The sequence below is a fragment of the Ambystoma mexicanum genome, chromosome 13, assembly GCF_040938575.1.
Source record: "Ambystoma mexicanum isolate Mex_15411 chromosome 13, UKY_AmexF1_1, whole genome shotgun sequence".
Lineage (NCBI taxonomy): Eukaryota > Metazoa > Chordata > Amphibia > Caudata > Ambystomatidae > Ambystoma > Ambystoma mexicanum.
In genome coordinates, this window is record NC_090938.1 from 240546311 (window position 1) to 241699743 (window position 1153433).

The window sequence follows — 1153433 nt, forward strand, 5'->3', positions numbered from 1 at the left end:
GCTCGCAGTTGCAAATGGCAATTCATTCCTTTTGTGATAGACTGTTTGAATAGTACCCAAGGGGGAGGTTTTTTAAATAAAATGTAATGCAAATTGAGTAATTTAAAGAATATTTATTCAGAAACAATGGTCAAAACTACTAGCCGCATAGTGAAGTAACTCATCAAACTGGCCCACATAGGCTGAAAAAGTGTCCCACTTTGAACAAAAAAACTGGCCCTCATCTGCATTTTGCATTTTTGGTTCGGCCATGGGCATATTGCCCTATAGGCTAGTCCAAGCCTAGTAGCGATAACGTTACCAGGCTCGTGTGGTGGAGCAGGGAGTTAATGCATCAGCGCCCTATTGTTATGAAGACTGCCCTGCTCCCACGCCGGAGCAGGGAGGTGATTACTGCAATAGGAGGCCGATGCGAAAGCATTAGCACCCTTTTGTAATGTAATGACCACTACTAACGCGCTGTAACGCCTGGTGCCAGCAGAAGAGCGGGGTGCATTTCATTATAATAGGACACCTGCCACGCCTTCTCCCACCACGCCAGCTCGGGGGTGCCCTTGAAAGACTCCCCCTGAGCTTGTGTGGCATGGGGCTAATGTGGCACCCAAGGCAGTCACCCTGCCTGTCTAGGCCTAAAGCACACCCTGGTAACACCAATCCAAAATCCAATTCAGGCAAGTTCCAAAAATCCACTACATACAAGACATCAACAGTGCACACGACCAATGCTTTAATTAATGTGATGCTTTGCTATTAAAAATGACATGCCATAATGAAGACACGTCCAACTGGCTGCACAATGCAGACTAGTCTAGACACATAATAAACATATTACAGTAAAAGATGGCATATCACATTGAAACATGCACCAAAATGCATGTCAAGCTACTAATAGCACATTTTATGCCTGCTTAGCATGGACTTGGATGACCATTACGATTTAGCGCACAACCCCCACGTCCCCAACCTCCACACATCCCCCTCCCTCCCACCTCCTACCACAACCTCCAAAATCAGCTGCTCTGCCCAGAAATATCTCCACGTCCCTCTTCCTCGTCTCAGTGCTTACGCATGAGGCACCTTGTCTCATGGGTGTTGGGACGAAGAAGAGTGCGGCTAGGAGTAATTAAGATTACATGTAACCAAGCCAGGCATTACGTCCATGTCCCTCTATCTCATCCCAGTACTTGTGTATGAGGCACATTCTCAGTTCTCATTGCAGTACGTGTGTATGAGGTAACGTGCAGAGGGACTGGACTCTGGAGGCCTCCATGTCATGGGGTGGGTGGAAGCCCTATGAATTCAAATAGAAATAGTTTCTTTTTGAAGTTACTCTGACTTCATAAAGACATTGGGCCTCATTACGACCCTGGCGCTAATGGGTTAACGGCGCCGTAAAAGGCTGCAGCGACGTTAAACCATTAGCGCCTTACTATGAGGTCCCTTTGCGGGACCCGACCTGAACGGCTGGTCTAGACCAGCCGTTAAAGTAGGGATGCGCAAAGGGACCTTGGTGCTAAGTACGGTACCGCAATTTGCGGTACCATACTTAGCGCCTTCCCCAGTCCCATTGAGCCCTATGGGGCAAAAATGGGAATGGGAAAGGGCCAATGTTCAATGGGGAATTACCGCTGCGCCAACCTTGGAATGGGGTGGTAATTCCCCATTGAACATTGGCGGACTCGTTACGATACCGGCACCAACCATGGTGCTAAAAGTGCCATGGTTTAGTGCCAGTATCGTAATGAGGGCCATTATTTCGGTTACAGAAATTATTCAATAGGGAAATAATGTCTTTATAAGGGCAGAGTGACTTCAAAAAGAAACTATTTCCTTATCAAATCATAGGGCTACCCCCTACAGCTCATGACCTGGAGTCCTGGAGGCTTCCATGTCATCGGGTAATGGGAGCCCTGGACTAGTCACTCTGCCTTCATAAAGAAATTGGGCCTCATTACGATTCTGGCGGTAACCGCAGCGGTAAAACCGCCTGGTTACCGCCTGGTTACCGCCAGACTCGTATTACTATTCCGCCTCCGTGATTCCCGGAATTACCGGGGCATTACAACCCCGGTTTCCCGGGAATCACGGAGGCGGAATGGTGTCAATCCCCATTCCCATTGAGTCCTATGGGACTCAATGGGAATGGGGATCATGGAAACACCGGCAGCATCTCGTAATGCTGCCGGTGTTTCCTCATCCGCCTGCAGGCGGGCGGTGTTAAACCCGCCAGGTCAGACCTGGTGGGAACATCACCTCCCGCCTGCAGGAGTTGTGATCGCCCGGCATGGAAACAACGGTGGCGGCGGGTTTACCGCCACTGTTGTTTCCATACCGGGCGATTTGTAATGAGGCCCATTATTTCCGTATGAAATTATTCCCTAGAGGAAATCATTTCTTTATGAAGTCAGAGTGACTTCAAAAAGAAACAAGTTCTTTTGTGGTCCGAGGCCCTCCCCAGGACATGTGGTGGCAGGGGCGCTCCCACAGAGCATGTGGTGGCAAAGTCTCCGGCATGGCGGGGGCTGCCCCCCCCACCCACTATGCCAGTGCCTAGTTTCTGTGACTTGGTTTCAATCGGACCTGATCAACTCTACAATACATTCTCTCCATCAAGTGGTCCTCTGCTCCCTGGGGCTTGCTGTGCACTGCATTAAATGCCTAATATTAGCATCTTGGTGCTGTAATTTGTAGGCAATAGGCTCAGAGTTCCTTCACCAATGAAACCTGGAACAAGCCAGCTTTTTGTGTTAATCAGTGGTATGTGTTTTAGGGCCGCTCTGAATTGGTGTTACTTCCGAGTGATGCACCAATCTCACTTACCATTGCACCATAATATAAACCAAGCCCCAGATAGTGTGAAGCATCAAAGTGGTTCGGATAAGGTATGGCCCTGCAGAAGGCTAAGAGATGCAGATATATTTTTACAATAACGTACCGGACTCCCAAGAAGCTGATTCTGGCTTGAAGAATATCTTTCATTTTGTTACATTTTTTTAAAATTATGGTTAATCTAACTTTCCACTCTAATACATAATAGAAAATTCACAGTAGAACAGTTATACATCAAAAGATGTTTTGACCAATAATATTTATAACATATAATGACCCTGATTCATGGATTATTTGCACCGAAAAAAACGGGATTTGTGCGCTATTCTGCCCGCAAATCCTCTTTTGTTAAACAGGGATTTGCGGGCAGAATGGAACACAAATCCCGTTTTTTCGGCGTTAATAATCCATGAATCAGGGCCGATGGGCCTCATTACGACCCTGGCGGATTTTTTCCGCCATCGGCGGACTTTTCCGCCATGGCGCAAAGTCCCTTTACGCCATGGCGGATGGCGGACTTACCGCCCCATTCCGAGGTCGGCGGGGCGGTAAGTCCCCATTGACCCATTTACCCTTCCCCATTCCCATTTCGGCCCCATAGGGCTCAATGGGAGTGGGGAAGGTGTTAATTACGCCACCGTACACTACGGTGGCGTAATTAACACCGAGGTCCCATAGCGCCATGGATTTTTACGCCCGCAAAAAGCGGGCGGAAAAGTGACCATGGCGCTCTGGGAACTCGTAGTTGGCGGTAAGGGGTCGGCGCAGCTAACGCTGGCGCAAACCCCTTACCGCCAGGGTCCTAATGAGGCCCGATATGTTTAACTCCTATAAAAAAACACCATTCGAAAATATATAATTTCACATTGCGTAGTTCTCATTTCATGTAATGACATACTTCTTACTGCAATGTCTCCACAACTATCTTCAGAAGATTGGCACAGATGCCACATAGGGAAACGGAGAGAGCAATAGACCTGCCTGATACTCATCAAGACCAAAAAGCACCTGACTCAATGTTTTCAAAACAGTGCAACTCATTTTGGGATTAAAAAATTCTGCAAAGTCTTGCAGATCGAGGTATTTTCCATCACGGTCTGATTATCATCAATGAAGGTAGCAAATTAAGGCACAATAGCTGAACAAATCTACGCAACCTAATATTGGACATCATAATTAAATAGTTGTGTGGTTTAAGAAAATCAAAACCCTGCCCCGAATATTGAAAGTGCTTTTTTTGGATAGATAAGAAACATTATTGCTACGATCCCACAGTAGGGCATTCTTTTTTAGCGAACAGCACAATTGATCACATCCAATTGTCAAATCACAGGCCAGATCAATCCCAGCATGGAAATTCATAGTGCCCTTGTTTTATTGGAATTAGACCTTAGAAGGTCCCCAAAGAGGTACATAATTAGGTCGTTATGACAGATTCGTACCCGGCGCAGGTTATTACTAGTGTAACAAATGCACCGATTGGAACGTTTGCGAGCCTTACCAGATGGTAAGCCTGCACACGCTGTTGCAAGTTCCTGTCTGTGATATCTCCTCATTTGCATAGACAGCGATGGTCGGTGTGGTGCCGCTGGTGACGCCTAGCAGCTGTTCATTGTACCCCTTTCAAGATGGCTGCTCCACCTGAGGGCGACGTTGCAGTCGTTTTCCAGAGTCCTATGGTTCAGACTCTGTCCACATTCACAGATCGTGTTTATCACGAGAATACAACGGAGCAGGTTGGCGTTGCTACTGCCCTCGTGGCTACGTTCCGTAAGGCCGGATCCCTGTTAAGTTTGCTATTCCCATTTTGCTAGTCCCATTTTGCCTTGACATTCATACTTACACATTGTCTTCCTGGGCAAGCTTCTGGAGAAACTGGCCATCTCCCAGCTTAATCTCCACACTGAATCTGTTGGTTGTCTTCATGACCATCAGTCTGGCTTCAGAGCTGCCAGAAGCACAGAAACTGCTCTCCTGAACATCTGTGAAGACCTGCTCTCCTACCTTGACTCTAACACCCCTTGTGCCCTCATTCTGATTGATCTCTCTTCTGCCTTTGATACTGTCAGCCAATCCATCCTGCTCAACCGTCTCCATGATAACCTCGGTATCACTGGTCAGGCTCTGGTGTGGCTGACTTCTTTCCTCTCAGACCGACCTTCCCAGGTCCAACTTGGGTCCTTCCTCTCCGCTATCGTTTTCTCTACCTGTTGTGTCCCCCAGTGGTCTAACCTCTCTTCCTGACTGTTCAACCAATACCTGCCACTCTTGGCCCACCGCATAGTGTGGGATGTTTTTACCCATGCATCCAAGCCCTACAATAAAACTGTGCAGTACTGGCATGGAAAACATCATGATGGCCAGAACTCCCCAGAGAGTGTGCAGGGAAAACATAAAGAATAGGCTGCCACCCATTTTTGCCTATGATGTGAGCACAGGAGGGCACTGCCTAAAACCACCATTGGGCTACACACACAGTAGCCTGAAACCATTGGGAATGGCAATGCTGATTGCAAAAAAAAGCAACTCAGAACTGTGGGGAATTCATTTTCTTAATCCCAAAAATGGTTGCATTACCAGTACTCACCACTATCAGAAAGCCGGCGCTTTAAAACCACCAGACTTTTGTGTAAAACTGAACAAATGAAACAAAACCAGGCCAAGGAAAGACTTGCTAAGAGGTGGATACAATGTAAAACTATATTCTGAAATGACTTGAAGGAAGTAATTATTTAATGTATAGGTAAAAATTGTCAGTTTGATTTGAATGTAGAAAACTGGAAACAAAAAGGGACATTTAGCTGAAACCTGGCTTAATGAAACTGAATTCTGCCTGACAACTACCCCCGACAGGAGAAACCTGTTCAGCCACTCTTCCCAGGCCTAGCTGCATCCTGCTGCCCCTTGCCAAAAGAAGTTGTCACCTCTCTCATTAGATTAGGGGTGGAGCACCTGGGAACTGGAAGGAACAGAACAATGCAACTCCCTTGACTCGGGCAAATGTTATATTTGGGGCGTCGTAAAGTGGCTTCCTCTTAGGGGAAACTGGGAGGGGCAGTGCCTCTGCTAGCAGCTGAGCTTGGGGGAAGTGGATAAACCAGTTATTTCACCCTGTGATGTGGGAAGCCACGCCCCTTTTTGACCAGGGCATAATTTTAAAAAGATAAATAACTCAGTGCGGACTTGTCAGAATTATATAAGTAATATCATTATATTTGTGATTTTTCTGTGAACATTTTGAGAGGCGTTAGGACCCTCTGGTGTATTCTGGGGGGTTGCTAGCGGAAAATAGGGTCTCACTCCAAATGTATGCATGTTAAAAATCTGACACTTCATCAATTAATGTCCATACTCCTTGCGCACATGTGTGTAATTTTGGGGAAATGTCCGATATTGCAAAACCAGTTAAAAAGCGCAAAATGTTGTCATTTTTGAATGCAAGCCCCCAGGAAGATCAGAGGCGGACAAGCATGGACCATAAGGAATATATAATGTGCACATGTAATTTCAACAAATTGTATATCTGGGAAAGATGTATTTGAATCAAATATAGATTTGTGGGCAAACTGACCAGGGGAGGATCCTCTGACCCATAAACAGACCTCATCATGATGACAATCCATTTCCTTCCCACAATCATGGGAGAGGGGAGAATTGGGCCAATGACAAGAAGAGAGGGGCAGGCTTAGCTAGGCACAGGCACACACCCATTTTCAAAACACATAAAAAAGAGACTGCTGGGACAGGTAGAGACATTCAATTCCATTTGCTGCGGAGCATGCTGACCGACGACTTCACATCCAGAGATCCAACACTTAGACTTCCAAGCTAAACAGAGACTACAGAACTTTGAACCAAGAAAGCCCACTGCAAGCAAAAATATTTGTCAGCAGGCCTCAAAATCATTTGCAAACTATTCCACAGCCGGGCGAGCTGTCTGAATTCTTTTGCCAAGAACTCTTGCCAGTACCCAGAAAGCAGTGTAACATCCAGAATCCACTTGATCCGGACCGGAAAGCAGAGCAGTATTCAGAACCAGAGGCCGCTGAATCCAGAGAGGCTAGACCAGCAGAGCAGAGCTGACCCAGATCGCTGTGAGCAGAACCGGTGCCTGATTGACCCGCCGAGCAGACAGAACCGCAGCCGTACGTGTTGACCAGATCCGTGACGAGGCCTAGTTCAAATTTATATTGTGAGTACCTAGCAGAACTGTGCAGAACCAATCTCTTAGTTAAAATAATCTAATCCAAACTATTTTAACCTAAGTAGAACAGCCTCCTAGAAATCGTGTCATCTGTCATTTTTAAAGCTGCACAACTGTCACCTGTCAATTCTGCAGCTGCAAGCTGTCACTGTCATTTTGAGTTTACTTTAAATCCGGAAAAACTACCTTTATTTAATCGTCCGTATCTCTGGAACCGTTTGGGCTAGGAACTAAATTTAACTTTCCTCAATTACGATTCACGCACTCGCGAAATTTACCGCGATTTGCGATTTTGGCTCAATTTCTCCACTTGTCAAAATAGCAGCTCCATTCTTTCTTTTGTTAAAATCTGTTGCAACTTGTTAATAAATCATAGAGCATTGTTAAAGTGAGCCTGAACTAATATAAAGTAGCCATCACCTACCCTGAACCTCTAGAGGGAATTAAAAGCAATTTTAGCATCTTTTCACTTCCTTGCAAACCACATTAAAGTAATTCGCCTGTGTTTAAAACTCATCCCTGTTTTCTCTAAGCTTGCTGGGGGGGAACTGAATTTCATATTGTATTTGATTGCATTCCTGAGAACTGTGTGCTCCTCTTTCCATCTCCTTCCATTTCTTACATTGCATAGGGGAGGGGGGTGAATTGCCAGAGAAAAAGTGATTATCTTATCTTTTGCTAAAATCATATCAAGTATTTCTGTACTGCATTTTGTTCCTCATTGCTTTTCCCTGGAAATCATAAAAGTATTTTTGCTACTTTATCCATCCTATACTAACTCCTCATTGATTGTAAAGAAGTGTGCTAGTGCCAGATTACCCATTGTTGATCAACATCATATGTCTAAGTGTACTATCAGATATTAATTTATTATAAAGTGTGATATATATATATTGTTGAAATTCTCAAATAAACCTTTTAATTTGCAAAACAAACCTACCTCTTGGCTCAGTGGGGTCAGGGGATTCTAAGAGGGGGGTGTTATACAAGGGTGGTCATCCAGACTACTGCACTAGACATAAAAATACATTAATAAGGGTTTTCCTCAGCATCCCAGACTAGGCATTGACTTGGCTGTAGTGTTGATTGAATATCGCTTACAAAGTGGGGGCTCGAGCCGGGATATTCTGGGTTAGATTTACCATTTGTGCAGATTAATACAGTGTGCCAACTGACCAGATACACATATCCGGTTAGATCACCACGCTGTTTTACACTGTGAAAGCACCCCTCAAAGGAACGCTCTAAGGAAACGGTCTGTTTTGCAAAATAAAACACAAACTTCTGTAAGTCAGGAAGGAACTCAAATTCCAGAATGACGACACTGGTAGACATCAAAATAGCCAGAGAGCACTTCTTACATAAGCTATTTGTGAGAGGTGAGTGGACTCATCAGGACCAAACGGTCTGGTTGCAGGCAATCGCGCAACAGGTCACTGAAACAGGGTCAGATATATGGGGAGATCAGGGTCCCCTACATGTGGCCCTGAGTGAACTCTATATGGCTCCTAAAGCCAAAGATGAACATAATAAGATTGCCAGGATAGCGGCATATTTGTACCTATATATGGGAGCCATGCAGGACAAATGTGCTGAAGGCCAAGATCTGGCAAATAGGCAACAGATGGCGTTAGAGAAGGCCCAATCTGATCTGGACTCTTCTGAGCAGAGGCTGCTCAGGAGCCAGGAGTGAGAAAAAGACAGCAGACAGTACATCACTAAAATAAAGGAGGATATGGATGTGCTGCAACAGGAAAAGGCGGACAAGGATACCAGATTTCTGGCCTTGCAGAAGGAGTACAAAGAAGGTTTGGGCTCCCTACTGCAGAGGCAGAAAAAGCTGGAGCAACAATTAGATTTCAATAGGGCATGTGCCGAGCAGGTAGTCACCCTGCAAAGCCACCTAGATAGGGAGAAGGCAGAGAGCAATAAACTGATTTTGAAAGACCTGGATACCCAGGCAGAGTTTGACCAGGAGCGCCAGAAAGCTGGTGCCTTTCAAAGGCAAAGGGACGACCTGGCGGCACAGATGCAGGCTCTTAGTCAGGAAAGGGATACCTTAGGCCAGGAAGTCTGCCACTTAAAAAGGAAAATGGAAGAAAATCACCTGGCCCTCCAGGGACTGGGTGGCCTCCAAAAAGAACACCAGAACTTGTTAGAGCACACCAGGAGGGTGGAGGAGGCTCTGGCAAGAAAGGAGCAGGCCAGTAGGGATGGGACTGAGGAGGTAACCCTCCTGCAGCAAAGACTGGCCCAGTACTCCAGGACCAATCAGGAGGCACAGAGAAAAAATGAGGCTCTCTGTCAGCACAATGATAGGCTCCAGCAACAGGTAGCCATGCAGGAGAGACTGATAGAGTCTAGTAAGGCCTTAACTGAGGAACGGAAAGCGCAGGCTCTTGCATTGCAACAGGAAGCAGGGGCGGATAGAGATGAGGTTCGCTGGGAAAGAGAAACTCCTGAGCATAACCTCAGGAGCCCTAGTACCAGAGGCCTTCATCTCTCCCAGTCCCTGGACTCTGCCACCCCCATGTCCCCTCGCGCACATGAGCCCAGGGCCACTGGGATGGCAGATTACTATCCAGCTAGAAGTATGGGGCTCATAGGCCAGTACCTCCCAGGAATGGATGGGCGGGCATCCGGGTATGGGCACCCAAGCACAGTGCAATTTAGTGGGGATCCCCAGGAGAGTAGGCCCATTAAGGGCATCCGGAAAACCTCTGCCCAGTTAGGTCAGTGGGGGGGATACCCAGCAAATCCTGGCAGCAAGGAGGGATCTGAAGACTCCTCTGAGCGTCACAGGACACAGGAGACCAGGTCCCCACATTCTGCCAGCCATTCCCAGGCTCGCAGAATCCGGGAAAACCTGGAAGATCAGACGGGCACCTGTGGGAGCAGCGCTTCTGAGTCGGAGGATGAATGGACCAGGGTTACCCGAACCAAAAAGGCCAATAAGGCAAAAAGGGCCTTTCTTAAGGACCCATTGAAACAAATAAAGGCAATAAGGAGTGTCATCACGCCTTATCATAAGAACGCCAAGTATTCTGTTTGGGAACACTTGGAGCTCTATGAGCAAATGATGGAGACTTTCCATTTGAAGGACAGCCAAAGCTGTATTCAATATGTAAAGTGGACCTTCTCACCAGAATACTCCAGTTTCTTTGCGGGGCTGGAGGATCAAAACCATTCAAGGTGGTCCACATACAGGGCGGCCATCTTGAAACATTTTTCTGTGCACTGAAATATTCAAGAGGCTCGCAAGGCAGCCTACAATTTGCAATGTGGGGAGGATCAGGCCCCACAAGAGTTTGTGCAAGAATTAAAGCGTGCTTTTGCGCAGACCACCAGAAGGGTGCGCTCGGATAGCAGAGAATTTATCAATACGTTTTTCCATGCCTTACCCAAATACATAATGACCCAGCTCGTGAGAGATTTTCATGAGAAAAGATCTTTAGACTGGGTCATTGAACAGGCTACCCGGATCTATGAGGTGCAGAAGCCCATCGAAAATAAAAATAACGCGCCGAAAAACCCCAAAACCAACAGCACCCCTGCTGCTGCCAAGGTGGCAGAGGTAAAGGTTGCCCCCGTTTTAGATTTGGAGATGGGGGGGCCTAAAAACCTGCCTGCACCAAATAATTCACAGCCCAGAAGGCCCTCGGGCCAGTCACAGACAGGGAGTCGAGGAGGTAGTCCCACAAATGGGGTCCCCCGCTCCCCTGACTATGTAAGTCCCCGCTACAAGGGAAACCGAGCAATTCTGGGTTATGTGTGGACTCCTCCAGCCCAAGGGGGGGGATCCAGCCAACCTAACCCAGGGAACTTCCCTCCCAACTTCCCACAGGAGGGCAGAAATTCTCCAAATCCTGGGCAGAACTTTTTCCCCACGCATCCACCCAATTTCCAGCCCCAAAATCATCCATCCTTCTTTCCCCAATTCCCTGAGCCCAGACAACCTAATCCGGGAGAGGGGAGGCCAAGGATGGAGGGGGTACCCAAATCTTCCCATTCCGGGGTATTACCAGAGAAGGGATAGCTACCCTTCCCGGGATCAGCCCAGGGTAGAAAATAGAGCCCCGTATCAGCCTGAGCGGGTTTCACAACTTGAGCGCCAGGTCCAAAATATGGCACGGGATCTGGGTCACATACTGAGGGCTCAACAGAACCCTCAGATGAGCATGCCATCGCAGAATGCCCCAAACTCTGGACCTGGTGCTCCAGAACAATGACGGGGGCAGCCCCCTGATAACCCACCGGTTCCCAGGGAGGAGGCACAAGGGGAAGGGGTGTGTAAAGCCTTGGAGGAAGCTTCCTTCCCAACTTGTAAACAGCCCCTGGAAAACCAAGAATCGGAAACAAAATCTCCTGCCCCTGAAAGCCTGCCTCCCAAGGAGCAGAGGGGGGGGTAGGAGAAACAAAGGACCCAAACAGACCCACTTTGTGGAGGAGGTACAGGTCTTCCAATTTGAGGGAGGGGGATCCTCAGAAGATCCTGGGAAAAGGATCTTCTCCTTCAGAGATGGGGGAACTCCTCCCAAGGAAAAATGGGTCCCAAGGGATTCCAATCCAGACTGGGGAGATGTGGAGACTGAGCTACCGCCGCCCATCATCTCATCCCAGAACCGACAATACCAAAATCCCCTGGTTCAAACCCATCCTGGTGACTGCCTCCAAAAAGGGGGGGGCGGCCCAGAACCGGAACCAGGGGAACCCACAATGGCTCTGATCTCCAGTTGCCAACTTTTTCTTTCAGATTCCCAAGGCTCTCCACAGAATTCTGCCCAAATCTCTTCGCTAGCAATGTCCAAAACCAGAAAGTTAGCCCACCAGTTGTCCAAAAATGTGCATTATCTGTGCCCCCTTGAGGAGAAGGAGGGAAGATACTATGCCCCGGTACAAGTACAGGGGCAGGGTACAATTTTGGCACTGGTGGACACTGGATCCCAAGCTACCCTTCTTTCCAAAAGGGCCTTTGAGGAACTAAATGCAGGAAGGGGGGAGAATTACCGAATTCCTCTCACCTCTCTTCCTGGACAACTGCAGAACTTTGACGGGAAGGAAATTCCCGTTGAGGGGACTGCAGACTTGGACATTAAAATTGGGCGACACAAGGTGAAACACCCGGTCATAGTAGTGACTCAAGAGGGCACCCCTTGTTTACTAGGGAATGACCTCCTGAGAAGGTTGTCACCTCTAATAGATTGTGTAAACAAGGTCCTCTGGACCCAGACTAGCCGACCAATAAAATTAAAACCGAGTGTCAACCATGTTAGTTTAAATGGCACCTGCCACATGGTTGAACAAAAATCTGACCAAGTAGAATTTCACTTCCAGAACAACCAGATTCCAGACGTGACAGTAATAGCAGTAGGACAACAGACTGGTGATGGGGGGTCCTCTCTATTTCTGAAAATCAACCTTCCTTCCAGTTTAAGGTGGTATTCCACACTGGAAGGAAACACCCTGAAATTCTTTACTAATCCGCAATCAGAAACTCCCACTCCTATAGTCCAGAAAGATGTGAAATCAGCTCAGAACCTGGCTGATATTCAGCAAATTGGAGAGCAGTTGTTCATCCCTGTTCAGTTAAATGATGGGAAGGACTCTGTTCTCGCTCGAGTGTGTGTGAACAACAGTAAGAGCTTCATCAGCGAAGCCATGTTCCGCCAACTCCCAAAAGATCCAGCCATTCCCACATTCAAATGGATAGACAAATGGGAAATGGACCTGGAAGCACCTAATTCCAAACATCTCCTGCCAAGCAGGTGTATGCTCAAAATCTCCATTGGCAACAAGAGCATAGTCCATAATTGTTGGGTCGTGCGAGACGTCACTGCCGCCTTTTACTTAGGCAGTGACATTCTCAATCGCTTCGCCATTAGTTTGGACCTAATAAACTTCAAAGCTTGGTCCCGATTAGCGGATAATCCCATGGGCTTTGATGATCCAGAAAAAGCATTTAGGTCAGCTCAATTGCTACCTTATGCAGTTGAAATTCAGATTAAAGAGGAAGTCACCATCCCAGAAAGGACCCGACAATTCTCCCTGGGAGTGAAAGTTAAAAGAGGACAAAAATTGAAAAACCCTGATGCTTATATTCATCTAAATGCTTCTCTCCAATAGCAAGGGTTGGGGGTAAACCCAACACCATTAGTCAACATAGAACATGACACCATTCCAATAGAGGTGGATAACAGCGACTTAAAGAGTATTACTCTAGCCGCAGGCACCATTATTGGAATGGCGATTGATGACCGACATTTCTCCATTGACTTAGGAAATGAACTGTTAGGACCAATCCCCAAGGACTGTTTTGACAGTGACAGTGAGGACAATACAACACCAGACAGGATTTTCACCCGGCATAGGGGAAACTTCCTGGTGTACACTTTTTGCCCTTATGGTAAGGAAGATGTGACTTGTGACTTCAGGAGGGATGAGGTGATTTTCCAGGTCCATGAGGGCTGCCTTTCTCACCTGAAGCCTCCAGTCCAAATCAGCACTCTGACCAGGGACTTCTGCACCCAGCTGGAGGAGGCAGCTGAGATAGCCAAACCAGAAGTCTTTCCAGGCTTCAGGCAGATGGTGGAAGAGAGAGTCAACCTAGCTGATGCCTGTGTGACTCTGGAACAGAAGCAAAAGTTGAAACAAATTTTCTTGGATTTCCAAGATCTCTTTGCGGTAGACTCATATGACTGTGGTCGCACCGACATCCACACCACAACAATTCCCACGGACCCTGGAATGACTCCAGTGTTTGTGAAGCAATATCGCTTGCCTCTCGCATCCATGGAGTCCCTTACTGAAATAATTAAGAACCTTGAGTCCCGGGGAATAATCCGTCCAGTCCACAGCACTTTCAATAATCCGGTGCTGGGAATATTGAAGCCAAACGGCCAGTGGAGACTCTGCGCCGACCTTAGGGAGCTCAACAAACGGGTCCATACTTCCCGATGGCCTCTGCCCTACATTGACCAAGGACTGGCCCAGATTCAGGGGTCACAGGTATTCACAGCAATAGACCTGACCAATGGATACTAGACCGTGCCTGTCAGTAGGGAGGACCAATACAAACTGGCTTTTACCTTTGGGGTCCAGCAGTACACATGGACCCGGACTCCCTTCGGATACCTCAACTCCGGCAATGAATTCAACATTTTCCTACATAAGGCCATGCCCGACCTGGGTGCGAGGGTTAACCTGGCTTATGTAGATGATGTCCTCATCAAAAGTTCATCTGTGGAGGAACACATAGCGGAGATCCGTTATGTTCTGACACAGTTGAGGGCCGCCGGAGAAAAACTTTCCTTCCAGAAAGCACAGTGGTGTAGAACCCGTGTTAATTTCTTGGGGCATGAGATTACTCCTCAGGGTCTCTGTCCCCAAGAAAAGAAAGTGGAAGCACTCCAGAAACTGAAGGATCCCACAACTCTACGGGAACTAAGGAGCCTCCTTGGACTGACTAATTACAGCAGAAAGTTCATTGAGGGCTACGCAGAGATCACTAGACCCCTGATTCACCTCCTGAAGGGGGGGGTCAAGTGGGAATGGGGTCCAGAACAATCCGAGGCAGTAAGACAAATCAAAAGAAGCCTCTCACAAGCGCCTTGCCTAGCTTACCCTGTCAGAAACAAGGAGTTCTTCCTAGAGACGGGGTTCTCTAATACGTGCTTGACGGCAGTATTATACCAAAAGCATGACAAGGTCAATAAAGTAATCTCCTATGCGAGCAAAACTTTATCCTCTGTGGAGGAAAAATTCAACGATTGTGAGAAGGCACTCCTGGCAACGGTGTGGGCATTGAAGAATTACCGCCCGTTTATCCAGGGGGAACACATCATAGTGGAGACTCCACACCAGCCTCTGCAATATCTCCAAAGTGACAGAATCCGGGCCGGAAATGTGAGTAATTCCCGAATTACTTCCTGGATTCTGTCAATGCAAGGCTTTCCTGTGGAGGTCAGATATGGCCAAAACAAGAAGAGTCCCCTCGCACAAGGTCTGGCTGACTTGCATGATTGTGCCAGAGAAAACTCTCTCGAGGACGAAAGTCTAAAAATCAAGGACAACATGGAGGCATACCTTAATTCCCCACACAAAGTCTTTGAAGAAGACAAGTGTGAGGGAATGCCCACTGTCTATGTGGATGGATGCTCTTACCATGTTGACAACGACGGGGAGAAAGAACCGGTGGATGGCGTAGGGAATGCCTGGGTGAAGGAGTTTCCAGAACCCTCCGCTGGATACAAAATTGGTCCCCGAAGTAGTCAGGTGGGAGAATTGATGGCTGTGCATCAGGCCATCCTCATGCTGTCCAGCATCAACTCCACGAACTGGTCATAATCACAGATTCGGATTATGTACGGAACGGGTTTGTGGAGCACCTGGTCAACTGGAAAACCAGAGGCATGTTATGCGCTAATAACAAACCCCTGAAACATGGGAAGTTAATCCAAAATATTGATGATCTGGTTACATCGAATGGGATGACCATCTACTGGAAAAAGATCAAGGGTCATTCCAAAGTAGAGGGACCAGACAAAACTGGAAATGACTTAGCTGATCAGCTGGCCAAAACCGGGGCCATCCAAGGGGATCTAATAGAAATAGAGTCCCTGTTGAGGGAAACTCAGGTCACTGCGATCAATAGGTCCCAGACAAATGCTCACAATGATCTTTCAACTGCCCAATGGAGCAAGGAGACCCCTGATGCTGATTTGATTACAGCTCAGAAGGGGGATCCAATCATTGGTAAGTTTTACCAACACCTTGAGGACCCTGAGAACTTTCCCCTGACGGACACAGATTACATTGGGAAAGAGGACCTAAGAGTGTTGATGAAATGTCCAAAAATGTTCCGAATCCAAGACGGTTTGTTGGTAAGGAAATCCCAAGCTGGCCATGATCAGTGGGTGGTTCCTACCTTATTTCGAAGCCTGATGTTAAGTCACGCCCATGATGCGGCCACCGCCGGTCATAGGGGGTTTCACACAACACTGGAAATCTTAAGAGAGGTTGCATACTGGCCACACATGGGGCAGGACCTTGACCAATACTTGAAGGGGTGTCTTGTGTGTGCACGATTTCAGCCATCATCCCTCACACACCGTGCGCCTCTCCAAAAGAGGGGGATGACACTGCCATGGTCAGATTTGCAGATCGACTTTGTAGGCCCTGTGATTCCCTCGTCTAGAGGAAACAAGTACATGTTGACCCTTACATGCTTGTTTACCAAGTGGGTGGAATGTCTCCCAGCCCCAAATTGCAAGGCAGAAACAGCAGCTGCCCTGATGATTAACCACATCTTTTCCCGTTTTGGTCTACCTCAAAGGATTGAGTCAGACAGGGGTAGCCACTTCACCAGTGAAGTAATGACAAAGATGTGGGAGATACTGGGGGTCAAAAGAAAGCTACATATTGCTTACCGGCCAGCTTCTTCTGGGGCAGTAGAGAGATGCAACCGAACCATTGTGAGCATATTAAAAAAGTTTGTGGCAGATTCTGGGCCAAGTTGGGATATCCGATTACCTCTGGTCCTAATGGCCATCAGATCTACCCCTTCATCTGCAACCAAAATGTCACCATTTGAGTTGATGACTGGACGCAAGATGGTGCTTCCCCAGCATTTGCTCTACAGAACCCAAGAGCAAACGTTGATAAATGCCTCCACAACTCATGAGTATGTGGAGTATTTAAGGAAACACCTTCAGCATGCTTTTGCCTATGCTCAGCGGAATCTAGAAAGATCAGCCGAGAGCATGAAGACCCACTATGATTTAAAAACTACCCGAAAGGAATATAAGGTGGGTGATCGGGTCTATCTATACAATTTCCTAAGGAACCAGGTCAAACAGCGAAAATTCTTGCCTACATGGAAGGGACCGTTTGAAATTATAGACAAGATCTCCCCTGTTGCCTATAAGATCTGCATCCCCAAAGGCAGTCTGGCGGAAGGGGAAGACAAGTGGGTACATATAAATCAGCTAAAGTGTTGCCATCCCAGGCACACTCTGCAACAACTGGAGGGATTCACTGGAATCCCTGAGGGGGCCGCTCCAGAGTAATTCAGTTCCAACCCTAAAATATTCCACATATAGCATATAAAATTCTGTGATCCTTGTATATATATATATATATATATATATGTTCTTGTCTCCTAATTTAAAAAAGAAAATGTATATGTTCATATCTTCTGATTCATAAAATGTATATGTTCGCCACACCATTAATAGTGGTGAAGAAATGTCTACGAATAGGTATTGCCGCTTTGCTTTATCATCCTAGGAGAGATGAAACCGTGGAGACTGACCAAGGAGGACGGGAGCAGAGACCCGAGGGGCCCGGTGTACCGCCCAATCCTCCCATCAGGACCAGCAAGGAGAACTGATTGATCGACTGGAGGGAGGAAAAGATGCTGAACTGTGCCATCCATGGAATTGGAAGAAGAGGAGGCGAACATCCCAGATCTTGCGAGTTCCATCTGCGAAAGGACAGAATGGCCATCGCAAGAGGGGGGGCTTGTGGGATGTTTTTACCCATGCATCCAAGCCCTACAATAAAACTGTGCAGTACTGGCATGGAAAACATCATGATGGTCAGAACTCCCCAGAGAGTGCACAGGGAAAACATGAAGAATAGGCTGCCACCCATTTTTGCCTATGTTGTGAGCACAGGAGGGCACTGCCTAAAACCACCATTGGGCTACACACACAATAGCCTGAAACCATTGGGAATGGCAATGCTGATTGCAAAAAAAAAGCATCTCAGAACGTTATATTGGAGGCGTCGTAAAGTGGCTTCCTCTTAGGGGAAACTGGGAGGGGCAGTGCCTCTGCTAGCAGCTGAGCTTGGGGGAAGTGGATAAACCAGTTATTCCACCCTGTGATGTGGGAAGCCACACCCCTTTTTGACCAGGGCATAATTTTAAAAAGATAGATAACTCATAGTGCAGACTTGTCAGAATTATATAAGTAATATCATTATTTTTGTGATTTTTCTGTGAACATTTTGAGAGGTGTTAGGACCCTGTGGTGTATTCTGGGGGGTTGCTAGCGGAAAATAGGGTCTCACTCCAAATGTATGCATGTTAAAAATCTGACACTTCATCAATTAATGTCCATACTCCTTGCGCACATGTGTGTAATTTTGGGGAAATGTCCGATATTGCAAAACCAGTTAAAAAGCGCAAAATGTTGTCATTTTTGAATGCATGCCCCCAGGAAGATCAGAGATGGACAAGCATGGACCATAAGGAATATATAATGTGCACATGTAATTTCAACACATTTTATATCTGGGAAAGATGTGTTTGAATCAAATATAGATTTGTGGGCAAACTGACCAGGGGAGGATCCTCTGACCCATAAACAGACCTCATCATGATGACAATCCATTTCCTTTCCTTCCCCCAATCATGGGAGAGGGGAGAATTGAGCCAATGACAAGTAGAGAGGGGCAGGCTTAGCTAGGCCCAGGCACACACCCATTTTCAAAACACATAAAAAGAGACTGCTGGGACAGGTAGAGACATTCAATTCCATTTGCTGCGGAGCATGCACACGGACAACTTCACATCCAGAGATCCAACACTTAGACTTCCAAGCTAAACAGAGACTACAGAACTTTGAACCAAGAAGGCCCACTGCAATCAAAAGTATTTGTCAGCAGGCCTCAAAATCATTTGCAAACTATTCCACAGCCGGGCGAGCTGTCTGAATTCTTTTGCCAAGAACTCTTGCCAGTACCCAGAAAGCAGTGTTACATCCAGAATCCACTTAATCCGGACCGGAAAGCAGAGCAGTATCCAGAACCAGAGGCCGCTGAATCCAGAGAGGCTAGACCAGCAGAGCAGAGTGACCCAGATCGCTGTGAGCAGAACCGGTGCCTGATTGACCCGCCGAGCAGACAGAACCGCAGCCGGACGTGTTGACCAGATCCGTGACGAGGCCTAGTTCAAATTTATATTGTGAGTACCTAGCAGAACTGTGCAGAACCAATCTCTTAGTTAAAATAATCTAATCCAAACTATTTTAACCTAAGTAGAACAGCCTCCTAGAAATCGTGTCATCTGTCATTTTTAAAGCTGCACAACTGTCACCTGTCAATTCTGCAGCTGCAAGCTGTCACCTGTCATTTTGAGTTTACTTTAAATCCGAAAAACTACCTTTATTTAATCGTCCATATCTCTGGAACCGTTTGGGCTAGGAACGAAATTTAACTTTCCTCAATCACGATTCACGCACTCGCGAAATTTACCGCGATTTGCGATTTTGGCTCAATTTCTCCACTTGTCAAAATAGCAGCTCCATTCTTTCTTTTGTTAAAATCCGTTGCAACTTGGTAATAACTCATAGAGCATTGTTAAAGTGAGCCTGAACTAATATAAAGTAGCCATCACCTACCCTGAACCTCTAGAGGGAATTAAAAGCAATTTTAGCATCTTTTCACTTCCTTGCAAACCACATTAAAGTAATTCGCATGTGTTTAAAACTCATCCCTGTTTTCTCTAAGCTTGCTGGGGGGAACTGACTTTCGTATTGTATTTGATTGCATTCCTGAGAACTGTGTGCTCCTCTTTCCATCTCCTTCCATTTCTTACATTGCATAGGGGAGGGGGGTGAATTGCCAGAGAAAAAGTGATTATCTTATCTTTTGCTAAAATCATATCAAGTATTTCTGTACTGCATTTTGTTCCTCATTGCTTTTCCCTGGAAATCATAAAAGTATTTTTGCTACTTTATCCATCCTATACTAACTCCTCATTGATTGTAAAGAAGTGTGCTAGTGCCAGATTACCCATTGTTGATCAACATCATATGTCTAAGTGTACTATCAGATATTAATTTATTATAAAGTGTGATATATATATATTGTTCAAATTCTCAAATAAACCTTTTAATTTGCAAAACAAACCTACTTCTTGGCTCAGTGGGGCCAGGGGGATTCTAAGAGGGGGGTGTTATACAAGGGTGGTCATCCAGAGTACTGAACTAGACATAAAAATACATTAATAAGGGTTTTCCTCAGCATCCCAGACTAGGCATTGACTTGGCTGTAGTGTTGATTGAATATCGCTTACAATAGCTGCTCTCTGCCCCAACTTCAGTGCTACGCGGATGACACCCAGCTGATCTTCAGGCTACTGTCATGGTCATGAAGTCAGGGGCACAGGCATGCAGGGGTCGCATGCACAGGAGACCTGGGTGGACACTGTCCTGGAGCCTTTGGCGCCAGGCTCATGAACAAAAGTAAACAAGAACATCCATTTAACCCCAAAAGCTTTTATTATGGGCATAGCACTTCGGATGCATTAACCTTGAGCATTCCATCCATTAAGCAGCCCAAGTGTATTCTTGGGTGTGGCTGCTAATGGATTGCCTTTGCACGTGCTCACTCTCTAGGAGTGGCAGGGTGTGGCTGGTAAGCCGGTCCTAATGGGCGTGCCCACGAGCTCAGCTATATAAGCTGCCCCGATCCTCAAGACAGACGCTTCGCGTTATTCTGCACTTGCAAGCAGCGTAACGCTCACCGTCACCAGAGGTCAGACTTACCTTTGAAGATCCTGCTTCGTGGACATCCTGCTTCCTGCCAGCATACTTACCAACTGGGGGAAGCTGTTCTTACTTGTACATCTCTTTGGCAAACCAAGTATTCATCTTAACACTTTCCGGAACGCCGAAATCTTCATCTTGGTACAGCAGCATGACACGCTCCATCGTCGACAGCAGCGCCTGCAAGGAAAAACAGAAGACAAGATTAAACATAGAAAAAACAGTCAGTTTAAGGTTGCGCTTCGCCATACTTCGTGCTTTTCCTTAAACCATCACTTACCTGCTGTCAAATATTGCGTAGCATCCATCTTCCATCCGGCCGCGTCTCGCGTCTCACAGCTGCATTGAGAACGCATTTCCATCTAAGGGAAGAAAACAGAAGAGAGACATTATTGCGGGCATAAATAGGAGCAACATATAAAGACATTAAACAGAACGAACAGCATCACAAGAGCTCAAGAAAGACTTACCAATCATAAGGAGAAGCATAGTCACAGCTGGACTGGACTAAGCCATATCAGGGATAGTTGAAGGAACTAGATCCCATTTGACGCGCCCCTGCGAGAAGTAGCAGGACTGAGAGCTTATCTTCCATAATTCACAGGAACAGTATCACCACGTACCACCGCTCACAGCTTTCTACTGAGGGAGAGGCCTGAAGGGAGTGATTCAAGTTTAGGGAGGGCTGCAACTGTGCCCCAACGCCTCCGCACAGACCAGGTGAGCGTAACAACTACCCTCTGCCTCCTCCTCTACTTCCCTCATCTCTGACTGTCTGTCTGCTATCCAGAAGTGGTGTGCTGCCAATGACCTGTGCCTTAATGCCAGTAAGACTGAGATTCTCCTCATCGGCACACCCGCTCCCTCCTTTCCTGTAGCTCTCTGGCCGGCTTGACACCTGTTGTCTGCACTTACCCTTTCACTTGCCACCTGCTGGCCATACTTTTACTTATTGTTTATTGATTGTCTTATCCCATGTACTGCACTGTCCTCTCCCCCTTCTCCCCTCGCACTTCTCCTCCTTCCCCTTCCCATGCACTTGCGCGATCTGAATGACACCTGGCCTAGCAGGATCGTTGTCTGTCTTCCCTCTGTTCCCCCACCCATGCCTCGTCGCGCCTTGAAACACTTGTGTATAGGCGCGTTATAAATGCCATATCATATCATATCATATCATATCCTTCTTTTTTCAGTCAGATCCCTCTTGCAGTCACTCAGAAATTCTCTGTTTCATGCCCCGGTCTTGTTTGCCTAACATTCTTACTCAGTCCCTCAGAACTCTCTGTACGTTTACTATTCCCCTTCTGCGCATTGAACTATCATGCCATTGTCAGCTCTTAACTTATCAGTCTTTCCTCTGCATAGAAACTTACCCATTGCAGACCGCGGCAACCAGCCAATGCAACAACTCTGAACAAGGCTGGCCACCTCCCTCTCTCTCATCACTGCTGCACGTCCTTCCGCGCAGCACAGCGCTTTTAACTACACCCTCTCCAAGAGCCCCAACTCCTCGGCACTCCCGAGACCCGAAAGCAGCAGGGACAAGACGCTCCCATTAGAGGTCACTCTGAGGCTAAATCCGGATCCTGTATTTTTAGAACAGGGAGTCTTCAGTTTCAACACTGATATCTTCCTTTGCCTTACAGAGTCACCATTAGAGCACACCACTATACTTCTCCCGAAGGACGACTACATGTCCAGCTCCTCCAGTATCTCCACATCAAGAACATGGTTTTCTTCCCCTTGAGGGTTTCCCTGGAAACTCTGCCCTTTCCTGCCCATTGTTGGTGGGAAGTGCAGAGTAACTAGGTGGATTCTCTTACTGTCCAGACTGCTGTACCTGCTACAGGTTGGTGCCATTTACTATTGTTGTTTGTATGATATTGGGTTCATAGAGTATTACATTTGCGCTGGTGTTCACTCATTTATTATTTTTTTTCAGGTCACCATGGAAAAGGAGAAGGGACTATGTGTAGTCCCTTCTCCCTGTTCCAGGGTGGCCATTTTATTTGTTTACTTTTTTTTTATTTACTTGAATGGCCGCCATGGAAAGGGAGAAGGGACTATGTGTAGTCCCCTCCCCCCTTCCATGGTGGCCATTTTCTTTGTTTACTATGGCTGCCACGGAAAGAGAAAATGGACTACGTTTTCCAGTCCACGGCGGGCATTTTTTTAACTGCGAAACGTAATGCATCTGGCAACAGAAAAAGAAGCACCATTAGGACCTCGGTTTAATGGGCCGGGGTACTAATGGTAATAAGCCTCTTACTTTGGGCCATTACCGCATAAGGTAATGCCCCGGGGCCTTTGTCAACTATGGGCCTGGGGGCATTACCTTATGCGGTAATGGCCCTCCGGCTCTGGGCTTATTGCCTGAATAGCATCTGTAGATAGAGCATGCTTCGCCCAATCTCTAGTGTAGTTCTAACGCATTGGTCTTCAAACTGTGGGACTGGACCCCTAGTGGGGCCCGAAGGAGGTCCGGGAGGGGCTGAAGTTCTTTGAAAAGGGAGTACGGTGTCCACATTCAATAGAAAATATAAGCTGATATACATCTAGGGGGCCCCGGAAACAATATTTGTACTCAAGAGGGGCTCAAGAACAATATTTACTCAAGGTGGCTCAGAACAAAAAAAGTTTGAATACTACTGTTCTAACCGATACCAAGCCCAGTTCCATCCTGATGGGATAGCAGGAAGGAAGTCCCAATGCGGCTCTCGATAGCATGCCTTAAACAGCATTAAACCAGTTACATTTTACAGAAAAATAGGTTACCATTCTGTAAAGCATTTTAGGGACTATGCATGTGTTATACAGTTTAATTAGGCCGGGTATGGAGGATCCTCCTGTATTACTAATTAATTTTCTGATAGACAAAAATGTGCCTTATGTTCTGGACCCCACTTCCGCTTCAATATTCGCTTCAATAATTTCTTCTCTGCTTTTAATAGATAGCGCGGCCCCTAGATTCTTAAATGAGTGTACTACCTGTATCTTTTTGCCGTCCACAACCCACGTATAATTATTTTCTTTTTTAGAGTTCTTATCACTGGCATTAATCATAGTTTTTATGCTATCTATTTGAAGGCAATTACTAGCAGAATATTCTGCATGGGCATTTTTTAAAGAGTGCTGTAAGCCAATGGCCATCTGATCAATTACGACAATGTTGTTGGCATAACGTAACTAAGGACACTGGCGTAACAGGGGCCCCCACAGCCCCCGCGGTGCGGGGGGCCCCGCCAGCACATGTCCTGGGAGGGGCCCCCACTTTTAGAATTATTATTTTTTTTTGCAAAAAAAATATCTTTTTTTTTCTTTTTGAATTCCCTCTGCATTTATAAAGAAATTATTTCTGGGCCTCATTATGGGTTTGGCGGCAACCGTGCCATTGCTAGCAGCAGGTTGCCGCCAGACCCATAATGATTTACCTGCCCCCGACTTCCCGGTCACACCAGGGGATTACAACACCGGCGGTCTGGGAAGTCAGGCGCCGGCAAATGGTAAGTCCCCATTTCCATAAAGTCCTATCGGACTCTATGGGAATGGGGACCATAGAAGCACCGGCACCGTTAATAACGGTGCCGGTGCTTCCGTGAAAACTATGGGGGTGGGTGCCGTTCTGCCCGGCAGGTCTGACCTGCCAGGCAGGATGGCAACCATCCGCAGAGCTGTAATAAGCCGGCCCGGAAACAACAGTGCCGGTGAGTTTACCAGCACCGTTGTTTACAGTCCGGCATAGTTGTAATGATGCCCAATTTCTTTTTTAAGTGTTAGGGCTCCCCTCAACCCCATGCATGTGCGTGTGTGAGTGTATGTTGAAAGGGTTCACACTTAAGTGTATAGGTGGCTGCTTATGCGAGTGTATGGTGAAAGGGTGCACACTTTAATGTATGGATGGCTACCTGGGTGTGCCAGTATGGTGAAAGAATGCACACTTAAAAGTATGGATGGCTGGGTGTGCGTGTGTGTATATGGTGAATGGTGTGTGTGCTTGCGTTCAGGGGCGCAACAAAACCTACATGTCGGGGGCTAACCCTTCAAATGTTGGGAGGGGTGCCAACTTCATGGGCGGTGGGGAGGGGCAAACTTATTTGTTTGGGTCATCCAATTTCATTATGCATTTTTATGAGACTATTCTAGTGCAGCTTCAATGTTACAAGCAGTTAACTCTCTCCTTTAAGGTTAAAAGCACCCACTTATGGACTGCTGTGAGAATGAGTGGTCTCCTGTTCCGTCTCTACCCTTCTACCCTTCCAAACACTCCACTGGCATGCAAGTATTAAACCCACATCACGATTTCAATTGCCTAAAAAAATTGGCATTTGAATTCAGGTATTAACAGTGAATTGCTTTATGTTAGTAATTGGTGGGTTCTTGTTAACAGAGAAACCGAGGTGCCGTTTTACATCTGTGTCCTTTTCTGTCTGGCAACTGCTCTGAAGGTCAGCCAGGTCTGGTCACCATAGCCCAACATTTCAGGGGTGGGGGGGGGTGCTGAATCCCAGTCAACTCAATGGTGTTGCACCAATACTTGTGTTCAATGCCTGGATTACATATTGGTAATCTTCATTACTCCTAGCCCTATTCTTCCTCGTCTCAGTGTGTATGAGACAGTACTTGTGTATAAGGCACTCTGCCTCATACACAAGTACTGGGATGAGGTAGAGGTACATGGAAGTAATGCTTGATTAAGCTACCTGTAATCTTCATTACTCCTAGTCCCACTCTTCCTCATCGCAGTACTTACCTATGAGGCAAGGAGCCACAACCGTAAGCTCTGGGGCAAGGAAGAGCGACGTGGAGAACATTCTGGGCCAAGGAGCTGATTTTGGAGGTTGGGGTGGGAGGGAGAGGGGATGTGTGGGGGGGGGGGCAGGATTATACGACAAATTATAATGGCTGTCCATGTCCAGGCTAAGCAGGCATGATATGTGGTATTAGTGGCTAGAGAGGCATTTTTGTGCAGCCAGTCTAGTCATTCCTCAGTTTGGTATGACTTTTTTTTAATGGGGCATTTATGATAAAGCAGTCCTGCTAAGTGAATTACCTGGCTAGACTGCCATTTGGGTGCTGCCAGTCAGCCGTTTCTTACTGCAGCATTGTATATTTTTCTGGGCATCTGTGATCAAATGATATGATATAAGTCATTTATAACGCACCTGCACACAAGTGTTTCTAGGCGCGACAAGACAAGGGATGGAAGATAGAGGGAGGACAAGACAAATGATCTTACTAGGCCTTGTGTCATTCAGATCGTGCAAGTGCGATAACGAGAAGCACAAGGGGAAAGGGACGGGGGAAGTGCAAGTGAGAGGGGAGGGGAAAACAGGGCAGCAGTGCTCTGAGTAAATGCTGTCAGGGCAGCACAGCTTTGGTTAGTGCAAGGAGACCAAGTGACTGTAGGGTTACAGTTACAGCCCCTAAGTGCATGGTAGGACCAGAGGCAGTGCAAGGGTGACTGATCAAAAAGAGTCTTGACTCAGTGAGACTCTGAGGGTAGCCAAGCAACCAGTCGGTACAGCAGACAGGTCGGTCAGGTAGGCCAGCAGGGGAGGGAGAGAGAGAAAGCAGAGGAGAAGAGGAAAGTTTTGAGCTGCTTCCAGAACTTCAGGTGGTCTGCTAAGGCTTGAGAGGGGCAGGGAGGCTATTACAGAGGGAGGCACCTGTAGAGGAGAGAGATCTACCCCCCACTCTCTTCCTGGAGAAGCGTCTAACCCTTAGAGATTTGTAGGTAGCTGAGCGAAGGGCTTGAGAAGGAAGATATTTTGGAAGAAAGCGTTGGATGTAGTGCGGGCCCCAGGCCCAGAAAGCCTTGTGGACAATGCATAGGGTCTTTAACTTGGTACTTGCAGCAACTGGGAGCCAGTGGAGAGAATTCAGGGCTGGAGAGATACAATCCCTGTGCTTGAGGCCAAGAATAAGTCTTGCAGTCCTTTTCTGGATTAGTTGCAGGGGCTGGATAGTAGAGAAAGGCAGATTGAGAAAGAGGCTGTTGCAGTAGTCCAGCCTAGAGAGCACCAGGGCTTTGCAGACAGTGAGCTTCTGGGGTAAAGTGAGAAAGGGAAGAGTCCCTTTGAGGAGGAGCAGCTGGTAGTGGGACTTCTTGGCAACGTCTGAGATGTGAGGAGAGAAAGAGAGTGGAGTCAAAGATGACACCAGTGTTGTTTGCCTCACAGGAAGGCGAAGGAAGTGGGCCCAAGGCGGGCGGCCAGAGTGAGAGAGGGAAAGCAGGGGCAGGAGTCCAAATGAGAAGGATCTCCATTTTACTGACATTAAGGCAGAGATAGTTGGAGGTACACCAATCCTGAATCGTGGATAGACAGTCGGTAAAGAGCGAGAGATGAGGAGTCTGAGGGGAGCCTGAAGGAAAGAGGAGTGTCATCCACATAACACTGAAAGTTAGAGGAGAATGTAGAGATCAGGTGGGTCAAAGGGGCCACTTAGAGGTTGAAAAACCAGAGTGAGAGGATGGAGCGGGAAGAAAGGGACCAAGTTGGACCTGGGAGGGGCAGTCCAAGAGGAAGGAGGTCAGCCACTCGAGGGCCTGATCCGTGATGCCCAGGTTCTCATGGAGTCGATTGATCAGGATTGATCAGGATGGCATGGTTGACCGTGTCGAAAGCACAGGAAAGATCAAGGAGGATGAGGACAGAAGGAATGCTGGAATCAACGTTAGAGAGCAGAACTTCACAGGTGTTCAGGACAGCAGTTTTCGGTCTCTGGCACTGAAGCCAGACTGATGGTCATGGAGACAACCAACAGATTCAGCGTGGAGAGTAAGCTGGGAGATGGCCAGCTTTTTCAACAGTTTGCCCAGGAAAGGGGTGATGGAGATTGGGCGATAGTTTGCCGTGCAGGCAGGATCGGCAGAAAGCTTCTTGAGGAGTGGGTGCATAAGGGAGTGCTTAACAGGAGAGGGGAAAGAGTGATTACAGAAATCGGTCAAGGCTGGAGTGAGGGTGTCAATATGGTTCTTGATGGATCTGGTGAAGCAGGAGAGCACCTGTTTGGATGACACTTTCATAGATCGGACTTGTCTAGAAACCTCGTCAGGTGTTGTCAGAGAGAAAGAGGAGAAAGGAGGAAGAGAGGTAGAGATGTCCAAAGGGGGGGCCGAGAGAGGAAGAGGGAGAGGAGATGGAGGACAGGATGTCCTGAGGTTTAGCGTAGAAGTGAGAAGTCCTCTCCCATCCTGTCCCGTGCCGACGTGCCTCAGTCCACCATCACAGCCTAGGGGAGCAGGAGCTCCACTCCACTGCAGGAGCAGTGGCACCCATCCCACAGCAGCCTCAGGCCATGAGGTAAGCCGTTGGGCTTTTTAAACGCTTCCTCGACCTTCCGCGCCTAAATTTGCTGCACGGAGCATTTTGCACCAGTACTTACAACTGGCCATGTTGCATTATTTCTGGCATGCCCCTGCCAACCTTTTCGCCTGAATCCAGCTGCCTGCATTCCTTCCTGCACAGGCATCCATTACTGGCCACGAGACTCTGGCCTTGCTAAAATGGCCGACAGCCTTCGCTCTTCGGTCCCCCGTCGGTAGCCTTCCTCTTTCTTGGCTACGTCTAACTGATTGGCTGATGACCCTTTGTTTTGGCCAATCCAACGCCGGCAAGGCGTAAGCCGGCCCACCGCCCGAAGGACCACGACCAAAGGACTGCATCCTGTCCCGTGCCTGTCCGCTGCCGTAGGGTCCATGGGCCAGTACCCCTGGTCCAATGTAGTGAGTACCCTATGCTGAACCTAACCCTTGACTACACATACTGCACCACGGTCCAATTGAAGTACCATCCTTTTTAACAACAGCAGAACTCTGAGCCTTCGTGTCGTTTAACATCGGCCTGCCTAAATTGCCTCCATCATTACCACAGTATTTGTATGCACTGCTTAACCTGCATAAACGCACATTCTTTGGACTCTACATATTCTGTAGTAGAGCAGCAGTCTTTGTGCCTCTAGTCCCACCTTGCCTCCCACTATTATTCTTACTACTGTTGCCTCCACTCACTTTGAACTTACCACCTATGGTGTTTGCTCTCTAATGCACACGCACCAACCCTGCAGAAAGGGTCAGACCTCTCTGTGCGTATCGGTGGCGGCCCACCGGCACCTTGCCCTCCTGAGGCTCATTACAATGGAAGTACCGTGTAAAATATGAGGTTGTTACTGACCCCAGTATTCGGATCTCGTGAACAACCTCTTGAAATTTACTCGCACCCCTCTGTTCTCATACTGCTATCTATCATACATATGTGATTCTCGAGTCGCGATGCTCCAGTGCCCCTCTGCATCTGTTGAAATTTGCTTCTCCTGTACCCATTGTGGTTTTCGAATTTAGTTGTCCTAGAGACCCACCGCATGTTACTTTGCATCTCCCTGCTAATGTGTGTCGTGCAATACTTAGACTGCCATGATCAGTTGCATGTAGCATGGTAGCTAACAGACCACTCTGACTGTGTTGTGCCTATGGTCGCTAACAGACCACTTTGATTGTGTTGTGCTTTATGGTCGCTATCAGACTACTGTGATTGTGTTGTGCCTTATGGTCGCTATCAGACTACTGTGATTGTGTTGTGCCTTATGGTCGCTATCAGACTACTGTGATTGTGTTGTGCTTAATGGTCGCTATCAGACTACTGTGATTGTGTTGTGCCTTATGGTCGCCAACAGACGACTTGATTGTGCCACGAACAAGCCCCAAACTTTGCAAGTGCCCTAATTCCGAATCTAGTGTTACCGCTGATAAACCCCAGGGTTTACAAGCATTAGCGCAGCCAATAGACTCTACCATCACCATAGTAGCCCGTACGTATCCTTTTCCGAACTATGTCAGCCTGGCTAGTCCTCATCATGCTACCCCTCTGCATTATGCCCGATTGCACGCCTTGCAGGAGAAATAGCTATATCTCTTTCAGCAATAGACTCGCCAAGCTTGGCTGTCCCAGACACTACCCCGTTCCCTGCCCTACACCGTTCCTGCCCTCCCAGCCTCCTTTCCCTTATAGGGCACCTACAATACACAGTAATAAAATCAGCATTACGCTAAGTAATCCTCCACCTAACCTTATCACAGATGACTACTCTGACAATATCCAGAACCTACCAAATATGCTAGATGAGCGCCCGACAGCCTACCCTAACCTCATGACCTGTAACAATAGACTAGGCTATAGACTCCCTACACTACTTAACAAAATGACCAACAACCCTATAACCAAAGTCACTAAGAAAAATATCTCTGCAAATACTATGCCTCTCAAAGGAGCCCTACTCAATGTTAAATCCCTTGTCGCCCACCCTACAGAAATTACCGACATTATCCGTTCAGCAAACTTGGATTTCCTCACAATTACTGAAACCTGGCTTCATGCCGCAGCAGGTCCCTCTCTAACCCTTGCGGTTCCAGACAACTACTCCATCCTTAGGGCTGACAGACCTAATGCCCGCGGAGGAGGTGTGGCACTTATATTCAAATCCACGCTTGACATTAGATCTGTAACCTCCCTTCCTCTAAACTCCTGTGAACACCTATCCATTAAAATTCAAACCACTCCTAAAAATACCATTTCCCTGGAACTAATATACAGACCCCCTGGTCCCATAGGTTCCTTCGAGGAAGATATAACCTCCCTCATAGCGGAAAAATCTAAACCTTTATCACAAAATATTATTCTAGGTGACTTTAACTTAGGTTACAACGATCCTCACGACTCTCCAGCATCCTCCCTTGCCAATGCCCTTTGCGAACAGAACTACATTCAACTTAACTCCCTACCCACACATCAGAAAGGTAGAACCTTAGACTGGCTCGCTGCCCACAACTGCAACATTATCTGCAAGGACCCCCCCCAACCACTCATTTGGACCGATCACTTCCTACTTTCATTTGACATTAGCACTAATAACCCTCTCCATATACAGTGCCCACCTGCACCAGCATGTCTGACGAGAAATAAGCGGAACATCACCGCTGAAGCCCTCATCCCACTAGTTCTACCCACCCTAAATATGATCCCCAATTCATCAGACCCTAATTTACTAGTAGACATCTACAATAACGCCATGACCAAAGCTATCAACCTTGTTGCCCCTCTAAAACTATGCAAAGGTAAACCTAAAGCTCACCTTAACGCCTGGTACACACCAGAACTTAAAATACTAAGAAATAAAAAGTCCAAATTGGAAGCCCTTTGGAAAATGAACCCTACAGAGGAACACAAAATTAATCTTACCAATGCATCCTCCCATTGCAAAAAGGAAATAATTCGCACAAAAAAGGAAGCCTACAATATAAGAATAAGTAATGCTAGTTCCAGTACCAAAGAATTATTCACCATCCTGAAAGAGTTAGAAAATCCCAATCCACCTAAGGACATGTCCGTGAAGGACCAACGCTGGTGCACTAGCATCCAAGATGCCCTTGCGTCTTTACTGGCCTCCAAACAAAAATTGAAAACAAAAGACTACAACTGTCCAACAGTAGCCCCACACCTAGCCCTCCTAACCTTAGCCTACCCATTACCCCCAACACTAACCATGGCTTCACCTTCAAAAAAGTAACCGTATTAGAAGTGCAAAAAATCATAACCTCCCTCAAACCTTCAAATTGCAAAGGGAACAATTGCCTCGCACAGATTATAAAAGATGCAGCTAGAGACCTCGCCCCTTAAATTTCTAAGATCATAAACGTGTCATCCTCTACTAATTTGGTACCCAATAATCTGAAACAGTCATGGGTCCTCCCATTGTTAAAAAAGCAAACCCTGGACCCAGCCATCCCTACAAATTACAGGCCTATCACAACCGTTCCCTTCCTGTTAAAAATCCTTGACAGAGTGGCTTACTTGCAAATTCAGCATTAGCTAGAGTCCAACCAATTACTTGGATTGCGTCAGTCTGGCTTCCGGCCTCAACATGGAACAGAAACTGCCCTTGTTGATCTCAAAAGTCAGATTGACGAAATCAAAGATAAGGGCAAGGCTACCATCTTACTCCTTTTAGATCTCTCAGCAGCCTTCGACCTGGTTGACCATAAGATACTCTGCAACCACCTCTCTTCTGCCGCCCACTTCTCTACCTCTGCTGTCGCGTGGATACAGTCATTCCTGGCCAACAGAACCATGAGAGTCTTCTCTCCAGTGGCAGCAGCAGACCCCATCCCTATCACCTGCGGTGTCCCACAAGGCTCATGTGTTTCACCAACCTTATACAACAACTTTACAAAGCCTCTCTTTGATAAACTGGACCGTCTGGGTGTCACCTACACAAACTACGCGGATGACACCCAAATACTACTCACCATCTCGGGCAACTACAATACTGATGTAGCCAGAATCAACGAAATCTTCTCTGTCATTCAGGCATGGATGGCCACACACGGCCTCTGCCTGAATGACGAGAAGACTGAACTGCTCATTGTTGGTGCACCGAACAACCTACAAAAACTAAGTCCTAACTATTCCAATATTATAATTGATGGCAATACTATCCCGATCGCCAAAAGCGTGAAAACACTTGGCTTCTACCTCGATGCCAATACAAACCTCACCAAACAAGTCAACTCGATCGCCTCAGCCACTGCCTATACAGGAAAACTAATCAGAGCTTGTAGACCATTTCTTTCCCTGCAATAGCCTCTACTTAGGTGCCAACCAAGCGATAATCAGCAAACTCCAAGTCCTTCAAAATAATGCGCTACGAGCAGCACTAAACATTCCCAGGCGCGAGCACATCTCTGCCACCAGAACCACATGCAAATGGCTCACCATCCAACATAAAATCGATCTAAAAGCCCTCTGCCTCACCTACAAAGCTCTCAACCATTTAGCCCCCCCCTACCTTACTAACAAATTCACCATGAGAACTTCCATCAGAACTACGAGATCGTCCAATACCCTATGTCTTACAGTACCCAGATTTACCTCCAAAAGAGCCGGTGGCTCAAGCTTCACTGTCCTCGCCTCCCAACTCTGTAATATCTTGCCACTGAATATTAAGGCGTCCAAATCCTTCCAGTCGTTCAGGAAACAGGCGATTGGGTGGCTCCTGTCAAAAAGTCAACCTTAAGTCAGACCCAGTTATTAACTGTACATACTGCATATGTCCCTTTTGTCACTTTTGTTTGCTATTACTTCTACTGTCTGTATATTCTGTATATACGTGCTGCCTTACGATTATTGTTTTCTATGCACTGTGCCTGTAACTTGTACAGGTCATACTCCCGGGTCCAGAGCGCTATAGAAATAAATAAACATAAACATAAACAGAAGACAGAGCCATACAGAGGGCCTGGGAGGGAACAGGAGATGTAAAGACCTCAACAGGATTGACCATTTTTTTTCAGATTTTAAAGAGTTTGGCCGTGTTGTTAGAGGCCACAGAGACACAGGCTTGAATGTGTGTTCTATTCTTGATGAGTGTTATTGCTTCGACTGCCATTTTGGTGCAACCAGTCTAGATATGTCTAAATGTGGCCTGGCAAGCTTTACTATATTGTTATTACATGTCGACACTGGTCTACCTTGTGCAGCCAGTTGGACATGTTTTCATTGTGGCATGGCATTTTTAATAGCAAAGCTTTAATGTTCCTGTGCTCTGTTGGTGACTTGCATCTATTGGATTGGTGTTACCCTACAAAACAATTGCAAACACTCTGGCTTTTTAGCCAATTTTTCTCAGACAGGTGTGCTGTATGTTATATTAAAAAACATATGTATATTTTTCTCCTAGTGCAATGTGCGGCATATCCGTTCAGCAGCACGTTTGTGCGCATTGCGCAAGTGTGATAATCTAGGCTGGCCCAGAGTGTGGCCCGACCCTTGATTTGTTGCTGAGTTGGGGTGCCCCCTCAGCATGGTTCGCAGGGGGGCCCTCACATCTTGTGTTACGCCACTGACCAAGGACTATGCTTTGTGCATGATCTAGGAGATAAGGTATGTGCCTTCGACATTGTCTCATGCATGTCAATATCGGATCCAACCAACCAACTGCATATGGTAACTGGCATTTGCACTGCTGCACTTTAGATGCTCTGATTTTTATATGTTTTAAATTTATTGAAAAGCTGTTATTGGTGAATGGTACTTGCTACTAATTCAGGACTCTGCTTATTCTGCGATCAGTCTTCTTTCTATTTTCACATCAGCGATCGCACGCCGTGCTCTCCTCTCTCCCCTGCATAACTGTGCCGGAGAGAACGCCCGCACAGCGGAGGGGCGCAGCAGGCATGCCATCAGTGCGCCAAAGGCGTGCTTAAGGCAAGCCCATCTGTGTCCGTCCGTACTATGGACGGGCTGGATGGTGCAATACGCTTTTCCAGGCAGGCCCTTTTAAATTTAGCACCCCCCTGATACGCAATATCCAGGGGGGCTTGGTTTCAGCCCTGTTTCCAGAGCACCTTCTTGCCCTTCTATACCTTCTGGCCATGCGCAGAGCAAGGCGGGTCTGTCTGTTATGTTGCTCAACAAGCGCTCGCTTCCAGCACATGTTGCTGAAATCCATCATCTTCCGTCTGACCGCAAGCCAGATCTGCTCTGTCCTATAGAGACCTGGCTGCATGAGGGCTCGGCACCTGCATTGGTGCAGGCTATTCCTGTTGATTTTAAAATCATTCATCTCGACCAAGCTTCTCCCCAAATGGGGGTGGGGTAGCGATGATTTTCAAGTCTACTCTGGGGATTACTCAGCTGCAACTTTCCTCCTCCACAGCTATGGAAGCATTACTACTGAGGTGTGCTGTGTCGCTACAGTTCACCTATCATTTTTTTTTTATAATTTATCATTCTTCAGGATCATATACCGGGTTCTTGGAACACTTTTCAGATCTATTAGCTGAATTACAGATGAAGTTTGCTCATTTGGTTGTGCTGGGAGATCTTAATCTCAAATTTAATGTCCCTCGGGCCCCAGCTTTAGACTCTTTTATTAGCAGTATGGCCGATGTAGATCTTCATCAATTTGTATTGGAACCGACTCATAACCTGGGGAATACGCTTGACCTGGTCTTGACCGGAAAAACACTATTATCTATTCTCCTGGCTGATCTTGTGTTGTGGTCTGATCACTACCCTGTGACCTTTACTCTTGATGTGGGATTGACACAACCGGAGAGTCTCCCCCCTAGAGTTTGACAGTGCAGTTGGTGTTCTACTGATCGTCAGACCTTGGTGACCTTAGTTAAAGCCAAATGTGTTGTGGCCCCGGTGGCTGACCTCTCTGCGCTGTCCTGTTGTCTGCGAGAAACAGCTGATGAGGTAGCCCCCTTGAGGCAGCTTCAGTCACGGAGGCTCCTTTCTGAACCTTGGTTCTCTGAGAAGCTTAAACTGGCTCGACTAGAGCTAAGGCAGGCCGAACGGAAATGGCAGAGAGCCTATGATCCCTGTCTCAGGGTTCATTATAAAGCTGGTGCGGCTTTCTACTCTGCAGCCCTTTTAGCTGCAAATAAATCTTACCTGGCGCAGAAAAATGAGCGAACTCTGTGTAAACCTAGAGAACCTTTCTCTGTGGTCAAATCTTTGACTTCTACAGCTAATCTTGTGCCTACGGTGAGCCCCTCCCAGGAACCTGTTGACTCTCTATCTCAGTTTTTTATCACCAAAATTACGACAGTTCGGGTAAATATTTCAGTGGTGGCGTTGATTTCTACCCCTTTTAAAGAGTTAACTGTTGTGAACAGGGGGCCATACCCGTGGGGTGGTCCTTCTTCCCGAAATGTGCTCAGTCCGAGATCTCTGATGCCATCGACCAACTTAAATCAGCAGCGGTGTCTGATTCAGTGCCTCTGGCCGTGATGAAAGATATCTCTCCACAGTTACTAAGCAAGATCTCGGTGGCCATTAATGCCTCCTGCCAGATGGGCCTCATCCCTCAGGAATTGAAGGTTGTGACGGTCCCCTTTTTAAGAAGGTTCCCTTCTTAAAAAGCCTTCTTTAATCCCTACACTTCCTTCAAATGTTCAGCCTATTTCACTCCTGCCCTTCTTTATGAAACTTTTGGAGTCTTCGATTTCACCACTTCTGTCATCCTATATGGAGTCATCTGACCTTTTTGATCCCGCCCAGTCAGGCTTTAGCCCTTGCCGAGGCACAGAAAGTGTTCTGGTGGCAGTACAGGATGACATGGCCAGGCTGGTCAATGCAGGGGGGTGGACGCCCTGATTTTACTCGATCTTTCAGCGGCCTTTGATACCGTGGTCCACCCTACCCTGCTGGCCCGTCTGACTCAGGTCGGAATCTCTGACCAAGTATTGGCCTGGTTCCCTTCTTTTCTAACAGACAGAACTCAAATACTCTCTCTCCCTCCTTTTCTCTTATGTTCCTGTCCTCTTGGCTGTTGATTTCTTCAAGGCTCCACCTTTTCTCCTATTCTTTTTTTTCCTTCCAAACAAGCTTTATTGATGAATTGGCATATATCACATTTATACAGAATATATCTTCACTTACACATTATTAGGTTCATCATACCAATAGATTTGGAATATTCTCCCCTCCTTCAGAACTTCTTCTCCCCCTCAACAGTGAGGGAAAGAATGGATTAGTAAAGACCCACCTAGCCCCCCATAAAACAACTCCACGTCCCTACCCTCTCTTCTAACAAACTTGGCACTCAGGGTGAGCAGAGCGGTTGGCACATTGGAGCCTACCGTAGTAAGCTCCTTCCATCACTTGCTCCGCACTCAGTCTCGAGTCTTGTCTCCGCATTCAATGGTTTTCCTCATACCATATCTCTAGGGTCCGGGGAAGGTCCCACCTGCATCTAATCCTTTTCACTTCTCCCACCTCTGTCCTCGAATCATACATTCCCCGTGGGGTCAGACGGAGCCCCCAATCCTCATTGGTCCCATCTAACTGGGGCCTCTCCGGATCGTATTTCTCCAGTAAGGCTGCCCATTCCACTGCCTTTGGGGTTCGGCCATGCAGCTGTCTGGTGAGTTGTTCCATCCTATACATGTCCAGGGCTTTCAAGGCCCATTGTCTTTCGCTAGTAAGTTCTTCTCTTTTCCAACATCCCACGAGGCAAGCCTAAGCTGCAAATATCAAGAAGTGGGGCATATGCGGGAGTTTCACCCATTCTTCCTCCGTCACCTCCAATCCAAATAACATAAGGAGGGGTTCTAGTTGCCTATCCACCCCATCCAGGCTCCTTATCCATCCCAGAATTTCCTTCCAGTATTTCTGCACTTTATCGCATCCTCACCACATGTGCAAGTAATCTGTTATCGACCCACATTTCCTCCAACAGTGGGGGTCGGCTCCTGGATACATCTTTGATAACCTTACTGGGTCCCACTGCCACCGATATAGGAGCTTGAGTCAGGGAAGTTTGTATTGGCAGGCCACTGATGTACGGTGCACGTATACACACAACCGACTCCACTGGTCTTCCTCCATCTCCATTCCAATTCCCTTTCACATTTATATTTTCGCACCTCTGTTTCCCCTCCCTGTGCCTCTAGCAGGGCTTGGTACAGTTTGGTGATTAGGTATTTTCCTTTTTCCGCATCCAAGACTCTTTCAGTACATGTCAGGTCCCTCTGCAATTCTTCCTTCCAACTATCTGACATCAGCACCCCCTTGAGTTGTAGGTATTTAAACACTGATATCCTGCCCCCGGCCAGAATCTCCTCCAGCTCGCTTAGCTCTATAAACACATCTTTCTTTAAGACCTGTCCCACTCTTTTCACCCCAGCCTCGAACCAGTCTTGGAACCTCTTGTGGCCTTGGATACGTTCTCTAATCGTTGGAGCCCAAATGTGGCTCAGGGGCCAGGGCCACGTCGTGCCCCAGCCATTTCCTTTATAACCCTACAAAGAGATCAGAGCGGGGCCCAGAACCCTGTGTGCCTTCACCTTTCTCGGGCTGCTTCTGCGGTGCCCTGAGCCATTCCCCAAGCGTTACTGGTCTGAAGAGGTAGTTTTTGATATCCACCCATTGTTTCTGCTTGTCTACTCGTAGGTGTGGGACTATGGCTCTGAATTGGGTTGCCCGATAGTATGTATGCATATCAGGCAGACCCATCCCTCCCTTTTCCATGGGCTGCACTAATAGTCTATAGGATACTCTTTGTTTCTTTCCCTGCCAGAGGAACCTCACTATCCTTCTTTTAAGTTCTACAAAATGCAGGTCTGGTAGATCTATTGGTAGAGCTTGGTATAAGTACAACACTCTGGGGAATAGGACCATTTTCAGCACGTTCAATCTCCCTATCCACGAAATGGTGAGTTTTGACCAAGTGTCCAACTCCCCAAAGGGGGAACATTTTTTTCATATATGTTATCAAGGTCTCTGGGGATTCTTACCCCAAGATACTTTATGCTGTCTTCTTTCGCCCCTATTCCCAGCCCTCTCCATTCTACCCTTTGCCCCCCCTGTCATCTCTCTCAGGGGAAGGAGTGTCGACTTACTTTCATTCACTTTAAAGCCTGATAGATTCCCATATTCTTCCAGCACATGTAGCCCCCTGGTGACTGTCTCGCTTACTCCGAGAGGTAGATCAATATGTTGTCAGCGTACATGCTTAATTTATGAGTTTTGGCCCCCACCCTAATGCCTCTTATCTGTTCATCCCTCTGTATCTCCTCCCCCAGCGGTTCCATAGCAAGGGCAAAGAGGAGGGGTGACAGTGGACACCCCTGCCCGGTGCTCCCACTAAGGCCGAACTCCCTAGATTTTGGCCCGTTCACCAAAACCCTTGCAGTGGGTCCAGAGTAAATAGCCCTGATGGCCCTACACATCCTGTCCCCCACTCCTATTTTCTTCAACACCGCAAATAAGAACCCCCATTTTACTAGGTCTAAGGGCTTTTCAGCGCCCAAACTCAATAGCGCATATTCCCCTGGGTCTTCACCAACGTCCTCCATGAGGTCTAAGGTTTTCCTAACCGCATCCAGGCCCTGTCTTCCTGCTATGAACCCCATCTGGTCTGGGGGGATTATTCGGGGTAGTTTACCCTCAAAGCGTGTTGCAAAGAAATGTGCGTGAATATTTTCTCATCCACATTCAGGAGCGAGATGGGGCGGTATGGTGAGCATTGGGTTGGGTCTCTTCCTTCCTTGGGGATCACGGATATTAGTGCTTTGCTGAAAGTAGCTGGCGCTTCCCCTGTTTCAAGAATGTGGTTGTAAAGTTTCACCATGTGACGGGACAGAACCCTCCTATACCCCTTGTAAAACCCAATAGGGTACCCATCCTCCCCTGGTTCCTTGCCATTCAGGAGGCGTGATATCACCTCTTGTACTTCCTCGGGTGTTATCGGGCTCTCTAAGTGGTCTATGTCTGGGTCCGTGAGTTTAGTCATATCCACCCTATTTAGGTACTCCCTCACACCCGCCTACTCTGGGGGGGCTTCGGATTTGTAGAACTTCTCATAATATCGGGCAAAGCCTTCCACTATCCCCTTCGGTGCTACTCGGGAGTCCCCTGTGGGGTTTTCCAGGGTAGATACCCACCTCTCTGCCCTCTGTGCCCAGAGTATCATTGCCAGGAGTGTGTCTGCCTTATCCCCTTTTCATAATATTTCTGTTAGAGGTATCTCAATTTCCACATTGTCTCCCCCATCCCCAGCGCTTTCAGCTCACTCCTTTTGGCAACATTTCCCCTGTGTTCCCTGCTGTTGCATGCATCCTCTCCGCTCCCTCCACTATTTCTTTCTTTAGCCTCTCTTCACTCAGGTTCCTTTCCCGTTTGCGCCTTCACCCCTTCTTTAATCAGTAGCCATCTCCAAGTAGCCTTTCCTGCGTCCTACACCACCCCTGTTCTCACTTCCGCTGTGCCATTTATTTATTTATTTAATTTATTTATTTAAAAATCTGTATAGCACAGAGACCACTGACCCTAAGGCTTAAGGGTGCTGACAAACAAGTAGCATATTCAAACTAACAAATCGACAAAAAGAAGTGCAAAAGTAGGATAGAGTTCGGAAAGCCAGCAGATGTTTAATTAAATAGGTGTGTCTTCAGTCCTTTTCTGAAAACACAAATGGAATTTTCCACTCTCAGTTTAAGGGGCAGATCAGTCCAAGCCACGGGAGCTGCAGAAAAAAAGGCACAGGCCTTGGTTGCGATAATCTACATGCTGGGACAATAAACTGAGATTGATTGTTGGATCTGAGATTATGTTTACTCACTTTAGGCCTTAATTCCTCATTGAGATAGATGGGGCCAGACATTTTCAAACAATTAAAAGAGATAGATAGGAGCTGAAAGAGAATTAATTTCTTAATAGGGAGCCAGTGAAGTTCCCTTCTCACCTCAGAGATATGGTCTGACCTTTTCTTGTGCATAACAACCTTGACAGCGTTGTTCTGCACCACCTGCAGTCTATTCAGTTCACAGTTTGGGAGACCAGTCAACAAGCTACTACAATAGTCTATCCTGGAGCTTATCAGAGCTCTTGCTAGCATTTCCCTACTGGTTTGTGAAAGAAAAGGGCGGGCATGTGAAAGCAATTTAATATAATAGGAGGACGAAGCCACCAAGCTACCGACCTGTGCTTTCATGTTAAGGTTACTGTCAAAATAGATACCCAGAGTCTTGACTTTTGTCTTGACCACAATAACACATTCATCCATTACCAATTTGGAATTTTTGTCTTCAAGTTTAGGAATCTTGGGAACAGTGCCCACAATCATAAACTCTGTCTTGCTTGTGTTAAGAGCCAATCCATTGGAACACATCCAACTTTGAATGAGCAGGTAGATTCTGTTGATGTTAAACGTCATCATCTAAAAAGACACCAGTGATAGGTATGATGCACTGAGTATCGTCTGCGTATTTTGTAAACTCTATGTTATTACTGTCCAGAAAATCAAGGAAAGGCACAGTAAAGATGTTATAAAAATGGGAGAGAGACAGGCTCGCTGAGGGACGCCTTGAGTCAGCTCCTTGATGTTAGCATCTGCCAGATTGCTGGTCATTCTCCAATGGCGATCTTTCAAAAAAGAGGTAACCCAATCAGTCGCCAATGCTGAGAAACCCGCCACCTCCCTCAGCCTGGAGACCAATACAGCATGGTCTACCAGGTCGAAGGCGGCGGATAGGTCCAATAGCATCAGCATGCTGGGGTAGCTCAAAGTACTCCGTAATTGCCTCAGACAATGCTTCTGCAAAGAAGTGGTCCTTCCAGAGCGTTTCATTACATTGCCAGCTACCCTCCGGTCTATAGAGCCCTCTGATGTCCAGTGTCATGTGCACCATGTCATGGTCGGTCCAACCCACCGGACTAATTTCGCTACTCATCACCCTTGTTCCTTGGTCCCTGTTCAAGAGTAGGTAATCGATTCTGGTGTATGTTTTGTGCGGGTTAGGAAAAAAGGTGTATCCTTCCTCCCGTGGGTGCTGCTGTCTCCATACGCTTTTATCGCACGTCCCAGGTGCCCCGGTCTGTCCTTCCCATCCCCTTGTGTGTCACTTCCCTCAGTTCTCCTATCCCATTTTTCATCAGCCCAGGAGTTAAAGTCCCCTCCAATAATGTACACATCAGCATCGAGCTCTTGTATTGCATCGAATGCCCTGGATAGAAAGTGCGACTGTCCCAGATTGGGTGCATACATCGCTGCCAGCACCACTCTCGCTCCCTCCAATGACCCCTGTAGTATCAGCAACCTTCCCTCGAATAAGCCGGTGGTTTTGCAATCCCGCAGTTTACATTGTCTGTGTAGCCTTATTCCAACCCCAACCCCCTCTCTTGGAGCTCCCCGATGCCCAGTGGACTTGTCCAATTCCAGCCCCACTTAACACCCGCTCTTCTCCTTGTATCATTCGTGTTTCTTGCAAGAAAAGGACATCCAGAGACGATTTGCGAAACTCTATGGCAACCAGGGATCTCTTCATAGGGGAGTTTAGGTTTAGGCCCTTTACATTTAGTGTACCCACCACCAGACCCTTTTCAGCTTCCTCTCTCCCCATTTCGAATGCATCTCCTTGCCAACCATTTTTCCTCGGTGACCTAATAAGTGACTCTAACCTTCCTTCCTCTCCTATGTTTTGGGAGCTATACCGCTCATAGCTGCTGCCGTTGCCCCCGGAACCATTCCAATTACAATAACCCCTCAACAACATTGTAACTGTTTGCAAATGTAAAATGCAAATGTAACTAAAAGTTTTGGAGACGTCCTCTCTCCTACTGAGGGCCACTCTGGAGCAGAGAATCTCGCTCCCCTCCGGCAATCCTTAATCATTTTTGCGCTTTCTTACTGGAGTAAATTTCATCACTTCCTCTCTACTCTTGGCTTCCCACGCGGGTCACTGTCCCGCGGTTGTTCCGGCATTTTGGGTGTCTTGCGTGGCGATGGACCAGCCGCACATATTTTCTGCCCGTTTGTCCTCTCCTCCTTCTCTGCGGACGGGGTTCCATGCGTGGCTCGTTTCTTTCCATGTGTGGCCCGTCGGGACCTCTCATTTCCATATCCGCACCCGCCATGAGATGACTTAGGGCTTGTTCTGCCTCTTCTGCGGAGGTTATACAGTAGCCCACTGAGTTAACCTCGAATTGCAATGAGAACGGGTATCCCCACCTGTATCTGATACCTTTCTCTTGGAGCCACTTTGTGAGGGGCCTACAGGCTCTGCGCCTTGAGAGTGTGAGGTTGGACAAGTCTTGATATATTGTCACTTTGGATCCCTCAAAGTCCAGCTCCCTCCATTGCTTTGCCCTATTTAGCACTTCGGTCTTGTCCTTGTAGCTCAGGAACCTAGCCACTATGGAGCGGCCTACCTCCTCTTTGCACCACTTTCCAGATTACTTCCTCTTCTTGAAGCTCCAGTTCGGTCTTTCTGGCATCGAGTCTCATACAACCATGTAGGCATTCATTTGATTATTCTCTAGGCCCTCCACTTTGCTTTCTTCAGCTGTCATCCTATTTGTCAGGTCAGTGAGTGAGGCCTGCATATCTCTCCTGAGGGTCTTTATTTCTGCCAGTATATGTCCTCTTTCATCGAGAATTGGAACATGTCTGCTTCCGTCATTATTTTCCTCTCCGGTGCCTTCCCTGCTGCTCCTACTGCCTTCCCTCGTTGTGGGGTTGCACTGTTCGTCGCTCTCGCATTGGAGGCTGGGACTTTTCTGTTGCTGCAGCCCACTTGTGGAACGACTTGCCGCAACCATTAAAAAATGTGCCTAATCATTTTACGTTTAGAAAAGCCCTGAAGACCTACTTGTTCTAGATGGGACTGGCCAGTCTGCTCTTCCTCCCTCTCAGCGCCATGATACCCTTGGGTGACCGTGCGCTTTACACGTTTTCATAACATGACATGGAGGAGATGTGTGGTGTGTGTTAAACCCGATGAATGAAACACTGGTCAGGCAGGTGACCTGTGGTTCCCATGCAGGAGCAGAGACCCTGGCCATCAAGGTTGAATCTAATCTCGAAAACATGATAAACCCCTGAGATATCAAGATAAGCAGATCCATCTTGCTGCCTAAGCCGTTGCATGACCAAGAGAGGAAAAAGTTGGGTCTCAAATCCTGCTTGACATGAGAGTGGCTGATGAGGTCAGCTCGCCCAGAGGAAGAGAAGAGAGCCAACAGTACAGCATCATTTAGAATGAGTAACGCATGCAGAATTGAGTGCGCTGGTTCTCAGATGGTGAAGCACTTTCTTCACTCATGCAATCAGCCATTTCCTCTTGCCCCTGTGTCTGCCCTCTATGTCAATGCAACTATGATCCTATTTGCAGTGGTTCAAGAGGAATTTTACAGCTACTCAGAGTGATGAACCACCAATGTGTGCAGGTATTTCATATGCCAGTACCTATCCGTAGCACAGTCGCATGTGCTGTGTTGAGTTGCGTATTCATTCCAACGCCAACCTCATTGTGGCTGCACTTCTTTTAAGCATGCAGATCTGGAGCCGTGTCCATGCGCAGCTGTATTGTATACTGCACATTGTCCTCTTTGAAGTAATGAAACCATCTCGGGGCACTGCGCGTTCTGTTAAGAATCGTGAACCTACACACATGTGCTATTCATAAATATATTCCCCACTTCTAAAGGGACAGACTTAATTTACCACTTTATGTGCATAGTATAAATTGCAAAAGACGGCAATGCATCCACCTCAGGTCTTACACATGTGTTCCTGCGCGGATGTTAACGCAGAAGCAGGTCTTTTTTTCAGTGCCGCCATTTTGGGGGCTACGTTATTGTGACCCAAAAGAAATAATGCGAACAAACGACGGTTGCTAGGGTGCCGCCGTAAGGAAAAAAATGACAGGGGTCACAGGGAGTGTGCACTTTGAAAGGACATCGCCGTACCCGCACCATGGAGTGCACAATAAGCATGCCTGTGAAAGCCGGAAGAGCAGCTTGCACAGAACCTAGAAAACAAGCATGTGGGGCAGCAGTGGCAGGGAGAGGAAGGGGTAGAGAAGGAAGTGTGTGCCCCAAAGTTTAGAGAATGCTGGTAGCAAGAAGAGGGGCGGCCGAAGGAAAATGAGGTGGGCGGAGTCCTGTTCCACAGAAAAGCGCTCCACAGAAACAGGACCCGAACCCTTAAAGCTGTGCGGGTTATACCACTTGCTCAGTTTCACGCATTCATTGGCACCTTGCTGCAACTATCTATTTTAGAATTTTATATACTGTGTCCCTGTTGTCCCGTACAACCTGCTGGCAATGGCTACACATGACGAGGGGGAGAGACCTGCAGGTTACTCTCACGGCTACTTAACAGAGGTAAGGCAGGCACAGCTATACTTTCAGAAAAAGACGAAGCTGGCTTACTACAAACTAAGATGGATGAAATCATGGAAGGGTTCTTGACGTTTTATGAGAAACGTTATGCTAAAAGAAAAGTGAAGTCTGATGACATGGTCAGTGCCTATTTGGTGAAGAGCCCTTTACAACTGTTAACCTCTGAAGTTAGATGGAGTTTGGAAATACCCCTTACGTTACAGGTTATCATAGATGTCATAACAGACTTGCCGTTTGCAAAAGCAGTGACTGCTGGATTTTACAAGGAACATGCAGTTATGCTGGTGCCCGCATTTTTAGCTGTTTGGGAGAAGGCATATGCAAAGGGTTCAGGGTGAAAGTCATAACCTTACTTTTTAAGCCAGAGAAACCACCTGCTAAATGTGGGTCATACAAAACCCAATACTGAATGCAGATGTTTAAATGGTTTAAAAAGCCTTAGCTAACCGATCACTGCCTCATATGTTATCCCTTACATACATGTGGACCAAGCAGGAAGATCAACCGTGTGTAACCTTTGTTGCCTATTTGGTAGGATGGCATGGATCACCCCTAAATTGCAAGAGGTTGCTGCAACACAAGGTGCTGAAAAAGCATTCAACTCTGTTTCATGCAAGTTTCTCTTCCATGCTATGCAGTGTATGGGCTTTGGAAGCTGCATCATTAACAGCTTTAAACGTCTGTATGCAAATCCGACTGTTAGAATCCTCACTAATGGCATTAATCTCTCTTGACCATTTACATAGGAAATAGGTACCAGGCAGGGAGGCCCTTTTTTGCCCCTCATCTTTGCCTTCACAATGGAGCCTTTGGCTGAGCTTGTAAGGACATGCCAGGCTCACAGTAGCTTGGCCTTGGGGGTAAGGGGTGATAGAACCATAATATCGATTTAGTTGCTGTGTTGCTTTACTTCAAGGATCCTTGACTTATAATGGAGGAAGTAGTGACATACTGGGGTTATTCAGATCTAAATATAAATTGGGCAAAGTGAAAATCCGATCTGTTCCCTCTAAATGGGGGGACCGTCTGTGCCTGTAGACATCGGACAGTATAGATGGTTACAAATGGATATTCAATATTTGGGTATCAACATGCGTAGCGGAGCAAACAAACTCATAGATCGAAATCAGGGGTGTACCTTCAAGACTTTGAGGTTAAACGATCACACACTGGAAAACCTTCCTATATTGTGTTGTATGGCAGGATCTCAGACATGTTAATGTTAATGTTAAAGGCCATTTGTACCGCGCACTATCACCACCGGAGTGGTCCCCTGGCGCTCTGGCAGCTCTGAAAGAGGGAGGGGGAGGTGGGTTAGTGGGTGGAGGCTGGAAAAGTGCAAGATTGCAGTGATGGGCTGTTGGCAGCCTCAGCTCGGTGGTTCCGTCGGCTGGGCCTGGGGTGTATGCGGCCGGTAGTCGTTGTGTGCTGATGTGCGAGTCTATGTGCGTTTTTTGTTTTGTTGTTGCAGTGTAGTGAAGTTAGTGCGGTTTGTTGTGCTGGAGGTTTGTGGTTGTGTTTGGTTTGGAGTTTGAGAGGTGTATGCAGAGAAGGAAATTGTTAGTGGTATTGGTTAGTTGGTATCTCTATCCTGGATTGACCGGTTGGGCTCGTGTAATCTTACAGCTAGGGCTTACTTCCTTGATGTAGTCAGGGCATCAAAGCCCTGCTAGGTTTGAGAGACAGGTCTATTAATGCAGTCTGAATATGATACAATGTAATATGGAGACGGAACCCTAATACACGAGAGACCTGTATAGTGAAAATGCTTATTGTCGCAGAGCTACTTTCGTTTTTCCAAAACATCCAGGTGTGGCCGAGGGAGGCAATTCTTTAAGAAAGTAGGAACGTGGCTAATTCCATTTGCTTGGACGAATGGGCAGCCCAGGTTGCTATGGGACCGATTTGTGCCCAGGGTCGACCTGAGCCATACAATTGTCTCGGGCACCAATGAAAAAGTGGCCCACTGTTGCAAATGGCACTTCCTTCCTTTTGTGACAGACTGTTTGAATAGTACACAAGGGGGAGTATAATGTTGCTTTGTGATGCAAATTGTGCAATTTAAAGAATATTTATTCAGCAACAATGGTCAAAACTACTAGCCGCATAGTGAAGTAACTCATCACCCTCTCCCACATTGGCCAAAAACGTGTCCCACTTTGACCAAAAAAATGGGCCTATACTAGCTACTAGCATTTTTGGTTCGGCATTGCCCTATTGCTCTATAGGTGGGTCCAAGTCTGTTTGTTCCCCCATGTGTCTCCTTCTGATATGGAGTTGTATTTTTTGGAAGCCCAACCACATTTCTCATTGCATTGGTTTGCCCTCTTTCCATCCCTCCCACATGCCGAGAAAAAGCAACACTTTATCCACAATCGTTGACTTCATATATATCAGACTATTACCGCCCACTTGTGATGTTGACCCTAAGAGAGTGTGAGAAAAGCAGGAATGGAATATCTGGGTAACATTTTCTCAAGGGGAGCAGGGGAGTGTATGTGTTTTCACAGTGTATCCAGGAGAAGATTGGCATGGAGGCGATTATGTAAATGCAAAATCATAAGGTACGAGATACCTTTAAAAATTGGAACAAAAACGATCCCTTAGAACTGCCACCGTGCCCTTTATTGCGCTATGGGTTGCAGGAATGTGGTGTCTTCAATATATCAGTAAGCACAAACACCGGATAAGAGCTCTCACACAAGACGCCTCAAACAATACAAATTCGATTTTTGACACTAAGCAGTACAGAAAAAACCCTAACATATCACTGGCTCGGCAACCCCACAGTGCAGCACGGCGCTGACACACAAGAACAGTTTAAAAGAGAACTTACCTGACAGAGAGTGGAGTCCGGTGGTCCAGACTGACAGTGACTCAACTTAGCTCAGGCCCCGGCACTGCCCGAACGATCATGGCACTTTAAGCTGCAGGCAGACACTACCAAGCCTTGGTGCGCAGGACAGAGCCGAGTCACGTGACGGCCCATCTCAGATTTTGATTGATGACAAAGGCGTGTGCCTGCCCAGGCGCATGCCTCTGTCATCAATCAAAATGTGAGATGGGCCGTCACACTCCCAGTGCTCTGCGGCCTCAGGCACAGGCCTGAAAATCCGTAGTGCAGCCACAAAAGTCGGCAGGCGGTAGGACTGCTTAAAAAGCGGTATCCTACCGCCTAAATCGGTAGGGTTGGCAAGTATGTCTTTGCAACACTGGCGGTCATCTCGCCTCAACCTCCTAAATATTAGGGAAATCAAGCACCTCCTTCCCTTCAACACCACCAAGCATCTCTCAACCACTCTTTTCTTCTCTAAACTGGAACACTGTGCCAGCATCCTCTTTGGTCTCGTCAACTATGCTTTCTGTTCTCTCAACGAGATCATTAACTTTGCTACCAGGACTCTCTTTGAACTCCCTCACTTCACACCTACTTCCTTGTACTCTCACCAGGCTGAAGGACTGATGGTGCAAAACAGGGCAAGATTTAAAGTTCTTTTCCTGGTTCATCTATCCACGGTAAGGCACCACTGCATCATCCTCCTCTATCCAACTCTATAAGCCTTCTCGTAATCTTCGCTCTGCCTCCTCGACTACCCTTGTGGACCATCGCCCTATCTGTGCTTCCTTTTGCGTCCGCTCTTTGTCTCTTCTTGCTCCACTTGCATGGAATTCTCTTCCCCCAGACATCTGAGAAACAGTGCACACAGATTTGTTCAAAGCCAAACCAAAAGCCTACCTCCTATTCTCTGAGTTACCCTCTTAACCTACCTCTCATCTACCTGCTAGGTAACAGTTTTCCCTCGTCTCTAGTCTGCCTCAGTCACTCACTTTCCCAGCCTCTAATCTAGCACTTCACCCATCATGGTCACGTCCTGAGCACGGCTGGCCATATCGCTTACCTGCACTTAAAAATGCTGGTTCCCAAATAAAGAGTGCCTTGTGGTCTCAAAAAGGGGGTTGACAGGGACAGGATTCCTGGGCTAATACTTGTGGTAGGGGTCGTTTAGCTGTGGGCATGAATTGGGGTTAGTTGGGTGCGCCAACTGGTTTCATGTCTCAGTGCTCCCATGAGGGGGAGAGCATTGGGGGCAGGGGGGTCATTTACTCCCATGAAGTGAGGGATTCACAGGGGCCAAGACCTGTTGTGAGAGCCATTTCAAGTTTGTGAGAAACTCTCTCCACAATCCTATATTCCTGCATAATCGTCAATTGTGACAGGTAGTATGGTGTTAACACTTGAATGCATGACTATGTAAACATACTCTCTATAAACAATAGGCAACACAAATATAAAGACAAATGTAAAAATCACAACACATTAGTGATGCTGTTAGAGTTACAGGAACGAGGTAAATGTATTGCACAATATATAGATAACGTGATGAATTATATAAACACAGCATGTGGGATTGGCTGCCTGCTGCCCTAAAAACTAGTAATCCCAATCCATCCTGATTATGACACCAAATTCACAGTGATTTCATGGGATACTCCGGGGCATACCTATTATATAGATAATGGTCCATTTTATGGTTTTCTTAATATTGTCATCAGTAAGTTGGGAGACAGGAGCCATAGGTTTTCATGGAGGGAATACAATATATGATTATGTGCTCAAAGGGCCCAGAGGGCGACTGAAGGGGGGATTGTTGATTTGTGTTAAGAAGGACAAATTCCATCATATTAGTAGGGCTGGCCACTGATCTAAGCATAGAGCAAGGATATACGCAACTACTAGTTATTAACATAGATACTCCCCTGCCCCCCTCGTGGTATACAACATCATCTGGTACAACTACTGAATTGTGTATGGCCGTTTCTGCCTGACTAGAGCTCTGAAGAAGACTTGCTGCTTTTTTGTTTTTGACATCAGTGCCCAGACACGATTAATTTCGTCAGGTGCGCGGTATAAATAAAAGCAAATCAAATCACATACCAACAAGGTTACCGTTGTATTGGAGGATATACCTGATCAAGCTGAGCTTGTAAACCATTACACCTTCATATTGATAGGACCACATCTTAATAAGCAAAATACTTCTGTGGACTCTGGTTCACCCAAAGTACACTGTCAGTTTCCAGATGTAAACATTACAACAATGAATGTCTTACACAAACTTGTGAAAAGATGTTTGAGATTTTAGGAGCTATGCACTTGCACTTGCTTGTTGGCAGATGGGCTGGTGACACTCCTGGACAGTATACTGAAGTCACGACAACTACTGTGTCATCCATCGCCTATACATTTCTGACAAGTAGGAGTTGTAGCACAATGGACTTCATGAATATAATTCCCAATGTGGAAAGTGACTGCTTTCCATTAAAATTAATGTGGACCTCAACTCTAAATGATGGAGAGCTTTATGATAGGGCTCTCCCTGTGTATACATAACAGCGGCAACAGAACTAAATGGCACAACACAAATCTGATGATGCTAGCTAATAGAATGAATAAGCCAGAGACAAATTGGCTAGTAATTATAATGTTACACAATACATGGGTTGTATAAAATGAGTAAATGCCCACGATAAACCTAAAGATTCATTAACATATGTAGACAAGAGCAGTAAGGACGCTGGGTACTTGCCAGGGGCGGATCAGATGATTTGTAAGCATGAAAAGGACCCTATTCTACTCAGAGAAAGAGACACTTTTGGTTTATAGTCATAATGTCGACAACAAAAATGTCGACAGTCAAAAAGTCGAAAAAAAAATGTCGAAAAAAAAAATGTCGACTTTTTTTTTCAATGCATTTTTTTTTCGAAATGGGGGGGTTCCCTCCCAGCCCCCCTTTTTTATTTTTTTTTATTTTTCCCTTTTTTTTTACTCCCGAACCCCTAAAATAAATATATAATTAAAAAAAACGAAAGTCGACATTTTTTTTTTCGACATTATTTTGTCGACATTTTTGTCTGTCGACATTTTTTTTTCGACATTATGACTCCCCACCGACACTTTTAATGAAGGAATGAAGGAATTTTACTCTAATAAATCTTTAAAGGCATAGTTTGCAGCTTGTAAGTAACAAACAAACGTATAAAGGATCATATATCGATATGTAGACTTGTATTTATATATTCAGTGAAAAAACATTGTTAAAGGGAAGTTATGGTTAAATTGCACTAATAAAACCCTATGAAATTTAGTGAAAAATCATTGTTAAAGGTATGTTATGGTTACAAGTAAAACCGAAAACCCATAGAAATTCGCCAGTTATGGTAAGCTAAGCAACCATAATGCGCGCCACCACCGGGCACAGATAGCACTAACATCCAGGACATCAAAGATGACATCATGTTCTACTATGCTAATGGAAATAATGGACCTTTTATACTAGAGAAAAAGAAAAAAGCACAGAAACAATTTTCTGTCCCAAATACTTTTCTCTAGCATACAATAAGGATCATAATCCATGCACCTTCATGACTATCCAAGGTCTCCACAGTCCCCTCTTCAGGCCATGCATCATTAAAAAACACAGATTGCATGTACACACCATCGCAACAGACATTGCGTGCTCGCAAACAGTCACACATCAATCCACCAATCAGTTCAGAAAACTCTACATATAACCCTGTCAACATATTAAACTTCCACACACCAACTGCCACTTAAGAATGTTCTAGAAATCTTTTGCATCTGTATTTCCCTTGCGTATCCCAAAACATTGTACTCACTGCTACTATAAATGCACATGTGTATTGTGCAATAAGAGAAGTGCATGAATGGAAAGGGGAGTAGGGATTGCCAGGTGCTGATTGGAGCCCAGCAGGAAAGTGCTAAGACATATCAAGGTGGGAGGCCACTGGCTAATTGCTGGGGCGCAGGAGTCCCAAGTGTAGGCTACTCAGCCACCAGGCGTTAGACCCGCAAGGGCAGTGCTGAAGTGGGGAGGGTGGGGGGACTGGCATCGACTAAATATAGGACCTGAAACCTGTGAGGTTCATGAGGGACCAGGCCACCAGCCTCAGTGACAGTGGTATGAGTTAGCAGGGAAGGGATTAAGTAGAAGAGGAAAACCGAGTTTTCAGATGTTTCCGGGACTTAAGGAAGACCAGCTGAAGTATAAGAGGAGCAGGAAGGCTGTTCCAAGGGGAAGCACCGGACAAAGTGAGTGAAATGCCTCCCGCTCTCTGTTTCAAAAAGCATTTAACAAGCAGAGGATGGAGTTAGAGAAGCGCAGGGCTCTAGCAGGGCAGTATTTAAGGAGACAAAGTTGGAGATATTGTAGTCCCAGGCACCAAAAAGCATTGTCAATGATGCAGATGATCTTGAATTTCATCCTTGCAACCACCAGGAGACAATGTACACATTTTAGGGCTGCAGCGATATAATCCCTGGGATTCAGGCCAAGGATTAGTCTTGCCGCCCTATTCTAGATTAGCCAACGGGGTCATTGCCAACAAAGGGGCGGTTAAGGAAGAGGCTGTTGCAGTAGTCTTGCCTACAGAGGACCAGGGCTCTAGATACATTGAGTTTGTGGGAGAAGTTAAGGAACGGTAGAATGCCAGTAAGGAGGTGAAGCTGAAAGTGGGCTTTTTTTACAAGCTCCAAAATGTAAGGAGTAAATGATAGAGAGGACGTAAAGATTACCACAAGGTTTTTGGCATCACAGGATGGTGAGAGTAGAGGGACCAAACAGGGTGGCTGGAGGGTAGGAGAAAAACAGGGCACAACTGTCACAATAAGAAATATCTCACTCTTACTGGCATTGAGACAGAGATTGTTAGCCGCACACAATGCATTGATGGCGGTCAAACAATCAGGGGAAAAAAACAAGGAAAAGACATTTTCTTTTTTTTATTAAAAAGAAAATGTTTTTAGTACACAAGGTACGTTGACAAATTATTCTCAAAGTCACCATAGTTGTGTGCTATCACAAAGTAAAAACAAGATGTTTCACAAATTCAAATCATTAGCACACACGGGACTATGCAAGTATGCAAAGCAATTCAAATCATTAACAACACCTGTATGGATACCAGTACATATGTTTTCGTTGTTCAACTTAACTGGAGAATCCCAAGCCCCACTCTCTTGGTCCTAGGGTTCCCAAGGTATTGATCTCTATTACCATTCTTACTGACCCAGAGAGAGGAAATCTGTGACCCTCCCCTTCCACCACCCACTTCAGTACCCAAGGCCTGTCCCTATGGGTAAAACAGGCTCTACCACATATCCAAAAGAGACTCTGCCTCATGGCGGCCCCCTTCCATCTCCTGTTCCAGGTTTGAAAAAATGATAATCAAGAACTTTACCAGGGTCAGAGTAAGGGAAAGGTCAGTGGTAGTTTTTAGTTTATGCCATAGGTCAGGTGCTATGAGAACTGTCGGGGAATTGATAAAGGGGTGAAATTAGCAATTCTCTGTTTCATTACCCTCGGGCAATGCATCACTAGATGGTGCAGCGACTCCCGACCCGTACCGCACAATCTGCATCGTCTAAGCTCCACAAGAAGCCCCAGTTTGGGCCCTACCACATCCAGAGTGGGCAAACAGTCCAATCTGAATTTCAGATACCAAGCTCGGTAACCTAGATTTTAATAACGCCATCAGAAACTGGGCCCTTCAAATCCAACTGTACCATAAAACCATGGCATCTCTTCCTTAATTTGTGTAGAAATGGGTTGGATTCCTTACCCATTGTCATTATTAAGTAACAGTTGATGTGTGGACGTTCCGCTCTTACCATTTGATATATAGGGAGAGACATTGCTTCATTACGTGGGCCCACCAAGACACCAGACCCAATTCCAGTCTAATTAGACTCACTGGGACTGAGGTTCGAAGTCCCAAAACTCTTTTAAAATTCTTCCTTCTGGTATGTCTAGGAATTTCTTACTCAAATCTTGGGTCAGTTAGGCTCCATACAAAAAGATGGCTGAGACCTTGGCCCTGTAAAACTAAATAAGGGGCAGGAGGGAGAATTCACATAGTCTGGTCTTTACTGCTTTGGCGAGGGACAAACTGGCCCCCACCTTCTCTTCCATTTTTGCTTCTGCCACTAATCGTTTGTGTTTGTAACTTTATTCCATTTCCCCACCCTAATGAGGCCCTCTTTCTGCCACCAAATAACCCTAATGTGTTTTCCAGACCTTTTTCTCACTGCTCCGCGGTCTGCAGAGTTGTCCGTGGTCTTGCAGCACATGCAAACCCCTTTTTCACCTATAGAAACAGCTCCATGTCAATTTTATTCCACTTCCCCACCCTTTCCAGGCCCTCTTTCAACCACCAAATAAACCCAAATGTGTTTTCCAGACGTTTTTCTCGCTGGGGTATCCATGGACAACGGTGGCTGTCGGCGAATCCAATATGACGCACCACACGTTTTTCACCATCCAATCAGCTGGTGCTTACGATGTCCGTGAACTGCACGCCAACCCTCGATTGGCCGAGACGTTTCTGCGGACTCCGAATCAGGAAGGGAGTCCGCGGGCCACACCCAGATATCACTCATTTTCTTTTAACTACTTTTTGCACATTTTTAAAAAATCTACTGGATGAATTTACACCAAATTTACAAAAGCATGCTTTCGGGACCAAGCTGCTGCTCCTAGGGCAAATTGGGTGAAAATCCATCCAGCGGTTTGTGCTGTATACGCGAGCACATTTTCTTTCCATTGTGTAAATGAGGATTCCCACAAGTCTTGTGACTCCCCTATAACTTTGCCCCCCCTGGACAAAACCGCACCAAACTTTGCAGAATCATTCCGAGGGAGCCATATACCATTTTTTTTGCAAAGTTTGGTGAGGATTTGTCCAACAGTGCCAAAGTTACAAGCAACCCAAAAAGTGCTTTAAGAGTTGAACAACTTCACCATAACTACAGGGCCGCTACCGCAGACCCTGTAATGTGTGTGTGTGTGTGTGTGTGTACAGGGGTATGGGAGCAGGCAGGTGGGAGAAGTGAGTTGGAGATAGTACCCCCCCACAAAAAAATAAACAGATTGTATTTAGTTTGCCCGCATGTAGCTGACTAAATGATAGTCTACCAACAATACACAGTCCCTGTTCAGAGATGATAGAGATCATAAAAATGAGGATACTAGGCAATGTTGCCTAAAGATAAATGGAACCAGTGCTCCTCAAACCTTAAGCAGTTATGTTTCTTCAGAGAAATGGGAAGCCTGAATTAGTAAATTATATGTTAAAGTATGGCTACTATAGACAGCCACATGCGCAATGGATATACAGAGTAACCTCCACTCTCTAAAGCCGTTGTATAGGATTGTCATGTACCCCACACAGGTGTGACACTTCTAGGGTATCTTCCCATAGGCTGTCTGTTGCTGTTCCAGGTCGTTGTGGTCAGTCTAGTTTTCTCCTGAGAGTTCGTATTGTGTGTGTGGGGTATGGCTGTTCTGAAGGACTGCATCCTGTATGCTGTGGGATTCTGTCAAGAGGAGTGTGCCCCATATGGCATGTAGCTGTGCCAGAGGATTGAGCTTGTGATCTTAGGTGCGTCTGAAGGAACCCTGTAGTGTATGCATTGGTTTCCACTCATAAGATATTTCCAGTTTCCCTTTAGTGGGGGAGCACCCTTTTGTCTCAGTAAGAACTACAATATCATTCTTAGGCAACATAGGTGTCCCCTCCCTGGGTAAGGGTTTTGGTATGTAAGGGTCGGAATGAAACACAGACTATTTATATTTGTATTGTGTTTATTATACAATGTTGGAAAAGCAGGAACCTTGCCCAACATGAAGCAAAAATACAATCGCAGAAACAAATATAAAAAATACAGTATACATAATAAAGTGTTATTACCTTCAAAAGAAGAATAAATAAAAGTATATTAGGTAGAGATAAAAAAAAAGCTGATGAAACAATGTTAAGGCTTTAGCACTGTAAGGATCCATACTTTGAATTCTCACGAGAATCTTCGCACAGGCAGGTTTCTCCGTTAAGAAGAAAAATTAGAAAACGTTCCTGATGTAATAGCAAGACACAATGGGCATGACATTCAAATATCGGATTAAAGGTTTTTGGGATTTTTTTAATATGGAGAACATTCAACCGGCACAATAACTGGATCTGAGTAAAAGCAGAAGTCCCATATAAAAGATAGTTTTGCATGTAAACAAATGGGTTTATGTAGAAAAAGAGGATGAAACAGAATCCAGCTAAGAAGAAACAGCATGTGGGCCCATAGAAGTGCTTTGGTGTGGCGCTCCAACATTCACACCATCCAATTTATAGTGATATTGCACTTGCAAACTGTGAAATGTTCCACACAAATTCTGAAATACTGCAGAAAAGGCCTTTCATTTGATATTTTGCTCATCTGCCACTGTTTTTCCTTAGCCTAAAGGACGAATAAATATATGATTCTGATATCATATGCTCACAGCACAGGTGTTCCAATGCCTCCCAATCATCATTTAAATTAAGGAATAACTTTAGTAGCAGCTTGTTGTCCAGCCGCGGGCAAAGTAAGGTAGTCAGGAATTGAGTTACCTAAGTTTAGTAACTAGATGTTACTATTTTAGTTATGCATTTATGCCACAAAATATATTTGCAAGTTTGTGCTGCAAAATTTCTTTTTCCTTGCTGCAAAATTTGAAAATGAGTGCCGCTATATCCTGCGGGCGTGAACATTGTGTACATATGGGCATCATTTTTGGCTATAAACACTACGTGTGCTGCATCACTAAAAATATCTTATGAGGGATAAGCGAATATTCGGGGCACAGCTCTAATGAGCAGGTCAATCCCCTATCAACATTGGAATCTTGTACAGGGAAGCCTGCATGGGGGAGGGTTGAGATGAAACTGGATCGTCCAAATTCACTAGAATATGTGACATTTGTGAGTGAATAAAAAAACCCAAGGATTTGACTTATCAAACTGGAGTTGGTGAAATTCAATCTATGGTCAGAAGACAGCTGACATTTCTGAAAAAATATTGGGCAGCTACAAATAATTTAACAAGAGGAACATCTTGTCAGGCAGTGGATATCCTCTACCGACAAACTGGTAGGCATAGGTGGGTATTGTTAGTTTACTGGTCATTGGCGAAATTGCCGGCAACCAGATCTTGTAGTGGCTTCATGTAAAGATTGAAATTATGGGAGACAGGATGGTCCCCTGGGGCACCCCACATGGCACAGTCACTAAAGGATTCTATTAGTATATTTTTAGATTTTCCGGTATGAAAATATTACAACCAATGCATCTCCCTGACCACATGCAGGGGTGACATGATAAAAAGCAGTGCTCCATGGTTGACTGTATTACAGGTTTTTGACAGAACTGCCATCTCGAGCTGACACATACCTTGACCATCCAACACAAAGTCTTAATACTACAAAGTGTTTGAATTCATACTCAATTGTCAGTGTAGTTCAGGTGCACGCAGATGTTCAAGTTATTATTTCAAGAAAGGGAAACATTGTACCTGGGTTAAAATGATCTAAGTAGGTATAAATGTGAAGTTCTTTATTTTAGTATATGAGCATTTTGCTCCATTTTTACATGTACAAGAAAAAATTCAATGGGAAAGCTGTGTGTTCCCAAATGTATGCAGGAATGAAAAAACAGAGCTAAACTTCTTTGAGAAGCTAAGCTGAAATAACATAAGAATAATCATTGTGCTGATGTGACTCAAGCAGGATGTTAAACCTAACCTTATCAATATCACAAAAAAGGAAATCCAGAGAAGTACTGAACAGTAGATCAGGCAAATAGTTGTAAGACATACTTTAGAGTCAATCTCGTCTCTAATTGTAGGCTTCGGCTCTAGACTATTCTGCTCCCTTCAGGAATGTTCATTTTAGTAATTCTGCACAGATCCTCTGCATTTGGAGCACTTACCATATATGCATCTTATTTCTGCATCCCCTCGTCGTTCTTTTATAAAGAACAGGACTAGGTCATTGCAAACCTCTCTTGTGAGATGCATCTTTGTCCTAAAGGGGACATGACTCTTTTCTTGTACTTCTCTTTTTCAATTCAGACCCATTTATACATTCCACGGTTAAGGTGGGGAGGGGGGTGGTATCAGAGATGATCACCTTTTCACCCCCTTACAATGGACCAATCTAAACACTTCTTTTCTCTGTGCTGAAAAGAAGCACCTGCACTGCTTTTCTGTTTAGTAATAAAAAGGTTACAAATACCACTGGTTGAAAATCTCAAATTCTTACCTGAGTCTCTGGGATGGAAACAAAAATAGGCAGATTTTCCATTTGGGAAATCCAACTCTTCTCTTTGCACCTACGAACAGGGTGGGTGGTAAAAACTGCAGTCATTGACGAACACTGCCATATTTGCTGTTAGCCCAAACTTGTAATTATCTTCTAAATATGGATAACTAAAGTCAACTCTTCTGTTTGGATCACTTTAAAGATTAGAACATTCTGGAGATTTGGGCTGAAAATGGACTGATCAGATTGATTACGAAATCCATTAGGCAATTGGACAAATCTGCAAAATGGACCAGATTGGAGAATTTAAAGGGATGGCGAATGGATTGACTTGTGGACTGCATGCATGTAAAAACTGAATCAGAATGGAGACGAGAATAGAATGCAAATGAGAGGCCTTTGGAGACTATTAGATGAAGGATGTATCAGAATGAAGATTGGAGCAGACTGGAGACTTGCTCAAAGTGGAAAATGGACTAAGATATAGATTCGATCAGATTGAAAATTGGATCAAATTGGGCATTGTACCGAATAAAAGTTAGTTGGGATAGAAATGATTGTGTCGTTTCCTAAGATTGCACGTGAGATCAGATTGGATATTAGAAAAGAAAGCAGGTTATTTCACACAGGTTTGGGTTTGATTAAAAAATATGAAGAGTTGGCACATTTTATGTCTTTGGTAAAGGTATCAGACTGAATATTGGGTCACAATTAAAACTGGAGCCTAGATCAGTTGGAAGTGTACATTATTTGGAAATTGGTCCACGTTAATAACTATATAAAATAAATTAACAAGGTTCATAGTAGAGGCTAAATTACATTAATAACTGCACAACTTCATATAATCAATACAATCAGATTAGAAACTGAAAACTGGGTCATGGTGTAGATTTCATCAAATTAAAGTTTAGCTATGCTGAGAGACTATGTGAGGCAGAACTCTATATTCTGTTATACTGTTTTCTGCAGCAGATAATTAAAACATGGAAGCCAGAGTCAAGCCATCATTTCTCTTCTTTTTATTTTTGTGTCAGTGAAAACCAACAGAGTGCAATTATACACTGTTGTTTGATTTAAGTGCTATTAAGACACTCTGGGATGGAAATGGGGCATTTGGGATGATTTGTGCAAATAAAGCATTATAAATCCTTATTGAAGGATGTTTTACTATAACAGGGAAGTGAGAGGGCACAGAGGGCTTGAATCAATTGCTCGATGATCCCTCATGGGCTGTAGTGTCAGTGAAATAGATATATAGTAGTATTTATAGGCAGAAAGCAGGTTAATGATCCCTTTATGTTACATGTGATCTCAGTAGAATATTGAGGCACGGTAAGGGTGTTGGTGAGTTAAAGATCCCCTACAGGTTATTCGTTTTGAGGTACACAGTGCAAAGAGCTAGAGTTAAGCGACAGCGTTGTCTTAGTGTTCAGGCAGATGATTTGATTGGAGGTGTCATAAGAAACCAGATGGCTGTAAAATGTTTACAGGAGACGTGATTGCCGATAGAAGTGGGGTTTAGGTCCCTCACCGGTTTTTGGTTTTCTGGAGAGGGAATTGGATACAGGGGCTTCAGGTGGGGGTTTAGACTCTTAGTGAGATGATCAGAAACATTGTTATGTTTTGGAGGGACCTTTCAGGTTCCTGGAAGGGTCTTGGGTGTAACAAATCTGGTGGAAAAGCTCAGATCGCTCACAATAAACATCTTTGAATAACCTGCAAGTCACAGGTTTTAATCCCAAAGGGGCTGACTCAGCCTTTATTCTTAGAACATTGACACATTGGGTACCATTGAGTTGGATAATTATAACATCCATGCTTAGGAGCAGGATACATTCTTCGCGAGGCACTGTGCAAACAATACAAATTATTATTATTATTAATATTATTATTATTAGAGAGGTGGCAGTGGTGCTGGGGGACTTAACATCTGAGCAATGACCCTTTATGTAAGCATTTTCCCCATAACCTAAGGCTTCCATGCTCCTAATTATGTGCACCTTGTGTTGGTCACAAAAAGCCTTCAGCTGGGGACCCCTCTGTGGATTATGTGTGTGGAGCCTCTTCTATGGATCCATAGGTCTTTGGTACATATCATTATAGAGATGCATCACTTTAATACTGGCATTGGCATAGTTACATTTCCAGGATGCTTTACCATCCCCATGGTACACACAGACGTTTCCAGGGCCAGCCAGCTTCTGTGTGAAACTTTGGAGGTGCATGTATGGCATTCATAAACATTAAAAAAAGTATTCCTTATAGGTCCAATGAACATCCATATTAGTTGACGGGGACAAAAGCACAAACCGGCTCTGTCCACCAGCAGGGATAACATCAGGCTTCATTCGTCCTCAGAAAGTGACAGGACATCATTCATTGACTGGCACAGATGATCAACGCACATGGCAACTCATAGTCTTGTGTGAAACATTTGTTGGCAGGTTGGCGTTGCCGACTTCTGCTGCGAGACCCATGAGCATCACAATCTTTCCAAAATGCCAGCCCTTCGTTTGGGGTGAGCTCTGGTCCTGAAACAGAGAGAGGAAATGGAGGGTGAGCAGCACTGCCACATTGTTGTTTAATGCCTGTGCCAATGTATCACAATGGGGGGGAGGTTATGGAGTACAGCTTGCCCATAGTATATGGGGGCCCCTGAAACATGCAGTTAACAGGAACTACACAGTTAATTCTAGGCAATAAATGCTGTTCTCATAGCACTGCACAGAGATTGTAGGCACCCACTGAGTTGTGATGAAAAACCATTGCAAGGGAAGAAATGGGACTGGTAGAAAGTACAAGAGAGACTGAAGTAGAGGGACACGCAGCACGGCTGTTGGAAACAAAATGAAGCACACAGGGCATGTAGGGCTATTCCCCGAGATAGTCATGGATTTAATAATGTAGTCCTTGCCCAGCAATTCACCTATTCAAGGCTACATTGCAGTCACCCTGTTGCTAAGAGAACATGCATTAAGCCCTTCAGTGCAAGCTAGTGACTTTCTTACCTGCAGAGCAATGACGATCAAAGCGATGTGGATGGGTTTTGAGCGGTCTGTTCTTTATTCTTCAGAATACAAGAGATAAGGAGTGAGAACGAGAAAAAGAGGGAGGGAGAGAGAGAGAGAGAGAGAGTGAGAGAGAGAGAAAGATTGTTAGCATTCCAGCATCAGCTGCATCAAGGAGTACAGGAACACCATGTACAGAGCTTTTGATCTGGCTATTCCCAACAGTCTTCAAAACACCAATTTGCCTTGCAGTCATTAAATTGTGTGTCAGATTTGTGTCCAGCAATGTATTCTATGTGCTAACAATCCCAGTAAGAAGTACAGGTTTGCATGGCCCTTCTGGCCCTCTTAGGAGAAACTCTCGCTGACATTTTACATAAATGGCCTCATTACGAGTATGCCGGCCCGGAATTAACATGCAGGTAATTCCGTTTACCGGCACGTTTCTGGACCGGCGTACTCTGAGTTTGCCGGTGGGGTGGCCTGATTTACCTCCAGCAAAGAGCTGTAATACTGGAAATCGCCATTCCATGGAGTCCTATGGGACACGAGGGTATGGGGATTAACCTGACCTTATTGGCACCTGTAATCTGCCGGTAATTCTGGCAGACAGGTGCTGGTAATAGCAATTCTGTCTGGTTGTATCCCGCTGGATTTACTGGCGGGAAACCACCAGAGGTGTAATGAGCCCCACGATGCCTTCATCTCAGACCCCTCCCTATTGAGAAACGTGGACTACAGCTAAGGCTCAGTAATGCAAATAAAACTCAGATTTTCTCTTACAATTGATGCTTCCATTTCCTATTTTCTGCAAACTCATAATTATATTAAACTTCAGTACAAATAAGTTCATTTTCTAATTTGAAGCCATATTCTTTAATCGTGTCACCAAGAGTTTCCAAAGAAAGCGTCCAGCTTTCGCCAACCAGCCTACCAATATTATACCTTGTGTGGCTGGCAGAGCTGCAAAACTGTCTGAATGATGATAAATGTTGATTGGGAGTTGGTTGTATCTATTTGGACTGACAATGCCACTATGTATTTTGTCTAGTAGTTGTAGTGACCTTTTTGTTGGCAGTATCCCTAGATTCCTTATTTTTTGTCAGGCTTTCTGTCACTCAACTCTGCATTTCTGCACAATCATTAAATTACAAAACATGAGCTCAATCCGATTAATAAAAGTACAAATATATATAGTTTTACACCACGTTTGAAATGATCTAATTGCAATTTCGCATTTAATTGGATACATCTCTTGAATATGACATTTCTAACGAAATCCCAAAGAGAACAGTCTTTTTGAGAAAATACCTGCTTTAGGTCCTTGAAAGCATTCCTGGGATTCTGCTTTTATTTCACAATTATCGAAGAGAAGGTATCCAAAAACATCTATGTCGTGGGATCTTCATTAACATTCATTAAACACTAAATATATCTGCCCATGTGTGGGGGATCCAGAAACTTTATTTATAGCAAACACCATGGTCTTTAAATGCAACCAACTAAAATGGTAGAGACCCATCGTGGCTATTTATTTTTTCATTTGGTTTGATTTCATCTACATATGAGGGCCTGGATACTCATAAGAAATGACAATTGTGGACAGATAAGTTTTTTTTTAATGTATAAACATAAACATCTTAATAAAAATGTTTTGATAAAAACATGGTCCACTCAAGAAGCATGGTCCCCCAGTGCTCCTGCATCCAAACTTCCAGGCAGGGGGTTGCTACCTCCTGACACTAGAAATAGGAGAATTTTGTCATCCACATCCCATGGGCAAGGACCCACATTATATTCCTTTAGTATGACGTATGGGTATCTAGTGAGCTGTTCCAGACGGATAGTGCCAGAAAAGAGAAGGCCCATCCCTCACTTTCTTTATTTTGGGGATCAAAAACAGACTGTAACTGAATGGCTGTAGCACCCCGCTGGATTTATATAAAAGTAGCTTATTATGAAGGAAAGTGCATAATGACCTGTGAGTGGTACACTTCAGTTAAAAGTCAGTGGGCCTCATTATGAGACCAGCGGTAGCCGTGCCGGTAAAACCGGCCTGGGAATGGGCATTTACCGGGTCATTACAGCCCTGCCGGACCCGGTAATTGCCCATTCCCGGGCGCCAGAAAAAATTACTCCCCATTCCCATTTGAGTCCTCTTGGACTCAATGGGAATGGCGACGCTGGATGCACCGAGATGGTCTGCTCGCGGGTGCCGGTCCGCCAGGTCAGAACTGGCAGGCGTAAAGGCACCCGCGAGCAGACCTCGTAGTCTGCTGGTCCGGTAACAATGGTACTGGCAAGCTTACCGGTACCGTTGTTCCTGTAGCGGCAAACTCATAATGAGGCCCAATGTCATTCCTGATGCAAAGCCAATGTAGTTGTCTTAAAGCTCAAGGAATATTAGATCACTTTGTGGGCATGTGTAAAGTGAGTGCTGCCATGTTCCGAATCCTTTGTAATCAAGACAAAGCACAGTGTGGAATAGCACCATAGACTACATTACGGTAGTCCGTGCAAACAGATTAAAAATCATTGACCAATTTAACCTGGTGGGCGAAGGGAAAGGCAGAGGAGATGCTTCACATGCTTAAATTGCAAATAATATTTCCGAGTGGGTTTTATTGATTTGGAATGTAAGATTTGCATATTCATCAAATGCCACTGAAAGGTGTAATTGCTGGTGTTGAAGGCCAGTTATATCAATGCACCAACACCTATGCATGCCATCCAGCAATGAGAGCAGCACCAACCTCTAGCCCCCTACAGGATTTGCAATTAGTTTGGTGATCATCTATAACAATGGCGACTCATAACTTGGCCCTACAAATGTTTTGGACTTTAACTCATTCCAAAACATCTGGAGGGCTGCATAATGAGTAACCATGAACTAGAAGAGCATTTTCTCCCACTGCTTTGATATTTAGACCACACAATAGTATCAATTGTTTAACCCCAGAAGGATAGTCTTGAAATAGGTCCAAAATGGGCTGTATTCTTGTGATATTGATTTGGTGTCTGAAGCCGTCGTTAAACCGCAGATTTCCAGTAACTTGGGAACATACTCTGTTCTAGACTGTGTTAATAATATGTCTGAGCACTTCGACAAAATAGGGGCTTAGGTGTTTTAATAGCACCACTGGAGCAATGTCCCTGTAGATCCTGATGTATGAGATGCAGCGAATTTCACTATTGTATGTTATTCATTTTCATGTATAGTACATGTTAGCAAACAATGCAAATATTTAACATTAAAGGATAGTTCCGGGACTTTTTTTTTATTGTCCCTACGGTTCGGCCATGTGTTTTTAAGCATAAATCGGTAGATCGTAGAAAACTTTCCTATGGACCTTACCCGACTTTTCGCCCATTAACGCACTCGAAATCAGCCGCCATTTTGTGATAATCCTATCATTTCCCCCCATCGACCTGGCTCACCTGCGTTTGCGGCACTAAATCATATCCCCCGCCCCTGAAACAGACTTTATCAAAACATTCATATTCCCCGCCTCTATCCGTGACGTGACTGTGCTGCGTAGGCAAACGCGCCCAGGCGTCTTCTACGCGACTCCACACAGAACCCGGAAACCAACACAGATCAGCTCACAACACAGCGCGCCACAATTCGGAATATGAAACTGTACTTTTAAATCAAACCGCAAGATTGTAAATTTGGTAAAGTACATTTATTTGACATCAAATGTTTAGAGAATATTCAGCGATTTGCATTTTTCTTTGCTCTCGATCCAAAATAGTTCGTCTTGAGGCAAGCGATGTTCGTGTGCAGTACACAGGGTGTTGGTTTACGATAAAATAAGCTCTTCGGTCGCACTGATAATCGCATGGCTGTTCCAACAACGAGGCACTAGGCCACCACAACGGTATGTATGTTGCATCTAGCCATTAGTACCGCGTAAGGGCATACTTGTACTTGGCGATCGTCCCATAAAATGGTCAGGGTGGTAACGTTGTTCACGCGGAGAAGCAACTGGCGGTTGTAAAAGCCATCCGCCGGTGTCTGGTACTCGTGACACATACAATAATGAAGGATGTACCTGTTTTAAAAACATAAAAAATGAAATTAGTCTCACCATCAGATCTTTATTAAAATTATTCATTTTATATATTAGGTCGGGAAATTATTTCATAGCTAGGACAGTGCAACTGGGTATTATACGTCATTTCCAGTAACCCACCCCCTCTCCTCCGCCTTTTTCAGAGCCGCCTGAGCGCCAGTGGACCACTTCGTTACTGATATGATATAATATGGCATTTGCAACGCGCCTATACACAAGTGTTTCAAGGCGTGGCGAGGCAGGGAGGGGGGGGAACAAGGAGAAGACAGACAACGATCCTACTAGGCCAGGTGTCATTCAGATCGCGCAAGTGCAGGGGTAGGGGGAAGGTAAAAGTGCAAGGGGAAGGGGAGGGGGGAAGTGGAGTACAAGGTAAGTAGCATAAAATAATAAATACATAGGGCCAGCTGGTGGCGAGTGCAAGGTAAGTGCAGAACAAGTGCTGGGAAGGGGGGGCTGTAGGATACTGAGACAGTCCCCCAGTGCAGGGGTTGACAGGGAGGCAGTGCAGGTGGAGAGTGGAAGGGCCCAGGACCGAGGTCGCAGACAGTGGACCAGTTGTAGCAGGGGAGAGGGAGAGAGAAAGCAGAAGCAAAGAGGAAGGTTTTGAGGTGCTTCCGTAAAAGGAGATGGTTCTCCTCAAGATAGTGCGCGGTACAAAACAATATGCCACATAGAACGAACAAGTACAACTTAACCCGTCTTTAAAGCTACTGTATAGTAATTAAATTGCGGTATAAACTCATCTAAAGAGTTACTTACATTATATTTGCATTTTCCATTGTGTCTGTGCGTAGGGCAGCCCCGAAATACCACTCCTTCTATGCCGACGTTATTTCTTCTAAAGAACGAACATTAAATGGCTTTCATTTCTGAAATTATATTCATTATCGTTTCTTACGTTATTGCACCACACCCCCAAAAAGAAGTCTTTCGGGATGGTCCCGGCCTGTCAAGGTCAAATAACAATAGAACCTTATACTGAGTCGTGGGCCATTCCGGCACCCGAGCAAAAAATCAAAGCAGCTGACCTTCACTTTGAACGAGCACACATTCCTAGTTAGCTACATTCAGTGTAAGGCCATCTCACAGGACTTGAAATTTACACTCCATCTTTGCATTTTGTCTGCGTGCATTTGCAGCCCCAGAGAACCATAAATACGGAGACATTCTATATTTTTTGAAAAATGATTTATATTACTGTTTGGTTTAATTTAATGCGCAAATGAACAAGGGTGGAGAGACACATTGCATGTACACTGAGCAATCACTTTTATTTACACAATACATAGCTACACATATTCAATGGGCCTGCGACATGAGGAGACTCCAGAGCAAAGTCACAGGTGACACCCGGGTGGTTCGCACTACTGCACGGTGAAGGGAGGGGCAAGGGTGGAGAGACACATTGCATGTACACTGAGCAATCAATTTTATTTACACATTACATAGATACACATATTCAATGGGCCTGCAACATGAGGAGACTCGTGAGAACAGACAATCAAATTACAATCATTTAAACCGTGATGTGTATTTCTCAATGAGCTCTGCTTTAGGTGGACATGGAACAGAGGCAATGTTGGGTGGCAATGCAGTTGTCCCCTGCACAGGTTCGTTCACAACTCCATGTATGTGCCTATCTAGGACATCAACAATAAGTCTCTCAATAAACTCATATTGCATATCCTCAAACACTGGTTTGATCACCCATTGTTTACTTCTTTTAGTGAAGGCCTTATTGTAGCGAAGTGTCCCTAAAGTTCCGGTCTTCCTACTTTGTTGACGGCCAACATTATGGTTATGTGCCAAGACCGCTAGAAGAGTCCGATTTATCATGCCCTCCATGCCAAAATGCAATCGTTTTGGCCTGTACTTTAGGCACATATTGTGGAACACCTCCAAATCTCCTGTGTGGCAGAATTCCGTGAGTCCCCTCAAATCTCTTGTTATAGTTTTATCAAATACAATCTTTTCAATGGCTTTGTGAGTGGGTGATGAAGGAATCAACCACTTCTTCTTCCGTGCCTCCTCTGTGGACAAATGGCCATGTTCACAATTGTGGAAATGTTGGTTTGTGGTCCAGCGGTGAACGTTGCTACAGTGTAGCATTACTGACCGCCATTTTTCCAGTAGAATTTCCAACGACCCTCCACATGTTTTTGAGCTCCACCAAAGATGGTTGCTGATTGACTTGGACCACTGTGAAATACCTTGCATATCTTTTTTTTTACCTGCAGCCGACATTTTTTTATTGATTGTTTTTGCAAGATGCCATACGTCAAATTGGTGATTTATATTTTTGTACTCTTCTCTCATTGTCTTGGCAATTGAAACGTGTCTGTCCGTGGCTATCAGGTCGATCACCATTCCCCGCGATTGTAGTTCTTGCAATGATGCTACAAAGCCAACTTTCTCCATGGCCACTGAGGATGTACTTTATGACACCTGCACGACCACCGAACTCACAATTTTCTTACTTTCCATGTCCTGAAAGTGGTAGGTGCAGTACTTGGCTGAAAATCCTGAGCTGTCGCACTGTCCATCACCGGCTAGCCTGAACCGTTTGCCCGCGAATGTACTATCAATAGACATTTTTCCATTCTCCAAGCTTCGCTAATGGCTGGAAATAGATAATCGGTTTGGTATTTGTAGAACTGAGTTTTCGCAATGAAATGGATTCCCACAAACTGAAAGAAATACTCTAACTTTTTAAAACTTGAACCACTAAAAAGTGCGGCCGCTGCACAAAGTAGATTGCCTGCTGGCAGTTGCCCCAGCATAGGTTGTGCAGACCATGAGAAAGGATGATATTTTGTACAGGTGGCATGTATTTTAAGGTTAGTGCCTCGAATTGCACGAGTCACATTAATCAATGGCTCCCCACATACTTCCCCACCAACCGAATGCCCACATTTCATCTTAATAATAATATCAATCAAACAACTATCGAATACAATGAATTTGGCCTCTTTCCTTATACTGTCACTCTGCATCCCAGCTAGTTCGGCCTGTAACGTTGAGGACATGTCACTCACATGAAAGGTAGAATCTCTGATATCGTCTTCCGCTATGTTCAGTGATATTGATGGTGTTTCATTGTCGTCCACTTCATTCTCTTCCATTGCAACATCTGTTCCTTCTCCGGCGATGGGTGAATAAAACAATTTCTTCAACTTTCTCGCGGTCTTAGTTTTTGCGGGTGTGGATTCTGTGAATTGATCTCCGACTGCATCCGAACTACCAGGAGGACATTCACTATCAATGGCTGGTGGTGGTATAGCTCTGTTGTCAATCACTTCATATTCTTCCCATTGGCACGATGCATCTCCAGTCTCAAGTCCCTGCCAAAAGGTTTGACAAGCAACATCTCTCGTTCGCTTCACTGTCTGTGTAGATCTAGTTCGTACACCCACTCGCAACTAGAGGACAGATTGGAAAAGGGATGTTCAGTTTAAACACAACTTACAGTATTGAACTATTAACAGTGAAAAACAACATAATATAGTGACCAGGACACTAACCTTCTTTTGCTTTCTTTTCTTTGAAACTTTCTTGCCTCGAACTTCAACATCAGGACGCTGTTGCTCCGACTCGTGTGTGCATGTCTCCACTTCCTCTTGCGCTGCAACGACTATATTTTCATGATAAGCACATCCATCACGCACTGACGCTCCATCGACTCCCTGAAACATAGAACTTTCATTAGTATGTATAATAATATTGAAAACACAAAATGTACTTGGGGACCAATACCCACGTACATCTCAATAGCAAAACACGAATGAACGCTTTGTGTAGAACATTCAAACGACAATTATTCACGCATTGTTGATCTAGTTAGATGAACTGTCAAGATCCATACCTCGGGCTCCGCATAGACTTCCATTGATGATATTATTGAAGATGACGCTTCAGCAACTCCCTGAAACACAGTAATTGCATTAGTATGGTTTTCTATTTTGTTAAAAAGAACATAAACTTTGTGCAGGCGTCAACGGCTCATCTAAATAGACCTGCACAAATGATCAGTTGTCTAAAATAAATAATGGATATCTAAATATGATTCGATTTGCTCGATCGTTGGAAGTGTCACCACTCAGAGATCTGCATCAACTACTAGGGGTGATGTTCTTGTAGAAGAAGCTCCGTCATCTCCCTGAAACATAGTACTTGCGTTAATAAAGAAGGAAGTATAGCGGATGTAATCACGTCATATGATCTCGCTTGATCGAACTGTCAGTATCCATACCTCGAAATGCATAAGAACATCAAGGGACGCTGTAACTGCGGTGCACACTTCTGCAAGCTGTTGTGCCGACCCGTAACTGCATGCTCCCCCTTCTTCTTGGACTAATGCTCCATCGACTCCCTGAAACATAGGACTTTCATTAGTAATGAACACAATATTGAAAAAAGAAGACACATAGGAGGGCGACGACAGAAGGACATATCAATGGCTAAAAACGAAAGAAACATTGTGTGTAACAATCACGCTACAAGAATGCAAGATCTGATGATCTCCATCGATGGAACTGCCCGGAAACGTACCTCGAGCATCTGAGTGACATCAACGGTTGTCGTCAATGCGTTGGACTCCTCAGCATCTCCCTGAAAGACAGTACTTGCATTATTTTGGATAACAATAATTATAACTGAAAATAAAGACTAGAGGACGAGTACTAGGGTGTACCATTAGGTAAAATAATTACACGATAAATTAAAACTATTGATTTACATGCCTAAAACAAGTCAGTGGCAGAATAGCTAAGTAAGATTACCCGATAGGCGCTTGAAGTGGCTGATGACTGCAATAACGACACGGATGGAGAATCTTCTGCCTTCATATTGAGTGGATACATAAATGGGGAAATTATTGTTAGCTAATGCTACACACTACTGCAAGGCCGAGAGCTAAATCCGTAAACTTGACTCACCAGTGGAGGGATGTGGACGAATAGAGTGGGAATAGCGGTTGAGAGCAATTTTCGCTTCGCTCGCGGTGTGTTCTTCTTTATTAGCAATGATGTGGAGTACATGTCTGAGCTAAAGTGCCTGCTGCAGATGCGGTATCGATCACCCCTCTTGTCCGCAAAGACTTCTAGGACTCTACTTTCAAGCTCAGACGGTGGATATCCGCAATATCGGACCCATTCTCTTATCTGATCTATTGTCTTAGGGAAAACATGCATTATAGTACCTTCAGATTTTTTATGGGTCTTCGAAGGGCAACCGCCAATGGAACAGGCAGGCATTGTGGAAAGTTCTGAAAAGTAAAGATCAACAATTCTCTATGAATACCAATGTGTTAAAAAATTAAATGACACATAAAAGGTTCAATGCAAGGTTCGTTTTGGTTCTTGGAACTATACACGTTATTCACATGCGGATAAGTATTTGAATAACTTTAAAAAAATAGAAAAATAATTTGACTAAACTCAGAACATGTGACTAGTTCCTTGCATGTACTGTCTTGAACGAAAAGAAAACATGGATGCAATTTGATGACTACTAGCAAATAGATATAAATTAAAAAATTGGACGCAAAATGATTATGGTACATGGCCTTACCTTGACGAACAAACAGTTAGATGCAGGGATCAGAGTAGTTTCTTGTCGTAGAACAGGGAGCAGTTCACAGGTTGCAAACTGACGAGTTTGCTCGAAGTGGTCACGGAAGTTCACAGAGACGAAGAGCAGATAACCAGCACCTTCACGGGTTGACTAGCAAAGCGCAAAGAAGTTCTCATTAGAAATATGAAGTGGGTTATAAAGAATTCGAAACAGGGGTGTGTTTGTGAATGAATGACGTGTATATGTCGTGGCATTATGCGGTTTGCAGGGGGGCTTCCAGCGTGAGGGGGGATGCGTGGCAGGAGACACGGGGTCTGGAGGTAGACATGGGAACAACAACCCATGCTCTATAGACCACTTTGAAGTGTACATGGTCTTTGGCACCTCTTGGCCTTTATCGCTCCCTGACAGCTCCACTTGCCAGCGCAAGTACCCCGGTGCGAACTGCCTTTGATAGGGCGGGGGGTGGATTGGGGCGGTGGTCGTGCAGACAAGACTCGTTTGCCGCAGGACCTCACCAAGGAGAGGCCATCTAACTGCATGTAAGAGGCAGGCTGCAGGATCTAGTACATGGAAGGCAGGGGGGTGAGTTTATAAATACCTCACCCTCCCAGGAGAATATATGGGTGCAGTTCACCCTGGAGACCCTGGATGCCTAGGCAGTTAGTCAGCAGCAGGCTGGCCTGTGGTGGCAAGGCGGCACGGGCCAGAGGGGGTCATCTCTGTACCCGGTGCCCAAAAGGATGATTTATTATGATCAACCATATTGATTATTTACCTATAACCATGTTTTGTATCAATAAAATCCAACGGCCTTTTATTGCCAACGCTTGAACAAAGTGGTGTGGTAAGTATTTTTGGGGGAGGAGGCAAGGCCGGGAGGCTTGATGCCAACCCGCAAAATAACATATGTATGTCTGCTGCATATGGGTTCAACGGTTATGTGGATTGAAGGTGGGCGGCCAGCGTGAGGGAGGATGCTGGCCGGAGACATGTGGTGTGACAAGACAAGGCACAGGAAGACTATTCAATGGAGACACACTAGATTCATTTAAAAAATCAAAACAACCATTGTTAAAATATATGTTGGGTTTTATTTTAGATCTTAATTTCAATTGAACATAAATAATAAACATTACACATTGTAAAGTTCCGGTTGCAGCACATCCAGGGAAAATCCGGGGTATTGTCCACTGTCGCTGGGGAAATGTTGTCTAATGGCAAGTACCGCACAGGCAGGTATTACTCTCCGAACGCGGTGTCCGAGCCTCCCGTGAAGCCACCAAGTGAAGCAACGATAGGCCACCAGCCTGTACCACCTGTGAAAATGAAAGATGCAAACTGTATTAAAATGACAAAACTTTCTTATCAATGTCGATTCAGGTAAAAAATGTCATTCTGCTTTAAAAAAAAATTCTATCTAGAAAATGCACAATATGGAACCAATTTACATGCGTTCGAATGATATGTAGATGTAATTTTATATGTGGGAGACGACCATGAAATAGTAGTGGCATCACTGACATCACAACCAGAGTATACTTACTCGTTACTCGGATTACGCGGACGAACAGTGCCGCGAAGTTCGTGCATAAGCACCATCATCATCCTCAACACGGTCCGTGAGAGGCAGGCTTCCCTGAACTCTGGCAGCTCGGTGATGCATTGCGGACTTGGCTCGCCTTCCGAAATGTAGGCCAAGCACCCGGAATTTTCTCGGCAGCAGCAGTTCTCCTCCTCAGTTGGCATTAGCTCGCACCGATTGCACGTGCACCAGGTGGAGACGCCGTCCATGGGACATGGTCCAGGCTCTTCATCCGTTGACTGGTCCTCCCAACTGCCGTCCGAATCCCCATCGTTTTCGCGTGCATGCCTTTCCAGTAGTTCCTCCTCGGTGTACTCGGGCTCGTACATATACGGCATTATTGTAGCCATTGTGTGGTAAAGAAAGTAAAATAATTTACAGAGATGGTACAGGTGTTCACAAGGCCTAGAAGCGGCGAAGGTAGCTGACCAGAGCACAGAAACGAGTCACAGAATACTCAAAGTAACACAGAGAGAGTAATGGAATCGAAAATCTGCTGCTGTGTGTTGTGAAACGGTGTGTTTATACATATTGAGGAAAGAGGCGTCCTGCCATTTCCATGGCGACACTTCATTAGCTGAGGCGCAGCGATTGTTGACACGAAACGTGCTTTGGCGTTGGGAAATGGGCGGTACGCGTCTGCTGATGTCAGGCTCAGGGGCGGGGGATTTGATTTAGTGCCGCAAACGCAGGAGAGCCAGGTCGATGGGGGGAAATGATAGGATTATCACAAAATAGCGGCTGATTTCGAGTGCGTTAATGGACGAAAAGTCGGGTAAGGTCCATAGGAAAGTTTACTACGATCTACCGATTTATGCTTAAAAACACATGGCCGAACCGTAGGGACAATAAAAAAAAAGTCCCGGAACTATCCTTTAACAACGTTTTTATAAAGTACATATGTGTTTGTAATGAAAGGTGTAGGTGATGTGGAGCAAAAGGCGTGGAATAAAAGTGCCGCTGAGGTATGAGGTGGCACCCTGCCCCATGTATGCAGGGTTGCTAAGGGAGTTTCAAAACAAATGGGAGACTGTATTTGTGAACATGCAAGCCGGGAATATGAGGGCCAGAACACATGCCTTCATCCTCCACTTTGGTTTTCTTCCCTTCTGAACCAAAATCCTGCTCTTTTAACAGTGTTTAGGGATGCTGGAAAACCTTGCCCCACTCAATGTTGAAAGCATTCTGATCTAGACTTGGTATCATTTTTTCTGAATCCAGTCCAATATTGATCCCTTTCTGGTAGAAATATAGTATTTTTTATCCAGCACTTAATTTTCACAATTTAACATATGCAAAAATGTCCTTAGTGTGTAAAATCGAGTAATCGGATGTGTAAAGCTGGTCTCACACAACAGGTATTTTCAACATGCTGTTGACAAGCAGCTTTTTGGAGCCTATCACAGCCATGTTTTTGGCTCTGGATTTTGGTGAAAAAGATGCAGAGGTAGGACAACAACTCTGGGACATCCACATTTGTGGACATATGCCCTTGGATTCCTTAATGCCACAAGAATTCCATACCCACCACTACAAAATCTCATGCTAACGTCCATAACAATAGAGATCTGTGCTTCTTCACCCACAACTTGCTACACCTGGTAGATATGGGACATGAAAGTGTTGCGGTAAACATGCTATAATAAACTGTGCAAATATGTAGATCAGCACAGATAGGGCCTGAAACATAGGGCCTGACACATGAACCTTTCTTAACTACACATTTGTTTGTTTAAATTTGTTCCAGTTATAGAGTACCTTAACTTCACTTTCACATTATGTAGGGAAATTCACCTTAATTTTTACAAGTGTACCTTACTAATAGTGTCATAATTTGTTCAGCTATCCCTTCTCTAACACAAGCTCCAACACTCTGATCACCTTTGCCTGCTTCAGGATAGGTGCACATCATATTTATATCTAATATTCTCTTTCGCTACTCTCTTTCTGTGCTAAAACGAACACAAAGTGAACTCTAACAAAACTGCACTTTCAGCATTTGCTGAGTTTTTTAAAATTTCTTTTATTGAGCATTTTCTTTATGCAACATTATCAACTGTCTTATAAACATCTTCGTGTTTGCTCAGGCATAAAAAATAAAAAAAAATGTAAGATACATTTTGGTTCAACTATAACCCCCCTTCTTCTCCCTCCCTCCTTGAGACAAAACGAGTCACTAGTGTGAATCACAGGGGCAGTTGCGTTTAATCCTTTGGGGTATCATTTCCCAGGCATCATCTCATTTCACTTGTAGTCATCGTTGAAGGGCGCCCATATCATTTCTCTGCTTGGGGTAATCTCGTGGAGGGCTCCTGTGATATTCTCCATCTCATAGAGTTCTCTAGCTTTTCGGACCCAAGTTGACTCTGATGGGAGAATCTGTGATTTCCAGTTAATGGTGATGCAGATCCTCGCTGCCAGAAGTAGGAAGTGTGTCACATGGGGGGCACGCTTCCACCGATTTTCCTGTTCCTCCGAGCCGAATAGCACCAGTCTGGGGTCGCACTCTCGGGTGATCCCATCCACTTTTCTAATACAAGCCAATACCTCTTTCCAGTATGCCTGGGTTTTCGGGCAATACCACCACATATGCCAGGACTCAGCCTGGGCACCGCATCCTGGGCACCGCATCCTCTCCAACATTGGGGCCTTGTTTGCTCGAACATTTTGGAGAGTCTTTTGGGGGCATACTGCCATCTGTGCAGCAAGTGTATTCCGTCCAGTTTATATTGGGCAGAAATTGAGGTTTTGTATGCAGATTTGCACATTTGAGACCAAAGCCGATCAGTCATCATTGATCCCATGTCTTTCTCCCATATATTTTTCAGGGCATCAAGTTTGTTTCCTTTTGAGCTCAGTAGGGATCGATATAGCTGTGAGATGAGGCCCTTGGTTGCGAGGGATTCACTTAACATTTTCTCTATTGAGGTGAAGTCCCTCTGGATTTTCTCCTTCCATTTCAAGGGTTAATAACTCTCCTTTTAGTTGTAAGAACATGAACGCCCCCAGTGGTCTTTTTGCAGTCCTGTTTCCAGGTCCTGGATGGATATACATACATTGGCTTTGACGAATTGTCCCACTCTTTCAAGTCCTGCTTCATACCATTTCTGATAGCGCTGGGGGTCTTGGATTCCATTCCTGATGAGGGGAGCCCATGTACAGCTCAAGGGGGATGGCCATGTCGTGAGTCCCCTCATTTCCCCCTTGATCCCCCAAAGATGTAAGAGTGATCCCATTGCAAAGTGGTTGATTATACTGTTGGGGAAGGCCTTCTTTGGTGCCCATAGACACTCTCCGAGAGTTACAGGGCGCATTAAGTGGTTTTCGATGGAAACCCACTGTTTTTGTTTGTCTACCCTCAGATGTGGCACCAGGGCTCTCAGCTGGGACGTTCGATAATATGTGTATAGGTCCGGAAACCCTGTTCCACCTTCTTTCTTCGGTTAGATTAGGGCATTGTAGGCTATCCGCTGCTTTTTCTCTTGCCATAGAAATTTAATGAGCATGATTTTCATGTGTGCAAAGTGAATTCTGAAGATGGTGATAGGGAGCATCTGATACTGATATAGGAGTTTGGGGAGCATTACCATTTTTATGGCATTCAGGCGACCCAGCCATGATATTGTTAGCTTGTCCCATCTCTCCAGATGTTTTGTTTTCTCTGAGATTAGCGGCAGGAGATTTGCCTCAGATAGCTCTTCTCGGTGGTTGGGTGTCTTATACCAGAAGAGCGTCAATTTTTCCACATTAACTCTTAGACCGGCCCATTTGCCAAATTCCTGAATTGTTTGTAGCACTTTGGGTATGGTGGTCTGGGGTTCTGCCAGGTAGAGGAATATATCATCGGCGAACATAGCCAGTTTGTATTCCATGTCACCAATTACAGTGCCCCTGATTGCGCTCTCTTCCCTGATTACATTGCCCAGGGGTTCAATAGATAGAGCATAGAGGAGTGGGGATTGGAGGCACCCCTGTATGGTTCCTATGGTCATATTGAAATCTTTGGAGAGTTTATCATTTACAGTCACTTATCCAAGTGGGGCTCTATAGATTGCCTGGATCCCCTGTATAAATAGTTCTCTAAATCCCATGTTCTTAAGCATGGCCCAGAGAAAGCCCCACTCCACCCTGTTAAATGCCTTCTCTGAATCTATACTAAGAAGGCAATAATTCCCATCTAGACCCCTGGAGTGCTCCATGATGTCGAGAGTCTTTCGCATAGCGTCTGCTCCTTGTCTGCCTTTTATGAAGCCCACCTGCTCTGGGTGGATCAGGCAGGGCATTATCTCTTCCATCTGTGTAGCTAGGACCCTTACGTATTTCTTGGCATCATTATTTAAAAGCAAAATCGATTGGTTAGATTTACATTGTGTGGGGTTTTTTCCTGCCTTGTGGATTACCACTATATGGGCCAAGGAGAATGAAGGGGGCGCGCTGCTAGTTTCCTGAATGTGATTTAATAGACCAGTCAGGCGTGGGGCCATGATCTCAACAAGGTTCTTCTACTAAGTCCATTCTACTAATATGGACTTAGTAGAAATGAAGTTAAAGGCAAGAATGATGGACATAGAGCCAAGAGAAAAAGAACCATCCCTCAAAATGGATGACATGGAAAATAGAGAAAGGAGGTCCAACCTGCGTATATTAGGACTGGAGGAAAAGGAAGGAGAAACCCCACTCCAGGTTGAGAGAAAGGTCCAGGACATTTTAAACCAACTCTTTCTGGCGGATGGAGGCAAGAAGGTGCAAATTGAGAGGGTTCATAGGGGAGGAAGAGCTTACAGGCATGGACCACGCTCAATAGTTGTGAAATTCCTCAGCTTCAAAGAGAAATCAGAAATCCTTGTCAAAGCAAAGCACATGCAAGATATTGAATTTCAGGACTCAAAGATAAACATATTTCAGGACCTGTCAAGCTTTACCTTGGGATGAAGACAGGCATGTAGGCCCCTCACCCAGTGGCTCACTGAGCAGGCTATCCGGTATAGATGGGGCTACCCTTTTGACCTGACCTTGGAGTACAAAGGAGAAGACTAAAGAGGGGTCACCCCCGAGGAGGAGAAACAAGTCTTGAAACATTTGACAGAGCAAAACGAAGCCAGAGGCCCTGTCAGCCCCAAGGGGCCCAATCGCCCAGAGCGCAAACAGTGGAGGGGCCGCCACACAGGTAAAAAAGAAGCAAGGTGGGGAGAAAATACTCCAAGCTGAGTCCGGCATCTCCAACTATACCACCATGAAAAGGTAAAGGGCGGCTGATATCACGGGCACAAAACACATGCAGTACCGAGCATAAGGAACCAAAAATGCAATAGACACATAAAGTCAGAGTACACAGACCTGATCACCCGCACCAAAATTCTGTAGGAGCTCCGCTTAGGTCCCACGGGCTGTCACCTTCCCTCGGGAGCCCGAAAGCCCCTGTGAGCATTTACTTGTGGCCATTGGGAGTCGTGTGTCACTTCCAGCTTGTTCATTTGGCGCCTCTCACCAACAGGCCACCATGCTCCAGGCCATGTGGGGGAAGGGAATTTTGTTTACGTCTTGGTTTCTTCACGGTTTAGTCGCTGAATTGGAACTTCTGCTGTTTCGTTTATGCCTCTACACATAAATCCACTGTTTTCCTCGTAGAAATGTTTCTGGATTATCTGCTTGTCATCTCATTTGTCCCCGTTACGAGAGGAGCTGAGCTTCAGGCAGCCATTGCCTTCTGCGCCCCCTAGAAGATCTCCCATTTGCTGAGCTTTTTAAAAGAAGCATAAGCCATGCGCTAACCTTACCTGTAGAGATGTGTCATAGCCAGTTAGGTAGGTGTTAATTCATAGTACGGTAAGTCTTTGTTCAATACATAATCAGCCAACGCACACCTACAGAGTCTGGGCACTATCTCTCCCTCTCCCCCCTCTCTCTCAGCCCTCTCGTATCTACCTAGATGTACAGAGGCATTAATTCTACTTCAATGTTTTTATAGAGAAGCTGGGTCAGTCTTTGAGTACAGGAAGGAGGTCACTTATCCAAGTTCTTCGATCACAGTACGAAGAACAGGCAATACTTGCCCAGAACCCTGTTCCATGATGGTTCCATGAAGGTTCAGGACACTGAGTACAAAGTCTAGTCTTCAGCTTGTATAGTCCTTTCATTTGGTAGACAATGGGCCTCATTACGACCCTGGTGGTACGGTATGGTTGATGCCGGTATGGCACAAGCACCGGCCATACCATACCGCCTTATTCCGGGTTTCCCTCGAGGGTCCCTGACCGCCGCCAGGTCTGACCTGGCAGGTTGTGCAGCACACGCGAAGGAAACACATGGATGCACCGGCACCGTTATAAACGGTGCCGGTGCATCCATGCTCCTCATCCCCACTCTGCCCTATTGGGATAGGAGTTTGACGGTAGCCATGCCTGTAATGCATTGACCATACGAAGAGAATTGTAGAACTGTAAAAGCATTTCCGTTCTCATCCACGGTAGGATCAACATGAGAGAGACACAGAATTAATATGATTAATACAGGATTTACTAGTGTGGTGGGCTCCTTGAACTTCTCATGTTTACCTGTGAGTTTAGTGGGCTGCTAAGGACAAGTTGGCTGGGCTCTTTCCGAAGACCTCCCCAAGAGCAGATATGGCAGGTATCTGCCTGCTTGCTACTGCCCCAGGAACACAATATCTCCTTTTTAAAGGTTTTTTTTAGGTCCTCGAGTTAAAGGAGTAACCGCAGGACTGCAAAATCCACCATGCTTTCCCAAGGGAATTGATAAGGCATGGACCGGAGAAATCACTAATGCAAGAAAAAAGTGAAACTTGTGAACCCACCGAAGTTCCAGAGTTCAATAAGCCCTATAATTAAGATTTGAAGATTACCTGTAAAGGGACCGAGAGAAAGAAGTGTCCCATCTCTGTGCCTGCTTGGCTCCAGTGCAATGCTGGCTTTGCCATGGAGAAAGGGGAGAGAACAAGTGCAGCAGCACACAATCCGAGGAAGGAGAGTTCAAGATGGCGCCGAATATCTGGTGCATCTTCAACTCCTTGTCTAGTCTCATTGAACACCAATTAATTCCTCAACTGATTAGCCAGTCCAAGATCCCTACTAATGATTTCTTAATTAGACAGGTAAGGGATCGCAAGGGCAGAGCCTATCACAATAGAGGATTCAATATAAAAGGCTTAACCAATCTGGAAGAGGCAGGAAGCTGTGCCTCTGCCCCAGGTGAATGAAAGGGGCTGCCCAAGTCACAAGAGGCGAGAGCACCTGAGGAGGCAGACATGCCTAACCATGCTCCCGGGAGGACAAGGGAAACTACGGAGGAGAAGCCATTGTGGAGACTGAAGTTCTGGGAGAAGGATACAAACCTGTAGAATAAGAAATCCTGACCTGCTATCAGCACCTGGAGACATTGGCCTAGGCCGTGAAGAAGGCGTTTCCGCTCCTTGAGGACCTGGAAGGCCCTATCTATAATGCCATCCATGCCTGTGGCAGTAGGAGAAATATCGACTGCCCGAAAACCACCCAGACTGCGGAGGCGATACCCACTCCAAGTAGGAGGTTGATCAATTGAAATCCTGAAAGTCCAAAGTCCAGGATTGACTGTTTGTGAACCCTCCAATCCACAGTCAAGTAGGGATCATTTACAAATCCAAAAACTACAGGTAGGGAGGGAGCGGTTTGGTGAAACCTGCAGCAAAGACGAATAAGGGTGCAGGGAAAGACCTAAGTCTGCCATTCATCAAATCCAGCCCTACAGATTCACAAGAGGGGGAGAAGAAGTTATGAATCTAAAGGAGCCGGCATGGTTAGTCACAGAACACTAGATGGGGTGAGGTGCTGGCCAGGTCGGTGAAAGTAGAGAGGCTTGAAACTACAATGAGACTGTGAGTAACCAAGGCAAGAGCCTACCCACATGTAGTAATTCTGTTGATATTATAATAGGGACAGACCTATGAAGCATAGGTTAGGAACTTTCTGCTTTCCCTACCCTGGAACATGTTTCTTTATAAAGTAGGGTAACCTTATGTTCGAACATTTATTTGGCCACCTTTTGATGAGACTCTTCTTTGCAGGCTTAGGGTATCTCAAGGAGAGAGAAGAGACTGGTTTAAGCTTAGGAAACAAAACCTGTCAGAACACTTGAGTTAGAAGACCCCGGTGGAAAACCCATGTGGAGAGTCCAGTTGCTGTTGCCCTGCCAAATCCACTGTTTGTCTTAGAGTATCCATAATTAGTTCTAGTGTATTTCCCTAGAACCTATAGGCATTTACTCATATCCTACCTTCAGACAAGTTGTGAAATGAAGACCCTATGTGGTGTTGAACCTTATTAACATGCCTTCTTTGTCATTAGGACACTAGGAATTGTTACAACTTTGAGCCAAACAAGCCAATAGCAGAATAAAATGTCCATAACAATATAATGATGTTTCCTTTATTTTAATTGATGAGTCTTTAAGTTGCACAACCCCGTCAAGGTCCCAAAATATTTGGTTAGTTCACAGTCATTCATAGTGCTGGGGTTTTATGTGTATTCCCTGTACTTTCTCTGAGTGTCCTCGCATTGTAGGTCCTGGTCATCTGTTTCTCATGAAGAACCCTTTTTGGGCTCTCTAGTGCTCCACACACTAAGTGTGCTTGTCAATGTTGATTGAGGTAAACTAATCGGTGGCACAATATCAGCTTTTCCACCAGGTGGCTGGTAAGCCTGTTCTGTGTACAGTTTTAGGGTCATGATTCTTGCCACCTCCAAGAGTTAGGTTCCAGACTTTCTTTACCCAAGCCTTCCTCCTTAATGGGTTGCAACAATCTCATGTATAAGGATAACAGTTCTCCTCCCCCTGTCTCTCGTCTGCTCAACACTTTGCTGCATCAATGAATGAAGAGACTTTATTTCCACACATGTGTCAGGAAAGCCATACATTCACAATATAAATAAAGGCAAGATTAAAATACATTATTACAAAACACAGAAAAACGGATACTAAAACATAAACATAAAACTCAGTTCCTAATCATACTGAAACTTAAATATATAGAAATATATAGGTTTTTCTTTACATAAAAATACCAACACCGCCTCACATTAATATGGGTGCACAGTTACCATGATATACATAAAGAAACATATACAACTGAGTTTGAACTTCTCATTCTTTTTGGAATCTTTAGGAAGTGCTGCAAGCCATGTGCAACTGCCATTTCTGGGATCTATTTTAGGTAGAACATTCCTGGGCGACACTAAGTAAAATTGCATTTGCTTGTGATCTCAAATATTTTCAGCAAAATAATAGAAAATGCATCTCTCTCTCTCTTCACCACAAGGACAAAAAGGGCGTTTATCAGGTAGCTCGTTCAGGTTCTTCTATGTAAGTATGTTGTTCCCTATTTGGAGTAAACCAAATCTAAACTTTGTTAGCCATTGCCTATCCTTCAAGTTTGGTATCCAAGACAGATATTTCTTTCAATTTGCCAAACACGTTAAATTTGAATTGTCCAAGATCCTGCTTTTTATATGATCGTAATTATTTTCCTTAATTTCAGAATATCTTTTTCTAATCAGTGCTCTAAGAACTCCTGTGACCAAAGATGGTCATGCCTCCATTTCTCCTGAGCTTCCCCAAGTTAGGCTTGAGTATGGCCCTCCCTTTCGCCTTTGCTCCTCTCCAAGTCAGCTCTTCTCTGACTTCCTCGCAAACCCCCTTCTCGTGCAATCTCCTCTCTCTTTACCCTTCGCTGTGGGGCTCTTTCCTCCCTTCTCACCTTAACCCTTTAGGGACCTCTCTCTGGCCTCCTTTTTCCATTTTTCTACTTTCTCTTTGTTCGTTCCACATTCCATCATTTGAAACCTTCCTTGCGCCTTATTGCTTCCTACACCTCTCTTCGTACTCCTTCTACCTACTCTCTCATCACTGTATTTCCTATATAGGAATACACTTCAACATGTAGTGCTGTGTTCACTGTGAAAGCCTATTGTTAATGAACCATAGGGCAACACACTTGGATATGTAGTGCTGTGTTACCTGTGAACACATATTGTTAATGAACCACAGGGAAACACACTTGGATATGTAGTTCTATGTTCCCTGTGAATGCATATTGTTAATGAGCCATAGGGAAATACACTTGGATGTGTAATGTAATGTTTCTATGGGAAGCATACTGGTAATTAATTATAAGAGAAATGCACTTGGTGTACAAAAGTTAGAAACCATGGCATGGGTGAATCATGAAATGAGCTTGTAGATTGCATTGATCGTGGGCACACTACATTTAAGTGAGACATTATCAACGTAACTTTGTGATCACAAAGTAAGTGGAAAAAACACATGGGATTACAATGTTGGAAGAGGCAACAGGAGTTAGAAAAGCATGTGTCTACCCTACTGGAAGGAACACCAGGCTGGGAATTAATGATTCAAAGAGGATTGGGAGTAGCGATGTTTCTGAAAAAATGGCATGAATACACTGCCGAAAACCCTGATCTGCAATTCCCAGTGCATGGATCTTTTGACCTAGAAAAGATAGGATATTTAAGGGGCAGTACAAGCCACTAAGGGGGATCAGACCATTAGACTCCTGCAATGGGAAATATACAAGCAAAGGGAAGATTTTTCAAGACAATAAACTATGAGAAGAACACAGATTAAGAAACTTAAGTCACAAACTGAAAAAGAGAAAGCACACACATATGATCAGAAAGAGATCAAAAAGATTGTGATGAGGAAGTGTGTGAAGATACAAGGAGGATAAAGGTGTGTATGTAGACACGGCTTACCCCTCAGCCCCTGCACCTGAATCAAAAGTAACTTTAGAGTATGAGACAGATCTATTGTTAGAATGTGTAATGGTTAAACAACCTCCCCCAGCCCCCTGTCAAGAACCTAGTAACAAGGTGAACTCTTTGCCATCTCATGCCCAGAGAATTACAGCCCATGCCATGGAAACTGCGGAAAAGGTAGTAGTGGCATGGATTAAAAATGGGGTAGAAGGAGAGGAGTAAGCTAAAGTATATTTTCTGCAGGGACGAGATACGCCTGCATTTGCAATAGAACAGAGTATGTGCAAACAAATGTGGGAATTTCATTAAAAGATAAACACCAACGATGAGGAATATTCCCTGCCAGATAATTATGAGGACATAGACCGAGCAGTCAAGGAGTATACACTTAATGCAAAATTCTGTCCCGCAATAGTGTCAACTTTTTTATTTTGGATCATAAATGCCCCATCAAAGTCTATGGTAACCCAAGTGTTCCCCATGAGAGAAGTGCCTAGGTTTGACAATGATAATCCGACACACCAGGTTCATGTCCCTTGCAACTGTATGGAATTACTGTCCTTTGCTAAAGATTATCCAGATATTAGACAAAATCCAGAACAGTGGTACACCCAGACATACCGGGTACTTAAAACAGGTCCGCTCACATTGGGAGATATTGATCAGCTATTTTCATGCATTCTACCAGCAGATATATGGCACCAATACAAAATGCAAGACAGTTTCGATCCTGCCATAAAGTGGGAAGAGGTGATAGAAGCATTAGGGAAAAGGGGGGAGACTGGGGAATTGGCACAATAAATAATAGCTCTTCCAGCGCTATTGATAACGCGTATCCAGCAAGTGGCTCCCTGCAAGCAAATGAATTGAGATAAACTGACTTCATTTAGCGGAATCGACATGGCTATGCCAGAGGGACAGAAAGACTTTTGTTCACATTTTGTAGAAGGATTGATGCCTTATTTTAAAAAATTATATGCAAACTTATGAGTCGACATGGCCAACACAAACTGCTGCCCAGATTTTGACTATGTCTAGGTACTATGCAAATCGCCATGCTAAAGATAAAGGGGAGAAAGAAAAGAAAATGAAGGAATTAAAAGCAAGGGCGCTAATGCAACAGGCTTTTCCAGAAAGAGGCAATCCAGAAAGATCCAATATGCGCATACAAACGGGAAAAGTAATGTATAGAGGAGGAAGAAGTGGTATTGCCCTGCCAAATATGGGAGCAGGTATGATAGACACAGGGTGTCATTTTTGTAAGGCAGAAGATCACTGGATAATGGAGTGTCCTTTGCACCGGAGAGGGCACAGACGTTCTTATGGGCGAGGAATGACAAGGGGAATCTTTTTAAGAACTGAGGCTGGGAACAGTGTAGTAACAAATACTGGAACATCAGAAGAGAATAATGAGCAGCAGCATCATTATTTTGACCCTAGGCAAGGTCAGCCATATTCAGCTAGGGATTATTATAAGGATGATTACAGTGCCATGAATTACACAGCATAGAGCTTCCCTAGAGAGGGAAGAGGGTGCATAAGTATTCCTGTTGATTCAAAAGGGCCATTTGTAAAAGCTACAGTGCAAGGCAAACGGGCAGCATTCCTCCTTGATACAGGTGCATCTAATACATCAATTTCCAACAAATTAGTGCCCATATTCCCCTCTCTGGGAAAGTAAACACATCAGTGGGATTCTCTGATAATCCGGTACAAAGTTCAATATCTGACCCTGCACAGTTTAGCATAGGTCCTATATCTTGCATGGTACAGCTTGTTGTCACTGATAAATGTGCTTTAAATCTGTTGGGAATGGATTTGTTAAAACATTTGCATGCTAACATTTACTGTTCGCCCGATGGAGTATACCTAACATGTAATGCTGAGTCCTTTTTCAAATGTTTTTTTTACCGTTACTAATGTACTGCCACCTGAACTTAAGGGAATTGACCCTGTGATATGGGCTACGGGATCTCATGACGTAGTATGTATGGTATTTGATCCAGTAAAAATAAGAGTCTAGCCCAGTGCCATATTACCGCAAATTCTGCAGTATAAAATACTGAAGGAAGGGCTGGAAGGAATTAAGTCTGTAATACAGGATTTGCTAGTTAAAGGGAGTTTAAAAGAAATTGTGGGGAGTCCCTGCAAGAGGGCAATTCTTCATATACAAAAACTAATTGATGGGAAGCCCTGTGTTCCAGCAAAATGGAGACTAATACTTGATCTCTGAGCAATAAATAAAATTGTAGAACCACAATATCCAGTGATACCGGACATGACTTCCTTGTTTACCATGATACCACCTTCAGCTCAATATTTCCCGGTTATAGACTTTAAAAATGTTTTCTTTAGCATTCCGATCCATGAAGACAGTCGGTATTTATTTGCCTTTAAAGTTGGAGGGAGGGTCCCATACCTTCTGTAGGACCCCGTAAGATTACACTGAAAGCACAAGTATTTACAGCCAAGCACTGAATATACAGCTAGACATGTCCACACCAAATACAAATACTACACTGCTTCAACATGTTGATGATTTGTTGATAGCTGCAGATACCCTGGAACAATGCATGGATTGCACTGTACCGTTATTACCATTTTAGCACCATTGGGACATAAAGTGTCCTTAAATAAATTGTAGTTTTGCAAAAACTCAGGTCACCTATTTAGGACATTTGTTGTCAAAAGGAGAGTGTAGACTACACAAACAGAGCATAGAGGCTATAATAAAGATACCTGTTTCTATCACACAGAAAGATGTCAGAGGTTATATGGGGATTATTTAATTTAGAAGGCAATGGATTCCCAATTTTTAACTTTAAGCAAAACCACTGTCAGAACACTGAGCAGCACCCCAGGTCCCTTGCCATGGACTGCTGCTCAGCAAGAGAGTTTTGATGTTCTAAAATCTGCATTGTGTAACTCACCTGCGTTGGGCACCCCCGATTAAACTAAAACATTTACGTTGTTTGTGCATGAAAAGCAAGGCTGTGCCTTATCTGTACTAACTCAACAGCAAGGGGGTAAAAACAGACTGTGTGCATATTTTTGTTCAACATTGGACCCAGTGGCAAAAGCACTTCCAAATTGTTTAAGGGGTGTGGGGCTGCAGCCATTTCTATAAGACAAGCAGATGCCCTAATATTGGGACAAAAAGTTACATTGTCTGTGCCACATGCAGTTGATATTCTATTGAATAGAACTAAGAAACAGCACCTGACAAATGGCAGGTTGACTAGATGTGAGCTGACCTTATTGGCACCAAATATTGTCTTACAATGATGTAACACTCTAAATCCTGCCACATTGCTACCCCTCCCATGGGTGAATAAAAGGTAATGCACAATTGTATGTTAATAACAGATGAGGAAATAAAGGGACGGGTAGACTTGATGGATACTCAATTGACAATCCTGATGGCACATTGTATGCAGATGGTTCATGTTTTAAATTACCAACTGGTACTACCAAAGCAGCATATGCTATTAAAACATTGAAAACAATTGTTGAGGCTTGTTGAATATCTCAGCATTCTGCCCAGGCAGCTGAAATCATTGCCTTTACCAGAGCTTGCGACTTAAGCTCTGGTCTTGTAGTTAATATCTTTACTGACAGTCACTGTGCATTTGAAGTAGCTCACAACTTTGGCCACTTATGAGCTGAGAGAGGATTTTTTACTTTAAATAGGACAAAGATAGAGCATGGTACCTTAATTTCAAATTTATTGTATGCACTGACCCTGCCAATAAAATTAGTTGTCATTAAATGTAACACTCATAAGGCCATTGCAAACTATATAGGGAGAGGTAATGCCTTTGCTGACCAAATTGCAAAGGCAACGGCACAGTCCCCTGTATCACCTATGTATATTACACACATGATGCAGACAGAGCATATTGTATTTGATAATACCCTTGAAACAGCGTGAAACATTCAGGCTGAGGCCACTGAGCAAGAGCTACAGGATTGGAAACTGCATGGGAAAATTATAGATGGGTGTTGGGCGGATTCACGGAATGAACACAGATAGAAGTTACTGAATAAATATAAAACCCTATTATTGTCTCATGCCCATGGTCCCCCTCATGCAGATGGTATGTTTAGTCTGCTAACCACAGTATGGAGTAACACTAAATTAAGGCAAGCAGCAATTGTGTATTGTAGAAACTGTGATGTTTGTGCTGTTCATAATATTAGTAAGGGAGAAGGTGCATCAAAAGGACATTTTAGACCTCAAGAGTTCCCTTTTGAAGCCCTGCAAATGGACTTCATTGAATTGCCTCCATGTCAAGGAAAGATATATGCATTAGCAGTAGTATGTTTGTTCAGCAAATAGGTAGAAGCATTCACATTAGAAGATAACACTGTTTTGAACACTACAAAGGTGTTAGTTAAGGACTATTTATTCTGATTTGGGTTGCCACACCCAGTTTGGAGTGATAACAGTGTTCATTTTGATAATATCACTATGTATTTGGTATGTAAGGCATTAGGCATCGGGCAGAAATTGCATGCCATATACCATCCACGAGCAGCCGGATTGGTGAAGAGAATAGATTCTACCCTAAAAAATAAACTGGCAAAAGTCTGCGCCAGTAGCACCCTAGCATGGGTAGATGCACGTCCGTTAACATTATTCCCAATGAGAAATATTGTGCATTCAGGTGTTGGATTAACTCCTTACGAAGCAGTCATGGGCCGGCCAGCTAATGTGTGGGGTGTGCCAAATACAAAGCGTTCAAGTATTGTACCTTACCCTTTGTTGATAGATTACTGTAAGGAGCTGACTAAAACATTATTTGTTCTTTGCAAACAGGTCACTGACAAATTGTCAAAACCACTGGAGGAGCCAGGACACAGTATTCAACCAGGCGACTGGATTTTTGTGAAGAACTTCCAGCGAACATTTGGGTTGCAACCCAGATGGAAGTGCCCAGCACAGGTGCTGCTGACCACTCAGACTGCTGTGAAGTGCATTGGCCTTAAAAGCTGGATCCACACCAGTCACGTGAAGCGTGCACCATGCTCGTTATTGCCTGCCCTTGAGGATAGTACATTGCCTGGTAAGGAGACCCAAAAGCCCCCTCACTGTGGTGAGACTATTGACCTTTGCAAAGACAGTGTGCCTGAGGAGGACATTAGTGGACCAATAGTAGAACAAAGACACAACTTGAGACAGAGGAAGCTGTAAGCGGAACTACAGACTGTGAACAGGAATTCTGTTCCTGAAGAATCGCAGCCTGGTGGTGAGCCCACCATCTTTTGGACTATCTAAGCGGTGAGATAGAGAAAAAAGAGTCACTGCATAAAAATGGCAGTGTTATTGCAGCCTGTTCCTTTGCCTTACCTATTACGTGGTTGAAGAAATACAATATGCCACGGCAAGAGAATACCGTTATATGACTCAATAACAGTCCATCCAATGAGGAAGGAAAGAATAAGTGGTATACGACCAAGACCTTTATTTATGTCATGTTGATTTTTATTACACTATGTGTTATTGGGGGGTGGTTATTGGTAGAATATATTGTGTATACAGCTGTCCCCAAAAGCACTTTTGCTGTGCCTACTTTACCACTGTGCAAAAATATCACAGGGAGACATTTATGGAGAAAAATACTTTAGTTTCACTGCTACATAACACACATGAAATCATCAACAGAAGCAATTGTTATATTTGTCTGAATTACCCAGCCTATGCTGGCGAAGGCCTACCATTGCAGCAGCTCCCACTACTATTCTCCACCTCATGTTATGCACTGCATATAACTGTGGCTAGGAGAGGACCTCCTTTTGCTAGCATAAATGCAGAAATAGGTGGCAGCAAGCATCACTTGCCAGAAATCCTGTATCAGTATCTTAATGAGCATCTTCTTAAAAAGGAGGGGTGTAAGGGTGTCACTATGCCTAATGGAGTTTCTCCATGAATGGACCTGTTTCCCAGGGAATGGCAGAAATTGTATTTTCTTTTGAATGTGTCATCATAAAGCAATCAAGTCTTTCTACTGTCTTCACATGCACCTACTCTCCATATACGAAACAATACTGTTTTAGGCAGTGTTTGCATCTACAGCAGTGGTACAAAGGATATGGGGTTTAACTTGAACTGTAACTATACATCGCACCTGCCAGCTAAAGTCTTTCAAGACCCTCTCTATATAGGGGAATCAGTGTATTTTATTTGCGCTACTACTGCATATTCTTGGTTACCTTCTAACTGGGCAGGGGAATTTCATATGGGGGTTGTGTTGCCTGCTATGACAGTGAACGATAGCCATTATTCTTCTCTCCCATGACAAAAGCGTTATGCATAGCAGGATGATACTGGACCAGGGGTAATGGGAGATATCCTTAAAGCAATCGTTCCATGGTTTGGCCCTTCTGTTAATTCCAGAGATGTATGCAGATTGCCAGGATTGCTAGAAGCCACTATGAATGAAACATAAGATGCCCTTAATAATATCACTATCGAGTTAAAAGCTGTACGCCTTGTAGCATTACAGAACAGGGCAGCACACAATATGATTTTGGCAGAGAAGGGAGGCGTTTGTCAGATTTTTGAAGAAGAATGCTGTTCATTTATACCTGACTCCTCCCACTCTGTGTGCCATGCCAATAATAATCTCCAGAGGATTGCAAGCCAGGCACATTTCCCCACTGGTACACAAGACATCGGTGGATCTTTATGGTCCTTAATAGATACATTTGGGTGGAAACTTTTTTCTGTTATTTTTATTTTTAGCTATGTTTCTTTTTGTATGTCTGTGTATTAATTGTGTGCCTGCCTTGGCCTCATGTCTCAGACAACAAGTAACTTCATGACCCACCTCAAATGCTTCTATTCAAGGGAATGTGTGTAAAGACCGGAGGGGGGTGTCTGTGCTCCTGATCTCGATATGGTAGAGGAGAGGCACAGAGGACCCCAGCCAAGATTCTCTATTAAGGTAACAATGGATGAGCAATGAAGGCCTAGCTTCTCAGGAGGTGATGCAGGCTGGTTCCTAAGTACAGTGTAGTCCCCAAGCACCCACAAAAGAATGTCCGCACACTGTATTAGTTAAAACACAGTCTTTATATAATTAATATTCAAGGTTATGTACAAGATCACGATAACTCACTTTGTGCTCGGTTTTCTATAAATGCAAATTATATTATTCTTTTATTGTTTGGTTTGTATAAACCTTTTACAATTTACATCATACATGCAAAATGCAAATTTATACAGTTCTACCTGGTACCCCAATTACTATTCGATCACTTTAAAGTGCATCAACTGTACGGTTAAATGTCACACAAATCAGTTTGTAAAGGAAACCAACCATAGATATAAGAGGAAAGCAGTTGGTTAAAACAATTGGCAGGATACTGGCCCTGTTACATGGACACCGTTCTGTGTGGAGATCCCCCCACCTGGGCAACCTTTAAAATAAAGATATAGCACAAGCCCAGTCCATATATTGTTCACAAGAGTCTTCCCAATAGTTCAACAACCCCAAAGTTCCTGGCGTTGTAGCGTTCCTCGTCAGCGAATCAACGGCCCTTCTTGAGTGCCCTCCCTTTAAGGCAAGGGTCACGGGTCGTCGAACGTCAGGCGAAGAACAGGGTGAACTAAGGCAGTGAAGTGGCAGCTTCTTTCCTAGTGATGCTCGTCGACGGGGAATCGTAAACATCCTGCCAGGAAGAGGCGTGCGGGGGTTCTGGACCTCAAAGAGTTTGAAGAACTGTGGCACAGCAAGGGCGCCGAGTCGTCGGCGTCTCTGTGGTCTCTGGGTGGCGGGAAACCTACCAACGGATGCTCCTCGGCACACCGACGGCCTGGCCTTCTCGGCGGGATAAGGCAGGTGGCAGTGCGGACGAGCGCATCCGTGAATCGAAATTTCTCAGGCAACGGGAGCACGGTGGCTCCAGTTGGCGATGGCGGTCGTCGGCGGTGGTGGACAACAGTCCGGGCGCTTCTCTTTGGGATTCCGCGGCAGTCCCCATCTCCGGTCGGCAGCCTTTCGTAGGTCCGTCTAGCAGGGAGCTTTGGCAAAGATCAGCTGGTGCACGATGGTCCCTCGTAGCTCGGGAAGAGGACGCCTTAATAGGTTCTCTCTGGGTCAGTCCTTGGAGACACAGCAGCTTTCAGATTGATGAAGAAGAGCAACGGCAATTCTTCTCTTCCTTCAGGGCTTCAAGGTCAAGCTTCAGTTTCACTCCGGTTACTCTTCGTAGTTTGGACTTCATCTTCTGAACACGACTCCTAGCAGTGAGAGGTCCCCAGATATACTGGTGATCTCCCATTCATTCTGCTGGGCCACACGCAAGCATCCAATTACTTCGAAGGGCATTCAGCAGTCAGTCAGCCAATCAGGCACACAGTGCATTCACGCCATTCTTCTCCATCCAGACACTCACAACATAGAATGTGGATTTGGACAAATACCACGTCATTCATCACTACACACTGCATTCATACCAGTTTGGGGCAGGGCTGTCTCAGCCATTGTGTCAAACACTAGATACCATACATCCACAACAAGAAGTGTAGATTCGTCACACACTCCATTCACCCAGATCCCACCCAAAGGTGTACCCACAACATACGGTCATTGGGAAGGCTCCAGCCTGTCTGGTCGGCACTTCCCCACACTACCATGGAACATCCACCCAACAGCCAGTCAGGGGGGAGGGACAGAGTCAGGGCTTCCTGGGACTTTGGGAAGATCAAGGTAACAGGCGATGGAAGGGAAGAGGCCACGGGGGTCCTCTTGTCTCCATCAGGAATCTACCAATTCCAATGACAGGGCCTGGGCATCCCAAAATGGAGGACGCTCAGGGCACCAGTCAATTCAGCACGGAGCTGCCACCAGCCCATACCCTGCTCTGTGGCCCACCCAGAGGTGGCCAAATACATACACTAGGGGCACAGGGTTGTACTCCCACCCATGGGTGCCGTAAGGGTATCCCATGGGTCTGTACCCAAACCAAAAGAGAGAGCTGCACCACCAGGAGTCACACATGAACTCCTGCGCAGAAAACACGACAGAACACACGATAAAAAGCAGCAAAAGATAAGGATACAGAGGCCCTGTCCCTCCGATGCATTTCCAGCATCGCAATGTGTTTCCAGAAATGTAAGCTATAGATATGGAAGATTAGGTTAATATATGAATTGGGTGCAGTTGGAGAATTATGTTAAAAAAAGGATTAATTGTTAGCAGTATTTATTAAAACTGTAGGCTTTGCAAGTGTGTAACATCAATTCTTCAAAAACTGTTAACTGCGAAAATGTTTTGAAGAAGCCTTAGCATGCAAAAACACAGAATGTCCTTGCTAGGTCACAGCTGTTGGGCCTGCCTCAAGAGCATGTATGAAGAGTGTTAAATTAGCCAAGATAATGTTGTAGGGAGAAAGGTGAAACTAGAGCTGCAGTTCAATTTTAGCCCAAAGTCAATGGCTGTCGTATTGTAATAAATGTTATAAAATATATACATACTCTCTTGCTGAATGGGGGGGGGGAGAGACAGAAAGAGAGGGCTCAGATGGTGTCTTCACATCATTCTGAGTAAAGATATAGCTGTTAATAAACCAGTATCTCTCTCTCTCTCTCTCTCTCTCTCTCTCTCTCTCTCTTTCTCTCTCTCTCTCTGAGTGTTTAAAACCAACACTCTGTCCTGGTGCTTCATGGTGTCGTGAAATTATTTGCTAGACTCAAAGGAAAATAGGAGTATTATTTTGTATTATTTAACACCTCTGCTTACACTCCTTCTACTTTCATCTCTTCTCCTTTTTTCCCTCCATCTTGACTCCTTTGTCTCTTTTCACTTCTTATTTCACCTCATTCAACTCACTTAGTAACTTGTTTGCTGCATCCTTTACCCTCACAATGGTCAGAACAGCTAGTGTCCTTCTTGGTATCCAGCCTAATCTCAAGCGAGAACATGTGTGTGTGTGGTCTTATTACCTTTGCATAAAGATTGGAGCAACTGCACCCTTTTGTTGAGCTCAGCTCTGTATTCTAACTGTGTGCAGTGGTATGCAGCGACGCAGAATGGACCTTCTTAAGGCTCAACCACTATCTTGAACGGAAACTGCACAATCAACACATAGCCTGGCAGGCTGTCCTCACACTCCTACTGCCAAACCGAAATAACTCGATCTTGCTCAGTACATGAGCCAACCGACATGACTCAATCACTATGGTTAGATGACATAAGAGCCTTTCCGATTATACTCTCAGCAAAAGACCTCCAAATGGGATGATAAAGAGAGGCTTTTCGATGTGTTTAGTTTCCCCTGGCACCAGGAGTTCCTCTTAAAGAGGAAGGGTATTTATGCGAATGAAGCAAGTGGCCATACACAGCCGTGGACTTGGGGTGAGGTGGCCCTGTCAAGGGTCCATCCATGCATGTTCTCTGTCCCTTGCACCACTTTTCAGGAAGTGGCACATGGCCTAGGAGGCCACCCCATCAACTACCCCCAAGCAATGTCAGGGTGCCTCACCCAATCACCATCCGGCCTGAATATGTGTGTTTGCAACAGCGTCTCTATTGTGTATGCTATGGCTGTGATGGAACCAATGGAACTAATGTATTTGTCAAACACATTACTTTCCCACCAGTAAATGAAAAACACCACCTGTTTAATGACGAGACCATTACATACCGTGGGTTGATGCCCTTGTCCGAATCGTGGGATAAAAAGTGAGCGGTTCTGGTTTTTTCCTACTCCCAGGATAGTTGATTTACTGTCTCTCTGGCTTTCGCTGCATGCAACAGAACTTAATGTATCAGCCCCTGCAACATGAGAAGAGATTGTTTCATAAACATGATTCTCTTGCACACAATGCAATGTTTCCACAGGAAAGGGAGGGCTTGGAAAGCAAGAGGGAGACTTCCAAAATATAGAAATGTAGAGCAACCCTGTAACATCCTGTTAAAGAGAGATTGACACATAGAAAAGCAGACTTCATGGGTAAGGAAGTGGTGCATTATGACCCACAACAGGAAGTGGGTAAGAGGAATATGATAGCTGCATGTGGGTACACACACAATAGGGGGAAGCAACTGTACTGACAGAAATGCAAACACATACAGGAAGATCTGAAGACAATACACATAGGAAATGTGAGGTACATGGCAAACAACAAAGTGATATCTTCACAGAGAAGTGGTAGAGGATGGAATGTAGCAGCTAAAACAGGTAGTAGGGCAGAACAAGTCATGAAGCATTGCTACAGATGGGCTGAGAGTTTGAGGGAGACGGTACAGGTGAATCAATGCAATTTCTGTTGTATTCCTAGTCTGAAGGTTCCCCTTCTATACTGCTGATATATATTTCGCAGAAGGGTGGGGGCCAAAGTCGTTTGCAGAGCAAGACATCGAAACCATGAGAAGCCAAGGTACACTAGCACTAGCAAATTGACCCCTATTGGGCCCCACACGTAGGCCCTGTCTCCCAGAAAACATGCTAGACTGTCTCTAGTATGTTACTTTTTAGCAGCCTACCATGAGGAGTGTTGTTAGCGGCTGTCAGCACCAGAGACATGGACAGTGTAGGGCGTGAGCAGGAAACGCCCACCCAAAATCTGTAAATGCCCACTCAGCAGCGCTACGGGTCATTTACAGATGTTAACATCACTTCAGTGGGCCCAACTACATTAGCTTCAGGCCCCACGTGTTAGACAATACTGGCAACGCCTCTGGCCAGCATTGCGGTGCTGCTTGACGCTGTTGGTCCGTCGCTGGGTCCTCTCTCTAGTACAGCAGTGTAGCGCCATGGCAATCTGAATACTATGGACGTCTCGCGATGGTGGCACTGGTGTCTCTTTGATGCTCCGGTTATTAGAATCGGCACTGCTCTACTTGACCTCGACCCTCCCACCCCCGGCTCCTCGCAGCTTTTGAGGCCTCTCAGAGCATCCTCAATCTCCACATTTAGTTCGTACCACAGGACAGAGGTGAAGCATGAGAGTTAACAGCGGGGGATTATGATTGGCGTATTAGGCGCATGTGTGCAGGGGAGGATAGCTCAGGGGCAACGTGCTTGCCTTGAAAGCAAGATGAGGTGGAGCAACACAGGTTCGATCCCAGGGTCTGCGCTTAGAAACCTCTGGGTGTTAAGCGCGTTATAAAAAAACAATTATAATTACGGAGCCCTAGAGCGTGAGGTGACAGAGTGCCTACAGTATGTCACAGAAGAGGGGACAATCTGTGAAAATACTTTGTGCAGCGTGTGCACTTTGTGTATTAGTGTGCACTTCTATGTGTTCTGTACATATTCTGTGTTGCACTGAATTATATTGTGCATGAGGCACTGAGCCCTTTGATCTCTGGAGTTGGAGATGGTGCTGGCTATTTGGGGGTGCAACTTTACTTCTAGTATCCAGTCGGGGGCCATTCCAGTAGCTAAAACACTACAACCAGCGCCCCGTCCACCGCCAAGCGCAGCCTACCTTGAATTACTATTAAGTCCACCTCAGAGTCAAGTAACTAGCACTAAATATGAAAGTAAACATGAAGCAAACTTTTATTATGGGTTTTGTTCACAAAACCCACTGGGTTGATACCAAACCAGACCGTAGGATAGAGGTGGGGGAGGCGGAAACGTCTGAAACCACCCTCATAAAAGGGTCATTAGAAGGGTTTGCAGGAATGGAAGCCTTCAAACAAGCGCCCTGGTGCCCACGAACTTCACAAAACTTTATGCCAACTTCTGTAGCACCTACACTGACTGCAAACAGCTCCTTGGAGTTAATCATCCCTCCCTCTTCAGTACCCTTTGCGCCATCATCGGCGGCACTTTTATCAACTTGTGCACGTATAATTGATGTAAAAATTATAGCTGCAGATTCTAATAAATCAAGTCTGACAATTCCATCTTTTAGCAACCTACCAGCCACAAAACTACCAGTAGTGCCATTGGTTGTTTATGCTGGAGAAAGGATGACAAAGGCAGCCAGCGCCGACAGGCGAAGATTAGAAACAAACTTGGCAAAAAAAGACTGGGAACCACGGCGCTTATACAGTTAATAAGCACAAAGACACTGATCAAGAGAACAACCCAATAAGTGGTTGGTGGGGATGCTGCAGCGGGTGATAGTGTCTGAAAGTGGGACCCCTGCCCATGGACTCCACCAATGTCCTATAAGAATGATACAGAATGAAAAGCATTCACCGGACTGGTATTCTGCAATAGCGTAGATATATAACTTCTTTACTATTGAGATACGTCACTACAGACGTGCCACAATCTTGATTTGTTTTAGCACTTACTCAACACGGGTAGACGTGACAGGATGTTCAAGGCTTGGAAGAAGAGCTGTGCTCGAAAAGTCTATTACATACTTTTAGAAAGCCTGTCCCAAAACCAGAGCAGAGGAGATAGTCGCCATCGGGAAGTGACAGGAGCAGAGATAAACTTCAAGTAGAGTGGAGAGGTAAGGTAGCATCAAGAGGCAGCAGGAAGATAAAGACATTATAGAATGAGATGTGGTTGAGGGAGTCAATATCTGGAGGAGGTAGAAGGAAAGAGATTGTAAGAATAAGAGTGGGGAAGCAAATTAACACCAGGAGGTGGCAGGAGGAGAAATATATTATAGAAAGAGGTTTAGAGGAGAGGTGACAGGAGGAGAGACATTTTAGACGATGGTGTTGAGGAGGGAGTCAATATCAGGAGGAAGCATGAGAAGAGAAAGCTGGTAAGAGGATGAGGTTGCAGGAGCAGAACAATATTACAGAAGGAGGTTGCATTGCAAGAGAATGGTTGGAAACAGACAACCTCAGGAGGCAGAAGGGATATAGCCCATTCAAGAGGGCTTGATACAAGTGTACCTGTCCAGAGCAGGTTGTAAGGTTGATCACCTGATTTGAAGGCAGCAAATGCAAGATGTGAGAATGAACGAGCATCTGGTGGAGCATCAAGGATTTGAAGGAGAAGAGCAGAAGTAGAAATTACCTTGCGGCCAGGATACCATGTAGCAGACCAAGGATCCCAGAAGAGGAAGATAGTGAGGTGCCTAACTGAGGACCTTTCAAAACCTGTGAAGAGTCTCCTGTTGGCAATAGATTGAAATAGTGGGTAAACTCCAACTCCGCCTTGGGTTATGACCCAAAAACAGCTACTAGGGCTTGAAGAGCATCATATCGCACTAACAGCAAACAAGGCAAGAAGGAACAGCAATGATAGGCAGCAGGATATTGTGAGTGACAAGTGGGGTGAATCCCCCAAACCAGTGAAGGACTTTTTTTGTAGAACTTTGAAATAGACATATTCATTTTGTGGTTACCTTGTCCAAAAAGAGTCATATACTTCTGGATGAAAGACCAGGAATCTAGAGCCCGACAAGTGGAGGAGGCACAATATTTTGTGAGACTATTGGGGTATGAAAAAAAGGAGCCAGGGCATGAGGACAACTCTAGAGAAATGATTGGCTAGAAAAGTCAGGGTTCTGTGCTTAAATTCCTGCTTGTAAATACCTCAAATTAGTAAATAGGTTTTTAAATTATATTTTGTCTGGTCATGTATATTTCTACCCATGTCAGGTGCGTGATGGACCCCCACCTGTAAACCGTGTTATGACGTGCCAATTGTCAAGCCTCACACACGCTTCATGGCAGCCCGGGCTTTACCCTATAAACACCGTAATCCAGGTGTCCCTGTGTATACTAAACAAAGAGTTCCACGTTCTCAGCCCGGCGCCTGGAAATTGGCATGGCAACGCTGGAAGCCTGTTTTCCGTCACGTGACACGTTCGACTCGAGCGTGGTTGCCGGTTCATGTGACTTAAGCACCTCCCACTGCTGTTTCGGTGCTTCTGAATTTCGTTACGAACAGTTAGCGCTATCCTTCCTTGGTCCCTTGTAAATTCCTTGCTTCTTTGTTCCCGTTCTTGCTCCTGTTCCTACCCGCCCTCCCTCCTTCCCTGCCTCTCATCCGAATTCTCCAGGAGTGTCCGTGGACACGCTTTGCCTTCTCTACTGCCTTCCTCCTGCCGACTACGGAACTCCGAACGGACTGAATTTGGACACGTCTTGCTTTCTCTGCTGCCCGCCTCCTGCCGACTACGGAACTCCGAACGGACTGAATTTGGACACGTCTTGCTTTCTCTGCTGCCCGCCTCCTGCCGACTACGGAACTCCGAACGGACTGAATTTGGAAACGTGTTGCTTTCTCTGCTGCCCGCCTCCTGCCGACTACGGAACTCATACGGATTGCTTTCGAACTTTCTGTCAAGACTCACAAAACCAATCAGTGACTTTTGGATTTCGGCACACGGACTAGAGACTTCCTTTGGTGTGCCTGAAGTCTAGAGGCGTCCTCGTGCCGTCGGGAATAGCCAGTTGGGTTTTTTAGCAATTTGGAATTACTTGAACTTTCTCCCAGCACATCGTTTTTTCTACATCCCCCAGACAGGAACCATTGCACAAACATCAACCTACCTGGTTGCTTCCATATCCTGTGGTCATCAGGTCAGTGGTAACTTTAATTAGTATATGGTTATGCTTGTTTTCCAATTGGTCTTGTTGTCTAATGACGGTAACCGTTTGTTGTTAACCATTGTTTGTAACAGCGGAACCGCAGAATCCCGTGTTCCAGGCCTGCGCCTCCTGTGTCTCGTCTTGCATCCTGTCTTTCATGGAATGGATCCCTCAGCTTGTCTATTTGCTTATTCAGGTTAGAGGGGTACCTTGCAGGGAAGACCTCTTCGGCTACACGACGGGGCAAGTCCCGGCCGGACATAACACCAATCCCATACTGACATTCTTGCTTCAGTTTGTTAAAAAAAGATTCACCCCAATCCAGGGCTACCCAGGAACATCTGAGGCTAGGCACTTTGGGGTGTTGAACCCCATCATCCCTGTATGTTCTTCAATGCTCAAGAATAACCCCACAGGTTTACAGGGAGAGGAACTTTGAAAGAAGCGTAACCACAGGGTACTCACTCTAACAACTTCTCTACAGTTATCCCACTGTTCACTTATCTCTATATGGCCCATATGCCAGTCCCAGTATTAAGTATATGCATAAGTTCATGGTAGCGTGATTATATTTTAGGTTCTATTGATGCTTTCGACTCATTGAGTCTTTCGTGACATGACGCTACAAACAATTAAAACAATACAGTTGAAAACAATTCTTTTAGCACAATACATTTGGTAAACACTTGCAAATGTAACATTATAAATATTAGAAGAATGTAAATGCTGATGCTTTTGTGGGCTCAGGATTCGAGGAACATGGTCAACATCACAGGGGAGAGCTGGTAACAATCCCTCAAAGTACAAGTGTATGATCGCAGCCCCCCAGGGACTCATCTAAACACATTTGCTACTGGCCTTATTCGCCCTATGCCACCAGACTCCACAAATAAAACTTGATGTAGCTTTAACGATGTTGATGCCCGGGTCAGCCAAAGAAAAATCAGGGCATCGTCTTGATTATCCAAAAGTCCTTCCCTTCTTAGATGAGTCAAGATGTGTTTGGCCCTAGAAGAGTCATAAACTGGGCATACTAATAAGAAATGTGGCAGATATTCTCTACCCGAAATACACATTAAACATTTTGGGTTTGACTCTACCCTCCATGTGTTCGTAATGGCAGCTAAAGGTAAGGTGTTTGCTCGGTAAGGGCGAAGAGGCATCTCAACTGCCGGTTGGCAAGTGTCAACAGATACGGTTGGTGGCCTCCCCCTACCCGGAAAATGTCAGCCCAAGGTATGGGTGCGAGGCCAACCAACTCGTCCTTCATCAACCTCCCTTGTCTTTGCCCTTAGGCTTCTTTAAGTTAATGAGATAAGGACCTTTAGCTGCCAGTTGCATAGAAATCGTGCTCCAGTTTATGTCTGAAGCCCAATTCAGTAATGTCCTTTGACAGTTTCTTCCTGTATGGAGAGATAAAGGGTTGTAAAAAGTGTTCATGCCATGCCAGGTCCACCAATTCTCTTGACTTAGAGCCCACCCTTTTGAGCGCACATCTGGCAGGACTGTCCGTCACCCTTTTTTCTTGTTTCTGGAAGTCAACATCTGCATAAAGAGCAGCCAATGAAAAACCTTTGGTAGATACAGGAGATTCTTCCAGAAGGGCCGTTCATGCATACCTATTTGGATAGTGTATTTATCAAGCCCCCATAAATCAGTCCCATAGGCAATTGTTCCTCCAAACTTTGTGCTCTAAACCGTCTCGATTTCGGCAGCAAAGTTATCCCTGTGTTTGCGAACCTGCTTGTTAATGGCTCTGCCAGCAGAGGGGTCTTTCCTAGAAGCCACCTCTCTGTAATCTTTCCAGCACAGATTTGAGGTAAAGAAAATACCCAAATAGGAGAAACTGCCCAATACATCTATTGATTCCCCCTCTGTGCACATTTCTGAAAACCATGACTTTTGACTTGCCTTTATTCAGAATTAGGTGGTTAATGGGAACATGAAGAAAAGACTGCTGTGTGAGGCTCTGAGAGCATTAGGATTCCTGGCAAGGAGGACAGAGTCATCGGCATATAAGAGCAGAGGCACAGGCCTCCCCTCTATATTGGGGATATCTTTTGCAGTCTCCTCAACATGTTTTGCCATGTCATTAATATGTTAACAGAAAGTGCTGGGGCAAGTAAGCATCCTTGTTTGACCCCTCTATAAGTTTTGATTTTTTGTGTCAGTTGTCCATCTGATCCAAACCCTATCTGGATGGTGGTATTGTTATAGAGAGCTCTGATGTTGTTCAACAAACTTTTGTCTATCCCCAGAGATGCAAGTTTCACCCACAATCTCTCTCTGACCACTAGGTTAAAAGTGGAGGAAAGTCTAAAAATGCTGCCTACAGGGGCGTTTTCTTAACCATGGCATATTTGTATGTTAAATGCCAGAGAACAAAGGTAGTTGAGAGTCCAGACCTAAAACCACCTTGGGCCCGGTCTAAAACTTCATTCTCGTCAATCCACCGTTTCAGTTCCTGAAGAATTATGTGACAAAAGATTTTGCAATCTATGTCGATCAGACTGATATGCTGGTAGGACTTGACCACATTTGTAGGGCCCTTTTTATAAAGAAGGACGATAAGTGAATTTGACCAAGACAGTCCACTGCTGTTCCACTGCTTATGAAAAAGAGGAAAACAGCGCTGAAGATTTGGCCCACTAGTCCTTTAGTGCTTTGTAAACCTCAGCAGGAATCATAGTAGGGCCTGGGGCTTTGCCAGATGCCATGTGGTCAATAGATTTGCTAATTGTTGCTTCAGTGAAAAGCATACATTCTGATGGCCTAGTTTCCTCATCTCATGAGTTTCCCATCCCGATTGATAGACAAGAGGACCCCTGCTTTAGGGCACCTGATCCCTCTAAATGGGTTTGGACTGAGTGATTGGTCTGGAGGCGTGGGGTCCTAACTTCCATTCCCCCAAAAATCTATGAAAAATGCTCAACACAATCTGCTTCAGCAATGTTTGACTCTATGCACGAGTTGTATTTCCCAAGGCCATGTGACACCCCCTCCAAAAAGATTTCATGTCCTTCTCATTGGCTGTTTTTATCAGTTTTTGCCAGCTGTGATTCCAGAATTGTTTTTATTTTATCAGCGATAAGTATTTTATTTGCTCTTCTGAATGAGAAAACGTCATCTCTTCCCCCACTCTGTGTGACCCTAAATTGTGAAAGGCTCTTCTTGTCTGTGCATTCTTAATCAAACCATCCCAGATTTCCTGGTACGCAGGAGATCCTATTATTTCTTCTGTTGTCTTTGGTTATGTAGGGGAGCAGGGAGATGGTTAGTTGGTTATATAGTTCTCTGAGATTCGTCTCAGGGGATGACCCGAGTGCTAACCCTACCCCATGAGAGTGCAGAAATTCCGAAAGGCCCCCCATTTCCATTGTCTGTTCAAACCATTCTGGGAGGGATTCCTCTAATCTGGGGCCCTATCTGGCTCTTCAATGTTTGCCACATCCATCTCTGCCACTACCTACATGGGCTCTTCTCCCTCATTGTGAGTCACAATATTTTTGGACAGGCAGAGGCTTTCCACCCTGGGACAAATTTTGAAGTTACCATAGAATGGCCATGAGTCGATGTGGAGGAGGATATAGTCAATTACAGAGCTTGTCCCTCTGGCTTCATAAGTGAACTTAAGGGTCGAGGCTGAAATAATTGTGTTTTATGCTGGGACTAAGTACAGATCCGAAGGGAAGCTTCGGTTTAGCATCGGGTTTTGTCTGGCCATTGCATACAAACGAAATTCCTTGTGCTACAAGTCTTTCACTTTGGGCTTCATCAATCCCTCCCCAAGGGCCTGAAAATAACTTCATGTTGGCCCAATATGGGGATATTAGCTTCAACCTCAACTGTGCATTGGAGGGATGCAAATTCCTTGGTGTTTCTGCAGCATGAATAAAAATGAATGATCCTAAGTTCATCCCCTCGGATAGAGCCATGTCGACCGACATTACAGACTTGGTGACAACTTTGCGTTCCAGAGTGTGTCTACATATTCCGGTCCTGCAGGATATATGAAGGCCCCCCCTTGTCTTGATGCCAATCCACTTTTTGAAAAGTTTAAGTAACCTTTCAATGGCCATGATTCCAGGGATGAAGTTGCCTGCTAGATAGTAAGATCAAAGCTGTTGATAAAGGCCTGGAAATCTGGGTCACCCATTTCTGCGATAAACCAGGCCACATTACAGCTTAATATATTAATGGTGAGCTTTGGGACAGGATCAAGCTCCATATGGGCACTTTCAGATATGGGGCAGTGAGCCCCCATTCCTAGTCACCTTGCTGCTGTTGTGACAGAAATGGGTGCATGCCTTGGGGGATCCATGTCGTTGGTCATTGAGCATAGGGCCACCAAGGGCTGGTTGGGAGCCTGGGATCTGGCTAATTCGTATTGCGCCTTTATGTAAAGTTTGTGCTTTGGAAACTGGGTTTGAGATTTCGATAATTACACCACTATCTTTAAGGGGAACTTCCTGTGTGGATCCACTGATCACTCTGCGAAAGGTGTTTGCATATGTAGATGGAAGAGTGTTTGAGATAGATCTTCACTCATTTGTTTTCTGTTTTGGTGGGGTTTATAACTGGGGTCTTGAATTTCCTTTGATTAATGTCATTGTCCATCTCAGACAGCATCAGCCAGATCTTACAGAAGGGGTTAAAAAGAGAGTACGCTTTTCCTATGAAGGTATCAGGTTGGAGTTTCTGCATTCAATCAGAATAACATTAGATGGTTCATCATTGGTAAAGGTATTGATACTCAGTCTCTATTCCAGTTTCAAGTTCGATCTCATGACGGTACCCTCTCCAAATGTATTGCTTAGCCAACTACACACTATATTTGCTAACCTGACCAATTCTTTTTCAGGTTCAGTAGGGACCAGAATGTCCATTATTGTCATATTTCTTTTATAGAGCTTGCATAGTGAAGATTCCTTATTCAAATACCCCAAGTCTTTCAAATGTCTGCATAGTTTTGTCTCTTCAATCGCATCCAAAGATGATGTTGGTTGCCATTCCGTAGAACGCTATCGATCTATAAAAGAACTGTATTTTTTGCTGTTTGTCCCGCGACTGTCAATGCGACCTCTGTCAGCCCTCCCCGTCTGAAGGTGATGGGAAGTGTTCAAGACGCGAATGGAACGAGACCGAGAGTAGTTTTCCAATAACAGGGGGCTACCATCTCTGGGCTCGGGGGCGGTAGATGGGTCTGAATGAGTGGCAAGGGTCGGGCGACTTCAGCAGCTAGGCCTAACCTCATAACATTTACAGTCTCGCTCAGGGTGGCCCTGAGATCATTTGCCCATTTTGGTTAGTACGTGCTCTTTATAGGGCAAGGCTCACATTGCAGGTTAATCCCCAGGTCGATTGAGGATTCAAGCGCAAGTATAGATGCGTTTAGTGTGTCAATTTGGGGCCAGCTTAAGTGTGCATCTGTAAGTCTAGGCAAACTCTGTGGTAATGGCAAATTGGCCTTTTCAGATTCGGAGAAGGTACGAAGTTCACTATATATCTCTGCTGACGACTGCCCACATAGCTTTGTTTCAGAAGCGCAACCCAACTCCGGTGGACAGTCTTTCTTAGCTATACATGCGATTGGACTGACTGGCTTTTTGGTTAGGCCTGTTGGGATATTTTTCCCACTAAATAATACGTCCTTCTTTGAGGATAATAATACCCTTTTTAAAAGTCCTTTTTGAATTTATGGTGAAGGATTAGTGTGTTGTGTGGGCCGAGACCGCAACAAACCAATCTGTCAGTTTGGATTTCCCTTTACACATGAGTGCCAGTGTGGTATCCGCACTCTGCCAGTGAATGAGTGCATCTTGTTGCAGTGGCTCTCCATGCTGACCTATGCCACTGTCTTCAGTTATGGGCACTCCTGTTCTCTGCGTGTCTCACCAAGACAACAGAATTGCTAATATCATGCGGTTCACCTACAAAGGTGCTAGGAAAGCTGCCATTTTTTCTGATTCTCTCCCATAGGCTTTAATGGAATGTCATATTTCTTTGCTATTACCTGCATCCTGACTTGACTTTTGGGGGTAAGCCCAAGGCATTGCTAAAAGAGAACACATCTCTGTAGCCAGAAAACTAGCCCACTGGCTCCCAATAAAGGAAAGGATCGTATTCAAAGCCCTGACACTGACCCACAAGTGCATTCCCCTCACTGCTCCAGCATACCTCTCTCAAAGGATCCACCCCGTCTCCACTACCAGGCCAACCAGATCACCATACACCAACATGCTCTCGGTGCCACTAGTAAAAAGAGTAAAAGCGGGCGGATCCAGCTTCCCCTATCTCGCGCCCACTCTCTGGAATGCCCTACCTCCCACTATCCGAGGGGAGGCCTCCCTCACCACCTTCCGCAAAACTCTGAAAACTACCCTCTTCACATAAGACCCGACACACCAGCACGAATACTTATCATATATGTTGTAATATATGTCCCAATGCAATATCTGTAACAACAGTATGATATCTTGTAATATTCATGATGTGTTATCAATCGCTTTCATGCCTGTACCATGTAACTAAGTTATTGCAAGTAACAGCGCCTCAATGCCCCTGGGCTTCTTGCGCGCTATATAAATAAATATAAATAAATAAATAAATAAAATAAAATAAAAAAATAAAGCTCCCAGCCTTACTAACCTTTCTTTTGCTCACTTTTTATGGGGAGACTGATCAGTCCCTAAGACTAACAGTACTGGGAGTCCTGTCTCCCTTAGTGGAATTCTTGTTATTTTTTTAACTGCACACATCTTACTGTCAAGTGCAGTTGGGATACTTTAGGTCTCTTTTCTTTTGCAACTTTATTGTTGTAGTCACAATGTGTGCAGGATGGGCTGTGGCAGCAGATGTTTTTTAACATGTTTTTGACTTTGCGTATGTGCATTTTTGTATTTTAAAGCATAATGCCATTTAGACCACCAAACTCTAAAATGGCAGTACCACAAGATTTTTGCCTCCCCTTTGCCCATTTTGTACGTTATGATATATGATATGATAGGTTATTTATAACACCCTTAATACCCAGAGGTTTCTAAGCGTGGACCCGAGGATTGAACCTGTGTTGCTTCGTGTCGGCTTGCTTCCAAAGCGAGCACACTGCCCGTGAGCTATCCTCCCGAGGCGTCAGCCTTCTTCCTTCCCTCACAGGCCCGGCATTACCATATATGTGAAGCCCTTTCCTAGGCAAAGCCTCTGCTTTTCCCGACAAAGTGGCGGTCTGTGTGTGTGGTAGGATGTGGGGACTGAGTCTGCCTGGACCCAGTAAACCCCAAGCCAAAGTGTGTCTGTTGCTCGGCAGATGTGTTGGCCAGAGGCTATCCATGATTGGATATCCCTTGCCAGTTTGAAAGGTGCAAATCCTTACAATTGGTGGTCTTGGGGGTGACCCCAGTCCATATCCTGTATAAAAGGAGGACTCCTGAAGCGATTCGGCAGATCTTCCTTTGAGCCAAGATCGCCATGAGGGATACTTTGTGTCCCTATAGCTTGTCTTTGTGCAACTTTACTGCTGCAGGAACAATGTGCCTAGGACGGGCAGATGGCAGTGGATGTTTTCTACTGTGTTTTTGAATTTCTTCCCTCGTGCTCTATTGTATTTTCCCACATAATGCCACTAAAAGTACCATGCACTCTACTACCTCCATTAGCAACTCACTCCTAGGATTGTGTGTCGATGGCTGTTCACTTGGGGCTGTCATGGTTTAATGGAACGCACATGGCCAGGGCGGCCCAGTGATCCCATCATAGCACCCTTTGGGCCCTCATCACTCTATGGGTGGGGGTAGATAGTCTATCGTGCCCCACCCCTGGAGCCGGACCTAAAACCAGTACCTCTGCAATCCTTTCCACACTTGCTGCTATTTAGTGTGTATATGTGTCCACTTGATTTTCTGCAGAAGCTTCAGTCCATAGCTATGCTGAAGTTACACAGCTCTGCCTTAAAATAGGAGGGGGTTTGGAGAATCAGAACAGCACCTCAGAAGGCCCGGACCATATCCACCACTGCATGAGAAAAATGTATTATTTCAAGCATCAAAGGGGCTGATTTTGGGTAGTTTTATCAGTAACACTCTTCCGTTCAAAGGGGGGGTGTATTTTGGCGATGCACACGGCCAGCGAGTGGCTGTGGGGGGTAGAGCGCCTCCCTGGGGGTACTTAAGCCTTCAGGGAAGGTTCGGGAGGCAGGCGACGGTTGGACTTTCAGATTGATCAGTCCTGTCGCCTGCTCCCGAGCCTTCCCTCTTTGGGCCTGCGAGGTGGGTTTTGGAGATGAGGAGTGGAGCAAAGTAGCTGTAGTGGGTTTTAAGGTAGGCAGTTAGTTATAAAAAATTATATATATTTTGTGCATTTTAGTGGAGGTACCGTAAATAAGGTACCTCCATTTCTTACTTGTCTAGGCGCTCCGCTTTCTGGAGCCATGGCGTGTCCCGCGGGGGTGGGTTGCAGTCCAAGCTTTGAAGTGTAGACTTTGGAGCGGAACGTTTGTTTTTCTGTTTCTTGGGGTCGCAGGTTAGTGTGATGGGGTTTCCTTTCTGGTGTCAGGCACTCTATGTGACAGGTTTTCTTTGCGTGGGAGGGTTATAAAGGGCTTCTGTCAGATTAAACAGCAATTTGCTAATTGCTGTGCCCACGGGGCTTCAGGGAGGAAGTCTTCTAGCTGGGTGTTTAAAACGGGCTGCAGCTTCACACGCAGTGACTGCTGTGTCCGGGAGAGGCAGTGCAGCCCTGTTAAAGGAGCCACGTTCCTTTTAGGGAGTCTTCAGTTTTGGCTCCTCAGTGCTCTGACTGAGCTGCCTTCGGGTGGGGGATTTTCAAGGGACAATCCTTAGCAGTTTTGCCCTTTTAGGGGGGTGAGGGGTGCATACAAATAAAAAATAAAATAAATAAATAAATAAAACATTTCTTAATTTAGCATCGGTTATTTTAGGACAGTTAGCATTCTCTGTAACATTCAGTTAGGATTACTATCTACTATTTTCTCCTGTTTCTGCGTTTTCGGTCTGGGCAGGCTGTTACAGGGGATAAACAATTTAATAAGTTTAAAAGACACAATACATTCATTTGGCAGGCCTGTTATTTTTGCTACCTGCCAGTTTTTTCGCTGCAAAGTTTGTTCGGCTTTATCTGTGGGGGGCCAGAACACCCCCTTTTTTTCTCAGTGTTTCAAAGGGGGGAAAGGCTCGGGGCTAGGTAGGATTTTCAGCGGGCATTGCGCAAGTGTGCAGCGGTACTGCTTAAGGATGGTGGGACAGGGAGCTAGTAAGAAGGGGTTAGTAGATGCCAAGGCACTGAGGGAGGCCCTAGAGATTATTAGCAGGGCATCGAAGGCCCAGCTGGAAGGGGCAGTGGTGGAGGTTACGGGAGAAGGGGAGAAAGTAAGGGCAGGCTGCAGCGTAGAGCAGCGGCAGATGGGGCTCTCGCGGCAGTGGTGGCTTGCACCCCCGTGGCGGGGAGAGGGGAGGTTTGGGAATCCAGGGGCAGGAAGATGAGGAGGGAGATAGATAGGAGAGCGTCCGGGGGAGAAATGATTTCGGGTGGGGAGCCAGAGAGGGATAGCCGAGTCAATGATAGCCGAGGGGAGGTTAGGAGTGCTCAAAAAGAGGTGGGTCAAGGGAACCACGGTGGGGGCAGTGATGGGGCACAGAAGGGGGTGACAGGGAAGAGGGGAAAAGGGGGTAAATACCTGCAGAAGAGTGCAGGTGGGGGAAGGAGGGAGAGGTCCCCATCAATTGAGGTTAGAGAGGGGCGCGGAATGGCCCCCCCGGGTAGGCGGAGTGAGGGCAGAGGGCACTGCGCAGCCCCCGCTGTTCAGGTGGAGGTAGAGGGTTTTAGAACGGCCCCTCCTCAGTCAGCGCAAGGAGAGCCTAGAGGGTGCAGCACGGCCCCTAGCGAGGAGGATTACAGGGTGGAGGACGGCACGCCTCGCCCGAGAGAAGAGGACCGGACAGGGGTTTCTGCGGCCCCGCCGAGAAGACGTCAAAGGAGTGGCAGGGTCGACGCCCCGGGCTCGCAGGAAGATGATCAACTCAACTCGGGCATGAGCTTGCATCCACAATTGTATTTAAGGGGTGATGAAGTTGGATTGGAGGATAAAGGGGACAGTTGGAGAAAGAAGGTTATAGGGCTGTAAGGGATAGGGGGGAGGAGGGAAGAAGTTTGAGGTGGGATTGGGAAAGACAGGTGCAGGGTGGTCGGAGGGCAAGAGGTCGGGGCAACAATTGGCTGGGCGAATCTGCTGACATGTTTTGTCCCCGCAGTAGGAGCCCTCTAAGAAAAGAGATGAGGAGCAGCGGTGTGGACGCCAGACCACAGACGGGCTGTGTGGAAAGAGGTGAGCGGGAAAGGGAATGGTCATCTGCATGGCAGAGAGGGGACACGAGAAGGGGGACGGGAAATGAAGGTTCTGGTCTGCAAGGGGTAAGGAAAGAAGTTGGTGTACAGGCCATTCGAGCCTTGGGGGATGAGAAGGGCATTTGCTCAGAGGAGGTTCAAACGGACAAGGTGGTGGAGCAATTGGTGCTCGAGGTGCAAGTTGCAAAAGAAAAGGAGGTTGAAGTGAAAGGCAAGGAGAAAAAACTGCCGTACATGAGTATCACAAAACCTTTGGGGGCGCACTTGAGTGCAGCGACCAGGGAGAAGATTCAGGCGGGGGAATTTGGAGATGTTTTTAAGCTGCTCCGTAGGGAAGTGAGAGCAAAGGAGGGGTCTAAGGAAGAAGAGAGGGAACTGGCTTCGCGCCCAAGGGTCCCAGTGACTATTGAGAATTGGACGTCGGCATTTATCATTTATGCCAGTGTATATTGTGAGAAATTCCCGGAGCGATGCATGGCTCTGCTTAAATATATGGACGTAATTAGGAAGGCTTTCACAGGTTTTGGGGGTTTTGGCTGGGTACGCTATGATGAGGAATTCAGAGCAAGAATGGCGGAGGACAGTCAGACTGTTTGGGGGGAGATAGACATGGATCTTTGGCTTCAATGGATGGCTCCGACGAGGCCTGCCCCGACATTTCACACATCGAGTGGGCTGGCTGTGCCTTACCGGCCCTTTCTTGGTTGCCCCGCCCATGAGGGGGCGGGGGGAGGAGGCAGAGGACAGCCCTCAACAGCATGTTGGGCGCTCAATAAAGAAGGCAGCACGAGGTGGATGTGCAAATTTAAATACGAGTGCAGCAGGTGTGCGGGTCGGCATCCGGTTACAGATTGTTTTCAGGCAGGGGACAGTGGGTCAGGGCGAGGAGTGGGGCAAGGAGGTGGGGGGTGCACTAGGGCCCCTGGTGCAGGTGGGAAACATGTGGCAATGGACGCAAGGAGCTTGAAGATTAGTTATATGGAATGGACTGCATGGACGGGGGTGCAGGTTTGGCCCCTGGTGCAGTGGTGAAGAGGAGTAATGAAGAAAAGGGCCTGCATGGACGGGTGTGCACGTGGGCCCCCGGTGCAGGGGGGGCAACACAGGGCCATATTAATAAGGTGATGGAAGGTTGGGGGGCAAGGGTGAGCAGGAGGGTAATAGATTAGAGGAAAAAGGGGGGGGCTAAGTGGGTTTAGGTGTATTGTTTAAAGGTTAGGTGACAGGTGAGAAATATAGGGGGACAGGTAGGAGAGGACTGGGGGTGTTTTCGGAGAGGGATAAGGAGATGGCCAAGAAGGATAGGGTACTGAGGAAGGTGTTACTAGTGGTGTGGGAAGGGTTAGGAGGTTGGAACTCATTCATTTAGGAGGGGTGCAGCATCTGAAGGTAGCAGGCTGGGTTATTCAGAGGAGTAGGTGAAAAGGTTGGGACGCTGGAAGTAAGGGAGATACAAAGGGTATGTCAGGGACCGGGGCAAACGGGATGTCTTTATAGAATTTTTCAGTAGGTTGCAGGAGTGTTGCATTTATTAGGATGTTGTTGATTTGTAAGTGATTTTGTAATTTCTTTTTCAGATGCTGCTAGGAGGTCGGGTCAGATGTCAAAAATCTGGTTTGCGGGACATTCTAGGGTTAAGTGGGCGGGGAAAGAAGCTGAGAAAAGGGTTGTTGGCAGGCAACTGGGTTGCAACTATTAAGATGTTGTGGTAAGATGGTCCGGGTTTGGGGGGCTGCGCTGGGATCAGTTGCTTCCTATGTTGGCTGGGTTGAGGGAAAGCTATGGGCCTCCAGATGGGGGGATTATTCATGGTGGGGAAAATGATCTGGTAAGGGATACGGGTGTGGCTCTTCTTAGGAAAATAAAAAGGGTTTTTGTTATGGGTCCGACAAGTGTGGCCACAAGCATCTGTGTGGGGACTAAGTGGTTGCCGCTGAGAGTTTGGAGGGGAGCGAGAAATGAGGTACCGATAGAGCGGGCAAGGAAGGGGATAAACAGAGGGATGGTAGAATTTTGTGCATCGGTGTCGGTACAGGTTTTGGACTGTAAGGAGATAGTTTAGGAAGGATTGATGAGATTTAGAGAGGATGGTGTACACTTGCTGGTTTTTGGGGAATAATCATTATCTGGCAGACTTGAGCTCTTGGCTGGGAGATTGGTTAAGGAGTCGGAGGGAAGGAGAACTGTTGGGGGGGTGGGACAGAAAGAACACCTCGGTGGAGGGTTTTTCTGGTGCCGGGGGCATGGCCCCTTTAAATGTGGGGGGATGGAAGCACAATGGGGGAATGGCGCCGGAAAGGATGTGGTGGTGCTGTTTGCACAAGCGAGCCACCCTGGGGGAACAGGTATTGAGCCTGGAGGGGCATGGCCCCGGGGAGAAAGCGGGACGCCTGGAGAAGGGGTAAGGAGACGGTAGGGTCCAAGGGATAGTTAGGGAGGAAGTGGATTTATTTAATTATTTAATTGTCAGGGGGAAATGAAAATGTTTAATTATTTAATTGGTGGTTTAAAATAGTTCTTTAGTCTGTAAGGCCATGGAGCCAGGTAAGCGTTTAATTGTAAGCTTTGGCCTGTCACATTAAAGCGACCTTTTCCACTTTTAAATGAGTCTGGGTTTTTGTGCAGTAAGCCAAAATGGCCAGTGTTGCTGGGTGATGCTCCTCAACAGTGGGAAAGCCCAGGGTCTTGAGCCCCCTATTCAACATGGACGTGTCATTCACTTGCAGGTCAATAGAGCGGTCAATGTTTGTCAACCGCCACTAGTTCATGCTTAGAAATGTGGTCCTACTACTTAACTCGGACCACTCAATGGCACTGCGAGGACATACCAATTGCAGGACAGCCAATTACAAAAGACTTCTTACAGCAACGGAACACAACACGCCAGACCGATGTAGGTGATTATTTAGTTGAGAAAAGTTTTTAATCTGAAATACCCATCACTCCGGCCCACTATCCGCCACCCTGCACCCCCCTACCCTTAAAACGTACCTCCTGCTCCTCACCTGCTGTTCCTCTGCACGGCTCCATGCCTGCGATGCGAGTTCCACCTCCCCATTGAGGGGCGGAACTTCTGCTGCAGGGTCTGTTTTTAAAAAACTTTTGTTGTCCCCCGCTTTCCTTTTTAAGGATGCGGGGGGCACCCCCGCCACACCGAATGCCCTTAATGACCATCAAGGGGAGCGGGGGAAACCTCTGCAACCCGCGCTCCCCTTAATCGACATTCCGTTTTGTCATTTTCTTTACCGTGCCGAATTCGACATTTTCTCCTGTTCGTTTTTTTTTTGTAGACATTTTCTGCAGATACCACGCCAGACCACTCATGATGCCTTCACTGAATTTTTTGACATCATGTATTTAGGCCATCCGAACTAGAAAGAACTAAGATTTCAAAGCAAGCCAGCAAGACCATAACTGTACATGAAGAAATATGAGCACACAACAACAATCTTAAAGAATCTGTGCTGCAGAACAAAGGATTTGATTCACGGTTCAAGGTCCTGTACCAGTGGATTGACTAGAATGACCGCGCTGTTCAAACAGTACCTGGAACTGCTGACAGCTGGAATGAGAACCCACTTACCCTAGTTCAAAATTACTGCACACAACACTAACTCTGTAACCTGAAAATCACATGCAGTTTGCTGATACCATGCAGGTCAAACTGATAGAAGTCCAAGCACAGCAACCAAACCCGAAACACATTCCACAAAAGATTGGTATGCAATGAACGCAGAGGGTTGTGGGATATTGCTGATCTGATCACGTTGCCAGTACACAGACCATACTGAAGGAACCACAAGGTATCCTCCACTGGTGTAATATCGGCTGACACATGATGCACCCTTTGCTCTATGCAAGACCCATTGTCTTGTCCTGTGCCATTGCTGATATGCAAAAAGAGAAAGTAACTGCACTTCCCCACTCTCTCCACAAGGTGGAGTTAGATGGAAACCATGCTGCTCATGCACAAGGGTTTGCCAGAGCTGAGTGCATAGTGACATATAGGGTTCTGTTAAAGCTCACCTATGCTTTTGTAGGATTTACTGATCCCGATCTGGATTGGCAAGTGGATATGACATGGGCTTCTGAATGAGGAGCAGTTGTTGGAGCTGAGTTTGAATAGACCTCCACCGACCCCTTTATGGAATTGACCTTGTATCGTTTTCAATTCTATTTATTACAGAACTACAGAAATCAAACAAGCAGGCTGCAGGCACACAGTGCAGTATGGAACTAATCTCAGTGCTTGGATGAAAAATGGGAAATGCTGAACAAGGGCTAAAATCTCTTGCTCTATGGAAATTGCCATGTTTCAAACACCCCTCGCCACCCAACACTGATTTAATTTAATGTATTTAAATCACCAAATGCACTCCACCGTTACCTCCAATAGCCTTGTTTATTGGATTATTTTTAATTGTATGTGTTTTTATTTAGTTGCTTCATTTGCTTTTGTAGAACCAAAGCTTAATACGCTGTGCTTTTGTGGTCCAGCTGCCTACCCCTCACTCACATTTCCTTTCACAACCATTCACACTTGACAAGCGACTGGATTTCATGTGAAAAGGTGCAAGGAACACTCTTTAGAAGATTAATATCCCCATGAAATCAGTGGCAGGCAGCACAGTCCTTCCAGGTGCTTTATTTGCAGGAGGTCTGTGCCACCTGCTTTAGTGCAGGGGTGCAGACTCTGCTACATTATTTTTTCATTTTTTATGCAGAGCCCTTTGATATGATATGATATGCAATTTATAGCGCACCTATACACAAGTGTTTCAAGGCTCGACGAGGCAAGGGAGGGGGAACAGAGGGAAGACAGAGACAACGATCCTCCTAGGCCAGGTGACATTGAGATCGCGCAAGTGCATGGGAAGGAGGTATAGTGCGGGGGGTAGGAGGGAGGGGACAGTGCAGTACATGAGATCATTGGAATAAATAAACAATGAGTAAAAGTACGGGCAGCTGTTGGCAAGTGCGAGGGTAAGTGCAGACATCAGGTGTCAAGTGCTGGTAGGGGGACTGTAGAGATACATAAAACAGTCCCCAGTGCAGGGGTTGCCAGGGGGGCAGTGCAAGTGTGCGACTGGCGGGGTGGGGACCTGGGCCCGAGATCAGAGGGTGGCCAGGTAACCAGTGCAGTTTGAGTTTCAGCCAGGAGATCAGCAGGGGAGAGGAGGAGAGAAAGCAGAAGCAAAGAGAAAGGTTTTGAGGTGCTTCCGGAACCAGAGATGGTTCTCCTCAAGTTTCAGGGAGGCAGGGAGGCTGTTAGGGAGGCCCCACAATACAATAATGAGAGACCAGCAGGTCGTAGATGTCTGGCATCTTTGCCTTTAATTATTGCACAAATAGCTTACGTGATGACTACTCACAGGTGAGGATTCCTCTCCTATCGGTCAGCGTGTTCTGTAGAGAGGGTGGGAGATCCCGTGTCCTGTCTCCTGTGTGGCGGTGTGCTGTGGATGCAAGCAAGTAAGTGAAGTGTGAATGGGTAATTTGTTTGTATCTAGGTGTGTATGCAAGGGAGGTTGTCTAAGTGCTCATGTATTTGAATATGTCTGCCTTTGAATGTGGGCCCAAACAGTTGACACCCGTTCACAAGAACCTTTGCATGAGAAGCCATCAGAAGCATCCCGGGACCATTTGTGGGCTGTCAAGTATTGCAAATGGCTTTTTCACTGCATCGGTTACCGTCCTGAGTTGGAGCTCGGCCCTATGCAGGTCATCAATTCATAGCCTAAGCAAATCCCTCCTGCTCAACGTCCCACCAGAATAGAGCTGAATGTTCTTCACTGCTAAGTACTCGCCTGTAGACCCGTGATCAGGCTAACCTTCCCTGCTGGCCATCTCTGCCAAGTCATGGTGGTCTGCTCTCGTTGTGTGACCTGCTCAGGCTGCTGTCTTAAAGTGCCTTTGCAATCTTGCTGGAAGATCTTTGAAACTGTCCCATACAAGCATAGAACCACCGTCACGACGCAGCCAATCCCTAAGCCGACTTCAGCCGCTGCAACCATGGCTCTTTGACCCCCTGCAACTAGACTAACAGAAGAATTAAGTGGCCCCAGTGATTCTGAGCATCCTAGGGGTGATCGCTCAGAGATTCAGAGAAAGGTGTGTTAGTATACTGCGATGAATCTGATCACTTCTTTTCCGGCGGTGACCTCTCCGCATGTGATCAGGGGACGGCAGCCACTACCTGATCTTTACCTTGGGGGTGGCTAAGCGAGTGAGGATCAGATGGGGGAGACAATTTACGGGGGAGTATTGAGACACCATCAAACAAGGCATGACATTTCCCGTCTTCTCTTGAAGATATCTCATCCATACCCAATGCCCTTATGGCATATAGTTATTCCTCCCCTCATTGCCCTTATGGCATATAGTTATACCTCCCCTCATTTCCCTAAGAAAGGTACTGAATACCTTCAAACAAAATCTGAGCGTGAACCATAAAGAGCTGGCTTGTCCCCTAAGATTCATGAAAGTATCTTCTCAGACTCTAATTCCGAGTTATTCAGAACCAACTTGCCTTTAATGACTTCTAAGAAAACGTACACAAAGATGGACTACCATGTCCATAACCATGGGAGTACTGGGCAGAGGAAGATGAGCCGAGCAATGCAGAGCCGAAAAAGACCAAGAGTACAGGCTGACCTCTAGTTGTTTTGAGCACGTACCTGTAACCCAGAGATTTAAACCGCAGCCACAGCTAATTGTGGCACGCTGCCGCTGGAGAGACAAAGCTGCTGTTCTTGGGATGGACCGAGATACCGAAGATCTGAAGAAGGTGTCGCAGAGCCAAACGGCTCATGAAAGAAGGGAAGGAAGGCTGACTGAGTGGGAAAACACACTGCTGCAAGAATGCCAGAAGCCAGCACAGGGCTCCTTGTGTGCTCACAGGTGTTACGAGATGGCGTTCGCCTTACCGGCACTCAACTTAGAGCAGAAGAGTTCAGCACCAACCGTGAGAGGCAGAGAAGTCGACTGAAGACGATGAGACAGGAAGAATCACACAACCCCCGCTACCGGCTTCCCGAGAGAGACAAGGAGGACGCCAACAAGAGTCGGCGAGTCACAGAAAGGAAAACAGGGATACCGGGGTGTATTGGCAATATTGCCAAAGGCAAATGACTGCAAAGGAAGCACATGAAATATATGAGAGAGAAAGAAGCCATGAGCATTTCTTTGAAAAAAGAGCAAAAACAAGGAACTTTCAAAATGATGAGTGTATGCAATACACATATGAGAAAAGCCCAGGCAAGATAAAATACCAGGCAAACACTGGGTCAGATAAATTGAACATAAGAAAATCTTACTTTTGGGAGTGGGTGCAGAGACCACACAAGAATAGACCGGGAAAGAGATCATACCAGGCAGTGGCAAGAGAGTACATTAGAGAAAAGCCCCGGCAAGAGAGTATACCCGGCAGTTACGAGTGAGTGCGTTTGAGAAAGCCCTGGCCACAGAGTATACCAGTCAGTTGAAAGAGAGTACATTTGAGGAAGCCCTGCCAGGAGAGTATACCAGGCAGTAGTAGGAAAGGCCATTTAAGAAAGTCCTTGTTGGAGAGCATACCAGGCAAGGACAAGCTGAAGAGGGTACAGGAAACTCATTATGTAAAAGGGGTCCTGAGAAGGATAAAATCAGGACTAGTAAAAAGGCTGTGTGAAACCAACAAGAAAAGAAGGAGTTAAACCTGACAGGAGAGTGCACCAGGTATTCTAACAAAGAATAGGCAAAGAGCCAAGTTGTTTTGTGTATCAATTGTATTGAGGAATTGTGATCTACGAGATCCAAATCAAACGGGCTTCGTGGAAGGAATGGGCACAAATATCAATTTACTGGCATTAAACGCCATTAAAGCCCAATGCCATGCTCAGAAACAACAAGTTTTCTTTGCATTTATAGATCTCAATTCTGCATTTGATTCAGTCAGTCGACTAATATTAATGTCTAAGTTAAGAAGAGACTCTTGCCCAAGTTCCCTATATGACATCATACATTCATTACATTCAAATACAACAGTTCGTGTTCGTATCACCATTGATGGATTACTTTCTAAGAATATTGATAAGAAATCGTGGTCTGAAGCAAGGATGTTCGTTGGCATCTGCCATTTTCAATTAATATATTCATGATGTCAATATTCCGCTGTCTAAAGTAACATCCGATTTACCCAAATTTAATACTTACCAAATACAATCATTAATGTATGCAGATGATCTCATATTAGTATCAAAAACCCAGATGGGGCTTCAGCGATTACTTGATGCCTTTTTGTTGTATATACAGCTAAATGAATTAAAAATCAATATAACAAAGACGCAAAATGTGCAATATTCGCCTAAGCGCAATGGTCCTCTTGCGCATGTTTGGAACATCAACAGCTGCCCCATCATGGTGGCACAACATTACAATTACCTAGGAATGTTTTTCGAAGGGAAAGGGAAGGCACAGGGCCATTTGGAGTGCGTGGAGGCTAAACTGGTCACAGCCATCTCCCAAGCTCGTATTAACTTGTATGGATACGGGAAATTTTCAATTCAGCCGGCCTGGCATTATTGGAAAATGAAAACCATACCTTCTTTAATGTATGGATTGGAAACCGTTCCTTGTGATTCATCCTTCCAATTTACCAAATGGGAAGCCAAATTTTGGAGAGCGGTATTACACCTCCCTCAATGTATCCCGGCAGCTTGGATTAGGTATGAGCTTGGGCTGGTTTCGCTCCAGGCACACTATAATTGGCGAGTGTGAGCTCTATTTAAAAAATGTTTACTGTCAACTGAATTAAATGTTTTGTTGAAGGTGGTCTCTCACTACATGTTCACGGTTAAAAACTCATTTGTAAAAAATGGGATATGTATATAAAATATTAGCCGAAGCAGAGATATCGATTGAGACACTGCTAAGTAATCCAAATAAAGCCAAATCGAAGATATATCAGTTGAACTGGATAAAAACTAGAGAACTATGTTTAACTTATCGTGATGGGGATCTGCTTCGATTTCCACCTAAAAAAGTTAGTACCCTACCACAATATCTGCTACGTTGTCCCTCAGTCAAATTCCATAGTGGTATACTTCGTTTACGTTTTAATTTATGGACCACACTTGATCTCAAAGCAAAATGGAAACTTCTGCCCTCTGGAAAAAAAAATATATGCCGGGTTTGCGCAGTGGAAGATACACGCGAAACCTTAGTACACATAATTACTGAATGCCGTGCGCTTCAGCCAAAAAGAGAAATTTTCTTCGCCAGACATTGTAAACGACTGGGAAACATTATACAGCAAGAATGTTGGTCCATGATATTGGGTTTGAACATTATGCCCATTCAAATAGCTACTATTAATTATCTCACCAATTTGAATTTGGAAGAGGGAGCTGACGACATTGAAATGTAATAGGGAAAAAACATTTGAGATACCTGCTATGGAACAGTTTTCGAGAGACTTAAAGTATTGATTTCTGATTGCTGTCTGTTAATAACAAATAAGCGCATTTAACAATTTTGTCTAGAGTTACTTCTGAGGTGTTTGTAATTTGTGATTTGATGTGAAATTTGATGCATTTGATGAATTTTAGTATTGATTTTGTATATATCCTATCTTGTATTGCTTTTCCTTTCTTAAGTGAGTTGAATTCTTTATGCTTTCGTGTTTAATTGGAATGTTATAGAAAATAATGTATTTTAAAATTGTTTTAACAATCTTGTATTACATTGTAATTGTATTAATTATGTTGTACATATTTGAAAGGTTGATTAAATTCAGCCAATACAAATAAAATACAAAATTTAAAAAAATGTACTGTGAAACAAGATAAACTCAAAGTGAAAGAGCCAAGTTGTTTTGTGTCTCAATTATATTGTGGAACAGGTGAAACCCAAAGACAAAGAGACAAATTATTTTGTGTATGAATTGTGCTGTGAAACGAGAGAAGCTCAAAGACAAAGAGCCAAGATGTTTTGTGTATCAATTATATTGTGGAACAAGGGAAACCCAGAGACAAGTTGTTTTGTGTCTTAATTGTGTTGTGGAACAAGAGAAACTCAAAGACACATAGTCAAAGTTGTTTTGTCAATCAGTTGCGTTGTGGAACAAGTGAAACTCAAGAAACTGACTTGACTCTACAACATATAGATGAGAAATCCAGGGGAAGGGGATAAGGAACTCTAGCCTTCTGGGACCTTTGTGTTGGAGTTATACCTTTTCCTTTATGAACATTTATTCATCACTGAAGGTCAAAACAATTATCCCATTCATCATTTATTTTGTTAGAGCGTGAGGGCCAGAATAGTACTTTAGACACAAGACTGGTTTGGATTTGGACATTCTGACAACTGAAAGATCCTTAGTTTTGGTTCCAGGTAGGGAAACACTTCTAGTACAGGGACAGAGAGGCATTTCGCCACCAGTTTTATCTTAATAAAAGTCTTTGACCAAAACCATAAGCATCTTGTGTCCGAGTCGCATTCCTGGTTCATCACAGTGCTTGCCTATTTTCACCAACCCCACTGCCATAGGAATTGAATGGTTGTGAAGGCCACTCCCTAACTCTCGCTTACCTGGTTGTGATCGGTGGAGTTCTGGCCTGGATCTTCACAGGGTTACGCCCAGTGTGGTGGTATTGGGAAAGTACCCCTAAAGATCTTTCTGCTTAACTTTTAAACCGCAAAGATGCTTTATTCCGGAGCTGTGTTTGACATGTTGGCTTTGCTGAAGCTTGTTCTAAGGAACTTTCAAGACTTCCCTCTCCCTACACAGGTACTTTCCTGAAATTCTGTCTCTGTTGAGGCACTAGGCCTACTTACCTGGTAGGCGTGGACTGCTTAAGCTATAGGGGCCTTATAATTATAAGGCAAGATATATGGTTACTGTTGTCAATGGACTGTTTCTAAACCTTACAGTTTATATTGTATCCCGTTCAATTGATTGGAACTTCTTTTACTGTGCTTCATCGTAAAATGTGGGTGATCTCTCTTTGAGCTCACCAACTGTGTACATATGTTCTCCTCCCACTTGAGAATACCTTTAGGATGTTCCGGAATTGTATAAAAAAGTCTAAATAGTGCATCTGGTAATAAATACTTGATTTTTACTTTACCAGCTTAGATTAAAGGCCTAACAAATTCATATATTTGTGTATTCCTGTGCTGCTGGTGTTATTTGAGTACTCTATGTTGGGTTAACTGTACTACTGCTCATACCTTTCTCTGTTTTCGTGCTATCAAACTCCTAATCAGATCGCTTACCTTTTCACAGCTTGGCTATTTTTCTGCCCTCTTAATTGGTCTCCCTGCTTCCCATCTTGTTCCCCTGAGTTCATTGTATAAGACTTCTGTTCACCTTATGTTCTCCTTACTCCCTCATTCTTTTATTTCTGACTCTCTTGCCTCTCATTCCTAACTTTCATTTGACTCTAAAATTCTTCATTATTTTCTTTGCATTGTCTATAAATGCCTCCATGGTCTTGCCCCACCCTATATTTCTGCGCTCATTTTTATTTACTGTCCTTCCCGCGCTCTCGATCTGAATCAGAACACCTACTTTCATGTTCCAAAACCATCTCGTACTCCATCTCATTTCCATTCATTCTCTTTACATGCCCCTAAATTCCAGAACTCTCTTGCTCTTTCTGTCTGCTCCTCTACTACTCTGCATATCCTTCATATCTAACTGATGACCCTGTTAGGGAGAATTCTCAAAAATGTGCTAATTCCTCTCTACCTTAGAGACCCCCAGCAACTTTGCTGGGCTCTAGGACTTTTTTTATTTTCAACCTGGAGAGAGTGAGACCTTCTTCCCACTCTCTCATGTCATTTTATGTGATCTAACACTGTTTCATTTTGGTTTTGGGGTCTGACAAACTCCATAGGCATCATCTTTTGTATTGTGACACACAGCACCTTCAGTGCAGTGGCACATGGAAGTCTTTCAGATTTCCCAAAGGTTTAACTACCTTCTCTTGGATAAACTACTGTTTCCAAGAGAAGTAAAGTGAAATTGACTTTACTTACATTTTGTAACGTTCTAGACCCAGCACACACTATCTTACCATAGGGTGCTGGAGGGGTTAATTAGTATCCCCTTTGTCTAGTTTCTCATGCAACATTTTTATGTTACCCTTTCTACAATTAATGGCTGGTGGCAGTGGTTTACTTTTAACTACCATTAGGAGCTTTACCGTGGGCTGCGTTCAAAGCTGCAGTAAAGCACCCATGGGTGCCCATTCTGTCAAAATGGCCCTGGTCTTCTTTTTCGCAATTTCCTGTTGGAAAGGTCCTTCTTGAGATTTACTCTGTGTGCCAATCCAGGTTTGGTCCCTTTGTTCATTTTGTCTTTGGCGGGATTCACGAGTGAAGCCCGCCTTTGGCTCCAGTATTTCTGGCAAGGGCAGGAAGTGAGGGAGGTGCCCGAAACTCTCTGTGCGTAATCCCCTTGGTTACAGTAATGCACCCAAAGGTGATTGGCTGGCTGGCTGTCCGGCAAGGACAGCAACCCTGCTTTGTGATTGAAAGCTAGGCTGGAATGAATGGGAGAAACCTGCATAAAAGGTGAGGCTTTTTGGCTTGGAAGGCAGAGTCGACCACTGGACGAAGGAATGTGAAGAAGAACTTGGAAGAGACGCCTGCTGCAACTCCTGGACTGTTGGTTTGCCCGGTGAAGCCCTGCTGCTGTGCTGAAGCTCTGAATTCGCCTCGTCTAGAGAAGCCCTGAAAGGACAACTTTTACCCTTGAGTTGGTGGGACCAATCAACTCCAAAGTGAACTTGTTTGGACATTCTCTTGGAGCTGGCTGTACTTCCACTGCTGCTGCTGCTGGAACCGAAGTGCCAGGGAGAGGAACACCAAATGGAGTGCATCATGCTTAAGGCGGACCCGAGCTCCTGCAAGATTCCCCAGACTCCCAGTAACCAGGACTGACCAAGCCTGAGCCACCTCAAGAGAGTGCTGGACCCGAGAAGCGAGGAAAGTCCAGAGTGGTATCCATGAGACTGCGGTGGTGCTATTTGCTCAGACGCGAGGAGCTGAAACTGCAAAGTGCTGCTGAATAGAAGTTGGTCCTTTTCTGCCACTGACCGTCCCGTGTGTTGTAGGAGTCCCCAATAGTCCTTCCTCTTGTCCCCATGACTAAGGCACAGGAACACCAGGATCTACAGAGCCACACAGGAACAGAAGCTATTTGGAACAATTTCTTCTAACCAAAGGTACTGTACAATTTAAGAGAACTTGCCTCTTGTCTTGTAGCCTTGCTTGATCTCAGTTGAGAAATGTCAGGATTACTTCTGCAGGGTTGCTTGCATCTTCTACCTCTCACAAGTCTCCTAGCTTGTGACCCTACTTTGATTCTACATTTTCTACAAAGACTCCTAAAACATTGTGCAAAACTTTTACTTACCAGCAAGAACTGCTTCAGCTCACCTAGACGTTTGCCCCATTGACATTGGCTAGTCTGGCACCTCCTCTGATTGTGTGCTTTTACTTTTTTTCCAGGAAAGGGTTAACTTAATTTGCATTGGGGGTTCAAAGGTACTTACCTACTTCAGAATATCTGTGTGATCTCTTGTTTAATTCTGAAACCTCTTTACTTTAACACTCATTTCAGTATTGCTTTAAATGTACCAGAGATATATTAATGTCCACAGTGTCCTAGCTATTTAAGTCACCCGAGGGAGGGTGTAGGAAGTGTCCATGTGCCATCCCAAATGGGTATTTGCTGATTTAGAGAAAATAAGAGTGTGTATTTTGGAGTGTATTTGTGTGTTACCATTATATTGCCCCTTCTGGAGAAGGCTTATTCAAACTGACTGTTAAATACATTAATAATTGTTTAATCAAGAAACCTTGTGTGTAAGGGTTTATTTGGATACTTGTCACTGTGAATCTCTGTGTAACCACCCTACTGCTGTCATTGACCCCTCCTGGGATAAGCCTGGCTGCTCAGCCACACTACCAACCTGTGTAGTACAGACGTATACCAAAGGTTGGGTTCCTATTGCTAGGAGGTCGAGGTTGTTGTAGTGCACCCAAAGGGTACTGCACCAAATCTTGCCTAACAGATCCATTTTTTTGTCATAAAATGAATGCATGTTCTTCTCAAACCCTGCTGATTTAATCTACTGCACCTTCAAATTAACTGAGCTATGTTTACATTGTACAGCGCTTTGGCAAGAGTAATATATACATTCTAATAAATACAAATAAAAAGACAATTACTACCCCACCCCCAAAGTCTCCGATGTCTTCCATACTGCTCAGTTGGCATTACCTTGATACAGTTTGGTTAAGACCTAAGTGTCAATAACCCTGGTCATCAACTAGGGTGGCCACTTACAACCCCCCAAAAGGGCTTGTTCTGAAAATATATTTGAACACTGCGAGGTAATCATTTGACATGTATGTGCTCATACTCTTTGTGGTCTTTGTTCAGAGTTAGTGAAGGATCCTTTTCATGTGAGAGAGCTAGTTTGGATTGGGCAGGGAGTCTACACACCCTAATCCACATCCAAAACAGAGATGCCACTACTGTACCTGAGCTGGCTATCCGTGATTGGCGTTCATTCAGGGCTTGAATGTTGCAGGTCCCTTGATAGGTGGGCTGTGGTCACCTCCAGTTCAGGTTTCGGTATATCAGATGGGGGTCTGGAACCATTCAGAATGTTGACTACTGGAACTTGCAATCCGAAGTATGTGACACCACAGAGGAATGCAAGGAAGCAGCTTCTGTGGCAAATACTGCCCTTCAAAGTCTCGGACAGTGAGGCTCAACCCTTTATCGACCAGTGGCGGTCTGCTCAGTGAAGCTCACAGTTCTGAACCAGGACCAGGTTGGATCTCCTCCAAGGTCCACGCTCATGTAATTGTGGGCCTGTAACTGGTCTGCATCATCTGCAGTGGGGACTCCTCCATGCTGGGACGACGTGCAGCCTCCAGTGCTGTGCAACTTGCTGAATGACTTCATAGATAGACATGGATTCTCATGCTCTGCTGCTTTTCTCCATCAGGCAGATGGGTTTTTCTGGAGCTGAAAGACCTTTGTTCTTCCTCACGGTCACTACCAGACCGTTGCTGGGCCACTAAGGCTGCTTCTGTCTACAACTGCGTCACTGAGCTCTTTCTTTGCAGTCGGTACCAAAGGGGGTGTCCTTAATCATCAAAAGCATGTATTCGAGCCTGGTGATATTTGGGACCGTGAGGTTAGGAACGGAGAATTGAACTGCTGCTTTGCTGAACTCAGGTCTCATAGGAAGCCACCTCTGCACCTGTGATGCCTTTACCCTTAATGCCACAACCAATGAAGGGGGACACTTGTCCCCAATGGCCCAGGCTAACTAAGCGTCATTGTTCTTCTTGGTCTGCGTTTGAGGAGAAGAGCTGCATGCATCTTTTGTTGTCCCCACTGGCCCCACTTGAATCTAATAAGGTTTAAGCCATACCCTGCAGCTATTATGGCCTTATCTTTGGTGGTGTAACTTGGATATAGGAATGCTGTCTGGTGACCCCTTAGTTACTCCGAACTGGTAGCTGCTTTCCGTCTCCCGAGGTATGATGTACGTACTGTCTTATAAATGTCCACTATCTGACCACAATCAAATCGTACGGGAGAAATGTGGTCACTTTTCTAAGCTACCACTAAGTAGCCAAAACACTGTACCTCCCAGAAGCTATTATTAAACAATTGTTTGAAGGTCAGAGCTAGACTGCTTAAGCTAGTTTTGGTGAGCCGTATCATTTTAAAAGGCTGCTGATATGTTCTAACAGCCCCCTATCTCTCCATTCGGTTTTCCTTAGACTTGGCCTTGCTGCACATTCACAATAATCTCCTAAGTGAGGTCCTTTTTTCTTCCACTGCTTTCATGGTGGTTTGATATACAGCACTATCAGCAATCTCAACTTTGGATGGCCAGGCATCTGAAGGCTTTGCCAATGTGAGCAGCATATGCAACATGGCCTCTGTGGTTCTCCAGGCCTCTGGAGGCCTGAACAGTCACATCAGCGCTGACTGACCAGGCCTCTGTTGTCTCTTTGTTGAAAGAGTCGTTCGCACAGTAGTCCTGTGTTGACAGTTTGCCTGAAAAGGGACTTTATTTTCTTTCTCTCTGTCCTTGATAATTACTACACCATACCTTCACAATAACAATTGTGGATGAAAAAGAGTATGGACCACAAGTCTCTATGTAGGGCGCAACTATACAGATAGCTGCGCAGGTTAGTGTTTTGAGGGACGGAGAAAAGAGTACCACAAGAGAAAGAGAGAGAAAGCGAGAGAGAGAGACAGAGAGAGGGAGAGAAAATGAATGAAAAAGAAGAAGGTCACAATGTGATAGAAACAAGTGCAGGAAATAATCATTACTCCTTACCTGGGGAAGTCTTGCAGTCGCTGTATTCCCATCCTTCCTCTGCAATACTTCCTGGGAGTGAGGAGGCACCAGGAGAACTGGGTCCAGTTGAGTTGTGCCTAAAGGGGAATGGAAGATTCAGGGATCCTAGTCCCGCTGTTGGGGAACATGATGAGGCTGAAGGGCATGAGGATTGCCTGCAAGGCCCGCTGTGGTCAAAAGAAGATACTGCCACGGATGCACGGGTCCGAGCTCCTGTGAAAATTAATAGAGAACAACCGAGAGAGATTACGAGCAAAGTCACCTTCAACAATATTGCTCATTTACTCAGGCAAAACATGTCAACTGATTCGGGGAGGACACTGGCTTTAGGGAGACCCTGAGAAGCCCTGCTCTATTACAAAGTCTATGATTTGCCAAGAGAGCAGCTCACCCCTGACAAGAAGAATAGGACATAAAAGGAAATGGTGGTCCTGAAACCTGGGTTTCACCTCTTACTTTGTTAACGTGACCAAATACACTCTCCCTTCTACCAGAGTCATGTCGAGTCAATAGAGAAACAAATCACAGATCCGCCCACCAATTGATCATTTCTAAAACATATTTTTTTCAGGACTAAAATTTGGTAATTATATTGTGCTAAGCCTCTATCTATGGCTTTAGAATTTGAAGTTCATTAAAGAAACTTAGAAGTAGTCACCAGGAGGAATAACCTCCCCCTCCAAGTTATTTTCATATGTATATGGGCAAAGACAATACACACTATTTAGCCCCTCATTCGTGCATGAGAGAGGATTCCCCCAGGAACAGCAAGGCTACCTCAGTGGCCATCACTCAGGTTATCTCCGTGGCAGTCTTGTGGTTGCCCACCCCGAGTAGATGCCGTTTCGTTTTTTTTTACGTGCATGCAGAAACCCATCCGGAAAAAGATCTGTCAAGGGCTTCTTTCCTAGGGATTTCTGCTTCCACGCATCTAAACCTCATTTACTCTGTTATTTGCTGCAAGACTACTGCACAGCAATTCCTTTACTTTCTTCCACTGCTAGGGAGCTTCTGTATGCCCAGCATCACAGTACCAGACACTGGGAAACCAACTTTGAGGTCCAACAGGCCCTCAAAAAATAATTGTCCTAGTGGGAAGAGTGGCTGCACCAGGTATGAGCCAGCAGTTATTTCCCCTACACAATTAGGATGTTCCACAGCCAGTACAAGAATGTTGACTGTCCGGTCTGTTGCTCAGGTAATTATGTGCCACTATGAGTCTAGTGCACCGGCGAGCATGGAGACACAATGCTAGAACATCCCAACTGCACAATAATGATGTTCCACAGCCAGTAAAAGAATGTTGACTGTCCGGTCTGTTGCTCAGGCAATTATGTGCCACTATGAGTCTAGTGCACCGGCGAGCATGGAGACACAATGCTAGAACATCCCAACTGCACAATAATGATGTTCCACAGCCAGTAAAAGAATGTTGACTGTCCGGTCTGTTGCTCAGGCAATTATATGCCACTATGAGTCTAGTGCACCAGCGAGCATGGAGACACAATGCTAGAACGTCCCAACGCATGTCACACAAGATAAAGGTAAAAGCCTTTTTTCATGTTTTACTCCTGTATCCACCTTTAGAAGAAAGAGCCGGTGTGTAGCAAATATTACTCTTCAAATACACTGAGCCGGGGACCCCCATTGAAGGCCTACACAGAAGGCCTCTGATTGTCTGGGCTTGTCTGGACATGGCAGCCTCAGGGTCCCCCGGCAGCCGAGCTACAATCCTGCATTGCTGACCACTAGGTGTGCTCTCCGGATCCCTGCATTGCAGATTGCCCATAGGTAAGAGCATGCCTGTGATTGTGTGCACTCCCACCATGTTGAAGCACTACAGGTCACCCGCTCTCTCAATTACCGGCACCCACCCTGCCACGCATCTGCTCCCTCACCCTATACCACCACCTGCAGCCACTGTTTGCTTCTCATCCCGTTCTCCTCTTCCATCCAGACGATGGGATCACACAATTCCACTGGCACCGACAATGACTCCATTGCCTATTGACGCTATCCCGCATTACTGCCCATGGCCACATACGCTGCTACACTCTATAGATATGGCCTCTGTAAAATGCTTGCATTCGTGCTGTAACTTAACTGATGTTGATGCTCCAAGACCCACTTGTATTGTTGAATGTGAACCCCCATTCCTTATTGCACTAGATGCTGCCTTTGTAAAGTGTCTGCACGCCGGCTCAGTGTTAATAGGTCAGCAATATATTAAAAGCTGTACCTAACTTCACCAAAACAAAAGTGCATGTTGTGTTTTTTGATGTACACCTATCCATGAAAAGGCAAAAAATAGCACCATCAATGGATGGTTAATACACAGTAGATGTAATTTGCATTTAAATAAGTTGCAATTTTTTGACTCCTACAGCCAGGACATACCCCCTTTTAGTATATATCTGCACACCGGCTCTAGCACAACTGATGTTCCCAAAGTCTTGAATACTGTACAATTCCTACCCATCTGCCCAAACGGCCCAAATGCTGACCCTGGAAAAGACTAAAACTCCTGCTTCATACCAGTTAATGCTGCTGCCAGTAATTGCTTACCACGTTACTTAGCCCCCTCAGAAAATACGGATACCACACACCTGCCTAATCATTATAGAAATGGTGTTGCACTGTCCGATAATTGCCTACTTGCATGCTTAGAACATCTGGTTGCCACTACTGTTGACTGCTTTCCCCCCACCAATATGGAGATTGAGTCCAGAAACGGTCTAACCACCTGCCTAATCCCCAAACAGGCTACTATTGATGAACTGGTGCCCCTACGCTCAGTATCCTGTGCGCTGTTCCCGCTGAATACCCTTATGCTAACCTTTCACCCATGAATGACAACCTGGGTGAAAGGTTAGAATAAGGTTATTCAGCAGGAACAGCGCAGAGGATAAATGAGTTGCTCGCTGAAGGCCTTGGTGCAGGAAATATGTTCGGCTGCAGCTAAGCCCACTAGTATAACCTTGACCTACCACTCCCACATGCCCACATGCCGACTCCTGACTTGCGAGACTTAGAAGCACAATAGCCCTTCTGCCACACAGCCAGCCTTCACTTCTTCCCCTTGTAAACCAACTGTGCTGGGGTGACCCTCGGCTGGTGAGACTTAGAGCTAGAACCCCTTTTGAGCCACAACTCCCCACCAACACATGACAAACTGGTTACCGAAGCCCTTCCACACATCCTACCCCCTTAAAACACGTCTCTCTATCGCCCACCCGGGAATTGCAACAAGCCCTCAAACAACCACAGCCTGAACAACTCAAATGTGCCCTGTTCAATGTTCAATCATTGGGAGCCCATGCTATAGATATCCACAACCTTATACTCAAACACCAACTTGTCTTCCTTGCCATCACGGAATCCTGGCTCCATAATGCCTCAGGCCCTCTCCTCTCCTTGGCTATCCCACCCAATTTCGCCATCCCCTGGGCTGATCCCCTAAATGCCATAGATGGTGGAGTGGTTCTCATCGTCAAATCCTCCCTTCAACTCAGAGCTTGCCCCATCCCCACCACTCTGGGCTATGAAATGCTCCTAACGAAACTGCCAACCAACCCAAGACCACCATCAATATACTCCTTATCCACTGTCAACCCAACAATGCCAGTCAACCCGACCTGGACGTACCTTTACTGATCACACCATTCATAAACCCTGCCACCAAATGCTTTATGCTAGCTGATATTAACCTCAGATTTAAGGACATGGCTGATACCAAAGCAACTTCCCTCACTCTTGCCCTGGAAAACATAAACTTCACCCAAATAATAGACTCCCCTACTCATACCCAAAGGGTGTATCCTTGATTGGCTCCTTACATCCAATGTTACCATAGACATCACCACCATCAATGAAAGCCTGTGGTCAGACCACTTCCTCATCCTTTTCAATCTAGTCACCCTCTCACCACCGAGACTTCCACGCTGAGTTCCATACTGGTCAGGCACACCAGTAAACTGACACACAAGGCTCTAAATCCTACCCTAACAGCTACACTGGAATCAGGCCCCCCATGCTCTAACCTGAACACTACTGATATTGTTAACCAATATCATGATTGTCTGCTCACCACCACGGACAAACACCCCTCCCCCAGCTGGGCTAAAATACCTAAATCACGGAAGATAAATAATAATTGGTTCAACGATTACCTCATTTCCCTGTGTAAAAATAATAAAAGAGCCCTCGAGCACCTCTACAAAAAGAAGCCCTGCTCCAGTAACCGCATTCCCATCGCCATGGCCAAATGCAAATACAATGCCTCTGTCATCACTACCAAAGCCAACACATTTAATGAGCACATAAATAACGCAGGCTCTAACACCAAAGAGCTCTTCATACATCCTAAGAGAGCAGGAGATCCCTATTCCTACCTCACCTCCAACCCTCCCAGACAAATCTTGGTGTACTAATATTCAAGATGCTCTAGCTCACAAAATCACCACCCTGAAAGTGATATTCAGCACCAGGAGAGCCAATCTGTCCACCAAAGTACCAGCTGCCATCTCCCCAAACCACCACTGAAGGCCAACCCTACCAGCATTGCCCCTTTTAAGTTGACCAAAGTCTCACTAGAGGAAGTGCTTCCCGCCATCCTCACTTTAAAACCATCCAACTGCAAAGGTGACGCCTGCCCGGCACATGTAGTTAAACTCTGTGCACCCACCCAGGCTCCTATTATTATGAACTTCGTCAATGCCTCCTTTCTTACCAATGAGGTCCTACTCAACATTAAATCAGCTTGGATCGTTCCACTTCTTAAAAATCCACCCTTGACCCAACCATCTCGTCCAACTACCAACCAATCACCACAGTCCCCTTTCTTCTCAGGATTCTGGACTGGATGGCTTACACACAAGTGCAGCATTTTCTAGAGCTCAACCACTTGCTTGGAAGGTGACAATCAGGCTTCCGTCCAAAACACAGCACAGACACAGCACTACTGAACCTTAAAAACCAAATGGACCTCATCAAGGACTCTGACCACCTAGGCATCCTCCTACTTCTAGACTTATCGGCGGCCTTTGACTAAGTTGACCATGGCACACTTTGCCAGCATCTAAGCCAGCATTTCCACTTCTCTCCACATGCCAACTGCCTGGATGCATTCCTTCCTTAGTGACCGGACGACTAGAGTCTTCATCAGGGTAGCAGATGCTGACCCTATCCAGCCCCCTTTGGCCTGCCGCAGGGATCCTGCCTCTCACCCACGATCTACAATGCTTACACCAAACCTTTCTTGGACCTCTTGGATCCTTGGGTGTCATCTACACCAACTCTGCAGATGACACCCAAATACTCATTCCTATCACAGGTAACTTTTCCCAAGACACCATCAATAACAATTTGGTGTCATACAGTACATACAAAACTGGATGGCCACTCACATCTGGTGCTTGAATGATGAGAAAACCAAGCTCCTAATTGTACTCCTGGGAGTACATCTTGAATCAGAGTTAATCATGATGAAACACATCAATGATCTGTCATCATCCAAGGTTTATACCTAACGGCTCATCTCACTGAGCAGACAATTTCTGACTCCGGGCAACTGTCTCACACTCGCACGTGCGCTAATCCTAGCAAAATTGTATTAGTGCAACAAGCTCCTCATGGGTACTTCTGCCACTAACCTTGCCAAACTGCAGCTACTGCAGAACAAAGCACTGTGAGCGCCACTGGGGCTTAAGGGTTCTGATCATATCTCGGCCATCAGATGAGAGGTAGACTGGCTGCCAGTAAAAGCATGTAGTGAGTTCAAAACTCTCACCTTTGCACACAAATACATTTATAAATTAGCGCCCACTTACCTCAATGACAATCTCACCCAGAAACACTCAGGTAGAGTCCTCAGATCAAATGCCAATATCTCCCTGGTCACCCCCACTTTAGAAACAAAAGGACTGGTGGCTGTAGCTTTGAGGTCACCACACCTACCCTCTGGAGCACCCTCCTGATGAATATCAGAAATCAGAAATCGTTTCATGTATTAAAAAAAGTGTACAAATATGTACCTTCAATAAGTATGAATAAGTATGTTTGTCTGTAACCGAATTCTCCATGTGCAACGAACGCTGTGATACCCACCCCAGGGTTTGGGCATTTTTATAAATGTCATAAAAAAATAAATAAATAAAATTCAAAATAGTCAACTCAATAGTAGAAATCTTAAGAAATGTCACATTGTTTTCAGTCAAACCCCTCCTCTCCGGCCCAGTCCACGCAGTAGAATGCCTTATCTTTATGTGGGACACCAAGAGCGCCCCTTTTGGATCAACAAAATGATTGTTTTGAACAAAGAGGTGCTTTACCATCACTAGATATCATTGGAAATTACAGAAATCACTGAAAACAATGACTCAACGAGTGAAACACAACTTGTCATTGCAAGCAGTGGGGGAACATGGTCACTGCAAAAATAAGCTCTTTACACGCCAGGTTCGAAAGCCAGAGAATAGGAGACCAGTACAGCCACACTGTAATTCTGTCATCAAAAGGAAAAGGTTACTTACTAGTAAACAAGGTTTTGCAGCTTGATATCGTTTACACTTTGAGATGACGTGAATTACACTGCCATCTAGTGTACACACACGGCCGCCAACCACAAGTGTGTTTGTAATATAATATGACATCAGACCAAGACCTGCAGCGCCTACTCACACAGCAGTGCAATATTTAGTTTAATTAATGCTCTTCGTCGTGGGTGCTATGCCATACCTCCACAGTTCTACTGTAATGATTCTTGGTCCTTCCTCCTCGAGACTTGTGCGATGCGCTTACCATATACAGGGTTTTTAGCATCATAAAGTTCAAAAGAAAGCTGATGGAAGTTGGGGTATTTCCACTGCTTCCCAGGACCCCCTTCGTTCTGGTTCCATAATCTTTCCTTCTCAGTCCTTTTCTGCTCTGATCCAATGGTAAAATGTTATTAAGATAGAGCAGGGGAGGAGGTTATTTGCCAGAAGGGTGAGAAGGACGTTACGCTATGCTGAGTAATTTTTACTTATTCCTACGTCCAGTCCCCCTTTACCCAGACTCATGAGATAGATTCATAAGAATCCCCAGAAAGTGCTGAGGACCTTCATCTGACATGAAGTTTTAACCAAACTGGTTCTAAAGTACTCCCTGGCCAAAATGTGCATCAGCTCTTGAGCACGCATGCAATGAGTGATGTTTTTGGAATATGTTTTGAATTGGCCATGTTTTTTGTCTAGCAGATGCTCTCCAAAGGCACCTGGTGTAGGAGTCCCACAGATGCAGCCTTTTTCCTGATGGTACGGGCGTGTATGCCAAACGGTGGAGTAAAGCCGGTAGCTCCAGATCTCTTTCAGAATTTGGCAACCAAATACCCCAGGCCTTGCTAGAAGTCAAAGGGCCTCATTACAAGGTTGCCGGTCCGGTAACAACGGTACCAGTAAGCTTGCTGGTACCGTTGTTACCAGACCAGCAAACTACGAGGTATGCTTGCGGGTGCCTTTCAGCCTGGCAGGTCCTGCCGGGCGGAACGGCACCCGTGAGCAGACCTACACGGTAGCACCGGCACCGTTAATAATGATGACGGTGCTACCGGCCTCCCCATTCCCTTTGAGTCCTATTGGGCTCAATGGGAATGGGGATTGATTTTTACCGGCATCTGGCAAAGGGGAATTACTGAGTCCGGCGGGGCCGGTATGCCCCGGTACATCCTCATTGTTGGGTGCCAGTAAAAAAATTACTCTGCGGCAGCCTTGCCGGTATTTTCCGACACGGCTACCGCCACACTTATAATGACCCCCAGAGTTTGGTAAAGAGCAGCCAAATTTTAAAGTTTCAGCAAGCCAACGTCCAGTCCCAAACTCCATCAAAACCCAGTAGGATCCGCCCAAATAACTCCTTCCAGTTGACAGCCACTTATATCCCTTCTCCAGAATCCAGCGCAGTCTGCTATATCACATATGGATTCTGAACATCTTTCCCTATTTGGTGATGTCAGCTGTTACCAGACTTCCCCTTTCATGAAGTCACTGCCAACTTAATCACGTGTCGGAATATTAGAGAATCTTCCAGCACCTAGTTCCCCCCCTTTTGGTTCAACTCACGCCACCTGGTTTTTGGCAATCTGCATTCCTGCTTGTTCATCGCAGAGAGGTAAATGGCACTAATTTCTTCCCCTTCCTGCATGGCTGCATGAACAATGAATATGTTCATTTCCCAAGGCCTTATCATGTTGTTACATTGTGCACAGCATCTTGCCTTGCAAACATAGCTATTTATCTTTCAAAATTCTGCTTTATTTTCAGAAATACTTCATAGCAATGCTTTTCATTCATACACCTACCGCAGTGGTGGTATACACAGTAGGTGGTCTACAAATCAAGCCCACATAAAGCAGCCCTACATCAGCTGTTAATAACAGCAAATACCCCTGCTTCGGTTCCTAATGCTAAATGCTAGTATCCATGTATTACATTACCCACCGCATGTGCTGCAATGTTAGCTTGCTACAATGTTAGTATTGTTATTAAGGCCTACAATCTGTAACCTAGCTCCTTCAGTTTTACCCACAATACCCTATATTAGTACTTATATACAACATTACACACACATGCTGCCATGATAGAACCTGCTGACAATCTCCCTACAGGACACAATGCTATTCATAGGGGCAATTTGGTGTTTCCCTGCTGGTGGTACCCCAGTCTGCATCCTCGTAGTGCTGTGCCTTAGAAGCAGTCCTGACTGGGCACACGGCACAATCTATCTGCACTGCTTATCCCTGCCATTGATATGGAATTTCCCTTGCAAGGATAACATAAGGTTGAAAACAGTAGTTCCTAAATACTTTATTTCAATCTACACAGTATAAGAGAAGCTCTTTGCATATGTTTCTGATAGAAAATGTGGATTACTAGAAACAATGACGATTCCATAGTTTGATTTAAATGAATAGGAATAGGTTATACGTTAGTAAAAGTGTGCTCTTGACAGCACTTTCTGGTTATGTATTTCTGTCCAAATGTTCTTTCTGCTTACAAAGTCTATAACTCCCTCTTTATAGGGGAGTAATGGCAGCTTAACATAAAGACATTTGTGCATACCGAGACACCAACTAGGAGCTGTCAAAATAGTAGGTGCAACAGTTCTACTTTGAGTTCCCCATATATTTTAGCTGGAACCATTATCAGAGCTGAATGTTAAACTACTTACTCTCTGTCAAGTGTAACATATCCTTTTTTTAACAACGTATTTTGATTTTCTTATATTTAGGTGAGTTGTCTTTGTCATTTGTCTTTCTGGCCTCTTCCAGAAAGCTCATGCATTAAATCAGTAAATATACAAAGTTCATTTCTATGACCTCAGGAGCTAACCTAGTTCAATGACCTGGGGCCTTATTAAGAGTTTGGCGGTATTAAACTGTTCTACGGTTACCTCCTAAGGGAACAGGAAGGGGCTGCATGATTTAGAGTTATGCAAACCTATTGGTTATTCCCCATTTTGGAGTCTGATAGGACTCCTTTGGGATTGCTTACTACTACTCGTGGTAATTCCTTCATGCTTCATGGTTTTGCATGGAGGAAATTTCCACCACACAAAACAGGTGGAATTCCTGAGTTTCAATTTAAACTTCAAATTTGGTGTTGCTGTAAAAGTAGCAGTAATCCTGCTACGGCATCTTTTTTAATGCACGGCCAAGCTCTTAGTAAGGCCCTAGAGTTTGGATGTGAAATTGCTGCCGTCGGTAGAGTAAGCAGTCTTGGTGAGTGTGCAATTTCCATTGCAGTCCTATGCTGAGGAGATGCCCCGTAATGGGTTGGGCTGGATGCTTGCTTATATTCAGGATGGAGGTGGGGATATTTCTGCTCCTGTAGTGAAAATCCAAAGTTGGCACCCATGAACCCACAGTTTAATTTACTAAAAACTGCTGTCAGCTAACAGAAGCATTTATTTGTGATTAACCAGTTTGACAAGCATAGAACATCTTTATAAATATAACCTGTGCTAAAACACAGAGGGGCACACAAATAACAGAGTATGTGTGGTGTCTGACAAAAAACAACATTTCAACGAAAACTAGTGAACGCAAGCAGCATTTTTCAATTTGGAAATTACTTTTGTTTTTTTTTGGAAGAGTGAAATGCACATTTGGAAAACAATGGTGTGCCTAGCATGTAGAAAGCCTGCATAAAATGCAAAGGAAGGGCACAAAAATTACAGGATATTTGTGTGGTAGTCCAACAAATATCTGTCTTTTTCAGACAGCTACTAATTAATAATAATGCAACAAAGAGGTTTTTGAAGTTCTTAATATAATTGTGAAGGCATATGTTATTCCATCTGTGTATAGAGAGGAAATAATTGGGCCAAAAAAATATTGGTAAAAATTCAGAGGTTTTATAAATATCCCCACCCTGATATTGCCCGCTAGTAGCTCTCCACTGTTGGCCTCCACTACAAGTATCTCTAGCTAACATAAAGGTTGGAGACCCCTGATCAAGGAAAATAACCGCAAAAACACGGCATTAAATAATTTAACTTAAAAAAGTGTTTCTTTTTCAGTATTTCCAGAGCGGGCGACTGAAGAGGTTCAGGCGAGCTACTAGTCGCCCGCGATCGACCGTTTGGCCACCTTTGATCTAGTCAATGGAACAAAGTACTGATGCAAGGTATTTGTTTGGTCCAGAGGCTCTGGCACCCACAGGCCACCTCATAACTCCAGCAGCGCTTCATCAGAGTCTTTCTTCAGCCGAGGCTTCCTCTTTGTCCTTCAGGGACTTGCCACAGTATGGAACAAAGATAGGCTGCAGCCCCCTTGCTTCATGGGAGATTTTGAGCTGTGGGGGAAAGTTAGTTTCCAATACTAGGGATGTGTCCATTCAAGCATTGGGCTGCCACCCAATCACTAGGCACTGTCGCGCTCAAACATTGCAGGTCTGTTCACGGGTGCTGAGCTGGGGTATGCATTTCCACTCAAAGCCTCAGACACCTTTTCATACTAGTCTTATGTGGGCTCATTCTGATCTAATAAAGCAATTGGGCTAAGCCAGGTAGGCAATGCTCATATAAGCCTAACATGTTGCCCATGCAGGACAACTTGCCTGCCTGTCAACAATCATGCCAGATAAGAAAAGCTCCCTGCGTTTTGTTGTGTTTCACATTCGCTCACACATAAGCAAACACAGGTGTGAATGTTGTATACAGGGCTAAATTAACAGGGCTGTCAGAAGAGCCACGCATGGGGTACTGCCTTTATCCAGATTACATTTGCCAATCTGCTACCAATTGATAAGGCACGCATAGACATTTATGTGTGAATATTACACAAACCATTGTCTTGAAGACTATTAGGCATAGAACGTTTGTTTATAGATGCCTCAATTGTTGCAGAAATGTCCTGGCCACCTTCTACACTTTCAAAGGAGTCGCTTTGTCCACACATTTTCACAGGGGTTTGTAAAGCAATCCCACTTTTTGGGTGGCTCTTTAGCAATTTTTGTAGACACCTTTCTGTAATCTGCAACATGTTTTTGCCCTTCCGCACCCCAAGAAATTATGATTTCATTGGTCCAGGCATTATACATTCTATGTATTTTTTTTAATGTATTTTTTTTTATGCAGCTGTCTGCGCTAAATAATTTTGGCTCGGCTCTCGCTCACACAATTTGTTCTGGATCTCTCGCACAGAACCGCTCCCTGAATACTTTGCAAAGACTATCCGTCGCAGAAAAGCACCTCTCTGAAAAACTCAAATGGCAACCCCTTCAAGAAAAGCTGCACTCTCAAAAATCATAAATGTTTCTTCCATGCAGAAATGGCTCGTCTCGTTCCATTCTTCTACATCTTGCTAGCCAGTGCACATCTTTTGGAATCTGGGGTCATTACGACCTGGGCGTAAAGGGATACCGGGCACCGGTAATGACACTGATGCCGGTAATCACTTTGCGCCCTATTCCGAGGTCCCTTTGCGGGTCCCTCCCTTAACGCCTGGTTTTACCACGCGTTATGGACGGGACCCGCAAAGGGATACCGGGGTCAATAATGGTACCGCAATTTGCGGTACCGTTATTGACGCCTTCCCCCTTCCCATTGAGCCCTATGGGGGCTAAAATGGGAATGGGGAATGGCTTTTCAAATGGGGACTTACCGGTCGCGCAATGGTCGGAATAGACCGGTAAGTCCCCATACCACCAAGTCGGTGGCGGTACCGGTACTGGTGCTAGTCATGGCGCTAACAGCGCCATGACTAGCACCAACCTCGGAATGAGGGCATCCATTTTTTTTGCAATTATTTTGTTTTCAAAGCCCACTAGACGGTGCTTGAAATAATCAAAAATAAACGGGACAAGGAAATCAGCTGTCTGCTAAAGAATTTATTAAAATGATGACTGAAATAAGAATTTAATGTTTGTATAGATAATTGCAAAACAATGGCTGCTTCCAGAAGAACGAGAGAATGTAATAAACAAATGAAATAAAATGCAAATCTTTACTCTATAACTGGACATTATCAATCACAAAACAATGGCTGTACAAACAAATCTTTTTTGGGGAAAATACAAAAATAACTGAAAATGATAACATTGTCAGAAGAAATTAAATGGAAAAAGAAAATGTATGTGCAGAAAACAGTTTAACAACTCAGAACAGGAGGAAGAATAAGGAATATGCTATTTAGTTTTAAATGAGATGCAAAAATAATGATGTGCCTTCTATTACCAATGTTCTCAGATTAAGTGTACTAAGTTACCAGAAAAGGCAATGGATGAGGCAGCAGCTTGCTAGCCGACCACTGGCTCAATGAATCAGACCCTAATTTCATTTCGTGTTTATACTAAAATAATGTAAAACCAAAAATAATCCAGAATAATATATGTTTCTTAACCTAGAAGGATTCAACTAAAACAATGACGTTTTTCAACTAAATGGGAATTTTGAGTAAGGGTGGCTCTGGAATGGACACGAGGTTTCTCTCCCTGCAGCAGAATTGATCCGCTCAGCCATATTGGATCATTTTCTTAGCCATCGTTATCCCAGAATTCAGTATTACCATACAGTTGAGTCATGGAATACTCATATCTATACAAGTGGCTCAAATTCCGGTTGAAAGTTTTAGACCATTTTGAGCTTCCCATCCAAATGATTTCAATCGTTCAAACCAATTTGAGCCCCTATTTGTCAGAAAGGCTTGAATCTAATTTAAGCTGGTTTGTTCACCCTTAATCTACATATGATTCTGCTTAGTCACGTATGCGCATGACATACCCCACGCGGAATCTGGAGGGTGTGAACTATACCTACAATTTCAATTATGCAGGCGCAGGGCATCTTTCCAAATATGTACTTGGTTGCAACGGCTCTAGTGACAATATTTAATTATCATTTCTTTGTGGACATCAATGCCACAAGATTTTAAAGACAATTCCTCAGTAATGCCCGTTTCTTGTTGCAGTCAGGCCAGTACTGTGCTCAACGGTTCCCCACCCTGCTGATCAGAAGTTCACCCTCTAAACAATATCTCTTTTCTCTTCATTATTCTTTTCACTACTGCCCTCCCAAATAAAATCTCATTTTTTCTTAAGTCTGCCTAACACACTCATTATCCTTCCAAAAGGATCCTCTTGGTGAAGACTTGCATCTTCTTCTGGTCAATACCGACTCGCCTCCATCCCACTGCACATCACTCAGCACCCCCTGGTGAGCTCTCTGATCTCCCCTTCATCATAATTCACTAATCTCCTCCCACCTTTAGTTAGTGTTAGGGCAGATGTTCGTTTTTATGCAAAATCTCCTCTACATGTGCGTCCCCCAGCACTTTTTGCTAGACTACTGGATTTTTAGTCTGTTCCCCAGAGTGAGTGGGAACCTTTTTTCCACACTCACACATTCTTTTACCCTATCCTATAGTGTTACACTTTATCTAGATTCGATTTTTATTAACTCAGCAGATTTGAGTAGTTTTAGAATTTGTATTGTTTTTTTAGCTACCTGGTTCTTTTATCAATGCTAATGTTGACAGATTAGCCCTTATTTGCCTAATTGCTGCATGATATCTGTTGATTGCTCAGACCCTGTGAAGGCTGCCACGCAGCGAACTGCAATCCCTAGTGCTCCTATTTGAATAGTTGTCAGGTGTGTAAGCGCACGCACGACATACCGGCGCTGACCCCTGCCTGCGAAGGCGTGGTGCCCTGTGGTGTTTGTTAAGGTCGGCTCTGAGTTGTGAGTCAGACTCTGCTTTTGCCAGCCTCTATATGCTTGGACAGAAGAAATTATTGTTACAGGCCCAGAAATTACAGAGTTAGGCGATAGTCGGGAAGTATCTGACTCTAATGGTGTATCCTGTTCCGGCATCATCATTACATCCACTTCTTGAGTATGATTGTACATCGGCCATCTGCTGAAGCAATAATAACCATTCTGGATAAAGGGATCGACACACAGGAGTTGTCCCTTTCCGTGGGCAACGATGAAGAAGGCATTGATGCTTGTTTAGGTCTTTTTGCCCGTGAGCCTCTCCTCATGGACACGGTTGTTGTACCTAAGGTACCCATAGTACTGGATAAACAACCGGAAAGGCAGAGGAAAAAACAGAATGTGGCGCACACCAATCCCATTACGATATCACTACAAGATCATTAGCTAAGCATGCCATGGATGTCGGCAAGTACATAGTTGATCACTGGAATGACATAATGTGCCTCACTGAAGCATGGCTGCGAGACTCCAGTGGCCCCAATATACATCTGGCTACACCACCAGGTTACACCTTCTTTGGGCAAAGTAGAGATTTTGGTAAGGGAGAGGGAGTAGTCATTGTGGTTCATGAGGATTTTAACTTCTTTCAAGCACCTATAATTTGCAGAGGTTGTGAAATTATCCTACTCAAGATGACCCCAACCCCAAATAATTGTATGAACATTATCCTTGTTTACCGCCCCCCGAATGATATGCCATCATTTATTGACAACGTTTCTGATATTTTGTTATCCTTAAGAAAAACACTATCAGCTCTATGCTTGTGCTAGGAGACTTCAACAGATGGTATAGCAACCCTCAGGAAACGGAAGCCCCTTGTCTGGAACAACTCTTCAAGACAAGCTGTTTCGAAGTCCACAGTAAAGAAGTGATGCACAAATTGGGTAATGCGTTAGATTGGGTTGCTAGCAAAATCCTGGTCTTAAGTCCTCTGAACATCCAAACTTTTATTTGGTCCGCCCACTGACTCTCCTGACCTATATACCACACACACAAAATATCCTGAGAAAGGTTATTAGTAGAAACTATAATAAGACCTGCCTAGAGGACTTGTATCATTGCCTAATAGGGCTCATGAACGCCACCTCTGCCCTGGATTCTTCGCGTTTCCTGATTTCAGAATACGACAGGGAGATAACTTGTCTATTGGATCAGGTGGCGCCTATCACAACTAAGACCCTTAGAGAAAAGATTAATAATCAAAAGTGGTATACAACGGCTTTGATTAACCAAAAAAAAGAAAAAAGAAGGGCTGAAATGGTCTGGGGAGAAAAACAGTCACAGGGTAACAAGGATATGTGGAAATCCCTGGAAAAACAGTATCATTCAGAGATGTTGCTTGCCAAAAAAAATTACTTTGACAGTCAAATTGTCAGTTCTAAGAATGAATCCAAGAAATGTTGTGAGATCCTTTGGGATCTAGAAAAGCCTAGAGTCATGACACACCCACCCACCCCATCCAACATTGATTGTATAGCTATCGCAGAGATGATTGCAAAAGCCCATAGTCACATTATGAATAATTTGGGTAAGATAAACCAGGAGGCTTGTTTACAGACTAAGGAGGTACTGGGTCAACTGGGGAAACACATGTTCTCTTTTAAGCCCATCTCTGAAGGAGATTTGACTCAAACTTAAAAATGAAAGAGATCTTCCACATGTGCTCGAGAGGCCCTCCCGTCCAAAGTTATCCTTGTGAATAGCTAGCTCTTTACCCCATTCCTGGTCCGCCTCACTAAGGCAACCTTTAGGAATAGTCAGGTCCCTGACTCCCTGAAATAGGTTGCAGTGACTCCCCTGATAAAAAAATAAAATGGGACTGGATCATAAGGACTATTCGAACTTTAGACCTATTTCCAACGTGCCCTTGATATTGAAGATAATTGATAAATTGACTACGGCACAATTACAGGAACACCTGGAAGGCTCAGAGGCCCGACATTCTAGGCAATTCGGCTTCAGGGCATTTTATGGCAGAGAGTGCATTGGTGAACTTGCAGCTGGAAATGCTTCAACTCATGGATAAAAGTAAGGTGGGCTGCTAATACTATTAGACCTATCAGCAGCCTTTGACCTGGTGAACCATGAGAAGCTTTTGACCAGGCTGAAGAATGTAGGTGGGTTTTCCAGTGAAGCTATTACCTGGATTAAGTCCTTTTCAGAAAATAGGATGCCCAGAATTGTATTGGACAATGCTTGTTCACCTCCAGAACTGTTAAAATATGGTGTGCCACAGGGCGCCTGCCTCTCACCGTCCCTATTTAATATCGTCGACCACTATGTGATTTACTGGACAGTTATGAGTGTGTTTTACTAATTCTGCTGATGACACAGAGCTTGTCATAGAGCTAAGTGGTGTGTACAATAAAGACATGTAGCGGTCTCCCTGATTTACAACTCAATCCAGAACTGGATGGCGAGTAACAGAATGTGCTTGAACGCAACTGAGACCAAGCTGTTGCTGTTTGGTTCCTCTCAGGCTCAGAGGAAACTTGAGGGTCTGTATGCTGGTTTCACTGTCGACAAACATTTTATCCCCACAGTCGTCAAGGTGAAGACCCTTGGGGTTGTCTTTGAAGCCTTGCTGAACGCGGACGCCCACATTCAGAACATTATTAATAAAGCTCAATATCACCTCTGATTGTTGCGACTAGTCAAACCTTGTGTCTCCGAAGCTAATTGCACCACCCTGGTCCGAGCTCTGATTATGCAGAGGAATGACTATTGCAATGCACTGCACATTGGTGCTAGTAATGTAGTCTCGGGGCGTCTGCACGTGCTGCAAAACAACGCTGTACGCATTGTGAAAAGCGTGCCTAGGCACAAACCTATTTCTGTCCATAGGAGAAATTTGAATTGGCTCTCAGTGGAAACTAGGACTCACTTTAAGGCCTTCAGCATCGTTCATAAATACTTTTACGGACAAGCGCCAGGCTATCTAAAATATTGTATTAAATTACACGTACCTGGGAGAGCCACTAGGGCGAGTAATGGTATATGTATGGCCTTCCCAGTAGTAATCTTGTTAGAGGGAATGGTAGATTGTTCCCGGTCCAGGCGGCCAAGGCCTGGAATAAACTCCCAAAAGAGTTACGTGCTGATTAAAATCCTCCGAGTTTCAGGAAATGGTTGAAAACGGTCCTGTTCGAATATCCTCTGGACTCTGCCGTGATCATGCTCTTGGGTTGTTGCCCCGCTTCTTTCTCTATTCTGCGCCCTGATGCCTGCGGGCTTCAGCGTATTACAAATGGATAAATAAATAAATAAATATCCTTTGGGATATTTTGTATTTCTTTTTATACATTCTTCTTGGAGCTATGTTCTCCTCCAAGTTTTCTGGCATCTGTCTTTTGCATCACACAGCACACTCTGTGCAGTGTTGCTGTGAGTCCTTTGTGCTAACCTTTTTATTTTCTATTATAGGATGATATTTATCCTTCCTATCTTTTATATTGTGAGATCAACAGACCCCACCTTATGTGGAGTGCTTAGGGGTTACACTGTATCCCCTTTCTGGCTGCTCCTGTAACTTTTTGTTTACAGTGACATACTAATCTAAATGGCTGGTGGCAGTGGTTTTATTCTACCTACTTTTGTGCAATTTTTACTCCAGGCTATACTCACAGCCATGGTAGTGCACAGAAGGGTCACCATTGACCTAAAATGGTGACTGTGTTCTTTTTTCCGAAATTAAAGATGACGTGTCCTTTCTTGGTCCTTCTTCTGCCGTGCTGGATGGGAGACGTCCCAGTTTGACATTTGTCTTCAGTGGAATCCCTTTGCAAAGCCTGACAAGGCTCCAGTGTGTCTGTGAGTACAGGAAGTGGGGGAGGACTCTGAAACTGCTGTTCTTTGTCTTCTGTTGTGCCTGCCTGGAACCAGTTCCAACTGGGAGGCTGGCTGTCCTGAAAGAACCACCCAGAGTGTGAATGGCGCATGGGTGCTGATTGGCATAAAAGGCATGGATCCTGAGGCTGAAGATAAGCTGATTCCTGCAACAGAAGAATCAATGAGAAAGAAGAGGAGAAGATGTCCGCAGCCACTTCCAGATGGACAGAGATACCTTCTGTGTCATCACTGCTGTCACACCCATTCTTCCAAGTGTCAGGAGAACTCTGAAGATGACAACTCTCTCTTTTAGACTGGTGAGAACAATCAGCCTTGAGACAAACTGCATTTTGAGCCATCCCACGATGAGCTGTGACCTTCACAGACTGCAAGCCGGTATCCAGTCATTGCATCGAATACAAAGCATTGAATGCCAAAAGCATCGAAAAAATGCATTGAAAAAAAGCATCAAATGCATTTTTTTCAAAGGTAAAGGTTTTATTTTAATTGTAATGGGTTTTAAGGGGTAAAAAAACGGGAGTTGGGCCCTCCATTGAAAAAAAAAATACATGTGATGCTTTTTTATTGTTGCTTTTTTTTAAATGCTAAGGCATTCGATGCTTTGGCATTCGATGCAATCACTTTAAACCCTGCAAGCCGCTAATACCCTTGGACATGTGGCCACTGTGCATTGCATCATCTTCCGAAGATCGAAACCTCTTGAAACTTTAGTGGTCTTCCTCCAGACCTCCAGAGGCAAGATTCCACTCCTTGAAGTCCCCTCACCAGTGTGCTGGTCCGAGAAAGCCAGATAAATCGACTGGATGGTAATTGTTCTTCACTGATGTCTTTAAAAGGGCACCAAAATCACAGATCCCTGAAGAATCCTTTCACTGAATCCTCTTCCCTCGACTGCTGCTGCGTGATCCATCCAGTGTCCCTTCTTTTGTTTGCCTGACCACGAATCCGATGACTGGGTCTGCTGCAGCTGCATTGTGGGGGCATCATTCTGCATCCGCTTCTTCACTCCTAAGGTAGTGTGAGACTCTTGGTAGATCTTACCTAGAGTTGTTTTGCTGCTCCTGTATTGCTGGAGTGCTGATTCATGTGTTTCGAAGTTTAGCCATACAGGTTATCCCAGGTCTACGGTCTGTGTGCCTACAGGGAGCCTGCTCTGATGACCCTTACCCTTCTTTTTTCCAACAAAGAGTGTATTTACTTGTTACGGAAGACCTCCTCTGGAACCTTTGAACTTTCTATCTGTTTTGCCCTCCAATCTGACTCTTAGACGCTCATAACCAGATCGGGATGGACTCCTACTGAGGCCTCTGTGAAATTATTGCAAAGCGTTTACTTAACTTATGTTGGTTTTGTTTAATTTATTTTACCTGGAACAGTTATTACAAAGTACATTACAAAGTATTTTACTTACCGGTTGAACTGCATACTGCCATTCTCCAAGTAGTAGAAAAGTGTGTTACTGTCAATGTTCCATTGGTTTATACAAATTACTTTTTGTGTCTATTAGTACTCAACTTTTTGAAGAATCACCTTTACCTTAGTGTATGTATAAAATAAACTATTATTTTTATATATTATATATTTTATATAACTTTTAGTGTGACAGTGTTTCTTTGGGCCTATATGCATACTCTAGGTTTTTTTGTACTGCCTACAGCCCTTTCTCCCTCTAAGATAAGCCTGGCTGCTCAGCCATTTATACCAACAAAACATGTGTGGTTTAGGCCTGTACTAAGAGTTGGAGTCATGTGTCTCAAGTGTGAGTCTTCACAAATTCAACCTTTTGGGGGACTTTTGCTAAACCCCCTAACAGTTAGTTTCACTCTTCTCTTGCAGTGTTACCCTGTTTCCCCTGGTGCCTCTGTCACAGCGCTCAGTTCTTACCTCTTGCCATCAGTAGTGCATTGATTGTCCTTTCGCTGAGGGCTCCAAAGCTTGCTTTGATGTCCAAGAAAGGCTTGTTACCCAGGCCCACAGATGCTAGCTCTGGAGACTGCCGTTCTGCAGAAAGAGGACAAGAACCACTGGCAGGTTAAACTTCTATATAGAAGCTCAGTACCAGAGCAGTGACAGCAGGCTGAGAGAGAGAGAGAGAGAGAGAGAGAGAGAGAGAGAGAGAGAAAGAAAGAGAGAGTGAGAAAGTGAGAGTCAGAAAAGGAAAAGAGATAGAGAGAAAGAAAGGCAAAACAGAGATGAGGGCAGTGAGGCAGGTAAAGGCACCAAAGGTCTGCAGATCATGTTTGTCATGCCCATAAGTGCCTCTTCGTGATAGTAGTAAAAGTGCACATGAGGTTCCATTATATGAATACAGACATTTTTGAGACACCATTGACTTTAGAGTAAATATTCTTAAGACCATTTAGGTCTCAAAATAGCTTTCAATGAGCCAACGAGACTGCTGAAATTAAAACCAACAATGCTTTTCAGAGGTTTTAAAGATTTTAAGCACTTTGTTGGCAGGCAGCTTAATGGCATCATGATTACTACATGCCACACATCACAGAGTGACATCATGGGAATTATTCATGTATAGCTAGTTTCTGCTGAAACAAAAACAGTCCCAGTTGTTCTGCACTTACACCGCCACAGAGTAGGCCTGTGTTGCACACATGCTCCTGTACTATGAGGGCTTTACAAATGCAGTCCCACTGCTAATGTATTGCCAAAGGTAAGGTATAGATGTGTCCCAGGTGTGAAAGGGAGCGATTAATGCAAGTCGGCCCAAATAGGCTCTGCTACATTCCAGGTTATGCAAAATGTTCCATTGCAGATTATCTGCTAGGCTATTTAATTGGTTCTGCTGTAGGGTGTTGTTACAGGTAGAATTACAGCTTGTGCTATAGGTTATGGTAAAGCCTTCTTTAGCATGCCTAATCAATCCTTGCTTAAGAGGAAGAATAAGACAGAACACAGTCTGTTTTGCATTAACACATGTTGTTGACGTTCTAAAGGTGACGTGCCGTTCCCAAAATGTGGTCTGTGCAATGTAATGTCCAAACAGAACTATTGTGTGCTTCTTCATGGATAAACTATAAATAAATCCAGCGTACATTTGTAGTTCATCCAGCAGCAGTTCTGTGCCTCCCACAGCTAAATGCTCATTGATGGTAAAATGTGTGTTTGTATAATCCAGCTTCTTCAGTTATGAAAATGAGCAATTAAGCTGTTTCCTAGATGGATTCTGTTTCTCGATTTCTGTGGCCTTACCTTGTGCATTATTTGCTTAAGCACCCCCCATCTTTGATGTCTGTTTGTTTGTGTACAACCCCTCCTCACCTGTGTTGTCAGTTGCTTGATATTGAGTGTTATTTGGACAAGTCGGCCTCACCTTTGCTGTCCATGGTCACAGGGGTGTTGCCAGGTCTGGAAAAGATCCGGGGCTACACTAATATCATGAGTCAGGGCTAAATAGCACTTTTTGGTTGCAACCCCTGATCTTCTATCTGGAGCTACAAACAAAAGGCCTGGGGCTATAGCCTCCTCAGCCCCACCCCGTAGCAACGCCTCTGCATGGCCGTGTGTTGTGCTGTTTGCTAGTTGTACACAACCTCTGCACCTTTATTGTCCATGGCCTAGTGTAGTGTTGTTAATTATTCGTACAGACCCTACACACCTTTGTTGTCTGTGGCTGGGTGTTGTGTACTGCAATGTTTGTATAAACCTTCCTCACCTTTGTTGTCTGTGGCCTGGTGCCACAGTAGTTGGGCAGTGACTGTTGTCCAACGGTTCTTTGCCTCAGTGCTGCCTGCCTGGAAAGTGAAGGCCTCTCTGGTTTTCCGGCGCCTGAACCAAAGCTCAAAGCGTAGACCGCTATCGCCAATGTTCTCTGTGAGACCCATGTCAGCAGTCTAAGAAAGAAAATAGAGAGAGGGATAATGGCATAAACATATTCTTCAGAAACAAGTATGGAGATGGCTATACAAGGCGGGATGGATTGAGAGAAAGGACGAGAAAGAATAAGAAGTAAAGTCAAAGGGAAGGAGACACAGAATAGGTGATGCCAACACGGCAGGGAAAGAACAAGCAAGAGCAGGATACAGAGACGGGAATAAGGAAAAAGTGAGAGAGAAAGAGAGAGGGAGAGAGAAAGACAGATAGAAAGAGAGAAAGAGAGACAGTCAGGGAGAGACATAGACAGAGAGGGAAATGTAGAGAACGACAGGCACTGACAGAGAAACAGAGAACGAGAGATAGAGATAGAGAGAGAAATAAAAACAAAGAGAAGGAGATAGAGTGACAGAGAGTAAGAGAAAGTGATGACCAAAAACAGGAGAAACACAGGGCATTTTTACTTTGAGATTTTCCTATGGAGGATTGTACAAGCACACAAGAAGCGAGAATGATATTAACCTGTAACACTAGTTACCCACGGTTTTCATTTTCTACAGATTTTCATACTTTGGAATAATCCCCTGACACCAGAACAGGACCAGCCACAGCCTATGTGAATTGATATTGCAGTATTTGTAGCTGGTAGCCTTCACTTTAAGAAGGCAGTCATATAAGAGAGGTGTTACTTACTCAGTAATAATCTTTTTGGTGCTTTCACAAATCTGAGGATGTCCCCCCTTCTTTCCCACGTGGAGACCTTTTCCATGGGACCAGTTCAGTGTGTCAACAGTACAATAGGCCCCCTGGGGGTGGTGCATCATGGGAGGAAGCCCGTCATGGGTTAAGGGACGGCCATTCTCAGAGAGCGTGGCATCCCACCACCTTAGTAGGCCCGCCCTCCTTTCCCAAATTAAGTTCTCCCTCACTTTCCACAGGCTGTTTTTATATCTGTTATTTTTAGGCTAAACCACTTAATATGATAGAGCTGACTAACAACCCTGGAAAGACCAACTGCTTACCATGTAGCTCTAGCATGACTACTGTGACCAAGAAGAGGATCACGAGTATGATGATTACTCTAGAGAACCAGAATGAAGGATCTAGTCTTTCACTGTATTCGATAGTCCCAGAGAAGTACGAAAAGACTGAAAGAAAACAAGATGGAGAGAGCAGTCCTCGAATGAGGAAGTAGGGCAAATGCCGACCCGGCGTACCGGGAAATGAAGCAGGAGATGCTGTGCACAGAGCTGAGCAGGAGAGAGAAAGTAGGCAGAGGAGGAGGAGCTCCTTTGTGCGATGCCTGAATGAACCTTTGGTCGGCCCAAAGACTGGGAAGCCACTGGGAAGCGAAGACCTGTCCCTCAAATGTAGAAGGGACTTGCGGAGTGGCCGTCAACGAGAAACCAAAGGTGGACTGCCATCGAACAAAGCAAGCAAACAAATGCTGCCGGAGTCCCAGAAGGAAGCACCGCTCCCTGGAAGACATGCACAAGATAGATAGGTATGCAGTTGGGGCTGAAGGTGCTGAAGGTCCGGGAGGTGTCAGAGAGTAACAGGAACAAGAGAGTGAGAGGGTCTGGGACCCTGAGAGTAGCCGAGAGAGTATAGAAGGGTGCATATGCTTGGTAGGAGAGTAAATCAAGCTTTTGCAATAGCACATTGTGAGTCTGGGATCCGCGCACACATAAAAATAGGAGAGAAAGAGGGTCTGGGACCCTGAGAGATACAAAGATAGACTATGAGAGGACATACGCTTGGCAGGAAAGTGAACCAAGCTGGACATATACTTGGCAGAAAAATTAATATTATGTCCATCCATTGTGAGTCTGGGACTCGCACCCAAAAGAGAGTTGAAGACCCCGGAGACATGAGAGACTGTTTAGTTGAAAAAACCATGCTTCGTAGAGAAATACAACAAGTTAGTATTATAAAGAATTACAAGTTTGGGACTCACAACCTTATGAAGATATAAAATACAGTGACATTTACCTGAGAAGATACAGGGTCTTCAGGACTGAAAGAAAAGGAAAGTAAAACCAGAAGGCATCCAGCGGAAAGGAGAAAACCCCTAAAGCCTGGGACTTTTTCCTGGTAGAACATTTCTTTGGTCTATGGGACCAGCCAAGACATTGGGAACCTTTGTGTTGGCAAGAGGTATCATGAACACTTTACTTTGGAAGAGACCATCCCTACACAGTTAGATTTTTAGTGTTGGGGCAGAAGTAGGGTCTTGGGACATGACGGTAAAAGACATTTTGTTTTGACATCCTGACGTAGTCCTTAGTTTTTCTGTGAGGCAGGGAACCCCCTCCTAGCATTTAATGATAGAGAGGCATTTTCCGTACCCATTTATTGGTTAATAAAAGTTGACAGCCAAAAATATGCCCCTTTTGTATCCGAGTCTTCCTTCTGCACCCCTACAGTGCTTGCATTTTTTTAGAGTGACATCCTTTTCCTTATGAACAGCCTGAATAGGCCTGAATCAATCACATGGTGGATCTTTTCAGGAATAAAAGGAATTCTTTTGCAACTATTGGGCCTCGTGAACAACACGTTTACAAAACAATATGGATTAACACAAACAGGATGGCTTATTTGGCACTCTCTTTTGGAGGTCAAAGGAAAAAGGAAAGTAATTTAGGGGTTCAGCTGTCAACAAAAGAAATAGCTGTTGGTTCTAAGACACAGGGAGCAATCATCTCAGTTCTGCGGTTAGGGAAGGGTTTAAACAGCTTACTTGTTGTTGTCAAAAGTTTCTAAGATTGGGTTAAGCTACCAATGATCTGCAGGATCAGATGGGTGGAATGCCTGTGGAACGGATACAAATTAAAAGGGGAAGCAATCTAAGCAAAACAGTGGCAGGACTGACAGATCATGAAAATGCAATCTGAGGACCTATGTTAAAAGACCCAATGTGGAGCCAAGACCTAATCTATGTGTCCGACCGTATATATTTCTCACGTCACACAAAGCCACAGGGAGTTCAAGTGACCCAGCACAAATCAATACCAATGTCCTTACATTGGTCTTGGCTCTTGGTCTTCATATGGGCATTGTCATTGGTTTGGTCCTTGGTTTGGCCTGAATCTTTGACTTGATCCTTCTTACACTATAAAACTAGGTAAGAGCCTCAAGTGGATGCCTCCCTAACTCCTCTTGCACCAGATGTTTCTCCTTGGCCGATGCTGCCAGGTCCTTTGGGTAGAATTTTCCTTCTCAGAGGTTTGTATACTTCATCCTTTTTGCCTGGTAGCCTCCCTCTTCCATCCAGGGTCTGGGCTGGAGCCCACAGAGGGCTTTGCTCTGAATACTTTCTTCAAGGGTTGGGCTCTGGCAGTCTTTGGTGTCAGATTCTCAACCAGCCTGCTATTCTAGTTTGATTCTTCAAAATAGCTCCTCTTAAGCTCAGATCTCTCTAGCTCAGCCACTCCCCTTTAGCCCTTTTTTGCTATTGCTTGGCCCTCGATTGGTGTTCTTCTGGTTCTCCCTGCTTTCCTGAAGCTGCCTTCCTTGGAAAATAGAGGTTCAGCTCTTCTGACTTCCTTTCTCTCTCGACTCACTAAAATATGACTCTCTCTCTGGAATGCTATCCCAACATCCTCACTATCTCCAATCGTGTGCCTCTTTTTATACAGGTGTTGATTGATTATGTCAATGAGTGATCTTATTTCTGGCTCCGTTTCCACATAGGATTCGTTGTCTGCGATTGTCCCTTGCCTAATGATTCCACCTTGTCATGGTCGGGTGATGAACAGACATCTCAAAGTCAGGCTCGATTAATCAAGGCTCTTTATTAAAACAAACTGAAAACTACAGGATTAGATTTAATTGAGGCCACTTTGTGGGAATTATACAAAAAACAAGCTCTGTCTTTCTACAGGACGGTGGTCCTCAGTCCTCCTTCCTCTCTCTTAAAATTGCCTTCCTGGCATAACAACAAATCACTTATCATCTTTGGGTATTTTATGGAGGTTTTTCTACAGCCATATACAGATGTAGTGCAACACGACTTATGCCGAATGATAAATCAGGATGTTCACCAAGTTAGAGCAAACCTCTGCCAATGGATAATGAACAGAGTTGTCAGGCTTTACTCTTAGGGGATGGGCTAGTTCTAAAGTACAATTAGTCCTTGTTAGGCAAGATTATATGTAGTTACCCTGTGGGATACTACACCAGCCTTGTCCTCTTGGCAATAGGTAACCCAACCTTTGGTATAGGACTGTAGTTGGTAGAGTGGCTGAGCAGCCAGGCATATCTCAAGAGGTGTTCAATGTGAGCTGTAGGGTTGCAACATAGAGTTTCACAGTGACAGGTATTCAAATAACACTTATACTCAAGGTTTCTTGATTAAAATAATTATTTATGAATTTAACAGTCAGTTTTAAAATAAGCCTTCTTTAGAAGAGAGCAATATGCAAAACTTAAATACACTTCAAAAATACACTCCTTCAGTTCAATTAAGTAAGTCGGTGCCCTTTTGAGATGGCACACAGATACTTCTTACACCCTGAGGTGACTTCAATAGTCAGGACACTGTGAACATTAATATATCACTTTTCACACAAAAGGTAATACTGAGGTTATGGCAAAAAGGAAAAGGTTAGGGAGGAAAACAATGGTTAACAGGTTTTTCTAACAGGTAAGCACTTTAGAATCCCCCAATGCAATGTTGGTTAACCCTTTTCCAGCTATACAAGTAAGTTATATATGACTTTTTGGAGGGACAGTTAAACACAAAGTCAGAGGGTAAGAAGAGCCTACAGGGAGCTAGGACAGCCAATTTCAGTTGAGCAAAGTTTTGGGGAGCTGAGGCACTTCATGAAGATAGGGCAAAAGTCTTGCACAATGTTAAAGAGAGTTTTGTTGTAAAAAGAAATCACTGTTGGACCACAAACTGGGAGGCTTGTGAAGGGCAAGCTGCAAGCAACTCTGTAAAGGGTAGCAAATGCAAGTCTCCAGTGGGAGCAAGCAAACTACCCACAACAGGAGGTAAGTACCCCTAGTTACAGTACCTTGAGTCTGAAGAAAAGGTTCCAGCTGGCTTCTGTTCCTGTTGTAGTCCTGCAGATCCTGTTGTTCCTGGACCTCAGTCATGGGGACAAGAGGGAGGACGTCTGGGGACTCCTGCACTAGGGTTTGAAGGTCGGCGGCAGCAATGGGCACAATTCAGATCAGTGGCACTTCACGGTTTCAGCTACTCGCAAATAGCACCACTGCGGTTCTTGGACCCCTTGTGGACATTCCTTGCTTCTGGGGTCCAGAACTCTGTTGGGGCGGCTCAGGCTTGGTTAGTCCTGCTTCAAGGGAGTCTGGGGGGATCTTTCTGGAGCTGGGGTCTGGCTTAAAGGCAGTGCACTCGATTCTGGTGTTCCTGTCCGCTGGCACTCGGTTCCTGCAGCAGCTCTGAAATACAGCCAACAGAGAGAGGGGTTCCAGTTGAGTTCGTCTGTCGGCAGATTGGTCCCACCAACCCAAGGGGAGAAGTCGTCCTTTCCGGGCTTCTCTAGTCGATTAGAAATTCAGAGCTTCAGCACTGCAACAGGGCTTCACCGGGCAAACCAACGGTCCAGGAGGGTGCAGCAAGCTTCTCTTCCAGTTTTCTTCTTCAGTTCCTTCATCCAGTGGTCGACTCTGCCTTCCTTGCAAAAGACCTTGCCTTGCAAGTCATTCCCATTCATTCGCATCCTAGCTGTCACTCACACAGCAGGGTGGCTGTCCTCCATGGACAGCCAGCCAGCCAATCACCTTTGGCTGCATTCCTGTAACCACGGAGACGAAGCACAGGGAGTTTCGGGCACCTCTCTTGCTTCCTGCCCTGCCAGACACGCTGGAGCCAGAGGCAGGCTTCATCAGTGAATCCCGCCCAACACAAAATGAACAAAGCGACAAAACTTGGCTTGCCGCGCAAAGTAAATCTCAAGAAGGACCTTGAAAAAAGAAGACCGGGCCATTTTGACAAAATGGGCACCCATGGGTGCAATACTGCAGCTGCGAATGCAGCCTGCAGTAAAAACGCACAATGGTAGGAAAAAGTAAACCACTGCCACCAGCCATTAATTGTGGAAAGGGTTACATAAAAATGTTACATGAGAGGGTAGACAAAGGGGATACTAAGTAACCCCTCCAGCACTCTATGTAAGATAGTGTGTGCTGGGTCTACAAAGAGAAAAAGCTAAGTAAAGTCAATTTCACTTTTCTACTCTTGGGAACAGTTGTTTATCCAAGAGAAGGTATTTAAACTTTAGCAGAAATCCAAAGGATTTCTCTGTGACACTGCACTGAGGGTGCTGGGTGTCACAATGTAAAAAAGATGTCTATGGAGTTTGTCAGACTCGAAAACCTAAATAAACACAGGGTTCAAATCAAATGAAAATACATGAGAGAGTGGGAAAAAGGTCTCATTCTCTCCAGGATAAAATTTAAAAGTCTTAAAGTCCAGCAAAAGAGCTGGGGGCCTCTAAGGTAGAAGGGAATTAACACAGAATTGAGAATTCTCCCCAACAGTCCTAAACACATACACAGTAAAGTACATGTTAGAAGGGCTTTTCAAAGTCAATATCTGGCTAGGGCTGGGAAAAGACAACCTAGGGTGAGTAAGGTTATTCACAACCCCAGTTGAGCAAGGACACGGTCTCAAGTAGCGTCGACCAAGCAGCAAGGCTTAACAAAGGAGGAAGGGGGCACTGTGGTGTAGTGCAGTTACAACTTAGCAGAACTGATAAGGAAAACACCCACACTGGTAAGTTATAAATATAACAATAATGTATTACAATACTACACTAAGGAAAACTTAAAATATCTCAAGGTAAGTACAAGTACTTTAGTACATATATACAACTCACAGTTGGGTAATCCACTATGGGGTGCACACTACCTGAGAATCACAAGCAATTGTACACACAATAAATGCATTTTCTGAAGTATGGAGAATAGATGTTAAGCACATATCAATACGTAGGCCTTATAATTGCAAGGCACTCAGCACCATATATTACAATATCAGAAGTCCAGACTAACAAGTCTCCGGTAGCCTTTTTGTTGTCCCAAAAGGCTCCTGACTGAAGAAGCGTGTAGCTAGGAGGGCCCACTCAGCTGGTGCAGGTAAAGTACTTAAGTTCTGTTAGTGCACAGGCAAATGAAAACATGTGAAGTAGGCATTCAGGGGTCTTAAATCGAGGTACACCAAAAGGAGCAACAGCTACCACCAACCTTGCGGTCAACAAGGATGGCTTACAGATTGTACTGACCCAAAATGGGCAACCACTGTGGGACAGCGCCAGATAGCGCTAGGGTAATCAGTACTTTATGTGCAATACATTCCCAATGACGAATGTTCAAGCCCCCGAGCCCTTAGAAAGGTAGAAACAGTTTCAGGCAACAGTAAATTACTGTGGAAGACAGGCCTAACTGTTGTGGTCGCCATGCAGGGGAGGCAGGGGAGTGGGTTTGAGGGTGTTCGCCGCTGGTCATCTTTAGGTTGCTCTTGAGACCACAGACTGTGGGGGGGGGGCACACACAGATTCAGTTCCATGATAAAGGAGAGTATGGTAGTGATTGCTGGGGATTTTAATGTGCATGACTTACATTTATGTGCCCATAATGACACAGATGGGAATACCCTAAATACTGGTAAACTCTATACTCCACCAGTGGTGGCACGTGGCTGGACTAATTTTGCACATAACCATGATCTTACACACTTGGTCAGTGCAAATACTCCTTCTCCAGCCAGGCCGTTCACATGGTCAAACGGCAGAGCCAGATCATACATAGACTATGTGATAGTCAACTCTAACATGCTTAGACTCTGTTTACAATTTACAATTCCCAGAGCGATCATGCAACGCTTACTTGGTTGATCACGTTAGATAAACCCAGGGCTACGTTACCATGGTCCTCAGTAGTTAGGGTGAACTCTGACGGAAACCGTATTGATTGGTCAGTGGGGAAAACAGCTAAATTCAATAATGTTATATCATCCAAACAAGCTTCCATGGAGACCTGGCTTATGTCCAACACCTGGTACCTTGAACTGCTGATAACTAAGTTAGCCCCGATGATAATCACATTGGGCACTTGCCCATTTGGGAGAACAAAGGGAACAAAGCTGAAAAATGTCAACCCCCAAATCCATCATACAAAGCTGCAGTATCGTAAGACATGGGCACAGGTCTGAAGTCAGTTGTCTCTTGATATCAAAGGCAAACATATTTTGTTATTATCTCTAGCAACCCGATATAAAAATTGGCTTAAACAGCACAGACACTCATTGAATAGAATTAACTGCATTACTATGTCATGTGTGCTCAAAACCAATGATAGTCATAGATTCTGGTTGCATTTTAGAGAGCATATGGTAGCCAATGACCTGATTGAATTAAATCCCATATCTGAAGATCAATGGACGAAACATATCTTACAGTCGTACTATACTGACAGAGAAATTTCTACTGTGACTGCATCCTACTCCCCTTCCAAACAGTTTTTTGAGGAAGATTTTGACATTGAGGACATAGTTTACATTATTAAGAGGTTAAAGTCTTCTTGTGCTCCTGGACCCGACGGGATGGCAAATGTCACCCTGAAGACCAATCATACATTCTGGGTGAAAGTTTTGCTTGACCCATACCGTCAGATAGAACATAATGGAAGAGTCCCCGGAAGCTGGCAGAAGTATGTATTAATACCAGTCTATAAAAAAAAAAAGGAAGTAGGGATGATGATCCCTCTAACTACAGACTTCTGGCCATATTGGATTCAAGCATGAACATCTTCTCTGCAATCTTCCTTAAAAAACAAAACGCCTGGGCTCAAGAAAATAATGTACTCAAATTCCTGCAAAATGACTTTAGGAAGTCACATGGCACTCTCGATAATATAGGCACAATTGAATCTCTTATGTCAGATGCATCCCAACGTATTAGCCCAAATCTCTATTGCTGTCTGATAGATTTTAGAAAAGCTTTTGACTTGGTTTCTCGCTCACGCCTTTGGTCGAAGCTCATACTTTGGAACATTGATCCCCATCCCCATCTACTGTATTTTATAAAAAGTTTGCAGACCAACACTCAAGTGTCTGGACGCCTTATCTAAAATGGTATAACAACTTGGTGGACGTACACTAATTTGGGTTTGAAACAGGGATGCGTCTTCGCCCTCCTGCTATATAATCTCTACACGCCCAACATGGGTGGTTAGTTGGAAGCAGCTAGAAATTATCCTCCCAAGATACATGGTGTTCCAGTTCCCTGTCTTGGTTATGTAGACGACATCGTCTTTTTCGACCAAACTGCCATCGGCCTTCAGCGCTCTATTGACGCATTATTGATCTTCGCACATGCAAATCATATGATTATTACTATTAATAAAACCAAAGTCATGTGTTTAGATGGGCCCATCTCGAAGAACTCAGGATTCACCTGGAAGATGGGACAGGCTGCACTGGAAGTAGTTAATTCTTATGTATATCTGGGATTCCCTCTGAAATGAAATCCCTAAGCACAGTTTGTAGGGGACTATGTAAGTAATACAATGTGGAGGAAATGGCTCGCTATTAAGCGATATGCTAGTCGCAGGGGAGGTAATAACATAGAGGGTCTTCTGACAATCTATCGTATGAGCCTTATCCCGTCAATCCTTTATGGCTTGGAAGCACTGCCAGGTGACAAGCTGAAGTGGCTCGACAGGCTTGAGGCTAAGATCCTTTGCTCCTTTATTAATCTACTGAGTTTGGTGCCCCTTAAAGAATAAGGAAAGTAATTTGGGGTATATTCCCTATCTTCCATCTGACTGGTTCAACGTACTATTTTATATCTTAAAATAATTGCACAGAAAGAGGATACTAACAAACTACGCAGCACCTTGGGAACCGACAGTCGGACACACAGGGGCACGCTATTCATTTGTGAGCTAGAACATTCAGCAAGATACCACCTAAGTTTACTGGATATGTCTATGAAGCTCGCCACTACCCTACCAAAGCTCGCCACTACCCTACCTAATGTAGAGACTGTCCTAAAATCAAAGACAAAACATTGGGACAGAATTCAAACTTTGAAAGAACTGGCAGGAAAAAAGCGTTATCAGCTTTGCACTTCGCAGGGCTTCAAACCTAACTCAATATCAAGTTACCTTACGAAGCCTTGCGATCCCGACTTGAGACGCTTTATAACTACCTTCGCATCAACAAATTGCCTACTTGGCAATATCGGGGGACGTGGCATAATAAACCTAGGGCTCTAAGACTTCCTCATCTATGTGGTGAGGATATCGAAACAGATCGACATATACTGACAGAGTGTTCAATTCTTAGGAACTCTTACAGAAAGAGCTATTGGAAATTTGTACACAAAATAGATGGATTTAGAACTGACCAATTCTGGAGCACTTTATATGATGCTTCATCGTTAGTGATTACAGCTGCAGCATATCACGTATGGAAAAAGGCTCTGACTATATAGTGCTGGATGCCCCGTTAGGACCTGGAAAAGCTCTATCATATTGATTTTTATTCTATATCATTTTGGATAAACCATGACTTACCAGCCCCGACCCCCACCCCCTCCACCCCCTCTACACACACTGCAGTGGCATGAATTACAACTGTTTTTAATAGAAAATATTATATGTGCATACATTTTATTGAAATATGATTTTCTGTTGGTGCTTTTACTATTTTTAAATGTATGTAAATGTGATTTAATGTTTATTTTACGTAAATGTGCTTAAGGTTTATCATTATTTTAACCAACTACACAATAAACTAAAAAAGAAAAAAAGATACCTCAGACTGTAGGAGGGGGGCATACAGATTCAGTTCCATGATAAAGGAGAGGCCCTCGGAGAGATCTTCATAGATGCCCTTCATGCATTGAACTTGGACGGAGGCAGGAGGCACTTGGCAACTCCGGGGCCATCCAGTCAGGCTGCGTTCCTCAGAGATCATGGGATGCAGGCTCCCCCATTGGGAGTTGGGATGACACCCTGGCAACAGTGGATGGTGGCAGTATGATTCTCTTAGACATGCTTGACCTATCAGCCCAGTTTGACACAGTGAGCCATGCTGCAGCCCTCGACCCCTAATCAGTCAACCCATTTAGTAATGCAAATAACTGTTTTAAGCCCTTTCTTATAGATAGGATGTAGAGAGTTGCAGGGGGCCTTTTCTGTTCCAACTCCACCATGGTTACCTGTGGGGTGCATCAGGGATTTCCTACCAAGCTCCTGTTCTCGTCCACATATATGTGGTCCCACTTTTCACCATATTGAAATCTTTTCCTGTTAGTCTTCATTCATAGACAGATGATACCATGTTACATGTTGAGGTTCCTGAGATACATAAAGGTTTTCAACCATGCCTGGATTGCCTTAAGATCATCCAAACATGGACGAGAAAATGCCATTTCTGACTTAATCTTGCAAAAAGTTAAGTTTTCTTGTTGAGTATTGGTAAAAGGAAACGTCTGCTAGACATTCAATTTCCTCTATTGTTTGAGCATCTACTTTGTGTGAGCCCTGAATAAAATGTTGTGGTGTCGTTTGTGACTCCTCCATTACCCTGATACCACAGATGAAGGCTGTAGTCAGCAACATTTGTTAGCTTAAACTAGGAATACAATGATGCTCTTCCTTTCCCATCACGAATTATGCCTTAGCTGTGTGAACCAGTAATCTATCATGTGGACTATGCCAATGTTCTCTATGCCAGCCTCCCCTCCCTCTCTATTGATATGCTTTGGAGGATCCAGAAAGTGGCTCTCATGCTTCACTGAAATGTCCATAAGAAAGATCCCATGTTGGAGGCCCCACGGTCTCTGCATTGGCTCAAAGTGGGAGATAGAATCAAGTTTAAAGTGCAATCTTTTGGACTTTAAATGCCTTAACAATGTGGCTTCTCTGTCTCTGAGTGGAAGACCCAAATGCTCTGTCCACCTCTCCTGACCTTTAGGTAGCTCGGATTACTTTGTATTGCCCTCTCCAGATTGCAGTCCAGTTTTCCTGCAGATATTCAGAGCCATGCCTCACTTACCACCTTCAAGACTCAAATAAAATCCCCAAACTTCCACAGGCCACTTGATGGACAGCGCACAGAGACCCGTTAAGGCAGTAGTCTGCATCTTTTGATTCTTCGGATGTCTTGGACAACAACTACCATATGCCCTAGCCAGAATAATCAACAGGGAGGGATCATGGAAAATTGTAGTCATAAAAAACTGGGGAGCCGCAGGTTCTAGATTCCTGCTTTGAGGTAAAGCAATGATGAGTTTGAAGCAATCAATTAATCAACGAGCACTAAGTACAATTTGATTTCTCAGATTTCTTTTATTTACCGCTTTCTTTCTGCCATGCCCTTCTAAATGGGGTCCTGTCAAATGAGACGTATGCAATGAGAGGGTGCAGGCTTGAAAGTCTGGAAGCCTTTTGCAGTCCCTTTGGCATCTTTGACGCATAAGTACACTTGTCTCGCTGATGGTGCTTCCAAACATGTCCACTTGACACAGTTAGTGGTCGAATGTGTGTGTGTGAGGATGCACTGGTGTGTGTCAAACATTTTCTGCACTACCTGATGTCCTTATCTGTGTGCTAACCCTGCAACTTAAGTAACAATGTTTCTTTGTACGAGTCTACCCCGAGACTTCCTTTCACCAGCTACCCAGGACTCGAAATTCCTTTTCCCTTGTATGGACAGTTCTTGCAGGGATGTCCCAAGAACCTTTACAAGTGCTGGATACTGTAAAACTTCACAATTCTTATGGAGGTGGCCAGGCAGTTCCAACCACTTATGGACCAATTCTTGCTCAACCAATCAGAATTCTGCCTGTCTCCCTGCTTTAAGCTGTGGGTTCAGCAGTTGTTGGTCATGGGCCCCTTCCTAGGACATGCCTTTCTGAATAATATATAAAATATATATACCTATTAGTGGCTATTCCTTTATTCAAAGAACAAACATGTTACCCTGTATTCTTAACCGCAAGTGGCAGCGGCAGAGCAATATTCTTCCTGCAGCTTGGCGAAGAGACATGCACATGAAAGCGCGCCCTACACCTAATGGGATACTTGACCTTGAAAAAGGGTGTGGATACACATGAAACATGTATTTTCTACGGAAAATAAAAGTATGTAGCCCCAAAAACGGAACACACTGTCAGATTATTTTTGAAGTAAAACATTTAAAATTATAAAAACTTTCCCCAAAGGCATTGCAACTCAGAACCTTTGGATTTGATGTTTCCAAGAACTACTACCCTGTATTATTTTTATAACTGCTCTCTCTCCAAGAGAGGGTCCTTAGTTGCTCAACCATTGCTACTGATACGGGATCTAAGGAAAACCTAGGGATCTCCTGTGCAGCCTATACTGGTAGTCTACCTCCGTTCACGACCTGGGCTCTGAGGAAAGCTCCTGACAGTCAGTCTGTGGTACTGTAGCCAACGTCCAAGCCTTGTGTTGGTAGACACAGCTTGGCGACTCTCTAGCACATAGAAGCCTAGAGAACTGTGATGTTACTCAGTGGCATTGACAGGAATGGTCACAGACTAAATGTATATCAGAGGTTATTGCTCACCTTGAAACATTGGCCTCCACACACCCTTCTCATATTACTACGCCTTCCTGTGAAGAGCTAGTGCTCGCGGCTCACCTTGAATGCCTGCTTGTAGCTGTAGGTCTCCAACCCTCCTTCTGAGATTTTCAGTTTGCTGAAGAGCAGAAGGTGCTCAAAGAGAAAGACGTGCCTCTGAGACTTCTTCCTCCCACAGAAGATGGTGAACTCATCCCTGAGCAGCAGCTGCCCATGTTCCTTGAGATCCACCTGGCAGAGGGAAGAGAGGGAAAGAATAATAGAGGCAACCTCCATCAGCATCACCGCAGCTGCCCCTGATATGTTTATCACGCTCATCTCAACCATTACCTGTTGCTTACATCCTTAGTCCATCATCATCATTTTAACTAACATATAACACAGATGTTCAAAGGAGGACCTTCTTGCCAAGAGTGGTGGTTGGGAGGGGGGGCGATGCAGGCCTTTGGACTGCTGGGTGGCCACCCCTACCCACGTCTATGCATGCCCACATGGAACAATAGTGCAGTGGCTTTCCTATTAGCAAATGAGTGCAGTACTGTGATGTACAGATCTTATTACAGAAGCAGAGGAATCTTGGTGATAACTTTCCGTATTCGCAAAAGCCCAGTATGGCCCACCATAGCCCCTGTGGATAGGTGGCTGAAGTAGTGGGGTTCTGCTGCTCACACACCAAGCTGGAGTCAGGAGGTAAGTTGATGGTAAGTTTATTCCATGACTGTGAGCACTCTGGTAGACATGCAGGACTTAAGCTAGACACCTAGGATATTTAATGGAGTTTCCATCCCAGCCAGCTAACAAACTCTAACTGTCACTATCAGAACCACAGAACACAGTCACCCACCAACGCTCCACCATCCCATGTGACATCACGCCATTCCGTACTCACACACACATGCCAACTACAACACTTCTCCCTCCCTAACAATCACAAGAAGGAAGTATCCACTATTCACGCACGCCAGCTCTCGCACAATCTATGTGTGGCCAGCATGCAGACCAATTAAGATAACCAACAAAACTACCCAACAAGTACATACCAAGCAACAAAACCAATGGAGACCATATCAATGAGCCCCCACACGTGGAAACACAAGGAACTAGGAACCCCATGCAGTGGTAGGAGTGTACGAAAAGAAGTAGTAGAACTAAGTTCCCTGCTGGCCTGTCCCTGCTGCCCTAAAATCCCATCGTCCCATCACCACAACCCCTCCCATGCACCATACAACCCCCTAAAGAAATGCCAAATGCGCCTGCTGTTTAAGGGAACGCTGAGTGCAAGTTTCAACTTCTTCCAACACTCTTAAAGAAAACCATTCCGGAACGGGTTCTTTTTCAAATTAAAGTATGTGAACAGTAAAACGTTTTCTAAAAAGTAGAGGAGCACCGCCCCTAACCGCTCCCGCCCACTTCGACCACTGACCCCATGGCAATAGACACTAACCATGAGACAGCAATACCAAACCCACTGCAAGACCAAACACGCCTTGATGAAAATACCCAAATGTGCTCCATGCTGTGACCACCTTAACAGGCACATGCTCCAGAAAAGTGGAAAGACTGGAACATGCATTGATGAAAAATGCAAAACATGTTACAACAAGTATGCTGTAGAAACCTTAAAAACGCACAAGCTCCAGCGAAATAGAAAACCTGGAACTAGTACGCAAAATGGAAAAACTGGAAATAGTACGCCTCGACGTGAAAAGGAAAATTAAAAACGCCAAAAATGAAAAAAACTCCATCACCAAATGGAAACGTCAAAAATGGAAACTCCAACTCCAAATGAAAAGTCCAACACCAAATGAAATCCAACTTCAATTCCGATTCCAATTGGAAACACTTTCCAAACCAAATTCCATCTCCAATTGGGGCTCAAACGACAACTCTACTACCTCCTTACACAAAGCAAACAGTTTTTTGTTTAGGTGTTATGCACCAACATGGACACCACAACAACGATCTTAACCACACAGGTAGGTCAAACAACAATGTAACCAACAGTGGCACCGACAGCTGTCACCCACAGCCATCACAAACCTACAGAACCCACCCGACATTCTGTAATACACAAAATGCTGTAACCACAGGGAAAACTCAACCATGAGGCACACTATAATACAACAAGCCTACTGAACTGTACAGCTGTAACACACAGCCATACACCACTATAGAAACCCAACATTCTGAATAACTCCAACATCCTAATCAATAGCTGCAACCAATGGAAACCACCTGGGATTCTGTAATACCCAACATTGTAACCAACAGTGCCACCAACAGCTGTCACCAACAGCCATCACAAACCTACAGAACCCACCCGACATTCTGTAATACGCAAAATACTATAACCACAGTGAAAACCAACTATGAGGGACACTATAATACAGCAAGCCTACTCAACTGTACAGCTGTAACAAACAGCCATAAACCACTATAGAACCCACCCAACATTCTGTATAACTCCAACACCTTAATCAATAGCTGTAACCAACGGAAACCACCCGGGATTCCGTAATACCCAACATTGCAACCAACAGTCCCACCAACAGCTGTCACCAACAGCCATCACAAACCTACAGAACCCACCCGACATTCTGTAATATGCAAAATACTATAACCACAGTGAAAACCAACTATGAGGGACACTATAATACAACAAGCCTACTCAACTGTACAGCTGTAACAAACAGCCATAAAACACTATAGAACCCACCCTACATTCTGTATAACTACAACTCCCTAATCAATAGCTGTAACCAACGGAAACCACCCGGGATTCTGTAATACCCAACATTGTAACCAACAGTCCCACCAACAGCTGTAACCAACAGCCAACCCAAACTAAAATAGCTGCAACCAACAGCCAAGACAAGCTACAGAAACCACCCAGTATTCTGTAATCACCAACAGCTGTAACCAACAACCAGCACACAACTACACCTCTCACACACAGACACCAATAACAGCACAATATACACACTATAGACAAACGCAACGAAAAAGATGCAACCCAAAACGATGTGTGAACAAACATTGTAAATGAGAATCACATATCATTACAGATCCAAAATCCAGATGTAAAAACACCTAGTAAACATCACCAGCTCCCCAAACCCGCTTGTCCATAGAAATGTACCACCTGCAGCAAAATAAAATATCAATCCATATCCCCAAAAGCAAGGATACACCCCACTCCTGCATGTCCATGCTTCCTTCCCCCTCAAAAGGTAAACACATTAGGCACAATGACGCAAACAGTCGAACCTATCGGGGTACCTAGAGGCCACAACATGGAACAGTCACATGTGTTCTAAGAGGCCCCAGACAAAACACTAACACGTGACCAACCCACTTGATAAAATGTCACAAACCCAGAGGCCACAACACATACCACAAACAGCAAAACAACGGCCTCAGCCAACACAACTCACTCCATCAGTCCTCTGACAAAGTGAGGCCATTCAGCTGAATGTAAAAACTCCAAAGATTGGGATCTAGTTCACGCAAATTGCTCATAAATTTGGAACATCCATGACAAAACTCCAATCTCGAAAACTCCCCTGCCGCGCAAAAAGAACACTATGGACTCATTTTGAAGTCAAAACAGTGAGGACCGTCCACTACACAAACTTGGGACATGCATTCCTTCTTTGCCTTTACCTCAATGCTGCTCTCCACAGAAGGACAAAACCGCTGCTTTGGTCCAACATGCAGTTTCACAGCACTCCACCATCTCCATGCCAGAACCCCCACCCCCCGCCACTGGGGGTTACCAGCAACTCGATCCCGTTGCCGACCTGGACAGCGTCAGGAGATCACCACACACTCTTGCGCTCACTCCACTAGGACCAGACTTTCGCCGGCAGCAGAAAGACAGCTGCTGCACTGCCCGCCGAGACAGCACGGCTGACTTCTTGAGCCCTGGACCCCTACTGCAGACATTGCGTCTGCCCCTGCGCACCTTCACTCCGGGTGACAGATCCTCTCATGTGCTGCCCACCCACAGACACCCCCTACTGGGCCGACCTCTATGCCCAGCACCTATGCGAATAGCACACCCGCCTCACCTCCAGGCGTGCAGACTGCGTCCACCATAGGCCTCTATACACAGACCCGCAGACACCTCGTCCACCCAGGACCTTGGCCCGCCAGCAGTCACTGTACGTTTACTGCTGCAGACTGCTTTATCTCATGCCAGCACCTCAAGGCCAGCAGGCCGACCGCAGACATGCCAACATTCCGAAGCCCCGAAGAGGGAGATTTCAGCACCGAAATTGGGAGAATGAATTTTCTCTATAGGAATGCATTGGGGATATTGTTATTTTAGGCGGGAGACAGTAAAAAATAGCACTGTTTTTAATGAAAAAATCGGGAGTCTCCCACCTAAATCGGGAGGGTTGGCATGTATGCGACAGCCACTCTGCTGCTCACACAAACTCCTTAAGGGTCCCGCCCTCCTTCCTGGGACCAGACCCTCTGAAGCTGCCAACCAGCACTGCAGCTCCTGCACCACCCGGCCTGCAGGATTGCGCTGGACCAATCCCTGCTGGTCCCAAGCACAGCTGGCACCTTCCTGGATGGATGCCTCTTCTGGAGGGCAGTATCACACCGCCCTCCTTCCCCCTCCCCGGCAGCCAAGCCCACCTTGTCCCCAGTGAAGTAATGGGGTTCTGCTGCTCAAACACCAAGTTGGAGTCAGGAGATAAGTTGATGGTAAGTTTATTCTTTGACTGTGAGCACTCTGGTAGATATGTAGGTCTTAAGCTAGACAAATATGACGTATACTGTGGCATCCATCCCAGACAAACTCTAACTGTGACTATCAGAACCATAGAACAGTCACCCACCAACACTCAAACATTCCATGTGACTTCACGCCATTCCGCACTGACACACCAATGCTAACTACAACAGTGTCCCTCCAAGCTCCAACCAAACGGCATTTGAGGTCCCTAAGAACTATCTTCATTTAAGGTAACACTTTCCACCTGCATACAGGCGCTGGCTGCTGAAATATTGAGCATGAGTCTGAACTACTCTCTCCAACCTTACACATACCCTGCTACCCCCCTCCTACCTGACACCGTGCCTCATTATGACCCTGCTGGTCTGGTAAAAAAGGGCCAGTATTTACATATACCAGCACTTTGCCGGACTGGCAGAGTACAAGTATGCCGGTGGGGGTAACCTGACTTACCTCCAGCCAAGAACCCCACTGGCATAAAACGGACATTATTTTCGGCACCGCTATTGCTGGTGCCGAAAATACCAGCAAACGCCCCCATGACGTCCAATGGGATTCCATGGAATGGGGATTTACCGGTAGTCCCGCCACCCGTAATATCCTGGTATTGCTGGGATATCAGGCGGTGGAAACGGTAGGTGTGTTTGCAGGAATCCTTGCGGATATTCCGCCAGTATACCAGCAGACTTGGAAAGAGGCCCACTGTTTTCTTAGGTTTTGTTCTTTCTAACTCCTTCCCCCTTTACTCCATTTGCCTCATTAAGAGTTTGGCTGTAAATCAGCGGTAAATCTGCCAACTAACTGCCTAGTTTACCGTTACCACCACTAGGTCCCATGTGAATCACTGTTTTTAGAGTACACAGAGATTTTTAGTACATTCCCCATGGAGTCCATGGTGAATTTTGGTGTATTTACCGTGAGCGGTATTACCATGTTGTAAAACCACCGATTTCTGGAGGCAACATGGAGGATTTACCTCCAGCATTTTGCTTGTTGTGAATTCTCAGAATTCGGCAGTGCAGTAAAAGTGGCGGTAATTCCGTTAACGCCATAAAAAGTGGCAGTAACAGAATTACCACCAATTATTTGCTGAACTTCCAAACTTGTAGTAAGGCCCTCTGTGTTTTCTTTTCAGCCCTGCATTCTGCATTTCACCTGATGTCTCTCAGTGTCAGTTAGTGAATAAGTGAGTGACTTATATGGCACGCGTTACTGAGTGAACACATGCTCCACTACTGCAAGCAGGATTGGACAACGGTTCAGGAAATGGATGCAGATTCTAAGTTTATTAAAGACCTCAAAATGACAATGAAGGTCAGGAAGGATAGTCTAATGTGCAGAACCACAGATGTCACAATGTCTGCCACCGCAGGTGGAAATGTCTGAGAAAGGCCATGAGAGTCACACGGATATACACTGGACTTTCCCACTTGGTTTGGGGGTTCAGAAAAATGCATTTATTCAGCAGATGCAGAATCCTGATTCTAACTTGTCGGCCAGAGGGATAGAGTGAAAAGAAAGGCGTGTGGTGGACAGGTGACCCTTTCAGGCCTAGTGGACTACCAAATCTGGATATGTATTGTGATGCGGTGGAAGAGTAGTTATAGGTGGAAGCGAGTGGCTTGAACTTGTGGAGGGGGCAAGCCACCCACAAGCATTTACAGACCAATATTCTGAATTCCAGGGAAAAGGAAGGATTGGCAGGTGTAAGGAACTCAAGGTGGCAACAGTAAAGACAGATACAAGTGATCACAGTTCAAGGGTGTTTATTAAACTATAAATGCAGGGTGGGAAAACGCCTTACCTAAACCTAAATTTAAGATGGGACAAACGTCGACCAGCCAATGAAAATAAGGCAGTCCTTGTGGTGTCTTGTGAAAATAAAGGATCTATACTAAAAATAAATGATTGCCAATTCCTTACAACTAATTACAGAAAGAGTGTGGGATAGGGTTTTCTATAAAAATGATTGCCAATTCCTTACAACTAATTACAGAAAGAGTGTGGGATAGGGTTTTCTATAAAAATAATTGCCAATTCCTTACAACTAATTACAGAAAGAGTGTGGGATAGGTCTTTCTATAAAGAAAGAAGTGTTCACAAATAATAAGTCAGGATGTGATTGCCAGAGGTCTCCCTTCCCCATGTTTTTGGCACGGGACAAAGTGGATCTCCTGAGAACAGCATTCGCTTGCGCTTTCCCAGCACGAGCCGACAGTTCCGTACCAGCTATCAGGTTCTTCGATGGTTAAGTCTCTTTTAACAAAAGTCTCTTTCCTTCGAGGGCCTGATGTTTTCAACAAACATAAAGCTCTGTTCCACGTACACTTTAGGTGATGGCTTCTCTGCTGGGTTGCCCTCTTCCGGGCGCAGACCTCTCACAAGTTGTATTCAACACATCAACAAAACAGTTCCTTTCTCAATGAGCTTTGGGTGACGACTTCTCACCCCTGGATCTGCTTTGGCCGGGCTCGGACCCTAAATGACAAGGGGCAGTTCACTTCTCCTTGTCTTGCACTAATTCTTCTTTTCACAAATCTAAATGGGCCTCATTACAACTAGTGCGGAATAGGTTTAACAGCGCCGGTAATGGTGCCGGAGCCGTTAAACCCACTCCGCACTATTACGAGGTTCCCATCGTGGGACCCTATTGGACACCTGGTAAAACCAGGCGTGCTTTCCGGGTCCCGCGATGGGAAGAAGGAGGTAACAACGGGCCAGTTGTAATCTGCCCGTTGTTACCTCCATCCCCATTCCAATTGAGCCCTATGGGGGCTCAAATGGGAATGGGGAATGTTACCTGCAAGGAGGAATTACTGGATCCTCCAATGTTGGAATGACCCGGTTATTCCTCATTGCAGGTAACCGGTAAATGAGCCCGGTTTGGTGGCAGCCATGGAGCTAATAGCTGGCTGCCGCCAAACTCGTAATGAACCTCAATGTCTTTTTAAACAATTCAGTCTGGACATCCTTTGTTTGTGTTCACTCTTTCCAACCTTTGCAGCACACTGTTCATGCGCCCACTTCACCAAGCAGGATTTTTTTCCCTTAGCTTCCCAATCATCTGTCGGTCAATCTACGGTACAGAGGATTTTACAAGACCTCTGTATGACCACTTTGACCTCTTTTGCCTTTTCCCAAGGCCTTCTGGTTACGGTAGTTTCTACCATTGGGTAATCGCCCAGAGTTTTCTGCCTGAGCACCCAGGTTGTGCCAAACTCCTCTGTTGCTGGTTTTCCCCCTCTTTCATCAATAATATCTTCTGTTCAAATTAGCCGTTGGCTACCTTTCGTTTAACACAGTTCGGTTTCTTATTGATACTCCCCTCGACTCACCGGCTGTGATGAAACACTTTGCTTTTTTTCTCCTTGGAGACAAGGTTGGTGCCACAGAGACAAGCCTCTCTCTCCGGCTTGGTAATCAGCGGAGGAAGGTCTTGTGTACCGTTGACATCTGTTGCAACAAATGCTGGCTATTGTTCGCAGACTTATGTTTCCTTCTGCTGAGGTTTCACGGGCCTTGGTCGGAAAGGGCAAGGTAACTTCTCACCTTGTCACCCTCTCAGTCTGTGCCGTCTTGTTGCTCCTCTTGAACTGCTGTGCTGAGTTAGCTCTCACGTTGTGCTGTCTGCCTTGCTTGTCCTGTGCTCTACCTTTTATCCCTGTGGGGAAGGGAAAGGGCCGTCAGGTGTGTGTGATTCTGATCAACTGCCTGACTTTGCCTGACCCTTGTATTTGGACATGTCAGGTAAACGGCTCTGTGGTTAGTTCGTTGTCTTTCGTGTTGTGCGAAAGTGTTTGTGTGGGGAAAGGGAGGGGCAGTGTTTTGGAATATCCTACGTGGTAAAATGGGGAAAAGGTGTTGAAAGAAGGGTGATACCGTGTCTCACCTGTCATTGTCACACTCCCACTCCCCAAGGACCCCCCATCCAGGTGATCCTCCCTCACTGGTCCACCCCCAGGAACTGGATCCAATAGCAATGGCTGTGTCCTGGCCACCTGGATGACAGATCCCCGGGGACTAGCTAGGGAGACACCTTCAGGTTTCTCACACAGGTAGACCTGAAATGCTAGTGCTACACTGGTAGTTGACTCTGGCCAGCAGGGGGTGAAGCATGGAGGGAATATGACTGCGTGCAAAAGATTGCCATAATTACCTGGGATCACGAGCAGAGGGGAAGCCAAGCAGAGACAGCACTAGTGGAGACAGCAGACTGCTGAGCGGAAGTGCAGAGGACTGACAGAGCAGATGGAGCAGAGCAGACTCACTGCCAGACTCTAGTATGGTCACCTGCCTTCTTAAAGCCTTTCTCCTGACACTGGATGCACCTGAAAAGGGGACTATAAAGGGTAGTGCCTCCACCCTCAGTTGGTTGTTGGGGCGTGTTAGAGGCAGTCAGAGTCGTTGTGAAGCGAGCATGGCACTATATCCCTGGCAGAGTAAGGAAGGGGCTTTACCCCTCGAACGCCTGTTCCACCAGGCAGGGCGTGCCTGGTGCTGTACCTGTAAGAGGCCTGATCCTCCCAGCAGAGCTATCATGGTGCTAGCTATCACCCTTGAAAACATGAATTGTATGCAATATCCCTCAGTGGCTGACCCACCGCCTGCGAGATTCAAAACACCAAGCGCTACGCTTTAGTGTGCACATGTTTTGGAAGTGCGGAGCAAGTGTCAAGCAGTTCTGCAGCAAGCTGTATGAGCACTGAGAGCCCAGTGTCTGAGGCTATGCTATTTTCCCAGTTTACCTGGATTGGCGATTTGACTGCCATCTGGGAGTCCATGTCATTTTCCTCGCAGCCATTGACAAATATCCTCGCGGCCGTCAGGGGGTGCCGAGCATTCGTAGTGCTCTTCCTATGGTATTTTGAGCACTTTGATTTTCTGGTGTTGGTGATCTTCCTCCCTGGGAGTTTTCATGGCTGAGCAGATGTGGAAACTCCAGGATGGTGCGGGTTCGTTGAGGGAGCACAGTGTCATCGGTGTGTCGTTTTTTTCTGGGGTTTCCATGATTGGCGCGGAGCTTACGTCCCCGAGGATGTTTGTCAATGGCTGCGAGGAAAATGACATGGACTGTTCGGGGGGTTTAAATAAATAGAAGGAACCCCGGTTTGGTGTTGACATGGAGTGTTCAAGGGGTTTAAATGAACAAAAAGAACCTCGGTTTGGTGTCGTCACGCCTCCCGGAAGATGCGTACCGAACTGGACAGCAGCAACAGGTTCTTTTTGCATCCAAAAAAAAAATGTGAACATGGATGCGTGTTGTGTGGATCTGAAGAATGTGACGATGGAGAATTCTGCCAGAGATGTTGTTCTTTTCTTGACATCCTGAAGGGATTTGATCCAGATCTGCATGACTTTTACGTGAGATTAAAAGATCTCACTTTGACTGAGGATTGATCTATTTGTGATGTTGAGGCCAGTGTGAGTGTGTATGAGTGGTGGCGTTCGTGGCCTCTGCTGTGTCTTTGTATGGGCCGTTTGGTGAGTACTGTGTGGAAGTGAGTGTGTGTGTTGGTACGTGTAGTGGCCCTGTTTTGTGTTCATTTTTGCTTTAAATGAAATGCTAACCAAACGTAGTTCTGTTTACTTTGCATGGCGGGAATGACCTTCTGTATTATTTTGATTGTGAATTATCCTTCAAATGTTGTTTTGCACGTGCAATTACCTGTTTTCCTGCAGGCTGCAGCAGGTCGTACGGCCTTGTAGAACTGTGAATTTAGTTCCTCAGAGGGTTAGAACATCCTACGTTTGGGGAGGGGGGTGTTATGGTTCCATACAATTTTGGGGTCATGTGATTTTGTTTAAATGCAAACAGTTTCCTCGTTTAAGGGAAAATAGCCTGTACAATCAACGATTTTGTTGTGCAAGGTCGGGTTCTAGGAGTTTTTGCATAATGCATTCTTCATGAATGCCAGATTTGTGTGATGTCTACAATGATTATCGTTCTGAATGAACTATGATTGTACCATTGTATGTGTGGTATGTTTCCTTAGGATTACTTCTTCTACAGGTCTGCTCAGTGGGTTCCAGATGTGTTTAAGGGAACCACGTTTGTGTCCTGTAGACATGGGTGTCCGAGTGGGCCTATCCTTGGTTTTGGCTGGCGCTATGGGTTTCTATTTCAGGATGGGTTGGGTTTTCACTGGCCGTGTGTGTGTCACGGTGATTGGGGTGTAGTTGACAGTCTTTGGGTCCACATATGCGTGAGTGGCTGGCCTTAAAGTACTGTGGTTGTACTCTTTCCTTATGAACGCCGGGTGGGTTCATGCTGCCGCAGCTGCATTATTGCAGGTTGCGGTTAGATTTTATGCACTGTACTTGGTATTTTCAGTGTTTGCAGTGGTATTCGTTTCTGTCGGGAGCAATTTTAGCTTAATTTTCACCCTATAGATGGTCGGGTGGGTCTTTTGGGTGCGGGTTATTATAGGTGGCTCTTGGTGTGTAGTGATCTTTTTGCTGTTGGATGGGAAATTTCACTTAATGTTGTTTTACCCAATAGATGGCTGGGTGGGTCTATTTAATCTAGTGGTGGTGGCGTGTTTCTCCTTAGTGTGTGGGGTGCCGGCCGGGCTCTGCATGCTTTACAGGTGGAGTCGTGATTTCTGTCGTAGGATTGTATTGTTGTTTGGTCGGTTAAGTGTCAGTAGTTTTGTTAGTGCTAGGTGCACTTAGTTGGTTACATCTACTTGAGGGCAATGTGCGAGGCAGGTGCTTTTCTTACCTGTGGGTTGTTTAGTTGATGTTTTCTTCTCTTTTACTGGTGTAGTGCTTGTTGTTGGGTTTTGGATGGCCGGGAGGGTCCATTTCCTGTGGGTGGTGCTCTGGTGTGGCAGGCTGGAGGCTCTGGTGTGGCAGCCTGGAGCGGAAGGTGGACAGTGCATGGTTGGTTGTGAGAGTTAGTTCGGTTTTTGGGTGTCAGGTGTGGCAGGCCTGTGCTCCGAGGGGCAGCCCGGAGTTGGAGTTAGTGTTAGAGTTAGTGTTCTCGTGGGTTTGGTCCTTGGGTTTGAATAGTAGGGACAAGGGTTGGTTGGTACTGGTGTTCTTGTGGTGGATTTCGTGTTAGTGTTTTTGGAAGGAACTGGTATGGCGATTGTGATTTTACGGGGGTATATTATCTTCGGGTTGTTTGCTTTAGGCGCGTTGTTGCTATGGTGATAGCTGTAAGTGTACTTTGATGTGGTGGATGGCTTAGCATATAGCTTTCTCTCACATCCGTGTATAGTTTTCTTTGCAGCATTCGGTTTGTGGCGGTATGGAATCTTCGGTGAATTCATGATGGAGTGCACAGCGTGGTGGCCACATGCTGTGCGTTCTTGAGTTTGTTTGGCGTTGTCCTCTTTGGATCTTTGATTAATCTCAGGAGGGAGAAGTGTTGTATCCTGTGTTGACGAATGGAATGGAACGCACGTCACTGTGTTCAGGTTGGAATGTATTCGTGTGAATGCAGTGACGTGCATGTGTTCTGAACTTGTCAGATGGTTAATGCCTGCCGGGTGGGAGAAGCCAGTGTCTTTTCTCCTATGTACAAACTTCTACGGGGAGACAATAAAGACTCGTGAAAGCACTTACCTGGGTCAGGACCCTCTTTATTACATCCTGCAGTCCCGCTGGACATATGGTCAGTGATTTGTGGAGCTTTAGTGGACAAACGTGTGATCCAGAAACTTTGTGACAGATCCATTTCAAGTAAGTGACCTGACCTTGCTGTCTGATTGATATAAGCTGCAAGTCACGTTTCTTGTCTTAGTCCTGCACGAGCTCTGCGTGCCAGGCCCGTTTGTAGCAAGTCTAAAACAAGCAAATATAATTTGCAGGCGAGATCTAGGGAGTCAGTTACCCCCAGCTTACTGCCCGAAGCAGACAAGGTGGAAAATAGGCAACTTAACCCTTCAAAGGGAAATGAAACCCAATTTGGGTAGGCTATGTCCCCCCAGCCTAGGATGTTGTATATCGGGAGAAGATCTGGGGCCATTCTTCAGATGACCACTGGAGCTAAGCATCTTAAAGCATGAGAGGCTACAGAGGGATGCTGGGAGACTGCTGCTGGGACAACCATTGCCCAAACCATCTACCAGAAGGTGAACCTCTGCCCTTGTATCATCAGTGGAGACCTTCCACGGTGCCTCTCTCTCTTGAACTGCTGGTCCTAACCAGTTCCGAGTTCGACGTTGAATAGCTCTGAAAAAACATCAGCAAAATAGCCAAAACCTGGCAACTTACTTTAAGGTTTGAGTTTGACTCATTGGGGCAGATTCTCAAAGCATTTTTTGCCACAACTGATGAGAAGCGCTAGCCCATCTAATCACTTGCACCAAAAAAGAAGCATGTCCAATCTCTAAGGGCATCTGAGTGAGCGCACATGTCTCCCCTGTGTGCATTTGTACATATTTGTGCATTTCCATTCCCCAAACAGGGATGGGAATGCTTTTTCTCCTACCATTTCACAGAGACGCCCTTATAATGGACAATCTCAGGGAAATACGGTCCCAGCAACGGCATGGGCGCTGGGAGCCTGTCAAACATTAGTGCCGGGAGCACACTCTCGACACAAATGTATGCAAGGTGGTTGGACGGCGCATCTTTAAGACACTGTTAGCCCTTTCTGAAATGCATAGGTCACCTCTGAGAATAAGGGGACCTGCGCATTTCTGAAATAAGTGCAAGTGAAGCGAGTGCATTCTGTGCGCTCCTTTCTTTTGTGCTATGTTTTGAGGATCTCGCCCATTAACTTTAGTTACTGTGGACGAGTGCTGAATTATAATTTAATAAGGCCTTTGATAAGTTGTTTCAGAACCTTACCCACCCACTGTGGATCATTGCAATATTATTTACTTAAAGATTAATTCATTCTAAAGTGTGGTGTGTGCCCACATTGGACATCTAACTGTGATACTATTTATGTTTATTTGTTTCTTACTTGTAGTAGCCTACCTTAATGCATCTGTGCTGTTAAATAAATAGGTGCATCTCTGGGCAATCTATTGCCTAGCAAACCTTTGGGTGTGTTAACTGTACATTACACCAAACCCTGGTCTAAGCCTTACTGCTCATCCTCGTTACCAAGAGAGAGTTTGGTTATACTTTTGTGTTAAACCTTTTGCCGCTGGCCCACTAAGGTTGGCTGCCTAGAACCCTACACCTGTAATGCTTCTGAAAATCCTCCTAACAATCATCCGTCAGCATAAAAGCTATCAAGGCCACCACCACCATCATCATTATTCTCAGCATTAGAGCGACCTCAGACGCCATCTCCATCCTCTGTATCAGACTGATGACCACTGTCATTATCCTAAACATCATAGCTATCACTGCCCTCCTTCCCCTCAAAATCACAGCTATCAAAGCCACCACTGTCATCTTCATCCTCAGTATCTGAGCAACCAAACCACCTCAATCATCATCCTCGTCATCATTGGAAATACCACAAACAAGGCGGGTGGATGATGCAAGGATCCAAGGGCTCAGTGTGACGAATGCTTTCCTGACTACCAGCAAAGATTTCTATAATAAAGAATGGTAACGAGAAACCAGTGGAGGAGAAAGAGGAAGTAAGCGGCGGCGGGAGTGTGGGGTGTAGAAAAATGGAACTAGAAGACAGGGAATGTAAATCAGGAGAGAGGTGGGGAACAGAGGTGGGAGCTGGGGGGGAATATGCAACCCCCAGTTAAAAGCCAAAACCAAACAAACTGCAAATTTATCATCAAGAGAGTCGTCAAAAAGAGAGCTCTTGCTCACCTTCGTCAGTAATGCTAAATCGGCATACGGACATAGAACTGGCTGGTTATAAGTGCCATTAGCCATCTAGAGCATGGTGGCACTTTTGAAGATTACCTCAAAGCCTCTAATGGCGTCCACGGCCAGCAGATTCTTCCCGTGGTGCACCTGGGACAGCAGCAACTCTTGCGCTGTGCAGAGGGATTGGCGCTCCTGCACCAGCTCCTGGCTGCACTCCTGCACCATCTCATCCAGGAAACGCCAATACTGCTCCAGCTGCTCCAGGGGTTTCTGCAGGTGCTGGAGGAGGCTGGCCTCAGCGTCGTCCTGCCCCACCTGGAAGAAGGCCAGAGAACAGTAACGGCATTCTCATCATTACACGATTGCACTACAGTGGTGGACTTGCCTAAGCCTCGGGGTCGAGAGGCCACTAAGTTGGCAACTGGTGCTGTACATCTGCATTTTACATTACACCACATGGAATCTCTGTGATAGGAACGTTTTTTTAAAAGCCTCTAGACCAGCGCATATCAAACACATCTACCAGCACACCCACCCAGGAAAGATTGGAAAGGCCTTATAAGTCACGTGGACAAAAAAAGAGGTGGGGGGTGTAACGCTTCTTGATAGGAAGACACCCTCACAAATCCTCTCAAACCTCACACACACACACAAAGTGCAGAGTCCTACTAGGAAAAGATCTCTAAACATGATATATTACCATCTGCCTGATCTCATGCAATCCCTGGTAATTAGGATTAAGGTGGGAAGACTTAATTCAGAGGAGTTTGGGAGGGTAATTCCATGATTGGGGAGAACGTCAGATCTGGCAGAGGGCCACCCCAGATTGGTGGCAAAAACAATACAAACCCAAATAATACACTGATTGCAACCAAGTGTAGCAGTCTAACTGGTGAGATCCTATTGGTCCTCACTTGACTCATGGAGAGTAAGGATCACAGATCGTTATCCCCTTGACTGCTGAGACTTGTATGATTTCATATGAAAATGATATATATATATATATATATATATATATATATATATATATATATATATATATATATATATACCCTTGAAATTCAGTGCATGTGGGAAGTCATGTCCAGCTTAACACGGTATGATGTCCCCTATAATGCAACTGTGTATGTCATTGTGAATCCCTTCTCTTATAATATGTATGTGCTCATGGGCTTTGCAAAGGGAACGTGCCAAGTAAAGTTAAACTAATGTTTTTTTCAGTGAATTTCAAGGGTTTTTCTATTCTATTGTTATTTTAGGGGCTACTAGCCATGGCCTTCGGCTGTACCCACTTTATATGTGCCCCCAATAAGTTTCTTTTACACCCACTAGGTGGCCACAGACTATACATGCTGTGGCCACTGTACACTATTCACACCATTCTTAATAACCTTTTCATTTTTTGATATATCTTTCACAGAACTTCCAGTTTGGTGGGGGCGGGGGAGGGCTTGACAATCCCTTGGTTTAGAAAATGTCATTCAAATTCATTCAGCAGGTCAAAAGTTATTATCCTTTGTCAGTCTCTCTGCTGTAAAGCAGCGATACCAATATACATGTTTTAAGGCGCAGGGACACCCAGTTCCTTGTCGAATATTTAAAAAACTACTGGATGGATTTACCCTAAACCAGTCAAGGAAATTAAGTCAATGCTTTGTGCCCACATTGTTTCTTATTTGGTGCAAATCTGCCAAGCAGTTTTCATGCTAGGGTTGTTAAAAAACAGCACTTCTTCTCTATCGGAAAATGAGTGTGAGTAGCTGAAAACAGCGTTTTAATGTTTTCTTAATAACTTTTTAATCTTCTACCAAATTGTTCCCAAAACCTCCATTTTAGTTGGGCTCTTGATAAAATATTCGTTAAGAAAACTGCATCCAAAGTTATTAGCCTTGCTCAGACTCTCTGCTCTAAAAAGCACCAAGGGCGATAGAGAAGGTTCTAAGGAGCAGGGGGCACCCCCTTCTCTGTCACATATATTTAAATCTACTGCATGGATTTATGCCAAACCAGTCAAGAATTGTAAGTGAATGCTTTGTGCCCAAGTTGTTTCTTATTTGGTCCAAATCTGCCCAACGGTGTTCACAGTACCAGTGTTAAAAAACTGAATTTTTTCTCTATGGGAAAATGAATGGGTTGAACACTGTGAAACTGTGGTGTTCTGTTTTCTTAATAGCTTTTTCATTTTATAACGTATTCCTCCCAAAACATGCAGTTTCGGTGGGGTTGGGGGGTGGTGGGGGTTCTTGACACACTTTTTGTTTTAAACATGTCATCCAAATCCATCCAGCAAGTCAAAATTTATTAGCTATCGAACTTTGGGGGAAAAAGGCTGCTTTCTCATTTCTGAAATTCCTGTCAGCCTCTCTGCTGCAAAGAACCATGGGAGATATCACTATCATTTTGGGGGAGAGTGTCACTCCCTTCTCCATCAAATATTTAAAAAACTATTAGATGCAATAACACAGCCCTCTCCCATCCCCCAGAAATTGAGTCAACGCTTGGTGCCCAAGTTGTTTCGTAGCTGGTCCAATTCCATCCAGCTGTTTTTGCTGTGTGCTTGAGCAAACATGTGACTTTTTTGTCTATGGGAAAATGAATGGGGACTAGGCTGAAACATTTTATTTTTATTTAATAAATTCTTTTTTTATAACGGATCTTTCCCAAAATGTCCAGTCTGGGGAAAGTCTGCAAGTATAATTTGTTTGCTAAATTTCTACCAAATCCGTCGTATGAGTCAAAAGTGAATAGCAATTCTAACAATTCATTTTTCGGTTTCCTATGGTGCTTGATACTCAACTTGACTATAGTGCTGTGACTGACACTGACACACACACCTGCATGATGGAGAGTGAGCTACTGTAGCTAGCCAGTGTGGACAGTTAACTGTTTGAGGGTAAGTTTGCTCAGAGGATGTGTGGTACTTTAAATGAGCACATGATTGGACAACATAATAAAATGGCAAAATTCCAGTCATGTGTTCTTTCCCATTTTTTAGCTGTGGGCGTGGTAAAAAATAGGTAGCGGCTGTAGCTCCTCTCTATTCTTAGAAACACACTGCTTTTTTAAACTTTGGCCGAATAAAGATAGATGATTTTAAAGGAAGGGACTATAGCCTACACGGTTCGTAGTATAACTGACTGTTGAATCTGGGAACATAGAGGCCAAAGGTATAAAATCCAGATCGATACACAGTGATGAAACCTGCAAGAATATATGTGTATGTTTTTCAGATAATTTGCATACCCGCAATGCATTGCGCCCAGGCTCTGAACTGGAGGAGCTTGGAAGGCGACTCAGTAGTGCTGTTGCTTTTTGGCTGAAATAGCTAATACTACGCTCACATTTCAGGTAAAAGGTTTTGCCACATCTCGTAAACACACAAAAACATTGAAACGTGTGATATGGTTTTTGAAGCCAGATTGGCAATTTGTAGGAATGCCAGGTGTTGACTAAGGAGAGGACGCTTGGTGGAGATACTTGGAAAAGGAATACATGGAAACATCTGGTATCTTGGGAGGAAACACAGCGCTACCTTCTGTGCATTTTGTGTGCTTACTGTTGTTGAACACTTGGGGTGTAGTAAACTTAGTTATTTGTAGGGGAGGTGTCTCAATGAGGGTTGAAGACATGTCTTTACCTTAATGGTGCTTCGGTGGGAGGTCAGGATGCTTTCAGCCTTCGGTCTGTTCTTCACATAGAGCGAGTACAGGCTTATCTGATCAGCCTGTGAAAACAACGAGAGGGAGAGACTGATATCAGAAAAAGATGCACCTTCCACATGTTACATTAAAAACACAAAGCAGCAACAACAAAAAGGCCATGAGTCATTGCCAAAAAAAGCAAAAGAAATCATAGGGACTGGACTTGCAAATCACATGATCTGTGGTTTTAGCACTGAGAGCAAAATGTATGACCTATATAAATTTTAATATTTACATTTGGCTAGATTTTCAAGCTAGGGTTCAAAGTCAGCACTTCCAAAATAAGGAAAATGTCCACATTGGGTCATATTCGCTTTAAAGAGATTTTAGAAAGATATTCTGACAATTATACAATTTCATCCATATGTTCACTGTTCGGAATACGTTTTGGCCCAGGGTGCCGGATGGATACAAATATAAAGGCAAAAGGCCTAGGGAAGCTGCAGACCCTGTTCATCAGAATGAGCACCAGGGAGAGTGGCACCAGCCAATCAGGGGGCCATGAACTCGGGATTGCACTGGCGCAATAAGTCTGCATTGCATTCTTCCCTGGCTGTCTAACATGTCACTCCTACAGCTGCCAGTGCACTTTTCAACCACCACGAGACCTTTTCTGTTCCCAAAGCACCCCGAAATACACCCCACCCATTACCCCTCTATACTGCAATGCTCTCTCCAGCTCCAACCCCTTGCTCGGTCCACTCCCTGGCCGCCAAGGAACTAAAAGTGACAAGGTATCTTTTCTGTTTCCCCAGTGGCCACCTTTGTTTGAATTCACTTGTCTTACTGAGAGACTCACGTCATCAATATATAATATACTATATACATAATGTTATGATAGGTTATCATTCCAAGATAAACAGTCTGGAACTCTCATGTTGACATTTAGAAGAGGATGGGCTGGATTGCAACGTGAGCATATCTAGTCCCCAATGCTCTGTAGAAAATTATTTATTTAAAGGAAGGAGAGAGGGCGAGAGAGAGAGAGGGACAGAGGGAGGGACAGAGGGAGGGAGAGAGGAAGAGAGAGAGATACATAGAGAGAGAGAGAGAGAGAGAGAAAGAGAGAGAGAGAGAGAGAGAGAGAGAGAGGAGAGGGAGGTAGGGAGGGAGAGAGGAAGAGAGAGAGAGATACATAGAGAGAGAGAGCGAAAGAGAGAGAGAGAGGAGAGGAGAGGGAGGGAGGGAGGGAGAGAGAGAGGAAGAGAGAGAGATACATAGAGAGAGAGAGAGAGAAAGAGAGAGAGAGAGGAGAGGGGAGGGAGGGAGAGAGGGAGAGAGGAAGAGAGAGAGAGATACATAGAGAGAGAGAGCGAAAGAGAGAGAGAGAGGAGAGGAGAGAGAGGAGAGGGGAGGGAGGGAGAGAGGAAGAGAGAGAGATACATAGAGAGAGAGAGAGAGAGAGAGAGAAAGAGAGAGAGAGAGAGAGAGGAGAGGGGAGGGAGGGAGAGAGGAAGAGAGAGAGAGCTACATAGAGAGAGAGAGAGAGAAAGAGAGAGAGAGAGGAGAGGAGAGGGGGGCAGGGAGAAAAGTAAGGGAGCTACAGAAGCCAATCAGGCTAAGTTCTTCAAATGTAGTGTCTTTGGTATGTTTAGTCCATTAGGCTATCCTGGGGAAAATATGTGTGTTACCTCTGCTGTAGCAGAATCCAAAACAATATTGTACACATTAAAAAGTGTGAAGACATGGAATAAAAAGGAGCCCCCATTTGGTGCCACTAGCCTAACATATCATGTGTGTTTAGCGGCTTGAAGTTGGCTAAGCATTTGGCTTGTCTCAAGCTGGGAACCGCCAGGAAAGGTCATCATTGTCCTTCAGTAGGAAATTGTTTCCGAGTGAAGAAGTACCCAATTATGGCTCAGGGGTGCTTGACGATCAAGTGGCCATTGAGCCCTAGGTTACTATGTACCAGGTAGAGGTTTCACCCAGACTACTCATCACGCCCCATTGGTTAGACGGTCCTAGAGCAAGTGAGGCACTAAGCAGAATGCAGAGTAATTACTGCAGAGGGCCTGTATGATGCTGTTCCTCCGTTCTGCCCGCCAGTACCAGCTGAAGATGCACAAGCGCCCTTTTCAAAATAACCTCTAGGGGTCCCCTAGCCTATAGCCGGTAGAACCTGCCAGAATATGTTAACAACAAAAACACATCCATGTATCGACGTTTAATGTTTTCAAATACATTCGGGGCTGTGTGCAAATGGTAAATATGTGTTTTGGGCCACACATTGTTTCGGGGGGGGGGGGGGGATCATTTTGTACACCAAGAGCACATATCTGATCAGAGATTCAACATACTATATGAAATGGGACATCCAGTAGGGTGTGGACTTGTGTTGGGTGGGTAGCTCAGGTATGCAGAGATTCCTATTGTTGCTAATGAAACTTGTCTTGGGGGATTTCTCTAGTTTTAGCAGCGAGGTTGCATAACACAAGCCCTATGTTGCATCGAGTTCCTTTTGACGCGGCAATTTTGTCGATTTCCTTTTCTTTTATGACATTTCGCTGTTAATGTATGAGGGAGGAGACCCCCCCAACAACCTCCACCCTGCCTCTGCCACCTTTTATTATTATTTGAACCCGCCCCCACATACAGCTGCAGTGCAAGTCAGCAATTAATAGCCGATGAATTAGTCTTGGGCCCAATCTAACCCGTTGGCATCTACCTATACGTCTTGGACATCATTAAACTACAAGCTTATTCACTGCCACACCCCGAGGTGCTGAAACAGGGTACAGCATGTGTGTGATGGCTGAACACCTGTGGGAGAGTTCTGCCTCTGGCCAGCAAATGCACATTTAAATTGCCAAAGCTTGAAGGCTCGTGTTTCCTCAGTGAATAAGTGCAAACCATCAGCCTCAGCTTGTAGCTTTACTCGGAGGGATACATTCTAGCTACATCCATGCCGAGGACCTGCGGTGCAGAATATTAACTTTATTGTCTTCTGCACTGCAGAAAAAAGAAAGGCAGCCAGCACGGGGGCTAAATCCCCAAATTACAACGAGAGAAAAGCTATTCATCTTTCTTTGTCAGAGTCACGGGGGGCCCACCAAGGTGTGGAGCCCATTTCAGTGGAAAGGGTTGAAGTGCCTTGATGCATCCCTCCAGCGCAAGGAAAACAAGAAATGACGAGACCTGGAGAGTCTGAGGGGCCGATTCTGGTCCCAGAATGTGAGAAGCAGAGAGCCCTGCAGCTGGTGATTGGAGAAAGCTGGTGGAGATGTAATGGGCATCCAGACCGTAGGATGCCACCTACACACTGACCTACACCACCCCATGTGAGACACACATCTGATGAGCGCGAGAAGCCAGAAAGGCCTGGAGCAGCCGAGTGAAGACCATGGGCTTGCACACAAACTCGTAGTGGAAGCCAGGCACAGAATGGTCGGGCTGCGTTAGAAACCCGGCTGCGATGCAGAAGAAGTAGACGGCTGAGAAGACTCTGAACGCCCTGCCAGACTGAGATGATGAGAAAGGGTAGAGTAGTGGGCAGAGTATGAGGAGGAGCAGATAAGGTGGGATTCAAAGCCTGTGAAGGGTCGGGAGACCGAAGGTGAACTGCAGTGCTCCATTGCGAGAGAGCTAGAAGATGGAGAAATGATTTATGGTTTAAATACTGCAGGGAAGACAGTGCTTCCTGACACACCAAGGAAAAGAAGAATGAATAGATGAAGACCAGAGGCACTAATAAAGGGAAGTGAACTAGTGAAGGAATGCCATTTGGGAGCCGCTGTACTGATATTCCAACCAGCGCAGTGGCGCTGACAAACCTTGGGAACCAAGGAAGAGTTGATGAAAGCCCAGAGGAGCTAATAAAGACAAGTGAAGGTATGTTTTATGACATTTGTAGTTCCAACACTCCAAGCAGTGCTGTGGTGCTCCCCAGCCAGAGGAATCAAGGAAGGATTGATGCATGCCCAGAAGCACTGGGAAAGTCAAGTGAGCAAGTCTAAGATTGCTAACCGAGTCAGGTGAATCATGATTGCAAGCACTGAGACGGTGAAGTGTGAACACGCTAACTCAATCAAGTGGATCAATTAGCAAAGTGCTGCTAAAGCCAAGGGAAGGTGACATTGTCAAGTGAACTTGATGCAGAAACATTGACAAGTTCGTATAGAGTTGAAAGGAGCTGCATTGTGGACATTGTAGTCAGCGACTATAACTTGTATTTTGTATTTGTATCTCTTATTTGGATTTCTTTTTTGTAAAGTGCATATCCCAGAATGTAAGATGCTGAATTGAGAACTCGACAAAGAAACTATTGGTAAAGAAAGGTCTTCATTTTTTACCCAAACAGCAAAAGTGAGTCTGGGTTCTGGATGTCCTCTGGAAGCTGATTCCACAGTTTAGGACATACCGTTGAGAACCCAATTGCTCCTTCTATTCCGACTAGGAACAAAAAGAATATCACTGTGGATAACCTCAAACCCTTTCTCCAACCATTACATAGTCCCTCTACTACCTCTCTTGATCCTGCTGAACTAGTGGACCTCTACAACAAAACCATTACCACTGCACTGGACAGCATTGCACCTCTAAAAATGCGCAAAAGTAAACCTACAGCGCACTTAAACACATGGTACACGCCCAAGCTCAAAGCCCTAAGAAATGAAAAAAGAAAATGTGAATTAACCTGGAAAAACGACCCTTCCCCTACCAATAAAGATATCCTTAAAAAAATATCAGCCAACTATAAACAAGAAATCCGGTTAGCAAAACGAGATACCTATAATGAAAGGATTGACAAAGCGAGCTCAAATACAAAATAACTCTTTACTATTCTAAGAGAACTAGAATCTCCAACCCCACCTATTGATAATTGTACCAAGGATCTAATATGGTGCACTAAAAGTCAAGATGCTTTATCTAATAAAATCACCTTGCTCCAAAAGAATATAGCTATCAAGAAACTCAATCTCTCACCTCAAGCCAACCTCCCAAAATTCAGCCCTATCCTACCAAAACCACTTCACCATTTAAAATTCAATGCATTATGTATCAGAGAAGTGCAAAATATTATAGCCTCACTTAAACCTTCCAATTGTCAAGGTGATACATGCCCAGCTTCCATCATAAAGGAAGTGGCAAGTAAGCTTGCCCTCTTTATCACCAAGCTAATCAACGCCTCCTTCCACACTTGCACTGTCCACGAAAATCTAAAAATTTCCTGGGTCCTCCCTCTACTAAAAAAGCCAACTCTGGTCCCCAATATTCCCACTAACTTTAGGCCCATCACTATAGTCCCTTTTTTACTAAAGATCATCGCAAAGCTGCCTATAACCAAATACAATCTTATCTAGAACTCTGTCAATCAGGTTTCAGACCCCAACGTGGCACAGAAACAGCCTTGATTGATCTGAAAATTCAGATTGACGATCTGAAAGACCTAGGAAAATCTGCCCTTTTGCTCCTGCTGGATTTGTCAGCTGCCTTTGATCTGGTCAATCACAGGGTGCTTTGTAAGTACCTCTCCACAGCAGCCCATTTCTCCGCAGAAGCAACAGCCTGGATTGAATCCTTCGTTACAAATAGATCCATGAGAGTCTTCTCAACGTTAGCTGCTGCAGATCCTATCCCCATATCCTGTGGAGTCCCTCAGGGATCTTGTGTATCACCCACCTTGCATAGTGCATTTACTAAACCACTGTTCGATGATCCGGACGATCTGGGTGTCACCTATACCAACTATGCAGATGACACCCAGATCCTCATTCCTTTGAGAGGTGACTACGAAAAAGACCTAGCTTTCTTAAACAAAATCTACCTCATCCTTCAGGCTTGGGTGGCCACACATGGCCTATGCCTGAATGATGAGAAGACGGAGCTACTCCTCTTAGCCACACCAGCCAATCAAAAAAAAATTAGTAATCAATACCGCTCCTTCAACATTGACTGGAATGACATAAAGGTGGACAAAGAGGAAAAAACATTAGGTTTTTACCTAGACTCCTCGTTGAATTTGCACAAACAGGTCAGTGCTACAGTGTCTGCTACAGCTTATACCTGCAAGATGATCCACGCATGAAAGTTATTCCTTCCACACTAAAAGTTACATTACTCTGGCAAGAGCATTAGCATTATCTAATATCGATTACTGCAATGCACTATACGTAGGTGCCAGTAAATACGTCACTAACAAACTACAGATCCTGCAGAACAATGCACTTAGAACTGCCTTGGGTATCTCCAGAAGGCAACACATCTCTGGGTTTAGACGAGACAATAACTGTCTATCTATCATTGAGAGAATACAACTAAAAACAGCCGGCCTAACCTACAAATGCCTCAACACTTCAGCCCCTCTTTACTTGACTGAAACATTTTCTAAAACCAACTCTACCTGACAAACTAGATCCACTAACTCAGGGTGCCTAAAGTGCCGAGGTACAAAATTAATAAAGCAGGGGGGAAGAGCTTCCCCGTAATGGTTGCTCAAGTTTGGAACTCACTACCTACCTCCTTAAGAGCTGACCAATCATTCTATAAATTTAGAAAAGACACCAAACACTGGCTCATCACCAAAGATTCACTAGAGCAGCCACGTGCCGGCCAGACTCCCTCGTTACATCCTCAAACCATGTAGCTACATGATGCAACTATGAATCTAGTGTATGACCATATAGCTTATTAGTAATCCTGAATTGTATATTATTGTAGAGTACTGTAAACTCCATGCTAGTCAATTGGTATGCCTGTAACTCCCATCCTCACAGATCTCTTGCATTCTTGAACTGCTCATCATGGTTTATTATTGCATATTACCACTCGCCTCTGTTTGCTTCTGTAAATCTGATTTTCTGTAATGCTTCACTGTACTAATATTTGTGTAACCCAGAAATGCATATCCTTGTACTTGTAAACTGAGCCCAGTTACCTCAGGGTTGGGGGCGCAATACAAATACAATAAACAAACAAACAAACAAACAAACATCTATCTATCCCACGCGAGGGAAAGCGTGATCGCGGAACCACCACTAAATTCTTGTCTTCAGAACAAAATGATTTTGTGGCATGATACAGAAGCATTTTCCTAGATAGGTAAGATGCGACTAGATCATTGATGCACTTATATATAATAAAAAAGGAGTTCTAAAATGATCCTTTGCTGAACTGGCAAACAATAAAGTTATCTTCGATAAATAAAAATCAAATCAGATTTCGAGAGATCACAGATCAAGCGCACAGCAGCATTTTGGATCAGTTGTAACTTGCACTACCAATTCTTAGGGATACCAGCATGGTGTACTCTAAGTGAGAATTTATGAGAGTGCCTACTACAAGGGAGTGAAGTTCTTTGGCACAAACTGAAGAGTCTGAGTAGTCAAAGTTGAACGAAGGAAGCTCTGGACAGTTCATTGACTTGAGCTGTAAGGGCCAGATCAGCATCCAAGATGAACCACGCATTTTCCTCTTTACTGGTGTAAGAGGTGGGAATACCAAAGAGGATCCGGGGTGGCAGGGTGTGCACTGGATCTGTGAGCAGATATGCCAGACCTAGCAACATGACTTTGGTTTTTGAAAGGCTGAGTTGGGAACCATTCATAGTCCATTCATCCATTACTGAACAACTCCAAGATATTCCTCCAAAGCCAAAGCATTTTCGAAAGGACACGCGTGCAGCTTTAACATGAATCTTCGTGTCACCTGCATATGTTTGGCAGTGGGGATCAAAAGTACAGAGAATGGTCATAAGCGGCTGGAGATAGACAATAAATGACAAGGGAGACTGGGAGATTCCCGACGGGACACCACAATTAATGCAAGCTGGGACAGATGTGAACTGTCCCATTTTACCAATTGAAATCTCTTTGGAAGGAACCACGATAATAGGGAATCTGTCATCCCTCTTAGACCTCCCAGGTGAGATATTAAGATAGCGTTATCCACAGTATCGAATGCTGCAGGGAGGTCAAGCATAACTAGCAAGGACAGTTGTCCATCGTCAACTTTGGCCAGGAAGTTAGCCCACACAGTGACTAATGCTAACTTGGTACCATGTCTTGGGCAAAAGCCTAATTTACATACATCCAGAATATCTTTCTGCTCAAAGAATCTTGAATTTGAATTGTCTCCAGCTTTTTCAGCACTTTGTTTAACCAGGGTGCAGGGGCGAGCGGACGAAAATATCTCATAAGAGAGGGATCGATTGTTTTAGCAATGGAGAGATTATCCGAGATTTAAGGATTCCAGGGTGATCCCTTGAGTGAAAGACAGATTGGCCAGCTCATATATGAATTTAGATAAGCTCAGAGCGTAATGGCGAGCCATGATAGCAAAAAGGGGGTCTAGTCAGAATTTGGTAGGTTTCAGAGCCAGCAGCAGTGGCAAAACTGTGTCAGGAATTACTTTATGAAAATTTAAATTTGAGTCAGGGTAAATCTCCCAGATCTGTGACTGTGCTTTGTGATGTCTGTTCCATCTGCAGCTTTTAGTGAATGGCAACCACTGTAGTCAACTGCAAAAAGGCTTAGGAGGCTGTGTTACACAATCTGGAGATGCCAGGTTTTTAATGGTAGTAAAAGGTTCTTTATATTTATTAACAGCTAAAGTATGACGATAGGCGGATTTAGCTGGCAACATCGACTTTCTATAGGCTCTCCGGGCATCATAAATAAGCGAAAAGGAAGGAAGATCCCCTTCTGGTATGTTCTTATTTTATTTTTTCTTACTTCATTTTTAAGGATCTTTAAGTTAGGCGATTACCAGGGCTTAGACATAGTAAAGTTTGAACATTCCAACCAACAAGACAGGGGTGCACAGGGACCTAGGTCCATCTGTAACTGTTTGGCATAAAGAGGAAGTGACGTTGTCAAAGGGCCACACATTTTGGAGACCTCTGGATCCTCATTTAGGACAACTTGCTATCTCTAATTACTTAAAAAGACTGATCCGGAAAAGTCTGAAGAACAAGGTATAAAAGATTGAAAAATAAACTTTTAAATAGTTCTAAATATGTTATTAACGACAGTTTTAGGCTATGTCACACAATCCCCAGAAACGCGTGGTTACAGGGAATTTTCTCCAAGAGGCAAAAACAACAGGAATCATCAAATTACCAATAACATTTGACTTCATTTCGTATGACCTGACCAGAGAAGAACGCAAAAATAGTTAATGGGCCTCATTACAAGTACAGCGGTGCGGGTAAAAATGGCAGCAGTAATGAGGTGGTAATTCTGTTACCGCTGTATTACCGCACTGCGATACTTCAGGTTTGGTGGTAAGGTGGAGGATTTACCTCCAGCAGCTGGAGGTAAATCCTCCACCTAACTGCCAAAAATAGGCACATTCGGCAGAATTACCCCCTCTGAAAATTCTGATGAAATCCCCATGGAGTCCTATGTGGACTCCAAAAATGTGGATTAACAACACCCTACCACCACTGGTAATCCGTGGTACATTTGCGGAACCAAGTGGCGGTAACGGTAATCTAGTATGACGGTAGTTCTGCAGATTTACTGCCGAATTAACAGAAAACTCGTAATGAGGCCCAATGTGTTCTTGATGACATTGAGGGATTATGCAGATTAAGGAGTGCAGTAGAATCCCTTACTGTTTGCTTGCCTTTTCTTTAACAATCTGAAGATGGAGTCTACTCATGTCGATGCCTATCTTAATGCTCACATAAGCAAACAAAAACTTGAGAGCAACCACAAGATGGAGACTTATGTACAACATCTGAATGCCAGAAAGATGCATGCTTCAAAAAGAACACTCAGGAAATAATACAACAGGAGCGAACACCACGTAAATGCTAAAATGATGTACAGTTGATGGAGGTACTCACATATCGTATGAAGCAGGTGGCCACACGCAGTGGGTGGGACAGACAGCCCTCCAGCTCCTGCAGGAAGTAGCCACTGTGGAAGGCATGCAGCTTCTCCACAATTCCACAGAGGGCACTCCACTCCTGCCGCTGGTCTGGGGTCAGGTCGCGCCGCTCCAGCTCCAGGGAGAGCATCTCAGCGAGGAGGCCCAAGGAGGCCACATATTCCTGCTCGCAGCCAATCACCTCACTCATGAGCCTCTGCAGGTTCCTACAAGGACAGGCACAAGAGGGGAAAGTTAGCGGCAGAGTCAAAGGGCAAGGGACCGGCTGATCATCAGAGTGAAAGGCAAAGTGAGGCGAGAGAGAGGACATAAGGCAGCGTAAAACGTGCAATTATCTCACGTAATACTTTTATGCCCAGTATCGCCACAACGTCTATGCACTGCGTTTGTGCCCATTACATATTTATATATGTAAGTACTGCTTTTTAAACCATAAATCGGGCCTGTCATCTCATCAACTTTAGGTCCAACAATATTATGCTGCTTATTATCGCCCAGGAAAAGGGGGCGCTCATCTTTATAACTCTGAACTGATGTAACAGGTAGGGTCCCGGTTTTGCTGCGACTGTCCCTGCAAAAAATTGGTTCCTCTGAACCACATAGTTCAGCAGCAAGAGTGTCCTTTCCTCAACTCTGCCCTTGGAAAAAGGTAAGTGCTGAAGACCTTGCCAATGCTAGGCATGTCCCGCGCCCATGGGCGGCACCACCCCCTGGCTTGGGAGCCCGCCCACTTTGCTCTAATCAGAATGATAAACAAGTAGCCTTTGAAGACCAACATCAGCAGTCTACGGAACGGTTACTGTTCTAGTACATACAGGATACCTTATCAATAACATCCAGGAAGGTATGCAGCCTGTAGTGTTAATGCAGGACGGTATGTAAAAGGTACATGTAAGCTATAATAGACAGAGAACTCACATTAGCTGCCTCACAGAATGCAAAAGTGCCCATGCATGGATAAAGAACAACAATTGGAAGGAAGGAGAATGCTACTCTCCGCCCTCTGCAACTAATCCAGAACAGGACTGGAAGACTTGTCCTTGGCCTCAAGCCCAGGGACTGTATCTCTCCAGTTCTGAAATCCCTCCATTGGCTCCCAGTGGATGCAAGGATTAAATTCAAAACCCTCTGCATTGTCCGCAATTCTTTTCGGGGCCTGGGTGTAAAATACCTTCAGCTATCCCTCTGCAAATACCTCCCCTCTTGAGCTCTCTGCTACTCTACCTCTAACTGCCTCAGGGTCAGTCGTTTTTCAAAGAAACAAGCTGGGGGTAGATCTCTGTCTTTGGCTGGGCCTCCCTCTGGAACAGCCTCCCTGCCACACTAAAACTTGAGGAGAACCATCTCCAGTTCCGGAAGCACCTCAAGACCTTCCTCTTTTCTTCTGCCTTCGCTCCCCCTCTCCCCTGCTGATCTGTTCTCTCTTGGCACCGTGCACCTGGCCACCTTCTGTCCTCCAGCCCAGTTATCTGCTCACTCTGCCACCCTCCCGCACTGCCTCTGGGCCACCCCTTGCACTGGGGTCTGTATCTGTACCCATACAGTCTCCCCCTCCCCCTTTTTCTTCCTGCACTTATCAGACCTACTCTGTCTGCTGCCTTAAACCCAGCACTTGCCACTTGCTGGATGCACTTGCTGGATTCACTACCACTATTTGCTGCGTTTATTATTTATTTATTATTATTTCTCTGTTTCTCCTTTGCTCCGCACTTTCCACTTCTCCCCCTTCCATGCACTTTTCCCCTCCCTCTCTCCCATGCACTTACGCATTCTCAATGTCACTGAGCCTAGTAAGATTGTTGTTTTGTTCTCCTCTGTTCCCCTCCCTTGCCTTGTCGCGCTCTGAAACACTTGTGTACAAGGGCGATAGAAATAAAATATCCAATATCAATATCAATACACATACCGTTGCATGGATAGTGGAGGCAGATTAGAAGCTACCAGGAAGGTGTCTTTATCCAGACAGACTGAGATTAGAAGTGGGATATGGTTTTTAAGTAGTGTTGCCATAGATTTCAAAGGAACAAATGCCTGTAGTGTGCGATATAAATATGCTCACTATTAACACAGTGAAACCATGAATATGGCTTTTATGAAGATCATACCATGAGAAGGAAATCACTCTGAAGGGCTGACCATTTTGAAAGGTTTAGAGAAGGGCAATATTGAGAGGTTAGGCAATACAAGATTAAATGAGATGCCCAGGATCTCACATTGGTTGAGGGTTGAAGGGGAGAAAATGGGATTTGTGCCAACTCTGCAATTTCTGCATTTGAACACTTTATTTTCCAGTTCTTACCATGAACTAAAACAATCTTATTTTATAAAAACGGTCTTGGAATGTACACAAATCACATTACCAAACATGACCATTTTTAAACAAAATATTATAGAAGAGTGTTATGCAAAATGGGAATGATTCTAGCTTCATCCCCTCCATCATCAAGGGAAGTATATAAGAACCAGGATACCAATTGATGTGATTTAACAAATTTAATCTGGGGTTGTCTTTTGTATTTTAAAGCTTTAGATACTTCCAAAATAATGGCTTGCGACATTTTCATTTATAAACGTGATTAAAATCCTTTGATTTTTACCAAAAAGTAAACCGCTTTTTGTGTCAAACAAGCAGACCTTAAAATATGCTTGCCTGAGGCCTGCAACATATGGTCCGCTCTCTTCTGTCTACCAACCCTTCGACCCAAATAGCCTACATACGAAGAAAGATCAACTAATGGGCTAAACAATACCAGCAGCATGCAAGAAATCAAACCTCACAGAAGAAAGCATAGTAATGTAAGATATATTAGATGATTTGACCAGGATCACTGTATCATCTGCTGGAAAGTCCAGGACACAAGCATGAACGCTTTCGTTCCATAGTCTTGAATTTGGATACTTAGTCTCCTCTTGGACTAACACTTTATCCTATCGTTGGAGGCGATTGCCTTCGTTTTACAACCCCCATCTGTACAAGCCAATTTCTAGACCTTCACCATACGGATGATATGTTAGTTTTTATAGCAGCCCCTAGCTGGTGCAGGAACATTGCTGATAATAGCAGATATTGTTCTGCAAAACAAAGTACATATGCAGGCAGGTTTATAAACTTCATAAATGGGAAATGCTCAGCCTGCCTGGCTGGAATGTGATATTCTAATTTTGCATATTAACACATATCTCTGTAATCAGTGCTTCACACACTGAGCTAACTTCTGAACCATTGTGGCACTCAATTTATCAATATGCATTTCACCATTGCCTATTGCAAATGATCAACATAATTCCCACAGGAACGAAAGAATGCCACAGAGTTGTGCCATAAGGAACACACAAACTATGTATACCACAGTGAACACAGAAAGCATTACATGGTGAATTGATCAAGGCAGAGTATACTTATCAAACAGAAAGGCAATGGGTTTAGAGCCTCAGCAGCACCCCATTCAATATCCTGACGTGTACTAGTTAAGACTGGTGGACAATGGAATCTTACTTCTTTAGATCAGCTAGCCTTGTGGGGCGCCCCTCCAAGGTGGGGGCCCTGGGCAAGTGCCCCTTTTGCCCTCCCATAAGGATACTTCCAGAATAATGGCTTGCAACATTTCCTGTAGCAGTGCACACGATCACAAAACATAACACCAAATAAAAATTTCAAAAATGTGGACAGGGGGGCCAAGTGAAATAACAGCAACAATAAAAAGGAAAGTTGATTTCAACTAATTAAGCACAGTCCTTAAATTAGAGGCGGATGACACATTGGTCAGGTTTATACATAAAGTGAGGAATGAGGGGGGGCTGCTGTGACCACACCATTTAATAATACAGCCTGTATTGGACATAGTACCCCAGTCCTTAATGTGCAACCTTCGCAGAAGTCCAAAGTCCCGTCCTCTAACACAGCCCGGACCCACTCTGGTGTGCAGCCAAGACAAGGCCTTGTTTCTGAGCACCTCTGTGGTTTCCACCCACTCTGGCTTATCTACATTGGTGATAACAATGTTCCTACAGTCCATAGTAAACTCTCATTGAGAGATATCAGTTATCATAGGCGTTCTCGACTTCTTGACCCAAATATCCCTACCAAGAGAAGCCGAGGCAGTCTGGGTGAAGGATTAGTCTTTTGCGAGGGTACTGAGGCACGTCCCGCCGCTCTGACGGCAGCAGAGTCCACGCCAAGGCACTTGCTCTCAGACTGAGATACACCGATCTCCTTTGCAGTGTTTTCCTATTAGTATTTGCAGTCAGTAAGGCCCGCCGCAGCAAACGTACGGATGAATAGGACAAACACCTGTCCATACCCCCTATAATGAGGCCAAGGCCTGAGCCTCCGATGATGATCATCTTTGTGAAACTAAATAGCCTCTGAATCGGGGTGAAAGACGCATCTAATGGGCCAAAGGAAGGGGCACTAGCCATTCAGCCTCCTGGGCGGCCCGATAGGTTAATGGCCCTGGTCATGAATAGCTTCCCAAGCTGTCATCCAGCACCCGCCAAAGTTTTGAGCCTGGCTCTGCCCCTGCCAGCGGTGTGCATGGTGCTGACGTGTCAGGTGCCGGGGCTCCCATCAGCGCTGCATCACCCTTGGCATTGACGCTAGAGGCATCTCCTAGCCGGCATGAGAGCCACACCTGTGCTGGTGGAGGGTGGAATAGGTCCCTTCTAGACCTCTTCTTTTTGGGGTGAGTTCTTTCTAGGACGTGACTAGCTTTTTGGGGCCTTGAAGCAGATGATGGGCAGGCAACCCTCCTGAGGACAGATCACCACCCGCAAATCTTGCAAAATCACTTTAGCGCTCCTAGTGGCGGCAAACCGTTTGCATTTTGTTTGCACGTGCACAGCGCTTTATGCCAAAGCGTATTCATATGGATAGTGTCGACTGCAAATGTGTACGAAAACGCCTCCCCTCTCAGTGACGTCAGCATTCCCTCCTTTTGTATGTGTCTATCGTTGTCATTTGCTTCAAGGTGCACATTCTGTGTGTTCTTAGATGCCCCTGATGCCAGTCAAATGGAACAAGTCCCAGATGGCAAATGCTTGACCGAACGGTGTTATTTTACAAATTTGTTTGGTTTGAAGTATGTACTTGTTTTGTGTTAAGTACTTTCATTGTTATCACTTACAAAGTTGTGCACCTTACAGCTGTCCTTCAGCCACGACGTGGCATGTGAGGCTGTGCTTGACATAATGTTACGTTACGTGGTATTTCTACAGCGCCTACTGCCAGTGTTATGGCTCCGAAGGGCTGTAGGTCAAACAGACTTCGAACATACGAAAATCTGTTATGGCAGCCAGGACCTATTGGTATTGCAACTGTTCATTTCCTATAGATTTACCATTGAAACAAAAGAAAAAAATAAACTTTGTAAAAGTTAAAATAAATATAGAAAAGTGCTCCAGAGTCTAGCCTTGTGCTGCGGAATTAATCCAAGTTTATGAATCTGGGTAGAATCACCTGCTCAATAACTCAGCCATGCTTTGATGGACTGCATAGATACAGTAATCTTTTGCACCACAGCTCTGTAAAGATGATGTGCTCCATATCTATGTGTGAAGTAATAGAGCTCAAGGAGGGTGGCATTATGGTTCAGAGTAGCCCCGGGGTAATGCCCCCTCTCTGAGACTTCTATTGCTATTAGTATCCTGGACTATTCGGGGACACTAATAGCAATAGGACGTAAAACTGTGCTTCTCACCGTGTCAGCGGCTGCAGAGGAGTGCGTCACCGAAAAGAAAGGGCCGCCAGCTGGCTCACATTGGAATAGAATGATGGCACTAGACATGGCATTCTGTTCCTTGTGCGGGTGGCTGGAGGCCATATTGGGTGTACTTTCAAAAACAAACTGCATTGGGATCCCAAGTGATCCAAATGCTCTTTGTTTTACAAAATACAGCAAATATGGCCGCCAGCCACATGAGCACGGAACATAATGACAAGCCTAGTGTCTTCGCTCGATTTTGATGCGAGACAGCTGGCGCACCGAACCACAGCAGGCAAGTGTTTTTTGGGCCTGGTAACGACCCAGTGAGGGTCAATAAGGTTGATTGTTACAATCTGATTGCCCCTCGCCGAGTACTAATGCTGTTTCCTGCATCTTTATAAAACGTTCAGTTTTTATTTCGTGAATCTATGCACTGCTACATGCATGGGTCCTTGCATTGTTTTACACCTGTATCGACACACTCCTTAACGTCCTGTATCTACGCACTGATTTTTTGTCTTGTTTCGTTACTCCGCCTTTAAGCATTGAACCTATGTGTTGCTTTAATGCCATCTTTCTATGTAGTGCTTGTATGTCCAGTATCTAGGCACTTATTTTGTGTGATATACTGATGCAGATGTATTATGTTGTCTCTCAAGGCACAGTTAGAATTGTTTTAAATAACTGGTGAAAATTGTACATTTTCCAATATAGTTTTGACATAAAATTGGGTAACGAGCCATACAAGATACAATCGATTTTTTAAGATAGCACATGAAACAATCCAATAGATGCCGGGCCACCAACCGTACACATGTAATGATAAAATTACCATGCTAAGAAGACATTGTTATGCATCTCTGCCAGTATATGCCAGTACCGCTACCATAAGGTCCACTTGGAATACCTTTGCCCAATAATGCTAATATTGCCATTCCAAGAAGAAATGTTCCTGTTCGCTGTGCCAACATATGTCAGTACTGCCACTATAAGTATGCACTTAAGTTGCCTATGTCCAATGTTCCCAGTAGTCTAAATGCAAGCACCCCACACTAGTGATGGCATTGCCCAATAATGTCAGGAGTACAAATGCAAAAGCACACTTCCGATGTCTTCATCTGTAAAAGCATTTGTATTTTGCATTATAATGTTGGCCTAAGCATGTACACATTGAACCGCGCTTCTGAGTATTCATTCTGAGCAGCGGTGAGAACTCACAAAGTTACCGCTTCGGAAGCTTCTCTAAAACATGCCCCTGCACAGCTGAGCACATTTTCTGTCTTTTAACTTAGAGCCTTGAAGTACTGGCACAGACGTAGCTAATCTGTAATTAGGTGCCATCTTGTCTTCCTTGAATCTTTCGGCCTATCCACAGCTAATTGTGAATGTCCATCAAGACAATTAAAGTGAAGCACAATTCACAGTATATGTTGTTCTGAAGGATCGAGCTACTGAGTAGAAATACAGACTGACCTTTTAGTCTAGCAATAATATAGATAAAGTAGCGCGAGGAATGTTATCTTGTGTTCAGAACACAATATACTCCTACACCCCTCTCTGCTTCCCAGACAGTAAATCGTCTGTGAGATGACAGCAAGTGCTCTAGCACATATTGCCATGGTAAATTGCCCACGTCTGCAGGTCTATAGATCACTGGCCATTCTCACGTGATGAACTAGCCCAATTTCATCATGGTATTCCAAATGTGTATAATATATATATCTACTCCCCCATGTCTTAGCTCACCTTTTCTATGCCTGCATACATGCATTGTAAAACCTGACACTGCTCGAGTGCTAATACACTGTTGTTTATATATTTGTTCCTCGTGACCGGTGTGTCTTCATTTCTTTGCAGTAGTCTCATATTTTTAGACTAACACATCCAATACGGCCAGTACTGCCACTGTAAGTGCAGACTTGCATTGCCTTTTTTCCAATAATGCCAGTTGTGCCACTGTAAAAACACTCACATGATGGCTTTGCCTAATAATGTCAGGTGTACAACAGTAAGAATACACTCTTGAAAGATTTTCCAAATAAAGCCAGTACTGCCACTTTAAGTACACACTTACATTGCCTGTGCCCAATACTGTTGGAAGTGGAACTTTAAGTACACACTCAAGTTGGCTTTGCCCATTAATTTCAGTTGTGCAACTGCAAGAACACACTCCTGATGTCTTTGTCCATTAAGGCCAGTACTGCCACTTTAAGAACCCACCTCTGTAGTGCTATCATTCTGTGGGCCGTGCATAACTGGACACCCTCTTGGACATACATAATACAAGCCCAACATATACATTAATCAGACAAAATCAGTGCATTTTGTAGACAAAGGGCCTGATTCATAGAACGCTTTTCTTTGTGATTGAGCTATTGTAAAATGCTTCTGTGAATCAGGCCCAAAGTCTCAAGAAAGTGTTCATAGGCATTACACATCCACCAAGTGTATTTGAAGCAAATATCATGCTTATGGAACACTGTATAGTTTCCCAGGTGGCCTTCAATCCTGGGTGACATGTTTTGAATTGACAAAATATGACTCCTTACCGCCCCCTCCTGTCGACTCTTCCTAAAGAACAAGTATTTTCTCTGTGGTTTATGGTACATCTATGCAACATTAAAAAAGCAGTGCCCCTGCTCCTAAAGATAGTGGCTGACATCACATTTTCATGAAACACATCCAGTACAAGGCATAGCCGTGTAAGCCCTTCTGCTACTGCGTGTCTCTGAAACCGAATTTCGCTTAGTTTTTTGGACAAGTTGAAACTATTAAGCTGAGATGAACCACAGGAAGGTGAAAATCCAACTCTGTTGCAGCCCTGTCCACCTTTCAGAGTCAGTGAAATCTATCCTTCCAACAGCATGCCCCTGAAGGGGAGTTATTTTATCAACAGAAAGAGGAAAGGCTGGGATTGAGACACCTCTAAGCTGACTGCGTATGCCCAAGCACTGGTCTTTTATCACCAATGCTTTATTCTGAAACAGCTCAACGGTAGATATGGCATCGACCTGAACAGGATGAAAGGCTGAGTCCAATACCTGACTGCAAAATTAAGATGTGCAGTTTATATAAAAATCTCTGCAGCGGAAGCATCCATCTGTCCCCTCAACAATTGATCACCCTCTCACCCCCATCTCAATCCCTCCACCCCAGACCTGCCTCCTCCCTGGGGTCTGTTAATGTTACAACACTTTTTGTTCATTTACTTTTAGGGAAATGGATCCGAATAGTCGTGCGAAGTTACCCTGAAGATTTGGGGCTTATGAACTTTTTTCCATCTTTATCAAAAAACATGACTTACCCAACTATGCGCTGCCCAATACATTTCTTGTATTCACAATTCATTGCAATTCATTTCTGCATTTACTTAATGTTGCTGGCCTTCTTACATACATATAGTAGTTAGGAAATGCATCATCCAAGGAAAATATTAATTTCCTTGGTTACATCTCAACCAAATTCCACTTTAATAAATGTCGACACCTGTTTCACTCTTACGCCACTATCCTATTTGTGGATTCTAAGTGAGCTTCTTCAGGGCTCTTCGTTATGTCCTTCAATTTCCATTCTGCACATGTTTTCATTTGAATTTTATAATTTACCTGTGTTTTTTTTACTGCTTGTAATTCCTTATTTTCATCACAAAGGTTATTTATCTGTATTCAGCACATTCATTCTTTGTATACTTCTGAATATCCCAATTATTTTATAATTCCAATGCGCTTTTCTTATTCAATACATTTATCGGACAGCGCATAGTTGAGTAATTCTTGTTTTCTGATAATGGTCTAATCCTTGACACATACAGGTAGAGTATCTGAATTTACAAAATGCAGCTCATGGTCATTACCTTTGCTATATATGTTTAGCATCCAGCTATTAAAAGCAGAACTGGGATCTTAGTAGGCTTCTCTGCATCCTTATTGACTTCTTACCTGAATCTTGCAGTGAAGTTTGATTTGTCTGATTGATTTGTAAAGACCTGTGAATTCTTGCTTGTGAACTTCAGGAAGAGGTGTGCAGGTCCTGAGTGTATCTCTCAGCACAGTGTTTCTCCAGGAATAGTTGAAATACGACTTACTCAAATGACAACCACCTGAGAAATTGTGCCATTTTTGGGGAATTCTCAGAGATATCTGTGTTCGAAACCACACATAATACCTGTGAGAGAAGTTTGCAAAAAGGCCCCCTCAGCTGAGTTAATTTACATCCAGCTGAAAGGACCAAGTCCGGCATCAGGGCTTTTCAATTGAAATGGATAACCACACCTTGACTGTGGCCCTGTGTACACTGACAAAGACAGCCTAGTAGCCTTTTCAAGTGGTGATTTGAGGTTTTGGATATCAGTCGGCTGCCTTTCCTTGCAGAGGCCTATAGACTTGGGCTGAGATAATCTGCAACCACTTGCCTTTACCCCTCTGTTACTTTATCTGGAATTTTGCCACAGAATGAAACCGCAAGGTGGGACTGGTGGCACTCACATATTCCCCAATGGAAGCATCCATCTTCAAAAACTAAAGGCCTTGCCACTTTAAATGTGAACTTGCATGCCCAAATAAGACCTCTGTGAAATGTATTAATGTATTGCAGACAACTTTAACCATGCTTTCAGCTCTTTGGTGTGGGGCAGTGAATTTTCTTATAGATTGGTGTTGATGGTGGGACTCATGTTATGCAACATTATTGATAAAACCGGGGAAATCACCCAATGGTGTTTGCATTAGGAAACAGCTCCCGTATAATCTATGCACCACACAGCTGCCTCCAATGGGTTTTCCAGCTGTTAGCAAGAGGGCCCTTAAAGGAATAGTGCGTTCAAAATCTTGTATTGTTTTAAATGATGGGCAATAATCAAAAACATATACTAAACATCTTTTTAAAGAAAGTTCCTATGTAACGTTTTGAGCAAATGATGCTCAAACCCAAACATGTTAAGCACTAGGAGGCATCCATTTTATGAAATGGATGAGCCTCCTGTGCTTGTGTTAATCTCTGCCCTCATGGCACTAATAAAGGAAAAGCCACCTGCTTGCAGCTTTTATTACAGCGGCTTATGCTTCATTATTGCTGCAAGGGCAGAGAATGCAGGCAGGAAGGCTGCTGCCAGTAAGTGCATTTCTTTTTCTTTGATTAACAAAGAAAACCATGACAATTATAAATACAACTCTGTTGTATTTATGATTTCCGTGGTTTTCTTTCTAAGTACCGGGCTCCCCCAGCTCAGGGGTGCTCGGGAAACTTAGAAAGAAAACCACGGCAATTATAAATACAACCGCATTGTATTTATGATTGCCGCAGTTTTCTTTCTAGGTTTCCAGGACTCCCCCGGCTCGGGAAACTTAGAAAGAAAACCATGGCAATCCTAAATACAACACAGTTGTATTTATAACTGCACCGGCTTTTGTTTTCAGTCTCCCTGGCTCTCCCGCCTCAGGGTGCCCGGGAAACTCAAAGCGAAAGCCGCTGCAATCATAAATACAACCGTGTTGTATTTATGATTGGAGTGTCTTCAGCTTTGAGTCTCCCAGGCTACCCTGAGCTGGGGGAGCCTGGGAGACTTAAAGCAAAAGCCTATGCAGTTATAAATACAACTGTGTTGTATTTATGATTGCAGTGTCTTCAGCTTTGAGTCTCCCGGGCTCCCCCAGTTCGGGGGAGCCCGGGAGACTCAAAGCTAAAGACACCGCAATTATAAATACAACGCGGTTGTATTTATGATTTCCTTGTATTTCTTTTTAAGTTTCCCTGGCTCTTCTGGCCCGGGGTAGTCCGGGAAACTTAGAAAACCATGGCACTTATAAATACAACCGCGTTGTATGTATGATTACGCTGGCTTTAATTTTGGATCTCACAGGCTCCCCCGGGCCAGGGAAGCCCAGGAGACTCAAAGCAAAAGCAACTTTGTATTTATAATTGCTGCACCTTTTATTGTAGGCAAGTCCAGAAAATTATGAATACTTTGCCGGCATCCGGCAGTGTATTTATAATTGCTGCAACTTTTTCTAGTTTCCCGAGCACAAGAAACTAGAAAAGAAAGTTGCAGCAATTATGAAAACTCTGCTGGCAGCCGGCGAAGTATTTATAATTGCTCTAACTTTCATTTTACGTTTTCTGTGCTTCCCTGGGCTTGGGGAGCACAGAAAATTTAAAATGAAAGTGAAGGCAGCCTCCTTTGCATGTTAAGCTCTGCTCTGGCTGCAGTAAGGAAAAGCTCCCAGTAGGGGGCATTTGATGCTTGATTAGTGCCGCCAAAGTAGAGCTTAACATGAGCAGAGGAGGCTGCTTGAAATCACTAAATGGATGCCCCCATGTAAACACTTTGAGCCTCATTTGCTCAAAATGTTACATAGGAACTTTCTTTAAAAAGATGTTTAATGTATGCTTTTGATTATTGCCCATCTTTTAAGACAATACATTTTTTTAGTGCACTATCCTTTTAAACAACATTTTGAAATGGGCCCCACACATCTTCAGCCAGCCCTGTGCAGCTCCAATTATCTATAGTTTGTACAACCTTCCTGTGCACTAGTGCTTAATTGGTGGGGGTGTTTGCCAGGGCTCAGCCCTGCCACTTATTTTTGAGCCCTGGCACTTATTGTATCAGACTTACTTTAATTATGAAGTGGTGATAGTCATTGTATCCATCAACCACAATGAGCAGGTGCGAGCTGTCGTGTAACCCCAAATATGTCGACACTGTGGGGAGCAGCTATGGGTGGTGGCAGCAGTGATGGGGAACTGCCCACCCGCAGTGTCACAGGAGTGCTAGAAAATATTTGGCTTTGGCACTTATTTTTTAACAAATTAAGCACTGACGGTGCACATAATGACAAACAACACAGATATGGTACCTGATCATGCAGTCCACAGTCAATCAATATAAACATTACAACCTATGAATGTTCAATCACAAACAAATACACATGAGACTTTTAACACCCTGATCTGTGAATGCTATGATGACATTTACCCCTGAAATTTAGCTTTCACGGCACTGCAAAATGACATTGTCGCAGTCTGCATTGTATAAAGCAACAATAAACAAATAAGCAAATAAAATAACCTTGATGGTCTCAGGGACATTGATAGACATTTCCTACCAGAGTCCTGTCTCCAGCATCGCTCATAGAAAGGCATGAAAGAGACTCCCTCGTTGCTTCCTATGGGCCATGCTACCTGGCTCCATCCACTACCTGTGGAAAAGCTGAAAAGCCTACACTGGTTACCCGTAAATAAACTCATCAAATTCAAAGCACTCTGCATCGCCCACAAAGCCTTGAACAGACAAGGAGCTTTATTCCTCCAAGACAAGATCAGCCAGTACTGCCCAAGAAGGGACCTAAGATCCAGCAACCACCTACAAATGGAGGCAAAACATTGCGAAACAGGAAGTTTGGCGGAACAGCGTTCTCACGTCTAATTCCTAACCTCTGGAACACCATGCCCAAAGAAATTAGAATCACAAAAGACCACATCACCTTCAGGAAATGACTAAAAACCTGATTATTCAACCAACAATGACAACCACAAAGGGACACCGGCAGCAATAACATCACAGATAAACAACTAGAGAGGAGGCGAGATGGGCTGATGAATCACAATGAAGAACTTGGGTAGATACCATCAGGTGACAGAGCCTCACCAGAAGCTCAAACAAACAGACAGATTTACTAACCCACTTCCCCTTCCTGCTTCTCCGACATAACTAACGCCACTACTCAAGACCTTGGGCTAACAACACTACACATAAACAAACCAAGAATCAATTCTGTGTTCACACCCACCATCTCTGAGATCCTGGAAGCACACCTAGAGTGAACTACCCCACATAATCCATAAAATCGTCAACAGATAGTCTTACAGCTACTGCCACCATTGACACTATCTAACTAGTGCGCACAACCACAACACTACACAACACACTTACACCAACACTAGCCCACACCCGAGCGGGGCCTTCCATACCAACTCCTACATGCAAAACAACACTCACAGATGCCAGTTTCTTCTGATTCTGAACCTATCCTCTCATCCTATCCTCACTAACCACCCCACCCCCCTTTCTTCCAGAGCCACACAAGCGCCTGGAGACTGCCCCAGTGTGGTAGCGGTGCGCGGTATAAATCAACATGACATAACCTAACATCCTGTGAATGTGCCTATCCCCAAGTATTCCATTTGCTAATAAGAAGACGCCCTTCCCAAACTCAACCACTAGATGACAGAAGAACATACATTACAAGCAAATCTATTATGATGTAGGCTACAAAAAGATCCACATCCAGTCAAGAGGTGCGTTCTGACACTGGTTGACTCACAAGAAGAACTTGTCATCCTGGTCAGTTTATTTTTTGGGAGAATTTCTGAAAAACCTCCTTTGTTGCAATGTTTCCACAATTGTTTTATGCAAACTTTAGTCAGAGCTCTCGAGTTTCACCATGCAAAGAATTGGTAGGTATTCAAATCTGTTGTCTGACTTTGTGTAATTCAATGCGTAGTCCTGATTATAAAATGGGAAAAACAAAACTGCAAATCCCGGAATGCAACGAAAACACCAGGGCGCATTTGAAGATTTCTTTCCATTTTCAAAATGTCCAAATATGAAAAGAAAAGAAACACGGTCCGAGTGCCTTGTCGGGACCCGAGCTGGCGTCACGGCCAAATTTGTTTTTTTTCATATTTGGGCAGGAACAAAATGCCCAGATATGAAGAAAGAAAATCTGGTCTTGATGGCAGCTCGACAAGGCACCAGTGCCGTGTTTATTTTTGTAAAGTTTATCTGGGGGAGAGAGGGATTTGATGGGCTTCTAGAGCCAGGACTGACCCCCAGCCTCGAGCCTATCCATGAAATCCCTGGCCCCCCCAGCTCCAGCTGTTGGCATGGGAAACTTGAGATCACTGCTTTACTTCGTATCCTTCTCGGTGCAGCATAGAACTTGAGCGACCCTCGTTTGGAAAGCCCAACCCTCATTTCACTCCTAAAAAAAAAAAGTTTTGTGCTGTGAGTGAGACATTTATTGCGTCATTATTGAGAAAAGTCATTTGAATTCCAGGTGGTCTTTGCTGCAACTTCAAAGGCTCAGGGCACCGTGCCTATAGTAGTAAAACAGCGCACCTAAGCAACATTTACAGTGTTTCAAATAACAGAGACGGTTCAAGGGGTGAATTGTGTTTCAACAGTGCTGGGGAACTGCGATTGTCTAGGGAAAACGTTCATATTTTTTGTCGGATTAGATGAGTCGCAGGGATGCGTAAATTACCTCTACGTCCCTCTTCCTCGTCCGAGTACATACTTCTGAGGTAATCCACCTCCATTTCTGGAACCCATAGCTCTCAACTCACACGCTTATGGCGGGTGTCACCCGCCTTGTAAAGGGCTTAATCACCCCCCAAGCCTCCTGCACGGCCATTCATTCCAATGGGCATCTCACCCGCCAAAAACTAAATCGGGTGATGTCACCCGCCATTGCAGCACAAATGGTTGAGAGCTATGCCTTCTTCTATGTTTACCTTTCTCTATCTATTCCCGGCTGCTGCTATGGAGGGTACAATACCTCACGTGACCGGGCATGCCTCAGTTAGTTTAAGCATACATTAAAAGCAAATCTCCTGCTGCTCCTGGAAATGAAAGATGGGATTCTCTGACTAAATTGAATCCACTGTAAGGGGAGGAAAAGTCCCTTCCCAAATCTATTCAATGGACACCATTCTGACAAGTCTGTTATGAATACATGCCAACCCTCCCGATTTAGGCGGGAGACTCTCGATTTTTCAGTGAAAAATACTGTTATTTTTCATGTTCTCCCGCCTAAAATATTTATTTCCCCAATATAATCCTATGGGGAAATTGTTGTCTCCTGTTTTCTCTGTAGAAATCTCCCTCCCAGGTGCGTCGAAATGTTGGCATGTATGCTGTTGGACAGGTCGTCTATGTTGGACAGGTCGTCTATGGCCTTGGAGGATCGGCAATCCGGAATTCCAGAGACAAGAAGGTGGGTGGAGCCTTAAAGAAGGTTTATGGGGGCGCAATCTGGAATTCCAGAGTCAAGCAGGTGGGTGGAGCCTTAAAGAAGGTTTATGGGGTAGCACACCCAGTTCTAAGGACTGTGCCTATACCTCTTATATGGCTGAGGTGGCTTTTCGGGGCTTTAAGTAAAAGGACAGGATCCAGATAAAATTTACGTATGACCTAGCTTATAAGAAAAGGTCACTGCAATGGCCATGGGGTCTGCAATAGCTGGACGCCATCTTATTTGGGACTGGTACACAGACCTGCACCGAAAGGCCACGGCTCTGAAGATTCTCTTTGAAGGGCAAATGCTATTTGAGGGCAAGGCACACAGGGTCTCCAAAGCTGAAAAGCATGCCAGGAAGTTGTGAAAGAAATCGTACTCGAAATCCAAGACATCTTACTCTGCCAAAAGTGGCAAACAGCTTCAAGCTATGCTTCATGCGGACACTCTGGGTTTGACATACAATAGTGGGCCCAAAAGAGTAAAAGGCCTCCATCTCTCACCAAATCTCAGAAGTCCTGACTCTGGGCCAGGTGGGGCTGCATCAAATCGTTCTGGGAGAAAGGGTGCAGATTTTCGAAGGACAGTTGGATCAAGTGATAATGGGTTCAATGGGGGTATGGAATCAAATTCGGCTCCACACCAAGACCCTCTGAGACATTCGTAGTCTATTACCCAGAGAGGAAAGTCATGTTACAGGCCACCCATGATCTCATCCAGTAGAGAGCCATCAAGAAGGCGCCCAGACGGGAGATAGGGAGGGGGGTGTTTATTCCATTGTATTCCTAGTCCCAAAACCATCGCAGAAGTTCAGATTGATCATGTACATGAAGAATCTGAATCTCTCTGTGACCACTAAGTATTTCAAGATGGAGTGTGTACAATGAGGGATTTCTTTGATTCAAGAAAATTATTTTGTGACATTTCCAGGCCTGCAGGATGCTATTTTCACATACCAATTTGGAAGTACCCTCTCCTTCAGGTTGAATTCGGATCCCCAGGTTTTTATGAAGGTCCTGGGACTGAGAGTACTCTTGGTGCACAAGAAGGGGATTCAGATCTCTCCCTATCTGGATGATTGGCTGGTCAAGGCATCATTAGAAGAGCAACTGGCGCAGCGTATGTGGATGGGACATACAGGACTCTGGAGACAGGTGGGTTTGTATGCAGAAGACTGAAGTCATAGCTTCTTCCTTCCCAGGACCTCCATTTCATTGGAACAAGATTCTGGATGGCTGGAGGGAAAGTGATGCTCCCAGAAAGACAGAGCATTCTGCATAGGTGAGCCTCAAAGACCTTCTGCCTAAATCTCACAGGACAATTGTGGTTTCTATTGGCCAATCTCCTTTAAGGATTTTCTTTGCTTTAGCCCTGGCTGATCATTCTCACTGCCAATGTCGGCAAGGCGGTTTAGGGAGAGGTAGTCAGGGCTCAAGTCGAGGGTACACACAGAGGAACGGAGTGCACCCACTTTTTTCAGAGGGTGGACTCAGTTCCCCCCAACTAAAATGAGAAACATTGAATATCTTCTTTGAATTCATGCATTAAACCCGACCCCGGGGGTCGAACCACAGTCAACAGGTTTGTAGGCCAGACACTTTACCACTGCACTATATAACCTGATGAAAAATAACAAACAACTAAGGTGAAATGTCCCATTTCGATACTGCAAGTCCCAGGGAAAACGTTTCTATTGGTTCTTGGAGTTCAAAACATGCACACCTTGTATTGTTTTCAAAAACACTATTAGAAGAAATTATCCTCTCTTGGATTTGTGTGTGTGTGTGTTGATTTTCTGTAAGGCAAATGCTATTCGTCCTGTGCAATTTAGCTGGTTTTGCAAAGCCAATTTAATGAAAAGTGCATATTTCACCTGGATATGCTAATTTCTGGCAACGTCACATCCCATTGCATTAGTTGATGAGTCCCCCCACTTTAATTTTGAGGACTTGACCCCTGGCGGTAGTAGACGCTCAGACACATCAAGAAGGATGAACAGATCAAGAGGTGGCCAACTCTTCCTGTTTTGGAGGGAGCCGGTGGCAGCCTTGAAGGCTCTGAAGTTCTCTGACCATTTATTCAAGTGAGAGAAGTTGTACTTACGATGGACAATACTACAGTCGTGCTTTACATCAGCAAATTGGGGGATCTCGCTCCAAGGCCCTGGAACATATGGCAAAAGATCAGGGAAGCAGGGAAGTGGGCGGAGGAGAACTGCGCGTCCATCAAGGCAGTGCACATCAGGGGCTCAGACAATTCCAAAGTAGATGTGCTGAGCAGGGTGTTTCCTTACACAGATTGGGAAAATGTTTCCTCTCTCTGGAATACAAATATGCACCAGTTTTGTTCAAGGCTCCCAAGTCCAGGGGCGGAGAGTGGATGCCATGATCATTTAGTTGCTGGGGGCCTGCAGCACCCCTGCCCTCCCATCCCATAGATCCCAAATGTTGTTCTGAAGATCAAGGATTCATCGGCAGAGGTCAATCTGGCGGCCTCATTCTGGCCTCACAGGGGCGAATTCACGCTTTGTCTAAAGCATGCAGTTGACCCAGTGAATCTTCTCCTGGGCCATCCATGTCCCATTAAAGGGGTTCAGCAAGGGCAGGGACAACCGAGGGTGTGTAGAGGGGGAGAAGGATTTGGAAATTGAGAGAGAAAGTTTATAGCTCCAGGGTCTGTCTTAAGGTTAAACCTCGGCAATTCAGAACGATAAAAGATCCTCTGGGTTAAAAGCCTTTGACAGAAACTGGGTCACTTTTCCGGACTTTGATGGACATGACATAACATAACAGAAGAAAGGGGCAATAGCAGTACATTGCCTTTGCCGGATGTTCTTAATGTTCTTTATGATGAGTTCAATTGGGGGCTAGCAGCAGCCACCCTCGGGGCTCAATCGTCATCTATCAAGATGTTCACAGGCGTTGAGGGAAGGATTCAGGTGATGTAACCACTCTGAATCGGCGCTTATAAAGTTTGATGGTATCCAGGCTGGTAGCCGTGATTGGGATGCACCCTTGAGATTTTTCGCTGGCATTAAAAGAGTTACAGTTGGCCCTTTTTAAGCCCTTGCAGGAGGTACCATTGAAGCTACTGACCCTGAAGACAGTGTTCATAGTAGCAATCATGATTGGGGCAAATCTGTGTAGTGAGGTACAAAGCTCGTTATCTGGTGGTTCAGATAGATGCTCTTTTTCTTAGATGTGATCCTGCCTTTTTGCTCAACGTGCTGTTAAAGTCTTATTTGTCGCACCAGGTTGTTCTCCCTGCATTCTTTCTGGACCCCCCATCTCCAGATGAGATAGAGTAGATTAGTTTAGTTATAAGGAGGGCAGTTCTGATTTACTTAGAAGGATCAGGTGCCTTTGGAAGGCAGACAATTTGTTTGTCCCATTTGGGGGCGCTTGTCTAGGATGGCAAGGCGGCATGTCCACATTTAGTATGGGGACCAGAGAAGCTATTTGTATTGCCTATGTGTCAGCTAGACACATTCTCCCCCAGGGTTCAGGGGAGATCCACTTTGGCAGAGACCCAGGGAATGTCTCTTCAGGACATTTGACGAGGGGCCACCTGGGGGGCTCCAAATACTTTTATTAAGCACTAACGCTTGAATTTGCACATGGAGGGGGCGGTTGTTTTTGGGACTGGTATTCTGAGTTTAGTACTCCACGGAATTCACACGTCTCGATCATTGATAATCACTAGGTGATGGTTGTTGCACATGGCATCAAAGGTCCAAGTGGTTATTTTGACCCATCTCTCCTGAAGGGTTGGTATGCCTCACAAGCAAGACTGGGTCGAGGAACAGGGACGTAGAGGTAATCCTCAGATTACTTACATTTAATTTACATTACTCCTCGTCCTGCTCTTCTTCATCACAGCATTTACGTCCTGCCTCGCCCACTCGGCCTGGAGGGAATAGGCCAATGAGTAGTTATTAATTGGTAGATGCAGGGCCACCGGGGGTATTATGCCCTCAGTAGTGGAGGCAGGGCATGGATAGTAAAAGCTAAACATAGAAGAAGGGTTCTTTAAATCGAGGTGGGTCACCTTCCAATGCAAACTATGAGGAAGAGCAGGAATATGAGTAAGGAAGATTCCCAGTAAGTGTCTGCTTAAAGTGATAGAGAAGCTGCTTTATTATTCACTCAGGTTCTTGTAAACCAGTTTCTGGATCTTATGCAATGGTATCCTCACCTGTTCTTCTCTACCTTTCCTGGCAATCCTATGAATGCACCTTCAGTTGTCAGACAACAAACGTGTTTTATTAACACCGTTTTTTAAAGATTTTGGTGATTAGGTGGTGTTAAAATGTCACCTCTAAGCCAAAAGTATATCATTGAAGTAGAGCTCGTATGTGAGGAGAGGCCCACAGCTTGTGGGTGTTGTTTGGGTTTTTACCCACCCTTGACTTCCCATGGTCATGCTAATCCCTATGGCCATTCCCACTCAGAACCTGCTCATCGCCACTCAAAACGCTTCCTCATGGGGTGTCTTTCAGCTAGCTTATCTAGCAGTAACATTAAACTTTGTACTGTAAGTACATACCAGTGTTATTTCAAAACAATCTACAGAGAGTTAATAGATTAATTAGTAGATTAATATAAGCTGTAAATGTGCTGCTCATGTAATAAAAATTTCTTCATCAAGTGTGCCTTCAGCCACTTGATTTAGAAGCAGTATGGGTGACCTTGCATTTAAATCCTGTTAAAAACAAGCATTGAAAAAAGCGAATTGTTTTGGCTTAGGTATAAGGTAAGTGCTATTGGATGGACACTAGAACTGTGGAACTGCTGAGCTGCCACGTTGGTATATGAGGTACCCTTCAGCGTGTGACGTGGTCTCCTGGGGACAGTGTCCTAATTAGTGATATGAGTTGTGGTCTTGAGGCCTGTCACTCTCACGCTGGGCGTTTGGTTCATCTCATGAGAGATATCCCATAGAAAAAGGAAAACGAATAAATTCTTGGTAGTGAAACGTGTTCTGGTGGTTTTCTAAATTTTTCCGACACGTGTTTCGACCTTGCAGGTCATTTTCAGGGCAATTTGTTCTATATTGGCAGGGAGTTCGCCTGGTGATCGTGTGGGGGAGATACCCTAGATACAGTATAGTGGCTCAATTCACATGGTAATGATATTGCCTGCTGGTTAGTACAGCAGTGTTCCTTGGTTGATCGCACTCGGTAGACATAGGCATTTGTCAGGAACCTCTATCAGATGCCCGGGCACTATTTTGCAGCTGTTGCCATTGTATTGGCAGGTATTAGTACCATTATGGCAGTGCCTGGGAAATACCTATCCCATGCCCACACAAAAGCCAAAACTGCTGGATTTGCCAATGCTTATTTTGTCTTCAAGGTCAAGTATAGTTTTAAGGTACAAAGCTATACATGTGAAAATGCTCATTGCCAATCAGCCTCCTCCTCTCTCAAGATTTTCTTTTCTGTCCCTACACCATCATGGGGGTCCTAAACTTTTGGAGCAAGTTTTGGTCCTATTGCATTGACGCACTTACTTTGACACAAAAGAGGTTCCTTTGAGAAGCACATAAGGGGTCACAGGGAATGCAAATGTTGGTTGTGCAGTGCTACGCACAACAATGCCATCACTTATTGCAGCCCTTCATAATTGCTAAGCTAATCACAGCCAGGACTATCTCCTCAGCCAATGTGAGGGCAGAGTAAAGTTGATTGCGTATGTGGTGGAGTCAGCATTTTGTTGCTGGAGACCGCCATGTACTGTGGGTAACTTAACATGTCTTATTACAGTATTACGGTAACAATATCATAGCTAAGGTTATACAAAACTTGACATGGGAAAAAGAGAAAATATTTTCCTCTCTGACTATTGAACTCATCGATTAAAGTGTACCAAACTTGGAAAGAGATAGGTTTTGCCCTATTAAAACAGTTTGATCAGTCAAGTTTGGTGGAATTTTATGAAGGCTTTTTAAAAACATGTTTTTGCATATAATTTTCCTGAGGCATATAAAACTCGATTCCGAGACAAATATTGTCAGTTTCGATTGCCAAGATTTTAGGCATAGACTTACCCCAGGGGGAGCTGATGCAATTAACAAAAATTTGAGGTGGGTCCATGATTTTTTCATGCCTCTCAATCTTATTCACGCTTCAAATCAATTGATATTTTTTTACTTTGGGCATGTGCAGTAGAACTTGAAATTTACAAACACATTTGGAAATGCAAAGCACTCATGCAAATACACTAACACAGATAGCCATTAAACAGTCTTATTCTGGCATGCACACAGTACACAGAAAACACACAGTAAGGTACAGAGACCAAAGTGGAAAAAGCCACGCACAAAAACAAACATGAAAACACACATTCATAACTAGAACTACCAAACGGAGGAAACACACAATTGTCCCCCCAGACACACAGAAAAACCTATTCTAGAAACATGTAGTACAACATATCAGGACATGTGGAAACTTCCACAGACATTACACAAAGAAACGGGGTGAATAAGATGGCCAGTAACCTTTTTTGTGCCTGAATAGCTCCAAGACGGAGTTTATGACATTTGGTATGGCAAAAGCCTTAAATAACCTAGGCCCAGCCTACTCGTTCTGTATAAAAGACTCCTCCATCACAGTGTCAAACAAGGTCAAGACACTCGCCATCTACTTACAATCATCATTAGGAGCCGAGGCTCAAACCTCCTACTTGAAACAAAACTACCAATATTATCAGAGGCTTCTCTGTCGCATTAGAACCCTACTAAAAACCGAAAATAGTGCCACAATCGCCAGGGCCACTATTTTGTCCCATTTGGATTATGGCAACGCTTTGATGCTTGGCGCCAACAGCAACTGCATAAAGCAATGCCAAATCATTCAGAATAACGCAGTTCGGTCCATCACAAGAAAGTCCAAGCGCGATCACATTACAAAGGACAGAAATGACCTCCACTGGCTAGCAGTGAATGAACATATTATTTTTAAATCATTGACACTGGTTCATCGTTGCCTATAGGGAACGACCCCAGCATACCTGAAGAAGGAATTCAGCTGGTATGAGCCAAGCCGGAGTCTAAGATCCACAAATCAAGGGCTACTCCGATCTAGCTTCCCTAGTAAATCCACAGGTTTAGGTTGAGCATTTCCCAGCAAGGCCATTTTCCACTGGAATAAGTTACCTTGTAATCGCAGACTTGAAAGCAATACTCAATTATTCAAGAAACAGTTGAAGACCACACTCTTCAAATAATCTACATCTCTGCCATGCTGGTTCTCATGTAGAGCCATATTCTTCCTCCTTTGTTTTCTCTTTGTGCTGTCCTGTGAACTTTCTGTCTCTGTGTCTCTGTCACGCCCTGATGCTTCCGAGCTTTCGGCGCGTTATAAATACATTAAAAAAAAAACTACCACCACCTCTGCTGCTTGTACACCTTCAGAAAGATCATGCATTTCTAACTCACCACTCTATGGAAAATTCTAAACGCTATCCTCATACCCATCAAACTAGACTACTGCTCATTTTATTTTTTGGCTTTCCACCCAACTTCTTCTTCCCTCTAGACAAAGTCCTCAACTTTGCTACCCACACTCTGTAAATCTACCAAGAGCTTCCCCCACTTCTACCTACCAACACCATGCAGGTTGGCTCTCCATGCACAAACTCTCCCTTTGCAAGTTCCTTTTGCTAGTCTACAAAGCTATCAATGGTCCTGCTTCTCAGAACCTGGCTGGCTTTACCTCTGTCTACTCACCATCTTATTGTCACCCGCAGGCGTTCCGCTTGGCGGCTTCTCCCGCGTTGGAAATTAGGACACAGGTATGCAGGGCACTAGTCCCTCCTTTGTGTCCATCACGCTTCTTCCTCACGACGCGGGGCCGCTGGGAGTATAATTACCTTCCCGGCCCAGCGGTCCCTGCGTTGCAACTGTCCAGTGGAAGCCCTCGTTGCTTCCTGGTTCTTCGCTCCTACCCCGTTTCAGCTTCCGTCTACTCTGCTCTGCTCTGCTCTGCTCTCGCGCCCCTTCACGGCGTACGTTTTTTCTCTTTCCTCTCTCTCCTCCAGTTTTCCCTGTAGTCACCGTGCCTCGGCGACTTTTGTTTCAGTTCTCTGCGGTTCCGTCCTCGCGGATAGGCTCCGCCCCTTTTTTCCTTCGTTCCTCTGCTTTCTCTCTGGACTGCCTTGCCGGTGCCTTGCCGGTGCTTTTTTCCTGACCTCCTCCCATTCCTGGTCCTCGCCCCGCTAGTTGCTCGGCTGGCAGGGGTTTCGGGGATTCTTCCACTCAGTAGGACCCCCCTGCTGCTTTGCTGTTCCTGCAACCAACACGGATCCTGCTTATTACTTTCTCCTGCTCACCTGCACGGCCACGTACAATACTACCTTGCTGACAACCTGAGGAGTCCCAGGGTTTTTTCCCCATCAGGGGTTTTTTCCCCTATTTTCGGCTTAGTCCCGGAAGGGAGGTCCCCGGCCAGCTGTTCCCAGCAGCAGTCAAGGTGGCCTCCCTCCGTGACAAGCAGGCACTTCGAAAAAAGGAGAAGGACTATCTTACTCGACGGCGGCTACAGGATCCCAGCAGCAATTCCGGCAGTTCAGGTGAGGAGAGCTGGACAGAAGGGGGAGAAAAGGGAAATCAGGCACCTAAACCATCACACTTATTCACCTGCTCATCCTCTACACTCATGCTCACTGTCCTATGCCCCTTGTGCATCCTTTAAAATCCGCTCTTTCACCCTACTGAAGCAGCATCCATCTAGTGGTAAGCACTCCCTTCCAGCTGGCCTATTTTCGTTTTTTTGTTTCTTTCTTCCCTGTGCTTTGGCCCATGTTTATTTCTCCATTTTGTCCCATTCCCTACATGCACCTCGATCCCCACTCCCACTGTCCGTCCATTGAGTCCTCATTGTTTCCTGACCTGCTCCCACATCAATGGAGCAGCCAAGGAGCTGGAGGCCTCCCTTCGTGACTTCCATGCTCCTGCACCACTTGCAGACTACCTTGAAGCAGCATCCATCTAGTGGTAAGCACTCCCTTCCAGCTGGCCTATTTTCATTTTTTGTTTCTTTCTTCCCTGTGCTTTTGCTCATGATTATTTCTCCATTTTGTCCCATTCCCCGCATACACCTCCCTCCCCACTCCCTGCTACCCACCCATTGAGTCCTCATTGGTTCCCAAGCCCCTACCACATGACCGGAGCTTCCATTCTTTAGTGGAGCTCCCAGGGCAGCCTTGCCTGGGCAGCCGGCTAAGGGCCAGAGGCAAGGGGCAGCTCCCTTCTGGGCAGCTCTTATTCCCTGCTCACCCATGGATGCCAGACCAAACACCCTACAGCTACACCCCAGGTAAGGTAAGGTATATGAGGATAAACTGTCTATAGCACTTGACTATGAGGGTACCCAGCCTATTGCGCTCAGAAGATGTATTATCTAATCCTGTCTATGGCACTTGAAGATGAACTAGGATAGCCTGTCTTTGTACTTAGTAGATGTATTAGGATAGCTGTTGTTACTCTTGTTCAGAGGAGAATTCCCTAGCAATTCGGTGCTGGATTGCTCCTGGGCAGGACAAAGACTGATATGCAGGGATATTTCTTCTCTGTGAAATGACAGCGAGCTAAAGACTTGGTTGAGTCTCTCCCAGGGGCCATCCACCCAAGAACATGTCAATGGGCTGTGTTTGTGCTGGTAGAGAGACTCCCAGACCCCCCTTTGTTTTGCGTATTAGGATAGCCTGTCTAATGCACTTAGCTTGGTATTGCACCAGAAGATTTAGGAGGACGGCCTATGAATTGCACATTGAAGATATATGCGGGTAGTCTTGATATTGCACTTAGAAGATTTTTGAGGATAGCTTGTCTATTGCGCTTAAAAGATGTATTAGGATAGCCTGTCTATTGCACTTAGTCCAGATATGGCTCTTAGAAGAGTTATGGAGCAGGCACGGCTACCAATTGCATGCATCAGAATTCAGGGACAACTTCCAACAAACACATTCAGCCTAGCTGGACACATAATGTTTCACCTCCATACACCAAACTAAAACACAAAGCACAACACCTCTGCCATCAGAATGTAGCGACTACCTATGACATTAACTTTGGTCTAACTGTACTCATAACGAGTTTCTTGCACTTGTAAACTCTCCAGATCACCTCAGCACCCATCCACATGCCTGACATTCATGGGTAGCTTACTGGAGCTTGGCCAGCCCACCTAACTATCTATCTTGGCCAAATGCACACACACATTCCAAACCTTCTGACAATTTTCCCATACCTTGGACTTCGGTCCCCCAGGGGCGTTCCCACCACAAGGAAATTGAGGCCATACTAATGGGATAAAGGCACCATATAAATGAAAAAGCACTACTACTACTACAACTACTGCTACTACTACTCACACCACTGCAATGAAACCCACTACCCCATCACAGTGAAAGTCTGCCGATCTGTTGATCTCTTCCAAGCTCGGCTTAAACTTCACTTAATTGCCAAAGAGGAAGCTCCCTCTTTACCACTTTGTTCACACCTTCATAAAGTGGCTCACCACTTGTTCTTAACTTTGTTTTACTGTACAGGCACTCTTATGGGGAATGCGAACTGTGAATGTGTTATTGTAAGTCATTTCTGATTGCAATTGACATCCCTGTTCTTCCAATGCTCCTGAAGCCTCTGCTCGAAATGGATATCTTACAAAATGGCCCTATCACTATTAAAGTAGCACTGTAAATCCCAGAGAAAGTTCATCTGAGGACTCTGGGGCATCTAGAGATCACAGGCAAACCCATCGTCGTTAATCTGGATTCTTGTGCACTATAGCGATTGATATAAGGATATGTTAAACAGGAGCTAAATGCAGCACCTGAGTATCCAGCATCACACAGTAAGCAGGAGGTACATCTGGGGGTAGAGAAGCTAGTCCCTAGTGAGTTGCAAATGTAACTTTCATAAGAGAGGCAAACAATATACTTTAGCCTATTATATATATGACCCATTATGGTTTAAATGTCTTTTAGATGAGTCCTTATGCTTCTCTAGATTTAATTACACATAGTTATGTTTGTATGGCATAGCCTACATGGAGTGTCAAATGTAGCTCCCGGTTACTCCTGATGTCAATCTAACCATGCTCTTCTGGGCTACAACCAGGAGCTAAATAGCTCCCAGTACATCATAATTTTAAGCCCTCCACTAGTCCCGATGTGTTAAAGGTCTGATCTAGATTATACTTGGTGTGAGTAAGATACAGGGCCCTGCTGTCGATTGCTATTGTCAATGGGATTGGACATGGTGGCTTACTGACCCAGTGTTATGAGACACCAGTGAAGAACTGGGCCAATTAAGCATAGCCTCCGTCAGACCTCCCAAAAATCTACCCCACCTGTCTTACTCACCCGATCCTTCTCTTCCTCTCCATTCTTGGGGTTCCCCCCCAGGGGGCATCTGCGGAGAGGGCCCCCCCTCTGCCTATCATCACATGTTCCTTTGGTGAGCAGGTGCGGTCCACCACCTCGGTGCTGCTCACCTCCAGACCCCGGATGTACACGCCAACCTTTCCCTGACCTGGGCCGGGCTCGCTCAGCGACCTCTGACCCTGTGATGAAGAGCAGACCGTGCTATGAGACTTCTTCAAGAGCAGCCCCCTGGGGGAGGGGAGGCGAGGCTTCAGGCAGGGGGAGGGCGAGCCCTCTGATGCCGGGCCCCTTCTCCTTGGGTCCTGTAAGGCCTTTTCACACACTGGCAGAGTAGGCGCCCGGGACGCGGTAGAGCTGAGGCCCACGCGAGAACCGTCGTACCTCTCGCTTTCCACGAAGACCTGATCGCAGTCACTGTCTTCTGTCAGTGCCACCGACGGGGCCCCTGAGTGGAAAGATGGAGTATCTGGAGAACCTGTCGTGCTGCTGGGGGTCTGGGGAGCCAGCAACGAGGTCATGCTCCTGGAAGGGCTGAGCATGGAGCCCAGTCCCCAAAAACGTCTTCCTTCACCCTTCTCAGAAACGGCACTGATGCTGTCTGATCGCTTTCTGTGGCCCTCTGAGCCAGACAGGGACTTCTCTGGGGCACTAGGCTTCTTTCCCTTGAGAGCCTCCTGGTTGGGTTGGACTTTCCCAGCAGCAGTTGGCTTATTTCCTTTTAGGAATACAGGTCTGGGTGGTTCTTCCTGCGCGGCAGTTAACATTTTACCCTTTGGAACCTCAGGACTAAGTTCAACTTTTTCAGAAGTGCCTTTCTTGTTCTTGAGGACTTTGGGACTGAGTTGCCCTTTCTCAGAAACAATGGGTTTCTTGCACTTGAGAGCCTCAGGACTGAGCTCATGCTTCTCTGGGGCACCATTCCTCCGACCACCTGGAGCCTCAGGGCTCAGTTGGGTCTTCTCAAAGTTTTTCTTGTCTTTTATGGCTGCTTCCATCTTCTTGTGGAAGATCTTCTCCATCTCCTGACACTTAGACCAGCACTGGGTCCACTCCCTCAGTGCCTTCTGACTCTGAAGCTCTAGGGCCAGGGCCTTCATCTCCTGGAAGAGCTTCTCTGAGATAACTGGGTGCTGTTGCTGATACTGGCCCAGGGATGCCAGCACGTCCTGGTTCTGCTTGGAAGAGCTTGATCCCTCGCCGATTGCTGCTAAACGTTTGACCCCTTCCAAGGTCCATTTGTGGGCCTATAAAAAATGGAGAAAAGGTCAAAGTTTACTCGCTGTGAGTCAATAGAATGTACACAGATATTGAAAAGCAAAGAACAGATCCCGAAATCTTCAAACCAGTCGTGGTCTCTTTTCTGCCCACTTCTGTAACCATCCTCCAGAAGAGGCTTTTTACTTCCTCATACTGGAATTATCTGAGAAGAATCACTTTACCTCCCCATTCTTCCCCAACTAGGATAAGTTGAATGCCTGTCCTCTTAAGAGATCTTGCTACTTAAACATGGCATCATCCATTTAACGGTCTACTTCACTTTTCCCTTACCCTGCTGAGCATGTCACATGAAATACGTCCTATGTGGTTTGCTTCCGTACTCGATCTTGCCATTTAATTCCTATATTCACCCATCATAAAATGATTAACCTCTCAATTACATCCACTCTACTTCACAGTCTTCCCTGCTCATACCAGGGTTCCCACTTTCCCATTTCATTTTCCTGTTTACAGGGTCCCGATTGCGCCCATTCTTTCCTTCTTAATGGTCACCATTAGAAAACAATCCTTGCATTGTTGAGAACTACAAACTCTTGGTACAGGATCAAATTGTAAAGGCTTACAATGTGTCTCACATCAACCATACCTCAGTGCCCCCACTGCCACACTCTCTCTAACTCTTCCAGCACTACCTCCCGCTCAGAATATCCCTGTTCATTGGATCTGCTGTCCCCGATTATACACACTCGTTGGAAAAACTCTTGCAGCAGGATGGTCTTCTGAATCTCAATCGCTTTTCTCTCCAACCCCTGTACAAAGCTCTCCATCGTTCCTTGGCAGCTTTGTGGGTCAGGCACTGTTGATAACTCCCAGGAATTCACCTGCCCCAGCGCATGCTGGCCACGGCGGATCTTCTCCTAGGAATAGAAACAAGATAGTCATGTCTGAACACATGGCTCCCCATCTCAACATTTTCGGGATCTGAATCATGCTCATCCAGAGTTTCTCCCATTCCCTTATTGCTAAGTCTTCCTCCCAATCTCCTATTAAATCCTCAGCCTGGGTATTGTCTCTGATCTCCAATCTCACCCATCTCTATTCCGTACGGGTCACCTATGAACTTCCGTCACTCTCCATGTTCTGTGCGTCTTCTCATCTCCATTCTCCCTTTCCCCCTCCATCCCCTGCTGTCTGCTCTATAGATTCCTGTCCCTTCCAATACCTTATGCCACTACTTGCCCCCACATTCCCCTCTCTCTTCGATCCCCTGCTGTCACGTTTGACACCCCTGGTCTCTATTATCTTTTTTCCAGTTCCATGTTTCAGCCTTAGTGCCAAATTGCTCCTTCCCAAATCTAGCCTTATCTCTGACCTCCAGCATCTCTTTTTCCGGCCTCCTCCTTTCATTTCTGACCCCCGGGTGTCTCTTCTCCTTTCCAATTACTGTTTAGAAGGCACCAATCTCCTCTCTCTTTCTTCACTATTACTTCTGACCATGTGCACTCCATTTCCCACTCCCCATTGTTGCGTTTGAACCCCAGTGACCTTTCCAGTATCTCCCCTGTACCTCAATCCCTACTCTACCCAAACCTCATGTTGCCACTGACCTCTGGTTTCGCTTCTCTTTCGTCCACTTGTAGTATCATCTCTGACAGTGGGATTAAACTTTCTACCTCCCCCTTGGGCTGCCTCTAATCCCTCCACTCTTTTCTCTATTCTATACCCTGATGAAATGTTGGACCCTGGTCTACTTTCCTTCTTCCTCTTGGCTTCATGCCTTACCTTGGCAAGGGCCTGAAAGGCCAGGAAGGTCTCCTGTATCTGCCGGAGGACCATCAGTGAGTCTCCGAGCTCTGAGTAACCAGCCAGCATCTTTTCTCCTGAGCCTGAGATCCATGCGATGGCCTGCAGATAAACAAATGCAGCAGGAGGTGTAAGGAGAGCACATCACCTATAAAGCATTCATATAATTAAAGAAAATAACAACAAGAGTGCATCACAGCTGGAATTAAAACAAACAAATGCTTATCTACGTAGTAGATCAATGGCTCCAAGCCAACCAACTACACTATAGAACTCCATGGGCAAGTTTTAGTTGAGGCCAGACCTCTCAGAGATGAAAAGAGACTGAGCCACAGTTGCCTGTAAGGATTACATCAGCACTTGGATCTGATGACTATGGGGGCACCATCACAGAGCCCGGCCTGTATGAAAGAGTAAGGTACCTGTCCTTGTCAAGGGGGAGATGGAAACCCCTCTCAACCTAACCTATCGGGGTGTTTGCCAGAACCAGTCCTGCCACAGAGGCGGGGTGTCGGAGTTGAGAGGACCTCTGTCTGTGCCCCTTCTACCTGTGCCTGGCTAAATATGTGTAATGCCACTTGTTTCCCCATATCTGTTGTGCACAATGCTGGGCAGTGTTTCTCTTTTTGGCCTGTAAAACTACAGCTACTAAAGGCCCTTGTGGCAGAGCCCGACTTCGAAAATGCCTGAGGAGAGAGGAGGAGGTGAGCATGAAGACAGCTGGTCACCACACCAGTCAGACCAGCCATTCAAATGCTCCATGCAACGCAGACACGAGGTCCCACATCGCCACAGGTGGAAAGGGGTGGGAATTTAGGCCCTTTGTATGTACTCTGATGCAAGTATCCCGGCCTTCATAGAAAAAGAAGGCAGCCATTGGCCCTGGAACCAGCTGACATAGAGTACCAATTAAGGGTTATAGGGGAGGACAAACAAGGGCAAAATGAACAGGTGAGTGTGGGTAGTTCGGGTGACGTTAATGGAGGAGAAGGTGGCCTAAGAGACAAGATGGAGCAAGGACCATACCGTGGAGAGTGAAGGAGGATTAGGAAAGCAAATGTAAGGTGAAGTACCCGTTGGTGAGAGAAAGCGGTACTTGGGTGTGAGAGTGCATGTAAGGTGAGTGAATGAGGCTAAGGGATAGTGTAGGGGTGTGAGTGACAGTGACTGGAAAAGGTGACTTTGGAGAGTGAAAGAAGTGTGACTGTAGGAGAATGTGTGGGTGCAGTGTAGTGAGAGACAGTGGAGTGGCGTGATAGTAGAGAGTGGAGTAGGGAGTCATGGGAAAAGATATAATAGTGGAGTCGTGGGAGGGGTCAATCGTTGAGAGTAGTGGGAGGAGAGAGTAGTAGAGGGTAGTGCGATGAAAAAGTAGTAGAGAGTAGTGGGAGGAGGGAAGTGGGCGGACAGTAGTGGGAGAAGAGTGAGTATTAGGGAATAGAGTGGAGCATAGAAGTAAAAAGAGGGGAGAGTGAGAGAGAGCATCAGAAAGACAGAAAAGAAGGAAAAGAGAGAGAAGGGAGGGACAGTAAAAGGAAGAGCAGAGTGAACAGAAGAGAGAAAGGAAAAAGAGACAGACAGAAGTACGGGCAATAATCCAAGGGCATGAGAGGGAAGGACAAGGGGAGCTTTGGCAATTTGTATTTGTATTTATTTCAAGAACAAGGATGCCACTTTCTATCACAAATGGCTTACAATAACGCATTTACAGAGTGCGGATGCAACCCCACTAAGGGCGCTTGTACAATAGCACCAAAACAATGTGGGACGAGGTATCAAACCTGTGCTGCTCTGCATTGTCCTGTTTCCAAGACACGGTTGTTGCCCCTGAGCTAACCTCAAGTGGTGAGCCAGTTTATGACGATGTAAGAAATTGGGACAGATACCAGGGACAAAACAAAATAAACAGAAATATATATATATATGTATATATATTATAGACACTGTAGCGTCCATGTAGTTATGGTTAAGTTGGTGTTTCCATAGGAAGAGCATTTTTTGGGTGGCTTATAACTTCGCTCCCTCTGCAAAAAAAGTAGATGGCCCACTCTGAATTTTTTTGAAAAGTTTGGTGAGGATTCGTCCAGGGGGGGAAAAGTTATATGGGGGGTCCCAAAACTTGTGTTTTTTCCTACAGACATAATGGGAAAAAACTTTGCGCAAGGCCACAGGCCAAACCGCTGGATGGATTTACACCAAATTTGCGGCAGGAGCGGGGACTTGGTCCCGAAAGCGTGCTTTCGCAAATTTGGTGTAAATCCGTCCAGTAGTTTTTTATAAAATGACCAAAACGTAAGGCAAAAAAATTAGTGATATCTGTGTTCGCTTCGCGGACGGACTTCCCTGTTCGCTCCGCGGACAGCACCCCGATTGGCCCGTGGCCTTGCGTCATGTCCGCGGACATGCGACGTGTTCGCTGATTGGACGGCGAGGGGCGTGGAGCGCGTCATATTTTCTGTGGCGCCCGCCATCTTGTATTCGCCGTCGACCGCGTACAGCGCGGTGAAACGTGGATAAAAAATTGTATTTAGTGCCGTGTGTTAGTGTGTAAGAGTGTTTGGGGAGGGTGAGGGAGTATGAGATAGGTTCAATGTTTTGTTTTTTTATGTGCTAGATGTTTTTGTTGCATTCGATTTGTCCGCGGAGAACACGGCTGTTCTAACATTTTGTAAATAAACTAAATGTTGGGGTGTTTAGAGGACGGAGTATGTGTCATTTTTGTTCGCAAGGAAGGTAAAAATGAGCTATGAACACTTGCGGTGTACTTAATTGTTCGTAAATACACAAACTGAGGGTGTCCTCAGGACGCTGTCCGTATTGTAATCTGTTTAGTTGAATGTGTTCTAAGAACACTCGCGGTGTCCCGAAATGGTTGCAATTACACAAAATGGGGGTGTTCTGAGAACGTTGTTTGTATTGTTCGTTGTCAGGGTGAAAGTGTTTTAAGACCACTCATTTTGTCCGCTAATAGTACAATTTTCTATGGGCGTCAACCGACTTTTTCTCTACTACAGAAACAATAAATCTGGCGCTATTGACCTGGCTGACTTGCTTTTGCGACACTAAATCATATCTCCCGCCCCTAAGCCTGATATTATCAAAGCATTCATATTCCCCGCCTCTCTCCGTGACGTTACAGGGTGCGTCATCAAACGCGCCCAGTCCTCTGCAGTCCTAAGTGACTTTACACAGAACCCGGAAGACAATACATATTATGTCACAACACAGCGCGCCACAATTCGGAATATGAAACAGTGATTTAAAAGCAAACAGCAAGATTGTAAATTTTGTAAAGTACATTTATTTGACATCAAATGTTTAGAGAATATTCAGCAATTTGCATTTGTCTTTGTTGTCGATCTGCAAAAGTTCATGTTGAGGCACGCGATGTTCCTTTGCGGTACAGAGGGTGTTAGATCAGCTTACAACTCAGTGCGCCACAATTCGGAATATGAAACTGTGGTTTAAAAGTAAACAGCAGGATTGTACATTTGGTAAAGTACATTTATTTCACATGAAATGTTTAGTGAATATTCAGCGATTTGCTATTGTCTCTGCTGTCGATCAGCAAAAGTTTATTTTGAGCCACGCGTTGTTCCTTTGTGGTAGATAGGCTGTTGGTTTATGATAAAAGCAGTAAATGGTCGCTCTGATAATCGGAAGGTTGTCCAACAACGAGCCATTAGACCACCCTATTGGTTGTTATGTTGTTTGTAGCCGCTAGTACTGCGTAAGGGCATATTGGTCCTTGGCGATTGTCCCATAAAATGGTGAGGGTCATGAAGTTGCATATTTGGACCTGCACCTGGCAGTTGAAGACCCCATCCGCTGGAGTCTGTAAATCGTGACATAGGCAAAATGGGGCCACATACCTGTTTTAGAAAACATAAATTAGTCTCACCAGCCGATCTTCATTAAAAATTATCATTTTATTTATTAGGGCGTGAAACTATTTGCTATCGAAGATAGTGCAACGGAGTATGTTAATAATAAAATAATAATATTTTCCCATTCATATAGCGCTAAGAACCGTGAGGTATCTAAGCAGTGCTTATTATTAACCACGGTGTGTGGTGCTCATTTATCGACCACGGAAGGATGAAAGGCTGAGTTTGGCCTTGCCGGGATTCGAACTTGCGTTAGCAAGCTGTGCACGGATGTCAAAGCGAGCGTTGTACTCGCTGTGCCACTTGACAGGCTACAGTGAAGTGGCACAGCGAGTAGAGCGCTTGATCACCTATAGACCGGTTAAATTGTTTCTATTAACCCACCCTGTGTCGTCTGCCTTTTTCAGAGCCCTCTAAACGACAGGGGATCAATTCGGCGGTGATAGTGCGCGGTAGAAAACATTATGCCACTTTCAACGAACAAGTTCAACTTGAGCGGTCTTTAATGCTACGCTATTGTAATTATATTTGGTATAAAATAATGTAAAGGGTTACTTACAGTACAATTGCAATTTCCATTGTCTACGAGTAGTGCAGTCCCAAAATACGACTCTGCGTTTGCGAATGATCTTTCGCATAGTGATATAATATATAAAAGTGGTTTCGTTTCAGAAATTTCATCCTTATCTTCTCTTACGTTTTAGCAACACTCCTTCAAGAGAAGTCTTTCATCACAATCTCTGTCTGTCAAGGTCAAAACACAATACAACCTTATAGTCCGCTTCGTGAGCCTCTCCGGGGCCCGAGCAAAAAATTGAAGCAGCTGACCTTCACTGTGAATGAGCATAAATTCTTACTTTGCAACATTCTGTGTAAAGCCATCTGTGAGAAGTTGGTTTTTGCATGCCATGTTTGTATATTGTTTGCGTGATATTAAAAAAAGTTAGTTTAAGGGACGTTATGGTTCTAAGTACAGCCGAAAGACCCCTGAAAATCGCAAGTTATGGTAAGCTATGAAAAATAACTCACGCCACCACCGTGCACTGCTAAGACTAACACCCAGGACATCAAAGATGACATCGCAAATGTCATTGATGAAATCACTGATGACATCACATGTGTATGTACTTTTCATGGAATTTGTGTACTAGGGATTTTTATTATAATGTTGCGAAAAAAGTGTCAAGGATATTGCAATAAATATCATACCGTTATTAGTGCTTTGAACGATGCATTGATATAAATAGCATTGTATTATGGGATTCTATCTAGTATACTGAGCTACTAATGGAGAAACATAGCATTGTGTGCAGAGTACAAGATGAAAGTATAATATTTGTAATGTTAATATGTTGAATAATGAATTGATAATTGTCCTGAAATGTTTGAAAATTCACAAAATGGGGGTGTTCTGAGGACGTTATTCGTATTGTGTGATTGCTTAGCTGTATGCAATGAGGGAATGGCACAGAGAGTAAAGTGGACGGCGTCCTCGGACACCGCGGCTGTTCGTGGACAGGGTGTGCTACATCTGGGTTTTTCCAGGAAATCCAACATGGAAAGAAGACTGTACGAATCAGCCAATCAGATGTCGAGGTTGTGGATTTGTGTTGAAAGAGACTGTGTGTGGTGAAGATGGCAGAAGTAGAGAAAGTCAGCGTGTTGGTGCTTGGAGATATGTTTGTGTATGGTTTACAACAGTACGCTCAATGCAGGCATGTTGCAAAGAACTTTGATGTGAAAGGAGTTGAGGTGGTGTGGAGCACTGTGCCTGATTGCAATGTACAGGGAATTGTACAAGTTTGTGAGGATATGGCCACGATGAACAGTCCGCATGTGGTAGTTTTGCACTATGGTGCTTTCCATTTGGGCAACGTCAGTGCCCCTACTTTGTTGGCTGATTTGGAACGCTTGGTTCAAGCCGTAATGAAGAACCTTCCAAATGCGAAAGTAATTTTTTCTGGATTACTACCTAGGGAAATATGGGACAATAGTTCAGTTTTTTGTCCTCAGCAAAACATTGCTAGGTGTGTCATCAACCGAAGCATGTGTGCCTTCATGCTTAGAGCTGGTATGTTCTTCTGTAATAATGAGAATATTGATGCCAGTAATGCTGTTAATTTTAAAGAAGATGGCATTTCTTTATCTTTTACGGGAAATGCCTTTCTATTTTGGAATGTAAGGGTTGCTTTGGAGAAGGTTATGTGAAGATTTTAGGAGTAAAGTAAGAAAAAAAAAAACAAGAAAAAAAATACAAAATAACAGGTGTCTGTCAAGCATCTGTAAAAAAACCCAAAAAAAACGGCTCTTTTCAGAGCCAACTTCAAAGGGGAAATGGGGGCACACTATTTAAATTTACATTCACCACGCTCAGATTTTCGATATGTCCGCGGACATGGCGGTAGTCCGCGGACATGAAAATCACTATGAGGGGGTTAGTATGTTCTATGTTACATGTATATGAAGTCAGGGATATTATGGTTAAGTTGTGCTATTAAAAACCTATGAAATTCAGTAAAAAAACTTTGTTAAAGGGACATTATGGTTAAGTTGCGCTACTAAAAACCTATGAAATTCAGTGAAAAAACTTTGTTAAAAGGACGTTATGGTTCAAAGTAAAACCGCTGAAATTCGGCAGTTATGGTAACATAAGCAACCATAACTCGCGCCACCGTGCACTGCTAACACTAACACCCAGGACATCAAAGATGACATCACAAATGTCATTGATGACATCACTGATGACATCACATGGCTGGCTCTCCCTTTTTATCCTTTACTGACATATTGAAGCAACATAGTTTTCTTCAGTAACAGTCAGGAAGTAAAAATTGAAAAGGTACTATATTTGTAGACTTAGGGTCAAGTCACATCATATGAAACATATACATAGCAGAAGACACAGGCTTAAAAGAGAGCAATCCTTTCTGTGCATGAAGATAATCATTAAGGTTATCAGCACTTTCTCATAGTTTTATTTTTATTACTCTACCTTCCCTGTATATGCTCATATTTGTATACATTATACTCACTCTCCTTTCCTTTGGGTGCAGTCACATCATGTGATACACATACATATGGTAAGTAGCAGCTTTGAAACAGAGCAATAGTTTCTCTGCATAAAGACAATCAGTTAGGTTATTAACTCTTTCTGCTACTACTTCTGCTTTTTTGTTTACTTCACTGTCCCTGTATATACTCATATTTGTATGTGTTGTTGTCTCCTTGTGTTTTGTCTGTAATAATTATGTATTAAGTGGGTTTTATTATCTACTTATTACATGTTTCACAGTACGCAAAACTCTCATAAGAAAGCAGTTATCATTTCAGTATTCAACATGGCAAGATTATGAATATGGCACCTTCATCATGTATGCTGCACACACTGCCTATGTTTCTGCATGAGTAGCTTAGTATACTGGATAGAACTTCATAATAGAATGCTATTTTTATCAATGCATTGCTTAATGCACTAATTAGCTCATGATATTTATCCCAATGATCCTTGACAGTTTTTGGTCAGCATTATAAGAATCCCTTGTACAGAGTTTTTATGAAAAGTAAATGCACATGTGATGTCATCAGTGATGTCATCAATGACATTTGTGATGTCATCTTTGATGTCCTGGTTGTTACAGTTAGCAGTTCACGGTGGTGCGAGTTATGGTTGCTTATGTTACCATAACTGCCGAATTTCAGGGGTTTTTCGTTTTTACTTTGAACCATAACGTCCCTTTAACAAAGTTTTTTCACTGAATATATATATATATATATATATATATATATATATATATATATATATATATATATATATGTGACATAGGGCATAGCGATCTATGGGCACATCCCGAACAACAAATGGATAGTGCAAAATAAATTATTAAGGTAGACTTCTGGCAAAAATGGCAATACCTTGTGGTCTATCTCTCGCTCTTCTGCACTCACCATGAAGTCGAAAAATAAGATTGCTAGGGGCTATGAATCTTACTTAGATGTTATGAAACCAAGTCTTTCTATATGTCAAGATGAGATTCAGCACTTGGCCGGTGGCCCAGATAAAGAATAAATAGGGTGTTACTGTGTCTACCAAATGCCCATACTGTTTAGATAGGGTTGAGAGCTTCTAGCATGCCCACTATACTTGCACTTTAGAAAGAGATACATGAGGCCAATGCGTTTGCTATTTAGAATTAATACAAGAAGCAAAGCCATGGCCTTTTGAAGAAGGACCAACGATGCTGAAAATGTATTTGCGGTACCGCAGGGTTCACTGGAATGATCAAAAACACTAGAGCATATTGGCAGGACCTTAGCCTGCTCTCTCGTAGTAACTTAAATAAATATTTTCCCCCAGTGATCATTAAACAATGGATATACCAGGATAGGTGAGATAAAATCTCCAAACCACCAAACATACAATTGTAGTTTAAGTTCCCCCCTCGATTTATGTTCCAAATCTGAGTAACTGTCCCCACAGGCAGTACATTCAGTCTGGCTTTGGTCAGGAAAGCCCTGTACAAAGGGAAGTCACCAACTGCAGATACTCAGCAAAACCCTTAGGGGTGGCTATCGGTAAATAAGCCCTGACCCGAGTTTTCACCAGCATTACATCTTCCCTTCAAGAATTGCATGGCCCTTTCTTTTACCAGCGTCTTTGAGAGACTTTCCATGTCTCCTGGGTCATAAAATAGGTTGCCAATTAAAGCTTAAGTAGCAGGGACTTTATGTAGGCTAGCCAGCCAACTTTACAATATTCGTTTTGGGTGATTAGAGTTAGGGTGACCAGACGTCCCGGTTTTCCCAGGACAGTTTGGAGAAATCACCTGCCATCCCGGGGTCCCGGGAGTTTTTCATTTTCCAAACCTTGTCCGGGGTTTGGAAGGCTGGCTAGCTACGGTCCCGATTTTTGCCAGGACCCGATTTTGAAATCCCAAAATCGGGTCCCGGCGTGACTTTTCCAGCACGTAAATGGGGACGTAAATGCTTTTCCCGCTTCCATTTCCTCCCCCTTCCCCTCCCTGGCGCTCTCCTCCAATGAGAGGAGTGCGCCTGTGAGCACACCCCCTACCCGCCCCCGCAACAAGCCAGTGACATAGAAGTAGGACTACAGTTTTATTGTAGTCCTACATCTATGTCTATGGCCTGTCCCGTTTTTTATTTTTTTTATTTTTTTAAATCTGGTCTCCCTATTAGAGTCATAATTTCATCTTTTGTCTGGGGCAGTGAGTACCTGTGCATAGTGAGACCCACATTGAAATGGGTCTCACAAAAAAGTATCTGCCAGGTAAGTCATACCAGTTTCCAAATGCATGGAGTACACAGGTGCTGAAGGGGGAACCATGAGTAGCCTTCTTAAAAATGCCTTTTCTAACTTTTGTAAACAAAGGGTCCTTGTATACCCCCATATTTCACACCCAAAGGTGCCAGTGGGTCTGACCTTGCTGGGGTCCATCGATATTGGTGATGAGAGGCAAGATAATTAACATACAAGTTAAGAAGGATGGGGGCAAGGACACATCCTTGGTGGACCCCTTTATGTACCACTAAGCAGTCTGAGAGTTCTCCATTCTGGCCATAGTGTACACATACCCAGGTGTTCTCATGGAGTGACTTTAGCACCCGGGTACTCCTATATTACGCAACCATTTGCACAGTAGTCCTCTATGATAAGTTTTGTTTTTAGCTGGTTATTACGTTTAACTGTGTGCTTTATTGTTTTAGATGTATTTTCTACATTACAAAGTTCTGTGTATGTTGTTTGTTGCTTCTATTTACTTTTATGGTGTTCAACCGAAATAAAGTACGACTGACTGACTGTATTAGAAAACAGGTGACTTACAAAGGTAACAATATCCTAAGGGGACAATTGCATTAAACTAAAGACGAGTACTCCATAAATATACACATTTATATCATCAAGTGTGAATGGAGACAGTGGTGGGGTCAGGTAAGAAGGATGGTGGAGAAGGAATGGGGAGCTCCTTCTTTAGCAAGTAAGTGAAGTTTTAGCCAAGCTTTAAAAATATCCATGCTTGGGCTGGCTTTGACTGTTATAGGCAGTGGGTTCCAGTGGGGGCAAGGGGGTGAGTAAGGAGAAAGAGCCAAAGTGAGAGGAGGCACGGGGAGGGTATGGGAAAGCAAGGTTGAGTGCAGAAGAGATTTGGAGGAAATTAGATGAATCTTACAATGAGATCGAACCAGAAAGGTACTGAGGAGCAAGGCCATTGATAGCTTTGCAGAGTAGAAGAAGGAACTTGAAAAGAGAGCAGTTGTGCAGGGAGAGCCAACCAGCATGTTGTTGGTAGGTAGATGTGGTGGGAGGATCTGGGTAGATTGTGGAGAGTAGGGGTAGCAAAGTTGTAGACTTTATCTAGAGGGAGGAAGGAGTAAAGAGGATGCCCAATGAGTAGGCTTGAGCAGTAGTGAAGATTGTTGAGGAGCACAAGAGTGGAGATTACAGTTTTTGTTAACTGGTTAGTAAGCAAAGGACACGTTCTATGCATATTGAGGAGGTTAATATCAGCGGCAGTGGTAGAGATGAATTGTTGCAGTCGGAGGTCGCTATCAAAGATGACACCAAGATTGCAGGACTTGGACTAGGGAGCAAGAAGGTCAATCAGGAGAGGGGAGGAATGGCATTAGAAGCTGAGAGAAAGATGACTTCCCTTTTTGAAGAGTTCAGCATGAGGCACCTGTGGGGTATCTGTGAGCCATCCAGTGACACATTGCTTTGAAACAGTTGGTAAACCGTTGCGAGGCGGCTGGGCTGAAGGAAGTAAAGGAGTGTCTTGATAGTGAAGGCCCATAGTCTTGATAGTGATAAGTCTTTCTAGATTAGAGTTATAGAGGGTGAAGAGCAGAGGCTCAAGGACTGAATCTTGGGGGGGAGGGTGGGATTATAGGGAGACGGTTGGTGTCAGAGGTTTGGAAGCTCCAAGAGGTTATAAAGGATCAACATGGCAGGTAAGAGGCAATCCAGGCAAAATAGAAACACCAGTTGGTCATCACTTTAGTCAGGATGGACACACACTGCAAGACCTGCCAGTGATGTTGCTGAAAGGTGGCCTCTTGAATACCACACAAAGAGGAACATGGAGCACATGAATATTCTCAACCGGAAAAATGCTGATGTGAAGATAAATACAGGATTTATGCCACAGTGTGGACTACTTTCAACCTGGGACCCTCAAGGCATCCACATCAACAGTACCAGAAGATGACCTGTTGTTACCACCTCTCACGTATGTCTGTTGGACACAGTATTGAGTAAGGACACAGGCATGATGTATGGCAATTTTAGATATCTGAGCATGAATTACATTATCGAACAAGAGGCATGTCCAGCCACCAGTAGAAAGTCCACAACTTTGTATTTGCCACTTTGTATGCGAGGAAGTAAGGCACTGTCCAACGTGAGGCACAACTAGAATAAATGTGGACATTAGACGTGTGGGGAGGTTTTCTGTATTGGTTCCACAATATACATGCACATGGGATTAAATAACACTGGTTAACCAACTATGCTATCCTGGCACAGCATGGATGCTGCAAACACATGCACTATCCTCAGACAATGTTTTAGTCCGAGCACACCGGTGCAGGGTATTTTTGTTAGCTTGGTTAGGCATAACATTCACTGTCTGCAGCCAATTATTTGATTATGGCTGCCAGGAAGATGATTATGCTAATACACCTATTAATTAGAACGCGTAAGGCTGGTTGAAACATTGGAAACCTAAAATCACTGCACATATGAAAAGCCTTACACTCTGCAAGATAAATGTGAAAAAGCGCATTCTTTCTTTCTCAAACTGTTTGCCTTTGTATCTAATATTTTGGAATTCCTCTGCAACAGCATCGCTGTTTTTTTCATACTCCGTCCCACTGTTATACTTTTCATGCTTAACTGTTTGGAGACATTACGCAGTTCATTCAAAGCCATGGGTGAAAAACGTGCCTCTTCCTGAAATGTAATTTCTGAGTGATGAGAACTGCTCCTCAGTGCTTGAGTAAATGTCTGTGCCCTTCTGATTTTATGGACCTTTATGTAAAGGAGCTATGCAGGACTGAATTCCTTGCATACTTTCTTCCTGCAGCAGAGTTGAAATGGGGAGAATCCCTTGTCTTGATTTCTTCTTCTTTCCATATAAAAGGGATGTCCAGCTCTGTTTGTGATTTTTCTTTGTTGCTCGCTTATCGCTTGAACAGCCAGAAGTGTCTGGGACTTCCAATGCTAAAGAACAACCATCTCCAAGTAAGAATTTTAGTTCGTCCTATAAAAGGTATAAACACTTGATTTTGTTTGATTTTAAAACTGGAGTAAAATGGCACCAAACTCTCTGTTGCGAGGGTCATTTTGGGGCCATCTATGACACAAAGTTCCACTGTGGGATCATGTAGGCCCCAAAACATAGGCCACCCAGAGGAGGAAGAAGGAAGGCAAGTCATAGTCAGGAGAATCTTGGTTCATAGCAGCTACTGAGCCTCTCAAAAGAGAAATCTGGGATTTGAGATTGAGACTAGAATTGCTCAGCCTTGTATCTCACTAGGAGGCTCAGATGGCTTATGGGAATCAGCCAGATCTGAAGGCACCCCTACCGAAGCAGACGATTTGAGAAATGCACAAACCTGGCCAAAGAACCGAAGACCAACTTGAGAGAAACAGATACGGGAGGCCTGGGTCAGTTCGAGGTGACTGAAAAAGGCTCAAGGCAGCAGGAGTGGACAACTAGGCATCATTGTCATCCCTGTGTTCCATGAGTGTAGAGACTCCCCTCTCAATGGCGAGGAGGGAGAAGACAGGGGCTGCCCATGAAGGCAACCCAAAGAGCAGGAAGGGAGTCTAGACCTGATGCCCACAACAATGGAAGATCTACTGAAGGCCTTGGCGGATGGTCACTTGGAAGCGAACCGTCAACAACAGGAGACATTGACGGCCCTGCATGCGATAATGAAGGAGAGAAGGAAATCTGGTGGTATCACCTACGGCATTTCAAAAACTGAGCACCTGGCTGCCTTTTTTGTTAACTTTGAACGGGTCACGAAGAGGCAGCCAGACCGTAGGCCCATATACATAGCACCCACCTTATATGTGAAACTCAAAAGGCTATCGAGACTCTAAGTCCAGACAGGAACAACCTGAATGAAGAACTAAAAAAAGATATCCTCAAAAGAATGGGTCATGATCAAGAAAACTACTGACGGAGACTTAGACATTAGACCCCAAGACAATTAGCACACCGAGTGATGGACATGCTAAATAAGTGGCTCGGGAGGCCATTCAGACAGCCAGTGCATACCTACAACCGGCGTCCCAGGTGGACCCACCTTTGGGGTCTAAAGCATGTAGCAAAATCAAACCTATAACCTGACAGGGGAAGGAAGCCCTGCAGTGTCAAGATCGAGGCCTGAACTGACCACACAGAAAGGAAGATGAAGTTCCCCATCTAAGATGACAGGGTTAGACGGCGACCATTCCCTCGGCCGAACTTCGGAATCTTGTGCTTTGATTGTGGCAGGCAGGGCCATATCGCTCAATTCTTCCCTAAGCAACGGATGGAAGAGCCAATGAAGATAGGGCTCTTAACACACAATTCACAGAAGTACTCTTCAGAAGAAAATTCAGAGCCAGAACAGGAGCTATAAGAAATGAGGTACCTCCCTGAGCAGTTTCCCGAACCACCCAAAAATCCAAGTGCCACATCCTGGACCATATATTCTATGGGAGAAACGGATAAGAGATTCCATCTTCAGGTGACGGTTTAAGGAAGGGAAGCTCTCGAATTGGTGGATTCCAAAAGTGGATGTAAAATCATCCACGTAGACCTGGTTTCCCCGGAGGAATTGGCTCCCAGACCCCCTTCCTGGATTATCTGTGTCCAGGAGGCCATATATCCATATCCCCAGGTTCAGGTATTGATTTGCATACTATGGGATAAAAGAGATGCCAGTAGTTGTGATGCTTAAATTACCAGAGGAGATACTAATAGGCACAGATTTTCGTAGACCCACGGCAAGCAGATAGACCATAAGAGACTGCAAACAACACCGTGCCAGAAAATGGGCAGGGCTTAGAGGGCTTTTAAAGCTTTGCACCTGTGCAACCCCGCCAATGGAGAAAGCTTAGCCAGAGATTGGCCAAGCGGAGCATGTGACGAGGGTGGCTAACGCGAACTGGGAAGCGTGTTGGAAGAGGGAAGGCAGGGCTATAAATGCCCAGCCAGCACAGAGGAGATTGCACGGTGTATGGTTGAGATTGGGAGCAGAAGAGGTGGACCAAGAGACCAGCCAGAAGGGTGCAGCCAGTGGAGAAGGAAGTGGCGGCGGCTGTCACAGTACAGAGAGAGATTGAAGGTGAGATATTGTTGTGAGAGCCAGTGGTACTAGTCGTATGCAGTGTAGGATGAGAAAGGTGTGTGAAACTGTGAGTGAAAATGAGAGAAGGAAAGCTAGAGATAGAGCGAAAGGAGCGTAGAGGCTCATTATAAAGAGGGTGAGAGATATAGAGAGAGAGAGAGAGCACATTGGTAGAAGGGTGGTGTGAAGAGGGTACAAGGTGGTAGTGGGATTACAGCTTTGGGCAGAGTGAAACAGAAAAGGGGAGGAAGTTAGAAGAGATAGGCAGAGAGACTGTGGGAATTCTAGGTCATAGAGGCATAGATAGGGGATTGTGTGGAGTAGGAGCGGTGAGAACATGAGTGCAAGTGAGAGGTGATAAAACGGGTGAAATGAGAAGTGAGGAGAATAGTACATAGAGAAGTGAGGAGAAGGCATGCAGAAAGATAAAGACGGGACCATAGAAGAAAGTGACTGGGGAGACTATCAGAGGGAATGAGGCAGGACTGGATAGGCCGAAGGAGAGTGACAGTATCAGTAGTACGGTCACGGGAGAGGAGAGAAAGGGAGCGACTGAGGGCAGACAAGGTGAAGCAGAGTGACTGACATTGACTCAATTGAACCAGTCATTCTTACTGAGAACCCCAGGGCAGGAGTAGGTCAAGGCACTCTAGAAACGTCCTGGCGGGAGACTGATAGCCATCGCAGTAGCCAGAATATTAGACATAGGGGTTACCTGTCGTAAGCCTCCAACCTGGGTTACAGGGATGTCTGGGATAGGGAGGCTGGATGTCCACGGGAGGGGAAAGAGGGCCACAGTTCCCACTGCTGCCAACCAACCCTCACATTATTCGAGGAACTGGTAGTAATCACCCTTGAATCCCTTTCTATTGTGCTGGTAATTGTGAGGCCACCTGTGTCATACATCAAGCAAGCATAGAAAAATATGGTCTTTTCTCGCTGTGAACGGACGTCTTTTCACTATGTGTAATCTTAACGTAACACTGAGAAAACCCTACCTCGCACGGTTTTTAAGCATTTAAAGATACCTAATAGGAATGTGGGCTTTATTTAATCATTCTCTGGAAAATAACAGCATATCTTGAGATGTAATGTCAGCATCTCATAACATGATGCGATTCGACAAACACTACACCCTGGTGATGTCACAAAGGGCAGGGCCTGAGACAAAATGCTAGGTCTTTGAATTGGTGATGAATGCTCTTATCACAGAACCTCTGAATCCTGCTGTGTGGCCGCCATGTGGGGATGTGACAGTATGGGCCTCATTCTAAGTTTGCCGGTCCTAAAACTATGGGTTCGCCTGTCGGAGCTGCTGTGCCCGACAGGTCTGACCCTGCCGGCACATCGGTCACGGCAGGCAAAGCCGTTAACAACGGTGCCGGTGCTTCCGTGTCCCCATTCCCATAGAGTCCTATGGGACCTTATGGCAATGGGCAGGGCCCGGCGCTGGTAGCACTGGCACAGTTACCGCCGGATCCGTAATGAGGTCCTATGTGTGTAAGTAGTCAGTGACTCAAAGCCTGTTCCCGTGCAGGCCCTAAAGTATGTGTCCGAGAGTGACTATTTTGAAGAAAACACATGGAATGAATGTATTGAGAAACAGGGGGTCCATGATAGTATGTTGACCTCCATATATTTTCCCACATTGAAATGTGGGAGTCCAGGTTTGCTCCTTCCGGGGTCATTTCAGCAGCTGTGCATGTTTTTCTATCTCGAAGTGGAGCTCTTCTGCAAGCAGATGATAGTGGGGAGAGGAGGGAGAAGGAGGCAGAAGAAGGCTGTAGTGAGAGAGGGGGACCTTGCATCCTGTGTGACGGACCTCTGGGAGGCAAGTGGACGAAGGCCACGCCATCCCCCAGAGCGGCATATTCCTTGACTACCAGGAGACGGCTGTCCCTTCCTTTCCTTTGCTTTGAAGGAACCCTTGAGTTGCTGATGTTGTTGTCTTGCTTCTGGTACAGTTATACAGGCTGCTTTTAGGGCTTAGGAAAGCTTCAAACCCTAGGCAGGGAGATCAGCTTTTTCTAAACGCCTGTGGTCAAGGAAGGCTGGAATGGCTTTGTCCAAAAGGTTGTGAGGGATTTATTTATCCATGAACAATGTTGAGCAGGTGTCATGTGTGGAAGCTAGGCCTAGGAAGCAGGTTGTCTGTCCACAGCCTTGCCTAAATGTAACCCCCTGGCCATATGACCAATATGCTCAAAAGCCGAACGCAGGTGGAACTAACCGGCTTACCATGATTGATATTGGCTTGGAACTCTGCGTTCCTGGTTTGAGAGGGCTTGCACATATCATGATAAGCTAAGTCCCATCAAACAGGAAGGATGGCATTCACCTTAGCCTCACAGAGGCAGAGTTACGACGTCTGGGACACCTTCAACCCCAGTGCATTCAGACATGGTGCTCCCATGGTGCTCTTATTGACACCCCTTTTAATCATGCAATGGCCCCCTCACCCTGGTGTCCAGCCCACCCATAAAGCACAGCGCTGCTACTAGTTGGCATAATGATGGGACTGCAGTGAACCGACTCTGTCTAGCCCTCTCTTATCCCTTTGAATTCCCACAGCCTGCCTCTCCTGTCTCACTATGTCCAGTCTTCCTGCTCCCCAAAAAACGGAAAGGATAGCAGTTGCAATTTGACCACTAAGGAGACACGTTGGAATTAAGTGAGTTTGGCAACCAGGGAAAGGACGGATGGGCTCTCTGGTCAGTTGATGTATGTGTGATGGGCAGACCAGTGATCTTTCTAAGACCTATTTATTATTGGCAAAGGGGATACTATATTCATGCTAAGCTGAGCTCTCCCGCCCTAGGGAAGTCAATGGATGCGGCCTAAGTCCAACACCCGCTGTCCCAGGTAGGCTTTCAGTCATGCACTGATGGCCTATAAGCCCATACAGTCAGATCTTGCATCTGGCTGTTGTTGGATTCACTCAGTAATATTTCTGAAAAAGAATCACCAGTGAGAAGATCCTAGCACGGATCACCTGAAGAATGTCTGGTAAACACTGTTCATTACCCTGATGGGCAACGTTCTAATGGGTGCCACAGTGCACTGCAGCGATGTAAGGCATGGTGAGACTCAAGTCTTTTCTTGACCCCACGCTTCCCTCGGGAGTAGAAAAGGGGGCCTGTGCTTTCATTTCCTGGGGAGCAGTGTGTAGCAAAACTAAATGTTCATGCTTTCCGGAACCCTTCGCCCATGGGGAAATGAAGGGAGTTCCTAGGCAGCCTTCCCTCCACCTCGCATTCGGTGCTCCTTGTACAATTTGTACATGGTAGCCATTTTGAGCGAGGGAGTGGGACAAACAGCCCAAGAAGAGGCGAATGAAAGTTGAAAATGGGAAACTGTATTCGGGAGGAGTGAGAGCAGAGGATTCTGGAGCATTTGGGAATGGAGTGAGTCATACAAAAGAAGAGAGCAGAACATGGGAAGTTACCTCTGGGTTCCCCGCTCCACGGCTATAAGGTGACCATTGACGCAACATAAACCTCTAACTCTCAGCTCTATATCCTAAGCAACACTAGCAGATATATGGCAAGAGCAGTAGGTTGTTCCTAGAACGCGAAACACTTTTAGAGAAAGGGCTGGCACTGGAAGAAAGGCGCAGAGCCAGGGTTACAGTTATGTGAGGAGAGAAAAGCTTCAAAACATAGAGCAACGGATCTGGGTTGGCAGGAAGATACCCAGTTGGAACAGGAGGAGGAGTCAGAGCCAAGAAGGGTAGAGAGAGTGAGAGGTTTGTTAGGAACAGCACCAGAGGGATACCACCTATGCGGGAGAGAGGGAGGTGGTGGGGGAGGGAGAGAGGGTGGTAATCGTGGAGTGAACGAATATTATACGGTAAGTAGAATACAGCTGTCATGAAGGGAAGGATGGCAAACAGTGACGTTGCTAAAGTGTGGATGGAGATAGACATGAGAGAGGAGAGATGCAGGGAGAGAGTAGCAGAGGCACAAGGGACGAGGATGCCAGCTGGGAGAAGGAAAGAGAAGATATTTGTAACCCCTGGCCCAAATAGGGCCCTCTTAGACTGGGCTCACTTATCTATTCCTCCTTCCAGGGCAATATATACGAATTGGCACACACACCTCCCGTAGATTTGAATATTGCTTATTTAAGAATAAGGTGTTTTCATGTTTTATTGGAATGTTTATGTTTGGCTTAGTGGCACTATTGAGTACCATGACATGGGCTCTCCATGGCAGGAGGCATTGTTAATGCTGAAATGTAAGGGCACAATAGTGGCCCCGCCCCTTGTGCCCATGCACAAGGCCAGTAGATAGAACACGGAGCCAGGTATGAGCTAGGGAAGAACAGTTAAAATGGTCGGAAGAAGGGTGAGAGGGAGGAGGTGGTGCTGCTTCCTAGGGTAGTCTCCCATGGCAGAGGAAAATGAGCACAGCAAATGAAGCCAGCACCTGGAAGAGAGCCATTGCCACCGTGGCCCTTGGCAGCGGTGGAGCTGTCCAGGAGAGAGTTTGAGCCCGGGCTGCGTCTGTCAGGTGCCGGCCAGGACAGGAGCCGTGTTCAGCGGTGGCTTGTCCCATTGAGGCGGGGTGAGCCATCATGCATATGGTTCCTGAAGGACGTTAGTGAGGGCCTGGAGCACAGCTCTGACGAGGTGGCCCAGTGGAGGACAAACCCCCAGCACCTGGGCCACACAGCCCGGGGGGGATTGGAGAACTGCTTGTGTGGGCGGTACTAGCTCTTGTGCGGGGCTGCACCAGTGGGTGGCCTTGTGTCAGGTGAAAAAGGCAATCATCAGATAGAGGTGAACGGGTCAGTGTAACCAGTATCCCCTCTTAATGTTCATTTTCAAAAACACAGAATATGTAAGTACCACACCTCAGTTGTAAAGATACTTATTTTTATAATTAGCATGAATTCAATGCAGAACACCAAATTATACACATGGAGCAAAAGAAATTGCAACACAAAACAGAAAGCAAGTTAAATTCCTCGCACATTGGTACATAAAGTCAACATAGTACAAATTCTGCTGTCGATATTCCAAGCGACAGGAGTCATCTTCACATAAATAATTGTAATAGGTACATATAATGAGCAGTACACCTAAACAGTGAAACCATTCGTGACACTGTGATTCAAGAATTGTTGTCAACACCACAGTGTTTCGGCCTTTTATGGGGCTATAGTGAAGCCATGTTCTTATACGGGCCTTCGTCAGGGTGGACTGTGGCGTCTGGGTGTTCAGTCAGTGCTGTGAAATTGAATGAGGCAAAAATGAGGGAGTGCTGGTAAATGTTAATTACAAGAGCATGATTTAATCACGTGGTGTCCCCATTTGGTGGACACAGCTTACCTTGTGGAAACTATTATAGCCACAAGCAGATGACCATAATACTTATGAGAAGATGACTCCTGTCGCTTGGAATATCGACAGTAGAATTTGTACTATGTTGACTTTATGTACCAATGTGCGAGGAATTTAACTTGCTTTTTGTTTTGTGTTGCAATTTCTTTTGCTCTATGTGTATAATTTTGTGTTCTGCATTGAATTAATGCAACTAATTATAAAAATAAGTATCTTTACAACTGAGGTGTGGTACTTACATATTCTGTGTTTTTGAAAATGAACATTAAGAGGGGATACTGGTTATGCTGACCTGTTCACCTGTATCTGATGATTGTATAGCCCTCCTGGGCAGAATAGGGTCACCACCAGGAGCCAATTTTTCTTAATTACTTTTAGGTGAAGAAGGCATTCAGTGGCAGGCATCTGCGTACTATGGCTAGAGCAGTGCCTGCCAATGGGTGGTGCAGTGATTGGTGCAGCGGTGAGGGACCTGCCCCCTCTGGGAAGTGCTTACAGAGCCTCCCCGTCCCGATAGGCGGTAGCCTGGGAGGGAACAGGGGAGGAATGCTAGGTGTCGGCTGGGCACTAAAGCAGAAATGCCTTTTGGCAGGGGAGTGCCGCTTGCGAATTAGGACTGCATTTGTGTGCATGGCTTTACAGGTGCTTTGGCGGTATCAATCCCAGTAGTACACTGGCCGTGACACCGGCTCTGCTGACTTAGCAGCCAGTGGACCTTATATATTTAATAGGGCCCCAGGAAGGCTCCTGGCAGACTGGTGCTGCACAGAGCTGCAGTGCTAATCACTATGTCAATAGAGTGTTAAGTAATATTTGCAGAAGGTTAAGAAGGATATTCTTGTTATGTGGTTTGTTGAAAGCCGTAAACATAGAATTTGTGATAGACTAATTTGAGGTTGTTCAAAGCGACAGTATGGGATCAATACCAAGGAAGAAGACATTCAGTGAGGTGCTGTGGCCCTTCTCTGTCTCAGATAGCTACCTTTGAGAACCTTTTTGAGGGAGGCAAGGATGGAGGAGAGGGGTAACAGGGAACAGAATCCCCACTAGGGTAAGGTTGACAAATATGCGGCAGAGCCTTGCTTGCATGGGACATAGTATTCAATGCCCTAGGCTGAGATGCAAACCCCTTTCCATCCAAGAGCAGGTGCTCTCTGTGAGCCCTCATTGTCATGTAGGGAGTGGATGACACCAGGGATGAGGGCAGGGCTATAGTTAGTCCATCTCTAAGATCTGTGGCTTTGGTGATCCGTCTCCTTGGCGGATTTGGATACATGCTGGTTAGGGCCATGGCAAATCTCTTCCATGAGACTATGCCCACAATCTATTGCAGAATTATTATTGTAAATCACTTTCATGAAGTTGCTGCCACAATCTATGCAAGTAATGGCCACTGCAAATCACTTTCATGAAGCAGTGTCCACACTATATACCAGAATTCTGAATATAGGACTTTGGACGATGTTGTGAAAACCAAATAAGTGAGCGTTTTCACCATAAATAACTTGCCACCAAATAGATCACTCTGGCTCAATTTGTAAATAAATTACTACTTACAAATAAAAACACCCTTTCACTCAGTATATAAACAATGTATTCAGTGAAAGAATCTCTTTTATTCTGTCAATAAATCTCCCATATAAAAAGATATGGTGATAAATAAAACAACAGTTCCTGGCTGCTTTGCATAAAGTCAAAGAGCATTTTGCAAACATAAGAATGAATTTATATATATGCATATATATATATATATATATATATATATATATATATATATATATATATATATATATATATATATATATATATATTTATTTTTTAGCACTATGTTAGTGATTCAGGCATTACACTCTTTTAAGTCTACACTACACAGTGGCCTGGTGCTCATTTAATGTGTCGCACCATTCACCCTAACAGTCAAATACCTGAAAAATGTGAATCAAATATATCCATTAGGACAGCCTCAGCTTTCGGGGGTGAGGCTTTGACTGCTCTGCTTAAGTAACCACCGACTTCTTCTTCATGGGCACCCCCTTGTCCCTAGACCCTCGTGCTGCCACTATATTGGGCCATGGTCGTAGGCTCGACCAGGGGGTTTGAGTGCTATTACCGGGGCATGCAAATGAACCCTCCACAAAGGCCAAATCACCCAATTGCTGGTCCAGTGGAAAGAAAGGTTTACTGCTGCCATGCTAAGTTCATCACAGAAAGCACTAGTTAACCCTTATATTTCTCCTAAATCTTTTAACTATTTAATAGAGATTTATAAGGCAGTGGCCCCAAAGAAAGGCAAAGTGAAGGGGCAAATCATCTTTCACAAGGATTGGGGACATAGTCAGATGGAGAAGGACCCCCAGGCAAAACCTCTTTTGTGCCAGAAATCTGGGGCCTTTGGAGCCCGGCATGGAAAAGGTTAAGGGACCAAAAGGCAAAGTGCTGAGCCCTGCCCATGCTGCTGAGGTTCAGGCACTGAGCACAGAGGCGGCGCAGACCAGCATCGGAGAACTGCGCCAGACAAAAGCAGCATCATTTGAGGTCGGCCAGCAAGAGCACACGTGAGGAGCAGGGGGCCTAGAAACAGGCGGCAGTCAGCGGCAGAGATCAAGGCCTGGAAAAGGGAGCCAACCGCAAAATGTGCCAGGAATGCACCACTGCGAGCTCCGGGGAAAGGCACTAATGTGCGGGGAGCCAGTGGGCGCACGGAAGAACAACAGCGTGTGGCTACGCATGCGTGCATGCCAGTTCCCCCTTCATACTTCTGTGTTCTGGGGCGAAGAACAAAGCTACGTGCACATCTGGAAACAGACCGAATGCACAACCACAACATGCACCTGAGGTCAGATCAGACCCAGAAAACAGACACACTCGCTGGTAAAGGAACCCCAACACTGGAAAAACCTGGACCCCGACATAAAACTGCAGAACAGCAGTCAGTTCAGCGCCCACTAGAGTTCTGCGTGCAAGGAGGAATCTTGCACAACCTCTCGCAAACAGTGACTTGTGTGGCCCCATATCTTGCTTGTCAATTAGTTTAATCTTATACTGTCCTGAAGGGAGGATAGCTCAGGGGCAACGTGCTGGCCTTGCAAGCAAGACGACACTGAGCAACACAGGTTCCATCCCGGTCCGCGCTTAGAAACCTCTGGGTATTAAGTGCATTATAAATAACCTATCATAGCATATCATATCAAGTGGCCCTAGGGGATTCTACCAGGCTTTTGGGTGTTGTGCTGCTCTCACAGAACACTGGCCACGGTCTACAACCACCGCAAGAGGTGACCCCTGCAGCTAAATGGGCAGGAACCACAGTGGCAACCACCAGCCTCTGTCTACCAGCAGCCCAATGGACAACACTTTGCCTCAGTAGGGTATCGTCTTACCGACTCCACATCCTCCTGGCTCCAACGTCGCTCAAGGTCAGACTCCAGGCTCTGCAGCCGCTGGTTAGAGAGCTGGACCAGACGGTGGATAGTGTTGTCCACCTCATCATAGAGGCCGAAGGCTGAGGCCACATCCGTCCTGAGGGGTAGAAGCAGAGCGTGAGGGTACACACCAGCTACAGGGTATACCGCCTATGCGTGCTTGTTATATTCAGCACACCACTCCAGCAAATACCAACACAACCAACAATCCCCAAAACATCCACCCTTCGTCTTCCACCGTTGTCTCCCACTTCTTTTTCTTCCTTTGAATTTCACTATGCCTCCTTCCATAAACCTCCTCCCATATCTTTTTAAAGTATCTACTTCCCCTCTGTCGTCTTGCTCCATTTCTTGACGATCTTGTCTCACTTCTCACTTTCGCCCTACCGTCCCACTTCCTATTCTCTCTCCTCTGTGATTTTAACCTCCACCAATTCTACTACACATGCCTCAATCTCTTTCTTCTCTCCCCTTGAGTCCTAAGACCTTGTCCAATACCCTTCTCCCCTGTCATATCTATCTGGCTCCTCCCTCAGTCTCATTTTCTCCTCTCAGTCTACATCCTCCACTGTCACAGCTCCTCAGACAACCTCTTATTGACATTTCCCTCACCCTCCAATCCGGGACTTTCAAACTCCTCCCAAACCCCTCCCATACATTCCTATGCCCTAACCTTGGGTGTTTCAGCCTTCAATCATTTCATCGTGTCCTTCTCTTTGCTCTGCCTCCACTCTCTGAATTCTCACTCTTTCCCAATGGTTCTGCATTCTCTGCCCTCACTTCTTCCATTCTCTAAACACTTGATTCTCTACCTCCTTCCCATCCTTTCCGCCCCTCCCATAAACCTCAATTTGGCTTCTCTCCAGTCGCTCACTATTACTGGTGCTCAGCGATGGTGGAAAAAGTCTTGTCTTCTGGGGGATCTCTTCTATTTATCTGACTTTCACTCCTCCTATGATTCTGTCATTATCGCCGGCAACAGTACTACTTCTCTTCACACATTCTTTTTCGTTCCCTTCCTTCTCATCGTCTATTTCAAATCCTCCTTCGCATCCACTCTCCCTTCCTCCTGACCCGGCTCTGTCTTCTGCACTTTCCCTTTCTGATTTTGCTAATTTCGTAAAAATCAGCCGCTGTGATCTTCGCTGTCCTTCACCCGTCCATCTCCCATTCTTCCTCTCAGGCTATACCAATAGGGCTCAATGGGAATGGGGAGGATGCTAACAACGGGCCCGTTAATGACAGGCCTGTTGTTAGCATCCTGGACTGCTAGCATGTCCCGCTCTGCATGTCTGGTCTGGCCAGGGGTCCAGCGCGGGACCCGCCGCAGAACTCGGAATGTGGCGGCCCGTATGAACTGTCCCTTACCAGCACCATTCATACCACGCCCGCCCTCGTTGTAATGAAGCCCAATGTCTTTCATCAGCTACTTACCCTTCCAATTTTAAACATGCAGCTTTGCTCCCCATTCTCAAAAATCCTTCCATTGATCCCTCCCTTCCTACTTAATTGCGTCCTATCTCTATTCTTCCATTTATTTCCAAAATCCTCGACTGGACTGTTTCTTCTCAGATGGCTTTCTATAGTGACCATCACTCTCTACTTCCTGAGCACCAGTCGGCTCATTTTCAATCATTTGTATGGTAGAGAGGAGGGGCGGAACACAACTTGCATTTCCGTCACCTCCCTTCCTCTCCACCATACAAATGAAATGGCATTTGCAACGGCATGCATTTTTCTATCCCTATTGGGCTCGCTGACTTTATGTGCAGGCATAAAGCAGGCAGACTCCATAGGGATTAATTGTACATGCTGCCTGCCATGCTCGCACGGCAGGTAGCATGTACAATTAAACACTGCCTACCATGCTTGCATGTCAGACAGCTTTTAATTGTACCTAATGGTCTTTAAATTTGGTTCAAAATGGTCCATCTGGGGGACTCCCCTCTGTGTGCTTATGAAAGCGTGGTAGGCAGCATTTATTCATTTGCACTGCAAACGTAAAGTGCAAAAAAGTGGCGTACATGCCATTTGCACTCCGCCGTGCAAATTACCAAAATTTGCTGGTGGTGAGCTTGCACATAACAGCTCTCACCTAACAGCTCTCTGTCGCCAAATTACTCTTCAGAGCTAAATGAGCTCCTATATCTTTCTGCTGCTTTTGACAATGGCAACCAGCCCACACTCATCTGCACTTTCAGGTACTCTCTTACAATGGTTTCATTCTAATCTAACTGACCATTCCTTCTCCGTCTCCTGGGCTGGCAAACTATCTTCCACCTTTCCACTTCTTCATGGTGTAACCAAGGGGTCCATCCTTGGTCCCCTACTCTTTTCACTCTACACATCCCCTTTATCTTCCATGGTCTCGTCTTTCGGTCTCTCCCCCCATTTCTATGCTGATGACACACACATCTTTGTCTCCTTTCCGTCCTTCTCCCACACCTTCATGCTACCATATCTTCTTGTCTATCGGCAATCCAACCAGGGAAGCACGCTCCTTTCCTGAACCTCAGCCGCTCCAAAACTGAGATTCTTTTCTTTCCTTCTTCCTCCACTCCTCCACTTCTACCTCCTCCAATTTCCTTCCCCCATCTCATCTTCCCCTTTCCGGCTCTCCATGTATCTTGGGCATCCATTTCGATTCTGCCCTCGTCTTTAACCTGCACAACTCTAACACCGCCCACTCGTGCCACTTTCATCTCTCCGACATTTCGCAAAGCCAGTCCTTTTATCCTTTCACGATACCAAACCTCTCACGTCTACTCGTGTCCTGTCCTGCCTGGACTATTGTTCGGCTTTGCTTATTGGCTCACCTGCATATCAACTCGCACCCCTCTACTCTGCCTTTAACTCCTCCTTGTGTCTCTCTGCCACCTTTTTCCTCACACATCTATTAGCCCCCCCCTTATGATCCTTGTCTTGGCTACCCTATACATCTCGCCTTCTCTTTCGCTTCCTCTGCATCTTTTTCACAAACATGACCTCACAAACGTTTATCTTTCTCTCTCCTCTCCTTCTACGCCCCATCCCATTCTCTCCGTTCTCAAAAGCAACGCTTTCTTGCGGTTCCTAAGCACCCCCCCCCCCGCTTTCATGCTTTTGCTCTCCTAATCCTGAAACATTGGATCTCCCTCTCTCCACAAATGCTGTAGGGCTTCTGGTATTCTTTCCACGTCTCCTCTTTCGCCTAACCTTTAATGGACATGTATAATGTCCAGCTGTTTATGTACTGCTTCTTGTTTTGTTCAGCACTTCGGCAAAAGTGCTTTCTACAGTATTCAGATACAACCTATACCATCCATAGAGCCTCCTTATCCCCACCACTGAGCCCACGCCACCACAGAATCAAACCAATGGAACCCATCACACCACCCAAAGTGCACAGCTTTCACACTTCTAGAGCCCAGCCCACTTATAGCCTAAACATCCCATGGGCTGCCCGAACACAACCCACACAGGTCACAGCCCAAAGCAGCTAAACCCAGCCCACCTACTATCAACATCACTGCGACCTCCGGCTCCTCACAGCCTACAACTACTAGAACCAATGGCAACCACGGGCCACCAATCACAGTTCACGCAACTCAAGAAGAGCCATACAACACACACATAGACACACACATGCACACACGCGCACACCCTGCCCAAATGCAGCGATGATACCTTACGATGAACCTTCACTTGGGCACCACAGCCCCATGGCCCAAAGCGCACCCTAGACAACCACTTCATCCAAAGTCTACACCTCCCAGATACCTCTCCACCCACAGCACACACCACGTCCAAACAGCAATACATTTTCCAGTAAGAATGGAAAGCAGTCTTCCCTTCATCCCTGCCCACAAATGTGAGAGGCACCGGCACTAACAATGTGGGCATAGTGGTTTGGTGCTTTATGAACCGCTGTCTCGCCCATTCCCCCAATGAGAAGAACCTCTGGATTCGTTTTACATTTCTCGATTATCTTGTTTTATCTAAGTGTAGAAAGGGGCAGGCAGGCAGCATCTCTCTCTCCGGCATCGCGTGCTTCGCGTGCTTTGCCATCCTCTGCTTCCCGCTGCATGGCTCTTTCAGTTCTCACCTATGGTTGCAGGACTTCTGGAGCCGGGCGATAAGCGAACCCCCATTCCTCTGCAGCTCTGACAGTCTCCCATCCGACAGCACCTTCATCATCGTCTCCTGCTGCTTGGAAATGAGGGCCTGTATTTCCTAATGGAGAAGAACATCCAAGCATAAGGGCCGCGCGCTCTTACATGATGACCGTCCACTCTCCTCACACTTCCCAACATACGTGCCACTGTTACTTCTGATCTCCGAGGTTCACAGAATCATTCTACAGATCTGGGATATCTGGGGGAGGGGATGGGTGGTGGGGGAGTTGAGGAATACCATGGGGCCTCCTGATTGGGATCATTTCTAAGGCCTTCATGTGGGTTGCCAACTGTCTAGGGTGGGTTTGCCCTTAACAGTTAAATGTGTGCTTATAGTTTGGAATCACCAGCCCCACAGAGCTGTGTTGGAGTCTAGAAAGAACATGTCTGCAGCCCCTATGACACATGCCACACCCCCACAGTGTTTAGGGGCTCATATACCTACCCAATACCGTATGTCTGTCTGTAGTTGGTGGGAATTGCAGGACTCTACTCCAATTTTCCATAGGCCCCCTTTCATTGTGTTTTATGTGACTATGACTAGACCAGGGGTCTGCAACCTTTGGTTCTCCACATGCTTTGGACTCCAATTCCCATCAATCCTAGGTAGAATTGCCAATGGTGATGGATCATGGAAGTTGGAGTCCAAAACATCTGGAGAGCCAAAGGTTGCAGACCCCTGAACCAGACCTTAGTTTTTTGGTATGCCAAGAACACCCACCCAAATTGAGCCTGCAGCGCGTTTGAGTCTTTGGAATGTTTAATGGGGTTTGGTCAAGTCATGATTGAGTAAAAAGATGCCAGTCCTGTTATGAGAATTCTTTAAGGAGGAACGTGGTTGCTTCATGTCCTCGCCCTGGTTTTCAACAAAATATCCTTTCCATGACAGATACATGACTAACTTCTATGGGGAGGAACATTACCAGATTGGTGGTGAGTTACCTGGCTGGTCCTGGCAGAGGCCTCCAACTGTAAATCTTCAATAACATCCAACAGGGACTGTAGGACCTCCAGGCACAGCTGAGACAACGAGTCTAGGGTCTATAGCAGCAAAGGGGAGGCAGAAAGGGGGGGCAGAAGAATTCGAAGGGGCGAAGAAGCAGGGTCAGAGGGTGAATGAGTTGAGAGTAGACAGGAGAACACGGTAGAGGATTGAGGGGCGAGAGGAGACAGGAAAAGATTGAGAAGCAAGAGATGGCACAGGGATTGAGATGTGAGGGAAGACAGGAGTAGATTGAGAAGCGAAAGATGGCACAGGGAGGGAGATGTGAGTGAGGGAGGACGGGAGTAGATTGAGAAGATAGAGATGGCACAGGGATTGAGATGTGAGGCAAGACGGGAGTAGATTGAGAAGAGAGAGATGGCACAGGGATTGAGATGTGAGGGATGACGGGAGTAGATTGAGAAGCGAAAGATGGCACAGGGATTGAGATGTGAGGCAAGACAGGAGTAGATTGAGAAGAGAGAGAAGGCACAGGGATTGAGATGTGAGGGATGACGGGAGTAGATTGAGAAGCGAGAGATGGCAGAGGGATTTAGATATGAGGGAGGACGGGAGCAGATTGAGAAGCGAGAGATGGCAGAGGGATTGAGATGTGACGGAAGACAGGAGTAGATTGAGAAGTGAGAGAAGGCAGAGGGATGGAAATGTGAAGGAAAACGGGAGTAGATTGAGAAGAGAGAGATGGCAGAGGGATTGAGATGTGACAGAAACAGGAGTAGATTGAGAAGCGAGAGATGGCAGAGGGATTGAGATGTGACAGACAGGTGTAGATTGAGAAGCGAGAGATGGCACAGGGATGGAGATATGAGGCAAGACGGGAGTAGATTGAGAAGCGAGAGATGGCAGAGGGATGGAGATGTGACGAAAGACAGGAGTAGATTGAGAAGTAAGAGATGGCAGAGGGATTGAGATGTGACGGAAGACAGGAGTAGATTGAGAAGTGAGAGATGGCAGAGGGATTGAGATGTGATGGAAGACAGGAGTAGATTGAGAAGCGAGAGATGGCACAGGGATGGAGATGCAACGCAAGACAGGAGTAGATTGAGAAGTAAGAGATGGCAGAGGGATTGAGATGTGACGGAAGACAGGAGTAGATTGAGAAGTGAGAGATGGCAGAGGGATTGAGATGTGATGGAAGACAGGAGTAGATTGAGAAGCGAGAGATGGCACAGGGATGGAGATGTGAGGCAAGACAGGAGTAGATTGAGAAGCGAGAGATGGCAGAGGGATTGAGATGTGAGGGAGGACGGGAGTAGATTGAGAAGCGAGAGATGGCAGAGGGATTGTGATGTGACGGAAGACAGGAGTAGATTGAGAAGCGAGAGATGGCAGAGGGATTGAGATGTGACGGAAGACAGGAGTAGATTGAGAAGCGAGAGATGGCACAGGGATGGAGATGTGAGGCAAGACGGGAGTAGATTGAGAAGCAAGAGATGGCAGAGGGATTGAGATGTGACAGAAGACAGGAGTAGATTGAGAAGTGAGAGATGGCATAGGGATTGAGATGTGATGGAAGACACGAGTAGATTGAGAAGCGAGAGATGGCACAGGGATGTTGATGTGAGGCAAGACGGGAGTAGATTGAGAAGCGAGAGATGGCAGAGGGATTGAGATGTGAGGGAGGACGGGAGTAGATTGAGAAGCGAGAGATGGCAGAGGGATTGTGATGTGACGGAAGACAGGAGTAGGTTGAGAAGCGAGAGATGGCAGAGGGATTGAGATGTGACCGAAGACAGGAGTAGATTGAGAAGCGAGAGATGGCAGAGGGATTGAGATGTGACGGAAGACAGGGGTAGATTGAGAAGCGAGAGATGGCACAGGGATGGAGATGTGAGGCAAGACGGGAGTAGATTGAGAAGCGAGAGATGGCAGAGGGATTGAGATGTGACGGAAGACAGGAGTAGATTGAGAAGCGAGAGATGGAACAGGGATGGAGATGTGAGGCAAGACGGGAGTAGATTGAGAAGCGAGAGATGGCAGAGGGATTGAGATGTGACGGAAGACAGGAGTAGATTGAGAAGCGAGAGATGGCACAGGGATGGAGATGTGAGGCAAGACGGGAGTAGATTGAGAAGCGAGAGATGGCAGAGGGATTGAGATGTGACGGAAGACAGGAGTAGATTGAGAAGCGAGAGATGGCAGAGGGATTGAGATGTGACGGAAGACAGGAGTAGATAGAAAATTGGGATTAAGAAGAACAGTATGATGGATTGGGAAATAGAGCAGGGAGAAAGGTTTCATGTGAAGAGAAAAACAAGGAGTCGCGGATATAGGAAAAGGGGGAAAGACAGGTCAAAAGAGAGACAAAGAGAGACAGAGAAGGGCAGAATCAAAATGAAGCAAAAAATGAACAACATTTGATTACTCAGGTGCTTTGGGGAGTACAGACACTGAACTTTCTGTGCAGTGGGTGTTTCCCAATCAGTAATGGTGTGCACGGTGTGTTTCTCTGTTTGTTTACACAGGTGCCTGTTTGTATTTGTTGTCCTATATCTCAGCACATGCATGTTAGCCAGAGAGTATTCGTACAATTTTTACAGCTTTATTTAAATAACAGTATTGGTCTTTTCCAAACATTTGAAAGTGTGCAGGGGACGTGAGGATTCCTATGTTGAATCCTCTTCCTTTTCACTGTTAGCCAGAGAGGCCCCATAATGCATTGTGATGATGATAATCATAATAATATCTCATGGTTCTTTGCTGGATCGGTGGCGGCTCAGTGGACTAATCCATCCACTACAGGGGCCTGCGTTTGATCTCATGGCCACAGGTTCAAAGCCCGGCAGGTTCACTCAGCCCTTCATCCTTTGAGGTTGAGAAAATGAGTACCATTAAGATGGGTAATAAGAAACATCTGCTATCTGTCAATAGCACCAAGATGCCCTTCTGGGGTGAACATGTGCTCCACAAATACACTATATTATGTTCTACAGCACTTCAGGATCAAGCTCTTCACAGCTCCTCTGAAATTAAGTGATATCCGCAGTACACTGAAAACCCTCTGGTACGTCCCAAACTCTATGAACATGTTCTTTGTTAACCCAAAACCATGTGTTTTTACTTTGTCATTCTGGAATTGGCAAATCCCTCTGTTTTGATTTTGCTAAAGGAAACTCCATAGACTGTGCAAGTTTAATCTGAGATCCCAGACAAAAATAATAGGGAGGCAGCTTGTATGATTGAAGGAGCATCCCCAGGAGGGAGGGAGGGGTGCCATGTTTCTGCAATCCCCCGACCCCACCGACCTCCTGACTGCCTCCCCATCCTGGTGTCTTTCTCCAGCCACTGTCTGATGCATTCCAGATCCCAGAATTCCATAACAATAGTTCTACAGGTCCATGCAGGAGGAAAAGAGAACAGTGGAGTTGAAGCACTTCTTACCACCCACAATCATGTAGCTTCACTAGGTCATGCTAATGCCACCCAGGAGCTTAAACTAATGGCGGCGCTGAAGTGCCACCTATGAGCCACAACTAATGGTAGCCGCCCTATATGAGCTAAAGTTATGCTGCCTTGGTAATTCCATCTTTTTCACTACACTTCCAGTATTTGCCTCAGTATATGGTGCTAAGGTGCTAAGTCAAAACTAAAAAGGCTTCTGGCAGCTCTATACTATCAACTCAAGCGGGGCCCGTTGCATCAGTGACAATTGGAACATTGTTTGATCTGGCCTACGTCTGAGTAGTGGCCCCCTGATTGAAGCAAATATATAACCCCCCCATCCCTCCATTAGTTATAACCCTAAACCCACCCCCACACATATTTAGGGCAACATTTGATCAAACAAATTCGATAGAATCAAATTCGATGAATTCTCCTGCGGCACGAGGGAGAACACTTAAGAAGGAGATTGTGCACTAGGGAGAGGGCGGCACCTTCTTTCCAGTTCACTTGCATTGGAATAAAGTATATTTTTGGTGGAATAGAGAGTTTTAAAAAATGTTGCATAGTAGCTGCATGGGATGTATAACCACCGGTCTTTCTCCGAAGCGGAGAGAGTTGAGCACTATGCCTGCAGCGAGAGTTAGGCCTACAGCGGGAGGGTAGCTCTGAGTGGTAGGAAGGTCGGCGGCACCGGTGGGGTCTACAGCGGGAGGGTAGCTCTGAGTGGTAGGAAGGTCGGCGGCACCGGTGGGGTCTACAGCGGGAGGGTAGCTCTGAGTGGTAGGAAGGTCGGCGGCACTGGTGGGGTCTACAGCAGGAGGGTAGCTCTGAGTGGTAGGAAGGTCGGCGGCACCGGTGGGGTCTACAGCGGGAGGGTCGCTCTGAGTGGTAGGAAGGTCGGTGGCACCGGTGGGGTCTACAGCGGGAGGGTAGCTCTGAGTGGTAGGAAGGTCGGCGGCACCGGTGGGGTCTACAGCCGGAGGGTAGCTCTGAGTGGTAGGAAGGTCGGCGGCACCGGTGGGGTCTACAGCGGAAGGGTAGCTGTGAGTGGTAGGAAGGTCGGCGGCACCGGTGGGGTCTACAGCGGGATGGTAGCTCTGAGTGGTAGGAAGATCGGCGGCACTGGTGGGGTCTACAGCGGGATGGTAGCTCTGAGTGGTAGGAAGGTCGGCGGCACCGGTGGGGTCTACAGCGGAAGGGTAGCTCTGAGTGGTAGGAAGGTCGGCGGCACCGGTGGGGTCTACAGCGGAAGGGTAGCTCTGAGTGGTAGGAAGGTTGGCGGCACCGGTGGGGTCTACAGCTTGAGGGCCGCCTACTGCTAGAATCAGGCCTGAAGCTGGATCCAAGCCATTGTTTCCACTTTGCTTTGCACCAGGACAAGATCTGGGTATGAGGGGTAAGGATTTTGTCATCAGGAAATTTTCTGCATTTTGGAGACTGACAGCGTGTTTTGAAAAAAGGCACTGGAAGCGAATGAGGCAAAAAGGTTAGACAAATGCTGCAAATGTGGAAAGTCAGTTTTCGGCATTTGCGTAACCCTTTTTGCCTCATTCACTACCGCTGCCCTTTTTCAAAACACGCTGCCAGTCTCCAAATTTCGGAAAAATTGCTGCTAACAAAAACCTTACCCCTCCAACCCAGTTCTTCTCCTGGTGCATTCAGTAGCCCAATGTTTCATTTAAAATGCTTAAGTTCTTTGGTGACCAAAGTTACGGAAATGGTGGGGATGTTACTCACCCCAAGACAGCCAACTGCTCCCCAAAACCACACACAGTGTAAACACTCAACTACAAACTGGAAACTTGCAAGGGCACAGCCCAACGGCTCATCTACATTGTTCAGGTGCCACGGTATTGCTTCCTGGGTCAAGCCAAAGACATATCGTCCAATGAGAACGCAACTCTTGTCAGCATCTAGCACCAAATGGAACAATCTATATTTTGATCTAGAGGCGCTTAGTGCCCACCCCTGCTGACACTCAGAAACCTTCCTCTGTGAATCGGTGGGGAGCACAGTCTTTATGTTTTTTAAACAAATGTAATTGGCCTTCAAAGCGCTCGCTGTCCATTCCCCGTGCAGCCGCCACTGGTTATGATCACTTTCAATCACTCAGAAAGAGCGATGAGGTCATCACATCTATGAGCGTGTGCTGGCCTCTGTCCCTGGTGACATTTTCCATCATGGTGGCTGGCGTCGAGCTGCTGCAGTGACACTCTAAATCCCTCCTTTGCCTGAACAGACACGAACCGGTAATTATCTTGTAACCCCATCTCTGAACAGTCATATGTATTTCACTCCCCAGGTTGTTCAACTACTTCACTGAAGCGTTCTATTGTGTCACCTTCATGGAAGCCATCTTTGGTGTACTGTAACCATTGACAATTTCAGGGCGGTCTCCAACCTCCCCTTTGCAGGGAAGCTCACTGAGCGTTACAACACTGAATACATTTAGGAGCACATTGAATGCAGTTGTCTTTGTAGCCTTAGCAGAGCTCCAAAGTTCATCTATACGGATGACATGGTGAATTTCAGTGCTCACTGTTTCCCCCGGTGCTAATAGTGCCGGCCACACCGTTAAACACCGTTGCTCAACGGGTAATTCTGAATTAGAACATTTTCAGTGGTGTGGACCTAAATTGGCTTCTTTTATCCCTTTCCAACCGACACAATCTCTTCCTCACCTCTGTTCACGTCCACACCCTGAAACCCGACCAAGGGCACATCGCTTCCATCAATACTTCACACCCTCTATCTATATTCACTTACAACTCACACCATGCTGGTTCTCTCTGTATGCCAACAACACTCAGCTCTTCTTTGGACGTCGAAAAAATATGTGGCTGGTCCTCGCTTCTCTCGTTCTTTCTACACTCACTCTACCTTGTCGTTCTACGGCAGCGGATGAAGAGCCACTGGCTTAAGCTTGTCTAAACTACAGCCGAGGTAACACAAGGAACAGTCTTCACGTGGGTCTCTTGGACCAGTCGCAACAAACCTAGGCCACAGCAGCTAGGCTCCTTCCGACAGTCAGAGAGACGGAAAACATCTCTCTAAACATATCGGTCTTGCGTCGGCTTCCAGTGGCTAAGGGAATGGTCTACCGCTTCCCAAAGAAGCATACTGGGTCCTACTGTGCAGATCTTCATGTCATCACACTTGCCCCAGGGTCGAAGGATACCACGCTTAGGAAATATATTGATATCGGGGTATTCCTTCAATACACTCTTTTTCTGAGCTGAAATCTGTCAGGTCTGCTAGACCTGGTAATCATATGGATCACGCCATCCCATAAACCATTTTCAAATTCAAGGAAACCCATCGGTGTCTGATTGCGATGGGAGGGGTTGCCCCACTGCTGTTTGCACATGCTGATGTGGGTGTGTGGGAGGTAGCCACCCTTTTGCTTCAGCAGGTTGTATTGAGCTGAGCTCTCATTTCAACGCCTGGGGCAAATGAACCCTGAGAGACGGGCACTGACTAACCGTTGTGGTAACACAATTGAGACGATTGATGTACTTACCTGTAGTACTGCTCCTGCCACTTGGGTATCTTTCACAGATGGCAGGAGATGCAAACCTTTGCATTTGTGAACGTTCCCAAATGACAGGATGGCAAGTGTCCGTCTTTTCCCCGTACTCGGTCTCCCCAGGGTGCTGATACTCTTGTTTCCTCTGAACCACCTGTGCCAGTGTTGAGGACCTCAGGTCACCCAAAATACTTGCATTCCAGTGGTACTGTATCAGAACAACATCTTTTAATGCTGCAGGCAATTAAAGCTACAGGCCGGTATCCCCGCCCCTTTTTTAGGGGGTACCCCTCCTCACTCCCTTTGCACCTCCCTACCCTAATCCCTCAGCCCCTGGCCCTTAACCACCTGGGGATGGACGGGAATGAAGCCCCCAGCTTTTCTGCCTGTGGCATTAAAAACACCAGCCACGTGACCTAATTTGATCCCATTGAGCAGATGTGAATGTTGGCCTCGCGGAGAGGGAATTCTGCAGCATTTGAGTAAGTGACCGACAGGTTGTAGTCATTCTTCTGCACGGGTGTCTTTAATCGATTCTCAAACTTACCTCTCACGATAAGTGGCGGACTGACTTCCGAAAAATCTACATAAAATGTTTCAAGTTTCACTATTCAAAGTAAAGCAGATTACATATGCTGTTTGTACAGCACAGGTGTAGGGACTTCGCTCAGAATCCCGCAGGTCCTGCGACCTTTTTTTTCAGGTTTTTTTTTCACCATTGCATCCCCCGACACGACACAATCCAGAGGCACTTCAAGCATAACAGTAAATATGCCGCCTCCTGAACCAGCGTGACTATGTGGATCCTTCCAGGTTTACCAATCGCCAAGCTCATATCCACTCCCACACAGGAGTGTTGCACATTTTGGGTGCGGTGGTGCAGCACTCCCTTGTGCAGTAGTGTGTGCGGGTGTTAACAGTATTCCGAAAGTTGAGCGATTGCAATCATGGAGCCAGAATCCTCATAGGGCGCACACGGTACAAGAAGCTGGGCTACTTTCAGCATCAAAGGTGAAGGTGTGCAACACAGTGGAGAGGAAAGAACCTATTGTCGGCCATTTTGACCCCTAACACCCCCCATACAGAATGTGCACGGCCACTGTACCTTTAATCGACCAGCAGGTGTAAGAGCCTGACTCTATGACCACCATTCCTTTCCCTTTCCCTGCGGATAATACCAGGACACCCTTCTATCCCGAATCCACCTCCCGCTCCTCCCACCCACCATCGGGCCTTAAGGGGGACCTTTCTTTTTGGTTAAGCCTTCAGTTATACAGGCAAGTTGATCTCCAACCCACACCTCACGTCCTGAGGTGTGGTACTTCCTGCGCGGTATGGCGGCTGGAGCGCCTCTTGATATGAGCGATATTCATACATGGTCAGTTCTGTGAGGGTGTTTTACTACCCGGGCAGTCGTCTACGCACCGCTCCTGCCCGGCCTGCTACTCAGGCAGATAGTGCATTGAGACTTCCAGCAGAACCTTCAACTGGTCTGAAACATACATTATGTTATATTTGCACATGGAGGCCAATATTGTCCCACTCTTAGCCAATCAGTATGCTTGAAACACTGTCAATAACTACTGGTATGGACTGCATTCAAAATATTATGACTTCAGAGGCAGACGGGAAAACAACACTAAGCACTTGTCTGCGTTCAAGGAAAAGCATTGCAATTAATCAGCCATATTTCTTTCAACAAGACACTTCTTTTCACTGCAACTTGAAAGTGGAAGGCAATATTCACTTTAACGCATGAAGTTGAAAGCTAAAACTTGGAAGAATGCTTCTAGTTGTTTATAAAGAAACCAGTACCTTTTGAAGTAGACCCATTAAAAGCTCACGCTAGAACTGCTCCAGTTCAACCAAGTTTTCAATTAAAATGGCTACCTTATGAGACAAACATCTTATTGAAATATTATTGCATTTTATAAATAATGATAATGTATTTACTAACACATTTTGTCGATTAACGCCACTCAATTTTAAACTGACATTTTTTACTTCAAAATCACAACTCCGAAAACCTATATTGCTATGAACACCATTTTCTAATAGCATTGTAGAGCCCAGAAGTGGTCATTATCGCTAGGGATAATGGCCCTTAACCAACCTATGGACCTCGGCTTTGCCTCAGGCCATGAAGTAGTGGTGGGGCATTATTCCACAATAATGGCCATTCTCTTGGTCTATAAGGCTATATGATGTCGTCCCCTGCTTTGGCTTATCTCCAAGGTTTGACCCGGTAGCTATGTAAACCACATCCTGTTTGGGCACAACTATGCATGGCTTCCACATGGAGTGGGCGCCGAGCGCTCAAGGGTAATAATTATCACTATAGCATGCATGTGCGCATGCAGTACACATATGAAATAATTCCCTGTGCCTGCACCAGGCATGCATGCTCACCCTATGGTTCTGCATCCACTCACTGTGTGAGTATGAGAGGGTCCCTCCCAGGCTGGGAGGCAGCTGATCTATATCCACATGGACCGTCAAACCTTCCAACCCTGTCAACACAATGGCCTGCAACAGAGAAAACACACGTTAGGGAGACATACAGGCATGGGGTCAGGACCTTTGCTTTAGATGGCTCAGTACCCTCAGCTTAAAGCCCGTAGCACCTGCCACCCATGACCAGAAAGTATCGGGTAGGCCCCCCAGATCTGCTTTGATGAAAAAGCGGTAATGGCACCTACGGCTGTGTAGGTATCACTTCTTATTGACTAACACTGAGCTGGCACCATGTGACCTCAACCTGATGTCAGAAGTACAAGACGGTCAGCGCCCCTTCCCGTGACTAAACCTGTGCCGTTACCAGCTGTGATGGCAACATCTGGCCCAGTGCCCGCTCTAAGGGCCACAAGTAATGCAGGAAGTAGCCTGTGATGACTATAGCTGGTGCTGTGCCATCTCTCGCGACTACACGTGAGCCAGGACTTCCTGCCATGCCCACCGTTTAGCTAGTGCCACCTGGCTGCCATTGAAACCTAAGGGCCAGTAACAACATCTTCAACTGCAGCTGAGCAGGGACAGAAACGACCCACATTATGAACCGGTGCCAGTACTGTGCTGGCATCCCATTCCACGACTAGAGTTGGCCCAGTACCACATCGACGGACGCCACCACCATCATTTAAATACAACTAGGAAAGCTCTATATCCGGTGGCTACAATTGGGCTGTTGGCACCTGTTGTATTTTAATTGGGCCGGGCAACCTGTCATGGGAACCAGCGGCAAGAACCACGTGTCCTGATATAAACTTGGATAAGACTACGTGCCAAAGCAACCATCAGACTAGTACCACCTGCCTGGGCTACACGTGACTATCGTGTTACATGTCTGCAGCTGAACAATGCCAGCCCCCAGTGCTACAACCAGGCCAGTATCATCTCCAGTGCCACAGAGCTCCAAACAGACTAGGAAATCGCCAGAACCACCTCCCGCGGCAATACTGGGCGACCAATGCCTGCTATTTTGACAAGTGGGGAAGTACCAGCGGTTTTGACTACACGCTGCTCTGAAGAGTTTACGTGAGACACACAAGGCGTCACATGCTTTACACTCTCTAGCCACACGATGGCACTAGATGCAAACGTATGAGTCTCAGAAAGCTTCTCAGCGGGTAGGCTAGATACTATGATGCATGCCTGACACCTATGTATGTCAAACCAGTCGAAACCATGGTAATACCCACACTGACGAGCTGGAGACGACGAGCCACCCTCGCGTATCAGAGTCGAAAGAGGGGGGAGAGAGAACAATCAAACGTGTAACCCCAAACCCCGTCCTCTGCCCTGAGGCCCAGGATACAGACCTGCAGGGAGGCGACCTCCTCTGGGATCCGGTCCGCTTCTGATTTTTCCGTCAGAACGATGGTGGAGCGGATGGACTTTGGAGAGGTTTCCTGTCACGGGGCAAGGGGGCAACAAGAACATGTTACACGTTGGAAGACAACTGCCATCGATGGAAGCAAGGGGATGGTTTAAGACAGCAGAAATCAACAGATCGCAGAGGCAGGATGGCTGTGCCCTGGGCCACATTCTAAGTTCGGCAGAGTTGCAAAAAAGTGGTGATAACGGAAATACCACCCTATTACCACGCTGACAAACCCAGAGTTTGGCCATGACATGGAGGATTTACCTCCAGCATCATGAGGTAAATCCTCCACCTTACCCCCGAACATTCGGCAAAATTGGCGTAAATGCACCATTTGATATCAAAGATACAATATATCTTTTAAATGGACCCAAATTAGGCTTCTCTAAAGCGATCGCCCTTACTAGCTCATATTTGAAGGAATTTTTGCTCTACCAGATGAATAAGCCAGGTGAGGCTCTTCTCCTACTCATTTGGTGCAATTGGAATATAACCATAAATAACAGACCTATTTTCTGTAAAGTTTGGATTAATAAAGGGATTACATATACTGATCAACTAATTAGAGATGGCAATATCCTGTCTGCAGAAGAATTTTAAAACACATTCTTATTGCCAGCATTTCCTATCAGTCAATATCTGAATATAATGACTGCCTGTCTAGATGCCAACAGCAGAACCGACTCCCAGAAATTACTCATGGACACTCATAGAATGCACATTATTCAATCCCCCGATGTTATCGAAGCATCCAATATTCATAAAGTTATGAGGTCTGAAAGTAACCCCCATAATCTATGATCATCTGAATTGCAATGGGAAGAAGACTGTGGAATACATTTTGGGGTGGAATTATGGTCATACATATGGTGCAGGACTAAAATTATTTCATCAGCAAACCTAACTCGAACCCTTTACGTTTTCATACATAGAGCATTTATCAGACCCAAGAAAGTCTTCCTGTCTAAATGAATAGTGATTTTTGCTGGTCCTGCCACCCAGCTTCCGGGTCCTTTAGATACATGTTTCTAGAGTGCCCTTTGGTTAAGCCATTTTGGAATCCAGTCTGGTCTCTCTTCAAAAGATTTTCAAGACTTCTATTCCTCTGAGCCTGGCCAATATCCTTCTTGGTAGTCTAGCTCCTAATGAACATAGAATGAAATCATCTTTTATTATATTTGACCTGTTTATACCTCTGGCTGTACATCTAATCACAACAAATCAGAAAGATTTCACCAAACTATCTGTAAAAGGCTAGTGCAATAACATACGTGATGTCGATAGAATGGAACATGTATTACTCCCTCACCTTCTCTCTCCTTAAGACATAATAGAAGATGGAGTTTCTATGTCGATTATTTGAGTAAGACAAATACCAAATTCTCTTGACTGATAGATACATTTTTAACCCTATTTATGGATATATTACTGTTCTGCTTTGTTCAAATATCAATTTGCTACATTTTTTTTGTCCCCTACTATCCCCTTTTTTCCATTATTTTATTTTTATACTCGACTAGTCTGACTTATTCGAGCTGATCATTTATACTAATTTGATTCCTAGTTAATATGTTATGAATCTCTTATAGTTAATGAATATTATCTTATAGCTGTTTCTTAATCATTACTGTGCAAATGCATCTATATGAGCTTTTATGCTTTGTTACACTTTGGATATTTCATATGGCTCGTGTATACTCAGACTGTATATGCTCTTTCTGTATTAAATAAACAAAACCTTTAAACTAATGGGAATACAATTGAACTTGTAATGAGGGCCAGGAGGAAGGAACCTGTTTGCAGATTGCGCCCTAAGGGTTTTGTTGCCCTCCAAGCATCGGTAATTATTTTATAATGCGCTTAATACCCAGATGTTTCTAAGCCGAAACCGGGGCTCGAACCTGTGTTGCTCCGCCTCGTCTGGCTGCCAAGGCGAGCGCGATGCCCCTGAGCTATCCTCCCGAGACTTTAGCCGGCTTCAAAGACACTGCTCTGAAAATATAGAACGTTTAATGCAGACCTGTAAGGTCACTAGAGAAACTCATTGAGGACAGATAGCAGATCGAGATTTGAACATGGATTGTATAAGCTTTTTGTACAGTATTGCTAGAATGTTGCAGTTCTTACTGTTTTTATGTCCTGTTCCAATAAATTGCTTGATGGTTAGAAATAGCTTAATGTTGTATTGTCTGCAAATGGAGAAATCGTAATCAAAAACCTTTTTGAAAAGATAATCAGGGAGAAGTCTCAGGGGGAGACATGCGCTTGTAGAAGAAACGGAAAGGTGATACAGGAGGAACAGAGAGATAGGTAAGAGGGGTGGGGAAAAGGGGGAGGAAGGGAAAGAAGGGCGAGAATGGAGAAATCTTAATGAAAAGCTTTAAAAAAGATAATTAGGGAGAAGTCACAGGGAGAGAAAAATGTTCTTGATGAAGGAATGGAAAGGTGACGTGAGAGATGAAGGAGGAACAGAGAGATAGGCAAGTAAGAAAGGTGGGGGAAAAAGGAGAAGCGGGGAAGGAGGGAGCAAATAGGACTTAAGAGAAGAGAGCGATAATAAGTTGCAGGGAGAATGACTGATAAGTGAAAAGAGGTCATGGGTGGTCTTGCCATTCCTTTGCACATGCACAAACATTTTGCATGAACAAACAAGCGTGTTAGCGCCAGTGTACGCGCAGCCCAAGGGCATTTGCCCCTGAGATCCTCTGTATTTGTATGTTAGGTTTTCAACAGTGCAAGCCCAGCTAGCAAGCAAGGCAGCGCTGTGCGTGTCGTTGAGGGCAACACACAAGGAGAGATGAGGATTACAAAATGTTTACTGGGATGTTCTAGCCATGGCGGTGGGCTGTGATGTGTCAAAGCATGGAGCCTAGGCGGCAGCTAGGCATTGCCTGAAAGAGAAAGGTCTTGAGTTCCTTCATGAACTGCAGGAGCGGTGGTGCATTCTGGATTGCCACCAGGATCGTGTTCCAGTAGGCAGGGGCATAGCAAGAGAAGGCCTGTTTCCTCTCCTCGTGCACCAATGTGAATACACATTGGTACTGTGGCATCACCCAAGATTATCTACAGAACGTTTTTTGGGGGGTGCTACAGGGAGGAAAAGAGGTGTGGAGAACAAAGAAAAAAGTGGCACGAATAGCAAGAGGGAGTGAGGGAAGAGGCATTAAGAGTGAGGGCGCAATGTAAGAAGAGGCTGGCAAATCCATGGAGGGCAGAACAAGGCAGAGAAATAGAGAAAGCAAGCGGGCGACTAAAAGGCGTGGAACAAGGCAGAGAGATGGAAGAAAGAGAGAGATATGAAGACATTAGAGAGTGAAAGAACATGGGGGAATGAGGGAGAGAGAGCGAGAGAATAGGTGAGTGATTTCCTGACGGACAGAGACAGGCAAGGCTGAACATTAGACTGTACCTGAAGCTCCCGGAGGGCTCGAAGGAGGACTTCAACTGGAGGCTGGGAGGCTCCAGGGCTGCGCAGGTCAACAATCACAGCCAGCCCCAGTGTCCGCAGTTCCTTCCTGGAGAGAGAAAAAGGGATGGTTGTAATGTGAGTGGGAGAGGAACTGCTTCCCCCCTTTAAACTGGGTGAACACTTGCTCTTCTTCAGTGCTTCATTAGTGGGGTGTTTGCCAGTGCTCAGCCCTGGCACTTATTTTTAAGCTTCTGCACTTATTGTCTCAGACTCACTTTAATTATGAAGTGGTGATAGTCATTGCATCCATCAACCACAACGAGCAGGTGCGAGCTGTAGAGTAACCACAAATATGTCGACACTGTGGGGAGAAGCTATGGATGGTGGCAGCAGTGGTGGGGACCTGCCCACCCACAGTGTCACTGGAGTGCTAGAAAATATTTGGGGCATGGCACTTATTTTGTTTTTACAAATGAAACACTGCTCTTCTCCATCCTGTCTGTCATAACATACCCCAAACCTTAGAATGAAGGAAACCTCATGCAGTATACCTACAATACATTTATAAAAACATACGCAAAAACAAAGCCCTTAAGTTCTTCTTGGTCGTGCCGATGTGTTTTGTAAGTTCTGGATTTTTAGCTCATGTAACTCTATATTCTTACTTGGTATGTGTAGTTTTAATTTCATACTTTGCACTCACAACTAAAAGTAACAGAGTGCAAATTGATAGAAGCCCAAAAGCCAGGATTGGAGGAGCATCACACTCCTGACGTGGGCCAACTCAAGATGCCTTTAACCTCCCTTCGGGGTTATACATATGTGATAATACAGCATTAGACAGAGGAACAGAGCAGCTTGTATGTTTTTTAATGTAAAAAACAACACAGAATCTGGCAGAGTGGAGACCTTCTGTAAGGGGCCTGCTTGAGCAAAGAAGGCGCCAGAAAAGGTGGGACTGTTCGCTTAGAGGTGTAAATGCCCCTATGCCCTGCCAATGACTGAAGGCGCCCCTCCTTTGTCTTCAGTGGGCCAGAATGAGTTTCTACCAAGGGCAAACAAAGAGTCTGTGCGAATAGCACATTTTCAACCCTTTCGACTGCAGCCCCTTTTTCATTTTATTTATCTATTTTTTCATTTATAACGTGCACGAGCCCCGTAGGCATCAAGGTGCTATTTGCAAAATTCACATCAGTATAAGAAAACGAGTAAGGTAGTTCGTCCGAATGTGTCAGTTTCATCAGGACAAGGGTTCCGCATGGGTCAAGTATTTCGTTATTTTTTCATGTATAACCCGTAGGCACCATAATAGTCAGATTCACGTGGACCAGAGTTGGTAGGCAAGAACACCTTTGCCCCCGTGTGCATTCTGCACAACTGTGAGTGGGAAAAGGTCCAAAGCGGGAGAAAGAGAGTGGGAAAGGGCCTGGTAGCATCCTGCAGCCTCATTGCCCCCAGCAGGGGTGTTGCTAGGTCTGGCAAGGATCAGGGGATACACTAATGTCGGGAGTGGCGGGATTCGGGGCTAGCTAGCATTTTGGTTGCAGCACCTGAGCTTCTGTCCGGGGCTACAACGAAAAGACCTGGGGCTATGGCCCCCTCAGGCCCCCCTAGCAACGCCTCTGGCGCCCGGTGACCCTCAACGTATTAGAGGGTGCCCCTTTCCACCCCCTCCCCACACTAGGCATTCTAGGAAGGAGCAAGCGATGCATGTGCAGAGAGGAGAGGTGGAATGGCGGAACTGTGAGTGGGGCAAGAGATCCTGGGTCGATGACAACCTCACTTTACTATAAACCAGAATAATAAAAGGTAGGTGAAAGATACCCATGAGGGGCGGGTCCTTATTGAAGGAAATAACAGCAGTGATAGGTTACTTGGTGATTCCCTTCATGCAGGACAGCATCTGGCCCGCCCCATCAGCCCCATGGAGGCCCCCAACTCAGCCGTGTCTTCCCTGTGATAGCACATGTTGGGAGGGCCGTGATCATGGGCCGTGATCATGGAAGGGATAGGACCGCCTGAGACTTCCCTCCATCGGCACGGAACACCCACCATACCTTGGGCTCATTGGAAATCCTCCTTCGTCGCGTATATAGAGGTAACTGATGGGTTCGGAGTTCTCCAGACTGACAACATGCACTTGTCATTAATGTCTTAGGGAGTAATGGCCAGAGCATATTAGCACTGCCTCCAAGGCCATTGCGGCGATTTGGGGAAAAGGGTAATCGATCAAAGATATCATTTATATATTTCATTAAGATTCTGCTTTTCAGGTGGTCTTGGAATGTCAAGTTGGCACGGTCTTGGACCACAGAGCTTATAGTCACTTGTTTCGTTTTCTCTTGGGGCTCAGTTGCCAGGGATGGGGTGATGGGGTTCACTGTCACTTTCTTTAAATGCTCTGGGAGTCAGGACTTTAAGTCCCACACTGTAATCGTAATTCACTTTCTTGAATTCGAAATGCACAACCTCTCCTTCAGAGGTGTTGCCAATGTGGCCTTTAATTTCCACAATACAACAGGTATTAGCTTCCTTTGGTTGGATAGACCTTACTTCAATAGAGGCATTAGGAATGTGGGCGTCAAATCCCATAATTCAACAGTACTTCAAAACATATTCTTCTGAGGCATTGGAAATGTGCACTTGCTTCTGAGGAATTGAGAACATGTACTTCGATACCTACAATACAATAGTCCATGACTTTCGTTGATTCAGGGCACCACTCCAGCCGCATCCGACTCAGTAAACAATGTGGGATGTACCATGGACACAGATCTGACACTTTCGCACCACATCAACCCTGTGTATAAATCTTGCTAGCTACACCTCCGCAATCTGAGACGCATCTTCCCGTACCTATCCTACCCTCACAGGGTCACAGCAATCATGGCCATCGTCCTCTCCCACCTAGACTACACCAACTCTGGGCGCCCCTGAATTTCAACTAAGAAAGCTCCAACGGGTCCAAAACACCACATCTATGCTCCTTGGCTCCTTCACACCTGCCCTCTGTGTCCTCCACTGACTCCCTGTCAAGCGATAGAGCCCTTTCAAAAGCCATGTGCTTCACCCACTGTGCCCTGCACAAGGCCCAGATTACTTTCAACACAATCTCACCCGTTACCAACCTAACAGAAACCTGCGATCGGGCACTGCACTCTTTTCTGTCCTCCCCCTATTCAAAATCGCCAATAATAGGGGGATCCTTCGACTCCGTCCAAGCTTGCACAATCTGGAATGCAATTCCCCTTAGCATCCACCTCTCAGAGGCCCACCTTGCGGTCCAGAAGGCCCTAAAGACCTGCCCCCCCCCGAATTCTGATTATCTTATGCCGCACTTTGGGTAATTTACCCCCTGTCAGAGAGGCCGGCCGAGGCAGCAATGAACCCCTCATGGAATGTACTGAGCAACTGAGAGCATAAACTCCAGTAGAAAACAGGACAGAATCCGTGATGCATCTACGAAACCAAGAAAGCAGTCAGGACACATGGGTATGTGTCACACTCCATGCCGTTGAAAGACAGCCGCTTGCACGGCCTCCCACCTGCACGCATCAGCTAACATACACTACTTGAAGACACTTCGCACAACACTTCTGCCAGTAGAATGGTATGCAGTAATAAAATCGCTGCAAAAAAGTAGTCTGCACAAAAAACTGCGGAAAAAGTGCTGTGATTTGACCCCATAAAGATGTACCCCATTATACCATTTAAGGGCAGTGGGAGTTGTGGGGGTGTGCCCCGCTCTCCTTAAATGGTATAATGGTCCAGTGGTTGCAGGGTGTCCCACGCATCCATTACATGGATTGCGGCGGCAAAACCACAGTCTTTTTGACACTATCTTTTGTGTAAACAGCAATTTTTGCTGCGATTTTAACACATGGAACCCATTAGAACCTAGCTATGTTCCACGACAAACATTCAGTCTAGTTGGACACATATTCAGTCTCCTGAACTCTCATACTCTCCCGACAACCTCACAGCACCCATCCAGAAGCCAGATCGACATGGGTCACTAGGAGGGATTTGGCCAACCCTACCTATCTTGTATTGGCGAAAATTCACATAAAAATTCTAAACTACTCTGACAAATCTCCGATACCTTGGACTTCCATCCCCCCAGTGCATTCACTTACAGCACTTTGAGGCCATACCAATGGGAAAAGGCGCTATACAAATTACAAATTACATTACACACAGTCTCTCCTTCAGCTGCATTGTGCATGTGGACTTCAATTCCCATGATACAACAATGGTTCACAACTTCTCCTTCAAGGGTGTTGGAAAAGTGGGCTTCACTTTTCAGAAGGAAAGGGTATTGCCTTTCCTTGATTCATACAGTACCACTCCTTCAGAGTTATGGGGAATCTGGATGTCAATTTCCACCACTCATGCGCTGTTCACTTTATTTGATTAAATGTGTATGCAGTCTCTTCTGCAGAGGCATCGAGAAGTTGGACTTTAATCCTCACAATGTAACAATTATTCATGATCTTGCTTGGGACTTCGGATCCCCTCTTAGATATGACTCTCAGACTTGCTCCGCTGTTGGGTCTGGTTTGGCTCCCACTCTCCCTTGTCATCCGCTCAAACCTTTCCTTCTTTGCTGGGCCATTGGATCTTTTCTGCAGGCCCCTTGCTTTTACTCCTCACACATCTTCCCCTTCTCCTTGTGGACTATCTCCATGCACTGTCCACCCTGCCACAAGCTTCTCTCTAGGGATTACTACTGATTAGTGCTCTCCTTCCTGGCCTTGGCTCACCATTCAGAGTTTCTACTTTGAATAGCTTTAGCCCCTGCTCGTCTCTTTGCCTTGGCCAAGCATCTCAGTATTCCTTCGTTTACGGTCTTCTCTCAACCTCCTTGCTTCCTCTCTTAAAAATGTGTCTCTCTATTCAAGTTCTGAATGTACTTATTTTATCTGCAGCTGTGCTACTGGTTAAGTTATATGTTAAAATGGTGGAAGAAAAGGCTCAACTTTTCATATTTGCTTCATGGGCTCACAGGGCACGTCATTATACTGAGTTAAATATGCTAATTCAGCCCCAGATAGGGAGACCCACCTAAAAACTGCGGGAGTAAAGAAGATACACGGTGGGAGTGGCTACATGGGGAATAACACAGATAATCTGCACCACAGACACACTGTATGAAGGACTTCACTGGGAATGCTATGGGGTAGCGGTACATTGGATGTAAACTTGGTCCAACATATTGCTTTATGAATGATTAGCTAAAGAAGGGGAGGGGCAAAAATAGCACAATCACAAATGCGTGTGGTGGGAAATCCCCCGGAGCAGACAGGATCTGGGAACTATTCATTTTAAACCAGGTGACCACAACGCCAGGGATGTGCAAAGGGGGGAGAAGGCTCAATTCACTCGTCATATGGGAATTAAGACAGCCGAAACTGGGTGATGAAACTGCAGGGTGGTCAGCTAAACAAGCTGCCCTGCATGCTAGAGGGGAGGTTGGCTCTGTACCAGTGTGCCGGTCAAACGACTGCGAATGCCCATTGGCAGGCGGCAGTGCGATTGGAATACTGGACGGAGTGGCGTTCCTGGGAGGACCAATCAGACGGTAAGTTCCCAAGCTCAGACAAGGGGGCCATCTCTGAAAGTACCTAACACAGAGTCCACAAAGGTAATTACCTATCAGATATCATGTGAATGTCCCCTTTCCCACCTGCTGCAGGGTGTCTTGTGTCCCGTTCTCAATGGTGCTGACCAATGGCTTCAAGTTCATTATCTAACAGGTATTGTGTGAAAGTCCCCTTTCCCACCAGCTGCAGGGCGTCTTGTGCCCCGTTCTCAATGGTGCTGACCAATGGCAGTGTATTTAAGTTGTGTCAGTCAGCACAAATCTTGCTTCATAAATAACAAGATGTTCCGGTGTGGGTTGTGAATAAAATGTGGTCACATTGGGAGGTGAAGTGATGGGAAACTATTGAACTATTTGCTCCAATGACGCTTTCACTAATTAATGTAACTATCAAGGAGGAGGAGGAGGAGATTGAAAACCAATCAAATCCCTGGGAAGCACAGAAAAAAACGAATCCTCCAACTTGCAAGTGTTTCTCCTGACTTCCGACTATTGTATTTCTTGTTATAAAACTGCTGCTCATAGTCATTCAGGTGTCAGCCTCTCGATCAGAGCTAATCCACTGTTGTGTTTTAATTTGTGGTCACCCAGCTGTAATGAACAGCGTTGCTTCTTGCCTGGTTTTGGGCTCCATTTTTTTAGAACATGGTTTTTATTATGCACTAATTAGTGGACATCTGACTAAAATACCCAGCAGGCCTGTGTCAGGAGGCCATAGCTAGTACTGAACGCCAATCTGGGAAAAATCTCCAACTAATGCTAGTGTGCCAGAAGTTCTGCAAAAGACGACAGACCCCCCACCAAACCCACCTATGCCTTTGTGGCGGCATTGATTGGACGGGCAAGCACGCATGCATTTGAAACTGCATGTGATCAACTAATTCAGAACCAACTCGTACCAACTCGACTCCAAGATACCAGAAGCACTGTGTATGAACAGAGGTCTTGAAAAGGCCAGCTCGTTTGCCAAAGCGATGGTGCTTTTCATATGATGTATAAAATGCACAGAGAGGAAGGAGGGGCTGTGCATTTTGCGGAAACCCAGAAAAGACATGGATCTAACTTCAATGGAAAAAACTATAAGAAAATCCCATCAACAGAACACATGTGGGGATGTATAGCTATGGCAGCCACTCGCATGTTGAAAATCACCCAGCATTTCCAACAAGCAGCTACAAATTAATGGAATGCAGAAGGTTGGTCACCTACCACTTTTTGCAACACTAAAAGGACCTAGATAGGCATCGTAGTTGATGGCACAATAGTTGATGATGATACCGAGAATTGTGCTATAGGCCACAACCAACTATCACTCAGGAAGAAACAAAGCAAAGGAGGCCTACAGTGTGGTCTCCACGGATGGCAGCTAAGTATAGATGCTGCCTGATTCTGGCTCAGACTGAACCATAGTCCCTGAAGATCTCAACCACATGACCTTACTCTAACGAAGAAGCTATACCTATCCTTGCTCTGTCCCTGGCACCTAGGAAGGTTACAAGATACCACTTCTGGAATTCAAAGTTTGTGATATGATTTGATCTTCAAAGTTTACACAGCGTATCTTTCTTTTTTTTTAAATTCAATTTTATTGGTTTTTCAAGGCAACAAAGCATTAATACAAACAATGGCAATAGGGCACCGGTCCGAGCCAACTTCGATTAGAAAAACTCTGCTGTTTACACCCTACCTCCCCCCTCCTGCACAAGACCCCTAACAATGAGGCACACGATCCACATCTCCATGAGTAAACGTTTCGGGCAGCTCCAACTGGGCATACAAGGAATTAACATAAATGGACATTACTTGAGGAAGTGCAAAGAGTCTCCTACCACAACCAGTTTTCGGGCCGGGTGGGGTGCATCAGCTAGGCTCCCGTATCGTCCTCAACATTAGCGAATGCTTTCATAAATTCCAGCCAATCAGTCTCAACCTGCGTGCGGGAGCCTTGTAATGCTGATGTTAGTCTCTCCATGAAATAAATGTCTTTGGCCACCAACACCCATTCCCTCTTCGAAGGGAGGGATGCTCTCTTCCAAGTCCTGGCCCGTACAGCTCTGGCTGCCAATAGCAAGAAGTGTGTCAGGTCCAGGAGTTTCTCCCAGTGGTCGTTCCTGTAGCGGAGGCCAAATATCAATAACAATGGGTCTGATGGGTAAACCCCCTGCTCCTCGAGCCAGCTGAGCACTTCTGACCAATAGACTTGTACTTTCCTGCAGGACCACCACATATGCCAGTAGTCGGCTCTTTCCCCACATCCGTGCCAACACAACGGGACAGTGTCTGGGAACATCCTAGAGAGGGAGATCGGGTCGTACTGCCATCTGTGGAGAAGCTAGATGGCATGGGACTTATACTGGCATGAGATAGAAGTCTTAAATGCCCTGCTACATAGCCTCCCCCAGAGCCCGTCCCCGATGGTGCAGCCCAAGTCCCTCTCCCATTTCCGTCTAAGGCTCTTAGTCGTTCCCTCGTGGGAGGTTAACAGTGCTCTGTAAAGGAGGGGGATGAGGCCCTTCATTTGTGTGTGGGAGTCTAAGATTTTTTCAACCGGGGTCAGCCCTCTTTGTAAGCATGATTTCAGTTTAGGTTTCATTAGGACGCCCTTGAGGCGCAGGTATAAGTGCTGGGAGAGCCTGCCGATTCCCAGAGCCGCTTCGAGTTCCTGGATACTTATGAAAGTGTCTTCCCTTACCAATTGGCCTACTCTACACAGGCCCGCGTCAAACCATGACTGATAGTGTTTGTGGCCCGGAATTTCTTCGAGGACTGGCGTTGACCAGATGTGGCTCAGAGGAGAGGGCCATGTGGTGACTTTCTCGCTAGAGCCTTTCCCTGCTAGTGCTTTCCACATTGTGCCCAGTATTGGGTGGTCCCTAATTCTTTTGGGGAGCTTTTTCAGTGGGACCCATAGCCATTCCCCCACCGTGACTGTGCGCAGGTAGAAATTTTCAATGTATACCCATTGTTTATTTGTGTCCTCTCTAAGGTGAGGAGCCAGGGCCTTAAGTTGGGCAGCTCTATGGTAGGCATTAAGGTCCGGGAGGGCAACCCCTCCTCTATCCTTGGGGAGGGTGAGAGTCTCGTACCCAATCCTATGTCTCTGGCCCTGCCATATGAACTTCACTATGCGCCTCTTGGCTTCTCTAAGGTATGATTCAGGAGACTCCAAGGGGAGCATTTGGAAGACGTACAACACCCTGGGGAGCAAATTCATTTTTATGGCGTTTATTCTTCCCATCCAGGAGATCTGCCCCTTGCCCCCAAGCCTCCATGTCCCTGAATAGTTTGTCAAAGAGCGGGGGGTAGTTTGCCTGGCCTAGATCCCGTCGGGACGGACTATGTTGATCCCCAAGTATTTTATCTCCTCCGAACAGATTCGGAGGGCCAGTGGGACGAGTTCCACAAGGTCTCTATCCGCATCAGGTGCGAAGGGAAGGATCATGGACTTGCTGACGTTTACCTTGAACCCGGAGAAGTGGCCAAACTGTTGAATCACCTGAAAAGCGGCAGGGACAGTCCTTGCCGGGTCCCGCAGGTGGAGCAGGATGTCTTCTGCATAGAGGCCTAATTTGAAGGTGCGTTCGCCCACCTCAATTCCTCTCACCATTGAGGCCCCCCTGAGGTACTCTGCCAGAATCTCCATTGTCATGGCGAAGAGGAAAGGGGGCAATCCTGCCTCGTACCTCTCTGGAGATGAAAAACTCGTGACAGACGCCCGTTGACTGTAACTCTGGCAGTAGGTGACACATATAGGGCCTTGACGGCTTGTTTAATCCCCGCCCCGAAGCCCAGCTTCTCGAGTACCCCCTGAAGGAATCCCCAGTCAACCCGATCGAACGCCTTCTCAGCATCAATGGACACCAGGACGGGGTTCCTACCCTTCAGTGCTGCCTCTCTCATCAGGTGCAACGTCTTGCGCAGGGTATCTGCGCCTTGCCTTCCCCGTATGAAACCCACCTGATCTGAGTGAATTAGCCTCGGCATGTAGCTGTCCAGTCTCGAGGCGATAATCCTGGTAAATAGCTTTGCATCTACATTCAGGAGGGAGATGGGTCTGTAGGAGCGTCAATCCGCAGGGTCTTTCCCCTCCTTCAGAATCACCGTGATCAGCGCTTTGCCAAAGGAAGGGGGAGCCCTCCTCGTTCTCATAATATTCGAAAAAAGATCTGCAAGGAACCCCGCCAGGAGGCCTGAAAAAGCCTTATAGAAACCTGCCGAGAACCCGTCCTCCCCCGGGGCCCTGCCCAGTTTAAGTCCCGATATGGCTCTAAGGACCTCCTCCTCAGTTATGGGGGCATCTAGGGCCGCCGCCTCTGAGGGATCGAGGGAGGGGGGGGTGACCCCGTTGAGATAAACCTCTCTCTCCTCCTTCTCTGTCTCCCCTTCCCTCCCGTAGAGCTTCTCATAGAAAGAAGCGAAACTCTCGACTATCCCTTCCGGATCCGATCTTTCCCCCTCTTCAGCGCTAACCACTCTTGCCACCCATCTATCAGCCCTTTGGCCTCGCAATTTTGCTGCCAGCATAGCATCAACCTTGTCTCCCTTCTCATAGTATTTCTGACGTAGATGTTGGAGCCCCGCTACAATTTTCCCCATCTCCATTTCTCTCAATTCTAGTCTCTTCTCCCTCGCTATGCTCAGATCCCTTTCTTTCTCTGTCTCCGCCTTCCCCTCCGAGCTTTCTAGGTGGATTATTTTATATCTCAACTTGTGGGTCAGGAGGGTCCTAGTTCTTTTTTTGGATGCCCCTTCGCTGATCAACCTTCCCCTCCAAGTCGCTTTAGCCGCCTCCCACACCATATCCCGGCTCACCTCTCCTGTGTCATTTAGCTGAAAAAATTCTTTAATTGCGGCGGACATTTCTTCCTTGAAGACCGCGTCCCTCAACAGCAAGTCATTGCACTTCCAAAGAGACTCCCTGGGTTTCAGCCCCGCTATGCTGACATCTGACCAGACCATGTCGTGGTCTGTCCAGCTGACCGGGCGGATGTCACAGGCCTCTATTCTGCTCATGTGCTGACACCCCATGAAAAGGTAGTTTATCCTGGTCCTGGTGCCATGGACTGCGGAGTAGAAGGTGTATCCCCTGCGTCTAGGGTGCAGCTCCCTCCATATGTCTACCAATCCCTGCTCCCACATTAATTCCCGCAACCCGCCACGAGGATCAGCCCCTCTGTTGCCTGATGTGGCCTAACTCCCACTATGGTCCAGCTGTCGATCTGCCCACATATTGAAGTCCCCGCCCAGGATCAAGAGCCCTTCCGCTTTAGTCAACACCTCCTCCAAGGCCACTTGAGCAAATTCCCTCTGGCCCACGTTAGGGCAGTATATCACTGCTAGGCTGACTCTGGAGTTATGTAGGTTGCCGGACACTACCAAGGCTCTTCCATCCTCCCTCTCCCACCGGGACACCTCTGTCAGTTTCTGGTTCCTTTGGAGTAGGATTCCCACTCCGCCTTTCTTTACAAGGCCTGATGCCCAAAAGGTCTGACCAACGTGAGATCCTGGAATGGCCCTCTCCTCCCCCCTCACTGTTCTGGTTTCTTGAACAAACAAGATATCCACCTTTCCATTTTTCATTTCCCTCCCGAGAAGGGAGTGCTTCGTCGGCGAGTTGAGCCCCTTGACGTTGAGCGAGCCCACCCTGAGTGACTCGAACCAGCCCCTTTTTTCATTGACTGCCATTGCTTTCCCTTCTTAAGTATCCTGTCTTCCCGGTCATGTCGGGGCTGCCCTGAGCCCGTTTGAAGTGTTGTGGATATTGTGCCCTGAGCCCCTGAACATCAATTCCCGTCCCACCCCCCTTCCTCCTCCCTCCTTTGTGCAAGACGCCTGCCAACGGGCAAGCCACCAGGGTGTGTGCATGTTCCTGCACCGCAGTTCTCTTAGTAAGCTCTGTGTCCCCAGCCGGGGTCGCCTACGAGCCAGACTTAATTTTTCCGTTAAACTATCTTTACACTCCTAGTCCCCTTCAGCCTCTGACGTCGGCGTGTTAGGTTTCCTGAATTTTCTCCTGCCCTTTGTTTTCTTCTTCGTGGACCAGGGACCTGCCGGTTCTCTCACAGTATCGCCTGGTTCTTGGGTCTCCATCATATTTCCCCCTTCCGGGGCATCCCCCTTGAGCACTTGTAGTACTTGTGAGGCTTCTTTGCCACTGATCACTCGATAGTCTACGCCGGCCCGTTCGAAGGAAGGGGCAAAGGGGAAGGACCATATGTATCTAATGTCTTGGCTTGTGAGCCACTGGGTGAGTGGACGACAATCTCTTCTGCGGGTGAGCGTGAGGGAGGATAGGTCCTGGAATATCTTAATTGTGTCGCCTTCAAAGATAAAGCTCCCCAGTGTTTTTGCCTTCTCGAAGACCTCCATTTTCTCTGTGTAACGGAGGAACTGCACCACAATGGACCTCGGTCCCCCGCCCGCGCACCCTCCACCTCGATGCGCTCTTTCCAGCTGGACTTCCTTGCCGCCCTCCAAAGTAAAAAGCTGATTTATCAGGCCCTGGACCTTCCTCCCCACGTCCGCCGCAGTTTCACCTCTCTCTTGAGTCACACCCATGATGCGCAGGTTGTTTCGGCGTTCTCTGTTTTCAAGATCGTCCATCTTCAAAATGATGTCCTCCTCTCTCATTTCCAAGTCCGTTAGCCTAGCCTCGTATTTCATGTCGAGCAGATCTGCCTGGAGGTGATTAATTGCCATGCCTTCCATTTTATCCTCCAGGGTCTCCACCCTCCCCTTGAGATTCACTATGGAGGCTTGAATGTCCGTGCAAATCGCCTTAATCTCTTGGAGAATGTCCTTGAGATCCTCTTTGGTGAGTGCTGCGGGAGGGGGATCGCCACTCGCTGGCATGGTGATTATGGCGTCTTTGGGGGCCACACCCGTGGCCACGAGGGGTCGGCGGAAGCGCTGGAGGGATGAGATCGCCCTGGGTACTGGGGGTCGCTCCAGGGTCCGAGCCTTCTGGCGCACCTCAGGGTGGTGCCACTATACCCCTTATGAGGGCCGTGTCGGGGTCGATGGTCCAGGGCCCCCACAGTGACCGGGCCACTGGATACTCGGACGGTGAGGGCACGTGGATCCGTGAGTAGCGCTGTGCCCTAGGTGGGGCCTGTTGGTCTGAGCAGAGTCTCGGCGATACTGGGCCTAGTAGGATCCGTCGAATTCGGGCGGCCCGTGCTCTTTTCGTCGCGCCCCGACCGGGTGGCGTACCTGCATGCAACCAAGGAGAAGGCCTTGGGGGGGGGCTGCCCCCAGTTGGCTCGTCCACTCGTCCACTCGATTGTCCCTGCCCCCCCACGTTCTCCTCACCGCCAACTGCTCCCCGTCACTGTGCTGGGCTCCGCTGAGTAGGCCAAGGCGCTTCCGGGGCGTCCATGGGGCCAATGCCAGTCGCAGGGACCTCCGTTCGCTGGGTGTGGGCCAGGAACGAGCTCAAGGCCCCGGTGTATTGGGGGGCGCCCCTCTGTGCTGCACCCGTTGCGCTGCGCTGATAGCGGGCAGGAAGCCTGGGCCGTGTCCTCCTTGGTCCTCGGCTCTCGTAGGGTTCACTGTGTCCGTGGGGGCCGCATCCGTGGGGGCCGCGTCCGTACATGCCTCACTGCAGGTCCCCCACAGTGCAGTGCGTCCCCCAGCACACCTCCACGAAATATGCTTCTGGGATGGGGGGTGGGGCCTCTTCACAGGGCCGCGGGGGCGGCGGCGTCCGGTGTCACTCATGTGCACTTTCTCAGGACACTTCTATAGCCAGACCCCCGGTCCAAACCGCGGCGGGTCTCAGGGTGGGGCCCTCTGATCAGGAGACAGGTCTTCTCTGGCTCAGTCTCGTACTCCAGGCTGGGGACTAGGAAAGTCCACTAGGCCCTGCGGTGCTTTCAGGAGCGCGATGCTTACACGTCCTGCATGCTCCGCGCCCCCTGCTGGTCCCACAGCATATCTTTCATTGAAAGACAGGTCCCTCAATCCTGGGATGGGATGATCAGTGTCTCCAAGATATCACACGAGACCCCTATGCATCACAACAGGTACTCCCACTGCATACGTTACGCGCCCGGATCAGCAATGCAGGGATGCCTACATCTTCCAAAAGCAAGGACTCCTGCTGAAGTACGACATACATAAAGTTACTGTATGCAAGGAGGACTGTTGTAATGATGAATCTTCCAGACATGAGTTAGATTGGTATAAGTTCCTTTTATTAAGAGGTAACAGGATAGGAGCTAATTTAGGGGGCCAAGTCCCAGAGGGGACCCACTGGCACCCACCACTCAGGCTTACCTTCTCCGACTGCCTGGAGTGGAACCAGCTTCACAAGTACACATTCTAACCACACACTCAACATTCTCTCAGTGACCTCATTCCCTCATGCATACAGAGAAAGGGGATATGACACAGACCTACTAGGGAAGCATTTGATTTGCCAGTTCCACGTACGGCACGCCAGGGAATGCATACGTCAAAGGACTATGTCTGTCTGTAGATCTCACTAGGCTTAGAGTAATGTCGTCACAGACAGTTTTCCCGTAGCAAACCTTATAAACTTATATGCAACAACGTACGATTTTTCACAAACCTTGATCTCAAATGCGAATACCACCACATACAATGTTGCCTAAATCCAAGAGTCTGGTTGCATTGCTACCTGTGACTGGGCCTTCCAGTACCCCAGGATGCCATTCCATCTGTCTTCAGCAACCCCTACTTTCCAGTGCCGTCTCAAACACTTTGTAAAAGGCGTTCAGAAGGTCCTATTCGTCCAGGATGGGATCCTTGTGCACATCTGTCAGCAGATACTCATAACCTCACACTTGAACAGGCATGGAAAGGATGCACGCCGGTGGAATGAGTATGTGAAGACCAAGGTGAGAATATCTGGGCTAAGTGATCGCCTGCGTAAAGCCAAAGACAGCACTGGGGAAGTCCATGAAGAAGTTCAAGACCCTCCTGAACAAAGATCGTTTGTGAATTTTGTGAAGGAGTCTTCACAAAGTCGGAAATGGGGGGGGCTCATTTTTGAGTGCCCCAGAGTATTAAACAAGGTGTTAAGAGAGGCATGCCTTTCGCACCTTTTTTAATACTTCGGGGTATTACAAAAGGTACTAAAGACATGCCTCTCTTATCACCTTTTTTAATGCTCTGGGAGATTTTCTTTGTCTTTGCAGCAGGAGTGGGGACGAGTAGCAGGATATAAGTTCCTGCCTTACATTCCCGCTCAACCTGCAGACAGGTTTTGGTTTGATGCCAGCATGAAAGAGTAGGATAGCAAACACGTGGCTTACCTACGAAGGGTACCCATTCTAAAAGCCAGAGGAGGGGAATGTAATCAGCAGGAATGGGTCATCGTCACCGTAATGGATGCATCCGCCAACACTGACCGCAGCATGCGTAAGACCCAGTGGCTAGAATACGTTTCAGGAGATGCTGCCCTGCACTCCATCAACTCACGCGGGGGACGGGGCTGCTGAACAGAGAAGATTGTGGACCAAGTCCTTGGACCAGACTAGGAAGTACTGATGGAACAGTCTGTTGAATCCGGGCTGGTTGTTAGAGGAGATTAACTCATACCTCCTTCGTTCTTTTGACAGGATCTCCTATAAATGGCAATCGAAAGCCATCTGAGTGTTAGGTACCAAGAGAACTCCACAAGAGAAGTACTAGAGGCCCGCAATGGACACCCGGTCCTATGTGGTGTTTCTGAAACTAATCTATTTTACAACTCCCATTGGGATGAGACTCTTGTGCAACAGGAATGATATAATGGATGTAATTGTACTTGTCCCCTCCCCCTTTGCCACCTCCCATTGCCCTGCTGCCTCTGCCGAGGGCAGACCAGGTATCCCCGCGCACCACCCCCTGTCTCCCCGCTCACGTCTCTCTGGGAACATCCTGGAAAACCAACATAAATTGTTTAACATTGTTTTGAGAACTAGCTCGAAACCAGCCTTGTAGAGTCTCGCAGAATACTGCCGATATTTGAAAAAGGGGAACGGGGGGTTCCCGGAAACTATCGACCAATTTCTTTACTTTGTGTTAGCAGCAAAATGTATGGTAATATTTTACAAGCAAGGCTGTAAGATTGGGTTCTTGAGCAGGAAGCACCGAGTCACTTCCAAGTTGGATTTGTAAAGGGACACTTGAGCAGATAGTGAGATGAAACTGAATCCATGATAGATATGTCAAACTATTTGGGGGCAACCTGTATTTGTTGTTTGTCGATCTAAATACTGCCTTCGACGGCATTCCACGCTTAGCATTGTAGACATCGCTGCGGGAACACAGGTGTCCCTCTAAATGTACTGAAGGCAATCATGGATTAGTGTGCAGAATCTGTGGCCAGGGCCAGATAGGGCCCGGGGTGGGGTGAGACCACAAGCAACTTTGGAGTTATAAAGGGAGTTAAGCATAGTTGCACGCTGGCACCATTGCTGTTTAATGCATTTTTGGATGGCGTTCGTGAAGATTTTCCAAAGAGAACCTCAGACACTATCCTGCTGACTGGTGAAAGAGTAGGGATGTTGTCCTCTGCTGATGACATTGTCCTTATATCTCGTACCCCAATGGGGTTGAAGAAACAGGTTGTGCACCTGTCATTTCTTTTCAAGTTAAGGGTTTGGGGGTAAATGCCTGCAAAACAAAATATATGAAGTGTGGCAAGTCCTGAGGGCCTTGGAGCAAGAGGGTCCTGGATATAAATGGGGCCTGGATTGAAAAGGTCAAGAGTTTTGCTTTTTGGGGGTTAAATTATCTAGTGATGGAAAATGGAGTCAGCAAATGGCAAAGGCTGATGCACATCTGGGAAGGAAATGCAATGGCATCTTAGCTTTTGTAGGTAGAGCAAAAACGAATGCACTGGTTACAGCTGTCGAGATCTACAGGCCAGGTGTGGCAGGTGCTCTATCTGGAGCCGAATTGGGGGTTCATCCAATACAATCACCTTGGTAGCGACAGAGGACACACTTTTTAAAAGGTTACTAATGCATTTGCCGGTCTCCTTCCCAAATACTCCTTTCGACGTAGAATTCAGCCTCTTGCGTATTTCGGATGTAATCGCCCTTAAGCCACTTTTATTTTGGGTTCGGATTTGTTCGGGGGAATTCCAGGCAAAATTCTGTGAAGCTGTAAAAGGCGTATTGCCCATGAAGATGTTAATGTGATTGCGTTGTTTCGTCACATAAAAGAATTGCTGTTTAGGCTGGGCCTGGGTGAGCTCTGGCCCTGCACAGAAACATGTAATCCTTCCCACAAAAAAACGGTCTCAGAGGCTTATGGAGAGTGTAAGTGGGGTGAATATATATATAGCCGTGGGGTATGAGTCTTTAATATGCAAGGACTCCTTTATGAGGGGGGAGTATCTTTGCTTGGAAGACGACCTTCTGAAGCGATCCTTTCCCCAATGCGCCCCTTGTGTCCGTCTGTAAGGGATACACTGCAGCACTTCCCATTTATATGTCCTCAGGATGATGACTTAAGAAAAGGGAGTTAAGATCTTGCCTGCTCAATGGAGGGACGTCATCATTGATGGAGGGAGAACACCTATGTAAAAGTGTAAGGTCGCCAGTTGTTGTTTTTGCAGTTTCAGAATTTTTGGGCAGTGCATGGAGGAGAAGAGGGCTTCTTCTGAAATTGGTGCAATGATTTAAAGAATTCGATTTTGAAGTGGCTGGTTGTCTGTCTTAACCTGTACATAACACGCATATCTATGTTTTAATGCATCTGTATGCTATGTGCTCTTATGCTTTTGTATCTTTTAAGGATTAATTTCCGAATAAAGTTGAAAGTTGAAGTTGGAACCCCAGCCACTCCCATCTCACCTTTCCTCCCATCTTCTCTCTCTCGACTCCATTCCCCAGTTTGCTCTCAGCGTTAGAATCCCGTGACGGAAATGTTCGAGGGACAAAAGACCGAAGATTATTTTTTTGAAAATATCCTTCAGTCTTTTCTACCCTGACATTTCCGACTTGGCCCCCGCCCCCACCCGCTCCCCCTACTTACCTTTGCGGCGGCACACTTCGCTGTGTGCCAGCGACTCGCTGTGTCCCTGCAACGCTTGTTCCCTTTCACTTCCATGATCGGGAACCAGTGCTACAGGGTCCTTTCCTTTTTTTTTTTACTTTTTGGGATCAGATGCGGAGGAACCCCCCACTCACAATATAGTGAACGAGGGTGCGGGGGACACCGCCACAGTCTCTGCAGCCCTTAGCACCGAATGGGGGATTTAGTCGAACTTTTTGGCCAAATATCCCGTTCAGGCTTTTTTTTGCGGGCTTTCTGGCAGTGTTCCTCTCCCCCACTCTCCGAGCCACATCTCCCCCAAACCACCGAGCTCACCACTTCTTCTGCTGGCCGAGGCCTGGTCCTCCTGTCCCTTTTTGCTCTTCTTGATTTACAGAGAGAATGTTTCACACTGGATAACATATGAAAAGTCCTTGCTACAGTACATGGCATAGGCTGTGCCACATGTCTAGAGGAAGATAAAAGATTAAACACGCACACACCACCAGTGGCAAGCTAGGTAAAAGGTGTTAATCATTTTTATTGGCTCTATTGACTACTTGTCCCAAGAATGAAGCTATGCTGTTTCATTCATAAATTACGCTCTCAAATGGATCGAGGCAAGCACATTTCCTGAATAATACTACGGCAGCAACTACCATTACCAAAATAACATAGATAATGCAGTGCAATTCACATCCAAGGGGTTGCCCAACTTCAGAAACCCAGAGGATGCAACTCTGCAATGAGGTCCTGGATCATCCCAAAGGTAATGACCATATTGAACGAGCCAAAGATAGATAAAGAGACACTGTAATTAGTCAGAAGGATGGAGTGAATGGCACCATACAGTACAACATAGGAGTGCAGTTCTCAAGGCGATGGCTAACTCCACCACCAGAGTCCCACTATTTGCTCTGAGGAGAGGTCATCCAGGGACAACAAAGCTGAATCCAGCTTGGGCACAAAACAGATGAACACAATAGTTGACTGACATTGAAACGTTACAGGCAAATGTTGTAAAAGAAGAAAATAAACACACTGCAATTCATAAGGCGCACAATGTGCCAAACGCAGTGCCTTTCAAGTGTTCGGATGCAGTGGTCCTGCTGAAGTGCAGAGAATCATCCCTGATCCCATAGTTGTGGAGAGGGGAAAAATCTGTCTATGATAGTATTAAAAAAAAGAGGAACAGAATTTGAATATGCCCCACTCGGTTCAGACAGCCCACAACAAGTATAGGTGAAACCATTCCTTGCGTTTAGCACATAATGCTTTTAGCACAGGAGGGAATGACAGCAACACCAGAGATTACAGTAATCACCAAGTGGAAGACAATAGAGATGACAGCATGGTCTATCAGAGAGAATGAAATGACAGCTGCCACACGTCTGAAAAACCCACAATGCATGCTGTAGGAAAATCTCACAAGGCAAGATGAAGGCAAACAACGGGCAGCTTTGAAGGCTTGGAGCTGTATTACATGTGTGTAATGAATGAAAGGTGAATGATGTAGCCTCATCCTGCAGCATCGCTGCCGCACTGCCACTGCCTTCCAAGGGTGCTCACATTTCTTCACCCAGCTCCAAGCGTGTGCAAGGAGAGGGAGCACAACAGCACACACGTGCAATGGGGAGGCAAGAAGAGGTTCTGCCTGGTGTCAGTCACGACTTAGGTTTGGTGAAATCAGAGGCGAAGAGAAACAAACTATTGAGCACCAGCGACACCTAGTCTTTGCCTTTACACAACTGCATCCAACTGATAGCTCCCCCTCCTCGCACTTTCCTCCTCACCTACCAGCCACCCAGCACCCTCAATCTCTGTATCTTCAATCTCCATTTACTATTTCAGGTTATGTTATTCTGGCTGGTGTGCCTGTGTCATAAGGTCAAAAACCAACCCCCGCCAACATGGCCGAGGCCCATCAAATATTAATGGAGCTCACACTCTCTGGCCACTTAACCTACGTAACTTTCTCACTCATACTAATGGCAACACTCTAGCTCTCATCACATCAAATCCTCGAGTGTTTACTTCTCTTACCTCTCTGGTGACCCCACACCACTCCCCACCCACTTCACCATTCCCACTCCCCCTCCACCCTCAGCCCCTTTCCCACTATCACTAAAACGTGTTTTAATCTGGACTGCATCGTGAATAAGTCAAGACCTGCCGTAAGCTCTCTTTCCCCAGTGGTTCACTGAGTCGAACTCACCTTCATTGTTTTCAATACTGCACTGTCTCCCCACTCTTAAAGAAGCTGAGGCCAACCATCTGGTGCAATGATCATCCCACTACTTTGTTTACTGCCCACGATACTCTCTTCTGCCTCGTCCTCGCCATTGCTCTTGTATCTGCCAAACCCCCCCTACTACATGAATCTCATACCCTCTTTCCACTCTTTCCTTGCAAGTCGGTCCTTTCCCTCCAGAGCATAGCACCCCAACCTACGAATTGCTTCCTACCTTCTCTGTATCTGCCAGAGGTGTCGTCAGGGGATACTGGGGGCGGGGGAAGAGGGGGCTATAGCCCCAGGTCTTTTGGTTGTAGCCCCGCAAAGCAGCTCAGGGACTACAACCAAAAGGCTAGCTAGCTACGAGGCCCGACCGTCTAGACATTGGCGTAGCCCCGGATCTTTTCCAGAGCTAGCACCGCCCCTGCTATCGGCGAATGGCTTTATCCGCTACTCTTATTCCAATATCACCAAAATACACATCACCCTGTCTATCCTTCTAATTCGCCCTTCCCTCCCTCGTTCTTTCCTCTTCCTGCCGCCCCACCCTCTTTTACCTCTCCAGCTACTCTCCCACTCCCTCACTGAACCTAAACCTATCTCCCACTCGGCCAACCCATCTTGCATTCCTATGTATCCCTTTGCATCCCAAACAGGCAAAGAGCTTGAACATGTCACCTCCTCCCACCTCTCCTCCCTTTTCAATTTCTCTCTCGTCAATGTATATTCTTCCAGCCTGCCATGCAATTTATCCGGTTATACCAATAATTTAAAAAGAATGGCTGACTGCAACAATCTCCCACTCTACAGACATGCCCCTCTTCTGCCCCATCACTCCAGGGTCTGTAGGGAGTTGTCTTTAACCATATCATCAACTAACTCAAAATACACGCACTGTCTGACTGCCTCCGACCTGGAAGTCAAAGTAAACACTCCCCTGTAACTGTTCTCACTCATGTCTCTATCTTTCTGACCACTGCTCCAGAGGCGTAGCCAGGATTGTCTAACAAGTCGGGCCTGAAGCTAATGTAGTTGGGTCCACGCTGGGGCATTAACATCTGTAAATACCCACACAGTGCTGCTGACTGGGCATTTACACATTTTGAGTGGGCCTTGCCCGCTCAGGCTCTACCCTCTCTATGCCTCTGCACTGCTCCCACTCACACTTTCCTACACCCTTATTCTACTCCATCTCTCGGCCACCTTTGAAATTGTTGGTAAACTCTTCCTTTTTCAAACTCCTTCCTCCCTTGGCTTCAAAGTGAGAGGACGTGTGCAGGTGGACAGCTATCAATCTGACCACTCCCCCATCTCATGGAACTTTAAGAGCTCTTCCTTCCTCCCTCATACTCCTTCCAGTGATCCCCCTCATGGCTCAGTCTTCGGCATGTCCCCTTGCATCCTATACCCTCTCCCCCCTTAGGACAAACCAATCTCATCATTTGGCTTTCACTACCATCTCTAGGCTCATGGTATCCACGTTTTTTCTCCTTTTCCAGCCTTCACCCCTGCTATTTCAGAACGCATCACTTCCTGCTGCTCTGCCATTCACCATTTGATGGCACTTTGATTGTCCCAGGAGCATAGCTGAGGGGCAATGTGCTCGCCTTGGAACCAAGATGACACGGAGTAACACAGGTTCAACCCCTGGGTCCACGCTTAGAAACCTCTGGGTATTAAGCGCGTTATAACTAACCTATCATATCATATCATATCTACACCGCCGGGTGCCAAATGCCTCAAAGATGAATATCGACCATCTCCGGTACTCTAATGCCAACTCCCCACTCCCGTTCCCTAAATGCTTCCCTCCTGACACCCTCGCTCAGTCACCCATGAGTCGCAATCTTGGGTTCCTATTCAATAGTGACCTTAAACCCCATCCGTTCATTACCACCACTACCAGTCCAGCCAAGCTCAGTGTTCTAAAAATCAGAAAAATCTGTCCGCACTTCAGTCTCGACTCAACTAAAACTCTAATCTCTTTCCCGGTGCTTAGCAACCACGACTGCTGACCTAGCCTGTTCCTTGGATCATACACACGCCATACGTCCTACTCATATTTTTGCATCATTGATGTAACACCATAATGCTGGATGACTTTCTATGCAAAATCACTACCACTTTGTGTTTCTGATTCACATTTTTAAATCAGTACTTCAGGGAGACAATGAGCCGGACCATCTTCAGCATCCAGTAGCGACCAGGAGTCCACAGAAAACAGTGGACAGCAAAGGTTGCGAACCGCGACATGGGCAGAGCATCCAAGGTGTGAGACAGCTGAGCTTTGGCAGTCAAGAGGTAAGGCCGTCTGCTTAGCGGTTTTGGAGGGCACGGAGGGCCTGAAGGACTGAAGGACTGAGGCATACTGCAGCGGCTGGGGACTGCTGGATGAGGTGGGCAGCAACAGCTGTGAACTTCAAGAGATATCCGGCACCCAAGGTGCAAGGGACCTGAGCGGCGGCAGTTAAGAGGTTCAGGGGGCACTCATGCTGTGCTCACTGAGCGGGAACTGACAATGGCTTTGGGGATCTAGGGAAACTGCCCCTTGATCATGGCCCACTCTTGCCTCCTGTAGCTTGTGTGGCGGTTGCTGGTGCAAGAGAGAGTGTTGCAGAGTGTGCGCTATGAGGAGGTAGTTGCCATTGTTGTGACGATCCAAGAACTTAGCCCAGCTGTGCCCCTCTCATAACATCGCAATGGCTGCGGGAGCTTATACAGGTACCTTTCTGGGCTCACGGCAAACCTAATGACTTACATCCTGCATCGAACACCAGCAATGCAATATACTGCTGGTGAGATATGTACTGAACACAACACTCGATGGTTGCTCCATGATCCACAAAGCCATAATCAACTCATTCCTCGCACCTGACCCACTTGTAGGCTGGATCGGCGCAGAACAGCAGATTCGCCTGCCGAAAATACTATGGCTGAGGCGGGAGCGCAATGCTGAGCAGATGGGCTTTCCCGCACCTTGCCGGCACCGGCTGATCCCCAGACCCCGGGGGTACCTGGGGAATTCACCCGAGGCCCCACACTCGTGCCTCAGAGGTAAGAATCTAAGCTGTGGTCCCCTGCTGCTCCAAAGAGGTTGGTGTTATCGACATTGTGGATTGGTGATCCTGTTGTGAAGTCTCCCCGCCTTGCGGTTTCTCTCTCTGCAGGCCCGACTGCATTGAGGGAAATCACTGTTTAATTTTTTTGTTTTTTTGACAAAGGAGTGTCCGCCTGCCCTGCTGGTTCTTCTTCTGCTTCAATCTTCTCTTACTGGGATTGGTGGCCATGGGAGGCAACCAAGGTTTCCATGATGGTGTGCGCCTCCTACTCCTATTAACGCTCCCTGGACTCCAGTTGTGGTTCTGATGGTGCTGGGTAGCTGAGGAGTGGCTTGGCAGGCAGGGTATTCCTTGCTTTGGTGAGGTATTGAGTACACTCAGGAAATGGCCGGGCCCCTCCAACTAGGCTCTACTTCCCCTGAAGTCCTGGGAATTTACTCCCGGCTCTTTGTGGGCCCAGTGTGAAACTGTGGCCTACACCTAAGAGGAAATCCTCCTATTTTGAGGGCACCATAGACTTTCAAACCTAAGTCCTATCACCAGCTACATCGGCACAGCTGACCCATTGGAGAGGGGGGGGTTGGGCTAGAGCCAGAGGTGGCCCTGAAGAGTCCACAGAGGACACGGTCTGCACCTGACATGTCTACAATCTGTCTGTTGCTAGACCACCTGGTGAGTTTGTTGTGCTTTGTGCAGTTCCGTCTCTCTTCCCCCTTTCCTTCTCTCTGCTCTCTCCCTCCATGGTGCTCTCCATCTCTCCTATTCACTCCAACTGCTACTCTATCACCTATCCTACCTCTCGAAGCCTGGAAGGAAAAAGTTAAAAAAATATCTCTTAGTCTCCAATTCAGGCCTGCCCATAGCCAACACCTACATCAATGCTTCTTCCAGGCAGACTGTCACTGACATCCTCTTTGTCACTACCTCCCAGGACCTATGGACTCCCCATCTGGTCTCTGTCCTCTCTTCTTTCGCTTTGTCGTCCTTAAATCGTGGCACCAGATGGGAAGTGCTCTTGGCAGGTTTCTCATCCTCTAGGTGCATCATTAATGTCTGTCAGTATGGCACTGTCATTGTTAGACCTTGCACCCCTTAGATGTTGAGTACAACAATGTGCAGCAATGAAGAAGTAAATAGCTCTTGCCTGTTCTTGCTTGGCTGCCAGATGGTCCTTCTTGACTTGCCAGTCTGTCCTGAAGTGTGTGGAACCAAGCACTGGAAGCCTCTCCTGTACCCCACTATAATAGGAGTTTAGGAGGTGCTCCTGGGGCCAAGCCCTAGCCCCGAGGGAAATCCCCTGTAAGGGATAAACCTTGTGTAGTTTTATATGTCCTTTCCCAGTGATGATGAGTGGCTTCTGAGAACTGGACAGTCCGAGCTTGAATGAATGCTGAATGGCAGGTGGTGCCAATAGTCACTGGGCTATACAATCCAAGGTAACTTGACTGGGTTGTAGATTGCAGTCCAATGGAGTGACAGATGGACAGAAATGAGAAAGGCTTGAGGGTAGGAAGGAAACGGAATGCATTTCGGAGAGAAGCTCAAAAGAGTAATGAGGAGGAGCCAGGCGTAAAGAAAACCCCCAGAGCAACGCAGCGTGGGAAACAGGATCTGCAATAAGGCAGAAAATGCCGTTGAGAAGTGCAGAATGGGTGCACGAGCCGAGCGGAGTGCAGAATCACGCTCGGAAACCCCTGCGGCTCAAAGGCACTGAAGCTGAAACAACAGGCTCACAGAACACACAAGCACAGTTCACATACAGGACCCGGAGCTCACAGTAACTGGGAAACAACAGTCAGAGAAACGACTGAATGGAAAAACACAGAAAGGAAGAATAAGGCAGAAAGCGGGCAGGCTTACCAGTGAAGGAAAAACTAGCATTCTGCTTCGTAAAGCAATCAAGAAGCAATGCGCCGAGCAGCTTGCCAAGCAGTCTTATGTATGAAATGCCTGCTCTTGCTGCCCTCTAGTGGCAAGACTAGAAAGATAATGTTTCTTAATACAATGCAAAGCCAGTTGCTGCCATCTTAAGATGGTGAATAGCCTATGGGAAGGCTTGCTGCTCCAGTGCTGCCAGAGGGACCAGGAGGCGGGGTGTTTCCTAACAGTCATGGCCCAGGGCTCTCAGTCCAACCCTCTCCTTCTTGATAGGCATCTTCCATCACTCATCAACTTCCTCCCGGCTCCCGCTACTCCACTGTCTGCCTCCCCTCTTGCCCCTTCTCCACCACCAATGTTCGTACCACATCCCTGTACCCCTCCTCAGAAGACCTTCAAAGGTCACATGCGGCTTCACCTAGCTACCCTGAACTCTCCCTTTGCTCTTCAACACTCTTCTGATATCTGTCTCCTTCTTGAAGACTTTGACCTTGATGTTCTACCTTTTCTCCTTATTTATGTTGTGTTATGCATTATGAGATGATTTTTTTCTTCTTTTTCTTCTCTTTTGGACTCAATCTTGTGACCAGGTTTGTAATTTTATGAAGCTTGTTTATTTCTAATTGTATTGCAAACTTTATTGGTGAAAATAAAAATGATAAAACTGAATAAATAAATAAATAAATAAATAAATAATTAAAACAAGGAAAAAAAGGACCTTGATGTGCTCACTCACACTGAGACATGGTTCAATGCCAGCTCTGTCACTGCTTTGACACACTCCTCCTTGCAGGCTAAAAGATCCTCTCTAAGCCCAGGCCTAACTGGTCTGGAGGCGAAGTGACCTTGATCTTCCCTGACTGGGTTCCTGTTACTATCATTCCCATTCAGACCTACTCTTCCTTTGAATGCCTCGTCTGCAGGCTTGGTGTCCCTCCAACCCTCTTGATGACTCTCAACACCATCTACAGGACCCCTGGTCCGGTCTCCGTCATCCTCTCAGAGTGGTCTGACCTTACCTCTTCTCTTATTGCCTCCACCTCGAAGCTTCTCCTCCTCAGAGACTACAATATCCACTTTGGCCCTCCCGAGGTGGCCACTGGACTCTTCCGCAGCCTCTGTGATGTCCTTTCCATCACCATTCATCCCTCCGGCCCGACGCATTCTGCCGGACATAACTTGGGTTCTCTCATCTCTTCAGACATCCCCATCTCCAACCCTCTCACTACACCTCTCTCCTGATCTGACCATGCTCTCCTGTCTTCTCATTTGGATTTCTTAGGCCCTCCGACTAAGCCTCTGCTTGTCATCTTCTCCATCATTCCACCGATGAAACGCGTGTCAGTTGCTGCTTTTGCCGCCACTTTCATTCCCCCGCCCAATCCTGCCACGGACTCCCACTCTGATTCTGCCCTTGCTACTCTATCACCAACAACCTGGACATCCTTGCCTCAGTGATGAGGATCCGAATGAAGCTTGCCTCCAAGCACAACACCGGGTACGACTCTGACCTAGTCTCTCTGAAACACAAGTGCAGATTGGTTGAGCGTAAATGGTGGGCTTCAGGCACATACTCTGACAGACTGGTCTGCCGCCTGCTTCAGAGGCAATATTGACTCTCCATCTGATCAAAGAAGAGGGCCCATATCCATGTGTGCATCTCTGGGGCCACTAACAACTATGGCAAACTGTTTAAAATCTCCAGTGAACTTGTCAATCCTACTGCAGTCTCCACCTCTCCCCGGCCATCCCTGACCCTCTGTAATTCACTGGCCTCTAACTTCTTAGCCAAAACTAAGGACATTCTGTCCTCACTCTCCTCTACTTCTCACCATCCTCCCTCCCCAGATCTCAGGCCTCCCTTGGATCCCCTCTACACTTCCCTTCTACTCTCCTCTTTCTCACCCATAGCATCAGAGGAGGTTTCTAGGCAAGTCCTCTCTATGAAGTCTACTCCAAACAGGTGATTCCCTGCTCCTCCAGAACTATCAAGGAAAACGTTGCCTCCCGTGCGCCTTCCTTGGCCGATTTCTGTAATCACTCCTTTGCTTCCAACTCCTTCCCTCTTCCCCTTAAGTACTCCATTGTGCATCCCCTCCTCAAAAAGCCCTTTGACGACACCTCCTGCCAGACTAAATACTGCCCTATCTCTACTACCCGATTCCTGGGCAAACTCCTGGAGAAGCTGGCCATCTCCCAACTGATCCAACACACTGAATCTGTTGGTTGTCTCCACAACCATCAATCTGGCTTCAGAGCAGCCAGAGGCACGGGAACTGCTCTACTGAACACCCGTGAAGACTTGTTCTCAAGTCTCGATTCAAACTCTCCATCCTTTCTTATCCTTCTGGATCTTTCCTCTGCCTCCGACATGGTCAATCATGCCAACTGACAAATCAGCTCTGTGACATACTTGGCATAATGGGTGTGGCACAGAACTAGTTGACCTTCTTCCTCTCCGACTGTCCTTCACAGGTTCAATGGGCCCTTTTCTCTCGCCTATCACACTGTCCACCTGCAGCATCTCTCAAGGAGCTATCCTCTCGCCATGGCTCTTCAACATTTACCTTCCCCCTTTGGCCCACCTGATCTCCTCCTTCTCTCCTCACTTCCATTGTCATGCACATGACACGCTGCTCTCCTTCAAGCTTCTCTCCACTGCCCCCTCTTCCTCTCTCCTCCCTGACTCTCTGACTGTGATTCAGTCATGGTGTGCTGCCAATGATCTCTGCCTTAATGACAGTAAGACTGAGATCCTTCTCAGTGGGACCCCTGCTCCCACCGTACCTCCCACCCTCTGCCCGCCCTCTATGGGTCCCCTCCCCTCACCATCCTGTGAGGCAAAAAACCTTGGTGTCATCTTTGATTCCTCTCTCTCCTTCTCTCCTCACATCGTAGACATTGCCTAGAAGGCCCACTATCCGCTGCACCTCTTCAGAGGCATTCTCCCTTTCCTCGCCTTCCCCCAGAAACTCTCTCAAGAGCGCTGGTCCTCTCTAGGCTGGATTAGTGCAACGGCCTCTTCCTCAGTCTACCTCTATCCTCTCTTCGCCCCCATCAAACTAATCCAGAATAGGACTGCAAGATTTATCTGTGGCCTCAAGCCCAGGGACCGCATCTCCCCAGCCAGAATTTCCCTCCACTGACTCCAGGTTGCTGCTTGGATCAAATTCAAGACCCTCTGTATCATCCACAAGACTGTCTAAGGCCTGGGGCCCCGCTACATCCAACTCTCTCTGCTTAAATACCTCCCTGCTAGAGCCCTTCGGTCTGCTAGCTCCGACTCTCTGCAGATCAGACGCTTCTCTAAGCAGAGAGTGGGGGGTAGATCTCTCTCTCCTCCGCAGGAGCCTCCCTCTGGAATGGTCTCCTTTCCCCTCCCAAGCTTGAGCCTGATCTCCTTAAGTTAGAGAAGCTCCTTGAGACCCTCCTTTTCTCCTCTTCCTTCCCTCTCCCCTACCCTGCTAACACCTTCTGTCTTTCTCAGTGACTGGCTGTCTGGTTACCTCTGATTGTCAAGGGATTGATCACTGGGGTGTTGCTTAACAGATCCTGGCTGCAAAGATCCTTTCCCTTTCTTCTTGGAGGCACTGGGCTGCAAGCTGTCCAGGATGAACCGGGGTCTATGCAGGCAGGAGACACAGCCCCCTTCTGTCCCAAACTGATGTTAACTTGGGCAGGGTTGGGGACCAGTTCCCCCACACCACTGGCTGAGCTGCTTCCTAGAATGAACTTGGTGCAAAGGCAGCAGAACCACAAGGCTCCCACTGAGCCGGGAAGTGCTTGCTGGATGTAGGTACGCAGTTAGTGGAGCGACCCTCTGGAAGAGGACTCAGAAACAGAAAAGAACTGGGAGAAAATAATAACAGGACCCAAGCAGGAAGACCAAAGACTGGGTGGCAGAAATGAGGGATGAGCGAATATGGCAGAAAGAGAGTAAGCAGGCGGGTTGCAGGAAGCAGAGAAGAGATCAAGTCAGTGGGCAAAAGGGCAAGGCAGTGATCCAAAAAGACCATAGAGAGGCAGGGGTGTTGCTAGGTCTGTAGAAGACCCGGGGCTACGCTGATGTCGGAAATGTCGGGACTGGGGGCTAGCTATCCTTTTGGGTGTAGCTCCTGAGATTCTATCCGGGGCTACAGCCAAAAGACCAGTGGCTATATCCCCCTTAGGCCCCCCCCTAGCAACGCCTCTGTAGAGAGGTATAGGAGCAGACCAAGACCATGGGAGCGTTAAGACTCACTGAACATGGAAATTGCCAGCTTTAAATAGCACACATGCCTTCTGGAGTCCACAGTCTCCTAGTTAACCAAAATGTTGCAGCCCGGGAATGGAGTTACATGGCCCAAGCCTTGAAAGCTGCGCAATGGGTGTCCGGACATTTCGTCGAAAGACATTTCGTCGAAAGACATTTGGTCGACGTAATTTGGTCGAAAACCAAATGGTCGAATTTTATTTTTATTTATATATATATTTTTTAGGTTGCAGTTTAGGGAAAAAAACGGGTCTTTTTTAGAAAAAAAGGGTGTTGGGGGGCGACCCCCCAAAAAAAAGGGAAAATAATTTAAAAAAAAATTCGACCATTTGGTTTTCGACCAAATGGTTTTGACCAAATGGCCTGTCGACGAATTTTTTTCGACGAAATGTCTGGCAACCGCGCAATGATGTAGGTACAGCGCGGTCCGGACCCCGGAAACATCCAGCACGACTGTGGCGCCACAGTGGGACACCCCACTGGTTCCCCCTGCGACCGCAGACATCCCAGTGACCCCAGAAGCTGATGCACACGCCCGCACAACCTGTGATACAATCGCCAAGAACCAACAGGTACGTGGTGTGGGCGGCACGAACAGCGCCCGTGGCTGCGCGTGACACTGAGTTCTACAGTGCTCCAGTCCCCCATGCACAGTCCACCCCACTTCATCGCACTTATCATGTGGTCCTGCACCACCTCATTTGCTGGCACTTGCCTTCCTGGCCTCCCATAAGCACTTGCACTTTATCCTCTTTACCCTGCCTCTCCCTCCCCACCCTAGAACTTTGCATATTGCGCAGACCGGCACCCCCTTCGCACTTCATGTTCGGCACGATCTGAAGGTCACAAGACTTAGTAGGCCCATTATTGTATCTTTCTACCTTGTCCCCCTGTCCCTTTTTGTCTTGTGATGCCTTGAAACACAATTTTTTGTATAGGTGCCTTACAAATATCCAATAAATAAATACAAATAAAATTTCTCTCTGGCCTCCTCCAGCACTCTGCAATCCTCATCTCTCAAGAAACGATCTGCCATCTGCCCTCTCCCGGTGCCTCCTTGTACTTCCACCTCTTCTCTTTACTTACCCGGCAACACTGACACGCTGCAACACAACCTTCAGAGCACTTCAAATAGTGGAACTGCTAAGTGCCAGGCACAAGCTCCACTTGCTAGCTGGTGAAGGGGCATTCTGAAACCCCACTATGGGCCTCATTACTAGGACGGCGGTAACCATGGCGGTATTAGCGCCATGGTTGCTGCCGGTATTTTACCGAGTCTGCCTTGGTGAATGGGGGAATTACCGCCCCATTCCAAGGTTGGCGGGGCAGTGATTCCCCATTCACCAAGGTCCTTCCCCATTCCCATTTGAGCCCCTATAGGGCTCAATGGGAATGGGGGAAGGAGCAAATAACGGTACCGCTATTAGCAGTACCGTTATTTGCACTGTAGTCCCTCAGCGGGTCCCTTCCTTAACGTGTGGTCTGGCCACACGTTAAGGACAGGACCCGCTGAGGGACCTCGTAGTATGGCGCTAAGGGATTATCGGCACCGGTGCCCTTACCAGTGTCGGTAATCCCTTAGCGCCATCCGTCTAATGAGGCCCTATATCTCTCCTCAAGTGACCCTTCTGTCTGGCTTTCCCCGAAAACATTCCACATGTAAACTGCACTGATCTTAATATTAACCCATGCCCTAAAGGTGTATCTGATTTATGTTATGTTCCCAGGTCAATGGCCCCTGTCTATTCCCCAGTACATTACCCCTACGCCGCCTGGCTTTCTCCCAACCTTAGATCGATATGCACATTGTAAAGGCAACATACCCAGGGAGGGCTTTCACTATCTGTAATGTATCCTTTGTACGAAATCTAAAATCTCCTCCTTACTACTAAATACATACAAATAAATAAATAACACACCACAGAGGGGTTGGCATGGGAAAAGAAAGAGTAGCTGTTTCATTGGAGAGAAAGAGGTGGATTATTGATGGAAGGAAAGATGGCTTAATGAGAGAGAAAGACATTTTTGATTAGAGGTAAACGGATTTAATAGAGAGAAAAAAGTAATGTAATGAGAAGGAGGAAATGTGATTTAATGAAATAAGGAGAGAAAGGGAGTTGATGTAATAAGCGAGAAACGGAAATGTAATGACAGATGTTGTGAGGGTTTTGCTAAGAGAGGGTAAAGTTTAATGAGAGGATGGGAAGGAAATGTAATGAGAGGAGATGGTTCAATTAGGGGAGGCGTATTCAGTGCAAGGCTATGGTTTAACGTGAGAAGGGAGCCAAGTTTGTTAGATGAGGAACGGGGAAGCCGGTTTAGGAAGAGGTTAATCAGAGAAAATAATATGGGTTAGTGAAAAGAAGGAGGATTTTAAGAACCTGTCATAGACAACAGAGGGTTTGGCCGCTCAGTGAGAAAAAGCAATGGGGGTCAAGGGGAGCCAAAGAGAAGGTTTAGTATGGTATGGATGGTTATAAGACAGCGGGAAAGAGTTCAGCTAGAGAGGGTCTAAAGAGCAAAGGGGAGGGTTTCATGAATGAGAGGAAACCTAAATAGAAGGGAGAGTAGGAGTGGTGGTTTAATGCGGATGGGGGCAGGAGTGCAGACCAGGATCACATGTCCTCTTCTACATGACACATGGATGTGGGGGCTCTCAATGAATGTGGAATTACTTAGACTTGCCCGACACGGAAATTGGACGCGTGTCGAACGTCGCCCAAATCTACCTCAAATGTGTTTCCAGAGCCTAACTCCTGCTTTGTTGAAATGCATTTTAGCAAGTAAGGACATTCTGTCTAGGTTCTGTGATTGAAAGCAGTACAGTGTGGATGCATTAGTAGACCACTTTTGTGAACGCCACAACGGGAGGAGGCATGAAATGTTTGGAAAGAGCAGCCAAAAAGCAAAGTTTCCAAGATCGGCCATACAAAGACAACAGTTCCCACAGCCCAGAGACCTCTTAAGACAAAACATCTGGATAAGGAATGCTAACCTCTAGTAAACACACGAGGCAACATTGTTTTATTATCAGTGGGTGTATTTTACACCGGTGCGGCTTACGAAATGTTAAAGAGGATCCGAACGTACGTGCCCCCCGATTTGACTCCCCAGAGACAGACATGATACACATGTTTGCCTCCTTCTCCAGACTGGCATCATTCCAAATGGAAGTCTTCAGGCACATCTGAGAAACGCCTGCAAAAGTGATGAAGGGAGAACACGATCTGATTATACAGCAGGCAAAAGCTACCAATGCCGTAAGCATGACCATGCCGGTGGAATGTTCACACATATCTGCTCAGCCAGACCATCTATAGGCAATAAGTGGTTTAGTAAGACACCACCCAACATTGATGAGTGGTTTGAAATGGCAGGGGGGGAGCATTGAATTCAAAAACATATTCCAGAGGTCAACGGGCTGGAATATAACATGCATGGAAGAGGGGTTTAAATCTAACTTTAACTCTTAAAAATAAATTGAGTCTGATTACATGGCTGAATGCAATTCTGTACTTGGTGACGGGTTAACCTCTATATCACTAAATTGCATGCCTTCCTCTCCAATTCTCTGGTTTTCCCGAGGGGCATTCTGGGATTATCTTCTCTTTGGTTAACAGGCATCTCTTGGTGAAATAGCAGTAGATGGTTTCTTATTTTTTATTTGTATTAATTGATTTGGTTGAGAAATCCAACCTTTCAATTTAAGACAATACAAAACATTTTAAATATATCTTCAAGGACATCGCGATAGATTAGATTAATGTGATATATTAATGTGATTACATACAATCTGGTCTTTAAAAATCCAAATATACAAAATGCCATAAAACAATTGCATAATTGCAAAGTCATGCGAGGTAAGACCAATATAAAACCAACACTATCATTTTAAAAACTATATTCCAGAACAGCTTGGTAAATTAATGTGACTGCCTGAGAGATCATTTTTAAAACTTTAGATATGCACATTTCATAAAACAAACAGATTATTGCAGAGTTACATACAATAGAGCATTATAAAATCAATATTTTCAAGACAATCCATTTTCTAGTTAGTGCTCAACTCATGCAGCTTGAAATTTCTCAGGGAGCTCAGTATGGCCAATCTCATTGATGTCAAGTGGGTATTATACAAACAGTGCGACAGTATTTCAGGTGTAATAATGGAATTATGGTTGGTAAAAAACATATAAAAATAGTTCTTTCGAGCATTCAATAGGGCTGGACACAAAGTTAACAGGTGTTTAACAGTCTCTGGTTAATTAGGTTGAGGCAGAATCTGCAAATGCTCATTACTTTCTCAATTGTTTTGCGTATTGCCAGCACATCCTTAGCATGCCGTAGATTGAAACGGAATCTTAAGAATCGGTCTCTGTACTCTGGATCACGAGATGGTGGTAGATGGTTACATTGAGTCAATGATAATTTGCCTCGGCAAGGATGGGTTAGGTTACCCTTTTTTTTAGTCAGAGTATAAAAGGAGATTGGTCAAAGCACACACCATGGTTGAGGGGCTACTCTGCATCACAGACTTTTTAGAAGGACCCCACCCAAAAATATATATATATAACCTTTAAGACAAAGAATTACATCTGAGCAAAGGTTGAATAAACCAGAGGTTCCAAAATATTTGTCTCATGGAAAGAAATCTTCCAAGGATGTGACAAGATGCAATCATACAAGGTGACCCTAGAAAATGGAGACGGTCTGCAATGTCATGTCACAACTTAATATTGTAGTGTGAGTTAGAAGGAAGAAAGCGCAAAACCTTATAAGTGATTATGGATCATTTGATGAGCACGCTTGAGACCATCAATCATCCTTTTGCCTGAGATTTACAAAAAGCAATACTTCCAGGGTTGTCCAACTCCAGGCCCCGAGGGCTGGAAACATGTCGGATTTTCAGGATATTCCACATTAATATACATGAGATACATTTGTATACAATGATTCTGAATGTATGCAAATTTATTCGTATAAATATTAATGAGGGATATCCTGAAAATCCATAAGGATTCCGTCCCTCCAGGCCTGGAGTTGGACAACCCTTCATGAGGGAATCTACATCTAACAAGGAGAGTGTGGAGGCCTCCTTAGGTGATGCGTTGCACTTGCTTACGAAGGCAAGATCTGCTTTGATGCCCACGGTGGAACATCGTTGCTATACCAAAGAATTTCATTGCGTGCGAACATCTGAAAGAACACAGTGAGTAACCAGATGGAAATTCTTTGAGGTAGTCTCCCTCTTCCGAGGCCAGAAGAATCAAAGAAATGGAATGGGAGGAATTTCCGAACAGAGAAAGTGGAATCTTCCAATATTCTCCATACCTCCCACACCAATGCCCTATCTGCCCACTTTTACTGTGATCTTAAGCTATGATTTTCGGGCTCGGCATACCTCAGTAATTTCTATTTATTTCTATCAGTTCTTACTCATTGGTGGCATTTTAACAACAACCGATAAGGCGGTATACAGCTACTGGGAACTAGGGCATGGTTAAAAAACATACCAAAGCACCAGGTGGGTGTTATATTGTTGTAGTGTGCCATGCTGGCCTACATACCAAAGCACCAGGTGGGTGTTATATTGTTGTAGTGTGCCATGCTGGCCTACATACCAAAGCACCAGGTGGGTGTTATATTGTTGTAGTGTACCATGCTGGCCTACATACCAAAGCACCAGGTGGGTGTTATTTTGTTGTAGTGTGCCATGCTGGCCTACATACCAAAGCACCAGGTGGGTGTTATTTTGTTGTAGTGTGCCATGCTGGCCTACATACCAAAGCACCAGGTGGGTGTTATATTGTTGTAGTGTGCCATGCTGGCCTACATACCAAAGCACCAGGTGGGTGTTATTTTGTTGTAGTGTGCCATGCTGGCCTACATACCAAAGCACCAGGTGGGTGTTATTTTGTTGTAGTGTGCCATGCTGGCCTACATACCAAAGCACCAGGTGGGTGTTATTTTGTTGTAGTGTGCCATGCTGGCCTACATACCAAAGCACCAGGTGGGTGTTATTTTGTTGTAGTGTACCATGCTGGCCTACATACCAATTAACCAGGTGGGTGTTATTTTATTGTAGTGTACCATGCTGGCCTCTGAAAGGTCAGGCCTCACAGAGGTCTTAGCTGTTTCTGGTAGGACGAAGGAATTGTTCTTGGACCTCCCGGTCAATGTGGTTGGTAGGTACTTTGTGCTGGCAGTGTAGATAATTCCTAGGCAAGTTTGTGACTAATAATGTGACCCAGATCAATCCATTTTATTTATGGCTCCTGTTCACGTCTGCATTTTCGGGAGACCTCAAGCTGTTGACTAATATAGAAAAGGCACTGCCTCGTGCCCATTCTTGGTACCAGGTTTCAATTGCCTTTCTCCAATTATTACCAGGGTTGGATTGGAGCATAAAAGTGGTTCGGGCACCAATGGAAAAGGTGGCCTACTGTTTCAAATGGCAATTAATTCCTTCTGTGATAGACTGTTTTTATGGACCCAAGGGGGATTTTTTTGGTAAAATGTGTTGCAAATTGTGTATTTAAAAAAAGATTTGCCCAATAACACCGGCCAAGACTACTAGCTGCACTGTGAAGTAATTCTTCAAAGTAGTCAAATTTAACCAAAACAAACTGGCTCTCACTTGCAAGTTGGCCCTACCCAATAGACCAGTCTAAGCCTACCCATCAGCTTCTGGATAATTCTGAACTCTGGAAGCATAGCTTTTTCCTACTTCCTACATTAGACAATGCAGGAGTGGGCGGAGACTACAATGATTCCTTACAGGAATTCAGGACGAAGATACATGCCCTAGCCCTTTAACAGTTAAACAAGTATAGGCTCTGAGTGAAACATGGGGATCACACCACTCCTAAGAAACCACTTGGTATCCTTTGTCATTTTGAAAAAATGTTGCCATTTTGAAAAGCAACAATTCCCTGCTGAATTGCTGCCCAACAGAGACATCTGCGACAGACCCAAGCACAGCTCTTCGGCTGCTGCTGACATTCAGAGAGGTTTGCCTTTGTCACCTTCTCCCGCTCCCTTCGACACACAAAAAAAGACAGTGGTGTTGGCCAAATGACCAGAAAGGCCTTACCATGTGCCACCCACCCCTCTCTGACTTTCCTTCCTCCTCAATTAAATACATCTCTGCCCACCTTCTTCCACCCATACCTCTTAGCATCCTTCTCATTTACCACCCACTTGAAACCCTCTACCCGTTCGTCTCTGATCCCAATCTACTACTTTAAACACGTCCCGATGATGTGCCTATCATCATAACAGGTGACTTCAACCTCTTCAAAATGATGACAACCCATCATCTGCAACGGGACTCCTCTCTCTCTGATCACTTCCTCAAACACGAATAATGCAATCGAGGGGTAGGGAATGCCCTCATTTGCATAATTCTATCCTTCACTCTTAACTCTTCACCTCTTTCTATTGTCCCCTCTCCCTCTGACGACTTGCTCAAACACTTCACCATCCCCATTCCCACTTCCTCCTCACCTCCTGCTCATTCTTTAATTATCAAAAGAACATTCAACCATGACCCTATGCCCCCATCTCAACAAGCTCAAGTCCTCTCTCCTTGCCCTCTCACGCTCCCTTTCTCACCCAAGTAAACTCATCTTCTTCAAATTCAACAATGCTCTGGCTACCTCCCTTGATTGCCACTACCCTGCTTGCCCCATCGCCAACTCTCGCCCTCACCCCCAACCATGGAACTCACCTGCCAACCAATGGCTAAGGACAGCTATGAGCCTCTGCCTATGCCACGTGAGCAGAAACTGCTCTGTAACTGGTAACTGTTCTTATTATGACCTATAAAGACTCTTATTTCCCTCACTACTACACTTGAATCCACCAAATTGTCATATTATACTAACCTTATACCCGCTGTCCTCTTTCACCTCGTAAACTATCCATGACACTCCAAGCCTTGCTCTTCCCTCCCCCAACAATCACTCTCTGTCTTCACCCCTCCTCTAACATCGTCGCCCAATTCGACCTATCCATTTCCACAACTATCTTCCCTGCCTGCTATAAAATACCCTCTGAATTCCCAGACTGAATAAACCCATTGTTGATCCCAACAACCCTTCTTTCTATAGACCTGCCTCTTTTCTGCTCTATGATCCACACATGTTTCCTCTTCAATTGCACTGTAAGCTTCCTCGTGGTGCAAACATTCTGCAAGTCTGGAGTAAGCAGTTCACCGAAACTGCCCTCGCCCATGTCTCCAACTTGCTGTCAACCGGTCACCACTCTCACCGATCCTCCATCCTCATCCTACTTGTCTCTCTGCTGCCTTCGAAAAGGTAGATCATCCCTCGGTCCTTCAAACCTTCTCCTTGCACAGCATCAAGGACACTGCACTAGACTGGGGAGCTTCCAAACTGTCTAAGGTACTGTCACCGCTCCTCTTCTTCTCCACTCCAAGTGGGCATTCCCCATGCATCAGTCTGCGGAACACTCCTCTACCCTCTACATCTCTTCCCTAGGTACACCCATCCACTATTTTGTTTTTCAATATTCCCCTCTTGATAGTGACACTCAAATCTTCTTGTTTCCGTCCTTCGCCCAGGCTTCTCAATGTCGCACAGCTATCCAACACTCGTCTGCTCTATGTGCAAAACTTCTCAAAACCCGAAGTTCTCTTTCTCCCATCTTGCAATGCCAACTCCACTTTTCCATCTCCCATCTCCTTCCCCTGGGAACTCCTCTCTCCATCACCCAAGATAAACAACCTTGAAGTCCACTTTAACAGTGTCCTTAGACTCCTTTAATTCACAATACCACAGTCCGGTGCAGATAAAACCCTTATCTCTACCCTAGTACTCAGCACAGTTGACTATCACGCTTGCCTACTCCTCAGCCCCTCCACTACTCTCCCTCTCCTCTAAATGATATCCTCAACTTTGCCACAATCACCCTGTAGCGTACTCAGAACCTTCCAAGCTCTACCTATAGACACCATACTGGATGGCTCCCCATGCACAATCCTACTACTTGTCTTCAAATCTGACAATGGCCGCCCCTCCCCAGTACCTTGCCGACTGCATTTCTCTTTACTCTCCATCCTGTTCTCTGAGGTCCTCTGCTCTCCTCAACCTTTCTGTGTCCCGCCCTCCCTGTGTCTCCTCCCACTTGCCCTTTTCCTCTCTACTTGCCCCCTTCCACTGAAATTCTCACCCTTTAGCCCTAAAAACCAGCCTAACAGAGGAGTTCTTTAAAACCCAACTCAAATTCCATCTGAGTCTCCTCCCTCCCCTTGCCATCCCAACATACATCCATAACACCTGTGACACTGTATCACCCAGGAATGTAAACATGTCACTATATATTGCCTTAAGTGCTAAGGGCGAGTGTGTGTCCTGCATTATGATAAGGAATCATTGTAGTCTTACCCACTCCCACAGCTATTCATATAGACTGGCATTAGCCCTGCATGTCTATTCTGTTTATGTCTGCCCCTTGATCATGTCGCTGGTCTATGACCCTTCTTCTTCTACCTCACCATCACTGGGCTTACAACCCACAAACCACCACATGTTGTAAAGGCACCCTCGCCCTGGGACTGCCTCCATCACCTGATGCTTTCTCTTATGTATGTTTTTCCTCTTCAAAATAACATCACGATTGTCTAAGAGAATATTCTTTCTCCACCCCTGATCACCAGATCAAACTCTTCAGAATGTTCCTCAACACTGAAACCTAACTACTCAGGCTGCTTTATGCGAGCTCAGCCCACTTCGGATCTGAGCCCTTGTGGCTCAATGAGACCCTTCAAGCAGAGGGTCCAGGTCAGCACATGAGTACAGTAAGCAGAGCACTCCACCACCACTTGAATGTACTTCACTATGAAATGGAAGAACGAGGTGGCGTCCATCTTCCCAATAAGACCTGGGTATCATGCCTCCATTCACCAGGGTGGTGGTCTTGCCCTCCCCGCGTGTACCATGGGAAGGTGGAGTCGAAGTGAGGTTCATTCGCTTTGGTTCGGATACCTCTTTGGGTATGCACCTCCCCCTCTAGTTATCCTCATATGTGGAGCCAGCTGTGAGGGTTTTGAGGCGGTCGGGAGGGTCAGGGACGATGCAGACTTGTTCACTCATCTATTGTCCCTAAATCATCTAGTGTGGCACTGTAGACAATTAACACTGTTCTGTGGACACCTGAGGGAAACGTCCCAGACTAGATCCCTCGTGTCGTGTGGCTGGCCGGGTTTCCTGGAGCCCAATTTCACTGGTACCGTCTTTCCCGCAGCAAAGAGATACTCTTATTGTGCCTGTTCCCCCTCGAGTCCCTTTTCCAATGGAGAGGATAACCCCACCTCCAGGCCAGTCCTGTGGGTGGTGAGGTAAAATGGTCCTTGGGCGGGGAGCTAAATGCTGGTCTTGCAGTGACCCCTGCTTGCTGGTGAAGGGATTGCAGCTACAGCAAAAGCAACTGGAGACTCAGGGAAGCACAGCAGGGTAGTAACAAATGGTGATAACCGGGTGGTAATTTCATCACCGTTGCATTACCGCACCACCTTACTAGAGTTTTGGCAGTGAAGTGAAGGATTTTTCTCTAGCAAAAAGCTGGCGTGAAATCTGCCACCTTACTGCCAAAAAGTTCAGGAAAACGGCCGAAATTACCACCAGTGGAATTACTGCTGGTGGTAATTTGCCGAAATGCCTACGTAGTCCTATGCACAGTAAATCTGGGCGATTAAGTGGCAGTAATGGCAAATCCGTTTGGCAGTATTCCGGCAGATTCACCGCCGGAAAACTGCCAAATTCGTAATGAGGGCATCAGTATGGAGCTTTCAGAGGTGACGCCTGCTGGCCAGATGTGGACGTGCTGCTGAGGTTACTCAGCCCATAGAAAGGGCTATTCATTTGCTGCTCTTAAAGCGACACCTGTTAACCAGGTGGTGGAATGATATTGAATTAATACAACATATTGGATGGATATATATTCCAACCTTGAAGTGGCACCTGCTGGCTAGTCCTGGGAGTGCTGCTGGAGTATTATAGCCACGGGGGTGGGGGAGGGAGCTAAATAGTGCTCTTACAGTGACCCCTACTGACAATGTAGGATTCGTTGCTCACGTAAAACAGACCCTGTGATGCTTAAGCCTTAGGAGGCAATTCAAATACTGTTCTTTGAGTGACCCCTGCTGGCAAGCCATGGGAGTGCTTGTGAAGTATTACAGCCCCTGGAAGGAAAACGTTAAATATTTGTTTTACTGGATTGGGAGAGTAGATGTCATGGTTTGTATGGGTTTGGGGTCAGCCCTGATATTTTACACTACACCCCGGGCCCAGCAAGTCGTCGGAAAATAAAAACAAATGTCTCCCTTTTTAGAATAGGCTATGAAGCAAGATCTTGTTACTGCCCCTCTTTGTTAAAAGGTGACTGCAGGTTAGGGTAAAGCTGCAGGAAAAACCTTGTGTGGGGGAAGGATAGTGAAAACACAAGCAGCTCTTATTGCCGCTAGAACATTAAAGTGCTCAGAAAATAAAGAGAAAATGACAGATGACACATGTGGCAAAGTGGGGGAATGGAATAAAAAGGATAAATGAAGATAACCGTCCCTCGAGTACCCCTCTCACATCTTTCAAAGTGCGCCTACATCAGAATTAAGCCTTGTTAATACAGCCAAGTACTTCCAGGAAACGTGTAACTATGCAAAATGCGCCTGAACTGGTTGCAGTGACTCGAAAAAGCAGGAGAGAGAGAGAGAGAGAGAGAGAAAGACAGAGAGAGAGAGAGAGAGAGGGAGAGAGAGAGAGAGAGAAAGAGAGTCCAAAGGGAGAGCGATGCAGAGAGACAGATTGACACTTGGCACTGTTGGAATGAGCGAGTAGAAATAGGATGTGTTTGCAGAAAGAGAGACAGAGAGACAGAGAGAGAGAGAGAGAGAGAGAGAGAGGGGGAGAGTTTAAAAGTGGAAATAGGATGTGTTTGCAGAGAGAGAGCAAAAGAGATTGACACCTCAAACTATCAGAGTGAGAGAGTGGAAATAGGATGTGTTTGCAGAAAGAAAAAGGGCTTGACACCTGACAATATAAGAGTGAGAGAGTGTAAATAGGATGTGTTTGCAGAGCGAGTGAGACATTGATACCTCACACTATCAGAGTGATAGAGTGGAAATAGGATGGTTTGCAGAGACAAAAAGAGAGAGAGTCCTGACACTATCAGAATGAGAGAGTGGAAATAGGATGTGTTTGCAGAGACAAAGAGAGATTGACACCTGACACTATAAGAGTGAGAGAGTGGAACTAGGATGTGTTTGCCATAGCAAGAGAGACATTGACACCTGACACTATCAGAGTGAGAGAGTGGAAATGGGGTGAGTTTGAAGAGAAATAGTGAGAGACTGACACTATCAGAGTGAGAGAGTGGAAATAGGATGTGTTTGCAGAACGAAAGAGACTTTGACACCTGACACTATCAGAGTGAGAGAGTGGTACTAGGATGTGTTTGCAGAGCAAGATAGACATTGACACATGACACTTTAATAGTGAGAGAGTGAAAATAGGATGTGTTTGCAGAGCGGGAGCGGGCCTGACTCCTGACACTATGAGAGTGAGAGAGTGGAAATAGGATGTGTTTGCAGAGCGAGTGAGACATTGACACCTGACACTATCAGAGTGAGAGAGTGGAAATAGGATGTGTTTGCAGAGAGAAAGATTAACACCTGACACTATCAGAGTGATAGAGTGGAACTAGGATGTATTTCCAGAGCAAGAGAGACATTGACACATGACATTATTAGAGTGAGAGAGTGGAAATAAGATGTGCTTGCAGAGAGGGAGAGGGCTTGACACCTGACACTATTAGAGTGAGAGCGTGGAAATATTATGCGTTTGTAGAGACAGAGAGCGATTGATACCTGACACTATAAGAGTGAGAGAGTGGAAATGGGATGAGTTTGCAGAGAAATAGAGAGAGATTGACACCTGACACTATCATAGTGAGAGAGTGGAAATAAGATGTGTTTGCAGAGAGAGAGAGACCTGGCACTATCAGAGTGAGAGAGTTGAAATAGGATGTGTTTTGCAGAGCAAGAGAGACATTGACACCTGACACTATAATAGTGAGAGAGTGGAGATAGGATGTGTTTGCAGAGAGGGAGCAGGCCTGACTCCTGACACTATCAGAGTGAGAGAGTGGAAATATGTGTTTGCAGAGAGAGGGAGAGGGATTGACCCTTGACACTATACAAGTGAAAGTGGAAATGGGATGTTTTTGCAGAGCGAGAGAGACATTGACACCTGGCACTATCAGAGTGAGAGAGTGGAAATAGGATGTTTTTGTAGAGCGAGAGAGACATTGACACCTGACACTATCATGCAGCATGGAGTATTGTATTAATGCCCCTTTTCTACGCATACATGTGCTAAGTGTTTACTGCTTTTGAATGCCTTAATACAAGGTATTGATTATGCACTGGTGGACCAGAGAGATGAAAGACACTGGTATCAGTGCCCGCTAGCATTGCCACACCAAGAGCCAATATTAACTCCCAACTAACCTTTCAACCTGCTCCCCTAACTCCTATCACATCACTCCATGCATCACAACACTGAAACACAGAAGACCAATCACCCTTGGCCTCTACAAGCATCGACTCGGCTGGATCACCACATAAACCCACACTTGATACCAAACACACCTGCTCTAGAGTCTGCACCGGCCTGGACTCATTGGACAACACGCCTCCAAAACCTGCAGAATCGTTTCCTCACAGGCAGCCGGGTTTCTTTAGATCTGGCTGCATCAGCATTGCAGGAAAAGATACCTTGCTTTGCTCCCTAGTCTATGACTACTGACTACCCATCCCAACCACCTTCAGCTCTACCCATATCCTGCAGGTCCCCAAACACCAAGAGAACATGGAAATCACACTAAAAATACAGAAGTAGTATATTATGTTCATTTCGAAATATAATTTCATAAACAATAAACAAACACATATATTTTTCATTGTTCAGCCATTAATGTCCTTTTACTGTCTCTAATGAATTGGCTTTACAAAACTGTCTTGGCTTTTGGTTTGGAAAAACCGGTCACCATGGTGATTCATTAATGACTTTCAGAAAAACAGTCAAGGACAGACACCAAGCAACACCACGGCGCCATGCATATTTGCGCCTCTCTGGTACCTGAGGAGGGAGCGCAGGTGTGTCAGGGCGTTGACGAGGTCTCGCTGGTCGCACAGGGAGTGGTACCCCGAGTCCGGCATCTGGGGAGCGACGATGAGCAGGGCACTGCCATTCAGGGCCACGCCGCCTGCAGGCAGAGAAGCAGATGTCAGTCATTCACACAGTGAGAGTGGGGACGTCTGGCAAGGAAGAGCTGGCAGGGTTGCAGATATCCAAGACGTGTCGCAGTCTATGAGGGGTGCCTCACAAAGAAGGCAGCCTCAGACTGCATGCCCAAAGACTTCAAGAAAGCTTAACATGAGATGCCACCTAGGACATATGTAAGAGAAATATGTACCTACATGGGTGGGGGAGGGTTCTACTGTGTCATGACATACTGTTTAGCGTTCTGGACATGAGATGCATGTTCCACCATGTACATCTATAAACAGCTACAGCACCACATGGAATATACTAGTAACCTCATTAATTAATTCATATTTGAGTACAGACTTAATATCGGAGACCAGTCTCTAAGTGCAGGACCAGGATTTGAACCTGTGCAGCTGTGCGTTGACTTGCTTCCAAGGCAAAAGCGTTGCCCCTGAGCTATCCTTCCAGGCCAACATCAGGTCCAGTTAGGATTTAGGTCAAAGGGAGGAACCAAATGTCAACTCTGGCAACATCTAAAGACAGTGGCTACTCTGATGTCGGAACTGTTGAGACTGGGGGCTAGCTAGCCTTTTGGCTGTAGCTCCTGACATTCTATGCAGGCCTACAATCGAAAGGCCAGGGGCTATAGCCCCCTTAGCCCCTCCCCCCAGCAATACCTCTGTCTAAAGATCAGCACTAATGCCGATATTCCAAGAGCCTTCATTCTCCTTCTCTTAGACAACTACTCCACTAGCCACGACTAGTGACAAAAAGACTGACCTAAGCGGGGCTGGACCAGCTGACCACCCATGTGCCAACTTTTGATGATCTTCCCCACAACATGACTTGCGGTGCCCCGCAGGCACTCTGCCACTCATCTCACCTCTTCACATGTGCACGACACCTCTCATTACTATTATCATTGGCAATTTATATAGCGCTTTATGCCAACTTCCTTCAGCTTCTAAACACGGGACTGGTAATCAAACCCATGTTGTGTTGCACCATCCTTTACCCAACATGAGTGTGCTGCCCCAGGGCTAGCCACACAGCTTAAACATAAGCATCATTGTAATTAGTTAAGTAGGACATACCTCCGACAACTATGCAGATGACAAAATAAGTCCATACTCAACAAACCACCAACTGTGCCATAGCCAGAAGGTTAGGCTACGTTTACTTGATATTTGAAGAGCGGAGCTGCCATGAATGTAGCCTTCATACGGGCCACATCACGAGTTGGGTGTTGTCCTGGCTGTAATACCGCCCAACTGTAGTAGTGTTAGCGCAAACCATTCCAGTGCGGGTTGGGCGTTAACAGTAAATCCCCATTCCCTAATGGGTCCATTGGACCCAATGGGGAATTTTTTGGTGCAAATACTGTGCGCTAATACAGCTGGTGGTAATTACGCTGAAAACGGCACTACATGGGATTTTCACCTCCAGAATAAAGCTGGAGGTAAAACAGCCCATTTAGCGCCCAACTCATGACAGGGCCAGCCCTTAATTCTGCGGTAATACCATTACCTCTGCATTTAAGGGCGACAGTCCAACTCCTGATGAGGCCCTAAATCTCAACTCGAACCAAACAAGCATAATGAGCACCCAACTAAGACATGGTACTCCATGAATATTTCTTGGTCACAAAAGATGGGAGATTGGGCCAGCCCAGCATGAATGTTAAAAAAATATAGGGTTGTTTTTTTTTTTTAACTCAAGACTTTTACGAGCAGTTAACTTATCTTGGAACCACAACTCAAAGCACTGGTCAGAAACGGGTTCTTCCACCTAAGATCAATCCGATGCATCATGCAACATCTGTTTAACCCACACACAGCCCTCAAGGTCATCATGCTTGTATATTCAATATTGGGCTGAGCCCGGGGGCCCGGGTTCTTAACCCTGAATTTGTTAATGCAGTAAGTATTTCATGGCCCCAAAAAAAGAAAGATAAAAAGGAAGTGATGGGGTGTCCCCAATGCAATAAAGGGAGCCAGAGGCCAGAGCACTGGTCCAATATGAAAGGAGGGGAGGAGAAAGGAAGTGGTAGTCACAGACTGCAGTGCTGCAAACACCCCAATCCCATGCCAACAGCCTGAGCATGTTCTTTCTAGACTTTCTCATGAGCCGCCTCCAGAGAGCACAACAGGCAGGATCTAGATTCATACGAAGACCCTCTGGAAAGACACTGACCTCCGACCCAATGCAGGACCCAATTAAGAGCCCTCTGCAATGCACACTGAGCCTGTCACGGCAGGGGCCCAGAAGGAACTCTGAAGCTATTCATTCCATAGAGCCCTGGTAAGATGCTATAACTCAATGAGGCAGCCTTAGTACAACAGGAAATACCCAGGAGATGCCACCTTTGCATTTATGGTCACTGACCACTGGAACACCATGCCTAGGAAGCTTTCTACACAGGACCACCTGACCTTCTGGAAACTCTTGAAACATGACACTTGGACAAGAGACATTGCCACATGCCCATGTAGTACCTATTTTCCTGCCCTTACCCTGAGACAGAGAGCACCCATTCCTGTCCTAGTTCAGGGACAGTCCCAATGGATACCACTATCCCCAGGCCCGATGGGTAGGGAGTGCTGTTGCATCTGCCAAATAAAATCGCTGTTAACAGGAGATGGGCTACACCCCGAGTTCTTAGATTACCAATGGACATGGACACCAGAGTGAATTTTATAGGGGAGCCCTTATTATTTATTTTAAAAAATGTATCCTTTTAATAGCTTTATCTTTTCTATTTCCTAGAAAACCCATGGTGTGAGCACCAACTAAATGGGGACCTGCTATGTCATCTCACCCATCCTTGGAGGGGTGTCAGCTTAGAGTGAGTCTGACGCAACAGACCCCTTACCCAACCTCAGGGACCACTGTTCAAGGAGTGTGAGGCCAGAGGATGACCTCTGTGGGTGGTCCCATATAGCTAGACGGCCTCAGGCAGGCTGCCACACTATCCCCCTACCTCACGCCATGGTTCCTCCCCAATACTCCCTTTTTATCTATTCGCTACAACAACCTAAACCTACTGGCCCAGGGCCACAGTGATTGTCAGCCCACCCGTGGCAAGCAGCTCGGTCCCCTTCCTCACTCTTTGGAGGGCTCCTCATGTGGCGCCTGTGCCTCGATGCCTGGGGCAGCTCGAGGCAGCGGCCCCCAGCTTAAGTCTTTTTCTCCTCTGTTTTCTTTTTCTTCTCTCTCTCTTTCTGTCCTTTTCTGACTGTCTTTTTCTAACGGTTCCTTTTTTTAAAACTCTTTAGATTCTTATCTGCCCTGCCCAGTACATTCTTGGGCAGGGGAGTTCTATTCCTTTTGCTTTCTTTCTTGAACATTCCATCCTGCCCCATTGTGGGCTGGAGGATTTTATCCACACCACACAGACAAACACGCATGCTCAGACACTTCGAGCCAAGGTTAAACTAGACTAAAAGTAGAATTCAAGTTAAATCTTCGAGAAATAAGTGAAAAGAATATTTTCTGCTCCGTTTGTTACAGTGATCCACATTATGACATAAGCAAAGGAATGTCCTGTCGCTACAAGTGATCGCAGATTACGCCAAAGTAAGCAAGTGGGTGCCTTCCATGCACTGCGTGTTCATAACAGATTCCAGTGGACAACTAGCAATAGACATGCCGTACCATAAGTAACCTTCTTTCACGAGCCAGCTCATTGTCCATATTCCCTCATTACACTAAGACCAACTTAGCAGCAGCTACACACGCATACACACTCTACAGTGTGCCAGCCACTTCAACATTCCCAGCTTCTAAGCTTACAAGCAGGAACCTCAACACCTTGCAGAGCACTCCGCCACAGTACAGCCCTCCAGAAAATGGTTGCCAGCCAAACACCTGACCACCACCCTTCCCACAACCTACCCAACCCCTTATCCTGTCCCTGCGCACCGAGAACCGTATTACCACACTGGGGAAAGTTGCATCAACCCAACAGGTCTGGCATCTTGCTTCACCGTCTCCCACCTGCCTCTCATTCTCTCTAACAAGGCCAGGCGCCAAAGACTGCCTGGAGGGCAGAGGTCATGCTACCCAAGACCCAGTTACATTATATTACATTACTGAGAGAGGCCGTCTGGTCCTCTGTCAATCAATGAATTCACCTTTATTTCGGTCAAAAGGCCATGACAGCACTGCATGCATAAATAAATACATAGGTACAAAGAATCATATGACATACAGTATAAATAGTGTTATCAAATAAAAAGGGGAGTGTAGCCCCCCAAAGGTTGAATATTCAAATTGTTATAACATCTATTCATCTCGCTCATAGCAGATAGTTATTTGTTAACAACCCCATACATTTATACCAGTACTAATATAACAAAGATTATTTCAACACCCTCAACTTGGGGAATTCAGTATGATTCAAGAATCATGTGAAGTGAAGCACGTTGTCACATTTCAAGTTATTGCAGTCGCATTTCTTTTAATGCCACTAGCTCTCCTTCGCCGTGCGTGGTAAATCAAGTGGCACACTGCAAAAACCACATCTGGGTGCACATTGCTCTTGCCCAGTATTCTATTTCTCACGCCATGGTCCTCCAGACATGCCAACACGTTTCTCCTTCTGATATGTACATAAACAGGACAGGAGAGTTCAAAATGGCGGACAGTTTCCACACAATCTAGACAAAAGGGGCCTTTATCTGAAAGTTCTTGCTTCCACTGAACAGTGAAACCGGCTAGTGGTAGAATTCCTAGTCTACATGTTAGCATGAAGGGTCGAGCATATGTGTTTACTCTTCTATGCCATATCCATGCTTCATGATCAAATACAGTAGCCCTGACAAATGTTTCATGCAATCATCCAGTTTCTTTGCTAATATCGACTCCTGGTTTTGTTTGCATAATCCTCTTTTAGTTACGGCTGTGATGTTTGCTGGATTTAGCCCGAGATTTCCCATATTAAGGCATTTAAGCCACACCTTTACAATGGCGAAAGCAAGGCAAGTCAGCCCCGCCCGCCCCCTGTGCAGCCCATAACATCTAGAATGACTTCTCTGCATTTACTCAAGCTGTCATTTGTCAAAATGAGCAGCAAGTACATCAATGGGTTTAGAGCAAAACGCTCCCCAATGGTCATCCAACCCAATTCGAGGTGAAGATATGCACTAAGAGTGTTCGATGAAAGTCTAAAGATTTTTTTGTATCCTTTTATTCTCAGTCGTGGTAAGCTTTGTCGATATATTATTTTTGTTATTATTTAATATGTGTAGGGTGCAACACGCCGGCAGGCGTCAGTGTGCACAAGTGGAGAGAGCAGAAACAGGGGGGAAGCAAAGAGGTCAGACCGGAAATCCAACAGGAGGGCAAAGTACAAACCTAGTCTTAGAGTTTCAGTGCTTTCTAAAAGCTAATAAGACTGGGAATGTCACTGACAGAAGAAGGAAGGGAATTCCACAGTGTGGGGGCATAGACTTGAAAACAAGTGCCACAGAGGTTTTTAACTTGTGCCTGGGTATGGCCAATTTGCTAGTCCCATTGGAGTCGAGGGTACGTTGAGCAGTGGCCTTTGCTAATCTGTTGGTTAGATACCGTGGTACCCTGTCAGCAAGGCACTTGTGGGTGAGGGAAAGTATTTATGCTGAATTCGATGACATGATCCCCTGGGCTTAGATCACACATAGCTCTATCGGCCCCATTCTGGGCTGTTTTATGTATTTTAAGATTGCTTTTGGAATTGCCGGCCAATAGGGTGTTACAATAGTAAAGCCGTGAATTCACTAGAACAGTCGCCTAGGATGAAAGATGCTTGGAGGATAATCAGGCTTGATCTGTCTGAGGAGTTTATTCACATACACGCAGGAGGCTTTAACTTGTACTACATGTTGTTTCATTCAATTCCCAGTGTTTTTACAGTGGAGCTTACCGGGATAGTACAGCTAAAGATTGTGAAGCAACCGTATTTAGGATTGAGCTTTTTTAGTCGCTGACTAATGCCGACAATCATCAACTCCGTTTTTCTTTATTCAACGCAATTGAGTTGGCGGTCATCCAACCCTGTATCAAGTTGTACGTTTTATCGATAAGGGTAGACTCAGAGTCGTAATCACCAGAAATCTTGAAGACGAGCTTTGTATCGCCAGCGTAGTTGGTATATCTCACGCCAACGGTATACAGCAAGTCGAACAGGGGACGGGTGTATACATTAAACAGAGAGGGCGAAAGGCAACTGCCCTGTGGGACTCCATATGAAAGATACTCTGTAAGAGCCTGGAAGCCACACATGACGACTCTAGCCCCTCTGGGGCCAAGAAACGAAGCAAAGCAGGCAGTGGTAGACTCAGAGCAGTTTAGCAGTTTACCTAACCTCTCTAAGAATGGTCAACCAAATTGTAAGCAGCAGAAAGATCTAATAGCATGAGAATTGCAATCCTGCCGCCATTGATGATTTCTGCAAAGGTAGTTCTCAAGTCCAGCATGGCCGTCTCTGTGCCGTGCATGGTGCAAAAACCAGATTGTCGGGTGCTAAGGAGGCTCTTTCTTTCGATATATTCCAGAAGCTGTAAGTATGCAACCTTATCAAGGATTTTAAGGAGAAAAGGAACATTTGTGATGAGACGATAATTGCCAAAAACCTCAAGATCCTGGGTAGCTTTTTTAAGAACTGGAGTAATCCACACGTCCTTTAAATTCTGTGGAACAAATGACCTAGCAATGGATGAGTTTACAATGTTGGTAATGAGGGGGGCAAGGCAGCGAATAGAGTCCTTAATAATCATTGCAGGGCATGTATCGGCGACACATACAGTCAGTTTAAGCACTCTCACAATATTGATAAGGTAATCTTGGGTAAGTGTGTTCAGGGTGAATTCCAGTGGGATACCACTCATGTTGTTTGTTGAGATCTCATTGCTATGGTGACAACCAGTATTGTTGGGTTGGTCAAGGAATCCTCTTTTGATAACAGTCTGGTGGTACTTGATTTTAATGGAGAATCCATCTTCAATTGCCGGGCACCAAGAATCACTAGCAGAGACAGTTTTGGCGGTGCTTTTTTTACTATCTAGTTCTAGGATGTTAAATAATTCTTTTTTTTATCTGATTTGGCCTTAGTTATCCTACCTTCACAATTTCGCTTTTTTTGCCGATAAAATTGCCTTTTTATAATCTGCGACCGCCAAACGATACGTAGAGAGTGAGTTAGGACAGGGATTCTTCCTCTAATGCCTCTCGGAAGATCTTTTGAGTTTTCTGTATTTGATGATGTCAGTGGAAAACCATGATCCACCCTTTACTTCAGTTTTTACCTTCCTTCTGGTGACCGGGGCTAGCTTGTTAATTGCTAGAGATGTGTGATGTTGAAGTAGAAGGTTAGTTCCATTGGAAAAAGGAGGGCATAGAAGAAGGGGGGTGACCAGGTCAGAGAAGGCTGTAATCGTAAGTCTTTTGAGGTTTCTGGTTTGGATTTCTATTCGAGGTTGTAGACACATCTTTTTATAGGGGTGGTAAGAGTAAGGTCAAAGAGAATTAGATGGTGATCGGTCTAGGGACTAGGGACAGGGTGTGATGTTAGGAGACTCGATGTGGAGATTGTGGGTAACTATTTCAGGATATGTCCCTTATTGCGTGTGGGATATTTAATAAATTGGTTCATCCCTAATATCTGAAGAGAAGTAGCAACATAATCAATGCTATCATCTTCGCATCGGTTAAAGTCTCCCAATACTAGGGAGTGGGCAGTCGGCTTAGTAATGTTCCGAAGTAAGGTAAGAAGCTGCTCTTCAAATGAATGCATACTTGAAGGGGGTGGTAAATAATCACAATATTGACTGTAGTGTTATCATCTATCCCTAATTTTATGGATAGATGTTTACAGTTATCTAATGTGCTGGTTTGGATGGGGTAGATTTGAAGGAAGTCCCTTAGAATGAAAGTTGACTCCTCCACCCCTTCCCTCATTGTGGTCAGATCTGATCATTTTGTAGGCTGGGGGGGTTGAAATCAAAGCTGCAAGATTAGTGTACGTAATAAGCGAGGTTTGATTAAGACAGATGATGTCAAGAGTGTTGGTTATCAAGAGGTCAGCTACTTCAAGTGAATGTTTCACAATACACCGGGTGTTAAACAGTGGCATTTTTAACTGTTTTTTAGTAGTTAAAATGTCTCTGGCAGAAACATGAGGATAAGCGTCGCGATCTGAAGGATTGGCATCTGCGTGTAAAACTCTGGGGCAGGGACAAGGTATTGTGTCCTTCCTCGTTGCAGATTGCCGGTTCAGCAAGATCTGTCAAATCTGCTATGATCGAATAGGTTGTTTTCGTAGAAGTGGCATGAGAACTAATTTTGCTATTGTTCATCAGACTATCAGATATGGGCTCACTGGTGGTGGGGAGAGGAAAGAAGCAGCATAGCGTTTATGGCGATCTAATATCTCAGTGAAGCTTGACGATGCGCGTCGGACATTGCTGGTAGGCAAGTGTGCTAACAGCTTGCTTCTGGCGATTTCTATAGCATGAAGTGGGTAAATGGTATGGGACAGAGCAGAGAAGCCTTCAAGAGGATAAAGAAAAGAGATTAGAGATCACTTACTAATTAGCACTAATATCACACACCACCACAGGCCGGCTTGTTGCTGTCGCACCTGGTGGCAAAGAAAAACGTGCATACACTACAATTACACTGGGAGTTGTAGTTCGCACAGGCACAATATAGTAAGCCTAGATGTGCTTTTAAACAAATTCAATTCTTAGGCTAAAAAAGCATGGTAACATCATACTTGCCAACCCTACAGATTTAGGCAGTAGGCTACTGCTTTTTAAGCAGTCCTACTGCCTACAGATTTGGGAGACAGATCCTACGGCTTTTTACAGTGGCGAGTAATGACTTTAAGGCAGGCTGGTAAGTGATTACTTTGATTGGGCTCAGACCAATCCACTGACCTGATGGCTACATGACTCCGCCCTGCACTCTTGTCGGGACAGACTTAGGTGAACCACCAGTGAAGGCAAGTGGCATAGCATAACACCATCACACAGCATCTGCCTATCAGACTGAGGGGGGTATCAGTCTCCATGTTGTTCAGTGTTCAACTTGCACTGCGGGAATACATATGTATTGCCCAGCTGCTTCTACAAAGCATTGGCAAGCATTGCCTACCAGCTCTGTGTGATTACCTTCTGTGAAGTTAGGTAATTGAATTTGGTGTTAAGTTAACATTCAGAATTATATATTTTTAACATTTGAACATCTTTCCATGTTGTGCTGTTTGATGGGTTGTGTATTTTAGAATGCTTCAACGGTGCCAACAGTGTATGTTTTTTTATTTTCCTGTGATGCCATTGTTATGCAAATTATTATTTTTGAAACTTGAAAAATCCTACATCTTTTTAGTCACAGAATGTTGGCAAGTATGTAACATTAATCGCAACACTTCAATCAAGGGCCAAAACTGCACAATATAAAATTTTTAAAACAAGGTAAGATATGACGCAGTGCGGGGACGCACAATAAAAGTTCAAAAAGCTGGAAGTTAGAAGGAGAAAGGAACTTCCTTATTACCAGCACAGATCGGCTGGTTGCTGTCACGCTGGCGCAGTCGCGCCTGGTGACAAAGAAAAACGCATGTGGACTACAATTCCGCTGGGAGTTGTAGTTCGCACGGGCACAATATAGTAAACCAAGATGTGTTTTTAAACAAATTCAATTTTAAGCATGCTAAAAAAAGTGGCACAATTATTTCAAACAAATATCTGCACAGATTTTAAACAATGCACATTTAATACCTAAAAGTGCAACACTTCAATCATAGGCCAATACTACACAATATACAATTATTATAACAAGGTAAGATTTAACGCAGTGCGGGGACGTACAATAAAAGTTTAGAAAGCTATATAGTGGCCCCAAATCTCTGCACCATAGAGTGACCCCGCTATTGCCTGTGCTCTATGGATATCTAATACAGGAGACAGGACTTTACTTTTATAAATATTGGAAAATCTCAAGATCCCCGTACATCTTTAACCCAGGATCAGGTTACACTTTTGCAGCTGGGAATCCCAGTCGTTTTTATGGCAAATCCTTTACTTCTTCAACACCTTCTCACCCTATTGATGTTTTCAGGGGCCCACAGTGGTTTATCCTTTTCCCACAATGCAGGATCTTTGTTTTTGCACAGTTGCTTTCCAGCCCATTCTCTAGGCAAACATGTTCAAACTTATTTTTAACTTTAGTAACCTTGTTGGGGTACAAGAGATTAAAAGAACATTGGGCCTCATTACACGGAAGGCGGTAATCCAGGGTGCTATTAGCACCCTGGACCATGCCGGTAAATTACCGGCACCGCCTTGGCGGAAAGGGGATTTACCGCCCCATTCCAAGGTTGGAGGGGCGGTAAATCCCCTTTCCGCCATTGCTCTTCCCCATTCCCATTTCTGCCCCATAGGGCTCTATGGGAATGGGGAAGGCACTAATTACGGCACCGCAATTTTGCGGTGCCGTAATTAGCTCCGAGGTCCCTTAGCGGGTTGGTACTTAACGCCTGCAAGAAGCAGGCGTTAATTCCTCCAACCCGCAAAGGGACCTCGTAGTACGGCGGTAAGGGTTAACGGTCACCGTTGCCATTAACGGTGACCGTTAACCCTTACCGCCGTCCGTGTAATGAGGCCCATTGTCTGCAAACATCAGAATCCCTACCTTTTCTCAATCCAGAGTGGGGGTGTCAGCGTTGGCTACCACCGAACCACTGGGACCATTGACAACCCCATCAAAAAAAGGGAAAAAAAGTGTTGGGGTCAGGGCGCATCCCTGTCTTACCCCATCACATTACAATCCTGGGAGAGGGCTTCCGGTCCTGATGTCATGGCATCGCACATACTGACTACATGAGTGAGGTACAAGGGGCAGCACATGCCACTCAAAAACAGTATTTATTTATTTATTTATTATTTTTTTTTTTTACATTTGTAAAGCGCACAAAGCAGCCCTTGGGCATTGTAGCGCTGTTGCAGGTACAAAAGTAAACTTGGCTTAGTTACAAGGCAAACATGAAAGTAGTGCGAAAAGACATAGGACAGGTGGTTTGTGGATACTGAAAACCAAGGAAACAGTGGTGGTTCATGGTTACATTGAACCTTTACAACAGTGACAGGGAGGAGAGAACAGCAGACAAGAGTACAGCAGACAACGGCCGACTCAGCACCTTACCAGGCGATGGGGCACTGAGGTTATAGGATGAGAGGCCGTCCATTCTGAAGAGGTGAACAGGCTAATTGAAAAGAGTGGTTTTGAAGGCTTTCCCGAAAGCTGTGAGGGAAGTCTATATTCCTGAGGGTGACAGGGAGAGCTTTCCAGAGATTGGTCGCAAGGAAAGGAAAGCTGGCACCCCAGCTTTGGCCCTTTTTACTGTGGGGATGATCAACAGGTTGGTGTACTTGGTTCTTTTGGGACTGGGAGAATGGTTCCTGCCAATTTTGTCAGAGACGTAGGATGGGGTTGTGAGCGAAAGGCATCTATGTGTTATGGAAAGGGTTTTAAGGGTGATGCGCTCTTTGACAAGAAGCCAGTGGGCCTCGTGCCTGGCCTGGGTGATATGTTCTCCATTAGAAATGTTTAGTGCAGCCCTAAGAGCATTGTTTTGAACAACTTGAAGTCAGTGTAGATTATTGGAGGATGTACCGGCAAAGAGTATATTGCAATAATTGAGTTTGGCCGCAATGGTGGCTCTAGCTATTGATAGGGAATTTTGTTTAGAGAGGTAAGGCTTGACTGAATTAATCAGTTTCGTTGTAAAAGCTGCAGAGGAGGCAATAGAGCTGAACTGGCGTTTCACGGAGAGTGTGGAGTCAAGGTAGACACCCAGAGTCTTTACTAATGAGGAAACAGAGATTATTGAATTGTCTACCCTGAAGGTGCTGTATTTTTTATCCGGTTTACTGAGAATTTCGCTCGGGCCAACAATAAGGATTTCTGTTTTGTCCCCATTGAGGCAAAGCCCGTTTGCTGCCATCCAAGTGTGGATGGTGGAGTAAACCAAATGCAGTGTCAGGGCATCTTGTTTGTACCAACCAGATAGAGGAAGGAGGACCTGCGTATCGTCAGCATAGTTTGTGTAAACTATGCCAGAGGCGACTAGTTTGTCAAAAAAGCTGCTTGGTGAACAAGTTGTAAAGAGTAGGTGACATGCACGAGCCTTGGGGGACACCACAGTGGATGGCAGTGGGAGTTGCACAAGCCTGTTCCGAGAATACTTTCATAGCTCTCCCTTCTAGGAATGAGGTGACCCACGAAGTGGCTTGGGTTGAGAATTGAGCTGACTTAGTGAGGTGGCTGCAGAGGATCTTATGGTCAACGAGATCGAACACTGCAGATAGGTCAAGAAGAAAGAGAAGTGCGGGTTTGCCATCATCCATTATCTCAGCCAGTTGGTTTTTTAAATCCAGTAGGGCTGTTTTCGTCTCATGACCCAGGAGAAAGCCTGGTTGTCTCTTGCCTAAAATGCAATTGGTTTCAAGGTTTAGCTGGATTTGGGAATATGCAGCTTAATCGAGGATTTTTAACAAAAAATGAAGTGTGGTTATGGGATGGTAGTTGTTGTGAGAGGCAGGTTCTAGGGTTGGCTTTTTTAAGAGCGGGCAAACCCAGGCTTCTTTTAGGCATGGTGGGACGATGCCTGTTGCAAATGAGGCGTTAATAAATGCTTTAAGAAATGCAGCAATGGTTTCAGTGCATTCTTTGATTATTTTGGCTGGATAGATATCTCCTTTGCAGTTAGATGGTTTAACGTGTTTAAGCAGAGCCACAACTTCAGATACCGAGACGTCCTTGAAGGAGAAAGAGTTTTGGTCCTGGTGAAATGTGTCTTCAGTGGGAGAGGCTCGGAGGTCGCGCTTGCCCAGAGCTTTGTGGTGTGCTCAGATTTTTGTTTGTAACAGGTCAATTTTGTTCAGCATGGCTGTTTGGATACTTGAGCACCAGGCTTCATTTTTATCGATGTCTAGGGATTTGGTGGCAGGGGTAGCTAGTTCTCTGAATATGGCAAACAATTCTTTCGATTCAGATGTGGTATTCGAGATCCTGTTGTTTTAAACGTTGGCTTTGGCTGTGATAATAGCTTTCTTATACTGGTTTGAAAGTTTATTAAAATCTTCTTTGAGCGAGTCTTGTGGATTGTTGTGCCATTTAGAAAGTGCTTTACGTTTTCTTGTGCGTAGTTCTTGGAGCTCGGGGGTGAACTATGAGTTGGCGTGTTTTAGGACTTTGGCTTTTTTTTGTTCAAGCGGTGCTATGGTGTCAATTGCTAATTTATGCGTGTTGTATATTTTGGCAAGAATCACTAGGTCTTTAGAAAATGGAGGCTTGAAGGGACTATCTAGAAACGGTAGCAGGATGGTTCTGGTTAGTTTTGACTTTAAAGAAGTCCTAATTGTGTCTGAGAGTGAGAAAGAGACATGAGAATATGACTCACACATGACAGGCTCTGCTCCAGCTTTCAGAGGCACTGGCCTGATATGGAACTGACTCCACCCCAGCTCTAACGGCCCTTCAGTGGCAAATGTATGTGCCTGACTCTGGCCCAGCCCTTTAGAGCCACCACTCTACGTCTTACTGACTCTTCTCAAGCTCTGCTGCTGTTTCAGAGCCGCTAGCCTCATACGTGACTGGTTTTGAAGTAGCCTGTAAGCCTTTCACAGGCAGCGGCCTGACTGTGACAGGCCCTGCTCCAGCTCTGTTTCTCTTTCAAAGGTACTGGCCTGATATGTAACTGACTCTACCCCAGCTCTACCGGCCCTTCAGTGGAAAATGTATGTGATTGACTCGGGTCCAGCCCTTTCTCTTTCACAGGCACCGGCCTGACACGTGACTAGCTTTGCCTCTGCTCTGCGTGCCCTTCACAGAGGGACCGTGTGTGGAATGAATTCTTCCCCAGCCGTGCCAGGCTTTGAGAAGTACTAGTCTGCAGTTTCACTGGCACTAGCCCTTCCCTCCTTATTTTCCGGATGACACGTAACTGACTCTGTCCCAACCCTACCGGCCTTGAACAGTCACTGATCTGTCTGGAGATCATTACTAAAAACACACTTGTAGCATATCCCCAAAGAAGGTGGGGGCAGATATAGACTGCTACTTCATTCCAGTCCTCATATTCCTCATTTCAAACATTGTCTCTGCATGATCTTCAATTCTGCCCTTCTCGCGCTGCATTAAAGCCACCATGCACCTTCCACTGGCGTTTCCTCCACCACTTTGAGCATTTAGTACTCTTGATGTCTATGGAATGTTGGGACACAAGACCTTTGCCAACTAGTATAGCCTCTGCCACTCCATTGTCTGCATTGGAACTGTCAGCATACCGCATTATAATGTGATTTCCTCTTTTTGAGCACCTCCTACTCGCTACTGTCTGAAATCTTTGCTTCATATTCCTAAGCCTGCCCGCCAGTCTCATGTTAAATCCTCCAAATCTTGAACCTCAAACCACGGGTCCTTATTGTGTCCTTTAAATCCTGAGCCTTACTCCAATCCCTTACTGTGTCGTTGAAATCCTGAGCCTAATCCCTGGTCCCTTACTGTGTCCTCTAAAACCTAAGCCTCAACCTCCCATTCTGTACTATGTCCTATTACTCCTGAGTCTTACTCTCCAGTCCCTTAGTGTGTCCTCTTACTCCTAGGCCTGAGCCTCCAGTCCCTTACAGTGTCTTCTAAATCCTGAGTCTCAAACCCCAATTCCTTAGTGTGTACTTTAAACCCTTAGCATCAACCTCTGTTCCCTTACTGTGTCCTCTTACTCCTGAGCCGCAACCTCCGGTCCCTTAGCATGTATTCTTACTCCAGAACCTCTACCTCCAGACCATTACTGTGTCCTCTAAATCCTCTGCCATTACCCCCAGTCCCTTACTGTGTCCTCTAAATTTAGATCTGTATCCTCCAGTCCCTTACTGTAATCTCTTACTCCTGAACCTCAACCCCAGTCCCTTTCTGTGTCCTGTAAATCCCATGCCTCAACCTCTGCATACTCACTGTGTCATCTTACTCCTTAGCCTTAACCTCCAGTTCCTTACTGGGCCATCAAAATTCTAATCCTCAACCCCAATCCCTTACTGCGTGGTTTAAATCTGAGCTTAATCCCTGGTCCCTTACTGTGACCCCTAAAACCTAAGCCTCAACCTCCTATGCTGTACTATGTCCTACTACTCCTGAGTCTTACTCTGCAGTCCCTTACTGTGTCCTCTTACTCCTAGGCCTCAACCTCCAATCCCTTACAGTGTCTTCTAAATACTGAACATCAAGCCTCAATTCCTTACTGTGTCCTTTAATCCCTTAGCATCAACCTCTGCTCCCTCTCTGTGTCCTCTTAATCCTGAACCGCAACCTCCCGTCCCTTAGCATGTCTTCTTATTCCAGAGCCTCTAACTGCAGACCATTACTGTGTCCTCTAAATTCTCAGCCATTACCACAGTCCCTTACTGTGTCCTCTAAACTGAGATCTGTATCCTCCAGTCCCTTACTGTAACATCTTACTCCTGAACCTCAACCCCGGTACCTTTCTGTGTCCTGTAAATACCAGGCCTCAACTTCTGGTCCCTTACTCCGCCCTCTTACTCCTGATCCTTAACCTCTGGCCTCTTACTGTGCCATCTAAATCCTGAGCCTCGCTCTCCAGTCACTTACTGTGTCTTCTAAACCCAGAGCCATTACCCCCAGTCCCTTACTGTGTCTTCTAAACCCAAAGCCTCAGCCCCTGGCCCCATACTCCTGAGCATTAATCCACAGTCCCTTCTGGTGTTTTCTGACCACTGAGCTTTAACCTCCAGTCCCTTACTGTGTCCTCTAAACCCAGAGCCTCAACCTCCGGTTCCTCACTGTGTCCTCTTACTCCTGAGCCTTAACCTCGAGTCCCTTACTGTGTCTTCTAAACCCAGAGCCTTAACCTCCAGTCCCTTACTGTGCCCAATTACTCCTTAGCTTCAACCCTCAGTCCCTCACTGTATTCTTTAAACCCCTAGCCTCAACCTCTAAGCTCTTACTGTGTCCTCTTACTCTCGAGCCTTAATCCCCAGTCCAATTCTGTGTCCTCTTACTCCTAAATTCCAACCTCCAGTACCTTACTGTGTCCTCTAAACCCAGAGCCTCAACCTCAGGTTCCTCACTGTGTCCTCTCACTCCCGAGCCTTAACCTCCAGTCCCTTACTGTGCCTTAAAAATCCTAATGCTCACCCCCAGTCCCTTACTGTGTCCTTTGAACTCCAGGTCTCAACCCCCAGTGCCTCACTGTGTTCTTTAAACCCCTAGCTTCGCCCTCTGGTCTCTTACTGTGTCCTCTTACTCTCGAGCCTTCATCCTTAGTCCCTTACTGTGTGTCCTATTACTCCTCAGCTTCAACCCCCAGTCCCAAGTCTCAACCCCCAGTGCCTCACTGTGTTCTTTAAACCCCTAGCTTCGCCCTCTGGTCTCTTACTGTGTCCTCTTACTCTCGAGCCTTAATCCCCAGTCCCATTCTGTGTCCTCTGACTCCTGAGCCTCAGCCTCCAGTCCCTTACTTTGTCCACCTAATCTGGAGCCTCCACATAAAGGCCTCCTACCGCGAGCCTTTGCGCCTGTGCTTCCACCCTTCCATCTCTATGCAGTAACACGTCTTTCTACATTACTACATTGCATCCCCTTGTACTGCGTCCGTCTCCTTCATGAATGTGAATTTCTCGCTCAAGCGTCAACCTTTTCTCCTCTGCTCCTTCCTCTCCCACCGGCCCTTTCATTCCATTCTCCCTCCTTGCCAACAGTGGGTACATGTTTACATTCCTGCGCTGCTCTGAGAATCTGTGGTTTTAAACAGTGCACCAGTTCGGTAGTCTGGCCCCGGGTTGTCCCCAATCTGTCATCCAGATCGGACCCAGCATTAACCCTTTCTTTGCATCAGTAAGAGATAGTTCACCCTGAGTAGAGACAGCCATCAGGAGTTACTGCAAACCCCTGAACACACACACACGCACACACACACACACACACGACACACCTTAGACAAACCAGAGTCACAGCAACCCCAAAGAAGTACGTGGTTTACATCAGCATCCATCAGTGAATGGTTGGCGTTTGGGGAAAAAATCATTTTCGGGTATTTGCCCTTTAACGAGAAACCACTCACGTCTATGTAGTGTACCTAGCCTCTGTTTAAGTTCATGCCATCTAAGCCATGTTCCACATGGGGACTCCACATGGGGACTCGCCAAGCGATGGCCATAAGAAGTACAAAGTAACCATCCTAGCCCAAATGTTTGGCATGCGCCGCGTGCAGTAGAATCTGTGACCTTTAACCCAACTGATGTCATAGGAAAGTGACATAATGGGAAATTACATCACAGGCATGTGCGTGTGGGGAAACACAATGCCCAGGGCTAGCTTTCCCAGAGAAACTCTGCCTTCACTCAAAACCAAAAAGTGGTAGATGGAATGTTTTAAATTAATCATAACCACTGCCATTGCTCTGGGCAATATTCCATAACATATTTTCTTAAGCCTGTCCTTACCATTGCAGAAGGGAGACAGGCAACTATTTAGAAAACTATCCTAGCCCTGCCACCTTCGTTTTTTAATGCACAATGGTACCAGCATATACTGCGGCAGAACTGCAGGCCACACCCCCTCTGGGGCACAAGGCATCTGTCTGCCATGCTGGACCTCACTAGTGAAGTGTGGACTACCTCCATGGGTGTAGGAAGCAAAAGACCCACATCTTAGCACTGCCTCACAAAAACCTATAAGTGATGGAAGGCATTGCCTGCATTTATGAACAGATGAATATATAAAAATTAAAAGTCTAAACAAATCTTTTGCATCACAGGATTCAAGTGCCATAAAGTCATGTGTATCAAAAACAAGGGCCTCACTATAAGTTTGCCGGTCCAGTAACAACAGTACCGGTAAGCTTGCTGGTACCGTTGTAACTGGACCGGCAAACTACGAGTTCTGCTTGCGGGTGCCTTTTTGCCCGCCAGGTCTGACCTGGCGGGCGGACCAGCACCCTCAAGCAGACCATGTCGGATGCAGTGGCACCATTCATGAATGGTGCCAGTGCATCCGGCCTCTCCATTCCCATTGAGCCCTATCAGGCTTGAATGGGAATGGGGAGCTTTTTTTCCGGCACCCGGGAATGGGCAATTACCGGGTCCGCCGGTCTCATAATGAGGGCCAATGACTTGGACCAATTTCTATCCCTTCAACACGTGTTTAGGTTTCTCTTATTCATCGAGATGTAATCTTCGGGTTTATAGTATTATTCTCTGGCAATGGCTTCCTGCCACTGGTGTTGGTAGGCCTCGAATGGCTAAAGCCATTGTTTAGCCATTCGAGGCCTACCAACACCAGTGGCAGGAAGCCATTGCCAGAGAAGGGATAGGAAAGCCTACTGGGATGATCCCAGAGTCAAACTTTAAAACCAGCATGGACGGTCTTGTGTTCAATCAAGCTGCGATCCTCACTCTTTTATCAATCTTTCTAGTTGCAAGAGGCCAGTCGGGTCCAGTGTCACATGTCAAGTCCACAATGGGGCCAGAGGCGTAGCCAGGATTGTCTAACAACTGGGGCTTGATGCTAATTCAGTTGGGCCCTCTGCAGTGAAGTTAACATCTGTAAATGCCCATACAGTGCTGCTGAGTGGGCATTTACAGATTTTGGGCAGGTCTTGCCCGCTCAGGCCCTACCCTGTCTATGCCTCTGAATGGCAGTAAGCCAACAAACCTTCAACATACATTTATAAACCTTTAACCAGCTGTTTGAAAGCAAGTTTTAAGAACATTCAATGGTTATAAGCAGGGTCTTCTGCCTTATGCGTGAGGTCCCAGAGTAGCATTGTAGTGAAACCTGGTTCCACACATGTTCAATGCTTATCTGCTTTCTACATTCTCATGACCCACTTCCATTAGGAGTGAGGAGGTGGCATCTTTATCTCTGGGGGATTTTTCTCCCCGCTTGAGCCTATACGATGGGACAAGCCGTTCCGCCTCTAACTTTAATCCCTTGAGTAGATCCCTGGCACAAGTGCTGCTGGTCCTTCTCCACTCTGGCCACTTCTTGCTCTGGTATCTGGAGTCTTTTCTTCCCACTTGATCCCATACGATGGGGCAAGCTGTTCTTCCTCTAGCGTTGATCCCTTGAGTAGATCTCTGGCACAAGTGCTGCTGGTCCTTCTCCATTCCATCCACTTCTTGCTCCGGTATCTGGAGGCTTTTCTTCCCACTTGATCCCATATGATGGGGCAAGCTGTTCTTCCTCTAGCTTTGATCCCTTGAGTAGATCTGTGGCACAAGTGCTGCTGGTCCTTCTCCACTCCTGCCACTTCATGCTCTGGTATCTGGAGTCTTTTCTCCCCGCTTGAGCCTATATGATGGGGCAAGCCGTTCCACCTCTAACTTTAATCCCTTGAGTAGATCCCTGGCACAAGTGCTGCTGGTCCTTCTCCACTCCTGCCACTTCTTGCTCTGGTATCTGGAGTCTTTTCTTCCAACTTGATCCCATATGATGGGGCAAGCTGTTCTTCCTCTAGCTTCGATCCCTTGAGTAGATCTCTGGCACAAGTGCTGCTGTTCCTTCTCCACTCCGGCCACTTCTTGCTCTGGTATCTGGAGTCTTTTCTTCCCACTTGATCCCATAAGATGGGGCAAGCTGTTCTTCCTCTAGCGTTGATCCCTTGAGTAGATCTCTGGCACAAGTGCTGCTGGTCCTTCTCCACTCCTGCCACTTCATGCTCTGGTATCTGGAGTCTTTTCTCCCCGCTTGAGCCTATAGGATGGGGCAAGCCGTTCCACCTCTAACTTTAATCCCTTGAGTAGATCCCTGGCACAAGTGCTGCTGGTCCTTCTCCACTCCTGCCACTTCTTGCTCTGGTATCTGGAGTCTTTTCTTCCAACTTGATCCCATATGATGGGGCAAGCTGTTCTTCCTCTAGCTTTGACCCCTTGAGTAGATCTGTGGCACAAGTGCTGCTGGTCCTTCTCCACTCCTGCCACTTCATGCTCTGGTATCTGGAGTCTTTTCTCCCCGCTTGAGCCTATATGATGGGGCAAGCCGTTCCACCTCTAACTTTAATCCCTTGAGTAGATCCCTGGCACAAGTGCTGCTGGTCCTTCTCCACTCCTGCCACTTCTTGCTCTGGTATCTGGAGTCTTTTCTTCCAACTTGATCCCATATGATGGGGCAAGCTGTTCTTCCTCTAGCTTCGATCCCTTGAGTAGATCTTTGGCACAAGTGCTGCTGGTCCTTCTCCACTCTGGCCACTTTTTGCTCTGGTATCTGGAGGCTTTTCTTCCCACTTGATCCCATATGATGGGGCAAGCTGTTCTTCCTCTAGCTATGATCCCTTGAGTACATCCCTGGCACAAGTGCTGCTGGTCCTTCTCCACTCCTGCCCCTTCTTGCTCTGGTCTCTGCAGTCTTTTCTCCCCGCTTGAGCCTATATGATGGGGCAAGCAGTTCCACCTCTAACTTTAATCCCTTGAGTAGATCCCTGGCACAAGTGCTGCTGGTCCTTCTCCACTCCGTCCACTTCTTGCTCTGGTATCTGGTGGCTTTTCTCCCTGCTTGATCCCATATGATGTGGCAAGCTGTTCCTCCTCTAGCTTTGATCCCTTGAGTAGATCTCTGGCACAAGTGCTGCTGGTCCTTCTCCACTCTGGCCACTTCTTGCTCTGGTATCTGGAGGCTTTTCTTCCCACTTGATCCCATATGATGGGGCAAGCTGTTCTTCCTGTAGCTTTGATCCATTGAGTAGATCGCTGGCACAAGTGCTGCTGGCCCTTCTCCACTCCTGCACGTCTTGCTCTGGTATCTAGAGGCTTTTCTCCCCGCTTGATCTTATATGTGTCATGCGTGGACCGCTGCGCGTTGGTTCATGCAAGTTTGGTCTCGCTAATGCAGTAAGAGAACATTCGAATCGGAGCACTACTCGCCACAGTGAATGGAGGTTGCCATGGAAACTACGTGATACGTTGCTAAGGAAGCGCAACGTTCGTTTGGGATCACGGCATTGATCAGGTGACCTGGACTATTTAAACCACGCCTCCACGTTGTTCAGTGCTTCTGATCGAGCTTTCTTTGGCGTTCGGTTTTTAGTCTTTTTTCTTGTTATGATTTAATACACGTTCCTGACCCGGCTTTCTGACTCGACTACTCTTTTGGATCATCCTTGCCTGCTTTGAAAACTTTTGTCTTCTTGGTAACGAACTCTTGCTTTTGTCCCTCGATTACGTCTGGCCTTTTTTCCTTCTGTTCCTGTTCTTGCCCGCTTGGATTTACGACCCGGTTTGTACTTGGCAACTCTCTGGTTTTCCTTCTGTTGTTTTGCACTCGGTAAAGACATTATCTCACCTCCGCGTTTTAGAGACTAACATAACCATTGGACACCGTGGGACAGCCGCCGCTGCACCGTGGGACAGCCTCCGCTGCACCGTGGGACAGCCGCCGCTGCACCGTGGGAGAGCCGCCGCTGCACCGTGGGACAGCCTCCGCTGCACCGTGGGACAGCCGCCGCTGCACCGTGGGAGAGCTGCTGCAGTACCGGGGAACAGCCTCCGCTCTGCCTAGGAAGAAGGTCTCACTTGGTAAACTTTCTCCATTATTATAAGCAAGATATGGTTCTTGTTGCTTATTGTCACTCTTCATTTGATTCCAGGGTTATAGGCTCACATTGTTTTTTCCTTCTTTCAGAACATCTATTGGGTTTCCTTTTATCCGTTGTGAAGTCTCTAAACATTAGTCAGGTTAGTTTGGAGTAACTCTCGAGAAATTAATTTCTGTACCCATTGTCAGTTGTTCTAATCATATCAATCTTGTTTATTTTCTACAGCCACGAGGTCTCGATGGGAATACAATCTTCCAGTCAATAGATTGCTTTGTATGTTTATTTGCACATTCAAAGTGATATATTAGCAGGAAGAATTCTTCTTCTACACTACAGGGCCAAGTCCAAGAGGAAGAATTCTAACATAATCAGAAGCCTTATTAAATGGATCCCAACGAGACCCTGGCTAATCTTCTTCAATTAGTGGCAGATCTCAGAACCGACATGGCTAATGCGCATGCCACCACTCAACAACAGATCTTAGAACTACAAACCGCCATACAACCTGTACCCCAAGTAGCACCAGTTATGCCTAATGCTCCAGCCATTGAACCTGCACAGGCAGAAGCCGGCCCGGTGTATATTACATCCCAGTTCCCTCTGGCCCCGCCAGAAAGATTTCATGGAGATCCAAGACAATTTAGGACCTTCTTGAATCAGTGTCGCCTCCATTATTTTTGTCGACCCGGTTCATTTCCTGATTCTGCCACTAAAGCTGCGTTTTTGTTGTCACACCTTGGTGGTACTGCCGCAGCGTGGGCTAATCCTCTTTTGGAGGCAGGCAGTCCTTTATTGTTTGATTGCGATGCATTGATGGAAGCCATGGGTAAGGTGTTCGACACCCGATACAAAACTCAAGTTGTGGAACTAGAATTGTTGAATCTACAACAAGGTGATTTGACGCTTCTGGCCTATTTAGCCAAATTTAATCAATTGGCTGCTGAGACGGGGTGGCCTGATGATAAAAAGGCATCACTCTTCTACAAGGGATTATCTGATTCTTTGAAAGACATACTGGCTATGGTACCTGTGGTTCCAGTAACCTTTCCGGAACTACTTGAGCTAGTTCTGCAGATTGATGCTCGTAAAGCTGCTAGAAAAAGGGAGAAGAGGGGTATTGCTTCTAATCTTCAACCTGTTCCTACCCCAGTTACGACTGCGCCTGAACCAATGCAAATAGGAGCAGCTACACGAGGTCCTCTTACTCAAGAAGAGAGAGAACATAGAAAGAAAAACAACTTGTGTTTTTATTGTGGTTCTCCAGAACACTTACTAAAAGCATGTACCAAGAAACCTACCAAGAAACAGGGAAACTTGAGAGCTCGGCAATGAGAGGAGTCCGATTGCCGAGCATTCATGTTTCTAAGGACTCTACAATCAATCAACCAGTAGCCGCTCCGGTGATATTCCGGTTACCTCAAGGGCAGATCGTTCATGCCACCGCCATTCTGGATTCTGGTGCTACCGGAAACTATATCGATACCTCTTATGCGGAAAGCTTGGGGTTATCCGTTCTTAAGAAAGAGAACCCTGTAATGGTCAATGCTGTTGATGGTTCTACCTTGATATCGGGTATGGTGGTTCAGCAAACCGAAGATCTGATAATGGAAACTATTCAAGGACATTCCGAAAACATATATTTTGATCTAATCACTGCTCCGCAGTTCAGGCTTATTCTAGGAATACCATGGCTTCGACTGCATAATCCATCCATTGACTGGCACGCAGGCGCTATTGAGTTCTTATCAGAATACTGTGAGACCAAGTGTCATGATAGGAAGACTCTTATAAATAATCCTTGCCTTCCATTGATGGATACAGCCACTACTATCGGAGCCATAGTATCAGGGGAATTGCCCATGGAATATTCCGGCTTTCAGGATGTGTTCGATGAAGGGGGTGGTACTGTTTTACCCCCTCACAGACCATATGATTGCCCCATTGATTTGGTTCCTGGGGCTAAGATCCCATCAGGAAGGATCTACTCCCTAACCCACAAGGAAGATGTCATTCTTAAAGAATATATTGATCAGGCTCTTAAATCAGGTTTCATTTGTCCTTCACGTTCACCTGCAGCCTCCCCATTATTTTTTGTACCCAAGAAGGAGGGAGACCTCCGCCCATGTATAGACTATAGGGCCCTTAACGCCATCACGGTGCGTAATCAGTATCCCATACCACTTATTTCTGTACTCTTGGATCAGTTGGGATCATCCGTAATCTTTACAAAATTGGATCTCCGTGGGGCTTACAATTTAGTAAGAATCCGTAGCGGAGACGAATGGAAAACAGCCTTCAAAACCAAGTACGGCTTATTTGAATATAGAGTCATGCCATTTGGGCTCTCTAATGCACCCGCTACTTTTCAATACTTCATTAACGACGTCTTCCATGACATGATGGACCAATTTGTAGTGGTTTATCTGGATGATATCTTAATCTATTCTGCATCCTATGATCTCCACGTGGTTCATGTTACTCGTGTCCTTCAGAGGCTACGTGATAACTGTTTGTATGCGAAATTAGGGAAATGTATCTTTCATGCTACAGAAGTCGAGTTCTTGGGGTCTGAGATATCCGGTAAAGGTGTACAAATGAGTACCTCTAAGGTCAAGGTAGTTTTGGACTGGCCAGTACCCACGACGTTGAAGGCATTACAGTCATTTTTAGGCTTCGCTAATTTTTACAGGAGATTCATCAAAGATTTCTCATCCTTGGTTGCTCCACTGACCGCGTTGACTAGCAGCAAAGTAGCATTCCTTTGGGATAGAGTTTGTGATCGAGCTTTTCAAAGTCTTAAATCGGCGTTTACCAGTGCACCGGTACTACAACACCCAAATCCTGAATTACCATTTGTGGTAGAAGCTGATGCATCTAACATCGCTCTTGGTGCCATTCTGTCTCAAGTATGTCCGGAAACTGGAGGATTGCATCCAGTGGCCTTCCGTTCAAGAAAACTCACCCCTTATGAAAGGAATTATACTATCACAGAAAGGGAGTTGCTAGCAGTACGTGACTCGTTTTTGACTTGGCGACATCATTTACTGGGGTCAGCCTTTCCAATTCAGGTATTCACTGATCATAAAAATCTGGTAGCCTTACAATCCGTAAAGTGCTCCACGGCCCGACATGCTAGGTGGCATGAATTCTTTTCCATGTTTGATTTCACCATTACATATCGACCCGGTTCCTTGCACACTAAAGCGGATGCACTCTCACGTATACATGGGGATTCATCTCCCCCTAGATCAGACGGTCCGCTTCTTTTACCACATCAGGTGATTTGTGGGTGTACGCTCCAGTCTTCTCTCTGTAATGAGTTACGTGAATGGGTAAAGACCCACCCCACAGACATTACGGAACTTAACCTCAACATTGTAGAGGGTTTACCCCATATCAACGGTTTATTGTTCCTTCCGGATGAGGGTAGCAGGAAGAAAGCTATCCAATGGTGTCATGATGCCAAGTTGGCTGCTCACCCGGGTAACAAGAAGACCGTTGATCTTCTACAACGTTGGTGCTGGTGGCCCTCTATGTTAAAGGATGTGGCCGTTCATATTGCTCATTGTTATATATGCGCCCAGTGCAAGATCTCAAATTCCAAACCTGTTGGACTTCTACAGACCATGCCGATTCCAGATTATCCTTGGTACATGATTTCAATGGATTTTGTGGTCGAATTGCCTCCGGTCTGTGGTTTTGACACCATATGGGTGGTCATCGACTATTTCACCAAGATGGCCCTTTTTGTACCTTGTCGAGGTGTTCCTTCTGCCCCACAGTTGGCAGATCTATTTCTCAGGAAAGTCTTTCGTCGTTTTGGGCTACCGTCTGTTATCATCACGGATAGAGGTTCCCAATTCACTTCTCATTTCTGGAAATCGCTCACTGCCTCTTTTGGCATCAATGATAGATATTCCACTGCTTACCATCCTCAAACAGACGGACAGACGGAACGTCTCAACTCCACCATGGAACAATATCTCCGTTGCCTTACGCACCAGTATCAAGACAATTGGTTGTCATTACTCCCTATGGCGGAATTCGCCTATAACAACTCTTTGCATACATCGACGCATTCCTCACCATTTTTTGCTATGTTCGGCAGGCATCCTAGATCGTTACCTGCTTCTCCTGTCCTGCCCGCACGCCATCCGGCGGCATCGTCCTGCATTCAACACATGTGTTTAGTGCATCGACGGGTGAAAGAACATTTGGAGACGGCGCAGATTAACACTAAGAGGTTCGCAGATGCCCATCGTTCTCCGGCTCCCGCTTACATAGTAGGCAATAAGGTATGGTTATCCACCAAGAATCTGCGGATACCTGGAGGGAGGAAGTTTCTTCCGCGTTTTATAGGACCATATGTTGTTACGGCGGTGATTAATCCTGTGGTAGTGCGTTTATCTTTACCTGCAAAGTGGAAAGTGCATCCGGTGTTTCATGTTTCCCTTGTCAAACCTTTTCTACCGGATACTGCCCTTCCTTCTCATCCTCCTCCAATCATGGTGCAAGAGGAAGAGGAGTACGTGGTGAGTAGGATTTTGGATACCAAGGTTTCCAAAGGGGTCAGGATGTATTATGTGGATTGGGAGGGTTATGGTCCGGAAGAGAGGACCTGGGAGCCTGTCCAGAACATTCATGCTCCCCGTTTGATCTCCGATTTTTGGGCCTCAAGGAAACGGGGTCGTTCTTTAGGGAAGGGTACTGTCATGCGTGGACCGCTGCGCGTTGGTTCATGCAAGTTTGGTCTCGCTAATGCAGTAAGAGAACATTCAAATCGGAGCACTACTCGCCACAGTGAATGGAGGTTGCCATGGAAACTACGTGATACGTTGCTAAGGAAGCGCAACGTTCGTTTGGGATCACGGCATTGATCAGGTGACCTGGACTATTTAAACCACGCCTCCACGTTGTTCAGTGCTTCTGATCGAGCTTTCTTTGGCGTTCGGTTTTTGGCCTTTTTTCTTGTTCTGATTTAATACACGTTCCTGACCCGGCTTTCTGACTCGACTACTCTTTTGGATCATCCTTGCCTGCTTTGAAAACTTTTGTCTTCTTGGTAACGAACTCTTGCTTTTGTCCCTCGATTACGTCTGGCCTTTTTTCCTTCTGTTCCTGTTCTTGCCCGCTTGGATTTACGACCCGGTTTGTACTTGGCAACTCTCTGGTTTTCCTTCTGTTGTTTTGCACTCGGTAAAGACATTATCTCACCTCCGCGTTTTAGAGACTAACATAACCATTGGACACCGTGGGACAGCCGCCGCTGCACCGTGGGACAGCCTCTGCTGCACCGTGGGACAGCCGCCGCTGCACCGTGGGAGAGCCGCCGCTGCACCGTGGGACAGCCTCCGCTGCACCGTGGGACAGCCGCCGCTGCACCGTGGGAGAGCTGCTGCAGTACCGCGGAACAGCCACCGCTCTGCCTAGGAAGAAGGTCTCACTTGGTAAACTTTCTCCATTATTATAAGCAAGATATGGTTCTTGTTGCTTATTGTCACTCTTCATTTGATTCCAGGGTTATAGGCTCACATTGTTTTTTCCTTCTTTCAGAACATCTATTGGGTTTCCTTTTATCCGTTGTGAAGTCTCTAAACATTAGTCAGGTTAGTTTGGAGTAACTCTCGAGAAATTAATTTCTGTACCCATTGTCAGTTGTTCTAATCATATCAATCTTGTTTATTTTCTACAGCCACGAGGTCTCGATGGGAATCCCATCTTCCAGTCAATAGATTGCTTTGTATGTTTATTTGCACATTCAAAGTGATATATTAGCAGGAAGAATTCTTCTTCTACACTACAGGGCCAAGTCCAAGAGGAAGAATTCTAACAATATGATAGGGCAAGCCTTTTCTCCTATAGATACAAAAAAGGTAGCAGGCGCCCCTCTCTCGAAAGAACAAGGCATGATAACCTGTTCAGTGGTTATTAACCACATTGAGAGTTCGCAGCCATTGCTTTTTGCTCACTGTACCTTCACAGATGGGAAATATCCATTTGCATATCAGTCTTTGTCCCGCCCACAAGGGCAGTCCAGCACCGAAATGCTATGGCAATTCCTCTCTGAACAAGAGTACCATCAGCAACCCCATACACGTGTTTCAGCCTTGTTGGGCATCATCAGTGAGGTGAAGCTGAGCCTCTCTAAGCACAGTGAGCAGGGAGTCCACGTCTGGTTTCCCCCAGGTAACCTAGGGTGACCAACCCCAAGTTCCTTTCATAAATACAAAAAAGGTAGCAGGCGCCCCTCTCTCGAAAGAACAAGGCATGATAACCTGTTCAGTGGTTATTAACCACATTGAGAGTTCGCAGCCATTGCTTTTTGCTCACTGTACCTTCACAGATGGGAAATATCCATTTGCATATCAGTCTTTGTCCCGCCCACAAGGGCAGTCCAGCACCGAAATGCTATGGCAATTCCTCTCTGAACAAGAGTACCATCAGCAACCCCATACACGTGTTTCAGCCTTGTTGGGCATCATCAGTGAGGTGAAGCTGAGCCTCTCTAAGCACAGTGGGCAGGGAGTCCACGTCTGGTTTCCCCCAGGTAACCTAGGGTGACCAACCCCAAGTTCCTTTCATAAATACAAAAAAGGTAGCAGGCGCCCCTCTCTCGAAAGAACAAGGCATGATAACCTGTTCAGTGGTTATTAACCACATTGAGAGTTCGCAGCCATTGCTTTTTGCTCACTGTACCTTCACAGATGGGAAATATCCATTTGCATATCAGTCTTTGTCCCGCCCACAAGGGCAGTCCAGCACCGAAATGCTATGGCAATTCCTCTCTGAACAAGAGTACCATCAGCAACCCCATACACGTGTTTCAGCCTTGTTGGGCATCATCAGTGAGGTGAAGCTGAGCCTCTCTAAGCACAGTGAGCAGGGAGTCCACGTCTGGTTTCCCCCAGGTAACCTAGGGTGACCAACCCCAAGTTCCTTTCATAAATACAAAAAAGGTAGCAGGCGCCCCTCTCTCGAAAGAACAAGGCATGATAACCTGTTCAGTGGTTATTAACCACATTGAGAGTTCGCAGCCATTGCTTTTTGCTCACTGTACCTTCACAGATGGGAAATATCCATTTGCATATCAGTCTTTGTCCCGCCCACAAGGGCAGTCCAGCACCGAAATGCTATGGCAATTTCTCTCTGAACAAGAGTACCATCAGCAACCCCATACACGTGTTTCAGCCTTGTTGGGCATCATCAGTGAGGTGAAGCTGAGCCTCTCTAAGCACAGTGAGCAGGGAGTCCACGTCTGGTTTCCCCCAGGTAACCTAGGGTGACCAACCCCAAGTTCCTTTCATAAATACAAAAAAGGTAGCAGGCGCCCCTCTCTCGAAAGAACAAGGCATGATAACCTGTTCAGTGGTTATTAACCACATTGAGAGTTCGCAGCCATTGCTTTTTGCTCACTGTACCTTCACAGATGGGAAATATCCATTTGCATATCAGTCTTTGTCCCGCCCACAAGAACAGGTTATCACGTCTGTTCTTGCGAGAGAGGGGCGCCCGCTACCTTTGTAAAACTATTTGTTAAGGAACCTGGGATTGGTAACCCTAGGTCTCCTGGGGGCAACCAGACGTGGTCTCCCTCTCACTGTGCTTAGAGAGGCATCAGCTTCACCTCACTGATGATCCCCAACAAGGGTGAAACACGTGTATGGGGTTGCTGGTGGTACTCTCGTTCAGATTGGAATTGCCATTGTATTTCGGTGCTGGACTGCCCCTGGGCAGGACAAAGACTGATATGCAAATGGATATTTCCCATCTGTGAAAGGCACAGTGAGTAAAAGCAGTGGCTGCGAACTCTCAAGTGGTTAATAACCACTGAACAGGTTATCATGTCTGTTCTTGCGAGAGAGGGGCGCCCGCTACCTTTGTAAAACTATTTGTTAAGGAACCTGGGATTGGTACCCTAGGTCTCCTGGGGGCAACCAGACGTGGTCTCCCTCTCACTGTGCTTAGAGAGGCATCAGCTTCACCTCACTGATGATCCCCAACAAGGGTGAAACACGTGTATGGGGTTGCTGGTGGTACTCTCGTTCAGATTGGAATTGCCATTGTATTTCGGTGCTGGACTGCCCCTGGGCAGGACAAAGACTGATATGCAAATGGATATTTCCCATCTGTGAAAGGCACAGTGAGTAAAAGCAGTGGCTGCGAACTCTCAAGTGGTTAATAACCACTGAACAGGTTATCATGTCTGTTCTTGCGAGAGAGGGGCGCCCACTACCTTTGTAAAACTATTTGTTAAGGAACCTGGGATTGGTAACCCTAGGTCTCCTGGGGGCAACCAGACGTGGTCTCCCTCTCACTGTGCTTAGAGAGGCATCAGCTTCACCTCACTGATGATCCCCAACAAGGGTGAAACACGTGTATGGGGTTGCTGGTGGTACTCTCGTTCAGATTGGAATTGCCATTGTATTTCGGTGCTGGACTGCCCCTGGGCAGGACAAAGACTGATATGCAAATGGATATTTCCCATCTGTGAAAGGCACAGTGAGTAAAAGCAGTGGCTGCGAACTCTCAAGTGGTTAATAACCACTGAACAGGTTATCATGTCTGTTCTTGCGAGAGAGGGGCGCCCGCTACCTTTGTAAAACTATTTGTTAAGGAACCTGGGATTGGTAACCCTAGGTCTCCTGGGGGCAACCAGACGTGGTCTCCCTCTCACTGTGCTTAGAGAGGCATCAGCTTCACCTCACTGATGATCCCCAACAAGGGTGAAACACGTGTATGGGGTTGCTGGTGGTACTCTCGTTCAGATTGGAATTGCCATTGTATTTCGGTGCTGGACTGCCCCTGGGCAGGACAAAGACTGATATGCAAATGGATATTTCCCATCTGTGAAAGGCACAGTGAGTAAAAGCAGTGGCTGCGAACTCTCAAGTGGTTAATAACCACTGAACAGGTTATCATGTCTGTTCTTGCGAGAGAGGGGCGCCCGCTACCTTTGTAAAACTTTTCTCCTATAGCTTTGATCCCGTGGGTAGATCCCTGGCACAGGTGCTGCTGGTCCTTCTCCACTCCGGCCACTTCTTGCTCTGGTCTCTGGAGGGTTTTCTCTGTGTTTGATCTCATATGATGGGGTAAGCCGTTCCTCCTCTAGCTTTGATCCCTTGAGTAGATCTCTGGCACAAGTGCTTGCCGCTGGTCCTTCTCCACTCCGGCCACTTCTTGCTCTGGTATCTGGAAGCTTTTCTTCCTGCTTGATCCCATATGATGAGGCAAGCCTTTCCTCCTTTAGCTTTGATCCCTTGAGTAGATCTCTGGCACAAGTGCTGCTGGTCCTTCCCCACTGCTGCCACTTCTTGCTCTGGTACCTGATCTGCTCCTACTCCACTTGCTCAATGCTTTAATACTCCAGGAATTCTCTTGGTCGTGGATCCAGGGACATGCTAGGTGTATCCTTAGATGTTCCTTCAGGGAACAGTGCAAGTCAATACTACCAGATCAGACTTTGGAGAGACACATGAAGTGCAGCACACAAAAACAACATGGCATGCCTGTGTGGGAATTCTGACATAAGAGAGTCACCTGAAAGTGATTAGCTAGTGGCTTCTTTTGCAAAGAGAGACACGTCTTGCCTGGCCATTGTGTTATTTGAACTAGCGAGCTCTGGCATTTATTACAGTCAGTTTGATTGTCTTTTGTTTTCCTGCTGGAGTCAGTAACCTGTATATATACTATTTATACGCGCGGGTCCTATTGCCATGATTGCCTGCTCTCCCTTTCTAGCTGCTTGTGCAGTCGCCAAATGTACTTCTAATTCCTGTGTTTTCCCATTTCAGATCTGCAGCTGTATTTTGCACCCCTACTGCTTGGGGGTAGGGGCCATAACCCTGACCTTTCCATTTCTATAATGGGCAATGGGGATCCCCTCTGAGAGTAGGAGGGCGCTAGTCAGGGTCTCTGAAATCTAGGTTTGACAGTTTGCAAAAACCCTTTTAGTTCTCGCAAGCAGTGTGGAGAAAGGTTTGGGTGACAGCACAAGCCACTCAGGCAGAGGTGGCTACACCATACAGTGGCCAGGTGGTGTCAACCTACTGCTACATTTGGGGCTTTGCCTGCTCAGATGTCCAGGATGTTTCAATCAAGGGGGTTTGATGCCACTTCAAGTAGCTCCTCTCCTAGAGAAAGAAGTTAATCTATATCATCACAGTGCGCCCGTAACTGCGCCGACGAAAACGTCGACGCCAATGACGGCGCAGTGCAGTGATCAGATAGATCACTTTTCCCCCTGCAACACTCCAACCCCCACCCCACTTACCTTTAACGCAGCGCACTTCTGTGTGCGACGTCGACTCCCTTGTACACATGTGGCGTCAGTTCCTCTCACTTACGTGGGGGCGGTGCTGACGCTGGAGGGTCATTTAAAAATAAATATTTTGTCTTTTTCCTGTCCCCCCCGCTTAACGTAATGGTAAACGGACGACACCCACGCAACCCCGACATGCATTACTGCAACCAAGGAGAGCAGGGGACACCCCCGCAAACCCTGCTCAACCTAGGTGCAGTAATGGGTGTCGGCATACTCTAAAATGCAGATAGTGCAGTAAAAGCGCAGTCAGCATTTTAGAGTGGCAGTTTTTGTATGTTTCCAAAGAAAGTGCTGAAATTGGGGGCTATATAGGAGCTATGATTGGGTCTCCTCCAGAGAAGATCAAATCTAGAAGCGATTGAGTGCAACACCTTCAAGAAAGAGTCCGTTATATGAGATAAATAAGCACACACTCGTTAATCGCCCACTCCCAGAGACACCCCAGATGACCAAATCTAGACTGCAGTTTTTGATTAGGAATAAGAAAGGGAATGCTTAGAATTAGGCATATTTTATGGTTAAGAGACGCGGCCTCCTTGCCAGACGATTTTCAGGCCAACCTCAAAGAAATTAAATTAAACTTTCAACATTGTGTAGTCAAAGCAGGTCATTCAGAACAAAATATTAGATTCTAGGACCAAGAAACCGAAGAGCCTGTGTATCGGGGACAAAGAGCTTGGTGTCAGAAATGGACCTGTACGAGGCCATGTAAGTGACCGTGCAGAATGTATCGAGACATGGGATGATGGGCGTCATGCCTCAGAAGGACCCCATTACAGAACCCATTGACGAAGGTGGGAGCAGCATGAGGACCATTTTGGTAGACCCATTATAGTGCAAGCACACTTATACTGGGAACCGCACTGTTCGGCAAGTTGAATGTTCCTCTTAACCATGAAGAGAGAGATGGGTGGCAGAAGAACAACGCTGTCTCATGTTGTAGGCAAGCAGCAGTCTGTTCACCTTTGTGCGAGACTTCCTCTGGCAAAGTTGTCAGCGAAGGCAGCAAATGGCTAGTAGTGTCTGGGATATAGCAAAGTCTGAGATTCTCATGACGTTCTTCTGGTGGGCGACATCAGTATGATTCTTTGGAAGGGTTCAGGGTTGCCATGTAGCATTGTCCGCATGAATGATGTCCGCAGACCAAACGCGGACACCGCAAGGTGCATGCTCCCGCTGGCTGCCATTGGTGTCCTGTTTCGTCACCACGGTAGCTGGGGTGCATTCCCTTTCTGCAATTTCCTTTGATGATAGAACTTTAAGGCAATTGGATCTGTAGAGATGAGCCATATCATCTGGTCACGAAGGTGTACAAAGGAAGTCTGCGCGCAAACACCCTCTGCTTTGTGTAATTCCTCCGAGTACTTGTCTGATGACTCCTCCCAGACCCAAATGTTTGCCATTGTAGGCAGCCAACGAAATCCTCGATTTAATTCATTCATTGCTGGACAACGAAGCCTTGTCTTTCAAACAAGTTTCGGCGGAACTCCCTACGCATCTGATCTCATCTCACAAGCTTGCTGACGTCAGACCGTGAGATTTTGACAATGGGTCTTTTTACGCCTCAGGATGCTTCCTTTTAAAGTCCGTAGAAGAACAAAGGTCGTATCTTTTTCAACATATGCTTTCAGCTATTTGAACTGTGATGATATGTAGTGGAATAGACTGGGATCAGACTAAAATTCGCCAAAAACGTGCACATTATTTTTCATGTTTCGAACAAAATGCAGATTTGCGGTTGATCAAATATATCTGGACCATTATGTATTGTTTAGTCTGATTTTTCAATGTTTGTACATTGTTTTTTTAATGTCCACTTTCATGTATGTAGATGTTTTGTAACTAGCCAGAATGTTGTATTATGGGTATTTTGCATGCCCTGGGGTAGACAGGGAACCAAAAAAGCACTGGAAATGTTTTGCAAAGTGTCCCTATAATACACCTGGCAAGATCCTCCTCTAAGTAGGGTTTATAACAGATTCATAACTTCAAACTGATGTGGGACTGAAGGAGAGATGAAAGGAAGGGGGCAGTGAGAGGGTAAGAGGAGCAGGGAAGGATGGTACTCTCACAAACCAGGCCCATGGTTCAGGGGTCCACTGGGAAATCCCCAGAGTTCCCTGTAGGCCAGTCCACTCCTATGCATGACTGAACTCCTGTTGGAATTATAATGATTATAATTGTTTATTTATAAGACGCTTAATACTCAGAGGTTTCTAAGCTCGGACCCAGGGATCAAACCTGTGTTGCTCCGTATCGTCTTGTTTCCAAGGCGAGCGCATTGCCCCTGAGCTATCCTCCCAAGAGGACTGGAACATACGCATTTGGGTGGCAATTATGGTGGCCGACCTATGTAGTCAAGGGGATTGAGATGGACGAAAGAGTCTTACAATGACAGGACCAGATTGTGCAAATGGGTTGGGTGCAAACCATTGGCAGTTGAGCGTAGGTGAGGGAAGGTCTCCTGTAGGAGGGCCACTTGCAGGCTCTTAGTGAAGATGGAAGGCTGAGCAATGCCTTCAAACTGGAGGCCAGGGCATCTCAGAGACAGACGTCCTGCACCTTGATGGCACTGCCTCCATGCTTGGTCATCCGAATTTTGGTATATCCGTTGCACCTGTTGCTACAGGGACTAAGGTTCCAGGCTGGCATGTAGTGAGGGGTCCAGCTTCTGCAGGTATGCAGGCCATAAGCTTGCCTAGGTTTTCTGTGTGGTGCATACTATCTTGACCCGGATATTCTAGTATGCAATGGGTCTGCTGAGTGCTTTCAAGGAAGGTCGAATGAAGTCTATTTTCCATTGAACTAGAAAGAGTCAGACTACTCGGATCTTGATCTCTGTAATTTCCACGCTTTCTAGGACACCCAAGAAGACAATGGGCATCCTTATGAGTTTTCCGGTATCTTGTTGATAATACTGCCAGTATACCAGCAAATGGTAATACCGTTACCAGCACTTGAGCACTTAGCCCGGTCGTATTACCACTGGATTATGAGTGCCGTCATCGATTGTAAATCCCCATTCCATGGAGTCCGATACAGACTCCATGGGGGGATTTGCCAGTATTACTGGCACTGGTAATACCAGTGTCAGTAATACCGGCGATTATTGCCAGTAAGGCACCTGACTTACCTCCACAGCACATAGGTGGAGGTAAATCAGGCATCTCACCGGCAAACTTGTAGTTGGCTGGTGAGGTAACGTGCCGGTATACAGTAATTCTGGCATGTTAATACCACACCTGCCAACCTATAATGAGCCTCAATGGGCCTCATTACAAGTTTGCGGGTATCCTGGCATACATTTCACCAGGATACCGGCAATCAGAAATACTGTTACTGTCACTTGGTCCGGCGGTATTACCATTGGATTACGAGTGTCCCGACAACAGTTGTCAATCCCCATACGCTGGCGTCCCGTTGGACTCCATGGGGGAATTTGCTGGTATTATCGCACTGGTAGTACCGGTGCCGGTAATACCAGTGATTTTTGCCCATAAGGTGCCTGACTGTGCCCCTCCAGCAAACTTGTACTTTGCTGGTGCAGAAACGTGCGGTATGAGGTAATACCGGCACATTAATTCTGCACCGGCAAAGTCATACTGATGACCAGTGTTCCTTACCAGAGTAGCAATGCCACCAGCAGGGCTTTAAGTGGGCCGGGGACTTCTGGGGCTGGGCCTCAGCAGGTTCCGAAATCTAGTTTTGTGGCGGGGCCCTGCCAGGTCCCACTAATCTGCCCTGGAAGCACCGGCCACTACACGAAAAGGCTTTTTTCTATAGTCTGAAGCTCTCGCTCGTGTGCGAGAGCTACAGGCTTCAGAAAAAAATGCCTTTCATCCATAATGGTGGTGCCACACCTGTGAGGCATCCCTTTAAGGAAGAGATGCCCGTGGGCCGGCACCACCATTATGGAGAGAAACGTGAGGCCGCTGGAAGCAGAGGCCTTTCTAAATCCTGAAGCTCCCGCGCATTCGCGGGATTTTCAGTCTTCAGGAAAAAGGCCTCAGCTTCCAGCGGCCTCACCCTTTCAGCCTTAATGGTGACGCTGCCCCTCCCCAGCTGGCGAGGGCCAGCGCCACCATTAAGGCTGAATAGGCAAGGCGTTTTCCCCTGCCAGGCAAGCCTATAGAATATAAATCCAGAGATCAGCACCTTCTCCCCGATGGGATTTATTCTGCGGCAGATGTTGCACTCTACTACGGACACTCAACACCTGGCATTGGGCTTCCGAAGCAACGGAGAGGCAAAGCAAGTAGGGGATGGTGGTCCAGGGGAGTTTGTACCACTCCGATGGGGAGAAGGTGCTGATCTCTACAAAAGGCTGCCTGACAGGGTTGCCAGTAGCCCATTGAGCCGGGCTCGTCAGGGAGCATGGCCTAACGGACCAGCAGGACCCCGCCGTTAGGCCACGCCCCCTTGATGAGCCCCGGCTCATTTTGTAGTGCCACTTAAGGCACTGGCCACCAGTAGTGGCAGACAGGCGCTATGCAAGACCACTTCCATTACAGTGCCAGTATGTGAGATGGGGCGGCAGTACTGCTCTCCTGATTTCCACTCGATGACTGAACTGAAGGCGCTGCAGGGTAGTTCTGAGCATCATGAGTTATGTAAGGGTAACCCAGAGCGGGACCCCGTTCTCTTTGTGCCTGGGAGGAGCACTGCTTCACAAGCCGCCCACACCTCACTGATGAACCCCAACAAAGTAGAAATATGTTCCTGGGATTGTTCTTGGTACACCTATGCAGAGGATAATCAGCCAGCATTTTGCTGGCAGACTTCCTTATTGGCGGGATCGGACTAATATGCAAATGAGGCTGCTTCCCTGTCAGGGCACAGTGAGCTCAAATGTGGCTGTAGATCCCGCTGAGTTGGCGCCCTGACTTATCACAGGTTATTCGGACTTGTTTGTTCTCAGCAAAGGGTCTCCCACATTTCAGAACATTTTGAAATGCTTAGGGTTTCACCCTAAATTAGTAAAGGTAATCCGGGCGGGCGGCCTTTGCACGCTACGCCTAGAGAGACACTACACACCAACCACATCTCGCAGGTGCCGCCCAGCGAGGCAGAAAAGGGACGCATAGAATTGCCAAGCGTTGCGGCTCTGGACTGTCCACGTGACAAGACTCGCACGCCAATTAATAGTTCCCCTCTGGTAAGGTAGAGAATGCAAACACGTGACAGAAGACCTTCCCAAGTGGGTACCATCCAACGGGTTCTTTGGGCTTGCTCATTCTCGGTGGCACATTGTGAGTAAGGATAGGCAAACGTCCGCAAAAGCGACTCACAATTATTCACAGTCACTTGTGAGTGGGTCCAACAGCCCCTCTGTCGCCTCCCAAAGCACCCCTATGTCCCATCCACTCTGCACTGCTCCCCATGGCCCATAGCGCCACAAGAATAATTAAAAATGTTCCACTTTCAGCCAGAGGCGTTGCTAGGGGGGGGACTAAGGGGGCTATAGCCCCTGGTCTTTTGGTTGTAGCCCCGGATAGAATCTCAGGAGCTACAACCAAAAGACTATCTAGCCCCCAGTCCCAACAGTTCCGACATCAGCGTAGCCCCGGGTCTTTTCCAGACTTAGCATCTCCCCTGCTTTCAGCGTTGGAGTCTGGATGTGGATACACAATGTAACATGCCCGGGGTGTAGTGGGGGCTTGGCACGCCCCATAGGGGCAATGCAGCAGTTATAACGCCCTCTACGGGGTGACAGCGACATGCTCTGCCTTGCCAGTCCCCAATGTTTTTACCTCTGGGTGACCTTGAACTTTTCCAGACAAATCTCTAGTGAAGTTTGAAAGGTTTGGCTTTTATATGAAGGTTGAAGAAGACCTTAGAATCCACAAGGTCCATGTTACCCTTACTTCCTGCACTGATGGCGGAGCAGCAAGGCCGGTAGCCAATTGGAAGCGACGATGCTCTGATGTGTTCCTCCCCAGAACCAAGCTTTGTTTTCCCTCTGTGCAGACACTGGTGGTTCTTCTCTTGGACGTAGATGTGTCGGAGACAGAACATGGTGACTGCCTGCCGCTCTCTCTAGGCGTCGCCGACCCTGAGATGCTACAATGGCGGCCCACTGAGAAAAAACCTCGGCCCACAGAGCAAGAGGGGGCGTACCCAGAAATGTAAACTGCCAAGGAATTCCCGCCAAGGAAGAAACGTGGACCGACCAATCAAAACTCCAGGTGCCAGAGTCCATACAACTGCAGGCCATGGGAATGAGACCAACCCTGTGGATGAGTTTGGGGGAGAATACCTATCTAGTGAGGGAGTTTGGAACCAGTGGAGAGAAGGAGGGACCTGAGATGAGGAAGAGGGAGGTACGGGAAGTGGCTGAGGTCGAGGGGATTGGAGGTGGTTGGGTGATGGAAAGAGGATGAGGAGAGTTGGAGGAGAGGGAAAGATAAGACTGGGTCGAGAAGTGGAGGAGAGGAGTTTATTGGGAGAGCTGAGAAGGAGGAAGGTTGGGAGTAGTCGAGAAACACTTGAGAGAAGGAAGGAGGGGATGAACATAAAGGGATGGATGAGGTGAGAGGCAATCTCTAGTATTGGAGTGTGAAATACCCCAAGGACTGGGGAGAGAGGCACCCATGGGCTACGGAGAGGGACAGCCCTGAGTGATGAAAGGTTGAAGACAGACAGAGGTTTGGGCTGGATGCCCCCATGAGGTTGGGGAGAGAGATACCCCAGCATTTGGGCATAGATATACTCCTGGGGTTGGGGAGATATTCACCCCAGGGGTTTAGGAAAGATGCACCCAAAGGCTGGAGCAGATGAACCCAGAGGATTGGGGTGGACATAAGTACGTGTTTTCAGAGTTGCGGGGTAACACATGTGGGTGAAAGACTTTTTACCTCTGATTTTGTTGGTACATTTGAAGTAATTGACTCGTTGGATTATTGCCTCACTGGTTTGTGATGCGTGATAGTAGTTATTGGCGGTTCCGCGTGTTTTCGCTGCCATGAAACTGCACGTTTGCATTTTAAACGTGCAGTTTTCACCACGGTTGTTTTCATTTTATTTTATTTTTTTTAATATAGGAGTTCCTCCACCAACCCCCTACTCAACCCCGCACCGGCTCACCCTGTCTTGTTAATTGTGTAGTGTTATAATTGTGATGATGTTGCTAGTCCTTCATCGTGCGGGGCCATGTGGTACACCTTGCAGCACTGCCTGATAAGAGGAGAAGTGGGGGAGGGGATTGGAGGGGTGGGTGTGTGGGGAATAATTCCTGCAGTGATGGAGCGCTGTTGGCTCAAGTAGAACCTACATTTAGCTGAAGCCGATTTCACCAATACAGAGGCGGCGAGTCAGAGTGAGCCATGGCAGGACGAGACTCCCCGGAACATGATGCAGGCTCACGAACCCCAAACCGCAGGACACGTTCTAGTGTAGATGCGAGGTGCGCGCCTTTAACCTTGAAGGGGGAGTCTGGCACTGCCCCAGAATAATGTGGAGAGTAAAGGGGGAGACTGGCACTATCACCGTAGATTTCTTTGAATACCATTTCACTTAATGAGATTTCACCAAATTTATTTCACCGAAAATGGTAGGTGAAATGGTATAGGTGTAATGCATAATAGGTGGGGTGTGGGCTAAGGGTATACGTTTGGGTAGGGAGGGGTCTACCCCCACTTTATTTTTTTTTAAAGTAAAAAAGTAGAAATGGATTGGGTGAAATCTCCATTAGGTGAACTATTTTCGAAGAAATCACATTCATCTGACGGGCAATGACCAAGAATAATTTGGAGAGGAAAGGAGAGTCTTGAGCACTTTAAAGGCTGTGAATAGTAACAAGAAGCCGAAGGATGGAGATGGGATCAAAACTTGAACAGGACGCGAGGAAAGAAGACAGAGTCAGAGGAGGCTTTGGAAAGGTGCAGGAAGGATAGAAATAGGACTCAACCTCAAAGGGCCTGATTCACAGAGGCCTTTTATAATGGCGCAGTCCCACTGGAAAATGCTCTGTGAATCAGGCCCAGAGTCACAAGCCCCACAAGAGGTCAAGATTTTGAAGCCAAACGCTGAATGCTGGAACATGGAGAGAAACGGTTCTAGATATCACTGAGAAGTACAGACTAGAGACAGGGTCCCAAGCGCATATGAGTTAAGGCTGCAAGAGAAAGTGCTGCAAACTGAGATCTGGAGTCACAGGTCCAAACACACAGGAGCAGTAACACTTCCGTGTGAAATCCTTGGATGCAGGAAGTGGGAATGACATTTTCTAGAGTCTAGAAGGGTCATTGAAAGCCAGGTTATTGCCCGATGCCATCTAGAACTGAGGAAGAGATGTGTTGGCTACAGGAACCAACGGAGAAAGTTCATAAAGTACGTGAGAGGTTTTGTAAAGTCGTTCTGAGACAAGCTACATAGAGGGACGAGGAGAGGAGGTTCCTAAAGTCAAACTGGAACCGAATGCTCCCATCATGTTTGGGAGTTAAATTGAGAGATTCTGAAAGCAGGAACTATTGCATCCCATAACCCGAAGGTCAGGTCTACCGCAGTCATTGTGGTAGTGCAGGAATACCAAGTTCTAACGATCCCAACAACATTAACATTATACATAAAAGCTTGAAGTTCAATTTCTTGTGCTCGTATTCTTTGAGACTGCCACAAAATGTAATGACCTGCACACACCAGGATATGGACTACTGGATTAGAGATTGCAATGTGTTGGGCAAATATCAGGTCTAGGGTGTTCTTGGCTTTGTGGGTTTTTCTGGTTAACCCCGTATCTCAAATTGTCCTGTCCTGTACCCACACTGCTTGATTATGGCCACAGATATCCATCCACAGATTAAAGTCTCCCTTGACAACACTACACCGGGCATCCCTGCTAATGGAAGCTGCACATAGGGGTGCATGCGTTGGTTTCTGATCTCTTCCACCCCGAGTATGGTTCTCTACACTGTTAGAAGGGGTATCTCAGTCCTGTGCCTTCCTTAACTTAGGAAAACAGTCTTCCCAGGGCTTTCTTTGGCTCACCTGGTGGTAGATGTAGTCGAATAAGGAAGACAAGCTCTCTGGAGGGAAGCAGGACAATAATACAGGGTATCACAAAATAACTCTGAATAACGGAATGTGTGTACACACATATTGCGGTTAAAACAAAATGGATTCACTGTGGAAATTGTGCTGAGGATGGGCCAACACACAGTGAGGGAGGAGGGAGTTGGGGTTGGTGGGGGGCTAGGATGCCCCCATGTCACCTCACAGGATATCCCAAAACCAAGGAATCTGAAACCAAGAGCATAAGCGGTTTACCCCTCTGGGGACCCCCTGCCTTTTTCAAAACAATGTCCAAATGATGGGCAGCTGAAAAGTTCCAAACCTTTTTGTATGTTGTCCTTTTGTCCTTTAGCCACTTAGTTGACCCTATTCTATCCAAACCAAAATGTCCAAAACCTATCACTAAAATGCCCAGCATTAGTCCAGCAGAATAATCAACATAAATGCCCTGAGTCTCCCCTCGGGAGTACTCAGGGGTACCAAGGGCTTTCTTTCACAGGTTCCTTGTGTCACGCTCACCAGGCTTCTCTCTCTCTCCACTTTCAAAGGTTGGCTGGCGTCCTTTTTCACCAGGCTATGCTTCACCAGTTTCTTCTGGCAGCCTTTCCACAAGGTTTATATTCTTATCAATTATCAGGATTTCCCTGGCATCCGTTTCATCGGGTTTTCACTTTCACCAATTCTCAGAAATCACCTGTCCTTATACGAGGTTTCACTTCACCTTAGTGACCTGGCTCTGGACTCAGTTTCTAAGAAGGCTCCCCTCCTGGGCTTTCCTTCCCCGGCCCTAAGCAGTGAAAGTTCCTGCTTTGCCATCTCTAGCCGGGTGCCCACTTTCCTCTAGGTGTTGGAATCTTCCACTGAGGGGAACAGCCATGGGCCTTGAGCTTTGAGCTTCTTCTGGGTCTATACTCCTCCAGAGCTCCAGGAAGCAGTCTCCGTCCAGCCAGCGGGCAGTGACAGTTACTTCGACCTCCTCAGGGCCCGCGGCCAGAAACGACTGTATGCAGCCTCCTTTATACCCATCAGGCTATTGGCTTTCTTGTAAGTCTGATTCTGATTGGCACAGTCTCGGGTCTCTCTAGGGTATAACCCTGGAATGCACAGTCTGACCGGGAGAGCAAGTTAAGCCATGCCGTCAGCCTCACTGCCCGTGCATTCCTTGAATATACTGACATCAAGAACACTGCACTCATTAGTGTTTTGGTTGTCCATATATTTAAGATACAGCCTTGGTGTTAGGTCCTCCTTTGGTGTGCATTTCCGGCTGCGGCCAAAAGGGCACGCCGAAGAGTAACCTGTGCCAAAAGCGCTGTGGGCAAATGGCCTGTGCCGAAATGTCCTGCCTCAGTACAGCAGAATTAGTTCAGTTACAGTTCAGAGTTCTTCAGAGGTACTATGGGGTTTCCTTTAGGGCGTACCTAGGCTTTTTAGTTTTAAGCATCCACCACCCTCAGGCTCAGTCGGCTGCCAGTGGGCTTGGTTGCCCATTGCTCTTGCCGCTTTGTGTCTGGCCCTCATCGGGACCAGTCAGCAAGGCATCCTTTGAGTGGATGTTCTCATGGGCTTGTGACACAGCTCATCTCGCCGCTAGGTCAAGGAGAGAAGCGTGAATTCTTGAGACCCTCTCTGTTAATGGGAGGTTTGGAACAGTTGGTACCTGGTGAGAACTTCACAGCCAGGCGGAGTCTTGTCAGGCTCCCGGGTTCAGATAGGGACCCTTCACACCCCACCTCTAGGTTGGCATCTTCCTGGGTGCTACAGGCACTTCCCAAGGTGTTACAAGGTAACGGAACAGATGTTATTTTCTAATGTGTATGGGTGGAATGGTGGAGTCCCAAACCCCAATCAAAGGGCTGCATCTAGTCAAACATTCTGGAGGCTACTTAAGAAGTAGAGGCCACATCATGCATCTTTCTTAGGCTTTTCTGTAGGCTTTTGCACTCAGCTATGGACTACAGGCTTACATCCCAGACACCTTCCTGATCATATGTTGATCTGACAACTGCAGCTGTTGCTCTCCCCGGCAGGCACTGGTCCTGACTATCTATGGTCAATCTTTATCCCACTCACCTGTAAGGAAAGACCTTCCTGGTTTTTGGACAAGTTTGTGGATTCACACCGGGGTTCCTGGCAGGAACATCTCTGTGGCCAAGCAGTTTGTAGCCCCACGACAACTGTTTAAAAGAGGCCACCAACCAGTGGTGCCTGCACAATGGGCCCCTCAAGGAGTGTGCGTGAGGAAACAGAGGGCCTGGTGACTTAGGCTCACTCGGGGGGCACAACCAGCGTTCTCATCTCTGATGATGCCTCAGATGAGTGATCATGATTGAAAAAGTAGTGAAGCCCAGAGTGAGGCAGTCAGAAATGTACAGGGCCAGGTATGGTTTACTGCAAGCCTTGACTGTGCATTGAGACATTTACACAGAGGTGAAAGCATCTTAGCCTTCCCAATTCCCAATTTTGTAGCGAGTGGAGTAGATATTGTGGCCAGCAAAGAAAAGGCCACCGCTGTGCCTAATATGTAAAGTGTGCCTGCCATCTACACATCAGAGTGTTAGATAAGGAGCATTCCCTCATGTTCTCAAAGCCTCTTGGCTTTGTTCCTGTTGCAAAGGATGGGATTATCTCTTGAGTACCGGTGGGATTTCAAAACAAAAGAGTGCGTGGGGGTCCATGGAAGACTCTCTAAGTGCAGGAGCCAGAGGTTGGGCCCTCTGCCATAGTGATGCTGGCGGTGAGGCAACATGATTTGTACAGACCGTCTAAGCTTTTTGGTGGCCGTAGAATGTCAAAGAAGGTGGGTCATGTCTAAACCTGCTCCCATCATTAAGAGGACTGACTACTGTCATATCCTGATGGAACAGGAGTTGAAGTCACCACTACTTGCTCTGCCCTATTCCATGCAGGGCAATGTGAGAGACTGCAGCGACGCAGTATACCACCCAATTTTGATACCACCCTTGGAAGCACCCGTTTGCACAATGTGCTAGTGATCTGCATTTATGCGTATGCAATGCTGTGCCTTGCACAATTTCTTTAACACCAGCCAAGAGGGAGATGCCGCTAATAGGGTGATTACGCCTAGAGAATAGGGGATAATGCAGGCTATACCTCTGTGGATGTGGGAGAACGCTCTTGATGTAAGATCTCTACGGAGGCGAGAGATAGCTCTGGGAGTGGGGGAGATAGCTCTGGTGTCTGGGAGGCATCTCTGGGGGCAAGGTAGATAGCTCAGGGGGTGGAGATGGTCGCTGTGGGTTTGGGAGTTTGCTGTTGGGTCTGGGTGACAATGCTGGTTTTATATGAGTTGACACTTTAAAAAAAAATGTTATTGTCCCTTCTTACCTCTCTCTCCCTGCTTCGTTTCCTCTTAAGTCCCCTCTCCTCCTCTCTCGCCTTCAGCTTATTCCACTTGCTGTTCCCCATTCCTTCCCTTCTCCACCCCCTCTTCCCTCATTTATCTTCACTGGCAAATTGTTCTAATTGCTGTATTACTGGTTTGACTCATATTTTGTAATTGCTTCTACTGTTATTGTATCCTTGTTGTTATAATGTAAAGCGCTTTGGCGTAAAGCGCTATATAAACACAATAAACATAAACATAAACATAGACACGGGGGAGTGAGAGTGTTCAGTGTGGGTGATAGCTCAGAGGGGAAGGATCTCTGTTCTCTCTGTGGTTGTGGAAAATATATCTGAAGATGTGGGGCACAGCTCTTGTATGCAAGATAGATCAAGGGGTGTTGGAGATAGCTCTGGGGACACTGGAGATAGCTTTGCCGTTGGTGTCTCTGAGAGGTCACTCTTGGATTGTGGGTATATCTTCTACTGAAGTATCATAAAGCACAAGTGGCATTGGACATAGTTATCGGGGGTGAGAGTCAGCTCTGGGGATATTGGTGAAAGCTCTGCAAGTGTTTTAAATAGCTGGCAGTAAGATCACTGTGGAGCTAAGAGATCCCTCTGGGAGTGTGGCAGATGTCGCTAGGGATTTGTGTGGTGGCATGATGATAGTTCTACGGGTGATGTAGATAGCCTTCGGTGTAAGGTAGACAGCTCTGCGGATTTTGGTGGTAGCTTTCTTGATGTTGATGACAGCTTTGGGAACAGGATCACTAGTGGCTTGAGGAATCTCCCCGATACTGTGGAAGATACCTCAGGGAGTGTAACATATAGCTTTGTTGCATGAGAGATAGGACAGGAAATGTGTGAGATAGCTCAGTGGATGTTCAAGATATCTCTGTGGGTGTGTGAGATATGTTTCGGAGTGTGTGAGGTAGTTCCGGGCATGTGGTAAACATCTGTGCTTTGTATTCAATGCCTCTATACTATAGGTCCCCTATATGGTCTCAAACCGTGAATGGATGTTTCCTCTTGAGAGCTGTCTCCCAAGCTTTTTGCCAATGTTGATTAGAAAGACATCTCTCATTCGAGACGTAACTCTCACCCAAGCTAATGCCGAGACAATTGCCACAGCAATTGTCGGAGCAAAAATTGATTACTGCTGCAGCCTTTTGGCAGGCATTAGTAAAAAGGAGAACAGACTTCAGGTCATTCAGAATGGGGCTGTAAGGGTCGTGTTGGGACTCTCTCACCTTGACCATGTGTCTGCTGCTAGAAGAGGGCTTCACTGGTTCCCGGTGGAGTCCCGTGTGCGGTATCGTCTTTTAGTCATTACTTTTAAGTGCCCACATGGCCTTATGCCCAGCAACCTACAACACCTTCTAGCAGAAAAAACACAATGCAGATCCCTTATATCAAATACCCTGAAACTTCTGTGTATTTCCAGATGCAGAACTAGAAAGGCAGAAAGGGGCGCCTTCTCCATCTCAGCGTCCAAAGCCTGGAATGACCTCCCCCTTGATCTTAGGTGTCAGCCAGATGGGCCTGTGTTTAAGAAGAAACTGAAAACATGGTTGTTTGCTTAACCCCTGACATTTCTGCCCTTTTGTTATTACGCTTCTGCATCGTGGTCCTCTTTTTTTCTGTTTGTCGGCGCCCTAATGCCGCTGGGTCCATGGCCTGCGCTATATGAATATCTTAAAGTAAAGTAAAGAAAAGTCAAAGTAAAAAGTAAAGGTACATGGGACCTTCTTCCTGCTCCTTACCAGTCAGTGAGAAGACTCCAGACTGCAGTACATCCCAGTTTACTTCCTGTCTGGTCGATGCAGCTCCGAGAACGGGTGTGGTCTGATGTGGGAGAGCTGAGGGACTTTCCACCTCTGCAGCAGCCGCGGTCATCAACAAGGGATCCTCTGATTGGCTGAGCACGTCAGCAGAAGGCGGAAGAAGGCAACCGTCCTGTTCAGCACCTACCAGGAACATGAGAGAGCTATACAACACGTGTATTCACCACTGCACCCCACAATTGGCCCCTTTGCTCTCCACCAGAATAAACAGGGGCTATTCCATGAGTTAAGCCATAGGTGCGCTTGTTCCATTGCAATGTCATACCCCATTTCCCAACCTTTGCTCTAGATCCATTCTTACTGCAACCCCTAACAATGTTCCACCGAACTCATTTCACATCCCATTTCTAAGAAATGTTCCAACTCATTGCTATCTTATCCCTTTCATATCCATTTCCTAGCAACTTTCAAGAGCTATTTCCTGGTATTTATTTTTCAACTCAAACACCTATTACAACCTACCATTATCATTGACTGAACACCACTCAACAATCACAGGTTGCCAAACTGCTGCAGCCCACTGAGTATACATTCAGGTGATTTAAGCACATGAGTTAGATACCACCCTCTCCTCTTAAGCCCATCATCCCTTGACATAACCTCAAGGCCCAGTAAGGAAAGGGTTCTGGGCTGGTACCCCCATACCTTGACATTCTGTGGTTAGTTGCTCATCACTGGTTCCCTCCTCTTCCTTGACAGTGAGTTCGGCACTGCCTTCGACGTGTTCAACTTCTGACCCTGTCTCCTCGAGTGCTTCCTCTGACTGTGAACCAGCCATGGTAACATCAGAGGGCTTCTCTAGGACTTGGTCAAAAGGTGTTACCTCTTCCTCCTTTATCTGACCTGGGCATTCCTCCACAGAAACCTCGTTAGTACCAGCCACACCTTTAGTGTCCGGTGGCCTGGAAGTACCTCTTGCTCCTCCCTTCTTCCGTTTCCTCTTCCCCTTGCTATGCTTTTTGGGAGGCTGGTGGCTCGCAGTTCTTTCCATGTGGTTTATGGGCATCTTTGTAGGCAGGTGGCTGGTTGGCTTGCCTTGTTCTTTGGTTACTTGTCCTTTATCCATTGGTCCTCCTATTAAAGATGTTGTTGCACTGCCCTGACCTGATTGTGGGTCCGGACACTCAGCTGGGTGAGAGGCATTGGGGCCCTCCTTGTCAGCTCCATCTGGAGGATCGTCTTCCCTTATAGTTCCTTCGTCCTCCCAGTCTAGGGGAGTCTGATCTGAAACAGTTGTCTCTTGGGATATGGGGGATACTTGCAGTAGTTTGGAGTCTCTGGAATCATTTGTTTGGTTGGCTAAGCACTGCACGTTCGAGCCATTCTCTGGCATTTGGCAGGGCTTCCCACATTTTGACGATAGCTCTTGTGCGTTACCCTCATGTGAGGAAAACATGCCCTCTGTAGAAATGTCTTTCAACAACGAGAGCTTATCCACTGTAGGACTGCGCTCCAATGCCATGTTGGGAGAAAAACTGCCTCCTTGTGGAAGTGATCCAACACAGTTTCCCTCTGTGAGTTGATTGATGCTCCTGGGGATAAATTCCTGGCAGGATGATGGGATTGAAAGATATTCACACTCCTCCTTTGGGGATCGACGGGCATCTGCCTCCCAGCACACCATCTCTGCTCGAAGGTCCAAGACAAAGGCAGAAGGGGTCTTTATCACGAGTGAGGAATTCTCCTGGTCCGCATCTTCAGGGCACACTCCCTCTGTGCCCACCAGGTCAACTCTAGTGTGTGCCCCAACATAACCGTGCTGGGGGCTGACCAGGGAGCCATCTGCATGCCTTTCCTCGGGCGTGGGCTGTGTCCCCACATTGTCTGTGATATAAGGTGGACTGGATGGCTCAGCCCCACCTCTGCTGCCCTCCCATGTCTGCATTCCCCGGTTTCTGCTGGGCAGAGCCTCCTCCTTGGGTACCTTCTGGTGCAACCATGCACGGTGCCGCTTGTTCCGTCCCTTGCCATGCCCTTTCCGCACAGGTACAGTCTTGGTCTTGGAGATGCTGTTGGCTTCAAGGTAACGCTGCCTGGTGTCCACGTTAGAATCTGGTGAGAGACTGAAGTCCAACAGCTCCACATACTCACCCTCAATGCTCTCTAGGAAAGGGCTGCAAATCTCTGCATGATTCCCCCCACCCGCCCCATTGGTATCAGGACCTGTCTTCGAAGGACCACCATGTGGGTCTTTGACATCTGCACTGGAGTTCCGCCCATCTCCTGGGATGCGGTCCCCTAAGATTTCTGAAAGCTGTTCACCAGTAGTGAGTAGGCTCCCTGTTGCTAATGGATCCAAGGGGCATCGCCTACCAACGATGAATCCGTCCTTGTGCACAAACTGAGGGTAGACCACCTCAGACCAGGGAACGCGCAAGACCCGCTCACCGGTGGACAGCAGGCAGTTTTCCAGGCGACTTGCATGGCGGTCCTTGTTGATGCCGTTGAGCCACTCTACAGTGAAGATAAATGGGTAGGAGTCCTCCGGCACCAGAACTTCCTGAACACTGCGACTGTCTTGGGACAGGCATTTAAGAGCCAGCCTTGGGGAGCACTCCAGGTAAGGCAGTACCTGCAGGTAGAAGTCCCCGGGCTTCAAGCACTGCCAAGGAAGGGAAGAGAGTTGCACGACCACCTTCTCGTGAAGACACAAGGGCCATCCTTCATGGCAGAAGAGGAAGCCGCTGTACTGGGACTGCAAGACAAGAAGGAAAATAGATGTAAGACTTGTCAGGGTGTTAAGGGGAGAGTGGATCTTGACAACTGAGTGTGGATAGTGGGAGAAATGGGCACTGCAAGGTTAAATAGGGTGTTCCTATTCTGCAGGGGCCCCCTGTTTCCCCTTATGAGTGATCAGACCGTACATAGGGGGTATGTTGACTGGCTAGCAGGGGATGGGCCATTAAGAACAAGATCATGCGTGGCATTGCACACTGGCATGTGTGGGTTTGGATGCCCAGCTTGAGAGTCTGTGGTAGAAGTACAAGATGCGGCTCCCATCTTCCTAAACTGTGTGCAGCCTTACTCTCTGCAAGCCACACTCACAGTACTGGGGCACATGGAAAAAGCTGCTCTGGGTGCCCCCACTCTGCCAGAGTGTCTGGCAGCAACACTGGAAGGCCTTTTTTTTTGCTCACCAAGTGTTTGTGAACAAAGACTTCAAAGAGGCTATCCCTCTCTCTTATCATCACTGAATCCCGACCACAGAAATAACCACAACCCAATCATTGCCACATTGCTCAGCCGAGGTCGTTTTGATCAAGTGTTTCATATTGTGGGGAGAAGCTGGTTAAAGGGGAGGGAGATTCCCTACAGCAGCTGCTCGCCATTCTGTGTTTCTCTTAAATTAGTCACTGGCAAGCAGGGGTTGCAAGGGACAGTACTTCTGCCCCTGTCCATCCCAATCTTCTTGTGTTGTTATCAGACGTTATCTGAAGAGTACCACCCATCGTAAACAGGGTTCAGAACTGAGGAGATCTAGGCGCTATTTAGCTTCTGCTTATCGCCTAGAAGAGCCTGGTTAGCTTAAAACCAACAGTTACCAAGCGCTACGTTTGGACCCCCAGGCCAACTGATTCATAGCAAACACAACTTTGGGAATTTAACTCTGAGCATTTGGGATAAACTATAAACACTGGGACCCACCTACATGACATTTAAAGTATAAGGACTCATACATAATTGACACAATTATATGTTTGCATTTTGTTAGTTTTGTGCACTGCTATGTACTAGCTCCTGGTTCCTGAGTGTTAGCTCCTGGTGACCAGTTACCGCTGGATACCCAGGAGCTGCTTGTAGCTCCTGCTCATCCAATCTTAATTTCGAGCCCTGGTAAACAAGACCGTAATTAACTGCTTTTCTCCGTCAAATTCTCTGCTAAGTTTTACAATTTAGAACCTTAAACTTAAATTAAAGTTCCTACTTGGATGCTTGGGAGTTTCCCATTCATATAGCACCAACAGAATCCTCAGAGGAAAGGTGATCTTCCAAAAGCTCTATCCTGTCGCTGTGGCTCTTCAATATCTTCCTTGCCCCTCTGGCCCACCTTATTTCCACTTTCTCTCCTCACTGCCTGTGCTATGCTGGTGACACACAGCTCTCCTCTAAGCTTCCCTCCTCAGCCTCCTCTTCCTCCTCTCTTATACCTGACTGCCTGTAATCAGGCATGGTGCTCTGCTAATGATCTGTGCCTTAATGCCAGTAGGACCAAGATCCTCCTCATTGGGATTACTTGCTCCTTGTTTCCCTTTCACTCTCTGGCCGCCTTCCTTGGTTCCCCTCCCCTCACCCTCCTGTCAGGCAAACAATCTTGGGGTAATCTTCGACTCCTCCCTCTCCTTATACCCTCACATCATGGACCTTGCCAAGAAGTCCAACTTTCAGCTCCACCCCCACAGAGGCATTCTCCCTTTCCCCACCTTTCCCCAGAGCCCGAGGCTCAATGTCTCCAGAGCTCTTGTTATCTCTAGGCTGGGCTACTGCAACAGCCTCTTCCTCAATCTGACTCTTTCCTCACTTCGCCCTCTTCAGCTTATCCAGAACAGGGCTGCAAGACTTATCCTTGGCCTCAAGCCCAGGGGTCACATCTCTCCAGTCCTATAATCTCTCCATTGGCTCCCAGTGGCGGCAAGGATCAAATTCAAGAGCCTATGCATCATCCACAAGGCTTTCTGGGGCCGGGGGCCCGATACAGCCAACATTCTCTCCCTAAATACCACCCTGCTTGAGTCCTTTGGTCTTCTAGCTCCAGCTCTCTGCAGATCAAACGTTTTACTAAGCAGAGAGTGGGGGTATATCTCTTTCTTCAGCAGGAGCCTCCCTCTGCAATGGACTTGCTGTCCCTCTCAAACTTGAACTGATTCTCCTTACGCTTTGGAAGCTTCTCAAGACATTACTTTTCTCCTCCCCCTTCGCTCCCCCCTCTCGTGCTAATGTCCTCCTGCCACTGCAACTAGTGCCTGGCCCCTTATGAGTCTTACAGGGACCAGGCCCTCCTCGACCAATCCTCCCCAGCACCCTTACTAGCACTTGCCCTCATGCCCTCTTCCCTGACTAGCCTGAATCTGGTCCACCCTGTCCTCGCATTAGCTGACCCTTACTCCTGGTTTCCCCTGCCACTTGGCCTCCTTGCGCTCCTCCTTGCGCTTGCCCAGTCCATGGGGCCCCCGCCTCCCATACTTCCCCTCTACCCCTTCTCTTATCCAAGCCCTACTGCCCCCACCTCTGCACTTATTATTCACTGCACTTGCACAGTATGAAAGCAACAAGGCCCAGTAGAACTGTTTATTGTCTTTTTTGTTGTTGTTTTTCTCCTCTGTCCCCCACCGCCCACCCTTTTTTGCCTTGTGGCGCCTGAAAACACTTGTGTATAGGCTTCTACAAAGGTCCAATAAATAAAACTAAAGGAAATAAATAAATCCCCATGGCCCCAACATTCTCCCTAAACGCAGAGCCAATCCTGCCTTGATAGATAGACTGCTACCCAACTAAGGAGGTCATCAGACTCTTCAAACCTTCGTAGACAAAGATGTACTCATTTAGCTTTCTTCTGACCATTGGTTCTCTGGGGAGCCAGAGGAATGAGATGTCCCTCCACACTCGATGTCCTACCCACCCCCTAATACCACTTTTTCCAGATCTGGCCAACAAACTAAGGCTCTCCGTTAGCTATGTTCGTGGCTACTTCATTTGGACAATTTGGGCCTGTGGACGTTGTACCAAAGTTTTCTGTAGGAAAATAATAGGACTAGAAAAGGGGTGCCCTGATGGCATGGCTTTATTTTGTCACCCTAAACACACAACCCTCATGCACATCTCTATCTAAAAAATGCGGCCATTTTTCTTTTCCACTCTTCCATTCCCACCCCACTTTCTAGATTGTGGTAGACATCACATGTTGTAGACACTATATATATCATACACATTGAGCCAAGTTGTACTCTTGTGTGTGAATAAAACACATTTTTGAGCATTTCACCAGACTACGATCTGCTTGCCTCTGCTAACTCCAGCCCATCACCCTGAAGAACTGTTACTAAAGTTGCTGTTCTACAGTTATAAAGTACTGCGTCACTTACACACGCCTCTTGCTGGATCCGCTGCAGGATGTGCTTGGCCGGCACAAGGAACTCAATGGCGTATCTCAGCGCATCCTCACCGTAGGTCCTCTCCACCACCGCGAATACCTGGCACAGCAGCGTGGGGCCTGTCGCCGAGAAGGGTGGGTAAAGGGCGGACAGGGTGTTCTGAACACAGTCCTCCACTGGCTCAGCACTCTGCAGGTGAAGACAAGATATAGAGGGTTGAGCGGATTAGTGATGAGACTTGGGGAGTGTGTGATGGATACAAAGGACTATAGGAATGAGACTAGGGAAAGGGAGGGAAAGACAGGGTGAAGAGGGTCCTATGCATACAGCCTTTATTACTATACAATACAATCTTCTTATGGGCTATCAGTTGTAATCACATTTTCAAACTTATACAGAACACACACAACATACCTCTTCACAAGCATGATTTTTGTTCTAAAACAATTTTTATTATCATTTTCTTTATGTATCTCAATTCAAACTAATAAGGCTGAGCACAATATTCAGCGTCTGAATTCCGAATCAGAAAACATACATAATCGCTACCAAATTGATAAAACGTTATGGTGACCAGCGATCCACTGTTGTTTTCCACTTAAGCAAACTCTGTAAGACCAGCTCCAACTGAGCCTCAAGGTACGTATTCTCGCACCACTTCGATGGACCTCTGCCGCAGGCATGGCTACCCACCTGCACGTACTCACATCCATGCACCAGACAAAAAAACGCAAAGCACAACATCTCTGCCATCAGAATGCAGCTATGATCTATGACAAAAAACGTGGCCTAGCTGGACACAGAGCGAGTCTCTTGCACTCGCGCAATCTCCTGACCACCCCAGCACCCATCCACATGCCTGACCTTCATCAGTAGCGTACTGGAGCAAGATCAGCCCACCTAAATCCCTATCTTGGCCACATGCACACACGCATTCTAATCTGTCCGACAACCTTTCCTATATCTTGGGCTTCGGTCCCCCAATGGCGCTCCCTCCACAAGTGCGTCGACACCATACTATTGGGATAAAGGTGCTATAAAAATGATAAACTACTACTACTTCTCTTGCTACCTTCATCGCTATCATGCTATCATTGTTACCACTTCCCTAAACCTGGCTGCAAACAGAAGTCTCCAGTACTTAAGATGTGGATCTATGGAGTACTTCTGGTATCCCAGAGTGTGTCTGGGATATTGCTTAATATTTCATTGCAGTGTTTCGCCTTGTGCTCCTTTCGTACCGCTTCACTCCGGAGAAGGCTTGGATGAGCATGCATGCACACTAACCAACCATCTGGAGACTACCATCCTCCCTGAACTCATGTTCTGCTACCCCCAAAAAGTCAAATGGCTACCGTAGACGTCAATGGGCTCACCTTCCCTGCCAACCTTCACGCTCTTCCAGAGCAAAACAAAATGTAATCCATGTGGACTTCAACAGGATATCCCCCAAAAATATCCATTCTCTGCATCAGTGTAAAGATAGTGTTTATAAAGCTTTTTTAAATGTAAATAAAAAAAAACTAAAAAGGGGAGGAATAAAACAATGTAATGGAAATGGGTGGCATGTGGGGTTCAGCTGTTTTGTAAAAAGAAAAAGTGCAAAACAATGCAGTAAAAGGGTGCTTTTATACCTATGCAAAGACCGCCACCAGCTGCTGCACCAATGCTCAGCCAAGGACCCACTGAGTCACTTGCTAAGGCAGGTGTAAAAGGGTCACGTGCTCTGGGCTTTCCAATGCTGACTTCTAGCGCTACCACCATTGCCGCCTCCTGTTGCTGAGGATTGTTTGTAGCAATTGCACCCAGGCTTCGTTTCCACACCTTGGTCTCTGGTGGCAAGACCAGGGGGTGCTTTGAGAGAAAGTTGGAGAAAGGGGATACACTGGAAACGGGAAGCAAGATTGACCAGCTTTTTATGGAACAGGGGAAATGTCACCCAAAGAGGCCATCACTGCACAGTTCCAGCGGAATCATTTTTCAACTATACCAACCAAATGTAATATTCAGGGCCTGATTGCCAAAGGCTGTGGGCTTTGCTATGAGTATTGGGGTAACTGTAAAACAAAACGTGTTAATAATTTATATTTTAAGCCACCTTATTATGAGTTGGGATGGCATTGACTATATAACACACATGGTACGCAGACAGTACCCAGACAGTACATCAAAATACTTTGTTGGGGAAATAGGGGTTATTTACACCATGCACCACTTTCTATGTACCCCAAGCGGGCCATACCAACTCATAACTAGGTGCTGTTTTAAAAACCGAGTTTTATTTACGATAACAGATATTTTTACTGTTACCACCAGAGTCATGATGAGGTTAATTTCCCATTATGAGACCTCCTGATCTGAGGAAATTCATTACTAATATGCATCTCAAGGCGCCAATGATGAGGGACAGATCGTGGCACTGGAAGGAGGAAGTGAGGGCAAAGGAGTGGTACTGACTGATGAGGGCATAGGCAATCTGCCCATTTCCTGTTAATCTGTGCAAACCATTTTGGTCTGAAAAGGGAACATACTAGACCACACCGCAGCAAGCATGGGGTTGGAATGAGAGGGCCTCGTTACGAGTTTGCCAGTAATTCGGCAGTAAATCTGTGGAATTACTCCCCGGATTACCACTACCACCACTCTGTCCTGTGGAATCAGCACGGGATTGCGAGTGGTGGCATGGTTGTGTAAATCCCCATTTATAGAGTCTACAGGACTCCTTGGGGATTTCAGAGGGTTTACCGTGAGCGGTAATTCTGCTGCAGCAAATCTGCACATTGTTGGCGGTAAAGTGGAGGATTTACTGCCAGCATTTTTCTGGAGGTAACTCGTCCACCTCCAAACTCTGTAGTACGGTGGTGCGGTAACGTGGCTGTAAAGTGGTGTTAATGGAATGTCCACCCTCCTATCATGGTTTGTACCCACACTGCTGTGCTGCTAAATGAGGCCCAATTTGTTTCATCTTAAAGGGTAAGACTAATACGGTTCAGTGCGCAGCGGCATTTTACATTCATGGTTCTCTTTATATGGGGTAACTCCAGGAAGATTTAAAGCAAAAATATTACCCTGAAAGGAATTCTGATGTTTCAGGGGTCTGGAACGTGTGGCTCTCTAGATGTTTTGGACTACAGATAATATAATTTTAAAAGGGCTTTAATTGTTTTTGGATTCTTTAAGTGTTGTTAGTTGGAGTAATATGTTATGTGTTGAAATTATGAATGTATTAGTGTTATGCATTTGTTTCTTAATGGTCGAGACTGTATTTAAAATGTTGTTGCGGATGGTGTGTATCTCCATATACACGTTCACACATCGACACACTCCTCAGTGACACTTTTTGTATATGGTTTCGACCATTAAGGCGCACATAAATGGATAGGTACACACACACACGCACGCACGCACGCACGCACGCACGCACGCACGCACACACACACACACACACCTGACCAGACCGTACTTGTACTGCATTGTATTTTACGGTGCTGAACTGTGTTTACTGGTGGGCACAGGTGCGCTTAACAAATAGCAATGGCATCAGATCAGTCCCATTGGGGGTGCTTTATAGAAGTGAAGCAAATTTGATGCAATTCAATTTGTGACGAGGAGAATCATAGGGAAATAGAATGGGGACAGAAAATAGAGGAAGCAAAAAAACAACATAGAACATGCATGGTAAAAACCCGTTGTTCAGCTATTAACATCCATGTAGGATGTCCGGTAACTATAGAGGGTGAGACGGGATCAGGGAAGATGTCTTATATAATGATTGGTAGTCAGTGGTAGAAGTGTACCGAAAACAGTAGTGGAACTGTGGTCTTGGCAGGGGAGAGGGTGGATGGAAGCCTAGTGCAACATGTGACAAGGTGTTGCAGCCGGGGCATTGCACTACTCTAAGTGACTAGTAACTAAGGCTCCTATTGCAACTTTACACTTGCACAGGGACATGAATGGACACACCTCCATATAGAATGGTGAATATGGTTGTAAACGGTGTCCAGTCAATTGGTCGAAAAAAAACTGGTCGACTGCAATTTGGTCGACGCAATTTGGTCGAAAACCAAATGGTCGAATTTTTTTTTTAATTTATATATTTATTTTTCGGGTTTTCGTTTTGTAAAAAAAAGGGGGTTTTCGAGAAAAAAAGGGGGTTGGGACCCGGGTTTTCGAGAAAAAAAGGGGGTTGGGACCCCCCCAAAAAAATTAAAAAAAGGGTTAAAATAATTTAAAAAAAAATTCGACCATTTGGTTTTCGACCAAATTGGTTGGACCATTTGTCTGGTCGACCAATTTTTTTCGCCCAAATGTCTGGTAACCGTTGTAAACAGTAGGGAAATGGTAAGCAGATCAAAATAAAAATAGTTGAACACTACTCCCGACTGTTCCCACTCACTTCGATCACTGTTGGTAGTGGTGTGGCTTTCTGTGCTTTCTCTGCTGTGGTAGCACTAGTGTATCGGATGGCGGTGAGGTAGGTGTTCCAGTGGAGGGGCAATGAAATCAATATAGCTCAGAGCAGGCGGCAGTGCATGAGTGTGGGGGCAGATAGGCTGAAGTGGGTGCTATCATGAATGGTGCAAGTATCAGGTAATACCGTTGAAAAGGCTAGAGTGGGAGCGGGTGGGTTTAAAGACGAGTTTTGGGAATTTGAAGTGGGATCCGCGTTGCATCGAGTGGTAGTGGGAGAAGAGCGGGGGATGTCGAGGAGGAATAACGTAGAAGAGAGGGAGACCTAGAAGAAGGCCAAGACATTAGTCAAGGCAACGCAGCAGAAATGTGAGTTGTTGTTGAGTTGTAAGTTCGTAAGCAGCAGCTCTTCATACTGCTCACATGCTTGATCCAAGCAGCAGAAATGTGAGTTGTTGCTGAGTTGTAAGTTCGTAAGCAGCAGCTCTTCATACTGCTCACATGCTTGATCCAAGCAGCAGAAATGTGAGTTGTTGCTGAGTTGTAAGTTCGTAAGCAGCAGCTCTTCATACTGCTCACATGCTTGATCCAAGCAGCAGAAATGTGAGTTGTTGCTGAGTTGTAAGTTCGTAAGCAGCAGCTCTTCATACTGCTCACATGCTTGATCCAAGCAGCAGAAATGTGAGTTGTTGCTGAGTTGTACATTCGTAAGCAGCAGCTCCTCATACTGCTCACATGCTTGATCCAAGCAGCAGAAATGTGAGTTGTTGTTGAGTTGTAAGTTCGTAAGCAGCAGCTCTTCATACTGCTCACATGCTTGATCCAAGCAGCAGAGCAGTGGAAGCATTGGGGATGTGATGTGCCCAAAGGGGAGAGTGGGTGTGTTTCCACTGCAAGGTGGACATCTAATTTGATGAATGCAGTGATTTCAGTGGGTAGAAGACATCACTATTCACAGGTTGGATTTTGTAGCAGGACTGCAAGAAATGTACATCACACAGACAAGCACACCACTTCAATTTCTGAAATACTGAAGGATTTCGCTCACTGCAGGTCTGGACAGGACCGGGACAGGGCAGCATTCGGTACTCAGACAATTGGGGTCCGCAAAGACAAAACCACTACTACATGACTGACACAAAGGTCGTTTATGGGGGGGTCACTCATGACCCTTCACCTAAATAGATATATACTCATGTTGAGCCCGAAGACCGATAGCATGATCAACCCGCCAGAAGTCTCTGATTATATCCAACTCATTTAAATAAAAAATGTGTGCTACTTGTTTGTATGCCGTATTTCAATCATACACCGAGTTATAGATGCTCATCCGGTGTCAGTTCGTCATTTGGATTCGCTTATCAAGTACTTTTGCAAGGGCAAAATTTAAGGGTTAAACAGCCACACTCTTCTCAAGAACAATTAATATTTGTGAACAATCTTGGCTGTCAGGATGCTGCCCCACTTTTACTTTTGGTCCCTGTTAGGAAAGATTTCGTAATTGTAGGTAATTTTCCTTCCATGTGGCAACCCCTAAACTTTTTGCTGTTGTTTTTCACCTTTTTCTTGACTTTGCCAGAGAAGTGCAGCCTTCTGCCGCACTCCTCTGGGCTTACGCTCCTTTCTTACAGGGAAACTGACATGCCCTTAAGACAGTCAGTACCGGGGAACGCTGTTTCCCGTAGTTTCTTTTATCATGTTGCGGCTTTCGTGCAACATGACACAAGAGGGCACTGTAAGCTAAGTTACAGCTCTCTTGGGTCTCTAGCTTTCTACAGGCCCTAGATACTCGTTTAGGATTGTATCTGATCGGTGCAAGTGATTCAGGGACGGTAATGGTGGCAGCGATCGTTTCTTGTGTTTTGAGCTCCTTTTGGCGTTCTAAGCGCGTTTTCTGCGCTTAACCCAAAATAGTGGCCTGGCTCCCAAAATGGCCAGACCACGAGGCTCCTTTGTCCTGTCCGCTGACCGTCTTGCTCCCTTCACCTTCCCCAGGTCGAGCCGACCCGGGGCCTTCCTTATTTGGGCATGTACTTTCCCACGAAACACGGATGCTTTACATGTCTTGTGTGTGCCTCCAGGATGTGGGCTGGGATGTCTGGTCCCAATACTCATCCTGGGTGCCAGAGAGTCTAGGGTGGTGTGAATGCCTGGGACCACCGTGGTCCGTGATTGGTCCAAGAATGGTGTGAGTGTTGATGAGCGGATCTCCCATTGGGTCCCCTACGTTTTGGCGCAAAGGGAACCGTGGATAAGAGGGGGCTGGAAACACCACTACCATGTCGATCTCCTGAGTTCTCACGAACGAAGGAATACAGGAGCCAAGTATCCTGCAACCAAGAGGCTGGACCGAGGAATCGCTGGTGACCCGCTGAAGGACTTCTCCTCTGCACTGCTGTCGCCTTGTGAAACCCTTTTCACCTTTGATCGAACCAGAAGGCCTGTACTGGTACTTCGACCCTTGGAATAGCGGGAACAGCTATTCTCGGCATCTTCACCATCTCCTGCCAGTAAGCCTTCGGAAGCGTCTCTGGGCCATCCAGCTGACTGACCAGCTTACACGGGAGTCTTGCTCTGTAACCGCCGCCAGGTTGTGTAGTATTTCGAGTCCTTGTCACTCTCACACGCTTCGTACACTTGGCGTTCCCAGGTCTGAAGTGAGTAGTGTACATTTGGCTCAGATACACACGGCCGCTCCGTTGCCCTGCTGTGGTAACAAACTGTGCGGGTTTCTTCGATTGGGACGTCTTTTTACTCAACACGACGACGAGGCATTCCTTGCTCTTCTGAACCTGCCAGCTGCTGAAACTGACGCGGAGAAGCCTGGGTCTGCTTGCATCGGGGACCGGTGAGTAGCATAGCTAGGATCTGGTCGCCCTCCTGCAGGAGCCCATTGCTTTTCCCCGCTGTGTCAAACAGCACCCTTTTCCGTACTCACGCTCTGCTTCTGCCCACTGTGGAGGCTGCGCTTGAGTCGCGGAACTTGTTCTTCTTCTTTTGTGCACTAAACTGAACTGCCTGATTTCCCTCAAAGAGCTTCTCCTTTTGCCCGTTGGCACCAGCGCGTGCAGGTACTTTTGAGCACAAGGCTCCACTCTCCGCAGGGCTCGGACTTCCATCTAGTTAGGTGCCTCTGAAGGCGAACTGGGTCTAAGCATTATTTCGCACTGCCTGTTTTCCCTCCCTTTTAGGTGGACTACACATTTCGTGCATATAACGCTTGAGACTTGTTGTATTTGTATATATATTGTGTTGATATGGTATGTGTTGGTTTACTATCGTTATATTGTGATTTTCTCGCTACGGTCATTGTTTTAAAGGCCTTGAAATAAATGTGTATATATTTTTAATATAACAACTGGTTGGAGTAGTTTGTAAGTGTTCTTGCTTTGTGTGCTTATTGCGGGCCTTCAGTCACCCTCACCCCTCTTGTGACCTAGTCTTGACCGCCGCGATCGCTACCTTGATTGGTCTGGCTCGTCCAGAGGTTACCCTGTTCCAAGTAATTAGGTTGGCCTTCTGAACTTCTGCGCCACCAGGACAGAGTTCAGAAATCCATCTTAACAGTCCCGTTACAAACAGGCCTTGCCCTTCTCAGTATGGCGGCTGCGATGTACCAAACGACCTTCCCAAGATGGCCGCCGGTTATTTCTGGTTCCGGTTGTGGCGCCTGGAGACCGCATCATGAAACAACCTCCGCAGTACAAGACTGTGCGTTGCAACTTTTCTCCCCTGTTGCCTTGATGCTCGGTTCCCTATCACCTCCCTTGTTCCTGGCTGCTGCTATTTTACCTTTTCTCTTATGTCCTTGGTCATTCCCCACTCCGCTCCTGTACTGGATCCTGCTCTTACCCTTTCTTGCTTCCTGTTTTATTATGCCTTCCAACCCTGCCTTGCTCTAGCCTGCTTCATCAGCATTCACTCGGATTTCTGACCATACTGCCAACTCCTGGAGGACTGCCTACTTGCCAGCAAGCAGAGGGTTTCTTTCTCACAAGGGTTTCTCCCCCTGTGTCTCCAGGAAGCAGGGTGGCATCCCAACAGGACAGGCCCTACCTCTTCCCTGAGAAGTGACCCCATGAATCTCAGATAAGGCGTAAATCTGACATTGGCAATTAACTTAATAGACCTGCCCCTCACTTCGTTATTTTTAATTCATAACACCGAGAATAATATATATATCACCGATTCCACATTGCCTACATGCAAGTTTTATTGTGACTGGCAATTATACAGGAAGGTCAACGTGTGTTTCCCATTCACTGGTGCTTTTTCAAGACCAATTTTGTGACTTATAAAGATTAACTTCAAAGAACAGTTTCCCATTATACTTTCAATAGTACAAGCATGATAACTGGGGTCAGGCTACCTTATGCCAGCTAGTCAAGATAGGGCAGTAAACTGGCCTTGAAAAGAGATCAGTGCAAGTGAAACACGTGCTGAGCATATCCATAACTGATTATCAGTCATAATAAAAGGTCCCTGTATGCAACAGGAATTAGTACGATGCACTCTTCTCTGTTTTATGAATGAATGATAGTGGACACATGGGGCAGATTGGTTTACTATTGGGCTAACTATTGGAAGTGTATTACAGATGTACAGCCTTTCTATCATCATCATATGTTCTTAGTGGGGATAGTTACTACTCCGTGCATTAATGTGCAGGCTTACATGCCAACCATCATACTTCTGTACGGCCGCACTTAAAGGGTTTAACAACTAACATGCAATGTAATGAGCCCATACTGAAGAGGAAGTATTGTTCCAATGACGGTTTCCATGCCCCATGGCCCCCAACACTGGCATGCGCAATGTGTGTTCTAGACACAGCCGTGGGATTCATCAGCATGGTTTAGTAAGGCATGAAGGCATGTGCGATAATGTTGGCACACTGCTCTTGGCAACGATGTTCGGGAACTGAATTTATTTCTAAAATGCACTAAGACTTCAAAATATCTCTCCCGGAAGACCCACCTCAGAATCCTAAGGGAAATGAGGCATGGAGAAATCTAACTGCTACCACATACAGAAATCGGTTTTGTACGATCGGACTGAAAAAAAAGTCTGACCGTACAAAACGACCGAAAAATGCTACCATCAAAGGTTCGAACACCAAAAGTACCAACCTTTGGTGGTAGCATTGCAGGTAAGTAAAAAGAAAAGACTGCGGGGGCTGTGGCAGTGTCCCCCGCAACACCCCGCTCACTATACGGTGTGGCATAGTGAGCGGGGTGTTGCGGGGGACACCACCGCAGCACACCCGCAAAATAAAAACGAAAAAAAAACAGGGGCTGCAGGGGTGTCCACCGCAACACTCCGCTCACTATACTTAACAGTATAGTGAGCGGGGGTTGCGGGAGAAACCCCTGCAGCCCCTGTAGTATGTAAGTGTGTTCACATGACAAAGGTGCAAACTTTTGGTAGTTCGTACCTTTCTCATGCAAACATTCCGGCCGTGGTAAAATCAGCTGCGGTCGGATCACTTAGATTCCAGGAATCTACATGTTCCGTACCGAGGGCATCAACTATGTCTCTGCCCAGCTCCACACGACCCTTAAGATGGTTCTGAGGGCACTGGTGACCCGAATGCTGTCTTACCTTCAACCCTGCACCCCTCATGGTAGCGAAAATGGCTGCAGTGGGCGGATGGGCTGGTGGATTGCCCACCGTCACCCCGCATCAGAGACTCATTGCTAGAACCCTGGCACTAGGGCTGGCCCAGTCTTTCATGGTGTTCCAAAGATAGGGCTGATACGTGGAGAACCCTGCGTCCTGCTCCAGGCTTATCATTCATGCACTGTGGCAGGCATGCAAGATGCAAGGAATGACATTAAGACAACCGCTCTCGCTGCATTTACTTTTCCTTACTCAGACTGGGTTTTCTCCTGTTGGCAGACCCACTAAAGGTAGTACACATGATAATAACAGCTCTTCACATTTTTGCATTGATCAGCAAAAAAATACGTATTTTTCCATGGAATTTATATTAAACTATGTTTTTTTTCATTTAGCACAGATATGTTATTGATTGACGATGGGGCCTTTAGAATGAGCGTTGTAATGCGTCCTGTGTAATTTCCTTTAAAAGGTTACTGCAATGGTCTAGTCCTGGCTTGCGGCACGTTGGCACCACCACCCGGATCAGGCAGGCTTGTGCAAGGCCCTGGACTGGCACAGGGAGCATCACAGCGCGGTTTGAATGTAAGCCATTCTTGTGCTCAGGGCTGCTGTTGCAATAAGGCGTTTCTTGGCTCCTGTCTAGAAAGCCATCTGCACTTTGGGCTCCATTTGGATCCTAAAAAACATCAAATTTCGCACCATTGAAGGAGAGGCTGGCAGCAAAATGGCACTTCACTGAGAGGAACTTAAATCCTTGCACATGCCTTGGATGTGTTCACAGTCTACCTCCTTGGTCCAATACCACGAATCTGGCGCAGGTTCCACAAAATGGCTTCTGGCCTCCTTATTCGAATTTGTATGGCCCATATATTGAGAATAGCCAATCTGTGCCCTTCCATACTCCAGAACTCACAGCTAATAAGCTTTGCATGTATGCTTCAGAAAAACACTGATGTACATTAACAACTTCTAAAATTCTCATGCGACCTAAATGCTGCATGCCCTGCATCAGTGAAACTAACTTTTTTAAGTATCCTTTTTACAACAAAAAAAGAAATTCAAACAGATTGAAGGGAAGGGTAAATGGAAAAAGAAAAAGAAAAAGAGAACACAGGGAAACCTTTTTTTTATTTAAAAAAAAAAGATAAATAGGTATGTTATCTGGTTACCAATGGCAAGACCACCAGTAGGTTACGTCTAAGCAAAACCCATAAAGCGCCTTAAAAAATCTGTGTGAAACCTATAAATACCACATTATACATTAAAAAATTCAGCGCCTATTTGGTGCATCAAATTGGTGTCTAACATCTCCAGCGTTCACCAGTGTGCTTTGATCAAACTCCTCTAGCACACAGCGCTCGGTCCTGACGTGTGTGTCATTCTGCGGCGGGCTTTCTTTCAAAAAGAATCTCTTGTTTCCTTTACCAAACTTTCCTACCAAAAAAACTATCGTTTTCATAAAGCACCTTCCTTATGGAAAAACTGCAAACCTGGTTCAGAGAATGCTACCTGACGGATGGGCCTTACCTACGGAAAATTCAAATGTGCCTAGGAAATGTACAGTTAGCTCATTTGATATTAGTATGGCTTAGCCTGTAAGGTAACAGATAAGATCTAAAATGTAAATCTATCTCAAGATGTACAGTTTTCTTGATATCCTCTATATACATTTAATGAGGAGAAAGAATCCAAAATGTGTAACCCTTCAATCTTCCACAGGCTATACACTGAGTACCATTGAGCTTGATGATAATAACACCTTTTATCAAGTGTCAAGATTCGATTTAGCTTATGGTGTGTGCTATATAAATGATCCAAATAGTAATACATTTTTACTTTGCAATGGGGAAAGTCATTGCTTTTCTTAGTGTTGCTGGGATCCGGTTGCACATGTGACCCATTAGATTTTAGCCTCTTTGCTGGATAAAATGTGTTTGATTGAGGTTATCTCTACGTCAAAAGTCCTCCCTGGAACAGGGAGGATAGCTCAGCGGCAACGTGTTCCCCTTGGAAGCAACACAGGTTCGATCCCCGGGTCCGCGCTTAGAAACCTCTGGGTATTTAAGCGCCTTACAAATACGCAACTAAGACAAAAACATAAAAACAGTTACACAACACAAAAACAATTCAGTGCCTCAATGCCCGCAGGCTGTTTGAGCGCTTCTTCAAAAATAAATAAAATAAAAAGGCCGTAATAAAACTTAAACTTGCCATCAAACTTTATCAAACCAAAAAAAAAAACAGCAGTCCAAAAAACTATAAAGAGGACATGAAATGCTGCAAAGAGAGCTAACGATAATTTAGATTATTTCCATTGTGAAAAGGGTTACTTCCGAAACTCATAATCCTTACTGCACAGGCATTTAGCCTAAGATCACTGAATATTTCATTACATTACATATTTAAAAAAGCACAGAGTGTGGATATAATGCTTGCGCTCCCCACTTATCACCTGTATACATTTAAACAAAAATATAAATGGATACAGAAATATAAACAATACCACTTACCTAATTTTTCTTCACACAACTACATTTTTTTTAACAACCAAACCTCATAATGTAATGTATAAGTGCAGATTGGTAGTGTTGCGAGGGAAGGATTCTGAGTGTGCTGCCCTTATACCATTGAACAAGCAGAAATAACCATGAGGCTTGCTAGAAGCTAATGGGAGTTGGAATGGCGTCAATTGGGGAAGGTGAACTCACAGTAAACCTCCAAAACCAATGCACGTCTCTGGAAAATGGTAAATTCTCCCCCATCCGCCCGGATTGTCTGCATGAAAATCAGATATACAAAATCTACTGTCCGCATTCAACTGCAGATGGTGGAGAAGTAATGACACCTGTGTGCTGCACTCTTCACAACTACCTGAATATAGCTGGAGAAATAATAACATCTGTGTGCTGCACTCTTCAAAACTACCTGAATATAGCTGGAGAAATAATGACACCTGTGTGCTGCACTCTTCACAACTACCTGAATATAGCTGGAGAAATAATAACATCTGTGTGCTGCACTCTTCAAAACTACCTGAATATAGCTGGAGAAATAATGACATCTGTGTGCTGCACTCTTCACAACTACCTGCATATAGCTGGAGAAATAATGAGACCTTTGAACTGCACTCTTCACAACTACCTGCATATAGCTGGAGAAATAATGACACCTGTGTGCTGCACTCTTCACAACTACCTGCATATAGCTGGAGAAATAATGACACCTGTGTGCCTCACTCTTCACAACTACTGGAATATAGCTGGCGATATAATGACATCTGCGTGCTGCACTCTTCACAACTACCTGCATATAGCTGGAGAAATAATGGCACCAGTGTGCTGCACTCTAGCCAACTACCTAAATATAGCTGGAGAAATAATGACAGCAGCGTGCTGCACTCTTCACAGCTACCTGCATATAGCTGGAGAAATAATGACACCTGTGTGCTGCACTCTTCACAACTACCTGAATATAGCTGGAGAAATAATGGCATCTGTGTGCTGCACTCTTCACAACTACCTGCATATAGCTGGAGAAATAATGACACCTGTGTGCGGCACTGTAACCAACTACCTGAATATAGCTGGAGAAATAATGTCACCTGTGTGCTGCACTCTTCACAACTACATGGATATAGTTGAAGAAATAATGACACTTGTGTGCCGCACTCTTCACAACTACCTGCATATAGCTGGAGAAATAATGGCATCTGTGTGCTGCACTCTTCACAACTACCTGCATATAGCTGGAGAAATAATGACACCTGTGTGCTGCACTCTAACCAACTACCTGAATATAGCTGGAGAAATAATGGCACCTGTGTGCTGCACTCTTCACAACTACCTGGATATAGCTGGAGAAATAATGACACTTGTGTGCCGCACTCTTCACAACTACTGGAATATAGCTGGCGATATAATGACATCTGCGTGCTGCACTTTTCACAACTACCTGCATATAGCTGGAGAAATAATGGCACCTGTGTGCTGCACTGTAACCAACTACCTGAATATAGCTGGAGAAATAATGGCACCTGTGTGCTGCACTTTTCACAACTACCTGCATATAGCTAGAGAAATAATGGCATCTGGGTCCTGCACTCTTCACAACTACATGAATATTGTTGGAGAAATAATGGCACCTGTGTGCTGCACTCTAACCAACTACCTGAATATAGCTGGAGAAATAATGGCACCTGTGTGCTGCACTCGTCACAACTAGCTGAGTATAGCTGGAGAAATAATGACACCTGTACCTGCTGGAGAAATAATGTAACCTGTGTGCTGCACTCTTCACAACTACCTGAATATAGCTGCAGAAATAATGGCACCTGTGTGCTGCACTCTTCACAACTACCTGCACATAGCTGGAGAAATAATGGCACCTGTGTGCTGTACTCTTCACAACTACCTGCATATAGCTGGAGAAATAATGACATCTGGGTCCTGAACGCCTCACAACTACATGAATATAGCTGGAGAAATAATGACACCTGTGTGCTGCACTCTAACCAACTACCTAAATATAGCTGGAGAAATAATGACAGCAGCGTGCTGCACTCTTCACAACTACCTGCATATAGCTGGAGAAATATGACACCTGCGTGCTGCACTCTTCACACCTACCTGAATAAAGCTGGAGAAATAATGGCATTTGTGTGCTGCACTCTTCACAACTACCTGCATATAGCTGGAGAAATAATGACACCTGTGTGCTGCACTCTTCACAACTACCTGAATATAGCTGGAGATGTAATGACATCTGCGTGCTGCACTCTTCACAACTACCTGCATATAGCTGGAGAAATAATGACACCTGTGTGCTGCACTGTACCCAACTACCTGAATATAGCTGGAGAAATAATGGCACCTGTGTGCTGCACTCTTCACAACTACCTGGATATAGCTGGAGAAATAATGACACTTGTGTGCCGCACTCTTCACAACTACTGGAATATAGCTGGCGATATAATGACATCTGCGTGCTGCACTTTTCACAACTACCTGCATATAGCTGGAGAAATAATGGCACCTGTGTGCTGCAATGTAACCAACTACCTGAATATAGCTGGAGAAATAATGGCACCTGTGTGCTGCACTCTTCACAACTACCTGCATATAGCTGGAGAAATAATGACACGTGTGTGCCTCACTCTTCACAACTACTGGAATATAGCTGGCGATATAATGACATCTGCGTGCTGCACTTTTCACAACTACCTGCATATAGCTGGAGAAATAATGGCACCTGTGTGCTGCACTCTTCACAACTACCTGCATATAGCTAGAGAAATAATGGCATCTGGGTCCTGCACTCTTCACAACTACATGAATATTGTTGGAGAAATAATGGCACCTGTGTGCTGCACTCTAACCAACTACCTGAATATAGCTGGAGAAATAATGGCACCTGTGTGCTGCACTCGTCACAACTACCTGAGTATAGCTGGAGAAATATTGACACCTGTACCTGCTGGAGAAATAATGTAACCTGTGTGCTGCACTCTTCACAACTACCTGAATATAGCTGCAGAAATAATGGCACCTGTGTGCTGCACTCTTCACAACTACCTGCATATAGTTGGAGAAATAATGGCACCTGTGTGCTGCACTCTTCACAACTACCTGCATATAGCTGGAGAAATAATGGCATCTGTGTGCTGCACTCTAACCAACTACCTGAATATAGCTGGAGAAATAATGGCACCTGTGTGCTGCACTCTTCACAACTACCTGCATATAGCTGGAGAAATAATGACATCTGGGTCCTGAACTCCTCACAACTACATGAATATAGCTGCAGAAAGAATGGCACCTGTGTGCTGCACTCTTCACAACTACCTGCATATAGCTGGAGAATTAATGACACCTGTGTGCTGCACTGTAACCAACTACCTGAATATAGCTGCAGAAATAATGACATCTGCGTGCTGCACTTTTCACAACTACCAGAATATAGCTGGAGAAATAATGACATCTGGATGCTGCGCTCTTCACAAATACCTAAATATAGCTCATCCAAAAACAGGAGCACACCATGCTGAGGCAGACAGCAGGACCCCTAATAGGAATTTGGGGAAAGGAAAGAGTAGTTTACTCCCTGTTTTGCGAATGTGGGAGCATAAGGGATCATAGTAAGTAAAGTCGTAGTTCTCAACCCGGGTGGCATATTTTTGGGCAAGAAAAAAAATAATATTCATTAAAAAAAACAGGTGTTTTTTATAATGCAAAACTCTTGCATCTAGCAACTACTGTAAGAGAACAGAAGAATGTGTATTGTATGGGCTGTCTTCAAATCAGTTAACAGAAGGCCCCTTTAGGCGCTGTACTTGCCACTGGCTGGACACATCCTCCGAGCAGGGCCAGGTAGCATAAACTATCAGACATTTGTTCATCTGGCCCGTTCGTTTCATTTATTGAGATTAGTGAATTAAAGTGGCAGCTCCACTTATTACTTGGGGCCGTGCAGACACCCATAGGAGAGAAGACGAGAAATGGGTTTCCGCATGCGCACTGGAAGCACACTATAATCTGGTTCACATAGGTAACCCTCCTTTGGAGGCATTAGTGAATGAAGTAGCTTCAGGAGGGATGGGCCACTATATTCTAAAACACGGGTCTGCAACCTTTAGCTGTCCCGATGTTTTGGACTACAACTCCCATCAACCCTGAGAGTTAGAGTCCTGTACTTCTGCAGAGCCACGGAGTGAAGACCCCTCTAGCTAGTAATACAGAGCCATGGAGTGAAGACCCCTCTAGCTAGTAATACATGGGCCCCAACGTGGATCAATCCTGTGTCTTCAAAGGGCTTATGTTAGTGGAGGGCAAGTCATACTGTACAAACCAAACTTTTTTTATAATGTACTTGTGAATTTACAAGTTTAATATGTTTGGCTTGCTAATGAAGTATTTACATATGAACACATGGAAATGTAACTTTTCTATCTCTCACTCACCCAACCTTTGATTCCCTTCTTCTCTGCCATAACCCAAAGAATACATGAATTAATCTTTTATATCGCATTTAATGCAGGGGACCAGCCTCTAAGCACAGTACAGGGCTTCGAACCTATGTCGCCCTGCGTTGTCTTCCTTCCAAGACAAATACGTTTCCCCTGAGATATCCTCCCTGCCCAGGTGAAAAAAGTCTTCCTTGCCTTGAATGTGAACTTGGCTTAGCATACTCTGCATAGTAACAGTTCTGTGTTATGTTTAAAAAGCTTTTCCACGTTGCCCATCACCTCAATAGTGGTCTTACGGTGCCGACGTTTGTCCAGATAGTGGTGTGTTGTGGCCCGGTGAGGGGTACCCACACCATGGTCTGTGGGATGGCATGTGGTGCAGGGATAGGTGAAACGGACTAGGGCAGTAAAGGTACAAGGTGATTAAGGGGTGGGCTGTCTAATTGTTGAAGAAGGTCAAGTAAGGGTACAGTGTCATCTTTGGCAATGGAGGAAATGGGTTGTTCCTCATGAAAAGTGAGACAAAAACCTGCCAGTAATAATGAGCATTTTCTGAGAAAATTACATTACTCTGCTAATGACTGTACAGGGTTTGAAATGCCCAGCGGCGTGAACAAACAAACATTTAACATATGTAGTTGCAACCCATTAGCAATATACTTTTGGCGGGAGAAACAAAGCTAGTGACGGCCGGGAATTCTCCTGGCAAACCATTGAGGAGTCGCCAACTCTCAGTGGAGCTCCTGCCTGGCGAGGGGACCAGGAGTGCCAGAAAGTGCTCATGCAGGCTTAAGGTCCTGAACTAAGATTTGGGGGGAGAATAGAAGCCCTCTCCAGGATAACGCCTGGGCAGCCTTATCAACTACAAATCAGGATTTTAATGGCAAAGGGGGCTTTTGCCGCCCCAAGTAAAGACATTTCCCAAACAGCACTTCTGGACGATAGATAGCCTGGAACATCTCTTCCAGTTGTCGGACAGAGAAGTAGTAAAGTTAATTCTTTGGGTTCTTCACAAAGAAGAGTGGTCGCATCCTGCGGCCCAGGTCGGTCTCAGACCGCAGGCCAGTCTTATGCAGAAGGATTCAAGCTATTTTTCTTGACAATCCTTTGACTGCTCATTACTCAGGTGAGCTGATCCCCTGACCATCATGTCTACAATAGGACATTATTAGGGTGTGGTACCATAAATGCTGAAGGTCATGAACAGACCAGGTGGTGGCTCCAAGGATGGCGGAGGACATCAACCAAGCAGACCCCTATCCATCATGGCTGCAGTAGGAGACGCTTAGGCAATGGATCAATGGATGGCGGAGGACATCAACCAAGCAGACCCCTATCCATCATGGCTGCAGTAGGAGACGCTTAGGCAATGGATCAATGGATGGTGGAGGACATCAACAGACGGACCTATTCTCATCATGGCTACAGTAGGACGCTCTGTATCAGTTGCTCCATGGCTGGTTAAGGTCATCAACAGACCTCTTCTGATGTGAGTGACACCCTTTCTTACCTTGGTAAAAGTACAATGTGCTTCCGCTCTTCAAGAAAATGGGCCTGAAAGCTGACCCGCTCATCACCTAACATCACTACTCCAACCTTCTTTTCTTGGCACGTTATTTGGGAAGTGTGCGATATCCAAGCTGGAAAGATGTCGGGAGGAGGCTGTCTTCTTTGACACGATGGTGCCTGGTTTGGAATGTTGTCTTCCCATGCAGGTAGCTAAGATATTCACTTTGCAAACCAGGGAACAGCGTGTATGTCATTGGTTGGTATGTTGCACCAATCAACTGCTGGCAACTGGTTGTTCACTGCCATTGGATCTGACCCAATGGCAATGGATCTGGGCATGACCCAACAGATCATCCTGGATCCCATCCCTTTCAGGGCCTCCTGGGGTAGCGCATGCCAGCCCCTTCTGTTTAAATTGAATGTAAGACCACTTAAGGATATCATTAGGAGTGTGCGAATGACAACCATATCAACTGTGCCTTGTTTCAAGGTAGCGCAGGGACAGGCTTCAACTGTATGAAAATATGCCTCAATCATGCAGCCAGCGGGAGGTGTGATGGCTGTAAAACCTGAAAGATCTTAGGCAGGGACCAGCTATTCATAATTGGCCACCACCCATAGCATAGGATGGCAACCTCATTGCTGGCACTGATACCAGTTTAGCCGGTCCGATAGCACAGCGAGTAGAGCGCTCGTTTTGACATCTGTGCAGAGCCTGTTGACGCAGGTTTGAATCCTGGCAGGGCCAAACTCAGCTTTTAATCCTTCCGAGGTCGATAAATGAGCACCACACACTGTGGGTAATAATAAGCAGCGCTCAGATACCTGAGGGTTCGTAGCGCTATATAAATGCTAAATTATTATATAAACGTGCATGCCCAAATATATGCACTGTTTGTGTTGAGATGGCTGGACTATACCAAAGTCCTGTGTGCGATGATCCATTTCTGCTTTACTAGGGAGCTCGCAGTTATGCAGAACGCAGTCGCTTGGATGCAGAGAAGAACCTCTTGATGTCAAATATCTATGCACTTGTAACCTGGGACCAGTGGCGTAAACTGCGTGGAGGGTGCAGGTTTTCACCTTTGCAGAGGGAAACTGGGCGGAGGGGAGGGCTAAGCCCTAGGAGCCACCAGCCAGGAAAGCTCTTTGCCTACCCTGGCCCTTCAGCTGTGACCAAACAGAAGCAGAGTCCGAAGCTATGTGAAGGAAAGCAACTGGCACAGCTAGGTGGCATTCCCACCTGCTGCCCCACGGCGTTACCTCAAGAAGAACAGATGCACGTGGTAATCTCGAAAGACCCGCTTACCTCTTTTTGCCTAAAACACTGTATTCCAACTTTTCCCAAGGAAAAGATGCTTCTTGATGTGTTTCTTGCTTGAATGTCCTTTTCTTAACGGTGTTGTGTGAGTGGGCGAGGGGACTGGGGGTTGACGCCATGACCACTATGAGAAGCCCATCGATTTAAAGGGTGGCATGGAAATAGGTAGGATGCATGCACTGTAGTATGCAGCGTTTAGAGCATTCACAGACATGCAACTTGTTATGCATTGAAATTAAACTTTGATTTACTTGTCAGACAGACATCTTTGGTAGAGCAAACTCTCTGCCCTGTTTTCATGTTTTAGGGTTTAAGGGGTCTTTTCTGGAAACGGATTTATGGTGAAACTACAACAGTGCCAAATATTTGTTAAGTGGGTTAAATATGTGCAGGACACAAATGCATACAATTCCAACTTCTCTAAAGAAATAGACCAAATTAAAAAGGTCAAACAAATCTCTAAAGCTGAAAACACCATCTATGTAACATACTCTTATGGTCATTCACATCAACCATATCAATAAGTCGCATTGTTTGTAATACTGGCACATGGTTTTTTCACATAGGCATTTTTAGAACATGCCATGTTGGGCCCTGTGAGATGCCCTGCTAGTCCTGCCTTTTAGGCTCCAGTCGGATCGCATTCTTGTATTGCATTGTATGGGTATTTATAGAGCACAAACAAAGACCGAAAGGCATCAAGGCGCTAATGGAATGAGAGAAAGAGGGCCTCTTCAGAGAAGCAGGGCTAGAACATATGGGTTTTTAGTGTCTTTCGAAAAGAAGATATTCAGAAAGGTTACGAAAATCGGGTGGAAGAGAATTCCAGAGCATGGGGGCAAGCACGGTAAGGGAGCACCCCCCGCCCCGCTCTGGCACGATGGAATCTAGGAATACATAACATGGATTGGGTTTCTTGGTATGACTAGTCCTGTCCTGTAAACTGGCCATAAAAGACTGAAGACATTATGTAAGCTAAAAAGCCAGAACTTCCTATTGTGCACCTTTTCCCCACGACTAACTAAAAATTCAACAGGAAAATTTGCAGATTGTGGCGCACAACTTTGCAAACAGTGGAAAGCAAAACCTCGGCTCACAGCTAGACTTCCCTGTTCTATATGATCCTGGGCAAAATCCCTCTCACTAATAAATCTTATTTTCTTAGGCTTCGAAAATTGAAATAACCTAGAATTAATTCTCTGCAGTGTGAACTACCCCAAAAAATCTCATGCATGCATAGTTTCGTAGACTATGCTTTTTGCTCCATGCAGTTACATTATGATAGAATTTTATACTGCGGCAATCTGCACAACACTGGTATAAATAATGTTTATCGTTTACATAATGCAAATCACCCGTTGAATTGACCCTTAACTCGATCAATGCTCATGGCTCCATCACTTGCAAGTAGATAGCTTAAACAAGCATATGTAAGGGGGTCCTCTTTTTTATAGGGGGCCAACCTGGGAGAGGACAAAAATGTAAGTACAAGGCAGAGACCCAGTTGGCTACCCTTGGATGTAGCAATAGTTGTGGACTTGTAATCAAACCAGTAATGTGGGGAAAACCACCTGCCTGTATAAATAACCAACTCAAAAAAATACTTTGCTTAAGTTCGAAAGTTTCCATCCCCTGAGCCTTAGGGAAAATCTTCCTGTGGGGCAATTTTTACGTATAAGACGAAATTGCTCGACAAAAGAGGAGTTCAAAAAACACAGTTTGGTCTTAAAAAACAACTTAAAAGCGAGAGGATACCCATCACATACCATCCGTCAAGCATACAAAAGAACAGCCAATACTCCGAGAAGCGGGTGCTTAAGTAAACACCCAAAAACTATTCTTGATAAAATGACTTGTGTCTCTACGTTCTCGCCGATCAGTAACGATCTTAGAAGAACTATTTTAAAGAATTGGACCATGATTAACACGGAAACCTTTCAAATTGCTGCTCCACGGTTCGCGTTTAAACAGATGTCAAATTTACACGACAGACTTGTCCACACCGATCCGATACCCAAGAATAATGTTCAAACTGAACGTACACTGTGGAACCTAACCCCAGTGACGGGTCACTATAAATGTGGCATCTGTTTGGTTTGTGAATTAACACAGAATTTAAAAATGATTGATCTATATGGGAATAAATGGAATCTAAATTCTTTTACGAACTGTGGGACTAAATGGGCCATTTATTGTATAAAATGTCCATTTAACCTTGTGTACATTGGAAAAACAAAAAGACCCATAAGACAGAGAATTGGAGAACATAGATCATGTGTTAAAAATGAAATGCAAGACAAACCTTTGGTTGAACATTTTAAAAAAGCTAAGCATACACACAAAGATATTTTTGGGTGTATCTTGCAAACTATAAATGCACACCCAAGAGGTGGAGACCGAGATCTGAAACTCTGTAAACTGGAACAAAAGTGGATTTACAAATTGGACTCTGTCAATCATGGTCTAAATCTATACATTGAGTGGAATCTGTTTATGCATAGATAGTTATTTATGCAAATGTAGCCAAACTCTTTTGTTTTTCACAAAAGCTCAACCATGGATAAGAAACTTTTTTTCTCTGCTAATTTATTTGACAAACATGCATTGAGTGGAATCTGTTTATGCATAGATAGTTATTTATGCAAATGTAGCCAAACTCTTTTGTTTTTCACAAAAGCTCAACCATGGATAAGAAACTTTTTTTCTCTGCTAATTTATTTGACAAACATGCATTTAGCATATACAAAATCACTCTGATTCAAGATGGCGACTGATGACTTACAATTGTCGCTGTTTCCTTCCAATTTTCTTAAAAATGTTAAAAAAAACTCACTATGTGCTTGTAAAGAAAATACCAACATCAAGCTCCCAATAATATTGGTTGAACACGGGTCCCCGTGTTTGATACATACATTCTGTCACAACCGATAAACACACATGAGATGGTCAATTCTCAATATGGTGACCGTGACGCATGACGCCGTGAATGACACCCATGTCATAAATAGATCACATGATCAACAGTACGTTGTAATGATTACAACGCTATGGACTCCTTTTGAAATAACCGCAGAACACCAGCTATCTCATAAGTAAGCCGCTCTATATGCCACCGATTACACATGAAAAGTCAGTCCTAGCAGAAGGCACTTTTGCTCTTTTCGTGTCTCTACTGTAGTTTAACTGACAGACGAAAATAGTACCAGGGCTCTCCATTTATGCCATCCGCTCGCCGTGGCATTTGTTGCATGAGCTAGAAGACGGAACAAGCGAATAAGAACCGATGTAGGACCAATACCCCTCCTTACTATAAATAATAAAGACATGATGGGAACACTAAATGAATACATCTTTCACATATAGATCCGTATGACAATTACGACACTGAAAAAGAAAAACAAAACGAGACTGAGTTACAGAATAGAATTTCAAAGCTCCCATGAAAAACCAGTGTTTTCTGACAGTAATTGGACCTTGCATTGAGTAAATATTTGGTATACATGTGTTTTCTCTCTCGTGTGTGCTTTTTATATATGGCAAAACAAAACAAAATAAGTAAATTCCTGTGTAATAACGAACCATATCAAATGTATTAACTAGCAAATAGTAAAAAGAGATGCTAGAAATAATGTCCTTTGGAAAACAATGATGAAACTAAGTAAGTAATAAGGATGCACAATCAAATGACATGTTGGGTGAATTTGTGAACTCGTAATGTGAATAGATATTGTTTGAAATAAGTATTTGACTGGAAATATAGTGGGTTTTAATTGTTTTTTTATGTATATTTTTTATGTACTTTGTTGTAGAGAAATATATGCGGTCTGATGAAAATCAAGATTGAATATTGCCCCGACATCGGGGCCCGTGTGTGTCCTGAAGAAAGCCTTGCATCAAGCTCTATCTAGTGATTTGACAACTTGAAGGCTTTCCCACAACCAAGTAGCAAGGCTGGAAACAGTCTAAAACCTGTCGACACTTTTGTAGATGTGGGATTTGACAAAAATTGGACTTTGTCATCCACTAACTATGAATAGTACTGTATGATATGATCAACTGTACAAAAATGAAAATAATGGATGCGTCCCTTGTATATTTGATTACACATGAAATATTTGTTTGATTTTCTTCGATTGATCCTTTTTTGAAGACCACTATTTGGTGGCTTTTTACATTGCTTCTTAATAAATTGTATTTTTCTATATTTCCGGTTTCTACCGTCGTCCATCACTTGCAAGACATTGATCCCTACAAACAGAACTTTTAAATACATTAAGTACTGCCATGTTTGACTGGCAAGGGGGCTTTTCTAGTCCTTGATGGTGTAAGGAGTCAGCCAGCCTTATTTAATGTTAGCAACCCCCATCAGCCGTTGGACAACGGCCATGAAGTTCCATCTGCTGCACAGGTTGGTGGGGAGAAACTCATTTTAGGCATGGGGGCCACCAGCTTAATTCTGATTCTTGCAACCCTCGATGCATTACTTAAATTGTTCTCCCCTCTCGCCCACTATCCAGGAATTGCGGGTGCTGTGAATTCAACATGTAATGCAACGTAATATAACTAAGTTTTGTATAGCGCTACTGCTTGCATCTGGGCGTCATTTCTGCCCTATAAAAGTGATGGCTGCAAGGCTTTGAGTTAACCCTGCCTACTTTCATTGTTTTGGGCAGTCTTCAATATACCATCATTTTTATTCTGTCGTTACAGAAGGGTACCAGCCAGTGGCAAGCCAGTCTTGGTCCTGCCACCGATGTGCAGTATGTAAAGTTGCCCGGTACAATGCTAGTTGTTACTTTTCACTTAAAATCTTCAACTCATAGCTTTTTATTTTTGGTGGGAAGCAGACTGTCATTAAAAACCCACGACCTACATTATACACTGAGTAGTGACCCACAGGCACGTGCCTGTGATCTAACTTCTTTGGTTGTCCCTTCCCATGACATTACGTGTGTCAAAGATTGCACCATGCGGTTCAGTCTCCCCACCACCTCCCCTCCCCGGAAAACGTTCAAGTTGGCACACCTTCCATGGACCATGTATTTTAGATTCAAGTTAACCATAATGTCCCTGTTTGCCAGAATGCCTCTGTCTGCAGACGCATCTAGGCAGTCCTTGCACTCTGGCCTGGGGCGAAGGGAGTTGGAGCAGAACTCTACACATCTCTTGCGTCTATAAGGAAGGTACGTTTTGCTGAGTGTCAGTCACATGTCAGTCCTACCTTTCACAATCAGTAGGGCTCAGCGTGGACAGTTAAGTTAGATATCTGCTATGAGGCCGGTAAAACTGTGACAGTCAATCTTAGTTCATGGTGTTGTCTGTTAAAGGAAGGTGGGGTTGTTATTTCAAAGGTCTTCCTAGCCTGGTTACCTCTGGAAAGACAGAAGGGCCGGTAGGAGCTAGTCACGTGTCAGATGGGCGTCACTGAAAGCAAAGGCGCCCAGTACACGGGGCAGAGGGGGCACTTGCCCACGTTATCCTTAAACAACAGGGGGTAGGAGCGTCATTCTGCCCCATGGAGATTCTGCAACCAAACACCAAGAAATAAAATTTGGGTTCAGTGACATGCTTTATAGATCACTGGACATGGCAGGGCAGAGAGAAAGAAGAAGTCAGGCTTCTGGCTCCTTTTCTGCTGGGCTCAGGCCTGGTGAATTATTAGCAGGCATGCTGCATAATTAGCAAGTGCAGCTCACTTCAAAGTGGAATGGTTGCCTCATTGTCACCCCAGCCTTGATTGGGGGTGGGTGACGTACGGGAAAAATCTGTTTGCAGGCATGGGATCAGGAGGGAATCCTAAAGCAGAATGCTGCAAGCAGGGCCATCTTAAGCATTTTTGGGGCCTTGGGCATGGACATCTTTGGGGCCCCCCTCCACCAAACCAAAGGAATGAAGTGATCAAGAATATCTGGTGGCACCCTCCGCCCCACCATGATCATAACCTATAGGTTGATATGCAGCATTAAAAATAAGCATCTTTACTCCCTTTAACTCCCCTTACCCTCTTCATTCTTGCTCTAATCAGGATGATAAACAAGTAGCATTTGAAGGCCGACATTAGCAATCTACGAAAAGGTGACTTCTCTTCTAGAACAGAAATAGGATACTTTTTATCAATAGCATCCAGGAAGCTATGCAGCCTGTAGTATTAATGCAGGACTGTATGTAAAAGGTACATGTAACCCAGAATAGGCAGAGAACTCACATTAGCTGCCTCAAAGAATCCAAAAGTGCTCAAGCATGGATAGAGTAGATCAATTGTAAGGAAGACGAAAGCAACACATTGCATAGCATGGATAGTGAAGGCAGATTAGAAGCTACCAGGAAGTCAGATTGGGATTAGAAGTGGGACATGGTTTTCAAATACTGTTGCCATTAGAGATCAAGGGAACAAGTGCCTGTGGTGTGTATTAATGCTCACTATTATAGTGGAAGCAACACTATAGCCAGTGAAACCATGTGTTAGGCTTTTATGAAGATAATACCATGAGAGAGAAATCACTCTGAGGAGCTGACAATTTTGAAAGGTTTAGGGACTGGCAATGCTGAAAGGTTAGGCAATAAAAGATTAAATGAGATGCCCAGGATCACACATTGCTTAAGGGGTGAAGCTGGGATTTGTGCCAACTATGCAATTTCTGCATTTGAACACTTTCTTTTCCAGCTCTTGCCATGTACTAAAACAATCTCATTTTGTAAAACTGACTTGCAAAGGACACAAATCACATTTCCAAACCTGACAATTTTTTAAACCAAAATATTACAGAAGGGTGTTACGCAAAATGGGAATGATTCTAGCTTCATTCTCTCCATCATCAAGGTAAGTCTATAAGTACCAGCATACCAATCAATGTGATTTAACAGATTTAATCTAGGTATGTCTTTTGTACTTTTAAGCTTTAAATACTTCCAAAACAATGGCTTGTGAAATTGTCATTCATAAACGTGCATAAAAACCTTTGACTTTTATACAAAAAGCACAATTTCTTTTGTGTCAAACGAGCAGGCCTTAAAATATGCTTGCCCAAGGCCTACATTATCGGGTCCGCTCTGTCCTGTCTACCACCCCTTCCACTCAAATGTCCTACATAAGAAGAAATATCAAGTAATGAGCTAAACGATGCCACCAGCATGCAAGAAGGCAAACCTCACAGAAGACAATACAGTAACGCGAGATATATGATATGATACCATGACCACTGTATCGTCTGCTGGCAAAGCCAGGATACAAGCGTGAACACTTTGGTTCCAGTCTCGAATTTGTATACTTATTCACTTCTTGGACTAATAGTTTATGCTCATCTTTGGAGGGGATTGCCTAGGTTTTAGAAAGCCCCATCTGAACAAACCAATGTCTAGACCTGCACCATACAAATGACATGTTAGTTTGTATAGCAACCCCTATCTGGTGCAGCAACATTGCTGATAATAGCACCTATTATGCTGCAAAACCAAGTACACATGCAGGCATGTTTATAAACTTAAGACATAGGAAAGGTTCAGCCAGCCTTGCTGGAATGTGCTCTTCTAATCTTTCATATGAACACATATCTCTGTAATGAGTGCTTAACACACTGAGCTAACTTCTGAAGCATTGTGGCACTTAATTTATCAATATGGATTTCAACTTTGGCTATTGCACATGATCAACATAATTCCCACAGGAAGGAAAGACTGCTACAGAAGTTGTGCCTTACTGAACACACAAACTATGCATTCCACAGTGAACACAGAAGGCATTACATGATTAATTGATCAAGGCCTAATGCACTTGTCAAGACACACAGACAATAGGTTTAGGGCCTCAGCAGCATGTCATAAAATCTCCTGGCACGTGTTATTTAAGTCTGGTGAACAATGGAATCTTACTTTAGATCAGGCAGCCTTGTGGGGGTCCCCTCCAAGGTGGGGGCCCTGGGCAAGTGCCCCTTTTGCCCTCCCATAAAAAGTCTCTGGCTGCAAACACAGCTCAGCAGGGTAGGCGACTGTTGCTGAGATGTTTAGACCCGTCTGTAAATGCTATGTTTTCCAATGGGATTGCGCTATTATAAAATGCTTCTTTGAATCAGGCTCTAATGTGTTCTAAAATGTGTTGTTTGCCGGTGGTGCTAGATAAGCCTCCCTCGCTTGGTATGCGTCTTATTGTCCTGTAAGTAAGATCAAAATTTGGTTTTGCCTCTGTACCGAAAGTCAAAAGATAGCACCCATGACTGGAAAGCTACTAAAGCTGGGCAATCGATACCTCCCTCAAACAAATGACTAGGCCGCCCGAGTAGTCTGAAAGACCAGCCGTAATGGGACGACGCAGGCACCACATGTAAAGTGGAATCTTTGCGCAAGGCAGTTTGGCAGGCTCGAGCCTTCAGTGTTTTACTTACAACGAAACATTGAATGATGTAAGATATAATCTTTAAAAATAAAAAATACGAAATAATTCTGCAGCGAAGCTTGCATTCGGCTGCTGAGGGTTGCACGCCTGCGCTGAGTCCATGGCGTGGGTGAAGGGAGCACAGAAGCAACCGTCGCGCGACGCGGAGCCCGCCAAAAAGCGGTGAGTCACAGGCAGAGCGGCCGCCACCGCCAGCGGCTGGACACACTGAGGTCACTTGTTCCTAGGAAGCGAGGTGTGGAGCGGAGGAGGCTGGGAGGCGAACGAGGCCTAGCGAAAAAAACAGGGCTAAGCAGAAAATATCCAGACATCTTGAAAATTCATTACCAGAGACTTCGGCGGCACATAGATCCCGCCCCGAGCGTTTTATGGGATTCCCCCATCAAGAGTTATTTGAAAAATAAGGAGTCGAAAAGGTCCGTTTAACAGGAACCATTTTTCCAGGAGAAATTTTTAAAAATAACAAAAAAAGCATTGACAGGCATTTGAGAACACATAAAATATTCCGCCAATGTACGTTTTTTTTCTGTGAGAGAACCATGACTGACAAGTGTGTTGCTTCATCAGTGAGAAATAAATTAATATTATAATTATACGTGAAGCAACAGGGTAGGCTATTAAACCTTGTCTAAGTGAGGCTTTATAGCACACACTGAACATATGATAATTCACATTTTTTGCTCGTCATGAAAAATTAGAGACATTCAGATGCAGTCATTCGCCCAGGAGCACTTAATTTGTCTACAGGGAAGCTGAGATTTGAGCCTGGTTTCCTGGCTCCAGAGTTCACGAAAACAATACACTCCTTTGCTTAGGAGAAAGGGGCTGAATAGGCCCCCAAAGATTGTAGCAGGTGCAGTGCTGTGCAGGTCATGTACAGATCTCAGCCAACTTCACTCAACCTGCCGAGCAACGTTTCCAGCTATGTGCCTCCCAGCCCATCACTCAGCTTTAACGGATGGCCACTTCAGTTAACCAGCGTATAATGGCCGATATCAGTGCATTACTGTTATGATGTTGGGCTTCACTGCTGTCAGGTGGCCTGTGTCACAGTGTGAATAAACGAGAAATCCAGGCATTGACAGGGATTCGCAAGATGACATCTGAGTGTCACGTCCCCATTTTGTATGTGGTAGGCCCGGCCTGCGCACGTCACAACAACTGGCGACAAAGGTGTGGAGAGCCCTGCTGGCCATTTCCCGCTCCCTGGAGGTGCGTAGAACACGGATATCCTCGCGGCTACACTCCGACACAGGTGGTAAGGAGAGCCTTCTGTTGCGCAGAGATCTTCCGATCCACGAAGGGAAGGCAGAGCTCTGTGCGACTACAACGCTGGACGGCTGCCTCCTGGCACGTCTGAGCAGTAGATTGCAGTGGAGCCTGCTGCTCGTGCGGCTGCGTATCTGGGGCTAGAGCCACGAACAGGAGCAAACGTCCCCTGACGAGAAGATCGAGAGACAAGGCTCCACCATGGACCGTCACCTAAGCATTGAGGACGAGGGAGGGTGCGTACCCTACAGTCGGGATGTCACTGTCAAAAGCCCACTGGGACAGCACAAGGAATTATGCCCAACCCCAGGAGCCGCACAGGGTTTGCTGGCAACCCAGACCTGAATTTGATGTGACCGGTGCTCCGACGATGCTTGGGCCTAGATGGGACATGTGGGTCGAGAAGTTGGAGATGTTTTTCGAGACTGCCAGAGAAACGGTCGATGAAGACCATTTTGGCATTCTATGTGGGTAGTGAGGTGCACAAAATCTTTAAGACTCTGCAACCCAGGGACAATTCCTAGGAGGCGGCGATAGGCGCGTTACAGGTGTACTCTCGGCCCTAGTTAACAGGCACTACAAACGTTTCTGTCTGAGACAGGCGTATCAATAACTTTCCGAGCCGTTGCATGCATTCCATGCGCGTCTTCACCTCAATGATGCGACTGATGCGACCAGAGTCCAAATAATACGTTACTGCACCTTCGCAGCACTGAAAAGGCAAATTCTCAAGGTACCTGACATTCCGTTGCTGGGTCGAATGCATGAGCTCTCAATGTCAAGAGCTGTGCAGATGGAAGAAGCATCTAGACCTGGTAGAGTCGAATCAGATAATGCCGTCACAGCAGGTGCGCCAGCAAAATCCAGAGGAAGGTTGAACCATCAAGTGATGTAAGGCAGTCCCACAACTACTGAAGGACAGTAGAAAAGGTGTGACGCTTTCTATGGAACGACTCCTCATAAACAGCTCTGCCCAGCATCAAACATGTGGCTGCTGTGGGAAGGTGAACCATTTTCCATGTTATATAGAGCACCGTGGTCAATTGCACAATCTTCAAGGCCACCGCCCACAGCCTCTCAGCCACTACAACTGCTTCCCTTAAATAGCCCCTAAATTCTGGAACACCCTACCCACAGACATGACATCAGAACAGAAAACTCTCTTTTCACCTTCCGCAAAAAACTCAAAACCTTCCTCTTCATCTGACCCTCTCTATGCCTTGCTACATGCTTGTATATATGATTGCAACTGTTCATCATTTTTGTAACTAAGTAAGATGTCTGTAACCAGCGCCACGATCCCTCCGGGCTGATGCACGCTTAACAAATGGAAATAAATAAAATGAATACATGATTTTTAACAAACAAGACTTGAACAAATCTCCATATATGAGATGCCAATATGGGGGAAGTTGGAACAAGTAACACCTGGTGCCAATAAAGTATAAGCAGTGAAGTAGTAGAACTGTGGTATACTTAAAGAGAAATATAACTGAAATAAAACCTTGTGAAAAAAGTGCATTAGGCAGCAACCTTTGGGGAAAAGATACCTGGCAGGAGAGTATACCAGGGGATCTACCAAGCCCAGAGGGGGATTCCTGACAGGGGAGTACACCAGGTAATCTGTCTAGGATATGTGAAAACAAAATACATTGTGAAAAGGTTCCTGACAGTAGAGTACACCAGGAGACCATCTTTAATAAGTTGCTGTATAGAAGAGACACTTTTGCTATCCTTACATATAACATTACTTGGAAAATACATTCTTTCATCGTCTTTAAGAAGGTGTTACGGGGAAGAGATATTTCTTCTCTTAAGAAAGTGTTGTGGAAAAAGAGACATTTCTACTACTCATAAGGAACCTTTGTTTGAACAAGACAATTCTCTCATCACTCTTAAGAAAGAATTAAAACACCATTACTTAAGTTGCTAAGAGATACTTTCGCCATTCTTAAAAACACCATTGCTTAGAAAAGAAATATTGCATCATCTTTAAGAAAGTGTTGGATGGAAATGACATTTCTACTAATTTTAAAGAACCACTGTTTCAACAGAACATTTTAAAAATTCTACCTGAAACAGTTGAGGGGAAGGGAATCAACCCCTGGATACAATGTTTGGTTGGATGTAAATACTTAGTTTTTGCACCCTTTTTGCTGAATTTAAAGTAGAGACATTTACTTTGCACCTTTTTGTTCATTTTTAGTATGAGGGCCAGATATGTTTTGGACACAAGGACAGTTTGCCTAAGTTGGATGACTTGACATAGACTGATCCCTAGTTTTCATTTCCTGGGCAGGGAAACTTTCTTTAGGATAGGGACAGAAAAGAGACCTTGATACAGTTCAGTTTGAAGAAGATATTTCATTGAGGGAGAAGGTTCCGGGGAAAATAGTGAAATGGTGGCCCTAGAGCATCTTTTGGCTCAGTTAATTACCCATCAGATTCAGGCAAAGACGAGATTTCAAGAGGTGATGCATAGAATGATCGCAACCTCCCAAAGACTCATATTACCACACAGGATTTTACAACTCTATAAAGAAGGGGAGGACATTGGGCATTTCTTTCTTAATTTTGAGCGTTTGGCGCGGCAATTTCATTGGGAAGATGAATTAAAAACATGTTGCCTAGCTACCTTATTAAGAGGAGAAATTCCGAATTCCAATCACTTATTAAATCCTGAAGGAACAGCCCCTTTTGATGAAATCAAAGAAGGGCTGTTGAAAAAGGTAGGCCAAACAGAAAATATTTATAAAAGTAACTCTGAACCATTACGTTGAATCCGGATGAAACACCAGTAGAGCCATTAGCTAGAATACAGAACATTGTGTCTCTATGGTTGGGGAAAAAATCCTTACCAGAAAATTTGGAGATCTTAACCATGGAACATTTTGTAAACTCAGTACCACCCTATTTACAAATTGTACCCTATGTACAATTGAACAAACCTAGTTTAACTTTAGTTATTGAAACAGCTCAGAATTTTGCAGAAGCCAATCATGTGCGAAATCTTCATAAAGTTGAAGAGCTCAAAAGGGAGCCAAAAGGGTTTTCTCATTTCCCCTCTTTGGTAAACAAAGATAAGATTCAAGATAGTTCACATAAACTCCAAGCGAAAGAATCATTTGAGGGAAAAAGAAGGCACGTTATATTTAGAGAAAAGAGTGAGCTCAGAAATGAAGAAGGACGAGTCTAAAAACCTACCTCATTGGTATGTTTTTCATGTGGACAGCCTGGACATCTAGCACAACATTGTCCCTCTAACAAGAGGGAGGAAGCAATGCAAATTGGCTATATGATGGGACAGGATTGGGAGGATAGATAGATGAAGAAGTAGAAGTTACTAGTAATGTATTCCTTGCTGGTAATACTTGTAAGACTCATGATTCCGCAGTAGTTAATGGCGTCCCAATCATAGCAATTTAATTGATTCTAGGAGTAAACACACAGCCATAAGATCTGATTTAGTATCCCACAGAGATCGGAGAAAAGGACCCCGATTAAAGTTACCTGTTTAAATGGGGATGAAGAAATTTACCACAGAACCCCAGTTACTATTAGGGTTCAAGGGGAGGCTACAAACATAAATGCTGCTGTCATTCTCGGACTACCCGAAGAAACAATTATTGGTACAGATTTCCCCAATTTTCAAAGGCTTCAAAGGAATGCTAGTAAAACATCCCTTCCATATTCTCTAAGTTAGTCATGGGAAAGGGAAGGATTCCGACCAGCAGGCCCTGTTTGGGATTGGGAAATCCAAACTAAAGAACATTTTCCTTAAATGGGGGAGGCTATCGGTTCTCATCAAACCAATAACCCTACAGCGGGATGCAGGATCTTCAGGGGAAGGGTATGTCAGGAATCTGGTGGAGTCATCACTGATCCCCAGCCTAAGATCTCCTCCCACAGGATGCCAGCCATTACCTGATCCTGACACTAGGGTTGGCATTATGAGGGAGGATCACATTCCTACATTTCTGATGGCATGTTTTTATTATAAAAATCCTTCCAGTGGTAAAACCCTAAAACCCATAATTGCCAGACACTCTAGGCAGGATACCATTCACACTTCATATGCACATGATGTTTGCTTAACATCTCCTGTTTCTGACAGTTTTGATTCAGACAAGTATTCATAGCAAAGCAGTGTTAAAAAGTCTAAAATGCCTATGAACCTCAAATCCCATAAAGCTTCCAGTACTGGGACGAGGAAGAGGAGAAAGAAGTTAATGTGGAGGAGAAGAAACACCAAGCTAAATGTGCACAATATTTGTAATGGAACTCAGCTGTGTAGGACATTTAAAAGTGGTGTGCCTTTTCAAGTTGAAAAGGAGGATTAGAGAGATGCAGAGCGGGCGAAGCAGGAAGCAGAACTGGTGGCAGACACACGGGAGCAGACTGTGTGGAAGGAAACAGGCACTTCCTACCGGCAAGACGAGTGACTGGGAGAAGCACAGTGGGTGCTGCAGGTGAACTGCTAAGGAGCCAGCAGCAGTGGGAAGGCTGTCGGGGAGGCAGTCGCAACTAAGAGTAGCAGTTCCAATGGTGGATGAAGGAGAAGCTGTCGGGAGAAACGCAGGAGGGTCTGCAGAGCGGGTAATCACTTTCCCTAAGCATAGTCTACGCTGCAGCCATACGCCATGGGTCGGAGGTGCCAGCAAATACAGGTGTGTCTGCCCGGAAGCATTGGGAGTCCCGGGCGTGCCGACAGGTATACATACAATTGGGAACTTATTTTAAATATCACTCTAATGACATAGAAGGACAGAATCTAAGCAATTCTCCATATATGAGATGCTGACATTGGGAAAGCTGGAGTATATGTGTTATACGCAAGTCAACACTAATGAAGCAATTGTAAGGCAAGATCTGTACAATACTTCATATATGAGATGTCAATATGGGGAAGACTGGAACAAGCCTTGCCTCAAACCAATGAATATTAACGGTGAAGTTAAGAAACAAAACTTGAACAAATCTCCACACATGAGATGCCAATATGAGGGAAGTTGGAACAAGTATAACTGAGCCCAAAAAGTATAACCAGTGAAGGAGTACTACTGTGTTGTACATAAAGAGAAAGAGAACTGAAATACGACCTGGTGAAAGAAGTGCCTCGGGCTGTAAGCCTTTGGATACCTGGCAGGAGAGTATACCAGGGGATCTACCAAGCTCAGAGTGGAATTCCTGGCAGAGGAGTACAACAGGTAATCCGTCTAGGATATGTGAAAGGAAAAGACATTGGGAAAAAGTTTCTGGCAGCAGAGTACACCAGGAGACCATCTTTAAGAAGTTGCTGTATAGAAGAGACACTTTTGCCATCCTTAAAAAATACCATTACTTGGAAAAGACATTCTTTCTTCATCTTTAAGTGTTATGGGAAATAGACATTTCTTCTCTTAAGAAAGTGTTGTGGAAAAGAGACATTTCTACTACTGTTAAGGTATCTTTGTTAGGAAAAGATAATTTTCTTATCGACCTAAAGAAAGTATTAGAATACCATTACTGAAGTTGCTAAGGTATACTTTTGCCCTTCTGAAAAACACCATTGCTTGGAAAAGACACTTTTCATCATCCTTAGGAAAGTGTTAGATGCAAAAGACATTTCTACTACTCTTAAATAACCACTGTTTGAACAGAACATTTTCAATATTCTGCCTGAAACAGTTCAGGGAAGGAATTTAACCCCTGGATACAAGGATTGTTTTGTTGGATTTACATACTTCGTTTTTGCACACCTTTTTGCTGAATTTCAAGCAGAGACATTTACCTTGCACCTCTTTGTTGTTCAGTTTTAATGTGAGGATCAGATACATTTTGGGCACAAAGACGATTTGGACGACGAGACACAGACTGATCCCTAGTTTTGATTTCCTGGGAGGGGAAACTCTTTAGAATATGGACAGAAAGGCCTTTATCCAAACCCTTTTATTTTAATAAAATGCCTCATGTTGAAAACATTACAGCCTTGTGTCCGTCTCTCAGTTCTGACCCCTCACAGCCCCCAATTAGATCCCCCGAGCAAGCTGCAACACTGTGGGAGGCACTGTGCATGGACCTTGGGACGGTGTTGCAATCCACGCACTTTCTGATTGTCCTGGATAAATTCTTGCGATATCTGATTGTGCAGTTTGTGGAAAGCACTGCAGCAAGCAAGGTCATCTCGACCCTGAAAGAGCTGTTTGCAGCACACAGAATATCAGGGTCGATCCCATCGCATAATGGACACCCTTTTGAAGTAGCAGAGTTTGCACAGTTCCTCCAGTTTTACGAAGTCACTCATCGGCGCATCACTCCCTGTTGGCGGCAGGAGAATGGAGATGTTGAGAGGTTCATGGAAACCATCAACAAAGTGTTCAGGATTGCGGTGTACAAAGAACAACCACAAGAGCCGTACTCACTTCCTTCCTCATGGCACACCGGACACCGCCACACTCCACAACGTGCATGTCCCCGGCAGAAGTGTTCCTGGGACGCAAGGTGAAGTCAATGATTCCAGAGCACGAATCCAGGTAGCTAGCTGGCCCTGACCCAGTGAGGATGAGGCAGCTGCAGGTTGGCGACAGAGTACTAGCCAGAATGCAGAACCTCACCCACAAGCTTTGTCTGCCTCACAATGTGGCTCTGTGGGGAGTGTCGAGCGCAGAAACGTCCATGATCATGGCTGTGAGGGGACAGTAGTCCATCACCTGAAACAGCTCCTGGTTTCGGCACCTTCGAGAGGGATCCAAACATGGTGAACCAAGAGAAGAGGCTAGCTGATCCCCAGAAAGGGATGCGCCCACACAAGCTCACAAGGAGGACTGCGATCATCAACAGCAGATCCTGAGTCAAGAACCAGTGAGGGGGAGTTACACAGATCGGAAAGTTTCCCAATACCCCCAGAGGTCATCATGGAGACCCCCAAGGCAGCTTTGAGACTATGGGCCTCATTACACGGATGGTGGTAAGGATTTACCGGTACCGATAAAATACCGGTACCGGTAAATCTTTACCGCCTTACTACGAGGTCCCTTTGCGGGTTGGGGGTTTTAACGCCTGCTTTTTGCAGGCGTTAAAAACCAACCCGCAAAGGGACCCAGGGAGCTAATTACGGTACCGCAATTTGCGGTACCGTAATTAGCGCCTTCCCGATTCCCATTGAGCCCTATGGAGCAAAAATGGGAATGGGGAAGGGCAATGGTGGAAGGGGGAATTACCGCCCCGCCAGCCTTGGAATGGGGCGGTAATTCCCCTTTCCGCCAAGGCGGTGCCGGTATTTTACCGGCATGAACCATGGCGCTAACAGCGCCATGGTTCTCCGCCATCCATGTAATGAGGCCCCATGTGTTGGACTGAGTAGCAGCTACTGACCAGTTCCATTATGATCCGGTCTGTGTTTTAGCTGTAATACTGTTGCTGATTTTGTTAAAGGGGGGGTTGATGGAATGTTATGACGTCGGGTGTCACTGCTGTCACATTGTGAATAAATGGATAACCCTGGATTCCCGAGACGACATCTAAGTGTCCAAGCCTCCATTTTGTATGTGGTAGGCCCAGCCAACCCACATCACAACAATCACCAACAGTAAAGTTCCTGTAAATGACCTAAAAGCAAAATGGTGTTTCATCTCCTGAAACATCGATAATTCGCAGTGCGCACAGTCTCATTTAGGATTTGCAATCAGAAACAGGCAAACTGTAAGCCCCTCTATTGGGACAAAGTGAGATTTCTGACCCCATTGTTAAGAACAAGTTTGGTTGGGTACGAGGGGGGATTTTCAGTGGTGTGGGTGGGACATGGGGCAGAGATAAGTGTTGAATAATATGGGTGTCCTGAATATCAGATTCTGGCTGCTTTGCATAAAAAACAAAGTGCATTTTGGGAACATAAGAATGACCACCAATTTATTAAAGATGTCTGTGATATTACTTTTAATGTGCATTCCTTCTGAGCATGCAATGCACATTGGGTATGTGCTCATTTCATCTGTCAGAATACTCACTATGGATGGTTTTATCATCCGAGTTTGGTCGGTTCTGATGAGCAAAGACCAACTTTCAGATGCAGTTTGTAAAGGTGTTGCATATTGCCCCTCGCTGCATGCAATGAGACTCCAAATACACAGTGTTCAGGAGACTGGCAGCAATCAGGTGCAGAGAGCTTCCTTAACTTGGGGGGTTTGGACCTCAGTGCTCAAGCAAGACAATTTGTGTAGCTCCGTCTTCTTCCGGCCCAATAACTTCCCAGCCCATGCCTAAAGTAGAGTGACCAGATGCCCAGGTTTTGGCGAGTGAGTCCCAGATTTTCCAGCCACAACCCCTTTGTCCCGATAAGCTTCTGCAAGATAGTGACATTTACCCCTTCTTAGGTTTTGGCTCATAGGTGTGGCATTAGGGACCGAAACACCAATTAGTGGAGAAAAAACTATATTTAAGGCTAGTGGTGGATGAAAATGTGCAACAGTAGACATCTGTTGGGAGGCAGATGAATACTTCACCTATGACTTCTGCGCCTCCCCTGCCCCAATACCACACAGGTGAGAACCGTTACTCACTGAGGCAACCGTACCACCCTTATCCCAGGCAGATGCAACAGGACATAGGGACAATTTAAGCTGAAGATGGCAAAAGCAGTCAAACTAATGTAGCCGTGACAAGCACATGCATGAGACATGAAGCACATATGCACTCCACATGAACAACACATACAATAGGTAATATATGCAATCATACATGAAGAATATTAACATAGCATCCACAGATATGAAGAACTCAAACACAGCCAATGTATAAACTGAATACAACATGAAGGATACGCGAATATAGCTCACTAACATAGAGACAAAGGGCCTCATTATAACTCACCCGGTATGGAAACAACGGTGGCGGTAAACCCGCCACCACCGTTGTTTCCATGCCGGGCGATCACAACTCCTGCAGGCGGAGGCGTCAAACCCGCCAGGTCTGACCTGGCGGGTTTAACACGACCCGCCTGCAGGCGGACGAGGAAACACCAACACCATCACGAGATGGTGCCGGTGTTTCCATGATCCCCATCCCCATTGAGTCCTATGGGACTCAATGGGGATGGGGATTAACACCATTCCGCCTCCGAAATTCCCGGGACACCGGGGTTGTAATGCCCCGGTAATTCCGGGAGTCACGGAGGCGGAATGGTAATACGAGTCCGGTGGTAACCAGGCAGTTTTACCGCCTCGGTTACCGCCGGACTCGTAATGAGGCCCAAAGTGTAGTTAGGCAGCCATCTTCTTAAAAATCAAAGCTGCAGCATGCTTTTAAATAAACAAAGGCCTCAAGACTTTGAGAGAACTCAAAATGCTGAATCCACAGAAATACAAATCCGCACAGAGCTCAGGTGGTAGCTGGCAATTAGTGCCACGGTTAGAATGAAATCGGGAGGATCAGCACAGCCGAACGAAAGCACGAGATAGCAGTTCTCAAGCCACAAGCAGGGTACTCCCAGATTAATTAAACTGTTATGTCTTTGTTAGCCAGGTGCAACACAACAGTGAGTCAAAAGGCTCTATGAAGAGTAACTCAAGAGTGTCCCCAGTGGCAACAGAGAACATGGCACACACTAATAAGAGCTAAAATCTCAATAAATAGGAGATCATTCTATTTCATACATGGGGCCTCATTACGACCCAGGCGGTAAGTTACCGCCTGGGCCGTGACTTTACCACCATGGCGTAAACTACGTTTACGCCATGGTGGTTGGCGGACTTACCGCCCCATTCCGAGGTCGGCGGGGCGGTAAGTCCCCAATCCCCATTTACCCTTCCCCATTCCCATTTTTGCCCCATAGGGCATAATGGGAGTGGGGAAGGCGTTAATTACGCCATCGTAAATTACGGTGGCGTAATTAACTCCATGGTCCCTTAGCGCCATGGATTTTAACACCTGCTAAAAGCAGGTGTTAAAAGCGCCATGGCGCTAAGGGACCTCATAATTGGCGGTAAGGGGTCGGCGCAGCTAACGCTGGCGTTAACCCCTTACCGCCAGGGTCGTAATGAGGCCCATGGTCTCGTTGTGTGTGACCCATAATTGGAGAACACTGATTAGAACACTGATTCATTAGAAGCTAACATAGATACTACACCTGCAGGATTCCTACACACGCAGGTAGACACGAGACGTCACACAAGGCCAAGTACAAAGGGAATGCCCAGTCTCATGGCCTGAGAAAGTGATGGTAACGTTTAATTGGAGGTAGAAAGTTCCATGGGCCTCGCTCCCCCTACTCTAGATCTGGCTCATCCTGGCGGCCTGTCAAGTGTCCAAGGTTGGTAAGCAATGTGCTAACCTATCAAAAGCCTTAGAGACATGCTGCCCATCAAATAGTATACCAAATAACCCCGTGTCTTGAAGATTATGTAGTTTAACCTTTATCAATGTAAGAGCGGTTCCAGGCGGAGCCATCAGGTAAATGTAACCCAATGAAAATGTTTAACCCCTATAGAAGCCATATGTAGCCAAGCTCACTAACCTAGCCCCCGTCCCTGTAGGTTTTTGTAAACTGAGGTGATGTTTTGACATCACTGATGACACATCTGTAGTGTTTAAGAAGTTATTTTTAATTAGCATTTCCAGAAGAGTCACGATTTGAAAGCTTGTATGATGTCTCTGTTCTGACTGGATGATAATAAAGCTGTGTTTTGCCACACGCTTTGTCTACTCCTTCATTGGAGTCTGGTCAGGATTGACTCCAGTTCCTCACTGTCTGTTTAGAACTTTTTGGGGTCGTCTTATCACATCCGTTTTATTGACGTATCAATATTGCTTCTGTTTGAATGTTTCTGCGGTTGGATTTCCTTAAACGTGAACACTCTGTCTATGTATATTTGACTCAGTTGCAATTGGTTGCTTCCATTTAACGAAAGAGTTCCAGATGTCCAGGAACGACAGACCAGTAGAACAGTGCTTGTTATCTTTGGGGCCAGAAGTGAAAACAAGTAAAATTGCTCTTTTTAATTTAAGTTTAATAGCACTTTACTGTGTCTTTGCAACTGTGCAGATGCCGGGGACTTGCACCATGGTCAACAGGTTTCATGCTCCAACACTTTGCTCTCCAGGGAATATTTTGGTACTGATATACACACCTTTTGTAATTTTCCAAAACCATAATATGAAAATATCATCTTTCGTGTTATTTTAGAATGCTGTTATTATGTTATTATGAATGTCAAACACCCATTCGTGCTGTATGATTTCTTTGATTCTGCAAAGAGATTACATGAAATTTGCATTTCCCACTTTGATATGTTAAGCTATAGTGACGTCACTACTCATTGCGCATGTTGATGAGTCACTCTACTTTTTTTGTAGGACTTGTGCCCCGCTGCCGGAGGATTAGAGGTCTCAGGAAATAGAGAGGAAAAAGTGAGAGTGTGGAGAAGTGATGGCGTGAAAAAGATGGGAGGACCCTGTAAAATGATTTGAGGAGACAACAGGCAGAGACTATACGTAAACAAATGGGTGAAATGCTGGAACAGCCAGTGCCGCAATAGTGAGCCAGAAGTGTGACATCAGTATTAGTGCGCCCGCGTAATCAGCGACAAACACTCACATTCTCCATGGCAAGTGTTCCTGAAATGGCTCGGCAGCAACCTTAAAATATCAGCTGAGTTTAACGATATCCCAGGATGTATTTTTTGGCACACCCGCAATGTAATTTCCTGCCCGGCCAGATGTGGGCTGTTTTGGTCACTGCAGATGCTTTGCAAGTGTGCAGTTTGATGTGCGTTCGCTAACAAGTAAGATGCACTTCACACATTGCCTACAAATGAGGAGACGCAAAAAAAGCATAACTACACAAACAGAAAGTCAATATTCATTGTATCTACTGTTATCTTGTGACTATCCCCAGCGCTGGAAATGGCAATTATTTACTGGGGGATCTCACCAGCGACGAGAGGGGACGAGGGGTGAGGGAAGGTGTGCTAGGTGTAGAAGATCTAATCAAAACCCCTGAAAATAGCCCAGGAGAGGAGCATTTAATTTCCTTTTAAATGTTGCAAGCAAAGTTTAAATGGTGTAAACCTTTGTATTTAAATATTTTCTGCACACTACTATTCCTACAAGCAATTGCACACACGTTTCCTGGCCAAACGTTCAAATGGTCATGTGATTAAGTGTCTCGATCTTGGTCCTAACTTCAGGGGTTTCGAATCCCGCATTGGCAACGTTTAAGCAGGCCCAAATCACTCACACATTTGAGAGATGTAAATATTTTTCAAGGATCCGGGAAGATATTTTGATTCTAGGTTAAAATAATGAAGCCGAGAACAACGCATCCCTGTATGCCGAAGCAGAAAGCTTTGCATTTCCAAAATCTCGACTGCACTCAAATGACAATTGTCCCCAGCTTTCCATGTAATGGAAGCGGGAGACACCCCCGCAACCGCCGATCCACATGTTCGAATTGCGTGATTCGGGATCTTCGTCCATGCCGAATGCGCACCAAATGTGCATTTGTCCTTTTTTTTCTTGTTATTTTCGGGGATTACCAACATTTATTGCCGGATCCCAGACCCCAGACAATCCGGCCCAATGACCAGCACTGGCTATTCTTAAGCATCCAGACGGCCCTGTCTATTACATGAATGATTCCCGCATGTAGATTAGTAAAGTTGGGGGGAGGTGGAGATACACTGCCAGTTCCTCCTTCTAAAACCTTTTCCCACACATGAAAACCCATGTAGTGCCATCTCGTCTTCAGTTTTTCAATACTCCAAGGGCACGTTGATACTACATTTACTTTAGAACAAATACCTTACCTAATACCATTTTTCACGCCCAAAATAGTGAGATTTGCACCACGCCCGGAAATGTTAAGGTCGTCAACCTCCTCCATCACAAGTTCAATCCAACTTCTAAAAAGGTGGATTTCTGATTCCGGGAGTCCTTTGCTGACATATCAGAAGAGACACCCATTAAGCCACTGAGTCTAAACAAGTTGTGCCAACAGGACTCACTGGGTAATTAAAAAAAAAAAGGTAATTGCACTGGCGCGACTGACGTCATTTTTCACAACGTTGCAAAGGGACTCCATGCAAAGTTTCAATTTTTCCACCACAAAGTGGAAAAAGTAAACGGTAACACAGAGGGGTAATGAACTTTTCTCTTGACTTTTTTTTACTATATGTGTTGAAAAGTGTAATTGCCTACCCCATTTAACGATTATGGGAGGCACTTTCAATGGATTGCCTTGGAATCTGGCTGCTTTTTCCCAGGTGTAAAAGTCAGGCGCATTCTACAGTGATCCACTGGTCTTTCCATCAGCTTCCAAATACATTCTGTGGTAAAACCAGGAGGATTTGGAAGGCGGAGAGGGAAGAGCAGTACGACGCGCTAAGTCCTTTCTGCTCCCCATCATCACTTGCCAAAACAAGCAAAATTCCACGGACTGGAAGAAGAGGCAACAGAAATGTATTGCCAGCGATACTCATCCGTGGGACCCGGAAAGTGAGCCCCATGGACTTGAACAAACTTTGTGGATCATTTTCCAAATCCAAGTAAATTTTAGGGCGGGCGCGGGGGTCATGTTAATGATTGCACTTATGTGAAAATCGGTCCATTCCATGTAATTTTCTTCATTTGCACTACAAAGTGCAAAAAGAAGGGGCAAAAGCAGACGCAATCACCATTATTTTCTTTTTGCGCTTCTTAGTACAAGTTGTGTAAATGCCGCCTGCCATGTATGCATGGTAGGTAGCATTTATCATGGATTCCAGCGGAATCCGCCAGCTGTCAGCAGGTATAATAAGCAGACAGATTCCATAGGAAATCAGTGCATTACCGCCAGCATGAAAATCAGATGAAAGTAATGCATGCAGATACGATCAAGAAGCATGTGGAGTAGTGCAAACTGCATGTGTACAAGTTTTACGGCTGCCTTTTCTGCATGCATTTCATGCTACTCCATAAGAAAAATCACCTACCTTCGCGTCAGACACAGAACTTTGATTAAAAAGAGCGGGCCCCACTTGTCAGCAACCGTTAATTTGTGTTCCGTTGTGTCCGCCGACCTCACGTGTTACTCGAAGTCACACCACACAAGATACAGGACGCCGCATGCTGGCATGTTAAAAAGTCATCAGGGTCATGTTGTGTGCCCCGTGTATTTACATGCATACATACTGTATCCCTGGAAGCCACTGTGCGTAACTAGGCAATATTGTCATGCAATAACAGTGTAACGCAAAAGCTTCGATAGACCAAAAGTGTGGGCACTGTGATGCCACTTGGCCTGTGCTACATTATTACAGTAGGTCATTTTCTTGTTAGAAGAACGTTGAGACTGCACTAGGTGCTTGCAATAAGGGAATCATTTATAGTACTTTATAAGGATATTAAGCACACCCACATATGCGCCATGATCTACCAATAACTGTATGATATTAGGTTGTATTAAAATACTAGGAGTTGGTGACACCCAGGTCTTTAAGTGGGTTGGGGATAGCCAGGACTCAGTCCAGACAATGGGCCTCATTACGAGTCTGGCGGTAACCTGCCGGTTTTTCCGGCTCGGTTACCGCCGGACTCGTATTACCATTCCGCCTCCGTGATTCCCAGAATTACCAGGGCATTACAACCCCGGTGACCGGGGAATTCCAGAGGCTGAATTCGGTAAATCCCCATTCCCATTGAGTTCCATAGGACTCAATGGGAATGGGGACCATGGAAACACCGGCACCATCTCGTGATGGTGCCAGTGTTTCCACGTCCGCCTGCAGGCGGGCGGTGTTAAACCCGCCAGGTCAGACCTGGCGGGAATGACACCTCCGCCTGCAGGACTCGAGATCAACCGGTAAGGAAACAACGGTGGCGGCGGGTTTAATGCCACTGTTATTTCCATACTGGGTGACTTGTAATGAGGCCGAATGTCCAGAAATGGCCCCCAAGTCAGCTGTGCTGGAGATCTCTGGCCTGATTACCTTGCAAAGTATTACTGAAAAGATGGAGTGGCAGTACCTCTTTTCGACAGTAGATGTCCCTAAAGCCCACATTAACCACCTCATCATCAGTTTCAGTCATTTTGAATTACATCATTTGTTTTTTAAATACTCTGAAAGGAAAATGTAATACAGAGAATACATTGTTTGATTTTTGTAACATATTAAGATATTGAATTATTTCAATTGGAATGAGTTAATAAAATCAATACATGCATAAAATTCACATTTTTCCTTCAGAAGAACCAAGGGATTCTTACCTACAAGGACCTATTTTGATTTGATTTTGTTTTTATATATGCATATTTTCATTTCATTTGAGTTTTGTGACTTCAGGTTAAAAATACAAAATTATATTGAACACCCCTTCCAAGATATGTTTTACTTGCTTTCATGCCCGGTATTAAAAGTCAATCGTGTTTGCTAGGGCACTCCTACAGTTACAAGGGCTATGCGGCTTTTTAAACGTTATTTAGTGCCTTTGTGATTTTTAGATTTTCCCAGACACTTCTGTGGCCCAGTCCCCAAATGTTGTTTCATGATCCAGGCCACCCACCGCTCCTTCGGGTTCCTATCCCACTTAAAGCGCTACTTAAAGCGCTGCGACGCAGAGGAGGGGACTGGAGTTCAAGTTCCATGTGATGTTACTGATTCACCATATCAATGTATAAATGCTTCAGTTTCAGGTCAATATTGCGCGCACACACACACACACACACACACACACACACACACACACACACACACACACACACACACACACACACACACACACACACACACACACACACACACACACACACACACACACACACACACACACACACACACACACACACACACACACACACACACACACACACACACACACACACACACACACACACACCCCCCCCCCCCCCCCCCTCCTTCAAGTCGCCCCCCCCGCCGTTCAGTGGGCAGCTGCCTCCCACCTTCCCTGGAAAGGATAGGCCTTTGCTGAGATCAAGCAGCAGCAGCTGGAGGCTTCTTGGCCCTTGTATACATAGACCACCAACCAGGAAAAAGGCAAGGGAGGTTATGCAGACAAGAAGCACACAGCTCCAGAGAGCCAGGTAAACAAACAGGATACCCTGATGCCATTAGAACAGTGGAATAAAAGGTAGGGGGATGTCATGGCAGAATTGTCATATTTGAAGGGACTATACCGTTTCATTGAATGGGTGGTTCAACGAAAGGTGAGCACAACTCACTAATTTCGAAATGGGATTATGAAATCCCATTTTCGAAAATTGGCAAAATCAATATATAAGGTGGTAGTGGAAAGGTAAAATTAGGCGTGGAGGAGAGGAGCGGGCATGTGTGCAGATCTCGCCCATAATGGAAGGGTAATGAGTGAAAGAAGAAATGTAACACTGGGATGAGACAAAGCCTGGATTCGATGAAACAACATAGATTCATCAGAACAGTACTGTCCTAAAATCATAACAGTGTTTAGAGTGATACAATGAATGTAAGTTAATATTATTAACATACTCAAGCCCCTGCAATATGCAAGGGCGCGGCCAGGAGGTTGGTTCAGGGGTAGAGAGCTTGTCTTGAAAGCAAGACAACACTGAGCAGCACGGGTTGATACCCAGTCCCGCTCTTAGAAGCTGGACTCTGGCATGAAGTGCGATAAAAAAGCCCAAAAGGAACATCCCAATAATATGTAAACATAGACCATATGTTACTCAGAGAAAAACCCTGGCAATATCCAAAGACAGCCCCCCCCCATCCCCCATTCAAACCACTGATAATATTCAATGACAGACTGTGGTCTTTCACCTTCTGTAATGGTTTGGCAGGCTAAAAAACGATGGTCTGAACTGTTGCCCAGAGGAGTGCCAGTGGTTATGAATTATTCAAAAACCCCCAGCCATCAACCTTTGGTTTGACTGTAGGCTAAAGCCATAGGCCTGCAGTTTCCAACACTCTTTTACTTTCAGTTGCCAGAAACATGCTTGAGTGTAGAGACGGCCTTCTTTTTTTGGTTTAAAGAAGGATTGGGCAACCCAATCTGGAATTGGAGACAAGTGATGGAATATTTCCCCTCTCCCCCCCAAGGAGCTCTCTATCTCTATTAGTGTTGGATGCCTTTCGATTTGTGATGGACATTTCTGCTAATATAGCAAATAATGATGGCTTTATGCAAGTGGCGGGGTGTGGAACACATGTAAAGTTGCACCCCTGTTCACATGAATAGTGCAAAAAGCATAATTACTAAAGCTTTCATTGCCCAAGAGGAACCCACAAAACCAGGTAATGCATTGTCTGCCTAGCTACCTACCTACCTTCCACAAATGTTATATGGGGGGCCTGCTATTTGCTGATGAGCTGTGAGCACAGAATCCATTTCAACGAGGAGTCCCCTATACCAAAACACAATACTGGCTGATCTAGCGGAATGGTATGAGACTGTGACGCCTCCCCACCCTACCCCCCCCCCACCAGTTTGTCATAACACCCTCGGCAGTTTTGTTGCACCTTACAATACACTGGGTACCACGCAGTTGAAGCGCAGCGAGGCCTTGACTGGAAGATGCTCTGGGTTGTGAGTGAAGCATGTTTGAATGAAAGGAGCCAACACATTCCTCTTTACCAAATGCACTGTCGGTTGCCTTGGTGGTATTCTTAGGCCTTGCCTTGGGCTCTTGCCTGCTTGAGGGCCCTAGTCGATGACAGCCTTGGTGGCATCTCTGCTGCCCATTGTCCATGGTCCATGCTAACTGCGTCGCTGGGAGTTGCAGGTCTTGCGATTAGCACCCCACCTCTAGTGATGCATCATGAACACGAGCCCCAGGTAAGGTTTCAAAACTCAACACAGGTTGTAGTATACTGTGGTCTCCTTGGGGAGTTCCAGTCACCCACTCTTCAAGTTACAGCGGGCCCAGGAACCCCCCGTGCTCCGAGCCTGACTTTGGGGCACTGGCCTCTATTGTGTGTTATATCCTGTTATTCGCAATATCTGAGTACCATACTCGGAGTGTGCCCCAGTAACCCCCAGCTCAGATTTCTGCAACTGTTGGCTCTACAGATGTTTGGGAAACTTCCATCAGCCCTAGCTAGCATGGTCAATGATGAAGAACTCATGGGAGTCACAGTGAATGACCTGGGGTATCGCAGGATGCAGGCCCCTGTGCTAGCTCATGAACAGGGAATCCGATTGGTCCACAACACATTGTTGTTTCTGCAGAACTGGTTGAGAGTGACATGCCGCTAGGCAGCAGTAACTACATACATACTGAGTGCTGGAAATGGGCACAATTAACTGAGGGAATCCCCCCACGCCCCTTCCTGTGGGGTTTGAGGGGGGGGGGTGTATTGTCAGTGGTGTGGCCGGGACTGGGGGCAGAGTACGTTTTGAATGCCCTAAATATAGGATGCTGGCTGCTTGGCATGAAAACAAAGTGCATTTTGGGAACATAAGAATGACCTCCAATTTATTAAACATGTCTGTGCTGGTAATTCAAATGTTCATTCCTTCTGAGCAGCTTATGCTGGTATGGTGCTCAATTCCTCTGTCAGAGGGCCTCCGTCTGGACCAGAGCCCCTGCCTCTCTCAAACCTGAGCAGAACCACCTCCGGTTCTGGAAGCAACTCAAGACCTTCCTTTTTGCTTCTGCTTTCTCTCTTCCTCTCCCCTGCTGATGCACTTAACTGCTCTGCGCATTGGTCACCTGGTCACCCCTGAACTCTGGCCCAGGCTCCTGCATGTACAGTTACCCTTGCACTGCCTCCGGGCTCCCCAGCACTTGTACCTGCAACCCTACAGTCCCTTTTCTCTGCACTTATGAGCCGCACGATGGCTGCACTTATTTAACTGCACTTCCCCCTTCCCCTCCCCCTGGCACTTCTCCCCTTCCCTCTTCCCCACACTTGCACGATCTGAATGACACAAGGCCTAGTAAGATCGTTATTTTGTCCTCCCTTGTTTCCCGCTCCTTGCCTAAAAACACTTGTGTAGAGGCGTGTTATAAATGCCACATCATATCATATGATAATAGTCACCCTGACAGTAAAATGTGTGCAAAGAAAAACATATACATCTTGGAACGGTTTGATTGTTAGAGCTTGGGCTGTTGAGCAAAGGATGACTTTCAGATGCAGTCTGTGGAACCGTTGCATAGCGTGTCCCAGCTGTACCACAGAAACACTGCATCTGGCACTATGCCTCTTTGCATGCAGCTGAGGCAACACACACTGCAGCCATTTACTGCACACTGTGTCTCAGACACAGTGTTCAGGAGACTCACAGCAGTCGGCTGTGAGAAACCTGAAGGTGTCTCACCCGCTAGTCCCCTGGGATCTGTCATCCAGGACATGGCCACCGCTTTTGGATCAATTTCCTGGGTGTGGACCAGTGCTGGAGGATCACCTGGATGGGGGGTCTTCGGGAGTAGAAGTGGGACACCGGATGCTGAGACGCGGTATCCCCTTCCCTGTAACACCTTTTCCCCATCCTACCAGGTAGGATACCTAGGAACTCAAAACCCCCCTTTGACGACATGAACACCTTCTAACGGACAACTCACTGTGAGAAACAACAGACTAACACCAGGGCCGTACACCTGACATGTCCCAATACAATGGTCAGGCAAAGTCAGGCAAATACGGATCATTACACACACCTGACTTCCATCACACTTCCCCAAATGGAGAAAAGGCGGAGCACGAAAGCACACTCTGAGAAAGGCAAAGCAAAGGAGGATGGAGAAGTTCCAAGATGGCAGTTTAATATGAGGAGAAAGACAGCGAGACCAGAGAGGGTTGCAAGGAGGGAAGTGCCCCTAAGCTTTTCAGACCGTTACTTTCATGAACCTTGGAAAGTAAGAAACTTAAGACCGGGAATTAAAGCTGAACAGGCCTACACTGTAAATCATAGGCATGAAGGGCTCTCCTGCGTTGATAACTGAGGCAGGAGGGAGCGATTGCTGCTGTGGTACTGTCCTTGGCTCCTACAACAAAGCTGCAGCAGTAAAGACAGCACAGCCGGTGAGTCGGAGAGACTGATACCAATCCAGCTTGCCTTTGAACCAAGGTTGCAAGCGACAACATTGTATGAAGAAATCCAAAAAGGATAGTGCATGAGACACATTTGTGATGAGCGACGTGAATATAATTGGAAATCGAACGAGTGACTGAACTTTGGGAGGCCAAGAAAGATACCGTAGACAGAGTGGTCCGGTGCCACATGGGTGCTCATTCGAAAGTCTGTTAGGTTTCCAACTGGTGCTTTGTGTTGAAAAGGGAATCATTAAATCGAAGTGGTCCTACAACGGGGCAAGCTAAATCCTGTGCACATTTGAAAGTCTTCAATAGTTAAATGTGAACTGCAATTGGTCCGGGCCCGGCTGAGGGAGACTAATTGGATACGAGGAAGGATCTGATCCCAGCCGAGGGGGATCCAGGATGAACTGTGAGTCTCCCAAGAAAGAATATTCTGTGACATTGTAAAAAGGGGAGCTGAGCCCGGTAGAGGGGTATCTACAGCAACGATTGTGAGAGAAAAGAGATCTGAGCCCAGCTGAGGGGGAGCCATGGTGAATCACCCGAATTGAAAATTGTAAGAAGAAAATAACTTCATATTTTGTTTTTTATACATCGTGCCCTCTGAATTAAGAGACTTTTATGTAGTAAAGAGACTTGTACACAGGAGTTCCTGATGCCGGTGATGAAACTGTTTCCTTGTGCCATAGAAGCCAGAGTGTGTGCTTTGCCCCGTGCTGAATACGTGGGGAAGGGAGGCCAACAGCCCGAACATCCTGATGTATTGTTTGGTGAACACTTCTTTCTTTTTCATGAACACTACCCCACACTATGTGAAAATTAACAGTAAGGATTGGCAATATGTTTTTTAGTATAGGCCCTTTTATTTTGACAAGACTCCACTAGGACTGCATTATTATTATTTGATGGTCGTAGCTTACTCCCATCTGTAGATTTAGGTTGAGATAGGCGTTCATCACACCATTGTGAAAGTTCAATAAACACCATTGAACTGTGGTCACTCTTGTCTGTCTGACTGTTGATGCCATGCCTTCCTTACAAAGGGCAGAGAGCTTCCTCGACTTGGGGGGGCGGGGGGTGGCGTTTGGGCCTTAGTGTGTCTACACGGAACGGTGTTCTGGTAAGAAATTCTTTGCAGGAGCACAGCACCCTCCCCTGGGAGACACCCTGTCGCTGCACAAGAGCCAGACCAAATTAGCTTTAGAACTCTGCCTTCTGCATCCTGGACAGCAAGGCATAGGTGCTGTTCTAAGAGATCTCCAATTTAGCAACTTGGGCAAAACTATGCGGCCCAGTGTTGTTTTGCATTGATTTGATACTTTGTTACTTTCCTGAGCCCCTAAAGTAATAAGGATGAGGGTCATACATTGTATGTGCATAATTTAAACATAAATGCACAGTTCATTTTTTCCTCCTCTTAAAAATACATTTGCTTCCCCAACCCCTTAGTTGTTTTTTAGAGTAACTATTGAAATATACAGTTTCTTACACCTTCTAAAGAGGGTTGGGCATAATTGTTTCCCCTCACTAACATAGGTGAAATAGGGTTGCTTTGGGGTTTAGTGTCATGCATTCTAATTCCCGTTCTTCCACTGTCCCTTCTACACACATACCCACTCCTACCCTTGGTCCTCAAATAGGGCAGCAGTGGTTCGGTGCCTGTTGGCATCGCTCATGGACTGGCGTCAGATACCAACTGGGGAAAACACTCTCGCATCACCCGGGACGCTTACGTCCGTTCCTTCACTGGCAGCTTCCCTGGTGCCTTGGTATAGGCGTGATCAGGCGTCCTGTTGTCAGGCAACCACGATCTATTCCGGATCACGTGACACAGAAAGCCCGGTCACGTGATATTCCCACTGATCGCGTGATACGGAAGACCCGCTCACGTGACATCATTCCCATATCGACAGGATAAATGCCCTGATTCCACGCCCTTCAGTGCTTCACAGCTGTTCTAATCAGCACTGTTTGGCGTACTCACGAACTTCGATTACCGGCTTTCTGGATTACGGACTACGGACTACGGATTTTCCTTGCCTCTTTTTTGTATTGTTTGCCTCCAACTCTGCTCTTCTGGTACCTCGACCCACAGACTTTTGGACTTGGATTCCTTCGGATATTCCCTTCAGATTTGTTGCAAACTTTTGCCTCTCTGGATCACACGACCAGGGATCTGTTGCATGGACTGTTTTTGGCTTTCCCCATTCTGCTACAACGCTTCAAGTTCTTCCCTCACCCAATCCGGTTGCAACAACAGTGCTTCCACAGATATTTCCATTGTGTGGTACGTTCTACAGCAAAAGCGGCGACCAACCATCTACACCCTACTGTTGCCGCCTCTTACCACACACTGAGGGTACTTCTAGAACGCCCACCACGTTATTCGCCCAGAGCCCTTGTTAGGGAGAATTCTCTGTTTAGGCTGAATTTCCCTACCTAGTGAGTCCCCCAGCAGCTTTGCTGGATTTCTGGGGTTTCTTTTTTTTTTTTCTCCTGCCAAGAGTGAGACTCTTTTACCCTCACTCTTGGACATGTTGAAGTGTGTTTTCTTGGTTAAACCTTGTGTTGAATGGGCTATGGGGTCTTTTACTCCATAGGGCCTCATGTATTTTTGTGATGTGGGTTACACAGCACCCTCTGTGCCGTGACCCAGGGGTGTCCTAGGGACTCCCCAACATAGACTCCATACCCTGGGACTGACTACTGTCTCCCAGGGCATGTAAAGTCACCAAAGACTTTGCTAGTCTTGAATCCTGAACAGAACCAGTACAAACCATCATATTGTGGACGTACTGGCTGGGGCAATTCGATTGCCCCAGGGTCTGTTAGTCGAGGGGGCACGTCTCCGTCCCCCCTGATCGAGTTTTGGCTGGTGGCAGTGGAAACTACTTTTTATATTCGACCGCGAATATTTTCCTATGGGATTTCCCATTGTTTTAGGCTAACACATTTAATTATTTATTTACGGTAGCCTTAAACATACCGCCGGTTTATATATTTATTATTATAACTCCGGTTGGGACTTTTTGCCAAAACTTGATCCTAAAATGGCGTTGGCGTTCGCCTCTGTAACTCTGACCCAAAGTGGAGCCCTTTGTTCCACTTTTGGCGGGCTTCTCCACAGAAGCCCTCCAAAGTGGTGCCACTCTGTCTGGGGTACTTAGGAGGGGTGGAGGGGGATTTAGGCACCCTGGACTGAGTTACCTTGGTAACTCAAGTCGCACTCCGTCCTGATTGGCCCAAGTGGTGAGCCGGCCGGCTCACCACTTAGCATGTTTGAGTGACAGCTAGGCTGGGTGAATGGGGGTTTGCTGCATAAAAGCAGGGCTTTGGGGACTGGAACTTCAGAAGTCGCCACAGGACCAAGAATCCGACGAGGGAAGAGCTGAGCCGACCTGCTTCGACGACACCACCCGGTGGAGCCCTGCTGAACCGTCTCACCACTTTTCCCGACGACCGAGGAGAACTCTTAACGGAGTGGCTCCTTCCCTTGACTGGTGGGGACAACCAGTTTTCACCTTCTTTTCGCTTCTCGAGGTATCCCGTGGCCGCCTTGCCCGTGCCAAGCACCCCGGCAACCGGAATACCACATTTTTACCCCTAACCGCGAAAGTCGGTACAACCCTTTAACCGGAGGACTCCGCGGTTGGTTTCTTCCCGGGCAGTGCAACGACCTTCTTCTTCTGCTCTTCAGCGAGAACTTCTTCTCCCCTGACCGACGTCGAGCCTTGCTGCCACTGCCTGGAACAACTGCCACCGCTGGAGGACCCTTTCCGCTTAAGGTACCGTGTTCCGCCTGGCTTCCCTTGCCACCGACTGTACGGGGTAGATTTAGCCCCCGGCTTTCGAACCTGGGAGTGCCTGGGACACCCTGGCTAAACTTTCTAAGCCACTCTAAACTCTTTCTAACTCTTTGCAAGACTTTGAATCCCTAATAACAGTGTGATCTTGGGCACATTTTTCGCTCCGGCTACTCTAAGAGTGGGCCCTGCCTAGTGACTTTTGCTCACCTGTGACTTGGTACTTCTTTGAGCCTATTGCAAGTGTTCTGGACCTTAGAGTGGTGTGTTTAACCTAATTCTGCTCGAGTGTCATCTAACGTTAAGCGCTCACCTCTGTTTGAATTATGTGGTGTTAACCTAGAGTTGTCTAGATAGGAATAAGGATTGGGACTGCTTTCCATATAACTGTGTTTAGAGTGTTTTACTATATTTTTGCTAGAGTGTTTTCAACTTATATGTTCTTGAAAATAAATAACTATACACTTTTGAAACCAAGCTCTGGTCAGTGTTTGCTTGTGCTATTGTGTCTGAGTACATATTGTGTATACTTTGCATACTGCCTAACTCTTCTTGAGGGAGGTCTGACTGCTCAGCCACAGCTACCAGGTAAATCTGGGTGGTGCAGACTGCTACCAAGTGGGTTTACTGCTATACCTGTGGTCTTAAATCTTTTGCAGTGTTCCCCAAGGGAACTGCACAGGTTTCTGCCTAACAGCCCTCGGTTTGGTTAAATCTCCATCCCTATCACAACTAGGTAAGCGGTTTAGTGACTCATAGTTTATGTCCCTATTTGTTACTGCTTGCTTGGTTCTGTACTAACTGCTTGCTTACCTTACAGCGGCTTGGGCTTTCCGGCACTCCAGGGTTCCGGCGTTCCAGTACCTATTACCTGTGGCTTCAAGGATTGCACAGGGAGTTATTTGGTATCTCCCTATGTGGTACTTGGGGACGGAGGCTTTCATAATCTTCACGACTAGCAAGTCTTGCCATTTAGTTTAACTAAGATATAAAGGATATCCGCACTCGGCGTTAGGCGGGTGCACATGGCGTAAGGCGCTATATAAATAACAAATACTGATACACACGGAGAACCATCTTTGAGACTATCAGTTGCTCAGAGCTCGCCATTAGTTTCAGGGGATGCCCGAGAAACGTTCTGAAAATATCTGTTGATTGGCCTTCATAAACCCTGTTAATATTCAATTATTGTCCATGATAGTATCATAAGATAGGGCCTGATAATATCCAGTGACAGATTTGATCATTTTAAATTGCAGATCTCATTAATATTAATTAATATCTAATTATCGACCCTAACTGTATCAAATGATGGACCATGATAACATCCATTGAAAGACCCTCAAATATCCTAAAATACTCCCCGATTATACCCAAATAATAGACCCTCAAAATAAACAGTTGTAAATCCCTATAATATCCGAAGACAAACCAAAATATTATTATTTAATGATTGACCCATTACAATATCCTGTCCATAGACTAGACACTATTTTGTTTTATTTTTATATTTATATTAACAATTCACCCTCCTACTATGCAGTGATAAACCTGCTTATGTTCATGAGCATCTCTTATAATATCCAATGATCAATATTCTTTGACAGGTCCTAATACTATCTAATGAAAGACTCTGATATTATTCAAGTACGGACCATATCAAATCTAAATATAGACCATGATAATATCTGCTAACAGACCCCAATATCATTCAATGAGGGGCCTTATAATACCCAAAGTTGGTCCAAAATGATATGTAATGGCAGTAAAAGATATCTTTCTACGGAGGAGAAGATCCTTAAACATGTGAAAGGTGGTCTGTCAGTAAAGGCGCAGATGAGGCAATGCCGTGTGGCGAGATGTTGTGTGTTGGGAGGGTTCTTCTGGCCAAGTCAAGATTGCACACTCTTGTGTATGCTTTTAAATCAGCAAGCCTGTATTTTTTTAATATTTAATTCTTTGCTGCCCTCACATGAAGGGCAGGGCGATATCGTCAGCCCTGCCACTTTTTAGTGGGACTCTTCCAACATCAGAATGGGGTTCGCTTTTCTGCCATTTGGCAGGCACGCTAGTTGTTCACATGCCAGATCCATAGACTTCTAAACTACCTCCAAATGCCAAACAAATCCCTTGTCTGACCAAGTCCCATTGGATCGGATGCTGGTACAGTATAGAAAATACTTCATATGTAGTCCAGGTCAGGTTATTGCCAAAGCTTAAGTACCTAGGCTATAGAACAGGATACACATATGGCAATTGTGTACCTTGGTTCTCCAGGTAGTTTCCCACAAATTGCAGTCCTTTTTCCATGTGCCTTTCTCTTCTGGTGACTTGCACAGTTATACTTTGCTTCCCCTGCTGCTGTTGATTGTGTTTCCCTGCTGATGTCAAGCACTCACCTGCTATCGACCTGGCCCCTCAGTGGTGCGCCCTAGAGCATGCCTATGAGGGTCCGATGAGCGCATAGTTGAACATTGTGCTGGCCGATGCCGGTGAAGGGTTTCATAAGTGATCTGACACTTGACTGTCCTGTTCAGAGCAGAGTGGACGCTGTGTGCCACCATTGGCCGACTGAAGAAACCAGGTTGTGGTTCTTGTGTGCTGTAGGTGACGAGTGCTGGGCGCAACTTTGTCAGTGACTTGGACTATTGACTTGATCGCTCTTGCTTGTATGGTCAGTGCATTCTCAGATTATAGTGTTCTCAGAAGGTGCTCAGCAAGCATTTGCATCTTGGGTGGTGGCCCTCTTACCAGTGTTAGGCCTAGTGCAGCATCCCACAGATTCCAGGCCGCGGCAGAGCCTCTAAGTGGCCCCGTAAATTGTTTTGGCTGTTAACAAAGTAGTGGCTACAAATCTCCTGCTGGAGGAGAGGAAAACTAGCACTGAAGGAATAAAAAAAGTGGGACAAGGTCACCAAAGAGCTGCGCAAGCTGGGACGTGAAGAGAAGGAAGACAACTGATCCACCTCTAGCTTCACTCGCCGAACCGTCTTGCCGCTTGATACCCTCAGCTGACTCCCACCTTGAACTCTGTCACAGTGTCCTGCAATGCACCCGGAAGCTGTCTCGACCCTGTCAAGCACTAAGAACACCTACAACACCAGGTACATTGTGGTTCTGTCCCCCTAGTCCTTCACTAGGAGATATTTTAAGACCCATGGCTCACTTTGTGCTGAAGCCAAGTAAGCTTAAACTGTTGTGGTTATTAACCATAACGACTATCCTCCTGTCAGTATCCCTTCCCTTTTCCTTCTTTAAAACTGTCTGTCCTGTGCATTCCCTTAAAGGGTGGGTTTTATTTCGTCGTGGTAGATTGTCTGTTGTGATATAAAGTAGATATGTTTGATACAACCTTGACTGGACACTCCTTCTACCGTTTGGTAATAATTGTATTTCCGCTGTGTTGCAACTAACCAACGATCCACAACCTTTCGGAGAAAAGCCTGCTGTTCTGTTCACGTTACCAAAATTGGACAAGGCGGTTTATAATTGGCTTGTTATTCCAATCTGTTCTGATCCCTTTTGGTGTATTAGAGGTGTGGGACTGATTGATGGTTTACAAACTGATATTCACACCTGGACCAATGGTGCCCCGGAAGTTGATTCTGCACACAATGTATAGAGTAATGGGTAGAATGTTGGCTCAGATTCTAAAACAAGTCCTGACACAAGGCTCATAGCAAGGCAATCTATCACTCTCAGGGACCCAGAGGATTATAGTTGCAGGTACTAGATGGGTGCCAAAATCATTGTACGACTGTCAGGTTCACTGTGTCTGCCCCACGTAGGATTGCCAGGTGACTCCATGTCATCAGGGACAACCTAGTCTACTTCTACGCTTTTCTTTTACCTTACCAACTCCGTTGGTGATGGTGCGTGGTACAAATACCTTTAACATTTAACATTTAACATTTTAGTTTTACTCGAGTCCATTTTATTCAATTGAAGCGATCCAACGCTACAACTCCCAGCTGGCAACTGATGGGGAAGTGAAAGCCCAGTACTGGGCCATGGTGCCCTTCCAGGACATGGAGACATCTGGCAACCCTTGTTGCCCAGCACAATGCACTGGATGGCGCAAGGAGTGGTTACCACCCACCAGAGCCTTAGTGGCACCTTCAACCTCTTTCAACGTCACCTCAATTGACGTCAGCATGTCAGTGGGTTTTATGATTTCCAAGTTCTCAACGGGAGGGTATTCAAATGAATCAGAATATATCTCCCCAAAGTGCTTCTGCCATGACAGAGATGGTATACTACACTACAGGGTATTTGGAACGTACTGATCTTTCCCTGCGACCATCCTCCAAAAAAGACGATGGTCACCCTCTTTGGGGCAGATGTAAGGGCATCCCATCTATAATGATTATAAGAATTTGTTTTCTTCTTCAATCAACATTTTCTACAAGGCCGTAAGGCCGCGTAACCTCACTATCTGAACAGACGGGCCTTCCTTTACACGTGTTAAAAAATCCTTTTTTCGTCACTCTGCACTCTTCGTCAAACCAACTTGCGTACTTATGCACCCTCTTTTTAATAGTTCTAGCAGGCTTAGTAAAGACGAATTGCAGACTTGACATCATGGCCTAATACGGACAGAAAATTGATAAACATCAATGTCATCCAATTAAAGGTCATAAATATCAGGTTTTCGATTTTTCCTCACAGCATCCAACCATTTCAATTTGTTGCCAGACATGACCCTCTACACAAATCTCCACCTCACGTTGCCAAACCTCAAGGGGCATAATATCCCCAGCCTTACACTGTAATCTTTTGAGAGGCATATGGTCGCTCTCATTATGCAGGAGGACCACACCCAAGAACCCTTCTTTAACACTAATCAAGATGTAATCAATTCTCTATTGGCCATTATGAGCCAAAAAAAGGTATTTACAGCAGGTGGATCTGGTTTAAACCTTCCATTACAAGCTCTCAGTTTTGGTATGTATAGGATGTGTGCAACTTCAATGGCCTGTTGATGGGATCTCTGTGGATAGGTGGCCATCAGAGTTAGGATTCCCCCATGCATGATCCTGTTCATCCCATAGCTCATCAATATCGTGTAGCGGCTCAAATTGCAAGTTCAGATCACCCTATGCCAGTAAGTTAGGGTGGGCATTGGACTGGGCATACAACTTAATCATTACATCCTGCATCAATAGCAATGGCTTACTCAGCAGCTTTCCACCCGATCTATTATAGGTGTTAAATATATGAACGGACTTAGCATCAGGAGTAGTTGCAACATTGTGTTGTAGATCTGGACTACCAGTATAACATTCGTTTGCAATCCAGTTTAGGTGAGAGGCCACCCAAATCAACAAGCCACCCTTAGGCCTGCCTCTGGGGCCTTTAGCCGCAGGGATGTAGAACGCGCTTTATACCTGGACCATCTTCACTTCCAATGCTAATGTCTCTTGTACACAGATGATTTCAAACCCGAGAATAAACCCCAACCAGCCAGGGTCCTCCTTGTGTTTACTAATACCAGCAATGTTCCAAGACAAGACTTTACAGCGATTGTAATCAGGACTTGTACCAAGGGTAGAGAGGGGTAACATTTCCACTCGGGCTGGGGTGGGTTTTAGTCAATACACACCTTCCAAACCCTCTTCAAGCTCTACCCCTTGTGCTTGTACATTTTCTTCACTTTGGGTTAGGTTCAGGGCATCGACACGGTATCGGTTACATCGGAATGTTTACTGGATGTCCATGAATCCTGATAAATTGGGAAGAGACCCAGCTCTTACCACCGAGGGACCTTCAGTTTATCAGGGCACGGTTTCTCATCGCAGAGGGGAAGTTGCTTCTACCGGAAAGTAGAGCAGCCAACTTGCAAGCAGCCCTCCGTGCTCTCCTACGGAGGCCCCTGGAGCCTGCAAAGGGCCTTTATGCAATCTCTGAGACAGACGGAATCCATGGGCTCATCTACACACGAGACAGCTCCTGTACCATCTGCACAAGAACTGGAGGGAAGACTTTCAGAACTTCAAGGCTGTCATCCCTGTGTTGAAGTCTTTAAGAACCAATCTGAGCTGGTGGTTCGAAAGCAGCAATATACTTAGTGGATTTCAGCTCAAGATGCCCTTGCCAACCATTGGCACTGCCAATGCCAGTAAAGTGGGATGGGCTTTTGTAGCGGATGAGCAGAGGCACCAAGAGAAGTGGTTGGAACACAAAGACCATTACTCCTCAAATTGGAGAGGGTTGGCTGCAGCTCTTCGTGCTCTGAAGTTATTGTTCCCGTTTCTTCAGTGACTCTGCACACAGACAATACTATGGCCCTGGTGTGTATCAACAAACAGGGGGGACCCCGCTCCAGACTCCTGGAACATCTGGCTCTGGAATTGGGAGCATGGGCCAAACTGAACCTATTGTCTATCTAGGTAATTCATATCAGGGGCCAAACGCACCAGGAAGCAGGCCTTCTGAGCAGGACATTCCCTTCTGCTTCATGGGAGCTCCTCCCAGAAACGTTTGTCAACATGTGCAGGAGGTTTGGGAGGGTGTACCAGTTCTTGGGGGCCTGGGCTGTGAATGCAATGGACATTCAATGGACAAAGGGGCCACTGTATGCTTTCTCTCCTATGCCTTTGGTCACAAAACGATTCTGAAGATCTGGGACTTGGCAGGTGAGGTTATTGTAAAAGTTCCTGTTTGGTCTCGCAGTTCCTGATTTCCATTAATCCTGGACTTAGCCGTTTCCCCGAGATATCCTCTTCCTAATCATCCTTTTCCCATTGTAGGATTCCTGGCGGGGGAACATCTAAAGAAAGCATGTTGGGTGCCTGGACAATGAGAGGCAGAAAACCCTGGAAATAGGGGCTCTGCAACGATTTAGCTAGAGTGGTCCAGAATGACAAGCACCCCTCCATGCTTAAGAGTTATGACCGACACTGAAAGGAGTTCCAGAGTTGGTGCGGACAGAAACATTTTCTGGCGTGGGAATCTGGTGTCCTTGATCTTCTTCAGTTTCGGCAAGAGGATTTCGTGTTGGGGTTAGCAGTGTCTACCCTTTGTGCTTAGTGGGCGGCAATCATGTAATTCAGGGAACCCTGAGGGGTGGGGGAGCGCAGAGAATGTGAATCTGGCTTTTCGTCTTTGAAAATGAAACTTTTTCTCTCTCTCTAGTCTGGTGACAGCAGCTGGGGTCCCTTGTAGGCCACTTCCGATGTGCCAATTGAGAGAATTTCCCTAAAATTTCTTAAGTCTTAAAACCATTTTTTTGGTTACCATTACCTCCACCAGAAGAATTGGGAAAACTGGGGCTTTGGTGTGCAAGGCCCCCCATTTGATTTCTTAAGAGTACGCTTTATGAGCCTGCAATCCTTCTCACAGTTACCACCAAGTTTAATCTGCCTGAGGAAATAATTTTCCCCTCCTTCTTTTCAAACCTGTCCTCTTGGGAGGATAGCTCAGGGCCACGCGCTCGCCTTGGAAGCAAGACAACACGGAGCACCACAGGTTCGATCCCCGGGTCCATGCTTAGAAACCTCTGGGTATTAAGTGCGTTATAAATAACATATCATAACCTATCATATCTTCGGGTGGGGTGGAAGGCTGGGGTTCAGACTATTAGCAGATGGATCAGAGACACTATCTCCATAGATTATTCCTTAGCAGGGACACCCTCACCGTCCATAATACAGGGAAAGCCAACCAGAGCAATGACGATGACTGCCTTTTGGGCTGAAGCACAGGGCATGTCCATCCAGGACATTTGTAGTGCGTCTACATGGGCAAATGCCATCACCTTTATTAGGCACTATAGGTTGAAGTCGCACAATCAAATCACTGGTGTCTTGGTGTTTGGGGTATTGAGTGCAGGAACGCATTAAGCACACTGGTTGTTGGCAGCTCAGTAAATTGGCGTTGGGTGGCGAGTAAACCATCTAGGAAGACATCTAGGTGTCTGTGTGATTTCCTATGGCCCATCCATTCTGGATATGGTATATCTCACATCAGGGGAGTTGCTAGGTCTGGAAAAGACCCGGGGCTAAGCTGATGTCGGAACTGTTGGGACTGGGGGCTAGCTAGTCTTTTGGCTGTAGCTCCTGAGATTCAATCCGGGGCTACAACCAAAAGATCAGGGGCTATAGCCCCCTTAGCCTCCCCCTAGCAACGCCCCTGTCTCACATGTAAGGACTGGGACGAGGAGGAGGGATATGAAAGTCATGCTTGGATTACTTACAGGTAATCTTCAATACTCCCAGTCCTGCTCTCGCTCGTCACAGCACTTACATTTCCCCCTCTGCAGCCCGGCATGGATGATATGCCCAACTAGTGATCATTAACCGTTTGATACTGGGAGCATTGTAACTCCTTGAGGAGGGTCAGGGCATACACAAAACAGAATAGCAATTGAAGAAGGCTTTCTGTAAGTGAGGTGGGACAACTGACGTAAGTACTGTGACGAGGAAGATCATGGCTTTGAGTAATAAAGACTACCAGTAAGTAACCTGAGCCTCAGAATGTGCGCATATATAATGCATGCATTCTGATGCCCATTGTGGATTTTCAATGCATCGTTTTTTGCCTGAAGTGTTGAGATACCATGGAGAGTATTAGGTAATAATGTCCCCAAACATAATTTCGCCGGGAAAAGCTTTTGGCAACATTATATGTGGTGACATTATGTATGGGGACAGGTTGCGGGGATGTCCCTTTCATTCAGGGGTTGCGGGGGCGCCCCCCGCATGTTCAATGTAATCATGTTTCTGCAAAAAACTGCGACTTTTTTGTCAGGAGACATTTTTTGCGGGGACATTATTACATGGAACCCCATGCACCCTCTCCTTCGAGGTGCTGGCTCTCTGCATCCTCTGTGCAGAATTAAGTGTGTTGGGTTCTACTTGGTTATGCGCCCGCCATGCATAACTTTTCCAGCTAATGAAGTCCCTCTGAATTTGAATTTGGCTGAGAGCGAGGAGGGAGGGAGCGGGCGGACGGGCACAGTGATCTCAGCTCACAGACCCGCCCCCTCTCCCAGGCTCAAAGGACACTCTGTCTGCAGGGCTTGCCCTCCGCATTCTTAAACTGGGGGGATAGGGGAGGGGGGGAGTTTGAAGGTCAGACGCCGAGAGGTAGGGAAACCAAGGCCATTGGGGGGTGGTCGAAAGAGGGAAATGAAATCCAGGGACAGGATCCACTCGCTGCAGGGAGCCTTTCACTGGAAGGGTCTCGCCCTCGTTGCAAGAGATGGGATGCGGCTTGTTATGCACTGCCTTTATCACAGGAGTGCAGCCCCCTCAGACTCTCCCCAGTCCCCCCCCCCCATTGAGGGAGTGGGGATGAGGGCTAACACTGCCGCTTCCTCTGCTGCAAGGCGTATTTTAGTGGAGGGGTGCAAGCTCTCACTTTGGCGCCCTCGTTGCAAGGGCCTATCAGTGGCGGGGCAGTGGCCTCACTACAGGAGATAGAATGCAGGCTCAGATTCTGCACTCCCTCATTGCAAGGGGACATTTAGTGGAGGGGTAGGGGCCTTGCTACAGGAGATATAAGGCAGGCTCAGATTCTGCACCCCTCATTGCAAGGGGACTTTTAGTGGAGGGGCAGGGGCCTTGCTACAGGAGATGGAATGCAGGCTCAGATTCTGCACCCCCTCATTGCAAGGGGACATTTAGTGGAGGGGTAGGGGACTCGCTACAGGAGATGGAATGCAGGCTCAGATTCTGCACCCCTCATTGCAAGGGGACATTTAGTGGAGGGGTAGGGGACTCGCTACAGGAGATGGAATGCAGGCTCAGATTCTGCACCCCTCATTGCAAGGGGACTTTTAGTGGAGGGGTAGGGGACTCGCTACAGGAGATAGAATGCAGGCTCAGATTCTGCACTCCCTCATTGCAAGGGGACATTTAGTGGAGGGGCAGGGGCCTTGCTACAGGAGATATAAGGCAGGCTCAGATTCTGCACCCCTCAGTGCAAGGGGACTTTTAGTGGAGGGGCAGGGGCCTTGCTACAGGAGATGGAATGCAGGCTCAGATTCTGCACCCCCTCATTGCAAGGGGACATTTAGTGGAGGGGTAGGGGACTCGCTACAGGAGATGGAATGCAGGCTCAGATTCTGCACCCCTCATTGCAAGGGGACTTTTAGTGGAGGGGTAGGGGACTCGCTACAGGAGATAGAATGCAGGATCAGATTCTACACCCCTCATTGCAAGGGGCCTTTCAGAGGAGGGGTAGGGGCCTCGCTACAGGAGATGGAATGCAGGATCAGATTCTACACCCTCATTGCAAGGCGCCTTTCACTGGAGGGGTAGGAGCCTCGCTACAGGAGATGGAATGCAGGATTAGATTCTACACTCCTCATTGCAAGGCGCCTTTAACTGGAGGGGTAGGGGCCTCGCTACAGAAGATGGAATGCAGGCTCAGATTCTGCACCCCTCATTGCAAGGCACCTTTCACTGGAGGGGTAGGGGCCTCGCTACAGGAGGTAGAATGCAGGTTATGCACCCCCTCATTGCAAGGCACCTTTCACTGGAGGGGTAGGGGCCTCGCTACAGGAGATAGAATGCAGGCTCAGATTCTGCACTTCTCATTGCAAGGGGCCTTTCAGTGGAGGGGTAGGTGCCTCGCTACAGGAGGTAGAATGCAGGCTCAGATTCTGCACCCCCTCATTGCAAGGGGACATTTAGTGGAGGGGTAGGGGACTCGCTACAGGAGATGGAATGCAGGCTCAGATTCTGCACCCCTCATTGCAAGGGGACTTTTAGTGGAGGGGTAGGGGACTCGCTACAGAAGATAGAATGCAGGCTCAGATTCTGCACCCCTCATTGCAAGGGGCCTTTCAGTGGAGGGGTAGGGGACTCTCTACAGGAGATAGAAGGCAGGATCAGATTCTACACCCCTCATTGCAAGGGGCCTTTCAGTGGAGGGGTAGGGGCCTCGCTACAGGAGATGGAATGCAGGCTCAGATTCTGCACCCCTCATTGCAAGGAGACTTTTAGTGGAGGGGTAGGGGACTCGCTACAGGAGATAGAATGCAGGATCAGATTCTGCACCCTTCATTGCAAGGGGACTTTTAGTGGAGGGGTAGGGGCCTTGCTACAGGAGATATAATGCAGGCTCAGATTCTGCACCCCCTCATTGCAAGGGGACTTTTAGTGGAGGGGTAGGGGACTCGCTACAGGAGATGGAATGCAGGATCAGATTCCACACCCCTCATTGCAAGGCGCCTTTCAGTGGAGGGGTAGGGGACTTGGTACAGGAGATAGAATGCAGGATCAGATTCTGCACCCCTCATTGCAAGGGGCCTTTCAGAGGAGGGGTAGGGGCCTCGCTACAGGAGATGGAATGCAGGATCAGATTCTACACCCCCATTGCAAGGCGCCTTTCACTGGAGGGTTAGGAGCCTCGCTACAGGAGATGGAATGCAGGATCAGATTCTACACCCCTCATTGCAAGGCGCCTTTAACTGGAGGGGTAGGGGCCTCGCTACAGAAGATGGAATGCAGGCTCAGATTCTGCACCCCTCATTGCAAGGCACCTTTCACTGGAGGGGTAGGGGCCTCGCTACAGGAGATAGAATGCAGGCTCAGATTCTGCACTTCTCATTGCAAGGGGCCTTTCAGTGGAGGGGTAGGTGCCTCGCTACAGGAGGTAGAGTGCAGGCTCAGATTCTGCACCCCCTCATTGCAAGGGGACATTTAGTGGAGGGGTAGGGGACTCGCTACAGGAGATGGAATGCAGGCTCAGATTCTGCACCCCTCATTGCAAGGGGACTTTTAGTGGAGGGGTAGGGGACTCGCTACAGAAGATAGAATGCAGGCTCAGATTCTGCACCCCTCATTGCAAGGGGCCTTTCAGTGGAGGGGTAGGGGACTCTCTACAGGAGATAGAAGGCAGGATCAGATTCTACACCCCTCATTGCAAGGGGCCTTTCAGTGGAGGGGTAGGGGCCTCGCTACAGGAGATGGAATGCAGGCTCAGATTCTGCACCCCTCATTGCAAGGAGACTTTTAGTGGAGGGGTAGGGGACTCGCTACAGGAGATAGAATGCAGGATCAGATTCTGCACCCTTCATTGCAAGGGGACTTTTAGTGGAGGGGTAGGGGCCTTGCTACAGGAGATATAATGCAGGCTCAGATTCTGCACCCCCTCATTGCAAGGGGACTTTTAGTGGAGGGGTAGGGGACTCGCTACAGGAGATGGAATGCAGGATCAGATTCCACACCCCTCATTGCAAGGCGCCTTTCAGTGGAGGGGTAGGGGACTTGCTACAGGAGATAGAATGCAGGATCAGATTCTGCACCCCTCATTGCAAGGGGCCTTTCAGAGGAGGGGTAGGGGCCTCGCTACAGGAGATGGAATGCAGGATCAGATTCTACACCCCTCATTGCAAGGCGCCTTTAACTGGAGGGGTAGGGGCCTCGCTACAGAAGATGGAATGCAGGCTCAGATTCTGCACCCCTCATTGCAAGGCACCTTTCACTGGAGGGGTAGGGGCCTCGCTACAGGAGATAGAATGCAGGCTCAGATTCTGCACTTCTCATTGCAAGGGGCCTTTCAGTGGAGGGGTAGGTGCCTCGCTACAGGAGGTAGAGTGCAGGCTCAGATTCTGCACCCCCTCATTGCAAGGGGACATTTAGTGGAGGGGTAGGGGACTCGCTACAGGAGATGGAATGCAGGCTCAGATTCTGCACCCCTCATTGCAAGGGGACTTTTAGTGGAGGGGTAGGGGACTCGCTACAGAAGATAGAATGCAGGCTCAGATTCTGCACCCCTCATTGCAAGGGGCCTTTCAGTGGAGGGGTAGGGGACTCTCTACAGGAGATAGAAGGCAGGATCAGATTCTACACCCCTCATTGCAAGGGGCCTTTCAGTGGAGGGGTAGGGGCCTCGCTACAGGAGATGGAATGCAGGCTCAGATTCTGCACCCCTCATTGCAAGGAGACTTTTAGTGGAGGGGTAGGGGACTCGCTACAGGAGATAGAATGCAGGATCAGATTCTGCACCCTTCATTGCAAGGGGACTTTTAGTGGAGGGGTAGGGGCCTTGCTACAGGAGATATAATGCAGGCTCAGATTCTGCACCCCCTCATTGCAAGGGGACTTTTAGTGGAGGGGTAGGGGACTCGCTACAGGAGATGGAATGCAGGATCAGATTCCACACCCCTCATTGCAAGGCGCCTTTCAGTGGAGGGGTAGGGGACTTGCTACAGGAGATAGAATGCAGGATCAGATTCTGCACCCCTCATTGCAAGGGGCCTTTCAGAGGAGGGGTAGGGGCCTCGCTACAGGAGATGGAATGCAGGATCAGATTCTACACCCCCATTGCAAGGCGCCTTTCACTGGAGGGTTAGGAGCCTCGCTACAGGAGATGGAATGCAGGATCAGATTCTACACCCCTCATTGCAAGGCGCCTTTAACTGGAGGGGTAAGGGTCTCGCTACAGAAGATGGAATGCAGGCTCAGATTCTGCACCCCTCACTGCAAGGCACCTTTCACTTGAGGGGTGGGGGCCTCGCTACAGGAGGTAGAATGCAGGTTATATACCCCCTCATTGCAAGGCACCTTTCACTGGAGGGGTAGGGGCCTCGCTACAGGAGATAGAATGCAGGCTCAGATTCTGCACCCCTCATTGCAAGGGGCCTTTCAGTGGAGGGGTAGGGGCCTCGCTACAGGAGATGGAATGCAGGCTCAGATTCTGCACCCCTCATTGCAAGGAGACTTTTAGTGGAAGGGTAGGGGACTCGCTACAGGAGATAGAATGCAGGATCAAATGCTGCACCCCTCATTGCAAGGGGACTTTTAGTGGAGGGGTAGGGGCCTTGCTACAGGAGATATAATGCAGGCTCAGATTCTGCACCCCCTCATTGCAAGGGGACTTTTAGTGGAGGGGCAGGGGACTCGCTACAGGAGATGGAATGCAGGATCAGATTCTACCCCCCTCATTGAAAGCGCCTTTCAGTGGAGGGGTAGGGGACACGCTACAGGAGATAGAATGCAGGATCAGATTCTGCACTCCTCATTGCAAGGGGCCTTTCAGAGGGGTAGGGGACTCGCTACAGGAGATAGAATGCAGGATCCGATTCTGCACCCTTCATTGCAAGGGGACTTTTAGTGGAGGGGTAAGGACCTTGCTACAGGAGATATAATGCAGGCTCAGATTCTGCACCCCCTCATTGCAAGGGGACTTTTAGTGGAGGGGTAGGGGACTCGCTACAGGAGATGGAATGCAGGATCAGATTCTACACCCCTCATTGCAAGGCGCCTTTCAGTGGAGGGGTAGGGGACTAGCTACAGGAGATAGAATGCAGGATCAGATTCTACACCCCTCATTGCAAGGCGCCTTTCACTGGAGGGGTAGGAGCCTCGCTACAGGAGATGGAATGCAGGATCAGATTCTACACCCCTCGTTGCATGACGCCTTTAACTGGAGGGGTAGGGGCCTCGCTACAGAAGATGGAATGCAGGCTCAGATTCTGCACCCATCATTGCAAGGCACCTGTCACTGGAGGGGTAGGGGCCTCGCTACAGGAGGTAGAATGCAGGTTATGCACCCCCTCATTGCAAGGCACCTTTCACTGGAGGGGTAGGGGCCTCGCTACAGGAGATAGAATGCAGGCTCAGATTCTGCACTTCTCATTGCAAGGGGCCTTCTTTCAGTGGAGGGGTAGGGGCCTCGCTACAGGAGGTGGAATGCAGGTTCACATTATGCACCCCCTCATTGCAAAGAGCCTTTCATTGGCGGGGTAAGGGCCTCATTGCAGGAGTTGGCATGCAGGCTCACACTCTGGCCTTCTCATTGCATGGAACCTTTCAGTGGAGGTGTAGGGCCCTCACTGCTGGAGTACGAATGCAGGCTCACACGCCATCTCCCTCACTGCACGGAGTCTTTCAGTGGAGGGCACGAGCCCTCATTGCTGGAGTTGGCATTCAGGCTCACACTCTGGCCTTTTCACTACATGGAGCCGTTCAGTGGAGAGGTAGGGCCCTCACTGCTGGAGTACGGATGCAGGCTCACACGCCAGGCTCCCTCGCTGCATGGAACCTTTCAGTGGAGGGGACAGGCCCTCATTGCAGGAGTTGGCATTCAGGCTCACACTCTGGCCTTTTCACTACATGGAGCCGTTCAGTGGAGAGGTAGGGCCCTCACTGCTGGAGTACGGATGCAGGCTCACACGCCAGGCTCCCTCGCTGCATGGAACCTTTCAGTGGAGGGGACAGGCCCTCATTGCAGGAGTTGGCATGCAGGCTCACACTCTGGCCTTCTCATTGCATGGAACCTTTCAGTGGAGGGGTAGGGTCCTCACTGCTGGAGTACGGATGCAGACTCACACGCCGGGCTCCCTCACTGCACGTAGCCTTTCAGTGGAGGGGTAGGGCCCTCACTGCTGGTGTACAGATGCAGGCTCACACGCTGGGCTCCCTCACTGCACGTAGCCTTTCAGTGGAGGGGTAGGGCCCTCACTGCTGGAGTACGGATGCAGGCTCACACGCCATCTCCCTCGCTGCACAGTGACTTTCAGTGGAGGGGTAGGGCCCTCACTGCTAGAGTACGGATGCAGTCTCACACACCGGGCACCCTCACTGCACGTAGCCTTTCAGTGGAGGGGTAGGGCCCTCACTGCTGGAGTAGAGATGCAGGCTCATGCGCCATCTCCCTCACTGCAGGGAGCCTTTCAGTGGAGGTGTAGGGTCCTCACTTCTGGAGTACGGATGCAGGCTCACACGCCAGGCTCCCTCGCTGCACGGTGCCTTTCAGTGGAGGGGACGGGCCCTCACTGCTGGAGTAGAGATGCAGGCTCACACGCCATCTCCCTCACTGCACGTAGCCTTTCAGTGGAGGGGTAGGGCCCTCACTGCTGGTGTACAGATGCAGGCTCACACGCCATCTCCCTCACTGCATGGAGCCTTTCAGTGGAGGGGTAGGGCCCTCACTGCTGGAGTACGGATGCAGTCTCACACACCGGGCTCCCTCACTGCACGTAGCCTTTCAGTGGAGGGGTAGGGCCCTCACTGCTGGAGTAGAGATGCAGGCTCATGCGCCATCTCCCTCACTGCATGGAGCCTTTCAGTGGAGGTGTAGGGTCCTCACTGCTGGAGTACGGATGCAGGCTCACACGCCAGGCTCCCTCGCTGCACGGTGCCTTTCAGTGGAGGGGACGGGCCCTCACTGCTGGAGTAGAGATGCAGGCTCACACGCCATCTCCCTCACTGCATGGAGCCTTTCAGTGGAGGGGTAGGGAGGGGTAGGGCCCTCACTGCTGGAGTACAGATGCAGGCTCCCACGCCATCTCCCTCACTGCATGGAGCCTTTCAGTGGAGGGGTAGGGCCTTCACTGCTGGAGTACGGATGCAGGCTCACACACCAGGCTCCCTCACTGCACGTAGCCTTTCAGTGGAGGGGTAGGGCCCTCACTGCTGGAGTAGAGATGCAGGCTCACACGCCATCTCCCTCACTGCATGGAGACTTTCAGTGGAGGGGACGGGCCCTCACTGCTGGAGTACGGATGCAGGCTCACACTCTGGCCTTCTCATTGCATGGAACCTTTCAGTGGAGGGGTAGGGTCCTCACTGCTGGAGTACGGATGCAGGCTCACACACCGGGCTCCCTCACTGCACGTAGCCTTTCAGTGGAGGGGTAGGGCCCTCACTGCTGGAGTAGAGATGCAGGCTCACACGCCATCTCCCTCACTGCATGGAGCCTTTCAGTGGAGGGGTAGAGCCCTCACTGCTGGAGTACGGATGCAGGCTCACACACCGGGCACCCTCACTGCACGTAGCCTTTCAGTGGAGGGGTAGGGCCCTCACTGCTGGAGTAGAGATGCAGGCTCATGCGCCATCTCCCTCACTGCAGGGAGCCTTTCAGTGGAGGTGTAGGGTCCTCACTTCTGGAGTACGGATGCAGGCTCACACGCCAGGCTCCCTCGCTGCACGGTGCCTTTCAGTGGAGGGGACGGGCCCTCACTGCTGGAGTAGAGATGCAGGCTCACACGCCATCTCCCTCACTGCACGTAGCCTTTCAGTGGAGGGGTAGGGCCCTCACTGCTGGTGTACAGATGCAGGCTCACACGCCATCTCCCTCACTGCATGGAGCCTTTCAGTGGAGGGGTAGGGCCCTCACTGCTGGAGTACGGATGCAGTCTCACACACCGGGCTCCCTCACTGCACGTAGCCTTTCAGTGGAGGGGTAGGGCCCTCACTGCTGGAGTAGAGATGCAGGCTCATGCGCCATCTCCCTCACTGCATGGAGCCTTTCAGTGGAGGTGTAGGGTCCTCACTGCTGGAGTACGGATGCAGGCTCACACGCCAGGCTCCCTCGCTGCACGGTGCCTTTCAGTGGAGGGGACGGGCCCTCACTGCTGGAGTAGAGATGCAGGCTCACACGCCATCTCCCTCACTGCATGGAGCCTTTCAGTGGAGGGGTAGGGAGGGGTAGGGCCCTCACTGCTGGAGTACAGATGCAGGCTCCCACGCCATCTCCCTCACTGCATGGAGCCTTTCAGTGGAGGGGTAGGGCCTTCACTGCTGGAGTACGGATGCAGGCTCACACACCAGGCTCCCTCACTGCACGTAGCCTTTCAGTGGAGGGGTAGGGCCCTCACTGCTGGAGTAGAGATGCAGGCTCACACGCCATCTCCCTCACTGCATGGAGACTTTCAGTGGAGGGGACGGGCCCTCACTGCTGGAGTACGGATGCAGGCTCACACTCTGGCCTTCTCATTGCATGGAACCTTTCAGTGGAGGGGTAGGGTCCTCACTGCTGGAGTACGGATGCAGGCTCACACACCGGGCTCCCTCACTGCACGTAGCCTTTCAGTGGAGGGGTAGGGCCCTCACTGCTGGAGTAGAGATGCAGGCTCACACGCCATCTCCCTCACTGCATGGAGCCTTTCAGTGGAGGGGTAGAGCCCTCACTGCTGGAGTACGGATGCAGGCTCACACGCCTGGCTCCCTCACTGCACGGTGCCTTTCAGTGGAGGGGTAGGGCCCTCACTGCTGGAGTACGGATGCAGGCTCACACGCCGGGCTCCCTCACTGCACGATGCAGGCTCACATGCCGGGCTCCCTCACTGCACGGTGCCTTTCAGTGGAGGGGGCGGGTCCTCACTGCTGGAGTACGGATGCAGGCTCACACGCCGGGCTCCCTCACTGCACGATGCAGGCTCACACGCCGGGCTCCCTCACTGCACAGTGCCTTTCAGTGGAGGGGGCGGGTCCTCACTGCTGGAGTACGGATGCAGGCTCACACGCCAGGCTCCCTCACTGCAAGGTGCCTTTCAGTGGAGGGGGCGGGCCCTCACTGCTGGGATGCAGGCTCACACGCCGGGCTCCCTCGCTGCATGATGCAGGCTCGCTGCATGATGCAGGCTCACACGCCGGGCTCCCTCACTGCACAGTGCCTTTTAGTGGAGGGGGCGGGTCCTCACTGCTGGAGTACGGATGCAGGCTCACACGCCGGGCTCCCTCACTGCACGATGTAGGCTCACACTCCGGGCTCCCTCACTGCACGATGCAGGCTCACACGCCGGGCTCCCTCACTGCACAGTGCCTTTCAGTGGAGCGGTAGGGTCCTCACTGCTGGAGTACGGATGCAGGCTCAGACGCCGGGCTCCCTCACTGCACGGTGCCTTTCAGTGGAGGGGGCCGGTACTCATTGAAGGAGATGGGATGCAGGCCCGTGCTCTGGGCCCTTTCACTGCAGCCCCTCTCGCTGCTGGCCCAGGGGTGTGCTCACTGGGTCGTCCATTATTCCACTGGTAGGGTTGGTCCTTCTGGAGCTATTGCCCCTTTGAGCTTGGCTAGGCTCTCAATGGACCTCTCATTACAGGGGGTGGGCGCCTCACGGCAGGGGGTGTCACTCTCACTGCAGAGGTAATGGACACTGAAAGCATGGATTGGCCATGCTGCCTCGCAGTGCAGGGTTAGGGCCTACACTACACGTCTGGTGCTCCCTAATTGTTGGCGATGCCTCTTGACTGCAGTTATAGGTCCCCACGCACAGAGAAAAAGAGGCTAGTGATGGATCTAGGCGATCTTGGTCCCAATCCTGGCTACTGCATCTCACCAAAATGGCGTGATCTTGGGCAGATCACTTTACCTCGCGTTGTGCTTCAGTTTATGTACATTTGGGGAATAATGAAGTGGGTAAAACAGTGACGTTCTCTGGCAGGCATAAGGGCGCATTACTACAAGCAGTATCACACTGCGGGGGGGGGGAAGGTTCCCTCGGGTCTTTAAGTGGAATCAAAAGGATGGGGATGACCCCAAAAGAGTCTTGGGCGATTACTGCCACAAACTTCCATCAAACTATCCCACTCGTCATTCACCAATCACCTCAGTCCCGAATGGCATCAAATGCTTTACTCGATCTAAATGGACCCCTAGCTTGCCGACCCTTCTTCTCTCCAGATAACTAACTCCAATCTAAAACCTCCTCTCGCCTTGCAGTGGGCGCACACATCCCTCGCAGGGCAGGCCTATCAGTTGCCATATCACCAGCGATCGGCTGTGACTAAGCGTACCTCTTTAGTCCCATCATACCCCTCTCCCCCCCCCCACATCAGAGGCTAACTCAGACCCAAAGCCTTTTTACCTATCAGATCTTGGTATCTCCGCTTTCGGGCAGCATACCCCCAAGTGTCTCCGCAAACCCATAGAAGTAGAGCGCGCTCAAGGTTTGGGTACTTGCACGTGCACCCATCCAAACATAGGGTTTACACCTACCTCGCTCGCTATTCCAGTAACAACTTGAATCCCCTCTTTTCTTGCTGAGTCACGTGCAGCGAGGCAGAAGGGCGCTATGTGAGACCACTTTACATCACATTGCACTCCCTGTATCTCCTGTGACCCTGCAAGTAAGCGCGAGGAGACTGGAGCATTGCAAAACAATGCACATTGCACCACTTGTGAACACTTCCAGGTAGAATAGAATGGGACTGTTTATTTGTTTTATTTTTATATCAGGGTGTATGTACCAAACAGCATACTAAGTATTCTCCACCGTGCAAGTGTCATTAGTGAATCAGGTGGCTGGAACAGTGGGCGAGAATACACATTCTCCGCCTCTGCTTCTAGTCACCCGAAGCCCTTCATCTGCTGCACCATTTATTTTTGTTTTATAATGTGGGGAGGCCACTGGGAGCCTCTCCGGGTTGTGTCCCCACACCACACCTCCCCAAAACAATCGTTCCCCCCTCACCACCCCCTCCATTCCTCCCGACTTACCTGCTGGACCAGAGCTTTGTACTCCAGTCCCGGCACCCCTCCTGTCTCCCGGATGTCATAGAAAAGGAAAAGGGACTTTGTCCCTTTTCCCTACGGCGGCAGCCATCTTTTTTCTATTTTTTAATTTTGTCATTTTTTTTCCTCAGTAGATTGGATGCGCAAGCGAGGCCAATATTCTGAGGGGGAAAAAAATATTTGCACCCCAGATAAACCTTGGGGTGCGAATGGCTTTCACCCCCGCTGTGAGGTGCAGGCATGGGGCCTCATCACGAGTTGGACGGTAGCCCCTAAATGCGGAGGTAACAATGTTACCGCCGCTTTTAAGGGTCCGCCCAATCATGACTATGGAGTGTTTACCCCCAGCAAACACGCCGGAAAAATGCTGATTTTCAGTGCAATTACCACGCAGTAATACTGCTGGCAGTAAAGGCACCGAAAAGTCCCCATGGGGAGTAATGTTTACCACCCAATCCGTGATCCGGCAGTAATACTGCCGGACGGGTGGGCAATATCTCAGTCGGGATACTTCCCAACTCGTGATGAGGCCCATGGCCTTTAACGGCGCACAGCCCTCACCGAGGCTCGGCCTTCCCTCTGGCCTACCTGGCCTCTGGATGGCAGGCCGTTAAAGGCCATATTCTGCCGGATACGGAATAGTTTATCAAGTATTCAGTGGAAGCAGAATATGAAACCGAACGGTTGTGTTATTTAATAAATCATGCACCAAACTTGAAAAATATGCTTCAAAAAAGGTAGAGCATGTGTTTTCATGTTTCATTTATTTCTCTTCGTTTTAATAAACAACTCACTCTTATTTAAAGCACACAAACACAAAAAGGACAGACTATTAAAAAAACAGTCTTTCTATGTACCCAAGGATGTTGCATATGCAAAACCAGTGCTATTCAAAGTGACTGCTTTCTTGAATGCAAAGTGCAAGAATAAAATACAAAGAAATGATACTGCAATTTGGTATTGCCATTACACACATTGCAATATCTTGCTAATTGCAAGGTAGCTTAGATAGAAAGGGACTTTCAAAACTTCCTTGCAGCTCAGCTCACACTGAAATGTATAAATGGTTTCTGTCCGCTTGTGCCGAATACAAGCCAACGGCTGACTATTCGAACCCCCTCATAGAACAAAGGAGGCAGAGAACTCTCTAGGAGCGGCAGATTGCTTGGCAGCAGGGCCAAATCACACATGGGAAAGCCAGTGGCATAGCACAAAATGTACCCTCCGTGTGAGCTATGCTGAGCCCCCCCAGCTCGGCAACAAATCACAGGTCGCGCAAGATTCTGGGCCGACCTAGACTAGCATGCATGCCCATAATTACCTTCACGTCCCTCTTCCTTGTCCCAGTGCTTACGTATGAGGCACCTTGCCTCATAGGGAAGTACTAGGACAAGGAAGAATGGGACTCAGAGTAATGAAGATTACAGGTCACTAAGCCAGGCATTACCTTCATGTCTCTCTAACTTGTCCCAGTACTTGTGTATGAGGCAAAGTGCCTCATACACAAGTACTGGGTCGAGTATCAGAAGATTTAGGAGTATGAAGATTACCAATGAGTAATCCAGGCATTAAACACCATCGACCATACACCCAGCCACCCGTACATTTTCCATGTGCACCCTTTCACCATACACACACACACTCAGGCAGCTGCCCACACATCATGCATTCACATACATTACATTATATCCATATATATACCCACACACTTACATCTTACATGTATGTACACACATTTAAACAAAATAAATGGTCTTACCTTTTTGAACTCGTTGGTCCAGGGAGCGAGGCCTTCAGCTCCATGCAGTAGCCAGGAACGCTTGTTCCCATCATTTGCAGAGGATCTGGAGGCCTCCATGTCATGGGGTGGGGGGTGAATCCTGTGACTTCAAACAGAAATAGTTTCTTGTTTAAGAACACATTTCAAGTCATAGGGGTCACCTGCACACCATGACACTGAAGCCTCCAGCCTGGAGGCCTCCGTGTATTTGGGTGGGAGGAGCCATCAGACTTCAAAAATAGTTTCTTTTTGAAGTCATTGTGCCTTCATGAAGACATTATTTCCGAAATAATTTCTTGATGAAGGCAGAGTGACTTCAAAAAGAAACTATTTATTTTTGAAGTCTGATGGCTCTTCCCATCCCATGACATGGAGGCCTCTAGGTTGGAGGCCTCTGTGTCATGGTGTGCAGGTGACCTACTACAAGCTCTAAGAAGACACTTGCCTTTTGGGCAGTCATTCAATTCCACTAAATGTCAGTCCACGCCCACTTCCCACCACACTAGAGGAGTCCACGCCCACTTCCCACCACACTAGAGGAGTCCATGCCCACTTCCCACCACACTAGAGGATGAAAGGCTCCAATGATTTGTCTATGTCTCTCACTTCACAACAGGGGCAGATACAGTGCTCTCCACATCTCCTCACTTTTCCCGTTGGGACTGACTCGCCTTTAAAGTTATTCAAATGATTCAAATGATTTCCTAAGAAGAAACCTGGTCTCAGAGGCCAATAGGTGTTCAGAAATGCCAGCCGCATCTTGAGCTACCTGACATGTAACTGACTCGTCCTCAGCCCTATTGACCTAGAGGAGGGGGTTTGCCTGTTGGCTAGTCCTCGAACTTCCAAACATCCCTGTCCCATACTAGCAGAATTCCCACTCCTATCCCTCTGTTATCCCTCTGGCAGCGGGCCTGGGGAACTCGAGGGATTTCCCAACACAAAGTACCTGGGGAAGGCTTATGAGGCAGGGGCATGTCACTATGGCCGACATATAACTTAGTCCCGCGCTCCTACGGGGCTCCCATACTTGTGAATACGCCAGGATTCTCCACAGGCCTTATCCACAGGAACAAAGCATTCTCAGCTCTCACGCATCCTCACCACACCTTCTCCCCAATACCCAAACATACGCACCATTAGTCTTCTATTATTCTAGTATTGAATTCCATTCTCTTTTGAGATCTGCTCTTCATATGTGCCTCTGAGTTGTTACATTACATTAAAATAAGAAGACACATTGTTCGGGCGGGGCCAAATCGTAAGAAATGACTCTGCCAAAGGTGAAAAGCATTTTGTCAGCCGGAATTCGGCTGAATACTTACTCAAGGCCAAAGTTCAGTAAACCCCTATTTTTTAACACTTCAATAGCTGTCACTGTCTTATGCAGTTCAGAGTCAGGTAAGATGATCTGCCCAAGATCACACACTTTTGGTGACCAAGATCTCCTAATTCCAAATTGAACCATTGCTGTGCCTCTTCTTAAGCAACATATCCTTCAGCTACTTTCAGGTTTTTTCTGGGGGGGCGGGGGGAAGTTGCTGCTCTACTTTTTAGTGAAATGTTTAGGCATGGCCATTTACTGTCCCTTCCCAGGATACACCAGATGCATGACTGCAAGAACAGGAGACGGTCCAATTCAAATATTTGGAACACAAAGTTTAGAAAATAAAATAAAACAATTCCAGAATCGACGGAAAGAGGTAGACAAGTGGTTTACATTGATCACAATTGTTTTACTGTTTTTAAAAACAATACTTCGGAGCTGCCTCAGGTTGCTTTAAGAGTGATTGAAAATCCCATGCATGTGCCACACGTGTACACTGCTCACTTAACACTCGATTAGGCCACTTTGCAAATGTGTTGATTTCTTTGTTGGGTGCGCTAATGTGGGCCCCCTGACTGCTTGCATAATTGCCCATCTACCACGGGAGGGGTGTGTGTGAGGGGCAGGGGTGCTTCAGAGCCACGAGCCCGCAGACGATGAAACTCGGGTAAATTGGAAAGGGTAACTCGGGACTTCCACTCGCCGCGTGCCGCCAGCAGGGACCCTCTTAGGGGTCTTTTGGCAGTTTCCCCAGGTTTGGGCCCGCTTAGTGTCCACCCCTAAGCAGGTCCCAGGTTGCCAGTTTGAGCCAAGATTGCCGCGGTGAGTAGTTTATAGAACTGGGTTTCTAATGGAGGGTGCCTCTCACTGCAAGTGGGCTTATACTGCATGGCGCTACCAAGTGCGGAGGTGGGGGATCTTGCCCTAGTGCTGCAGCCATATTTAAGGACTGGATGAAACCATGTTTTCGTTTTTAGTGGGTGAGAACCCATTACAATTTGTTGCTATTGTAGGGGGAGGGTGGAGCTGTCCTCACTTTAAGTTCTTTCAGATCCTGAATGCAGCGCCCCCCCACCACAGTAGTGAAATGGTTTTGTCCGGTGCCCCATGGGAGCCCTTCGCCCTTCTGGCACTGAAGCCTGTCTCTGGCACCAAGCTTCCTTTAGGAAAGAGAGACAGAGAGGCCCAGGAGGCGTCACAAGTTGGATAGAGTCGCAGATCCTAAATAGGGAGCGGAGCAGCTGCACGGGTGCGCTGCTGGAAGGTGGCGGGGGTGGGGTGCAGGGGGGGCGCAGAGGTTGGGGCGGTGGCTAGCAATAACTCCTGTGAGCTATAAATAACAGTACTAAGAGCTGGGCTATGAAGACCCCGTGCCCACCCCCACGTGAGACTACCCCCACCTGCAAAGGCCACACTGGCGACTCTTCCCTCTCATTACGAGGTTGCGCTTTACCGTTTTCGGCACCCGATATCCCGGTAGTAGCTGGATATTAAGGGCAGCAGAGGAACGGTAAGTTCCCATTCCCGTGGCGTCTTATATGACTCCATAGGAGGGGAACCACTGAAGCACCGATACTGTTTTTAACAGTGATTTCTCTGCTGGTAGGGGCCTGAACTACAGGCAGGTGAGGCTTGCTGGTAGTTCACTGCCCCTAATCATAATGAAGCTATCATCTGCAGTCGCAGCCCACCAAAATAACAGGACTGCTAGAGACACCCGGACCTCCGACCAGAGGCACCCCACCCCAGGGGACATTCGGCTTTACACTCCCATATCCCGAAATAGACCCAGCCAGACTAATCCACTTCAGAGACCCCACCATGCCAGGACACCCTCGCTTACAGAGACTGTCTCTTAGAGAAAGGATATCACCACCCACTCCAGAGATATTGCTCTTCCAGAGACACCCACCCCCAGAGAAAACTGACCATAAACCCTCTCACCCAGAAAAAACATCTTCCAGAGATCGCCAGTACCTAGGTAAGACACTACTCCAACAGAAGCATCCTGCTTCCAGATGCCTACCACATCTAGACCCACACCATACTAGCCAGGGCTTTAAGTGGGGTAAGAAATCGAGGGGAGGCCCTCATTTGGGGGTGTGGTTTGTGGGATGGGCGTGGCCTAAAAAGTATGCAAACCGTAATCTATTCACACAAATATATATAAATATTATATATGTATATGCGTACCTTACTATGGTTTATGAACTATGCAAGCCATCTTTTATAAACATATAAATATGCAACATATTTCTATGTTTATAAAAGATGGCTTGAAAAGTACACAAACCATAGTAATATACGCACATAAATATATAAATACTTACATTTATATATTTGTTTGCGTGCCTTCCTATGGTTTGTGTACTTCAAGATGGCTTCAAGAAGCGCAGACTCCGCGGGATGCGCGGTGCTAATCCTTCTTGACCTATCCGCCGCCTTCGACACAATCAATCACTCAATCCTCCTAGACCGCCTCCACTCCCTAGGAATTTGTGGAACCGCTCTTAAATGGATAGCCTCATTCCTCAAGGATCGGTACCAAATAACGATACTCTCCAACTATACCTCCCAAGCCCGACCAGTCGACACGGGAGTCCCACAAGGAACGTGCCTATCCGCCCTCCTGTTCAATCTATACCTGATCACCCTCCCACCAATAATTTGCTCGCACAACATCCTGTGCTACAACTACGCCGACCACACCCAACTAATTCTGAAACTCCTGTACTCAAATCCCAACTGCCGACCTGACCTGGCCTCCTGCCTCCTTGACATAGAACTCTGGATGACCCAAAGCCACCTCCTGTTAAACCCCTCCAAAACGGAAATCATGGTATGTGGCAACATGGAACTTCTTCCACATCCACTACCCTGGCCATCCGCCATGGGCGACTCTCCGACCCCCTCCAACTCAGTGAAAAATCTTGGATGCACCCTTGACTCTGACCTAACACTCTCGCGCCAAGTCAACAATGTCTCAAAGTCCTGCCACTCGCACCTTAAAACCCTTAGGCGCATCTTTCCATATCTCTCCTTTCCCAACAGACTCTCCGTGGTCCAATCAATTGTTATATCAAGACTGGACTATGCAAACCCCCTCTACCTCAGAGTCCACGCATACCAACTGAATAAACTCCAAAGGGCACAAAACGCGGCAGCCAAATTGCTTCTTGCGCTTGGCCCAAGAGACCACATCTCCCCAGCCCTTAAAACGCTGCACTGGCTTTCAGTATCCCAAAGGGTGACTTTCAAAACCTTGTGCATCTCGCATCGAGCACTGCACAAAACTGGACCTCAATATCTTCAAGACAAGCTAAAACCCTACAACCCCCCACGCACCTTAAGATCAAGCTCAACCGGCCTCCTAGTCATTCCAAAGACAAACTCAATCAGGTTAGGCGGATCATCTTTCTCAGCCTTGGCCCCCACGCTATGGAACTCACTCCCACCCCACATCCGCCAGACTGAGGACTTAATGTCTTTCCGCCAACTGCTGCAAACCTGGCTCTTCCCCTAAAACCAACACATACCAAACTAACCCAAACAGACTGACAGCAACTCAATGACACCAATCCATCAAACCACCAGATGCGAGAATCTGACAGCAACCCCCAATGTAAACTAGAAGGGCAAATTTAATTAAAATAATAAAGTAGATCAAGCAGTGAAAGGGTTAATAAGATTAAATCATACGGGAACAGGAAAGAGATTTAAACTCCCGAAATGGATAGAATACATGCAGAGCGAACAAAGTAAATGGCGTGGATGAATTACTTAGAACAAATAACTATATAGTTTGAATGAATGTGGGAATCGAATGAATATGTAGACCGATGAGTATATGGAATGGATGAACATCTAGACGGGACCACATCTCTGAGGCCAGAAGAAAGGTCCACTGGCTCCCCGTCAAGGAGAGAATTACTTTCAAAACTCTTGCCCTGGTGCACAAGTGCCTGCATGGTCGCGCTCCACCTTACCTAGCTCAAAGAATCAGCCTGCACACTCCTATTAGACCCACCAGAGTGGCCTATACCAACAGAATCCTTGTACCTTCCACCTGCAGAGTGAAAGCGGGCGTTTCAGGCTTCCCCAACATGGCAGCCACGCTGTGGAACTCCCTTCTCCCGTCCATCCGGGGAATTGACTCCCATGCAACCTTCAGGAAGGCCATCAAAACTAGACTCTTTGTCTAAAACAACCTTTGCTATGCATTCTGTAACATGATTTTGACAATGTAACTCATGAAAATGTCCGTTTTGAACCGTAACTATTCTCTGTTTTCAAGTCTCTGCTGGGGCCGCATTCTTGTAACCCTGAATCAAGCCTCTCTAAGCCATCTCATAGCGCCTTAATGCCTGAGGGCTACAGTGCGCTTTACAAATGCAAATAAATAAATAACATGTTGAGTGGATAAGTGTGTAGAGCAGGCTGGGTATGTAGAACGGACAAGCGTGTAGAGCGGATGAGCGCGTAATACAGGGAAGCGAGTAGAACGCAGTAGTGCGTAAAACAGATGAATGTTCAGAACGGATGAGCGTAAACGGGATAAGTGTGTAGAAAAGACGAGTATGTGAACCTGATGAGTATGTAGTGCACGTCAATATGAATAACGCATGAATATGGAAGTGCGGAGAGTGTGTAGACCTAGCGAATGTACAAAGCGGATGAGCATATAGAGCGGAGGAGTGTACAGAGAGGACGAGTGCACAGAACGGAGGAGTGCACAGAACGGAGGAGTGCACAGAGCGGAGGAGTGCACAGAGCGGAGGAGTGTACAGAGCGGAGGAGTGTATAAGAGCGGATGAACGGATAGAGCTGATGAACGGATCGTGCGGATGACCGGATAAGTGGATAAGAGCGGATGAGTGGATAAGAGCGGATGAGTGGATAAGAGCGGATGAGTAGATAAAGCGGATGAGTGGATAAAGCGGATGAGTGGATAGAGCGGATGAGTGGATTGAGCGGATGAGTGGATTGAGCGGATGAGTGGATAGACTTGACGAATGGATAGTATGGATGAGTGGACGGAGTGGATGAGAGGATAGAACGGTTGAGAGGACGAGTGGATAGGGCTGATGAGAAGATGAGTAGATAGGGCAGATGAGAGGATGAGTAGATAGGGCAGATGAGAGGATGAGTAAATAGGGCGGATGAGCGGATAGAGTGGATGTGCGGATAGAGTGGATGAGTGGATAGAGTGGATGAGAGGACGGAATGGTTGAGAGGATGGGTGGATAAGGCGGATGAGTGGATTGAGTGGACGATAGGATAGAACGGTTGAGAGGATGAGAGGATAGAACAGTCGAGAGGATGAGTGGATAGGGCGGGTGAGAAGATGAGTAGATAGGGTGGAGGAGAGGATTAGTAGATATGGCGGATGAGAGGATGAGTAAATAGGGCGGATGAGTGGATAGGGCGGAGAGAGGATGAGTAGATAGGGAGAATGAGTGGATAGAATGGATGAATGGATAGAGTTGATGAGTGGATAGTGTGGATGAGAGGATGGAACGGTGGAGAGGATGGGTGGATATGGCGGATAGGTCGATGAGAGTATAGAATGGTTTAGAGGATGAGTGGATAGGGTGAATCAGAGGGTGAGTAGATAGGGCGGATGAGAGGATGAGTAGATAGGGCGGATGAGTGGATAGGGCGGATGAGAGGATGAGTAGATAGGGCGGATGTGTGGATATGGATTGAGTGGTGAGTGGATAGAGTGGATGAGTGGATAGAGTGGATGAGAGGATGGAACGGTTGAGAGGATGGGTGGATAGGGCGGATGAGTGGATTGAGTGGATTGAGTGGATAGAGTGAATGAGAAGGTAGAACGGATGAGAGAATGAGTGGATAGGGTTGATGAGTGGATAGGGCAGATGAGTGGATGTGTGGATAAGGCGGATGAGTGTTAGAGCGTATGAGTGGATAAGTGTACAGAGTGGATGAGTGGATGAAACGTATGAGTTGATAGAACATATGAGTGCATAAGAATACAGAGTGAATGAGTGTACAGAACAGATGAAGGTTTAGAACAGATGAGTGTAGAGGTCAATATATAGGACCGAATAGTGCTATTGAATGAGTGAAAGGCACGAGTGCTTAAAACAGATGAGTACGGGGAGCAGTTGAGTGCAGGGAGCAAAAGGAGCGCGGGAGTCAGATAAGTGCGTAGAGAGGATGAGTGCGTAGTGGGGATGAGTGCGTAATAGGGATGAGTCCATAGTGGGCATGAGTGCGTACTGGGGATGAGTGCGTAGTGGGGACGAGTGCGTAGTAGGGGATGAGTGCCTAGAAGGGACAAATACGTAGAAGGGACGAGTACGTAGAAGGGAAGAGTACGTAGAAGGGACGAATGCGTAGAGGGGGTGAGTGCGTAGAGGGGGTGAGTGCGTCGTGGGGGTGAGTGCATCGTGGGGGTGAGTGCGTCGTGGGGATGAGTGCGTCGTGGAGATAAGTGCGTCATGGGGTGAATGCGTCGTGGGGTGAGTGCGTCGTGGGGAGGAGGAGAGTGCGTAGAGGAGCAAGTGACGAATATAGTATGACTTAGATTACAGAGAATGTCTGAAAGGGCATATAAATCACCTTATCTCACCACCACGCTTACTCTCTCCTTACATCACCACTCAACTAGAACACAGAGATACTATGACACCATTCGGTATAACTGTTCTCATACCAACACTCGCCGCTCACTCCACATCATTCTAAGTAATCACTGCTGGTTACACACCCCCCAGCCAGGCGTTCTCCTCAGGCCTAACGCAGCCACATCCGATCTGGATAAATCCTGCCAGAACAAACACATATTCCTGACCTCTCCACCGGCACACCTATCGCTAGAAAGCAGCTATCACATGGATCCCGCACGAGCTGCACACATACCCGGTGCTCCCACGCACCCTTTTTTGACTATCTCTACTCCCTCTACTGATATGAACTTCGGTTCCCAAGGGCGTTCAACCTACCAGCGCCTTTAGACCATACCAATGGTATATAAGGTGCTATATAAATGCAAAATAACAATAAATAACAATAACAAACAATAGTAAGGTGGGCACATACATATATAACATGTATATATATTTGTGTGCATACCTTACGGTTTGCGTACTTTTCAAGCCATCTTAGATTTTGAGGTTTATAAAAGATGGCTTGAAAAGTACACAATTCAATCCATCTTTTATAAAGCTCTGGCGACGGACAAAGCCAGAGTCGTCTTTGTCCGTCGGCAAAGCTTTATAAAAATGGCTTGAATTGTGTACTTTTCAAGCCATCTTTTATAAACCTCAAAATAGGTCAAGGAATCCCCAGGTTCTCCAAGGGTTAAAGATGCCTCAGTGACCTGGGGGAGGGGGGTGGGGAAACAAAGGGACTGTAGCTTCCTTTGGTGACCCCTCGTGCAAGGGGGTCACCAGAGGAAGTTACAGTGACTGACAAAAGTGCCAGCCAACCACAGCAACTCTGTGGCTGGCTGGCACTTCTGTAGGGTTGCCTAACTTAATGGCAGGCGCATCTCCCGTCGCGGCTGGGCGGCGGCGGGATAATGTGTCCCGTCAATGTTGTGGCTCAGCCCCACTTTTTGGAGACTGCTGGGGGCCAGCCCTGGCTCACTAAAAGCACTGATACTAGCCAATAACCAGCACCAAATAAACGACACCATAGATATTCGCTAGACACACGCATATCCTAGGTCTTCATGCCGACGCTCAAATGCCACAGGAACAAAACACTGCCGGTTGCATTCCCTTTCACCTCCCTTGATGGGGGAGTTAGTGGCATGGGCAGACAAGGTTAACGGGTACACAAGACAGTTTCTAGGGGAGACGAAGTGAGCAACAGCCTGGGAGGCAGATGGATGCAGGGCACTGCAGGGCACTGCAGGGACAGTCAGCCGTGACAGTAGTGTAACAAAAAAGTCGTGGAGCTGTGACTCCGGCAGGGGACAGAGTAATAAGGAAGGGAGCAACTTGAAACACATTTTTCAAGGGTTGCAGTCATGCTGGCTGGCAGCCAATTGAGATGAAACGGATTTCAGTTTAGGTGTAACTGATATCCGGTGGTAAAATGTAGAAGAGTGCTTCAACTGCACAAAGAACAGATGCGGAATGGTGAAAATGGTTGTAAAAAGTAGTGGAGCTTTTAACAGTAAAAAAATGAAAGTAGCGGAACACCACTCCAGACCGTTCCCACTCACTTTGACCTCTGACTGGTGAATATCTCAGCAAGGAGAGATGAGACAATGTTTTGCTTTCTACCTGTAGTTTATATGCAGTCGCAAGGGACAGTGGGAGATGACCGAAGCCTGCCCCTATCGATCCACACCCCAGGATCCAAAATGTGGCATCTCTTTGTGAACGGAAGCATCCTCAGCACTGTCCCACCACTTTGAATAAAGTGTGAAAATGAATCCAGAGACACTAACCTGCCAGAGTGGAGGGCTGGCGGGGGTTGAATCAGGGCTTATAAAGCAATCCGTTTGAACAAAGGGGCCAGGGACTGCGTGGAGGGGAGGGCTGCAGAGGCATCGGTGGAATAACAAAGACATGAGCATTAATGCCTGGAGTACTTACCAATAACTTCAATCACACTGTGTTCTCAATTGGATATTGCCAGATCACTGAGGCCTCCCCTTCCTCGTCCCAGTCCTGCTCCTAACTGAGGACGAAGGGCATGTGTGATCTAGTAGCAGGTGGCTATTCTATATTGCCTGTGTATTTGAATGGCAATCAATGAGTGAGCCCGTGCCGTCAGGACAACACTTCTTCAAACCTGGAGTGATTGAAAAGCTTTGTTTCTGGTAGTTTATTCCTAGTGAAAATTAAGAACACCACAGCTCCCAGAATGCATTGATTTACTAAAACAACGTACATGACTCGGAAGCAGGCGTCCTGGTGACATGGAGTAACATGACCAGCCTATGATGTTTACTGGTAGGCAGCAAAACAAACAACTGTTTGCGCAAGTATTGGGGGAGAGGGAGAAGAGTTTTAGACAAAGGGGCCATGAGTTGGAAGAATTGGAGGGTAATGGGCTAGAGCCCATTGGAAGACTTTTGGGTGTTCTAGATATCCAGATGCGATATCCTTTGTGTGTTCTATGCACTGTGGGAAAAATACAGGTAAAAACAAGCATTAACAAAGCCAACCGTTTTGCCTTGTGTATAACATCTATTATTAGCAGACTGCTAGGCCTGGGTGGGACTCAGTGCACTTTAACTTGGATACGATTTACACCCTTCGACACTACTTTGGTGGTGAGCTGGCGCAGTATAAAAAAATTATAATAGTCAAAACGTTTTCTTTTCTGATATGTATGGGCATTGCATGCCCAAGTATCCTCCAGTGTTACAATTGCATGCCCACGTTACCATCATTTGCCAGTGATATGTTAACATACTTGCGTGATATTACAGATATTGTCATCATATTGCACATATTTTTCCAGGTATCAGTATACATCACGAGCATTTGCCACTAGTTAGCTGCAACTCACACAATATGCTAGGTATTTTCGATCATTTGCCCATAAAATCACATTAAATGCCAGCAATTGCAACTAGTTTTGAGATGTTCGTATTAAATGCCCAGGTACCCACTTAATTCATACCCTCTCTTTCTCTTCCTCTTCCTCCTCCTACACTCCTGGCCTTCCTGTGACCTCCTCTTCTCCTCCCTTCTCTTCCTTTCCCTGTTTCACCCCGACAACGTTTCTAGACAAGTCTGATCTATGAATGTCTCGTCAAACCAGGTTCTTCCCTGTTCTTCCAGAACCATCAAGGACCGCATCGACAGCCTTGCTCCAGCCCTGGCCGATTTCTGCAATCACTCTTTTGCCACCGGAACCTTCCCCTCCCCTTTAAGCACTCCCTTGTGCACCCCCTCCTTAAAAAGCCCTCTGCTGATCCTTCCTCTCCGGCTAACTATCACCCGCTCTCCATTACTCCTCTCCTGGGCAAACTCTTGGAAAAGCTGGCAATCTCCCAGCTTAATCTTCACACTGAATCTATTGGCTGTCTCCCTGACCACCAGTCTGGCTTCAGAGCAGCCAGAAGCAAGGAAACGGCTCTCCTGAACACCCGTGAAGTCCTGCTCTCTAACCTTGATTCTAACCTTCCTTCTGTCCTCATTCTCAATCTTTCTTCTGCTTTTGATACAGTTAAACATGCCATCCTACTCAATCGCCTCCGTGATAACCTGGGTATCACTGATGAGGTACTGGCCTGACTAACGTCCTTTCTCACTGATCGACTCTCCCATGTCTAGATGGGGTCCTTCCTCTCTTCTATCTCTCTTTCTACCTGTGGTGTACGCCAGGAGTCTAACCTTTCTCCCTGGCTGTTCAATAAATGCCTGGCACCTTTTGCCCACTGCATCGCTGTTCTCTGCTCCAACTTTCAGTGTTATGCAGATGACACCTAGCTCTCTTTCAGGCTACCCTTGGCTGCCTCTACTCCTTCTCTCATTCCTGTCTGTCTGCAATCCAGGAGTGGTGTGCTGCCAATTATCTCTGCCTTAATGCCAGTAAGACTGAGACACTCCTCATCAGAACACCAGCTCCCTCCTTTCCTCTCTCTCTCTGGCCGCCCACTCTGGGCCCTCTTCCTACTCCTACCTCTGAGGCTAAGAACCTTGGGGTCATCTTTGACTCCACCCTCTCTTTCTCTCCTCAAATCTCTGATGTCTCTAAGAAGTCAAACTAACAGCTTCACCTCCTCAGAGGTATTCCTCCTTTCCTCACTTTCCCCCTGAAGCTCACTGTATCCAGAGCTCTGGTCCTCTCTAGGCTAGACTACTGCAACAGCCTCTTTCTAAATATTCTTGCCTCTACTCTGCTTCCTCTGCATCTTATCCAGAACAGGACTGCAAGACTTGTCCTTGGCCTCAAGCCCAGACATCCTATCTCTCCAGCACTGAAATCTCTTCACTGGCTCCCAGTGGCGGCAAGGATCAAGTTCAAGACCCTCTGCATCATCCACAAGGCTTTCTGGGGCCTGGGACTGCACTACCTCCAATACTCTCTTCCTAAACATCTCCCTTCTCGAGCTCTCCGCTCATCCACCTCCAACTCTCTGAGGGTCAGTCGCTTTTCCAGGCAGAGAGTTGGGGGCAGATCTCATTCTTCGGCTGGGGCCACCCCCTGGAACAGCCTCCCTGCCTCTCTCAAACTTGAGTAGAACCACCACCAGTTCAGGAAGCAACTCAAGACCCTCCTCTTCACTTCCGCTTTCTCTCTTCCTCTCCCATGCTGATGACCCTTCTGGTCCACGCACTGGTCACCTGGCCACCCTCTGAACTTGGGCCTGGGTCCCTGCATGTCCAGTTGCACCTCACACTGCCTCTTGGTTCCCCCAGCACTTGTAGTCTGTATCTGTAACCCTACAGTCCCCTCTGTTATGTTATGTTATGTTATGTTACTGACACTTGTTAAGCGCGCAGTCGCCAGAGGCATCTTGGCGCTGGAGAGAAGGCACACATCCATAGCAGAAGCTACTAACATAGAAGACCCAGAATTTGCTAAAACAGAAGTGTCTTAATCGCTTTCCTAAAAGCCATATGACTCGATAGTTTCTTTATTGAGGGAGGTATCTCTGCGCTTAAGAGCCACCCATTGGATGCACTTCTTTTACCTGCATTGAGCCACCAGCTGGCTGCACTTTTGATAACCTGCACTTCCCCACCCTCCTCTCCATTTAGTCACTCTGTCCCATCCACTTCTCTGCACTTGCCCGATCTGAATGACACAAGGCCTAGCAAGATCGTTGTTTTGTCCTCCCTCTTGTCCCCCCTTTGTCTTGTTGCGCCTAGAAACACTTGTGTACAGGCGCGTTATAAATGCCATATCTTATCATATCACATCATATCATATATTAGATACTGCCCTCGTAACTAGATAGTCATGCTGCTTTCCAAATATTGGACCTCCCCATGAAAACAAATGAAAAAAACGGTTTGATTTCATGATGGCCAAAGTGCACAAAATGTAGACTTTTAAATAGTAATCTATGAAAACACACAGAACCTATATACGTACTCGAAAGTAGATTTACTCAGCTTGGTTATGCAAAGGACCGGAGGGGGGTGTCTGTACTTCTGCTCTCTATATGGTAGAGGAGAGGCACAGAGGACCCCAACCAAGATTCTCTATTATTGATATCGTGGTTGAGCAATCGAGGCCTAGCTTCTCAGGAGGTGATGCAGGCTGGTTCTTAAGTACAGTGTAGTCCCCAAGCCCCCACAAAGGAATGTCCACACACTGTATTGGTTAAAACACAGGCTCCGAAAATCAACAATGGTAAATATATACAGTTCTAAGTGGTACCACAATTATCAGCAGATCTCATTAAAGTGCATCAACTGTACTCAGTTTAAATGTCACACAGATCAAATCAATAAGGAAACCAACAATAGAAAATAGGAGGAAAGCAGTTGGTTGGAACACTTGGCAGAATACGGGTCCTGCTACCTAGACACAGTTCTGTGTGGAGATCCCCCCACCTGGGCAACCTGTAAAGCAAAGATGTATCACAAGCCCAGTCCATATATTGTTCACAATAGACTTCACAATAGTTCTGCAACCCCAAAGTACCTGGCGTTGTAGCGTTCCTCGTCGGGGAATCGACGGCCCTTCTTGAGTGCCATCCCTTTAAGGCAGGCGTCACGGGTCGTCGAACGTCTGACGGAGAACAGGTCGAGCTACGCCGGTGAAGTGGCAGCGTCATTCCTAGCGGTGCTCGTTGACGGGGAAGCGTAAACTTCCTGCAATGAAGAGGCGTGCGGGGCACCTCGCTGTCAATAGTTCTGGACCGCAAAGAGTTTGAAGAACTGTGGCCCAGCAAGGGCGTTGAGTCTATCGGCGTCTCTGTGGTCTTTGGGTCGCGGGAAACCCACCTGCGGATGCTCCTCGGCACGTCGACGGTCAGACCTTCTCCAGCAGGATACAGCGGCGACGATGCGGACGAGAGCGTCCTTGGATTCTAAAATTCTTTGGCAAACAGGAGCACGGCGGCTCCAGTCGGTGACGGCGGTCGTCGACAGTGGCGGACAACAGTCCGGGCGCTTCTCCTTGTGATTCTGTGGCGGTCCCCGTCTCGGGTCGGCAGCCTGCCGAAGGTCTCTCTACCAGGGAGCTTTGGCAAAGATCTGCTGGTGCATGATGATCCCTCATAGCTCGGGAAGAGGGCGCCTTACCAGGTCCTCTCTGGGTCAGTCATTGGATGCACAGCAGCTTTCAGATTTTGAAGGAGAGCAACAGCAATTCTTCTCGTCCAGCAGGGCTTCAAGGTCAAGCTTCGGTTACTCCAGTTACACGTCATAGTGGACTTCAGCTTCCGAACACGATTCCTAGCAGGTAGAGGGCCCCAGATATACTGTTGATCTCCCATTCATTCCGCTGGGTCACACTCAAGCATCCAATCACGACTAAGGGCATTCATGCAGGCAGGCAGCCAATCAGGCACACAGTGCATTCAGGCCATTCACTTCTCTCCAGACACTCACAACAAGTTATGTGTATTGGGACAAGTACCCAGCCATTCAATACTCCACAGTGCATTCATACGAGTTTCGGGCAGGGCTGTCTCAGTCATTGTGTCAACCACTAGATACTTGATACCCACAACATAGAATGCGTATTCGTCACACACTCCATTCACCCAGGTTCCACCCATAGGCGTACCCATAACATACGGTCGTTGAGAAGGCTCCAGCCAGTCTGGTCGGCACTTCCCCACACTACGATATATGGAACTTCCACCCAACAGCCAGTCAGGGGGAAGGGACAGAGGCAGGGATTCCCAGGACTTCGGGAAGATCAAGGTAACAGGCGATGGAAGGCAAGAGGCCAAGGGGGCCATTTTGTCTCCATCAGGAATCTACCGATTCCAATGACAGGGCCTGGGCATCCCAAAATGGAGGACGCTCAGGGCACCAGTCATTTCAGCACGGAGCTGCCACCAGCCCGTACCCTGCTCTCTGGGCCACACACAGGTGCCCAAAAGCATACACTAGGGCCAAAGGTTTGTACCCCTACCCAGGGGTGCTATAAGGGTATCCCATGGGTCTGTTCACCAAACCAAAAGAGAGAGCTCCACCGCCAGGAGTCCCACATGAACTCCTGCGCGGAAAACACGACAGAACATACGATACAAAGCAGTAAAGGACAAAAATACGGAGGCCCTGTCCCTCCGATGCATTTCCGGCATCACAGTTACATTTCCAATAGCTGGTGCAAGAGGCAGTGAATATAAAGTTAATAATATGAAAATAACATTTTCCCAAAAACCCTACAGACCCCTCGAATAAATACACTTATTATTTTTTACAAATTCCTTTAAAAGAAATTGCATCATTCTTTTGCATCTGGGGTATGCAATCTGTGCCTCCCCTTGTTTTGGACCACAGCTCCCATGATCCCTCACCATTGACAATGCTCTCACTTCCCACTGCTTACGTTCACCCCTAAGTCTCAGCATCCTCAACCATGGGTCTCCCCATTCATATGCTCTCTCCGAATAGACATGCGTCGGCTGCCATGCAAATGGAGGCGTACCCACTTGCATGAGGACCTGCAACTCTACCTCTCTGCCCTGAACTCTCTTAAGTCCACTCTTGGTAGAGCAAAATGGGAATTCTACCTAACCCTCATTGACTCTCACTCCACCCGTCCTCGCCAGCTACAGGGCACCCTAAACACACTCCTCACTCCTTAGCCTATGACTATCAACACCACTCTCACAGGTAATGACCTAGCTGAATACTTCACTGCAAACATTTCCAAAATTGGAGACTCTCTCCTGACCTTCCGAATACTCCCTCCTCATATATTTTACACTCTGCCTACTCTACCAGCATCCTCTGCCTAACCCCTCTTGTGCCCCATCTGACCCTCTTTCTCCTCAGCTTGTCAAGCCTATTACCCCTTTAGTCACCTCTCAACTCACTGAACTCTTCAACCTGCCCTTCGACTCTGCTTGCTTTCCCCCTGTTTTCAAAACACACATGGTCATCCCTCTTCTAAAAAAGCAAGGGGCTGACCCGAACCTACCGGCTAACTTTTGCCCTGTGTCTCTCCTTCTGCACTACTCTAAAGTGCTCAAAAGGGTTGTGTTCAACCGTTTTACCAATTTCTTAGGCAACCACAACCTTTGAGACCCCCTACCAGCAGGTTTCCGCTCCTGTCACTCCACGGACACTGCTCCCATGAATGTGTCCAACTTCATTGCCTCAGCTAAGCACTCCATCCTATCCTCTATCCTAAACCTCTTTGACCTGTCTGTTGCCTTTGACACATCAATCACTCTGATCTGCTTAATACTCTCTTCTTGGGATTCGCGATTGAGCCCTTGCCTGGATTGAATGCTACCTTGCACCTCACCAATTCTCTGTCTCCTGGAGCAACAACACCTCTCAACTCACTCCTCTAACTGTTGGTGTTCCACAAGGCTCGGTCCTGGGTAAGCTCCTCTTCCACGCTACAGCTTTTAACATAGGACACTAATAACCTCCTTTGGGGTCTCGTACCAACTCTTTGCGTACGACACTCACATCTTCTCGTTTCATTTACTCTTCTCTGATCTCTCTATCAATATTTTCAACTGTCTCTCTGTCATTAAATGTTAAATGGCTTTGCTCTCTCTGATGTTAAACTCTACAAAATCAGAGATGCTCTTCTTCTCTGCAAAACGTTCTCTCTCATCTCTTCGTCTGCCTATCCAGTTCCAATCTGACACTCTCCTCTACTTTTCTTCAGCTAGAAACCTCAGCGTCATCTATGACCCTTCTCACACCTTCTCTACTTTCATCTCCAAAACTGAAGCAGCAGCTTACCTCAACCTCCTAATTATTAGGAAAATCAGGCACCTCCTTTCTTTCAATACCACCAAGCATCTCTTAACCACTTTTGTCTTCTCTGAACTGGACTACTGTGCCAGCATTCTCTTTGGTCTCCCAACTATGTTTTCTTTCCTCTCGACAAGATCATTAACTTCGCTACTGGGACTCTCTTTGAACTTCATCACGTCACACCTACTTCCTCGTACCATCACCAGGCTGGATGGCTGACGATGCAAAACAGGACCAGATTTAAATGTCTTCTCCTGGTACACAAATATATTCATGGCAAGTGACCACTGTATCTATCCTCCTCTATCCAACTCGAAAAGCCTTCTAGTAATCTCTGCTCTGCCTGCTCGACTTGTGGCTCCTCCCCCTCCCTGTGCTTTCTCTCGCTTCCGTTCTTTGACTCATCATGCTCCACTTGCATGGACTACTCTTCCCCCGGACGGACATCCGAGAAACGGTCCATACGGATTTGTTCAAAACCAAATTAAAAGCCTACCTCCTCGCCAATGAGTTACCCTCTTAACTTACTTCGCATCTGCCTTCTAGGTAAAATTGTTCCCTCATCTCTAACCTGCCTCTGTCCCTCAATTTCTCTGCCTCCACTCCAGCACTTCATTCATCATGGTCACATCCCTTACACAGCCGTACCAGCTACCTGCACTTAAAAATGTCCAATGTTGGTTGTCCTTAATCTATGTTTGTCCACTTATGTATTGTCCACAGTGACTGTCCCATATACTCCCCTTCACAACCTGGTCAGAATGTCTCTCGAACACACCCCATTGTAAGGAGCTCATGGCTTCCCATCAAATCTGATTTCTTATCTATTGTAAGTTCTTTTGTGATCAAAAGAGCATTGTTCCCCCTGTATGTAAATAAATAAATAAATAAACAAACGGCTAGGGCTGTGCATCTGCCATGAAGTATAGGGTTAGACCCTCTGTTGCAATGCCTGTCTCTGAAACACAGCATGTCTCTCAGCCAGCTGAGCTCCATCCCTCCCCATTCCTCCTCGCAGACATATCATAAAGCAGCGTAGGACACCCATGGCGTAAAACGTGCTATGGTTGACCCTTCGAGCTAATACATTGTGAATGGCTGTTAGTTTTCCTTTGTGTGGGTGAGTAGACATCCTGCCTGTAATCCCAGAGGTTCAAACCAATTCCCAAAGGAAAACAGCACAAGAAACGCATCTCTTTTTCAGTGACACACACCGGCCCTTACTAAAGCCACACAACCTCCAGAGACCCCTTTATCCCCCAACCGTTTCCCAAGAAAGCAGTAACTTCGTGCGAGCTCCGCGAGCACCGCAGAGGTTACTGCTGTGCGATTCCCCATTGCCCCACCCCCCTTCGCCACATGATTCCATCTGTTTCTTCACTCAGGAAATGATGAGTGCAGAAGGAAAGTGTCTGGGAGGAGGCGCGGCAGTTTTCCCTCCATGCCAGCCGCCTCCTTCATTCTCACTTTCTCTCTGCCTCTTCTCTTACATCTCTCCATCTTCTATCCTCATCGCAACCATGGGTTCCTTTTCTCCCAATACAAGAATAAAGTTCAAGCCAGTTTAATGGAAAGACTAGTTACAAATCTTGCCAAAGTGCATGCAGAATCTGCATAAAATATTACATCTTTCCAGTAGTGATAATTGTTTTGTTTTTCGTTTTTTAAATGTATATATTGATTTTTACATCTTTCTGCTTTGTTGAAAAGCACAGCCATGTTTTGCTGTTCTCTCGGCTAATGGTAGTGTGTGTCTGGGGGTAATGCAGAGGTGTTCCTCTCCTGTTCTGGGTAAGTTAAGTGGTCTTGTATAGCGCCCTTCTGCCAGTAATATGGGCCTTGCGACGCATGGCTCTGTAAGAAAGAAGGGTGGGCTGTTAGTTGGATAGCGGGGAGGCCGCTGTGGAAAACCTTATGGAGTTGATTGCAACACAAGTACTTGTAACCTGAGTGATGATTTGAAAAGTCTGTATTCTTTTGGTGAGGGGTATGTACGGTGCACATTAGCCATAAGAGCACCCCTGGTTGCGAAGCATTGACTGCAGTGCCGTGGTTGATAGAAGATGAGCTGATCCGCACACTAGACCTGCTGGGTCATATGGTGGGAGGCAGTTAAGGTTGAAAGATTTTAATAGTCAGGAATTAGAAGATGGGTGAGAGGGGTGGCAAGAGGGTCCAGGGTTAGGGTTTTGTTACTTCCTGTTTCTTGGTTATAGATTTTACTTTGAGGGTCTTCCCCGCCATCCTCCTCTTCTTCCTCACATGTCACTACACTGCCTCACTCCTGCTTACAATAATAACAAAGTAGTTTACTTTTTGACAATTTGACTTTAAAAAAACAAAATATAAAAAACATACTCTATTTAGAAATTCTCTGTCCCGTAGCAACTGATTAATTCATGTGAACTCGACTTGTTTTATTGTTTGAAACTTATAAGGGATAACATATAGACTTAGAGATTTGTATTCAACGTCTTTTTGAAGAAGGGTGGTATTTTGTGAATATAACATAAATTGGTGCGTTTTCCTTTGCATCTCACGATACTTATTTCGGTTGCACATTTTATTTAAATGGTAAACAAAGTAAAGACCCCCCCCCCAACCCTCTCCGGTCTGGTCTGCTCTATGATAGAAGCAGGGGGCAAAATTCAAGTTGCAAACTACTAGTCAGCCGTAAAAAGTCACCCACCACCTTAATTCTACACATACACATAGCACACCATTGCCCATTTCTTACTCGCCAAGAGTCAAATATCACCAGCCAATGGGCGGTGGCGATTTTGCACCCTGACGGAACGGTTTTTGGTATACACAGGACATGGAGGAGACATGGCTCCCAGATCTTCAGTTAACTTTTGGAAGTTAAAATCATACTGTCCAATGTTTGAAATATAAAGATGTCACTAAAAATGTTACTATAATATTGTCAATAAAGTTCATACAAAGGCCTATACCACATGCAGTTCTCAAATTCTCTTATGTAGCGAAATAAAGATTCAGTGCCTTGTTCAATCCCACTTTAAGGATTTTGGTCTTTTGACACATGAACACACACACACTAGCCATATTAAACACACCAAATAAATACAAATATCCCCAAATTCCTTCAAATAACAAAGTGTGTTTTAGTGGCCGACATGTACAACAAATCATTCAATGGACAAGTTCACTGCATAGAAGTAGTGTGTAAATGTTGCATTTTGAAATGTAACAAAACATGTTTTATAATGTTTGCACACAAAATGTATACATTTTGTGTGTAAATGTTACGGGGTACAAATGTTACAAATGTAAGGCTGAGCGGGCAGCTCATGGGTAACATGCTTGTCTTGGAAGCAAGACAACACTGAGCAGTAGGGCTTTGATACTCGCTCTGTGCTTAGAGGCTGGACTATGGCATGAAGCGAGACATAAAAGCACAATTTATTTATATATTTTTTTAATGGTTCTGCAACCTTTGTCTCCTCATTTTTTGGGACTGCAACCGCCATGAGCCCTATACAGAATAGTCAACGCTGAGGGATCATGGGAGCTGTGAACCAAAACATCTTGAAAGATACAAGTTTAAGACCCCTACTCTACTTAAAGGAAAAGTGTGGTGGGTCCATTATGCCTTCTACCAAACCCTTGTGCTTGTTATCCTAGGGCTGGAATCCTGATCTGTAACACTCTGCTTGGATCCAAGGCATTTAATGGTGTTACTTCATATCCTCAGTTGCAGGCCGTGGCTTACAGGAAAGAGTGTTTTTTTTCTATTTCTTAGACTGATTTGGGGGCATCACATTTTTCAGATGCCATCTTATATTTTCATGGAGTGGTTCCCTTGCACAAGCACCTCAAACTTCAAACTACATTTACTATAGGGCCCGTGTTAGTGATTATGGGTGTGTGGGCTCTATGAAGCCTCTCTTCTTCTGGGCGTCCTTGATCTACAACTAGTAGGTTTCTTGCTCTTGTGCCCCAATGGGGCTCTCCAGTTTCCTGTATCTTTACTACCGTGTTGTTAGGCGGAGGCAAAGGCAGGAGCTTTCTAGAACAGTTGAGGGAATAGGCTTTAGTTGAGAGAGATGTAGAACATGAATAGGATGGCGATGAGGGATAGGTAGAAAATGAAATTAGACTTTAGTTGAGGCACAGGCAGAACAATGAACTCGAGGCTGGATAGAATGTTAAAATAGGCTTTAACTTAGAGGTAGGAACATCAAATGGAATAGGCCATCTTTTTGTCATAGCATGCACTTTACTACAACCCAGTGTCCCCTTGAATACACTCATGTGACATTTCTTGTCAGTGTGGGAAGGACACTACATAATTGCTTGGAGGCAGGTCAGCGATTAGATTAAATGCCTGAAAATGAGCGTGCCATCTTTTAGTGGCCAGCACAAATACTACTTGCTTACAAAGCTGTGAATACAAAATATTGAAATTGTTTTGAGGTAAGAGCATACATTTAATGTCTGTGAATTAGTTTGCCATCTATAGATGGACAAACCAAAACTAGCTGCAGAGATACGGTCTAATATTAATTGGTAGGTGTGTAAAGTTTATATTCGGGGTCTGTAAGTGTGTTGTTTTCTCGTGTCTATACTAAATACTAGTTGCATATAAAAAGTTTTACATTTCTTGTTGGGCAAGGGGACATTTTAGTCAGTGGCTGTAAGCGACTATGCCATCTTTTAGTGACTAGACCAAATAGTTCTAGGACAGAAATGTTCTTACATTCGTGGTATGCAGGAGGGGATTATATTCAGTAGCTGTAAGTTACTGTACCATCTTTTAATGGCCAGACAAAAGGTACGTTACGTGCAAAGTTTTGAATAACATATCCTGGAATTCGTACGAGGCAAGAAATTCTATTCATTGTCTGTAACTTATCATCTCCTCGTGGCTATGGAGAAGTGACCAGTTTGAGTGCCAAATGTGGGTGTAGCCCCAGGCCTATGGAATATTACTGGAATAAAAGAAATATTGTTTTTTGAAGTTTTGATGAACATGTGTGTTTTTGAAAGTATAAATTGACTAATTACAACTTTAGTATATTTATAAGGGACTATGTCCGATAAGAGTGCAAGTGGGCTACCTGTTGGTCACAACAGGCTGTCTTGAATGTTCCTAATTTCCTCCATCAGCACCCACATCCACAGATGATGTGCCTGACGATAATGGTGTTGATCATGATGATGATGATGATGATGATGACAAAGATAAAGGTGGTGATCCATGTGACTCCAGGAACCTGCATCACTGATATTAGAAACCAGCGATACAGAGGGGAGGGAGGAGGATGATTCCACTGTTATTGGACAGAGCTAATGTTCCCCATTTATCCAGGGACTTTCAAGGAATACATGTCAGATGTGAACATGCAAAAATTCAGTGGGTGGCCCTCTCTGCACCAGCGTCTTCACAGACATAAGACTGTAGGGGGACATGTCTCCTTGATCCAGCAGGGAAGTACACAGTCTGCAAGTTCTTTATACTTCATACTGTTCGACAAAGAATGACCACCTTTCACCAACTGCACTCTGTGAATTAAAACGTGTGCCAGGGAAAGTCAGCGATCGAATAGGACACTATGCTTTTGCAATGCATTGTGAAGTGGCACCATACACAGGACTGTGTTAACACAGTAGACCACTACTTTGGATTAGGTTTCTTTGATTTTTTTTGCCGAATGGCACTTTACCAAATTTAGTTTTGAATGATTTGTCCACCTTTTTTACAGCATAAAGTGGGGGCAGATCTCCTATTATCCAATTTCCCCACACAGCACTTTTTTAAGCTTGCTCTCTTGGGAATTCTACAGAATGCCCACTGGTTTTGTCTTAACTATAGGATGGCGATTTTCATGCAGGTGTTAAACCCGTTGTCTCGGGAGGATAGCTCAGCGGCAACGTGTGCGCCTTGAGGGCAGGACGACATGGAACAACACAAGTTAGATCCTCGGGTCCAGGCTTAGAAAACTCTGGGTATTTAGCATGTTATAAATAACCTATCATATCATAAACCAATGGATTCCTAGGGAATCCCCCTGTTTTAGTACCTGATAAATGTATGCAAATTCCATAAGAATCCATTGTAAATGCTGTATGCAAGGCATATTTTGCAGACTGCATGTACATTTGTTACAAAACGAAGAGTAAGAATAAAGAGTAGAGGCCATTTGGCCTGGTTTTACTCTTCACTTTTAACTCGATTTTGTAAACATTTAAAATTGCAAACAGGGGATCCAACAGCAAATAAATAGCAATGCCGGTGGTCCCCTGCATGCAAATAAGCTCTTTTGTAATAAAAACTCACTTAGCTTAAAAAAAGTTTTTGGACCCACCCTTTGCTCTTGTGGGACATTACTGTGAAGTTGCCACACAATTACTGTGGGAATCACACTGAGAAATACAAAAAATGGAAACTCCCAGTGTTGCAATGCTCCGTGGGAGATGTATACAAGTTTTCGTAAACCAGGGGTCCTCTCTTGGTCATCAAATAAAACTACTGGATGTATTTAAACCAATTCAAAAAAAGGAATATCTATGACGATTTATGTCTACATTGTTTCTTATTTGGTGAAAATCTGACTCACGTTTATTTTCAGAGAACCTTTTAAAATGTAGCACCATTTCTCTATGGGGAAATTAATGGGAGTAGGCTGAAAAAAGTGTTTTTATTTTCTTGATAACGTTTAAACCATTTTACAGAATTTTTGCTAAATAAGACATTTTATTTGCAACATTTCAGCCAGTTCGCTCTATGAAGTCAAACGTTATGAATAGAATTTTGCTGTCCCATAATTAAAATAAAATCATGGCAAAACATAAAATAACTCAAAATAATATTTGGAGGAGAGAAAGGGGTGGTTTCACATCAGGGTAGGCGAGCGGTGGGGGCCAGAGGACAAAGTAGTTAGGTGCCCACTTTGGGGAGGGGCCAGGAGAGCCTGTTTTGAGTCCAATCATTTCCATCCTAGTGCAGGATTTCAGCAAGAACATCGAAAGACACACTCAGAAAAAATAGTGCATCATGGGACAGAGTGGGGGAAATTGGGAAATAGGCGAGGGTCAGGAGGGATAAACACAGTGGGGGGATGTGGTAGGACCTACTGGCGAAGACTATTTTCGAGGGTTTTCCCATTATCGCAAAATAGGCAAATGCTCCATTACAGTGGCAACAATTACCGTGGTAATGCAAGGCAGCACAACAGTGTTTGTGGCTATGTTTGAGCTGGAAGACATTTTTGGGGGTGACTGCTGTGAAAATGAAGGAAGTGGGAGAAAGTGGGGGTATGGCCACTGGCCTTGGCCGAAAGTCATGGCTTGTGCCCGATGATCTTTTAGCCATATTGTTGCAACGTGGCTAGTGGCCATGGCCAATTCATGGGCAGCGGGCTATGGTATTTTATCTTAATTGCTGCAATGTGGCAATGAGGATGTGTTTGTTTACTAGAGATGAGGATACGGCCATGGTCTTTTATTGTAATTATTGCATATTGGACAGTGGCCATGGCCACTAGTCTCTGGAGAAAATATAACATAAGAAAACCCTTGAAATTCAATGAAAAATCTTTAGCTAAGGCAGAGTTCAGATGATCCAATTAATTGAAACTACAGGCATGAAATTCAGCGGACGTGGGAAGTGATGACAATCTTAACTCAGCGTCACCATCATTACTCAGCGCATGAGCACGTACAGGGAGATCGCAACAGGAATCAACAATGAGATCAAAATGTCATCATGGGAGACCTCTCCGGGTTGGCTCACTGATATGTAAATGTAATGCCTGTGAATGATCGGGCTCCTGGGCACAGCGCACAATCTCACGGCTCCCGCCGACACATAGTGGCTCCTGACAGCCGCTCACGTAAGTACAGTGGGCACCCGAGCCTCCAGGCACATGGGGCGCACTGCGCGGCTCATGTGAAATAAGGACCTGAGCCAATGAGGATAGGAGGGAGGAGTGGACAACAACAGCCGTGGAGGGTAAGAGTGCACCACTGTAGCCAGGCAGGGCCTGACACAGCGCATGCCAAGGGGCCAGAGGAGAATGCACATGGAGGGTAAAAGAACACTACAGACCAGGAACAGCACCCAGCGGGGCTGGTGCAGACAAGCCAGCTTGGTGTATTATAAGTCACAGATTGCCTCTTTTATCGTAGTTAGGTTTATCACACTAGCATGTGTCCAAGATAAGGGGTTTATTTATTTATTTATTTATTTAGTGGTTTTTGTGAAGCACTTACACATCCAATGGCTGCGTCAGAGCTCTAGTTGAGCAGTGGGGTGTGAGCAATATCGACAGATCATAGCTGTTGTACGCCGCACAGGACTCATGGGTCTTCTTGATCTTCCTTTTACCTTTACTCGATCGTGTTGGCTGGAGATGAAGTAGACATTCCCATCTCCCGCTACCATTATGCACCTTCATCGGTGTCTCACCATCCCTCATTCGTCTTCACCATTCCCCTATACTTCATCACCCTCTTGCCCCTCATTGCACCCATTTCCATTGCATTCTCTCCTTCACAACCCCCTAATCACCTCCCGCTACCATTTTTCACCTCTCTTTCTCCTCCTCACATTTTCCTCATCCTATTCTTCATCATCCCTCCCTCTTGATCGCCATACCCCTCGTCCTCATACCTTACCTCTCTTGTTCCTCATTGCTCCCCGTGTTCACATGCTATCTCTCCCCAGAACACCCTCAAAATATGTCCTCCTCGGGGGGGCGCTGTTGAGCAGCCGGCAAGATGGCTGCCTAGCTTCCCAGCTCCGTGACCCGGCGGCTGAATATCCGCCGAAATCAGCGGTTCCCCACATCATCCAGCGCTGGCAACGAGTCTATGGTGTTGGACACTACTGCCCCAGTACACAGATCCGTGTCCGGGTGAAAATCGGAACTCCGGTGCTGTGGGAGACCCCTTCTTCTTTGGGGCCCGACAACTGAGGCCTGCTGAGCCGCGTGTGACTGCTGCGGGCCCTGCCCCCTGTGTCCTGCCGTGCCGATGGTCTGCCGTCTCCCGCTGCCCTGTGGCCTGCTTCTGTCGCCCGGCAGCGTTGTGTGCTGTCGTCTGGAGCGCCGGGCCCAATCTCCTCTCTGCCTGGCCTGCTGCGTCTCTGGGCCGGCGCCTCCTCCTCGCCCCCGCTCTCCTTGCGGCGGAGTGCGCCGCTACCTGCCGCTGCCCCGTGCGGCCCGTCCTCTCCGAGCCGCCCCTGGAGGGGTGCCGGTGTGAGGACGGCATTGCTTCCTGCGACCGCCGGATCCTCGGACACCACACCGCGGGGGCCGCTGGAATGCCCCCCTACACTGCTGTCTTTGTGCCGGATCCGCCAAGCGATCTCCCCGCCGGATCGTACGCCCCTGTGGGGGCTGCTTTTGGTCCATCTGCCCCGGGGGCGACGTGGCCCCTGCATCTGCGCCCTTCCCCCACCTGCCCCTCCCGGCTGGGGGCCGCAGCGCTGACCCATACACCGCCTGAACCGCGACCCGCCTACATACTCCACGTTCTGGCACCTGGCGGCCGGGGGCAGCTGGGACCCTTGCGGCGACGGAGACCTGGATGCTGCATCTTCAGGTGAGGGGTTGAAGGCCTGGGACTGCCACGCACTGTACCCCTAAGGGGACCACTGGCCCATAATCTCCATACAAACCAAGTCTACGAGCACAGTGGACTCTTCACGTATTAAGGGGCCACGGGTCTACTGGCCCTTAAACATCAACGCTAACGTGACTGTGCTGCCCCCCCCGGATGTCCGTGGTGGGGCTGCTCCTCTCCTGTGGGCTACCATTTATTTCTTCTTTACTGGATCCACTGCCTGAGCACATCTGCGGTTTCCCTGAACTGCGCATCTAACCACCTGAACCCTTCAACTGCGACCCTGGATTGCGCTGCCCACCACTACTGCACTAATGCCTTGTGGCCCTCCTGGCCCTGCGGCGCTTCTCGCCGGCTTAACTCCGACCACTTGTAGTGCGCTGGTGCGACTCGGGGCGTTTCACCATCCTCCTCTCCCCACACTGTGCAACTACTCGCCCCTGCGCCCTGAGTTCGCTAAGTGCCTCCTGTCTGTGCTGCCCCTCACTGCTGGCTCTGGCTGCCTGGCCCCACCTGGCTCGGGGGCGAGCGCGCCTGTCGCTTCCCCTCCCAGGATATACTGCCCCTTGGGACACTCTGCCTGCCCCCCAAAGTGGGCCCAGTGCCCTGGAACACACCTGCTGGGTGTACTCTTTGCCCCTTGGCCCTATGCAGTTACCGGCCCAGTGCTGATCGGGAGCCAGAGACCCTCCCTAAACCCCCGTGGCCCCACTGCTATCCTTCTGCAATACCTGCCCTGCTGTTCTAAGTGTGCCCCCAAATATGTCCGGCAGGGCTCGTGGGGCTAACAAGGCTGGAGCGATGGACAAGTTTGCTAAATCACTTGCTAAACAGGACCAGGGTGGGGCTGCCCTCCCACAAGACGACTCAGAGGTATCCCATTGTTCTCCTCAGCTGGACCTCACGACACTCATGGAGTCTATGGCCAAAAACTTTGCGTCATTTCATGAAAAATTGGACGACATAAACGCAAATGTAGCCTCGCTACGCACCAAACTGGACCTAGGCTGTTCTAGGCTGAGACCAGGATTGGGGCCACTGAGGATGAAGTACACGTGCTCCAGAGCACGGTCTCCGACCTGGTGCGAGATATGAAGCAGGTCAAAGCAAAGTGTGATGACTTAGAGACCAGATCTCGCAGGAACAATATCCGCATTGTGGGGGTTCCGGAGGCGGTCCTCAAAGGCAAGATGGAACTCGCAGTCGAGACCCTTCTGAGAGACCTCCTGGGTGATCCTCAACTCTCCCCGTTCTTCACTATCGAGCGCGCCCATCGCTCACTGGCCCCACACCCAAGCCGGGTGACTTCCCCAGACCAATTATAGCCAAGGTTCTCAGCTTCAGGGATAGAGACCACATCCTACGTCTAGCCCGCGAAAAAGGGGAACTGAAATTTCAGTCTCAGACTATTCGTATCTTTCAATGTCCAAATGGAGCGCAGACAATGTAATGGTGTGAAAAAATTGCTTAGAGAAAGGAAAGTGGAATACGCCATGTTGTTCCCTGCAAGGCTGAAGCTCACCCACCGTAATAAACTGTACTTTTACACGGTCCCTGAAGAGGCGGTGAAATTTATTGAGTCCCATATTCCTTTCCCTGGCCCGGTGGACGACCCAGTGGATGAGGGTTGAGTCGGCCTGCCCTGCACCCATTACCTGAATCACTTATGGTGTCAGTGCCACGCTTGTCATTTGCATTTTCCTTGTAATCTCATGTATCCTTTCTTTTGTCACTAGTGTGTGATCTACTGGATATTGCACCTTGTCTGGGATCCTCTATTTCAACACCCCCTGCTTACTGTACTCTACCATGGTGTTCCCTCTACAACTTAGCATAGGTACCGCTGCATGTTATTTTGTGTAGTCCGCCGTTCAACCGCTGTAATCGGGCTCACGGCAGCAGCAACCCCCGCTGCATTTGCAACGCCGAGTTTGGCTTGTTATGTTCACTGGTTGCGCCCCTGTTGGGTGCGGGGGCCGGCCTTGCCCCGTTGGGTTTGGCACAAGTGCCTTGGGATTTTGGGTGGGCTTTTGGGCACTGCTGTGTTTGGGGAGGCAGTGAGGGAGGGGGCGGGTGTAGTTTGGGGATACTATGGCAAAAATGGTAAGGAAGTGGTAGCTTTAGGTACGATGCAATGGGCCACTGTATTGGTGGCCGGCACTTGTTCAACATACCCTGTCACACATTACTTGGATCCCCCCTAAAGGGCTACTGAATGGCTATTAGGCTAATGTCTTGGAATATCAGAGGGCTCAGCAACTTCACGAAGGCACGCAGGATCACAGCTTATGTCCAGAGGCACGGGGCCAAAATACTTCTCTTGCAACAAACCCACTCTCTCGCTCATCTCTCGTTCTCTTTTGCCCCTGAATGGGGATCCAACAAATACTATACAGTATTCTCCTCACAGTCCAGAGGTGTCCTCACCTTGATTCACAAGTCCTTGGAATTGTCCCTTTGCACCAGCCATATAGATGGCCAGGGTAGATACGTGATCCTCCACTGTTTCCTTGCTAATACAGAATGCCTCCTGGTCAACACATATGCCCCATGCATCGATGCACCCGATTTTTTTGACCACATCCTTGACATCCTCCTGGGATCTGTTGGGGTTCCTGTTATCTGGGGGGGGACATGAATCTCATCCTGGACACCGACTTGGACAGATCCGGTGTTGCACCTAGAACACTGTCCAGTGCCGCTCGTCGCCTCTATGCACACATGCTCACTGCCGGACTGGTAGACGCCTGGAGAGTACTCCACCCAGTCGAAAGAGTTCACATTTTACTCCTCTGTCCATGACAGCCACTCCAGGATTGATCTTTTCCTTCTCTCCGCGGGGCTCATGGGCAAAACACTTGCTACACAGATTCTGCCGCGCACATTATCCGATCACTCCCCGCTCACACTGGACATCGCCTTATACCCGGCCCTCCCCCAGCACTCTAACTGACGGTTCAAGTCAGATGCACTGCATGATATTGTCTTCAAGGTTGACATCCTCGCAGATATCTCTTCATTTTTTGACAATAACAAACGCCACAACACTACGGATGGGGTGAGATGGGAGGCCTTTAAGGTTTTCATCAGGGGCATGTGTATCTCTAGGGAGGCCGGGGTCCTGAAGGACATTAGAAACTCTCTGCGCCGCGAGTATGCAACCACCCCCTCTCCACCCAAGCTCGCACAGATAAGAACTGAACTGGATGCGTTCGAGTCCTTTGCCCTCAGCGAGATAAGATACCTCGCCCGACCCGTTGCGGCCCGAAAGTATGGTGAGGGAGAGAGGCCGGGCCGTACCCTTGCCCGCCTCGCCCGGGCCGAGGGAGGCAGGGCTCGGATTGATAGTATCATCGACAATGACAGAGTGCGGCATTGGTCTCACCGCCCCATTCTTGAGACGTTCGCAGATTTTTATGCAACCCTGTATGCCCAGCAACCAGAGCACAGCCCGCAGGATCTGGACGACCTCCTAGACCGCATCCCAATGTCCCTTCTATCCCTAGCCACCAAAGACAATTAGATTCTCCCTTCACCCTTGACGAGATCACCGCTGTTATTTCGGCCCTCCCTAAAGGTAAAGCCCCCGGTCCAGACGGCCTAACCGCCGAGTTCTATCAGGAACATGTTGCCCTCCTCGCTCCACGTCTTCACGAGGTTTGGGAGGAGTTGCTGCGTCTCTCTACCCTCCCCCGGTCCCTCCGCGAGGCTATCATCACCGTGCTCCCCAAGCCGGGTAAGCCCCTGGATGAATGTGGCTCCTATAGACCTCTGTCCCTCATCAACACCGATACCAAAATCTTCGCCAAAATCATAGCAAATAGGTTCCTCCACATCATGAAATATCTGATTCACCCAGACCAGAGCGGTTTTTTCCCTGCCCGTTCCACGGCCTTAAACATTCGGCGACTGTTTAACGTTATCTCTAAAATTGACCCTCAAGCCAATGCTGTGGCTGTGACGCTGGATGCCCAAAAGGCGTTTCGACATGGTCTTGTGGCAATATCTTTGGGCGGTACTGGAGAAGATGGGGATCGGCCCATACATGATGTCCTGTATTAAACTACTATATACTAACCTCGTGGCCAGGGTCCTGGTTAACTCCCACCTGTCGGCTCCCTTTTCTCTCCACAGGGGGACGCGGCAGGGGTGCCCGTTTTCTCCCTTGTTATTCGCGATGGCCATCGAGCCCATGGCGGATAGTGTGCGAAACAACCACGCACGCAAAGGGATTCGCCTGCGGGATACCCCCGAAATTATATCACTGTATGCCGATGACGTGCTTTTATACATCAGAGACCCCTCAGTCCACCTTGACCCGATCATGCGCGAAATTATCAAAATTGGCACATTCTCGGGCTTCACCATAAATTACACTAAATCAGAAATCTTTCCCCTTACGCCCGCAACTTCCCAACCTTCATGCGAATTTCCCCTCAAATGGGCACCTGAGGGCATCAAATACCTGGGGGTTCAGGTGTCCCTCTCAAAATCCTCCTTATTGTCCGATAACTACGGGGCTGCCCAGCAATATGCCGATGCCAGGATGGAAAGATGGCGGAACCTCCCCCTCTCACTATCAGGGAGACTGTCCCTAATAAAAATTATTATAGTTCCGAAGCTCCTATACATATTCGCTAACGTCCCACTTTGGCCCGGGAAACAGTACATTGCGGACCTGCACGCGGGGTGCGCCCGTTTTCTATGGAATTATGGTGCCGTGCGCAGAAAGTGGCAACATATGGCCCTACCTTATGAGAGGGGCGGCTTTAGTGCACCTGATCTCGCCCAGTATTGGGTAGCCGCTCAGGCTCAGCATGCTACATATTGGTACCATCACCAGGACCCCCCCCCCCGCATGTTAAACTTGAAATCCTGCCGACCGAGGAGGTGAATGTCATGTCCTTGATCCTTTTTCACTCGTATCGCTCGGAGGCCCCTGCTGACCCAGTGGCCTGCACTATAAGGGCGTGGCTGCAGATTCTGATGCCTGGTTCTGGCTCCCCCCGTATTACAAATGGCTCCCCCTCTGGTCGTTCCCTGGCCTCACCCCCACACAGGATAGGCTCCTTATGCGTCACTGGTCGGACCTGGGATACAGATCGCTCTCCGACCTGTTCCCCGAGGGGAAATTCATCACCCCAGATACCTGGAAACCGAGGCACTCCAAGTCCTCGCTGGAGTTGCTGCAATACTTCCGATTTAGGGCGGCAGTCCAAGACATGTGGCCTTCGTATACGGACGAACCCCCTGAGTACCCCGAGGTCTGCTACATTGCCAATTCCGCTGGTGGTAAGGGCATTGTGTCCTCCCTGTATAAAATGTTAATGGCGCGAGCTGTAGAGCCCCCCCACAATGTTCGTGAGGCCTGGAGCCGCGATCTGGGATTAGACATTACGGATGATATGTGGACCAAAATGTGCATGCATACACAAAAGGTCTCTCTTAATTCCAAATTTAGATGCGTTCAATACAAGCTACTCAATCGCCTGTACTATACTCCCTACGCGATTGGGAAGTTTGCCCGGGATCAATCCCACCCCTGTCAAAGATGTAGATCTAACGATGCGGACCATGTTACATGTTCTGGTCTTGTGGGGCACTGGCCCAGTTCTGGGATGTGGTGATTGAGACCCTCTCCGAGATAGTGGGGGTTTCTGTTTGCCCCGACCCCCTGTCTCTTCTGTTTGGGCTGTGGGAGGGGGCTGAGGCGAAGCGGGAAGCTAAGTTTCTAAATGTGGCGGCAATTGTGGCCAAGAAATGCATCCTGCAATGTTGGAAGCGCAGATCCCCCCTTCCTTAGAAATGTGGCTGAAAGCCCTCACCTGGACACAATCTTGTGAAGAAGACTACATTAACATGTTGCCTGGTAATGCTCGACCTAAAAATATATGGACAGAGTTTTGTAGCTACTTGAACCGTAAGGTGGACCTGGAGCTTCTGTCATCTCCCCCATCTCCAGATCAGGGGACTGATCATACTACACGATAATGCCTTTATTGTTAGCAACCTCTGTCAGGATCATGTGTGGCCTTCTGTTAAATCTGTCCTTTATCACTCACGCTGTTAATATGAAATGTGCGTTATTGTTGTGACCTGTAATGTGCCAGCTACTACTACTTGCCAATAAAGAAACGTTTAAAAAAAATATGTCCTCCTCTTCCTCACATCTCATTCCTTACCATCTCCTGCTTCACAAATCTCCCCTTCCTTCTCCTGATCATTGCCCTCATTCGTTCCTCACAATCAGCCTTCCATCCTCATCCTCTCTCCCTCCCACATTCCTCTCACTCTTCCTCTGCCATTAGTACCTTCCCCTCTCAGTCTCACACTTTAGTTCCTCGTCATCTCTCACCTCTCTTTACCATTGCCCTTCCCTCGGCCGTGCAATCTACCCTCCCCATTAACCCTCACTTACATCTCCTTTGCAACCTTTAACCCTACATCACCCAGTAGGCAGGAGCTACCACTGGGGAACCAGGAGCGGGTGCACAGCGCACCCCAAATCTAAGTTCCACGTGAGATGCACACTAGCTTTTTGTCCATTATGTACCATGCATTACATTTAAATGTGTCCTATTATTTATTTATGTTCTAAAACACCAACATTAATGTCACATATGCATGTTTGGAAGGAAGCGGTTGGCTAGAGGAGCCAAAAGGAGCTCCAGGTAACTGTTAACCAGACTCGTCTAAGGTAGGAGCAGGGGTTCAGTAGCTGCCAGTTCCCAGCTATTTCGAACCCTGTTATTAGTATTATCATCATTATCATCTCCCTGGTTCTTTATCGCCAGCCCTCCTTCCACTGCAGAACCGCCAGAGCACCAAGAGACCATGCAAGTGGCAGCAGTGCACGGTACAAGACCACATAACGTAACACCTTAGTGCCTTCTTCTTCAATGCCCACCCCTACCCCGCCACTTTCCCCCACACTTCCTCACCCGCTCCCCCTTCTCCTCCGCATCAAAGGAGGTGGGAGTGCTTTTGCGGATAGCTGAGCTTTAGGGGAGGGGGGGCTGATCGTTTGAGGGGCCACGAATTGAACATACACCACAAAGCCCCATTGAGGCTGGGGCATTAATTATACCAGAGGCCTGAAATATGCAGGAAGGAAGAAAAGAGCAGGGAAAAGGGCCTTTTATATGAAAAGGGCAGAGCCCGCCCACAGGGAAGCAGTCCTACATCGCCTGCTCGAGACAACCAACCAAAGACCCCATGAGACGCTCTAGTTTAGATTATCTGAGACATCTGAACCCCAGTGGCGACTGATGAATTGTTCAACTGCAGGGGTATAAATGCATGTGTCTAAAATGCGTGAGCGACCCAGCGCAACAAGGGAGCCCATACCACACAAGAGTGGCTAGGGGGGGTTGCCCCCCAGGAAAACTTTCAAAATAATGGGATAAATGATGCATTTGATAGCACTTTCTGTGAAAAATTGGGTACAAAGCACAGAGTTTGCAATCACTTTTGTATGCTAGCACATGAAAGAACCCAATAGATGCAAGTTAGCAACAGCTCACAGGACTTTATTCCAACACATTGTCATTATGACTTTGCCCACAACATATGTATATAATACATTTTCATGCTGGCTGTGCCTATGCATGTCTTTGCATTATCATGCTTGCTTTACCCTTTGATGCTATGTAAAGAAATGTCATGTCACATTAAGAAAGTATATGCAGACTAACCCTAGTAGTGCCAGTAAAGAAAATGGCCTGAGTCCAAGGGATCCTAATAATCTGTGACCCTTTACTAAAATCTTGTTTCTTTTAAAGATCGTGGACAAAGTGCGACACTCCAACTTCAATCGCACTTGCAAAGCTCGAGCCTTTTCCATCCTAATCAATCTGGCTTTAGAGCAAATCATGGAACAGAGAGTGTCCTACTCGATCTCCAGACCCATATGTTGCTGGACCACAATTGTTTCTTGGATATATTGAGCACTATCGGAAACTACTCATCAGACGTCAATAGCTGGATTCGATCTTTCCTGAGCAGCCGGTACTCCAGTGTGCATTGGGGTGATGCTAGCTCAGATGCTGAGCCTATTTGTTGTGGAGTCCGGCAGGGAGCTTGCCTGTCACCGATATTGTTTAATCTATATATTAAACCCCTTTGCGACCATTTGACAACTATGGGGATCCACTTTACCAATTACCCAGACAATACCCAACGTTTGATGGAGCTAAACAGATGTTATAGTACAGACTCAGCAAGTTTAGACTATATCTACAGCTCAGTAAAGAATTGGATGTCAAAAAAGTGGATGTGCTTAAACAGTACTAATCGCGAACTGTTGATTTTCAGCTCCTCACATGACAGAGCCAAGCTGCGTCTGGAATATAACTCTCTCAACATTGAGGGGAATCGTTTGATATGATATGATATGGCATTTGTAACGCGCCTATACACAAGTGTTTCAAGGCGCGACGAGGCAGGGGGGGAACAAGGGGAGACAGACAGCAATCCTACTAGGCCAGGTGTCATTCAGATCGCGCAAGTGCAAGGGTAGAGGGGAAGGGAAAAGTGCATGGGGGAAAGGGAGAGGGGAAAGTGCAGTACAGGGTTATTAGCATACAGCATACAGGGTAAATAACAAGGGCCAGCTGGTGGCAAGTGCGAGGTAAGTGCAGACAAGTGCTGGGAAAGGGGGCTGTAGGGATACACACACAGTCCCGCAGTGCAGGGGTTGCCGGGGAGGCGGTGCAGTGGAGAGTGGCTGGGCAAAGGACCGAGAACGGTGAGTGGCGCAGTTGCAGATTCAGTGCAGTTTCAGTAGTATTAGCAGGGGAGAGGGGGAGAGAAAGTGGAGGCAAAGAGGAAGGTTTTGAGGTTCTTCCGGATTCGGAGATCGTTCTCCTCAAGGAGAACCATCAATGTTATGGAGAAAGTTAAGACACTTGTGGTGCATCTAGAGGCTGCTCTTGGATCTGAGGCTCAGGTAGATGGCGTGATTGGTAGGTCACAATATCATTTGGAGGTACTAAGACAAGTTAAACCATTTTTGTTGCCTAAGAAGCAGGAGATCTTGGTCAGGGCAGTCATCATGCTGTTCACTGATTACTGTACTGCCCTCTTAATTGGAGCTAACAAGAATTGTTTAAGAAGGCTGCAATTTCTCCAGAAATAGGCAGTCAGAGTTATCTGCGACATTTCTAAGAAGGAACATCTCACTTGTGCAAGAAAAAAGGTACACTAGTTACCAGTTTCTGCTAGAATACGTTTCAAAGACCTCTACCTGGTTCTCAAGTGTAACAATGGGGGTGCCCCAGTTTATCTAAAAGAACGATTGAAACTGTACGCTCCACCCACGTCCCTCCGCTCTAGCTTAAGAGGACAGATGGATGTCCCTAAATTCAAAAGAACTCGAGGATATGGACGCTCTTGCAGCGCTGGCATAGAATGCTCTTCCTACGGAGCTGCATCTGGAAAAGCGCCATTTGTGCTTTCGAAAACTCTTGAAGACATTTTCATTTGAATATCTATTTTTGTTATTTACATTCCTGGAGGATCGGTTCGATGCCATTACTTAGAGGAAAGCTGTCTCTCTCTTAGGTTTTCTTGTATAGTCCTGTTTTAAAAAATCTCTTGTGTTCATGTGCGGCATGATATCTGCAGGTTTTCGCACGTTATAAATGCATAAATAAAATAAATAATAATAAATTATGTTATATACAATTGTACAAGAGCCAACTTCTTCTTCGGTTTCATAGGAATAACCACCTATTCACAGGTACATGAAAAGGGGGGAGGCATTCAGGTGGCCACCAAAGGAACAAGGGTTCGTGAGGGCTTTGCCAGGTGGCAAAAATATTTTCCACATTGGGGGTTGGATCACATGGGATTTTTATACTAGAAACAACTCTGTATCGGATTATTTAAAAAAAGATCCAACTTAATCAACCTTGCCTCTGGTGTCTGGTGATGGGCGGTTTGCTTCTAAAAAAGTATAGCAATCTTACACAGTGGCTTGTGGAGGAATATAGCACAAGTGGCAAGGAAGAGCAGCTGGATGGGCCTCTCAACAATATTCAGACACACTTCCACTTATGTAATGCAATGTGATCTTGGATAGCACAATGTCTGCCAATTTGCTGGTCTTTTGGTGCATGGCCCAAAGGAACAACCAGGAATCAAACAAACCGAGAAGCCCAAATTTAGGATAGCAGGAAGCAGAAAAATTTAGTACACTCAGACCCCCAATAAGACAGAGAGGCTGAAACCTATGAAAAAGCGAGGGAGATACAAAGAGTAGTCCTCTCTTAGAATAATAATAATACATGTTTTGTTTTTCTTTCGAAAAATATACATAACCTAAGGCAGATTGTAACTTTGTCTAGGCTAAGTTCTCTGTGGGCTATGTAGAGGCTCTGCCTACGTCCGCAGTCCAGGCACCCGTGCATCACACATCATTCCATAGAAAAATGGAAGCGGTTGGAGAGCTCTGAGAGTGGTCTTAGCTTTTTGAGCATGGTGGCAAAATTAGGGCCTTGGTCCGGCAGCACCAGGCATTGTTCTTAGCAGGGGTGTTGCTAGGTCTGGAAACGATACAGGGCTATGTTAATGTCGGCATTGTCGGGGCTCCGGGCTAGCTAGCCTTTTAGTCATAGCCCCTGAGATTCTATCTGAGGCTACATCCAAAAGACCCAGGGCTATAGCTCACCCAAGCACCCCCCTAGAAATGTCTTTGGTCCCTGGACTGAGGCCCACATTCCAAAACCTTTACGTTTTCAGCATGGATTCAAGTTCTGTTAGGGTTTCGCTTCAGTATTGATGATCTGCAATAAGATAAGTTAAGGTGGCTCCAGTGGATTCTTTCCATTCTAGGGTCTGGGTCCAACGAAGATATAATTAAGGAGCACATGAGCAAGCAGTGGCTCCTTTGGCCACCTAGAATATTCAATGGATCAGAGGTTGTACCTTTGAAACTTTCTCCTCCCCCTAGACATTTCATTTATCTGGGAGCCGTTCCCCAGTTCTACCTGACCCTTGTTTTATAGTTTTTTTTTTAATTATCTTGCATTTGTGTATGATTCCTTTTTACAAACACCAGCCAAATGATGGTGGGTTTAAAAAGGCTTGGACAAGTGCAATATTCCATTTGAGCCAAGTCACACAGGCCACACCAGCACCTAATAACCATCACTGGAAGTGCACTTCCAGCTCAGAGCCACATCATTGTGGGTATACAAATTAGCTCAAATGCAAGCCTTTTGCTCCAGAAAATTGCCTTTGTTTTACAGGGCAGTGTTACTTTGTACACAGCTTACTCAACCCAAGACAGACATTTCTCAAGACTGCAGACAATTCCATACCTGGCTTCACACTTATTAGGGATCATCAGTGTAGTGTAGCCTGACAGTCTTGCAGCTGGAGCATTGGAGCATTGTGTCCTGAAAGTGATTAGAGCACTTTTACAAGTTGATTTTTAATTGATCAATTAAGTTCTAAAGAAGGTGATGTAGGTACATTCGTTTAGACGAATATTGTGGTTGTACACCTATGCTGTGATGTGCATAGTTGTTCTCACTGTCCCAAATGTGTACAGTGCACACCACTTTTATACATTAAAGTGTGAAAAGACAGACAATCAGCATGATTGTCACTTTTACATCACTCACAGGGTGAAGAAAATAGGAGGGGTGACAAAATCTATAATCATCGTCTCTCAGTTATTGTATTGCCCACTCGCTAAAAAAATATAATTCCTGTCACTTTGTCGGCTGAAACTGACTGTCTGGTTTGAAATAGGGCCTCTTACAGGAAATGCAGTCCTCATGTGGGTGTAAGAACAGACAAATTCGACCAACCAGAAGCTGACGCATGAGATGAAGTTACTGGTCCCTTCCGTTACGATTAAGATAAAAATAGGACTATCCACTAGACTATACCCTGACAGCTCCCACTCCAAATGACAAACATGGAGCACTCATTTAAGTTCTGACACCAACATTCTCCACTCACCCATCCACGTGACACCATTGGCAATCCATGCAGCCCTTACAACTCTGTGCTTCCAGAGCGGGCGAAGGACTGTTTGTCAGCCAGCGGCCTGAGCTTCATTTGGCACAAGGCACAAATATTTTCTAGCACTCCTTTGACACTGCGAGTGGGCAGTCCCCACCACTTCTACCACTACCCATCCACAGTGTTGACATATTTGGGGTTACTCTACAGTTCGCAGATGCTCATTGTGGTTGGTGGATGCACTGACTATAACCACTTCATAATTAAAGTGACACTGAAACAATAAGTGCCGGACCTCAAAAATAAATGCCAGGGCTGAGCACTGGCAAACACCCACACAAATTAAGCACTGGCAGCGGCCCCTCTTGACGGGATAATTCAGACAACAAACAAGCACTTCTGTCCTGCCGGTTCAATTAGACTGGCATACATATATAAAGTGCACACAATTGACAGATTATTGTAGGTCTTGCAGTGTCTTGTGTCCCTTTTACTATGGGGAATTACACTAAAGCCATACACTGAGAAGTGTGATTATTGTCACTATTGCCCTTATTTTTAACTGCTCTATAACAAAAAAGAGATTCCAGAATATACAATGGATCAGCCAGGATATTAACACGTGCCAGTCTAACATGGCCTGGATACCATATATGAACAACAGGAAACGGGAGTGACATTCCTGAAGCAAATATTCACAGAAGTTAAAAGTGTTCCCTTAAATGACTTACTACCATTTAGACCATCAATACAAAAATGGATAATTGATTACAAACAATAATACATAAAAATGAAATGCATAGGCAAAATCAATTGACGACTGAGCTAAATATTCAAATAACATATCATGTTGCTGCCACATTGCAAAGAACCACCACATGCCAACATGCAAGGCAGCTACATATAAAGTGCAAGAGAAATCGATTGTATTGTATTGTATTTGTCATTTGTATAGCGCCTTTTACCATTATAGTAGTCTCAATGCGCTGTTAGTAGGAACGCCCTGGGAGGACCGAATTCCAGAATGTGGCAGATCATGAAGTACAATTAGGATGCATGTGTGCATTTGGCTAAAAAGGTTTAGCCGGGCTGACCAGGCTTTGGTAGAGAAGTAGCCCATGCAGTCAGGCAGGTGGATGGGTGCTGAAAGGAGTAGGGGTGGCGCCACTGCTAGAGATTCGATATGTGCTCCGTGTGCCCGAATTCGTCATAGGTCTGCGCTGCATTCTACTGTCAGAGGTGTTGAGGCCTAGTCTGGTGTAAGTAGGCAGAGAATTATGGGAACAGCGCGAGCAAATGTTGTCATAGTCCTTGCCGTATACTGATGTGCGTGGAAAGCCATTGCTTAATCCCTGATAGATCTTCACTCTTGTCTTGACATAGGAAATCTGAAGATAATAAATGTGAAGGGCATCTAATTGCTTGGTGGCTAAACACCTTTTATTCTGTGGTGTTTATCAAATCATACAGGTTTGTGTCCTAGCACACTAAAAATGCCAGTCATTTTTAAGGGTTGTAGTGTGTCAACATTGAAGGATTTGCACTATTATACGGGAGGAGCTGCATATTTACCAGGGAAACACGATGACAAAGCTGTTAGAGCAGATATTACAAAAGCATCAATGTTCACACATTACACCAATAAACAATGTTCCGCATTTTTAGTGCGGTAGGACAGAAACATGTTGGGTATGATAAACAACATAGTACATAGTCATCCCTACCTTAGCCACGGGCCATTGGCTTCCTCTATATGCAGACCATGTATGCATTTGGGAAATGCCACCAGTGGGGGTGGTAACTTCCTCGGGTGGTATTTCATTATGAAAATCTATCTACTTCTAAATGGGGCCCTTATTGTTTTAAGTTACTGTTTATGGAAGTTTTCAGCAAATTAACACTGGACAGAAACTGGTTTCTTGAAGCTGTAGCAAACTACTTAAGATACTGCTTTCTATGACGGAAGCGCACTGCTCACATGTGACAATATGATAAAAGTGTGTTAATAAAGGAGCAAGACTGGTCTTAATAGACTCGATATCCAGCAAGTGAAGCTCACTACTTCCTTATGTAGAACTTCAAAGTCATAGTCTACTAATCTAGAGATAATGTTTAGGAGAAAAATATCACTTCCTGGAGACCCTAGGTTTTAAGGGATGGAGGTGGGCCGCCCCGAGAAACAACAACTCATCCCAACACTAAACGCCCATCCCCATCTATTTAAATAGCAGGTGAATGTAACGTCACATACATATAGTATGGACAATTTATTACAATAATGTTTTCTCTCCATCAAAAAGACATCACAAAAGAGATTGTGTAAATGTACACAGCAGTTCCAATACAGGTACCTCACTCCATTCATCCAGTTATTTCAATAGTCAATTCTATTTGAATAGCCTACACTTAACATTCATAAGATCCCTTAGTTAAAATCATGATTTGTAGAACATAGAATGCATCCAACAATCTCTTGGACACATTGACCCCACAACCCTTGGTCATTTTCCTGTGTCAACGGTTATCAAGGGCTTCACTTTGCCCTGATCATGATATTTTCAAAACCAGCCAAACATGTTTCGTTCCTTTTAAACTACTAGTTTTTCTGAACTTCTTCAGGGGCCCAATGCTTAAAGAGCTAATACACAATTTGTCTCTCTTGTCCATACAACAGTTGTGATACAAGAGGACTAATTCAGGTTTTCTTTTTTTTATTATTATTATTTAGTACTTGTAGTGCACACACACACGTGAAGGCCTTAGTGCGCCTCTCTGTGAGCTCTGTGATCATGTCTTCGTGGCATTACTCATCAGTGGTGGCCAACAGCCATCTCTCCTAATGGCAGCTACTACTTTGCGCTGGGGTCTAATCACCTCTTCACAATATAACGTGGGATTTCTCGTTCTAGAGGTCTGCCACGTTCCTATTTCTTAATCCATACAACGTGCCCTAAAGACATCACAATTTGTGAAACTGACATGTATCTTTAAGATTTTTCTTTCTATTTCCCCATGTGACGGAATTGGAACGGCCCTGAGGGAGGCTTGGCAGAGGAGTCACTACACCCTCACAGCCGAAACTTGTGTTGTCACATGACGACTCATTCTTGACAGCTCATTCTTTGAGGAATGTTTTCATTTCTGGGCATTATTAAGACATTATGCCCTGAAGGCTGAGTTTCCATTTCAGGCTCAGCATGGGTATAAGTCATGCAGACACATGTGCTAAGACATAATTAGGCGCCTTGGTCACATGACTAGGGACCACTTTAGGTTTGATTAATTGTTAGCAGCTTTTGGCACAGTATATGTGTTGTGGTATGGATGTAAGTATGTGTGTATGCTTTGTGTGACGTGGGATTGTTTTTATAATTGCACCCATTGTTCTATGGAGCATCAACTTGTGATCTTTACTTGTCTAAATGTATGTCTTTTTGTACTAATAAAGGATGCGCTCTCACTAAAATAAAAGTATATAACATTAGATGATTTTCAATAATATTGTCTCCTAATAGGTTGCCATAATACTAAGAACCAAAATGTATTGCTTGGACATGGATTATTGAATTTAGATGTCGAATCCCATGCGTGTTTCTTTTTTCTTTCCCTGATTTCTGGAAACATATGACGCAGCCAACGGCTGTTCTGCGCGGGTGGGACCATCACGCACCTGACACTCGTATCCGCTCGCACAAGAGGTGGTGTGATAGTTTGGGAGGAACATACATTGCCTCACTGTGAGCTCTGACTTTCTAACAGTAGCAGTAGACAGTCCAAGAGTGTTGTGTTTTATGGCACCACAGAAACAGTTTGAAATTACATTAATACGTTACATGATGTTTCCCCAGCAGTAAAGCAAAGCAACACTTGAACTTGAAGTGTTCACTTTATTTTTTCCTGCGAACCCCAATATCCCCAGAGACTCCATGTGAGGTTTGAGTCCTCGCTTTCAGGGACAGCTGGTGAACCGGTTTCCCTGTAAGTCCATCAACACTACATCATCTCCTACAAGTACCAGAATCCACCACATGGGACCTAAACTACCATCAGATTTCAATCTGTGGAACTGGGCAGCAACATTATCTATGGCTACAAGTCACCATCAGGCCTACGCCATGCATTTGCGCAGCTTTCAGCTCCTACCCACAGGTTTCTACAGCCACAGCAGTGCATGTACAACACCATATGTCTCCCAAAAACAATGCAGTCATCGAAATTGCTTGTGGATATTTAGCTCCTGGTTATTGCAGGGACACAGGCCGCTAGAAGGAGCTACATTTGACACTCCAGCAACTGAGGCCAGGCACATGCACTTATGTGACATGAACTATGTGTGAGAATTTGCATAGAGGTGCAAAAGGCACATTCTAGAAGACTTTTAAAGCACAATGGGCCATACGTAATAGGAAAAACGTGCAGTTTGAGCCTCACATGGAAGTGAGATTTGTTTCAGGCTATGCACTCCTTCTCCACAGTTCCTGCTCAATGCTTGATTCCTGATAGCAACGAGTTGCTTTTCCAGCTCTATGCTCATCAAATCTTTATTTCGATCCCTGTACTGGAGAATTGGTATGACTATTTGCATATATGTAGTAGCTATTATGTTAGTGTTTTAATGCAGTTTGAGTTCTTGTGCCTTGGACGAACAGCTGATGTCACCTCGCCTCACCTTGAGTAGGATATAACACATGACAAGGGAACCGACTTTAGCTAGGCAACACAAGATTCAGGATGGGCTACCCAATTCGGATTGGACCACTCAATTTCAGGACACTCCTTTCGAGCTGTCAGTACCTCGGTGTGGCTGAAACACAGATGTATAGCCTTGTGGCATTCGGTGCGCTCCGAGGCACTGTTTTCAGGTCATATGCGGCGACTGCGTCTGACTGCTGCAATCTTTTCTTAGTAGCTGCCTCTTTTTAAGTAGAGGACTCTGGCGGTGCCGCACTTGGGTTAGAAGGTGGGGCTGCAACCTTGGCCTATACAGATGTATTTAACTGCATCTCCCATCAGCCACAGCCAGGGTAATCAATGGTTTGGGATCCTGGGAGTTGTAGTTCAAAACATCTGGAGAGCAACAAGTTGCAGATAAACTGGGTTCAAGGGGGGAGATATAACAGGAATGCCACAATGCATGATACTGCAAGCTAAAAAGGCATGCAGGGAGTGGAGTGCTTATTCCATGGCAATGTGAGCCATCACCCCACCCCTCTTTCTGCACCTGTCCATAGACTGTGGCTAGGTGGATGTTCCGTGGACAGTATGATGTGTGATGTGTGGTGCTTAAGGGGCGCACCCCTCTCTTTTCTCTTAATTGAGAACGAGAACTCCATTCCTTCCACCCACATCGTGACCCTTCAGAGCAGGAGCTCCCTCCACCTCTCACGCTCGCTGCAGGAGCAGCATGAGCACTCCTTCATGAAAGGTAAGCCTGGTGGGCTTATTGGGACTGACCCATGGAATTTATGAAATACGTCTGCAGCATCATGTGAAGCGATTGCACGTTCCGAATTCAACAGAGAGTACGCGTTTTTCAACTAAATCCATTGCGCTGACCTGAGGCTGCTATAGTCACACGAGTAACCAACCTGGCTGTAAATCATTTTAAATCAGCCAAAGCCACTTCCAAAATGGCTGATGCTTTCTTCACCAAAGCAAGCACCACATCTCACTCCTGTTGCCCATCCATGATTGGTTGACCGAAGCTGTAAGAGCCATTCGAGTCTACCGACAGGCGGTAGCTGGCCCCTCCAGCCCAAGGCCCCTCTCCTAAGGCTCCTCTCTGAGCATGCCAGAGTGGCAGGCCCTTTTCAATGAAATCCAACGTTTCACGTCCAAGGAAGCCCTGCCTACATGCAGCTGTACCGTTAAACTCCACCTGGTAAACATACCCCCTCCTCTTGACCTAACCACCACTTGCTGTTCAGCACAACCCACTTTAAACTGTCTTTCCACCAGCACTAATCTGCATTTGCTCACCTCCACCTAAAATACTCAACACAAATGCATTGCTATGATCACCATGGATTTTAGAAAAATGTATTCCGAAGGCTGGCTTTAACAATTGACTCCGATGTTAGCTTTACAAAAATTGAATCTAGATGCACTGATTCCCCCACTCCAGCTTGAAGCAATTGATTTTAGATGTGCTCACTTTAGGTTGTAACAAATGATTTTGGATGCGCTCACTTCAGCCTGTAACAAATGATTTCAGATATTAGCTTTTAAAAACTTATTTTATATGTGTCTGCCAAAAATCGAATCCAGATGCAATGATGTTTTCCCTCTAGCTTGTAACAATTGATTTCAGATGTTTAGCTCTTAATAACTGATTTAGACGTATCTGCCAAAAATCAAATCTAGATGCATTGATGTGTGTACAACTAACCTAATGCAACCCCTCCAGCCAGACTCACCTAAGAGTCACCACGCAATGCCGCCCTCTACCAAAGTCCTACTCACCAGGTCAGGCTTACCCCTGCCTGGCCCTACCAAACCACAGGCCACCTGAAGCCGAATATCTGGCCTACCAACCACTCACAGCATGCCACCACCAATTATAAACAATCACTCATCCTAAAGATGTCCAACAACCTCCCTGACTCACATGACACCCCACCAGCGCTCTTCCTTCCCAAGGCATACCCACTTAACATCTCCTCTATACCACAAAACACAGGACATAAGCTGACTATAAGCCCTAGTCGACCTTGCTCTCTCGATAATCGAAATAGAAGATTAGCGTCCCGCCTACCCACATGCCGGCAATACTTGCAAACTACAACCCCACCGATCACCTGGAGGAATGCACACCTCACTTCAAGAGTCACCACCCCTGGCACCACAGGAACACATCAACAGCCCCTCCCAGCCATACTCTGCAAACACAATGCTTAAATCAAACTCTCCCCTGTATCCAATATCCTCCAGCGTGATGTCATCACATACAATACTCATGCCACCATCATGCCAGCATACCCAGCCATCAACCTCACTAACTCCAACTCAGACACAGCAACCATAGCATGAGCCAAAGATCCCACTATACCCAAACCTCCCTCCATTGGTAGCCCAGAACACACATCCTACAAGGTCATCTACACCTACGATATAAAAGCAAACACCACACCAATCCTTACAGGAACACTCATCAATGCCAGTTCCCTCCTCGCCCATGCCCTTGCCATACCCGACCTCATAACCACCAACAAACTGTACAAACTTCCTAGCAATCACTGAAACATGGCTGCCCGCAGCTGCTGGCCCCTTCCTCTCCCTAGCCATCCCGGACAGCTACACCCTCCTCTGGAAAGATAGACAGGCCTCCAAAGGAGGCGCAATAGCCTTTATTGCTAAAGATCTACTACCCATTAGAGAAATCCCAAACCAATCTATTAGCTCAGGCGAACGGCTCACAATCAAAATCCCCTTAACCACTAGACATCCTAAAAATCCATTTAATTAACAGACCCCCAGACCCAATACTCTCCTTTGAGGAAGACATAGCGCAACTCCTCTCCACCAAAACAAAGTCCTCCTCCAAAATCATTCTCTTGTGAGATGTAAATTTAGGTCTGAATGACCCATCTGATCCCCATGCACACACCCTAGCCAATACCATGGAATCCCTAGGCTTCTCCCACTGAATATCAAGCCCCGCCTATGATAGAGGTTGCACACTAGACTGGATAGCAGACCTCAACATTCTCACCAACTACCGCCCCATCACGACCATACACTTCCTCCTCAAAATACTCGACAGAGCAGCCTATCTGCAAATCCAAAATTATATGGAAACCCACAAGCTCCTCGGCTTCCGCCAATCAGGCTTCCGTCCCAGTCACGGCAAGGAATGCGCCCTCTTGGACTTAAAACTCCAAATAGACAAAATCGGAGACAATGGCAACATAGCCAATCCTCTTCCTACTTGACATCTCTGCAGCCTTCGACTTGGTCAATCACATAATACTCTGCCAGCACCTCTCCTCAGCTGCCCACTTCTCGGACAAAGCCATAGCCTGGATAGAGTCCTTCCTGACTAACCGCACAATGAGAGTGTTCTCCACCAAAGCGGCAGCCTCAAGGCTCATGTGTCTCACTGACACCGTACAATTTCTTCACCAACCACCTCTTTGACCGCCTCGATGTCTAGGGTGTCACCTACATTACGCGGATGACACCCACATCCTCTTTCCCATCTCCGGCAACTATGACACTGATTCCAATGCACTTGCAAACTATACCAAACCATCCAGGCATGGATGGTCCAACACAGACTATGCCTAAATGATAAGAAAACCGAACTACTCCTCATTGGTACATTACATCGGTTAAACTCACTCAGCGGCTCATGCAAAGCCTTTTCCATCGATGGGAATACAATCACTGTTGCCAAAGAGGTAAAGGCCTTGGGTTTATACCTAGACACCATGCTATCGCAAACTATACAGGTAAACGCTATCAAATCAGCAGCAACACACACTGCAAAACTGATTAATGCATGCAGGCCATTCCTATCCATGTAAACTAGAGGGTACCTCCCTACTCTGTCTGGGACTGGGATTGAGAACAAATAATGAGACAAGCAAGGGTGTCGCAACAGGAGAAAATGCAAACTCCAACAGTGAATTGATTCACTGTGCGCTGTCTCAACATACAATGGCTGGAAAAGGCTAGTTAGGTGCATCTACTTATGTTAGGTGTCCTGACCCACGTTTGGACTATTATGCTGCAACACTTGGTGCTGTGGGCTTAGGAAATCCAAGAGGGCGGAAAAGCCCACATTTGCACCAGAATCCTGGAGAACCGCGCAGTCTTTGCGCACAACAAAATGGTGCCTGACCTGCCATCCACCAGTGTGAGCGTGAGGGGCCAGAAGCGCCATGAGCGAAATCAGTGCTAAGGAATATGGTGCTGTTCAAAATCTGTTGTTATTAATGTCAAAAAGGGGTGCAATACTGGTGCTCACCACTACTAGAAAGCCGGCATTTTAAAACCACCAGACACTTGTGTAAAACTGAACAAATGAACCAAACCAGGCCAAAGAAAGACTTACTAAGAGGTGGATACAATGTAAAACTATATTCTGAAATGACTTGAAGGAAGTAATTGTCTAATGTATGTATTGAAAATAGCTGGGGATGTCAGCAGCTTAAGTGAATTTGGGTTTAAAGCCACTAAAATCGAAATGTTTAGAATAAATGAGTAACCTACTTTTGAGTGTCACATAGGTTGCAATTGTTTAAATGTCATAGTTTTGAACTTAGAATAAGTGTTCTAGCTGCATGTGTAAAAATTGAAAGTTTGGTTTGAATGTAGAAAACTGGGAACGAAAGTGACATTTAGCTGAAGCCTGGCTTAAAGAGATTGGATTCTGCTTGACAACTACCCCCGACAGGAGTTGAAACTTGATTAGCAGCTGTGTTCCCAGGTCTGGTTGCATTCTGCTGCCCCTGCCAAAAGGAGATGACACCTCTCTGATTGAATTAGGGGAGTGGCACCTGGGGACTGCAGGAAACTGAACAAAGCACTGTCTTTGGCTCAGGCAAATGTTATATTGGGGGGGGGTCGTAAAATAGCTTCCTCGTGGGAGAAGTGGGAGGAGAAGTGCCTCTGTGAGCAAGCTGAGCTTGGGGGAAGTGGACAAACCAGAAATTCCACCATGTGCTTTGGAAAACCACCCCCTTTGGGGCCAGAGCATCATTTTAAAAAGATGGATAATTCATAGTGCAGACTTGTAAAAATTATATAAATAATATCATCATTCTTGTGATTTTTCTGTGCACATTTTAAGAGGTGTCAGGACTCTGCGGTATGTTCTTGGGAGTAGTAGCGGAAAATAAGGTTGTTACTCCAAATGTATGCATGTTAAAAATCTGACACTTTATCATCTGAAACCCATATCCCTTGTGCACATTTGTGTAAAATCTTGAAAAGTTTAGAGGTCGTTAACTGGATGAAAAGGGCAGAATTCTGTCAAAAGTGGACACGACATCTTACAAAGACAGGGATCGGATGGTTTGGTGCTACAGAAAATATGTTAACTGGACATATAATATTAGAAATATGGTACATAGATAAATGGGTATTTGGATCAGAAATAGATTTGTGTGCAATTTGACAAGGGGAGGATCCTCTGACCATAAACCTACCTCATCACTCTGACTCACTGTTCCCTTCTCAAATCAGGTCAAAGAGAAATCCTTGACCTATCAAATCGTGAGTGGGTTGGGCAAAGAAAGTTAGCATCCACACCCATTTTCAAAAGACATAAAAGGAGCCACTGGAACCCAGGCAGGGACATTCATTTTCCAACCTTCAACTGAATTCCTGCGCAGCACGCTGACAGAGACTCCAGACTTTAAATCCATCAATCTCCAGAGACGAGAACTTTGAACCCAGACTCCAAAACTTGTAGCAGAGAGGCCTGAATCCACAAGCTGAATCCTTTTTCAGCAGGCCTCAAAATCATTTGCAAACTATTCAACAGCCGGGCGAGCTGTTTGAAATCTTTGCCAAGAACTTTTGCCAGAATCGGTAGCAGACCCAGAAAGCAGTGCTGTATCCAGAGGGACCAGAGATCCAGAGAGACCAGACCCAGACCAGATCGATGTGCAGTGCTGAGAGCTGACCCAGATCGCTGTGCGCAGAACCAGTACCCAGTGGCGAGAGAACCGCAGCCAATCCTGACCCGATCCGTGACGAAGTCGCATTCCTGTCCAAAATATAATGTGAGTACTGAGCCAGAACTGTGCAAAACCAATCTCTTAGTTTAAAATAATCTAATTCAAACTATTTTAACCTATTGAGAACTGCATCATAGAAACCGTGTCCCTCCTGTTGATTCAAAGCTGCAAAACTGTCATCTGTCATTCTGAGCTTTACTTTTATTTTGACAATCTACCTTCACAAAATCGTCCGTATCTCCTGAACTGTTTGTGATAGAAGCGACTAAATTGCTGCGATTTGACATTTTGTTTCATTTCAGCCACATGTAAAAATATTTGTCTTTTGCTTCCATTACGGAATTCCGTTTTCAACCTGGTAACCAGCCCTGAATCATTGATAGGGCTGGCCTGAACTGATTTAAAGTATCTCTCACTCACCCTGAACCTCTAGAGGGAATTAAAATCATTTTTAGCATATTTTTCCCTTCTTTGCATACCACCTTTAAAGTACTTTGCCTGTGTTTAAAATCATCCCTGTTTCTCTAAGCTTGCTAGGGGGGAACTGAATTTGTATTGTACTGTGATTATATTCCTGAAGACTGTGTGTGTTACTTCCACCTCCTTACATTGCATAGAGGGGGGGGTGAATTGCCAAAAGGGGAAAAGTGATTATATTATGTTTTGCTGAAATCATATCAAGTTTATTCCTGTGTTGCTTCTTTTCCACCTTGCATTTCCTTGTACCATATAAAGCATTCTCAGCTACCTTATCCTCTATACTACTCCTAAGTAATTAAACCAGTGTGCTAGTATAACATCATCCATCGTTGATCACTCACTGTCATATGCCTAAGTGTGATATCAAATATTAATTTATTATAAAAGTGTGATATATATCTGTTGTTTAATTTTTCAAATAAACCTTTTTAATTTGCAAAACAAACCTACTTCTTGGCTCAGTGGGGTCAGGGGGATTCTAAGAGAGGGACGTTATATAAGGGTTTATCATCCAGAGTATAACTTGTCATAAAAATATATAAATAAGGGCTTCCCTTGGGCGTCCCAGATGAGGCACTGACTTAGTGGGATTTCTGAATTGAAGTCGCTTAACACTTACTACCTAGTGTGGTGTCCTGGTGATGGCTCTCTACTCAATGGGGACCCATCATTTTGTGTTATTAAATAACACTTACTATTATGTCCTCATAGCGGATCTCAAATATGTAGGAGCAAAAACACTCTATTCTGGACACTCAGCATTTATATGGAGTAAAATTTCCCATAATTTATTTCTTTAGCTAACAAAATTAAACAAATTCTAGAGTGACAGTTTCTAGATACAAACAATTGTTAAGTAGGCAATATTAAATCAAGAAGCCTAAAGTCAAAATCAGTAATATAAAGAAGCAAAGATGAAGGAAAAGGAAATTAGAAAGGTCTAACATAAATACAATTGGTATTTTAGAACCATGCATTATTTTAAGTTCATCAACAAGCAAATTGCAGGACAAAAATTACATGAATAAAGCAAAGCATCATGACCAAAATCTAGTCATTGATTAGTCAGTTTCTCGTAGCATGTACAACAGTTATACATATAGTTTGGAGAAATTGTCCTGATAGTTATATAATTCTACTATTAAGTAGGAGTCAATGGGCCTCATTACGACCCTGCCGGTCCGGAAAGAAAGGTGGCGGTAAAACCACCGCCACCGTTGTTTCCAGACCGGCTCATTCAGAGTCCTGCAGGGGGGAGGTGTCACTCCGGTCAGGTCGGACATTGAAATACTGGCTCCATCATAGACGGAACCAGTGTTTCCATTGTCCTCATCCGTTTTTTCCGGCACGGTTACCGCCGGACTCATAATGAGGCATCTACTCGGGGTCTACGTGTCCATGGACAGCTGCATCATACTCGCTAGAGCCCTCATACTATCAAGGATCGACTATTGCAACTCTCTCTTCGCAGGTACAAATGTCTGCAACATTTTAAAAAAAGGTCATTCAAAATAACACTGCAAGAGCAGCTCTAAACATCTCTAAAAAAGACCACATTTCCACAGGCAGACAAAACATCCACTGGCTCCCGGTCCAACAAATCATCATGTTCAAAACGCTAGCATTGCCCCCATGTAAGCCAGCGCACAGGTGCCCCTAGGTTCGGTGCGCGATACAAATGACTAAATAAATAAATACATAAATACATCTCTTTTTGGTTTTAACACATTGGGAAAAGGGAGTAGAGGATGATACCATGACTGCCTCAGTTTACCCCCTTTGCCCACATCTATACGTTCCTCTAATTGCTTTAACCATGAGCCAAACAATCTGCAGTAACGGGATCCATCCCCACATATGGAATGCCTCCTTTCCTCAGGGAAATGCTGATCTCAGGAATCAGGAGCAACAACTGCCTTCCTGTGCCTCACTTCCTCCCAGCTAGTGACTGCAGGAGCTGGGCACAACCTGAAAACTACTGGGAAGAGCCAAGGATGACAGGCCCCTCACCACTCTATCCTCCTCGCGACCGCTGTAGGTTGACCCTCCAGAACACAAAACAAGAAGAAGGAGCACAAGCCACACTTCTACGCGGCCACCCTTACCTCCCCCCAACTCCCACTGGAAACCCTGCATCTCCAAGCAGAAATGACACTGCACAACCTCAACAGTGGCTACCCAAACCCATTTGCCCTCTGAGATCGCACGATTGCCTTTGACACAGCGGGGCACAAAGCAATGATAAGAACCATAACAAAGCATTACTCAACACCATCTCACTGCACCTGGGCAGTGGAATGTTTGCGGTTAGTCCTGACTGACCTGTCAATTACGTGGAAGCCTTGAGGTACTCTCCACTTTCCGTCACTTGTGGCGTTCCCCTGATCATGATCTACAACGTCTCTCTGAAACGGTTGTTTGTGTAATTTCCAAATATTGGAGGGCGCACACCAGAAAGACAGATCTTTTTCGTCTGATTTAGAAATATCACTTTTTTAGGTGGTTCCACCCCCCAAACCTTTCTGACAACCATGCCTCGCCCACCCTCACTTTAAATTGGGTGGTATCACCCTCCCAAATTGGCCTTTTTTCACCCCCCACCGTGTCATAGACAAATTCGCATACATCTACCTTCTCCCCTGTCCCTCCCCACTACATACATTCCCCACACTTACTTGATGCGATCATAGCTTTGGCTTCTGTCATCGACCAGGCCGGCCGCGTCGTCAGCCCATGCGCGCACTTACGTGCAGCATGGGCGTGACAGGTTCTTTAGAAAGACCCCTCAGAGCACTCTCAGAGCAGTCTTTTTAAAGCAATCTTAAAATTCAATTTTTTGCAGATCAAGTGCATGGATGTTCACATCTACCTCAACCCCCCCCCTCCCCGGACCCTCCCCACCAAAACTGATTTTGTTTCCCTATTCATTAGTAACCACCACTATCCATGTCCAATTCTGGGTTGACAAAGTGAATCTTACCTACCCCATGTGCAAAGCAACGGGTCGGATGCCAAACCCATAGTTGGCAAAACAAAAAATACATTCCACAAGTGACATGTTTTTGCGCCTTACTCTACAAGATCCAACCCTACCTATAAGAGCAAAATACCCACGGCACCGTGCAAGCCTTGGCCATGTCACACCTGAAAAATCCTCTGCTACTCCACCCTGCCCAATCTAAAGGCGTCCAGCAGCACGGCTCAACAAAGTAACAAAAATATAGATGCTTTTGACCATATCATCCCTTTCCTGTTCATCCCTCATTGGCTCCATCTGCAAGTCTCTTTCCCTTTTCATGAGCACAAAGCTCCTGCCTCTATGGCAAAATCAGTCTTCTGTGAGTGCGGCTCAACTAGAGGCTGAGATCTTCCAACATTGAAGTTGCCAATACTCAAGAAAGAAAAATCCGGAAGACCTGGCTTTCCAACCTTGCCGTACAATCTTCACACCCCCCCCCCTTTTCTTATTCGATGCCTGCCTACAATCCTGGAATTCAAGCAAGATCTCCAAACAGTGCTATTCAGACAGCAGTTCCATAGAGACCCAGATTGCCTCTAATAATAATGTGAAGGCTCTATTGCGCCCCTGTAAGACCCTGCTGTAAACAAACCGAAATACCTCCCATATTTACATGCACTGTAACTATCTGACCACCACATGACCTACAGTATCATAAGCATAGACAACTCTTGGACCACCTACCTACCACCAGCAGAGACTTCTAAATACCTTCCACCTGCCATATGTGTACCTCCCCTCTTTAAAACATACATACAAGCAATAAAACATGAGCACAAATGAATATATAAATGGGTGTCAATCACTGTGTACTGGATAAAACCTCAGTTGCCTTTCCATTTCCACCTTTAGCCAAACATGGTGAAGAGCTATACACGATTTATTCGAGATATTCAGGCAGCAGCCCCAGAATGCGCCCTCCTTAATACTTACATAGTTGCTCAAAAAGGGGCCCAATAAGGTCATATAGAGGGAACCATTAAATTAGCATTCGGTTAAGACATGGCGTGCAGTCTCCTTTTTACCCATTACTTCACAGATATGACACGTACTATCCACTGTCTCTGTTGCATGGAAAATGCCTGTATTTGACAATATGGGTAATTTATTCAACCTGAGCTGTAAGATAAACCTGCTTAAAGTGGGTGAGGGACATAACATGAGGCAACCTTGGGGGGCTTTATAAAGGTGCATTAAACATTTTAAATCTGTATAGCTACTCAGTTGTTCCATACGAGCATAGTTTTGAATCCACTCCCACCTCTCCAGTTTCAACACAAATTATGTCTGTAGTGTGTAATAATCGGATCCCCAGTCAGGTTTCCAATCTAAGGTCTTAAATGTCGAATATATCACCTGCATGTATTTCTCGCCCGTACCTGTATTGGTTCCTAGTAATTTCAGCAGTGGGCAACCAGGTCCGGTCTTGGATTTAATAACGAGGAGATACCTGTTTTTTAATGCAAGGGCAGATAAGGAGATAATTTGCAGCTCTAATCTTATTGCTTCGATCGGTGTGCTTGGTCCCAAGCCCAGCATACGGCACCAAAATTTTACCTCAATTACGTTCATCCATCCGAAATCACTCATACTCAAGGCCCCAACCCATATAATATAACAGCACAAAAACACATTGTATATAATAGTAACACTCCTTTTAAAGTACAGACTTTCTTCGTTTCTCATACATTACAGGTGTGTAGTTTCCTTTTGTGGCAAGCTCAATCCCAAAAGATTTACATTTTGCAACCCTTTCAATGAATTTCTCTTCAATCAGGACTTTAGGAATAGAAAATTTCTTTACGTGCAAAGTGCATTCATTTCGTTTTGTCGAAGTTTATACGTAGCCCATTTACTTTGGCGTACCTCTGCAATTCATTCAGTGATCTTTTGATTCCTCCAAATGTCCGGTCACACAGAACCGGATCATCCGCGTATGTGATACAGTGAACGCTTGCTCCCTGTATCTTAGGAGAGCAATTGTGGATCTTCCCCAGTGCCAACAGGATGTCTGCCCTATAAATGTTGTACAGAAGGGGAGCAAGCACGCAGCCCTGCTTCACCCCAATAGTGGTTTTGATGGACTGTGGGCCGGCTCCACTGCTGTCCAGTCTGACTTGCACTGAGGTATTCTCATAAAAGCCAAAGTACTGCTCTCAAGATACCATCCAGGCAACTATTTTTCGCCATTTTGGCTCATAATATATCTCTGACAATGGTATTGACGGATGCGCTAAAATCAACCATAGCTACGTGCAGCTATGGGGAGCCCTTGGCTTTAGTGTGCCAAATTATAGTATCCATAAGTCTAATGCAATGCGTTGTACCTGAACCCGGTCTGAATTCCATTTGAAACTTGTCAGCAAATTTGTGGATGCCACCCACTTATTAGGCTTGTCTAATACCAGCAATGCAAAGATATTTTCTGATATATCAGCATTGTAAGAAGCCTGGAGTACATTTTCCCTTTTTATAGTTCAGAACTAACCACGATCTGCGCCATGATTCTGCTGATATCCACAGTTACAAGTTTTGTGAATAACACTCATAGTAATTTTGCCCAATGTGCAGGGGACTGTTTTATTACTACGTTGGCGAGCCCATTAGGACCTGGTGCCGTGGAGTTTTTCAATTTCACTATTTTGTTTTGGATATACTGCAAATCAAAGTTTCTCCCAGTACTTTCTGTCTCTATTACAGGGTTTTCCTTACTAAAAAGGTGTTACTAATATGGTTTACCCATTCGTTCTCACCAATAATGCAGGTGACTACTTTTTCTTTATTCGAATTTAGCGCTACTTAGCAGATGGCAAATTTTACCTGTTTCTTTACTTGTGGCTATAGCCACACATTTTTGCCACTGACCATTCCTGCCAGAAAAGTTCCGCCATTTCACCCAGCTCTTAGATCTGTTTTTTAACACTTGTATTTTCTTATAATCATAATATGGGTCTTTTTTTATTGGTTTCATACTTCCTTTTGCGTTATTCTTTTTGCATTGGTCTTTTTCCTGTCTGTAACTACAAAAGTAGGTTTACTGATTGCGAAGCCTGACATAGTCTTTTTTATCCAGGCTTCAATCTGTCTGGAGAAAGACAATTTAAGTAACCCAGTTTTACTTCGGTGCTTGTTGTGATGTACCTTCAGGCAGCTTCTATGCTCTTTGGTGTCCAGGAAAGCCTATTGCCCCAGGATTTATCATCAAATCCCCTATTCCTGAATATGTTATAGATGGAATCTTATTTTCTAATGTTAGTACTAATGCAGTGTGATCACTGAAGTCCTTTTTTTGTGACAGATCATTTCCTAATGGATGGTATCAGTGAATCGTGTGAGAATAGTCATTGGTTGCAGTACTGCTGCCACTCTTCCAAGTCATTTTGCCGGGATAATCACCTTTTACCCTACCATTTAACATCTAACAACCCCAAACTGCGAGAAAATAACACCAAAGGGTGCCCTTCTCAGTTGTCCATGTTTGTTCCACTTTGCACACACTAAATACAAAGCTTGTTTCCATAACCTCCTGTTGGCAGCTGCAACGAGCTTTAAGGTCTCCACCAAGGATCACAGCCGCGCAACTACCAGATCTATTCGCGCTACCGAGTATCTCTGAAGTTGTTTCCATAATGTTTTCAGTAAACAGGCACCCTAGCGTATCATAGATGTTAATTATGTCAATACTCTGGTCCGTGTTAAGAAAGTTGGCTTTTACGGCAAGCACGCGTGGGTTCTCAGTGTTAATGTCGACCTTTGTTGCAGTAATGGGGTTTCTCACACCAACAACCAAGCTGCCATTGGGCCGCCCCCTTTTCCCTTTTTGGCCAAAGTTTGAAATAATTGGTAGCCGTCCATGAGTACTTCAGACATAAGCCAACTTTCCTGCAATAATAAAACATCATTTTCCAACAACCACTTCAGAGATCCATCGCTAGATAATAAGTGTGTGAATCCTCTGGTGTTCCAAGAGCATAAAGTCCAAATGGAGTTATTTGTGGTGACTTGTAGAGTGTCAGAACCCATAAACCACTTTAAAATACCAAGAAGATGCTCCTGTAGAGTAGTCAAATCTTCTTTTCTCACAGATGTTCTACTCAGTGATTTCATACAATCCATAATGCTATCTACTTCAGTTAGACATGGTAGTTTAGAGTCTGCTATCACAGTTGGGTCTAATTCCTACCCCAGCTCCAAAACCTGTTTCTGTAGGTCCTAATCAGCTTGGCAGTCTCCTTAGTGCTGCAATGTCCTCTACTGAATCAGTTATTTGTACCTACTAGCAGTTCGATATTTAAATGAAATCCTTGGAGTCTACGATGCGCAGAGGCGGTATATGTCTGAGAATCCCTAAGAAGTCTGATCTGTTAATACGAGGTCTGCCTGGTGTCGTGCCTTGCAACACTTTCTCAATAGTAAAAGTGGGTCCCAAGTGTTCATGTACAGCGTGCTTTTCTGAATTGTCACTGGTGGGAGATACAATTTTGTTTGCCGGAGGTATCTCCGGTGCCACATCCCTCTTCTTTTGGCTATTGGTACTTCCAGGCGCAACCATAGCAGTTTCTATAAGGCTCATCAGTGTTTCTTCTTGCGCTTCTTCAGCCTGTTTGCCATTAAGTAGCCAACCAGTCAAAATTCCTTTTGATCTGATAGTTTTCTTCTTTTTTTTGTTTGCCTTATTTTTCCCCAGCTTTAGTAGTGGGGAGGCTTCCGATGTATTATGTGTGGCTTCAGTAGTGTCATTTTGTCCTGATTTTGGCTCTTTATGTTTTGTTGTTTCTTCTGTCGTTTCAATGATCTCCTCTGACGTCTAGAGAGGTAGATAGACAAGTCCTCATTTATCACTGTATGAGGTGTCTTCCTCTAGAACGACTGCTTCAGTCTGATCTGTTGCTGCGATAATCTTTTCCACCTGGGCTAATTGTGCATGAGATTGCTGCAAGGCTGCCTCTGCAATTAGCTCATCCACTTCTTCATCCACATTGATAGGTGCTGGATTATGGACCGCGGTACGATTTGTCTCCTCCAGAATTTTTCCACACAGCTTGAGTAAAACTTTCATGGCGAATTGTATAGACTCAAGTTGCGCTTGTATTTCTATTTGCGTATCCTGTGCTTCTGCTGAAACTACCATCTTGTTTGTACTACCGGTCATTACGCATAGGTTTGGAGAGACAGAAAGACGTTGACCGTCAATGGGCGAGGTATGCACGCTTGCGTGCTGTTCCGTAGTTTTGTGACGGCTGACATTGTTACTGATTCTCATTGAGTCTGATGGTACACCACTATTTCGTGGTTTATCATTTCCTAAGATTTTCTTTAGTTTGTAGCAGAGCTCCAACAATTAATTATTATTATTGAAACCTACCGTGGAGGGATCAGAGATTATTTCTGCGTGATTACTCTGTAAACAGCGTCTGAGCTGTTCTTTGTGAATTTCAACTTGGACCACAGCTTTGTCAGTGTGTGCCGTCACAACCGTAAAGAAAGCAGTGATTCTCTGAGACTCCTACCTTTGGGGAACTTTTTTACAGGGGGAGTGTTGTTACAGGTTGTTTTAATCCCTGCCCTTGCCATTTCATAGTATTGGATGCCTTGCTTTTCCTGTACGGAAGGCTATTGCGTAAATTGTAGTTGTTTTGTCTTGTTCTTACATTTTCTTTTATAGCAATGCTTTTCGAGGTTTGCAGTGGCGGTATAACGACCAAGCAGCTTTTGGTCTGGTGATAGTGAATTCACCAAACTAGCAGTGGTATGTAAATGACAAATGCATTGAATACTTCCCTTAACACAAAAGAGAGGGATTAAGCCTTGTCCTTTAAGGACTTTTGAGGTTTTTGTTTGTTTTGCCTTCTCTGGGGTTCATCAATTTTTCGGTTCCATCATCAATTTTTCTGTTCCAGGTATGAGCACTATAGCGTCAGCACAAATGTAGAAATGCTCAATCCTTGCTGTGCAAGGATAGAAACAGTATTTTCTTATTGTATAAGCACCTAACAAGCAAACAATAAATAAACAGCTAGTACTCCACAATGGTCAACAGGCGATTCTTGCCCAGACGAAGGTAGTAAACGTTTCTTTAAGTAGACGGCAGAGGTCAAGAAAAAAGGCCAATAGGAAAGCAATCATGTCTCTGAGTAAGAGTAGCGTACCAGTTTTAGCGCTATGCATTGAGTTGATGATTATCAGTGATGCGAGAGCAGACTCCAGGCAGGATAAACAATGCTGAGTGCTCACGCTGTAGTCCTGATTCGGAAGCCAAACAGAGGTGATTTATGAGTAGCAGCGTTCTACTCTGTGATAGCCGTAAGTAGGTGTGGACGGCTCGGGTCACGGCAGAGTGCAGATCCCAGTAAGCAAACTCACCACGCACGCCAGAAACCCCGCCCAAACACCACCATACACTTCTGCAGCACTTCGAAACGTATTACTGTGTGGAAATGATGCATGCAATCCAAGCAGTAAAGCTGCACCACAGATTCTGGAGAGCTTCATTCAAACCACCCACCTTCTGCCAGCAGCCAGACTGCTTGACTGCACTTTCCCAAGCACTTCTCTAACGCAACACAACGTTTTTTTATGCAGCGCACTATCACCACCTGCATGGTCCCTTGGCACTCTAGCTTACCTGTAAAGCAAGAGCGTAAGGTGGGGGGGGGGTGGGTTAGTAGGACTGAGCAGGAGAACAGAATGAGAGAGCTGTGATGTGCGTTTGGCAGCCTCATTTCGGTTTACACCGTTCGCTGAGCTTAGGTCTGTATTTCGGTTGGTAGGCGTCATGTGCTGTTGTGCGTGGCTATGTGTGGTTTGTTCTGTTGTTGCGAAAGCAAAAGGAAAATCACAGAGGAAAAAGATTTTCAAGAAATGGTACACTGCAGAGCAGAGGAATATATATTCTGGAATTCATGAATATAAAATGTTACTATAACAGACCACAGAGACTCCTTCAATGGTGAAGGCAGAACTTTAAAATGATAGAGGTGGACGGGCAAGGCAAATTTTAAGAAAAAGGAATCAAGATTTCTGAAACGGGAACCAAAATTGCTGAGCCAGCTGAAAAATGGCAAGGGTAGAAAAACAGAGAATGAGAGTCAGAGGTCTTAGAATGAAACCAAGTCAAGAAACACAGGAAGAAGAGACAGACTCAAGCCAAAACCCAAGCTACGTTTGAAGGCAGAAGAGCTGAAGAAACCCCAACCAAAGAGAGGGAAGTGTAGAGAGAAGTAACACCACAGATTTTACAGCACACGCATTCCTGCCACATTCACCACCATCAAGCCTAGAGCCTGCCATATTGGCAGCCAACACATTTCTTTATCAAAGTCACAGAATTTAACAAACTCCCAGTGACCAAGTTAACATTTGGGTTTTTTAATTTAACAGGCAACAAAAATGCAAACATTTAGGATTAATACAGTATAGAAAAAGATTAAATATCCATTACAGAATAATACTGTTAACATTTATAAGCGGAAACTAGCTGCCTCCTGCTTAACCACACCCTTAAGTTTGGATCTCTAAATGATCCAAGTTTGCTTTTTCAATTATGGCTTGGTTTGTCCCACTTACATAGAGAAGGATTCATAATCTTAAAATGGTAAAACACGATCTTTGCAGCCCCAGCACTGTGATGTTCACAGTGGTGTGACCAAGCCTGATTTGCATGCAGTCTTTTCCCTTCTGTAATGGGTTGGCAGGCTGAAGAACGATGGACTGGAGCAATGCCAAGGGTTAGGATTCATTCCAAACCTTCCAGCCATCACCTATTTTGTTTTGCATAGGTCACCCCGAGTGGGACGGCTATGCCCAGACGTGGGTCCGTGCCTGCTGGGCCGAGAGACCCAAGCTACTTCTCACTGATGACGCCCAACAAGCCTGAAACATGTCTGGGGATGCTTGTGGTCTTGTGCAGAAGAGATGTGACATAGCAGTTAGGGCTGGACTGCCCCTTTTGGGGTGGGGCCAAGTCTGATCGGCATATGGTCTTTCCCCTTTTGTACTGGCTTGGCAGGGTGAAGAACATTGGTTTGAAGGGTTGCCCAGAGCAATACCAGAGGTTAGGATTAATTCCAAACCTTCTAGCAATCACCTATTTTGTTTTGCACAGTGACATCATCGTCAGTGTAGGAAATGGGTCTGCAACCCGGGCCTCTCCAGATGCTTTACACTAGGGACCCCCTGGAGAAGGAGGATTTGTATCAAAAATGCTGTAATCTGTAACATAGTGGAGGGTCAAAGGATTTTAAAGAGTACCACTTAGGAAGGTTTCTTTGTGGTATACAAGAGTTCAAGGTTTTGAGATTCTTGATTTATGCATCCAAAACATTTGGCGATTTTGTGACATTAGTTAGAATTTTGAAAGAAAGCCGGGTATTTGGAGCAGATTGTCCCAATGTACTCTTTGTGGGGCATTTTCTAAAAAATACAAATGCCATGCAAGGGATCTTGCGTGCTATTGGGTGCCCTGCAGGTAATGTTCAGCACTCTTAAAGCGGCTTGTAAAGGTGAAGAGTAAATCAAGGCAAAAACGCCTTTACTCTTCAGTTTTACTCTCTGCTTTGTGAGAAATAAAACACCACCAGTTAATTATGCTTTGCAGGCAATGTTTTATAGTGTGTTTCCCTGGAATCCGCCAGATGTAAATGTGAGGCGGATTCCATTGTAATCCATTGGTTTTATATCTGGATGAAAATCTCACGCAGGCGTAAAAATTGTGTGCTCTTCCGCAACAGAGGAGGAAAGCAAAGCGGAGATGCAACCTTCGCTTTGCCTCCCTCCTACATCTTGGAAGAGCAGGACAATGGGGCAGATTACTAATTTGAGGTGTAAAAGCAATATGCCTTACTGTTATGCCTCAATTTAATGACAAAAATGACCCCCTTTGTGTATTGAGGAGAGATCTAAATGGAGGATTGAATCTGAATTTTGAATTGCTGTTGGATTTGCATAATGTTCAGGAATTGGAAGAGTGAACAGATTAACATCTTTTTCTAAGCTTCTAATCTCATTATGGAAGTGCCTGGAAGATGCAGATACCCCCTACCTACACAAAAGCTAAATATATTGGCTTTGCCAATGCTTTTTTTTTATCCCCGCAAGAGCTAGCTCTTAAACCAAAAATGGCGTGCCTCCTAGAAGCACTAGCACACAGGAAAATGAGAGTTGTGCTCAGTCATCTTCCTCGCCCTGTTGACCTGATATTCCCGAAGCGCTGATGTGCACAGTCCTCTGAGGGAAGGCACAAGAATACAATTGTGTGCACAAGGGAAGAACAGAGATATATGTAAATTGGGTAGAGGGGTTAACAGCCATCTGCTCTTGCTAGACATGTCATAATCATGTTATACACCAATGTGAGATGTTCTCGACTGAGAATGAACATGAGCTAAAATCACTTTTTCTAGGGGGTGTAACCCGCTCAGGCGGTCCTCATTCATGGTTTAGCTCTATGTGCCAAACCAGAGGAGAATGTTCATTTGCATGTCAGTGCAGCTCGATATGCCGCGCTCATCTCAGAACAAGACTACCACCTAAGCACCGGAGCAACCAGCCAATAGAGTTGACAGCACCAGCAAGGAACTGGCCAAAAGAGTGCTTTGATAGTGTAGATGTTAATGTTAATGTTAATATTAAAGGATATTTGTACCGCTATCACCACCAGAGTGGTCCCCTGGGATACCAAAAAAAGGTTCAATATTAGGCATTATTGCAGAATATCAAAAATTGTTTTGGTGCAGTAAAAATGTACTTAATATAACATAAAACCGGATTGCTCATTGGTGGAAGGAATGTGCATATAAGCAGTCACATTGTTGAAATAGTTCTGCTGGGGGCAGATGAATACGTCATCCATAGCTTCAGCCCTTCCCCCACCCAAATACCACAAAGGTGAGAGACGTTACTTATTGAGACAGCCGTTCTGCTCTTATCCTCCACAGGTACAGCAGGGCTTGGGGACAATGTGAGCTGAAGATTGACAAAGCATTCAAACTAACGTTGTAACAGTCAAAGAGCATGCATTAGAGCCAAAGCAAACATGCACTCCACATGAAGAACACCTACAGTAGGTATTGTATGCATTTAGACATAAATAATACTAACATTGCTTCCACAGACATGAAGAACACTAACATAATTAATGTATAAGGTGAACGCAACATGAATAGCATGCAAATATAGCTCACTAACGCAGAAACAAGGCTGTAACTGGGCAGCCATCTTCTTAAAATTGGAAGCTGCAGCTCGTCTCCGAATGAGCACAGGACCCAAGGCCTCAGGAAACTTCAAAAGGATGAATCCATAGAAATACATATCCATGCAGAGCTCAGGCAGTAGCTGGCAACTAGTGACAAGGTTAGAGTGAAATTAGGGAGGATTGGTACAACTGAACAAAGGTAAGAGATAGCAGTTCCCAAGATGCAAGCAGTATACTCCCAGATTAATCAAAGATTTATAAGAGCACAACCAACCATTGTTAGCCATGTGCAGTACAACAGTAAGCCAAAAGATTCTATGAAGAATAACTCAAGAGTGTCCCCAGTGGCAATAGAAAACACGACACACACATTCATATTTGCTGAAATCTTAATAAATAGAAGGTAAATCTATTCCAAACACGGCCCCATCGCACATGACCCATAATTGACCCATAATTGGAGAACACTGGCCATTCATTAGAAGCCAACACAAGTAGGACACCTGCCGTACTCCCTAAACGCACATGTAGAAACAAGATGCGCACACAAGGCCAAGTACAAAAGGATTGCACAGTCTTGTGGCCTGCAAATGAGGGATGGTCATTTTTAATTGAAGGAAAAACGTTCCATGGGACTCTCTCCCGCTACACAATGTCTGGCTTAAATTCTGACCACCTGTCAAATGTCCAAGGTTGGTTAGCAATGTGCCAACCTATCGAAACCCTTAGAGTCATGCCACCCATCAAGTAGTATGCCAACCAACCCCTTGTCGTAAAGATGAGGTAGTTTAACTTTTGTCAATATAGGGGTGGTTCCAGGTGGCGTCATCAGATATTTGTAACCCAATGAACTGTTTAACCTGTTTAACCTGTATGGAATCTATATGTAGTCAACCCCACTAACCTATCCCCATTCCCCATAGGGTTGTAAACTTATATAGTAGAGAATGTTTTTGATAAGCTGTCGAGAGCGACAACATTTCAATGCTTGCATGCTGTCCCGCCTTTGTTTCAATGGTGAATGAAGTTGGGTTTTGCAGTGCATGTGGTCTACTCCTTCATTGAGCCTGGTTTGGATTGACTCAGACTCCTCTGGGCCTATTTGGGATTTTGGGGCACCTTAACAGTTCACTGGATACATTGGATCAAGAGGGTTACCTTGTCCGAGCATCATACCGAGAGCCGATTCTGAGATCAAGAGAAAAGTAGTGTGGAAAGCCAACATTCCCCCCCTCCAGTTCCCAGCACCATCACTCTGAGGTGGGTGGAAGGTTTGCATGGAAGATGTCTTCCTTTCCAGCAGTAAAAGCTGCTAAAGGCTGTCTCTGCGGGGGAAGTGTGTGCAGCGTTATCAGTGTGAGCAGTTTTTCAAAAGACTATGGGCCTTATTACACGTTTGGCGGTAGCTTACCGGCGCCGTTACTACCGGACCGGCGAACTTGTAATGAGGCCCAATCTCTTTTCTGATTCGTGAAAAGGTGCTTGAGCCTTAAGTAAATTGGAAAAATGGTGCTGCCATCCAGGAAAAAACCCTAGCTTATAAAGGAAAATCGTGTGCAGTAGATGTTAACGACACCTGACAGGTACTGTATTTTAACTCCTTTTATTCTTAGATGAAAAAGTGGGGCTCTGCAAGGAGAATCCCATTGCAGTGTCTGGCCTGCATTAATGGCAGTCACTGGGTCCTGTATCCTTCCTTTATTTAGGGTCATGCAAGAGTTGAAGCCTCGAAGTCAGTACACCACGCTCTTTCTTTCACAGAATGTAGTGCTTTTAGGAGAAGTGGTGTTCCTCCATGAACCAATGCTTTTCTATTTGTGCACTAACCTCTGAATTGGTCCTTGAGAGTAACACTAATACTTTTGGGTTTCCTCATAAATGCTAACCTGCTAATGGCTCTCTCACTGGTCCTTGCTGCAGGAACTCCGGAGCAGATTATGAGTCACGTGATAGGCTAAAAGCAGCGCTCGTTCTAATCTAGAAGGCAGGTGCGCCTTTGCATGTATTGAAGCCATTGCTTGAATGGCGCTCTTTGTTGCGGACCACCTCTCGTGCAATGGACAGTGGTGCATGTATTGTGCTGCTCTGATAGTTGCCACGCAAAGCGTCATCATGGCAACCTCACTGTCTCTTGCCCTCTGCCAAAACGAGGGTCCCTTAAATTTCAGGGCATTTTTTGTTTTGGTGCTTGTGTACGCTAACAATCAGGTACCATGCACGTTAATTAAAGTGTGTGTTTTGGTGAGATGTACAAAGCATAAGCCTGATTTTGAGGTGCATGTAAAGTAGCATAAGTGCCATTCCCTGATGGAACAACACTTTTCTTATTTGCTCTGTGTCCTGTCAGTATATTTATATAGATACCTGGTGCAGAGAAGAAAAGCGTCCTTCATCATAGATTTACATTTTTCTTATTTTACATGGAGCTCAGAAACTGGAGTGCAGCGATTAACAGTGGCATGTTTTCTAAAAGAAAAGAAACGTTTATTTTTGGTGCCGACGAATTTTTGTGGTGTTTGCGCCACAGAAATGCCGAAAACATTGTTACAGAAGAGAGAGTGAAGGGGGTTCTGAACTGAGAATATCTGGCTGGCGTAGCAACTGCAATGCCATGGCATGAAAATGCTAAATCGCTAACATTTATTTTTTCAAAATCCTCTGGCGTACTACCCAATGAAGGGTTCCCTAACAATGTTTTTTGCAATTAAAAAATCTGCCTATTTTATTAATGACTATTGCAACACACATAAGCATCTCTCCAAATATGCAATCTCGGCCTTCAAACCCATCCCACCCCAGCATGCCTTGTACTCACACACAATGCCAGTTATTCCTCAATGAGGAAGGCCAGTTCTACAAGTGCGCACACAGCTCCAACTCCAAATAAGGAGGAGCAGGAGGACGCACCTCGCGATTGGATAGACTGTGTGTGTGCCGCAGGGCACCAAACTGGGCCCAAGTGAAACACAACCAACCAGGCAATCTTTTTGCGTCTGAAACTACAGAAAAACAGTTGCCCCTCCTGAATTCTCCACATAAGCACTGGTACACCTGGCCATCAATACACTGGATTACATTAGTAATTATATACCTATCTAAGTTAGTGTTACAAATTACTAAAATAGAATAGCATTTAATTAAAAAATAAAAATAACACTGTTTTACCTAACAGATAGATGCACTCTGGGTAGATAGCTCACGAGTCAAGCGCTCGTCTCTGAAAGGCAATCAGATTGTTCTTTGCTAGATTGATTTGTAGCAGGGCTTCATCCCATCGTGGTCGATTGAATACCATTAAAGTGGATAAAAGCAGCTGCTCTTACAGCGCTTAGAAGTGAGAGGAACGCGGCATGAAGTGCTGTATAAAAATATGTATTCATATGTGTTTGCTGCAAAATGCTGCCGGCGGGCTAGGCTTTTTTTTTGACTGACGAGTGTATAGCATGCAAAGCCAGTGCTGGCTTCCTTGTGCTTGCTTCCAGTGTTCTCCCGTACCGGATTAATGCACTTTGCATTGCAAATTCGAGCTCCTGCGGTTAGCGTGCTGCTTTGCCACGGCTCCAAGAAGAAATGGGTGGGCGACTGGGCGAATACCACCCAGGCAGTTTCACTTCCCATCTGTAGCTGCACACAACCCTCATTTCTTCAGAAGCCATTTGAAAGCCTTCCTCTTTGCAGCGTAGATCCCTTTCTAGGTTTTGACTCAGAAGGAGCACCCATTAAAGCAGTGGTCTAAGTGTTAGAAAAGAAGTAGTGGAACTATGTTCCCTACTTGCGTGCCCCCGCTCCCCACAAACCCAATCGCCACTCCCCCCCACACGCACAATACAAACCCCTAAACAAATGCACCTGCTCTTTAAGGGAACGTTCCGTGAGGTGCACTGAAGTGCAACTTTCAAATTATTCCTACACTTTTATTTCAAAACAAAAACATTCCAGAATGGTTTCTTTTTAAAATAAAAGTATAGGAACGGTAAAACTTAACAAAAAAGTAGAGGACCAGCGCACCCAATCGCTCCCACCCACGTCCGCCACTGAAAAACTATTTGTATTGTTAGTGTTGCTTGCGAAATGTATACAAATAAACACCCTCCTTAGTGATGTTTTCTGGCATTGTGTGCTCTGCTACAAGGAACAGTCAGCTTGGACTTTTGCTTGACTTTGCTGTCAGTTCAAGGGAAAGTGTTCCAGATGTCTGAGGCTTGACAGAACCGCCTTTGAACATCTCACCTTGTATTTGACACGTATGCCTGTTTTGTGTGAAGTATTTTAATGAATGAAATCACTTGTAATTAAGTGACCTTTATTTCTGTTTATTGGGACCTTGTAGTTTTGCCAAGACTCCTTTATGTTGTATTCAACTCAAAACCGCATCCCTTTGTAGGAGAGAAACTCAACATTTCGCAGTGGCAGCGAAAAACCACAGGTCAGGGCACCACCAGATTACCATCCGCAAAATGCAAAAATATAAAAGCAGAATCAAGCATTCTCAAAGTATGCCAAGGGGTTCTGAAACATCCCACCATCCACAGCCCTACAGATAAGGGGTGTATCAGCCACTTTTACTCCCTAAAGATATGCAAATACTCCCAAACAATCAAAATAGGAAATAGACACGTAGGCCCTTGTGCCTCTGCTTACACGCACACAACTCCATGGATATGTTTGGACCAGTAGTGCACGTAGTACCACGGGAAGAAACTACTATTATACCTGCCTGATCAGAGGAGGGAAACATGTATCTTCTAAAAATGAATGAATACCTAAGTGCAAAGAAATATTCATTAGAATAACATTTCCGTTTTCCAGTTAAAATATATTTTTACTGGCATATAAAATGTTCTCATTGGGAATTCGACTTATATTTTTACTCTCTAAAAAAATCATTTTACTCCCAACTTTAAAAAATAGGGAGTACAATACTCCCACTTCCAAAACTTATCTCGAGCAGTGACCACACATCAGGCTCAACACAACATTGCTGCAATTCATAAAAGAAATGAGGACCCACCAGTTCAATGAATGACAGATGATTTCATTCCCCCCCCTGCCTTTTGCCCACACCCTCACCTGGCAAACTATATACACTATCTCCCCTCCCCAGAGTTTCACCAACAAGGGATTAATACCATATATTTGCGGCACTGGGTTGGTGTTTAGCTTGATTTGTGCTTAACACAACTAAATACAAAATGTCGATCAGTCTGATAGTGCCAAGGGGTCAAACTCATGGAATACTAAGCACTATAAGAATATTGGCTAGTGTAACTGAAAGCACCAATGTGTTAGTGATATGCTTTAGCAAAGCAGACCAAATGGCATATGATACTTACTGGTGAACATAGAGTCAACACTGGCAGTGATAACCAATGAGTGCCATGGGGTATTGCTACTGTACCCCTTAAGTGCCAGGCTATCATGCAAGTCTATGCAAAAAGGACAAGCATACTCGTCCCTGACACTAGACACAGGATGCTGCTCAACGCTAGTACCAGATACTTTAACCAGAGGCAAATAATACTGCCAATCAATAGCATAGGATGCGACTAATGAATACGAAAGCATAATGTGTGGGGACATTCACACCACAGAATTTTGAAAAATAGCACTATGCGATACAGACTCTCAGTGGTTTGAAGCCATCACGGGACACTTGGTAATCCCAAACATAAAGCATGACCAAAACACCTTTTAGACTCAGCCTGTGAATGTGGTGTCCTCCCAGCAAAGAAGCCTACTCTTTGTTCCTTGTTCCAGTAACTCTTTTTTAAGGTGGTAAAAGAGAATTCTCTTATATCAGAATTGGGCACTTCTTTTGTAGGTTGTAGGACAAAGAGGAAACCCTTCAGGGCAAACACCAGGGGGCATCAACCTCGCCGACAGCGGTCCTTCCTGGGTGTTCGGGCTTCTCCTACTGGAACTGGGATTTGTACTCTGCCCTCACCCTTTCCAGGACATTGAAGGCACCTGCTATGAATGCTCAGCTTTGCTTGTTCTGGGCCTATGTATGTTGCTCGACCTCCCATTTCCCCTGTCTCATTATGACCTGAGGGTAGCGGGAGGTAACTATAGAGACTTGGCTGGTGATGGACTGGAGATTCTCGGGGATCCTCCCGGTTCCTCGGCCAGGGTCTGCATCATGGTGCAGACGATGACACGCAGCCTTTAAGGCCACCCTAATGCCACTGCCCCCAGCCTCCAACATGGGACTGTGTCAGTCCCCTCACTGTCTTCACCTAACTGAAAGGCTCCCCTGCCCATGAGCAGATGTGCCTGTTCCCAACTGGCACTGGATGTGGGCACACCTCTGCCAGTGCAGGCACAAGGGAAGATGCCTCAACCTCTTCATCTCCCTGAGATATCTGCAGGGGGGTCCCCTGTACCCCACTGCTTCTTGCTCTTCCATCTCCCCTTGCATCACCTTCGGCACCCTCTCCTCGTCTGGCTCCAGATAACACAACTCCTCTGCTGCACCCTCAGCTGTTTAATCTACAAATACTACTTTTTTAAAGGAATTGTTCAGGAATAGCTCTAATGGATCTGTAACTACAATGTCACTGTAATACATATTAACTCAAGTATTGCCAGCCAGGGCTCCCGAGTCATATCTAAAACCTCAGGCATGACGACTTCCCTGCACTGGCCTTGCCTCGTCCCCTATTTATTTTATTTTTATTGATTGGACATATGTATGGTGTCTATACATAGGTGTTTCCAGGCACCACAAGATGGGGGTGTGTGGGGGGGTAGGTGACATGGGGATCACAGCAGTAGATAATCCTACCATGCAAGTGCATGACAAGCTGATAAGTGCAAGGGGGAGGGGGTAGAGGGAGAAGTGCAGGAGTGGAGTACCCCAAGGGTGGGGCGGGCAATGCTGGACGGACCAATGCGGCAAGTGCCAGGGGAAGAGGGGGGAGGGAGGATGAGTGTGGTGGACAGGGAGGACCAGGTTGGGCTAGTCCGGGAAAGGGAGCCATAGGGCAAGTGCTGTCAAAAGTTGCTGGTGGGCCTGGTAAGGGGTGCTCTGACCCCTGTATGATTCTGAAGGGACCAGGCCCGAGTCGTGGCGGCAGTTGAAGACTTAGCTCGGGAGGGGGCGAGGGAAGCAGGAGGAGAAAAGGAGTCTTGAGAAGTTTCTGGAACTTAAGAAGATCCGACTCAAGTCTATGGGGGGGTGGGGCGTTCCAGAGGGAGGAGCCAGTCGAGGAAAGGGATCTACCTCCGACTCTCTGCTTGGAGAAACATTTGACCTGCAGAGAGTTTATTTATTATTTATTTATTTATTCACATTTGTAGAGCGCACAGCAGCCCGTAAGCAACAAAGCGCTTGTAACATGCAGGATTAGCTTAGTTACATAACATCGTGAACATTTTTGCAATTTGTTACATTAGCTGTTGCTTAGTTACATATCCATGGTCAGGTTTAGCGCTAGTTACAGCGGCGCTAGTTGCAGTGGATGGTGGTGAGTTAGTTGAAGAGAGAGGTTTTCAGATTCTTCCGAGTTGGAGCCAGAAGACCGGAGGACTCTGGCCGGGAGGTATTTCAGGAGGGAAAGTTGGATGTAAACCTTAGTGAGGCAGTCTCCTCTTGTGGCAGTGACAAAGCTTACATTGAAGTCAGACCTACCTCCTCCTCCTTCATCACCTCCCCTTGTGACAGCGACAGGCCATCAGCTTTGCCTCCTCTGCTTTTCTGTGCCATCTTCCAGCACATGCCTACAAGAGGCGTACCATTCTCCTTCTAGGTCACCCCCATGAGACGTCACCCTCATCCTCCTCTTTCAAATGCCTGCCCCGCTTAATCATTTCAAGTCCTTCTGCTTACTGGTGACTATTGCTCAGGAGCAACAAAGACAAGACCCACACCCACGAAGGAGTTTAACCAAACAGGAAGGATTCTCTGGTTCACACACAATGGGAACTTTTTTTTTGTATGTTTCACAAGCAAGCCAAGTGACAAGTACTGAACAGTCAAGGATGCAGAAAGCTTATATGAGGTAGAGCAAGAAAGTCACCAGAGGCCAAGAGGAATAATGACACCCAGCTTAAATTAATTAAATAGCACTAAATAAAAGGTCAAAATGGGCAAAATCATGGTCTCCTTCCACGTGATTCAGAAGTTGAAAACAAGGGCTATTCATTAAGCTGCAGACGAAGATAATGGTGTACCTACACTCCCTTGAAAGTCCCACAACAGAGAACAGGCTGCAAGGTCAATTACAAAGAAGAAGTCTTGACTTGGGGCCTGACTGATATGAGATGATGGACTAATTGGGCAAGTGGGTAGTAGTCTGAAGTTGTTCTCTGCACATGAGTTTCGTTTAGCTTACATGCTGCTAATGAGCCAAAAGTTCTAGGTCCGGGGAGAATGCCAACCAATCAGAGGGTGTAGACAATGCTAGACATGCTAGACAATGTTGCACAGGCTAACCTGCTGCTCTTATTCTGCTATGATCTCTATAATACGTATTAAGAGGTGGTTCAAGGCATGCCTACTAGATAAGGGACATCCAGTGATATTACCAATACTTATATGATATATAGGTACATATGTTCCCTTAACCAATCCCACCCTTCAATAGGTTTTATAGTTTGCCACGAAGAAGGACGTCATAGATGGCGCATGTTGAGGTATAAAGCCTTTGTATAATCGAAACTTAAGCGTGACTGCGTGTACTACATTTTGTTGTTCGCCAGATTGTCCTACTTTATTTCAGCTGATAATGAAGTCGTGATTTGCCATATTCTTTGAGTCTGTCTGGTTATTTGGATCTGACATCAGTATTGGTAATTCCATCGAGCACATGAGAGGCTCCAAGGTGCTAGTGCACAGCTACAGTGACTTCCCCCAATGTGAACTCAGCATCTGAACCCTCTCTAATAAGCTGGAGATAGTCTGTTTGATGAGAAGTAAATTCACATTCTATTCCATGGCGTAATCCTCATGAAAATACTCTATCCAAACCTGAGAACTAACATTAGACTCGCTCTATGTGTCAAGGGGCTTATACCGTGACTGTGACACAAGTAACCAATCATCTTTTATCTCCTGCACCTTCCTTTTTGCCCATATCTTTTTATGACCTCACAGATATTCTTATACGCATATCTCCTTGCTTTCACTTTGTCTGAGTTATATGGAATTCTTTGAGGGATATATATTAGATACGGTTTTGCTAACGTACAATTCCGCAAGAACCATACCACACTTCTGTGTCCTCTATTTTACTTTGCTTTTATAAATGGAGCTCTAAAATGATGGCCACCAATCTCAACACATTTCTCAAACGTTGTAACACTTAGGTTGTAACTACAATTCTGTCCCTGGCAAGACAGAATTTCAACGAGGGTATCTCTAACTATAGCATGGTTAAGATGTTCCAGTGAGATTTTATCATAATTGAGCGTTCTTCACGCATTAGCTGCTACATTAGGCAGTGTAGACACAAAGGAGCCAGAGGCCCTCAAACTAAATGTGTACTCCCATACAAATTGAACCGACAGGGCAGCATGGTCACTTTCTGGCCTAAAACTGACCTCAAGGGCTCTCAATCGTGGCCAATCACATTCTCTCAATAGAAAGTAATCTATTGTAGATGCAAAACGGGAACACCTGAATGTAAAGTTTCCCGGTATATCAGGCATCACTCTGCCATTATCAATTCTCAGGCACCCATTTGTGCTGGAATTTATGAAAATTAGATCCTGTTCCATCCATACGTATATCCAACATACGTGATGTGGTCATTACATTGGTCTTACTGACCTCCCAGAGCACATTGACTCTCACAGGATGATCCAGTGATGCTGATTGGCCTGCAAAGCACCCTGTTCACGAAATCTGCCATTCGGTACAGAAACCATTATTGGCTGCCAGCGATGCCTGTGGGAACTCTAAATATCGAAGGGCATGTTCCATTTGAGCTGCTAGTGCGCCTGTGCAGGGCTTTCCTACCCCAACCTAATTCATATAGTTCTGACCCACAGTGATCAGTGGGTCAGGACTATAGTACAGTCTTATTTCTAGCTTTAATTCAGAAATACTGCCTTGGCACAACCTTTTGCCTATTTTTTAGGGCTGACCAGCATTCTTAATGCCCGGCTATGTCACGCGATTTCGTGATCCAGTCAGCCCGGTTATCAGCTAATGAAATGAAGCTTGCTTTGCGTCCTAGGGAAGTTGGTGGAGAGTGTGGGCTGAGCAACACTGTCTTAAAAACAGCCTTGCAGACACTTGTGCAATCATGCTTAATTTTCTACAAAAGGGTCAGCTGGAAGCCAATACCTGAGACGTGAGATTCTTTAATGCCAATGCCAGCCTAATGCGTGGTTCTTTTGTATTTGTATATATTTGAAGAACAGAGATGTCAATTTCAAGCAGAAATGACTTACAATAACACATTTACAGATGGCAGAAGCATTCCCACGAAAGGTGCCTGTACAAATGCACAAAGATGAGATCAAATGGTGAGCCAGTTACTAAGGTGTAAGAAAGTGAGGCATACACCACAGACAAGATAAAACAAACAGAAAAATATATATCAGAGAACAGGTGCCTTACAAAGGTAACAGTAACCCAAAGGTGAAAGTGCTTCAAGCTAAAGAGGGGTACCATACATATATACAAAATTACATTATTAAGCATCACTGGAGTTACTGGTGGGGTCGGTAGGGGGATGGAGCAGAGGGCATGGGGTGCTCCCTTTTAAGCAAGTAAGTGAACGTTAAGGCACACTTTTAAGAGAGTTGGGTTAGCTTTGATTTTGATGGGCAGCGGGTTCCAGTGGAGTGGGACAAGTAGGGAGGAAGAGCGAAAGCGAGAGAAGGCACAGGAGGGGCATGGGATAGTGAGGTTGATGCAGAGGAGGATCGGAGGGAATGAGCTTGTGAGTAGAGATTCAATCGGACAGGTCCTGATAAGCAACGCCATTCATAGCTTTGTAGACTAGGAGAAGGAACTTCAAAAGGAGTGGCTGTGCATGGAGAGCTAACTAGCATGATGCTGGTAGGTAGAAGTGGAGGAGGATCAGTGTAGGTTGTAGAGGGTGCAGGTAGCAAAGTTGAGGACTTTGTATAGCGTGAAGAAGGAGTAGAGAGGAGGCCCAAGGAGTAGCCTTGAGCAGCAGTTACGTTTGCTGAGCACAAGGGTGGAGGTAACAGTTTTTGGAGAGTGGTTAACAAGAAAAAGACACATTTTATGAATGTTGAGGAGGTTTATTCTAGCAGCAGAGTCAGTGGTAGTGATGAATTGTTGCAGTCGAAGGTTGCTATAAAAAAGGACCTAAAGTTTGTGAACCTTGGGTGAGGGAGCAAGAAGGTCAGGCAGGAAGGAGATAGGAGAAGGGCGTGTAGGGATGGCATTGGAAGCCGGGAGAAAGGTGACTTCTGTTTTTGAAAAGTTCAGCAAAAGGCTGCTGAGAGGCATCCGGTGATGAATTGCAGTGAGGCAGTTGGTAATATGTTCCGAGATGGCTGCGGTGACGGAGGGAGAGTAGAAAAAGATCTGAGCCTTATCAGCAAAAAGGTGACAGTGGACGAGTTAAGTCTTCCTAGGGCAGAGCGCAGGGGTGAAGAGTAGAGGTCCAAGGACTGATGCTTGAGGGACACTGACAAGGAGAGAGGTGCGGAGGGGTCACATGTTTTCAGGTTTCAGAAGATTTTAAAGGATCGTCCTTCCAGATAGGAGGAGATCTAGGTGGGAGCAGATTTGTGAAACCCAAGGTCCTGTAGAGTGAGGAGAGAGGAGTGGTCAACACTGTGGCAGAGAGGTCCAAGGGATGAGTAGAGAATAGATTATGGAGTGTTAAGCATCAGAGAGAGAGTTGGACACTTGCATGAGTGCAGTCCCGCGAAGTGGATCTCTGAGACTGTATCCTCAAGGTACTCAGTGATCCAGTTAAAGACCACCCATTCCAGGTCCTTTGAATAATGGGGAAGGATGGAAACAGGGCAATAGTTTTTGGAGAAATTTCGGTCAGCAGCCAGTTTCTTTAAGAGGGGTAAGACAGTTGCAGATTTGAAGGAGGCGGGGAAGAGTACAGCAGAGTGAGAGAGGTTGAAGAGCTCAGAGAGATGAGGGCATGTAATTGACACTTATTATTTGACCATTTGGGGAACAAAAGGTTGATAGGAGTGCAAGATGGGTTTCAAGCTTTGATGGATGGGTGCAAAAGGAGATGCAGGGGAGAAGTAGTCGAGAGTAGAAGTGGTAGGGGGAGAGATGGACAGAAGGAGGGTTAGGAAGGGAGAGGGGGGAGAGCTTTCAGAGTGTCACGAATATTAGAGATTTTATAGGAAAATAGTGAGAAAGGTCATTAGCAGACATGGACTAGGTGATGGATACTGGCTTGGAAGGCATGAGGAAGGCTTTGAGGGTAGATGCAAGATTGTGGAGGTCATTGCAAAGGAAGGAGATTATTTTTTGTGAAGCAGAAGGAGTTGACCAAGTCCAGTGCAGAGGTGATGGCAGCAAGGGATATATTTTAGGGTAGAAGTCTGTATCTTGCGTCAGCGCCATAGGTCACAGCACACATTAGTTTTGTGGGTCTGAATTTCAGAGGTAATCCAGGACTGCAGACATAAGTGGGAAGCATAGGCGTAATTTTAGGGAGGTACATGGGTTTTTGTCCCCGCCAAATTTCATGGCACACCATTTTGTCCCCATTCATTTGGCTGGGGCACCTTTTCTTCAGATGTCATGTCCCCTCCAACATTTTCAGCAAAGTTACTCCACTGGTGGGAAGGTGTGAATGTGAGAGCAGGATAGTGTTGGTCAAATGGAGTCATAATTGTATGGTGAAACTCCGAGAAAGAACAGTCAATGGAAAAGGCATGACTAAAGGAAAGAGACGACAGGAGAGCAGTCCTCACATCATCATGATAAGGGGCATGAGAGTACTGTCTGGATTTCCTCTTATTCATTGAAGAAGAGAAGGAATAAAGGGTGGAGGTGCCGAGATGTTAAAGCGAACAATGGAGTGATCAGAAGGAGAGGGGTCAATGGAGAGGTCAGAGGTGGAGAGTGAATTAGAGAGACAGACAAGGTCAAGAGAGTTCGCACCAGAGATGGTAAGCTGGTCGTCGAGTGAGTAGAGGGTGTGGTTAAAAAGGAGGGAGTTAAGTTCAACGCAAGGGGCTGCAGAAGGAATGGGAAGGTTACAGTTCCCCAGAATTACAATGGGGATGTGGGTGGGAAAGAGACTCAATGGGAAGGTTTTGATGGGGAAAGGAGTTGAAAGGCTCTGAGACCGATATACAGTCATTACAGTGAGAGGAGTAGGAGGGAGGAGTTGAATAGAGGCACATTCAAAAGAGGAAGAGGTGATGTTAGATAGGGCTAGGGAGGCCATATTGAGGGCCCAATTCATAAGGAAGCCTACACTCCCACCCTTTCCAACAGGTCAGGGAGAGTGGGAGAAGGTAGCAGAGCCACTGTGGAGAGCTGCTAGTGTAGCAGAGTCATGAGGGAAGATCCAGGATCATGTGATAGCAAAAGTGCAGCTGAGGGTTGAGGGTAATGAGAGTCAAAGTGGTCAGTGATGCAAGAAGACTCGTCGCAAAGGGAATGTGCATTACAGAGGCCAAGTAAAAGAGTGGTAATAGGTGGGGGGGCAGAGCAACAGGTGTTGTGCGGTAGGCGAGGGGACTAGATGAGGTTGGAGATCCTGGGAGAGTGTGAGTGTCTTGTTTGTTGGGTGCAGAGAAGAAAGAGGGAGGTGGGGAGGCTGGAGAGTAAAGAAGAAGTGAGACTGAGTTGAGGCTAAAGGCTTTGGGAGAAGGAAGGAGAAGAGTCAGCAGGAGGAATGAAGCAATGTCAGGATGCATCGTGGATGGCAGAAGAAAAAAAAAAGTGACGATAATGAAGAAAGGGAGCAAGCAGAGAGAGGGAGAGAGGGGGAGAGAGGGGGAGAGGGAGAGAGAGAGGGAGTGAGAGGGAGAGAGAGAGAGAGAGAAGGACGGCGGGTGAGCAGAAAGGGAATGGGTGCATGATTGGCTGAGAAGAAGCAGGTGTACGTTCTGAGTTGTGCTAGAATGGGGCTATATGTAACCAGAAGACAGTAGATGGGCCCAAAACAGTAATGTCCTGTAGCCCTGTTAGGTCACAGAAGCTCCGCGGTGAATGGATAGTCAGTGGCTGGAAGGATCCGTATGCATGGAAGCCAGAGCCAGGTAAAGGGCGAGCTTGGTGAAGTCTTGGTTTGGGCTCCTCCAGCCGCAACATGCCGAAGCTGGGAGTAGGCCTTGTGTGCTTTGGCCCTTGGCTGCAGAAGCCCAGGCTGGATGCCCGCAGGAAACTGAATAAGGGAGGAAATGTGTCACATGATCCTCTCGGAGCCAATAATAGGACTCCTGATTGCTTCTAGGCATGCAGGCAGGGTCCTGGATGATGTAGGCCCAGGGAGATTTGTTTTGAAGGCAGGACCCTCAAATGGTGCACAGGGTCCTCTGGGAAGGCAGGCAGGACGTGGCCAAGAAAAAAAATGAAAACGACCATGCAGTCAGGCCCACTGGGAGGCAATCACATGCAGGCAGGGTCCGAGGTGTTGAAGAACCAGGGAGCTTTGTTTAGCTGGCAGGACCCTCAGATGGGCCACACGATCCTCTGGGCAAGCAAGACGTGGGCAAGCCTATGCACTTCTCCCAAGTCTGGGGGGTGGGTCATGTGTTGCGGGATTGATCCGATGGAGCGAATACGTGGATCTGACCGTAAAGGGGTTCCTGTCGTCGCTGCTATACGACGATTGATTTGGGGGGACCTGGTTTTACCGACACCACCAATGCCACCTGATTTTGCCCATCTATGCATCAGGGTGAGAAAGCTTTTGGTTGCTGGCTCCCTGGAGCTCTAATTTTAGGCTCTGAAGAATGTCTAAGTACAGGCTTTGTTGAACACAGTCTGTCTAATTCGCGATGGGCGATGAAAAGCGTGAACTCATCGTCTGGCCAGTCTCCGGCGGCTCAATGGTGCACATTGTATCATGTCGCCCTGGGAAGTTCTCGGGACATTGGTTGGTCTTCTGTATCTCGCTAGTGTCCCAGCGGCGCTGGAATCGATATGTGTCGCAGTCCCCAGAGTGAGTGTCGCAAACTAACAGCGAGATATACTGGGGGGCTCTCTCTTGCAGGTGGAAAGGGGAGACAGGTAACATCTGCAGAAAAGGGAATTGCAGAGAGACCATACTTTGTTTGGATGAGATGAGACCCAGGGAAATGCTGCTTAAAAGCCATGCCAGAAAGAGTCCCCCTGCACTCCCCCCTTGCATTGACTGCACCCCCCCCCCCCCCCCACCCAACCCCTCCCTACAATTGTGGCTTTGAATGGCTGGTACGCCTTTTACTGATGGGAACACTCATATCTACACTCACTCTCCGGCGCTTCGATGCCATCACAATGAAAGCAGGAGCTATACAAATAAGTAACACAACAAATATGACAATGTCACTATATTGCATGAGGTGAGAGTGAGGGTTTAGAATTTCCCTCAGAAAGTGGCATGGTTTTCCATCCTCAACGCCTCGTCCAGCTCCCTGACTTGGCAGTGGGAGGCGGGCAGGCGGCAGGCCTGGAAATCATTGGCACCTCCTAAGTAGGTGTGGGCGGGACTGCAAGTTGTCCAGGGCCCTCGGTCGCCTCGGTTGGACATTCAGCCTCGATGGGGCCCCAGAGGGCCCTTATCAGGGGCGTGACGCCTTCTTCCTCTGGAGCCGCATGGACGCATTAACACACAACAGGGGCCGCCACATCGACACATTAACAAAACACCCCGCTGTCACTGATCGCTGCAGAGTGTTGCTGAGAGGAAAACCTTCATTTCATTAGCAGGGGACTTCCTCGCATTTTCATAGAGAAGTAAAGATTTCATTTGGATAGTTTTGGGGAGTAACACACCCGTTTGTTTTGGTGGGGAGGGCTGCGCCCTTCATTTTATGCACAGAGTGTAGCTGCGGGCACAATGGCCCCTTGACTTTACTAATGGGGTGGCAATTTCTGGCCTGCAGGGCTACACGCATACCCCTGCAGCAGACACTTTAACCTCCTGAGATATTTTATATGGATCGGAACCTCCAATTACATATTTTGATTACATTTTTTTAAAACAGCATGTTTATATCAATACGTGTATCCGACTAAAAATGAAATAATACTACATGTATTCCAATTTTGTGCTATACGTGTTTCTACCGTTCACGCTAGGTAAAACTTCTGATACAACCACGGTTGTGTCTATTAAGCCACTCGTTTAGCTACAAAGGTCACACTTGTTATTATGCTACCTTAGAGGCCCGCACTTCGGCCACACCCATAAATACATAATTAGTATTGCTCATTTATATAGTGGTTTCCCGGCGCGGGATTGGGATTCGAACCTGTGTTGCTGCGTTGTCTTGCTTCCAAGACAACGTGTGGCCCCTGTGCTATCCTTCCTCCAAAACGTGTAATGTTGTTTGAGGCTCCCTCCAGTGTACATCTGACTTACACAAATCATGCAGATTCTGACACTGAACAGAGCCTGGGCTCACACCTGCCTACATATGATATGAAAATCAAACACCCTGAGATGTATGCCCCGCCCACAGCCACACGGGACTCCGCCCTTTTGCACACAGCTCCACCCACACGCTCCGCCCACATATCAACATTTGCAGTTTGCACTTTACAGTGGAATGCAATAAATGTCATTAAATTAGCTATCCATAACCACCCAAATTGCATAGGACGAATGGCATATGCCTTCCATAAAATCAATGCACACACACAGAACCAAGAGAGGATATTTCCTTCAAATAGTGTTTTTGAAAACGTTAAAATGTGTGCATGTTTTAAACTCCCAGAACCAATACTAAGGTTTTCCCTGGAACTTGCAGTACCGAAATTGGACATTTCATCTTAGTTATTTGTTTTTTTTTCATCAGGTTATATAGTCCAGTGTTGAGGTGTCCAGCCTGAAAACCTGATGGCTGTGGTTCGATCCCTGAGGTTGGCTTTGATTCATGAATTCAAAGAGGACCTTCAATGTTTTTCACTTTAGCTGGGAGGACCACCCTCTAAAAAAGGTGGGTGGACTCAGTCAACCCGCGTGTACCCTCTACTTGAGCCCTGGCAAACTGGCCAAAAAGAATGAAAGCTGAAAAAATAAGAAACAAGGAATACTGCTTTCAATCCGGTGTCATTAATGACACCGGATTATAAGCAGTATTTAGCGTTTGCATGGAAGGGCGACTAAAACAAGGCAACCTGGCCAAAAAGAATGAAAGCATAAGCAAAATAAACGCGGTAATACTACTTTCAATCCGGTGTCATGACATCAGATTGAAAGCAGTATTCTAGGTTTATTTTGCTCCAGTCTGCATTCATTTTGGTCCCGCCCACACCTACACCCGATTGGCTACCGGAGTTGTGTTTTGCAGCCAATCGGATAGAGGATTGGATGGGACCCGGAAACTGCAGCGAAAACCCAGAGACTCCAGGGTCTTCCCCGGAGACCTGGAGAAGAGGCTAAAAACCCAGAGTCTCCAGGGAAAACCCAGAGGTTAGGCAGGTATGCCTGGGCTCTCCGTCATTACCATGTGGACTCCACATCTGGATTACAAGGCAGCCAAGGATCTGCAATGTCTTTGTTTAGACATGCAGGTGGGAAATTAGACCTGCCCCACTTAAACATTTAGTAGCTCTGCCCCGCCGGGTCCTTAGACCTAGCTGCCTTTCTGAGCACTACCTGATCTAAATACAGCGCTTTGAGGCCACTACTCGTGGACAAGCACAAGAGGCTGCAGAAAAGACTTTGTGCCCCATCCTGTCTTGTTTACTACATGCTAGGCCCACTAGTGCCACCAGCAGATTTTGAAACTTTCGAGCACTAGAATATACTTGGAGCAACCACTGGACTCCGTTTGCCATCTTGGGGTTTATATATATTTGAAACTAAATTGTAGGCCTTGGTTACCGGATCCTGGTATCTGAAAAAAGGCATTACTGAAGGTGTTACCCTTCCTTATGTCAGCAACCGTTTGGCCAACGTGCGGCTCTTGAGATGTTTTGGACTACAACTCCCATGATCCCTCACCATTGACTATAGTGGCTAGTGGTGATGGTCGCTGGTGCAAACACATCTGGAGAGCCGCAGGCTGCCTTAGAACCAGAAAGACCTGGTTTCAATCTTTCTGACTATCAGGTTATCACGTGGTATTATTATACACTTAAAGAGCTATTGGCTTCCCATTCAAAGGTGAAATACGTCTGCTGAACTCTAGTCCTTACTCATGGCATCTCTTGCGTTATACCGTTTCATGGGGCTCTCCAACCACCTCCTGCGGAGCTATGCTTTGTAATTCTACCAGCACTACCAGTGCCCCAGCTAAGATTTGGAAGTGAGAGTATTTTACTCCCTCTTTTTTAACATAGGGAGTAAAATGATTTTTTAGGGAGTAAAAATGTAAGTCCACTTCCCAATGGGAGTATTTTATTTGTAGGTAAAAATAAGTTTTAACTGAAAAACAGAAATGTTATTTTAATAATTATTTCTTTGCAGTTAGTTATTCATGTACATACAAATATACAAGTTTACTTCTTCCCAGCAGGCAGTAATACTAGTAGTTTCTTCCTGAGGCACTATGTGCACTGCTGGTCCAAACATATCCATGGAACTTTGTGGTTGAAAGATAATTTTTGTTGGGAGTATTTTTACTCCCTATTTTTGTTTTTTGGTAGCATTTGCCTATTTTTAGGGATTAAAAGTGGGCGATACACTCCTTATCTGTAGGACTGATCACTACTGAAGATTAATTATGGCACTCAGAAATAACTGCACTAATATCTGGAGCCCATGGTTTGGGCCACCTTAGAGGCTACCTCGCTTTTTCTAAGCCCCTATGACTCACAAATATTGCATAACACTGCCTGCCAGTTCTACAGGACGCTGCCGACCCAGGCTACAAGTATTGCCCATCATTACACCAGTATATTGACCATCTGCGCCACAGGGCACACACTACCCATGCAAAGGTGATTTCTAAGATCACTGTCCATCCAAGGCATGGCATATCGACTATCTACGCCAGTGGCTAGTGGCTAACATTACCACAAAATATTGCCAAGAATGCTACAGGTTACTGAGCAGTAATATCACAGGATACTATATGTCAGTGCCAAGGAATACTGCCTAACAGTCTCATAGAACATTGGCCATCAGTTTCAAAGGGTATTACATTCAGTACCACAGGATGTTGTCTATGAGTACGCCAAAAGGGCTCAGCAACAAACAAAAAAATGCATACTGGGGACCGCCCCCTTGCTGAGAGGTCGGCATCACAGTTCCCCGTGCAAATAAAGCGCACAAGCGCCGTGCTGCCTGTCACACAGGCGAGGGAGTGGTGCCCCGCCCCTCCCTGCTCATAGTTGCGGGCCCCCACTGGTTACAGGATGGCTCATCACTCGTCTCTTTCTATTCTCCTCCATGTTCCCTTCCCTCTCAATCACAGTAGCTCCTCTCTGTCCCCGAGCCCCCAGGTGATATGATATGATAGGTTATTTATAACTCGTTTAATACCCAGAGGATTCTAAGCGCAGACAGAACGTGTGGTGCTCCGTGTTGTCTTGCCTCCAAGGTGAGCACATTGCCCCTGAGCTATCCTCCCGAGACATGTGCTGCATCACGCTTTTGCTCCTTTGCGCTTCTAACTCCAAAATATTGGAATGCCCTGCAAATTACCTTTTACTATTCGCTCTTCCGGCTCCTTTCATATTTTCCATCCCAGCCTGAAGCACTTATCTCTACTTCCTGACCCCTAATTTCCCCACTCCTCACTGATCATTTGCCTGCCATTTGTTCTTGATTTTGTTGCACCCCTGTACCTTTTATGTGTCAAGCGCTTAATAACCATCAATAAATATCAAGTAATGCCATATAAAATGCCCTCGTCCATATGCAAAGACATTCGATCAACCCTTATACCATTTCCCAGCGATGAGCAATGGAACCCTAGTACCGATTGCATAACATTCCAGCTGTATATACAGTGCGCACAGTAACCACACTGGAGCATCTTGGAGCAGACACCAGACGTTTCAATGGCACTCCTTTTAATCAACCTCATGAGGAGAGAGGGCTGAGTGTTCCTGCCAGAATCCCAGGAGTGGCTCTGCTATTCCACTGAGCCGGTGCTGCAGATAAGGGGTGTATGAGCTACCTTTGCTCCCATAGGCAAATACTACCCAAAAATAAAAAATAGGGAGTACAAATACCCCCAACAAACAACAGGAACTAGACACGTAGAACCTTGTGCCCCTGCTCTCGCCCACGCCGCTCCATGGACATGTTTGGGCCAGTAGTGCACGTGGCGCCACAGAAACTACTATTCTTAGTGCTTGATTCTAAGAAGTAAACTGGCCTCTTTTAATGTCATGAATAACTAGGTACAAAGACATCATTATTGAAGAAAAAATGACTTTCCAGTTCTACCATAATTGTACTCGCTTATAAAATACTCTGATTGCGAATTGGACTTGCATTTTTACTCCCTAAAAAATAATTTTACTCCCAACTCACTCCCAGCTTTAAAAAATAGGGAGTAAAATACTCCCCCGTACAGATCTTGTCTGGAGTACCGACCGAGCCACAGCACAATTGGGAAAAAGCAATATCTTTGGCAATCAGACCTGTAGGATAACATGAGCAATGCCAATAGATGATGGCGGGACACTCACCCAGAGTACACCGGATTCTTTTCCAACGCCACCCGCAACATGTATTCAACCGGCTAACAACTGACAGAGGCAGTTCAGGCGTTTAGGAACCAAAGTTGCACGTGCATGGCATACATTAGTGGGACTTGAGTCGTCAGCAGAGATTTTTAATACATTCAAGATGAATGAACCCGCAAATTGGCCACCATGAATGCATGCAGCCCGTCGAGCTTGGCGCCCCCAAGGCTGACTCAACACCCGACCCACCCACGCTGGTTTTGGGCTTGGCACCCTGGTGGACCACCTGGGCACCGCACACTCATATACTCTTTTTCATGCCCCCTCATTACTTGACACTAAAGCCCCTCCCCCACCCGGGGTAAATGTGAAAGTTGACTCTCCTAACTGTACCTAATTATGATGTGAATAATAACAATGTGTACTCTCATGAAGCCCTTTAATGCCGATTCCTCCACTTTTAGGCGCTGTAAAAGCATTAGTTATCATGATCCTACACAATGGCAGTACTTCTCTCTTGCTATCTTACTGAAGAGAAAAAGGAAGATAATAAAGAACCATATACTTTATTAATGGGTGAGGTCTTGGTATCGATGGCCAGTATCCTACTGCGTTTGATGGAAACTACTTGCACAGTGATAAGCAAAGGGTACTGCCGTGTCAATACCACGGAATAGCTCCAATCAAACACTGCCACGCCATATGCCCGGTCAGTACCACAGAATACTGCCAATCCATGCAACTGGGTATTGTTCCTAAATGCGAGAGAAGGTTGTCAGAGCACCACGGGATGTTATGCAGCCATGCCACTGGATGGGGTCCACCCACTGGACAATCGCTGCCCCAGAATACTGTTACTCAGCACCAAAGGATATTGCCCATCAACACCGCAGAATATCGCCTGGCAACACAGGACACTGCATTCAATACTGGCAGGCAACCAATACAATAAGACAGTGGTATTGAAACATTTTCATACCAAGCCCCACCCCTCCACCCGCCTCCCCCTTGAGTAAAAATATTGTTTCTGGGCCCCCTGCCCCCACCGAGGGGTTGCCTACCTCCAGGTGGCACAAACAAGGGGGGTCCTGGGACTGTCTCTCTCCCGGACTATATCCCAGGTTAGAGTCCCAACCAGAGTCTTTAGGTGGTCCAAAGAATGTCCAGAGGGATTTCCGGCTCATTAACATATAAGCAGATTTTCTACTGCTTATAACGCTTATGCATTCTATTGAAACGAGTCACAGTAAACCTTTTTTTTAATGTTAAAAACAGTCGTCATAATCCCCCAGTTTGGAGACCACTGCAATAAGATATTAGCAATCACTGCTAGAGGGTATTGTTTTTTAACAGCACAGGTTATTGGCAATCGTTCAAATAAAATCTCAGCAACCAATGCCGTCGGTTATTGTCCATCCCTGAAAGCGGCTATGCCCAGTTATTCCACACGACGCCCCCCACCTTTTTCTAGGATATTGCCCACTGATAGCAGGGGATATTGGCCAGGGTAGAGACCCATATTCCAAGCTATGTCCCCCCAAATGGTTTTGCTCGGGTGAACTCTATGTTAACCTCTGCTTATAGCTTGAGCCGCCTGTGTGCGCAGCAGCGCAACGCCTCACGTGATCAGCACGTAGCAAAAACTGCAGTATCCTGTAGTAAGGCCCGGCAAGCCCAGCGGCTATAAGCTATGCGTGTAGCTCGTCTAGTTTCTGACGCTGGCACGCTGTCCCTCAGAACAGCCCCCCCCCACCATGCGGATAGGTCACCATGCTGTTAAAGGTCAGAATTATATAATTCAGAAGGCACAAGAATGTCCTCAGAAACCATTTTAGTCTCGCAAGATTGTTTGATGCTGTGCACTCAGGGCATATTGAGCGCCTGGAGAACTACTTGGTTGGTGACGTTGCGCTATAAAAATACCTTTAACATTAACATAAGGACAGGAGGCAAGTGCCTAATGGCTTGCATGCTCCTGCTTGGCCTATTCAAGTGGCCAGGTGAAGATCCCAGTGACAGCGACACCTATGTGTTCCAAAGCCAAGGCATCATTGAGGATAAGTATGAACCAAGATTAATTGGTGTTCATATTTTGAAAGATATGAAAGCCATGTTATGAAGCAGGAAGGCAGGGCCCAGCTGCTATCACAAGAACTATCTCTCTGGAACCCTCAATCACACTTTTATTTGGGCAGGAACTGGGAGGTGTGACTCAGTGCCACCATAGATAAGGGTAGCAACTCAGCTTCAAGAGGGCGGGGCTGCTTTAAGGCCAGGGCAGGGTCACACACAAGTGAACGGTGCAGGAAAAGACACCATTAACGTAGCTGGAATTCCTCCTGGCATGGCAATCTGAAGTGCCATCATTTGGAAACTTGAGGGGCGATTTGTCTGGGAGATCTTTGCAAACTCTGCCAAGAATAGATGTCTCGCAAGTGCTGCCTTTGCTGGCCCAGGTGGTTCCCAGGGCTTGGAGAAAGCCAACCTCCCCTCAGTGCCCCTATGCCACAGGCGGCTGGAGGGCCTGGGAAGGCGAGCCTGGCATTATTCCTTCCTGGGCCTCAAGATGAGAGTGGTAAAGAGTGGATCAGGAGGACCACCCACGCGGGCTGCTGGGAAGCAAGCAGGATAATTGCATGCAGCTGATATGCAAATGCCTGAAAGCGCTGTATCCATGGTGGATCTACAGGTTGGCACCAGCGTGTCGTTGCCAGGCATTTGCTGCCCCCAAACTCAATGTGCCACCTGGCAGCAGACTGTAAAGGTAGTTTTGAGGGCCTCATCGAGTTACCACTAAAACGGATTTACCATCAGGGCATGCATTAGGCCTGGAGTAATGGGAAAGGTCCACAGGATCTAGAGGCGTGCAGACTCTGCAGTTACTGCACATTGGATCTCCATAGTACTTCATGGGACAATGCCACATTACCGCAATGGCTATTGCATCCTTCAATGCGTTTGCGTTGCATTAATTACCGCCACACAAAAGCCAGGGGTATTGAAGAGTAATCAAAATGAAACCTGCAATTTGCCAGAGCGGCAAAAGATGCAGTATTTCCAAATACCACGTTTTATCACTACCACCAAAAAACTTAATGAAGCCCTTAAGTATCGACGTTTCCAAAATTCAACATCTTAAAATAATTTGACTTTAGTGAACAAACCTCTGCAAAAGGCTCTTCATGCACCCCAAACATTGCAAAAAACAGTCATGAGGAGATGCTTAGGCAATCCGAGGAAGAACCCCCACTGCCCCGGCGTTGTGGCCGTCCACACTGTGGCTCTTCCCCAATGCTCATCCATCACCACCACCACCAGCCTTCACCGCAGCATCCCCATTGCTCATCCATCACCACCACCACCCTTCATCACAGCTTCCCCAATGCTCATCCATCACCACCACCACCCTTCATCACAGCTTCCCCAATGTTCATCCATCACCACCACCCTTCACTGCAGCTTCCCCAATGATCATCCATCACCACCACCACAACCCTTCATTGCAGATTCCCCAATGCTCATCCATCATCACCAGCACCCTTCACTGCAGCTTCCCCAATGCTCATCCATCACCACCACCACCCTTCATCGCAGCTTCCCCAATGCTCATCTACCACCACCACCACCCTTCATTACAGCTTCCCCAATGCTCATCCATCAACACCACCCTTCATTGCAGCTTCCCCAATTCTCATCCATCATCACCACCACCACTCTTCACTGCAGCTTCCCCAATGCTCATCCATCACCATCACCACTCTTCACTGCAGCTTCCCCAATGCTCATCCATTATCACCACCACCCTCCACTGCAGCTTCCCCAATGCTCATCCATCACCACCACCACCCTTCATCGCAGCTTCCACAATGCTCATCTATCACCACCACCACCCTTCATTGCAGCTTCCCCAATTCTCATCCATCACCACCACCCTTCACTGCAGCTTAGCCAATGCTCATCCATCATCACCACCCCCCTTCTCCGCAGCTTCCCCAATGCTCATCCATTACCACCACCCTTCACTGCAGCTTCCCCAATGATCATCCATCACCACCACCACAACCCTTCATCGCAGCTTCCCCAATGCTCATCCATCATCACCAGCACCCTTCACCGCAGCTTCCCCAATGCTCATCCATCACCACCACCACCCTTCATTGCAGCTTCCCCAATGCTCATCTACCACCTCCACCACCACCACCCTTTATTGCAGCTTCCCCAATGCTCATCCATCACCCCCAGCCCTTCACTGCAGCTTCCCCAATGCTCATCCATCATCACCACCACCCTTCACTGCAGCTTCCCCAATGCTCATCCATCACCACCACCCTTCATCACAGCTTCTCCAATGCTCATCCATTACCACCACCTTTCATTGCAGTTTCCATAATGCTCATCCATCACCACCACCCTTCACTGCAGTTTCCCCAATGATCATCCATCACCACCACCACAACCTTTCATCACATCTTCCCAATGCTCATCTATCATCACCACCACCCTTCACCGCAGCTTCCCCAATGCTCATCCATCACCACCACCACCCTTCATTGCAGCTTCCCCAATGCTCATCCATCACCACCACCCTTCACTGCAGCTTCCCCAATGCTCATCCATCATCACCACCACCCATCACCGCAGCTTCCCCAATGCTCATCCATTACCACCACCCTTCATCGCAGCTTCTCCAATGCTCATCCATTACCACCACCCTTCATTGTAGCTTCCCTAATGCTCATCCATCACCACCACCCTTCACTGCAGCTTCCCCAATGATCATCCATCACCACCACCACAACCCTTCATCGCAGCTTCCCCAATGCTCATCCATCATCACCACCACCCTTCATTTCAGCTTCCCCAATGCTCATCCATCAACATCACCCTTCATTGCAGCTTCCCCAATGCTCATACATCATCACCACCACCCTTCACCGCAGCTTCGCCAATGCTCATCCATTACCACCACCCTTCACTGCAGCTTCCCCAATGCTCATCCATCATCACCACCACCCTTCATCACAGCTACTCAAATGCTCATCCATTACCACCACCCTTCATTGCAGCTTCCCCAATGCTCATCCATCACCACCACCCTTCACTGCAGCTTCCCCAATGCTCATCCATCATCACCACCACCCTTCACTGCAGCTTCCCCAGTGCTCATCCATTACCCCCACCACCCTTCACCGCAGGTTCCCCAATGCTCATCCAGCACCATCCTTCACTGCAGCTTCCCCAATGCTCATCCATCATCAGCACCACCCTTCACCGCCGCTTCCCCAATGCTCATCCATAACCACCACCACCCTTCACCGCAGCTTCCCCAATGCTCATCCATCACCACCCTTCACCGCAGATTCCCCAATGCTCATCCAACACCACCACCACCCTTCAGTGCAGCTTCCCCATTGCTATCCATCATCACCACCACCCTTCACCGCAGCTTCCCCAATGATCATCCATCACCACCACCACAACCCTTCATTGCAGATTCCCCAATGCTCATCCATCATCACCAGCACCCTTCACTGCAGCTTCCCCAATGCTCATCCATCACCACCACCACCCTTCATCGCAGCTTCCCCAATGCTCATCTACCACCACCACCACCCTTCATTACAGCTTCCCCAATGCTCATCCATCAACACCACCCTTCATTGCAGCTTCCCCAATTCTCATCCATCATCACCACCACCACTCTTCACTGCAGCTTCCCCAATGCTCATCCATCACCATCACCACTCTTCACTGCAGCTCCCCCAATGCTCATCCATTATCACCACCACCCTCCACTGCAGCTTCCCCGATGCTCATCCATCACCACCACCACCCTTCATCGCAGCTTCAACAATGCTCATCTATCACCACCACCACCCTTCATTGCAGCTTCCCCAATTCTCATCCATCTCCACCACCCTTCACTGCAGCTTAGCCAATGCTCATCCATCATCACCACCACCCTTCACCGCAGCTTCCCCAATGCTCATCCATTACCACCACCCTTCACTGCAGCTTCCCCAATGATCATCCATCACCACCACCACAACCCTTCATTGCAGCTTCCCCAATGCTCATCCAACATCACCAGCACCCTTCACCGCAGGTTCCCCAATGCTCACCCATCACCACCACCACCCTTCATTGCAGCTTCCCCAATGCTCATCTACCACCTCCACCACCACCAGCCTTCATTGCAGCTTCCCCAATGCTCATCCATCACCCCCACCCTTCACAGCAGCTTCCCCAATGCTCATCCATCATCACCACCACCCTTCACTGCAGCTTCCCCAATGCTTATCCATCACCACCACCCTTCATCACAGCTTCTCCAATGCTCATCCATTACCACCACCTTTCATTGCAGTTTCCCTAATGCTCATCCATCACCACCACCCTTCACTGCAGTTTCCCCAATGATCATCCATCACCACCACCACAACCTTTCATCACATCTTCCCAATGCTCATCTATCATCACCACCACCCTTCACTGCAGCTTCCCCAATGCTCATCCATCACCACCACCACCCTTTATGGCAGCTTCCCCAATGCTCATCTATCACATCCACCACCCTTCATTGCAGCTTCCCCAATGCTCATCCATCACCACCACCCTTCACTGCAGCTTCCCCAATGCTCATCCATCATCACCACCACCCATCACCGCAGCTTCCCCAATGCTCATCCATTACCACCACCCTTCACTGCAGCTTCCCCAATGCTCATCCATCATCACCACCACCCTTCATCGCAGCTTCTCCAATGCTCATCCATTACCACCACCCTTCATTGTAGCTTCCCTAATGCTCATCCATCACCACCACCCTTCACTGCAGCTTCCCCAATGATCATCCATCACCACCACCACAACCCTTCATCGCAGCTTCCCCAATGCTCATCCATCATCACCACCACCCTTCACTGCAGCTTCCCCAATGCTCATCCATCACCAACACCCTTCATCGCAGCTTCCCCAATGCTCATCTACCACCACCACCACCCTTCATTTCAGCTTCCCCAATGCTCATCCATCAACACCACCCTTCATTGCAGCTTCCCCAATGCTCATACATCATCACCACCACCCTTCACCGCAGCTTCGCCAATGCTCATCCATTGCCACCACCCTTCACTGCAGCTTCCCCAATGCTCATCCATCATCACCACCACCCTTCATCACAGCTACTCAAATGCTCATCCATTACCACCACCCTTCATTGCAGCTTCCCCAATGCTCATCCATCACCACCACCCTTCACTGCAGCTTCCCCAATGCTCATCCATCATCACCACCACCCTTCACTGCAGCTTCCCCAGTGCTCATCCATTACCCCCACCACCCTTCACCGCAGGTTCCCCAATGCTCATCCAGCACCATCCTTCACTGCAGCTTCCCCAATGCTCATCCATCATCAGCACCACCCTTCACCGCCGCTTCCCCAATGCTCATCCATCACCACCACCACCCTTCACCGCACCTTCCCCAATGCTCATCCATCACCACCCTTCACCGCAGATTCCCCAATGCTCATCCAACACCACCACCACCCTTCACTGCAGCTTCCCCAATGCTATCCATCATCACCACCACCATTCACTGCAGCTTCCCCAATGCTCATCCATCACCACCACCACCCTTCACCACAGCTTCCCCAATGCTCATCCATCACCCCCCTTCAACGCAGCTTCCCCAATGCTCATCCATCACCGCCACCCATCATCGGAGCTTCCCCAATGCTCATCCATCACCACTACCATCCTTCACTGTAGCTGCCACAATGCTCATCCATCACAACCACCACTCTTCACTGCAGCTTCCCCAATGCTTATCCATTACCACCACCACCCTTCATCGCAGCTTCCCCAATGCTCATCTATCACCACAACCACCCTTCATTGCAGCTTCCCCAATGCTCATCCATCACCACCACCCTTCACTGTAGCTTCCCCAATGCTCATCCATCATCACCACCACCCTTCATCGCAGCTTCTCCAATGCTCATCCATTACCACCACCCTTCATTGCAGCTTCCCCAATGCTCATCAATCACCACCACCCTTCACTGCAGCTTCCCCAATGCTCATCCGTCATCACAACCACCCTTCATCGCAGCTTCCCCAATGCTCATCCATTACCACCACCTCCCTTCACTGCAGCTTCCCCAATGCTCATCCATCACCACCACCACCACCCTTCACTGCAGCTTCCCCAATGCTCATCCATAACCACCCTTCACCACAGATTCCCCAATGCTCACCCAGCACCAACACCACCCTTCACTGCAGCTTCCCCAATGCTCATCCATCATCACCAGCATCCTTCACTGCAGCTTCCCCAATGCTCATCCATCACCACCACCACCCTTCACCGCAGCTTCCCCAATGCTCATCCATCACCACCCTTCATCGCAGCTTCCCCAATGCTCATCCATCACCGCCATCCTTCATCACAGCTTCCCCAATGCTCATCCATCACCACCACCACCCTTCACTGCAGCTGCCACAATGCTCATCCATCACCACCACCACTCTTCACTGCAGCTTCCCCAATGCTCATCCATCATCACCACCACCACCCTTCACTGCAGCTTCCCCAATGCTTATCCATTACCACCACCACCCTTCATCGCAGCTTCCCCAATGCTTATCCATCACCACCACGACCCTTCATTTCAGCTTCCTCAATGCTCATCCATCACCACCACCCTTCATCGCAGCTTCCCCAATGCTCATCCATCACCACCACCACCCTTCATTGCAGCATCCCCAATGCTCATCCATCACCACCAACACCCTTCACCACAGATTCCCCAATGCTCATTCATCACCACCACCACCCTTCATCGCAGCTTACCCAATGCTCATCCATCACCACCCTTTATTGCAGCTTCCCCAATGCTCATCCATCATCACCACCTCCCTTCACCGCAGCTTCCCCATTGCTCATTCATCACCACCACCACCCTTAATTGCAGCTTCCCCAATGCTCATCCATCACCGCCATCCTTCATTGCAGCTTCCCCAATGCTCATCTATCACCTCCACCACACTTCATTGCAGCTTCCCCAATAATCATCCACCATCCACAATCTTCCCTGCAGCTTCCGCACACCACAACTCTTCACTGCAGCTTCCCCATTGCTGATCCACCATGACCCTTCACTGCAGCTTCCCCAATGCTCATCCATCACCACCAGCAACCTTCACTGCAGCTGCCACAATGCTCATCCATCACCACCACCACCCTTCACTGCAGCTTCCCCAATGCTCATCCATCATCACCACCACCCTTCACTGCAGCTTCCCCAATGCTCATCCATCACCACCACCACAACCTTTCATCACATCTTCCCAATGCTCATCTATCATCACCACCACCCTTCACCGCAGCTTCCCCAATGCTCATCCATCACCACCACCACCCTTTATGGCAGCTTCCCGAATGCTCATCTATCACATCCACCACCTTTCATTGCAGCTTCCCCAATGCTCATCCATCACCACCACCCATCATCGGAGCTTCCCCAATGCTCATCCATCACCACTACCATCCTTCACTGCAGCTGCCACAATGCTCATCCATCACAACCACCACTCTTCACTGCAGCTTCCCCAATGCTTATCCATTACCACCACCACCCTTCATCGCAGCTTCCCCAATGCTCATCTATCACCACAACCACCCTTCATTGCAGCTTCCCCAATGCTCATCCATCACCACCACCCTTCACTGTAGCTTCCCCAATGCTCATCCATCATCACCACCACCCTTCATCGCAGCTTCTCCAATGCTCATCCATTACCACCACCCTTCATTGCAGCTTCCCCAATGCTCATCAATCACCACCACCCTTCACTGCAGCTTCCCCAATGCTCATCCGTCATCACAACCACCCTGCATCGCAGCTTCCCCAATGCTCAACCATTACCACCACCTCCCTTCACTGCAGCTTCCCCAATGCTCATCCATAACCACCCTTCACCACAGATTCCCCAATGCTCACCCAGCACCAACACCACCCTTCACTGCAGCTTCCCCAATGCTCATCCATCATCACCAGCACCCTTCACTGCAGCTTCCCCAATGCTCATCCATCACCACCACCACCCTTCACCGCAGCTTCCCCAATGCTCATCCATCACCACCCTTCATCGCAGCTTCCCCAATGCTCATCCATCACCAACATCCTTCATCACAGCTTCCCCAATGCTCATCCATCACCACCACCACCCTTCACTGCAGCTGCCACAATGCTCATCCATCACCACCACCACTCTTCACTGCAGCTTCCCCAATGCTCATCCATCATCACCACCACCACCCTTCACTGCAGCTTCCCCAATGCTTATCCATTACCACCACCACCCTTCATCGCAGCTTCCCCAATGCTTATCCATCACCACCACGACCCTTCATTTCAGCTTCCTCAATGCTCATCCATCACCACCACCCTTCATCGCAGCTTCCCCAATGCTCATCCATCACCACCACCACCCTTCATTGCAGCATCCCCAATGCTCATCCATCACCACCAACACCCTTCACCACAGATTCCCCAATGCTCATTCATCACCACCACCACCCTTCATCGCAGCTTACCCAATGCTCATCCATCACCACCCTTTATTGCAGCTTCCCCAATGCTCATCCATCATCACCACCTCCCTTCACCGCAGCTTCCCCATTGCTCATTCATCACCACCACCACCCTTCATTGCAGCTTCCCCAATGCTCATCCATCACCGCCACCCTTCATCGCAGCTTCCCCAATGCTCATCTATCACCTCCACCACACTTCATTGCAGCTTCCCCAATAATCATCCACCATCCACAATCTTCCCTGCAGCTTCTGCACACCACAACTCTTCACTGCAGCTTCCCCATTGCTGATCCACCATGACCCTTCACTGCAGCTTCCCCAATGCTCATCCATCACCACCAGCAACCTTCACTGCAGCTGCCACAATGCTCATCCATCACCACCACCACCCTTCACTGCAGCTTCCCCAATGCTCATCCATCATCACCACCACCCTTCACTCCAGCTTCCCCAATGCTCATCCATCACCACCACCACAACCTTTCATCACATCTTCCCAATGCTCATCTATCATCACCACCACCCTTCACCGCAGCTTCCCCAATGCTCATCCATCACCACCACCACCCTTTATGGCAGCTTCCCGAATGCTCATCTATCACATCCACCACCTTTCATTGCAGCTTCCCCAATGCTCATCCATCACCACCACCCTTCACTGCAGCTTCCCCAATGCTCATCCATCATCACCACCACCCATCACCGCAGCTTCCCCAATGCTCATCCATTACCACCACCCTTCACTGCAGCTTCCCCAATGCTCATCCATCATCAACACCACCCTTCATCACAGCTTCTCCAATGCTCATCCATTACCACCACCCTTCATTGTAGCTTCCCTAATGCTCATCCATCACCACCACCCTTCACTGCAGCTTCCCCAATGATCATCCATTACCACCACCCTTCATTGTAGCTTCCCTAATGCTCATCCATCACCACCACCACCCTTCACTGCAGCTTCCCCAATGCTCATCCATCACCACCACCACCCTTCATCGCAGCTTCCCCAATGCTCATCTACCACCACCACCACCCTTCATTTCAGCTTCCCCAATGCTCATCCATCAACACCACCCTTCATTGCAGCTTCCCCAATGCTCATACATCATCACCACCACCCTTCACTGCAGCTTCCCCAATGCTCATCCATTACTACCACCCTTCACTGCAGCTTCCCCAATGATCATCCATCATCACCACCACCCTTCATCACAGCTACTCCAATGCTCATCCATTACCACCACCCTTCATTGCAGCTTCCCCAATGCTCATCCATCACCACCACCCTTCACTGCAGCTTCCCCAATGCACATCCATCATCACCACCACCCTTCACTGCAGCTTCCCCAGTGCTCATCCATTACCCACACCGCCCTTCACCGCAGCTTCCCCAATGCTCATCCAGCACCAACCTTCACTGCAGCTTCCCCAATGCTCATCCATCATCAGCACCACCCTTCACCGCCGCTTCCCCAATGCTCATCCATCACCACCACCACCCTTCACCGCAGCTTCCCCAATGCTCATCCATCACCACCCTTCACTGCAGATTCCCCAATGCTCATCCAACACCACCACCACCCTTCACTGCAGCTTCCCCAATGCTATCCATCATCACCACCACCATTCACCGCAGCTTCCCCAATGCTCATCCATCACCACCACCACCCTTCACCACAGCTTCCCCAATGCTCATCCATCACCACCCTTCAACGCAGCTTCCCCAATGCACATCCATCACCGCCACCCATCATCGCAGCTTCCCCAATGCTCATCCATCACCACTACCATCCTTCACTGCAGCTGCCACAATGCTCATCCATCACAACCACCACTCTTCACTGCAGCTTCCCCAATGCTCATCCATCACCACCACCCTTCACTGCAGCTTCCCCAATGCTCATCCATCATCACCACCACCCTTCACCGCAGCTTCCCCAATGCTCATCCATCACCACCACCCTTCACTGCAGCTTCCCCAATGCTCATCCATCATCACCACCACCTTTCACCGCAGCTTCCCCAATGCTCATCCATCACCACCACCCTTCACTGCAGCTTCCCCAATGCTCATCCATCATCACCAACACCCATCATCGCAGCTTCTCCAATGCTCATCCATTACCACCACCCTTCATTGCAGCTTCCCCAATGCTCATCAATCACCACCACCCTTCACTGCAGCTTCCCCAATGCTCATCCATTACCACCACCACCCTTCACTGCAGCTTCCCCAATGCTCATCCATCACCCCCACCACCACCCTTCACTGCAGCTTCCCCAATGCTCATCCATCACCACCCTTCACCACAGATTCCCCAATGCTCACCCAGCACCAACACCACCCTTCACTGCAGCTTCCCCAATGCTCATCCATCATCACCAGCACCCTTCACTGCAGCTTCCCCAATGCTCATCCATCACCACCACCACCCTTCACCACAGCTTCCCCAATGCTCATCCATCACCACCCTTCATCGTAGCTTCCCCAATGCTCATCCATCACCGCCATCCTTCATCACAGCTTCCCCAATGCTCATCCATCACCACCAGCACCCTTCACTGCAGCTGCCACAAAGCTCATCCACCACCACCACCACTCTTCACTGCAGCTTCCCCAATGCTCATCCATCATCACCACCACCCTTCACTGCAGCTTCCCCAATGCTCATCCATTACCACCACCTCCCTTCATCGCAACTTCCCCAATGCTTATCCATCACCACCACCACCCTTCTTTGCAGCTTCCTCAATGCTCATCCATCACCACCACCCTTCATTGCAGCTTCCCCAATGCTCATCCATCACCACCACCACCCTTCATTGCAGCATCCCCAATGCTCATGCATCAACACCACCACCCTTCACCACAGATTCCCCAATGCTTATCCATCACCACTACCACCCTTCATTGCAGCTTCCTCAATGCTCATCCATCACCACCACCCTTTATCGCAGCTTCCCCAATGCTCATCCATCACCACCACCACCCTTCATTGCAGCATCCCCAATGCTCCTCCATCACCACCACCACCCTTCACCACAGATTCCCCAATGCTCATTCATCACCACCACCACCCTTAATCGCAGCTTACCCAATGCTCATCCATCACCACCACCACCCTTCATTGCAGCTTCCCCAATGCTCATCCATCATCACAACCTCCCTTCACCACAGCTTCCCCAATGCTCATTCATCACCACTACCACCCTTCATTGCAGCTTCCCCAATGCTCATCCATCACCGCCACCCTTCATCGCAGCTTCCCCAATGCTCATCTATCACCACCACCACCCTTCATTGCAGCTTCCCCAATGCTCATCCATCACCACCACCCTTCACTGCAGCTTCCCCAATGCTCATCCATCATCACCACCACCTTTCACCGCAGCTTCCCCAATGCTCATCCATCACCACCACCCTTCACTGCAGCTTCCCCAATGCTCATCCATCATCACCACCACCCTTCATCGCAGCTTCTCCAATGCTCATCCATTACCACCACCCTTCATTGCAGCTTCCCCAATGCTCATCAATCACCACCACCCTTCACTGCAGCTCCCCAATGCTCATCCGTCATCACAACCACCCTTCATCGCAGCTTCCCCAATGCTCATCCATTACCACCACCACCCTTCACTGCAGCCTCCCCAATGCTCATCCATCACCACCACCACCCCCTTCGCTGCAGCTTCCCCAATGCTCATCCATCACCACCCTTCACCAAAGATTCCCCAATGCTCACCCAGCACCAACACCACCCTTCACTGCATCTTCCCCAATGCTCATCCATCATCACCACCATCCTTCACTGCAGCTTCCCCAATGCTCATCCATCACCACCACCACCCTTCACCGCAGCTTCCCCAATGCTCATCCATCACCACCCTTCATCGCAGCATCCCCAATGCTCATCCATCACCGCCATCCTTCATCACAGCTTCCCCAATGCTCATCCATCACCACCACCACCTTTCACTGCAGCTGCCACAATTGTCATCCATCATCACCACCACTCTTCACTGCAGCTTCCCCAATGCTCATCCATCATCACCACCACCCTTCACTGCAGCTTCCCCAATGCTCATCCATTACCACCACCACCCTTCATCGCAGCTTCCCCAATGCTCATCCATCACCACCACCACCTTTCATTGCAGCTTCCTCAATGCTCATCCATCACCATAACCCTTCATCGCAGCTTCCCCAATGCTCATCCATCACCACCACCGCCCTTCATTGCAGCATCCCCTATGCTCATCCATCACCACCACCACCCTTCACCACAGATTCCCCAATGCTCATTCATCACCACCACCACCCTTCATCGCAGCTTACCCAATGCTCATCCATCACCACCACCACCCTTCATTGCAGCTTCCCCAATGCTCATCCGTCATCACCACCTCCCTTCATCGCAGCTTCCCCAATGCTCATTCATCACTACCACCACCCTTCATTGCAGCTTCCCCAATGCTCATCCATCACCGCCACCCTTCATCGCAGCTTCCCCAATGCTCATCTATCACCACCACCACCCTTCATTGCAGCTTTCCCAATGCTCATCCATCACCACCACCCTTCACTGCAGCTTCCCCAATGCTCATCCATCATCCCCACCACCTTTCACCGCAGCTTCCCCAATGCTCATCCATCACCACCACCCTTCATTGCAGCATCCCCAATGCTCATCCATCACCACACCACCCTTCACCACAGATTCCCCAATGCTCATTCATCACCACCACCACCCTTCATCGCAGCTTACCCAATGCTCATCCATCACCACCCTTAATTGCAGCTTCCCCAATGCTCATCCATCATCACCACCTCCCTTCACATCAGCTTCCCCAATGCTCATTCATCACCACCACCACCCTTCATTGCAGCTTCCCCAATGCTCACCCATCACCGCCACCCTTCATCGCAGCTTCCCCAATGCTCATCTATCACCTCCACCACACTTCATTGCAGCTTCCCCAATAATCATCCACCATCCACAATCTTCCCTGCAGCTTCCGCACACCACAACTCTTCACTGCAGTTTCCCCATTGCTGATCCACCATGACCCTTCACTGCAGCTTCCCCAATGCTCATCCATCACCACCAGCAACCTTCACTGTAGCTGCCACAATGCTCACCCATCACCACCACCACCTTTCACTGCAGCTTCCCCAATGCTCATCCACCACCACCAGCAACCTTCACTGCAGCTGCCAAAATGCTAATCCATCACCACCACCACCCTTTTCCGCAGTTTACCCAATGCTCATGCACCACCACCACCCTTCACTGCAGCTTCCCCAATTCTCATCCATCATCACCACCACCCATCACCGCAGCTTCCCCAATGCTCATCCATTACCACCACCCTTCACTGCAGCTTCCCCAATGATCATCCATCATCGCCACCACCCTTCATCGCAGCTTCTCCAATGCTCATCCATTACCACCACCCTTCATTGTAGCTTCCCTAATGCTCATCCATCACCACCACCCTTCACTGCAGCTTCCCCAATGATCATCCATCACCACCACCACAACCCTTCATCGCAGCTTCCCCAATGCTCATCCATCATCACCACCACCCTTCACTGCAGCTTCCCCAATGCTCATCCATCACCACCACCTTCCCTTCATCGCAGCTTCCCCAATGCTCATCTACCACCACCACCACCCTTCATTGCAGCTTCCTCAATGCTCATACATCATCACCACCACCCTTCATCACAGCTACTCCAATGCTCATCCATTACCACCACCCTTCATTGCAGCTTCCCCAATGCTCATCCATCACCACCACCCTTCACTGCAGCTTCCCCAATGCTCATCCATCATCACCACCACCCTTCACTGCAGCTTCCCCAGTGCTCATCCATTACCCCCACCACCCTTCACCGCAGCTTCCCCAATGCTCATCTAGCACCAACCTTTACGGCAGCTTCCCCAATGCTCATCCATCATCACCACCACCCTTCACCGCCGCTTCCCCAATGCTCATCCATCACCACCACCACCACCCTTCACCGCAGCTTCCCCAATGCTCATCCATCACCACCCTTCACCGCAGATTCCCCAATGCTCATCCAACACCACCACCACCCTTCACTGCAGCTTCCCCAATGCTATCCATCATCACCACCACCCTTCACCGCAGCTTCCCCAATGCTCATCCATCACCACCACCCATCATCGCAGCTTCCCCAATGCTCATCCATCACCACTACCACCCTTCACTGCAGCTGCCACAATGCTCATCCATCACAACCACCACTCTTCACTGCAGCTTCCCCAATGCTTATCCATTACCACCACCACCCTTCATCGCAGCTTCCCCAATGCTCATCTATCACCACCACCACCCTTCATTGCAGCTTCCCCAATGCTCATCCATCACCACCACCCTTCACTGCAGCTTCCCCAATGCTCATCCATCATCACCACCACCTTTCACCGCAGCTTCCCTAATGCTCATCCATCACCACCACCCTTCACTGCAGCTTCCCCAATGCTCATCCATCATCACCAACACCCTTCATCGCAGCTTCTCCAATGCTCATCCATTACCACCACCCTTCATTGCAGCTTCCCCAATGCTCATCCATCACCACCACCCTTCACTGCAGCTTCCCCAATGCTCATCCGTCATCACAACCACCCTTCATCGCAGCTTCCACAATGCTCATCCATTACCACCACCACCCTCGCTGCAGCTTCCCCAATGCTCATCCATCACCCCCACCACCACCCTTCACTGCGGCTTCCCCAATGCTCATCCATCACCACCCTTCACCACAGATTCCCCAATGCTCAACCAGCACCAACACCACCCTTCACTTCAGCTTCCCCAATGCTCATCCATCATCACCAGCACCCTTCACTGCAGCTTCCCCAATGCTCATCCATCACCACCACCACCCTTCACCGCAGCTTCCCCAATGCTCATCCATCACCACCCTTCATCGCAGCTTCCCCAATGCTCATCCATCACCGCCATCCTTCATCACAGCTTCCCCAATGCTCATCCATCACCACCACCACCCTTCACTGCAGCTGCCACAATGCTCATCCATCACCACCACCACCACTCTTCACTGCAGCTTCCCCAATGCTCATCCATCATCACCACCACCCTTCACTGCAGCTTCCCCAATGCTCATCCATTACCACCACCACCCTTCATCGCAGCTTCCCCAATGCTTATCCATCACCACCACCACCACCCTTCATTGCAGCTTCCTCAATGCTCATCCATCACCACCACCCTTCATTGCAGCTTCCCCAATGCTCATCCATCAACACCACCACCCTTCACCACAGATTCCCCAATACTTATCCATCACCACCACCACCCTTCATTGCAGCTTCCTCAATGCTCATCCATCACCACCACCCTTCATCGCAGCTTCCCCAATGCTATCCATCATCACCACCACCATTCACTGCAGCTTCCCCAATGCTCATCCATCACCACCACCACCCTTCACCACAGCTTCCCCAATGCTCATCCATCACCACCCTTCAACGCAGCTTCCCCAATGCTCATCCATCACCGCCACCCATCATCGGAGCTTCCCCAATGCTCATCCATCACCACTACCATCCTTCACTGTAGCTGCCACAATGCTCATCCATCACAACCACCACTCTTCACTGCAGCTTCCCCAATGCTTATCCATTACCACCACCACCCTTCATCGCAGCTTCCCCAATGCTCATCTATCACCACAACCACCCTTCATTGCAGCTTCCCCAATGCTCATCCATCACCACCACCCTTCACTGTAGCTTCCCCAATGCTCATCCATCATCACCACCACCCTTCATCGCAGCTTCTCCAATGCTCATCCATTACCACCACCCTTCATTGCAGCTTCCCCAATGCTCATCAATCACCACCACCCTTCACTGCAGCTTCCCCAATGCTCATCCGTCATCACAACCACCCTTCATCGCAGCTTCCCCAATGCTCATCCATTACCACCACCTCCCTTCACTGCAGCTTCCCCAATGCTCATCCATCACCACCACCACCACCCTTCACTGCAGCTTCCCCAATGCTCATCCATAACCACCCTTCACCACAGATTCCCCAATGCTCACCCAGCACCAACACCACCCTTCACTGCAGCTTCCCCAATGCTCATCCATCATCACCAGCATCCTTCACTGCAGCTTCCCCAATGCTCATCCATCACCACCACCACCCTTCACCGCAGCTTCCCCAATGCTCATCCATCACCACCCTTCATCGCAGCTTCCCCAATGCTCATCCATCACCGCCATCCTTCATCACAGCTTCCCCAATGCTCATCCATCACCACCACCACCCTTCACTGCAGCTGCCACAATGCTCATCCATCACCACCACCACTCTTCACTGCAGCTTCCCCAATGCTCATCCATCATCACCACCACCACCCTTCACTGCAGCTTCCCCAATGCTTATCCATTACCACCACCACCCTTCATCGCAGCTTCCCCAATGCTTATCCATCACCACCACGACCCTTCATTTCAGCTTCCTCAATGCTCATCCATCACCACCACCCTTCATCGCAGCTTCCCCAATGCTCATCCATCACCACCACCACCCTTCATTGCAGCATCCCCAATGCTCATCCATCACCACCAACACCCTTCACCACAGATTCCCCAATGCTCATTCATCACCACCACCACCCTTCATCGCAGCTTACCCAATGCTCATCCATCACCACCCTTTATTGCAGCTTCCCCAATGCTCATCCATCATCACCACCTCCCTTCACCGCAGCTTCCCCATTGCTCATTCATCACCACCACCACCCTTAATTGCAGCTTCCCCAATGCTCATCCATCACCGCCATCCTTCATTGCAGCTTCCCCAATGCTCATCTATCACCTCCACCACACTTCATTGCAGCTTCCCCAATAATCATCCACCATCCACAATCTTCCCTGCAGCTTCCGCACACCACAACTCTTCACTGCAGCTTCCCCATTGCTGATCCACCATGACCCTTCACTGCAGCTTCCCCAATGCTCATCCATCACCACCAGCAACCTTCACTGCAGCTGCCACAATGCTCATCCATCACCACCACCACCCTTCACTGCAGCTTCCCCAATGCTCATCCATCATCACCACCACCCTTCACTGCAGCTTCCCCAATGCTCATCCATCACCACCACCACAACCTTTCATCACATCTTCCCAATGCTCATCTATCATCACCACCACCCTTCACCGCAGCTTCCCCAATGCTCATCCATCACCACCACCACCCTTTATGGCAGCTTCCCGAATGCTCATCTATCACATCCACCACCTTTCATTGCAGCTTCCCCAATGCTCATCCATCACCACCACCCATCATCGGAGCTTCCCCAATGCTCATCCATCACCACTACCATCCTTCACTGCAGCTGCCACAATGCTCATCCATCACAACCACCACTCTTCACTGCAGCTTCCCCAATGCTTATCCATTACCACCACCACCCTTCATCGCAGCTTCCCCAATGCTCATCTATCACCACAACCACCCTTCATTGCAGCTTCCCCAATGCTCATCCATCACCACCACCCTTCACTGTAGCTTCCCCAATGCTCATCCATCATCACCACCACCCTTCATCGCAGCTTCTCCAATGCTCATCCATTACCACCACCCTTCATTGCAGCTTCCCCAATGCTCATCAATCACCACCACCCTTCACTGCAGCTTCCCCAATGCTCATCCGTCATCACAACCACCCTGCATCGCAGCTTCCCCAATGCTCAACCATTACCACCACCTCCCTTCACTGCAGCTTCCCCAATGCTCATCCATAACCACCCTTCACCACAGATTCCCCAATGCTCACCCAGCACCAACACCACCCTTCACTGCAGCTTCCCCAATGCTCATCCATCATCACCAGCACCCTTCACTGCAGCTTCCCCAATGCTCATCCATCACCACCACCACCCTTCACCGCAGCTTCCCCAATGCTCATCCATCACCACCCTTCATCGCAGCTTCCCCAATGCTCATCCATCACCAACATCCTTCATCACAGCTTCCCCAATGCTCATCCATCACCACCACCACCCTTCACTGCAGCTGCCACAATGCTCATCCATCACCACCACCACTCTTCACTGCAGCTTCCCCAATGCTCATCCATCATCACCACCACCACCCTTCACTGCAGCTTCCCCAATGCTTATCCATTACCACCACCACCCTTCATCGCAGCTTCCCCAATGCTTATCCATCACCACCACGACCCTTCATTTCAGCTTCCTCAATGCTCATCCATCACCACCACCCTTCATCGCAGCTTCCCCAATGCTCATCCATCACCACCACCACCCTTCATTGCAGCATCCCCAATGCTCATCCATCACCACCAACACCCTTCACCACAGATTCCCCAATGCTCATTCATCACCACCACCACCCTTCATCGCAGCTTACCCAATGCTCATCCATCACCACCCTTTATTGCAGCTTCCCCAATGCTCATCCATCATCACCACCTCCCTTCACCGCAGCTTCCCCATTGCTCATTCATCACCACCACCACCCTTCATTGCAGCTTCCCCAATGCTCATCCATCACCGCCACCCTTCATCGCAGCTTCCCCAATGCTCATCTATCACCTCCACCACACTTCATTGCAGCTTCCCCAATAATCATCCACCATCCACAATCTTCCCTGCAGCTTCTGCACACCACAACTCTTCACTGCAGCTTCCCCATTGCTGATCCACCATGACCCTTCACTGCAGCTTCCCCAATGCTCATCCATCACCACCAGCAACCTTCACTGCAGCTGCCACAATGCTCATCCATCACCACCACCACCCTTCACTGCAGCTTCCCCAATGCTCATCCATCATCACCACCACCCTTCACTCCAGCTTCCCCAATGCTCATCCATCACCACCACCACAACCTTTCATCACATCTTCCCAATGCTCATCTATCATCACCACCACCCTTCACCGCAGCTTCCCCAATGCTCATCCATCACCACCACCACCCTTTATGGCAGCTTCCCGAATGCTCATCTATCACATCCACCACCTTTCATTGCAGCTTCCCCAATGCTCATCCATCACCACCACCCTTCACTGCAGCTTCCCCAATGCTCATCCATCATCACCACCACCCATCACCGCAGCTTCCCCAATGCTCATCCATTACCACCACCCTTCACTGCAGCTTCCCCAATGCTCATCCATCATCAACACCACCCTTCATCACAGCTTCTCCAATGCTCATCCATTACCACCACCCTTCATTGTTGCTTCCCTAATGCTCATCCATCACCACCACCCTTCACTGCAGCTTCCCCAATGATCATCCATTACCACCACCCTTCATTGTAGCTTCCCTAATGCTCATCCATCACCACCACCACCCTTCACTGCAGCTTCCCCAATGCTCATCCATCACCACCACCACCCTTCATCGCAGCTTCCCCAATGCTCATCTACCACCACCACCACCCTTCATTTCAGCTTCCCCAATGCTCATCCATCAACACCACCCTTCATTGCAGCTTCCCCAATGCTCATACATCATCACCACCACCCTTCACTGCAGCTTCCCCAATGCTCATCCATTACTACCACCCTTCACTGCAGCTTCCCCAATGATCATCCATCATCACCACCACCCTTCATCACAGCTACTCCAATGCTCATCCATTACCACCACCCTTCATTGCAGCTTCCCCAATGCTCATCCATCACCACCACCCTTCACTGCAGCTTCCCCAATGCACATCCATCATCACCACCACCCTTCACTGCAGCTTCCCCAGTGCTCATCCATTACCCACACCGCCCTTCACCGCAGCTTCCCCAATGCTCATCCAGCACCAACCTTCACTGCAGCTTCCCCAATGCTCATCCATCATCAGCACCACCCTTCACCGCCGCTTCCCCAATGCTCATCCATCACCACCACCACCCTTCACCGCAGCTTCCCCAATGCTCATCCATCACCACCCTTCACTGCAGATTCCCCAATGCTCATCCAACAGCACCACCACCCTTCACTGCAGCTTCCCCAATGCTATCCATCATCACCACCACCATTCACCGCAGCTTCCCCAATGCTCATCCATCACCACCACCACCCTTCACCACAGCTTCCCCAATGCTCATCCATCACCACCCTTCAACGCAGCTTCCCCAATGCACATCCATCACCGCCACCCATCATCGCAGCTTCCCCAATGCTCATCCATCACCACTACCATCCTTCACTGCAGCTGCCACAATGCTCATCCATCACAACCACCACTCTTCACTGCAGCTTCCCCAATGCTCATCCATCACCACCACCCTTCACTGCAGCTTCCCCAATGCTCATCCATCATCACCACCACCCTTCACCGCAGCTTCCCCAATGCTCATCCATCACCACCACCCTTCACTGCAGCTTCCCCAATGCTCATCCATCATCACCACCACCTTTCACCGCAGCTTCCCCAATGCTCATCCATCACCACCACCCTTCACTGCAGCTTCCCCAATGCTCATCCATCATCACCAACACCCATCATCGCAGCTTCTCCAATGCTCATCCATTACCACCACCCTTCATTGCAGCTTCCCCAATGCTCATCAATCACCACCACCCTTCACTGCAGCTTCCCCAATGCTCATCCATTACCACCACCACCCTTCACTGCAGCTTCCCCAATGCTCATCCATCACCCCCACCACCACCCTTCACTGCAGCTTCCCCAATGCTCATCCATCACCACCCTTCACCACAGATTCCCCAATGCTCACCCAGCACCAACACCACCCTTCACTGCAGCTTCCCCAATGCTCATCCATCATCACCAGCACCCTTCACTGCAGCTTCCCCAATGCTCATCCATCACCACCACCACCCTTCACCACAGCTTCCCCAATGCTCATCCATCACCACCCTTCATCGTAGCTTCCCCAATGCTCATCCATCACCGCCATCCTTCATCACAGCTTCCCCAATGCTCATCCATCACCACCAGCACCCTTCACTGCAGCTGCCACAAAGCTCATCCACCACCACCACCACTCTTCACTGCAGCTTCCCCAATGCTCATCCATCATCACCACCACCCTTCACTGCAGCTTCCCCAATGCTCATCCATTACCACCACCTCCCTTCATCGCAGCTTCCCCAATGCTTATCCATCACCACCACCACCCTTCTTTGCAGCTTCCTCAATGCTCATCCATCACCACCACCCTTCATTGCAGCTTCCCCAATGCTCATCCATCACCACCACCACCCTTCATTGCAGCATCCCCAATGCTCATGCATCAACACCACCACCCTTCACCACAGATTCCCCAATGCTTATCCATCACCACTACCACCCTTCATTGCAGCTTCCTCAATGCTCATCCATCACCACCACCCTTTATCGCAGCTTCCCCAATGCTCATCCATCACCACCACCACCCTTCATTGCAGCATCCCCAATGCTCCTCCATCACCACCACCACCCTTCACCACAGATTCCCCAATGCTCATTCATCACCACCACCACCCTTAATCGCAGCTTACCCAATGCTCATCCATCACCACCACCACCCTTCATTGCAGCTTCCCCAATGCTCATCCATCATCACAACCTCCCTTCACCACAGCTTCCCCAATGCTCATTCATCACCACTACCACCCTTCATTGCAGCTTCCCCAATGCTCATCCATCACCGCCACCCTTCATCGCAGCTTCCCCAATGCTCATCTATCACCACCACCACCCTTCATTGCAGCTTCCCCAATGCTCATCCATCACCACCACCCTTCACTGCAGCTTCCCCAATGCTCATCCATCATCACCACCACCTTTCACCGCAGCTTCCCCAATGCTCATCCATCACCACCACCCTTCACTGCAGCTTCCCCAATGCTCATCCATCATCACCACCACCCTTCATCGCAGCTTCTCCAATGCTCATCCATTACCACCACCCTTCATTGCAGCTTCCCCAATGCTCATCAATCACCACCACCCTTCACTGCAGCTCCCCAATGCTCATCCGTCATCACAACCACCCTTCATCGCAGCTTCCCCAATGCTCATCCATTACCACCACCACCCTTCACTGCAGCCTCCCCAATGCTCATCCATCACCACCACCACCCCCTTCGCTGCAGCTTCCCCAATGCTCATCCATCACCACCCTTCACCAAAGATTCCCCAATGCTCACCCAGCACCAACACCACCCTTCACTGCATCTTCCCCAATGCTCATCCATCATCACCACCATCCTTCACTGCAGCTTCCCCAATGCTCATCCATCACCACCACCACCCTTCACCGCAGCTTCCCCAATGCTCATCCATCACCACCCTTCATCGCAGCATCCCCAATGCTCATCCATCACCGCCATCCTTCATCACAGCTTCCCCAATGCTCATCCATCACCACCACCACCTTTCACTGCAGCTGCCACAATTGTCATCCATCATCACCACCACTCTTCACTGCAGCTTCCCCAATGCTCATCCATCATCACCACCACCCTTCACTGCAGCTTCCCCAATGCTCATCCATTACCACCACCACCCTTCATCGCAGCTTCCCCAATGCTCATCCATCACCACCACCACCTTTCATTGCAGCTTCCTCAATGCTCATCCATCACCATAACCCTTCATCGCAGCTTCCCCAATGCTCATCCATCACCACCACCGCCCTTCATTGCAGCATCCCCTATGCTCATCCATCACCACCACCACCCTTCACCACAGATTCCCCAATGCTCATTCATCACCACCACCACCCTTCATCGCAGCTTACCCAATGCTCATCCATCACCACCACCACCCTTCATTGCAGCTTCCCCAATGCTCATCCGTCATCACCACCTCCCTTCATCGCAGCTTCCCCAATGCTCATTCATCACTACCACCACCCTTCATTGCAGCTTCCCCAATGCTCATCCATCACCGCCACCCTTCATCGCAGCTTCCCCAATGCTCATCTATCACCACCACCACCCTTCATTGCAGCTTTCCCAATGCTCATCCATCACCACCACCCTTCACTGCAGCTTCCCCAATGCTCATCCATCATCCCCACCACCTTTCACCGCAGCTTCCCCAATGCTCATCCATCACCACCACCCTTCATTGCAGCATCCCCAATGCTCATCCATCACCACACCACCCTTCACCACAGATTCCCCAATGCTCATTCATCACCACCACCACCCTTCATCGCAGCTTACCCAATGCTCATCCATCACCACCCTTAATTGCAGCTTCCCCAATGCTCATCCATCATCACCACCTCCCTTCACATCAGCTTCCCCAATGCTCATTCATCACCACCACCACCCTTCATTGCAGCTTCCCCAATGCTCACCCATCACCGCCACCCTTCATCGCAGCTTCCCCAATGCTCATCTATCACCTCCACCACACTTCATTGCAGCTTCCCCAATAATCATCCACCATCCACAATCTTCCCTGCAGCTTCCGCACACCACAACTCTTCACTGCAGTTTCCCCATTGCTGATCCACCATGACCCTTCACTGCAGCTTCCCCAATGCTCATCCATCACCACCAGCAACCTTCACTGTAGCTGCCACAATGCTCACCCATCACCACCACCACCTTTCACTGCAGCTTCCCCAATGCTCATCCACCACCACCAGCAACCTTCACTGCAGCTGCCAAAATGCTAATCCATCACCACCACCACCCTTTTCCGCAGTTTACCCAATGCTCATGCACCACCACCACCCTTCACTGCAGCTTCCCCAATTCTCATCCATCATCACCACCACCCATCACCGCAGCTTCCCCAATGCTCATCCATTACCACCACCCTTCACTGCAGCTTCCCCAATGATCATCCATCATCGCCACCACCCTTCATCGCAGCTTCTCCAATGCTCATCCATTACCACCACCCTTCATTGTAGCTTCCCTAATGCTCATCCATCACCACCACCCTTCACTGCAGCTTCCCCAATGATCATCCATCACCACCACCACAACCCTTCATCGCAGCTTCCCCAATGCTCATCCATCATCACCACCACCCTTCACTGCAGCTTCCCCAATGCTCATCCATCACCACCACCTTCCCTTCATCGCAGCTTCCCCAATGCTCATCTACCACCACCACCACCCTTCATTGCAGCTTCCTCAATGCTCATACATCATCACCACCACCCTTCATCACAGCTACTCCAATGCTCATCCATTACCACCACCCTTCATTGCAGCTTCCCCAATGCTCATCCATCACCACCACCCTTCACTGCAGCTTCCCCAATGCTCATCCATCATCACCACCACCCTTCACTGCAGCTTCCCCAGTGCTCATCCATTACCCCCACCACCCTTCACCGCAGCTTCCCCAATGCTCATCTAGCACCAACCTTTACGGCAGCTTCCCCAATGCTCATCCATCATCACCACCACCCTTCACCGCCGCTTCCCCAATGCTCATCCATCACCACCACCACCACCCTTCACCGCAGCTTCCCCAATGCTCATCCATCACCACCCTTCACCGCAGATTCCCCAATGCTCATCCAACACCACCACCACCCTTCACTGCAGCTTCCCCAATGCTATCCATCATCACCACCACCCTTCACCGCAGCTTCCCCAATGCTCATCCATCACCACCACCCATCATCGCAGCTTCCCCAATGCTCATCCATCACCACTACCACCCTTCACTGCAGCTGCCACAATGCTCATCCATCACAACCACCACTCTTCACTGCAGCTTCCCCAATGCTTATCCATTACCACCACCACCCTTCATCGCAGCTTCCCCAATGCTCATCTATCACCACCACCACCCTTCATTGCAGCTTCCCCAATGCTCATCCATCACCACCACCCTTCACTGCAGCTTCCCCAATGCTCATCCATCATCACCACCACCTTTCACCGCAGCTTCCCTAATGCTCATCCATCACCACCACCCTTCACTGCAGCTTCCCCAATGCTCATCCATCATCACCAACACCCTTCATCGCAGCTTCTCCAATGCTCATCCATTACCACCACCCTTCATTGCAGCTTCCCCAATGCTCATCCATCACCACCACCCTTCACTGCAGCTTCCCCAATGCTCATCCGTCATCACAACCACCCTTCATCGCAGCTTCCACAATGCTCATCCATTACCACCACCACCCTCGCTGCAGCTTCCCCAATGCTCATCCATCACCCCCACCACCACCCTTCACTGCGGCTTCCCCAATGCTCATCCATCACCACCCTTCACCACAGATTCCCCAATGCTCAACCAGCACCAACACCACCCTTCACTTCAGCTTCCCCAATGCTCATCCATCATCACCAGCACCCTTCACTGCAGCTTCCCCAATGCTCATCCATCACCACCACCACCCTTCACCGCAGCTTCCCCAATGCTCATCCATCACCACCCTTCATCGCAGCTTCCCCAATGCTCATCCATCACCGCCATCCTTCAACACAGCTTCCCCAATGCTCATCCATCACCACCACCACCCTTCACTGCAGCTGCCACAATGCTCATCCATCACCACCACCACTCTTCACTGCAGCTTCCCCAATGCTCATCCATCATCACCACCACCCTTCACTGCAGCTTCCCCAATGCTCATCCATTACCACCACCACCCTTCATCGCAGCTTCCCCAATGCTTATCCATCACCACCACCACCACCCTTCATTGCAGCTTCCTCAATGCTCATCCATCACCACCACCCTTCATTGCAGCTTCCCCAATGCTCATCCATCAACACCACCACCCTTCACCACAGATTCCCCAATACTTATCCATCACCACCACCACCCTTCATTGCAGCTTCCTCAATGCTCATCCATCACCACCACCCTTCATCGCAGCTTCCCCAATGCTCATCCATCACCACCACCACCCTTCATTGCAGCATCCCCAATGCTCATCCATCACCACCACCACCCTTCACCACAGATTCCCCAATGCTCATTCATCACCACCACCCTTCATCGCAGCTTACCCAATGCTCATCCATCACCACCACCACCCTTCATTGCAGCTTCCCCAATGCTCATCCATCATCACCACCTCCCTTCACCGCAGCTTCCCCAATGCTCATTCATCACCACCACCACCCTTCATTGCAGCTTCCCCAATGCTCATCCATCACCGCCACCCTTCATCGCAGCTTCCCCAATGCTCATCTATCACCACCACCACCCTTCATTGCAGCTTCCCCAATGCTCATCCATCACCACCACCCTTCACTGCAGCTTCCCCAATGCTCATCCATCACCACCACCCATCATCGCAGCTTCCCCAATGCTCATCCATCACCACTACCACCCTTCACTGCAGCTGCCACAATGCTCATCCATCACAACCACCACTCTTCACTGCAGCTTCCCCAATGCTTATCCATTACCACCACCACCCTTCATCGCAGCTTCCCCAATGCTCATCTATCACCACCACCACCCTTCATTGCAGCTTCCCCAATGCTCATCCATCACCACCACCCTTCACTGCAGCTTCCCCAATGCTCATCCATCATCACCACCACCTTTCACCGCAGCTTCCCCAATGCTCATCCATCACCACCACCCTTCACTGCAGCTTCCCCAATGCTCATCCATCATCACCAACACCCTTCATCGCAGCTTCTCCAATGCTCATCCATTACCACCACCCTTCATTGCAGCTTCCCCAATGCTCATCAATCACCACCACCCTTCACTGCAGCTTCCCCAATGCTCATCCGTCATCACAACCACCCTTCATCGCAGCTTCCCCAATGCTCATCCATTACCACCACCAACCTTCACTGCAGCTTCCCCAATGCTCATCCATCACCCCTTCCACCACCCTTCACTGCAGCTTCCCCAATGCTCATCCATCACCACCCTTCACCACAGATTCCCCAATGCTCACCCAGCACCAACACCACCCTTCACTGCAGCTTCCCCAATGCTCATCCATCATCACCAGCACCCTTCACTGCAGCTTCCCCAATGCTCATCCATCACCACCACCACCCTTCACCGCAGCTTCCCCAATGCTCATCCATCACCACCCTTCATCGCAGCTTCCCCAATGCTCATCCATCACCGCCATCCTTCATCACAGCTTCCCCAATGCTCATCCATCACCACCACCACCCTTCACTGCAGCTGCCACAATGCTCATCCATCACCACCACCACTCTTCACTGCAGCTTCCCCAATGCTCATCCATCATCACCACCACCCTTCACTGCAGCTTCCCCAATGCTCATCCATTACCACCATCACCCTTCATCGCAGCTTCCCCTATGCTTATCCATCACCACCACCACCCTTCATTGCAGCTTCCTCAATGCTCAGCCATCACCACCACCCTTCATTGCAGCTTCCCCAATGCTCATCCATCACCACCACCACCCTTCATTGCAGCATCCCCAATACTCATCCATCAACACCACCACCCTTCGCCACAGATTCCCCAATACTTATCCATCACCACCACCACCCTTCATTGCAGCTTCCTCAATGCTCATCCATCACCACCACCCTTCATCGCAGCTTCCCCAATGCTCATCCATCACCACCACCACCCTTCATTGCAGCATCCCCAATGCTCATCCATCACCACCACCACCCTTCACCACAGATTCCCCAATGCTCATTCATCACCACCACCACCCTTCATCGCAGCTTACCCAATGCTCATCCATCACCACCACCACCCTTCATTGCAGCTTCCCCAATGCTCATCCATCATCACCACCTCCCTTCACCGCAGCTTCCCCAATGCTCATTCATCACCACCACCACCCTTCATTGCAGCTTCCCCAATGCTCATCCATCACCGCCACCCTTCATCGCAGCTTCCCCAATGCTCATCTATCACCACCACCACCCTTCATTGCAGCGTCCCCAATGCTCATCCATCACCACCACCCTTCACTGCAGCTTCCCCAATGCTCATCCATCATCATCACCACCTTTCACCGCAGCTTCCCCAATGCTCATCCATCACCACCACCCTTCACTGCAGCTTCCCCAATGCTCATCCATCATCACCACCACCCTTCATCGCAGCTTCTCCAATGCTCATCCATTACCACCACCCTTCATTGCAGCTTCCCCAATGCTCATCAATCACCACCACCCTTCACTGCAGCTTCCCCAATGCTCATCCGTCATCACAACCACCCTTCATCGCAGCTTCCCCAATGCTCATCCATTACCACCACCACCCTTCACTGCAGCTTCCCCAATGCTCATCCATCACCACCACCACCACCCTTCGCTGCAGCTTCCCCAATGCTCATCCATCACCACCCTTCACCAAAGATTCCCCAATGCTCACCCAGCACCAACACCACCCTTCACTGCAGCTTCCCCAATGCTCATCCATCATCACCACCATCCTTCACTGCAGCTTCCCCAATGCTCATCCATCACCACCACCACCCTTCACCACAGCTTCCCCAATGCTCATCCATCACCACCCTTCATCGCAGCTTCCCCAAAGCTCATCCATCACCGCCATCCTTCATCACAGCTTCCCCAATGCTCATCCATCACCACCACCACCTTTCACTGCAGCTGCCACAATGCTCATCCATCACCACCACCACTCTTCACTGCAGCTTCCCCAATGCTCATCCATTACCACCATCACCCTTCATCGCAGCTTCCTCAATGCTCATCCATCACCACCACCACCCTTCATTGCAGCATCCCCAATGCTCATCCATCATCACCACCACCCTTCACTGCAGCTTCCCCAATGCTCATCCATTACCACCATCACCCTTCATTGCAGCTTCCTCAATGCTCATCCATCACCACCACCACCCTTCATTGCAGCATCCCCAATGCTCATCCATCACCACCACCACCCTTCACCACAGATTCCCCAATGCTTATCCATCACCACCACCACCTTTCATTGCAGCTTCCTCAATGATCATCCATCACCACCACCCTTCATCGCAGCTTCCCCAATGCTCATCCATCACCACCACCACCCTTCATTGCAGCATCCCCTATCCTCATCCATCACCACCACCACCCTTCACCACAGATTCCCCAATGCTCATTCATCACCACCACCACCACCACCACCCTTCATCGCAGCTTACCCAATGCTCATCCATCACCACCACCACCCTTCATTGCAGCTTCCCCAATGCTCATCCGTCATCACCACCTCCCTTCACCGCAGCTTCCCCAATGCTCATTCATCACCACCACCACCCTTCATTGCAGCTTCCCCAATGCTCATCCACCTCCGCCACCCTTCATCGCAGCTTCCCCAATGCTCATCTATCACCACCACCACCCTTCATTGCAGCTTCCCCAATGCTCATCCATCACCACCACCCTTCACTGCAGCTTCCCCAATGCTCATCCATCATCCCCACCACCTTTCACCACAGCTTCCCCAAAGCTCATCCATCACCACCACCCTTCACTGCAGCTTCCCCAATGCTCATCCATCACCACCACCACCCTTCATCGCAGCTTCTCCAATGCTCATCCATTACTACCACCCTTCATTGCAGCTTCCCCAATGCTCATCAATCACCACCACCCTTCACTGCAGCTTCTCCAATGCTCATCAGCCATCACAACCACCCTTCAACGCAGCTTCCCCAATGCTCATCCATTACCACCACCACCCTTCATTGCAGCTTCCCCAATGCTCACCCATCACCACCACCACCACCCTTCACTGCAGCGTCCCCAATGCTCATCCATCACCACCCTTCACCACAGATTCCCCAATGCTCACCCAGCACCAGCACCACCCTTCACTGCAGCTTCCCCAATGCTCATCCATCATCACCACCATCCTTCACTGCAGCTTCCCCAATGGTCATCCATCACCACCACCACCCTTCACCGCAGCTTCCCCAATGCTCATCCATCACCACCCTTCATCGCAGCTTCCCCAATGCTCATCCATCACCGCCATCCTTCATCACATCTTAACCAATGCTCATCCATCACCACCACCACCTTTCACTGCAGCTGCCACAATGCTCATCCATCACCACCACCACTCTTCACTGCAGCTTCCCCAATGCTCATCCATCATCACCACCACCCTTCACTGCAGCTTCCCCATTGCTCATCCATTACCACCACCACCCTTCATCGCAGCTTCCCCAATGTTTATCCATCACCACCACCACCCTTCATTGCAGCTTCCTCAATGCTCATCCATCACCACCACCCTTCATCGCAGCTTCCCCAATGCTCATCCATCACCACCACCACCCTTCACCACAGATTCCCCAATGCTCATTCATCACCACCACCACCCTTCATCGCAGCTTACCCAATGCTCATCCATCACCACACCACCCTTCATTGCAGCTTCCCCAATGCTCATCCATCATCACCACCTCCCTTCACCGCAGCTTCCCCAATGCTCATTCATCACCACCACCAGCCTTCATTGCAGCTTTCCCAATGCTCATCCATTACCGCCACCCTTCATCGCAGCTTCCTCAATGTTCATCTATCACCTCCACCACACTTCATTGCAGCTTCCCCAATAATCATCCACCATTCACAATCTTCCCTGCAGCTTCCGCACACCACAACTCTTCACTGCAGTTTCCCCATTGCTGATCCACCATGACCCTTCACTGCAGCTTCCCCAATGCTCATCCATCACCACCAGAAATCTTCACTGCAGCTTCCCCAATGCTCATCCATCACCACCAGCAACCTTCACTGCAGCTTCCCCAATGCTCATCCACCACCACCAGCAACCTTCATTGCAGCTGCCACAATGCTCATCCATCATCACCACCACCCTTCACTGCAGCTTCCCCAATGCTAATCCATCACCACCACCACCCTTTTCCGCAGTTTACCCAATGCTCATCCACCACCACCACCCTTCACTGCAGCTTCCCCAATGCTCATCCACCACACCCATCACAGCAGCTTTCCCAGTGCTCATCCCCCACCCTTCACTGCAACCTCCCCAATGGCCATTCATCGCTGCAGAGCTGTTTTTGGAAACCACTTGCCACCCGTGCCCGCTCCCCACCTTGAGATCCAAATGGTGGAGAGCGCTGCAGATATTGTGGCAGCGTATCCAGCTTGATCCATCCGATACATCAACCCCAGCTTTGAGTTTTTCGCTGCGGCCAACCCTCTTCTGCATAGGTTTCTCTTGAGCCTATCCGGAGGTGTCGAAACATTCTCAGGTGTTACTTTCAACCAGCTCCTCCTGGAGAGGTTCCAGAGTAACACTGGTCCCAACCCAACGTCAGCCAAAGTTCCTGTGCAACGCAGCCTAACTTGTAATCCAAGTCTAGCCTAAGGGTCCAGATGGACGCTTAGGAACATCCCCTATACTGTTCCAGGGCCCAGCCTACACCTTATGCACATGGACTCAGAGCATACAGCAAGGGGACTTTTTTTGGTTTAAAAGAAGTGTTTAGAGCTTTTTCGGCTTTATATTGAAAATATTAGATGTTACTATTCACTAACGGACTCATTTTCATGGCTGTGTGGGATCTGCTGGAAAGAGCTCCACTGCTAACGCTAACAGCGTGCAGGCTCGTTCTGAGGGTTTCCACTGATTCACCACATGATGCGGTGTTGGACATGGAAACCCGGATGCACTGCGGTTTACCGCAACTAACACCGCATCATGCAGGGGTGCAGCGTTGGTCTCCATTATGCATGCACGGCGCAGATCAGCGGTGCCAGCTTGTGTGAATGACCAAGGTGGCCGCCATTAACGCCGATCTCAATGGACACAGTCTGCTGTGTATAGGACCAAAAACTAGGCAGAGCAGCTAAGAATCCATGCCTCTCCACCCACGTCAGAATACCGAGGGGGCGGAGGCGCTTTTGGATTCCTTGCATAGAGCGGCCACACGCACTGAATCCAATCCTAAATGGTGTAGATGCAACACATAGGACATGATTGCTGCAGATTTTCAGCCATCTGAATCATTCTGCACCCTCATAAAACTGAGGGTGTACATGGTTTTCACGTTATTGACTGTGGAAGGATGAACGGCAGAAAGGACTCTAGCAGAAGTGTAATATATGCTTGCAGGCTCTCCAAAGATCTCTGGAGATCTACATCCCTCCAAACTGTTTAGGATGAACTCTCTTAATTGGCCTTTAATCCCCAACACTCCCTAGTATTATCTCCCTGTGAGCCCGCATTTTGCATTGGTAGCTGGGCCTGTACTATGCAGACCCCGCCTTTGCACAGCTAAATACTTCTCTTTTTCAGCACAACAAGCGCCCTGCCTTCAAAGTACCCGCCGAGTGTAAGCATTTATTTATTTATTTATTTATCTATTGGGTTTACAGCTCATTTATGAAGGTTTTCCCACATTGATTAAATTACATAGAACACAACTCTCAATCAATTATACAATGAAAAATATACAATTCATAATATCAGAGAATCAACTCGTCAAAACCTTGCAGTTAAAACATGGATGATCCAGAAACTGCTGATAAGAATTCATTACCTAGTTAAGATTTGGAAAGGCCACATCATTCCGCACCGGCATTGTCAGCGGGGCCGGGGCCTAGCGGCCGCTGTACACAATCGCAGTCCATGTTCCCCTCGTTAGTGGAACACGTTGAGATGGAAAATGATCAAAGGAGCGCGCCCTGGTCTCATTGCATTCTATCAGGAGGCGCCTGAAGGCTTCTATTGCACTGGAGCAGAATCTACACCTTCGATCACACGCTGCGCCCTTTTGCTCGAGTCCCCAACGGTTCGCGAGGAGGGAGAAGATCAAATCTGACTCTGGAGAGAAAGTTCCGAAATGTACAGCTCGGAAGAGTGCCCAAGTGTTTCGGGAGATCATTAAAAGCGTTGGTCTCATAGTCAAGGATCTCAAACACGTTATACTTTTTACAAACAGATCGAGTGAGTAAACATTCTAAGAGACAGCACTGCCCACTTTCATCACCCAACTGCTTTATTTCCATTCTTGTTGTGTATACATATGCTAAAACAGGGCTCCCAGGCAGGCTCGGCAACCCCAGGCATTGCTAGCACGTGACGTGTTGCATTCCTGCACAGCTTACAAAGGCAGGCCTACACTACAAGCTCCAGAATGCAATGTGATGCGACCCTAAAAGACAGCAGTGGCTGCTTATTTCCCACCTGGCATGGGACCACGTGGAGATCTTGCCCAATGCCTTGCACCACTTTCAAGACTTAAGGCCTCCTTACAAGTAGCGTTCAGCTACCAGTGACGAGTCCATCATAGTCGGTTACTGGGGCCACCACTGGGAGCAGCAGCGAGCCTGACAAGCCTAGTAGTGGCGAGGCAGTGTTAGCCCCCATTCATAGTTTAGGAAGAATTATCCATCACCAGAGCTTCATCCATCGGCGGAAACTCTTTCATTGTTTAGAGGTAATCTCCAGCCAAGCCCTGGAGGGTTTTCCTCCACTGTTACTGGAAACCCTCAATATGGAGATGGCGGGAAAAGCAGCGGTAACTGCTGGGTGTAAGACCCTTAGACACACCAGAACAGGTGTAATACAATCGCAGGTTTGTTTGACAAAGGCATGCAGGTTCCTGTTATGCATAACATGAATACCATTTGCAGTTCCGCAGCAAGTCTCCAAACCAGCAAATAAGTGGCCTGAAAAGCTGGCAGGAGCAACTGTGACCACAGCTGAGCAGCGGCCAGCAAGGCAGTGTGTGCCCTGCGGCAATGAAGGTGGGCCCTGCCCTTCATGCCACACCCTGCGGCAATGAGGGTGGGCCCTGCCCTTCATGCCAGACCCTGAGGCAATGAGGGTGGGCCCTGCCCTTCATGCCAGACCCTGCGGCAATGAGGGTGGGCCCTGCCCGGGCCCTGCCCTTCATGCCACACCCTGCGGCAATGAAGGTGGGCCCTCCCTTCATGCCACACCCTGCGGCAATGAGGGATGAGGGTGGGCCCTGCCCTTCATGCCACACCCTGCAGCAATGAAGGTGGGCCCTGCCCTTCATGCCACACCCTGCGGCAATGAGGGTGGGCCCTGGGCCCTGCCCTTCATGCCACACCCTGCAGCAATGAAGGTGGGCCCTGCCCTTCATGCCACACCCTGCAGCAATGAGGGTCTGCAGCAATGAGGGTGGGCCCTGCCCTTCATGCCACACACTGCAGCACACACCCTGCGGCAATGAGGGTGGGCCCTGGGCCCTGACCTTCATGCCACACCCTGCAGCAATGAGGGTGGGCCCTGCCCTTCATGCCACACACTGCAGCAATGAAGGTGGGCCCTGCCCTTCATGCCACACACTGCAGCAATGAAGGTGGGCCCTGCCCTTCATGCCACAACCTGCAGCAATGAGGGTGGGCCCCGCCCTTCATGCCACACCCTGTCTACGCCATGCAGCAATGAAGGTAGGCCCTGCCCTTCATGCCAGCCTGTCTACGCCCTGCAGCTATGAAGGTGGGCCCTGCCCTTCATGCCATCCTGTCTACGCCCTGCAGCAATGAAGGTGGGCCCTGCCCTTCATGCCATCCTGTCTACGCCCTGCAGCAATGAAGGTGGGCCCTGCCTTTCATGCCAACCTGTCTACGCCCTGCAGCTATGAAGGTGGGCCCTGCCCTTCATGCCATCCTGTCTAGGCCCTGCAGCAATGAAGGTGGGCCCTGCCCTTCATGCCACACACTGCAGCACACACCCTGCGGCAATGAGGGTGGGCCCTGGGCCCTGACCTTCATGCCACACCCTGCAGCAATGAGGGTGGGCCCTGCCCTTCATGCCACACACTGCAGCAATGAAGGTGGGCCCTGCCCTTCATGCCACACACTGCAGCAATGAAGGTGGGCCCTGCCCTTCATGCCACAACCTGCAGCAATGAGGGTGGGCCCCGCCCTTCATGCCACACCCTGTCTACGCCATGCAGCAATGAAGGTAGGCCCTGCCCTTCATGCCAGCCTGTCTACGCCCTGCAGCTATGAAGGTGGGCCCTGCCCTTCATGCCATCCTGTCTACGCCCTGCAGCAATGAAGGTGGGCCCTGCCCTTCATGCCATCCTGTCTACGCCCTGCAGCAATGAAGGTGGGCCCTGCCTTTCATGCCAACCTGTCTACGCCCTGCAGCTATGAAGGTGGGCCCTGCCCTTCATGCCATCCTGTCTAGGCCCTGCAGCAATGAAGGTGGGCCCTGCCCTTCATGCCATCCTGTCTACGCCCTGCAGCAATGAAGGTGGGCCCATCCTGTCTACGCCCTGCAGCAATGAAGGTGGGCCCTGCCCTTCATGCCATCCTGTCTACGCCCTGCAGCAATGAAGGTGGGCCCTGCCCTTCATGCACGACCCTGTCTTCGCCCTGCAGCAATGAAGGTGTGCCCCACCCTTCATGCCATCCTGTCTACGCCCTGCAGCAATGAAGGTGTGCCCTGCCCTTCATGCCATCCTGTCTACGCCCTGCAGCAATGAGGGTGGGCCCTGCCCCTGCCCTTCATGCCAGACCCTGTCTACCCCCTTCAGCAATGAAGGTGGGCCTTGCCCTTCATGCACGACCCTGTCTATGCTCTGCGGCAATGAAGGTGGCCCTTGCCCTTTATGCACGACCCTGTGTACACCGTGCGACAATGAGTTGGGCCTTGCCCTTCATGCCACACCCTGCAGCAATGAAGGTGGCCCCTGCCCCCTTCATGCCACACTGTCTATGTCTCTGCACACGCACACACACACACTGCCTGGAAATTATTGATCTGGAACGGTACTGTAGCTGAGGCTGTTCGTCTCCAGTGCTACAGCCAGCACTGTGTCTCTCTATTGATCACAACGTGGAACACTGTCCATCAATACCACATACACTTGTAGCAGCCAAAGGATTCCCTCCATTAGTCCCACAGGACACTACCTTGGGTTGACTGGGAACCAAAAGAGACCCTGGAAATAATGCTGAAAGTGGCTCCATGTCACACATATTCAGCATGCCCAGCTCCTTTCCTGTGAGAAAATGTGGAAACAAAATGGATTACCACACAAAAAAGGCCCAGGGTGCAGAGGCCCACCGGGAAATCTCCCGAGTTTCCTATAGGCCAGTCCACCCCTGGTCACACTGCCAATCAATGGCGCAGCTTCTTGGCAATCAATACATTATGTGGCGTCCTCTGATCCTTACTGCCCTTAGTGGGCAGTGTAAACATTGGGAGGTAGTGAACTAAGAGAGAAAGAGAACATTACAGGAGACAGTGGGGGCCAGTGGGTTGAGGGGTAAGGGTGGGAGGAGGGCAGTGGAGTTTGATGGTAAAGGAAAGCAGATGCTTTACGTTGTGTAAACATATTTTTCTCTGCTTGATGTTTTTTTATTGATGTGCATTGGTTTACCTTGCACAAACACACAAAGAAAAACACATCTCACATTAAGCACAGAATTGGAATCAATACGTCAAAATAATGCAAATATCGTTCACATCTAATATACAGAAATATTTGAATTTAATAATCTTACATGGACCAACATACAATGTCATGACCATCTTAAAGTCATCAGATGAATTCGATACAACACAAATGAAATAACTGCGTATACTGGGTCTTTTTCGTGACCCTAGGGAACACATCTCCAGAATAGAGTTTTTTTTTTAAGGCGGTCAGAGTGGCCCATTTCACCAAGAGATGGTCTGAGGCGATGTTGTAAATTCTTCGTGGACGGGTTTCGGCTGCCCTGAAGCACAGTGAACTATGCCACGTGATGTTGAACCACTTCAAGCTCTACAGATGTTCTGACCTATGACTCCCAGGTCCCACAGCATTGTGTGTACTGGCTAGGGCTAATTGTAGTTGTGAGCCAAAATGGCTCCATGTGATCTTGTCGAAAACATTTGATCGAATTTGATTTCATCGTATTTTATATTTTGTTGTCGATTTTGCAGCAAATATCTGTAGTGGAACCCCCTGTACCCCCGTCCCCCTGCCCCCCTCCACTCCTCTCATCCCACCCATAAGCCCACTAAGTTATTTATTCACCTAGACCCACCCCCCACCCCACACATATTTGAGGCAAAATTGGTTCAAATGAATTCGATGAAATGGAATTCGACTAAATCTGATGCGGCAAAACCTCCCTATCCCAGCCAAAACATCTGGAAATCAACAGGATGCTTACATTGGACCTTCCCTAAGGGAATACACTAAACTCCCCCATGACGCATGCGCTTTCGGTTTGGGTAGTATAGATCAGTGGCAATGCACTTGTCTTGGAAGCAAGACGAGGCCGAGCAACACAGGTTCGAATCCCGGCTACGCGTTTAGAAACCTCTTCAGTATTGAGCGCGTTATATGAATATATAATTATAATGATTATACGAGGCCCAGGAGAACCTGCCAAAGTGGGTGCATTCTTTGCCATGTTGTGATACGTAGATGTGTTGCTGTCACACAGGCTATGGCATGTGTATTTTTCTTATGCCATGTTATGATCTGCCACCCTTGTCAAATGTCCTCTGAACACCATCAGACATTCGTAACCAAACCGCAGTTCATCCTGCCACCAGGTCACAAAACAATGTTGCTAGCCCACACCTATGCACATTGCAACACTTTGCTGGCCAGGGGCGCAGAGTATGCGGGGGCTCCGTGGGCCGGGCACCACCCGGCAGAATGAAGTCGGAGCTGAGCCTCCCCCCCCACTCTTGGGAAGAGGGGTGCACAGATGTAGAGGTACGCCCAACCCAAAACGATTTTTAGAAATGGAGGCACAGCTGCAAAGCAAGCCTGTCCCTCAATTTCTAAAAATCGTTTGGGTTGGGTGTATTTGTACATCTGTGCACCACTCTTTGCAAGAGGGATGCACAGATGTAGAGGTACACCCAAACCTAAAATGATTTTTAGAAATGGAGGCACAGATGCAAAGCAAGTCTGTCCCTCAATTTCTAAAAATCGTTTGGGTTGGGTGTATTTGTACATCTGTGCACCACTCTTTGCAAGAGGGATGCACAGATGTAGAGGTACGCCCAACCCAAAACGATTTTTAGGAATGGAGGCACAGCTGCAAAGCAAGTCTGTCCCTCAATTTCTAAAAATCGCTTGGGTTGGGTGTATTTGTACATCTGTGCACCACTCTTTGCAAGAGGGATGCACAGATGTAGAGGTATGCCCAACCCAAAACGATTTTTAGAAATGGAGGCACAGCTGCAAAGCAAGTCTGTCCCTCAATTTCTAAAAATCGCTTGGGTTGGGTGTATTTGTACATATGTGCACCCGTCTTGACAAGAGGGGTGCACAGATGTAGAGGTACACCCAAACCTAAAATGATTTTTAGAAATGGAGGCACAGATGCAAAGCAAGTCTGTCCCTCAATTTCTAAAAATCGTTTGGGTTGGGTGTATTTGTACATCTGTGCACCACTCTTTGCAAGAGGGATGCACAGATGTAGAGATACGCCCAACCCAAAACGATTTTTAGAAATGGAGGCACAGCTGCAAAGCAAGTCTGTCCCTCAATTTCTAAAAATCTTTTTGGGTTGGGTGTATTTGTACACAATTTTTAGAAATGGAGGAACAGATGCAAAACAAGTCTGTCCCTCAATTTCTAAAAATCCCTTTGGGTTGGGTGAATTTGTACATCTGTGCACCCCTCGTGGCAAGAGGGGTGCACAGATGTAGAGGTACACCCAACCCAAAATGATTTTTAGAAATGGAGGCACAGATGCAAAGCAAGTCTGTCCCTCAATTTCTAAAAATCGTTTTGAGTTGCATGTATTTGTACATCTGTGCACCCCTCTTGGCAACAGGCCTCCTATAATTGTAATACTATAATTTTGTTGAGGCAATGCTAGTTCATCTTACTGTGGCTGCTACACTTTTGATGGGACAACCTCAGTTGAGCTGCTACACTCTTATTGACAAGGCCCCAGCACTTCTCTGCAGTTTTATTTATTTACATTTTCATTGGTTATTTATTATGCACATAATACTCAGAGGTTTCTAAGCGCAAACCAAGGGATCGAACCTGTGTTGCTCCATGTCATCTTGCTTCCAAGGCGAGCACGTTGCCCCTGAGCTATCCTCCCGAGAATCTGAAGATCTGAATTACATTTTATGATATAGATCCAGAACTATTGAGCAAGTCTGATATCACCTTCATCATCATCAGAATAACTCAACACTGTTGTGGTTATACAAGAGCTAATATATTTAAAGGGATGGAATTAATCAGAATGTAGCAGCACTATTCAATAACCCAAAGTGCTTAAGCATAGTTAATGTGAAAATACTACACTTCTCACCGTTGGGACAGTACTGCCACTTCTCACAGAGGCTTCTACACCTTTTATGGGGCAGCACTGATCCAGCCTACTGGACAGCTTCACTTTTAATGGTACTTCTCAGTAGGGCTGCTATACTTCAATAGGAAATGACCAACACTACCCCGCAGGGAATTGCATACTCTTGATGCCACTGAAGCAGCACTTCCACCCACCACAGCTGCTATTTTTTGTAATGGCACAGTGCGTGTACTTCTCAGCCACTCTGCTTTACATTTAAAAAGACCAAATTGTAATTTCTCAGCAGGACTGCAACACTATACCATTGTGTTCTGTATGTTGAGTGCTTCTTCACCACCAATGTGGGTTCATGGCACTCTCCCAGTGTCTAAATAGTAGAACTGGCTACATTCAATTGGCAACAGGCATGTCCCGAGCTGCCTGCTGTACATAAGCTGCCGCTCAGGATGTTGGAAGCCGTGATGGGGCAAGGGATAGAAGGCTCGAGCCTGTAGGATAGCAGAATCAGCAGGGTCTTAAAACCTGCTCACTTATTCTGGAGTGAGGAGCCATGGGGCAAAATAAGCCTGATCCCACATACAGGGGGTTGTTACCCCTTTATCGCTCCTTAATGAAAGAATGAGCTCTCTCAGACACAAGTTATCACCCCTGTACACACAATGAATTAATATGGTATGGATCTATAGATTGAGAAAACTGGAGTCAGAATTCAGAGTGTTTTAACAGAAATATAATTGTCTTCCTAGTTGGGAGACTGTCTCCATTAATATACATGGGGTCACTGAGATGACCAAGAGTGAAAGTGTACTTTCAGTTGTGAGATAACCAGCAACGGGTATACTATGCTCCAAGGAGTGAGGTGCCCACTCAATATATCACACTGCTTAATGGTGTGAGACCCAGCCTGGATGCTTGCCAAAAGAGCCTTGGCCATCGTTTCACACTGAAGAAGTGAGCATGTGATCTGGGGTCTGCAGCCCACACACACACAGGGGATTCCCATGCACCCACTTGCTAGATTTCCACCAAATTAGTGAGATTGTGCTCCAAGGCACACACACAGTCTTTGCTCTGAGGTTTGACACACTCACAGGATGGGATGGCATTTCGTTCTCCCATCTTACTTGTGTTGATCTGCCTTTTGAGGGCTACTACAACCTGGATGATTATAGAGGGGTGGAGTAGGGGCAGTGATGGCCTACTGGAATGCAACTGGAAGGCTAAAACCTCCTTCTTACTTGACTTTAGTATATGCAGTACATGCTAGCCAATGTTTCCCCTGTTCAGAGCACCCCCTGACCCCCTCACATCAAGTTGGCGACAGCGTGCAAATGCGGTCATATAATCGCTGGTGATGTCACTTCCTATATTTGGGCACCCCCACGGGAATTTCATAAGTCGGCTACCCTGATGCTGGCAGGTGCTGGCAAGGGTATGACACTCATCTAATGTAAGGAGCGGAAACATCCCACAGCCCGCTTTCCTTAATGGCGATGTGATAAGGCAGTGTGTGCCAGCTCCCGCGATGCTGCCCCTCTCGCCTGGCACTGCCTGAAGTCCAACGCATGCCTATTGTCTTTTGAAATGCAACGTTAGAGCCCAGCCTACCTCAAAACCAGCCCTAACCATCGATGTACATCCAGACATCCCAAAGCGCCACGAGGCCGTACCAAGAGCAACGAGCACACTGTAAATATCATGAAACATCACAGAAGGCTATTTGCAACCAATGGCCATAATATGTCCCAGCACTGCCACAACTTACCCCCTGCGTCTGTGCCACACATTCTCAATATTGTATCAAAGACTACAAATGCTGCATCGGCTCATAGCTATTGTTTGGGCATACCATTGTGATACTAAAAAACAGTAGCCCAAAATACTGCCCATTATTAACAGGATGGAACATCTACTACCAAGCTCATGGGATGCTGGCATTTCTGGGCATTATTAGGTGGTTTTGATGACCAATATCCTGGCACACTGGGCACTGATCTGCATTAGACATTGCCCCAGAAATCCCACCCTATACTATCCTCAAATGTCACCAGCTATTGACCGTCTATAACAAAGATAACCCCCCATTCATTAAAGAGGATATTGCCCACCGATTGCTCAGGATGTTGGCCATCTGTGCCACAGGATTCTGCCCATTAATGGCATGGATCAGCAGAGAATCTGACGGTTCCCAGAGTTCAGACTATCTTCACCACAGGAGATACCCAACAATGCCCATTAGTACTACTGGAAATGTCTTATCGATGCCACACGTTATTGCCCCTGAATGCCTCGGGATACTGCCCAATAATACCACTGGCTGGTGCCCACTCATGCCACACATTATTGTCTAGTAATACTACAGAGTATCAGGGTACTATGCCCATAGCATCACAGGAACTGTACCATTAAAACCACAAGAGGCTCTCCAGAAATGCCTAAAATATCTCCCATAGATTCTGAAGGATTACTCATAGATGTCACCCGTTCCCCCCAAACCCCGCCCCCCGTCGATATTCTGGGTATTGCCCATCGCTGCCACCAGATGTTGCCTAACAGGGATATACGATATCGCCCAGGAAGTCAATAGATTGGCAATGAATAGCACATGATACTCAGAGCAATTGGGCAAAGTCCTGCTGCAGTCTCATTCCCTCAAGGGGTACTGTTTAAGTCCCTTCATTGGTCACCGTCTCACTCGCTGCAGGGGCCAACGGATGTCTGCCCTCTCCCTCAAAGGGTACAGCATAACTATATGTAGGGGACTCAGCCGAGGGCACAGCCTCCCTCGCTGCATGGACCAATGGCTGACTACCCTCTCCCTCAAAGGGTACAGTCTAACTATAGGTAGGGACTCAGCCGAGGGCACAAGCTCACTCTCTGCAGGGGGCAATGGCTGACTGCCCTCTCCCTCAAAGGGTACAGTCTAACTATATGTAGGGGACTCAGCACAGGGCATAGCCTCACTCGATCCAAGGGCCAATGGCTGCCTGCCCTCTCCCTCAAAGGGTATAGTCTGACTATAAGTAGGGGACTCAGCCGAGGGCACAGGCTCACTCTCTGCAGGGGGCAATGGCTGACTGCCCTCTCGCTCAAAGGGTACAGTATGACTATATGTAGGGGACTCAGCCGAGGGCACAGCCTCACTCGCTGCAGGGGGCAATGGCTGACTGCCTTCTCCCTCAAAGGGTAGAGTCCGACTATATGTAGGGGACTCAGCAGAGGGCATAGCCTCACTCGCTGCAGGGGGCAATGGCTGCCTGCCCTCTCCCTCAAAGGTTACAGTCTGACTATATGTAGGGGACTCAGCCGAGGGCACAGCCTCACTCGCTGCAGGGGGCAATGGCTGACTGCTCTCTCCCTCAAAGGGTACAGTATGACTATATGTAGGGGACTCAGCACAGGGCAAAGCCTCACTCGATCCAAGGGCCAATGGCTGCCTGCCCTCTCCCTCAAAGGTTACAGTCTGACTATATGTAGGGGACTCAGCCGAGGGCACAGCCTCACTCGCTGCAGGGGGCAATGGCTGACTGCTCTCTCCCTCAAAGGGTACAGTATGACTATATGTAGGGGACTCAGCCGAGGGCACAGCCTCACTCGATCCAAGGGCCAATGGATGCCTGCCCTCTCCCTCAAAGGGTACAGTCTGACTATATGTAGGGGATTCAGCAGAGGGCATAGCCTCACTGGCTGCAGGGGCCAATGGCGGACTGCCCTCTCCCTCAAAGGGTACAGTCTGACTATATGTAGGGGACTCAGCAGAGGGCATAGCCTCACTGGCTGCAAGGGCCAATGGCGGACTGCCCTCTCCCTCAAAGGGTACAGTCTGACTATATGTAGGGGACTCAGCCGAGGGCACAGCCTCACTCGCTGCAGGGGGCAATGGCTGACTGCCCTCTCCCTCAAAGGGTGCAGTCTGGAGGGAGCCAGTGAGGCCACTTGAAGTCCATCTGTGAAAGGGCCAGAGGCTTTTCTGCAGTCACTGCAGGGGCCACAGGTGGTCTGTCTCAGTCATGTGGGACTGGGGAGTGAAAGCGTGGGGCGCCCCAGTGCACAGTCATCCGCTCCGGCCATCGCCATATATCTCGGCCATATGTGTTATGCGGAGACGGACACTCAGAAACAGACAGGCAGGGTGGATAGAGACCGAGAGAACAGAGACGCCCCGGTGAGCAGCGACACACTCTTACCATTGCTCTCCGACTTGGGGGGGCCTCCTGCGGCCACAGGGGGTACCGGTGCTCTGTACTACGTCATGTGTACAGCTTCTCCAGGCGCAGTGTAGGCGGGTAATGCGGGGCGCAAGGGTGCCTCCCGCGTGCTCCCGAGTAGTAATAAGGGCTGGTATTGTATTGCCCCCTGCAGCCCCGTCTCACGTAGCTCTGCTCCCCAATAGTGCTCTCCAGTTCTCCTCGGCTGTACTCTCCAATAGTGCTGCTCCTCGGGGTGGGTGGTGGAGTACGGGGGAGCTCACTTCCAGCAGCTGGACTCTCAAGCATTGGCTCCCCCAGTAAAGGCGCTCCCTCCAGCAGGCATGCCCCCCACAGAGGTGTTCCGGCGGGGGACCCTCTTCTCTCCCAGACTAAACATTTCCATCACTCGGCTCCATCTGGCAAATAAACGCGCTCCCGTCACACTGCAAGCGCTCCACGCCTAACTGCAGCGCCCTGCAGCGCGCGCTGGGGCCAGGCCAGCGCAGAGCCCCCACAACAGACGGGAAACTTTACACCGTGTCGCCCAATCCGCGGCAGGCTGCAGGCATCCCGCTGCAAAGTAGGGCTTTCCCACGCTAGCCTGCACTCTGGGGGCAAGGCATTGCCAACTGCCCGCTGCAGACTCGAGACTTCCCACTGCAGGCTGCAATCTTCACACTGCAGGCTTAGTGCTGCAGACTGTCCTGGGCACGCGAGGTACTGGCCACTGGAGAATGCACAGCGCCAAACGCACATGGGCGAATGCAGCCTGGATCCAGAAAGCTGGCTGCAGACCACACACTGGAGGCTGGCTGCCCACTGCAGGCTTGGAACTCCCCCCCCCCCCCCCTTGCCGGCAGCACAGCACAGTGGCTGCGAGAGAGCAGCTGACAGGAGCTGCGCTCCCCACTCCCACGCCCGTGCCCTCCTTCGCCCTCCCCCTCCCCCCCTCTCCGAATTCAATAATGCTTTATTAGCAAGACGCACTGATTCACAAGTTTGGCACGGGTCTCCCCCCCCCCTTCCTCCCCCTCTCGCTCTGCAGGCTTGACTCTCCCCAATCTCTGCAGATGTCTCTCAGGGGGCCAGAGAGGTGCGTGCGCCCAGGCCTTTCATAGCAAGCTCCGGATTCTGGGGCGTCCCTGAGCTGTCCGGGGGGACGAATGTGAGAAGGTTTAACACAGCAAAGGGTAGGCCTAACGTTTATGAAGACGCTTAACCACTTACTACTTGCACTGATGTATAGGCAGTATTGATAACATACACATTTAAACCAGTAAAAAGGTAGCCTATGGCCAATGTTTTCAAAAAGCCCAAAAAAACTCGCAGAGGCTTTTTTCTTCCACCCAGGCTCAGGCTGGCCTATGCCGGACCAAATACACAACATGCTTCTCCTGGGTGCCAGTGTTTCTGGTCAGAGTGGGCCACTTTTTGGTTCAGTTTGGGCCAGTTGGATGAGTTAATTCACTCTACAGCAAGCAGTTTTGACCAGTGTTGCTGGATAAATATTCTTTAAAATGCACAATTTGCATCACACTTAATCAAAAAAATCCCCTTTGGTTACTATTCTAACAGGGTCGCAAAAGCCATGTGCAACTATGGGCACTTTTTATTTATTTTTATGCATTTTGTAAAGCGCACAAAGCCCAAAGGCAACTAGGCGCTAAAAGACAAAACTTAAGGACATGGTTACAAAAATTATGAATCTTAGATGACAAGGCTTTGCGTTACAAGAGTGCATCATAACAGTGTACAGCCGCTTCTATACAGGGTTCAAAGTTTCTACAAGTTTACTTATACGCGCACATTCACATGTTGTTACTTTCTTGATTGTTGCGAATCATTCGTGCCCTAGTTTAGAAGGTAAGGTATCTAGTGTTGTAGGTCGGATCTGAAGAGAAGTGTTTTTAGATTTTTTTCTGAATGACCAGAAGGAGTATCATTTCTCAGTTGGGGTGGTAGGGCATTCCATAGTTTCGGGGCTAATACTGGGAAGCTAGAACCCCCACTTTTTGTTTACTGACCCTAGGGTGACCAGATTTAAAAAGTAAAAAACCGGGACAGGACAACTAACATAAAAGTGGGACTAACTCTTCAAAGTGGCTGTCAAGGCACTACACTTCAGTAGCGTTGAGAGGAGAAGGGGGTTTAAGTATAACTGTTCAAAGAAACACATATTATAATTAATTGATCACAAAATAACACTGCCTTAAGTTGTAAAATGCAGCCTTTCTTCTGTGTGAGATTGTGCATTCCTGCCTGCCAGCTATGAAACCGGGACCACTGCAGTTTCCAATGGAAAAATAATCTTGAGAAAGGGGGACAGAGCACCAAATACTGGGACAGTCCCGGCAAAACCGGGACGTCCGTTCACCCTACCTTGCTTCAAAGTGGTTTACTCTGTGTTTTCTTCCAACACAGGGGCCTGGTCCAGGTCAGGCCCCAGAGCGGTGAACAGACTGACACGGACACAGGTCTGTGGCCTTTATTGGCGCACACACGTGACTGCACTTGCAGTCTTCTTAAAGGGACACCACACTCCTCCCTTTTCATATTTCTTTTCAAACAAACAACAAACAGAGAGCATCAATCTTTGTAAATCTAGCACATCAACTTCAAGCACAGATAAATCAGTTGAATGATACCAACTGTAGAATTGCACCAACGGGTGGCCTCCGGCATCAGGGAAAGTCCACTTCAAAGTCACGCAGGTAGGTCGGCTGCCTGTGGCACTCTCTTACAGGGTAGCGCCTTTCCCCTCCCGCATCGTCCTCCGCCGAGGAAAAACCTCCTCCTTGGTCGGTCAGGCTATCTCCCCTGTCGCTGGATGTCGGGCCCTCTTGGCTCGTTTCTTCTCTATGCTAGGCCACCTCCATCCGTAGTCGGTCCCCCGCCGTAGCTCAGGACTCAACTCTGGAGACTGTCCCATCTTCCTGAAGAAATAGGAATTCCTGGTCACCGCCGTCGTATTGCCATCGGATGCTGTCACTATTGATCCATTGGTATCCATCACCCTGAGGGGAGTTGGCTCGTGAGGCATGGACAATTTGCTTTGCACGTTTCTTGTTCTCACCAGTACCCGATCCCCTTTCTCAAGACGGTTGCTCCGCAGACTCCTTCGGTCATTCTCCCTCTCGTTTGTCTTTCTCCTTCCTTCATCATCGATGATTCCGGGTGATCGTGGCCTGTGTTCTGGGAGAAACCCTCACGGGCAACTTTGAAATAGTGCTTCAGCGGGGCCCACCCCCATGGAGCTGTGAGGAGTTGCACAATACTCTGCCAAAAACCTGTATAGGGCACATCTCTCACATACTCGTTGCCCGTGGGCTGTTGTCTATCAACTGTCTTGACTGTCTTGACTGTTGTGTAGGCAGAAGAAACCTCTGTCCACAAGTGTCGCACAGAGATAGTCCAAACCACTCTGTACAACCTTTGAGGCCACAAGTGGAAGATGTTCTTCCGGAGCTGCAGACTTCTGGGAACCCCTGGGCCACTGTCAAGAAACACCGGTTAAGTACTTAGCCAGAACAACATCCACAAACCAATCAACAAGAAAATGGAAAGGTCTTACCAAGGGTTGACAGTAGAGGTGAAGTTTAACCTATTTGAGGGGTTCCAGGACCCACCAGTGTCTCGCTCCCAGTAGTGGGTGGAAGCTCAGGAGGATATATGGAGGTCCGAGTGCACCGGGCCCACCTCTAGTTGGAGTCCGAACAAGAAATCCAAGAAACGTAGTGCCAAGGGGTGTAGCAGAATGGAAGTCCAGAAAACAGTCCGTGATCCGTAGCAAGAGTTCCAAATCCAAGGGTCAATAATCAGGGAAATCCAAAACAGTCCGTGAAACAATCCGAGGTCAGTTTTTTACAAGATCCAAACCAAAAGCAGACGTAGCGCCCAACAGTGTCCAACGTAAACAGCTGTGAAACACTGAACACTGTGATGCGAGTGTTTAAATAGTGGCGCTATGAGTGTGTACCGGTCACGTGACCAGCGTCTGCATCACGTGATCGAGTTCCAGTACCAATGAAACTGGCGTCCTCGGAGGCGGGCGGACCGCTGACACAATCGCCCTGGCATATGGGGGGTCGCGGTGAACACACGTGGGTCCCGGATCCGGGCAAGTTGATGGGCAGGAGTCAGGGTGAGGGCATCTGAGGTTTGGGGAGGGACACCAGAGACATTGGGAATCCCGCGGGTCGTAACATGGGCTACCTGGAAGACCTTATTCAATGTCCTCATTACTCTCTCAGCATCCCTGTTTGCTCTCGGCGACAGTGGCATGATCTACCGTGGGTAACACTGTGGTCGCGCAGATGCTCAGCGAACCCTCTTCCTTGAAACAGAGGCCTGTTGCTGGAGCATATTTCGACTGGAAGTCCATGCGTGGCAAATACCCTCTCCAACGCCGTGATTACGTCCTCCAGAGCTGTGGATTGACCAAACTCGACCTCAGGGTAGCTTGACCACTGATCGACAAGGACCACAAAGTGGTTGTCTCTGCAGGTCGGTCCGAAGTTCATGTGTACCGTGCCCCATGGCACACAGCTCCTTTCCATAGACTCAATCCGGGGCTCTCGTCTGTGCAGCAGTGCCACCTGGCACCACACACAGTTGCAGACAAAGTCTTCCACTTGCTCTTCTTGGGCCGGAAACCACACCTTCATACGGAGTCGGGCCATGGTATTGGCAACACCCTGATGACCTTTGTGTGCCAATTCCAGCGCTTTGCCCACAAGGCTGTCGGGAACCACCATCTTTGTGCCCCTTAGTACCAGGCCATCATCCAGAAACTTGAGTTCTCCCCTTACTCTCCACATCTGCTCCAGCGCTATTCTTGCCTCTGTGGTCCGTGCCTCAAACATTTCGAGGACCCACCACCACTCCCCTTTTGCTTACTCCAGTTCCACCTCTTCAGTACTCTCCATACCCGAGCTTTGGTGGTGTGACAAGTAGTCCACAGCGTTGGTTATCCCGGGGCGGAATGTGAGATCAACACCATACTACTGTAGGGCAAGCAGCCACTTCTCTATTCTCGCCGGTGGCTTGGAAGATGAGCCGGTCATGATCGGTAGCAGGGGTTCATGGATTGTGATGACCATCACGGGTTTGCCGTAGATATACAGATGGTAATGCCTGCACCCCCAGAGCACCGCCAGGGCTTCTCTTTCAATTTGTGAGTATCGCTGCTCGGTCGCTGAGAGCGCCCATCTGGCAAAGGCCACTGGACAGTCCACACCGTTTTCGCCCAGCTGCATAAGCACAGCCCCATACCAGACAGGCTGGCGTCCACTATGATCTCTGTACTTTTCTCCGGATCAAAAAATGCCATTGAGTCCTCAGCTGTCAAAGCCCCCTTAAAGTCCTCAAACATGCTTTGTTCAAGCGCCGTCCACTTCCATATGCATTCATTCTTCGTTAAACTCCGGAGTGGTTTGGCAGGGGTAACTAGGTTCCATATAGACCGGGCACAGTACATAGCCATCCCCAGAAAGCTACGCACCTCCAACATGTTTACCGGGCACATGCTTCCTTGATGTCCTTCACTATGCCGGGTCAGGGGATATGCCACCCTCCTGGAACACAAATCCAAAGAATTCGATCTTTCTTTGCATAAGCGCACACTTGTCTCAGTGCAGAGTGAGACCTGGACGTTGAATGCAATGCAGTACACTCTTCAATCTCTCCAAATGCTCCTGCTCTGACTTCACGTAGACCATGATGTCGTCACTAATGTTATTTCCTCCTTGTATCCCAGCCAGCACCTCCCAGATGGAGTTTTGGAATACCTCTGCAGCCGAGGAAATCCCGAAGCGCAGACGCTTATATCTGTAAAGGCCTTTATGTGTGCTAAAGGTGGTAATATAGCACAACTCCAGATACAGTTTAAGCCTGTGGTAACTGGCACAGAGATTCAACTTGGAAAAATAACGGGTGTCCTGTAGGTCAGCCAGGATGTCGTCCAGGGTGGGCATTATGTGTTGCTCACGACGTATTGCGCTGTTCAGGAGACGGAGGGCCACACAGATGCATATGGCGTGCGGATGTTTGGGCTTTCTTGCAGTCCCAATAGGTGAAACCCATGGAGTCGGAACTTCCACCTTCTCGATAAAGTCTAGTTTGATCAGGTTGTCGAGCTCTTGTTCTACGCAGTCCCTCAGGTGAAAAGACACCCTGCGATGCTTCAAAGCATCCGGTTGGACTGGGTTGTCGATGTGCAGTTGCACGGGTCTCCCACCAGTTTTCCAATTCTGGTGAATACCTTCGCATATCTGGCAAGCAGCGTATGGATGTCCTCAAGATACACTCCAAATGTGAAGTTCACAATGTGTAATTCCTCGGCAGCAGCGCACCCCAGTAGAGTCACCTCGCTCACCTTGGTGACAAAGAAACGGGCCCTGATTGACGTGTCTTCATGAGTGACCCAGACCACAAACGCACCCTCCAGGGGCAACGGTTGTTTCCCGCCAAATGTAAAAATGTGCACGTTTGTCTTTCTTAGGGGTGGTGCGCTATCTCCCTCTTTTTTGGACAGCATTGCTCATGAGGGTCCTCTCATAGTCCACTTTCACCATGGGTGCAAAGTACTCCAGCAGAGCTGCCTTGGCTTCTGCAAACGAATTGTCCACGGCCCGTAGAGTCTCAAAGATGTTGTGTATCCCTGGGCCGGCTAAGTGTATCATGATGGACTTCATTGTTTCATCGTCATCTCCCATGGCCTTGAAAACCATTTCCAACCTTTTCACCCATGCAATCCATCTGGGACCCAAAGATGACAGGGCACCTGAAATGTCAAACTATTATAAAGGGGCGAGTTGTGCCGATGAGCGTGGTAGTCGGGCAGCCCGCAGCGCTTCCTCCCCCATGATCACGTGCTGTGGTGGTCTTTCGTAGATGCAGGCCCAGGGCCAACTGGCGAGGAATACACCAGCGCATCAGTGTCTAATGTGGGGCCAGGGCGCACAAGCACTCACCTTCTGACCTGCACCCTATTGGCCTCCTGAGCGGCAGCGGTTTGCCGGGGCGCACAGGCACTCCACTGAGGAGCTGCAACCCGCAATGTTGGTGGCAGTGCATGGCACTGGACTGGTGGCAGCGCGTGGCGCTGGATGGGGAGTGCAGGATTGCCCTGTCCTGGAAGCTAGTTGCACGAGGTGCCCAACAAGGGGCTGCCCTCAGGAGGATAGCTCAGGGGAATCATGCTTGCCTTGGAAGCAAGACGACATGGAGCATCACAGTTTTGATCCCAGGGTTCGTGTTTAGAAACCTCTGGGTATTAAGCGTGTTATAAATAACCTATCATATCATATCATGGCGAAGAATGAGCAAAAGGAACAAAACATCTTTTTTTTATTTTTCGATGTCCCCGCTCCGTGGACTGAAGCGGGGTGATACGCCCCTCCCCCTCTGTATACTTGCGTGTCTGGCGTGTAACACAGGCAGGGGGGCAGGGGAGCAGGGGAGGTGTGGGAGGGGCCACAAACTCACCAGGTTTCCCTGCAGATATAGGAAACCTGCTGTGGGCAGAAACAGCAGTGTGCCTTAACAAGCAGGGGATCCCGCCTCGTCACCAATTTTGTAGGTGTGGGGCCTGCTCCAGTGAACAGCCCGACACAGACAGTCTTCTTAAAGGGACACGACACTCCCTTTGCAATATATGCTGCTGTTTGGAGACTTAGCCACTCTACGTCTACCTACATAGACTGTTACAAAATCCTCCATTCGATTTGCAATTGACTGAAACTGCACTTATATGCCTCATCACGATCTCGGCGGTAGGGCTGGCGCTATTAGCGCGGGGGCTATTAGCGCGACTGCCATAGCCCCCGGCGCTAATAGCGCGGGATCACGAGTTGGGCGGACTTGGAAGTCCCCATTCTCCATTGAGCCCATTCGGGAATGCCCCATTCCCCATTGGGCTCAATGGGGAAATTTCACGCTCATACCGCCGGCGGATTCCCCGCCGGCGGTATTAGCGCGAATTCTCGGCGGATTTCACACCAGCTCAGAGCTGGGTTGAAATCCGCCGAAGCCCTGATTCGGCGGACCCTTAAATCCGGCGGTAATAGCGCTACCGCCGGATTTAAGGGTTACTGCCGAGGTCGTGATGAGGCCCTATAGCATTTTGTTTGTATACGCTGGTAGTTCAGTTGAACTACATTTCCCATGAGGCTCAGCCCTTTACTATCAGTCGGCGGTGCATTACAGCCGGCGCATTTGAGAGGTCGGTTTTCGCTGGTTTATTTAAAATCATTGAAATCCTGAATCTAGATTGTGTACAAAGGCGAAAGTGAAAACTGTGCTCTTTTACTTTTTGACACTTGTAATAACGCGGACTGCAACGCAGACGGTTGTAAAATCCTCTATACCCTTTCCTAACATGCCGAAGCGTTTGACAGGCCGGTTTTTGGTGGTTGGCTCGTAGATGCGTGCTAAACGCCTGTTTGTCCTTGGAAACTCTCTCCTGGAAATGCATCAGGTAGGCTTCTCTCAATCTCCTTCTTAGTACTCATTACGGAAGTCTCTGTGCATTTAATATGTTTACTGTTCTTCAACTCCTGGAAAAACTGTGCAATCGTAAAATCCCGACACCTACTCATGTCATTTCTTATCAAACTAAACACTCAGAGATAGTCTCCAGATATCATTCTTTGGAACTTAACTTCCAAACAGCCAATAGTGATTACAGGGTATCACAGCAACAAAAACCTAATTATACCCTTGAACTTTGTGAGACACCTAACCTGAGGGTTTTTAAAGGGAAAGAGAATTCTCTAAAACAGAGCACAGAAATATGCTTGGAGAGCCTTATGCGTGAGCAAGCAAAAAATACTCAGAATTCTAAATCTATTGAACCTACTATGCTGGTTACTGAGGAGATGACTGAAATGGACACTCATAGATTTAACCGTGCTGATATGAGTCTCGCCATATCAGACACTAACGGTAATGCTACTGATTCCATCCAGGATTCGCATCTTCCCATCTAATGGTTGAACACACAATCTCTTGCCAACGTGGAGTTGAGATTGCAAAGCATCTCGCTATATCCAATCTGAACATGTTTTCTATAACAGAGACATGGCTTCATGAGGCGGCCCAGATGGCACACTCACAAGTCCTTCCTTCCGGGTATAAGATATTTAGAACTGATTGTCACAGAGAGGTGGATCTTATTGTAAAAGAACACTTGGACTGGCATCCCATCAATTCTATAAATCTTGAGGGCTGCAAAAGCCTACTTGAAAAAATAAAGGTCAAACCGAATATATCCTCACTCTATATAAACCCCCTAAACACATGCCCCAGTTCAAAGAGGAACTCCTTGCTCTCCTTAACAACATTACTAAACCCCAAACACCTGTGATTGTTTTAGGGGACTTTAATCTTTGGACAGAAGACAAACAGGATATGCAAGCCTCTTCTCTACTCTTGGAGCCATTGGTTACACCCAACTAGTTAAGGAACAGACCCACAGAGATGGCCACGCCCTAGATTGGGTACTGACACATAATGTTCCTGCTGCATATACCTCTACAATGCGTGCCCTTGGTCGGATAATGCAATGGTCAATACAATAGTGTTATTACCATCTGCCCTTAGGGTAAACAAACAGCCAAGAATTCTAAAAAAAAAAGTGCTGTAATTTGAAAAATGCCACAGCATCTATTTTCGCAGCAACTCTAGCTACCAGGCTATATTCTCTGGAGTCCTTTGACAACCCCACTGACGTGGTAGCAATCTTTCACTTGCCATTTCCTCCACTATCTAAGTTTTGGCACCAAAAAAACTAAGATGATCAAACCACAGAATATTAAGAACTCCTGCTTTGGTGATGACATCATTCAGACCAGAAAAGAGAAAAGAGCCCTGGAGCGGGAGTGGCGAAGTAATCCCCGTCCCCTTACCTTAAGTATTTATTAGGATTCTGTGAAAAAAATCAAACATGCTATCATTGAGGCTGAATCCAAGAACGATAATACTGGAATTAACAATGCAAGATCAAGCGCCAGTGGGCTCTTTAAAATTCTCAAAGAGTTTGAGGGTACAGCTCCAGTGTTCTCTCTCACTATCAGGGATGCAGCCTGGTGTCAGGAAGTACAGAATTAGTTTGCAAATAAAATCATTGGCTATCAACAAGTCATTGAAGCCCTTCAGCTCAGCCTCAAGGGTTCCAATGTGGACACTGAAGTGTTCTGTGCTCCGGTTGCTTCCACCACCGACCTGTCATTGCCCAAGTTTGAATTCAAACAGTGTACTGAAGCAGAAATAATTCATGCTATAGTTTCAAACCTAAAACCAACCTCATGTATTGCAGATATTTGGCAAGCTAATATCTTTAAAGGATCTATCGGTTTACTTGTCCCATGGATCACTAAGATCGTGAACATCTCCTTCAGGGATGGCATCAGTTCATCATCTCTTAAGGATGCATGGATGATGTTGTTATTAAAGAAGAGTAGCCTGGATCCATCCCTGGCAAAAAACTACCAGCCAATTACAAGTGTCCCATATCTCCTTAGAATTCTAGATCGAGTTGCATACTTACAGCTCCAGGAATTTGTAGAGAGTACTAAGATCCTGGGTACCCGACAGTCGGGATTTAGAGGCAGGCATGGCACAGAAACAGCCCTACTGGATCTTACATCACATATTACCAGCATTGTGGAAAGGGGCCATGCTGCCTTGTTGATGTCATTGGGTCTCTCAGAGGCCTTCGATCTTGTCGATCAATATATTCTGTTGGACAGACTGAAGGACTTTGCATGCTGCTCGAGAGGGCTGTGCAATGGATTGAATTATTTCTGGGCTCAAGAACATTTAGACTGGTGATCAAGAATGCTCAAGCAACTCCCATTATCACCACCTGTGGAGTGCTGCAAGGATTGTGCTTATTACCTACCCTGTTTAATATATATATATATATATATATATATATATATATATATATATATATATATATATATATATATATATATATATATATATATATCAGGCCTTACTCAACCTCCTGAACAGCCTAGGTGTACAGTATACAAATTATGCTGATGACATCCAGGTTCATCACCCAGGTTCTCCTTGAGTTGTCGGTATTCATGCACAGAAATCTGAGGCCGTGAATGAGGAGCACACTTCCATCAAATCTTGGATGGCTTTAAACTCTCTTGCCCTCAACAATGAGAAGACTGAGTTGCTAATCATTGCCTCAGGCCCTCAGTGTTTTACGATCATGGGTGTAAGATCTCTGTGACTGGATGTGTGAAGACGCTAGGGGTCTACTTGGACGCTGAGTTGTCCATGAAACCTCATGTCTCTCATAACCGATCTTCCTGTGGATAGGTCACCAAGTTACTGCACCAAATAAGGCCTATTTGTCTATTGGTAACAGATCTCTTTTAGCCACTGCCTCGTTAATAATTGGCTAGGCTTCACTATTGCAATAGCCTTCTAATTGGAACATCACAAGCCAACTTACACTCCCTCCAAACCGCACAAAATGGCGCGGTGCAAGCCATTTATGGCTTACTAAAATGAGACCATGTGACTCCATCTAGAAGGGCCCTACATTGGCTACCTGTCAAGTATAGGATCACTCATAAATTGTTGTCACCCAAATATAAATACTGGACATCTACTGCTCCTCAATACCTGATTGGTTGCTTGGTCATCGATCAGCCTAGGCATAATCTGCACTGTAGTGACAACCATAAACTTGTGCAATCACGCTTTAAGCTAACGAAATTGGGTGGAGCAAACTTTCATGTGCAATCACCCAGGGAATAGAATGCTCTTCCTCTTTCTTTGAATACATCCCTGTCCCTGGTAGAATTTAAGGGATCCATTAAAATCCACCCGTCCAACCTGAAACCAGGCTGAAGAGAGCTGATTCCATTGTTTTCCTGTCCTCTATTGTCTGGCTGTCTATCTTCCTGATCTCACTTGTTATGTGTGCACCCTGAGGCCCATGGACATGTGGCGTGTAATAAAAAATAAATAATAATCATAATAATAATTATAATAACTACAGTCTTCCAAAGAGCGTTCATCCACCACAGCGCTGCAAGGCCATACGAGTGGCAGTAGGCACTATACAAATATCACCTAACATAACATCTTACCATTTATTGCTGTGGTTTTAACTCAATATTGAATAAATACCGAACTGTGACAAAAGGAATTCTGCTCTGTAGGAGTACAAGGAGAGTAGTGGCTAAACCGCCCAATAAGCCGCATAGTTCTACAAACCAATAGTCATCCCAATCATAAAGGTAAAACAGGCCCAGCTAGGAGATCCACCCCCTCAGCCTTATGTGCTAACCTGGGGCAAGGGAAGGCTATACTCCCAGAAGGAATGTGAATGCAAGAGAGTAGCAAACTAAACCGCAATAGTACATCGGTTCCAAAATACGAAATGTCTAATCAAGGTTCTATAAAAAATAAATACAAGTTAGTTACAAATCAAATATACAACTAACTTATAAAAACAGTAGCAAAAACCCTCCCCTGTAAAAGAAGACAGAAGACGCAGAACGGAAATATATCATCATCATTTAACTTTATTCAGCCATAAGGTCCTCAAAGTACACATAAATCATAACCATGACCCATAAATCACATACAATAATAGTGGCAAATGCTAACTAACCCCCATGTCGTAGAACAATAACTATCATAATATCAGTTCCGTGGCCCATTCTGATATCAACTACGTCTGTCGCGGTAAAGCACTTCTTAATTAACCACATGGAGTACCCCTGTATCCGTTAGTGGCCCCCCTTGGGTCTTTTCCCCAGTGGGACTGCATTGTCTCCAGAAAACATGAAAGGCTGGGCCCTGATTCCTTTAGGGTGCATTGTTCCTGTGGGGTGAGCATTCTTGCAGAAAGGTGTTGCACTAATTTCGATCAAGTTACTTTTTGGTGAGCTCCGCCTCGTTCCAATTCCTAATAGACCCGTGGCCATTCTTGGGTCCCTTAGTTCAATACGAATAAAGTCAGAATTACTTCCTTCATTATAACTTGATCTTCTGCAGCTTACAATATCTTCTCTAATTAGAGAACGACATCCATAGACCATTCTAAGCAAATGCATAGACTTGTTAATGAGGGATTCTCTGATTTCAACATGAGGACTGGAGCATTTGGGATCCATATGTAAGAATACCTCACACCACCCCCCCCTTTGTATCCCCCTCATATTTCCACGCTCCATACCCAAGGCTAGGGCATTTTAAGATTTTAGATCTTGCAATTTTGGGGCACTATGGGTGGTCAATACTGGGGCCGAACTGCAATCTATTTCTTCAGCCCCACTCCCCAGCTTGTCACCCCATCGGTTGTACTGGCCCCTGTGTTGATCCCCCTCATTGTCTGTTTTCCAGGGTGTTTCTAGTAGTTTGAGCTGGTGGTTTTTAATTATAGGGCATGGAAAGGGCGACCTTTTATTACAGGCTGGATCACATCCATTTATAAGATGAAATGGTGTTCTCCACTGCTGAGGCAGCTCCCTTATATTAGCCTCACTGTTTTGATGATGCTTCTCACTGTTTTGATGATGCTTCTCTGGGGTGCATCCTCCTGTGTCTTTATAGTTTCCAAGGAGTCGCAATAGAAGGCACCTCAGGGCTTCCAGCTCGATAAGAACAAGGGAGCATTTGCAGCCTTCTGACAGATTCTCACAGATGGGGCCAAGGGCGGGAATTGGAGATGTAGCAGGGGTAACTGCAGAAAAGGTGGAATAAACGGACGGGGAGTGCCCTTTCCCACTAAGCGAGCCCAGCACATTGGTTCAACAGTGGGCCAAACCTTTCGATGTTGGTGAGAAACTGGACCTGGGTGGCAAAGACTTCATCTCCTGTAACCCAGATTTGGATAAGCTGGGAACTACATTCAAAGGGGTAGCTACCTTTGTTTCCTCTGGTATGAGAGTAACTGAGGTAGTAGACATCGCCAGGACTGATTCATAAGTGCAATTCCCCGGGGGGTTATTCTCTAGATCGGTCTCTGGTTGCTCGAGATGGCACGTCATAGAAGCAGAAGGAAAGTTCTGAGGTATCGAAACTGTTGATTCAAGAACCCCCCCAGAGACATTGACCAAATCAGACCCCCCTCGGCTCGACAAATCCAGAGAGAGTGCATCACATAACACGCTGCTGACTACAGAAAGGAGATGTGCAAGCATTCACTGCACTGCAAGTCACTGCTGCGCAATCATCCCTTTTGCCACGCTGAGCAGAACTGTCCTCAGTGATGTAGTCGCGTGTATTGCTCCCCATGACGATTCAAGTGCTTTCCAGGAAAACATTAATTTCCTTGATCAAGTTATAGGCATCGCCTGTTATCAGGTTAATGGAAGCAGGCGGATCCAACGACCTTTGTTTCACCGTTAACATGTTCCTCTTGGTTATGACGAGTGCAGAGACGCTTCGTGATGGAGTAATGTAGAGAAATGAGAGTGGGAGGGGCGGAAACCTCCATGTCGGAAATTGATGTTACCGTTCCCATTGTCATAACGATTCAAATAATTAATATAACTGAAAATACAAATACGAAGTGATGCCGAATCAGTGTGCTAAGGCAAGAATAAACGTTCAGGTGGTCCTACCCCTTATCACACTCCTCACCTTGTCCTGGGGCCTTAGCACAAGCTTTTTCCACTTAATGTATGATGGATTACAGTGGCCAAACAGCCCCTTCGTTCATGCAACACTTGTGTGGGAGCTTGCGGGTGCTCACATGTCCTTTTGGTGTGCAGGGGCGTGGCCAGGAGCAAACAGCAGAACAAGGCAGGAAACACACATAGAGCCCAGGTGGGAGCTCAACATCCCACGCCTATAAAACGCTGGATACGTTGTCAAGGAGGAAAACAGGCAAGAAATGCAAAAATGTTGAAAAAGATTTGCCATGGCAGGAAAAGGTGGAAAGGGATTTAACAGTCTCTAGGGCCCCAAAACATGGACCCGGCGGAATCCAGTCGGTTGAATGTACCTTATTACAATATTATGAGGTTCAACATTGTTGAACCAGTCGTAAAGGGTTTGAAGACATTGACTGGCGGTGGTCCCAGGCATCTTTTCGGCATTGAGTCGGATCAAAGCGGGTGCTCCTTGCGGTTCAATAACGTGTCGAGCAATGCAGGTCAAATGCATCATCAGGAGCAGTTTGACGGTCGAGTATGATTCGAAATGATGAGAACTGCGTGTTCAGTTCGAATAGTGATGCAATGGTCCAGTGGTTTGAGCTAAGCTTTGATGCAAAGTCCTGGCCATTCGATGCTTGGTTCGATGCAGCGGTTCAAAGTCATGTGCATGGTGTGCTGGTGGTTGAGCCGAACAGATGACAAGGCACTGCTGGGGCAATTAAGCATCAGGCCTGTTTGGTGATGCGAGCAGCAGTGGTTCAAAGTTCGAGTGAGTCCCAAAGGATGCACCAGAGGGCCCTACTGGTTAGAATGCAATGAATATGGTTTGAAAACGGTTGAATCTATTAGAGGCGCTGAAAAGAAGGATCCTAGCTCTTCTGGCTCTCAGGTTGGTGCGAGAGCCACTGCATGGGCTCCCGGGCAAGGTGTGTCCTTTTCAGTCTCTGCTCTCCCAGCCTAGGGAGTTTTGCAAGCAAAGTGGCAGGCTTTGGTACTAAGCAAGGATCACCCTATTATGTCCTGGGAGTGGGTAAGGAGTAGAGCCTGCCTTTGTCTTGGAGCACTCGTTCACATAAATGGCTGATGGTTTTGGAAAGATCGATTCTCCCAAAGGAGGTAAAAATTAATAATTTCTTAATTCCTTATAGGTCCAAAAGTTAATCAAAGAAGTAGTGGTAGACTCCTTTTATAGGCAAAAAGCCACACAGGCCTGGAGGAAAGCAAGCCTGCTTTAAGGGGTCCAATCCATTCCATGTCTTATTCGACAGGAAGTAGAGGGGAGAGGAAGGAGAGAAAAGCCCACAGTAAAGAAAACCGGAAGAACCCTTCCTCAGACCCACTTGTGATGCCTGACTGTCCTAACTCTGCCACTTTCCCAGCATGCAGCTTCAAGGGCTCTCCGGCGTGCAACCTCCTAGTATGAGGCTGGCCTTTGTCATGGACTTGGCTCTTTGAAGACAGGCTTCAAGGGCATCTCCAGCTGGGAGATCCCAGGCCTGGCAACGGAGGAGGCACCTTTCCTCCCACAGAGTCAAAAGAGGCATGAGTCCTGCCCTTTTGTCTCATTCACTGGAGTGCAGACAGGCAGGTGCCTGAAACCCACATAACCTCCCAGGACTGTCTGAGCTCACAGGGATGACACTGGTATGCTACAAATCTGATGTGTCTTTAATAATTATGTGAACTACCAACCGCCATACCAAAAATAGTTATGGCCTATATTTCCAGATTATCCTGCCGCCACGTGGGTACTTTATCATGATAATGAGGATTTGGGACAGAGGTGCAGATTTAAAAGCAGCCGCTGCACTGAGGTGATTTACCATCAAATCAGCTGTGAAATAGAGGGCATGCGACCTCTGAACCCGTTCTGTACCACAGGCGAACAGGGGCTGCAGATCAGGAAACTGATGCAGCAGTGCACTATGCTTTTGGCATGGAGTTTAATAAAAGGGGTTTGGTTAGATTAGCACTCTTTCAGAGATGAAATTAACCCCATCATTTTATTACTTAATAAAAATTTAAAAAGCGAGAGCTTTTGCAAACTTACCAGATGGCAAATCCTCACAATAAAAAAATAAGTTAAAAGTCAAGTTGCGCTCACCCTCAGATCTTCCTCCTCATCAAGTACCTTCAAAAGCCAACCCACAGCACCCTGATTGCACCTTAGTCACACTTACACGTTGCAACTCCAACATGATAGCTCTGCAGTCTTTCTCAAAGTGCCCACTTAGCACTTTAAGCAGACCCACATGGCAATGTCCCATCTAACGAGGAATCGTCCAAAATGATCGAATAAAAATCACTCAATGTGGAATTTCAGCTCTTCGAAAATTCCAAACGGCCGAAAAGTTCGACGAAATCACGCATTCTGTGCTGGGGCTGCCCCCTGCACCCTTGCTCGCTATATTGTGAGCCGGGTTTGCGGGGTTGTCCCCCGTAGCTGTCCCGGAAAAAATAAATAAGAAAGGACCCAGCGGCGCCGGTTCCCGATCACGGAAGTGAAAGGGAACAGGCGTCGCAGGGACTCAAGGTAAGTAGGGGTGTGGGGCTATGGGCAGGGGTGTGGGCAGAGGTTTTGCCAAGTCAGAAATGTTCAGGGGAAAAAAGACCGAAGGTTATTTCGAAAAAATCATCTTCTGTCTTTTCTCCCTCGAAAATTTCTAATTCGGACTTTCAACCCCCAATCCATCTAACCATGCTCCATCATTGCAAGATTAACAATAACAATATCACGTTTTTTCTAGTGCTTCATGTTGAATACCTCCCTCGTCAAAGAGCTGTAATAAATATGAATACTACCCAACATAATGGGGATGCAATGCCTTGTAAAGCTGTCTTGTATTGCACATCTCTGAAATTTGTGGTGGCCTCGTGGACCCTGCCAAAAAATAAAAGTAGTGTATATATAAACGAGATGCGGGTGGGAAACATGGGGCGATGAGTGGCGGAGACTCTTTGGTCTTGAGGGGCTGTCTTCTGCAGTCCCGCAGAGCCGTCTCTGAGGGCTGAGTTCTCTTGGTGCTCTTTTCATTTGCTGAAATCCATCATTCAGAGCTGTTCTTCTTGGGACGTCTCTGATGGCGTTCTGTGTTGCGGTCTCTAAGCTCTTTGTGTGCTGAGCTGTGTGCTGTTTCTAAGGACTGTCTCTGCTTGCACGTGTTTCCCCAGGGTTGTCTCTTTGTGCCCAGTTTATGTGTTTTGAAACCTCTAAGAGTGATCTTTCTAACAACGGAGGGGCGACTGGGGCGTGCTGCCTGATTGCCAAAGCCACCCTGGAATGTGTCTCTGTGTTTTGTTTTTAAGGGGTGTCTGGGTCTTTTGGGCGCCATCTTTGTGCTGAGATCCCTCAGACCTCCCGCCTTTACTGGCCTCTCGTGCATGTCTCCCTATGTTGTTTGCTCGATGTGGTCTGTCTTTTGATGCCCTTGTTGATAGCACGTGGCTACGTTTATCTGGCCTGTCTATGCGTGCTGGCGTCTCTATGCTTCTCTCTCTATGTGCTAACATCTCTCAGCTCTCTGGCTGTGTGCGGCCTCTCAGAGATTTGTGCTCTGTTTGGTATTTTCTCTGTCTGCTTATTGGGTTGGGCAGGGGCGTTGCTAGGGGGGGGGGCTAAGGGGGCTATAGCCCCTGATCTTTTGGTCGTAGCCCCGATAGAATCTCAGGAGCTACAGCCAAAAGATTAGCTAGCCCCCAGTCCCAACAGTTCCGATATCAGCCTAGCCCCGGGTCTTTTCCAGACCTAGCAACTCCCCTGGGGTTGGGCCTATCCGCCATATTAATACTAACTCTATGCAGTTTCTTTCTTAAAACTGTGTTTCTGTGAGGCAGTCTCCTGCCTGTGTTCTGTGCGTGTTGTCGCGGTCTCTTCCGTCTTGGCTGTCCCATTTATTATATCTCCAGCCCTCACTTCCTTCCTGCCGCTTTGGTTCGGCTTTATTGGCCCCCACATTACAGGAGCAGCCAAGAAATACAGCCAGGCCCAGCCTCAGAGCCCGGGCCTCTCGCGCTCTCTTCCACTCATCTTTCTTCCCAGCCCCTTTTAATTGACTCCAGCTGCCCCTTCCCCCCTCTCTCTCATATATACAGACTGTCTGAATCTGGAACAAATTACTGGCTAAAAGAGACAAACATTTCCGTCCCTGGACCCAATCCGCGGAGTCAGGGGCGGGGGAGTCTTTCTGTGTGTACAACAGGCGAGGGAGGAGGGCTCGTGAGTGCATAGACAGGTAGCTTCCTGCGCGTTAGAAAAAAGAGGGCATCCTGTTGCACGTGGGTATACTGAGAGTATAGGAGGCGGTGTACCTGAATTTACAAGGGAGGGGATCTAGCTTTGGGGCGCAAGGGCACAGCATTACAACCATAGAATGGGGCACTGGGAGTGGAGGTGCATGGCAAGTACTGCTTTTTCCCTTTACATTGTAGCACTATTTGTGTGGGGAGATTGCTGGGTGTTGAGCTGAGGCAGTGAGCCTCAGTGTGGAGGGAATGCTTTCGACTACATGTGACAGCTGGCGCCATGCCTGAGGTTGGTAGCTCTGCCCCTCCCCCCGTGCCGCCTCAGATATAATTGCCTAGCTATTCAAGGTTTCATGCCCAGGATGTTTTTTGGGGGATGCCAGGGGTACCACCGACCCCATGGCCCCAATGGTGCACCCCCTTTGACAACTACTTGACGGCCATTGATGGCAAGAACTTTATGGAGAAGCAGAAACCCCCCCATGCAAAACATTGGGCACAAGGAGGTAGAGTCTATTCAATTAAGCCCTGTCGCAAAAGAGCCGTGTAGCATGGCCTACCGTCATGCGGAAGTTCAGCGCTGTGTTGAAATCAGGTTTCTTACAGGATTTGATATCGTGATGGAAGTGTACACATTCTACACCCAGCTCAAGGGAGCACATGAATGCATCGAGGACTAAGTTAGCCAGCACCAGGCAGATTGACTGATGAAGAACCAAAGAAGCGATCGGGCTGGGCCGCAACCTCATGCTATACCAGCCCACCACCATCTCCAAGGGAGTCAAACATCACATGAATTGAATGAAAACAGCGTGGAAAGGGGAGGCCAAAGAAGAGGTGTGTGCAGTGGTCAGGCTCCCATGCACGAGGAAGGGACATCACTAGACAAATCCACAAACCCCATTACCGCCAAGGTAGAGACAGGGCTGGCCTAGGAACCAAAAGAGGGCCTGGAATTAAGGGTCCCACTGGCCCCATATTACACATTTTCAGAAAGCTCAACCCTTTTATGATGAGAAGATTCGGAAATAGCACACAAAAGAGGCCCCGGGTGCAGAGGCCTACCAGGAAATCTGCAGAGTTCCCTGTAGGCCAGTCCACCCCTGGGCAGAGAACCAAAGGGCAGAAGTGATCAATGCAAAGGCTTTTGCCGTGGCAGCCTAACTCTCTCAGCAGACTGCTCGGGTGCCCAGCCAGAGGTAAAGAGGGGTCATGTGTCTAAAGTGTGCCATGAGTGATGGAACATAAAGGGACAACTGGCAGGCTGAGCAGGAAGCCCACCAGCTGCACTTGAAGGTAATCAGGCCCATCACTCACAAGGAACATAAGAAACCTTTCTATGACCTTCATGCCTAATCAGGCTTTCACTATGCCGCCATTTCGCAGCCGCTTTACAAGTCTCCGCAGCAATTGCAAGCCGCTGAATTAACACGATTTGTTGTGGGGTACAGGAGATACTCTTCACCTTGAGAGGGCGTTCCGCCAAGTGAAAACCGTATGTTCTCAGGAATGGCCCCTCCATTCTGGACCCCAACACCAGTGCTTAATTTGTGGGGGTGTTTGGCAGGGCTCAGCCCTGGCACTTTATTTTTGAGCTCCGGCACTTATTGTCTCAGACTCACTTTAATTATGAAGTGGTGATAGTCAGTGCATCCATCAACCACAATGAGCAGATGCGAGCTGTAGTGTAACCCCACATATGTCGACACTGGGGAGCAGCTATGGGTGGTGGCAGCAGTGGTTGGGAACTGGCCACCCGCAGTGTCAAGGGAGTGCTAACAAATCTTTGGGCCCCAGCAATTACTTGTTACAAACTAGGCATTGCCCAACGCTGAACATCCTGTCGTGGCGATGCACTCTGTACAGAGATACTTCAGAGGCGCAAGGACATTTTCAGAGATTCCGTGTACAATATGAAGAGGGGCGTGCACAAGGTTTGACGGTGGGAAGGCACGGATGATTTATTTCTAGATAGCCAGCCCCATGCTGCTTACAGATAGGCAGGACCTCTGAATTTTACTAAGCCAACTCCTGGCCCACATCATCATTGAACATGTGGACACATCAGACTGGTTGAGTCCAGTTGTCCTAATGAAGAAGGCTGATGTAAAAGGGAATCAGACAATGCATCAACATAAGTAGCCTTAACTTCACTGGTGTGGTGCCACTACTAATGAGAAGGAAACCAAATAACCCATGGCCCCATCCAACCCCTCTAGATAATGCACACTCCAGCGACAGCTTACAGTCCCCTAGACAATAATCTCTGCTATACTAACCACCTCCTCGTTTAGTGTTGTCCCATCAATCTTACTGCAGGCCGACGCAAATATGAATGGTCCACAAAAAAGAAAACACAAGCATAGCTACCTACTACCCAGACACCACCTACAAAAGTACTAAATATTTCCTTTTCTCTACCACCCTCGCTCACCACACACTTACCACACACACACAAATGGCTAAACAAACCACTCTGCTAAAACTAAAAATCGATGGGGCGCTACAACCTCATTGATCTAAGGATAAGTCACATAAGTAAAAATTACATTGTAATGATCATTTGAACCTTCAACAGCAGGGTATTGTGGAGCTCTGCTAAAACACCCAAACCGCACACCACACCCAAACCAACTCACAAACCCCAATAACCTCCAACACCCAATGACAGAGACAGTGGATTCTGCCCATTCGGAAATGATAAGCATCCAGTGTACTAAAATAAACACACCCAGAAAGCGCACAAGCACAGATGCCAGTTACTCCTGGTTCTACACGCATCAACAGCTGAGAACAACACCTGTCTTACCCCTTTACTCCACCTTACCCAACCCACCCCACATTATCTTACAGAGCCAAGAGAGTGCCCGGAGACCATGAAAAGATATATTGTACGCTAATTACTTTGCAATAAATATTCTGCACTGAAAAATGTGTGTGGTGAATAATATTCAATTGAATCACTGGTTACCGTTCCAACAGGTCTTTGTTCATCTATTCAGGGCATTAAAAGGGATGGGGGGACGTGGACCTCTTCCAGTATTCCTTCATGGCGAGACCCAGCAAGTACACAGTCACACACTACTCATGGACTCGCATTTATTGCATGGTAGTGGATTCTCCCTTCAGAAAGATAAGTGGCAGGTCTCCCCGAGACAAGTGGGGTAGTTGGGCAATTCCATTCCAAAGAAATGAGTGCAGCCCAAACAGAGTTTGTAGACGCCATCAATGATGCCCAAAGCCAATTCAACAATGACCAGGTGCGTTCATTCACTGTCCTGGCAAAGAAGTACGCCAAATGAATCCCCAAATTCTTTTCCAAGAATACTTGAGCGATCTGTACAAAAAAAGAAGGGGTTTTTATGTGAGAGGTGAAGGTGGAAATGGGTTTTAATGAAGGTACAATGGACGTAGTTGACTCACCTTCACTTCAACCTTTTGACAACATCATGGCCACCCGCATTAGCAAGGACATCAAGTATCTATGAACAGGGCACTATCTTGATGCAATCAGACAGCGGTGTTGCTAGGTCTGGAAAAGATCTAGGGCTACGCTAATGTTGGCACTCAGGGCTTGCTAGACTTTGGTTGTAGCCCATAAGGGCTACAACCAAAAGACTCAGGGCTATAGCCCCTGCAGAACCCACCCTAACAACCCCTCTACTATCAGATGCCAAACCTATTAGCGCCATGGTTGACGCTGGTAGTTTACTGATTCCGCCATGGTGAATGGCGGAATTACCGCCCCATTCCAAGGTTGCCGGGGGGTAACTCCCCATTCACCATTGGCCCTTCCCCATTCCCATTTTTGCCCCCATAGGGCTCAATGGAAATGGGGAAGGCGGTAATTACGGTACCGCAAATTGCGGTACCGTAATTACCTGCAAGGTCCCTTTGCGGGTCCAGTCCTTAACGGCTGGTAAAACCAGCTGTTAAGGGAGGACCCGCAAAGGGACCCCGGAATTGGGTGGTAAGGGATCACCGGCACCAGTGCCCTTACCGGTACCGGTAATCCCTTACCGCCCGGGTCATAATGAGGCCCCATATGCACTGCTTACTCTGCAAACATATTGGAATGCATCGTGTACACCAACACTTAAAACTTGTCTTTTAGTGCCCAACGTCATGTTCAACCTCCTTCCATTCTTTCCTCGTTGGTGTAGCGCACAAGGATAACCTAGGGATGATAGTCACCAAGTCTAGGCTCAGAGAACGCTACTGGTGGCCAGTGATAGAGGTGCGACAAGTGCCTAGTCACCTCCACAAACCCGAGGAGCAGCATTGAGAGTCCCAGTGCAGTGGGGGACATGATCAGAGTGGACTTTATAGGCCCGCTAGACTTCTTGGATCCTGATCAAAGGGATGGATTAGTGGTTGCTGATTATGTTTGGAATTTCTTTTTAGGTGAAAAATCACCGCAAAGTCCACTACTGCTAAATTGTATTAACTGGTCTGCAGCGAAGAGTACCTAAGGGTGCTGGTGTCTGAGACAGGCGTGCAAGTTGTGTCACGCAAGTAAGCACATTTCTCCAGCAGTATGTCATCAAACACAAACACATTTCCCTTCATGTAAATAGTCTTCTGCAGCGCACCTGTGAATTTTCTGTGACTCGTTTAACGTCGATATGCAAAAAAAGAGGAGGGTTGTTGTGCTCATGAGTTAGAAGGGGGAGGCAAAGGCAAAACCAGAAGTGCTGATGAGTGCAGGCCAGAAGCACTGAGTCCAGAGTGCTGATATGGTTATTTGCAGTTTGTAGCAGTAACTCTGTGGAATGTGGTTTATCTGAGGGGCAACCTAAGATCTATTAGATGATAGCGCTAGGATAGTTGGTTCATTAATTACACACACAAAATATTTACCGGAGAACAGTCTGAAAGCAACACAGGGATTCCAACCTGTGTTGCTCTCTGTTGTCCTGCTTACAAAGCAAATGCATTGCCCCTGAGCTATCCTAGCTTCTGGCATGTGTGTATGTATGCTAGAGCTAAAGATGTCAGCTTTGCAATTGCTCCATCCAATTAATGTGATATTAGCATGCTGCCTTGTACTGGGTAGTGTAAGGTGCTAGGAGGTGGTGAGGTAAGTCGGTTAGTTGGGGAAGCTGAAGGGATTTGAGATGAGAGGACTCCCTGTTATTTTGCTAGATTGGACCATTTGAGTTCCAGTCTGATGTTGAGGTAGGAGTTTATGTGTTTGCCATGTTATTGTCCATCAGAGTTTTCCTGTTCAGGGTTCCATTTAGTGATGTTTGCGGGTGCTGGTGACGTTCTATGGCTAATTGTAGAGAGCAGAAGCTGTTTCCCTAGCTGGGCATTGTGTGTAGGAATATAGCCGCGTTGGCAAAGCTGCCTTGAAAAGGCACCGTCTCTATTTTGTCCTGGTTTGTCAAGTTGGTGTTCTGGTCAGTCGTTGCTATGGTAGATCTCTTTGGTCCAAGCCCGTGGTGATTATTTATGTTATAAAATACCTCAGCGGTTCCCCTTTTTGGGGGTTGTGTGTAAATGTTCATTTGCCCAATTGTTCCCATTGCGCCTTTGGATCAGAGTCTAGGATCTATACTGGTTGAGTTTGGTCTGATTTATATCGATTGGTCCAGTCTTTAAGAGTGAGGTGCTAGTGTGTCAGTTACGTCTTTCTTGTGGATAACCTAATTTTGAGGGATTTTCTGAATCTTAGGTGGTCTTCTTGTGTGCCTTGATGTCTGGCCCATCTTAAGGAATTTTGAGGCCCAGGCCACTGACACATTTGGGGCATCATCCAGAACCAGAACATGAAGGGATTCATAATCTCTGGTCACCGCATCCCATTCTCCTCACTATCAAAACCCAAAGTGTAATATGCTGTCCTGGGAGTGATACAAATAAACACGGGTGATCCCGTTAAGTCCCTTTACCTCCTTCATGTTGCTGAATTGTGAATAATAAACGACTAGCAGTCCATGGCAAGAGTCCTTGCGTTCTAGCAAAGTTACAGGACACATCATAACAGTAACAGACATGATCAAGATATAAAGACTGTGGTATACATACTGGACCCAGATCAATAGCTGTATGGTAAACACAACCATGCCCCAGTATTATGACAGAAAAGTGTTCAAGCTCAAGGTACAGGAGACAGATTGGAAGCAACAAGAAACGTACACATATCGTTGCACAAATCTCGGATATAGGGGGTCATTACAAGGTTGGCGGTAAGGGGTTAACGGCGCCGGCAAAGGTGCCGTTAACCGCTTACGGCCGCATTACGAGGTCCTTTAGCGGGTCCCGCTAAGGGCGGCTGGTTTTACCAGGCGCCCTTAGTGGGAGCCTCTAAAGGACCAGCATGCTAACAATGGGCCTGTTATTAACGGTCCCGTTTTTAGCATGGTCCCCATTCCCATTGAGCCCTATGGGGGTTCGAATGGGAATGGAGATGGGTTCCCTGATTGGGGAAATACCGGGCCCTCCAAGGTTGGAATGGCCCGGTAATTCCCCATTCAGGGAACCCGGACCCGGTATGCAGTAAGGTGGTAGCCATGGGGCTAATAGTGCCATGGCTACCTCCAACCTTGTAATGACCCCCATAGAGTGAACGCTACGAGAAAATTGAACTTATCAGAAAATAGACTGAGGTAAGAAGAGGGACAAGGTTTTTTGAAGTGTTCCAATTAGTGAATAAAGAAAACATATTTAGTTTTATGTAGCATATTACTTGTTAACATTATTATATAGAAAGGAACACTATAGCCAGATAAACCATGAAATAAGCTTTTTTGAAGAGTGTTCTGTGCATACGAAATTACTATTAAGAGAAAACATTTTAGAAATATTTAGGGACCGGCGATTTTGGCAGGTTGGCTACTATGAGGTTAACTGAGACCAGGATCACACAATTTGATTAAGAGGTGAAACTGGAATTTGAACTCAAACTGCAATTTCTGTACTGGACCATATTGTTTCCTAGCTTTTGTGCTACAACAAGGTGCAATTATTTGTGAATGTTTGACTTTCATAAATAAAATGATATCTTGTTTTGTAGTGAATTGGAAAGTACACAAATCATATAATAGCCCAACATGACAATATTTGTAAAACAAATGACAAAATATGTTATACAAAGGGAGAGTGATTTTAGCCTTATTTTCTCCATCTTCAAGAGAAGTAGACAAGTACCAGAATACTCATTGATAGCCTGAAAAATCTAATCTGAGGTTTGCCACGTTAATTTAAAGCTTTTATTACGACCGCCACACATACTTGCAGGTTATTCCTGAAGGGCAGAAGAACATTCGAAATATTACACAAATGAACAGTTTTGTGTGGCAAATAAGCAAACCTAAACATACACTATTAGCTCCATTAATAAAACCTAACACAAAATGCATTATTTTGTGAGACCTCAATCTAGGTTTTAATGACAGCCAAGATGCCAAAGCAGAATCACTTCACTCCTCTCTGAAGGATATGGGTTTCAGCCAACTAGTGAATGCACCCACACATATCAAAGGTATGACCCTTGACTAGATCCTTTCCCTTAATACACTCATAACCATTGATGCCATCTCCCCTCTTACTTGGACTGATCATCATAACATTACATTTACAATCAATCCCACCAAACCCACACAAAAGAAACCTAAAACTATCAATACTTATGAAACTGGAAACGCCTGCAAACTCATGCCAGAAAACCTAACGCCTCTTCTTTCCAAAATCCTAGACTCTACCTCGATCACTAGTGACAAACCCTGTCTCGTAGAAGACACATATCACAACTGCCTCACTGCAACCATTAATGCTATAGCACCACTCACCACCAAGACAAAAGGTTCAGACAAGCGATCGTGCTTCTGGTTCAATGATGACCTTGTCGCCCTTAGAAGAACCAAACACGCGTGTAAACATGCTTACAGAAAGCATCCTACTTCAGAGGCAGAAAAAGCCTTCCAAGCGATAAATAAAACCTATAAAACAGCCATTATTACTCACAAATCTAATGCGTATAATAATAGGATCAGCAATGCTACCTCAGATAGCAAGGAATTATTTGCCATTCTAATAGAATTGTAAAACCCAACCCCAGCCATAAACCCGACCATCCCCAGCAAGGAGTGGTGCACCACTATTCAAGACGCACTAGCACACTAGCAGCCAAAAGCAAACTACTACAAAAAAAATCACATCCAAAAAACAATCACTAGCCAACAAACCTGCCTTTCTTAATCTAACCCGGCCACATCAGGAGTTCACCAGCTCGTCATTCCAATTTACACCAGTTTCCCAAAATGTAGTATTTGACACCATTGCCAAACTCAAAGCTTCTAATTGCAAAGGCGATTCCGTCCCAGCATCAGTAGTTAAATCCTGTGCCCACACTCTCATGCCTATTATCACCAATTTAGTGAATGCTTCTTTTAACACTAACCTAGTACCAGCTAGTATTAAAGGAGCCTGGGTCACCCCCCTCTTGAAAAAACTCACTCTAGACCCTACTGTGCCCACCAATTACAGGCCAATAACAACCGTCCCATTTCTCCGCAAAATATTGGATAAACTAGCATAGACCCAAGTTCAAGCTCACCTCGAACAAAACCATCTCCTTGGCACAAGGCAATCTGGCTTCCGCCCCAACCATAGTACAGAAACGGCGCTCCTGGACATAAAAATCCAGATGGATGCAATCAGAGACTCAGGGAAACTCTGCATCCTCCTCCTACTCGATCTCTCTGCAGCGTTTGACCTAGTAGACCATAATAAACTGTGTTCCACACTAGCTAAAGACTTTAACTACTCCACCGAAGCTACCCCCTGGATCAAATCCTTTCTTGCTGACCGCACCTCCAGGGTCTCCATAGGTAAAGAAGCCGCCAACCCCATCACAGTACTCATTGGGGTCCCCCATGGGTCCTGTCTCTCACCAACATTATACAAAGTGTATACTAAACTCCTTTTCTCAGCGTTAGACGATATGGGTGTCACCTGTACTGATGTCAGTACAATAGTATACAGGGGGATATGATGATTGCCAACGTTACCCTGAATGTGTTGGTGATCTATAGACCACCCAGGGTCATGCTACAATTCCTTGAACAATTCCTTGAACTTCTTAATTATATCACCAAAGCTAGGACCCCAGTGATAATACTCGGGGATCTCAATTTATGGGCCGATGACCAAAGCGATAAGCAAGCTGCCTCTTTAATTGATGCTTTAAAAATGTACCAGATTTACGCAATGGTCCAAATGACCTACGCACATTGCCGGACACACACTAGACTGGGTTTTGTCACACTGCCTGTGCATCTCCAATATCACGACTTTCCCATGGCTCTGGTCCGAACATTATCTGATGAACCTATTAGTTCACCCACCGGCAGCACCTCCAAGAATTGACTCGCTGCCAAGAAATAAAAAAAAGAGCAGGAATTTCAAAAACATCACACCGGCTAAACTATCGGCATTGCTAGTGGCCAGTTTACGCCCAATTAACACTCTTACCAATGCGTCCGAGCTGGTGACTCACCTGACAACGACGATTAGCTCGGCCATAGAAACTCTGGCCCCAATGAAAGTCAAAAAGATCAAAACAGAAACCTACAAGAATACCAAATACAATGACAATATTGCAATTCTTTATTTGTACAGCGCTTCTACAAAAGTGAAGTGCTTCAAAGCGCTTCAAGGCGCTAAGGGAGCAAGGGAATACAGTAGTCATTATTAGGCCTTGAAGTTTCTGAATGATCAAACACAAAAGTAACTAGCGTAATAGGCCTGATGGCATTTCTCCTAGTGCAAGTGCATGAAGTGTTTCAGGCACAACTAGATTAGGGAGGAATACAAAGGGGGACAAAGACAGAACTTACTAGGCCTAGTAAATTCAGGTCATGCAAGTGAACAGACGGAAGTGCAAGGGAAGAGAGTGGGGGAACAAGTGTGCTCAGTACGGCCGGGCCCTGGGTTAAGTGCAGAGAGGTTACCCCTCTCATGTGACGTATGCTGAAAGTGCAGTAGTGCTGAGCATAGTGCAGAGGCCCAGAGGCAAGTGCAAAGACTGGTGGGGGAGCCTGGGACCTGTGAGGCTTTGGAGGTGAGCCAGGCAACCAGTCAGCAAAAGCTGAACAGATTTAGGGGAGAGAGGAGTGAGGCAAGAGAGAAAGAGAGAGGCCGTTAGCAGGGGAGAGAGAAAGAGGAAGAGAAGAAGAAGGTCTTGAGGAGTTTCTAGAACTTAATATCATTCTACTAAGGCGCATGAAGAGATCCTTCAAAAGAGACTGGCGCAAGAATCCCTGTCCCAAATCTCTTGCCCTCTATCAGAAAGCTTTGAGAGACTTTAAAACAGCCATTATGGAAGCTAAATCAACTAGCCTTAATGCTAGGATAGCCAACGCTCGTTCAAGGTCTAGTGAACATTTTTACATCCTCACTGAATTTGAGGGAAAGTCTCCTTTGAACACCATTCCCAATAGAGACGCAGCCTGGTGTCAAGCAATGCATGATGAGCTCTCCTCTAACATTGCAGGACAGCATCCGACCATCAGGGACATACAAGAGGGTACTGCAGGGCACAGGATGAGCCCAATTCAGGCTCCTGATGAAAACAATCTTAAAACCAACATCTCTGTTTTCAACTGTAGGTCTGACATTTTTAAAATGATCCAAGGCATGAATTCTACATCATGTCTGGGAGACGCTGTCCCGCCAGTATTCTCTAAGGCTCACTTGAAGTACCGGTCACTTGGATTACGGCTTAATCTTTCATTTAGTGAAGGCAAGGTACCAGACTCTCTTAAGGAGGCATAGACCATGCTGCTCATTAAAAAAGTTACTTTGACCCGGCAGTACCCCCAAAATGATCGGCCCATTACTAAGGTGCCTTTCTTATTTAAAGTCATGGATCAAGTTGCTTGCTTGCAATTCCAGAACTTTATTGAGGAATATGGCATATTGGGGGCGCGTCAGTTGGGTTTCAGAGCTAGGCATGGCACTGAGACCGCTATGCTATGGACGTTCTCATCTCCTCAGACATCCCCCTCTCTAACCCTCTCACCACTCCTCTCTCTTTGACTGAGCACTTACTGCTTTCCTCGCACTTGAAACTCTGTGTCCCTCAGACAAAGCCCACCCCAGCACTGCCATCTACCTTCGCAGTCATTCGGTCCATGAAGCGTGTGTCAGTGGATGCCTTTGCCACTACTTCTCTGCTTCCCCTACTCCTGCGGCTGACTAACACTCTGCCACAGCCCTCTCTAAGCTGCATCTTTGGATGTCCAACACTCTGTAATCAACAAAAATGGTCCAACGGAACAGGGAATAGCCTCTCAATACATTTATCTCTTCACAAATACCAATAAATGTTCAATTGTCAATTTCTAAAAACTTTTATTTGCATATCAAAAATTCATATAAAATACTAATAAAACATTTGGACAAACAAATATCTATAAGTTCCACTCATACTGATTCACTCCTACCATTCATTCTACTTTTTACTTTTTTACCAAATCATTGGCATATATATCTTTTGGCCTGCTGCATGGACCGCCTCTAATTCTATTTACACAGTGAACAAAAGTCCTCTATCCAATCCTCTGATGGTTCCGTCTGTGTGTTCCTAATCACACCGACATACGTCTACACGTGTTTCGGTTGTCTTTTCGGGACGTCAACATTCGTCGTCCCTTAGTTCTTGCAACCTTCTTCAGGACAAATTTTAGGGAGTTTTCTTATTCCCGTAAGCATCAAGTAGGGTGAGTATCACCACTCAAATTAATTATCTCAGTGTGCAAATTTATTGCAGACCATTCAGACTCTTTCTTCAAGAATATTGGAGCTGCGGTAATTAAGAAAGGATTCTATGTAAAATATGATCAGAGACGGATGAGTTATTCGGGACTAACAGTTCCCCTTGAATTGTGTTGTGAAGAACCTCTCTTGAAGAAAGAGTCTGAATGGTCTGCAATAAATTTGCACACTGAGATAATTAATTTGAGTGGTGATACTCACCCTACTTGATGCTTACGGGAACAAGGAAACTCCCTAAAATTTGTCCTGAAGAAGGTTGCAAGAACTAAGGGGCGACGAATTTTGACGTCCAGAAAAGACAACCGAAACACGTGTAGACGTATGTCGGTGTGATTAGGAACACACAGACGGAACCATCAGAGGATTGGATAGAGGACTTTTGTTCACTGTGTAAATATAATTAGAGGCGGTCCATGCAGGAGGCCAAAAGATATATATGCCAATGATTTGGTAAAAAAGTAAAAAGTAGAATGAATGGTAGGAGTGAATCAGTATGAGTGGAACTTATAGATATTTGTTTGTCCAAATGTTTTATTAGTATTTTATATGAATTTTTGATATGCAAATAAAAGTTTTTAGAAATTGACAATTGAACATTTATTGGTATTTATGAAGAGATAAATGTATTGAGAGGCTATTCCCTGTTCCGTTGGTCCATTTTTGTTGATTATTATATGATGCCTGAGGACCAGGGACTGTAATCAGGCACCCCTTTTGTTTATAATGTCCAACACTCTGGACATCCTTGCCACTGTCATGAGAATCCACCTGAAGCCTACCTCCAAGTCTAACTTTTGGTATGACTCTGACCTCGCCACCCTGAAACGCATGTGCAGGGTGGCTGAGAGGAAGTGGAGGCCTTCAAGCACATCCTCTGACAAACTGGCCTGGTGCCTGCTCCAAAGGCAATACAGACTCTGTCCTATCTAAGAAGAGAGTCCACATCCAAGCCCGTGTCTCTGAGGCCACTAACAACACGGGCAAACTCTTTCAAATCTACAATGAGCTGGCCAATCCTGCTGCAGTATCCACCTCTCTGTTACCTTCCAGGCTCTTTGTATGGCTCTGATTCTACCTCTCTTGGCCCCCTTCCGGCTGCCTCTCCTTCTCCTCCTCCTTTCTCCTCTTTCTTCCCGACAAGACCTGATGAGGTTTCTAGACAAGTCCGATCCATGAAAGTGTCGAAAGCAAACAGGTGCTCCCCTGATCCTCTAGAACCAACAAGGACTACATTGACACCCTCGCTCCAGCCTTGGCCGATTTCTGCAATCACTCTTTTGACACTGGATCTTTCCCCTCTCTCCTCAAGCACTCCCTTGTGCACCCCCATCTCAAAAAGCCTTCTGTTGATCCTACCTGTCTGGCAAACTATCGCCCGATCTCCATCACTCCTTTCCTGGGCAAACTCCTGGAAAAGCTGGCCATCTGCCAGCTTACTCTCCATAGTGATCTGTTGGTTGTCCTCATGACCATCAGTCTGGCTTCAGAGAAGCAAGAGGCACGGAAACTGCTCTCCTGAACACCCGTGAAGATCTGCTCTCTAATCTCGACTCCAACCTTCCTTCTGTCCTCATCCTCCTTGCCCTTTCCTCTGCCATAGACACTGTCAACCACGCCATCCTGATCAATGGACTCCGTGAGAACCTGGGCATCATGGAAAAGGCCTTGGAGTGGTTGACCTCCTTCCTCTCAGACCGGCCCTCCGAGGTACAACTTGGGCCCTTTCTCTCCACCACCTCCCTCTCCACATGTGGATTCCCCCAGGGCTCTAACCTTTCTCCCTGGCTCCTTAATGTCTAGTTGGCCCCTTTGGCACACCTGATCGCTACTTTCTCCTCTAACTTTCAGTGTTACGCGGATGACACCCAGTGCTCTTTCAGGCTCCCCTCAGCCTCCTCCTCACTCTCGCTCATTCCTGACTGTCTATCCGTGCTTCAGGAGTGATGCACCTCCAACAATCTGTGCCTTAATGCCAGTAAGATGGAGATCCTTCTCATTGGGACCCCTCCTCCCGCTTCCCCCTCTCACTCTGGCCACCCACCATGGGCCCTCTTCCTTTGCCTTCCTGTGAGGCAAAAAACGTTGGTGTCATCTTTGACTCGACTCTCTCTTTCCCTCCTCACATCTCGGACCTCGTCAAGAAGTCCCACTACCAGCTGCACCTCCTCAGAGGTATTTTTCCTTTTCTAACGTTCCCCCAGAAGCTCACTGTTTCCAGAACCCTAGTTCTCTCTAGGTTGGACTACTGCAACAGACTCTTTCTCAAACTGCCTTCCTCTACTCTCCGCCCTCAGGAACAAATCCAGAACAGGACTGCAAGACTTATCCTTGGCCTCAAGCCCAGGGACTGTAACTCTCCAGCAATTAAATCTCTCCACTGGCTCCCCGTGGCTACAAGGATCAAGTTCAAGACCCTCTGCATCGTTCACAAGGCTTTCTGGTGCCGGGGCCTGCAATACATCCAACTCCCTCTGCCAAGTTCCTTCCTTCTCGAGCCTTTCGCTCAACTACCTCCAACTCTGAGGGTCAGACACTTTGCTATGCATAGAGTAGGGGGGTAGATCTCTCTCTCGTCTGCAGGTGCCTCCCTCTGGAATGGCCTCCCTGCCCCTCTTAAACTTGTGCCGGACCTTCTGCTGTTCCGGAAGAAGCTCAAGACCTTCCTATTCTCCTCTGCTTTCTCTCTCTACCTACCCTTCTGTCCTACCTGCCTGCCACACCAACTTGGGTCCTGGCTACCCTCTGATCATACGGGTACCAGGCTCCTCCATGATCAGTCTCCCATGCACTGCTTCCGGGCCACCACACATTTAGGGGCTGTAACTGTAACCTCTACAGTCCCTTGCCTCCTAGCACTTACCCTGAGTCGCGCTGTCTTGGTTGCACATGCTCAGAGCATTGCTGCCCTGATCACACGTCCCCTCCCTCTCCCTGGCACATTCCCCCTCTAGCCCTCCCCCCCTGCAATTTGGCGCTGTCGCACTTGCACAATATGAATGTCACAAGGCCTAGTTAGATTGTTTGTATTGTCCTCCCTCTGTCTTCCCTCCCTTGTCTTGTTGCGCCTAGAAACACTTGTGTACAGGCACGTTATAAATTACTTATAATATCATATCATGCTGGATTTTAAGCACCACCCTGACCAGCATGGTGGATAAAGGGTGCCATGCCTTGCTTATGCTGCTGGATCTCTCTGCAGACTTTGGTTTGGTTGACTACTCTCTGCTGGAGACCAGATTAAAGGACAAGGCTTGTTGTTCTGGCCTGCCGGCCAAATGGATTGAGTCTTTCCTCGGGCCTCGCACTGCTCGAGTGGCAATCGATGACTGCAGTTCCACCCCCATTGCTTTGACCTGTGGAGTACCGCAGGTTTCATGTATTGCCTCTACGTTATTTAACATTTATATCAGGCCCCTCCACAGTCTCCTGGATCACCTGGGTGTGCATTATACAAACAATGCCGATGACACCCAGGTCCAGGTCATCCTTGAGCTGACAGGTGACTATATGCAGGACTCCCAGGCTATTAACAAAGTTTATGATGCAATTCAGACCTGTATGGCTGCCAATTCCTTGGCTCTTAATGGAGAAAAAACAGAGCTTCTCATATTGGCCTCTGGCCCCCGGATGAAAAAACTCAATCCCATTTATGAAAGCTTTGTCATCTCAGGCAGTAGAATAACCATAGCCAGAAGTATTAAGACACTTGGGGCCTCATTCCGAGTCGGGCGGTAGGGGATACCTGGCACCGGTAAGGAGACCGGTGCCAGTAATCCCCTACCGCCTGATTCCGAGGTCCCCTAACGGGACCCGTAAGGGACGTGTGGACGGACCACACGTCCCTTATGGGTCCCGTTAGGGGACCAGGGCGCAAATAACGGACTTGCCATTCGCAAGCCCGTTATTTGCGCCCTCCCCATTCCCATTGAGCCGTATGGGGGCTCAAATGGGAATGGGGAATGGCTTGTTCAATGGGGATTTACCGGGTCCCTCTAGGGTCGGAATGGACCGGTAAGTCCCCATTGAATGAGACTGGAGTCGGTACCGGTATGGGAGGCAGCCATGGAGCTAATTGCTCCATGGCTACCACCATACTCGGAATGACCCCCACGGAGTTCAACTAGATGCCGAACTCACAACGAAAACTCGAGTCTCACACATTCGGTCTTCCTGTGGCTATATAACTGAACTCCTTAGCTACATCCTCCCTTACATCTCGACCATTAGCAGCTCCTTGGTGGCCTCTGCTTTGGCGAATTTTAGGCTGGATTATTGCAGCAGTCTGTTGGCTGGTTCATCTCAAACCAATATCCAATCCCTGCAGGTTGCCATAAGGGACTTTCATTGGCTACCGATAAAACATAGAATAGTACACAAGATCCTGACTCTGTCCTATAAATACTGGACGAACAATACCCCAAATACCTTATTGACCACAGGAAAGGGAACTAGTCCTCCAGCATGCTGCCTTCCCAGGACAACTTTAAAATGGCCCTACCAAGAGTCAAGCTCGTTAGATTTGGTGCCACAAGTTTTGACTCCCAGGCACCTAAAGCCTGGAATGCTCTTCCACGGGCAATACGAACAGCAGGCACCACCGTGGAATTAAAAAAACGGGTAAAATCTCATTTATTCAACCTCAAGCCAGACTGAATATATATACCTGCAGATTCCGCTTATCTAGGCACTGACTTCCTTAACTCTGTTTGTCCTGTCTTCGTTTTATGTTTTATTTTTTTGTGTGGGTGCCCTGAGGCCCACGGGCATGTGGCGCCAGGCAAAAATGAAATAATAATAATAATAATAATAATAATAATAATAATAATAATAATAATAATAATAATAAGTCTGGGATCAGAGAACGGTCCGGTGGTTCCACTGTCCAAAATAAGCTGCTTGGACATCTCTACTGACTAGTACTTTATGCTTTTCATTCAGGGTGGCATTCAGTTTATAGCACCCACGGTGGAGGCACCATCTGAACCCTACTGATGCTATGCTAGGGTTTTATACCTAGCGCTATGTGGTGCACGCCTGTTCTTTTGCAGCACAGTTGTCACTATTAGCAACATACACAAACAAGCGCATTTGTCAACATCAGAGAAAGGAAAGGCTGAGGCAGCCTCAACAGAATTGGGTACTGGATTACGTATATGAATGCATAACTTTTGCTTAACACACTGAGGTATATTCTGACTATAGTGGCAGCGCAGCACAACACAGGTTCGAATCCTGATCCCGTGCTTAGAAACCAATCTCTGGTATTAAGCGCGTTTTCAAAGAACAATTATAATTATAATTAATTATAACTTTGGTTATTGCACATGGTCTCTTTATTCCCAGAGAAAGGCGAAAATGCAACAAGACTTATGCTATAATGAAGGCGCAAACGGTATATACTACCGTGAACACAGAACACATTACAGGATTAATTGATCGCATGATTGTCAACAAGCCATGCAGCTGACAAAGACTTTCAGCAGAACTCTATGTAATATCTTGTAGTGTTAATTATAGTTAAAAAAAAATAGGCACCGAATTCTTTGATTTAGTAAATCCAGTGTGGCCCGTCTCATGGCAAGGCAAGGCCTGGGGCACATGGCTGTTATGCGCTCCCATAAAGATGTCTCTAGGGCCTCAGAACTGAGCCCCACATCTTGATTGTCTGAAGTGAAGAGGAAGCTCCTATTTGACACTTCTGATTAAAACTTGGTTCTGCCACAAAGGGCTTGCTGCTGCATCTAAGCACTTTGGTGGGTTTGTAGTGCATGCATTTCTTCTAGGTGCATTCTTGCCTCCGGGTGAAGTATCACCTGCAATGTTATGGCTGGCTGTAATGGAACAACTGTTTCATCATTGATATCATGCTTTTGGCCCTGCCAAGCAGCAGAGATATCCATGGCATCGTCAGGTATGCCATGGAGGGCAACGCTTGTCAACAACCACGCTATCATGGGAGGCAGCCCTTTTCTCCATGGTGGGTGGGCAGAAGCATTCCACAAGGCCCTACCAAAGATGTGTTGCCTCAGGTCGTGCAGGACTAAACCTGGTTTGCAGATGGTCTTTTCCCCTTCTGTAATGGCATGGCAGGCTAAAAAACAATGGTCATTGAGGTTGCCCAGAGCAATGCCAGTGGTTATTGATGTATTTAAACCTTCCAGAGGTCGCTCTTCAGATTTGCGCAGGTACCCGAGCATCCATTAAGACCATAGACACAATGATGGGTACCCGAGCATCCATTAAGCCCATAGACACAATGATGGGTAGGGTGCACAGCAACCAGCAGAAAAGTGCCCCTAACATCAACACGAGTCAGACCATTCATAAAGGGGATTGGATCAATGTAAAGGTATCTAAGAAGAGCACAGGCATTGTGTGGCAAAATGACCCTCTGCCCACCAGAAGTGCACAGATGAGCTGGGCGTGTAAGCTCTTACTCAGCCCCACATTGCTAGTAAAAAACAGCGGTGAGCTCACTCATCATGGTGCAATAGACACAGCGTGAATGGTATACATCATTTGCCTTTTTAAATTAGCATGGGCCATAGGCAGGCTATTATCCTCAGGAGGGTGTGAGCCAGCATATAAGCATCCAGGATAACAATAGCATGGTAAGTACCAACATAAAATAATTGTCCAATGGAGGTTCTATAAAAAGTCAGCCAAACTATTGAAAACACCAACAGGCCACATTTGTAATCAGAAACTCAGAGAATGCAGACTTGGTAGAAAAGGTCAGTCTGTGTATTGAAGAACAGGGGTCTGCATTCAAATAGGTAAATCCACCAAAATACCGCCAAACTCAATTTCCGTTACTGCCACTTGGTCCCGTGGACCCACGGGATCACAAATGGTGGTAATTCCCCATTGTTGGAGTCTATAGGACTTCAAAGGGGTTTTTGGTAAATTTGCCACAGTCGAAATTACTGCGTGCTAAATCCATCGACTTGTGGAGGTAAAGTGGAAGATTTACCTCCAGCAACAAGCTGGAAGTGAATCCACCACTTTTTCTTCAACAACCGGGACATTTACCACACAGTAATTCCACTGGCAGAAAATCCACCCAAAATTATAATTTGGCGGTGCAGGAAAAGTCGAGGTAATGGAATTACTGCCACTTTTTTCCTGCACCACCAAACTTGCAATGATGCCCAGAGTCTTGTAAGAAAGAGTAGAGAAGGCACAATTTGCCGCTCTAGTAAAACCAATACTCAATAATGGAGACTCAAAGTGAACAGAAAAACCAAACTTTATTCAAAGCATTGAAATTTGTCCGGGAGAGCAGACAATTAGCTCTCAGAATTACAACAATTCTGAGAGGATTTTGTACTAAAAATACATAAGCAGTGACGCAATAACACAGTATCAATTACAAAACATATGAGTAATGTTGGCGTGGTAAGGAAGGGTCTCCATGATTGCGAGGGGTCGTGTTGCGTGCACCATATTGATCACTTGTGGTGGTTGGAATCCGGGCGCGATGTTGCAATACTATATGTATCAAGCGAGTTAATTATGGATGGGATATGTTACTTTTAGTGTCACTGTTGTTTAGAATTGATACACATTAGATCTTCATGCAAGTATAAAGAGAGAATGTTAACACCGTGAATACAACATCAACACGATCTACACACGGGGTGTGTTATTGTCATAAAGCATGGGCACTGGGTAGTTGCAGGCCTTGTGGGGGTAATTTCATGCAACAGGTGCCATCTCTGCCCTCATTGCAGATGTGTCTGGTGTAGCAGGCTGGCACCTGTTGGGAGAAAGCACAAGAAGCCCACAGGGAGCAGAACCAGGAAAATACTACATTTCCCAGCAAACCTAGCTCCTGGAACTACAGCCCCAGCAGCCCGGGTACTCCTTAATGAACAATTATGCACAAAGGGCCTGCAAACGCGCCGGCCGACGCCCAAGCCAACGCGCATGCGCGTGAAGTCTTGTGCGCATGCGTGAGCCCTGCAAATCTGTTTGCGCTCGTTCATTCCTCCGAGCGGACGCATTACTGAAGAGCTCCAGCCTTTAAGTCTTACGGAGGGCCAGTCCTTGCCTGAAGCAATTCGTTCGATCCCACGACTATGAAAGATAAGTGTTTGATTGCCTTGAATGGGAAACGAAGCATGATTGCATGAAACGAACCAACTTGGGAGGGGCCTCGGTTTTTTCCCGCAGTGACAGTTCACAGAACCTTGGGTAACCACGCATGGGGAATCATAGCAGGCTGCTGAGGCCACCCGGACACTAACCGTATGCAGCGTGGCACCAGCTCGTTCAGCACGCATGCTTACTAACTAACTAACTAAACTCTCATGAACATTAACGCTGACAGCGGAATGGACGCACACTAATAATTTTCCTTTTTGATAGGCATTTATGCCGTTCCGGCGCCCGTGACAGCAGGGCTTCGAGCTCCCAGACATCCCACGGAGAAGCATGAGAACAGAAAAAACCAGAGCTAAGTGCCTCTCTTTCTTGTTTATGTTACACGCAAAGCGGTGCATGTTTGTAAACTAGCAGGTGCGCACAGCAGAGCACAAGAACAATTGTTGTTCTCAGGTTAATGGTTTTATGATTCCATGGTGTTCAGGTGTGGGCTGGAAACACAGCGCCGCGCTATCTTGTGGAAACGCCCTACCACTCGAAGAGGCATAACTCAGTGCAGGCTTTCAACTGAGTGCCACACCTCAGCAGAAGTGTGGGCAGCAATGGTGTAGTATGTAAGTGTGCATGTGAGTGTGTGCATGTGAGTGAGTGTGATCACTAGGTTGCTGAATATCAAGCAACACAGCATCACAGCAACCAGCAAGACAGGCTCATAGGATAAGAGCCAGGGAGCATGCCTTTCCTTCAACTCCCTTCCCTATCCATTACCTCACCGTAACCCTCTACCCGGTTTACCCAACTCCCGCAACCTATCCAATCCGTGGACCCTAACCCTCTTTCCCCGTGGGGGCTGCGGTGGCCTGCATTTTACACAATTCAGGTGCCAAGACCACCAAGGGGAGGTAGGAACTTGTGCTGCTTTTGCGCTGGAGCAAGATTAGCCTTGAAAGTTATAGAGAACAGGTATTAAACATACATGCACATTGATTCAAATACATGGGCAACCCGTGAATCGAAATATAGTGGGCTCTTTACAAAGGAATCAAAAACACGGTAGTTGGGGCTGTTTGCAAAGTGAACTTTGCTGCAAGCTTCAGAGGCCAGAGAAAGAGTAAATAAGTAACTCCAATCTTCGCAGTCAGCTCAGCTTCAGAAACTAGCTGTGACTTCTTTGGTCTGATAAGTATCATAAACAACAGATGTAATTTTCTGATGCATGAGAGCGTAGCATAAGGGGTTCCGCTATTTGTTTTGGTCAGCAGGAAAGCTCAGGGTGAGTTAATGACCAAGGCTACCCAGGAGTTTCAATTGTGCAATAAAATGTTAGTTTTGGAGATTAGAACGTTTTAATGGAACGGTGACCTGGGGAATGAGATGGTGTATGGCTAACGCAAAGAGAAATCCTTTACCCAGCCTTCCTCATATCGCTTGAAACATTTACGCAACCATGTGCAAATTAAGGTTAAGGCTTAATAGGCCAGTTATTGCTAGTAATGAATTATGTTTGCATGCAAATGTTTAAGCATGTGAAGGTTAAAGATTAACTCTCTGCCATAATTCTCTTGCAGCCAGCCACCCTGTCATCACATACTTCTTGTGTGAGATCCTTGTGTGAGAAATGGAGACATCAGTTGGCCCTGCGATTGAATTTATTTATTCACTCCTCTCATAGTCAAAAAAGGAACATCTCACACTTACCATGCAAACATCATCGGTTTTATACACTGAAAATGAATTGTGCAACAATTTATGCTAATGTGGACCTTACATATTTAACACATTTCAATTGGTTCTTCTACTAAGAGGTCAAACTACTATTGATGTCCCATTGGACACAAAACACTTCCTGTTTAGGATGACTTGCTATTTCCTGAATTACAAGCAATTTTAAAAACTAGAAAATGGCAGTTCTGAAACACATGACTTCTTATGCAAATGAGCAAATATAGGTAGTTTTCCAAATTTTACTTAACCATGCAATATATTGCAAGTCTTAGACTGGATCAAACCAAGGTTCTGAGAATTACGCATTTGTTCCAGATTTCTTTAGCAAATCTAGGTAGTTTCCAAATTTCACTTGACCATGCAATATGTTGCAATTCTTACACTGAATCAAAACAAGGTTGTGAGAATTACGCATTTATTCTAGATTTCTTTAGCACATGATGTTCAGAACATAGATAAGCTGTCTGGCTCTCTATAAGCAAATATTTCCAGCCTGTTGCGCAGGTTTCACTTACAAAACAGCACTGTGAAAATACTGTATATTCTCTCATTTGATGCTAAATCACCTCTTACCGGCTTCTGTTCAAATACACTCCCATTTCTGCACACAACACCTCCTTTCTGTGTTCTCAGTTTTTTTCTAAACACTTTGTGGGATTCTGAGATTTGCAGCCATTTGAACTGAGTATCCATTTTAAAAATGTGATTATCTTGCTAATGTACTATCTCTTTTGTCAGGGAACTATTATGCTGTATTTGTTTAAGCACTACATTTTGCAGATACATTATTCATGGTCTATCTCTGTAATATCTATTGGATATGTATGCTGTCCTCCATATCTAAACATATTCTACTTTTGCGTGTAATGTAAGCATACTTTTTATATCATATGCTACCCTAAACAGACAATAATCCTGATTTTTTACAATGCCTACTGATTTAAAAATAAGAATTAAAACAAATGAAAGTGAAATAGGGAATTTCAACACACAATGAAAGGGAGTGTGTTCAAATTTAGAGTTGAACCAGACTGTTGATGTGTGTGAAAATGAAGAACAAAAAGGGGAACATGAACAAGAAAAACCCAAAGAACGGAGAAACAGATTCAAAAAGAGCATCCAAAGTAACAATAAAACACAAGATGAAGCATCAGGATCAACACTTAGAATATCCTCACTTGATAGAATACTGTTGATAACTATACAGAGAAAACTGTAGCTCAAAAGGAGGGTGCAACTCAGTCACCTGAGGAGTATTTTGAACCACAGATATTCCAAGAGACAGAAATGACAGGCTCCATGAAAAACACAGACAAGTGTCATGCGCCAGGAGTTGACAGGCTGTCATATGACACTTGTGAAAATATCTGTAAAGACCGGAGGGGGGACTGTACTTCTGCTCTCTATATGGTAGAGGAGAGGCACAGAGGACCCCTGCCAAGATTCTATATTATTGGTAAACGTGGTTGAGCAATCAAGGCCCAGCTTCTCAGGAGGTGATGCAGGCTGGTTCTTAAGTATAGTATAGTCCCCAAGCACCCACAAAGGAATGTCCACACCCTGCATCGGTTAAAACACAGTCTTTATATAATTAAAATTCGAGGTGATGTACACTATCACGATAACTCACTTCGTAATCAGAAATCGAAATCAACAATGGTAAATATATACAGTTCTAAAGTGGTACCACTAACGTTATCAGATCTCATTGAAGTGCATACGGTCAGAATGACACACAGATCAAATAAAGAGGAAACCAGCAGTAGAGGGAGGAAGGAAAGCAAGATGGTTGAGCAATTGGCAGAATACTGGCCCCAATTCCTAGACACAGTTCTGTGTGGAGATCCCCCAACCTGGGCAACCTGTAGAAGAAAGATAAAAGCCCAGTCCATATATTGTTCACACGAGACTTTCCAATAGTTCTGCAAACCCAAAGTACCTGGCCTTGTAGCATTCCTCGTCGGGGAATCGACGGCCCTTCTTGAGTGTCCTCCCTTTCATGCAGGAGTCACGGGTCGTCGAACGTCGGACGGAGAACACGTCGAGCTACGATGGTGAAGTGGCCGTGTCGTTCCTAGCGGTGCTCTTTGACGGGGAAGCGTAAAAGTCCTGCAAGGAAGAGGCGTGCAGGACACCTCAGTGTCGATAGTTCTGAACTGCAAAGAGTTTGAAGAACTGTGGCCCGGCAAGGGCGTCGCGTCGTCGGCATCTCTGTGGTCTTTGGGTGGCGGGAAACCCACCGGTGGTTGCTCCTCGGCACGTTGACGGTCAGGCCTTCTCCAGCAGGATACAGCGGCGACGATGCAGACGAGAGCGTCCTTGGCTCAAATGAAGATCTTAGACAAACGGGAGCATGGCGGCTCTGGTCGGCGGCGGCGGTCGTCGACAGTGGCGGACAACCGTCCGGGCGCTTCTCCTTGGAGTTCCGCAGCAGACCCCGTATCAGGTCGGTAGCCTGTCGAAGGTCTGTCTACCAGGGAGCTTTGGCAAAGATCAGCTGTGCACGATGGTCCCTCATAGCTCAGGAAGAGGGCGCCTTACCAGGTCCTCTCTGGGTCAGTTCTTGGAGGCATGACAGCTTTCAGATTGTGAAGGAGAGCAACAGCAATTCTTCTCGTCCAGCAGGGCTTCAAGGTCAAGCTTCAGTTACTCCAGTTACTCGTTGTAGTGGATTTCAGCTTCCGAACACGATTCCTAGCAGTGAGAGGTCCCCAGATATACTGTTGATCTCCCATTCATTCCGCTGGGTCACACTCAAGCATCCAATCACGACTACGGGTATTCAGGCAGGCAGGCAGGCAGGCAGGCAGCCAATTAGGCACACGGTGCATTCAGGCCATTCACTTCTCTCCAGACACTCACACCAAGTTATGTGTATTGGGACAAGAACCGAGCTATTCAACACTCCATTCTGCATTCATACCGGTTTCGGGCAGGGCTGTCTCAGTCATTGTGTCAAACACCAGATACTAGACACCCACAACATAAAATGCGTATTCGTCACACACTCCATTCACCCAGGTCCCAACCACAGGCGTACCCACAACATACGGTCGTTGAGAAGGCTCCAGCCAGTCTGGTCGGCACTTCCCCACAGTAGCATATATGGAACTTCCACCCAACAGCCATTCAGGGGGAATGGACAGAGGCAGGGCTTCCCGGGACTTCGGGAAGATCAAGGTATGATATGATATGATATGATTGTTTATTTATATAGCGCCTATACACAATGTGTTTCAAAGCGCTTCAAGGCAAGGGAGGGAACATGGGAAAATACAACATTCTTACAGGCCATGAACAGTAAGGATGTGAAATTAACTATCGTACTCGGCCTGACGACATTTCAGATAGTGCAAGAGCTAAGACATAGATAAGGAAGGGATGGGGAGAGTGGGAAGGAAAAGGAAACAGACAGGCGACTACCGTACTAGGCCTGACGACATTTCTGGTAGAGCTGGAGAAAAACAAAAGGTGAGGGAGAGGGGTGCAGAAAGGGAGGGGAGGAACAAAACAAGCGACTATCATACTAGGCCTGACGACATTTCAGATAGTGCTGGAGGCGTGGTGGGGAGGAAAAAAACAGTAATGGGAGGGTGGAGGAAACAGATGAGGTTGCTATCATATTAGGTCCAGGGACAATTCTGATAGAGTAAGTGCATAGAAGAAAGTAAGGGGAGGAGATAGGAAAAGGGAGACGGGAAAGGAGGAGAGAAAAGAGAGTAAGCAGTCAAAAAGAGTGGAGAAGCAAGAGTGGAGAGCGAATACAATTGCAGAAGTCATTAGTAACACATAATGTTGCAAGCCAGGATACAAGATGAAGATGGGAACAGCATGATTCAGGGCCACCATGAGTACAAGATGCAAAGGAAGTCCAGCATGAGAGTTGAGAAAGAGTGACGCACCGTGAATGAATGAAGTCCATAAAAGTCAAATCCAGCATTGGCCACAAGACAGTGATGGTGAAGGAATGCACCAGATAGGCGGGGCTTGCTAAGTGGTGAAAAAGAGCAGCAGGCAGGAAAGTACCAGGTGGGCGGGGCTTAGGCCAGGTGACCTAGATCCACTTGCACCTGCTCCCCATCTGCAAAGGAAAAGAAGCTGGTGGGCTCCTTAAGAAGGGAAACAGAGCGGCAAGCAGGAAGGCACCAGGTGGGCGTGGCTTGCTAAGTGGTGAAAAAGAGCGGGAAGCAGGAAGGCACCAGGTGGGCGGGGCTTGCTAAGTGGTGAAAAAGAGCGGCAAGTAGGAAGGCACCAATTGGGCGGGGCTTCCTAAGTGGTGAAAAAGAGCGGCAGGCAGGAAGGCACCAGGTGGGCGGGGCTTAGGCCAGGTGACCTAGATCCACTTGCACCTGCTCCCCATCTGCAAAGGAAAAGAAGCTGGAGGGCTCTTTAAGTAGGGAAACAGAGCGGCAAACAGGAAGGCACCAGGTGGGTGTGGCTTGCTAAGTGGCGAAAAAGATTAGCAGGAAGGAAGGCACCAGATGGGCGGGGCTTGCTAAGTGTTGAAAAAGAGCTGGAAGCAGGAAGGCACCAGGTGGGCGGGGCTTGCTAAGTGGTGAAAAAGAGCAGCAGGCAGGAAGGCACCAGGTGGGCGGGGCTTAGGCCAGGGGACCTAGATCCACTTGCACCTGCTCACCATCTGCAAAGGAAAAGAAGCTGGAGGGCTCCTTAAGTAGGGAAACAGAGCGGCAAGCAGGAAGGCACCAGGTGGGCATGGTTTGCTAAGTGGTGAAAAAGAGCGGCAGGCAGGATGGCACCAGGTGGGCGTGGCTTGCTAAGTGGTGAAAAAGAGCGGCAAGCAGGAAGGCACCAGTTGGGCGGGGCTTGCTAATTGGTGAAAAAGAGCAGCAGGCAGGAAGGCACCAGGTGGCCTGGCTTAGGCCAGGTGACCTAGATCCACTTGCACCTGCTCCCCATCTGCCAGGTAACAGGTGATGGAAGGCAAGAGGCCATGGGGGCCATTTTGTCTCCATCAGGAATCTACCGATTCCAATGACAGGGCCTGGGCATCCCAAAATGTAGGACGTTCAGGGCACCAGTCAATTCAGCACGGAGCTGCCACCAGCCCATACCCTGCTCTGTGGGCCACCCACAGGTGCCCAAAAACATACACTAGGGGCACAGGGTTGCACCCCTATGCATGGGTGCCATACGGGTATCCCATGGGTCTGTTCACCAAACCAAAAGAGAGAGCTGCACCGCCAGGAGTCCCACATGAACTCCTGCGTGGAAAACACGACAGAACACACAATAAAAAGCAGTAAAGGACAAGGATAGGGAGGCCCTGTCCCTCCGATGCATTTCCAGCATCACAGTCGCCCCCCCAGAATGAGGTTAGGGTGCCTAATATCCCACGAGATAGACACCCTTATCCAGACGGTCAACATACCTTCTGGAAAGGCCATCTGCTTTATCGTGACTCTTCCCTGGTCTGTGCTCTATGGTGAAGTCTAGCCCTTGCAGGCTAATGGACCACCTGAGCAGTTTTGGATTTTCACCCTTCATCTGCATAAGAAACTTCAGGGGCTTATGATCGGTTTGGGCCTTGAAAGGAGACCTGGTAAGGTAGGGTCTAAAACGCCTAAGGCTCCAAACTATACTAAAACATTCCTTTTCAACAGTAGCCCACCTAAATTCTCTACCCTTGAGTTGTCTACTAATGAATATGATTGGATGTTCTCTTCCTTTGTCATCTAACTGGGACAAGACAGCTCCAATTCCGGTGTCGCAGGGTCAGTTTGAACAATAAAGGGCTTGCTGTAATCAGGCGCACACAACACGGGTGCCCTACACAGACTTTCTTTCAAGCCATCAAATGTTCTCTGACAGTATTCAGTCCAATTAACCTTCCAAGGCTGTTTGGGTGAAGTCAGAGCTGTCAGGGGTGCAGCTATGGTTCCATAGTCTGCCATGAAATTTGCGATAATACCCAGTGAGGCCCAAAAAGGCTCTCACCTGGGTTTGAGTAGTGGGAGTCTCCCAGTCATGTGCGTCTCGTACTTTACTGGGAAGAGGTTGGATTTGACCCCCTCCTACCTCATGACCGAGATATGTGACTTTCCCCTGAGCGATCTGGCACTTGGTGGCCTTGATAGTGAGGTTAGCCCTTTTCAAGGCCTGCAACACTTTATCCAGATGAGTCAAAAGCTCTTCCCAGGTGGAACTGTAGACGGCAATGTCGTCTAAGTAAGCCACACAAAAGGCTTCCAGCCCACTGAGCGCATGGTTGACCAATCTTTGGAAAGTGGCAGGGGCATTCTTCAACCCAAAAGGCATGACTCTAAACTGGTAGAGTCCCTCTGGTGTTGAGAATGCTGTCTTTTCCTTGGCATGGTCCGTCAGAGCTATTTGCCAATAGCCTGAGGTAAGGTCAAAGGTGCTCACAAATTTGGCAGCACCTATGGTGTCCACGAGCTCATCAGCCCGGGGCAATGGGGGCGTGTCAGTTTTGGTGACGGCATTGATTCCTCGGTAGTCCACGCAGAACCTCCAATCCTTGGTACCTGCCTGGGAACTTGCCTTGGGGACAAGGACCATGGGACTGGACCAGGGACTGGTTGAGGGTTCAATAACACCAAGATCCAACATCTTGGCGACCTCAGCCTGGATGTAGTTCTTAACCGTATCTGACATACGGTTGCACCTGCTTTTGACAGGCACACTGTCACCAGTGTCGATCTCGTGCCTACACCACGGTGTAAGGCCTGGCGTCAGTGAAAACAGAGAGGCATACTGCCGGAGCAAAGCCCTGCAGGCCCTCTGCTGCTCTGCTGTCAGATCGGGAGAGAGATGTACTCCCTCCACTGAGCCATCCTGAGGGTTGCTATGCAGCAAACCAGGAAGGGGCTCACGCTCATCCTCTTCTTGCTCTGAAGCTAGCATAAGGCATGAGACTTCGGCTCGCCTGTGGAAAGGTTTGAGCCTGTTAACATGGAACACTTGAGGGGCCACCCCAGAGGCTCCCATGTCAACCAGATAATTGACCTCGCCCATCTTGGAGCTTATCCTGAAGGGTCCAGTCCATTTATCTGCCAAAGCCCAAGGCTTGGTAGGCTCCATCACGAGGACCTCCTGTCCTGGAGTTCAATCCACTTGCGATGCTTTAAGGTCATGCCAGTACTTATTCAATTCCTGGCTGGCCTTAAGATTTGCTGTTGCCTGATCCATCATCTGTGTCATCCTCCGTCTCAGGCCTAACACATAGTCCCCCACTTGCTTGGCGGGACCTGGAGGGGTGGCCTCCCAACCTTCTCTGATCAAGGCAAGGGGCCCCCTCATGGGATGTCCAAAGAGTAACTCAAAGGGGCTGAAACCAACACCCTCTTGAGGTACCTCTCTGTACGAAAACAGCAGGCATGGCAGGAGAAGATCCCACTTCTTCCTTAGGGGCTCTTCCAAAGCGCCTAGCATGCCTTTGAGAGTCTTATTAAATCTCTCTACCAGGACATTGGTCTGGGGGTGGTAAGAGGTGGAGAACTTGTAGGTTACTCCACACTCTTTCCACATGGTTTTCATGTAGCTCGACATGAAGTTGGATCCTCTATCAGAGATAACCTCCTTAGGGAATCCAACACGGGTGAAAATGCCCATGAGAGCCCTGGCAACCACCTTGGGCGTAACCGTCCGAAGGGTTATAGCCTCAGGGTACCTGGTGGCATGATCGACTAAGACCAGGATGAACCGATGTCCACCTGACGTGAGAGGGTCAAGGGGACCGACGATGTCGATGCCCACCCTCTCAAACGGTGTGCCAACCACTGGCAATGGTTGCAGTGGGGCAATGACCCTGCCTCCAGTCTTGCCAGACAACTGACAAGTGGGGCAGGTCCTGCAGTGGGACTCCACTTCTACTCCCATCCGTGGCCAGTAGAAATGTGCAGAGAGCCTCTGCTTAGTCTTCTAGGTCCCAAGATGACCAGCTAAGGGCACCTCATGCGCCAACTGCATCAGGAAGGGCCTGTAAACCTGGGGTACCACCAACCTCCTGAGGGCACCAGGTTCAGGCTTAGTGGGCTCACTAACAAGGAGCTCACCCTCCCAATAAATCTGAAATGTCTTTGGCACTTCTCCTTGTGCCTGGGACAGGGCCTGTGTCCTCAGACCCTCGAGAGAGTGGCACTCTCTCTGTCCTTTACAGAAGTCTGCCCGGGAGGGTCCCTCTTCAGCTAACAAGCCTTGAAGGTCGGGATGATCCTCCGGGTTGGGAGCCTCTCCCACAGGAAAGTCTTCTGGCTCTTCTCCCACAGGAGTTGAGACGGGATTCACCACTGGACCCAGCCCGTCCGGAGCATGGATCCGAATGGGTGCTGTCGGAACAGCAGGAAGAGCAGAGGCTCCCTCCACAGCGGTGGCCTTCTTACTTTTCCGTTTCCTTCACGCCTTGGTTTTCCCCATCTGCAAGGGTGCCGGGCTCAGAGCCGGACCCTGTGTGACCTGCAATGGGGTGACTGCCACAGTAGCCATGGGTAGACCATCCGTGATCATCCCCAACTCGACCAAATCGTTTCCTAACAAAATGTTCTCAGGTACGTTGGCCTGTACCAGGACCGGAAGCTTTGCTGTCTTGTCTCCAATCGTAATGTTCACTAAGGCTACAGGCGATAATTTGGGACGCCCACCAGCTAACCTGGTGGTTCTCAGAGGAGCACCCACATAGTCCTCTGGCTTGAGCAGGGTCCTGTCGACCACTGTCATGCTTGCCCAGTATCTCTCAAACCAGTAGAAGGCTGGCCATTCAAGCGGACACTTCTCAAAAACCTACAAGTGTTTTGTGGGATAGTCGCCAGTACTTCTGCGTACTGGTCCCAGGCTCCAAGGGACACTAAGGAAATCTCTACGGGAGCACCGAATGTGATCCCGGTAGAGGAGGGGAGGACAGTGGCCTCCACCTCAGGTACAGAGTAGGGATAGGTCAGGATGGCAGCCTGGACTCCAAGTGCCTTACCCTTACACTTGGGGTCACCCCTTTGATGGTCCAGAGCCCCACAATCCCAACAAGTGCCAGGAGTGTGGGGTACAGTACTGGAGCCACTGGGACCCTGCTTTGCAGCAGGCGGACCACTACTCTTACTCCCACCCACAACAGACTTATCCCCACTAGGGTTTTGGGTATTTGGAGAGGAAGGTTTTGGTTTACCTGACTATGACTGCTTTTGGGACTCCTCAGCTTCCTGAGAGGCCCCCTTTTCTTTGTCCTTGTCCTTCCCTCCTTCCCACTGGAGTCCTTAGGGGACACCCGGTGAGAGACCCACTTGTCAGCCAACCTAGCCAGCTTAAATGGGTCCAAAATGTTCTGGTCAGCAACATACTGACGCAGCTCTGGTGAACAGGCTTCCGAAAATGCTAAAAAAATAAGAGGTGAGACAATTCAACAAACGGTTTCCCTTTGTAACCATCAATCCACCCCATCATGTTCATGTGCACAGCACTCACCCAGTCAATCCAAGACACATTCTCTTGTTTCTTAAAATCCCTGAACTGTTTAAGATATTGGGTAGGCGTCTTGCCAAACTTGGCAATTAAAGCAGACTTCATGCACTCATACTGACCCCTTTCCTCCACACTCAGTTTCAGAGTACAGTCATATCCAGTTTGAGACACTCTGCTTAACAAACACTTAGCCCAATCTCTCTTATCAACATCGTGAATTGAACAAGCCATTTCAAACACTTCAATGTATTGGAGGATATCAGAACCCTCCGCATACACACAAAGCAAATCTTTCATAAACTTGGTTGCTGGGACCTGACAGTCTCAACGGGTTTAGCTGAAGTCTCCACTCGAGCTTTCTCTAACTGGATTCGCTGACATTCAGTGTCCCAGTACTTGAGTTCAAGGTCCTTATCTTTGAGTTCAAGATCTCTATTCTTGAGCTCCACTTGCTGTGCCAACTCGTCTTTCTTAAGCTCAGCATCTAGTTCCAACTTGCGATATTCAAAGTCCAACTTCATCCTTAATAACTCAAGTTCTAAAGAACTGCTGGGGCTTGGAACAGAGGCAGCAGGAATGGTGGCATTCCCAGAATCGGATTCGACGACAACCCCCGGGGTAGAGTCCTCATTGGTTGCATTCCCCCCTTCAAGAGTTTCACAATCAATCTGGTAGGCCACCAGGGTAGCTATCAGCTCCACCCTAGACTTATCCACAAAGTCTAATTCCCTGGCTTCACAAGCACTCTGGAGTGCCTCTAAGCTCATCCGAGTCAATTTACCATTCGCAATAGATTCCATTGCTTGTAATGCAGTTATCTTGTACACGACTAAACCTTAATTTAAAAAAGTGCAGATAGCCTTCGTAAGTGGCATGGTTATACACTGATTCTTAAAACCATAAGCATCCCACCACTGCCACTAGCTGTAAAGACCAGAGGAGGGTCTGTACTTCTGCTCTCTATATGGGAGAGGAGAGGCACAGAGGACCCCTGCCAAGACTCTCTATTATTGGTAAACGTGGTCGAGAAATCAAGGCCTACCTTCTCAGGAGGTGATGCAGGCTGGTTGTTAAGTACAGTGTAGTCCCCAAGCACCCACAAAGGAATGTCCGCACACTGTATCGATTAAAACACAGTCTTTATATAATTAATATTCGAGGTGATGTACACTATCACGATAACTCACTTTGTACTCAGAAATCAACAATGGTAAATATGGACAGTTCTACAGTGGTACCACTAACGTTATCAGATCTCATTGAAGTGCATACGGTCAGAATGACACACAGATCAATTAAAGAGGAAACCAGCAGTAGAGAGAGGAAGGAAAGCAAGATGGTTGAGCAATTGGCAGAATACTGGCCCCGATACCTAGACACAGTTCTGTGTGGTGATCCCCCCACCTGGGCAACCTGTAGAAGAAAGATACCAGCCCAGTCCATATATTGTTCACACTAGACTTTCCAATAGTTCTGCAACCCCAAAGTACCTGGCGTTGTAGCGTTCCTCATCGGGGAATCGACAGCCCTTCTTGAGTGTCCTCCCTTTCAGGCAGGAGTCACAGGTCGTCGAATGTCCGACGGAGGATAGGTCGAGCTCCGTGAAGTGGCTGCGTCGTTCCTAGCGGAGCTCGTTGACGGGGAAGCGTAAACGTCCTGCAAGGAAGAGGCGTGCGGGGCACCTCAGTGTCGATAGTTCTGGACAGCAAATACTTTGAAGAACTGTGGCCCAGCAGGGGCGTCGAGTCGTCGGCGTCTCTGTGGTCTTTGGGTGGCGGGAAACCCACCGATGGATGCTCCTCGGCGCGTCAACGGTCAGGCCTTCTCCAGCAGGATACAGCGGCGACGATGCAGACGAGAGCATCCTTGGCTCAAATGAAGTTCTTAGGCAAACGGGAGCACAGCAGCTCCGGTCGGCTACGGCGGTCGTCGACAGTGGCAGAAAACAGTCCGGGCGCTTCTCCTTGGAGTTCCGCAGCAGTCCCTGTATCGGGTCGGCAGCCTGTCGAAGGTCTGTCTACCAGGGAGCTTTGGCAAAGATCAGCTATGCACGATGGTCCCTCGTAGCTCGGGAAGAGGGCGCATTACCAGGTCCTCTCCGGGTCAGTTCTTGGAGGCATGACAGCTTTCAGATTGTGAAGGAGAGCAACAGCAATTCTCCTCGTCCAGCAGGGCTTCAAGTTCAAGCTTCAGTTACTCCAGTTACTCGTTGTAGTGGACTTCAGCTTCCGAACACGATTCCTAGCAGTGAGAGGTCCCCAGATATACTGTTGATCTCCCATTCATTCCGCTGGGTCACACTCATGCATCCAATCACGACTACGGGCATTCAGGCAGGCAGGCAGCCAATCAGGCACACAGTGCATTCAGGCCATTCACTTCTCTCCAGACACTCACAACAAGTTATGTGTATTGGGACAAGTACCGAGCCATTCAACACTCCATTCTGCCTTCATACCAGTTTCGGGCAGGGCTGTCTCAGTCATTGTGTCAAACACCAGATACTAGACACCCACAACATAGAATGCGTATTCATCACACACTTCATTCACCCAGGTCCCACCCAGAGGCGTACCCACAACATACGGTCATTGAGAAGGCTCCAGCCAGTCTGCTCAGCACTTCCCTACACTACTATATATGGAACTTCCACCCAACAGCCAGTCAGGGGGAAGGGACAGAGGCAGGACTTCCCGGGACTTCAGGAAGATCAAGGTAACAGGTGATGGAAGGCAAGAGGCCATGGGGGCCATTTTGTCTCCATCAGAAATCTACCGATTCCAATGACAGGGCATGGGCATCCCAAAATGGAGGACGCTCACGGCACCAGTCATTTCAGCACGGAGCTGCCACCAGCCCTTACCCTGCTCTGTGGGTCACACACAGGTGCCCAAAAACATACACTAGGGGTACAGGGTTGCACCCCTACCCATGGGTGCCATAAGGGTATCCCATGGGTCTGTTCACCAAGTCAAAAGAGAGTGCTGCACCGCCAGGAGTCCCACATGAACTCCTGCGTGGAAAACACGACAGAACACACGATAAAAAGCAATAAAGGACAAGGATACGGAGGCCCTGTCCCTCCGATGCATTTCCAGCATCACAATATCCAGTCAAGAAGTTGCAGTGTGAGTACTGGTGGTCCCAAGTCAGGGGGGCAGTCAGTGGTTACACGCCAAATGGGTTCTGATCCCAGGGGAATAGACAAAGAAATTCAAAATGAAGTGGGCAAAAAGGAGGGAAAGATGTCATTTCAGATGCCCATTTGCCTAGCAAAGTGTAAAGAAGAGCGAAGGAAAGTCCTGAAATCAGCATAAATTCACACTTTTTATGTGTACTGGAAGAGTTTGAAGACATATACTATGCTCCTATCACTATTGAAGAAAAGTGTCATGCATTTGCAATGATTGATACAGGTGCCCAAGCAACGATAATGTCAAAAGAACTAGTGAAAAGCATCAATGAAGGGAGATCCCCACAAAATCACATAAAGGTGAGGCAAAATGAAGGCCCTATGCACAATTTCAAAGGAGAAGAAATACCTATCGAAGGTGTCACTGAGGTTGACATAAAGATAGGGATGCATCGGATGAGACAAAAAGTGTTGATCACATCCATCAATGAAATACCCTTTCTAATAGGGATGAATTGCCTCAAGAGTTTGTCGCCCCTCATTGATGGGGTAAATGGGGTATTGTGGTCCTTAGCTAAAAAAACATTGAGACCTAAGAAAATAATGACACAAAACAACAGTGTAAAAGAATGCCATACCATTGCTAAATCCGAAAATGCAGTGGAAGTATATTATTTTATTATTTATTTGCATTTTTAAAGCGCTCGCAGAGCCCGCAGGCATCGAGGCACTGTTACAGGAATTGTTTTTTTTAATTTGTTTTTTTAGTTGCGTGATTGTTTTTTTTCTCTTATTTGCGTATTTGTAACGCGCTTAAATGCCCAGAGGTTTCTAAGCGCGGACCCGGGGTTCAAACCTGTGTTGCTTCGTGTCGTCTTGCTTCCAAGGCGCGCATGTTGCTGCTGAGCTATCCTCCCGGGACATATCTTCAGAATGGCTGTGTGCCTAGCGTCACTGTCATTCTCATGTGTCAGGATGAAATGTGGGGAGAAAAAGAGAAGCAGTCTTTGGAGATTTATTTGGATCCCAAGAAAAAATGGCAGACAGAAATAGCTGAAAACACATTGCGTTCTTTTCTAAATGAAGAAAAATTTAAACCAAATGTAACTCCAGAGGTAAATAAAGAAAGGCACATTTCAACCCTTTCAGAAATACATATGAGAGATGGGCAGCCATGGATTCTTATCCATGTGAATGTGCATCCTGAAACAATTGAAGCCGCTTTAGCACTTCCACATGAAAGGAGTTTAATTAATGAAAACGTACTCCAGCAAATAATTGATAGGGAGCAGATCCCAAAGTTCAGAGAAAAGGGTGAACACATTTTTGGCCTAGACGATCCAGAGTCGGGACAAAGATTTGTAGGAAGATGCATGTTAACGATTATAATTGGTTCTAAGAGTATTCATCACAATGTGTGGATCGTGAGCAGGACACAAAACACAAATCTATTTGGGAAATTACATCATGCACAGGATGTGTATGATATTAGACTTTCTAAATCAAAGGTTTTGGTCCAGATTGGGTGGACCCGCACCTGAATTTGAAGACAAAAGACAAGCCTATCATTGCGCTCAGATTGCCCCATATACAGTTGAACTGCAGGTGAAAAAGGATGTTACCTTTCCTGCGTTTACCAGGCAAGTTACAATAGCATTAAAGTACTGAAAGGGACAACAGATAAAAGATTCTGATGCATTTGTATGCCAAAATAAATCCATGATGCAGCAAGGATTAGAATGCAAATATACACCACTGATAGAGATTGGGGAGGGACCCATTCAAATCTTGGTGGACAATAAAGGGTGCCAAGACATTTATTTGGAAGAGAATTCAGCAATAGGAATGACAATACAGAAATCTTATTACACTGCCGATTTCAGTAACCTAGTGATTGGGAACATCCCTGAAAGCTATGTGACTGCATGGGGTGTGTTGCCAGAATCCGTGTATTCTAAGCCTAAAGGAATCTTTAAAGTTCAGTCTGTGTACCCTTATGAGCCGAGTGAAATAGTGTGCTGTAATCAAGATGATTGCATTCTATTCATATTAAGTGAATCTAAAAGAGAAAAGCAGCATATTGAAATGGAAGTTAATGGTCCAAAATATTTGAGTGGAGCGACCCTCCAGAGAGATACTGCCACACGGTTAGACGAAAGTACAGACATTCCTCCTTTAGAGGACTTCCCAGAGTTCTTTAAAATGGTAGACAAGCAAATTCAGGCTGCAGATGCTTGCACAAATGAAGAAGAATAAGACCAATTGAGAAAAATATTTATGAAATTCAAATAGGTTTTTGCCAAGGATGCATATGATTGTCTGTTAACAGATTTGCATGTTGCCACATTACCAGAAAGACATGGTAGGGAGCCAGTATTTGTGCAAAAATATAAGTTACCCCTGGCATGTTTGGAATCACTAGCTGAAATAATCAAACATTTTGAATCTAGAGGAATCATTAGGCCTATTCAGAGCACATCAAATACCCCTATATTAGTTGTGGGGAAAAACGAATGGCGGTGGTGTTTGTGTGCAGATCTATGAGAATTAAACAAGAAGGTACCTGTTTCAAGGTGACCCCTTTCATTTATTGATCAGGGTCTCACACAGGTTCATGGGTCAAAGGTGTTTACCACATTAGACCTTAAGGCTGGATACTGGTGCGCACCACTGGCTGAAGATAATCAAAATTTGTTTGCATTTTCTTTTGACGAATCACAATATGCGTGGTCCCGGACATCTTTTGGGTATGTCAATAGTGGGAGTGAGTTTGGGATATTCCTGAGCAAGGCACTCCCGGATGCAGCTGAAAGGGGGACAATAGTTTAAGTGGATGATGTGTTAATCAGAAATTAAGATCTGAAAAGTTACTTCAATGAGATTAAACATGTGTTTAGTCAGCTACAAAAGGCTGGGGCAAAAGTATCTTTGCAGAAAGCACAATGGTGTAAAAAAAGGTAAACTTCCTAGGTCATGAACCTGACCGAGCATGGGTTAAACACGTAAAAGAGAAAAGTGGAGGCGATATATAAACTGAAAGATTCCACTAATCTGAAAGGGTTAACGGGTTTGTTAGGGATGACAGGTTACAACAGCACATTTATTGAGAATTATGCAGAGATTACACAAACTTTAACGAGATTACTGAAACAGGGTGTACCCTGGAAGTGGGAAAAAGAACAAAGTGAGGCAGTAGCCAGGCTAAAAGAGTGTCTAATGAAAGCACCATGTTTGGCATGTCCAATAAAAATAAAATAAGATTTCTTTGTAGAAATAGGATTCATTGATCAATGCATGTCAGCAGTGTTATATCAAAAGCATGATGTGAATAACAAAACTATTGCATATGCCAGCAAAGCCTTGTCACAGGTAGAGACCAAATTTTGTGAATGCGAAAGAGCACTTCTAACCACTGTCTGGACATTACAACATTTCCGTCCCATAATTCAAGGGTGGATGGTAATTATTGAAACAAATCACCAGCCTCTACAGTTCCTGCAAAGTAAGAGCACCAGAGCAGGGAATTTGGCACAGTCAAGAATTACTTCCTGGACATTAGAACTTCAGGGATTTCCCGTAGAGGTAAAATATGGACAAACTATAAAGAGCCAAGTTGCTCAAGGACTTGCAGAGTTGCATGATTGTGCAGCCGTATGTGCACCTGATGACACAGAGCTAGACACAAGTTTCAATGAGTTTGAGCAATCCCCACACAAAGCATTCAATGAAGAAACATGTAAGGATTTACCAATTGTGTATGTGGATGGATGCGCGTACCATGTAGAAAATAATACAGAAAAAGAGCTTGTAGCAGGAATAGGAAACATGGTATAGATGTGATAACATTCCAAGAGTAAGCATGAGGATAGGTCCCAGAAGTAGTCAAGTGGCAGAAATGGCTGCTATTTATAAGGCAGTATCTATAGCAGTAGAAAATAAACTCAAAGAAATAGTTCTAGTAACTGATTCTGATTATTCGGGAAATAGATTTGTAGAATATTTACCTGGCTGGAAAGTGAAAGACATGCTCACCTATAACAAGAAACCACTTAAACATGGCAAGAGGATTCAAGCTATAGACAAGCTTGTATCAGAAAATGATCTGATAGTCCAGTGGAGGAAAACAGGTGGTCATTTGAAAACACCAGGTGAAGACAAAGAAGGGAATGACAAGGCAGATCAGTTAGCCAAAATTGGAGCTGTAATGGGGGAGTTATCACCCACTGAACACCGGCTTGGTGAAATACAGGTAGATGCAATAACACGCTCCAAGACTCCAAAAGCAGTTGAGCAGCCTATGGCACAATGGAGTTTTGATACTCCAGATTAGGACCTGATCAAAGCGCAGAAGGACGACCTTATTCTAGGCCTATTTTATAACTATGTGTTGGATGCAGAACAACATCCTCTGACTGAAGAGGACTGCAAAGGGAGAGAGGAGTTGAGATTGTTGAAAAACAAAAAGAGAATTAGATTACAAAACGGGCTAATGATTAGAGAATCTGCGACAGGCCAAATCCAGTGGTTAGTGTACTTGTGTATAGGCGCATTACAAATACCATATCATATCATATCATATCAAAGTGCCTTTATCAATCCAATGGGTAGTGCCTTTATCATTTTGGGGATTGATTTTACTGTCATGCCCGCGCCGCTGGCACACGCATTGGCAACCATCATGGACTACTTGGTACTCATTTATCCTCCTAATACTCCTTGAACAACTCCTTTTCACGCTTTGGTCTTTTATTTCCATTTGCTCAACTTTGGTTCTTTCTTATTTTATTCAATTAACTACATTTACCATAATGCACCTGGCTACAGTCCTCAATTCCTGGCTATTCTCATTTATCGTTATTGGGACCACAATCCCCAGAAGCCCTAGCGGCCAGTGCCGCTTCCACCTGCTCAGGACCAGAGAGGGAGGAGGCAGATTGTCATCAGGTGTGCTGCCCCAGGTGCTGTCAATTAGCCTGCCTCAGAACAGGGCAGCGCTGTATATAAGCAGCTGCCTGCAGGAGCACAGTGTCTTGCATCTTGAGATCTCCCCGCTCCTGTTTGCCTTGACCCGCTACTTTATGTGCTGTTCCTGTTGCTGCATCATCCTGTTTTGATCCAGTGCCCTTTCCGGGCTCCCTGCCTTGCAGCCGATCACGCTCCGCTGCCTTCTACCTACAGCCCTGGTCCTCTGGGCTTCCTGCCTCGCAGCCTACTACAGTCCTCTGCAGCCCTCTACAGCCAGCGGCCCTGCTCCTCTGGGCTCACTCCTTGCAGCCTGCCTCACTCCAGCTGCCTACAGTCCTTGTCCTCTGGGCTCCCTGCCCTACAGCCTGCAACCCTCTGCTGTCTCCAAGCCCTTGTCCTCTGGGCTTCCTGCCCTACAGCCTGCAACCCTCTGCTGTCTCCAAGCCCTTGTCCTCTGGGCTCCCTACCTTGCAGCCTGCACCTCTTCGCTGCCTACAGCCCTTGTCCTCTGGGCTCCTTCCTTGCAGCCTGCTCCCTCCGCTGCCTACAGCCCGTGTCCTCTGGACTCCCTGCCTTGCGGCTTGCTACACTCCTCTGCAGTACAGCCTGTTTTACACTTAGCTGCCTACAGCCCTGCTCCTCTGGGCTCCCTACCTCGCGGCCCTATTCTTTGGGCTCTCTGTCTGTCGCCTCCTACTAATCTCTCTCTGTCCTGTTCTTCTGGACTCCCTGCCTTGCAGCCTACTACAGTCCTCCACAGTCCACTACAGTTTGCCTGCACCTAGTCCCACTCTTGACTGCAGACCTGCTTCCTACTTTGCAGCCCTTCTGTTTTCCTGACTGCTGCTCCCCTGTTCTCTTCCTTGAGTCCTCTGTACTCCACCTTAGGTTATCTACTTCAGTCTAACTGCCTTTCCTTCATTTCCTTCTGCTAGATTGCTCATTGACTTCCTTTTCGCTGGATATATCTGTTCTTGTCTTCTCATGTGTCTTATGTAATCCCTTTGTACAGAGCTTGCCTGTTGGTTTCCGGCAGGCAACCTCTGCCCTTTCCCTTGTCGCGTTTTCAGTGTTACAGACACCCACTGCTGTTGTTCCCAGCCACGAGCATACAGCGTGGGCCTCTGTTATAGCAATCTGTGCAGAAGGCTGGAGTTTCCTAAGGTTCGTGGAACACTCTTTCCCATTTCAGCATACACCCCAAGAGGGAATCCAGTTTGTTTGTACCTTTGTATCTTTTGCCCCTTTTGGCTCACAGCTACAGTTTCCTACTCTTCTATCTTGTTTAACTCCCTGCTGTGTGTGCTTATCTGCTACCTGACTTCGGCACAGCCACCCGAAATCTACCTGGGTACCCTGTGCCACTCTTGACAGAGTGCCATTCTTGACATTTACATCATGCCCACAATGCCATAATTGCAGGACACAGAGGTTTACAAAATTAGGCCTATTGGCCACACATGTTCTAAGATGCTGAACTCTACACCAGAGGGTGTTTAGTGTGCGCACAGTTTCAAACTGCATCACCTGCTCATAGAGCACTGTTGATGAAAATGGGTTTGATGCTCCGATGGTCAGATTTACAAATTTACTATGTCGGGCCTGTAAAAAGATCAGCAAAGGGGAACAGGTATATGTTAAAAGTAACTTGTCTAATGTCCAAGTAAGTGGAATGCATTCCAGCCCCGGATTGCAGTGCACAAACGGCAGCCACTTTACTGGTAAATCATATTTTTTCATGATTTGGTTTACCTCAAAGAATAGAGTCAGACCTTGGAAGTAATTTCACTAGTGCATTAATGGCAAAGATATGGCAAAATTTGGGCATGAAGAGAAAACTACACCTTTCTTACCAGCCCTCCTTTTTAGGGGGAGTAGAACGGTGTAACATATCAATAGTTGATATGTTGAAAAGATTTGTAGCTGAAGTAGGTTCTAGTTGGGATTTGCGGCTGCCATTGGTACTGATGGCTATCAGGTCGACGCCTGCTAAATCGAGAAAATCTCAGCCTTCATGAAATATTGACAGGAAGAAAAATAGTGCTGCCGCAACACTTACTTTACAGAACAAGTGAACAAGTGCTCGGAAATGCTTCCACAATTCATGAATATGTGGAAGAGTTGAGGAAGTACTTACAACATGCATTTGCATTTGTGCAGAGGAAAGTCCACTGACGGTGCAAAAATATATTATGATAGGAAGGCATCTGTGGAAGAATATGAAATAGGAGACCAGGTATACAAATTTAACTTTGGGAAAGGGAAACACAAAAACTCTACATTTCTTGCATCATGGCAAGGACCATATAGAATTGTAGACAAGGTTTCACCTGTGGTCTACAGAATTGCTAAAAAGGCGGGTGACTTAACAGTGGAACAGTTTTTCCATGCTAATCAAATAAAGCCTGTTCACCCGAAACATGAGATGAAAAGGCTTGAACAAGTTGTAACTAACAGAGAGTAAAAAAATTAAAATTAAATATAGGATTGCCATAGCAAATGAGTAGAGGTAAATAGCACGGGTGCACAAAAATACAAAGGGGATCTTATGTTATGTTATGTTATTTTGCATTTATATAGCGCCTTATGTACCATTGGTATGGTTGGAAGGCGCTGGTAGGTTGAACGCCCTTGGTAACCGAAGTTCAAGTCAGTAGAGAGAGTAGAGAGAGTTAAAGGTGCGTGTGAGCACCGGATATGCGTGCAGCTGGAGTGGCATTTGTGTAATAGCTGCTTCTTAGCGGTAGGTGTGGTGGTTGAGAGATCAAGAGTATGTGTTTGTTCTGGCAGGATTTATCCAGACCGATTGTGGCTGCGTTAGGCCTGAGGAGAACGCCTGGCTAGGGGTGTGTAACCAGCAGTGTTTAGTTAGAGTGATGGGGAGTATGAGGCAGATGTTGGTATGAGAACAGCTATACCGAATGGGGTCATAGTATCGCTGTGTTCTATTTGAGTGGTGGTGTAAAGAAGAGAGTAAGCGTGGAGATGTGAATATGGTGGTTTACTTTAGGTGCTTGAGATCGCGCCCACTCCAATAGTTCCATGAGCTTCATCCGTTCCATGTACTCCGACTGTTCCGTGCATTATGACCGATTCAAGCACTCAGACCGTTCCTTTCAATGCTCTTTCAGGCGTACCATGCCCTCCAAACCATTCCATGTACGTCACGCCATTCTGTGCACTCCAACCCGTTCCATGCACTCCAACCCGTTCGATTTACTTCAACCATTTTATGCACTCCACCATTGTATGCACTACTCCTTTCATTCGTTCTACCCACGTTATCCTTTCTCCATGCATCATCCATATACATACGTCATCTTCACACTGCTCCTTTCATTCGTTCTACCCATGTTATCCTTACTCCATGCATCATCCATACACATACGTCATCTTCACCCGTTCCATCCACGTCCCATCCACACACTTCACCTGTTCCATCCACACACTTCACCGTTCCATCCACATACTTCACCCATTCCATCCACATACTTCACCCATTCCATCCACACACTTCACCCGTTCCATCCACATACTTCACTCGTTCCATCCACATACTTCACCCGATATAGGGCATCCACTTCACCCGATATAGGGCAGACTTTCTAGACTTTGGCACAGTGACGTTATTAGGGACACTGTCAAATTACGCTATGCCAGAGTGGTGTTGTTATATACACTTCTAGAATCAACTTTGTACCGAGAGGATATTAGGCACACTTCTAAAATCAGCCAAGGCACGCCAATAGGCACACTTCTAAGTACAACCAGAGCACGCTATCAGGCACACTTCTAACTTCAATTTTGCACAAAGAGGATAATAGGTACACTTTTATATTTAGCTTTGCAGAAATAGGATAATAGGCAACCAAAACAGCTTTGCAATGGGGATGATATTAGGCAACCAAATTTAAATTTGCACAGTGAGGATATTCAACTAAGGCGCGCTAATGAGCACACTTCTAAGGTAATCCAGGGCACGCTATCAGACACACTTCTAAATCCAACCAGTGCACGCTATTAGGCACCCTTCTAAAATTCAGCTTTGCACAGAGAGGATATTAGGCGCACTTCTAAATTCAACCAAGGATGGGCTAATAGGTACACTCCTAAATTCAACTTTGCACAGAGAGGATATTAGGCAACCCAATTCAACTCTGCACAGAGAAGATATCAGGCACACTTCTAAATTCAACCAGGGCACGTTATTTGGCACACTTGTAAAATTAGGCAAGGCACGTTATTAGGCACACTTCTAAATTCAACCTTGTACAGAGAGGATATTATGTATACTTCTAAATTCAACCAAGGCACACTAATAGGCACACTTCTAAATTCAACTTTGCACAGGGAGGATATTATGCATACTTCTAAATTCAACCAAGGCACGCTAATAGGCACACTTCTAAATTCAACTTTGCACAGAGAGGATATTAGGCGCACTTCTAAATTCAACCAAGGCACGCTAATAGACACACTTCTAAATTCAACTTTGCAAAGAGAGGATATTAGGTACACTTCAAAATTCAACCAGGGCACGTTAATAGGCACACTTCTAAATTCAACTTTGCACAGAGAGGATATTAGGCGCACTTCAGTATTCAATGAGGGCACGCTATTAGGCACACTTCTAAAGTCAACCAGGGCACGTTAATAGACACATTTCTAAAGTCAACCAGGGCATGTTAATAGGCACATTTCTAAAGTCAACCAGGGCGTGTTAAATAGGCACACTTCTAAATTCAACTTGGCACAGAGAGGATATTAGGCGCACTTCTAAAGTCAACCGGGGCACGCTATTAGGCGCACTTCTAAAGTCAACCAGGGCACGCTAATAGGCACACTTCTAGATTCAACTTTGCACAGAGCGGATATTAGGCACACTTCAATTCAACGAGGGGAAGGTTTTAGGCACACTTCTAAAGTCAACCATGGGACGTTAATAGGCACATTTCTAAAGTCAACCAGGGCATGTTAGTAGGCACATTTCTGAATTCCACTTTGCACAAAGAGGATATTAGGCAACCCAATTCAACTCTGCACAGAGAAGATATCAGGCACACTTCTAAATTCAACCAGGGCACGTTATTTGGCACACTTGTAAAATTAGGCAAGGCACGTTATTAGGCACACTTCTAAATTCAACCTTGTACAGAGAGGATATTATGTATACTTCTAAATTCAACCAAGGCACAATAATAGGCACACTTCTAAATTCAAATTTGCACAGGGAGGATATTATGCATACTTCTAAATTCAACCAAGGCACGCTAATAGGCACACTTCTAAATTCAACTTTGCACAGAGAGGATATTAGGCGCACTTCTAAATTCAACCAAGGCACGCTAATAGACACACTTCTAAATTCAACTTTGCAAAGAGAGGATATTAGGTACACTTCAAAATTCAACCAGGGCACGTTAATAGGCACACTTCTAAATTCAACTTTGCACAGAGAGGATATTAGGCGCACTTCAGTATTCAATGAGGGCACGCTATTAGGCACACTTCTAAAGTCAACCAGGGCACGTTAATAGACACATTTCTAAAGTCAACCAGGGCATGTTAATAGGCACACTTCTAAATTCAACTTGGCACAGAGAGGATATTAGGCGCACTTCTAAAGTCAACCGGGGCACGCTATTAGGCGCACTTCTAAAGTCAACCAGGGCACGCTAATAGGCACACTTCTAGATTCAACTTTGCACAGAGCGGATATTAGGCACACTTCAAAATTCAACGAGGGGAAGGTTTTAGGCACACTTCTAAAGTCAACCATGGGACGTTAATAGGCACATTTCTAAAGTCAACCAGGGCATGTTAGTAGGCACATTTCTGAATTCCACTTTGCACAAAGAGGGTATTGGGCACACAATCTAAAATCAACAGTGAATTTCCCTTTCAAGATGCAACTATATCACGGATACGCTTTTAGGCACACTTTCTCGATGCAATAGTATCACAGCAATGCTATTAGGCGGGCTTTTAAGTGTAAGTGCGCCATGTTATGCAGATTTTTACAATAGTTTGGTTTCTAGGGTTGAGTGGTAGGGTAGTATGGCCTGAAGTAATTGCTTCAGTCCCCACCCTTGCCACACTTACTTATTGCTGGCTTCTTGCTTCTCCTGCTGATACCTGCAGATACGACCTGGAGCCGTCTCAGTAGAAGCCGTTCTTTGCCTCGGGGTCCTTAGCCGATGGGGCTGCCGGGCAGAGGGCTGCCCTGGGAGGGTCAGTTAAGACCGGGTGAGTCAGTCAATCATGGCAGTGGGCGGGTCGGGAGGTGGGAGGGATCGATGGGGACCAGGAAGAGGGAAGCGGGAGGGGGAAGGAGGCAGGAGGGAACGCTTACAGGGAAGACGTTGTGGGGAGCGAGGAGGCGGAATAGGGGGGTAGTCACCAGGAAATGCCAGGAAGTCAGACAAAACACTCAAAATGGGGCCATAGAACAAGGATGCACTCACCTTGCTCACTGGAAGCAAAAGAGAGGGAGCACGGTGCTTGTAGGCAACACTCACCAGGCAGGAATTCAAGCTCCAAATGGAGATTTCGGAGCGGCAAGGAGGGATATTCTTCCAGGCACGGCCTATGGGCCAATCAGGACACAGAGGGCGGGACGGGAGGCGGGAGGGGGACAATAAGAAGCGCGGAGGAGGCGAGGGCTGGGGAGGGAATTCACAGGGTGCAGAGCGGCAGGAAAGGGGGCTAGGGGCTGCGGAAAGGGGGCTAAAGCAGCTGCCAACACAGGCTTGTAGGCAACACTCACCAGGCAGGAATTCGAGCTCTGAGTGGAGATCTCGGAGGGGCAAGGAGGGATATTCTTCCAGGCACGGCCTATGGGCCAATCAGGGCACGGAGGGCGGGATAGGAAGCGGGAGGTGGAAAATCAGGAAGCGCGGAGGAGGCGAGGGCTGGGGAGGGAATTCACGGGGTGCAGAGGGGCAGGAAAGGGGGTTAGGGGCTGCGGAAAGGGGGCTAAAGCAGCCGCCAACACAGGCAGGAATTCGAGCTCCAAATGGAGATCTCGGAGAGGCAAGGAGGGATATTCTTCCAGGCACGGCCTATGGGCCAATCAGGGTACGGAGGGCGGAACAGGAGGTGGGAGGGTGACAATCGGGAAGCGCGGAGGAGGCGAGGGCTGGGGAGGGAATTCATGGGGTGCAGAGGGGCAGGAAAGGGAGCTAGGGTCTCGGAAAGGGGGCTAAAGCAGCCACCAACACAGGCTTGTAGGCAACACTCACCAGGCAGGAATTCGAGCTCCAAATGGAGATCTCGGAGCGGCAAGGAGGGATATTCTTCCAGGCATGGCCTATGGGCCAATCAGGGCACGGAGGGTGGGATGGGAGGTGGGAGGGGGACAATCAGGAAGCGCGGAGAAAGCGAGGGGTGGGGAGGGAATTCACGGGGTGCAGAGGGGCAGGAAAGGGGGCTAGGGGCTGCGGAAAGGGGGCTAAAGCAGCCGCCAACACAGGCTTGTAGGCAACACTCACCAGGCAGGAATTCAAGCTCCAAATGGAGATTTCGGAGCGGCAAGGAGGGATATTCTTCCAGGCACGGCCTATGGGCCAATCAGGACACAGAGGGCGGGACGGGAGGCGGGAGGGGGACAATAAGAAGCGCGGAGGAGGCGAGGGCTGGGGAGGGAATTCACAGGGTGCAGAGCGGCAGGAAAGGGGGCTAGGGGCTGCGGAAAGGGGGCTAAAGCAGCTGCCAACACAGGCTTGTAGGCAACACTCACCAGGCAGGAATTCGAGCTCTGAGTGGAGATCTCGGAGGGGCAAGGAGGGATATTCTTCCAGGCACGGCCTATGGGCCAATCAGGGCACGGAGGGCGGGATAGGAAGCGGGAGGTGGAAAATCAGGAAGCGCGGAGGAGGCGAGGGCTGGGGAGGGAATTCACGGGGTGCAGAGGGGCAGGAAAGGGGGTTAGGGGCTGCGGAAAGGGGGCTAAAGCAGCCGCCAACACAGGCAGGAATTCGAGCTCCAAATGGAGATCTCGGAGAGGCAAGGAGGGATATTCTTCCAGGCACGGCCTATGGGCCAATCAGGGTACGGAGGGCGGAACAGGAGGTGGGAGGGTGACAATCGGGAAGCGCGGAGGAGGCGAGGGCTGGGGAGGAAATTCATGGGGTGCAGAGGGGCAGGAAAGGGAGCTAGGGTCTCGGAAAGGGGGCTAAAGCAGCCACCAACACAGGCTTGTAGGCAACACTCACCAGGCAGGAATTCGAGCTCCAAATGGAGATCTCGGAGCGGCAAGGAGGGATATTCTTCCAGGCATGGCCTATGGGCCAATCAGGGCACGGAGGGTGGGATGGGAGGTGGGAGGGGGACAATCAGGAAGCGCGGAGAAAGCGAGGGGTGGGGAGGGAATTCACGGGGTGCAGAGGGGCAGGAAAGGGGGCTAGGGGCTGCGGAAAGGGGGCTAAAGCAGCCGCCAACACAGGCTTGTAGGCAACACTCACCAGGCAGGAATTCGAGCTCCAAATGGAGATTTCGGAGCGGCAAGGAGGGATATTCTTCCAGGCACGGCCTATGGGCCAATCAGGACACAGAGGGCGGGGCGGGAGGGGGACAATCAGGAAGCACGGAGAAGGCGAGGGCTGGGGAGGGAATTCACAGGGTGCAGAGCGGCAGGAAAGGGGGCTAGGGGCTGCGGAAAGGGGGCTAAAGCAGCTGCCAACACAGGCTTGTAGGCAACACTCACCAGGCAGGAATTCGAGCTCTGAATGGAGATCTCGGAGGGGCAAGGAGGGATATTCTTCCAGGCACGGCCTATGGGCCAATCAGGGCACGGAGGGCGGGATAGGAAGCGGGAGGTGGAAAATCAGGAAGCGCGGAGGAGGCGAGGGCTGGGGAGGGAATTCACGGGGTGCAGAGGGGCAGGAAAGGGGGTTAGGGGCTGCGGAAAGGGGGCTAAAGCAGCCGCCAACACAGGCAGGAATTCGAGCTCCAAATGGAGATTTCGGAGCGGCAAGGAGGGATATTCTTCCAGGCACGGCCTATGGGCCAATCAGGACACAGAGGGCGGGGCGGGAGGGGGACAATCAGGAAGCACGGAGGAGGCGAGGGCTGGGGAGGGAATTCACAGGGTGCAGAGGGGCAGGAAAGGGGGGCTAGGGGCTACCAAAAGGGGGCTATCTGAAAAATACCACGTGATTGCTGTGTACTTATTGGAAAAATGTCTTGGTTGCATGACATGTTATTTCTATAGTCTGTATTTGTGTTGTAAGGATATTTGGCGTGTTACAGCACAGAGTACAGCACTACTGCACAGGTAGCATTTTTTTTTTTGATGCAGCACCACCACATGGGTGTGGTGCATTGCTATATGTGCTGCCAGAGTAACATGGACATATAAGTAAAGACAGGCTATTCAGTCAAAAACGATTTTTACATATAAGATGCAAATCTATTTTTACAGTTAAAAGCACACATGTGCACATTCAAAAATGCACACTATTTTTCACCTGAAATGCCTATGTTGCAAGAGACACATTTGAAAATTAATAACTAACCTTATTAATAGCTAACCTGACTAATAAAACCTCATTTAACATAACCCACTAATAAAAATGTGTCTCCACTGCAGAATTAGGTCTACTCTGAAAGTGAACTTTTAAACGCACATTCATTTTTTTTTCTCTGCTGCCCTGTCCACATAACTACAGGAAGCAAAGAGCTCGAAGGAACAGGAAATCAGTTTGTTACAATTTTTACTGTAGAAATGAGCCATTGTGTAGTGAGGGAGGAGATGACATGATTGATTCTGATTGGAGCAGCGTCATAGCAAGTATCATGCTAGAGGCTGTGATTAGAGTTTTGCTGGGGAAGCTTGAGGAGAGGGGGAGGACAATCGAGATCTTGCAGAGTTGGGAGAAGGACCTGTTTCCTGGCTGAAGCATTCCTGCTGCAAAAGCTGAGAATTCCAGGCAATAACCCCGGTTTGAGAACGGCAGACGCTTGTTTTCACTGGGGTTAATCTTCAAGGGAGCCAAATTCAGAAAGAGAATAGCCGGAGAAAACTCATGCTGAACAGATAAGGTAATTACAGAAGTGTGGGAGCTGTGCGAAAGTGTGCGAAACTGTTCAGTCAGTGAATTCGAGGGAGTCCCAGTCCCTTATCAGCATATTTAATGTTACCAATTGAATATATTCTCGCAGTTCTCTGTTCATTTTATCACAAATAATGTTGTACCATTTCATTTATTTCTGTAAAAAAGGGTTAAACTGTGTTTAAAGGAAATTTCTATAATACAAAAATATCTGAAAACAGATAGCTAGTGTGTATTATTTCTCTCTTTCATTTTGCATGGGAAAAGGTTTAAACGTGGGTAGATTTTTAAACAGTGCAATTGTCATTTTAAAACAGATGTGTGCATGATTATATTCAGTATGGACAGTTGTGAGTGACTGTTTGTAGCATAGCTTGTTGGAGGTACATGAGCCAACGGGAAGAGAGACTCTCTGGACATAGTTCCATACCGTATATAAGGTAGTGGAAATTACCACAAAAATACCACAATAGCCCATGGTGGCACACAACACTAACACTGAAAATGTGGTATCCCTAAAATGTAGGCCTGAGGTTTCTCTAGTGATCAAGAACAATCTAGATAAAAAACAAGGGATGTTGGATATTGGGGCCACAAATAAACCAACCACGCAAATTATCGTGCACATTATCTAAATAGGTCTGAATTCTGAAATAATGCAATGTATTATTGTTATGTGTGATCCAATATGAATACAGAGAGTGATTATTGCTAAAGGTATTTTGGCGGTAAGAAAATACCGCAAAGCCCCAAATATCCACAAAATACCCAACAGTGTGCATAATCAAATTTGATTTCAGATGCTCCAGTGAGAAAGGAAAATGAAAGGTTTATGGTGCTTGATACTTAATGGGTCTTTTCTTTTTACTCTAGAAAAATAATTGTTTTCCTCACCAGCGCCGGATTCTTGGAGCGCTGGACCCCTGGAGGATACTACTGGATTGAAGTCCCCTGGAAAACCCCTGCACCCCAAAAGATGTGGAGATGACCTCAAAAGAAATGGAGATCACCCTAAAAGATATTGAGATGACGACCCTGGAGGAGGTCCCATGGTGTGCCGTAATGGAGGAGTTCCAACAAGAATTGTTTCTTGTGTGGTTTTTACCACAAACTATTATTCACTGAGTCTACTTATATTACATACTATTTTTACAATTTTTTTTCTCACAATCTGATTTTTATTTTTATTTTTACTGGTTTTTGTATCTGATTGAATGACACAGTTGTGTTGGATGTATGTCTTCTGAAAATGTTAATGATTACATTTTTGATTAAAAAAAAGAAATTGGATCACCAATTAAAAAAGATAAAAAGATAAAAAGATAAGATCTCATAAAAAACAATTCAAAAGAACAAAAAAAGAAACAGATCACCATAAAAAAACATGGAAAAAGGAAGAGATCCAAAGATAAAGGTGATCAAGAGATAAAAAAAGAGATGAAAAAATGATTTTATTTTAATTTTTTCCTTAAAGATATTGTTTTTTGTTTTCATCAAGAATCATAATTATTTTCCTCAAGACTGGAAATGTGTAAATAATGTTTCATAAATGGATTTCCATTTCCGTGTTATTTATTTTCAAATGTAGAAGTGTATTGAATTCGGAGAAGCACATGCATTTTAGAACATATATTTTTGTTTTTTCCTGCAGTGATTTCGGGTTGTATCCCAGCAGTAAAAAAAGGAGGGAGTGTTGGAGAAGATGGGGGCTATGAATAGTGGGGCTATTAATTGAAGGGGCTCTGAATGGTAGGGGTTTATCATTGCAGTGTGGTAGTGCACATGTAGCTTATGTAGCTGTAGTGTGAGTCTCAGACAGAAAAGCAGAAATGTGCAAGGCACATGGTTGCCAATGCATAAGTCGCATGATGGAAAATGCACAGAGCACAGAAATGCAGAGCACATGCTTAAAAGTGCATATTATTTCAGGATGAAATTTCAATTGACTGACTTGTATTCAAACTAATACTAATATATTAACATAATAATCCAATCCCAGTAACATGACCCATGTCCAAATTTAGTCCAAATTAGTCGATGTGGAAATAACATGAAAACAAATTTGGAAAATGCATGATGCTCTTTTTCAATGGAAAAGTAAACATGCAAGCTGGGTTTGTGCTGGGTGTTGAAAATGCAAAGTTCAGTTCTTCTAAAAAGGCCATTGTGTGAGCAGGAAAGACAAGAAGAAATGTCTTCTTGCTCTCTAACAATGGAATCATGTGGTTTCAGTGGGATGATCGACAAGGGGAGGTATTTTCTTTGAGTGGCAGGAAGAAGTAATAAAAGGGTTTGAGTGGGTGTAGCCGGTCAGACATCGTCAGACACTGCACTGAGAGAGGAACAGGAACACACGGTGCAACAGGGGGCTGGCTGGAGAACAGAGTTCAGGGCTGGCAAGCTGCCTGGTGCCGAAGCAGTCTTTATCAGAGTGGCTGACCCTGAGTGAGACAGGCGAAAAAGACTGATGGGGATTCCTATGGCAAGCTGAGCCAGAAATATCACCAGCATATCTGGGTAAATATAAGTCTAAAGTGAGAGGTTGTTGGATTGTCTGTCGGTCAGTTAGTCAGGGAGATAGGTCATTACATTTTAGGTGCTATTGATTGTTAAACGTGCATGTAATTTCGCAATTATTTGAATGCCATTGCTGTTTTGTTTTCTCTTTCCTCAAAGCGTATTTCTTGCCAAGTTCCTCGCTTTCAAGGACGGATGGTAAAACTGGGCACAGCGTATTCTATTTTGAAATGTGCCATTGCTCATTGCAATACATTCGTACTGTAAAACCTAATGTATGCATAACTGTTTGTAAATTGCATATTTATCTGTTACGATAAAAATAATACATTATAAAGTCACTTTTAGTTCTGGCTCATTTTTGCGTCAGTCAGTAATTTTATTTGACCTACCCAACGAGATGGGTGCGTGACCAGAAATATCCCAAAGTGAAGTAACTGCTGTGAACTACCTAACAAGAAAGTGAATGAATGTGCAGTATTTCAATTTGTTTGTTTTATCATTTTGAAACTCAGCCACAAGGGCATATTGTGGTATTGGGCATAAACTACTGCGAGAAGGGAGTATAAATTATCTACCCAGAGTGTATCAAGTCCAGTATTCTGTTATGGCGAGTGACCCTGGTAAAAACAATTGCTAAGCAATATTCTGAAGTTAGTCTAACCACTGTAGAAATACCCCAACAAATTACCTCAATATACTACCACCAACAATACCACTCTTTATCACCATAATAAAAAATACCATGAAGTAATAAACACAATCCCAAAACAATATATTTTACAGCTCCCACACTCCTTTTCAATTTTGTAAAACTTGGGGTTTCACCCTATGTAACCAAGGGTAATCCAGACGTGGAACCCTTGCTCACTGTGCCTTAGATAGGCTCAGCTTCACCTCACTGAGGAGGCCCAACAAGGCCAAAACACGTGTCAGGGGTTGCTGATTGTAAAGACTGGAGGGTGTATCTGTACTTCTGACCTACATGGTATACAGAGGCACAGTGCAACCCAACCAAGGCTCTCAATGGGTAAGATTGGATGAGCAGCCAGGCTTAAACTCTCAGGAGTTGATACAGGCTGGTTCTTAAGTACAGTGAATCCACACACTATGTTAGATTATAACAGAGTTTCTTTATAATAAATAAGGCTGCTACCAATCATACATAGATAAATAATACACTTTGGGCCTCATCACGAGTTGGGCGGTATCCCAGTGGTAAATATGCCGTAATACCACCTAACCCAATTACCGTTATCTCCAACTCGGTCCGGCGGTGTTACCGCTGGATTACAAGTGGCAGTGGCAGTGTAAGTCCTCATTTTTTTAAAAATGTTTGGTCCATCGGACTCAATGGGCCATTTTCGGTGCAATTACCGCAGAGGGATGTCCCTTGAAAGATTTGTTGATCAGTTGGACCTTTCGCAGCTTTGGGTGTCAAGCAACTCTATGCCAGGGTACCCCTTCTTCTGGGAAGTAAACAGCAATCTGGCTTCCAGCAGTCACAAACAATCTTCCGGACCTTGGACAACACAGTTGGACTTCTTTGGATCAAGAGGTCCAGGCACTCCTCTTCTGGACTCACAAAGACCCCTTCTCCGGACAGCAGGCACACAGGACTGGCTTCCAGGGTACATTGGAAGAAGAGCAGCAGGTGCACGATGGTCCCTTGTGGCTTGGGAATAAGTCTCCTCTCCAGGCCCTCTCTTGGATCAGTCCCTGGAAGAACATAGCAGCTTTCGGATTACGTCAAGAAAATGCAGCAGCAGACTTCTTCCTACAGTTGGGCACTAGGGAACAGCTTCTTGCTTCAGCTTCAACTTTAGCTTCTGAACAAATTGGTGAGTGAGAGGTCCCTAGTTATACACATTTGTTCCCCATTCATTCAGGCTCAGTCAGGCTCAGGCAGTCAATCATTGTCAAGTACATTCATGCAGGCATGCAGCCAATCAGGCTCACATGCATTCATGCCATTCACTCCACCCAGACACCATTAACACAGAAAGTGAATTGGAGTAAGCACCCAGCCTATCAGAACAGTACACTTCATTCACTCCAGTTTCAGTCAGGGATGGCCCAGGCATTGTGTCACACACACCAGAACCAGACACCCACAACACAGAATGTGATTTGACTTCACACTCCATTCATACAGGTCCCACACCAAAATTTCACGCCTGCTTGGAAAAATTTAGTTATCCAGAAAGGTAGTTGGATCATTCCCAACAGAAATGCCTAAGTATTTGAAGGAGCCATCTGTAATACTAAAACTGCAGTTCAGTGGAAACACAAGGGTGCTCCATGGGCGCGGGGTTGGTGTGTGCTGGCCAAACATCTCCAACTCGGTCCGGCGGTGTTACCGCTGGATTACAAGTGGCAGTGGCAGTGTAAGTCCTCATTTTTTTAAAAATGTTTGGTCCATCGGACTCAATGGGCCATTTTCGGTGCAATTACCGCAGAGGGATGTCCCTTGAAAGATTTGTTGATCAGTTGGACCTTTCGCAGCTTTGGGTGTCAAGCAACTCTATGCCAGGGTACCCCTTCTTCTGGGAAGTAAACAGCAATCTGGCTTCCAGCAGTCACAAACAATCTTCCGGACCTTGGACAACACAGTTGGACTTCTTTGGATCAAGAGGTCCAGGCACTCCTCTTCTGGACTCACAAAGACCCCTTCTCCGGACAGCAGGCACACAGGACTGGCTTCCAGGGTACATTGGAAGAAGAGCAGCAGGTGCACGATGGTCCCTTGTGGCTTGGGAATAAGTCTCCTCTCCAGGCCCTCTCTTGGATCAGTCCCTGGAAGAACATAGCAGCTTTCGGATTACGTCAAGAAAATGCAGCAGCAGACTTCTTCCTACAGTTGGGCACTAGGGAACAGCTTCTTGCTTCAGCTTCAACTTTAGCTTCTGAACAAATTGGTGAGTGAGAGGTCCCTAGTTATACACATTTGTTCCCCATTCATTCAGGCTCAGTCAGGCTCAGGCAGTCAATCATTGTCAAGTACATTCATGCAGGCATGCAGCCAATCAGGCTCACATGCATTCATGCCATTCACTCCACCCAGACACCATTAACACAGAAAGTGAATTGGAGTAAGCACCCAGCCTATCAGAACAGTACACTTCATTCACTCCAGTTTCAGTCAGGGATGGCCCAGGCATTGTGTCACACACACCAGAACCAGACACCCACAACACAGAATGTGATTTGACTTCACACTCCATTCATACAGGTCCCACACCAAAATTTCACGCCTGCTTGGAAAAATTTAGTTATCCAGAAAGGTAGATGGATCATTCCCAACAGAAATGCCTAAGTATTTGAAGAGCCATCTGTAATACTAAAACTGCAGTTCAGTGGAAACACAAGGGTGCTCCATGGGCGCGGGGTTGGTGTGTGCTGGCCAAACATCTGCAGAATCTGTTACCCGAGGCCCAGACTGTGAAGGTGTCCCCATAAAAACTAGGAGGTTGTCAGCATAAAGGGCTACACAACCCTCGTGGCCAATTGGCCATAAAAAATCCTACTACAAGGGTTCTAAACCAGATTGCTACAGCGAGGAAAAATAACAAGGGGATAGAGGTCAAACCTGTCTTGTTCCACTCCCTAAGGGGAAGAGGTGAGAAGAAATCCCATTCACTTGAACACAGGCCTCAGGTTTATTGTATAATAGTTTGACCCCTGAGATAAAATTGGCCCCAAAACCCATCTTGTGCATCACCGCCCATAGGAATACCCAATTAATTGAGCTGAATGCTTTATCGAAATCTATGATATGATAGGTTATTTATAACGCGCTTAATACCCAGTGGTTTCAATGCGCGGACCCGGGGATCGAACCTATGTTGCTCCGTGTTGTCTTGCTTCCAAGGCAAGCACGTTGCCACTGAGCTATCCTCCCAAGACATTCTATTGCAACAATGGCTAAGGGGTTCTGGATTACAGAGGCCCTTTCTATGGTGATATACAACCTTCGGATGTTCATTCAAGTGGATCTGTTTGGAAGAAAGCTGTATTGGTCACGATGAATTAGGGTTGGCATCACTGCCAGTAACCTATTTGCAAGTATGTTAGCTAATAACTTTGCCTCATCATTGCCTTTCTCAAGTCTGAGGGAAGTTCACCATCATTTTCACTCGTTTGAAACATACTTGCCATTTGTTTAGTCACTTTGGTCCCCAACCTCTTCCAGAGTTCTTTTGGGAACCCATTGGGACCGGGGGCTTGACTAGATTGGGAGCTGGAGATCGCCGTCGCCACCTCTTCTTCAGTAATACATTGGTCCAGTTCATTATTCTGATGGTTTGTTATTGTGAAGGGGCCCCTGAGGGACCCTCGGATGTGGAAACAAGGCACAACCACCACACACAAACTGATACACCAGACACAAGGTTGTATTCCCAAAATCTAGGGTTTATTGCAAAACAAATAGTCCCAGTTGGCCAAATGGTCCCACGCCCCGCGACGTGTGTCTAACAGACCTCAGGGGATGCAAGAGAGCGAAAATTGTACATCAGTTACATATATACAAAATGAGCCTCTTATAATCAGTAATGACACATTCAATGCCGCCCCTAATTCATTCCCTTTGAATTGGAGGCGATGATTGACCATGGTGACGAATATGACACCTCAGACCACCATATTTAGTAACAGTTTGCAATCTCGAATTTACAGACACCATTCTTTATTTGAGAGAACACAGCGCTTCTGTTTTCATAGACAAGCTGCGTGCAGGGGACTGGCACATTCCAGGCCTCACTATCTCCCGGTTTCGATTCACGCTCTAGAGGTCAGCTTGCTCCCTGGGGCCTGACAGTGCTCAGAAAGGGGGGCCGTAAGAAGAGCATAATTCAAACCTTTTAATATTAGTTTTGTACATTGCTATTCTTTTAAGGAGACTCGCTGGCATCCGTGTACTGATTAAAATGCCTTGCTCCTTGCCTTCAAGGATATGTGAGGGAGGGAACCGGGCATTTCTGTCTGGCTCTCCAGCGTAATGTTTCAACATGTCTTTCGTATCCTTGGACCATTGAAGCAAAATAATATCTACAGCAAAGCAGTTTTACATGAGGCAAATGGCAACGTTAGAGAGAGCAGAGAGAGAAAACAAAATGGCGATTCTGAACATCTTATAATGGCCGCACTCTAGTTGAGCTAATAGCTACGTAATGACTAATGAGCATATATTCTTCACACTTTAAATGAGGCGGTTGGTCTTCGGCCAACCAATTATCATGCATTACCTTCCGTTCGAGGGGTGTCTAGTTTTTCTAGACTGACTGGGTTTATTTACACATTTTCTACGAGTTGTGTAGGGGGCTATCTCGTTGTGTCAGTGTCTGGATGGTAGAGGTACTCATAATAATTAGAAAATGCATTAGTGTGGATTTCGTGGATTTGCCTTAATACTTTGTCCCATTTTTGTAGCCAGGCTAGCATTTTCCGGCTTTATCTCCTGACTCGTGTAGCCTTCCCCTAGACTGCCAGTATGCCTGGTGGGCTGAGTTATTTTAATTAATTTTAGTTGTATTTGTGTTTAGTGCTGGCCCTACCAGAGGGTCTTGGGGTGCCTTACATGGTTGAAAGTGTGAAAAGGTGGGAGATGAATAAATAAGTTATTAAATGTTTTCAGGAAAGGATAGGAAGATTAGGATAATTGTTCTTTTATAACAAGCTTAATACCAGAGATTGGTTTCTAAGCGTGGGATCGGAATTCCAACCTCTGGTACCCCGCATTGTCTTGCTTCCAAGACAAATGTGTTGCCCCTGAGCTATCCCCCCTCCCTTAGACATGTGATAGCAGTGGAGGAGGGCAGGTTATGTGTGGGGGAAACAAGTATTTTTTAGGCTCGTTCTGAAAGTGGCGATTGAGGATTCAGTGCGTACGTAAAGAGGTGGGTGTTGGCTCCTGCTTGTTTTGTGTGCTGGTGAGTTTGCAGAGTGGAATGTGTAGAGAGTGTTGGCTGGTTTGTCTGGTGTTTGTGTATGTGATGGGTTTGAGTTTGACATAAAGATAAGATGGAGTTTTGAGGTGAGTCATTTGAAGGCAATTCTCTAGGGTAAGGAGAGCTAGTGGAGCTAGGCAAGAGCGGGGTGGTAAGTGAATGTTTGGGAAGGTGGAGGGTGAGTCTGACAGCTGCATTTTGTATGGCTTACAGGTGGCACAGGTGCTGTTGGGCAGTGCAGTGAGGGGGGCTTTTCCATAGTTCAGCTTAGAGAGAACCAGTGCTCGACTGCGGTGTGGAAGTTGTCAGGAGGAAGGTTATGTCTGATTTTGCATAGGAGGGGTAGTTGTAGATTGTGTGTTTTGGTGATATTGGCTATGTGGTGTGTGAAGGAAAGGTGGTGGTCAAAGGTGAAGCCAAGGGACTTGGCAGGTGTGTAGAGGGATAAATGTGGGTTGTCTGTGGCAGATGAGGAGGTATTCGGTTTTGCAAGGGTTGAGTTTGAGGAAGTGGGTGGCCATCCAGTTTGTGATGGTGGAGAGAGACAGGTTTTGAGGTTTTGGAGTTGTGAAGGGGATGAAATATGGAAGTATATTTGTGTGCATTGTACAAATTGGTGGAAATTGACGGTGTGTTTGCTATTGGTCGGTCCAAATGCTTCAATATATAGGCTGAAGAAGGCTGGAAATAGGGAGGAGCCTTGCGGGGCCCATATTTGACAGGGGTGGGGTCTGATTGATAGGGGGCATGGAGACAAAGCGTATCCAGTCAATGAGAAAGGAGGTGAACCAGTAGAGCACAGTGCCAAAGCGATTCATCTTGTGGGATAGGATGTCTTGTAGAAAGGTGTGGCCGAAGGTGTCACAGGCTGCAGAGAGGTTGTGGAGTAGGAGTAGTGCTGTGTGTCCTTTGTCTGTGATGCTGTGGAGGTCATCGAGGATGTGAAGAGTAGCGTTCTTTGTGCTCTGTACAGGCCAAAAGCCAGATTGGAAGGGGTTGAGTAGGCAATTAGTGGTGATGTATTGTTGCAGTTCAGTTAGTTGCAGAATTACGATATTGCTCCCTGTTTTTAATATGTTTCTTTGTTTTCCCAGCAAGTGACTCAGCAGGAATTTGGTTTCTAATTCCTCCATCTCGTTTTGAGTCTGGTCAAAATGGCGGTACTATTATGCTCACTCCTCTTAAGAAGTTAAATCACTTCATGCCTCAATACAGATTTATATTTGTGCATCAGACCGATGGCGTATTCAGTTTGTGATATTAATTCGTTTTCCGGCTTAGTTTGTCCATTATATGCACGAATCACTGGTAGAATGAGTTGGAACTCCAAGGATCCATGTGGTCTGTTACCACTCCCATTATCTGTTAGAAGTAATAAAGTCCTCGCCTGAGAAATATTATATTGTTTATTCAGTGCAGCCCTCTCTTTGGCAGAAATAAGTAGTCCAGTCTGGGCATAGAAACATGCACCACAGAATGAAATGAATATTCATTTATCATTGACAAGATCAGAAGCAATGTGTTCCCCATGTATTTCACCTTGGACCAGCACATATTTATCTGTAATATTCTCTGAAAAAACTTTGTTAAAGGGACGTTATGGTTAAGTTGCACCAATAAAAACCTATGAAATTCACTGAAGAAACTTTGTTAAAGGGACATTATGGTTAAGTTGCACTAATAAAAACCTATGAAATTCAATGAAAAATGTTTGCTAAAGGGACGTTATGGTTATGTTACACCAATAAAAATCTATGAAATTTAATGAAAACACTTTGTTAAAGGGACGTTATGGTTACAAGTAAAACCGAAAAACCTCGCCAGTTATGGTAAGCTAAGGAACCAAAACTCGCGCCACCACTGTGCACTGCTAAGACTAACACCCAGGAAATCAAAGATGACATCACAAATGACATTGATGACATCACATGTCTGAGCCACGTATTTTTGTTCATTGACATATCTAGGCCAGGTAGTTTTGTTCACTGACAGTCAGAATATTAAAATTCAAAAGGTACCATATATCTAGACGTCAACCTTGTTGTATGTTATTAAAGTACTTTCTTAGGGTTTGGTCTCAGCTCATGGTGCACATACATGGGGCAAAAGTCAGGCCTCAAAAACGCAATTCATTTGTATATATGAAGATAAACGTTAATGCTATTAACATTTTCTGATTGTGCTGTTTCTTTCTTCCTTACTTTAGTTTCCCTGTATGTGCCTCTGATTTGTATGCATTGTGGGTCTTCATATGTATTGTTTGTACTAGCACAAGTGTGTAGTAAGTCTTGAATTTTTACATTACACAAAACTCTGATAAGGTATCATTCATTATTATACTATCCAGAATTACAAGGTTATAAATATTGTACTTCTATGGTGCATGCTGCAGCCATTGCCTATGTTTATGTATGATTAGGTTCCTGTATTAACAACAACACTCCAATATAATGTTTTGTTTAGATGATCACATTCTTTAATAGATTAAGTAGTTCATGATAGGTCTCCCGATCACCCCTGACATCTTGTTACCAACATTATAAACACAACCCTCTTGTAGGAACTTTTCATCAAAATTAATTTCATATGTGATGTCATCAGTGATATCATCAATGACATTTGTGATGTCATAGTTGATGTCGTGGGTGTTAGTCTTAGCAGTGCACGGTGGTGGGGTGAGTTATGGTTGCTTAGCTTACCAATAATTGGCAACGTTTTTTTGTTTGTTACTTGTAACCATAACGTCCCATTAACAAAGTTTTTTCATTGAATTTCATAGGTTTTTATTAGTGCTACATAACCATAACGTCCCTTTAACAACGTTTTTCCATTACATTTTGATAGGTTTTCATTAGTGCAATTTAACCATACTGTCCCTTTAACAACATTTTTTCAGTGAATTTTATAGGTTTATATTGGTGGAACTTAACCATAATGTCCCTTTAACAAAGTTTTTTCAGAGAATTTCATGGGTTTTTACCAGTGCATGCTATTTTCCTACAACTTACTAATACCATACTTTCCCCAATATAGCAACATTATTGTCCAATCTACAAAGTTTTACCTTAACACTCTGCCATTTCCCACCTTCTAGCATCATTTTTAACACTTCTATACACTTTTTCCACAGTTTTTGCGTCCATCAACGTGCCGCGTCTGACGTCAACGCAGACCTTCCGGACAGTGCCACGTGACCATGCGCTCACGCACGGCATGATGACGTGTCCATGCACTTTGCGTTTGTGTCCATGCACTTTGCGTTTGTGTCCTTGCTTCGAGGGCATTTTCTACTGATCTAGGAACTTTCAAGCTCAAAATTTACCCTTGCACAGCTCCTAACCCTATTTACTCATTATTCATTAACAATCTAGTACCAAGATAGTACTTGGAAGAATAATAGCAAAACTGCTATTTATCTTAAAAATGTCATCAACTTCTGCAATCCCTCCTCCTCAAGAGCCACCACCAGCTGGAGGACCCACACAACAAAAAAAGTGCAGTATTTCTAAAGACAATAAAGAGAACCAAGAAGATGAGGTAGAGGAAGTGCCTACCTCTAGCACCCAGAGAAAATCATGGGTGTGGCAGTTATTTACCACTGTTGGGAATGTACCAAAGGCAAAAGCTCCAATGGTGAAATTCACTGAATGCAAATTTGTACTCAGTTGCAGACTACCTGGACATTACTCCTACGGGACCATCTCCATGCGCCGCCACATCAAATTAACCACTGCAATGCTCTCCGAAAGATTGTTCGTTTCTTAGCAAGTGTAAGGATGTCTTCCTCCACATCATCTTCCTCAACCAATAGGGTTACCAGGCAGCCTACTTGCAAGCAATAAAAGAGGCTGTTCACGCATATCTTTCAAAGACAACCATCCTCTGTATATACTACAACAAACCACTCTGCAGGGGAAAGCAATTTCGAAGTGCTTTTGAAGCTGTAATCAAGGAGCATGAGAAACACTGCCCACTACCTTAGAAGTAACACATGCGCAACATCTTCCCCTGTCCACCTGCCCCTCCATATTAGTGCTTGGTGCCTCTTCCCTCATTTCCCTCCCCACCTTACGTTCTAACCTCTCCTGCAATTTCTTTTTTTTTAAAACAACAACAGAAAGGTTCCTTTAGGAACCACCTTTCACAGTTAAAAACAGAACTAAAAAAACAAACTTATAGACTCCTTCTACTTTACATTTCTCAGTAAATTACATAGACTCAATACTCTTCTTCCAACATTTCCATTAGCATTTTGTGTTATGCTAACGGGAATAATGTGGCGTTCATCCCCCCTTCCAGGAACTGGAAGGGGGGATAACGGCCGGGCAGCCCAAGTTATCGGCCCAAGCGAAGTGTGTCTGCGTGCGCCCTGATACCTGCAGTCTTCGGTGCGTTACACATAAATAAATAACGAGGGCTCTGGACCGATATCCTCCATTCCAGGCCCTGTGATGTGGGATAAAGGCCATTAGCACCCCGGGTTTGTAAAGCGGGAACCCGAGGTGTTAAAAAATTGATCTTTCTTCCTACAGTGGGACGCAATCCTTTTCCAAGATTGCCACCATCGAAAGGGAAGGCGGGGCTCCATACAGAGGCCCTCTTCCCTTTCCATGGCAGCCTGCAGAAGGCAAAGACAAAACCCTATGACCATATTAACACAAGCAAATTTTTTGTCCGTTTCAAACCTATCCCACTATCGAATAACTTTACCACATAGCCGGTCCCAGGTGGACATGGCCACTTTAACCCCATTTGTTGTCCCTTGTGGTCATGGTCAATAGTCAGATTGTCCGGAACATGATCTTATACCATGACCCGGAAAATCTGGCCACTGCCCATGGCCACAGGCTATACTTCAGTTATTTTCAGGTATTTTCTGTACCTACACTATGACACTTATAAAAACACTTATATAAAACACAGGCACATTTGCAAAACCATGCATTAAGGTCCTTGCCAATGCTCCTTACATGAGTTTGCTTGAAATCTGCCCATGTTTTATTTTTTCAAAAGTGTCAAATTGTATGTACATACAACAGTCATATAACTTAGCCCGCACTTGACAAAATCCATTCAGACTTTACACAAACATTCAAGGTTGGGTCTATAATCTTTCTGAAAACATTTGTACAGATTCATGATATGAAATGATAGTTTATTTATATAGCGCCTATACACAAGGGGCCTGATTCATGGAACATTTTCCTATGGGATTGCGCCATTATTAAACACGTCCATGAATCAGGCCCAATGTGTTTCAAAGCGCTTCAAGGCAAGGGTGGGAACAAGGGAAAATACAATTACATTCTTACAGGCCATGAACAGTAAGGATGTGAAATTGACTATCGTACTGGCCTGACGACATTTCAGACAGTGCAAGAGCTAAGACATGGATAAGGAAGGGAGGGAGAGAATGGGAAGGAAATGGAAAAAGACAGGCGACTACCGTACTAGGCCTGACGACATTTCTGGTAGAGCCGGAGAAAAACAAAAGGTGAGGGGTGCAGAAAGGCAGGGGAGGAACAAAATAAGCGACTATCGTACCAGGCCTGACGACATTTCAGATAGTGCCGGAGGGGGAGGGGGTGGAAGAAACAAGTAAGGGGAGGGGGCAGGAGACAGATGAGGTTGCTATCATACTAGGTACATGGACAATTATGATAGAGTAAGTGCATAGAAGAAAGTAAGGGGAGGAGGGGACGAGATAGGAGGAGGGAACAGAGAGTAAGCAGTCAAAAAGAGTGAAGAAGCAACAGGGGAGAGCGAATACAATTGCAGAAGTCAGTAGTAACCAGTGGTCGAAGTGAGCAGGAGCGTTTGGGAGCGGTGCTCCTCTACTTTTTTAAATTACCTTTTACAGCTCCTATACTTTTATTTTAAAAAGAAACCGTTCCGGAATGCTTTAGTTTTAAAATAAAAGTGTAGGAAGAAGTTGAAACTTGCACTTTCAGTGCAATGCACTGAATGTTCCCCTAAACAGCAGGCGCAAGTGTTTGGAGGGGTGTATTGTGTGTGGGAGGGGATGTGGTGATGGGGTTTGTGGGGAGTGGGTGCAGGCCAGCAGGGAACATAGTTCCACTACTTATTTTCCTACACTTCGACCACTGGTAGTAACACATAATCTTGCAAGCCAGGATACAAGATGAAGATGGGAACAGCATGAATCAGGGCCACCATGAGTACAAGATGCAAAGGAAGTCCAGCATGAGAGTTAAGAAAGGGTGATGCACCGTGAATCAATGAAGTCCATAAAAGTCAAATCCAGCAATGGCCACAAGACAGTGATGGTGAAACCAGAAGTATCAGGACACACTCCTGCAGAAGTAGACTGGAGGGGGGGAGCACGGTAGAAGAATCAAGCAAAACAGGCAACACCTGTGTGTGTGAAGGGGGTGGCACATGGGAACATCACAGGGGGACTAGAGGGGGAGGCCTGTGGGGACAGAGGGAGTAAACACATGTTGGTGCATGCTTCCCTGCTGTCTGAGCAGGGGGTTGGGCCCTGGATCCTCGGGGTCCGAACAGGTCCTAACAGGAATTGCCCTTTTCTTTGTCTGCCCTTCGCTTCGGGCGCCCGGATGAGAGACGGCCTTGATCTAAGAGTTAAGAACAGGAAGGAAGAGGCAGGGCTGAGAAGGTGGGTGGTGCTTAGGCCAGGTGACCTACATCCACTTGCACCTGTTCCCCATCTGCAAAAGAAAAGAGGCTGGAGGGCTCCTTAAGTACGGGAAAAGAGCAGCAAACAGGAAGGCACCAGGTGGGCGGGGCTTAGGCCAGGTGACCTACATCCACTTGCACCTGCTCCCCATCTGCAAAAGAAAAGAGGCTGGAGGGTTCCTTAAGTACAGGAAAAGAGCAGCAAACAGGAAGGCACCAGGTGGGCGGGCTTGCTAAGTGGGGAAAAAGAACAGCAACCAGGAAGGCACCAGATGGGCGGGGCTTAGGCCAGGTGACCTAGATCCACTAGCACCTGATCCCCATCTGCAAAGGAAAAGAGGCTGGGGGGCTCCTTAAGTAGGGAAAAAGAGAGGCAACCAGGAAGGCACCAGGTGGGCAGGGCTTACGCCAGGTGACCTAGATCCACTTGCTCCTGCTCCCCATCTGCCATCATCAAACAACAACAAAGTTATAAGCCATCTAAACATGTTGAGACCCCCCTCTAATTTAGCCCCCTCTTGAGAAAATCCAACCAAATTTTACAAAAACATTTATATCTAGATTTAAAATCATTTTGCAAACTTTTGTGTAGATTCGTCAAATGGCACCAAATTTATAAGCCTTTACAATATTTTGGGACCCCCCGCTGAATTTGTTTCGCTCTTGACAAAACAGCTCCACACTTTCGAAAACCATTCAAAATCAAGTCTAGAATAACATTCCCAAATTTCATGCAGTTCATTGAGTGTTGCCAAAGTTATTAGCCATCCAAGAACTGTTTTTCACCAACCCTCTAATGTAGAAATAGGCACAGATGTCCCCGAAAATCTAAAGTGTTCGCGAACATCACAGGACTGTCCCCGAACATCGGGTCGGGACTGTTTGCGGACTTCACGGATGAAAAACACCTGTTTTTTTGCTTCTTATGGCCATATCCCATCACATCCTCATCACCCCTCATCTCCCCAGAGATTGTTTGATAAGTTTGACAAGTGCAATGCTGTTTTTTTTATATGTTTTTCCTGCGGTGTCCATGCGCAAATACAACATGGTGGACGTTTCAAAACATCTGACGCCCTTCACGCTTTTCATCATCCAATCAGTGGGCGCATTCGATGTCCGCGGACATCACATCACCCTTTAGGCCAATTGGTTGCCTGTCCGCGGACCGGACAGGGAAATGGGTCTGTGGACCGAACCCAGATATCACTAATTTTTTTGACCTACTTTTTAGTTGTTTTAAAAAAAACTACTGGACAGATTTACACGCTTTCGGGACCAAGCTGCCGCTCCTGCTGCAAATTTGGTGGAAATCTGTCCAGCAGTTTGGGCTGCAGGCGTGAGCAAAGTTTCAACAATTGGGATCCCCTATAACTTTCCCCCCCCTTGTCGAAACCTCACCAAACCTGGTTAAAAAATTCAGAGCAGGCCATATACTTTATTTGCAAAGTTTGGCGAGGATTTGTCCAGGGAGAGCAAAGTTATAATCCGCCATAACTACACGGCCGCTAGCGCAGGCCGTGTAATCTCTGGCTACTTTCGTTACTTTAAATCGGGTGTTATGTTTATCAGTATCATCACTTCCTTCGATCCTCTGGAAAACCCTACATAGAAAGCCTTCATGTATTTTGATTTTGAGAAAAATGTGCATTCCAACCCAACAAGTGTGTTTCTCAGATTAGTACAAATATGTAATTATACATTGCAGTACATGCTCTGTTTTACCCAATTACATGTTATATATGATAACTCTGGTGATTTTGGGCGATCTAACTGTTCCGCCATCAGTCCCTAATTATACATATATGAATCCACTTATGTCTGCATTTCTGGTGCATTTTACTCAGGTAGTATGGGTTCCATAAGCATAACAAATAACTTTCCAATTCGTTCCAACATCCCCATCTCCATAGTACCTACAAAAATAGAAGAATCTGCCACCCAAAAAATGTATTCAGCAACTTATCAACTCATCTGTGAATTGCAGTGTGTTACTTAAGTCTTCCACAGTCAGAAGTCCAAAAACCTTTAAGCGTCAAATGTTTGTATTATCCCATTGGTTTAACTAGCTTTGAAGGATAGTGGCGTATGCCAGTTATCAATTTGGGAGGAATACTTTTCTAGCCCTCTTCATGAGCTTGCGGAGGACCCCGGTAGTGTGTGGAATGTATCTTCTGTTTGTTTGGCAGGATGTGCTAATTCACTGTCAAGCTTCGGTTCGGAGTCAGTGGTTTCCACGTTTCTTACGTTGTTGTCCTTCTTTTCCTCTTTCTAAGTGTCCCTCAGCCTCTGTAAAAAAAGAATGATTTACCATTCAGCATATTATTATTTTAGCCAGAAAAAAGTTTTGTTTTTTATACCCAGAGATTGTGGTTTCTTTTTCACAGCTTTGTTTGATTGCATGGGCTTCTGTAAATACCTTGTAAAATCTGGGGAAATTACAACCATTACATTAGTCAATTCAAGGGGACCTTTAAGTCTTGCATCTTGCAATATTAAATCTCACTACCTGTCATTCAGTAATTTGGCAATGATTATCATGGGTAGAGCCCCCAGAGGTGGCAGGGGGTCTAGCCGGTACTCGGTGGGCACGTTTAATTAAAAAAAGCTTGACAGCCCACTGGGTCCCACAATGGTCTTAAACCTTTTTTCAAAGAAGTGTTTGATGGGTGGGCCCTCAGATTGCTCTGGGAGTCCTAGCACCCAGATGTTGCATGTCTCATTGCCCTTGCCTCCGCCTCCTCAACCTGATCTTTGAGTTATGTTGGTCTTGAGATTTGAGATTTGAGATTCACGTCGATACCAAATGGAGTCAATCTTGTGTTCCATCGATATTCTAGATTTGTTAACGCCCTTCATCACGTCCGCATGGGAGAGGGTGTCCAGGGTTGCAGCATTAGTGTGTTCGTCCAGGGGATTCGGGTTTTGATTTTGAGGCATTGTTTCTTCATTTTGTATTTGGTCACTGTGGATAATGGCCAAATTCTAGATGTATATAGAAATCAGATTGATCTTAGGTATGAATTTTCTTCTTATGAGGAGGCAAGATGTCTCAGGGCCCAGCACTAGATATATCAGGTGAGGAGAGGACAGGGAGGGGGACAAGGTCATTGTCCCAACCTAAACGCTGTTATCACTGCAGTCATTTGGATTGTCGCCGACACACCTTTGTGTTATCGTTGAGAGCGTTAGCAGTGTCTCTAGTCAGTGGCAGCCAGTATGAGTGCAGATGTTACGGGGTGTTTTATTTATTAATTCGGGTGTTCGGAAAAGCAACACTTCACTGAGATCCTTGTTTCAATTCCATACAATGGGAGTCCAAGGCATCCATTAGTGCTTTCCTGTCTGATTTCAGGGATTCAGAGCTACCCATCCTATGTCGAGAGCCGTGCCCATTGTCTGCAGGCAATGGTGGGAGTGCCACCAGTCACCAAAGTCACACTGGCTTACTGGTTTCTCCTGTTCCATTTATACAATTATTTATGGTGGGTGCGGCACAGGACCAAGAGGCAACCGCTGGTGTTGCTCCTCTCCAGAACCTTCAAGACCTTTCTCTAGCAGCACCAGAGGGTGCAGGTTCTGAGGGCCTTTGCACCCCTTAGGGGTTCGTTATCATGACTTCGTTATCATTCCTGTAGTTATACCATTGCATCTCAGGACTGTCAATCTAATGTGTTAAATGGATTCAGTGTTGTCTCTGATGCCACGAACTGCCAGAATTCTTCATAAACAGGCTACTGTTCTAATTCTCTTCCACTTTGACTCCTCCTTATCTGCATGCTTCTCTACCACTTAATTATATATCCTGATAACAATGTCCTTAGGTTCTGGACCATGACCATGCCTCTACTCCCTTTGCGTTTCAGGAGGTTCATTAGTGTTTTCCTTGTTCAACTAATGTTCTGGTCCTTCTGGTTCTAATGTGTCTTTGCCAGTGAATGTATATTCCTGATGGTACATTACAAACCGCTGTAAATATGAAGTAACTTGGTATGCAAATTGTGACAAATGACTACTGATCTGCAGGAGTACAGGAACGTAGAGTCTCACAATAATACACACCCACAGTGATCCCAATCATAATGGTGAAGCGGGCACAGCCAGGAAGATACACCTCTTCATGTCTTTTGTTAGGGTAAAGTGAAACATGCACGATAAAGAGAAACACCTTCTTAGCCCTTTGTCGTAATGTGGGCAGAAGAAAGGCTATACTCTTAAGAGGGGTGTGATTGTGATGCCATTAGCAACCCAAACAGCAACCCAACCAAAAAAAACACCCCCGCAGAAAGAACACAGAAATGATGAACATATATGTGATATCAGTCTGGATACTGGAGTTAGGGTGAATTACGAGTTTGCCGGTATACAGTAAAACTGCTGGTAATACCGTTTACCAGCACTTTTACTGGTCCGACCAAGTACATGTTTGCCGGAACACAGTTGCAGAATTACCTGCACCGCTATCACCTTATCTGATTTACTGGCGGTGGAAACACAGGCAAAGAAAATACTGGGTGGCCCGGAAACCTGCGCCGGTAATACAGGCACCATGGTATCACCGGCACATCACGAGATTGGAGTTGCTGGTAGTACCAGCAGATATTTGCCGGTAATACTGGCAAAACCATGGCAGATATAAGAACACCTCAGAGCAGCAGGTAAATGGACACAGGTGAAGGAAATTAGGACACAGGTGCAACCAATCCAGCCAGGTGCACCCTATACACACAGGAAGACTACAAAAGGGCCACCTCTTTCCCAAAAACACATCCCAAAACAACCATGCTGCCAGTCATTGCTGCGAAAATGGAGCTGGAGGCGCTGCATGCCAATCTAAAGCTGCAGCTAGTACCAGCAGAGGCAACAGGAGGCCAGGGAGAGAAGGAGGTGTAGGATGATGGGAATGCAGATGGCAAGGCGAAGGCGTGCAGTGATCCCTCGCACAAGGGCCACACCCTGGGCCCTCACTGACATGCAGATACTAACCCTGTACTGCCTAAACAGGCAGACCATACTTGACTTCTGTGAGAAACCTGAGGTGTTTCTCCCATGATATTCCTGGGGATCCCTGACGTAGGTGGCCAGGGGAGGGCCATTACTCTTGGATCCCAACCCTGGGGGAGGACAAGCGAGGGAGGATCACCTGGGAGAGGGACCCTTGGAGACTGTGGGAGGAACGTCCCTCGGGCAAGACATGATATCGCCCTGTTCCAATACATCCCTACCCAACATCCCCTCAGTCATTATTGGATATTATCACCCAAAACCCATTCACCCACAACAAAACATCTGCCCCCTTCACCCTGACAAAAATGTATATAATCTTTCCTTAAACCCTAAGGAAACCTACAACTCCCGCTCCCCATTTTCAAACAAGACTAAGAAGAAGAAGCAAAAGGGAGCTATGAAGATTACCCATAGGAACCAATGCACCAGGAATTCCTATGGGCAGTCAGCATTTTGTCCCAATAACAAGGCCAGGCAAGGTACGGCCTCCCTCTACAATCATTCCCACCCGAAACCTGTTAAGCCTCCCAGTCAGTATAAAAGGCGCAGCACTCAACATCCCAAGGCGTGAGCACATCTCCACAACCAAGAAAGCGTGCAAATGGCTCTCAATTGATCTCAAAACTATCTGCCTCACTTACAAGGCCTTAAACAACCTAGCCCCACCGTACCAATCCAACAAATTCACTTTTAAACCCACATCCAGAACCACTAGATCTTCCAACTCCTTATGCCTGTTAGTGCCCAGATTTGCCTTAAAAAGAGCAGGAGGCACTAGCTTCACTGTGCTAGCCTCCCAACTTTGGAACACTATACCACTCAAAATTAAAACCACTGAATCCTTCCCGATCTTTAGGAAACTTGTTATTGGCTGGTTACTGAACGAAGAGTAGCATTTACCCTCATCTCTAATAAGCTAACAGCCGCAACCATACATTTATTATATGTAAATTGTTGTATGTAAACCCTTTTTTTGTAAATTATTGTACTTTGTAAATGTAATGTATATGTTATGCTTGCAACTGCTTTCTGAAGCGCCCTTCTACCCACGGGTCCGGAGCGCTCTACAAATAAATTAAACAAACAAACAAACAAACAAACAAACAAACTGTGAGTGAGCTGGGGATGCTGGAGGGTGCACAGAGGCTGCAAGGAAAGAACAGAGCTGGAGAAACCCTGGAGAGCCTGGAAGGAGAAAGACTGCCTGAGCACTGAGCCTGTGAGTACAGGGGAGGCTACAGTGTGAAGAGGGAACTCTCCAGGAAGCCAGACTAGGGGCAACTGGGGCTGCCTGGAAGCAGGGCCGGCCCTAGGATTTGCAGGGCCAAGTGTGGCAGATTAAGTGTGGGGCCCCTTAATTTGCATGTGATAACATCACAGGAAGTAACATCACATAAAGTGACATCACAAGATAACGGCCACTACGTATGTAGGCAGCAACAAAAACATGGTAATCCGTGAGGAGAATTTCCAATAACTACCCTAGCAATAATGAAATATTCCAAAGAAAACACAATCCAAACATGAGACGTGAGCTTTAATGGCCCTTTTATGTGTTCTTGTGGGTAAGTGTCTGCATTGGAAACATCACCAAGGACAGAAATGATCTCCATTGGTTGGCAGTGAAGGAACGGATCCTGTTTAAATCACTGACCCTAACCCACCGATGTCTCTATGGCACGGCGCCAGCATACCTCAGGAAAAAATTCAGCTGGTATGAGCCGAGCCGTAGTTTGAGATCCGCCAAACAAGGACTGATCAATCCCAGCCTTCCAGGCAAAGCCACTGGTCTCGGTCTAGCTTTTCCGAGCCTGGCGACTTCCCACTGGAACAAACTGCCTTGCAGCCTTAGACTGGAAAGCAACATCCAACTCTTTAGGAAGCAATTGAAGACCTTTCTCTTCAAATAATTAGGCAACTACCACACTGCATCATGTTGCCATCTTTCTGCTCCTCCTCTCTCTACTCTCTTTTTATGTCGTCTTCTTAATCTTCGTCCTTGTGTCTTTTTTCGCGCCCTGATGCTTGCGAGCTTCGGTGCGTTATAAATAAATAAAACAAATAAATAAATAAATGACAACCTGGTGTGAAATCCTAGTAGCTGAACACTTGAGCAAGCACATTTTTTTTAATGCTGTCCTCAAAAACACAGAACTCGGGTTGCGTCTACCCGTTGAAAAAAGTGGCCGGATGAGGTCCACACACATGAATCGACTTATGCCCTGAAAGTCAGTATAGGGCCAGAACCAGAGACAATATCCCCTCCAGTCTCCAGGATGACAACTTCTCTTGTCACATCCTTGGTAAATATTCATGAGTCACTTGCATGCTTCAGATATAATGTGAGGAAACTGTTACGTTCTATTTAAACACTTTTTGGCTTGGGAAATATAAACATGTGTCAATAAAGCAAATAGCTAAAATGGTTTTGTGCAATATGTTAATTGTGCTGGAGGAAGTCACAGAGTTTAAGCAGCTAACTGCTGCTTTGCATGTGCTTTCAAAATAAAAAAAACCCTATACAGTTCTTAACACAACAATGGTCTCCTAAATAGGCCATCAACAGTAAATTGCACCCACTTTAAAAGCTCTGCAGTGCTTATGAGGCCTGCAGCGCCTATTGGGCTGCTGGGAGGAGGGCGGGGGGGGTGTCCCTCCAGAGTCACAGCAGCAGGTTGACAGGTGACAGGTTACTTCCCCAGAAGAAACAAAAGGGAGCCAAACCTCGAGGGACAGCAGCCACTTTTGAAAAAGATATTCCGGCTCCTGGACTTGAGGGGAGTGCTGCCCTTTCTCCCAAAAGTTCAAATGAGGACAGCATCCTGCCTTTTGTCTCACTTGTTGAAGTGAAGACAGGTAGGCAAGCCATGAATCCACATAGCCTTTCTATAGCTCACCTGGCTCAAAGGGTTCACAGTTGTAGCATACTAATTTGATGAGGCTTTGTTAATTGTTTGCACTGTCAGTTACTATACCAAAGCCAGGTATGGCTTATTCTTAGATCTTACCCTGACACCAGACAGTTAAAGCTACAATTATGATGTTTTTGATCAGATGGGCAGCAGTAAATTGCATTGTGATGAATACAGGGAATTTGTGATTCTCCCCAAGGGCGAGGCACCCCCTGTGAGACCAGGGAGGTGAGCCTGCTACCCAAAATCCTCCCAATGCATTTGAGTAAGCAGGATCTCACTGGGAGTGACTCTCCCTTAGGGGACGAGGACTCCCAGTTGAAGAACATTATTACATCTCCCTTAGCCCCAATGCTCCATGTAATTTCTGCATGCATGAGAGCAGATGATAATATGAATGTAATGGGGCACTCACACATGCTTGATTTGGCTGCTGATCCCTCCTTAAAGAAGCCTGAGGACCAATGCAACGGTATCCTGCAATGCAGAGATTGGCATATAAGGGTGAAAGCCCTTACCTGGAGAGAGAGGAGCTGACATGAATCCAGCCAACCCGAAGGAAGCCGCCAAAGCGGACGTTGCCACTACACTGCAGAACCAACGCAGCCTGGATGCAGGACCACAGCAGCTATGTGGTGGGCGGGGAGCCCAGGTTTGTCGGAGTGTCGCGGCTCCGAGGGCTCTGTTCGCGAGAGACCAACGTGGGAGACTGGCATGCCAAAGAGAAGGCAGGCACAAGAGTTAGGGACCAGCATCCAAGGTGGTTCCGTCGCAGACAGAGCAAACGCCTACAGCGGAGAAGGAGACCGCAGAAAAGCAGATGGCCAGTATTCAATAAGGAGGATGGCCGAGCTCTGTGGCAATACGCAAGAGACTCAGAGTAACAAAGCCATTCAAGTAGCTCACAGGCCATAGAGGCCTACCGGAGAAGAGAAAAGAAACTCCAACGCTGGGGCTCAAGAATCCCAAACATAAGAGGGGATTATTAGAAACCTTCTAGGGCAAAGAGTGAAGATGAGAAAAGAGAAAAGATCCAAAAAAGGGTTTATGTAAAAGACATAAGCCCTCATTCCAGGTTTGGTGGTATCCCGCCGGAATTACCGTTTCTGCCACTTTGCCGGAATTACCAGCTGATTCCAAGTGGTGGAAACGCTGGTAAATCCCCATTCCATGGAGTCCAATACGACTCCATGGGGGGATTTTGCCTGTATTACCGGCAACAGTATTTCCGTGCTGGTAATACTGGCAGTTTTTTTGCAGTAGGGGTCAGATATACCCCCAGCTTCTAGCTGGAGGTGGATCCTCCATCCCCACGGACAAAGTTGTAGTTGGCTGGTCTGGTAAAAGTATCGGTAAATGTTATTACCGGCACTTTTACTGTGTACCGGCCAAAATGAGGCCCATAGTCTCCCTGAAGAAGACACATGCCGGAGAAGGACAAGTCTGGATCGGCCAGATAACCAAAGGCACAGACGGTGGTTAGAGAATCACAGTTGCGTAGCTGCATTTGAATTTACAAGTCCATGTGGGACTGTGTGATGAATCGTATGGACTCCTCACTAATTCCCTGCCTAAAGTCTCCTCCCAGGTGGCCAGGGAAAGGCAGACACTTGCTGAGCCTGACCTTGGTGTTGGTGTTCTGCGGCAGGATCACCTGGGAATAGAAAAGGCCAAGGGGAACGAGAGGAATTTGTTGAATAAGACCCTTCCGTTATATTTGCCTTTCGTTAGGGAGGATAACTCGCCAATCTCAAAGTATCTAATGGCTTGTTGTAATTACCATCTTACTGTTCCACAAGATACACACATAAATAGGAGTGAAGACAATCCTAAACTCCTAGGTCTTGGGAGAAATCAGAACCCTTCTGAAATACGGGAGATTTATAAAGCTAAAGACCTCTCTGACACCCAAAGATACAGATCAAGTTTGGTGACTACTTCTTATAAAATTCCTTTAAAGAATATTGTAAGGACCAAACTTGTGTTTTAAAGGGAAAAATCAAGCTCAGAAACCTAATTTTTACATGAGGGACTTCAAGTCCCATAGTTCCTAAGGTACTGGGATGAGGAAGAGGACTGAAGAGGTGCAATTTTAGAGGAGTAGTCAAATCATGAATGCAAATGACCTACAGCTGAGGGAGACAATGAGGCTTAAAATAGACCCCTCAGGTGCAGGACAAGAGAGCAGGAGAAGAGCAGTAGCAATAAGAAGCAGCAGCAGTGTGACTCGTGCAGGCAGCCCAGAATGAAGTTGGAGGAGAGAAGATGCTGGGACATCTGTGTGGCAGATTGCAGCAGCCAGTCCTGAGAGGGTCTGTACCTCCTAGAGTCTGAAGGGAAGAGGTTGCGCAGCAGGAAGCATGCAGGAGAGAAGTTTGCTGGTTGGAGACCCGTTTTGCAAAGGCAAGGGATGCTTTATTTCCCTGGAGGCCGATGTGGGTGGGTGGTATGCACCCGAGGTCCTCGAAAAGGTTTCTGGTGGCTGCAGGGTATCAGAAGACCTCCGGAGACAGAGAAGCTCCAAATGCAGGTGGCATGTGCAAAGGCGCACTAAAGAAAGCAGTTTGCCGTGAAGTGAGAAGCCACAGAATCAGAAGTCTTGCGAGCGGCAAGGGGAATGGAGGCGAATGTCTTACCCCGGTGAATTCACAGGTTTGTAGTGACCCTGAAGCGCTCTATCCCGCTCACGTGGCTCAGGCAGGCGTTCGGTGAGTGAGCAACGCTCGCGCAGGAGTGAAAGAAGTTCAAAGTGCAATTTTGAATACTTAACTACTGAACAGTAGCAAAAACAACACTCATATAGGAGAGAAAGTGATTCCGAAAGTGATTTCGAATTTCTAACTAGCGAAAGGCAACACATTGTAACCAAGGCAAATGACTGTAATGTTGAAAGTGTGAGTCTGTGGGACACCCAGAAAATCAAGGGGGCGATATGGGTAACAGCTAAAACCAATAGTCATTGCCCAAGCTAAGTGAGACTATTCTTAAAAGCTAAAACCTACAAGCATTGCCTAAGCCAAGAGGGACTATTGGTAAAAGTCAAGACCTACAAGCATTGCCCAAGCCAAAAGAGACTAAAACTTAGGCAAGCACAATTTAGTCAACATTGCCCACATCAGAAGGGGGCTAATGAAAGGTTCATGGGCTGGGAGACTTGTTGCCCATACTTTGTCCAACATATGGTGAAAGCTGGTGGAAACTCACATTGCCAAAGCCAAGGGAGAAGCAGAAAGAGACCCTATCCTTTGCAGTCACTGGTTACTGGTGGAGTGGAGAAACAAGAGCAGCAAAAAGGCTGCCCTTCTGGGGAAAGGATAACCACAAGGACAGGAGCAGGCTGCCCTTCTGGGGAAAGGAAATCCAGAAGGAGAGGAGCACCTTTTGTAGAAGAATATTAAAGATCAACACTGAGAATTTTGTTTTCCCTGCAGAATTATTGCAAGCGCTGAAGTTGAAATGTATGGAATATTGTGAAGTTCTTGTGAATCTCTTGTCAATTGAACTAAGCCACAAACGCACTGTTGATGTGAAATGTTATTCAGGTAGGGGAGTATACATAGATGACAAACCTTTGGAGAAATAGGCCTGGCATTGGAGTATACCAGGTATAAGTTGAAGAGATGCAACAAAGTGGTTCTGACAGAGACAACAGGCCTCATTACAAGTTCTCCGGCCCGGACTTAACGCTGCCGTTATAACCATACCGGCTCAGTTTCCGCGATCGCCAAATTATGACCTACGGACCCGGAAATACCACCACCATAAACCGCCACCGCGGAGTCAAGGCACCCGTAAACTTCACCTGCACGGAAACCCCCATCATTACTGGCAATACGAAACACTGCGAGCATTACGAGTAGCATGGACATGGAAACACCGCCACAAAAATAGCGCTAAAACCGTGACCAGGGTGGAGGTATCGCCGCCACCGCGAACATGACGTTAAACAGTGCCTGGTGATCTGAATCAGCCCACAGGTGCACCAAATGAGCCCAGCTGGACCCAACAGGCCACTGGGCGCCTACAAGAGGGCCACACCCAGGCCAATACCAAACAGAACTATGCAGGCAGCAGCTCTAGTAGCATTGGGACTGGGGCTATTGAACCAACAGGCAGCACTGCACATGATGGCAGTAATGGTGCAGAGGAGGGGGAGGTGGAGGCAGAGGAGGCGCAGGCGGCACTTAGCAAACCCTGTACCCATGCCAAACCCTATTGTCCAGCTGGCACGACCCAGCAGGCAGCCTGCAATACCCCGCATCAGGGCCTCACCCTGGAACCTGACCCCAGGACAGATCCACACATTATACCGGATGGACCGTCCAACAATCATGTATATCACCATCATGATAGAGGACGACATCAGCAGCCACGTTGACATCACCACCGCCATCCCCCCCCCCTCCTGAAGGTGGTGTCGGTACTGCATTTCCTTGGCACCTGAACTTATCAGCACACAGTTGGTGAGCTGCACGGGCTTTCAGAACTCTGTTTCTCCAAACTACTGGTACAGGTACTGGATGCCCTGTTGCGCCATGTGTCTGAACACATCGCCCTACCCCGTACCCTTGCCCAGGTCATTACCACCAAGTTGGCTTTCCATGCCATTGCATGCATGCCAAATTGCATAGGTGCAGTAGACTGCACCCACATAGAGCTGACAGTACCACGTTCGATCGAGATGGTGTACCGCAATAGGAAACTGTACCACTCACTGAATGTACAGATGGTATGTGATGCCGTACAAGTGATAACACATTGCTGCACACGTTTCCCGGGATCAACACATGACTCAATGGTTCTGCGCAATTCGACATTGCCACGGTACATGGAAAGCTAAGCTGGACAAAGCACATGGCTATTGGGTGAGTAGAACTGCCAATGCACAGTCCCTGTGGAAGTGGGGTGTGTGTCCAGGGCAATGACCTATGTGATTGGGCTGCTACGACTGCACATGCATCACCCCCCGCCCATCGAGTGAATAATCAGCACAACCCACACATCACAAAGCTACACATGACTGGTTGCCACAGTGTGCCCGTACACATCCTGCCACATGACACACACAGCCAATACTACCACTGGCCCATACACCTGGAGCCACTCAATACATCCACCCACAATCTGCACCAATGCCCCCCAATGCACATGATGCCTGCACATGAGACATCCTGCATCAACAACATCATCACAGTCAATTGATTGACTCCACCATGTGTGTACATCACTGCCCAATGCCATACTTACCGACCAATATTTCCCGCAAGGACAACTACACATGCACATCAATTCGTTGGTCAATGTCCAGATGCCAACGTCCACTACAATGACCCAGGAATGGCATTCAACCACCGGTCCAACCACTGCTTGCCACATATGGATGAATGATCAATGACACATGATTGCACTGTATCTGATGAAGACATGATATAACAAACACTGACATATCCCCCACATCTACATCCCATGTAGGTGATGCTGGATATGCACTCACGCCATGGCTGATGATGTCTGTACGGAGGGCAAAAATTCCGGCAATTATGACGCCTTGGCATTTGTTGAGAAAACGTAACCACGTGCTCCACCTCACATTTCTGACCCCTCACAACTGTCAAATGTTATCCCATCCAGGGAGGGAATGGAACAGACTTGAAGTGGAGAGCCAAAGTGAGTCTTTGAACAATTGAAGTATATTTCAAACCAAGTCCTACATGCAGGGAAGAAACTTGTACAATTTTGTGGACTTGTGTGAAGGTCCACTAGAATGTGCCTTTCCTGAGCAACTGTATGGTTTACTAAGACGGTAATAGGAAACCAGGTCTGAGAAAGCCAAGACAAGCATTTCTATTTTTGTCTGCATAAGAATTTTTGTTACTCATTGGAACTGTGAAAGCAACAGAAACCCTAGGAAACCGAGAGAGGCAATTTCCAGAGACATTGGCTGGGAGGGGTTCACGCACCAGCCAGCACCAACAGAACAATTGTTTGCTTTTCTTTAATAGTTGTAGGGTCAGGTAGATAGCTTAGGTTTGGCACAGGACAGAACCGATGCATGTATGACGTTCTGACAAGCTCCTTTGTTTTGATTTAGTAGATCGGGAATCCCTCCCATAGCAATAGGGCTAGGTGAGGGATTTTCTTTTGCTTCAATGAACTTTGAGGTGTTTCTCAAACATGTCCAATTGTATGCGTCACATCGCTGATCCACCACAGCAATCTCTGCCTGCAGTAACTTTTGGCGCAGCAGCCATCAACAAACACATGTAACCTTTGGCCCTTCCCTGTGCCACTATAGAGAAGGTGTGTGAGATGTCAGGACACTGGTGCAGCAGGGCACATGTGTGCTCTATGCTTTTGACATGGCTCTTTTGAACAGGGGGGGACCGATTAGCAGGCCACCCTTTCTGAGACAGAATTGCCCACATAACTTTGTTATTTAATACAAATCTAAAAAGGCTAGGGATTCCATGCCCTCATCAGATGAGAATCCATCACACGTTTCCCAGCCAAAAAGGTTTCGAACCACTGTTATAAAGGTCAGCATCATCAGCAATGTTCTAAAGGTCAGGCTCATCCTCAAGCTGAGAAAATATACAGAGGCCATGAGTATCTATGTTTTGAAATAGGCCAGGACTCTCACTATGCGCCTGTCCCCCTTGTTAGCTAAGACCAGGGCTCTAGCCCTGCACCTACTTTACTGTATGATTCCATAGACCCAACAAAGTGGGACAGTCCCTCTGTTCCTGCCAAAATTCAAACTGACCTGGGCCTCCAAATAATGACAACTTGCTCAGTTCTGGCGTGCCCTTTCGGTCTGAAACTATCATGCCACCATCTCAGGTTCCTTTTCTATGCCAATAGGCAACCCTGAGATCACTGAATCCTGTGGTACATACGTAGACATCTCAGAGGCCCCTGGACCATTGCCCACAGGAATAGGTGCCTCAGAGAACTTAAGGTATATATTAGGAGCAATCATTGAGACCAATCTCTTGCCTTTTCTATCTTAGAAAACCTCGGGCATGAGGCACTCAAGCACTTCCTCCTTTGCGCTCTTTGGGGAGCCAGGAATGAAATGTAAACACAGAGAGCTCATAGTTTTGGCAAAAAAACTTTATTCAAAATAAAAGGGGGTTGGAAAAAAATGCCTCGCTGTCCCTATTCTTTCCCTACCTTAACCAAAATGAAGGGTCTGTCTGTTGTCAAGATGTCCAAAGCAAAAAGGTCCTGTGTCCGAAACACTATTCTGGCTTTCACTTACTAAAAGAAAACTCTAAGGTGAAAAGGATATTGTCTTTGGCCTTGAAAGTGCACAAATGTTCAAAAAGGAAAGGCGTAACTCCAACACAAAGGTTCTCAATGGATACAGTTCACAGTTCCAGGGGTTTGCTCTGTTCCCCAGGTTTTCTTTTCACAATATTTTAAGCTACTAAGGGTATGAGACTTCTTTGTAATTCTGTGATCAACAAAAAAAAATAAACTTGACTGTTAGTCCCAATTTCATAGTATACCTGGTGTACTCTAATGCCAGGTTTCTTCTCCTCTTCAATATCACATTTTCTCAGTGTCTTGGCTTTGCCTGGTGTCTTCTCCTACCAGGACTTCATCCTGTAAATCGCTTTACACTCTTGCCAATTTGACTTTGCCTGGTATACTCTCCTACCAGAGTTTTCTCATGTGACTTGCTTTAATACACATGCAAACTTGGTTTGTTTTACACACTAGTAAACGCAACTGTTTAGTATATTCTCCTGCCAGGAATTTGTATCTGACTTGTTTTGCACACTTGTAAGCTTGTCTGTGTCTAATATACTCTCCTGCCAGGGATATACACATGTACAAACTGGTATATTTCTCACATTCATTCTATTAGTCCTTTTCTGATAATATCGGGTCTCACATTCCCTCTCATTTGGTCTAGTTTCCTTCATCCATTTTTAGCAGCATTGCCGAAGCGCCCAGTTCCCCATTGCAGGACTCGTGGCGTTCTTCGGTTCCTTTGTGGTAAACGGGAAGTGGTGTGGTGCCCCGTCTCCGCCTCGCAGGCTTCCCAGCTTAGTCGGGTGGCTTCCATGACCTTCACAGTGCCTGCTTGCCTCCTGAGCCTCTTTTACTCGCCAGCTTTGTCCAGCGGCTTCTACGTCCTTCGCAGCACCCACTTGCCACCTGAGCTTCCCTCCATCTTCAGGTGGCTTTGAGGCTGCTCCCAGGTTCCTGTGGGGAAGTCTCTTCTCTCCTTCCTCCTGCAATCTTCACACGGTAAACCGGCAATCCCAGTCCTCCGTCTTCTGCCTTCTCCCTGAGCCGGCTGGCTCCACGGACTTCTTGGCTCGGCGTTCTGTCAGTCAACAGCGAGAGTGCAAAACTTCCCCAAGCAGGGTCTCTCTCCTCGTATGGTATTGTTTATTTGTAAAGCACCTATACACAAAGCAAGTGTTTCAAAGCGCTCAAGGAGGGAGGGAACAACGGGAAAAAACAACAGTCATTCAGAGCCCTTGAATTTCTGAATGATTCAAGTCTGCACGAGCAGAGTGGGTGCATGGAACAAGTGCATATAATACAAGTAACGGTGTAGATAACAGCAAATAGGTCTGACGACGATTCTGCAGTTTTTCCAAGTGCATTGAGGCTCCACCATGCAAGGAGAGAAGACAAGGGAAAAACAGATAGACGATCTTCAAGGCATGGTGCATTCAGATTGTGCAAGTGCGCAGACAGGTGCAGGAGAGGGGAGGGGGAACAGGTTCAGGGGGTGGGGGGTACTGGGAGAGGGGACCAAGAGTGCCCAGTCAGTCAGAAGCTGGGGTAAGTGCTGAGATATGCCACTCTCATGGGTCATTGACCAAGTGCAGTAACAATGAGGCAAGTGCAAGGCCCGGAGGCAAGTACCAGAGGACTGGTGAGAGTGCCAGGGACCTGTGAGACTCTGAGGTACACCAGGTGGCCAGTCAGCAGGCTGCGTGGAAAAGGAGGGAAAGAGGGATAGAGCGGAGGAAAAGGTCAGCAAGGTAGAGGGAGAGAGAAGGAAGAGGAGAAGAGGAATGTCTTAAGGAGGTTTCAAAACTTAAAGAGATCAGGCTTAAGACATAGTGCGGCAGGGAGGTTATTCCAGAGGGAGACCCCTGCAGAGAATAAAGATCTCCCTTCAAATCTCTGCTTGGAGAACCAGCTCACTTGCAGAATGTTGGAGGTAGATGAGTGGAGGGCTCAGGAAGGACAGTATTTAGGTAGACAACGCTGCAGATCAGTAGGTCCCAGGCCCCAGAAAGCCTTGTGGACAATGCAGAGGGTCTTGAACTTGATCCTTGCAGCCATGGGGAGCCAGTGGAGGGATTTCAGCGCTGGAGAGATGAGGTTCCTCGGCTTGAGGCCAAGGATAAGTATTGTGGTTCTGTTCTGGATGAGTTGCAGAGGGTGCAGAACAGAGGCAAGGAGGTTGAGAAAGAGGCTGTTGCACTAGTCTAGCCTTGAGAGGACCAGGGTTCTGGAGACAGAGAGCCGCTGGAGAGCCGCTGGAGGATTGTGAGAAAAGGAAGAGTACCTCTGAGGAGGTGTAGCTGGTAGTTGGACTTTTTAGCGGTGTCCGAAATGTGAGTGGAGAAGGAGAGAGTGGAGTCAAAGATGACCCCAAAGTTTTTTGCCTCGCAAGTAGGTGTAGGTGCAGGGCCAAGAGAGGCCGGCCAGAGTGAGAGTGGGAAAGCTGGAGCAGGAGTCCCAATGCAAACGATCTCAGTCTTACTGGTGTTGAGGCAGAGGTTGTTTGCAGCACACCATGACTGAATTGCGGACAGACAGTCATATATGAGCGGGGTAGAGAAGGTGGCTGAGGGTAGCCTGAAAGAGAGTTGCGTGTCATCCGCATTACACTGGAAGTTAGAGATGAAAGTGGCAATCACACATGCAAGGGAAGCCATGTAGACATTGAAGAACCAGGGGGATAGGTTAGAACCCTGGGGAACGCCACAGGTTGAAAGAGTGGTAGTGGAGAGAAAGGACCCAAGTTCCACCTCGGATGGGCAGTCGGAAAGGAAGGAGGTTAACCATGCTAGAGCATGACCTGTGATTCCCAGGGTGTCATGCAGACGTGCAATCAGGATGTTGTAGTTTACCGTGTCAAAGGCAGAGGAGAGGTCAAGAAGAATGAGGACATAGGGAGTGTTAGCATCAAGATTTGAGAGCAGGTCTTCACGGGTGTTCAGAAGAGCAGTTTCAATGCCTCTGGATGCTCTAAAGCCAGCCATGTCAGCTAGTTAGCGTTTTTAAATGTCCCGGCACCTATGATGCGATCACAGCCACTAGAGAGCATCTTGTGCTTCTCTCCTTCGCTGATCCTCATTGCTCCATTCAGCTTTCCTGTCACAGTACTTTCACATGCATGGAAATGGTAGTCTGGTCTTGGTAACTTATGTATAGAATACAGGAAGGTATTCTCAGTAGCTACCATGGGTGGTTGAAGGGGGCCATGACAATATGCCACTAATGCCTGGGGAACGGAAGGGGTATCCCTAAAAGGAAAAGAGGGATACCATGTCTTGTCTGTTGATGTAATCTACCCACCATGAGGGGTGACTCCCCCATGTGATCCTCCATCATATCGCCAGCACAAGGGTCAGGAACAGGTAGCGGCTGTCATCCCCTGGCCACATGGGGAGAGGCTACTGCTGGGAAAGGAGCGCTCACTATAGTAACTGCCTCAAATTTGTCTGGGTCAGGGAGGTCATTACCCAACAGATACACTACTGTAATCGAGTCCTAGTATGTGACACAATGCAGGGAGGTTTGACCCCTCCAACTGGGCCCTACCATTGTCAAGGAACAGTATGTGAGACCATCAAACACCCTTAACAGCTGGGTTGGTCCTGGGATAAACTGCCCTTCCATCATCTATTGTCACCTGACAGCTGTGAAACTAACAGTAGTATCACGTAAAGTAGATGTTTCTCTGTTTATGGAGACATCCTCCAAAAATATCTGAGTATTGGCAGCAACTGGGCCCCCTCTCGGAACCCAGAACCATTTTCAATCGGACAGATTAGGGACCCTTCGGCCACTCCCTAGCAAAGTGGGACTTTCTCTGCAAAGATGCCCACACTGGCAAGGACCTCCTCCATGCGGCCAGTAGCTACTATGGTTTGTTTTGGTTTCCAATACAGGCCAGATCTCCTTTCATGTGTGTTGAATACCCACACAGAAAACAAACTTTGGGAGTTGAGGGTGCATGACCCCAGTGCTATAGTTGTCCTCACTCGTCTTTTCTGTGTGAATTGACAAACAATGGCTGTAGGAACTCCCTTCATGTTTTTGGGGCCATTGTTTGAGGGTTCTCAGGTGGGTCAACGTTGTGAGTGTGTGTGATGATTAGGATTAGCTTACCTGTGGTGAAATTGCAAAATTGTCATCGGATATCAATTGGAGTGATGGATTCTTTTGTTCACACTGGGATCTGTGAACACTAGCATACTAAATAGTCATGGACCTGTGTCTTTGCTGAAAACAGTCGACAGAATTCGTATTTTGGGTCTGCTGACACCTAAAAATGCCTGTTTATTAAATATCCTGAGTTTCCAAATATTGGCTTTCTTTTCAGTAATGACTGAAAATGTTTTCAGATATACATAAGTGTCTTCCTCTCAGTGGAATCTCTAAGACCTCTCTGATAAATACATGGGGCCTTTTTGTTGGTGGGCAATGGACTCACCTGAACTGCAGGGTTGCTCTGGTCTTCCCAGTCCCATCACCTTGCCTAAAATATGTGACTATGGGGGTCATTCCGAGTTGGGTGGTAAGGGATACCGGGCACCGTTAAGAACACCGGTGCCGTTAATCCCTTACCGCCCAATTCCGAGGTCCCTTAGCGGGAACCGTAAACGTAAACCGTAATAGCGCCATGGCTGCCTCCAAAGTCGTAATGAGGCCCTATGTTACAGTACCAAAAACGTAATGTGGCGTAGTGGGAGGTGTATATGATCTTCCAACATCTTCCAAGAGCACTGCTTTAGTCGATTTGGTACTGCAAGCCTCCATTCAACTTTTCTCTCCCCAAATCTCGGATCACCTGGGTGTTTTCTTTCCTTATATTCTTTATTTATCATAGGCCTTTAGGCTTGCTCCTAGCTGGACTTGGCAAAGAGAAAGTCAGCAAGGCAACCGCAAGCGGCTGTAGTCTCCTGCGACTACCAACAGCATTTACTCGCAAATGATACCCATATGGGTGTAGAGAAAGAGAATGCAGGGCACAGTATTGCAAGAAAAACATCTAATAAGATAGCTCAGCTGGTTGAGCACTCGCTACTGTGATCTATGTGTGATTCGCAGATCGCAGGTTCGAATCCCGGTAAGGCCATCTCAGCCTTCCGAGGTCGATAAATGAGTACCAACCTTGGTTGGGATGATGTATGTAAATATGTTGTATAGTAGACAGCGCTTAGGTAAGCGCTATATAAATAAACAAAGCAAAAAAAGCAATTGTAAAACAATTGCACAGCAGACCCTCCATTCTGACCGCTTGGGCCCCTTTCAGCACCTCATAGGGACTTCAGCAGACTCCACCAGACCCTCAATGGCCTTATGAGCACAAGCAGTGGACCCTCAATGATGCCCAAGTCCTTAATTGTTATTGTTATTTGGCATTTATATACCGCTCTATATATCATTGTTATGATCTCAAATCGCTTGTGTGTTGATCGCCCTTGGGGACTGTTGTCCAGGTCAGTCGAGAGAGTAGGGTAGCATAGGGTGCTTGGGTGCACTCAGTATGTGAGCATCTGATGCGATTGCCTGATGGTAGCTGCATCCTAACATTGGGTCCAGTGGTATTGAGAGATCAGTTGAATCTGTGCAGTCTGATGGTTGGTCTCCGAGACTGCGCACTGGCGACATTAGGCCTATGTAGGATGTTTATGTGAGCAGCTAGACCGATTTATTTCGTGGGGTATAGCTGCGTTCTAGCAGGATGTTGAGGTGTTCATGGAGTATTGTTCGTATGTGAGCAGCTAGGCCAAAATTGATCGAGGGGTATAGCTGCCCTTTATTGTGTGTTGGTGTAAAGTAGAGAGTGAGCATAGTGGTAGGAGAGGTGAGTGCCTGGAGTGGATGTTTTATTCTTACGAGCCCACTGTTCCAGGATTACATTCTGGATCTGGATTATCTGGTAGTGGTCGTCCTCGTTCTTCACGGTAGCTGTACTCTGAGGTAGATTCACAGCTAGGAGCAGAGTAACATATGTTTGCTCGATCAAAGGGTCATTATTCTTAGGCTCAGCACTGTGCATCTCAGGGGCACGGTTTCCCGGTCACTGGTAGTGGTTTATGATGTGTTAGAGGATAGGATTAGGCAGGATATTTGTTTATAGGGCAGGAGCTATCTCGCACCAATGCAGTTACATCAAGCTCATTTTCCCGGTCTCTGGTTGTCGTTAATGGTGGGTTGCATGGTAGGTTTAGGCAGGATATTTGGTTTTAGGACAGGAGTTATTTCATTTCGCATCAACGTAGTAACATCGAGGCAGTGACGCTAAAGGATAGGATGGGTGGAGGCTTTGTATAGTCTGGGTGTTCTAGCGTTTAGGAGGGATTGTATCTTAGGTATGTGGTTGGGACAAGGCATGGAGCAAAAGGGTATTATCGGCTTGATTGTGCGAGAGGCTGCTAGGCCTGTGTAGTAGACTCAGGAAGCTGAGATTCAGCAATTACATATCTTAGCGCCTGCAGGACACTAAGGTTGCCATCTGTGGTATACATTTCCCAATTCTGTCTTGGTGACTTATTGGTCGCCTTCTGTGGTCTCTTTGGTCGGTATCTCCTCGAACATTTGTTCGTAGGCTGTAATTACTTTCCAATGCAATGTCATTGAAGACGCGGTCCATGGTGTTGCTGGGTTTCAACAGCCCTAGATGGTCCTAATCAGGTTTACGGAAAGAGGCAGGTATTTAGAGCTTTGCGGAAGGCAATGTAGTCTTTGTTGTGTTGAATGTGTGGAGGGAGTGAGTTCCACAGATTTGGAGCCAAGGTTGAGAAGGCAGACCCTCCAATCCTGTCTGAATTGGAGTCTGGAATCACTAGTAAGAGTGCAGTGCTTGATTTTAGGGTGCGTGATGGGAGGTAGGGTTTCATCTTCTCTTGTAGGTACGTTGAGCTGGTTTTGTGCACTGCTCGTGGGTAATGCCTAGGGTTTTGAAAGTGGACTTTCCTCCCACAGGGAGCCACTGAAGGGTGCGGATAGCGGAGGAGATGCGATCCCTGTGTCCCACAGCAAGAAGGAGTTTGGCAGCAGCGTTTTTTTTTGTGTGGAGTTTCTTAAATTGGTATGCCGGCGCTCCCAGGTATAAGGAGTTGGCATAGTCCAGTCTCGACATAACATTGGACATAATAGCGGCGAGTCTGTTGGGATAGGCGAGTTAAGGGAAAATGTGTCTAAGGAGTTTGAGGTGGTGGTGACAGGATTTCAATACATTAGTCATCTGACGGGAGCGGGTTTGGACTGAGTCCATAGTGCAGCCAATGTTTTGGACTATTTTGGAGGGAGCGAGGTGCCAAGGGAGGGGGGCCATGGGAGTGGTTGCGGGAGAAGGGCAGTATTGCCGCACACCATGATCTCAGTTTTATCTGGGTTCAGAAGGAGATGGTTTCTTGTCATCCATCGGTCAATATCACTGAGTCAAGCTTCAAGGTCGGGACGTGGGTTGGAGCTTGTTTTGGGAATTCTTAGGATAATCTGGGTATCGTCAGCATAGTTGTAGCAGGTAAGGTTGTGCGCGTGGATGATTCCTTGTAGAGTGGTCAGATAGAGGTTGAAAAGGAGAGCAGAGAAGCAGGTGCCTTGGGGTACTCCAGTATTCTTTTTTTTATAAATGTTTTTATTGTATTTGGTTCGACACCTTTTAACAAAACATTTCCCTTATGTAAAATAAAGACACAACAGTTAATTAGCATCCAAAGAATTAGGAACCAAAAAGCAGAAGGTGAAACAAAGGCAAAGTATCTCCAAACTAAATCCACCTTGGTACAAGGAAGAGGGCACTCATAATCAGTAATCGACAAGAGAATTCAAGTACCAAGCATTAACCACAAGGTTTCACCATATGTTTCGATCAGTGGGAGTCACCCGTTTCTCAATATCTATCCTTTTGTTTCATCTTTTGAGAAACAATATTAAACCTTTCCAAAACACTGCAATCGTCAGGGCACTGTTCTGTCCAGTAATTTATCTATCCCAAAACATCTCAGGGATGAATCACTCCTCACCAACTCCGAACACGGCAAAAAGTGAGATCCTTGCAGCCCAAGTCTCCTCACATTCTAACACAGGTGCATTAGGGATTGATTAGCTGGATTTTTGCACACATCACATAGGCTATTAGTAAGTTCCCCTTGGCTCCTTTTAGTCAGTACCTCCCCAGTGTGGGCTATATTCAGTCGTATTCTGAGGAAGTTCATTCTAATCCTCCAGTCCGGGAAATTTACAAGATATTTTGCAATAAACCCCTGCTTTTTATCGGCTTTCAAGAAAGTATTTACTGGTGAGAGTGAACGCATATTGCTGATTGTAATGATCCAATCCATCTCATCCAGAGCCTTTTTGTCTTTCAACGGATTATGGATCAACCCCTCCTTCACCCTTCCAGGAATGACAGCATTTTCGATTTTCGGGCCTCCAAGTGGGCTTTTATATCAAAATATAAAATGCCTTCCTGAGCAGCAATAATGAGACGGTTGAGAGATGTCAATTTCCAATCTGATTGGATCTTTAGTGATAGTAACCCCAGTTCGAATTACAGGCTACACATAGAGAGACTCATAGGGAGGCCAAAAATGCTCTTCCATTCTAGCCCCTCCAGCCTCTAACCTCCAATCTGTACAGAATCACTGGAATGACTTTTGATGAATAGCACTTGATCAATGGGAGGATCAAGAACTTACAGAACCCAACCAAAACCTTTTTCATCTGTGGTGTTATTTGCAAGATCTTCATCTGTGTGTCCTGTTCCACCTTCCCCAAGGATGGCGAGGCATACATTTTGTAACCCAAGTAAATCACATCTTCAACTCTTGGGATACACTGCCCTAACAGTTCCAAGTAAGAGAAGATCACATTTTTATGTGTGTGTTTGAAGACAACTATTTTTGATTTCTTTGGGTTGATGGCAAGACCATTCACCTTTGCATAACAGTCCAGTTTATCCAAAAGGCACTGCAACCCCACTGCAGTTTTGTCCAGCAGGACCACATCATCAGCATAGGCCAGCCAGTGATTCTTGGAACTATTAATCACTGAACTGGCCAAAGCCGATGATTCCAGAAACTCCCCCATGTCCGCGAGGTGCAATTGAAAAACACGGGAGCTCCCAAACAACCCTGGCGGACACCCCTCTCCACCCTGATTGGTTCTGAAAGATGACCTTCATCATGTAATCAAACTCTAATGATTCAGTCCCTGTGGAGTTCTACTAGCATTGCCAAAATGCCATCTAGGGAACCCCAACTCCTAAGCTTTGACCATAACCGCTGTCTATTTACCTGGTCAAACGCTTTCGAAAAATCGACCCATGCCCCATAGAGTTGTGCTTCTCCCTTAATCCTTGTTTTTTCACTCAAGACATTTAATACCAGCCCATTTAGGGCAGTAGAGAGTCCCCCTCTGAAGCCTGTTTGTTGTTTTGGCAGAATATTTCCCTCCTTCACCCATCTCTCTATTTCCCCTTTAGAATCCTCATGAAGATCTTACTTTCAATGTCAAGGAGGGCGATCGGGCGATAGTTTGTTGGTAGCAACCGATCTCCCCCCTTGAACAACGGAATGATAATCACAGTTTTGCATGAAGGTGGAAACTTTTGTCTTGCAAGAATATCTTCAAAGAGCCAACATAATAGTTTGGCCCATAGACAAGGGTTGTTCTTCAGGACCTGGTATGTTAAACCATTTGGGCCGGCTGCTTTCAAAGTTGATGATTTACCAATTAATTCGGCCAGAACCTGTTTGTCAAATGGGAGGCACCAGATAACATCATTTCCTGGGACAAATTTGGTCTCCATTGAATTCTTGAAGCTAGAAGACAGATGATCTATCCAACACTTCTCCGACACCAGATTACATAATGAGGAATCTGGGTTACCCTCTAGTTGGTGAATGACTAACCAGAAATTTCTGGAGTCTTTACTGCCTACTAATTCCAACATTCGTTCCCCGTCCTTTCGTAATCGTAACATCCTCTTCTCTACTGACTATTGCTTATATCGCTGTGACAACCTTTTGGACTCCCTCCTCTGGTCCTCCCAGCTAAGTTCCCATTTCTTTAGCTGTCTTCATTTCTGGTTCAGCAACTTCTTTTCTTGCATTGTTGCCTCATCAAATAAATGCCGATGTATTTGTTTTCTCCCCCCTCCTCCTACACTCGGTGGACATATCGACCAAATAAATTTCAAAAACCCCTCAGGTCGACAATTATTTTGCTGAACATACTCTGGGGTATCCATCAAGCAGACATTGAGCTTCTCCCCTTCCCTTCCATACTTAGGCAGACAAATTCTGCCATTCGTATTCACATAGCTCTGGGCCTATTTATCCAGTGACCCTAGAGCAAGATCAGATTAGTTCTAATCGGACATGGTTGCTACCCCCATCCTGTTTCATCTTCAATGAGGCATTATATGTGAAGAGATCTGTTGTCATGAAGATATAATCTAAGGTCGAGGCCGAAGAGCCTCGATGCCAAGTAATAGCTGATGGAACATCCCCTGGTAGAGACCCATTTGCCATCTTCATCCCCCAGCCTGCCAGGAATTCCACCCAGATTTTTCCCTTTTCCGAAATTCTGCAGAGTCTGTCATTTCCGGACTCCCTTACAGATGTAACACTTTGGGTGTTTAGGTCCCCTGCAAGAATCACTTGTACACCTACATAGTAGGCAATATAGCAGGAGCGTCAAGAAAGTCCAGAAAGTCCTGAAGCCTGGAACAGGCAGGGTTCCAATAGATGTTTATAAGAATCACCTCAAAGACTGGCTTCAGATGTTTTAGAGCAACCTTAATGGCTTGAATGCCCATTTTATTTCAAGGATTATTATCAAATCTCCAATCGTGGAATTTTTAAATGACATCAACAACCCACTTGATAGCCTACCTTTGGCTGTCTGAACTGCAGGTTGGGAGTATAGTGTATACTCTTCAATCACAATCGGATTAACCAACCACGTTTCCTGCAGAATTAAAATATCCACATTCCGAAACAGATGGTCTTTCAGTTTCTTTGAGGTGAAAGTGTTAGGACCCCGCGTGTTACAACTAACCAACCCTAACCCAAGCTGTCTAAAGGGACTGTGCTCCCACGCCTAGTTTCTGTAAAACGTGTGTCAAAATCTCGGGCAGCAGAGTGAGGGCATTCTCCTGGGAACCATCTCCAATGTTATTCTGCCTCCCAGATATAGCCCCACTGTTGGTGGCATCCCCAGAACCCATTCTGGCCATAGATACCCACTTTGGTGCCTTTAGGTGTTTCTACTGTTGCTGTACAGGAAACAAGGAGGTCCTGACCCACCAGCTCTCTTGCTGCCCCCATTATTGCTTCCAGGGCCTCTCATGATGTCAGACTCATTTCTAACAATTAAAGGGTTCTGGAAGTTGGGAAACTGCACAAATTCAATATCTCATGAATTTAGGAGGTAGAGATTTGTTATCTTTTTGAAGTAAAAAAGAATTACACCTCTACAAAGGGACTTGTGTTCATTATTCTTATCAGTCATTGACAGACAGACAGATTTTTGGCATTGCAAAAAGTGGAGTTTCTTCTTCTTTGTTCTTCCTTTGATCATCCAACCCTGTTGGGCTTTGTAGCTGTAAGCTTGTTCGAATTTTAGTCCCCCCAACTTTAGCTGATTTCCCACCTCAATTATATCTCATTTCAATCATTTCAATCATGGAGTGTTTTCCCTGCCCAGTTCTCAATTCCTCAACCATAGTGGTTTTCTCTACATCCTTATTTGGATGTTTCAGGAAGATTGGCGCAATCTTCATCATCGCCCCTTGTGCCTCGGTTGCCCCTTCACTAGTGGACAGTCTCGATATCCCTGCCAGGCATCTCTTCAAAAGGAAGAATGGCACCACTTGCAATTTAGAGTTAATTGGGTCATTGGATTACTTTGGAACTTGGGTCTTAGTCTGGACTGACTTTTCCCCATTATAATATATTGTAGATTATTGTTCTTGCTATTCGATGCGTGCCAAACCGTTTGAAGCACAGCACTTACATCTCTAATTTTAACCCTTTGCCCAGGGCCGTCTTCACATTGCAACCCCTTGGCTTTGTGGGATTTCTTTCTCTTCTGCAAGTCCCCTTCCTTGACCATTTTCCTCTTTAATTCTTTATAACTGACTTTGGAGATCTCAGCATTGACTTAAGGAATGTATTTGTATCTGTTTTCCTATATTTCACATTTCTTTGCTTCTTGGTTTTTTTCCGCTCCTTCATCATTAAGAGAGAATCTCTGTTCCTTCTCCTCCTTGCCTCCCTTTTCCTTTCCTTCCTTCTGCTCCCAACCTGCTGGCATCCATTCTCTGCCGTGATTTGCAGGGCTGCGTCCAAATTCTAGTGGGGAGCCTCTGATGGAATAGACTCCAGATCTGTCTCCCCCTCGATAGTTCCCTCTGCCACATCAGCCAATCTCCTGAATTCCCCAAGAGTTTACTGTGATAGGTGGGTGTTGTCGAAGGGATATTTAACTCTTCCACTTCCTTTGCTACTTGCTCCTTTGCTTTCAGTTGGAACAAGGTATCCTGCAATATAAAGTTGTTAGACTCTTCCTCCTTTCTCCTTGCAGCCAGTGACAACTGAACTGCTGATATGTCCAATCCTTGTTTAGCTATCTCCAACCGGACATCTCTCAAAGTGGGAACAAGAATGGAATTAATCGCATTATTACACACCACCACGGATGAATCATAGTTCGTTGTTTCTTTTGTAAGCTCCAGCAACACCCCTTCTTGAGACTGGACATCTGCCTTTAATAATTCAACAACAGACACCAAACCAAAGTTGAGCGCTGATAATGTGGCTTGATTTGTTTTTTACATGTCCTGCCGCAATGGAATGGGCTGCCCCTAGGTTACCTCTTCTGGGGTTTCATTGGCCGCTTCTTCTTCTATTAGACTAACCTGGATGTCATTTCTAGGCTCCATTCCATCATCCCAGACATCCAGGCCCTCCCTTTCCATTGTTGTTTTAGACAGGTGGGCTGAGCCGTCTGGCTCTGAGGTGTCCATATTAGCTCCTCCTTCTACCCCTTGCTGCGGGAAAGGAGCCTGTTCACGTGCCCCCAGTTACTGTTTGTTCACACTTTTACTCCTTGTTTTCCTGAAGTGATCATCTATTTTCCTTTGTATTTTCTTTGTGGTGACTGTATACTCTAGCCCTCGCTTTCATGAGTGTGTTATTACATGTTGCCCCTAATCCAGTGTCCCGCCTACCACAGGCGTGGGGGGCAACAGTTGCAAATGGACTTGAGCTTGGGCTTGTACGTGCTGCCCGATCTCTACAACCGGATTTGATTTAGCCTCCTGAAGAGCCTGAGCTGTCTGTTGCTGAGTGGCATCTGGACACTCTATGAATGAACCATCGCATTCTTGGCATCTAGTGTCATCCCTCATTAGGGTACTGCACAAATTCATTTTTGTCTGCATCCCCCAGTAGACTTTGGAAAGGAAGTGTGCTCTGTAGTGATACTGCTTTTGCTTTAGCCCGTCCAACAACCATACACTTTCCCTTTCTCTGTTTGGTTCCCGCGCTTCTTTTTTTCCACCTTAACAATCAACGAATGGACTGTGTGTGAAAAGGTAACAAGCGACAGCGCTGTGACTAATCGTATCCTGTCCAGTTTTTTTTCCACAATTCTGATTGACTCTTATAACAACCCTCTGATGGGTTCCAATCAATTTGTGATTAATCACGCTTCCTTGAATTTGAGGAAACGGTACAACTGGGATGAGAGTGCAGCCGGTTTCAGCCGACCAGCAAGGAGGGCTCTCTCTGAGGTCATGAACCGATAAGACAGGGCAGCCTTGGGTTTAACTCAACAGTGGCCGGGGGGGGGGGGGGTTCCTTATTCTGTCCAATCTTAGTGGCGGCAAGGCATCTCAAGCAACACAGCCCAGCACGTCTGTCACTCCCTCTGTGCCCAAACATCCCCTGACTTACCACTGTTTTCAGCAAGCCTCCTCATCCTTGCTCCCACGTCTGTTTCTCCTACACGTCAACAGTGTTCTCTGGACGTTCTCTCCGTTGGTCTTTGCTTCCCTCAAGCCCGCAGAGCTCCGCAGCGCCAAGACCTTTTTGAAGGGCAATAAACACACAAAAAACAGGACTTGCTTCCAACTGCTTTCAACAGCAAACTAAGTAACAGACAGGAAGACTCTTTGTCCGACTCTGCCAGCCCTGCGTAAGCACAAACAGGCACCCAAAGTCACACCTGATTTCCTCCCGCTGTCATTGCGCACCGCACCCGAGCTAACCACTCAGTTCAGTTCAGCGCTTGGCCCGGTCTATTGCTCAAATCAGCGGCCTCACCAATGTTGTAGCAACGCTATGGCAGGCGCTCCAAAATTACTTCCTCCTGCTCAGCTATGGCTGCAGCTCAGCTCTGCTCGGCAGTGGCAAATGGCTCACAATGTTCTCTTTCCACCAGCCACCATAGATCGAAGCAGCATGTACACTGCTAGCTGCCAGCCGCCTGAGTCGAACCAGCTCCTCGGTTCCAACACTCCAGCACTCTGCCAAATCCAATCAGAGTTAAGGACCCTCACCAGCGTGTCAAGCCGCACTAGACTCTCTCTCGCGCTCAAGCCGCTTCTGACACACCACACCTCGGAATAATCTAGTATTCACAGTGCGAGTGGTTGAGACAAAAGGGGGGAGGAAATCGATTTGTTTCCTGTTGTTGAGGAAGGAGGTAATCCATTTGAGTGCTGAGCCTCCGATTCCTAGGGAGTGGAGACGGTAAAGGAGGATAGAATAGTTAACGGTGTCAAAGGCTGCTGACAGATCAAGGAGAATCAGTGCTGCACAATCCTCTGAGTCTGCCGCGATCTTGAGATCATCCCAGATCGAGATCAGAGTGGTTTATGTTCCATGGCGCGGCCTGAAGCCTGATTGAGTGGGGTTGAGTAGTTTGTTGGATTTTGTCACACACCGAAGACCGTGGCGTGTATGGTCTCAATGGCGCCTAGGCAGCCATTAAGCTTTCCATCACGTACCTCCCCATGTTGCACATTGACATTCTAGTCTTTGCGGGCTCTGCCGCCAATAGCCTTTTTCTGTCAGTTTCACCCAGAAGACTGCACGTTGCAACCCATTCGCACTAGGCTTCCAGGTGAAACGCTCTGTGTTGTCCTCTCTTCATAGGTTTTCCCTCGCTCCTCCTGATCGTTACTTTCCTTCTCCTTTTTTGCTTTTTTCCTCCCGTTCGTACCAGTTTCTGTTTTTCCCACCCCAGTTGCTCTAGTCATTTCTTTGTGCATCCCGCTGTCTCTCTGGATTTATATATTTTTTCCCCTTCATTGCCTTGTTTTCTCTCGCCTTATGCCAGTGGCACTTCCTGTATTGGCTCCCTGCCACTCCGCCGACCAGAAGGCTGCATCCTCCAATATCTTCACTTCTCCTACCCAGAGGGTTTTTTTTGTGCCATCAGGCTTTTTCCCCCATATAGTTTGTTCCGGTAGAGAGGCCCCCCCAGACCTCTTTGACCTAGGTCAGGGTGGCTTCCCACTGGGGCAGACCTTATCCGCCACAAAAGAAAAAAGCCCTGTGGAAGAAGAAACTTCTATCACCCGCGGACCCCGAGACTTCAGGTGAGGAGGCGGCTGAGGGGCTGGACCAAGAAGGGGGGTCAATTTTGTCAAGCGCTGACAGATTCTACGAAGTGTTTGAGCTCAGAGTACACATCACGGACAATGATTTTCGCGAGAAATCGGTGTTGGAGATCGGCCTGTAATTCTTAGGGTCAAGGGGGTCGAGAGATGCCTATTTAGAAGTGGTTTGACATGGGCTATTTTAAAGGCCTCTGGAATGATGCCAGAGGTGAGGGAGTCATTTAGTATGGAACTTGCTTGTTCTCCTGCACAAGTAAAGGAGAATATTTCTTTCAGAAGAGAGGCAGGACAGGGGTCAAGGGGGATCTGGAGGGTCTGCTGCCGGATAGTAGATCTAGGAACTGATCTCTCGAGATGGGGTGGAAAGAGTCGAAGGCTGGCATTGCGGTCGTTGGGGCAACAGAATCAAGAGGGGCAGGTGTGGGGCAAAGGGTGAGGGTGGAGAGTTTGGTATTAAGGGTTGCCATCCTGTCTAGTGCTGTGTTTTAGAAATGCAGAGAGAGGGAGTCACAGAGCGTTTGCATGGGTGGTGTTTGGGCAGAGGTGCAGGTGGGTTTCACAAATTTGGTGATGATCTTGGGGAGATCTTTGCTGCTGCTGCGACAGTTCAGGATTTGTTTATTGTAATAGGCCTTTTGGCCTTTTGGATCTCAGATTTGTAATTACGGTGGTGGGGGGCGAACATAGATCTGCTGAGAATGGTTTTAGATGTTCACCATTTGCACTGAAGAGAGTAATTTTTACTTTTGAAAGTCTTCAGGTGGGGCGTGAACCATTTGGGCGACGGTCTATTGCTGGAGCCTGCACAGAGTGAGGGGGTTAGAGGAAGTATTGATTCTTTAAGCCAGGAGTCAAAGGATTCGATGGTTAAGGGTCTATCAGAGGTTAGCGGTGCTGGGTATCAGAGTAGCAGGGCTTCAGATAGGTCGGGGAGTAACTTGACTTTGAGCTATTGAGTCACAAAGATTGTTCGCAAAATGTCTTTCATATCCAGGGGTTCTGTATATGAGTAGGAAGCCGTGAGTGAGTGTTGATGGTAGCAAGAGTTTTACTAGAAGGGATTCACAATTAGCATTGCATGTCTGGGTTTCGTTGAGAGAGATGGAGAAATTAGGTTTGTAGAGGTTTGCCTGTCCGCCACCTCTGGAAGGTCTGTTGTGGGAGATAAGCGAGAAGGCCTTGTGCGCGACTGGTTGAAAATCGTCTGAGAACCAAGTTTCAGTGATAAAAATTAGGTCAGGATTGTCAGAGGATAGGAGGTCAAAGATGCTGTGTCTGTTTCTCGCCACGAAGCGGGCATTGAAAAGAAGGCATGTGACTTCATGAGGTGATGTGATTTTCTTAATGATCGTGGCTGGGAGTGCTCGGTGAACATCAGTGCCCTTTGCGATGGGAGGTGTGGTCGGATCAGTCTGGGTGATTGAGACTGACTGAGGGGTGGTAGTGGGGGGGTCGGTACGCAGGTACTCTTTGGGGGGGTGAGTGGGTTAGGTCGATGGAGAGTGGGAAGAGTAGGCGGGCGGTGGTAGGTATGCAAGAGACGTGGGGGAGGATCAGGAGAGGGGGAGCACCAGTGGATAGGGAGGGTGGCGAGTGGTGCATGTGTGGTGTGTGGGGTCAGGCAAATTGTTTGTGGTTCGAGCCTGGAGGGCGCTAGGGGTTTAGGTGTACTGGGTGAGAGGTCAAGTTCAATGGGGTGGAGACATGGAGAGAGGGGAGGGGAGGGCCTGATGGTACGGGTGGGAAAAGATGGGAGGTTGGACCGATGAAGAAGTGGTGAGGTATGGAGAGTTGAGGGAGAGGGCCGGTCATCCTTTCTGCGTTTTGTGCATTTGGCTACAAGAGGAGTGTGGGAGTGGGTAGGGGGGTCAGAGGGGAAAGAGGATGAAGCGATGGTTTTCAAAAGGACAAGACATGCTACTTTGAGAGAAGGGAAAAGGTTTGAAGGGGGAGGTCTGAGGGCAGGGGTCGAGTAGGATCTGAGAGTGGGGAGAGGGCTGTGTGGGAGGTAGGGTGAGAGGGTTTCACAGGTGAAGACGGGGGCGCCGAGTTGTGTGGAGTGTGTGGGGTGTGGTTGTTCTCGTGGGACCGCGCTATCAAGGGGACGCTGGGTTTTCGAGGGAAAGGTGTTGGTGGTGAGGAAGTGAGGGACTGATGTGTGGGGTGTGGATGGAGTGCATGTTGGTGGAGGGTTGATGATGTTGGTGTGATGTGGAGCTCTACACAAGTGGGTGGGTGCTAGTGCAGGTGTAAAAGGGGGTTTGGCAGGGGCCAGGAGGGCTGAGGTAGCGGGTCGTCGGGGGGGTAGTTCCTGAGTGAGCACACCAATGCCGCAGTAGTGGTGGGAGACTCGTGATGTTTGAAGCGCTTGAGAGCTCCTCTGGCTTGTGAGTTGGAAAGCAGGGTGTATGGATGGGGAGTAGGGGGTCATTCTCAAAAGAATCCTGGGGCAGAGGGAGGACGAGAGGGCTGGATGGGCTGAAATGTGTGGGATGATGGTATGAGGCGGGTGGTGTTTGGCGCGCCAGAGAGCTACTCTGATCTCAGAGTTAAAGGCGGGATGATGATTGGGGGGCGGGCGAGGGGGATCAGAGTGTATCAGTGTTCGAGTGCAGGGGTGCTATTACGGAGGGCATGTGCCAGGAGGAGTGCGATTTGGGGGATGGGTGTGGTGCAGAAGGGGCAGGGTTGTGGGAGCGGAGAGGCGGTCTTTGTTGTTGTGGTATCTCCATCAGGGAGTGGAAGTCAGGCATGATTGTGGAATGGAGCAGTCAGCAGCTGAGCGATGTGGGGGTCAGAGAGTAGGTGCACGTCCAGAGGGCTAGGATGGAAGGTATCTCAGTTGAGGTGCCTAAAACTAAGATGGCCGCAAATGTACTGAGCGTTAATGTAATAGCATCGCCTAGATTGGTACACCTGGATAGAGGGAGAGAGGGCCTAACACGGAGGGACAACAGTAAATGCAATAATAATCGCTAGATTTGTGACACCTATACAATACTAGCACCTAGATTTGGGACACCGTAATAGAGGGAGAAAGAGTACAACACGGGGGGACAACAGTAAATGCAATAGTAACTGCTAGATTTGGGACACCTGGATAGAGGGAGAAAGGGCCTATCCCAAGGGGACAACAAGAAATGCAATAAAAGTAAATGCAATAGCAGCACCTAGGTTTCGGACTCCTCGATAGAGGGAGAAAGGGCCTAACACGAGGGGACAACAATGAATGCAATAGTAACCACTAGATTTGGGACACCTGGATAGAGGGAAAAAGGGCCTAACATGGGGGACAACAGTGAATGGAATAGTAACCGCTAGATTTGGGACACCTGGATAGAGGGAAAAAGGGCCTTAAACGGGTGGACAACAGTAAATGCAATAGTAACCTCTAGATTTGGGACACCTGGATAGAGGGAGAAAGGGCCTAACACGGGGGACAACAGTAAATGCAATAACAGTAAATGCAATAGCAGCACCTAGATCTGGACACCTGGCTAGAGGGAGAAAGGGCCTAACACGGGGGACAACAGTAAATGCAACAGTAACGGCTAGATTTGGGACATCTGGATAGAGGGAGAAAAGGCCTAACACTGGGGGACAACAGTAATTGCGATACTAACTGCAAGATTTGGGATACCTGGATAGAGGAGGAAAGGGCCTAACCCCATTGTCGGTCTAGAAAAATGGACACCTCTCACGATTGACGGCAAACGTATTTTGGTGGCAGAAGGCCAACCGTCTCATGTTCATAACGATAGAAAGACAGGTTTCTGAGTTTGATCAATCAGTGGCCATTTTGATGTAACAAGGATCGCCATTTTGTTTTCTAACGATTGCTCATTGCTTTCTGTTCAAACTGCTTCGCAGCACATTATTTGCTTACTCTGCTCGACTGTTAACATTGTTTTCTGAATGTGAAAGGACAAGGTGCAAGGCTAATAAGGAGTTCGTTGAAACACAATGTAGGCAGCTCCGGAGAGGAATGCCCGGCTCCCTCCCGAATGTAGCCTTGAAGACGAGCCCAGGGCATTTAATCATTTCACAGCTGCCAGCAAGTCTCGTTATATGGTAGAATATGTTAGAATAAAGCAGCTAAAGGCTTGAATTATGCTCTTCGTACGGCCCCCCTTTCCCGAGCCCTGTAGAGCGTGTCGGCTCCCAGGACACGAATAGCACCTCATAGATAGCAAGGTCTGGAATGTGACTCTTCCCCCGTATGTAGCTCGCTTGCAAGAACAGAAGCACTGTGTTCTGTTCAACAAAGAAAAGATGTCTCTACACTTGCAAGGTTGCATATTGTTGCTAGAATAGATATTTGAAGGTGTCATATTCGTCGAAATTGTCCATCATCAAACCGAGTTCAAAGAAACCCAATAAAGGGCGGTGTTAAACATGTCACAGCTGATTGTATGATATGCATTTTGTATATATGTAACTGATGTACGTAATTCGCTCTCTTGCGTCCCTCGAGGTCTAGAGATACACGTTGCGGGGCGTGAGACCGAGTTGGCCAACTGAGACTATTTGCTTTGCAATAAACCCTAGCTTTGGGAATACAACCTTGTGTCTGGCGTATCTATCGTGTGTGGTGACCTGCCTTGTTTCCATAACACGAGGGACCCCTAGGGCCCCTTTCAAGATGGCACCCGAATAGGGACCCTCCCCCACTTGTTCCATCGTGTACGTTGTAGTAAAGGCGGAGAACGACGAGGAGGAGACGATCGAGCCGGGATCAAGAGGTGTTCGGGGTGCCCTGTAGAAGTAATGAGAGATTCCTTTGCAGATCTGCACACATCTGATCCCTGATCGACATATCTGGCCAGAGAACAAGGAGGCGAGGGTCCCGAAATGAGTCAGAAGCCAAGAAACGCAGACACAACATCATTGGTTGCGTCAGTATACAGATTAATTGTGTCCTGGAGGACAATTTGATTTATCAGGTCAGTCATACCCCGATTCAAAATAACCCTGATATTGGTTGAGAGTTGATTTTGCAAAATCAAACGCCCTAGGTAAGTTTGATTAACCAAGGGGAGGTTGAAACATGCCTGGGGTATTGTCCACCCTAGCAGGGTTTTTCCGCTGCGGTAGACAATCTTTGGAAGGTGGCCAAATTGCACCACCTGGGGGAACGCCGGCGTATGAGATGTATGTGAAGTATGGTGTGGGAGCGATAATATTCTGTGAGACTTGGTGTTAAGACGGATTTCTGAACTCTGTCCTGGTGGCGCAGAAGTTCAGAAGGCCAACCTAATTACTTGGAACAGGGTAACCTCTGGACGAGCCAGACCAATCAAGGTAGCGATCGCGGCGGTCAAGACTAGGTCTCAAGAGGGGTGAGGGTGACTGAAAGCCCGCAATGAGCACACAAAGCAAGAGCGCTTACAAACTACTCCAAACAGTTGTTATATCAAAAATAGATACACATTTATTTTAAGGCCTTTAAAACAATGACCGTAGCGAGAAAATCACAATATCACAATACTAAACCAACACATACCATATCAACACAATATATATACAAATACAACAGTCGCTAGCGTTATAAGCACGAAATGTGTAGTCCACCTGAAAGGGAAGGAAAACAGGCAGTGCTATAACGCTTTAGACTCAGTTCGCCTTCAGAGGCACCTAACTAGATGGAAGTCCGAGCCCTGCGAAGAGTGGAGCCTTGTGCTCAAAGTACCTGCCACGCCGGTGCCAACGGGCAAAAGGAGAAGCTCTTCGGAGGAAGTCAGGCAGTTCGGGTTAGTGCACAACAGAAGGAGAACAGGTTCCGCGACTCAAGCGCAGCCTCCACAGCGAGCAGAAGCAGAGCGCGAGTACGGACAAAAGGGTGCTGTTTTTACACAGCGGGCAAAAGCAATGGGCTACTGCAGGAGGGCGACCAGATCCTAGCTAAACTACTCACCGGTTCCCGAAGCAAGCAGACCCAGGCTTCTCCACGTTAGTTTCAGCAGCTGGCAGGTTCAGAAGAGCAGGGAACGCCTCGTAGTCATGTAGAGCAAAAAGACGTCCCAATCGACGAAACCAGCACAGTTTGTTGCCGCAGCAGGACAACGGAGCGGCCGTGTGTATTCGAGCCAAATGTACACTCCTCCCTTCAGACTTGGGAACGCCAAGTGTACGAAGCGTGGGAGAGTGACAAGGACTCGAAATACAACACAACCTGGCGGCGGTTACAGAGCAGGACTCCCTTGTAAGCTGGTCAGTCAACTGGATGGCCCAGAGACACTTCCGAAGGCTTACTTGGCAGGAGTTGATGAAGTCGCCGGGAATAGCTGTTCCTGCTATCCCAAAGGTCGAAGCACCAGTACAGGCCTTCTGGTTCGATCCAAGGAGGAAAGGGTTTCACAGGACGACAGCAGTGCAAAGGAGGATTCCTTCAGCGGGTCACCAGCGATTCCTCGGTCCAGCCTCTTGGTTGCAGGATACTTGGCTCCTGTATTCCTTCGTTCGTGAGAACTCAGGAGATCGACATGGTAGTGGTGTTTCCAGCCCCCTCTTATCCACGGTTCCCTTCGCGCCAAAACGGAGGGGAGCCAATGGGAGATCCGCTCATCAACACACATACCATACGTGGACCAATCACGGACCACGGTGGTCCCAGGCATTCACACCACCCTAGACTCTCTGGCACCCAGGATGTGTATTGGGACCAGACATCCCAGCCCACACCCTGGAGGCACACAAAAGACATGTAGAAGCCTGCGAAAGCAACCACGTTTCGCGGGAAAGTACATGCCCAAATAAGGAAGGCCCCGGGTCGCTCGACCTGGGGAAGGTGACGGGAGCAAGACGGTCAGTGGACAAGACAAAGGAGGCTCGTGGTCTGGCCATTTTGGGAGCCAGGCCACCATTTTGGGTTCAGTGCGAAAAACGTGCTCAGAACGCCAAAAGGAGCTCAAAATAAACAAAACGATCGCTGCCACCATTCCAGTCCCTGAATGACTTGCACCGATCAAATACCATCCTAAACGAGTATCTAGGGCCTGTAGAAGGCTAGAGACCCAAGAGAGCTGTAACTTAGCTTACAGTGCCCTCTTGTGTCATGTTGCACTAAAGCCGCAACATGATAAAAGAAACTACGGGAAACAGCGTTCCCCGGTACTGACTGTCTTAAGGGCATGTCAGTTTCCCCGTAAGAAAGGAGCGAAAGCCCAGAGGAGTGCAGCAGAAGGCTGCACTTCTCTGGCAAAGTCAAGAACAAGGTGAAAAACAACAGCAAAAAGTTTAGGGGTTGCCCCATGGAAGGAAAATTACCTACAATTAGGAAATCTTTCCTAACACTTGGCATAGGCAAACCAGAAAGCAACAAGACCATCAGTGGCCGATAAATGGTAGTTTTGAGATAGCGAGAATAGATAACCTGGAAAGGGTGTTGATAAGAAAGAAAGCGCGTCCCGCAGCATTTGATATCGTTAAGGACTGGAGAAGGGAAGCAATGCTCCGATTTAGAAGTAGAGCGAAGCATGCACTCAGGCATAAATCGAAAGGTGAAGTAGCGGAAGAAAAGGAGGAGGCGAAGTGGACGGAGAGTCTAAGGAGGTCAGGTAGACATGACCAGTTGAACATAGAGAAAATATACCCACAACGGGAATTGCACATAGCAGATGAAGTGATGGAAAACATATTGATCCATACAAAACAAGGCCCAAGATCAGAAGCGAGGCCAAACACGGCAGTAAGTATTTCTGAAGCCCCTCCCATAGCTCAAACTCTCCCTCCCGTAGCTCAAGCCCTCCCACAGCCACAGACTGCGCACGTAGCACTTCCAATTAGCCAAGCAGGCCCACAGCAGACACTCCCCGTTCCTATTGTCCCATCCGCACCTCCCGGTCTTAGATACAGACTCGGTACCGTCCGTCCCTCCAGGGGTTGAAGCTGAAACCACGGGGGCGAGAGGCAGGACTGAACAAAATGGATGCCCAAGGGTAACTCGCAGTGCGATCAGCAAAGAAAGGAAGGTGGAATTTCAGCAACAGGCAGAGATGTATATAGACGGGAATGATGGGACGGCAGCATTGGCTTTGATGTATGACTTCTGAAGAAGCAACGAAAGACAGGTAGTGTTGGAATGCATGGGTGAATATTTGGTGGAGAGATGGAAACAGTTAATTGGGAAATTACCATTGCAGCGATTGTTAGATTTCAATGCATTAGCACACTGTAGAGAAAGAGATAAAGAAGTAAGGGAACATGTATATGGACTTTTTGAGCTTAAAAATGAATTGGATAATGATTATGCTGAAATGTTTACTGCACCTGGGAACACGGGTAAGGATATCAGGAGAGATAGGAAGGAAGCGGTAGAGCCATATATACAGCGACGACATTCAATGTCGTCAGTACAGAGGGGCGACAAATTGAAAGGATGTATACGAGAGGCGTTAAGATGGATGTCGGATCCCAGTATCCCCACAATGGAGATACATGAGATATTTGATGAATATTCCATGCCCATGAAAAGGAAAGCACTGCAGTCGATGGCTGAACATTTAATAGACAAAGATATAAAAAACGACAAGGCCAGCCCACGCAAAATAATGGCAGTATATAAGAGAGCACTAAAGCGAGGGACAGGAGAAACAGCCCTATAGCTAGATCTGGGAATATTGTTACACATGAGAGAAGGGGGAGGGACAGTAAGTGGGGCATTCCCTATGAGGGAGGTCCCACCTACCTTTGTGCCAAAAACAGAGGTTCCTGCAGTGGGCAACGTAGCGGCGCAGGTAACACCAGCCCATTATACCACCCAATATGTGCATGTGCCCTTTTCCAGACAGGAGCTGAACAACATAAAGCAGAAGATTCCCGATATAAGAAAGAATCCTGCAGGCTTTTACAAGGAAGTAGAGTCCCGCCTGCAATCATCCGTGCTTACCATGGGTGACATAGACTTAATATTCCCAGTGATCCTGCCAACAGACATATGGAAGCAAATAAGAAAGGTGGATGACGTAACGGCCTATGGCGCCACATGGGCGGACTTGGTAATAGAAGACAGAAATAAAGCAGTTGGAGGGACACCGGGAGCGAACATGGTAGCATTACCAGCACGCATAATACAGAAATTAAAAGAAATTGTCGCAGAGAAAAGAATTCAATGGGACACGTTGACTGCATGTGTGCAAGGCAAGGATGAGTTAGCAGCAGATTATTTCAATAGGTTCGAGGAAGTATTCGCAGACTTCAGTGGGCAGGATGTGAGCTCGGAAGCGGGGAAGAGGCTATTTGTTGATAAATATGTGAGGGGGTTGAAACTTCCAATTCAGAACCTAATAATGACATCAGAAAGTGCACGGCAAGCAAAAACGCTGGGTGAAGTGTTGCATATGGCCCAATATTACGAGACGAGAGTGAATGCGGGAAAAGACCAGGAGGAGAAAGATAGAGTAAATTTGAAAACAAGGGTGTTACTGCAGCAAGTAGCAGGACATAATAGAGGAAGAGGGAACGCACAAGGGAGGAGTAATTCTAATATGCATGGGGGGCCATTGGGACCAAATCAATGTGCATACTGTAAGGAGGAAGGACACTGCCGAGCGCAATGTCCACATTTACAGAATAGTAATGGAACTGGCCAGCGAAGACAGCACAGAGGGCACCAAGGAGAGAATGCACCAAATAGGAATAGTATGCAGCAGCAGCACAATAATGAAGGTAATCAAAACCAAGCCCAAAACCAAAGTGCTCCTAACCAGAGTGAGGGTCAGCAAAACCAACAGTATGGGAATTAGAGTGGGGGAATTAGAGGAAAGAATGGGAACATTTTCAATACGCAGCCAAATACGTATTACAGTAATAGTAGTGACTACACATCGGATGATGTGTTATTTCCCCAATAGGACAGCCCAGGGCAGGGGTCGGAACCAGAGTCTATTCCCGTGAATCATAGAGGACCCTACGTAGAAATGAGAGTCGGGAATGAGGAGCACCGCTTCATTGTAGATACAGGAGCGCAAAAGTGTTCAATAGACCATCACTTGGTTCCGGATATACCACTGTCAGGGCAAAAGAATATTTCCGTGGGGTTCGCAGGTACACCAGTCATAAACCCAGTGTCCCAACCAGTCCCAGTTACCATAGGACCATTCACTGAACACTGTCCCTTTCTCCTAACAGAAAATTGTGGGGAGAACCTGTTGGGATTAAGCTTGTTGAAAAAGCTAAGTGCGATTATACATTGCACGTCAGACGGGGTGTTTCTGACGATTTGGCCACAAGATGCCCCTGTGTCAGAATTCATGTCTGAAACTTTGCCAGGAGAGTTAAGAAAAGTGCCAACCTGTATATGGGCGATGCATGACAACGATGTAGGATGCTTGAAGATAGAGCCAGTGAGGATCATTTTGAAAGAAGGAGTTACACTGCAGCGAATTCCCCAGTATAAAATTTCGGCTAACGGAGAGAGAGGATTGAAAAATATTGTTTCAGATTTGGTGAAATTAGGGGTAATTGAAGAAATTACAGGCAGTACATGTAACAGCCCGATTCTTCCAGTGTATAAATAAGGAGGCAATGAAGTACCATATTGTTTCATAATTGATTTGCGTGCACTAAACAAAGTAGTAGATCTACAATTTCCTTTGGTCCCAGACGTCACTACAATATTGACAATGATACCTGCCTCAGCAGAATACTTTAGTGTAATTGATCTAAAAAATGCGTTCTTTAGCATTCCGGTGGACAAGGACAGTAGACATTTGTTCACGTTCACATTAGGGGGATGATCATTTACATTCACGCACATTCCACAAGGATATACGGAAAGTCTGAGTATTTACAGTAGAGCGTTAAAAGAGCAGCTAGACATGCTAGAATTACCAGTGGGGTGTGTGCTATTGCAATACATAGATGATCTGTTGATCGCTGCTGATACAGAAGAGATTTGTAAAAAGAGCACCGTATTACTACTGTCACACCTAGCGGCACATGGCCATAAAGCTAGTTTGAAGAAGTTTAAATATAATCGAAAGGAGGTGGCTTATTTGGGTTACCTACTTTCGAAAGAAGGGAGAAGGCTAACGCCAGAATGCATAGAAAGTATTTCTTGTATGCCTATTCCAAAGACACAGAAAGGAGTGAGAGCCATAATAGGCATGGCCTCTTATTGCCGGCAGTGGATCGGTAATTTTGCGCTGATTGTGAAGCCAATGGTGCTATTAACTAAGAAGGATGCGGTGATGCCTTTACAGTGGAATGAAGAATGTCAGAGAGCGTTTGATCAATTGAAAACTGCATTATGTTCTGCTCCAGTTTTGGGCACACGAAATTATGAAAACGTTTTTAGATTGTTTGTAAGCGAGAATGAAGGATGTGCGTTAGCTGTTTTGACACAGGAACGAGGTGGAAGAAATAGGCTGTGCGGCTATTTTTCTTCTGCGCTGGACCCTGTAGCGCGCATACTACCACGGTGTTTGCGGTCTGTCGTGGCGGCTGCTGCGTCGGTGAAACAAATGGAAAGGGATGGTATTGGGGCATTCTTTAATTCTGATGGTGCCACATGCCATAGATGTCCTATTAAATAGGACACAGACGCAGCACCTCACCTCTGCTAGACTGACAAGATATGAAATTATCTTATTCGCGCCCCATATCCAAATCATGAGGTGTAGCGCTTTGAATCCTGCAAAATTAATGCCACTACCCACAGAAGAAATTGGTGACAATGAATCACCACCCCATGATTGCTTAATGGTCACTGAGGAAGAAATGAAGGGGAGAGTTGATTTAAGTGACATCCCACAAAAGGAGCCAGATGGAGAGTTATTTTGTGACGGCTCTTGTTTTAAACTACCTGATGGCACGTCAACTGCTGCTTACGCTATCACTACCCTAGAGAGCGTTGTAGAATGCAAAAGAATCCCCTACAACTCAGCACAAGCTGCAAAAATAATACCCTTGACCAGAGCCTGTGAGATTTCTGAAAATTTGAACGTGAATATATATACCGATAGTCAGTATGCTTTTGGGGTGGTTCATAACTTTGGTCGATTCTGGGCTGAGAGGGGTTTCTTGACATCGCATGGGGCCAGAATTCAACATGGTCCTTTGATTGTACGATTTCTGTCTGCACTCACGTTTCCAAAGCGCCTAGCAATAGTGAAATGCAAGGCACATAGAAAAGTAACATGCAAAGTGGGAGAGGGAAACGCATTTGCAGACACAATTGCAAAACAAACTGCCACTGATTTGAATAATAAAATGATGACAGTCCAGACTGAGGAAGTACACTGTATGATAGACGATGGAATTGCCACTGTCAAAGAAATGCAGGCCGAAGCCACGGCCGATGAGATACAAGGGTGGGCAGAGGGCTCTGCTGAGTTAGATTTAGAGGGTTGTTGGGTGGACAAGGGAACTAAAAACTGGATGTTGCCAAATTCCTATGTAACTGCAATGGTCACAATGGCTCACAGCCCTACCCACATCTGTGCCAAGAAAATAATACAGCACCTATCCACGGTATGGAAGAATGTAAACATAAAGAAGAATGCAGAGAGGTTGGTGCAGAACTGCATTACGTGTTTACAACACAATGTAGGAAAGGGAACAGTGACTCCAATTGGCAGTTTTGGCCCGCCCTCTATGCCTTTTGAGGTAATCCATTTTGATTTCATAGAGATGGAGAGATGGAGAGGTGCGGAAACTTGAAATATGTCTTAGTGGTGATCTGTGCATTCAGCAAGTGGGTGGAGGCATATTCCTTAAAAGACTGCACAGCAATGAGTACGGCAAAAGTAATGCTTAAAGAATACATTTCCCGTTTTGGCTTGCCCCGTGTCATATGGTCAGATAGCGGTCCACATTTTGTGAGGCGTAGGGCCGAGATGACGGACTGGACCGGCCCACCTAGCTTCGTTTGCTTGGCCCGTAGGAATATTCTTCTGCAAATGGAGAAAGGGAATTAACCACCGAAGTTGTGCGTAAATAGCCCAACCCCGCTGGTCTCCACACTGATCACCTTGGACCTTAGGGGCCGGGGTTCGGCTAGGATGCAGTGGAAGCTGTGCCGACCCGCGAAGAAGAATAGTACCCCCGGTGGTAAAATCATGTAAGTCTATGGGGTCTATGGGGGGTATTCCTCTGTGTATTCCCTTGGCTCACCTTGCTGTTCTTGTCTTCTCCTTAGGTGCCAGAGTGCGGCGGGAACATGCAGGAGGATGCGGTGAAATGTGAAGATGCTGCGAATGTCGGGGAGTTCAGCGCGGCACTGCAGCAGGCGAGGCGACGCGCATAAAATAACTTCTTTCTTCCAGCTCCAAGGCGCGATGGATTGGGAATTCAGGTAAGGATCAAAGGTATTGCTCTTGTTCTAACCTTTTCTCCTTCTTTCTCCCTTTTTCTAGGAGCTCCAAACTCGAGGCGGGCGTGGCAGAAGACTGGATGCAGACTTGCAGGCACGGTGAGCGTTACGCTGTTGGATGCAGAATAGTGCGAAGCGTGTGCTGCTCTTCAGACGTGGTTTAAATAGCCTCCAAAGTAGTCCCAGGTAAGTATTCCTCCCCAGCCCCACCCGAGTAAAAAAATATTCCCTAGGTAAAATAGTCCCTTCCAAGCCTTGTTTGGCTTGGAGCTCTTGCAGCATGGTCTGCATCAGGTAAGTTTTAATCTATGAGCCTGGCGCCTTAGGCGCCAGGAATGACTCTCCATATGAGCGCGCCAGGACTGCACCCAAATAGCCCCTAGCGGAGGTTGTTGGGCTTGCTTGGGGTAACTTGATGCCTGCTTCCGGGGTTGCTGGTCTTGGTCTGGGTCCCCGGGGGTAGGCATCATGACAGCACTCCCCCCAAGGCCCCTCCTAAAGTCGTTCTTCCCTGTGGTTTCGGTTTGTCTGGGAAATTTCGGTGGAATATTTTCACCAATCGGGGTGCATGAACATGGTCACTAGGTTCCCATGACCTTTCCTGTGGTCCGTAACATTTCCAGTCAATTAAATAAAAAAGTTTTTACTTTATCAGCTTGGAGTCCAGGATGTTCTTAACTTCAAATTCGGGTTCTCCGTCTACAAGTATGGGGTCTGGTGGCTTGGTTAGTCTTGTCCCTGGTTGTACTGGCTTCAAAAGTGACACATGAAAGACGGGATGAATTTGCATATTAGCAGGTAAGTCCAACTTGACAGCCACCGGGTTGATAATGGCCTTAATAGAGTGAGGTCCCAAATATCTGGGGTTAAAGGTCCGTGTTCCCTTTAGAGGTAAATGTTTTGTGGCTAACCATACTAGGTCCCCTATTTGGTATTGTGGAGAATCACTTCATGCCGATCAGCATATTTCTTGTATTTTTCTTTCGCCTGTTTTAAATGTGTAGTTGCTTCCTTAAAGGCTTGTGTAATCGTAGCGTGCAGATGGTACACTGCGGCCATTTTCTAAGTCTTGGGGTGAGTCAAGGTCTGAGGTTCGAGGATGGTGCCCATATAAGGTATAAAAGGGGCTTTGTCCAGTTCCAGAGTGTACTGAATTTTTGTATGCATATTCGGCGATCCAAAGAATGTCTTTCCAATTACTCTCTGTCTGATGTAACATACAACGCAGGTATTGTTCGAGAGTCTGGTTGGTCCTCTCCGTTTGACCATCGGTCTGGGGGTGGTGACTGGTCGATAACCTCACATCGATTTGCGCCAATTGACAGCATTTTTTCCAAAAATGTGAAACGAATTGACTTCCCGGGTCAGAGACCAATACGGAAGGAAATCCGTGTATGCGAACAATGTTTTCGAGGAACTCCTTGGCCAGGATTGAAGCAGAAGGTAATCCCTTTAAAGGAATAAAGTGGGCCATCTTGGAAAAAAGATCCACACTAACTAGAATGGTGTTAAATCCATTGCATGGGGGTAGATCAGTAATAAAGTCTAACGATAAGGTGTGCCATGGTGTAGGTGGAATGTCTAAAGGTTGTAAGAGTCCAGCTGGTTTTTTCTTTTGACTTTTTTTTTGGGCGCAAATGCCACAAGACATAACAAATGATTTAATATCCTTTCGCCAGGTGGGCCACCAGAATTGTCTTTTTAATTTTAGCTTCAGTTTTTGCAATACCTGGGTGCCCCTCTATTAGGGAATCATGATAACGGGAAATGACTAGCTCTTGTAGTTCCTTGTGTGGCAGAAATAGCCGTCTTTGGTAATAAGGCAGATCATTGGTGACAGAGTAGTCCGGGCCTTTCTTTACCCAGTCCTGCAAGGCTGTAGAATCAAAGAGTTGCTGGATCTTTACCTGAATGTCCTCTAAAGTCTGTAGATTAGTCATGCCAAGAATCCTTTGTTCGGGAATTATAGTTACTGGTTCAGGGTATCACTTATTCGGGATAAGGCGTCTGCGTTACCATTCTTACAACCTGGTCGATAGGTTATCATGAAATCGAACTCGGCAAAGAACAATGCCCATCGGAGTTGACGTGACGATTGAGACTTGGCTGTCTTTAAATACTGTAAGTTCCGGTGATCAGTGATCACAGTAATGGTATGCCTGGCACCGAGAAGATAGTGCCGCCAAGCCTTGAAGGCGGATTTAATGGCTAATAACTCCTTATCGGTAACCGCATAGTTTAACTCAGGTGCCGAGAACTTTCTGGACCAAAAGGCTACTGGGTGATGCAGGGCCAGTTTCAGAGTCCCTTTGAGACAGGACAGCTCCCATGGCTAGACTGGATGCATCAGTTTCCACTATCAACCTATTAAAGGTCGCAATGTAAGATAGAAGGTCCTGGTTACCCTGTCGTAGGGACAAAAGTTCGTTATCCAGGGCCTGTCCTTGGAGTGCCGGGCAAATAGTCTTTCCATGCTCGTTTGAAAGCCCTGAAAATCCCGAAGAATTGGGTCATCCTGAGTAACTAGTGGAATTGACCAATCAGCTGCACTGCCGCTGATATATGACAATACAAAGGCTACCTTGGCTTGATCGTTTGGGAAGGCTCCAGGTCTGCATAAAAAGTGCAAGCAGCATTGGTTCATAAACACGGCGAACCTTTTGGGATCTCCAGCAAAGCGTTCGGGTGGAGCTAATGGAATATTTCCAGGTAGGTTTATTTGCACTGGGTTACTCGATAACACAGGAGCTGGATTTCCCCCAGTGCTTGTCCAGCCTGGCTTTGCAATAGTTGCCTAGAAAGGTCATCAGTTCGCTCCTTTGACAAAATCAGTTCCCTCCTAAGGGCATTGGTTTCTTGACGGGCGGAATGCACTTCGGCCCTCAGTTCCCCTAGTAATTGGGCCAATTGGTCAGTCTCTGAGGTATACATAACGCAGGGTGGGAATTTGCAGGTAGGCTTCGCGTTCTGTTACGCTCACCTGGCTCCCACAGAGGCGTCGATCTGGACTGGACTGCTGCGGTCTCCACCAATGTGACGCATAGGGCCGAGATGACGGACTGCACTGGCCCACTTAGCTTTGTTTGCTTGGCCTGTAGGAATATTCTTCTGCAAATGGAGAAAGGCAATTGACCACCCGTGGAGTTGAGCTAAATACCTCTACCCCGCTGTTCTCCACACTAATCACCTTGGATGTCCCCTCTTATAGTCTCACCTGATGATTTGAAAAGATGAGCTCTCCATCCAGCATTCAGCGGAGGGGCGCGTAGATAAGCAGTTGCTTCACTGGCTCAAAGGAATTGGTGAGTTCCAGGACAATATTGACTCCAATATTCCCGGCAAGACGCCGTAAGTATGTAGTTCGTAAGAGTTCAAATGCCTGACTTTGACTCTTGTCCGATTCCTTGCAGGTTGCAGCTTGACCCTACTGAAGAGTTCCTCTTGGCAACCGGTAATGTTCTGGTAAGGACAGTGCTTTAAGTGGGGTAAGAAACTGAGGGTGGGTCCTCATTTGGGGGCGTGGCCTAATACATGATGGGCGTGGCCCAATTGGTGGGCGGGGCCTAAATGTGACATGGTAAAACTAATCGGCCTACATTACTAAGTACATATTTTGTAGCAGACTGCTTGCTACATGGCTTAAAGTATAACAAATCAAAGCTCAAGGTGATTATTTATTGGACCCTTAACTGGGCCGTTGACAAAAGGATAGGTGTTGAGGTACATTAACAGGTGCATAGGTCAGCCTACTAGTCCAGTTTACTTTAAATAGACAGTGTTACTTTAAATAGAATAGTCACCAAAAAACAGAAGAGACAGGTTAGAGATGTCCACAATCAGTGACATGTTTCACCCGATTTGGGCCTCACCAGTGTGATCTATGTGAGATATTTTGAGAGCGATATAGATCAAAGGTTGCCAATCCCAAAAGATTAACAAAAGGGGGAGTTACCATCCTCCCACGTGAAACATTCATTTACAAATCTGTGTTCAAGTGCAAGGCAAAAATGATTGGGGTTAAAAACCATCACATCAGATCAACGCAAATACTATTGTATAGGAGGGGTGTAGAATTTGTTAATACAACCTCTTGTCCAAGGGGCCAAATGTATGAGAAATCAACTTATCCCATAAATAAACGGACTCGTCCAAACATGACACAGGAACTGTCCCTTTTTGGGTTCACCAAACCAGCGAAGTCCCCCTTTGAAAGAAACCCTTACATTTCCAATCCCGGTCTCCCAAAGCGCTGCCAGCTAATCTTAAATATTATAGTCCAGCACCAGCAGCCTTTATTCTCATGGAGTCGAGTCACATACTGATGGCTGTACGAGTTTACCTTAGTCCTGGTTAGTGACGTGATGTACAAAACTGCTTGTTGTACACATTCTCATGACAATTGCTGTGGCAAAAGGAAGGAAGCTCTATGAGGTGGTGGCCTGACAACATAGAACACCAGCCAAGGCAGTTTCTTGGGACTGGCAAATAAGATGGCAGCCTGGGTGAAGTATCTTAGAGGGTGCTGGATTAGCTCTCCTACCCAGCCCTCTGAGATTGATGTACCAGCTCTGTTCCCGCTTTTTCCCCCACTTTGCATTCAGATACAATAAGGAAATGGGGCAGTTGATACATATTTTTCTCCTCAACAGAGCATTAAAAACTAAGTGATCAGTGGTAGATCACAAAAGAGACAGCAGAGGGTAGGTAATTGGGAGGGACAGGGCAGTCCATAAATAAGTGCAAATATTGGGTAATTATAGCTGTTGGAGGATAGTTCAGGGGAAACGCGCTCACCTTGTATGCAAAATGACAGGGAACAACACAGGTTCGAACCCCCGGTCCGCACTTAGAAACCTCTGGGTATTAAGCACGTTATAAATAACCAATTACAATTACATTGAAAGAATGCATCGTAAGCCCCATGCTGTGGAAAACAATGCCTACACACAGGCAACCTTATCATTCATTTTCCTTGACTGCCATTTGAGTCTCCATAAAAAAGCTGCAAAACCCAGAGCAGATTTGTTATGAATTTCATTAACTTGCACACTGGTGATAGTAGACTCTCATAGTATGGGACAAATAAAGCTTAAATTATACCCCAGACCCCCACGTCGCTTATGATTTATAGCAATTTACAGTGGGGTATGGGAAGTGAAAAAAGAGAAAAGGACAGAGATAACGAGAGAAGGAGTGAGGGGGAAGAGGTGGAACGAGAGAGAACGACCAACATAGGGGAACACCGAGATGGGCGGCAAACACGCCAAAAACTCAAATAAAGGGGGAGAGAGAAATGCAGAGGCGAATGGGGTAGAAGGCGGTGGAGCATCACCGAAGAGAGCAGAAAAGTAAAGGGGACAATTAAAGGAAAATTAACGTTAAAAAAAAGCAACAGAATTGTCGGTTGCAGTTTCAGCTTTCCAAGGCGAACACACATACACATTGAAGTGCGAAGTTCGCCTTGACTAGCTGAAACTGCAACAAGGAACAGCAGAGCAGACTTTCACTTACCTCATGATTTTCTCCTTCTCTCGTCAGATGGGGGTCGTCGCCGGTCGTCGCAGGTAAGGAAACCGACCGTCCCAAACCTATGGCCACTTTAACTCCTTGCGAGCCTCGGTGACGTGACTTCCTCTGGCAACCCCTCGCGAGGGGTTGCCAGAGGAAGTCACGTCACCATTTCCAACGCTGTGATGCCCTCGGCAGCAGGCAGCTCAGCTGTGAATGGCAGAAGTGGCAGCCAGTCACAGCATCGCTCAAGCTGTGACTGGCTGGCAAGTCTGTCAGTCAGAGCTTTGCCTGTGTTGCCTGACTCTGTGCGGCGCCGGCGCCTGCGGCCTGACCTCTTCATGGGCGGCCGACCGCCAGTCGCGTCTGTGGCGGGAGATGCACCCGCCGTGGCTTGGTGGCATCGGGGGGCCCCGGCAGGGCCCCGGCCTAGTCTCACTTTTTGGAGACTGCCGGGGCCCGGCCCCGGCAGGCCCCGGCCCACTTAAAGCCCTGGGTAAGGATTTGTATTATCCAACACAGTTCGATAAAATAATGTCCATATGTAACCTGTTGCTTTCTCCCTTATTCGCGCTGAGAGAAAGTATGAAGTCTCGGGGAATAATGCCTCCAGCGGTAAAATCAGGTAAGTCTTTTGTGGTGAGGATGGTTCCCCTTGTTAGTCCCTTGTTTCACCTTGCTGTCCTTTTGTTTCCCCTTAGGGGCCGGGGTTCGGCTAGGATGCAGTGGAAGCTGCTGTGGGATGTTTTTACCCATGAATCCGAGCCCTACCACAAAAACTGTGCCTTACTGGCATTGAAAACATCATGATGGCCAGAACTTCCCAGAAAATGCACAGGGAAATGCATGAAGAATAGGCTGCCACCCATTTTTGCCTATGTTGTGGGCACAGAAGGGCACTGCCTAAAACCACCATTGGGCTACACACAGTAGCCTGAAACCATTGGGAATGGCAATGCTGATTGCCAAAAGCAACTCAGAACTGTGGGGAATTCATTTTCTTAATCCCAAAAATGGTTGCATTACCAGTACTCACCACTATCCGAAAGCCGGCGTTTTAAAACCACCAGACTTTTGTGTAAAACTGAACAAATGAAACAAAACCAGACCAAGGAAAGACTTGCTAAGAGGTGGATACAATGTAAAACTATATTCTGAAATGACTTGAAGGAAGTAATTATTTAATGTATAGGTCAAAATTGTCAGTTTGATTTGAATGTAGAAAACTGGGAACACAAAGTGACAGTTAGCTGAAACCTGGCTTAATGAAACTGGATTCTGCCTGACAACTACCCCCGACAGGAGTTGAAACTGGATCAACAGCTGTGTTCCCTGCCAGGCCTGGCTGCATCCTGAGGTCACATGGCCCTGTTGATTGAAAGGGGAGTGGCAGCTGGGAACTACAGGGAGTTGAACAAAGGCCTGGCCTGGACTCAGGCAAATGTTATATTGGGGGCGTCGTAAAAGTGGCTTCCTCTTAGGGGAAACTGGGAGGGGCAGTGCCTCTGCTAGCAGCTGAGCTTGGGGGAAGTGGATAAACCAGTTATTCCACCCTGTGATGTGGGAAGCCACACCCCTTTTTGACCAGGGCATAATTTTAAAAAGATAGATAACTCATAGTGCGGACTTGTCAGAATTATATAAGTAATATCATTATTTTTGTGATTTTTCTGTGAACATTTTGAAAGGCGTTAGGACCCTGTGGTGTATTCTGGGGGGTTGCTAGCGGAAAATAGGGTCTCACTCCAAATGTCTGCATGTTAAAAATCTGACACTTCATCAATTAATGTCCATACTCCTTGCGCACATGTGTGTAATTTTGGGTAAATGTCCGATATTGAAAAACCAGTTAAAAAGGGCAAAATGTTGGCATTTTTGAATGCAAGCCCCCAGGAAGATCAGAGGTGGACAAGCATGGACCATAAGGAATATATAATGTGTACATGTAATTTTAACAAATTGTATATCTGCGAAGGATGTATTTGAATCAAATATAGATTTGTGGGCAAACTGACCAGGGGAGGATCCTCTGACCCATAAACAGACTTCATCATGCTGATAATCCATTTCCTTCCCCCAATCATGGGAGAGGGGAGAATTGGGCCAATGACAAGTAGAGAGGGGCAGGCTTAGCTAGGCCCAGGCACACACCCATTTTCAAAACACATAAAAAGAGACTGCTCGGACAGGTAGAGACATTCAATTCCATTTGGTGCGGAGCATGCTGACCGACGACTTCACATCCAGAGATCCAGACTTCAAATCCATCAATCTCCAAAGACCAGAACTTTACCTCAGAACTTAAAGCAAGTGCCTAAACCCACAAACTGAGAACTCTTCTCAGCAGGCCTCAGCAACCTTAAAATCATTTGCAAACTATTCCACAGCCGGGCGAGCTGTTTGAATTATTTTGCCAAGAACAATTGCCAGAGACCAGACCAGAGATCCAGAGTGACCCAGACTGCTGTGAGCAGAACCAGAGAGCTGACCCAGATCCCTGTGAAGTGCCGAGACCAGAACCGGAGTCCAGTCCAAAACCTGACCAGATCCGAGGCGAGGCCTATTTCAAATTTATATTGTGAGTACCTAGCAGAACTGTGCAGAACCAATCTCTTAGTTAAAATAATCTAATCCAAACTATTTTAACCTAAGTAGAACTGCCTCCTAGAAATCGTATCATCTGTCATTTTTAAAGCTGCACAACTGTCACCTGTCAATTCTGCAGCTGCAAGCTGTCACCTGTCATTTTGAGTTTACTTTAAATCTGAAAAACGACCTTTACAAAATCGTTCATATCTCTGGAACCGTTTGTCCTAGGAACTTGGTTTAACTTTCCTCTGAAAGCTTAGAATCTCAGCCTTCCAACGAACCTAGAACCGACTTGCTTATACTTTTGCCGTAATCACGATTCACACACTCGTGAATTTTGCCGCAATTTGCGATTTGGCCTGATTTCTTTACCTGTAAAAAGATAGCAGCTTTTTGCTTTCCCCATTGTTAAAAATGTGTTTGCCTCTTAATAACCATCCCTGAATCATTGCTAAATTGAGCCTGAGCTCATCCCAAGTATCTCTCACTCACCCTGAACCTCCTAAAGGGAATTAAAATCATTTTCAGCATATTTCTCACTTCATTGCCACCACATTCAAAGCACTTGGACCTGTGCTTTAAAACTCATACCGGTTTTCTCTAAGCTTGCTGGGGGGGAACTGAATTTCGTATTGTATTTGGTTGCATTCCTGAGAACTGTGTGCTCCTCTTTCCATCTCCTTCCATTTCTTACATTGCATAGGGGAGGGGGGTGAATTGCCAGAGAAAAAGTGATTATCTTATCTTTTGCTAAAATCATCTCAAGTATTTCTGTACTGCATTTTATTCCTCATTGCTTTTCCCTTGAAATCATAAAAGTATTTTTGCTACTTGATCCATCCTATACTAACTCCTCATTGATTATAAAGAAGTGTGCTAGTGTCAGATTACCCATTGTTGATTAACATTATATTTATAAGGGCGATATTGATTATTAATTTATTATAAAAGCCTGGTATCTATATTTTGTTTTATTTCTCAAATAAACCTTTTAAACTTGCAAAACAGAACTACTTCTTGGCTCAGTGGGGTCAGGGGGATTCTAAGAGAGGGGTGTTATATAGGGGTAGTCATCCAGAACTCATGAAGTGGACATAAAGATATATCAATAAGGGTTTCCATTCAGTATCCCATACTAGGCATTGATTTAGCTGTAGTGTTGAATTGAATCCTCTTACAAAATTGGGGGCTCGTAGCCGGGGATTATGGATTAGATCTATCACTTGTGCAGATTAACACAGTGTGCTAACTGACAAGATACATACATCCGGTCGGATCACCACGCTGTGTTATGCTGTAAAGCACTCCTCAAAGGAACGCTCTAAGGAAACGGTCTGTTTTGCAAAAATAAAATACAAACTTCTGTAAGTCAGGAAGGAACTCAAATTCCAAAATGACGACACTGGTAGACATCAAAATAGCCAGAGAGCACTTCTTACATAAGCTATTTGTGAGAGGTGAGTGGACTCATCAGGACCAAACGGTCTGGTTGCAGGCAATCGCGCAACAGGTCACTGAAACAGGGTCAGATATATGGGGAGGTCAGGGTCCCCTACATGTGGCCCTGAGTGAACTATATATGGCCCCTAAAGCCAAAGATGAACATAATAAGATTGCCAGGATAGCGGCATATTTGTATCTATATATGGAAGCCATACAGGACAAATGTGCTGAAGGCCAAGATCTGGCAAATAGGCAACAGATGGCGTTAGAGAAGGCCCAATCTGATCTGGACTCTTCTGAGCAGAGGCTGCTCAGGAGCCAGGAGTCAGAAAAGGACAGCAGACAGTACATCACTAAAATAAAGGAGGATATGGATGTGCTGCAACAGGAAAAGGCGGACCAGGATACCAGATTTCTGGCCTTGCAGAAGGAGTACCAAGAAGGTTTGGACTCCCTACTGCAGAGCCAGAAAAAGCTGGAGCAACAATTAGATTTCAATAGGGCATGTGCCAAGCAGGTAGTCACCCTGCAAAGCCACCTAGATAGGGAGAAGGCAGAGAGCAATAAACTGATTTTGAAAGACCTGGATACCCAGGCAGAGTTTGACCAGGAGCGCCAGAAAGCTGGTGCCTTCCAAAGGCAAAGGGACGACCTGGCGGCACAGATGCAGGCTCTTAGTCAGGAAAGTGATACCTTAGGCCAGGAAGTCTGCCACTTAAAAAGGAAAATGGAAGAAAATCACCTGGCCCTCCAGGGACTGGGTGACCCCCAAAAAGAACACCAGAACTTGTTAGAGCACACCAGGAGGGTGGAGGATGCTCTGGCAAGAAAGGAGCAGGCCAATATGGACACAGCTCAGGAGGTAACCCTCCTACAGCAGAGACTGGCCCAGTACTCCAGGACCAATCAGGAGGCACAGAGAGAAAATGAGGCTCTCTGTCAGCACAATGATAGGCTCCAGCAACAGGTAGCGATGCAGGAGAGACTGATAGAGTCTAGTAAGGCCTTAACTGAGGAACTGAAAGCGCAGGCTCTTGCATTGCAACAGGGAGGAGTGGCTGATAGAGACGAGGTGCGCTGGGAAAGGGAAACACCTGAGCGTAACCTCAGGAGCCCTGGTACCAGAGGCCTTCATCTCTCCCAGTCCATGGACTCTGCCACCCCCATGTCCCCTCGCGCACATGAGCCCAGGGCCACGGAGACGGCAGATTACTATCCAGCTAGAAGTATGGGGCTCATAGGCCTGTACCTCCCAGGAATGGATGGGCGGGCATCCGGGTATGGGCACCCAAGCACAGTACAATCTAGTGGGGAACTACAGGAGAGTAGGCCCATTAAGGGCATCCTGAAAACCTCTGCCCAGTTAGGTCAGTGGGGGGGGGTACCCAGCAAATCCTGGCAGCAAGGAGGGGTCTGAAGACTCCTCTGAGCATTACAGGACACAGGAGACCAGGTCCCCACATTCTGCCAGCCATTCCCAGGCTAGTAGAATCCGGGAAAACCTGGAAGATCAGACGGGCACCTCTGGGAGCAGTGCTTCTGAGTCGGAGGATGAATGGACCAGGGTTACTCGAACCAAAAAGGCCAATAAGGCAAAAAGGGCCTTGCTTAAGGACCCCTTAAAGCAGATCAAGGCAATCAGGAGTGTCATCACTCCTTATCATAAGAACGCCAAGTATTCCATTTGGGAACACTTGGAGCTCTATGAGCAAATGATGGAGACTTTCCATTTGAAGGACAGCAGTAGCTGCATCCAGTACGTCAAATGGACATTCTCCCCAGAATATTCCAGTTTCTTTGCGGGGCTGGAGGACCAAAATCATTTAAGATGGTCCACCTATAAGGCGGCCATCTTGAAACATTTTTCTGTTCACAGAAATCCTCAAGAGGCTCGCAAGGCAGCCTACAATTTGCAATGTGGGGAGGATCAGGCCCCACAAGAGTTTGTGCAAGAATTAAAGCGTGCTTTTGCGCAGACCACCAGAAGGGTGCGCACGGATATCAGAGAATTTATCAATACGTTTTTCCATGCCTTACCCAAATACATAATGACCCAGCTCGTGAGAGATTTTCATGAGAAAAGATCTTTAGACTGGGTCATTGAACAGGCTACCCGGATCTATGAGGTGCAGAAGCCCATCGAAAATAAAAATAACGCGCCGAAAAACCCCAAAACCAACAGCACCCCTGCTGCTGCCAAGGTGGCAGAGGTAAAGGTTGCCCCTGTTTTAGATTTGGAGATGGGGGGGCCTAAAAACCTGCCTGCACCAAATAATTCACAGCCCAGAAGGCCCTCGGGCCAGTCACAGACAGGGAGTCGAGGAGGTAGTCCCACAAATGGGGTCCCCCGCCCCCCTGACTATGTAAGTCCCCGCTACAAGGGAAACCGACCAATCCTGGGTTATGTGTGGACTCCTCCATCCCAAGGGGGGAATCCAGCCAAGCACCTGACCCAGGGAACTTCCTTCCTAACTTCCCCCAGGAAGGCAGAAATTCACCAAATCCTGGGCAGAACTTTTTCCCCAGGTATCCACCCAATTTCCAGCCCCAAAATCATCCATCCTTCTTTCCCCAATTCCCTGAGCCCAGACAACCTAATCCGGGAGAGGGGAGGCCAAGGGTGGAGGGGTACCAAAATCTTCCCAACCAGGGGTACTACCAGAGAAGGGATAGCTACCCTTCCCGGGATCAGCCCAGGGGAGAAAATAGAGCCCCGTATCAGCCTGAGCGGGTTTCACAACTTGAGCGCCAGGTCCAAAATATGGTACGAGATCTGGGTCACATACTGAGGGCTCAACAGAACCCTCAGATGAGCATGCCACCGCAGAATGCCCCAAACTCTGGACCTGGTGCTCCAGAACAATGACGGGGGCAGCACCCCGATAACCCACCGGTTCCCAGGGAGGAGGCACAAGGGGAAGGGGGGTGTAAAGCCTTGGAGGAAGCTTCCTTCCCAACTTGTAAACAGCCCCTGGAAAACCAGGAACCGGAAACAAAATCTCCTACCCCTGAAAGCCTGCCTCCCAAGGAGCAGAGGGGGGGTAGGAGAAACAAAGTACCCAAACAGACCCAGTTTGTGGAGGAGGTAAAGATCTTCCACTTTGAGGGAGAGGGATCCTCAGAGGATCCTGGGGAAAGGATCTTCTCCTTTAGAGATGAGGGAACTCCTCCCAAGGAAAAATGGGTCCCAAGGGACGCCAATTCAGACTAGGGAGATGTGGAGACTGAGCTAACGCCGCCCATCATCTCATCCCAGAACCCACAATACCGAAATCCCCTGGTTCAAACCCATCCTGGTGACTGCCTCCAAAAAGCGGGGGGGTGGCCCAGAACCGGAACCAGGGGAACCCACAATGGCTCTGATCTCCAGTTGCCAACTTTTTCTTTCAGATTCCCAAGACTCTCCACAGAATTCTGCCCAAATCTCTTCTCTCGCCATGTCCAAAACCAGAAAGTTAGCCCACCAGTTGTCCAAAAATGTGCATTATCTGTGCTCCCTTGAGGAGAAGGAGGGAAGATACCATGCCCCGGTACAAGTACAGGGGCAGGGTACAATTTTGGCACTGGTGGACACTGGATCCCAAGCTACCCTTCTGTCCAAAGGGGCCTTTGAGGAACTAAATGCAGGAAGGGGGAGAATTACCGTATTCCTCTCACCTCTCTTCCTGGACAACTGCAGAACTTTGACGGGAAGGAAATTCCCATTGAGGGGACTGCAGACTTGGACATTAAAATTGGGCGACACAAGGTGAAACACCCGGTCATAGTAGTGACTCCAGAGGGCACCCCTTGTTTACTAGGGAATGACCTCCTGAGAAGGTTGTCACCCCTAATAGATTGTGTAAACAAGGTCCTCTGGACCCAGACTAGCCGACCAATAAAATTAAAACAGAGTGTCAACCATGTTAGTTTAAACGGCACCTGCCACATGGTTGAACAAAAATCTGACCAAGTAGAATTTCACTTCCAGAACAACCAAACTCCAGACGTGACAGTAATAGCAGTAGGACAACAGACTGGTGATGGGGGGTCCTCTCTATTTCTGAAAATCAACCTTCCTTCCAGTTTAAGGTGGTATTCCACACTGGAAGGAAACACCCTGAAATTCTTTACTAATCCACAATCAGAAACTCCCACTCCTATAGTCCAGGGTGATAGGAAATCAGCTCAGAGCTTGGCTGATGTTCAGCAAATTGGAGAGCAGTTGTTCATCCCTGTTCAGTTAAATGATGGGAAGGACTCTGTTCTCGCCCGAGTGTGTGTGAATAACGGTAAGAGCTTCATCAGCGAAGCCATGTTCCGCCAACTCCCAAAAGATCCAGCCATTCCCACGTTCAAACTGATAGATAAATGGGAATTGGACCTGGAAGCACCCAATTCCAAACATCTCCTGCCAAGCAGGTGTATGCTCAAAATCTCCATTGGCAACAAGAGCATAGTCCATAATTGTTGGGTCGTGCGAGACGTCACTGCCGCCTTTTACTTAGGCAGTGACATTCTCAATCGCTTTGCCATTAGTTTGTACCTAATAAACTTCAAAGCTTGGTCCCGATTAGCGAATAATCCCATGGGCTTTGATGATCAAGAAAAAGCATTTAGGTCAGCTCAATTGCTGCCTTATGCAGTTGAAATTCAGATTAAAGAGGAAGTCACTATCCCTGAAAGGACCCGACAATTCTCCCTCGAAGTGAAAGTTAAAAGAGGACAACATTTGAAAAACCCTGATGCTTACATACATCTAAATGCTCCTCTCCAACAGCAAGGGTTGGGGGTAAACCCAACTCCATTAGTCAACATAGAACATGACACCATTCCAATAGAGGTGGATAACAGCGACTTAAAAAGTATTACTCTAGCCGCAGGCACCATTATTGGAATGGCGGTTGATGACCGACATTTCTCCATTGATTTAGGAAATTAACTGTTAGGACCGATCCCCAAGGACTGTTTTGACAGTGACAGTGATGACAATGCAACACCAGACAGGATTTTTACCCGGCATGGGGGGAACTTCCTGGTGTACACTTCCTGCCCTTATGGTAAGGAAGATGTGACTTGTGACTTCAGGAGGGATGAGGTGATTTTCCAGGTCCATGAGGGCTGCCTTTCCCACCTGAAGCCTCCCGTCCAAATCAGCACTTTGACCAGGCACTTCTCCACCCAGCTGGAGGAGGCCGCTGAGATAGCCAAACCAGAAGTCTTTCCAGGCTTCAGGCAAATGGTGGAAGAGAGAGTCAACCTAGCCGATGCCTGTGTGACTCTGGAACAGAAACAAAAGTTGAAACAAGTTTTCTTGGATTTCCAAGATCTCTTTGCAGTAGACTCATATGACTGTGGTCGCACCGACATCCACACAACAACAATTCCCACGGACCCTGGCATGAGTCCCGTGTTTGTGAAGCAATATCGCTTGCCTCTCGCATCCATGGAGTCCCTTACTGAAATAATTAAGAACCTTGAGTCCCGGGGAATAATCCGTCCAGTTCACAGCACCTTCAATAATCCGGTGCTGGGAATATTGAAGCCAAACGGCCAGTGGAGACTCTGCGCCGACCTTAGAGAGCTCAACAAACGGGTCCATACTTCCCGATGGCCTCTGCCCTACATTGACCAAGGGCTGGCCCAGATCCAGGGGTCACAGGTATTCACTGCAATAGACCTGACCAATGGATACTGGACCGTGCCTGTCAGTAGGGAGGACCAATAAAAACTGGCTTTTACCTTTGGGGGCCAGCAGTACACATGGACCCGGACTCCCTTCGAATACCTCAACTCCGGCAATGAATTCAACATTTTCCTACACAAGGCCATGCCCGACCTGGGAGCAAGGGGTAACCTGGCTTATGTAGATGATGTCCTCATCAAAAGTTCATCTGTGGAGGAACACATAGCAGAGATCCGTTATGTTCTGACACAGTTGATGGCCGCCGGAGCAAAACTTTCCTTTCAGAAAGCACAGTGGTGTAGAACCCGTGTTAATTTCTTGGGGCATGAGATTACTCCTCAGGGTCTCTGTCCCCAGGAAAAGAAAGTGTAAGCACTTCAGAGACTGAAAGACCCCACAACTCTGCGGGAACTAAGGAGCCTCCTTGGACTGACTAATTACAGCAGAAAGTTCATTGAAGGCTACGCAGAGATCACTAGACCCCTGATTCATCTCTTGAAGGGGGGGTCAAGTGGGAATGGGGTCCAGAACAATCCGAGGCGGTAAGACAACTCAAAAGAAGCCTCTCACAAGGGCCTTGCCTAGCTTACCCTATCAGAAACAAGGAGTTCTTCCTGGAGACGGGGTTCTCTAATACGTGCTTGACGGCAGTATTATACCAAAAGCATGACAAGGTCAATAAAGTAATCTCCTATGTGAGCAAAACTTTATCCTTTGTGGAGGAAAAATTCAACGATTGTGAGAAGGCACTCCTGGCCACGGTGTGGGCATTGAAGAATTACCGCCCGCTTATCCAGGGGGAACACATCATAGTGGAGACTCCACACCAGCCTCTGCAATATCTCCAAAGTGACAGAATCCGGGCCGGAAATGTGAGTAATTCCCGAATTACTTCCTGGATTCTGTCAATGCAAGGCTTTCCGGTGGAGGTCAGATATGGCCAAAACAAGAAGAGTCCCCTCGCGCAAGGTCTGGCTGACTTGCATGATTGTGCCAGAAAAAACTGTCTCGAGGACGAAAGTCTAAAAATCAAGGACAACATGGAGGCATACCTTAATTCCCCACACAAAGTCTTTGAAGAAGACAAGTGTGAGGGAATGCCCACTGTCTATGTGGATGGATGCTCTTATCATGTTGACAACGACGGGGAGAAAGAACTGGTGGCTGGCGTAGGGAATGCATGGGTGAAGGAGTTCCCAGAACCCTCTGCTGGATACAAAATTGGTCCCCGAGGTAGTCAGGTGGCAGAATTGATGGCTGTGCATCAGGCCATCCTCACTGCTGTCCAGCATCAACTCCACGAACTGGTCATAATCACAGATTCGGATTATGTACGGAACGGGTTCGTGGAGCACCTGGTGAACTGGAAAACCAGAGGCATGTTATGTGCTAATAACAAACCCTTGAAACATGGGAAGTTAATTCAAAACATTGATGATCTGGTCACTTCGAATGGGATGACCATCTACTGGAAAAAGATCAAGGGTCATTCCAAAGTAGAGGGACCAGACAAAACTGGAAATGACTTAGCTGATCAGCTGGCCAAAACCGGGGCCATCCAAGGGGATCTAATAGAAATAGAGTTCCTGTTGGGGGAAATCCAGGTCACTGCGATCACTAGGTCCCAGACAAATGCTCACAATGATCTTTCAACTGCACAATGGAGTAAGGAGACCAGTGATGCTGATTTAATTACAGCTCAGAAGGGGGATCCAATTATTGGCAAGTTTTACCAACACCTTGAGGACCCTGAGAACTTTCCCCTGACGGATACTGATTACATTGGGAAAGAGGACCTAAGAGTGTTGATGCAATGTCCAAAAATGTTCCGAATCCAAGACGGTTTGCTGGTAAGGAAATCCAAAGCTGGCCACGATCAGTGGGTGGTCCCTACCTCATTCCGAAGCCTGATGTTAAGTCACGCCCATGATGCGGCCACCGCCAGTCATAGGGGGTTTCACACAACACTGGAAATCTTAAGAGAGGTTGCATACTGGTCACACATGGGGCAGGACCTCGACCAATACTTGAAGGGGTGTCTTGTGTGTGCACAATTTCAGCCATCATCCCTCACACACCGTGCGCCTCTCCAAAAGAGGGAGATGACACTGCCATGGTCAGATTTTCAAATCGACTTTGTAGGTCCTGTGATTCGCTCGTCTAGTGGAAACAAGTACATGTTGACCGTTACATGCTTGTTTACCAAGTGGGTGGAATGTCTCCCAGCCCCAAACTGCAAGGCAGAAACAGCAGCTGCCCTGATGATTAACCACATCTTTTCCCGTTTTGGTCTACCTCACAGGATTGAGTCAGACAGGGGTAGCCACTTCACCAGTGAAGTAATGACAAAGATGTGGGAGATCCTGGGGGTCAAAAGAAAGCTACATATTGCTTACCGGCCAGCTTCTTCTGGAGCAGTGGAGAGATATAACCGAACCATTGTGAGCATCTTAAAAAAGTTTGTGGCAGATTCTGGGCCAAGTTGGGATATCCGATTACCTCTGGTCCTAATGGCCATCAGATCTACCCCTTCATCTGCAACCAATTTGAGTTGATGACTGGACGCAAGATGGTGCTTCCCCAGCATTTGCTCTACAGAACCCAAGAGCAACGTTGATAAATGCCTCCACAACTCATGAGTATGTGGAGAATTTAAGGAAACACCTTCAGCATGCTTTTACCTATGCTCAGCGGAATCTAGAAAGATCAGCCGAGAGCGTGAAGACCCACTATGATTTAAAAACTACCGAAAGAAATATAAGGTGGGTGATCAGGTCTATCTATACAATTTCCAAAGGAACCAGGCCAAACAGCGAAAATGTTTGCCTACATGGAAGGGACCGTTTGAAATTATAGACAAAATCTCCCCTGTGGCCTACAAGATCTGCATCCCCAAAGGCGGTTTGGCAGAGGGGGAAGACAAGTGGGTCCATATAAATCAGCTAAAGTGTTGCCATCCCAGGCACACTCTGCAACAACTGGAGGAGTCCTCTGCAATACTAGAGGGGGCCGCTCCAGAGTAAGTCAGTTCAAACTCTAAAATATTCCACATATCAAAAATATAGTAACGTAATGCAAATGTGCCCTGTTATATATTGTTTTTAAAATCAGACTGCAAAATGCATTTGGAGGTATAAAATGTATATGTTCGCCACACCATTAATAGTGGTGGAAAAATGTCTAGGGATGTGTATTGCCGCTTTGCTTTATCATCCTAGGAGAGATGAAACCATGGAGACTGACCAAGGAGGACGACCGGGGACCGGGAGCAGAGACCCGAGGGGCCCGGGGTACCGCCCAATATTCCCATCAGGACCGGCGAGGAGAACCGATCGATCCAACTGGATGGGGGAAAAGATACTTAACTGTGCCATCTACCGGAAGAAGATGAGAAAAACATCCCAGATCTTGCGAGTTCCATCTGTGAAGGATCAGAATGGCCATCGCAGTAAGGGGGGGCTTGTGGGATGTTTTTACCCATGCATCCGAGCCCTACCACAAAAACTGTGCCTTACTGGCATTGAAAACATCATGATGGCCAGAACTTCCCAGAAAATGCACAGGGAAATGCATGAAGAATAGGCTGCCACCCATTTTTGCCTATGTTGTGGGCACAGAAGGGCACTGCCTAAAACCACCATTGGGCTACACACAGTAGCCTGAAACCATTGGGAATGGCAATGCTGATTGCCAAAAGCAACTCAGAACTGTGGGGAATTCATTTTCTTAATCCCAAAAATGATTGCATTACCGGTACTCACCACTATCCGAAAGCCGGCGTTTTAAAACCACCAGACTTTTGTGTAAAACTGAACAAATGAAACAAAACCAGACCAAGGAAAGACTTGCTAAGAGGTGGATACAATGTAAAACTATATTCTGAAATGACTTGAAGGAAGTAATTATTTAATGTATAGGTAAAAATTGTCAGTTTCATTTGAATGTAGAAAACTTGGAACAAAAAGTGACAGTTAGCTGAAACCTGGCTTAATGAAACTGGATTCTGCCTGACAACTACCCCCGACAGGAGTTGAAACTGGATCAACAGCTGTGTTCCCTGCCAGGCCTGGCTGCATCCTGAGGTCACATGGCCCTGTTGATTGAAAGGGGAGTGGCAGCTGGGGACTACAGGGAGTTGAACAAAGGCCTGTCCTGGACTCAGGCAAATGTTATATTGGGGGCGTCGTAAAAGTGGCTTCCTCTTAGGGGAAACTGGGAGGGGCAGTGCCTCTGCTAGCAGCTGAGCTTGGGGGAAGTGGATAAACCAGTTATTCCACCCTGTGATGTGGGAAGCCACACCCCTTTTTGACCAGGGCATAATTTTAAAAAGATAGATAACTCATAGTGCGGACTTGTCAGAATTATATAAGTAATATCATTATTTTTGTGATTTTTCTGTGAACATTTTGAGAGGCGTTAGGACCCTGTGGTGTATTCTGGGGGGTTGCTAGCGGAAAATAGGGTCTCACTCCAAATGTCTGCATGTTAAAAATCTGACACTTCATCAATTAATGTCCATACTCCTTGCGCACGTGTGTAATTTTGGGTAAATGTCTGATATTGCAAAACCAGTTAAAAAGCGCAAAATGTTGTCATTTTTGAATGCAAGCCCCCAGGAAGATCAGAGGTGGACAAGCATGGACCATAAGGAATATATAATGTGCACATGTAATTTCAACAAATTGTATATCTGCGAAGGATGTATTTGAATCAAATATAGATTTGTGGGCAAACTGACCAGGGGAGGATCCTCTGACCCATAAACAGACTTCATCATGCTGACAATCCATTTCCTTCCCCCAATCATGGGAGAGGGGAGAATTGGGCCAATGACAAGTAGAGAGGGGCAGGCTTAGCTAGGCCCAGGCACACACCCATTTTCAAAACACATAAAAAGAGACTGCTGGGACAGGTAGAGACATTCAATTCCATTTGGTGCGGAGCATGCTGACCGACGACTTCACATCCAGAGATCCAGACTTCAAATCCATCAATCTCCAAAGACCAGAACTTTACTTCAGAACTTAAAGCAAGAGCCTAAACCCACAAACTGAGAACTCTTCTCAGCAGGCCTCAGCTACCTTAAAATCATTTGCGAACTATTCCACAGCCGGGCGAGCTGTTTGAAATATTTTGCCAAGAACAATTGCCAGAGACCAGACCAGAGATCCAGAGTGCCCCAGACCGCTGTGAGCAGAACCAGAGAGCTGACCCAGATCACTGTGAAGTGCGAGACCAGAACCGGAGTCCAGTCCAAAACCTGACCAGATCCGTGGCGATGACTATTTCAAATTTATATTGTGAGTACCTAGCAGAACTGTGTAGAACCAATCTCTTAGTTAAAATAATCTAATCCAAACTATTTTAACCTAAGTAGAACTGCCTCAGCTTTCCAACGAACCTAGAACCGACTTGCTACTCCTTATACTTTTTCCGTAATCACGATTCACGCACTCGCGAATTTTGCTGCGATTTGCGATTTGGCCTGATTTCTTTACCTGTAAAAAGATAGCAGCTTTTTGCTTTCCTCTGTTAAAAATGTGTTTGCCTCTTAATAACCATCCCTGAATCATTGCTAAAGTGAGCCTGAGCTCATCCCAAGTATCTCTCACTCACCCTGAACCTCCTAAAGGGAATTAAAATCATATTCATCATATTTCTCACTTCATTGCCACCACATTCAAAGCACTTGGGCCTGTGTTTTAAAACTCATACCGGTTTTCTCTAAGCTTGCTGGGGGCGGAACTGAATTTCGTATTGTATTTGGTTGCATTCCTGAGAACTGTGTGCTCCTCTCTCCATCTCCTTCCATTTCTTACATTGCATAAGGGATTGCTAAAATCATCTCAAGTATTTCTGTACTGCATTTTATTCCTCATTGCTTTTCTCTTGAAATCATAAAAGTATTTTTGCCACTTGATCCATCCTATACTAACTCCTCATTGATTATAAAGAAGTGTGCGAGTGTCAGATTTCCCATTGTTGATTAACATTATATTTATAAGGGTGATATCGATTATTAATTTATTATGAAAGCGTGGTATCTATATTTTGTTTTATTTCTCAAATAAACCTTTTAAACTTGCAAAACAGAACTACTTTTTGGCTCAGCGGGGTCACGGGGATTCTAAGAGAGGGGTGTTATATAGGGGTAGTCATCCAGAACTCATGAACTGGACATAAAGATATATCAATAAGGGTTTCCATTCAGTATCCCAGACTAGGCATTGACTTAGCTGTAGTGTTGAATTGAACCCTCTTACAATGCGCCGACCCATGAAGAAGAATAATATCCCAGGTGGTAAAATCAGGTAAGTCTATGGGGGGTATTCCTCTGTGTATTCCCTTGGCTCACCTTGCTGTTCTTGTCTTCTCCTTAGGTGCCGGAGTGCGGCGGGAACATGCAGGAGGATGCGTTGAAATGTGAAGATGCTGCAAAGGCCGATGAGTTCAGCGCGGCGCTGCAGCAGGCGAGGCGACGTGCATAAAATAACTTCTTTCTTCCAGCTCGAAGGCGCGATGGATTGGGAATTCAGGTAAGGATCAAAGGTATTGCTCTTGTTCTAACCTTTACTCCTTCTTTCTCTCTTTTTCTAGGAGATCCAGACTCGAGGCGGGCGAGGCAGAAGACTGGATGCAGACTTGCAGGCACGGTGAGCGTTAATCTGCTGGATGCAGAATAACGCGAAGCGTGTGCTGCTCTTCGGGTGTGGTTTAAATAGCCTCCAAAGTAGTCCCAGGTAAGTATTCCTCCCCAGCCCCACCCGAGTAAAAAAATAGTCCCTAGGTAAAATAGTCCCTTCCAAGCCTCGTTTGGCTTGGAGCTCTTGCAGCATGGTCTGCATCAGGTAAGTTTGCAGCATGGTCTGCATCAGGTAAGTTTTAATCTATGAGCCTGGCGCCTATGGCACCAGGACTGACTCTCCATATGAGCCTGGCGCCATAGGCGCCAGGACTGCTCCCAAATAGCCCCTAGCGGGAGTTGTTGGGCTTGCTTGGGGTAACTTGATGCCTGCTTCCGGGGTTGCTGGACTTGGTCTGGGTCACCGGGGGTAGGCATCATGACAACTGGGCTCTCCCCGTATGAGATTGTGATGGGGAGGCCGGCGAATGTTTGGTGCGCACCTCAGCCAAAGCAACTGAGTGAAGTGTGGCCTTTTAATGCAGAAATTGCGTTTGATTCATCAGCAGGTGCAGGAGGCTCTACCCGTAAAATATAATGGCCCGGGGCACACGCTGGAGCCAGGAGACTGGGTGCTGCTTAAGAAATTTGAGAGAAAATCATCGTTAGCACCCAGGTGGCGCGGCCCCTATCAAGTGCTTCTGGCAACGCAGACGGCGATACGGGTGGATGGAAGGAAGGCGTGGATCCATGCCAGCCATGCCAAAAAGATTGCATCTTCACTGAAAGACTTGCCCAATCCGGATGACTGGAAAGAGACAGCGGTCCCAGAAACGAAAGAAACTGCTGCCAGTCCACTGCCGCTAAATCTGTCAGAGCGAGAAGTGAAACTCGAAACAAAGCCTGAAAAGATCGTCAAAAAAGGGGGAAGGGCAAAGAGTGCCCCAACGTTGCCCAGCAGAACCTACATCACTGTTGGCCGACACGAAATCTGCATTGCAAATAACGGCAGACACTAAACGTGTACCCCTTTGGTGCCCACCAGCACTTGCCATTGCGCCAGAGCCAAAGACCGAATCCGCATCACTGTTGCGGCGCACACCAGCATCTGCCATTGCGCCACAGGCTGACTCTGAGCCTGGATCTGGAAGTGCACCGGCACTGTTCACGGATCACACAATACCAGGAGTGAGGCGATATGATTTGCGGCCTCGAAAGACAGAGTGATCCACAGTTCTTTGGTGTTTATGCTAACCTCTGGTTCCGCTCATGGACGGAGTAGGAACTAGAGGTGTAGAGGAGAGAAGCGTGAGAGTTGTGCAAGTCAGACAATTCAAGACTTGCGGCTCCTCGGTGCGATCATAAAAAGTACATGTGTCCTGAACCAGAGCGGACATGCTGGGCGCACATGGTACAAAGGCAATAGAGAACTGTTCAGAAGTCCTCTGAGCAGTGTGAGAGAGGACAAGTGATCTTGCCTAGAACGAACAAGCAATCCAGGCTGCAATGGGCTGGAAGACTAAACTGTTGACAATTCCTTTGAACTTATTGACATCCGGACAAGTGCAACGAAGAGAGATATCCACAACAAACTTTGTCAGGAAGAAGAAGGATGGTGAGAAAAATGTCAGGACCGGTTTCAGCCTCCTCCTGCACCACTGCTGAGAATGAGTTAGTTATAAAGACTGTAAACCTAGGGAAAACGCATGGTAAAAAAATGGTATGCTGGCTTTGACAATAATCATGTGCTTCATGAGTGTGGTAGCACCAATAACGTCAGCCTTTGTGTTATGGTATGTGGAGTCTATACACCCATTGGGAATGTTCTTACCAATAGTTAATATGTCCACTACTGAAAGCCCAGTTCAGTTGATTACTTATACCTTGTCCCCAATGGAAGAGAGACACAGAGAAGGTTAGGGAAACAATACATTAATACTCATCATGAACATGACGCATGTAATTCTAAAGAAAATAATTGCTGGGTGTGTGCCCATTTACCGCAGCATGCGGGGAATGGAATAGGCTGGTAGGTACAACCATTACCATTAAGTTCTGCATGCAGTGCATCTTTAAGTGCAATGTTTTCTGGGAAGTGGAATAAGAGTAGTACGGGTCAGTTAGATAGAACAAACATGAATGAGTTTGAGAAAATAATTATGAGGCCTGTGGGTTGTTCCATATTCCATAAAGCGCGAGTGATGATCCCAGAACCTATGCCTAAAGGTACGCGAAAAATAACACGACAAAATAGACAAGATAGATTGTCCCCTCCAGTTAAAACATCTGTGATGATGTTTCATGTAAGGACAGACGGGAACAAAGATGCAATCCCCCCTTCTTACCCGGTGAATTACAACCCGAGAACTGTCCCTTTTTGTCTAAAAAAGAAAGGCTCCTATTTAGTAGGAACATTTACTGGATGCATGAATACAGCGGTACTAAAATGGGAAATAGAACAAGTACATGTGGGAGATCCTGTCTATTTTATATGTGGAGAAAAAGCATATCCTTGGTTGCCCAGAAACTGGGAAGGTACATGTTACCTAGGTCTACTGTTCCCGGGAGTGTTCCTCTTAGAAACAGCAGGCATGGCCAGGCTATCCAGATCTAGAAACCGAAGGAGTAGCGAAGGTGTTTTGATAGCGAAGGACGTAGAAAAATCATTCGTACCATTCTTGTCCAAGATAGTGAACTCCTATAACATAAGGCAGCTGTCCAGGATACTAAAAGATACGATAAACACAACGACAGATATACTATTTAACATGACGTTGGAAGAAAAGGGAAATAGGTTAATGACGCTGCAAAATAGAATGGCTCTCGATGTAATCCTGGTTGATCGTGGGGGAATTTGCAAAATTGTGGGATCAGCGTGCTGCGTATTCGTAGATGACTACTCCCCTATGATTTTTGAAGCAATAAAAAAAATGCATGTCCTAAGCTCCGAACTCCCTACTGGAGAGGGGGGCTGGGGAATAGGGTCCTGGTTTTGGGGAATACTGCGTTCTTGGGGATGGAAGTTGATTGCGATATTTGTAGTAGTGTTTGGCATATTCATAATGTGCTGTTGTTGCATACACTGCCTACCGATGGTTTGCACTGAGATAACTGAGGGATGAATGCATATGATAACAGAAAGAAAACAAACTTATGGCCGGGATGACAGAGACACGAATGAAATGAAAACAGTGAAAGAATTAATGGCTATAGATATTAATGACGATGATGATGCTTATAGTAACATGCAAAATTCAGACATAGGTACTTCAGACTTATCGTCATCAGAGGGGGATACAATGAATGAATGAGACGCTTGGCATACGGCCAAAAGGAGGGTTTGTCGGTCTAGAAAAATGGACACCTCTCACGATTGACGGCAAACGTATTTTGGTGGCCGAAGGCCAACCATCTTATGTACATAACGATAGAAATACAGGTTTCCGAGTTTGACCAATGAGCGGCCATTTTGATGTCACAAGGATCGCCATTTTGTTTTCTAACGATTGCTCATTGCTTTCTGTTCAAACTGCTTCGCAGCACATTATTTGCTTACTCTGCTCGACTGTTAACATTGTTGTCTGAACGTGAAAGGCGAAGGCCGCAAGGCCGCAAGGCTAATAAGGAGTTCGTTGAAACACAACGTAGGCAGCTCCGGAGAGGAATGTCCGGCTCCCTCCCGAATGTAGCCTTGAAGACGAGCCACAAGGCATTTAATCATTTCACAGCTGCCAGCCAGTCTCGTTATATGGTAGAATATGTTAGAATAAAGCAGCTAAAGGCTTGAATTATGCTCTTCCTACGGCCCCCCTTTCCTGAGCCCTGTAGAGCGTGTCGGCTCCCAGGACACGAATAGCACCTCATAGATAGCAAGGTCTGGAATGTGACTCTTCCCCCGTATGTAGCTCGCTTACAAGAACAGAAGCACTGTGTTCTGTTCAACAGAGAAGAATGTCTCTACACTTGCAACGTTGCATATTGCTGCTAGAATAGATATTTGAAGGTGTCATATTCGTCGGAATTGTCCATCATCAAACCGAGTTCAAAGAAACCCAATAAAGGCGGTGTTAAACATGTCAAAGCTGATTGTATGATATGCATTTTGTATATATGTAACTGATGTACGTAATTCGCTCTCTTGCATCCCTCGAGGTCTAGAGATACACGTCGTGGGGCGTGAGACTGAGTTGGCCAACTGAGACTATTTGCTTTGCAATAAACACTAGCTTTGGGAATACAACCTCGTGGCTAGCGTATCTATCATGTGTGGTGACTTGCCTTGTTTCCATAACGCGAGGGACGCCTAGTGGCCCCTCTCACCAGGGGGACAACAGTAAATGCAATAACAGTAAATGCAACAGCAGCACCTAGGTTTGGGACACCTGGTTAGGGTGAGAAAGGGCCTAACATGGGGGGACAACAGTAAATGCAATAGTAACCGCTAGATTTGCAACACCTGGATAGAGGGAGAAAGGGCCTAACACGGAGTGACAACAGTAAACGCAATAGTAACCGCTAGTTTTGGGACACTTGGATATAGGGAGAGAGGGCCTAACACGGGGGGACAACAGTAAATGCAATTGCAGCACCTAGATTTGGGACACCTCGATAGAGGGAGAAAGGGCCTAACAAGGGGGACAACATTAAACGCAATAACAGTACCTAGGTTTGGGACACCTGGATAGAGGGAGAAAGGGCCTAACATGGGGGACAACAGTAAATGAAATAGTAGCCACTAGATTTGGGACAACCGGATAGATGGAGAAAAGGCCTAACACGGGGGACAACAGTAAATGCAATAATAACCGCCAGATTTGGGACACCTAAGCAATAGCAGCACCTAGATTTGAGACACCTTGGTAGAGGGAGAAAGGGCCTAACACAGGGGGACAACAGTAAATGCAATAGTAACCGCTAGATTTGGGACACCTGGACCCTGGACAACTGGAGCCATGCAGGCATGCTAAACAAAATTAAACTTCTCCAAGAAAAAATTCAATTTCAATGAAAAGCACATTTCCCAAACCCACCCATCAGCCTACGCCCAGCACCGCTCCTCACAAACCTTCCACCCCTCTCTTCTCCTTCAGGGATGTCTCAGAACCGGAAGTCATAAATCTCCTCCAACATCTCAAACCATCCGTGTGTAAAGGGGACATCTGCCCCCCAACATTATCAAAGATTGCGCTGAGTGCCTGGCTCCCCTCATCACGGCATTCATCAGTATCTCCTTTGCCAGAGGCACGGTCCCTCCCAACCTAAAGGAAGCCTGGGTTTGCCCCCCTTCTAAAAAAACATCCTTGGATCCCACTTCCCCAAATATCTACTGCCCTACGACTACCGTCCACTTCCTGCTCAAGATTCTAGATAAAGCAGCCCACAACCAGATCCAACACTTCATAGAGTCTAATGCCACCCTAGGCAAAAGGCAATCAGGTTTCCGCAAAGGTCATGGCACAGAAACTGCCCTTCTAGATCTTTAAAACCAAATAACCAAGATAATGGACACAGGCAAACTAGCCCCTTTGTTGCTACTGGATCTCTCAGCAGCGTTTGACCTCGTTGATCATAAAAGCCTTACCTCCCATCTCACCAACGCAGCTCACTTCTTCAAACAAGCTTCCTCATTGATAACCTCATTCTTAGAAGGCAGAGCCATGAAGGTCTTCTCGGATCAGGCTAACGCCGCGCCCGCCACTATCCACTGCATAGTCCCTCAGGGCTCCTGCACAGCACCTACACTCTACAACCTGGTTACAAAGCCACTCTTTGACAAACTGGACTCCTTTGGCATAGCTTATACTAACTATGCCGACTATGCTCCATTCAAGCTTGGATAGCTGCCAATGGACTTTGCCTCAACGGAGACAAGACAGAGATCATCCTCTTAGGCCCCAAAGAAATCCTGTCCAAACTCAACCAAAAATACTGCAACTTCACTATCGACAACACCACTATTCCTGTCTGCTCCTCGGTCAAGACCCTTGGAGTCTTCCTAGACTCTTCCCTGTCTATGACACAACAGGTCAGTGCTATTGCCTCCGCCTCCTCACACCACTAAACTAATAACTGCCATTAAACCTTTTCTATCCAACCAAAACTGCCTCTCCATCACTCAAGCCACTATTGGAGCTAAATTAGACTAATGCAATGCCCTCCTAGTAGGCACCTCAGCCAAAAAATCTAAATAGGCTCCAAATAATCCAAAACAACACCCTCAGAGCAGCTCTTAGTATCCCCAAAGAGACCACATCATGCAGGTCAGACGATCCGCCCACTGGCTCCCTGTAAAAGAGAGAATCACACTCAAGACCCTCACCCTAATGCATACATGTTTAAGCCTCTCCACTCTGCCCTAGATATCAGAAACTATCACCAGAGATCCCTCTTTGAGTCCTAATAGAAGCCATTACGCCAACCAACTATGCATCCCACCCATCAAAATTGCCAAAGCAGGAGGGATTGGTTTTCCTCACCTAGCTCCCAAACTCTGGAACACCTTACCCAAAGCTCTAAGGTCTGAGACCTCCCTGACTGCATTCCGCAAAGGCTCAAAACCAAACGCTTTGACTAACACAGACCCCTTCCCTTCCCCTTCCCCTTCCACCTCTGCACTCTGCATACTTCTGCACTTCCTTGTAACCATGTAGGACTATTCTGCCTCACGATTTTGTGACTAACTTTTTTATTTGTAACTAGCAACGATTTCTCTTGTCTGTAATGCACGCTTTATAAATGTTAAATAAATAAATACATAAAAGTAAAAAGAGGGAGAAAAGGCCTAACACGGGGGGACAACAGTAAATGCAATAATAACCACCACATTTGGGACACCTATGCTCTAGTAGCACCTACATTTAAGACAGCTGGGTAGAGGGAGAAAGTGCCTAACACAGGGGCAAAGCAGTAAGTACAATAGCAGTAGTAACAGTAACACAAAAGGCAGGAAGTAATCAGAAAGTCTTAGGGCCTCATTACAACCATGGAGGTAGCCATGCCGCTATTTGCGGCATGGCTACCCCCATACCGGGTACCAGGCCGATCCATTCCGACCTAGGGCTCAATGGGAATAAGGAAGAAGCAAACAACTGGCCCGTTAATGACAGGCCCGTTGTTTGCATCCTGGTCTGCTCGCGGGTCCCGCTAAGGACGCCTGGTTTTACTGGTTGTCAACAGTGGTTTTTTTTTGCCTACATTCGGCTTTTTTCCCCCTTTCTGTCCCTCCGGGGAGGGGGTCATGGCCAGGGCGTTTTTGACAGCCCTCACTGTGGCTTTCTCTTGTGGGAGACACAAGCAGCAAAGAAAAAAAGAAAAGGGCTACAGAGCACATCGAACTCTCAGCCGAGTAAAGGAAGACCCTGACACTACAGGTGAGGAGTTTGAGGAGGGAAGTGGGGATATTTACACCCTACCGGTTGAGGCGGCTGACACACACAGAGCGTGGATGGCGCTTAGATACACAAATTACTATTCAAGCAAAAGAATGGCCTCACAATGTTTTGGAGGGGATCGGGGGCCTGCTAGCACTCACCTGGAATCACCGGAGAAAGTGGCGAGGGGGCGAGGTACACCAAGGCTAGGCCTCTGCTGGAGATATTTGCCCAACCAATCTGGGTAGGTGGGAGGGATGGAGCACGGGAGAAAGGGCAGTTTATGCAGAAGTTGGGAGGAGGGACAGGGACCAGGACACACAGAGCGCAGATGGCGCTTAGATACACAAATAAAGAGGAGATACACAAATTAAAAGGAGATACACAAATTAAGAGGAGTAGCAGTGGCCACTGCCGCCCAACAACGAGAGTGGCAGCAGAAATGGCGATGATAGAAGAGTTGAAATGGTTGGGAAAACTGCAGGAGAGCAGGGTAGTTTAATGGAGGACACTTGAGACAGCAGGTTATCTAGGCTGAATTGGGCAACATTAGAGAGGAACTCTCACAAATAATGTCACAACTGCAGGTGTTCCTCCTTCATATCTTTGCAGCCTCCTACTACAATGTCTCTAAAGTCTTAGGCACAAATAACAGCAACTGGGAATGAAACTAAGGTCCTTAGAGATCCACACATTTGGAAACAATACCTGTTTCTTCCTATGGTGAATATGTTCCATCAAAGACAATACCTTTACTATGAAGGAGCCATAACTGGTGGCTTTGCCAATTACAAGATAGTCTAATACACCATGCATGTTTTTTTTTTTAACAGCCTACACTGCGAACTAAATCACTTCCAGGGACCCACAATTTGGCAGAAAAGGTACAGGGAAATGATCTAATTTTCCCTGAATAAAGTAGTGAAGCCTCATTTGAGCCAATATGAAATGTGACCACTTGACCATATATTCTCTCACCTCTAGATGGTACACATATTTGGGAAGATTTTAAGAGCTAACATAATTGGTTTAAAGCGATGATGTGAAAGCAAACAAATTAATAAACTTACCAATCTATCGATTCCCCATGCTGTATGGAAGACTACAAAAATCAGCATGCGAAATAATGTGAGCCAAGAAATATTCCTTGGGTTTTACAACTGTATTATCAAGACTTACAGTCATGCAGTAAAAGAAAATACATGATAAGGTCACCGCATTGTAGACATTGTACCTCATTATGACATTGCCGGACCAGTAACACCGTTGTTACGGGACCAGCAAAGTACAAGTTTGCGGGCGGGATGCCTTCTTGCCCACCAGGACTGACTTGGCGGGCGGAACGGCACCCGTCCACTGACTTTGATGGACGCACCATCACTGTTACACACAGTGCCGGTGCATCCGTCCTCCCCATTCCCATTTGAGTCCTATGGGACTCAAATGGGAATGGGGAGTGACATTTTCTGGCGCCTGGCTTCTGGGACTGCCAGGGCTTATTCCCCAAAGCCAGGTGCTGGAAAAAAGGCACAACTCTGGCAGCAGCCTGACATGTTTACCGGCACGTCTACTGCCGGGGTTGTAATAACCCCCATTGATTAGAAATGCATACTCCTTTCAAAACACCCATCCTCTTTCTAATCCCCCAACATTCACACATTTTATGAGATATACCACAGATAAACCCGACTCTCAAGTCTGCTCCCTTTAACACTGCCGACCGCCCCTCTCTTTGGCTATGATCCCAATACGCTCATCTCATTTAGATTGTCTCCTACCAAGCTGGTCGTTCCTCCTCCATTTCCAGGAACACTGAAGCCACAGATCCCACACCTCTCCTGGTAGGAGTCCTGCAAGGCTGTGTCTTGGGCCTTATGCTCTTCAGCGTCTACACCTCCTCCATCTGTAAACACATTTCCCCCCTCTAGGTTCTCCTATTACCTTCTTGCTGATGAAGACACCATTCTTGTCGCCTTTCTTTCCTTCACCACTGACCACTCATCGAGAATCTCTGACTGCCTCTCAGCCATCAGTAACAGCAGGGAGCTTTGTTCTCTTATGCTGTCTTATGCTCAACTCCTACAAGATCACTGTTATCTATCTTCTGGCCCTCGGGCTGGGAGGATAACTCAGGGGCAACTCAGGGGCACATCGCTTGCCTTGGAAGTAAGACAATGCAGAGCAATGCAGGTTCGAACCCCGGGACTGCGCTTAGACACCTCTGGGTTTTAAGCGTGTTATAAATAACCACTTATAATACACCACAGCTTCCGCCCCTGTTTTTTTTCTCACTGACTTTCTCACCCACTCTACAAGGAGCGCAACCATGGGGTCCTCTTTGACAGCAAACTGAACCTCTATAATTTCACCAACTCTACAGCTGCAAGAATTAACCCGCTCAAGAAGTATCACCCTTGTCTCACCACAAAATCCCTCCTCTTCACTGTGGTGCTCTGCGAGCTTTCCTCTTTACTACTCTGTTTCTCATGACAAGATTCTCAACTTCACCACCTGCACTCTTTACAATCCAGTTTATGCTTATTTAACTTTTTAACTTAAAAATGATTTATTCGGTTTAGACCATTAGCAGACATACAAAACATAAACAAATCAATTCAGAAAGGGATTTAGGCATACACAGGTATGGTATACAATATCACAAGTGGTGAGCACAAAGTTAATTGGATAAAACATTAAAAAGACAAAGATTTCCTCAAATATAATGCCTCAGCACAGGGGAGCACCTGAAGGGAGAGCATATTTGCAGCCCCTCAGGGAGCTCCACATATTACTCAGACACTACACAGAACTTTATTTCTTAAAATCCAAGCACGATGGACATATCTCACTATCGAGAAAAGAACCTTCCAATACAAGGAACAAGGTAAAAGCATCATAGGATTGCATGTAGTTCTTTTATTCAGTAACAACACAAATGGGTCTCAAATATGTGCGTCTCAAGGGCGATAAAACAGGACATATTAATGTAAAATGCAGGAGAGATTTGTCAGCTGCATTGCAAGGGGGCACATGCCAGTGGTAAGGACAGACTAAGATCGAGTGTAACACTCCGTAGGTAAAAATCCTAGTGTGAAGCGCACATGAAGAAAGCGCTCATACGGGAGTGAATCTCATCCAGGATGTTTTTACAATTCCCCAGTATATTAATATGAAGGAATTCCGGTCCCTTCTTCAGATCATAGTCTGAGGACTCCAATTTAGCCCTAGCAATAGCTTTGGCCTTAACTTTCAATGCAGCTTTTGAAACAGAACAACATTCAAGAGGGGTGTGCCAAATGGGCCCTGCATTCAGTCCCTTTAACTTTGTCTTCATATGCCACACCCACCCACATTTAGCAGCTCCATCCAATTTAAGAAAATCCCTAAGTGAGTCCCTGTAGGGTGAAGGACCAGGGGACGACCATAATCATAGCCAATACAGGACAGGTCTTAGGGCAATCTGGTCAGCTATAGGCCATGTTTGCAAATCCAAATGGAGTAAAGAAATCAGGGCTTTTTTTGGTAGCAGTAATAATTTTTTAGGAATATATTCTCGATAGAAGATAAACCTTTTATGGGCGCATAGCCCCAAACCTCAGCATCGTATAATGCTGCTGGGACAGCTTGATTGGCGAACAATTCCATACCTGGAGAAATTGCCCCGCTACCATGGTTACGGAAAAAAGCCAAAATACCCCCAAATATATTTGGAAAGATTGATCTTAGCTTTCGTCAATTGGTCAATCCAACCTCCTACTTCATTAAACCTAATCCCCAAATAATCGAAATGCCTGACTTGCTCCAATACACTGCCCTCTATCGTAACCCTCAACTTATGAGACTTGAGAAAGGAGGCTTAAAAACCATAACCTTGGTTTTGCTAACATTTACTTCCAACCCGAGGGCCTTGCATTTCACAAGGAACATATCAAGTGCTACTAAAAGACCCTTCAAGGTTTTTGCAAGGATTGCTGCATCATCAGCGAAAAGAGAGAGAGGGCCACCTCTTGGATGCAATCCTAGGCGCATCCAGGGCACCTAACTCAAGCGCATCCACTATTTCCTGGATGTAAAGCAAGAATAGAAGAGGAGCCAAGGCGCCTCCTTGCCGAACCCCCCTGTTGACCTTAGACGGTTTGGATTGTTCTCCGCCTGTCCTTTAACAAACTGAAGCTGAGGTGTGGGCCTGGAGCAATTTAATGGCTTCTATTAGGGGCTGAGGAACCTTTCTCTCTTCTAAGACCTGCCACAACATTTTTCTGGGGAGAGAATCAGATGCCATTTTCAAATCCACGAAGATGACATATAGCTTTATTTTAAGATGTTTGGTGTTTTTTTTTTCAATGAGTAGGAACAAAAGAAAGCAGTGATCAGCAATTCCTCTACCCATTCTGAACCCTGCCCGTGCAGTATTTATAATGCTTGAATCATCCACCCACTCCTGTAGTTTAGTTTGCAAAATGTTCCTAAATATTTTCCCTACACAGTCCAATAAGGATATGGGACGGTATTCTCTGGCCCCTCTTTGCCCCCCTTCTTATATATAGGTACAATTGTGGCCTCTCGCAAGGTGCTTGGGACTACTTTAGAATGAATGGCCACCTTGAAAAATCTAGACAATAACGGAATCCAAAATGACGGGTCATCACAATACAAATCCACCAGAATCAAGTCCAGCCCTGGGGCTTTACCCAATTTCTGGAATCGTAATGCCTGTCCAACCTCGATGTCCGATATGGACAAAACCCCCTCATTGCGGGCGGCTGTCGGGGTCTCAACACTATCCTGCATCACTGCCCCCCCATTGGAGTATAAGTGAGAATGATGGGTCTGCCACACCACACCCGTTATTAGGCTTTTTAGCTCCTGCTCTGACCTTCGCTCACAGGGGGTAGCCAATTTCCAGAATGTAACCATGTCTGCAGACGCTACTGTCATTGTCAAGTCTTCCCAGGACCTCGATGCATATGCTCTGCTCTTGTCAGATAATAGCTGCTTGTATTTTGTTCTGAGGGCATGTACCATACCTTTGTCAGAGAAATTTGGAGACTTAGCATAAAGCACAATCTCCCTTTTAGCCTGAGAGCATTCCTCATTGTTAGGAAAGATTTCCATGTATGGGTTATTTTCCCTCCAGTTGTGTACCCCCAACATGTTGCTGTTGTCTGGCCATCCTAGCCTGACTTTTGCCAGTGGAGCCCAGTTTTCTGCTGTCCTCCGCTGGGCTTTTGCCCATTTTGTTATGGGGAAACTGACATGCCCTTAAGACAGTCAGTACTGGGAGACTTTGTTTCCCTTAGTTTTTCACTTTGTCGCTATTCTTTAGTAACATGTTATCAATGCACAGAGTACCTTACAGTACTGTGCGCTGGGGTCCCTTTGTCATTTTTGAGGCCCTAGACACCCTCGAAGGATTTTTGGTGAATGTACAAGTGTGCCTTGGACAGGGCTGGTGGCAGCTGTTACTGTTCATATATTTTCAACTCTTTTCAATGGTCCAAGCCACATTTACCGCATTTGACCCAGAACAGTGGCCAGTGCCTAAAATGGCCATGCCTTGAGGTCATTTGTTCTGTCCTTTGGCCATCTTGTCCCTTTGCCTTCCCCAGGTGAAGCAGACCCGGGAAATGTCTTATTTGGTCATGCAGACCCCTGCGCAAACCGAAGCTTTTGCAGGCTTCTGCGTGCCTTGTGTGTGTGCCTCCAGGATGTGGGCTGGATCTTTCTATTTCCAATACACATCCTGGGTGCCAGGATGTCTGGTGTGCTGGGATTACTGGGATCACTGTGGTCCGTGATTGGTCCACGTCTGAGATGCCTGTATGTGAGCAGATCTCCTATTGGTTTCTCTTCCTTTTGGCGCAAAGGAGATTTTGGATAAGAGAAGGCATCTTACACCCATTCCAGGTCTGAACTTATTAAAGGAGCCAAGTATCCTGAATCAACGAAGCAGATCCGTGGAACTGCTGGTGACCCACTGGAAGGTTTGGCACCCTGAGCCCACTGTGGTCCCATCAGACACCATGTTTCTGATATCGAACCTAGAAGGCCTGCAAGGGCACTACGACACATTGGAATAGTGGGACTAACTATTCTCGGCACCTCCAATTTAAACTGTAAGCGAGCCTCTTCGAAATGTTCCTGGACCGCCCAGCGAACAGACGAGCTCGTATGGGACCTATCCCCTGGAAAAGCCCCTGTCTTGAGTATTTACTTGAGCCTTTGGAGACTGTAAGCTCTGGGTATAAGGCGAGTATGCCTGAGCCCAACCATACATGGTCACTCTGTCACCCAGCTGTGGTGACGAACTTCGTGGGTGCCTTGCTGCTATGCCCCCCAGTGCCCTAAGACTCACTGCAGCAGAACTGGCCTGATCCCTTCATCAGGAGCTGAGAAATCCCCACTATCCTGCCACGGAATAATTCCTGGAACGCCACTCCTGAAAGTCACACTGCCCCGCAACTGCATGATTTGAACCTGCGACCCACTCTTCTTTATCAAGGTGGCCTGTGCTACTGAACTATTCCCAAATCTTGGATCCTGTTCTGCCCTCTTGGGGATACCCTCCTCGAATAGTGGGAACTTATTCTTCACTGCCTCACCCACCTTCCTGAGTCACTATAGCCCCTTGAAGAGACCCTGCCAGCACCAAAAGTACTTTTGAGCTCAAGGCTCCACTCATCTTAGGGACTGGACTGCCTCTTATTTAGGGTTTGAAATGTAAAGCACTCCTTAAACAATATTCACACTGTGCGACCCCTTTCTTTACAGGTTGTGGATCAATACTGCGTACTATTCCTTAAGGCCATTGGTTACTATATATATGTTTGCTAGATTTATGTTGTGTTGGTTTTGTTATTACTGCAGAATAATTACTTTGTGTTTTACTTAAAAGGCATTTAATAAATGTATATATATTTTTAATATACACCTGACAGAGCAGTATGTGGTATTGTTTGCTGTGTGTGCTCATTGTGGGCTTTCAATCACCCTCACCCCTCCTGAGACCTAGTATTGACTGCCGCCAATGCTAACGTGATTGGTCTGGCTTGTCCAGAAGGTTACCCTGTTCCAAGAAACTAGGCTGGCCTTCTGAACTTCTGCCCACCAGGTCAGAGTTCAGAAATCCGTCTTTAGAAATTGGTGTACAGCGGTGGGATAGGATCGAAGGTACCCAGTGTTGCGCACTGGTAAAGTTACTCAGATTACACTTACCCAGGACACATGGTGACCTTAGTAGTAAGGTAACAGTAAAGGCTAACAACCTAAAAACATGGATGCCATAACCAACATAACCTTGAATGCTTCCAAGTCAGAAACACTGAGAATGATGTGTACCGAGAGAGGCTTATCTGGTCAAGGTACAAAGAGTGAAATGATCCAAAGGATAATGGCAAGAGGTTCAACTCGATACCATTACCTCGGAAGGGAGTGCAGAAGGTGGTGGGGCTTCTCTCACTGACAACTCTAGCAGAGCTGTCACTGTATTCATCCATGGGGGCCATGAAGAAAGGGATGATGTAGAGTGCCAAGTTTTAACTGTCAGCTCTGATGCTGAAGCCATGCTTGAATTCAGGAAGCAAGAACTGCTGTTTAAGCAGAAAGAGCTTCGGTTCAACATGGCAAAGCTGCGAGTTGAGCAGGCAGAAACACAGAAGGACAGGGATCACCAGTTGGAGCTGGTTAAGATTCTGGATCTGAACATGGGTCAGGGTCTTCCTCTTATCCAAGTTTTCCTAAAGAACTCCTCAGTATGTATGATGTGAAGAATGACATTATGGACTGGCTGACTGCATTTGAGTATGCCTGTGAGGTCCAAGAGGTTGTGGATGCTGACAAGATTGCATGGCTGCTCAGCCAACTACCCCATTCTGGCTGCAGTGCCATTATGGACATGTCTAAGACTGATAGAGTAGATTTTGCAAAATTGAAGCAAACTCTCATCTTAAAGTTTGGGAAGACTCCGGCTCAATACTTAACGAGATTTAGAGAGACTTAAAGAGATTTAGAGAGTACAAAAAGAAAGAAGGTAACACTTTGGTTGTCCTATGTTACTAATTCCTTGAAAGCTGGCATGGCTCAGTTGAAGGCTAAATGTTCACCACCTTTGAGGGTATGATATGTTCAGTCATGCTTGAACATATTTTTGCATCTTGTTCCCCTGAGCTTAAGCAGCACCTGGATGATTCAAAGGAGATAGATCCTAAGAAGCTGGCTGGCGCAGCAGATTTGTGGGTGTCACACAGAGTGTCCCATGCGGACAAGACTACTCCTGGTAGGCAGGAGGAGGGGAACAAGCACAATGATATGGAGGGCGGGGGATCTGATAAATCTTCCTCCCAAAAGAGCCACAAAAAGAAAACCAAGGGTAAGTCCCAAGAGAATGTTAACGGTAGTGGGGGTTATACTCCCAGACAGAGCTTTGGTTATAGTAAGCCTCTGTATGTCCCAAGACCCTGTGGGTCATGTGTGGCTTGTGGAGCAAATGACCATGTGAAGGGGGACCCAGATGTAAGCTCAAAACCTTGGGGGTACACTCTGTGAGTCTGGCCTTCCCCTCCCATGAGGAGAAAGAGATCACAGGGGCATTCCTCTCCTCAGATTCCTTCCCAAGTGGGTTAGAGTCTGAGGTAGTCCTAGTTTCCCTGGGTTCCTGGGAGCCTAAAGTCTCAGAGGCGTATGCTAGCATTCCAGACAATACCAAGCACTACTTTAAGGACAGGGTGCTAATCAATTGAGTAGATACTCCTGCCCTTAGGGATAGTGGGGTCAGCAGAACTGTGGTGGATTCCACATTTGTAAACCCAGAGGAACTTGCCAGAGCTCCTTTGATGCCCACCAAGTTAGCTGATGCCCCCCCCCCTCAATTTCCCAGTAATGCCTCTAAATCTTACTGTAAATGGTACTATGGTCAGGATTCCAGGAAGCATACAGAGGCAAGTCCCAGGTAAGGTCCTGCTGGGGATTGATCTCAGAGACTTAGGTCTTGTGGGTGACACAGTGGAGAGACCATGCACAAGGTCACAAACAAGGGCTACCTTAGCCAAGACCAAGACAAACCCCAAGCCAAAGGGGAAACAAAAGGCTAAAGGGGTCAAGAAAGACAAGAGGGGGAAAGGAAACATTCTCCCCAACTCCTCTGCCACTGAGGTGGAGGTAGTTGGCCTAACACCTGAACCTGATGAGGAAGAGGTGTTGCCTGAATTTCTTAATCCACATGACTATCCTGAATTCCAAAGTTTATTGATTGAAGGTGGTCCTGATAGGGTTGAGTTTAGTAAGGGCCAACGTGAGTGCCCATCTTTGGAAGGCCTAAGGAGACAGGCCTGCTCCCAGCTTGAGGGTGAACCTCCTGGGAAGCACAGGATTTATTGGGAAGGTGGGCTCCTCTACAGTGAGCCCACAGAGTGTACAAAAGGAGGCCATAGGAGGTTGCTGGTGCCCCTTCATGTAAGACCCTTCCTCTTGCAGCTGGTGCATGAAGTCCCCCTTGCTGGTCACCTTGGCATCAAGAGAACCAAGCAAAGATTAGCCATGCACCTCTACTGGCCCAGGATGGGGGTCCAGGTAGAAAGTCACTGCAGGAGTTGTGCCACATGCCAGTTATCTGGAAAAAGTGGCACAACAATGCATGCTCCATTGGTACCACTTCCAGTTGTGGGGGTACCATTTGAGAGGTAGAGATTGACATTGTTGGTCCCCTTGACCCTCAAACATCCTCAGGCAATAGGTTTATCCTGGTGCTGGTCGATCATGCCATCCCATTAAAAACTGTAACTGCCAAGTCAGCTGCAAAAGCTTTACTTGGTATATTCACTCAGGTTGACTTCCCTAAAGAAGTTGTGTCTGACAGGGGCAGCGACATGCAAGTACAAGTACATGCAAGCCATGTGGAAGGAGTGTGGGGTTACTTACAGGTTTTCTTCAGCATATCAAATCCAAACAAATGGCTTAGTTGAGAGGTTCAATAGAGAGCCCCAGAGGAGAAAAATGGGATCTTCTTCGTCCATGCTTATTGTTTGCCTACATAGAGGTAACTTATGATGGGGCTGGCTTCAGCCCATTTGATATTCTTTTTGGTCACCCTATAAGGGGACCCTTGGCTATAGTCAAGGAGGGGTGGGTGATGCATTCTCCCCCTATCACTACCAATGTAGTAGACTATGGGCCTCATTACACGGTAGGCGGTAAGGGTTTACCGGTACCGGTAAGGGCACCGGTACCGGTAAACCCCTACCGCCTTACTACGAGTTCCCTTTGCGGGACCCGACCTTAACAGCTGGTTTTACCAGCCGTTAAAGTAGGGTGCCGCAAAGGGACCTTGGAGCTAATTACGGTACCGCATTTGCGGTACCATAATTAGCGCCTTCCCCATTCCCATTATGCCCGATGGGGGCAAAAATGGGAATGGGGAAGTGCCTTGGTGAATGGGGAATTACCGCCCCGTTCACCTTGGAGTAGGGCGGTAATTCCGCCATCCACCAAGGCGGACACAGTAAAATACTGGCGGCAACCATGGCACTACTAGCGCCATGGTTACCACCTACTGTGTAATGAGGCCCTATATGTTAGGTCTAAGGAAGAGTATGGTTCTCCTGATGGCTCAGGCTAGTGATAAGTTGAAGGCTGGGCAAGATCTGGGGAAACACTGGTATGACCAAAAGGCTTCCCTTGTCAACTTTACACCAGGCCAGCAAGTCCTGATCATGAACCCTATAAGGCCTAGAGCTTTACAGGATAAACGGTCAGGCCCTTACTCAGTATTGGAGTCACTCGGTGAGGTTAACTATGTACTGGTCCTTGCAAGGGCTGGACAGGCTCCAAAAGTGTTGCACGTGAATAGACTGAAGACTTTCATCCCTAGGGTTGAAATAGTTGCACTGCTGTCGGCTTCAGATGTAGAGGAGGAAGGGTGAGAACCTCTTCCTGATCTGTTCCAGGGCAGTCCTTCAGACAGCTTCTTTGAGGGGGTCAAAGTGGCCCCTCACCTGACTTCCGTTCAGCAAGATGAGGTGAGAGGTTTGCTGAGGCAATTCTCCCCCTTGTTTTGCCTAGCTCCTGGTTTGACAACTTGGTGCAAACATGATATTGATACAGGAGATAGTGTACCTACCAAAAGTAGGGCATACAGGATGTCAGATAAGGTGAGATCGTACATCAAGACAGAGGTCAGCAAGATGTTAGATCTTGGGGGATTGAACCGTCTAGTAGTCCTTGGTCCAGTCCTGTGGTTCTGGTTCCAAAAGCAGGTTTATAGAGGGGTGCTGACCCCTCGCCCTCCTGAACTGAGTGCAGATAACATGATAGGCAGATCAATGGTTACAGTATTGCAGAAATCAGCATTATAGTGCTTTTATTTGAAGATAAAAAAGTACACGTGGCGCAACACATATTTGGGTTACAATGACCCAGGAAGTGAAGAGTGCCTCGGGTATTACACACATATCATGAATATGTAAGACTATATTATGAAAATGAGATAGAAGGTGAAAAATGCTTAAAAGTAAATAATGACTCCCCGTATGGTAGCACAATGGTAGACTGGTATATATATTAAAATGGATGCCAAACAGAAAATGGTGTCTCAAGGACAGGTGTAAGAGAAACCTGACTCAAGCTGATACAGTAGAAGGTCTTTGGCAGCATCTTGCTGCAAGATAATTGGATTTGGCAAGAAAGCCAGGCAAATGTCATGATACGAAGGGCATAATGTACTTTTGAAGACCGATTAGTACAGACCAGCTGCATACTTGGCATCAAATAAATGAGCTTCTTTGTTTTTCCATGGTATTAGACACTGACTAAATTTGGCAGAACCTCGAAGAGTAGTTAAGCAGTGACAAGTGTTTTAACTATAATTGTTTTAGGCAGGAGTTGAAGGGTGGTAATTGTGTTCAGCCAGAGTTTAAAAGAGCACATCAGTCTATGCGTCAGTCAGCAAGTGTTTGCCAAATATGAGCTAATGTGGGCTTGGTCAGTAACAGATAAACCACCCAATCAAAAGATAGGGAGGGCTTTTGTCTGGCTAAAAGGACATATCAGATATGTGCCCTGAATTTGCATGAGGCTATTGCATCATTCAAAAAGGCTTATATAAGGGGGGGAGGCAGAATGACTGTGTGTTCCTTTCTAGAGCGTCTTGTAACCTGTAATAAAGATGGCTGTGAAAACTCACCTGGGCGTCCATTCCCTTGTTCCTGTCTCAGAGTCACAGTTCACAGATGTCAGAGAGCTTGATGGGGTAGGAAAGGACCCTCCTGTACAGTTAGCGACCACCACAAAGGGAACCTACAAAATCTTTTTCAGGGACAAGGACCCAGGCTTCATGTTGATGTGCTGGCAGGGGTGGGGAGAGGCTTGAAGAAGAGAAGAGTAGCAAAACTGCAGTATGCTCTTATATTTCGTCAAAGGGCATCTCCCCATGATGTCAGCATGGCACACTTGGCATCTGTGTATCATGGTATGTATTGTAGGGGACAGAGACACAGGAAAAATAAAATAAACATGTTCTGTGTATATTAAGGGGATTGTAGTAATGTAGAAAGTAATGAGGGAAGTAATCAAAGTAACTAGAGATTTATTTTGTGTTACAAGAGAAGGCCCATGAGTCCTAACCCAAGGGGGTTCTCAAGCGGCTGTCTTATACCTCTATCAGGGTCTCTAGGTGACGTATGGACAGGTCTGTATAAGAAGACAATCTAAATCTTGCGATCAGGGTCGTATTAGGGGCAAGATGATGAGGATGATCACCATGATTGAAATGTAAACAGTCAACTAGTTTGTCTGTTTGTATATTTGTGTTGAAGTAAAAGAGTCGAAGCGCGACATATATGTCAGGAGAGTGAGAAAAAGTCAAAAAGTTATTTTATTTATTTAGGGAAGGTGATTGGCACTAACCCAAAAGCAGGCAGGGATAAGTGAAAAGGGAGAGGTTTTGAGCAGCAATTAATGGCGCGCTCACATTTGTTGTCTGAGATGTTTGTAGAACTTTATTAAAGAAAAACTGGTAAAGAAAAGGAAAAATAAAAAATGCAGTCAAATTGTGACTCCACTTTGCCCCTTTAAAGAAAAGTGAGTTAAGATAGGAAAAGGGTTAAATTGTATAAACTTAAAATAAGATTCTTAATAAGCTAAAATGCTTTGCACAGTAGAAATTCGACAAATGAATCATGCAAACGAAGAAGAAATAAGATAAGTGTTGTGAGAGAAATCAGTCATGCTTCATAAAAAAATAATAATAAAAAAAGTCATTAAATTGAGTTATGACTCAAAATCTGACAGCAGGATCCCTTTCTGGTTGAGCAAGGGAAGGTCATTTAGTACATTACATATTTTAAAAATGCATCAAGACAGAAATATAGTCATTTTTGACACGGTGCGCAGCTGATAAACAGCTAGTGCTGACTTGCGCAAGTGAAATTTATGTTCAAAACCGCACTGCTGAAAGTAGCCAAAGCTCTTTTTTAAAGCTAGAGATAAGAGCTGACGGAGTTAAGAAGTAATTTAAATTGTTGTAGGAATATAAAGCTGCGTGGATTTTGAAAAAGATAGCTTTTAAAGTCAAAGCAGCTGTGAACCAGTTTTACACACAGAAAGAGCAAAATGCTGTTCATAATATTTTTAATGAAACATTTGCGAAGCCATGGACGAATTAGGAAAACATATGCATGTGTATTCACATTGAAACAGGAAATAAATATATAAAAGTTCATGAAGCGATGATTGAAACAAGTGGCAATCAGTAGGGACAAAGCTGATGTATATATGTTTGATTGAAACAAGTAGTGGGTCATTTATATATGTACCAAGCTGAAAGTGAGCCAGTGATGACCCTGACACTTATGGAAATATAATTTTGAACCAGAACATAATGAATTAATTTTTGTTTTTCAAGGATTTTAATGATATATATGTGTAATACTTGTGTTTTTCAGTAGGGACGCTCAGTTGTGGGTCAAAATGACAAATACCAGCTCAGTAATTTACGAATGAGTAGGCTTTGAGAAACAATATATTTTCATGGCATTAGTGCATGGTTATTGAAACCAAGTGCTAAGAAAAGCACTGGATTGAAGTAATACATAGTAGGATAATTAAACCCCTGGTTGTTTAGGTTAAGCGAAGGTATATATTTAGAAAAAAACTGTTGATTTTGCCAAAGACAACATATGTGAATGTATTGCTTTACAGTAGAAGCTGCTCCCAGTCATTGCACGTGTGTGAACTAGGGTGGTCCCATTGGGTCACGGGTTGGAAGTCACACAAGTTACTTCCCATTTTTAGGGGGGTTGCTGGTTATTTTTTGGGGTCAGTCTTGGATGTTTTTTTTGTTAGGCACACACTGGATCGCCCCTGATTTGTTGATTTTATGTTGGGCATGGTGGCCATTTCTTGTTGGTGATTGATGGTAATTTTTTGAACGAGTATAGATCATAAGGCATGTATGGGCCAATTGCACAGATGAGGAAAAGAGGGGAAATGTTTTGCTTAAAGGTATTCAGTGCGCTACAATAAGAAAGACATATTGCAAATGAAAGGCACAGGTGAGTGCTGTGGATGACCAGAGCACTGAGAATATTGTTAATCAAGGGCACAGAGAGAAGAAATGGGGTATGCGCTGTAATACAATGAAGAGTCATGGGAATGTTATACATGCAGATTCAGGCATGTGCACCAGGGCCACAGCTGATTGGGCAAACTTCAAGAGGGGGACAGTGATTGTGCCACTACATAGTATAACTACCCAATGTAGAGGCCTTTGAAGAAGAAAAAGAAAAAAATATGTCTAAGATCACACAAATTGTGATGTGTGTCGCTGAGAATAAAAATGAAATTATGAGTGCAAATTACATTAAATAGTACATTATTGCACTAATGAATGATATTAAAGTAAGCACAGTGAATATTTATGGGGAATAGTAAAAATTAATAACACAAAACTCGTTTTTTCAGCAGCAAAGTTAAAGGTGCATGTATTGATCCAAACATTTGGATTTAGAATGGGGAAGCAGTAAGTAATGATAGCGAGTACTCTCAAACACACTAAGGATAAGGTTACACACAATGGATGAAAAGCATGATATATTTAACGGTTGTATTGAGAAGACATTAGGTTAAAAGAGTATTTTCTATGGAGCACACACCTCGGTTAATACCATTTTCAAGAATAAGGAGTGCTATTTAGATTTTTGCAGGGTTTGTGTAAATGTAAAATATTTATGGAAAAATACAAGCAGGCTGGACACTGACAGAGAAACGAGGAAGGCTTGGCACAATTATTGAACAAAACATGGATTATTATTATACATGATGAATAGATTTACTAGCAAATAAGTGGAATTTGGAGAAATAATAATAATAATAATAATAATAATAATAATAATAATAATAATAATAATAATAATACTAAATAACAAATAACAAATAATCATGTGTTAAAATAATAATAATAATAATAATAATAATAATAATAATAATAATAATAATAATAATAATAATAAATAAAAATAATAATAACATGAACTGGAAATAAATAGAGATGATTAAAGGTAGAATCTCTGTCATGATATGCTTATAAGGAGAGGAGGAGTGACACATGTACACACACAGACACACGCACACACAAACACACGCATGCACACATGCACACACACACACGTACACACACAAATGCATGCACACATGTACACATGCACGCACATGCATACTCACACAGGCACATACATGCACTTGTGGAAGTACAGGCAATCAATTGATTGCAGGCTCAATGTAAATAAAAACACACATAGGTAGTCAAAGAAGGAATTCAATACTGCAATAAGAACATACAGACACACACAGGATGCTTTCCCTTTACATTAGGGATACCAGTTAGGAACATTATGTTTTGCTAAAATATGAGATAAAAGGAGCTAGATTTTTGGAGACTATAAATGTAAGAGAGATATTGTCAGATTCACCAGGTGAGTAACCTCCTTTCCCAACCTCCTCCTCACCTGACCCTTCTGAGATGTGGTCCTTGGTTTCTGTGGTGGGTCTTCTCCTAGCTTTCTTGTCTTCGGCAGGCAACTGTCTTTGGGATGTCTTCTTCTTCTTATCGCGTAAATAAGGCCTGGCTCCCTCAGAGGCCACCTTGACAGGGAAGGAACACCTGCCCAAGGGGAACCCCGAGGAGCCAAACCTCCAATGGCAGGGAAAAAGCCAAAAAGGCACAAAAAACCCTGGTAGGATGTATTTCTTCCTTGAGATGAATAGTCAAAGACTGCAGAGATTTCGGAGTCTTTTCTGAGCAACTTCCGGTGTAGATGCGGAATAACAGTATAAGGAAGCTTGGACTTAGATGGGAGAATGAAGAAGGGAATATATATAAATAGAACAGTTCCCACTTACCGAGAGCTCTGGCAGCACCCAGAGAGTGAAGGTACCCAAGTCGTGATCGCGGATGCCAAAATAAACAACTCCGCGACCGCAAACAAAACGGGAGTGCCGCGGCGCTGCGAAATGAAAAGGGAAAAACAGTACCGCGGTCAAGGAAGGAAAACAGAAACAATACCGCTGAAAACACCGGGTAAGTGCGAAACTAGCGGACAGGACAGGAAGAAAATAACAGGGGAAGGTAGAAACTGGAACACAGGCGAGAAGGGAAAGAAAACAAGATATAAAGGACCGAGTGAACGGAAGTCAAGGGTTTAGCGGGGAACTCTAAGAAGAACTGTGGAAGGACGATCCGTAGCTCGCAGCGTTGAAGAGTCTGAAGGAAACACAGATACAACGCGCCGGAAAGGGGGCGTGGTTGCGTCTTATAGCCCAGCGACGCCATGTTGGGTGAGGACTAGACCGAAGTATACTATATTTGGAGACGCCACGAGCTCCACAGCTTCCATGGACGAATCCTGACAGTATACCCCTTTCCTTTCGGGGGCCCTCTGGGTTTCCCCGGGTGGAGGCGGTGGAAACGTTGAATGAGCCTAGGAGCATGGAGATGACCTCTAGGTTCCCACGTTCTCTCTTCCGGAGGATAACCCCTCCAGTGTACCAGATATTGAAGTCTTCCCTTATGGTATCGTGAGTCCACCAGATAAGCCACCTCATACTCCTCTTGAACAGGTGGGTGTAAAGGTTTCTTGTTAGACAGTCTTCGTGCATACGGGTCCGTCTGGTATTCTTTGAGCAAAGAGGTATGGAAGACTGGATGCACCCTTCGGAGTCTGTCCGGTAGTTTAAGTCTGTAAGCCACCGGGTTAATCTGAGCGAGAATGGAGAAAGGCCCTATGTATCGTGGTGCAAATTTGCCAGCATGGACCCATCTTGGCAAAAACCTTGTGGACAACCAGACTAACTGGTTGGGCTTCCAGGCCGGATTACTACCTCTCCTCCGGTCTGCCCATTTCTTGTGCATCTGTCTGCTGGACTCCAGGGCCCTTTTGGCCGTCTTCTGAACTTCTAGGAGTTCCACCAACAAGCTATCAATAGCAGGTGTCCTGGTGGAAGGTAAACCTAACCATGGCAAGGGGTTAGGATGGTACCCGTAAGTACAGAGGAATGGGCTCATCTTGATGGATGTATGAAGAGCATTGTTATAGGCGAATTCCGCCTGAGGGAGAAAGGAAACCCAATCATCTTGCTTATTAGAGCAAAAACATCGAAGGTACTGTTCAAGAGTAGAATTTAACCTCTCGGTCTGACCATTGCTCTGCGGATGGTAACCTGATGACAACGCTCTGTCGATGCCTAGCTGTTGGCATAAGGTGGTCCAGAATCTTGAGGTGTATTGGGATCCTCTGTCCGAGACTATAGTCCTAGGCAGGCCATGTAGTCTGACAATGTCCCTTAGGAATACTGCTGCCATCTCTGGAGCCGATGGTAGATGGGATAAGGCTGAAAAATGTGCCAGTTTGCTGAAGGAATCGATAGTTACCATGATGGTATTCATTCCCTTTGAGAAGGGTAGCTCCACGATAAAGTCTGTGGAGATATGTTCCCAAGCTCTTCCTGGTACTTTTGACTGTTGTAGCAAGCCCATCGGCCTCCCTGTAGGATTTTTGCTACTGGCACACACCGGGCACGAAGAGACGTATTTGTCTACGTCCTTGCGAAGAGTGGGCCACCAAAATTGTCGACATATGAGATCCCGTGTCTTGCGTATGCCAGGATGACCCGACAACTGAGAGTCATGGCACCACTTGAGTATCTGGCTCTGCAGGGTCTTAGAAGGGATATAGAGAGCCTTCCCTAGGTAGTACAAACCGTTTGGGTCTTGAATGACTGACCGAGGCAGTGCTTCTTCCTCCTTATATTGCTCCATGAGTTCATGCAAGAAAGGGATCACGGTGGACACTCTCAGTGCCTTAGAAAGCAGTAATTCATGACCCTGGATCTTGGTGGGTTCTTCTCCTTGGCTTCGGGATAGGGCATCGGCAACAAGATTTTCGGTACCAGGTATGTAGGTAAGAATAAAGTCGAACTGTAAGAAATAATATGCCCAGCGGGCATGGCGGGAATTGGTGCATTCCATTTGTTGGAGTACCTTTAAATTCCTGTGGTCAGTGCGAATAAGGAACTTATGGTTTGCCCCTTGCAGCAGATGGCGCCATTCTTGACATGCCAGCTTCATGGCCAACAGTTCCTTTTCGAGGACTGAGTAGTTCTGCTCACTGCTAGACAACGTCTTTGAATAGTAGGCAACTGGATGTTCCAGTCCGTCCTCTGCCTCTTGTAACAGCACTGCTCCTACTGCTCCAGCTGAGGCATCGGTCTCAAGGACAAAGGGTCGGTTCTGATCTGGCTGGACTAGAATAGGGGCTGTAGAGAAATGTTCCTTTAAACGCCTGAAGGCCTCCCTCTGGTCTTGATCAAATGAAAACTTGACGCCCTTCTTAAGCAAATGAGTGATGGGTTGTACTAGCTGGGAAAAATTCGGAATGAATTGTCTATAAAAGTTCGCCAACCCTAGGAATCTCTGTATCTCCTTGACATTTTGGGGTTCTTTCCAGTCTTGGATAGCCCGTATCTTACTTGAGTCCATCTGTACTCCTGCTGCAGAGAGAATAAAGCCCAGATAGGATACTGACCTGGCTTCAAAAGTACACTTCTCGGGCTTGACTAATAGGTGGTTGGCCTGTAAACGGAATAATACCTCCTTGACCTGATCCCTGTGTTCTGGAAGGCTACGTGAGTACACCAAAATATCATCCAAGTAAACCACTACGGACACAAACAATAAGTCTGAAAACATTCTGTCCATAAACCGCTGGAATATGGCGGGAGCGTTTACAAGCCCGAACGGCATCACCCTATATTCGAAGAGACCTAAAGGTGTCCGAAAGGCAGTCTTCCACTCATCACCCTTACGGATCCTCAAGAGATGGTAGGCTCCTCTGAGATCCAATTTGGTATAGAATTGGGCTCCTTGAACTGCTTCCAGCACGTCCCTTATCAAGGGCATGGGGTAGCGGTCTCTAACCGTTACCTGATTAAGCCCCCGGTAATCTATGCAGGGTCTGAGTTCTGCTGAGTCCTTTTTTGGTATAAAGAACAGTGAAGCTCCGCAAGATGACCTGGATTCTTGGATAAGGCCGTTCTGGAGGTGAGCGTCTAAGTAATCTCTTAAGGCCTTCTTTTCAGGCAAAGACAAAGGGTACATCCGACCAAACGGAACTTGAGAGGAAGGCTCGATGTTGATGGCGCAATCTTCCGACCTGTGGGGAGGAAGTACTCTTGGCAGTATATCCTTGAAGACTTCAGAGTATTCCTGGTACTGGAGTGGGATAGAAGATACTGTCTTCTTTATTGGATTGCTTAACTCTTCTACTCCAATCTGGAGGTTAGGGACCTCCATGCAATGTACCTGACAATAATCTGAATCAAAACATACTTTGTTAGTGTACCAGTCAATTGAAGGGTTGTGCCTTCGAAGCCAGGGAATTCCGATGACCAACGGAAAGTGTGCCGCCTTAATCATATCAAATACCATGTCTTCGGTATGCTGTTCCATCTTCATCCGTAAGGGAACGGACTCCTTGACTATGGGCCCTGAGGACAGAGGAGTACCGTCCACTCCTTCCACTGGAATAGGTTTGTTCTTGAGGCGCTCGGGCACCTTGTTTTTCCTGGCCCAGTCTATGTCAATAAAATTCCCTGCGGCCCCGCAGTCCAGCATGGCCAACACCTCGATGGGCTCAGGACTCGTTATCCAGAGTTGGACCTTGAATACCATGAGTCTATTGTCTTCGTCCCCTGTTATTGGTCTTGTAATGAAGCAAGGGCTGTAGCTGGTATCCCCGACACCTCCCTTGCATAGGTTCGGGGGCTGGAGTTTTCCTTTCGACGAGGTGGTACTTCTGGACAGTTGCGAAGTAGATGTTTAGAAGAGCCACAGTACATACACAGTCCTGCTTCGCGACGTCTTCTTCGTTCTTCTGGAGTTAAAGGCCCCCTGGTTGTTCCGATCTGCATGGGTTCATCCCTTTCGGTGTTTTCTCGGGAAGGTTGGAAAAGAGGTGGGGTAGTCAGTTGACGAGGTCTTCTCCTTTCCTTTCGTCGTTCGTTAAGACGGAATTCAATCTGTAAGGCTATAGTAGTGAGTTCCTGGAAAGACGAAGGGCGAGCAATCCGAGCCAGCTCGTCCTTAATTTCCTCATGAAGACCTCTTCGGAATATTGTCTGTTTGGCAGAGTCCGGCCAGTCTGCCTTTGTGGCAAGCCGGATAAAACGGGATAAGTAGGTTTGGACATCTGTAGTGCCCTGTATCACATCCAAAATGGCCTCAAAAGAAGTGTACAGGACCTCCGGGCGATCAAATCTCTCCTTGAACAGTTGTATGAAGCGGTCGTAATCCTGTAGCGCAAGGTCATTATTTGTGACCAACGGAGTGGCCCAAGCCAGGGCGTTACCAGTTAGGTTAGCTATGATGAATCCCACTCTGGTCCGGGCTGTCTGGTAGGCATATGGACGGAATGCGAAATACACCTGGCAGGCATCCAAGAACTCCTTAAGACCTCCAGGAAGCCCATCATACTTCCCAAACGACAGGGCCATAGGGGGTAGATCTCCCCGGTCATCTCTGTGCAGGACTACCTGCTGTCTTAAAGCTACATTCTCTGCTTTCAATGCCTGTACTTCAACCGTAAGGTTCTGCATCGCCACCACCAACTCCTGATACTGCTCCAAGGACGCCATGGGGGACTTTAGGCGTTGTATTCTGTCAGATTCACCAGGTGAGTAACCTCCTTTCCCAACCTCCTCCTCACCTGACCCTTCTGAGATGTGGTCCTTGGTTTCTGTGGTGGGTCTTCTCCTAGCTTTCTTGTCTTCGGCAGGCAACTGTCTTTGGGATGTCTTCTTCTTCTTATCGCGTAAATAAGGCCTGGCTCCCTCAGAGGCCACCTTGACAGGGAAGGAACACCTGCCCAAGGGGAACCCCGAGGAGCCAAACCTCCAATGGCAGGGAAAAAGCCAAAAAGGCACAAAAAACCCTGGTAGGATGTATTTCTTCCTTGAGATGAATAGTCAAAGACTGCAGAGATTTCGGAGTCTTTTCTGAGCAACTTCCGGTGTAGATGCGGAATAACAGTATAAGGAAGCTTGGACTTAGATGGGAGAATGAAGAAGGGAATATATATAAATAGAACAGTTCCCACTTACCGAGAGCTCTGGCAGCACCCAGAGAGTGAAGGTACCCAAGTCGTGATCGCGGATGCCAAAATAAACAACTCCGCGACCGCAAACAAAACGGGAGTGCCGCGGCGCTGCGAAATGAAAAGGGAAAAACAGTACCGCGGTCAAGGAAGGAAAACAGAAACAATAACGCTGAAAACACCGGGTAAGTGCGAAACTAGCGGACAGGACAGGAAGAAAATAACAGGGGAAGGTAGAAACTGGAACACAGGCGAGAAGGGAAAGAAAACAAGATATAAAGGACCGAGTGAACGGAAGTCAAGGGTTTAGCGGGGAACTCTAAGAAGAACTGTGGAAGGACGATCCGTAGCTCGCAGCGTTGAAGAGTCTGAAGGAAACACAGATACAACGCGCCGGAAAGGGGGCGTGGTTGCGTCTTATAGCCCAGCGACGCCATGTTGGGTGAGGACTAGACCGAAGTATACTATATTTGGAGACGCCACGAGCTCCACAGCTTCCATGGACGAATCCTGACAGATATAGACACCTTGAATTTACTGGCTTAAAAGGAGATAAGAGAAGGGTTCGCCCAAGGTCAGACATTGTATGAGATGCAAGCGCAGAGAGTGCAACAGGTACAACAGCCAGAGCAAGTACAAATGAATCCATTACAGGGGCAATCACAACAAGCCCCCATGCAGACTTAGCAATATACAAATGAAGGACAAGTACGCACACGCAGAATAGGAGGTGCTACTGTGATAGAAGGCAATCCTTTCACAGGAATAAGTGCATGCATGTACCCACACCAAGACAGCTCATAGGACGACTTGATGTGTTCAGAATTATCAGTGACACCAGACCCCCAAGAGGAGCCAAGAGTTAATGTGACGATAGGAGACAAAACCTTTGCTTTGCTAGTAGACACGGAGGCTACATGTTCATGTATACGGAAGGGAAGGTATCCAATGCTAGGAACTGTTATGAGATGATCAAAGGGTTTTTTTGGGGCTACAAGTTGAGTTCCTTTTATTGATGAATTACCAGTCTCTATAGGAGAGTGTGACCTTACTGTTCTTTTTGTTATATTTGCAACAGGCGTCAGTTAATATTTTGAAGGGATTTGATGACAAAATTTAACATGATGATTTCATTTATTGACCAAGGGATAGTGTGTTCCACTTCTAGAATACACAATTTGAACGTGGGCGAGTTTATACTAGCACTCACAGGGCAACTGGCTCTGCGAGGTGTTTCAGTAGAGCCAGAGGTTTTCCTTTAGGGGGTGAGCATTTTATTAACATGGCTACCTGGTTTACTGCGGAAGACTGTGAGTATACCTGATGAATTCTTGTTCAGACCACAGATACCTATGGACGAAGAGGGGGGACAGACTATCCCTATGGATTTAAAGGCAGCAATAGTACGAAAGCAAATGGCAATGCTCGAAGGAATGGACAATGAGGGTAGACCATGGAGAACAGTGATAGCTCTCAAAGAAGGACACAGGTTGACTGACATTACTGACGATGACATGTTTAGAGAAGACTAAGCAAATGATGAAGTGGTGTTTTTTATGAGCATCAGATACTGAATAAAAATAGAGAAAAGGGAAATCTCACAGTGTATAGCAATAATGCAGCAGCGCCCAGCATATTTTCAAGAAAACTTGGAGAGAGTGCCAAGTGTTCTGAGGACCACAGGCCCTCATGACTTGGGTCTATCGAAAGGAATAGGGGAACAAAATAAAAGGTACACACATTTAAGGGATTATAAATGTGTTAAAAAAGACAGAGAGGTTTGTGTTAGAGTTAGACTAATTAATGTAAGATAATCATAAACAGTTAAAACTAAAAGCGCTGAAGTAAGAAGTTCAAAAGATTGACGTTGATTTAGGTGGCAAAATAAATAAATAATGAATGAATAAATGAATGAATGGATATTAAAGCAGCAAAAAACACAAGTTGACAGAAGGTGTAAATAAATTGTTTTTGGCAGGAGTTGAAGGATGTGTAATTGTGTTCAGCCGGAGTTTAAAATAGCGTATCAGTCTATACGTCAGTCAGCAAGTGTTTGCCAAATATGAATTAATGTGAGCTTGGTGAGTAACAGATAAGCCACCCAATCAAAAGATAGGGGGGGCTTTTGTCTGGCTAAAGGGACCTATCAGATACGTGCCCTGAATTTGCATGAGGGTATTGCATCATTCAAAAAGGCCTATATAAGGGGGGGGGAGGCAGCAGACTGTGTGTTCCTTTCTAGAGCGTCTTGTAACCTGTAATAAAGATGGCTGTGAAAACTCACCTGGGCGTCCATTCCCTTGTTCCTGTCTCAGAGTCACAGTTCACAGATGTCAGAGAGCTTGATGGGGTAGGAAAGGACCCTCCTGTACAGGTTCCTCTGAGTTGCGGTTCTGTGTGGATTACAGGTCTCTGAATGCTGTCAGCAAGACAGATGCACAGCCCTTGCCTAGAACTGATGAGCTGGTGGATACCTTGGGTGCCTCCAAGTACCTCAGCACATTTGACCTCATGGCAAGGTATTGGCAAATAGCCCTAGCAGAACATGCCAAGGAAAAGACAGCATTCTCAAATCCAGAAGGCCTTTACCAGTTCAGGGTAAGGCCATTTGGATTGAAGAATGCACTTGCCCCTTTCCAGAGGTTTGTGAATCATGTCCTTAATTGGTTGGAGGAATTCTGTCTTGCATATCTGGATGATATAGCAGTTTTCAGTGCCACCTGGGAGGATCATGTGAAACACCATAGAATTTTGTTGCAGGCTATTCAGAAGGCCCACTTGACCATAAAGGCCAGCAAGTGCTAGATTGGACAAGGTTCATTGGTCTACCTTGGGCATGAAGTAGGTGGAGGGAGGATTCGGCCTCTAACCAGTAAAGTACAAGCAGTACAAGACTGGCCTACCAGCACTACACAAACCCAGGTCAGACCCTTTTTAGGTCTCACTGGGTACTACAGAACCTGTATGGCCAACTATGCCACCATAGCTGCCCCTCTGACTGCTCTCGCTACTCCTAAGAAACCTAAAAAGGTCTCTTGGTCTGAGGAGTGTGGGAAGGCCTTCAATGGCAAAATACTCCTTGTGCCAGGCCCCTGTTCCCAGGGCCCCTGACTACAAAATACCTTTTATTGTGCAGATAGATGCCTCGGACAGTGGAATAGGTGCTGTACTATCACCAGTAGATGAGAAAGACAAGGAACACCCGATTGGACTTATAAGTCACCAGCTTAAGGACAGAGAGCTCAGGTGGTCCACAGTAGAGCAAGAATGTCTCTCTGGTGTGTGGGCCCTAAGGAAGCTGAGGCCCTACCTCTATGGGACCCACTTCACTGTGCACAAACTGACCATAAGCCCTTAAAGTGGCTCCTGAACATGAAAGGAAAGAATCCTAAGTTGCTCAGGTGGTCTATAAGCCTGCAAGGGTTGACTTCACCATTGAGCATAGACCAAGTGTCATACGTAATGCTGATGGGGTGTCGAGAATGTTTTACCAACCTCATCCAGGGGTGGATTAGTTCCCCCTGTTCATGGTCTGGGAGAGGAAAGTTTTAGGAAAGATTTCCATGTATGGGTTATTTTCCATCCAGTTGTATATCCCCAACTTTTTGCTGCTGTCTGACCATCCTAGCCTGACTTTTGCCAGTGGAACCCAGCCTTCTGCTGTCCTCTGCCGGGCTTTTGCTCATTTTGTAATGGGGAAACTGACATGCCCTTGAGATAGTTAGTACTGGGAGACTTTGTTTCCCTTAGTCTTTCACTTTGATGCTATTCTTTAGTAACATTTTATCAGTGCACAAGGTATCTTACAGTCCACTGTGCTGGGGTCCCTTTTTCATTTTTGAGGCCCTAGACACCCTCAAAGTATTTTTGGCAAATGTACAAGTGTGCCATGGAGAGAGCTGTTGGCAGCTGTTACTTTTCATGTGTTTTCAACTCTTTTCAATGGTCCAAACCACGTCTACCGCGTTTGGCCCAGGAGAGTGGCTAGTGCCTAAAATGACCAAGCCGCGAGGTCCATTTTACTGACCTTTGGACATGTTGTCCCTTTGACGGTGGAGCAGACCCAGGAAATTCCTTATTTGGTCATGCAGACCCCCGTGCAAACCGAAGCTTTTGCAGGCTTCTGCATGTCTTGTGTGTGTGCCTCCAGGATGTGGGCTGGAGCTTGCTAGTTCCAATACACATCCTGCGTGCCAGGATGTCTGGTGTGCTGGGATGACTGCGTTCACTGTGTTCCGTGATTGGTCCACGTCTGATATGGCTGTATGTGAGCAGATCTCTTATTGGTTTCTCTTTGTTTTGGCGCAAATTAGATTTTGGATAAGAGAAGGCATCTTACATCCATTCCAGGTCGATCTTTTCAGTTCACACCGGACTTAGTAAAGGAGCCAAGTATCCTGAATCAACTAAGTAGATCTGTGGAACCGCTGGTGACCCGTTGGAAGGTTTGGCACCCTGAGCCTGCTGTTGTCCTGTCGGACCCCTGTTTCTGATTGAACCTAGAAGGTCTGCAAGGGCGTTTCGAACGATTGGAATAGTGGGACTAACTATTCTTGGCACCTCCAACTTACCCTTTAAGCGAGTCTCTTCGGAAGTGTTCCTGGACCGCCCCGTGAACTGACCAGCTCGTATGGGACCAATGTCCTGGAACCACGGCCGTCTAAAGTTTATACTTGATCCTTTGGAGACTGTAATTTCTAGGTATAAGGTACTCTCCCGCTGAGTTTCATACACCTAGCATTCCTAGGTCTGGAATTAAGAGAGTACGCCTGAACCCAAGCATACGCAGTCACTGTGTCGCCCAGCTGTGGTGACGAACTTCGTGGGTGCCTTGCTGCTTTGCCCCCCTGTGCGCTAAAACTCGTTGCAGCGGAACTGGCCTGATCCCTTCATTAGGAGCGGAGAAATCGCCAATGTCCCGCCACAGAATCATTCCTGGAACGCAACCCCTGAAAGCCGCAGAGACGCACAACTCCAGCATTTGAACTTGCGACCGAAGTGGACTTGACTGCCGAAGTTTGGTCCGGAGTGCGTTGAGTGTCGGTGAGTACTTGCAACCCTTACCGGTGGCCCCTGGCGCATCCATACATTTTTACACACAAGTGCCCCCCGAGGGCCACTCTTCTTTATCGAGGTAGCCTGTGCTACCGAGCTATTCCCAACTCTTGGATCCTGTTCTGCCCTCTTGGGGAGACCCTCCGTGAATAGTGGGAACTTATTCTTCATTGCCCCACCCACCTTCTTGTTATTACTGCTGAATAATTACTTTGTGTTTTACTTAAAAGGCCTTTAAAAATGTATATATATTTTGAATATACACCGAACAGAGTAATTTGTGGTATTGTTTGCTGTGTGTGCTCATTGTGGGCTTCCGATCATCCTCACCCCTCCTGAGACCTAGTCTTGACCGCCACCAATGCTACTGTGATTGGTTATGGCTTGTCCAGAAGGTTACCCTGTTCCAAGAAACTAGGCTCGCCTTCTGAACCTCTGCGCACCAGGTCAGAGTTCAGAGGTCCATCTTAACACATCATACCAAGGATTATTTTTCTCTAGCCGCAATTTTAGCGTGCCCTGTCGGGCAGTCAAAAATGACATTAGGGTCTTACCCAACTTTTCGAATTCAGCGACGACAGCCCCTTATGTTTATTCATTTTTTATTGTGCATTCGGGCCAAGAGCAAACGGGAGCAAACATGACAAAAGAACATGGAGGCAAAGGAGAGGACAGGCCAAGAATCATATAAAAACAGCATGCTAACAGCATTCCCCATCCATATCCCACCTCCCTGCTCCACCTCGTATCCATCGCTCTACCTAGCACCCTCCTCAGCCTGTCCGCAACTCCCCCTCCTTGTGCATTTTCACTGGAATTCTCTACCACTAACCAACATTCACACAATGAAATCCGCCCTGAAGCTCCATCTATTAAACTTTAAAGGTGTACCAAACCTCTCACACATCACCCCCCCTCCCATATAAAACCCTACCTCTGCCATCACAGCATATATATTCTGACTTCAACATGTAAATGCTGCTTCATTTGAGTCATCTGCTTTTTTCTCCATGATTTATGCTCTGCTTTTCCAACTGCAACTGGTTTTGCACTGATTGTTCACTACGTTTTTGTAAGGCATCTGCTTGCAGGACTGCCCAGACTACTAAATGCTATTCTGCAAGTGCTTTTGATCGAAGCACCAAGATCACATATTTGCTGTGGTGTTGTGTCCCTTTAAGGACAAGGAGCCTCTGTGAAGGGCTCGTGCTCATGTCACATGTCAGTGACCATGTGACCAGATCAATAAAAGGGATGAGTGGTTTCCCACTCGCCAGTCTGGACCAACTGACTCCTGCCTGCTGTGTTGTTTCTTTGCAGTCCGATCCCTGCACTGTGTAGCAGGCAGAGGGCCTGCCCTGCATGGCCCTCCAATAGGACAGTGCCCCTGCTGGGAAACGCTGTCCCTGATATTCCCCATGTCTAGCAGAGCCCCCTGCTGGGCAACTCTGCAGCTGTGGGCAGGAGTCCCTGCCAGGCAACTCCGGCTGTGTTGGCCTGGGTGTCCCCAGGCCATGGTCCAGTCGCGTGACCACGACTGTTGTGTACATTCGTGTGACCACGGATGATAGGGTGACCTCTGAAACTAAGATGATGGCTGGTTGCCCCCAGTCAGTACTCGAGCTGACCCGTATGCTCCGTGATAGAAGTTGAAATAAAGAGGGAGTCCCCATCCCTGTACGGGGTAAATGCTTATTTGCTACAAAATTGGAGAAAAAAAATTATAAGCGTGGCCATGGTCGCATCCACTTTTCCGTCTCCCGACTGGGGGGAGAGCTACTAGCGGCAATACTACCCCCGCTGCCACATCATTGTGTTTGCCTCCAGCATGTGGGGCAGAAACAAAGTAGCGCGGGTGTCCGCGCACCTCCAACGTACACGGGCCGCTGGAGGTGAAGTTTGTAATATGCTCCGCGATCGGAGCTAAAAAGAAAAACAAGCAAACAAAACACGAGCTGCGCAGCGGCCTGCGTTTTAATGGGAAACACTGCACTTCCCGTGCCAACGCTCCTCCTGCAGTGATCCCAGGCCCAACTGGCGGTGAATGCAAATGTGAAAGAAATTAGAGCGCTCCGTACTGGCGCAGCACTCCATACCGGTACAATAGGAACAATGTAAATGGCCCTCTGAAGATCGCGGGCCCATCGGCGGTGACTGTCAAGAGAAAAAAAAATTATGAACAGGGGAATGGCAAACGAGGGTTGCAGCTCCCATGAATGCTAGTGCACCTTTTGTGTTAACAGCCCCTGCCTGGAAGGGGGGAATGAAATGAGTTGCCATCGCCCTGCTACCAGTAGTGCTGCCTGCCCCCACCATCCATGGGCTAGGCCGATGTGGCCTCTGATTCCCCCAGATGCGGCTTTGCCGTCCCCTAAACTGTGGTGTTTGACTGTCCTGAACTGATACTTGTGAAAGTGTGAACTGGTTTCCCGCATCTCTGCAAGTGCTTAAAGTGGACTCAGTAGCATCCATGTGTAATGCTGTGCGCCTGCATGTCATGTATGTGCTCAAAGTGGTCCCAGTTGAAATGTTATGTGAAGCAGTACTCCTGCACATTGCCGGAATGCTTTAAATGGTGCCAGGAGTTAACAATGGTGTCTTTCAGTAGTTTTAAGTTCCACTCACCCAGGTCAATAAAGGGTACTTTTATAATATGGTGAAACCACCAACGTGCCACCAACTCTGTCACCCTCAAATATGTACACATGCTAATGGTATGTTTTATGCTTGTAACTGTCAACAGAATAAAAGGTATGCAGGGCCGGCCTTAGGGCAGGGTGGCGACCACCCGGGGCGCCATGCCACCCAAGGCACCATTAGCCCCCTACCATGCCAGCTCGGGGGAGTCTTTCAAGAGCTCACCCGAGCTGGCATAGTGGGAGAAGGCGCGGAAGGCGCCCTTTTGTTATTAAATGTGCCTGCGGCGGTGGGGCGCATTTAATGAGAATAGGGTACTGATGCAAAGCATTACCTCCCCGACGTGGGAGCGAAGCGGTTTGCATTGGAATAGGGCGCTCGTGCATTAGCATGAGCATCCTATTCCAGTGATTAACTCCCTGCCAGGCACCGGAGCGGGGAATTAGAAAGAAAATGTGGTGCTCCTGCCCCCCCACTTCTCCCCGTTGACCAGGGGCGCGCACAAATTCATCCAGGGCGCTGCTGCCACTAAGGCTGGCCCTGAAGGTATGTGATGATTGTTCGCACCCATTATTACAAGTGTTGCTGTTCGTGATTTAATTTGTTTGATGTCCAGTGATGCTTGTCATTTTATGGAAAAGGAGGAGCGTGGTGTTGTGTCCCTTTAAGGTCAAGGAGCCTCTGTGAAGGGCTTGTGCCCATGTCACATGTCAGTGACCATGTGACCAGATCAATAAAAGGGATGAGCGGTTTCCCGCTCATCAGTCCAGTCCAACTGACTTGTGCATGCTGTGTCGTTCTTTGCAGCGCGATGCCTGCGCTGCGTAGCAAGCAGTGGTCTTGCCCTGCACGGCCCTCCAACAGGACAGTGCCCCAGCAATGCTGTCCCTGATATTCCCCACGTCTGGCAGAGCCCCCTGCTGGGCAATTCTGCAGCTGTGGGCCGGTGTCCCTGCAGGGCAACTCCAGCTTTGGTGGCCTGGGTGCCCTTAGGCCATGGTCCAGTCGTGTGACCACGTGTGGTGTAAATCTGTGTGACCACGGATGACAGGGTGACCCCTGCAACTAAGATTACGGCTGGGTGCCCCCAGCCAGTCCTCAGACTAACCCGAATGCTCGTGATCCAGCAAGTAACTGTTCAGGCCAATGTGTGTGCTGGGTGCCTCCATCATTTGTCTGCCTGGCCTGCGTGCCTGCCGGCCAGGACACAACAGTTGCCAGCATGTTCCATTCCATTGTTTTGTCTGTACATTCTGAGACTTGTAGTTCTGCTTTTCCCGTTATAAAACTCAGACAAGTCCCAGATACAAAGAAAAAAACACAGAAGCGAATAAACACTTACAAATTGGAATGGATCATGTTGGCAACTATGGGCCATATGAACCATGAACTGCAGAGCTCTGGAGTTTCCCATTGTCATGAGTGAGGCCCCCCAGCCCTGGTTTTTGCCTTTGGATTCTGGGACTTGCCGTTTTTTGTTTCCCATTTGAAAATTAGGAAAACTACAAGTCCCAGAATCAGAAGCAAAAACAGCATTGGATGGCGTCCTCGCACATGGCCACTGGGAACTTGAGAGCTCTGTAACTGGTGCGCCGGATTGTCCCGGCAAAACTGGGACGTCTGGTCACCCTACCAGTGTTGCCAGGTCCGCTTATTATAAGCGACTTTGGGCTTGTTTTTGCCCAAAGTCGCTTATAATATTTGGAGGTCGCTTGTCGCGGTTTTTGTCCGCTTGTTGGACCGTTTGTGCGCGTGTAATTGGGCTTGTTTATATTGCAGTTAAGCCCATTACACGTCACACAGAGCGTCCTGCACTGGGCTGCTGGCAGCACTTGATGGCAATTGCTGCTTTGTCTTGCTCTCGGGTGCGCCCTGTATTTTGCATATGCATAGGTGTTTGGCACTGATGGGATTGTTACTTGCCCACCAGGTGGCCCATCAATGCCAAATGCCTAAGCATATGCAAAAAGAAAGCGCACTTTAAAAGTTTTGTCATGCAGACAGACACACTGACATGTAAAGAAGGGGATTGTTTTAGTTTAGCAAGCGTCACTCTATAGCAATTTTATCTTGGTGATAACCCTAGTGCTGACGCATTATCCACTAAAATCCTTTATTTATTTATTTATTTATTTTTTGAAAACTTTTTTTGCAAGACTGGGTTAGAGGATTATTGGAATCTATATACAACATTTTCTTAGAGAGATGTATTCAGGAAGGCCATGTTTCTTTTCAGCTTCCAATTGGCCATGTTACAATATTATATAGTGCCTTGGATTAAGGCGCTATATAAAACAATAAATACAAATACAATGTATTTTAGGGCCGTATTGTTTTGCAATCTGGGACTTCTAGTCACCATGCAATAAAATATTGTTCTAAAACACTATGTAGTTTTCTGTCTATGTATGGTTTTTTTTTGTTATGTTTCTTACTTTTGAGACCTTTCCACAACTTTTGAGGTGCACACTTGTTTTTTCAGCTTATTTGGATGGGAGTCAGCTTGTTTTGGGCTTGTTTTGGAAGGGCATTCAGCTTATTTTTTCCTTCCGACCTTGCAACACTGCACCCTACATCTAACACGTATAGATTCCCGTTTTATGTACACTGCTGATATCACGGAGACGTGATAAAAGATTACGAGGGACTGTGCCACCCTGTTTTTCGTTTTGTGCTTGAAATGCTAACACACACAAAAAGACAAAGAGGATATAATGCATTTCTCAGTGGCAACTCGGAAATGAGTCGCTGGAAATACTACGCCCTCAATACCAGTACATCGGACAGTCACCTGCTTCTACAGCCCAAGAGTTAGACCGTACCAGGATAAAATACTTCCAACTATGCCCTGTATCGCTTGAGGGAGGGTGACCGTACTAATGTTCCAACGTCATGTATTGCACCGCTGTTTATGCCTAAACACATTTTTCCACGTCCACAGTGTATCTAGAATGTACTAGTCCGTTTTCTATTTCAATCAAATTTGGGGCTATGGAGTTGTAATCTGACGGCAGTCTTTCTTCCCTGTTATTGAATTATGCAGCTGCAAGGGATGATGGTCCTTCGTTTTTTTCGCTCCCGGAAGTTCTGTGAAGAAGGAGCTCCACGTCAATATCTGACGCTAGTGGCCCCTGAACTGTAGCAGAACAGCAAGATGCCTTTGCGGCTGGATATCAAGCGGAGGCTGACCGCGCGTTCGGATCGCGTGAAAAGCGTGGACTTGCATCCCACGGAGCCATGGATGTTGGCTAGTTTGTACAACGGCAGCGTATGCGTCTGGAATCATGAAACCCAGACCCTGGTGAAAACCTTCGAAGTCTGCGACTTGCCCGTCCGAGCAGCAAAGTTCGTGGCAAGGAAGAATTGGGTTGTCACAGGAGCGGATGACATGCAAATCAGAGTTTTCAATTACAACACTCTGGAGAGAGTTCACTTGTTTGAAGCACACTCAGATTACATCCGATGTATTGCTGTACACCCGACACAGCCCTACATCCTGACCAGCAGCGATGACATGCTTATCAAGCTGTGGGACTGGGACAAGAAGTGGTCCTGCTCACAGGTCTTTGAAGGACACACCCATTATGTTATGCAGATTGTCATAAACCCCAAGGACAACAACCAGTTTGCTAGTGCCTCTCTAGACAGAACTATTAAGGTATGGCAACTTGGGTCTTCTTCCCCCAATTTCACTCTGGAAGGGCACGAGAAGGGGGTAAACTGCATCGATTACTATAGCGGAGGGGACAAGCCCTACCTCATCTCTGGGGCAGATGACAGGCTGGTGAAGATATGGGACTATCAGAACAAAACTTGTGTGCAAACACTCGAGGGGCATGCTCAGAATGTGTCCTGTGTCAGCTTCCACCCTGAGCTGCCCATTATCATAACTGGCTCGGAGGATGGGACTGTGCGCATTTGGCATTCCAGTACCTACCGCCTGGAGAGCACGTTAAATTACGGCATGGAGAGAGTATGGTGTGTGGCCAGCTTGAGGGGCTCAAACAATGTGGCTCTAGGATATGATGAGGGAAGCATCATCGTGAAACTCGGCAGAGAAGAGCCTGCAATGTCAATGGATGCCAATGGAAAGATCATTTGGGCAAAGCACTCTGAAGTTCAGCAGGCCAATCTGAAAGCCATGGGGGACACTGAGATCAAAGATGGTGAACGGCTGCCCTTAGCCGTGAAAGATATGGGTAGCTGTGAGATTTATCCCCAGGCCATTCAGCACAATCCCAATGGACGCTTTGTGGTAGTCTGTGGTGATGGGGAGTACATTATCTACACGGCCATGGCTTTAAGAAACAAGAGTTTTGGCTCTGCACAAGAGTTTGTCTGGGCTCACGACTCTTCTGAGTATGCAATCCGGGAGAGCAACAGCCTTGTAAAGATTTTTAAGAACTTTAAAGAAAAGAAGTCATTCAAACCTGATTTTGGCGCTGAGGGAATCTATGGAGGATACCTATTGGGTGTTCGATCGGTGAACGGGTTGGCCTTCTATGATTGGGAAAACGCTGAACTGGTCCGTAGAATTGAAATACAGCCCAAACACATTTTCTGGTCCGATTCTGGAGAATTGGTGTCCATCGCCACAGAGGAGTCCTTCTTTATCCTTAAATACATGTCAGAAAAAGTGGCGACCGCCCAAGAAACACATGAAGGCGTGACAGAGGATGGAATTGAGGACGCCTTTGAAGTCCTTGGCGAAATTCAAGAGATTGTCAAAACTGGTTTATGGGTTGGTGACTGCTTCATCTACACCAGCTCCGTCAACCGATTGAACTATTATGTCGGAGGAGAGATTGTCACTATTGCTCACTTGGACAGGACAATGTATCTTCTAGGATACATCCCCAAAGACAATCGACTCTACCTGGGTGACAAGGAGCTGAATATAGTCAGTTATTCATTACTGGTCTCAGTGCTGGAGTACCAAACGGCTGTGATGAGGAGAGACTTTACCATGGCCGACAAAGTCCTTCCCACTATTTCAAAGGAACAGAGGACCAGAGTGGCCCACTTTTTGGAAAAACAAGGATTCAAACAACAAGCTCTTGCAGTTTCCAGTGATCCTGAGCATCGCTTTGAGCTGGCACTGCAACTTGGCGAGCTAAAGATTGCTTACCAGCTAGCTGTGGAAGCAGAGGTGGAGCAAAAATGGAAGCAACTGGCTGAGCTTGCCATCAGTAAATGTGAGTTTGGCATGGCCCAGGAGTGTCTTCACCATGCACAGGATTATGGGGGACTCTTACTGCTGGCTACAGCATCTGGAAATGCTACAATGGTGAATAAACTGGCAGAAGGAGCAGAGAAGGATGGCAAGAATAATGTGGCTTTTCTCAGCTACTTCCTGCAGGGAAATCTTGACCGCTGTCTGGAGCTGTTAATTACAACTGGGCGTTTGCCTGAAGCTGCATTCCTGGCCCGTACCTATTTGCCCCATGAGGTTTCACGAGTGGTCAAACTGTGGCGTGAGTCCCTCGCTGCTGTCAATCAGAAGGCTGCAGCCTCCCTTGCTGACCCTACCGAGTATGACAATCTGTTTCCTGGTTTACGGGAAGCCTTTGTTGCTGAGCAATACCTGAAAGAAACTGGCAATAAAATTCTGCCAGCTAGAGATTATCCGCTTGTCACTCCAAATGAAGAAAGAAATGTCCTCAACGAGGCGAAAGGGTTTAGACCATCTACAGTGATGGCTGAAGAACCATCTGTAGTGCTGGCAGAAGATGATGATGATGATGATGATGGTGAAGTAGTGGCAGCACCATCTGCTGATGTAGCTTCATCTTCAAACCTTGATCTCATCCATCCACCAGCAAAGGCAAAAGAAGAACATACTATTCAAGAACTGGAAATTGACCTGACTAACCTGGACTTGGATAACCTGGACTTGGACGATATTGATACCACTGATATAAACTTCGAGGAAGACTTCTCTGATTGATAACGTTTTGCGATTATTATAAATCTGCATATTCACAATTGCTTTCATTGTTCGCATACATTCCTCACTATCAGTTAATAATTTTAATCTATTTGATACATAATATATTGCTTGCATTTTATTGTGGCCTTTTCTCCGATCAGGGGATCTCCTTATCATTCTATATTTCTAAAGTGCAGCATTTGCAATCCACTGATAATATAGTCAGTTCAGTCCTGTATTAATTTAATTGCGAGTTGCCCCTATTCTGTAATAACAAGCTCTCCACAAAAAAATAAACAAATCTTCTTGCAAAGGTCCTGTATAGTATAACCCGTAAGGATTTGCGTTGCTGACACTACGGATGTTTTTTAAAGGCCAGTGAAGTCTGTTGATTTAATCTGCTGATCCTTTGAGAGGAAGCACCTTTTTACTGAAAATACATTTACGCATATTGAAAAAAGAAACTTGGGTCAATTTTCTAATATTACGTAAACCTATATATTAATATTCCGATCTGAGCTAAAATAACTCTTTTGCAATATAATTCTCAAATTTAATCATGCTATGCACGTTTTCCAGTATCTCCTAAAATAAGGGAGTGCAAGAGAAAGGCTGCATTGTGTGGTATTGCTGGTGTGCAGAATATGTCCCAACCGCGTAATCCAGTTTCTGGTAAATTTTGCACTGTGGACAATATTTCTCACTTAACAATTGCAGGATTTCTGTGATCATTGATCTGGCGTGGGTGGCGTATCACAGTTCATGTGAGCTTAATTAAACAAACTAGTTTTAAGACTGGGGTTACTCTGTATGGTTTCAACTCCACTCTTCTACAGTGAGAGACGACAGCCTATCTCCACTTAACACACTGAAAACATGGACAGGTTAGAAGTGCCAATTAATGTTCACTCACGGCATTTGAACTGTTTGTGGTGGAAAATACACGCATTTGGCAGCTAAGGGATTTGAAGCATGTGGACATACATATATTTGCCAAAGATCAAACAACTATGATCAAGAAAGGAAGCCGATATTAAGATTGGATGTTCTGCAGCCGAAGTAAGCACATCTGTTCTTCATTACATCTCCCTTATTAACTTTAATTTTTATTTGGTATAGCATTTTATTCCGACTCCCCGTTAACCTATTTCTAAACATGCTCTCATTTTTCATATAAGAAAGCTGAAGCAGAAGGGGAATTATTTTTGCCTTGGATCTCAGAATTATGGACAGGATGAGAAACGAGGATTAGAAGTGATGGCCTTATTCCATCAGAAGCATAAGGAGATATATCAACAGACCTTTCCCTTCTCATTGGAATGACAACTAATCCATGATTTGCCAGTGTACGCTTTTTAATAGATGTGTACTGAACCATGTGCAGCATTTAAATAAAGCGTGATTGCTAATGGTCCCCAACATTCAACTATTAAACTTCATAACACTAAAGGCACACTGACTTTTAATCAGATTTAATAAATCAATGGTTGCAAGCAGCAACATCGGTGTAGCTTTAGCTACCACAGAAATGATTCCTAGTTAGGATTCCGGCCTTCTAGTTCCAAAGTCATGTAATGTTATGTTACTTGGCATTTATATAGTGCTCTATATATCATTGGTATGACCTCAAAGCGCTGGTAGGTTGAACGCCCTCGGGAACCGTCGTTCTGGTCAGTAGAGAGAGATAGTGTCGTAGGGTGCGTGGGTGCACCAGATATGTGTGCAGCTGATGTACTTCCCGGATGGTAGCTCCATCCTAGCGTTAGTTGTGGTGCTGAAGATATCAGTTGGATGTGTGCAGTCTGGTGGGTGGGCACCCAGACTGGGCTCTGGCTGTGTTAGGCCTGAGGGATGCATATGTGAGCAACTAGGCCGGAATGTGCTCGGATAACTGCGTTTTATAGGGTGATGAGGTGTTCATGGGGCCATATTCGCATGTGAACAGCTAGGCCGATTTAATTAGGGGTATAGCTGTGTTCTAGTTGTATGATGGTGTATAGTAGAGAGTAAGCATAGGGATGTGATATGATGGTTATCTTTAAAGCGCCCGAGACCAGGCACATGAACAGGATGGTAGGGGATGCATGGACACAGAGACAGCAACAGCAATGGAAACGGGAAAACAGGGTACACAGTCATACACAAGTGGGGCATATTTTACATTTACATTTCTGTCTAGAAGCGTCAGGCCAGTGTTCACAACTCCACCAAGTGTGGGACAAGCTAACATTTGCATTTCTATCTAGAAGTGACTCAGGCTAATGTCCACGATTTTATCTAAGTGAGGCACCCGCTTCCATCTAGAAGTCCATCGAAAGTGGGACATGCCGACATTTACAGTTCCGTCTAAAGTATGGCACATGCTGGGACCTGCTAACATTCACATTTGTATCCAGATGTGACTCAGGCTAATGCTTATGATTTCATCGAAGTGTGAATGAAGTGCGATCGAAGCACTTGGGAAGGAAGACATTAGATCAAATGCAGACTAAGTCCCACAATAGAAGCATGACTCAGGAAGCTCATCTCAGTATTGATCTTGATGACATAATATATAGTGAATTTTTATCCTGTCTGGATCTGGGGCAGGCTAATGTTCGCAATTCTAATCCAGTGTGGCATTGCTAACATTCACAATCCTGCCTGGGTCTGGCGCAGGCTAATGTTCGCAATTCTAACCAAGTGTGGCATTGCTAACATTCACAATCCTGCCTGGGTCTGGCGCAGGCTAATGTTCGCAATTCTAACCAAGTGTGGTTTTGCTAACATTCACAATCCTGTCTGGGTCTGGCGCAGGCTAATGTTCGTAATTCTAATCCAGTGTGGCATTGCTAACATTCACAATCCTGTCTGGATCTGGGGCAGGCTAATGTTCGCAATTCTAACCAAGTGTGGCATTGCTAACATTCACAATCCTACCTGGGTCTGGCGCAGGCTAATGTTCGCAATTCTAATCCAGTGTGGCATGGCTAACATTCACAACTCTAACCAAGTGTGGCATTGCTAACGTTCACAATCCTGTCTGGGTCAGGCGCAGGCTAATGTTCACAATTCTAGCTACGTGCGGCATTGCTAACATTCACATGATTTAGCCACTAGACCACACCACTCCTCTCTATTATTTTTTGGTTCTAATGTTGCATTTTCTTTGTTTAACTGCAAAGTTACACTTGTGATTGACTAGTAATATTTTAAACCGGACAGGAAATATTGTTGGCAACTAGGGAGCTGGCAACCTGCAAAGTCGTCAGCCATCACATGCTCTGTCTGTTTCCACATATTCCTGTCTTCTGAAGTGATACCATGCAGGCTCAGCTTATTGTTTGTAGTAGCTTCCAGGAGTCTCTGAGAATGTGTTATGCTACTGGATAGTGCAGAAACATCTTAAGAGGCAGGCTTTGTGTATAAAGCAACTGTGCAGGTGCAATCCAATGTAAGCTGCATAGGGTCAATTTCTATTGGTTGAGAAGTCCATGCCTGTGGCTTGTGGTTGTGACAACTGCATGCTATCCCCACCAGCTTCTGCTGTCTATGAAGGAAAGGGTGAAGATTGGAGACTGAGCCACTGCTTATACCTGTGCAAGACGTTTCCATTTCTGCCTTTTCCAGTACGCCCACTCCTTGGCACACAGTGAAGGTGAGGTTGAATTTCTTCCCTCCACTCTTCAAGTCTTCTAAAGTGCTGCATGGTCTCCAATCAAAGCACAGCCTGGCCTACTGGCCCAGCTGCCGAGTCTCAAACCCACTCCCTCGCCTATGGTAAATGAGACGTCTGCAAAGAGCAGTATGCAAGAGGGCATGATGGACTGTGTAATGGGCAGTGTGAATGAGAGTTTGCCATATCTGTCTGTTGGGAAGTGTCTGAAAGACTGATGGAGTGCCAGTGAATGACCCAGGGAAGTATTCAGCATGGCAGGACTGGGGGGATGGCAAACTATGGAAAAAGTCCTGTTTTATGTGGTGTGGGGGGACGGGGCTTAGAGAGAAATCAGTTTCCCCCAATGTGTGGTTCAAGAAGGTAGCAAGATCTACCTATCCACTTTAATGTGCATCCCCGCCACACTCTGATAATAGCACAATACAGTTTGGTTTCAGCTGGGGAATTTGTAAAACGGAGGGGTGCAAATGTTTTCCTTGAATTTACCCGATTGAGTTTTTTGGCAGTGGCACCTTAAAAAATGTTTAAAAGAATGGTTTGAAATAGTTCATTTTACAATTATATTTTTTTGTTATGAACCTAAAAGCCAGGAAAAGTAAATTTTTCACAGCTGATGTCGGAAAACCTCTGCTATCCTCTCCTTAAACTGCCCTACATATATTGAGTCCCAGACACCCCAGAAAAGTATGTGATAAACCCATCTGCTTGTAGTCATTGATTGACCAAGGTGTGCATCTTGTATACGTTTGCACATAACACTTAAGGAGATGATCAAATATTTTTGAGAGAAGATGGCTACCCCTGCATTGTTTGCCACATCTGTCTGCTGCAAGAGGTGCATCTACCCCTAATCCAGGGCAAAAGGAGTGTGATATGATATGGCATTTATAGTGTGCCTCTACTGGTGCCACAAAACAAGGGAGGGAAGATGAAACAAAAGATCCCATTAGGCCTACTCAGGTTTCAAATGGTGGTTTTTGTCAGTTGATAATTCAAGGTGCATGTCCAATTGCATTTTTTTATAATCCCATTTAAGACTGAGGGACACTACAGTTGGGAGTGTCTTTTGAGGCATCAGTGGGCAGTTAGAAGGGAGGTCCCAGACAACTTTAAAGAAACTGGGCCCTAAATGTCGGCATTGCATGGATAGAAACAAATGAATGTGACCAACTGGGATGTTTCCAAAGTGAAAAGGGTTGTGCCCAGTCATTGGGTGATTTTACTTTGGGTATGACTACCTCAAAAGCTATCTATACTCCACCGTAGCAGACAAGACATTTTGACACACAACTCCTGCACCAAAATGACCTCTTGAGGGACAATTCCTGCACAAGCGCAACAGTTTTTTGCAATTATTTAGACAATGGAGTGCACACTACATGAAGAAACGTGCCTACACAAAATGTTGCTTTACATGACACTAAATCACCACTGATAGACCAACGCTACTCTTTAAACAAGAGTGGCAGACACCACAGGCAACAACACAAATAATATACATTAGCAACCTGGAGCATGCATACATTAACGGCTTCTCTGGGCAATTCACACAACATCTTAATCTTAAACACTGCATGAAGCCGTATTTTTGAACTTTGCAACCTTGCTCTGCTAACCCGGGTTCTATGTTAGTCCCAGACCCCACCTCTTACAGAACACAAACCCCCTAGTACCAGTGAAAATGGCTGAATGTGATCAGGGCAAGAATTAATAACATAATGGGGCATATCAAAGAGTTTCACTCATTCGTCGGTGTCGCTCTGCATGGTTTCAACTCCACTCTTCGACAGTGAGAGACGACAGCTTAACAACAGTCAGTCTGTGTCTGTTTCATTAGGTCAGGCAGGTTTGCTTTGTATAGTGCGGCCACCCTGCTCGTCAGTTTAATGCCTAAATATGCTAAGCTGCCATCCGCTACCCGGAATGGGGAGCTCATCCTTATTTGACTGGCCATTTCCTTTGAGAGTCGTATTTATAACATCTCCGACTTCCCCATATTTATTTGTAAGCCTGAAAGCCCTTCTTGTTCTTTAAGGGTAGTTATTAGGGCAGGTATCAACCTCTCCGGCTCTATTAGTGTTATTAGCATGTCGTCAGCATATGCTGCTGTTTTGTGTATTCCCCCACCCCCCCACCTAAGGGGAACTCTCCTGATGGCCTGGTTCTGCCTCACTGCTGCTAACAGGGTTCTAGGTAAATAGCGTACAGATGAGGGGATAGGAGGCATCCCTGTTTTGTCCCTCGCTCTATACGTACTGCTTCAGAGATTTGATTGTTTACTGCCAAGCGGATCAAATCCGGACCACTCTGAAATGTCCTGGTTTCCTGCAGTGTGGAGGCTTTGTGGGGGAAGCTGCCGTCACGGACAGTATGCTTCTGGTCCATAGCCATACTTCAAGATATTACCTTTTGGCTACTGCGTTGCTTACCACCTGGCAAGGTTTCTTTATTATTATGTCTAAATAGGAACGGGACTTGTTGATTTCTGAATGAGTTCTATTTCTGTTTACCGACAGAAATTGCCTTCTGTGGAATGTTCCAAGAAGCTAATTGGTACTAATGTCAATGTTATCTGCTGTGGTGGGTGGAACTGCTCATTAGTATCTCCATTCTACCAAGTATGTCCGCCATAGCCAACAATATTACCTAAATATATTCTTACTCGGGATTAGACACAGGGGGAGAAACAAACTCGCCTCACACAGCTGTTAGAAATAATGTATTATTTGCAAACAATGGAGTTAAATCATTTTAAGGTTTCGATATTTAGGATTCGAAATCAAACAGCCTCTTTTCTCTGATATGCCATTTTTAGCTGCAGTGGGGTTAATTTCCTAGAAGCTGTGATCTTAGCCTGTACTTATTTAATCTGCCAAAGTGTATGCATACTACAGGGCTAGGGGAGTTTAAAAATTGACAAAGGACGATTTTTTAAAACAAATTTACCTCCTTTGCCTAGTCAACTAGTCTTATTAACCGGTTCCATTTCCACGAAGAAGATATAAATGGCAAAGATTAAAAATAGAAATGGTGCTAAAATGCACCATAGTTTGTTTGGTTTCCCTGGAAGGCTGAGCAAATAATTGTTTTGATGAGTAATTATAATTGTTCTTTTACAAATCGCTTGATACCAGCCAGTGGTTTCAAAGTACGGGATCAGATTCAAACCTGTGTTGCGCCACGTTGTCTTGCGTCCAAGACAAACACGTTGATCCTGAGCTATCCTTCCTCCACTGTAATATATATATATATATATATGTGTGTGTGGGTATATGTATTTATTATGTCTGTCGTTACCAAATATGTATTGGTATACATGGGTGGTTCTGCCTAGTACAGTTGATAAACGGTAGTTTATAGTAGCTACCTGGTATAGAACGTCAACCTGCGAGCAGGGATGCTTCTGGAGAACCATGATCTAATATATGCAGAACGCAGCTAATCTAAAATCGGCCAGAGATTTAAGGTATTTGCAGTTTTTTATTGTATTTATGAATAAGCTAATCAGAGTTAGACTTACATAAGAGTTCATAACAATATGAAACATTTGAATACAAAGACATTAGGGTATGAAAATACATGGTTTTAAAAATTAAATCATCAAAGTATAAAAGCGAAGATAAAACTCATGCTTTAAGTCATCCCAGTTATCACCACATCCATCATTTCACTTTGATCCAAATTATTCCTGCAGCTCCTAGAAATGTTAACAGTGCAATTGTAAGAATCGCAAGCCTATGGCAGAAGTCGTTCGTAGATAACCATGAAACGTTAAACAATTTAGTAAGAAAATGCAATTCTTATTTCCCAAAGAGCAGGACAAGCCAATACGATCTGCTCTCTGGTCTGTAGCATATAACTCTCATTCAAAACACAGCACCTAACTGGAAGTACTGATGCCACTAGTCAACTCCTGCCCCAAGTTCTGTGGTGCCTATCCATACACCCATCTCACTCATGTGAAACCTATCCTCCAATGCGTGCCATTTTTTAATGATTTCATAATACAAACATTTCATCACTGCGACAATGCTCATTAGAACATGCACAAATAAAACTAAAAAGATTTTGTAGCCGTACTACGCGAGGCAAGAATCTACTCTCAGTACAAATGCATTTCCAGAGCTCCCTTTTTTAGCACACTGTACTGGTTGGAATCTGTCACAGATCATTAATATTGTTTAGAACTGTTGCTAACAACAGGCTTGTGATCTTAAACATGAATTCACAGTTCACAATGTGTGGAACCGCTCCAGCACCATCGTGTTTAAAGTGGCGTTCTTGCAAACAAATACAGCCTAAGGTCTATGAATGACCACCCTGTTGGTTCTAGACCCTTACTAGCTCATGGTTCTCAGTTATTTTGATTCCTGATCAATGACACGTGGCAGAATCATTGGTAACCAAAGTCCACTAAAAAGGAAAAAAAGAAACACTAAGAACTGGGGCAGAGGCTGCCATCATATGGAAAGTGAGCAGAATACTCTATTGGGAAGATATTCCTGAAAAGGAAAACCCCCACCGCTCTTCCTGTTGCCCCATTATTCGTTTCTTTTATTATTGATCTACTGATGTGGCCTTTGGATTGCACATAACCACAGGTCTTCTACAGTGCCCCATATTTGGTATCTGCCATGAAACCCTGTGACTCCATATTCCCTCGCCTCCCACCAGTTTTCCACGCTGTCTGTTCACTTCTTCCATTGGTCCGCCTCATCCTAGCCCCGAAAAGGGCCACCTTGGACAAGAAAAAGGGACTAGGAGAAGTTCCCTTCTCCCTTTGTCTATGGTGGGCTTTTTTGTTTTGTGGTCTTTTTTTTTTAACTTGAGAAAAGGCTACTGGGCCGTTTCTCAATTTAACAAAAGCTATATGCACCCCAGAAATCATGCCGTGCGCTAATAGCTCAAACCACTGGCTTTGGGGGGAGCATTGCAGTCAGGTTATGGCGCCAGAGCCCACTTTCGGGACCTCTCTTCACTCGGACCATTAGCTGCTCTTCCAACTCCAGGATTATTGTTTAAATAATTATGAATATGCTTGCTCGCTTCCATTGTTACTGATTGTGTGATGTCCCTCTGCCTGCTTTGGCCTCCATCCCTACGCAGCGGTTTGAAGCGGCTTGTACTGCAATGTGGTGCTTTGCAAAACTTAAAATAAAATTAAATACATTTTAAAATGGACAGTAGGTGGCAGTATGCATCTTCAACAAAATATTGTTTGGACCAAACAGCAGAGAAAAGTAGCCGAGTTCAAACTATCTCCGAAATACATAGGGCTCTTTGGGTAATTTTAGGTCACCTTGTCACTGGATTTTATCTGAAGAAGTATTGTACATAAAAGCTCAAAATACCAAACGAATTCATTTAAATACAACACCTTACATATTTCACTATGCGCCAGTGAATCATCCCAAATAAGCCTCACGTATGTGGAGGCCAGCAGCTGAAACTGGGAAGGCACGACACACATTGCTATACAGTACGACATATAATGGCAAGCAGTGTTTTGAGACTCGGAACCAAGTCTTTCCAAATACTCTGGACATGATGTGTCACTTCTGAGCTTTCTGTGCCCTCTTCACCTGGTCTGAACAGTGGGTGACCACTGGTGTCCCTCAGGTGGACCAGAAACTAGCCTGTCTGCACCATCCATTGCGGTTCCAAAACTGGGGCACTTCATGCTGCTGCAGCGCTGATGTACTAGGCTACCTAGAGGCACCATGTTGTCATTGCACTACCCTAGCTTGTGTGGGATCACCTATACACTTGCTAAGATCTAGACCTCATGCCAAGGGCAACATCCCTCCCATCACTTGCCCAGCTACCCTGCCTTGACTACCCTGCATGCAAGGGGTTGCCCTATGGAACCTTTTACAGTGGCTTGTGGTCTCACCAACAACCACTCCCCACTGAAACATAAGATAACAATCTTTGAGCACTTTGATTTCTTATTTAACAGGGAAAGTTGGATTACAATTACTACGGCGCATGCTATTGCCCTTGCTGTTCCTCCTTGATATAACATTGTATATATGCCAATAGACCTTGCTGGGGCCATGCGCGAGGTATCTTTCTCCCCAGCTAAAGAACTCTCTCCGCTGTCAGCCCAAGGCTACCCCCCCCCCCATTAAACAATGCACTTCTATAGCCTCCATTTTTAATTATAAGGTACAGAGGGTTCACTCCTGATCTCTTGTGATCAAGATAAATTGATTCCTATGCTGCTTTTTGCCCTTTTTACTCCATATTGCTTGCCTCATACTCGGCTGCCTGTCCCCTTCCTAGAGACTTAGTGGCTCCCGTGATCACCTTCGCCAAAGGGGGTTCACCTTTAGAACCCAACTCCCTTTCCCTCTCAGTGATTACCAATATGGCAAATCTCCCTGACCCAGGAAATGGGAACCCCCCTGTCTTTAAGGTTACCCAAACTATTCCACTTCTAAAGAAATCAACGTTTGACCCCACTAACCATGCTTATCTGAGACCCATGTCTTTATTCCTGTGCATGACCAACATCCCTGCAAAGACAGCAACCCACCAAATCCATGACTTTGTTTTCTCGTCCCTCAACAAGCCGGACTTCAGTCTCCACCGGGGACGGCTTCACTATTGGTTTCAGTGCTGGCTGATCAACAGAATTGCATGGTACTCTTGTCGTCTTGGATTATTTGGCCAACCACCAGCACTACTGCAGGCCTGGATAGGGCTGTGATTCACAGCTCAGCATTTGGCTACTAGTAGCCTCCCGTTCTGGATGCCCAGGCTTTTTTGATGAGACCACTGCATGTTGCACAGGGCGCTGCTGCGCGACCTCTTCTGCATGCAGGGCACTTTGAGCATATTACTGCGTCTCTTTGCTGCTTTCACTGGCTCGCTGTGGGTAGCTGCAGTGACGCCAAGGCTCTAAGCGTGGTTTCTCTGGCCTCTTATTTCATAGGTCCTTTGTTTTTGCCGAGGAACTTCATCAACAATCACCTCTTTATATTCTCAGATGTAGCTTGAAACTTCTTCTAAAAGTTCTCGGATTCATAAAGCCAGATCTGGGGGCTCATTGTTTTCTGTAATTTCTGTCAAACTCTAAAATATGCTCCCTCTGGCTTTTTGGTCTAAAACCGACTAATTCAACTTAGGTCAAGTTCTGAAAACAATGCTTTGACCCCTCTCTGCTTAGCTCTCCTTTGCTTTAGTTGCTCTGCAGCCCATAGTGCCAAGAGGCCCTCTGGTGACAGTGCTCTCTTAAAAAACCAATACAAATATCTGTGATTCCACAAGGTGACAACGGCTACCCTGATGGCTCTTAAAAGTAGTTAAATAAAAATACAAAGTGCATAAAATTATATTTTTCACATCAGGATTTAAAATTTCAGTCCCCAAAGTAGAACACATGTTTATGTGGGTCTTATAGGGGTTACGTAGCTCTCACTTTAGCAACTGACCACTTGGTGATCTATGCTCGGAAGTTTGTTGCAAGTTTCCACGAAATTAAGCAAACAAACATGCAGGCTAATATCATAAGCTAATACTAATTAAAAAAATGTCGTGATATTTAATATTTGGGAAATGATCATGTGTTGGTTTGATGTCTCTCAGAGCGTATGGCCAAACACTCTAGTTAATGTGAAAAAGGAAGAAAACCTTCAGATTTATTGATGGCAGGTGAATTCAAGTCTGGAGAAAGCGCATCCACCAAGCTCCTGGTTCACACAGTTTCTGTGTACGATTGATTGCTGCCATTTGGTAGTGGTGGAATCACTTCCAAGATGTGTGCCGTCATTTGAATGGTTTGGGTTTATTTAACCTACAACATTTGACCTAATTTATTTGACCTTTTTTTCCATCTAAAATGCGTGGGGGGGAGAACCCCTGAAACCTCCGCCACTTCCCCTCAACCTAATCTATACGCTTAACCACCCCATATATATATTTACGTACATTTGACCGAAAAAACGTCAAAACAATTCGATCAATTTTTTTTAGATCAATTATGCTAATACCCATTTGAACTACAGAAAGTATATGAATCTCAAAGTGTCGAGCACAGGGAAAGCTTTTGAAAATTACTGTTGCGGTAACCATGCCTTACCGCTCCCGCAAAATACTGGGTTTAGAGAGAGGCCAAAATCGGCAGTGCTATTTAACTCTCAATTCTGACATTTATTGTGAAGAATAACACATGAAACCCCACAAGAAATGACCTGCATCAAAACACAGGAGGTAATGAGTACAGGTAGAGAAAAAGCAATCAGAGGTGCACATTATCGCCGCCCCCCCCACATAAGGAAAAATACATAAACCTTTCCCAAGACCAACAGCAGTAGGCAGCCCAGTGGAGCACTGCCAATATACCAAGGGGAGCTGTACCTGACCAGAGGAATGCTGCAGTCGTGCAGCAGATGGCCAACAACGATGCAGGATGTGGAGGCCCCCACTACTCGGGATCAGAATAACCCCATGGCCACCAACAGAAACACAAATCTTGAGAACTTGCTGGCCTGGACAGGCTAACCATTACCTATACAATCCAGCTGACTGAAAGTGACCATGAGAACCAAACTGGCATACATGCTGCCATCCCCTCTTCTGAAGTTAGTGGCTATACTATATTGTCATGCACCAGGCAGCTTTCAGCACACTGTCATCATGGTGCATTACATGGCCCAGCCTACATTTTCAAGAATACGTACATAACCTTTGGCTGCCCAACATTGCCATTCAGCAGCTCAAATGCCATTTAAAGGATGCTTCTAAGATGCCATCAAATTCCCATATATAATTAGTGCCCTGGACTGCACACTTGTGCTATTGGTGCCACCCATGCCCCAGAGCAGGTGTATATGAACAGGAAGCAACAACATATCCTAAATGTGTAAGTGACATGTGATGCTGACATGACCTTTACACACTGCTGTGCAAGGTTCAATGGCTCTACATATGACTCGATGGTACTGGTCAAAAGTACCCTCTGTGTGTACCTCACCACACAGATGGGACAATGGACATGGCTCATAAATAAGCAGAATATGGTTGACATTTTAAAGGGGAGGAGTGTTGGCACAGGGGCAACAGCAGCCAAGCCAGGCACAGCACGCAGCTAGAAATGTACAACCACATAATGTCCCACATCCCACACCATGCTCCATTGACCCAGTCATACAAAAGTGACACCCCTCTATCTGCCTTATCATCCAAAAAGCATGCATGCATTGACTAATGTCTCACCCACATCCCAGCAGGTGACATCTATCCGTTCCTGCCATAGCTACTGACCCCATGCTGAAACCCTAAGAGGCCTGCAGAGGGGCAGTAAAATTTGGTGGCACACACATGTGCTTGCAGCATTGTAGAGGGGTCATTCAGACAAATGAAACCAGGCTCAATTGCCTACAGAGTAATAGTGAGCAATGATGTAGGCTTCCAACAAGTTTGGGCACATTATCAATGCATGTTGCATGTTCCACAATATGTACATATGATGTAATGTGCCAATGGCTCAGCATGTAATTCCACAAGACAGTGATGAGAAAGAAGTAGCCCCAGCCATACCACACTGTTCCCAGCGCCAGTGAGGAAGAAGCAAGCACAAGGTAGACCAGGCAATTCCCGCAACTACAGCCCCATCACGACTGTCCCATTTCTGCAGAAAATCCTAGACGGGGCTGCCTATACACAAATCCAGCACTATTTAGAAATCAACCAGATCCTAGGACTGCGCCAGTCAGGCTTCTGACCTGGCCATGGAACCGAATCAGCCCTGTTGGACCTCAAGAAACAACTTGACTCAATTAGAGATGAGGGCAAGCCTGCCCTCCTCCTCCACTTGAATCTCTCTGTTGCCTTTGACTTGGTCAACCATAGAACATTATGCCACCACCTCACCTTTGCTGCTTACTTCTCTCCTGAAGCCATGTCCTGGGTAGCGTCCTTCCTGGCCAGCAGATCAATCAGAGTCTTCTCTGAAGCAGCCTGTACTCCTTCCTCTCCTATCTCATGTGGTGTGCCCCATGGCTCCTGCGTCTCCCTAACCCTATACAAAATATTCACTAAACCCCTCTTTGATCTTTTAGACTCATATCTTATACAAACTATGCTGATGGTACACGAATTCTTCTACACCTCCCCGGTAACTCCCTTGAAGACTCACACACCCTAAACATGATCTGCTTGTCTATACAAGCATGGATGGCAATAAATGGCCTCTGTCTAAACGATGAAAAGACAGAGATCCTGATGGTAGGGCCACCAACTATAATCCAGAATCTCAGCCCCCAATATGCCAACTTCAACATTGATGCTACCCTCTCCCTGATATGCCAGTTCAATGCCATTGCAACCTCAGCCGCATACACTACCAAGTTAATTAATGCTACCAGAACGCTCCTAACCCCAAACAGCTGTCTTACCATTGCCAGCGCTATGATTGAGCTAGGCTAGACTATTGCAATTCTCACTTCGCCAGTTATTTCGGCGCACAACATCTGCAAGCTCCAAGTGATCGAGAGCAATGCCATCTGAGTTGCACTCAACATTCCTAAAAGAGAGCTATCTCAGAGGCAAGAAGAAAGGACCACTCACTCTGTGAAGGAAAGGATCATCTTTAAAATGTTATCCATCACACACAGATCCATGTCAAACTCTGCTTTGCCCTACCTGTCCCAAAAATTCCCGAAATCCCAGTCCGCCGGACCTGTAAGACTGGCTTACACCCACAGACGTTTCCAACCCAAGCCCAAACATACTAAAAGTGGGGGTGCGAGCTTCCCCTCTGTGGCGGCCAACCAATGGAACTCTCTCCCTCCACACCTAACAGCTTAACAATCCTTCTGGACCTTTAGAAGGGCACTTCACTGAAAACTTGTTTTTTCACCTAAGCTACTACCTGACCTTTGGACTTGTCTGCTCCCTCGATAACATTACTGAGTGTAACTGGTTGTAACAGCGTCTCGATGCCCAAGGGTTTTTGTGCAGAGGGGGTGGAAGGACCTTAACATGTGGAAAAGGAGTTTGGTGGTGGGGAGATGGGGCGCAGGGGAGCACACTTACCTAATTCCCGGTGAGGGAAGATGTCGGCCTCCCGCTCCCAGAAGACTTGGAACGGGGTCTATACCGTGTGTTAAAGATACCATTCTGAGCCTCCTCATTGGCAGGGAGGCCGCCACACCCCTGTGACCGGGTACTAATGGGACATTATAGGTTTACCAATTATGCAGTATCATGCAGTGCAGGCCATGCATGGTTGAAGATTATAACTATGATTGGAATGCTACAACATTGACATATGCTGATTGGATCAATAATTAAAGTGTAAAAAATAAAAACGGCACGCGTATGATATGATATTTTATTTATACTGTGCCTATACACAAGTGTTTCAAAGCACGACAAGAGAGGGGAACAACGAGGGGATAACGATCTTAGTAGGCCCAGTGACACTGAGATTGCGCAAATGCAGGGGAGAGGGAAGGGGAGAAGTGCCAGGGGGAGGAGAGGAGGAGCAGGTGCAAGACATAGGATCAAATATCAAAAAACAAGTGCGGCCAGGAGGTGGCAATGCAGGGTTAAGTGCAGACCACAAGTGTTAGATAAGTGTAGGTAGGGGGCTGTAGGGTTGCAGGAACATCCACAAGTGCAGGGTTTCCAGGAGGCAGTGCAAGTGTGCAACTGGGAGGGCAGGGACCTGGGCCCGTGGTTCAGAGGGTAGCCAGGTAACCAGTGCAGTATCAGACAGGAGATCAGCAAGGTAGAGCAAGAGAAAAGGCAGAAAAGGAAAGTCTTGAGCTGCTTCTGGAACCGGAGATGGTTCTGCTCAAGAATGGAATTTAAAGTACAAAACCCTCTATTTTACATGCCCTCAAGACATTTGTGTACTCCCACTCTCATCTCTGTCCTTGACCCGCTACTCCCTATTCTTGACAGAGGTGGATGGTGTTGGGGCTGCAGTAGCCAAGGACTGCAAATGACCTAGCGTCCTCGCCACACCCTCCAAAACCTCAGACATCTGTGCAAATCCCTGGGTGGTAGCCTGCGTGTCCTCCCTCATGCACTGGCTTGGGAAGGTGATAGCACCTACCATGCAGTCCAGTTTCCCACAGAGGCCCGACATGTGCTCTACTGTCTTCTGTCCATGACCCGTTATGGCCTTCCGGATGTCTCGGATAACAAGAAGTTGTTCATTGGAACTGTCCTTCTGCTGCTATAGCTGGAATTCAATCTCTCGGAGACATTGCATAATTGGCTGGTGGTGTGACTCTACGAAGTATTGTAGGATAGGGGGGGCTGTCACAAATAGCAAGCGTGCAACTGGGGGAGGAGGTGCGCACAAGGTCACAGGAGGCACTGGTTGTTTGACATTGCCTCGGTCACGATCATCAGGTGACCACACTCCACTGGCCCCTAAGTTACCATCTGAGTCGTTGGTGCCAACTACAGTAAGTGTGCACAGTGGAGTAGCTGTGTCCCCCGTTCTCTGATGGCCCCCAAGGTGCACTAGAAACAGTTGAGAGGTCAGGATGAGAGCCGAGACATCTACATTCAGAAGATGGGTTAGATGTTGATCCTGGTAGGTGCACCTGAGGGATGTGGATCTTCTGTTTGCACAGGGAGTGATTGTGCTCTGCTCTGTGCTGGCTTCGTGGACGGAGGGCCTGGTGTGGCTTTGTTGGTGTCTTGGCCTTCCCAGGTGTGGCTTTGGTGGCCAGAGTGGAAACTGACTTCCTGGATGCCTTCCCTTCTGTTGGTGCTGTTGGTCTGGTAGTGATGGTGAGGACTGGAGCAGTGACATTGTAGTGGTCAACAGTTATTCCGCCAATGTTGGCAGCAGCAAACCATACATTGATTTGCCTAACTGGGTCATCGTCTGTGCATGCATGCCTATCCAGGGGTCTGAATATGGGGATGTCTTTTGCATATGTGGTACTTACAGGATGGGTGAACTTGCTGGTGTAGTTTGCTTCACACATGATGACAGCATGCATTGTGGAGTGACAGACCTTTTTGTGCAGGCTAGCTCAGTATCGGCGACTTGTCTACGATGGTGCACATTTTGCCAATCCCTTTTCAGTGGCTGGTCTACCACACAGACATGTTGTGGCGTTTACTTCCCTGCACTTTCAATTTGTAATAGTAGGAATGCAGATTGTGTACCCACCAACAGCTACATATGTGCCTGCCCCAAACGTTTAATCTTAGAATGCAGTGATACCAATGGCCTCCACTACTGTGGCTGCCTTTGCCTCCCAGCCTTGCATGCATGGGTCTGCAGCAGTTCTGCCTCCAGTTGCAAGGCACACCTTGCGTGGTCTGAGATGATGGAGCGGATCCTCCGCTTAAGGACATCCCACTTCTTCTTGATGTCCCTGGTGGTTCAGGGGTGTGCAGAAAAAGCCTGGACTTTCTCAGGCACACGGGCCCAAAATGCAGCAGGTTGGGTGGTGCAGTTTTCACCATTAGGTGGCCAACTAGTTTGAGCGCCCTCTTAACTGCCTCTTCAGCAAGCACTATGAACTCCTGGTTGGACAATGGGGGACTTCTGTCACCTCCCTTACCTCCTGCAGGGTACCCAGATTCCTATCTGCTGTTCATTTTTCAAGGAAGATGTACAACTCAGAATTTGGCAGGAGCAGCTAAAACCAGCTCCTGGGTGTCGGGCACCATCTAGTAGGCGGGAGCTGCCTCTGGGGAACCAGGAACAAGTACCCAGCGCACTGCAAATCAAACTTCCATATGAGATGCCCACTGTAACATTTTGTCCATTCTATAGGATTCATTATGTTTAAATGTGTACTAGATGTGTTCTATTTTTTCTTTATTAGCATTTTCAAATACTCAAAGTTAATTTAACATATGCATGTTTGTAAGGCACCAATTGCCCGGGGAGCCAAAATTATCTCCTGGCAGCTGTTGCCATCAAGTTAACCAGGCTCTCCTAGGCTAGAAGTAGGAGCTAAATAGCTCCAAGCCCCCCTCAAAAAAAACCTGCGATGCCAAAGAAGAGAGAAGCAATGCTACACTCCCCTCATGCCAGACCTGGACGAAGAAGAGAGAAGCGATGCTACACTCCCCTCATGCGTGACCTGGCCCTGGACGAAGAAGAGAGAAGCGATGCTACACTCCCCTCATGCGTGACCTGGCCCTGGACGAAGAAGAGCGAAGCAATGCTACACTCCCCTTACGTGTGACCTGGCACGTGACGAAGAAGAGAGAAGCGATGCTACACTCCCCGCATGCATGACCTGGCCCGGGATGAAGAAGAGAGAAGAGATGCTGCTATCCCCTCATGCGTGACCTGGCCCGCGACGAAGAAGAGAGAAGCAATGCTACACTCCCCTCATGCGTGACCTGGCCTGCGACGAAGAAGAGAGAAGCAATGCTACACTCCCCTCATGCGTGACCTGGCCCGTGACGAAGAAGAGAGAAGAGATGCTGCTATCCCCTCATGCGTGACCTGGCCCGCGACGAAGAAGAGAGAAGCATCCCCTCATGCGTGGCCTGGCCCTGAACGAAGAAGAGAGAAGCATCCCCTCATGCGTGACCTGGCCCGTGACGAAGAAGAGAGAAGAGATGCTGCTATCCCCTCATGCGTGACCTGGCCCTGAACGAAGAAGAGAGAAGCGATGCTACACTCCCCTCATGCGTGACCTGGCCCTGGACGAAGAAGAGAGAAGCGATGCTACACCCTACACTCCCCTCATGCGTGACCTGGCCCTGGATGAAGAAGAGAGAAGTGATGCTACACTCCCCTCATGCGTGACCTGGCCCTGGACGAAGAAGAGAGAAGCGATGCTACACTCCCCTCATGCGTGACCTGGCACGTGACGAAGAAGAGAGAAGCGATGCTACACTCCCCTCATGCGTGACCTGGCCCGTGACGAAGAAGAGAGAAGAGATGCTACTATCCCCTCATGCGTGACCTGGCCTGTGACGAAGAAGAGAGAAGCGATGCTACTATCCCCTCATGCGTGACCTGGCCCAGGAACCTGGACAGTCCTACCAAATCCACGACTCTGTTCTGATTGCTGGGGACGGGATGTGCAGCATTGCTAGTCTCTACTCCAGCCTTGCTGGGCAGATTATGGTTTCAGGGGAGAGGCATTGCTGAGGTGCTCAAATCTAATGGTTTCTTATGAAAGGCACAGGCCTAAGCAATGCCGCTTGCCTGATATCAGAAGTCAACGGCTTTTGTCTGCAACCTTGGTAGAGCAGGGCTTTGCAATGTTCCTACAGGCTCCCCTCTTAGAAATCCTGGGCTCTGATTGCGTTGTGCCGTAGTGGAGCACAGGATAGCCCCCCCCCGCCCCTTCCTGACGGTCTGCTGCTGTTCACCTTATACGAGAAGCATTTCGTATGATTGAAGCGTTGCACTCCGGTTACATGTATGTTTTGTTCTCCTTTCTCCTAACTCTATAGTATTCATTTTGGCTCACACTGGGTGATGATAAAGTGCCACTAATGTTCCTAAAGTAAACTGTGCTCCATTTTATGACTTTAAAACTGCAGCTGCTGTTGTTGACATAAACTACAACTACAAACTAAGATGCAGGATATTGTCCGACTTAATGCACTGAAACACAGTCACTGCTTTCCCCGTGCACATCCCGACAGCTAATGCATGCATGCTCTCCGAAGACACAGAAATGACAAATACGTTACACGATAGCGTTAGGTGCCAAGAAGGGGAGGTGCACGTTTGTATATGTCAGAAACAATAAAACACCTACAATCATTCCTACGACATGCATTATCACATAGTACCCACCGAGTCCACTAGGGGGCAGTCTCTGCCTTATTCATAGGTACTAGTGACTCTCTCTCTCTCTCTCTCTCTCTCTGTCTCTGTGCAAACTGAAATGAATGCTGGCATTCTGAGTAACGTATGTCTAATTAAGTTTTTTAGTGAGTCATTTGTGTATACTGGAACTGTTTATACTGAGTTATTGTGTAAAACTGTGACACTCTGGGATTGCCAAACTGGTAATAAACTTGGATTCCATATACTGAAAGCATACCAAGCAACATACCAGGAGGGGCAACGTCAAAGTATACTGTGATGTTGTGATCCAAGCAGTTTCTGGTATTGTCAAACTTGGCATGTATTCAGTATGTGGGGATATACCGCGAAGGTCAACCTCGGAGTATACTGGGCTAGTAAAAGTGGAGGCTGTAGGGTATTTTGTGGAGATTTGGGGCCTGACGGTATTTTCTTACCGCCGAAATATAACTTAGCAACAATCACTCCTTGTATTCAGATTGGGCCATGTACAACAATAATACAGTGAACATGCATTATTTCAGCACCCAGGCATGCATATTTGGTATGCCTGGGTGGTAGGCGCGGTTGGTGGTATTTTGGTGAGCATAATTCCCTTGTTTTATTTGTGGCCCCAATGTCCAGAATCCCTTATCTTTGCTTAGATTTTTCGTGTAATCACTAGAGAGACCTCAGACCTACATTTTAGGAATACCACATTTTTCAGTGTTAGTGTGCCACCATGGGCGATCTCACTGACTTATTTACGACAGAGAGCTATATATGGTAATCTTGTGGTAATTTCCACTACCTTATATACGGTAGGGAGCTATGTTCAGAGAGTCTCTCTTCCCGTTGGCTCATGTACCTCCAACGAGCTATGCTACAGTCACTCACAACTGTTCATACTGAATCTGACATGCACACATCTGTCTTAAAATGACCATTGCACTGTTTAAAATCTCCCCACATCATCAGCATTGTAATGGTAAATAGTAAATACACCACCCGTCTGTTTTCAAATATTTTTCTGTATTATAAAAGTTGCAATTAAACACGATCTCATTCTTTACAGAAATAAATAAAATGGTACAGTAAAAGCATTGTCTATGACACACTGCAAAGAGAGTGGCGGAGAATAGAACTCAAATTGCAACATTAGCATTTGATTAAGGCATGCACAGGAATCCTACACTGACTGCATATTATCGTACACACTCAGCTCCCACATTTCTGTAATTACCTTATCTTTTTAGTTGTTCTCTTTGGCTGTTCTCTTTCTGAATGTGGCTCCCTTGAAGATTAACTCCAGTAAAAAGGAACGCTTGCCTTCTCAAACCGGGGTCATTGCCTGGAATTCTCAGCTTTTGCAGATAGGAATGCCTCAGCCAGTGGAAAGGTCCTTCTTTCAGCTCTCCCCAATCTCGACTGCCCTTCTCCTTTCTCAAAAACCCCCCAGCAAAAAAACTGATCACTCCCTCTAGCATGATACTTGCTATGACGCTGCTCCAATCAGAATTAATCACGCCATCTCCTCCTTCTCTACACAATGGCTCATTTTTATAGTAATACTTTGTAACCAACTGATTTCCTGTTCTTTCGAGCCCATTTGCTTCCTGTAGTTATGTGGACAGGGCAGCAGAGAGAACAGAAAAAAAATGGATGTGCGTTTAAAAGTTCACTTTCAGAATAGGCCTAATTCTGCAGTGGAGACACATTTTTATTAGTGGATTATGTTTCATTAGTCATGTTAGTTGTCAGTAAGGTTAGTTATTATTTTCAAATGTGTCTCTCGCACCATAGGCATTTCAGGTGAAAAATAGTGTGCATTTTTGGGTGTGCACATGTGCTTTTAACTGTAAAAATAGATTTGCATCTTATATGTTAAAATCGTTTTTGACTGAATGGCCTGTCTTTCCTTGTTAATCTGGTAACACATATAGCAATGCACCGCACCCTTGTGGTGGTGCTGCAAAAAAAAATTTGCTACCTGTGCAGTAGTGCTGTACTCTGTGCTGTTTGCTACCTGTGTAGTAGTGCTGTACTCTGTGCTGTTTGCTACCTGTGTAGTAGTGCTGTACTCTGTGCTGTAACACGCCAAATATCCTTACATACCCTCCTTTTGTTTTTAGAACTTGGCTATAATCCAAGGCAATTCCTAAAAACAATTTGTTCTCTCTTTTTTTCTTTTACAATATAGCAATCCAACAAAATGAATATTCATGTGCATCAATGAAAAATTTGCAATCAGCACAGTATTCATCCGAGTTCATTAGTTTACAAAATGTTCTACATTTGCCTTCTCAGTTGAAGTGGCATTACTTTAAGTTTAGGTTTTCCAAGTCAATTAAAAACAAAGAAATAAAACAACTAACTAAAACAAATAATTAATATAACAAATTAAAATAAATAATTAAAATAATAAATACGTGGAACTCCATATGTCAGCACTCTTGTCCGCTTCTGATATGTCCCGACCAGCGATGTTATTCGGTTCATTCGAGTACACTTCCATCTTGGCAATCTTAGATCCATAGGAGTCATCCTTTTTAGCATTCTGGTTATCTTGTCTTCACCTCCACCTGGAGGCAGGCATCTTTTGGTCTTCATCCAGGGGACTCCAGGACTCCATCGTCTCTCCCGTGGGCTCTGATCTCGGAACCTCCGACCAAATAATGTTAATTGTCTAAATCAAAATAGAAAATAAACAAATTAAGTACATAGCATAATACTAACTTCATCCTTTTGCCAAAAATAAAACATGCTTGGTAAAAATATTTCATTTTTTTTTTCTGAAATTAAACACAAATTAAAAGAAAACAAGCAGATATTCAATATTTAACACACTTTCTCTCTGCACACCAACCATGAGCTTCCATTATATGTGCATTCATTTATTTATTTATTTATTTATATATTTTTACATATATTACAGTGTTTATGTACCATCATAACAATCAACTTTTTTTTAACTTCTTTGTCACTGCCTCCTGATTACACCTATTTATTTTCTCTTTTTTTGTTCAAAGGACTTTATCTGTCTCTACATGCTCAAGCTGCCTGATCTCATGTCTGGGATGGCATGGTTTGATTTGATTTACATGGACAAACTGCTCTATTGCTGTTTCACCTTCATTTTTCAAAATTTTATAAACCACAGGAGAGACCTTATCTATAATTCGAAATGGCCCCTGCCAGGCTGCTAGAAATTTAGAATTTTTCTGTTTACTTTTTCCAAGATGAAACTTGTACACCTGATCTCCTACACTGTATTCCTTTACTGATGTCTTTTTATCATAATATGATTTTGCACTGTCAGCAGCTCTTTCCAGATTTCCCTGCACAAAAGCAAATGCATGTTGCAGATGCCTCCTCAGTTCATCAATATATTCATGAACTGTGGATGCACTCACAAGGGTTTGCTCATGTGTTCTGTATAGTAGGTGTTGTGGTAACACCATTTCCCTACCTGTTAAGACCTCATGGGGGCTAACACCTGTTGCTTTGGCAGGAGTCGACCTGATTGCCATCAAAACCAATGGTAAACGCAAATCCCAGCTGGAACCTGCTTCTGCCACAAATTTCTTTAAAATATCCACAACAGACCTATTGCTTCTTTCAACTGTACCTGAAGACGCCGCCCGATATGCGATATGTAGTTTCCTTTTCACACCTAGTATTTGCCATACCTTACTCATTAGAGTACTTGTGAAATGACTTCCTCTGTCTGACTCATTTCTTTGTGGCAACCCAAACCTTGAGAACACATGGTTCACCAGCAATGTGGCTGCTGTTTGCGCACTACAATCTGGTGCAGGAATGCACTCAATCCACTTCGACATCAAACATACCACACTCAAAATATAACGGTGTCCCCTGCTCGACCTTTTTAAAGGACCTACATAGTCTATTTGCAAATCTGACCACGGGAGAGTTAGGCCTCTTTTCATCAATGGTGCTCTATGCATTGGTGAAGCAGGTTTAAATTGGGCGCATACTAGACATCCTCTAGTATATAATTCCACATCTTGGGACATATGAGGCCAGTAAGCATAATCTTTTAGTATTTCTAATGTTTTTTGTGAACCTCTATGGCCTGCAGTTATGGCATCATGTGCATGGTGTAGCATTAGTCCTCTGAATGAAAGGGGTACTACCCACTGTATTTGCCCTGTTATGGACTCTCTAATCATGAGTCCATCCTGTAATCTAATTCGTGTTTTGTTCTTTAATAACACCCTCAACTCTTCTTTTCCCATACAATCATTTTCTGTTAAAGGATTTTGTTCAGGATCTATCAAATGATTATAATAGATTCCCAAAATTTGATCATTCTTTTGTGCCTCAATCAAATCTTGGTCTGGCGTGTCATGACTCCACTGCACCACCGGTTGATCTACCTCCTTTGGTGCTTTAGAACGTGTGACTGCATCAATTTGTATTTCACCCATTAAATAATCAATAGGTAGCAATTCTCCCATCACAGCCCCAATCTTAGCCAGGTGGTCTGCCTTATCATTTCCCTCCTTATCCTCTCCTGGTGTTTTTAAATGCCCACGAATTTTTCTCCAGTATATTGTTAAATTATTTTCTGACACCAATTTGTCTATGGCTTGTATCATTTTTCCATGTTTAAGTGGCTTTTTGTTGTATGTAACCATGCCTCTTGCTTTCCAACCAGGCAAATACTCCACAAAGCTATTCCGTGCATAGTCAGAATCAGTCACCAGGACAATTTCACTGAACTTTTTATCAACTGCAGTAGCAATTGCTTTATAAATGGCTGCCAATTCCGCCACCTGACTGCTCCTATCTCCAATCCTCATCCCTATAATAGGAACGCCTTCACATTTCAACCAGACATTTCCTATTCCTGCCACTAATTGTTTATTACTGTCATTTTCAATGTGAAAAGCACAACCATCCACATATACAGTTGGCAAATCCTTGCATGTTTTTTCATCAAAAGCTTTGTGTGGTGATTGTTCAAATCCCTGTAAACTAGTTTCCATTTCCATTTCATTTGGTATTTGTTCAGCTGCACAGTCATGTAAGTCAGCTAACCCTTGAGCAATTGGGCTCTTTTTATTTTGTCCATATCTCACTTCTACGGGAAAACCTTGTAATGCCAGCGTCCATGAAGTGATTCTGGATTGCGCTAGATTGCCTGATCTAATTCTTTTACTCTCTAAAAATTGCAAAGGTTGATGATTTGTTTCAATAATCACCTTTTCTCCCTGAACAATGGGGCGGAAATGTTGTAGCGCCCACACAGTGGTTAATAGGGCCTTTTCACATTCATTAAATTTCATTTCAACTTGGGAAAATGCCTTACTTGCATATGCAATGGTTTTGTGATTCAAATCGTGTTTTTGTGATTACACGGCTGACATACAATGTTCAGAAAAACCTATTTCTATAAAGAAATCCCTGTCCTTTATGGGGTATGCTAAACATGGTGCCTTTACAAGACATTCCTTTAATTTAGCCACTGCATCAGACTGCCCTCTTTCCCATTTCCAGGGAGTATTCAGTTTAAGCAGTTTAGTCAATGGTTGAGTGATTTCTGCATAATTTTCAATGAACTTTCTGTTATAGCCTGTCATCCCTAATAAACTTTTTACTCCTTTCACATTTTTAGGATCTTTTAATCTTTGTATGGCCTCTATTTTCTTCCTTTGTGGATTTAGCCCATGTTCAGTCACTTCATGCCCTAGAATGTTCACTTTTTTCTTGCACCATTGTGCTTTTTGCAAAGATACTTTGGCGCCTGCTTTCTGCAATTGGCCAAGTACATGTCTTATTTCATCAAAATGGCTTTTCAGGCTTTCATTTTTTATCAGGACATCATCCACATAAACTATTGTTCCTCTTTCCGCTGCATCCGGCATGGCCTTTCTCAAAAATATGCCAAATTCACTCCCACTATTGATGTACCCGAATGGAGCTCTACGCCAGGCATATTGAGTCCTGTCAAATGTAAAGGAAAATAAGTGTTGTATCTCCTCTGCCAATGGCACGCACCAATATCCAGAGATGAGATCTAATGTGGTAAATACATTTGAACCATGTACCTGAGCTAGGCCCTGATCAATGAATGGCAGTGGCCATCTAGATATTGGTACTCTTTTATTTAACTCTCTTAAGTCTGCACACAGCCGCCATTGACCATTTGGCTTTAACACACCTAAAATAGGCGTATTGGATGTGCTATGAATGGGCCTGATTATTCCCCGTGATTCCAAATTTTTAATAATCTCTGCCAATGATTCTAAACATGCCAGCGGTAGTCTATACTGGCGTACAAACACTGGATTTCTGCTACAACCTTCTGGTAGTGTGGCCACATGTAAATCAGTTAAACCACAATCATAAGCATCTTTTGCAAATACATCCTTAAACTCCATGAATATTTCCCTCAGGTCGTCCCTATCCTTATCGCTGTCACATGCATCCGCTAAGGAGATCTGCTCTTCTACCATTCTGGAAAATTCTGGAAACTCTTCTGGTAAAGGAATCTCAGCGCTTTCCTCTAACTGTGTGGCTGTGTCTTTTTGTAGAGCTGCCACTTTTAAATATTTTGGCATATCAGCTTCCACTTCAATGGGCTGATTTCCTGTTTCATTTTCATTTAAATTAAATATTATGCAATCCTCTTGATGGCAGCACACTGTCTCATTTGAATCATAAGGATACACAGAATGAATTTTAAATATTCCTTTGGGCTGAGAGTCCAGATGTTCTGGCAACTCGCCCTTGGCATCTACATATTTTTCAGGAATATTCCCAATCACCATGTTATTTAAATCTGCCGTATAATGTGATTTTTGTATGGCCATTCCTAATGGGGAGTTTTCCTCTAAATGAATATCCTGACAACCTTTATTATTTACCATGATTTTTACAGATCCCTCACCAATGTCTACCAATGGAATGTATTCATAATCCAGGCCTTGCTGTTTTATGGATTCATTCAGGCATACAAATGCATCAGAGCCTTTCATCTGCTGTCCATTTTTGCATTTCAGTGTTATTGCAAACTGTTTTGTAAATGCAGGAATAATAGTATTTTTCCTCATTTGTAATTCGACTGCATAAGGAACCAGTTGTGCACAATGATAAGCCCTTCTTTTGTCTTCAAATTCAGGTGCCGGACCACCTAGGCGTGACCATATTTTTTGATTAAGGAAATCTAACACCATACACATTCTGTGCATGATGTCATTGCCCATGTAAAATTCATTTTGTGCTCCACTCACTATCCATACATTATGGTAAATTGTTTTCTGCCCAATGCTAATTTTAAGCATGCATCTGCCTGCAATTCGGTTTTCAAAGTCTGGACTGTCCAACCCAGAAACATATTGGTTTTTAATCCTAAATTTCGGGATTTCTTCCCTCTCCATAATTTTTTGCAACAATTTCTCATTAATGAAACTCCTTTCATGTTCAAGTGCTAAAGTGGCTTTTATTGTTTTAAGATAATCATTTATACCAACATGAACCCATGGTTGCTCATCTTCCATGTGTATTTCTGCCAGAGTGGTAATGTGTTTTTCTGAATCTGTTTTAGGAGCAATATTCTGTTTGCATGTTTTCTCTTTTAAATAGAAACGTAATGTGTGCTCATCTATGGCAGTCTGCCAATCTTTCCTTGGGTCCAAGTATATTTGTACAGGTAGTTTTTCATTGTCGCTCTGCATTTTGTCTTGACACATTAATATAACAGTGACACTAGGTATGCAGCTATTCTGGAGATATACCTCCACAGCATCATTTGTTTTGGCAACGGTGTGACATTCATTTATATTGCTGTTTTGTGATTTTAGTTTCTTAGGCCTCAATGGTTTTTTGGTTAAGGACCACAGCACTCCATTCACCCCATCTATGAGAGGAGACAATCTTTTCAGGCAATCTGTCCCCATCAGAAATGGAATTTCACAAATAGATGTGATCAATACCTCTTGTTTCATTCTGTGCTTTCCTATTTTTATGTCAACCTCAGTTACACCTATGATGGGCACCTCCTCCCCATTAAAGTTATGCACTGGGCCTTGATTTGCCTTCACTGTGATCTGACTCTGTGGAGGCCTCCCTTCATTGATACTCTTTACCAGCTCCTTGGACATAATTGTGGCCTGTGCGCCAGTGTCAATCATAGCGAAGGTGTGGCATTTTTCTTCTACAGTGATGGGTGCATAATATCTGTCCTCAACCTCCTCTAATACACATAAGAAATGTGAATTCTTACTGATTTCAGGGCTCACCTTTCTCAGGTCTTTTTCACTTTTGGCTAAGCACATTGGTAAATGAAAAGACATTTTTCCCTCCTTTTTACCCATTTCTGTGCGAGATATTTTATTCATTTCTCCATGTTCAGAGGTTTTTTGGAGTGTGGCCACTGTTCGCCCATCCATCTGGGTAACATCAGAGACCACATTACAACCTTCCAACTGAACATGTGTAACATCATTCAGCAATTTGTCATTTTTTAATTCTGTGCATTTGTGATCATTTAGTGTAATACCAGCCCTTTCAGCCTCTTCAAAAATATGTGGCTCAAAGAATTCTTCAGGTGATTGACTTGTACCCTCCTTGTGAGTATTTCCTTTTTCTGTCTGTGTTTGGTCATTGTTTTGCTTGCCCAGGGAAGGAGCTATGGCATCCCCACTTACTCCCTGTTCACTGGTATTCCCCATGCATGAGTCATTTTTCTTAAATCTGTTCCTTTGTTCTTTTGGAATTCCTAATGTTTCTTTTTCATTTGTGCAAATCTTTACTGTTTTATTTAGCTCTAAGTTAAACCGTACCTCTTTTTTAGAAGTATTTGCACTTTCTATCACAATTTCATTTACTGGTACTTTCATTTTTAATCCATTAGGCATCTCAGAGTCGTTATGCAAAATTATATCAGAGCAATCTGTCATTTTGGCACTGCAGTTATCATGAGTACTTAGTCACTTTTCGGAAGCCCCCCGGTCATTGCTATGGCCATCAGCCCCCTCTTTGGAAGGTTGTATTTGCGCTGTATAGAGCTTTCCTATTTGCTCAGCTAACATTTTCACTTGGGCCTCAAGGCACTGGAACCTTTCCATCTCTCTAGGATCCTCTTTCTGTGGCCTAGGTCGATATTGGTTGTTTTCCCCCTGATTGGATCTATTCTGATACCTCTCAGGTGATTGATGTCGGTTGGGATGGTTCCTGAACTCTTGATTCATTTGTGGAGGGGAGCGGGTTGCACCCATCCTTTGATTATAGTCCCTTGGTGGGGAATCATTGTACTGGCGTGGACTGTAGTTCACGTTTTGCCTCATGTCCTGTCTCTCAGATTGTGGGTACTGGCCCCTATGTTGATTTCCATTATCAGTAAATCGATCCACATATCGGGGCCTATCCTGATTACCATATATCATGGTGTTGGGATCAAACCTACTCTGTGTCCCCAATGACTGGTAGGGACCATCATTTCTTTGATCTTGATTTTGTCTCTGGTTATTGTTCATACCTGCCATATCAGGCCGATATCCTACCCGGGGTCTATCCCCTAAATACCTAGGGCTGATGTAGCTCTCTCTATTACTAGGATCATGTGTTTGGAACATTGGTACAGGAAATGGCGATCTTTGTTGATTACCCCTTTGTTCAGGTGTCACATTATTTTTACCTTGACTTTGAGCAGACTCAAGGGACATTTTGGCTGACCTGATTTCCATTACTGTGGCTGAGGGTTCTTTAGATTTAGGCCTAGTATCTTTCATTTTATCACTTTCTCTACCCTGACAATAGAGTACCTCATATAGCTTTGTGCTTTGATGTACAATCCATTCAATGGACTTGTCACGGTCAAATTCACGGACCAATTGGGATATGATGTCTTTTTGTAGCCCATAGAAGTATGCAGTTTTAAACTCATTGGAATTTGAGTCAAAAGATACATCAAAGCGAGAGAATGCTCTTTTTAAGTCTTGTAAAAATTGGCGAGGGGATGTATTAGGTCCAGCAGTAATTGTGTACGCGACTTTCTTTGCCTCCTGCAATGACTGAAAAGGAGAAAAATGACGCCTAATTTCTTTTTCAAACTCCAGCCATGTCATATTCTGCTGTTCATTTAATCCCCTTATGATGCTGGCCGTCGGGGCATCTAAAGTTAAATGAAAATATTGTCTGTACTGTTCCCTAGGTATCTGGAGTGCTTTAAAAATGTCATGCACCGCTTCTAAGTGATCCTCAATGCAGCATTCACCTCCCTTTTTAAATGGTTTGATCAGGGCTTTAATGGATTTCATTATTTTTATGGGGCTACTTGTTGCAATACATGGAATTGCACTATTTTGTGATTCAATCCTGTTTTCAGGTGTATGATATTGGTGGCTGCCCCCAATGGGAGTATCAAATCCCCCAAGGGCGCTGCAACCAAGTTCAGTCACCGGCCCAGTCACTGGGGCACTAGCTCTTTGGGCAGAGCTAGAATTCACCTCCACTCCATTGAATGTGGTACCCTGCCGCCTCTCCTGGGACCTGGGAATGCACATTTGCTGTTCTAAGTCCTTACACTTTTTAAGGAGTCTGTTGGCTTCATCATGCAAATAATTATTTTCATCACTCATTTTATTAATCACCTCCTGCATTTCGCACATTTGCATTTGGCATTCATTGAACTCTTTATTTCTCTTGTCTCTTTCTTGGATCATTTTAATCATTTCTTGTTCTGCACTCTGGAGATCACCTTCTTTTTCACAATGCTTTTTTTGTAAAATCTGCATTTCTGAAACAACCTCATCTTTATCCTGCCTAATGTGATCCACTAAGGCTTTTAAGTGTGCCAATTCTTGCTCACTATCTTCAAATTGTTTCTTGCTTTTGGATAACTGAGTATCAAAGTCTCTGCATTTTAATTGCATGTCTTTTTGGCATACACCCAATTCTGCTCTCAACATTTCCTGATTTTTACTTGCCCCCTCTAATTCAGTCTTTAACCTGTTAATTAGCTGAGTATCATTCTCTTGCATTCGCAGGGACTTGTTTAAAATAAACCATTTTGCCGCATAGCCGTATTAAACAGTCTTTCTCTGCACTTTTATCGGCTGCATTCAATAATCTTGTAAGGCAGACCTGAATTATGCTGCCTTCTGCAAAAATATTGTCTAGTTTTTCTTTCTGCACCTCACCCTGAATGCGGTTACTCCATTCTAACGTGCTATTCGAAGACCAATTCCCATGTGCAAATAACTTTGCCTCTAAATATTGCACTAGATCTGAGAATGTGGTTTCCCTTTGTGACATTCTGAAATTCGTTTTTAGTGGCACACTGCTATTATAAAATGGGTTCCCTTTAATGTGCAAATGGCAGTGTGAGAGACGCTTGCCACGCCCAGTAGGTACTCTATGATCACTTTCCCGGCCTGCAACGCACCATAAATATGTAGGGTATTTTGTGGAGATTTGGGGCCTGACGGTATTTTCTTACCGCCGAAATATAACTTAGCAACAATCACTCCTTGTATTCAGATCGGGCCATGTACAACAATAATACAGTGAACATGCATTATTTCAGCACGCAGGCATGCATATTTGGTATGCGTGGGTGGTAGGCGCGGTTGGTGGTATTTTGGTGAGCATAATTCCCTTGTTTTATTTGTGGCCCCAATGTCCAGAATCCCTTATCTTTGCTTAGATTTTTCGTGTAATCACTAGAGAGACCTCAGACCTACATTTTAGGAATACCACATTTTTCAGTGTTAGTGTGCCACCATGGGCGATCTCACTGACTTATTTACGACAGAGAGCTATATCTGGTAATCTTGTGGTAATTTCCACTACCTTATATACGGTAGGGAGCTATGTTCATAGAGTCTCTCTTCCCGTTGGCTCATGTACCTCCAACGAGCTATGCTACAGTCACTCACAACTGTTCATACTGAATCTGACATGCACACATCTGTCTTAAAATGACCATTGCACTGTTTAAAATCTCCCCACATCATCAGCATTGTAATGGTAAATAGTAAATACACCACCCGTCTGTTTTCAAATATTTTTCTGTATTATAAAAGTTGCAATTAAACACGATCTCATTCTTTACAGAAATAAATAAAATGGTACAGTAAAAGCATTGTCTATGACACACTGCAAAGAGAGTGGCGGAGAACAGAACTCAAATTGCAACATTAGCATTTGATTAAGGCATGCACAGGAATCCTACACTGACTGCATATTATCGTACACACTCAGCTCCCACATTTCTGTAATTACCTTATCTTTTTAGTTGTTCTCTTTGGCTGTTCTCTTTCTGAATGTGGCTCCCTTGAAGATTAACTCCAGTAAAAAGGAACGCTTGCCTTCTCAAACCGGGGTCATTGCCTGGAATTCTCAGCTTTTGCAGATAGGAATGCCTCAGCCAGTGGAAAGGTCCTTCTTTCAGCTCTCCCCAATCTCGACTGCCCTTCTCCTTTCTCAAAAACCCCCCAGCAAAAAAACTGATCACTCCCTCTAGCATGATACTTGCTATGACGCTGCTCCAATCAGAATTAATCACGCCATCTCCTCCTTCTCTACACAATGGCTCATTTTTATAGTAATACTTTGTAACCAACTGATTTCCTGTTCTTTCGTGCCTATTTGCTTCCTGTAGTTATGTGGACAGGGCAGCAGAGAGAACAGAAAAAAAAAATGGATAAGCGTTTAAAAGTTCACTTTCAGAATAGGCCTAATTCTACAGTGGAGACACATTTTTATTAGTGGATTATGTTTCATTAGTCATGTTAGTTGTCAGTAAGGTTAGTTATTATTTTCAAATGTGTCTCTCGCACCATAGGCATTTCAGGTGAAAAATAGTGTGCATTTTTGGGTGTGCACATGTGCTTTTAACTGTAAAAATAGATTTGCATCTTATATGTTAAAATCGTTTTTGACTGAATGGCCTGTCTTTCCTTGTTAATCTGGTAACACATATAGCAATGCACCGCACCCTTGTGGTGGTGCTGCAAAAAAAAATTTGCTACCTGTGCAGTAGTGCTGTACTCTGTGCTGTTTGCTACCTGTGTAGTAGTGCTGTACTCTGTGCTGTTTGCTACCTGTGTAGTAGTGCTGTACTCTGTGCTGTAACACGCCAAATATCCTTACAGGCCTACTGGCATTGCCAAATGCGAATACACTGGGAATGTAAAACATGCACCATGCTCGTGATTGCATAGTTGGATTGCCAAACTGGGCCTAAACTGGGAGTGTGCATATTAGGATCATATGTGGGGTTTTCTAAATGGGGTATACTGAGTTTGTAAACACGATTATCCGCGAATTATACTTTTTAAATTTGTTTTTATTGTGTAATGGGTTATACAAGAACTTCTTTCACAATCAATTTATATTTACATTCATAAAACATAAAAAGTATCAAGAATCCTAAAATGGTTCATCACAGACTGCACTAAACAAACAATAACAGATAATAGAAAACAGCAATAAATAAAAGAAAAAACAACCCACTAGCAAAAACATCTACCTAAATAATTCACACTGCTAAGGGATACATAGTTTTTTAAAAACTTACACTGTTTTAAAATCAATTCAATATTTTCCCTGCGTAAAAGACTATTCCGCAAGGATTCACCTGCATCATCAAAATTCATATATACATACATTTAGTAAAGTGCATAGTTCCTGCAACATGAAAGTAGGGACAATAAATGATTAGGTGTTTACAATATGACTTTAATTTAGTTAGAATACCCAAAAAAGGGCCCTCACGTTCCATAGTTGGTAATAAGTTAAGTTTACATTTTAAATATAGCCGTCTCAATTTATGGCAAGCGAAGAGAATCAAGTATCTGGACAAGGCCCCTCTTTTCCAAATCACTTTTGCATAATCTGAGTGTAGGGAATAAGCCTACATCACATGAACCGTCCTACACCAATCAAACGCATAAAACCTACATTTATTTTGTTAGGATTGGTTAACAATTCTCTGATATCACTTTCAATATCCTCCAAATGAACTTTTAATTGAGGTACTTACTCGGAAAGCGGTGTCACCTTGTTCACTTGTGTCAGGTTAATGTTAACATCAACATTGAGGGACATACGTCTAGGATCCAACATGTTTGCAAAAAGACTAAACCTCTTCCACAATGCCAGTGAATTGAGGGAAGTGAGGCCCAGTTTTTGCTGTAGAATCGAGTTAGGTATACATAAGTGTAAGCCCAGGACTTTCCTCCAAATAAATCCTTCTATGTATTCAGAAATGGCCCTATATTGTAAAGGTTAGTCTCTATACCATAGACTAGAGACAGGACCACTTTTTTGCACTAAACCTTACTCAAAGAGATTACCACGAATTTACCCTAGGCCCTATACACCCTTTTGAGTTGTGCTAATAGAGGGTACATTCTAGTACGTATGCTGGCTTTTAGGCCTAATAAGGTGGGATTTTGCTGGATTTGAAACCCCAAATATTTCAGGCATTTTACAGATTCAAGTTTCTGATAACCAACTGCCCACAACATTTGCCCCTGGGATTGTTTATTTGAATAGATTAAGATCTTTGATTTGGCCCTATTTACGACTAGGTTATTTTCCAGTGCAGAAGTAAAAAATAAAGTAAATTTTCTTTGGAGCCCTAAAGGGGTCGGGTCAAATAATAGCACACCATTGGCGTACGCTACCCAATGTAAATTCAGCCATCCCCATCTCACCGCAAGGGACCCTGTGTTGGCCTAACGATTGTCACTGTAGGCGAGGTACAGGTTGAAGAGTATAGGGGTGAGAATGCAGCCCTGTCTCAAGCCCAAAGCTGTTTTAATGGGGCGAGTTAAGTGCGTTTCTGCTGATATACGGACCCTGATTATAGTATCTGACTGTAATAATATAACGAGACTGACCAGTTCCTCAGGAAGTCCCCATGAACGTAGTTTGCACAATAATCTATCATAATCTATCCAATCAAAGGCCCTGGTAAGATCAAGACTTGCAATATAGATTGTGTGGGGGGGGCGTGAACCTTTGGCTTGCACATTCAGGTGATTCAAAAGCATGCCGTTTAGGGTAGTTCCTAACCCCTTATGGAAGCCTACTTGGAATTTCGATAAAAGATTTTGTTTCTGTACCCAGTAATACAATTCAGTGTTGAGGCAAAAACGTTTCTGGGGACATCCCGAATAGCATTAGGGCGATAATTTGCTGGAGCCATTATGTCGCCCTTCTTGTGTAACGGCATGATGTAAGATTCATACCATCTAACCGGGAGGAGTTTATTCACTATCTCGATGAACATGGCATGGAGAAGATGAGACCATAAAATTGGGTTATATTTAAGTCATATCTTGGATCCTGGAAAGAGCAAAAACTGCTTCCCAATCTATGTTACAGTTACTGCCACAAACAAAATTTGCTGAATGAGTTTCCTTTGGCCTGAAAATTCCAGAAAAATAATCAACCCACACATCTTCCGATATTGCATTAGTGTGGGATTCTTCTTGTGTTGTTCCTTTATTAGCTAAATCCCAAAAGCTAGACGTGTTGTTATTGTTTAAAGCTTTAAGCATGTTTTGGCTGTCAACCCAGTATAGCTTAGCTTTCATGCCTTTAACAAAAATTGTACAGGACTGCTGAATCTTTTTCTTTTCTGATCTATAAGAGTCTGAGTCTGTACTATAAATAGAAGTCATTCTTCATGTAGCCATCCTTTGTTCTTTATTTGATCGAGCGATTGTGCCATTGAATAAATGTATTCAGGGAGGGTGACCTTTTCCTTATTGCCGACCAATGATGGCATCCCTGAAATTATTTCAGGATAACCATAGATTGTAAATACAGAATCTAAATCTACTTCATCCAAATTCCCAATGAAATCGACAAGTGTATCTGTACATTTTTTTTATTAAATTAGCATTCCATTTGACATGGACCCCCCCCACCATGATCTGTCTCTAAGAGAGCCAAAAGAGCCAAATGAGGGTCCTGTGATTGATGGTACTAGGGCAAAAAGGGACCTTTTAGCTGAAAGGAAAGAGCAGCATGGTTGCTGTAAGCTTTAAAGGAAATGAAAACATTGTTACAGAATGCCAACAGACTCCTGAAGATAAACGCATGATCAATTCAGGACGATGAGTTTCCCCATTGCCAGGTGACAACATGCTCAGAATGTTCATGAGTGGTCAGATACAATAGGAGACAGTCCTGCACTGCCATCAAGGAATTCCATAGGAGAGCGTGATCCTTACTTGTCCAATTTACATTTGGCGTACCCACATCTGTTGTAAAAAGCTTGTCTTCAAAAATATATTCAGCACATTTACAGTTACATCTCCCGCTATGAGAATATTATGCTTGTAACCTGTACCCAGCCATGATGATAACAATTTTTCTAATTGATGCTGAAAAGTAGCATATGATGATCTTTAACATTAATCAACAACGTCTCATGGTATTCCCATTGTTACAAGTGGTTAGACCTACTGCAATAAGGGAGTTTTCCTAAGTTGCTATAAGACTGGATTTCATATTTAATTGTAGTTCAATCGCTACCATGACACCTCCCTGGTGGCGTCCCGCATTACCCCTAAAGGCTAATGCATTGAAAGTCTTATAGTCCTCCACTGTTAATGGTTCAGTCAACATGGTCTCTTGATACATTCGATATTTATGTTACAGTTTTTAACTTCATTAAAACGTTTGACGATATTTGAGAATGTAAGGAACTCATGGTGGCAACAGTAAAGACAGACACAAGTGATCACATTTCAATGTTGTTTATTAAACTGTAAATGCAGAGTGGAATAACGCCTACGTTAAACCTAAATCTAAGATGGGAGTAAGCGTTGACCATCAAATGAAAATAAGGCAGTCCTTGTGGCGTCTTGTCAAAGGAGAAGGCCTATACAAAAAAAAAATGATTGCCAATTCCTTACAGCTAATAACAAAAAGAGTGTGTGATAGGGTTTCAAATAAAGAAAGAAGTGTTCACAAATGATACATCAGGATGTGATTGCCGGGGTTCTCCCTTCCCCACATTTTGAGTACAGGACAAGGTGGATTATCTGAGCACAGCACACACTCGAGCTTTCCCAGCACGAGCCAACAGTTCTGTATCGGCTATCAGGTTCTTCGATAGTTAACTTTCTTTTCAATAAAAGTCTCTTGCCTTCGAGGCCTGATATTCTCGACAAACAAACACACAGTTCTGTTCCACAAATGCTTTGGGTGATGGCTTCACCCCTGAGTGCTGCTCTTCCGGGCACAGACCTCTCCCAAGTCGCTTTCAATAAAACAACTAAACTGTTCCTTTCTCAATGAACTTTGGGTGTTGATCTTTCACCCCTGGTTCACCCTCGGCTGGGCTCGGACCCTAAATGACAAGGGGGCACTTCCCTTCCCCTTGTCTTGCAATACTTCTTATTTCACTAATCTTAATGTCTTTTCAAACAATTTTGTGTGGGCATCCTTCGATTGGGTTCACTCTTTCCAACCCTTGCAACACACTGTCCATGTATTCAATTCACCAAGCGGATTAATTTCCCTTTTGCTTCACAATCATCTGTCGGTCAAAGACTTTCGATGGGACAGAGGATTTTGCACGAACTCTGTATGTTATGATATGATAGTTTATTTATACCGCGCCTATGTGTTTCAAAGCGCTTCACGGCAAGGGCGGGAACAAGGGAAAATACTATGACATTCTTACAGGCCATGAACAACAAAAATGTGAAATGAACTATCGTACTTTGCCTGACGACATTTCAGATAGTGCAAGAGCTAAAACACAGATAAGAAAGAAATGGGAAACAGGCAGGCGACTACCGTACTAGGCCTGATGACATTTCTGGTAGAGCCGGAGATTAACAATAGGTGTGGGAGGAGAAAGGAGGGAGAAGAACAAAACAAGCGACTAGAGTACTAGGCCTGATGACATTTCAGATAGTGCCGGAGGGGGGGACAATTAAAGGGAGGAGGGAAGGAGACAAACATTTGTTGCTATCATACTATCATACTCGGTCCAGGGAAAATTCTGGTAGAATAAGTGCATAGAAAAAAGTAAAGAAGGGCGGAAAGAGAGAGGGAGAAGGGAGAGGAGGAGAAAACAGAGAATACAGAGAATAAAACAGTAAGAAAAAAATATATACCACTTTGACCATCTTTTCACCTTCTTCCAAGGCTTTCTAGTTATTGTAGTTTCAACAACTGGGTAATCGGCAGCGCTTCCTAAGTGAGCACCCATGTAGTGCTTGACTTTCCTGAAGCTGGTTTCGCCCTCTTTTTTCAACAATATCCTTCTTGCCTTTCAAAGTTCACATTAGCCATCGGCTACGTTTTGTTTAACACAGTTTGGTTTCTTATTGATACTCCTCTCGACTCATCGGCTGTGATGAACTGCTTTGATTTCTTGATCCTTCGAGTCAACGTCGGTACATCGGAGACCAGCATCTCTCCCCAGGCTTGGTTATCAGCGGAGGAGGGCCTTGCGTAGCGTTGACATCTGCTGCAAAACACACTGGCTATTGTTTGCATACTTATTATTCCTTCTGCGGAGGTTCCACGGGCCTTGGTTGGAAAGGGCAAGGTCGATTCTCTCCTTGTCACCCTCTCGGTCTGTGTCGACTTTCCCCTCCTCTTAAACTGCCGTGCTGAGTTGCTCTTATATCGTGCGGTCTGCCTTGCTCATCCTGTGCTCTCGTGATCCACCTTTTATCCCTGTGGGGAAGGAAAAGGGTTGTCAGGTGTGTGTGATTCTGGTCAATTGCCTGACTTTGCCTGACCCTTGCATTGGGACATGTCAGGTAAACAGCTCTGGTGTTAGTCCGCTGTCTTTCGTGTTGTGCGAAAGTGTTCATGTGGAAAAAGGGGGGGGTAGTGTTTCGGAATATCCTACGTGGTAGGATGGGGAAAAGATGTTGAAAGAAGGGGGATACCGCGTCTCACCCGTCAGTGTCCCACTCCCCAAGGACGCCGCATCCAGGTGATCCTCCCTCACTGGTCCACCCCCATGAACTGGATCAAATAGCGATGGCCGTGACCTGGCCACCTGGATGACAGATCCCCGGGAACTAGCAAGGGAGACAGCTTCAGGTGTCTGACAAGAACCCACAACTATTCCAGGGGGTAATGGTCAGTCGATTCGAGCTAAAGCTGCACAGTGGGACCGGTTATACTAATTTTGTAAACTAGTGCTTTCAGCAACCATGACCAATCCTCTTGTTTGGCTGACTGTGAAGAATCAGTATTATTCCCACTACCGACAGGCTGCTGGATGGGTTTATCACTCCTATTGACTGGTTTATCAACCAAGAGTTTTCCGGTCGCCTCGACCGAGGGTTTCCCGGTAGCCTCAGCGGTGGACACTGATAGAAACAACTTAATTTGTTGGGGACTCGAGAAACAATGAACGTTCAGACCCATTCATCAGAAATCATCTACATGATCCCAAATCATCTGCTGCACTATTTTTGAATAAAAGTGGGCGATTATCCAGTCATTGCCATGATCTGGAATAACCACCCAGTTGATGTCCCCTGAGTGGATTAATCTAAGTGCTGTAATAATCACAAAAATGTTCAATCATACTGAAGGATTGAACAATATTGAGACATTCGCGCAATTCATAAATCGGGAGCAGAGTATCACCAATCTAAATTGGCTCCATGCACTCCAGTCAGCATGCTGTGCTCCGCTTCACAGACACTGGAGAGCTTGTGCTGGAGGACGTTCCTTTTCAGTCCTTGCGCCTTCTATGTGGAATGCTCTACCACGTCATCTTTGTGAAACTAGCAACTATTGTGGCTTCCGTAAAGTTCTAAAAACCTATCTTTTTTAGTCCTGCCCTGTTGAAGTTCGTTTTTTCTGGCTGCTCTCCTGAGGGCTTTTGCCTATTTCTTGCCTCAGTGCCTAGATGGTTTCGGTCCATAGTCAGCTCTTTACAAGTACAATTGCATTATATTACATTCATCAAACTCAGATTTTTACATCCTAATATTCTATCGCTGGCTGATTCCCTGACTTGATGTACAGCACTAACTGATGACGCCAAGAAAGAAGATAAGGAAATATGCCGAGATACAGCAGGCCTCATTATTTTTGGTGAGCTGTTATCGTTTCCCATGTCAGTAGTTTCATGGGTGTGTTGAGGAGGTCCCAGACATGGCCTGCACCCCAGCACCCCATTTTGAGGTACCAGGAACATACTCGCCAAGGTATGTGACGTATGAGGAACAAATGAACCAACAGAGAGCAGCAGTGGGCCTCTGCCCAGTGCCCATCAGAAAAGCAATACCTGTTGAAGTGCCTATAACCAGACAACCATGGGCAGCTCAGTACCTGCTGAGACAACCGTACTAGCAGCTGATACGAAATGAAGATTACCTACAGACTGTCCACGAAGAGACCCAAAGAGCCTTAATGGAAGGCAAGTGGTGACAACACAAGGGCCTGGACAGACTCACAGATGAACGACTAACAACTATCGGGACGCATTACTAGAGTACCATCCAAAAAATCTAGATAAGAGAGAGATCGTGTTTGTTAGTACGTTCAATGAAAGAAGCAATGAAGTTATTAAGATTGTCAAAAAAAACTGGCACATTCTTACAGGCGGTGAGAGCCCATTAAATAGGCCTTTATGTGCCTATAAGAGAGCTTCTAATTTAAAAGAATTAGTTACGAAGAACAATGTTTTTCTGAAATTGAAAGATCAAATTATTGTTACACAAGCATGGGGGTTACCCTCACTAGTAGGACATGCACAGTGTGGCAAATGTGTCAATTGCAAGTACACGCAGAGAACAAAAGAGGTTGACTTGAAATTACAAAAAATGTGGCAACAGACCAAATTCACAAATTGTAATTCAACGCATGTGATTTATGCAGTATGGTGCCCATGCCAGAAAATTTACATAGGCATGACTGAACGAAGAGTAACCACAAGAATAGGAGAACACAGAAGTTGTATCCGTAATAAGAATATATTGGCTCCGATGGTTAGCCATTTTTTGGTAATGGACCATAATGTAGAGGAATTGAAGTGGACGGTACTGTGGCAAGTAGAAAGAACTAATAACTCAGAAGCAGATTTAAGGAAACTCCAATACAAAGAACAATGGTTAATCTTTTTGACTGACTCAGCGAATATAGGGCTTAACGAATTAAGCAATTGGAAAATGTAATTCCGGATGATCCAATAGCAGGGAAGAGCTATTTACAGACCGGGGATAGTGTAGATCCACACAGGACTGTAAGGAGAACTATTCCTATAGCGGTCCACTGCATCCTTATTTTACTATGACATAAAAAGGTAACCCTTAGGGTGCTGTCAAAGTCAAAATTATTGTAACTGATAGAAACAAGATACGACAGGCGGTAGGTATTAGTAATTATACCTGTAACGCTGAAATTCATGCAGGACTGTGCAGCGGGCATGTGGTCTGATGAGCGATGTATCACGCATTACTCAGACAGAGGGTCGGATTTAGATTTGGTGTCCTTTGCACAGGCTACAACGAGTTAACTATCAGAGCCAGGCAAACACAATCAGTCACGTGAACATTCATGTGATGTAGACGTTTACATCGTGTGATGTAGAACAAATCGAACGTTCGTGGTGCTAGAAACCCGGATGTAACCTACTGTCCTTCGCACGGGCTACAACGAGTTAAACTATCAGAGCCAGGCATTTACAATCAGTCACGTGAACATCCATGTGATGCAGACGCTCACATCGTGTGACACAGAACAAATCGAACGTACGTGGTGCTAGAATCCCGGATATAACCCACTGTGTCTGAATATCGTTAGCGCACAGCACGGCTGAGAGGAGACAGATGAGGTCTTAGCAGTTCGTGGAAGAGGTAAGCACTTTACACATAGAATGGAGATCTAGGGGAGGATTTGCACCATGACGCTTGTGACGATTTTAAGAAGGTGGTGTGTTTTCCCATTTTTTGGTGTAGACAATTCACTCGGCAATACACTTGCCATGGATAAGAACGCATTGCAGCTTGATAAGTGGAAGCAATGTTAAACGATTAAACAAGCTGCGAATGTACGCAGTAAGACCGATTAACGTGAGGCTTAAGTTCCGTTGACAAAAGGTATGTGAGTGTGCCCTTTTCTGGCATTTTTTACATCAGAGTATTCAGCACGTAGAAGGTGTGGTGCACACGATGTAGAAGGTGGAAGATGGAGACCGACTCGCCACATAGAGGTGGTTCCAGTAGTTAATGGCACAAATACAGTAAGCACCCTCAAGTCGCAGTTCAAGCACTACGAACAAACTTATGGCGTTTTTTAATGGTAATTTTGGCTAAGAGGTGTTATGAATAGCGAGCACACCGCGTTTGAAAAGTGATTGTAAGTAGTTTCGCATGGAGATTATTCACCACAGGGCAGTGCTTTTTTGCTTGTGTCTCTCTAGGTTTCGAGTGGTCTGACATATATGTTGGGACCTTCCCCTATGGTACCGTGGTTAATTGACACTTTTGGAGTGACACAGTAAGCCTTAGTTTGATAAACCTAGGTATCAACTAGGAAGTACAACAGCTACTGAAATACTAATGACTGTTGTTTCTTGTTATTTTCTCCTACTTTATTTTCCCCAGGTCAAGAACTGTGTTTGAAGTATATTCTGATTTGTAATTTTTGAGTGTCACTGATGGTGAAATGTTGAAAAGTGATATAACAACCATATAGGCATTAAGAGAGCTAAAGGGTACAGATGGTCCCCCTGATGAAGTTCTTGAGCACTATATTGAACTGAATTGTTGGACGAAACATGTTGGGCAATTGAGTAGTATTGTGAGCTTATGACAATACACAAACAACATTCTAAATTCAGTTGTGACTAAACCCTTGAGTAGCATTATGAAGGGTATTAATATACAGAGTAGAAAACACAAGGTATCCAGTATTTAAAAGGGAACCTGTGGGCTACCGACCATTGTGCTTTCTTTAGGAAAGGTAATGTTCTTGTAGGCACTATACACCATTCAGTTCTGTATAGGCAGGAGGTTACAAGGTTGAAATACAACACTGGGTTTTGTATGGCATTGTATGGTTTTGTAATTGTATTTTAGATTTGTATAAGGTTTTAGGAATTTTTTACAATTTTACATGTTTTAGATATTGCGTGATGTATATGTAATAAAATTATGAATCACTGTATTTTGGTTTAGTTTTGTCAAAGTTATTTGATACTTAGTACCTATTTGTTCAAAGTACTAAGGTATAGCGACCTGGGTAGGACTGAGAAAGGTAACAAGTAGACGTGATTGATCCTTTGTCAAGGGACTGTCCAGCATTTTTTGTGTAAAGAGTCAGGTCAACACGTCGATAAATGGCTTAATGTCTCTGGTTGATATACGTTCAGACCCATTCATCAGAAATCATCTACATGATCCCAAATCATATGCTGCACTATTATTGAATAAAAGTGGGCGATTATCCAGTCATTGCCAGGATCCGGAATAACCACCCAGTTGATGTCCCCTGAGTGGATTAATCTAAGTGCTGTAATAATCACAAAAATGTTCAATCGTACTGAAGGATTGAACAATATTGAGTCATTCGCGCAATTCATAAATCGGGAGCAGAGTATCACCAATCTAAATTGGCTCCATGCACTCCAGCCAGCATGCTGTGCTCCGCTTCACAGACACTGGAGAGCTTGTGCTGGAGGACGTTCCTTTTCAGTCCTTGTGCCCTCTATGTGGAATGCTCTACCACGTTAGCTTTGTGAAACTAGCAACTATTGTGGCTTCCGTAAAGTTCTAAAAACCTATCTTTTTTAGTCCTGCCCTGTTGAAGTTCGTTTTTTCTGGCTGCTCTCCTGAGGGCTTTTGCCTATTTCTTGCCTCAGTGCCTAGATGGTTTCGGTCCATAGTCAGCTCTTTACAAGTACAATTGCATTATATTACATTCATCGATCTCAGATTTTCAAATCCTAATATTCTATCGCTGGCTGATTCCCTGACTTGATGTACAGCACTAACTGATGACGCCAAGAAAGAAGATAATGAAATATGCCGAGATACAGCAGGCCTGGTTATTTTTAGGGAGCTGTTATCGTTTCCCATGTCAGTAGTTTCATGGGTGTGTAGAGGAGGTCCCAGACATGGCCTGCACCCCAGCACCCCATTTTGAAGTACCAGGAACATACTCGCCAAGGTATGTGACGTATGAGGAACAAATGAACCAACAGAGAGCAGATTTGGCCTCTGCCCAGTGCCCATCAGAAAAGCAATACCTGCTGAAGTGCCTATAACCAGACAACCATGGGCAGCTCAGTACCCGCTGAGACAACCGTACTAGAGGCTGATACGAAATGAAGATTACCTACAGACTGTCCACGAAGAGACCCAAAGAGCCTTAATGGAAGGCAAGTGGTGACAACACAAGGGCCCGGACAGACTCACGGATGAACGAAAATGACAACTAAAGATGACACGCCAGGACGAACAGCTATGAATAAAGATGTAATGGACTTATAAGGAGAGGCGATGTTGAAACATAGGGAAACATAGCTGTAAAACAAGATGGAAGAATTCAACCAGCAAATGCCTGTAAACAGGCTAGGAACGCAAGAAGCTAAGGCAACGATACTGCTTGCACTGCTTAGTAGAAGGATAGAGCGGCAAGCGCTGATTATATATCTACCTCAACGAAGCACATTATACAAGTGCGACTCCATTTTGTAAAAGCAGAATTAAGCCCAGTCTGCAAGGGGTAAAATAGGCCAAGATTCATATTCCAACTAAAGCCAGAAGTGAAGAGCGGAATCGAAACTCAGTAAGAAGTAGCTCATGCCTGGGAATTCGAGGTCAACTCCAAGAAGGGAGGAGAGCGGCAACTCCGAAGAATCAAAACTTCAGAGCATAACAGCCAGCCAGTGAAGGTTGAGATAAGGAAGCCCCAGGCAGGTGGCAGGTTAAGAAAGAATCAAATTCACGTCAAGAAGGAAAATTAAGCAGATTCATGGTGAAAAGACACGTGATCAGCCAAGCGCGAAGAGGTACCACTTCTGATGTCACCCAGAACCCGAGGATGCCATAACTTTTCCTTATAAGAAGCTACGGTTCCGAGGCCATCCTCAGCCAACTAATTGACACATAGCCCTGAAGTACTGATTGATGGAAGGGAGGCAGGGTGAATCCTGTGGCACAAGGCACCTGGGTGTCCATTCTGCATGCTGCTAATTAAAGTGGAGGTTTATGCCTAAGGGGTGTAACCCACCCAATCACAATGGACCAAATAATCTAGGGTCCTATAGCTAGTAGAACCAATGAGACATCGTACTTGTAGTGACGTCTATCATGAGTGATGTAATGGGATGGGCGTAGACGCCCACCTGATAAGAGTTATCCAATCCTCACACTCTGTTACCGTATACAGATATAGCACCTATACTTAAGATACCTTTCACAACCAATAGAATTGCATGACATGTTTGGAGTGTAACACGTCAATGATGACGAGAATTTACTATAACTATTGCTGTCTGAATGAAGAATTTGGGAGTTGAAGCGAGACAGGCGATCGCATTACTGTTGATTTCCATTTGTTTCCCCGTTTTTTTGTACTTGTCATTAAACGGACTTCCCTTTGCCAAACCATTGACTTGTCCATATTGATTTGTGTTGGAGTATGAGAATCCTGCACCCCATCCTCCTCAAGGTGCAGCTATCTCATCTTAAAAGTACTTGAGGGTGAGCTCTGATCCCATGGGCCCGTCAGAGGTCGCTCTGCTCTCCTGTACACTTGGTAGCAGTGAGGATGATTTTGACCATCAATTAGTGAATATTGATTATTGATAAGACACCTATTGACCGTTGACACAAAGTAACTCTAGGTCTTCGGCAATATCACGAGTCCTTCGCCATTCGGCTGAGTAGACTGAGAAGCTTCCCGTGGACAATGATAGTGTAAGTCCATCAAAAACTGCAGTGGGTCTGAAGGAACCTGCCTTACAGAGCCTAATCCTTCTCATTCCTACGGGCAGCCCATCGGACGAAAAGAGCAAAAGAGGAGCTAAAGGAGGGGCAGTGATCCCAAGGATCCAGAGAGGAACCATGCGAGCGGTGAGTGAAACAAAAAAATCAATACTTTGGCAAATGTCTTATAGGCATTAGAACAAGTAAGAGAAAAGGTAACGGAGGGTGGTGGAGAAAAAAAATAGCCAGAAGTAGAGAAGACTGTATATATATATAAGGGGATAATGACTCGAGTATAATTGAGAAAACAGAGGTTACCGTAATAGACACCAGAGAGAAAACAGAGGTTACTGGGATAGACACCCGAGAGAAAACAGAGGTTGCCGGGATAGACACCTGAGAGAAAACAGAGGGTACTGGGATAGTCACCCGAGAGAAAAACAGAGGATACCAGGGAGGACACCTGAGATAAACGTGAGAGGATTCGCCTTGTTCCTGCGCTTTAATATAGCGGTCAGAAGAAACGTGAACTCAGAGCCCACAGAATAGGGGACGATTAGGATATGACCACGTTTAAAGACGTTGTTAAGGGAGTTTGTTTAGACCCCATGTCGGGGTATTGATTAGAAGGCAGAGATATATGTGTCCAGCTACTACTCTGTCAAGTGTCTATTGTACGTGTTCTGTTGTATGTCACATGTAAAGAATTGTGATCATTGATTGTTTGAAACAAAGTTTGGGTTTTACGCTATTCTGTAGTTGAGAGGGAATCGCACATGGATTGATATTCTTGAGTAAATTGATGAAATAAAAATTTGGCGGGAAAGATTGGATTGGAGCCTGCGGTATTTGGTGCTCACTCGTATTGTTGGGAGTGGTGAACTTTCATGAAAGTATTGTTTGAAATAGAGATCAAGCATGGAGGAGATTACTCCACTCGCTCACTTATGTAAACAACTGCCTAAACACGCACTCAAGCTTAAGAAATATAGCACTGAGTGGGTTAAAGGTACCGCCCACAAGATGTTTATGCCGTGGCCACAGAACTGGTCCTTATCCAAAGCCGTCTTACAACATATGACGACCTACTTGCATGCTACATATACAGGCAACAAATTAGAAAAACGTCTTGCTGTTCTGGAACTTTGGAACATTTTTAAACAGCCAAAGGAGGAAGAGCCACCCGCAGACTGGATATTAAACGTATGCACGGAGGGGGGTGAGACGGCTACCACACCACCAGCCCTGCCTGAGCCAGAGATCGAGGGAAGTAAGTCAGAGGGACTCTACCCGCTAAGAGAGCTCAAGGCAGCTACAGGGTATAGTAACCCCGCATACAAGTCACCTACGTACAGTAGTGACGAAATTAAGGGGAAGGATCAGGAAATTAATCTTACCTCCGCAATCCCGAGGGACAAGGAGGGACACGATGATGAAAGGAAGGATCTGGCACAGATTAGTGCACCTCTCGATAAAGAGAGAGAGGGAAAGAAATGGAAAGGAAGTGAAGACAGAACTGATGAGATAGCATTTACAAAAGACGAATGGATGGGAGGACAGATATTGTTGAAACTTGATGGAAAAGGAAGTGATGATGTGAGACCGAGAGAGAAGTCTGATGAGACACAAAGAAGGGAGAAAGAGAAGGAAAAGGAAATAAGGGATGAGAGAATAAAAAAGAAAGATAGGCTGATGCGAGAACAGCTATATCGCGACGAGCAAGGAAAACCGCTCAGTCGCAAACAATGCGCAGCCTATGAGCAGTACAGACAGAACCTGCAAATGTTGGAAGAAGAGCAAAGAGTACGTGAAAAGAGAATAAAGAGACGAGAAGATGAGGAAGTTAGAAGGGCAAATGAACATAGAAATGAAAGGAGAAGGGAAGAAGATAAGGTCCGAGAAGAAGCTAGGAAGCGTAACAAATTCGATGATGATATCGAACTTAAGCGTAGACAGAGGGCGCGTGATCTCGAATATTTGGAGTGGGACGTTAAAAAACCCAATCCTGTTGTAGAATGGGAAGACATTGAAGAATTTTTCCCTGTGTACGATTCAGTACCAGGCACGAGTGGGGCAAATATTGAAGATGACTTCGACACCAGAAGGATCAGGGAAACGATCGATAAAATATATGATGAAATGGGGTTGGAGCCAATATCCCAACGGGAAAGGGAAGACGAGTGCTTGGAAAGCACTCAGCTGTATGACACAGAGGATGTCACCCGAAGTAGTGGGAGCAGGGGATTGTCCCTGGAAAGACTAGAAATTAGTAAGAACAGCGAAGATGCATGGAGTTGCATGAATGGGAACAATCAGTGTCCGACTCCGGGAAGGAGACGGAGGACGAGACAAATGAAGAAGGGGGACGGCGCGAAAGGCGGCTCCCAAGGGACAAAGACGCTAGCGAGTCCGCACCCAGGACATCAGATTCTGCCGCGCAGCCTGACCGACATGTAGGAACACCCCACGGTCAGAGGGGGGTGTCAGCACCCGCCTATGTAGACAAATTGAGGACATTGGCAGGTAGATGGCGATGCGGGAATGATACCCCGGCGATAGACAGGAGAGCCATGGGGAAAGAGAAGGAAGACTGCGCATTCCAATTCCCGCTGCTAGAAAAAGGGGAGTAAGACCACAATATATTCCATGGACACACATGGATCAAGAGAAACTGAAAAACAAGCTTCCAATGCTGACATCGGGAGCTGGGAAGTGGATACACGAGTTAGAAAAGATGACAAGGGGTGTCACGTTAGCTATAGGGGACATTAAGGGCCTCCTAATCACTATACCTGGAGAGAGAGCAGACAGTTATTCATTCCTCATTACACGGATGGCGGTAAGGGTTTACTGGTACTGGTATTTTACCGGTACCAGTAAATCCTTACCGCCTTACTACGAGGTCCCTTTGCGGGTTGGGGAATTTGACGCCTGCTTTTTGCAGGTGTTAAAAACCAACCCGCAAAGGGACCAGGGAGCTAATTACGGTACCGCAATATGCGGTACCGTAATTAGTGCCTTGACCATTCCCATAGAGCCCTATGGGGCAAAAATGGGAATGGGGAAGAGCAATGGTGGAAGGGGGAATTACCGCCCCGCCAACCTTGGAATAGGGCGGTAATTCCCCTTTCCACCAAGGCGGTGCCGGTATTTTACCGGCATGAACCATGGCGCTAATAGCGCCATGGTTCACCGCCATCCGTGTAATGAGGCCCAATGTGTCGAAACGGGCAGGGTACCTGGTGTAACCATAATTAACACTACCCATGAGAGACCACCATTTAATAACTGTAGAGCTGCAGTGTGGAAAGTGCTACGAGTGCTGTACCCAGACACTTTCGATATGGGAGCTATAATGACACGAAAAATGAAGGAGTCCGAAGATCTGTTGATTTATATCCAGAATTTCCACGACGCATGGGTGCTCGAAAGGTATGAATCTTAGACAAAATCTATCCCTGTATTATACCATATATTGTGCCAAGGGTTACCAGCACCGATGCAGAAACAGCTCAAGAAATTAGTAGGAGTAGAGGCTAAACCTTGGGCTGAAATACAGTTGACTATTGCATATTACCGTAGATTGTTGCAAGAAAAGAATCGAAAAAAGGAGGCAACTTGTAAGGGTGAGGAAGCGAAGCTGGTGCAAAAGAAATGATCAAAGTATGCTCTCGAAGGAGCCATGCTGACAAGCCACGATGAACCGAATGTACAACAGGGTAACCAGGGTAATGCAGGATTTTACCCGAGGGGAAGGGGATTTAGAGGAAGAGGATGGCAGAGTAATCAGGGAGGGTGTCAAAGTAATCATGGAGGTTTCCAGAGTAACCAAGGAGGCTTTCAAAATGTGCAGATGGGCAATCCAAATATGACAAATGGACAGATAGCCCGACCACTGCCAGTGAGTTGGCTGTGTGGAATGACAGGGCATGTGGCACGTTCGTGCAGAAGCCAAGGCACGTGGCAAAATGGTCAAGGAATGGGAGCAGGCACAGTGAATCCGCCTGCAATCTCCCAACAGGGCGGTGCACACAATCATAAAGTGCAGCAGCAAGCACCAGGCTTGCAGCAAGGTGCACAGCAAGGGGTTCAGCCCCCGAACATGGGGAACCTGCCACAAGGGCAATCCCAACAGGCACTACCGCAAATGTCTCAGGGCACAAACTCCGGAAGGGGAGGCAACCCTGGGAATGGAGAAAATCCACAAGTATACAGTGGACCGAACTTATATATGAACTAGAACAGCTCACTGGGAAACCTGATGTGTTCTATCCTATCAGTGACATCAGACCCTAACAGGGAACCAAGGGTGAATGTCATCATAGGGGGTAAAGAATATTCCTTCCTAGTTGACACGGGTGCAACACGCTCGTGCATACGGGAGGGCAAGTTTTCCTTGTCCAGCGAGGCCATAGATACTCAGAGTTTTACAGGAGCTTACAGTCGAGTTGCCTTTACAGACGCACTCCATAGGAGAGTGCAAATGTATGCACCTATTATTATATTCACGTCAGACCCCAGTAAACATTTTGAATCAAGACTTAATGACAAAGTTGAATATGACAATCTTGTTCATGGAGGAGGGCATAGTATGCTCCACTCCAGGAATGCATTATTCAAACGTGTGTGAAATGATCAGAGCATACTCCGGACGCATAGCCATGAGAGCTATACCATTAGAACCAGAAGTCTTTGCAAATGGCATGCGTGTGCTTATGGCAGGATTGCCAGGTATAGCAGATAAACCTATGCGAACCCCTGACGAATTTCTATTCAGACCAAGAATACCTAAGCATGAAGAAGGGGGACAAGTATTTCCCTTGACGATACATATTGCAGCAGTACGAGGGAAAGTAGCATTGGTTGAAGGGTACGATGATGAAGGCAGGCAGTGGTGCGCGATTATCGCCATTGAAGAAGGGTATCGAGTGACTGATGTCACTGATGACGATCTGTTCGAAGAACACCCTGACTTAGAAGAGACGAGGGTGGAAGTAAGTCTCATATTCTGGGTCAAAATGATCAAACGAGAAGTGCCTCAGAGAATGATGTTGGCACTGAAGCGTCCGGAATATTTTGATGACGACATGGCCCAAGTGCCTGTCTCAGTATGGATTCCAGGACCCTATGACGTAGGCCTCTTGATGGGGGTGGGAGAAGTGAAAACTAAACTGAAACCAGTAGCAATTTTACCAAGAGCGCGACAATATCCCATGTCCAAAGAAGCGGATGAAGGGATCGCAAAGAAAATTTCCTCCATGATGGATCAGGGCATCCTAGTGGACGTCAGAATCACCCTGTAACACAGTGATTTATCCTGTCAAGAAATCAAAAGGAGGGTCTTTGGGTTTAATCCAAGATTTAAGAGCATTGAACGATATTGTTGAAGCTGAGTTCCCTCTGGTCCTTAATCCATCTACGATCCTGTGTACATACCGATTGAGGCGAAATATTTCACGGTGATTGACTTGAAAAATGTTTTTTCTCAATCCCGTTACACCGTGACTCGCAAGATCTGTCGTCATTTACTTTCAGATAAATGCGTCTGAAAAGCACGAGGTTGCCACAGGGGTATTGTGAGTCCCCGTCCATCTTCAACAGAGTGCTGCAAATGGACCTAAGCACTATTGCAGTAGACAGAGTTGTTTTGCAGTATGTGGATGACATTCTGATCTGCAGCCCACTGAAGAGCAATGCAGGCACGATTCTGTCCAGCTACTGACTATACGTGCTGAGAAAGGATATACGGTTGACAAGGAAAAGTTACAATACTGTCAACAAGAGGTGCTGTACATAGGCCAGCTAATTTCACATGAAGGGAAAAAGGTACCCCAGAAAGGGCTGAAGCTATCATGAACACGGCTAAACCGCTCACGATAAAGCAAATGCAGAGCTTCTTAGGCCTGTGCTACTATGTTAGAGCATGGGTTTTCGATTACAGCACTTATACCAAGCCCTTGCTTCAGGCTCTAAAGAAGGCCCAGGTGGCAAAGGAAAACATTGAATGGACTGAGGCAATGGAAAAGGGGTTTACAGAACTCAAGAGAGCGATCTGTACGGCTCCAGTTCTCAGGATTCCTAATTATGCAGAGGAATTCTACCTGTTCTCGCACACGAATGGCAGCGTTATGACAGCAGTGCTCGCCAAATGAACCTCATTGGGGTACAAGCACCTGGCGTACTACAGTGGGAATCTGGACCCAGTAATGAGAAGCCAGTTCCCATGTGAACAAAGTTTAGCTGCTGCAGCGTTCACCATAGAGAAGGCGACAACCATTGTAATGGGATGCTCCATGACGTTATACGTCAAGCACTCATTATTTGCCATCTTAGAGAAGCCAAAAGGCACATTGACATCTCAGAGAGCTTCTGCGTATGAAGTGATCATATCTAATCCATCGATCAAAATAGTTAGATGTAAAACAGTAAACCCAGCCACGGTGATAGCTGAGCCAGTTACTGAAGGAGAAACGATACATGACTGTGCAAAGTACAATGAATTCTATGATGAAATCCCCAGGGTGAAAGAAAATGCCCATGTGGGTGGTAAGATTGTGTTCATTGACGGTTCTTCGAGAATCAACCAAGAAAATTGTCAAAGATATACAGGCGTTGCCGTAATGAAACACATAGCAAACGGAGAATTTCAAGTACTCGTCAGTGCACGAATACCATCTCATTATTCAGCACAGGCTGCAGAACTACTGGCATTGATACTCGCCATTGAGAATCATGCAGACCAGGAAGTAACGGTATACAGTGGCTCCGCCTATGTGACGTCCACAGTGCACGCAGGACTAGTACGCTGGAAAATGAGGGCTACCTCCTAGCGGACGGTACGTCAGTGAAGCATGCAGCCTTATTGGACAGGCTGATAAAGGCACTACGGCTCCCAGTGGGCCTAGCGGTCGTGAAATGCACCGCCTCCACCAAAGGGGCAGATTTTGTGTCACGCGGAAACCATACAGCAGACACGAAAGCCAAGCGTATGGCATCCAAGAATGAAACGATCATGGAAGTAGAAGTGGCGCGCACCCATGAACGTATGATGGTAGCACAAGCCACACCACAAGCCTATAGTAATATGGGGCAGACTCAACTGATGGAGCTCCAAGGCGAGGCACCTCAGGACGAAAAGAACCTATGGAAGCATCAAGGGTGTTCTTTAAACCCCTCTGATGGATTGTGGTGGCAAGACACAGCACTGGTAAACCAGTAATGCCTGTAGCCCTACTAAAAATAGCATTGGAACAGTTGCATTACCCATTTGACACGACAAAAGAAGATCTAGCTGCAATGCTCGCAGAAGACTGGTTCATACCGAATTTAGCTGAGCATGTTGCATTCTTTATGGTGAACTGCATAATCTGCCAGCAATTCACCACTGGGCACACATTAAAATCAGTGAGAGGAATTATCCCCACGCCAAATGGGCCTTTTCAACACTTACATATCGATTACATCAACATGATTCAAGTGTGTAACGGTTCAGGTATTTAATTGTAGTGGTGTGTCCCTTCTCTAGATGGATAGAAGCAGGTCCCTGTACACACCCAGACTCAACCTGTGCTGCCAAATTCCTGGTGAGGGAAGTGTTCCCCAGATGGGGGGTGTGTGAGGTGATGAGATCAGATAACGGGGCTCATTTTGTTAATGCAGTCTTTGTGCACATCAGCTTGCTGCTCGGTATAAAGCACAAGTTCTCGTCGGCGTATCATCCGGAAGGTAATGGTATTTGTGAGAGGATCAACGGCTTGTTAAAGGAAAGAATAGCCAAGTTGAAGCTTACTCTAAAGAGGGGATGGCTGCACTGCCTTCCACTGGCATTGTATGCTCTTCGGAACCAACCTGGCTCCGACCATCATCTTACGCCGCACGAGATAGTCACAGGAAGGAGAATGAACACCCCCTTTACTCCCCAAGATAGAGCTAGATGTGATGCCCAGTCAACCCGAGAGGTCTTGGGAACCGAGCTGCAGGAATACCTGAACTGCATGACATCAAGCCTTACTGTCATTTCAGACTAACTACTGCGACGACGAAAAGGGTGCAGCACAGCACAAAACGCAGCAGGAGATGCTGAAACAGATGCAGTTCAAGGTCTATAAACGCTACTCATCTTCCCTGGAAACGCTGTGTTGGTAAAAAACCACACGAGGAAAAGGTGGGACGAGCCAAGATTCAATGGTCCTTTAATCGGAGAGGATTGCACTCCGTGAGCAGTCAAACTGCAAGGCAGGCGAGCATGGATCTTTCTAAACAACATTAAACCTTATATCGGAGAGATCCCTCTAGCTGCACCCCACCGCGAAGAAATCACAGACAACGGAGAAGAACCTCAGCACGTGCAGATGAGATCCATGACGAGGAAGAAGGACGCATGAGCAGCAAAACGAAGACAAAAGAACTCCTTTGCAAGTTGTGGCTTAAACTGGACATTTCCTCTAAGCAAAAAAGGGGATAAGGACATAACGGACACTGTGCATCATAGTTGCAGGGTGAAGAAGAGAATTGCGCATCTAAGCCACAACACACTGATAATACGAACTTTGAACCAAGCCACACTTAAGCATTGCTGGGAAACAAGACTCTGATAGACTGTGAGCAAAGACTTTTCTTTTAAGAGCTTAACACAGTGTCCTGAAGCAACCAACACCAAGACTTAGTTTCGCAGAACTTATGGTATCTCCCAGCAGAAATCTCACAAGGGATGTACTCACCTACTTCCAGTTAGTAGTAATATCATATCCGTCACTTGTAAGGAGAGCAACCTGTGTCACAGACTTTGTTCAAGACCCTGCCAACAAGAAAGTAATCCGGCAACTGCTGACTGTCATTGCGGAAGCCTTCGCTGTGTTACCCGAATACAGTGATAAGGACACAAATGCTTGCACCGCAGGTGATCATAGATGAACTTACTCATACGCTTTTCTTTCGTATCATAGAGGAATGCGCAGCACTTGTCGGGAGAACCATGGACACGCTTACATATATTAGAGATCCAAGAAACACTGAACATTTGAACCAGCTGTGGGTCAAGCTCAACTTCGTGGTCACAATCCACGCAGCAGGAAAGTGTAGATACTGTTCACATCAAAAGAAAGGCTTGTGATCCAGAACCCAGCAAAGCAGGACAAATGTCTCTGTCAACCGAGGACAGCCGGCTGGCGCACAATGTCCTGTTCCGTCTAGTCACTGACTTTCCAGAAATGGTGGGGATACCTGCCGAGGTTGACGTTATCACCTTCATCAGAGATCCAGCTAGTGTTGCGCATATGGGAATGCTCCTCCATGGCATCATGCTCTAAGTGGAGCTGTCCAACTTCCAAAGAGAGTATCTAAGGAGATTCCAGTGAAAACCTTCCGCCGAGGGACAGACAAAGGAAGACAGAGACAAAGCACTTCATATTTCCGCCGAGGGACAGATCGAGAGAGCAGAGACGAGAACTTCACCGTCTTGTTTTTCTTATTTTTATTTTATTTTTCTGGTTTAATTTTGATTGACCACCATTTTTCCATTTCTTCGCATTAAACAGTATCCAGCATGTCCTCAGGACTGAAGCAGATTAAGGGGGTGGACTGGGAATTGACCTATTTTGAATATGCATAATGAACGTGCCTCACCTAAGGTGTTTGTCTAATCTTTTTCCATAGTCTAGCAAGGGAACTGTATCCCGTAAGCAGAGACAATCATCACCCGCAAGAGGGGGGACACTTACGAAGCACAAGACACTTTATGATACAAACTTTCTGAGAGACAATAATGGAGTAAGTGAGAAGAATAGAACTTTAACAGTTGATATGATTGAAATGGGGGTCCAGAACAGTAACCTGGTCCTCCCACAAAGAGAGGGGCACCCCCGCCTCCCTGGAAGGAAATGCTGCCAACTTTCATACCGCTCGATTATCTGTATATGCATAGTGATTATCATTGTTTTTCTGTCATTAACAATCAGAACTGCATTCTTTATTGGCGCACAAAGAGTTCCGATTTCGGTGCACCCAGCAGATAATGTACGCATGGTCCCATGAAGGCACCCAGGCCCTATATAGTTATTCTGGTTCCAAGAAAACCTGATGGTAAGGTAAACTAACTAAAATTGAATGTAATTAGTAGTGATTCATACACACTTGAGGTAACGAATGAAGAGAAAAGCTGGAGACAGGGTCAGCGCGGAATGAATGAAAACGTAGCACTGACTACTACACGCACACACACACACTGAATGCACACGAACAAGGGCAAGTGTCAATGGCTACAGAACCTCGAACGAAGACAACAGAAAGTATGAGACTGCCTGCCGAACAACCAGTCCCAGAAAATAGTAAAGGTGACCGAAAAGAATCAAGTGAAAGGCCAACTAAAGAAGAAATAGCAAAAGCTTTGAAGAAGATAGAAGAGGCTACGGGAGAATTCACTGCAAGGACGCAGATGCTGATAGATCATGTATTCCCGTTTATAGCTAGAGCAAGGAAACTACATGAGGAACTGAAAAATAGAACCACAGAGACTGCAGTGATAAGCACACCAGTTCCAACACAAATAACAAGCACCGGGCCCACGATGCAGCTTTAGGTTGGGCTGATGTCAGACAGATGGTGGGTAAAGGCACTCTACGAAAGAATAGAAGAGGAGAGGAAGAGAAACGCAAAACCGCCCCCTAGCACATCGATGCAGATAATTAAAACTGCTTCACCGACCAGAATGCCCGAGAGTCCTCCAGCAAGGAAAAGTCACACAGACGTGTTTAGAGATGTAGTTATAGCTAACTACAGAAAGACACTAAGGATCAAGAGAAGCCCACACAAAGATAGCAATGAACTAAACGATTACCTGGACAGCACAGCACATCTAGGAAACAATATTTGGTACCAACACATGAAGGAGGTCGGAAGAAGAAAATCAGAAGGAGAATGCTTCGTCTGTGCACTTCTACTGTACAGCATGGGAAAATCCAAGATCTTCGTGGCAGTAGAAATTGATGTCCCCACAGCACACTGTATGTCACACGTAGCAATGTACAACACCAGAGGACAGTTTATGGGGAGCGACAAGAAATAGAGCTCATACTAGGAATCACGTGATCACGTATGAGAAGCCTGAAGTTATAGGATAAGGAACAAGATGGGAAATAAACCCGAGGCTGAACGTCCAAGGAAAGACTCCAGAAGGGGCTCAAAAAATTTGGAAGGACAGAGGCCAAATGCAGATTTGGGGGACAGTGGTTTCCCCAAACGGATGGGAAGAAGGAGTGGTGATCTGCCGAGCTTGGATGGTCCTTGGAGCCTGCAAAGAAGTGATAGAAAACTCACAAAGACTGTGCAAACCTCTATGGCCGAAGTTGGTAAAGTTACTGACCTGGGTCGAAGACAGAGGAAGACCCTTGCAAATAGTGCCACTGGATAGCCCGAAATTGTGCTTCTGGAACAATGGCACGAGGAAGATGGGAGGGAATCAAAACTGCAGACGAATCTTTGAAGCTCCCGGAATGACTCACGGAACCGCAGTAATTATGGATCATTATTGGGTGTGTGGATCCAAAGCATACATCAGACTGCCAAGAGACTGGGGAGGCAAATGCACAATAGTGAACATCCACGTTCCTGCACTAGTGATCCCGAAAAGTGACCTGCATATTGACAGTTTCCCGAAAGCAGATGCTCACCTAAGGAAGAGGAGGTCTGTGGAACTTGTATCCTGAATGAAGAGAGAGAATTACTTTTCTGCCAAATCAGAAGAAGCATTTCATGCAATCCCATATGAACACAGGCTGTTTAGCCTCACCTCATCAGTATTCACAACGATTTTCATGCCACACATCCAAGTTGGAGTAAATACTAAATGGTTGCAGATAACCAGATGGGAGTTATTGCAGACCATCAACACTACAATAAAAAGATTCAACGCGATCAAAGAAGAACTAAGATAAATCTGATTGATGACCCTCCAGAACAGATATGTACTTGACATGATCACAGTGATGGATGGAGGTGTTTGCGCAAAAATCAGAGAATCATGTTGCACATTTATACCTTCGCATGATGAAGAAAATGGAATCTTAACAGAAGCCAAAAGTATGCTGACAAACCTACAGAATCAGATGATTGATGAAACTGACGAAGTCGGTGATGACAGCTGGTTTGGAGCATTATTCTCATGGGTCCCACAATGGATGTCGGACATATTCAAGTTTCTGGGAGCCCTGCTATTGATGATACTACTAGGATTTTGTGTTATCAAGATAATCATCACACAATGCCAGAAACCCGCGTAGAAAGCCACTGTGATGAAGATCATGATCAATGTCAAATCAGGATGGAAGCCCAGAGACCTGACTGATGAAGAAATAAGAGACTTTGTGAAAGCCAGCAAATTTGCGCCAGAAGGAACAAAGTTTGTGTATCCCAGAAAATGAAGAAAATATGAAGGAAAGTGGATCTACTCCAGCCCAAATGGACAATGCCAGCTAATAACCTGGAACAAAGACGGACATGTAAAAATAGCAGGAAGCTTGAAAGGAGTGATAAAAATATGGTCTCCAAAGACACCGGTATTCGCACCATCATGTACAAACCCAGAAGACAACAAACAAGACGCAGAAGAACCAAGTAAGACGAATACAAAGGAGGAAGCAGAAGTGGTCGATGAACCGACCAGAGGGGAGAGTGTAGAGGAGGTCCCAGACATGGCCTGCATGCCAGCCCCCCATTTTGAGATACCAGGAACATACTCGTCAAGGTATGTGACATATGCGGAACAAATTTACCAACAGAGAGCATCACTGGGCCTCTGCCCAGTGCCCATCAGAAAAGCAATACCTCTTGAAGTGCCTATAACCAGACAACGATGGGCAGCTCGGTACCCGCTGAGACAACCGTACCAGCAGCTGACACAAAATGAAGATTACCTACAGACTTTCCATGAAGAGACCCAAAGAGCCTTAATGGAAGGCAAGTGGTGATGACACGAGGGCCCGGACAGACTCACGGATGAACGAAAACGACAACTAAAGATGACACACCAGGACAAACAGTTATGAAGATAGATGTAATGGACTTAGAAGAAGAGGCGATGTTGAAACATAGGGAAACGTAGCTGTAAAACAAGATGGAAAAATTCAACCAGCAAATGCCTGTAAATAGGCTTGGAACGCAAGAAGCTTAGGAAACGATACTGCTTGCACTGCTTAGTAGAAGGATAGAGCGGCAAGCGTCGATTATATATCTACCTCAACGAAGCACATTATACAAGTTCAACTCCATTTTGTAAAAGCAGAATTAAGCCCAGGCTGCAAGGGGTAAAACAGGCCGAGATTCATGTTCCAGCTAAAGCCAGAAGGGAAGAGCGGAATCGAAACGCAGTAAGAAGTAGCTCATGCCTGGGAATTCGAGGTCAACTCCAAGAAGGGAGAGCGGTAACTCCGAAGAATCAAAACTTCAGAGCATAACAGCCAGCCAGTGAAGGTCGAGATAAGGAGGCCCCAGGCAGGTGGCAGCGTAAGAAAGAATCAAATACACGAAAAGAAGGACAATTAAGCAGATTCACGGTGAACAAACACGTGACCAGCCAAGCACGAAGAGGTATCAACGTCTGATGTCACCCAGAACCCGAGGATGCCATAACTTTTCCTTATAAGAAGCTACAGTTTCGAGGCCATCCTCAGCCAACTAATTGACACATAGCCCTGAAGTACTGATTGATGGAAGGGAGGCAGGATGAATCCTGGGGCACAAGGCACCTGGGTGTCCTTTCTGCATGCTGCTAATTAAAGTGGAGATTTATGCCTAAGGGGTGTAACCCACCCAATCACAACAGACCAAATAATCTAGGGTCCTTTAGCTAGTAGAACCAATGAGACATCGTACTTGTAGTGACGTCTATCATGAGTGATGTAATGGGATGGGCGTAGACGCCCACCCGATAAGAGTTATCCAATCCTCACACTCTGTTATCATATACAGATAAAGCACCTTTACTTAAGATACCTTTCCCAACCAATAGAATTGCATGACATTTTTGGAGTGTAACACGTCAATGATGACGATAATGTACTATAGCTATTGCTGTCTGAATGAAGAATTTGGGAGTTGAAGCGGGACAGGCGATCGCATTACTGTTGATTTCCATTTGTTTCCCCGTTTGTTGTACTTGTCATTAAACGGACTTCCCTTTGCCAAACCATTGACTTGTCCATATTGATTTGTGTTGGAGTAGGAGAATCCTGAACCCCATAGTCCTCCAGGTGCAGCTATTTCGTCTTAAAAGTACTTGAGGGTGAGCTCTGATCCCATGGGCCTGTCAGAGGTTGCTCTGCCCTCCTGAATGTGATTTACTGTATCGAATGCCCCTGTGGACTACGATACATAGGTCAAACAACAAGAGCAGTTAGCATTCGGATCTCGGAACACAGATCTAGAATAAGGTGTAAGAATCTCACATCACCTCTAGTTACACACTACATGGAGGCTAACCACACACCAAACAATCTTTTTTGGTGGGTACTCGAGAAAATCAAGGGGAGCCCCGACATTCAACACAGTCTTCTTAGGAAGGAGTCTAGATGGATACATCGATTAAACACTTACCATCATGGGCTCAATGAAATTTTTCAGCCAGTAATATGACCATTGTGACATATGTCCGCTTCCACGTCCCTGCCCACCACTAATTAGCCTCTCCTCACGCGCATTAGCCCTCACCGACAAGCTGCGACAAACTAAGTTTCTGGTGCTCCTTGTTGTTGCTATATATTAAACATACGCACGGAGCTATGCATTCCTCCCCTTTTCCTCCAGGCTCAGTGTATGACTTTATATGAGGCTGACAGCCACACTTTCCTCACACTGAGGCACACTGCAAATCGATACTCTCTCCCAGCATACCTGAGTGACTCGTTCTCTAGTCACCATGACAACGATCGACTACGCGGCCTTTGCGCACGCGTGATCGTCCCGGCCCCGGCTTCCCTGAGCAGGCAGCCACAGTCTACACACACCCTCGAATCAGACGAGACGGCCGAGACAAGCCTCCAGCCTCTCCCCTTCCCAGCGGATGCCTGCTAAGCCTTACAGCAGCTGAAAAAAGCATTGCAGCGGGTAAGCGTTAAAAGGGTTTCTCTCTTTTTCTCTCCCTCTTTCTGACCTTTTCAACAGGCACGTCTTTTCCTTGCATGCAGCCCTCAACCCTTCATGCCACCGGCTTGCTCCCTACTTAATACTCCTTTTGAAGCCCATACATTTGGCATCTCAACTCATGTAATTGAGCTCTAAACACTCAGACTGGAGCCGTACTGTGTGTTTTTTGTAAGTTTCGCGTGCACTTGGTATCATTAATACACTTTCGCCTCCGAACACACAGCGCGTACCTTTGGAGTTATCATGGTTCTAGACACTAGCACTATCAGCCACCACGTCAAGTCTCATATATTTTTGTGCATAGGATTTAAACCACTATCCTAATATCCTACGAACAAACGAGTCCTGGTGCTTAGTTGTGTTTTTCTTCTCACACAGGCAACAGCCACCAGCCCAAAGTGAACAACCACATTCCACAATAACGGTGACAGAGGAGAAAATTTACCCATATGGCGCAATCTCTCTACTACTCGGCAAATTAATCCAGGTAGAGCATTTTTCTCTCGCTTTTGCCATATCTAGCTATTTAGCAATTATGTATTAGCACCACACAACCCGGGCGCCAGACCCCTGATTTATAGTTTTTGCTCCTCTCTTTTCCATCATCTTTATACCTTATGTAGGATATCACCAAGACGAGACTGTGACTCTACCTGAGAGTTCTCACTCTTCACATAGACGCCTGGTCCTGTCGCCTGATTTCCCTCCCTGTGTGGCCCACACCCGAACCTCTGGGATCTCAAACACCGGCAGGTAAGCCGACCACCGGTGCCGAGAGTTTCTAAATATTTTTATTTGTACAGCGCCCTAAGTACTAGGGGCCACCACCTCTCTATATCCACCCTTCTGACTCGATATCCATATACTTCCCACAGGGTCCCCAACTAGGAGCCCTGATGAAGGCGGACCTATCATAATAGAATAACCGCCGAAACGTGACGAAGACAGGGATTCAAACCATATATACATATCCCTGATCGTTTGGAGCTTACATTCCGGTTCCAACCATCAAATCTCACGTTGGCAAGGATAAAAAAGATATCTTGTATCAAAGACCCTGCAGCATTAATTGCTTGAAACTAACAATTGCAAAAAGGGACTATCATTGAACAATACCTAGAAATTGGGCCATGATACTCGTTTATTTACTGAACCAGTATCACATGTATGTCCTATTTGCACTCTTCTTTATGATTTAATCATTATAATGTAAAGAAATGAATATTAATCCAATGTTCTTTGTGTTTTTTGTTTTTTATTGTGTCAAAACACTTATGCACATTGTAATCTCTTTCTACAAAAAAACGTTGCTTCCTAAATGTATTATGTGGATGTATTTGTATTTTGTTTTATTTTTTGGTTGAGATTATAACTTTGTTGACTTCCGATTATGTGTTCTGGTTTTCTTTAAATATATGTTTTTGATGTCCTCGGAGGTAGAAAGTGAATGTCTTGCACTTTTTCCTTAATTATATGAGTTACCTTTTATTTTATTTCTCAAACACTGGAAGCACCACCGTAATGTTTGTCCTTTGAAACACACAGCTACTTTATTATTTGGGTGGTTATATAAGAACAGCGGTAGATTCATACTTTAGGATTTCCACAATTTGGAAACCTCTCAGAGATATTAATTCATTATTTCAAACAAAAAGAAAAAAAAGAAATAATATGAAAATAATTATTAGCAAGGGTACATTTTTCTGTTTAGATGCTCTGCCCTCCTGTACAGGTGGGAAGTTGGTGACCATTAATCTGGGATCCTTCTCCTCAGGTTTCATGTGCAGTCTCTGCCAATTGGACAATCTGTAATGAGTTTTGTAAATGATCCGCTTTCCCAGTTTCTTTTATATTGATACCTTCTCCTTTAGCACTGGTTGTCCTGTGCTTAGCAAAGAATGTGCTGATGTTTCGTTGGACCAGCTTGACTGCTTTCTTTTTCTTGCTCTTCTTAGGCCTTGTGGTAAAGTTTATAATGTTTTCTTCTTGTTTGGCCCACAACATGTGCCGATTTACAGAGGCTGGCTGACAGACACCTTCAGCGTTTAGGTCCACCACTTCCTGCACTAGGGAGATGGACCTCAAAATGTTGTAGATGACGACAGTCGCGCCTGGTTTGATTTTGGATGGTCCTCTGATTTTTTCCCTCTTTGCTTCTGTGTGTCATTATTATGCAGTGAGTTGAGGTGCTGATAAATTAGGATAGCTGGTTGAGAATGTTGAGCAACAATTGTAGCCAGTGATAACACCTCAATTCTGCATTGTGAGGCCCCTGAGGCAAATACATCCCGAGATACAGTTAGTCTAACCGACAGCTGGTTGTTTCCAGCTTTATTTGATGGAGAATTGAAAGATACCGAGTCGCCTGCAGCATTGAGGGAATGAGATTCTTCTATATTAAAAATTGAAACCAGTGAGTCGTTCATGTGAGTTCTTTCAAGATGTTTGGTTTCTTGATTTATTTTGTTTGTGATAATGAGCAGTTGTCTCGTATTGCCAGGGACACTTTCCTTTATATTGTTGTAAAGTCTAAGGATTAACTGTAACACCAAATGTAGGACCGAAATAGATGAAGGGCCCAGCGTGTATAATGTAAGATTTCTCAGAAAGGGTCTGACACCGGTTGGCTGTTTCTGACAATTTGTATTCACGGTGGGGTAAATTTCAGGTAATTGTTTAGGGATATTTATTCCCGAGCTCCAGAGGCGAGTTGAGTACCTCTCATGACCTCCTCTCTGTGGCACGATGTAACTGAGTTGTCGTAGAGTTCCTTACACATTCTGAGAGAGAACTCATTGAGGACGACTGAATCTTATAAGGTAGGTACACCTAAAGTAGGTGATGCGGGTGGAATTAGCAACATGGAATTGTTGTCATGCTGACCAATAGATGTGGCTTTGAGCTGGGTGTCCGTAGGCACATGCTCTGTCGGTGAGTCCGAAGAGACACGCAGAGTACTGGCATTATTTCACGATCTGGAAGTAACAGCTGTCGGAGAGTCCAAAACGTTCATACTCACAACTTTACTGACCGGTATGTGGATCAGAGTATTCACGGTGGTAGCATTACTTCTAGCATTATAGATTCAAGGTTGACCCTGCACACAGCAGCCGGGGAGAAGTCAATAGAGCAAGTGAATGTTGCTTTCCCAGACCATGCAGGTTGTAAGATGAACCCAACTCTTCAATGTCAGTGAAACCCAATGAAAAATACAATCTCAGCCTCAGCCTGCTGGATCCCGCTGGGCCACACCAGACCACAACTAGCGTTCCACTTCTGCGCCTCCTTCCTTTTCTCCCAATTGGAATATTTGCTCCAAATCCAAATATTTGCATAGTTACCAGTTTGTCCAAGAGCTACAAATACCTACACTTCAGCCCGCGCAGTGATTTATAAATAAAGTGCATTCTGTAACCAATGAACAAACAAAATAAGTTCAGCTCAAAGGGCCACTAGCTAGGTTAACCCCGCTATCACTGAGCACTCTTGTGTTGGACATACGAGAATGAGATCAAATGGTGTGAAAATAGTACTAGTATCGTGCAAGAAAGAGGCCGGATTCAGTACTCACCTGGGCTGTGTGAGTTGTGCTATAAACCGCTGTCACATATTGCGTGTCTCTCTCTCTCTCTCCCTCTCGCTCTCTCTCACTTCTGTAGAACATCTAGCTATTTAAATTACCATGTTCAATTAAACACGCTGCTGTCGTTTCTTGTCCTCTGGGATATCTCTTTCCTCTTCTCCGTTCTCTGTTCACTGCAAGGTCAAAGGGGCTAATGGAGAGAGAGTGCAGCAATAGTGAAGTGCCAAAGGCCTCTGTGGGAGTTCTAGGTAAAAAAGGTTATTTCTTTTTCAGAAGTAATCGGAACAATAATGTGTCTTGTTTTGCTAAAACCAGTATGTGCTTACTTTTTATTTTTAAAAGACAGTCATGCAATTCCATTGCTAAAACAGTAAGTTGTTGCATAATGCATAATTGCAGTATTACTACTGTAAAACACTGCATTGTCAGCAAGGTTTAGGTTAGTGTATCTAAATTTCAGTGTCACCTATATTTTATTGGGGAAGGTGCATCTATGATTATCTTTGCATTACATATTATCACCTGCAGGGTTAGCTGGCCAATCCGGAGGCAGGGAATCTGCAAGTAGCCACCAGCATATCATTCTGGGCTGCTGCGCCTCTGCCCAGCCTTCACCCTGTCCCTGAAGGTGGTGCCAGAGGACAAGTCTCCACTGGAGTGCCACACCTCGAGCAGCAGCCCGTACTTCACTACCAGCTCACTGGTGAACCTCATTGCTCACCTCCAGGTCCTGGAAAGAGTTATTTTAAATCACAGATATGTGTGATTTAATTTTTAGGGGAAGCAAGAATTGGGCAAACCCTACTTTTCTTAAAAACAAACAAAAAAGGACCACCCCGCCAGATGGCAGCTCTATAGCAATAAATACTGCTTTCAGGGGTGCACAGGACTGGAATGCTTTGCTTGGGCCTACCTGGCTCTGGCTTAAAGGATCTTTAGCGTCCCTGCCCTCCCCGGAAGTGGCATTTAATGCTATATTGAAAGCAGTTGATGTCAATGACAGGGGAGGGACCTCTTGTCCACCTGAAGTTGACACTTGCCCTGCCAGTCGTGCTTAGTCTTGGGCTATGACTTTCATTTAACATTGCAAATTTTGACTTCTGAAACTTCTGACCTTTTCCTTGCACATCAAATGATGGGTCAGGCATAACATGTATGGGACACTGGCCTGTGCAACACTGACTGTGCCCAGCTGCAAAGAACCCTGCACTGAAAATAGTTTTTAGAGCCCTTTTCATATCCTTCAACAAAAGGTAGCTGGCGCTCCTCTCCAGAAAGAACATGGCATGATAACCTGTTCTGAGGTGAGAGTTTGCAGCACATGCTTTTTGCTCACTGTGCCTTTCACAGATGGGAAATATCCATTTGCATATCAGTCTTTGTCCCGCCCACATGGGCAGTCCAGCACCGAAATGCTATGGCAATTCCTCTCTGAACAAGAGTACCAAAAGCAACCCCATACACGTGTTTCAGCCTTGTTGGGCCTCATCAGTGAGGTGAAGCCTTTCTGAGCACAGTGAACAGGGAGTCCACGTCTGGGTGCCCCCAGGTAACTCAGGGTGACCAACCCCAAGTTCCTTGCAAATATTTCAACAAAAGGTAGCTGGCGCTCCTCTCCAGAAAGAACATTGCATGATAACCTGTTCTGAGGTGAGAGTTTGCAGCACTTGCTTTTTGCTCACTGCGCCTTTCACAGATGGGAAATATCCATTTGCATATCAGTCTTTGTCCCGCCCACATGGGCAGTCCAGCACCGAAATGCTATGGCAATTCCTCTCTGAACAAGAGTACCAAAAGCAACCCCATACACGTGTTTCAGCTTTGTTGGGCCTCATCAGTGAGGTGAAGCTTTGCCTCTCGGAGCACAGTGAGCAGGGAGTTCACGTCTGGGTGTCCCCAGGTAACTCAGGGTGACCAACCCCAAGTTCCTTGCAAATATTTCAACAAAAGGTAGCTGGCGCTCCTCTCCAGAAAGAACATGGCATGATAACCTGTTCTGAGGTGAGAGTTTGTAGCACATGCTTTTTGCTCACTGTGCCTTTCACAGATGGGAAATATCCATTTGCATATCAGTCTTTGTCCCGCCCACATGGGCAGTCCAGCACCGAAATGCTATGGCAATTCCTCTCTGAACAAGAATACCAAAAGCAACCCCATACACGTGTTTCAGCCTTGTTGGACCTCATCAGTGAGGTAAAGCTTTCCCTCTCTAAGCACAGTGAGCAGGGAGTCCATGTCTCGGTTCCCCCAGGTAACTCAGGGTGACCAACCCCAAGTTCCTTGCAAAAATTTCAACAAAAGGTAGCTGGCGCTCCTCTCCAGAAAGAACATGACATGATAACCTGTCCATTTATGTCCATTCATGCAGCCAACCTTTTTTATTTTTTTATTTTTTACAGACACTCATCTCATTAATGTCCTACTTGAGTGGTACACAAAAATGCTTTCTTTTTGCTGCACTGTCAAACATGTAATGAACTGGTATTTTTAAACTGGGAATACACTAGAGTGTCAATGTGGCAGTATGCAGAGATTGTGCCAGCAATAAATAAACTGGGGTTGTGCAGTGTGGGAATATACTGGAAATGTGTGCCTGTCAATTGGGAGGTTATTTTTAGAATGATGTATCAGTAACATTGATTGTCTAATAACGTAGTGAGATACAAATATTGCGCAACAGAAATACAGGAATTTGCTGCAGGCCTTCATGCAGGGGCACCTGCAATATACTATGACTCAGGAAACTGAACACAGGACTATACTGGATTAGTGAAATCTGGGAAAATGGTGGGATTTTCAAAATGGTAATTTATACAAGGTTTGTCAAATCTGGGACCATATTGGAAATGCCATTCGCAGGATAAAATGGGATGGTACAAACTGGGAGTGTAATGAGATATGCAAACTGAGAATGTTCTGGCATTGTTCAAACTGAAAATACACTGGGCCCTATTACGAGTTTGCCAGTCCGGAAACAACGGTACCGGTAAACTTGCTGGTACCATTGTTTCCAGACCGGCAAACTATGAGTTCTGCGAGCGGGTGCCTTTCAGCCCATCAAGTCTGACCGGGCAGGCGGAATGGCACCCGCTCGCGGACCTTGATGGATACACCGGCACTGTTGAACACAGTGCCGGTGCATCCGTCCTGCCCATTCCCATCGAGTCCAATGGGACTTGATGGGAATGGGGATTTTCTTTTTTCCGGTGCCTAGTCGGAGGGACTGCCAAGGCTGTAATGCCCCTGTAGTTCTACATTCCCAGTCGCCGGAAAAAAAATTACTTTGGCGGCAGCCGTGCCGATATTTACCGGCACGGCTACCGCCAGAGTCATAAGGAGGCCCATTGTAATGTTAAGTATAGTAGGTTTGTAAAATACACTGAGATTGCCAAACTGGGATTTTAATGGGTTAGGGCTAGGAGTGGACTCAGGGCAAAATACAGGGTTTGATATACTTAGTTATGGTTGGCATGCACTGGCATTGAGCAGACTTTGAGTGTCAAACTTGCAGTTAACAAGGATTTTGCAAACTGGCAGCATATTGCAAATGTCAAAGTGGGAATATATCTGCACTGTTCATATTGGGTATATGATGGCTTTGTCAAATATGAGTCTAGTTGGTTGTTGAACTGTGTGCATAATGTGGGTTATCAAATTGAGAGTAAACTGGGATTGTCAAAATTGGCATATGCAGTGTTTGCACTGGTTGGTATTAAGCTGTGTCAGAAGGCTAAAGAAGCATACAGCTATTAATGCCAGAATAAAGTTAAAGTGCTTTATTAAGCAAAAGTAAAATAATAAGATTATTGCATGGAAATTCTTCTAGGATTGATGCAACATAAATAAGGCACCCAGTTTTTACTGCTTTCTACACATAAATATAGACAGAAATCAATTGATTTCCTTTCAGTATTTATTCACAAAATACAGCAGACATTAAGGTCTTTTGCTTAGGTCTCTGGGTTGTTAATCATGCCATCAAGAGGCTTTAAAAATTGATTTATTTCCCTTTCAAGACATTTAAGGGTCGATTCATGGAACCAACGTGCGTCGAAAAAAGTAGCGCAAGCAGGCTCAAGCGTGAAAAAACAGGCGCACGCGCATGCGTGTGATTCATGGAAGTCCCTGCGCGTGTTTTCCTCGGGATGTGCGCCAAACCCGTGCATGGCGCACACGTCACTGCAACATCCTGAACGGCGTGCGCGATGCGCACAGTGAAAGCGCACAACCTCGGCGCACGCACCAAAAAGGGGGTGGAACACGGGGCGTAACGCGCGGAATGGGGAACAACGCGCGAAAATAAGGGCGTAACTGGGATGTACTGCTGGGAAGCAGACGGAATGCCCACACGCACGCGAACCACACGTATTCATGGAATCGAATAGGGCAAAGCCGCGCACGGCCAAAGACACGCACAGGCCTAAACACATCCGCCACACGAAGGCAGGCGGTAGCGTCCCTGCGCATCACAAAAGCGCCAATATGCAGCAATGATGAATGTCCCATTCTGCTATTGGGCCTGTGCGAGCGGGCTACGTGTATTTCAGGGCTTTGCGTGAAGTTTTTCACGCGATCGGGCCTGTGCGAGCGGGCTACGTGTATTTCAGGGGTTCGCGTGAGGTTTTACACGCGATTGGGCCTGGGGGAGCGGGCTACGTGTATTTCAGGGGTTCGCGTGAAGTTTTACACGCGATCGGGCCTGGGGGAGCGGGCTACGTGTATTTCAGGGGTTCGCGTGAAGTTTTACATGCGATCGGGCCTGGGGGAGCGGGCTAAGTGTATTTCAGGGGTTTGCGTGAAGTTTTACACGCGATCGGGCCTGGGGGAGCGGGCTTTGTGTATTTCAGGGGTTCACGTGAAGTTTTTCACGCGATCGGGCCTGGGGGAGCGGGCTACGTGTATTTCAGGGGTTCGCGTGAAGTTTTTCACGCGATCGGGCCTGGGGGAGCGGGCTAACACTCACCGTCTGCCTTGCATGTAGAAGAACGCGTAGCCAACACCCGCTGTGAAGTAATAGCGTGTGAACCCCAACGGCTGGAAAACACACGCACCGCAATCCCACAAAAAGCACGTACAGAGCAATGTAAAGGCACGTGGGATCTACAAGCCCTGCCAGGGAAACGCCCGTGCGCGAAACGTCACAGACGCGCTTACGCGCTAAGGGCCTTTGGTCCAATGAAATCGCGTATGCGTGCTGACGCACTTATGCGCTAAGGGCCTTTCCTTGAATTACACGCAGACGTGCAAGATTTTCACGTGCCAAATCACTCCGTATCAAGCTGGCCACGCGTAAGCACACGGAAGACCACACTCCTGCCCAAAAGGCCAACTTACTGCCCCCCAGAGCCCCGAGCAGCCTCCCACGAGCCATCTGCTGCTGCCTGCCTGCCTGCTGCCACCGCGCTCTGCCATTTGGTGCCTGCACATCAGCCATCTGCAGGGGTCCATTTGCTGTGTCCACCCCTACTGGAACAGAAGACTCCCGACTGGGATACCATCGCTCCACAGCCCAGCCCCAGGACCCAGTTACCCACCCACTCCTGTCTCTGGGGTTGCCATGTCGGGCACTGCAACATCTGGCACCACTGGCAACCCCGGCCAGAGAGGCAGAGGGGCACCAGCTTCACTGCCACCGAAGTTGGTGTCCTGGTGGAGCAAGTCCTGGGGCAGTATGATGCCCTCTTCGGAAGTACGCGCGCCAACGAGGAAGGACGGACTCGGATCTGGACGGACATCGTGACTGCCATCAGCGCGGAGGGGGTGGCAGTCCGCGACTACCAACATGTCAAGAAGCGCTGGGATGTCTGCAGGTCCAGGACCCTCTTGAAGGCCCGGCGCCTCGTGGAGGGGGGCCGGGGCCGCATGAGTACCATCCAGATGAGGGTCCTGGAACGCGTACGCCCAGCACTCCACGCCGAGATCCTTGAGAGACAGACCCGTCTGGAGTTGAGCGGTAAGTGGCCAAGCATTGCTGTGTGAGACAGGGCATGTCGCAGTGTGCTGGTTGTCTGATACTTGCCTGTATGTGTGACATAGGCCATGTATGCATGTGTGTGTGCAGGGACGTCATGCATATGAGACCAGTAATGTGTGAACCACACGGTTGGTGCATGTGTTCAAATGCAACATGGGGTGCCCTATGTGGAATAGCCACATGAGAGCATGCCAGTCTCTGTTCCTGGACATGGGTGGGGGTGAGGGATGGGTGCTGATTCCATGTACATGTATGCTGTCCATGTCTGTGTGTCTGACCTCCGTGTCTGTGACTTGTGAATGCCAGGGATGCATGACACAAGTCTGTCGCAATGTTCAGGTTTACTGATGCAGCCTAGTCATCCTTGTATCCACTGTGTCTGTGGTGTACGAGGCAAGATGGATGAGACTAGGGTGAAGTGTGTGCATGTGATAGGCATGGCATATGATGCATGTGAGTTCCAAAACAACATTGTATGTTTCAAGAATCCCTTGGACATGTATGCTAATGTCCATAGCATGCGCCATGCCTGTTACTGCATGTGTTTTACCTGCACTGACCCATGTGTTGTGGAGGTAATGATGGAAGTGATCTTTGACAGTGCCACTCATCTGCTATTGCTTCCTGTCTAGGGGACCATTGTACAGTACCCTGTTGCTTGTGTTCTATGTCTCCCTCTACACAGCGCCAAGTGAAGAAGAGGGCGGAGAAGGCGCTGTGGAGCAAAGCGGCGGGGATGCCCCCACGGCTGCAGCGGAAGGGGTGGGTGAGCCCCCACAGGGGCTTGCAATGGCGGAAGACGGTGTGGAGCCATCCAGGTTGGTGGTTTCCACAGAGGAGGAGGAGGCCGCTACTGAGGCGCACATGGGGCCTGGTGGGGGCATCACTGCTGGTGCAAGTGTTGCAGTCCAGGGGCAGGGGCAGGAGGCAGCACAGGTTGCCGTGGAGGGGCTTGTGCATGTCACTGTCCCTGACACTGTGACTGCACCACCATGCACCAGCAGGGATGCCCCATCCCAGGCCCGTCCGCAGGAAGGGGGGATGTCCATGTCATCTGACTCCCCTCCACCTGCGGACGAGGGGACCCCTGGCCGTATGGAGAAGGTCCTGATTGGTGTCGCGTTGCGCACAGGTGCAATTCGTGATGAGGTGCGTGCTTCCTGGGAGGAGCATGCATGTCATCACGGAGAGCACCGTGCCGACGTGGCCCAGTTGGGATCGCCCATGGTCGGGGGTTTCCTACATGTGTCGGCCAATCTGGCGACCCTCTCCTCCTCTGTGGAGACTATGCACCAGTCGTACTCCATGCCGTCTTCCGGCCCAGATGCCACCAGGGCCCCCTGTGGACCTGCCCCGACCAATGCAGCCAGCTCGGTGGGGATCCCATCCCTGCCACAGTCGGGAGTCGGAGGTCCAGCAGGGGTGGCCACACCAGCAACTGGACCCCAGCAGATGGAGGATGCGACGGCATCATCGGGCAGGGCACGTGTACGACAGCGTCGGTGGATTCCATCAGCCTGGATGCCGTCGTGCTGGCACAGGCCATGGCTCGGGGCCATCAACAACAGGGGTGCAGGCATCGGCCAGAAGGCAGGAGAACCCTGGAATGGGAGTGGCTTCCGTGTGGGAGCGGTTGGGCCAGCAGATAGGTGTGGAGCGGCAGCGGGCAGAGGAGGAACGGCTCACAATGGTCAGGGCGGAGAACTCCATGCGGAGGGCGCTGAGGCGGGCTGAGTGCCTCGAGGGTCTTCGCAGGGAGTTGGAGCTGGACACTGCTTTATCCCTGCGAGACCTCGGGGCCAGGGAACATGCCCGCCTCCAAGCCATTGAACAGGAGTTCGATGATGCCCTGGCCCATGACAACATCCAGTGAGCCGTTGGACTAGCCCGCTGCCCTTGCAAATAGTTATGTAGTTAGTGTTAGGTTTCCTTTGCTTTTTTCTTGATTTTGGACCTTTTGGACAATGGCCAACATTTTTGTATATAGTTTTTTTATTAGGTAGTATTTTTAGGTAGGTTTCATTTCTTCAGTTGGGATCATGGACCCTGGATTGTTTATCTGTATATAGTTGACTGTTGGATTATGTTTTTTTATTTTGATTTACCCGTGGAGCAATGGTTTTTGGTTTTGTTTTTCCCTTGGATGTACTTCTTTGAACTGTGACTTTGGACACCTTTCCTTTGGATTATGATTTGTGGTTTTTCATTATTTTACAGACATGCTGCTTTTTTGTTTTTAATTCCCATTGTCGTTTGTTTATTTTTAATCCCATTTATGTTGCTTTTAATACATTTTTTTCATCAAACTCCAATGTGTAGTATCATATCATTGGTTTCATGCATGTCATGATATGGGTTTTGACATTCACTTACACCCATTGTGTGTATGTGAGGGACATGTGTTCATTTACATACTTGCCATTGGGGTTGTATCATGTAATTGGCAATTCTGAGTGGGTGGATGCAATACTTGGGTGGGTGTTTGGCATGTGGAGGATGCCCATAAAGGCCATGGATCTAGATTGTGATGACGTGTTGGCTGGGGGACATGTGTCAGGGCCTGCTGGCAGGTGCCTCGCAATGCTGGGGGGTGGGGGTGCAGGGGGACATGAGTGGGACATGAGTGGGGGCCTGCTGGCAGGTACCTCGCAATGCTGGGGGGTGGGGGTGCAGGGGGACATGAGTGGGGGCCTGCTGGCAGGTGCCTCGCAATGCTGGGGGGTGGGGGTGCAGGGGGACATGAGTGGGACATGAGTGGGGGCCTGCTGGCAGGTGCCTCGCAATGCTGGGGGTGGCGGTGCAGGGGGACATGAGTGGGACATGTGTGGGGGCCTGGTGGAGGGTGCCCCTGACTGGTGGGGGGTGGGAGTGCTGGGAGACATGTGTGGGGGCCTGGTGGAGGGTGCCCCTGACTGGTGGGGGTGCAGGGAGACAGGAGTGGGGGCCTGGTGGAGGGGTGGGGGTACTGGGAGACATGCATTGTTGATCAGTAGTGCAAGGTGACATGTGGCTTGGCTGGGGGGCATGCCCATGGTGGATGGGCTGCCTGCGGGACATGTGCAGGGGTGCAGGGTAGTCCCCCGTGGTGTGGGCTGCCTGCAGGGGCCGTGGAGGTTGTAGAGCGAACACCTGGGAGGACCCACACGGCCAATTCAGGTGTAGTACTCCCCAGAACCCCTGAAATACACGTACCCTGCTGAAATTGCGTGTGAAACTTCCCGCGCACCCCAGTAAACAAGTATCCCGCTCGCACAGGGCCAATCGCGTGTGAAACTTCCCGCGCACCCCTGAAATACACGTACCCTGCTGCATTCGCGTGTGAAATTTCCCGCGCACCCCTGAAATACACGTACCCTGCTGAATTCGCGTGTGAAACTTCAGCGCACCCCTGGAATACACGTACCCCGCTCGCACAGGGCCAATCACGTGTGAAACTTCCCGCACACCCCTGAAATACACGTACCCTGCTGGATTCGCGTGTGAAACTTCCCGCGCACTACTGAAATACACGTACCCTGATGGATTTGCGTGTGAAACTTCCCGCGCACCCCTGAAATACACGTACCCTGCTGGATTTGCGTGTGAAACTTCCCGCGCACCCCTGAAATACACGTACCCTGCTGAATTTGCGTGTGAAACTTCCTGCGCACCCCAGTAATACACGTATCCTGCTCGCAAACTGCCAATCGCGTGTGAAACTTCCCGCGCACCCCTGAAATACACATACCCTGCTGGATTCGCGTGTGAAACTTCCAGCGCACCCCTGAAATACACGTACCCTGCTGGATTCGCGTGTGAAACTTCCCGCGCACCCCTGAAATACACGTACCCTGCTGAATTTGCGTGTGAAACTTCCCGCGCACCCCTGGAATACACGTACCCTGCTCGCACAGGACCAATCGCGTGTGAAACTTCCCGCGCACCCCAGTAATACACGTACCCCGCTCGCACAGGGCCAATCGCATGTGAAACTTCCTGCGCACCCCTGAAATACACGTACCCTGCTGGATTCGCGTGTGAAACTTCCCGCGCACCCCTGAAATACACGTACCCTGCTGGATTTGCGTGTGAAACTTCCCGCGCACCCCTGAAATACACGTACCCTGCTGAATTCGCGTGTGAAACTTCCCGCGCACCCCTGGAATACACGTACCCCGCTCCGCACAGGGCCAATCGCATGTGAAACTTCCCGCGCACCCCTGAAATACACGTACCCTGCTGAATTTGCGTGTTAAACTTCCCGCGCACCCCAGTAATACACGTACCCTGCTCGCACAGGGCCAATCGCATGTGATACTTCCCGCGCACCCCTGAAATACACGTACCCTGCTGAATTTGCGTGTGAAACTTCCCGTGCACCCCAGTGATACACGTACCCCGCTTGCCGTGCTGGTACAGGGTTAACGCAGCCCTTTGCGCTGGATTGGGGATTTTGATGGCTTTTCCCAGCGCAAGGGGCGTTCTTGGGGGCTGTTAAGACGGATTTCTGAACTCTGTCCTGGTGGCGCAGAAGTTCAGAAGGCCAACCTAATTACTTGGAATAGGGTAACCTCTGGACGAGCCAGACCAATCAAGGTAGCGATCGCGGCGGTCAAGACTAGGTCTCAAGAGGGGTGAGGGTGACTGAAAGCCCGCAATGAGCACACAAAGCAAGATCACTTACAAACTACTCAAAACAGTTGTTATATTAAAAATATATACACATTTATTCCAAGGCCTTTAAAACAATGACCGTAGCGAGAAAATCACAATATAACGATAGTAAACCAACACATACCATATCAACACAATATATATACAAATACAACAAGTCTCAAGCGTTATATGCACGGAAATATGTAGTCCACCTAAAAGGGAGGGAAAACAGGCAGTGCGCAATAATGCTTAGACCCCGTTCGCCTTCAGAGGCACCTAACTAGATGGAAGTCCGAGCCCTGCGAAGAGTGGAGCCTTGTGCTCAAAAGTACCTGCACGTGCTGGTGCCAACGGGCAAAAGGAGAAGCTCTTCGAGGGAAATCAGGCAGTTCAGTTTAGTGCACAAAAGAAGAAGAACAAGTTCCGCGACTCAAGCGCAGCCTCCACAGTGGGCAGAAGCAGAGCGCGAGTACGGAAAAGGGTGCTGTTTGACACAGCGGGGAAAAGCAATGGGCTCCTGCAGGAGGGCGACCAGATCCTAGCTATGCTACTCACCGGTCCCCGATGCAAGCAGACCCAGGCTTCTCCACGTCAGTTTCAGCAGCTGGCAGGTTCAGAAGAGCAGGGAACGCCTTGTCGTCGTGTTGAGTAAAAAGACGTCCCAATCGAAGAAACCCGCAAGGTTTGTTACCACAGCAGGGCAATGGAGCGGCCGTGTGTATCTGAGCCAAATGTACACTACTCACTTCAGACCTGGGAACGCCAAGTGTACGAAGCGTGTGAGAGTGACAAGGGCTCGAAATACTACACAATCTGGCGGAGGTTACAGAGCAAGACTCCCGTGTAAGCTGGTCAGTCAGCTGGATGGCCCAGAGACGCTTCCGAAGGCTTACTGGCAGGAGATGGTGAAGATGCCGAGAATAGCTGTTCCCGCTTTTCCAAGGGTCGAAGTACCAGTACAGGCCTTCTGGTTCGATCAAAGGTGAAAAGGGTTTCACAAGGCGACAGCAGTGCAGAGGAGAAGTCCTTCAGCGGGTCACCAGCGATTCCTCGGTCCAGCCTCTTGGTTGCAGAATACTTGGCTCCTGTATTCCTTCGTTCGTGAGAACTCAGGAGATCGACATGGTAGTGGTGTTTCCAGCCCCCTCTTATCCACGGTTCCCTTCGTGCCAAAACGGAGGGGACCCAATGGGAGATCCGCTCATCAACACTCACACCATTCGTGGACCAATCACGGACCACGGTGGTCCCAGGCATTCACACCACCCTAGACTCTCTGGCACCCAGGTTGTGTATTGGGACCAGACATCACAGCCCATATCCTGGAGGCACACACAAGACATGTAGAAGCCCGCAAAAGCATCCGTGTTTCGTGGGAAAGTACATGCCCAAATAAGGAAGGCCCCGGGTCGGCTCGACCTGGGGAAGGTGAAGGGAACAAGACGGTCAGCGGACAGGACAAAGGAGCCTCGTGGTCTGGCCATTTTGGGAGCCAGGCCACCATTTTGAGTTAAGCGCGAGAAACGCGCTTAGAACGCCAAAAGGAGCTCAAAACACAAGAAACGATCGCTGCCACCATTCCTGTCCCTGAATCACTTGCACCGATCAGATACAATCCTAAACGAGTATCTAGGGCCTGTAGAAGGCTAGAGACCCAAGAGAGCTGTAACTTAGCTTACAGTGCCCTCTTGTGTCATGTTGCACGAAAGCCGCAACATGATAAAAGAAACTACGGGAAACAGCGTTCCCCGGTACTGACTGTCTTAAGGGCATGTCAGTTTCCCCCTAAGAAAGGAGCGAAAGCCCAGAGGAGTGCGGCAGAAATCTGCACTTCTCTGGCAAAGTCGAGAACAAGGTGAAAAACAACAGCAAAAAGTTTAGGGGTTGCCACATGGAAGGAAAATTACCTACAATTATGAAATCTTTCCTAACACTCGCCCCTCCCAGACGATGGACAGGGGGAACTAATACACCCCTGGATGAGTCTCTTGTTCAGGTCGGTTAAACATTCTGGACAACCCATCAGCATTGCTATGTTGGACACCTGGCCTATGCTCAATAGTGAAGTCGAAGCCTTGTAGACTTATGGACCACCTAAGCAACTTTGGATTCTCCCCCTTCATGTTCATTAGCCACTTTAAGGGCTTATGGTCAGTTTGCACAGTGAAGTGGGTCCCATAGAGGTAGGGCCTCAGCTTCCTTAGGGCCCACACAACAGAGAAACATTCTTTCTCTACCGTGGACCATCTGAGCTCTCTGTCCTTAAACTGGCGGCTAATAAAACCAATAGGGTGTTCCTTACCCTTCTCATCTACTTGTGATAGTACAGCTCCTATCCCAGTGTCAGAGGCGCCCATCTGCACGATAAAAAGTCTTTGATAATCAGGGGCCCTGAGGACAGGGGCCTGGCACAAGGAGTCTTTTAAGCCATTGAAGGCCTTCTCACACTCGTCGGTCCAAGTTACCTTCTTGGGTTTCTTCGGAGTTGTGAGGGCAGTCAGAGGGGCAGCTAAGGTGCCATAGTCTGCCACAAAATTGCGGTAATACCCTGTGAGTCCTAAGAAGGCTCTCACTTGGGTTTGCGTAATGAGGGTAGGCCAGTCTTGTACTGCTTGTACTTTACTGGGAAGAGGCTGTATCCTCCCTCCACCTACTTCATGTCCAAGGTAAACCACTGAGCCTTGTCCAATCTGGCATTTACTAGCCTTTATGGTCAGGTGTGCTTTCTGAAGAGCCTGGAGCACAATCCCGAGGTGTTTCATATGGTCTTCCCAGGTGGCACTGAAAACTGCGATATCGTCCAGATATGCAAGACAGAATTCGTCCAACCCATTCAACACATGATTCACAAGCCTCTGGAAAGTGGCAGGTGCATTCTTCAACCCGAACGGCATTACCCGGAATTGGTAAAGGCCGTCTGGAGTAGAAAATGCTGTCTTCTCCTTGGCATGTTCTGCTAAAGCTATTTGCCAATAGCCAGCAGTGAGGTCAAACGTGCTGAGGTACTTGGAGGCACCCAAAGTATCCACCAGCTCATCTGTTCGAGGCAAGGGGTGTGCATCTGTCTTGGTGACAGCATTCAGAGCCCTGTAATCCACGCAGAACCTCAATTCAGAAGTGCCTGCCTTTGGAACCAAAACCACAGGGCTGGACCAAGGACTACTAGAGGGTTCAATCACCCCAAGGTCTAACATCTTGTTGACCTTGGTCTTAATATAAGACTGTACTTTGTCTGACATCCTGTATCCCCTACTTTTGGTAGGTACACTGTCTCCTGTGTCTATGTTATGTTTGCACCAAGGTGTCAAACCAGGCGACTGTGAAAACAGGGGGGAAAACTGCCTAAGCAAACTTTTCCCCTCAGCCTGCTGATCAGAAGTCAGGTGAGGGGCCACTCGGACACCCTCAAAGGAGCTATCTGAAGGACCGCTTTGGAACAGGTCGGGGAGAGGTTCAGACTCCTCTTCCTCAACATCTGAAGCCAGTAGCAGTGCTGCGATTTCGACTCTTGGGACGAAAGCCTTCAGCCTATTCACGTGAAACACTTTTGGAGCCTGTCCAGGCCTTCCAAGGACAACTAAATAGTTAACCTCACCCAGGGGCTCCACCACTGTGTAAGGGCCTGACCATTTGTCCTGTAAAGCTCGAGGCCTTATGGGATTCATGATCAGGACTTGCTGACCAGGTGTAAAGTTGATGAGGGAAGCTTTCTGGTCGTACCAATGTTTCACCAGCGCTTGTCCTGCCTTCAATTTATCACTAGCCAAGCCCATCAGAAGTACCATCCGTTTTCTGAGCCCTAGCACATAATCAACTACGTTGGTAGTAACAGGGGGAGTGGGCATCTCCCATCCCTCTTTGACGATGGCTAAGGATCCCCGTACGGGATGACCGAACAGAAGTTCGAAGGGGCTGAAGCCAACACCCTCCTGTGGTACCTCTCGGTAGGCAAACAGTAAGCATGGTAAAAGAAGATCCCATTTTCTTCTGTGAGGTTCCTCCAGAGCCCCAATCATGCTCTTTAACGTTCTGTTGAAATGTTCCACCAGACCATTGGTCTGGGGGTGGTATGCAGAAGAGAACTTGTAGGTGACCCCACATTCTTTCCACATAGCCTGCATATACTTCGACATAAAGTTGCTGCCACGATCCGACACAACTTCTTTAGGGAAGCCAACCCTAGTAAATATGCCAAGTAAAGCTTTTGCAACTGACTTGGCAGTTACAGTTTTCAATGGGATGGCCTCAGGATATCTGGTTGCATGGTCGACCAGCACCAGGATAAACCTATTGCCCGAGGATGTTTGCGGGTCAAGGGGACCAACGATGTCGATCCCTACCCTTTCAAATGGTACCCCCACAACTGGGAGCGGTACCAACGGAGCTTGGATTGTCGCGCCAACCTTACCAGACAACTGGCAGGAGGCACAACTCCTGCAGTGACTTTCTACTTGCACCCCCATCTTGGGCCAGTAGAAGTGCATGGATAACCTTTGCTTGGTCCTCTTCATACCAAGGTGACCAGCAAGGGGAACTTCATGCGCCAACTGCAGGAGGAAGGGCCTAACAGCAAGGGGAACCACCAACCTCCTATGGTCTCCTTCTGTAGACTCTGTGGGCTCACTATACAGGAGTCCACCTTCCCAATAAATCCTATGCCTCCCAGGAGGTTCACCCTCAAGCTGGGAGCAGGCCTGTCTCCTTAGGCCTTCCAGAGATGGGCACTCACGTTGGCCTTTACTGAATTCGTCCCTATCAGGACCTCCTTCAACTAACAAGTCTTTTAGTTCAGGATGATCGTTGGGGTCAAATACTTCAGGCATCGCCACCTCCTCGTCAGGCCCGGGCGATTGACCAACTTCCTCCACCGCAGTGGTAGGCGAGCTCGGGGGAATATTCTCTTTCCCTCGTCTTGACTTGTCGACTCCTTTCGCCTTGGGTTTCCCCTTCGGCTGGGGCAGCGTATTGGTCTTGGCCAATGCTGCCGTGCTTGAGACCGTGTGTAGGGTCTTTCGGCAGTGTCTCCTACGAGCCCTAAAGCTCTGAGATCATTACCTAACAAGACCTTTCCCGGGACGTTTCTCTGAATGCTCACTGGAATCCTGACTGCTGTACCATTTAACATAAGATTTACAGGTATTACTGGGAACATACGGAGTGGGCCGTCAGCCAATTTAGTGGGCATCAGAGTAGCTCTGGCAACTTCCTCTGAGTCTACCAAGGTAGAATCCACTACAGTGCGACTGCACCCACTATCCCTAAGAGCTGGAGTATCTACTCCATTGATCAGCACACTGTCTTTAAAGTAGTGCTTGGTATTATCCGGAATCCTAGCATAAGCCTCTGCGACTTTAGGCTCCCAGGAACCCAGGGACACTAAAACTACCTCAGCCTCTATCCCGCTGGGAAATGAGTCTGAGGAGAAGGATGCTCCTGTAATCTCTTCTTCCTCGTAGGAGGAGAAGGCCAGATTAGCGGAGTGTACCCCCAAAGGTCTAACCTTACACCGGGGATCCCCCTTCACGTGGTCAGTTGCTCCACAAGCAAAACAAGATCCATTGGGTCTGTTTACATAGGGAGGCTTATTGTAACCAGAGTTCTGTTTCGGAGCCTGACCTCCACTACCCTGTGAGTTCTCTTGTGTCTTACCCTTATTTTTCTTTTTGTGGCCCTTATGAGAAGAAGATTTATCAGATTCTCCACCCTCCTTATCTTTGGACTTTTTCCCTTCCTCCTGCTTACCAGGATGAGTTTCGTCCTTATGGGACACTCGATGTGACACCCATAAGCCGGCTGCAATGGCCAGCTTCTTAGGATCTATCTCCTTCGAATCTGCCAAATGCTGCTTAAGCTCCGGGGAAGAAGATGCAAAAATGTGTTCCAGCATGACAAGATTTATCATGCCTTCGAAGGTAGAAACCTTATAACCTTCGACCCAGCCAGTTAATTTTTTCAAGGATTCAGTGACATAAGATACCCAAGTACCACCTTCCTTTTTCTTATACTCTCTGAAACGTTTCAAATATTGGGCCGGAGTCTTCCCAAACTTTAAAATGAGAGTTTGCTTTAACATTGCGAAATCAGCTCGCTCAGCCTTCGACATTTCCATAATGGCACTACAGCCAGAATGGGGCAGTCTGCTGAGTAACCAAGCAATCTTATCATCATTGTCAACTTGTTGAACTTTGCATGCATACTCAAACGCATTAAGCCAGTCCATAATGTCATTCCTTTCTTCATACACACTGAGCAGATCTTTCGGAAACCGTGGATGAGAGGAAGCCCCAGACCCATGTCCAGGACCCTTGGACCCATTTGCAACCTGAAGCTTAGCCAGTTCCAACTGGTGATCCCTGTCTTTTTGTTTTTCTGCCTGTTCGATTTTTAGTTTGGCTATGCTGAATTCAAGCTCCTGCTGCCTAAACCACAGCTCTTGCTTCTTGAATTCAAGCATAGCCTCCCCATCAGCACTGGCAGAGGAAACATTAGACATCCCATCCTCCCTGTCCTCGTGGTCGCGATGGATCACTGCAGCGGCAGAACCGTCGGTTCTACCAGTGGGAGCAGCCCCACCTCCTTCCGCACTGTCCTCAGAAGTTATAGCATCAAGCTGCGCTTCTTGCCACGCCACGATTCTTTGGATCATTTCCAATTTCGTGCCTTGAGAGGAAACACCTCTCTCGGCACACATCTTTTTCAATTTTTCTGATTTGGAAGCATTTAAAGTTAACAAGGTATTTGTTTCCATACTGTTAGATAGGACTATGGCCTTTTTAAAGTTATACTACAACAATTCACTACGTGTCCTGGTTGGAATAACCTGAAATGCCTTAGTTTGTGCGCAACACTGGATACCTTCAGTCGTATCCCACCGCTGCCACCAATTCTGAACTCTGTCCTGGTGGCGCAGAAGTTCAGAAGGCCAACCTAATTACTTGGTACAGGGTAACCTCTGGACGAGCCAGACCAATCAAGGTAGCAATCGCGGCGGTCAAGACTAGGTCTCAAGAGGGGTGAGGGTGACTGAAAGCCCCCAATGAGCACACAAAGCAAGATCACTTACAAACTACTCCAAACAGTTGTTATATTAAAAATATATACACATTTATTCCAAGGCCTTTAAAACAATGACCGTAGCGAGAAAATCACAATATAACGATAGTAAACCAACACATACCATATCAACACAATATATATACAAATACAACAAGTCTCAAGCGTTATATGCACGGAAATGTGTAGTCCACCTAAAAGGGAGGGAAAACAGGCAGTGCGCAATAATGCTTAGACCCCGTTTGCCTTCAGAGGCACCTAACTAGATGGAAGTCCGAGCCCTGCGAAGAGTGGAGCCTTGTGCTCAAAAGTACCTGCACGCGCTGGTGCCAACGGGCAAAAGGAGAAGCTCTTCGAGGGAAATCAGGCAGTTCAGTTTAGTGCACAAAAGAAGAAGAACAAGTTCCGCGACTCAAGCGCAGCCTCCACAGTGGGCAGAAGCAGAGCGCGAGTACGGGAAAGGGTGCTGTTTGACACAGCGGGGAAAAGCAATGGGCTCCTGCAGGAGGGCGACCAGATCCTAGCTATGCTACTCACCGGTCCCCGATGCAAGCAGACCCAGGCTTCTCCGCGTCAGTTTCAGCAGCTGGCAGGTTCAGAAGAGCAGGGAACGCCTCGTCGTCGTGTTGAGTAAAAAGACGTCCCAATCGAAGAAACCCGCACAGTTTGTCACCACAGCAGGGCAACGGAGCGGCCGTGTGTATCTGAGCCAAATGTACACTACTCACTTCCGACCTGGGAACGCCAAGTGTACGAAGCGTGTGAGAGTGACCAGGACTCGAAATACTACACAACCTGGCGGCGGTTACAGAGCAAGACTCCTGTGTAAGCTGGTCAGTCAGCTGGATGGCCCAGAGACGCTTCCGAAGGCTTACTGGCAGGAGATGATGAAGATGCCGAGAATAGCTGTTCCCGCTATTCCAATGGACGAAGCACCAGTACAGGCCTTCTGGTTCGATCAAAGGTGAAAAGGGTTTCACAAGGCGACAGCAGTGCAGAGCAGAAGTCCTTCAGCGGGTCACCAGCGATTCCTCGGTCCAGCCTCTTGGTTGCAGGATACTTGGCTCCTGTATTCCTTTGTTCGTGAGAACTCAGGAGATCGACATGGTAGTGGTGTTTCCAGCCCCCTCTTGTCCACGGTTCCCTTCGCGCCAAAACGGAGGGGACCCAATGGGAGATCCGCTCATCAACACTCACACCATTCGTGGACCAATCACGGACCACGGTGGTCCCAGGCATTCACACCACCCTAGACTCTCTGGCACCCAGGATGTGTATTGGGACCAGACATCCCAGCCCACATCCTGGAGGCACACACAAGACATGTAGAAGCCCGCGAAAGCATCCGTGTTTCGCGGGAAAGTACATGCCCAAATAAGGAAGGCCCCGGGTCGGCTCGATCTGGGGAAGGTGAAGGGAGCAAGACGGTCAGCGGACAGGACAAAGGAGCCTCGTGGTCTGGCCATTTTGGGGGCCAGGCCACCATTTTGGGTTAAGCGCGAGAAACGCGCTTAGAACGCCAAAAGGAGCTCAAAACACAAGAAACGATCGCTGCCACCATTCCTGTCCCTGAATCACTTGCACCCATCAGATACAATCCTAAACGAGTATCTAGGGCCTGTAGAAGGCTAGAGACCCAAGAGAGCTGTAACTTAGCTCACAGTGCCCTCTTGTGTCATGTTGCACGAAAGCCGCAACATGATAAAAGAAACTACGGGAAACAGCGTTGCCCGGTACTGACTGTCTTAAGGGCATGCCAGTTTCCCCGTAAGAAAGGAGCGAAAGCCCAGAGGAGTGCAGCAGAAGGCTGCACTTCTCTGACAAAGTCGAGAACAAGGTGAAAAACAACAGCAAAAAGTTTAGGGGTTGCCACATGGAAGGAAAATTACCTACAATTACGAAATCTTTCCTAACAGGGGCGTAACTGGCGCTGCTGCAGGGTCGCTGCGCCACTGTGCACCACGGCTGGTTTTGGTGGCTGGAATCCATGAATACGTTGTGCGCGGAAATGTATTTTAGCGCACGCGGCTGGCGCAGGGATTCGTACGCGCACACTGTGCGCCAGCCGCGTGCGCCACTTGTGCACTGAATTCTATGAATTACCCCCTTAATTGTCTGCACAGATGTTTCGCGAGTCAGCAGCAATGGTAGGCTATTTCCTTTTAAGGCGTAACTGGATTGTGGCTTGATGTACCAGAATCCAGCTCTGTGAGCATCCCATTACAGGCAGCCAAGCACTACATGTTCTCATTTTAACATATGTGGATGAATACTAGTTGCAACATTTTTGTGATACAGGTAAAAATGTTCATAAAACTGGCGCCTTACACATAAAGGTTCTTGGGAAATTTAGTCTTGAAAGCAGGATTATATATGATGGCCAGCAACAAGAAAGGAATACAATCTGGATCTCAGTCCTTACCTCTTCCTTTGGGAAATTTAAGATGCTATGGCAGTGATTACATGACATTACTTTCAGTGGGGTTAGTGTAGATGAAAATTATGTAGTACAAGTGCAGGTTAAAAATAATACATTGGGTTTATGGGGACAGGGTACTCGGCTTTCAAAGGTGTCAGCAAAATGGATGTAAAGGACAGCAGATTTAATATGCACTGAGCACATGTAAAAGTGATTCATGTTATACGTGAATTCACCATCTGTGTGTAGTCTTGCATTGATGAAACTAACCTAGATTAATTAACTGACCTTCCCTAATAAATAATATCCCATTAAAATATTGGTGCAAGTGAGCACAGATGGAAAATTCTGCTGTTTCATTCTGTGGAAGTAAATGTGCTGCAGAAATTAATGAGCAGTCTTTTCCATTCAGAGAGTTTATTGTTCTTGCAGGAAATAAGTTGATACATATGCTCCCTTTGGGTGATTGGACAGAGAGCTCCGAATTCTAGATGATGCTGGGGTGATGGGAAACATCAGAAAGAAGGCACGTTTAGTTTTGAATGACAGGCATCAGGCATGAATACAGGAAGCAAAAAGGGTGTGGGGTTCTTTTTGGCTGCTGGCTGTCAGGAGAAAGAGAACAGAGGGAAGCACTGAGCTGACCCAGCCTTGGATGCTGCTGGGACTCCGAGGCTGACCTTCGGGAGCACGAAAAGGAGTGCAGAGTTTGCAACACTCTTTTGCTGATAACCTGCGACAGAGAGAGAGGGGGTTTTCCTTAGAAAGCACAGAAGTTTCACCGTTTGGGGTGAGTAGCTGTACATTGAGGAGAATGTGGAGAAGGAGAATTATCTTTGTGGTCAGATAGGCAAAAATAGATCATTAGTTTCAACTGAATCATTGTTGTGTTTTCTTTTGTACACTGTGATTTAACAGAAAATGAAAAAAAAAACGTATGCCATGCATGTTTGCGTCTCTTAGAAAGCACAATTTGTAAACTCATTGTGTTCCAAGTTTTGGTTAGAAAAAAATATGTTCTCACTGTATATGAGCTGTATTTTCTACAAAGGTGTTGATTGTGTAACATATGTATTGCAACATCTATTTTAAAATTATTCCTGCATAAAGTAAATAATCGCACAAAGAAAACAGAAGAGGTGGGATTGTTTTATTGTGTCTCTGGTAATTATTCTCTAGATGTTGGGGGGTAATTAGGAAATGTCTTAGAGCATATACCATAGTGGTAAAATATTTACTGCCAGTGGTAGCAAAATAAAATGAAATTAGAGAACTATAAAAGCAAGCTAGCTGGAAACCTGTGTGTGTGTGAGTGTGTTCAGCTATGCATGTTGGGAGCTAAACAGAACCGTTCAATATGGTCGGCTGATGTTGTATATAAGTCATCAGCACAACGTATGGTAATATTTTGTTCCTGCTAAATGTGTAGGGTTCAGTCATCTATGCTTACAGTAAACCCTAAAACAGAATACAAATACAAAAGTGGGAGAGTTTGTCTACTCATATAGGGCAATACTATAAATATGCTCACCACTGCTATACCACCATACTAAATTACCAGCAATTTACCACGATACTAAAATACCGCCCAAGTTAGGTAATAGCTGTATGACAAAACCCTCAACAGAACCACAAGCCCTCTCCGCCTCTCTCTGGGTTTAGGGCTTCCTCCCTTTACCAATTGTCCAAATGTCCTCCCCTTGTTGGGGCTCTCCTTTTCTCTGTTACTCATCCCCCTCTTACAGGATCAAAGGCTCTCACCGCTGTTACACGTCTCTCTCCTGGACTCAAAGAGCTCTCACCCCCTCACTGGAGCACGTCCTTCTTCTGGGGTTCAAGAGGACTCAACTCTTCTGTTACATGCTCGGGGATCAAAGTCACTTACTCTCTTATCACTTTCCACCCCCATCTCTTGGACCATGGGTCTCTGATGCATCTCTTTCTTCTGGTATTCAGAAGTTCTCTTCCCCCCGCTTGAGCACACCTCTCTTCTGTCTTCTACTTGCTCACCCCTTCCTCACCACTGGAGCACATCCCTATTTAAGGCTCAGGGCCTCTCTTTCTCTGGTACACTCCAGCTCCCTCAGTAAACTCCTCTCCTCAGCACCCAGTCCAGGGACCCTGTCTTTGGATCCTATCCTCAGTTTTAAAGCACTCACCATCCTCCTATTACCTCGGGCACACTTTCCAATTGATTGGATACTTGGCTTTCTAGTCCAGCTCAGTTGAAGGACATGTTTCAGTGGCTTCCTGTCATTTTGGGATTTCTTTTAGTGTGTTCCCAGTGTATGAGCTGTTGTTTGTTTCCTGCTGTGTTTCTCCTTTGCCCCCTGCCTTTGCCCTGTAGACATGCTCATTTTGTGATTTCTGGGTGTTTAAAATGCCATTTACCAGTGACCAGATAACCTGTAGTAAGTTCTCACATGTGCAAAATAAATGTTCCTTTGGGAAAGAAGGAAGCATTTCTCTTCTTAAATGCTGAATCTGTAGGGGGCAGAAAGGCATTCTCCTTTACAAACACTGCTCTTGGGATAGAAGAGGTGAAATGAATTGTGCATTTTCCTTCTAGTACCTGCACCTAAATTCAAAGCGGTCTTTCTGTTTCCCCGTTATGTACCTTTTTCTGAATCCTTGATAGACATTCTGGAATCCTCTCTGGGTTCTGTAGCTCTAAACATGTTGCATCCTGGCAACCAGTTGTTCTGTCAGGGGGTTCAGGAGTAGTTTAGCATCGGTCCGCCTAACATCAAGGGTGTCATGACTGTGTCACTGGAGCACCAATTGCAACTCATGATGGACTATTTGTGACTCATTCATTACCATAATCCTTCCAGGACAATACCTATTCATATTTTTATCTTTACTTTCTGTTTGTAAGACTTTGGAACTTCCTTATTTAATTTCAGAAATGACATATCCCATAATGCACCTTGTGGTAGTACTCATTGCCTGGCTATTCCTATGCAGCAGTTGTAGAACTACAATCCCCATAAGCCTTTAAAATCAGTCCTGCTTTCACTTTCCTAGAGAGTTGGAGGATACAGATTACCTCCAGGTGTGGTGTTCCAGGTGCTGCTAATGAGCCTGCTTCAGAACGGGGTAGGTCAGCATTTAAGCAGTTTTCTGCATTAGCACAGGGCTCTTGCATTGAGTTTTCTCCCAGCCCTTTGATCCATGGATTTCTGCTGTGTCCTGCTGCTTCCAGAATCTGCTCTTCTGTTCCAGGGCCCTGTGCTCCTTGCCTTGCAGCTCTGCTACTCTGCCTGCACTCCCCTGCCTTGTGCCCTGCACATCTGTGCTCCCTATTTTACAGCCCTGTTACTCTGCCTGCACTCCCCTGCCTTCTGCCCTGCTCCCTTTGCTTCTTGCACTGCAGCTGTGCTCCCCTGCATGCAGTCCTAGTTGCCCTGTCTGCAGCCCCTTGCTCTTCTACCACCAGTTATTTTGTTCCCTGCCTGCAGTTCCTCGTTCTGTGTCCATCATCCATGTTATCTGGCTTTAGTTTCCTAGATTGCAGTCCTGACTTTTGTTGTTATCTGTCTGCAATCCTGCCCTTGTTATTCCAGTCCATAGTTACAGTTCCTTGTTACCAGTCTGCAGTTCAGTCCTTGTTGACCTAGTCCAGAATTTCGATACTGGGTTTTCTTGTTCCTGTTCTATAGTTCAGTCCGTTGTTTGTTGATTCCGGTCCTTAGTTTCTAGTGTGCCGTTCCAGTGTCCCAAACCCATGCACTTAGATTCTTGTCTTCTTGCTTTTCCTCTTTCTTCCTGTTCTTTATCTGGAACCTTGCTCACTTTGATTTCCTATTCTCTCCCTGGATGTTTCTGTTACTGTTCTTGCCCTCACGTGTGACATTCCTTTGTTCAGAGACTGTCTGCTGGGTTTCCAAGCAGTCAATATCTGCCCCTTTCCTTTGTCGCATTTCAGTATTGTACCTTGTGCCATATTGTTAATAGTCTGATGTTCCTGTTTCAGGAGGCAATCATTGGCCAGTTCCTGTTGGACCCGTACAGGTTTCAATCTTGTGAGTAATGTTCCCTTGTTCGTGCCTTATGGTTCAGACACCCACTCCTGCAGCTCCCTTTCATGAGCATTTACAGTGGGGCCATGTAACAGTAACCAGCTCAGAAGGCTAGTGTTTCACCAGACCCTGTGGGAAACTCTTCCCCCATTTCGTGTACACCTCAAGTGGGATCCTAATGTGTTTGTCTTACTTGTACTGCCTGCCCCTTTCTGTTCACTGCTTCTGTTACCTGTCTGTAGTAATTGCCTATCCTTTCTTGTCTGCAGGATTCCTTACACTCCTGTCTCTTGTGCACTTTTCTTCCCTCCGCTTGTGGACACATCACTGCCCTCAAGCTTTTGACATAGGGTATGCTTTAGAGAGACTCTCTAGTGCGGTCTATGGGGAGAACCCTGTGGATTGATCTACAAGGGCTTCTCCAGCGCTTGTGCATGAATTCTTTTTCTTGCGCTGAATAATATCTAGGATGTTTAACTAGTTGTATCGGAGCATGTGTCGAGGTCTTGTCTTACGCTTCAGCAGACAGTGGGCAGGAAACAAGGCCACCATTGTGATTTCAGCACAACTGTGGGAGCCACGCTTGAATATACTTAGTTTGTCACATTGGGTGTTTGCTGAGTTTGTCCAACCCAGGCACATTCTGAATATATAAAGTGGAAACATATTGGAATAGTGCAACCTAAAAAGCCAAACTAGTAATAAACCGGTGTTTTGCAAACTAAGACTTTATTGGAATTGTTTAACCATTCATTCTGAGCGAGTAAGTGCATCTATATATCACCCACTATAGTTAAAGGGTGTTTTGGTGCTGCAGGTACAAGAGAATATTTGTAATCAATGAAAGGAAGTACACCAAATTCAGGACGCATGAAGGAATAGTGCCTACTGGATATATTCTAATATTGCATACTCTGAGTGCATATGAGTGCACAAAGGCTTTTACACACTCAAACACAGTGCTAAAAATTAGCGATAGGATCACCTTCAAAATTGTCACACTAACATTCAAATGCCTGAACAATGCAGCCCCCCCCCAAACCTCAGGGACAAAATAATAACAAAAACCTCTGCACGACCAACCAGAAAAGACAACTCTTTCTGTCTCCAAACCCCTAGATTCCGACTAAAAAAAACAGGAGGCAATAGCTTCCCTGTGCAAGCAGCTCAGTACCTGTTGAACTAAGAAGGGACCAGCCTTACAGCAGCTTCAGGCACCATACCCGCACCTGGCTCCGACGCAATGACCTTTGAAACCTGAGACCATGTGCATTGCGATCTGATGACATACGCACCCTTCTACTCTCACATGTAAAATGTACATAATGTATTTACTGTTTATAATATGTTACCCTCTATCCTTACATGTAAAGAATGTATATAATGTAATTACTTTTTATAACATATGATACCAACAACCTGTAATCTTTAACCTGTAACCAAGCTCTAAGTATTCTTGTTATTCTGTGCGCCCAGCTACCCAAGGGTTTTCTGGCGCCCTATAAATAAACAAACAAACAAATAAACAAATTATAAAACTGGCAAAGTATATTGTGAATTTGCAAAATGGAAACATACCAGGATTGTAAAACCCTAACTATACTGGCATGGGGATAACTGAGAATACATTGGGGAGTTGTTCAACTGGGATGGTAATGAGATTGTCATCCTGGGAGCACATTGTAAACTACTAATATTTTGGGTTTGCAAAATTGAGGATTTCATGTGATTGTCAAAGTGGCAATACAGGGTGGTTGGTTAAACTGGGAATATGCTTCAATGGCCATACTGGCAATATATTGGTATGGTGCAATACTGGAATGTCAAACTAGATGTACAATGGATAGACAATGTAATTGTGCAAACTGGTAGTGTACTGCAGTTTGGCAACTGAACATGTAGTGGCACCATGAAAGTGAAATATACTAGGATGATCTCACCGTAACATACTAGGGTTTGTCAAACTAGCAGAAGGCTGGGAGAGTTAATCTGAAATTGACACTGTCTGTGCATCATTGGGTTGTCTGAGGTTTGTGCCAGCAACTACGGATATGGCAGAGATATATTCCTGGTTATAACAAAAATAACACGTTTTACGCTGGTCTTGACATTAGTGCAATGAAAGGATTTGTATACATTTCACAGGCTGGTGAAATGGCTACAATTAGACTTGTATTAATTCCATTGCTGGCACTGACACTGATGTAAAATCCATCATTGCACCATTTGGTCATCGTGTTGGGGATATGTCGGAGGAAAATAAGGCTCAGGTAGTGGCCTAAAATAAAGTGAAACTGTTGCCGCTTGGGATACATTGAAACCGCTCTAAAACGAACTTTTCTAAAGCCTACCCCTCATTTCAGGAATGCAGTCTAAAGATATGGCTGGTCCGGTAGAGCGCTCGCTTTGACATCTGTGCAGAGCCTGCTGACGTAGGCTCGAAATACCAGCAGGGCCAAACTCGGCCTTTCAATCTTCCAAGGCCGATAAATGAGCACCACACACCGTGGGTAAAAATAAGCAAAGCTCAGATACCTGAGGGTTCGTAGCGCTATATAAATGCTAAATTAATATTATTATTATTATGAGGTTGAACAGCACTATTGAATTCACAAGTTTAAAGACACTGCCATATGCTCAGGTCTGGGAACTGCAAAGAGACCTGCCACATGTATCAAGCACAGACCCCCTCATAAAACCCAATAACCCCTAGGTCAATAGAGAGAGCTTACTGATCTCCATGACCAAAAGCAAAAGAAACCTTGCCTTGACATATTTTCACATCAGGAAGGAGAATGCACAGGGATGTATCGCCACTGCCATCTGCAGGCTGAAGTTAGCATTTCTTCATTTCCAAGCGGAATAGGAAAACTAATGTAGGTATTTCTAATCAAAATTGATTTGGCCGAGTTTGGAAAAGTGCAGGGGGTCCTGTGATCTCACTGTGGTGCTCTAAATGCTGGGAAATTGTTGTGGCCGAACAGATAACGGCGATTCATTCTGGGAACCTGACCCCGTTCTTAAACATATGGGCACCGTTTATGGACTTCTCTGAAAAGTATCCTGCTCTCACCCGACGTCCCCCGCTCACACGTTGGTTGCAGGACTGAGGGGCTCCTCCCCCGGATTCCAGTGTAGAGTACAGTGTGGTCCCCCCTTTTCTTGCGCTCCCCCTGATCCACCTTTTGGGGGAACGATGGAAATGTGTTTCCTGATTATATCTGTTGATGTCTGTGATGCAGTTGTTGATGTCATTACATTTGAAGTGCTTAATAAAAAGTATTGTTGAAAAAAATAAAAAACTTTAATTCTTTGGAAAATCACATCTCTGTGAAGGAAGCTGTTAGAAACACAAAATGTGTTGCAGATAGTAGATAGAAATATGTCTCTTCACCCCATAGTTGTCATTCTAGTTCTGTCAAAAATTGTAATTATTTCTATGGCCCACCATTGAAGATCATCAGGGCCAGGTTCCATAGTCATGTAATGTAGTAGCAATGGTGGTGTAATATTATTGGTGCCTATTTTGGAGCGATGTTCCATAATGCAGGTTTGAATTGTTTAGAAGGTTTAACCACATATCATGTATCTCATCGGCACTGAATAGCAGACGTCACATTGGTTCTATTGAACGTCGTTCCAGTATTTATTTAACTTTCAAGTGTTATTCCCCAGTAGGATGGTGGTTGTGACTGATGTAAATTTGCAGATGCAACAGTTACCTCAAGGAAAACTGGGGTCTAAACCCCAAAGTGTGGTGAAACTGCAAGAAGGTTTAATTTGTTTTTCTGTCTGCACATATCAAAGATTGTCTTAACTGTTTTCCTTTCCAGATGCAAACAGTGGTCGCCTGAGCACTGGTTCATTTATCTGTAAAACAAGTGCCAATGGTTTAATACTAGTCTTTTGATTGAATTATAGTATTGAATAAAAGCTGTGATGCATACTAAATTGTCTGTACCTTGTATTGTTTGTGTGAGCTTCAGTAAAATAACTCTTTCCTGGCATCTTGCTCTTTTTTGAGCGCCTTAACAAATGTATAGGATAACCTTTCATGAAGCCTAGCCTGAAAATCTTCAAGTGTAGTACAATTGAGCCTAGCTCTAAGAAATTGGCCATATGGGATATTTTCTGTAAGAGCTTTAGGGTGGAAGTATGGTATTGCGATCAGTGCATTTTCTATGGAGGCTCACTCCTAGCTTCCCCCTATAACTTTGAAGATCAAATTGGGAAAATAAATCTCTCAGTTGTTAATCAAAGATGTGAATTTTACATTTTGATTCAAGCATTTTATCAATATAGTAAAGGCATCTGTTTACCTGTTCCTTTTGTTGGTCCCAAATCATCAAAACGTTATCGATGCATCTCTTGAAGAATTTGATTGTTGATCTGAAGGAATCAGTATATGTCAAAATATAAAGCTCTTCAAAATTAGCCATATGCAAATTGGCAAATGTGGGGGCAGGAGCAATCCCTGCTGCAGTACCTTTAACCAGTAAGTGTAATGAATTCTGAAATCAGAAATCATTTTTATTCAACACTATCGCCAATTATGTATTCTCCAATGAAGAAGGTGGTTACCGAATGAGGTGCTTCTCTCGAATCTAAGAAATCTTTTATTACTCTTTGTGAATTTTGGGTGAAATATGAAAAACAGTTCTAGGATTTCTTTTATTAAAAATAAAACATGTTACGGAGAACTGGGCAAAACTAAAGCTTTGGTGGGCAGGGAGATTTACGGCCATAAAAATGAATGTGTTGCTGCAACTTCTATTTCAGTTTCGGTTACCTCCGGTTCCTCTCCCGGACTCCTTTTTAGCGAAAGCCAAAAGCACCCTGTTGGCATTCCTATGGGAACGTAAGAGGCCCCGAATTTCGTGTAACACTTTGATCCTCCCTAAGGAAAAGGGATGTATGGCATATCCAGACCTCCATGAATAGTATAGGGTGGCGCAGTTACGAGTGCTTGTAGACCATATTCAGAAATCCAAGGAAAAACAATGGGTACACCAGGAGAATGGCTGCTTCGCCCCGGTCACCCTGGGAGAATGGCTCTGGGCACCCTAGAAGTCCCTCTCCCGCAAGGTGCGAGAGCACTTAGTTTTAGGGGTGCTGTGGACGATATGGAAAAAAAGCTCAAACATGGGTGGGGTCACAACCTGCCCATCCCCCTTAGTTGTATTTGGGCCTCCCGATCAGGGACCTCATCATACACCCGATCTGCTTCCAGCCCCAATATGAAGAGTGGTTAGTCTGAGCTGGACAGATGTGGAGGGAGGGGGTCTTCCTATCCAGAGAAGAATTAGAAAACGCACAACAGGGTCTTCAGATTCAGTCCCTCCCATACCTGCAATTGAAAGGGGGCCTTACAGATCCGCGGTGGAGTGCACAGCTGCAACGCCCCTCAGCCTCTTCGATAACATCTTGAACACCCAATCAGGGACCAAAGGGCTCCTTGCCAAAATGTACCGGGCTCTCATAGACCAAGGTCATTTACCAACCACTCACACTCAGCTGAAACGGGAAAGGGACTTGGGGTGGGAGGACAATCAAGAAGGATGGGCTGCAATATTTAGAGTGGTCTGGAGCTCGTCTATAGCGGTCCAATATAAGATGCACAACTGCAGGTTGCACACGCAATGGCACCTAAGCCCTCAACGCCTAGCAAAAATGCATCCAGACATCAGCCCCTGTTGTTGGCATGGTTGCACCCAAATCAGCACATATTGGGACCAGTGGGGGGAGTGTCCCAGCATACAAGTTTACTGGAAAGAGATGCTGGGGTGGATACACGAGATAGAGGGTATAGACAGAGAACTCACCCCACTCTTGGTGTTATTCGGTGTAGAACATGTAGAGGGGCAGTACCTGGTTCTTCCCCATCTGTCCAGAAATCTGCTCCTAGCAGCGCGAGTCTGTCTAACTGTGAGGCGGAAGGGTAGCACCTCACCGGCAAAGATAGAATGGCTGTGAAAAGCTGAGGAAATCTACGAAATGGAACGCCTCACGGCAGCACTATTAGAGACCCATGCACATATTGACACACTGTGGCTTCCCTGTCTGGAGTTTTGGGAATCAAACAAAACAGCCCCCTGAAACCTTTGCCAAGAGAAACCCCACAGGAAAACGTGGTAACCCCTGTCCTCAGGGGAAACCCTATGCCAAACCCAGACATCAAAGACCCCAATACGCTACCCAAAATGGCTAATTCACTGTGAAGTAATAGGATCAATGTGCAGTTGTTCTGCGCCCAATCATATAGCTTTTATAATGCAGGCACGCGGTCAGTAGCCTCTCACCCACACTCTCCGTAGTCCGGTTGACTTGAATGAGGGGGGAGGGGTGAGGTAGGGTGGAATGGGGTTTGATGTTAAAGTTAACAACTCTTGGTCATACAACTGCTTCAGATTACAAAGAATGATGTAATGTATTTGTTCACCAACTGTTGACCATGATGAAAAATATATATATTTTTTAAAATAGCATGTTTTTTATTGTTAAGGGAACCTAGGTCCAATCTTTTTGGGGTGCTTTGAAGGATCTGTTCTCGTATTGAATTGACTGTACCCCTGTTAAGAACAGTTTGGAAAGATGTTATCTTTTGCACCTTTCCCTCTATTGATTGCAATGGGACACCCTTCTTTTTGCTTATTTCTGAACCAGTCCCAACACTTTGAACAGAAGTAAAGCCTTCAGCTTCACTTTCATTGACCTTTGCTCCTTGTTATGGGGAAACTGACTAGTCACCAAGACCGCCAGTACTGATCAACTTTGTTTCTCTTTTGGGATTCCTGTTTTTCGTCTATCGCACACTGCACCTTACAGTACAGCATAATGGGGATTACTTTGCATTTCCCTAACATTTGTTATTATGGGTGTTTGGTTACTTTTTATAGGTGCCTAAGACAAGCTTGTGGCAGCAGTAAAATGTTTACTGTTTTCTTTTGGTTTCATTTTATTCAGACACTTTTGTGTTTAATGCAAATGGCTACTGAAGGTTTCTAGCACCCAAAAATGGCCTTGCCACAAGGTGTTTGCTTGTTCTTTGAACGCATTGTATTTTGTCCTTCTTCCTGCTTTCTCAGGTCAGAAAATCCCATATAAGGTCATGAACTTGCCTGGAAAAGCTGCTGCTTTCACTCTCTCCAGTTATTGGCCCGGCGAAGCCCTGTTCCTCTGCCTGATCTCTGAAGACCCTTGTCGGTGATTCAGCCCCTGGACTAGTAGTACCAACTAGACTTGATACCAGAGGACAGACCAGCTCCCTCGTGGGATATCTTGTTACCTCATTGCAGCTATTCATCATTCTGCATTAAGCCTCTGAATGTTGGTGGTTGTGCATCTTGTGCCATAAGTCACATTCTCCCAAAATGCCAGCATCCTAGCATCAAAGGAGGCATTGATTCTGTGACCGCCTGTGACCGCCTGTCACCGCCTGCAAGTGATGCCCATCACTGGAACTCATCTTCATCCATCCTGTGAAGTGTTCTGAAGGGGTCTGCACCACGACAGTATGCATTCTTCAATGTTCTGGTATTTCATTTAGCAGTTGGACTCAACCGGAACAAGCACTCGAAACTGCAACCCCTGGGCCCTGCTCACCTGAACAAAGGATGGAAGCTTGTGTCCCCAGAGTGATGGATCCTGCAGAATCCTCACAAAATCCCTACCTAAAGTCTCCTCCCAGCTGATCTGGGGAAGGCAGATGCTTCCTGACCCTAACCCTGAGGGTGGTATTTGCCGGGTGGATCACCTGGGAGGAGAAAGCCCCTCAGGGAATCAGAGGATTCTGTTTTTTAGAAAGGAAGATTTTTATGATACCAGACTATTTCCTAGCTTGTTGTCAGGGTCAAATTCATTTCCCATGGAAACCCACATTGAGAGTAGTGAAAACTCTTGTTTTAACCAGGAGAAAGGACATCATTGGGAATCAGAACATCAACACTTTGACTTCTGGTGAATATAATTCTTCCTTGAATCTGAATCAACCATTATATCATCTAAAATGCTTTTCTAGAAATGTAGCTATTAAGCAATATCAGTTCAACAAAGCTGAAGTTTATAATAGTGAAGGAAGTGGTAAAAGAAACATTGGGCACTCCAAGTCCCACAATGCCCTAAGTACTGGGATGAGTAAGAGGACCTCAAAGGCACTAAACTGCAAAATGCAGTCTAGTGGTTCTAATTGCCCATACCTGAGTGGGACCTTTGAATATATAAGGCCGAGATAGTTGCAGGCTATGAGAAGAGCAGGGTGGAGTTACAGAGCCCACCAGTTGCAGATGCAGTGGAAGCAGCAGGGAGACACCGTAGCTGCTACTAATTGGAAAGCGCGTGTCAGTCCTGAGAGGGTCTCCAAGGCGAAAAACCTGAATTGCAGAGTTTTTGCAACAGAAAGCAGCATTATGACTGACTTTCCCCCAGGAGAGAAAGGCTCTCCAGTAGGCATGTTGTGTCATGGAGCAGGCGAGCACCAGCTGACACCCGGAGCAAGGAAAGCTTTGTTCCTGTTTGGAGTGGGCAGCGGGAGCCAAGAAGCAGCTTACTGTACAGACAGAGGCAGAGAAAGCAGAAAGAAGACTAACAGTGGAACGCACAGACGCACATGACTGAACCAGTAAGTTTACCATCATTAGGTAAATCCGGTATGCTCCGTATGCGACTGCTGAATAATACAATGTATTTTGAATACCGAACTGATAGAAAGCAATCTCATTGGTGAGATAAGAACTGTATAAAAAGACAAGAAGGAAACGATTACCAACATTGTTATAAAAGCCAACCACAGGGCCTAATAAAGAAAGGGCAATACTGAATCAAGTTGATCAAAACCATTATTGCCAAAGTAGAGAGGGAGCAAGACCTTACAGCACCTTTAAACTATGTTGGCTAAATGACAAGAGACAAGAGAACACTGTTGCAGGAGGGTTGTAAATTGTGTTGCCAGAATAAGAAAGATACAACAGTTAAGCGAAATAACAAAAAGCTTTGCGAAAGCCAAATAAAAGCCAATGCGAGAAGGAATAATTATCAGCAGTTGATGATGGGAAAGTGGGAAAATAGAAGTGGCAGGAAAGGGGCCCTCCTTATATAGAGTGCTCAGGAGGAGAGGAGCAAAACCTGCATTGGCCGTGGCAAAACCAAGAGTGGAACAAACAGCACCAATGTGTAACATATTTTCCTAAAAGAAGTTGTGATTGTTGATGTGGCAGAAAGTTAAAGACTATCTTTAAGATTTGAAGTTGACCTTATCCAATGAGTACTTATCGTAGTGTTTGGAGCTTTTTGTCCTGGCTGGTGAGCATACCAGGATAGGAGCCTTTTTAATAGTAGTCCTGGCAGGTGAGTCGACCAGGAAGAAATCATTGAAGTACTATATTGTGGTAGAAGTGTTCGCAAGAAGAAGTGACAAAGTCACTGAAGTGTTTTTTGAACTGTTGTGGAATCATCCTGACAAACGTTGTTGTTGCTTCAGAAGATTTTTAAAAGTCTTTAATTTCTCAAGAAGAAGTTATGCTGTACATTTGTTCTCAAGAAGAAGAAGTTGCTTCGAACGTTTGGTAGAAGTGGAAATACAAAACTGTTGTCTAATTGAACCATTGGTTAAAGTCCAAGTGGAAGACTTTTGAAGCAAGAGGAACTTTGTAATTCAAACTTGGATACAAAAAGGAACTGGTTTATTTGAACCTTTCAGTGGGAATCCTGCTTTGAATCTGGGGAAGGGGAACCGACCGAGGTTACAAGGATATACAGTTTTTCGGTCTGTGTTGAACTTAACTTTTATTTCCTTTACATTTGAATTGCCATATATTCCTCTTACAAGGCTATTGTCTGTACAAGTGTGAGGGACAGATTCCTTTTGTTAGAGTGTTCATTAGTCTATTTTGAGAGGCCGGGAAATCCTTGTTAGGTTAGGGAGGCATTTATCTAACCTTTTCAAGTTAATAAAATGGCATCTTGTGAAAACCCTTTACCAAGTTGTCCACCTCACATTTCTGGTGCCTCACACCAGCCATTCCTGGATGTTCCACAGTGTGACCTGGGGCAATTGGAGGTAGGGGAGTGCGTAAACATATATGTTCCTATTCTCCATATGGGTACCATTGAGTGCAAAGCCCTTTTTCCCCTTTAGCATGAAGGATGGCGAGGACGCGGTAAGTAAGTGAGAGAGAGGAGATTTATTATTTATTATATGGTATTAGGGATATTACATAGCATGAAAGGATAGCAAGACCCACCGGACTCTGTCTTCTTCAAGCAAGCCTTGCTTCAACCGCTGCTCCAGCTCGCACTCCCACACGTCACCCGAGCTCCATGGCACGGGTCACCAGCCCATCAAGCAGAACATTCCACGTGGCGGAATGAGTCCACCACTACATCCCCAAACACCCCCTGTTCTTACCTGTGATCGTCATACCCTGGTTAAGTATCCTACCCCTGAGCTAGCCTTGGGGCTGGGATAGAGAGGAAAACATCCCTGTCTTTGGACAAATACTTAACTAAATAGTTTGGAACTGTTTTACATTACCACCACAAGCCAATTGCATCCTTTGTGAGAATACCTTCCCTGGAGAAACTTGTATTGGAACTTATAACCTTTGAGCACTATGCCCCATGAATCTTAGGGCTGGACTTCTTAAGTGAAAGGCGGTTGGGATGGTACTGGTTCTGTTCATTTTACTTGCATCTGATTGCTTTACCTGGCTCACCTGGTTAATTATTGGTTGATGCATTGTAAGTGGACCTACTGGTGTATGTATATATTTGTGATATATGGTTTTGCAAGAAATTACTACCAGCTAGTTTTATTTCTTAGTGTGTTCTTATGGCCTAATAAGTAATTGTATTGTGATACATTGACTGTCTAAGCTGAATTATGTTGTGTTATTTTGTATGAACTCTCGGAGGCCCTAGTCCACTCTCACTCACTCCTGAGTCCTAGCCTTGACTGCTCTTCCACATACTTTGGTTGTGTTTTGGCTAAACTCCAAGAGACTCCCTGTTCACCATAACTAGGATGGCCTCCTAAAATCTGTCCTCCATGGTTTATTTTAGAAATCCATCTTAACAAGAACACAATAATGCTCAGTGTTGTTTAAAATTCTTAATGCCTCTGTACCATATTTATCGGCATCTAGAACAACTATGCCTCCACCTTTATCAGCTTTCTCAATCACCATGCTCTGGTTATGTCTCAAGTATTTTACAATATTATGTTCCTGTTGGCTAAAGTTACATTTTCTAGATTTTTTTTATCGGAATTAGATGTATTGTCAAAACCCTGAATAATTGCATTCTCAAAGGTTAGAACTTCCTTGGAGACCACGTTATTTGGAGGAACACAAGAGGATTTAGGTCAAAATGGCGGGAGACCTGTTATATTTTCAGACTCAACAGAATTACGAAAAGTCTGACCGTCCTCAAAAATTGACACAGTTCTATCTCTGATGTCACTGTAGGTATTTCCTGCCCGGTAACGAACGAAAGGCCTTTATCTAGCGTAGCAAGTTCGTTTTCAGTCAAGTTTTTGGGTAAAATATAAAAAATTGCTGACACTTCTGATATCTTCGATATCCTCGCTTTCTGGTGTCGAAAGATGTCTAGTTGGGGTTGAGTTTCCGTATCATTCTGTGTTTGCATTTGTGGGATGGAATCCCCTTTTGGGTGCCATCTGTAACTTCCTCTCTCTAAAAAAGGTCTCCTTTATTTTCTGTAAGAACCATTGCCCTTTTAATTATTGGATTTTTGTTCTTGATATGAATCCGATGATCTGTCGGAAAAGGTGACCCAAAAATGATGATGCTGTTTATTGATTGTTCTGCATTCAAATATGTGTACACATTTTCTTTGTTAAAAGCTGCTAACTCTTTGTTTTTCTTGAACCATATTTTTAGGTGATGGATTTGATCAAGTCTTCCTGTCTTTTTTGGATAACTTCTAATTTACCTTTGACATTCTGTATAGTTTTTTTCTGTGAGGATCCCCTGCTCTGCTCATTCAAGTTCTTTAGAAATGTTACTACTTGCTTTTTGTCCAGTCATGATTGTTAATAAAATCCAATCTCTGCTGCACTTGATAGCTATTTGTGAGAACAAAGTTTTGTATTCAATATCATCTAGGAATAAGCTGGGCTCGTTGTGTACTTGTAATCCTAATAGAATAAAGTTTCCCTTCAAGTATTCTTTTAGCAAATGATTATGCATTTGAGACCTGAAATGTCTTGTTTTAAGTCTTGATAATGAATCTGTAGTCATTTTGCTATTGTCACTCAATCCCAGCTGTACATTTTCAAAAATGACAGCCCACTTGTGGCCTCTGCTACGTGTTCTTCTGAAAATGATAATACTTCTGACGCTGCCATTTTCAGGTACATGAGCGATCGCAATGCTTTAATATTGTTAATCAAAACGAGAGCTGCACTAAAAGATTAAAAAAAGCAAAAGGTATGTAACTCCCATAACCCAGCAACACTGGCGACAATGAATACATAGGACTGAACAAAATTGCATCAAATAGTATAGATCGTTTGTGCTAACTAGTCATACGTTATGTTAAGTTATGCTATGTTAATAGATTTGTAATGCACAAAAGAAAGGGAGGCATCAAAGTGGAGGGAGGGAAAACACAAAAGTTAACACAGACAAAAACAGCCTGTACAAGTTAGCTAAAAGAGAGTGAGGGAAGATTGTAAGGCTAAGCGGTGGGTCCAGAGACTTATCTGAACAAAAAGGTTTATCGTTTTTTGTGAATTACTCATGCCTAGTTATTTCATGGCAGTCTGGCCGAATAGCAGTCAAAGTCTTTAGCCCTGCTGAGAAAAAGGCACTGCTTCTGACTGGTGTAGGTTTAGAATTAGGAACGGTCAAAACATTCTGGTCATTAGACCGTAGAATTCTCTGCAACTGTTTTCTTTCTAGTGTTTCACTGAGATATTCAAGGCTAATCCGTCCCAAACACGTGTGTGTTATAGCCAACAAGCAAAACTCCATTCCTCCTTCTATTGGTAGCCATTGCACGTTTTTTTGGGCTTCCGAGACATGGTCTCTTCTCTTCAATTTTTCCATAGTTCTTATGGCACTATTTTGAATAACTTGGAGTCTTGCGCAGTCTCCTTTGCTGATACCAACAAGGAGGCTGCTACACTAATACATTGTTGTGTTGATAATAGCTCTCACTATTGTCTCAGAGCTCTTTTTAGAGAGGAATTATCAAATTTGAGATAACAGTTTGAGATAATATGCTGATGTCGAGACCAGATTGTTTACCTGGGCTGCCATATTCAGTGTTTGGTCTAAGTAGACACACAATGGGCCTCCTTACGAGGAAGGCGGTAGAGGGTTAACAGCACCGGTAGAGGTGCTGGCGCCGTTAACCCTCTACCGCCTCATTACGAGGTCTGCTCGCGTGTGCCACTAAGGACGTCTGGTAAAACTAGCAGACCAGAATTCTAACAACGGGCCCATCATTAACGGGCCATTGTTAGCATCCTCCCCATTCCCATTGAGCCCTATCGGGGCTCAAATTGGAATGGGGATGTACCGGTCCGGGTTCCAGGAAAGGGAATGACCGGGCCCTTCAATGTCGGAATGGCCCGGCATTTTCCCCATTCTAAAAACCCGGACCCGGTACCCGGTATGGGGGTAGCCATGCCGCTAAAAGCGTCATGGCTACCTCCATACTCGTAATGAGGCCCAATGTCTTAAACTTCTGTTGCACCTTTATCTGTCAATCTGCGACCTGCAGATATTGATAGTCTGCACGCAATTTACAAACTTTGTCACCGGTACCAACAGTCATTAACTCTGCCTTCTGGTCATTTAAGGCCAGGCCATTTTTCACCCTCTAAACCTGAAGCAGTCCATATACTGAATTAATGGTCCAAACATCTTTTTCGTAGATTCCAGAAAACGGGATCATTCATTGTGTGTCATCATAGTAGTTTGTAAAGTGCACCCCCCCTCCTCAAGCCTCTGAAAGAGTGGTACCATGAAGATGATATAAAAGGAGGGGGAGAGACCCGTGTGAAACCGATAATGCACTGGGGCAGCCTGTGCACTATTAGTGCATATGCTGATGAGTCGATTTTCCAGGAATGACTTTACCGAATCCACTGCTTCCCTAGAAAAGGCAGCAACAGTCTGCAATATTTCGATCAGTATTGTGTGTTCCACCAAATTAAAAGCTGCGGACAAGTCTAGCAGCATCTTTGTCCACAGATTGTAAGATTCTGTATTTGAGATCCAGCATTACGCTTGTGGACCAACAGCGCACAGACCCTGCAATAATACCCCACAAGACCAGGACACTCCAAGCACCAGCACCATATGGAGCGCACTCCAAGCACCAGCACCAGCACCATATGGAGCGCACTCGAAGCACCAGCACCAGCACCATATGGAGCGCACTCCAAGCACCAGCACCATATGGAGCGCACTCCAAGCACCAGCACCATATGGAGCGCACTCCGAGCACCAGCACCAGCACCATATGGAGCGCACTCCAAGCACCAGCACCATATGGAGCGCACTCCAAGTCCCAGCACCATATGGAGCGCACTCCCAGCACCGGTACCAGCACCATATGGAGCGCACTCCAAGCACCAGCACCATATGGAGCGCACTCCGAGCCCCAGCACCATATGGAGCGCACTCCAAGCACCAGCACCAGCACCATATGGAGCGCACTCCAAGCACCAGCACAATATGGAGCGCACGCCGAGCACCAGCACCAGCACCGTATGGAGCGCACTCCAAGCACCAGCACCATATGGAGCGCACTCCAAGCACCATATGGAGCGCATCGTGGCACTGTCTCATTTAATTGCTTTCAAGTGAATTTCTAATTCTTATAGTATCGTTTCCTGCGACCATTCGACAACGTACTGTGAACTTGGGATTGGGAAAACACCCACTGGCCTCACACGGAAGTCCTCAAAAAATGTTAGACCAGCACTACAACCAACATCATCTCTCCGCCTCCGATGATAAGTAAGGTGACAGATGCCGGCATGCCCTGCTATGTGCTGAGAGCTGCGGGGTACAAGATTGTGGGCTTCATGGTAGCAACAAGATATTCATGTCCTGGGACATAACCAGATGTTGCTGTGGGGAGCTGGTATCTCATCAAGCTTGCATTGAAGGCAGTGCAGCAGCTTGTATGTTTGGCCACGTGTTATCCAATCAAACACTGTGTTTTTATGATAAGTTAGGTGGCATTTAGCAGGCAGTGTCATTATCACTGTTGGTGTTTGTGTGAGGGTGAGCAACATGACCTGTTTAAGTTATAAATTGGCATTTTAATTGGTTGAAGAGGTGTGCAACCGTTCACGTATTGTTTAATGACATGGGATATGAATGGAGGTGTTTTAATGTGGTTATTCGTGGTGTTGGTTGTAGTACTGTACTTCGCCTTCTGATGAAACTTGATTAAAGTAACTTGAAGATCACAGCTGACTTCATGAGTATCCTTAATAAGTATCCTGACTACCAGTCCTAACAACTCCCATCAAACTTCACCAGCATAGTCAATGGCGAGGGATCATAGGAGTCACAGTCCAAAACATCTGGACAGCTGAACGTTGCAGGCTCCTGGTACACATTCAAGAGCACAAGAGGTGCCTTTGAGTGCTGTTGGGACTGCAGTGAGAGAGTCTCTTGTACTATCTGGGATTTTAGGAGGGAATCGGCATATTGTATGTGAAACAGTGCCTTCCATGGCTGTTCACCAATATGGTGTCTGTCACCTTGTAGTCAGCCTCCATTTTGTCCTAAGGTCACCTTTCAAGTCCCAGGATGTATGCTGGCAGTAGGTGATAAACTAGGACTAATGGCATCAGACAGGTTAACAACCTGCTTCCTCCACAGGCCAACGGGTCCAAGAAAGCAATAAAGGTAGCGGCGACAGAGAGTCCCTGGGCTCAGGGGCCTGAACCAGTGGCATGCTCATCTAGAGTCAGTCCATGGGCTAGCTCCCAGATGAGCACGTGACATGCTTAGTCCCTCTTTCCTCCACATCGCCCAGGAATCCAGCTGAATGATTATGTCATTGGCCTTTATATAGCGTACGCTGCCATTTGCAGGGTCTGCAAGTGCTCTGGAGGATCTGAGAGAGAAGGGGGTGAGGGAGGTTTGTGGGGAGGGACGGGAAATCCAAGAAAGCTTTGCTGTTTTGTTCATGCGTGCAGAACAGAAGGCGGGAGCCAGGAAGGAACCGCCTCAACCAACAACAGCTGTTTGTTCTACAAAAGGGGATTAAAGGAGAAGGGCTGCCTTTTAATAGCAAGGTCAGGTTCACTAGGTTGTGCCCTAATATTATCACTTTTATTAAAGTTGGCATGATTTCCCGGATGAGTCCGATAATTGAGCTTGCTGGATTTTGGAGCTAGTTCTAAATGCCGCGAAAAGACCATTTATTTATTTGTGTGTGCTTTTTTTGGTTTCCTGGCCATTTTCTGCCTTCTTATGGTGACACACTGGCATTCCGTGTGTCCCAGTTTGCCCTTGCCTAACTATTGCCGGCCCATGTCGTCTGCCCGTTTTCCACCTCCTCTTGTCACACTGACTTGGTCTCTGGCTTTATCCTCATCCCTTTTTCCTCTTTTGTCTGGCCCTGCTCTGCATTCTAGTGACATGTATGTCCTACATGGCCAATGTCTCTTCAATACCATTCCCCCCTTTTGTCTGTGCACATTCTCCCTTGTGACATGCGGCCCTTCGGGGTCTCCAGCATGTAGGGGAATAGATGTCCTCTCTAAAGCCTGAGTCTGTAGCGTCCAGCATGTGCACTTTAGGGGGGTTGCTTTGCTGCCTGAAGCCAGACCCTGTGTGTGTGTGAAGCTTGCGCTGCTGTCTCATGCTGCCCCCATTCTGTGCGAGAGTGAATCTTACCCTCCTGTGGCCTGTGCTCTACCTGTTCTGTGTGAAGGACGCCTGTCTTTCTGTTGCTCATGCTGTACCGACTCTGTGGCTGATGCTTCCACTGCTGTGGCCTATGTTGTACCTTTTCTACGTGAAGGAAGCCTGCCCTGCATCGGCCTGAGCTGTACCCGTTCAGTGGTGGTGAATCTTGCACTTATGTGGCCAATGCTCTACCAGTTCAGTGAGAGTGAAGCTTACCCTGCTCTGGCCCATTCTGCACCTGCTCCATGGGAGGGAAGCTTGCCCCGCTGGTGCCCATCTGCACCTGCTGCATGGGAGGGATGCTTGCCCTGCTGTGGCTCATTCTGCACCTGCTGCATGGGAGGGATGCTTGCCCTGCTGTGGCCCATTCTGCACCTGCTCCATGGGAGGGATGCCTGCCCCGCTGGGGCCCATTCTGCACCTGCTCCATGGGAGGGATGCTTGCCCTGCTGTGGCTCATTCTGCACCTGCTCCATGGGAGGGATGCTTGCCCTGCTCTGGCCCATTCTGCACCTGCTCCATGGGAGGGATGCCTGCCCTGCTGGGGCCCATTCTGCACCTGCTCCATGGGAGGGAAGCTTGCCCCATGGGAGGGAAGCTTGCCCTGCTGTGGCCCATTCTGCATCCGCTCCATGAGAGGGAAGCTTGCCCTGCTGGGGCCGATTCTGCACCTGCTCCATGGGAGGGATGCTTGCCCTGCTCTGGCTCATTCTGCTCCTTCTCCATGGGAGGGAAGCCTGCCCTGCTTTGGCCCATTCTGCACCTGCTCCATGGGAGGGATGCCTGCCCTGCTGGTGCCCATTCTGCACCTGCTCCATGGGAGGGAAGCTTGCCCCGCTGGGGCCCATTCCACACCTGCCCCATGGGAGGGAAGCTTGCCCTGCTGGGGCCGATTCTGCACCTGCTCCATGGGAGGGATGCTTGCCCTGCTCTGGCTCATTCTGCTCCTTCTCCATGGGAGGGAAGCCTGCCCTGCTTTGGCCCATTCTGCACCTGCTCCATGGGAGGGATGCCTGCCCTGCTGGTGCCCATTCTGCACCTGCTCCATGGGAGGGAAGCTTGCCCCGCTGGGGCCCATTCCACACCTGCCCCATGGGAGGGAAGCTTGCCCTGCTGTGGCCCATTGTGCACCTGATCCATGGGAGGGAAGGTTGCCCTGCGGTGGCCCATGCTGTAACACTGTGCAAGTGAGGCTTGCACTACTCTGACCCATGCTGTAACACTGTGCAAGTGGGGCTTGCACTGCTATGGCCCATGCTGTAACACTGTGGAAGTGAGGCTTGCACTGCTCTGGCCCATGCTGGATCTATTCTTTTTTAAAAAAAACTTTATTTAAGCAGACAGGTAGACAGGTTGGGCATGGGTCGCACCCCACTTACATCGTAGATAACAATAATTACTGTATTGGTTCACATTGCACATCAATATTCTGCAAAGGGAATATTTCTTTATGCATTCCCAGGTTGAACACATCTTAAGTATTCATGGAATGGGCCCCATATATTCTTTGGTCTACCCGCCGCAGTTACAGTCATAATTTAACCCTCCTCCTTTTCATTTATATAGGTTAGCTCTCTGAGCCATTCATCACATGATGGCGCCACTTTAGATTTCTATTGCAATAGAATACATCTTTTCACAACCATGCAGCTCATATTAAACAATCTACGTACTTTAGTGGAAACTTTCCCGATATCGCCCAGTAAGTATTTAAGAGGAAGAATTATAGGGGGAATCCCAACCATAACATGTAACACTCCAGCAACCTTCTGCCAAAATTGTGATACCTTAGGGCATTCCAGAACATGTGAATCGAGTCAGCCCCCTCCCATCCACATTCCATGCATTTGTCGACTGCATTTGGAAAACATTGTGACACCTGGCAGGTGTACAATGTAATTAGTTTAAGACCTTGAATTGGATTAAACACAACTGTGCATTGAGTGCGACATTCTTTGTTAGAAGGCAATATCTATGCCATTTAGTCTCCTCAATGCTCATATTCAGATCTCTTTTTAGACGTTGCCGTATTCCGAAGCATCTGAGCAGCCTGCGCAGTCTTATATAGCCTCAACACTTGTCCCTTCGGTGTGTCACTCAGCGCTATTGCATCTATACACTCAGATGATTGTGGTTCCTGGGGGAACGACAGCCATCTACTGCGCACCGCGGCCCTCATTCGGATGTATTGTAATAATTTAATGAGGTTAGTTCCTATATTCGCAGAAAATTCCTCTTGCGTCACAAATCGCCCCCTGGAAATATATTACCCAGCACCATTGATTTGCCCAAGTCCCAGGATGCTTGTATATCGGGGTCATACGTGGGAGGGAGACCCGGACAGTTCCAAAGACCGATCTTATTATTATAGGGAGTTGCTATTCCTAAACGTTTAAACACTCAGACCCATGCATTAACCGTTGTGAGTACTGTGTCAAATGTGCAAGAGTCTGTGTACCGATCATCCAAAATGACTGCTTTAAGGTCTGTCCGAGCCGCACCTTATCGTTCCAACACCCAATGCACTGTACCGGGGGGATGTACATCCCAGTTTCCTGCATATTGCACTTGAGCGACTAGGTAATATAATTCAAAGTCTGGAGCTGCTAGGCCCTCTCACTCATGAAGTTCCGCCAGCCCCTCCCAACTCCCACAAATATGTGGTGCACCCCTCCCTCCAGCCTCCCAAACAAATTGCACCCCCATAGACTGGAAGTTTTACAAAAAACCCTCGCCCGGCCACATTATAGAAGTATAGAGGTAAAATAATATAGACGTTTGGGCACCACCACCATTTTCAGTAGGGATAATCTACCATATAAGGAGATCGGAAATCTGGCCCACAACTCTAATTTAACTGCCATGGCGTTGAGGTATGTCTCGTGGTTATCTTCATACAGCATCGTTGTGTACGCGACACCTTCACTCCCAAGTATTTCAAATGAGTTGGGGCCATCTTAATCCCTTGAGATCGATTGGTGCAGTAGTACCATCAGGGAGTGGAAACAATTCAAATTCAGAAGTGTTAATCTTGTACCCAGAGCAACATGTAAACCTAGCCACTTCCTCCATAATCCTCCATAATCTGCCCTACGTTCTCATGAGGGTTCCGTAAATATTATAATGTGTCATCTGCATATAGGGAGATGATCCAAGAGGGCCCGCTATGTGTATTCCCCTATGTGCATGATGATCCCTCATCAGTCGGACTACTGGCTCTATCGTGAGCGCAAACAGCAATGGGGAGAAGGGGCGTGTTGCACGTGCCAATGTGAATGCTTGAAATAAAACCTTGATAGTTCGGCCCTGGCTATCGAGTTTGTATATAGTAGTCTCATATAACCGACAAAATGGTCCCTCATCCCAAAATGCTGACCAAATAAGTAATTCCATGATACTGAGTCGAAAGCTTTTTCAGCATCGAGAGATGCTGCTACCACCTGGACCTCTGGGTTTATTTGCAATATAATACCAAATAGGTGTCCTAAATTAAAAGCTGTGGATATTGTGGGAATAAAGCCTGACTGGTTTGAGTGTACAGGATATGTCATGTACCTAAGGAGCCTGTTTGCTAATACTTTGTCAAAAATCTTAGCGTCTCTATTGATTAATGACAACGAATGGTAGGAAGTGACTTCGCCTGGGGGTCTAAATGGTTTTGGCAATACCAAAATTACAGCCTCAGTGAGTGTGTGTGGGAGCTGCCCAGACCTCAATGATTCCTCCCAGACCTTAAGCAATCGCAGTGTCAGGGTCTTGCTGTATGTCTAATATAATTCAATGCCCAGTCCATCAGGCACCGTGGCTTTACTGGAAGATAGCGAGGCAATAGCCCCAACAATTTCTTTGACAGTAACAGGATCATCCAATGCCTCACCGGCCTCCACGGGAAGACCTGGAAGAGCAATCTTTCCTCTGTACAAGTGTATGCGTTTGCGTAGAGCGTCTTGTAGAATTGTATAAACTCATCATTAATCGCCTCAGTAGCTGTCAGTAACTTCCCTGCTGTCCCTTCAGTTCCCGTAATGGGCATCACCCCATCTCTCGCTTCTAACCACTCCTGCTAAGAAACGTCCAGGTCGATCTTCCCCTCCTGTCACGCACACCCCTGCCAGTATCACCACATCTGCCAGGAACCCCGAACTCCCTGTAGCCTCCCTCATCCCTCGTTCCCATCACTTTCCCCTCTCACATTACGGGACTCACGTGTGCAACCTGCTGCCTCTCGTGTACAAGCACAACTCATCCATAACAGGGCACATTCCCGACTGCGCCCCTTTGGTCATTGGCGGGTTCCCTGGCGCCTGAAGGATCGGCTGAGCAACACTATACTTCCGCGTCACGCGACCAGCGCTTCTCAATCACGTGACCTGGGAGTCCACCCACGTGATGCAGTTGCGTGCCACGCGACTGGGAGTAGCGCCAGAAGCGCGAGTATTTAAATACAGATTTCCATATACTCGCCGCTTCACAGCTGTTACCTGTAACACTGTTTGGCATCACGCGTTTGTTTGGACTTCTTTGGACTTTTTTGGATTCAACCCTGATTTTTTGGAATTATGGACTTCTCCTGGAATACCCTATTGGCTACTGATAACTTGGATGTGCTTCACGGATTGACCACGGACTGTTCTTTGGATTGCTATCGATTTCCCTTCTGCATCTGGTTCTTTTGATTCCTGACTCAGCTCCTCACAGTTACCTGATCTCGTTCTTGTAATAAGGTGGACTTAATACCGCACTACTCTTTGGGCTCCGTCACAGATTGCTCCACCTTGAGGAACACTGCCCACGTGAGTCCCGGACCTTCAGCCTCATAGGTTTAGCAGTCTCCTCTCTAACCTTTCTGGTAAGCCCATTCCACATTGTTTTTGCACTGTTGTTAACTGTTTTTGGCTTGGTACTTAATCAGTATTTTCTTACAGCGGATTGGGGTCTCCAGAGATTCGTGGTTCCGGAGTTTAACATCTTCCACCTATGACCTCAAAGGTTGCACAGAGAGTGACTTTGGGTTCTCTCTGTGTGACACTTGGGGATGGAGGTCTCTTCTGCCTACACGACATTCAAGTCTCAACACCTCCGTATCGACGGACCTGGGCAGGTTTTGCCATATAACGTATCTCTCGATCCACCAATCTGTGGACCTTTAACAGGTTACCCTTAATTACCCCGAAGAGCGCCTTGTTGGCACTAGTGCCATATTCATTTTCTAACCTGCGTAGTTCCCGTTCCACCTCCACTAGCTCCCGCCCAGTAGCCATCAGTAGCCCAGTCGAGACCGAAATAATCGTGCCACGCAGCCAGACCTTAAAGGTTTCCCATATTGTAGTGTATCTCGGAACTGAACCCTCATTCGTCTAAAAAAAAATCATGAATTTTTTCCCGTAGATTCTCTACCAATGCACTGTCCATTAATACGGTTCATGGCATCGTCCACAGGAGGCGGGGGCACGGATAATCAATGAGTTCCAGTGACATCACCACCGGCGAGTGATCCGACAAGGTACGGTGTAAAATTCTGCTTCTTTGCAGATGTGGTCCCCATATTGCTGAGAGTAGCCAGAAATCCATGCATGACATTGCATCATGGACTGTAGATGAATATTTGGCTGCTCTCGGGTGTTCATCCCTCCACACATCAATCAGCCGCAGTTGTTCCATTACCTGTCTGAACATTTTAGTTGCAGCAGTCAATCCACTCTGTGTGGTACTTGACCGGTCCCTAAGGAGATCTAAGATTTTGTTAAAATCACCAACCCATATCATGGGGGCATCTGCCATCTTCGCCAGCTTCCCAGACATCAGGCTATAAAATCCTGGGTCGTTAATATTTGGACCATAAGTGTTAACTAAAATGACCTTTTCATCTGACATTTCCCCTCTCACTGTAACACATCTGCTCTCAGGGTCCGCCTGTATCTCCTCTGCTTGAAAACGTAGCGATCGATGCACCAGAATAAGCACTCCCCTGGCTTGAGAATAGTAGGTTGTGTAACATCTCATGTAGTGTCCCTAGTGCGTGTGTTTCCTGCAACATTATAATTTTGGGGGAGTGGCGGTCCAGGTATGCTATAATCTTCCTAGCTTTAATAAGATTGTTCAGGCCCCGAACATTCCACAATATTATTCCAACGATTTCACCTGGTATTTAGCTGTAAGCAAAAACAATGATCATGCATGCGTCTCTGAAAACCAATTGGCATGCAGTACAACTTAATTCCAACAACCCACCTATCACCATCTGATTTTGAACACCTCCCTGCTCCTCCCAACCCACCCATCGAGGGCCCCCACTCTAATACTCCAACTTGTGCTAATCCCCCACCCTCACCATCTACCCCAATTCGATAATGTAACCCTTGTGTAACCGTGGAACCTTCCTGGGGTGCGCTGTGAGCAGTAACCACTTACAACGGCCAGTCCGGCGGCTGCATGCCCCGGCTTTAATTAACAGAGTAGCAGCGCAGAAGGAATTTGGCATACACAACAATGATCTTTCTGGGTCTCCCCTGCCTCTTGTACTCTCTCCAGGTCCACCGAGTTCTCCGGCAGGGTTGGGCGGTCAGCTTTTAATATGCCGAAGTCAGCTCTGATCACTGCAGTTATCCATGCCAGGAACTCGTTTACCCACTCCGACGTGTGCCCTTATTTTATTCTGCTTTAAAGGCCCCAAAGACTCAGGGACAGCGCAGGGTAGGCTTCAGGATCCTTTAGCCCCTCCCCCATTGGGCTGACTGGGCTGCACGTTAAAGTCTAATGTTAGCACTTTTGCGTATCGAGTCAGGCCGCTGCTCTGCCGGATATCACCAAGGCTCGATCCTCATCCTCTACGCAACGGATCAGGACCAGATTTGGATAGGGCTCCCTTCACATCTTTAGCTTCTTTCGTAAGCTTTCCAACAACGTCAACTCTTGCACCAACAGGATATTTAAATGCTCAGGATGATGCCGCGCCGGAGCTCTCCCTCAGGCGTCCATTACTCTTGGGCTCAGCAACGTCCACTGCTGTATCTATTCTGAGTGAAGCCGGCCCCTGCAGAGCCCAAGTTGTACTAGTTTTGTGTGAAGGATGCTTGTCCTGCTTTGCCCATTGCTCAACCTTTCTGTTGTGTTATGATCTGGTATTGGAATTTATAACATGCTCTGCTGCTATTTCCATGGTCTCCAGGTGCTCTGGTGGATCTGAAAAATGCGGGCGGGTGAGGTTAGTGGGGAGAGAGGGAAAATGCAAGATAGATTTTCTGTTAAGATCCTGAGTTCTGCATGTGGGTCGGTTTCTATGTGTTCTGTGTCAAGAGTATGGAGGCATTTGGGTTTAAAATGGAGCCTCATGTGCCAGCGGAGGGGGGGGGGTTGGGGGAGGTGGTAGGATGCATCGGTGCGGGGTGTGATATGTAAGTTGGCTGTAGAGGCGTAGTGTTCTGATATTTATTTTTTGATGGGAAGGGTGTTCAATTGCCACGTGTGGGTGGCTTAGTTGGTATGCGTATTTTGTGTTAGAACAAATCACTTGAGCGGGTTAGTGCAGGGAGCCGTCAGAGGCATCGATAGCAGACACATCTGACACTACATAGAGCAGACCCTAGCATGGCAAAGCAAGGGATGCTAAAAAGTAGTACTTTTTTGTTAGAAGGCTTACAATGTAAAATCATTTGTTTTAAATATTTTTGATTGCGATGCAAACTCAGGGTCTGAAAAACCAAAGTTCACAATTTTTCTGCCAGCACACGTTAAACTTTACTCATGAAACTCTTGAAAGTCCATCTCAATAAAAAACGAATTCAACTTTGCATGGAGAGAAGTGTGGATCCCCCACGCCCCCAAAGCAAACACCATTTGTAAGTCCTCCCACCCACGTGGCGTAATCTATTTTCCTTCAAACATATGCCAAACACGTTTTCAAATTTCAGTTTTTTCAGTGGGCGTACTTTTTTAAAGTTGCAAATATTTAATTTTTTAGTATATGTTCAACTATTTTCTCGTTAAAATTGTTTTTTCGATGTAATTAAATTCTGAAATCGTATATTTCTGTTTTTTTGTTAACAAAGATATTTTATTTTCAAAAATTCTGTACTCGGCCAAAATCTTTCAACATTCCTGTCTACATCTTTCAAATACACCATCCTCAGACCCTCTTCAACATCATAATCATTAAATAAGTTTATTGCAGGGTTAACGACCCTTAAACCTCAAGCACATATAGATGTGCGTTGTGCAAAAATACAAATGACTTAAGAGTACATACAAATCCATATACGTATACAGAGGGCAAAAGTACACGTTTCTTAAAGTCCTTCTTCAAGGAGACACTGGCGGACATGGCGTGCCTTCCTTGAAGCCGGCAGCGTGCCTTGGGCCGTCAACGTGGGTTGGTTTTGCCTCTTGTACATGTCGCAGGAGTGGACTGAACTTACACGAAGGAGCTCACCGGTACTGAGGCGCCATGTGCAGGTATGGAGGGTAAGGAATGAACTGGAGTTAGGGAAGCGGGTCTGGTCCCCATTTTATCTAGCTGAATTCAGAGAGGCAATGTGCAACCAAGTGGCCAAATTCACTATCTTTAATTGTCGTGTTCCCTTGCATAACTATTTCACTATTGGGCTCATTTATATTTTTGGGGAAAGTAAAGATACTGCAGGTTTTTGGTGCAGAAAAATGTTCTGGCTTGAAAATCAGAATGATTTTGAAACAGTAAGCAGCCAGGCTCCTCTATGAGCAGGTCAAAGTTAGCCTTTGGGCGACCAAAAACGAGGACTGGTTTGCTTTGAGACACGCCCTGCATGTGTCTCCCTTTTTCCTCTCTCCTCTGTTACCTCTTTCTCGCTGCCCTTTTCCTTTCTGCCCGTCCTGGTGCCTCTCCTCTTTCAGTTCGATTCCCATCATCCTCTTCCTCTGTCCTTCTTTTTTGATTTACTTCTTTTTCTTCTGCCTCTGTCTCTCTGCCTGTTTCTGCCTCTCTCGCTCTCTCTCCCTTTGCTTTTGCCGCTCTCTCTGTCTTTGGCGCTCTTGCTCTGCTTGCCGTTGCCGCTCTCTCTGTTTGTCTGCCTCGTTCCGCTTCTCGCGCTCCCTCACAATGCGCCTCTGCTTCTCGCGGTCTTTCTGCTGCTCATTTCTGTGGTGTAGAACAATGGCGGCTGGGGCCAGCACAGCCGCCACTCCTGGCTCCTTTTCCTCCTTTTCCTCCTTTTCCTGCTCATCCTTCCTGACTTCCTAGAATAAGAGAAAGAATGAGAATGAGTGAATGGATGAATGAATGGGTGGATGCATGGTTTGAAATAGGATTTAACAAGTTAGTCATGAAAGAGACAATTGACAATATTTTGTAAACTTCATGGTATCAGCAGTAAGGTGGCATGAAATGGAAATTCTGCCGGAATAATTGGGCAAAAGTCCACATTTTTCACACAAATTGTGAATTTTATCCCGCTTATGCCTCTAGTGAAATTGCTAAAAAATAAATCACCCAAAAGGCAATTTGCAGGATTTATTTTATAAGAAAAAAAATGATAAACTGTAGAAAATTGTTTGGTGAAAAGAAATGCCTTTACAATATAATTTGCAGAAAATCTTTATTAGAAAAATAAGTGGACACCTCTTGTTCATAACTTTTTATTTTAGGTTTCCACTTAGTTTGCTCTTACAAAAAACGCAGATAGGCTTTTGCTTTAGATTTTATTAGCAGACTAATAGAAAACTAAAATAACTGCACTAACAGTCCCTTTGCAGATTTGTTTTTCAGGGGGTCTGTGGGTTTTGGAATCCACAAAACCATGTTTGCGGAATTAATTTCCTGCAAATTTACTGATTAAATGATACTTTTAAAACATTTAAAATACAATTTAACGAAATTGGCAACTCAAACTGCGGCCTGGTTAGAGTTTTCAACCGTTGCCCATGTACATCCAGAATCCCCAATGTTACATAACACATCTTGCTACTTGAGCAAATCCCAACACTACAAGCTGAACCATTGCTAAACACTGCCCGGGAATACAGAAGCACCCAGTTGTTTTTCTAGATTTATATGGAACTTGGTTGTCTTAAGAGTCACTGTTGTATGCACTCCCAGTTTTGCCAGATGAGGCATAGAGACAAGGTTCTTTGGCATATTTTCTTGATGTGGGTAATGGGGGATTAAGACTACATCTACTGGTGCCAATGTCTACATCTCCGTCATCGAGTTCTAGATTGCTGTTGGAGGGTATCTCATTTGCACCTAAAGTATTTAATTGAACATATTGTATTTTAAAATTAAGTTAGATTATTTTGTAAGGCAGATTTGCTAGGCATAGAGTAAAAATATATACAGCTTTTTACTGACAATTTGTGTGTTGTTTGATTTGCCCAATTGTGCACATTGTTCTCTTTCCATCAATGTTGATATCCATGTAGCAGTTGGCTCTGTTGCTTGTCTACAGTAGAGAAGCAATCTGTTTCACTAAATGGAGTGCATGGCTTGTCTGTGTGCCCATCTCCTGCCAGCCTCACATGAGTTTTGTATTTGGGCTTTATATAGCTTAAACCTAGCTAGGAATCATTCTCAGTACTTGTCATTAAGTGTAACATATGAGTAAGGGGGGTTTATTATAATATTCTACGGGAGGTTCAGCAAAGGGGTGGGATATGATGCAGGAATGCAATGAGCCATAGTGACACCTAGGCATTGACTGAAGAGTAAGGTCTTGAATTCAATCCTGACCTGCAATGGCATTGGTATGGTACGGATTGCCACAGGGATAGTGTAGCTTTCACCGCCGCAGCGGTGGCTGACATAGCCGGTAACGGCTGGCCAGCCCTCGCCAATGCAGGCCCGAGCGTAGCGAGGGCCTCGGCGATGAACTGGGATGCGAATGGTTTAAAAAAAAAAAAAAAAATCTCCGTCAGGAAAACAGCTCGCAGCAGAGTGTGCAAGCCCATCTCCCGACAGAGAAAAAAAGGAAAGAAAATGGCTGCTGCCATTAAAATGGAAAAGGGACTAGGTCCCTTTTTGGATGATGACAGCCATACCAAAACATGTTCAAAAAGGGCCACTGACATCCAAAAAGGGAGCGGGTCCCTTTTCTATTTTATGCCGCGGGTGCAGGCAGTGATTGCACAATCGCACCTGGGAAGGGCAGTTTGTGATTGGTCAATCTGTTTTTCCCGGGTGCAAATGTTCCAGTAGACCCGGCCGTAACAGAGAAAGCCTGTGTGCCAGTTTCATCTAAAATAGAGCAATGGTCTGGCTCCTGGAGGAGTACGATCCACCTGAGCTACAATCCTTTGCAGCTAGGTAGGCAGGTGTGCGAGCGGCGGTTGCTAAATAGGTGACGCACGCCATCTTAAAGAGTAATCTGGCTGGGATGGGATGCCACTGCAGCTCCATAGGAAGGGAGAATTGTGGCTGAATGTATTGTTTTCTGTTAGGAGTCATGCTGCGTGTTGGGTGTCCCTAAGTGGCGACAGTTGCTTTGCCAGAATGCCAGGGAGGAGGGCGTTGGTGAGGTGTCTGAGTCCATGATGCGTTTTTGAGGAGAGAGAGAGGATTAGGCCTAGTTTTAGGGTATTTCAGCAGATTTCCTGCATGAGTGAAACATTTATTATTTCACCCTGGGGGTGAAGGCAGCCCCCTTGATCTGCTTTAGGGTGGCAGAACATTTCGGATAAAAAATACTGAGCCTGAAAAATGCAAACCCCAGCAGTCCCCCAACATTCCCTCCATCCTATTCTATTCCCTTACCCCACTCCCTATCTATTTATTTGCACAAAATGTGCAAACATGTCAATAAATTCTACTAAAATAAGTCAGCATTTTCAGCCTCGTTGTTTGTGTATTTGAAATGTTTGGGAATGACCCAATGCAAGGGCGCCAACAAGATCCTAGGGATGGAGGGGAGTGGGTTTCTTTATTATGCCATTATATCACTGTACACTTACTATCTATCTTGCTGATGGAAACGTGGTTAATAGCATTACATTTTCTGTAGATTCAAGGATTACTGGTTGCGGCAGTGGCTTTGAGCCGTGTTTGACTGCTGCGAAGAGAACTTTACTGCACTTGGCAACCACTGAGATAGCTGGTGAGTAATATGCACCTCTGGCTTGATGATGATAGACTGGTGCTTGTGGTATGACTCCTTCAGGGTGAAGAGGACCTCGTTCTTAAGTGTTTCAGGGCAGCATTTTCTGAGTCATCGGATTGTACACTTGTTGTTGGTTTGTTGTTCCCTGTACCAGGTGGTTTCACTCTGACGCGATGTAGTTTAAAGGGCATATTTACATCAACCAGTTCCTTCATGGTTTGTTGGAGAGTTGATAAAAGAGTGTTGACATTGGGGTGGTGGGGTTGATTAGAATTGCTCATTTGTGTTTAGTAGTCCCAAAGGGGAAATCCTTAAAGGAGTGCCTGGATGTCGTGATGGGCTTACCCTGTTCCATGTTGGATGGAAACACTTGTGTATAGGCACTTTACAAATGCCATGCCATATCATATCATAACATGGGAGGGTAGGTATAAGGAAGATGTGATGGCATTATGTACTGTCTAGTGTAGTAGGATAGGGATAAAATATTGTCTCAGGTTGGATGCTGACAAGACAAGTTGAGTATGTTTCATGTGATGCAGGTGGGGTTCAGTACTTGTTTTCTTTATGTCTAGGAAAGACAGGAGGTGGAGGAGAGCATCCTTGGTGCTTTTAGTGGCTTGAATCCCTGGCAGTTTGAAGTTGCCGAGGAAGATGTTTGTTGAATTTGTGATTGATGTTGTTTTCAAGAGCAGAGGGAGTGAGTATGCCTCTGTGAAGAACTCTTCATGTTGCAAAACTGTTTCTGGTGCTGACCAACATTGCCAGTGTGGCGTGCATGCTCATAACAGCTGGTCAGATAGCACAGCGAGCTACGTGCTTGCCCCTGAGATCTGTTCTCAGCCTGCTGTTGCAGGTTTGGATCCCAGCAAGGTCAGCTCAGCCTTTCATCCTTACGAGGTCAAATTGAGTACCACTGCGTGGGATAATCATGTTTTCTGCTATTCCAGTGCTCTGAGACCTATGGGTGTGTAGCGTCATAAAATGTTATGTTATGTTACTGTTCATTCTTAAGCGCACAGCCACCAGTGGTATCTTGGCGCTGAGAGGCAGGCAGCATCCAAAGCAGAAGCTGCTAGAAAACAGAGCGAGAACCTTGCTAAAAAAGAAAGGTTTTAACAGCTTTCCTAAAAGTCAAATGGTTTGAACGTTTTTTTATTGATGGGGGAAGTTCGTTCCACAGTCTAGCACCGGCTATAGAAAAAGCCCTACCTTTGATCCTCATACGATGGACAGAAGGACGATAAGTAGGTTAGCAGAGACTGAGCGCAGCTGACGACTGGGAACATAGCGTGGAAATTTAGTTTGCAAGAACTCAGCACCCTGTTCATGTATGGCGCGATGGACATGCCCTGATTTACAGGGAGCCAGTGTGGTGGGCGCAGCACCGGAGATATGTGTGCACCATAAGGGGTGCCAGTAGCTGCCCGGGCCACCATGTTCTGAAGGTGTTGAAGACACTGAATGAGACCCTTAGGTTGGGCCAGAGACAGTGAATTACAGTAGTCCAGCCGCAATAAAATCAGGGCTGCTGCCACTGGAGGACAAAGAGACACAGGAATCAGAGGGGATCTTAATGTATAAGAAATACATTATCATTTTTATTAAAATAACTCCGAATGCTTGAGTAGTGAGAAACTGTTATCGAGGTGTTTAATGGTGGCCAATGTTTAAAGCGTGGCCTCCAGGGCAGTGACACCATAGGGCCCATGTTGACTGTAAGTGAAGTTGTGTCTGCTCAAGTTAAGATCACTTTACAATTACAAAGGAAAGTGAAAATTACTTTCTCTCGACATTTTTAACACATTCATGAAACTTAACTAAATCCAGATAACCTTAATTTATGGCACATTAGTTTAATTTATTTGGTTTTGTAAAGGGTCCTATTGGCGCGCACTGTTCCCTGGCACTAAAGTATACACTAAAGTCCACATTTGATGATATTTGATAAACATTTTCATAACTTAAAAATGGTATCAAAAGCGCACATTTTTCAGTTTTGCTATAAGGGAAGTTCCCATTGATAGCATTTTGGATCCTGTGCAGAAGGTGTGCAAAAGAAAGCAAATGACAAAATCGGAATTTCAAGCTGAGACTGCTCCCAATTCATCTGTTTGCAAGAACGTTTTATTTTTCGTGAAAGAATTTCATGTTTAATAAAACAATTTAATTGTGTGGTATTTCCTATGGAGGAATTTTCAATTTCCTTCCTTCAAAAAAGAAAATGCTACCATTTCTAAATGAAAGTACTTTCGCCAGGGACACTGCACACTTAAAACATGTATTGGTAAAGCCTTTGCCTGTAGTTTTGGCTTTGTGTAAGCATGGGATAGGCATGTGCCAGATACTGCTAAAATGGTACCTCCTGTCTATACAATGACAACATCTGGAATATTATGGCAAGACCATGCAAATGCGTGTCTAATGCCGATGATATAAGATAACATAACACAACATAAACCCAACTTTTTGGCTTTGCCAATGCTTGTTTTTACCAGGAATTCAGACCAAAGAAACAGATGCCAGGACACACATCGCTTTTAAATCAAGTGGGTGAATGCACACACGGTTGAGAAATGTGTATTACACCAGGAGGTGATTTACAGCTTCAATTAAGCCATTCAGTTTTCGAAGACTGCTTTTAAATAGCATTGGCATCCTCTTAAAAGCAAAGGGCCAGCTTACAGAGGTACATATGGGCGTTTTTGGGCAGGAATTTGGAGTGCTCACACGTTAAGCCCTGACCTTGGACATGGGGGTATCCCTCATTTGGCAAGTCCAAATCCCTTGTCAGGTCTGGCTCAGCCTTTCATCCTTCCAAGGTTGAAAAAATAATCCAATGACACCTGTTATTACAGTGCTTAGAAGTGAGAGGAATCCGGCATGAAGTGCTATATAAAAATAAATAGGTATAGCATGGCCTGCTGCAGGACGGGGCCATTCCCTTGAAGTAGTGAGAACCGTATGCCCTACATCGTTTGGGCGAGGTCTTACCTCATCATCCGAAGACTCGGAGAAATGAAAACAGCTGCAGGCAGGCGCTGACCGGGACATGACTCAGGAAGATGTCTCCCGCCCTGCAGAGAAAAGGGAGAGGCGCATCAAAAGAAGACACAGCTGCTTATTCTTGAGATGCATTTGGAAACCGAGTCCCAGTGTACAAATAGCGTGCGAATCTGTGGGTCAGGATTGAGGTGAATTGGCTGATCTCTGGGTGCGCCCCAATATTGGAACCCTGGAGGTTGCAGGCCAGGAATGCAAGCACCTTTCAGCAGTGCCGGAGCAGATAGGAATGTGGACAGAGGTTGAGGTGCCTTGGTAGAGGTGTTGCAATCTCATAGATCAGTGGTATGCAGCCTGTGGCTCTGCAGTGGTTTTTGATTACATCTCAAGTGATTCCTCGCCATTGATCATGCTCGTTAGCATTCAGAGAGTTTTAGTCAAAAACATCTAGAGAGCCAAACGTTGCAAACCCCTCTTACAGATGGTACAACAGGAGTGCTGCAGGTTAAGAGTCAGGTACATTGGCAGAGTCATGCGTGGGTCTATGGGACAGAACAGCAGCTGGTACTGCTGGTTGGTACTGAGGTGCACTGGCAGAGATGTATGTAGATCCTTGTGACGGAATGGCTGAAGATGCTGAAGGTTAGGCCAGAAGAGGCTATCCGTTTTTCTGCCGGGTAATTTGGTTTCTCAAGGTAAGTACCTTTCGAGTAGGTCTGAAGGTAAACCTTGCGCCGAGCGGCACAGATGCGAGCAAATGGAGAGAAACCAGGATGGGATGTTCTAATGCTGCAGGTGAGGCACACAACATGTTGGGGTATCTCTACTCCAGCGTAAAGTTGATGTAGGAGTGGTTTATGCAGTACGGCTCTGATTGCAGCAAAGGGATCATCTCAGTTTATTCAGTATGGCTCTGATTGGGCAAAGGGACCATCTCAGTTTATGCAGTATGGCTCTGATTGGGCAAAGGGATCATCTCAGTTTATGCAATATGGCTCTGATTGGGCAAAGGGATCATCTCATTTTATGCAGTATGGCTCTGATTGGGCAAAGGGATCATCTCATTTGATGCAGTATGGCTCTGATTGGGCAAAGGGATCGTCTCAGTTGATGCTTGTGGCTCCAATGGGATGTAGGGATCTTCTCAGTTGAAGTAAGGTGGCTTTGACTGGGTGAAGGGTTATGTTGGTTAACATAAGCTGGCTTCGATTGGTCAAAGGAATAATCTCTGTTCATGCATCATGGCTCCAATTGAGCAAAAGGATCATCTTGTTTGACGTGTGTGGCTCCGAATGGGTGAAAGGATGTTCTCATTTGATGAAAGGTGGCTCTGATTGGGCAAAGGGGTGATCTTGGTTAAAGTATGCTGGCTCTGTTTGTGTGAAGAGATGACATTGGTTGATGTATGGTGGTTCTGGGTGAAGGGATGTTCTTTGCTCGTGAAGGGTAACTCTGGGTGAAGGGATTATCCTGGTTGATGTATGCTGGCTCTGACTGAGCAAAGAGGTGATTGTGGTTGATGTAGGGTGGCTCTGGTTGAAGGGATGATATTGGTTTCTGTTAGGTGTCTGTAGGAGAAGGGGTGGTCTTGGTTGATGTAGGATGGCTCTGGTAGAAGGGATGATCTAGATCTGGATGTAGGGTGGCTCTGTTGGAGCAAAGGAATGATCTTGGTTGATGTAGGGTGGGTGTGATTGAGAGACAGGGCGATCCCCAGTTGCCCCTGGGTGAAGGGATGAACTAGGGATGAACTAGGTTGATGTAGAGTGGCACCTACTGAGCAAAGGAATTATATGATATTGGTTGATGTACGGCAGCCCTGGGCAAAGGGATGATCTTGGTTGATGTAGGGTGGCCCTGGGCAAAGGGATGATCTTGGTTGATGTACGGCAGCCCTGGGCAAAGGGATGACCTTGGTTGATATAGGGTGGCCCTGGGTAAAGGGGTGATCTTGGTTGATATAGGGTGGCCCTGGGTAAAGGGATGATCTTGGTTGATGTACAGCAGCCCTGGGCAAAGGGATGATCTTGGTTGATATAGGGTGGCCCTGGGTAAAGGGATGATCTTGGTTGTTGTAGGGTGGCCCAGGGTAAGTGGATGATCTTGGTTGTTGTAGGGTGGCCCTAGGTAAATGGATGATACTGGTTGATGTAGAGTGGCCCTGGGTAAATGGATGATCTTGGTTGATGTAGAGTGGTCCAGGGTAAATGGATGATCTTGGTTGATGTAGAGTGGTCCAGAGTAAGTGGATGATCTTGGTTGATGTAGAGTGGTCCTGGGTAAAGGGATGATCTTGTTTGATGTACAGTTGCCCTGGGTAAATTGATGATCTTGGTTGTTGTAGGGTGGCCCTGGGTAAATGGATGATATTGGTTGATGTAGAGTGGCCCTGGGTAAATGATGATATTCCTTGATGTAGAGTGGCCCTGGGTAAATGGATGATCTTGGTTGATGTAGAGTGGCCCTAGGTAAATGGATGATACTGGTTGATGTAGAGTGGCCCTGGGTAAATGGATGATCTTGGTTGATGTAGAGTGGCCCAGGGTAAGTGGATGATCTTGGTTGTTGTAGGGTGGCCCTAGGTAAATGGATGATACTGGTTGATGTAGAGTGGCCCTGGGTAAATGGATGATCTTGGTTGATGTAGAGCGGTCCAGGGTAAATGGATGATCTTGGTTGATGTAGAGTGGTCCAGGGTAAGTGGATGATCTTGGTTGATGTAGAGTGGCCCTGGGTAAAGGGATGATCTTGTTTGATGTACAGTTGCCCTGGGTAAATTGATGATCTTGGTTGTTGTAGGGTGGCCCTGGGTAAATGGATGATATTGGTTGATGTAGAGTGGCCATGGGTAAATGATGATATTCCTTGATGTAGAGTGGCCCTGGGTAAATGGATGATCTTGGTTGATGTAGAGTGGACCTGGGTAAATGGATGATCTTGGTTGATGTAGAGTGGCCCTAGGTAAATGGATGATACTGGTTGATGTAGAGTGGCCCTGGGTAAATGGATGATCTTGGTTGATGTAGAGTGGCCCAGGGTAAGTGGATGATCTTGGTTGTTGTAGGGTGGCCCTAGGTAAATGGATGATACTGGTTGATGTAGAGTGGCCCTGGGTAAATGGATGATCTTGGTTGATGTAGAGTGGTCCAGGGTAAATGGATGATCTTGGTTGATGTAGAGTGGTCCAGGGTAAGTGGATGATCTTGGTTGATGTAGAGTGGCCCTGGGTAAAGGGATGATCTTGTTTGATGTACAGTTGCCCTGGGTAAATTGATGATCTTGGTTGTTGTAGGGTGGCCCTGGGTAAATGATGATATTCCTTGATGTAGAGTGTCCCTGGGTAAATGGATGATTTTGGTTGATGTAGAGTGGACCTGGGTAAATGGATGATCTTGGTTGATGTAGAGTGGCCCTAGGTAAATGGATGATACTGGTTGATGTAGAGTGGCCCTGGGTAAATGGATGATCTTGGTTGATGTAGAGTGGCCCAGGGTAAGTGGATGATCTTGGTTGTTGTAGGGTGGTCCTAGGTAAATGGATGATACTGGTTGATGTAGAGTGGCCCTGGGTAAATGGATGATCTTGGTTGATGTAGAGTGGTCCAGGGTAAATGGATGATCTTGGTTGATGTAGAGTGGTCCAGGGTAAGTGGATGATCTTGGTTGATGTAGAGTGGCCCTGGGTAAAGGGATGATCTTGTTTGAAGTACAGTTGCCCTGGGTAAATGGATGATCTTGGTTGATGTAGAGTGGCCCTAGGTAAATGGATGATACTGGTTGATGTAGAGTGGCCCTGGGTAAATGGATGATCTTGGTTGATGTAGAGTGGCCCAGGGTAAGTGGATGATCTTGGTTGTTGTAGGGTGGCCCTAGGTAAATGGATGATACTGGTTGATGTAGAGTGGCCCTGGGTAAATGGATGATCTTGGATGATGTAGAGTGGTCCAGGGTAAATGGATGATCTTGGTTGATGTAGAGTGGTCCAGGGTAAGTGGATGATCTTGGTTGATGTAGAGTGGCCCTGGGTAAAGGGATGATCTTGTTTGATGTACAGTTGCCCTGGGTAAATTGATGATCTTGGTTGTTGTAGGGTGGCCCTGGGTAAATGGATGATATTGGTTGATGTAGAATGGCCCTGGGTAAATGATGATATTCCTTGATGTAGAGTGGCCCTGGGTAAATGGATGATCTTGGTTGATGTAGAGTGGACCTGGGTAAATGGATGATCTTGTTTGATGTACAGTTGGCCTGGGTAAAGGGATGATCTTGGTTGATTTAGGATGGCTCTGGGTGACGGGGTGATCTTGGTCGATGTTGGGCGGCCCTGGTTGAACAGGGGATGTTCTTGGTTGATATACAGTTGCTTATAAAAGAACTATTATAATTACTTAAGTAAGTTACTTTAGAGGGGGCGGTCTCGTTGTGAGGCTGGATCCATGTAATAATGTTGCCATACAAAAATATCGCCGAAAAATGGTTTCTTGTGGCAACATTATTGCATGGAACATGCGGGGGACACCCCAGCAACCCCCAATTTTTTTTAAATGTATTTATTTATTATTATTTTTTTTTAAATGTTTTTTCCTTGTCGCCACATACATGGTCACCCAAATAATATCGCCACGACATTTTACCGGCGATATTATTTATGGCGACCATATATGTGGCAATATTATTACCTCATACCGTGAGGATTGTGGGTGTGGTGTTGATCTCATTTGATGTAAAGTGGCTCTGATTAGGTGAAGACATTATCTCAGTTGTTGTACTTTGGCTCTGATTGGGCAAAGGGATATTTCAATGGGTGCAGGTGGCCCACGTTGCCTACTGTATGGAGGGGCATTTGCTTTGTGAAGGTAGAGGGTGGCCTTCTGCCTTCAACCTAGAGGTTGAGAACCCACGGCTGCCGCACTGTAAGATGCTGTCTCTCCTCTGGAAAGCTCAACTAGATTTCTCACTGAAATTGATCAGGTCTCGAGCTGAGGCTGATGATTGTAAAGGGTGCATTCGGGTATACAGTGCCATCTGAAGGATTTAACATGATGGCTTGGAGTGGGGACAGCAAGGCCGGAATGTACTGGCATGTTGCAGTGCTTCAGGGGTGAACAAGTGAACAAAAGAAATGAAGTCTTTGAGGGGTTTAGTTTCATCTGAGGTGAGGCTACCTAGAGCTCACTAAAGATCAGGATTGTCCTGCATTGACTGAGCTGTGCTCGAGGTCTCCAAATTATCTGAGTAGGAAGCGCTAAACCTTAGGACTGAGGTGAGGGGTATTGATAGAGCTGCGGGTGTGTCCCTGAACTAAAAGAGCCATCAACTGGGGGTTAGGACAGACATAAGAGATACATTTCCTCAGCAGTGGTGATGAAGCCGTTTTGCAGGCAGGTGGCAGACCATGGGTGGCGGGGGTCCATGCCTGGGGCACCTTAAGCCTTAGGGAGGGATGACTCTGAACCTGCTGCTGGGCAAACTGTTTCTCACTAAGACGATGGCGAACAAATCCTGAATTTTCCAAAAGCCCCATGATGTGAACTGATGTAGGGTGTCTAATTGAGTGAACACAGAGGTCTAGTAGGACCAGTAGGGGCGTGTTGTGTCCTCAGTTTCCCTGTGCTTGGCATTCAGGGCACTCCGCTCCCAGAAGAAGCCTGGCGGGTTCAGCCCCAGCAGGTTGTGCTCGAGCCGGTGGTTTTCTAAGCTGGGCGGGTATGCAGCTGTAGATGACTCGGCCTGCCGGGGATCATGGTCACGGGGCTATTGGGGCGTGGCTTAGAATCGTAGGAGGTGCTGCGGGTCAGGGCTGAAGTTGGGCAGAGCTGTGTGTCTAGCCATGTACCTCCATAGCAGGGCAGCTGCGGGTCAGGGCTGAAGTTGGGCAGAGCCGTGTGTCTAGCCCTGTACCTCCATCACAGGGCAGCTGCGGGTCAGGGCTGAAGTTGGGCAGAGCCGTGTGTCTAGCCCTGTACCTCCATAGCAGGGCAGCTGAGGGCCAGGGCTGGAGTTGGGCAGAGCCGTGTGTCTAGCCCTGTACCTCCATAGCAGGGCAGCGGAGGGCCAGGGCTGAAGTTGAGCAGAGCTGTGTGTAGCCCTGTACCTCCATAGTAGGGCAGCTGCGGGTCAGGGCTGGAGTTGGGCAGAGCTGTGTGTCTAGTCCTGTACCTCCATAGCAGGGCAGTTAAGGGCCAGGGCTGGAGTTGGATAGAGTTGTGTGTCTAGCCCTTTACCTCCATAGCAGGGCATCTGAGGGCCAGGGCTGGAGTTGGGCAGAGCCGCGTGTCTAGCCCTGTACCTCCATAGCAGGGCAGCTGAGGGCCAGAGCTGAAGTTGGGCAGAGCTGTGTGTCTAGTCCTGTACCTTCGTAGCAGGGCAGCTGTGGGCCAGGGGTGAAGTTGGGCAGAGCTGTGTGTCTAACCCTGTACCTCCACAGCAGGACATCTGCGGGCCAGGGCTGAAGTTGGGCAGAGCTGTGTGTCTAGCCCTTTACCTCCACAGCAGGGCAGCTGTGGGTCAGGGCTGGAGTTGGGCAGAGCTGTGTATCTAGCCCTTTACCTCCATAGCAGGGCATCTTAGGGCCAGGGCTGAAGTTTAGCAGAGCTGTGCGTCTAGCCCTGTACCTCCATAGCAGTGTAGCCCTGTACCTCCTTAGCAGGGCAGCTGCGGGTCAGGGCTGAAGTTGGGCAGAGCCATGTGTCTAGCCATGTACCTCCATAGCAGGGCAGCTGCGGGTCAGGGCTGAAGTTGGGCAGAGCCGTGTGTCTAGCCCTGTACCTCCATAGTAGGGCAGCTTCAGGCCAGGGCTGAAGTTGGGCAGAGCTGTGTGCCTAGTCCTGTACCTCCATAGCAGGGCAGCTGAGGGCCAGGGCTGGAGTTGGACAGAGCTGTGTGTCTAGCCCTTTACCTCCATAGCAGGGCAGCTGAGGGCCAGGGCTGGAGTTGGGCAGAGCCACATGTCTAGCCCTGTACCTCCATAGTAGGGCAGCGGAGGGCCAGGGCTGAAGTTGGGCAGAGCTGTGTCTATCCCTGTACCTCCATAGCAGGGCAGCTGAGGGCCAGGGCTGAAGCTGAGCAGACCTGTGTGTCTAGTCCTGTACCTCCATAGCAGGGCAGCTGCGGGCCATGGCTGAAGTTGGGCAGACTTGTGTCTATCCCTGTACCTCCATAGCAGGGCAGCTGAGGGCCAGGGCTGAAGTTGAGCAGAGCTGTGTGTCTAGTCCTGTACCTCCATAGCAGGGCAGCTGCGGGCCAGGGCTGAAGTTTGGCAGACTTGTGTGTCTAGCCCTGTACCTCCACAGCAGGGCAGCTGCGGGCCAGGGCTGAAGTTGGGCAGAGCTGTATGTCTAGCCCTTTACCTCCACAGCAGGGCAGCTGCGAGTCAGGGCTGGAGTTGGGTAGAGCTGTGTGTCTAGCCCTTTACCTCCATAGCAGGGCAGCTTAGGGCCAGAGCTGAAGTTGAGCAGAGCTGTGTGTCTAGCCCTGTACCTCCATAGCAGGGTAGCCCTGTACCTATTTAGCAGGGCAGCTGCGGGTCAGGGCTGAAGTTGGGCAGAGCCGTGTGTCTAGCCCTGTACCTCCATAGCAGGGCAGCTACGGGTCAGGGCTGAAGTTGGGCAGAGCCGTGTGTCTAGCCCTCTACCTCCATAGCAGGGCAGCTTCGGGCCAGGGCTGAAGTTGGGCAGAGTTGTGTGTCTAGCCCTTTACCTCCATAGCAAGGCAGCTGCCAGTCAGGGCTGACGTTGGGCAGAGCCGTGTGTCTAGCCCTGTACCTCCATAGCAGGGCAGCTGCAGGTCCGGGCTGAAGTTGGGCGGAGCCGCGTGTCTAGCCCTGTACCTCCATAGCAGGGCAACTGCGGGTCAGGGATGAAGTTAGGCAGAGCTGTGTGTCTAGCCCTGTCCCGCCATAGCAGGGCAGCTGCTGGTCAGGGCTGAAGTTGGGCAGAGCTGTGTGTCTAGCCCTGTCACTCCATAGCAGGGCAGCAGAGGGCCAGGGCTGAAGTTGAGCAGAGCTGTGTGTTTAGCCCTGTACCTCCATAGCAGGGTAGCACTGAACCTCCATAGCAGGGAGGCTGAGGGCCAGGGCAGAAGTTGAGTAGAGCTGTGTGTTTAGCCCTGTACCTCCATAGCAGGGTAGCCCTGTACCTCCATAGCAGGGCAACTGCGGGTCAGGGCTGAAGTTGGGCAGAGCTGTATGTCTAGCCCTGTACCTCCATAGAAGGGCAGCTGCTGGTGAGGGCTGAAGTTGGGCAGAACTGTGTGTCTAGCCCTGTACCTCCATAGCAGGGCAGTTGCTGGTGAGGGCTGAAGTTGGGCAGAGCTGTGTGTCTAGCCCTGTACCTCCATAGCAGGGCAGCTGCTGGTCAGGGCTTAAGTTGGGCAGAGCTGTGTGTCTAGCCCTGTCCCTCCATAGCAGGGCAGCTACAGGCCAGGGCTGAAGTTGCGCAGAGCTGTGTGTCTAGCCCTGTAACCTCCATAGAAGGGCTGCTGCGGGCCAGAGCTGAAGTTGGCCAGAGCTGTGTGTCTAGCCCTGTACCTCCATAGCAGGGCAGCTGAGGGCCAGGGCTGAAGTTGGACAAAGCCGTGTGTCTAGCCCTGTACCTCCATAGCAGGGCAGCTGCCGGTCAGGGCTTGAGTTGGGCAGAGCCGTGTGTCTAGCCCTGTCCCTCCATAGCAGGGCAGCTGCGGGCCAGGGCTGAAGTTGGGCAGAGCCGTGTGTCTAGCCCTGTCCCTCCATAGCAGGGCAGCTGCGGGCCAGGGCTGAAGTTGGGCAGAGCCGTGTGTCTAGCCCTGTCCCTCCATACCAGGGCAGCTGCGGGTCAGGGCTGGAGTTGGGCAGAGCCACATGTCTAGCCCTGTACCTCCATAGTAGGGCAGCGGAGGGCCAGGGCTGAAGTTGGGCAGAGCTGTGTCTATCCCTGTACCTCCATAGCAGGGCAGCTGAGGGCCAGGGCTGAAGTTGAGCAGACCTGTGTGTCTAGTCCTGTACCTCCATAGCAGGGCAGCTGCGGGACAGGGCTGAAGTTGGGCAGACTTGTGTCTATCCCTGTACCTCCATAGCAGGGCAGCTGAGGGCCAGGGCTGAAGTTGAGCAGAGCTGTGTGTCTAGTCCTGTACCTCCATAGCAGGGCAGCTGCGGGCCAGGGCTGAAGTTTGGCAGACTTGTGTGTCTAGCCCTGTACCTCCACAGCAGGGCAGCTGCGGGCCAGGGCTGAAGTTGGGCAGAGCTGTATGTCTAGCCCTTTACCTCCACAGCAGGGCAGCTGCGGGTCAGGGCTGGAGTTGGGCAGAGCTGTGTGTCTAGTCCTTTACCTCCATAGCAGGGCAGCTTAGGGCCAGAGCTGAAGTTGAGCAGAGCTGTGTGTCTAGCCCTGTACCTCCATAGCAGGGTAGCCCTGTACCTATTTAGCAGGGCAGCTGCGGGTCAGGGCTGAAGTTGGGCAGAGCCGTGTGTCTAGCCCTGTACCTCCATAGCAGGGCAGCTACGGGTCAGGGCTGAAGTTGGGCAGAGCCGTGTGTCTAGCCCTCTACCTCCATAGCAGGGCAGCTTCGGGCCAGGGCTGAAGTTGGGCAGAGTTGTGTGTCTAGCCCTTTACCTCCATAGCAGGGCAGCTGCCAGTCAGGGCTGACGTTGGGCAGAGCTGTGTGTCTAGCCCTGTACCTCCATAGCAGGGCAGCTGCAGGTCCGGGCTGAAGTTGGGCGGAGCCGCGTGTCTAGCCCTGTACCTCCATAGCAGGGCAACTGCGGGTCAGGGATGAAGTTAGGCAGAGCTGTGTGTCTAGCCCTGTCCCGCCATAGCAGGGCAGCTGCTGGTCAGGGCTGAAGTTGGGCAGAGCTGTGTGTCTAGCCCTTTCGCTCCATAGCAGTGCAGCAGAGGGCCAGGGCTGAAGTTGAGCAGAGCTGTGTGTTTAGCCCTGTACCTCCATAGCAGGGTAGCACTGAACCTCCATAGCAGGGAGGCTGAGGGCCAGGGCAGAAGTTGAGTAGAGCTGTGTGTTTAGCCCTGTACCTTCATAGCAGGGTAGCCCTGTACCTCCATAGCAGGGCAACTGCGGGTCAGGGCTGAAGTTGGGCAGAGCTGTATGTCTAGCCCTGTACCTCCATAGAAGGGCAGCTGCTGGTGAGGGCTGAAGTTGGGCAGAACTGTGTGTCTAGCCCTGTACCTCCATAGCAGGGCAGCTGCTGGTGAGGGCTGAAGTTGGGCAGAGCTGTGTGTCTAGCCCTGTACCTCCATAGCAGGGCAGCTGCTGGTCAGGGCTTAAGTTGGGCAGAGCTGTGTGTCTAGCCCTGTCCCTCCATAGCAGGACAGCTACAGGCCATGGCTGAAGTTGCGCAGAGCTGTGTGTCTAGCCCTGTAACCTCCATAGAAGGGCTGCTGCGGGCCAGAGCTGAAGTTGGCCAGAGCTGTGTGTCTAGCCCTGTACCTCCATAGCAGGGCAGCTGAGGGCCAGGGCTGAAGTTGGACAAAGCCGTGTGTCTAGCCCTGTACCTCCATAGCAGGGCAGCTGCCGGTCAGGGCTTGAGTTGGGCAGAGCCGCGTGTCTAGCCTTGTACCTCCATAGCAGGGCAGCTGCGGGTCAGGGCTGGAGTTGGGCAGAGCTGTGTGTCTAGCCCTTTACCTCCATAGCCATGTGTCTAGCCCTGTACCTCCATAGCAGGGCAGCTGCGGGTCAGGGCTTGAGTTGGGCAGAGCCGTGTGTCTAGCCCTGTACCTCCATAATAGGGCAGCTGCGGGTCAGGGCTGGAGTTGGGCAGAGCTGTGTGTCTACCCCTTTACCTCCATAGCAGGGTAGCCCTGTACCTCCATAGCAGGGCAGCTGTGGGCCAGGGCTGAAGTTGGGCAGAGCTTTGTGTCTAGCCCTGTACCTCCATAGCAGGGCAGCTGCTGGTCAGGGCTGAAGTTGGGCAGAGCTGTGTGTCTAGCCCTGTCCCTCCATAGCAGGGCAGCTGCGTGTCAAGGCTGAAGTTGGGCAGAGCCGTGTGTCTACCCCTGTCCCTCCATAGCAGGGCAGCTGCGTGTCAGGGCTGGAGTTGGGCAGAGCCGTGTGTCTAGCCCTGTCCCTCCATAGCAGGGCAGCTGCGTGTCAGGGCTGGAGTTGGGCAGAGCCGTGTGTCTAGCCCTGTCCCTCCATAGCAGGGCAGCTGCGGGTCAGGGCTGGAGTTGGGGAGAGCCGTGTGTCTAGCCCTGTCCCTCCATAGCAGGGTCAGGGCTGGAGTTGGGGAGAGCCGTGTGACTAGCCCTGTCCCTCCATAGCAGGGCAGCTGCGGGCCAGGGCTGAAGTTGGGCAGAGCCGTGTGTCTAGCCCTGTCCCTCCATAGCAGGGCAGCTGCGTGTCAGGGCTGAAGTTTGGCAGAGCCGTGTGTCTAGCCCTGTCCCTCCATAGCAGGGCAGCTGCGGGTCAGGGCTGGAGTTGGGCAGAGCCGTGTGTCTAGCCCTGTCCCTCCATAGCAGGGCAGCTGCGGGCCAGGGCTGAAGTTATGGCAGAGCCGTGTGTCTAGCCCTGTCCCTCCATAGCAGGGCAGCTGCGGGCCAGGGCTGAAGTTGGGCAGAGCCGTGTGTCTAGCCCTGTCCCTCCATAGCAGGGCAGCTGCGGGCCAGGGCTGAAGTTGGGCAGAGCCGTGTGTCTAGCCCTGTCCCTCCATACCAGGGCAGCTGCGGGTCAGGGCTGGAGTTGGGCAGAGCCGTGTGTCTAGCCCTGTGCCTCCATAGCAGGGCAGCTGCGGGCCAGGGTTCAGGAGCATTGACTGTGTCTGTTTATACACCAGGGGTTCTGCATTTTGGCACAGATGCTAATTGGTAGAGCTGTTTTTTTTATCTGAGTACTATATTAGCAAGGGCTGCTGCAGGTCAGGGTTGGGGTACATTGAGAGATCTGTGGGCATGTTCCTACCCTGACATTTTAGCGGGATGCCACATTGTGGGATTGAGGAGCATCGACAGAGCGACATAAACCTGTTCCCAAACATCAAGCAGTGATGCAGGTCATGCTTAAGGGTTGACGGAGCTCTGTGTGTATATGACTTCCCAGGGATAGCATGGGGCACCCGAGGTCAATGCTGAGGGGCATTGCTGGAGCCTGATGTGTTCCCCTGCACCAGAATAGCAAAGGCTGCCGCAGAGCAGGACTCTGGGGCACTGTCAGCTCTGTGTTCATATCCGTGTCCTAGCACATGAAGGGGTGCCATGGGTCAGGATGGGATGGGGGCGGCATTGGCAGAGCCGTGTGCAGATTCTTGAATAGAGGTGCTGCAGGTCAAGATTGGGTTGCATTGGCAGAGCTGTATTTTTGTACTTACAGAAAAGGGGGTACATTGGTGGAGCTACATGTGTCCCCCTGTGCTACCAGCGCATGAGCTGCTTCATGTTGGATCGATGTGCACTGGCGGTGCTGTGCGTATCCCTGTACAGGAATAGCAGTGGCTGCCGTAGGTCAGAAGTGATGTCCATTGCTAATGCTATGTGTAGTCATTAGTCTGTACTGCAATGGCAAGGGCTGCGAGCCTCAGTGCTAAAATAGCAAGCGATGATGCCAGGCAGTCAGGATAGAGGTGCAATGGTCGTGGTCATTGGTTTCCAGCGCCAGAATAGCTGGAGGTACTATATGCAGAGGTCGAAGTGCACTGCAACATATTAGAACACCATTCCATTCCTTTCTGTTTCCCAGAAATGTACCACTAGTTCGTTTTGGCCATTAGGTGGCGCTTTACCATTAGAGTACAGCTAGGAAGAAAGGACGTTGTAGGCGTTGTTTATTTACCCACTCGCTGACTGGAATCCCCAACCAAAACACATCCCCTCGGGATCTCTGTGAGTCAGCTTTATCAAGCCTGATCATCAAACCATGTGCTTGAAGAAACTGACAGTGGCTTTGTAAAGCAGTCTTCTGAGAGTTCATGACTTAATTGGAGCTGTAAACACACTAATGGTGTAATAAAAGTGTCTCAGCCAGGTCTGCCTTCAGACACTCGATTTATAAGCACTATGCGTGTCCTTCCTTGAAGTACTGTTAAAGACAACCATTGGCAAAGCCAAGTTTTGACTTGTGTATGGGTATTAGGCATGTGTCGGGCACTGCTATAATATGCCCGCGCACTGGTACCATTTTGCAGCTGCTACCATGAATGGTCAGTTATTACCACTACGGCAGTGCTTGGCTGATTCATTTGCTGTGCCTACACAAAAGCCACAACTGTTGGCATTGCCCATGCTTATTTTTTCAATCACCCAGATACCGAGTTTCTTTAGATCCAGCTGAAACTAATTGCTTCTCCCCGAACCACCCCTTGGCGCTTTACAAGCACTGGTGTCTAGGTCTTTGCATGCATTTCAAAGCATGTGCCGGTGAGAGACTTACATTTCAGACACACTAAGGGCGTTCACCATGAACTGCTTTTCGCTGTGCATCAATGGCATGTACATTTCCAGTCATTCATGAATTCATCTTGTGTTACCAGCTTAACACCAGAGACCGGCCGCAGGGCCTGTCAGCGGGATCAGCACCTGCGCTGCTCTGCATTGTCTTGCTTCCAAGACGAACTCTGGGCCCCTGTGCTATCCTCCTGGTACACACTCATGTCAAGGATGACAGTTTATAATGAAACATAGGTGCAGCACACTTCACATGAGACACGAGAATGGAGCAGGGATGGCATAGAGGGTGAGAATGTGCATGCAGTCTTCACATACTTAAAGTCAGGCAATGTTAGGAAAGATTTCGTAATTGTAGGTAATTTTCCTTCCATGTGGCAACCCCTAAACTTTTTGCTGTTGTTTTTCACCTTGTTCTTGACTTTGCCAGAGAAGTGCAGCCTTCTGCCGCACTCCTCTGGGCTTTCGCTCCTTTCTTACGGGGAAACTGACATGCCCTTAAGACAGTCAGTACCGGGGAACGCTGTTTCCCGTTGTTTCTTTTATCACGTTGCGGCTTTCGTGCAACATGACACAAGAGGGCACTGTAAGCTAAGTTACAGCTCTCTTGGGTCTCTAGCCTTCTACAGGCCCTAGATACTCGTTTAGGATTGTATCTGATCGGTGCAAGTGATTCAGGGACGGGAATGGTGGCAGTGATCGTTTCTTGTGTTTTGAGCTCCTTTTGGCGTTCTAAGCGCGTTTCTCGCGCTTAACCCAAAATGGTGGCCTGGCTCCCAAAATGGCCAGACCACGAGGCTCCTTTGTCCTGTCCGCTGACCGTCTTGCTCCCTTCACCTTCCCCAGGTCGAGCCGACCTGGGGCCTTCCTTATTTGGGCATGTACTTTCCCGCGAAACACGGATGCTTTTGCGGGCTTCTACATGTCTTTTGTGTGCCTCCAGGATGTGGGCTGGGATGTCTGGTCCCAATACACATCCTGGGTGCCAGAGAGTCTAGGGTGGTGTGAATGCCTGGGACCACCGTGGTCCGTCCACGAATGGTGTGAGTGTTGATGAGCGGATCTCCCATTGGGTCCCCTCCATTTTGGCGCGAAGGGAACCGTGGATAAGAGGGGGCTGGAAACACCACTACCATGTCGATCTCCTGAGTTCTCACGAACGAAGGAATACAGGAGCCAAGTATCCTGCAACCAAGAGGCTGGACCGAGGAATCGCTGGTGACCCGCTGAAGGACTTCTCCTCTGCACTCGTGTCGCCTTGTGAAACCCATTTCACCTCTGATCGAACCAGAAGGCTTGTACTGGTACTTCAACCCTTTGGAATAGCGGGAACAGCTATTCTCGGCATCTTCACCATCTCCTGCCAGTAAGCCTTCGGAAGCGTCTCTGGGCCATCCAGCTGACTGACCAGCTTACACGGGAGTCTTGCTCTGTAACCGCCGCCAGGTTGTGTAGTATTTCGAGCCCTTGTCACTCTCACACGCTTCATACACTTGGCGTTCCCAGGTCTGAAGTGAGTAGTGTACATTTGGCTCAGATACACACGGCCGCTCCGTTGCCCTGCTGTGGTAAGAAACTGTGCCGGTTTCTTCGATTGGGACGTCTTTTACTCAACACGACGACGAGGCGTTCCTTGCTCTTCTGAACCTGCCAGCTACTGAAACGGATGCGGAGAAGCCTAGGTCTGCTTGCATCGGGGACCGGTGAGTACCATAGCTAGGATCTGGTCGCCCTCCTGCAGGAGCCCATTGCTTTTCCCCGCTGTGTCAAACAGCACCCTTTTCCGTACTCGCACTCTGCTTCTGCCCACTGTGGAGGCTGCGCTTGAGTCGCAGAACTTGTTCTTCTTCTTTTGTGCTCTAAACTGAACTGCCTGATTTCCCTCGAAGAGCTTCTCCTTTTGCCCGGTACTTTTGAGCACAAGGCTCCACTCTTCGCAGGGCTCGGACTTCCATCTAGTTAGGTGCCTCTGAAGGCGAACTGGGTCTAAGCATTATTTTGCACTGCCTGTCTTCCTTCCCTTTTAGGTGGACTACCCATTTTGTGCATCTAACGCTTGAGACTGTCATATTTGTATATATATTGTGTTGATATGGTATGTGTTGGTTTACTATCGTTATAATGTGATTTTCTCGCTACGGTCATTGTTTTAAAGGCCTTGAAATAAATGTGTATATATTTTTAATATAACAACTGTTTGGAGTAGTTTGTAAGTGATCTTGCTTTGTGTGTTCATTGCGGGCTTTCAGTCACCCTCACCCCTCTTGAGACCTAGTCTTGACCGCCGCGATCGCTACCTTGATTGGTCTGGCTCGTCCATTGGTTACCCTGTTCCAAGTAATTTGGTTGGCCTTCTGAACTTCTGCGCCACCAGGACAGAGTTCAGAAATCCGTCTTAACAAATTGGTGTACAGCGGTGGGATACGACTGAAGGTATCCAGTGTTGCGCACGAACTAAGGCATTTCAGGTTATTCCAACCAGGACACGTAGTGAATTGTTGTAGTATAACTTTAAAAAGGCCATAGGCCTATCTAACAGTATGGAAACAAATACCTTGTTAACTTTAAATGCTTCCAAATCAGAAACATTGAAAAAGATGTGTGCAGAGAGAGGTGTTTCCTCTCAAGGCACGAAATTGGAAATGATCCAAAGAATCGTGGCGTGGCAAGAAGCGCAGCTTGACGCTATAACTTCTGAGGACAGTGCGGAAGGTGGTGGGGCTGCTCTCACTGGTAGAACCGACGGTTCTGCCGCTGCACTGATCCATCGCGACCACGAGGACAGGGAGGACGAGATGTCTAATGTTTCCTCTGCCAGTGCTGATGGGGAGGCTATGCTTGAATTCAAGAAGCAAGAGCTGCGGTTTAGGCAGCAGGAGCTTGAATTCAGCATAGCCAAACAAAAAATCGAACAGGCAGAAAAACAAAAAGACGGGGATCACCAGTTGGAACTGGCCAAGCTTCAGTTTGCAAATGGATCCAAGGGTCCTGGACATGAGTCCGCGGCCTCCTCTCATCCACGGTTTCCGAAAGATCTGCTCAGTGTGTATGAAGAAAGGAATGACATTATGGACTGGCTGAATGCGTTTGAGTATGCATGCAAAGTTCAACAAGTTGACAATGCTGATAAGATTGCATGGTTACTCAGCAGACTGCCCATACTGGCTGTAGTGCCATTATGGAAATGTCGAAGGCTGAGCGAGCTGATTTCGCAATGTTAAAGCAAACTCTCATTTTAAAGTTTGGGAAGACTCCGGCCCAATATTTGAAACGTTTCAGAGAGTATAAGAAAAAGGAAGGTGGTACATGGGTATCTTATGTCACTGAATCCTTGAAAAACTTAACTGGCTGGGTCGAAGGTTATAAGGTTTCTACCTTCGAAGGCATGATAAATCTTGTCATGCTGGAACACATTTTTGCATCTTCTTCCCTGGAGCTTAAGCAGCATTTGGCCGATTCGAAGGAGATAGATCCTAAGAAGCTGGCCATTGCAGCAGACTTATCGGTGTCACATCGAGTGTCCCATAAGGACAAAACTCATCCTGGTAAGCAGGAGGAAGGGAAAAAGTCCAAAGATATGGAGGGTGGAGAATCTGCTAAATCTTCTTCTCATAAGGGCCACAAAAAGAAAAATAAGGGTAAGACACAAGAGAACTCGCAGGGTAGTGGAGGTCAGCCTCCGAAACAGAACTCTGGTTACAATAAGCCTCCCTATGTAAACAGACCCAATGGATCTTGTTTTGCTTGTGGAGCAACTGACCACGTGAAGGGGGATCCCCGGTGTAAGGTTAGACCTTTGGTGGTCCACTCCGCTAATCTGGCCTTCTCCTCCTACGAGGAAGAAGAGATTACAGGAGCATCCTTCTCCTCAGACTCATTTCCCAGCGGGATAGAGGCTGAGGTAGTTTTAGTTTCCCTGGGTTCCTGGAAGCCTAAAGTCGCAGAGGCTTATGCTAGGATTCCGGATAATACCAAGCACTACTTTAAAGACAGTGTGCTGATCAATGGAGTAGATACTCCAGCTCTTAGGGATAGTGGGTGCAGTCGCACTGTAGTGGATTCTACCTTGGTAGACTCAGAGGAAGTTGCCAGAGCTACTCTGATGCCCACTAAGTTGGCTGACGGCCCACTCCGTATGTTCCCAGTAATACCTGTAAATCTTACTTTAAATGGTACAGCAGTCAGGATTCCAGTGAGCATTCAGAGAAACATCCCCGCAAAGGTCTTGTTAGGTAATGATCTCAGAGCTTTAGGGCTCGTAGGGGACACTGCCGAAAGACCCTACACACGGTCTCAAGCACGGGCAGCATTGGCCAAGACCAATATGCTGCCCCAGCCGAAGGAGAAACCCAAGGCGAAAGGAGTCGACAAGTCAAGACGAGGGAAAGAGAATATTCCCCCGAGCTCGCCTACCACTGCGGTGGAGGAAGTTGGTCAATCGCCTGGGCCTGATGAGGAGGTGGCGATGCCTGAAGTATTTGACCCCAACGATCATCCTGAACTAAAAGACTTGTTAGTTGAAGGAGGTCCTGATAGGGACGAATTCAGTAAAGGCCAATGTGAGTGCCCATCTCTGGAAGGCCTAAGGAGACAGGCCTGCTCCCAGCTTGAGGGTGAACCTCCTGGGACGCATAGGATTTATTGGGAAGGTGGACTCCTGTATAGTGAGCCCACAGAGTCTACAGAAGGAGACCATAGGAGGTTGGTGGTTCCCCTTGCTGTTAGGCCCTTCCTCCTGCAGTTGGCGCATGAAGTTCCCCTTGCTGGTCACCTTGGTATGAAGAGGACCAAGCAAATGTTATCCATGCACTTCTACTGGCAAAAGATGGGGGTGCAAGTAGAAAGTCACTGCAGGAGTTGTGCCTCCTGCCAGTTGTCTGGTAAGGTTGGCGCGACAATCCAAGCTCCGTTGGTACCGCTCCCAGTTGTGGGGGTACCATTTGAAAGGGTAGGGATCGACATTGTTGGTCCCCTTGACCCGCAAACATCCTCAGGCAATAGGTTTATCCTGGTGCTGGTCGACCATGCAACCAGATATCCTGAGGCCATCCCATTGAAAACTGTAACTGCCAAGTCAGTTGCAAAAGCTTTACTTGGCATATTTACTAGGGTTGGCTTCCCTAAAGAAGTTGTGTCGGATCGTGGCAGCAACTTTATGTCGAAGTATATGCAGGCTATGTGGAAAGAATGTGGGGTCACCTACAAGTTCTCTTCTGCATACCACCCCCAGACCAATGGTCTGGGGGGGCGTTTTAACAGGACGTTAAAGAGCATGATTGGGGCTCTAGAGGAGCCTCAGAGAAGAAAATGGGATCTTCTTGTTTCATGCTTACTGTTTACCTACCAAGAGGTACCACAGGAGGGTGTTGGCTTCAGCCCCTTCGAACTTCTGTTCGGTCATCCCGTACGGGGACCCTTAGCCATCGTCAAGGAGGGATGGGAGATGCCCACTCCCCCTGTTACTACCAACGTAGTTGATTATGTGCTAGGGCTCAGAAACCGGATGGTACTTCTGATGGTCTTGGCTAGTGGTAAATTGAAGGCAGGACAAGCGCTGGTGAAACATTGGTACGACCAGAAAGCTTCCCTCATCAACTTTACACCTGGTCAGCAAGTCCTGATCATGAATCCCATAAGGCCTCGAGCTTTACAGGACAAATGGTTAGGCCCTTACCCAGTGGTGGAGCCCCTGGGTGAGGTTAACTATTTAGTGGACCTTGGAAGGCCTGGACAGGCTCCACAAGTGTTTCACGTGAATAGGCTGAAGGCTTTCGTCCCAAGCGTCGAAATCACAGCACTGCTACTGGCTTCAGATGTTGAGGAAGAGGAGTCTGAACCTCTCCCCGACCTGTTCCAAGGCAGTCCTTCAGATAGCTCTTTTGAGGGTGTCCGAGTGGCCCCTCACCAAAATGGACAAGGCTCAGTGGTTTACCTTGGACATGAAGTAGGTGGAGGGAGGATACAGCCTCTTCCCAGTAAAGTACAAGCAGTAGCAGTACAGTAGCAGCAGCAGTACAAGTGGCCTACCCCCACTACGCAAACCCAAGTGAGAGCCTTCTTAGGACTCACGGGGTATTACCGCAATTTTGTGGCAGACTATGGCACCATAGCTGCCCCTCTGACTGCCCTCACAACTCCGAAGAAACCCAAGAAGGTAACTTGGACCGACGAGTGTGAGAAGGCCTTCAATGGCTTAAAAGACTCCTTGTGCCAGGCCCCTGTCCTCAGGGCCCCTGATTATCAAAGACCTTTTATCGTGCAGACGGACGCCTCTGACACTGGGATAGGAGCTGTACTATCACAAGTAGATGAGAAGGGTAAGGAACACCCTATTGGTTTTATTAGCCGCTAGCTTAAGGACAGAGAGCTCAGATGGTCCACGGTAGAGAAAGAATGTTTCTCTGTTGTGTGGGCCCTAAGGAAGTTGAGGCCCTACCTCTATGGGACCCACTTCACTGTGCAAACTGACCATAAGCCCTTAAAGTGGCTAATGAACATGAAGGGGGAGAATCCAAAGTTGCTTAGGTGGTCCATAAGTCTACAAGGCTTCGACTTCACTATTGAGCATAGGCCAGGTGTCCAACATAGCAATGCTGATGGGTTGTCCAGAATGTTTAACCGACCTGAACAAGAGACTCATCCAGGGGTGGATTAGTTCCCCCTGTCCATAGTCTGGGAGGGGCGAGTGTTAGGAAAGATTTCGTAATTGTAGGTAATTTTCCTTCCATGTGGCAACCCCTAAACTTTTTGCTGTTGTTTTTCACCTTGTTCTTGACTTTGCCAGAGAAGTGCAGCCTTCTGCCGCACTCCTCTGGGCTTTCGCTCCTTTCTTACGGGGAAACTGACATGCCCTTAAGACAGTCAGTACCGGGGAACGCTGTTTCCCGTAGTTTCTTTTATCATGTTGCGGCTTTCGTGCAACATGACACAAGAGGGCACTGTACGCTAAGTTACAGCTCTCTTGGGTCTCTCTCTAGCCTTCTACAGGCCCTAGATACTCGTTTAGGATTGTATCTGATCAGTGCAAGTGATTCAGGGACGGGAATGGTGGCAGCGATCGTTTCTTGTGTTTTGAGCTCCTTTTGGCGTTCTAAGCGCGTTTCTCGCGCTTAACCCAAAATGGTGGCCTGGCTCCCAAAATGGCCAGACCACGAGGCTCCTTTGTCCTGTCCGCTGACCGTCTTGCTCCCTTCACCTTCCCCAGGTCGAGCCGACCCGGGGCCTTCCTTATTTGGGCATGTACTTTCCCGCGAAACACTGATGCTTTCGCGGGCTTCTACATGTCTTTTGTGTGCCTCCAGGATGTGGGCTGGGATGTCTGGTCCAAATACACATCCTGGGTGCCACAGAGTCTAGGGTGGTGTGAATGCCTGGGACCACCGTGGTCCGTGATTGGTCCACGAATGGTGTGAGTGTTGATGAGCGGATCTCCCATTGGGTCCCCTCCGTTTTGGCGCGAAGGGAACCGTGGATAAGAGGGGGCTGGAAACACCACTACCATGTCGATCTCCTGAGTTCTCACGAACGAAGGAATACAGGAGCCAAGTATCCTGCAACCAAGAGGCTGGACCGAGGAATCGCTGGTGACCCGCTGAAGGACTTCTCCTCTGCACTACTGTCGCCTTGTGAAACCCATTTCACCTCTGATCGAACCAGAAGGCCTGTACTGGTACTTCGACCCTTTGGAATAGCGGGAACAGCTATTCTCGGCATCTTCACCATCTCCTGCCAGTAAGCCTTCGGAAGCGTCTCTGGGCCATCCAGCTGACTGACCAGCTTACACGGGAGTCTTGCTCTGTAACCGCCGCCAGGTTGTGTAGTATTTCGAGCCCTTGTCACTCTCACACGCTTCGTACACTTGGCGTTCCCAGGTCTGAAGTGAGTAGTGTACATTTGGCTCAGATACACACGGCCGCTCCGTTGCCCTGCTGTGGTAACAAACTGTGCGGGTTTCTTCGATTGGGACGTCTTTTTACTCAACACGACGACGAGGCGTTCCCTGCTCTTCTGAACCTGCCAGCTACTGAAACGGACGCGGAGAAGCCTGGGTCTGCTTGCATCGGGGACCGGTGAGTAGCATAGCTAGGATCTGGTCGCCCTCCTGCAGGAGCCCATTGCTTTTCCCCGCTGTGTCAAACAGCACCCTTTTCCGTACTCGCACTCTGCTTCTGCTGACTTTGGAGGCTGCGCTTGAGTCGCGGAACTTGTTCTTCTTCTTTTGTGCTCTAAACTGAACTGCCTAATTTCCCTCGAAGAGCTTCTCCTTTTGCCCGTTGGCACCAGCGTGTGCAGGTACTTTTGAGCACAAGGCTCCACTCTTCGCAGGGCTCGGACTTCCATCTAGTTAGGTGCCTCTGAAGGCGAACTGGGTCTAAGCATTATTTCGCACTGCCTGTCTTCCTTCCCTTTTAGGTGGACTACCCATTTCGTGCATCTAACGCTTGAGACTGTCATATTTGTATATATATTGTGTTGATATGGTATGTGTTGGTTTACTATCGTTATATTGTGATTTTCTCGCTACGGTCATTGTTTTAAAGGCCTTGAAATAAATGTGTATATATTTTTAATATAACAACTGTTTGGAGTAGTTTGTAAGTGATCTTGCTTTGTGTGCTCATTGCGGGCTTTCAGTCACCCTCACCCCTCTTGAGACCTAGTCTTGACCGCCGCGATCGCTACCTTGATTGGTCTGGCTCGTCCAGAGGTTACCCTGTTCCAAGTAATTAGGTTGGCCTTCTGAACTTCTGCGCCACCAGGACAGAGTTCAGAAATCCGTCTTAACAGGCAACATGAGACCTGTCTTCTGTGACGTGTGCAGCGGGAGCCAGCTGACCGTGGGACCATGATAAGTTATTAAAACACCTGCCCTTTATTTCACACTGCTGTTGGCTATGCGGCCACTTGTGTGCATGTTTCACAGCTGCTGATGATGCATTAGTTGTGAATTATACAACTAGTAAGGACACAAGCTGGTATTCATTCTCAGAAAGGCATATACCATGGCACATAAAGGGCAGGCCTTTTACATTCCACTTGTGACAACAAAAGAGTAATCAGTGAACAAAGTGTCTGTGATTGCTTACCATCTTTGAGAAAGGTTAGCCCTCCACAGAAACAGCTGTCCTAGCACATATGCACTGATGCCTGCCAACAAAATGACAAGGAGGCTCACTTCCTCATCTGAGAAGGCCCATAACTCCACCTCAATACCTGCGCCTTCTGGTGCGGGGTTGGGGGATATTAGGGTGCCAGCGGGAGGTTGGGGTTGCACTATGCGCGAGGGGTGGCGGACGCCCCCTCTGGCTCCCACTGCCACCATAGTTGGGGAAGGACCATGGTTGCCATTGGACTGGACCGTCAAATCCTCAAGGCGGAAATCCCACATTCTGTGAACCACTATTGTTTGCCGAGTGTGACTTCTTGCAGTTTGATATAAAACAAAAAAACAATTCCATCGTGAAACTTAAACTCACAGTTGATTTTCCCTAATTTTCGTTTCGTCCTTTTGTGGGAATGCACTCACAAATACCCCCACCCGTTTTGTGCCACCTGTTTTTATTGTCTGATCCCATGGTACCTTTCTAAAGATGTTCATGGCTTGTTATGTTATGTTATTACTATGTTATACTGCACACATTATAGTGGTATAAAGGACCGTGTCTTGTCTGTGCAGAGGAGAATTGTGATCCTGCCCAGGTTGGCATCCAGATCATCGCCTGGAGGGTGAAAAAGAAACTGGGTCTAGCAAAGCAGGAGGGGGCAGAGCGGGAAAAAGTCAGGGAGACAAAAATGTACAGATTTTATTAACAACAATTAAGGGAATGAAAATAGGAGGGTGAGTGGTGGTGATTGTTCGGTTTCATTTTTCTAGTGTTTGACTAGAAGAAAATGTAATCAAAAGAAGGGATGAGAAGGTGATGGAGGTCACCCCAACTCCAGATGGCTGCCAAATGGAGAATAGCCGCCTCATGGAACCTGGCAGGAGTTTGGATGATGGCACAGTGGTGGGTGAGGGTCTGGACCTTGACAGCCATGCTCAGTAACACACACCAATCCTTATATAGTGCCTGGCTCCCCGTAATGCCCGTGAACACTTGGCCCACAGACCTCAGAAATGTCGAAACGCTCACTTACTGTGATCTATAATATGGACGTCCATGATGATAACGAAGGGAGATATGATCGCATCGGTTTTTTTTTATATAATGCGGGGAGACCCCCTCTGCCCCCCACCTTAACTATGACCCTTGCCCCCCCTACATATATATTTTAAAAATGTCCCAACATTTCGGAGAAAAGAGGGGATCATTTCTCGATTTCTTATTTTTCCTGAACATTTCTGCAGATACATATAATATGGCTGTCACTGGAAGGTTGGTGATCTTTCCTTGATTATTTCCGTTAACATGTGCTCGATTATTTTCGATCTTTGTGACAAAATATCCCCAAAAAAATGTTAAATAAAGCTTGGAATGAAAAAAGAAGTGATGGGAACTTCCCTGATTGGCCAGCGGAACTTTCCTGGTGGCAGTTTCTGGTGTGCAATTGTATTATGTTAAGTTATGTTGTGGCTGCGTGATGGCCTTGTGCTGTGCTCGAGAGTTCGTAGGAGTTGTGGGGGCTTCTAACCAGGTAATCATTTTAGATTCCCTTCGGCTGATGGCGGGAAGGGGGTTCTGATGAGGCTGAGCCCGCTGCGGTGGACACAACCGGAGAGCTTGCCAGAGAAGTGTACCCACCCCGAGCCGTACCAGATTGGCCTCAAGTGGAGAAGAGAGGACAAGTTTCGCCTTTGTGTGGTGAATTGGTAAATAGGAAACTGGAAAGTAGCATGAGAGAACTAATTTAGCTGTAATGTAGTAAAATAGTCTACAGCATTCTCAAATTGGCAACATGCTCCACTTAAATAAAATGCTTCCATTGTGCTGCGAAAATAGGTATTTGGGAAATGAGTTATGGGTGATGTACCTTCCAGTAAACAAACTGTCTTTAGCTTGATTGTATTTAAAGCTGACCTGTGAGTAAAGACTCTTCTAGTTGACACTCTCCCTGACTACATCATCTCCGAAACCAAGATATGAGGGAAATGTCTTTTAATTAATAGTACACTTTCTCTTGACGAGTGCGTGCTTTTCAATAGTTGAACTTAGCCTACGTTTAATGAGAAGAGGCATATCTATCTCTTGGTTATGCGCAACCATACATAACAACAAGCCACACGCCTACATCAATGACCAAGAGCAGGTGACTATCACGCAGGTATAAGCCAGAGAGAACACTGCAGAGGTCTAAAGGTGTGAGATGCTAAACTTCTCTGGGTCATTACTTTGCTGCCTGGTACTTGTTCTGTTGCTGTAGTTGGAAAACAAAACTATAAATGCAGTTCAAGAATACCGAATGACGTGTGTTGAAAGCTGAAACTTGGAGCATTTTAGCTCTAAATGCAACATTTAAGAGCATTATTTTTAAACAAACTGTAAACAAGCAACAGTGGGTTAGTTCTTTGCCGTCATAGCCCCCCTGCAGACTGTTGGGGTATTTATAGGCTTTGCAAGAGGCAGCCTTGAACCCAATATACTCATTTGGCTCCACCTGACTTGTTTGGGTCAGGACACACCCTTTCTGTGACATCACTTGCGGCCGTGTCCAATGCTGCGTCTTTAAACTGTCCTCCCTCCTTCATGCAGACAATCTAAACTATGGCACGTGTGCACAGACTACAAGTTGAGCCCTTGAGGGACCGCCATGCAGAAAACACATGTAGCTTGAAGCCAAAAACTGCAAACATAGCAACAAGAAAACTTGGGCTCCAAGCCCAGCTTCTCCCCTTTGACTAATGTGTAATCCTGCGCAGGTCACTCTACCTAATGGATCCTGTTTTCTTTGAACATTAAAATTGGGATCACCAAGAAGTGAGTCTATGAAAAAGCCACCACCATGTAAAAGGGCCAAACCATACATGCGCTCATTGACTAGTCTGACTGCATATGCAATTCAAATAGTAATGCTCCTGTGTTGCCACATTGGGCTGAATCGTCCCATAGCTCATCCGACCCTTCATGGTCTATCACCATTTCTACTGGACAAGGGGGCAAGCCTGGCACATGGCCCTTGACTGAGTGCGGCTCTGCTCCATATGAGGATGGATTGCCTACAGCCAATGCTCTAGAAATCCATCCCCACTTCCAGCCTCTCTTTCTTTGCTTATATTAGCTAGTGATGCTGAAACGTTATGCTGTGTGAAAAAGAGTTCATGGCCAGCCTAGTGTGACCAGTTGACACCGTGAAACCAGGACACCCCTGCTCTTGTCCTGTACTTTCCTGTAAAACACGACTGAATTCTTGTAATCTTTATTTTCAATTGAGCACATTTGGCTTCAAAACCTGATATCAATCATTACTATCAGAAAATCTCAGGACTGGAACAGCGGTGTCACCTGGTCCCCATAATGGACCCCAACCCACTTTCCCCAAAGACACAAAACTCAAAATATGCTATCACGATCAATGTCTAATAATGCAAGGGCACATAAAAAGGGAGCTATCACCTTTTAGGGGATTTGGGCCGGGGGCGGGCATTGCACGTCTAGCAAAGGATGATGTGCAATGCAGCACAGGCGTGATTTCTGCTAGCACGGCCCCATCTCCCAGACCAGAAACAAGCATTGGCAAAGCCAATCGGTCTGGCGCTTACTACTCTTCTTTGCATTTTCTATTGATAGGCACCAGGGTGCAAGGAGGAGAGTGCAACGTTTCAAAGGAGAATGAAATAAGGGGTGCAGGTGTGTAAGAGAATGAGAAGGGGGATAGCGGTAGGGGGGAATCCATTGATAGAGGTTGTCATTGATGATGAGCAAGAGGAAATGTAAGTGAGGAAGAGTGAGAGGGTAAGAAATAACGCAAGGGTGTGAAAGGAAGGATGAGAGGGAGGGGCGGTTAGGGTGGGTGGGGAAATAGAGGGAGTAGAATGGGCAAAAGAGAGGCCAGGGTGGGTGGGGCTAGATAGAGTGGGAAAGAGGGTGCGTGTGAGTGGGGGTAAAGATAGACAGGGGTAGGAGGAATGGGGTTAGAGAGAGAGAGGGTAGGATGAGTGAGGGTAGAGAGAGTGGGGCTAGGATGGGTGGGGGTAGAGAGAGTTGGGGTAGGGTGGTGGGGGATAAAAAGAATGGAGGTAGGGCAGGTGGGAGTTGGGGTATTCCTCATTGGGTAGTATGGCAGAGAAGTTTGGAAAAATAAACGTTAGTGAGTTGGTATTTCCATGCTGTAGCATTGCCAACTGCTATGCCAACCCGATATTCTCAGTACAGAACCTCCCCTTCCCGCTCTGTCTTCTGTAACAATGGTTTTGAGAATTTTGTGGCGCAAGCGTCACAAAAATTTGCAAAAATCAAATCTGTACACCAAGGACAAGGGACATTTGCTTAATTAGAGTAAAGACAAGATCGTGATCACTTGAAGTAAAGGTCATGACCTCTCAGGTGGGGGCCAAGTTAGAGAGAATAAGGAATGCACTTTAGTTACAGTGCATAGCGTATCAGAAAATCAACTCGACCTACCCAGTGTGTTAAGTATGTGGGTAGGGGTAGATGGAGTGTGGTTGGTTGGTGGCTGGTGGTAGAGTGAGTGGATGGTGGTAGAGAGACTTGGGTGGGTGGGTGCTAGAGAGAGGGTATGAAAGGTAGGTTGGGCCCTCCCCTATTCTCTCCAGCATCCCCTACTTATAATGTCCAACGCCAATGCCTATCCTGCTCGGCATCGCTAGTTATCCTGTGCCCCTATGCATGCAACCCCTGCCTATCGTGCCTTGTACTCCTACTTATGACGTTCGGCATCATCACATAACACGACAATGTCCTTACCAATCCTGCTGACCATCCATACCTACCATAACTACCACCAATTATGTATCTACACCAGCACTTCCAAGCTATCTTGTTTAGTACCGAGAACGAATGAAACGGATGAAGCGGATGAAACGGATGAAGCAGATGGAACGAACGAATGAAGTGGATGGCACGGATGAAGTACATGGATGAAATACCTACGCATCCAGCACACCTGTCAATCTTGTCCGCAACCTATTTGAGGGCTTTAAGTGGGTATGGGCTACTCAGAGCGGAGCAATAGAAGTCTCCCAAAACTGCTTCTGAGAGGGGACTGTGCCGGGGATCCCCTGGATCCCCAGCAGTAGGGAGCTGAATCGATTGCTCCTGTGCGCACAGGACATTTCCTTGAATTGATTGCTCCCGTGCACACAGGGTGCTTCCTTGAGTGTGAGCAGGTGTCTTGGCTTTTTGGCTGCAGCTGTGATGAAAAAGCTGCTTGCTTCGGGGTTGTGGGGGGGGGGGCGATTCTGTATTTAAGAAACAAAGGAGATGCAGGCATGCAAAAGGAATGATAGCAATGCCCCCGCCTCTCCAGCTGACCACAGAAGTAGGGAAGAGGACCATAAATGTTTGACTAAATTGATGAGTCAGCAGGTTGCGAAGTTTCCTTGGATTTTGTTTTTTTGTTCCTAGGGGATCTTTATGTTTAGCTGCTTCGTGCATTTAAGACTTGTCATATAGTGGCACGACAAAAATGTCAATATTAAAGTTTATTACCAACTTGGAAGTAATGTTGCTGTGTTTCTGTGGAATTACACCAAACGGTTACCTTTAATGCAACACATTTGCAGGAATTAACAGTGGGATAACGCTGGCGTAATGCCCCATTTTTGGAGGACTCGATGGGGAATTTTGCAGATGTACCGCGAGCGGTGATTTCACTGTGGTAAATCCACCGACGTCTGCGTTTAAATGGATTATTCATCTCCTGTATCTTGCTGGGGGTAAATCCAACACTTCAAGCGCAAACTTAGAATTCGGCAGTGCAGTAAATGTGGCAGTCACTTTTTTAGCGCGTCACTGAACGTGTTATGAGACCGAATCTTTTGTTATGTTCACATTGAAGCATGCAGAGGCAGTGCGGTACAGAAGTCAGACTGAGAGTTGAAATGGAAAGGCAGGGGTAGCGGAAGTGACATCACACGACCCTTGACCTCTGATGACATCACAGGAAGTGATGTCATTTGACCCCAACCCAAAGTGTTATTTCGGGAGCGAAGGAACACGACTTTTCACCCCTTGACAAAACTTGTGATATACATTTCATACAAGAATGGATCGCCATATGTATCATTAAGATCAGTGTGTATAAGCCCATATCACCAAACTACTGTGAATGCACGCAGACGTCCATGGCCAAACGATAATGATATGTTACGCTTAGGCGCTTTATATAGAAAAAATATACATACAATATCACCCGAGCTGTGTTGGTACTCATTCATCGACCTCAGAAGGATGAAAAGCTGAGTTGAGTTGTTTAAGAGCAGACTAATTCAGTGACTCACCCCCTGAAGTGTGCCTGAAATAAACCTTTAATGAGTCTAGCAATTATTGTATAGAATTCCAGAAAGACACATTATTTGATATTCCTATTCTTTCTTATTTTGGGTCACTGCTGAAAGTGTTAGACTTAAGAGGCCTGAACAAAAGAGCCAGTCACTCCAGAAGCAAAGAGCACCATGGCGCTGGCCAGGACCATGCATACATTTTTTGTTTTTTAAATCATTTTTTTTAGGGGTAGCAAGGGAGACCACAGGGGTAGCAAGGTAGACCTCAGGGGTTGCAGTTGCGACCCCTGGTGACACCTAAATGACGTTCCTGGCAGAGGCCGTGAGGTATGGGGAAGGGAAAGATGTAATATTAATGCAATGATTACGGTATTTATCAGTGTGCATGATGCCCGCTCTATTATCAGTTTGCACGGTGACCGGAGTATTTATCAGTGTTCATGGTGCCTGGGGTATTTATCAGCGTGCATGGTGCCCAAGCTATCTTTCAGTGTTCATGGTGCCCGGGGTATTTATCAGTGTGCATGTTGCCTTGGGTATTTATGAGTGTGCATGTTGCCCAGGGTATTTATGTGTTCATGGTGCCCGGGGTATTTATCAGTGTGCATGGTGCCCGGGCTATCTTTCAGTGTTCATGGTACCCGGGGTATTTATGAGTGTGCACGGTGCCTAGGGTATTTATCAGGGTGGATGTTGCCCAGGGTATTTATCAGTGTGCATGTTACCTAGGGTATTTATCAGTGTGCATGGTGCCGAGGTCATTTATCAGTGTGTATGATGACTAGGGTATTTATCAGTGTGTAAGCTCGATCAACAGAGCACGTGTCCGTGCAGCGGGTCCGACGTGCACTTGGTCTCAGTGAAGGACATTGTGGAAATGTGGGGGGCAAAGGGGAGCACAGTACTCCAGTAGTGGTGTCGCTAGGGCAATGCTGGGGGTCGGGGGCTATAGCCCCGGGTCTTTTGGTTGTATCCCTGGATAGAAGCTCAGAGGCTACAATCAAAAGGTTAGCTAGCCCCCAGTCCCGACAGTCCCGACATTAGCGTAGCCCCGGATCATTCTAAGGCCTAGTGACACCACTGCCAGTGTGCACACTATCAATGAACCCTATACGCCTTTGACGCCAAGATAGTGTGTAAACAATCTTTGTGTCAGCATGTTATGCTATAGTATAAGAGCTGCTGAGGACAATTCAAATGTGGCTGCGCTGTGACTGTGCGGACAATGGTGAAAAAAGTTGAAGTACAACAACCAAAAAAGCACAGGACAGTCCTAGTTCCCACCAGCATTGTATGCACACAGATCGCACCTCAAAACAACCTACTTGAATACTAAGCTTCGCCAGACACGTATACAGGCCACCAGAGATCCACAGAAACTAACTCCACCCAGACACAAAGACAAACGCTATGACACAACAGCCACAACCAGGGCACTTCCTAGGCCACGCCCCAAATCAATGTTTGAGTAGCTTGTCAGAGAGCCCTCCTTGATTTCCCTTCCCACTGAAAGCCCTGCCCTATCCTGCGCATCTACCTATCCTGTCCTGCACCCTTGACTATCCTAGGCTCTCTACCAAACCTGTATCCCATCCCAGGGGTGCAACAAAACCTACATTTCAGGCAGGGCTAACCCCTTCAAATACTGGGAGAGGCGGTAACTTCAGAGACAGTGGGGGGGGGCAAACTTATCTGTGTGGGGGCATCTAACTGCTTTGCACTTTCTAATGAGACTATTCCATGCTACAAGCAGTTAACACTCTCCTGTGTGTCTGAAATCACCCACTTAAGGTCTGCTGTGAGAATGAGCAGTGTCCTGTCCTCTCTCTACCCTTCCAATCACTTTCCTGGCATGCAAGTACTAACCCCACATCACGGTTTGTATGCATATGAATGCAGGTGGTAGAATTGAAATGCTTTTCATTAGTAATTGCCAGGCCTTTGTTAGCAGCAAAGCACAGAGGCCGTTTAACATCTGTGTCCTGTTCTGTCCGGTCGAGTCAACATAGTCTAACATTTCAGAGGGGGCACCAGGGGGGCTGAAGCCCTGCCAGCTCAGTGTTGTCGCAGCACTATCCCACCCTCCACAATTCGAACGGGTGCCCGCAGCCTGCCCTTTCCTGGGTCCCCATGTAATTGTCCAGTACTTCCCACTTATCCCGTTCTGCGTCTACTTACTAAGCCAGTTCTCTCCAACGCGCCTGACCTGTCCAGCGCCCCATACCTGTCCTGTTCAGCACCCCGCCGTGTCCAGCGCCCCCACCTGTCCTTTCCAGCGCCCGCCGCTCGCCCCCTCCCGCTCAGAGCCCCTTACCTGTGGGGGAAAAGTCAGCAGAACCGGCAGGAAGCTTCCAGCCGCCGGGACCGAGCGGCGGTGAGTGAATGTGAGGTCTGAGTGCAGCCTGTGAGGGCTATGAATCGGGAGGGGCGGCTGCCTGGCGTCCTGGAGGCTCCTCCCGCTGCCTGTCATGCGGGAGCCGGCATTCCTGCTCTTCCTGCCCAGGAGTGGCCGGGCCGAGTTTGGAAAAGGGAGGGAGGGCGGGAGGCGATGCGAGAGTGGCACTGGAGAGGCGTGAGAAGGAGAGCAGTGCACACGAAGTAAGGGCAACATGGCGAGAAAGTGGCACGCTCTACAACCAGGGAGAGACGGTGAGGGGGTAAGTGTTAGCGGAAGTGCCCTGCCTTACTGCACACACTGGAGGGTTGCAATAATCTTCCTTTGTGCATTTATTTATTAATGGGGCTTTCATAGAACTTTTATCCAAAGCGCTTAAGAGGAAAAGGAACTGTACATCGAAATGAAGATACAATCAGTAGGTAAGGATCAAGGACCCGAGAGAAAGCCAGAATCAGGAAATTAAGTTTTTAACAACGCAATCTTTAGCCAATGTTTAAACCGAGGGGGAGACAGACAGAAGCGAAAATGAAAAGGCATAGAGTTCCAAAGTTTGGTAGCAAGAAGCTGATATGTATATTATGATGTTATATAATAATGTTGGGAATGCATGGATTATGCAAATAAAATGAATTCCAATGAGAGAGAGATGTGAACATGCTTTGCTCTGCGGACGGTGGCACTCACTTCTGCAGTGTTGGTTGCCTCTAATTTAGCAAAAACAAAGAGGTGATGGCTGGAAGGTTTAGAATTAATCTTAGCCACTGGCATTGCTCTGGGCAACCCTCCAGACCACCGTTCTTCGCCTGACAAGCCATTACAGAAGGGGAAAGACCATATGCAAATCAGACTTGGTACCATCCCAAAAGGGGCAGTCCAGCCCGAACTGCTAGGTCACATCCCTTCTGCACGAGACCACACGCATCCCCAAACATGTTTCGGCCTTGTTGGGCCTCATCAGTGAGGAGTAGCTTGGGTCTCTAGGCCCAGCGGGCACAGGACTCATGTCTGGGCATACCCGTCCCACTCGAGGTGACATAGCAAGAACAAAGAGGTGATGGCTGGAAGGTTTAGAATTAATCTTAACCACTGGCATTGCTCTGGGCAACCCTCCACACCATTGTTCTTCACCTGGCAAGCCATTACAGAGACTGTAATTTAACCATCTACCATGAAGGCATTCAGAGCCACCCGTTAGCAAGAGGGCAACCAATGATACTATCCGGTGTCTGGGAACGAGGCCCGGCTTAAGATGTGTGGGGGGCCCCACCCTTGCGTAGAGTGGAAAGCAGTCTGAGGCACTTGTGGGGGGCATACATTATAATGCAGATAAAGATAAGGTTAATAGCCGCCAAATAAAACGAGACAGCGAGCAGCAGGGAGCTGAAACACGAAATGCCTGCTGAATAGCCATGAATCCTTCTTTGTAAGGAAGTGGCTGACATGGGACAACCAGTGTTGAAAGGCAACGAGTTGATAACACTTCTGTTTTCCCCAATAGAAGTGACGGGTGGACGGGTTCCAGCAAACGCAGCTTGTAGGGCGAGTGCTGCAAAGCGCACACAGTTAGCTCCAGAATGAAAGTAAGATATACAGGAATATATTACCATGTTATTAGACTGACCACTGGCAATAGGGGGGCAGTTGCTGGGGGCCCCACTGAAGCACAAGGCCTCTTTAATTTTAAAAGGTTAAAAGGCCCAGGCGCCATCCCTGCTGGGAGCTCTTATTTTGCCACATACCAGGATATGCCGGTTATGCAGAACAGAGACGAGATAGGTCGTTAAGCTCCTACTATATCATAGATGGACCCCTTGATGGATCTGAATACAAATAATGGAAACTGAAGCAGAGGTAGGTTCAGTGGATGCCGGGCACAGGCAGGAATGTGGTTCCCCCAAGAAATGGGATAGGCCCTGGCGTGTTTCTTAGATGACCACTATATTGGTGACAGGTGAAAAGGGTGCGCTCTTCTAAGGGTTCCCCCCTTTTAGTTTGACTTTCTAATGTGTGGAGGGGGGGATCTTCACCCTTTCTGGCATCCAGACCTGTCCCTGCAGCAACCAACGCATAACGTGGTGACCCGGGGGGATGGCATCATCATCTTGGGCCGTGTGGCGGGAAGGATGCTAACCATTGAAGGGAAGGGCATTTGCCCCAGAATGAACAGGGATATGCCCTAATAAGGCACCGGGCATCCAATTACGAAGCCACCATCTTGGTAGCAAGTGCCTAAAGGTGAGGGGGGATGTTCCCTCCTATTGATATGACCTTGTAATGTTCATAGTAAAGAGATGGCAGAGGCCTACTTTCAACTCTGCCCAAGTTTATTTATTTATTTTATTTATTTCCATTTGTATAGCGCACTTACAGCCCAGAGGCATCGAGGCGCTTTGACATTAATTTTGTAGGAAATTTTGATTCATTGGTTGACAGGAGACCCAGGGGGTCTCCTGGTTACAAGTACAAACTACATTGACAAAAGGTGAGATCAGAGTTACAGACAAAATGCATTTTTAAATTGAGGTCATTATTACATAGAGATCATTGACAGTATACTTTCAGACAAAAAGCTTGGTTTTGATTGCTTTGCGGAATGCTTGGTGGCACTCGATCATTCTTAGGTGAGTGGGGAGGGCAATCCAGTGGGAGGCGGCCATTGTAGGAAAACTGGAGACCCAGTGCGGACTTTTCGTGTCTTGGGAGTGAGAATCATGTTGGAGTAACCCTTCCTCAGAGGTCTTGTGGAGGTGTGCTTAGTAATTCTTTGAACAAGGTACAGGGGGTGCAAGATCATGGAGGCATTTATGTGTGAGGGAGAGGGTTTTGAAAACAATTCTCTCATGACAGGGTGCCAGTGAGGCTGCCTTCTCACTTCGGAAATGTGGTCTTTCCATGAAGTTCCAGTGGCCGCCCTAAGGGCATTGTTCTGAACCAATTGGAGTTTGGCCAAGTTTTTGCAAGAGGTCCCTACGAGGAGGGCCTTACAATAATCAAGCCTTGATCCAATTATTGCCCTGGCAATGGTGAGGCAATTCTGGCGGGATAGGAAGGGTCTGGCTGCGTTGAGAACTTTGGAGTAATAGGCCGACGAGGAAAAACTGGCATTAACCTGTCTATCCATGGTCAGATCCGAGTCTAGGTAAACTCCAAGTGTCTTGACATTATTGGAAACCTTGATGGGAATATTATCAATGGTGAAGGAAATGTACTGCTGATCGAGGTTGACCAGGGTAGTGGGCGAACCCATAAGCAGAAGTTCAGTTTTCTCACTATTGAGGCATAGCCAATTGTCCGCCATCCAAGATCGGATAGTGGAGTAGATGGTGGTGAGAGTGCTCATATCTGCTTCATAGTCACCAGTGAGTGGGATAAGCACCTGTGTGTCATCCGCATAGTTGTATATGAGATGCACAGGGAGTCAAGGATGCTGAACAATGGCCTTGTGAAGAGGTTGTATAGCGTGGGAGCGATACAGTATCCCTGTGGAACTCCACATTTGATGTGGCTCAGGGTGGCACAGGCTGAATCGGAGAAGACTTTCATGGCCCTCTCTTGGAGAAAGGATGTGATCCTTTCACATGCTTTAGGGGAGAAGTTGGCCGCAGTCGCGAGATGGCGACAGAGAGTGTCATGATCCACCAAGTCAAAGGCTGCAGATAAATCCAGGAGCGCAGGTTTGCCAGTGTCTCTGAGATCGTCCATTTGATTTTTTAAGTCTAGGAGAGCTGTTACGGTGCCATGTCATGGGCAGAAGCCAGACTGCCGCAGGCTGAGGAGACGGGTATCTTCCAGGAATTTTTGGAATTGCAGGTCAGCTGCTTTGTCCAAGATTTTCAGTAGGAATGGGACGGTGGTGATGTGCCTATAGTTCCCTGGCACTGTTGGGTCAGGGACGGTTTTTTAAGGAGCGGGCGTACCCAGGTTCCCTTAAGTCCAGTTGGAACGTGGCCTGCCTGGAAGGATGAGTTAATGAAGGTGGTTAGGAAGGGTGCGAGGATGTGTGCCGAATCTTTGAAGAGTTGGGCTTGGCAAGAATCCCGCTTGCAGTTAGAAGATTTGATGGACTTGAGCAGGGCGATAACCTCCAATTCGGTCATATCTTTAAAGGCAAAAGGTGGGGAGGACTTTAACTTGGTGACCTTGGGCGTTTTACTGTGCAGGTTACCTATGAGTAGGTTAAGAGCTTTTTGATGGTCCCGGATTTTAGTTTGCAGAGTATTGAGCCTGTCTAACATGGCAGACAGAATGCTGTTACACCAGCTGTCATCCTTGAGGAGAATAGGTGGGAGAGTGGATGGTTTTTCCAGCTCTCTGAAGATGGTGAAGATTTCTTTGGACCCTGATTTGGCATCATTAATCCTCGAGTTGAATGATGTGGCTTTGGCCTGGGTGATATTGGCTTTGTAGGCTTTGGAGATGGCTTTAAAGGCACTTCTGGTATCTTCAGAAGGGTTGGCTTTCCAGGCAGAGAGAGAAAGCCTTTTCTCTGAGCATTGGTCAAGCAGCTCCTTAGAAAACCAAGCGTTAGAGTGTTTGACTTTTTTGGCTTTCTTAAGGGCGAGTGGGGCGATAGCGTCAACTGCTTGGGTAACGATGTGTTGAAAGGTGTTGGCTATGGTTAGGGCGGGCACTAGTAGATACAGTGCAATGTTTTCAGCCGTTAATTGACTTGAGCTTCTCGCGAAGGCTGCTGGACATGGGATAGTGGGACTGGGGGGCCCTTTTTAGTAGCAAGGCTGAATTGAATATAATGGTGGTTAGACCATGGGATTGGAATATTGGCAGTGATTTGGATAGAGCAGTTATGATGACTAATCCAGTCCAATGTGTGTCCTTTGACGTAGGTAGGTTTAGCAAGTGTTTGCGAGAAGCCCAGGGTGGATAGGGCTTTCTTGAGGGTTTTGGCGTGGGAATCCTTAGGGTCGTTAAGGCCTAGATTCAGATCGGCCAAGAGCATGACTTGGGACATCTTTTTAATGTTGTCAGACATGGAGAGGATGAGGGTTTATTGGAATTTGGCGATAGGACCCGGAGGTTGATATACAATATGCATAGCAATGGTGCAGTTGTGGGAAAGGTTGATTTTGAGTGGGAAGTAGTCACAATTGTGACAAGTTGCCCTTCAACTTCCCTAATTGAGTACGGTCTTTTCTGAAAATCATGAGGAATGGCGAGAGATAGTGCCGGGCCGAGCTTTCATTAAGCAAGGTTTCTGTAATTATTAAGAGGTCGAGATTATCCCTGCTGATGAGGTCATGGATATCAACGGCATGGGCAGGTACTGAGCCTGCGTTGACCAAAGCACAGCTAAGAGTGGCGGTCAGTTGGGGTGTGGAGGCAGGTAACAGGGCTGACGCGGGAAATGGCGCAGGCATAGAGTACAAGGCATTATCAGCACAGGCGGCAGGTGATGGCATGGGCACAACAGATGGCGCAGGTATAGAGTACAAGGCACTATCAACATAGGCGGCACGTGATGGCATGGGCACAACAGATGGCGCAGGCATAGAGTACAAGGCATTATCAACATAGGCGGCAGGTGATGGCATGGGCACAACAAATGGCGCAGGCATAGAGTACAAGGCATTATCAACATAGGCGGCAGGTGATGGCATGGGCACAACAGATTGCATAGGTATTGTAGACATGGGGCAATAAATAGTGGGATTAGAGTGCTGTGGCACATACAAGGTCACAGGTGTGGGCAGAGACCATGCTTCAAATGCTTGGGCGGACATGCGTGCTGCAGGCATGGTATGCAAAGATAACCCAGTGCTCTTAGTTGGAGGCCGGCCTTGATTCTCCCAGGTGGGTAATCCTGCACCTTTAATGCAGATGGTGTGAATGTCAGTGTTATTACTGGGGGTATCCTGTAGCAGTATCAGTGTCTTGGATCTTCTGGGTGTCGGAGGGTGCATTGGATGTGCTTGTACAAGTGAGTTCAACGGTACGGCGGATGAAATACAGGGCGGAGTTGATGAAGAGCTGAGATTAGGGGAGACAGCTATTGCGGCCGCAGATCGATGTTGATACTTGTGGGAGTGGAGTGCGTTAGGGGGACATCTGAGTCTGACCGTCAGGTTGCGGTCACTGGCGCTCGAGAAGTAGGAGAGGGTAGGAGAGGGACCGGGAGGGAAGGGTGTGCGACCGCAGTCGTGCGTTTCTGATACAGCGGCGGGGCGCGGGGTGTAAGCATCATATCTTCCTACTTGAGAAAACATATTAGGATCCGTTACACTCTTGCAGCGGCTTGTGGCCTTACCTTGTGAGGGACAGCTTGCTGTCCTGAGCGCTGTCGAGCAGCGGAGAGCTGCAGAGAGGGGGAAGGCCTTTTCCCTTGGCCTTCTCCCAGCGGCTTCGCCTGTCGGCCTCCTCCCTCTCCATTTAAGGCAGGAGGGGAGGGGCTGGCAGGCAGGGAGACCAATTGCGGGCCTGGGCCGCGGCAGTGATTTTTGCGGGTGATTTCCAAGGCTCCAGCCTTTTGATGCTGGTTGCCTAGGTCACTGGAGCAGCCATCACATGGCCTACTCTCCCAGCAAGACACGTGGTCCTCAATGGTGGCGGACAGGGGACGCTGGCGCACTTCTCCATAGTATGGTATTTGCACATGACTGCAGACTCCCGCGCAGCGGAGCTGCAGATAGGGGGGGAAGGCCTTTTCCCTTGGCCCTCTCCCGGCGGCTTTGCCTGTCGGCCTCCTTGTAGTGCCTTTCTTTGCTTATGAGGCTTATTATTTCTGTGACCACATTTCTGTGTGCATATGATTTTTTGTGTGATTGGGCTCTGAGTTTGAAGGTACAGCCTGGACGTGGGGTCTCCTCGAGACCCTCCAGAATAAAAGATGACTCGGGCAGGCAACACTAACTGGAAAAATGCTGTCCAGAGCAAAACAAACCTTGCTGGTGCCATGGGAAGCAGTGGAGTGCCAGGACGAGGGTTAAATGGTCGTGCAGGTGTGGGGTAAAAAGGTGTATGTGGATATCTCTTTTGTAATATAGAACCTGAAAGTGCGGGCGGGCGGGAGGAGTGGAGGTGATTTCTTTCTACATTGCATTACATTACTTTTTGATTGTACACCACTTTCCCCATCAGATTTACATTTCTTATATATCAACCCTTCTTTTTCACCTATTTCCAAGTAAATAAATGCACAGAATAGGTACATTGAATAGAATTTACAAGGTTGCTCAGTTCGTTTAGGCACCCGCTGCAACAATACGAGTGCAAGCAGCAGGTCCTTAGTTTGCATCCTGGATGTGAATTGTAGGGTTACATTGGAAAGCACACTGTAGACTGGCATGAAAAGGGCATCAGTTTATAACCACTGCAACCATGAAAACTCTGGTTCAGTTGCTAAAATAGAGAGGCCATGGACATGAGTGCATTCTGTAGCTTGGAACAAGGAACATTTTAAATATGAAACTGCACTGCTCAAGATAATTCAAAGGCACACTGTTGGCTGACAGACAAAAAGGCAGCTTTTTACTCGCAAGTGCCAAACATATCCCAGGAGGATATCAGTGGCAACGTGCTCGCCTTGGAAACAAGACGACACAAAGCAACACAGGTTCGAATCCTGGGTCCGCGCTTAGAAACCTCCGGGTATTAAGTGCGTTATAAATGCACAACTAAGAGAAATATGTTCCTGTAACAGCGCCTTGATGCCTGCGGGCTGTGTGAGCGCTTTAAAAATGCAAATAAATAAATGAAAAAATTAAAAAATGCTGTTTTCAGAAACGAGAAATACAAACATTAAATGGGCTTTGATTCGAGTGACTGGGCCAAAGGCCTGAAACTACTTTCCATTACGTATGACGATGCCTAAAGTGCAGCTTTGCTAACACAGAGAGCTACCATAGAAATGACTACATTTATTTATTTATTAAAAGTTCTTATAACATAGCGCCACATGCCCATGGGCCTCAGAGCGCGCACACATAAGACCACATGACAGACGACCAAAACAAATGTCAATAAAAGCATTGAACATCCTTGAAGTCCTGCTCTCCAACCTTGACTCTAACACTCTTTGTGTTCTCATTCTGCTCGATCTCTCTTCTGCCTTTGATACGGTCAACCATGTCATCCTGCTCAACCATCCCCGTGATAACCTGGCTATCACTGGTCAGGCTCTGGCGTGGTTGACCTCTTTCCTCTTCAATCGACCCTCCCAGGTCCAACTGGGGTCCTTCCTCTCTGACATCCTTTTCTCTACCTGTGGTGTCCCCCAGGGATCTAACCTCTCTCCCTGGCTGTTCAACAATTATCTGGCACTCCTTGCCCATCGCATCGCCGCTCTCTGCCCCAACTTTCAGTGCTACGCAGATGATACCCAGCTCATTTTCAGGCTACCCTTGGCCTCCTCCTTCCCTTCCCTCATCTCTGACTGTCTGGTATCCAGGGATGGTGTGCCGCCAATGACCTCTGCCTTAATGCCAGTAAGACTGAGATTCTACTCATCGGTACACCCACTCCCTCCTTCCCTGCAGCTCTCTGGCCGGTCTCTCTTGGCCCTCTTTCTGCTCCTACCTGCAAGGCAAAAAACCTCAGGGTCATCTTCGACTCCACACTCTCCTTCTCTCCTCACATATCTGATGTCTCTAAGAAGTCACACTACCAGCTGCACCTCCTCAGAGGTATTCTTCCTTTCCTCTCCTTCCCCCAGAAGCTCACTGTCTCCAGAGCCCTGGTTCTCTCTAAGCTGGACTACTGTAACAGCCTCTATCTAAATCTGCCTGCCTCTACTCTGCGCCCTCTGCAACTCATCCAGAACAGGACTGCGAGACTTGTCCTTGGCCTCATGCCCAGCGACCGTATCTCTCCAGGACTGAAATTGCTGCACTTGCTCCCAGTGGCTGCGAGGATTAAGTTCAAAACCCTCTGCATTGTCCACAAGGCCTTCTGGGGCCTGGGGCCGAAATATCTTCAATTGTCTCTTCCTAAATATCTTCCTTCTCGAGCTCTTCGCTCATCCGCCCCAACTCCCTCAGGTTCAGCCGCTTCTCCAAGCAACGAGTTGGGGGTAGATCTCCCTCCGCGGCAGGGGCCTCCCTCTGGAACAGCCTTCCTGCCTCCCTGAAACTTGAGGAGAACCATCTCCGGTTCCGGAAGCACCTCAAAACCTTCCTCTTTGCTTCTGCTTTCTCTCCCCCTCTCCCCTGCTAAATTCCTGACTGAAATTGCACTGAATCTGCAACTGGGCCACTCTCACCGATCTCGGTCCCTGGCCCAGCCACTATCCCCTTGCACTGCCTCCCTGGCATCCCCTGCACTGTGGGACTGTCTCAGTATCCCTACAGCCCCCCCTTCCCAGCACTTGTCTGCACTTACCTTGCACTTGCCACCAGCTGGCCCTTATTATTTATCTTGTTATTCTACTACCCCTGTGCTGCACTTTCCCCTCTCCCTTTCCCCTTGCACTTTCCCTTCCCCACTGCCCATGCACTTGCGCGATCTGAATGTCACCTGGCCTAGTAAGATCGTTGTCTGTCTTCCCTTTGTCCCCCCTCCCTGCCTCGTCGCGCCTTGAAACACTTGTGTATAGGCACGTTACAAATGCCATATCATATCATATCATATCATATCATATCTATCATTGCAAGAAAGAAAATCCAGGGACAAAATCTCTTGGGCAACAAGGGGCAACTCATAATGGTAGAAGGAAAATCCTCATCAGGTGGCAGATTAAAGAGAAACGTCTTTAGCTCTTTTTTTTTATTTAACTGTTGTCTCAACAGCTCTCAGAGATTGAGATAGCCGGTTCCACAAATTAGGGCCCTGCACACTGAAACTGCACCTCTCGGCCTTCACCAACCTGAATCTGGGTTTAACAAGTTCAAGACAGTTTTGGTGTCTGAGAGAGCGAGAAGGAACATGTATTTGAAGGCGTGCTGTAAGATACAGTTTGAGTTGAAGGGACCGGTTTACAGAGGAAACTCTTTCCTGAACCATTGAAATGTATACTATAATGTGAAGTTGGCCATTGATGGCTTGATGCAATTACATTAAAAATAGGCCTGCAGTAAAGAAATTGTAACATTTAAAAGTACAAGTTTTTTATGCATGAAGAAAAGCTGTGTTTAGCCCAAATAGAAATTTTCTCATGAGATTCGAAGCAAAGAACTGCTCACCTCCCCGTAACCTTATCAGACTCTGGGAATGTCTTTGAAGATGTGGCAGAGCCAGGAAGATGGCTCTTATGCGGGGTGATTTAACCCACATTTTGAAAACAATTTAACCCACACTTTGAAAACAATGACTCAGCTAATGGATGTGAACTCTCAATTATTCCCCAAAATCCAACAAAATGTGTGATTCCTCGCTAGGCTGACTGACAGATAACATACAACAGGAGACCACCACATGATGACAGGAAGTGGAGCTATCCTCTCTTCTCTCAAGGATAAGGGAATAGGTGGGCATTATCCCTGGGAATAAAGAAATGTTAAATTCTTTTATGTCAGGCCTGGGTCATCAAAGGCCAGAGGCCAGGCCTGCACACAGATCTTGGGAGCAAAAGTATATCCGATATTGAAGGGGAAAATATGCATGTCAATAATATTTACATAGTAGTGTATGGGAGATTATACTTTGGCCATTATCTAGGGAGCCATAATTCACACAAGAATGGCTCACATCATATTTAAAGGCTTAGGTAAAGGCTTATCTGTTGTGACAACTTTGATAGAAAGTCACCCTTGGGAACCAAAGTCATAAGCTGAAATGTGATGATAGCTTCACAGAAAATATCACAAAGCAGAGATTTTGGGAGATGATAGCTTGTTGAATTAGATAGCTGTATAGAAAATCTTGTGTTGATAACTGTCATATTTGTTGAATAAATAACAAAAATCTGTAATTTGGATCTGCAACAGCGTGCCGAAATGAGGCACATTGGCATGATTGGACCATTTTGGAAACATATATTTTGTGACTCTTATTTGTAAATTGCATTTGTTTGTCATGTTGTAGTTTTTAAGGTCATAACTGAAGTGGTCTAAAATGCAATTTCAAAGTGGTTGAGTCATAAACTCCCAAGAAAGGAGCCCAGTAACTAAAAGGGACTAAGAAAAGGGGTGGACAGTAGACATCCAATCCGGATCAAGAGCTAATAAGATGGCACCGGATAATTCAGATAATTTGAGGAGTGGTTAAAGATTTATAAGGAGACACACAATGGGAAAAGAGAGAGTGGTCTGAAATCATCTGAGTAGGAACTGCGGGACAAATTGCCGGAGAGCCAAGATTGCCTGGGTGGTGGATTAGGCCCGGAGAAAGTCTTCAATCTGGAGGCAATCTGAAGAGGTAAATAAAGGGATGGATTCTGGAGGTATCTGTGACTGAACCTGGAGAGGTCACCTAACCAGATCCCTGTACTTTCCCCATAAGATGATCCAGGAGGTGGTGTCTTTTCCTGAGCACAAAACCCAGAGATATTCTATGTAAGTAACCTGTCCAACCAAAGCAAGTCTTTCAGGGATCTCTTCGATTTAATATCTTCCCTTATTGATTTGGTGGACAGACCAAGTACATCCTCAATAGTTTTGCTAAATAATAATAATAAATTCCCTTATAGCCAATTGACATGGGGTGATTTTGTTGAAATTCGAAATCAGCATTGCTTCCAGTGTGGATAGAAATATAGTCTGTTAAGGTAATTGGTTACTCCTATTTCTTTTTGCCAACCTCAAAATTCCTAAAAGGGAGGGGTGCATAGAAACGAAATTCCCAACTGCTTCCTATTCCCCAGACACTGACTTAAAGCAAAGGGGTTTCCATAGTAAACTTAATATCTGGGTTTGGACTGGGGAAGAAAAGTGTCTTGCCAACTTCAAAAGAGTGAAGTCACTGATTTAAAAGCACATATGTGCACAGGGTGGGAAAGTGACCCCTAATAGAAGAGATAATCCTTGGTGCATAGTGGTGGAGGAAAAAGGGTTCACATATATATATATAGCATTGCCAATATATATATATATATATATATATATATATATCAGTGAAAAAACTTTGATAAAGGGACGTTATGGTTCAAAGTAAAACCGAAAAACCCCTGAAATTCGGCAGTTACGGTAAGATAAGCAACCATAACTCGCGCCACCGTGCACTGCTAACACTAACACCCAGGACATCGAAGATGACATCACAAATGTCATTGATGACATCACTGATGACATCACATGGCTGGCTTTCCCTTTTTTTCCTTTACTGACATATCTAAGCCACATAGATTTCTTCAGTAACAGTCAGGAAGAAAACATTGAAAAGGTACTATATTTGTAGTCTTAGGGTCAAGTCAAATCATATTAAACATATACATAGCAGAAGACACAGGCTTGAAAGAGAGCAATCCTTTCTGTGCCTGAAGATAATCATTAGGGTTATCAGCACTTTCTCATAGTTTTATTTTTATTACTCTACCTTCCCTGTATATGCTCATATTTGTATACATTATACTCACTCTCCTTTCCTTTGGGTGCAGTCACATCATGTGATACACATACATATGGTAAGTAGCAGCTTTGAAACAGAGAAATAGTTTCTCTGCATAAAGACAATCAGTTAGGTTATGAACTCTTTATGCTACTACTTCTGCTTTTTTGTTTACTTCACTGTCCCTGTACATACTCATATTTGTATGTGTTGTTGTCTCTGTGTTTTGTCTGTAATAATGTAATTATGTATTAAGTGGGTTTTATTATCTACTTATAACATGTTTCACAGTACGCAAAACTCTAATAAGAAAGCAGTTATCATTTCACTATTCAACATGGCAAGATTATGAATATGGCACCTTCATCATGTATGCTGCACACACTGCCTATGTTTCTGCATGAGTAGCTTAGTATACTGGATAGAACTTCATAATAGAATACTATTTATATCAATGCATTGCTTAATGCACTAATTAGCTCATGATATTTATCCCAATGATCCTTGACAGTTTTTGGTCAGCATTATAAGAATCCCTTGTACAGAGTTTTTATGAAAAGTAAATGCACATGAGATGTCATCAGTGATGTAATCAATGACATTTGTGATGTCATCTTTGATGTCCTGGGTGTTAGTGTTAGCAGTGCACGGTGGCGCGAGTTATAGTTGCTTATCTTACCATAACTGCCGAATTTCAGGGGTTTTTCGGTTTTACTTTGAACCATAACGTCCCTTTAACAAAGTTTTTTTCACTGAATTTCATAAGTTTTTAGTAGCGCAACTTAACCATAACGTTCCTTTAACAACGTTTTTTCACTGAATTTCATAGGTTTTTAGTAGCGCAACTTAACCATAACGTCCCTTTAACAAAGTTTTTTCACTGAATTTCATAGGTTTTTCGTAGCGCAACTTAACCATAATGTCCCTTTAACAAAGTTATTTCACTGAATGTCATAGGTTTTTAGTAGCACAACTTAACCATAATATCCCTGACTTCATATACATGTAACATAGAACATACTGAACCCATGTTCGCGGACATATTGAGAATCTGAGCGTGGTGAATGTAAATTTAAATAGTGTGCCCCATTTCCCCTTTGAAGTTGGCTCTGAAAAGAGTCGTTTTTTTGTTTTTTTTACAGATGCTTGACAGACACCTGTTATTTTGTATTTTTGTTCTTGTTTTTTTTCTTACTTTACTCCTAAAATCTTCACATAACATTCTCCAAAGCAACCCTTACATTCCAAAATAGAAAGGCATTTCCCGTAAAAGATAAAGAGATGCCATCTTCTTTAAAATTAACAGTATTACTGGCATCAATATTCTCATTATTACAGAAGAACATACCAGCTCTAAGCATGAAGGCACACATGCCTCGGTTGATGACACACCTAGCAATGTTTTGCTGAGGACAAAAAACTGAACTATTGTCCCAAATTGCCCTAGGTAGTAATCCAGAAAAAATTACTTTCGCATTTGGAAGGATCTTCATTATGGCTTTAACCAAGCGTTCCAAATCAGCCAACAAAGTAGGGGCACTGACGTTGCCCAAATGGAAAGCACCATAGTGCAAAACTACCACATGCGGACTGTTCATCGTGGGCATATCCTCACAAACTTGTACAATTTCCTGTACATTGCAATAAGGCACAGTGCTCCACACCACCTCCACTCCTTTCACATCAAAGTTCTTTTCAACATGCCTGCATCGAGCGTACTGTTGTAAACCATGCACAAACATATCTCCAAGCACCAACACCCTGACTTTCTCTACTTCTGCCATCTTCACCACACACAGTCTCTTTCAACACAAATCCACAACCTCGACATCTGATTGGCTAATCCGTACAGTCTTCTTTCCATGTTGGATTTGCTGGAAAAACCCAGATGTAGCACGGCCTGTCCACGGACAGTAGCGGTGTCCGCGGACCGCGTAACTCTTCGACACCCCTTCTACCATTTCCACTTTACTCTCTGTGCCATTCCCTCATTGCATACAGCTAGGCAGTCACACAATACGAAGAACGTCCTCAGAACACGTCCATTTTGTTTATTTTCGAACATTTCAGGACAATTATCATTTCATTATTCAACATATTAACATTACAAATATTATACTTTCATCTTGTACGCTGCACACAATGCTATGTTTCTCCATTAGTAGCTCAGTATACTAGATAGAACCCCATAATACAATGCTATTTATATCAATGCATCGTTCAAAGCACTAATTACGGTATGATATTTATTGCAATGATCCTTGACACTTTTTTCGCAACATTATAATAAAAATCCCTAGTACACAAATTTCATGAAAAGTAAATGCACATGTGATGTCACCGTGATGTCATCAATGACATTTGCGATGTCATTTTTGATGTCCTGGGTGTTAGTCTTAACAGTGCACGGTGGTGGCGCGAGTTATGGTTGCTTAGTTTACCATGACTGGCGAATTTCAGGGGTTTTTCGGCTTTACTTGGAACCATAATGTCCCTTAAACAAACTTTTTTTATTAGCACGCAAACAATATACAAAGATGTAGTGTAAACAGCAAGTTCTCACAGATGGCTTTACACAGAATGTTGCAAAGTAAGCATTTATGCTCGTTCACAGTGAAGGTCAGCTGCTTCCATTTTTTTCTCGCGGCCCGGAGAGGCCCACGACTCCCAGTATAAGGTTCTGTTTTTTTTTACCTTGACAGACAGAGATTGTGCTGAAAGACTTCTTTTGAAGAATTGCAGCAAAAACGTAAGACACGATAAAGATAAAATTTCTGAAACGAAACCACTTTTGTATATTATATCACTTTGAGAAAGATCGTTGGCACACGCAGAGTTGTATTTTGGGACTGCACTACACTTGGACAATGGAAAATGCAATTATAATGTAAGTAACCCTTTAGATTATTTTATACCGGAATAAAATAACAATAGCGTGACATTAAAGCCCAGTCAAGTTGTACTTGTTCGTTCAATGTGGCATATTGTTTTCCACCACGCACTATCACTGCCGAATTGATCCCCTGTCGTTTAGAGGGCTCTGAAAAAGGCAGACGACACAGGATGGGTTAATAGAAATAATTTAACCGGTCTGTAGCCGGTCAAGTGCTCTACTCGCTGTGCCACTGCACTGTAGCCGGTCAAGTGGCACAACGAGTAGAGCGCTCGCTTTGACATCCGTGCACAGCTTGCTAACACAGGTTCAAATCCCGGCACGGCAAAACTCAGCCTTTCATCCTTCCGTGGTCGATAAATGAGCACCACACACCGTGGGTAATAATAAGCAGCGCTGAGATACCTGACATTTCTTAGCGCTATATAAATGCGAAAATATTATTATTTTATTATTAACATACTCCGTTGCACTATCTTCGCTAGCAAATTGTTTCACGCCCTAATAAATAAAATGAATATTTTTAATAAAGATCGGCTGGTGAGACTAATTTATGTTTTTTAAAACAGGTATGTTGCCCCATTTTGCCAATGTCACGATTTTCAGACTCCAGCAGATGGATTTTTCAACTGCCAGGTGCAGCTCCATGTAAGCAACTTCATGACCCTCACCATTTTATGGGACAATCGCCAAGGACCAATATGCCCTAATGCAGTACTAGCGGCTAGAAGCAACATGCCAACCATTATGGTGGACTAATGCCTCGTTGTTGGAGCAATCTTCTGATTATCAGTGCGACCATTTACTGCTTTTATCATAAACCAACAGCCTATCTACCGCAAAGGAACAGAGCGTGGCTCAAAATAAACTTTTGCTGATCGACAGCAGAGACAATTGCAAATCGCTGAATATTCACTAAACATTTCATGTGAAATAAATGTACTTTACCAAATGTACAATCCTGCTGTTTACTTTTAAACCACAGTTTCATATTCCGAATTGTGGCACACTGGGTTTTAAGCTGATCTAACACCCTCTGTACCGCAAAGGAACATCGCGTGGCTCAACATGAACTTTTGCGGATCGACAACAAAGACAAACGCAAATCGCTGAATATTCTCTAAACATTTGATGTCAAATAAATGTACTTTACAAAATTTACAATCTTGCTGTTTGCTTTTAAATCACAGTTTCATATTCTGAATTGTGGCACGCTGTGTTGTGACATAATGTGTGTTGTCTTCCGGGTTCTGTGTAAAGTCGCGTAGGACTGGAGACGACTGGGCGCGTTTGATGACGCACCCTGTAACGTCACGGAGAGAGGCGGGGAATATGAATACTTTCATAATGTCAGGCTTAGGGGCGGGAGATATGATTTAGTGCCGCAAAAGCAGGTCAGCCAGGTCAATAGCGCCAGTCATAGGATTATCACATAATGTCGGCGCACACCAGCCTGATTTATCTTTTCTTTAGTGGACAAAAAGTCAGGTGAGGCCCATAGGAAATTGTACAATCAGCGGACAAAAGGAGGGTTCGTAGAACACTTTCAACCTGACAACGAACAATACAAACAACATTCTCAGAACACCCCCATTTTATGTAATTGCAACCATTTCGGGACACCGCAAGTGTTCTTAGAACACATTCAACTTGACAGATTACAATACGGACAGCGTCCTCAGGACACCCCCAGTTTGTGTATTTACGAACATTTAAATACACCGCAAGTGTTTTTAGCTCAATTTTACCTTCCTTGCGAACAAAAAGGACACATACTCTGTCCTCTGAACACCCCACCATTTAGTTTATTTACAAAATGTCTCTGCGGACAAATCGAACACAACAAAAGCGTGTAGCACATAAAAAAACAAAACATTGAACCTATCTCATACTCCCCCACCCTCCCCAAATATTCTTACACACCAACACACTCCACTAAATACAATTTTTAATCCAAGTTTCACCGCGCTGTCCGCGGTCGACGGCGAATACAAGATGGCGGGCACCACAGAAAATCTGACGCGCTCTACGCCCCATGCCGTCCAATCAGCGAACACGTCGCATGTCCGTGGTCATGACGCAAGCCCATGGGCCAATCGGGGTGCTGTCCGCGGAGCAAACAGGGAAGTCCGTCCGCGGTACGAACACAGATATCACTAATTTTTTTGCCTTACATTTTGGTCATTTTTAACAAAACTACTGGACAGATTTACACCAAATATGCAAAAGCACGCTTTCGGGACCGAGCCGCCACTCCTGCCGCAAATTTGGTGTAAATCCGTCCAGCGGTTCGGGCTGTAGCTGTGCGCAAAGTTTTTTCCCATTATGTCTATAGGAAAAAACAAAAGTTTTGGGACCCCCCCTATAACTTTGCCCCCCCTGGACCAAACCTCTCCAAACTTTGCAAAAAAATTCAGACTGGGCCATATACTTTTTTTTGGTGAGGATTCGCCCAGAGGGAGCGAAGTTATGAGCCACCCAAAAAGTGCTCTTCCTATGGAAACACCAACTTAAACATAACTACATGGACGCTACTGCGTCCATGTAATATATATATATATATATATAGCATTGCCAAGTGTGCAGGGAGATTAAAAATAAAGAGCGCTCCATTTGTGAAATTGCTCTTGTCAATAGAAAAGTGTTCCATGTTATTTAAATTAAAATTCATGTAAAGTGTATTACCAAGTGTATGTTCCGGTCAGGTTTCCAGGTGCTACATGTTATAAAGTAAACCCCATACAAAGTATATGGTGAAGTTAAATTGTTTTGTCATGTCCAGGGTGCTGAACAATTCTGTACATTTAGAGTATTTTATGAGCTACACAGGTATCCAAAGTACTCCATAGACTTGTGTGTCTATGTACCCAGGATGGAAATAACCAATGAAGGAAAACTGCACATGTAGTGGGGTTAAAGAGTCTGTGATCTACGTTATCCTAAACCAACTAGTGTTTTCAATTTGTGTGAAAGGTGAATTGTTAGGAAAGAAAAGCATTTGGACTACAACTCCCATCTACCCAAGCCTGCATATTCAATGGCGAGGGAGCATGGGAGTCACCGTCCAAAACATCTGGAGAGCCGCAGGTTGCAGAGCCCTGGCCTAGGCTGATGGAAAGGGTGTGTTAAGAGTAAAATCAGACTGGCAGACTCCATACACAGGCAAGCACCGGGCCTATCCGCTTGCTTACAAAACATTGAGTCCATGATAGATTTCACTTTTCTGCTACCTAGGTAGCATGGCCTCAAGTGATGGCACCATGAACAACAATCAATCTAAGGGTCAATTCAGTATGTTATGTGCACTGTATACATGATACATATTATTAGGATACATGGAGAAAAGTGAAGTCTTTTAAAGCATGAATGAGTCAGGATTGTTGTGTAGCTCACTGTTAAGAAAGATTTCATAATTGTATATAATTTTACCTCCATGTGTCAACCCCCAAACCTTTTGCTGCTGTTTAGACACAATTGACTAACTTTGCCAGAGAAGCACAGCTGCACTCCTCTGGGCTTTCGATCACTTTTTATGGGGAGACTGACATGCCCTTAAGACAGTCAGTACTGGTAGACTTTATTTCCCTTAGTCCTTTCCTCATGTTGCAGCTTTTGTGCAACATGTAACAAGTGAAGGAAAACTGCACTCTGCTCGTAGCGCGTTGTTGTGCTTGCTCTCCCCCTCCCCTCCCACTTCCTGGTTCTCCTCTCCCTCCCGCCTCCCTGCCCGCCCACACCCCCACTCCCTTTCCTCTCCTCCCTCTTCCTATAACTACACCCTTTGGGGCAGCCCTCTGCCCTGCAGCCCCCTGCGGCTAGGGGCCACAAGGCCAAGGGCGACTCCTTCAGTTGCGGCTCCCTGTGTGTCTGCAGGTGTCCGCAGGATACGCAAGGCGCCTGTACTTTGCCATTTCCACCTTGCGCGGCCCACCCCACCTACACTTCCTTCGCATGGTGTCTTCACCTCACTGTGTTCCACAATTGAGGTAAACTTGGGTTTTTTCTCCCCTCGCAGGATTCTCTAACTTAGGTGGCCTCTGTACCTATTACTCATTCACTGTTCTGAAATGTGGTAAACTTGGGCTTGCCGCTCACGTCCTGCCTGAGTGCTTCTCGTATCGTCTATCTTCCCGCCCCCACACTCCCTCCTACTCCATGGTGCTCTCTATCTCGCCTATCTTCTCTAACTGCTTCTCTATTGACTATCCTGCTCTCCTCACTAAATCTGGTAGGAAAAAGTTTAAAAAGGACATCCTGGTCTCCAACCCAGGCCTCCCTATCGCTGACACCTACACTAGTGCCTGCTCTAAGGAAACTCTCACTGACATCCTCTTTTTCGTGCCTTCACCTGACCTATGGACCCTTCATATGGTCTCTGTGCTCTCTCCTTTTTCCTCTTCTCCCATTAATGGTGGCACCCGTTGGGATGTCCTCTTGGCCCCCTTCCGCTCCTCTAAGGCCATCATTAATGTCTACGCTAATGGGACCGTCTTGGTCCAAGACCCTCAGGCCAACCTTCACCTCTTTGATAGACGCTTCCCTCGCCTCATCAACTTCCTTTCCTCCCCTGCTGTCCCCCCCCTGTCTTCGGCTACCGTGCCTCTACCCTCCCTCCCTGCCCCCTCTCACACTCCCTCTTCACCTCCTCCTTCTACACCTCTGCAGGGCGTACCTCTGATCTGTACCCCTCCCCGGAAGTCCTTCAAGGATGGCAACCTTCTCCACTTTGCCACTCTTAACTCTCGCTCTGCCATCAAGCATTCCTCCGATATCTGTCGCCTTCTTGAGGAACTGGACCTTGACGTCCTCGGTCTCACTGAGACATGGTTCACAGCCAGCTCTGTCACGAGCTTTGACACACTCCTACCTGAAGGTTACAAGATCCTCTCTGTGCCCAGGCCCAACCGTGCAGGTGGGGGTGTTGCCCTTATCTTCCCTGAGTGGATTCCTGCCACTGTCACTCCTACGCAGACCTACTCCTCTTTTGAATGTCTTGTCTGCCGACTCTCTCTCTCTCCTAGCCATTCCCTTACCGTGGCTACTATCTATCGGCCACCTGGTCAAATTTCCTCCTTCCTCTATGAGTGGGCTGACCTCTCCTCCTCACTCCTGTCCTCTACCACTCAACTCCTCTTTCTTGGTGACTTCAACATCCACCTAGATGCCTCCTGTCCTCCCACTGGACTCTTTCGTGACCTCTCCAACTCTCTCTCACTCTCTATTCTCCCGTCTGGGCCTACTCATTCTGCAGGGCACACTCTTGATGCTCTGATCTCTTCTGACCTTCCCCTCTCTGTCCCTCTCTCCACTCCTCTCTCCTGGAGTGATCACTTTCTCCTATCCTCCCACCTCACCCTCCCTACCCCACAGGCAAAGCCACCCTCATCATTGCCACCCACCTTCTCGGTCATCCGACCCATGAAGCGCGTGTCAGTTGCGGCTTTCGCTGCCACCTTCTCGGCCCTCCCCTCCCCCTTCGGCTGACTCCCACCCTGACACAGCTCTCTCCTTGCTCCACTATGCTATATCTGATACTCTTGATATCCTTGCCCCTGTCATGAAAATCCGCCTGAAGCCCAAAGCCAAATGTAACTCCTGGTATGATTCGGATCTCGTCACCCTAAAACGCAAGTGCAGGGTGGCAGAGAGGAAATGGCGTGCTTCATGTTCATCCTCTGAAAAACTGGCCTGCCGCCTGCTCCAAAGGCAATACTGTCTCTCTGTTCTCACCAAGAAGAGAGCCCTTATCCAAGCCCGCATCTCTGCGGCATCTAACAACTCGGCTGAACTCTTTAAAAGGAGCTTGCCAACCCTGCTGCAGTCTCTACCTCTCCTGTCCCCTCCCAGGCCCTATGCACTGCACTGGCCTCCCACTTCATCTCTAAAACTCAGGACATCCTGTCCTCACTTTCCACCTATCACCTCCCCCCCTCTCTTCCCTGCTCTTCCTCTGGCCCTTCTGCAGCCACCCCTCCTCCCTCCTTCTCTGCCTTTCCCCTTTTTTCTGCTGACGAGGTTTCCAGACAAGTCCGATCTATGAAAGTCTTGTCTAAACAGATTCACCCCTGTTCCTCCAAAACTATCAAGGACCACATCGACTCCCTGGCTCCTGCCCTGGCTGACTTTTGCAGCCACTCCTTCGCCTCTGGAGTCTTCCCATCCCCCCTCAAGCACTCCCTTGTGCACCCTCACCTTAAGAAACCCTCTGCCGACCCCTCCTGTCCGGCTAACTATCGCCCAATCTCCATCACTCCCTTCCTGGGCAAGCTCCTGGAGAAACTGGCCATCTCCCAGCTTAACCTCCATGCTGAAGCTGTTGATAGTCTCCATGACCATCAATCTGGCTTCAGAGCGGCCAGAAGCACGGAAACTGCTCTCCCGAACATCCGTGAGGACCTGCTCTTGAACCTCGACTCCAACACTCCGTGTGTTCTCATTCTGCTCGATCTCTCTTCTGCCTTTGACACTGTCAACCATGCCATCCTGCTCAACCGTCTCCGTGATAACCTGGTTATCACTGGTCAGGCTCTGGCGTGGCTGACCTCTTTCCTTTCCAATCGACCCTCCCAGGTCCAACTTGGGTCCTTCCTCTCTGACATCTTTTTCTCCACCTGTGGCGTTCCCCAGGGATCTAATCTCTCTCCCTGGCTGTTCAACCAGTATCTGGCACTCCTTGCCCACCGCATCGCCGCCCTCTGCCCCAACTTTCAGTGCTATGCGGACGATACCCAGCTCATTTTCAGGCTACCCTCGGCCTCCTCCTCTCCCTCCCTCATCTCTGACTGTCTGTCTGCTATCCAGGAATGGTGTGCTGCCAATGACCTCTGCCTTAATGCTAGTAAGACTGAGATCCTACTCATTGGCACACCCACTCCCTCCTTCCCTGCAGCTCTCTGGCCGGCCTCTCTTGGCCCTCTTCCTGCTCCTACCTGCAAGGCAAAAAACCTCGGGGTCATCTTCGACTCCACACTCTCCTTCTCTCCTCATATATCTGACGTCTCTAAGAAGTCACATTACCAACTGCACCTCCTCAGAGGTATTCTTCCCTTCCTCTCCTTCCCCCAGAAGCTCACTGTCTCCCGAGCCCTGGTTCTCTCGAAGCTGGACTACTGTAACAGCCTCTATCTTAATCTGCCTGCCTCCACTCCCCGCCCTCTGCAACTCATCCAGAACAGAACTGCGAGACTTGTCCTTGGCCTCAAGCCCAGGGACCGTATCTCTCCAGGACTGAAATCTCTACACTGGCTCCCAGTGGCTGCGAGGATTAAGTTCAAAACCCTCTGCATTGTCCACAAGGCCTTCTGGGGCCTGGGGCCTAAATACCTTCAACTCTCTCTTCCTAAATATCTTCCTTCCCGAGCCCTACGCTCATCCGTCTCCAACTCCCTCAGGGTCAGCCGCTTCTCGAAGCAACGAGCTGGGGGTAGATCTCTCTCCGCGGCAGGGGCCTCCCTCTGGAACAGCCTTCCTGCCTCCCTGAAACTTGAGGAGAACCATCTCCGGTTCCGGAAGCACCTCAAAACCTTCCTCTTCACTTCTGCTTTCTCTCTCCCTCTCCCCTGCTAAATTCGTCACCAAAACTGCACTGATTCTGCAACTAGGCCACTCTCACCGACCTCGGTCCTGGGCCCAGTCACTCTTCACTTGCACTGCCTCCCTGGCAACCCCTGCACTGCAGGACTGTCTCTGTATCACTACAGCCCCCCCCCCCAGCACTTGTCTGCACTTACCTTACACTTGCCACCAGCTGGCCCTATTTATTTATTATTTTATTTCTATTCTACTTATTTGTACTGCACTCCCCTCCTCCCCCTTCCCCTTGCACTTTTTCCCTTCCCCCTACCCCTGCACTTGCGCGGTCTGAATGACACCTGGCCTAGTAGGATCGTTGTCTGTCTTCTCCTTGTTCCCCCCTCCCTGCCTCGTCGCGCCTTGAAACACTTGTGTATAGGCGCGTTACAAATGCCATATCATATCATATCATATCATATCAAGTGTGCAATGTATCTTACCATACAGCACCCTTGGGTCTATAGTCATTTCCAAAGGCCCTAAATACTCTCGCTGGACTTTTTATGAACTGTGCAGCTGTGTCATGGACAGAACTGGTGGCAGCTATCTTTTAACATTATTTTTTAACCCATTCCTGCCATGTTAACTGCGTTAACCTCGTTTGGCACAAATATGTGGCTTGGCTCCAAAATGGCTATGCCATGATGTTCCTTGTCCTGTCCTTTGGCCATCTTGCCCCTTCACCTTCCCCAGGTCAAGCTGACCCCAGTCAGTCCTTATTCGGTCATGCACTTTCCCGCGAATCCCAATGCTTTCGCGGGCTTTTGCATGCCTTGTGTGTGTGCCTCCAGGATGTGGGCTGGAATGTCTGATTCCAATACACATCCTGGGTGCCAGAGAGTCTGGAGTGCCATGAATGCCTGGGACCACCGTGGTCCGTGATTGGTCCACATATGGAGTGTGTGTGTGAGCAAATCTCCCATTGGGTCCTCTCCGTTTTGGCATGAAGGGAACTTTGGATAAGAGGAGGCTGAAAACACCACTCCCATGTCGATCGTCTGAGTTCTCACTGAACAAAGGATATGATGCAAGTATCCTGCAACTACGGAGCTGAGTCGAGGAACCGTTGATGACCCGCTGGAAGTTTTGGCACCCTGAGCCCGCTGTCGTCCTGTGGGACCCCTCTGCATCTGGTCACCCCAGAAGGTCTGCGAAGATGCTTTGACCCATTGGAATAGTGGGACCAACTATTCTTGGCACCTTCATCAAACTCTGCAAGTAAGCTTTCTCGGAAGTGTCCCTGGGCCAACCAGTGCACTGACCAGCTTACCCAGTTGCTTTACTCTGTCACTGCCGCCGTTTCGAGGAGGCCCTTGAAACTTGGTATACTGCTAGCTCTGTGTCCACAGCAACCTCACACCGAATTTCGTACACTTGGCGTTCCCAGGTCTGCAGTGAGACAAGTGCACCAGGACCAGAGTAAACGCGCTTACCCTTTTGCCCTGCCGTGGCAACGTCTTTGCAAGTCTGTTGCATTTGGGACCTGCTTGCCCCTGAAGCCTGCTGCAGTGAAACTGGGTCGATTCATCGACTCAGAGCGGAGAATTCACCACTGTCCCGATTGGGAATCATCGCTGTATCTCAGGAACTAAAAGGTGCCGAGATGTCCTTTTGCTGCATTCGAACCTGCAAGCGAAGTGGACTGACCTGCCGAAGTTTGGGTCCGCTTGCATCGGGGACTGGTGAGTACTCAATACCCTAACTGGTGGCCCCTAGCGCAAGGGCCCATTTTTATGCACAAGTGGCCCCTTAGGGTCCCTATCCTTTCCACTTCTTTTGCGAAATAGCGACTCCATCCCAAACTCTCGAACTGCCTCTGCCTTCAAGTGGAGGTCGTTCTTGAATAGTGGGAACTTATTATGCATCGCCTCATCCACCTTGCCGAGGCGCGAGAGACCCCTGAAGAGACCCTGTTCTTCCCATTCTAACAACTGTGTGCGTTTGCATAGCATGTGCTATTGAGCACAAGGCTCCTCTCTTCTTAGGGCTTGGACTGCCTCTTAGTTAGGTGTAATTTCGATGTCAGACTGGGCCTAAAGACAAACTGCACTGCATGTTTCCTTCCCATCTAGGTTGTCAACATATTTCATGCATTTCCCCTTTTAGACCCCAATGGTCTTGTATATATTGTAATGCTTGTGATGTGTTGGTTTAATTAGTGTTACTGTGATTCTTTTGCTATGGTCTATGTTACAAAGGCCTTGTAATAGATGTGTATATATTTTTGATATAACCCCTGTCTGGAGTAAATTGTAAGTGTCCTTGCTCTGTGTGCTCATTGGTCTTTTAGTCACCCTCACCCCTCCTGAGTCTTAGTTTTGACCGCCTGCCATAGCTACCCTAATTGGTCTGGCTTGTCCAGAGGTTACCCTGTTCCAAGAAACTAGGCTGGTCTTCTGAACCTCTGCCCCTCCAGGTGAGAGTTCAGTAATTCATCTTAACACTCATCCATCACAAAATCCATTTAGTCAGAGTGGTTTTCCTAGGATCACATAGATTGGTCCAACGGGGACGCTAAGCTGGTTTTCAAATGAGGGAGTTTCACACCGCACATTTTCACTGCTGCGTCTCTAATTGCCCTGCATAAAGATGGGTTTGATGTTATGGCTTTTTCGCTGAGGCCATTTTGTATACTTGTATAACATTTGTATTTTATTTTGCCAGTGTATATAACACAGCACTATATACACCAGAATTCAATCTAATAGGAACCTAAAATCCAGAACTCGGAGATCATCTTGCATTGGCCAAATTGAGATGCCTTTAATATGCAGGTGTGACAGCATCCTCTGCTATTGGTCAGTCATTTGCGTCTTATTAATATGGATGATATGAATTCGAGTTGCACCCCCACAAATACATAAACATACAGTAAGTTATATCAACTGGTAGGTTTTCGTTTCTGAAAATGACTTTGTAACTTAGTGTATTTCTACAGAGAAGTTGCAACACTGTGTTTGAAGGAAAAAAGAAATACATGTAAAAGACTGTTTTTTTTAAAGAGATTACCTTAGTTGCTTGCTGTGCTTGGGGTAACAGTGTGTGACGGCAGTAGGAATATCACTCTAGCCTCTGTGACACAGCCGATGACCCTGCTTGATCTGCTCTCATCTGAAATTAATCGCTGCAGCCAGAGCAAAGATGAAAAAGGTTATGGAATATTCTCAGCTGCTTCTCAGAACCTGTCATCTATGTTTTTGAGGTTTCCATCTCTGGGCTGGGGGTTTGGCCTCCCCAGAGATTTCTGGTGGACAGTGGCAGAACCCCCCCTTCCTCCATTATTAGCATAATAACAGAACTTTAAGTGCAGGAGAGAAGAAGGAGAGGGGAGTTCGAGAGCGGAAGCAAGCGGGGGGAGCGGGCGTGGGGGGGGACTGCCAGAGAAGTACTAGGGGTGGGGGAGGGTATGGGGTTAGCATAAAACAAGTTCGCAAGGAAGGGTTGATTTTGCACCTCAAAAGGGAAAAGACAATGGGCCTCATTATAATGTTGGCGGATACGGTATGAACGTTGCCAGTAAGGCACTGGCACGGTTCATATTGTACCATTGAATTACGAGTTCTGCTCGCGGGTGCCTGACAGCCCGTCAGGTCTGACCTGGCAGGCTGTGTGGCACCCGCGAACATTACTCGTAATTGCACCGGCACCGTTATCAACGTTGCCGGTGCAACCATGCTCCCCACCCCGATTCTGCCTTATGGGGCAGAATGGGGATCGGGAGCCCGGTATTACCGCCACCCGCAAATGGGCAATTAGCGGCCCATACAACTCGTAATGGGCCGGTTATTGCCCAAGCGTGGGTGGGGGTGCCGGTAGCGAGTTTGGTGGTAGCCGTGCCTGTAAAACAGGCACAGCTACCGTCAAACTCGTAATGAGGCCCAATTTATGTAATATTCACACTGTGGGCTTTGGAGTTTCCATGGCTAAAAATTGTGGGAATCCAAAAACTGTAGACATGAATTTTAATTCAGATTTTGTACATTTGTTTTGGATTTTCCTGCAGTTTGATTTGCTCTTGAAGAAGGGGTTTTCACCCCGAAACGAGTCAAGCTCAATTCAGATTGCTTGGCCTCCAGAAGAAATTGAATCCATTAAATGAGCTTCACTCTTTTTATTACTCGTTGTGTATCATTTGTCTGAATTCTCCTGAAAGATCAACAACTTCACAGAGCTTAAATATACATGAAAAAACAACATTATGTGACACAACATTATGTGACACAGAAATTCAAGGTGCCATGCATAGTGAATTGTAAATTACCACAGTCAATGTGCATGGTATGTCAATACTTGTAAAGTAATGAGCCATGCCAATAAAGCATTATTAAATTGAATTAGATTAAATTTAAGACAGGGACTAGCAGACCCTCCACACAGAGCCCTGATCAGGGAATAGATTCCCACATTTAACTTAAACTGAAGCTGTGGTATTGCAGACCTTATCTCTACATCCACATTGTGCATGGAGGTGATGCAGCAGTGTAGGGAGAGAGATAGCTATGCTTGCTCGCGGGACTGGCGTGCAGATGTGGAGATGAGTTACCTCTCTATCCTACCCACCACTGTACATGTGTTCTGTTGTTTCCTCTGAAAAGCGCTCCGTTATGCATCTGTAATGATGTACACCTCTGTAAAGTGCTCCGTTATGCATCTGTATTTGTTTATACCTCTGTAAAGCGCTCTGATGCTGCTCGAAGGTAGGTCCGCTCTCCATCATAATAATAAATAAATAAATAAATAAATAAAGTGGGCACAGGTCGTCCGCTGTCCTGGCCTCCCAATGTGTTCCTGGGCCGATTGTTTAGCTCCTACATTCCAGTGCCTCCCACTTCTTTGCATTGCGCTTGCATGATCCACAGGGTCTCCACACCATATTTGGTGATGAGGTCCGGAAATCCGTGGAACCTACGTGACAGCATTAGATGCAGGCTGTCTCACCTCCTCACCTTTTCTCCAGTCACCCTATGAGCCTGTGCTGCCCTGAAACCAAAGCTTGCCGCTTTTTCGAAACCTACATTAAAGCATTTGGAGGTGTGGACTTTGCATCAAAAAAAAAGAAAGCAATAGTGGTGAATTCACTAGAGGTGGAAGGGCAAAGGGCACTTGATAGAGTGAGATACCTCTGCACGGGGTGGCGGATCATCTCACAGAGTATTTGGAAGTAATTGTAATTGGTTATTTATAATGCACTTAATACTGAGTGGCTTTTAGGCATGGACCTGATAATCGAACCGGTGTTGTACCACATCGTATTGCTTCCAAGGCGAATGCATTGCTCTTGAGCTATCCTCCCGCGACTGCAAATCGCTTTGTTCAATAAAGAAAAAAATGTTCCTTCACAAGACTAGATTTGATTTACCTATACAAGCTTCCAATGAACAAATGGATGACTGTGTAGTCAGATTACGGGAACTGACCCTATTTCACAACTTTGATGACAGGGTCAAGGCACTCCAAATTGCCTGATCATTAGAGGAATCTATACCCAGAAGAAAAGAAATAGAGCGGCTGGAGACCATGCCAATGGTGACGGTGTACAGTATAAGTCAACTTAACATAACATAGCATAAACACGCCCATGTATGCAGCCGAAAGACAGGCGATATCATCTCCTTATTCCCCAGAGAGCATGACTTTAAGAGCAATTACTAAGCAAATGCTCTTCAAACAGCAACATTACAGGCGTGGCAACGAGAGTCACCTGGTCAATGAGTGCACGTGCCCACCACGAAATAAAGACTGCACAGTGTATGGCAGCATAGGCCACTCTGCCAAGGTGTGCCGCCAAAGCTCTGCACATTGGGGAGTCCACTCAGAAAGCTACCACCGTGCTGAATGTAGAATGTAGACACACTAAGAGATCCAGGACCCATTGCACTGCCCAAGTAGCGGGTGATGCTGAGGTGCTGCTGGCTGATCCAGGCGCTGACCCCATGGTGACCCCTATCCAAACACTGCAAGACATGATTGATGAAGAGGGCGTCAAGGTTAAGAACATTGGCTGAAACCCCACCGTTTAGGCAGTATCCCCAGTAAACCTCCTGGAATACTCAACAAGCAAATGATGTATTGCTGCTATAAAGGTGCATTTTTTATTTCATAAGATGGTTTTAACAAGTAAGGAGAAAACAACCTTTCACAAAAGAATGTTCTGTAACCATGAAGGAAAAAAGAAGTGAAAAAAGAAAAGAAAAACTAAAAAGAATGTGCCAGAAGATTTTTACAAATTAATGCAGCAAAAGAAAACAGTAAACATATATTGTGAATTGTTATCAGATATTACACACTCCTATATCCTCCATGTCATATTGAAATAAAAATGGAGAATACACATGTATACTTAATGTTGTGTCAATCAGCATCATCCTAGGACACATGTGATATACAATGTACAGCAGCTAAAGTGAGAAACCTGAATTGCCTAAAAGAATTCTGTCCCAGACCAGCATCAGCCTGAGATACATTTGATGAAATGTACAGGAGCTAGAGTTAGGGACGTGCGATCGATGCCCTGGCACGACGAGGCGAAGCTTGGCATCTAACTAGATGCCAGCAGCTAAGACCAAGTGCTCTGTGTTAATGTGTTAATGGCACTGATGGGAACATATTGGGGAGAAATGCAAAGACCTGTAGCCATGGTCTGTGAAAACTGCCTTCATAAAACACCCAGGAGAAGTCCCCATTAACCATAGACGTTTCCCAGTTCCAGCAACCATCAGGGAGGTGCTCAAAGAGCCCTTGCAAAATGTCCAACACTACTAATACACAGTAGCCTCGGAATAGGGGAGCCTCGTGGTCCTAATTAAAAAAAAAACACACACGCACAATCCAGCAAGCTCTGCTTGTGCATAGATCTATGTAGTTACAATCAAGAAGCCATTACCAGCAATTGCCCACTGTGGAGCCTATTGCAACCAGTGATGTTGATTTCTACAGGTGCCAGACTACAGGCTCAAGGTCGTAAAAAAACGTAGTTTATTTTCAAGATGACATTCTCGTTTGAGGGGAAACATGCTCGGACCCCAATACAGTCCCGAAGTCAGTACTTCACAAACTACAAGCCTGTGGGATTTGCATACATGAAGACCAGTGTGCATTCCACTGGGAATCTATTGGGTATTTAGGATACACAGATCCAGCTGATGCTGAGAAACCCACATTCAGCTTGATGCCTGCACCCACCAGCAAAAAATAACTCAAGCCCTAGGCAGAATATCACACGACATTCATAACTCTCTTCTATGAGAAAACAGAGCCCATTTGCCTCTTAATCATAATAAGGCACTGTGTTTGAGTTGATGGACCACAACAGGAAGACTAGAGCGGTCTCTCACAGTGGATGCAGCGCCTCTGGGATAGGAGCCATCCTTCCATAAAGGAAACTAAATGCCAGATTGTTGCAGCGTTTGCTTTGAAGTCTCTTTCTCACGCAGAACAAAATTATTCCATCATCGAAAAAGAGATTCTGGCAAGCAACCAGTGATCGAAGTGAGCGGGAACTACCGGGAGTGGTGTTCCACTACTTTTATTTTTTTCTGTGTGCCATTCCTCTACTTTTTAGACCATTTGCACCATTCTATATAGATGATGTGTTCATTAATATCCTGTGAAAGTGTAAAGTTGTAATAGGAGCCTTAGTTACTAGTCACTTAGGCTATTGCAATGCCCCGGCCGCAGCACCTTGTCACACGTTGCACTAGGCTTCCACCTACCCTCCTCCCTGTCGAGACCACAGTTCCACTACTTTCTTCGGTAGCTTTCTACCACTGCATGCACCTGGCTACAAACCATTTTCGCGAGTACTTATGGGGTTTCAAGTTCAAACTCCTTACAGATCAGAAACCCCCTCGTACATTTGTTACGCAACGCATTTCAGAGGCTAATTGGTGGCCACATATGGATACGGATGTAAACACCACATTGCGTAGAGTGCAGCGACAGCGGTGAAAGGCTGAAAGCACATCAAGCCCCCCTTCAGAATGTGAGAGCGCATTAAGGAAGGTTGGACTAGACTTTATCAACCCATTCGAATTTATGGGGCATGAACACAAGAACGGAATAGTCATGGTAGACTATCTACCCAATGGATTGATTTACATTGAGTATCAAGCATTACCATTGTCACAGTCATCAGAATGCTTCAAGAGATGCTTGACAGAGAGAGCTTACAAATATATATATATTATATTTATTTTAAGTGCATAATGACACAACAATCAACACAATAAAAATTGCATTTAGACATATACAATTAACATCATGCTAGATAGAACCTTATGTAAAAATTGTATTGCAATAATAGATACAATGATTTCATGACCAGATAAAATTATATACCAAAAAGAGTCCAAATGCAAAAATATTTCTTCATGGACAAATCTCCCAAACAGATCCTCATGCACATTTAAAAAAAACACTACATTCAATAAATGTGTCAAAGTTTCAATACATAGAGCACAGTATCTACAAACTCTCCGATCCCTTAACGCCTTTTCTCTAGCTCCCTTACATTCTCTGGTGGCATAGAGATTTAATTTCAGCCTCAACATATTGTTGCTGAGGGTCTTAGATGGATGTTTCTTTAAATGCGCAGAAAAGATTTGGTCTCAGATTTAAAATGATAAAACAGTTGATAATTAATTGCAAATGCTCTATTCTCAATCCAGTCGAGTTAAAAAAATGTCCTTTTAACTTTCGTGGGGGAATTTACAAGTTCTTTTTCTGATGAACGAACATTCGTGAGAACAGTAATACACTGATATATCCATACAGACAGAACCTTGCAAGAGGAATATTTAGCTTCAAGATTTAGTTGAATAAACAAACCATTTGCAGGTGGAATCAAGTTTTCTAAACAGTTGCTAAAGTTTCCACTTCACTCGAGCATGCAAAGAAATTAGGCCCAATCCATGGTACAGAATTGCTACTGGAACACCTTGCGGAATTGCCAGAGCCCTTCTCCACAATAGTGCCTCAGGTTTGGCCCAGTTAAACGTCAAGCATACAAACCCTGCACCATACAGAATCTTTGGTATAATTTTTTGATGATAATACTTGAGATTAGGGATAACAGAAAAACTGCCACATTTTCTATCTAGTTATCTCAGTTCCGTGGCATCTACAGAGGCCCGTGCCCTCATATTGTTATGTATGGTCAATTTGGTCTTTTTAGCATAAAAGATCACTCCCAGATATTTAAGGCTAGAAACTGTTTCCATAGTGGACTGATCCAGCAATTTTAGTTAGGCCCACTTAGTCAGAAGATTTCGAATTTAACTACATTTAATTTCATGTGCATCCTGGAAAAATACGAATTAACAGCTGCCAAGAAGACTTGTTGAAGGCCTATTGGAATTAAATCAGAAAGGACAACATCATCTGCATGAGCCAAGTAATGTATGCAGGTATTCCCTAATTTAGGGGGGGCTCACTAATATTTGCTCAAGTGCATCACCCAAATCGCTTACATACAAATTGAACAAGAATGGGGCTAATACACAACCTTGACGTAACCCCCTGTGAGTGTGAATCCTACCAGTAAAAGTTGCCACTTGATCTAATGTAATTTCAATTTGTGTATCGGAATGTCAAGCGATTAAGATATTAAGAAGCCCCTCGGGACATCCCAGCTTAGACAGTTTATCCCATAGTATACATCTGTTAACACAATCATATTCTTGTAAAATATCTAAACAAGCAAAATAAATTGGTCTCTTCTCCGAAAAAGCCTGATTTTGCAACAGCTGTAACAACAGGCAGTTCAAGGGTGTACCAACACCACTCCCGAATCCTCTTTGATAAATGTCAAGGTAGCCCGCCAACTTGGCCCATTTTTGCAATTCCTTTAAAATTAGACTGCCAGCATTATTTTGCTAGAGGAATCCAGGATTGATATTGGACGATAGTTGATTGGTAGCAACCTATCACCACGCTTGTAGTCGAGAACCACCAAAGCACCCCTCCAAGAAGGGGGCAAACAATTTAGAGCCAAAATACTATTGAATGGGCCCCAAGGGATTACAGACCACAGAGGTATATTATATCTAGAGTGGCTAACCCCTCGGGGCCCGGCACATTTGAAGGTTTACATTTCACAATACATTATAATAATAATAATAATAATAATAATAATAATAATAATAATAATAATAATAATAATAATAATAATAATGATAATTTTATTCTGATATAATCCATAATTTGGACTTTACACAAATTAAAACATATAAGACATATAAAATACATCAAATACAGATGCAATATCTAAAATATGTGGCACAATCTGATACAATAGTAATCAATAATTATTATTAATGATACATTATTGAACGCAGAATAAATCAATGTGTAGATAATCACTCAATTTGACCATATGTGGGTCCTCTTAGTTTCTTTCCCAACATATGAGTAAAGCTCAGTAAAAAGATCTTCCCACACGGCTGCTGTGATTGGTTGCACCTGGAGAGTTCTCTGAGTGTCAGGAGTATTTATTAATTTCCAAAATGATCCAACATCCCTTTGAGTCAGACTATGAAGCATTGCTTCCACGTCTTTTCTATACATTATTTGCCAATTACCTTTTAGCCAGTTGGAATAACTTTGTTTTAAAATGTGAAGTTCTCCCTTATAATTGAGGCCAAGTATTTAAACCACTTATTTGGTCATGCAAATCTCATTTTTTTTTGTCATCAAAAATATGCTTATGGGTGCTTTTTCCTGGTACAGAATTCCCAAGAGATTTCACAGTTGATATATTCTTTAATGGATTTTGAATGAGTTTGTCGTAAAATAAGGGATTGATTACCAAAATATATAGGGCCTCATTACAAGTATGGCGGTAAGTGGTAATATTGGTGGTAATTCCATTACCAACAACTTTACCACAATGCCAAATCACAACCTACAGAAAAATGTGCGGAAATTACTCTGGCGGAATTACCTATGGCGGTAATTCCTCCAAGAATTGTTGGAATTAGCACAGGGGCTAATTCAGTCAGAGGAATTACAGGCAAAAAACAAAAACCCATTTCCACCACATTACAAGTCCAAAATCAGCAGAATTACCACAAAAAATTGGCAGTAACACCACCAAAAACACATCACACTTACCCCCAACAAGAAAGTGGAAGTTAATGCATACTGGTGCCAGAAATCAAGGCACAGGTGCACCGGAACCACTCAGGAGGCGCATAGAAGGGCCACTCCTTTCCCAAACACATTACCCAACACCATGCTGCCACTAGATGCTGCAAACTTGCACATGCAGTAACACCTGCTCTACACTCAGTTGCACAGGCTTGATAATCAGTGCAGGGTAGAGGACGCATAGAGGAGGAGGAGGCAGAGTATTTGTAGTAGGAGGAGACGACATGCAATGAGAGCACCCATCCCCCGGGTCATGCCCCACCCTGTACATCAACTGACAAGCAGCTGAACACCCTGCACTGTCCGCACACATGGAGAGCCACAGAGGGCAACAGACTTGGGGAGTAGGTGAGTACAAGTGTCATCACACCAACTGATTCTGCAGCACCAGTGGAATGCAATGTAAAGGTAGCCACAACACAACAACCAAACAATGCATGCCCGGTCAAGGCCCTGTTCATACAGGGCCTTCCCGCCCAACCTGCGCATTTCAGCCACCACCACTCTGCACCAGTACATGGTGGACAATACAACATTATGTCTGTGGCATGCTGCACAACATCTTGCTCAGATGAAATGACCCCCTGCCCTCTGATGAGGACATGCCACTCCCAGGAGACAAAAATACAATTCCTCAATGTGCAGTGCTGACAGATATTGATCAGGAGTAGGGAAGGGATGGACGCCGGGTGTGACAAAATCTGTAATACAATAATTGATGTCCAAATCGATATACACATGCTGCTCAAATTTATGCATTGGCACGTATAGTAGGAATCACATTCACACAAGAAGGGATGTCCCAGCATAGCTCTAAGAAACTACCATTTATTGCTCAAGTGTAAAATATCCCCAACATGAAACCCTCCCCACCCTCATCCCCAACATGATACCCTCGCCTACCCTCACCCCCCACAAGATTTCCTCCCCCACCTCCATCCCTAACATGATACACGTGCAGTCTGTGTGACACATGTGTCCATTAGCACCTCCTCTTGGTACCCTTTGTTGCAGGAGTACCATCATGTGAGGTGTGGCGCTGAGACGGCCTTGGTGGTGTGCTCACCACGGATCCGTATGTAGGGGTGTCTGACATTGAACTGCCCGGTTCTCTTCCCCGGACATGCTGCAAGGTGCGGGTGATGGCCCTGGAGATGTTCTCATTGGTAGCCGACATTTGTGCACACAACTCCCTTACCCTTTGGCTTCATGAGGGTGGTGCTTGCAGGTCCCAAAGCAGCACAACGTCACAGTCAGTCGAGGGCACTGGGCACCATCCTGAAGGCATTAAGCACCACGTCATACAGGTCATACAGTGCCCATGCATCAGACTGTTGCCACACATCCATTTGCTCAATTGCATTATGATGCCACGCCATCCTCCTGAGCCCCTCCCAGATGTCCTCCATGGCGTGTTGTTGCACTGGCCTTGGTGATGCATGGTGGTGCCTTCCCTGTCGGCCAGACGCCTGCTCAAAAGGCAAGTTGTCATCTGCCTGTGGATCTATGTCCTCAGTATTGGGCCAATAGAGGTCACGACGAGATGACAGGGGAGAGGAAGAGGACTGCATGGGCGAGTGTTTGGACAGGGATGTTGATCTCTGGGGCATCTCTCTCACAGGGGCGGCTGGAGAGGAGGAGTCAGAGGCGCCAGTGTCAGGTGCCTCTGTGACAGCGGGTGTGGTGCCAGTGTCCACGGTGGATTGCTGTTCCACTGCCACGACTGTGGCTGGTGTTCCTGTGTCCCCAGAGGTGTGAGCAGCATGGCCCTTAGACTGCGGCATCCTGGATGTCTTCTTCTGGGGAATGTCCTCCATTGGTGTGGCATGCCTTGCTACATTCCCTGCACTTGGTTGTCTACATGAGCCAGTCCCACTGGTGTCCTCCATGGGGTCCTGGGTGTCTTGTGTGCCTGTTCAAAAGACAGTAAGCAGTGCATCAATTTAACTTGTTAGTTGGTTGTAGGGTGTGCTAATATGCAATGTACGCAATGTGCAGTGATGTCACAGTGACACACTACCCCAGGGTGGCCTGCTTCATGTGACAGACAGTTTGAGGGAATCAGTGACATCATGTTTCTGTGTGTTTCTCACATGTTGGGTATGTATGCCTTGCCTGGGCCATGTTGCCATGTACTTGGTGACTGTGCAAGGGAATGTGTACAAATGTAGGGCTATTATGTTGTTTCAACTTATCCTCTTCTCCTGTCACCTGAGGGATGCCCTGCTAGCCATGGTAGTGTTTGTGTGGCTTTCAATGGGAGACACTCTTTACTGAGGCCTTCCTGCTAGTGCTTCAATGTGTTTTGTGGGTGTTTACCCCAACATCTGCAGCTTTTGCATGTATCCATTTGAGCAGTGTGTAGTGGCTCTTTGGCAGATGTTATGTTACAAGGGTGTTGGACATGTTGCCACAAAATGGTGGCTGTATACCTTGTAAATGGGTGAATGTCCATGGTGCTTACGGTGCCATTATTGTTGTGTATGTCCTACATGTGGGCCATGTCCTTGCTAATGGTATGTCTTAGATGGGGTTCGCGCATAACATGCCCATTAATGTACTGTACCAGGGTGTTTTGTTTGTTGTTCTTGCATTGGCTGGGTGACTGCAAGTGTGTCTGTTGCCATTCCATTGTAGTTGTTCCTGGCAGCTGGCTTCCGGATTCGCCGTACCCCTGGCCTCATGACACACCATGTGGAGGATGCTTTTAACCCTCTCCTCCCATGGTGTGAGCTGTAGTGGAGCCACATTGCCTCCAGCTGTGTCCCTGCAGTGGGTGTTGATGAGGATCCGCACCTTGCTTCTCAGTTCATTCCACCACTTTCTTATTTTGTCCATGTCCCGTGGGTGGTTTCTCACGGCGGCCATCTTGTCCCTTATTCTGGACCATATGGCAGTCTTGCACTGGGAGGACATCTTTCTGTGGCATGGCCCACATAGATCATCTGCATTAGCCACCACCTGCTCGGCCAGCAGAAAGAGCTCATGCTCACTGAATTTTGGCCTTCCTTGCTGCATTTCTGTCACCTTCCCTTTGCCTGAGGACATGTTTGGGGTCTGTTGTAGGCTTCGATGGCAATCACTTAATGGTGATTTTCAGTGTATTGCATTTTTCAAAATGGCCACCATCGTGCTTCCTTTTCCCGCGATGACGGATTTCAGCCGGTGGAATTTACGCTCCATGACTGGCCAGTAATAGTAATTCTGCTGATTGTTGGTGGATTTCCCCATTTTCGGTTGTATTACCGTTACCGCCAGTGGTGTGTGCGTGCGCCCATCAGGTTGGAATACAGCATAACTCTGCTGTTCTACACAGCAGAAACACTAATTCCGGCGCAGTAGAGATACTGCCCATTTTGGTGTATACTAGCAATGAGGCCCATAGTTCCAACCGACAGAGTCCAACTTGTATCCGATGAGATTAGGGACTTACCAAAGAAAAATAACGTAGTGCAACACAAAGCGAAACTCTATCATCCTTAGTCTGATGTACAGATGAAGAGGGTGAACAGCTTTATATAAGACAGTCTCCAATTGGCTCTGACTTAGCAAGGGATCTTTATAGCACGGTCAGGGAGGCTGTAGTTGCTCATTGGATCACTGCAAATTCAGTTACTGGTTTAACACCTTTTCAAATCAGGAGAGGTGGGCGCACATAGTGATTGTTGATATCATCATGAATCCTGAATGTGACAAGTGACACCACTTCCTACATAGAATATAGACTGTGGAGTATAAAAATAACACAGCAAGCGTGAAGAATGCTCCAACCAACAACATTATTTACAGATCACAAGAGTAGAAGAAGAGGACTGGGTAAAAATCAGACTCAACCAAAATAGCGATCTTTCCATTAAGGCAAATTGAGCACACCCAAACAAGTACTTAAGCGAGCAAGGAATTAAGTCATCACAAGTGACAGACATGCCTGGAATATAGAGAGAGTAGCCCCAGTGTGAAAATACGAATCAGGAGAATCTATAGAGCAACATGCAAGACATCATTTCTCTGATCAACTTGTCTCAGAAGAAGTAACTGACTTGGGAGAAAGCAGAGAAATAGATGATCAACAAAGTGTGATGTATGTGCATTGGGAAGAAATAACCTATCATGCCACTCTGCATGCAGGTCTAGTGGATCCACTGTACATAGAATCACCATGATCCCCCCTGTGAATGTGCCATGGCCACCCTCAAACAATGGTTATCACCTGACTGACAAGAGAAAGGAAATTACCCAGCAGATTTGGTGATTAGCTATTACCTGAATATCTCAGAGAGGATGTGCCTCATGAGTTTGACAGTAAACTTGTGTACTGTAAGTGCCAATCAATCCCATGGGGTTACCAGTGCTGGAAGGACAGTGTAAACCCCCATTTTTGGATTCCATAGGCATGTGGGGATTTTGGTGGAATGACCATGATCAGCCATTCTGCTGATTTTTAACTTAAAGTCGAGGATTTACCTCAGGCATGCTGCAGGAGCTAAATCCTGCACTTCAAATTCATTAATTAATTCATCTTTTATTGCATGCATAATACCAGAGATGGTCTCCAAGCGTGGGACTGGGGTTCAAACCTGTGTTACTCTGCGTTGTCTTCCTTCCAAGACAAAATTGTTGCCCCATATCTATCCTCCCTGCCCTCCAGCATGATGCAGGGGGTAAATCATCCACTTCAAGGTCAAACTCTGAATTTGACAGTGTGGTTAAAACAGCAGTAATTCTGTTACCGCCACAAAAGTGACAGTAACGGAATTACCACCACTTCTTTATAGTAGCGCAGAACTCAGAGTGAAGCCCAAGAAAACGGGGTATCTTGTGTTGTGGGCTTAGGTGCTGCCCCATGTAGCGTCCACAGATGTGCCGCGGCAGGATGGGTAGAGAGGAAGCTGATTACGCACCAGGAACTGACGGTAGATGCGGAAAAGAACCTGCATGGGTGGCAGCTGCCCTGGCCTTGCAATCTGTTGCTGGGCCGATTAGCTCTAGCATGGCCTTGTGTATTTCAGAAGTGTGGATGTGTATCCTGTTGTTTACATTTGGAATATGGTAGGTGTGTGCGGCGGCCGGCCCCGGTCTTAGAAAGGCCTTTACGGAAAACAAGTCCGAAGAGGCGGTGCAGCCAGGCAGGCCAATCCGCTAGGCCAGGAGCGCCCTGTAAGGTAGAAAGAAAAAAGGTACTGGGGCTTACGAGGAGAAAACAGGTTAGGGGATGGGACCATGAAGGTCAAATGGGTGATTTTGTTAGGGTGGAAATTCAAGGTCCATTTAAGTTGTTCAGGGCCTTTTCAATTTGTGGCGGTTTGCACAAGGATGTGGAATATCCCAAATTGAGATTACTGCCATGAAAAGGTAATCTTTTGTCAACACACAGGCATGCTGCCTATTTCTGGTTGCGCCCCTCCTAGAAGTCGGTTGCACACTGTGTTGGCACAAAACCCATGATGCTTTAGTTCATCTGGGTTGGGACCCGTCTTCTCCGATTCAGCCTCCAAAGCACCATTGGAACACTTGATGCACAGCCATCTGTGACATGGGACTGATGAGCGAAGATCCAAACCAATTACTCTTGGCCTCCTTCAGCCGAGAAGCCGCCAGCTTATCAAGGCATTTCAAGATGTGTTTTACAGTGTCAGGCCAAGGTCCCCACCCAGGTGTTGCTAGGGGGTCGGTTCTGAGGGAGCTATAGCCCCGGGTCTTTTGGTTGTAGCCCCGGATAGAAGCTCAGGGGCTACAATCAAAAGGCTAGCTAGCCACGAGTCCCGACAGTCCCAAAATTAGAGTAGCCTCTGATCTTTTCCAGACCTAGCAACACCCCTGACAGCACCCACCCCTTCTGTAGCACAATCAGTCAGAAGGGCGAACCAGCATAACACTGGCCCCTTTGTATCAGTGTGAAGGGAAGCTGGCTGCTCTGTACTGCATTTCAAGAGGTCATCCCAGCTCTGCTCCTGCAGCGGAGACAGAGATCAGTGTAACCGGAGTGCACAATGGGGCTCATTCTAAGGCTTCTGGTATCCTCGCGGTAGAGCCACCAAGATACTGGCAAATGTAGATTACGACTGTCGGAGTGACGGTGTAAATCCCCATTCATTGAGTCCCATATGACTCCATGAGGGAATTTGCCGTTATTACCAGCACTGGCAATGCCGGTGCCAGTAATGAGGGCTTTTCTGCCGGTTGGGCGCCTGCCTTACCTCCAGCTGGAGGTAACGCAGGCGCCCGACCGACAAACCTATAGTCAGCCGGTCCGGTAAAGTGCCGGTATCCATGTATACCGGCACCGTTTTACTGGACTGTCCGGATTAGAATGAGGCCCAACGTCTCGGCCGTGTACACGAGTGAACCAGCTTTACAGCACTGGAGTGCTACAAGGTAGAAGTTGGTCTCCGTTGACACACAAAGACACAAAACAGCACACTTAAGCCAAGCACCCCAGCAGTCACCTGTTGATAAATGCTATGCTATTGAGCCATCAGGTCGTTTTTACATGGCTACACATGTGCAGGTGCTTGTGTCTGACACAAGCTTCCCTTGAGGCCTTGAAATCAGGTACGAAGTTCCAGGTTCCATCCACGCCGTTGATGGATACTGGAAATTCTGTACAAAAGGAGAGGGAAGGTGGGCTCTGAGGAAATCATGGGCGAATATAAATAGCAGACCGGCTGGATGCTTAACACTCTCCAGCTGAGTTCTAACATCTTACTTACGTATTCTTAAACATAATCAGGCCAACAGCTTTCTTGCAGTATCCTTGACTCACATATAAGTAGCAAGGGCCAAGCTCAGGGTTTAACGTTTCCTGAGGTGCTGGAGAATGTGGGCGTCAAACAATTGCAATGACAAATTCATTTAACAGGGATTTAAGATTAGGTCCAAAGAAGAGGATTAATGAAAAGAGTGAACATGCATAGCTAATTACTAATGCAATGTTTAGTCAAGAAAATAGTGGGATCCACAATGAAAAATACTCTTAAGCGTTCTCTAAACCGTTCTCTAAAAATACAGGCAAATTAAAAGTAAAATAATTGTGCCGATTGGACAGGACAGGTCCACGACTGTTTCATGTCACTGAAAGCAGTCAAAAGTTAAAAGAGGGAAACTCGCCACCAAATACTCTGTAATATACCACTACGTCGCCTGTCAGAGACAAAAAGTACATTTTGCTTTGCACTTCGTAGTGCACCTATTCTAAGTCAAAGTTAAACCTCAAACAATAATGTGAACGCCAGTCCTTTCAGTTGCAGGGAACTATTTCCCAGCCACAGAAGGAGTTCCGGCATTGGAACTGCTATGCCATCCTATCCACTTTCATCTCGTGGGGATAGTGACAATACTGCCGGGCTAATATTTCTGTTATGGGACCCAGAAGACACTCACATGAAGCATTTGGAATGAAAAAACAGCTATCCCGCTTGAACACCCACTTCAAAACAGTGCGCAGAATTCTATTCAGTGCTTAGCCGAAATTCACTCCTGCTATCAGACTGGAATACCCACTTCAAAACTGTGCGCAGAACACTGTTCAGTGCTGAGCAGAAAGGCACTCCAGCTATCAGACTGGAATACCCACTTCAAAACTGTGCGCAGAATGCTGTTCAGTGCTTAACAGAAATGCACTCCAGCTATCAGACTGGAATACCCACTTCAAAACTGTGCGCAGAATGCTGTTCAGTGCTGAGCAGTAATGCACTCCAGCTATCACCCTTGAGACCCCACTTCAAAACTGTGCAGAATTCTATTCAGTGCTTAGCAGAAATTCACTCCTGCTATCAGACTGGAATACCCACTTCAAAACTGTGCGCAGAATGCTGTTCAGTGCTTAGCCGAAATTCACTCCAGCTATCAGACTGGAATACCCACTTCAAAACTGTGCGCAGAATGCTGTTCAGTGCTTAGCAGAAATTCACTCCTGCTATCAGACTGGAATACCCACTTCAAAACTGTGCGCAGAATGCTGTTCAGTGCTTAGCCGAAATTCACTCCAGCTATCAGACTGGAATACCCACTTCAAAACTGTGTGCAGAATGCTGTTCAGTGCTGAGCAGAAATGAACTTCAGCTATCAGACTGGAATACCCACTTCAAAACTGTGCGCAGAATGCTGTTCAGTGCTTAGCAGAAATGCACTCCAGCTATCACCCTTGAGCACCCACTTCAAAACTAGTGTGCAGAATGCTGTTCAGTGCTTAGCAGAACTGCACTCCAGCTATCACCCTTGAGCACCCACTTCAAAACAGTGTGCAGAATGCTGTTCAGTGCTTAGCAGAACTGCACTCCAGCTATCACCCTTGAGCACCCACTTCAAAACAGTGTGCAGAATGCTGTTCAGTGCTTAGCAGAAATGCACTCCTGCTATCAGACTGGAATACCCACTTCAAAACTGTGCGCAGAATGCTGTTCAGTGCTTAGCAGAAAAGCACTCCAGCTATCACACTACTCCAAGCACTAGAAAACTTTGCACATATTGCTATTGAATACTTAGCAGCAATTCCCTCAAAATGTATTGGAAAAAGTACAGTTTTTAGTGTGGAACACGTGTCTCTACATTCAATTTGATGTATGTCAAGAAAGCCTAAAAATTAACAAATGAAACACATTGAATCTCCAAAAATAGGCTGTGGTTTGTATGAGCGTCTCCACTAAAAATGCCATAACTGCAAACTAAGCATGCTGGAAATTAACAGTGCCTATTAGGTGTGGCCTCATACAAAAATAATTTGACGAAAGTAAACATTTGATGTATGCAGAACTCTTTAAGCTAAGCTCAAATATCTTCCTGCTGCACTGATGTCAGTGCATAGGAAAGTTGAATGCCCTCCATAGGACCATCTATCTTAGCTCCCTGTAGGAGATTGGGAAAAGGCTTCTCCTCTTCAAGCTCTTTAAATGCCACAAGGGGCATCCCAATAACACTGCTTTGGGGATAAGGCATGAGCCAGTGGATATGGAACACTTTTCTTGGCTTTTTCAGAGAACCTGTAAACTAAGCTCTTTCGCTCACTTATCTTTTGAAGGATGGTTTGAAGGTCTGCTTGCTTGTTTTCTGAAGATCAGGTTTTATTGGATCAGATCTTTCTGCTCCCCCCAGTAATCTGTGAAAGGGCCCTCCTGATTGCAGCTCTTCTTGATAAAATCTTAACTAAGCAATGTTTGATCTTGCTTTTGGCCTGGGTTTGGTCACTGTGTCCCTGAAACTCAACACACAGTTACTACATTGTTAATCGGTGACCCGAGTCAAATAGTGTCCAAAGAGGAGCTCAAACCAGGCTTAACTCTTCTCCTTCTGTGGAACGTCTTTGAAAGCACAAAGCATGACTGTGAAGAAGTGCTTTTCAATGTGTTGTTAACCCTTTCAAAGACTCTTTTGTTATGGGGATGGTCTGCAGTGGAGAACCTTTTATGATAATGATGTGTTATTTATATAGCGCCTTAATCCAAAGCGCTTTATAGAGCACGTATGTACATACAATATCACCCAACAGAAATTGGTACTCATTTATCGACCTCGGAAGGATGAAAGGATGAGTTGGCCTTGCCGGGATTCGAACCTGCGACCTGCAGATCACGCTCAGATCACAGCAGCAGGCGCTCAACCCGCTGAGCTATCTTACCGGCCAATGCCACACCAAAGGCACCCCTTTCATGAATACAGGCATGAAGGTAGTACTCCAGTCTGAAACACCTCCTCGTTGGACCCACCATCTAGAAATACATCCCAAACAGGGCATGGGCTACTTTTGATGTGGTAGATCTCCAGAGATGTATCTTCTAGAGAAAGGGTAATTGCAGATGGTCTGCTGCCTATTTGCTCGCTACAAGAGCAAGAAGCCAAGACGACACACCTTCCACTAATAAATCATTCTGCCTCTTGTGCCACACCCCCCTCCCCAGACCCCTACCCACCACCACACGCAGTGATGGCCCCTGACAAAACATTCTCTGACTACAATTAAATATGTTTATCTGATGAGTCCCAATTCCGTTGCAAATCAGGGCAAAACATTTGGGAGTTAGTTGGAACTCTAAGGAGGAAGGTGACATCCTGATCAATCTGATCAATCAGCCTGCGCTATGTTTACTATTCTCTGTATATATTGTGCAGTCAGGGACACCAATTGTGTTGAAACCTGCCGGAAGCTCTTGCCCACCAGTACCATCAGAGAACTGCATAGTGTGCCCTCCTACCAGTTCATATGTGCTTTTGTTACAGCATTGTTTGTTCTGAAAAGGACTGTCTGACCCTGTAGGAAGGAGGCAAAGACCTTCAAGGCTTCCAATGCATATTGCCAACTCCCTCAAGTTGGAAGTCTGCATCCTGACTGTGGTTGGCCAACATCCTTGGATTGAGGAGATTAGCATCTCTTATGAGGGTCACCAGAGCAGTAGGTTCCAACAATGAGCCCCTGAACAGATTTCTAGGAAGCAGCCACGAAGGAAGCTAAGGTGATTGGTCCCAGCTCCCCGCAGGTGGCCTTGTGCCACGCCCATAGAGTCAGCAGTTAGATCATCAGGTGTCTTAAATGGAACCTTGCCTGCTGTACTACCCTGGTGGCAGCCGCCACGTAGCCCTGCATCTTCATACAGCATCTTGCTGTTGCCTGCCGTAGCCAGAGAAACATTGATAGTTGAACTCTTAGGGATACAACTCTCTTCTCAGGGAACATGACTCTGCCCTGTGCTGTGTCCATGCCCGCTCTATGAATATCAATCTCTGGACCGGCATGAGTTGAGACTTCTGATAAGTTTTCCTGAAAACCCAAATGCTCCACCAAGTGACAGACACTCTGATAGTGTTGAATCATCTTCTCCGCTGACCTGGCCACGATAAGCTAATTGCCCAAATAGGGGTGGACTTGGATGCCCTCTTGCTGCATAACTGCCCTTACCATTGCTAGCACCACCTCTTTGAAGATCCTAGGGCTTGAGTCTGAAAACAAGTACTGAAAAACGGGATGGTCTCCCAAACATGACGAAGCAGGGCCAAATCTGGTGGACTGGAGCCATCGGCCACATGGTGGTAGGTACCCACCGACTTTACAAAAAGAGCTGACTGTAGGATCAGTACAATGTTCTAAAGTGTTTCCATTATGAAATGCTTGCAGGAAATCTAGTTTTCCTGTTCCAGAGGTTGAAGACCAAATGGAAAATTCCTGAGTGCTTTCTACCAAATACACATGCAAATAAAACCCTTTGCTGAGGGACTAGGGCTACTGCTTTCTTGATGGGCAATGCACTGAATACTCGCCAGGGGACACCGCCATACATACTGTATTCCAAGAAGACTGAGTCTGAACTATCTGAGGTTGAGATGAATCTGCTCCAAGCCCGATGCGATAGCCATTTGCCACAATGTCTGAAGCCTAGATATCCCAGATCAAGGACTCCTATTCGCCCCAAAATGCCTGAATCTGACCTTGCACAAAAAGAACCTGCTCTTAGTCAGGAGTCCTTTTTCTGAGTTGGAGAGGTCTGCTGGGCCACCTGTGTTCAAACCTCGTGGAGGCACTGTCTTGCCCTTGGAAAATGACTTAAGCTGGAGAGATTTCCATGGGGTCTTCTCCTGAGGAGCACCCTTAAAGGATTGCTTATAGGACCAATGCTCCTATGATTTCTTCAGCATAGAGTACAAGTATCAACCGAAGAGCCTGATTCCCAAAAACCACACAGGTTTGGCCAGCATCAGACTTGCGATCCCTTATTTAGATGTGGTACCAAGCCTCTGTGGTGGCACACACAGCAGAAGACAATGCAGAGATCGTGTTTATGGCTACGTCCAACGTTAACTGAGCTAGCCACTCAACATGAAGCAAGATACCACTGCAATCCTCTCCTCTTTCAATAGCTGCATTACATTGCCCAGGGGCCCAAACATTACCGGACCGGCCACGGGCACACCCCCCACCACCTCCTTTGAAACTGGGGGAAGGAGGAAGATTGCCTAAAGGAGTTATTTTGTAGGCATTTGTCATGTGTTTCACGCCCACCAGATGGGTTGAATACTAATTTTTCTTGTCGACCTCAGAAGGATAAAAGGTTGAGTAGACCTTGCTAGGATTCAAACCTGTGACTTGAAGATCATACATAGATGTCTGCAGTGAGCACTTAACCCAGGGAGCTATTTTACCAGCTATTTCTCCTTCAATGTGCATGCCAAAGCATTTGGTAATGAATTGGCTGGGGGTTGGGGGGCTACATTTCTTATTAATATAACACTTATTATTTCAGTGCTTAGAAGCAGGATGAATGTGCTGTAGCCTACTGGCAAACGTGATAATAGTACTGTACATATAAAAAAAATGTTTAAAGGACTGGAAGGGACAGGAGAGGGCAGGGGGTAGGTATCCTAATAAATGTTTCTTTTTAACTGCACATTTGGTTAAACATCATACCTGAGTCGCAATTGGATAGCTCAGCTAGTAAAAAGCTCACCGCTGATGTGTCCCAGCCTGCACTTTCCACGTTCATATTGCAGCAGAACGAAATCCACCTTTCATCCTTCTGATGGTGATAAATTAAGTACAATTACATTTGGCAGTAATCACACCTGTTTTTGCAGCACCCAGAACCAGCAGGAGTCAGGTACGAAGCGTTATACATACAAATCTACTGTAATACCAACGATTATGTCTGGCCGCAGGCAAATCTAGGCCACGGTGGCTTCACAATGTGGAAGTATTAGTGTACAAAATGACAGGCTTCAGAAATCAAGTTGACTCTCCATAAGAAGCTCAGGATCAGGTGCAGTGTGCCTGGCCTAAGTAGGCAAACACTACTCTGCAGCCGTACCTTTGCGGGTACAGCACATTAGAGAAAGACGAAACAGGTGTGGCATAAGGCAAGCTTCTGGCGGAGGGTATTGGGATGGACGTGTCATACTGCAGCTCAGTTCCGTAGAGCGCACAGGAGAAGCTCACGGTTCATCACCCGAGATACTGGTGGAAGATGACATATGGTGCTCGACCATGACACGATCTTTTACGAGACTTTCGGTGTGATCAGTCTCCAGATTTACCCCAGTGATGGTTAGTGCGATGGACCAACAGCACGTTGTTTGCAGGGCATCAGCAGCAGATCTAATCCCCCCACACAAACTCAAAGGGAGAGTTTTGTTGTGTCACCGATTTGCAGTGCCGCTGGCACAGTGCAGCAATTATCAACGGAGGCCACAACCAAATGATTTCCCCTGGGCCTCATCAAATTCTATGACAGCTCTTAGGTGATGAGGAAGGCCAGGTGTGGGGCAAGGGCATTGCACACACGCACACTGACACACCCAAGCACACACGACACACCTTTTAAGCCCGGGGTTTCTTCATACGCATGACGGGCAAATATCATAAACCATATGCAAGTACCCAGACTCCTTCAACACAGGCACACAATCCGCTTGCTTGTTTGGTAACTGACATAAAATACGATTTTAGCCCCTACCTTGCTCCGGACGCACAGTTGCGCTGTTAAAGGGATTAGGAGTGCACGCGCAGCCCAAGCATTCAGCAGCTGTTTCAATTATTCTTTGTAAGTTTTTTTTGGCCCTCTCAACTTTGACCTTAGCATAGACTCTCTCCAAGCAGGTCATAAATAGCCATGCAGAGACTGGCCCGCCACAGCCCATTTGATGGTAAGCCTGGCGAAAGAGACAGAGGCCAATGAGAGAGAGGGGCAAGCAAAGGAAGAACTAGGGAGGGAGACAAAGAAGAATGAAGGCAGGGAATGAAATAAAGAAAGAAAGGGGAGGGAAGAAAGGCGTGGATGCAGAGAAAGGGTAGCGATGTCAGAAAAAAGGCAATACATAGAAAGTGATCAAGATAGAGAGAAAAAGAAAACTAAAGGGAGCTTGAAAGAAATTAAAAATAAATACACATTTAAAAAGTGTGAAATAAAGGAATACGCAAACACAGAAAGAAAGTTGTAGAGGGAAAGAAAGAAAAGCAAAGGAAAAATAGGGGGGGGAACAAGAAAGTGAAGGTAGAATGAAAAGGAAAATAACTGTTAAAAAGTAAAGGAAGAAATAGCAGAAAGGTAAAGAATGAGTGAAGAGGATTGAAAAAGAACAAAGACTAGTTTCACATACAGCTTCTTCTATCACATGTCATGCTATTGCTTTGTGCTGTAACTAACAGGCCTGTGTATTCTCCAATGCAATGGTACTCCATGCATCATGCTGCAGAGGGATGGATGCAGTCTTTTGAATACATCATAACCACTGGCATTTATCTGAGCAACCGCCGAACCATACATGTTCAGCTTGCCGTGCAGTTACAGAAGAGGAACAACTATAGACAAATCAAGCTCGCTCCCGCCGCAAACAGGCCAGGCCAGTTAGAAATGGCAGGTCACGGCCCTTCTGCAGGAGACCACAATCAACCCCAGACACGTTTAAGCCCGAATGGGCGCCGTCAGTGAGGAAAGATGTGGGTCTTTAGACACAGCAGCCTCACGATCCATGTCTGGCCATCCCATGCCAATTAGGGTGACTGAAACACAGCACAAGACTGAGAAGCGAGATACAGCAGAAACAGATCTCCTGGGATCCAAACATGCAGTCTGGAGGATGCCAGAGTATTTTAGAAGCGATCATTTAACTCACTGAGCTATCTGAGCTGAAAAGAGAAGGAAAGGGTGGGGGGGTGAAAAAGAAACAAAAGGAAAAAGTATGTAGGGGGACAGAAAAAAAGACTGAAGCAAGCAATGGAGGAAAGAAGAAAGAAAGAAAGGAAGAACGAAAGAAAGAAAGAAAGAAAGAGGGAGTACTCGAGAAAGAGTGGTAGATAACAGTGGGAGAACAGTAGACTGGGATGGAAGGAGAAAGGGGGAGAGGATTAAGGAGAGTAGTGGTGGGGATGAGATAAGGAGGTGACTGTGAGCTGAGACAGATTATGAAGACCAGAGAGATGGGGTGAGACTTGTGTACCCCCTGGCCCACGCAGGGCCCACCAGTAGAGTTTTATTGCTCACCCCTTGAGGAAAGAAAAGTCAGGGACAGAGGCACGAGTGTGAAAAAATAGTTCGGTTAACAATAGGCTTACCTGTTCCCGCCAAGGGACATGGATTGACCATCCAGCACCATTCTGTGCTCGATGGAACCTTGACAGAGGGAACAATGCACAGGTCTCCCCTATCCATGGACAAGGTACTGCCAGAACTCTGGAGGCGAGAAGGGCGGTTCAGAAAGAAACACATTGAGGATAATGGTTGGAAGAAGACGTAGCCAGGAAAAGCAGCTAAGGTGAGCACCCGGCTGCATGCCCCGAGCAACCTGGACACCCATAGGGGTGTCCAAGAATTGAATTAATTTTTAAATTAGCTCTCGCTTAAAAATTGGTCTCCGGTAATAAGCAGGTTATAAAAGAACAATTCTTTTTTTAAAAAATTCACTTTGTGGACAATAAATGTTACACACTTGCCTACTAAGAAGCAGGGATTCAACATCGTGCTCCCTCCCGTGCCCGTGTGAGAAACAACATGCGCGCCTTCTGTCTTTTCACAATACATTGTCCTGGGTTGATAGTACGACCACATATCTTTGGGGCAACAGCTGCTGGGTATTAGGGTCATTTACATTTCCTCCCCTTCGTTCGCCCAAAGAACGTCTGTTGGCTACATTTCCACCTGAGGCGGAGTCCTCTGATTCCATCTCAACAATATGCCTCTCTTGGCTAGGAATAGTCCCAAGTTCAAGAATCTGCGCTTGGTCGCAGCCATTTTGCCTGTATGTCCCAGCATTCAATATCAGGGAGTCATGCAATCTTTGTTTCACAATTGTGGACACCACTTGACATACATAAACCTAAAACGAAGCCAGGCTGGACATGGCCATAGCATATGTAGCGGGGCTGCATCATCAGCGCGACACCTGGCGCAAACACCCTTACATTCCGCATTGAAGAGTTTAATTTGTGCTGGGGTATAATGTATGCTGATTTGGAAATGTATGAGGCAAAACTTGGAGTTAATTGTAATTTCCTTAGTCAAACCGCAGATTACCCTCCACTGGGTATTGAAGAATTCCTCCCCCAGATCATGATTCCATTTTGTCCTAACCACTGAAACGGCAGGCATGTTACTATGCTGCTCTACTATACATAGTGTGGAGATGCTTTTCTTTTCATCAGCATTACTCCCTATGCATGATGTGCATGTATTCCTGGAAAGGAAGTCTATTGTAATTTAAATGCTGCACGCATGCAACGCTAATCGTCGTTGCGATAGTCGTTGCAATGGACCTTTTCCAATTTTGCCCTTAATGACTTCTCATTGAATAATTTGGACCCCTGTGTTAGTACTGATTTTCTATACTCTGGCCTGGTAGATAGATGTATAGGAGGCCAACCTATATTGTGACAGGGACAACTCTGGGAGCTGTAGCCAAACCAGTTCAAGGTAGCTGTGACCAGAGGTCTAGCATAAGTCTCAAGAGGCGGTGAGCTTGTAAAGGGTCCAAAATGAGTACACATAATGGGATGCACAAATTACACTTAGACAGTATGTATACAAATACAGTTATTTATTCATGGCCAAATATCACTATGGAAAATGACTACTAACAGGTAGAAGTATCACACAACACTAATAGATTACATATATACAGTCACTAGAGTACGGCATAATACAAATCAAACCCCTGTAAAAGAAAGTACAGACTAGTTTATGCACCACAGGTCCACAGAGAAATGACCCTAACTTCACAAGTCCTTCCCTAAGTTGTCTGGGGCCTTATGGCCAAAAATTCAGGAAACGTTCCAACATAGTTTGTACCGCTGGATATCTGGAGTCCAGTGAATGGTTCCAAGGGTTAGAGGACAAGGTATTCTAACTAACAAGAGTGTCCTTAACTTTCGGAAGGCTTGCACGAGCAAGCTATGGCAAAGTCTTGTAAAAGTATTAGAAAAGTTAGCAAAACTTTTAAAGGGAGTTTAGGGCCAGGTAAGAACCACTGTAACTCACCCCCATACTCTGATTCTTCACAGGGTTTGGCAAGCCAATGGAAGCATGTCTGAGGTCGCTTTTCCCGCCATCATCCTCAGTCCTTGATTCGCAGGGGTTGCAGGTTCGAGCAGCTATCCGGTCTGTGCCTTTAGCTGGTGCAAGGACTCTTGGATGAAGAATGCAGAAAGACACAATGTAGGGCCCCTCTCAGGACTGGACTCGACTCAGGTAAGCAGTTACGGGCGGTGGTCACCGCAGCACGGACGATGCAAGGAACACACCTTTTGCAGTCAGACTTTCCCTCCTATCTCGTGTACCCTTGAGGATCGGACTCTGAAAATTCACTGAGGTAAGTCTTGTAGGACAGGCTGAGGATCTCCCAATTTCCAGGCCTCAAAACGGAACGGCATCATCGGCAGCACGGTAGCCCAAACGCATAGCTGGTCAGCCACAGAACAGTGCGGGGACACATCCAAGGCTCTTCTTCACAGGCTAGCGAGCAGCTGTCAGGAATGGATGTTCTCTCCACTCCATGGTTCACAGCTCCCTCACACTACTGCTGGAGATCGACAGCAAGACAGGGCTCCTCCAGGACAGCAGCAGAAGTTGGTTGCCGGGACTCGTTCAGATGCATCTCTGGTCCCTTCACAGGTCTCACAGGTGGACAAGTGTCTTGGCTCCTTTAGGTTTCTCCAGGATCTCCCTAGAGTGGGTGCAGGGGTCCTCTTCTTATCCCAAAAGCCAGATAAGAGCCAATAGCAGAACTAGCCCCAGACACACCACAGCAGTGGTCTAATCAGGACCACTGGTGGGAACACTCATGCTTAACACTCAGGCACACTGAAACTAGTTTGTGTATTGGGACCAGACAGTCCCAGCCCACACCCTGCCAGCAAACACACATAGCCCTTCAGTAGCCAGCCACAGGTCTCTGCTTTCCCAGGCACTGGAAGTTCATATAAGGATTTTCCTGGCCTCACATTCCAGGAAGAAGGCTAAAAAACAAGATGGACTAAGGACAAGCGATAAAACCTTGTGACATGGGCATGTTTGGACACTAGCCACAGTTAGTAGCCAAACATGGTAAATGCGGTAAGGCTGAAAGGAAAAGCACCAAGAAATTATAAAAAGTAATTGCTGCCACTAGCTTGTCCATTAAGCACACCTAGAGTAACCAAAAATCCTTTGAGTGTTAGTCTAGGGCAAAAACAAAAGTGTACCCCATTGCACTGAATTGTAAAATGCATTGTACAATGATACAAAGTTACCACAAGTGATAACAAGTTACTAAAAGTAGTAACAAAGTAACTAGACTACAGGAAACAATGTTTCCCAGTACTGACAGCCTGAAGAACATGTCTGTTTCCCCATAACAGATCAGCAAAAGACAGTGTAAGCTTAAGGCTTCACTGCACTGTAAAAAGTACAGGTTAGGATCAAAAATAAAAGCAAAAAGTTTGGGGGTCCATTAAAATGGAAGGAAATGTGCAATAAATAGAAACCTTCCCCAACACGCTGTTACATGTCCCCTATCACCTATATATGCTCCGGCTGCCATGCTCTCCTAATCGCACTGTCCATGGTGGGGGACAGAACCAGTGTACCCTACAGGGGTGCATTATTCTCATGTGGTATGCTACCACTCTGTAGCCCAAGTGGTCTTTTCCGACGCTAGCGCGGTAGCCCCACTGGATTTAGCTGGCCATCTGGGTGATAACTACCATCCAACAACCATGTTTTCAGAGTTACCGCACCCATTGCCCTCTGCTCCAGTTTAACATGTGGCAGCCGATCAACAGTTCTATATCAGTATGTAGTGTAATAGACTTGGCCCACTAGATAATACAGCTCAAAGTTCGGGGCTGCAATACCACCTGCCTCCTATGGAAATGTCAGGGACTCCCTTTTTATTCTAACCTGCCTGTTTGGCCAAATATACTCAATTCATAGCCTGTTAAGTTCCCAACCCAAAAAAATGCTCGGCCTGGCCACAGCAGGATGTTTTAAAACAGGTATAATAGTTTTAGCTGCACTATCATCTTTATAAATGAGAGTCTACCCATAAGTGACATTGGAATGCAGCCCCATCGTCGCAATTTGCTCTTCAGCTGTGTCATATATGCAGTGTAGTTCTTATCTAACGTTATGAGATACGAGCAAGATATCATTAGGCCCAGCTACTTGATCGCTTCCGCCGACCATCTGAGCCCCACTTTATTGACAGGCTCCCCCGTGCCCTCTGACAGCAGGATATATCTCTAACTTACTCATATTTAGGTGGATGCACGAGTATTCGCCTCACTCAACCACTTCCCTTAAAATCTTTTCAGAATGTACACCCGGGTCCCTCACATACAACAGAATGTCATCCGCATACAGTATTATTATCTCCGGTGTTCCCCCAGCCTACTTCCTACATCCCTGTTTTTGTCTCTGAGCATATCTGCTAATGGTTCCATCACCATGGCAAACAATAGTGGGGAAAGATGACAGCTCTGCCGCGTTTCCCCGGCCAGGTGTAGCACAGGGGGCAACATTCCGTTTGTACATACTCTGGCAAATGGTTTTGTATATATAGCAGTCTCACTCAATATTTGAAGTTCAGTCCAAAGCTGTAATTTTCCATCACCTGCAAGGGTCACAAGACCCTATCAAATGCTTTCTGCATCTCTAACGTAACTGCAGCAGTTTGAGCACCCGGTTCATACAGTGGTATTAGCCGGTTTGCTATGGACTTTGCAAATATTTTGGGATCTATATTTACAAGCGAGAGTGGGGGATATGAACCACAGCCCTCGGCAGGTTTATCAGGTTTCAACAATAGGATTATTACAGCATCCCGCAATGTGTCTGGGAGGGAGCCCCTCTGTAGTGCTTCTTCCCATAACCGCAGCAAATATGGGGAAACTATTTCCTGCTACTCCCTGTAAAACCCGGCCCCCAGGCCATCAGAACCAGGAGCATTGCCGCTCTGCAATTCAAGTATAATCGCTGTAATCTCTTCTAGGGTCACTGGAGTCTCAAAGGCCTCGCTCGCCTCCCTAGATAGCATCGCTGTCGGAATCTCACATAAGTATTGTCCTATCTCTGCCTGCGTAGCGCTGCCCTTTGGTGATATAAGTTGAAGTAGTGTGATGAGAAAGCATTGTTTATGTCAGCATTTGTGTGCACCATCATTCCGTTATCAGACTTCCCATAGGGTATGTGCCTGTTGCCCGTCTCCGTCCTGACCACTCGGGCCAGCTGACAGCCTGGTCTGCCCACCTCCCCATATTTCCTTGCCATCATCGGCTTGCTTATAAAGTTTAATTCCCTCTATGCAGCTTTGCGGAAGCTATCCAGTATCGAATTAATATCTGCTTGCAGCCTGAGAGACGGCCTGTGCCCATATGCTTGTTTGGGGTGCCTGCAGCCTGGCTTCTACTGTGTCAAGGTCTCTTCTGATTGTTTTCAGAACTCCAAACTCTGTGGCCACAGCTATCCCCCTTATGTACACCTTAAAGGCCTGCCCGAGCGACACCATTTATTTATTTTTATTTATTTATTTTGCATATGTAGAGCGTGCTACAGCCCACAGGCAACGAGGTGCTATAAGGAGATTTAAGAAGGCTTGCTTGAGGGTTACAAAGTGTCCCTAAAAGGTATATTTACATACAATCTCTTAGGTGCATTTGCATGGTTACAGAGAATAGACATAGGTCGTTACAGTTGGCTACTAATACTCTAGTATAGGGAACAAGTGGCAAGGCAGATCTTCCCCTATACAGGGTGATACAAAAGACATGCATACCTAGAAAGACGGGGGGCTTTAGGTGAAGAGTTTGGTTTTTAAGGCCTTGCGGAACCATGGAAGTGACCGATATCACATTGTTCTCGAAAAAGGTCATGTGGCCATATAGATTAACCAAAAATGCTGGATCCAGCAGCCCTGCTGGTTTGAATCATCAAGAGCGCCTCCCGGAGCTCTTTCCTCCAGGTTTAGTGCCAAACATCCTGGGAAGTGATCTGAGAGGGTCATAGGGATAATTTTAATCAGCCTGGGTGACACCAGCCACATGTCTGTTCGCTAGTGAATATTGCGGACTGAAGAGTAGTATGTTTATTCCCTGCCAGTGTCATGTAGTACCCTCCACACATCCACCAGCCCCAGTACATTTATGTTGTTGACTTTCATGCCTGCTGATCTGGTAAGTGTCCTCTAAGTTGTCCCGGCCCTGTCCCTGACAATGGGCCTCATTACACGGACGGCGGTAAGGGTTAACGGTCACCGTTAATGGCAACGGTGACCGTTAACCCTTACCGCCGTACTACGAGGTCCCTTTGCGGGTTGGAGGAACTAACGCCTGCTTCTTGCAGGCGTTAAGTACCAACCCGCTAAGGGACCTCGGAGCTAATTACGGCACCGCAAAATTGCGGTGCCGTAATTAGCGCCTTCCCCATTCCCATAGAGCCCTATGGGGCTGAAATGGGAATGGGGAAGGGCAATGGCGGAAAGGGGATTTACCGCCCCTCCAACCTTGGAATGGGGCGGTAAATCCCCTTTCCGCCAAGGCGGTGCCGGTAATTTACCGGCATGGTCCAGGGTGCTAATAGCACCCTGGATTACCGCCTTCCGTGTAATGAGGCCCAATGTCTAGTATCGTATTTAGGCCCCCGCAAATTATCTCTGCAATTGAATATGCAATATAAAACTCTGGGTCATCTATACTGGGCCTGTATATGTTAACAAGCAGTACTCCCTCTTCTGCAGTATCCTGTGCACCAGTACATACCAACCTTCCCCATCTATGGAGGTTCCCTTAAGTACAAATTGTAATGAGCAGTGTTTCAGGGTCATTACCCCCCAGCCTTCATCGAGTCGGATGTGTAGTAACGGTTTTCACCCCACTCCTGTGCAAATGATTTAGCCTGCTGCTCTTGTACTTGAGTTTCCTGCAGGAACAGTTCCTTGATCCCTTGCCTATTTTCATATGCAGCAATTTTGCTAGCCTTTATGGGGTTGCATAATCCCCGAACATTCTAACTTAAAAGCTTAGTGCCCCGCCCTTGCTCAAGTGACTGTGCCATGTATCAACAACATTGTAGGTTTGCAAAAACAAATCTGCGACATCTCCCTCATCATGCTCCATGACCAGCAAGTGCGATTTTTAGTTTTCAACCCAACGTTTCTTACTACCCCCACCCCCACACTCACTGCCCCCCAACCACAGCAGTGTATGTCCCTACCCCCCTCAAAACCCCTTCCCAAATATAGCCGCAGCAATTGCATAGGGACTATTACTGAGTTTGATATAATCTTTGCACATATAATAAACTGGACCAATCAACCATGCTTATTTCTGTTGCCATTACACACCATATATCTAACTGGCAGGTCGTGAATCCCACACTCTGTCCCGCCCATACTACTTGGAAGAGGAGCCCCCAGAGACAGGTTCACCTGGTGCCAGAATTCTGTCTTCTATAAAAGCTACTGCCTCTGCAGGCACCGTGAAGAAGTAGATCTTGTTCTCGTATTGAAATATCAGTTTTGCAGTGAACAACATTGCATATTGGATATTCCTCTCCCATAGTAGCATCTTGACTCCCAGGAATGAACGTTGTTCTTGTTGGACTGCTATAGAGAAGTCTGGGTGAAGATGGATGGTGTGCCATTGCAGCCTCAATTCGTTTCGCTACCTAGTGTACTTCAGTAGAAGGTCTCTTTCTCTATAGCTCAGCACCCGTGTGATTATCGGACATGGGTGCTCTCTTGGCTTGGGTTTAGCGGCCAAAACCCGGTGCGCTCTTTCAATGGTGAAATGTGTCAACAGACTAGGATTACCCAGGAGCTTTTGGAGGAGCTCCTCCACTGCTTGCTCCATGTTGCCTCGCAGCGCCTCCTCGGAGACCCCGATAATGCGGATGTTGTTCATGCAAGACCTGGACTCCAGGTCCTCACATTTCTCCTTCACTGTCTTCATGTCCCTTACCAGCGTGGCTTCCATAGTTTGCGGCCTGTGAATATACTCCTCTGCTTTGCTTATTCTGCCCTCAGCCTCATTAATTTTTTGCAGTTCGCTTTCAAGTTGGTGTCATGATGCCTACCTCCAAAGAGCCAGGTCCGACCCAGCAACCCCAGAGGCAGGCATCATTCCCCCCAGGGAAGTGCCAGCGGGCCCAAGCTGGGGCCCTTTGGACACAGTCCTGGCGCCTTAGGCGCCAGGCTCATGTTGGACCCCTGTCCTGGCGCCTTAGGCGCCAGGCTCATAAAGCTAGACATGTGTTCAAGTGTTTTAATGTGCACTTACCTGATGCAGACCATGCTGCTACATCCAGGCCCTCTTGAGGCCTGAATGGAACTACTTTACCTGTGGGACTACTTTCCACCTGGGTGTGGTCGGGGAAGGATACATACCTGATCGGTGGAAGGATACATACCTGGAACTTCTTCCAAAGCTATTTAAACCACACCCGATCAGCAACTCACGCTTCGCGTTGTTCTGCTCCTCGCAGCTGGACGCTCACCGTGTCAGCTCCTGCATCTGGACTTCAGCCACGCCTGTCAGCATCCTCGGTCGCCTGCAAAGGGAGATAAGAGAGAATTGGAGAGAAAGAAGACCTTACCTGCTAAAGCTGCATCACAGAGACATCACACGGACGATCCTGAAAGGGAAGACATCATTTTAAAAGCATTTCGCTTTGATCGCTGCAGCGCTGCATTTCACTCACCTTTCCTGGGCGCCTCCATCTTCAGCAGCGATCATCCGGATCCGCACCCACTTCCCAGAGCCTAGAGAGAAAGACAGGAAAACAAGGTGAGAGAAGGAAGGGAAATAGGAAAAGCTCAGTTTCCTTCTAAGACTTACCTGTTGGGTCATTCCCATTTAATTTCGGGTCCTGCCGCTTCCTGGCATTCCGGACCCCGGCCCCTATGGGGAAAAAAGACAAAGACATTGAATGAGCGAAAGCAAAGACATTACCTGAACGCTCATCCAGAACTTACCTGTCATTTACAGGAACTGCACGTTTCACTTCGGGTCGGCGCCATATCTCCGGCATTCCGAACCCCGGCCCCTAAGGGGAAAAAGACATAAGCATTAGCGCTTGCTGCAATAAGACAATGAACATTATTATTAAGCTTGAACTTTTGAACTTGCAACAGAACTCTTACAGCGCCTCACCTGAATAGTCAAGCTTATTTTGAACTCCCATCAAACCTCAATCCAGTGAAGTAACTGGGTTTCAACGCGCCCCTGCATCAGAAGCAGGATGGAGAACTCATCCTTCCAGACCCTAAGGTGAGACTTCACGGGGAATCGTGGAAGGGTATCGTGGAGGGTTGGAAGGGAGTGGGGGGCTTGAGCATTATTCCGTCAGTAGGTAATACTCCCTTTTCACGCACAGGGGAATATTCCTGTGAGCCAGAAAAGCCAGAGTAGAGGGGCCCTTCCTGTCCATCTTCAGAGTCCTGCGCTTCACCATTGAAGAAGCATCAGCACTCGAAGCCAGACCTGCGCCTCCGTGGGAATCAGGTGAGCGTGACAGAACGCGAAGCCTACCCACAATTTCCCACCCGGGCGCTATGGAGACTTCCGAGACAGATCAGCTGGCCCAGCTTTTGGGGGAATTACGGGCAGAAGTGCACTCAGCCTGCCAGGAGACTAACGCTCTCAAAAGAGAACTGATCCTATCCAAGGAAAGAACAGATGACCTGGCCAAAAGGTTATTGCAGGCCCAGGCAGGGCACACTCCTTTACCTAATTCCGGAGGTACTTCCACATCAATGGGTTTGAATAACCTGGTACAAATCAATCTACCTGGACACATGCCTTTGGCCCCGCCTGAACGTTTTGTGGGGGATCCCAAGAAATATGGCGTCTTTATGAACCAATGTCGTTTACACTTTCTATGCAGACCCGGGGCCTTCCCTAACGACCAGACCAAGGTAGCCTTTATACTATCTTACCTCAGTGGCAGTGCTGCCGATTGGTCTATTCCATTGGTAAATCAGGATGATCCCATTCTCCAGGATTTTCTGGGCTTCCAGGCCAGCATGGAAAGATTGTTTGCTTGACACTCTCAAGGACAGGCCCTTGATAACAAACTGCTATCCTTACGACAAGGTAATCAGAATCTCCTGTCTTACGTTGCCACCTTTAATAGACTGGTTGTGGAAACTGGATGGCCAGAAAACAAAAGGATCACATTGTTTCATCGAGGCCTGCGCGGAGAGCTTAAGGATGTTCTAGCTCAGATAGTAAATCTACCCCAGGTCTGCGCAGACTACATAGACTTGGTGGTTCAACTTGATCACAGACTTCAAAATAGAAAAGCAGATCGGTTCAAGTACGAAACCTGAGGACCGATCAAAACCCACGCTAACTCCAAGAGTACCGACGTATCCGAACCTATGCAAATCGGCGGTGTTAAAGGACCATTAACGCAGAAGGAACGAGAGAGAAGGCGGCAAATGCAACTTTGTCTGTATTGCGGGACTTCCGGTCACTTTCTTTGAAATTGTCCAGTTGAACCACCTAAGAAGGTGGTTGGAGCCACTGATAACGATTTATTGACACCTGATTCGGGAAACGATTTAGCCCGACAAGCGTAGGGGTCCGCTTGCCGAGCTTGAAAACAAACTCTTTGACCTCGCATTTTGTCATGCCAATGGTGCTCATGGACCCAAAACAGCCTCAGCAGTTGCATGCTACAAAAGCATACATCGACAGTGGAGCTATTGGAAATTACATAGACCGTGAATTGGCTTCCAGGATTAAGCTCCCTCTCCGCCCGAAAGTAACCCAAGATGTCATTACTAGAGTAGATGGAACCGAAATAGCCTCAGGGCCTGTAACGCATTCCACTATTGAAGTGACACTGGTGGGTCAGGATGGACATCGGGAAGCAATCGTGTTTGATGTGAACAAGGCCCAACAATTTCAAGTAATTCTTGGAATTCCTTGGTTAGAAACACATAATCCCAGAATTGACTGGCGAGCAAAGAAGATAAGTTTTCCTGATTGTGAACCAACTTGTTATCCAAGAAATCAAGCTATGGGTCTAGCCTCAGCAACTTCCACCCCTGTACAGCTACCGTCAGAATACCAAGAATTCCAAGACGTTTTTCAGAAAGAACAGGCTAACACGTTACCTCCCCATCGGTCTTATGATTGCCAAATCGATCTGGTACCCAAAGCTCAACTACCTTGTAGTAGGATTTATGCTCTTACGGAACCTGAGAACCTGCATTTGCGTCAGTATTTAGATCAGTACCTAGCCATTGGTTTTATTCGCCCGTCCAAGTCTCCTGTCTCCTCAGCTCTGTTCTTCGTGCCGAAAAAAGAGGGCGACCTTAGAACATGTATAGACTATCGCGCCCTAAATCAAATAACGATTAAGAATCGTTATCCTCTGCCCCTGATCCCTGAGCTTATCGACCAGGTGAAAGACGCTTGTGTTGACACCAAGTTAGATCTCCGAGGAGCTTATCACCTGGTGCGTATAAAAGGAGGCGACGAATGGAAGACTGCATTCCGCACCAAATTTGGGCTCTTCAAAATATCAGGTGATGCCCTTCAGGTTGTGCAATGCACCTGCCGCCTTTCAGTACTTTATGAATGATGTTCTTCGGGAACTTATCGATGTCTGTGTCATTGTTTATATTGACGACATCCTGGTGTACTCTTCTTCAGAATCCGATCACAGAAAACATGTTAGGGCAGTTCTTGAGAAATTGCGCCAGCACAGACTATTTGCAAAGCTCGAAAAATGTGTTTTTCATACCACAGAAGTTAAGTTTCTCGGATTCATCCTGACACCTCAAGGAGTCCGAATGGACTCGCGAAAGGTGGATGCCATCCTCAAATGGCCATCTCCTAGCTCGGTGAAGGGAGTTCAGAGTATGCTCGGCTTCGCCAATTTCTATCGAAGATTCATCCCGGAATTTTCCCGAACAGTCCAACCCATCACAGCTCTCCTAAAGAAAAACAAACGCTTTGAATGGACTCTTGAGGCCGAACAAGCCTTTCAGGACCTGAAAACCAAATTCACCTCTGCACCTGTATTGAAGCACCCGCACCCAGATCTCCCTTACATTGTGGAAACCGACGCATCCAGTTCGGCCATGGGAGCTGTCCTGTCGCAAAGAGACCCAGAAACTAACCAACTACACCCTGTGGCCTTTTGGTCCAGGAAATGTTCTCCTCCTGAAATCAACTACGCAATTACCGACAAAGAGTTACTGGCTATTAAATCTGCTTTCAAGGCTTGGCGTCACTACCTTCTCGGGGCAAGACACACCATCACCGTAATTACGGACCACAGAAATTTACAGTATTTAAAGACGGCCAAAGCTCAGTCTTCAGGACAACTCCGATGGGCTCTATTCTTTGCGGAATTTGATTTTGTAATTACCTATCGCCCTGGCTGCAAGAATGGTAAAGCGGACGACTTATCCCGGATTGGCATGGAAGAACCCAATTCGAGTTTAGAACCTGTGCCAATCATCCCTGAACAAAGAATCTTAGGCCTAACTTCATTGCAAACGATTGAGGACATCCAAACGCAAGTAAAACAACTTCTAGACTCTTCAGCCTTACTGGAATGGAGTCAAAAGGGTCCTCATTACACCGTTAAGGATGATTTACCCTACTTCCAGGAGCGGTTGTTTCTGCCAAGTAAAGAATTGCAAGAACTTGTTATTGCCCATCATCATGAATCATTAATGGAAGGACACCCTGGTATCGCTAAAACGGAGGAAAAAATCAAACGCCACTTCTGGTGGCCTTCTTGGAGAAAAGACATAAAGTCTTTTGTATTGTCTTGCGGAATTTGCGCCCAAAACAAGGGTCAAAAGAAAAGGCCAGCCGGCCTACTTCAACCCTTGGATATTCCACCGGCACCATGGCACACCTTGTCAATGGACTTTATAACTGACCTGCCTCCTTGTGCTGGTTACAACACTATTCTTGTAATTGTGGATCTATTCTCCAAAATGGCCCACTTTATCCCTTTAAAAGGTTTGCCTTCAGCTTCCACCTTGGCCAAGGAATTTCTGGAGAATATAGTTCGCATACATGGTTTCCCTTCCATATTAGTCTCGGATCGTGGAAGTCAATTTATCTCCCATTTTTGGAAGAAGTGTTGCCAACTAGCACAAATAGATGTGCGGTTATCCACCAGCCACCACCCCCAGACCGACGGACAAACCGAGAGAACCAATCAGACTCTCGAGCAATATCTTCGGTGCATGTTACACCAATCCGAGTTAAATTGGAAAGACATCCTTTGGATCGCAGAATATGCATACAACAATTCAGTGCATTCTGGAACCGGACAAACTCCTTTTTATACTTTGTATGGTCACCATCCTCGGACCTCTGACCTAGATCCACCTCTGACCCTGGAAATGCCCGCAGTAAATCATCTGCATTCCACAATAACCCGAGCCTTCAAAGAAGCTGCAACTCATTTACAACAAGCCAAGAAAAAGTATAAAGAAAACGCTGATTTGCACCGAAGTAAAACTCCTCCTTACCAAGTAGGAGACCAGGTATGGCTAGCAACGAAACATTTACCCCTCAAGGGCCCGCGAACCTTCAATCCCAGATTCATAGGACCTTATCCCATCAAGGCTATAATCAATCCCGTGGCCTTTAAACTGGATTTACCGTCCAACATGCGTATTCATCCAGTTTTTCATGCATCACTTTTGAAGCCAGTACAACCAGGGACCCGACTGTCCAAGCCTCCAGACCCAGTTCAAATTGAAAGGGAATTAGAATTCGAAGTTAAAGACATTTTAGACTCCAAGGTGTTAAAGTCAAAACTCTTCTATCTTGTTGACTGGAAGGGATATGGACCTCAGGAGAGATCGTGGGAGCCTAGTAACCATGTTCACGCACCTCGATTAATACAAAGGTTCCACTGGAGATTTCCGAACAAGCCAAAACCCCCGGAGGGAACAACCTTGGGAGGGGCCTTGAGGGGGGGTACTGTCATGATGCCTACCTCCAAGGAGCCAGGTCCGACCCAGCAACCCCAGAGGCAGGCATCATTCCCCCCAGGGAAGTGACAGCGGGCCCAAGCTGGGGCCCTTTGGACACAGTCCTGGCACCTTAGGCGCCAGGCTCATGTTGGACCCCTGTCCTGGCGCCTTAGGCGCAAGGCTCATAAAGCTAGACATGTGTTCAAGTGTTTTAATGTGCACTTACCTGATGCAGACCATGCTGCTACATCCAGGCCCCCTTGAGGCCTGAATGGAACTACTCTACCTGTGGGACTACTTTCCACCTGGGTGTGGTCGGGGAAGGATACATACCTGATCGGTGGAAGGATACATACCTGGAACTTCTTCCAAAGCTATTTAAACCACGCCCGATCAGCAACTCACGCTTCGCGTTGTTCTGCTCCTCGCAGCTGGACGCTCACCATGTCAGCTCCTGCATCTGGACTTCAGCCACGCCTGTCAGCATCCTGGGTCGCCTGCAAAGGGAGATAAGAGAGAATTGGAGAGAAAGAAGACCTTACTTGCTAAAGCTGCATCACGGAGACATCACACCGACGATCCTGAAAGGGAAGACATCATTTTAAAAGCATTTCGCTTCGATCGCTGCAGCGCTGCATTTCACTCACCTTTCCTGGGCGCCTCCATCTTCAGCAGCGATCATCCGGATCCGCACCCACTTCCCAGAGCCTAGAGAGAAAGACAGGAAAACAAGGTGAGAGAAGGAAGGGAAATAGGAAAAGCTCAGTTTCCTTCTAAGACTTACCTGTTGGGTCATTCCCATTTCATTTCGGGTCCTGCCGCTTCCTGGCATTCCGGACCCTGGCCCCTATGGGGAAAAAAGACAAAGACATTGAATGAGCAAAAGCAAAGACATTACCTGCACGCTCATCCAGAATTTACCTGTCATTTACTGGAACTGCACGTTTCACTTCGGGTCGGCGCCATATCTCCGGCATTCCGAACCCCGGCCCCTAAGGGGAAAAAGACATAAGCATTAGCGCTTGCTGCAATAAGCCAATGAACATTATTATTAAGCTTGAACTTTTGAACTTGCAACAGAACTCTTACTGCGCCTCACCTGAATAGTCAAGCTTATTTTGAACTCCCATCAAACCTCAATCCGGTGAAGTAACTGGGTTTCAACGCGCCGCTGCATCAGAAGCAGGATGGAGAACTCATCCTTGCAGACCCTAAGGTGAGACTTCACGGGGAATCGTGGAAGGGTATCGTGGAGGGTTGGAAGGGAGTGGGAGGCTTGAGCATTATTCCGTCAGTAGGTAATACTCCCTTTTCACGCACAGGGGAATATTCCTGTGAGCCAGAAAAGCCAGAGTAGAGGGGCCCTTCCTGTCCATCTTCAGAGTCCTGCGCTTCACCATTGAAGAAGCATCAGCACTCGAAGCCAGACCTGCGCCTCCGTGGGAATCAGGTGAGCGTGACAGTTGGGCACAAATCGTGGTGACAATAGAATTGATATTGTCAAGTTTGTCATTCACGGACACAAAACCTTTCTGTATTAAGTCCAGTATCTACTGCATATCAGGATGCCCCTCTGTGGGGCAGGCTTGTTTGTCAGGCTGGGCAGGATCACCACAGGCAGAGGGGAAAACCTCCTAGGGGCCACCTTAGTAAAGCTATCCATGCTGCCCACCTTGGTTCTGCTGGGGCTCCAATAATGAAATTGCTGCAGTTGACTTCAGACCACTGTAGCAATGCGAGGGGCACAGCAGCTTCTCCAGGGTGCATCCCCTCTGTTGTTTGTTCACCTGCACCTTTGCATTATCAGCAGGGCTTTCCCACCATCCAGCCGTGTACAGGTGCGCTGTGAGGTGAGCAGACACCCGAGCTAAGTGTGCATGATCCTGAGCCCCAGTGTCCACCTCCTCTGTATGCTGCTGCCTGCCTCTGTAGTATGGGGGACCATGGGCCTCCCTTTCTCAGAAGAGCATCCCATGTGTTGCGGTGCACTTCATCACTCCCACACTGGAGTGCACGCACTCACTCAATGGGATCTGCAGCACCTTTCCACTGCCCCGCAACCTCACAGTCATCATCTATGGCTCACCTGGCACCACTGTAGCCCCGGGACCATAGCTGCCAAGGGGCAGTCATGTTACACCCTGCAGAGCAGGGCGCACCATCGACGGCAATCCCCTCCGGCGGTTTCACTCTACTTCACCAGTGGCAGCCATCCGGATCAAGGGGGACCAAGCAAGCCAATCCTACAGGACTCTGCGCTGCACCCCTGCTTCAGGGGCTGTGCCTGCCTGCCAAATCCAGCCCTCCGCCGGGGCCCAAGTCCCATATGATATCTGTGCTAGACTTGCACTGGTGCCCTCAGTCTTTGACCCATCTGTGCACACATCTCTGGCATCTGCCCTCCTGGCTCTGGCACTCTCATAGGATATGTTTCCCATAGTTCCACTCTATGGGGGTCATTACGACCCAGGCGGTAAGTACGCCAACTTTACCACCATGGTGTAAACTACGTTTACACCATGGTGGATGGCGGATTTACCGCCCCATTCCAAGGTGAGTGGGGTGGTAAATCCCCATTTCCCATTTTACCCTTCCCCATTCCCATTTTTGCCCCATAGGGCATAATGGGAGTGGGGAAGGCGCTAATTACGCCACCGTAAATTACGGTGGCGTAATTAGCACCAAGGCGGTTTAGCGCCATGGATTTTAACGGCTGCTAAAAGCAGCCGTTAAAATCGGAATCAGGCGTTAAGGGTTAACGACGGCGTTAACCCTTAACGCCTGAGTTGTAATGAGGCCCTATGAGTATGTCAGCTCAATGCAGAACTTATGTGGAAGCCGCCATCTTGCGTGGCAGCTCAACAGCACCCCTAGAGAGAGAGATAGGTGCATAACAGGAGAGAGTCTGTTTAGGTGGAAACCTGCCTGAGGCCACCTACATAGAGAGGTCCCCGACAGGGGACATCCTCTGGCCACACTACTTGGTGGGTGGCCCCCAAATAGGAAAGAGGAGTCTGTTTAATCAGTTCACCCGCGGCTCTCTTCATGAACTTTTGAGGGAAGCTTGATTGATGAAACAGGTCCCGACAGAGGGATTTTGCCAAGTCTGGGATTATTATAGGAGAACTTTCTAATATTGACTGTTCAGTTCTTTTATTTTGACTGACTAAGCTCTGGGCACAGTCTGTGCTAGATCCCACCACTGCCACCAGTATGACAGAATGACTACTGCTCTGCAGGGGTACAGGGATCAGCTTCTACTCAGCCCCACACTAGCACTAAACCTGCATTGATCCCAATCACAAAGGTTAAACATGCACAGCCAGGTGAGTAAACCTAGATCGTCTTTTGTGTTAAAATACACCGAGGGCAGGCTATACTCTTCAGAAGGGGTGTAAATTAGCAAAGAAGCATCCAAACAACACTAGTGTTGTAGTACCAAAATAAAAAAGGATTCCAATTAAGTTTCTATAAAACTAGGAGGCTTTACCTAAATTAATAATACAAGCACACAATCAAAAACACTAATAACTCACCCCTGTATAGGAAGACACAAAAAGTGCTGACTTATTGATGAAAGAGGCAGTCAGGATCTAAAGAAAGGGCTAGACAGGAAATCATGTTTGCAATGTTGAAGGTAATAAATGCCTTTTAGAAAGGTAAAGAGTGTGTCATAAATATCACTAGGGCCCTATAAACCAAACCAGGGGGAAAGACCACTAAAGTTACATTTTCGCTCTTTGGGCAAGTTACCATCAATTCAGAAGTCTGCCAGCTCTCTGAGGCAGAGGTTATTTGTCTGGTTGGTGAGCAGGTTGGCTGGGTCTAAAACATGGCACAGTTCAAGAAGAGGCAATGGCACTTGGCATAAAAAAGCTTCGGATAGGCAGGTAATGTCCGGGCCGACATTGCTCACAGGCGATTTGAGGCAAGAACTAGAGCCCAGAGATGGTACTTTGGCCCTGGGTAGCTTTGAGACCCAGTTGAGGGCGCCAAAGGAAAAACGGAGCCCTTCTTCTGTACTTCGCTGCCAGGAAGATCACCAGAGTGCACTTGCAGGAGCTGCTACTTCTAGTGGGCAAAGTCCAGGTGACTAGTGTTTTGTTGGCAGGCAAGACCTGTCCAAATGGCAGGACATCCCAAATCGCTCTCTGGGATGATGAATGGGAAAGTCCTTGCTCCTTTATCTTCACCTAAATTGCTGGGGGATTTGGGCAGACTGATGCACCAATAAGGCTCCAGTAAAATCCTTCATCTGGTGTCCAAAGATGATTTAATTAAAGAGATGGTCTCGCCTCCTTATATAATCAATCTGTCACAGTGGATTTGAACATTTCAAACCACTTTGTGGATTTGTGTCCATTCCTGGCAGTTGTGATCAGTGTCTTTTCCTGGTGATGTCAGTCCCACAAGTGATTTGTCTGCAGGAAATAGGCAGTGGGCACAAGAAGGGTTGTTCCCAGGGAAATTCCAAGATGGTGGCACACTTCTCCAGACTGCAACTAGTCACGTTGGCCCATCTAACCCCACCCACTATTCCGTCCGCCTGCTTAAAATAGTCTCTAGTAATGACACCCCCGTGGGACTTCCTGCTGGCTGGTAGAGCCTGTCATTTAAAGAATTGATCCCCTCACAGCCACCTGGGAGCGGATCCTGTTTTCCTGGTAGGCTGGAAGGTGACAAGCCTTCCCAGAGAACAAAGTGAATGCTGGAGCCGATCCCAGTAAATCCGTAGCTTCTCATAGGCCTCCATGCCACATCTAGACACGACTTATATTTATTGCTCTGCACCGGGCCCTGGGAGCACACAATATTATCATTTGGATCGTGGATGCCCATGGTTAAAGGCAGTCCCTGGCTGTTTTAAGTTTGTGCTCGTTCAGGCTGTTTACAGAAATCCACATGTGACTCTGCCTTTTGGCAAAACTGCAAGGAAGCTGCTGTCGGTGTTCAGCTTGGAGCATTCTGAAAGTAAGGTCTGACTAGCAGATCTTACTTTCTGAGACAGCCTAAAGAGACTCATTTTATATTCAAAATAAAAAAACAAACTCTGGCTAGTATGCCCGCATGGATGGCATTCCAAGAACACATTGACAAGATGACTTAAACGTCATGGTAACAACTCAGACTCATCTACAAAGTCAAGCACTTAATTGCACCCCAGGTTTAGCTCTGCTCATCACCCACCTGGACAGTGTCAACTCCCTTCTTGCAAGGGTTAGAAAATGCTGCCATAGTCTCACAGAAAGCTGTTTAGCACACTGTAGAACACCCAATATTAGTACTAACAAAATTATGTAACATCACCCCATTATCAAAGAGCTGCACTGGCTAACCCTTGGAGCATGCATCCTGTTCAAAACAGCCTACCTCACCTATAAACAGGCACAACCAAAACACCACTCTTCGTAGCCAAGAATCTCACCATCGCTGGCTAATTCACCACCAGAAGCCACAACATCACCAGACTGGAAACAAAGAACTTCAATAGGGAAACAATAGAAAACAGCCCGTTCCTACTATGCAGCCTGTCTCTGTAACAAATTACTATTTCAAATACAAGACTGGCCACCTCCATCCTGCGCTTCAGAAAGGCCTTTCTCTTTAAGGGACATCTTGTCATTCACACCCAGGGAAGGGCCATTGCCCAATCAAATAGCTTGAACAGCGGGTGAGAATTTACATTCTCTGCCCGCTGTTATATTCACGTGAGGCCCTTCCCTGTGTGGTGCAATTCTTTTATTTTCTTTTATGTAGGGAGGCAACAGGGATCCTCTTCCTGTTGGCTCCCTAACCCCCCAAATCAATCGGGCAGACATGGTTGGTAATTGGCCACAGTCCTTGCTGAGGCCCTCGCTTCACTCGGGCCTACACTGGCTCAATCTAGTGGGCAGTTACCGCCCATGTCTGCCCCCTGCCGGGGCAGAAAACCCATAATCTTACCACTCAAAACAATGTATATAACACTTCAGAGTTCCCCTCTCCTGTCGCCACACCACCTATCCTAGCAACCTCTTCTACTCCCACATAATGTCACTGACTGAGTGTGAACCATGGGTGCAGCATGTTGTTGCTTCTCGGCAAGGTATGTGGTTTAAAAAATCCCATACATACATATTTTCTTTTTTTTTTTTTTAAAGTTTTTTTATTTGTTTTGAGTCGAGATGTAAAATAAAAAAGGAAACATCAAGACCTTTACAAATCATGACTAATTACATTTCTGAGTATAAAAAGAACTTACATATAAATTCATATATTATATAAGGTAAAAAGAACAGCTACCAGTGCATGTTACATTTATAGCTCCATGACAGTCAGCATAAAGATATAATTACAAAAATCATCAGAGACACGATCCGCGGTCTTGCCGTTTGTCGCCCCCTAAGTAGCTTGAGCCATTATATCGAGGCTAAAACATCCTGATCCAGGCGTATAAACACTTCATCAACAGTAATTGTCCATCAAATATGAAACTTATTATCCATCAGCAGCTCTAACTCAATGGTCTTTACTAAGCGTGTAGTTCGAATTATCGAGGCATTTGTCGCCCCCCACATACTATTAATCCAGATCCATTCCCTCGATTCAATAGTATTTGCCTCCACAAATGATTTTATCATTCTACAGCGTGCCTTTTCGAAGTAAGTGCAATACAAAAACAGATGTTTAAGGGATTCGGGCGTCTGCTTACAAAAGCGACAGATTATACATATATCAGCTACATCTTTCTTGAACCAATGCTTCTGTCTAACCCGTGTATGTAGCAAGTCAAACCTAAACAACATAAAAGTTTGCCGCACCTTGGGAAAAGGGCATAGATTTAGATACGTCATGCGAGGTGTTTATTTATGCACGAATTTGCTGTATTCTAAATAAGAGGAGTAATTAGCTATTTTTGTGCAAATATCAGCCCAATCAGTTTGATATAGTTTTTTTTTACTCTTTTTCTGAAAGAGCTCCAAATCACCTGTTAAATTAATCCTTTCCATAATTCCTATCATACGTTTTTTGTATTGAACTATGGAGAGAGGATTCTTGTTTGACATCATAGTATGAAGATCTAAGTATAGTGAATTTTTTGGCGGGTGTAACATTTTCGCAAAGTTCACTAGTAATCTCCAATTGTATTTAGCGGATAGAGAATTCAGGCCTAATTCATGTATAACAATCGCGTTAGGCATGGATGGGGGCAGATCAAGAGTGTATTTCCACATCTGCCCCTGTAGTTGGTCAAAAAGTGGGCCCAAGTCACTAAGATATAATTCCACTCCGTAGAGTAATATTGCCTCTACTTTTTTTAGGTAAAATTCTAAGAGAGGAATTAATGAGAATTTGCAGATCTTATTTCGAAGCACTTTCATTTGATATTTTAGGGTAGTCGCCTTTATAGTAAGTATTTCCTTGATTTTTCGAAATGACATATTCTTTGTCAAAATGAGGCCAAGATAAGGAAGTTCCATAACTGTCTTAATCAAGTCATCATCAAATCTCCATGAAAAATGACGGATTTTTTTCCTATTCGCAAGTATTATTATATTGGATTTTTGGGGATTTACCCTCAAATTATTAGATCTGCAATAGCTCAAAAAGTTTTCTATTTTATGTTGCAATCCTGCCTGTGTGCGGTCAAAAAGCAGAATATCGTCTGCATATGCCAACCATGATATGGTCAGTGCTCCTATGCAAATCGGAAAAGATTTCTCCTTGTCCCAAATTTCGTCGATTCCGGCCAGATAAAGATTGAATAACATTGCTGCAAGGTTACAGCCTTGTTTAACCCCTATTTGTGAAGGTATTTTCTCTGTAAGGGAACCTAACCGATCTAATCTTACTTTAAAATTTGTTTGATAATGCAGCATTTCTATCAATGTAATGAGATATTGTGGTATCTTAGCTCTATGAAGTTTTTCCCATAACATTCCTCGTATTACACAATCAAACGCTGCTTTTAAGTCTATCGATGCTACAAATACAGGCGTGTTGTTAGGACTAGTAGCATGGGCAATAATATGTGCTAAAATACACGCATTAAGCGGTGTTCCTATCCCTTCACGGAAGCCAACTTGCGAGCGACTCAGAATGCTATTTATAGCAACAAAACTTTCAAGCTCTACAAGAATTAAAGCAGCAAAGATTTTAGCCGCTACATCAATGATTGCTACTGGTCGGAAGTTATTGGGATCTGAAATACTACCCTTTTTGTGTATCGGAATAATGATAGACGTAAGCCATGAGCTTGGAATTGCCTTGGTTCGAAATATCTCCTGATAGGTGCCATAAAAGATATTAGCCTAGAACAGTGGGTCGTCTTTAATTAGGCAAGGTGGAAGGCCATCCGGCCCAGGACATTTGGAGCTTTTTAGCCTATAAATTGCGGCACAAATGTCGTTCTTGTTCCAAGGACAACTATCAGGAATTAATTGCGACTCAGGTGCATCATCATACTCCATAAATTCAACAGGTAAAGCAAATTTTTAAAGAAAAAACGAGTACCATGCTGTGCTGTCTATGCAAGATTCGAAACCTCGAGGAGTCTCTTTTTCAAAAGATCTTATCGTTTTCCAAATATCTTTGTTTTTCCTGTTACATAGTAGGTTAACCATTCGTTGATTTTGTTGAATTTTTTTTGACATACGTAGCTCTTTAAGGTTCTTTTTGTAATGCCACAATATTTTTTTTTTCTCGAAGCGATATTCACTCTGAGTCATAGTGAGCCTGGAATTCGTTATTTTACGTAGCTCACGAGTTTTCTTTATTTTTAATTCAGCAGTGGCATGACAATACAAAACACTCCCTTCTACTCTCCTTTCCTTAAAGGAATCGTCCGTAGACAACTTTGCAAGGTGCGCCGCTATTGACTTACCGTTCCAATTTAAGATTATTGCATTATCAATATTGTTAACAGTATGAGTTTTCCAAAGGTCTCTGTTTATCAGAGCCGTAAACCTCCGACATGTGGAACGAGACCAGTTAATAGACAACGTAGGTCTATCACATTGAATAAGACCTAAGTGAGTCAAGGGTACGCAGCGTGCAAAGTAGTTTACTATAGCAGAAGAAATCACAGCATGATCCCCAAACACTATTTTCAAGGATTTAACTGGCGCTAATCTGCCTGAAAGCTCTTTGGATGCAAACATGTGATCGATCCATGATTGACTATTTCCTCGTTTCCATGTAAATTGACAATGCAGTGCAGAATTTAAAACAAGAAATATGTTCCAATCTTTAAAAAGCCTAATCCACTTGTCTTCTTTATTAAGTGAGGCTTGCAGATAGGGGGAACTGACGTTCCTATTATAGTTATCGTCAGTGCATAGTGCATTGAAGTCACCTCCGATAAATATTTCCGCATTAGGTGCTTTGGCTAGCGCAGTAGTGAGAGTCTCCCCGAAAAGCTCAGAGGCTTGTTCTATGGAAAGTTGTGATGGATTCCAGTAAAGAGAGATCAAGAGTAGATGACCATGTAAGTCCACATCAAAGCAAATGTCGCACATAATAAGCAAATCATTGTGATATATGTTATTAATAGTGAATTTTAACGTGGTATCAATCAAAATCATTAACCCCCTGAGGGTCTTCCTTCACCACCTTTCTTTGCGTGGTGAGAACATACCGCAAATCCCTCAATTTCAATGGCTGTAAGCGCCATCGTTTCCTGAACAAGCAGAATATTTGGAGCATGTTCTAATTGGAGCTTATCTTTCCATTTTAGAAGATTACCAATGCCACAACAATTCCATGACATGATAACTAAGTCATTATTTTATAATGTATTTGTAGGTGGAGTTACATTAACAACTGTTTTCACCAAAGGTTCCAACCATTTTAGATTGTTAAGGGCGTTCGTAAGAGCTGACAGATGTTCTATCATGTTGTTGTGTGATTTCTTATCACCCAAGTTCAAGGTATTAAGCTGAGAGCCCCCCATCAGCGGGGGCTGTATGAACTCCATAAACTCCATGGCTGTCTTTATGTGGTCGAACCCCATCATTTCAAGTCCCAGAGACCGAAGATCACTTCGATGTTCCCATATCAGTTTGCAATAATGGGTGAAATCATATTCGATAACATTCTGTTGTTGTTTGACGCGGGTAAACGAATCCACTCTATATCGTTAGACCCTAAATTTCTTAAAGATGGAATTTTATAAAGTGCGTTCATGAGAAATGAACGATTAATTCGTGCCGTACCGTTAATCTGCGGGTCACTTTTCCACCCCACGATAGTTTGCATTTCTGAGGTATCTTATGAAATTGCAGCATGATCTGGGAATCTTTATCTTCACTAAGTGTATCTTGTACTTTATTCTCAGTCTCGGCGTTTCCTTTTTTTTTAGTGGCTTCAGCTTCCTCCCAATGATGGCTAGACGGCCCAGTCCGTACTTCCGTATGGATATTTGTAGTACTTGGTTTTTGCGATGCATGTATCGATTCTTATAGCGTTGAGGTGCCTATGATAGCTATCGGCTGCTCATGCGTGATCTTCTGAGAATATGGCATTTGAGTCTCTGATTTGTTGGGTTCAGTTTTAGTAACTACCTCCGTTATTGCATTAATTTTATCTGTCACCAGAGAGTCGCACGTATTTATTGTCTTTGTACCATCGCGTGTTACGGTTGGTTTCACACAAGGTACGCAGCCATTGCTACATTTATTTTGCGTGTTCCGCACCAAGCTGTCAGATTTTTTCGAAGACAGGTCTTTAAAGAAAGCTGTTACCTGTGATTGAATCATGTTTTCAATGCTAGGATGTAGCCCGTCTTCCTTCATGTTTACTTTATCTTCCACTTTATATTTTTGAATGGGAGATTGCAACAGAGACTTTTTTCTCGTTATTAACGTATCACTTCTCTGGCATTTTGTAGATTTGATTTGTAATGCAAACTTGCTTTCATCATCTAATTCATTCAAGTTCAGATTTTGATCAGTCAGCTCTGAAGATGTTTTAGTAGGTGATGCATTTGTTCCTTTCTCAATTTCAAGTTCAGCCGCTAAATCATTTATCTTTTTTGCAGTGTTAGCACAATGGCCTTTGTTTTTATGTCTTCTTTTTAATGCTTTTAAATGATTTCTTTTAGCACGTCGCGATATAAAATAAGTCTTGTCTTGAGCATTGAGGGTGTCATGCCCACCTTCTTTAAGGTTTCCATTAGTAATCAGCTCCACCAATTCCGAAGGACTGTCAGGTGACTTGACAGGTAGGCTTGCATTTAATGCAGTATCTTCATGTTCCGCAAGCGGTTTCTCAGGCTCTTCGTTTGTTTTAAGCTGCATCACAATTGATTCGATTTGACAGATTCTGTCATGCTGGAGCTTAGCAATTTCCAGGTAATTCATGTTATTAATAGATGAGAAATTGGCTTTTTGATTTTCATTGGTCTCTTTGTGTTGAAGGATTTGAGCAAAGGTTATCGGGATTCCGTTGGCAAAAAATTGTTCATCTGAAGTCTGTGAAGCAGCATTTTTTTTCTCAAGAAAGTGAGTGGAATTAGACATCTCATTTTTTACCAAAGCGGCTGCTCGGATGTGACACTCGGAGTGGAATACATGACAAGAATCTTGTGCTAGCATATAGCCTTCAATTTTTGAAAGTTGGGCCTTATTACTTGCCAGCTCGTTTTTCATCTCTTGTAATAAGAGATGTGAATGTTCATGTCCACGATTGAGTAGATTTAAGATTCTCGTAAAAATAGGTAGGTCATTAAGTTTTTGCTCTAAGCCTTCTTCTTCGTTTAGATCATTGAGTAAGGTCGCTTCAGGGACGTTTGAGAAGTTAAATATGGGGATAGACGTTGTGACCGGTTTTTGTTCTCCTAAACCTTCCTGCATGTTACTAGTGTCTGCAAGGTTCTTGAGGGGTGAACTGGTTATGGGCGTTTGACTGGCTAGATTTATCGCGTGTATCTTGTCGGAATTATTTAATCCCGCCAGCAGCTCAATGGGTTTATGAAAATGTACGTGTTCTCGCCAAGGGCCATTAATGGAGACCGGTGTTGAGGGGCCTAAGGAAAGTCTGGCTCTTTTGTCAAGATCGGACATGATCACCGGTGCCAGCATTGATATATCCGAAATAGGCTGGTATTTATTTGCATGTATATCCACAATTATTTTTTGCACTTCACTAGTTTGCTCCGCAGTCGCAAAAGGATCATTCGTAATGTTTTCATTTGCTGTTTTTATGGAACAGACTTCTATATTGGCTAAATTCTCCAAATATATTTCTGATGGCCGACTCGTATCCAGAGTATCCCTTAAATCATCCGAATGCATAGATATCGACAACAATGATGTCTTCCCATGCAACAGGGAAATGGGGCTAGACACCTCATTTTTTTTTTGGTTTTGTTTTTTTTTTAGATTTTTTGAGGATTCTAACATGGGGATCGTTTTTGAAGGGCATTCCGTCCGCTTTTTCCCATTTCTCAAAATAGATTCCATAATTTCCCCTGGAATGCCACCTAGAGCTCAAATAACGGTAATTTATGGGCGGTCCTAAAGACAGGATTCGATCTTCCTATGAGGGTGAAATAAACAACTTAATAGGTCTCAACACAAATTTCATGAATTGTATTAAAGCCGGATCCCTAAGGGTAATTAGCCTCACCGCACCCCTCTCCCCCAAGAAGAGAGGCTCCAAACGCCCGTGCGCCCGCAGCGAACAGCAAACAGCACTTCGCTGTACTTCCCGGTGCGCGCGCAGGTGCGCTGGGGCCACAGATTTTAAAGACGTGCCAGCCACGTCACGAAGCTGGAGGGGAGGGGCTAAGTGCACTCGTAACACCCTACAAAAAATGAGATAATAAGGGTTGGTGAGGGACTAATAGCTGCAATATTATCAAATACAAGGCCCACACCACATAGAAAGTTAAAGCAGTCAATCAATACATAGGACTACTAAACTACATTTACGTGTACACGTGTACCTTTACGTGTGCCTTTACGTGTGCATATCCAAACACGAATTAGCCCTTCACGCCCGTGGGCTGCCTACCACTATGCCTACAACACAGCGTGTATGCTATAGATTAGCCCAAAGTCACCTCGGTTTCCTACTTCCGAGTCAGGCAGGGAGTGTCCCGCAGAAAGACGTCCTCCAGGCGTATCGTCGAGCAGAATTCCCACGGCAGTCTCGGCGAAGTCGAGGCACAATTCCAGCAGGGCAGAGCGTCCTCACAGCAAACAGCACTTCGCTGTACTTCCCAGTGCGCCATACATACATATTGTGAAAAACCAGAGGATGTTTCACAGCCTAGTCCGCAGGGATCACATACTAAGGTGACCAGGGAAGGGCCATCACTTTTGGATCCCAACTGTGGGGGTGGACAAGCGAGGGGGGATTACCTGGGTAGGGTTCACTCAGGGAGTGGGGGTGAAGAACCTGATGGTGAGACATGGTATCACCCTTTTTCCCTAAACCATCAAACCCATATTGCTGCTTATTTATTGGGAAACTACAACTCCCATAATTTCTCCCCACTTCAAATTGACAACACTACTGAGCTGAGAAGGATGAGAAATAAGGCCAAGAGGATTACCTCTAATGACTTACAATAGCTCTGTCCTCTATTGAGATCAGGCAGAGTGAGGCGCGTAAACCAAATTACATAAACCTGCCACTTGTTAACATACCCTAAAAGGTGGCGCACACAGGCACACTCTGAGAGAGCCTAAGTACGAGAAGTAACAGCTTTTTCGGGCTGATGCAAACTGGGCTGTGGAAGTTGGAAGGCCAAGGGGCTGATCGGCTGCTGCGGAGAATGAGAGAGAGCAAAGGGAGAATCCCACCCTTCTGGGAAACCATAAGCGTTCCACGACCGAAAACAAGTGAGTGGAAAAAGAAACCTTCAAAGTGCTTCCAAGCGGCCTGTTACCCTCACAGGTGAACGACAGAGATGGGGAGGAGCAGAGGAGGCGTTCGTAACAGCTTTAACTGCTACGTGAAAAGCATTGATGATAGAAGCCAATTAACACGACCAGTGAGTTATCGAAGGCAACAAAAGCCTGGTTTGTGTTATGGGCAAGAGAGGCGTGTAACAAGAGTTGAAAGTTGCGCGTCTCCGGATAAAATGTGTAATGAAGAGAACAATGATTGAATGCTGAGAAAAGGTACAAAGTGGCAAAGTGGTCCTGCAAAGTGGAATCACACATTCAAAGGTCTCTGTGAAATTTTCTGAGTTATGGAAAACAGGAAACAAAGACAGGAAAGTAACAAGTAAGATTGAGTTGATTGAGTGAAAAGAAATGTATATGAAGATTGAAAACCGGCAAGAGGGCAAAAGTAAAGAGGACATAAACTTTGAAAGATGCCAAGAGGGCAAAAGTAAAACTACAAGTACCAAGAGGCATTGGTGTTGCGTATGAACTTTGAAAGATGCCAAGAGGGCAAAAGTAAAACTACAAGTACCAAGGAGCATTTGTGTTGTGAAGATTGTTGATTGTCAAATTGTTTTAAAGGACGTCGAATTGGTCATGCAGAGCTCTACGTAAAATCCGTAATATTTCAAAAGTCTTCGACAGTAAAAGAGATAAGGATAGAACGTAGAGAAGGGGATCCCCGACCAAGAGAAAGACAGCATCAAGGAAAGGCAGCATCAGCCCGACAAGGAAAGCCTGTACTGAACTATAGTAGAGTGAAAGTTAAGTGTGAAGGACAGAACGTGGGAAAGGGAACCCTCACAAAGAGAGAGACAGGCTTGAGTCCGGTGCAGGGAAGCCTGTGCTGAACTGTGATGAAGTGAAGAGTTGAATGTGAAAAGAGAGGCCGGCTCGAGCCCAGCGGAGGGAAGTCTGTGTTGAATAGTGGCAAAGTGAAAGCCAAGAGCAGAACTGTTCATTTGTGGTAAGGCGGGCGATGCCTAAAGAATTAAGAAGACTATCAAAAGATTGAAGCCCAAGCCTGAACTGTTGAATTGTACCAGTAAGCCAGATTGTGCAAGACTGATAGAAGTCTGCCATCCACCTATTCTTTTTAAGAAACTCCTCAGACCCTTCCATTCTAACATTTCTTTTAAGACACTACTTTTCCTTTTTGTGTTCACTTTACACATTTGTCATTTGAGAAGGAGGGCAAGGTTAGGCTTTCTTAGTATAGGCCTTTTTATTTTGACTAGACTGACTTGGACTTGTTTGTTATTTATTTAATGGTCGAGGCTACTCCCATTTTAGAGTTAGGGCCAGTTAGGAATTTCACCAACCCAGTAAACTACAAAATAAAGGTTTTTGAAACTTACATCTATTGTGGCTGTGTCTACTGTTGATACCATGTCTTCAATACAATATGTACATACATGGAGAGAAGAGTTAGACATAGGAGGTGGGAGCCAGTCTGGAAAAATCTAGCTGGGGGACCAAAGAGGTGGGGTGAGAGAAAGAGGGGTCGTTTTATTAGTGTAGCTGGGGGGGCACTCTCTGGCTGGCCTCCCTTGGCCCTCCTCCTACTCCCACCTGCAAGGCTAAGAACCTCAGGGTCATCTTAGACTCTACACTTTCCTTCTCCGCCCACATCTCTGAGGTCTCTAAAAAGTCAAACTTCCTACTGCACCTCCTCAGAGGTACTGTGCCTTTCCTCTCCTTCCCCCAGAAGCTCACTATCTCCCAAGCTCTGGTTCTCCCTAGGTTGGACTATTGTAACAGCCTCTTTCTAAATCTACCTGCCTCTACACTCCGCCCTCTGCAACTAATCCAGAACAGGACTGCGAGGCGTGTCCTTGACCTCAAGCCCTGGGTTTGTATCTCCCCAGCTCTGAAATCTCTCCATTGGCTCCCAGTGGATAGATGGATTAAATCCCAAACCCTCTGCATTGTCCACAAGGCTTTCCGAGGCTTGAGTCCTGCTGGGATTGGCAAGTTTCAACAGTTCATTATTAATATGTAGCAATTTAGTTTTCAGTCAGGCATGTAAGTATTTATTAGTCTCTGGAGTCTAATGCATATGTTTCCCTATATACAAGAACCAAGCGATGTTGTGACCTCATATGATTCCCTATTAGAATGTTTATTCGTGTGTTTGTGTTCTGGAGTGTGTTTTTGACAGTTGGAGCCTGCTACTGAAAGCAGTGCCTGCTGCAACGTCGTCTTACCAATAAATCTGAGTTATAGCCAAAATTGTGTGATCATTTACGCCACATGTCCAAAATACATTCAGCTATCCCTCCGCAAATACCTCCCCTCTCAAGCTCTTCACTCCTCTACCTCTAACTCCCTTAGGGTCTGTCGTTTTTCAAAGAAACAAGCTGTGGGTATATCCCTGTCTTCGGCTGGGCCCCCTTCTGGAACAGCCTCCCTGCCACTCTAAAACCTGAGGAGAATCACCTCTGGTTCCAGAAGCACCTCAAGACCTTCCTCTTTGCTTCTGCCTTTGATCCCCCTCTCACCTGCTGATCTGCTCTCTTTTGTCACTGTGCACCTGACCACCCTCTGTCCCCTGGGCCCAGGTACCTGCACACCCAGCCAGCCTCCTGCACTGCCTCCTGGCCACCCCTTGCACTGGGGACTGTATCTGTACCTATGCAGTGCACCACATCCCCATTTTCTTCGTTTTCTGCACTTATTCAGATTTACCCAGTCTGCTGCCGTAAACACAGCACTTGCCACTTGCTGGCTGCACTACCACTGTTTATTGCCTCTATTATCTATCTATTTGTATTTATTATCATTTATCTGTTCTCCTCTGCTCCGCACTTTCCACTCTCCCCCTTCCATGCACTTTTTCCTCTTTCTTTTTTTTATGCACTTGCGCATTCTCAATATCACTAGGCCTAGTAAGATTGTTGTTTTGTTCGCCCCCGTTTCCCCTCCCTTGCCTTGTCACACTCTGAAATACTTGAACGAGCGCAAACCAAATAAATTATCATATCATATCATAGGGGTGAATGGAGGATAGAGAGAGTGATGATGGGTAGAAAACTGTAATAGCTAGAATTTCATCAGGAAGAATGATGCAGCAGCTAAAGGCAATCTTGGAGAAAAAGATTATAGGAAACCGAGTGAGAGCTGAGTGTTGTGGGCCCCTGCTAAGGCAGTGATGTCATCAGCGTGTCTGCTTGGAATGTTTGTGTGTGGTCTGGTGTGAGGGTTTCACAGTTGCAGCTGGTGAAGCAGAGCAGGAGAGTAAGGTGCTAGCTTGGTGGTGGTGTCAGTAGCCATGTAACACCTGCCTACTTGACACTACCCTGTAAGAAATTGTTAGAGCAATGACAGTGTCTTACCTGACACGTTGGCTGGTACGACGTCCACTCATCGCCCGTTTTTTTTTGCAACATTTTTTGCAGCCGATTTATTACTGCAAAAACCCATTGAAAAGAATGGGGGGTTGGGTAAAGGGATATAAGGTGTAGGGGGTGGATGGAGGCTAGATTGTAAATAGGTGGGATGGGGATTTGGGGGGTAACCCCCAAGAAAAACAAACCAAAATTCGATGATTTTCTTTCAGCAAAAAATCGGCGGTCAAAAATGCCTGGGGAAAAAAACAGGCGATGGAATGACATATAACCAATCGACTGACCTCCTATCATCTTCTTCAACATAATAGTGAGCAACATGCTAATGCTTTAGGTGGAGCTTTTAAATGGTAATGATGTTGACTCATTTATTATGTTGTACAATGTTGTGATGTGGTTTTTGATATTTTGAAGGATTTGTATGATATATGACCTTATTTTGATATTCCGAAAGACCTATATTATGTTGGATTTTGTTCAAGATGTATTGTTGATTTGTTGGAAATGTGTATCAGGCCTTTTATAAGACTATGGCCCTCATTACAACCTCGGTGGTAGCCATGCCGCTATTGGAGGCATGGCTGCCGCCGAAATCGCGTCCGGGTCCGGTGCCACAGAATAAGAAATTACTGGGCCATTCCGAGTTCGGAAGGCCCGGTAATTCCTCCCTCCAAGGACCCAGACCCGGTCCTTCCCCATTCCCATTTCAGCCCCCAGAGGTCTGAATGGGAATGGCAGAGGGAGCAAACAACGGGCCATTACGAGTTGGCCCGTTGTTTGCTCCCTCTTCCCCTCGAGGGACCCGGTAAGCACGCCTGGTTTGACCAGGCGTTACTTACCGGGTCCCGCGATGGGACCTCGTAATGAGGCGGTACGGGGTTAACGGCGCCGGCACCTTTTACGGCGCCGTTAACCCTGTACCTCCAGGGTCGTAATGAGGCCCTATATGTATACAATGAAAAACAAATAACAGTGAGCTAGGAGTTAGAATGAGGAATGCAGGTAAGAGGAGGACAGAGGTAGAGAAGTCAGTAAAATAGGCATTGGTAAAGGGACCTAGGGGATGGCAGGAATGTCAGAGAGAGAAAGGTGGAGATCAGAAACTTAGAAATGGGATGAGAGAATGGGAAAGACAGAATGTGGAGGACAGAGGCCGAGATTTGAGTGAGGGTAGGACACCAATAGAAATGGGGGTACGATGAGGGAAGGTGCAATGATAGGGTCAGAGAGGTAGACGAGTAGGTAAGGGAATGGGAGGTTGAGCAAAACTCAAGAGATTGGGTGAGGGGAGGACACAAGTTAAAATGGAGGCCGATTTAATAAGAAATGTAGGAGAAGATGGTCGAGGCGTGAACTGAAAAACATCACTGAAGCTTGAATTCTTCTTCTAAAAGAAGATGAAATTCTCCGGTCAGGGATAATTCGCAGATGCGGACGATGGCTGCAAGATCTCCCATGCAACTCTTGTCTTTTCGCGATGCAGAGTCTCAATGCAGAGATGGAAAATGTTATGAACAACTTTAGCCTGGGTTTTGTTACCACATGTACCCTATTCACTTACCACCTGATGCACTTGTCCGAGACTGCCTGAGCACTGTGTTTAATGTTCAAAAGGCAATAATAAGACAAGGCTATTGCTGAAGACGTGGTGAATGGCGCAGATGGGGTCACCCGGGCAGCGAGCGAAATCTGCAGGATTTGGTAGTTACAGAGAAATCCAAAACAAATAATGACCAACCAACCACAAGACAATACTAAACTAGCCTGGGTCTAAACACTGTGCTCCTAAACAAAGTGTTTCTGACTCTGTTGGGGCTCCCTAAAGTCTCCTAGTATCTCCGACCGATCAGGCCGGTAGAAGCCAATGCATCTCTTTCTACTACTGTTGCCTCTCATGCCGTTTGCTGGGGAGCTTTACACAAAAGCCTAGACCTGGAGCTACCTCTCCTTTTCTTCCATAATTGTGGCACCTCCCCCTACAGGCATCCCTATAACTAAAGATACGCACCCAGGTGAGAGGGGCGTGATTGCTTCAAAAAGGATGCTTGGCTGGAGTCTGCACCACAATTAAGGAACAAAAGGAGGGGCGAGAGGTGGCCCTTACCAAATCCTCTGCCGCCTGTTATGCTACATCTTCTGTAGGCCACACTCGTGATAAGAGACTCCCATCGAATTCGATGCTTTGAAACACAATTCTGTTGTATAGGCGCCTAAAAAATGCTCAAACAAATAAATTAATAAAACAAACCCACTTAAAGCACTCTATGACCTTATATCTGCATCCCCACTGCCCTCCTTGGCATCTCATCATTTACCCGCGGTTGGGTCCGTGTACCCCTAAACACCCAACAATTCAGTTGTAACTGCTCCTCCATAATATGGAGGATGCCTATGCCCCCACAGCCGCACCCGGCGCATCTCCACATTCATGCACTCTTTTAGCCCACAAATCAGCCTGGGTGTGCATGTGTAGGGAAACATGCTTGTGGCCCCAGGTAGCTCTGGCCTCCTGCCAGGAGTTTAGCAAGCAAGCCCTAGGAAAGATGTTCTCACTCGTGGGCGTGTGAGTGTAGCCGAACAATCAACCACCTGTGCTCCCTGCCAGGAAATGGCTTAATATCCGGTTTCCTAACTTCCTCCTCCGGCTGGAGCCAGCCATTTCATAATGACACTCTCCCTTCGCAGATGAAATAGTGCCGATGGGGTTTAGTATCGCATCTGTAATTTACAGCACCAGGAAACTGCAAGCTAGCTACAGCATGGCCCTGCACACTGGTACTCCGTTCCCTGCTGTGGCTGTACACAATAGAGAGGTACTTCAGTTCTCTGTACCTTGCTGAGGTCTTTTCCACGGCCGCGGCCACACGCTTTACCCCTGGGGCACGCCATCACCACAGGAGACCAGTACCCTATTCAGGCTCTGCAACTTGCTCAGGCATAGCCCCTAGATTATCTTAAATTTAAGTGGGCCACTCCCTATCCTCCTTCAAGCCCATTTTGGATTAGAAGAGTCTTGAATCCGCATTTTGAGGCCATGTATTACACCACCAGTGTAGCTTATAGTGGGCTCAGAGTGGCGAAGGTTCGGCGGAAGGCAAGTCTGCTTCCCTTCCTATAGGTACACTCCCAAACTTAGACAGCAGCCTGAGACGCCAGAAGAATAGCGAGACATTTATTAGGATGTCCAGATAATAGCTGGGGTACAAAGAAAAAAGCAGGGGCTAGCCTGATGCCTTCCCAAAAGGACAAATCTTAATACAATTCATTGATTTGACAAAGTATTTTCAAAATCATACACACAACTGTGTGGTGGCCTTCAATGACTACAGGACACTTGCGTGATGGAAAGAGGTGTTTATTTAGCACCTGATAACAAGATGGATAACAGGGGGGTATTTGAGTCCAGGGGTGGGGATGGGGCAGTACTCAAAGTTCAGTTCCTTTTCCCAAGCAGTTGTCTTCACTGCATGGGTCATGTGCTGGGGCATTGATGACCCCTGCAAGCTGGAGCTCCCAAGAGGCTGCCCTCAGCCATGGCATTACGCTCCAGCTATCAAGGATCTGCAGCTGTGGCAGACTTCACAGGAGGGCTGATTTCCCTCATGGAGGAGGAGCGCCGAGGCCCGACTGCATTGCCCTGCCTCACTCCCACTCTGGTGCGGCTCTGTGTCTCCTTGCGCTTCCCGCGCAAACGTGATGCGAGTCCCCACAAACTGCCTCTAGGTAGTGCCCAAAATTGGCCTAGGCCTTGGTGGAACACGTTGGTTGGAAAGCAATATTGTCCCTCCAATGAAACACTGGTGTATAGGTGCGTTATAAATGACATATCACATAGCACAATACAGTAGCTTCCAAGGGTCACTTTGAGGATTGGTTATGTTTCTTCTAGTGTTGATTGCAGCTAAGGCATATTTACAAAACACAGGAAAGGCTTAGCAAAGTTAGATTGTGATGTTTTTGTGCATATTCATTGTGCACCCTAACACCTTGTATGCAAAACCCTGCATCCAGATGCAACCCACCTTCCCAGTTAGGCCCCTTCAGCAATGGGAGGCAGCCTGTGGCTCTCCAAATGTTTTGACCTGCAACTCCCATCAACCCTTTCCAGGAAACTCAGTGATGGGACATCTTGGCAGTTGTGGTAAAAAACATATGTTGTCTACCTTTGCTCTATACAGTGCTGAGCCCAAGCAGCGAATTAATTGAAGACATACATCCCATCTCTCTTCTCTCAGTAGAAAGAATCCTTTTTCATCCATAAAACATTATATTTCTCAAAACTATACAATTTCTTGTTTCTTAATGGTTATTGTTCTTATTATTGATAACCGAAGTGTAACCTCCTGTTTGGGGGGGGGGGGAGTGAGAATAAATACAAGTAACACGATGCCTGGTATGAGAAGCCGCACAGGGGATCCTTAAACAAAAAAAAAGGTTATAGCAAAGTCCCTCCTACGTGATCACGCGAGTGTTTCTTTACTCTTAAAAGAAAAGCAAAACAGTTTCTTGGCACGAGAGGAGCGCTGTACGAAAAAGACAGATGCAACCCTCACCAAGGAGGGCTGTTAGGAGCTCCGCTCAGCGTCCATCACGGCCACTGCCCGGGCATGATTAGAGGCGATCCCTTGAAAGTAAGGAGAGCGGCCAAAAGCACCACTGCCTCCCCGGCGTCCCTGTCCATCACCGGGCCCCGGGCACACAAGAATTCTGGCACTCTCCACAGCGGGGAGCGACCAACATTATCCAAGCCTCTCGGCCCGGTAAAATAATTGAAGGGGCTGCCCCCTTTTAGGCTGTCCACCAGGACTTCCTGGGCCACTCAAGGCAGATGTGACTTAAGTTAAGGAGAGTTGTGTTCCCCACCCACTACGCTGCATCTCATTGCTGGGCTGCACCTTGCATAAGCCGCACAGCCAAACCAAAGACTTTGGGGCTCGACGCACTGCTGCTGCCTGCTGCCTACCTATACATAAGAACTGCTTGCCAGAGCTAACACCCACCTCAACAGAAGAACATCAAGAAGAAGCAACAATGCTGCCTGCCGGAACAGATACGCTCGGCAGGTCTGACCTGCCGGGGCGCATCAGCCCCGGTAGGCAGGGTTGCCATGGAAGCACCGGCACCACTGACAACGGTGCCAGTGCTTCCGTATGGGAACGGGGCACAACATTTTCTGCCGCCTGATATCCGGGGCTGCCAGGACTTGTAATGTCCCAGTGGCACTTGGATTTCAGGTGGCAGAAACAGTGTTACAGGTTGGCAGCAACCCGCGGGAGACACCGGTGGGTTACCACCAAACATGTAATATATTTTTAAATGACACTTTTTTTAAAAATAAAAAAAGGTTTCTTTTAGCTATGCAGCTGCTTAGGTTTAGGTAAATAGTGTTTCTATTTAGTGGGCCTCATGACGAGTTGGGCGGTATGCCGGCAGTGATACTGCGCAGACTAATACCGTTACCACCACCCGGGTGCTATTAGAGCTGGATCAAGTTTTTTGGCGTTAGTGGGTATTCCTCATTCCCCATTGTGTCAATTGGACCCAATGGTGCAATTAGCGTGCGCTAATAGCGTGCGCTAATAGCGCCTCCCTAATTGTGCCCGAAAATGGGGGTTAAGTTGGTGCATTTAACCTCTGCCTAGAGCTGGGGGTAAATGCTGCCAGACTCGGGATGGGGCGGACCCATAAATGCAGCGGTAATAGCTTTATCGCCGCATTGAAGGGCGACCGCCCAACTCGTGATGAGACCCAGTGTCTTGTGTTTACCCTTTTTATAAAAAAAGAAATGCATACAAAGTAAAAGCAAAGCAAACAACAATTAAAAGATCCGTACACCCCCAATTCCTTAGTCCTCTTTCCTTTTTTGTGTCAATTATTCTAACCCAGTGTCTTACTCCTTAGGATTATTTGTGGGAAATCCTGCAATAACCTTTGCCTTTGCATCCCTCCTCCACGCCACATCGGGGCTCACTGAGGTGACCGCGAAACCTAGGTAAGCAGGGTTGGAGGCGGGTAGTTGTAAGTTAAGGCATAAGACGTATATTGTGCGCTCAACCACACCTGTGTCCTAATAAGGTGCGTAGTAAGATACACGTGCTGCACAAGACATCTAAGCGCTCAACATAGTCAGGACAGAATCTTAGCAGAGTTACTGGTTCCATAGAGAAGCTCGCTGGTCAATAAGTAGAAATCATAGTAGGATGGATTTGATTTTTTAAAAGCGTTTTAAAATTGTTTTAACATACTCCTTACTCCAAAGAGAGTCAGGAAGCAAAAAGAAAAAACTCTCTTTTTGTTGCAAGTTACCTCACTGCTTCGTTTCCAAATCGTGGCATGATTTTGAAGCCTTCCGCGTACAACACAGGGAACACCCTCCACCAAAAGCCAAATGGGTGAGGCCCACGTCAGTCCTGGTGACACAGACACACCCGGCCTTACTCATCCTCAGTATACCTGCCCAGACTCGGCAGACATAGGGAGGGAGCACCTTGGCGGTGAAGTTTCTGGGAGTGCCCTGGTTGGGATGGCAAACTCAGAGGCTTAGCAGCATAAACAGTGGAGGATGATGACATGCCGAAACATCTGTTGGCGATGATGATGCCGCAGTAGAGCGTTAATACTAATTATGATAGTAATAATCGTATCATGAGCTTGTCTTATAAAAAGCTTTTGCTGTCTCTGTTTTACATCACCCTAAATAACATTATTATTACACAACTCAGTGGCCCCTGATTCATTGACAACGCAACGAAGGCTGATTGAACCCTGCCGGCATTCGAACCTGCCACCCTAAGATTACAAACTGTGCAATTGCCAGATATAACATACTTCTGTCTGGGTCTTGCGCCTGGTCCGAATGCCTCCCCATGTCAATCCTGTAATACTGAGCTGGTGAACATGGGGGTCATTAGAAATCAGTGTTGGAGGTCACAAAAAACATAGGTGAGGCATCAATCAATACAACAAAAAAAGAGGATATGTGCCATAAAGGGCCATTGACACCATAGAAGCACATGTCTTTCTATGCTCTCTCTGGACACAGAATCCCGCTCGCGGTCCTGGGATCTAGAAGAACTACTTCTAGATGAGGAGGAGGTGGAGCCGCCGAGAGTGGTGACAAAGACTCACGAGAAGCCTGGAGAGGATCTGAGGACGATGACCTGCGGACTAGGGAGATGAGACAAGCCACCTGCAAGGAGGAGAAGCCCGGCAAGGAGGAGAAGTCCCGCATATCTGAAACTGACCTGCCCATGAAGGAAGAACAAGCAAGCAAAGGTGAACAGAGACCCGCAGGGGAGGAGAAACAGGCACATGTTATGTTATGTTGATATTATCCACACACTGCTACAATTTTCATGGTCTCCAAGCACTCACCTGGCTCTGTAAGAAAAGTGGGTAGGGTTGGTTAGTGAAGGAGAGAGGGATAGGATAGAATTTGTGCTCATCTGTTGATGTGGGCAGAACCAGGGGGAACTGGCGTCTGTGCATGGTAGCTTTCTGGGTGCGTTTGGACTTGTTGTGTCCATCAGCGCAGCTTCCAGGGTCTGAGCCCTTTATTGTTTGCAGGTGTTGGGTTTGTAGTATGATTAGAGAGGTGCAAAACGGATGTGGCCCTCGCTATGAGTATGGCGGTATGGGTTAAAAATATGGTGTATTTGGAAAAGCTGCGTATTTTTACCATCTATTTGATTGCTTTTCTGTTGTAATTACTGGTATCCCAGAGATAATTGGCACCCTATTTAAAAAGCCAAATATATATTTTTATATCTACACTTTTTATCTCCTACTTCCACCAAGGAAGAGAAGGTACAAATTTTAAAAACTTCCTTGAAGCTTTAACACTTGTGTCTTGTTCAGAATGCAAGTGGTTTTCTTCAGTTTAGCCAAACGCGTTTTTCTAAGGGACCACCCAAAGGGTTTGACAAAGTGGGCATCTCTCATGCCTGCTTTCACACCATCTTAGCCATGTTATGTGCAAAAGAGTCGGAATATACCCTTTTGTGCTTTTAAATAATTGTATAATAGTGGTATGAACTGCCACTGTAAAGAATCCTTTTACATCACGAAATGAGAGTGGAAATGGATGTATAAAAAAGAAAATAATGCATACAAATGTCCATATATACTGCATGTGGTATTTCTGGAAACTGTTCCATCAACCCAGTGGATTTAATGTGAAGAGGAAGATTAGAAAAATGACAGCAGGCGATAATAGTCCTTACTGTTTTCTGTGAGACTTTCAATAAAAACGAACCATGGGCATAATTAGAACCACAGAGAGGGAAAATCAGGGGGAAGCCTTGACCCAGGGAAGGACATTAAAGTCAAGTTCCCTTATGGAATTGGGGCAAGAAGAGTAAGATAGAGAGAAGCAAGCAGTGCTGCATGCTGGATCTTGAAGTTCGAGGTTCCTAGAGTTGGTAAACGATACAGAGAGTAAGAGAAGGTGTTATTTGCTGGAATTTGATATTCAGGATTCCCAGAGCCATTAAAAGAAACAGAGTGTAAGGAGGAGTGCTGCATGCTGGAACTTGAAGATCATGGCTCCTAGAGTCAATAAAAGGTAAACAGTGTATCAAGGTGTGCTACATGCTGGAACTTCATGTTCAAGGTTCTTAGAGTCAATACAAGGTGAACAGTGTAACAAGGAGTGCTACATGCTGGAACTTCATGTTCAAGGTTCCTACAGTCAATAAAAGGTAAACAGTGTAACAAGGAGTGCTACATGCTGGAACTTGAAGATCACAGCTCTGAGAGTCAATTAAAGGTAAACAGTGTAACACGGGGTGCTACATGCTGGAACTTGAAGATCACAGCTCTGAGAGTCAATTAAAGGTAAACCGTGTAACGAGGAGTGCTGAATTCTGGAACTTAATGTTCAAGGTTCCTAGAGTCAATACAAGGTAAACAGTGTAACAAGGAGTGCTGCATGCTGGACCTTGAACATCACAGCTCTGAGAGTCAATTAAAGGTAAACAGTGTAACAAGGAGTACTGAATGCTGGAACTTAATGTTCAAGATTCCGAGAGTCAATAAAAGTAAACAGTATAACAAGGAGTGCTGAATGCGGAACTTAATGTTCAAGGTTTCCGAGAGTCAATAAAAGGTAAACAGTGTAACAAGGAGTGCTGAATGCTGGAACTTAATGTTCAAAGTTCCAAGAGTCAATAAAAGGTAAACAGTGTAACAAAGAGTGCTACATGCTGGAACTTGAAGATCACAGCTCTGAGAGTCAATTAAAGGTAAACAGTGTAACAAGGAGTGCTGCATGCTGGAACTTGAAGATCACAGCTGTGAGAGTCAATACAAGGTAAACATTGTAACAAGGAGTGCTGCATGCTGGAACTTAATGTTCAAGGTTCCTAGAGTCAATAAAAGGTAAACAGTGTAACAAGGAGTGCTGCATGCTGGACCTTGAACATCACAGCTCTGAGAGTCAATAAAAGGTAAACAGTGTAACAAGGAGTGCTGCATGCTGGACCTTGAACATCACAGCTCTGAGAGTCAATAAAAGGTAAAGAGTGTAACAAGGAGTGCTGAATGCTGGCACTTAATATTCAAGGTTCCTAGAGTCAATAAAAGGTAAACAGTGTAACAAGGAGTGCTGAATTCTGGAACGTAATGTTCAAGGTTCCGAGAGTCAATACAAGGTAAACAATGTAACAAGGAGTGCTGAATGCTGGAACTTAATGTTCAAGGTTCCGAGAGTCAATAAAAGGTAAACAGTGTAACAAGGAGTGCTGAATGCTGGAACTTCATGTTCAAGGTTCCGAGAGTCAATAAAAGGTAAACAGTGTAACAAGGAGTGCTGAATGCTGGAACTTCATGTTCAAGGTTCCGAGAGTCAATAAAAGGTAAACAGTGTAACAAGGAGTGCTGAATGCTGGTACTTAATGTTCAAGGTTCCGAGAGTCAATAAAAGGTAAACAGTGTAACAAGGAGTGCCGAATTCTGGAACTTAATGTTCAAGGTTCCTAGAGTCAATAAAAGGTAAACAGTGTAACAAAGAGTGCTACATGCTGGAACTTGAAGATCACAGCTCTGAGAGTCAATTAAAGGTAAACAGTGTAACAAGGAGTGCTGAATGCTGGAACTTCATGTTCAAGGTTCCGAGAGTCAATAAAAGGTAAACAGTGTAACAAGGAGTGCTGAATGCTGGAACTTCATGTTCAAGGTTCCGAGAGTCAATAAAAGGTAAACAGTGTAACAAGGAGTGCTGAATGCTGGTACTTAATGTTCAAGGTTCCGAGAGTCAATAAAAGGTAAACAGTGTAACAAGGAGTGCCGAATGCTGGAACTTAATGTTCAAGGTTCCTAGAGTCAATAAAAGGTAAACAGTGTAACAAAGAGTGCTACATGCTGGAACTTGAAGATCACAGCTCTGAGAGTCAATTAAAGGTAAACAGTGTAACAAGGAGTGCTGCATGCTGGAACTTGAAGATCACAGCTCTGAGAGTCAATACAAGGTAAACATTGTAACAAGGAGTGCTGCATGCTGGAACTTAATGTTCAAGGTTCCTAGAGTCAATAAAAGGTAAACAGTGTAACAAGGAGTGCTGCATGCTGGACCTTGAACATCACAGCTCTGAGAGTCAATAAAAGGTAAACAGTGTAACAAGGAGTGCTGCATGCTGGACCTTGAACATCACAGCTCTGAGAGTCAATAAAAGGTAAAGAGTGTAACAAGGAGTGCTGAATGCTGGCACTTAATATTCAAGGTTCCTAGAGTCAATAAAAGGTAAACAGTGTAACAAGGAGTGCTGAATGCTGGAACTTAATGTTCAAGGTTCCGAGAGTCAATAAAAGGTAAACAGTGTAACAAGGAGTGCTGAATGCTGGAACTTCATGTTCAAGGTTCCGAGAGTCAATAAAAGGTAAACAGTGTAACAAGGAGTGCTGAATGCTGGAACTTCATGTTCAAGGTTCCGAGAGTCAATAAAAGGTAAATAGTGTAACAAGGAGTGCTGAATGCTGGTACTTAATGTTCAAGGTTCCGAGAGTCAATAAAAGGTAAACAGTGTAACAAGGAGTGCCGAATGCTGGAACTTAATGTTCAAGGTTCCTAGAGTCAATAAAAGGTAAACAGTGTAACAAGGAGTGCCGAATGCTGGAACTTAATGTTCAACGTTCCGAGAGTCAATAAAAGGTAAACAGATAACAAGGAGTGCCGAATGCTGGAACTTAATGTTCAAGGTTCCTAGAGTCAATAAAAGGTAAACAGTGTAACAAGGAGTGCTGAATGCTGGAACTTAATGTTCAAGGTTCCTAGAGTTACTAAAAGGTAAACAGTGTAACAAGGAGTGCTGCATGCTGGACCTTGAACATCACAGCTCTGAGAGTCAATAAAAGGTAAACAGTGTAACAAGGAGTGCTGCATGCTGGACCTTGAACCGCACAGCTCTGAGAGTCAATTAAAGGTAAACAGTGTAACAAGGAGTGCTGAATGCTGGAACTTAATGTTCAAGGTTCCTAGAGTCAATAAAAGGTAAATAGTATAACAAGGAGTGTTGCATGCTGGACCTTGAACACCACAGCTCTGAGAGTCAATAAAAGGTAAACAGTGTAAAAAGGAGTGCTGAATGCTGGAACTTAATGTTCAAGGTTCCTAGAGTCAATAAAAGATAAACAGTGTAACAAGGAGTGCTGAATGCTGGAACTTCATGTTCAAGGTTCCTAGAGTCAATAAAAGGTAAACAGTGTAACAAGGAGTGGTGCATGCTGGACCTTGAACATCACAGCTCTGAGAGTCAATAAAAGGTAAACAGTGTAACAAGGAGTGCTGAATGCTGGAACCTAATGTTCAAGGTTCCTAGAGTCAATAAAAGATAAACAGTGTAACAAGGAGTGCTGAATGCTGGAACTTCATGTTCAAGGTTCCTAGAGTCAGTAAAAGGTAAACAGTGTAACACGGAGTGTTGCATGCTGGACCTTCAACATCACAGCTCTGAGAGTCAATAAAAGGTAAACAGTGTAACAAGGAGTGGTGCAGGCTGGACCTTGAACATCACAGCTCTGAGAGTCAATAAAAGGTAAACAGTGTAACAAGGAGTGCTGAATGCTGGAACTTAATGTTCAAGGTTCCTAGAGTCAATAAAAGTTAAACAGTGTAACAAGGAGTGGTGCATGCTGGGACTTCATGTTCAAGGTTCCTAGAGTCAGTAAAAGGTAAACAGTGTAACAAGGAGTGGTGCAGGCTGGACCTTGAACATCACAGCTCTGAGAGTCAATAAAAGGTAAACAGTGTAACAAGGAGTGCTGAATGCTGGAACTTCATGTTCAAGGTTCCTAGAGTCAATAAAAGGTAAACAGTGTAACAAGGAGTGGTGCATGCTGGACCTTGAACATCACAGCTCTGAGAGTCAATAAAAGGTAAACAGTGTAACAAGGAGTGCTGAATGCTGGAACCTAATGTTCAAGGTTCCTAGAGTCAATAAAAGATAAACAGTGTAACAAGGAGTGCTGAATGCTGGAACTTAATGTTCAAGGTTCCTAGAGTCAATAAAAGGTAAACAGTGTAACAAGGAGTGTTGCATGCTCAACCTTGAACATCAAAACTCTGAGAGTCAATAAAAGGTAAACAGTGCAACAAGGAGTGGTGCATGTTGGACCTTGAACATCACAGCTCTGAGAGTCAATAAAAGGTAAACAGTGTAACAAGGAGTGCTGAATGCTGGAACTTAATGTTCAAGGTTCCTAGAGTCAATAAAAGGTAAACAGTGTAACAAGGAGTGCTGAATGCTGGAACTTCATGTTCAAGGTTCCGAGAGTCAATAAAAGGTAAACAGTGTAACAAGGAGTGCTGAATGCTGGAACTTAATGTTCAAGGTTCCTAGAGTCACTACTAAAAGGTAAACAGTGTAACAAGGAGTGCTGCATGCTGGACCTTGAACATCACAGCTCTGAGAGTCAATAAAAGGTAAACAGTGTAACAAGGAGTGCTGCATGCTGGTCCTTGAACCGCATAGCTCCGAGAGTCAATTAAAGGTAAACAGTGTAACAAGGAGTGCTGAATGCTGGAACTTAATGTTCAAGGTTCCTAGAGTCAATGAAAGGTAAACAGTATAACAAGGAGTGTTGCATGCTGGACCTTGAACACCACAGCTCTGAGAGTCAATAAAAGGTAAACAGTGTAACAAGGAGTGGTGCATGCTGGACCTTGAACATCACAGCTCTGAGAGTCAATAAAGGGTAAACAGTGTAACAAGGAGTGCTGAATGCTGGAACTTAATGTTCAAAGTTCCTAGAGTCAATAAAAGGTAAACAGTGTAACAAGGAGTGCTGAATGCTGGAACTTAATGTTCAAGGTTCCTAGAGTCAATAAAAGTTAAACAGTGTAACAAGGAGTGCTGAATGCTGGAACTTAATGTTCAAGGTTCCTAGAGTCAATAAAAGGTAAACAGTGTAACAAGGAGTGCTGCATGCTGGACCTTGAACATCACAGCTCTGAGAGTCAATAAAAGGTAAACAGTGTAACAAGGAGTGGTGCATGTTGGACCTTGAACATCACAGCTCAGAGAGTCAATAAAAGGTAAACAGTGTAACAAGGAGTGCTGAATGCTGGAACTTCATGTTCAAGGTTCCAAGAGTCAATAAAAGGTAAACAGTGCAATAAGGAGTGCCGAATGCTGGAACTTAATGTTCAAGGTTCCTAGAGTCAATAAAAGGTAAACAGTGTAACAAGGAGTGCCGAATGCTGGAACTTAAGGTTCAACGTTCCAAGAGTTAATAAAAGGTAAACAGTGTAATAAGGAGTGCCGAATGCTGGAACTTAATGTTCAAGGTTCCGAGAGTCAATACAAGGTAAACAGATAACAAGGAGTGCTGAATGCTGGAACTTAATGTTAAAGGTTCCTAGAGTCAATAAAAGGTAAACAGTGTAACAAGGAGTGCTGAATGCTGGAACTTAATGTTCAAGGTTCCTAGAGTTACTAAAAGGTAAACAGTGTAACAAGGAGTGCTGCATGCTGGACCTTGAACATCACAGCTCTGAGAGTCAATAAAAGGTAAACAGTGTAACAAGGAGTGCTGCATGCTGGACCTTGAACCGCACAGCTCTGAGAGTCAATCAAAGGTAAACAGTGTAACAAGGAGTGCTGAATGCTGGAACTTAATGTTCAAGGTTCCTAGAGTCAATAAAAGGTAAACAGTGTAACAAGGAGTGTTGCATGCTGGACCTTGAACACCACAGCTCTGAGAGTCAATAAAAGGTAAACAGTGTAACAAGGAGTGCTGAATGCTGGAACTTAATGTTCAAGGTTCCTAGAGTCAATAAAAGATAAACAGTGTAACAAGGAGTGCTGAATGCTGGAACTTCATGTTCAAGGTTCCTAGAGTCAATAAAAGGTAAACAGTATAACAAGGAGCGGTGCATGCTGGACCTTGAACATCACAGCTCTGAGAGTCAATAAAAGGTAAACAGTGTAACAAGGAGTGCTGAATGCTGGAACCTAATGTTCAAGGTTCCTAGAGTCAATAAAAGATAAACAGTGTAACAAGGAGCTGAATGCTGGAACTTCATGTTCAAGGTTCCTAGAGTTAGTAAAAGGTAAACAGTGTAACACGGAGTGTTGCATGCTGGACCTTCAACATCACAGCTCTGAGAGTCAATAAAAGGTAAACAGTGTAACAAGGAGTGGTGCATGCTGGACCTTGAACATCACAGCTCTGAGAGTCAATAAAAGGTAAACAGTGTAACAAGGAGTGCTGAATGCTGGAACTTAAAGTTCAAGGTTCCTAGAGTCAATAAAAGTTAAACAGTGTAACAAGGAGTGCTGAATGCTGGAACTTAATGTTCAAGGTTCCTAGAGTCAATAAAAGGTAAACAGTGTAACAAGGAGTGCTGCATGCTGGACCTTGGACATCACAGCTCTGAGAGTCAATTAAAGGTAAACAGTGTAACAAGGAGTGCTGAATGCTGGAACTTAATGTTCAAGGTTCCTAGAGTCAATAAAAGGTAAACAGTGTAACAAGGAGTGCTGCATGCTGGACCTTGAACATCACAGCTCTGAGAGTCAATAAAAGGTAAACAGTGTAACAAGGAGTGGTGCATGTTGGACCTTGAACATCACAGCTCAGAGAGTCAATAAAAGGTAAACAGTGTAACAAGGAGTGCTGAATGCTGGAACTTCATGTTCAAGGTTCCAAGAGTCAATAAAAGGTAAACAGTGCAATAAGGAGTGCCGAATGCTGGAACTTAATGTTCAAGGTTCCTAGAGTCAATAAAAGGTAAACAGTGTAACAAGGAGTGCCGAATGCTGGAACTTAAGGTTCAACGTTCCAAGAGTTAATAAAAGGTAAACAGTGTAATAAGGAGTGCCGAATGCTGGAACTTAATGTTCAAGGTTCCGAGAGTCAATACAAGGTAAACAGATAACAAGGAGTGCTGAATGCTGGAACTTAATGTTAAAGGTTCCTAGAGTCAATAAAAGGTAAACAGTGTAACAAGGAGTGCTGAATGCTGGAACTTAATGTTCAAGGTTCCTAGAGTTACTAAAAGGTAAACAGTGTAACAAGGAGTGCTGCATGCTGGACCTTGAACATCACAGCTCTGAGAGTCAATAAAAGGTAAACAGTGTAACAAGGAGTGCTGCATGCTGGACCTTGAACCGCACAGCTCTGAGAGTCAATCAAAGGTAAACAGTGTAACAAGGAGTGCTGAATGCTGGAACTTAATGTTCAAGGTTCCTAGAGTCAATAAAAGATAAACAGTGTAACAAGGAGTGCTGAATGCTGGAACTTCATGTTCAAGGTTCCTAGAGTCAATAAAAGGTAAACAGTATAACAAGGAGCGGTGCATGCTGGACCTTGAACATCACAGCTCTGAGAGTCAATAAAAGGTAAACAGTGTAACAAGGAGTGCTGAATGCTGGAACCTAATGTTCAAGGTTCCTAGAGTCAATAAAAGATAAACAGTGTAACAAGGAGCTGAATGCTGGAACTTCATGTTCAAGGTTCCTAGAGTTAGTAAAAGGTAAACAGTGTAACACGGAGTGTTGCATGCTGGACCTTCAACATCACAGCTCTGAGAGTCAATAAAAGGTAAACAGTGTAACAAGGAGTGGTGCATGCTGGACCTTGAACATCACAGCTCTGAGAGTCAATAAAAGGTAAACAGTGTAACAAGGAGTGCTGAATGCTGGAACTTAAAGTTCAAGGTTCCTAGAGTCAATAAAAGTTAAACAGTGTAACAAGGAGTGCTGAATGCTGGAACTTAATGTTCAAGGTTCCTAGAGTCAATAAAAGGTAAACAGTGTAACAAGGAGTGCTGCATGCTGGACCTTGGACATCACAGCTCTGAGAGTCAATTAAAGGTAAACAGTGTAACAAGGAGTGCTGAATGCTGGAACTTAATGTTCAAGGTTCCTAGAGTCAATAAAAGGTAAACAGTGTAACAAGGAGTGTTGCATGCTCGACCTTGAACATCACAGCTCTGAGAGTCAATAAAAGGTAAACAGTGTAACAAGGAGTGGTGCATGTTGGACCTTGAACATCACAGCTCTGAGAGTCAATAAAAGGTAAACAGTGTAACAAGGAGTGCTGAATGCTGGAACTTAATGTTCAAGGTTCCTAGAGTCAATAAAAGGTAAACAGTGTAACAAGGAGTGCTGAATGCTGGAACTTCATGTTCAAGGTTCCGAGAGTCAATAAAAGGTAAACAGTGTAACAAGGAGTGCTGAATGCTGGAACTTAATGTTCAAGGTTCCTAGAGTCACTAAAAGGTAAACAGTGTAACAAGGAGTGCTGCATGCTGGACCTTGAACACCACAGCTCTGAGAGTCAATAAAAGGTAAACAGTGTAACAAGGAGTGATGCATGCTGGACCTTGAACATCACAGCTCTGAGAGTCAATAAAAGGTAAACAGTGTAACAAGGAGTGCTGAATGCTGGAAATTAATGTTCAAAGTTCCTAGAGTCAATAAAAGGTAAACAGTGTAACAAGGAGTGCTGAATGCTGGAACTTAATGTTCAAGGTTCCTAGAGTCAATAAAAGATAAACTGTGTAACAAGGAGTGCTGAATGCTGGAACTTAATGTTCAAGGTTCCTAGAGTCAATAAAAGGTAAACAGTGTAACAAGGAGTGTTGCATGCTCGACCTTGAACATCACAGCTCTGAGAGTCAATAAAAGGTAAACAGTGTAACAAGGAGTGGTGCATGTTGGACCTTGAACATCACAGCTCTGAGAGTCAATAAAAGGTAAACAGTGTAACAAGGAGTGCTGAATGCTGGAACTTCATGTTCAAGGTTCCTAGAGTCAATAAAAGGTAAACAGTGTAACAAGGAGTGCTGAATGCTGGAACTTCATGTTCAAGGTTCCTAGAGTCAATAAAAGGTAAACAGAGTAACAAGGAGTGCCGAATGCTGGAACTTAATTTTCAAGGTTCCGAGAGTCAATAAAAGGTAAACAGTGTAACAAGGAGTGCTGAATGCTGGAACTTAATGTTCAAGGTTCCGAGAGTCAATAAAAGGTAAACAGTGTAACAAGGAGTGCTGAATGCTGGAACTTAATGTTCAAGGTTCCGGGAGTCAATAAAAGGTAAACAGTGTAACAAGGAGTGCTGAATGCTGGAACTTAATGTTCAAGGTTCACAGAGTCAATAAAAGGTAAACAGTGTAACAAGGAGTGCTGAATGCTGGAATTTAGGGGGTAATTCATAGAATTCAGCGCACAAGTGGCGCACGCGGCTGGCGCACAGTGTGTGCGGTGAATCCCTGTGCCAGGCTCGTGCGCTAAAATCCATTTCCGCGCACAGCGTATTCATGGATTCCAGCCACCAAAACCAGCCGTAGCGCACAGTGTCGCAGCGACCCTGCAGCAGCGCCAGTTACGCCCCCAAGAACGCCTCTCGCACAGGGAAAAGCCATCAATATACCCAATCCAGTGCAAAGGGCTGCGCCAACCCTGTACCAGCATGGCAAGCGGGCTACGTGTATCACTGAGGTGCGCGGGAAGTACCTCACGCGATTGGCCCCGTGCAAGCAGGGTACGCGTATTTCAGAGGTGCGCGGGAAGTGCCACACGCGATTTCAGCAGGGTACGTGTATTTCAGGGGTGCGCGGGAAATTCCACACGCGATTTCATCATGGTACGTGTATTTTAGGGTGCGGGGGAAGTTTCACAGGCGACATCAGCAGGGCACGTGTATTTCAGGGGTGCGCGGGAAGTTCCACACGCAATCTCATCAGGGTACGTGTATTTTAGGGTGCGGGGGAAGTTTCACACGCGACATCAGCAGGGCACGTGTATTTCAGGGGTGCGCGGGAAGTTCCACACGCGATCTCATCAGGGTACGTGTATTTCGTGGTGCGGGGGAAGTTTCATACGCGACATCAGCAGGGTACGTGTATTCCCGGGGTGCGTGGGAAGTTCCACACGCGATTCCATCGGGGTACGTGTATTCCAGGGGTGCGTGGGAAGTTCCACACATGATTGGGCCCTTGCGAGCAGGGTACGCGCATTTCAGGGGTGCGCGGGAAGTTCCACAGTCGATTCCATCAGGGTACTTGTATTACAGGGGTGCGCGGGGAGCACCACACGTGAATTGCACGTGTGGGTCCTCCCAGGTGTTCCCTCTACACCCTCCACGGCCCCTGCAGTTGGCTCACACCACAGGGGCCTACCCTGCACATGTCCTGCAGGCACACCATCCACCATGGCCATGACCCCCAGCCAACCCACATGTCAACTTGCACTACTGCCCACCAACGCATGTCCCCTTGCACCCCCAGCCACCAGGTGCAACCCTCCACCAGGCCCCCACCCATGTCTCCCACCACCCCCACCCCCCAGCCACCAGGGGCAGCCTCCACCAGGCCCCCACCCATGTCTCCCACAACCCCCACCCCCCCAGCACTGTGGGGCACCCACCACCAGGGCCCCACCCATGTCTCCCAGCACCCCCAACCCCCAGCAGTGCAGGGGCAGCCTCCACCAGGCCCCCACCCATGTCTCCCACCACCCGCACCCCCCCAGCAGTGCAGGGGCACCCTCCACCAGGCCCCACCTATGTCTCCCAGCACCCCCAACCCCCAGCCACCAGGGGCAGCCTCCACCAGGCCCCCACCCATGTCTCCCACCACCCCCACCCCCACAGCACTGTGGGGCACCCACCACCAGGCCCCCACCCATGTCTCCCAGCACCCCCACCCCCCAGCAGTGCAGGGGCAGCCTCCACCAGGCCCCCACCCATGTCTCCCAGCACCCCCACCCCCCAGCCACCAGGGGCAGCCTCCACCAGGCCCCACCCATGTCTCTCACCACCCCACCCCCCAGCCACCAGGGGCAGCCTCCACCAGGCCCCCACCCATGTCTCCCACCACCCCCACCCCCAAGCCACCAGGGGCAGCCTCCACCAGGCCCCCACCCATGTCTCCCACCACCCCCACCCCCCCAGCACTGTGGGGCACCCACCACCAGGCCCCCACCCATGTCTCCCAGCACCCCCACCCCCCAGCAGTGCAGGGGCAGCCTCCACCAGGCCCCCACCCATGTCTTCCAGCACCCCCACCCCCCAGCCACCAGGGGCAGCCTCCACCAGGCCCCCACCCATGTCTCCCAGCACCCCCACTCCCCAGCCACCAGGGGCAGCCTCCACCAGGCCCCCACCCATGTCTCTCACCACCCCCACCCCCCAGCACTGTGGGGCACCTGCCAGCAGGCCCCCACCCATGTCCAACTCATGTTCCCCACCACCCCCACCCCCCAGCCACCAGGGGCAGCCTCCACCAGGCCCCCACCCATGTCTCCCACCCCCCCCACCCCCAGCAGTGCAGGGGCACCCACCACTAGGCCCCCACCCATGTCTCCCACCACCCCCACCCCCCAGCCACCAGGGGCAGCCTCCACCAGGCCCCCACCCATGTCCCCCAGCACCCCACCCCCCAGCCACCAGGGGCAGCCTCCACCAGGCCCCCACCCATGTCTCCCACCACCCCCACCCCCCAGCACTGTGGGGCACCTGCCAGCAGGCCCCCACCCATGTCCAACTCATGTTCCCCACCACCCCCACCCCCCAGCCACCAGGGCAGCCTCCACCAGGCCCCCACCCATGTCTCCCACCCCCCACCCCCCAGCAGTGCAGGGGCACCCACCACCAGGCCCCCACCCATGTCTCCCACCACCCCCACCCCCCAGCCACCAGGGGCAGCCTCCACCAGGCCCCCACCCATGTCTCCCACCACCCCATCCCCCCAGCAGTGCAGGGGCACCCTCCACCAGGCACCCACCCATGTCTCCCACCACCCCCACCCCCCAGCCACCAGGGGCAGCCCCCACCAGGCCCCCACCCATGTCTCCCACCACCCCCACCCCCCCAGCAGTGCAGGGGCAGCCTCCACCAGGCCCCCACCCAGGTCTCCCAGCACCCCCACCCCCCAGCCACCAGGGGCAGCCTCCACCAGGCCCCCACCCATGTCTCCCACCACCCCCACCCCTCAGCACTGTGGGGCACCTGCCAGCAGGCCCCCACCCATGTCCAACTCATGTTCCCCAGCACCCCCACCCACCAGCACTGTGGGGCACCTGCCAGCAGGCCCCCGCCCATGTCCAACTCATGTTCCCCACCACCCCCACCCCCCAGCACTGTGGGGCACCTGCCAGCAGGCCCCCACCCATGTCCAACTCATGTTCCCCACTACCCCCACCCCCCAGCACTGTGGGGCACCTGCCAGCAGGCCCCCACCCATGTCTCCCACCAACCCCACCCCCAGCACTGTGGGGCACCTGCCAGCAGGCCCCCACCCATGTCCAACTCATGTTCCCCACCACCCCCACCCCCTGCACTGTGGGGCACCTGCCAGCAGGCCCCCACCCATGTCCAACTCATGTTCCCCACCACCCCCACCCCCCAGCACTGTGGGGCACCTGCCAGCAGGCCCCCACCCATGTCCAACTCATGTTCCCCACCACCCCCACCCCCCAGCACTGTGGGGTACCTGCCAGCAGGCCCCCACCCATGTGCAACTCATGTTCCCCAGCCAACATGTCATCACAATCTAGATCCCTGGTCCCTATGGTCAGCCTCCAAATGCAAAACACCCACCCGAGTATTGCATCCACCCACTCATAATTTGCAATTACATCACAGAACACAATTGCAAGTTCCGAAACAAACACATTTCCCTCACATACACCCATTGGGTGTCAGTGAATCTCAAAACACATATCATGAAATGCATGAAACCAATGAGATACCACACATTGAAGTTCACCAAAAAAAATATGTATTAAAGAAAACATAAATAGAATCAAAAATGAAGAAACAGAAATGTGAATGTACAAAAATTAAAAGAAGCATGTCCGTGAAAAAAAGCAAAACCAAAAATAAAATTCCAAAGTAATGTTGTCCAAAGTCAATGTCCACAAAACAAAATCCAATGGGAAATAAAAAAGAAAGCCATTGCTCCATGGTTAAAATGTGAAAAAAAAATACAATCCAACAGTGAACTATGTACATGGGAACAAGCCAGTGTCCACTATCCCAACAAAAGAAAGGAAACCTATCTAACTACACTAACTAATAAAATAAACTATATACAAAAATGTGGCCAATGTCCGAAAAGGTCCAAATAAAATCAAAACAAAAATTAAACCTAACACTATCTACATAACTATGTACAAGGGCAGCGGGCTAGTTTCACGGCTCACTTGTGGATGTCCCGGGCCAGGGCATCATCGAACTCCTCCTCAATGTCCCGGAGGCGGTCCTCCTCCATGGCCCCGAGGGTCCGCAGGGCCGTTGACGTGTCCACCTCCAAACCCCTGCGGATTGCCTCGAGGCACTCGGCCCGCCTCAGGGCCCTCCGCATGGAGTTCTCTGCCCTGACCATTTTGAGCCGTGCCTCTTCCGCCCGCTGCCGCTCCGCATCTATGGCGTGGCCCAACCGCTGCCACACGGAAGACACTCTCTGTCCTGGGTCCTCCTGCCCTCCGGCCGATGCCTGCCCCTCCGATGTTGAAGGCCCCGAGCCTTCATGGCTCCCACCACGTTGCTGCTGCTGCTGTGCCTCTGCCCGTGCACTGCCTCCTGCTGCCTGCACATCCTCCGCCGGCTGGGGTGCAGTCGTAGATGTGGCCACCCCTGCTGGACGTCCGACTCCCGACTGTGGCAGGGATGCCTCCTCCACCAGCCTGGCCGCACCGTCAGAGGCAGCTCCACAGGGCACCCAGGTGACTGATGGGTGGGAAGATGGCACGGAGGACGACTGGCGCGTAGGGGGTCCAGTTGAGGAGGGGGTCGTAGCAAGCCCCATCAGACGGAGGAATCCAGCCTGGGTGACCTGTCCCAGCAGGCTGACGTGGTCAACGAGCCATTCGAGATGACGTGCAGTCTCCTCATGAAAAGACTGCAGGTCACCTCGCATGGCCCGTTGACGCAACGCCACACCAGCCAGGACAGGCTCAACCCGGACCCGGATAGCTCATCCCCTGCCTGAAAACGGGTCTGGATGTAGGCATCCCTGCTGGTGCAAGATGATGCAGGGGCAGGATCAGGGACAGGATTGCACACAGGCACCTCCGCGGCGGCCTGTGCTGCCTCCTGTCCCTGGTCCTGAACTGCACCACTAGCACCAGTGGGATCCCCACCTCCAGACCCCGTCTCTGGTGCTTGCACAGCCTCCTCCTCCACCAAACCCCCCACCAACCTGGATGACTCTGTGCCATCTTCCCCTGTTGGGCCCTGTGGGGTCCCAGCTGCCCCTTCTGTTGCCGAGGAGTCCAACTCCAACCTCCGCCTCTTGGACCTCCCCCCGGCAGCTGCGGCCTGGGACGCAGCACCGGACTCCTCACTCCCCGACGAGATCACAACATGGGAGGGGAGCCGGGCCTTGCGTCTCCGGCTGGCGGTGGTATCCCCGCCGCTGTGCTCCACAGCACCTTCTCCGCCCTCTTCATCAGTTGACGCTGCAGACAGGGAGAAACAAAACACAGGCATCAGGGCACTGTACAATGGACACATACACACATGACAGTTGTACATTAGTGGCATTGGCAAACCTCAGACATGTCATCACAATCCCCAACACACATGTCATTTCAACTCGCACACATGAGCCATACCACAGCCATATTGCAACTGCCACCACCATCCATACACATACAACAGCATGAGCAGCCAAAGGTGAGCCAGACATCACATGCAACACAGGAAGTGCACCACAAATTTACACACACCACCACACTTGCATGTATGTGTACACCTCTGCCAAGTGTCGCAGTGTTCAGACGGGCATCCATGTCACATCTGCCAATCAGGCTTCCACATACCGCTGTCACATGCATCCATGTTGCATCACTGTTGCACCCTTGTCAAATACACACACATGCACATGTACACAGTGCTGATACATGCAGCCGAAAACAACATACATGCGTGACATCACGGACATGTCTACTTACATACACATTCATCCAACCATGTGTGCCCACACAACTGCATTTGGCATGCAAGCCTACACACACAAGCACCATCCATGTCTCACACATTCCAGCCCTCGCATGTGTTAGCCCCACGGCCCTGTACACCCCCACCTATACTCGACCCCATACAAACAGATGTGCAACCTGCACACTACTGAATAATCACCACACGCACTGCTCACAATCAGGATGCATGTACACTCACCGCTCGACTCCAGACGGGTCTGCCTCTCAAGGACCTGGACGTGGAGCGCTGGGGATATGCGTTCCAGGACCCTCATCTGTTCTTCCAACAAGTGGCCCCGGCGCCCCTTGGCATCCTTGTTCAGGGTCCTGGACCTGAAGTCCTCCCAGCGCTTCTTGACATGTTGTAAATCGCGGACTGCCACCCCCTCCGCGTTGATGGCAGTCACGATGTCAGTCCAGATCCGAGTCCATCCTTCCTTGTAGGCGCGGGAACTTCCGAAGAGGGCATCATACTGCCCCAAGACTTACTCCACCAGGACACCAACTTCGGTGGCACTGAAGCTGGTGCCCCTCTGCCTCTCCGGCCGGGGGTTGTCAGTGGTCTCAGATGGTGTTTGCCCCGACATGACAACCCCAGAGGCAGGAGTGGGTGGGCAACTGGGTCCTGGGGCTGGGCTGTGGAGTGATGGAATCCCAGTCAGGAGTCTTCGGTTCCAGCAGGGGTGGTCACAGCAACAGCACCCCTGGCTGATGTGCAGGCAGCAAATGGCAGGGCACGTGGGCAGCAGGCAGTCAGGCAGCAGCAGATGGCAGGTGGGAGCGTGCTCTGGGCTCTGGGGGGCAGTAGTTCGGCCTTCTGGGCAGGAGCATGGTCTTCCGTGTGCTTACGCGTGGCCAGCTTGATACGGAGTGATTTGGCACGTGAAAAATCTGCACGTCAGCATGTAATTCGAGGAAAGGCCCTTAGCGCGTAAGCGCGTCTGCACGCATATGCATTTTCATTGGACAAAAGGCCCCTCAAGCGCAAGCGCCCCTGTGACGTGACGCGTACAGACGTGCATGGGCATTTCAGCGCGCGAAAAAATGCACGTCCGCGTGTAATACGAGGAAAGGGCCCATGCGCGTAAGCGCGCGTGGAAAACTGCACGTCCGCGTGCAATACGAGGAAAGGGCCCATGCGCGTAAGCACGCATGAAAAACTGCACGTCCGCGTGCAATACGATTAAAGGGCCCATGCGCGTAAGCGCGCGTGGAAAACTGCACGTCCGCGTGTACTACGAGGAAAGGGCCCATGCGCGTAAGTGACGTGACGCGTGCGTGCATGGGCATTTCAGCGCGCGAAAAAATGCACGTCCGCGTGTAATACGAGGAAAGGGCCCATGCGCGTAAGCGCGCGTGGAAAACTGCACGTCCTCGTGCAATACGAGGAAAGGGCCCATGCGCGTAAGCACGCATGAAAAACTGCACGTCCGCGTGCAATACGATTAAAGGGCCCATGCGCGTAAGCGCGCGTGGAAAACTGCACGTCCGCGTGTACTACGAGGAAAGGGCCCATGCGCGTAAGTGACGTGACGCGTGCGTGCGTTTCCCTCAGCACGGGTTAAAGGTGCGCGGGCCCAGCAGTTCGCTGTACGTGCCTTTCGTGGAGACCGACGTGTGTTGCTGCTTCCTGTTGTTTCGCGCGCCATCACAACTTCACAGCTATCAAGGACATATCTCTCCTTTTGGCGGGGGTATTGGCTACGCGTGTTTTTCTGCATCGCGCTAGTCAGACGGTGAGTCGCACACGCTCTTTTTCCCACTGCGGGTGCCCCTGTGTATCGCACCCATTTTCGATGTCATAGTAGCCTGCGTGTCCCACGCGTACGCGTTATTCGTGTTACTGGGTGCCACCGCGTACTGCGGGAGGTTGAATCCACGCATGTAGGCTGCAGGGTTGCGTGCACGGTTTTACTGCAGTTTTGGGGTGCCTGAGCGTTGCGTGACCCGTCACCAAATCACCGGGGTCACATACAGCCTTGCAGGTGCAGGGGGGCTGTTAACATCTTGCTTCCCACCCCCTTCACCCCAATTGCCCAGGTCAATTGTGGTGTACACCTCCCATTGGCACCACTCCATCTGTGCCAGCACTACTACATCTGTGCCATGGTTGGGAGGCCACCAAAGGTGAGGGGCGCCTCAGCTGGGCGTACTCCTCGTGGCAGGCGTGGTCGGGGACGTGGCCGTGGTGACCAGGGAGTAGGGGGACTCCAAGGTGTCCAGGGCAGCCACAGAGTGGGAAGAGGCAGGGGTGCGCCACTTCAGCACAATGTTGTGCCATGTGTCGGTGCAGCCATGCCACCACCCCCTGTGGTTCCGGGGGATGCAGCTCCTGCATCTGGCACTGGCACCCGTATGTCCCGGCAGTCCGTTCCATCGACTGCCACGGGCCCAAGGGTAGTGGTAGCTGCAGGTGCAGCTGTGGACATCGCCACCCAGGCTCAGGGTCTGCCAGCGCAGGCTGCGTTGGCACTTGAAGAGCCCTTGGTAGATCTCCAACAGGCCAGGGGGGAAACCATAGGGGCATGCTGGGCTGCTCAGACCAAGACACGTGTCCCTGGGGCAGTCATGTCATCTGCTGCCCCGAACAGCCGGGTGTTGGCAAGTGCAGGGGCAGATGCACCCAACAGCACCCCGGTTGTGAGTCTGCCAACCAGGACCGTTGCGGTCAATGACCCTGCCACAGCTGATGTTGCTGCGCAGGGTCCATTAGTGGGCACCCAGCTGCCACTGACACAAGTCAGGCCTTTGGTCATCCCTCCACCTGCCACTCCCTTGGCTCAATCCACCGAACCCACTGGCCATACTGGTCAGGGTGGCATTAGCCGTCCAAGGTCTGCGCCACAGTCCAGGAGGAGGAAGGTTGCACCTGCAGCACAGGCTGGGACCCCACACACAGCCACGACCTCCTGCATGTCGAGGAAGAAGTCTTTCTGTAAGCAGGAACTGGACTTCCTCGTGTACTACGTGCGGGGCCACAGCCGTGACATGCTAGTGGGTGCCAATAGTCAGACTACGGCTGCCCAACGTACCACCCACTGGAAGCATGTTGCGGAACATGTCAGTTCATTCGGCCATGAGGTGCGCACGGCACAGGAGTGCAAAAAGCGTTGGAATGACATCAAGCGCAGCACTAAGGCCAAGCGTGCCTCAAATTACAACTTGACTCTGGTGACTGGCGGTGGGCCTGCACCAGAGGAGGAAGAACTCACTCCGCATGAGGCTCTCGTTGCGGAGTTCATACCACCTGAATTGGTCGAAGGAGTGGGAGAGATGCTGGACTTTGATGCCCAGTCCAGTGAGTGTTGATACGTGTTTGTTGAGGACGTGTGTGTTTCACTTGTGGGATGTGTTGTGCATGATTGCTGCTACATGTGACGTGTACATGGTTCTGATGTGTAAGTAATGCAATGCTACCTTCATGCATGTCTCCTCTGCCTGTATGCGGGACTCCATGTGGGCACTCTCCCTTGCCCCTTCTCCGCCACTCTGCACTCCAGTTCCACCTTTGCACTGGTCTGCTTCAATCTTGCCAATGTGTAGTTTCTTGTTCATGTGTCCTGTGTAGATGCTAACTTCCAGCGTAGAAACTGCCAGACATATGCCGTGTGGTACAGCCTTAGTACTCGATGCAGGGTATCTCACTTGTACTGTGCATGGGTCAGATGTCCCGCAGGGACATGAGTGCCCATTCATGCTCCATGTGCATTGCACGCATGCCCCTATGTGTCCTTGACTGGATGATCACTGTAATATGAGTCCTTGGTTACATACATTGCCTGCCATCTCATCGGCCTCCCCATGTCAACTGTGGCTCAGTCCTGTGTTGCACACATGTTTAGGCCCTGACAATCTGTGTGGCTCACAGGCCTCAGCCTGTTCAATGGCCAATGACTCTGTCCAACTCTTGTGTCTTCTTCACACGTGGGCGGCCTCCGGAGTTTTCATCATGTGTCCTGCCCACTGTCCCAGCATCATTTGCAGTGCTGTAATTTGTATCACATTAAGCTGTTGATGCCAGTCAACACTGCCTGTCAATACACAGGTGTATGGTCAGCCTTTTGATACCATGCTAGGCATCCCTGCTTTGGTACTGGGGTGGAGGGGTGCTTGGCTTCTAGACATGGTACACATTGAATGCAAAATGCACGTGATGTCTGAATTTGACATTGCACTGCCTTCACATTTCCTGGCACACACCATGGAGTGCTTGTACATGTAGGTAGTGAGTGGCGCACACATTTTCTGCACTGCATAGACCCACTTCCATGGAAACTGCCACCTTTCAACAGGTCTGATCACAGAAGCTATTCAAAGTAGACCCAGCATGCATGCCAGGTCACATGTTGTGTGTCACATATCTGCCGGATGCCTTTGCTGTCGGTGTGTGTGTGTGTCGTGTGCTTCTGACATGTGTAGTGACCTTTTTCTCTCTATTTTTCAGGTGATGACGCAATGGAGGCAGAGGATGGTGTTGTCATGCCAGACGCAGGGTTGGTAACACCACATCAACCCGGCACTAGTGGGGGTCGTGGGGTGGTAGGCCACGAAAACCCCCAAGTGCTGCAGTCCATCTTGTCTCTGGCTGCCTATGAGTCCAGCCTTGATGACGACTCTGACGTCCATGTTGAGTTGGATGAGCATCAAGTCCATGTGTCAGGGGTGAGTGATTCTGATGTGGACACTCCTCTGTCTGCGACACCTGCACTGAGGGATCAGACAGTCTTGGTTCCTCCGCCCGTGGTGGATCGGGACGCAGGGTCACCCTCCAAACCAGTCACTGATGTGCCTGGGACATCATGTCGACGGGGGCATGTAGTCGTGCAGCCGCAGGCGGTGCCAACACAGCGAGGACCCCCGGTCCTTGGGTCCCGCAGGGGTCAAGCCCGGCAACGCGGTCGCCGCGCGCAACCGCTGTATACTGAGTGGGAGCAAGACATGACTGCCAATTCCGAACGGCTGGGGGCAGCAATGGAGTACATCGCTGAGAGCATGGAGCGTGTGGCCCGATCTGTGCTCCCCCCTGCTAGGCAGGTGCTTCTCCAGCAGCAGGCGGCACGGTCCACGGCCTGCTCGCTCAGGCTGGGCATGGCGGCCTCAGACAGGGCACGCCAGGCTGAAATGTTGCCTCTGCGTCAAGCAATTGCTGCTCACGCAGAGGCGCACATGGATGCCCTGAGGGAGGAGTATGCTTCCCTCAGATCCACTCTGGGTGTCCTTATGATGTCCCAGAGGCAGCAGGCAGAGGAGAGGTTTGCACAGCTTGAGCGTACCATCTCGACTGAGCTACAGGCTTGCCGGGAGGTGCAGCAGTTGTCCAGCCAGTCCTTGCAGGAGGAACTCCGTGTTACACGTGCTACCTTGCAAGAGGAAGCACGTGTATCACATGAGGTTCTGCATGCAGACCTATGTAACATCGCCACGCAGAACCAGGCTCACCCGTCCGGCAGACTTGCTGCCAACGAGGGGCAAGCTGTGGCTAGGCGTGGCCAGGCTACTGTGCCACGTCCTCCTTTACAGGATGAGCCAGACTCGGACGACCATCTATCTCCCACATAGGTCGTGCTGTGCAGGCGTTGAGCCCATGGAGGATTTTTTTTTTGGCTCAGCATCATCGCATGTGGATGTTGAGCAGCACCCGGTACCTCCCCCCTCCTGGGTGCCTCCCCTCCCCCCCGGGTCGTATGTGGCCATTTTTGATTTTTCTTTTAGTTTAGTTAGTTAAGTTTCTGTTTGATAGTTAGTTTAAATAGGTAATGTAGGTTTTCCATAGTTAGTGTAATTAGTTAATAGTTGAGTTAGTTTAAAATTGCTAGTCTATAGTGCTTTCATGTGACGGTGCGGTGCTTTGTGGCTTTTGAAGGCATCCACTGTCTGTTCCAGCTGGGCCCTTCATGGTTGTCTTGTGTATGTGTTTGCTGCTTGGGGTCCTTGACTCACATATGCCACTCCTGCCTCCCTTATCCATGGGCTCGCAAGGATGGTTCGGTATTACAGAATATTACACAAGGGCTTTGGACTGTCATATTTGTGGCATGTCTGGTGCTGTGTGACTTGTGTTGACACCCCTAGTGGGGATGATTTAGGTGTCATTGTCCACTGTTCAGCTTTTGCTAGATGGGGTGTGTCATGATTAATGTGGACATTGATTGCTATGCATTGTGTAGTATGTTTCATATCTTTCCTGTACACATGCTTGTTGCAATTCATGCTGTAGATAGTGTTCCACACTTTGGAGGTGAAAGACGGACTGATGGTGTGATTTGTGATGTGACTCTCTGACATGGTCAAGTAATGAGATGCCTGATGAGACACACACAGATGACTTTGAAGCATTAATCATGTGTTTCATGCCCTTTCTGCAGGGGGATGAGCCTCCAGAGCACCTTTGCCAGCAGACATGGCCCATTGGACGACGGAATTCTTGACCCGTTTGTTGGTGCCCACATGTACATGTGTGCACAAACAGAGGCACAGAGATTCCAGACCCACATCCTAGAACTGCTGACATGTTCCAAGGAACACCAGGCAAGGTGAGCATCACAGGGGGGCCACGACAGAGCAAAGCTTGCACCAGGCGAGTTGCACATGCAGGCTTAGTCACAGCACTGAGGGTGAGCTTAGATGAATATTGGTGTTGAAGCACACAATGCAGCTCAGATGTGTTTGTGGACTGATGGCTGTTGATAGTAGGGTTGTCTGGGACACATGCAGGGGCAGTGGCTCATACCCTCCGGTACACCAAGGTCCATTGAGGCACTTGTATCAACCATGTAGCCTTCCGAGACATGGAAAGGGGCAGCTCACAGGGACATACAGCAAGGGACATACTCGGGTGCAGTGCATGTCTTTTCCACGTACTTCATGATAAATGCACTGCCAACTTTGTTTCGGTCATGGTGGTACGCAACTTGCTCTGTAGTCATGGCTTGCTATATGGGTCTGTCTGCTTACCCAGGGAACATTGCATGTTGTGTGAATTGTGACACATTGGTGTTCCATTTGCCACGCACCCACCGGCGGCTGACTTACTGCATTGACTGTGTATGACCCGTCACAGGGGTGATGTTATATATGGGTACGAAGCATCGAGCAAAGATTGTCTGTTTGTAGAGTAGTTTGTTGCTATGGGGCATGTTTGGTGTTGTGTTTTTGTGTAATTGGCACGTACAGGTTGTTGACTGTGGCTCTCTTTGCAGAATTGCAGTGCTCCTGTAACCGGACCTGAGAGTGCGCAGGCAGGAGGCCAGCACTCAAAACCAGAGCTAAGTGTCTTCTTGTTTTTCTTTCGAACTGCTCTGCATAGGCTTGCTGGGGAGTGTACTGATGCATGGATGTATGTGTGGTTCAATTTGGTATGTTTTTTCTCCCTAATCACCCGTGATCCTATGCAATTTTGAAACCTGTACCCTCTACCCGGTGTTCCTGCTTCCCGTGCCTATCCAAGCAACGTTCCCTGACCCTCTTTCCCCACTGGGGTTGCGGATGCCTGTGTAAGCCCCGAACTTGCAGGCGCCAAAACCCTAGAGGGGGTGGTTGGTTCGTACCACTCCTGAGCCTGGACTACAGAAGGCCATGACAATGATGTCCAAGTTTGTTTGGATTGTGTATGTGTTCATGCAGGTTGTACATTTTCGTGCATTCCCTAGTTTCATGTGTCATTCCTCCTCCCCTCTCCTGCCACTCATTCCAGTCATCCAGTGTGTCAACACCTGTCCCGACTGCATATCCCTGAACCTCATTCCCCACCAGGGTCTCAGGGGCCTGTGTGAGTTTGACCTTGCAGGCACCCGGGACATGGTGGGGGTGGTTATTTCGCGACACTCCCGCGCCTGTACAGGGGACCTGTGGAAGTACACATCCATTCATGGTGCATCATCCTATGTCATGTACCACACATGTCTCACATCCTGTCGTGACATTGTTTTGCTGTGCTACCTTGGTTGTTGCATCATTGTGGTAGTACTTGGCCTTTGTGAGGTACTGGTACGTCAAGTCATCTACTGGAGGGTGTTCGGGTTCGTTTTTTTTTATGCCTTGGATTTTGTGATTTTGGAAATGAGTGTGGATTCTGAGGGTTCAGGCATCTTTTTACACACAAGGTGGGAGATGGTGACGAAGGGTAAAGGTGATCCTGTGGCCAGGTGGAATTGAGGTTTGGAGGCTCCATGACCCAGGTGCAGTTGTTCAGTGGGTCATGGTCATTTGTGAGGGAGGTGGGCGGTTGTTGTTCATAGTTGCCTTGCCCTGCAGTGTGATGGGAACTCTGACATAGTAATGGTGGTATCCTATGTACATGTTGTGTTCTGCTGATCAATGCCTGTTCATGTGTTGTGTTTTCCTTTCAGGTGCGAGGGGATAGTTGTGGTTTGACATGCTGGGGTGTACACATGGTGGATGTTCACATGTGATGTGTAGGGAACACTGATGGTCACTTGAGTGCACATGCATATGTGGAGTGCATGTCCTTGCAGAGCCACACACTTGCACTCGGATGCACTACATGTACTCCCACCCTTGCATATCCACGTGTACACTGTTTGCCTTCTGGTGCCCACTCTGTCCCGGCAGCACATGTTCTGTGACCGATTATGGATCCAGTACATGCCTAATTTGATGTTTGATGTGGTCTGTCACTTAGATGTGATGCTCAGGGTGTGCATCACACACAATGGCTGTTCACTGTGCTGTGCGCTGAGCAGTGTGATACAGGAGTAGGACAGTGCACACATGAGCTGCAGTGTTGATTTTGCAATGCATAATGTGCATGTAGACAGGCATTCATTGTGATGTTACGTCTACGACTGTTGTAATGCATTTGGAAATGACTTATTTTGGGTGGGAGATTTTGTTGGTCTGTCATTTCATCTGATTCCGGGTCAGGCATCATTGTCCGATGCCACTGTACATTTAGGACATGGCAATGTGTACCTTATCATTACTGCGTTGGTGTATGGGTATTGCTTGCCATGTCATGTTGATGTTTGGGAGGGTTTGAGTGACATGACAGTGATGGCCATGGCCTGTTTTGCAGGTGTGTGTGATGCACACCTTGCATGTCCGGGTCATCCGCTTCTCAGAGCAACTAGCTGGGGTTAGATTTCTCTCCGCAGCAGGGCCCTCCCCCTGGAACAGACTTCCTGCCTGACTTGAACTTGAGGGGAACCATCTCCAGTTCTGGAAGCACCTCAAGACCTTCCTCTTTGCTTCTGCTTACTCTCTGCCTCTCCCTTGCAGAATTCTTCACTGGAACTGCACAGGAGCTGCAACTGGGCCACTCTCACTGACCTCGGTCCCTGGCCCAGCCACTCTCCACTTGCACTGCCTCCCTGGCAACCCCTGCACTGCAGTACTGTCTCTCTATCCCTACAGCCCTCCCTTCCCAGCACTTGTCTGCACTTACCTTTGCAGTTGCCACCAGGCGACCTATGTATTATTTTTTTGGGCTACTTCCCCTGTACTGGACTCCCCCCCATCCTTCCCCTTGCACTTTTCCCTTCCCCCTACCCCTGCACTTGCACGATCTCAATGACACCTGGCCTAGTAGTACCGTTCTCTGTGTTCCCTTGTTCCGCCCTCCCTGCCTCATTGCGCCTTGGAATACTTGTGTATGGCCCATATCATGTCATATGTCATATGTGTGCCTTTTCGTCACACAGGATAGCTTGTGTTTAAGTAGCTAAGGATGCAGACGATGTGGCACTTCCATGGCAACTATCTCAGGGTGGCAGGGTTGTGACAGTTGACTGTCTCTTTGTCATCATCGATTGTCACCTGGTATGTGCCAGGCCTGTGTGCACTCCCCAGGGGTGGGAGTTTAGGTGAAAAATGTGGCCACAAGCTGGGTCCGGGCTTCCTCGCCACGTGCCCTGTCCCCTCCCATGGGCAGCGCCTGTGCCTGTGGTTGGAGATGTGGGGGCACCACCATGTCCACCGGGACGCCCTGCCGTGTTGCAACATTGTGCAGGACACATGCTGCCACAATGATCCTGCACACTACTGGTGGTGCATAGAGTAGTTGCCCACCAGAGCGGTCAAGGGAGCGGAAACTTGACTTGAGCACTCCGAATGTGCGCTCCACTATGCCCCTGGTTGCAATATGGGCGGCGTTGTATCTTACCTGGGGTGGTGTGGTGGGGTTCCGGATTGGCGTCATCATGTGGTTGCTCAGAGGGTAGGCACTGTCCCCTGGGGAGGTGATAATAGTTGAGATTAATAGGGTTTGGATATTTGTCTGTGTGTGACTTGCATGCATGTGCAAGGGCATTTGTATTGACCTAGGAGCCATGTGTCGCCATGCTGCCCAGCTTCCAGGGCCCGGCTCAGGGCGGACATTCTGTATATGAAACTGTCATGGGTGGAGGCAGGGTAGTTTGCATAGACAGAGGTGATGATTCCCTTTGCATCACATACCACCTGTACATTGATGGAATGCCAGTGCTTGCGGTTTCGGTAGATGTGCTCAATGGCCCTAGGTGGACGTAGGGCCACATGGGTGCAATCTATGGCACCGAGCACTTTGGGGAAGTGTGCCACCCTGAAAAAATCCAGGACAACGGCCTGCCTTTCTGCGGGTGTTCTGGGCATGTATATGTGCCTGCGGACTGAGTGGCGCGCTGTCATGATTGTCAGTACCTGGTGTAGGCAGCGTGACTGCGTGGCCTGTGAGACCCCCCCCACTATGGCAGTGGTCCGCTGAAATGACCCAGTGGCCAAAAAATGCAGGACATTGAGCAGCTTCTCCAAGGGGCTCAATGCTTGGGAGCAAAGGGTGGGGGATGTGAGGTCATCTTCCCACTCCCTGGCCAGATCTAGGATGATATGGGGTGGAAACCTATACCTGCCGTAGACCTGGTCGTCAGGCATCCCAAAAAGGCTTGTCTGTGGTGCGAAAATGCGTGCCCTGGCTATTCTCCTCCTCCTGTGGTGTCCCACGATCAGTGCAGCGACAAATGGGGCATTCATCGTAGCTGTATATACGCGTTTGTTGTTTGCACGCACTTTTATGCTGTGCGCGGGGACGCCTCCGCCTGCCTTCGTGTGGGCGGACGCGTTGACGCCTGTGCACGTATTTTGACGTGCGCGGGTTTCCCGTATTCGGATACGTGGTAAGACTGTGGGTCCGAGTGTCATCGCGTGTGATCGGAGGGGAGTGAGCGTACACGCGATTGGCCTGGGTACGTGTGTTTCGGCATGCGCGGGAAGTTCCACACGCAATTAGCCTGGGTACGTGTGTTCCGGGGTGCCGGGAACTTTCACACGCGATTGGTGGAAATCCACGTGTGTTCTGTCATCACGTGCAATGAGGGAAACACCCGCGCGCGTCACGTCACAGACGCGCTCACGCGCTAAGGGCCTTTGGTCCAATGAAATCGCATATGCGTGCTGCCGTGCATACGCGCTAAGGGCCTTTCCTCGTATTACACTCGGACGTGCAGTTTTCCACGCGCGCTTACGCGCATGGGCCCTTTCCTCGTGAACGTGCATTTTTTTGCACGCTGAAATGCCCATGCACGTCTGTACGCGTCACGTCACAGGGGAGCTTGCGCTTGAGGGGCCTTCTGTCCAATGAAAATGCGTATGCGTGCAGACGCGCTTACGCGCTAAGGGCCTTTCCTCGAATCACACGCTGACGTGCAGATTTTTCACGTGCCAAATCACTCCGTATCAAGCTGGCCCCGCGTAAGCACACGGAAGACCACGCTCCTGCCCAGAAGGCCGAACTACTGCCCCCCAGAGCCCTGAGCACGCTCCCGCCTGCCATTTGCTGCCTGCACATCAGCCAGGGGTGCTGTTGCTGTGACCACCCCTGCTGGAACCAAAGACTCCCGACTGGGATTCCATCGCTCCACAGCCCAGCCCCAGGACCCAGTTGCCCACCCACTCCTGCCTCTGGGGTTGTCATGTCGGGGCAAACACCATCTGAGACCACTGACAACCCCCGGCCAGAGAGGCAGAGGGGCACCAGCTTCAGTGCCACCGAAGTTGGTGTCCTGGTGGAGCAAGTCCTGGGGCAGTATGATGCCCTCTTCGGAAGTTCCCGTGCCGACAAGGAAGGACGGACTCGGATCTGGACTGACATCATGACTGCCATCAACGCGGAGGGGGTGGCAGTCCGCGACTTACAACATGTCAAGAAGCGCTGGGAAGACTTCAGGTCCAGGACCCTGAACAAGGCCCGGCGCCTCTTGAAGGCAGCGGATGCAAAGGGGCGCCGGGCCACTTGTCGGAAGAACAGATGAGGGTCCTGAAACGCATATCCCCAGCGCTCCACGTCCAGGTCCTTGAGAGGCAGACCCGTCTGGAGTCGAGCGGTCAGTGTACATGCATCCTTATTGTGAGCAGTGCGTGTGGTGATTATTCAGTAGTGTGCAGGTTGCACATCTGTTTGTATGGGGTCGAGTATGGGTGGGGGTGTACAGGGCCGTGGGGCTAACACATGCGAGGGCTGGAATGTGTGAGACATGGATGGTGCTTGTGTGTGTAGGCTTGCATGCCAAATGCAGTTGTGTGGGCACACATGTTTGGATGAATGTGTATGTAAGTAGACATGTCCGTGATGTCACGCATGTATGTTGTTTTCGGCTGCATGTATCAGCACTGTGTACATGTGCATGTGTGTGTATTTGACAAGGGTGCAACAGTGATGCAACATGGATGCATGTGACAGCGGTATGTGGAAGCCTGATTGGCAGATGTGACATGGATGCCCGTCTGAACACTGCGACACTTGGCAGAGGTGTACACATGCATGCAAGTGTGATGGTGTGTGTACATGTGTGGTGCACTTCCTGTGTTGCATGTGATGTCTGGCTCACCTTTGGCTGCTCATGCTGTTGTATGTGTATGGATGGTGGTGGCAGTTGCGATATGGCTGTGGTATGGCTCATGTGTGCGAGTTGAAATGACATGTGTTTTGGGGATTGTGATGACATGTCTGAGGTTTGCCAATGCCACTCATGTACAACTGTCATGTGTGTATGTGTCCATTGTACAGTGCCCTGATGCCTGTGTTTTGTTTCTCCCTGTCTGCAGCGTCAACTGATGAAGAGGGCGGAGAAGGTGCTATGGAGCACAGCGGCGGGGATCCCACCGCCAGCCGGAGACGCAAGGACCGGCTCCCCTCCCATGTTGTGATCTCGTCGGGGAGTGAGAAGTCCGGTGCCGCGTCCCAGGCCGCAGCTGCCGGGGGGAGGTCCAAGAGGCAGAGGTTGGAGTTGGACTCCTCGGCAGAAGAAGGGGCAGCTGGGACCCCACAGGGCCCAACAGGGGAATATGGCACGGAGTCATCCAGGTTGGTGGGGGGTTTGGTGGAGGAGGAGTCCGTGCAAGCACCAGAGACGGGGTCTGGAGGTGGGGATCCCACTGGTGCTAGTGGTGCAGTGCAGGACCAGGGACAGGAGGCAGCACAGGCTGCCGCAGAGGTGCCTGTGTGCAATCCTGTCCCTGATCCTGTCCCTGCATCATCTTGCACCAGCAGGGATGCCTACATCCAGACCCGTTTTCAGGCAGGGGATGAGCTCACATCAACTGGCCTTCCTCTGCCTGCGGACGTGGCTATCCGGGTCCGGGTTGAGTCTGTCCTGGCTGGTGTGGCGTTGCGTCAACGGGCCATGCGAGGTGACCTGCAGTCTTTTCATGAGGAGACTGCACGTCATCTCGAATGGCTCGTTGACCAGGTCAGCCTGCTGGGACAGGTCACCCAGGCCGGATTCCTCCGTCTGATGGGGCTTGCTACGACCCCCTCCTCAACTGGACCCCCTACACGCCAGTCGTCCTCCGTGCCATCTTCCCACCCATCAGTCACCTGGGTGCCCTGTGGAGCTGCCTCTGACGGTGCAGCCAGGCTGGTGGAGGAGGCATCCCTGCCACAGTCGGGAGTTGGACGTCCAGCAGGGGTGGCCACATCTACGACTGCACCCCAGCCGGCGGAGGATGTGCAGGCAGCAGGAGGCAGTGCACGGGCAGAGGCACAGCAGCAGCAGCAACGTGGTGGGAGCCATGAAGGCTTGGGGCCTTCAACATTGGAGGGGCAGGCATCGGCCGGAGGGCAGGAGGACCCAGGACAGAGAGTGTCTTCCGTGTGGCAGCGGTTGGGCCACGCCATAGATGCGGAGCGGCAGCGGGCGGAAGAGGCACGGCTCACAATGGTCAGGGCAGAGTACTCCATGCGGAGGGCCCTGAGGCGGGCCGAGTGCCTCGAGGCAATCCGCAGGGGTTTGGAGGTGGACACGTCGACGGCCCTGCGGACTCTCGGGGCCATGGAGGAGGACCGCCTCCGGGACATTGAGGAGGAGTCTGATGATGCCCTGGCCCGGGACATCCACAAGTGAGCCGTGAAACTAGCCCGCTGCCCTTGTACATAGTTATGTAGGTAGTGTTAGGTTTTATTTTTGTTTTGATTTTATTTGGACCTTTCGGACATTGGCCACATTTTTGTATATAGTTTATTTTATTAGTTAGTGTAGTTAGATAGGTTTCCTTTCTTTTGTTGGGATAATGGACCCTGGCTTGTTCCCATGTACATAGTTCACTGTTGGATTGTATTTTTTTTTCACATTTTAACCATGGAGCAATGGCTTTCTTTTTTATTTCCCATTGGATTTTGTTTTGTGGACATTGACTTTGGACAACATTACTTTGGAATTTTATTTTTGGTTTTGCTTTTTTTCACGGACATGCTTCTTTTAATTTTTGTACATTCACATTTCTGTTTCATCATTTTTGATTCTATTTATGTTTCCTTTAATACATATTTTTTTTGGTGAACTTCAGTGTGTGGTATCTCATTGGTTTCATGCACTTCATGATATGTGTTTTGAGATTCACTGACACCCATTGGGTGTATGTGAGGGAAATGTGTTTGTTTCGGAACTTGCAATTGGTGTTCTGTGATGTAATTGCAAATTATGAGTGGTTGGATGCAATACTCGGGTGGGTGTTTTGCATTTGGAGGCTGACCATAGGGACCAGGGATCTAGATTGTGATGACATGTTGGCTGGGGAACATGAGTTGCACATGGGTAGGGGCCTGCTGGCAGGTGCCCCACAGTGCTGGGGGGTGGGGGTGGTGGGGAACATGAGTTGGACATGAATGGGGGCCTGCTGGCAGGTGCCCCACAGTGCTGGGGGGTGGGGGTGGTGGGGAACATGAGTTGGACATGGGTGGGGGCCTGCTGGCAGGTGCCCCACAGTGCTGGTGGGTGGGGGTGCTGGGGAACATGAGTTGGACATGGGTGGGGGCCTGCTGGCAGGTGCCCCACAGTGCTGGGGGGTGGGGGTGGTGGGAGACATGGGTGGGGGCCTGGTGGAGGCTGCCCCTGGTGGCTGGGGGGTGGGGGTGCTGGGAGACATGGGTGGGGGCCTGGTGGAGGCTGCCCCTGCACTGCTGAGGGGGTGGGGGTGGTGGGAGACATGGGTGGGGGGCTGGTGGAGGCTGCCCCTGGTGACTGGGGGGTGGGGGTTGTGGGAGACATGGGTGGGGGCCTGGTGGAGGCTGCCCCTGGTGGCTGGGGGGTGGGGGTGCTGGGAGACATGGGTGGGGGCCTGGTGGAGGCTGCCCCTGCACTGCTGGGGGGTGGGGGTGGTGGGAGACATGAGTTGGACATGGGTGGGGGCCTGGTGGAGGCTGCCCCTGGTGGCTGGGGGGTGGGGGTGGTGGGGAACATGAGTTGGACATGGGTGGGGGCCTGCTGGCAGGTGCCCCACAGTGCTGGAGGGTGGGGGTGGTGGGAGACATGTGTGGGGGCCTGGTGGAGGCTGCCCCACAGTGCTGGGGTGTGGGGTGGTGGGAGACATGGGTGGGGGCCTGGTGGAGGCTGCCCCTGGTGGCTGGGGGGTGGGGGTGGTGGGGAACATGAGTTGGACATGGGTGGGGGCCTGCTGGCAGGTGCCCCACAGTGCTGGGGGGTGGGGGTGGTGGGAGACATGGGTGGGGGCCTGGTGGAGGCTGCCCCTGGTGACTGGGGGGTGGGGGTGCTGGGAGACATGGGTGGGGGCCTGGTGGAGGCTGCCCCTGGTGGCTGGTGGGTGGGGGTGGTGGGAGACATGGGTGGGGGCCTGGTGGAGGGTGCCCCTGGTGGCTGGGGGTGCAGGGGGACATGCGTTGGTGGGCAGTAGTGCAAGTTGACATGTGGGTTGGCTGGTGGGCATGGCCATGGTGGATGGGGAGCTTGCAGGACATGTGCTGGGTGGGCCCCTGTGGTGTGAGCCACCTGCAGGGGCCGTGGAGGGTGTAGAGGGAACACCTGGGAGGACCCACACGTGCAATTCACGTGTGCTGCTCACCGCGCACCCCTGTAATACACGTACCCTGATGAGATTGCGTGTGGAACTTCCCGCGCACCCCTGTAATACACATACCCTGATGGAATTGCGTTTCGAACTTCCCGCACCCCTGGAATACACGTACCCTGCTGATGTTGCGTGGGATACTTCCCCCGCACCCTGAAATACATGTACCCTGATGAGATTGCGTGTGTGACTTCCCGCGCACCCCCGAAATACACGTACCCCGCTCAATCGCGTGTGTAACTTCCCGCGCACCCCCGAAATACACGTACCCCACTCAATCGCGTCTGTAACTTCCCATGCACCCCCGAAATACACATACCCCGCTCAATCGCGTATCTAACTTCCTGCGCACCCCCGAAATACACGTACCCCGCTCAATCGCGTGTGTAACTTCCCGCGCACCCCCGAAATACACGTACCCCGCTCAATCGCGTGTGTAACTTCCCGCGCGCTCCCGGAATACACGTACCCCGCTCGATCGCGTGTGTTGCTTCCCGCGCACCCCCGCAATACACGTGCCCCGCTCACACAGGCCCAATTGCTGTATGTTGCCACTTTTGTGATGCGCTGGGACTCTACCGCCTGCCTTCGTGTGGCGGACGTGTTTCAGCTTGTGCGTGTCTTTGGCTGTGCGTGGCTTTGCCCTATTCGATTCCATGAATACGTGCGGTTCGAGTGCGTGTGGGCGTTCCGTCTGCTTCCCTGCAGTACATCCCCAGTTACGCCCTTATGTTCCCCATTCCGCGCGTTACGCCCCGTGTCCCGCCCACTTTCTGGTGTATGAGCCGAGGTTGTGCACTTTCACTGTGCGCGTTGCGCACGCCTTTCGGGATGTTGCAGTGACTTGTGCGCCATGCATGGGTTTGGCGCACATCCCGCGGTGAACACGCGCAGGGACTTCCATGAATCGCACGCGCCTGTTTTTTTCCGCTTGCGCCTGCTTTCGCCTGCTTCCGCCTACTTGCGCGCAGATTTTCGGCGCACGTTTGTTCCATGAATCGGCCCCTTAATGTTCAAGGTTCCGAGAGTCAATAAAAGGTAAACAGTGTAACAAGGAGTGCTGAATGCTGGAACTTTATGTTCAAGGTTTCGAGAGTCAATAAAAGGTAAACAGTGTAACAAGGAGTGCTGAATGCTGAACTTAATGTTCAAGGTTCCTAGAGTCAATAAAAGCTAAACAGTGTAACAAGGAGTGCTGAATGCTGGAACTTAATGTTCAAGGTTTCGAGAGTCAATAAAAGGTAAAAAGTGTAACAAGGAGTGCTGAATGCTGGAACTTAATGTTCAAGGTTCCTAGAGTCAATAAAAGGTAAACAGTGTAACAAGGAGTGATGAATGCTGGAACTTAATGTTCAAGGTTCCGAGAGTCAATAAAAGGTAAACAGTGTAACAAGGAGTGCTGAATGCTGGAACTTAATGTTCACGGTTTCGAGAGTCAAGAAAAGGTAAACAGTGTAACAAGGAGTGATGAATGCTGGAACTTAATGTTCAAGGTTTCGAGAGTCAATAAAAGGTAAACAGTGTAACAAGGAGTGCTGAATGCTGGAACTTAATGGTCAAGGTTCCTAGAGTCAAGAAAAGGTAAACAGTGTAACAAGGAGTGCTGAATGCTGGAACTTAATGTTCAAGGTTCCTAGAGTCAATATAAAAACAGAGTATGACAGGGTGTGATGCACAGTTGGACTTAAAGTCCACAGTCCCAAATTATATTAAGCAATGTATTAGCCAGAGAAATGATGCACAGTAAAACCTGAAGTCCAGTGTCCATACCCCACAATCATTTCCAGCAATGAGTAATGAATTATAATGTGTTTTTTATAGCTGTGATTGTAAATAAATCACTATACTCCTATTTAAGGTACAATGTTGTTATTTGAATTTTGCAAGTTTATGGAAATTGCCAAATATGGCTGATACATTATACAGTGAAATGTGGCATTTTTGGGCAGTCTAAACAATCCTTTTCAAGGACATCTATTATCTTGTGGATGTAGATACTGAAAAGCAGAGGTGCCAATATGCACCCATGTCTCACCTCTTTGGTAACAGAAAATGGGTGAGTCTACTCACCTCCAAGGCCATAACGTACCACTAATGTTGCTTGGTTCTCAGAATAAAGCAACATTGCAGGGGCCAACATCTGAATAGGAACTTTATGTTCTACTAGAATTTGCCATAACTTATTTCTTGATATTGAATCAAACACTGTATCAAACACATTGAATCAAGAAATATTGCATATAGTTTCATTTTATACATCACTGTATACTTCTGGATTATTAAAAAAAGCAAAAAAACAATGGTTCACAGTCCCTTAATTACTACTGAAGCCTGGCTGGAGGTTGCTAATCACATGATTGTTTTCAAGCCATTCTTCCAAATGAAAAACCCCTGTGTACGGAGATCATGTCAGCAGAAAAATCATGAGATTGGGGAACCACCTCCTCAGAGCTTTGATATAATGTGGAAAAATGAGACTGCCAGAATTCAACTGGTATGGAACATTGTTGGATTTGATCGCCATTTAGATCTTTTGCTGCATGTACGCAGCTTGCTTTTGTCCACCCCTGATTCTGTTGTAACACATCTCACCAATCTTTTCCTTGCCTTTGCACAATCCTCATCATACCAGGCTAATTCCGACAAAGTATTTCTTTTTACAGTGGTTGTGAATTGGAGACATGTGAAATCAGGTTGGCACCAAGCCAATCAACACCCTCCAGTATTTCACTGTCTGTTGACTCACTACTGCAAATATTATTGAAATTTCCCAGGATAGAACCATACAGTGCTGGATTGACTTCACGCTCTACTGTACCGGCCCATTTAACTGATTTTCGAGCATTGTCTACTATAACAATCGGTTATTTCCCCTTAAGGGCACACACATCTTCATTAACCAAGTTACCACTCCTGATAACAATACTTAATGGGAAGTGGTCACGTTCTGGCCTTTCTTGAACCCCAAAATCATAGATCCTATCCTACCTATTACAAGAAATCAGAATATAGTCGATGCACGATGAACACTACTGCCTTTAAACGTTAAATTGGCCGGCCATTGCAGTCCCTCAAATTTTAATTATGTAAAAGACAGCGTGATTCAATTGCAAAATTATGGGTTCTTTGGGGAGGGGCAGCAATCAAATCAGGTATATTCCAAGCCATATCTTGGTCACCCCAGAGACCTGTTGTTTCTTGAAGGCGTTTGATCTGCAAATTCATATCTCCTGCTACACTATATAGCTACTTGTCAAAATCGAAGGATTCCTTGAGTTTATAAAATGTTTCTAGTTCATGGAGTGTTGACATTCCATGAAGACTAGATGATCTGTTGTATAGATTGAAAAGCAACAGACCCTCTCTATCACCATTCTTTATTGCCAAGAACTGGAGATCAGGAGAATTTGTGCATTGGTCAATTACCGTCCTGTTCAGGTTAATGTCAACCAAATGTGCAGCTCGCCCGTGGTCTTCCTCTAGAGCCCTTTATGGCTAGTATGGTATAGGTCTTCCTGCTTAAGCCCTCTGTACTGCACTGGCCACCCACTTCTCCACCAAAACTCAGCCCCCCCTGTCATTCTCCCATAATCTCCTCCTTCTCTCCCTTTGCACCGGATGAGGTCTCTAAAGTAGTCCGCTCTATGAAAGATTGGAGAAGTTCGCTATCTCCCAACTGACCAACCACACCGAATCTGCTGGCTGTCTTCACAATCACGAGTCTGGCTTCAGAGCATCCAGAGGCACGGAAATTGCTTTCCTGATCACCCGTGAAGACCTGGTCTCAAATCTGGATGCCAACTCTCCCTCTGTTCTGATCCTTCTGGATCTCTCCTCTGCCTTCGACACGGTCAGCCATGCCATCCTCATTATTCATCTCCATGATACCCTAGGCATCACTGACGTATACTGGCCAGGCTGACCTCCTTTCTCTCTAAACAACTTTCCCAAGTGCAACTTGGCCCTTTCCTCACCTTCACCATACTTTCTACCTGTGGCATCCGCCAGCGCTCTATCCTATCACTGTAGCTCTTCAATATCTACCTTGCCCTCTTGCTCATCTGATCTCCTCCTTCTCTCCTCAATTCCAGTGTTATGCTGATGACACACAGCTCTCCTTTAAGCTTCCCTCCTCTACCTCCTCTTCTTCCGCCCTCATGCCTGACTGCCTGACTGTTATTCAGGCATGGTGATCTGCTAATGAACTCTGTGTTAATGCCAGTAAGACAGAGATCCTCCTCATTGGGACACCTGCTCCCTGTTTCCCCCACTCTCTGGCTACCCTCCTTGGGTTCTCTCTCCTCACCCTCTTGTGAGGCAAACATTATTGGGGTAATCTTTGACTCCTCTCTCTCCTTCTCCCCTCACATCATCAGGGTCGGACTGGGAGAAGACAAAGGCCCGGTCACCCAAAAAAAAGTGGCCCAACCCTTGCCTCAAAAAAGTGGCCCACCCCTCGCCTCATGACCCTTGACCTCTTATGACATCACTGGACATGGTGTCATTTGACCCCACCCTAAAGTGACATCCCGGAAAGTGATGAAACACGACCTTTCACCCCTTGACAAAACATGAAGTGGCATCAAATAGCATTGCACCTAAGTACACTAAATTACTGTTATCCAGGCAGACATCCAAGGCCAAATGATAATATGTTATTATAAAGCACTTACACCTAAGCTCTTTTTTTATAGATCAAATATGCATACAATATCATCCAACTTGTGTTGGTACTCATTTATCAATCAACCTAAGAAGGATGAAAGGTTTTTTGAAAGAAAAAAAAAAAAATTGAAAAAATATATATATTTTTTTTTTCTTCCAAACCGGCTCAGGCATCCCCAGGGATGATTTTGGCCCGGCCACGGGCCGAAATGCCGAGGGGCCAATCCGACCCTGCACATCACGGACCTTGCAAATAAGTCCAACTTTCAGCTCCACCTCCTGAGAGGCATTCTCCCTGTCCTCACCGTTCCCCAGAAGTTCAATGTCTCCAGAACTCTGGTTCTTTCTAGGCTGGACTACTTCAATAATCTCTTCCTCAATTTGCCTCTTTCCTGCCTACACCCTCTTCAAGTTATCCAGAACAGGGCTGCAGGACTTATGCTTGACCTCAAGCCCAGGGACTGCATCTCTCTAGCCCTAAAATCTCTCCACTGGCTGCCAGTGGCTGCAAGGATCAAATTCAAGACCCTCTGCATCATCCACAAGGCCTTCTGGGGTTTGAGACCCCGCTACATCCAAATTTCTCTCCTCAAATAACACTCTGCTAGAGTCCTTCAGTCCACTAGCTCCAACTCTCTGCTCATCAGACATTTCAGACATCCGGGCGTGGTCGGGGAAGGATACATACCTGATTGGGGGAAGGATACATACCTGGAACTTCTTCCAAGGCTATTTAAACCGCACCCGAAAAGCCACACGTGCTTCGCGTTGTTCTGGATCTAGCAGCTGGACGCTCACCGTGTCTGCTCCTGCATCCTGGCTTCTGCCACGCCTGCCAGCATCCTGGATCACCTGCAAAGGAAGAGAAGAAGAGAACAGAAGAAGGAAAAGTCCTTACCTGCTAAATCCGCATCCCGGAGACATCTCGCCGACAATCCTGAAAAGGAAGACTTTTATTTAAAAGCTCATCGCGTCGATCGCTGCAGCGCCGCATTCCACTCACCTTTACAGGGCGCCTCCATGTTCAGCAGCGATCATCCGGATTCGCAGTCACGCCCAGCGCCTAGGGAGAAAAAGACAAGAACAAAAGCTGAGAGAGAGAAGGGAATAAGGAAAGCTAAATCTCCACGTTAAGACTTACCTGTTGATTCATTCCCTCTTCATTTCGGGTCCGTGCCGCATCCTGGCATTTCCGTACCCCGGCCCCCTAAGGGGAAAAAGAGACATCAGCGTTAATGAGCGAATGAAAAGACATTACCAAAAAACGCTCATTAAAGACTTACCTGATTTCTACAAGGATTTCACCTCTCATCTCGGGTCGGTGCCCGTTCCCCGGCATTCCGTACCCCGGCCCCTATGGGGAAAAAGACACTAGCATTCGTACATTAATGCATGGACACAAGGGGAACCTCTTATCAAAAAACTTACCTGGAAGCCAAGCAAGTTTGGTTCTCACCAATCCGAAAATCCAGTGAAGTAACTGGATACCAACGCGCCCCTGCATCAGAAGCAGGATGGAGAGCTCGTCCTTCCATACCCTAAGGTGAGACGCTACGAGGAATCACAGAAGGGGTTTCGAGGAGGGTGAGAGGGGAAAGTGGGAGGCCGATTGCATTACCCCGCAGACAGTTAATCCCCTATTTTCGCCTACAGAAGGATACTTCTGTGAGCCAGACAAGCCAGATTTGGGGGCCCGGTCCAGTCCGTCCTCCGAACCCTGCGCATCACCTTAGAAGAGGTCACAGCAACGCGAACCAGGCCAGCGCCTCCATGGGAGTCAGGTGAGCGTTACAGTCTCTTTCTTGTACAAACCGTACGCTGTTCGATTTCTGCAGGAAGTGCATCGTGTCCTCCACGTAAGTAGGTGTTTCTTGGATCAGTGGTTGAAGGATTTTGTCCAGTTATTGAGCAAGGGGTTCAAGGATACTGTCTGTTGCTGCTATAATCGGACGTCCCGGAGGTTTTGAAAGTTTCTCGTGGATTTTAGGTAATATGTATATCACTGGCATGATGGGGTGTTTATTCTCAAGGAATCATCAAGTTTTTTCTGAGATGACCTCATTCTCTTCCGCCTCATCTAGGACTCCTTTGATCAAAGCCCGTACTGTTTCGGTAGGTTTAATCGGAACTTCGAGGTAAGTTTCTTCATCCCTTAGTTGTCGTTCTATTTCCTCAAGGTAATCCTGCTTGCTCATCAGGATGAGGGCACCTCCCTTGTCAGCAGGCTTAAAGATAACTTCCTGATTGTCCAACAGATTTTTGAGCGTCTGTCGCTCTCTTCTGGAACCAGTATGGGGGCAGCCATGGCCCCTTGTTATGCGAATGCATTCATTTATTACTTAGAACATGAACACGTCCTCACGTCACCAAGATGGATGAGACATCTATCACTATACGTCAGGTATATTGATGACATTTTTGGAATTTGGACAGGCCCACATGACGAATTGGATAACTTTTTTCAGATGATGAATGAGATGAATCCCCAAATTAATTTTACTACGGAGACAAGCAGTATGATTATCCACTTTTTGGATGCGGAAGTGTATGCAACCGAGGATAAACTTGAAACCAGGATCTACACTAAACAGACTGACAGAAACAGCCTACTATTGGCAACAAATTTCCACCCTAAAATAACAGTAGATAGTGTACCACTCAGCCAATTTCTAAGGTACAGAAGAAACATTTCAGAGAACACTGAGTATGAACGCCAATCGTCCACACTGGAAACCGAATTTACAGCAAGAGGCTACGATCCAACGTTGATCACCAATGTAGCAGGAAAAGTCAGGAATATAAACCGGGAGACCCTGCTGGTACCTAAACCACCGAAGTCTGGGGAGCAACTGGTTTACATTACCACATACTCAGTGCAAAGCATGAGAATCAAAAGAGCAATAAAGAAGCATTGGCAAATGCTACAGTAGGACCCACAACTACAACACCTGTTCCCTGATCTTCCAACGTTTGCATACAGAAACAGTAAATCATTATGTAAGAGCCTAGTGAAAGCCGAGATTCCATCTCTGGGGATATCGACTCAATTCAAAGGCACGATCCCGTGCCACAACTGCCAACACTGCAGCAATATCATCAAAAGCAACTCCATTTCACATCCCCATTCAGGGAAACCCATAGTGCTAAAACACTCTTGTACTTGCGATGCACAGAACGTAATATACGTACTGAAATGCCCATGTGGGCTCTATTACGTTGGAATGACGACCAGGAAGGCAAAAACGAGATGGACTAAGCATAAGTTTAATATCCGCACCAGAAATCAGAAATCACCAGTAGCAGTCCATTTTGTAGAAGCATGTCACACTGTCGCACAGCTAAAATGTGTCATCTTAGAGTAGGTAACAGCAGGAAGCAGAGGGGGGATGTACAACATAAACTGTCACAGCGGGAGATCCTATGGATCGAACTTTTGGTTTGGACTCATTAAGCCCTCGAGGCATGAACACTGAGTTTGACCTAATGTGTTTCGTGTGAATCTGTAATTTTATTATACATGATGTAAATTTTATCCATGCTGTTGACTGCACTGATTTCAACTATATCCTCTTGAACTATTGCTCTTTAGATTTGCTGATTAGACTATTGACTTGACCTTGCTTGATGCCTGAATGAAGTTATACTGTTCAGATGATATTGCCTTTGTCATCCGGACACTTAGCGCTATGATTGCTGGCACCATACATGGTTGATGTGGGCACTGTTAGGCTGCATTGGTGCAGCACCACTATGTAATCCGTACTCTCTGTATCTTCTGAGCTAAGATGTACTATGAAAGTAGATAACACACATGTAGATGGTTATTGGTGCCATTTTTAAATTACTCCCCAGTTATGTATCATTTGATTCAAGACGACAGGTTATTCAACAGTAGTAAATACTGCCATGTGCTACTTTTCACAAATGTACCATCTGTTTTAAAATACTAGTATATCGATGAAGCGACACAGCACACAGGTAGATGATGTACTACACTATTGTATAAATACAGCAGTAATGTACCTATTTAGTCAATGGGTCAGTATACTTGCCACCAGTTAACAGCGGCATGGGCTACGTTTAATTTGATCAAACACGCCAATATACCTGACATCTCTGGATAATGGCTTGTGTACAGCCCCCTATAAACCCTATTTAGAAGAAACTATATGATTGGTACGTCATGGGGGCACCCTGCGGATTCTCCTGAACCGCGGTTGTGCCCCCATGCGCATCAGTCATTTCTTATTCTCACAACAGATATACAGTATACCCGGGGATCCGAGATAACCACAAGCATTTTTCTAACTCTGTGTTTGGCCGTGCGCCAACGCGCGATTGAGATAACTAATAAATTGCGTGCTTACACGTACACCCTCTCCCCATGACAACCAATGCTTCGGCCGTGTGCCCACACCAAGATGGCCTCTACCCGGCCGCCCCATGCTCATGCGTGGGGTTGCCCGGACAACTAAGAACGCTACCCGTGGCCGCGCTGCTCTCAGTACAGCAGTCGGCGTGGAAGGAGAAGCTCCATAACTCGGTGAGTGATGATCCCGACCCTCGTTGAAAGCAGGATCGATTGCGTTATTGACACACTGAATTTCTGTGCGCACCACAATTTGGGGAGGCACAAGCACAATAATGTTGAAACAATACCCTCCCGATCCCATACTGACGATCAGGCACTAATTGGACTACTGTCCGCCACCCGATTGCGGACGTATACCATTGAACAGAGATGAAGTCTATTTTATCCCCATGAGGGTGAATCTAAATATTGAGTATTACTTATCCATTTTAGGGTTTCTGCCGCACTGTGCTTGGCCACATCCCAGTCTCCAGTGATTGCCATCAAAAGACTGGGTGAGCGCAGTGGTGTTACTTACCATTACATTACGCTACTTCTGTTTAAGTGGTGTGTTTACAAGTCTAAAGACACGTACCTTGGCTACTTTCTCTCTATTTTTTCCATGATAGGTTAAATTCTGGACCTCACCAGCCTTCTGGGATAGGTTAGTAACATTAGCCTCCCCTTGCTTACCTTTCGCCTCACTCTATTATAAGCAATTATGAAAATGAATGTCCATTTGAATCCCCCACAGGATCAGAATTAAGGAATCTACTACTTCTTGTAGCTCACCATGTATAGGAACAGAGAAGCCCCTACCCTGAACATGGATCTTTGATCCGAAACGCGTTGGTAACTTGCTAAATTCTTAAAGGGTTTCCCTGGAGGGAGTTAACCGATCCAAGAGACAATTACCTCTAATATGTTATGCACCAAAAATCAAAAGAATTATGTCCCTATCGTCACGTTCACTTTATGTTTGATGTGTTGATGTTTTGATATTGTTACAAAAGACAACCATGTCAAAATTTGTAATTTGATATTGTTCAAGACTAGAGAATTAAAAAGGAAATGATTCTCTAACAATTGTGTTGGAGACTGGTTCTATTGAATGAGATACACTGTTCATTTAAAGATTTGCGACAAAGCATACAAGACAACCATTCGTATTCAATCAGAGTATTTATGAATGTATATGCACAAATCCAAGCCCTTAAAGGCCCGAGTTCACCCAAACATCAACTTATTAATATTGGGACTTTTGTCCCATGAGGAGTGCATTTGGGCCGACTGAGTAGTAATACACAATTCTGTTTGTTTATCTATGCTAGCCCCCACCCTGATCCAGCCAGTCTGCCATTAAGTCCCCTGACATGCTGCTGTCTGTCAAAACACATGCTGTTCCCCGGTTTGCTATTCCCCTTGAAGTTTGGTGCTTTGTAGGATTTCTTGGCATAGCTGGTTTGACCACCCTTGATTGACAAAGGATTCATAGGACTTGATAATGATGTTAACATTATCCGGTGGGTATACCCGAAGATCAATGCCCAGAACTCCCTCCACCATATCCCAAGAGGTCAGAAAGACCTGGATGTAATAGAGGCTGGAATTAGTGGTTCTACCCCTGATGCAGCCTGTGTTGTCATCTCTGATCAATGAAAAACATCACTTTGTATGGCAAAACCAATGTATGTATTTGTTTTTAAGGGCTTTGTGACCTTCATATGAACATGGGAATAAACAAGAGACATTAGTCATAATTACAGAAGGATGGTCCATATGTCCCATTATGTTTGGGACATCTTTGCTCCTTGGAAGATCGTAAGATAATCTTGCACCCCTATGGGTGTGGGATTGGAGCCTGACAGTGGGGACCTTTCCATTGCAGAATAGACCATTTTGTGTACCAGACACATTTGTAGTACATAAATTGAGCTTCCCTTGGCCACGCTGCTGGATGAATTGATGCTGCAAGGAATTTCGTTCACCTCTCGAGGTCCTACTGACTTCCTTTCCAGTACCTACGGCCAGGGGAGGTGCACCAAAGTTCAAAGTTTCTTTATGCATGGTATTTTGTATGATATGTGCACTTGTCATATGTTTGGGTAATTTATCTGCCTTGTGATTTTGGACCAATAGTTCCTCATTACAAAGGGGTGCCTTTAGATCTGTGTTTATTGGTACAGATATACCTTTGCTCAACAGGATCATCTTCTCTTTAGCTTCCTTTACCACTTGCAATATTTCTATCAGTTTGGCTGTTAATCATATTGATTATAACCTCTTTTATTTCTAAAAGAATGTCACTAATTTTCAGATTTGATTCACTAGCTATCGAGGGGTAGATGATGTTTGCGGCAGGAGCATTAATTTGAATTTGACAATCATGCATTTTCTTAGGTTTAGATCTCACCCCTAGGTTCAATTGTTTCTTACCCCACTTATTACCATGTCTTTTTGAATGATTATGCTTTAATGAATCCTTTTCACATAAGTCCCAATCACAGCTTCCACTACTTCACTCATGTCTATAAGGTGTTCAAATCAATTTGATGTGGGGATCTGCACCATATCTTGTACAAAATGATTTGACAAGTTGGCCTCATTAAGGGTGTCTATTCCTGGGGATGAAACTAGCATCAGTCTTGGGGCAATAGGGTCCTTAAAATCACCTAGAGCCTCTACTCGGTTCCCCCTCCCTCTGACCATATATCTCCACGATATTGATAACTGGCTCCCCTTGTCTATGGCTATTGCCTTTCACTTGGAATATATAATCTTTCCGTCCTTCTTGGTCTGGTCATTGACTAGTCTCAAAGGGTGCCAGTAAATCCTTTTTTAGTCTACTTGGGTTCATATTCATCTTAATGTTGCCTATTGAGACCTGGGGTTCATATGGTTGGATTAAATCCTCATCGCTACTTTTTGCTATGCAATTCGAGGGCCAACTCTTTGTAATGTTGGCCTCTGGTTCTGACTCTATCTTTGCACCCACCTTCTATTGGTGCAACACCATTATATCCTCGAGTCCATCAATATCGAATACAAAATCATGAATTTCATATATTCAGGTATTAACTTCTGTTATGGGTCTTAGTATCCTGGATAGTTTGTTACTTCTGGATCCTGAGGAGATGGGTGTTTCAGCTTTCCTTTTGACCATATTTAGCTAGATAGTTCATAGAAAGTGCCTATTACCACGATAAAATGGATGTAAATAAAATATAAAAATGTTTTTTCAATTATACAATAAAGACATTTATAAAAATCACACTAAAACACAATAATAGAATCTATTATGCTAAAAGGCCATTGGAGTGGTAGCTCTTGGCCATAAAGGATGCGTTGCAGGAATAGCAACACTATCTGATGAGTGCTCGATACCAGGTGACTGTTTACACAGATCTTCAGAAACTCCAGGCCCTCACCACCATGAAGTGCACTAGTGCCAGACAGGCACACTGGCATTTGTTGTTTTACCCAGTTAGACTTTTCGGTCTCCTACACTTCTAGGGTGAAATGCACTTTCTAGGCAGATTGAGACTTGCCAAGAATTATCTAATGATATGTTATTGCTTTTTGATAGTGTGATCTGTGTTTGTACCCCGTCCTCCAGTCTTACTGAACACATACGTGGGTGGACTAAACAACACATCAAGGATGTGAAGTCCCTGAATGCAGAAGTACACAATGGGTTACCATACATCTATACATACCGAAGGCGCAATACACCAAGCCTTACGATGGTGTCACGACTCAAAACTCGCAGCCCATCCTGGGCAGTGTAAGACTATCAAGCTCTTACATCATTGGCGCTGGTAACCTTCTCTTTGTATAGTACCAACAAGTACATATGGAATTGTGCAGTTAGTGCACAATGCCAGATTACTCCTGGGAAACCTGTGGGGTCACTCCCACATATGCCCATACCCTATGTGCCCATGTCTCATATAGACTTTATTGTTGAATTACCTAAAGTAGACAGTAGGGATACTATTTGAGTGGTAGTGGATGTCTTCACCAAGATGGCTCGCTTCAACCCATGTAGTAGGGGTACCCACAACACCTGCTTTGGCACTCTTGTGTGCGGAGGCACCGCTGATCATCTTAACCCAAAGTAGGCCCACCTCTTAAGAGAAGACTTCATGTTTGTCCGTAATGCAAGTTTATTGTACAAATGGCCGGGAGGAGCTAGATGATGCTGTAGAGTCAAACTAACCCGAGTCTCCCCGAACCACACACGTTTTCACATTTGATAAATTTTGCAACAGTTAAAACACCCCCACACATTTATCTAATCCCCTTCAGTTCCCACACTTTCATTGGACGCATTTATGTGGCTACCATCCACTTTCAACATATCGTTGCATCCGCTCATATTTTAAGCACATCCCCTTTTCAGATCCTCGGGTGTAGGTCATAACATCATCCAATAGTGCACATTCACACACAAACATAATTTATTGCAAGTTCCAGCTGGCCGAAAAGCTCTAACTCCAAACGTGATGCACTTGGTCTTTGCAAGGACACTTCAACAACATGAGGAGAGGGAAAAATAAACAAGTTGCTTTTGAACTAGCAATAAATATCTTATCCACCCAGACTTGCTGGTGTCCTTGTTTCACACTAATTTACACAACTACCAGTTCAGGACACATGGCCTCTGTGCACATCCTGAGAAACTGATTGAAACCCATAAACCATTTGGCAGATTTGTCCTTGAGTGGCCCTTGCACTGGGTTATTACTCAGTCACAAACAGATAGCTGGACTTCCCAGGATAATGAATAACAAGCTGCCATGTATTTTAAAACATTGCATCTCCTCTCCACAATAGTACCCAGAGTAAAAATCTGGTACTGGCTGTAACTGACCATCTGATACTATCGCAGCTGCATGCTGCCCTTCCTCAGCTTTTAATCTTGCTGAATTAGTTTTCCCAGTCACACAGAGTTCATCTCGCCGCCCCAGATTTTAGGGCCTGCACAATTCCTAGTTATGAGAGGGCTGGTGGCATACAGATTTGTATATTCACCATGTACCCTAACTGTCCGAAACACATGTCCCTCAAGACCCTCATGTATGCATGTCTGTGCCTGTATGTTCAAGACTACTCCACCCTCTAGCAGCGATTTCTTCATTGCAAATCTCCTATCTCGCATGTCCATATGAAGTTCCTCGCTGCCCAACTTTAGGAACTACGTGGCACACCTCACACCTTCATTGCGTTTATATTACATCAGCAGATTTGACATTTAGCTTGCTATGCATGTGCAAATCTAAAGTGTATCAACTTAAAAACAAAGTAACACTAAAAGAAACACTCATCCCATTCCCATTCACTAAACTAGATACATGCTAAACTGCAACATCGCGTCAACATCGAAGCTCTCCCAGTCAGAAACATGACGCACACAAAATGAACCCCTGTTTCTTATTGGGACCTTTATCGACCACCCCTACACTTGTTCTTCCAACATGTTTTTTGATTCTCCGGTCTCCCGTCAGTTATCACCACAGACAGGTGGTGCCAATTCACTCCCATCTTTTGGCGGGCATGGGCCTCGCTACTAGAGATAGATTCCTGTTTCTCTTCAGTTTACCACCCACAGACTGATGGCCAGACTGAACGAACCAATGGCACTCTTGAGCAGTTTCTTAGATGTTTTTTTCTGAAGTAACATGACTATTGGGTTTTCCTAGTTCAAGCTGCAGAATTTGCATATAAAAATATTTATCATGTATTTTACAACAATACCTATCATGTCTTTACTGGATCTTCACCTTTCTAGGGCCCTGTATGGCCATCATCCCCATTCAGTACTGATAGATAACTCTATTACTGTTTCTGTTCCGGCTGCAGAGGACAGCATGCACCAAGAACACTCATGCCGCAGTCTGTAGACATCTACAGCTGCACAAGTTGTGGCCAAACAACAAGCAGATAAAAAACAGACTGCAGCACCCACTCACAGACCAGGCAACACAGCATGCTTGCCCAGTAGACATCTACACATGCTTGGATCATGTAAATTGTTGCCTCGTTATGTGGGTCTTTATCGTATTCTGCTTGTGATTAACCTGAAGGCTGTTGTCTTGACTTTACCAGCCAAGTGTAAAGTCCACCCAGTGTTACACTCATCCTTACTGAAACCTTGCCTACCGGAACCCATCTGCCTTCTAAGCCGTTAACAGTCTCGGTACAAGGTGTGGACAAATATGAAGTTACGGTCTGTTGGATACACGTGTCCTAAGGGGCAAGAGGCAGTACCTGGTGAATTGGAAGGGCTATGGTCCCGAGGATCGCACCTGGAACTACGTAGACAACAGCCACGTGCCTAGAATTCTTTGTCAGTTCCTTGCTCGTCATCGTCTGCACACTGGGGTAGCCACAGCCTTGCGAAGGGGTACTGTCTGGTTTTGCATTTCCATGGCCGCACAACGCAGAGGGAACAGTGGAAATGTTCGGCTGCATGGTGGTTGCCATGCGCTTGGGCATGGACCGCTGCTGCACACTACATTTCCCATCAGTGTCAGTGGCACATCACACTCGCCCGAGCGACGTTCCCTGGTCCGAGAAGCACAGCACTCTGCGCTTACCCCGGCAACCGCATAAAGAGAAATTATGCTCAGTGTTTGGTGTTTCTCAACATCTCCATGTCTGTAAACTCTTGTACTCTGTTACGTTAATTGTTGCTATCCTGTTTCTTTATCATCAGCATTCTCTCTTGACCTTGCTCCTGACTCTGCCTTATCTGCTTTGACACTTTCTGATTACCTGGTTGCCTTGTGAACTCTTGCCTGTCCCTGGATTCCTATTGCCTAGGCCTGTGCTGTTCTTACCTGTTGGATGGGTCTACCTTGGAAATTACGTGGCTATCTCTATTTTTGGTGAGGATTCTGCTGCTTACTTAGGATTTAAACTCTTTTTCTTATTTTATCTTTGTGGTTTTTGTGGTGGACTATTCTGGATCTTCTTCTATTGACTTTGGGACCTTCTTGAACTTACCTTTGGACTTCCTCTCTGTGGAACTGCATTCTCATTAGTTACGTCCTTCTGCCACCTGAGTTAGGTTCTGATTTCACCCTGACTGCTTCAACCGGGTGTAGTCTGGACCTCAGCTGCCGGGTGCCTTTAACGACTCCTCTATGACACACCTTACAGTACTAAAGGTGGGACTACCATATTCTGTGAGGTTCTTATTAGGATTTCTAGTTCTCATTGTAACATATTGCCTTTTCCTTTTTTTCCCTACAGCTGAAAGAGAGTTTGTTTAATGTCTTCCTGATTTTTCCCCTGAGCCCTTGGTACTCTGTGTGGTATTATCAACAGGTACTGAGCTCTCAGGAGGAAGATTTTTGTGCCATCAGACTAGATCAGGACTAATGCACCAAAGCATGTCAACCATTAACAGTTAACAGTTAACCATTGCCTTTATAATATTGTCCCCAAGAATATATACGCTTCCCCAATGCTCAGATAGAGCAGACAAAGTCAATCTTTTCAGTGCCTGCAATTAACAGATATTGGCAAAGGTTTGCAGTTTGACTCAGACAGATCGGCATATCAACATACACACTGGGTACTCGAGCAGAATTACAGCCAGTTTGAGATTATTGATGACTGCTATGGAGGGAATATTTTACTTTGTAGATGTTACTTATTAGGTACAGACAGGTATTCACATTATCCAGATGATCAGAGAATACATCTTCTATCGACAGATGAAAGAAGAAGCAGCCACCAAGCAAGGAACTAAAGGGTTCGGCTCCAGTGACTCCACTCCTAGAGGACCCCATAACATGTGGCCAGTCTGGAAAGGCATAAATGGGAACCGCCAATCCCTCCCTTCCAACAGAAATGCCAATTAGATCCCCCTTCTAAGCTACTGGCCAATGAAATGACCCACTACTCTCCAGCATGTCTTTGCCCAAAGTCCCACCTATGCAGAAGGTATGAGCCAAAATAAGGTATTCTTCACTGAAAGACAGGGATTATTTTTCCAGTCAAATCAGATCCAAAAGGAGATGGAGAACATTGACTACCTTTTTAAAAGACTGTCATGAATTCAGTCCATGCACACCATAATACAGTACTACAAAGGTGACTATTAGAAACAGCGATTGGGTTGTAATTGGCACCTCAACAGTACTGTGATGAACACTTAAAACCACATTAAAGGGAGACAAGAATTTGTAGCAATGGGGTCATGCTGTGTTTGTAGTTTGTTGTTTTTCCAGAGCCTTCAAAATGTCTGTTAACCCTTTGGACGCCAGGCAGAAATCATGTCCATCAACCACTTGAAATTCAGGCAGAAATCATGTTTGTGCTTTGACATCTGTTTGCCAGTCTCTGGGCTACACGTCCAGGTCATCCCACTTTCTACAGTCTCCATTAGTGGCACTTGTTGAAGCAGTCATTCACAGACCTCTCTGTTTCAGTCTATGCCAGTTTCTTCCTCCAGGAAGTCTCTATAGGGGGATTTCAAGTGGTTCGGTGAACTAAGTATCCTCATGACAATAGTAGAACACGTGATGGGGTGAGCAACAAGATGAAGATGCTGGTCTATATATTGGAGATTGCGCATCTTCCCAGCCCTAGGACACTAGTGTGTAGATCTTCTTAGTTCAATCTTCTTGGTCCACAGCATCTCAACAGGCCCCACAGATGAAAACATGGAGCTGAATTAATCTTGGAACATTTTAGGGAAAATAGTATGATTCAGTCTCAAGAAGGATAAGAGGGCAAAAGAGGATCACTATCAACAGAAGGATTAGGGAGTGTGGCAAAGTACCATGTTCGATTTGAAAATGACGGATTAAAATCAATGTTCCACACTGAATTAAGAAGTACGGGCCTATTACCGTCTGGATATCGGCAAACTGTAATAATGTTTCCGCCACTTGGTCTGCCGACATTAATGGCAGATTCCAATCGGCGGAAACACTGGTAAATCCCCATTTCATGGAGTCCCATAGGACTCCATCGGGGATTCACCGGTATTACTGGGCCGGTAATACCAGCAGTTTTTTGTTGGTAGAGTGGCAGATATACCTCCAGCTAAGAGCTGGAGGTAAAACCACCACCCTATCGGCAAAATTGGAATGTGCCGGTGCAGTAACGTGCCGGTATGCAGTAATGCCGGCATTTTATTAACACACCGGTGAAAGGTAGCCTAATTTACAGGGGTATCCCTTAGTTATACGTGTACCCCTAATCACGCTCACACCAGATTAAAGTTCACCCCTCTAGGGAATTAAGGCCAAGAGTCTTTATCTTGCAAGGATAACAAGTTTAATCTTTACAGAAAATGAGTATGGGGGCAAAGAGCTCTGCTCCCTGAACAGCATTCTGTCCCTGACCGTTCCAAGCTCCTGCAGACTGGTGCCAAGTAGGAGCCTTATATACTGTTTAACTTGGTCACCGGATACTGGCATGGCTCATCCAAAACTGTCCTTCTTCCTTTACAAGGGATGGTGCAGTCTTCCGTCCTGCATGGCCGGGTTTCAGTTTAGGGCATACAATTTAGCATACTGCTAGCCTATGCAAGAACACATTGTTGCTCCTGTTTATCATCATTTTGCTATATTATAAACATTTATATATAAACACATTTTCCCGTCATACTCTCCATACTTCACTCAATATACTCATACTTTATCTGATCCAGTAATTCCCCTTAAAACCTTATTTTCCCATAATTTTACATTGTGTACATGAGCCCCAGCCTGCCTGGGTTTTTTGATGGACAGGAAACAGATGCTAAATTACATGCTGGCCTGCCAGCGCTAGCAGAGCACTACGGCAATGCCTGTAGTCTATTTTGAGCACAGACTGCATTCTTTCCGGGAAGGGAAGGGGAGTATTTTTGACTCATACCGCGCTAAGAACTATATACGTTTTAACATTTAGAAATTCATTCAGCTAATGGTTATTTGCACCTTATATTTAAATACTATCTTCATTTAGTGGCCACCCATGTCTGTGTGTGATTACATTTGCATGAAAAAGGGTTTCTCAGTGGTATAGTGCTTTAGAAACAGTCACCAGAAGTCTTGCCTAATTTAGAGGGCTTGGGGTGCAGGAAGGCGCTAGCTCCTCCCCAAAACTGGCATACTCGTAATGAGGCCCTACACACGATATTTCATGTAGAGTTGTATTCACATTTCAATGGGGCCACAAAACTAGAACAGGAAAACAGTGGCCTGACTGTGGCTCTTCTGATTCACAGGGCCTTCTATCAGGGTCTACTTTTCAGTGACACAGATCTTAAAAGTGGCTCTCCACTGAAGCATCCATGTTTTGTCTTTGTTATTTTTAGAAGCTAACAGCTTCTCTATTTTTGGTGAGGATTCTGCTGCTTACTTAGGATTTAAACTCTTTTTCTTATTTTATCTTTGTGGTTTTTGTGGTGGACTATTCTGGATCTTCTTCTATTGACTTTGGGACCTTCTTGAACTTACCTTTGGACTTCCTCTCTGTGGAACTGCATTCTCATTAGTTACGTCCTTCTGCCACCTGAGTTAGGTTCTGATTTCACCCTGACTGCTTCAACCGGGTGTAGTCTGGACCTCAGCTGCCGGGTGCCTTTAACGACTCCTCTATGACACACCTTACAGTACTAAAGGTGGGACTACCATATTCTGTAAGGTTCTTATTAGGATTTCTAGTTCTCATTGTAACATATTGCCTTTTCCTTTTTTTCCCTACAGCTGAAAGAGAGTTTGTTTAATGTCTTCCAGATTTTTCCCCTGAGCCCTTGGTACTCTGTGTGGTATTATCAACAGGTACTGAGCTCTCAGGAGGAAGATTTTTGTGCCATCAGACTAGATCAGGAGCAATGCACCAAAGCATGTCAACCATTAACAGTTAACAGTTAACCATTGCCTTTATAATATTGTCCCCAAGAATATATACGCTTCCCCAATGCTCAGATAGAGCAGACAAAGTCAATCTTTTCAGTGCCTGCAATTAACAGATATTGGCAAAGGTTTGCAGTTTGACTCAGACAGATCGGCATATCAACATACACACTGGGTACTCGAGCAGAATTGCAGCCAGTTTGAGATTATTGATGACTGCTATGGAGGGAATATTTTACTTTGTAGATGTTACTTATTAGGTACAGACAGGTATTCACATTATCCAGATGATCAGAGAATACATCTTCTACCGACAGATGAAAGAAGAAGCAGCCACCAAGCAAGGAACTAAAGGGTTCGGCTCCAGTGACTCCACTCCTAGAGGACCCCATAACATGTGGCCAGTCTGGAAAGGCATAAATGGGAACCACCAATCCCTCCCTTCCAACAGAAATGCCAATTAGATCCCCCTTCTAGGCTACTGGCCAATGAAATGACCCACTACTCTCCAGCATGTCTTTGCCCAAAGTCCCACCTATGCAGAAGGTATGAGCCAAAATAAGGTATTCTTCACTGAAAGACAGGGATTATTTTTCCAGTCAAATCAGATCCAAAAGGAGATGGAGAACATTGACTACCTTTTTAAAAGACTGTCATGAATTCAGTCCATGCACACCATAATACAGTACTACCAAGGTGACTATTAGAAACAGCGATTGGGTTGTAATTGGCACCTCAACAGTACTGTGATGAACACTTAAAACCACATTAAAGGGAGACAAGAATTTGTAGCAATGGGGTCATGCTGTGTTTGTAGTTTGTTGTTTTTCCAGAGCCTTCAAAATGTCTGTTAACCCTTTGGATGCCAGGCAGAAATCATGTCCATCAACCACTTGAAATTCAGGCAGAAATCATGTTTGTGCTTTGACATCTGTTTGCCAGTCTCTGGGCTACACGTCCAGGTCATCCCACTTACTACAGTCTCCATTAGTGGCACTTGTTGAAGCAGTCATTCACAGACCTCTCTGTTTCAGTCTATGCCAGTTTCTTCCTCCAGGAAGTCTCTATAGGGGGATTTCAAGTGGTTCGGTGAACTAAGTATCCTCATGACAATAGTAGAACACGTGATGGGGTGAGCAACAAGATGAAGATGCTGGTCTATATATTGGAGATTGCGCATCTTCCCAGCCCTAGGACACTAGTGTGTAGATCTTCTTAGTTCAATCTTCTTGGTCCACAGCATCTCAACAGGCCCCACAGATGAAAACATGGAGCTGAATTAATCTTGGAACATTTTAGGGAAAATAGTATGATTCAGTCTCAAGAAGGATAAGAGGGCAAAAGAGGATCACTATCAACAGAAGGATTAGGGAGTGTGGCAAAGTACCATGTTTGATTTGAAAATGACGGATTAAAATCAATGTTCTACACTGAATTAAGAAGTACGGGCCTATTACCGTCTGGATATCGGCAAACTGTAATAATGTTTCCGCCACTTGGTCTGCCGACATTACTGGCAGATTCCAATCGCCGGAAACACTGGTAAATCCCCATTTCATGGAGACCCATAGGACTCCATTGGGGATTCACCGGTATTACTGGGCCGGTAATACCAGCAGTTTTTTGTTGGTAGAGTGGCAGATATACCTCCAGCTAAGAGCTGGAGGTAAATCCACCACCCTATCGGCAAAATTGGAATGTGCCGGTGCAGTAACGTGCCGGTATGCAGTAATGCCGGCATTTTATTAACACACTGGTGAAAGGTAGCCTAATTTACAGGGGTATCCCTTAGTTATACGTGTACCCCTAATCACGCTCACACCAGATTAAAGTTCACCCCTCTAGGGAATTAAGGCCAAGAGTCTTTATCTTGCAAGGATAACAAGTTTAATCTTTACAGAAAATGAGTATGGGGGCAAAGAGCTCTGCTCCCTGAACAGCATTCTGTCCCTGACCGTTCCAAGCTCCTGCAGACTGGTGCCAAGTAGGAGCCTTATATACTGTTTAACTTGGTCACCGGATACTGGCATGGCTCATCCAAAACTGTCCTTCTTCCTTTACAAGGGATGGTGCAGTCTTCCGTCCTGCATGGCCGGGTTTCAGTTTAGGGCAAACAACTTAGCATACTGCTAGCCTATGCAAGAATACATTGTTGCTCCTGTTTATCATCATTTTGCTATATTATAAACATTTATATATAAACACATTTTCCCGTCATACTCTCCATACTTCACTCAATATACTCATACTTTATCTTATCCAGTAATTCCCCTTAAAACCTTATTTTCCCATAATTTTACATTGTGTACATGAGCCCCAGCCTGCCTGGGTTTTTTGATGGACAGGAAACAGATGCTAAATTACATGCTGGCCTGCCAGCGCTAGCAGAGCACCACAGCAATGCCTGTAGTCTATTTTGAGCACAGACTGCATTCTTTCCGGGAAGGGAAGGGGAGTATTTTTGACTCATACCGCGCTAAGAACTATATACGTTTTAACATTTAGAAATTCATTCAGATAATGGTTATTTGCACCTTATATTTAAATACTATCTTCATTTAGTGGCCACCCATGTCTGTGTGTGATTACATTTGCATGAAAAAGGGTTTCTCAGTGGTATAGTGCTTTAGAAACAGTCACCAGAAGTCTTGCCTAATTTAGAGGGCTTGGGGTGCAAGAAGGCGCTAGCTCCTCCCCAAAACTGGCATACTCGTAATGAGGCCCTACACACGATATTTCATGTAGAGTTGTATTCACATTTCAATGGGGCCACAAAACTAGAATAGGAAAACAGTGGCCTGACTGTGGCTCTTCTGATTCACAGGGCCTTCTCTCAGGGTCTACTTTTCAGTGACACAGATCTTAAAAGTGGCTCTCCACTGAAGCATCCATGTTTTGTCTTTGTTATTTTTAGAAGCTAACAGCTGTTCCAGCATCATTAAGAAGGTCAGATGATAGGTGAGGTGAATATGCCATGGGCCTGTCCCATATATTACATGGCCTGCGGTAGCGGCCCTGTAGTTATGGTTAAGTTGCTCAACCAATTGGAAGGGTACTTTTTGGGCGGCTTATAACTTAGCCCCCCACTGAACTAATCCTCACAAAACTTTGCAAAAGAGGTATATGGCCCGTCAGATCGATCCTGCGAAGTTTGGTGAGGTTTCGTCAAGGAGGGGGCAAAGTTATATAGGGGGTCCAAAATGTGTGGTTTTTCATATAGATGCAATGGAAACAACTTTTTGCTCAGGTCTACACCCTAAACCGCTCGACCAATGTTGACCAAATTTACAGCAGTAGCAGCGGCTTGGCCCCAAAAGCGTGCTTTTGTAAATTTGGTGTCTATCCATCCAGCAGAATTATTTTTTAAATGACCAAAAAGTAGGTAAAAAAACAATTGTCATATCTGGGTTAGGTCCACGGACGCAGTTCCCTGTTCGGTCCGTGGACAGGCCTCCGATTGGCTCAGGGGACGATATTATGTCTGCAGACAGCAGACACGCACAGTGATTGGTCAATAAAAAACGTCAGGTGAGTCAGATTTTTGGACACGCCTGCCATGTTGGATTCACAGACAGCTCCCGGTATCCGCGAACATTACCGTAAAAACATATTAAAAAACACAAAATTGCACTTGTCAAACTAATGAAACAATCTCCATGAAGGTGAGGGGTGATGAGGATGGATGGGATATTGCCTTAAAAAGCCAAAAAACAGGCGTTTTTCTTCTCCGATGTCCGTGAACAGTCCAGGGCAGTCCAGTGATGTTTGCGAACATATCAGATGTTCAGGGGCATCTACGCTTATTTGTGCATTACAGGGTTGGTGAAAAGTAGTTTTTGATGGATTATAACTTTGGGGCAATGCAATGAAACTGCATGTAATTTTGGAATTCCATTCTAGACCTGATTCTGAATGGTTTTGAAAGCTGTGGCGCTGTTTGTCAAGAGAGAACAAAATTAGAGAGGAGTCCCAAAATATTGTAACGGCTTATAAATGTGGTGCCATTTGACGAATCTGCACAAACGTTTGCAAAAAGATTTTAGATCTAGATATAAATGGTTTTGCAAAGTTTAGTGGGATTTTGTCAAGAGGGAGCAAAATTAGAATGGGGGGACTAAAATATTGTAAAGGCTTATAAATGTGGTGCCGTTTGATGAATCTGCACAAAGATTTGCACAAAGATAATATAAATGTTTTTGCACAGTTTGGTGAGATTAGAGGGCTAAATTAGAGGGGTGTCTCAACATTTTTAGATGGTTTACAACTATGCTGCTTGACGACTGAGGACAAAGGTTTTCAGAAAGATTTGAGACCTAACCTTGAATGTTTGTGCACAGTCTGTATGGATTTTGTCAAGTGGGGGCTGAGTTACATGACTATTGTATGTACGTACATTTTGACACTTTTGAAAAAATAAAACATGGGCGGATTTCCAGCAAAGTTGTGTAAGGAGCATTGGCAATGGAAGAGGAGCTCGATACGGAGCCCCGCCTTCCATTTCTTTGGTGGACATCTTGGAAAAGTATTTTCCTTCCCATAGTGGGACGCCACGTGCATCCCGGTGTGGGAATAAAAATCCTTTTTTTAGCACCCCGAGTTACCTCTTTGGCACCCCAGGGTGCTAATGACCTTCATCCCTCATTGCAGGGGCTGGAATGAGAGATAACAGTCCGGAGCCTTTGTTATCCACCCTCGCTTCGTTTGGGCCGATAACTTGAGCTGACGGGCCGTTAGTACCCAGAACGGGGGATGAACGCCACATTATTCTCATTAGCCTAATACAAAATGTTAATGGAAATGTTGGAAAATGTAATTGAGTCTTTGGGCCTCATTACACGGATGGCGGTAAGGATTTACCGGTACCGGTAAAATAGGGTACCAGTAAATCCTTACCACCTTACTACGAGGTCCCTTTGCGGGTTGGGGTATTTCACGCCTGCTTTTTGCAGGCGTTAAAAACCAACCCGCAAAGGGACCCAGGGAGCTAATTACGGTACTGCAATTTTCGGTACCGTAATTAGCGCCTGCCCCCATTCCCATTATGCCCTATGGGGCAAAAATGGGAATGGGGAAGGGCAATGTGGAAGGGGGAATTACCGCCCTGCCAACCTTGGAATGGGGTGGTAATTCCCCTTTCCGCCAAGGCGGTGCCGGTATTTTACCGGCATGAACCATGGCGCTAATAGCGCCATGGTTCTCCGCCTTCCGTGTAATGAGGCCCTATGTACTTTACTGAGAAATATAAAGCAGATGGAGTCTATAAGATTTTGTTCTTTAAGTTCTACTTTTTAACTGTGAAAGGTGATTCCTAAAGGACATTTTTTTGTTGTTTTTTGATTTTTTAAATTCTTTTTACAGGAGAGGTTAGAACGTAAGGTGGGGAGGGAAATGAGGGAAGAGGCACCAAACACTAATATAGAGTGGCAGGTGGACAGGGGAAGACGTTGCGTGTGTGTTACATCTAAGGCAGTGGGCAGTGTTTCTCAAGCTCCTTGATTACAGCTTCAAAAGCACTTCAAAATTGCTCACCCCTGCAGAGTGGTGTGTTGCAGTATAAACAGAGGACTTTTGTCTTCAGAAGATATGGATCAACAGCCTCTTTTATTGTTTGCAAGGTAGCTGGTGGGATTTTGTGTCCCACAGAAGAAGGCTGTGTGGTTACAGTACTGGTTGAGGAAGATGAGGTGGAGGAAGACAGCCTATTACTTGCTAAGAAAGAAACAGCCTTTCTGAGAGAATTTCAGTGGTTGGATTGGGTGTGGCAGTGCATGGAGGTGATCCCGTAGGAGTACTTTCCAGGTGTCCGTGACTGAGTACAACGTTGCATTCAGAGCATTTCACTTTCGTAGCTTTAGCCTTTGGCACATTCCCAACAGTGGTAAAGAACTGCCACACCCATGATTCCCTCTTGGTGCTAGAGGTAAACACTTTCTCTACCTCATCTTCTTGGTCCTCTTCATTGTCTTTGGAAGTACTGCACTTTTTTTGTTGTGTTAGTTCCTCCAGCTGGTGGTGGTGGCTCTTGGGGAGGAGCAATGCCAATAGCTGATGCCATTTTTAAGATAAATAGCAGTTTTGATAATATTCCTCCAAGTATGTGCTGTGCACTAGACTGTTAATGGATAATGAATAAGAATAGGTGTAGAAGCTGTGCAAGGGGAACATTTTGAGTGTGAAGGTTCCTAGATCAGTAGAAAGAGCAGTTTCGAACTGTCCACAAAGCACGAACCCGATCGCAAAGGGCGGACACGTTCGTGAACATGTCATCATGCCGCGCGCGAGCACCTGGTCACGTGACACTGTCCGGATGGTCCGCAATGACATCAGACGTTTGCAAACATCAACTGATGTAAAAACAGTGGACAAAATTGCAAAAAGTATATAGAAGTGTTAAAAATTATGCTAGAAGTTGGTAAATGGCAATGTTCGAAGGTTAAGCTTTGTAAATTAGACACAGATTTAGCTGTATTGGGGTAAGTATGATATTAGTAAGTTGTAGGCAATGATATTCACTGAAAAAACTTTGTTAAAGGGATGTTATTTTGCACTAATAAAAACCTATGAAATTCAATGAAAAAACGCATGGTTACAAGTAAAATTGAAAAACTCCTAAATTTGCCAGTTATGGTAAGCTAAGCAAACATGTTATACAGTTATTTACACCAAAGATGCAAATACAGCACATTGGGGCTGATCACGACTTTGGCGGTAATGCTGGCGGTATTAGCCCTACCGCTGAATTCCCTGGCGCTAATAGCGCCGGATCACGAGTTTGGCGGTAATGTAATTCCCCATTCCCCATTGAGCCCATTCGGGAATGCCCCATTCCCCATTGGGCTCAATGGGGAAAATTTGCGCTCTTACTGCCGGCGGATTTCCCGCCAGCGTTAATAGCGCGAATTTTCATTGGATTTCCCCCCAGCTCAGAGCTGGGGCGAAATCCGCCGAAGTCCTGATTTGGCGGACCCTTAAATCCGGTGGTAATAGCGCTACCGCCGGATTTAAGGGTTACCGCCAAAGTCGTGATCAGGCCCATTGTGCCAGTATGGTTATATTGGTTTAAGATGTCGTAAAGTCTTATAATGGATAGCACAAATAAATAAGCCGTTAGAATGGCACAGGTAAATTACAGAATCCTTAGATTAATGTATGGTTTAAGGTTTTCCTCGGTTAATCGGGTGTTTAGGATTTAGATACTGAATCTGTAGCCATGGCTAAATATGAGGGTAGCATATTTATGGCACTTATATATTGCAAGTGTCTGAAAACTAAGCCATGTTCTGGGCCTGCAACGATCCACCTCTGTGCATAAACAACAAATTGAGCTTAGTTTACCGTTTCTTTCAGACATTATTGTCTGCCACCAAGTTTTGCCTTGGATTATAGCATAAAAAACAAGCATTGGCAATGCCAACAGTTTGGGCTTTTGTGTAGGCATTGGAAGGGCACTTGCCAAGCACTGCCGTAGTGGTATTAACTGGCCATTGATGGCATCAGGTGCAAAATGGTGTGAGTACCTGTGCATCTAATAGCAGTGCCTGGTAAAAGCCCAATACCTATACACAAGCCAAACCGATCGGCTTTGCCAATGCTTGTTTTTGACAGGACTTGAGTGAAGGACTTGCACAGTGTACATAAATCGAATGGCTGAAGACAGATCTGGTCAATGGATTTTTATTAGACCAGTAGCAGGTTTACAGCTCCAATTAAGTCATTAACTCTCAGAAGACTGCTTTGAAAAAACACTGACAGCCAATGACAAGTTTGATGGTAAGGCTTGAATAAAGCAGGTATAAGAAGTTCCCATCAGGAGTTGTTTTGGGAGACGGGGAGTGACAGGAACTAGGTGGGAATGGCCACAGGGATTAGCATGGCTCAGGGGCAGTCCATGAGTGGGCAAATAACCAAACAACACATACAGGCTTTGTGACTGTCCTCATTCACCATTTCTCCCTACCTGTGTTCTAATGCAATAGTTTTGGTTTATAGGTAGCGCAAGCAGCTCTCAATGGCCCAAACTAACGATTGGGCCCAACCAACTCAGGCAATAGTGAGTGACTTGCTGAATGACAGTATGGGAACGTTAAGGCGGTTGGGATATGACAATTGGATTAACGAACCAGCTATTCCGAACAATGGTAAAAGTTAACAAATAACATTTTAATTAATTAATAAAAGGAAAAGGGGGTGAGTAGAACAGCTTGTATAAATTACATTTATGAAATTCTTCCTATTGCGCTAACATTCAGGGAGTGCCCAGAAATTGAAGTTGCTTAAGGAAAGAAAAAAGGGAACTTAAGGTAGGAGGGAGTGAGTTCCAGATTTGGGCAGCTTTAACCGAGAAGCTACTTTCACCCGTCATCATACGTTTAAATCCCGGCATTCGTAGAAGGTTGGCAGTGGCTGTTCTCGAAGGGCAGTTGTCGGATTGTCTCAAGAATCTGGTAGTGAGATATTGTGGGACGGCCTGGTGTAAGCATTTATGAGTCAATGAGGCTGTTTTGAGGAAGATTTTATCTTTTATGGAGAGCCGATTGTGAGATCTTCTAATATCAGATATGTGGGCTGTTTTGGGAATGTTGAGGGCTGCTCTCAAAGCGTTATTTTGTAAGATCTGGATCGTATTGGTGATGTATTTGTTACTCCCTACATATAGGGTGTTAGAATAATCCAATTTGGATAATACCAAGGCTCTTGCTAGGGTGATGGAATTATTGGGTGAGAGGATGGGCCTAGCTGCTCTAATTAGCTTGCAGGTGTAAGCGGTAGCTAAGGCCATGGAATTTACTTGTTTTTTGAAGGTAAGCGTAGAGTCTAGGTAGTTACTATGATGTTGTTATTGTCTATTAAGAAGTTTGAGTAGAGATGACCTAGTTTGCTAAGAATAGCCGTAGTTCCGACAATGAGAAGTTCTGTTTTGTCATCATTCAGGCATAGAACGTGATATGCCATCCATGCCTGGATGATGAGGTACACTTTATTTACAAAGGCCAAATCCTTGTTGTAAACTCCCGTCAACGAGATGAGGATCTGTCTATCATCCACATAGTTAGTGTAGGTGATACCCAGGCCATCTAGATCATCAAAAAGGGGCTTTGTGAAGATGTTGTACAGGGTGGGCGAGATGCAGGAACCTTGGGGCACACCACAGGAAATAGGTATGGGGTTAGCAGCTGCTGAGGGTGAGAAGACCTGCATAGTTCTATTATCAAGGAAGGATTGAATCCATCCTATGGCTTCTGGTGAGAAGTGGGTGGCGGAGTCCAGGTGGCAGCAGAGAGTTTTATGATCGACTAGATAAAACGCCGCTGAGAGGTCAAGTAGCAATAGTAGTGCTGTTTTACCATTGTCTCTCAGGGTGTCTATTTGTGCTTTAAGGTCAATTAATGCAGTTTCCCTTCGATCTTGTGGTCTAAAACCCGACTGGTGTACTCCTAGAAGGTGGTTCCATTCCAGATATTGTTGGATTTGGAGGTACGCCACCTTGTCTAAGATTTTAAGCAGGAACGGAACTGTAGTGATGGGGCGATAGTTAGTCGGTATGGATGGGTCAAGTGTTTGTTTTTTTAGAAGTGGGAGGACCCACGATTGTTTCAGATTGTTGGGAATGGTACCAGTGGAGAAAGAGGCATTTATGAGTTTAATTATGAAAGAGGAAAGGGCCCGTGCAGTATCCTTTATAATTTGTGCTGGGCAGGGGTTGCCATGGCATTTGGACGGTTTAAGAGTTAGGATAACTTTTTCAACTTCAAGAGAGGATACTTTCTTGAAGTTGAAGAGAGGTGTGGGTAGTGTGAGAAGTAGGGAGTTCAGAGGCCAAGGGTCAATCATTTTGTTAGGAGTGGAAGCAAGGAGAAGGGATTCTTTTTTGTTGTTGATTTTTGCCTGAAGGGTCGTTATCTTGTTCGCTAGGGCATTCTGAATGGTAGTGCATCAGTTTTTGTCCTTAAGGCAGGTGTCTGAGGGTTTAGTTTAGTTTAGTTTTTTACTTGTATTGCGCACCAAACCCAAGGGTAATCGGGTGCATCGCATAAGTTTACTCGCAGCTTAGTTGTACATATGAAGCCATTACAGTTACAATGTTGTTATATAAAGTCAAAAAGCATAGTTACAGTACGCACATTTTTACAGGATGATTGCACAAAGAATATATATACAATAAGAAATTTTACAAAATTTTACAATGGGAGTGCCGAAGGAAGTCCAAAGTATTGGAAGGTTAATGCAGGAGAAGACTATGGATTGTGGACTGGAGCCAGAATCTAGCTTAACCGTCAGAATCTTTGAGCAATTTTATAAAGTTGTGGCAAAATTTTGTGTATGATGGTTCTAGTCTGAGGGTGGTAGGGAGTGAATTCCATTGCTGGGTAGCCTTGACCTGGAAACTGTTTCCTCCCACTCTGGCAAGTTTGAATCTGGGGGTCAGAAGGCAATTAGTGTTGGAGTGTCTGGTTAGTCTTGTCTCAGGTTTAGTAATGATTCTGTCCACAAGATAGCGAGGTGCTACTTTGTTTACACATTTATGAGTAAGGGAGGCAACTTTGAGTTTCATTTTGTCAGTTGTGGACAGCCAGTTATTGGCTCTTCTAGTGTCCGAAATATGTACTCTCCTAGCAATTCCAAGCACAGCTCTAAGGGCGTTATTTTGCAGGAGTTGGATTTTCTTGGTAGTTTGCTTGCTCGGCCCAATTTACATAGCATTACAATAATCAAGTCTTGATAGTATGAGAGCTCTAGCAAGAGTAATACAGCTGTTATTGGAAAGGAAGGCTCTGCCCGCTCTAATTAATTTGCAGGTGTAGGCTGTGGTCGAGGCCAGCGTATTTACCTGTTTGTTAAAAGATAGGGCAGAATCCAAGTAGAGCCCGAATGTTTTAACTTCCTTAGCAACTGTAATGATGTTGTTGTCGACGCTAAAGGCTGAGTATTTTGGACTTCGTTTTTTGAGAGATGATTGTGTACCCAGGATGATGATCTCTGTCTTGTCATCATACAGGCATAGTCCATGGGAGGTCATCCATGCCTGGATGATGAGATAAACCTTATTCACCAAGGCCAAATCCTTTTCATAATCACCAGTAATCGGTAGGAGGATCTGTGTATCATCTGCATAGTTAGTGTAGGTGATACCCAGATGATCCAAATCATCGAAAAGGGGCTTAGTGAAGATGTTGTATAAGGTGGCCAAGACACATGAACCCTGGGGAACACCGCACGTGATAGGGATAGGGTCAGCTGATACAATGGGAGAGAATACTCTCATAGTGCAATCACTAAGAAAAGATTAGTGTTGGATGGTTGGGCGTTTCTATTTCTTTGAGAATGGTGAACAGTTCTTTAGTATTAGAGTTAGCTTGGGTGATGCACAAATTAAAGGATTCCTGTTTGGCAAGGATTATGGGCCTCATTACATGGTAGGCGGTAAGGGGTTACCGGTACCGGTAAGGGCACCGGTACCGCTAAACCCTTACCGCCTTACTACGAGTTCCCTTTGAGGGACCCAACCTTAATGGCTGGTTTTACACCATGGTTACCGCCTACCGTGTAATGAGGCCCTATTTCTTTTTTGTACAGTGAGGCTAATTTATTGAGGTTAATTTTGGACGGGTCTAGTCTTCATATTTGTTCGCATTTACGTTTCTCTAATCTAATGGCTTTTAGGTGAGGAGAGAACCATGTATTAATATGTTTTTTCTGTTTGCACTTCCTAATTTTCAAAGGTGCTATGGTATCTAGGGCAGATAACATTACTTTATTGTACTCTTCAAACAAGGTGATGGGTCTGTGAGGGCAGGAAGAGAGTTTAACGTAGGAAGAATCAATGTCAGCTGTAATGTTCTTTTTCTTTCTAGTGGGGATGGCAGGAGCTATACTGTCAGCATGTCGGGCGGTAGTGGCTTCTAAAGAGAAGGAGATCAGGTGGTGGTCGGACCAGGGCAGAGGAATTATACCATTGATGGAAGTCTGGCAGTTGTGCTCCGCTATCCAATCGAGGATTCTACCTTTGGCATGGGTGGCATCTGTTACCTTTTGGGTAAATCCTAATTCCTCAATGGAATCGTTAATCAGCGTGGCATTAGGGTCCGAGGGATCTTTGAGACCAGATTGAAGTCTCCTAGGAGAAGGCAAGGGGAGGCGTTTTTGAGGTTATCCGATAGGATATTAGTGAGATCTTCTTCAAAGAAGCCTAGGGGACCTGGAGGTTTGTAGATGAGGTGGATAGATATGGTCTGGGTGTTGGAAATGGTTAGTTTGGCGGTCAGGAGTTCACATGAGTCTATAGTTAGTGGAGGGGTAAATCTCAATGCTAGACTGGTTTTAGCAATTATGGCTAGGCCACCACCTCAGGAGGTGGTGCGGTCTATTCTTAAGAGAGTATAGTTCTCGGTAATGGTTAGCATAATCGCTGGGCCAGCTGCTGAATGGAGCCAGGATTCGGTGATAGCAAGGAAGTCAATTATTTCAGTTAGAAGTAGATCAGCTATTTCTGTGGCATGTGCCACCATAGACTGCGCATTTATTAGGGCTCCGCTTATACCGGTCCAAGTCGTCTTGGTAGAAGGTGCCAAAGTATTATGGTGGTGTATTAGATGGGTGATAGGGTCTCAAGTGAGTCAGCTATTGAGCTGGAGTGGGTGCTGGGTGTTAGTAGTTTTGTGGGAGGAAGTTTTGAAGATCGGCTGGGGGCCTCTTAGGTTTCTGGAGGAATTAATGGAGATGGGATTTAAGGATTTGGCTGGGGGTTCATAGATTTTGGGAAGTCTGGCACGAAGTTTAAAATTTCTTTGGGTGAAATTGCATGGTCTGGTGATAAGGTTGTTCAAGTTAGTAGGTTCGTTAAGGAGTGTCGTACGCATCGATGAGGCATGTTGAGGTCTGGTGTATTAACAAGGTGTAGGATGGTCCTCAATAGGACAGTGTGAATTGCTGGCATAAACATGATTTATTAGTATGAGGGTGGCTAGCTGATGATATGTGTACCAATTAGGGTGGGCGTAGATGACTAGCTACAATACTTACACACTGGTCACAGGAGCTGTAGGGCTGGGCACAGAGAGGGCAATGCGGCGTGGTAGGCAGGAAAATCACAGGTGAGGCATACAATGGGCAATACTGGCACAATAAACCCAGGAATCACAGGCTAAGTATGGAATGGGCAGTGCTGGCGCAATAATCACCAGAATCCCAAGACTAGGCTTGGCATTTGAGTATTGGCTAAGTACAGTATTGGCACAGCAGCTAGGGTCAACGTGGGCACAGATGACTAGGGGCGGCAAAACTGGTGCATGTCTCTAAACATGAGGTAGACAGCCAGATCGGAGTAGCAAGGCAGCTATATGTGTAGATATGATAGAGAGTGCCAGAGCTGTTAGTCACTAGCAGATAGTAGGAGAGGTAATACTGTACTATGGCACATGCGAGCAAGTCAATGGTTACCAGTAACATGACAGCCAGGCTAATTTGTCGGGAGAAACGTTCCTACTAGGCGGTTAATTGAGGCTTGGATCAAGAGGTAGGTACAGGTCATAATCACAGACATCCCTGTCGGATAGGCACAACTCGCTGTTTAAGGCAAGGCAGCGTTAACATTATAAAGTGTTAGGAGTATGAGCAAGGAAGACAATATGTATAGCTATCATGCACCGCGATGATTTCAGTGCAAGTGATCGAAATAAAGGGTACGACAGCACGGGCATAGTGTGATGGGGTGGAGCACATGGGGAAAGATCACAGGTTGCAATTTGTAACGTGATAATAATAGCATACATAGACAAGTGTCCTTTAGCAAAATCGAAATGCGTGATAGACGTTAGAGCACTGTGATTAGCGGCAAGTCAATCAGTGCGGTGCAGGGTAGTGCTTACCAGGCAGCCAGGTACTAGCATCAGCAGGCACGAGACCAAGTAGTTACGGCACAAAAAACACAGAGTTCCTGGCCCTGGCCTCTGTTGACTCTGGACAGGCTCAGGACAGGAAGTCTTGGTAGCTGGGCCTTTGGAGGCGGGCCAGCTTCTCGCCTGCAGGCGAATCAGCTTGCGATGATGAGGAAGGCTCCAGCCAATCCTCAGACAGCTTTACTGGGGCTGGGCCTCTGCAGGTGAGGTGAGGCAGCTCCGAAATTACAGGCGGCCATTTTGGAGCGACAGAGAACCTTGTGGTTTGCAGGCACACTTGGGCAAAGAAGAAGGGAGTTTAAACAGCTGTTACAAGCTGTGATGCAGTGGGCAGTTGGATGTCCATGATATTGGGCAGGAGCTGCATAATAATGTGTAGGGAAACTACGCTGTTTATAATTTCAGCTAATTAAATATAATTATCAGTAGAGCGGCCACAGGCTTACCGTGTGAAGGGTAACCCTTCCAAGGGATCGTCCACTGCTCCTGCAGTGGATTCAGAACTCCTGCTCGCTTGGCTGGTGTTGTGGTTGATGGGGCTCAGGACAGGAAGCCTTGGTAGTCGGGCCTTTGGAAGCAGGCCGGCTTCTCGCCTGAAAGAGAATCGGCTTGCGAAGACGAGGAAGGCTCCAGCCAATCCTCAGACAGCTTCACTGGGGCTGGGCCTCTGCAGGTGAGGTGAGGCAGCCCCGAAATTACGGGTGGCCATTTTGGAGCGACGGAGACCCTCGTGGTTTGCAGCACACTTGGGCAAAGAAGGCAGTTTAAACAGCTGTTACAAGCTGTGATGCAGCAGGCAGTTGGATGTCCATGATATTGGGCAGGAGCTGCATAAAAATGCATAGGGAAACTATGCTGTACTACGCTAATACTGAATATTTGCCAGTTGTCTCACCTGGTGTGACATTGTTTTTGTAGGAGTAGTTTTGGGTTATGTCATACAAACACATGTTTTCCAAAGCAATACTTGTGTCATTGTAATTGTTTTTTAAAATATCCATGCTTTTTGGATCATTTGTGGCTATTCTTTCTATCTCTTGGTAGTATTTCGGTACTCTTTTTCGGGATGAAGCTGGACCAAGGTTTAGTCAGACAATGTATTCAGATTTTCCATTTTAGGCTGTACCTGTTAAACAGTCTGGAGCCTTGTAGCAGCGCATTCTCCATTGGAGACCATTTTTATACCGAAGCTGTACCATTTTTTTGATAGCGGGTTGTCAGATGAATTGTCAACCCAGAGGTCTTTTAGCTCTGTTTTCTCAGCTTTGATGGGATAGGGTGTGACATATTTTGCAACTAAAGTGGATTGTCTGCAATGTATTGTATGTCTATGTTTGCATTCCACAAGAGCACAATGATTGTATTGTAATCATTGATGTACTTGGATGCTGCGTCCCTTTCATTGTTGTATGTGTTTTTAGGGGATTTGCTTTTTACACTGTGTCTAACAGAAGACATTAAGCTATTTACTTGTTTTTTTTTAACAAAGGGTCTAGGGAAGCCAAAACAACATTTGGTATAGTAATTACCTTTGTTTTTATATCTACATTGGCAGTATTCGCCACACTAATGTGTTTGGAAGTGTAAGATTTGTGTACATAGGTCACCATGTGTGATTTCTGAAGGGATGCCATAGGTAATGTATTTTTCAACAAACTGGAAAACTGTGGCGTCACTGTCATGGTCAAATTCGGGAGCATCTTTTATCCACAAAAGCATCTGGATGTGTGGTGCTCCTCTGGATTGGTAGTCTTTTCTCCAAAAGAAGTGTTGCACTTCTCTGAGCAGAGGGGTAGTTTTATTGCAGATGAAGTGCAGCTTGGCAATAAAGCAGTGATGAAAGTATCTTGATATATTGGCAGGGTCAAGAGAACAGAGTTATCCTAGTGTTTTTATAGCTATTGCATATTTATTTTGGTGTGCAGCGCATAAGAAGTCATCCCATGCACACGTTGCACGGCTTAAAGTAACAAACCATGTTGGGTGGCCTAGGTTCCTCAGCATACAACGTACATTAGCGTGTCATCAGCACGTGTATTCTTTTGTACCACACATGTTTGCTTTAAGCAGTTGTGCAGCCGACATGTTTAAAAAATGAGAGCCTGTTTTTAATGTGTGTGTCCCTCCATAACATAGAGTTGCTGGTTCACTTTCAAACAGGAGGTGGAAAATGTATTCTACATTTTGTCTGAATCTGGAATCTTCCAAATACATTTGTAAAGAGCGATATAATGATGCACTAATTTGTGTGGACCTTTAATCATACCTGCGTCCTTTTCCTGTAGGAAAGAGTAGACGAAAAGAATGTGCTTCTACACTTTTTTCCCATATGCTCATAGGGGATGCTTTGCTTGATGCATTTGATATGTTTCTAATCCATCTTCGATGGTGTCTTTGGAGTGTAGTGGGGAAATTGTATACTGGTCTAAAATGTCGGCTGCAGTAACAGGATCTACACATTAAAATTGGCCAGTTGCTGGTGAATCTTGAATTATTTCGGTTGTTTATTTTAGGTTTTCCTCTATGCTTATATCTTTGTAGTATTCATTGTTTTCCTTTAGATATTGTAGGGTTTGTCTAACTTTGGTCAAATCAACTAGTTGTAGCCAAATAATGTTGCCTTTTGTTGGTACACCATTAACTAGTTTAATCAAATATTGATCTATTGGTCGCTGTACCTCTAGAGGTTCTACATTTTCTTTAAGATTTAATGGCGGCAAATATACTACTTTGCCACGGATGCCTTTAGTAACTCAAAAGGAGGTCATTAGGCTCTTTTTGGCTGAAGGTGTATTATAGCTTGAAATGGGTGTACTGATTGGATTATAATGCTCTCAGACAAGTTAAGTTGTTGGAGAGCATTTGGAAGAGGCAATATTTCTAAGTTATTAGTAATAGCACGTGATGGCATTTGGTTATAGTCAAGCTTTCTATTGCAGTACATGCACAGTATTGAGGGGTGAGTTATTTTATATTTATTTTCTGCTGTTAAATATAAAGCTAATTGGAACCATTGCGATTCTTCATTGTCTTCTATTTTTTAGGCCATATCTACTGTTTTTGTGCTCTTTTTACAAAAAGTTCTCTGACAACAGGCACATACTTGGTCTGGTACTTCAGAAGATGTGTTTTGAAACGTAACTATTTCTTTTTTGTATGTGTTTGTTCGGAGATTGGTGTGTGTGAGGTTTTTGGTAATGTTTTCTGAAGTTACTGAATTGTCTAAGTCAACTTCAGTTCCAACGTACTTACTTTGGATGTGCTCTATTCCTTTAAGGAGTTCTTTGGCAGTTCCATGTAGGAGAATGTTATTTAAAGGTTGTAGTTCTAGAGCATGAGTTTTTGCATAGTATAGTTTACGCACAAGATTACCTATAGCGGAATGGTGTGTTGCTAACATTTTGATGTAGTGGAAGGTGCTCTTGCAAACAGTTCCTGAAATGCAGACTCATTAATGTTCTTGCAGACCAGTGTGACTGCGCACTGGACAGGAGTCCATGGTTTGTAAAGATTTCATTCTACTTTTGTCTTTTAGTTTCATATAGTGATTGAGGAATTGTCGTAAACATTGAAGAATTGTTGCCTTATGTTACACATTGAGCTGCGTGTCCATTTGTACACTGGTTGGTTTGTTTGGGCCACTGGAACATTTGGTTGAAGGTTTGTTGGTGATGTTCTTTCTATAAGGGTTTCTTTTGCCATAATACTGTCTCCTAACATTTCATACCTTCGGCCATCACTATCAATGGCAATCGTTTTTTTGTTTTTGTTTATAAGCCTCTTCAATGAAATATGGTTCTGTCCTGCTTGTGTGAATCCATTCACCTTCATAGAAGTTTAAAAAGATATCTATATTGACATTGAGCCTGTTTAGAAATACTTTTTGTAATGTATTAATTCATTTAATTAGTGGGTTAATTCTGTTTAAAATCAATATAAACAATCTTCTCTTTAGTGGAAATGTGCTGTCAATTATGGCTTGAAGGATTCCTGTGCTAGTTTTTAAGGGTAGATCGTGACCTTTCAGCTTTTGTGATAAGATTGTGAAGAACTCTATGGTGGAACATTATGGTAACATTAATTCTTTTGATTGCTTGACAGTGGCTATGTTAACACTGGTAGATATAGTGTTAGGTTCATTAGTAGGTACGCTTTTCTTTGTACATCTTTTTTTACTTTCGGTTTCTGGAGGAGGCGTCTTACCTTTTTCAGTCGTGGCTGGTTTAGAATTTTTGAGTGAGGTTACTAGCTCTTTTGTTTTAATGTTTTCTATAAATTGTTTTAGAGGTGGATGAGTGTATGGCTTGCTTTTATTTTGATCTGCTCTATTTATTCTTTAGTTTCTACTGAGTTGCTTTTTAGTAGGCATTGTGTTGTTTCTGTTGAAAGGTTTTGATTTGAAAGTTGTGGAATGTATATGTAAGTATTGTGCATGGGTGTGTCAGTGTGATGTGTCGGTGTGATTGTGTAGTGGGATGATAGGTGTACTTGGGAAGGTTGTAAGAGTGTGTACAGGTGTGATGGGTTTTGGGCTAGTGAGTAAGAGAGTGGTGGTGCAAATGAGTAAGTAGGGGAATTGTGATGTTTTGAGGAAAACAGTGGGTGTTATTGTCAGGATTCCATGGTACATTTCAAGAGTTTCAAAAGTACACAACTTAAAAAGGCACACTGTTAGGATTCCATGCTGCATTTCAAGAGTTCCTAAAGCACACACTTTAAAATGGCACTGACTTACAAATTCATACAGTTATTATTTTTTCAGGTTCACCATTTTAAAAACACTGTTTATGTAAGTAGATTTAAGCAGAATGGTTTGGTTTGATTTGAGAATCTTAATAGAAATATTCCTTAATGAAACTTACAGGAATCACATATAACCCCAAAGCAAGATGGAGTGTCTTTTCAGCAGCAGTGATTGGAGGAAATAGATTAACAGGTAGTTTGGAATGCTAACAAGAGTGCTGAACTGCCTTTCATTTTAGTTGCCTTAGTGGCAGGTCGCAGTTCCTTTAGCTCTGAGAATCACATTTTAAAGTATTCATAACTCCGAGATATTAAGAAGATTTAAGAAAATTCCTATCATCTGAAGAATTGAGAAGCAGGAATCAAGACTTTCCTAGAAGCAGAGAAGTAAAACAGATGAAGCAAGCTAAGTTCTTCATTCTTCAAAGCTAAAAGTCAAGAAGTGTATATAATTCCATTTTAAAAGTTAATGAAAAGCGAATGTTTATTTAAATATTAAAATATTTATAAGTTAAAAGACTTTCTATAACTGAAATGGCTCAGTGTGAATAATCTAGAAATCTGCAAGTTGCATGCGTTTATTTTTAAAACTGAAATGTTGTTTTATGCACGTGTTACTACTAAGAGACGTGCGTGTAATGTTTTCTTGAGAATATAATAAGTATAGTTAAGTATAACTGTATTTGGTTTGCCAGTCGCGAGCGTATCTTTTTTCATCTCGCGCTATGCTCGTTCGATTAAGACTAGAGTAAAGGGCCCTACTACGTCCTCAGCGTGCAGTCGCGTGCGTGAGCATCGTGTCATTTCAGGAAGTGAATTTGAATTCCGAATTTGTTGCGTTGGAGCCAGTCATTGGAGTCGATTTCAGCAACGATAAGCGTCGGATGGAAGCGCAGTTTGTTTTAAAGCAACGAGCAGAGTCAGAAGATTGTGCGGAACAGTTTCAATAAGATAAGATAAGTTAAAAAGAAGTAATTTAAAAGCAGAAAGTGCTTCAGTTTTAGGTTTGTGCAACATTTAAAAGAAAAGACTTTTCACAGAAAGAAAATAAGATTTTAGAGGAAAACAACTAACAGAGATATTTTCAGTTGATTAAAAAAAATAAAGATTATTACAGTGGAAGTGAGAAAAAAAAGATTTTGTCAGCATTAACATTCATCTAACCAGTATTTATGAAGAAAACAATTGCTGAGAAGATATGGTGATGTAAAGAAATAAGAAATACAGAATTATTTTATTTCAACTGCAACCAGTAAAGAAAGCCTATCAGCATCAAAGTATAGGCAGCAGGTACAAAGAAGGAGGGAGGCAGTAATTAAGCAAAAAGGAATAAGAGTTGAATGATTCATATATATATGTTATTGTACATATATATATGTTATTGTCTCCTAGATATCACAGACACTTAGGCATGTAATCCAGTTCCAGAGGGCATCAGTGCAAGCCAGTGAAGATCTGCATTTTGTTGTTTTCTCCATTCCCCTTTCCCCTTGGGTTTGCCAGCTTGGAAGTTTTATCTGCTGAGAGACTGTTAGGCAGGCAGACTTAGGGGGTCTGGTGGGCCAGCTTCACTCCTGCAGGAAGATTCAAGACTGGACCTGACAGTTATACAGGTGGTGTTGAGTAATAGGGAAATAAATGTAGTTGATTTGAAAAGAATACACTAGGCTAATACATAGTGGCACTACATTGCTACAATAGTACAGATATTAATACTGTATAAATGTACTTACTTTGTAGGATGTGAAGAGTATTCTTTTTTTGGATGATGTGTTTGAAAATGTTCTTCTTTCCTGTAATTGTAAAAGAAAGTTAGCATTTATATATGGTAATGGTGAAGTACTTTTAGTAGGATAGGTTTATGAAGATAAGAGAAGTTTTTGGGAAAAAGAGATAATACATTTGTGTTATGGATGGTGCATTAAAGTATGTTAAGTATGTTCTTCAAACAATTAGAGTATGAGTAGTGGTGTTTGGGGGATTAGAAAGAATAGGGCAGACATGGGTGTAAGAAAAAGGTGCATGTGTAGGTTACTTTAGTGCTGCTGATTTCAATGAAAGAAGCGCTGTGTTTTTGGGGAATGTATTTCTAATTTGGTGCAGTGTTTTTTAAGAATAGGGAAAGTGTGGCCTATTGGTAATGCAGTGACGGCTTGTTGTTGCAGCATTGTTTGGTGTATTGTAATAGAGGGAGGAAAAGAAGAGTACTTAATATGTATGGTGTAGTGTTGTATATAGGTAATTTGGCCATATACACATATCTGTGAGCAGATGGAGAATGGTGGTAGTGTAAGGGATGTAATGAGTGAGGTTGAAAAGTGTGATATGTATATTGAATGTAAAATGGAAAAGCTCAACGTTTACAAATGTCTCTTTTTACGAGCATTTTCATGAACATAAACAAATGCACTTGTACATTTATAGGAGCACTGTGTGCAACTGTTTTGTAAAAGAAAAACAGATGGAAAAGATATGTAGCACTTGGTGTGTGCAAGTTTAATATGTTGGCAGTAAATGCATACTTGCCAACATAATCCATTCCATTCTGTAGGTGGTTATGTAGTCCTAGTTATTGTGTTTGCATTGTGGGACTTGCAGTTCCACTTTCCCATTATAAAACTTGGACTAGAAGTTCCAGATTGTAAAAGGTTACACACAGTGCTGCTATAAATACACATTTGTATTTTTTTACTTTCATGAAAATGCTCCTAAAAAGAAACATTTTTAAATGCACATCATTTAATATTTTGTAATCAATATGAATGTGACACTTTCAGATATTCTGTTCCAGTCCTGTTTTTTTGTTTGTATTGTGGGAGTTGTAATCTGTGTTTGATAATGGGAGAAGTGGAATTACAAGTCACAGAATGCAAAGAAAAAAATGAAGACTTGATAAGCACCTACAGATTGGAATATGTTATGTTGGTAGGTATGCATGTACAGCCAACATAGTAAACTTGCACAGACCTAGTGCCACTTAAAAATGTACTGAAATGTTTTGCATCTGCTTTTTCTTTCTGTTAGAAAACAGTTACACACAGTGCTGCTATAAATGGACATATGTAAGCATTTGCTGCTTCATGTGAGCAGGTGCTGAATGCTGCAATGCATGGATTTTGCTGGAGTGGTTAAAAAGAGAATATGCACATTGAAAAGCTTATTAGAGGGTAAGTAGCAGGGACCCTCTATATAAATACTTGTAAAAGAGTTGCAGGAAATACTTTTAAAATTGAAAGCATGCCGGTACTATGTATTGTTAGATACAGATGTTAAATCTGGAAATAAAAATGGATAGTTTCACTGTAGTTGTTGATTCAGATGGGTGTGATTAACAGGGGCTATGTACTCTCTTAGCCAATGCGGTGTTCTGGTTGTGGTTTAGAGAAAGAGAGGGTAGTGGGTGTTTTGATTGTTGTGTGTACTGAAGATGGCTACGGCTTTGAGGGAGCAGAGTGTGTGGATTTTGGGAGATTCTTCAATTCAGTCATTGAAGGTGTATGCAGAAAATCATGGCACCTTTGGAAGTATTGGATTGGCAGAAGTGGAAGTTTTGCGGCATGCAGTTTGTGGCTTAAACTGAGCAAGCTTGTTCTCATCTGGTCAGAGTATGCCTCACTTTAAATGTCCAGACATTGTAATTGTGCATTGTGGAGGGGACAATTTAGGGTATGCTACTCCAATTTATTTGCAGGTTGTCCTGAAGCACTTATTGAAAAGCCTAATGGAATGGTTTCCTGCTGCAAATATTGTTTTTCTGAAATGAATCAGGGGCAAACATGGAGATTTCCGAACTTTTTTAGTCCAGAAATGGAATAATCGAGGCAGCTTGTCAACAAAGCTGTATCTGCTTTTTTATACTGTGCAGGAATGTCATCTCTTGAGAATGACAATATAAGGTCTGATGGTGTCAATTTTTTTGTGAAGATGGAGTTCATTTTACTGATGACGGAAATTTATTTTTTCTTTACAATGTTAGGAATACATTGAAAAAGTTCTTGTAAGAAAATTGTAAGACAAGATGTATAGGGCCTCATTACGACTCAGGCGGTAAGGGGTTTACGGCGGCGTAAACAGCGCCGACCCTTACCGCCTGATTCCAAGGTCCCTTAGCGCCATGGAGCTTTTAACACCTGCTTTTAGCAGGTGTTAAAATCCATGGCGCTAAGGGACCTTGATGTTAATTACGCCACCGTAATTTACGGTGGCGTAATTAACGCCTTCCCCACTCCCATTATGCCCTATGGGGCAAAAATGGGAATGGGGAAGGGTAAATGGGGATTGGGGATTTACCGCCCCGCCAACCTCGGAATGGGGCGGTAAGTCCGCCAACCACCATGGCGTAAACGTAGTTTACGCCATGGTGGTAAAGGTACGACCCAGGCGGTAACTTACCGCCTGGGTCGTAATGAGGCCCATAGTGTATAGTTCTACTGTACATAAAAGCTCAAATAAAATAAAAAAGGTGTTTGTTAACAAACCCCAAAGAAACAACAAAAAAGGTTTTCAGAGTCACCACTAAATTATTAATAACTGAAATTGAGTTTAAAGCCCTTCCCCCAACCCTTTGAGTGGTTGTGGTGGCCGCGGATACCACGGTAGTCCACCGACATCACGTGCACATCCGGGGTCTTTTAAGGATGCCGGGCGTGAAAGGGATCTGTAGGGATTAACCAATCAGGTTTACTGGGTGTGGCGTACAGGAAGAGAGGGTTGTAGGAGTTTTGTTTGTAGGAGTTTTGAGAGCACTGAAAATGGCTATGGCTATGTCTTTGAGGACGCAGAGTGTATGGATTTTGGGGTACTCTTGGATCCATTGGCGGAAGGTGTATTTTGAGCACTGTGGATTGGGTATAAATCTTGGATTCCATGAATTTGAAATGTCATGGTATCGAGTGCGAGGGATGAAGTGGGCAGACATGCTTTTCTTGTGTGAGAATATGGCTCACTTGAAACATCCGGACACCATTGTTCTTCATTGTGGAGTGAACAATTTGGGGTATGTCACTTGAATTGCATTACAGTTTACAATGAAGGAGACATTTGGAAAGTTGATGGAAATGCTTCCAAATTCTAAAATTATTTTTTTTCGGATTGCTCAGAGACAAATGTGGATGTGTTCAAATTTATTTTGTCCGCAAATGCAAAAAAGCAAGGCGCAACGTGAATAAAGGTGTGTGTTTTTTTTTTGCGAGATGTTGGCATGACATCTTTTCGTAATGAAAACATTACGTTTGATATTGTGAACATTTTTCAGAGAGATGGAATGCATCTAAATGATGTGGGCAACCAGATTTTTCTGGAAAACATTAAAAATGCATTGAAGCAGTTTTTGTGAACACATAATAATTATGTTGTGTATAATGTTTGTTAGTTTAGTATATAAAACAAAATAATGAAAACAATATTTAAAAGTCAAAAAGACAAAGAAAAGGTTCTTTCAAGAGCCACCATTTGTGCATCAAAAACAATTAAAAAGATGTTCATGCCTCCACCCCATGCCTGGAATGTTGCAGGTTTCCGTGGACTATCGCGCTGTTTGCGGACTATGCAGCATGCAAAAGGGCCTTTGACTTTTTTCTCACTTTTATTTTTATACTGCAAGAGGTGGCACCTAAAGGAACTGTTTTTTTGTGTTTTTTTGGTTCTAAATTCTTTTTGTTTTTTTCCGTGTTTTATTCCAGGTGAGATACAGTAAGGTGGGGGAGGGATGGGAGGGAGGTGAGGGAAGGGGCACCAACTACAGAGACGAAGGGGCAGGTGGACAGAGGAAGATGTTGGGTGTGCCTTAATCAAGGCAGGTGGCAGTGTTTCTCATGCTCCTTCGCCGCGGCCTCGAAAGCACTCAAAAACTGCACCCCCCCTACAGATCAGTGCTTCACAGTACAAACATAGGCCTGTGATCCTCGAAAGGTAAGGGCCAACAGCGTTCTGTATGGCTTGTGAAGCCACCCCAGGGATCCTCTGTCCCAAAGGAGTATACTTTGTGTTAACAGAAGCAGTTGAAGATGATGGGGTGGAGGATGTCAACCTGCTCTTACCTGAGAAAGGTATCGCCTTCCTCAGAGTATTCTGGTGATTAGATTGGGTGTGGATCCTCATGGAAGTTGTCCCGTAGGAGTAAAAGCCAGGTTTCCCGTGACTGAGTATGTACTCCGTGCATTTCACCTTGCTTGCATGAGTCTTCGGGACATTTCCAATGGTCGTAATAAATTGCCACACCCAGGACTCATTCCGAGTACTGGAGATAGGGACTTCCTCCACCTCATCCTTATCTTCCTTTTGATCCTCATCTTCTGTATCTCTGCACCTGTTCCCCTGTTCAGGTCCTCCAGGTTGTTGATGGGGTGGTGTTGGGGGTGTTTGGGAAGCAGAGATGGCCATAGTAGATGCCATTGCAGCAGGTTTTCAAAAATCTGCAGAGCAGGTGTTTCCCAAATGCTCTCTCCTGGACAGCCAGATTGAGAATGAGGGAAATTAATGGGTGGGTCCCTCCAGAGGAACAGTCCATGGACAATCGAAAATAGGCCTTGAAAAGTTGTAAAAGGTTGCCAGATAATCAAGAATGGGTCTAGGAGCTGTGGAAAGGTAACATTTCAGCTTGAAACAACCTAGATTGGTGGAAAATGCACTCTTAAACTGTCCGTGGTAGCAGACACCGTTCGCGGACACACTGTCATGCCGCATGGGTGCGGTCACATGATGATGTCCGGGGACATCCACGGACACCCATCAGGCGTGAATCGTAGTGGGCATGTGCTGGGTGTCCGTAGAACAAGAGCGGTGTCTTCAGTCTAATTAAAAGTGCATCATGAGAAACCGGACATCACGCCTGTCTTGGGGTACCTCTATTTTGAGTGTGGACACCCTGGACATTCGTACTGTCTGAGGACTCTTAAATGGGGTTTAAATATCACATAACAATATACAGCACATTTATAGTATAAAAAATATGTATTTATGAAAGGGATGTTTTATTGGAATCGGGGAAACATAAATGGGAGAATTAGGAATTTCTGTACAATAATGATCAGGGAAGGAAGGGAGTGAGGTTTCATCAAAGCGTCTTTGATTTAAATTTTCAGAATGTGATGGGGATGATTGCTGGGGACAAGGGGGGCAGGTGCAAGAAAGAGTGTAAGGGACCATTTTTAATGACATGATTTCTCACATATTGTAAAAGTTCTTTAACATCATTACTTGGTTGATCCAATTTTGCAGACAAGTTCATGATTTGATTATGTACATTTGGGGATATGGCTTCTCTGTGTGATTCTTGGGATTGTGTATTATCAAACTGGGACGTGGTTTCTTCATGAAAACTATGTACTGTAAGAAAAAAATAAATTCTTAGTTTAATTAGGTCTGTACACATTGTAATATTTGTTTATATTCAAAGATGTATTGTATACCATTAGAGATGTTATCCTCACTCATTTCCTCTTTTGGGAGGTTTTCCTCTAACCACTCAACTGTGTTTGCCATTTCTGTCGAAATGAAAAAATAGTGTCCTTTTTAATACATGTTTACATAATAAATGCTAATAATAATGAAAGAAATACAGTGTACTTACTGTTTGGTGAGAGATTGCTTTAGAATAAGTGCTTGGTGTATGCCAGTCTCTATGAACAGTTGTATTGAAGTGATCATATGAGGTGTACACTTATGGTTTATGCTTGGTGCATTCTATTATATTGTGTGTTATAATTTGTACATTTTCAAGTAATCATTTGTACAAAAAGGTATATTTGGGTGCAGTAAATATAAGTAACGTTGCTTTATGTATATGTGTGTGTTGGTTGATGGGTAGAACATTTTCTGTTCTCCCCTGTGCTTCTGGGCTTTGTAAATGCTATCTTCTGTCCGTGGACATGTGTATTGTCCGCGGACTCTACAGCTGCTACACTTGGGGTGCGTATAATATAAGGGACTTGTAGCAGATTAAGGGTGCACTGGTAAAAACCTATGAAATTCAGTGAAAAAACATTGTTAAAGGGACGTTATGGTTAAGTTGCACTTACAAGTAAAACCGAAAAACCTTTGAAATTCACCAGTATGTATGGTAAGCTAAGCAACCATAACTCGGGACACCACCATGCACTGCTAAAACTAACACCCAGGGCATCAAAGATGACATCATATATCAAATTAATTCTGATGAAAAGTTGGTAGAAGGGGATGTGTGTACAGTGATGCTAACAACATATAACAGATGATTGGGGGCCCTCTTATGAACTATTTATTGTATTAAAAATGTATTTGTTTAAGTAAAATGTTATATTGGAGTGTTCTTATTAAGAAAATAACCTAATAATACATACACATTGGAAATGGGTGCAGCATGCACCACAGAAGTACAATATTTTTATCGGTCAGTAAAATAATAATTGCAAGGGTATCAGAATTTTGTCTACTGTTAAACCTGAAATTAATAGCTAACAATACAAAGACTTACTACACACTTGTGTTAGTACAAAGAATACATATAAAGAGACACAATGCATTGGAATTACAGGCACCTACAGTGAAACTGCAGTAAGAAGGAGAGAAAGAGTATCACTAGAAAATGGGTATAATATTATAGTTTATTATCATGTACAAAGTAATTGTGTTTTTGAGTTGTGCTTATTTCCCCATGTATGTGCACCATGAGCTGAGGCCAAACCATAAGGAAAGTACCTTTACAACATAGGACAAGGTTAATGTCCAGATATAAAACAACTTTTCAATTTAAACATTCTTACTGTGAGTAAAGAAAATCACCAGGCCTAGATTTGTCAGTGAACAAAAACAAGTGCACTACATATGTGATGTCATCAGTAATGTCATAAATGACATTTGTGATGTCATTTTTGATGTCCTGGGTGTTCGATTTAGCAGTGCACGGTGGTGGCGCGAGTTATGGTTGCTTAGTTTACCATAACTGGCAAATTTCAATGATTTTTCGGTTTTACTTGTAGCCATATCGTCCCTTTAACAATGTTTTTTCACTGAATTTGCTGGGTTTTTATTAGTGCAGCTCAACCATAACGTCCCTTTAACAACGTTTTTTCACTAATATGTATATAAATATTTAACCTTGATTGGACATTCCTTTATTCGGAATCTTGTACTATTGCTATTTGTGTTGCTACTGTCATTACATTGACATCTCTCTTAAGAGTATAGCCTGCCGTCAGCTCATGCTGCCACAAAAGGTGAAGGAGGTTTATCTCTTATCTGTGCCTGTGTCACCTTTATGATTGGGATCACTGTTGGTTTATAGTAGTGTGAAGGTGTTTTAGCAACCACTCATCCTTGTACTCCTGCAGGGTAGTAGTCATTTTATCACAGTTACACCATGTTCAATTTGTATGATTACAGCAAGGGTTTTCTGATGACTGAGAATGGAATTCTCTGATGAACTTGTCTGATTCAATGAATTGCATGGAGAGGGAGGGAAGAGTTATTCATAGCAGAACATGTTTGTTCCATGGCAACCCAATAATACTATCTGACAGTCGGTGTTCCCAAATTAAAAGCTGGAAGTTGTAGCTGTTCAGCTGGACTTTTGAGATTGTTGTCTTCACATATAAACAATATAATAGAACTCAGTGGCTTAATTTAGTATTGCACAGGTACATACACCAAAAATGTCCTAACATTTTATTTGTACACTGCCGCAACATGTAAAAATGAACCCACTTCGCAGTGCTTTAGTTAGCGGGGTGAAGTGGTGGGAGGTTAAAAGAATGAAGGAATAGAAAGATGGTAAGGGAAGAAGAGGGGAGAGGGGCCACAGGTGGCGTTTGTTACAGAAGGGGTCCGAGTGATAGATGTAAAGCAAAGGGATAAGGGTTCACTAGTAAAAAAAGGATATGGGTAGGATAAGGAGGTAGTGGAGGGGTGTGGCGGCCAATCACTCAAAGTAGCCTTGGGCTGGAATCCTGTGATACCAATAGCATGGAATTAATATGATCATTCTAATCATATTATATCTACCAATTATTGTAAATGACAACTGCTGCCATATACATCGTTTTCTAAGGTTAAGTATATAATAAACATTGGAAGCAAAAAAGACAGTTCCTGATATGAATGTGTGAACATTTAAGCGCTTTGAGAATTCAGGGCACAAAATATCCTCTGGCTGTCCATTGGATTCTGGCACACAAAAATGAACATGGAAAACATCTGCATATGTGGCATCAAGAGGATTTTCAGAAATGAAAGAGGAGACTTGGAAAACCTTCTCAGACAACAGGTAAAAATATTTTTCTTTTTTGCAGTATGACAGAAGGTCGTAATTCATATCACAAGTTATATGCATTCTTGGGCTAGTAATGTGATGGAAATTCATATGTATGCACAGGTAGCATTTCTTAAGTATTAGGTAATGTTGATTATATGATGGTAAGAAATTAGTGAATGTCAGAAGGTTTATGGGGAATAATTAAATTGAAAAAATATAGTTTTTAAATAAAATGTATGCATGCTAAGATAATTTGAAATTTATAAGATGTGTGGTTCTGTTTTCAGGCAACTTTAATTTCGGTTTGTTACCGAAAATATAGTGGCTATATGGAATGGGCTGTTTCTTGGTGGAGGTGAGAATCCTCTTTCTATATCGATGATGTTATGAAGAGATGTTGTGTTCAAAATTGCACTCGTATAGATAGCATACAAGTCCCATGTTTATGTTCATTTCTTTGAGTAGCTACAACCATATTGAAAGAAGAATACATGAGTCTTCTTTCTATGTCCATAAAGTTAGGTATATAAATTGTGTTCAAAATGACAGCTGGAAATTCAGAACGCCGGTGATGTGTGCTTATAAGTGCCCTGATCTTGACTGCACCAGGTAAGAGGAAGAAACACCTTGAATATATTATATAGAATAAGGTTACTTAGCCAGTTTTTGTTATAGTTATGATTGTAACTTGGATTTATTTTTGGAAATGAGTGTGCAGCACTGAATAATTGAAGAAGTCAGTAATAACCATTAAGAATAAAACATTATAAGAAAAAGGTAATTGTTGGATATCCTTTGCTTTGGAATTTTATTAAGTTGATAACAGAGCGCTCAGAATAGAGTATCATGATCTTTATTTAATTATTACAGGTGATATAAGCAAACATGCTGGTTCTCATTGGATAATCGGAATATAATATCATAAAACTAAATTCTGGACATCACATATTAGGTGAGGAACATTTTATTTGTGAGGGCTAACAGAAATCACTCCTGACACGTACTTATTCGCATATAAGATATTTAAATATAACATGACATAGATGTTTAAAAGAGGTTGTGTTTGTTGTGAAAGCGACACTAATATATTTTTCATTTCATTTTTTCTTTTTTCTTTTTATGTGTTCTTTCCTTTTTTTGTTTATTATGCTGTTTTACATGTTATGTTAGGTTATTAACATTTGTAAAACGCACGTTCGCCCAAAGGCATCATGGCGCTGGAAAGGAAGCTACCCAATCGAAGAAGACCAATGGAGTGGTCGGGCTTAGAACAGATTAGTTTTCAACGCTCTTCTGAATCCAAGATGGTTAACAGTGGCCCTAAGAGATACAGGGAGGCTGTTTCAAAGTTTGGCCGCAGTGACAGAAAAGGCTCTACCTCCGAGCCTTGCCCGGTTAAACCTAGGGACAGTGAGCAAGTTAGAAGTAGCAGAGCGGAGGTCCCTGTCCGGATGGTATCGGGTAAATTTAAGCTGCAAAAATTCGGCTCGCTGACCATGAATTGCCTGATGAACAATGCACAGGGATTTAAAATGAATTCGCTGGTTCACCGGGAGCCAATGCAATTGGCGAAGCACTGGCGTGATGAGGGCACCATAAGGGGAGCCAGTGGCCAGCCTAGCAGCAAGGTTCTGCATACGCTGAAGGCGGTGTATAAAGCCGATAGGATGAGAGAGATAGAGCGAATTGCAATAGTCCAATCGTGTGAGGACTAACGCAGCCACCACAGGGGGCGGAGGGCTTCCGGGATCAAGGGCATGACCCTCTTGAGGATTCGAATCTGGTGGTGGGTGGACTGGCACACGGCCGTGACCTGGTTAGACATCGACAAAGAAGCGGAAAGGATAACTCCTAAGTTCTTTACTTTACTAACTGGATTGGGTAACGGGCCCAAGGCAGAGGGCCAAAAAGCAGGGGTCCACAAGGAGGGGTTAGGGGGGCAGCCTACCAACAGTACCTCCATCTTATCACCATTTAACTTCAGCCAATGAGTGAAGTTTAGCAATTTAAGTTGAAATTAGCCTAGAATGAGCTCACTAGAGGTTGCAGAGATTTACTGCGACCACTATGATATGATATGATATGATATGATATGTCATTTATAACACAACTGCACACAGGTGTTTCTAGGCATGACAAGACCAGGAAGGGTAGACAGAGGGAGGGCAAAACAAACGATCTTACTAGGCCTTGTGTCATTAAGATCATGAAAGTGTGAGGGAAGAGGAGGAGTGCCGGGGGGGACGAGGGGAGGAGTGCAGTGGCAAGCCGCGGTAAGAAACATGTGTTGGCATAGGCATATTGTATTGATTTACATGACCTGTTTCATGATATTTTGTTCAATGTGACAAGCATTTGTCATATTTGGCAAATTGATTAGGAACAATTGTGAAATTTTTCGTATTGTATAAGTAATTAAAAAGTAGTCCGAAATATTGGTTATGTTTACATGCTCACTGCTGGCGCACAAAGGGTGTTGTATGCATTGCATTTGTTTAATGCATGATGTTTGGTAGCGAATCATCCGCATTCTTTTTGGGTAATTTTGAAGTTCACACCCACATTTTTCACTTTCTGTTAAATATATGGAGATTTACAGTTCGGTACATACCACACAATATTGGAGTCTTATAAATATTCAATTTATAGCCAAAATCCATCCCAAAATATTCAACTAGATTATTATTTTTGCCAACAGAGATAGCTGTCAGTGCCATGACCATACTTTCTTTTGCATTTATTGAAAGTGGTTCAATTGTTTGTGTTATTTGCAGATTTTGGACCAATTGCTCGAGATAGAAATGACACAGTATTGGGGGGGGCAGTAAAGTTTCTAACAGGAGGTGGAGATGCTTCCTATTTCTATACATTTGAAACTCACATCCTGTTTTTAAAATGTGAGAATACACCCTTTTCATCCTCTGATTTGTTCAATTGTGCATGTTTGAGAGAGCCATGCACATTCAGTGGCACTTTGTGAATTGGATACATGTTTTTTGGCACAGATACATGATCTGCAATGTGCAATTCTTTAACTCTTGAGTATGCTGGCTAGGACTGATGGGAGTTGTAGTTCAAAAGATCTGGAGCAGATGATTGTTGCAAACTGTATCTAGTGCATCCAATGGAGAAGACACTCTGTAACTGCAGGTACTATTTACATTGTTTTACAGGTAATGCTCCTGAGTGCAAGGTGTGCATGGACGTGATTAAGTGACCAGTCAATTAAGTTATGTACATTATTGAACCAGTGTTCTCATAGGAATGCAACATCCAGGTGTTTATACGGTGTGATGCAAAATAATGTCTGTTAATTTACTGGAATGTGCAAACTACTTATTTTGGGACATTTAATTCCAGTTTGATTTAAACTGTTTTTTAAGGAGAGTGCTAGCAGCTGGTTGTCGGAAAAATAAATTAAAAGATTAGAAAACAATATGGAAAGTGATCCAGATTAGCTCATTTCACAGACAATAGCTGCACCGTGACCACAAAGTATGCAGCTAATCTCCAGGCATTCTAAAGGGATTTAGCCTCTCGGTTTCATGACTGCGCAAAAATCCATCTAGTGGTCTGTGAAATGTTTTGGTTGATCTTTGAAACGTTTTCGCACCTGCAAAAGTGGCTTCAACTGGGCAGAGAGCCACACAGAGCTCATCCCAACCCCACCAAAGGCACTCTTTTTTTAAAATCTGCCTGAGGCTGGCTGATGAGATCGGGGGACCTGCAAGAATTATCAAGGATCGATCTGGGGATCGTTCACATGACCTCTGACACCAAAACCACCATCCTTCAGTCTTTCCACTGTCAAAAGGGGCTTCAACAGGGCTGAGAGTAACACATAGCTCATCCCGACACCACCAAAGGCACTCTTTCCATCTGCCTGAGGTTGCCTTCAGAGGTCAGGGGACCTACAAGAAGCATCCAGGATCGATCTGGGGTCTGCTCACTTGACCTCTGTCTCCAAAACTGCCATCTCTGAAAGGACTTTCCACCAACAAAAGGGGGCTTCAACTGGGCAGCGAGCCACACAGAGCTCATCCTAACACCGCCAAGGGCACTCTTTCATCTGCTTGAGGCTGACTTCAGAGGTCAGGGGACATACATGAAGCATCCAGGATCAATCTGGAGATCGCTAACATGACCTCTGACAAAGTTACATCTGTGTTACCTTTGATATTTTAAGCACTATCCTTTGGGTGTCCATTCGCCTGGGCATCCAGGGCAAACGGAAGACAGAGCTAATGGGTGCTTTATCCTTCTCTGTTTCATCCTGTGTTCCCTGTTATCCCTTGTTTTCCAAGGGGGCCACGCAACTGTGTCAGATAAAGCACACAATCAAAATCCAAATCAAATTCCAACACAACACTCAACTAAAACAACTATTTGCATATAACTGCATTCTTCTCAACTACACCCTGCACTTGCTCACACACATGAAATTAATGAACTCATTAGCACACACCACCCAGATAAACTAAAGAAACATGGCTTAAAGCCAATCACTCACCTTATATCCCTGACATGCTTTCCCAGCACTATCTCATCCACCACAGAGACATCCAACACAAACAAGTTGTGTATTGCTTTCATGTATAAAGACACTTACACTTAGTAATCCCCCATATATATCCTTTGAAGTCCTCTCTCCCTCACATGCTCTTCTCCGTCATACCCACACTCTACCTTTCCTCACCTCATGTAGCACCCTCCTACACACAATCCCAACTTCCACATCGACTCGACTGACTTTACTACTTCACTACTGACAAACACACCTCCCCCTGTAACAACAACTTCAACCACAGTAGTTACCTTCCAGACACCAATACCATACTGGAGACTATCCACACTCCACTCACCCCTTAAGATCTCACACAACTCCTCACCTATCCCACACACATTGCTCGCAACAACCTGGACCTTTTGATCAGAAGCAAAAATCATGTCTCCATGGATAATCAAATCTGTGTATCTTGGTCTGACCACTTTGCTGTCCCCTTCACGCTCACATTACAACACAAAATGCCACCACATGCCACACCTCACTGTCTTCCCCTGACAGACAAACTATACACATTACAGACATAGCCTTAACAGCACTCATACCACTCTCCCACCTCACACGCACATCCCTCCATCCTACTCCACCAATACAACCCGTCCAGGCACGTGACAAAATTGCACTCCTCAAATTACCAAAACCACAAACCATGGTTGAACTGATCCTACCTCTCTATCAAGCAGGAACCAGACACCTTGAAGGAGCATGGCCAAAGAATCCATGACCCTCAACCAGGACAACCCTCAGACACTGCTGCAACAGGTAGAAAACAGCAATATGTAATGCCCAAAGCCACCCATTAGCTTCAAGAACTCCAACCCACACCAGTCATGCCCAGAAAATATTCAACATCAGCAAGTCCCCCTCTAAACCACCATCCACACCATATGCATCCCATCCACTGCAGTATGCAACTCCCTCATGAACTTCTTCAATTCCAAAATACACACCAGGACAGCCCTCCCTTCAGCTCTGCCACTCACCACCCCCCACTCCCAATCTTTCCAACACATGGGACATCTTGCACCCCATCGATACTGACACCTTCATCACTTTCACTGCCAAACAAAAGCTGCACACTTCCTTAATGATACATGCCCTCCTTAAGCTGCAGACAATTGCATCACCACCCTAGCTCCCCACTGGTTCAACATCAACTCATGTCTCTTACATGCTACTATCCCCACTGTACTAAAAACTGGATAAATCTTACCCCCCCTAAAAAAAATACATCTCTCGACCACACACACCCTGAAAACGACCACCCCATTACTAACCTACCGTACCTTCCCAGAATCATGGAACGCTTTGTCACTACCCAACTGTAAAACACATCACCACAAACAACCAACTCAACCCCTTCCAATCTGGCTTTTGACCTGGACACGCACTGAGACCTCTATTCTTCACATCTTCGATGACCACAGGATCACAGAAAAAAGACTCACAGCACTACACATACTACTCGACCCCTCTACAGCCTTCAACACCATTGACCACACTATTCTACTAGACATCTTAGCGCCCATAGGACAAATCTCGCTGGTACCGTACTCGACTGGTTCATCTCCTTTCTCACTGACAGGACACATTTATATTGATCAGACCCTGGCCCTGTCAAGTATTGGGTCCCGCAAGGCTCCTCCTTATCTCCACTCCTCCTCAGCCTATATTTTCAATCCCTTGGACAGACCCTTAGCAAACACAATGTCTATTTCCACCAATCCACTGATGACAAACAGATATATTAGATAGCCACCTACTTCCTCAAACTCAAGCCTTCTAAAACAGAATACCTCCTCATCTGTCCCCAAGGCACAAACCCAACCTCATCCCTGTATCCAAGAACTCACCACTGGCAACCCACACATATCCTGTGCAACTGTCAAATCCCTTGGTTTTTCCATCGACCATCACCTTACCTTTAAACACCACATAGCCGCTGTCACCAAAATGTGCAATCTACAACTACACCTCTTACATAACATTGGACATATCCATCCTCCTGACGGCTTTCACACCACAGTCCAAGCACTGGTTATTTCTAAGCTGGTCTATGGAAATGCTCTGCTCACTGAACTTTCCAACAATGCCCTTTCCCCCAAAAGCCATACAAAACGCAGCAGCCCGACTCATGCTCCACCTACCCAAACATTCACACATCACCCTTACTCTTGCCCAGCTACACTGGCTCACCATTACCCATAGAATTGCCTTCAAAGGAAACTGCATTGTATTCAGAGCCGTCTGCCACAAAAGTCTATCTTACCTTCATAACAAACTCAAACCCATCACCCACAGAAACACCAGACAAGTGAGCCAGCATCTTCTACACATTCCACTCTGCAATCTCACATGCACCTAAAAACAAGAATGTACCGACTGGGCACTCAAGGCATGGAATACCCTACCTCTCCACATGCACACTGTGTCCTCCATTACCACTTTCCGAAAGAGTCTCAAAACATACAGGTTTTCCTACACATAACCCTGACCTCCTCTACTGCTATAACTTATCTATCCTAATTTTCCTATCCTTTCGTGAAAACATTCTGTAATTTCTTTTTTTCAACTCCCACCTTTTCAAACCTTTAAGCATGTAAAGTGTTCCAATAACCTCTGGGTAGGGCCAGTGCTAAACAAAAATTCAAATTACAATAAAATAAAACTCAAATCAATCTCAGGAAAAAGGCTCCTTTCCACTGGGCAATGGATCATTCCCTACATGACCCTATTTAATATATTCAAACTTTTTTTAATGTCATATTGGGTTCTTCTGAGAGGAACACACCACTGCAACTTGTGAAATAGTTTTTCTTCTTTGAGAACCCCATTAGAAATAGTATTTTTTCTATTTCTAGCAAGGGCATAGCGGGTCCTTAAGAAAAGATAAATGTGCGACCACTAGCTCAGTATATAAGAGAGAATATCCCATGGGGAAAGCAGATCCTGCAGAAAACATGTTGACTGGTGATGATGTGATCTCTTGGAGGCATCCACCTTTGGCGCATGGGCTTGAGAGGTTCTAGGCAGTGTCACAAACTTAAGATTCTTAACCTGACGCTGACCAGGGAAGTTTGGGGTTGCCTTATAGCAATATTACTATTTAAGGGGTGGTAGTGCACAGTCGAGTATCTCAGAGTATATCTGAACAACATAGTGGAAGCCCTCCATAACGCTAATATCCACAGATTTATCATTGAATTTAAGAAGGATCTCACTATATGCAAGGGGCTATTTTCTTCGTGGATGGGTAAGGTTCAGGTTATAAATCTATGTATTAGCCTCAGATTATTCTGTGTCTTTCAGGTGATACTGGCAAGGATTCCTAAAGCTTTTGGAGGATCTGGGAGGAGAAGCTGCATAGTATCCTACTGCATATCTATATTGTTATATGATGCTTGGAATGTTGAATCTGGGGATGCCCAGACTCCATGAAAGACCGTTGCTTGGTACTATAGGGTAGGAGCTTGAACCACACAGATGTGCCATCCATACCCTCCTGCCTAACTGCTATACTTAACACTGTAACCTAATGAAGCATGTTCCTTTTATACTTGCATGAGTGTTCCTGCTCCGCTTGATTCACTTAACTGAAGTCCGGGATGCTGACTTTGCATGGTACAAAATGACAAAGAGGACAAAGAAAATACACAAAACAATACGCAGCTGTAAGGGAACAGCCTGTAGTATATGTACAAGGGTGAAACTTGGAGATTCCCTTCATTGCATAAGAATGAACACCAACAAGAAGAAATTAAGAAATCACACTCATAAGTGTGCAATATGAAAACAAAACTCTAGTGGTTATGCACAATTGACATATCACTGTGCTGATTCTCAGCATAACTCATATGTGCCTATGCTACAGGCTGAATATTGAATCTGCTGTGAAGACCATGAGCTTATGGTCCTTGGAACGTACATCTGTAATGGATGGGGTTATACAAAAATAAGTCTAAGTCCAAATAACCGGACAAACTCAAGAAGATGGCAAGTTACTGTTTTATCTCAAATAGGGAGGTTACAATGAACATCAACTGACATACGCTCAGTCTCTCAATCGTTTCCACAAAAAATACACTTCCCAACTCCATTATGCACCTGGGTGATGTCATACTACGTGGCAATAGTGGAAAACCTTTCAAAGGTCGTGATTGGTTAAGGGAGACATCTAGAGATACAATCATGTAGGAGCTAGGATTGTTATTGGCTGTCTTTATCGGGTGGACAATTTATGCCTACCTCTTCAAACATGTCATTTAAGAATAAATAGTTACACTGTGTTTCATTGGTCTCCTAAGCTATTAGGTTCTTTGTTATACAGACTAATACAATTGGTTGTCATGCTTGTGCCATGCCTGGAACATTCGGTTCATTTAGCAGCACATAAGCCCAGACCCAGGTGCATGGAGATAGGACATGAAGCTACCTCACTACCCAATTAGCCCAACATCTCCCATCACCTATGCCTTCTGCCATGAAATTGTCTTTGTACTTGGCCTTGCAAAGAAATCTCCTCCTGGGAATGCACTGGAGTGAGGGCATTCACTATCGTGTCTCACTATCGAGTCTGGAACTCCAAATTCGAACTCTATTTCCATCCTTGGCTCACGTGACAAGAGACGACTATTTGGTCCATTTTGCAGTTTTTAAATGCTTTAAATAAATTAAAACTTGGCATCCTTTCTGTTCTTTCTTGCACCTTAACGTGAGACGATTCACCCTCTGCACACTCGTTCTTCTACGGAGTAAATAGCTGACTTCGATTCATAGGATCTTGATTTTTGGCCGGACTGCCTCACCACGCAGCTTCAGCAACCTGTTTGTCTACTGCGGCACAGCTTTTCATTCCCCTTTCATGGTTTCTGACTTATTTATTTCATGATACCAATGCCCAGTATCTATACAATTGCGGCTTCACCTGCATTCTATTCACTACTCGTAGCTAGCCTATAAGATGACTTGGTCTACCTTGCGTGACAGCGTCTGTACATTCATTGAACTTCTGTTTTCTGCATCACTTTGTTAATGTGTAATCTTCTTTTCCACTTTGATAGTCTACTTGATTCTTTACTTCGTCATTCATCCTCTAGGATTCATACATCATCTTTATTCAGTATCTTGGGACATCGTGCACACTTTCTTATGATGTAATTAGTTCCTTTTCTTAGCTATTTCTTATATTCCTTCAATGAGTTCTTCCTGTAGGTTGTCATTAACTCAAGGGTACATTCAATAGGGTTGTCTCAATGGATATCTTCTTCCAAATACGTGGTGCGTTATTGGCATGATAGATGGTGTCAGTCAAGGCATGGTCTCATGTCTCCAATACAAAGGAGGTGGGGGGGGGCGGAAGTCCTGCGGATGTATACATCTGCTCCTCTACATTCACCCTCTGGTCGAGTCCTCGAACAACCTCCTCATGTTTTCCTGCTTCTTTGTATCTTTTCTTGAAAAAGGGTTTGTTGGGTGTCCATAGCTTCATCGCCTCCCTAATGGTGCCTGCTTTTTTGATGTATTCATCCACACTCCAGGTCATGTAATTGCATTCTCCATTTGGGGTACTGAAGACCCAACGTCCCACGTAATTCTTATGATCCTTTGGATACCAGAATTTGTTTCCTTCAGGTGCTACAATACTTGCTTTTATGTAGTCTCAGAGGGCACAATCGGTCAGCGCATTGTCTTCTGGTTCATCCTTTGTGTCAATCATGATTTTCATTCCCACTGCTTTCTTTGCTGTTTTCTGGCATTGTCCATTATTATCCTTATCATACAAAATCCAAATATTATTATCAACAATATTGCTCCTAGGAACTTGGATGAGTTTGTGATGCAATAAGGAATCCATGAAAACGCAGTGAGAACCAACTGCCATCTTCAATGTGCTCAGTAACATCCACCATTTTTACGTGTAGATCTGTCAACATTGATATGGCCTCCATCAAAGTCTTGTTCTCGCCATCATGAGATGGTATGAATGCTCAACATAATGCCCCGATCTTGCCACAAACACCTCATTCCATTGCTGTAATCATGTCGAGGACATATCTGTTCTGGAGGGTCATCAACCTCATGGCCCTCAGCTCTTCTTTTATGGCATTAAATCCTTTTATAGTGGGATTGATTGATGCAGCAGCTCCCATCTGGTGATCTGTAGGCATTTGGCATTCACCACTGTGCAGTAGGGAACCCAGCCGGCTCATAGGAATGGGGGTTCCCAAACAGCACTTTAAGATGAGTAGCAGCATCCTTGAGATGGACGGGGATGCAGATTAATACTCTTGCATCAAATCAATAATTACAACTCAATAGTTTGGCAAAGGGAGCCCTTTTAATGACAAGTTAAAAAAACGGGGAGTTTATGAATATCAGCATTCGCTCGATCTTCCTTCTCGCTTCAACTCCAACTACTTTCAGAAAAAACAGAACATTTATATCAAAAACCCTAAGTTTTAAGTGTAACTCTTAAAACTTAGCATGCAATTTAATTGGTTCTAGGAAGGTAACTTTAATATAGGCATTATATCTGTATATGGTAACGGGGAAAATGGATTGGATAAGCAATGTCAGGTGGGGCATCTAAGCCCTTCCTTCAAAATGGCTACTATAGACATCACTAAAAGTACAACGTCTCAGTAGTTCTACTAACTATAGAACCCTAGATTACATGGTCCACTATGATTGGGTTGGCATCAACCCCACTCAAACTTTTCCACTTGCTCTTAGCAGCGTGCAGAATAGCCGGCCAGGCACAGGGAGTTCGTCTGCACCCCCAGCTTCCCCCCAATTATTGTTACAATCAATCATCACCTCACTGGTCATGTGTCAATTATGTCTTTGTGGTTGGCCTCGAGTCTGCTTCTTGGTCTGGGAAAGTTAAGGCTTCTGAGCAATGCAAGGTCCTTGCGTAGGTATGAAAGTTGCATCCGTTCCTGCAGGTCTGGTCACTCGATTCCGACACTGTGAAAATGTTTTATTCTTCATGCAATTTCGTGTATTTGATTTAATTCTGCCAGTTGTCTGCCATCTGTGGCTTTCTTGACCTTTCTGAACAGGATACTCTGTTCTTCTTCTCATTAATTGTATCCCCTGTTAGCCTATTTCAGACGATACGACCTTGGCTTGTTGGCATGGTTATCTTCGTCTGAGTTTCTCTCTGTCTTTAATTCTCGATTTGTTTGCTGCAAAACTCTCCTCTTGAGACCTTCAGTAACCTTTGCTTGATTCTGCTCTTGTGCATAGTCGAAGTATACTTATATAAAGTGCTCCTTTTGAGGTAGATATGTCTAGGTGGTGCTTGCCACAATCTATCTTACTACTAAGCATAAGCAAGCCTCACAATTTATGTGCTTCTTGCGGTTACTGTGCATATGTACATGGTTAAACTAACTGAATATCTTCATCGTGCTTATGGCGTAATTTTCTGAGATTTTGACATCAATTTCTTCACTTTAGGATGAGGATGTCACTTATCCATGGTGTTTCGTCTCTTTTCATCATTCTCAGGTCATTATATCTTCTATGTGTGAGTCAGTCCGGGTTCTTATGACATCATCATTCGTCTTCCTTCAGCATCTTCTTAGCTTCTTCAGGTACTGCATTCTGACAATCGTCATTCTGTCTCACTTGTCGATATGGTTTTCTCAATGGGTACCTTACTGTCCAGGTTTTCTTAGCTGTCGGTACTTCAATAGGTGCTGTTATTCTGTTAGGTAATGGGCAGAGCCCCACTGCGGCTCTCTGCTGGTTTATTTGCTCATCATACGTCACATATTTTGACAGGAATGTTCCTCGTACTTCAAAATGGGTGGTAGGAGTGTGAATCGTGCTTGGTACCTCCTCTACACCGCTGTTTGAATTCCAGGCATGGCCATAGATGTGAACATCACTGCAGTCCTGCTGAACAGGTTGTGCTCGTCAGGAATTTCTTCATAAGCCATTAGTGATTTCTGTGACAAATATTTCCCTCTCTTCATCCACAAGAGTTCTAGTGACCTTCTTTTTCTCATGTGCTCGTCCACTTTTCAAATCCTTCAATCTTCAGGTCACTCTGTGGAATAACCAATGCTGGAACATGAATTTGTACCAAGGAAGACACTCCACCCCAATTCCCGGGCAGTTTCATATATGCTCTAGATCCGCAGGCCAAATATCGATCCATTAAGACAGCCATCCCTCTCCTCATTCCTGGAATATTTATTATGTTCTTGCACCTTATATTATGTCCAACTTGATTTTTCCCCTTGCTCCGAAAGCACAGTGTTGCATTAACCAATGGGACTACAGCTACTGGGCCTGTTTCATCTTCCACCCATGTCAGTAATTTAGAGTACTTGGCCGCGACTTTAGACACTCATCATTCACCTTCTGCACCTCGTGTACTGTTTCCTTCCTCAGCAGATGAGATGAACAAGACATCATTCCATCTTCCCATCCTTTGGTCCTATTTACTCGTCCCTAGATTAGCAGTTGTGAACGTTACCAGCATCCAGGCATTCCAGTCTTTTCCATCATGTCAGAGCAGTTAATTCTCTTCATTTCTTCAAAAATGACCTTATCTTGTCCTGCAGCAGGATACAAAAGCATCTTGTCTGTCCATCCAAGCTCCTTTTCCATTTGTGATGTTTTGATATAATCATCCTGGTATGGAAATTACTGTCTTGATCTCCATTGCAAGGTTGCTCAGTTCCCTTGAAAGTGTCCTCAAATAGTACATGCTGCTAGATGACTGAGGCACTTTCCATCTTGCGGCGACATCTCTTTTGAAATGAAGGTTCTTACTGTAGTCATGGCATAGGGGATGAGAGAGCAGACATAGCAATTCTCATCAGATGCTCGCTCTCCCCCATCTTTCTCATGTGTTGGTGCAACATATTATTCACCAGGTGAGCTGAATTATCAAGATAGGCATTTATCCCCTGGCTATCTTCTTCTTCTGCATCTCTCTTATGTCGCCTGACATGCCCAGAGAGGCCAAAGAAATTATCATCATTTGTACTCATACTAGGAAAAATCATAGGAGTTGTTTTTTCAACTGGACCATTAGGATAATAAAGACTTCAAAATGTAAGATACACAAAGGAAAAGAAAATACATATGCATACATATATCAGGCATAAATGTCTTGAGAAACATTTGGTGTACCATACCAGTACTCGTTGAATTCACTCTCTATCTATGACCACATTATCTTCTTCTCAGATTATTTTAATACAGGTGTTCATTTTACATTAGTACTTGCACAATCTTCTCAATTATCGCAATGAGGAGCCTTCTTATGATATGATATGATACGATATGATAGGATATGATATTATATGGCATTTATAATGCGCCTATACACAAGTGTTTCAAGGCGTGACAAGGCAAGGGAGGGGGAACAGAGGGAAGACAGACAAAGATCCTACTAGGCCAGGTGTCATTCAGATCACGCAAGTAATCACGCAGTTATAACAGGACACTTTTTAGGCTAATGAAGAAAGGTGTAAATATTAACATCTATCCTAACAAGAGAAGGGTATGGCTGAAGTATAAACACAAAAATAGCGATGTGTGTCACTGTCGACCGGTATCATATATTATCCTTGAAACAGATATGCTTCTAAAAACGAATCTGGGTATTGATCTCTCTTCCAATTTCTAATCCGGAAATGACGTTTAGACATAGTACTGATGCAATATTTATCTTTTCAAAGAATTTCTATAAAGTACGTTTTAGCCTTTGGAATTCTCTGCACATCCATGCACTTCCTGCAAATAATTTTAAGAAGTTTCCACTGTATTGCAGTGAAAAGAAATATGTGCTAACTACACGCTGTTATATCGTCCTTCTTCCTGGTCATCGATTGAGGCTGCACACGCAGACATTCTCCTTCTTGTCTTGCTTCTTGTTCAACAGGCGCTAGAGGGAGGGTCTCACCTTTATAGATTTTATGTCTCCTAAATGTAACCAAGCTCTTCTTCCAGCCACCCTAACTGCAGTAGGGGAAACTTCTTCGACACAAAAGGTGCCATTAAACCTAGTTTTGTGCAATCTAGGGGTGAAGTTCTTTATAAGCACTTGGTCGCCAACATATAACTTTGGTGTTGGCAATAATTCACTCAGATTGGTTAGTGGGCTGCCCTCTTCCGTGTTCCTTGTTCTCTCCCTCCGATGCTTGATTTGATCTGCAATGAAAGAAACACTGGTAGTCATACATGTCAAATAATGTTGCATTTCAACTACCTAGAGTCTACGCTACACTCTGGGCATCACTCCTGACCCTAGTTGGGGGCTTAACAGGTGTCATCATATGACGCCCTGTCACTAACTCGTGGGGCGTAAGATGATGGTCTGAGCCCGGCTGATTTCGAAGGGCATATAAGGCTAAGGCTAGGCAGTATAGCTATCCCTTTTTCAAAGTTAATTTGATCTTGGATATCCTCTCTTTTAGGAGGCTATTGAGTCTCTCAAATATCCTCTTTGCTTTTGGATGATAAGCAGAAGAAAACATATGCTTTATACTTAATAGAAGTCCTATTTGTTGAAATAGCTCATTGACAAAATGCGGCCATTAGCGGACCTCAGTTCTTTGTACACATACCATCTTAGAAATAGTTTGCACACTAAAAACATTGCTGTGCAAGTGGCATCAGGGTGTGTACAAGGACCGGCTTCGATCCACCTAGGGAAGAGACACACCGCCACTAATAGATCCCTGTATCCATTACGTGCAGAGGTCGAAGTGGGCAGGAGCAGTCGGGAGGGGTGCTCCTATACTTTTTATTTTTAAGCTTCACTGTTCCTATACTTTTATTTTAAAAAGAAACTGTTCTGGAATGGTTTAGATTAAAAAAAAAAGTGTAGGGAGAGGTTGAAGCTTGCACTTCAGTGCACAGCACTGAACATTCCCATAACCAGCAGGTGTGTTTGTTTGGGGGCTTGGATTGTGTGTCTGAGGAGGTGCAGCGATGGGGTTTGTGGGGAGCGCGGGCAGGCCAGCAGGGAACATAGTTCCACTACTTTTTTTTGTACACTTCGACCACTGATAACGTGTCTGCAGCATATTAACATAATCAATATGCAAATGCTGAAACAGACCATTCGGACAGGGTATTACTCCTCTGATTGTTCACAGTGTATGCCCAGCTGTAAACTTCTGACACATGATGCAATTCACAATGAACTGTGCAACGTGTTCCAATAGATTGGGAACAAACCAGTCTTCTGCAATAGTGACAGCAAGACTTTCTCTGGTTATATGCGTGGAGTAATGCAACTGCTTGAGTGGGACTTTCAACAATGCTGCTGGCATCACTTGCTTCACCCCCTACGTTTCCATAGCTCCTACTCTTCTTGTGGAGCTCTACCCTGAATCTCGATTAGTTGCGTAATTGATAGCATATTAAAGAAAATGTTAGTTTGCACTTGTTCTACTTAACGATTCACTGGCCCTAGCCCCGGACCTTCTCTCTGGAATTCACTTATGCGGCTGCATTCTATCTGACCACTGCTTCCCCAAACCAGATCAGCCATCTCAATGAGCCTTACGGCATGCTGCAACCCTAATTGGTCAGTGCACAGCAGTGCTGCCGCACTCATTCCTCCACCAGATGGAAGACGCTGTATTTCCCATCACGGGCACACATTGCCATTCAGCTTTAGCATGCCTGGAATTGTCATATATACTCGCAATGGCAGCCTGCACTGACCAATATATTAGCTACATTGAGTTGCTTATATGCGCACTGACACCTGAGCACGAATTCCCCCACTGAGCACTTTGCCACTGAGAGCCATACATGGTTCCCAGTGGGTCCTGCAACCCCCCCAGTCCCCATTCACCTTCATTGCACTAACGCTTGCTCCACTCCCCACACAGGCAAGCATCACATGAGCACACCATCACTGTAATCATTAATCTCTTCATACTGCTATCCAGACATGACCCCCACCTTTTCCCAGTTGTAATCGCCTGCATACACTGAGTCCATGCCTTCTGGCACTGCACTCATGTAAAACTAGATATGACCCCCTTCCCAGGACCCGGACTACACCTGTCACAGCGCCACTTTTTCATACCTATCCAGCCTACTACTGTTTTAGGCTCCAACATGATGCCAGTGGGACCAACCCTCCTCCCATCCTGGCACATACTGTGTTAAATAACAGCCACTCTCATCATGTGAGCACTACAGGGTCCCATATTGTCTTTATCTCCTCAAGTTGCAATCCAGCATCATTTTCAAGGGCCTCAATTCACCTATATAATCTGGCAAGATTCCTTATCAACTACTAATCACTACCAGAGCCCTCTCGTCACGGCACTTACTCTGTTAACCAACAACCCCTCTTATTATATAAGCATAAAAGGGTCCCAACTTTCTTTCTCTCATACAGTTGCTATCCAGCATCCTTATTCACGGACCTGACCCCACCTATACAATCTGGTAAGATCCATTTCCGAATACTAAGCAGTGGAATTGTACGATCGGACCGAAAACAAAAGGTCCGACCGTACAAAAAGACCGAAAAATGCTACCACCAAAGGTTCGAACACCAAAAGTTCAAACCTTTGGTGGTAGCATTGTAGGTAAGTATAAAAATATAAAAGACTGCAGGGGTGTCCCCGCAACACCCCGCTCACTATACTGTGTGGTATAGTGAGCGGGGTGTTGCGAGGGACACCCCCGCAGCACACCTGAAAAAAAAAAAGAACGGGGGATGTAGGGATGTCCTCCGCAACACCCCACTCACTATACTTTACAGTATACTGAGCGGGGGTAGCGGGGGAAACCCCTGCAGCTCCTGAAAAAAAAATAAAAAAGAAAGGGACCCTGCAGCACCGGTTCCCAATCACGGAAGTGAAAGGGAACTGCCGCTGCAGGGACACAGTGCGTCACAATGACAGGTAAGTGGGGTGTGGGTCTGTTGGGGGTGTGGGTTGGGGTTTGTGAGGGGGTGTCGTAGGTGTGGGTGGGAGTGTGTGTAGGGGTGTGGGTTTGTATTGGTTATGAATGTGTGTTTGCATGGGAAATGTATGAACCTTTTGTGGTTCGTACATTTCACATGCAAACATTTTGGCCATGGCAAAATCAGCCGCGGTCGGATCACGTAGATCCCTAAGCAGTATCAGACTATTCCAGCGATCCAACCTAATCAGACTTTCCCATTTCTTCCCTCTCTTTTCCTTCATCCAATGTAATGCAGTCCTTGGTGCAATAACTTGTTTTACAAAACACTAAACAATAACAGTTTTAACATGATTCTGATTTTTGTATATATCAATATGCCATGCTGCACATGTCACACCACTCACCACCTCACTTAATAAACATAAAACATGTATTATGACATTACTTAATTTTATGTCACGTAATATGTTGCGTTGCGATATGTCAGTTGAAACCATGTTGACACCTGCCTTGATAAAGACCTATGGTCGAAACATGTGTTGGCGTTCTCCATGTGGCCTTCCACATGTGACCAGCACCAACATGCCCAGCTAACCACTGATCATTACGCTATGATTAAATCAAGACTTAATATACATTGAGTGTCGTGACCTTTCATTTGTCTAAATCAACCAGATGGGATTACTTTTCACGGATCCAGCGCCAATACACACAGGGTTTCTAACATCCTTCTTTTTTTATTGGGCCTGTCCAATAAAGACGCATGTTACGCAGTCTACGTGGAGATAACCTATCCTATCCTTTTCCAGTGTGACAGTCCTGCATGTACGGTTCATGTCACATAGGCGGAGTAACTGTACACTGCCACTTCCTGCCCTTCGTGTTTTTCCAGTGCAACAATAAGCAATACCAATTCTGCCACTTGTGCTGAAAAATAAGACTGTAGTCTTGCTCTCGTTAGTACCTCAAATTCACAGTGTAATCTGTTTCTTACAACTGCAGAGCCTGAATGCCTCTCCCAACTAGTTTGGTCAATTTCTTCAAAGAACCATCAATAAAGAGAATTTCCCTTGCCGCAAGAGCATGTACATGATCACCTTCTTCTACAAGTTCAGCTACAAACGTGGCTGGGCTCACTATTTTACACCTCACTACCTTAATTGCTGGATTAGAGATTATCACCTCATGTGCAGATTATTTTTGTGATGTCAGTTTACCCGTGGGTTTCTCTAAAATGGCAAACAATGCGTGCTCCACATAAAGAGTCACCGAACAGCCCATGGTAATACTTGTGGACTTCTCAATTGCAAATGTGACAGCAGCCAAAGATTGCTTGCAAGGGAAATGTCCTCTCATAACAGGATCTGGAATCCCACTATAGTACGCCAACAGTTTATACACTAATGGTGTTCTTCTGGTATTACTGACCCATTGGTGTGTGAAAACAAATAAGATACTTTGCTTTAATTGGGAATTCCTAAAACTGGAGTTGTACAGATTGCTTTTTTTAATTCCTAAAATCCTTCCTCCATTTCTTCAGTCCATTCTATCTTTTCCTTACCAACCTGTGTTTTTTTAAGTGCTTGCAAAAGCACTTTTGTATATGTATTTGTATATGTATTTGTATTGTATATGTGCAATAATTGCATAAGCCCAGAAACTGCTGCATTTGTTTTACTGTGTTTGGCCTTGGTGTCTTCATGATAGCCTCAGCTCTTTCAGGTGTCTCTTTCTTTCCTTAGTGTGAAATTAACTTGCCTATGTACAACATCTCTTCCTGACAATACTGTAATTTCCCCTTGTCTACCTTGTATCCCTTGTCTGCCAATATGGTCATTAAATGGACAGAGTCTTGTCTACATTCATCCTCTCTCTGCAGATTAATATGTCATCTACGTCCTGAATTGCCACACTCTTGAGTTCAATGTTGCCTATATCCATCTGTAGGACTCTTTTAAAGATTGATGGGAACTCACAAAACCTTTGAGGTAAACAATTATGTTTTAGCCTATTTTGTCTGAACGTAAGGAAGTTAGGTTTTGTGAGTCTTTGTACAATAGGATTGAGACAATCGCGTTGCTCAAATCGATCACTGTGAAATATTTAGATTCAATTGGGATGCTACACAATATTGTCGCAGGATTAGGAACTAATGGAGACTCTGCTTCTACAATCTGATTAAGAGGGCACAAGTCCTGTATAAATCTCCACGAGCCTCCTGTAGATTTCTTTATTGTATACACTGCAGTATTGCACAGGGATTCTGATGGCAGTAGGATTCCTTGATTCATCAATGCTGAAATGGTTTTAAATATACCTTCATCAGCTTCTTGAGAAATGGGGTACTGTTTTGCTTGTGGTAAAATTGCTCCTAGCTTGAGTAGTATTTTAACCTCTCATATTCCCTTCAAAAGGCCTACATCATATGGGCCTGTTGTTCAAAGGACACTTGCACCTTTTCTAGGTCTTCCTGAAAGAACGCTGGTCCTTGCTGCATCAGCACCATTTGCTGTGGGACTTTATCCAGTATGTAACGCTCAATCTTTATCCAGTATGTAATGCTTATGAAAAACATTACCCCATCGTCTATACGTTCATCATTGAACATATCTTCATCTGTTATGTCAGTCAATCTATATTCCTCCTCAAGAGCTATCACTGTCCTCCAGGCTCTGCCATTGTCATCTACTCCTTCAAGCATTGCTATTTTTCCTCGTACTATAGCTTCTTTCAATTATATAGGAATAGTCTGCCCTTCTTCCTCATCCATACATACTTGTGGTCTGAATAAGAACTCATCAGATATAATCACTATCTTTCCTACTAATGCAGGTAGGCATGTTAATAAAATGCTCACCCCATACATGAACACTTCCAGATCTACTGGGACTCCTCGTAAAGCCACTTGCCCTGTAAATGCCAGTATAAACTCTCCTACGTTTAAATAGTGTATTCCTGGAGTGGAGCACACTATTCCTTGATCAGTGAATGAAATTATCATGCTATTTTTCGTCATTAAATCTCTACCCAAAATGTTGACTGCTGTTTGTCGTGAATATAACTAGGCAACAGACATTTATTTATTTATTTCATTTGTAAAACACACATAGAACCCAGAGGCCTTCAGGTACTGAGGAACAGACGAGTCAAGTAAAAAGTGAAAATAATTAGTCAGACATTGCAGTGGGGTGAAACAACAGGGAGAGGTAGTTATGGTAGAGGTAGGTATGGTTACAGTAGGTACGTTGGTTGCACTCCCCTATAGAAACAGGTAATTTGTCAGTAAAAGGAACTAAATTCGTAGTTCCAGAGAACCCTTGGGCATTCATGGCAATACCTGACATTGGATATTTGCCCTCCCTTATACAAGTGCAAGTCACCCCAGCGTCTACAAGAAAAGAAAAGGATTTGCCTCCTATCATCACATTGATCATTGGTTCCTCTTGGGGGTCTGGTGTTAGTGATAGTACTGAACACATCAAGTCGCCCTGTGAACTGTCCTATTGAGGGTATAAATTCATCCCTGTCCCAGTAAAAAGGTTCCCTCCTAACACAGTGACTTTGCCTATCCTAGATGTTAGTATCTGCCCTGTGTTCGCATTCTGTTGTGTTTGCATAGGTGCGTGTTGCGATTATCCTTGCAGTGGGTGCATTTGCACTGACCCCTGCTGCTGTGCCTGTTGTGGTTGTGGTGCCTGTGTCTGATAGGATGTGTGATCCTCTGCAAAAGCCTTCTCATATTTGTGTACTGTATGGCGTTGGATAAGCTGCCCCCTCTTAAAGGTTGTCCATTTTGTTGCGCTTTTCCTTGGCTTCTACATACATGTGCAATATGCCCTGTCATCCCACAATTCCAACATACTGAGGGTAGGCCGCTGGCAAACCCTCCATTATAATAATCCCTGAGTATTCTGACTTCCACCCCAGGCATTTTGAAGTCCGCCTTGGGTGTTCTGAAATCCGCCTCCTTTTCCTCTGAAGCCTACACTTCTACCTCGTGGCCAAAACCGATACCCACTTTGATCTACTGGATTTACATTATTCACCTGAGATGCACCCATTATTTCTTGCATTCCTTCCCCTTCTCCACTTGTCCATACTGCCGCTTCTATAGCAAACTTTGACAACTCTGAAACAATTGTGTACATAAATAAAATATATCATATCAGTTTCTTCTGAACTAACTTAGCTTCCTCAATATTCCTGTTCTCATCTTTCTTTTTGTTCTTCTATTGTAATAACCGACAATGATGCACAATAGTTAATTGTATCTCAGCCCATGGCTTCGCTTCCATTCCTACTTGTTTTTTCATTTGTCTCTGCACCTGTTCTGGAAACCCCTGACACAAAATATGATAGAATAGTGCCACTGTTTTTTCTCATGGTTCACGTGTTTCCAGCTACCATCTCTCTTGAATATCCTGAATATAAGCAATAGGGTCTTCATCTTCTTTCATTTTGCGTGTCATAATTACACCCATATCTGATGTATCAGCATACTGAGAGCCTTCCAATGCATCTGCCCTACAATTATTAAATGGTGCTCCATCATGCGCTATGCTTTGTGCTGTCACACCCGCATATCCCGCCCATCTCCAAATGTCTTCAGCTCTCTCTCCAAGAATGGCTGCCAGTATACCTTTTATGCCTACTTTGGGCAGCGTGTTTCCCCCTGTCATTTTCTCTAACTCGTAAATACATTTCCCAGCCCCCAAAGTCAAACTAGGGAGCTTACATTTTAAGTTATCCTTATCCATCTGAGGCCATGGAATATATTGCAGTCTTGCTCCCCCCTTCTCTAGCTAGGGAAACTGTGAGAACCCCATCCCATAGGCGTATCCCACTATTCATTTGCCTAATGCAGGAGTATTCGTCCCTATTTGTCTTCATGTTGGTAACCTTAACCTACTCACAGAAAGTAGAGCTTCTATTCTCTCACTACACAATCGTCTTCAGGGAAGATCAGGATATGGTATAGGATCTGCTGTTCTTTCCTTAGGGTGTTGCAGATCTGACCATCTTACCTCTTCATCCAGCTGTTGACTTCCCAGGGGGATGCATGTACCCTCTCCCTCTGTCTCACGACCTGACTCTTTCCTCGTCTTACATTGCTAGACCCCAACTAGTGTGACTTCCATCCTCCTCTTCTCTATCTAAATTTAATCTACTCGAAGACAATGCTCTGCGTTCATCACTAAACATGTTTTCCTCCTCATCTCGTGGTTTAGGTATTGGGGATCGGTTGCCGCTCCCTTGAGTCCCATACTCACGCTCCTGCTGTATTTGCTGAAATAACTTATCAATCCTTTCTCCAATTCTTTCTGCATCATATCTTTCCTCTGCCTGTGCTACTTTAGGTGTTTATTGACTCTTTTCTCTTTTCAGGAAAACTTCAATTATCTTGTCCCATTGCCCCTGTGTTTCATTGCATTGTTTTATTCATTCTTTAAGAAGTAGACTGGCATCAAGACCTTGCTGCCTTCTGTTCTATTTTATCCCTTTGTTCACTTACCTTCACTTTCTTGCATCCCTTTTCGCCCTGTCTTCTTCTTGACTTTGTTCTTCACTTCTTACTTCCTGTCTTCATTCTTCTTCTTCTCTCCTTTCTGTAATCTTTTTAACTTTACTTTTTGTGCCTCTTCTTCCTCATTCTTTCTTTCTCTCCTATCCCTTTCTTTTCTTTCTTTCTTTCTTTCTTTCTTTCTTTCTTTCTTTCTTTCTTTCTTTCTTTCTTTCTTTCTTTCTTTCTTTCTTTCTTTCTTTCTTTCTTTCTTTCCAGTATTGTGTACTTCCTTTGTTCTTCTGCCCACCTTTCATCCTTTTCTTGTTCCTCTCTATATATCTTTTCCTGTCGTTCCCTGCTTTTTCTTCTTTGGTCATCTTCCCTCAACCGCTTTTCTCGTTTCCTATCCTTCTTTTCTTGCTCATCCTTGTCGTCCCTTAGCCTAACCTCCTCAATGCTTTTTTCATCAAACTTGAGCAATATCTGTCCTCTCATCAATTCGTTCTTTATAGGCATTACCTCACCAGTCCTATCCTTTTCTCCTTTCCATCTCTTAATTTCGCTGTCTATACCTGTAAATATATTCAATCTCTTGCCTCTTTCTTCTTTATTTCGTATGAACTTACAGGCACCTTCCTACCTTTTACTTTCTTCTGGACGATCATTGCTACTCTAAGCGGGGTGTTCATTTGTTGGGTTGCTGTACCCCACCACTGCTTTTAATTCCTTTAAAGGATATACTGCTATCTCCTTTGTATCTATGCTCTTAATCTCGGATGCAGTAAGAGGAGCCGAGGGCTCAGTGCCCTCCCCTTTATGCTGATTAAGCAGCCACTCCGCCTGTACTGGGTCTTCTTTCTTCTCTTGCTACATTTTCCAAAGTTCTAAAACTGCCAATCTTTTCTCTAATTTCTTTCCTGAGTATGCAGTGTGCACATATGGGGTCATGTGTTGTAATACCGCCTTTGAAAATGATCCCCTTGTGACCATCGCATGAACATTTTATCAGCTGTGCCCTTTACCCATTCTGCACTGTACTGTTTGAGCTTTGGTGCATGTCTTGGTAAAGTTTTACAAAGGTGCATGAGAGGAGTGTCCTCCATAATGACAAGTCGCAACTGACTGTCGTTACTTATGAGATCGCTGATAAATCTCTACCTATCTCAAAGCCTATTGCTCAATACTTTTAATCTCAAAACAATGAAAATGAGCAAGCACTCTCAATCGACACTCATTCCTCTTTTGCTTCAACAACCTATCTGCCTTCAGATTGGCCCCAAACGTTTACTACACTTTAACTCAAAACAACATTGCTTCCAACCTTCACATCTTATTACCTCTTGAGACTTCATACATCAAATAATACTTAAAATAATAACACAATACACATTAATAACTTTTGTGATCACCTTCCCTTTTTCCTGTAATCATTTATAGTAAGAGGTATTCTTTCCTCGCCTCCAATTATATGACCACGTGCATGGTGTAAGACGTCACCTTACACAGTCCTGACTGTAGCCGTCATTACGACTTTGGAAGTAGCCATGCCGCTATTGGGGGCATGGCTGCCGCCAAAATCGGGTCCGGGTTCCCAGAATGGGGAATTACCAGGCCATTCCGAGTTTGGAGGGCCCGGTAATTCCTCCCTTCAGGAACCCGGGCCCGGACATTCCCCATTCCCATTTCAGGCCCCATAGGGCTGAATGGGAATGGGAGAGGGAGCAAACAACGGCCCAATTGCGAGCGGCCCGTTGTTTGCTCCTTCTTCCCCTCGCGGGACCCGCTCTGTACATCTGGCAAAATCAGCGTGCAGAGCGGGTCCCACGAGGGGACCTCGTAATGAGGCAGTACGGGGTTGACGGCACCGGCACCTTTACCGGCACCGTTAACCTTACCGCCTGACTTATAATGAGGCCCAGTGTTTATTCTCTCTCTTAATATTTCTACTGGAATTTGAGACGGCTTCTTCTATCGCCCTTGAAATAGGATTACTTAGGTGTTCCTTTATCTACACAAAATTTCCCGTTACCCAAAATATCACAATAGCGCCCCTTTATATTGCCATTTCCCTCAGTCTACTTACATCCGTTAATCATCTCGAGGCCTTCGGTATCGAATCCTCCTCCGATCTGACCACATTGCTTTCTGTCCGCGGAGCTCCTGTGGAAACCGAGCAGGGATTTCTTCAAAGAGGGGCCTGCCCACCATCTCCATTCTTCTTGCAAGTTTATTTCTATCGGCCGCTCTCCGCAGGAAACTCCACGATCTTCCAGCTAATGGGGGAGGATGCCCGATCATCCGAAACACTGAAGTCAAACTAGTTTAGATCTGAAACCATCCGCACTGCTACCACATGAGCTTATGGCTCTTGGAACGTGCATTTGTAATAGATGGGATTACACCAGAATAATTCTGATTCCAAATACTGGCAAGCTACTGTTTTATTAACTATTTTCTAAAACAGGGTGATTACAACAAACATCAACCGACGTACGCTCAGTCTCTCAATGATTTCCACAAAAAAAACACTTAATATACTCCATGATGCGTCATAGTGACGTCATACTATGTGGCAATAGTGATAAACCTATCAAGAGTGTTCCGGATTGGTTAAGGGAAACAGCTAGATATACAGTCATATAGGAGCTAGGCTTATTATTGGCTGTCCTTTACCAGGTGGACAATGTATGCCTACCTCTTCAAACATGTAATTTAAGAAGAAATAGTTACACTGTGTTTAATTGGACTTTTAAGCTATAAGGCCTTTCATTATACAAACATGGTTGGCATGCTTGTGCCATGTCTGGAAAATGTGGTTCATTTAGCAGCACGCAAGCCCAGACCCAGGTACAGGGAGATAGGACATGAAGCTACCTCACCACCCAACTAGCCCAACATCTCTCATCAACCATGACATCTGCCATGAAATTGTCTTCATTCTTGGCCTTGCAGAGTATTCTTGTCCTGGGAATGCACGGGAGTGAGGGCACTCGCTATGGTGTCTGGAAATCCAAGTTTGAACTCTATTTCCATCCTTGGCTCACGTGACAAGAGACCACTATTTGCTCCATTTTGCAGCTTTTAAATGCTTTAAATGAATTAGAACTTGCCATCCTTTTTTTTCTTTTTTGCACCTTAACGTGAGAGGATTCATCCTCTGCACACTTGTTCTTATTTGGAGTAGATAGCTGACCTCGATTCCTAGGATCTTGACTTCTGGCCAGACAGCCGCACCACGCAGCTTCAGCAACCTGTTTTTCTACTGCGACACAGCTTTTCATTCCCCTTCATGGTTGCTGGCTTATTTATTTCATGATACCAATGTCCATTTTCTACACAATGGCGGTTTCACCTGCATTCTATTCACTACTCACAGCTAGCCTATACGATGACTTGATCTACCTTGCATTACAGCGTCTGTGTGTTCATTGAATTTCTGTTTTCTGCAGCACTTTGTTAATGTGTAATCTTCTTCTTTTCCACTTTGATAGTCTACTTGATTCTTTACTTCATCATTTATCCTCTAGGATCCATACATCGTCTTATTCAGTACTTCAGGGTGTCGTGCACACTTTCTTATGACGTCATCAGTTCATTTTCTTAGCTCTTTCTCAAATAGCTTCAGGGAATTCCTCCTGTAGGTTATCATCAACTCGAGCGTACATTCGATAGGGTTATCTCAATGGATATCTTCTTCCAAATACTCACTGCAGTATTGGCTTGATAGCTGGTGTCAGGCAAGGCATGGTCTCATATCTCCAATCCAAAGGAGGTAGGGTAGCGCAATCTCCTGCAGATGTATTCATAGGCTCTTCTACAAACCTCTAAGCATAAAGGATGCTTAGTTATTCCCAAGCATGCCATTAACCATTAATGTAGGACAGGCCAACTGAGGTACACATTGGCCCTTATTACAAATTTGCCAGTATCCCACCGGTAATTCCTGCAGGATACTGGCAAACGGTAAATCCCCATTCCATGGAGTTCCTTAGGACTCCAATGGGGATTTTGCCGGTATTACCAGCAACTGTATTACCATGCCGGTAATACCCGCAGGTATTTGCCAGTAGTGGTCAGATTAACTTCCAGCTCTTAGCTGGAGGTAAATTCTCCATCCTTACCGGCAAAGTTGTAGTTGGCTGATCTGGTAAAAGTGTTGGTAAAACATATACGGCCAACTTATAATGAGCCTCATTGTATTTATTTATTTTATCATGTATTTGTCTTACTAAAGCCTTTTGTCAAAGCTTTGTGAAATAAATTACAAAAAGGCAGTAGCAAGTCATATACGAGAAATCAAAAGCAAGCAACTTGATGCTTCATTTTATGACAGCAGGAGTGACTAGAAGATTGGCTTTTAAAGAAGAATTGAAAGAAGCAAGAGTGGCGGCAGAAGGTAAAGAGGGAGGGACGCCATTTAGTGGCCAGAAGAGAAAATGGATGAAAACAGGATTGAGCACAAGCAGGATAAGGAACAGCCAATAAGAATAAAGAAGGGGACTGCAAAGTGCAAATTGGTGAGGTGAGAGGAAAAAGAGAGGAACAATATGAAGGCACTAGGCCATAAACACATTTAAACACATTGCGTAAAGAGCATAATTGAACACAAGCAAGGAAGGAAAGCCAACAAAGAGCAGCAGGCAAGGAGAAACATGATAACAGGGAGCGCATGCATAGAAAATTACAGAAAAGTAAAAAAATGTACTTGAGCAGAGAAAGACAATAAGCAGGGAGACACACAAGGAATGTGGAACAGACATCAAGGCAGGGAAAACAGTTTCAGAACAAGAGTCTTAGTAGCAGAAAAAGTTAGAAAAGGACAGATGTTACTACTGTTATAGTATGAGTTGGAAATGGCAAGAGCGAGCAAGAGAAGAAATGTGATTAATAAAGAAAAGGAAGGATTAAAAAGTGACACCAAAACTAAGACGAGAAGAAGGGATTGGAAGAATGTTGGGAGGTAAATGAATACAAGGAGGGGGCATGAGAGGGTGGGACAGGACAGAAAAGGGTTTCAGTGTTAGATGCTTTAAGGGGAAGAAAGTGGGATAGCATTTGGAGCCTGATAGCAGAAAGGCAGTCCCAAACAGAGGCATGAAGTGTATCCATACAGGTAGAAAAAAAGAGAAACATTTGAAATCGTGAGCATAAGAGTGACAATTTAAGCCAAAGGAAACGATAATAGACGAGAGAGAAATAGTATTAAAAGAAAAGACTGAAGGGCCACGAAATGAGCCTTACAGGACCCAGTAGCATAAAGGAAGAGGAGGAGGAGAGGCATTCCCAGCCCGGGGACAGAATAGGAGCAGTTAGGGAGATAAGCCGAAAACCAGAAAAGAAATGAACCAGAAACACCAAGAGATTAAAGAGTTGAACAGAAACTAAAATGGTCTAGATACTTAAAGTGACAGATTGGTCTGAGCGAATTAGACGAGGAGAATGCTTAGAGTGACTGGTAGAAGTGAGAAAATTAGCCACATGCAGAAGTTCAGGTTCAATGCAGTGGGCAGGAGAAAACCCAGACTGCAATGAAGGAGGAAGTGAAAGAAGTGAGATATAGAGACACTTCGAAATAGAGAAATGGAAGATGATAGAAGTGATGAACATTTTAGGGAAGGAATAGGTAGAGGGACAGTGTTTAAGAATTGGTAGAATGGTAGCATGTTTTAAAGGAAGAGGAGAAATACTGACAAGAGGGAAGAGTTGAAAAGATGTCAGATACAGAATATGAGGATACAACAAGTATATAAGGCCATATGGAAAAAGGTCAAGAGGAGACTTAGTGGGGTTAGCACATTGGTGATGGAGACTGAGCGAGGCAAGAAAAAGAAGATATAGAAGACATTGAAAGAGAAGAAGGAGGAATAATGTAAAAAAAGAGGAAGGCAAAATATTAATTTATTAGATAAATAACCAAAGTCATAGACCGAGAGTTGGGAGTTTACGGTAAGGTCAGAGGTACAGAAGATTATTATGAAGGCAGAATAGCAGGTGACGATGAGGGCACAGAGAACACATGAGAGATTGCTAAGAAAGCTGTATGGTGTGAAAGCAATACATTCATATACAAGAGTGAAGAGAGAAGATAGAGTACCTAGATTGCAATGGGAATGGAATTTCCTCCAGCAGCATTGCAGATTGAGTAAGAGTTGTGAGTAGACTGCGAGGAAGTACTTAAACAACCTTGGCCGTAGCTTAAACTAGGAAACAAAAGGAAAGAGGGGGACTAGACAATGACAGGAGGTTTTCAGAGCAGGGGACAGAAGAGTAGAAGAGGAATCAGGATGAAGAAGAGAAAAATCAGCAAATGGGGCAAAATTAGTTACCGTCCATAATGAACAAAAGCGCATCCAATGAATGAAGATCACAATGCAAAAAAACTGGAATTTTGCAACGAAAGTGAAAGAAGAAAAGAACGACCATGGGAAAAGGGTAAAACAGGTGTCCTTTAGAGAGGAAAGGAATTGGAGAAATTGGAAAATAAGAAGGGAGGAGGAGTCGTGAAGATTTGAATCAGATGAAATGAAGCAATGATGTGAATGAAAGAGAAGGTCAAACAAGTGCATTGTGGATGGGGTTAAAGCCACCCGAAAACAAGAAACTAATCTGAGGGCAGAAGGAGGGTAATTAAACAATAAATATCATCATAGCAGGACAAAAGAGGGCATTGGGACCATAGACAGTTAAGAAAGAAAGACTGAGAGGTTTAAAGAAGGAAATATAATGCTATTCAAAGGTAGGGAACACTGAAAGAGATGAATGATGAGAAAGAAGACTAATCCAAGGAGAGTGGGAAAATGATAGCTCCACCCCCACAGATACCAGAAGGATGATATGATATGATAGGTTATTTATAATGTGCTTAATAACCAGAGGTTTCTAAGCCTGGACCTGGGGATCAAACCTGTGTTGCATCGCGTTGTCATGCTTCCAAGGCGAGCACGTTGCACCTGAGCTATCCTCCCAAGAACGGGGAGTGAAGTAGAGTCATTTGAGAGGCGCGTGGGAGCAGCAAGTGTGGAAGTATGAAAAGAAGGAAGGTTAAGGGGAGAGAAAACGATCCAGAGTGGAGAAAGGTCTGTTGCTCAAGGAATGCGTGTAGAGGCGGTAGATGAGAATGAGGTGATAATCGAAGGAAAATGAGGTTACCGGAATTTCTAAGGAATGGTGTAGCCGACCGAGAGGAAAGGGCAAGGATATGAATGGAATGGGTAATAATAGAAAGAAGAAATAAATGTAAAAGAAATGTTGACAGCATGAGATGCAGAAATGAAAAACGATGCCCCCCTTCAGGTGGGCCTTGATCGGCGAGGCTTGCACGATGGGCCTTGATCGGCGAGGCTTGCACGATGGGCCTTGATCCGTGGCTTGACTCAGAGAAAGCTGAAGGTTCTGTCCAGCTTGTTACACCAGCAGTATCTCCAAAGCATTTGGCTAGACTCGGCTTGATTGGTTTCTTCAACAGGTGCGGCAGCTTGAGAACTCAATTATTGGGTGCCAACGTGGCTTGGAGGCTCATAACCGCTTAAAGGATCAACAGTGGCTCAAAAGCAGCAAGAGATGGCATCAGTCACCTCTTGAACATAGGGGTGTATAGAGGAACAGCACAGAGGTGAAGATATCTTATGCTACTTCCACCTCCGGCTAAAGTGCGCTCTCTCTCTCTCTCTCTCTCTCTCTCCCTCTCTCTCTCTCTCTCTCTCTCTCTTGAAAGGTTAATATGAGCAGGACTAGGTTAAACATGAGACAAACACATATAAAGATTCATGTGGATGAAGTTTGATCATTGCTCACTTGGAGAGCAAAATGCTCCCTAGCTGTGCCCAGGCCAGCTGATAAAATATCTATGAGAGCTGCAGGATGACTACACCTTCAGCTCAAACCACAGACAGGCAAGGTGTATCACTTTTAAATAATACAACCAGATATAACTTTAGTTCTGGACATATCACAGCAACATCATTGTGTAATGAGCTGAGTAATATTTTAGTATGCCCAGCTTCCACTGTTGTAAATGGCAGGACACTGCCACCAGATATGACAGAATTAAAAGCCTGCCGAGGCATTTTTATCATGGAGCTGCATTTTACTTTGAATATATTTCATTCTAATTACACACAGGTGTGGGTCTGGCAGCCATCTGGTCTAATAGTATGCTTTAATACTACACTTCCCTAAGGCCAATAGGCATTTAAAGGAAAGTACACGGGTACTACTTCAGCAAGTCTTGTGCACATGTCTCTGCTGTCTGTAACTAAATCCTCGAGAGGTGACCCTGTTGCCTTAAAGCTGCTGGTGTGTCTCTAGACTCTGCACAGCTGAACATATACACGTCTTTCTATGGGAGTCGTGTGCTTACAGACTGTTAGGCCTGGCACAATCACCTGAGAAGAAAACAATAACATTGTTATTAAGGTAAAGAGTATGTTTGTCTATTCAGTAGACCTAACTTCCATGCAGAATTCATTCTCTAGAGTGCATGACACTCCGAAAAAAACAGGATTCTCCCCTAGCAGAGGAAAGTACACTCACATCACTAAAAAATCCCAGTTCCCAGGTGCTTTCTTTCCTGTCTAGAAACAGAATCGGTTTGATACACAGGTTTGCCAACATCTACACCTACTGCTTCTCTGAGATCTACTGCCCCAGCATTCCTAGTATCAGAATGCAAAGGAATAACCAGTGGTAAAATGAAAGTTCTGAGCATCTCACACCAGACAAGGGACATGGTGCTATCTTTGCAGCAGTTTTTCCACTTCATGGGCTTGTAAAGAACAGTTGTTGTTCCAGCCCAATTCAGTGCTACTCATATTTAGTTTAGGCTATTAAGTGTCACTTGCGTCACATAGAAGCCAAAACTATTGCATTAGAGTACAGGTAGGAAGTAATGGCATATGAGGATGGGCACAAAGCCTGTAGGTGTTCGTGTATGTGTCCACCCATTGACTGCCCATGGCCATGCTTATCCATATGGCCATTTACACCCAGTTCTTGCCCCTCCTCGCTCAAAACACCTCCTCATGGGGACTCTTTTACCTTGCTATAATCAATCCTTGCCATCATACTTTGCACCGGAAGGGCCTGTCAGTGTTTATTCAAAGCAGACTTCTGCAAGTTGTCATGGTTTATTACACAGCCCACGGCAACGAGGGAACTCCTTCCCCTACAATGGATGTGGCGCACAATAAAGCGCTTTTTATTTTTAATATACTATGGATTCTTTTGAGTAGGCCTCAACCCGTCTCGCACCCAACCTCCATAAACACCCCGTGTCACAATGGACTAAGGACCAGGCCGGTGTGTATCAATAAGATATTTGGACTACTACGCTGGAGCCAGCTGGTGTAAAGGGCGCTGCTGTTTTTGGCTGTGCGGCTTTGTGGCTGGTGAGCACTCCACTTACCTGCTTGAGACTTGTTACCGCTTTCGCTCCAATTTGCGTAAGACTGGCGGACCCACCTGTCAGCGGTTGAGGAGAGTGGAGCATCTTGCATTCCGATTTGCAGACTTGTCACGTGACTGAAGTCACGTGACCATACTTGGCCACGCCTACAGGAAGTCACCCATAAAACCTGCACAGCGCGACCTTGCGGCGTGAAGCCCGCTGGTGTAAAGGGCGCTGCTGTTTTTGGCTGTGCGGCTGGTGAGCACTCCACTTACCTGCTTGAGACTTGTTACCGCTTCCGCTCCAATTCGCGTAAGACTGGCGGACCCACCCGTCAGCGGTTGAGGAGAGTGGAGCATCTTGCATTCCTATTTGCAGACCTGTCAAGTGACCGGAGTCATGTGACCATACTTGGCCACGCCTACAGGAAGTCACCAATAAAACCTGCACAGCGCGACCCTTGCGGCCTGAAGCCCGCTGGTGTAAAGGGCGCTGCTGTTTTTGGCTGTACGGCTGGTGAGCACTGCACTTACCTGCTTGAGGCTTGTTACCGCTTCCGCTCCAATTCCCGTAAGACTGGCGGACCCACCCGTCAGCGGTTGAGGAGAGTGGAGCATCTTGCATTCCTATTTGCAGACCTGTCACGTGACCAGAGTCATGTGACCATACTTGGCCACGCCTACAGGAAGTCACCAATAAAACCTGCACAGCGCGACCCTTGCGGCGTGAAGCCCGCTGGTGTAAAGGGCGCTGCTGTTTTTGGCTGTGCGGCTGGTGAGCACTGCACTTACCTGCTTGAGACTTGTTACCGCTTCCGCTCCAATTCGCGTAAGACTGGCGGACCCACCCGTCAGTGGTTGAGGAGAGTGGAGCATCTTGCATTCCTATTTGCAGACCTGTCACGTGACCGGAGTCATGTGACCATACTTGGCCACGCCTACAGGAAGTCACCAATAAAACCTGCACAGCGCGACCCTTGCGGCGTGAAGCCCGCTGGTGTAAAGGGCGCTGCTGTTTTTGGCTGTTTGCGGCTGGACTAGGCGGGACTGGCTGGTAAGCACTAGCAAAATCAACAAGTAGCAGTCCTTCCGTAAGAACCCAGACCTACACCTACCCTAATTGACGGCAGAGCGGGGAGCAGAGCTTGGGTGCAGTCTACAGCGCTCCGCTGCAGACTCGGAGCAGGACCCACATGGAACCCGAGGTGCGCCCCATGAAGAAATCTGGAAGGACTCTAAGCACGCCAATGGCGCACTCAGTGAATTTTGCTATAGAACCTATTGCAGCTGCAACAGGCCAGCACACGGCACGGAATCCTACTGCTCAAAACCGTATCGAAACCAGCATGGGACGGGCGGAGGAACCCACAGCAACAGCTCAACCAGAGCTACCTGGAAAGGGGGTACGAGCGCCCGATCATCCTGTCGAAACTTCCGATGGAGGTGGACTAGACCCAAGCCACAAGGGGCTAGATCCCGCAAGAAAAGAGTCGCCGGGTTCCTGACCGGTAGCCAGGAGTGGAGTTATCCCCGCCGTTAAGGCGAGCGACCCGGGCGTAGGAGCGGTCGGAAGACGGGACCGTCCCGTGGTAAATCAGAACACCACAGGTGGGGCGGGGACAAACAGACCAACAACTGAAGAGGGAAGACCGTCTCTCCACAAGGACGCCCCAATAGCCTCCGAGGAAAAGGGGACACATCCTGAAAAGATCAGTGAAACAAAGTTACAGTCACCGGTATCTCCCCACCGTGCAAACTCAGCAGGTGAAAATGAAGGGACAAAAAGAAATCGGTCTAGCCCACAGAGACCCGGAGAGGTACTGCCGGACGGAGAAACGATGGAATTACCAAATCCAGTCTTGAAAGTACAGAGCATAGACCAGCCCCGAAGGGGACTAACAACATCTGCACAATGTCATGTCCCGGCCACAAACTTAGAGGCCTCCGGGACACCCGCACATCATGAGACACGCGCACCCAAAATGCGGCCTCATACCATGATGACAAATAAAGATTTGAAACCCAAAACACCTACCAACTGCACAATTTTACTCGCGGAGACAGAAGAAATCTCTGTCGTAGAACCAGCCAGTAACGGAGGAAACCCTGCAAGAAATACTGAGAAAAATCAGCCCAAACCAGTCCGAATAGGTACAAAGATAACATCTAAGAAGACATATACAAAAAAACCCATCAAGGAAAGGATACCAAAAAAATAAAATAGCAAAAAAAGGGCGGACTCTTGTGGTGGACGAATCTAAATCCAGCTCGAATAAATACGAGGTGGTCAAAGTCATCAAAAGAAGGAGAAAGGAAAAAGACGACCTACCAATCCCTCTGCTATCATGTCCTTTAAAGGCTTTCTTCACAAAACAATATAAAAGAAAACTAACCTCAGAACTGGAAGTCTCTGATGCCGAAATGTTGGAAATAGTGCTCCAAAGGTAGCAACCAGAAAATCACGGAGTCAATTTGGACGCAAAAACACCCTTTGGCCAGAAATCCCGATGGCTGTAACGTAAGTGAGGATAAAGCAAACAACAACCCTAAACCATCGAGCGCACATACGTTGTCTCATCCAATGCAGGACAAATCACTGGTGGTAGCACAAGCCAACAACAACAGTTCTCCACCGAAAAGTCCCACAAACGACAAAGCCACAAACTCTGCTACAGGTCACAAAGAAAACAGATACGCATGGACCAAACCTCATCTTTCTACAGTCTTACCAAAGACGCCGCCGGTATCGGCTATAGTAGCCAAGGACTTTCCACTTTGCCCGGATGTAACCAAGCAAAGACCTTCCAAGAGTACTAAACTTGTCGATCGAGATCACAATATCTCCATAGAACTTGTAAACCAGGACTCTCTGATCACACAAAAAAGGTCTGACAACATTCCTCTCACGCCTAAGAACCGTCGCTTGAGCGACATCGCAGCAGGACTACAGAAGGCGTCCACGAATGATAAACCTGACATGATCACAATCATGTCAGCAATGTCAGTGGTCCTAGCCCCCTTCTGCAAATTATACGAGGCGATAAAAGAAGACATAAAAGATAACACAGCAATCCTGACTAACATGATCTCAAAGATCTCTCATGTAGAGAGCTATATAATGGCAATCGAAGACCAGGAAAACCGTTCAAACCAACTAAGGAACAAAAGAATTGAAGACTTGGAAACAAAGTTGGCCAATATGGAAGGTCGCTCTGTCGCCAAACCAATGATTCAGGACGGGACAACAAGGACACAGCCGGTCTGTGAGCGACCGGTGACAAAAAACTCCACATCATGCCTAAACCCAAGGACGGAGAAACTTCAACTAAATGCACGCCTAAATACAATCGCGGAAGCGGAAAGATTAGGAGAGGAACAAACCCGGTCCAGCGATAATACCACAGAACAGCCAGCACTGTATAAGGAAACTCAGGCAGAAGACCAAATTATAATGACTTCTCCACGAACTATAGAAGACTTCATGCTAGACAAAGCATTAATGAACCTGTCCCAACACTCGAACACCTCAAGCTGCATAGAGGTGGACAGTCCCTCAAGGAGCCAAACGGAAACGCCATTAAAGAGGGGAGAGCCCTCAAAAAAACCACAAGTAATCCATCAAGGCGAACGCAATAGTGAAAAACGCAAAGAACAGTCAATAATGAAAAAGCCTAGAGAAACAAGGCTGGACCCAAGGAGAGCACAAGAAAAACCAAAAATGAAATGGAGAGGCAGGACTGATTGCCAAACCCATCACACAAAAAGAGAGACACGCTTGTTTAAATTGGAGCAACAAGAAGAGGGAAGAAACTACCTGATCCTAAACCGCTCAACGATAATTCACCTCATGAAGAAAACAAAATCTCTAAGGAACATCAGAACAGAAGACATACATCGAGTTGACCCCTACCATAAAGGAAAGTTAGCTAAAGCATACCTACACGTGAAACCCAAAGCAGTGGACAAAATAGACGTCCTTGCTTTCAAAGAAATCGAGCAGATGGGCTTCAAATTAACGGAACTCACAGTACCAGACAAAGAGGAGGAGAGAAACAGACGGGCAACGAGCCGGGAGGAAGAAATAAAACCTATAAATGTGCCAAAGGAAAGACAAAACTTCTCTGTGATAAGGAGTAGGGAAGACTCACCCTGGGGAGAGCCCAATAAAACAGCTAAAGAGGAGCACCTGGTACACAAACAAAGAGCCGCTCCTGAAAAGGCAGAAAAGGGATCAAGAAATAAAAAAGCGGCAGATCCAGAGGAGGAGGACCACTCAAGATACACATGGTCTGGGCTATTCAAACTTGAACAATTGGACGCACAAAACGATCGAGCGCCGCTAAACCGCCCAAAGATACTACAGATAATGAAAATATCTAAATTGTTAAGTCATTTAACAACGACCAACCTTAAATTAGTTGAACCATATCACAGTAACGAAAGACCAAAAGCGTGCATTCACATCGAAGCAGACTGTATGAAAAAAGTAAACCAGAATGCCTACCAAGAACTGAAACAGATGGGCCTCCTGCTAACAGAACTAAAGAACCAAGAAAGGAAAACCGACGTAACTCACCCAGCCCCATCCATAAGAAAGAAATCTGACGTGAACCCCAATGACCAAACAAAAGAACACAGTCATAGACGGAATGACCTTACTCCTGCTCTACAGAGGACTCACCGGCGAACCGTGATGAGAACAAAGGCACAGAACAAAACGCAGCAGCACGCAAACCACAAGGTCCGTGGAATTGGCTGCGGTCAACGTTAAACGCAAAAAACAACAAATAGCAATGACTAGGGCCACCCCTCTCAAACACCCACGCCGCAACGGACGAAGAGGAATGGCCCACAAACGAGGTCTATAGCCTGGGCTCATGGAACACCCGGGGGTACGCACATCTCACCCAACGGAGCGACGTAAACCTGGGCAGTTTTGATATACTGTGCCTCCAGGAGACATGGCTGATGACCAAACCTACCCTAGACGGCTTCTCCGTACAAATTTCTCCAGCGGTGAAAGGTCTCCTGGGGAGACCATCAGCAGGCCTATTGATGGCGGTTAAAACAGGCCAAGGCCTCGAAGAACCAAAGAAATGGAAGGAAGCATACGAAATGCTGGTGTCGTTGACCACCTGGTCCAGTCAAAACAACAAAAAAGACGGAGAGAGCGCTAAAAAGTTAGCTATCATTAACTGCTACTGGAACCCCCAACGCACATCAATGGAAATGTTTTGCTCAAACATGGGAAGCACGATCGACCACCTTTACGAGGTGTTCAACGACATTGAGATCATCATCTGTGGCGATCTTAACGCCAGTTGTAGGGAGCATACTAACTCAACTTTCCTAATTTCAGATCATACTAGGAAACGAGGGAAAGCGTGGCAAGGTTTAATAGATGAAAGAGGCATCCAAAACATTGTGACCTTGTTCCAAAACCAAACCAGCATTCCGACATGGGAACGTGGAGAGTCAACCGCTACAATCAACCATATATGCATCTCGTCTGGTCTGATCGATTCCATAACGGGGTTCAGAGTAAAAAAAAACAACAACAGTGACCATAACTTGATCACATGCTCGTGGAAGGGTTGGAAAAAATCAAAACCGACGTACCCCCTTCAAACAGAAGCCAGCAACAAGAGCTCTCGACTACGGCTCACGGAAAACGATATTAGGAATTTCGGGCTTGCATGGGACAACAAATTGAGGTCTAACAAAAACGAAAACCGAAAAGAAAGACCGGATTACACCCCCTTCCTGGAGCTTTACAAAAAACCACGGGGAAAAGCCCATCAATCCGCCCAACCACACCACGCTTTCAACAGAGAAGGGATTAAATAAAGAAAACTGAGTCGCTGCCTGCAAAGGAGAGCAACAAAATCAAACTCTATCACAGATTGGGAGCTTTGGCATCGGGAGAAAAAAAAGATACTCGAACTGGCTAAAACAACACAAAGCACTCCAATACCAGATCGACGCAGAGGAGATGATGAAAAGTCTGGCGTCAAAAAAGTCGAGTGCATTTTGGTCGTTGCTGAACAAGTCGACCCTCCCCCAAACCAAGCCTTTGTGTAACGTGGTCATGGAAGAGCAATGGATAACCTACATAACCGCGGAATTTGAAGAAGCTGAAAAACCTACATCGCTCAGGCCAGGAACCTGAACTACAAAGTGGGTAAATGTAACAAACCGGGAAGACATAGAATCAAAAATCATGAAGTTGAAGTCTCCAAGAGCCCCCAGCCTTGACGGTCTAACTAACGCAATACTCAAACAATTTCCTACTGAGTGGTCAAAGGTGTTAAGCAAAATCTTTGAAGAATGTGAATACACAAAGGAAATTCCGGAATCGTGGCTAAAGCCGTAATAGTTCCAGTATATAAAACGGGATGTCGCGATGATCCGGCCAACTACAGGCCTATCGCCTTACTAGATGTCATCGGAAAACTATACGCATCTCTCCTGTTGGACAACTTCAGAGCATGGGAAAAAAAGGCCGTATTCAGAGACAAACTGCAAACAGGTTTCCAAAAAAATGGATCAACGGCGGTTAACATAATGATTATCAACATCCTAACTGCCAAGGTAAAGGAAGGATCACCAAAGATCTATCTAGCCTTCATCGATTTATCTAAGGCCTTTGATAAAATAGACCGAAAACTACTGTGGGCCAAACTTCAAAGCTGGAATTGCCCCCCACCAGTTCTGGAGCCGATAAAAGCACTCCACGTGGACAACAAAGTAAGAGTCAAACTCGGTCAAGAAGGAACGTTGTCGGAAGAAATCAAGATCACAAGTGGGGTAAAGCAGGGCTGCCCCCTAGCACCAACTCTCTTCATCTCGTTCATAAGCGACTTTCAACACTCCGAATCTGAAATCAGGTGCTTTCTGCCAAAACTAGGCAACACAACCATACCTAGACTGATATACGCTGACGATATTATCTTGATTGACCAGACCAAAATTGGTCTCCAGCGGAAACTTAAAAACCTGGCGCAATACATAACCAAAAATCGCCTGGTCATCAACAAAAACAAAACGAAAGTTTTGATTATTGAGAAAACCCAAGACACAAAATCGAAACACCCAGTCTGGTTCCTGGAGAACGAAAAATTGGAAACAGTGAAATCAATCAGATAGCTGGGAGTCGACCTGGACAGCTCAAATACATCCGTAGCTATGCAGCGTACAATATGGGACAAAGCCAAAATGCTAACATCGCAAATGCGCCTGGTCGACAAAAAGTTTGGCAAATTCTCCCTGACTCATGCAATAAACTTTTACAAGGGGAAAGTCATCCCCACACTAATTTACGTAATGGAAGTTTCACTCTCAATGGCAACTAACATCTGGACAAAACTAGAAGGTCAAATTTGGAAGTCAGTTCTGGGAGTCCCAAAATCAACCGCAATGGCAGCAATCAGAAGGCAGCTGGGTTTGGTATCACTTGAATCTATGGTAGACCAAGCAGCCATGAACGTTTTCAGAAAATCTATCGAGGAGGAGCCCCTGCCAGCATTCTCTATTATCAAAGAGGAGATGGATAAAGCCAACTGCGTAGCCCTCGAAAATGGAAGGCTAAAAGAAGAGCGAAATTGCAAGAAATAGCATGCTCAGAAAAAGAGCTTAAAGAAAACCCTGACAGAATAAAGGAAAAACTTATCAGGATGGACTGGATACGAACCCTAGAACTCGCAACAAGTAACAAACTCCTTAGTCATCTCCCGCTGACCTTTAACAAAGTAAAATTTCCAATCAAGTACTGCAAAAGTTTCCCAGTCAAAAGAAAAAGAAATCTGGTCCTGAAAGCGAGACTAAACCTATTACCAACCCAAGAAATACTTACGATCAGATCCGCTTCAAACGTGAAAAACTGCCGTCTATGCAAAAAGCCAGCAACGAAAGAAACACTAAAGCACTTAATACTTAACTGTGAAAACAACAAACAAAACAGAACAACCTACCTACTACCACTGGCCGAAAAATCCATGGATGTTTGAAGAAAATGAGCTATGGAATACACTGATAGCAGGGGAATCCACCAGATGGTCAATAGCTATGGTAAATATAATTGAGGCAACCTTTAAACAGTTGGGAAACAGCTCCCCCTATCCCATTGTGGAACCTAACGATGCACAGGCGACGGCGACAGCTGGGGAGCCGGGACAGACTTAGCCCTCACGGGTCTTCAAATCTTGACAGCTCCCTCCATATGGGAGTCAAGAAGTTTCAGCAGAACGCAGAAGGAACGTCTGTAAGAAAGTGAAGAAGGCTGGAAACTTTCGATACATTTTTTTTTCAGGTCGACCTGAACAAAATAAATAATAAAAAAAAAAAAGATATTTATTAATTTATTATTTCATGAAAAAGGAAAATCAACCAAATACACATCCATCAATGTGGTGACAACACTAAATACAATACTCTCTACAAAACAACCAGGTTAAGATGTCCTATTACAGTTAATTCAGACTTTTAATGGCAAAACAGAAAAATAACAATGGACCACAATATGGTAGCATCAACCGTTAAGCACTCCCCCCTGCAACACTCCCCCCATACATCAATTAAACTTGATTACTTTGAATGGAAGGCAGCGGAAAGGAGTAGGAATATAGGGGTTAGATCGGATTTCCCACCACTCGATGGGAAGCCAGCAAAGAAAGGGAAAACCCGTTTTTGAGCAAAAGGGAAGAATGGGGTTTTGGTTATTTGTCACAACTGCTAGGGGACAGAATAGAAAGAAATGTGTATTGCTTACACTTAGGAGATGGGGAAAGTTTTAAAGAAGACTCATCAGCACACCAGAATAGAAATGAAGTGGGGAAATCGGTTTTGGGAGAAAGCAAATGCAAAGGGAAAATACAGTGGCAAATGGAAATTCGTTTACACTGAGACTTACAATGACAGGCAGCTCAGGGAAGGGTTTAGCTTACAATAGGAAATCGGTTTTCACTTACAAGGACAGAGGCACATAACAGGTAGACTTCTAGCCAAAAGGGATTGCTCACATTAATGAAAGCAGTTGGGGTTTAAACTGACAGATGCAAATAGGAATTTGTTTGGTAATGCACACAAGACATGGAAAAATTCGGTTTTTAGTCACAAGGAGAATAATTCTTTTGAGGCAACACTTTAATGACTATACCAATTAAATAAAAACACCAGGAACAAGATGGTTGATTAGGAATCGGAACAATCTTGAACCATGAATTTCAATGGGGGATTTAATTGATTTACACAGACAACTGAGAGGTTTTTCAAAGGAAATATGCTAACATACATAGGCAAACAAGAGATTCTTCTATGGGGAGATGACTGAATTACACTGCTAATTTGGGGTTTTCAATGGGGATATTGGATGCGCTGCTACAAAAGTGAAGGGCTTATGCAATTTAGGGCTGGGGTTATATACTACTTACAAAGCAAGCCTTGGTTTAGGATTCAGGAAATTCAGCTGGATCTCAGGACACTCTGGAAAGAAAGGGCAAGGGTCTGGTCACTGCACTCTCAAAGATGGTAAGGTTCAGCAGCCTTCTCTCGTCCTCCTTCTCCGGTCTCCGCGGTTTTTGTGTGTGCTGAGTCCTAGTACAGTCCCCCTTATATAGCAGAAATGACGAGAGGGCTCTAGAGAGCCCAACCAAGATGGCAGCTCTACTGTGAGCTCCAAACAGAGCTCCCAAAAATACAGAAAAAAAGATGCCTGAGGTGGCAAAAGTGACATTGAAACATCGTCGATAACCTCCGAAAAAAAACCTTGATCGCAGGTTGTGAATAAGGTGTGGGAAGCCCTCTGAGGCTCTGACAGCAAGAACACAGCAACGACAACAAGCGTGAGGGTGATCTTACCACCGGGGAAGAGCCAACGGTCGGCCTGTAGACAGAGGTGGCACTGAGAACCTATCAAGGAATCCTGACGAATACTCTCGACTGGAAGCCGACCGGGTACGAAAGGTGGCTCCCCTAATGGTACACACTGACAGCAGTGCTGTCAACAAAGAATCATAGCCAAGACACAAGAGTGCCCTTCGCCAGTGCATACTCCGCAGCACTGAGACAACAAACGAGAAAAGAGAACAAGCAAGCAAATAGAATGGCACTGGGGTAACTTGAGGCCTCTTGGAGCTCCCTTGACAAGTCGACAGGAGGTACCGTATGACCCAGGAGGCAGCCAATACAAACATCACAGGTGCCCGATATCATTTGGACCACCCACCCAAGTAACTAAGCAGAATCAGCAACACCAAAAGTACAGAACTACAAACCAGATAATCGCGCCTGAAACTGCAACACAGGCCCAACCCAAAACAGAGGCAGTGTGGTACCCGCCCTGTGCTTAAGAAAGCGCAATAATATATAAACTGACTGGGAAACAGAGAGCAACTGACTGGAGCTCGAGCACACCCACACGTTGGACAGATCAGGACACCCACTGCACTCCAGCAGCAATCCAGAGAGCTCTGAACTCAACAATCTGGCAGAGGACACCAGCGCCTGGTGGGAGAGGTGAGCCTCCCTACCCACCTTCCCTACCCTGTATGAGCCATGAGCCTTGAGGCGTCGTCCTGTGTAAGGAGATGGCGCCTCCTTAGCAGCCTTGATTGACGCAGGCCATGGCGAAGTCACGACCAAGCACTGCCCGGGCACCGCGGCCAATCTAGCGCTTGTGCCCCCTACCATACCCTCCTAGAAGCGAGAAACACCAGATAGACACGGCATGCGACCTGCGAGCGCAGGACTGCCCCACTCCTCTCCTCCTCTACAGACTGCGGGGCCAGAAGTGCCACTCCTGGGGTGGTGACAACATCCCCATTACAGCCCCATAGAGCGAGGGCACCGGCTGGAGTTTAGCCAGGGACTGACGAGGCCCTGCCATAAACCCAGCAACTACAGCCCCCCATGACATCCTGCCAACAGCAGCCTACGCCGAACAAGCCCGGCTGATGGTGGTGTCCCCTCTGACATGAGCTATGGGGCTGGAGGTAGCTTGGAGCCCACCCCAGGGTCCCTCAGAGGAGCTCAACTCTGCAGTTCAGTTGGAATAACACAGTCGCCCAACACAACTTAGCCCCTCCATGGTTCAACACCATGGGCCACAACACCGTGACAAGCACACGCATGACACAACTGGTGAACGGGTTCGGCAGAACAACCCTAAAACACAAAACAGCCACTGGCAATGATGCAACGTCTGGAGATGATATTTAACCACTGCATGACATGACCAGCCAAATAATAAGAGAATCACAACGGCACCCCCATAACGAGCATCCTGAGGCATCATACACGGCTGATTAACCACTTGGCTAACGTCAACCGAAAAACCTGCTCCCGACCAATATGAATTCACCCACTTGACACACTTTACGAGCAGGGCGCAGCGAACTGGAGAGTGAGCCCCAGCTACTGCCAGGAAGCATGACAACCAAACAACGAGCAGTGTCAGTGAAAGATAATTCCTCGTAAAATAAAGTCCTCCTAGAGATTGGCATTCAACACCTGGCCTGAATAAATTAAACAAGGCGAGCAAAGAAACACAACCACCACAGTAATATCCTGGCAATTCAAGGCTGAGCGAAAGGAAACCATCTTGCACAGTCACCTGGGCGAATAAGAGTATAGGGAAAAACATCTGGCAAGCACCTCCAGGTGAAGGTGATGGGCACCGCCGGCGGCAGCATGGTCCTCGCAGCAAGCACAGTTCCTCGAGCTAAGCAATACAAATCAGATATACAAAAGGATGATCAATCCTGGTCCAAACCAGTCAACTCCCAGAACTTCCGGACATAATTACTAGCCAGCACAGATCTACATAACTACAGCCATACTCCAATCCTGTTACACTTCCTAATAGGCCTACCTCATTCTACTCAGCAACGGCAATCGAGCATGGGAAAATTGTACAAATCGCGAAGGAAGCTGAACTTTGAGTCCGGTGCCGTTGCCAAGACTCCCAGGTCACAACCACAGTCAGAGCCCCCAACAACAATGATGGAACAGGACGGAGACACGGCCCAGACTCTGAGCATTGACATCTGAGAGATTTTGCTGGAACTCAAGGCAGGCATCAGGAATATGCACTCTAAACTCGACTCACTCTCCTCAAAAGTTGATTTGTTACAGCACCGGCTAGATAAACACAGTGATAGATTAGACACAGCTGAACAGAGGGTGTTGGACCTGGAAGATCGGAGCAACGCATTAACAGCCAGGGTGACTGCATTAGAAGTCCAGATAAAAGCCATAGCAGCTAAAAATGAGGATCTGGAATGGAGGAACTGCCGTACTAATATCCAACTGGTCGGGGTGCGAGAGAGACAAATCCCGCAGAAGATTGGGGAATTTGTTGAAGCAACATGTAAATGGCTGTACGGAGAACCCTCACTATCCCATCTCTTTGTAGTCGAAAGAGCCCATTGGGTTCCTGCCAATCGCCCAGTACCAGGAGCAATCCCGTGCCCCATGCCCCATCACTGCGCGACTGCTCAATTACAGGAACTGTTACACAATCCTGCGACTTGCCAGGGAAAAGGGGGAGTTGCATTATGATGGAGAAAAGATCCAAATGTACCCGGTCTTTTCAACATCAGTCCAGGCATCACGCAGGTCCTTCGCAGGAGTGAAAAGACGCATGAGAGACAACCAAATACAATACTCTATGCTTTTTCCCACAAAACTCCATGTTCAGCATGCCGAGAGGACACAGTTCTTCGACTCACCCAAGGCGGTGAGCACCTTTCTAGGCAGGTCGGCTGCCGGCCCCCTAGTAAAAATCCAAGACCAGCGAGGGAGGACCAAAACAGGAGGAACCCACCCTGAGACCACCTGGTATGTGACGAACTAAGCAACACATTACACATTTTATACTACGAGGCCGACGAGGTGTACTTGCACAGGGGGAAGCAAAATAGGTCACCTCCATTATATCAACAATGTTTTGAACAATTGAGCAATACACCGAGATGTAACTATGTATACCTTTTGAAGGGAGCCATCAGACTTGGCTGGACACTAGCGCCCCAAGCTCAGCACTGTTTAAAAGTTATTGGTTGAAGAGGGGGAACAACTGAAGGGCGGGTTGGGGTTTGCCCTTGTGGGAGGGATAGGGTGGGAAACTACACTGCAAGTTAGTATGAATAGGATGTAGCGAGTTAGAAAAGGGAAGTTTATAAGAGTATGTGCAAGCCATGGGCCTGATCCCATCGAAGAACTCCACTGTTGAACAGAGTAAAACTAGGAAAGCATACACTGATGGAGTATTAACTAAAAAGGTTGAATATACACTGCATAAACATATGAAAGACCAAAGAGATTCAATGTAGCAACATGGAAGATCAGAGGAGGGAATAACCCGACTAAAACACAGAGAATGGGCCTCATTCCGAGTTGGGCGCAAAGGTATTACCAGCAGCGGTAAGGGCACCGATGCCGGTAATCCCTTACCAACCTATTCCGAGGTCCCTTAGCGGGTCCCTTCCTTAATGCCTGGTTTTACCAGGCGTTATGGAAGGGACCCCTTAAGGGACTTCAGAGCTAATAACGGTACCGCAAATTGCGGTACCGTTATTAGCTCCATCCCCATTTCCATTGAGCCCTATGGGGGCTCGAATGGGAATGGGGAATGGTTCCCGGAATGGGGATTTACCGGGTCCTCCAAGGTTGGAATGACCCAGTAAGTCCCTATTTCGGGAACCCGGACCCGGAAAGCGGTAAGGGGTATCCATGTTGCTAATAACACCATGGCTAGGTCCTACCTCATAATGAGGCCCATTGCCTCATTATAAGCGAGGCGCTAAGGGGTTAACGGTGCCGGTAAAGGTGCCGGTGCCATTAACTCCGTACCGCCTCATTACGAGGTCCTCTCGCGGGACCCGCTCTGCACGTCTGGTTTTACCAGACGTGCAGAGCGTGTCCCACGAGTGGAGGCGGGAGCAAACAACGTGCCGCTCATAATCGGCCCGTTTTTAGCTCCCTCCCCCATTCCCATTCAGCCCTATGGGGGCTGAAATGGGAATGGGGAAGGTCCGGGCCCGGGTTCCTGGAGGGAGGAATTACCGGGCCCTCCGAACTCAGAATGGCCCAATAATTCCCCATTCTGGGAACCCGGACCCGATTTTGGCGGCAGCCATGCCGCCAGCAGCGGCATGGCTACCGCCAAAATCGTAATGAGGCCCATAATGTTGATATTGCCATGATACAAGAGACCCATCTTCTTCCCTCCTTAGAAGGAAGATAAGCCACTTGGGGCTGTCACCGATATTATTCCTCTTTTTCATCCTACGCCAGGGGGTAGTGATACTGATCAGTAGACATGTGAAGGTTTGACTGCTGTTAGTGGTAAGGACGAGGCTGACAGAGCGCTACTGGTACATGGGGTGCTTGAGGGAAAACTAGTTGTCCTGGTAAACACATACGGACCGAATGTTGATAGCCCCAATGCATTTGACTGGGTCATGGCACACTTAGCAGAATTTAGCACGGCCACAATCATATGGGGTAGAGACCTGAACACCACCCTAGACCCCAAACGGGACAAATCCCACAAGACCACAAACACATCCACTAAGGCAAGCCTTCAAACACAAGAAATCTGTAGAGCGTATATCTAACCGATGTGTGGGGACTTAGCCAAACAGAAACTCGAGAATTCACCTACCACTCATGGGTTCATGGCACCAGCTCCAGGTTAGAGTACATATTGGTGTCCAAAGAGGGGAGTTTCCATTGGGGCAATAGTCAGATTCTCCAGAGAATGCTTTCTGATCACTCCCCAATCATTTTGGAGTGTACACCCACAATTAGCGACAGATGTGGTTACAGCTGGAGATTCAAAGCTGGGCACTCCAGGATTCAGTGTTTGCCCAAGAATTTCTAGATGAGATTAAGTCCTTTCTCACAAATAATCTAGAGTCAGTTAGATTTTGCGGGACCTTTTGGGAAACCCTAAAATGTTACATCTGCAGGATTTGCATGGCTAAAGAAAACGGATCCTAAACATTATTAAACATTATTAGAAAATAACTTGCAGAGAACAAGACCCGGCTTAAAGATCTGGTGAAGGCATACACTGAACACCAGGAACCACTGACCCTAGCCCTACTCAAAGAAGAACTAGATAAATTCAGAGCAAATGCTGATCATGAAGTCCGGTACCTGGCGCAAGGCCCTCAAATATGGCAGTACGGTGAGTGCCAGAAACCAGGGGCCCTTCTGGCGAGACTGTTGGCCGCAGACAGACGTACCCCACACGTGGAATACATCCGCAACCCCCATGGAAACTTTGTTCACACCGAAAAGGGAGATCGTGGAGGTATTTTACATCTTTTACCAAGACCTTTACAGATCCAAGTCCATGAAGGACCCTGCAGCCTGATGAGTGTACTTAAAGGAGAAAGAGTTGTACTGGGTGGAGGATGAGATGAGGGAGTCCCTTAATAGACCGAGTACCCTCGAAGAAATACTAAAACAATAAAAGAACTACCGGGATCCGAATCACTGGGCCCTACGGACTGACAGGAATTTTACAAAACATTTTCCCTGACCCTAGCACTGATTCTATTATTGGTATATGAGGAGGCACTAGAGAAAGAGAGCCTATCCCCTACATTGCGCGAAGCTAACATCATCTTACTCCACAAACCTGGGAAGGCCCCTGAAGAGTGGGACTTGTACAGGCCAGTTTCACTTATAAACATTGATAATAAAATGTTCACCAAGATCCTCACTATACGACTGCTTCCATTAATGGACAGACTGGTGCTGGCTGACCAGGCAGGCTTCATACCGGGCTGAATACAACATTTGGTATCCAAAGGCTCTTCTGTATTATGGAAGCTTTAGACCCCTCAACCCAGGCAGTGGCGGTCCTTTTAGACTCAGAAAAAGCTTTCGACTCAGTCGAATGGCCATACCTCTTTGCAGTGCTCCGGCAGCTGGGCCTAGGTAGATACTTCTTGAAACTAGTCTCACTCCTTTGCAAGAACCCATTAGCTATAATTGTATTAGGGAAAACACAGTCAACGCATGTCGGACCAAAAAGAGGTACCAGACAGGGCTGCCCTCTGTCAGCCCTGCTGTTCGCCCTTGGGATGGAACCACTTGCTGCAGGCCTTAGAGCTAGACGGATCGAAAGGGGCCTTACCCTAGGACCTCAAAAACTAATTTTGTCACTATATGCTGACCATGTAGCCCTCTTCATCAGTGACCCAGAGACAAACCTAAACCCAGTAATGATGGAAGTGCTCATGTTTGGGGCCTTCTTGGGTTAAAAGTCAACCACAACAAATCAGTGGTATTCCCCTTAACAACAAACTGTAGAATTCAAAGACGAATTTGAGTTTTGATGGGAGTCCACAGGAGTTAGATATCTGGGAGTAATGTTGTCAAGGAACCGTGAAGAACTCTTCCTAGACACTTACGGAAAGACAATAGAAACACTTTGCGACAAAATATCAAGTTGGTAACACCTTCCAGGACACTGTGGGGTTGGGTTTCCATAGTGAAAATGGGCATATTACCCAAACTCTTTTATCTGTTTGTCAATATCCCGATATTACTGTCAGGAAGCTTTTGCTGATGCCTGCATGGCCTAATCCTGGAGCTAATATGGGCAGGCAAACCAGCTAGGGTGGCTCACACGATCCTCGTTTAACCAATAATGAAAGGAGGACTGGCACTGCCGATCTCGAACGCTACTATTGGGCCGCACAGGCACAATTCCTAGGACACTGGTATGCCACCCGCTTCATCTTGTCCCCACGTTCAAATTGAACGAGGCCTGATAACCCCCAATATCCTGCGAGCAGCGATCATTGGTGAACTCTGGGTGCCACCAAAGACACTGAATGTAATTCTGATCATGCATAAAGTATGGAAAAGAATTGCAAGGAAAAGCAATGTCACAGATAGATACTCACCCCTTCTTCCGACAAGATTTATCCCTGGGATGCCGCTCACAGCAGAACGGGTATGCCTATAGTGGACAGATAAACAGAGGATATAACCATAGGAGATCTGTTTGGAGAGGGGGGATTTCTGATGGTCCAACAGGCACAGTAAATGGGGGCGAACTCAGCCCTGGACGTATTCATATACTTTCGACCACAACATACACTTAAATCATTACTCCCGTCATTCCCGGCACAACCACTCATATGGCAACTCCTACACAGAGTGATTAAAACACAAGGTGAAGGCAGGCTGATATCCAGTATCTACAAAGACCTGTTAACACACACCGCTAATAGACCGACAACCCCAAAAATGAGGTGGGAGGGGACACTGGGGAGCTCGATTATGGAGGAAGACTGGGCATACATACTGTGGCAGACACAGAGGGCTTCCCTAAACTCTTGGTACACACTAATTCACTTTAATTTTGTTCATCAAGTGTATCAAACACCAGCCAGACTTCACAGACAATGCTTATCCATATCAGCAGCCTGCAAGAGATGTGGCGAATCCCCAGCAGGCTTTCTCCATCTGGCTTGGGAGTGCCCGACAATTGCCCGATTCTGGGTGGAAGCACTAGACAAGATCTCACTAATTGTGAGAGAACAACTTTAACCAAGCCCAAGAGTGGTGATGCTAGGCTACACTAGAGATCTGCAACCCCCGGTGAGGAGACTGGCTGGGCTACTGCTAGTACTTGCACGTAGGCAGATAACTATATCCTGGGGGAAGGTTGCCCACCCACAATACAGCTGTGTCTCCAAGATGTAATGTACTGGCACGATATGGAGACACATTTTATCAGAACTCTACCTCTAATCGCACGCCCTCCAGATGTATGAGGACCCTATATTAATCACCTGCTAACAGCATCGTACTAAAACCTGATGGGATTTTCCTAGGTCTCCCTTTTGATTTACGGACTTCCTTTTTGAACACTGACTACAGATTGAAGTGTAACAGCATTGCTGATGAGAAGCATTCTGTTCCAATTACGGTGGGTGGTGGGCAGGGATTGGGCATCACGCTGCGCATTGTTGTCATTTGTAACTGTAATTGTTTTAAAAACTAAAAATAAAGATTGAAAAAATATAGCAGAAATAGCATCACTAATTTTACAATCTAGGGGAAGTACCCTGTAATTATCCCTGCCGCTAGGATTGTACAGTTACCTTGCCTCTCTCTGCCCCCAGTCGGGATTGGTTCAAGGGAGGAGAGCATATTCTGTCTTTTCCATTTGTCGTCCTCCTTTTTTTCCCCTTACCACTTTTTGGCAAAAACCAGTTATGATCCATAACTTCATAATTGTACTAGCCACCGACATATGAAACATATATTCAGTTTTCATTAATCATGGGGAATTAGATAAGCCATTCACCAAATCCGTACTATGTAACATGGCCATGTAGAACCTTTTTGTCATTCTCATAAAATGTACAACAGTTATGAATATGTAAGTCATCACACATATTCCCAATTTCAATTTCCACCTTTTCATCAAATCTGATAATTTTCACATGTTCAGATCAGCCAGAAACCTAAACTAACTGGCCATTACAGTTCCCAGAGTCCCAAGTAAATTCAATTTATATCCTTAAAACCACCTGGAAATTACATGAAAAATGGCATCAACTGGAAATCAATCCTAAGTTTGATGGCTGGCCAAAATGACAAAAAAGAAATAGTCTTTTAATATTCATTCGGAGTGTCTTGTTCAACATATGGGAGGGCCGCTTCATCCCCCACAGCCATCTGTCTCCCTGTGCTTGCCTGTCACTTTTTTTCTAAGTCCCTTTGAAATTGGCAGTTTGATCTTTGAAGTGGGTGCTACGATGACTCACACCTTTTCGTCATGCTTTAGCGAAGGATTGCCTTCTTTGAAATTCCTGCATTCCTGCCATCATGTCTGCAGAACAGAAAATTATGATGCCTCCCGCAGCATCACATTTTATTGCAGTGTTGTTAGAGGATAGGTGTGATATCCAGCTGGAAGAGGGGCCTTCATTGTGAAGTTCCTGCCTCAGCCACAATCATTTTTTCCTCAAGTAGTGTTTCTTCACAGGTTACAGGAGTTTTGTGGGTGAAACCTAATATACAGTTGCGTTGGTCACCCCTCAAATCATGTTTCCCTGACATTTTCTGTGTGAGCAGTGATTCTTTTTCCATTGTGGATTTTAAAGCCGTTTTTATTTGCAACACGTCTGCAGGCCGTTTTTGCTTTTAATGTTTAAAAATCATAACTTGCAGGTCACAGGATTCTTTAATTCCTCCTCCCTGGGTGAATTTACATTGCTGCTTGTCCATAGAGGATGATGTGTAGGCCCCATTCAACATGGTTCTTTAATTTTACATGAACAAAAAGCAAAAGTCAGGCCGTTTTTGGTTGCAGTGTATACGCTCTTGCCATTCATGTGACAGAAAAAGCAAAGCTGGGCCGTTTTTGGTTGCAGTGTTTAAATGCTTGCCACTCATGTGACAGGGAAAGCAATGCCAGGCCATTTTTGGTTGCAGTGTTTAAATGCTGCTGTTTAGGTGAAAGTGGCTTCTGTTTGAGGCCTTTAAAGGCACCCCACAGAGTTAATGACTTAAGTGGATTTTTAAACCTGCTACTGGTTTAATGTCTTAGCAGGTCTGCTTTCAGCCACTCAGTTTATGAGCACTGTGGGTTTCCTTCACTGGTGTCCCTCTGAAAACAAGTATTGGCAAAGCCATCAGTTTTTGGCTTGTGTATATGTATTAGGCATTTGCCAGGCACCGCTGTTAGATGGCCCGGAACTTGCACCATTTTTCACCGGTATTACCCAAATAGACCTTTTACAATTGACCTTTTGCACAATTAACCTAATTATAGTGGTCCTAATTGACCTTCTGCACAATTGACCTTTATATTATTTTAGTTATTTTATATATGTATTGGGTTGGTTTTGGATTATAAATAATATAAAGGGATTGGGTGGAGGATTGCAGGGTTTTTTGGATTGGGTCAGAGGTTGCGGGGGGGTTTCCCCCCACATATATGTCCTAATTGACCTTTTAAATTAAGACAATTCTCCCGAGGTCAATTATGAAAAGGTAAATTAGTATACAACCTTTTTCACCTGCTACATGCTACCATCCATTAATACCACTACGCCTGCGCCTGGCAATTGCCTATCAGATGCCTACACAAAAGCGCAAACTGTTGGCGATGCCAGTGCTTGTTTGAACTGTAATTTCTACATTATTTTTAAAATGAAACACCCTTTTTTATGGGTTGAAAACGTGTTTAAAGGTGTACTTTTACAAGGGGTTACTTCCATATGGAGGCAGGCCCGGCTCCAGCAGGGGGGCCAGGGGGGCCAGCCCCCCCCAGAGCCCCCCCTACAAAGGAGGTCATGTCAGTGGTGTAATACACCATTAGTAACCAAGCTAGTGGAGGGTGGATGTCACTCTAAACATTCATCAGCAACCTCAGAGACATCATTCTGAGAGGCTGAACTGCAGGAGGCCCAGCCAGGATTTGTTTTCTTGCCCTAGACAATGATTTATGCCCCACAGCTATGAAAGTTCAAATGACCCGAGAGATGGAGGGCCATTCACAACTCTAAGTGAGGCAGCACACATATTCAAGCAGGCTGCCTACAACTATTTTCTCAAACCTAAAATCACAATTTTGGTTTCTGTAATTTAAAGTATGTTTATTTTTTGTGGGAACATAGTGGTTTTTCACATCATGCTTAATAAAATGGTTAATTATATCAAACAACATAAATGACAGTTAAAGTTGCTTGAACACAGATTTCTGCAAAAGGTGCGTCAACTGACTGGTGGCTCTTACACATTAAATTCAAAGTATATATTCTGCTGCATTAACTACTTGAGTACAAGTGAAAAGATAAGATTGGTAGTAACACACATGTAATTCTGGAGGAGAAGAGTGTAGTAAAATCAAAAAGTGATAGATGCAAGGCTTTGAATTAAACATTACCACTACCGTTTCTCTGCACAACATTCAAAGCCATAATTATGTGGTATGTATGTGCCAATACAGAAGGGGACAAGCCATTAGCAAATTACTTTTGGTGCTGCCACCAAAATGTGCAGTTCAATATCAATTGCTAGGCTGTGTTCCATCTGCACTGGAACACAAGTAACCACATGAATTATTAGGCCCTGTGGTCTAGCAGTTTGCGACAGGCTTCTGATATTAGTGACAGGGCCAAGTCTGATATGCAAACAATGGTATGGAAGGCTGGCCAGAGTAATGACAGTGGTTCTAATTGATTCAGAGACTTTTTACCTGTTAGGTGCAACCAGAACACATGCTGTGAAACACAGATAGGATTGGAATAAAATGTGAGGAGAAACGCACACCCTATGGGCGTGTCTGGTCATTTACCCACCTAATGACTAGCCATGGCTATGTTAATGCCTCATCGCCAAAACCCAACCTTTCTAGAACTCTTTCAGCAAGCTCTATGAACAAACTAACACCAAATGTGTTGCTGTATAGGGCCTGCCAGTGTTACATCTAAGCATTCTTTTGAGTGTTTAATTACTTAATTGCCTCTGTAAATGAACTCCTGGTTCTCTTAATGCGTATCTTCAGCCAGTTTATTTTCAATATATTTGTCAATGCCTCAGTGACAGTGTGTAATACACCATTAGTAACCAAGCTCAGTGACAGTGCACTAAAGTCCTGTCTTAAACAAGCAATCACATTCCATCAGTTTTTGCTTGTGCATAGGTATTAGCTGACATTTGCCAGGCAATGCAATCATATGCCCAGTTACTGGCACCATTTTCCAGCTGTTGCCATTTATGGCCATTTGTAACCCGCATGTGGTACCCTTATGGCAGTGCCTGACAAATGCCTATCCATGCTTAATCAAAATCCCAAGATGTTGGCTTTGCCAATGCATGTTGGCTTCCGTTTGTCTCCCTAAGTGAATGTGTATATGCCCAGATGTGGGTGTCTTGCTTGCTATGCCTAGGGAATCAAGCTGCACCTCACTGTGCTGGTCCAACAAGGCCCTACCTGAAAATGAAAAGGCTAGGTTGGCAAGTATTGACCAGTTTCAGATTTTCTCATGCATACTTACCAGTGGGGCTGCGACTTAAATAGAATGTATCTTTGTTTGGAAGCCAAGTCTATTCTGCCAGAACGTTTTGTGATTCAAACTGATAGGTACTGACTTGATAACCTCATTCTGTTTGAGTAACTTTACAGAATTTGCATGCAAACAGAATATGTAATGCTTGTTGTGGGATTTGTTATGAAAGCATGATGTAAATCCTGGGTGCTAGGTGTTTATGCAGTGCCGGACATGAAACATGAACACCCATAAAATAACATAAAAGAAGAGCGTTTTCTATAATGTTGCGGGCAAAGTATAAAAGGTGCACATCTTTTATAACTAAAAAGCAGTATTTCAATATTTTCTAAAGAGTGCCCTCAGAGGTGAATTTAACATCTGGACAAGGTTAAAATGCCAATGCCCCCCTCCCCCTGTTCTACCCTCTCCCCTTAAATGCAAATAGCATGGCTGAACGGGCCCTACCAATGAGATTGTTTCTTTTTAACATGCCTCAGAGGCAGATTATTTACAACAGGAAGTGCTATGATATGCGGATGATACTGTGCCTTTTCCCTTTATCAGATGACCACTCCAAAGACACTGAGGTCATTAATGCCACATACGGCTAAAATCCAGCTGATGCTGTATAATGGCCTAGCCCTGAATAACTCAAAAACTGAGAATATTATCCTGGGCACCGGCCCCAAGTGGCGCTAGCTTGATCAGTCCTATTGATTCTTTCAAATTGTAGACAGTCTGCTCCCCACTTTGAAAAAAGTAAAAACCTTGGGGATCACTATTGACCAGTAGTTCTCAATGAGGTGCCATATCAGTGGCCTAGTGTCTAACTCAACATACTACATTACACTTTTGGCACAAACTAGACCATTCCTTGAGGCCTCCAGTTGTGCCACCCTATCCAGGGCGATCATTGGGAGCCGCCCGGACTTCTGTGCCAGCAGTCTACTTGTGGTAGGCAAAGGAGAATTCAATTGTCTGCAAGTTGTGCACAACAACGCAGTGAGGGTCGTTATTGGTCTGCGTAAGACAGATCATATTTCAACAGCACGCAGAGCATTACATTGGCTCCCCATTAGAAAGAGAATCAAGTTTCATGCCCTTTTCATTGCACATGCTTGCATGTATGGACTAAGCCCTTCTTATATGGCAGCACATTTGAAGTGGCTATCTAACAGGTGTAATGTAAGATCCAATAACACTGGGTTGCTTTTCACCCCAAAGGCCAAGCTGGTACAGGTGCAAAATGGATGCTTCCCAGCCGCAATTCCTCACTTGTGGAATACTCTTCTGCCTGATTTGAGGCTGTGGGCCAGTCTTCCCAGGTTCAAACGTGTCCTGAACACCTTTCTTTTCAAGTAAATTGATCCTTGGCATCGATCAGACTTTTTGTAAGTTCTCATTAATTGCTATGCTGGATCTTATAGGCTTCCATTCAGGATGGGGAAAATAAAGCTACAGTCATAGGGTATTATTTTCCAGGTCAAGCGGAGTGGAAGAAGTGGCACTAAATGCATTTAGCTCCACTTTTTATAAGCTGTAGGATTTTGTATGATTTGATGGGCGAAGTTGGAGAGCAGATCAAACTTAACAAGGTCCCCCTGCCAAATCCGATTGGTATTCCACCAGCATGTATTTTTACGTTGGCAGAAAACCAATGGATTCCTATGGGATCTGCCTGACTTTTACACCAGGCAAAAGTGGACAGAGTCAAAAGGAATCCATTGTGGATGGCTCCCACAATCGTTAATTGTGGAAGTGATTTACACTTTTCCAGCACATAGTGGTAAAGTAAAGAGCAAAGGCGATTTTCGCCTGTGTTTTACTCTTTACTTTTCCAGTACTTGGTGGAAACAATTAAAATTAATGAATGGCCCATTTTGCTAAAAAGTGCAAACAGGAGAATTCTGCTCTATGCAGTTTATAATTCAAAACAAAATGCCCCCCTTAATCTTTTCATCAACATGTTTCTACAATGATGAATACATTGTCAGGTTGTTTTATCATGTGACTTGTGCATTTTTAAAGTAATCTGTATATAATTGAGCATTATTTTAGGTATTCAAAGCTAAAATTCAACATATATGTGTACCAACTTGAGCTCAGAAGATGTGTAGTAACTAAATTTCAGGCTAGTCTGAAATTATGGCTTTACCACTTAACCAAAGTGTGTGATCCTGAGCATTTTATTTTTCACTATGCCTTGCTTGTTAAAATGAGGTGAAGTGATTCAGTTCGCATTATAAGCTATTCCAAAAAGCCTCACTCATGGTTTAATGGGTGGGCAGAACAGGCATTAGGACACACACACACACACACACACACACACAAATTTGAATCATTCAATACCAAATCGACATCATGGACAATTGTATAGTATAACCAGTGTATAAACAGTATGTACCAGACATTGATGTACAGGGCCATGGCAGGGGAGCAAGGCCCTCTCCTTCATGCCACGCCCCCCCACCAGGAGCGATACCAGGATGCCGGAAACCCCTCAACCAGCACTGTCTACCTCCTGATGCAGCCCTAGCACTGTCTTGCACTCTCAACTCAATTAAAATGTTTGAAAAAATGCAACAAAATCTAACATTTTGTGTTTAAAATGTAATAATTTTGGACATGAACCATTGATGGGAAACATTCAGAATGGGACTACTGTAGGGGATCAGTTGGAAAGGAGGGGGGGGGTTGTGGACTGGGTGGGTGAAGGGAGGATTGTTTACATGTGTATGCTATTGGAGGATATGTTTTTGTACTCTAAATATTGTTAAAATCAACAAGGCTACCTGTATTGAATGGGCATGGTATGTTCTGTTCTTGAAAATAAAAATTAGTTTGAAAAAAATGTAATTTTGTAGGAAATAAAATCTCCTATTCCTTGCTTCAGTATTCTGGGGTTTAGGGGGTATATCTTTAACATCAAGATGGAGGGAGCACAATCATCTCCTCTGGGGTCTGCTGGGAGTAGCCACAGTGCTCAGGAAGGTTTTGTTGGGCAGACACCATCTGAGATGGTACAAAGACTGGGGGCCTCACTGCTCAACCTCTCAGAGGAAGATGAGGAGGCATCACCCTCAATACTCCCAAGCCAGGCCAGGAAAGGTGTGCTGGGTGCTATTGTGAATAGGTGGAAGGGTAGGTAAATGGCAACAGTGGTTAGGCAGCAGTAGGAAGGTGTCTGGACGGTGAAAGGTGAAGGAGGATCAGATATAACAGAAAGGGGAGAGCAGATGGGAAGGGAAGATAGGTAGATTTAAGTTGCAACACTATTTGCCTTGCTTCTCTTTTGCTATCTACTGTTTTTTTATAGAGCAGTGCAAATGGGAAATCTGTATTCACGCCAGCACTTTGATTAGGGTACTCCTAGACCCACACCCAATGAAATGTGGGCCCCCCTGGTCAGAACCCTGGCCTACCCAGATGAAAATTCCTGGATGAAAATTCCTGGAGCTGGGCCTGTATGGAGGTTCAAAGATTAGTTTGTTTTGTGTTTAAATTTAAGATGGAAAAAGGGCTGGACTGGAACACATCAGAAGCAATATATGAGAGCGCACCGCCAAAGGTTCAGTGTCAGCAAACTGACATCTAATACTCGGTGCACAGCAGAATTCACGCCTGTACCAAGTGGACCAACTGAACTAACAAGCAAATACCAAGAAAAACTTTGTCGGAGCTGGGTGCTGGACAAGAAGTGAAAACCAGAGTTGATTTACTTTGGGTTATTTAATTTAGTGAATGGAAATTACAGGGAAACTGCATTTTGGGCACAAAAATTCTTACAAAGCCTTTTAAAGACAAACCACAATGCATTGCAGGCAATGTTCACAAAGGAAATAATACAGAATTAGAACTATCTATTGAATATCACAAATTCTTTGGATTTAATAATGCAGCATACTTACTGGCCGATTCATGGAATCAATGTGCGCCGAAAATTCCGGCGCAGAGGTGCCAAAACGTGCGAATCGCAGTGCAAGTGCGAAAATCGCAGGGAAACCAGCGCACATCGATTCATGGAAGTCCGTGCGCGAGAAAAATATTGGATGTGCGCTGAAAAAGTGTGCGGCGCACGCCGGCGCACAGGTCTTCCAACGGCGTGCGCCACGGCCGCAGCGAAATCGCACATAGCGCGGCGCACATAACAAAAGTAGGCGGAACACGGGGCGTAACACTCGGAATGAGGAACAACGCGTGAAAATATGGGCATCACGGGGGAAGTACAGGAGGCAAGTGCGCGGAATGCCCACACGCTCGCCTATAACTCGTATTCATGGAATCGAATAGGCAAACCAGCGCACGGGCAAAGACGCGCACAGGGCCAAACAAGTCCGCCACAAGAAAGCAGGCGGTAGCGTTCCTGCGCCTGAAAAAAATGTGCACCAAAATGTGCGCTAACAAAAAGCACCTATATACAGCTATGATGAATGATCCATACTGTGGCCCTCTAGGACAAATGAGGTGCAAAGGGGTAACGCGACAAACACGAACACCCGCTGTGTGAAAAATAGCATGTGCGTGTATTTCGGGGTGCGCAGGAAGTTCCACACGCGATTGGCCTGGGTACGTGTATTTCAGGGTGCGCAGGAAGTTCCACACGCAATTGTCCTTGGTACGTGTATTTCGGGGTGCGGGTGAAGTTTCACATGCGATTTCAGCAGGGTACGTGTATTCCAAGGTGCGTGGGAAGTTTCACACGCGAATTTGCAGGGTACGTGTATTTCGGGGTGCGCGTGAAGTTCCACACGCAATTTCAGCAGGGTACGTGTACTCCGGGTGCGCGGGAAGTTCCACACGCGATCCAGCAGCCCACGTGTATTTCGGGGTCCCAGGGAGTACTACACGTGAATTGGCCGTGTGGGTCCTCCCAGGTGTTCCCTCTACACCCTCCACGGCCCCTGCAGGCAGCCCACACCACAGGGGACTACCCTGCACCCCTGCACATGTCCCGCAGGCAGCCCATCCACCATGGCCATGCCCCCAGCCAACCCACATGTCACCTTGCACTACTGCCCACCAACTCATGTCTCCCAGCACCCCCACCCCCCAGCATCCAGGGGCACCCTCCACCAGGCCCCCACTCATGTCCAACTCATATCTCCCTGCACCCTCTCCCCCCAGCAGTCAGGGGCACCCTCCACCAGGCCCCCACTCATGTCCCCCTGCACCCCCGCCGCCCAGCATCCAGGGGCACCTGCCAGCAGGCCCCCACTCATGTCTAACTCATGTCCCCCTGCACCCCCACCCCCCAGCAGTCAAGGGCACCCTCCACCAGGCCCCCACTCATGTCTCCCTGCACCCCCACCCCCCAGCATCCAGGGGCACCCTCCACCAGGCCCCCACTCATGTCCAACTCATGTCTCCCTGCACACCCACCTCCCAGCAGTCAGGGGCACCCTCCACCAGGCCCCCACTCATGTCTCCCTGCACCCCCACCCCCCAGCATCCAGGGGCACCCTCCACCAGGCCCCCACTCATGTCCCCCTGCACCTCCACCCCCCAGCATCCAGGGGCACCTGCCAGCAGGCCCCCACTCATGTCCAACTCATGTCTCCCTGCACCCCCACGCCCCAGCAGTCAGGGGCACCCTCCACCAGGCCCCCACTCATGTCTCCCAGCACCCCTACCCCCAGCAGTCAGGGGCACCCTCCACCAGGCCCCCACTCATGTCTTCCAGCACCCCCACCCCCCAGCAGTCAGGGGCACCCTCCACCAGGCCCCCACTCATGTCTCCCTGCATCCCCACCCCCAGCAGTGCAGGGCACCTGCCAGCAGGCCCCCACTCATGTCCAACTCATGTTCCCCTGCACCCCCCCCCCAGCACTGTGGGGCACCTGCCAGCAGGCCCCCACTTATGTCCAACTCATGTCTCCCAGCACCCACACCCCCCAGCAGTCAGGGGCACCCTCCACCAGGCCCCCACTCATGTCTCCCTGCACCCCCACCCCCCAGCAGTCAGGGGCACCCTCCACCAGGCCCCCACTCATGTCCCCCTGCACCCCCAGCAGTGCAGGGCACCTGCCAGCAGGCCCCCACTCATGTCTCCCAGCACCCCACCCCCCAGCAGTCAGGGGCACCCTCCAACAGGCCCCCACTCATGTCCAACTCTTGTCTCCCTGCACCCCCACCCCCCAGCAGTCAGGGGCACCCTCCACCAGGCCCCCACTCATGTCCAACTCATGTCTCGCAGCACCCCCACCCCCCAGCAGTCAGGGGCACCCTCCACCAGGCCCCCACTCATGTCTACCAGCACCCCCACCCCCCAGCATCCAGGAGCACCTGCCAGCAGGCCCCCACTCATGTCCAACTCATGTCCCCCTGCACCCTCACCCCCCAGCACTGTGGGGCACCTGCCTGCAGGCCCCCACTCATGTCCAACTCATGTCTCCCAGCACCCCCACCCCCCAGCAGTCAGGGGCACTCTGCACCAGGCTCCCACTCATGTCTCCCAGCACCCCCACCCCCCAGCAGTCAGGGGTACCCTCCACCAGGCCCCCACTCATGTCTCCCAGCACCTCCACCCCCCAGCAATCAGGGGCACCCTCCACCAGGCCCCCACTCATGTCTCCCAGCACCCCCACCCCCCAGCATCCAGGGGCACCTGCCAACAGGCCCACACTCATGTCCAACTCATGTCCCCCTGCACCCCCACCCCCCAGCACTGTGGGGCACCTGCCAGCAGGCCCCCACTCATGTCCCCCTGCACCCCCACCCCCCAGCATCCAGGGGCACCTGCCAGCAGGCCCCCACTCATGTCCAACTCATGTCCCCCTGCACCCCCACCCCCCAGCAGTGCGATTGGCCTGGGTACGTGTATTTCAGGGGTGCGCGGGTAGTTTTACATGCGATTTCAGCAGGGTACGTGTATTACGGGTCCGCGTGAACTTCCACACGCGACTGGGCCTGGGAGAGTGGGGTACGTGTATTCCTGGGGTGGCCGGGGAGATTTACACGCGACTGGGCCTGGGAGAGCGTGTTACGTGTATTCCTGGGGTGGGCGGGAAGATTTACACGGTCGCCTACAACGCGCCAAAAAAGACTGTCCATTCCGGAAACACGTACGCCAGCATGAAGCAGGAGCACGTCGACTCGCAGGAAGCAGGCGTATGTCGACCCGCGCAGCATAAAAGTGTGCGCAAACAACAAACAAGCCCAGATGCCAGGATGAATATACCGTTCCTAACAGCAGTGGCCGTGGGATGCCGCAGGAGGAGGAGCAGGATAGTCAGGGCCAGAATCTTTACACCCAGAACCAGCCTTTTTGGTATGCCTGATGACCAGGTGTATAGGAGGTACAGGTTTCCACCTCACATAATACTCGACCTGGTCAGTGAGTGGGAGGATGACCTCACATCACCCACCCTGTGCTCCCAAGCACTCAGCCCCCTGGAGAAGGTCCTCAATGTACTGCACTTCTTGGCTACCGGATAATTTCAGCGGACAAGTGCCATAGTGGGGACAGGGTGTCACAGGCCACGCAGTCACGGTGCCTACACCAGGTGTTGGCCATCATCACTGCACGCCCATCAGTCCGCAGGCACATATACCTGCCCCGAACACCTGCAGAAAGGCAGGCTGTCAGCCAGGATTTGTACGGGGTGGCACAATTCCCCAAAGTGCTAGGTGCCATTGATTGCATCCATGTGGCTCTACGTCCCCCCAGGGCATCTGAGCACATCTATAGAAACCGCAAGCACTGGCATTCCATCAACGTCCAGGTAGTATGTGATGCCAAGGGAATCATCACCTCAGTATATGCCAACTATCCAGGGTCCACCCACGACAGCTTCATATACAGGATGTCAACCCTAAACCGGGACATGGAAGCTGGGCGGCATGGCGATGCATGGCTGCTTGGTAAATGCCACTGCACACGCATGCATGTCAGATACAGAGTAATGTCACTACCCCACTAATGATACCCATCACCACCTCCCCAGGGGACAGTGCCTACCCTCTGAGCACCCACATGATGTGCCAATTCGGAACCCCATCACGCCTCCCGAGGTAAGACACAACACAGCCCATATTGCAACCCGGGGCATAGTGGAGCGCACATTCGGAGTGCTCAAGTCACGCTTTCGCTCCCTTGACCGTTCTGGCGGGCAGCTGTTATACGCTCCCCCAGTAGTGTGCAGGATCATAGTGGCAGCATGTGTCCTGCACAATGTTGCAACACGCTGGGGCCTGGCTGTGGACATGGTGGTGCCCCCACATCCCCAACCACATGCACGCCCGCTGCGCATGGTAGGGGAAAGGGCACGGGGTGAGGCAGCCCATACGCAGCTGGTGGCTAATTACTTCACATAGAAATCACACCCCTGTGGAGTGCACACAGCCCTGGCACATACCATCTGACAATCAATGATGACTCAATCTGACAATTATGATGAATGAAGGGACAGTCAACTGTCAGAATCATAGCAGCCTGAGATTGTTCACCTGGAAGTGTCACAATGTGTGCATCCCTACCTACACAAACACGACCAATGCAGTGTCATCAAAAGACACACTTCTATGCAGCAAAAATGAATACCCACTTGCAAAATACAACATGAGAACATGTCACCCAACCCCTCCCCGGAACCGCCACACAACACACCATGGCATGTCATGCTATGTGAGAGCAAACAAAGTAATCCCCACAACATGACACAAGTGTCACAAAGTACAGTGTCCCTAATGGAAACTGGCCACACATGAAATGCTCACAGTAATGCAGGACCAACAACACACATTACCAAATATTTAGCAATAATACAAATCACCTACACAACCTCAAACCTACCATAAACATGACAGTACGGATTTAAAAAATTGGTAGTCTCACTACCTGATAATGGCAGCACTTCGACCACTTCCAACTGTACAGTGTTAGCGCCACGCAAAAGTGTATGTGCACTGCTTACAACATGGACTCCATTTCCAAAGTAGACCGCCTTGTGAAGACATGAGGAATGGACCTGCAAATTAGGAGGATGAGATGGATGCAGAGGCACATATCAATACACCATGCAGTGTACAATACAACAACAATATGCACTAGGAATGTATACGCAGTATTGACTACAGACTGCCCACACAGCAAATGGGAGTCCAACGTCACTGTGTAAGTCAATGTCACTTGGGCACACCCTTTGCAAGCCCATGGAAACGGGAAGCAGGAGGGGTGTGTGTCACACAAACCCAAGCATCTAACCCAAATTCAGGACAAGCCTGCATGTGCCCAGCCACAATACAGCGTTTGCCCACGGGAGCCACACAAGGCAACACACTGTTAAAAAATTTCAAAAATCAAAAATCAAAAATGGCCATGTATGGGCCAGGGGGGTTGGGGGAGGCCACCCAGGAGGTCCGAGGACAGGGTGCACACCAAAACCCACCTGTGTGGATTTTGGGAAAAAAAACACCTCCATGGGCTCATGGCCTGCAGGGCTACCCTATTGTGAGAGAATCGCTGCTATCGCTCTCCTCACCCTCTGCAGCTGCATCAGGAGTTGGTGGTACTATGGGAGGCAGCCCACGCAAAGCCCTAGTCTGGTCCTCCATGGCAGCAAGCATGCGGGTGTGGAAGGTCTGGTTCTGGAGGATAATCGTGCGGAGGTCCCCATGCAACAACTCACGGGATGCCCGGACCTCCTCCCGAGTTGCCTGCATCTCAACTGAGAGCGTACGTGTGAGCCGCTCCAGCTACTGGTCTGTCCTTGTGTCAGTTGAAGCCTCAAGCTCAACAAGAGTCACCCTGAGCTGATGGTGTTCCACCCTCAGGGCTTCCCTTTGGCCCTGGGACTCAACAGAAATGGCTTACCGCAGAGTCTCCAGTGCCGTCCGTCTATCCCTGATGGACGCCAACATGTCCTCCCTGTGTGACTGCCAAATGGAGTCTGTTTCCTGCTGTAGTTGTTCCATCAGCCTTTCTTGGGGGACAATGGAAGTGGCCACCCTATCCATGGTCTGAGCCATCATCTCAGATGATGCTGCCTGTTGGTTTGCCATACCGTATATGGATTGCTCCCATGCGGTATTACCAGGTGGTGTATGGCCACCGCGTCTGCGGGCACCACACCTGTCTGGGGCAAGGCGAACTGCGCCTTGCTGTGCCGGCACTGCCTGAGGCTGCAGGACTGCATTCCCCCTCTGATCTGCTGGCCCAGGAACAGGATCTGATGTTGCGGAGTGTGACCCTGCATCCGTAACCACCAAAGGCGGACCTACCAACACTGACATCCCCACTGAGGGTTCTACCCCTGGTGCAGGTGGGTTGGACAGTACAGAATCCCTCCCAGAAACACTTACCTGCGACGGCACATAGGTCTCATCATCCGAATCGACACCTGAATAGAGCTCGGGGGAGGTGCACCCAGAGACACCCCTTGAGAGAATGGTCTGCAGCAAGTGTGGGTTCTCACCCACCACCACACCACGTCCCTCACTGGTGCCCGGTCGGGCCTGAGACCCCTCCTGGGTCTGCACCATCTCCACAACCCCAGCAGTAACAAGTGCGTCATCCCCTGCAAAGACATGAAAGAAAAGAAATGGGAACAGGCATTAGCACCATGGCACACAATTAGGGCTGAGAAGCAACAGAACCAGTACTTCATTGACACATGTCCCACATGACTATAACCCTCCCATGCATGCACGGTCACTGCGTATGAAGGGGAGGCAAATGGCACACGTTGATGACACCAAGATGGAAGACCAACACATTTGCTGCATGCTGGCTAGCAGTGCCATCACACATTGGCCTGTGATTGGCATGTCCAATACACATACATGACACATGCCATCACACAGAAGGCATGTACCATAGCCATGTCACACATGTGACAATAGGACTGAGAAATGCCTAGTGAAAGTGGTGGAATGCAAACAATCAGCCTGAATGAACACAGAATAATATGCAACAATGTTGTGGCAAGATGACACTTCAAGGAGCTTACTGGCGTGAGGTTGTGCTAAATGTCTACTGTTGCCAGAAGGGATACTGCAATGCCCAAATCCTGGTGCGCAGAATGTATTGGATGAAGCACATGGGTGACCCAAACCAATCAGGCACACACACCCTCACCTGGCACTCAATCAGAAGCCCTCACACACATACCATGCACATGGATGACACACACATGCATGTGCACTCACCGGACAATGCCTCATAATCTGGCAGGTCTCCCACGCCTTGGATCTGTCCCTCCTTGACGTAGGTCCCAGCAACATACTCATGTGGAGTGAGTTCAATGTCCTCTGCTGGAGACGCGCCTCCAGTCACTAGAGTAGCGGCATGACTTGAGGCCAGCTTTTTCTTTGCCCTGCGTTTCAGGTCATTCCAGCGCTTGTAGCAATCATTAGCTGTGCGCCTGACGAATCCAAGGGCACTTATGATGTCTGCGATGGTCTGCCAGTGTGCCAGACATTGTGCAGGTGTGGTCTTGCATCCTGCATTAATCACCATTTCGCTGTCATGTGCGGACACATACTCCACAAGTGCATCAAGTTCGGCCTGATTGAAGCTGGGCTTCCTTGGCAGGCCGGACTGTGTAGCCGTGTCTGGGGCATCAGCCTGTACTGGACGAGCACTCTTCCTCTTCCGCTTGGAAGGTGGTGGGGATCCTGAGTGTCCTACGCCGCTCTGGACACTAGGGGCAGGAGCCCCAGTGGACTGTGGACTAGGAGTGTGGGAATGAACACTCACCATGGGACTTGGTGCAGGCATTAGCTGAAGTGTGATGTAGTCAGGGGGAACGTCAGCAGGATGGACAGGGACCGACACTGTCCTGGCTGGGAGACTCAGAGCTGGGGTGGATGGAGCCGCAGCTGCCCCTGCAGCTTCCCCACCCTGCCTACTCGGGGCAGCAGATGACATAGCTGCCCCTGACCCACGTGGCCTGGTGACACCAACGTGCAACACCACACGTGGCCTAGACCTGCTGACCTGGAAGTCAGCCATGGAGTCACCCTGTGCCAGGTCTGGTGCCACAATGGGCTGGTCCAACCAGGGCTGAGCAGAGATGGTGTCAGCCACGTTACCCTCAACCAGGGGGGGCATGGGTGTCCCTGACTGGTCATCCACACATGGGGGACCAGGGGCACCCTGCAAGTCCCGGCCACGTCCCCTACTGTATCCACCACGCCCACCTCTTGAGGCTCGGCCACCTTTGCTACCCTTACCGCGTGCTCACCTCCTAACCATGGCACTGATGTTGTTGTGCGTATGGGAGTTGCAGTAAACTATTGTCCTGGGCAATTGGGGGTTAAAGGGGTAGGGTACTAGATGGAATTCGTACCCTAGTGCTCTAGCAAGGCTGTATGTGACCCCTGGGGGAAGATGACAGGTCACGCAACGCACAGGCACCCCAAAAAAGGGAGATAATGTGCACGCAACCCCTCCCAGACCACGAGCATGGAAAAATAAACCTACACTACGCTGTGGCACCCAGAAACACAAAAATGAACGTATGCTTGTCACACGCAGCCTAGAATGACCTCTGAAGGTTTACGCGACACACGGGGCAAGCACAGATGTTAAATACGTGCGCGACTCACCGTCTGCCTAGAAAAATAGCGTGAAAAAGACGCGCGTGTGCACGTTGGCAACACCCCCGCCAAAAGAAGAATTGTACGCTTTCTGAGGAGACAGGACAACAAAAGAAGTGAATGCTGTTTGTGGAAACAGGCCCAGGAAAAAGACAAAAAGAGAAAAAGCTGTCAGAGGTAACAGGGAGTACGAACTTGGAACGCCGTGAAGTAAATCGCGTGTGAACTGACAAGAAGTACAGATTTCACCCACTCGCTCTCCACGAAAAGCACGTACAAGGAAATGGTGTTCTACACGTACCTTTTAAACATGCCCACACGTCCAGCGTCATTTCCGCGTGTACGCGCTGAGGCCCTATCCTCCAATTACACGAGCTGACACTCTGACGTGCAGTCATTGGATGTGTAACATGCACCCGTGTACATGGAAATGCCCGCGCATGCACGTCACAGACGCGCATACGCGCTGAGGCCCTTTCCACCAATTACACGCTATGACACTCTGACGTGCTTATTTTTTCTACGTGCCATGGAAAACGCACGTGCGTGTAACGTCATAGACGCGCCTACACGCTGGGGGCCTTTGGGCCAATGAATTTGTGTACGTGTGCTGATGCGCTTATGCGCTAAGGCCCTTTCCTCGAATTACACGCAGACGTGCTGGATTTTCACGTGCCAAATCACTCCGTATCAAGCTGGCCACGCGTAAGCACACGGAAGACCACACTCCTGCCCAGAAGTCCGAATTACTGCCCCCCAGAGCCCCGAGCACGCTCCCATCTGCCATCTGCTGCTGCCTGACTGCCTGCTGCCCACGTGCCCTGCCATTTGCTGCCTGCACATCAGCCAGGGGTGCTGTTGCTGTGACCACCCCTGCTGGAACCGAAGACTCCCGACTGGGATTCCATCGCTCCACAGACCAGCCCCAGGACCCAGTTGGCCACCCACTCCTGCCTCTGGGGTTGTCATGTCGGGCACTGCAACATCTGGCACCACTGGCAACCCCCGGCCAGAGATGCAGAGGGGCACCAGCTTCACTGCCACCAAAGTTGGTGTCCTGGTGGAGCAAGTCCTGGGGCAGTATGATGCCCTCTTCGGAAGTTTGCACGCCGACAAGGAAGGACGGACTTGGATCTGGATGGACATCATGACTGCCATCAACGCGGAGGGGGTGGCAGTCCGACTATTCCATCATGTCAAGAAGCGCTGGGAGGACTTCAGGTCCAGGACCTTCAACAAGGCCTGGCGCCTCGTGAAGGCAGCAGATGCTAAGGGGCGCCGGGGCCACTTGTCAGAAGATCAGATGAGGGTCCTGGAACGCATATCACCAGCGCTCCACGTCCAGGTCCTTGAGAGCCAGACCCGTCTGGAGTCGAGCGGTAAGTGTACATGCATCCTGATTGTAAGCAGTGCGTGTGGTGGTGTGCCAGTAGTGTGCAGGTTGTACATGTGTTTTTATGGGCCCAAGTATGGAGGGGGTGTACAGGGTCGTGAGGCTAACACATGCGAGGGCTCTCATGTGTGAGACATGGATGGTGCTTGTGTGTGTAGGCTTGCATGCCAAATGCAGATGTGTGGGCACACATGGTTGAATGAATGTGTATGTAAGTAGGCATGTTTGTGATGTCACACATGGATGTTGGTTTCAGCTGCATGTATCTGCACTGTGTACATGTGCATGTGTGTGTATTTGACAAGGGTGCAACAGTGATTCAACATGGATGCATGTGACACCGGGATGTGGAAGCCTGATTGGCAGATGTGACATGAATGCCGATCTCAACACTGCGACACTTGGCAGAGGTGTACACATGCATGCAAGTGTGGTGGTGTGTGTGCATGTGTAGTGCACTCCCTGTGTTGCATGTGATGTCTGGCTCACCTTTGCCTGCTCATGCTGTTGTATGTGTATGGATGGTGCTGGCTGTTGCGATATGGCTGTGGTATGGCTCATGTGTGCGAGTTGAAATGACATGTGTGTTGGCGATTGTGATGCCATGTCTGAGGTTTGCCAATGCCACTCACGTACAACTGTCATGTGTGTATGTGTCCATTGTACAGTGCCCTGATGCCTGTGTTTTATTTCTCCCTGTCTGCAGCGTCAACTGCTGAAGAGGGCGGAGAAGGTGCTGTGGAGCACAGCGGCAGGGATCGCACCGCCAGCCGGAGACGCAAGGCCCGGCTCCCCTCCCAGGTTGTCATCTCGTCGGGGAGTGAGGAGTCTGGTGCCGCGTCCCAGGCCGCAGCTGCCGTGGGAGGTCCAAGAGGCGGAGGTCGGAGTTGGACTCCTCGGCAGCAGAAGGGGCAGCTGGGACCCCACAGGGCCCAACGGGGGAAGATGGCACAGAGTCATCCAGGTTGGTGGGGGGTTTGGTGGAGGAGGAGGCCGTTCAAGCAACAGAGACGGGGTCTGGAGGTGGGGATTCCACTGGTGCTAGTGGTGCAGTGCAGGACCAGGGACAGGAGGCAGCACAGGCCGCCACAGAGGTGCCTGTGTGCAATCCTGTCCCTGATCCTGTCACTGCATCATCTTGCACCAGCAGGGATGCCTACGTCCAGACCCGTTTTCAGGCAGGGGATGAGTTTACAACAACTGGCCTTCCTCTGCCTGCGGATGTGGCTACCCGGGTACGGGTTGAGCCTGTCCTGACTGGTGTGGCGTTGCGTCAAAGGGCCATGCGAGGTGACCTGCAGTCTTTTCATGAGGAGACTGCACGTCATCTCGAATGGCTCGTTGACAGCGTCGTCCTACTGGGACAGGTCACCCAGGCCGGATTCCTCCGTTTGCTGGAGATTGTTCCGACCCCCTCCTCAACTGAACACCCTATGCGCCAGTCGTCCTCCGTGCCATCTTTCCACCCATTTGTCACCTGGGTGCCCTGTGGAGCTGCCTCTGACGGTGCGGCCAGGCTGGTGGAGGACACATCCCTGCCACAGTCGGGAGTCGGACGTCCAGCAGGGTTGGCCACATCAACGACTGCACCCCGGCCGGTGGAGGATGTGCAGGCAGCAGGAGCCAGGGCACGGGCACAGGCACAGCAGCAGCAGCAGCAACGAGGTGGGAGCCATGATGGCTCGGGGCCTTCAACACCGGAGGGGCAGGCATCGGCCAGAGGGCAGGAGGACCCAGGACGGGAAGTGTCTTCCGTGGGGCAGCGGTTGGGCCACGCCATAGATACAGAGCGGCAGCGGGCGGAAGAGGCACGGCTCACGATGGTCAGGGTAGAGAAATCCATGCGGAGGGCCCTGAGGCGGGCCGAGTGCCTCGAGGCAATCCGCAGGGAGTTGGAGGAGAACATGTCGTCATCCCTGCGGACCCTCGGGGCCATAGAAGAGGACCGCCTCCAGGACATTGAGCAGGGGTTCGATGATGCCCTGGCCCGGAACATCCAGAAGTGAGCTGTCGGACTAGCCCGCTGCCCTTGTAAATAGTTCTTTAGTGTTAACTTTCCTTTTCGGTTTTGTTTTGTTTTGGGGCGCTTGGACAATGCCCCAACTTCTTGTATATAGTTCTTCATTAGGTAGGATTTTATTTTATAGGTTTCATTTAAAGGATTGGGCACATGGACCCTGGATGTTCAATTTGTACATAGTTTGACAATGGATTTGGATTGTAGATTTTTTTTTCCCATGGATCAATAGTTTTTATTATTTTTGCACCTTGGATTTATTTTCTCAGACTGACACTTTGGAGACTTGCTTTTGGATTGCTTTTCATTTGGATTTCATGCATCTTTTTCATTTATTGGACATGCTGGATTTCATTTTTTATTTCCATTTTCTTCTGTTCCATTTCATTGCCTTGCTTTTCTGTTTAATACATTATCATTTGGTACTTCAATGTGTGGTATTCTCTCTTTGGTTTCATGCAAGTCACAATGTGTGTTTTATCATTCACATGCTGTCATTGTGTGGGTTTGACGGATATATGTTGATGTGCAGACTAGCCATTTGGGATGCATCATGTGCTGGTGATTTCTTTGTGGGGTGGATGTGGTGTGTTCGGACTGGGGTGGCGTAGGCAGTGTATTGAGGGGGCATGGGGGCCATGATTATGGATCGTCATGAGGTGTTGCGGGGACATGTATGGAGGCCTGCTGACAGGTGCCCTGCACTGCTGGGGGGTGGGGATGCAGGGGGACATGAGTTGGACATGATTGGGGTCTGTTGGAGGGTGCCCCTGGATGCTGGGGGGTGGGGGTGCTGGGAGACATGTGTGGGGGCCTGGAGGAGGCTGCCCCTGACTGCTGGGGGGTGGGGATGCAGGGGGACATGAGTTGGACATGAGTGGGGGCCTGCTGGCAGGTGCCCCACAGTGCTGGGGGTGCAGGGGGACATGAGTTGGACATGTGTGGGGGCTTGGTGGAGGGTGCCCCTGACTGCTGTGGGGTGGGGGTGCTGGGAGACATGCGTTGTTGATCAGTAGTGCAAGGTGACATGTGGCTTGGCTGGGGGGCATGCCCATGGTGGATGGGCTGCCTGCAGGATATGAGCAGGGGTGCAGGGTAGTCCCATGTGGTGTGGGCTGCCTGCAGGGGCCGTGGAGGGTGTAGAGGGAACACCTGGGAGGACCCACACGGCCAATTCACGTGTAGTACTCCCCGGAACCCCTGAAATACACGTACCCTGCTGAAATCGCGTGTGAGACTTCCCGCGCACCCCAAAATACACGTACCCAGGGCAATCGTGTGTGTGTCACGCACTCCACTCGTCCCTCTGGGGGTCCCATTTCTCATCCCCGTGCCCCTAACACCCCTCGCCCTCTTGCCCGGTTCCGGGACTCACAGGTTCTCTCTTCGCCTCAGTTGCCACGGCGCCGATTGCCACAAAGCTTGGATTGGCATGCTGTTTGCCCGCGGAGACGTCTGCCCCTTTGGCGTCTTCCGTGGCGGCTGCTAGACTGGCTTCTTCCGCGTCACATGACCGCCACCTTCCGCTCACGTGTTTCTGGACTACACTCAATTGATGCAGTCGCGGGTCATGTGACCGGGAGAAAATAGCAGCGCCAGTATTTCAACGGCTGTATCGCGGTGCTTCGGTGCTTCACAGCTGTTTCCTCGGATTCCTGTACGGCGCTACTTACCTTCTGTCTCACCTTTTTTGGATCTTGACCTCGGATTTGTTTCACGGACTGGCAGCGGGTAACCCTTGGCTCTGGTGCTTACTTTTGGATCATCGTTACGACCACGGACTGCTTCACGGACTCCTACTACATTCCACCTTTCTTGTGTGGATTCTGGCATCAGGTGGGCCCGGCACTTGCAACATTGCTGGGATTGCTACACAGTGAGAGCAACAGCCTTGCTGGGCCTCGGAACCTCCCCCATAGGTACAATCGCTACTCCACAGACGCCTTTTGGTAAAACCGTTCCACTTACTTGTTGATTGGTTGTTGGTTCTGTTTTGGCTTGACACTTAACCAGTGTTTCCTTTACAGTGGTTCGGGGTTCCACGAGTACTGCAGTTCCGGAAAGAACATCTCCCACCTGTGGCCTCAAAGGCTGCACAGAGAGTGACTTTGATTCTCTCTGTGCGGCACTTGTGGACAGAGGACTCTTCGGCTACACGACAGTCAAGACACAACAGACTGTGAAGCCATCCTGTCGTGTAGCTATGGAGGGAGCTGCGGATGACCCCTTGACCACTATGGTTCAGGCCATAACCGTGTTACGTGCAGACATGGCCGCAGCAAATACAGCCATTCACCAACGCTTGGATACCATCCAGAGTGCTAGACACCCTCTGCCCCCAAATGCTGAATTTGGGGATACTCCACCAGGCCCCCCGCCCGTCCAGCCTCCCGTTCCACCCACTCATAACCCCATCCCCATAGTACTGCCCTCTCCCTTTCCTTTGGCCGCCCCTGAGAGGTATCATGGGGATCCCGGCAAATTCAGAACCTTCCTGAATCAATGCAAGTTGTATTTTTTGTGTAAACCCTTGGCCTTTCCGGACTCCACTACCAAGGCAGCCTTTACTCTCTCTCATTTAGCAGGCACTGCTGCTGCCTGGGCCAATCCACTCCTGGAAAACGACAACCCAGCCCTTTACGATTTTGATCTGTTGGTCACTGAGATGTCCTGAGTGTTCGATACACGCCATAAAGTCTAGTCCCGAGACCTGGAACTCCTGGACCTGGGGCAGGGTAGGGCGTCCTTAATCGAATACATTGCTAAGTTCAAGCCGCTTGCAGCCGAGACTTCCTTGCCCGAAACCAAAAAGGCTGTTGTGTATTATCGCGGCCTAAGCAACGCCATGAAGGACGCCCTTGCGGTTGTTCCCTCCTTACCGACCTCTTACTATGATCTAGTCGATTTAACCCTGCAATTGGACGCCAGACGTTCTGAACGTAGGGCTGAGGCCGGTTTCATGCACACCACTGTCCCATCTCCTTCCACCTCGGCCCCCTCAAAAACCAGTCCCGAGCCCATGCAAATCGGGGGCATCAGGAGCCCGATCACACCCATAGAAAGGGAACGTAGGAGGGTGGACAATGCTTGCTATTATTGTGGCCTAACTGGCCATTATGTGAAGGAGTGTCCCTGTCGCCCAAAGCTGAAACCATCAGGTTTTCGGAGTGCTCGACCCTAGACTCGGGGACTGGGTTGAGCGCTCCTTGTCATACCCCGAACCCTGTGTTTGCTTTCGGTCGCATCAGACCCATATATGTGCAGGCCATTCTACAATCCACGCCTGACATCAAACACCCGGTTACGATTATCATAGATTCCGGGGCTACAGGCAATTATATGGACATCACGCTGGCCCAAACCCTGAACCTACCTCTTCTAGCCAAAATCCGGCCGGAACCAGTACAGTCAGTCGATGGGACTGCTCTGGTTTCCGGACCGATCAAACAACAGACCGCCCCAATGCTCCTGACCATACAAGCTATACACAGGGAGACCCTGAGTTTCGATCTCATCTCAATGCCCCAGTTCGGTGTAATATTTGGAATACCCTGGCTACTGGAACACAACCCCTTAATCGACTGGAAAGAGGGTTCGGTGCATTTCGAATCCGATCTCTGTCAACACTTCTGTCTAACCGCAGCCACCAGCATCGAGACACCCGCTCAAGCATTGGGGGTCATGGCTCAATTATCTCTAGAGGATCCTGTTATTCCCTCCACAGAACACCACACGGTTGGACTGGTCTCCACACTCATTCCGGCCCAATACCAAGACTATCTGGAAGTGTTCGACCATGGTTCGTCGGAAGTCCTACCACCACATCGTCCGTCCGACTGCCCGATAGATCTGGTTCCAGACAGCGCTATCCCCACAGGTCGTATCTACTCCCTGTCTCCTACTGAGGATCTAGCCCTCAAGAAGTACATCCAAAAGTCCCTCCGTCTGGGCCAGATACGTCCTTCTACATCCCCGCCGGCGAGCCCCATTTTCTTTGTTCCCAAGAAAGAGGGTGACTTACGGCCTTGTGTGGACTACCGCCGACTCAATGCCATCACCAAGAAAGACCGCTAACCCATTCCACTAATCACGCCCCTATTGGACCGTCTCACACACGCCACTGTTTTCACCAAATTAGACCTCCGCGGTGCTTACAATCTGGTCCGTGTGCGTCCCGGGGACGAATGGAAGACCGCCTTTTGTACTCGCTATGGCTTGTATGAATATACGGTCATGCCGTTCAGTTTGTGCAACGCTCCGGCCACCTTCCAGAGGTTCATGAACGACATCTTCTCTGACATCCTGGACGTGTTTGTTGTGGTCTATTTGGATGACATCCTGATATTTTCCCACACCATGAATGTCACAGCCTAGGTATGGTATCCCAGTTGCCGCAGATACTACTCTCCCAGTTATGGAAAAGTATCCTTCTGTCTTCGAACACGAAAGTCTCTAACGTGATATGCCAAAGACTTCCCCCCCAAGAGCTCAGCCTACAATGAATCTATTCCACCTGTCAGGCTGAGGGCTTGAGTGAAAAGGCAGGAGCAGACTCAGCAGAGCTAAAGGAGGGAAGAACAGAGCAGACGTTCAGAATGCAGCCAGGTATTGCCGAATTAACAGCAAACAACACCCCCCAAGTACCCACTCTTACCTGTTCCGTAGCAAAAAGTACCAGTAACCTACTAGTAATGGACAAAGAGGGGAATTCTTATATCAACAGTGAAGGAGGAGTGCGCCAGTGCCTCAGGACCTCAGTGCTGCAAAGCATCCCAAGAAGATATCCACAGTGTTCCAAAGTAGACTCAGCAAAGCGTCCCAAAGAATATCCCAAAGTGATCCAAATCGATTTCAGCAAAGCGTCCCAATATGTCCAAAGCAATCCAATTGTAGATTCAGCAAAGCGTCCAAAAAATACCCAGAAATAACTTAAAGAGAATTCAGCAAAGCGTCCAAATTAAACAGTGTCAAAAAATGATTGTTGAAGTAAACAAAATTAAGGGCAAAGGAAATAAGCGTTACTTCACGCTAGTTCCTTTATTATCGTGCTCGAGTGAAAAAAGCGTCACAGCCAGAGGACTTTAACAAGTGGAGGTCGAGATGCAAGCCGAGTTCAATGATTCCGGGGAAATCAGTCGAAGAGGGGCGGGCGTCGGAAACAGGAAGGCAGGGGCGAAGGCTTGGATTCAGCACAGGATTCAAGATCAAACAGAGTCAGGAAACAACGCTCAAAACTAACACAGTTTAGGAGCGCTGGGCACTCGAACAGACAATATTAAATACGGTCTTCAGAAGACACGGCAACGTGGTGCGTGCGTGTCACGTGACTAACATAGCAGGAAGATGGGAATTGTAGTTTAGTGGGTTCTGTGTGTTGAAGAGCGCTCATATAAACGCCATGGCAATTTCCAACAAGAACGGGATGTGACAGTACCCCTCCACAAAGGGCGATTTCTCCAGTGCCCGCGCAAGCGATGCAACCAGAAAGCACGCAACAAACGGGGTGCATTCAGATTAGAGGCTGGTTCCCAGGACCTGTCCTCTGGGCCATACCCCACCCAGTCAATCAAATAGGACCGAACCCCACGGCAGAGGCGGGTGTCTAGAATGGCACGCACCTCGTATTCATCCTCGCCACGGACGGTAAGTGGGGCCGGAATGGGAGGCAATCTGGTGCCAGGTACAAAAGGCCGAAGCAAGGAGACATGAAAGACCGGGTGCACCCTCCAATGTGCTGGTATGTCCAGACGAACAGCAACGGGGTTGAGACACCGCAGGATCGTGTAAGGACCCACAAAACATGGTAAACGTTTCCGTTTACCCCGAATGGCCAGGTGCTTTGTTGAGAGCCATACGCGGTCCCCACAGGAATAAGGAGGAGCCGGAGCACGCCGCTTGTCCGCCTGTATCTTGGTGCGATGTTGTGCAGCTTGTAGATGTGCCAATACGGATTTACGGATGGCAATCAATGAATCCCTAACTGCATTGACTGCAGGAACTTGCCGTAGGGAAGGCAAAACAGGTGGAAGGGTCCTTTGATGCAACCCATATAACACATAGAACGGAGAACAGTCAACCGATGAGTGCAGGGAGTTGCTATAGGCAAATTCCGCGGCACCTAAGACCGACAGCCAATTTGATTGATGTTGTAGACACAGACATCGAAGAAACTGTTCCATTTGACCATTGGTACGTTCGGTCTGGCCATCCGTTTGGGGGTGGTAGGCCGAGGACAAGCGGGCATCAACACCCAATGAGGAAGTGAGAACGCGCCAAAAGCGCGAGGTAAACTGAGACCCCCGGTCGGAAATCAGAATCGTAGGTACACCAAAAAAGCGTACCACATGGTCAAAGAATAAGTTTGCCAATGTGGGAGCAGTTGGTATTCCCGAACATGGTATGAACCGAGCCATCTTGGTAAAGACATCCACTACCACAAGAATTGTGGACATACCCCCGATACAGGGGAGTTCTACCACAAAATCCAGGGTCACCGTGTGCCATGGGTGAGGTGGTAAAGGCATACACATTAGAAGACCAACGGGTTTACCAGGTTGTCTTTTGCATTGTGTACATACGGCACAACTACGGACGTATTGTTCGGTATCTTTCTTCATTCCAGGCCACCAGCACCAACGGTGCAAAAGATCGTAGGTTTTTGCCTGGCCAGGATGGGTTGCTAATGGGAGGTCATGGGACCATTCAAGAGCCTTCCGTCTGGTTTGGTTGTCAGGTAGGTATAGTAGACCATTAACGTAGGGAAGTCCGGAGATCAGTTCAGCGTCCATTTCCTTCAGGACAGAAACATGATCCCTGGCCCATCTCCGTAAACTGACTACAATTGACGGAGAGACCGAACAAACACATATAACAGCCCCTGATGGTAATACCGGGGTGGATTGTTTGACAATTTCCGTGTCTGGACCAATGCGGGATAAGGCATCTGCCTTTCCATGTAATGGACCAGGGCGATACGTCACCGTGAAATCAAACATGGTAAAAAACAAATGCCAACGTATCTGTCTGGCGTTGGTGCATTTCACGTGCGACAAGGCCTGAAGGGTTCGATGATCTGTATACACAGTTATCGGGTGTCTTGCACCTAAGAGATGATGCCTCCACTCCTTGAACGCCACCTTGATTGCAAGGAGTTCTCTTTCCATAATCGTATAGTTACGTTCAGCTGGGGTAAGTTTTCGAGAGTGGAAAGCCACTGGATGTAGGCATTGAGTAGCGAGGCAAACCTGCGAAAGGATGGCCCCTACTGCAATAGCAGAGGCATCTGCTTCCACGATGAATGGGAGAGCTGGATTGGGGTGCTGTAATACAGGAGCGGTGGTAAAAGCGTCCTTCAGGTTCTGGAATGCTGTCTGCGCTTCTTCATCCCACAAAAAAGGAACATTAGGACTAGTCAACCGAGTTAATGGGGCTACTATTTCAGAAAATGAGGCGATGAAACGCCTATAAAAATTGGCAAAACCCAAGAAGGATTGAAGAGCTTTTACTGAGCTCTGAACGGGCCAATCCAAAACTGCCCGAACCTAGGAGGTACACATGAGTACTCCTTTTTGGGAAATCTGAAACCCCAAAAACTCTACAGATGATGCATGGAACACACACTTCTCCAGTTTTGCAAAGAGAGAGTATTCCCTTAGACGAAGTAGAACAGAGCACACCTGCTGTATATGTTGGGGCAAAGTGTCTGAATATATTAGAATGTCATCCAAATAGATAGCAACATAGCAATCCAGCATATCCCTGAAGATGTCATTTACAAAATGCTGAAATGTCGCCGGGGCATTACAAAGCCCAAAGGGCATCACACAATATTCATAAAGCCCATATTTTGTCTTAAAGGCGGTCTTCCACTCATCTCCCTTTCGCATCCTCACCAAATTGTATGCCCCCCGCAAGTCCGACTTGGTGAAGATAGTGGAGGAGGTCATTTTATCGAGGAGCTCAGTAATAAGTGGCAACGGATACTGGTTCTTCACCGTGACTTTATTAAGGGCGCGGTAGTCCACACAGGGGCGCAGATCCCCTTCTTTCTTTGGCACAAAAAATATTGGGGAGGCCGCTGGTGAACGGGACGGACGTATGTGTCCGAAACGTAAGGCGTTGTCAATATAGCTCCGTAGATGTTCTTCCTCCTTCTGTGTAAGGGAGTAAATTCGACCATGGGGAATTGTTGCTCCAGGTATCAGGTCGATGGGGCAGTCATAGCATCTGTGTGGGGGCAGTTTTTCTGAAAGTCCTTTGTTAAACACATCAGAAAATTCCTGGTATTGCAAAGGGAGGACCGAAACGGGGTTAGATGACGTGGCGTTGATAGAAGGGAGGCAATCTACCATCGCCAGACAAGGGGACAATACTGCTACATTACAGGACGTAAAGCACCTCTGTATACAAAAAGAGGAGGAGAACCGTACAGTTTGTTCAACCCAGTCAACTACATGATTGTGTCTTTGCAACCAAGAAAGCCCCAGAATGATGCCAAATTGAGGGGCCGTGATAAGGTCGAAAGTGATGGATTCTGAATGTCCTTGTAATGTGGACATTTGTAGTGGACCTGTTTGATCCGTCACATGTCCAGATATTAAACGTGAACCATCTACCGCATGTATTTCCTCAGGTCTTGCTTTAGGAAATATAGGTAGTCCGTAACGTTTGGCCAACTTAAGGTCCATATAATTCCCGCTAGCCCCTGAGTCTATCATTACCGGATTGGAAAAGGTAATGCCGCCGGGAGCCGTAAAGGACATAGCAAGGTAAACATGCGAAGACGGAAAACACTCACCCGGGCCTGGGATCATTTGACTCGTCCAGAAGGCCAGGTTCAAGGGCGAGTCCTGGCGTTTCCCGACGACTTAGAGGGTCTTTTAGGACACAGACGGATGTAATGACCTGACTGTCCACAATAGAAACATAGATTATTCACCACCCGCCTTTCTCGTTCAGTCTTGGACAATGGACCCCTAATTGCCCCGATTTGCATAGGTTCAGCTTCTCCCTGAGAAACAGGTGTGCTTCCATCTGGTCGAGGGGTGTTGCGAATATCGGGATAGCGAAGTTCGCCACGTCTTTGCCGGAGTCGAGCATCGACTTGTAAGACTAAGTCTAGCAATTCGGGGAAGCCAGATGGAAGAGCAGGTACCACTGATAGGGCATCTTTCAGGTCGTCTGACAAACCTTTATAAAACACAGCCGATTTCTTCTGTTCTGGCCATGTGGTTTCAGCCGCTAATTGATTAAAACGGGCAAGATACGTCAAGAGATCCGACTTGCCTTGACTAATAGCCAAGAATTCCAGATCCGAGGACTGTGCTTTATATCTCATATCAAAAACACTGTTCATGGCTTGGATTAATCTATCGAAATCATACAGAGCCGGGTCATCTGCTTCTAGCAATGGATTAGCCCATGCTGCAGCAGTGCCACCCAGATGGGAAAGAACAAATGCCGCCTTTGTAGTAGCATCAGGAAATGCCAAGGGACGACAAAGAAAATGAAGGCGACATTGGTTCACAAAGGTCCGATACATTTTGGGATCACCCAAAAAGCGTTCTGGTGGGGCCAAAGGGAATGGCCCAGGGAGGACTACTGGAGCTGGAGCCGGAGGTGGTACAAGTGGTACAGGAGGAGGCGCCGCAGCCGCGGCGTCACCGAATTCCTCGTCATGGGGTAAGGGCTGCACAAAGCTCTGTAAAACATCCATGCGTTGATGTAATGTCGCATGTGCTGATGCCATATCGGTACGAAGAGCAGAAAAAGCCTGCATGAGGGCTGCCAATGGGTCCGATGCAGCCTCCATAACCGAGAGACGGTTAAAATTGAGTCTCCTAAATCTGTCACAGCCTAGGTATGGTATCCCAGTTGCCGCAGATACTACTCTCCCAGTTATGGAAAAGTATCCTTCTGTCTTCGAACACGAAAGTCTCTAACGTGATATGCCAAAGACTTCCCCCCCAAGAGCTCAGCCTACAATGAATCTATTCCACCTGTCAGGCTGAGGGCTTGAGTGAAAAGGCAGGAGCAGACTCAGCAGAGCTAAAGGAGGGAAGAACAGAGCAGACGTTCAGAATGCAGCCAGGTATTGCCGAATTAACAGCAAACAACACCCCCCAAGTACCCACTCTTACCTGTTCCGTAGCAAAAAGTACCAGTAACCTACTAGTAATGGACAAAGAGGGGAATTCTTATATCAACAGTGAAGGAGGAGTGCGCCAGTGCCTCAGGACCTCAGTGCTGCAAAGCGTCCCAAGAAGATATCCACAGTGTTCCAAAGTAGACTCAGCAAAGCATCCCAAAGAA

The 1153433-nt window shown here is 46.5% G+C and overlaps 2 protein-coding genes, 1 long non-coding RNA gene and 1 pseudogene across 6 annotated transcripts; 2 read left to right on the forward strand and 2 right to left on the reverse strand.

Annotated features, from left to right (window-relative positions):
• Nucleotides 1-54913: 54913 nt before the first annotated feature.
• On the reverse strand, nucleotides 54914-562027 carry ARHGEF40 (Rho guanine nucleotide exchange factor 40). 2 transcript variants are annotated; one of them, XM_069633711.1, is made up of 24 exons: nucleotides 561193-562027; nucleotides 356144-356341; nucleotides 350709-352758; nucleotides 349983-350186; nucleotides 303824-303950; nucleotides 260653-260758; nucleotides 257182-257271; nucleotides 255773-255889; nucleotides 246393-246491; nucleotides 245381-245508; nucleotides 241255-241393; nucleotides 218267-218389; nucleotides 217231-217401; nucleotides 215648-216510; nucleotides 188115-188364; nucleotides 178264-178350; nucleotides 174723-174941; nucleotides 160205-160375; nucleotides 146402-146579; nucleotides 144616-144732; nucleotides 124612-124845; nucleotides 93075-93205; nucleotides 60424-60482; nucleotides 54914-59946 (listed from the first exon to the last, which is right to left on the reverse strand). In XM_069633711.1, the coding sequence occupies exons 1-23, from the start codon at nucleotides 561193-561195 to the stop codon at nucleotides 60441-60443; spliced, it is 5847 nt and encodes a 1948-aa protein (XP_069489812.1). In that variant the 5' UTR covers nucleotides 561196-562027; the 3' UTR covers nucleotides 54914-59946; nucleotides 60424-60440. The 2 variants fall into 2 exon arrangements, with proteins under 2 accessions (XP_069489812.1, XP_069489811.1); XM_069633710.1 differs by having other exon boundaries at nucleotides 215246-216510.
• A 187983-nt stretch (nucleotides 562028-750010) lies between these two features.
• Nucleotides 750011-753235, forward strand: LOC138521138 (coatomer subunit beta' pseudogene; annotated as a pseudogene).
• Nucleotides 753236-866093: 112858 nt separating this feature from the next.
• On the reverse strand, nucleotides 866094-904322 carry LOC138521139 (putative uncharacterized protein DDB_G0271982). 3 transcript variants are annotated; one of them, XM_069633713.1, is made up of 3 exons: nucleotides 904088-904298; nucleotides 873005-873087; nucleotides 866094-867158 (listed from the first exon to the last, which is right to left on the reverse strand). In XM_069633713.1, the coding sequence occupies exons 2-3, from the start codon at nucleotides 873062-873064 to the stop codon at nucleotides 866859-866861; spliced, it is 360 nt and encodes a 119-aa protein (XP_069489814.1). In that variant the 5' UTR covers nucleotides 873065-873087; nucleotides 904088-904298; the 3' UTR covers nucleotides 866094-866858. The 3 variants fall into 3 exon arrangements, with proteins under 3 accessions (XP_069489814.1, XP_069489815.1, XP_069489813.1); XM_069633714.1 differs by lacking the exon at nucleotides 904088-904298 and adding an exon at nucleotides 903099-903149; XM_069633712.1 differs by lacking the exon at nucleotides 873005-873087 and having other exon boundaries at nucleotides 904088-904322.
• Nucleotides 904322-920660, forward strand: LOC138521140 (uncharacterized). The gene is made up of 2 exons (XR_011282951.1): nucleotides 904322-904430; nucleotides 920066-920660. It is a non-coding gene; the product is annotated as an uncharacterized lncRNA (long non-coding RNA).
• The last annotated feature ends 232773 nt before the right edge of the window (nucleotides 920661-1153433 follow it).

Excerpts from the sequence above, each read along its gene's own strand:
- ARHGEF40 (XM_069633710.1), bottom strand. Across the intron at positions 188,365-215,245 it reads GAGAGGAAGAGAAGGATCGG|GAACCTGCAGAGGCTCATGA; the intron begins GTGAGTAAGACA and ends CTGTCCTTGTAG. Across the intron at positions 174,942-178,263 it reads CCCACCGAAGCACCATTAAG|GTGGGGCAGGACGACGCTGA; the intron begins GTAAAGACATGT and ends GCCTTCTTCCAG.
- LOC138521139 (XM_069633712.1), bottom strand. The coding sequence starts at position 904,243 with ATGACAGGCAGCGGGAGGAGCCTCCAGGACGCCAGGCAGCCGCCCCTC. Across the intron at positions 867,159-904,087 it reads TGCTGACTTTTCCCCCACAG|GAAGTCAGGAAGGATGAGCA; the intron begins GTAAGGGGCTCT and ends CTCTTATTCTAG.